This window comes from Oryctolagus cuniculus, chromosome 4 (assembly GCF_964237555.1).
Source record: "Oryctolagus cuniculus chromosome 4, mOryCun1.1, whole genome shotgun sequence".
In the NCBI taxonomy this organism is placed as follows: Eukaryota; Metazoa; Chordata; class Mammalia; order Lagomorpha; family Leporidae; genus Oryctolagus; species Oryctolagus cuniculus.
Window position 1 is genome coordinate 163,328,269 of NC_091435.1, and position 1,153,433 is coordinate 164,481,701.

The window sequence follows — 1,153,433 nt, forward strand, 5'->3', positions numbered from 1 at the left end:
CTGCACCTACGTGGGAGACCCAGAGGAGGCTCCTGGCCTCGGATCAGCGCAGCTCCCACCATTGCAACCAATTGGGGAGTGAGCTAGTGGATGGAAGACCTCTCTCTCTCTCTCTTTCTTTCTCTCTCTCTCTCTCTCTGCCTCACCTTCCCTCTCTGTGTAACTCTTTCAAATAAATCTTAAAAAAAAAAAAAAAAGGAGCAGCTTTTCAAAATGAGTGTCAACCACAGGTTCACACAACCTTGCTCTCAGCAGTCTTGTCTCCGGCTTGTGCCTCTATGAGGATAACTCCAGCCATGTCTCTTCACTCTGGTCTTCACCAGGTGGAAACCACACCCCAGGCTTTCTGTCATAAGCACTGCAGGGCATGTGTGCCAGGTTCCTGAAGGAGGCCTCCTGAAGCTCTGGCACTTGACTCAACATTTCTGGCGGAGAGTGGAACAGGGCCAGCACCACAGCACTCCCTCCACTTGCTCCAGAGAAATTCTCCTCTTTAGGCCTTTTCTACTTTTTCATGGACTCTGTATCTGTGCTGACCAATTCTAAACATTGAAAACTGGATTAGTCCAAATTGAGGTGTGCTGATTTCAAGGCTTCGGCACACAACACACACCACAATCTAAAAAGCAAATCATCTTCTTAATATATTTTATATTGACTATGTTGAAATTATCATATCTTGGACATATTGGACCAAATAAAATTTATTATTAAAATGTTTTTATTTTTATTTATTTTAAAGTTTTACTTATTTTTTGAGAGGTAGAGCACTTCCATTCACTGGATTAGACATCTGTTCCATTGTTCTAGGCCTTTGGGGATTCAGTCTTAAAGGAACATTGTGTTGTTGCATCATTTTTCATGTACATTTTCTTGGAAAGAACAGCAACAGCTTACATCACATTCTTTAGGTCTCTGTCAACCACTATCAAAAACAAACAAAAAATTAGGAATTCTTATTTCATATATTCCTAACATATCCCGTGGCTTGGCACATCAGTGAGCATCAAAGCCCAGAAAACAAGAGAAATACAGCAGGTTCTTGGTTGGCAAGCCCAGTAATATTCCTGTGAGTGTTAAGAAATGCAATTAAGCAGCAGCTGCCATCCATATAAGAAACTCTAAGACAAGAACTCTATTTTTTCCACTCATTTGGTATATTTCAGTGTTTTATTGCCTTCAGGAATAGATTTCATTTCTTTTTTATTATACTGTGTTGTGTTTTTCCCACTACAAAGGTAATAGAAGTACATAATCCAAAAGAAAAACAGACAAGAGAGAAAGAGAAGGAGAAAAATGCAAAAATTAAAGAATACAGCATTATCCATGGCCTTTGGAGTTACTGAGTCTAAGTTCCTTTTGGGGATCTTTTTGGCTTCCACATAAACTTGGACAAGACATTTCACTTCTCTGAGCCTGTTTTCTGTAAAATGTGAATAATCATGCTGCATCATAGGATGTTTTGAGAATTATGAGAAACAATTAATTGGAAGGATTTCAAGAACATTATTTAAATTTCTCCAATCTCATCAACCAAATGCAAGCACTGGTAATACTACATGTATTTCTTCCCAAATATTTCTGCAATGAATAAAGACTTTTTCTTGAGAGGTAGAGTTACAGACAATAAAATCTTCCATCTGCTGGTTCACTCCTCATATAGCCACAATGGCCAGAGCTGAGCCGATCTACTGTCTTCCCAGGCCATAAGCAGAGAGCTTGATTGGAAGAGGATCAGCCAGGACTCGAACTGGCACACAAACGGGATGCTGGCACCACAGACAGAGGCTTAGCCTACCATGCCACAGCACCAGCCCCAAGACATAGTTTATATAATGCTTTTTAAAATTTCTAATTTGAAATAATTTAAATTTATAAATTATATTGTAAAATGTAGAGTTTCTGTATACCATGCATCTAGATTCCTTATTTTAAAATCTTACATAATCATAGCATAGTTAACAAAACTAAAAAATTAATATTTATTCCATACTTTCAACTAAACTATGGGATTTATATAGATTTCCCCATATTTTGAACTAATGGGCTTTTTCAAACTTTACAATTGATAAATCTCTTGAGGCAATACTTGGAGACTATGAATGTGTCCTATTTCTCTCCAAATTTCGGAGCCCATCAGGGGATCTTGCTGCAACAATGATTACCAAGATGTTCCAGTGGTACTTTTCTATTTCCTTCTTTCCTTCCTTCCTCATTTATTCACTGGAAGTGTTCTGTGGGGAAGAGTTGCCACTTCTGCCATGTATTTTCATCTATCAGGAAGCACTCATGGGTCCACGTTTTACTCTCTACTCCTGTTCAGTATTTTGTTGCTCAGATTTGTGCCATTGTGGATTTGTTCAGTTTGGCTCTAGAGCCCTTTTAATGTGTCCTCATTCTGTTTTGAAAACACTCTTGCTTTTTGGCCCTATGGAATACTCCGGGTTCACATTGCATTTCTGCTCCTCCACCAAGAGTAAAGATGTTTTGCTTTGTGTTTGCTTTTCCCTTCCTACGGATACAAAGTGCTCCAACGGAAGGGATTTCCAATTTCCTGATGAAGGTTTCGGCTCTAAAGAAGAGGTCGGACCAGGATCTAAGACGAATTTTTTGTGCCTCTCCTTGTAGCAAGGGCTTTCATCTCCCTACCACCAGCAGCTCCAGGGTGAAGTTGGACTCTCCCTGGCTTCACTGTGAGTATCTGGTAGGTTTAGAGAAGAAAAGCCTGAAGCATGGTACAGTCTCCCTGTGTCTGCAGCCCTCAGGAACAAACGTTTTACTGCCCCACCAGCCCTCGCCTCGGTTCCACCAGCAGCAAACTCCACAGCAGAATTCTTGCTGGTGTGCAGTGGTAAGCATCATGCAAATGCCTGCCAATCTCCAGATTTTAGGCAAGATGATTGCTCTGTAATGTTAGCTATTCCATAGGTTGAAAAGTTGGGATTTTGTATTCTTAACGACTTTATTCTTGTTATAAATGTTGGAGTGATTCTCTTTCCAACTCTATATTCCAACTGTAACCTGAGAGACCAGCACGACTAAGAACTGAGATCTGTGATTTTTGGCAAATTTCCTGCCTCCCTGGGTCATGGTCTCAGTCCTCATTAGCTTAACCTTCCTGCTTACTAATCATCCTACAAACATTCACAATTCCCCAAGTGCTATTAGGCTGAACTTTTTATAATCACAAATTTGGTTAACCTTTAGACCTCTCTGTAATTCTTCAATAGCTGCTTGCTACACTGGTTAAAGTCCAGGGACTCTTAGAATAACATGACCAGCTCTCAGTAAAGATACTGGTGCAAATAGGAGTTGGGAGAAAATTGCTGATGCATCCCTGCCATGCCAAGATAGAGTATGTTCTGGTTAGAGAAGGGGAAGTCAATCCAAAATACTGGGGAGGGGCCAGCAGCAGGGTGCAGGGAGTTAAACCTCGGCTTGTGACACTGATATCTCATATCTGAGTGCCAGTTCAAGTACCAGCTGCTCCACTTCATACCCATCTTCCCACTAATGTGCCTGAGAATGAAGCAGAAGATTGTGCAAGTACTTGGGGACCCTGCCACCCATATAGGAGACCGAGATGGAGTTCCTGGCTCCTGGCCTAAGCCTGGCTCACCACCAATCATTTCAGCCATTGGGAACATGAACAAGTGGATGGAATATATCCTCTTTTCTCTCTCTGCCTATACATATATTGATAGAAAGATTGAAAGAAAGAATGTTATATAGATACCCATGCCTTTCAAATAAGTAAATCCTTACAAAATAAATATTTGGTGCTAGTTACTTGACAGGTACATGACAGTTAAAAATGCTACATGGTTTAGAAACACACAGGTTTTGGCTCTACTATCTTATAGTCAACACACAAACAATGCAATTAATTGTGTTTTGTGCTCAAATGTATAAGCATATACACAGGAAATGGAGAGGCATGTACAAATGTTCCAAGAATATGCATAGGGAAGCAATATCCCTCTCCTTGGGGATTTCTCAGGAAACAGATAGGAAAAAAAACGTATCTGAAGCTCTGAGGGCAAGCAATTTTTCTTGGAATTGATTCCCAAGAAACAAAAGTAGGAAAGTGGGGAGAGACACAGGAAGGGAAGGAAGCTAATAAAGGGTGTGTTGTCAAGGAGACGGATCCCACTGGAGAAACTGGGAGCCCATGTGCAACGTACACTCATAGCTATTCCAGTCCTGCTGGATCCTAGTGATGACTGCTGAGGCAGAGAGGGACAGGAAATGCCTGCCTCTGTGCCTGCAGTGAGACTTGAATGGGTAGAACAGACCCTGTGATCAGAGTCTAAGTCAGGGATGAAGGATCTTCACCGGGAGCTCTGGCCGGCATCCACAGCAAAAGATACGTCTGGGCTCCTGACAGCATTGCGTGCAAGCAGCAGCATTTGAATTGTCCCATGAAAGATGAGTGGCATCAAAGAGAGAGGGGCACATCAGGCAGAGGAAAAGGCAAGAAAGGTTGAGAAGTGACCGGGTTACCACGTGTTTGCGAAAACAGTGTAGGAGAGTAGGATTAATGGAAATGAGATTCAAAAACTGGACTCGTGGAGGACTATTTACTCTGTAGGCAACTTGAACCATCAGAAGAGAGTAAGTTGAAGAAGAAAGAGATCTGAGGAAGGGGCACGTGGTCAAGGGCATTGGTGCTGATGTGTACCTGCTCACTCTCACTCTTTTCTCCTTCCTCATACATGATGGGGCAAGAACCCCATCCTGGGTTTGCGTTTCAAAGGAAAATAAGGCAGGTTATCTCCTTCTAGGAGCTGACTTCACACTTGAGAGACTATAGCATGCCTCACTCAGAATAGATTATCAATATACAATGTGAGGCAGTAACTTAAAGCCAGTCCTCACCCCTCAACAATCAAAGCAGAGAGGAGGGGCCAGCGCTGTGGCGTAACAGGTAAAGATGCTGCCTGAAGCACCAGCATCCCATATGGGCACCAGTTCAAGTTCCAGCTGCTCCACTTCCCATCTAGCTCTCTGCTATGGCCTGGGAAAGCAGTAGAAGATCACTCAAGTCCTTGGACCCCTGCACCTGCGTGGGAGACCTGGAAGAAGCTCCTGGTTCCCGGGTTCGGATCAGCACAGCTCCAGCCATTGTGGCCACCAGGGGAGTGAACCATTGGATGGAAGACCTCTCTCACTCTCTCTCTCTCTTTTTCTCTGTCTCTCTCTCTCTTTCTCTGTCTACCTCCACATCTCTGTAACTCTGCCTTTCAAATAAATTAATTAATCTTTAAAAAATATATGTAAATAGGATAGGTTATTTTAAAAAAAAAAAAAGCAGAAAGGAACAAGAATTGAAAGACCCAAACTCCAGTTGAGTTCCAGGAAATTGGCTATAAAACAAGAATTGTAGGGGTTAATAAAAATAATAATTATCATTACATATTTTACCTTATAAAAGGATCTGGTTTGAGTGTTTTGCAAACAATAAAAGAATTAAAATCTTCCTATCAATAATGTACTATTGCTATCCTATTTCACAGATTTGGCAATGGAGGCACAGAGAGGTTAAGTGGCTATGTAAGTGAAGAGCCAAGACAAGAACCAAGTAGAACAGATCCAGCACCCACAACCCACTCTTTCTCTAAAAAGTGAGATGAAATCTATGATTCTGGCCTTACCCTGAGGCAAACTAAAGCAAAAGCACTGGATGAACGAGCCCCCGGGCTCCCCAGGATCCCTCCTCCCACTCAGACATCTCTCATCATCACAGCCTGAGCCATGGTCGAGATCTTGACTAATCTTTCAAAACCCATCTGCCTAATTTGCTTTCCCCTCAAGACACTATTGTCTAAAGAAGGAGAGTCAATGCAAGGAACCACCTGCACTTCCTCACTACAAGCTAATTCCCTGTTAAGATCTCATCGTTGGTTTTTACACCTAGAAGCAACTTGGGAGATTGCACAGAATAAAACTTCTTTTTTGCAAATGAGGAGACTGTGGCTTAGGAAACCTGAGTGATTTACCAAAGGTCACACAGCATGAGTTCTTGGACCCTCCCCCAACTCTTTTGTTCTAATTCAGTTCCTTCAGGTCAGAATGTTCTATGCCAATTCTCCTCCTATCCACATCTACTTCGTTTTGAGGTCCAGCTCAAACCCTACTGCTCCTCAATGCTTTCTCAAGTTCCCGTGACAGTGAACCTTCCTTTCTCCAGGACCCCATACTGCAGCACTCCCACAGCGTGGGGGATACTCTGCACCTACTGCATAGATGCCAAGCCGCTAACATGCTGTTCTACCCCTGAAGCCCAGATGTTCTTGAAATGGGTGTTGCTAGTTGGGTGCTGGGGAAGAAGTCTCCACTAATGTGATGATGAAAAGAAGTGTGGGAGTGAACTCTGAGACTGAGGGAAAAGGGCTCTGAGCAGAACTACATATGCAAAGGACATAGTTAGAATGTTGTGTGGCAGATTCAAGGCTTAACAAGGAGACCAGTGTGGTTAAAGTGGAGTCAGCCAGTCAGGAGAGAGTTGACTAGGAGAGGAAGGTGTGCTGATCTTGTAAGTGAAATCGAACATGACCCCATAAAATCTACCCTGAAATATGGCCCTTTTAAGTTCCCCTGAAGTGCTGTCTAGGGTGCCACATGTGCTACTGGAATTTGGGATGCCATAAGATTTCATCATGAGCTTATTAATAAATCTCCAATATTAATAAGCCCAAGAGGGTCCTTGCCCAATATTTAGAGAAGAATTCTAAATACCAGCCCAGATGAACAAGGCAGCATAGTATGTTTTAGGCTTTTATTTAGTGAGAAAGATGCATAGGAGAGTGAGAGCTTTATTTAAAAGAGGTAAATAGGGGTTCATACCAAGCACCAGGAACCAGCCACATGAAGGAGCATCTAGGCCTGGAAGTCTAGGGCGCGTGGCCTGAAGGCACAGAGCTACAGCAAGCCTGCCTCCTGGCAAGAGTCCAGGGAAGAAGAGAAGGGCCCGGGCCACACCATGTCCTGGCTTTTAACCCACTTCCAAAGGGGAGTGGTTAATTAACCTGGCTGGTGGGCACCCAGGTCTGGCCAGGTAGGAGAAAAGCCACACAGGGGCGTGGTGAAGGCATCAGGTAGGGGAATGAGGCCACACAGGGGCGTAGCGAAGGTGTGGTCTTCCAGATCACAAATCTGACCAATTTTAACCTGTATGCCTGCCTACTTCATTCCCCCCTCAGAGACTCCAGACCTTAATCTTAAGGGGATGTTGATGGGCGTCGAGTCACCATCTTCTGTAGCTGCTTCCTGCTTATTAGGGGCACAGACCCTGCCTGTTCTTGGTCCGGAAGTCTCTGCCTATCTCATCTAATGAGTTCGCTTCACGAGCTGGAGCTCTTTCAGTCACTGCCATCCTCCGTGTCCCCTGCATGGTCATCATTATTCTGAAACATATAAGTTTGTCAATCACCATGAGCAAGACTGGAATAGCCCCAAGTGCAACTGGTATGCCCCTTAAAATAGAAAAAAACATGTCTAGCCATCTCCCAGACAGTAGGTGGTGGGATATTACCCCTATGCAAACTATAAAACCATTTAGCTTGAGCATAGAGGGCTTTGATGTCCCTTTCTGTGAACATACTATTATTTGAATAAAGGTGGCAGATCCCGTTGAGCACTGCACACATGCCCCCTTGTTCTATAAACATGAACTCTAAGGCCTGTCTATTGTCCACAACTACCCTGGACAGGGAGTCTGCTGAAATCAGGTTCTTAAAGTCGGTTTCGTAAAACTTTTGGGCTGTCATTCTTTACCACTGAGGAACCCATCAAGGGGTCCTTGTGCCAATAATAGCACCCAGAAAGGACCAAGAGAGGTATGTACATCAGGTGGACACTGAATTGCAGATTTTGACGTGGCTAGGACAAGAGTTCTACTTATCTTTCTGCCTTTTGAAGAGGTATTTTAGATCTTCAATTGGCTCACAGGAATAAGCCGATGTATCTGTTGGATCCGCCTGATGACTGAGGCCTCCAAGAAGTATGAAGGTGGTAAGAAATTCCTAGAGCAGTGGCTACCTGCTGTGTTATTTTAGACATAAATGAAGGTCCATTGTCACTCTGGAGTGACCGTGGGAGTCCAAAGTGTGGCACGATGTCTTTCAACAAGGCTTTAGACACCTCGTGTGCTTTCTTTGTTCAGGTCGGAAAGGCCTCTATCCGTCCTGTAAAAATATCAATAAAGATTAGAAGGTACCTATAATTGCTTGTTGCGGGCATATTGGTAAGATAAAGCTGCCAATCTTCACCTGGGTATGTTCCCCTCCTCTGCACAGGAGTCAACAGGGAGGTGGCCTTACATGGCCAGGGTTATTCTGTAAACATAGTGGCCAAGAGCGAGTCACTTCCTTTATGACTGTATTTAGTCGCTTTCCTCCAAAAGCTCGGGAGACCAGTTGTGTTAAGGCATCTCTTCCCAAGTGGGTAGAGTTGTGTACCTCCTTAATAATTTTCTATCGAGTGGCCATTGGTAGTATAATTCTATGATTTAGCATCCACCATCCATTTGTGTTTTTAGTATAGCCTCGCTGTTGAGCCCATTCATTCTCAGGCTCCATATAGTAAGGTTCCTTAGCCACTTCCACAGATTGAGGTATAAGGGCCATTTCCAAACTCTCCTGCGTAGCTGCTCTATCTGCTAACACATTTCCCTGGCTAATATAATTGTCTCCCTTCTGATGTCCCTTGCAGTAGATGACGGCCACTTCTAAAGGCTCTAGTACTGCCTGAAGTAGAGCCAGTATCTCTTTTCCATATTTAACAGGGTAATTCTTTGCAGTCAATAAGCCCCTCTCTTTCCAGATTGCTGTGTGTGCATGTAACACAAGGAAAGCATATCTGGAATTTGTATATATATCAACTCACTGGCCTTTTTCCAGTTGTAAAACCTAGTCAGTGTAATAGGCTCTGCCCTTTGGGCTGAAGTATTGTGTGGTAGTGCTTGGGCTTCTATAGTCTGAGTAAGATCCACCTCGGCATAGCCTGCCTTTCTAACTCCTTCCTTCATATAGCTGCTGCCATGAGTAAAGCATTCAGCATCTGGATTTTCCAGGGGCTCATCTCGTAGGTCTGGCCTACTAGAGTACACCTGCCTACTTCATTAGGTCTTGTAAAGATTTGGCCTTTACTCTGAAAGAGATGGAAACTTTGGAGGTTTTTGAGCAGACAAGTGGCATAAGAATCACCCTGACTATTGTGTGAAAATTATAGTGGATGGTGGCAGTGGGTGCCAAAGAGAAAGCAAAGACCAGTTAGGAAGTGATTTCGATTATTCAAGTGAGAGATGACAGTGGCTTGAGTCCAGGTGGTAGAGGTGGATTCAGTGATTTGGTACTTGATTCTGGATATATTTTCAAGGTACAGCCATCACAACTTGTTGAAGATATAAGGGATGTCGAATGTGAGGAAAAGAAAAGTATAGGATGACTAAAAAGGTTTAATTTCAAGAAAATAGAGCTAAGATTTTCTGAGGTGGGAAAGATTTTAAGAGGAAAAGATTTGAGATTCAGAAAAGTAAGAAAATTATGGGACATGGAATAATTGGGATATAAGCAGAGCTCTTCAGCTGCATAGATGAGCTTTGAGCTCAGAGAAGAGGTTCTGGGTAGCTATAAATCTTATAGTCATCAAAATGTTAGGTTATAGATGGTATTTAAAGGAGGATGTGAGTGTTGAGAGAAAAGAGAGGTCCTCAGAGCCATCTGAATACTCCAATAATTGGAAATTATAAAAATGAGGAAGACCAGCTAATGATATGGGAAAGAGTGAGCAAGCAGGGAGAAGGAAAATCAGAAGACTGGAATCTCAGAATCTAAGGGAGTAATTCAAGTATGAAAGAAAGATCCAGATGAGTCACTGGTTTATCAGCATAAATATCACGCATAACCTTGACAAGAATGATTTCATTGTCGTGAAAAAGATGAGAGCCAGATGGATTAGGCTTAATAAACAAAAGGAGGGGAGGAAGCAGAGTCTGTAACAACAGATAACTTTCTCAAGAAGTTTTGCTATTAGAGGAACAACAACAACAAAAAAAACAGATTTGGTCTTTGGACAGTGAGTGGAATTAAGAGACATTTTTAGTAATTTTTTTTAAGATGGAAACCAAAGCATGTTTACATGAATGAGAATGATCCAGATGGTAGGGAGAATTCATGATGAGGAGAGAGAGAAGACAGTCTCCTGGAACAGCGTCTGTGAACACATGAGAAATCATGGATCCTGGTGATAGGAGGAAAGGTCAAGTCATTGGCATCCACAGTTTGTGGAGATGTGACACTGATCATGGGTAATGGCTCTCCGCTAGTTCTTCCAGTGGCTTAGTGGAGGAATAAGAAAGGCATCTGCAGAGAACAATGATGGGAGAGGAGGTGTTAAAGGCTGAGAAGAGTGAAAATAAGTGATAACAGCAGTGAAATGAGGAATAGCCAAGCAGTTATGAGAAAAAGGGCCTAGGGCAGTATGGTGGGACAACACTGAGCCCATTTGAGTTTCCAAAGACCAATTAGTGTAGAGTGAGTGCATGTTTTCTCTGGCAAGTTTCAGCTCCATTAGGGTAATGGTGTTGGATGAGTTTGGGTATAATTAAGGTAATAAAGTTGAGTATTAGTGCAAGGAAGTAATTATAATGCTAACCCACAGAACCTGTGCTGGATAGGAAGAGGAATACAGCTAGGAGCACATAAGGATGATTTAAAAAAAGTGATTGGGTCAATTGATTATAGGACCAATGAGGTCAAAGATATGTTGAAAATGGGGCATGTTTAATACCACCCCAAAATCCAGTGAATTAAAACAAAAATAATTAATCTCACTCATTTGACTGCTTCAACTGGGGGATGACTAATTTAGACTGGGCATGGCTGGGTCTGCCTATAAGCTGCCCACTGAGCCTGGTTTCTCTCGTCCCTCTCATTCTCCTGGGATCAGCAGTCGCTCAGTCAGAATATGTTTTTCTCATGGAAGTGGCAAAAGCACAGGGACAAGTCCCATCACACAAGTACATGCCAAACCAGTGTTCGCAACAAGTCATATTAATATACATTATGCAAAATAAGTTACATGATAGAGCCAACAGCAATGAAATTAGCGAACACCAAGCAGAGTTCTACCTAATGATATACTGTATCCTATCAAATTGCAAGTCTGAGGGATTATGCACATTGTTTCTATATAGACTCAACTTGCTCCTAGGGTAAGTGTTGAAGAGGAAAACGGTCCCCTGGGAAACTGGACTGAGCTTGAGCGCCCCCAGGTATTTTTCACATGCCATCACTGCACATAACATAATGACTCGCTTGCCCAATAAAAAGTACTAGATGGACAGTTGTGCTTTTTCTAAGAATAGTATTTGTGGAAAACAGCTAACTAAAAGTTATAGGGTCCTAGAACCCAAATCTAGGACATGGCATCACGGTCAGGATGGAACAAATACAGGGAAGCAGTACCTGGTGACACAGTACACACTCCAGGAGGTGCCACTCAGAAACATACCAATAGTCTCTGGTGAGCAGGCACTTACAGTGGCCACTGAATGAAACTGGAGAATAAAAGGGAATGCAGGGGAAAGTGAACCTGAATTGTTGCCTATTCCTGTTTTCCATGAGGCCATCTCACGCACAGCACTTCACAATGATTGTCATAGCAACTCCTGACACTGGCAGGTCATTTGCCGTTTACATAAAATTTTTCAAACCATACTGCATTTGTTCTTTGTCATAACTCATTTTAGTGATGAAAAAGTAGCATGGGGTAGAGAGGTGGAGAAACAGAGTAAATAAGTGGTAGAACTGAGACCAAATTCAGATGTGTCTGTTTCCAAAGCCCAGGCACTTGCCAACCTACCATGGTTTCCCCAATAACCTCTGCTTTTTTTTGTAACAAAAATTCACCAACAAACTATGACAGCTGAAACAGCAAACAAATAGGCCAAATACCCTGGGCAAACTCCCACCTTAAAGGCCTAGAAGCTATGCAACCTAGACATGGAGTAACCTGGACCACTTTCCTGTCTGCTGCTGACCTGCACATCTCTCCTGGGAAAGGGAATGAGAAGAACAGCAACACTTGTAGAAGCAACAGTAGGCTCAACCCAGCAACAGCTGCTGCAATGCACGCCCAGCTCTTCAGCATTTAAAGTTCATAATGGATAGTTTGTCTGCAAGATTCAAGGGGCAACATTTCTGTCCTTTGGACAAGCAAACACCTTTTTTTTAATAAAAAGAAAAAAGAAAGAAAGGAAACGATTCATCTAGCAGTTCCTAATGAAATAGGGCTTCTCTCTGTGTGTGTCTCTCTATCTCCCTGTCTCTCCCAGTTTGAAAAAGAAGAAAGGTTGTCTGCAGTCTATATAAACCTTGACAGCTCCCAGAAGTAACTGTAGCCTGTGGAATAAACAGGGAACATTTGAATTAACATTTCTTAGCTCCTTTTAGTGTGCACCAGCTTTTCTTTTTTAACTAACAATGAAAGTGAGCTTTGATGCCATGATGTCATTGTGGCTTCAGCACCTGGTGTATCTTCTATTCTCTTACCTGGATTCTGGAGAGAAATTAGAGAAAGTAAAAGGTAGGCTTTAGGTTAACCTACAGCAGTACTTCTCAAACAAGAATGATCTGGCATCTTCTTAAAATGATTCTGATTCTGATTCTGATTCCATAGGTCTGGAGTATTGCCCCAAAATTCTGCATTTCTGACAAGCTCATAGGATGCCATTGCTACTGGTTCATGGGCCACCCTGTGAGTGGCAATGATGTAACATTTAGGCTCTCCTGGATTCCACATTGATTACTCTCCATGATGGCTTCTCGTTGCTTGCCTCTTCTTTCTCCACCGTCAGTAAATCCATGTATGTCAGCAGTGTCCACCCTCACCAATGTACCAACAATTCCAAAATCCTAGTATCTGATCTAAACCTCTGGCTCTACACCTGAATGTCTCTTCATTAGACATACCCAAAATTGTACCCCCTCCACCTACCACTTCCCATATGTACTACTACCTTTTCTCCCCTACGACTTACTCGCCACTTACTACTCCTATATGTAATACTTTATCTTTTCACATTCTGTGTCACCATCACCCACCCAGATGTTCAAATCAGATACTCAGAATCAACCCAGAGTCTTTCTTTTACTTTTTTTCAACTCTTATGTACCTGTTTTTATGAATAAACTTCATTAAGCTATAATTCACGTGTAACAAAATGCACCTATTTGAAGAGTACAGTTCAATGTGCTTTCACAAGTGAATACATTTACGGTACCACCACAGCTGTCAAAACAAAGATGTCGGCCAGTGCCAAGGCTCACTAGGCTAATCCTCCACCTGCGGCGCCGGCACACCGGGTTCTAGTCCCAGTCAGGGCGCCAGATTCTGTCCCGGTTGCCCCTCTTCCAGTCCAGCTCTCTGCTGTGGCCTGGGAGGGCAGTGGAGGATGGCCCAGGTGCTTGGGCCCTGCACCCACATCGGAGACCAGGAGGAAGCACCTGGCTCCTGGCTTTGGATTGGCGCAGCGCGCCGGCCATAGCAGCCATTTGGGGGGTGAACCAGTGGAAGGAAGACCTTTCTCTCTGTCTCTCTCTCTAACTCTGCCTGTCAAAAAAAATAAAAAAGATGTCCATAACTCCCAAAACTGATCTACTGCCCTTTTGCACTTCATCCCACCCCACCTCAGGCAACTAATAGTCACTGATTTTTTTCCTATCACTATAATTTTGCCTTTGCTAGAATATCATGTAAATATCCTTTCTCAGCCTTTTGGCTAAGATCAAGTGTAGAACTAACTGCGTGTAAATGGACTCAGCACAGTGTGTAATTTTTTGGTCTGGCTCTTTTCCCTTAACACAATGCTTTTGAGATTTGCCCAAGCTGTTGCATGCGTCAGTAGTTGAGTTGTTCATATAGCTCTATGGCATTCCATTGCAGAAATTTTCTAACTCTACTGGTAGATTCTGAATGGCTGAAAATTCTCCATCTCTGTCTGTTGGCCTAGAAAATGAAAAAAGCACTGGAACTGGTGGCTCCAGTGCAGGTTGTCTCACACAGAGAAAAGATAGCCAAAGATCACAAACAAAATCAAACAGATTTCCTCCAAACAGTAAATTCAAAATTATTAGTATTAAGTGTTCATGAGTAGGATAGTATAAGTGAACACTTATGCTTCTAGAACAATACATGACTAACAAATCAAGAAATGGAAGAAATGGCTCCACTCATGTGTACTTTGTATTTCAACCAACCTCTCTGCACCCCAGGGAGAGAGGGAGGACACTTCAGATGAAATGTCTAAAGTAGTTGGTTACCAATGGGGTTCTGAGGGACTGGGGCTTGGATCCAGTGCTCTGCAAAAGCATAGCAAAGTGCTTCAGACCTTGATTGAAGATAGACCTAAGCAGAAGGAGCCTAACAGGCCAGAACCCACCCATGACAGCCTCCGCAGCTCCAGAAAAGCCATCTACAGATGCCAGCCACGGGGCTTCAGAAGACTGGGGCTGATGGTTGATTCTTGGTTTCATGGCAAACTGAAAAAAGACATAATTCGAACTACCCAATCAAGCCACACCAGTCCCTCTGAGCCTCCTCCCTAACTGGGCTATTTAAATGGAGATGTTTGGATGAAGACAGTGCTGTGAGCCAAGGTGGAGGACAAAATCATGAAGGAATAGATCACTTCACAGGCTCTTTGTGCAGCAAACCCTAAGGCTGCAAATTTGGAGCTCAGCAGATGGATGTGTCACATTGCCAAGCTCCATGAGATGGCCGATGTGGGTTTGTGTTCTGCTCTGTGAGGGTGTTTGCAGGTGATAAGCAGGAGGAATGATGGAGGGACAAACCCCTATGTTTCAGCTATTATCACTGAGGAGAGAACTCTCCTACCTAGAAATGGGAAAATGAGGTGATACTCAACAAAATCCCTTAAAAACCCCTCCAATCAGGGCTGACATTGTGGAGCACCAACTCCATGTGTGACCCCAAAATCCCACATGAGCACCAATTCAAGTTTTGGCTGCTCCATTTCTAATCCGGCTCCCTGCTAGTGCAGAGAAGGCAGTGGAAGATGGCCTAAGTGCTTGGGCTCCTGCCACTCATGTTGGAGATCAATGGAGTTCCAGTCTCCTGGCTTCACCCTGGTCCATCCCCAATCTTTAAGGCTATTTGGGGAGTGAACCAGTAGATGGATGATCTTTGTGTCTGGCTCTCTCCCTCTTTCTGTATATCTGCCTTTCAAGTAAATAACCAAATTTAAAAAAAAACTTTTAAGCCAGACAATTTTAATCCCTAGGATGTTTCCTACTAGAATATAAAAATGTAAGCAAAGAGGAATATCTTGTCCAGTGTTCCTTGATGGGAAATGATATAAATGTTATTTAAAATAAGAAACAGAGCTTGGTGTTTGGTGCAGAGGTTAAGATGCTGTTTGAGATATTCCTAACCCATATAGGAGTACCTGGGTTCAAATCCAGGCTCCACTGCTGAGTCCTGCTTCCTGCTGAATTGCACCCTGGGAAGCACCCATGATGGTTCAAGAAGTGGGGTCTCTGGCACCTACGTGGGAGACCCAGATTGAATTCCAGGATCCTGACTTAGGCCTGGGCCAACCTGGACTGTTGCAGGCTTTAGGGAATGAACTAGTGGATAAGCTCTCTCGCTCTCTCGCTCTCTCACTCTCGCTCTCACTCTCTCTCTCTCAAATAAAATGGAAACAAAAATAAATAGGAAATAGCTTAACTTCCTCTCAATAGGGATTGATTAATTAATGATATAATGATACACTGAAATGTTGCTCAAATACCTTAAAAAGTAATGTAGCTCAGAAGTCAGGAAACTTCTTCCACAAAGAGCCAACAGTAAATATTTTGGACTTTGTGGGTCAGACTGTTTCTGTCACCGCTATTCATTCCACCAGTGTGGCTCAGAGCAGCCAGAGACAGTAAACAAATGAATGAGCACAGCTGCCGTTAAACTTTGTGAGCAGAAGCAGCAAACAGAATTTGACTCTTGAGCCATAGTTTGCTGAAAGCTGGCATAGACAGGTTTTCTTGACCTATCAGGAGCCCACATTACATTGATAAGTGAAAAAATTCAAGTTGGAAAGCATTTTCTGTCTTTGAAAAACAATAACCACACATAAGCCTGGAATGGCAGGATGGCAGGATTAGCACTGTTTTACATTTTTTCTTGCCATTACACATTTCTTATATTCCTTTTTTGCCCCCTGGGGGAAGGGGAATGTAATATCAAAAAAGGTATTTTAACTTAAAAGCAAAGAAACCACACAGCAGAGAGAAACTGTGCTAATATACAAGTATAGGTAACAATGACATTCTTAAAATCTTCCTGATTTTGCCTTTGTCATCCAACTCAGAAACGGAAAATGATGTATTTTCATCTCCCAAGGCAAAAGGCTAATGGGTACTCAAGGAACAAACCCAACTAAACCATTTCAGATTCAAATATAACTTTTCCTCTCTATTCCATCAAACTCAGAGGGCTCTCCTCAATTTGTGTTCTTCCCTGAGTTTGCAGCGGTGTGACGGTGGACAAGTTTTTGAACCCACAGAATAGAGCCTTAGAGTGCTCCTCTCTGTGCTCTTTCTGCAATAAAACTCCACAATTCAGCAACTCTGCAAGGAGGGATGCTTGGCTGCTCCAAGAAGTTTCTGCCCTGAGATGCCTATTAAAGCTATAATGGTTACAGTAGCTAGGACACTGGAACTTTTGTGGCCAGCTGCTGCCTACTCAGAAAGTTCTTGAACAGCCTTGGTTGTTACCTAAAGCCTCCTAAATTATGGTCATGTGTTTTTCCATTGATGACCTCAGCTGAACTCAAATTGATACAGTTTCAATTAAAATGGTATGCCAGTGAACAGGAATTGTAACTTTCTCACCTGCTCTTCAGGTTGCAAAGAGAGCTCATTCCAGAGAGACGGGATGAAATTTGATTTTATGAAGCAGTTGAGCTTAGGAGCAAAGCCAAAGTCGTTTAAGTAAGGTTCCCTTACCATTAAATTTCCTTTTCAAAGATATGCCTCTAGCTCCACATATCTAAGAGACCAGGTCTCCACAGTTCCTGTCTGCAGATGTGGTGTCTATGGCCTGAGCATGTAGCAGAGGGAAGCATTTGGCTGGGAGGCAGAGAGGTAACTAATGCATGAGCATTCCGGCATTTCCAGTAGGTTTCAGTTAAGGGAAAAATGCTCATTATATGGAAAGCCAGAGTTCCGAGGTAGGAATGACAGGCAAATCTTTTTACCAAGCATCATTATCCCTCTTGCCTGATTCCAGCCTCCTCTTCCGGCCTCTTGGGGACCTCTAATGAGCTCTCCACAAGGCAAGATTCCTATTATCAGCAGAGAATGGGCTCCTACCTGACCTCAGAAATAACTTAGTTTTACTTGCGGGGCTCCTTTCTCAGAAAGCAAACCTCACCACTCTATGCTGTGAGCCGAAGAAAGAAGTTGCTGAGGGTACAAAAGACTGTGTGGTTTGTCCAGCTTTAAAAAAAAAAAAAAAAAAAAAAAAAAAAAAAAAAAAAAACTGTGTTGCAAAGAAATCAAGCCAGACCCAGGAAGACAGGAAGAAATAAGTGGGAGTGGGGGAGTCCTTGTCTTTTTTTGAGATATTCTGATACCTTCCATTTTCACCTATTGTGGGGTTGTTGAGACTCTAAATAGGCATGGAATGCCATCCAGTAATCTTGATGCCTAGTAGGGTTAAAGGTGTTATGCTGTACCAAATTATCAGGAATTGGGCATTGTGCCTGTACGTGTAAATGCAAAGCCATGCTTATACAAAGCCCATTACACAACTATGCCTATGGGGGCCAGCACTGTGGCGTGGCTGGTAACGCTACTGCTTGCAATGCCAGGATCCCATATTTGTGCAGTTAGTGTCCTGGCTGCTTCACTTCTGATTCAGTTCCCTACTAATGGCCTGGGAAAAGCAGCAGAAGAGAGGACTAGTGTTTGGGCCCCTGCATCCACATGGGAGACCCGGAAGAAGCTCCTGGCTCCTGGCTTTAGCCTGGCGCAGCCCTGGCTGCGCAACCATCTGGGGAGTTAACTAGTGGATGGGAGATCTCTCCTTTTCTCTGTCTTAACATCTCTCTCTGTAACTTTGACTTTCAAATAAATAAATATTTTTTAATCTTCAAAATCTGCAGTTACGTTTCAAAAAGATCAGGCTTTTAAAAGCAGGCAATTGAAATGCTAGTCTGAAGTTGGCTCTAATTCCCTTTGTAAGGGGTGAGAAAAATTATACAAAGGCCAAAAAGATGGATAATGAGGGGACCACACCAGGGAAGAAGAAATTGGCAAAGGCTAAAGAGTTTGACCCATTAACTGTCACTTACTAGTAACTCCAGCAATATTATACTTCTCTTTTCTAACGAAATCAGACATTTTATTCAAAATTTTGATTCAGGTTTCCATTCATTTAACATTCAACAAATATTTACTTAGTTCCTAAATTCCTTACTATGCAAATTCTCAGCAGGCATATCATCTGGGAACTTGTTAAAAATGCACACTCTTAGGCCCCATCCCAGCCCTACTGAATCAGACCATGCATTTTAATAAGATAATCAGTACGTTATGAAACTTTCAGAAGCATTGGACAATGTGATGAACACTTGATGTACGAATAAATAAAGGACTGAATGAACTCCCCTGGCTCAGGAAAGACTCCCTGTCAGGACTGCCCAGTTTTGTTGTGCTTACCTAGGAGAATTCCCACCCATCAACTTCCGCTCGTGCTTCCATCACCCCAGTAGGTGTGGAACCACAGCACAAAGGCATCTTGGAAACACACCAGCACAGAATTGGGGTGCATGAAAAGAAAAAGCTGACCCTCTATGTCCTGAGGGAGTGAGGGCTGCTTCCCAAATGTGATGTTGTAGACTTGAACTTGAAATGGGTCACCCACTATGCAAGGGGTCACTCTGATTTGAGTGTAGCAGGCTGTGTTTGAGATTCTAGGTGGGTTTTTTTTTTTTTTTTGGTTTGGTTTGGTTTGTGGTTTTTGTTTTTTTTTTTTTTTTTTGGATTTTTTTGGGGGGGGTTGGAAGGGAAGGCCAGAATATGGTCAGGGTTACAATCAGATAACTCCTGAAGAGGGTGAGATGACAGGCAACAGAAGAGCTCTGTAGAGGTTACAGGTTCTACCTGACTTATCAAAGCCTTTGCTGGAAAGCCAGGTACTAGTGAAAACCTTAAAAATGAGTTTAGTTGGGGCCGGTGCTGTGGTGTAGCGGGTAAAGCCACTGCCTGCAGTGCCCGCATCCCATATGGGCACTGATACGAGTCCTGGCTGCTCCACTTCCTATCCAGCTCTCTGTGATGGCTTGAGAAAGCAGTAGAAGATGGCCTAAGTCCTTGGGCCCCTGCAACCACGTGGGAAGACCCCGAGGAAGCTCCTGGCTCCTGGCTTTGGATTGGTGCAGCCCCGGCCATTGAGGCAACTGGGGAGTGACCAGTGGATGGAAGACCTCTCTCTCTCTCTGCCTCTCCTCTCTGTGTTTAACTCTGACTTTCAAATAAATAAATAGCTCTTTAAAAAAAAGTCTTGGGTCGTAAGCATCCTAGGTAGGCTCCGGCTCTGGAAGTGGGGCAGTTACAGAAATGGTAGAACAGGCTACATCTGTGCTTTTGAAAAGGGTGACCAGAACATCCCCTACAGTGGCCTGCACCAAGGCACAGTAGTTAAGTGGTTTCTTGCAACACCTTCATCCCATATCAGAGCACTGATTTGACTCCCAGCTGCTTCACTTCCAATTCAGCTCCCTTGTAATGCTCCCAGGAAAGCAGCAGATTAGGGCTCAAGTACCTGTCCCTCTGCCACCCATGTGGGAGACCTAGATCAAGTTCCTTGCTCCTAGTTTCAGCCTGGACCAGCCCAGAACCAATGGAGAAAAAATCAATCTCTCTCTCTCTCTCTCCCTCCCCGCCCCCCATTTCTCTGGCTGTCACTCTGCCTTTCAAATAAATAAAGTCTTTGAAAAACAAATAGAAGAATATCCCCTACAAATATTTAAGGCAGTCATCAACAAGTGCCTAGAAGGGAGATGATAACTACGAAATAAAACATGCACTTTAAAATTATGAGAATTTTTAAATTTCATAATTTAGCACTTATCTCTATAATATAATCAAGAATTTTGTTTGGTGGGATTGGAAAAAGGCATGGGCACTGGAGCCATCAGAATCTAGAACATTCATTTTCTTCTACAATTTCAACTGCTTTGTTCTTTGCACTGGCTATGGTCTGCTTGATGCCTCTGAACCTCAGGGCTTTCTCAGCTCCGCAACAGTGTTAGTTGTAACTCTTCCCAGTGACTGCTACAATGAATACAGTGACATATGGAAAGTGCCTCACACTGTGTGACCACAGAGTGTCAACACACTTCTCTCTCCCCAGTGGAAAGTAATGTGGCTAATTGTGAGAGGAGACTTTTGAAAATTACTCCCTATAAATCTATCACTTCTTTAAATGGATCTGATTAACCTTTAAATGAACAAGAGCCTCTGATTAAAATATTAAGTTGGCAACCTCTTATTGATATAGGGACCCAATCAGGGAGGTAGGATTGTATTAATTATATTCATGAACTAGAGACCACACTCCCCCCCCCCATCCCTACCTGGTCTCACCTGTACACACCCACCTGACAATCAGACTATGTAACCACTCCTCTTTTGGAAGTGAATATGAGGGGTGGAGTGCCCTGAGCCTGCCCCTGCTCTCCCAAGCGCTGCCTGTTTTTGCTGAGGCCCCTGGCCCTTCTGCCCGTGTGACTCCTCCACGTGGCTCCAGCCTGTAACTTGTGCGCATGGCCCCTGGTCTACCTCTGAGATTCTGGTATGGAATTTCCCACTTACCCTTCTTAGGCCTCTCTCCTTTAATAAAGCCCTCACGTTCCAGTGTATTTCTCGCACTCTAAATAAATCTTTAACCTTACCATGTTGTCTGCTTCATTTGAGCCAGTATTTAGAATTCTTGTCCATACAAATGGCAAGGACCCCCAAAATGTTAATTTTAGCATGTGCTAGATGATAACATTATTTGTTAATCCAGATAGCTCAGCAAAGCTTTCAAAGTAAAAATGATAAAGATGAGGTTAGAATTTTGTTTCAGGGCTGGCTCTGTGATGTAGCAGGTAAATCTGCCCCCTGTAGTGCTGGCATCCGATATGGGCATCTGTTCTAGTCCCAGCTGCTCCACTTCCGATCCAACTCTCTCCTATGTCCTGGGAAAGCAGTAGAAGATGGTCCAAGTTCTTGGGCCCCTGCACCCACATGGGAGACCTGGAAGAAGCTCCTGGCTCCTGATTTTGGGTCAGCACAGCTCCAGCCATTACGGCCATTTAGGGAGTGAACCAACGTATGGAAGACTTTCTCTCTCTCTCTGGCTCTGCTTTCAAATAAATAAATAAAAATGTTAAAACCTCCCAAAAAATAAGCTGGTGGTGAGGGAAATGTGGCACAATAGTTAAGCCACTACAAGTGATGCCCACATCCATATGAGAGTGCATGGTTTGAGTTCCAGCTCCTCAGCTTCCAATCCAGCTGCCTGCCAGTGTGCACCCTGGGAGAAGCTAGATAATGACTCAAGTACTTGTATTCCAGCCACCCACATGGGAGACCTGGACGTTCTGAGCTTCTGGCTTCAGTGTGGTCCAGCCTTTTTTCTTTATGGGTATTTGGAGAGTGAGCCAGGAGATGGGGGGTATTTCTGTGTGTCTCTTCTTCTGCCTCTGCTATTTTGCTTTTTAAATACATACATATATACGTAAAACTTTTTCAAAAAAATTTAAAAGTCCATTACAAGATTGCAAATGTAGAAGAAAGTATAGGGAAAGAAGATACAAACTATTGATTCTGGAGGTTGTGTGGTGGAGACAGATATTTTTCCTATGAGACACAGAATTTTAGACACTGGCAGTATATGATCAAATGCACTCTAAATTCTAGAATTATTTTTATAAAATGGAGGGAATGGAAGATTTGAGTAGCTGTTTGCAAATATGGCCAACATAGAGCTTCATACAACCCAATTGAGTTTTGACAATGGGAATCAATAGGAAAAGTACTGGGAAGATGTTTACCTCCCCAGAAGTGCGGGGAGTGTGTGCGCACAGAGGTTGGGAGGGACAAGTATAGGAAGAAGAAGGGGTGAAAGGGTATTTCATTGACTTGTATTGTGAGCAAAATCATGGCCAGGAGGGAGAGCTCTTCTTCTCATATATGGCACTACAAGGACAAGCAGATTTCTAACAAACCACAGGACACCACTGCTCTCTGGTTTTCTGTACCACTGACTTTACACTTTCCAGACTGGAGCACCTGTGTCAAAACACTGATGGCAGTGCTGATTTAATCTAACCAGGTAATAGACTGGGAGGTGAGCACCTTTGAAGGTTGTTATGCAAAACATTTTTCCAATGAAAATAGTTCCTAATGTATAACTGACCAAAGACACTGATAAGCAGTTAAATAGAATAAATAATCATTTGTTATGCACTTCATAATAAAAGTTACATATTTACCATGATAATTCATTTCCTGGAAAGAGATGACATATCTAAAATATTCACAGTGGGAATAATAAATACAACTCAAAAGCATTTTTAAAATAAATTAGGAGGCTCTAAGATGCATGTCACTTTGGTTGAGGTTATTTGAAATATTCTCAAAGGATAATTGGTGGAAAGCATAGCAGAAAAGCCCTCCACCTCTCCCAGAGGCCAAATGAGGGTCAGCAAGACTTTTGTTCCATCCCAGACAGCAAGCAGGCTTCCCAAAGGCTGGGGCCATTTTGTTTGCTTGTGGTGGAGGAAGGAAGTGGAAAGCCTTGACATCCATTTCTTCCTGTTGAAGGGGCCTCCCGACTTCCTTGGATGTTTGGGGCATTCTGTCATTTGCTTGGAACACTGACCCCATTTGATTGAAAAGTTCAACGACAGAATCACAGAAGCAGCCCAAGGAAGGAAGGAAGGTCCCCAAGCCGTTTGATGTTGAGGGTGTGCTCTGGACTCCAGATCTGTCCTTTACGCGGCTAAGGTCTGTCATCCTGACAGCCACCTGACCTGGGATGGGAAGAAAAAGCAGGAGGTGCAGGCCCAACCACCAAGTCATTTGACTTATTTTCAACCTTTCTGTGCTAGCACACAACAGCAGCAACAGCAATCAATGAATCATTTCCCAGGGCAGGTGTACCATTAAAAGCTTACCAATGCACACTCATGGTCACAAACATTTTAAGTTGATATTAATTTGGCTATCTACGTTCTCCTGCCAGTGACTCAGGTGGGATTTTCCAGAATCCCATCCTGGATGGATTCATTGGGAAATGTTGCCAGGAAGCCTAGTAGGCAAGTGGGGAAGTTGGACGGGGACAGGGAGGAAGCCAGCCTCATATGCCTTATCAGGTACAGTCCTATTGAGAGTGACTTCAACTCAGTTCTGCAGGGAAATTGTGAAAAAAAGTGAAGAGAGCACCTCACAGCTGACCCAGTTTGGGTGAGGGTTCTGGAAGATTTGATCCCATGTACCAAACTCATGTTGGTCAAGGGCTACCTCTGGAGACAGAAATTTCTAGATTGCCAGCAAACAGAGCAGGTTGCAGCAATCTGAGGACCGTTCTCATCCAAATAGTTGGCTGACATACCAAGTGTCTTATTTCTATTGCAGTGTTTAATTCTTGCACTAGACCAAGGTCCAACAACCTTTTAAGGTAGAATTGTCGGTGATGCTCATGATACACATGTCAAAGCTAAGCTATAGAAGGCTTACATCCTTGGTCTGAGGTCACACAAGTAGAAAATCAGGGAGCTGGCTTCTGAACTCAAAGCTATTTGAGCCAAAGACCCAATTTTTAAAGCAGGTTTACTTGTTATAGTATGTGAAAATAAATTTAGAGATTCCAGGCTTTAGGTGATTTTTTTCCTAATGCCTTACATTTCAGAAAACATGGTGGGGGTGTCTTCAAAAAGTTTGTGGAAAAAATGTATTGTAAAGAAACTATAACTGAATTTCAAAAAACTTTTGCACCCAAGTAAATATCTTGTTATTCCATTTTTCCATGAACTTTTTGAAGTTCTCATATAATCATGAAAATTACAACATTTTTTCCAGCATTATGTAAACAACTTTTTGCACATCCCAAAGATGGTTAAAATGTCTTTGGCAACGCTATATGGCTCAAGAGATAAAACCAGAGTGTGCACAAAATAAATCCTTGACATTTTAGTCTTTATAGTGTGATAGCAAACCAAGCCTGTACTACAGAGGCAACTTCGTAGAAAGAGATAAAATGAACATAAAATTGTGTTCTTAATCTTGGGAAGAGGAAAATAATCTTTATGTTTGGGGAGCACTTGCCATCGCTTATTTTGTTTAAGATTGTAGTTTGTAGCTATATCAAGATGTACTCTATAATTCACTTATTTTAATATAAACATAATTACTGAGAGCAATCCATTTGTTCTCATTTGATAAAGAACTAAAATTAGAACAGCAGCTGACATGGCACAGAGTTTTAAGAATGCCAGGGACATTTATGGTGATGCTACAGAATACTCCTCTGGCTCCTGGAAGAACAATTTCCGTTCCTGCTTCTCGTGCCAGGAACTGAGGTTTGTTTGTCTATTTGCTGGGTGAGATTTGGTTTGCAAATAACCTGCTGGAGACATCTGTTGGAATCCTGGTGCGAGGACAGAAATGCTCTGGAATTCAGTCCTGTGTCTGAGGCCACGTTCATGAGACCACCTCACACAATTCACAGAGTCTTCCATCAGGGCTGTGATAACCTGGTATTGCACTTGGCATTTCATGGGCTCAATTTTACAAGTCTACCTATATCTGTGTCCTTTGTTACTGTACTATTGTACTCTCTGGCTGTCACACCCTACACCCTTGTATAAGCCTCTCCCCTTGGGTAAAGGTTACACCCGTGACTTGGTACAGATGATGGGATGCCACACCCTTGATTAGGGGGTAAATCTGTCTTAGCAGATGAGAGAGAGAGGGAGAGAGAGAGAGAGAGAGAGAGAGAGAGAGAGAGAGGACATAGGCTTCCCCATAGACCTTGAAGCAGCAAGCTGCCTTGATATACACTATGGGCAAGCCCACATGACAGGGTGCTGTACGTAGGACTGATCTTTGCCAAACTGAAAGCTTGGAGGATCATCATCCTGAGACTCATTAGATCCAATCCCTAGTCACCAATTTATTTGCAGCAAGTGAGACCCGGAGCAGAGAACAAGTAAGCTATGCTCAATCTTCCAACTTACGGAAATTGTGGTAGTAAATGTGTGTTGTTGCCAACTGCCAAGTTTATGGCAATTTGTTACACAACAATGAACACCTGCTATTTCTTCCCATTCTAGAGCTGAGTTTGACCATGGGCTCTGTTTTGGCCCAGAGGAATGGGGAAAGCCTAATATAAGCTAGGGCTTTGCGAAGTAAATCTACATTCTCTTTTCAACTTTGCCACTATCACAAAAACCAGATCTGCGTTAGGCTGCCATAGTGATGTGAGAGATAGCTGAGGGAGAAGGGATGGGAGAAACTCTTGTCCCCCCTGGATCTATCCTAGCCAGCATGCCCGCTGGCCACTGACACATGCAGGGACCCACTGCAAATCCGTTGAGCCTTGCTCAGATCTGCAAAATGGTAGCTTTGGGATCTGCATGGAAGGAAGGCCTATATTTCCGGGAATGGAGAGTCCCTACCTGTACTTCCGGGGAAGAAAGTCCTTGTCAAGGTCCCTGCGGGTGCCTAAAGGTCAACCAATGAGGATCAGACCCGCCTCAACCTTTAACTCCCATGCCCTGAATCTATAAAAGGAGCTCTCCCAATCTCTGACGCGCGACTTCCCCAGCCCCCGCTCTGTTGCTCTGTTCGGACCGGGGAACCTCGCCCAGGAGCGGAACCCCAATAAAAGCCTGTGAATGAATCGATTCGTCTGCCTGGGAAGATCTGTTACACGCCGGACACCTTACACAAAACACTGAGCTGAGTTTTAGGCTCATGAGAAATAATAAGTTGTCATTTTAAACCCCTAAGTATTGATGTACTTTGTTAGACAACATTTGTAGCAATAAATAACTGAGACAGGGACCAAGTCACTAACGCTGAGGGATATACTGGAACTTGCATACATATTTGATTGCCTGTGTAGATTTATTTTTTAATCAAAAGACGAAAGCACAAAAGAAGAGCCTGGAGAGGTGGTGAGAGAAAAGAGATCATTATTTGCTGTAGACTCCGGACAAGAGAGAATGTTCCAGTAACTCGAAAATACACTTTTATTATTTTTCTTTAGCATTTTTACAGAGTATATTTAAGCAATAGCAAAAATAAATGCTGCTTGCACCTTTTATACAATCCTTTATAAATGCATTTCTCTTTCTTCTTTTCAGGGTCTCCAACCTCATGGTCGTTTTCCAGTCTAGGTGTGTTCAGGCAGGATGTATTCTGGATGTCTTAGGACAAGAAGCACGTGCACAGGAGTCCCTTGCTGGCTGCCTGCTACACACACCCCATTAGTGTCCCGCAAACATTCCTCTCACCTCCGGTAGGAAACCCTTCAGTTACTTGGGTGGGAATGGGGGCTAGCGGGTGAAACTGGACAGGGAGAAGAATGGGATGGGAAGTCCTGGAACAAAACAAAGTACTGTCTTAAGAGACTTGAGGGGAAAATTGCACTGAGAACATTTTTGTATTCTGCAGGGACAGGCCTTTGAATCACACCCCAGGCTGTCAGGGAGAGGGACGCTCTGGGCGACATGAGGATTAGGGGCTTTGCTTCCGTTCAGAAGACAGCCTTACTTATTTATATTTACTTATTTATTTATTTATTTTTGATCCTAACAAATTCTCCACTGGGAACAAGAGAATATGGGAAGCATTATAATTCAGTTTTCATCTGCTAAATGTCAGTAAACAGAACACACTCAAAAAAGAGTTTAAGTGACTTTAATTCCCTATTTGGGAGGATAAAATGATGGATTCTTTCCACAGCTGGTTCACTTGCAAATAGCCAAAATACCTTGCAATGATTATTTTCTAATCTAGCTAAGTGCAAGCATCTTCCATCTGCCTGTGTGTATCTATTTAGGTTCCATGTATACTTCTCGAAAAATTTGCATTATCAGATAAAATGGGCCTGAGTCTATGGGATGAAACACGGGGAAGAAAACATGGCCCCAGGGACAGAACCACATTCACTTTAATGGCAGATTTTTTAAAAAGTGCTTCTTTGAGGAGTCTAATGTTTGTGGGATGCTTCATAGGGACCCCAACCAGAGGATTTGACCAACAGGTTACTGAGGAGTCTCTAGGGCCTTCTGTTCCAAGCAGGCAAGCTGCTGTTGACAACGCCACAGAGATGGCTATGGTCTCTTCCAGGAGATCCAGTAGCAGGAATCACTTAAGTATCTGGAGCTACATAGAAGCTGCCTCTTTTTTTTTTTTTTTTTTTTTTTTTTGGACGGGCAGAGTGGAAAGTGAGAGAGAGAGAAAGGTCTTCCTTTTCCATTGGTTCACTCCCCAATGGCCACTGCGGCCGGCGCACCGTGGTGATCCGAAGCCAGGAGCCACATGCCTCTCCTGGTCTCCCATGCGGGTGCAGGACCCAAGGACTTGGGCCATCCTCCACTGCACTCCCGGGCCACAGCAGAGAGCTGGCCTGGAAGAGGAGCAACCGGGACAGAATCTGGCGCCCAGACCGGGACTAGAACTCGGGGTGCCGGTGCCGCAGGTGGAAGATTAGCCTAGTGAGCCGCGGCGCGGGCCAGAAGCTGCCTCTTACACACACTGCACATCATGCAGTGGGTGAACGATTGGGCAATGCCAGGCTTCCGGGAAGCAATGTGCCTTCTATTTGCCCTCTGACTTCTCAAAAGAGTTTTAATTTGGGGATTGTCCCACCTGCTTGAAAGCTGTCTCATCTTTCACAAATTGGAATCCACCGCCCACACTGAGTCCCTATATTTATTTACCTCCCTCATTGTATATGTCGCCTTCATGAAAATACTGCATGTCTTTCTGCCTGTGATGTGAGGGATAGATGAGGAATCCCTGAACCAGCTCAATTTCCTCTGAAATTCACTATGAGATCAGCACACAGAATTTGGAAGGCAAGTATTTTAGCTAAAATTTAATAGGCATTCACAAGCCTTCTCTCCCTTTTCAGAATCCTGGCTCAAATAGAACTTGAAATATAGAGCTATGTCATGGGCTCAGAAGATCATTTCATCAGTGCCATTTGTGGTCTGGTTTTAAAGTGAAGAGGCCTCAACACATTACGTCCTCTTAGTTTGTTATTCTTAGTGTGAATCTCTCTCTCCCTGTGTTATGGGACCAGTGCTTGCAAAAACTCTAGCTAACTTTTTGTTTGTCAGCGCACCATTTTGATTCTAAGCATCTGCCCAGACTTGTTGATTGTCTGTAAGAATGACAGCCAGCCATATTTTTCCATAAAGACACACCTTCTCTCTTTGGTCAGTGTAAACAAAGGTAAGCTCCTTCAGAAAGACTGAACTGAAACAGTCACAGGTTTGCTGTTACACACACTTCTGTTACCTCTAAGCACAGTAACTGGGTACAGAGTGAAACTTCCCTGTACCAACAGAGCGGGGAAAAGGTAGCTCACATTGACAGGAGCAACACTGAGCTTTCAAATAGGAAGAGGGTGCATTTATTTTTAATATGAAACAACGAACTGTATTTTAATTGTGTGTTATTAGTCAAGTACTGCATAGGTACAGTAGAAACAAAACAAAAAACAGAGTACCCTTGCAACAAAGAATGCTTCTGTGACCTTTAGGGTGTGTGATCTGCATGTTTAAAATGATTAGCCCTGGACTCAGAGGACGTGTAGACTAGGGACATCCATCAGTCACAGGTCAAAGTCATAAAATCTTCCCTGTCCCTCTTGCAAATCTCAAAACAATATCACAGCTGGACTATCACCAACCATAGCAATCATGCTTGCAAGACACAGTTTCACTGTAATGACACACATAAGAGTCCCTTTATCACAGAGGTGCTTCCCTGAGACATGTGTGTCTTCCTACCAATATGAGAACTGGCATTCAATTTGTAAGCACAGTGTTAGCAGCACATTTCAGTTGAAAAAATAATCTACCCAAAACTATGTCAGTTTCCACCAAAGGATAATTAATACAAATTGAAAGGTATCATATAGGTATATATAAAACACACTGTTTATATCTCATTTACTTGTTGAACGTGAAGAATTTCTTGTGCGGCTAGAATTTTGCCCAAGGAGTCAAGGTCAACAAAGGCTTAGGAAGCCTTTTGTAAGTAGTTGCATCACCAGGGTGCTGAGCAGCTGTTTCTGCCCAGCCTTCTCAGTGTCACCTCTCCAGTGGACTCCAGCATACCCCCTGCATACCTCCTGCATACCACCGGAACAGAAATAAAAGACAAACAATAACAATCACTTAAATGAAGTTGTTTCTGCCTTCAGATAGAAGCTGACGCCATTTCTGAATGAACTTAGTGTATTCACTGTGCCTGATTCCTACTTCAGAAAAGGAAAAAAAAAAGAAATAAACTTAGTTTGTAACCCAGAAAATCAAAAGGTGAAATGTAGGTTTCATGCATATTAATACTGATAGAACTGACTACCTAATATTATTAAATACAAGTGGTGATTAACTGGTGATGTTGCTAGAATTGCATCTAACTAACCCTTTCTATATTGGTTTTAGACATCAAAATCCATAGTAGTTAATGAGTCATTGATGGTACTTACAGTAAGACCTGAACTCCTTGTCAGCTATGTCAATAAATTCATAACATAAATTCAACAAATTTCATAACAGTGTTGTTTTAGAATGCCAAAATAGACTAGGTGCACATTGTTCATATGTCCTTTCTGGATTCAAAGAGCATGTCCCCAAGCTGCTGAGGCTCACCCACAGTGCAGATCCAAGTGTCCATGTTACTACTATTCCCTGAAAGTCTCCATTTAAAGATTCTGCATCCGAAAGACAGTTAACAACCACCAAGCAGATATCCCTGCCGTAGTCACTCCCCTAGGAACGGAACATTTTGCTTTTTAAAAAGAAAATCAAGGTTTCAAGTACAGGTGTTCAGACAGAGCTGGCAGATAAAACATAATTAACTGAGGCATTTGTGTATCCCAAGTAATCCAAAAAGACTGATTCATATTCTATCCATACAAGTATCCGGTCATCAAGAATTAGATGAATTCAATGAATTCCCAGGGATTTTCACCACACAACAAATCATTTAAGATTGAGAGAGAGAGAGAGAGAGAGAGAGAGAGAGAGAAATTAAATGCATTCTACAAAAGATGAGGTTATTAACTTCAAGTAACAACTGCTTGCATTAGAAGATTGCTTTGAGAGTCAAAAAACAAAATGATCCTTCTCCTTTTGGAGGTGCTCCTTGTTTGGAAACTGAGGGCCTTTGCAAAGCTTACTTCTGTGGCGTGACTCCTGCTACAAAGTGGTGTTCTTGCCAGCATCTAACTTTCTCTCAGAGGCCAGGCCCTGCATGATGTAGATTCACTGATTGGTGTTGTTTAAGGGAGAATTCCAGTAGAGCCCATTCATTACTTTAGCAAAACAATACATCTATCAGCATAGAGTTAATGGGCCTGAAGCTACTGCTGAAAGGACATTCATTTGCTTATGTTTGTTAACTCTTAATGGTTTCTCCCCTAAATGAGTTAGAAAAATTTCCCTCTCATTTTGATCAATAAAGTCAACTGTACACATTTAAAAACATCTCAAATAAATCATTTCATAGGAAGTTATGATTTTTGACTACTGTCATTTCCTAAATTCTGTTTTGTGTAGTTTAGCATTTGAGAATAAACTTGATTGTTCTGCTTTTCACAGTTTGGTTTACCCTAGGTATGGGTTTCTAATCACCATTAGAATTTGTGTACCACTAAGCCTCTGCTTCCTGCAGGATGAGGAAATGCTCCTCCTACTCACATTAAAAGGTATAAACACCAACAATATATGTTCACATTAAGTTAGAACAGAAATCAAACCTTGCCTTGGTAAATTAAAATACAACGTTTTGATTTTGCTTGTAAATTTCACATAGAGATGGAACTGGTTTGAAATCTCTCTGAAAATCTTCATTACTGTATTTTTACCTATTATTTTAAATAGAATGTGTTTTAATTATCAATTTGGCATAAATACAGACTCAATGGCAATCTTCAAAGTTGTTAGTACATGATTTAAGGGAATTTGGATATCATTTAAATATTAAACATACTAATTTTAAAAATTGCACAGATTCACATTAAGGCATTTTTCATATGTCACAGAAATGTTATTTTGTTTCCATCACTGTAAATATATTGAGTTATATTCTATTCAATCATGTGAGACACATATCAGTGTAAATAAAGATGAAAAAGCTCAGTGAAAAATAAATAAAAAGCATAATTTCAGCTTCCAGATCACTTATTTAATGTAAATTAATTGTTCTTTAAGTAGTCAGAAATGCAGTCCGATTTGGCAATAAGAGCATTTCTTGACATTACAGAGTTATAAAAGTCGACTGAAGAATTTTAGCCCAAAATGAATCTATCAAACGTTGGTCATAAACTCTCCCTACCTAGGAATGGGACACTGGCATTCTTGCTTCTCTTTCTTTGGGTGTCTCAATGAATAAAGAATGATTTTATAGTTTATTATACAACTTAGTTTCATTTCTAGTTTTCACAATAAAAATTTATAAACATTGTAGGTAATTTTAGTAAGAAAAGACTTGGAGGAAGTAATATTGCATCTCTTTCATAGATTCTGTGAACTCTTTAAAGTGCTCTAAAAACACCATAAGTTTGATCAGCAGCAAAGCATTAGTCTAATCAAAACCTCTCTCCCCTACATATATGTACATATACACACATTGTATATTAATAATTCAGTTAGTCTAACTTAGATGTAACATTTAACAGTTATTCCAAGAGGCTGTGCAAAGTTACAAATACTGTCTACACTGTACCATGGTTCAAGGCCATCAGCACCAGAATGGTTAAGACAGAACCAATCCTTGCATTAAAAAAAAATCAACCATATATTTTGAATTTCTTTTGAGATAAAAAGAAATGATGCGTACAGTGAGTCACCCAATATGCCATTCTGGGTTCTATAATTTTCTTTATCTAGAACAATTTCTTTTATACAAGGAAGACTAGATACCTTTTCAATCCTGAGTAGAAAATATTTTTTTGAAAAATACGATTTTTTTTTTATCTTGGAGATGAATGTTCTGTGAGAGTGAGGCTTTTTGTCCCCACAGATGAATTTTGCAGTCTTTTCTCCCAGGAGCACATTGACAGCCCTGACATCCTGTATATAATGCATTCTGGGATGGAACCCCCAGCACTGCAGCTGTCATCCACCCACCATAGGGTTCTGGGAGGAGATCCATCAGACCCCATTACATTTTGGTCTTTTTTCCCCCACATCTTTCTAGCAACACCCAATCCTTGAGTATCTTGCAAGTAGTGGCTGAAGTTCAGAACTTGAACTTCACTGGGAAAACCAAGTCCATTCCAAATGCAGCATTTCATCTTTTGGTGGGATGATTCTTGGTCCCCCATGGATAGGAGTGATACCTGGAAGAGTCAGAAGTAGAAGAGTTCTTTACAGTCGCTACAATCTCTAGTTCCCAGATTCAATTTCAAAAGCTATGGCTAGGCCGTATGTATAAATAAATCACAATGAATAAAAATGCTCCTTTTTATTAAACCCAGGACATTTTTAGAAAGGTACCTTTTACTAATGTTCACTGCCACTGGAGTCTTTCTCAAGCTATAAACACAATAGGAACTAGTAAATCCATTCAAAATACCCTGTACATTAAGGCCTATGCACTTTAAAATAATCATTTTAGATGTTCACTAGACAACTGAGGAACTGAAGCAATGCAAGCTGATTCAATGTATATTTCTGTTTGCTTTGTCTATCATTTCTTAATACATATTTTAATACTAAAAATAAAATACTGCTGTGCACCCCTAAGTGCATTCGTCAAGATGATATGCTTGTCATCTACTCATTCACAGAACTCAAATGGTTTTATTCTTACAAACAACAATGTTAAAATTAAGGCATTCTAGGTTACATCCTTCTGCTAGGAACTAAACCTCTACGTATGCAAAATCTCAGTGATCACACACTCCTGCAAGTGATCAACAGAGCCTACTCTGGGAGCAGTTATGAGGCCAGGCAACACTCTTGCTCTTTTTCATTTTCTTTACAGTGCTTCCTTCTCAACTCAGTCCTAGCTCCCCCTCCCAGAAGCCCAAAAATGAGAAATAGCTCATTTTGGTCAGGGGCCCTAGGTGCTACTTCTGTTACCACTTTATTTTGTGGCTGAGATATTCTTCCAAACCAATAGCTCATGCATTCCCCAAACTATTTCACCATTTCCAGAAATCCTCCCGAAAGACAGCTGGTAGATGAGACATGATCTCAGTCTGAAAACAGCACCTCGGAAGTCTCTAGCTAAATACAAGCCCTAAAATCTAAGCTCAAAATGTGCTATTATCTGCTCAAGCACTTTAGTGGCTAGGGGATGATGTGCATGTAAGCTTGAAGGGACAGTGTTAAGTCGCAAATAGGCACAATAAAGGGATTAAGTATGTAATTCTCTCTGCAGGGTGCTTCATTAAGATCACTTTCTAATTTTATGCAATAATAATGGTGACTATGATGATGAGAACTATAGCAGACCTGGGTAGACCCTGACAGAGCAGTGAGAACAGTGTTTCCCACTTGCAACCACACAGCCAGTACAGCTTTAATCAACTCGTGTTCCATGTGCATGATGAGGAAAAGACCGGGGTACACAAACACAGCAGATTTCTTTCCAATGAGACATCTCAGAGTGTTTAAAACACTGATGGATGTCAACAATCCTTCAAGATGGAAAAAAAATGAGGGACAGCATTGTGGCGCAGCAGTTAAGCCCCTGCCTGCTATGCCAGCATCCCATAGGAGCACCAGTTAGAGTCCTGGCTGCTCTGCTTCTGATCCAGCTCCCTGATAAAGCACTTGGAAAAGCAGCAGGATGGCCCAAGGGCATGGGCCCCTGCAGCCACGTGGGAGACCCAGACAAAACTGCAGGCTCCTGGCCTCAGCCTGGCCCAGCCCCAGTTGTTGTGGTCACTTGGGGGAGTGAACCAGTGGATGGAAGATGCCTCTCTCTGCACCTCCCTCTTTCTCTTTGATTTTCAAATAAATAAATAAATATTTTTTAAATGCAAAAATGTACATTCAGAATTTCCCAAATACTTTTAGTGATGGAAACATTATTTTCATCAAACATTTTCACCAAAGTATTTAACAATATTGGTCATTCAGTGGAACCTATTTGGGAAAAATATATTTTACAGATCTGAAATACCGTATCTAAATACTTTACATGTCTTATGATATTGAACATCCTTCATCCTTTGGCTGTGGGGAAATCATGGCAATAGAAGCTAATATGATTTGTACCTACAGCTATGTGTATTTCTAGTTTTTGGACTATTAGGTATTCCTAAGCGAAACATGGCTTATTTCTTGGGAATTAATTTGGAACAGTTGTAAACAAGCAGTGATTTTAGGTACAATCAGCAGTTATTTGTACTAGTAAACTGTGAAGTGTCTTTCTCCTAGATGGGTTCCATCATTGCTAATAGAAGCCAAAAAATGATGTGGAGTTTGTTGTAACAGTTATGATGCCCACATCCCATGTGTGAGCACCTGGGTTAGAGTTCCTGGTCTGCTACCAATTACAGCTTCCAGCTGATGCACACCCAGAAAGCAGCCTGTGATGGCTCAGTAACGCGGGTACCAGGCACTGATATAGTAGACCTGGATTGAGTCACTAGCATAGTAAAAAAAATTTGCAATGTGTCTTATAAAAGTGTAACTCTGTAGCTGGATTTAAAAAAAAAAAAAAACTTAGAGGTAGTGAGAATTGAAAACAGATAACTGTAACTTCTAAAAAAGATGTAAATAATTATTTTTTGATAGGGGAAAAAATAAGTGCTCTTGTAAGAGCTTTCCTGTGTTCTTTACATGCCTAGTTTCTCACTGATATTCAGCTGGTTTTCTAAAAAAATATTAAGACATTAATTATCCTTTTATTCATGATCTTGACTCTCTGGAGAAATATAGATAAATAAAAAAAAACAATAAATGTGTTTGCCTCACTACAAGGCAAGAGTACTTGAAGTAATAACATGCTGATAGTCAAGAGCAAAGACACTCAGACCATCCATGAAAGGCTGGATACAGCCAGTCCTCCAGCAGGAACTGAAAAGTCAAAAACTTCTCCAGGGCTGGTGGGAGGAGAGTAGTTGTGGAGACGGTAATGTCTATTAACAATATATCTTTGCAAAATAAGAATTACTCATCTTTTCTCTGCAGTTACAAGTCACAACAGAACTAAATTTACAAAGGTAGTATTTTGGAAATATATTATCAAGCCAAACAAGCAAGTAGTTGAACAATCTCAGTGTGATTCATATGAAAAACTCATTGAAATGGGAGAAGAACAAAAAAAAGAGAGGGACTGAACTAGTCCTAAAAAAGAATCTCATTTTCATATAATGACCTTAAATATATGTTCTGCAGCCCTCTTTCTCTTAGCACGGGTACTAGTTTGGGGAAGACTTCTGAAATAATTTAAGCCACAAAATAGCTTCACTAGCTAGAAAGGAGGGCAGTTCCGCCAGGCACCAAAGGCCACGTTAGCATACACTCCAGAGGACAATGCCCCCTAAGACAACCTTGAGCCATCCAGAATGTGGATGCGAATGCTTGCCATCTATCTGATGACTCAGCTATGAGAGGGCTCCTTGGGAAAGTCAGGACACAACTCATGCATATTGGATACTGTCGATGCCCACATCTTTCTTTTTCACTTCGGAGCCTGCTGGCCAGATCTCCACGGTTAGTATCTGCAATTCTTTTCCTAAGCATTTCTCTGACCATCTTTACCCACCATGAGCAAGGTCAGAAACACCAGGAATTAACACTTCCTGTGGGGAAAGATCTCAAACAACGACTGGTGAAGTTGGGAGATAAATATCCCACCACCCTCACTCTCTGAGTGGGGCAACTCTGAGGCACACCTTCAACACTGGCTCTTGGATTTTCCCAGTTGGATACAGTTACAGTCACCTACAATGGTAACTTTTTTGATTAGGAATCCTATCCAGTTGTATCAAGTCTAAACAAAGATACTTCGTAAAAGTCTTTGAAGTGAAAATTTTCTAAAAACCTCTATAATCAAGGAAAGAGAAATCGGAACTAACATCTAGTGATCACAATTCATCTTTCACACTTGAAAGCAAACTCTAGATCTCACCTGTTAGACGTAAAATTGTAATAGCCACTTTCCTCTAGGACTTCTTCAATCACGGTCTAAAATTGAAAAAAGGCGGAGAATCAGGCCAGTATTGAATTAAAAGCAACCAAAACTCATCACGGGCATTGCAAACTACTCACCTGCATCTCTTCATATGTTATTCCTTCCTCTAAATCAAAGCTGCTGGGTAGACCTGAAATAGATAAATTATGGAAAGTCTGACATTTGGTTCATATCCCCTTAGTCTTTTTTTTTTTTTTTTTTTTGACAGGCAGAGTTAGACACAGAGACAGACACAGAGAAAGGTCTTCCTTCTGTTGGTTCACCCCCTAAATGGCTGTTAAGGCTGGCGCACTGTGCCAATCTGAAGCCAGGAGCCATGCGCCTCCCCTTGGCCTCCCATGTGGGTGCAGGGCCCAAGCACTTGGGCCATCCTCCACTGCCTTCCCGGGCCACAGCAGAGAGCTGGACTGAAAGAGGAGCAACTGGGACAGAACTGGCGCCCCAACTGGGACTAGAACCTGGGGTGCCGGCGCCCCAGGTGGAGGATTAGCCTAGTGAGCCCCGGCGCCGGCCTATCCCCTTAGTCTTTACTGACAATTATGACACCAACTACAGTGAAAACAGGTCAGGCTCTTAATGAAAAAGACTTCTAAGACAATTCCAGAGAATTTTGGCCTTGAATATTTAAATTCTGATTCTCTTCAACAACTGGCTGCTTTAGGCCAGAACATTGCAAAAATAATATACAAAGATTTAGAGGAATTGCTCATGGTATAAACTGGCCAATTAAAATAGAGTGTGTGTATGTGTGTGTATCAAGGGCAAGTGACGAGTAATTCCAAACACAAAAGTAACCTGAAAGGGGTTGGCATTGTGGCATAGTGGGCAAAGCCGCCGCTTGCAGTGTCGGCATCCCGTATGGGCGCCGGTTCAAGTCCTGGCTGCTCCACTTCTGATCCAGCTCTCTGTTATGGCCTGGGAAAGCAGTGGAAGATGGCCCAAGTGCTTGGGCCCCTGCACCCATGTGAGAGACCCGGAGGAAGCTTCTGGCTCCTGACTTTGGATCAGTGCAGCTCCAGCCATTGTGGATGGAAGCTCCGAACCAATGTATGGAAGACCTCTCTCTCTCTCTCTCTCTCTCTCTCTCAGTATAACTCTGACTTTCAAATAAATAAATCTTTTGTTAAAAACAAAAAGTAATCTGAAGAATTAGTTTTAAAAATTTATCCCTAATCCACAAAGAAAAAGTAAATATGTGCTAGAAAGAAAATAAATTCTTCAGGGAGGCAGAAATAGACTGTGAAAGACATCAAAGATCTGACCCTTTTAGATGGTTGCCTAGAGGGAAATGGCATGCATTTAATCCCAGAAGACATTTTTGGTGGCGGGTGAGAATGTGGTATTCTAGCACTTTACCCCACTCATAAGCAACCCAAACCAGTGTAGAGCAGCATTCACTCAAATCAATTAACGCTGACCTAGGTGGAGCCCAGGAGTCGCCCTGCCACTTGGATAAAGAAAAGAAAATGGGTTAAAGGTCGATGGTGAAGTGAAGATTTGAGTACTGGTAGCTCATTTCGGAAGCCATATTTAGAGGTGTCCCCCACTGCGCCTGCAGGCTCTGCTGTCTGTGTTGGCCCAGGGTGCCCGGCCATGGACCAAGCCTGGTCAGCTCTGGGGTGGGGCAGCCAGCTGCCCTGGGAGGAGCTTTTGAGAGACTTGCATTGCTCTTCTTCATTTCTTCAGCATTCCTGGCTTAAGGAGAAATGTGGCCTGCCGATGAACTTCCCTGTCCTGCAGAGGCTTTTCACAGCATAGGACTGCAGATGGGATTTGATCTTGCTCTTCCAGGTTTCTCAGAGACTACCTGAAGTGAAAGGCAGCCTATCTGGGGGTCAGCTTTAACCCAGCAGTTCCAGACGTCGTGAACACAGTCATTCTTCCCACCATACCCTCCCTCCCGCCCACACTCCCACCCTTCTTCCTCCTCTCCTATGTTCCTAAATCTGTACATATGAAATGCCCGGCATTTGTATACCTTAAATAAAATTTTAAAAAAGATGTAGGAAAAGTTTGATCATGAATCCTCAAAATACTTTTCTTAGGCAACAACAGAAGTGTAACATGTGTTTCCAAGGTGGCGAGATGGCGAGCCTTCATCTAATGGCGAAAGCCTCACTTCTAGCCACATAACTATAGCCTACGGAGACTCGAAAGTGATTCAGAAATTCTGAAATCTCAGTGTCTGGGATGCTTCCTCTTAATACTCCATGCACAACGATGGAAGTTCCATTACACTGAGCCCCTACTACTGGCCTGGCACGCTTTGTTTAAGCTGGTCCTCACAGTAACCCCAGGATGCACATACTATTCATTCTTTATTTTTAATAATAATTCATTTTATTTATTCTTTTGTTTTCACTACCATTTTATAGGCAAAGGAATTGGAGTTCAGAGAAGTGAGGTAACTAAACGGTGGAATCAGGCATTCAGGTTTACAGAATCCGCACCGTTAGGCCATGTGTTACACTGCCTCGCCTGGTGAAATGTATGTGAAAAATAACAAAGCAAGTAGACAGCTCTGATACAGATTCTTTAGGTAAGATTCAGGTTTCCTCCATTTGAACAGTTACACTTTTCATTTCTGCTTTTTAATCTCCCTAAATGCTTTTGTGCATTTGCTTTCCAATCACCAGAAAAGCAAAAAGAAATAAAAGGAAATGCAGTTCTCACACACAGAGCCTTCTGTTTGTTTATGGTATTAATAAATGATCAAGGGAGCTGCCACAATGGGTGAGATATGTCTTAGGGAATTTCAAGATTCCTACCATATGTCCCTTTTAACTGTTGCCACAGAAAATCCAAAGCAGCCCTATTTTTCTTCTCAATTGAGGATAATCTTTCAGGGATTGCTGTTGACGCAGACAATATATTTCTTTGTGAAAGCCGGATTACCCATGCTGACGACCATTACCTGCGGGGTCGTTTGGGGACAGGCTTTTTCCATCGGATGAATGACGTAACAAATGGTAATCTGCTGTGAAAAAGTTGGGCTCAATGGGTTCTGGAGATCCCTGGGACAGCTGAAACAGACAAGCAAAACCACATCTTATTTCACACTTGGGAGCAAATGACAGGAGACTTCTGCATGGGGTTTTCCATTACCCTACGTCTCTGCACAGAAAATTTAGCACTCTGTGATTTTCATTCCGTGGTAAATAGATAAACATCTCCTTCCTTCCAAAAGAAGCTATAAATTGGAAGCAGGCAAATTACAGTGAGAACAAGTTAGACAATTCCCTGGTCACAAGGAAGAAAAAAAGCACTTTATTGCTTTATGAGAGCAAAATAAAAATGGATAGAAAAATAATAGCATGGGCCTAGGACATCAGGATGTTATTTTTGTCGGGTGTAGGAGGAATAAAGTCCAATTATTCAACAGAACAGTATGTTTATTCCAAATCAGAGTCCTTTTTCATGTATCTGCTTTGAAAAGTGCCTTCTTGTTTGACCAAGGTAAACAAGTTTCCTAAATATTTTTCTAAATTACTATTAATTAACATTAGCCTTGAAATATAAATTCCTATTAATTACCCTGAAGGAAAGAGTAATTCACCATATGATAGAATTTATTAAAATTCTGATTGTTCGAAGCCCTTCAATAAAGCTAACAATTTTAATGGAATTTTAGACTATAAATGGTTTTCAACCTTCTTTCACCTTTAATTTCAACTATTACTTGGTCTGGCTAAGTTTTAGATATTCTGTTAATATATTTTAAGATGTTAATTCATATTAATAAATCAGAAACAAATGGCACAATTTGGACTATGCAACAGTAATTACCTTGGAGTCACATATTCTGTTCTTGAGTTAAAATAAATCATTGTAAATCACTAGAGAAGACAGGCAGCATATACTATGATTAAACAATGCACACTTACTCACACATACTCTACAACCCTGAGATCTCACTCTCAAGGATTTACATGAGAGAAGTGAAGACCTAAGTCCATCAGAAGACATGCACATGAATACCCATAGTACCTTTATTCATAATAACTAAAACCAGGAAAAATCCCCCATACCTAAGGACAGAAGAAAGGACAGACAGATCATGGTGTACTCATATAATGGAGTTCTGCAAACCAACAAAAATGAACAAACCACGGATACTCACAACAGCATAGATGAATGAGGAACAAAAGAAGCCAAAAGCAAACTACGTGACTTCACCTGCATACATTTTCATGATCAGGCCAAACTAGCCAGTGGGAATACAAATCAGCATAATGATAACGTTGTGGTAGGCTGTGGGGTTCCACCAGGCAGGAGCCTCCTGCAAGGCTGAGAGTGTTCATATATTGATGTAGGTGGTAGTCACTCAGGTGAATATGTATCATGTGCAAGTTCATGGAGCTGTAAATATATTATACATTTTATACCTCAATAAAAATATTTTATGTCAGCAATAACAAACTTTTGCATCAATGTACTTTTAAAAATATTTATTTATTTATTTGAAAGAATTATAGACAGAGGGACAGAGAGAGAGAGAGAGAGAGATTTTTCCATCTGCTGGTTCACTCTCCAGATGGCTGCAGTGCTGGGCCAGGCCAAAGCCAGGAGCCAGGTGCTTCTTCCTGGTCTCCCACAAGGGTACAAGATCCCAAGCACTTGGACTGTCTCCCACTGCTTTCCTAGGCACATTAGCAGAGAGCTAGACTGGAAGTCCAGCAGCCAGGACTTGAACTGGAACCCAGATGGGATGCCAACTGCAGGTGGCAGCTTTACCCACTATGCCACAATGCCAGCCCCCATCAATATACTTTTGATACTGCAAATACAAATCATTCACGTGTTTTCTGGTCTCAGTGTTGCCAACTACCTGCTATACTCCAGAAAAAAGTCATCCTTTTTCATTCTTGAAAATTTGATTTCCTTACTTCAGTGGCAATTGATAAAATTAATAACCCAGCTGTAATATGACAAGATTGTAAGATTGCAGGGGCTGGTATTGTGGCATAGTGGGTGAAGCCATCCCCTGTGATGTTGGCATCCCATATGGGCACCAGCTCCTGTCTTGGCTGCTCCACATCTGAGCCAGCTCCCTGCTAATATACTTGCGAAAAGCAGTAGAAGTTGGCTCAAGTGCTTGGGCCCCTGCATCCACGGCTCTTGGCTTCAGTCTATTCCAGCCCTGGTTGTTGCAGCCATCTGGGGAGGGAACCAGCAGATAGGAGATCTCTCTCTCTCTCTCTCTCTCTCTCTACCTCTGTCTGTAACTCTTTCAAATAAATAAATAAATAAATAAATTTTTTTATTAAAAAAAGACTGTAAGACTGCAATATCTTCTAAGGCAGGAGGACCTGATAATCACTCCCTCAATAATTTCCCATCAGGGCTGTGGAGTGTCATAGAATTAGGCGGCCCTAAGCAGTCTATATTTCTCACAACCTAGCTACTAGGTCACCCTGAGTAAGCTGCTTAAAATGTCCAGTGATGCTGAAAATGATCCACAGGCATTCCCTTTCAAATGATTTCAGATGGGATTATTTTCATATGGTTTAGCATACAAGCAATTTTCTCACTCTAATTATCAAAAGCTTATTTGCATTAACTATTAAGTGTATACATTGGATCTAAAGATTTAAAGTGTCAAAAAAGGGGGTAAATTGTGACCCAGAAAGGTCAAGACTACCACTTTAAGATGACAAATACAGGTTCTTTTTATTGATTTGAAAGTTGGAGAGATGGGTTTCTGAGGTTTCCAGTGCTTACGTGGCATTAACAGTCTCCTTTAGTTCAAGAACTGCGAATCCTCACAGCAGTGGGTCTTTAATTGAAGGCAAAACTGATAATTAATTAGCTTTACATTTGAGCCCAAACTGAATTATTTTCATTCTAGCAACACCCTAGAACTACTACTTTTCTGCAGTTTAGTTTCCAGTATTTGTTGGGCAAATTTTTTTGTCCCTGACGATGTGTTGGAAGGGGTGCTTTATGATCTGAACAGGACACAGAAATGTTCTGATGTCTATGAGACTTGCAATCTGACCCAGAAATAGACTAATGTAAGTAAACAGCAAGGTGGTACAATGAGTCATCAAATATGAAATCAGGCCATGAGTTCTAAACTTGAGAATGAAGGGTTTCATGGTTTTCAGAGGCTCTTCAGAGGAAACACTGGAGCTGAGTTTTTTGAGGATGAATTTATGTGGATGGAAGGAAGTGAAATGGACATTCCAGGTTAGGGATCGCGGGGGAGGCTTGAGGGCAAAGGTTGGACATTGCATGCTAATGGTCAAATGATGATGGGTAGTACAGAGTCCGTATTATGGAGTTCGGGGATTCAGCATGACAAAAGGAAGACAAGAACCATTCATTAATTCCATGAAGTTTTTTTAAAATCAACTATGATGTGCAATCACCAAAACAGATGGAAACGCCATGGTGAGGTTTGCTGCGTTTATACTAACAGTTCCCAGAAGAGGGTTTCTCTCCCCGTCTGTGTGTGTGTGTCTGTGTGTGTGTGTGTTCCATGAAGTGTTCTATTACCCTGGATGCAAAGCAATGAAGTAATAGTTTGGGCTTGGGGACATCATGGTGAATGCTGGCAGACCATGGAGAGGCTCTTACAAATAACAGACTTGGAAACTAGATGTAGATGGTGGATGATGGGCTAGGAAACTGGAAGCTACTAAGGTTTTTTAATGTGGTAATTTAAAAAACAAATGTTTAAGAACATTTGTGTGGCAAGATGGACTGGAGGATAAGAAGACCAACAAAAAAAAAAAAGAGGAAGAATAAAAGTGTGACACCATGCCCGGGTATGTGACAAGCCAAAGAAGGAACAGGGTGGAAGACAGCCTTACTGTATAGTAGCTCCTGTTGCCTCTTACTGAGTACTTAAGATGACATTCTAGCCACATTTGATATGCCATTGGTTCTTACAACTACCAGCTAAGGTAAGCCTTATCTCTACTTTACAAGGAAACTGAGAAGTAAAGTAACTTGTGAGGGTTGCAGCTATTAAGTGGCAGAACCATGGATGTCTACCATGAAAGGTCAAGCCAAACCACCCACACTATGAAAACTACCCTGAGACACTAATGACTTAAGGAACACAACTGAAGTGTAGCAATGAGGTTTAATGACTGAGCAGAAGGGAAACTGAAGCACCAGTGATTCTCACGTAGTCACAGGAAGGAAGGAGAAGGTGGTGAGTCGCTCTGGACCTGCCAGATGGCAACGTGACTGCTCCCCCAGTGGGTGACGACCAGGAGGAGACAGTGGGATGTCTTTAATGCAGTGGCCCTGCAGTGGGATGGGCTGAGGGGGGTCTCAACAGACCTGCCCCAGCATTATATGTGGCCTCCCTGGTGTGCAGGGCAGTACCTCCATTTCCAGCATGGATGCTCTGTTTAGAAGAATGGATAAAATATTCCTTCTGAACAGACATAAAAGTGCTCTCCTGCTCTGAACAAATATCTACAGTTACAAGGAGCAACATTTCTGAACTAAAGACATTAAGTAAATCTATGAAGAACAGACGCTTCCCCTGCAAAAAAAAAAAAATCACTATTTTGAGCAAGTACTGGATTGGTAATTAATTGGGCAGTTGAGGATAGAGTAGTTTTTAGGAAAATTCTAACTAGATGAAAACAACGAGAAACCACAAATGTAATTGTTATTAAATTTCTCAAACTATCCCTTCTTTTCCATGTCATAAAATAAGGCTATCTTTGCTGTGGAACAGCTATCGACATCATTTGAAATCTAATCAACTGAGGTAGGGCTCTGAAGGAAATGGAGTCCAACAAATGAAATTAGGTGCCAAAATGAGAAAATTCTCCATGTGTCCCAACCCACTGCACTCGCTAGTCCTCTGCTCTTATTCCCTTTAGATTCTCCATGTTCTCTTTCACTGAGCTACCCCATTATTAACATATTACCTAATTTTTCATCTTCTCTAACCTTTTCTATCAGTTTTTATTTGGTTTTTATAGACCATTTTGTTAACAGAAATGCCCAGTGTTTATACTCAGGGTATTCTTAGATTTAACCGCACACACACTTAAGCAAGTGCACCACGATGGCACTCTGTCATCAGCCCCACCCCACTGTCCAAGCCCCAGGGACTCCATCCCCCCTCACCCCCACTTGGGCAGCAAGCCACCCTGAGGCTGCAGTGTTTACATTTCCACCAAGGACTGTGTTCCTAACAGAACTGCAAAACAGAAAGTAAGCTGGAAGATCACTGTTCTGTGTTTGTTACAACCAGAAGCTTGTCCTCCCATGACTTTGTCTCAATGAATGTGGTGTCAAAGGCAGAGTAAGTGGTGGCCTGCCCAACCTGGACAGGACAGCCTTGCACTTCTTGACTGCTCACACAGGTAAGCCCTGGGCACTGCTGATTCCTGGGGCCTCCATGGGGCCCTGCCAAAGGCGAGACAACTATGAGGCTTGATTATTATATGCACACGGAGCCATAAATCAAAGTCTGAGGAGCTGAGCAATTTGCCTGCCTGGCAAAGAATTGGAAGCCTGGAGTTACCAAGTGGGTTGACTGTGTTAAGCAAGGTAAACTTGACCTTGCTCATCTGCACTGCAATGGAAAGTAGGAACTGAGGAGAAGCCGTAGGAAGGCCCACGCGGACAGGAAGCGCTTCTGTGTGATCACCCCCGTAACACAGGTGAAATGTCAGTAGGTCTCATCTAGGTCTTCCTATCAAAGAACGGTCCATAGAAGGGCAACCAACAGCATCTGGGCACTGATAGGAATGCAAAATCTTGGGCTCAGGATGCAACTGAATTAGGATAACTCTTCTGGCCTACTGGACAACCTGTCTTTCTAATAAAAAGTCTCAGGACTGTCAGATACACCATAAGTTCCCAGTGGAAAGGCACTGCATTCTTGTAAAGTTTTGCTACTCAAAGTGTGTGCCTGCATGGCAGCAGCAGCAGCCATCCCCTGGGAGCTGCTTGGAATAGACAACTTATTCCCTTCCCCAGGCCTACAGCACAGACTCCTATGTTAACAAGATCCCCAGGTGATCAATAGGCACTGTAAGTGTGAGACACACTGACTACCAGACCACTGTCCTGACCTCAGCTGCACATTGGAATCACCTGGGATCCAGCCCCTGGGGATTTAATCTCCGGGGTTAACCTAGTTGTGAGGCCACAGCAGCATGAGGTTGAAGAGCTCCAGGTGATTTTTTTTTTTTTGACAGGTAGAGTGGACAGTGAGAGAGAGAGACAGAGAGAAAGGTCTTCCTTTGCCATTGGTTCACCCTCCAATGGCCGCCGCGGCTGGTGCACTGCGGCCAGCGCACCACGCTGATCCGAAGGCAGGAGCCAGGTGCTTATCCTGGTCTCCCATGGGGTGCAGTGCCCAAGCACTTGGGCCATCCTCCACTGCACTCCCGGGCCACAGCAGAGAGCTGGCCTGCAAGAGGGGGGACCGGGACAGAATCCGGCGCCCCGACCAGGACTAGAACCCGGTGTGCCGGTGCCGCAAGGCGGAGGATTAGCCTAGTGAGTCGCGGCGCCGGCCTGAAGAGCTCCAGGTGATTCTAACATGCAGCAAGCACTGACAACTCCGTCGAATCAGAACGGCTGTGTGCTTAAATAGCCAGCTGTTTCCCACCTGGGGCCAGATTCTCCCTGTTTGTTTTAAGTATTGGTTTCAGTGGCATTTGTAACACACAGTGGGATGATTCTCAGTGCTGGCTATGTTAGATCCACTTGGGGCCAGGGCTCCGCCAAATCCACATGTACTTTTGTGTAGATTAGAAAAGGATATCCCCTTCTCCAAGTGGGGGCAGCCCCAGCCGATCCTTTCGTCTGGATGCCCATTCGAAGGGGCCGCTTTTCTAGAAGAGCAGTTTACAAAATGCTAATGCCCAGGCATTGGCTTAAGAGGAGCCTTGCGTCAATAATGAAAACAACAACAACAACAACTCTTCATTATAACAAATTCCCAGCCTTTACACTGGTAGAGAGAACAATGCAACAACCTCCATGTATACCCATTATCCACTCAATCAGGACCAGTCTTGTTTCATTTATTTCTCCCCCACTTCCCTGCCTACCCTGTCTTACTCCCAGGATTTGAAAAACAAACCCTGTACAACACATCATGCCATCTATGTTATTTCAGCAAAGCTCTTCAAAAAACAGAAATTCCTGGGACTGGTGTTGTGGTATAGCGGGTAAAGCTACCACCTGCAATGCCAGCATTCCATATGGGCACCAGTTTGAGTCCCTGCTGCTCCACTACCCTCCAGCTCTCTGCTGATGGCCTGGGAAAAGCAGCAGAAGATGGCTCAGGTCCTGCCACCCATGTAGGGGACCCAGATGGAGCTCATGGCTCCTGGCTCTTGGCTTTGGCCTGACCTAGCCATCTGGGGAGTGAACCAGCAGTAGAAAGATCTCTTTTTCTGTCTCTCCTCTCTCTGTAACTCTTTCAAAGAGATAAATAAAATCTTTTAAAAAATAGAGATTCCTTTTTTAAATAGTTACAATACAATTATTCCACCCAAAGAGACTTAATATAACAAATACATAATCAATTATTTAATTTTTTCCTAATATTATATATAAGTATGTACTTTAAACCTTTTTTAGAGTTTCTTTAAGTCAGGAGGAAATGAGTCCATATACTGTTAGTGGTTAATATTTTCCTTAAGATGCTTTAATTTTAACAGGCGATCCTTCTCTTCCCCACTTTCCTTCCTGTCCCCTCACCCCCTCTCTTTGCAATTTATTTATTAAAGAAAGAAACTCATTTTTCCTGTAGAAGTTTCCAGTCTGTGTTTTGTTGATCATCCCCATGGTGTCACTTAACAAGTTCTCTTGTCCCCTGTATTTGCAGCAAGTGGATAGCAAGAGCCTGAGCAGCAGAGCAGGGATTGGCAGTGGTAACTATTTTCATCTTGCAGGTCATATGGTTTCTGTCCCAACTCCTCATCTTTGCCCATAACACACAAGTAGCCATAGACAGTGTGTATGTGAGTGGTGGTTCTGTTCCAACAAAACTGTTCAACCAAACAGGCAGCAGGCCAGATTGGCCCAAGGGCAAGAGTTTGCTGACTTCTAATCTAGGGGCTTGATCCAATGTAGCTTCAAGCTTTCAGCAACAATAAAGTGCTGTGCAGTTCCAATGGGTGATGTTTAATGTCCGGGTTTCCCTCTTCTGGTGCTAGTACTTATGGGCAATCATGTCCAGATCCACTATTTCATTATGGACTGCAGAATGGTAATATTTTTATTCCATTGGCACGTATTGGCTGACCTGTTTCTAAGATGGGAAATTTCCCCTCACCAGCAATTTATTTGCCCTGAGATAGAATTAACATGGGGAAGGCAGAATAAATGCTCATTCCTCCTCTGGCAAACAATTTTCAAAACAATGAGTTGGTTATTTAGCATCTTCCAGAGGTAACCAATGAGAGACTTTCTTTAGTTTTTTTTTTTTTCTTTAGAATTGTTAGGAACTCTTGGATTTAAACGGAATTTGATGCTTTCAATCCACTGTGATTATTATTCTTACTGATGCTCCAAGCCAGTAGGAGCCTCTGCGAGTTGGCTCTGCAGTCCTCGGGGTGCCCTCCAGCTGTCCTTGGTGGGACCCTGGCTGTGCTGCCTGTATCTCAAGATATTCCACCATAATCTCTCAGTCCCTGCTCTAGGTCTGCTGTCAGTTATACCTCCAAGGAGCCCAATTCAGCTGAATTCGTTTCCAGAACATTTTGGCGAAAATATTAGGAAATACATATTTTATAAGATTTATAAAAATTTATAAGATTTATCATGTATTTTTATTTATTCATATTGATGCTTCCGATTCTAACAAATCAGTCTCTTCTGTCTTGCTTCTGGTTTCTCCTTCTTCCTGTGCTGAAAATCCTGGTTCTTAGAGACACCTGTCTGGCTATGCAGTCGCTTTACTCCACCTGCAATTCGAGCCAAGACTGGACTCTAGACCACCTCGGGTGAGCTATACACAAAAGAGCTGAGTTTCTAAGGGAAGGGCTTTCCCACTTTTTGGCTCTTCTATTAACCCTACTGAGTCTTCCTTCACTAAGAACTAGGCATAATTATCGCACAGTGACTCCTTCAAATGGGAGACATGGGGATCCCTGGATTTTAGGAAATATTTCAGAGAGAAAGGTAGAAATCAGTGAATTTTATGAGCGGTCATCAATCACTGCTTTCACACCATGATGTGAGGTGACTGCGTCAGTCAGAAGCCTTCCAGCCTCTCCTCTATGACTACACAGGGTATGAAAAAATCTACTTGTGAAGAAAAATCATTGCTGCAAAAGATTACAACAGAAAGGGGGAAAAGCAGAGATTATAAATTCTCATTTAGGGTTAGATGGGGAGGAGCTTCTTCGTATAATCACATAGAAATATGTGGATATATTCTATCTACATCAATAAAGATTGGGCAAATATAGAATACCTTATACAGAATCCATATTAATGTAGGACGTGTTCTATTTTTAATAATTGTACATTATGTACCTACCATGTTGCTGGCACTGTGCAAGAACCCCCGGGGAATCAAAGATGAGTAAGAGACACTCACTGCCCTTGGGGAAAACAGACCCAAGGCAGATAAAAAGCCCTTAAAATTCAACAAGGGGAGGGGAAGAGGGAGTCAGGCATAGAGTCATTCTTGACCAAAAAAAAAATGAAGGAGGTTTTTAATGGAAGCTTTTAAAGGTGGTCTTTCTCTCACGTCAATAGAGAAGGATGGGAAGGGTTTTAATATCCAAGCTGAAGATTTCTTTGCACCTGCATCCCTGACCAGAAGCACACACACCATGATGGTGCAACCCAGTTTCATGGGGAGAGGGCTCACGCCCGAGCCTCCTGCCAAGGAGCAGGATCCTACCTCTGTTGGTCATGGGCTGAGCTCTGGAGCTGAGTGCTCCCTCTTCTCGCACTGAGGGTCCATCTCCTCTGACCACCATGAGCTTATCATGTCAGAGAAGAGACCACAGCAATCTTCACTGGAGAGTTTAACCTAGCTGAAAATAAGGATAAGCCTCTGCCCCCTTGGATCCCCTTCCTGCTCCCTGGGAACCCTCTACCACCCTGTCAATCTCTGCTTTGACGAGCCATGACAGAAGGCAAGTGTACTAACAAGAGATGCTACCTGATGCAGAGGAAAGCAGATGAGGGGCCAGTGGAGGCAGTGGGGGTGGGAGAGGGTAAAGTTTAACAAAAGGAAATCTCTTTTTTGACTGAGGGCGGGGGGAGACAATGAGGGAGGGAAACCTACAGTAACAATAAGTCGGAGACTAGAAGGGAACGCGCCTTGCTGTAAGGACGGGCGCTGATGGAAAATCACTGCGTAGGGAGCGACTAGCGCCTTTGTGCAGCACACGGTGCTCGGCGGACGCTTTCAGCTCATAAAAGTAGGCTTCTGTTAAAGTACGCTTGTGCACAAACTGGATTATTCTGAATATCATTTTAATAAGAATATAAAAACCAAGCAACGTGTAATCTTTTCACGGCAGATTTGAGCTTCTGTCATTCTAAAATATATGTATTGGTATTCATGGTACAGTGTGTAAATATCATAAAATAAATATTGGCAGTCTCCTCTATTTCTGTTTTGATCTCCACCAGCTTTGTTTCTTGACTCTGTTTGCCGACACAACCCTCCCTAATCCCTGCTGAGGTTAGCTGGGGCTGTGTTTACCTGCAGCTGTGTCTTTCTCCCCATCTTCTTTGTGGGGTGTGTGTGTGTGTGTGCGTGTGTGAGCAGACACCACTGACACAAGGCAACACTGCAGAAATAACACTGTTTGCATTTCTTATCATAGAACCTATCATATTTTCTGAATGATGAGTGAGCATATGCTTAATACTGGGTCCATTAAAGCAGAAAGGAACCTTAAGGGAAAAAATTGGCAGAATGACAATACCAGGGTGGAAGTACGTGATGAAACTTTTCTAAAAATATGAAATTGGAGAGGGACCAGGTGCCTTCACCCAGGAGGGCCTGAGCTGTTGTGTCTTGGGCCATCTTGAGACAGCAGAATGGGGAGATGACGCCACTTCCAGAGGCTGTGTCAAAACAAGCTACCAACTAGAACAAAAGGGTTTCCTGTCTCAGAGTTGTTGAATAAAAGTAATCAATTTTCTTCCTCCCTGATTTAGTTATTTAGTTTTTTTTTTTTATTTGATAGGTAGAGTAGACAGTGAGAGGGAGAGACAGAGAGAAAGGTCTTCTTCCATTGGTTCACTCCCCAAATGGCCACCATGGCCAGCACCGCACCAATCTGAAGCCAGATGCTTCTTCCTGGTCTCCCATGCAGGTGCAGGGCCCAAGCACTTGGGCCATCCTCCACTGCCCTCCCGGGCCACAGCAGAGAGCTGGACTGGAAGAGGAACAACCAGGACTAGAACCTAGCACCCATATGGGATGCTGGTGCTGCAGGTGGAGGATTAACCTAGTGAGCCATGATGCCGGCCCCAGTGATTTCATTTCTACACATAGGAATAGAAATATCTGCTAGCACCTAAGTTTAGGGGATTGTAGAATGCTGTAGACAGAAAGAAGTCTTGGAAACAATTCACTCAGCCCCAGTAGATGATGAAACTCATAGCCTCAGCTGGTAAGACAGCTTCTTCAAAGTGGCACATCTCAGTTGAACACCTTGTTGAAGACTATTCTAATAAAGTGTGGTTATGGAATTCCCCCAACAGAGGCGAAACCACACATGTTTTAAGTTAAAGATAGGGACTGACATTTATTCTTAGGAAAATACTATGAGTAGTAATACTGAAAGAACTATCAGTTACATGAGAATAACAGCCACAAAAGTAAAGGTGCGAAAATTCAAGGCAAACCTGTCTTAAGCAGTGATAACATCCTTGGATGGAGAACACAGCTTAAAGTACAAAGCCAAGGAGGTCTAAATGTTACTGTTGGGACGTGCTTCTGCCAGCCAGAGAAGCCTGTATGCAGAAAACCTTACCTTTTTAATTTCAGATTTCAAATTACAAGGGTTGCTCTGCTGGCTGAAGAGGGATTTCTTGAATCTCTCTATCACCCTCCTTTTCAAATTGTGGTGCAAAGCTGGAGGAAGCTGCAAGAAAATGAGAAAACAATCATTAGAACCAACTTGTACACACTGCAGGACTGACCACTCAGGAGGTCTTGGTGGGAGGTGGCAATGTAACAATATCTAGTCAATGGGACTAAATAAGAATTTTAAATTTCACTCCAAATGAGCATATGCTGGAAGGTATTATTCTCTCTTTCAAAGATCTGCTTTATTTATCTTAGCATTCTTTCCCTGATTATTTTTCATATAACTGAATCACTTATTAATTGCATGCATACACTGAATTTTGTAAACAATAGCCTTGACCAGGAAGCATACTTCTTACTAGGCTTAGGTGCTTACAGTGTGCCCAGGACCGTGCTAAACACTCCAGCCCTGGTCCTGAGAGACCTTTGCACTGGGAAATACATTCCTGCATGAAGCCTGCCTCAAGGTGAGACTGAGGAGAGATCAGATCCTAGGGAATAGTCTTATCCAGAAGAAAGAGAGAATGGATATGTGTATATTATGGTCTGGCCTGGCTTACTAAGATTTAGGAATCAAATGTAGGAAGTCACTGTAGAATCTTAGAAACTACAGTAATTGCGTGCAAATGAGGATATCAAAAGCCTAATTTGCAGTGCTTTGCAGGTAGCAATTCTACAATGAAATCACAAATCTTGAAAACCCCGGGGAGATGAAATAAGGTTTGGGAGAAATATAACAGAAAATAAATAGTGTCAGAATTACATAAGGCCTTAATATAATGCTTCTTTTTGGTTAAATTGTGGAGAGAACTTGAAATGAGATAGGGAGGAACTGATGAGAAAAAAGCAGGTAGTTAAGTGGAAAGAAAACTATTGTAGCAAGTGCTCTCCAGACTGAAAACTGAAAGACTATAATTCAAAGCTCAGGTGGAAAGAAAAATGAATGTGTCAGAAGCTGTTACTATCCCACTTCTGCTGCATCTCCCAGGCTCCCTTACAAACTTGGGAGGGTGCCAGGGGACTATTTTTGGCCAAAAGCAATGACACAATTCAAAGCCAGAGTGCTTCCTCCCTTTCTGGCTTACCCTGCCACCAGAAACTTGGAGTCCACCTGTTTCAGGTGGAGCAGGACCACCTGGCCAGCCCAACTTTGAGTGAATGAGTAAACCTCTAGTGTACCAAGCCAAGGGATCTCAGGGTGGATCTATTAGCACAGCACAACTGACCACATCTGACTAATACAAGGACATGAACTCACTCAACTTCCATGAAACGAGGGAACACAACAGAAGGTCCTAGTAGAGCAAAAAACAGAGTCTATGGGGCACACATCAGCTGATTTCATAGCCAAAGAAAACCTGATCCTAAACATGATAGAATGCAGGGCCCATTAGGAAGTACTGTAATTATATAAAACATAAAAAACAATGCAACTGAAAAATGTTCTAAAAACGCATCTCTAATCCTAGTGTTTGCGTCAAAGTCGCCTTAATTAGGGAGAAAACACACTCAACTGCTCTGGAGACACTGCTGCCCTTTGGTATTCTTTGAAAGCTTATGTAGGTTGGTAGCAAAGAGCCTCTGCTGATCTCTTCTGCTGTAAATACCATTGCTTCCTTTTTCCTTGCCTCCGATTTGACTCCCCCCTCCCCCTCCCCCTCACCTACCCCCACTCCTAGCAAATAGCCATAGTTATTACTGTCCTTCACACAGAATGAAAGGAGGAACCAAGATGCAGCCAGGGTTGGCCCAGTGGGTTAGACCACTGCTTGTGATGCCGGCATCCCATGTGGGAGCAGTTATTCAAGTCCTAGTGGTTTGGGTTGGCCCAGTGGGTTAGACCACTGCTTGTGATGCCGGCATCCCATGTGGGAGCAGTTATTCAAGTCCTAGTGGTTTGGCTTCTGATCCAGTTGCAGGTAAGTGTGCCCAGGAAAGCAACGAAAGATGTTCCTAGTACTTGTGCCCCTGCTGCCCACATTGAAGACTCTGATGGAGTTCCAGCTTCCTGGCTTCAGTCTGGCCCTGCCCCAGGTGTTGAGGCCTTTGGGGGAGTAAATCAGCAGATGGAAGATCTCTCTCTCTCTGTATCTGAGTATACCAGCAGATGGAAGATCTCTCTCTCTCTCTATTTGAGTATACCAGCAGATGGAAGATCTTTCTCTCTCTCTCTCGCTCCCCCCCCATCACTCCACCATTCAAATAAATAAATCTTCTTAAAATTATTTTTAAAAGATGCATGGGAGCCAGTGCTGTGGCATAGCGGGTAAAGCTGCCGCCTGCAGTGCCAGCATCCCATATGGGTGCCGGTTTGAGTCCCAGCTGCTCCACTTCCAATCCAGCTCTCTGCTGTGGCCTGGGAAAGAAGTAGAAGATGAACCAAATCCTTGGGCCCCTGCACCCATGTGGGAGACCCGCAAGAAGCTCCTGGCTCCTGGCTTCAGATCAGCACAGCTCCAGCCTTTGCAGCCAATTGGGGAGTGAACCAGCAGATGGAAGACCTCTCTTTCTCTTTCTCTCTGCCTCTCCTTCTCTCTCTGTGTGGAACTATGACTTTCAAATAAATAAATAAATCTTTAAAACATATGTATGGAGGGGAGGAAGCCACAGAGGGAGAAAGGGGAAAGGGGTAGAGAGACAGAAAGATTTCTCAGCACTAGTTAACAAATAGTTGAAAGAGAAGGGAAATGAGTATAAATGACATTTGTGTATGTGACAGAATAGCTGAAGTGGGGTGAATTTAACTTGGAGGAGAAAGAGACAACGAAGGGCAGAGACGTGCATACTTTTTTGGCAAGGTGATGGGTTGGAGTGGTGGGAGGGTGGGAAAAGTGTCTGGAGACCTCTGGGTTTGAGAAATCCCTATTGACATGTACCAGAAGTTGCCACTTCCCCACCTCAAACAGCAGGGGGCAGTCCTGTTCCAGGACAGTACAGTTGCTGCATATAGAACTGCACCCTGGCCCCACAGAAGGAAAGGCAGCCTTGTCTGCCACAACAAAGTTTGGAAAGTGTGAAGTGCTTGTGGGCTCATAGTTCCTTCAAAAGAGACTTGGTCCAGTACTGGGAGCTGTCAGTCCCAGATGCTAATTCAGACATTCTGAAAATTCTGACTATGAATTTAACCTGATGAGCTTCCAGTCGACTTAGAATTGCATTTATTGCTCCTCTTGAAAACTCATGTGAGCAAGTTCACATTCGGTCAATTTCTGATTCATTTACAGGGCAGTATTAGAAAGCTATAGTGGGACTGGCATTGTGGCATAGCAGGTTAAGCCACTGCTTGCAATGCCAGCATCCAATATGAGTGCTGATTCAAGCCCCAGCTGCTCCACTTCCAATCCAGCTCCCTGCTAAAGCACCTGGGAAAGCAGCAGAAGATGACCCAAGTACTTGGGCCCCTGTGACCCATGTGGGATGCCCAGATAAAGCTCCTGGCTCCTGACTTCAGTCTGGCCCAACCTGGGTTGTTGCAGCCATTTAGGGAGTGAATCAATGGATGGAAGATCTCAGTCTCTCCCTCTTCCTGTCCCCCTCATAACTCTACTTTTCAAATAACTAAATAAAACTTTTTTTTTAAAAAAGAAAGGTATAGTATCTCACTGGAGATATCCTCACTGCAGAGTACCCCATCTTTAAAGCTTTCATGCAAGAATTTAAAATGTTAATCACAATAATGACCCATCCATAATTCAATTGCAGATAGAGTAAATATCATAATATATATACATATATATGGACAATACTATTAAGGATGAAATATTAACACCATTAACACCCATGATTCACATTGCTGGGCACCACAATTACTCTTGTTATGTGTATTATCTCCCTTCAATTTTTTACCACAACAAACGCATGATACAGGTATGTACCTATTTCTTATAGGTAAGGAAATCAGAGCTTAAAGAGATGCTGTGATATACAAGGATACTTTCTGTGGTAGTAAGATCTCTAACACAGCCGTTATCCTTGAGCAAACAACACCACCACTGGCATTACTGTGGCATAGACTTCATAGTTTACAAACATTTTCACATGCTGTGGTTTATGGCATAGCCCCATCCCCTGTCACCATTTTACTGTTGAAGAAACAGATTCCAAATGACTGTTTCAAAGTCACACACCCAAAAGTTGTGGGGGTTTGTGTTTCTTTCTACAAAGTAACAGAAGACAGAACATGACATATGATCTGCATGCCTTACTCAAGGTTTTCCCAGACTGAAATAGTCTATGGATTCTTCCTAAAGACTCTCCGGTATCTCCAAGAATACTTCAACAGACCATCAGTTGCTAGGACTCTGTTTAATACCTTGTGACTTAAATTACTATCTTAGTCTATTTTTAAATTTTATTTATTTATTTATTTATTTGAGAGGTAGAGTTACAGACAGAGAGAGGGAGAGACAGAGAGAGGTATTCCATCTGCTGGTTCACTCCCCAGATGGCTGCAATGGCCAGAGCTGGGCCAATCTGAAGCCAGGAGCCAAGAGCTTCTTTAGCGTCTCCCATGCTGATACAGGGGCCCAAGCACTTGGCCCATCTTCAGCTGCTTTCCAGGCCATTAGCAGAGAGCTGTATTTGAAGAGGAGCAGCCAGGACACAAACCAGCACCCACACTGGATGCTGGCGCTGCAGGTGGAGGCTTAGCCTACTATGTCACAATGCCAGCCCTTACCTTAGTCTATTTTTTAAAAAGGTGTTTTGATATTAAGAGGAGATTGCCCTAAATGCTAAAACAAAAAGTTCAATTGTTATCATCAGAATAAATACACGAATATCATATTTCACTTAGAATTTACATACCCCGAAAACATGAGTGGCCTTGAGAAACACAGCTTGACCCTAACTTCTTTTTTTTTTTTTAATTTTTTTTTTATTTATTTGACAGGTAGAGTTATAGACAGTGTGAGAGAGAGACAGAGAGAAAGGTCTTCCTTCCGTTGGTTCACTCCCCAAATGGCTGCTACAGCCGGCACTGAGCCGATGCGAAGTCAGGAGCCGGGTGCTTCTCCTTGGTCTCCCATGCGGGTGCAGGTGCCCAAGTACTCGGGCCATCCTCCACTGCCTTCCCGGGCCACAGAAGAGAGCTGGACTGGAAGAGGAGCAACTGGGACTAGAACCCGGCACTGCAGATGGAGAATTAACCAAGTGAGCCATGGTGTTGGCCCTACCCTAACTTCTTATTCTGTTTCATTTCTGTCTCCCTTGCCTCTGGTAACCAGTAGATCCAGATGGGGGTATATAGATGGGGCTGTTCTAATCCATTACTACTGCAGGGAAAACAGTGTATTTTTATCCAGTACATACATCCTGAAATATCATTTTTATGTGAGGACAGTCCATTGATGCCTTCAACCACCTGTGATGCTGTACACTGACAAACAATTGTGGCTGTGAAGATGCGTAGTCTAAAACAGCTCCATCAAATTGTCTGTTCTCCAGGAAACAGGTGCTTCATGTTTAAAAGTGGCTATATGTTGATTTTTTTGGTCAAAACACTTATTTAACAGAACAATAAAAACATAGTATAGGGTTAAATCCAAAGCTTGATTTGGCTGGACAGGTCTTACTTAAGCAATGATGCATGAAGACACTCAAATGTAACACAGGCACCCTAGTTACCTTGTATACTCAAAGATAGACTTTGGTTTCTAGCAACGGAAATGAGCCACTGGTTTCATTCTTAGCTTGCTGATCTGAGGACGGCCACTTTGGCTATGATGGAAACAGATGTCAAATCAAGGAAGGAAGAGCAAGGATTTTGACCTTCTGCCTTTTAACATTGTCACTTTTAGATGATCTTTGCAGATCTATCTTCATGGAAACCGGGCAGCAAAGGCCACCATCAGCCAAAAGGAAGAGGTTTTGTCAGGAGGTGCCTGGCCCTGCAGTTCAGTGTAGTCACCAACTGTCAGTGTGTGAGAGTCTGACTAGTAAGTGGCATGTGACAACACAGATTTTGATGGTTCAGGAGGCAGTGTTCCCTTTGCAATTAGCACCAGAAAAAGTAGATCTCAATTTTGTCTTGGATCTATAGCAAATTCACTAGTTCAATGTTTGCACTTGCACTTCCCACCTTTATTTGAAAGGTTTTGACTTTGTTTAGCATTTTAAGTTAAAATTCCCCAGAGGGCAATCATTCCTCACTACATGCAATGTCATAGACTTCCAAGTATTCTGAAAACATATCTTAAAAATCAAAATGGTTATATCTGAATTTGTAGCAAGTAATGCCAAATTGCCAAAAAGTATTAAGTCATTTGTTACCCTTGCAGCCGAAGAATATAAGATATTTATAATGATTTCATTATTGCTATATAATACTTTGAAATTCAAAAAGAAATGAAATACATCCATTAAGAAGTGCTTTAGTACATAAAAATTAGCAAAAACAAGTATATGGAAATGACACTTAAATTTCACATGGTATTTTTTTAATTTAATAGTTAATAGTGGGGTCAGCATTGTGGTATATCAGGTTAAACTGCCACTTGTAACCACAGCATCCCATATCAGAGTGCTGGCTCAAGCCCTAGCAGTTCTGTTTCCAATCCAGCTCCCTGCTCAGGCACCTGGGAAAGCAGTGGAGGACGACCCAAGTGCTTGGGTCCCTGCCACTCTTGAGGGAAACCAGATGGAGCTCCAGGTTTCTTGCTTCAGCCTGGCCCAGTCCTGCCTGTTGTGGCCATTTGGGGACAGTGAAACCAACAAATGGAAAATCTCTCTGTCTCTCTGTCTGTCTGTCTCTCTCTTTCAAATAAATACATAAATAAATCATTTTTAAACACATATGTTTAGTTAAGGTAACAAAAAAAGCTGTTTAAGTCTATTTCAATAATACTAAAGTGAAGAATGTTTTCTCATATTTCTCTATCTATTTAAATTGAAATGCATTTTTAAAAAGAATGTCTTTACTCGATGTAGACAGGACATATTGCATTCTGATTTATTAACCAAATCCACTCTCCATATTTTCCCCTCACCTTCTTTCGTTTAATCAGACAGTTCTGTGTGACTGCCTAAGAGAAAGATTGAAGGCAGAAAACAGGACTAATCAGTTCTGGATTCTTGCATCTGAAAAGGCAGCCCTTGAGGTGATTGAAAAGAATACCATTTTGGTATAAAACTTGATAAGAGCCAGGCTGTTCTACCCAGGCTTAATAAAGATTCCCCAGGCTGGGGGGAGAAGTGAAAGGGAGAACAGTGAGAACTCAGAAGTGGGTGGCACCAGAGAAGAGAGCTCATTGGTGTGGGGAGCAACTGGGAGCAACTCGGACTAGACTAAGTTACTGGAATTAAGACTTGTTCTATGCATCTGCTCTCCCACAATATGGCGCTGGGAGAGAAGTAAACAGCTTCCGCACAGCTGCCTCCAGTTCAACCAATAAACTGTGGGACTTGCTCCTGATTGGAGGAGAGCAGCGTACTCGGCGTGTGGGCAGCCGAGTTGGGATTGGCGGAAAAGGACTATAAAGGAGGAGAGAGACAACATGCACCAGGAACATCTAAGAGGAACATCTGAGGGAACACCTGTGCAGCCCCCAAGAGAGCCGGCCGGCGGTGTGCCGCTCCCCCGCGGAAGTGGGGAAAGTGGCCAGGGGGAACCGCCCTTCCACGGAGGTGGAAGGGACGGTAGCCAACCCGGGAAGAACCAGCAGCAAACCCGGGGAGGGCCGAGCAGACAAAAGAACAGCGCAGGGTCCTGTGTCGTTCCTCCACGAAGACGGGGAGCGACAATTGGCTGGTCCACATCGTGTGGGCCTGAGGGCTCCCACTCAGGCCTACTGGGGTTTTGGGAACCTCTGTCCTTGGCCAGTAGACTTGATGCTGAGCTCTGCCAGTAGAGGGCAGTGGAGGGGCAGGACCTGTCTGTGGGATCAGGGAAGCTCCCGTCCTGCTGAGCTTACTAAAGTGTGTAAGTCAGCGCCCGTCAATCCCTAGTGGCTGGTCCCCCAGTTGGATTCAGTGGCACCAGCCCTGCAGCAGCTTTCAGAGAGTTCCATGGCGTCACCTTCCCTGAGGTGGCCTCGCCTAGTGCTTCCCAGCATACCAGCCTCTCGGCCGACACCCGGCAAATCCCAGCACACGGGACCTCACCACGAGGTACTCACCTGAGAGCTCGCTCTGGTGCCACAGAGTGAGGCCTCACTTCCTTGCAGCAGCACAGCCCTTTAGTTTGAGTTCTTTTTTTTTTTTTTTCCTAAGATTTCTGGACCTCAGCCCAGGGCAAGAGATCCACTTCTGTATGTTGTTTGTTCTTGTTATTTGTTCTTTTCTTGGGGGCTCTGTCCCAGCCGGAAGTAATCACTTTCCTATCAGCTCTCCTTATATTCTTCAAATTTCTCTTTCCTTTTTTGGAGGCAAAACCCTATTTACAGTTATTTTTTTTCTTATTAGATCTTCCTTGTTGACATCACTGTGATTTCTGACTGGACTCTCACTTATATAGCTATGTACCAGGATATGGGTCCTTCACGGGTACGCTTTGGGAATCGGTTTGATTGTGCTACAGGAACACAGCCCGGAGCTGAGTTTTGTTTGGTTGGGGTTTTTTGCCAACAGGACATGGAACCCAGTAATGCATGGCATGCAGTGGCATCAAGGCTCATCAGGCTGTCACCTGAATGAAGGGGAAACCGAAGGCCAAATGGCGGCTGCACTTGACCGCTGGGCAGGACTGTGGGCTGCAGGGATGCTTCTGACTGAGCTGGAGCATGTACAGATGGCAATGACAAGACTGGGTCCCTGACCTCTCAGCTCAAGTCACGCTCTGAAGCCCGGAAAGAGTCCACGTCAGTCGTAAAAGCAGTTTCGTGCTACTTTATGCTGCCACGGCACTGATGGGGCTGGTAATCAGTTCCAAAATTTAACTGGGTAAGTTACTAAATTACCAGTTTCAGTGAATTCACATTTCAACAAGCTTCTCATGTGAAAGTTAGGGGAAAGAAAAGGGTCCTAACACTCAGATTAGGAACATCTTGTGAACCTGATAAAACTGACAGTCTTGAAACCCAAGTCTTTCCGAGCTTTCCTTGTTGGTGGTAGGAGCTTATCACGCTCTGTCAGACAAGGCAAGCCTCCATTTGCTTGAAATTCTATGATAACCTCAACTGGGACAAATACCTTCACGAAGATGCTCATTCATCATAATAACCACAATTAGGATCAAATCCGTAACTGGAATCATTTCTCATTATGATCCAAGGCAAGACCTGTACACCACGACCCAGCAGGATATAGTTTGTACACCGAAAGAACTGTAAGATTTTGCTATGAAATATCAGCAACAACCCAGAGAACATATCCATGAAAGAGATCCTAAGGATATTAGGCCAGGAAGTGTGAAATACGTCACTAGGTAAGACTAAATTCATCAGTACGGGCACATAAGCTAGAGATTCCAGATTCAATGTGTTGGTTTGTACAAGTTGACATGGTAGATTAAGTGATTGGTTGGCTGAAGTGCTTAATCAGCAGTGGCCTGTGTGCAGTGAGGTTAAAATGGAAGAGATTCTATGGCATGTTGAGGATAGAATTCAAAGGCTGATGAGAATGTGTGAATTTATCATGCATTCCCTGCATAGCCACTCCATAGCCACATTCGGCAAGACCACACAGAAGCCACTCCTTTCATTGAGGCTTGGAGGAGTACCTTGAAGAGGGGTGCACCAGCACCCCTGAAAGGCTTGTGAGGTCACTACAACACTGAAGAACATCCCATTTCAATGTACCAAATCAGCAGTGGACAAGGGACAGCACCGACCACCAGTGACAAGTTGGGGGCATTTACGATAAAGGCAGCAGAGATGCACTGTGTCAATCAGAATGCCCTGGCCCACAGAGATATTTCGGTGTTTCTGGAAAGGAAACTGATGGTCATCCTTCTAGAAAATCCCTTGATCCGCACAACCAAAAAGAAAATCTGAGTCTAGTAGACACAAGCCTGAATGGTGTTGTCATTGCCAGGGTGGTAAGTCACAGACTCACTCATTCCCAGACCTCAGTCAATTCACAGACCCAAAGATCCTTGATTAATAAGAAAGGTATGGACCCTTGAGGAAGGGCCCAGAAACATTGCTCTGTAAACACCCCACACATTTTCCTCCAGGACTTCCCCAAGAGAGACTTGGAGTCATTTCCTAGGGCTACTGTCCACAGGGGTTAAGGGAAATACACAGGCTTCCTGGGAATACTAGACACTGGCTATAAACAGATGATAATTCCTAGACTTATAAAGTCATTGTGTGTACCAGTCAAAATGTTTTGGTTGAGAGGGTAGTCAGACTGGAGTATTAGCCCATTTGATCTACAATGGTCCCAGCTGCCCTTGACCTGTGGTATTTGTCTGTATTGCCGGAATGGGTCATTGAAATTGCCCTAACTAGCAATGGGCAGCATCCCCACATTGGCTCTTTGAATCTTAGGGTGAGAGAATGTGTCTCTGTTTCGTAACTGATACGTCTCAAGTGCCTCAAATAGAGTCTGACACATAGCAGGCACCAAATAATTGCACATCAAAGGTGTAAGTGAATAAATAAGTTGCATAAGACACAGGAATACGATCTTAAACTTCAAAATATGACTTTCTGTTCAAATGTCTATACTTTGTCTATAAAAAGTTATTTTTATAACAGCATATACCTTTGTGAACGAACATTCAATTAGGTTATTACTAGACAGATTTCTCTCAATAGTTAGTAGCTCCATTTTCTACATTTTAGCACTGCTTGGCACTCAATGAGTCAGTGAGGTTTACATCTAGGAAGTCTTAACAATCCTGGATTGTTTGTGGTTTTGGCTTTCACTGCTCTGAGAGGTCCTGGTTTTAACTCATCATCCTCAGGATTAATGGGTGAGCATTATTAAAGCTGCTTATGGAAAAAGCAGCTCAGCCCTGTCCCCATTTGTACCCACACACTGAGGGACATTTGTGCTGAGGTCTATTTTTGGTTGGGCATCAACAGTGAGAAAATAGCCTAGGAGAAAATCTGACATATTTACTTTTTATTCTACTGCCTTCCCAGCTTTGCTGTGAAGCCAGTGTGTGTTCACATGCATAGTAGGAAAGGATAACAAATATTCACTCCACTTGACAGTCCCACTTACTTCCTCAGCAATATCAGCACCACAACCTGCATTTAATATGGAAGGGAAGGGGCTGGTGTTGTGGTATAGTGGGTAAAGCTGCTGCCTGCGACACCGGCATCACATATGGGCACCAGCTTGAGCCCCGAATGTTCCACTTCCAATCTGGCTCTCTACTAATGTGCCTGGGAGAATCGCAAAGGATGGCCCAAGTACTTGAGCTACTACATCCATGTCAGAGACCCAGGAGAAGCTCCTGGCTTTAGACTGGCCCAGCTCCAGCTGTTGCGGTCATTTAGGGAGGGAACCAGCAATTGGAAGTTTCTCTCTCTCTCTCCCTCCCTTCCTCCCTCCCTCTCTCTCTCTCTCTCTGAAACTCTGTCTTTTTCTTTTTCTTTTTCTTTTTTTTTTTTGACAGGCAGAGTGCACGGTGAGAGAGAGAGAGAGAGAGAGAAAGGTCTTCCTTTGCCGTTGGTTCGCCCTCCAATGGCTGCCATGGCCGGCGCGCCACGCTGATCCAAAGCCAGGAGCCAGGTGCTTCTCCTGGTCTCCCATGGGGTGCAGGGCCCAAGCACTTGGGCCATCCTCCACTGCACTCCCAGGCCACAGCAGAGAGCTGGCCTGGAAGGGGGGCAACCAGGAAAGAATCCGGCGCCCTGACCGGGACTAGAACCCGGTGTGCCGGCGCCGCAAGGCAGAGGATTAGCCGGCCCGTTGCTGCCTTTCAAATAAATAAAATAAAATGTTTTTTAAAAAGATGGGAGAAAAATAAGAATCAGGATCACTGACCTGCGTGATGTAGATGATTTTGTGCAGCTGAATTAGTATCTGCTGAATGGGATCACTGATCTGCCGCACTTTCCTCTGGGACACAGCGATGCCTGCAGATGCTGTGGGGGATAAATCCTACAGTCAGTCAAGTTCTCTTTCAAAAGTGCCATTTAGTGGAAAATGGGATAGAATTCTGAGAACACTTTTTAAAGCAAAGACTCTCATCCTAACAATGAGACAATATGTAGAGACCCTGGAGCACATCATTATCTTATTATGTGGAACAAACAATTCCTTCTCTTCACTTCTCAGACTTGGATATTTTTCCTGCAATTAGAGTGGGCTGCCATCAGGAGTCAGTAATGACTTGGATATTGTGGCCACTGAAAAGCCTGACTTCAGATGTGTAAAGAGACTATAGTGCTCTTAAATTTCAAATTCATTATGCCTTCCTTAACATGCCTTAAGGCTAATTTTATTACAACTATTAAATACAAACACTGAAAACAGGCAATCTTACAGAGCAAAGTAACAAATTCTCTAAGATAGAATCCAGTAACTTTCAAATTCCTGACTATTATAAATTGCCATTTTCACCAGTATTTCTTTCTCAGTCATTGGACACATTTACAATTTACACTAAATTCTCATCATAAAGTAACACCAGCTTCATAGTTTCAGGTTAACTTGCTGTCATATTTCATATGTCTTGCTTCCCGTTTCGTATGTCATGGCCACCAATGGTCCCGTCTTAACCTTGAAGAACATAGAGCTCCTTGAAGGAGTGGCTGTGATCCCCAGATTAGCCACAGATCCACCCTGCCTCCTCTCACCTGCAGATCCACACTGTAGATCACGGAAAAGAGACTTCAGGGATGTGGAGGCATGTGATCCTCCCCTTGCCCTTAACCCATAGTACACTTTCTGCTACAAGACTGCTCTTGCCGATTTCCCTGTTTAGAAAAAAGTTCCCAACACCCTCTCTTCTTCCCTCCATACCACAGTGAGCCAATATGAGATTAAATTTCAGTGTAATCATTCTTTTAGCAGCAATCAAGATTCTTTGAAAATGATTCTAAATGTTGAGAAAATATGCATATTTTACCATAAACATTTGTTTTTACAACATTTAAAAGAGAAAGTTTGATGAGATTGCTTAAAAGAGTCTACTTGTTTGATTATAGGAATATAAAAAATTTACATTTATGATACAAAGCTCAAGAGAATTGAATTTAAATATTTAAAGGCATATCTTCATGGATATCTTTAATTAGTTGAGAGTAGCACAAAAAATAATTTGCTGTTTTAAATATTTGGAATTCAAAGGACCTACTTTCCCTGGACACTGTGTCCAACTTCTCTTCAGCATTAATTATTTGATTATTAAGATGAAATTTAATAAATTATCCTTGGGGTAAAAACATGAAGGGAAATCAGAAGGAACTGTTGTAGCTATAAAATAAACAGCAGAGAAGTAGAGTTGCTTGCTCCAGGTTGCAAGGATGCCACGATCCCTGGGCTGCATTTTCTACAGTGGTACTCCTTGCAGAAATTCTTTTTAAATGCAACTATTTGTTTACCTGTCTAGGCTTTTATCAAAATATGCAGATAGTAATGCTGCAGAAACACTAATGTTTCCTTTTCTGATAGTACAGGGCTTTTTAAAATTGTTTTTACATTAACTATTTTATGTTTTTGATTTACAAATATAACAATCACAGGTAACAACTTAAAATCTCACAGTATACCAGAGAGTTCCTAGGTTTCTGATCACATTTTGACTGGGATATCGCATAGGATTGACTCTACCTTGCCACAAGCATGAGCTCATCTGTGGCCCTAAATACAAAAACAGAGAACATTAGCTAGAATGCGTGCCTGCTGAACTAATCAATTATGCAACTTAACTTAAAAATTATTTTTCTTTAGACCCTTTGATCACTATCCTCTCAAACTCCGTAATTCTTTTGAAAATAGTTTTTATTATTTACTCTCAGAAAAATAAAATTTTAAATATTTAATTACACATGCCTTTTATAAAATAAGAAAGCAAATGAACAAGCAAACAAAAAACAACCTAAGTACCACAGATGGAGCTCTCTGGACCCAACATCCATCCTAGCCACCTCTCCAGATGTGTCTCCAGGGTATATTGTCTTCCAGTCATTTTTCTATCCACTTACATACATATTTGTGTGCCTCAGAACAGGATTTTTCAACCAACAGTTGAGTCTTAAATCAATTTAATGCATCATTTTCAAAAATAGAATGAATTGAAACAAATAAAAAATTCCAGAAGGCCTTGCATATTGTAAAACTCCACTCAGTCATTATGCTCAGAAAATGTGTTTCTTATTGAAGGCCATTTCCAGAAAAACTTTGAAAACTATTATTATAGGAAATGTATAATATGTCATCTCTTTCTTCCTTCCCTACCTTCTTCCCTTCTAAAACCTTCTTCCATCTCACTCTCCCTTCCTGTATAAATAAATGCGAATACGTAGCATCATATAAATTGTTTTTGCAATGTGTGTGTTTTTTATTATGTTATGGAAATCCTTTTTGTCAACACACACAATTTTAGCTTATTTTTTACAGCTGGGTAGTACTCAAATTCTGGGTGCACCTTGCTTTATTGAACCACTCTCTTGATGGATACCTAGTGAGCTTTCAAGTTCTTATAAACGATACTGCAGTGAGTTTATATGTACATGTCTAATTGTACATATGAATAAGACTTTTAAGGTAAACAAGGAGAAGTGAAATAGCTGGGCCCTAGGACATACACATTTCCTACTGTAACAAATATATTTCAAAATGGCTGAATCATGTGTACACTCTGACCAGAAGAGAATTCATTTTTCTGCAACTTGATCAGCACTATGTATTATCAAACTTTTCCAATTTGGGCAATCTAATGTTATTTTCTATTCTGAAATTATTTGAATGCTAGTGCACCTATTTATTTGAATGCAAGGGTATCTCTTTGGTTAATTTATTGCTTTTATCCCTTGTTCCTTCTTGATGTAAACACTGTTCACATACACTGAACACTAGTCCTTCTATTGCATTTCACATGATAAAAGTATTTTCACCTGATCTGTCACTTCTCATCCACGTAAAGGGTATTCCACACCCCATCACCTAGACTAAAGGAAGCTTAGTCTCAGGTACTGCCAGATAGTTTCTCAGGAGTCTGCTGCCACTGCATCATGGCAAGCTGGGGCTCCATCTTCAGTTGCTGGGTGCTCTGGCAGGACCACTCAACTGTGGCATGAGTTCAGTTTGGGGAGACAAAAGAAGCTTGAGACTGGGAAAGGTGTCAGAGGTGTCTGGCTACACCACGTACAAACTCTTGATTACAAGTATAAGAGCCATAATTCCTCATTTTCTACCTAAGTCCTCAGAATTGTTTTATATTCTCACACCCCAAAATTTACATTATATCTAACCCTTAATAATTTTAGGAAAACAAAAATGTTGAAAATCCAAATAAATATCTTTTTAATTCTTCATTTAAAGATCAATCACTACCAAGTCCATGGCAAAATGTCAGCCCATAATATTTTATCTCATTTTAAAGCATTCTCTCTCAATAAGTCTTTCAGGTTAGCTCAATAAAAATATTATATTTCCTAACTATTCAAAAAACACAGCAAATATTTGCATTGACAATTCTATCATCAGAATATTTATATTAAACTCATTTAACCTTAAAAAGACAAGAAGGCTTACCACAGTTCATGTGTGTTGTCAGTCACATACAATATGTCCATGATTCACATCTATGTGACATTCCCTACTGCAAATATATATGTGATATGTTGTCTCCTTAAAATTTAATTCAAGTTTAAAATACTAGAATATTTGGGTGGGTTCCAAGATGACAGAATATGGAAAGGGCACACTGCTCTAGGCTCAGGGAAAAATATTTTCTAAAACGTGGAGAAAGTGCATTCTCAGGGGAGTTAGAGAGAAAACTGCAGTGGATGTTGGTGGGGATGCAAACTGATTAAGCCACTATGGAAGTCAGTCTGGAGATTCCTCAGAAACCTGAATATAACTCTACCATTCAACCCAGCCATCCCACTCCTTGGAATTTACCCAAAGGGAATGAAATTGGCAAACAAACAAGCTGTCTGCACCTTAATGTTTATTTCAGCTCAATTCACAATAGCTAAGACCTGAAACCAACCCAAATGCCCATCAACAGTAGACTGGATAAAGAAATTATGGGACATGTACTCTATAGAATACTATACAGCAGTCAAAAACAACGAAATCCGGTCATTTGCAACAAGATGGAGGAATTTGGAAAACATCATGCTGAGTGAATTAAGCCAGTCCCAAAGGGACAAATATCATATGTTCTCCCTGATCGGTGACAACGAACTGAGCACCAAAGGGGAAACTTGTTGAAGTGAAATGGACACTATGAGAAACGGTGACTTGATCAGCTCTTGTCCTGACGGTTGATGTACAATGTAATACTTTATCCATTTTAGTATTTTTTTTGTTCTAGTACTATTGTTTGAACTCTGTAATTAACACACAATTATTCTTAGGTGTTTAAATTTTAACTGAAAAGTGATCCCTGTTAGGAATCTGGAAAACATTATGCTGAGTGAAATAAGCCAGTCCGAAAGGGACAAATACCATATGTTCTCCCTGATCGGTGACAACTAACTGAGCACCAAAAAGGAAGCCTGTTAAAGTGAAATAATCATAACTGATTTCAATGTGATAAAACTTGTGATAGCAAAAACATACTATTGCAGTATCATAATCAATTATGGTGTTTTAAACCAAAACTGTAACATAATCAATGTGATGTCAAAAACTGCCATGGTGATATAATTAGGATGCCATCAGTCACTGCTGTGATGTCATAAACTACAATTGTGATGTTATAAACCACATTTGCAATGCCATATTCTATTGTGATGCCTTAAACAGCATTCTGATGTCATCAAAAGCAAAAATGTCAAAATCTGCTGTGATGTCATAAAATATTGTGATGTTGTAATGCTAACAATGTGATGTCACAATAAATGGTGAAGTCAAAAAACTTGAGTCATGAAATCATAAAACTAACCTTGTGTTCTTCTAATCAATTGTGATATCATAAATAAAACTGTGATGTTAGAAACCAATATTATTAGCCGGCGCCGCGGCTCACTAGGCTAATCCTCTGCCTTGCGGCACCGGCACACCGGGTTCTAGTCCCGATCAGGGTGCTGGATTCTGTCCCGGTTGCCCCTCTTCCAGGCCAGCTCTCTGCTGTGGCCAGGGAGTGCAGTAGAGGATGGCCCAAGTGCTTGGGCCCTGCACCCCATGGGAGACCAGGATAAGTACCTGGCTCCTGCCATCAGATCAGCGTGGTGCGCTGGCCACAGCACACCGGCCGTGGCAGCCATTGGAGGGTGAACCAACGGCAAAGGAAGACCTTTCTGTCTCTCTCTCTCACTGTCCACTCTGCCTGTCAAAAAAAAGAAAAAACTAACATTATTAACCCATATACTACCATTGTGATATCATCAAAATGATTGTGATGTAATAACCAATTATGATGTCATAAACCACAATTTGGTGTCATAAACTACTTTTGCGATGTTGTAAGCCATTATGATACCATAAAACACCTTAGAAATGTCAGAACCAATTATGATGTCATAAAAATTGTGATGCAAAATGCATTGGGATCTCATTATCAATTGTGATTAAATAAAACATTATTTATTAATAAAGCTACACTTATTATGTCATAATAAACTGTGAAGACAAACACCATTATTATGTAAACATTTGCAATACCATAAGAATGGCACTGTGATTTCACAAAAAATATTTGTATTGTCAAAATTTATGTGATATAAAAACATCATCATGATATCCTAGAGCTAACATAGTGATGGAGTAATTGTTATGGTGTAAAATTGCTTTTGATGTAATAATCTGTTGCAATGTGATAACTTACCACTGTGATATCATAATGCTATGATTATTACATTATAATTATGAAGCCATAAAAACCATTTAGAAATTATGATTGTATAAAAACTGTTGTGATATCATCAATGTAATACTGTTGTATTGAATTGTAAAAAAAAAAAAAATACCAGTGGGAAAATGACTTGAGCGATTGGGCCCCTGCCACCCATGTGAGAGATCCAAATGAAGCTCTTTGATCTTGACTTTAGCCTGGCCTTTGCAGTCATCTTGAGAACAAACCAGTGTCTAGAGCATCTCTCTCTCTGTCTTTCTCTTTCTCTTTTTCAAATAAATAAATAAATGAATCTTTAAAAAAAAGTGAAATGAACACTATTAGAAACGGTGACTTGATCAGCCCTTGCCCTGACTGTTGATGAACAACTTAATACGTTATCCCTCTTAGTATATTTTTTGTTTATTTGTTCTACTTAATACTTTTGGTTGAATACTGTAATCAATACAGTTATTCTTAAGTGTTGAAACTTAACTGAAAAGTGATCCCTGTTAAATATAAGAGTGGGAGTAAGAGAGGGAAGAGATGTGCAATTCGGGACATGCTCAAGCTGACTTACCTCAAACGGTAGAGTTAGAAACATACCAGGGGATTCCAATTCAATCCCATCAAGGTGCCATGTACCAATGCCATCTCACTAGTCCTGGTGATCAATTTCTGTTCACAATTGATCATAATGATAGGACTAAGAATCAAAGGGATCACATAAACAAGACTAGTGTCTACAAATACTAGCTGATAGAATAAAAAAGGGAGAGAACGATCCAACATGGGAAGCGAGATACACAGCAGACCCATAGAATGGCAGATGCCCTAAACAGCACTCTGGCCTCAGAATCAGCCCTTAAGGCACGCAGATCTGGCTGAAAAGCCCATGAAAGTATTACAGGCATGGAAAGCCAAAACACTCTGGAAAAAAAAAAAAAAAAAAACCCTACATGAAAGATCTCCGCAAGTGAGATCCCAGTGGAAAGAACAGGCCATCAAAGAAGGAGGTACCTTTCTCTGAAGGGAGGAGAGAACTTCCACTTTGACTATGACCTTGTCTAAATATGATCAGAGTTGGTGAACTCAAAAGGCTTCCAGCAATGGCGACTCATGACAAGAGCCTAGGGTGATTACTGATGCCATAAACAAGAGTGTCAATTTGTTAAGTCAACAACAGGAGTCACTGTGCACTTACTCCTCATGTAGGATCTCTGTCCTTAATGTGCTGTACATTTTGATTTAATGCTATAACTAGTACTCAAACAGTATCTTTCACTTTGTGTTTCTGTGTGGCTGCAAACTGTTGAAAGCTTTACTTAATATATGCTAAACTGATCTTCTGTATATAAAGAGAATTGAAAATGAATCTTGATATGAATGGAAGGGGAGGGGAGAGGGAAAGGGGAGGCTTGCAGGTGGGAGGGAAGTTATGGGGGGGAAGCCATTGTAATCCATAAGCTGTACTTTGGAAATTTATATTCATTAAATAAAAGTTTAAAAAAAAAATGAAAAGAAAACTGCAGTGGAGATTCCACGGAAGGAGGAGGGACACTTTGGACCTGGGTGCAAGCTGCAGCCACGCAGCCACGAGCGTGGACACGACACAGGAGCCCATCAGTCCAGAGCCGGAGAAAGTGCCATCCTTGGAGAGCGAGGTCAGATCAGACGGCAGCAGCCTGTGCCACTGCTGATTTAGCCAGAGGGAAAGCCTGGAAGGCTACACGTCTTTGCGTCCAGCGTGGAGCCCTGAGGGAGACAGGGTGCCTTGCTAACCCAGCAATAAAGGGGAGGGTGTTTCTTTCTCCCCATATCCCTCTTCACAACAGTGCCTGGCAACTGGCTGAGGGAGGGTAGGTGCCATTTTGGACATGAGTAGCAACTGCAGCAGCTCTTGGACACACACCCAGCAAAGGCAGGTACAAGATGCCATCTTGACAGCAATAGAGTGGCAGCAGCTCGGGTGCACGCACCCTGCAGCTGACAGGGAGAAGGAGCCATTCTGACACAAGCACTGGCTGCAGAGGCTCTGTGCACGCCCTGCAGCAAGCAGGGAGAAGGCACCATGGTGAAACAAGTAGGGCCATGGGCAGTGGCTCTTGTGCACATGTGTGATCCAGGGATTAAATCCACATTGCCCCTTGACTTTGAGTCTGGCTGGGAGGATTTACAGGGGGCTGGGCACCACATAGGACGATGAGGCACCCCCAGCCTCAACATATCACAGTCTCCAGGACGCAAACTGCCTAGGTAGAGCACCCACAGGCAACTCTCTCAAAATATCAGCCTCTCCATGGAAGGGACAGGCTAGTAGGGCAGAGTGGATCATCTATACCCCACGACTATGGAAGCCCTGTGTGTTGAAACTATAGGAACACTGTGGCTGCACAAGAGGGCATAGGATATAACTAGGTCTCCTGGAAATCACTGTGTGGGGTTCCACATGCTCAGAGCTCCCTAATTGCCTGGGGTGGGTCATTGCCATGGGATCCATGTTCAAACTGAGGACTGCACAGTCCTTTGTGTGATTCTTTCAGCACCACAGATGAGTATTGCGCCCACTGTGGGCTAAGACCTGGGCATTCATCACTTTGGAAGAAAGGAGGCAAGGATATGATTGCACCAACAGAGGTGATCATACCCTCCTTTCTGATAACAAGAAATCTACCATGCCCAACAAGGGTATTCCCCCGGATACTCGTCCCACCCTAGAGAACTGACCAGAGACCCCTGGCCACACCCAGCACATGCTTCTGGGTATTCACAGAAAGAACAGACACTCCACTAAGCCACAGAGGAAAGGATCAAAGATAAAAGCCATCAGAGGAAAAAAACAACAAATGCCTAACAATAAATCCAGAAATTCAAGAAACAAGAATAAGGAAAACAATATGACTCCACCTAAAAGGAACACAACCCTTCAATACTAGACAATTAAAAGATGGATGAAATGCCTGAAGTGGAATTCAAAGCATTAATCATAGGATTACCCAGAAGCAATCAGAAGCAAACTCATGAGTTAAATAAGTCCATACATGGCATGAATGAAAGATTTTCCCAGGAAATTGAGATTTTTTTAAAGAGAAATAAAAATGAAATTTTAGAAATGAAAATTCAATATGTCAAATAAAAAATACAGTGGAAAGCCTTAACAACAGACTTGGATAAGAAGAAGAAAGAATAGCTGAACTAGAAAACAAATCCTTGGAAATATCTCAGTCACAGCAAAAAAGAAAGAAATTGGAAAATATAAAAACAGTTTTGACGATTTATGGGATAATATCAAATGACCAAACATCTGAGTCTTAGGAGTTCCTGAAGGTGTGGAAAGACAGAATGGAATAGAAAGCCTATTCAGTGAAATAATTACAGAAAGCTTCCCTAATTTGGAGAAATAAAGGGACGTCTACACAAGGCACGAATAACACATTATAGATCTGACCAGAAAAGAGCTTCACCATGACACATTGTACTCAAACTCTCAACAGTAAAACGTAAAGAAAAGATTCTAAAATGGGCATGAGAGAAACACAAGATTACTTTCAGAAGATCTCCAATAATACTCACAGCTGACTTCGCATCAGAAACTCTATAGGCTAGGAGAGAAGGAAAGATATATTTCAAGTCCTAAGAGAAAAAAAATTGTCAACCCAGAATACTGTACCTTGCACAGCTCTCATTTAAGAATGAATGTGGGGGCCAGTGCTGTGGCATAGTGGGCTAAGCCTCCATCTGCCACACCGGCATCCCATATGGGTGTCAGTACGTGTCTAAGCTGCTCCTGTTCTGATCCAGTTTTCTGCTATGGGCTGGGAAAGCAGTGGAAATTGACCCAAGTGCTTGGGCCTCTGCACCACATGGGAGACCAGGAAGAAGCTCCTGGCTTATGGGGAACAATGTAATGCTTTCATGTCTGTACATATTAGGAGAGAACGGTAAGATATATTCCAAGTCTGAAGAGAAGAAGACTGTCACCTCAGAATACTATACTCTGTAAAGCTGTCATTTATGAATCAAGGTGAAATAAAGACTTTCCGTGACAAACAGAAATTGAAAGAATTTGTCACCTTTCATCCAGCCTTAAAAACAATGCTTAAGGATGTGCTACACACAGAAACATGGTCTTCACTATGAAAGAAGGTGAAGGCAGAAAATCTCCTAGTAAAAGTACAAAGGAAAGCCAAAGTAAACAACAGAAATATTTATTAAAAAACTGGTAGAGCCAAGTCATTGCTTACAAATAACAACCTTGAATGTAAATGGTTCAACTCTCCAGTTAAAAGACAGAGACTGGCTGAATAGATTGAAAAACAAAACCCATCTATTTGCTGCCTACAAGAAACACATCTCACCAACAAAGAAACACGCAAACAGAAAGTGAAAGGATGTAAAAAGATATTCCATGCTAAGGGAAACCAGAAAAGAGCACGTGTAATCATCCTAATATAAAAATAATAGACTTTAACACAAAAAAATTCTAAAAGGGACAAGGAAGGGCACTGTGTAATGATTAAGGGAACATTCAACAGGAAGACATGATATAATAAATGCCTACGCACCCAATTACAGAGTACCTGGCTATTTAAAAGAAGTATTAACAAATCTAAAGGGAGTAACAGCTTCCAATACAATAGTATTATATTGGAATACCCCAATTTTATCAATGGATCGATCAACTACAAAGAAAATCAGCAACGAAACAAGAGCTTATCTATGCTATGGAGGAAATGTACTTAACTGATATTTACAGAACCTTTTTTTTTGACAGGCAGAGTTAGAGAGAGAGAGAGAGAGAAAAAGGTTTTCCTTCCATTGGTTCACCCCCAAAATGGCCGCTACAGTCAGTGTGCTGCGCCAATCCAAACCCAGGAGCCAGGTATTTCCTCCTGGTCTCCCATGCGGGTGCAGGGCCCAAGGACTTAGGCCATCCTCCACTGCCTTCCCGGGCCACAGCAGAGAGCTAGACTGGAAGAGGAGCAACTGGGACAGAATCTAGTGCCCCAACCGGGACTAGGCCCCGGGGTGCCGGCGCCGCAGGCGGAGGATTATCCTAGTGAGCCACAGCGCCAGCCGGTACAGAATCTTTTATTCCACAGTTGCAGAATACATATTCATTTCATCAGTGCATAGAACTTTCTCTAGGATGGAGCATATGCTAAGCCATAAAGCAAGTCTCATCAAATTAAAAAATAATCCAAATCATACCATGCATCTTTTCTGACCACAATGGAATGAAGCTGAAATTAACAACTCAAGAAACTCAAGAATGTTGTAGGCTAAACAACAGGATCCTTAATGAACAGTGCATCATAGAAGGAAACAAAAGAGACACCAAAAAATTTCTGGAAACAAATGAAGATGACAATACAATATATTAAAAAATTATGGGGTACAGCAAAAGCAGTGTTAAGAGGAAAGTTTACAGCAATTGGTGTCTACTTCAAGAAATTGGGAAAGTACCGAATTAATGAGTTATCAAAGCATCTTAAGGACCTAGAGAAACAACAAAAATAAACCCCAAATTAATAGGAGGGAAGAAATAATTACAATTAGAGAAGAAATAAAATTGAAACAAAAAATTCAAAAGATCAGTGAAATGAAGAGCTGTTTTTTTGGAGAAAATAAAATGGACACACCATTGGCCCAACTAACCAAAAATAAAAAAAAAAAGAGGGTGAAGAAACAACTCAGAGATGACAAAGGAAACTTAACAACAGATACCACATTAAAAAAATCATCAGGAAGTACTACAAAGAGCTGCATGCCAACAAATCAGGAAACCTAGAAGAAATGGACAGATTGCTGTGTACATACAATTCACCAAAACTGAGTCATACAAACATAAAAACCTAGACAGACCAAAAACCAAGATGGAGATTGAATCAGTAATAAAGACCCTCCCAACAAAGAAAAGCTCAGGATTGGATGGTTTCACTACTGAATTCCACCAGACATTTTAAAAAGAATTAATTCTATTTCTTCTCAAGCTATTCAAAACAATTGATCAGGAGGGAATCCTCCCAAACTCCTTCTATGAAGCCAGCATCACCTTAGTTCCTAAACCAGAAAAAGACAACAGGAATGAGAACTATAGACCAATATCTATAAAGAGCTCAATAAATTCAACAACAAAACAATCGAGCTAAGAACTGAGCAAAAGAGTTGAAACAGCCATTTTTCAAAAGAGGAAATTCAAATGGCCAACAGACACAGAAAAAAAAAAATGCTCAGGATCACACATCATCGGGGAAATGCAAATGAAAACCACGAGGTTTCACCTCAGTTAGAATGGCTCTCATAGAGAAATCAACAAAAAATAAATGCTGGTGAGGTTGTGGGGGAAAAGTACCCTAACCCACTGTTGGTGGGAATGTAAACTGGTGCAGCCATTGTGGAAGACAGTATAGAGATATCTCAGAAATATGAAAATAGATCTACCATATGACCCAGCAATCCCACTACTGGGAATTTACCCAAATGAAAAGAAATCAGCATATGAAAGAATGATCTGTACCCCCATGTTTATTGCAGCTCAGTTCACAATAGCAAAGATACGTAATCAACCCAGATGTCCATCAACTGATGACTAGATAAAGAAAGTGTGTGTGTGTATATATATACACACACACATACACACACACACACACACTATGGAATACTACTCAGCTGTAAAAAGTGAAATTCTGTCATTTGCAACAAAATGGATGCAACTGGAAGCCATTATACTTCATGAAATAAGCCACACTTAAAAATATGAAAAATCAAAAAATAATTTTATATGTGCTAGCTTACTCTGCTGTGTGAATAACACTGAAAAGCTTTCTTTGCTTGGAAGGTTTGGTGGGAAGGTCTGGGAAGAACAATAGTGCTTTCTTAGTATGAACTTGGAAAAGATACTGGAGAGTTCTACACATTCAGTATCAGGTAACCCATGCAATCATTCTGAAAGTTGGCTGTGTTTATGCCTGTTTTACAGATGAGGAAACTGAGGACTTATGTCCCTACAAAATTCACATGTTGAAATCTTGTCCCCACGTCCTGAAGAATACTGTATGAGGAAGCATTGTCTTTGGGGAGGTCAGGGAGGAGAACCGTCATGAATGGGATTAGTGCCCTTACAAAAGAGGCCCAAGGGAAATGCGTTGTCTCCACCAACATGGGGGCCTGAAAGACTGCTTTTCTTTGTCTTCTTCTTTTTAAAGATTTTATTTATTCATTTGAGAGAGTTACAGATAGAGAGAGGGACCAAGAGAGGTCTTTTATCTGCTCGTTCACTACCCAAATGGCCACAATGGTCAGAGCTGAGCTGATCTGAAACCATGAGTCAGGAGCTTCTTCTGGGTCTACCACATGGGACCCAAACACTTGGGCCATCTTCCACTGCTTTCCCAAGGCATAATCATGGAGCTGTATCTGAAGAGGAGCAGCCAAGACATGAACCAGCACCTATATGGGATGCCAGCATCACAGGTAGAGGCTTCGTCTACTATGCACAGAGCTGGCCTCTGCTTTTCTTCTTAAAAAGGTCTCCTTTTTAACATGACATTCTGACTATGCTTTTGAAGATTCAATTGACAAAAATATCTTTAGAAGGGCATGTGTGTAATCAACTGGCAGCATCAGATTATTGTTGCCTCCGTGTAGCTCTCTATTCTGCTTTATTGTCTCACAGTACACTATAATAACCTAGTTAGATGCCAGTGTTGTGGCTTGGCCAGTTAAGCTGCTGCCTGTGACCCCATGTTCACATCCCAAGTCCTAGCTACTCTGCTTCTGATCCAGCTACTTGTGAATACACCTAGGGCAGCTATGGAGGAAGACCAAAGTCCTTGGGCCCCTAGGGCAGCTATGGAGGATGACCAAAGTCCTTGGGCCCCTGCCACCAACATGGGAGACCTGAATGGAGTTCCAGATTCCTGGCTTTGGCTTGGCCCAGCCCTGGTCATTGTGACCATTTGGGTAATGAACCAAACAGATTCAAAACAGATGGATGGATGATCACTTCCTTTATCTCTCCCACTCTCTTTGTTTGTGTAACTCTTCTTTTCAAATAAATAAACAAATCTTTTTTAGATTTATAAATCTTTAAAATAAAATAAAATAAAATAGCCCCAGTACATTTCTGCACACAGACCAACAGACAGTGAAACAATCAGCCAGGTCAATCTGTTAGAAAAAGACTCGACAGTCTGGGGCCAGATCCTCAATGCCGCATGCCCCACTGGGATTTCCCACAGCATGGCAGGAAGTGGCAGGGAAGCATTGGCTCCCTTAACCCCTGGGGGGAACAGACCACCGACTTCCTTTCCTTTGAAAATGCAGTCCCAAGCTGTCCAAAGGCCACAGAAGCAAGGCTGCTTTGAAGTCCTGCACTCCTGAGTTCTGGTTGAAGTTCTTTTAGGGTGTGTGTGTGTGTGTGTGTGTGTGAGGGTCAGGCTTCCCACAGTCCCCAAACTGTTATCTCATCTGTTATGTTATCCAAGTGTAAAAAAGGATCCAGGTGGGTTCTGAAGTTGAAATTCCAAGAAATGGCTACACAACGCATATGGCGAGATGCCATGCGGGGAGTTCCTTACTATGCTGTTTTTCCCGTGCTTGCCTTGACCGCATGAGAAGCAGTACAGTGTGAGGACTGCATTGCCCCAAGATGGGGTGACACACAGAGAAAATTCCTGGGCTGCAAATATCACCAGCTCAAGCAGAAGGCAGGAAGATGGAGAGGAAACTCACTGAACAGCTCTTCTTCCTGCTGCTCTGGATACAAAGCTTTTCTGAGGAGCAGGGACATGGAGAGGAAGAGCAAATCTCAAGAGAGACCCGCATTCCAGCTCACTTCACACACGGTCAGGGATGGGGGCTAGGAGGAGTGCAGAGCTGGGTGACAGAGCTCTCCTCCACTTTGGGCTCGGGACTCAAGAGTGCTAAGGCTGGGAAGCCTTGGCAGTGCTGAGGTTCCTTGCACCACTGTGGCACCACGAGGGGACAGCAGATGTAGCTCCATGGAGCAACCACTCTTTGAGCTTCTGTTCAGTTCCCTGGGCCACATGCCCAGAGAGGTGCAGAAGAGCAGGTCACCTTTCCTGGCTCCACCAGAGTGGCTTGCCCTGTGGTCATCTGGCCTTCATGTCAAGTGGACACAGCCATGGGCAGAACACAGACTGGAAACTTCTTCACATGCCAGTGTGGAAGGGTGGCCACACTCAGTCATCAGATCATTGTCAAGCACAGGCAGACACAAAGCCCAGAATCGCACTGCTGACAAAGGCTTTGGGACAAGCATGAGAAGGGCTGGCCGCAGTTTTTCTCATATCAGACATAAAAGGAAATAATAAAGGCATTGGAATCTACCTGCAAGGCTAACTGATTATGTTTTTCTGATATTAATCAATAAATATTAAGTTCAGTTAGTGTAAAATTTAGAAATTTATATTTTATTCCTGAATTTATAGACTAAAACTAGCATACGCAGGCAGTTATAGCTTGTTCTGTGTTTCAGCCACAACAGAGCCATGCTGACTCCCTTTATTCCTAGAAGAGGGATTGTTTCTCTCTCTCTTTCTGAAAGTCACTTCTCCAGATGAAGCCCACAATTCCTCCCCAAAAAAGCTATAATGTGAAAACAATGTATATTCACTACTACAGATACAAAGGTTAACCAACGAAACTAAAAGGAACACAGGAAAGATGGTATTTCTGCCACTCTCATTCAATTACCTATGTGAGAAAGATTTGCCCCAAATGTAGAAAATCGGAAAAATGGTAAGTGCTTGATTCTCTGATGTCACACTAGAGCATTTTTTAGTAACCCTACTTGATCCTGATCTAATGCTCTTGGGTAATGCCACAGCATATTTATCTAACAATCCATACCAATAAAGGGGCAGACAGTTTATAGCCCTGCAGTGCTAGAAGTCAACGTGCAGAAGTATACATTGGTATACCTGATAAAGAAGATGATTATGAAAAAAAAAGACCTGGTTTTTATTATGCTGAAGAAATTTCATCATCTCATGTTTAATTTAGCTATCTAATTTCAACTTTTCTTTCTTGCCTAACTATATAAATCCCAGTTCTGCGAATGCTCTTTTGTCCTTTACTTGGTTCTATCATTAAATGGTTAAATAAAATTCACTTGTTAAAGAATACCTCTAGGAGCCGGCACTGTGGCATAGCAGGTAAAGCCATTGCCTGCATCCCATATAAGCGCCAGTTTGAGTCCTGGCTGCTCCACTTCTGATCCAGCTCTCTGCTATGGCCTGGAAAAGCAGTGGAGGATGGCCCAAGTGATTGGGCCCTTGCACCTGCTTGAGAGACCTGCAAGAATTTCCTGGCTTCAAGCTTCAGATCGGCCCAGCTCTGGCTGTTGTAGCCATCTAGGGAGTGAACCAGCATATGGAAGTTTTCCCTCTCCATCTCTCTGTCTCTCTGTCTCTCTGACTCTCTGCAACTCTGCCTTCCAAATAGATAAATAAATTAAACAAAGGAAGTACTATGTTTCCAGGGGTCTGACTGACAAAAATTATTGAAAAATAAGCAAGAAATAAATAAATAAATAAACAAACAAACGTGGGACAAGGAGAGAGAGGCAGAGACACCGCGGTAGCCAGCTATGTGGCCCAGCCAGCTGCCAGCTGTGAGACGCCGACTCATCAAGGCAGGAAGAAATCGCCACATACCCTGCGGCTGGCAGTCTGAGCTGAGGGGGATTCCACAGTCAGCCACTGGATTTTACTGCAGCCTAAAGAGCTGATTTGGGTCTGAGCTATGTTGGGCTTGGAGCAGGACAGCAGCCTTGCTTTCCTTCCCTCTCCTCTCCCCAGTCTGCGTAGCACCATACTCAGTAGCAAACAGTGCACAGTAGAACCCCTCGGTTCTGCCAGCATTCTAGTCAGAGTCCGGGCGATGTGTAGGGAAAAGGACAGATCCCCTGCATCCTGCAACTGTGGGATTTTGGGGCGTTAGTTCCAGAGCTACACTCACTCACTCTATGTGAGCCAGGGGATCTGCCTTAGCTTCTGGGGGCTAACACCAGAAGCACCTGATGAAAAAATCTGCTCCCACCTTTGGAGATCTGGGTAATGACCCCACTAGGCCCTGCAAATCCCACGCCTGTAACAATTCATTCAGAATTTCTCAGTGCTCCTAGAATCTACCCCGTGGACATGAGTGCCAGTTCGAGTCCCAGCTGCTCCACTTCCAATCCAGCTTTCTGCTATGGCCCAAGTCCTTGGGCTCCTGCATTCACAGGGGAGACCTAGAAGAAGCTCCTGGCTCCTGCCTTCAAATTGACTCAGCTCCGGCTTTTGCGGCCATTTGGAGAGTGAACCAGCAGATGGAAGACCTCTCTCTCTCCCTGTCTGTGCTCTCTGTAACTCTGTCTTTCAAATAAAAATTATTAAAAAGAATAACTCGGCTGCTGCCATGGCTCAATAGGCTAATCCTCCGCCTGCGGTGCTGGCACCCCGGGTTCTAGTCCCCGTCAGGGTGCCGGATTCTGTCCTGGTTGCTCCTCTTCCAGTCCAGCTCTCTGCTGTGGCCTGGGAAGGCAGTGGAGGATGGCCCAAGTGCTTTGGCCCTGCACCCGCATGGGAGACCAGGAGAAGCACCTGGCTCCTGGCTTCGGATCAGCGCAGTGTTCCAGCTGCAGCACGCCAGCTGCAGCGGCCACTGGGGGGTGAACCAACAGAAAAGGAAGACCTTTCTCTCTATCTCTCTCACTGTCCACTCTGCCTGTCCAAAAAAAAAAAAAAGAAAGAAAGAAAGAAAGAAAGAAAAAACACCTCTAATAAGAGTTGTAGATTTATAATCCAACAAGAGTAAAAATAATAATTAGTTATATAAATATAATTTTAACTACCACATTACCTAAAATACTACCAGGCAGTCTGCTGGATTCATACCGAGCAAGTGTCAGTTGATTATAAGCAAGGTGTTGGCCACAACGGATGGCTGGCAGGTGACTGAGATAGAAAAAAGAGGTATCTGGATTGCAGGAGAGCAGACTGACTCCCACAACAGTCTTTAGAGAATAATTTTGTCACAATCTAGCTTAGCTAGTCCATCATTTTTTATTGAAGAAAGGGAATTACAGAAGCCTAATGACTGATTCAATGATTGATATCCCCCTTCTGGGTTGAATGTATTCTGAGGTTCTGAAGAATTAAACTATGCTCCAAACAGAAACCCACATTTTGATAAATTATTGGCTATTGGTACTTACAATTCTGTAAAGGAATATATGGGTTAAGATGATCACAGGCATGACATGGCATGGTTTGTGTACAACAGACTCCACATGAACCTACAATTCTTGATGTCTAGGCTTCTCATTAGCATTGCCTTCTCCCCATCATCCTCCCCAATATTTAGTCTGTGTGATAAATTCATTTAAAATGTATGTGTAAATACCCTGAAACTAGTTTTAAATGCATTAAAAATCACTAATAATTGCAATTTCAAATTTGAGAGCCATGGTTTTATCCATTAACCCAATTACTTTATTCACTATACCACAAATCACACTGATTTCCCCTTATTCCTACTTGAGAGTGCTGTACCTTTCAAGCCTTCCTTTCTTTAGACTCTCCTCCCAGGTAGAAACACTGAGGGTGGGGTGCAAACTGCCAATTAACAGCTGATTGCAGTTTCAACTTGGTCTGTGATTAGGATCATCAGTAACTTTTCCGAGACTGAGTATCTCATAGAAAACACATTATCCTCAAAGGCTAAGGGAAAAAAACCTGTATCTTCAAGTATTCTCCTGGGACCAGGTACACCTCAGTGCCTCATTTAGCTTGAATAATAATGAAATAAATCACCATTGGTAAAGGAAATTGGTTATCTCCCACTCTTACACCAATCTGAAGTCTAATATACAAAAAATAATATGCAGATTATCATTTATCCAAAATGTTTGGAATGAGAAGTGCTTCAAATTTTAGTTTTTGTCTGATTTTGGAGTATTTGCTTATATGAGGGTACTTCAAGCAGTTAGTGGAAACTGAAATTAAGAGATATGTTTGGTGAAATTTTTTTGAAATTCATGCATATGCGGGGAGTTTTCAAAAAGATCATAAGAATACACATTAATGGAAAACTGCATGAATTATTTTTCACAGATATAAATTTACCTATTAATTCCATTTTTCTTTTTTCTTTTTGATAGGCAGAGTTAGACAGTGAGAGAGAGAGACAGAGAGAAAGGTCTTCCTTCCGTTGGTTCACTCCCCAAATGGCTGCTACGGCTAGCGTGCTGCGGAGCCAGGAGCCAGGTGTCTCCTCCTGGTCTCCCATGCGGGTGCAGGGCCCAAGCACTTGTGCCATCCTTCACTGCCTTCCTGGGCCACAGTAGAGAGCCAGACTGGAAGAGGAGCAACCAGGACAGAATCCAGCGCCCCAACCAGGACTAGAACCCGGAGGACTGGCGCTGCAATCAGAGGATTAGCCTAGTGAGCCGCGGCACTGACCAATTCCATTTTTCTATGTACTTGCTGAATCTCTCTTGCATACACATAATTTACCAAAGATGTTTACAAACTGGTTGAAAAATATAAATAATATACCCCAAACTCCAACAAATACTATAGAAATGTATATTATTATTATATGCCAAATTACAATACAAGGACTACTATTAAAGGACTTTTGACAAAAATCTGGTGAGCAAATTTTTGTGTGCTACAAATATTGCTAGGTAATCAAATATAAACAAGTATGTACTCACAGCTGGCATTGTGGCAAGCAGGTTAAGCTGCAACTTGCAAAGCCTGCATTCCATATCAGAGAACAAGTTCATGTGCTGATTTCTCTGCTTATGATACAGGTCCCTGCTGATGCTCCTGAAAGTGCATGAGCCACTGCAAATCATGTGGGAGACCTGGAAGGAGTTCCTGACTTCTGGTTTTAGCCTGCCCAGACCTGTTTATTGTGACCATTTATGTAGTACACCAGTGAATAGAGGCGCTCTCTCTCTCTCGCCTCTCTCGCCTCTCTCGCCTCTCTCTTCTCTGATTCTGCCTTTGAAATAAGTAAATATTTTTTAAAAGGTATGTACTCAGAAGCAACTTGGAAATTGTGAACATTCATTTTAAGTAGTTTATGTCAACAACTAACTTGAAAGTAAGCTACTAAAGGTTGCTCATATGAGGCCAACTAGAACATTATGTGAGTTCTCTATAGAATGTTTGGATGAAACATGGACTACTTTATTTAGATCTGACCTTTATGAATGAAAGACAACTGCAAAAACAGATTTGCAGTCATCTAACAAGAAAACATAATGAAGAGGGCAGAAATCATCAAGCAAGTTTTTCTGTTCAAACTGCAGAGCTGAAGAATCCCCCATCATCCATCAGTTCAGGGCCTGAGTATCAAGGGCTGTTTACATGAAACTGCGCAAAGAAAGAGACACTATGTAATGATTAAGGGATCAATTCAACAGGAAGATGTGCCTATAATAAATGTATATGCACCTAATTACAGGGCACCTGGCTATTTAAAAGAAATGTTAATGGATCTAAACCGAGACATAGTCTCCAATACAATAGTAATGGGGGGCTTGCCAGCGCTGCAGCTCACTAGGCTAATCTTCCACCTGCGGTGCTGGCACCCCAGGTTCCAGTCCTGGTTGGGGCTCCGGTTCTGTCCCAGTTGCTCCTCTTCCAGTCCAGCTCTCTGCTGTGGCCCGGGAAGGCAGTGGAGGATGGCCCAAGTGCTTTGGCCCTGCACCTGCATGGGAGACCAGGAGGAAGCACCTGGCTCCTGGCTTCGGACTGGCACAGCACGCCAGCCGTAGCGGCCATTTAGGGGGTGAACCAATGGAAGGAAGACCTTTCTCTCTGTCTCTGTCTCTCTCACTGTCTAGCTCCGCCTGTCAAAACAACAACAGCAACAACAAAAATAGTAATGGGGGGCTTAATACCCCACTTTCAGCAATGGACAGATCAACCAGACAGAAAATCAGCAAGGAAATAACAGAGTTAATTGACACTATAGATCAAAAAGACCTAATGGATATCTACAGAACTTTTCATCCTAAAGACACAGAATACACATTCTTCTCACCAGTGCATAGAACTTTCTTTAGGATAGACCACATGATAGGCCATAAAGCAAGTGTCAACAAATTTAAAAAAATCGAAATCATATCATGCATTCTCTCTGACCACAACAAAACAAAGCTGTAAATCAACAACTCAAGAATCTTGAGAATATATGGAAATACATGGAGACTGAACAACATGCTCCTGAATGAACAACTGGTCAAAAGAGAAATCAAAATATTTCTGGACATGAATTAAACCAACAATCCAACATATCAAAACTTATGGGACACAGCAAAAGCAGTATTAAGAGGAAAGTTTAAAGCAGTTGGTGCCTACAGCAAATTGAAGAACAAAGATCAAATGATTATCTCAATAAATGCAGAGAAAGCATTTGATAAAATACAATACCCTTTCATGATGAAAACTTCAAGCAGATTGGGTACAGAAGGAACATTCCTAAACACAATCAAGGCAATTTATGAAAAACCCACAGCCAGCATCATATTGAATAGGGGCCATCATGCAAGAAAAAGAATGTAAAGGGATATAATTGGGAAGGATGAAGTCAAACTACCCCTATTTTCGGATGACAAGATTCTATACATAGGGGATCTGAAAGACTCCACTAAGAGGCTATTGGAACTCATAAAAGAGTTTGGTAAAGTGGCAGGATATAAAATCAACACACAAAAATCAATAGCCTTCGTATACACAGACAATACCATGGCTGAGAAAGAACTTCTAAGATCAATCTCATTTACAACTGCTGCAAAAAATTTAAATACCTTGAAATAAAATTAACCAAGGATGTAAAAAATCTCTACATGAGAATTACAAAACGTGAAAGAAAGAAATAGAAGAAAACACAAACAAATGGGAAAAATCTTCCATGTTCATGGATTGGAACAATCAATATCATCACAATGTCCATATTACCAAAAGCAATGACAAGATTCAATGTGATACCAATGAAAATACCAAGGATATTATTCTCAGATATAGAAAAATGATGCTGAAATTCATATGGAGGCACAGGAGATCCCGAATTGCTAGGTAAACAAACAATAAAAACAAAACTGGAGGCATCACAACACCTGATTTCAGGACATATAGAGGACAGTGGTAACCAAAACAAATGGATAGACCAATGGAACAGAACAGAAACTCCAAAAAGTAACCCAACCAACTTATCTTTGAGAAAGGAGCTAAAACTAACCCTTGGAGCAAGGACAGTCTCTTCAACAAATCGTTCTGAGAAAACTGGATCTCCACACACAGAAGTATGAAGCAAGATGCCTACCTCACACTTTATGCAAAAATCCACTCAAAATGGATCAAAGACCTAAATCTATGACCCAATACCATCAAATTATTAGAAAACATTGGAGAAACTCTGCAAGACACTGACATAGGGAAAGATTTCTTGAAAAGATCCCAGAAGCACAGGCAATGAAAGCCAAAATTGACAAATAGGATTACATCAAATTGAGAAGTTTCTGTACTGCAAAAGAAACACTCAGCAAGTGAAGTGGCAACTGACAGAATATGATAAATTATTTGCAAACTATGCAACTGATAAGGGATTAATATACAGAATGTATAAATAGCTCAAGAAACTCAACAACAAAACAAAAGTATTTAAACAGGCATTTTTCAGGAGAAAATCCATATGGCAAACAGATACATGAAAAAAAAAATGCTCAGGAAAATTCAAATCAAAAGCACAATGAGGTTTTACCTCACCCCTGTTAGAATGATTTTCATGCAGAAATCAATAAACAACAAATGCTGGTGAGGATGTGGGGAAAAAGGTACCCTAATACACTGTTGTGGGAATGTAAACTGGTACTGCCACTGTGCAATACAGTATGGAGATACCTCAGAAATCTGAATATAGACTACCATATGACCCAGCCATCCCACTCCTGGGAATTTATCCAAACTAAAAGAAATTGGCATATGAAAGTTATTCTGTATCCCTATATTTATTGCAGCTCAATTCACAATAGCTAATATATTGAACGAACCCAGATGTCTATCAACTTAAGACAGGATAAAGAAATTATGGATATATACACCATGGGATACTACACAGTGGCAAAAAAATTGAAATACTGTCTTTTGCAACAAAATGGATTCAACTAGAAAAATTACACTTAGTGAAATAAGCCAGTCCCGAAAGGACAAATACCATGTGTTCTTCCTGACCTGTGATAACTAATAGAGCACCTAAAAGGTAACCTATAGGAGTGAAATTAAGACTTTGAGATGAGATGATTTCAAACAGTCCTTGTCTCAAATATTGAGGAACAGTTTTTTTTTTTGTATACTGTTTGTTGAACTCTTATTATAGAGTCAATCTTATGTGTAAAAGTTAATTGAAAATAGATCTTAGTAAAAAATAATGTGGACAAAAAAAAAAAGAATGGGAATAGGAGAGGGAGGAGGAAACAGTGTGGTAATATGCGTGGGAGGGTGGGCAGGGTGGGAAGAATCACTGTTCCGAAAGTTGCATGTATGAAATGCATGAAGTTTGTGTACCTTAAATAAGAGGTTTCTGGGGGAAAAATAAATAAAGTTGTATTTCTTAGATCTGTATTTATTTTTGTAATGCCATCTACTTACATCATGAGATATTATAGTGATTTCCAATTTATAAAAATAATATAAACTTCCCTGCAAATAGATTTAAGAAAGCGATTCTGTTTAAGGGTAAATATTAGAAAAATAGTAGTACATATGGTACTTAGATATGGTTAAATTTGTGCAATGGTAATTCAAAAGTGACTGAAGTTGGAAAAATGAGCTAAAATAATCCATACGTTTTATTCACTTGTTTGACCCCAAATACATCTCGCTTGCATATTTCAAGAGGGCTCTTCACAGAAATCTGAATATAGACCTACCATATGACCCAGCCATGGAACTCTTGGGAATCTGCCCAAATTAAAAGAAATCAGCACATGAAGGAGTGATCTTTCCTCCATGTTCATTGCAGCTCAATTCACAATAGCTAAGATATGGAATCAACCCAGATGTTTGTCAACTGAAGACTGGATAAAGAAACTATGGCATATATACACTCTCAAATACTACACAGCAGTAAAAATAAATGAAACCTGTATTTTGCAACAAAATGGATGCAACTAGAAACATTATATTTAGTGAAATAAGCCAGTCCCAAAAGCCAAATACCAAACATTCTCCCTGATATGTGGTAACTACTGGAGTGAAACAGACACTTTGAGATTTGATGATTGTTTACAGCCCTTATCTTGACTGTTGAGGAACAATTTTTTTCTTCATACTATTTGTTGAACTCTTTACTTAATGTAGGGTTAATCTTATGAGTGTAAAATTAACTGAAAATAGGCCAGCGCCGTGGCGCAATAGGCTAATCCTCTGCCTGCGGCGCCGGCACACCGAGTTCTAGTCCCGGTCGGGGCACCGGATTCTGTCCCAGTTGCTGCTCTTCCAGGCCAGCTCTCTGCTGTGGCCAGGGAGTGCAGTGGAGGATGGCCCAAATGCTTGGGCCCTGCACCCCATGGGAGACCAGGAGAAGCACCTGTCTCCTGCCTTCGGATCAGCACGGTGCGCCGGCTGCAGCGTGCCGGCTGTGGCGGCCATTGGAGGGTGAACCAACGGCAAATGAAGACCTTTCTCTCTGTCTCTCTCTCTCACTGTGCACTCTGCCTGTCAAAAAAAATTAACTGAAAATAGATCTTTGTAAAAAATAAGAATGGGAATAAGAGACGGAGGAAGAAGCGTGGGAGAGTGGGTGGGAAAGAGAGTAGGATAGAAAGTATCACTGTGTTCCTGAATCTGTATATAGGAAATACATGGAATTTGCATACTTTAAATACATTTTTTTTAAAAAAGAGGGCTCTTTAGAGAAACTGCAGATTTACAGACACTGGGTTGACTCAGAAAGTCTTCCTTATGTAAGAAAGTTCACATCTACATTTAGTGAAGGAAACGGCTAGCAGACTTAACCCTAATTTTCTACCTGATACCCACATTTTGCCCAGGAGAGACCTTTTCACAAGAAGAGCTTGGGGGTCTGACACTGGGCCCAGAGAGAGATGACCACAGATGGCCTTAACTACCAAACAAGAAAACCCTGGCACTGGTGTTGTGGCACAGTGGGTTAAGCCACGGATTATTTCATTGGCTACAGCTGGAGTCCAAGGATGCTCCATTTCCAACTCAGCTTCCTGCTAATGCACTTGGGAAAGCAGTGGAGGTTGGCCCAAGTCCTTGGGACCCTGAACCCATGCAGAGACCTGGAAAAAGCTCCAGGCTCCTGGCTTTGGCCTGGCCCAGCTATGGTCAGTAATTTTATATATATATATATATATATATATATATATATATATATAATATATATAAGTATATATATACATATACACATCACATATATAAGTATATACACACATATATCATATATAAGTATATATAGATATACATATATATCATAGATATATATGTATATGGCATTGTCAATTAAAAAAGAAAAAGAAAATACTGGCTCACTGCACATCTGCTGCCATCATCTCCCTTCCCCTCAGAAGTGCAAGTGCTTATCCCTTTGTTTAGCTCTACATAAGTCCAGTCATCTTGCCCCTCCTTTGAGACTCATACTTCGTGAATGGGTCCCCCATCTGCGCATGTTAAAAAGTTGCTATCTTTCTTCTGTTAATATGTTAATCCATTGTCAGTTTGTTTTATAGTTAGGCTAAATTTATCCAAACTTCAGGGGAAAAGAGAATTTAAAACCCTTCTAAATATTCATTGACTTCGCATTAATATTTTCATCCATAAAACATAGGAATTCCTAAATATTTGTTTCTGTTGGCAGGGAACTGCAGTTTATTATGTAAGCCAAAGATTATATATAAAATAAACTACTGATACAACTTACTATTAAAAGAACAGGAGAAATTTCAATAGCATTATTTGAAATTGTTTGAGAGTTCTACAGGAGTTTGAAGATGCCATTGAATAGGTTGTACCATCACAATATGAACTGAGAAGTGCATATTTCAGGAGTGCCTCACAGCTAAGATCATATTATAATACAGCCACTTGGCACTCTCACATAATGGTTGTCACCCATCATTCTCCCATAAACATGTGGAAATGTTTTCATACAGGATATATTCCTGAGGTTGTACCCAGATTTTGACAAAATTCTCCCCTTCCTACCCATTTTTCCAGAGTATTTACACATGATTACAGATGTTGGTTATGCATAATTTCCAATTGATTCCTTTCCATCCAAGAAACAAACTTAAATGTTAAATAAAAATATAGTAATATAATCTACTTATCTTTCTAAGCACATCATTCACACATGTCAGTGCTTTAACTATTCTTGTGAACAGTTAAGATCTAACTCACAAACGACCAGACCAGCAGTGTTTCATAAAACAGTGGTCCACATTCTGTTCACTATTGCTGGAGTATAGCGTCCATGTCGCCTCCCTATACTCTGAGAGAAGCTAGAGACACCAAGGTGAAGGAGAGAACAGAGCAGAATGTGCAGATGAGGTGATCTAAGGAAAAGGAGCTGGCACAAGTTGTTTGTAGTTTGATAAAGCAACCAATAGTCCAAATTTACCTGAAATATTCAAAGCAGCATTACTTTTGGGGGCCCGTACTGTGGCATAGTAAGTTATTCCTCCACTGTAGTGTTGGCTTCCCATACGAGCACTTGTTCAAGTCCCAACTGCTCCACTTCTGATCCAGCTCCCTACTAATGGCCTGGGAAAGCAGTGGAAGATGACTCAAGTGCTTGGGTCCCTGGACATACATGGGAGACCTGGAACAAACTCCTGGCTTCTGGCTTTGGATCGACCCAGCTTCAGTGGTTGTGGTTATCTGGGGAGTGAACCAGCGGATGGAAGACCTCTCTCACTCTGTCTCTCCCTCTTTCTGTCTGTAACTCTGCCTCTTTTAAATCTTTTAAAAAAGCATTACTTTTTTACTATACAGAAAACAATTTTGTATTAATATAGAGAAAAGTAAAAATCTAATTTTTTGACTTAAAAGTAGAATAACTCAGATGGTAACCCAAATTCTCTTGTGTGTATCAATACATTCTACCATATTAGTAAAAATTAATCACTCTTTTTACGAGTGATTCATTGAAAATTTTTAAAATTCATTAGCTTGAGAGCACATGGGGCATTCCTTCCAGTGAGACCTCAGTTCCTTGACATTGGCCAGCAAGCAGCTCAAGTCTTCAGCAGAGAAGTTGCAGTGCAGGTCTGGCATGCCTCCTGCCTGGACACAGAGAAAAGAGAAGAGTGCAGAAAGACCAAGGCCCACTAGTACATTGTCATTATTTTGGCTTGGCAGGTGACCTTTTCTGGGGCTGAGCAAGCTTGGCTGCCAGGAATATTGGGCTATCTTAGTTATATCTAGGATCTTGTCTGGCATTATAAGAACAAAATTCTACTGCCCTGGAAAATTTATGCCCATGGAATCAAATGCAGGCGCCACTTAGCCAATAGTCACCACATTTGGAACCAGTGTTTTGAATAGACTCCATCAGCCTGAATCATGTCCCAGCTTAGATAAATGATGAATTAAAAATCTCTGAATTTCTACTATTTTCACTGTATAAAGAGGAGTAAGTGCAGCATTTTTTACGTATTGTGACATTTTACATAGAAAGAAAAAATGACACTCAACTTGGCAGGGATGAAAATTAGTCATTACCATTACAGCCTGACAAATGTAGCAAGTAGGCAACACAAGAACTTAATGACACCCCCATACAGTTCAATTCTCCTATGTTGATGTTATCTCTTCTTTCTCTGTCTGTAGGTGAAATCTCAAGGGGTAACATGTCAGTTGCCAACATGAAAACCCCATGCTCTGCTCAGAGGAAAAGTGTGGAAAAAATGGCCTGATGTGATTTAGGATATGCATTCTTTTGTTCATCTTCCAGCACAGACCCATTTCAAATTTATGCTAAATAAAATATCAATGAAAATAAAATTTACTATAAACAAAAAGATGCATTAGTATATCCTGATTCAAATTTTTAAAATATATGAATCAGTAAACGTTTAAAACTTGGATAGGGGCCGGCGCAGTGGAGCAGCAGGTTAAAGCACAGGCCTGCAGTGCTGGCATCCCATATGGGCACAAGTATGAGTCCCAGCTGTTCCATTTCCAATACAGCTCCCTGCTAATGTGCCTGGGAAAGCAGCGGAAAATGGCCCAAGTTATCAGGCCCTCGCACCCATGTGGGAAACTCCTGGCTTTGGATCGGCTCAGCTACAGTCGTTGTAGATATTTGAGGAGTGAACCAGTGTATGGAAGACCAGCGGATGGAAGACCTCTCTCTCTGTCAATACCTGTATCTGTGACTCTATCTTTCAAATAAATAAAAATAAATCTTTTAAAAATATAAAACTTGGATAGTATAATAAATTTTAAGAATATGGAATATTTTATATGACAACTGTGCTTTAATGCAAATAGGTCAGATATAGGATAGGCATTTGACCTAGCACTTAAGAGACCCACATTCCATATTAGAGTGTTCAGGTTCAGTGTTCAGCTCCAGCTACTGATTCTAGCTTCCTGCCAATGAAGGCTCTTGGAGGAAGTGGTGATGGCTCAACTAGCTGAGTTCCCACCATGCACAGGGGAGACCTGGATTAACTTTCTTGCTCCTGGCTCCTGGCTCTTGCCCAGTCCATCCCTAGCCATTATAGGCATTTAGAAAGTGAACTAATGAACAGGAGTACACCCACTCTATCTCTCTATCTCTAGATCTCGCCTCTCAAATAGAGTTCTTTTTTTTAATTAAAAGATTTATTTATTTATTTGAATGGCAGAATTACAGACAGACAGAGGCAGAGAGAGGTCTTCCATCTGCTGGTTCACTCCCCAAGATGGCCTCCACGGCCAGAGCTGCAGTGATCCAAAGCCAGGACCCAGGAGCTTTTTATAGGTCTCCTACGTGGGTTCAGGGGCCCAAGCACTTGGACCATCTTCTACTGCTTTCCCAGGCCATAGCAGAGAGTTGGATCAGAAGTGGAGCAGCTGGGACTTGAATTGGTGCCCATATAGGATGCAGGCACTGCAGGCAGTGGCTATACCTGCTATGCCAAAGCGCCAGCCCCTCAAATAGAGTTTATTTTTTAAGAAAACTTTGATTTAATAAATATAAATTTTGAAAGTACAACTTTTGAATTATAGTGGTTTTTCCACCTATAACAACCACCCTCTCACCCACAAATCATCCCCTCTCCTACTCCCTCTCCTCTTCCATTCTTCATTAAGATTCATTTTTAATTTTCTTTATATACAGAAGATCAACAATATATACTAAGTAAAGATTTCAACAGTTTGCCCCCACACAGACACACAAAGTATAAAGTACTGTTTGAATACTAGTTATACTGTTAATTCACTTAGTATAACACATTAAGGACAGAGATCCTACATGGGGAGTAAGTGCACAGTGACTCTGGTTGCTGATATAACAATTGACACTCTTATTTATGATGTCAGTAATCACCCCAGGCTCTTGTCATGAACTGCCAAGGCTATGGAAGCCTCTTGGGTTCACGAACTCCAACTTTATTTAGACAAGGCCATTATCAAGGTGAAAGTTCTATCCTTCCTTCAGAGAAAGCTACCTCCTTCTTTGATGGCCCGTTTTTTCCACTGGGATTTCACTCACAGAGATCTTTCATTTAGGTCATTTTTTTGCCAGTGTCTTGGCTTTCCATTCCTGCGAGACTCTCATGGGCTTTTTAGCTGGATCCGAATGCCTTAAGGGCTGATTCTGAGCCCAGAGTGCCATTTGCCATTCTGAGTCTGCTGTGTAACCCGCCTCCCATGTTGGATTGTTCTCTCCTTTTTAATTTTATCAATTATTATTAGCAGACACTGGTCTTTTTTATGTGATCCCTTTGATACTTAATTCTATCTTTATGATTAATTATGAACTTAAACTTATCACTTTAACTAGTAAGATGGCATTGGTACATGCCAACCCAATGGGATTTGGAGTCCCATGGCACGTTTCTAGCTTTACCCTTGGGGGTAAGTCTGAGTGAGCGTGTGCTGAACTGTACATCTCCTCCCTCTTTATTCCAACTCTTATTAACAGGGATCAATTTTCAGTTAAATTTAAACACTTAAGAATAACTGTATGTTAATTAAAGAGTTCAACCAATGGTATTAAGTAGAACAAAAAAAATACTAAAAAGCATAAAATAGTAAGCTGTTCCTCAACAGTCAGGACAAGGGCTGATAAAGTCATTGTTTCTCATAGTGTCAGTTTCACTTCTACAAGTTTCCTTATAGGTGCTCAGCTAATTGTCACAGATCAGAGAGAACATATGATATTTGTTCCTTTTAGACTGGCTTATCAAATAGAATTTTTAAATTGAGTTTTTAAAAAAGGGTACAGAGATCAGATCAATATCACCGACCAAAAATAAAGTGTTACACTATACTAAGCCAACATGCCCTTCAGAAAAAGAGATGTTATGAATTACAGCAGCATTATGAATTCCTTGAATACATGTGTGTTTGGCTCTTTCTGTTATAAAATCAATCAACAACCATTTTAACTTCAAGATTATGTTATGAACTTACCTTTGCCAAAATAATAGGAACAGAAAGACAGTGGTCAACATGATAGTTTTGGACCTCTTAATAATAAAACCATCTTTTTGTGCATCTATATTGATGTTATAATGGCCCCAAATTGTCAGTTCTTCCAAAGAAAATTTAATAAGTGTGGAGACATGGACTAATTTTATAGGAAATCAATTCCAATTGCCTGTGTTCACTACACATATTAGCTCTACAAAAGAATATGAATTAAGAAAGCAAAGTGAAAATAGCATTAAACAATAATTCATATTAACCTCAATCATAAAACAGAATTCATGTTCAAGAATCAGACACATTAAAATCATAATTAAAACTTTTTTCTGAATTGTCCAGGTTTAACTAAAAATATTCTGCTACTGCTGGACTTTGGTCTTCTTTAAAATAAGTTAGAAGCAGAATGATTAACACATTCTTTTCCTCCTAAGCCATGATTATAAGGATCCATAATTTTTAAGCTATTAGATAAATGGTGTGAAACAATATCATTTTAATCAATTATAAATAGAAATACCTAAAGAATTATCTGTGTCACACTAAAGGAGATAGAAAAAAAATTCACTCACATCATGTAGGTGTACAGTTTATAGAAACATCTATGTACAATATAGCTATGACTTTTTATTAATAGGTTCACACTTCAAGCTCAGCTAGTTAACATTTCCACCAAAGCAGAAATGCAAATTTTCTTTGGGGGGGAAGCCCATAATGTTTCAATCAATAAGTGAACACAGAAATCATTTTGATACTATCAATTTACCATGATAATGATGAACAAATTGACAGAATTTCCCCTCTATTTGTATTTAACAGATACCTCCCAAGCATCATTCCGATAGCTCAGGCCCAACTACAATTCTGTCCTCCCCCTGCCCTCTGAACACCAACGTGAGCTCGTAAGTACTACCATGATCTTTGAGACTGCGGAGAATCACAGCAGGGAGGCTGTGGGACTGCCACCCTGTCACTAGCTCGGCCTCTAGATCCTTAACGTGGGCCCTGAGCGTGAGGGGTGGCACTTTCAGAAGCAGGTCAAGAGGCAGCAAAGCTGAAGAAATAAAAGGGGGAAAGAAATCAAACTGTGACATCAAGTACATGGAACTGCAGGGAGGAACGCGATTTTATTGCTGCCAGCACTAAGTTACCTGGTCTTGGTCTGGATCCCATTGTGCTTGTGAAGTCCCTAAAAACAGAATTAGAGGCCATTAGAGAGTCTTTCTCAACTTGGTTCTGACAAACATTTACTGAGAGCCTATACTCTGGAATGGCATACATTATAAACATAAATAAAGGCTGTTTTTCCCTCAAGCAACTCTCAGGAGTTTAATAAACACAATCCAACAGTGAATAGCACTGACATTCTACTGGCAAATGGAAGAACCTGGTCCAACCACAGTTGTTCACAAGCTCTGAGTGTGATGAAGAGCCTAAATCTTAGTGTCCTGAATGATTTTCCTGTTACACTTAACATAAAATGTGATTTTTGCATTAGAAAGAAGTAATATTTAAAGTTTTATATATGATATTTCCCATTTTTTGGTCCTGCTATCTTAAAAGAAAAAACCCTTTAACTCTTCCTATAAAATGAAATGATTTTCACATTTTTAAGGATTATGATGATATTTTCCTTAGTGTTTCCAGTACCATTAGCATCCATTGTTTGCCCTGCTCACAATTTTAGATTGCCTAATCATTTTAAAGTTCATCTCAGAGCTATTCACACACTAGAAGGGTGGGATTACAGGCCCTTGTGATATATAAAAACATAACAAAACAAAACAAAACAAAATCTTCAGTCTTGTTTTTCCCACTGTAAACTAGAGTCAATGTCTTAATGGTTTTATGAAATGAAATCCGAAACATCTGTGCCCTGGTAAGTTATAAGAACTATACTGAAATTTTATGCAATCCAAGAAAATGTATTGATAAACACATGATGGGTATTTGATTAGTAGAGGTGAATATAGGGATTTCAATACAAGCAAAGAAGGCAATTAACTCTATTGCCCCAACCCTTTCATGTCAGTCACAGTTTTCAGGTACACACAGATGTAAGCTGTTAAGCATAACAAAAGTTGCCACTCTTCTACCTACTACCAACTGTAAGTACTAGAATCATACCAAAATCTTTGCACCCACCAGTGAGTTCCTTCACCATGATTTTCTCTACCCTCTTGAGCCTTACCAAGCCAGCCCATTCTTGACCCCATAATTTATTTTGGGTCAGTCCCAGTCTTTTTCAGAGCCTTGAGATATAAATGAAATTTGGCAGGCTTGGATAGTTTACAGCTTTCCTTATCTTGGAATGAGTGCCATGTTTACAAACACTGGCCAAAAGGAAAATTATTCAAGCCACAATTTTAAATGATCTGGTAACCACATTTAGAAAAAAGTAAAAAGAAAAAGGTGAAACTAATATTTGTTAATCAAGTATATCCAAAACATTACCATTTAAATTAATAGTGAATGAAAGTAAAATTTCAGTTCCTCGGTTGCACTAACTACATTTCAACTGCTCAAGAGTTTTTGCAGACTAGGTATTTGACACAGCAGTTAAGCTGCCACTTGGAACATTGAAGAGTCAGGGTTTGAAACCCAGTGGTTCCAGCTCCACTCTTGATTCTAGCTTCTTGCTAATTCCTTCCCCGGGAGGAAGCAGGTAAAGACTTAGGTACTTGGGTTCCTGCTACTCATATGGAAGACCTGAATTAAGCTACCACCTCCTGGCTTTGGTCTAGCTCAGCCCTGACAGTTGTGGGGATCTGGGAAGAAAGGAAGCAAATGAGAGATTCTCTCTCTCTCTCTCCCCCTTTTGAATAAATAAATAAATAAGAAAACAATTCATCAAAATTTTTAAAAGTCATATATGCCCAACCCAGTGCCTCATTATTTAACAATACTTTCCATGCTCTTCTTTAGGAGGTGCTGGTCACTGTCTTTACATACACACCATTATAGTCATGCCACATAGATGTGAAACCTGTAGCTTCATAGACCCCAGTATCTTAAAAACATGAATGAAAATGTAGTTTGTAGAAAACTTTTATCTGCAAATTTATGGGTATTCTTGAAAAGCTGGTACCAATCACATGTTAGCTGACTATCCCAATTGTCCTGAAGAACTCTTCATTTCGAACATTTTTACATCTTCTAAATGTTATGTACAGTATGTGCTGGTGGGCTATGTGAAATAGACCACTCTAATAATGCTGAGATGCTACTAACTTTGCTATACCTTTTTATACTTCTAAATTCCTATTTAATATGTTTTAGTGAATCTCTAAAAAGTAGCATCCATTGCACATTCATTCATTCATTCAACAAATATTTATCAAGTATCCACATGTGTAGACACTGTGCCAGAGACTGGAGATGAGGTGATTAAAAAAAGTCTCCGCCAGTGTTAGAAATCTCCCAAGATTTCATAGGGATAGCAGGAAAAAGAAACATTAATATTTCTGGAAATTGTAACTCCAATAAAATACAGTCAACTGAAATTTCAAGACAGACTAGATTCAAAGTGACTACAATGACAGCTTTTAACTGTGCGATTATTGGGTCCACACATGGATAAATGATTAAAACTGTACAGAGCCTGAGGGAATTCCGCCTCTAGATTTATTCACACTGAACGCTTATGTCCAGTGGAACGTCATGGCCAAAGAGGATGATGTCTTCATGATCACTCAAGCTGCAAATACCCAGAAATGGTTTAATACCAAATTAAAATTCCAGAAATATTTGCTGGTGAAAAGGATCAACATAATGAGGTTCATGGGCTCTGAACGTTTGAAATAGATATTGAACAATAGCACTTAGGGCTGGTGAAAGAATTTCAGAGAAATGGAAGGTTGGGAGGATTCGAAAAGGTTGTCACTTCTAGCTGTGTTCCGTTCTGGTGAGACCTCACCCACAACCAGAAGTCAAAAGAACAATGGAAGTGCTGGAAACCAATGTTAGCCTTCAACTTCCAGCCCAAACACTAACAGGTAAGAAAGAGAAGCAGGAGGCAGCCTTGCAAATTTTAAACAGAGTTTTCATTGAATCAATGGAAGCAAGGATGAATTAACAAGATAATTATTATGTTAGAAGTGTCCTAACCATGAAAGAGGTGAAGCTCTAGAATTTTATCTCTTATAGGAATTTCTTTAAATATGCCTCAGAAGGAAATATTTTCACACGACTCATAATTGCATGATATAATCTAATTCAGTTATGGAAACTGGACAATACTATTTGATGCTGACCAAAACATAATGAAATATTTAGCTTTCTGAAATGAGAGACTTGGATTACAACATCGAGATGTGCCTTCCGAGGCTCCTGAAGCCACACCACTTTACAATTAAATGTCTCTTCCAAACAGCGACATGCATCAACATGTCCTGTGCGAATGAGCAGCATTTGTGTAGGGCTGAGTTTTCATACTCAATAAAGGCTGTCATCGCTCTCTCATGTCAATGGGGTTGGTGTCATGTCAGGAAAGTGGCATAATGCCCTCGCGGTTTTCTCCTCAGACACCAACAACAGCCAGAAACAAATGAGCACCAAGCCAAGAATGTTTAGAACTGCCACAGAAAAGGACTAACGGGGCCTTACTGTCCACATATTCTTACTGCTGTTGCTGTGATACTGCTGCACTGTGATATTAGGAGATAGGCCAGAGTGACCAAGTGGCACTTACTAACTCAAAGCAAAACTATATACACAGTACAGAAAGGGGGTTGGGGAAAAATACCCACAAGTGAAAACAACATAATTTGTGCTGAAAGGAGGCAAGATCCATAGGTTTCAAATGACACGAGGGTCTCTCTGGTTACATCTATGATGCTGGATGGTCACAAACATTCACAGTCACCTTTATATACAAATAACAGAGTCTGAAGCACATTCTCAAATACAATGCATGCACACATCAATTTACCAAAAGTTGTGAACTACAGGAATTTCTGAGACTGTAAACATCCGATGTCTTCAACCAGCTTGCCAGCTACATTCTGTTGCCTTGGCAACAGGAGGCAAAGTGGCATGGAGAAATCTTGTTGCTAGAGCAACAGCCTTTAAAAAAAAATCAGTCCTAAGCAGTGACTATGCAAACACTATAGATTCGACTCAGTGGGCAAGATTTTAGTCCTCCCAGCAAGAGATAAAAGAATTTACACCAAGGTAAGAGTCATTCATTCATTATTATTAAGTGTGTATAGAGCGGCACCTACGTGCAATACACTGTGCCCTGGGAAATACAAAGATGAACCAGAAATAGTTTGGCATGAACTTGTCTCACAGTAATAAATATCTATCCATTGAGTAAATGAATAAATGCTCTTTAAAATGTCATATTAAAAGAGCCAAAGTTTACTAGGTGCTGAGTATATGTACATGGTGCTTATTAGGTACACTGAAGTTCTGGATGCCTTGTCAAATTCCACTACACAGAATAATTTGTCTCTAAGTTAAAATAAAATGCTATGAAATGGCTAAATTAAAATTGACCATGTAAAAAGACAATACTTGTTGAACTCTTTATTTAGTGGAACATTAAGCCTTTGGCTATAAGTTAAAATTATGTTATCTCAAAAGTTATGAAAGAAAGAGAGTGGAGAGGGAGAAAAGTATCATTATAGTCTTAGAATTATATGTATGAACTATGTGGAATCTGCTCTCTTTGTATTAATATTACATTAATATAATTATTATGATTAATATGAGAATTAATGACAATTGTGTTGTAGTAAATATCATGCATTGGCTATAACCCAGAGAATCGAATGTATTAATAAATTATTTCAAAAATAAAAGACAAGAACCTGTTAGTGTACATGTATTGGATCAGCCTATAAAACTCATATCAAAAATTGTAAAAATCAAGCCCATTTTTAATTCTAGCAAATAGTAATGGAGATAGAAGGCTTTGGATCAAATTTCAAAATGATTGGGGTTAGAAATTTCAAATCAAGGACAGGTTTTCTCTTGGCCTTACCATTAGTTATACTCCTGAGAAAAGTGTCATCTGGTAAGGATTTGGGTAGCCATTATGCCTTGCAGTTCTGACACTGTTCCTTTCTCTAGCCTTGACCTCAACACTTCTCTGAGACAGGAGCTGCCCTTCCAAGATCTGTTTGATCATGTTTTTGCCCATTTGCATGACTCATTTGTCCAGGAAGGCCTACTCAATGCTATTCAGAAGGCACTTTAACTCTACCAGGCAATCTGTCTAAATCTGGTTCCTTATATCTGAAGTTACCAAAGGCTGAGAATTTATGCTTAAGCTTTCTCTCTATTAGCTAGCCACAGCCAAGTCTAAATTCTAAACTCTGTGCTCAGATCAGGTGCATATTTCTCTGTGGCTTCATTTCATTGGGACCATGTTCATTTTTTAAGGGCCAGTAAGGATCCCCAATATAGAAAGCTATTCTGGGCCGGCGCCACGGCTCAAAAGGCTAATCCTCCTCCTGCAGCACCAGCACACCAGGTTCTAGTCCCAGTCGGGGCACTGGATCCTGTCCCGGTTGCCCCTCTTCCAGGCCAGCTCTCTGCTGTGGCCCGGGAGTGCAGTGGAGGATGGCCCAAGTGCTTGGGCCTTGCACCCCATGGGAGACCAGGAGAAGCACCTGGCTCCTGCTTTTGGATCAGCGTGGTGCGCCAGCTGTAGCGCTGGCTGTGGCGGCCATTGGAGGGTGAACCAACGGCAAAGGAAGACCTTTCTCTGTCTCCCTCTCTCTCACTGTCCACTCTGCTTGTCAAAAAAAAAAAAAAAAAAAAAAAAAGAAAGCTATTCTGGGTCTGTTTCTAATTGTCACAGCTTCCATGTGAGTGTGCAACACAGAATAGCCAAAAAGCCTCTGCAGGCTTGAATTTCAATTTATTTATTCTATTATGTAGCTTTTATATCTTTTATATTCACATTTCTCATTTAGCATCTAAATATTTTACAGGATGAATTCATATTTTACATTAATAAACCATGAAAATTCTAAACAAAATTAGATTTCAAATGACTGTAGCTTTATTTAATGCCTTTTAAAGAATTATAAATAACATTTTAGAGTTGCCTACTTTTAATTCAGAGAAGCCCTGGGGATTACCTGGAAGGAAGTCAAAAAGTTATTAATTTTCTCTCCTTTCATTTGACATGAATCATAGGCTGTCTTTCATCAATTTTTCTTCTAAAGTCTGCCCTTGTCTTCCCATTACACTGTGAGTTCCTTGAGGGATGAGAGCTTATCTTAAACCAACCTGTGTTCCCTGATGGCAATGTCATACTGTATGTGCCGGGTACATTGCACAGATTTGCAAACATTACTTTAGATAAGGTCCTGTTCACCTTGGAATACAGTCTCCAAAGCAGCTACCTCAGTGTGGGCCACTTTCCATTTGCTATCTGCTCATGTGGCCACACCTCCTGCTTCAACTAACTTCAGACTGACCTTTCCCTTAAGGCTGACCCTGTTTATCCACACTGTCTTAAAACGCTAGAGAAATGCCTTGCTTTTTAAAGACTATCTCAAACACTAAAAGATCATGTTTCTTTTGTTTATAAAGAGTTAAACATCACCTGAATCCCTGGAAATATGACGATTTTTCATGGATGCTTTTAGAAAAAAATGAGTAAAATTATTTGGCAATGCTGAGTCCTAAATGGAAAATCTCTTAAAATGGAAACTTCCATTTTATTATAAAATCTCTTATTGTGGAGTACACTCACATCATAATTTTCTTTTGCAAAGGCTGAGGACTGGCATCACCCATCTGCACGGCCTCAGCCACAGCTTATGCCCTAGCCTCAGAGGTGCCTCGTGGCAGGTCTTCTGCCTCTGCTCTGTTCCCTTTCCATCTACATACTGGTTGTTCTTGGCTAACCACATTCCTCCCAGCTGGCTGGTTCTCAGCAAAGTCTATGAGTGCATCATCTCATCAGCTTCTCAAACTTAACTGTATCTTCTCCAGATACATCTTTCCCAAGCCCACTCCTCTGGCTCCAGGCTACCCTTGTCGGAACATGACTGATTACCTTGTCCTCCCCCACCGTCTCTTCCCCATCGACTTCTTGTCCTTAGTTCTCCAAACTTCCATCACACATCACCACAAGCAAACTCTTGCGTCCCTCTCCCCACTTTCTCCCACACCAGCCTCCTTTTCTGCCTCTGGAACTTGGAAGGCCATCACAGTCAGGCCTCTGTTCCTCCAAACTCCCCAATGCCACTGATCCTGTTCTCCTGAACTCACCAGGGAGTTGCAAAGGAAAAAATCTGATAGTTCTGTTTCAGTCCTGTCACTGACATGGCCAGTTGTCTTCAAATAAGTTTCTTCCTGCTTTTTAAAAAAGGATACCCCAAACATATGCCATCACCTATTTGAGCTAGATGCTGTTGTATAATAAAGTGCTGGCCAATGGAATGTGAGCAGAAGTGATGGGCACAAGATCTGAGTCATATCCTTACAAGGAAAAGTGTGTCTCCATTCCCCACTACCTTTCTGTACTTTAGTCACCTCTGTTTCCTTTCTCCTACTTTCCTGTCTTCCCCCTTCCTTGGCCCCCAATTTCTCATTGTCCTTATTCAATTTCACTTCACCAACTGTTTGTGTGTTTATCTATCTTTTTATTTTAATTTATTTGAAATACAGGGTTACAGAGAGAGAGAGAGAGCAAGACCTTCCATCTGCTGGTTCACTCCCCAAGTAGCCACAATTGCTGGGTCTGGGCCAGGCTGAAGTCAGGAGCCAGGAGCTTCTTCTATGTCTCACACATGGATACAGGGACCCAAGGACTTGGGCCATCTTCTGCTGCTTTCCCAGCAGCATTAGCAGGGAGCTGTATCAGAAGTGGAGCAGCCAGAAGTTGAACCAGCACCCATACGGGATGCCAGTGCTGCAGGCAGCAGCTTTACCCACTGTGCCACAGCTCCACCCCCTCTCCACCTCTCATGCAAGTTGAGTTTTAGTGTGGCCTATTAAGCCACACTAGTCACACTTGCCATGAGGATGCTGAGTAATGAGATGTAAGGAGCCAACCCTTTCTGTGGTGCTTTGGAGGCAATCAGCTGCTTCAAAATAAAGCTGAATATATCCTTCCCAGCCACTGGCTGCCAGAAACTCATTAAAGTGGACGACGAAAGTAAAATTCACACTTTCCATGAGAAGTGTGTGGCCACAGAAGTTGCTGCAAAGTTCTGGAATGGAAGGGTTATGTGGTCTGAATCAGCAGTGGGAATGATAATGTTTTCCCATGAACCAAGGTGTCTTGACCAATGGCCAGGTTGCCTACTGCTGAGTAAGGGGCATTCCTGTCATAGACCCAGGAAAACTGGAGAAAGAAAGTACAAATCTTTTTTGGGACTGCATTGTTGATGCCATTTTGAGTGTTCTCAATTTGGCTATCGTAAGTGGCAGGGCGGGGGGGGGGATTCCTAGACTCCTGGATTGACTGATATCACTATACCTTGTCACCTGGGTCATAAAAGAGTCAGCAGAACCTGTGAACTCTTCAGTCTCTCTAAAGATGATGTATACCAGTATGTGGTAAGAAAGCCCTCAAATACAGAAGGCAAGAAACCTAAGACAGGGGTCAGCGCCATGGCTTACTTGGTTAATCCTTCACCTGCAGCACCAGCATCCCATATGGGCACCGGGTTCTAGTCCTGGTTTCTCCTCTCAGTCCAGCTCTCTGCTGTGGCCCGGGAGGGCAGTGAAGGATGGCCCAAGTGCTTGGGCTCCTGCACATGTGTGGAAGACCAGGAAGGAGCACCTGGCTCCTGGCTTTGGATCGGCTCAGTGCCGGCAGCGCTGGCCGTAGCAGCCATTTGGGGAGTGAACAAACGGAAGGAAAACCTTTCTCTCTGTCTCTCTCTCTCACTGTCTAACTCTGTTAAAGAAAAGAAAAGAAAAGAAAAGAAAAGAAAAGAAAAGAAAAGAAAAGAAAGGAAAGGAAAGGAAAGGAAAGGAAAAGAAAGGAAAGGAAAGGAAAGGAAAGGAAAGGAAAAGAAAAGAAAAGAAAAGAAAAGAAAAGAAAAGAAAAGAAAAGAAAAGAAAAGAAAAGAAGAGAAAAGAAAAGAAAAAGAAACCTAAGACCAGCACTGAACATTTTGTTGCTTCATGAGTCCTGCAACACCAGGGCCAGCGTGTGGCTCTAACTGAATAAGGAATAGCCTGCATAATAGGCTAAATTTTCAGTCAAGAAAATGAAGGAGGCCAAATAAAAAAGCCAGGAACAGATTGCCAGGAGAAGTAGGCTGTCTTTTTTGAGAGCATCTACTTCTAAATCAGAGTCCAGTTGAAAATAAGGTTTAAGAATAACAAATAAGAGAATCCAAGATGGCTGTTTAGGGTATAGCCACACTAACTTAAGCTATTCTGGGTCATGAAAAGAACAAAGGTCTCGGCTGCTCCACTTCCAGTCCAGCTCCCTGATAATGTGCCTGGGAAAACAGCAGAAGATGGCCCAAGTCCTTGGGCCCCTGCATCCACATGGGAGACTCAGAAGAAGCTCCTGGCTTGTGGTTTCAGATTGGCCCAGCTCTGGGTGTTGCAGCCATTTGGGGAGTGAACCAGCAGGTGAAAGATTTCTCTCTCTTCTCTCTCTCTCTCTCTCTCTCTCTCTCTCTCTCTCTCTCTCTTCCTCTCTGTAACTTTGCCTTTCAAATAGATAAAGAAATCCTTTAAAAAAAAGAAAGAAAAACAAAGGAAGTATTATGTTTCTGGGGATATGACTGACAGAAATTATTGATGAAGAAGCAACAAAAAAATAAAAACAGTAAGACTCCATGGGACAAGGAGAGAGAAGGCAGAGACACCGCGGTAGCCAGCTATGTGGCCCAGCCAGCTGCCAGCTGTGAGACGCCGACTCATCAAGGCAGGAAGAAATCGCCACATGCCCTGCAGCTGGCAGTCTGAGCTGAGGGGGATTCCACAGTCAGCCACTGGATTTTACGTCAGCCTAAAGAGCTGATTTGGGTCTGAGCTACTGTTGGGCTTGGAGCAGGACAGCAGCCTTGCTTTCCTTCCCTCTCCTCTCCCCAGTCTGCGTAGCACCATACTCAGCAGCAAACAGTGCACCGTAGAACCCCTCGGTTCTACCAGCATCCTAGTCAGAGTCCGGGTGATGTGTAGGGAAAAGGACAGATCCCCTGCATCCTGCAACTGTGGGATTTTTGGGTGTTAGTTCCAGAGTTACACTCACTCACTCTATGTGAGCCAGGGGATCTGCCTTAGCTTCTGGGGCTAATACCAGAAGCATCCAATGAAAAAATCTGCTCCCACCTTGGGAGATCTGGGTAATGACCCCACTAGGCCCTGCAAATCCCATGCCTGTAACAATTCATTCAGAATTTCTCAGTGCTCCTGGAATCTACCCGGTGGACATAGGGAAGAACCTACCTGCATCTCACTTCTCTTTACTAGTATCTTCAAGTGTAAAAATCTTCTGTATACATTATAGTCACCCTATAGGACTGGAAAAAGGTCCAGCTCACATCCCCTAGTACCAGGAGTAGGGCTGTTGGTATTGTAAGCCATAGCACCAGTTGGGCCCTTCTAGCAGGACCAGAGGAAGGTCTATCTGTATCACACAGTCCTAGAACAATAACAGTTGATGTTGGTTCCACAAGCCCCGGCATCACTCTGGCTTGCCAGGAGGACAAGGGGGAATCCACCCTTGTCTCCCTCAGCATCAAGAACAAGGCCCTGGCTATCACATTTGTCAGGAGACCGCCTTGGAGAACTCCCTGTAGGCCAAAGATACACACCCAAGGATACCCTTATTTATCACAAAGTAACACTTCTATCCCTATGAACTGTAGCAGACCAGAACACTGTTTCACCTATAGATACAACTGACCTTGATTAAGGCAAAAGTAATCACCCAGAGACTACACTCCTGGGCTCGTCTAGAACCAAAGCCATAATAACAAGCCAAGTGATACCCTGCATTCAAAGTAAACCATACTCCATAAATAAAACCTACTTGATAAAGAAGGAACAAAGACAGAGTAGGAAAACAAGGAAACATGAAGAAGCAAGATAGCATGATGCTTCCAAAGAACACAATAATTCTCTAGAATTAGATCCTGTACTGAAGGGAATAGATAGAGAATACAAAATAATGATTGTAAGGAAACTCAACAAGATGCAAGAGAACATTGATGGATTAAACAAATGATGAAGTCAATAAGTGACATGAATGAAAATATTACTAAGGAGATAGAACTCATTAAGAAAAAACAAATATTGAGATGGTGCTGTGGTGTAGCAAGTAAAGCCAATTCCTGCAGTGCCAGCATCCCATATGGGCATCAGTATTTTCCAGATAAGCAAAAGCAGAGAATTTACAACCACCAGACCAGCTTTACAAGAAATTCTGAAGGGTGCCCTGCCTTAGAAATAAACATAAAACACATGTCACCACCAAATTCACTAATAGAGCAGGTGGAATCATTATCCAATCAACAAAATGACAGGTCTTAGTGCTTATCTATTAATACTAATCTTGAATGTAAATGGATTAAATTAAGCTGGCTACAGGAAGCTCACTTCACAAAGATACACAGACTGATAGTAAAGGGTTAGAAAATACCAGGCAAATGGAAACCAAAAGTGAGCAGGTATAGCTACCTTGATATATCTAAAGCAGACTTTAATAAAAAACTGCAAAAAGAAATAAAGGACATTATATTTTGACAAAAAATGTTCTATTTAGCAAGAATACAATCATAAATATATATGCATCCTGCAGCAGATCAGCTGATAAATTTAGCAAATACTATTCGATCTAAAGGGAGAGATAGACTCCAATTCAATAATAGTGAGTGACTTCAACATTCCACTCTCACCAATGGAAAGAGCATTCAAGCAGAACATCAATAAAGATTATCAGAGTTGACACATATTATTGAGCAAATGGACCTAATAGACATTTACGGAACATTGCACTCAACAGCTACAGAATATACATACACATGATCTTTGCATCTGCACATGGAACATTTTCTGGGACAGATCACATATTATGTCACAAATCAAGTCTCAGAAAAATTAAAAAGATTGAAATCATACCATGTATCTTCTCAAATCATAAAGGAATAGAACTAAAAATCAACAACTAGAAGAATAACAGAACACTCATAAATAATTGGAAATTAAGCAACATGGTACTAAATAATCAATGGGTTATTGAAGAAATTAAAAAGAAAATAAAAAACTTCCCTGAAATAAATGAAAGTGAAAACACAACATATAAAAACCTGTGGGATACAGCAAAAGCAGTAAAAAGAGGGAAGTTTATAGCATTAAGTACTTACATTAAAGAAAAGAGAAATTCTCAAATTAAAGATATAATAATGCATCTCGAAAAACTCAGAAAAACAAGAGCAAGAGAAATCCAAAATCAGCAGAGGGAGAGAAATAACAAGGATCAGAGCAGAAATAAATGAAATTAGAATTAAAAAAATACAAAACAAAAGTTGGTTTTTTGAGAAGATAAACAACATAAATAAACCTCTAGCAAGACTAATAGAGAAAAAACTCAAATAAATAAAATTAGAGATGAAAAAGGCGACATTACAACTGATAACACTGAACTACAAAGGATCAAAGTAATTTATGAAGAACCATATGCTATTAAACAGGAAAACCTCAAAGAAATGGACAGATTCCTGGATTCATATAATATACCAAAATTAAACCAAGAAGGTATAGATAACCTAAACAGACCCATAGCAAGCAATGGATTTAAGCAATAATCTGAAGTTTTTCATCAGGGAAAAGTCTGGTATCTGATGGCTTTACTACTGAATTCTACAAAACATTTAAAGAAGAAGTAACTCCAATATTCTTCAAAATATTTCAAAACATTGAACAGGATGGAGCTCTGGCAAACTCTATGAGGACAGCATAGACACAACAAAGAAAGAGAAAGAGGGAGGAAAGGGGAAAGAGAGAGAGAGAGAGGGAAGAACAGAGGGAGGGGGAGAGGGAGGGAGGAAGAGGGAGAGAGAGAGAGGGAGGGAGAGAGAGAGAGAGAAGCTACAGACCTATATCCTTAATGAGCACAGATGCAAAGACTCTCAACAAGATACTAGCAAACTGAATCCAAAATTACATAAAAAATTCATACATCACAAACGAGTGGTAATTTTCCCAGCTATGTAAGGGTGGCTCAACGTTTGCAAATCAATAAACCTCATAAATCACATCAATAGTATGAAGAACAAAATTCATATGATCATCTCAATAGATGCAGAAAAAGCATTTGATAAGATTCAACACCACTGCATGATAAAAACCCTCCACAAATTAGGTATAGAAGGAGACATTACATTACATTACATTATATTCCTCAAAAATTATAAAGGCTATAAATCATAATCCCACAGCCACTATCATACTGAATGGGGAAAAGCTGAAAGCATTTTCCTTCCAATTTGTAACAAGACATGCATGTCTACTTTCATCAATTCACTGATTCAATATAGTACTGCAAGTTTTGGGGGAGGTTCAAAGATGGCAGAATTGGGAGAGAGTTTACTGATAGTCCAGGAGAAGATAGTTTAATAAAAGTAAAGATAGTGTAGTCTCAGGAAAGAGTTGGGGTAAAACGGCAGAGGAAACTCTTCCATAATTAGAGGGACATGGTGGACCTACATGGAGGGCATGCGCACAGGCCCCCACGGCTCAGGACTCTAGCTACAGAGAGCCTCTGCATCAGCGCTGGAAAGTGAGGTGAGATGAAAAGTGGCAGGAAGAGCCTACAGGGAACAAGCTTGAAGTCCCATGGTGGAAAGTACAGCAGCCTAACTAGAGGAGAGAAAGAATAAAAGGAATGGTACAGATACAATTCTCTCTGTCCAATCACCTTACAAAAGCCTATGAGCTCATAGAGAAGGTGCCACTTTGGACACAGGTAACACCTGCACCACCTCGGGGGCTGCACCCAGAAATCAGTCGAACAGAAAAACCTGACTCTGGTGGGGAGTAATAACAGGAGAGTAAGACCTAGTGAATGTGTGGAGCTTATGAACTGGGACTGTGAAAAGAAAAAAAACTGAGGGTGTATGGGAAAACTAATGGTGTGGATGAGACTTTGAGTAGTCTTGGTGGGAGACACCACAAGCTTGGGCATCCCTGGCTACCTGGCAAAAGACATTGCAGGGGAATTTGAGCTTACATTGAGGACTGAACAGATCCTTTGTGTGGTCCTTGGGACAGAGCAGATGAATATTATACCCACTGGGGCTAGCACTCAGGCACTGATCACCATTGATGAGAAGAGCTTAGCTGAGCAGAATTACTTCCCTTCTGATTAACGAGAGAGAGAGAGAGAGATTTACCATGCCAAACCTGGGTGTGTGACCTTAGGCACACCGTTAACCCTGAAGAACTGAAAAGAGCTCTCTGGCAACACCCACCACAAGCCTCTAGAGATTACTGAAAGCAGACAGTCCACTTTTCTACAGAGTCACAGTATAGCAAGAAAAGCTGCCACAGCCAAAGAAGGAAGAGGAGGAGGAGGAAGAAGAAGACGAAGAATAAGGAGGAGGAGGAAGAGGAAGAAGAGGAAGAGGAAGAGACCAACGAATATCTCCACAAATGAGATATTCACTGAAAGCAGACAGTCCACTTATCTACAGAGTCATAGTATAACAAGAAAAGATGCGACAGTGAAAGAAGAAGGAAGAGGAGGAGGAGAAGGGGGAGGAGGAGGAAGAAGAAGAAACCAATGAATATCTCCACAAGTGCTGAACAACAAACATAACCACCGAGGAAACAACAAGAAGACAACATGATGCTCCCAAAAGAATATGACACTTCAATACAAGATTATGAAGACAATGAGATGGAAGAAATGCAAAAAATGGAACTCAAAAAATTGATGAAAAGAATATTTAGAAGTAATCAAAAACAAACACATGAACTACTGAAATCCATGTAGGACATGAATGAAAATCTCTCTCATGAAAATGAAATCTTAAGGAGGAATCAAAAGGAATTGAGAAATTTAATATAACATGAAATTGAGATATTGAAGAGAAATCAATATGAAATGAAGAATTCAATAGAACAAATAAAAAACATAGTTGAGAGCCTTAAAAACAGAATCGGTGAGGCAGAAAACAGAATATCGGACTTAGAAGACAGAGCACAGGAAAGTAAATAGTCAAACCAAACACAAGAAGAGAAAATTAGAAATCTAAAAAATATTGTTGGGAATCTACAGGATACCGTTTAAAAAAACCAACATTCGAGTTCTAGGAGTTTCTGAAGGCATGGGGAGAGAGAGAGAGGATTAGAAGGCCTTTTTAGGGGCTGAGACCATGACACAGTAGCTTAATCCTCCACTTGTGGTGCCTCCATCCCATATGGGCACCGGTTCTAGTCTTGGCTGCTCCTTTTCCGATACAGCTCTCTGCTTGGCCTGGGAAACCAGTGGAAAATGACTCAAGTGCTTGGGCCCCTGCACCAACATGGGAGAACAGGTACAGGCTCCTGACTCCTGGCTTTGGATCAGCGTAGCTCAGGCCGTTGCGGCTATTTGGGGAGTGAACCAACAGAAGGAAGACCTTTCTCTCTGTCTAACCCTCTCACTGTCTGTAACTCTACCTTTCAAATGAATGAATGAATGAATGAATGAATAAATAAATAAAGACCTTTTTAGTGAGATACTAGCAGAAAACTTCCTGGGTTTGGAGAAAGAAAGAGACATACAAGTACAGGAAACACACAGAACTCCCAATAAACATCACCAGAAAAGATCCTCACCATGACACATTGTAATCAAACTCACCACAGTGAAACATAATGAAATGATTCTAAAATATGCAAGATAGAAACATCAGATTAATCTCAGAGGATCTCCAGTTAGACTCACAGCAGACTTCTCATCAGAAACCCTACAGGCTAGTAGGGAAGGTGAGATATAGCCCAAGTACTAAAATAAAAACATTGCCATCCCAGAATATTATATCCTGCAAAGATCTCATTTGTGAATGAAGGTGAAATTAAGAACTTTCATAGCAAACAGAAATTGAAAGAATTTGTCACCACTCTCCAGCCCTGCAGAAGATGCTTAAAGATGTGTTACATACAGAAACATAAAAACATGGTCATCAATAAAAAAGAGGTAAAAAAAGAAACTCAGTCAAAGATCACAAGAAGTTCAAAGTATATATTAGAAATATCTTTGGAAAACTGGCAGGGCAAAGTTACCACTTATCAATAGTCACATTGAATGTAAATGGCCTCAATTCTCCAGTTAAAAGACACAGACTGGCTGAATGGATTAAAAAACAAAAACAATCTATTTGCTGCTTACAAGAAACACATCTTTCCAACAAAGATCCATACAGACTGAAAGTGAAAGGCTGGAAAAAGATATTCCATGCCAACAGAAACCAAAAAGGAGCTGGTGTAGCCATCTTAATATCAGACAAAATAAAATTTAAGAAAAAACTGTTAAGAGAGACAAAGAGGGGCACTATATAATGATTAAGAGATCAATTCAACAGGAAGATGTAACTATTATAAATGTATATGCACCTAATTAGAGGGCACTGGGCTATTTAAAAGATATGTTAAGGAACTTAAAGGGAGACTTAGACTCCAATACATTGGAGGACATCAATACTCCACTTTCAGCAATGAACATATCAACCATACAGAAAATGAAAAAGGAAACAGCAGATTCAATCGACACTATAGCCCAAATGGATCTAACAGATATCTACAGAACTTTCAATCCTACATTTGAAGAATTTACATTCTTCTCAGCAGTGCATGGAACCTACTCTAGGATTGACCACATACTAGGCCATAAAGCAAGTCTCAGCTAATTCATAAGAATTGAAACCATACCATGCATCTTCTCAGACCACAATGGATGAAGCTGGAAGTTAACAACTCAGGAATCCCTAGAGCATATGCAAACATATGGAGACTGAACAACATGCTCCTGAATGAAGAGTGGGGCACAGAAGAAATCAAAAGAGAAAAAAAAACTTCCTGGAAGCAAATGAAAATAACAACACAACATAACAAAATTCATGGGATAAAGCCCAAGAAGTAAGAGAAAAATTTATAACAATAGGTGCCTACATCAAGAAATTGGAAAGGCACCAAATAAATGAGCGATCAATACATCTCAAGGATCTAGAAAAACTAGAGTAAACCAAAACCAAAAGTAGTAGGAGAAGAGAAATACTTAAAATTAGAAAAGAAATCAACAATATTGAGTCCAAAAAGTATACAAAAGATCAGCAAATGAAGAGCAGGTTTCTTGAAAAAATAAATAAAATTGAAACACCATTGGCAACTAACTAAAAAAGCAGGAAGAGAAGACCCAAACCAATAAAATCAGAGATGAAAAAGGGAATGCAACAACAGACACCACAGAAATAAAAAGATTCATTAGATTACCACAAAGAGTTGTAGGCCAACAAACTGTGAAATCTATCAGAAATGGATAGATTCCTGGACACATAAAACCCTCAAATTGAACCATGAAGACATAGAAAACCTAAACAGACCCACAACCAAGTCAGAAATAGAATCAGTAATAAAGGCCCTCCCAACAAAGAAAAGCCCAGGTCTGGATGGATTCGCTGCTGATTTCTATCAGACATTTAAAGCAGAACTAAACCCAATTCTTCTCAAACTATTCAAAACAATTGAAAGAGAGGTAAACCTCCCAAATTCTTTCTATGAAGCCAGCATCACCTTAATTAATAAACCTGAAAAAGATGCAAAAGAGAAAGAGAATTACAGTTGTAATCAAAACAGCATGGTACCGGAACAGAAACAGATGGATAGACCAATGGAACAGAATTGAAACACCAGAAAATCAATCCACACATCTACAGCCAACTTATATTTGATCAAGGATCTAAAACCAATTCCTGGAGCAAGGACAGTCTATTCAATAAATGGTGCTGGGAAAACTGGATTTCTATATGCAGAAGCATGAAGCAAGACCCCTACCTTTCACCTTACACAAAAATCCACTCAACATGGATTAAATATCTAAATTTATGACCCAACACCATCAAATTATTAGAGAACATTGGAGAAACCTTGCAAGATATAGGCACAGGCAAATATTTCTTGGAAAAGACCCCAGAGGCACATGCAGTCAAAGCCAAAATTAACAATTGTGATTGCATCAGATTGAGAAGTTTCTGTACTGCAAAAGAAATAGTCAGGAAAGTGAAAAGGCAACCAACAGAATGGGAAAAAATATTTGCAAACTATGCAACAGATAAAGGGTTAATAACCAGAATCTACAAAGAGATCAAGAAACTCCACAACAACAAAACAAACAACCCACTTAAGAGATGGGCCAAGGACCTCAATAAATATTTTTCAAAAGAGGAAATCCAAATGGCCAACAGGCACATGAAAAAATGTCCAGGATCACTAGCCATCAGGGAAATGCAAATCAAAACCACAATGAAGTTTCACCTGACCCGGGTTAGAATGGCTTATGTACAGAAATAAACTAACAATAGATGCTGGTGAGGATATGGGGTAAAAGGCACACTAATCCTCTGTTGGTGGGGATGCAAACTGGTAAAGCCACTATGGAAGACAGTTTGGAGATTCCTTAGAAACCTGAATACAGCTCTACCACATGACCCAGCCATCCCACTCCTTAGAATTTACCCAAAGGAAATTAAATTGGGAAATAAAAGAGCTATCGGCACCTCAATGTTTATTGCAGCTCAATTCACAGTAGCTAAGACATGGAATCAACCAAATGCCCATCAACAGAAGACTGGATAAAGAAATTATGGAACATGTTCTCTGTATTCTATACAGCAGAATAAAAAAATGAAATCCAGTCATTTGCAACAACATGGTGGAATCTGGAAAACACCATTTTGAGTGAAATAAGCCAGTCCTAAAGGGACAAATATCATATGTTCTCCCTGATTGGTGACAACTAACTGAGCACCTAAAAGGAAACCTGTTGAAGTAAAATGGACACCATGAGAAACAATGACTGGATCAGCCCTTGTCCTGACTGTCGGGGACCAACTTACTATTTTATTCCTTTTATTATTTTTCTGTGCTACTTAATACCATTGGTTGAACTCTTTAATTAACACACAATTATTCTTAGTTGTTTAAATTTAACTAAAAAGTGATCCCTATTAAACATAAGAGTAGGAGTAAACAGGGAGAAGATGTACAGTTCGGCACACTCAGACTTACCCTTAATGGTAGAACTAGAAAGGTGCCATGGACTCCAAATCCCATTGGGTTGGTATATACCTATGCCATCTTACTTGTCAAAGTGATCAGTTTAAGTTCATAATTGATCATAAAGATAGGATTAAGTGTCAAAGGGATCACATAAACAAGACTAGTGTCTGCTAATAATAATTGATAGAATTAAAAAGGAGAGGATGATCCAACATGGGAACCAGGATACACAGCAGAATCATAGAATGGCAGATGCCCTAAATAGCACTCTGACCTCAGAATTAGCCCTTAAGGCAAAACTGACAAAAAAAAAAGAATAAAGAAAGAAATGTCTGTGTGTATCAGAATTGCTATAAATAGTTTTGTAAAACCTTGTTTTATACCTTTGTGAAACCAGTGGTTAAGAATGGCATACTACTATAGTTTTAATGATTTGATTACATTTTACTGTATATGGGTGAAATGGTGATTTTTCCATTCAGTTATTGTTTATAGCTGTTGTCTATATTCCTACTACACTAGGGTCTTTTTGCTCTTTACTTGTTAAACTTCTTATTTGGTGAAATAGTAAACCTTTTCACTATGACACAAACTTAAAATATGTTACCTCAAAATCTGGGGAAAAAAAGAAAGGGAGAAGGAAGAAGGGTAGGAGGGCAAGAGGGGTAAGGAGGGAGGAAGGGAGGAAGGAAATAACATTATATTCTTAGAATTGTACCTACAAAGCACATTGAATCTGTTAAAAAGACAAATTAAAATTTCAAAGATAAACAAATAAAATTAAAAATTAAAAAATAACAAATAACATTGGATCTAAAAAAAAAAAAAATAGGGAACGAGGAGCCAAAGCTCCAGGTGACTTTCTAGAGTACAACTGTCCCACGACCCTGACTGACCATCTAGCTCAGAGATACAAACTCATAGGATGCAGATCATAAAAATAGAAACAGGTAGACTGATACAAAAACCCAGTTCCAAGCTTAGTACTCTTTCCCTCTTGCAGCTTGGCAAATCACAGCTGGTATTGGGAGGGACAGAACGGCCTCTGTTTCCACATGCCTATGGTAACTTCTGGCTATTAGGTTTCAATTTAGCCACTTGCAACTCTGCTCTACAAAGACAAAAAACATTAACATTTCTAGGAGCTCAATTTCACATACCTTGTTTGGGATTGTCTTTCTCCTCCTGAAGCACTAAAACTTCTCTTTAAAATGTCTGAAATAAGAAAAGAAAATAAAACATTGTTTTCTCGTAAATCTTTGTTCCTTAATGCTGGATTTCTGTAATTTGAGCATTTGTACATACAATAAAGACTGACTTTGTGTGATCATCAGCTAAAATGCAATGTTATAAATTACTAGTTAGGAGGAGAAATTAAGATGGCAGCTAAGATGCCCTGGCAATCACCTCCACAGAGACCTATTTGGGCACCTATTCATGCACCAAGTTACCTTCACAAGAGATGGGACACTAAGTGAGACACAGAAGTGCCCGGTAAAACAATAATAAAAAATTACATTGAAGAAAGTAGGAAGGAAAAAGTTGCTCAGGGGCCAGCTTTATGGTACAGTAGGTTAAGCAGCCGCCTGCAATGCTGGCATCCCATATGGGCACTGGCTCACATCCTGGCTGTTCCAACTATAATCCAGCTCCCTACTAAGGTACCTGGGAAGGGAGCAGAAGATAGCCCAAGTACTTGGGCCCCTGCCACCCATGTGGGAGACCCAGATGGAGGTCCAGGCTCTTGGCTTCGGGCTGATCCAGCCCAACCACTGTGGCCATTTGGGGAATGAATCAGCAGATGGAGGACCTCTTGCTCACTTGCTCTCACTTTCTCTCTCTGTAACTCTGCCTTCCAAATAAATAAACCTTTAAAAATAATGATAAAGTAATAATAAAAAAGAGTTGCCCATGTCACCCCTCTCCTGTTCCAAGGAGAGAAGCCTCCTGCTTGGGGAAGAATCCCATGCTATGCCCTTGGTGATAAAATTCAGAGTCATAGAAGGCCCCATGGCCCAAACCTACAGACTCATACTTTAAGACTTAGTATCTGGAGTCTCCACAGCCAGGTGGTTGTTTCCACCACCCCTCCCTCCATCAGTGGCTAGAAGACAGCAGAGCAAGACTCCAGACTCCATCCACCCAGAAAGGGTAGAAGAGTGAACTTAGAACCTTGCCCTGGAACCCAGATACCAGCCTGCTGTCCTGACATCTAGCACCCGATGAAGCCCAAAGGCCACTACCCCTAGGTCAGTGCTCAGAGACAGATGGAGCCTGTAGGCGCTTGTCCCAGCATTAGGCAGAGTCCTGCCCTACTCTGGGATAGACTCTTTTCAGGGTACGTCAATCCTGATCTCAGGCAGCCCTAGCATAAATCCACAGGACTCACTGGGACCCAGTTACTGTGAGATCTATGTGTAACACAGACTGGTGCCAGGATGGGCAGCCTCAAGCTGCATTTATCACCACCCCCCAGCTTTGGGCAGACAGAAAGGAGCTTGAGGACTGTTTTTGAACTCAACACCATACTGGTAAAATCCATTGAGCAGATCCTAATAGACCCTGTCTCCAGGCCAGTTCCTACAGAGAGAAACTCTAGAATTGCTTCAATGCCAAGTAAAGCTCTTTGACTCTGGTTGATCTGTCTTATATCCCAGAATCATCAATGGCATATAGGAGTGGCAAGGGGAGTGAATCTGCCTAATAAAGACAGACAATAGCAGGGTGGGCTTTGCTCCAACTCACAGGCTGCACTAGTGTTACTGGGCTATGGGCTATTCTAGTATCATGGCATTGGTGGTCCTGGGACTTGGACTCTGAGCCTATCCTGATCTCAGGAGGAGACTTGGAGGGCCAGACTACCAGTTTTAGGGCATTTCCCCTGGCTCATTTGAACAACGCACCAACTGAAGACTGGGGGACATCTGAGCTTAGAGAGTATGCTTAAAGCAGTGAAAAAAAAAATCGATTGCAGACCTGAGTACTACCTGGTACTAAAATGGCAGAAGTGTCTACATGCTCAGAGAAAACAAGCAAGCAGCTTGGAATTTCCAGAAAGACAACCAAAAATGAAGTCAGATCACTACAATTAATCCTTCACTGCACAGACAACGTCATACACCCACAAGCATGAAGAACACCCAGGGAACCATGACCTCGTCTAAAGAGCAAACATGGTGCCGAAAGTTAACCAAATGCTCAGATGACAGCTTCAAAGTAGCGGTTTTAAGGAAACTCAACACATTTTAAGAAAACAGAAACTGTTTAATATTATAACACAATTGAAAGAAGTAGTTAAACAATATCAAACAAAAATCTTTCAATTGAAAAGTACACTAAGAAAAATTAAAAACATGATAAAGGCATCGATAGAAGAATAGATCAGATAGAGGAGAGAATCAGTGATTTCAAAGGTTAGCTAATTGATAATACACAGTTGAATGAAAAACAAAGAATCAAGAGGAATGAGAAAAGTTTATTGGAATTTGGGGACAGCATAAAAAGAGAAAATATCTGTGTGACTGAGGTTTGAGACGGACTTGAGAATGTCAGGAGATTTGAAATTAGTTTCAAAGATACAAGAACAAAAAAAAATCCCAAATCTAGAGAAAGATATAGCCATTCAGGTACAGTAAGGTCAAAAGTCAGCAATCAGATTGAATCCATCTAAACTTGCTCCAAGAAATGTTATAATCAAGCTCTCCAAGGTTAAAGATAAAGACAGAATCCTCAAAGCTACAAGAGAAAAGAAGCAAATAACAAATAAAGAGAAGCAAATAACATACAAATTCACCTGAATTCAGATTTCTCAGAAACCTTACGGGCCAGGAGGGAATAGGATGAGATTTTTAAAGTATTGAATGAAAAATAAATTGATATCTAAGAATATTATACCAAGAAAACTATCCTCCAGAAAACAAGAAAGAAAAACATTCCCGGATAAACAAAAGCTAAGAGAATTTATCTCAGACCCATATTATAAGAAATGCTAAATGGAGCTCTTCAAACTGAAAGAAAGAAATATTATTGAATAACAAGAAAACATTAGAAGATACAAAAGATACTGGTAAAAGTAACTAAACATAGAATTCCCTAATACTGTAAACATAGAACATGAATCATTCATATCTTTAATAGGAATTGTAAAAACTGATATTAAAATTTTAAGAGACATTAAATGGAACATCAAAATTCAAAATGTGGGCAGAAAGGGAAGGAAGTGGTAAATTTGTTACTAGTGAATTGGATTAAGATGGCGGAGCAGGGAGGGAGCTTGTTGCTCAAGTCTAGAAGAGAGTTTTTGATCAGCCCTTGTCCTGACTGTCGAGGAACAACTTAATACTTTATCTCTTTTAGTATTTTTTTGTTCTACTTAATAGTATTGGTTGAACTCTTTAATTAATACACAATTATTCTTAGGTGTTTAAATTGAACTGAAAAGTGATCCCTGTTAAATATAAGAGTGGGAATAAGAGAGGGAAGAGATGTACAGTTTGGCACATTCTCAATCGGACTTGCCCCAAATGGTAGAATTAGAAACGTGCCAGGGGATTCCAATTCAATCCCATCAAGGTGGCATGTATCAATGCCATCTCACTATCAAAGTGATCAGTTTCAGTTCACAATTGATCATAATGATAGGACTGAGTCAAAGGCATCACACAAACAAGACTAGTGTCTGCAAATACTAATTGATAGAATAAAAAAGGGAGAGAACGATCCATCATGGGAAGTGAGATACACAACAGACTCATAGAACGGCAGATGTCCTAAACAGCACTCTGGCCTCATAATCAGCCCTTAAGGCATGCAGATCTGGCTAAAAAGCCCATGAGAGTATTTCAGGCATGGAAAGCCAAGACACTCTGACAAAAAAAAATAAATAAAAAAACCTAAATGAAAGATCTCTGTGAGTGAGATCCCAGTGGAAAGAACGGGTCATCAAAGAAGGAGGTACCTTTCTCTGAAGGGAGGAGAGAACTTCCACTTTGACCATGGCCTTGTCTAAATAAGATCGGAGTTGGTGAACTCAAAAAGCTTCCATAGCCTTGGCAACTCATGACAAGAGCCTCGGGTGATTACTGATGCCATAAACAAGAGTTCAATTGTTAAATCAACAACCAGAGTCACTGTGCACTTACTCCCCATGTAGGATCTCTGTCCTTAATGTGTTGTACAAAGTAAATTAATGCTATAACTAGTACTCAAAGAGTACTTTACACTTTGTGCTTCTGTGTGGGTGTAAACTGTAGAAATCTTTACTTAATTTTTACTAAATTGATCTTATGTATATAAACATAATTTAAAATGAAACTTGATGTGATGGGATGGGAGAGGGAGTAGGAGATGGGATGGTTGTAGGTGGGAGGGAGGTTATGGGGGGGAAAAGCCGCTATAATTCAAAAGCTGTACTTTGGAAATTTATATTTATGAAATAAAAGTTTAAAAAAATTAAAAAACTTAAAATTAAAAAAAGGAAAAAGTACATTCTTAGGGAAGAGTTAGGAAGAAAACAGCAGAGGAAACTCTATGTAAACTGGAGGAACACAGTGGACCTACATGGAGGGCAAAGACATACACAACTTGGGACCCTACCAGTGAGGAGGTGCTGCACCAGCACTGGAGAGCACAGTGAGACCAGACCACAGCAGCCAAAGCCAATGACCAAGACCCTGCAGGAAGAACCTTTAGGGAATCTGGCTTAGAGCCCCGTGGGGGATAGTGTACCCACCAAACTAGAGGAGAAAAAGTGGGGGACATGTTGTCTCTCTCCTTGATCATCCTGCAAAGGAGTCCTGTAACAAGCTGACAGAGAGCAGGCTCCATTATGGACAGCTGCGCAAGCTCGTGTCCACACCCAGTAACCAGACAAGTGGAGAGTCCTGAATCTGGTGGGGAGAACAGGAAGGAGGCTGGGTGCTCGTGACTATGGGAGGCTTGTGTGCTGAGACTGTGAAAACACTGAGGCTGTGTGGGATGACTCACGGTGTGGTTGGGACATTGGGCAGTCACTGTGGGAGGCTCCACACAATCAGGGCTTCCTGGTTACCTGGAGAGCAACATTGCTGGGGAATCTGAGCTTACACTGAGGACTGGCATAGATCCTTTGTGTGGTCCTTGTGACAGAGAAGATGATTAATATACTCACTGGGGCTAGTGCTCAGGCACTAGTCTCTTTTGAGAAGAGTTCAGCTGAATCTATTACAACAGACAAGAAGTCTCCCTTCTGATTAAAAAAAAAAAAAAAACAGATTAACCACGCCAAACCTGGGTGTGTCAACTCAGACACAGCCTTCACACTAGAGTACTGAACAGAGCTCCCTGGCCACACCCACTGCATGCCTCTAGGTATTCCCCTAAAGCAGACACTCCACTAATCCATCAGACATACTCTGAAGATAAAACGACATAGCACAAAATCAAAGAAACAAATGAGTGTCCCCACAAATGCCAAAAAACAAATGCACCAATTCTAGAAACAAGAACAAGGAAGACAACATAACACCCCCAAAAGAACACAATATCTCAATACTAGATTGTGAAGAGGATGAGACTGAAGAAATTCCAGAAATGGAATTCAAAAAGTTGATCATAGGATTAGTAATCAGAAGCAAATGCATGAAATAATGAAATCCATACATGAAAGAAAATTTCTCCCATGAAATTGAGATCTTAAAGAGAAATCAAAATGAAATCTTGAAAATGAAGAATTCAATATAACAAATAAAAAATACAGTGCAGAGCCTTAACAACAGAATCAATGAAGCAGAAGAAAGAATATCCAAAAAAAAAAAAAAACCCACAGGAAATTATATACTCAGATCAAAAAGAAATTAGAAAACTAAAAAACACTGTTGGGAATCTATAGGATAATATCAAAAAACCCAACATATAGGTTGTAGGAATTCCTGAAGGTGTGTAAATAGAGAAAGAATTAGAAGGCCTTTTTAGTGAAATAATAACAAAATTTCTGCAATTTGGAGAGACAAAGGGGTATCCAAGTACAGGAAGCACATAGAACTCCTATTAGACATGTCCAGAAAAGATCTTCACCATGACACATTGTATTCAACCACTCCACAATAAGACATAAAGAAACGATTCTAAAATGTACAAGAGAGAAACACCAGATTACTCTCAGAGGATCTCTAATTAAACTCACAGTGGACTTCTCATCAGAAACCCTACAGGCTAGGAGAGAACGGTGAGATGTAGTCCAAGTCTTAAGAGAAAAAAAACTGTCAACCCAGAATACTATACCTTGCAAACCTCTCATTTATGAATGCAAGTGAAATAAAGACCTTCCATGACAAACAGAAACTGAAAGAATTTGTCACCACCTATCCAGCCCTGGAGAAGATGCTTAAGGATGTGCTGCACACAGAAACACAGAAACAGGGTCAGGTAAAGGAAGAAAATCTAGTAGAAGTACAAAGGAAATCCAAAATAAAAAAAATGGAAAATCTTTGGAAAAATGGCAGGGCAAAGTCATTACTTATCAGTGGTCACCTTGAATGTAATAGGCCTTAACTCTCCAGTTAAAAGACACAGATTGGCTGAATGGATTAAAAAAGAAAACCCATCTATTTGCTTCCTACAAGAAACACATCTCACCACCAAAAATTCAGGCAGACTGAAAGTGAAAGGATGGAAAAGGATATTCCATGCCAACAGAAACCAAAAAAGAACTGGTATAGCCATACTAATATAAGACAAAATAGACTTTAACACAAAAACTGTTAAAAGAGATACAGAAGGGTACTATGTAATGACTAAAGGATAAATTCAACAGAAAGATGTGACTATTATAAACGTATATGCACCTATTAACAGGGCGTCTGGCTATTTAAAGAAATGTTAATGGATCTAAAAGAAGACATAGACTCCAATACAATAGTAACGGGGGATTTCAATATCTCACTTTCAGCAATGGACAGATAAACCAGACAGAAAATCAGCAAGGAAACAGCAGAGCTAATTGACACTAAAGACTAAAAGGACCTAACAGATATCTACAGAACTTTTCATTCTACAGTTGCAGAATACACATTATCCTTACCTGTACATGAAACCTTCTCTAGGATTGACCACATGCTAGGCCATGGAACAAATCTCAGCAAATTCAGAACAAATGAAATCATACCATGCAACTTCTTGGACCACAATGCAATGAATCTGGGAGTCAAAAACTCAGGAATTTCTAGAACATTTGCAAACACATAGAGACTGATCAACATGTTCCTGAATGAACAATGGGTCACAGAAGAAATCAAAAGAGAAATAAAAAATTTTCTAAAATCAAATGAAGATGATAATACAACATATCAAAACTTATGGGATACAGCAAAAACAGTATTAAGAGGAAAGTTTATAGCAACTTGTGCCTACATCAAGAAATTGGAAAGGAATCAAATAAATGAGATATCAATGCATTTCAAGGATCTAGAAAAACAACAGCAAACCAAACCCAACACTAGTAGGAGAAAAAAAAATAAGTAAATTAGAGAAAAATTCAACAAAACTGAATTAAAAATACGAAAGATCAGCAAAATGAAGAGCTAGTTTTTTAAAAAAAGAACAAGATTGACACACCATTGCCCAACTAATCAAAAAACTAGAAGAGAGGGCCCAAATCAATATAAAATTAGACATGAAAAGGGAAATGTAGCAACAGATACCACAGAAATAAAAATAATTATCAGAAATTACTACAAAGAGCTGGATGCCAACAAACTGGGAAACCTAGTAGTATTGGATAGATTCCTGGACATATAACAACCTACATAAATTGAGCCATGAAGACATAGAACACCAAGACCCATAACCAACTCAGAAATTGAATCAGTAATAAAGCCCTCACAACAAAGAAAAGCCCAGGACCACATGGCTTTACTGCTGAATTCTATCAGACATTTAAAGAAGAACTAACTCTGCTTCTTCTCAAGCTATTCAGAACAATTGAAAGAGAGAGAATCCTCCCAAATTCTTTCTATTAAGCCAGCATCACCTTAATTTCTAAAGCTGAATAAGATGCAACAGAGAAAGAGAATTATAGACCAATTTCCCTGATGAAGATAGATACACACACATACACACACAAAAAAGACTATTCACCCAGACAAAGCAGGATTTATCCGTGGTATGCAAGGATGGTTCAACAACCAATTAATGTGATACACCACATTAACAAACTGCGGAACAAAAACCATATGATTATCTCAATAGATGCAGAGAAAGCATTTGATAAAATACAACACCCTTTCATGATGAAAAAATCTAAGCAAACTGAGTATAGAAGGAACATTCCTCAACAGAATCAAGGCAGTTTATGACAATTGCATAGCCAGCATCCTTGAATGGGGAAAAATTGAAAGCATTCCCACTGACATCTGAAATCAGAGAAGGATTTCCACTCTCGCCATTGCTATTCACTATAGTCCAGGAAGTTTTAGCCAGAGCCATTAGACAAGAAGAAAAAATCAAAGGGATTCAAATTGGAAATGCGTAAGTCAAACTATCCCTGTTTGCAGATTACATGATTCTATATATAGGGGATCCAAAAAATTCACCAAGAGACTATTAGAACTCATACAACAGTTTGGTAAAGTAGCACGATATACAATCAATATACAAAAATCAGCAGCCTTTGTATACACAGATAATGCCACGGCTGCAAGAAAACTCCTAAGATTTATCCCATTCACAATAGCTACAAAAAAATCAAATACATTGTAATAATTTTAACCAAGGATGTCAAAGATCTTTACATGAGAATTACAAAATATTAAAGAAAGAAATACAAGAAGATACAAAAATATGGTAAAATCTTCCACATTCATGGGTTGGAAGAATCAATATGAATCAAAATGTCCATACTACTGAAAGCAATTAACAGATTCAATGTGATACCATCAAAATACCAAAAACATTCTTCTCATTGTCTAGAAAAAATGATCCCAAAATTCATATGGGAACACAAGAGACCTTGGATAGCTAGAGTAATTTTATACAACAAAAACAAAGCCTGAGTCATCACAATACCAGATTTCAAGATATGCTACAAGGCAGTTATAATCCAAATAGCCTGGTATTGGTACAAAAACAGATGCATAGACGATCACATCAGAATAGAAACACCAGAAATCAATACAAGCATCTACAACCAAATTATATTAAACCAAGGAGCTAAAACCAATTCCTTGGACCAAGGACAGTCTCTTCAACAAGTGATGCTGGGAAAACTGGATTTTCACATGCAGGAATATAAAGCAGGACCCCCACCTTACACCTTAAACAAAAATCCATTAAAAATTGGTTTAAAAACCTAAATTTACAACCTGATACCATCAAATTACTAGAGAACATTGGAGAAAACCTGCAAGATGTTGGCACAGGCAAAGAGTTCTTGAAAAATACCCCAGAGGCACAGGCAATCAAAGACAAAATCAACAAATGGGATTACATCAAATTGAGCTCCTTCTGTACTGCAAAAGAAACACTCAGGAAATTGATGAGGCATCCGACAAAATGAGATGTAACTGATAAAGGATTAATACCAGAATATATAAAGAGATCAAGTAACTCCACAACAACAAAACAAACAACCCAGTTAAGAAATGGGCCAAGGACTTTAACAGCCAACAAACACATGAAAAAATGTTCAGCATCACTAGCCATCAGGGAAATGCAAATCAAAACCACAATGAGGTTTCACTTCACCCCAATTAGAGGTTAGAATGGTTTTCATACAGAAATCAACAAACAACAGATGCTGGTGAGGATGTGGGGGAAAAGGTACCATAATCCACTGCTGGTGGGAATGTAAACTGGCAAAACCACTATGGAAATCAGTTTGGAGATACTTCAGAAATCTGAATATAGATCTACCATATGACCCAGCCATCCCACACGTGGGAATTTACCCAAGGGAAATGAAATCAGTAAATAAAAGATTTATCTGCACTCCTATGTTTATTGTAGCTCAATTCACAATAGCTAAGACATGGAATCAACCTAAATGCTCCTCAACTGAAGACTGGATAAAGAAATTATAGGATACGTACTCTATGGAATACTACACAGCAGTAAAAAAAATGAAATTCAGTTATTTGCAACAAAATGGATAAATATAAAAAATCATACTGAGTGAAATAAGCCAGTCCCCAAGGGACAAACACTGTATATTCATTCTCCCTGATCTGTGAAACTAGTAGAGGGCCTAAAAGGAAATCTGTACAAATGAACTTGACACTTTGAGAAACAATTGCTTGAACAGCCCTCGTCTTGACTGTCAAGGAACAGTTTTTTTTTCTTAATGGAGAATGGGAAAGGGAGGAGGAAGTGGAGTGGAAAGGAGCGTGGGAGGGGAGGTATGATGGGAAGAATCACTATATTCCTAAAGTTGTACTTATGAGATTTGTATCATTGAATAAGTGGTTTCTTTGGGAAAAATTATTAGTTTCTCTTAATCTCTTCAGTTTTTTATTCCTATCTTTAAAAATCAATTTTGGGGCCATGATTTTGGTGCAGCGGTTTAAGCCACCAATTGCAATGCTTGCATGTCATATCAGAGTGCTTGTTGGAGTGTGGTATGCTCAGCTTTCAGTCCAGCTTCCTACTAATTCACTAGGGAAATCAGTGGATTATGGCCCAAATATTTGAGCCCCTTTTTCCCATGTGGGAGACCCAGATGGTGCTTCTGGTTCCTGGTTTCAGCCTGGCCCAGCCCCTGGCTGTTGCAGGTTTTGGAGAGTGAACCAGCCAAGGGATGATCTCCCTTACTCTATTTCCCTCTCTCTGACACTCTACTTTTCAAATAAATCTTGAAAAAATGTTAAGTGCCTACCATTTCAAAAATAGCGTGTTACAACCAGCAGATTTTTTGTAAACCTTACGGTAAACATAAATCAAGAATCCATAAGAGACTTGCCAAAATTAACAAGCATGGGCTAGAAAAAAGTCAATAAAGCACAATTGAAGATTATAAGAGAGGGAAAAAGAAACTACAGTAAGACTAGAGAAGTATCAAAATTATAGTAATAAGACCTTATCTGCCAATCATTACCTTAATAAAATATACTGAAGTCTCCAATTAAAAGTCAAAGAATGACCAGGGCAGGCATTTGGCACAACAGTTAAGACACTGAGATGCATGCATCCCATACTGAAGTGCCTAGAATCAGGTTCTACCTCAGCCTCTGATTCAGCTTCCTGATAATGTGTATTTGGGAGATAGTAAGTGATGGCTTAAGTACTTGGATCCATATCATACACATGGGAACTTAAATTGGGTTCTAGGCTCCTGGCTTCTGCCTGGTCTAACCTTGGCTGTTGCAAGTATTGGGGGAAGGAATCATTCATTGAAGATGTTTCTCTCTGTTACTCTGCCTTTCAAATAAAATGAAAATAATTTAAAAAAATAAATTTTTAAAGACACAAAGCATCCAAATGAATTACAAAATAAGACTCAACTCTAAGCTTCTTACAAGAATCTAACCACCTCTAAGGATACACATAAGATGAAAGTAAAAGGATAGAATAAGATATTCCATGCAAAGGAACCCAAAAAACAAGAGTATCCATCCTTTTTAAAATTTTAATGTAAAGAGAACAGATTTAATGTCGTTAAATTCTAAGAATATAATACTTCCCATCATCTTCCTCACTTCTTTCTTTCATCTTTTAATTTTTGAGATAACTTTTTTTTATTTTTTTTATTTTTTGACAGGCAGAGTGGACAGTGAGAGAGAGAGACAGAGAGAAAGGTCTTCCTTTGCCGTTGGTTCACCCTCCAATGGCCGCCACGGCCGGCGCACCGCACTGATCCGATGGCAGGAGCCAGGAGCCAGGTGCTTTTCCTGGTCTCCCATGGGGTGCAGGGCCCAAGCACCTGGGCCATCCTCCACTGCACTCCCTGGCCACAGCAGAGAGCTGGCCTGGAAGAGGGGCAACCGGGACAGAATCCGGCTTCCCGATCGGGACTAGAACCCGGGGTGCCGGCGCCGCTAGGCGGAGGATTAGCCTAGTGAGCCGCGGCGCAGGCCCGAGATAACATATTTTTAATTTTCATTATACTCAAAGACTTTTAAATAAAGAGTTCAACAAGTAAAAAGTAAAAAGACCATAGTTCATCATAAATATAGGCAGAGGCTGCAAGTAATAATCAAGTGAAAAGATGTCCAGAGTAGCCATTCTGGTAAAATAGATTCAAAGTCAAAAACATATAGAAGAATGAAATTACACCTCTATCTCACTACGTACTAAATCAGCTTAAAGAGACCTAAACCTTTGAGACCATTAAAAGAAGATATAGAGAAAACACTTTCAGACACTGGAATGGCAAGGATTTACTGGAAGAGATCCCAAAGTCTCAGGAAATAATAACAAAAATACACCAATGGGATTTCATCAAACTAAAGAGGAAAGAAAAGTATACAATCAACAGAGCTATGAGAAAGCCTATACAGTGGGAAAAATATTTGCAAGCAAATATCAGACAATAGATTAACATCCAGGAAATATAAGGACCTCAACTCAATAGTAAAAACAATCTACTTTGAAAATGGGTAGTAGATCTGAACAGATATATCCCAAGAAAAGACATATAAATGGCAACAGGTATGTGAAAAAATGCTCAACATTACTAATCATTGGTGAAATGCAATTGAAAGTTACAATGAGATCCAATTATACTGCTATTATCAAAAGTATACCTCAGTCTAGTTAGATGGGCTATTGTCAAAAAGACAAAAGACAACACACGTTAATGAGAATGTGGGGGGAAAGGAACCCTTGTACACTTTTGGTAGGAATGAAAATTCAAATAGACACTGAGGAAACAGTATGGAAGTTCCTCCACTAACTACTGCATATAGTTCTACATAAAGTAGATCTAGCAATCCCACTACTGAGTATCTGTTCAAGGGAAATGAAATCAGTCTGTCAAAGAGACATCTGCACTCCTACGTTTCCTGCAGCACTATTCGCAATAGTGAAGAAATGAAACAACCCTAGTGTCCATCCACTGATGAAAGCTTTGATAAAGAACATGTGGTACAGGTGTACCCAATGGAATACTACTCAACTATGAAAAAGGATGGAATGTTGTCATTTATGGCATGAAACTGTAAGTTATGTTAACCGAAATAAGCATAGGCATCACAAAATTTCACTCAAATATGAAATCTAAAAAAAAAAACACAGCAGTGACATAATGGAAGTTAAAAGTATAATGACGGTTACCAGAGGTTAGGGAGGGAAAGGGAGAGAAGGGTAGGAAGGATGGGGAAAGTTTGATTAATAGGTACTAAGTTATAACTAGATATGAGTTAAGAAGTTCTGAACTTCTATTGCACATTAATAGCTGACTAGAGTTAGTGTACTATACATATATATATATATGTATATTAAAAAAGACTAGAAGATAGTATTTTGGATGTTTTCACCATATAGAAATGTTAATCATTGAGAATATATTTATCCTGATTCGGTATTATACAATATATACATATATCAAAACATCATATGGTATGCCATACAAATGTATAAGTTTTACATTTGCTTAAAATAATTTTAATTTTATTTTGTTTAAAATAGTTTTATCATTACCACAAAACAATCATGAGGTGAAGAAAATGTTAATTAGGTTGATTGAATCTTATAGATATTTCCCTCAGAAACCTTTTATTTAAGAAATACAAACTTCATGTATTTCATAAGTGCTTTAGGAACATAGTGATTCTTCTCAACATATTTGCCCTCCAAACCTTCTTCCTCCTCTCTCTCCTATTCACATTCTTATTTTTTACTAAGATCTATTTTCAATTAACCTTATACACATAAGATTAAAGAATCAAACAAACAGTATGAAAAAAAACCTTTGTTCTACAACAGTCGAGACAAGGGTTGTTCGAAGTCATTTCATCTCAAAGTGTCGATTTCACTTCCACAGATTACCTTTTAGTTGCTCTATTAGTTCTCAGATCAGTGAGAACATATAGCATTTGTACTTTTGGGACTGGCTTATTTTGCTAAGTACGATGTTTTTCGGTTGCACCCATTTTGAAGCAAAGGACAGGATTTCACTTTTTTTTTACCACTGTATAGTATTCCCTGGTATAAATATTCTATAATTTCTTTATCCAGTCTTCAGTTGATGAACCTTTGCATGGATTCCATGTCTTAGCTATTGTGAATTTAGCTGCAATAAACATGGGGGTACAGACCATTCTTTCATATGCTGAATTCATTTCCCTGGGGTAAATTTCCAGGAGCAGGATGGCTCCTGGATATAGAAACATATATATATATATATATATATATATATATATATATATATGGTCTATATTCAGATTTCTGAGATATCTCAATACTGTCTTTCACAGTGGCTTTACCAGTTTACATTCCCACCTACAGTGGATTAGAGTACCTTTTTCCCCACGCCCTTGCCAGCATTTGTTGTTTGTTGATTTCTTATGAAAGCTATTCTAACAAAGGTGAGGTGACACCTCATTGTGGTTTTGATTTGCATTTCCCTGGTGGCTAGTGGTTTTGAGCAGTTTTTCATGTGTCTGTTGGCCATTTGGAGTTCTTTTGAAAAGTGCCTGTTTAAGTCCTTGGCCCATTTCTTAACTGAATTGTTTGTTTTCTTGCTGAGTTTCTTGAGCTCTTTGTATATTCTGGTTATTAATCATTTATCAGTTGCATAGTTTGAAAATAATTTCTCCCATTCTGTCAGTTGCCTCTTCACTTTGCTGAGTGTTTCTTTTACAGTGAAGAAGCTTCTCAATTTCATACAATCTCATTTGTCAATTTTTACTTTGATTGCCTGTGCCTCTGGTATCTTTTGCTAGAATATTTGCCTAAGCCACAATGTATTTCAGGGTTTCCACAATGTTTTCTAATAATTTGATGGTATTAGGTCATAGATTTAAGTCTTTAATCCATTTTGATTGGATTTTTGTGTAAGGTGTAAGGAGTAGGGATTTAGTTTCATACTTCAGCATGTGGAGATTCAGTTTTCCCAGCACTACTGTTGAAGAGACTGTCCTGGCTCCAGGGATTGATTTTAACTCCTTTGTCAAAGACAAGTTGATTGTGGATGCCTAGGTTGAATTCTGGCAGTTCTATTCTTTTCTATTGGTCTATCCATCTGTTTTTGTATGACTACCAGGCTTTTTGATTATAACTGCCCTGGAGTACATCTTGAAATTTGGTATTGTGATGTCTCTGGCTTTGTTTTTGTTGTATAAGGCTGCTTTAGCTATTTGAAGTCTACTGTATTTCCATATGAATTTCAGCATCATGTTTTCTATATCTGAGAAAAATGTCCTTGGTATTTTGACTGGTATTGTTTTGAATCTGTAAATTGCTTTTGGTAGTATGGACATTTTGATGATACTGATTCTTCTAATCCACATAAATGGAATATTTTCCCATTTTTTGTGTCTTCTTCTATTTCTTTCTTTAATGTTTTATAATTCTCATTGTAGAGGTCTTTGACATACTTGGTTAAATTTAGTTCAAGGGCATTTGACTATTTTGTAGCTATTGTGAATGGAATTGATCTTAGAAGTTCATTCTCTGCCATGGCATTACCTGTGTATACAAAAGCTATTGATTTTTGTGTGTTGATTTTATATCCTGCCACTTTACCAAACTCTTTTATGAGTTTCAATAGTCTCTTAGTTGAGTCTTTTGGGTCCCCATATATAGAATCTTGTCATCAGCAAATAGGGATAGTTTGACTTTTTCCACCCCAATTTGTATCCTTTTGAGTTCTTTTTCTTGCATGACAGTTCAGGCTAAAATTCCCAGGACTATATTGAATAGCAATGGTGAGAGTGGGCATCCTTAACTGGTTCTAGATCTTAGAGGTAATGCTTCTAATTTTTCCCCATTCAATAGGATGCTGGCTGTGTGATTGTTATTGCCATGTTTGTGTTGAGAGCTGTTCCTTCTGTATCCAAATTGCTTAGAGTTTTCATCATGAAAGGGTGTTGTATTTTATCAGATGCTTTCTTTGCATCTATTGAGATAATCATATGGTTTCTATTCAGCAGTTTGTTAACGTGAGTGATATAACACATTGTTTGATTTGCAAATTTTCAACAATCCCCACAAACCAAGGATAAATTCCATTTCTTCCTGGAGAATGATCTTTCTGAAGTGTTATTGTTGGATCAATAGGCTAGTATTTTGTTGAGAAATTCTGCATCTACGTTCATCAGGGAAATTGGTCGGTAGTTCTCTTTATTTGTACATCATTTTCAGGTTTAGGAATTAAGGTGATGCTGGATTCATTGAAGGAGTGGAAGGATTCCCTCCCTTTCAATTGTTTTGAATAGTTTGAGAAGAATTGGAGTTAGTTCTTGAAATGTCTGGTAGAATTCAGCAGGGAAGCCATCTGGTCCTCGGCTTTTTTTTGTTGTTGAGAGGGTCTTTAATACTGATTCAATTCTGCCCTGGTTATTGTTCAGTTTAGTTTTTCTTTGTGATCAAGGTTCAATTTAGGTAATTTCATGTGTCCAGGAATCAATCTATCCATTACTTTTAGGTTTCCCAATTTGTTGGCATACAGTTCTTTGTAGTAATTTCTGATGATTTTGCTTCTGTGGCATCTGTTGTTACATTTACTTTTTCTTCTCTAATTTTCTTGATTTGAGTCTTCTTCCTCTTTTCAGTTGTGCCAATGGTGTGTCAATATGTTGATTTTTTTTTCAAAAAACCAGCTCTTCATTTTGCTGATCTTTTGTAGTTTTTTGTTTCAATTTACTGACTTCTTTTCTAATTTTAATTATTATTACTTCCTAATACTTTTTGGTTTGGTTTCCTGTTATTTTTCTTGAGATACATTGATAGTTCATTTATTTGGTGCCTTTCCAATTTCTTGATGTAGGCACCAATTGTTATAAACTTGCCTCTTAACACTGATTTTGCTGTATCCCATAAGTTTTGATATGTTGTATTGTGGTCTTTATTAATTTCTTGAAATTTTTTGATCTCTTTTGACATCCTCTATGACCCACTATTCATTCAGGAGCATGTTGTTCCATCTCCATGTGTTTGCATATGATCTAGAGATTCTTGAGCTGTTGATTTCCAGCTTCATTCCACTATGGTCAGAAAAGGCACATGGTATGAGTTTGATTTTTTGAATTTGCTGAGACTTGTTTTATGGTATAGCGTGTGGTCTATCGTAGAGACAGTTCCATGCACAGGTAAGGATAATGTGTATTCTTCAACTGTAGAGTGAAAAGTTCTGCAAATATTCATTAGATCTATTTGGCTTATGTTATTCATTAACTCTGTTGTTCCTTGCTTATTTTCTGTCTGGTTGATCCGTCCATTGCCAAAACTGGGGTATTGAAATCCCCCATCACAACTGTATTGGAGTCTATGTTTTCCTTTAGATCCATTAACATTTCTTTTAAATAGCCAGGTGCCCTGTAATTGGGTGCATATGCATTTATTATAGTCATATCTTCCTATTGAATTGACCCCTTAATCATTATATAGTGTCCCCTTCTTAGTCTCTTCTAACAGTTTTTGCATTAAAGTCTATTTTGTCTGATATTAGGATGGCTACACCAGCTCTTTTTTCGTTTCTGTTAGCATGGGATATCTTTTTTCTATCCTTTCACTTTCAGTCTGCATGTATCTTTGTTGCTGAGATGTGTTTCTTGTAGGCAGCAAATAGATGAGTTTTGTTTTTCAATCCATTTAGCCAGTCTGTATCTTTTAACTAGAGAGTTGAAGCCATTTACATTCAATGTGACTACTGATAAGTAATGACTTGGCCCTGCTATGCCACAGTCTTCATGTTTCCCCAATCACAAATCCAAATATTTTATCTAGAAGAGAGGAATTTACAGATAGAAAAAAATAGGACAGGACATTGGAAATAGTGCTGTCTCTAAAACTCTGGAACATCTAGTTACCTTTTTTTAATGAATAATCCTATTGCTTACTCTGAATTTCCTTTGCACTTTTACTGGGAGACTTTTGCTTCACCTTCTTTAACAGTGATGACCATGTTTCTGTGTTTCTGTGTGTAGCATACCCTTATGTGTATTTTGTAAGGCTGGAAAAGTGGTGACAAATTCTTCTAATTTCAGTTTCTAATGGAAGGTCTTTATTTCACCTTCATTCATAAATGACAGCTATATAGGGTATAGTATTCTGGGTTGACAGTTTTGTTATCTTAAGACATGGAATATATCTTACCATTTTCTCCTAATATATACAGACATAAAAGCATCCCAATGTTCTCCATAAATGTAAAGATTTTTATTTATAATTAACTATGAATTAAAAGCAAATTTTTAAATGAGGAATTAATTAGAAATGAAAATTAGTTATTTGCTCAAACAAGTGTAAGTCTTTTTTCCAATGAAAACATGCTAAACAAGCAAAAAATGTTATAACATGTAACAAAATACATTGAAATCTGTCATAATAATCTTAAAGCCCTTACCAAAATAGCTACAAGTTACCACATGCAAATTTAGCCTCTTTCCTCTTCTTATCGACCTTTCCCTCATCATTACCACAGTTATGTAACAGTACATTCATTTCAAAATAATCAATAATGACTAGAATTTTCCACACATCTATACACATGAACTCTTTTCTCCTGTACAGTCTTCATGTTTCCCCAATCACAAATCCAAATATTTTATCTAGAAGAGAGGAATTTACAGAAAGAAAAAAATAGGACAGGACATTGGAAATAGTGCTGTCTCTAAAACTCTGGAACATCTAGTTACCATTTTGGTGGACCAATTAATTTTGGAAAAGACAAACAATGTAGCTAAATCTTTGGGGTTCCACCTAAAGCCTTAGACTGTTTTAAACTTTATTTTTTACATTTTTCATAGGATAGTCACTGAAGAGAGAATATAAGCACATTTGGTTTATTTCAGGGTATTTCCATCCAATCTTCAATGTTCAGTAAACTTATTCTTGTTAAGAATTTATTTTTCTCCCTATCCCCTATATTAACTTCTATTTCCTTTCAGTTTCATGTTTGTTGAATGTATTTGGTCATATCTTTTCTTATAATCTTTAAATTTTATCTAAATATGCTTTCTTGCCCATGGTCAGTATGACTATTTACTGCTTCAACACTAACATGTGGACTGAATGCAAACAGCACAATTTTTCATGTTTTAAAAAATTAAAACATTTATTTTAGTGTATTTAATATCATGCATCCCTTTTCATTAATGTAAATAAAACCATACAAAAATTAATGTACACCAAGAATAATTTCTTCAACAGGCATCTCAGTTTTAATAGCAAAAAAAGAATCCTAAAAGGTCACTTTCATTATTCATGTGGTTATTTAGCTATCTCCATATTAGTTACCTCAACTCTAGTTAGGACATTCATTTCCTGGTAGAAATACTGAAAGTATTCATTTGACAGAAAAAGAGATGTGAAATCACAGTGCCAGTTGGCCTTTAGGTTCTGTCAGAGAGACAGACACGCCTGTCCTTGTTAGCATTGCACCTGGGAAAGAAACCACTGGTTTATGTAGATGGTGATATTTGCTTGACTCAAATGTGATTGCCAAATTACTACCTCCCAGAATCCCACAAATGGCAAACTGTAATGTTAAATAAAGAAAGCTTACTGAATGTAGATTCTTTCAAAGGGCTTGAACTGGAGCTACTGGAGTTATCTGAAACATCCAACTCATCATCCAGCTCTGAATAAATATCTGCATAGTAATAAAAATAAATAGAAAGAGAAAATGAACCTCAAAGCAGAAAGGAGCCAAGAATTCATTCGCGTTGACACTCTCTCCCTAGAAGTACCTTTCTCAATAGTTTCCAGGTTGAAGGTATCATCAGACAAGATGTCCTCACAGGCCCTGTCTTCATCCTTACCACAGGGGGCGTGGAAGCCTTCGGAGGGCAAGTCTACACTTTCTGAAAGTTCACTTTTCAGGCTGGCTGCTCCGCTGCTGCTGCTACTCAAGCTTGCCTTCTCAAAGGTATCCTGGAAAGAGAATTCAATTTTTCATAGCCTCTTCTTTTTTCCTTCATTCTGCTGGATTCAAAGTTCGTTAAAATATATATTGAGATGCTTTAACTATCATGATGAGGAAAGCCTCATATTTTATGCAGAAGTAGCCACAGTAGTTCTACTTGTACACCTGCTAAGGAACTCATTCAGTCCATAAACATAAAACAGTGGGTCTACAAAATACCATTGAAAGAAAAGCATGCGTATGGTAAAAGCACTCAGTAGCAAAGGTCTAGGTGGTTGGGTGAAAAAAATTGTACCTCTAAGCAGCAGTTTTTCTCCTTTAAAGATTTTTCTACAATATTGGCTATCAAGTTCTCTCAGTACCATAGCAGAAAAGGAAAGCTTATTTTCCTCAAAGCTCCAGGGAAATTAGTAGCAGACAAACCAGGCCATGGGGAGGAAGAGGACTGATCCCCTAAAAGACAAATGCTATAGCAAAGAAGACTTCAAACCACTTAGGTCCTTACACACTGCCTGGCTAGAAAATTTTCAGGACTAGTCATGGGCTCTCATCAAATCCTCCAAAATTGATAAGAGCATTTCCATTATGATAGCACCCCCCCCCAGGTCATCAATCTGGCCATGTGAGTCCACATTTCCCTAAATGGTATTATAAAAAACTGTAAAAATTATGTCTAAGGTTCAATTTTTAAAAAAAGAAAAAAATTAATGCCATTCAGTGCTTAATTACTCTTATCCTTCTAAAAAAAAAAAAAAGGACAGTGGCAGGGCCGGTGTTATGGCATAACAGAGGTTAAGACACTCAGCCTGCAACGCCGGCATCCCATATGGGACCCAGTTTGTCTTCCTGCTGTTCCATTTCTAATCTAACTCCCTGCTAATGACCTGGGAAAAGCAGTGACAGATGGTCCAAGTCCTTGAGCCCCTGCACCCATATGGGAATCCTGGAGTAAGCTCCTGGATCTTCCTGTTTCCCTGCCTGGCCCAGTGCTGGTCTTTTTGGCCATCTGGGGAGTGAACTAGTAGATGGAAGATCCATTGTCTCTATCTCTCCCTCTCTCTCTCTGTAATTCTTTCAAATAAATAAGTAAATAAATAAATAAATCTTTTTTAGAATAAAAGAAAGAAGAAAAAGACAGTGGGTAAGGACTACATACAAGTCAGGAAAAAAAAGTAACCCATGTTTCTTTCTTTAAAGGCTTATTAATTAATTATTTATTTGTATTTATCTGAAAGGCAGAGGAAAGCAGTCCTGCAACAGCCAGGGATGAGCCAAGTCACTGCAGGGAGCTGACAAATCTATCCAGGTCTCCCAAATAGATGGCAGAGACCCCAGTACTTGAGTCGTCATCTGCTGCCTTCCAGAGTGGCCATTAGCAGAAAGCTGGACCAGAAGTGCAAGTGGGACTCGAATCAGGCACTCTGACACACTAAGCAGCAGCTCTGTTGTGGCTCATCCTGCTGTACCACAGTTCTACTCTTCTTGTTGTTTTATTTTGTTTTCTTTTGCTCAAGTAAATCTCAATAACTAAATCATTCACGGTGTGGAACCAGCGTGAGCAGCTTCTGGGGTAGTGTGGCTACACAGTGCTGACAAACCTAAGGAACCAATCAGGAAAAAAGGAAAGGAAGAAAGACAAAGGAAGAAAGGCCATTGAAGGGGATGGGTTAGCATCTGGAGAGTGTGAGAATAAAGCAAAACTATCTGTTCATTCATTGAAGGGCAAGTTGTGCCAGACACAGTAGAGCCACAAATCATCTACCCTTTCCTGACTAAAAGGCTACAATAGTGAATGAAGGCCAATTTCAGAGACCAGACTCTGTTTATTTATTTAAAATATATTCTTGATCATTAAAGTGATAGCCACAGCTACAAGGGACAGGTTCCTAAACTTCACGGTGGTAGAATTTGCAGATGAATACCTAAAGCCTTATGTAGTCAGAAGCAAACCTCTGAAGGCTTTCATATGCTTATGTTCTCTAAAGAAGGAGGAAAAAAGAACATCAAAAACATTTTCTACATTGCACACTGTCTAATCAATTTCTATTTAACACCTCTTTTTGCTCTGAATCTTTTGGAGCACTTGAATTATAATTTTCTGTGGCCAGTCCTCCATCTAACACCCCACATCTGTTGATCTGACTCAGAATTGTGGATTCCTGCTTCCTGAGTTGGGAAATGCTTTGAAAACCATTTGGCAGAGCAAAATGTGTGCTGCTCATTTTCCCAATGCCTATGGCAAGTAAGAGACTTTGGATGCCAGCCTCAGTTCTGAACATACCTAGCCCCTAACACCAAACCTAGGAGGTCCTTCCAAGGCCCAAAACCTCAGTGCAAAACCTACTCAAGCTCTTCCATACCCTCCTTATTTTCATCTGTGTCAACCCAGAGAATACTGCTACCTCTAACCTCAACTGAAGTCACTGGAAGCCTTATAGAAGAGCAGGCATTTGGTGCCACAGCTAAGATGCCTCTTGGGATGTCCACATCACCTAATCACCCATCTCAGTGCCTGGTTTTGAGTCCTAGCTTCACTCCTAATTCCAGCTTCCTGCTAATGTACACCCTGTGAGGGAACAGGTGATGCCTCAAATTCGTGGGTACCTGCCACCCAACTGGGTGACCTGGATTGAATTCTCAGTTCCTGGCTCTGTCCCATGCCAACCCTGACTACTGCAAGTACTTTGGGGGTGAACCAGCAGATGGAAGATCTTTCTGTTTGTCCATCTCTGTCTCTCTCTACTTCACAAATCAATAAATAAGAAATAAATTTTACATAGAAATAAACACCCAAGGCCTCACCTTTTTATGACCTGTTTTCATTCTAAATAAGCTACCTCCTAGGTTGGCGCTGTGGCTCAATAGGTTAATCCTCCATCTGCGGCACCAGCACACCAGGTTCTAGTCCCCGTCGGGGTGCCGGATTCTGTCCTGGTTGCCCCTCTTCCAGGCCAGCTCTCTGCTGTGGCCTGGGAGTGCAGTGGAGGATGGCCCAAGTGCTTGGGCCCTGCACCCGCAGGGGAGACCAGGAGAAGCACCTGGCTCCTGGCTTTGGATCAGCGCGATGCGCCGGCTGCAGTGGCCATTGGAGGGTGAACCAATGGTAAAGGAAGACCTTTCTCTCTCTCTCTCTCTCTCTCTCTCTCTCTCACTGTACACTCTGCCTGTCAAAAAAAAAATAAGCTACCTCCTGTCCTATGCTACAGACCACAGTTGGCATTTACAACCCTCTGAGAACTGTACATCCAAGAAATGTCAATGCTATTAATGCTGACAAAGCTGAGAGGGAATTTTTGAACTGAGATATTTTATTACATTAATGCAATTGGATGCAGGGATTCATTTATCTCTAATACCAGCAAAACATCATGGCAAAGACATTTTTCTTTGAGCAAATGAATAGTGGGGAGATGCTGTGAGTATTGAGATAGGCGATTTCAGACTTAGGAAGGCTTGACTTGCAATCAGTATCCAAGAAATAGTTGGGTTGTAGATCAACAGTCACTTGCAGCTGCCAACACTACATCCATAGGTAGATGAATGTTTGCAATTCTGATAAAGAGGAAGTCATAACCTGAGAAATCCTTCTCAAATTCTACAAACACAGAAGCTGTGCTAATATAGAATGTGCAACTTGTTTTGGTTTAAGACCTGGATTTCTAGAATAATCTCTTAACAGCAGTTTTCACTTCAAAAAACCATATAAACCATATACTAACAGTAGGCCTGTTTTTTCTAGTGTGATTTATGAAGTTTTTCACTGTAAATATTTGAGTAGCCAATTCTTTATTCAAATAATTTCTTATAGAACTTGGAGCTATTTTAGTTCCTTTTAAATTTTTCTGTTCCTTGCACCATGTCTGACATATAGCAAATGCTCAATAAGTAGCTGCTATGTTGGGATCACAGGGAGAGTAAGGCCGGGAAATCAGGTGAAGTGCCCTATGGAACAAGCAGGTTTTGTAACTGCTGTGTTTTTTATCTTGCCTCTTTATCCAGCAGCTACATTGTCAAGTTCCTCAAAGAGCTGAAGGGACTATTTGCACCTGTGAATCGGAATAGACCTTTTCTCTTCTTTCCCTTTGTGCTTAAAGGAAGTTGTAAAGTTCATCCAAGAGTTGACCAGTCCAGCAGCAAGCACGTGCCTTTATAATCTAGAAGGCATTGGCCAAAGGCAAAGGATGTGGGCTATTTTTGCTCTAGTTGTTGAGGTCATGAAGATGTCCTCAGAAGACCTTCAACAAGTACATAAACCTACAAAGTGAGTCAATTTTTTAACAGGTGCAGTTTGGGCAATGAAATTGGGCTACTAGCATCTTGTTTATTTTCTAACTCTTGAGATTTTGTGAGGAATAGGAGAGGAAATTAACTAGATTTTTTTTTTTTTTGGTATCTGTATCTTTTAGGAATGGAGGGACAAATTCTGTGTATCAATATGCAGAAAGTAGAATACAGTGCAAACCAGACAATAAAATTATCACTAATATGGAAATCACCACAATTATAGAAGATGCTTCCTGTCATAATGCTGGCATAGGCACAATCATGTTTAGCTCAGTTTTCTCATTATCACGTAATTTTTTTATGTGTATAGCAGTTCATAATACATTTTTCACTGAATAGCATTTCCAACAGTAACAGACTGACATTGCCCAAATTAACTATAACACTAGGGAAAGAATTAAAAAAGCCTATTTTATTAAAGTAGGGCAATTTAAAAAATTTCCCAGAATGTTGGTTTTATAAGGAGAGAGAGAGAGGAAGAAATTCAAGAAATAAATATCAAGCATAGCACTATAACTATATTCTACAGATGCTTTACTTTAGAACCATAAAAATTGCACCATTTCTATTGCGTTCTGGAGTATTTATATCCTACTAGTTATAACATTATTCAGTTTTTTTTTTCATTTGCTTAGTTAATAATGACCTTTAACAATATAAACTTAGGGCTGCCAGATGCTTGCAAGAAATTCATCTGACTACAGAGATCGTTTATCAGCAGCAAACCACATTCTACGCTTTTCATGGATGATAGCACAAATAAAGTTCAAAAGGAGACAGATCATTGACTGTGCAGTATTGTACATAAACTTAGTCCCTGAACTAAGAAAATCAGCCCATATGGTCATAAAACTGAATAGGCCATGTAGACTGAGCCATAGCTGAGGGCACTGCCCACTTCAGCAAGTGCAACAAGACTCTTCAGAACTCCCTCTGGGAGATTCGGCTTTGCCCAATCAGAGAGGTGGGCAGAGGATATAAACCTTGAGCCCAGTCCCTCCCTGTGATAGATGGAAATCCTGCAGATCCAGAGTCATCTGGATAAATACCACTGCCTAATTTCATTTGTGAATCCTGACACATTTTCCTTCCCTGTTACTCCACACATCACATAGGAGAACGGCAATTAAAACAAAAATTCTTTTTTAAATTTGAGAGGTATAAAGACAGTGTTCCCATTCACTGGTTCACTCCCCAAATGCCCATAATGGTTGGCCTTTAAATGCTTGGCTTTCAGAGCCAAGAACTGAATCCAGGTCTCCCATGTAGGTGGCATGGATCCAACTACTTGAACTTTCACCTGCTGCTTCTCAGGGTGTTGAGGAATCAAAGTCAGGAGTTGAATACAGGCTATGTAACATGGGGCACAGGAGTCTTAACCACTAGACCAAACACCTGCCCCAAGAGTTAAAACTAAACTAGAAAAATTGCTATGGGAACCCTACAAATAACTAAGTTTATTAGGATTATATAATATGGATTATGGGTAACATTCTTTTCAAGATTGGATGTTACTTATTCTTTCACCTTGGACTTTTTTTCTTCTTTTTTTAGGATTCATTCATTTATTTGAAAGTCAGAGTTACAGAGAGATGGAGAGACACAGAGAGAAAGATATTCAATACACTGGCCCATTCCCTAGACGGCCACAATGGCCAGGCCAGAGCTGGGCCAGGCTGAAGCCAGGAGCTTCCTCCAGGTCTCCCACATGGGTAGCAGGAGCCAAAGCACTTGGGCTATCTTCCACTGCTTTTCCCAGGTCACCAGCAAGGAGCTGGATCAGAAGTGGAGCAGTCAGGATTTGAACCAGCACCTGTATGGGATGCCAGCATTGCAGGTGGTGGCTTCACCCATTATACCACAATGCTGGAATCTCCTTTGAAGTTTTTAACAAAAATATTTATACAAAGCTAAAAATTTTATTATCATGCTATAGTTACAACCCATTATTATCATAATACTCTTTTAGTTAGAACTTCTTTAAAGTGCCAGAACATATCAATGACTTGTCACTAATTAAACAAATTAGGGTACAACTTGATCATTATAATTCAGTCTAACAATCAAGTATCAAATTGGCCATGGTTGAAAAGGTTTCACTGCAACCCCATAACTAACCTAATATTAGAAGTAGATGGGTTCTCTGCTATTCCTAATACAAGTACAGGTTTTCTAGAAGTAACAACGCTAATAAAATGATGAAAATGGCAATGTCATAATCTGAACGTATTATTTGCTAAAACACAGAAGATATGATCTACAACATTAGTGACCTCCACATTGTTCCAAGAGGGCAGTCTAAAGTGCAGAGAACTTAATATAATCTCCAAAAGCATTTCAAAAAAGGCCACGATTAGCTAATTCTACTTAACATTAAAAAAAATAAACCACATAGATCCATCAAGTCAATAAATTTTAATCAGCAATGTTTTAGGCATTAGAGAAAATGGCATTAGACATGAGTGGTATCAACACATATGAACCCCACAAGTTAAAACCTTAGTTACTGTTCCATTTTTAACACAAAATTTCACAAGGAAAAGCCTAGTTCTAGTTAAAATGTACACTTAAGGATATGATGTCAAAATACTAGGCTGATTAAGTGCCACCAGAGAAAAACTAAAATTTAAAGAAAAGAGTCACCATCTTTTTTTTTTCACTTGATCCATTATAATATCTTCTTAATCAATCAATCAATCTCCCTACTACCATTTTGGCATTCAGTGGTCTAAATTCCCATACAGCAGCCTGTTACATTTAAATCCTAATGTAACCCCATGGTTGGCTCAAAACTCACATCATTTGAGTCTATAACATGAACCAGAGCTTCCTCATCTTGCATTTGTCTACCCCCCGCTTCATGCACACTGGCCACTCAGACCTCATTTCTGCTTCTACCACAGGATCTTTGGACATACCATTTCCTCTGCCGTTGAGGGTGCCCATACAGATATCCCCAGGGCTCACTCTTTCAATGTATTAATGTCTCTTCTCAAATGCCACATATTTATAGATGCTTTCCTTCATATCCCTACTTAAAATAGTCAATCTCCCTGGATCTATCAATCACTTGCTAAACTTTGCCTTTTAAATTTTTTATCCAGAGTAATCAGTTATATTTTTCTTTCCCTCACTATAATGGAGAAAATCTTTGGTTCTTTTGTTTACTGTTATGTCAGGAAATTAGAATAGTCCCCAGGGGGGAATAAATGTTTGATAAATGTTGAATAAGTGAAATAAAAAATGATTATTATTAATGTAACAAAGATGTAGCAAAAGAGAGAAAGGAGGAAGAAGGGTGGGAGCATGAGGAGGAGGAAGGTTAAGGTGAGAAGAATCACTACATTCCTAAATATGTATATATGAAATGCATGAAATTTGCGTGCCTTGAGGGGGGGGGGCGGAGCCAAGATGGCGGAATAGTGAGGGCGCGCACCGATAGTCCGGGAAAATTTAGTTTAATAAAAGGGGAGTTACGGTAGCCTCAGAAAAAAGAACCAGGAAAATATTGCAGACAAAACTCTTCTGGATCCAGTGGGCGTGAATCGGAGGACCTACTGGGAGAACAAGGGCGCCCACCGCGTGCGAAAGCCGAACCGCAGGACCGAGCCGCGGGACTGAGCCGTGGAAGCCGAGCCGCGGGACTGAGCTGCGCAAGCTGCAGGGTCTGCGCGCAAGTGCTCGAAGGGGAGTGCAACAGCGGGGAGACTTGGGAAGTCCAGGGCTCCGAGTCCACACATCGGCGCTGGAAGGGGAGCAGACCTGCGTGGAGAGCGTGGGAGCCCACAGTTCGGGACATCAGCGGCAGACTCAACACACCAGCGCTGGAACGCGAGGTGAGCCGAACCTCAATAACCCGAGACACCGGCAGGCAAGCGGAGAGAGGAGCCTAGAGGGAACGACCCCCGGGGCAGGGGGGACTTCACCAAGCTAACTGGAAGAGAGAGAGAGGGAAAAAAAAAAAGGTGACTGGTATGGACACGGGTTTCTCTCTCTCCGCTCACCTCTCAAGGGCGAGCAAGACAAAGAGCAGGCGCCATCTTGGACATACGTCATAAGCAGAGCGACCTCAGGTCTGCACCGGCCCTGAGCCTAGCAGTAAAACCTGACTCTGGGTGGGGCGAATTAACAGGAGATTAGGACTTAGTAAATTTATGGTGCTACTGAACTGAGACTGTGAAAAAAGAGACGGTGGGGGAGAGAACTCACGGAATTCACGTGAGCACTCTCCAGAGACGCTACAATTCCGTAAGTTTGGCAACCCAGTGGGAGACTGAAGGAGAATTTGAGCCCACTCTAAGGGCCGAACAGATTCCCTGTGTGGTCCTTGGGAAAGAGCTTCTGATCTCTGGCTCCTGTGGGTATATCATTTGCCTGCTAACTACCTCCAACTTTGTTCAGCTGTGCAGAATAACTTCCCTGTTGAATCAAAAAAAAAAAAGAGAGAGAGAGAGAGAGGTTTACCACGCCTAACCTGGGAGTGTCACCTTTGGCACACCAAACAGAGCTCTCAGGCCACACCCATCTCAAGCCCTAAGGCTCCATCAAAAACAGATAGTCCACTTAATCTAGAGTCATAGTATAACAAGAAAAAGCACCACAGTGAAGAAACCAAATATCTCCAATATGACAAATAACAAACGCAAAAACCAAGGTAATAAAAACAAGGAAGTCACCATGAAGCCCTCAAATGAAAAAGACACCCCAATTCAAGATTATGAGGATGATGACATAGAAGAAATGCAAGAAGCAGATCTCAAAAAATTGATAAGAACATTAAGAAGTTCTCAAAAACAAATTCTTGAACTACAGAAATCCTTAATGGACAAGATAGAAAATCTCTCTCGTGAAAATGAAATATTAAGGAGGAATCAAAATGAAACGAAACAACTAGTACAACAGGAAACTGGGATAGTGACTGAAGTGAAGAATTCAATAGATCAAATGAAAAACACAATAGAGAGCCTTACAAACAGAATGGGAGAAGCAGAAGAGAGAATATCGGACTTAGAAGACAGAGAACAGGAAAGGATACAGTCAGACCAAAGAAAAGAAGAGGAAATTAGGAATCTAAAACATATTGTCGGGAATCTTCAGGATACTATTGAAAAACCCAACATTCGGGTTCTAGGAGTTCCTGAAGGCATAGAGAGGGAGAAAGGATTAGAAGGCCTTTTTAGTGAGATATTAGCAGAAAATTTCCCAGGTTTGGAGAAGGACAGAGAAATCCTAGTACAGGAAGCTCACAGAACCCCTAATAAACACGACCAAAAGAGACCCTCACCACGGCACGTTGTAATTAAACTCTCCACAGTGAAACATAAAGAAAAGATCCTAAAATGTGCAAGAGAGAAACGTCAGATTACTCTCAGAGGATCTCCAATCAGACTCACAGCTGACTTCTCATCAGAAACTCTACAAGCTAGGAGGGAATGGCAAGATATAGCCCAGGTACTAAGAGAGAACAACTGCCAGCCCAGAATATTATATCCTGCAAAGCTATCATTTGTGAATGAAGGTGAAATAAAGACTTTTCATAACAAACAGAAATTGAAAGAATTTGTTGCCACTCGTCCAGCCCTGCAAAAGATGCTTAAAGATGTGTTACACACAGAAACAAAGAAACACGGTCATCAATATGAAAGAAGGTAAAGGAAGGAAACCAAGGAAGGAAAGCTCACAGCAAAAGATCACAGGGAATTCAAAGCATATATTAGAACTTATCTTTGGCAAATGGCAGGGCAAAGTTACCACTTATCATTAGTCACATTGAACGTGAATGGCCTGAACTGTCCAGTTAAAAGACACCGTTTGGCTGATTGGGTTAAAAAACAAAACCCATCTATTTGCTGCTTACAAGAAACACATCTTTCCAACAAAGATCCATACAGACTGAAAGTGAAAGGCTGGAAAAAGATATACCATGCCAACAGAAATGAAAAAAGAGCAGGCGTAGCCATCTTAATATCAGACACCATAAACTTTACCACAAAAACCATTAAGAGAGACAAAGAGGGACACTACATAATGATTAAGGGATCAATTCAACAGGAAGATATAACAATTATCAATGTATATGCACCTAACTACAGGGCACCGGTTTATCTAAAAGATTTGTTAACGGACTTAAAGGGAGACTTAGACCCCAATACAATAGTACTGGGGGACTTCAATACTCCACTCTCAGAAATAGACAGATCAATAGGACAGAAGATCAACAAGGATACAGTAGATTTAAACGACACTATAGCCCAAATGGATCTAACAGATATATACAGAACTTTCAATCCTACAGCTAAAGATTATACATTCTTCTCAGCAGTACATGGAACCTTCTCTAGGATTGACCACATACTAGGCCATAAAGCAAGTCTCAGCAAATTCAAAAGAATTAGAATCATACCATGCAGCTTCTCAGACTATAAAGGAATGAAGTTGGAAATGAACAACTCAGGAATCCCTAGAGCATACGCAAACACATGGAGATTGAACAACATGCTCCTGAATGAACAATGGGTCATAGAAGAAATCAAAAGAGAAATCAAAAACTTTCTGGAAGTAAATGAGGATAACAGCACAACATACCAAAACTTATGGGACGCAGCAAAAGCAGTGTTAAGAGGAAAGTTTGTATCAATAGGTGCCTACATCAAGAAATTGGAAAGGCACCAAATAGATGAGCTTTCTATTCACCTCAAGGATCTAGAAAACCTACAGCAAACCAGACCCAAATCTAGTAGGAGAAGAGAAATAATTAAAATCAGAGAAGAAATCAACAGGATTGAATCAAGAAAAACATTACAAAAAATCAGCCAAACGAGGAGCTGGTTTTTTGAAAAAATAAACAAAATTGACACCCCATTGGCCCAACTAACTAAAAAAAGAAGAGAAAAGACCCAAATCAATAAAATCAGAGATGAAAAAGGAAACGTAACAACAGACACCACAGAAATAAAAAGAATCATCAGAAATTACTACAAGGACTTGTATGCCAGCAAACAGGGAAACCTATCAGAAATGGATAGATTCCTGGACACATGCAACCTACCTAAATTGAACCAGGAAGACATCGAAAACCTAAACAGACCCATAACTGAGACAGAAATTGAAACAGTAATAAAGGCCCTCCCAACAAAGAAAAGCCCAGGACCAGATGGATTCACTGCTGAATTCTACCAGACATTTAAAGAAGAACTAACTCCAATTCTTCTCAAACTATTCAGAACAATTGAAGAAGAGGGAATCCTCCCAAATTCTTTCTATGAAGCCAGCATCACCTTAATTCCTAAGCCGGGAAAAGATGCAGCACTGAAAGAGAATTACAGACCAATATCCCTGATGAACATAGATGCAAAAATCCTCAATAAAATTCTCGCCAATAGAATGCAACAACACATCAGAAAGATCATCCACCCAGACCAAGTGGGATTTATCCCTGGTATGCAGGGATGGTTTAATGTGCACAAGACAATCAATGTGATACACCACATTAACAGACTGCAGAAGAAAAACCATATGATTCTCTCAATAGATGCCGAGAAAGCATTTGATAAAATACAACACCCGTTCATGATGAAAACTCTAAGCAAACTGGGTTTGGAAGGAACATTCCTCAATACAATCAAAGCAATCTATGAAAAACCCACAGCCAACATCCTATTGAATGGGGAAAAGTTGGAAGCATTTCCACTGAGATCTGGGACCAGACAGGGATGTCCACTCTCACCACTGCTATTCAATATAGTTCTGGAGGTTCTAGCCAGAGCTATTAGGCAAGAAAAAGAAATTAAAGGGATACAAATTGGGAAGGAAGAACTCAAACTATCCCTCTTTGCAGATGACATGATTCTTTATTTAGGGGACCCAAAGAACTCTACCAAGAGACTATTGGAACTCATAGAAGAGTTTGGCAAAGTAGCAGGGTATAAAATCAATGTACAAAAATCAACAGCCTTTGTATACACAGACAATGCCATGGCTGAGGAAGAACTTCTAAGATCAATCCCATTCACAATAGCTACAAAAACAATCAAATACCTTGGAATAAACTTAACCAAGGACGTTAAAGATCTCTACGATGAAAATTACAAAACCTTAAAGAAAGAAATAGAAGAGGATACCAAGAAATGGAAAAATCTTCCATGCTCATGGATTGGAAGAATCAACATCATCAAAATGTCCATTCTCCCAAAAGCAATTTATAGATTCAATGCAATACCAATCAAGATACCGAAGACCTTCTTCTCAGATCTGGAAAAATTGGTGCTGAAATTTATATGGAGGCACAAGAGACCTCGAATAGCTAAAGCAATCTTGTACAACAAAAACAAAGCCGGAGGCATCACAATACCAGATTTCAGGACATACTACAGGGCAGTTGTAATCAAAACAGCATGGTACTGGTACAGAAACAGAAGGATAGACCAATGGAACAGAATTGAAATACCAGAAATCAACCCAAACATCTACAGCCAACTTATATTCGATCAAGGATCTAAAACTAATTCCTTGAGCAAGGACAGTCTATTCAATAAATGGTGCTGGGAAAATTGGATTTCCACGTGCAGAATCATGAAGCAAGACCCCTACCTTACACCTTACACAAAAATCCACTCAACATGGATTAAAGACCTAAATCTACGACCTGACACCATCAAGTTACTAGAGAACATTGGAGAAACCCTTCAAGATATTGGCACAGGCAAAGAGTTTCTGGAAAAGACCCGGGAGGCACAGGCAGTCAAAGCCAAAATTAACTATTGGGATTGCATCAAATTGAGAAGTTTCTGTACTGCAAAAGAAACAGTCAGGAGAGTGAAGAGACAACCGTCAGAATGGGAAAAAATATTTGCAAACTATGCAACAGATAAAGGGTTAATAACCAGAATCTACAAAGAGATCAAGAAACTCCACAAAAACAAAACCAACAACCCAATTAAGAGATGGGCCAAGGACCTCAATAGACATTTTTCAAAAGAGGAAATCCAAATGGCCAACAGGCACATGAAAAAATGTTCAAGGTCATTAGCAATCAGAGAAATGCAAATCAAAACCACAATGAGGTTCCACCTCACCCCGGTTAGAATGGCTCACATTCAGAAATCTACCAACAACAGATGCTGGCGAGGATGTGGGGTAAAAGGGACACTAACCCACTGTTGGTGGGAATGCAAACTGGTCAAGCCACTATGGAAATCAGTCTGGAGATTCCTCAGAAACCTGAAGATAACCCTACCGTTCGACCCAGCCATCCCACTCCTTGGAATTTACCCAAAGGAATTTAAATTGGCAAACAAAAAAGCGGTCTGCAGCCTAATGTTTATTGCAGCACAATTCACAATAGCTAAGACCTGGAACCAACCTAAATGCCCATCAACGGTAGACTGGATAAAGAAATTATGGGATATGTACTCTTTAGAATACTATACTGCAGTAAGAAACAACGAAATCCAGTCATTTGCAACAAAATGGAGGAATCTGGAACACATCATGCTGAGTGAAATAAGCCAGTCCCAAAGGGACAAATACCATATGTTCTCCCTGATCGGTGACAACTGACTGAACACCAAAAAGGAAACTTGTTGAAGTGAAAGGGACACTATGGGAAACGGTGACTTGATCAGCATAGCCCTGACTGTTAATGAACAACTTAATACATTATCCCTCTTAGTAGTTTTTTTGTCTGTTCTACTTAATATGACTGATTTAATTCTGTAATTAATACACAGTTATTCTTAAGTGTTGAAATTTAACTGAAATGTGATCCCTGTTAAACATAAGAGTAGGAATAAGAGAGGGAAGAGATATATAATTTGGGACATGCTCAAGCTGACTTGCCCCAAATGGTAGAGTTAGAAACATACCAGGGGACTCCAATTTAATCCCATCAAGGTGGCATGTACCAATGCCATCTCACTAGTCCAAGTGATCAATTTCAGTTCGCAATTGATCATAATGAAAGGACTAAGAGTCAAAGGGAGCACATAAGCAAGTCTAGTACCTGCTAACACTAACCGATAGAATAAATAAAGGGGAGAGTGATCCAACATGGGAAGTGAGATACTCAGCAGACTCATAGAATGGCGGATGCCCTAAATAGCACTCTGGCCTCAGAATCAGCCCTAAAGCCATTCAGATCTGGCTGAAAAGCCCATGAGAGTATTTCAGGCATGGAAAGCCAAGACACTCTGGCAAAAGATCTCTGTGAGTGAGATCTCAGTGGAAAGAACAGGTCTTCAAAGAAGGAGGTACCTTTCTCTGAAGGGAGGAGAGAACCTCCACTTTGACTATGACCTTGTCTAAACAAGATAAGAGTCGGAGAACTCAAGGGGCTTCCATAGCCTTGGAAACTCATGACTGGAGCATAGGGAGATTACTGATGCCATAGACAGGAGTGTCAATTGGTAAAGTCAACAACAGGAGTCACTGTGCACTTACTCCTCATGTAGGATCTCTGTCCTTAATGTGCTGTGCATTGAGATTTAATGCTATAACGAGTACTCAAATAATATATTTCACTTTGTGTTTCTATGGGGGTGCAAACCGTTGAAATCTTTACTTAATGCATACTAAACTGATCCTCTGTAAAAAAAAAAAAAAAAAAAAAAAAAAAAAAAAAAAAAAAGAAAAGAAAAGAAACTATCAACTCCCAACTTGACTCTCACTGGGATTAAACATGACAATAGGTCTGATCTGATTTCATCATCATTAAAAAAAATCATCTATTATTTTTCACTTTATGTTTCTGTGTGGGAGCAAACTGTTGAAATCCTTACTTAATGTATACTAAGCTGATCTTCTGTATATTAAGATAATCGAAAATGAATCTTGATGTGAATGGAAGGGGAGAGGGAGTGGGAAAGGGGAGGGTTGTGGGTGGGAGGGACGGTATGGGGGGGAAGCCATAGTAATCCATTATTCGTACTTTGGAAACGTATATTCATTAAATAAAAGTTAAAAAAAAAAAAAAGAAATTTGCGTACCTTAAAAATTTTTTCAAAAAATAAAAAAAGACTTATGGAAAAGCTAGAAATAAGTTTAAGAGATCTATTGTACAGCATGGTGATCACAGTTAATAACAATAACAATTCTTGCAAAATGCTAAGACAGGATTTTAAGTGTTCCCAACACAAAATGATAACTGTGATGCAATGCACATACTAGTGAGCTCAAAATTTCAAAATATTCACAAAAAATAAAAATATAAGCTTATTTGTGGACGTAACATTTGAAATCCATGGATAGTTTTTTTTCATATTACTCATTTTCCATGAGCTTTTGTAAATGCAACAGATAAATAGATATAGATATATGTATATTTATATATTTAAAGGCTAAGATAAAAGACTTACAGTACAAATACTGACAAAGGTATGGAGCAACTGGAACTCTCAGATACTGTTCCTGAAGTGTCAGGCGGTAAAATTTAGAGACCTATTGAATAGTTTCTTTTACAATTAAGCATACCTCTGAAGGGAGGAGAGAACTTCCACTTTGACCATGGCCTTGTCTAAATATGATCAGAGTCAGAGAACTCAGGGGGCTTCCATAGCCTTGGCAGCTCATGACAAGAGCCTAGGGTGATTACTGAGGCCATAAACAAGAGTGTCAATTTGTTAAGTCAACAACAGGAGTCACTGTGCACTTACTCCTCATGTAGGATCTTTGTCCTTAGTGTGCTGTACATTGAGATTTAATGCTATAACTAGTACTCAAACAGTATTTTTCACTTTATGTTTCTGTGTGGGAGCAAACTGTTGAAATCTTTACTTAATGTATGCTAAACTAATCTTCTGTATATAAAGAGAAACAAAAATGAATCTTGATGTGAATGGAAGGGGAGAGGGAGTGGGAAAGTGGAGGGTTGCAGGTGGGAGGGACGTTATGGAGGGGAAGTCATTGTAATCCATAAGCTGTACTTTGGAAATTTATATTCATTAAATAAAAGTTTAAAAAAAGCATACCTATTGCTACTTAGCAATGCAAAGAAAATTACTAATCCACATAACATGAGTGAACTTCATAGGTATTACAATTGTCATGGGAAAGAAGGTAGACACTAAAAACTATATATGTTAGATTTATAAAAAGTCATACAACAGGAAGAAGCAATCTACAGGGACAAGAATCCTAACAGTCCTTCCCTTTGGCCAGAGTATTGCCTAGAAAGGAGCAGGAGAGAAATTTCTGAGGTGACAAAAATGTTCTGATTCCTGTTTCTAGGAAGTTGTTATTCTTGCAGGAAAAGTCATTGAACCTCACAATTTGTGCCTTTTCCTGTATGTAAATTATGTTAACATAAAAGAGAATTGCAGAATGGCTGTGAGAACTATGTCTCTATGTGTGGGAGTCTAAGGCACTGCTTTATTTTCTGTAAAAGCAGAGAACATTTCCAAAACAAGTCATGATTGTTCCCAATATTTCTTTCCTTGCATCATTACTTGTTGCATTTTCACAACCTTGGGGGAAATTCTATCAACAATTAACCAGACAATAAAAGCAAAGATGTTCACAAAAATATTGCCCTCTTAAAATACATCATTTTCTACATGAATTAATTTAATCTTCTAACAGGACTGCAGACACATGCCTTTAGTAGTGTGCTCAGCAATTGTAAATGGCATATGGCACAATAATAATAAAGCAACTCAGATAAATAACTCACATTTAAAAAAAATCTGCACTGAGAAAATGAGAATCTGAATGTTTGCAAATCTGTTCAGTTCTTAAGTAATCAACTTTAAAGATATCTTAAAATTTAAGAAAAATACCGAATATCTGTCAATAAAGGTTGCCAGGAACACATGCAGATTGTATTAGAAGCTACAATAAGAAATTCTATTATAAGAGTGAAACGATGAAGGATTTGTGAATGTTAAAAAAATAGTCTATGCTGGTAAGTGCTCTTCCAGCTGCCTTGTCCTCTGAAGTAGACTAACTTTTGGATGGTACTTATGTGCACCATAGTTCAACTGCTGGCAATATCATAGAAAAAAATTACTTCACCAAAATCTTAGAAAAAATTTCCAGAACTCACTACATGAACATTAACTCATTATCTGACGTACGAGACAATTTACCAGTATTGGATGTGGGTTGCTCTTTTTTTTCTTGCCTGTTGAAATATAACAGTTAAGGGAGAAAGATGGCCCTGGATAATCTCAGTAGAACTGACTCCATCAACTGGTGGGTCTTAAAGCAGAGCTGAGGCTCCTCTGAGATGAAGAAGAAACTCCACCTGTGAATAGCAGCTTTTGCTTCCACCAGAAATTTCCTCCTGCTGGCCAACCTGATGGAGTTGGCACTTGCCTCATGAATCCCCAGCATGATGCAAGCCAATTCTTGACAATAAATCTCTTCACATCTTTTACTGGATACTACATGCTTCCTACATATTTGTATAGAAATCTCTTCCACAAGGCATAATAACCACTCCCTAGCTGCTGTCCCATAGATGCCTGCAACATTCAAAGTCACAGTGATAAATAATAATGACACCACAACCATCCCCAAAACAAGTATGTCCTACTGAGCCTGGGACAGTCTAGAGGTAGCATACTGACTGAATCATTTGTAGCAGTGACTAGAGGCTGGCGCCATGGCTCACTAGGCTAATCCTCTGCCTTGCGGCGCTGGCACACCAGGTTCTAGTCCCGGTTGGGGCGCCGGATTCTGTCCCGGTTGCCCCTCTTCCAGGCCAGCTCTCTGCTGTGGCCCGGGATTGCAGTGGAGGATGGCCCAAGTCCTTGGGCCCTGCACCCCATGGGAGACCAGGAGAAGCACCTGGCTCCTGCCATCGGATCAGCACGGTGCGCTGGCCACGGTGGCCATTGGAGGGTGAACCAACGGCAAAGGAAGACCTTTCTCTCTCTCTCTCTCACTATCCACTCAGCCTGTCAAAAAAAAAAAAAAAGAATTTTGAAATTGCAATGATACAATGAAAGATCATGAGAATGAAGTCTGGAAGGATAAGATAGATTTTTAAGACATGTCAAAAGTGGAATTGGCAGCCCTTGGTAACAAAATCAATGTAGGAATTGAAAGAAAGTGAGTTGAAGATGTTAAAGTTCCAGCAAAGAGGCTGAAGGGTTAGTATATCACTCAGTAAAGGAAAGAAAACTTGTTACACATACAGATAAATGTCCAAATCAAAATGCTGGTCTGGCACATAGGAGATGTTCAGATAAGTAGGTAGATTTTTTTAACTTTTATTTAATGAATATAAATTTCCAAAGTACAGCTTATGGATTACAATGGCTTCCCCTCCATAACGTCCCTCCCACCCGCAACCCTCCATTTCCCACTCCCTCTCCCCTTCCATTCACATCAAGATTCATTTTTGTTTCTCTTTATATACAGAAGATCAGTTTAGCATACATTAAGTAAAGATTTCAACAGTTTGCTCCCACACAGAAACATAAAGTGAAAAATACTGTTTGAGTACTAGTTATAGCATTAAATCTCAATGTACAGCACACTAAGGACAAAGATCCTACATGAGGAATAAGTGCACAGTGACTCCTGTTGTTGACTTAACAAATTGACAGTCTTGTTTATGGCAGATAAGTAGGTAGATTTTGAGAGGTCTTAGGTAGAAAGGTTCGGAAATTATAACATGAAACACATCCCAATGTCCTTTGCCATCTTGGAAAATGTTTATCACTTCTCAGCACAGAGATATTCCACTAGTGAGAAAACATCATGAGGCTGAAACTTACAGACCCAAGAGAAGATGGGGTAAAGAACACAAAGGAAGAGATGTGTGGTGGAATGAGGAGGCCATGCTAAGATGGCCGCTGGTAATGGAGCCCGCCTGGAAACAGGCTGTGATTGGATGGCTTCAGATACTGCCTGGAAACAGGCTGTGATTGGTTAGGGCATAAACCGCCCCTTGACTGGATTGGCTGCCTTGGCTATTTAAGCTGCTGTACCAACTGAAATAAACGAGTCTGCAGGCTGCTTGCCTCTGGCCTGCTTTTACCCAACTCCCGGGGTCTGTGTAGTGACTCCACACCTCTTGTCCCCACCATGCTCCTCCTCTCAGAACTAATCCACAGCAACAGAGATGGATGTGATAGAAGGAAAGTGTCTGACAGAGAGGTTAGGAACTGGAAAACTCTTCTGGAGCAAAAAGAAGGAGGTGATTAGAAGGAAGAGAAAATGAGGGGGCGGGGGCAAGTATCCCTATTTCTCCTCCTCAGAACCTAGTCCAGCGGAGTTGAACCTTGGGATTAGAATTACACTCTTGATAGAAACACAAAGGAAGTTTGAAGAGGAAATCCAGGTGCAGCCAGAACAGACTAGGAGTTTCATAGTAGCTTCATGATCCTTGTAAGGCTATGTACTATGCTGTTGATATGGTCATTTAACATAAGGGCCAGGAGGCTACAGGCCTTATCTGGCTTGTTTAGAGCAATAATCCTAGTATCAGAACATTGCCTGCCATCCAAGGGGCCTCCAACATAAACTTGTTGAAGGAATAATGGAACGGCATGCACCTGGGATAACACAGAAGGAATGAAGAGGGCACCTGAGATGGTGGGGCTCCTCCCAGCAGGTTCCCAATCAGCTATGTGTGTCACGCATGAGATCCTAAGCTCTCGTATGAACCAGTGGGAATACATAAAATAGCCATGGCAGCACTGGTGAGTTTAACAGACACCACCAAGGAAATCACCATCAGGCCTCAGAGGGCAGAGAGAGTGACCCCAAGGTGGGGGCTGAAGCAGCATGGGTCATTCAACGGGTTTAAACCATGATGAGAAAAGAGTTCATGAACTACAGATGCCATAAACATTCAGAAAGGACAGATGTCAGTGTCCCCAAATCAGAGATGGGTTCACCTCATCTGAAGTCAAGGAGGCCAGCAGAGGAAGGCAAAAATGCACAGCCTTGCAGCTCTTCCATTGACACTGAGATGCTTAAGCTTCCTCTTGCACCAAGCTACCCTACGTAGAAGAGGAGGTAGAGAAGAGAACTCTCAAAATGAGAAAAAATCCTTTTAGACCCCAAAAGACCTATATGATTGATCCTAGCCAAATTTGCCTTTCACTACCATCAGCAGGAACAGAGGTTGAAAACAAAAACGCTGCTCCCATTTTTCACAACTTTCTTTACACACTTTCATATGAAAGGAAATACCATGGGGCTAAACGCAGTTCATTCAAAGGGAGAGCAGAAGAGGAGCAGAACATCTCAAGTGAAGAGGCCAGGCTTGGAAGAGAAAATGAGAAAAAGTATTCAGACAGGTAAGATGGCAATAGGATAGAGGAGCGTAGTGGAAACCACAGGAGAAACAGTGTTCAGTCAAGGAGGGAATACACACCACAAGCAAGAATTAGCTTTTTATTTGGCAATGTGGTTGTTAGGTGCTCTGGAGGAACTCACGGTTTTAGTCCACACTACCTACAGAATTGAATCCAAGCAACTTGGAGTTGTTCAAGAATTTCTCCCATCTAACACCAGCCTACTTTCCTAAACTTTTCAAACTCTACACATAGAAATCTGCATTGGCATGGTGGTGTAGTAGATTAAGCTTCCAACTGTGGTGCCGGCATTCCATATTGGCCCAGGCTGCTCCTCTTCCAATCTAGCTCCCTGCTAATGGCCTGGGAAAGCAGTGGAAGACAGCCCAAGTGCTTGGGCCTCTGCACCCATGAGAGAGACCCCAAATAAGCTCCTGGCTCCTGGCTTTGGATCAGCCCAGCTCCAGCCATTGCAGCCATTTGGGGAGTGAACTAGTGGATGGAGATTTCTCTCTCTGTCTCTCTCTCTCTATGCCTGTCTAAATAAATAAATAAATCTTTTTTAAAAAGAAATATGCATTGAAAATCAGCAGGTCCAACAGTCCTAGGGCATTCACTGACTAGCTGGATGACCTTGGACAAGTCTCTTAACTTTGATTTCCCTTCCCTTACATATTAAATTAAAACATAAAACAATATCATTTCTAGATTTGATCCCTGTATGAAGTGAGTGAATGTGGTATATATTGCAGTTTTTAGTGTTCTTTTCTACCCAGGAATGACTCTGTTCTAGCTATTCAGCTCTCGCCTGCCCTGTTTGTCCTGGGAATCTCCCTGAACTATCACCCACGTATCTCATTTGTGATTTGCTCAAAGTATGTCGAGTCATTAGAAATTTTCTGCTGCATATGCATATCTATCTTGCCTTCCCAAATGGATTATAAGCTACTTCACAAATGGGACCATTATTCATAAATTTTATAACCTTCACAATACCAAGCATAACACCTTACATTCAGAAAACTTCAAACAAATTCCTGTTCTTTCATTATTAATTATAGACTAGAAGCATTTTCAATTTTTCACTCTTTGTGTTGTTTCCTGATAGGCTTATAAATGTGGAAGCAGTTCCACAAACTGAACAGAGTGAAAAGAAATCATCACTCAGCTTTAAAACAGGGTTGGTAGATATAAACTTCCTGGAAAAGAAGTGGCAAGTCCTTCAGCTCTCATATGGAAAGAACACATCTTTTTCAGCCTTACTCTTCAGTTGCCCTGGAACATCCAACTCAACTCTGCACACAGAGCAGATAGAGAGCATATATAGAAATATGCTTTCTTCATCTGAATAAATATCAGCTTAACACTGTATCCATAAACCCTAATAATTCGAAGAATTAATGTCCTCCATTGATTCTCTGGTTTTTTTTTCATGCTGAATTCTTTAATGCTCACTCTTTTTGCATTCCTTTGTGAAGATCTAAGAAGAAGTATATTCTTTAGAAATGTCTGTAACCAATTTTCTGTCTGGGATATAGCACAACACCTAACAGGTAATGATTCTGTGTGTTTAACATCTTGTGAAAAGTGCCAAAACAGTGTCCATGCTTTTGACTATGACAATGCCACAATGACCTCTGTATTACCTTTGAAATTATTACACATTTAAGTAAAAAATGTACCTTATTTTTTCTCAAAGTAGTACAACTTTTCATTTCTTTATGTAAACATGAAAAAGTAATCCCTGTTTAGTCTTTGTATTCCTTGAGTTTTTTATCTTTTCTATTATATTCTTAAACTTTTTATTGATAATAATTGTACTGATTTATAGGCTATGGTGTGGCATTTCAATACAGGTTTACAATATATACTGGCTAAAGTGGAGTAATTAACATTTCCCTGTCTTCGATAATACATTATGATGGAAGCCTCAGACTTCCTTTCTTCTATTCGCTCATAAAATGTGTAATAGTTTTTTGTGAACTACAGTTGTCCCACTATGCTATGTAACACTAGGATCTTATTCCTTCAATCTAACTCAGACTTGATACCTATAACCCAAATTCTCTCTATCTACCTCCCAACCTCTAGTAAAAAAACACTGTATCTTATTTTACTCTGCTTGATGACTATCATTCTCAATCCTGTGCTCTCCTTGTGATTGGTGATTTTGAATTATAAAAGTTAGAAAGCTTGATATTCTTTTTTTAAGAAAAATCTTGCTTCATTTTCATGGTGGGCAAACACAGAACTGAATTTCATCAGTGAAGACCTCTTTTGAAATACATGTATATTTTTTCTGGTCATTGCTAGCCTTTAATGAAAGTTGCCATAGTTAAGAATAAGCTAAAATACAAAACAAACAGTGTACCATCCAATACGAGCCGTCAATGCTTCTTATTAATTGTTTGCTTACCCACTTATGTGCAAAATGTCAGTAACTCACAGTGGCTCTCCTTTGGTGCTGGGGAATTCATAAAATTCTATTGAACTCGCTGATTCCCTTCCTTTTGACTATCATTTATCATTATTGGATTGTGTAATTGCATTATTGATATTAACTGCCCTGAGAGAACATTCCACTACATTTGAGATGAAGCAATCATAACACTACTGAAGAAAATAGAGACATAACATTTTACACCCATAATTTTTCTGCCAGCAGTGGTGTTGATATACATTTTAGAAAAATAATCATTGGTGCTCAATGAGAACAATGCCAATTAACTACTTGCTGCCTTTTGATGAAATTCAATCATAATTCCTCCTTGATTCTTTAATAAAGTTGCATTTTCCATTTAGCTAACATTTGATTAATCTTGAATTGGAAAATTATCAGCATACTTAAAATAATGCAAAAAGAGAAGGTTATTTTACAACTCTTTAAAGAAGTACTATAAGCTCTGCTTTGAAGTAAAGTATTTCTTCATGGTTCATAAAAGACCAAATGCTTCATGAAGGCACTGAGGCTCACTAGCAGCAGGTGCTCAATAAATATGTATTAACTGCATGATTGACACACAGAGATTAAATACTAGTGACTTTGGAAAAGTTAGCACTAGATTAATAAGTTGCATCAACAAACTATTCTCACATAACATCATCGCTCATTTTATATATTCCTCATTTTAAGTTGTACATTATATTTAAACACATTCACTTATTTAATCCTAGCATCCTTTTAGACATTTAGACATTTTAGACATTTTTCAAAAGAGGAAATCCAAATGGCCAACAGGCACATGAAAAAATGTTCAAGGTCACTAGCAATCAGGTAAATGCAAATCAAAACCACAATGAGGTTTCACCTCACCCGTTTAGAATGGCTCACATACAGAAATCTACCAACAACAGATGCTGGCGAGGATGTGGGGGAAAAAGGGACACTAACCCACTGTTGGTGGGAATGCAAACTGGTTAAGCCACTATGGAAGTCAGTCTGGAGATTCCTCAGAAACCTGAAGATAACCCTACCATTCGACCCAGCCATCCCACTACTTGGAATTTATCCAAAGGAATTTAAATTGGCAATGAAAAAGCTGTCTGCACCTTAATGTTTATTGCAGCTCAATTCACAATAGCCAAGACCTGGAACCAACCTAAATGCCCATCAACGGTAGACTGGATAAAGAAATTATGGGATATGTACTCTTTAGAATACTATACCGCAGTAAGAAACAACGAAATCCAGTCATTTGCAACAAAATGGAGGAATCTGGAACACATCATGCTGAGTGAAGTAAGCCAGTCCCAAAGGGACAAATACCATATGTTCTCCCTGATCGGTGACAACTGACTGAACACCAAAAAGGAAACCTCCTGAAGTGAAATGGACACTATGAGAAATGGACACTATGAGAAATGGTGACTTGATCAGCATAGCCCTGACTGTTAATGAACAACTTACTACATTATCCCTCTTAGTAGTTTTTTTGTCTGTTCTACTTAATATGACTGGTTTAATTCTGTAATTCATACACAGTTATTCTTAAGTGTTGAAATTTAACTGAAATGTGATCCCTGTTAAACATAAGAGTGGGAATAAGAGAGGGAAGAGGTGTATAATTTGGGACATGCTCAAGCTGACTTACCCCAAATGGTAGAGTTAGAAACATACCAGGGGACTCCAATTCAATCCCATCAAGGTGGCATGTACCAATGCCATCTCACTAGTCCAAGTGATCAATTTCAGTTCACAATTGATCATAATGAAAGGACTAAGAGTCAAAGGGAGCACATAAGCAAGTCTAGTACCTGCTAACACTAACTGATAGAATAAATAAAGGGGAGAGTGATCCAACATGGGAAGTGAGATACTCAGCAGACTCATAGAATGGCAGATGTCCTAAATAGCACTCTGGCCTCAGAATCAGCCCTAAAGGCATTCGGATCTGGCTGAAAAGCCCATGAGAGTATTACAGGCATGGAAAGCCAAACACTCTGGCAAAAAGACCTCTGTGAGTGAGATCCCAGTGGAAAGAACAGGTCTTCAAAGAAGGAGGTACCTTTCTCTGAAGGGAGGAGAGAACCTCCACTTTGACTATGACCTTGTCTAAACAATATAAGAGTTGGAGAACTCAGAGGGCTTCCATAGCCTTGGAAACTCATGACTGGTGCATAGGGAGATTACTGATGCCATAGACAGGAGTGTCAATTGGTAAAGTCAACAACAGGAGTCACTGTGCACTTACTCCCCATGTAGGATCTCTGTCCTTAATGTGCTGTACATTGAGATTTAATGCTATAACGAGTACTCAAACAGTATATTTCACTTTGTGTTTCTATGGGGGTGCAAACTGTTGAAATCTTCACTTAATGTATACTAAACTGATCTTCTGTAAAAACAAAACAAAACAAAAAAAAGAAATTATCAATTCCCAACTTGACTCTCACTGGGATTAAACATGACAATAGGTCTAATCTGATTTCATCATCATTTAAAAAATCATCTATTATTTTTCACTTTATGTTTCTGTGTGGGAGCAAACTATTGAAATCTTTACTTAATGTATACTAAGCTGATCTTCTGTATATTAAGATAAACGAAAATGAATCTTGATGTGAATGGAAGAGGAGAGGGAGTGGGAAAGGGGAAGGTTGCGGGTGGGAGGGACGGTATGGGGGGGAAGCCATTGTAATCCATAGGTCGTACTTTGGAAATTTATATTCATTAAATAAAAGTTAAAAAAAAAAGAAGAAAGTTAATAGCACTCCCACTGTCCCCCAGTTTGTGATGATTACACAACCTCTGGAAACTTAAGATCTTTCTTGAATTCAGAGCTCTGCCTGTTTTACCTGGCCATAGCATGAGAGCTACATTCATGCAGTTAAAATGGCTGTCCAGCTACATTTTCAAATATTAGTTGATGTAATCAGATGGTACCTAGGATTTGCTTCAAAATAATGTGAGAAAGGTAGGGAGTGAGAAGTGGATAGGGATCAGAATCCAGAATTAGCCCTAGGTAGCTAATTATTACAGCTGAAGGATGGGTATAAGAAGCACACTTTGCTGTTATAAATATTTCAAGTTTTTCACAATACAGAATTTCCTCAAATTCTGAGAAAAATAAATTAATTAACTAAATGTTCTTCTCAAGGTGGTATGCTGAAGATAAGAGGATCTCTGTTATATTTTAAACTAACTCTACCCATTCCCACATCAACCACATAAATCTAATATAAAATCACTTTTATATCCAAATGGAAATTGACTAAGTAGCTTTGCAGTGCAGAACTTTATAGAAGGCCCTTCTAAGATATACAGAAATAGCTAAGTCTCTTGCATGTTAATCTACTAAGATCACCATATTCAGAATATAGCATAACAGACATGGATGTTTTTGCCTAGCTTTTATGAAGTGAGGCAGTAAAACAGCAAACCAAACAAGCTCTGACTCCTGCTGTCTGAGATATAACTGTGTTCAGTGAGAGCTATAACTACAAGTTAAATGCTCCTAAGTGTAAACCAAAGCCTTAGATAATGATCACGATTGTCTGCAAAATGACAGCGGGGTTCAGCATTTAAGGCAATGGAGATGAAAGAGTGTCAGCTCCAAAGAAACCTGTACATTACCTTCAACTTCTGTTTTCCAAGTACCTCTATAATCCACTAAATAGTCATACTTTTCTACTCTTCAGACAGCAGTTTAAGACATCAGAACTACATTTTCTTTGGGGCCAACTTTTTAGAACAGATCCTAAGGACCCTAATAAGGAATTTAAGAAGCAGATACCCTGACCAAGAATGGGCAATATGAGTCAATGGCCTTGGGCTCTACCCCTAGGATAGAAAAAAATTTTTTTTCAAAGTTGAAGGGCCCTCTACTGGATCCTGGCTGGGTGAAGCCCATGAGCAAAGATGGTTCACAAATCTTGATTACAGAAAGGAAACAGGGAGAAGAAGAAGAGTCACTGGTGTCATCACCAGCACATGGTGGCCATTTGTAGCTTTGTCTTCCCTTCCTCAGGCTATGTCCAGAAATATATTTATATATCAAGATGCTAATCTAAAAGTTCCAAGGAACACTTAAATATCAACATACTCATCTAAATGTTACCAGTAAGAAAAATAAAAAGACATTCTACTGTGAACCTTGGATTTCCACCACAAACCACAATGAAAGCAATTGCACAGACCAAAAAGAAAAATGTTAAAGGTAAATGTTATTATCTCTTCCTCTGAATTAACTTACATTTTCATCTATATTCCCCAAAAGATACAATCGGATTGCTGAAGAAATTAAGTCTAGACATTCACTGCTATTTATACAAAACTCATAATTTAAATTTAAATAATTGCTAGGAGAATTTTTTGCTATGTCTAGTTTTACTATATTCAACAAATTTTGGATTACTCCGTTCAAAGGACAGTTATACCAAGTTATCTTAGGGTTATTTATAAAACAAAGAAATGAATTTAAATTTGGGTATAAATGTTAAAGCAAGTAGTGTATACAACTAATATTTCCCTAACTTTAGGTGAATTTTCCTTAAAGTGAGCATGAACAACTTTAGACAGCCTAGTGGAAAGCATCTGGAAGAGACTGTAAGATCTGCACTTACGTGAGATAGCAGAGGCAGCTCATGGTGACACGTGACGGCATTGCGGTTGGCTTCCATAAAATACCTCTGTGTGCGCCTCCGTTCTCGTTCTAGCTTCCTCTCTAGAGCCAGCTGGGATGTAGATAAGTTGTCTAAATACTTCATCATCACATCCGATACCATCGAGCTGACTTCTATAATGTCTGGACGGGCTTCTGAGTCAGGAGTCAGGCACCTAAAAAAAAGACAAACTAATTCTAATACTGCTGGATGCTGGGACAGGATCGCAGAGTGTGGAGGGTCAAGGTACAGCTCCACTGTGTGCCCACCTTGGTATGTGTCCCCAGGACAACCTGGGATAAGATGAATATCAAGCACTTCTTTGAATTCAAGATTTCAAAGGGCATTTGGAGAGTTGGGGAAGGAGAGGGAGGCAACACAGTTATTTCTGCAGTGATGGGCAAGGGTTACAGATTAGGTCTCAGGACAGGTTTGTGGGGTCATCTTCTCCCATGTGGGTAGGCTGCTTTCTGAAATCACAGATGCATCAAAGATGGATTCCAATAATATAGACCCTGAAGGTCACCTTTGATGCACCATAAAGAAGAAAGGGAGATTTATGAGGATAACATTCTGACTTTTTTCCAAGGTATGTTGGCAATATTAACACAGCTTAATTAATGAGAATCTTACCAAGCACTAAGCCAATAAATGCAAATCACAACCCAGTTACTCAGAGGTTTAAGATATTTGTAGTGTCAAAAACAAACCATATCAAACTTTAAAACTGTACAAGTTGAAGCAGGTATTTAGCCTAGCACATACTCACAGCAGAGTACCTGAGTTTCCTTCATGCCTCTGGCTCCTGTCTCTATCTCCCTGCCAATGCAGACTCTTGGAGACAGAGGCAATAGCTCAAGTAATTGGGTTCCTGTCAACGCCATGGATGACCTAGGTTGCATTCCTGGCTACTAGCTCAAACCCTGGCCTACATCTAACCATTGCATACATTTGAGGAGTAAAAAAAAAATGTAGAAGTTTACCATGCATGAAAAAGAATAGTACACTAACCAGAAGACTTTGAATTGAAAATGAGAAGAAGCTTGCATTACAGCACTTATAGCAGAGTTTATAAAGCATAACAAGGAAATAGTATGAACTTTTTGTGGTTGGCTGTTATATATTTTCATTGTCTTTATGGAAAGCATCTGTTTTAGCTGGTTTGTCTATAGCCGATTGGTTTAATTTCATTGAATCATGCTGACAAGGATACAAGACTTAAATTTTATCTTTTGTTTGTGATAAGATAGGATTTCAGGGAAGTCAGGATGACTTACATTTTGGTTATGTGGTTATGGGACATTGGCCTTAAGATATATCTAAGTTGTGGCCTTTATTTTTATATTTCTTTAACAAAAGCAATTTTCTTAGAAAGAAAAGTAGGCAATTTGACATATTGATTGCATACTGCTATTTTCTGTGATTTGGGGGTCAGGAAATGGGAATCAGGCACACTAAAAGGAACATCAAGAAGACAATTCTAAATGCCCATGGAACCAACCATCAAAATCATTAATCTTAGCATGCTTTAAATACTTCCGGTGTCCACTACAGCACAGGGCATTTTTAAAAGCTTGTAGAAAAGTGAATTAAAGGATAAGTTTATTTTGGTACAAAAAAAAAAAACACTTTGAAATTCATGCACAAGAGGAATCTTAAAGAGTTTGTGGAAAATGCATTTTAGGAAAAAACAAGTATGCATGAGTTACCATTTTTGCTCTAAAATAAAATTACCTTTAATTCAATTTTTCCACAGTCTCTTTGAAGTACTCGCATATCTTGTCTACTTTTTAATTCAAATTCCCTAACTTCATTGAAGTCATGCATGCTCCTCAATAAAATTTAACTTGCTTGAATTTTTAAAGAAATGCCTATTTTTCACATCTTGTGTTTGATTTAGCAACCTACCACCAGTTAATACAACTTCCACCTACCTGATGTCTCCAGGCATGGTTTAAGCATTATTAGCACACAACTATTTCTCACAGCTGAAGTCAAAAGACAACTCTAAATGATAATTTGCTAATTATCCTTTCTTATTAGGTTTATTAACCATGACTAAAATACACACGAATCTAAATCAGGCTTTAAGACCTTACTTTATTATTTTTATGCTTTTACTTTTAAAGTTCTAAGGCAGTGTACTTAAACTATGATTATCACAGGCACTTACATATCTGTTGAATTCATATTTAATGAAATTCACTCTATGCATTTATTGTATACTAAGTAGGAAAAGAGATTGAGGAGACCGGGCCAGCTACACAATTTGTGGTTGCAAAATGAAAACGGGGACCTCCAGTGCAGAATGAGGAAATCAATCACTCTTTCCCACAGCTCAGGGTTCCAATTGATGGCAGACAGATCACCCGTAAGATATTACAACCTTCATGAAGACGGAATGCGCTTGATACCCAGGTTAGAATGGGAAATCACAGAGTCACCCACCAAATGAGCTATGATGTTGCCAGTCCAGTCACAGATGGTCCCACCTTACCCTACCCTGAGATGCAGCAGAACACCTCGTACATACTGACTCACTGCTTTTCCGCACCCACTCCCACACTGGAAAAGGAGGGAAAAGGTGCAACAAAGTCCTTCCCTTCTGACATAACCCAATCTCAGTGGCAGATCAAAGGCAGCAGTGGTCAGGGCTCGTGCTGTAGCACAGCAGATTACAGGCCTGGCCTGCAGCACCAGCAGTCCATATGGGTACTAGTTCGGGTCCCAAATGCTTCACTTCTGACCCAGCTCTCTGCTATGGCCTGGGAAAGCAGCAGAAGATGGCCCAAGTCCTTGGGCCCCTGCACCCACATGGGAAACCCTGAAGAAGCTCCTGGCTCCTGGCTTCAGATCACCTCAGCTCTGGCAACTGTGGTTATTTAGGGAGTGGACCAGTAAATGGAAGACCTCTCTTTCTCTGGCTCTGAATGATCTCCTGGCTTTTAACTTTCCCCTGACCTAGCCCTGGCTGTTGTGGTCATTTGGGGAGTGAACCAGTAGATGGAAAGATGGAAGATACCTCTCTCTCTCTCTCTGGTTCTACTTCTCTCTGTAACTCTTTCAATAAATAAAGCGGTGGCCTGGGAAGGCAGTGGAGGAGGGCCCAAGTGCTTGGGCCCTATACCCGCACGAGAGACCAGGAGGAAGCACCTGGCTCCTGGCTTTGGATTGGCGCAGCACGCCGGCCGTAGCAGCCATTTGTGGGGTGAACCAATGGAAGGAAGACCTTTATCTCTCTCTCACTGTCTAACTCTGCCTGTCAAAACAAAACAAAACCAAAAAAAAAGGCAGCAGTGGTGACCAGACAGGAACAGAAGTATGGAGCTGAAGGCCAGGTGGGAACTCAGGGACCAAGTAGCAATGGCTGAGATCCATGCCAAGGAGGTAGAGAGTTGAAGGAACAACACAGGGGCTGAGGCTCTAAGACCTTAATGCACGCTCCTTGTCTCATTAGGTTTCTTTTCCAAAACACCACCTCAGATACAAAATTATTAAGAATTACAAGGCTTCAAATATAGAGTCTTAAACTCTAAGCCCAGGAGCAGTGGAGCACAGGTGCTCTGCTTCAGTTTAAGTTTATGAAATTACCTTCTGGAGCAATGACACAATTGCAGTCAAGTTTCTTACTTTCGTTGATAGTCACAAAAGAAGCCAAGTTGCTGAATTCCACCTTCTAATTACATTGGGTTCTTCATCTATTCTTGCTTAATTATGATAAGAAGTTAAAGGTGCTAGCAATGCTTGGCTGACCTTATTTATGTTTGTTATGACTGCCATGTGAGGAAGAAACATAACAAAACAACCCAGCATCCAAGTCTTGCCTTAGTGCAAATATTCCAAAGTTTTAGACAGCAAATGTTTTAACTAATTCAACATAATATTAGCAGCCAAATTATCAGCTGAGTTGGTTTTGAATTTTTTTTGTTTGGTAAATCAAAGAGCAAAGCATGAAGTTAAACGTTATGATAAATGGGAACTATAGTGGCCCCTGCACTCCCAGCCTTTTCTCCAATCCCTAGGAAAAGTCTTGGCCTTTTCTCCAATCCCAAGGAAAGCTACAACCAGAGAGATGTACTTCAGCATTGTCAAAGGCATGTAGGCTGTAGGTCAGAAGGCTTGGTTTGAATCCCAGCTCCACACTTATTAGCTCTGTTCTTGGACAAATTACTTAGCTTCTAACATTCAGGTGGAACATCTGTTGGATGGGATTGTCAGTATCTACCTCATGAAACAGATAATGTAAGAGCTCAATAAACTGAAAATAAAATGCATTGTTTCATTTCTCTTCTATCCCTCTCCAAGTCCTGTGGCTTCCACCTTCCAAATGCTTCTCGAATGTGTACCCTTCCTCTCTAATCCCACTGCTATTGGTTCATTCAACATCACGTGTTGGACTATTGTCCTAAATGTCACAGTCATATCTTGTCTCCCTCTGATATGCACTGTAAATCTCTACTACAGTGATATTCCTAAACCTGACTCCATCACTACGCCACACCAAAGTCCTCATTAGTTCTTCATAATGTTCTGTAGGACAGAATTTAAATTTCTACAATGCTATACAAGGTCCTGCTTGAGCTGTCCCTCGCCTTCCTCCACTCTTTCCCCTACCCTAGCAACACACCACATACTTCCACATGCACTTCCCCCATCAGCCATAGCTCTCCTATGTTGCTCACATTTCTTTTAGTACATTTTCAAAAAAAAAAAAAAAAAAAAAAAAACCTGCCCTTTTCCAGAGACCATCCTTTATCTGCTTGTCAAAATCGAACTTTTCCAAGTCCTCATTCAGAAGGCTTCCTGGACAGCTCTCAGACAGACTTCCTGACCCCTTTTATGTATTCTCATTGCACTGACTGCACTTAAATATTCAATACTATGTAATCATTGCCTCATAACCATCTGTTTCACCACTAGACAAGAAAGTTCTTGAGTGGAAGAACAGGTATCCCCTACCCCCCACCACTTTGATCTTCCCAGCATATAAAATGGCACTCAGCAAAGAATAAGCTTCCCAGGGCTGATGCTGTGGCATAGTAGGTTAAGCATCTACCTTCAGCACCAGCATCCCATGTAGGAGTCGGTTCAATTCCTGGCTGCTCCTCTTCTGATCCAGCTCCCCACTATAGCCTGGGAAAGCAGCAGAAGATGGCCCAAGTGCTTGGGCTCCTACACCCACATGGGAGATCCAGAGGAAGATTCCGGCTCCTGGCTGTGGATTGGCCCAGCTCCGGCCATTGTGGCCATTTGAGGAGTGAACCAGTGGATGGAAGACCTCTCTCTCTGTATCTCTTCCCCTCTCTCTGTAGCTCTGCCTTTCAAGTAAATAAATCTTTAAAAAAAAAAAAAAAAGCGACTCATGAATTGGGGCCAGCATTGTGGCATAGCGGGTTAAGCCACTGCCTGTGACACTGGCATCCCAGAAAGCATTGGTTTGAGCCCCAGCTGTTCCACTTCTGGTTCAGCTCCCTGCTAATTCACCTCATAAAGCAGCAGATGATGGTACAAGTACTTGGGTTCCTGCCACCCATGTAAGAGATCCAAATGCAGTTCCAGGCTTGTGGCTTCCATCTGGCACAGCCGCGGTCACTGAAGTCATCACTCTCTGTGTCTCCCCCTACTCCAGCCCTGTAATTAATTCTGCCATTCAAATAAGTAAATAAATCTTTCTTTAAAAGTTTTTTTAAATAAATAATTGACCTGTCTATAACCTCAAGTATTTGGCTCCCAGGAACATCTCTACTACAAGTTCCTGTTTAGCCTCATTGCCCTGAAATGACTCCTTGGTTAGGTATGTCAGAGAAATTCTTAAAGGCAACTGAATCTGTACATAAATGCTTCAATAATGTCCTAATTAAACAAGAATAAAATTATGTTCTGGAAAAAAAATCTGACATGTTCCTCTTACCCCATCCATGGAAAGATTAGAGGAAAACAGTGCTCAATTATATTTATTTCACATTTTAAGAAATGAAGAGGGGCTGGTGTGGTGGTGCAGTGGGGTTAACCTGCAATGCCAATATTCCATATGAATGCTGGCTTGAGTACCAGCTGCTCCTCTTCCAATCCAGCTCCCTGCTAATGAGATGGGAAAACAGCAGAAGATGGTCCAAGTGCTTGGGCCCCTGTACCCATGTAGGAGACCCAGATGGAGTTCCAGGCTCCAGGCTTTAGTCTGGCCCAGGGCCACTGCAGTCATTTAGGGATGAACAGCAGATGGAATATCTCTCTTTCTCTATCTCTCTCTCTCTTTCTCTCTCTCTCTCTCTTTCTCTAACTCTGCCTTTCAAATAAAATAAATAAACCTTTTTTTTAAAGAAACAAAGAGGTTAAGGTAAGGTGAAAAATATTAAGATCTCCTTGTCTTTAAAGGTACCTGAAAGCACTGACTTTGTTAGTTGTTATAATTGCCTCTGAAACAAAGCACCAGACAGCTTATGCAATCAGGCACACAGAAAAACAAGGCAACTGGAATATTTGGTGCTTAAAAGGCAATGTTCTCCCTTTTTAAAAAGTAAACAGACAATACTCTGAACAGCGCACTGAAAGGTAAAAATAGTCGTGCTGGGACCGGTCAGAACAACAAGATATATTTATTTAATGTCTCAGACTCTTCAGGAATGTTAAGTTATTCTTCCAACTTAAAGCCTACCATGAAGAAGAACTTTCAGTAATAAAATGTGCTTATACACCACATAAACCAACAGAAAAAAAAGGAAAGATCCTGCAAACTAGAAATGCAAACTGTGTCAGCTTCCCCTGACAAGGATGTAGAACAGAAAAAAGAAGATGCATGTGATTGGAAACAATACATAGTTTAGGAGTGATCATAGCAAATTGGTCCATCAGTAGTTGCCTTATTTCAAAGGTTCTGTCAAGTTACTAGTGACTGCCTCTCAGCCTGATGTTTTGCTGAGTCATAAAACACCATTAAGAATCCTTTTGTTTTTACGTGTTCCTTACATCAATTTACTCAAGAAAACAGGACACTAAGAAAATAGGAAATTTGGATTTTTTTCCTTAATTCTTTTGGAAATTTTAAATGCTAAAAACCCAAAGCAAACTAAATATGCAATTGCATGTAATATACAATTGACTTTGGCTTTTTGTTAAGTTTTCTAAAGATAAAACTTTATGTGTAATGCAAACCGAGACAATGGGGAGTCTTGAATGACTTTAAATAAAAGTAACATCTGTTACTATATGTACCCGGAAATCTGAAGTTAGAGTCATTTATAAAATTAATGTTAGTTCTAACTTATGGCATTTTAGCATTGTGAATTAACAGTGCCCTCAAAAACGTTTGATCTGGGACCCCTAACACATGATCATTCACCCTCTGGAATGTTCCAGTTACAATGAACTCATGACTGACCCACCAAGGTGCCTCCTCTACAGTGGATCTCTCTCATTCTGACACACACTTTCTAACCATGAGCTGACCAGGGCCACCTCTTCATTTCCACCCCTTGGTTGAAGTCCCTGCTGTTCCAACTTCCTGTGCTTAGCCTGGGAAAAGCAGCAGAAAAGGGCCATGTACTTAAACCCCTGCACCCACATGGGAGATCTGGAAGATGCTCCTGGATCCTGGCTTCGGCCTGGTCCAGCTCCAGCCATTCAAGCCATCTGGGGAGTGAACCAGTGGATGCAAGATATCTCTCTCTGTAATTCTGACTTCCAAATAAATAAATCAATCTTTACAACATAAGCAAAAACAAAATAATACTTCTATCCCCTTGGTCTTAGCTCCATTTTCTGAAACTCCATGGCAGAAATCCAATTATTTTCATAGTTAAGTAATTTTTAATCCTCTCGTGATTGGTGCCTCCAAATGTGCTGACTTCACTTCTGCTTCTATCATCTACAGTAGAGATAATCAACCCTGCTCACCAGCATCTCTCAGTGGACAAGCAGAACCTCGTCTTCCTCCGAGTCTCAGCGCCTGCCAGTCTGCTTCCCAGGGAGCAGCCAGCATGATCTTTGCAAGAATGGAAATGTTCACTATACCCCAGGCTGATAGTATGGCAGCCTTCCAGCCTCTCTTCAGAGCTCAAGATAAAAAGTCAGAACCCTCAGTGGGACTGACAGTATCTGGTCCACAGGGCCCCGGTACCCTCTCGAATCCTGCATCAGTTGCTGGCTCCTCTCTCCCTTTCTTCACTTCCGTATCTCCACTCTCTAATCCTCAGATTAACAAGCTCTTCTCTGCAAAGCCTTCACAGATATTAGTGGGTGAAAGATTTTCCCGCTCTGTTTACTCTCAGAGAACTACTGATTGCTCAGGTCTCAGATTACTTGTCCTTTCTTCACAAAAACTTTTCCCAAATTCCCAGGACAAGGTCTTCCTGAAATCTCTCATTGCTACCTTTACCACCCTTCAGCACAGTACCATAATTCTCTTTAAGTAATTCATTTTATAAGTAATATAACTATCATACATGACAGTTATATTATTAAATATCATTACTAATAGCAATACCTAATTCTATCAAGAATTACTGTGTGCTAGGTACTATGTGTGGGGAGCAACCCGGACTGGACTGAGTTACTGGAATTAAGACTTATTCTAAGCCGGCGCCGTGGCTCAATAGGCTAATCCTCCACCTTGCGGCACCGGCACACCGGGTTCTAGTCCCGGTTGGGGCGCCGGATTCTGTCCCGGTTGCCCCTCTTCCAGGCCAGCTCTCTGCTGTGGCCAGGGAGTGCAGTGGAGGATGGCCCAGGTGCTTGGGCCCTGCACCCCATGGGAGACCAGGAAAAAAAGCACCTGGATCCTGGCTCCTGCCATCGGATCAGCGCGGTGCGCCGGCTGCAGCGGCGGCCATTGGAGGGTGAACCAACGGCAAAGGAAGACCTTTCTCTCTCTGTCTCTTTCTCTCACTGTCCACTCTGCCTGTCCAAAAAAAAAAAAAAAAAAAAAAAAAGACTTATTCTATGCATCTGCTCTCCCACAATATGGCGCTGGGAGAGGAGAAAACAGCTTCTACACAGCTGCCTCCAGTTCAGCCAATAAACTGTAGGACTTGCTCCTGATTGGAGGAGAGCAGCGTACTCGGCGTGTGGGCAGCCGAGTTGGGATTGGCAGAGGAGGACTATAAAGGAGGAGAGAGACGGCATGCACCAGGAACATCTAAGGGGAACATCTAAGGGGAACACCTGTGCAGCCCCCGAGAGAGCCGGCCGGCGGTGTGCTGCTCCCCTGCGGAAGTGGGGAATGTGGCCAGGGGGAACTGCCCTTCCACGGAGGTGGAAGGGATAGTAGCCAACCCGGGAAGAACCAGCAGCAAACCCGGGGAGGGCCGAGCAGACAAAAGAACAGCGCAGGGTCCTGTGTCGTTCCTCCACGAAGACGGGGAGCGACATAATGGTGCCGTGACTCGGATAGGAAACCTAGGACGGATAGGAAACTTAGGACGGATATGAAACTTAGGAGGGAAGAAACGGGAAGAAATGGGAAAATATCGGAGAGAGAGACTAGCAAACAGCCTAGGGAAAAGCCGGACGAAAAAGGTGCCGGAAGAAGCTATTGAAAGCCTAGGCATAGACTCAGATACGGACTACGGGGGGAAGCTGGGAGAAATCTCTAAGGTCGAAAGTGAAAGTGAAAGCTAGAACAAACAGACTCGGATGCGGACTGTGGGGAGAGGCCAGGAGAAATGAGGGAGGAGTATTGTTGGAGGAAAGCTTGGGGAAACATACCGGGTAGAGAAAAATGTTAGGGAAATTGAAGCCGCGGCGGGCAGGCCGAGGCGGAGACGAAAGCCACTTTGGGATTCTCAAGTTAGCCCGGGAATAGGGGGCGAAAAGTTGAAACCAGAAGCGGAAACGTAAGCCAGATTGGGATCCGTCTGATTAGCCCGGGGAGCAAAGGACGGGAAGCCAAATCGTGGGGCGGAGACGTGAGCTGGGTTGAATTCGCCAGGTTAGCCCGGGGAACTTGGATTGAATGCTAGTGGCGGAGACGTAAGCTACGCTGTGTGACTCGCGGAAGCCGCCGCGTGCAGAGAGAGCATGGGGCGTGAATAGATAGGGAACGCGGGGCTGGCGCGAGGCCGTGGTTCGGACGCGAAGGGGCGTGGAGACCGCGGAGTGTGCGCGCAAAGCCGAGCCGCGCAGATGAGAGAGGCGCGGGCTGAAGCGGCTCAGCCGGGAAGCCACCGAGAAGCAGCCTCGGGGAGCCGCGGGGATAAGAGAAACAGAAGTTTAGAAGTAAAATGAGAGAAATAGGAATGTTGGCAGACAGAAGTAAAATGGGAGAAATAGGAATGCCCGGAGATAGAGAAATAGAGAAATAGAGAAAGGCCTCCCCACAATACCGCAAGGAGAAGGCTTGGATTCGGTCTGCCTGATTAGTGAGGCGATGAGCACCTGCGGGCAGCTAGCAGCTTATGCGCCGCAGGTCACCGAAGACAGGCACGTTATTAACATCAATAGTCTCCCCACAATACCGCAATGAGAGGGCTTGGATTCGGACTGCCTGATTAGGGCGGTAAGCACCAACAGGCGGCTCGACCAGAGTATGAGCTGCAGGTCACCGAAGATAGGCACGAATCAACACCAATAGGCCTCCCCACAATATGGCAATGAGAAGGCTTGGATTCGGTCTGCCTGATTAGTAAGGCGGTAAGCACCAGCAGGCGGCTCGACCAGAGTATCAGCCGCAGGTCACCGAAGACAGGCACACATCAGCGCCTAAAAACCTCCTCACAACATGGCGAAGAGAGGACCCGGATTCGGTTTGCCTGATTGATAGGACTTGTAAGAACCTGTGGCAACTCTAGCAAGTAGAGCAGAGTGTGTGCCGTGGGACACCGAAGACAGGCGCGTATCAACGCCAAAAAATAAAAAGAAAGGGGGATCTGTGGGGAGCAACCCGGACTGGACTGAGTTACTGGAATTAAGACTTATTCTATGCATCTGCTCTCCCACAATATGGCGCTGGGAGAGGAGAAAACAGCTTCTACACAGCTGCCTCCAGTTCAGCCAATAAACTGTAGGACTTGCTCCTGATTGGAGGAGAGCAGCGTACTCGGCGTGTGGGCAGCCGAGTTGGGATTGGCAGAGGAGGACTATAAAGGAGGAGAGAGACGGCATGCACCAGGAACATCTAAGGGGAACATCTAAGGGGAACACCTGTGCAGCCCCCGAGAGAGCCAGCCGGCGGTGTGCCGCTCCCTTGCGGAAGTGGGGAATGTGGCCAGGGGGAACTGCCCTTCCACGGAGGTGGAAGGGATAGTAGCCAACCCGGGAAGAACCAGCAGCAAACCCGGGGAGGGCCGAGCAGACAAAAGAACAGCGCAGGGTCTAGTGTCGTTCCTCCATGAAGAGGGGGAGCGACACTATGCTAAGTGTATCCGAAGTATTATCTCATTCAAGCTCCAAAACAAGCCCATGAGGCAGGTACCATTGCTATCTACATATCACAGATAAGAAAACTGGAGCTTCAGAAAGTTAAATTGAGTGAAACAGGAGGGATTAGAATCCCACCGATTCCAGAGCCTAGGGATGCTCTAAACTTTACACCATAACTTCACTATCTGTCACTTCCTCTAGCCTGTTAGCCAGCAGACATGGGTACCAGTAGCCAGGGAACCTGTCACAAGAGATTCACAGTTCTGTTTGCCCTGTCTCACAAATTCAGAACATTGTCTATGCCCCTTTTTCTCTGTGCTACCCCTCTCCCAACCTTTTTGGCACTCAAATACCTATAAAAGAAAAATTAAATGAGAAAACTAGGTATTTTTGTCTTCCATTTTTAAGGTGCTTTCTAGAAAATAACAGAGAAGAGGAGCAGGTGTTGTGGCCCAGCAGGTTAAGCCGCCACCTGAGACACCCGCATCTCATATCAGAGTGCCTGCTTCAGGTCCCGGCCCCATTTCTGATCCAGTTTCTTGGTAATGCACAAATTGGGAAGCAGAAAGTGATGGTTCAAGTATTTGGGTTACTGTCACCCACATGGGAGACCCAGATGGAGTTCCTGGCTCCTGGTTTCAGCCTGACCCTAGCCTGGCCCAGCCCCAGGAAGTGGAACCAGCAAATAGGAAATCTGTCTCTCCCTGTCTCCCTTTCACTCTTTCACTCCCTTTCGGCCTGGTCCAGCTCCAGCCATTCAAGCCATCTGGGGAGTGAACCAGTGGATGCAAGATATCTCTCTCTGTAATTCTGACTTCCAAATAAATAAATAAATAACTAAATCTTTACAACAAAAGCAAAAACAAAATAATACTTCTATCCCCTTGTTCTTAGCTCCATTTTCTGAAACTTTCTTTCACTCCCTTTAAATAAACAAATATTTTAAATAAACAAACATTTAATAAACAAATTTTTTTACAGGCAGAGTGGACAGTGAGAGAGAGAGAGACAGAGAGAAAGGTCTTCCTTTGCCATTGGTTCACCCTCCAATGGCCGCCATGGCTGGCGCGCTGCGGCCGGCGCATTGTGCAGATCCGAAGGCAGGAGCCAGGTGCTTCTCCTGGTCTCCCATGGGGTGCAGGGCCTAAGCACTTGGGCCATCCTCCACTGCCTTCCTGGGCCACAGCTGAGAGCTGGCCTGGAAGAGGGGCAACTGGGACAGAATCCGGTGCCCCGACCGGGACTAGAACCCGGTGTGCCGGCGCCGCAAGGTGGAGGATTAGCCTATTGAGCCGCGGCGCAGGCCTAAACAAATTTTTTAAATAAATATTTTAAAAGTAACAGAGAGCAGGAATAAATCACAAGGAGGAGCAACTTAAATAAATTCATCTGAATTCACTAACAACAGGGCATGATCCAGTAATATGTTGAGCTTAGATGATTTAGATTTATTCATTTATTTATTTATTTTTGACAGGCAGAGTGGACAGTGAGAGAGAGAGACAGAGAGAGAAAGGTCTTCCTTTTGTCATTGATTCACCCTCCAATGGCCGCCGCAGCCGGCGCACTGCGGCCGGCACACTGCGCTGATCTGATGGCAGGAGCCAGGTACTTCTGGTCTCCCATGGGGTGCAGGGCCCAAGCACTTCGGCCATCCTCCACTGCACTCCCTGGCCACAGCAGAGAGCTGGCCTGGAAGAGGGGCAACCGGGACAGAATCTGGCGCCCTGACAGGGGGACTAGAACCCGGCGCCCTGACAGTGACTAGAACCCGGTGTGCCAGCACCGCAAGGCGGAGGACTAGTCTAGTGAGCCATGGCGCCGGCGTTAGATTTATTTTTTATTTATATGAAAGGCAGAGTTACAGAGAGAGGAGGGGAGACAGAGGGAGAGAGATCTCCCATCTGCTGATTTATTCCCTCCATGGCCAGAATAGCTAGGACTGTGCCAGGCCAAAGCCAGGAGCCAAGAGCTTCTTTCGGGTCTCCCATGTGGATACAGGGGCCCACGCACTTGGACAATCTTCCACTGCTTTCCCAGGCCATTAGTAGGGAGCTGGATCAGAAGTGGAGCAGCCAGGAAGCTTAACCTGCTACACCACAACACCAGCCCCAAGAGTAACTCATTTTTACACCCAGTATTATTCAGGATCCCCTCTGTGGTAGGCACTGCTCTGGAAACTGAACACTTATAAAACAAACAGAGCAAGTCCCTGCTCTTTGGTTCACTTCAGGGTGGGAAGAGACACTCAACAGATGGGTAGGTGTAAGTATGACATTTTGGGGTGATAGGTGCTCTGAGCTTTAGAAAGAAGCCCAGTGACCTGAAGAATGCTAAGACGGGAAGGGGACAGGAGGGTGCATTCCCTGATAAAGGGACATCTAAACAGACACAGGGAAATGAGGGCCTGTCCCACGCACACATCTGAGGAACAGGGCTCCAGGTTAAGGACACAGCAAGGACCAAGGTCTAGAGGGAGTTGGCTGAGGCTTAAGGAGCAGGAGAGAATGTGTAAGAGGTGATGGGAGAGGGGCCAGCAGAACCAGCTCTGAGAGGCCAGGACGGACTGCTCAGAACTTTGGAAGTATATCAAGATAATCTTTTTTTTTTTTTTGAAAGGCAGAATGGACAGTGAGAGAGAGAGACAGAGAGAAAGGCCTTCCTTTGCCGTTGGTTCACCCTCCAATGGCCGCCGCGGCCAGCGCGCTGCAGCCAGCGCACCGTGCTGATCCAATGGCAGGAGCCAGGTACTTATCCTGGTCTCCCATGGGGTGCAGGGCCCAAGCACTTGGGCCATCCTCCACTGCACTCCCTGGCCACAGCAGAGAGCTGGCCTGGAAGAGGGGCAACCAAGACAGAATCTGGCGCCCCGACTGGGACTAGAACCTGGTGTGCCGGCGCCGCAAGGCGGAGGATTAGCCTAGTGAGCCACGGCACCAGCCAAGATAATCATTTTCTTTAACTCCTACTATATTGGTACTTGGAGCCTCTGGGGTGCTTTGAAAAATGACTATAAAGCACAAAATCACTAACTTACAGTTAGAAATGAAAAAGCTCTTTAACTTCCCATTACTGTTATTTATTCATTTAGTTGAGATGCAAAGAGACAGAAAGAGAAGAGCTCCCATCCACTGGCTCACTCCCCAAGTGTCTACAATGACCACGATTGGTCTGGGCCAAAAACAGGATCCAGGAACACAATCCAGATCTCCCACATGCGTGCCAGCAACCCAAATACTTGAGCTGTCACCTCTACCTCCAGCAAGATGCTGGAATCAGAAGCCAGAGCCAGACATCAAATCCAGGCACTCAAATATGGGTTGTGGGTGTCTTTAAGTGCTAGGTCTAATACCTACCCCAGAAAAAGTCTCAGCAATTTTATTTTCTAACACAATAACTTCGGTTTCATGTGTCCTGCCTTTTTCCGTATTTGTGCATGGTTCTATGATTTTTGCATAATTAACAAACAACTCTTTATTCTGTTTGTTTCACTTAGTTTCATAGCATACATATTTCACAAGCTAATACAAAGCAATCCAAATAATCATTCTAGGAGCTGCGTAGTGTTGCAAGTGAATGGACTACTCCCCTCTCGGACACTTGACTAGCTCCCAAAGGGTCACTATATTGATAAGGCACAAACATCTGTGTAGATTTGGACCAACTGAGAACACTTCTACTTTGTATTTACCCCTAAACAGTCAATTTCCATTGATGCAAGGTGTTCCTTGATGGGCCCTGTATGTTCAAAGCTGTGAGACTGATTACCTGCTGATGGTATCTGTCACTTTTTCAGAGTAGATGCCTTCAGGCACAGGTTCATAGACTGCTTCCACGATCTGCAAAGTAAGCACACCAGAGTAATGAAAGTAAAGGTGCCAGTGGTTATCTTTAAGCAGTTCCACTTCCTTAGCCAGGACACAAGAGTATTAATTCAACAATATACCTTCATACACAAATTTTAGTCAGAAATAAAAATATCCCAACCAGACAAATAAATCACGTCCATTAAGCAGTTCTTGAACATGAAACTATAGTATGCTCCAAGCTGAGTTCATGTTGGCCTTAGAGGAATCCAAAGTATGATGAGAAATAAAAGGACAAGAGGAACTGGATATAATTTTACACTTTCCTATGATAAATAAAACCATTATACAGGGAAATATGTCCTGGGACACAAGAGCATGCAGCTAACAAAACAATGCATGGGTTGAACTGACAGTTGTATACGACTGACAGTTGTTATACAACTGACAGTTGTAAAAGTCACAAAGAAAAGGAATGGAGGTGTTAGCAACGGGAGCCTTTTTGTTTCCCCATGCTGCTTACTTTTGTAGCCAACGAGAGCATGTTGGTGCTGTAAAAGGGAGGGTCCAGGGTGGCCATCTGGTAGAGAATGCAGCCTGCAGCCCACACATCCGCCTTCTCCCCATACGGCTCGCTCTTCAGCACCTCAGGGCTAAAACCAAGGAGGGAGGTTAACAGACACTGAGCAAGGGAGGGTAAGTCAGCATAGGGGGAAGATCCAAATTTCAAGTGTAGATGGGATAGGAAAAAAAAGAAACTTACTATTTCAAGTAAACGTATTAAAAATAACTTTTAAAATCTCCCAGCCACAGATAATCAAGCAGCACAACCAAGCAGTTCTAGTTTAAGTGCTAAATACCAATAAACCATGGAAACCTTGTCTAGTGGGAGCCCAGGGATGTGTTTATTTCCAGAAGCAACAACCCCTTTGTGGTCGATGCAACTGCTGTTGGCCTGTTTTACTGCTCCGGAGCCTCTGTGTATCCCACCTTTGCTATAGCCTCTTGCTGGGCACATTCATTACCCACTCCTGTCTTTGCTCCTGACTACTTCCATGCTTTGTCCAAGGGAATGGGGAAGAGACCAAGCCCCGGATCAGAGCTTCAGTCTTTACAGCTATCGAGTGCTTCTGTTTGTTCTGCTTGGAGCTTCTATTTATCAGGAGTAGAATGAGTCCCGGGTAGCTTCTACCCCTATTGCCAGGCCCCCTGATAAGATACGTGGAACAGATCTGCCCCAGTCAGTCCATAAACCTGCAGCTTAAAGGCGCACTGATGCCAGAGAGATCACAGGCTGGGACACCTGAGAATAAATGCTTATTGCTGAACGCCACTGAGATTTTGTAGTGCCTTGTGATTCAGCATTATTATGAGAATGATAACAGTCTCCCTTCTTTGCTGTTTAATGCTAGCTTATAATGGAAGGGAAGATTATATTTAAATATATTGTAGGAAATTGCGATATCTTCCATGTTCACCTCTTCTGAAATTGTCCTACAATTTAAACATTCTATAAATGAAGTTAGTCTGTGAGGGTTTATGGGTTTGACATTTTGAAAATTTAATTTATATGGAGAGGAGTATAGTTTCTGTGTATATTTTGGACTAATTGAAGTTTCCTCAATCATATTTGTAAAATGAAATGCAACAAAGAACTAAAAGTACTCAATGCACACACATACACACCCAAATTAAATGATTTGATAATACAGTTCTATAGTAGGTACTTAGGTGTATGATCAGCACTCTCAATCAATGGAGTGGAGATTAATAGTTAGCTTTGATATTCAAAGCATAGGAAGATTTGTAAATCAGTATCAAAACAATCAGGGTAGGTATAAGTCAGAATTGACCATTAGAAATAACTGAAGAGTTACTATTTTTATAACATAAAGAATTCCTGGTTTAAGATTTATAGAAAGTCTTTGCAGAACAAAGTGTCATTTCGAGGTCTCTCGGGTAAGCACTTTCATATTTAATGTGTCATTTTTTGAAAGATTTATTTGTTTGTTTGAAAGAGCAAAAGAAAGACAGGGAGAAGATAGAGAAAGATCTTCCACCAGCTAATTCACTCACCAAATGGTCAGGGCTGGGCCAAGCCAATGCTAGGAACCTAGAAGTCCATGCAGGTCTCCCATATGGGCCACAAGGGCCTATGTACTTGGGCCATCTTCAATTGCCTCCCCAAGTGCATTAGCAGGGAACTGGATTGGAAGTGGAGCAGCAGGGAGTTGAATCAGATATGGGATGCTGGCATCACAAGCAGCGACTTGACACACTGTTCCAGAAAGGTGGCTTCAGATTTAAAGTTTTTATATTCAATAATATGGCAATGGCAGAATCGGAGCTGAAATGTCCAGGGTTCTGTTGATTCCAAATATACAAAATATATGCCCTACTGTTCCTCCATCGACTACTCACATTGAAAAATGCCTCAACAAGATACAATGTCCTCCATAGAAAAAGTGTCTTTGACCCCACACTATGCCAGGACAAATTCCTCCTGCTCTTATCCACTGAAGATTCAGGTTTGATTCTTGGTTCCTACAGTGCAGGAAGCAGAGGCTTTGAGTGCTCTCCCCATACCTCCTCAAACCCCTTTTCCATTTCCTACTCCCAGTGTGATTTCACTCCCATTAGTCAGCATCTGCACTTCTGTGGAAGACAGCCTTTATTATTTTTTCTCAAAAGAAAATTTTCAATAGTGGGGGAAAATATCTGTGAGAATATATTGCCAGGGCTGGAGCTGTAGCGCATCAGGTTAAAGCTGTAGCCTGCAGCATCGACATTTCATATAGGTACTGGTTCAAGTCCTGGCCGCTCCATTCCATTTCTGATCCAGCTCCCTGCTAATGTGCCTGGGAAAGCAGCAGAAGATGATCAAAGTATCTGAGCACCTGAACCCACATGGGAGACCAGAAAGAAGCTCCTGGCTCCTAGCTTAAGCCTGACCCAGTTCCAGTTATTGTGGCCATTGGAGGGTAAACCAGGGGATGGAACATTTCTCTCTCTCTCTCTCTCTCTCTCTCTCTCTCTCTCTCTCTCTCCCTCTCCCTCTCCCTCTCCCTCTCCCTCTCCCTCTCCCTCTTCCTCTCCCTCTCCTCCTCCCTCCCTCCCCCACTACTCCTTCTCTTTCTCTGTAACTCTGCCTTTTTTTTTTTTTTGACAGGCAGAGTGGACAGTGAGAGAGAGAGACAGAGAGAAAGGTCTTCCTTTGCTGTTGGTTCACCCTCCAATGGCCGCCGCGGCTGGCGCACTGCAGCCAGCGCACCGTGCTGATCTGATGGCAGGAGCCAGGTACTTCTCCTGGTCTCCCATGGGGTGCAGGGCCCAAGGACTTGGGCCATCTTCCACTGCACTCCCAGGCCACAGCAGAGAGCTGGCCTGGAAGAGGGGCAACCGGGACAGAATCCGGCGCCCCAAACGGGACCAGAACCCGGTGTGCTGGCGCCGCAAGGCGGAGGATTAGCCTAGTGAGCTGCGGCACCGGCCTGTAACTCTGCCTTTCAAATGAATAAATAAATCATTTTAACAAAAATAATTCATTACCTAGAGCAATATCCGCATGGCCTAGTTAAGTTTCTACCCCCACTCCAACATTGCTTCTCTTTGAGAGCAGGATCCTTAGGTTAATGAGCGAGAACCAGCTAAACTCAATATGCCTCAGGGACCTCCAGGAGACCTCAAATTTCATTATAACCCAATTTCCGTGGTAAATGACACGCCTACCAGCTGCCATAATGGGAAATATCAGATCAGGAAAGGAGCAAAATGGGATGGCGCTCAAGTCATAAGAAATCTCCACCTTTTCCAGGAAAAGACGGAGCTTCCTGCTGCTCACTCCTGCTGCCCTCTATCCATGACTCCACAGCCCCTGGCAGGCTGAGCAGCTGACTTGTGAGTGAGGCCCCCACTTCTCCATTCTTCAGCCACTGAATAAGCTTTTACTGTTGACACTCAACTTCGGATTTGGTTTTGGCTCCACAACACTGACGGGACAAAGTACCTATATTAAGGTCTCTCTCCAAAAAGGAGGTAGGGGAAGGCACCAGCATTGTGTGATAACGGAGTTTGCTGAATTCATTCTTATCTGAATGATATTTCTCACTGAAGACCACAAAGTCCTCCCCTCTGCACAGGAATGTCCTGTCTTTCCCTGTGGTTTTGCAGTTTCTTCCATCCAGAGGTAGGACCTGTCTCTCCAGTCCTTGAATCTAGGCGCAGCCATTCGGCTTGCTCTGAAGAGCCTAACAAAGGACTTGCTGTCTGGAGCTTTCTGTCCCTGTTCCTAAAATCCCTGTGAACATTCCCAGGTGCCTAAACCTAGGCTCATCTGCAGCCCCTGCCCACAGCCAGCCAGCCAACCACTGGTTGCCAGCACAGCCATTGACAACCAGGTGGCCACAGAGCCCAAGTGAGCCCTGCCAACATGCTGCAGCCGTCTCAGTGGGAACGAGCCCAACATGCAGCACACAGTGTATTGAGAGGAAAGAAAAAGTGATTGTTGTACACATTAAGGCACTAAGTTTGTCAAAACACAGCTAACTGATGGAATAGCTTTCATCAAATTCTCAAAGTTGTCCAGGGGCCCCTGAAAAAGACTGAAAACCACTTCTCTGGAAGAAAATAACAACGGGAAGCAAGAGACAACACAGTTTCCAACCAGCACATTGCTTCTGGGATGAAACTGTCCCTGAGGGAAAAAAGCTCCATAACCACTACCAAGAGCAGTGACTAACAGAAAACAGGGCTGGGTTTCTTCTAAGCCATAAAGAAGGCGCTGTGATGACCTGAGTTTTCCCACCCAGCCTCCTGCCAAATTCCATATGTCCCAAACCCCAAGACCTCATATTGTAACCATATTTACAGGTAAGGCCTTTAAAGAAACGATTCAGTTAAAATGATGCTGTTACTGTGGGCCCTCATTCACCATGACTGATGCCCCTACAAAAAGAGGAAGAGATATCAGGAGGGAAATGCACAGAGACAGCCATTGGAAGAGTCAGTGGCGGGGGGGGGGGTGGGGGAAGTAGGGGGAGCCGGGCTATCTGCAAGCCAAGGAGACGAACCACAGAGGAAACCAACCACATGTTGATCTTGGCCTTCCAGCCTCTGAAGCTGTGAGGAAATCAATGTCTGTTTTTCAAGCCACTCAGTCTGGTATTTTGTTATGACTGCCCTAGAAAACAAGTGCAGGTTATATGAGAAAACCTAACTGGGGTGTTAAAAAAACAAAAACAGTAAAGGCCACCACAAAACACGCCAAACACCACAGTAAGGGAAAGGTTTATTGTCGGTCGACAAGGCTGCCTCTCTGTGCACAAGAGAAACAGCACCCTACATTAGAAGAATGGGCCTTATATAGTCTAGCAGTAATGAAGAATCAGCAACAGTAAATTCCATTGGATGGGGTGAAGGCAATGTGTATGACTGGGATATCCAGTCACATGATTTCTAGTAAGTCAGGCTGGGCTTCTGAAATGGAGCCCAAGGCTTCAGATGGTACCTCAGGGAAGATGGCACTGGTTTCACTAACAACCAGCTTTTGGGAAATGTGAATGAAGGCACTGATTTAATCACGGCTTGCAAATATATTGTATGGTTTGTGCATGTGTATCACTATTGTTTAGAAAATCATTGTAAAATGATTCGCTGTTTTATTTTAATTTCCAATTTTGTCATGTAAGGTGGACTCAGCCACCTATAGTAAAATCCAGAGAATTACAGCCAGCAATGCTTCATTTAAAAGAGAATTTAAATAGCACACACACACACAAAATTTAAAGTGGGTTTCCCCAAAAAATTATTCTGTTTTTTTTAAAGGGGGGGGTGTTATCTCTATGTGACTTAGTCATCTAAAATATCTTCCTGATAAAATACAGCATAATGTATGTAATATTTTCCAAACACAGGGACTGCTTTGGCAAAGACTAAAACATCTACAAGTAGGGACAACATTGCATCACAGTGGGTTAAGCAGCACTATGATACCAGCATCCCTATAAGTGCGGGTTCAGGATCCAGCTGCTCTACTTCTAATCCTGCTCCCTCTAATGTACCTGGGAAAGCAGTGGAAGATGGCTCAAGTACTTGGGTCCCTGCTATCTACATAGGAATTGAGATGGAGTTCCAGGCTCCTGGCTTTGGCCTGGCCCAGTACTGACCACTGAGGCCATTTGGGGAATGAACCAGTAGATGGAAGATCTCTCTCTCTCTCTCTCTCTCTCTCTCTCCATTGTAACTCTACCTTTCAAATAAATAAAATAAATCTTTATAAAAAATCAACAATTGTGTAAAAATCATAGCCATGTATGTTGTACATCAATAAAACACATTTTTTTTAAGTGAACCAGGGGTAGTAGAGTTAGGTAGATGGAAGGGAAGTATGTATACCTAGCAAAAACACTCTAATTAAGAAACAATGATAACTCATAATTTGCTACATTTGAGAGATGACTGGACTAAAATCTACTTAAACATTACCTCTGCCATAAAAAGGGAATAAACTGACAAATTAATACTGAAAACAAAGTGGGAGAGAAATCAAGGGGAAAGGATGCCTAATCTAATTGAGAAAAAGAAGACACACTGTTTAGATTTAAAATTTCATTAGTACTCTCTCACTGCTATCTAAACAATTGAGTTGCTAATTGCCAGTGATTCTTATTTACTCACTAAATGAAGTAAACAAGGAGAATGTTGGACCCAAGTGCATTCTAAAATACCAACTTTTAAACATTCCTAAATAATTCAACAGTCTGGTCTATATAACTTTGAGGAGGAACTTCTTTCTCTTAAATGGAACCAAGTAAAGGAAATGCAATGCTGTGCCTTAAAAGTCTTTGTGTGTAGGTAAGAATATTTCTCTTTCCTACAGCAGTGATACAGTTTCATTAGTAACAACTCTGGTCGTCATGCTTACTTCATTAGCACATGTAAAAACTGACACAGAGACACAGAGAAAGTCAGCAAGAACCCTGGACTAGGATGACGAGCATCTTTGTGAAACATTCCACGGCAGCAGATAAGGTGGGAACCAAGTGGACTCTACATGAGGACTGTATTCTAGTTAGTAAAGTTGTTTCCCATAGGGGTTAAGATGAACAATCCAGACATTGCTGTATAAGTACCTGTCTTTGAACACTCAGATGACAGAAGCCAGACTGCTCACTCACTGTTGGAGTGGGAGGTTACAATCAAGCAAGGAAAAGTGTAGGGTACTCCGCCATGGAGCAAAGGCTTAGAGTTGGAGACAATGGTATGAGCTCATGTTTAGCTTAACATTGATGTAAATGGTTAAGTATACAGGAATATTTATAGATATGTGTATATATGCATGTATCTTCCTGCTCTGTCAATTGAGAGAGTACAGAAATGATGAAACCCCAGTAGTAATGACCAACTTAGTGCATTGATTCCTAATATTATTTTTCAAAAAAAAAAAGGGCTTCCTCTAAAAATGGCTTATTTTCAGACCAAGACAGGAAATATGCGTACAAGATAAGCCTAGACGCCTTTTTCTGAAGAGAGGAAGGAACTTTCACTGTGATATGGCCTTGACTAAACAAGTTCAGAGTTGGTGAACTCAAGGGGCTTCCATAGCCTCGACAGCTCATGGCAAGAACCTCGGGTGATTGCTGACGCCATAAATAAGAGTGCCAAGTGTTAAATCAACAACAGGAGTCACTGGGTACAGGCTCCCCACGTAGGATCTCTGTCCTTAATGTGTTTTACTACGAAACTTAAAGACAACACTACTAGTTGAACAATACCCTATACCTTGTGCGGTTGTGTGAGGGCAGCCTATTGAAATCCTTGCTTAGTGTATACTAAGTTGATCTTCTGTATATGAAGGTGATTGAAAATGAAACTGGATGAAGGGCGGGATGGGAGAGGGAGTGGGAGAGGGGAGGGCTGTGGGAGGGAGGGAGGTTGCGGGGGGAGCCACAACAATACAAAAGTTGTACTTTGTAAATTTGTAAATTCACATTTATTAAATAATAAAAAAATGCAAAAAAAAAGATAAGCCTAGAGCAAGCCTAGAGCATCTTATATTGCCAGGAAGTTAGTGTTCAAACAATAATAATAATACAATGATAGGACTATGTCTCAGGAATACAGAAGACAATTTTAAGAGCCCCTAATGGCCAAATATACAATAATTAGAGGAATAAAATAAATAATCATTCAAGCCTGGAAGTCAAACAAAATACCACAGACTAAGCATCTTAAACAAAAGACTCTCTTTCTCACAGTTCTGAAGACTTGGAATCCCAGCTGATTAAGTTTCCTAGAAGAACTGTATTCCTGGCTTTCAGACAGCAGCTATGTCTCTGTGTCTTCAGAGGGTGGAGAGGAAGCAGGGAAGGCAAGCTGTCCAATTTCGCCTTCTTATACAGGCACTAGCAGTGTCACAAGGGGCCCATCTTTATGACCTCATCTAAACTAATTACCTCCCAAAGGCCACACCTTCAAACACCAGGGTTAGATTTCAATGTATGAATTTTGAGAGACATACAATTTAGTCCATGGCATGTAGTATTAGATTATAACCCAAAGTATACAATAAATAGCCATGAGTTCATCCTGACATAAATAAATGACTGAAGAAATAAATGGGGGCAAGAGAAAAGTCTCCCATGCAGAAGAACTCCAAATAATTCTTTTGAGTTAAATAATTCTAAAGAGTGGCTAAGCCGCTCACCCTGCATAGTAACGTACCTCCAAAGAGTATATTGAGGGAAAAGAGAGGTGAGGAAAATGAACTTTACAGTGGGGAAACCTGACAAACACTAGCTCAAGCCATGGAATTGAGATGAATATAAACAAGGATGAATCGTGTTGATAATAGGTACCCTTGATAGGATGGGATGAAAATGACACTTTACAGCTGTGATTTTCCTCTAGAAAACACTTTTTCATTGCAATCTTGATAAAAATGTCATACAAATCCCAACTGAGGGAAATTCTATAAAATATCTAACCAGTAAGCCTCAATGCTGCCAAGGTTGCTAAAATCAAGGACAACCTGAGAAACTGTCACAACAAACTGTCACAATTAAGAGTCTAAGGAGACAGGACTCATAAACGGGATATAGATCTTTGATGAGATCCTGGAGCAGAAAAAGGATGTTTGGGGAAAACTGAGAAGATTGATATAAAATTAGCACTTCAGTTAATATAAGTATATTAAAACTCATTCATTAAGACAAAGATATCAAACATACTAATGTAAGATATTAATCTTATAAAACTCTCTCAATACTTTCTTCAAAATAATTCTGTAAATCTAAAACTATTCTAACTTAAAAGATCTACTTTAAAAAAAATGTTTTAGGGAGCCAGCATTGTGTCACAGCTCTCATGGCAACCCGTGAGAATGGGGGAAGCTCCACTTCCAATCCAGTTCCTTGCTAACGAGCCTGGGAGAGCAGCAGAAGATAGAGCCAAAGGTGGGAGCCTGCTCTCTTTTTTGCCTTTCTTTTTTTTTAAAGGTTTATTTACTTATATGAAAGGCAGAGTTACAGAAAGGCAGAGGCAGAGACAGAGAGAGAGGTCTTTCATCTGCTGGTTCACTCTTCAGATGGCCACAACAGCCACAGTGGTGCTGATCCAAGCCAGGAGCCAGGAGCTTCTTCCAGGTCTCCCACGTGAGTGCAGGGGCCCAAGGGTTTGGGCCATCTTCCACTGCTTTCCCAGGCCATAGCAGAGAGCTGGATCAGAAGTGGAGAGCCAGGGACTTGAATCGGCACCCATATGGGATGCCACTGCAGGCGGTGGCTTCACCTGCTATGCCACAGTGCTAGCTCCCCCTTCTCTTTCCCACATCCAACCTTTCAAATGGAGTCTCTCCTGACCTAAAATCGGGGGAGGGCGTTGTTTGACAGTTTGGCTATCTCATTTGAAAGTTTGTCTTTAAGAACCCTCGAGAGAGAACAATAGTGAGAGTAGGGAAATGGGGACTGGGGTTTGCTTTCAAGACAATGGTTCTACAGGACACTGGGATGATGTGGAGAGAATCCAGCAGAGACAAACTTACAGGTGTTGGAGAAAGGAAAAGGAAAACTCCTCCAGCCCTGGAGTTGGATGGGCTGAGGGAAACACTCAGCTCAGCCGGAGAGTGCCAGGAGAGGACACCTCCTAGCAGGGACAGCTAGCTTTCCCCTAAAGCAGGAGGTGAACTTGGGGTTCCCAGAGAAGAGATCAAGATGACACTCCTGATGTCACAGAAGACATGAAGGGCAGTGCCAGTGCTAACGGTGTTCCCATCCTCTCTGAAATCTGTGGCCTAAAAGGGCTCCTGACCCCAGTCTACTCTCTCCATAGCCACGAGAGTAACCTTGCCTAAAGGTAAAGCCCATCCTTGTACCCTTCCAGGAAACAGACCTCGTTCTGTCATTGTCCCTCAGATACAACCACTGTGAGACACACCTGTTAAAGATTATCCCAACTACCAAGAATGCAGCATACGCCTTAACCTCCAGTTCCCCTTAAGTCCCCCAGCCCCCCACTTCTTCACTGTGGGCAAAGGCTCTTGAAAGAACAGCTCCTGCTGTCCCTCTTCACTGCCTCACCTACTGCCCTTCCTCAGCTCTCCCGCAACCTAGCTTCTACTCCCACCACACCAATGCCATGGCTCCTCCTTAGAACACCAGCCCGCCCCATCACTCATTACCTCGCTTGCTCTAGGTGACTTCCCTGCAGTTTTTGTTTGTTTTGTTTTGTTGTGTGTGTGTGTGTGTGTTTGCTTTTTCTTCTCTCATTATTCTCAGCAGTTTTTTACAACATTGACTGTGACTTTGTATCCATTTGGACTTCTATAATGGAATACCACACATTGAATGGCTTACAAGCAACATAATTTATTTCTCACAGTTCTGCAGGCTGGAAATACAGTATCAGAATGCCAGCATGGTCAGGCTCAGGTGAGAGCACTTTTCCAGGCTTCAAACTGCTCAATTTACAATAGCCAAGATATAGAATCAATCCAGATGTCTATCAACTGAAGACTGGTTAAAAATTGTTTATATATATATATATATATATATATATAGAGAGAGAGAGAGAGAGAGAGAGAGAGTATATATATGTATTATATATGTAGTATTCCATAGTATATATACTATATAGTATATATACCATGTATACTATATATATACTACATAGCAAAAAAAAATGAAATCCTGTCATTTGCAACAAAATGGATACAACTAGAAGCCATTATACTTAGTGAAATAAGCCAGTCACAGAGACAAATACCATATGGTCTCTCTGATCTGTGGTAACCAATAAAGATCTTAAAATGTAACCTACAGGAGAAAACTGACAGTATGAGACGTGATGATTTTGAGCAGCTCTTGCCCTGACTCTCAAGGAACAATGTTTTTCTTATTGGTTGCTGGGATTTGTTCTTTTCTTCTTTTTCTCTTCATACTAATTGGTAAACTCTTTACTTAGTGTTGGGTTAATCTCATGAGTATAAAAATTAACTGAAAATTGATCTCTGTAAAAAATAAGAATGGGAAAGGAAGAGGGAGGAGGAAGAAAGGTGGGAATATAGTGGGAGGGAGGGAGGAGGGAAGAATCACCAAGTTCCCAAATCTGTATATATTAAATGCATGAGTTGTATTCCTTAAACGAACATTAAAAAGACATGCAGGTGGGAGTTTGGTAGAGTGGTTAAGATGCCACTGGATCCAAGTCCTAGCTCCACTCTTGATTCCAGCTGCCCGCCACTGTGCACTTTGGGAGGTAACAGATCATGGCTCAATTACTTGGGTTCTTTCCATCCACATAGGAGATCTGATTTGAGTTCAGAGCTCCTGGCTTTGGCCTGGCCCATTCCCAGCTATTGCAGGCATACAAGAAGAAAACCAGCAGATGGGAAATTTCTCTCTCTCTCAAAAAAAAAAAAAAATAAAATAAAATACATTTTTTACAAATAAAACAAGATACAGTAAGATAATTTAGAAGAAAGTACATAGCACTTTAATAAATGATAAACACAATTGGAAAACAAGTTTGGATTAAAGAAGGTCCTGAGTGGAAGTGGGGAGGCAGGTTGTGATGTTAGAGTGGAAGGTTACCTCTTCTCTCTCTCAGAACCCACACAATGATGCTTTGAGGCTTCCTTTCTTCATATACCTGCAAAATGGTGCCTTTTTTCTTCTTATCTTCACTCTCTACTTAGATAATTTTATTCATACCCAAGGCTTCCACTAAGACCTTATACTGACAGCTCCCAAACCTAATCCCCCATTCTCCTATCCCTCAGCCACACATAGGAATACCACATCCTCAGTGGTGTTGTCTAACAGCACTGATTCCTAATTGGGGTGATAGTTGGGGTCTGTGAATGATTTACCTTTTATGAAGTAGAGCTGAGAACCACCCCCCAATGTCAATAATGCTCTTAGTTTCATGAAGTTCAAGGGCTGTTTCTGAAGTGTGCGTAAGGGCTGAGGAATCCCTGCAGGACCAAGACCACTGCTACAGAAGTGAGACAGTCAGCTCCCAGGAGATATCTTCCCCTCTGGGGCCTGTATTCTTCGTATCACTGTGCAGGAATTGTGGATAGTTTTTGCCTCACATAACGTCCTGAATTCCTCACTCCACCTCTGCTGCCATTTGCATTTCTTTTCTTTTCTTTTTTTTTTTTTTTTGACAGGCTGAGTGGACAGTGAGAGAGTGAGAGAGACAGAGAGAAAGGTCTTCCTTTGCCGTTGGTTCACCCTCCAATGGCCGCCATGGCTAGGCGTGCCCAGCGCTGATCCGATGGCAGGAGCCAGGTACTTATCCTGGTCTCCCATGGGGTGCAGGGCCCAAGTACTTGGGCCATCCTCCACTGCACTCCCGGGCCACATCAGAGAGCTGGCCTGGAAGTGGGGCAACAGGGACAGAATCTGGCGCCCTGACCATGACTAGAACCCGGTGTGCCGGTGCCGCAAGGCGGAGAATTAGCCTAGTGAGCCGCGGCACAGGCCACCATTTGCATTTCAAACCTAATCACTTAAATGAGCCCTTTGGCTGTTAAGAATGTGTGTGTGCCATGTGAGCTTCTTCTGCATCTTGAACACTCTAGGCTGACTATTCCGCATGTCGTTGAAAATTTCTGGTGTGCAGATTCAACGTTTTCTCTAGCACCTGTCTCTTCTGATATGCTCCAAGAACCTAGTGTGCCCACTGTGCTCACACTAGTGACCTACAGTGAAACAGACCACCACAGAAGATAAAATAAAATAAGGGGCAGCTATGCATTCATAAGAACCAGCCTGTACCACCACTAAGACGCACAAAGAAAATGAGGACTGAGGCCGATTCATTAGTGGAAGGGTATCTGAAATTGGAGAAGAAATTAAAACTGCGAGAAATTGAAAAACTATCATTGAAAAAGTACCTCACTGACAATATAATGATGTAGCATCTTGGAAGTGGTGTCTGGAGATACCATAAAGGAAAATGTTCCCTTAACAAATGTTAGGAAATACTAATAAAAGAATCTTGAGGGGGTTGGGACATCATGAAGGCTAAATGTTTGTAGACGAGATTCTTTATTGAAGTAATTCACCCAATAATATCTGCAACACTAGATAAAGATAGAAAAGGGATTTCTGCTTCCCACTGCAACATATTAATTCTGAGTCTACTAAAAAAGTACATTCCATTCCTAGGTATTGGCTATTGCACTTTCCTCTCCCTAGACCACCTTAAAAGAAGGAGAAAGAGAACTCACTGATCACTGTGAACTGAAAAAGAAATGAAAATGCAAATTTTGAACACACGTAAACCATCCGTCTGAGAAAATGAGATCCACTAGATCCACTATTTTTGCAATCCAGGAAGCAAAATTTACCTCAATTAATGCAAATAAAAATCTTACCTGAGGTGACATAATTACATTTATATAACAAATAACTACCATTTATTTAAACTGAAAAACAAATTATATTGAACTGCAAATGATTTACAGTAGAGCATTTAGCAACACAGGTTGACTAAAACATGTATGTGTGTGTGTGTGTGTGTGTGCACTGAATGCTTGTGTACATATACACAGATGGTTATGGTTGTTGGGAGCGGGTAACCTGTTGGTGGGAAATGGCTCAGAAACACAATTACCACGGTGGGATAGTAGTTGATGAAAATTAGTGAGGACAAGGGGAGTTGAGAGAAGTCAGGGGAAAACAACTGCATTCTCAGTGCAATTTCTGGAAACAGTAACACCATATTCAGATACTCAGGGATGTAAGTGGAGCTCAGCAAAAAGGACTCGAGGCAGAATATTGAATATAAGGAAACCCAAATGTGTCGATCTTTCTGTGTGAGTATCTAGTATCGAAAGCATCCAAAGGTACTGATTAAACATGACCTGGTCCCACGTGAGCCACAGAAATTAAGGGGCCTCCTGGTCAACCCTAATTGTTCTCCGGTATGAATGGGTTAGGAAATTGAGCTGGAGGAGAGACAGGAATGCTGGGCAAGCATCTTCCAATATAGCAACAGGGGGAAAAGAAGAAATCTACAGGACTTCACCATGGATTGGATGTGGAGAGGAGCTTAGAAATGGGGAGGTCTCCTTCTCTTTTAGGCTCCCATGTATCTGTCTTGGGTGACTGGATGAGTATCAGTGTCATTTTAGACAGAATAGGAAAAGCTGTGGAAGAAGGAGCCAGTTTGTCATGTAATAATTCACACCTGCAAGATCCACAGTCAGGACTGCCCCCTGGGTCACATCACCATCACTCTGCACCTTCACAGCCCCTTATCCCTACAGCACACACCATTGCCTGTGGTCTGGCATCATGGAAAGGGTCTCAGCTCAAAGACACCTGCTGCCGTTAAGAGGAAAATTAAAAAGACTCAGCATCTAAACTGCTCTAAGGCTTTCCTGAATACAAATTTCACTAAAAATTTATTTATGGCTGGTGCCGCAGCTCACTAGGCTAATCCTCTGCCTTGCGGCGCCGGCACACTGGGTTCTAGTCCCGGTCGGGGCACTGGATTCTGTCCCGGTTGCCCCTCTTCCAGGCCAGCTCTCTGCTATGGCCAGGGAGTGCAGTGGAGGACGGCCCAAATACTTGGGCCCTGCACCCCATGGGAGACCAGGAGAAACACCTGGCTCCTGCCATCGGATCAGCGCTGGGCACGCCCAGCCGTGGCAGCCATTGGAGGGTGAACCAACGGCAAAAGGAAGACCTTTCTCTCTGTCTCTCTCTCTCACTGTCCACTCTGCCTGTCAAAAAAAAAAAAGTTTATTTATTTATTTTTTTGAAAGGCAGAGCTATAGAGAGGTAGACACAAACACGCACACACACACACACATACACACACTCACACAGAGAGAGATTCTACCCGCTGCTTCACTCTTCAGTGGCAACAATGGCTGGGGCTGGGCCAGGGCTAAACCAGGAGCCTAGACCTCCATCCAGGTCTCCCACACGGATGGCAGAGGCCCAAACACTTGGGCTATCATCCACTGCTTTCCCCAGGCCATTGGCAGGGAGTTGGATCAAAAGTGGAGCAGCCAAAAGAGCCTTGAGTGACCACTGACATCATAAATAAGAGTGTTAATTATTAAATTAACAACAGAAGTCATTGTGCACTTGCTCCTCATGTAGGACCTCTGTACTTAATGTGCTGTACTATGAGAATTAACTGCAAACTTGTTCTCAAACAGTATTTTAAACTGTGTGTGGGGGGGTGCAAATTGTTGAAATCTTTACTTAGTATAGAGTTGGTCTTCTGTATATAAAGTTGATTAAAAACAAATCTTAATAAGAATGGGATGGAAGAGGGAGTAAGAGTTGGGACGGGAATGGGGGGGGGAGGGCAGGTATGGGAGAAAGAACCACTATATTCCTAAAGTTGTACCTATGAAATTGGCATTCATTAAATAAAAGCTTTCTTAAAAAAAAAAAAAAAGAAAAACTATGAAGCCATCAAAATTTTATATGTTGTCTACAAAAATATTTATATGGACTTTTACTGATGTTCTAATAAGGTAAATGACACTAAAACAGCATCTCATTATTTTAATAGCATCCCATATGTAAATTTGGGAAGAATATATACAATATATTAACAGCAAAAAAAGCAGTAAAATACCTGGATATGTCAATAATTACATTGAAAAATATAATTAAAAGTTTATTTTGTGGTAAAAATTTTAAATCCATGCATAGTTTTTACATAGTACACATTTTATATGACTGTTTTAAAAAATCTCTTTTACAAGTACATAATTATAATGTTAAACAAAACTGTGGTTATTTCCATAGGAAAAAAAAAGTGGAGCAGCCGGGACTCAAACCGGCGTTCATATAGGATGTCAGTGTCACAAGTGGCACCTTTACCCACTGTGCCACAATGCCGGCCCCAAATATTAACGTCTTAGAGAGAGGAAAGAGAATTTGATGATGTGAAAACTGTAGGATAATATACTATGTTACCAAAAGAAATGGACACATGATTAATATTGATTTTGAAATCTGCCAGTCCCATAGCTGCTCCTAGAGTTGGCAAATTTCCCCAGTGAAAGCAGAGGACACTCAGCTGCATATGAATTACTAAAATAATGCAACACATGGGACATATGCTTGCTAAAATGAACCAGTATTCATATATAAACTACAATATTTTTGTTGTTTATTGAAAATGTGAATTTCATTGGACACTTTATATTTATCCAACAATGCTACAGGCCGTGTTTTTTATGTGCTTTCTTTGATTCAGTGCTCAACTCATCCTTATTGTAGAATGGTACACGCAATTTAAACACTAAATACTGGTTTCCGCACTTACTTTAGAAAAGTTGTAAGGCAGAGCATTTATATGGACCACTTGGGACATTTCTCCAAATACGTTATTTTCTGTTTCTCTCATGTTGCATGAAACCATGTGTTAATGTGTTTTAACACCTTTGAAATCAACCATTGAAAAGTTCTGTTGCATATAAGCAGTATCTTAAAGTGCAAAAAACATTTGAATATGTTAAATGTTAAATCTACACCCAATCTTCTCAAAGGTTTTTACAAAACATTTTGGTAACATTTATGGTAAACAGTAAAGAAATTGGCATATGATCCATCAGAATAGCCCCCTTCCTTAGCGCCATGGCACAAGATGGGCTGTGCCTGGTTTCTAGATGCTAAACCTTCTCATCAGATCACACACCTACTGTGGGCTGGGCTTGGGAAGATGCGTGATTCAGACCCAAGTACCACTTTATGAATCAAACTGATGAGACAACCCTAGTTAGCTGGAAGAGTTATTAATTAGCAGCTTCTTGGGCCAGGTGTTGTGGCACAGTGGGTTAAGCCACAGCTTGAGACACTGGCATCCCATATCATAGTTCAAGTCCCAACAGCTCCACTTCTCACCCAGCTCTCTGTTAATGCACTTGGGAAAGCAAGAGAAGATGGCCAAGTACTTGTGTCCCTGCCATGCATGTGGCAGACCTGGATGTAGTTCTAGGCTCCTGGCTTTGTCTTGGACTAGCCCTGATTGTTGTGTAAATTTGGGGAATTAAACCGGAAACAGAAGATCTCTCTCTGTCTCTCTCTCTCATCCTTTCTGTCACTCTGCCTGTGAAATTAATTAATTAATTAATATTTAAGAAAAAATGGTTTCTGGGGCCAGTGTTGTGAAACAGCAAGTTAAGTCATCAAGTGCAGTGCCAGCATCCCATGTGGGCACCAGTTAAGAGCCCTGGCTGCTTCACTTCTGATCCAGTTCCATACTAATGCACCTGGGAAAGCAGCAGAAGATGGACCAAATGCTTGGGTCTCTGCACCCACGTGGATACCCAGATGAAGCTCCTGGCTCCTCATTTTGGCCAGGCCCAGCTATAGCTGTTGTGGCCATTTGGGGAATGAACCAGCAGATGGAAGATTTCTTGATCTTGAGATCTCTCTCTCTCTCTCTCTCACTCTCTCTCCATCTCTCCTTCCCTCTCTCTCTCTCTCTTTCTCCCACTGTCTCTGTAACTCTGCCTTTCAAATAAACAAACAAATAAATAAATGTTAAAAAAAATAGATTCTGGGGCCAGCACTGTGGCGCAGCGAGTTAACACCCTGGCCTGAAGCACCAGCATCCCATATGGGCGTCAGTTTGAGACCCGGCTGCTCCATTTCCAATCCAGCTCCCTGCTATGGCCTGGGAAAGCAGTGGAGAATGGCCCAAGATCCAGAGGAAGCTCCTGGCTCCTGTCTTTGGATTGGCACTGTTCTGGCCATTGTGGCCAACTGGGGAGTGAACCAGCGGATGGAAGACCTCTCTCTCTCTCTGCCTCCCCTCTCTCTGTGTAACTCTTTCAAACAAATAAATAAATATTTTTTAAAAAAATAGATTCTATGAGTGATAGATGATTGTTAACAAAAAGTTACCCCATTATTTCATAGATTAATGCAAGCTTTCTTTAAGCTAGGGAAGCATTTTAAACCTAATATGCACAGTAAAAAACAGAACAGACTGACACTGTATTATGCAAACAAGGGTCTGTGGTTACCACAGTGGCTGAGGATCTGCTCTTCATTTGCCTGTTGTTTAAACTGGAAAGATGAAGAGTACAATTAGACTCAATTTTCACCTCTCCACTAGAATAAGTGGACATTGCCCAGATGGCATAATTCATTTCAGATTGTTCTGTGTGACACTGCAATTTATACAGAATATGTGCATGAGATAATATATGTGGAAGTGCCATGAAAAAACCTAAATGTTACACAAATACACAATGGAATAATTATTACCTACAGAGACCTCTCTCATTTCACAGGGGCTATGACAGTAAGCAGACTGGAACAAAACAGATAGCTGGGTAAATGTGGTGGTGAAGATGAGACTATCAGGTTCCTCTGTGGAGAGAATCTCTGAGTGGATAACCAGATCTTTGACCTTGAGGCTGTTCAAGTCAAAGTCAAATGGGCCAAGGATTTTTACTATCATAGGTTTCAAAACTTGGTAGTGGTGACAGTGGTGCCAGGCTGCTGTTTCCAACAGGTTCAGTTTGGGAAAAGTGTGGATAGTTACAAAACACCAGTGGCAGCCTATTCTCCCCCATCCTACCCAGGCTGGCCTCCCTCCTGATCTTTTTCTCTAGTTCATGGAAAATTCTCTATCACCTTCACCCCCTTCAGGCCATAACACCATCCTCTAACACGTAGATCATGGTTTTTCCTATTGAGTGAAACCTCTTACTATCCAAATACATATGGATGGTCTGGTAACAAATTCCAAAAGCACTCACAGCCGTATTATTTCTCACATATTCCTTCATGTGCCAGGTAAAACTGTAGGCATTCAGAACACAGCAGCAAACAAAACACAAACAAACCCTGGCCTCGTGGAGTTTGTATTCTGGTAAAGGAGACAACTGCCACGTAAGCCAATAAATAAAGTTCACTAAGTACTACTAAGAATAAATGACTGCCTTATAGAATACTATACAGAAGTCAAAAACAACGAAACCCGGTCATTTGCAACAAGATGGAGGAATTTGGAAAACATCATGCTGAGTGAATTAAGCCAGTCCCAAAGGGAAAAATATCATATGTTCTCCCTGATCGGCGACTACTAACTGAGCACCAAGGGGGAAACTTGTTGAAATGAAATGGACACTATGAGAAACAGTGACTTGATCAGCTCTTGTCCTGACGGTTGATGTACAATGTAATACTTTATCCATTTTAGTATTTTTTTTGTTCTAGTACCATTGGTTGAACTCTGTAATTAACACACAATTATTCTTAGGTGTTTAAATTTTAACTGAAAAGTGATCCCTGTTAGGAATTTGGAAAACATTATGTTGAGTGAAATAAGCCAATCCCAAAGGGACAAATACCACTTGTTCTCCTTGATAGGTGACAACTGACTGAGCATCAAAAAGGAAACCTGTTAAAGTGAAATGAACACTATGAGAAACGGTGACTTGATCAGCCCTCACCCTGACTGTTGATGAGCAACTTAATATGTTATTGCTCTTAGTATTTTTTTGTTTGTTCTACTTAATACTTTTGGTTGAATACTGTAATCAATACACAATTCTTCTTAAGTGCTGAAACTTAACTGAAAAGTGATCGCTTTTAAATGTAAGAGTGGGAATAAGAGAGGGAAGAGATGTGCAATTCGGGACATGCTCAGGCTGACTTACCTCAAATGGTAGAGTTAGAAACATACCAGGGGATTCGAATTCAATCCCATCAAGGTGCCATGTACCAATGCCATCTCACTAGTCCCAGTGATCAATTTCTGTTCACAATTGATCATAATGAAGGACTAAGAACCAAAGGGATCACATAAACAAGAATAGCGTCTGCAAATACTAGCTGATAGAATAAAAAAGGGAGAGAATGATCCAACATGGGAAGTGAGATACACAGCAGACCCATAGAATGGCAGATGTCCTAAACAACACTCTGGCCTCAGAATCATCCCTTAAGGCATGTGGATCTGGCTGAAAAGCCCATGAGAGTATCTCAGGCATGGAAAGTCAAGACACTGTGGGGAGAAACCCGGACTGGACTGAGTTACTGGAATTAAGACTTATTCTATGCATCTGCTCTCCCACAATATGGCGCTGGGAGAGGAGGAAACAGCTTCTACACAGCTGCCTCTTGCCAACTTGAGTGATGACCTCCAGGAGCTGATCCTGCTCCTGATTGGAGGAGAGCAGCGTACTCAGCGTGTGGGCAGCCGAGTTGGGATTGGCGGAAAAGGACTATAAAGGAGGAGAGAGACAACATGCACCAGGAACATCTAGGGGGAACATCTATCTGAAGGAACACCTGTGCAGCCCCCGAGAGAGCCGGCCGGTGGTGTGCCGCTCCCCTGCGGAAATGGGGAAAGTGGCTAGGGGGAACCGTCCTTCCATGGAGGTGGAAGGGTCGGTAGCCAACCCGGGAAGAACCAGCAGCAAACCCGGGGAGGGCCGAGCAGACAAAAGAACAGCGCAGGGTCCTGTGTCGTTCCTCCATGAAGACGGGGAGCGACAGACACTCTGGGGAAAAAAAAACCCTAAATGAAAGATCTCTGCGAGTGAGATCCCAGTGGAAAGAATGGGTCATCAAAGAAGGAGTTACCTTTCTCTGAAGGGAGGAGAGAACTTCCACTTTGACCATGGCCTTGTCTAAATATGATCAGAGTCAGTGAACTCAGGGGGCTTCCATAGCCTTGGCAGCTCATGACAAGAGCCTAGGGTGATTACTGATGCCATAAACAAGAGTGTCAGTTTGTTAAGTCAACAACAGGAGTCACTGTGCACTTACTCCTCATGTAGGATCTTTGTCCTTAGTGTGCTGTACATTGAGATTTAATGCTATAACTAGTACTCAAACAGTATTTTTCACTTTATGTTTCTGTGTGGGAGCAAACTGTTGATATCTTTACTTAATGTATGCTAAACTGATCTTCTGTATATAAAGAGAATCGAAAATGAATCTTGATGTGAATGGAAGGGGAGAGGGAGTGGGAAAGGGGAGGGTTGCGGGTGGGAGGGAAGTCACTGGAGGGGGAAGCCATTGTAATCCATAAGCTGTACTTTGGAAATTTATATTCATTAAATAAAAGTTTGAAAGCAAAAAAAAAAGAATAAATGACTGCCTTAAAAATAAAATTTACCCTTGAATTAGCATTTAACTGTTCAGTGGCTTCAGGTGGACTATCTGACCTTGGGGGTGGAGGTGAGAAGTGAATATCAATGTCCTCTTCTCTGCAAGAAGTGAAGATGATTTGCAGTTGTCTATTCCTGCTCTAAAATGCTGTGTCCATCAATTAAAGCTTAAAAACATCTTAATGACAGACATATACAGTGTTAAAAAAATGACAGAATTTGTTTCCCAAGGTGAGACCCAATGGAGATGGGGTCAATATTATTTTTGAAATTAAATTAAATTCTGCTTAAAAACAAATTTGTGAATATGTAAGCAACTTTTGATAAAGTAATATTTTGATACAGTATTGAAACCAATGCTTTAAGATTTTTAAACAAAATAAGGCCTTTTTCTAAAAGAGAGCTAATGTATACCTGAAAGTCAATTTGAGAATTAGAAATAACACTACTTTTGTTCATAAAATGTTGGGCTAACAGCTCCTAAATCTGTGACGGGAGAAGAGAAATGCATTCCTTGTTCATCTCTGAAGCCAAAGTTCCATCACTCTGAATATGTGAGAATGTCTTGGCCATGGCCTCTGGCATGTTTCAGATGATTGGTTTCATACTGTCCCCCCATTCCCTTTAGTAAATCATTTGCTAATCAATATAAAAGAAGCTACCAAAAAATAATAAACCAGATTCAGCATGATTTAAGCAGGATAAAGGCTCTTTCTTCAACCCAAATTCCATCCCTGAGGTCAATGTCTGAATTCCCAGATATAATGATCTGTTCTTTTATGTATACACTAAAGACGCTTCTGAGAGTCGATAAGGAGAAAGGTGGGGACTGGATATAGAGAAACAATGGCCACAGAGTAGAGTATTTGATAGTGGCAGTGGGGAAGAGCTAAAGGACAGCAACCTGGCGTAAAATTTAGTCCAAAGCCACACAGGAAACACCTGTATGGTAACATCTCTAAAATTACAGTATAGGCTGAAGAAAGAGTAAAGGCACTAAAAAATACAGACATTGCAGAGAATAAGGTAGAAGAAATGCTAAGTCACCCTTTACTAAAATGACTAAAACTATTCCTTGCTGTCTGTAGCATGGAGATAACAAGAAGTTATTTTCCCTGGTATTTTTCTTTGCTGACATTTAGGTTTATTACAGTTGAATATTGTTTCTACTAATCTGACTAAAAGTTAAGATTTAAAAACATAGGTCCAAAGACCAGCATTGTGTTGCAGTAAGTTAAACCACTGCTTGCAGCCATGGCTGCTGTGCCATTTGGGGAATGAACTGTGATAGAAGATCTGTGAGTGAGTGTGTGTGTGTATGTGTGTGTATGCGTGTGTGAATGTGTGGGTCTGTGTCTCATTGTCTGTAATTCTGCCTTTCAAATAAAATAAATAAATATTTAAAGAAAAAAAAAGTACCACTCTTGGAGACCTGCACATTCCCAGCCCCTTACACTACTGAAATTAGTCTTAATCTCAGAAAATTTGTAAAAGTAGCCTCTTCTTTCACACACAATTAATTACAGATTTTCAAAACAGAAGGAAATAAGGCCCTTTACTCCTTTCTAAATTTACTATGTTCTATTTAGGAATTAACTATTATCTGTGTAATGCATGGGAAGTCAACTCTATCCAGACAGAATGAATCAATTTAGCAAGGAGCTCAGTGTGGCTGCAGGGACTGACACCTGACACCTTGGACTGTGGCACCAAATCTCTTCTGTGTTTTAGTTTGCCTCCCTACACAACATGACAACAATCAAATAGTCTGTTTGGAAGAATTGCTAAAGCAACACATTTTTAAAATATAACAGAATATTTATATCTACTCAAATCAATTTTTATTCCTCCTCTTTCCTTGGATATTGGTATTTTAGGCAGGAGAAAAAATAAAAGATAAAAAGCAAATAAATTGAAGATGGTACCTTATTTCTTTATTTTCTTTATCACATTTAGAGTAGATCACACTAATCGGCTGCATCATACTTTAGACTTGGTGGTTTTAAATTGATCTGTAGATTTATTTTCATTTTTTATTTTCATTGTTCAAATTTATGAGAAGTATAAACTAACAAGCTTTGTGAATGGGGTCATTGTCCAACAAAGAAAACAAAGAAAAAAAATGTTGCCCAAGAAGAGGATCCTTAGTAGTCAATGAAAAGACAAATAATTCCTGCCAAGGTCATTACAAATTCAATACAAGAATAAAAATAATGGAGTGAGGCAATGAAAGTGGGAATGGACCATACTATCGCAGATAAAGCAGAGGGAACATTTGGGATATGCAAACAAAAAAGTACTTAGTACAATGACGGCCACTTGTTAATGGTGAAAAGTAAAATTAAAAATATTCATGGGAGGAGATCCAAGATGGTGGAATACAGAGGGACTTTACTGCTCTAGTCTAAGGAAAGATGGTTTTAAAAAGGTGGAGAGAGTGCAGTCTCAAGGAAGAGGTAGGGAGATAACAGCAGAGGAAACTTCACTCAAACTAGAGGGGCACTGTGGACCTACATGGAGGGTCTAGACATGTACAACTCAGGACAAAGGTAGCTGAGAGCCTCAGCACTAGCCTTGGAGAGTGAGATGAGACCAGTCTGCAGCAGCCCAAGCCACTGGGAAGAGCCAGGTATGGGACCAGCTTGGAGTCCTGTGGGGAACAGTGTACCTGCCAAACTAGAGGAGATAAAAAGGGGGCATGTTTCTCTCTCCAACCTCCCTCCACCAGCAGCCTTAACAAACCGAGAGAGGGTGGGTACAATTTTGGACATATGTAACAGCTGTGCCGGCTTGTGTCCATGTACCTAACAACCAGTCAAGTGGAGATGCCCGAGTCTTTCTGGGAGAACTGACAGAGGGCGGGGTACTCATGACTGTGGGAAGCTTGTTTTCCAGGACTGTGAAAACACTGTGGCTGCACAGGAGGGTGCAGCATGTGGTTGGGACTTTCAGAAGTCACTGTGGGTGGCTCCACACATTGCACAGATCCTTGCTGCGGTTTTGGGGGCAGCGTGGATGAATATTGGACCCACTGGGGCTAGTGTCCAGGCACTTGTCTCCTTTGAGGAGAAGAGATGAGTATGAGACTATGCCAACACAGCAGAACAAACCTCCCCTCTGATGAAGAAAAAAAAAAGAGTGATTTACCACATGCAACCTGGGTGTCACCTTGGACATTCCCTTCACCCTGAAGCACTAAGCAATGTTCATTGGCCATACCCACCACACACCTGGGGTATCCACTGAAAGAGCGGACACTCTACTAAGTCACAGAGGCATAGTCAAAGGATAAAAGCAATCACAGAGGGAAAAAAAGAAAGAAACCAACAAATATCTCTACAAATCCCAAATAACAAATGCAGTAATTCAAGAAACAAGAATAATGAAGACAACATGACATCCCCAAAAGAACACACCACTTCAATACTAGAATGTGAAGATGAAGAGATTGAAGAAATGCCAGAAATAGAATTCAAAAAATTGATCATAGGATTACTTAGAAATACTCAGAAGCAAATGCATTAACTAATGAAATCTGTACATGACATGAAAGAAAATTTCTCCCATGAAATGGAGATCTTAAACAGAAATCAAATCAAATCAAAAACAGAAAATGAAATCCTGCAAATGAAGAATTCAAAAGAACAAATAAAGAATGTGGTGGAAAGCCTCAACAACAGACTTGCTGAGGCAGAAGAAAGAATATCCAAGTTAGAAGACAAACCTCTAGAATTTTACAATGAAGCCAAAAGGAAAAAAAAGAAGAAATTAGAAAAATAAAAATAGTGTTAGGGGCCAGCGTTGTGGCACAGCGGGTTAAAGCCCTGGCCTGTAGCGCCAGCATCCCATATTGGTGCTGGTTCTAGTCCTGGCTGCTCCTCTTCCCACCCAGCTCTCTGCTATGGCCTGGGAAAGCAGTAGAAGATGGCCCAAATCCTTGGGCCCCTGCACCTATATGGGAGACCCAGAGGAAGCTCCTGGCTCCTGGCTTCAGATCGGTGCAGCTCTGGCCATTGTGGCCATCTGGGGAGTGAACCAGCGGATAGAAGACCTTTCTCTCTGTCTCTACCTCTCTCTGTAACTCTTTCTTTCAAATAAATAAAATAAATCTTTAAAAAAAGTGTTGGAGTTTTATGGGATACAATCCAATGACCCAATATACATGTCTTAAGAGTTCCTGAAGGTATGGATAGAGAATGGACTAGAAGGCTTATGTAGTAAAATTATTACAGAAAACACCCCCAATTTGGAGAAAGAAAGAAATGTCCAAGTACAGGAGGCACATAGAACTAATAGACATGACCAGAAAAGATCTTCACCATGAAACATTGTAGTCAAACTTTCTATGGTGAAACATAAAGAAAATATTCTAAAATCTGCATGAGATAAACACCAGATTACTTTAAGAGGGTCTCTGATTAGACTCAAGACTGACTTCTCATCAGAAAGTCTACAGGCTAGGAGAGAATAGTGAGATACAGTGAAAGCTTTAAGAGAGAAAAACATCAACCCAGAATACTGTACCCTGCAAAGCTCTCATTTATAAATGAAGGTGAGATGAAGAGCTTCTATAACAAACAGAAATTGAAATAATTTGTTACCACTGATCCAACCTTACAAAAGATGCTTAAGATGTGCTACACACAGAAACACAGAAACATGACTATCATATGAAAGAATGTGAAGGTAGAAAACCTCTCAGTAAAAGTACAAAAGAAATCCAAAGTAAACAATAGGAATATTTATGGGAAAATGGCAGGGCAAAGTTGTTAATTATCAATAGTCACCTTGAATGTAAATGGCCTCAACTCTCCAGCTTAAAAATATAGACTGGATGAATGGATTAAAAAACAAAACCCATCTATTTGCTGCCTACAAGAAACACTTATCACCAACAAAGATGCATGCAGACTGAAAGTGAAAGGATAGAAAAAGTTATTCTATGCTAGCAGAAACCAAAAAAAGAGGTGGTGTATCCATCCTTACATCGGACAAAAGAGACATTAACATAAAAACTGTAAGAGAGACAAATAAGGGCACTATGTAATGATTAAGGGAACAATCCAACAGGAAGATGTGACCATTATAATGTATAGGCACTCAATTACAGGGCACCTGGATACTTAAAAGAAATGTTAATAGTTCAAAAGGGAGACATAGACTTAAGTACAATAGTCATGGGAGACTTCAGTACCCCAGTTTCAGCAATAAACGCATCAACCAGACAGAAAATCAGCAAGGAAACAACAGAGTTAATTGACACTATAGAACAAATGGACCTAACACATATCTATAGAATGTTCCATCCTACAGTCACAGAACACTCATTCTTCTCACCAGTGCATGGAACTTCATCTAGGATAGACCACATGCTAGTCCATAAAGCAAATCTCAGAAAATTCAAAAAAAAAAATGAAATCATACCATGCATCTTCTCGGACCACAATGGGATGACTTAGAAATCAACAGCTCAGGAATCTCTAGAACATATACAAACATGTGGAGACTAAACAACATGCTCTGAATGAAGAGTGGGTCATCCAAGAAATCAAAATTTTGAGAAAAAATGACCTCACAGTGCAATATACCAAAACTTATAAGATACACAAAAAGCATTGTTACAAGAAAGTTTATAGCAATTGGCACCTACATCAAGAAATTGGAAAGGCAAAAAATAAATGAAATATCAATGCATCTCAAGGATCTAGAAAAACAGCAGCACACCAAAGCCAAAACTAGTAGGACAAAATTAATAATTAAAATTGGAAAATAAACAAACTTGAAACTAAAAAACTACACAAAAGATACGCAAAACAAAGAGCTGGGTTTTTTTTTTTTGAAAAAATAAACAAAATTGACACAACATTGGACAAAATAACCAAAAAAAGAAGACAGAAAACCCAAATCAATAAAATTAGAGATGAAAAAGGAAATGTAACAACAGACACCACAGAAATAAAAAGAATCATCGGAAATTACTACAAAGAGCTGGATGCCAACAAATCAGAAACCTAGAAGAAATGGACAGATTCCTGGACACATACAATCTACTTGAACTGAGCTATGAGACACAGAAAACCTAAACAGACCAATAACCAAGACAGAAAGTGAATCAGTAAAAGAAACCCTTCCAACAAAGAAAAACACAAGACCAGATGGCCTCACTGCTGAATTCTATCAGACATTTAAAGAACTAATTCCAATTTTTTTCAAGCTATTCAAAACAATTGAAAGGGAGGGAATCCTCCCAAATTCTTCCTACGAAGCCAGCATCACCTTAATTTCTAAACCTGAAAAAGATGCAACAGAGAAAGAGCACTACAGACCAATTTCCCTGATGAACATAGATGTAAAACTCAACAAAATTCTAGTAATAGAATCCAACAACACATCAGAAAGATCATCCATCCAGACCAAGTGGGATTTATCCATGTATGTAGGTATGATTTAACATTTGCAAATAATCAATGTGATACATCACAATAACACACTGAGGAACAAAAATTATATGATTAACTCAATAGGTACAGAGAAAGCATTTGAAAAAATACAATATGCTTTCATGATGAAAACTCTAAGCAACTTGGGTTTAGAAGGAATATTGCCCAACACAATCAAGCCAATTTATGACAAATCTATGGCCAGCATCCTATTGAATAGGGAATATTTGGAAGCATTCCCACTGAGATCTGGAACCAGACAAGGTTGCGACTCTCACTATTGCTATTCAGTATAGTTCTGGAAGTTTTAGCCAGAGCTATTCAACAAGAAAAAGAAATCAAAGAGATACAAATTGGGAAGGAGTAAGTACAACTATTCCTATTTGCCGATGACATAATACTTTATATTGGGGATCCATAAGACTCCATTTAGTCTCTATTTATTGGAACTCATAGAAGAGTCTGGTAAAGTAGAAGAATATAAAATCAACATACAAAAATTAACAGTCTTTGTCTATGCAGACAATGCCACAGCTGGGGAAGAGCTTCTAAGATCAATCCCATCCACAATAGCTACAAAAAAGTAAAATACTTTGGAATAAACTTAACCAAGGATGTCAAAGGTTTCTATAATGAGAATTACAAAACATTAAAGAAATAAATAAAAGAAGATACCAAAATAATGGGAAAATTTTCCATATTCATAGATTGGAAGAATCAATATCATCAAAATGTCCATACTACTGAAAGCAATTTACAGATTCAATACAATCCCAATCAAAATACCAAGGACATTTGTCTCAGACATAGAAAAATGATGCTGAAATTCATATGGAAACACTGAATAGCTAAAGAAATGTTATACAACAAAAACAAGACCAGAATCATCACAACACCAGATTTCATGATATACTACAGGGCAGTTATAATCAAAACAGCCTGGTACTAGTATAAAAACAGATGACTAGATCAATGGAACAGAATAAAAATGCCAGAAATCAATCCATGCATCCACATCCAATTTATGTTTGACAAAGGAGCTTACCCAATCCCTAGAGCAAGGACAGTCTGTTCAACAAATAGTGCTAGGTAACTGGATCTCCTCATGAAAGAAGTATGAAGCAAGATTCCTACCTTACACTTTACATAAAAATCCACTCAAAATGGATCAACGTCCTAAATCTATCACTCAATACCATCAAGTTACTAGACAACATTGAGGATACTCTGCCAGACATTGGCATGGGCAAGAGTTCTTGGGAAAGACCCTAGAAGCACAGGCAATTAAAGACAAAATTGACAAATGGGATTACTTAAATCTGAGAACCTTCTGCACTGAAAAAAAAACACAAAGCAAAATGAAGACCGATTGAGCATGTCCCAAATTGTATATCTCCTTCCTCTCTTATTCCCACTCTTATATTTAACAGGGATCACTTTTCAGTTAAATTTAAAAACCTAAGAATAATTGTGTATTAATTACATAGCTCAACCAATGCTATTAAGTAGAACAAACAAAAATACTAAAAGGGATAATGTATTAAATTGTTCATCAACACTGAGGACAAGGGCTGATCAAGTCACTGTTTCTCATAGTGTCCATTTCACTTCAACGGCTTTCCTTTTTGGTGCTCGGTTAGTTGTCACTGATCAGGGAGAACATATAATATTTGTCCCTTTGGAACTGGCTTATTTCCTTCAGCATGATGTTTGCCAGATTCCTCCATTTTCTTGCAAATGACTGGATTTCATGGTTTTTTACTGCTGTATAGTATTCTATTCTTTTCACTTTTTTTTAACTTTTATTTAATGAATATAAATTTCCAAAGTACGGCTTGTGGATTACAATGGCTTCCCCACCATAACATCCTTCCCACCTGCAACCCTCCCCCTTCCCACTCCCTCTCCCCTTCCATTCACATCAAGATTCATTTTCGATTCTCTTTATATACAGAAGATCAGTTTAGCATACATTAAGTAAAGATTTCAACAGTTTGCACCCACACAGAAACAGAAAGTGAAAAATAATCGATGATTTTTTAAATGATGATGAAATCAGATCAGACCTATTGTCATGTTTAATCCCAGTGACAGTCACGTTGGGAATTGATAATTTCTTTTTTTTTTACAGAAGATCAGTTTAGTATACATTAAGTAAAGATTTCAACAGTTTGCACCCACATAGAAACACAAAGTGAAATATACTGTTTGAGTACTCGTTATAGCATTAAATCTCAATGTACAGCACATTCAGGACAGAGATCCTACATGAGGAGTAAGTGCACAGTGACTCCTGTTGTTGACTTTACAAATTGACACTCCTGTTTATGGCATCAGTAATCTCCCTATGCTCCAGTCATGAGTTTCCAAGGCTATGGAAGCCTTTGGAGTTCTCCGACTCTTATCTTGTTTAGACAAGTCATAGTCAAAGTGGAGATTCTCTCCTCCCTTCAGAGAAAGGTACCTCCTTCTTTGAAGACCTGTTCTTTCCACTGGGATCTCACTCACAGAGATCTTTCATTTAGGGTTTTGTTGTTGTTGTTGTTGTTGTTGTTGTTTTTTTTTTTTTTTTTTTTTTTTTTTTTTTGCCAGAGTGTCTTGGCTTTCCATGCCTGAAATACTCTCATGGGCTTTTCAGCCAGATCTGCATGCCTTTAGGGCTGATTCTGAGGCCAGAGTGCTGTTTAGGACATCTGCCATTCCATGAGTCTGCTGAGTATCTCACTTCCCATGTTGGATCACTCTCCCCTTTATTTATTCTATCGGATAGTGTTAGCAGGTACTAGACTTGTTCATGTGCTCCCTTTGACTCTTAGTCCTTTCATTATGATCAATTGTGAACTGAAATTGATCACTTGGACTAGTGAGATGGCATTGGTACATGCCACCTTGATGGGATTGAATTGGAGTCCCCTGTATGTTTCTAACTCTACCATTTGGGGCAAGTCAGCTTGAGCATGTCCCAAATTGTACATCTCTTCCCTCTCTTATTCCCACTCTTATGTTTAACAGGGATCACATTTCAGTTAAATTTCAACACTTAAGAATAACTGTGTATGAATTACAGAATTAAACCAGTCATATTAAGTAGAACAGACAAAAAAACTACTAAGAGGGATAATGTATTAAGTTGTTCATTAACAGTCAGGGCTATGCTGATCAAGTCACCGTTTCTCATAGTGTCCTTTTCACTTCAACGGGTTTCCTTTTTGGTGCTCGGTTAGTTGTCACCGATCAGGGAGAACATATGGTATTTGTCCCTTTGGGACTGGCTTATTTCACTCAGCATGATGTGTTCCAGATTCCTCTATTTTGTTGCAAATGACTGGATTTCATTGTTGCCTACTGCGGTATAGTATTCTAAAGAGTACATATCCAATAATTTCTTTATCCAGTCTACCATTGATGGGCATTTAGGTTGGTTCCAGGTCTTAGCTATTGTGAATTGAGCTGCAATAAACATTAAGGTGCAGACAGCTTTTTGTGTTTGCCAATTTAATTTCCTTTGGTAAATTCTAAGGAGTGGGATGGCTGGGTTGTATGATAGGGTTATATTCAAGTTTCTGAGGAATCTCCAGACTGACTTCCATAGTGGCTTCACCAGTTTGCATTCCCACCAACAGTGGGTTAGTGTCCCTTTTTCCCACAGCCTTGCCATCTTCTGTTGTTGGTAGATTTCTGAATGTGAGCCATTCTAACCGGGGTGAGGTGAAACCTCATTGTGGTTTTGATTTGCATTTCCATGATTGCTAGTGATCCTGAACTTTTTTTCATGTGTCTGTTGGCCATTCGGATTTTCTCTTTTGAAAAATGTCTATTGAGGTCCTTGGCCCATCTCTTTTTTTTTTTAACTTTTATTTAGTAAATATAAATTTCCAAAGTGCAGCTTATGGATTACAATGTCTCCCCCCCTCCATAACTTCCCTCCCACTCGCACCCCTCCCATCTCCCATTCCCTTTCCCATTCCATTCACATAAAGATTCATTTTCAATTATCTTTATATACAGAAGATCGATTCAGTATATATTAAGTAAAGCTTTCATCAGTTTGCACCCACATAGAAACACAAAGTGTAAAACACTGTTTCAGTACTAGTTATAGCATTACTTCACATTGGACAACACATTAAGGACAGATCGCACATGAGGAGTAAGTACACAGTGACAATTTGACACCCTTATTTGTGGCGTCAGTAATCTCCCTAGGCTCATGTCATGAGTTGCCAAGGCTATGGAAGCCTTTTGAGTTCGCTGACTTTGATCTAATTCAGATTGGGTTATAGTCAAAGTGGAAGTTCTCTCCTCCCTTCAGAGAAAGGTAACTCCTTCTTTGATGGCCCCATTCTTTCCTCTGAGATCTCACTCGCAGAGTTCTTTCATTTAGGTCTTCTTTTTTATTTTTATTTTTGGCAGAGTGTCTTGGCTTTCCATGCCTGAAATACTCTCATGGGCTCTTCAGCCAGATCTGACTGCCTTAAGGGCTGATTCTGAGGCCAGAGTGCTGTTTAGGACATCTGCCATTCTATGAGTCTGCTGAGTATCTCGCTTCCCATGTTGGATCGTTCTCTCCCTTTTTTATTCTATCAATTAGTATTTGCAGACACTAGTCTTGTTTGTGTGATCCCTTTGACTCTTAGACCTATCAGTATGGTCAGTTGTGAACTGAAATTGATCACTTGGACTAGTGAGATGGCATTGGTACATGCCACCTTGATGGGATTGGATTGGAATCCCCTGGCATGTTTCTAACTCTACCATTTGGGGCAAGTCCGATTTAGCATGTCCCAAATTGTACATCTCCTCCCTCTCTTATTCCCACTCTTATATTTAACATGGATTACTTTTCAATTAAAATTTAAACACCTAAGAATAAGTGTGTGTTAATTACAAAGTTCAACCAATAGTACTAGCACAAAAATTACCAAAAGGGATAAAGTATTACATTGTACATCAACAGTCAGGACAAGGGCTGACATCTCTTAAGTGGGTTGTTTGTTGTTGTGGAATTTCTTGATCTCTTTGTAGATTCTGATTATTAACCCTTTATTTGTTGCATAGTTTGCAAATATTTTTTCCCATTCTGTCAGTTGCCTCTTCTTTCCTGTTTCTTTTGCAGTACAGAAACTTCTCAATTTGATGCAATCCCAATTGTTAATTTTGGCTTTGACTGCCTGTGCTTCCGGGGTCTTTTCCAAGAAGTCTGTGCCAATGGCTATATCTTGCAGGGTTTCTCCAATTCTCTAATAATTTGATGGTGTCGGGTCATAGATTTAGGTCTTTAATCCATGTTGAGTGGATTTTTGTGTAAGGTGAAAGGTAGGGGTCTTGCTTCATGCTTCTGCACGTGGAAATCCAGTTTTCCCAGCCCCATTTATTGAATAGACTGTCCTTGCTCCAGGAATTGGTTTTAGATCCTTGATCAAATATAAGTTGGCTATAGATGTTTGGGTTGATTTCTGGTGTTACTATTCTGTTCCAATGGTCTATCCATCTGTTTCTGTACCAGTACCATGCTGTTTTGATTACAACTGCCCTGGAGTATGTCCTGAAATCTGGTATTGTGATGCCTCCGGCTTTGTTTTTGTTGTACAAGATTGGTTTAGCTATTTGAGGTCCTCTGTGTCTCTATATTAATTTCAGGATCATTTTTTCCAGATATGAGAAGAATGTCTTTGGTATTTTGATTGGCACTGCATTGAAGCTATAAACTGCTTTTGGGAGAATGGACATTTTGATGATATTGATTCTTGCAATCCATGAGCATGGAAGATTTTTCCATTTTTTGGTATTCCCTTCTATTTCTTTCTTTAAGATTTTGTAATTCTCATCATAGAGATCTTTAACGTCCTTGGTTAAGTTTATTCCAAGGTATTTGATTGTTTTTGTGGCTATTGTGAATGGGATTGATCTTAGCAGTTCTTAGCCGTGGCATTGCCTGTGTATAGAAAGGCTGTTGAGTTTTGTCCATTGATTTTATATCCTGCTACTTTGACAAACTCTTCTATGAGTTCCAATAGTCTCTTAGTAGAGTTCTTTGGATCCCCCAAATAAAGAATCATATCATCTGCAAAGAGGAATAGTTTGAGTTCTTCCTTCCCAATTTGTATCCCTTTAATTTCTTTTTCTTGCCTAATGGCTCTGACTAAAACTCCAGAACTATACTGAATAGCAGTGGTGAGAGTGGGCATCCCTGTCTGGTATCAGATCTCAGTGGAAATGCTTCCAACTTTTCCCCATTCAATAGGATGCTGGCCGTGGGTTTTTCATAAATTGCCATGATTGAGTTGAGGAGTATTCCTACTATACCCAATTTGCTTAGACTTTTCATCATGAAAGATGTTGTATTTTATCAAATGCTTTCTCTTCATCTATTGAGATAACCATATGGTTTTTCTTCTGCATTTTATTAATGTGGTGTGTCACATTGATTTGAGAATATTGAACTATCCCTGCATACCATGGATAAATCCAAATTGGTCTGGGTAGATGATCTTTCTGATGTGCTGTTGAATTCTATTGGCCAGAATGTTATTGAGGATTTTTGTTGGCATTTTGGAAGTGAACTAGCAGATGGCTTCTCACTTTGTCATCTGTCTCTGTCTGTCTCTCTCTCTAGCACTCAACTAAATTTTTTCAGTCATCTAGGTCCATCAGCTGTTTGGAGTTAATTTGTGTACATGGTGGGAGGTATAGATCTAAGTTCCTTTTCTTATGCTTGTGTATATCCAGTTGTTCCAACACAATTTGTTGAAGTAACTATTCTTCCTCTATTGAATTTTCTTGACATCATTGTCAGAAATCATTTGGCCATCAACATAGGAATTTATTTCTGGATTTTCAATTTTATTTCATTGGTTTATATAAATGTATTTATGATAGTCCCACATAATATTGTTACTGCAGTTTTATAGTAAATTTTGAAATCAGGAAATCCAATTCCTCCAATTTTGTTCTAATATTTAAAGATTGATTTGAAAATTCTATTCCTATGTATGCGTATATGAATTTTAGGGTTAGCTTGTCAATTTTTACAGAAGAACCAGCTGCACTGAATTTGCACATTATTTTGCTGAGTATTCCCATTGTGTTAAGCAGAAGGATGATTCTCCATCCTTGTTACATGTTCATGCTGATATGATGCCTGGAACTATGGATTCTCCCCCTTGGGGAAGGGGGGAATTATGGTAGCTAATGGATTTGAGGTTGCTGGGTCCTGAGTAATAGCAAATGCAATGACAGTGTCAGAGTTATGTGTTTTGAGGAAGATTCGACTGTCCATTGCTGACTTTGAAGATGGAAGGGACTCCTCAATCAAAGAGCATAGAAAAGGGAAGGGAACAGATTCTTCTGGAGCTTTTAGGAAGGAATACAATCCTACCCAAACCTTGACTTTAGTTCAGCAAGAACTATTTCAGAAACACCCAGAACTATGTTTTGTGTCTTAAACCACTAAGTTTATGGTAATTTGTCACAGCAACAAGAGGAAACTAAAGCAGCCATTTAAGCAATAGCAGGTCTTCCAATATTTGAATCCAAGATGTCTTTCCATTTATTTAGACCTTTTTCTTTATTTTAACAAAGTTCTATCATTTTTCTTGCATGAATTGTATACTTCTTTTGCTAAGTTTATTACTAAGTATTTTGTTCTTTTTGATACTATTAAAAAAAGCTTCCTTAATTCCATCTTAGATTGTTCATTGCTCACGTGTAAAGATATAATTGGTTTCTGCATATTGATCTTGTATGATCTTGAAAACGTACTGAACTCATGTGGAAGCAGTATTTTTGTGTGGGTGAATTTCTTTCCATTTTCTACATAAACAATCATGTCATCTGCAAATAGAGGTCATTTTACTTCTTCCTTTCCCATCACTCTGCCTTTTATTACTTTTTTCTGCTTAATTGCCTTGAGCAGAATTTCCAGCATAATGTTTAACAGAAGTTGTAAGAGCAGACTTCCTTGTCTTGTTTCTGATCTTACGGAGTGTTAGAGAAATATAAATTAAAAAACAGTCTCCTAAACTTGATACATCACATCAACAAAATGGAGGATTAAAAACCAAGATTATCTGAATTGATACAGAGAAAGCATTTGATAAAATCAACATCTTTTCATGATAAAAATCTTATACAAATTGGGTATAGAAATAACATACCTCAACACAATAAAGGCAAACATGACAGATTCACAGCCAGCATTACTCTGAGTGGGGAAAAACTGGAAGCATTTCCATTAAGATCTGGAACTAGACAAAGAGTTCTACTTTCCCCACTGCAATTCAATGTAATTCTGGAATTTTTAGAGTAATTATAAAAACATTTTAAAAAGAAATCAAAGGATACAAACTGGAAAGGAGGAAGTCAAATTATCCCTGTTTGCAGATGACATGATCCTTTACATAGGGAAACCAAGGGACTCTACTAAGAGATTCTTGGAACTTATATGAGAGTTGAGCAAAGTTGCAGGATATGAAATCAACATGCAAAATAGCATTTTTATATGCCAAGGACGTTCTGAGAAAGAACAACAAACAACCAAAGGAGCCATTGTCTTTACTTAAAAAAAAAAAAACTATTAATTTGAGAGGTAGAGTTACAGACAATGAGAGGGAGAGACAGAGAGAAAGGTCTTTCATCCACTGGTTCACTCCCAAAATGGCCGCAACTGCCGGAGCTGAGCTGATCCAAAGCCAGGAGCCAGGAGCTTCTTCAGGGTCCCCCACATGGGTGCAGGGGCCCAAGCACCTGAGCTATCTCCCACTGCTTTCTCAGGCTGTAAGCAGAGAGCAGAATTGGGACTAGAGCAGGCTGTAAGCAGAGAATTGGGACTTTCCCAGGCTATAAGCAGAGAGCAGCCGGGACTAGAACCGGTGCCCATATGGGATGCCGGCGCCACAGGCAGAGGCTTACCCCACTGTGCCACGGCACCGACCCCAGTATGTATGATCTTTCAAGTGTGATTTTTGTTTGGCAGAGTTCACTAGAGGAGGTCAAGGGAGTGGGTAGCTGACATCTCCAGAGCAGGTTTTGTGCACAGTGAGTATGTTACAGTTTCTGGAGGGAACTGCAGTCATGAACTCAGTATCCCTCATCCAGCACCAACCAGCCACACTCAGAGGCAGGTCTACATTCCTAGTCAGTAACCTCTATTCAGAGGTCTCAGTTCAGGTGCTTTCCAGAAATCTCGGCTGAGCCCTCCTTTGGGGGGACCTTAGTTGAGTCAGGGCTTTCAGCTACTGGTAAGACTTTTGCATACTGATGATTAATAATTACATGCATCATAAAAGGTTAAGCCTCTGCCTGCCATGCCAGCATCCCATATGGGCGCCAGTTAGAGGCCTGGCTGCTCCACTTCCCATCCAGCTCCCTGCTGATGTCCTGGGAAAGCAGTGGAAGATGGTCCAAGTGCTTGGGCCCCTGCACCCAAGTGGGAGACCTGAAAGAAGCTCCTGGCTCCTGCTTTGGATGGGCCCAGCTCTGGCCATTGAGGCCATTGGGGGAATGAACCAGCAGATGGAAGACCTCTCTTTCTCTCCTCTCAAATAATTAAACAAATCTTTTTAAAAACGTGCTCTTAAAATGGTGGAAAATAGGGAGTAGATGTTATACTTCTTATTGAGTGAAGCATTATGCCTTTTATTATAATATAAACTTAAAATATGTTATCTCAAAAACTAAAAAAAAAGGGAGAGAGAAGGAAGGTGGGATGGAGAGAGAGGGAGGGAGGAAGTAAGGAAAGAAATATCATTATATTCTTAGAATTGTTTCTATGAACTATATTGAATATGTTAAAAACTAATTAATTTTAAAAAATAGGGAGTGGCAGTTTGGTGCAGGTGTTAAGACAACACTTGAGATGCTCACTTCTCATATCAGAGCACCAGTGTTTGGGTCCAAGCTCTTTTTGATTCCAGATTTCTGATAATGTATACCTGGAAGGAAGCTAGTGATAGCTCAAGTACTTGGGCCGCACCTCCTACAGGAGAGACCTGGATTAAGTTTCCATCTCTTTGCTTCAGTCTGCCCCAAACCTGGTTGTTGCAGGCATTAGGGGAGTGAACTAATGGTTAGAAGATGTCTGTTTCTCCAGGAGCCCCCCCCCAGCCATCTCTACCTCTATTTCTATCTCTCTGCCTTTCAAATAAATACAAAGAAATAAATAAAAATCTTTTTAAAGATACAGTTAGGTTATGGTGAAACCTAGTGTGCCTAAGTGTACACTTCTTATATTATGAAATATTTCATAATACAGTATAATGAAAATATTGAAATAATAATTCTAGGAGTTGATATTAAGTGATTTTAATTTTTATGTTCATGCATTTTTCAAATTCTTCTAAACAATATGATTTTTCTTATAACGGTAATAAACCATATGTCTGGTTTTCAAAAAGGCATCATTGTCAGTAACTTTAAGCAGAGAGTGATAAAATGTATATGCTTTAATCTTGTACAACAAAAACAAAGCCGGAGGCATCTCAATACCAGATTTCAGGACATACTACAAGGCAGTTGTAATCAAAACAGCATGGTACTGGTACAGAAACAGATGGATAGACCAATGGAACAGAATTGAAACACCAGAAATCAACCCAAACATCTACAGCCAACTTATATTTGATCAAGGATCTAAAACCAATTCCTGGAGCAAGGACAGTCTATTCAATAAATGGTGCTGGGAAAACTGGATTTCCACGTGCAGAAGCATGAAGCAAGACCCCTACCTCACACCTTACACAAAAATCCACTCAACGTGGATTGAAGACCTAAATCTATGACCTGACACCATCAAGTTATTAGAGAACATTAGAGAAACCCTTCAAGATATTGGCACAGAAAGAGTTTCTGGAAAAGACCCTGGAGGCACAGGCAGTCAAAGCCAAAATCAACTATTGGGATTGCATCAAATTGAGAAGTTTCTGTACTGCAAAAGAAACAGTCAGGAGAGTGAAGAGACAACCGACAGAATGGGAAAAAATATTTGCAAACTATGCAACAGATAAAGGGTTAATAACCAGAATCTAAAAAGAGATCAAGAAACTCCACAACAACAAAACAAACAACCAACTTAAGAGATGGGCCAAGGACCTCAATAGACATTTTTCAAAAGAGGAAATCCAAATGGCCAACAGGCACATGAAAAAATGTTCAAGATCACTAGCAATCAGGGAAATGCAAATCAAAACCACAATAAGGTTTCACCTCACCCCGGTTAGAATGGCTCACAACCACAAATCTACCAACAACAGATGCTGGCGAGGATGTGGTGAAAAAGGGACACTAACCCACTGTTGGTGGGAATGCAAACTGGTCAAGCCACTATGGAAGTCAGTCTGGAGATTCCTCAGAAACCTGAATATAACCCTACCGTTCGACCCAGCCATCCCACTCCTTGGAATTTACCAAAGGAAATTAAATTGGCAAACACATAAGCGGTCTGCACCCTAATGTTTATTGCAGCTCAATTCACAATAGCTAAGACCTGGAACCAACCTAAATGCCCATCAATGGTAGACTGGATAAAGAAATTATTGGATATGTACTCTTTAGAATACTATACCGCAGTAAGAAACAACAAAATCCAGTCATTTGCAACAAAATGGAGGAATCTGGAACACATCATGCTGAGTGAAATAAGCCAGTCCTAAAGGGACAAATACCATATGTTCTCCCTGATCGGTGACAACTGACTGAACACCAAAAAGGAAACCCGTTGAAGTGAAATGGACACTATGAGAAACGGTGACTTGATCAGCATAGCCCTGACTGTTAATGAACAACTTAATACATTATCCCTCTTAGTAGTTTTTTTGTCTGTTCTACTTAATATGACTGGTTTAATTCTGTAATTCATACACAGTTATTCTTAAGTGTTGAAATTTAACTGAAATGTGATCCCTGTTAAACATAAGAGTGGGAACAAGAGAGGGAAGAGATGTACAATTTGGGACATGCTCAAGCTGACTTGCCCCAAATGGTAGAGTTAGAAACATACAGGGGACTCCAATTCAATCCCATCAAGGTGGCATGTACCAATGCCATCTCACTAGTCCAAGTGATCAATTTCAGTTCACAATTGATCATAATGAAAGGACTAAGAGTCAAAGGGAGCACATGAACAAGTCTAGTACCTGCTAACACTATCCGATAGAATAAATAAAGGGGAGAGTGATCCAACATGGGAAGTGAGATACTCAGCAGACTCATAGAATGGCAGATGTCCTAAATAGCACTCTGGCCTCAGAATCAGCCCTAAAGGCATGCAGATCTGGCTGAAAAGCCCATGAGAGTATTTCAGGCATGGAAAGCCAAGACACTCTGGCAAAAGATCTCTGTGAGTGAGATCTCAGTGGAAAGAACAGGTCTTCAAAGAAGGAGTTACCTTTCTCTGAAGGGAGGAGAGAACCTCCACTTTGACTATGACCTTGTCTAAACAAGATAAGAATCGGAGAATTCAGAGGGCTTCCATAGCCTTGGAAACTCATGACTGGAGCATAGGGTGATTACTGATGCCATAGACAGGAGTGTCAATTGGTAAAGTCAACAACAGGAGTCACTGTGCACTTACTCCTCATGTGGGATCTCTATCCTTAATGTGCTGTGCATTGAGATTTAATGCTATAACGAGTACTCAAACAATATATTTCACTTTGTGTTTCTATGTGGGTGCAAACTGTTGAAATCTTTACTTAATGCATACTAAACTGATCCTCTGTAAAAAAAAAAAAAAAAAAAAAAAGAAACTATCAACTCCCAACTTGACTCTCACTGGGATTAAACATGACAATAGGTCTGATCTGATTTCATCAACATTAAAAAAAAATTATCTATTATTTTTCACTTTATGTTTCTGTGTGGGAGCAAACTGTTGAAATCCTTACTTAATGTATACTAAGCTGATCTTCTGTATATTAAGATAATCGAAAATGAATCTTGATGTGAATGGAAGGGGAGAGGGAGTGGGAAAGGGGAGGGTTGTGGGTGGGAGGGACGGTATGGGGGGAAGCCATAGTAATCCATTATTTGTACTTTGGAAACGTATATTCATTAAATAAAAGTTAAAAAAAAAACCCTAAATATAAGATCTCTGTGAGTGAGATCCCAGTGGAAAGAACAGGTCTTCAAAGAAGGAGGTACCTTTCTCTGAAGGGAGGAGAGAACCTCCACTTTGACTATGACTTGTCTAAACAAGATAAGAGTCGGAGAACTCCAAAGGCTTCCATAGCCTTGGAAACTCATGACTGGAGCATAGGGAGATTACTGATGCCATAAACAGGAGTGTCAATTTGTAAAGTCAACAACAGGAGTCACTGTGCACTTACTCCTCATGTAGGATCTCTGTCCTGAATGTGCTGTACATTGAGATTTAATGCTATAACGAGTACTCAAACAGTATATTTCACTTTGTGTTTCTATGTGGGTGCAAACTGTTGAAATCTTTACTTAATGTATACTAAACTGATCTTCTGTAAAAAAAAAAGAAATTATCAATTCCCAATGTGACTCTCACTGGGATTAAACATGACAATAAGTCTGATCTGATTTCATCATCATTTAAAAAATCATAGATTATTTTTCACTTTATGTTTCTGTGTGGGAGCAAACTGTTGAAATCTTTACTTAATGTATGCTAAACTGATCTTCTGTATATAAAGAGAATTGAAAATGAATCTTGATGTGAATGGAAGGGGAGAAGAAGTGGGAAAGGGGAGGGTTGCGGGTGGGAGTGACGTTGTGGGGGGGAAGCCATTGTAATCCATAAGCTGTACTTTGGAAATGTATATTCATTAAATAAAAGTTGAAAAAAAAATGTGTATGCTTTAGAAATTGAACTATTATTAAAATCTCCTATTTGTGTAAAAAGTGTTCACAGGTACTTACTTTTTTAAAATGCAAGCCAGGGGCCAACACTGTGGCCTAGCAGGTAAAGCTGCCACCTGCAGTGCCGGCACCCCATATGGGCACTGGTTCAAGTTTCAGCTGCTCCTTTTCCAAACCAGCTCTCTGCTATGGTGTGGGAAAGCAGTAGAGGGTGGCCTAAGTCCTTGGGCCCCTATACTTGTGTGGGAGACCCCAAAGAATCTCCTGGCTCCTGGCTTCAGATTGGTCCAGCTCTGGCCCTTGCAGCATTTGGGGAGTGAATCAGAGGATGGGAAGACCTCTCTCTCTCTCCATCTCCCTCTCCCTCTCTCCCTCTTCTACTCCCTCTGACTCACCCTCTCTCCCTCTTCCTCTGCCTCTCCCTCTCTACCTCTTCCTCTCTACTTCTTCCTCTCTACCTCTCCCTCTACCACTCTGTAACTCTACCTTTCAAAGAAATAAAGATAACTCTTTAAAAATGTAAGACAGGGCTGGCGCTGTGGTGGATTAACACCCTGGCCTGAAGTGCTGGCATCCTATATGGTTACCAGTTCTAGTCCCAGCTGCTCCTCTTCCAATCCAGCTCTCTGCTATGGCCTGGGAAAGCAGTAGAACATGGCCCAACTCCTTGGGTCCCTGCACCTATATGGGAGACCTGGAAGGAGCTCCTGGCTCCTGGTTTCAGATCAGCACAGCTCCGGTCATTGCAGCCAATTGGGGAGTGAACCAGCGGATGGAAGACCTCTCTCTCTCTCTCTCTCTCTCTCTCTCTCTCTCTCTCTCTGCCTCTCCTCTCTCTGTGTAACTCTGACTTTCAAATAAATAAATAAATCTTTAAAAAAAGCAAGCCAAAATTTAAAAGCTGAAATATATATATTAAAATTATTACATCTAGGACCAGCACCGTGGCTCACTTGGCTAATCCTCCACCTGTGGCGCTGGCATCCCATATGGGCGCCGGTTCTAGTCCCGGCTGCTCCTCTTCCAGTCCAGCTCTCTGCTGTGGCCCGGGAGGTCAGTGGAGATGGCCCAAGTGGTTGGGCCCCTGCACCCGCATGGGAGACCAGGAAGAAGCACCTGGCTTCTGGCTTTGGATCGGCGCAGCGCCGGCCATGGTGGCCATTTGGGGAGTGAACCAACAAAAGGAAGACCTTTCTCTCTGTCTCTCTCTCTCTCTCACACACTGTATGTAACTCTACCTGTCAAATAAAATTTAAAAAAAAAATTATTACATCAGGTCAGGAAATGAAATGCAAATAATTATAGCTTTAACAGTTGTTCCTTTCCATGAAGGTCCTTTGGAAAACACAAACCTAAATATTACAGGATTACCTGAATGTGTTCTTTCAAACAATGAGTATAAATTACTCTCTGTAGAGATATATTTAATGATTCATAGACTTTTTTTCAATAGCTAGAACATCTAATTCAACAGTTCCCAACGATTTTCTAGAACTCTGTCTCTTAGGTAGGAAGTCAGAAATTGAGCTTATGTGTGTATGAGAAAGGCCTGAAGACCAGCACCCATGGCGGAAGCTCCAGAAGCCCAGTATCTGCACTTCAAAGTCCTGCCCAGATCCTGATGACCTTCCAGGGGGTCCTGACCCTTCTACCCGATAACCTTCCAGGCGCAGCATGGTATCTGCACTTCAAAGTCCTGCCTGGATCCTGATGACCTTCCAGGGGGCCCTGCCCCTTCTACCCGATAACCTTCCAGGCGCAGCATGGTATCTGCACTTCAAAGTCCTGCCTGGATCCTGATGACCTTCCAGGGGGTCCTGCCCCTTCTACCTGGCCTGATAAACATCCTTCCTCTAAGGCAGGGCAACGCCAGCCAGGCTTCCCCTGTCTGATAACTTCAGGGTAAAAACTCAGAAAGGAATTTTTCATATTTACACTGAATAAGTCTTTTGTTCAGGAGGAGAAGAAGGAGAGGGGGAGAGAAAAGGTGGGAAGGCAAGACCCATCCCCTTAAAAGCCCCAGCCTAAATGTGAACTACACTCTCTCTCTCAGGTTCTGTCTGGAGAGGTGCCCATCCATTCTTACGGATGTCCCTACCCTAATAAACCTTGCTATGTTGCTTTCCACTGCTCTCTGTCTCACGCCTGAATTCTTTCTTATGCGAAGACAAGGACCCTTTGCTTCTCTGGTAACACTGTCCACATGAAATAATGTGCAGAGACTTATCATATAGAAGAAACTAAAACAAAGCAGCTTGCTTTGAGGTAGGGGACTGTGTCGTGAGTCCCGGCTTGCTCCTCTCACACCTTCACCTTCTCTCTCCCTCTGTGGCTCCTTCCTGTCTGAAGACAAACTTCCTAGGTCTCTAACCACCATGTGTCCATTCACATTCCCTCTCAGCCGGTTTTCTCTCCTGGCTACTGTGCAATTCTGACTACCATTGCTCATCAAGCCATCCAGTATTGCATCAACCCTTACCACTCCCCTGGACTCACTGTGAGTAATCACTCCCCACCTGCAAGTCCAAGAGATATTCTTTAGTCCTTTAGGTAGAATCTTGCAAAAACAATTGTTCTCAATACTTGGTGGCTCTACAGTACTGGACATTGTTGACTTCAGAAAAGCATTGTATTCCCCCTAGAAACTTTCTCATATCTCATCTGTATGACTTTATTTTCTCTTGAAGCTTCTTTATATGCAAAGAACAAGAGGGCGTGGACAAGTGGCCCCCTGGGGGGAAGGGCTCCCAAAGTAGAGCAGTGCTTAGTCTTTTTTTTTAAGATTATTTATTTTTGAAAGGCAGAATGATAGAGAGAGAGAGATAGCAATCCTCCATTTGTTGGTTTACTCCTCAAATGACCACAATGACCAGGGCTGGGTCAGGCCAAAACCAGGAACACAGAACTCCATTTGGGTGGCAGGGGTCCAAGCACTTGGGTCATCATTCGCTGCCTTCCAAGGCTCATTAGCAGGAAGCTGGATCAGAAGCAGAGCAGCAGAGACAACCAGCATTCCAATCCTAGGATGCCAGTGTTAAAGTGGCAGCTTAACCTGTTGCCACACAATACCAGCCTCTTTCATTCCTTTTACATTTTGTATGCCTATTTCCTATAAGTCTCTTCAAATTCTCTCTCTCTCTCTCTCTCTCTCTCTCTCTCTCTCTCTCTCTCTCTTTCTCTCTCTTCCTCTGGCTGCCATTTAAATGATATGGCTCCCTGAGGTCTTCTTCAGCATTTTTCCATTTCACAGCAAGTTCTACACAGATGTTTATGACCCTGTGTCTCCTCACCAGCTAGGAATTCTCTCCAGAGGCTCTAGAAACACATTTTGGTTGCTTACTGAATGTGATAGCCTTACTTTCTTAAAGGCAACTCAAATTCAGCATATTCAAAACTAAATTATCTCCTCTTCTTTGCAAATCCTATCTGAGGTTTTCCCTAATCATTAGATGCTATTGTGTGTTAAATTAGGTCGCCTGTAAAGATATGTTGAAATCCTAAGGCCCAGGGCCAGCATTGTGACATAACAGGATAAGCAGCCGCATGCAATGCCAACATCACATGTGGGCACCACTTTGAGTCCCAGCTGTGACTGAACCTCTTTCTCTCAATCAGATTCCTCTGTGTAGAACACATGAGAAATTTGTCATCATCTCCTCCATGAAAATTGATAGGAGCAATGTTTCTCTGATATTTATTTCGAGAAGAAGCTAAAGAGCCCAGACACCAGGACTGTGAGATCTTCAACACAGGGAAAGAGAAATATGAGATTAGAAAGCAGTGCAAGGTTGATCAGAAAGCTGTCAATTTGCAGATTTTACCAAAATCAAGGCTATTTCTCAGCTCCAGCTCTACCTATGATCTGTTTTTGCTCTAACAAATGCAATTTATCCTCACAAATTGGTGTTTTCTAAATTTATTACAAGGAATCTAATTAAATAACTGATTAAAAAGAAAACAGATACAGGCATAGACACACACACAGAGAGAGAGAGAGAGAGAGAGAGCGCGAGAGAGAGAGCGTGCCATGCAATGACAGGTAAAACATGGATTAAATGTCTTCAAGGATACCCTTTCCCACTCCGACCTTTTCCACCTACCTCCCAGCCTTTGGCAATGTGGTCAGCAGAGAGCCCCATTTCCCAGCACTTGAGCTGTTTCTATTCCTGGAGTGAGAACTGACCTCCAGTGTGGGTTCCCTCGTGGCAGCTGTGACAAGTTGCCATTGTGGCTTCTACACCAGACCTCTGTCATCTGCGTTAAAAAGATTCTGGCTTCTGTAACACTCCCATGGAGTTTGGATAATGCAATCCATAGGTATCAGGAGCTTAAGTAAGACATATGGGCAAACTTTGATCAATAAGAGATGAGAAATGAGCTCCTCTCTATTCCTACACACAATGGACTCTTCCAATGCACAGAGGTTCCATAAGATTTGTCCCCAGACACCACATGATAAGTAACTCATTTCTTTTCTTACTCTTATGTATTAATTCATTTTTATTAGAGAAAGAGAGCTGTCATCCACTGGCTCACTCTCCAGATGTCCATAACATCTGGGCTAGGCCAAAACCAGTAGTCTGGAACTCAATGTGAATTTTCCCTGTGGGTGGCAGGAACCTAAGTACTTGACTTATCACCTGCTGCCTCGAAGGGTGCGTGGTAGCAAGAAGCTGGGATTGGAAGTACAGCTGGAACACTAACCCAGGTGCTATGATAAGGAAAAGCAGGCATCCCAGTGCCTCTTAACTGCTTTGTCAAATGCCTGTCCCACTGACTGTGGCAACCAAGGTAACTCACCACATTGCAGTTGGGGTCCTTCCTTCCCTTTCTCCTTTCTGCTTTTCCCTTACTCTCACTGTTCTGGGACTACCACCTCCCCTCCCCATTAAAGACCTAGAACGTAAGCTTAATTTTCAGTGATATCTAGCTAAAACAGTAAATTGCTTAAACATTATTTTGTCATCTAAAACTAGAGAGCCTTCTCATAGCCCCATCAAAAATAGTATGTGAGACAATATATGAAAAGCACAGTTGGCCGGCGCTGCGGCTCAACAGGCTAATCCTCCACCTGTGGCGCCAGCACACCGGGTTCTAGTCCTGGTTGGGGCACCAGATTCTGTCCCGGTTGCTCCTCTTCCAGGCCAGCTCTCTGCTGTGGCCAGGGAGTGCAATGGAGGATGGCCCAAGTCCTTGGGCCCTGCACCTGCATGGGAGACCAGGAGAAGCACCTGGCTCCTGGCTTCAGATCAGTGCAGTGCACCAGCCGCAGCATGCCGGCTGCAGGAGCCATTGGGGGGTGAACCAATGGAAAAGGTAGACCTCTCTCTCTCTCTCTCACTGTCCACTCTGTCTGTCAAAAAAAAAAAGCACAGTACTTAGAAATAATCAGAAAGAGCTGTAATTATTACTAACAAAGACATGAGGACACACAGCCATTTTTGCATTTGCTCCCATTCTGGTTGGAGAAGGCAGCACTGAAGAATGTGTATATATAATGTACCTTCCTTAATCCTTTCAGCGCTACCATAACTACTGCACCTGTGCCACAGAAAAACTGGAAGAACTAAAGCTCATTTACACAGAAAAGGCACTTGTGAAAGATTGTGAGGGCTGAAGATGGCGGAATAGTGAGGACGAGCACTGATAGTCCAGGAAAAGATAGGTTGATAAAAGAGGAATTACAGTAATCACAGGGAAAGGCTCGGGGGAAAAAAGTGCAGAGGAAACCCTTCCGGATCTAGTGGATGTAACACAGACGACCAGCAGGGAAAGCAGGGATGCCCATGGCTCTGAGTCCACACATTGGCGCTGGAAGGGGAGGTGAGCTCAGTAACCCGAGACATTGGCAAGGAAATGGCAGACAGAGTCTAGAGGGAAGCGGGCTTAAGGCATGAAAGTTCACCAGACTGACTACAGGAGAGAAGAAAAAAAAAGTGGGGGGTACTGGTATGGGCGAGTTTCTCTTGCCTTGCAAAGGCCAGCAAGAGACAAAGAACAGACACCATTCTGGATATACATAACAAAAGGGTAGAGCTAATGAACTGAGGCAGGGGAAAAAAGAGACAGTGGGTGAAAGAACTCATGGAGGTCACATGAGTACTCTCCAGGGACGCTACAATTCAGCAACCTAGGCAACCCGGTGGGAGACCGCAGGAGAAACTGAGCACGCACAGATTCTTTGGGTGGTCTGTTGGAAAAAGCAGACAAATGATATACACATAGAAGCCAGAGACCGGAAGCTAAATACCATCAATTCTGCTCAGCTGTGTGGTATTACTTCCCTCTTGAATAAATAAATAAAGAGAGAGAGAGAGAGAGAGAGAGAGAGAGAGAGAGAGATTTACCATGCCGAACCTGAGGGTGTCTGTCACCGTTGGCACGCCCTTAACCATGAAGAACGAAGCAGAACTCTCTGGCCACACCAATCTCAAGCCTCCAAGGCTCCTCCAACAGCAGACAATCCACTTAACACAGACATAGTATAAAATTAAAAAAAAATTAAAAAAAAAACTCACAGTGAGGGAAGAAGAATTCACAATGCCAAGCAACAAACAAAAAAAAAACGAGGGAACAAGATCAACGATGACACTATGACGCCTCCAAATAAACAAAACACCCCAAGCCAAGATTATGAAGATGATGACATAGAAGAAATGTAAGATACGGATTTCAAAAAATTTATGATAAGAACATTTAGAAGTTTTCAAAAGCAAATTCTTGAACTACAAAAATCCTTATTGGACAGGATAGAAAATCTCTCTCATGGAAATGAAATTTTAAGGAAGAATCAAAATGAAATGCAGAAACTAGTAGAATAGGAAAATGTGATAATGAAGAGAAATCAAAATGAAATGAAGAACTCAATAGATCAAATGACAACACATTAGAGAGTCTAAAAAACAGAGTCAGTGAAACAGAAGAGAGAATATCAGACTTAGAAGACAGAGCACAGGAAAACATACAGTCAAACCAAAGAAAAGAAGAGGAAATTAGAAATCTAAAAAATATTGTTGGGAATCTACAGGATACTATTAAAAAAAACAACATTCAAGTTCTAGGAGTTCCTGAAGGCATGGAGAGAGAGAAAGGATTAGAAGGCCTTTTTAGTGAGATACTTGCAGAGAACTTCCCAGGTTTGGAGAAGGACAGAGACATCCGAGTACAGGAAGCTCGTAGAACCCCCAATAAACATGACCAAAAGAGATCCTCACCACGACACATTGTAATTAAACTCACCACAGTGAAACATAAAGAAAAGATCCTAAAATCTGCAAGAGAGAAATGTCAGATTACTCTCAGAGGATCTCCAATTAGACTCACAGCAGATTTCTCATCAGAAACACTACAGGCTAGGAGGGAATGGCGAGACATAGCCCAGGTGCTAAGAGAGAAAAATTGCCAGCCCAGAATATTATATCCTGCAAAGCTCTCATTTGTGAATGAAGGTGAAATTAAGACCTTTCATAGCAAACAGAAATTGAAAGAAAACGTTAATGGACTTAACTCTCCAGTCAAAAGGTACAGAATGGCTGAATGGATTAAGGAACAAAACCCAACTATTTGCTGCCTACAAGAAACACATCTCTCTAACAAAGATGCATGCAGACTGAAAGTGAAAGGCTGGAAAAAGATATTCCATGCCAACAAAAACCAAAAAATCAGGTGTAGCCAAATTAATATCAGACAAACTTTAATACAAAAACTGTTAAGAGAGACAAACAGGGGTACTATATAATGATTAAGGGCTCAATTCAACAGGAAGAGGTAACTATTATAAATGTATATGCACCTAATTACAGGGCACCAGTCTATCTAAAAGATTTGTTAAGGGACTTAAAGGGAGACTTAGATTCCAATACAATAGTACTGGGGGACTTCAATACTCCACTCTCAGAAATAGACAGATCAATAGGACAGAAGATCAACAAGGAAACAGCAGATTTAATCGACACTATTGCCCAAATGGATCTAACAGATATCTACAGAACTTTCAATCCTACATCTAAAGACTTTACATTCTTCTCAGCAGTGCATGGAACCTTCTCTAGGATTGATCACATATTAGGCCATAAAGCAAGTCTCAGCAAATATAAAAGAATTAGAATCATACCATGCACATTCGCAGAACACAGTGGAATGAAGTTGGAAATTAGCAACTCAGGAAACCCTAGAGAGTATGCAAAAACATGGAGACTGAACAACATGCTCCTGAATGAACAATGGGTCATAGAAGAACTCAAAAGAGAAATCAAAAACTTTCTGGAAGTAAATGAGGATAACAACACAACATATCAAAACTTATGGAATATGGCAAAAGCAGTACTGAGAGGCAAGTTTATAGCAATAGGTGCCTATATTAAGAAATTGGAAAGGTACCAAATAAATGAGCCTTCAGCGCATCTCAAGGACCTAGAAAACCTGCAGCAAACCAGACCCAAATCTAGTAGGAGAATAGAAATAATTAAAATCAGAGAAGAAATTAACAGGCTTGAATCCAAAAAAAAAAAAAAAAAGAGCTGGTTTTTTGAAAAAATAAATAAAATTGACACCCCATTGGCCAACTAACTAAAAAAAGAAGAGAAAAGACCCAAATCAATAAAATCAGAGATGAAAAAGGAAACATAACAACAGACACCACAGAAATTAAATAATCATCAGAAACTACTACAAAGAGTTGTATGCCAGCAAACAGGAAAATCTATCAGAAATGGATAGATTCCTGGACACATGCAATCTACCTAACTTGAACCATGAAGACATGGAAAACCTAAATAGACGCATAACTGAAACAGAAATTGAAACAGTAATAAAGGCCCTCCCAACAAAGAAAAGCCCAGGACCAGATGGATTCACTGCTGAATTCTACCAGACATTTAAAGAAGAACTGACTCCAATTCTTCTCAAACTATTCAGAACAATCGAAAAAGACGGAGTCCTCCCAAATTCTTTCTATGAAGCCAGCATCATCTTAATCCCTAAGCCAGAGAAAGATGCAGCACTGAAAGAAAATTACAGACCAATATCCCTGATGAACACAGATGCAAAAATCCTCAATAAAATTCTCGCCAATAGGATACAACAACACATCAGAAAAATCATCCACCCAGACCAAGAGGGATTCATCCCTGGTATGCAGGGATGGTTAAAAATTCACAAATCAATCAATGTGATATACCACATTAATAGACTGCAGAAGAAAAACCATATGATTATCTCAATAGATGCAGAGAAAGCATTTGATAAAATTCAACACTCTTTCATGATGAAAACTCTAAGCAAATTGGGTATAGAAGGAATACTCCTCAATATAATCAAAGCAATTTATGAAAAACCCACGGCCACCATCCTATTGAATGGGGAAAAGTTGGAAGCATTTCCACTGAGATGTGGCACCAGACAGGGATGCCCACTCTCACCACTGCTATTTAACATAGTTCTGGAAGCGTTAGCCAGAGCTATCAGGCAAGAAAAAGAAATTAAAGGGATACAAATTGGGAAGGAAGAACTCAAACTATCCCTCTTTGCAGACGATATGATTCTTTACTTAGGGGATCCAAAGAATTCTACTAAGAGACTATTGGAACTCATAGAGGAGGTTGGCAAAGTAGCAGGATATAAAATCAATGCACAAAAATCAACAGCCTTTGTATACACAAGCAATACCACGGCTGAGAAAGAACTGCTAGGATCAATCCCATTCAAAATAGCCACAAAAAAATCAAATACCTTGGAATAAACTTAACCAAGGATGTTAAAGATCTCTACGATGAAAATTACAAAACCTTAAAGAAAGAAATAGGAGAGGATACCAAGAAATGGAAAAATCTTCCATGCTCATGGATTGGAAGGATCAATATCATCAAAATGTCCATTCTCCCAAAAGCAATTTATAGATTCAATGCAATGCTAATCAAGATACCGAAGACCTTCTTCTCAGATCTGGAAAAAATGGTGCTGAAATTCATATGGATAATCAGGAGACCTCGAATAGCTAAAGCAATCTCATACAACAAAAACAAAGACGGAGGCATCACAATACCAGATTTCAGACATACTACAGGGCAGTTGTAATCAAAACAGCATGGTACTGGTACAGAAACAGATGGATAGACCAATGGAACAGAATTGAAACACCAGAAATCAACCCAAACATCTATAGCCAACTTATATTTGATCAAGGATCTAAAACCAATTCCTGGAGCAAGGACAGTCTATTCAATAAATGGTGCTCAGAAAACTGGATTTTCACGTGCAGAAGCATGAAGCAAGACCCCTACCTTACACCTTACACAAAAATCCACTCAACATGGATTAAAGACCTAAATCTACGACCTGACACCATCAAGATATTAGAGAACATTGGAGAAACCCTGGAAGATATTGGCACCGGCAAAGACTTCCTGGAAAACACCCAGGAGGTGCAGGCAGTCAAAGCCAAAATCAACTATTGGGATTGCATCAAATTGAGAAGTTCCTGTACTGCAAAAGAAACAGTCAGGAAAGTGAAGAGACAACCGACAGAATGGAAAAAAATATTTGCAAACTATGCAACAGATAAAGGGTTAATAACCAAAATCTACAAAGAGATCAAGAAACTCCACAAAAACAAAACCAACAACCCACTTAAGAGATGGGCCACGGACCTCAATAGACATTTTTCAAAAGAGGAAATACAAATGGCCAACAGGCACATGAAAAAATGTTCAGGATCACTAACCATCAGGGAAATGCAAATCAAAACCACAATGAAGTTTCACCTGACCCGGGTTAGAATGGCTTATGTACAGAAATAAACTAACAGTAGATACTGGTGAGGATATGGGGTAAAAGGCACACTAATCCTCTGTTGGTGGGGATGCAAACTGGTGAAGCCACTATTGAAGTCAATCTGGAGATTCCTCAGAAACCTGAATATAACCCTACCGTTCGACCCAGCCATCCCACTCCTTGGAATTTACCAAAGGAAATTAAATTGGCAAACACAAAAGCGGTCTGCATCTTAATGTTTATTGCAGCTCAATTCACAACAGCTAAGACCTGGAATCAACCTAAATTCCCATCAACAGTAGACTGGATAAAAAAATTATGTGATAAGTACTCTTTAGAATACTATACCGCAGTAAGAAACAACAAAATCCAGTCATTTGCAACAAAATGGAGGAATCTGGAACACATCATGCTGAGTGAAATAAGCCAGTCCCAAATGGACAAATATCATATGTTCTCCCTGATCGGTGACAACTGACTGAACACCAAAAAGGAAACCTGTTGAAGTGAAATGGACACTATGAGAAACGGTGACTTGATCAGCATAGCCCTGACTGTTGATGAACAACTTAATACTTTATCCCCCCAAGTATTCTTTTTGTCTGTTCTACTTAATACTATTGGTTTAATTCTGTAATTAATACACAGTTATTCTTAAGTGTTGAAATTTAACTGAAAAGTGATACCTGTTCAATATAAGAGTGGGATTAAGAGAGGGAGGAGATGTACAATTTGGGATATGCTCAAGCTGACTTTCCCCAAACAGTAGAGTTAGAAACATACCAGGGGATTCCAATTCAATTCCATCAAGGTGGCATGTACCAATGCCATCTCACTAGTCCCGGTGATCAATTTCAGTTCACAATTGATCATAATGAAAGGACTAAGAGTCAAGTGATCACATAAACAAGACTAGTGTCCGCTAATACTAACCAATAGAATAAAAAAAGGGAGAGAACGATCCAACATGGGAAGCGAGATACACAGCAGACTCATAGAATGGCAGATGTCCTAAACAATACTTTGCCTCAGAACTAGACTTTGGGGTATTTGGATCTGGCTGAAAAGCCCATGCAAGTATTTCAGGCATGGAAAGCCAAGACACTCTGGCAAAAAAAAAAAAATGACCTAAATGAAAGATCTCCATGAGTGAGATCCCAGTGGAAAGAACAGGTCATCAAAGAAGGTGGTACCTTTCTCTGAAGGGAGGAGAGAACTTCCACTCTGACTATGACCTTGTCTAAATATTATCAGAGTCGGTGAACTCAGGGGGCTTCCATAGCCTTGGCAGCTCATGACAAGAGCCTAGGGTGATTACTGATGCCACAAACAAGAGTGTCAATTTGTTAATTCAACAACAGGAGTCACTGTGCACTTACTCCTCACGTGGGATCATTGTCCTTAATGTGCTGTACATTGTGATTTAATGCTATAACTAGTACTCAAACAGTATTTTTCACTTTATGTTTCTATGTGGGTGCAAACTGTTGAAATCTTTACTTAATGTATACTAAACTGATCTTCTGTATATAAAGAGAATTGAAAATTAATCTTGATATGAATGATGAGCGAGAGTGGTAAAGGGGAGGGATGCGGGTGGGAGGGAAGTCACTGGAGGGGGAAAGCCATTGTAATCCATAAGCTGTACTTTGGAAATTTATATTCATTAAATAAAAGTTAAAAAAAGAAAGGTTGTGAGGGCTACAAAGTCTTAGGGAGGACATACGAGTTAGATTTTCCAGCTATACCATGAGAAACAAGGCTCCAATCACAAAGATATTGCCCCAGGTACAGCTTGCACCACTGACACTGGACAGAGGAAGTCAAGACCCTGGTGCTGCCATCTTCCACTACCACCTTTGTCCCCTGCTCCAAACTGGACTCTGTCTATTATAAGCTCTCCCTTCTTTCTCAACCACAAATCCAAGTCTTGCTGAGGTTGGCAGGTGGGTAGAGTAAGTCTAAGGGTGTAAGTAACATGGATGTGCTACAGTTGCAAGAGGGGCTAAGAAAACACATTTTTCTGGTGACTAGTTTAAGGAGAGGATTTTCATAATATGAGAAATTCCCTCAACTATAGAAAACATATTTCTAAGGTTAAGAAAACAGCCCAAAAATGTCTCAAATGTCCATTCTTTGAGAAAATATGCTAATTCCCCAACCAAACGGTGCCAAAGAAAAAAGAAAAACTGAAAGAGAAAGAGTGTGGGGACAATCTGTCTACTGAGGGAGGCAATTACTGTGAAATCTGTCATGTTTCCAGGCAGTCCTTAATGCTCCTTGCCTGGGGATTACCACTAGTTACCCCCATCAAGAGTCAACCTAACAGCTGTTCCTCAGGTCTTTGTAACGACTTGGGAAGCCACGGAAGGAGTGGGTTACATTACTCTGGGTCATTTTTTCTAGATCTCAGCTCACTGAAAAGAGTAATTAAAACTCAAAGTGAACAGAGGTATATCCCACTTGGGGTCAATGTTAATCACCTATCATTAGCTAGAAATCTTAAAAGAGAACATTACCTGGCCAATGAGTATCTGTAATATTAAGATCATAAAGTCACTGTTCTTAGGAAAAAAAAAAAATATATATATATATATATATAATGGAAACAAAAAATACTTGAACGAGGAAAGCAAACCACTTCTATCAAGTGTGTTCTCATCAACTGTTTCACCAATTAATCTATCAAGCATAGAACTCTAAAATTTCAAACTAGTTCCTCTCCTACGTAACATGTGTGGGGTGTGTGTGTGTGTGTGTGTGTGTATCTCAGTGAGAAATTTTGATTATCCCTTCAAAGTTTATATCCTATCACCCACTTATTTTATCCTCATTACCAATAGGTCCAAACCAGCCCTAATATCTAAAGTATTGCAAAAGGACAAAGTGACTTCTACCTAGCTATTGCTATCTTCATGATCAAAAAGAACCACTTCTTTATTCTTTTGAGAGTTAAAGTGTGTGGGAGTGGGGAGGCACTTCCATCCATTGATTCACTTAATCTAAGACTCCTACATCAGTTGGCAAGAACCCAACCACCTGAACCCATCACCTGCTATCTCAGTGTGCTCATAAGCAGGAAGCTGGAATCACAAGTAGGACTCAAACTGTGGGATGTGATTTGTGGGATTTGGACATCCCCAGTGGTGTTTTTAAATGCAAGGCCAAATGCCCACACCAAGAATATAAAGTCCTGGGCCAGTGGTGTGGCTCATTTGGTTAATCCTCCGCCTGCAGTGCTGGCATCCCATATGGGCACCAAGTTCTGGTCCTGGTTGCTCCTCTTCCAGTCCAGCTCTCTGCTGTGGCCTTAGAAGGCAGTGGAGGATGGCCCAAGTGCTTGGGCCCTGCACCCACATGGGAGACCAGGAGGAGGCACCTGGCTCCCGGTTTCAGCCATGGGGCCATTTGGGGAGTGAATCAACGGAAGGAAGATCTTTCTCTCTGTTTCTCTCTCTCTCCACTCTCTAACTCTATCTGTCAAATAAATAAAAAAAGAATACAAAGGCCTAATTGTAAAAAAGAGATGAGAAATTTCTATGAGAAAATCAGAAATTAATCACTAATGAATATTCCCAGGCACTAGATTTTCCATATGTTAATAATTATTTTGCTATAAAAAGAATTTTCAGTTCTTTGGTTTTTTTTTTTTGTATGTTGTTAGACAAACCCAAGTTTAAATCTCTGCTGCCCCGTTTACTAGCTATGTGATCTTGGTTGTTAAGGCAAAAAAGTACTTCATACATTGCATTCTTCATTTCCTCATAGTGACTTGAAAATGGTGACTTCTGTGGACTTGGAATTAACATGTCGTCCCACTGCTAAGACTCCACATTTCTTTTCAGGGCTTCCTGCCATCTCCCATTAAAGAGAAATGCTCTAGGGGCAGTGTTGTGGCATAGCAGGCAAAGCTGACACTCACATACTGGCTTCCCATATGGGTGCCAGTTCATGCCTTGGCTGCTCCACTTCCCATCCAGCTCCCTGCTAATGGTCCAGGAAAGTACTGAAAGATGACCCAAGTGCATGGGCCCCTGCCACCTACACGGGAGACCCAGACAAAGCTCCTGGATCCTGTCTTTGGCCTGGCCCAACACCGGCCATTGCAATCACCTAGGGAGTGAATCAGTGGATAGAAGATGGAAGATCTCTCTCTCTCTCTCTTGGTCCCTTTCACTCTGTAACTCTGATTTTCAAATAAACAAATCGAGAGAGAGAGAGAGAGAGAGAGAGAGAGAAACACTCCAGACCTATTTTCTCACTGGTCTAAGAAAATTCCAGCAAATAATCTTCTCCCCAGTAATTACACATCCATCCTCCTTCCACCATGAGTCCCACTTCTGGACAACACTTCACAATAGATGAAAAGCTTTAATATAGGAAAATAGGCTCTGGGGGAAGGAGCTGAGTGGAAATTGCTTGTTCCAGATTAGAAAAGGGATTGCTGTGATTTGGTCAAGACTTGTCTCCCCAACTCGGGCGCGGCGGCCATTGGAGGGTGAACCAACGGCAAAGGAAGACCTTTCTCTCTGTCTCTCTCTCTCTCACTGTTCACTCTGCCTGTCAAAAAATAAAAAATAAAAAAAAATTAAAAAAATAAAAAAACTAAGTTACAGGAAAAAGCACTCAATACCAATGTATGCACATGTGTGTGTGCACGTGCTTCTGTACAAAAGGGCTGGAATTAGGACACCAAGCTGTGTTATGTGGGGTTCTTCCTCTTCTAGTTAGTAAGACTGTCAGTATTCTTAATGGGATTTTTTCCCTTTATTTTCCACATTGAGAATATACTGCTTTTATAATAAAGAAAATGTACAAGAAAATCAAAGCAACAAGTTCTGAAATTTTTTCAGATTTGGAGTTTTGTTCTTCTTGTTTTGGTTATATATAAATGTAGTCCTTTAATTTCAAATTCAATCTTGGACTAAAAGAACTGCTGAATATGGCAATGTTCACAGATATTTCTGTTTTTAATAGGATCATAAAAATATGTGCTATTGGTAACCTATCTTTTCAGGTCCTATTGCAAAGATGCCTTAAGGTCAACGAATTCATTACTGTATCACTTCTTACCATCATTTTTCTAACCAAATTCCCATTTTACTACACAAGATTCAAAATTGGCTGAAGATTAATCAAGAACAAAACATCAAGGACATGATAAAAAAATGCCTAAAATACTCAGAGAGAATATAAAACTTTCTAAATATTGTCAATAGATTTTAGAACTCAGTAATGAGAAATGCCCACTTGTAATTTCATTATTTTTAGGACACTGTCACAACAGCCAGTTTAACTTCAACTTTTTTGCCCACAACAGCTGGAGTCCAGCTGACAAAGGGAAGCTCTGGAGTTTGTGGTGAGCCTCACTGTGGGAAAGGAGGAAAGGAGGAGAAAGCAGATTGGAATATATCTGGAAGTAATTTAATTTTCTGGGGCTGGCACTCTGGCATAGCAAGTTAAAACCCTGGCCCGCAGCACTGGCATCCCAAATGGGCACCAGATAAAGTTCTGGCTGCTCCACTTCTAGCTCTAGCTCTCTGCTATGACCTGAAAAAGCAGTAGAAGATGGCCCAAGTCTTTGGGCCTCTGAATACATGTGGGAGACCCTGAAAAAGCTCCTGACTCCTGGCTTTGGATCAGCTCAGCTCTGGCCATTGGGGTCATTTGACAAGTGAACAAGCAGATGTAAGAATGGTCTCTCTTTGCCTCTTGTTCTCTCTGTAACTCTGTCTTTCAAATAAATAAAATAAATCTTCAAAAGAAATTTTTTTTTAAATTTTCTCCATCAGTTCTAAAGTAAAAAAAAAAAAAAAAAAAAAAAAAAAAAAAAAAAAAAAAAAAAAAACACACACACACACACCTTACATGAAAAAAAAGAAATCTAGGAGGATCCATAGGGGAAAAAAAAGATAGCAGAAGGGGAGGAAATGCATTCCCAGGAGACAGCCGGAGAGAAGCTTGCAGTGGAAATTTTACAGAAAGAAGGGAGATACCACGAAGCAACAAAGACGAGAGAATGATGCAGCAGCAAGCAAGACACTGCAGCCAGTAGCAGGAGGGGACACCATCTTCTTAGAGCGAGATGAGAAGAACCCGTGACAGCCCTTTGCTCTGGTGACATTCCCTGGGGGAGAACCTCGCAGACCCCAGTGACCTTGAGTCCATCCTGGAGTGCTGGCAGGAGGCAGGGTGCACGCCTAACCCAGTGAAGGGAGAGCACGTTGCTTTCTTCTCAGTCTGTAACAAGGGTGCCCGGTTACTAGCAGAGAGGAAGCACCATCTAAAGGCAAGTAGATGCTGCTACGGCCCATGCATGACTGGGGGATTCAATCTGAGGGATAAATTCATGGTCCCCCACTTACTTTGAATCTGGCCTGCAGGGTTTGTGTGGGAAGGACACCCACTTAGGACTCTGAAGCGCTAACCTCCTCTCACTCTATCTGTCTTGACATGTTAAGGTGGAGCACTGAACAACTTCTATTGGGCATGCAACTGCCTCTGGGAACATCATAGCTCTCCCCTTGGATGGGAAATGTCTGCAGAACTGTGAGTCGATCGCATGTTCCCTGTGACGGTGGGAATTCTATGACTGTGTGATAGGCCACAGAGTGTGCCCTGGTCTTTAGGCAATCACTGCATTTGGATTCAGAGACTCAGAGTTCCCTAAGTGCTGGGGTAGATCTTCTGAGGAGTACACTGTGCCCCTGTGTAGTTTGTGCACCTGCATGGTGGACTGTGTAGCCATTGTGGGCTCACCTCAAGCAGTTGCTTCAAATTGGCACAGAGAAGGTGAGGCTATGACCATGACAGCCAAGGCAATCATACATCCCTGATGCTGGTCATAGAGGAGAACTCCAATCCCAACTCAGATGATGACACTATGGAATATTGCACCGCCCTCAAGCACTGGCCAGAGTTCCCTGGCCCCATTCAAGTATATACATCTGGATGTCCACTGAAACAGCAGGTACTCCACTAGGCCATAGAAGCAAATATCAAAGATAAAAGCCCTCCGAGGAGAAAACCAACAAGTTTTTGCAAAAATGCCTAAAAATAAACATAGAAACACAAGAAACATGAACAAGAAACACATTATGACTCCCCAAAAGGAACACAACAAAACTTCTATATTAAACTGTGAAGATGATGGGATTGATGAAACGCCTAGAAAGGAATTCCAAAGGATGATCTTAAGATTACTCAAAGACACATAGAAGTAAATACATGAGTTAAAAAATCTATACATAACAGAGGAGAAATCCTTCCACAATATAGAGACATGGAAAATAAATCAAACTAAATATTAAAACATCAAGAATTAAATATGTCAAATAAAAAATACAGTGTAGACTTGGTGAGGTAAAAGAAAGAATATCTGAACTAAAAGACAAATTCTTGGAAATATCTAAGACAAAAAAGAGAAGAAATTAGAAAAATCAAAAATAGTATTCAAGATTATGAAATAACCAAGCACATGTGTCTAAGAAAGTTCCTGAACATGTGAGAAGAGAGAATGGATTAACAGATCTATTCAGGAAAATAACAGCAGAAAATGTCCTTAATTTGGAGAAAGACAGAAGCATCCAAATACAGGAAGCATATAGAACTCCTACTAGATATGATCAGAAAAGATCCTCACCATGACACATTACAGTCCAACTTTCAAAAGTAAAACATAAAAAAAAAAATTCTAAAATGTGCACTTGAGAAACACAAGCTTATCTTTGGAGGATCTCCAATTACACTGACAGCCAAATTTTATTTTTTTAACTTTTATTTAATAAATATAAATTTCCAAAGTACAGCTTATAGATTACAATGGCTTTTCCCCCCCATAACTTCCCTCCCACCCGCAACCCTCCCCTTTCCCGCTCCCTCTCCCCTTTCATTCACATCAAGATTCATTTTCAATTCTCTTTATATACAGAAGATCAGTTTAGTATATATTAAGTAAAGATTTCAACAGTTTGCACCCACACAGAAACACAAAGTGAAAAATACTGTTTGAGTACTACTTATAGCATTAAATCAATGTACAGCACATTAAGGACAGAGATCCTACATGAGGAGTAAGTGCACAGTGACTCCTGTTGTTAACTTAACAAATTGACACTCTAGTTTATGGCATCAGTAATCACCCTAGGCTCTTGTCATGAGTTTCCAAGGCTATGGAAGTCTTTTGAGTTCACCAACTCTGATCATATTTAGACAAGGTCATAGTCAGAGTGGAAGTTCTCTCCTCCCTTCAGAGAAAGGTACCTCCTTCTTTGATGACTTGTTCTTTCCACTGGTATATCACTCGCAGAGATCTTTCATTTAGGTCATTTTTTTTTTTTTTGCCAGAGTGTCTTGGCTTTCCATGCCTGAAATACTCTCATGGGCTTTTCAGCCAGATCCACATGCCTTAAGGGCTGATTCTGAGGCCAGAGTGCTGTTTAGGACATCTGCCATTCTATGAGTCTGCTGTGTATCCCACTTCCCACGTTGGATCATTCTCTCCCTTTTTTATTCTATCAGTTAGTATTTGCAGACACTAGTCTTGTTTCTGTGATCCCTTGACTCTTAGTCCTATCATTATGATCAACTGTGAACAGAAATTGATCACTTGGAATAGTGAGATGGCATTGGTACATGCCACCTTGATGGGATTGAATTGGAATCCCCTGGTATGTTTCTAACTCTACCATTTGGGGCAAGTCAGCTTGAGCATGTTGCAAATTGTACATCTCCTCCCTTTCTTAATCCCACTCTTATATTTAACAGGGATCACTTTTCAGTTAAGTTTCAACACTTGAGAATAACTGTGTATTAATTACAGAATTCAACCAATAGTATTAAGTAGAACAGACAAAAAAATACTTGGGGGGATAAAGTATTAGGTTGTTCATCAACAGTCAGGGCAAGGACAGCCAAATTTTAATCAGAAACCCTACAGGCTAGGAGAGAATGGAAAGACACTGTCCATGTCTTAAAAGAAAAAAAATAAAAGCTTTCAACCCAGAAAACAATACCCAGCAAAGTTCTCATTTATAAATGAAGGTTAAATAAAGACCTTCCAAAACAAATAGAAATTGAAAGAATTTGCAATCATTCATATAGCCTTACAAATGATACTTAAGATGTGCTGTCCACAGAATGTGCTATATCATGAAAGAATGTGAAGGCAGAAAATTTTCTAGCATAAGAACAAAGTAAATCCAAAACAAACAAGATGAAAATTTATGGAAAAAAATGGCAGGACTAAGTCATTACTTATCAATAATAACTTTGAATGTAAATGGCCTCAATTTTGCAGTTAAAAGATACAGATTGACTGAATGGATTAAAAAACAAGACCCATCAATTTGCTGCCTAAAAGAAACACACCTCACCAGCAAAGATACACACAGACTAAAAGTGGAAGGATGGAAAAAAAGATATCCATGCTAAAAGAAACTAAATCAGGAGTGTTTTATTCCAAAATGATGGAATAGTGGCAGGACAGTCCAAATCGCATGGGGAAAAATTAATATTTAAAAATGATAGGAACTACATGACATGAGATGTATGAAAACTAAAGCCATGAGAAATTCACAGTGGGATACCCAATGATAACAGCAGAAATGGTCCAGGTCCATGCCAAAAAACGTAAATAGGAAAAAAAAATCAGCAGAGGCTTGGACCCAAAGAGGAGAGTGCTGACCAGGTGAGAGGGGAATCTGTGGGTCTGTGAAGCTGTGGATGACAGCAGAAGAGAGTGCTTGGTGAACTGCTTTTGAAGTTCTATGTAGGAAAAAAAATAATAAATGAGCAAATAGGGAGGTGACGCACCTCCCCCCCGCCATCCCTACCCTACAAGGACTGGCAGCTGGCTGGGAGAAGCCATTCTGCTCCCTTATATGCGTGGTTTTTTTTATTTTTGGATACAGGCAGGTGGCTGCTACCCCTGCTTCCTGTGTGCACTCCCAGCAATAGCAGGGGTTACTTCACCACCACCCCCAACCCAAACAGTGAGCAACACAACATTCAGAAGAATTCCTTCCCCCTCCATGCAAGCTGTATGAGAAGGGAAATCCCTACTTGTCAAAATCTTGTACCCACCCACCACCACTGAGAAGTGAGCTGGGCTCCAGTAGGTGGGGGAGCACATACTGGTAGGTGCACCCATGACCCACAATCCTACAGTAGCTCATGACAGAGGGAATCCTTTTATTTATTTATTTATTTATTTATTTATTTATTTATTTTGACAGGCATAGTGGACAGTGAGAGAGAGAGACAGAGAGAAAGGTCTTCCTTTTGCCGTTGGTTCACTCTCCAATGGCCGTCACGGCCGGCACGCTGTGGCCAGCACACCACGCTGATCCAAAGGCAGGAGACAGGTGCTTATCCTGGTCTCCCATGGGGTGCAGGGCCCATGGACTTGGGCCATCCTCCACTGCACTCCCGGGCCACAGCAGAGAGCTGGCCTGGAAGAGGGGCAACCAGGACGGAATCCGGCACCCCAACCAGGACTAGAACCCATTGTGCCAGCGCCGCAGGCAGAAGATTAGCCTATTGAGCCACGGTGCCGGCCAGAGGGAATCCAACTCACATAAAAGATGCCATAGATCAAAGGTGCAGTTCACTGAGCATTGAAAACTAGTGCTAAACACACCAGGGACTAACACCAGGGCATTGGTGACACCAATGGAGGTAAACACATTCCTCCATCCAGATAACCAGAGGACAGCTACAAAGACCCGTGGGAGTCTTACCTTGGACAATTGCTCCACCATGGAATACTGAACAGAGCAACCAGGTCACTTTCACTGTGAACCTCTTGGTACTCATTAGAAGTACAGACATCCCACTAAGCCATAAAGACTCAAAGATAAAAGCAATTAGACAAAAAAACCTACACAAATGCAGAAAAACAAAGATGAAATTTAAATAAAAATAAGGAAGACACTATGAGCCCCCCTAAGGAACACTTTAATACTTCAACAGTAGAAGGTGAAGATGAAGAGATTGAGTATATGCCAGAAACGGAATTCAGAAAATTAATCATCAGATTACTTAGAAGCAACCATAAGCAAATTCAAGAACTAAATGAAAATATTTCCCATGAAGTTGAGATATTAAAGAGAAGTCAGAATGAAATACTAGAAATGAAGAATTCAATAGATCAAATAAAAAATGCAGTAGAAAGTCTTAACAACAAAGTAGGTGAGATAGAAGGAAGAATATCAATCAGAACTAGAAGACAAATTTCTGGAAATTTTATAGTCAGATAAAAAGAATAAGAAATTAGAAAACTAAAAAACACTGTTGCAGATCTATAAGATGCTATCCATTGATCCAACATACAGGTGAAAGGTCATTCAACTGGACCAAATGGGATTTATTCCTGGTATGTAGGGATGGCTCAACATTTGCAAATCAACCAATATGATACGTCACATTAACAAATTGAAGAACAAAAGCCATGTGATTATTTCAATAGATGCAGGGAAAGCACTTGACAAAATACAACACCCTTTCATGATGAAAACCTTAAGCAATTTTGTAATAGAAGGAAAATTTCTCAACATAATCAAGGCAGCAAAGTGAAGAGACAGCCTATAGAACAGGAGAAAATATTTTTAAACTATATAACTGATAAAGGATTAATAACCAGAATATATGAAGAGATAAAGAAATTCAACAGCAACAAAATAAACAGTCTGGTTAAGAAATGGGCAAAGGACTTAAACAGACATTTTTCAAAAGAGGAAATCCAAATGGCCAATAGACACAGGAAAAAATGCTCAGGATTGCTAGCTATCAGAGAAATGCAGGAAAAAAACACAACGCAGTTTCACCTCATCCTTCTTAGAATGGCTTTCATACAGAAATCAACAAACAATAAATGCAGATGAGGATGTGGGGAAATAGGCACCCTAATCTGCTGTTGGTGGAATGTAAACTGGTAAAGCCACTGTGGAAGACAGCATAGAGATACTTCAAAAATCTGAATATACACCTACCATATGACCTAGCCATCCCACTCCAGGGAATTTACCCAAGGGAAATGAAATCATCATATGAAAAAGCTTTCTGTACCTCCATGTTTATCACAGCTCAATTCACAATAGCAAAGACATGGAATCAACCCAAATGCCTATCAACTGAATACTGGATAAAGAAATTATGGGATATGTACATTATGGAATACTACACAGTAGTTAAAAAAATGAAATCCAGTCATTTGCAACAAAATGGACCAATCTGGAAAACTTCAAACTTAATGAAATAAGCCAGAGCCAAAGGCACTAGTTACAATATGTCTCCCTGATCTGTGAGAAATAATAGTGCACCTAAAATGAAAGCTGTAGAAGTGAAATTGACATTTTGAAAAGCAATGACTTGAACAGCCCTCATCTTGACTGTTGAGGAACAGTTTTTTATTTTCATTTTTTTCTTTTCTCTTCTTCATATTATGTGTTGAACTCTTAATATAGAGTCAATTATATATATATATATATATAAAGTCAATTGAAAATAGATCTCAATTTAAAAATAAGAGGGGGAATTAGAGAAGGAGGAGGAAGTTTGTAACTGTAAAGCTGTAAAATGTCACTTTAATTGTTAAAGTTATATTTACTGCTAAAGTGAACATATAGATAGGATTAAGTTTTAAAGAGACCATATAAATAGCATCAAGTGCCTGGTAATAATAATAGACAGAATGAAAAGGGGGGAATGTTCAACAGGGGAAGCAGTCCACACAGCGGACTCATAGAATGCCAATTGCTTTAAGTAACGCTCTGAATCAGCCCTTAAAGCATTCAGATGAGGCAGGCATGGGAAGCCAAGGCACTATGGCAAATACATTCTACATGAAGGATTTCTGTGAATGAGATCTCAGTGGAAAGAAGGGGCCATCAAAGAAGGATGTACTTTTCTCTGAAGGGAGGAGAGAACTTCCACTTTGCTTATGGCCTTGTCTAAGTATTGATGGAGTTTGTGGTCACAAAAGGCTTTCATAGCCTTGGCAGCTCATGGAAAGAGCCTCGGGTGATCTCTGATGTCATAAAATAAGAGTGTTAATTGCTAAATTAATAACAGAAGTCACGGTGCACTTACTTCTCATGTAGGACCACTGTCCTTAACGAGTTGTAGTTTGAGAATTAACTGCAAAACTGGTTCAAACAGTACTTTTTACATTGTGTGTGTGTGTGTGTGTGTGTGTGTGTGCAAACTGTTGAAATCTTTATTTAGTATAGAGTTGGTCTTCTGTATATAAAGTTAATTAAAATGAATCTTATAAAAGAATTGGATGGTAGAGGGAGTAGGAGGTAAGACGGGAGTCGGGGAGAGAGGGTGGGTATGGCAGGGAGGAGCCACTATATTTCTAAAGCTGTACCTATGAAAATTATATTCATTAAATAAAAGCTTTAAAATTAAAAAAAACTTTAAAAAAAGAAATTATGGGATTTGTACACTATGGAATATTACACAGCAGTGAAAAAACAAAGCCTGGTCATTTGCAAAAACATAGTTGAAGCTGGAAAACATCATACTTAGTGAAATAAGCCAGTCTCAAAGGGACAAATTCTGTATGTTCTCCCTGATTTTTGATAATAGAGCACCTAAAAAACAACATGTAGAATGAAATTGACACTCTTGAGAAAGCAATGATTTTGAACAGCCCATTTCTTGACTGTTGAGGATCAGTTTTTATTCTATATTTTTGTTTATATTTTCCTTTCTTTTCCTTTATAATATTTTCCTTATCTTCTTTTCTTTCATATGGTTCATTGAACACTATACTTTTTTTTTACAGGCAGAGTGGACAGTGAGAGAGAGAGACAGAGAGAAAGGTCTTCCTTTTGCCGTTGGTTCACTCTCCAATGGCCGTCACGGCCGGCACGCTGTGGCCAGCACACCACGCTGATCCAAAGGCAGGAGACAGGTGCTTATCCTGGTCTCCCATGGGGTGCAGGGCCCATGGACTTGGGCCATCCTCCACTGCACTCCCGGGCCACAGCAGAGAGCTGGCCTGGAAGAGGGGCACCAGGACAGAATCCGGTGCCCTGACCAGGACTAGAACCCATTGTGCCAGCGCCGCAGGCAGAGGATTAGCCTATTGAGCCATGGCGCCAGCTGCACACTAAATTTAACATAGAGTTAATCATATATGTACAAAGTTAATTGAAAATAGATCTTAGTAAAGAATAATAGAATAAGAAAGGGAAGAGGACAGGGGTGGGAGTTTGGGTGGTAAGGTTGGCACAGTGGGAAAAATTATCAAGATCTTAAAGTTGTAAATGTGAAATGTATTAAGTTCACAAATGCAAAGCAGTATAGTCCTACATATATTCCTATAGACTTACTTTTAAGGGTATAGCTTAACAATTATCCATAGGACCCCAAAGTCCCTTAAGCTGGCTGATAAAAATAGCAGCTTAAGTGTTATAAAGATCAACTGGATAGGAATATGTGGTCAAATGACCATATAGATACAAACAAGTGTTAAAATGGTCATATAAATAGGACTAAGTGGTTGGAAATAATAAAAGACAGAATTAAAAACAAGTGAAGGCTCCAACAGGGAAAGCAGTCTATATAGCAGACTCATAGAATGACAATCACTTTAAGTAGCATTGCAACCTCAGAATCAACCCTTAAAATGCTGGAAAATCAAGACACTCTGGAAAAAAAAATGTCCTACATAAAGGACCCCTGTGGGTGAGACCCCAGTGGAAAGAAGTGGCCACCAAAGAAGAACGTACATTTCTTTGAAGGGAGGAGAGAACTTCCAATTTGCTTATGGCCTTGTCAAACTAGTGGACCCAAAAGCCTTCCACAGCTGAGGCAGCTCATGTCAAGAGCCTTGGGTGACACTGATATAAGAGTGTTATTTGTTAAATAAACAAGACTCACTGTGCGCTAACTTCCCATGCAGGACCTCTGTCCCCAAAGAGTTGTATCATAAGACTTAATAGCAAAACTTATTCTCAAGAATCACTTCTTTTAGTGTATAAAAAGGAGGATATTATTATGTCTCATATGTTATAGTTACGTCTAAGAGCTCACAAAAGATGTATCATCCTGGGGTTCTTCTTTCAAAACAATTAAGTCACTAAAAGGAAAGGAGCAGGAGGAAGGAAGGGAAAAGAGGAAGGAAAAAAAAGTGAAATCACTTTGAGAATCAATAACATAGAATAGCCCTTGTCTAGACTGTTGAAGAACAGTTTTCTTAGTTTTTTTATTCCATTCTTTTTTTCTTTCTGTTTCTTATTCTTTCTCAGACTAAACAGAAGAGGGAGGAGGAAAGGTGGAAGTGTGGGTGTGAGGACAGGTACAGGGGAAAGAATTACTATTTCCCTAATGTTGTATTTATAGGATACCTACAAATAGAATTTTTGATCAGCCCTCGCCCTGACTGTTGATGAACAACTTAATATGTTATCCCTCTTAGAATTGTTTTTGTTTGTTCTACTTAATACTTTTGGTTGAATACTGTAATCAATACACAATTATTCTTAATTGCTGAAACTTAACTGAAAAGTGATCGCTGTTAAATACAAGAGTGGGAATAAGAGAGGGAAGAGATGTGCAATTCGGGACATGCTCAAGCTGACTTACCTCAAACGGTAGACTTAGAAACATACCAGGGGATTCCAATTCAATCCCATCAAGGTGCCATGTACCAATGCCATCTCACTAGTCCTGGTGATCAATTTCTGTTCACAATTGATCATAATGATAGGACTAAGAACCAAAAGGATCACATAAACAAGAATAGTGTCTGCAAATACTAGCTGATAGAATAAAAAAGGGAGAGAATGATCCAACGTGGGAAGTGAGATACACAGCAGACCCATAGAATGGCAGATGTCCTAAACAGCACTCTGGCCTCAGATTCAGCCCTTAAGGCATGCGGATCTGGCTGAAAAGCCCATGAGAGTATTTCAGGCATGGAAAGCCAAGACACTCTGGCAAAAAAAAAAAAGACCTAAATGAAAGATCTCTGTGAGTGATATCCCAGTGGAAAGAACGGGTCATCAAAGAAGGAGGTACCTTTCTCTGAAGGGAGGAGAGAACTTCCACTTTGACCATGGCCTTGTCTAAATATGATCAGAGTTGGTGAACTCAGGGGGCTTCCATAGCCTTGGCAGCTCATGATAAGAGCCTAGGGTGATTACTGATGCCATAAACTAGAGTGTCAATTTGTAAAGTCAACAACAGGAGTCACTGGGCACTTACTCCTCATGTAGGATCTTTGTCCTTAGTGTGCATTGAGATTTAATGCTATAACTAGTACTCAAACAGTATTTTACACTTTGTGTTTCTATGTGGGTGCAAACTGTTGAAATCTTTACTTAATGTATGCTAAACTGATCTTCTGTATATAAAGAGAAATGAAAATGAATCTTGATGTGAATGGAAGGGGAGAGTGAGTGGGAAAGGGGAGGGTTGCAGGTGGGAGGGAAGTTATGGGGGGGGTGCCATTGTAATCTATAAGCTGTACTTTGGAAATTTATATTCATTAAATAAAAGTTAAAAAAAGATTTTAAAAATAAAAAGAGTAACCATTCTAAAATCATACAAAATGGACTTTAACAGAAAAACTGTTAAAAGAGACAAAGAAGGGCATTATATAATGATTAAGGGATCAATCCAACAGGAAGGTATGGCTATAGTAAATATATAAGCACAAAATGCAAGGGCTACTGACTATTGAAAATAAATGTTAAAAAAAAGAAAAAAGAAAGCAAATGTTAAGAGATCTAAAATGAGACATATACTCCAATACAATAATAATGAGGGACTTCCACAACTCACTTTCTTCGATAGACAAATCAACTAGGAAAAAAATTAACACAGAAACAACAGAGCTAATCTACACTATGGACAGCATGGACATAATTTATATCTGAAAACATTATCCCACAGCTGTACAAAACAAATTCTTTTCATTAGTGCATGGAACTTTCTCTAGGACAGACCATATGCTAGGCCATAAAGCAAGTCTCAACAAATTCAAAAAAATTGAAGTCATAACATGTATTTTTTCTGATTTTGATGGAATTAGCTGGAAATTAACAACGTAAGAAACTCTAGAAAACATGCAAACACACAGAGACTAAACAACATGCTCCTGAATAAACAGTGAGTCATAGAAGAAATCAAAAAGGAAACAAAAAATTTCTAGAAACTAATGAAGATGACAACATGAATTATCAAAACTTATGGGGTACAACAACAATGGTACTAAGAGGAAACTTCATAGCATCTAGTGCCTACATCAAGAAACTGGAAAAACATTTAGAAAAACAAGAACAAACCAAACCCAAAATTAGTAGGAGGAAAGAAATAATAAATATTACAAAAGAAATAAAATTGAAACCAAAAAAATGATACAAAAGGTCAAAATAATAGAATTGATAAAACAACTAACCCAAGAAAAGGAGAGGAGACCTAAATTAGTAAAATTAGTGATGAAAAATGAGATATTACAATGGATACCATGGAAATTAAAATAATCATCACGACTTACTAAAGAGCTATATGCCAACAAATTGGAGAAATCTAAAAGAAACGATACATTTCTGGACACATGCAATCTACCACTTCTGAGTCATGAAGACTTAGAAAACCTAAATATATCAGTAGCCAAGATGGAGATTTAATCAGTAATAAAGACCTTCCCAACAAAGAAAAGCCCAGGACCAAACACTGCTGAAATTCTACCAAACTTTTAAAGGAGAACTAATTCCAATTCTTATACTATTCAAAACAATTGAAAGGGAAGGAATCTTCCCAAACTCTTTATATGAAGCCTTCTAAACCTTAAAAAGCTACAACAAAGATAGAGAACTATAGAACAATATCCCTGAAGAACATAGATGCAAAAATCCTCAACAAAACTGACTAATCACACCCAATAATACATCAGAAGGATCATTCAACTGGATCAAGTGGGATTTAACCCTGGTATGCAGGGATGGTTCAACATATGCAAATCAATAAATATGACACATCATATTAACAAACTGAATAACAAAAACCATGACTATCTCAATAGATGTAGAGAATGCATTTGATAAAATGCAACATTCTTTCATGATAAAAAAAAAAAACTTCAGCAAATTGGGTATAGAAGGGAAATACTTCCACATAATCAAGGCAATCTATGACAAACCCACCACAGCATCATATTCAATGAGCAAAATCTAGAAGCATTTCCACTAAAGTCTGGAACCCAGACAAAGATGCCCATTCTCACTCTTACCATTTAATATAGTTCTGGAAGTTTTAGCCAGGGCCATAAGGAAAGAAAAAGAAATCAAAGGCATACAACTTGGGAAGGAGGAAGTCAACTATCTCTGCTGATGATATGATCCTATACATAGGAGAACCAAAAGACTCTGCTAAGAGATTATTGGAACTCATAAAAGAATTTGGCAAAGTTGCAGGATATAAAATCAACACTCAAAAATCAATAGCCATTGTACACACAAATAATACCATGGCTGAGAATGAACTTGCAACATCAGACCAATTCCAATAGCTATAAAAAATTAAATACCTTGAAGTAAATTTAACCACAGATGTAAATGATTTCTACAATGAAAATTATGAAGTACAAAACACTAATGAGGCCGACCCCATGGCTCACTAGGCTAATCCTCTGTCTGCAGCACCGGCATCCCGGATTCTAGTCCCAGTCGGGGCGCCAGATTCTGTCCCGGTTGCTCCTGTCCAGTCCAGCTCTCTGCTATGGCCTGGGAGTACAGTGAAGGATGCCCCAAATCCTTGGGCCCTGCACCCGCATGGGAGACCAGGAGGAAGTACCTGGCCCTGGCTTCGGATTGGCACAGTACGCCAGTCATAGCGACCATTTTGGGGGTGAACCAACGGAAGAAAGACCTTTCTCTGTCTCTCTTTCACTGTCTAATTCTGCCTGTAAAAAAAAAAAAATTAATGAAAGAAATAGAAGATACAAAAAAGGAAGACTCTCCCATGTTCTTGGATTAGAGAATTAGTATTATCAAAATTTCCCTACTGAAAGCAATTTACAGATTCAATGCAATCCCAATCAAAATACCAAAGATGTCCTTCTCAGATCTGAAAAAAATGACCCTAAAATTAATAATCATAAGAGACCTTGAATAGCTAAAGCAATTCTAAACAATAAAAAGAAAGTTGTAGACATCACAATATCTGGATTTAAGATATACTACACAGCAGTTACAACCAGAACAGCTTGGTACTGAAACAATAATAGGCTCATCAATCAATGAAACAAGCTAGAGATTCCAAAAATTAATCCACATACCTACAACCGACTGGTCTTTGACAAATGAGCTAAAATCACCCTCTGAAGAAAGGACAGCTTCTTCAACAAATGGTAATGAGAATATTGGACCTCAACATGCGGGAGTATGAAATAAGACCCCTACCTCACACCTCATAAAAAAAAGAAACACACAATTGATCAGGGATCTAAACCATTAAATTGCTGCAGGAAAACAGGGGAAACACTGCAAGACATTGGCATAGGCAAAAGCTTTTTTATGTAAGATACCAGAAGTACAGGCAATAAAAGCAAAACTATACAACTAGGATTATATCAAGCTAAGAGGCTTCTGCACAGCAAAGGAAATATTCAACAAAGTAAAGCCAACAGACAGAATGGGAGTAAATATTTGTTAATTATACATCTGATAAAGGATTAATACCCAAGGTATATAAGTGCTCAAGAAACTCAACAACAACAAAAGAAGCAATCCAGTTAAGAAATGAACTAAAAATACGAATAGGCAGTTTTCCAAGGATGAAATACAAATGGCCTGGGGCCAGCACTATGGCTCAGCAGGTTGAAGCAGCACCCTGCAGCGCCAGCATCACATAAAGGCAATGCATCAAATGCTGGCTGCTCCATTTCTGATACATCTCCCTACTTATGACCCTGGGAAAGCAGTAAAGGACAGCCCATGTGTATGGGCCCCTACACCCATGTGGGAGACCTGGAAGAAGCTCCTGGCTGCTAGCTTTGGCCTGGCCTGGCCTGGTCATTGTGGCCATTTGGAGAGTGAACCAGCGGATGAAAGATCTCTTTGTCTCTCATTCTCTTTCTCTGTAACTCTACCTCTCAAATAAGTAAATAAATCTTTAAAAAAAGAATGAAATAGTAATGGCCAACAGACACATGAAAAGATACTCAGGATCACTAGCCATTAGGGAAATGCAAATAAAAATTAGCATGAGATTTCACCTCACTCCAGTTAAAATGGCTACCAAAAATCAAAGAATAACAAATGCTGGCCAGAATGTGGAGGAAAAGGTACCCAAATATACTGCTAGTGTGAATGTAAACTCATATGACCATATTGAAGACAGAATGGAGACTCCTCAGAAAGCTGAAAATAGATATACAATATGACCCACCATCCCACTCCTGGGAATTTAACCAAAGGAAATTAAATCATCATATGAAAGAGTTATCTGTATCCCCATGTTTATAGCAGCTCAATGCAAAATATTTAAGATAGGGAATCTACTCAGATGTCCATCAACTGACGACTGGATAAAGAAATTGTAATAAATATACACTATGGAATACTACTCAGCTGTTAGGAAGAATGAAATCCTGTCTTTTACAACAAAATGGATGCAACTTGAGACCATTATGCTTAGTGAAATGTCAGTCCAAAAAACAAATATCATATTTTTCCCTGATTTGTGGTAACTGATATAGAGTACAAAAAATGTAATGTATATGAACAAAATTGACATTTTGAGATTTGATGACTGTTTGTAGCCCTTGTCTACACTCTTAAGGAATGGTGATTTGTATACTTACTACTTGAATGTTTTACTTATTGGAGGGTTAAGCTTGTGATTATAAAGAAAAAATGAAAGTACGCCATTGTAAAAATCCAAAGAAAAATAAGAAGAGAAGGAAGAGGGAGTACGGGAGTGAGAGAGGGAGGGAGGGTGGGATGTATCATTGCTCTCTTAAAACTGTATATATGAAATACATGAAATTTATTATCTTTATATAGACAAAAATATGAAAAAAGAAAAACTTAAATCTATATTTAAATTGAAAACGCAGCAGTGCATTGCAATGTATAAAAATGGCTTGTATTCTTCATCAAATGGATTCACATAACTTTCCCAACATATTAGAAGGTTGTGTTTGAGATTTTCTTATTCAAATCTAGAAATCTAAATTAAAAGGTTAAAGGCGCTAGGTAGAATGAGAAACAAAACTTAGAAGAAAAGGCTTAAGAGAATCTTTTGGTTGATGAAAAATCATTTAATTGGGGGTGGGGAGGGACTCACTCCGCACAGCCACTAAAATCCAAGGAGAATTCCAAGTCATCAGAGAAGGACTCCAGTTAGACATAAGAATGCTGCTATAGTTTTCGCTTTCTGGCTATGCAAGTGCTCATAGGCCCCACACAGTAAGAAGACTTCCTTGAAGACGTTTCCCCCCTTTGCTTGTCAAAAAATGGTGGAAAATGAAACAGATGAGCACTCATTAGGTCTTGGCTTCAAGAAAGGACTTGAGCTAAATGTTCTTTTTCAAATTTTCATAACCCTACAGCTTTATGATCTCTATTAAGAGGACCTTAACAGGAACCAATTAACTGTAAATATAGTGAGGAGTCTGGACAATTAAACAAATGCATTATGTTCACCCAGGGACTACACTCCAGCCATAAAATGATTATCAGGCACTGCCTACTTTGAGTCACAAACACAAATTAAATTCAGATCCAATAGCCTTGAAATTTCTCATTATACATCAACTGTCATTTGCTTGTCTCTAATGGTTTCTCAGAAAAAAAAAAAAAGCTGGCATTATAGGTTCACATCACACATTTTGTATTTGTATGCAAGCCAAAAATCACAAGCTTCTAAAATCCAAGTACATAACTAAATAATTATTGTGATTTCACAAAGAAGGATAATACAATATCTCAATTATAATATGTAATTATACAAATGCCTTTCTCTAAATATAAAGTCCCATAAAAATATGTGGTCTGCTCCTTAACAACAGACTGATTTTTAAAAAAGATTTTAAAAAGCTGTCAAGCAATCTCCAAGTAAACATTCTTTTTATTTGACAGGCAGAGAGAGAAGGGAGGAGGATGGGCAGAGATCTGCTATCCACTGATTCACTCCCCAGATGCCCACAACAGCTAAGGCCTGGGCCAGGTTTAACCCAGGAGCCTGGAACTCAATTCAGATCTCCCACGTGGATAGCAAGGATCCAAGTACCTGAGCCATCAGTCACTGTCTCCCAGAGTAAGCATCAGCAGAGAGCTGGAATGAAGAGCTCAGCTGGGGCTCAAACCTAAGCACCCCAATACATGGAGTAGGTATTAACTGCTACACCAAACACAGCTCCCCCAAGTAAGCATCTGGTAGTGAGAATATTTCTATCTGCTTCTGCATTACAGTTTTTAATATCACATCTATTTTTTAAGTGATATGATCTCATCAGCCAGGTAGCTTATCTATTATCTGCCAAAACCTATTTGCCATCTTACTTGAGAAGTTAATGCAGGCAGCATCAGCCCAGAACTACATGAAAACAGTAAGTCTCTCTGGGTAAGGAAGGAAGGAAACAACTTCTCAATTCCTTCTAACCATGAAGAAAATCTGGAAACAGTTGTCAGGGACTTCTTTAATGACTTCCCGCAATCAACATAAAAGAATGTGTACAGAGAACATGTGGGGAAAATTACATTTTTTTCAGAATGTACAAAGACTCTGGGCCACACTGAGCAATTCTCTGCTGCCCTGGAGCTGTTTCCATGGTTAGGTCAAAGCAGATGGTACAGTAGCCTACCAGAACCCCCTGACCTTATGCCTTCAGAGCTCACTGGACTCAATTCTAATTGTTTGCAGGTTTGTCTGAGGATTTGCTTTAATTCCTTGACCTTTTCTGCCTGCAGCTTGACAGCCCTGAAGTGCTGGTGACAAAATGGACCCCAGGAATAGCACTTACTGAAGTGACTGACAGCTGAAGTATAAACACCCCCACTCTCTCCTTTCAGGAACAGAGTAACTCTGAGTTATTTGTTACACTGACTTCCAAGATCCTCAACAGGTTTAAGCTCTAATTGTCCCCAGTGATAACTTCCCACAGAAATCTGTCTTATGCCTCCCCTTCCTTGTCTCACATTCACCTACCTGTCTCCCAGGGTCACCTCCAGAATAAACCCCTTGCACTTGAACCTTTGTTTGAGAGTTTGCTTTTAGGGCAATCCAAACTGAGACAAGTGAAAGAAACCTAGCAACCCTACACAAATAGAGAGGAATTTATTGATACATTCTTCTAAGTGCAGGAGGAGCAAAGCTACAGCTGGCTCTCGGGGAAAATGGAATCGAGAGCCTGACATCCCAGAATTCATTCCTATTATCTCCAAGCACTGACCTCGTTCTGCCAGACTCCCCTCCCCAATGGCTACAAACATGCCCCCCCCAGGAGACTCCCAATACCAGCTCCTGAGTCCCAGCTCAACCCGTTTTCAGGAAAGAATTCTAACTGGGAAAGTTTGAGTCAAGGAAATACTTACTTCTATTATTGTGGCAACAAGGGCATGAATGCTAGGACTGGCTCATTATCTATGGCCAGGAAGACAAGACTTCTAATGCAAAGGGACTAAGCCAGGTAAACCATGTGCTTGAGTGAAGGGGGGGAAGATATATTAGCTTAAAGAATGAAACTGTGGCTCCCCACCTCAAAACTACTAATATTTACTGAATATTTGCTATGCTACAGATACTACTATATATCTACCCACTCACTCATCTATTTATCTTTTTATCTATCTATCCATCTTTTTAATCCTCATCCCAACCCTTTTATGTACAAATTGTTGTTATCACACACAGAGAGAGAGACATACACATCATACACATCATTTCAGTGATGACACTGAGGCCCAGAAAAACTAAATACCTTGCCCGAAGTCAAACAGGAAGGGGCAGAACCAGGAGTAAACCCAGGCAGTCCAGCTCTAGAGTCTGTATTCCATTCTACCAGCTCCTAAGGCAAGGGCAGTTGCACAGACAAACCCACTGATATTCCACACCTCCTCCCACTGCTGCTGTTCTGAGATATTATTTATGAAGTTTATGGATAAAGAACACTTTGTAGTGAAAATGAGAAATGAACTCTTAGGAAATGAGGTGAGGAGACTAGGATGCAAATACATTACTGGAGATAGATATTAAGGCCTTCTTGGAAACTTTAGCACTAAAATAAAACATATACATACATTTTATATATATATATATATATATATATATATATATATAAGGCTCCAACATTAAACTCCAAAATGCACTGATCCTAGAAGTACGCCTTTTCTGTGAAAATGATGGTAAGTGGTTGAGAGTTGTCAATATGCATTAAAGTTAACAGATAGTTCATATATTCAGATCTTTATTTGACCTTTGTTACTGACCTCTATACTGGCAAAGTTGGAAAATTTAGTATTTTGCTTCTATATATGTGTGTGTGTGTGTGTGTGTGTGTGTGTATGTGTGAAGAATCACCACTTAAAGGGAAGCTTGAATTTCAAGATTTCAAACTTCTAATATCCTACTATCATAGAAAAAACAATTTTTGGCACTTTTTTTATTTATTTTACTTTCTTTTATTTTATCATGCATACTATTGCTTCTAGAGTTATACAAACAGTATAAAATATCAATATTTTTAAAGTAATAATTAAATTTTAAATATAATAGTATAAAATACTAGTATTAGCTAAATAAGCCATGAAATAAATTGATATAAATGGACATACAATTGGTAAGGTCACTTGGAATTACTTATTGATAAGAACAAACATAAATGTAGCCCTGCAAGATAATTAATTTTTTTTTTCAATTTTTTGCCCTTGAAATAGTAATTTGGTTTTCTTACGTCCCCATTGTTTAAATCCTCTGGTTTTCTGACAACTGGCTGAAGCACCACTTGGGACACCCACGTCCCAGATTAGGAGAGCTGGTTTCAGTCTAAGCTACTCCTCTTCTGATTCTGCTTCCTGCTAATGTGTCCTGGGAGGCAGCAGATAATGGCTCAAGTGCTTCAGTCCCTGCCACCCACATGGATAGAGTTCCAGGCCCTGGCTTCAGCTTGACACAGCCCCTGCTGCTGTAAGCATTTGAAGAGTGAGTCAATAGATGGAAAACACTCCCTGTCTCTCTGCATCTCTGTCTCTGTCTCCCCACCCCCTGCCATCTGTCTGTGTATGTGTTGCTCTACCTTTCAAACAGATGAAAAAATAAACATTTAAACATTAAAACTGACTTCCCCACTCTTTCCTATCTCTGTTTACCTCCCTTGCATTGCTACCTTTCTCTCCTTCCTTTTGATCTCTTATCAATTTTTCATTCAGCCAAAAGCACTTTCAAGCACATGCTATCAGAATGTCTGAATTGCGCAGAGTGTAAGTCACATTATGTAATTCCTGTGTAGTGCTTAGGATATGACACAATCATGATAAGGAAAATATAGCACTATCCACCCTCCTCAGCCTTTCCCCAGTGTTTTCCAGCATGGATGGGTTCTTTTTCCACCAGTGGCCATTGTCCTGGAGACTTTCTATAGGAATCTGATGGAAGCTCATTACAAGCATCATGGGATTTTCTAGCCCTTGATCCTTCTAGACCTGACTGACACTTGGTTCTCTGTGTGTATGTGTGTTCAGATTGAATTGAATTAGCCTCATGGGTAAGAACTAAGCCTCTTCTCCTGAAAAGTACTTGAATATCTATTTCAGGGACAGGTAAAATGATAAACATAAGTCTCTTTCCCTGATTCTGTTCTGCAGATCTTCAGAAAAACAGCAATTCCATGGACTTTCAGTGCTCAGTGGCTCTACAATGCAAGGGGAGAGTTTCAGATCTCCCATCATCACAACATAAATCTGAACCCAGCCAAACTATAGCTCTTGCTATTCCCTAAATGTGCCTTCAGTTTGGAATCGAACTGAAGGAAGATTTAAATTTCCACACAGTTCAAAAAGACTGTCGGGAGGTGTAGCAATGCTGGAGGTTCAGAGAAATAAAACACCTACTGTACAGAGTAAATAAAGATATTGAACATGCCACAGCAGTAGCAGCACTGGTGTGGTCCTATTCTCTAGCTGCCAGTCCACAAGTACGCTGGACCAAATCCTGAAATCATTTAATGAGTCATTATCAATGTATTGTCCCTTAGCTCCTGTCAGACCCTTCAATAAGCAATGGATTCCCTTTAGGTACTTCCCCTCTAAAGTAAGCATCGTGTCAATCTTTCCCTGCAGGTGGTGCTAGGCAGACACTGCCAGGGGACAAGGTGTTCTATGGTGTCTGATATGGGATAGAGGTAGGCAATGTAAGTTTTGGTCTAGGCCGGCACTGCGGCTCAGTAGGCTAATCCTCCGCCTTGCGGCGCCAGCACACCCGGTTCTAGTCCCAGTCGGGGCGCCGGATTCTGTCCTGGTGCCCCTCTTCCAGGCCAGCTCTCTGCTGTGGCCAGGGAGTGCAGTGTAGGATGGCCCAAGTGCTTGGGCCCTGCACCCCATGGGAGACCAGGAGAAGCACCTTGTTCCTGCCATCGGATCAGTGCAGTGCACCGGCCACAGCGGCCATTGGAGGGTGAACCAACGGCAAAAGGAAGACCTTTCTCTCTGTCTCTCTCTCTCACTGTCCACTCTGCCTGTCCAAAAAAAAAAAAAAAAAGTTTTGGTCTAGCCAGTAGAGCCTGTCCCAGTCATAGGCCCAGAAGGATTCTCCCTCTGCAATCCTGCAGCAACTACCTGGTGAACATCTTTCTACAGCCCTCTCAACACAGAAATTAGAGCCACTGCACAGCCTATACCCTCTGATGGCCTCCTGCATATAGAGTGCCTGGATTTAGCTCTGCTCCTCCCTCCCTGTAGCCCTTAGACCCTGAAGGCCTTCTGTGGATTGGCAGTCAAAATCTTGCTACATGCACATGACACGATGTGAGGTGCTGGTGCCCTGTCTCTACCAGCACTAAAGAGGATTGCTCCCTGCTTGCCCAGCAGCCCAGTGCACTCAGCCAACTTCTCTGTTGTCTGTGGGCTACACACCCTCTCCAGCAAGGGCTGAACCCCTGCAGTTTAGTGCTCACCTTCGGCCCTAGGGTACCTTGTAAATGTTCCTTATATCCTATCATTAATCTTATATCACAGTAAGTCCTTCTTTATAATAATCTTCCTTTACTTAGCCCACAAGGTCACTGCTAACTCCTGATTGGATCCAGGTTGCTACATTTTTCTCTTTTTTAAAGATTTATTTATGTATTTGAAATGCAGAGTTACAGAGAGGCAGAGGCACAAAGAGAGAGAAAGATTCTATCTACTGGTTCACTCCCCAGATGGCCTCATTGGCCAGAGCTGGGCCAATCTGAAGCCAGGAGCTTCCTCCAAGTTGGGGCAGGCTTGGGCCACCTTCTACTACTTTCCTAAGCCATAGCAGAGAGCTAGATTGGAAGTGTAGTGGCCAGGACTCAAACTGGCATCCATGTGGGATGACAGCATTATAGACAGTGGTTTTACCCACTACATCACAGTACTGGACCCCTCTTTTAAAAAAATTATTTATCTCTTTGAGAGGCAGAGTTATAGACAGAGAGACAGAGAGACAGAGAGAGAGGTCTTCCATTTGCTGGTTCACTCCCAAAATGGCTGCAATGGCCAGAGCTGGACTGATCCAAAACAAGGAGCCAAGAGCTCTTCCATATTTCCCATGTGGGTGCAGGGGCCCAAGTACTTGGGCGATCTTCTACTGCTTTCCCAGGACATTAGCAGGGAGCTGGACTGGATGTAGAGCAGCCAGGACTCGAACCAGCAACCATATGGGATGCCTGCACCACAGGTAGAGGCTTAACCTACTAAGCCACAGTGCCAGCCCTCAGGCTGGTACATTCCATTCTGAGGAGATATGGGACTGATGTGTCAACTGGTACTGTTTAAATAGACTATTATTGTTTCACTGGCCATGTTTCCCAAAGACAATTATGGAATATGCTTCTTTCTGAATGAACTATATTGGAACATTTTTGTTTATTGAATAATGCCCCAAATATTGTGTATCTCCTTCCACCTAGAAGCACATGTGCTTGCCCAACCCTTGTATGTCAGCTGCCGTAACTTGCATGGACCAACAGGACACAGATGTAACAGATGTTACATAACATAACACCCAGAGCTACCCTGAAGAGGCCCCACAGTTTCCACTGCTGCCCTCTTCCAATGCTACTCCAACACTACCATGTACATGAATGGCCAGGCCGACAGACCCTTCCCCACCAAGCCTCCACACCCAACTGCCAGGTAAGAGAGGCCATCTTGGAGCTTCCAGCCAAGCCAGTCATTCAGCTGAATGAATTTATGTTCATTAGCCTAGGGGAAACCAACACACAAATTTGTTGGTTTAAGCAACTAAATTTAAGATTGGATTAATACATAGAATAGATAATTCACATTTTATACATAGAATAGAAATTCACATCTCCTTATCTCCAAAGAGTCTTCTCACTTCTTAATTATTCAGCAGATTAAATTGTGGTAAATACATGAGGACCCTTCTTTTTGGCCAAAGCACCTCACTCTGGAGAAAACATGCTATGGGGTTAAGGTTGTGGCACAGTGAGTTAATCTGGTGCTTGCAATGTGTAATCCATGCCAACATGCTGGTTAGAGATCCAGCTCCTTCTCTTCTGATCTAGATCCCTGCTAACACAACCTGGGAAAGCAGCAAAAGATGGCCCAAGTGTTTGGGCCCCTGCCATCCACATAGGAGATCTGTATGGATTCCTGGGCTCCTGGCTTCATCTTGGCCCTGCCCCTGCCCATGGCAGCTATTTGGGGAGAGAAGCAACTGATGCAAAATCGATCTCAATCCCTCTCTCTCTCTTCCTCACTCTGCCTTTCAAGTAAATATTTTTAAAAAGGAAAACATATTAAAATAAGACATTCTATCAATATGTTTCTCCTTCTCACGCCCTTTTCCTATAGGAAATACATAGTGATTGGGTCAAATGCTTAAAATGAAAAATCAGACAAATAATTTAGATAAATACAGAGAGAGAAACCCAGTGGTGACAGACTCAGTTACTTGTAAAAATAAAGACTAGAAAAAGGCAAGGAAATGAAGATACAGAAACTAAAGGCCAGCGCCGTGGCTCACGTGGCTAATCGTCTGCCTGTGGCGCCAGCACCCCAGGTTCTATTCCCAGTAGGGGCGCCGGATTCTGTCCTGGTTGCTCCTCTTCCAGTCCGGCTCTCTACCGTGGCCCGAGAAGGCAGTGGAGGATGGCCCAAGTAATTGGGCCCTGCACCCGCATGGGAGTCCAGGAGAAGCACCTGGCCCCTGGCTTCAGATGGGCACAGCGCCGGCCATAGCGGCCATTTGGGGAGTGAAACAACGGAAGGAAGACCTTTCTCTCTGTCTCTCTCTCTCACTGTCTAACTCTGCCTGTCAAAAAAATAATAAAAAAAGAAACTAAAGAAAAGTGATTTTGAATTCCTCATTAATAATAAGAATCTAGGGCTTCCACTGATAGAATCAACCATCAAAGCATTCGCTTTCTTTTTTCTGGAGCTGCTGGCAAGTTCAGGGAGAATCAAACTTTGAAAAAAATCTATCATGCACATGATATTTAAACTTTTAATCCTGGTTAAACCAAGCGTTTAACATCGCCAGAGACACGCAAAATGAAAACCATGGATATCTTAATTATATATTAAAGTGTTTGTTCTTCTAGCCATATACCTCCTGCAGTGCCTGTAGATTCAATGACACTATAATATCAAGATTACTTAAAGCCATAAATTTGCTTCACTTGGAATTTTTTTTCATTTCTAGAAACTTCATAACTTTTCATTTTGAATTCAGAAAGTGTCAGTGAACATTATACAGTGTGCTCAGTATTTAAAACCTATTTAAATTTTTAAAAAACTGTTGAATGATGAGAAAACAACCATTAAAATTAGGGAAAAAATCAAAAGAAGAATTTTTAGTTGAACAAAATTAAAGCTTGGAAAATAATAAATGTATTGATGAACATTACCTGGAATGCATACATTCTAAATAACAAATCACAATACCCCTGAAGCAAACATCAATCATAGTGCAATATTTGTCATTCTTGACACAGAGTCTACTGATTATTAACTATTCAATCTGCAGGCAGGATAGCAGAGGAGTTAATACATGCACATTCTAGAGTCTGGTAGTCTGGATTTGAACCCACGTTCCTCTACTTGCTAGCTTTGTGAAGTTGGTAAGATTGCTACACCTCCCTTAAGTTTATGTGACATAGTCACAGCTCTCTGAAAGGAGGTTTGAGGATTAAATGATAATATTTATAGAGCCTTTAATAGTGCATATACTTAGTAAACTCTATACAAGTTAGACATGTTTGTGTTGAGAGGCAGAGAGAGATCTACTGGATCACCTCCCTCAAATGCCCACAACAGCCAGAACTGGGCCAGGTCTAAGCAGGGACCTTGCAACTCATCTAGGTCTCCTACATGGGGCCAGTGACCTAACACCCGAGTCATACTTTCTGCTTCCTAAGGTCTACATTAGCAGGAAGCTAAAATCAGAAGCAAAGCTGAGACTCACACTCAGACACTGCAACATGAAATACAGGCTAGTCGAGCACCATCTTAACTGGTAGACCAAAAATCTACCCTTCTGTATAAGTGCAAGTCAGAAATAAGTAAATAAAAATAAGTAGAAAATAAGAGGTTAACAACATAAAGTTGGCCATTATGTGGAGGGGCAACTTTATTTCTTTTTAACTTTAATGAATATAAATTTCCAAAATATAGCTTATGGATTACAATGGCTTCCCCCCACCCATAACTTCCCTCCCACCCACAACCCTCCCCTCTCCCGCTCTCTCTCCCCTTCCATTCATATCAAGATTCATTTTCGATTCTCTTTATATACATAAGATCAGTTTAGTATATATTAAGTAAAGATTACAATAGTTTGCACCCACACAGAAACATAAAGTGAAAAATACTGTTTGAGTACTAGTTATAGCATTAAATCACAATGTACAGCACATTAAGGACAGAGATCCCACATGAGGAATAAGTGCCCAGTGACTCCTGTTGTTGACTTAACAAATTGACACTCTTGTTTATGGCATCAGTAATCTCCCTAGGCTCTAGTCATGAGTTGCCAAGGCTATGGAAGCCCCCTGAGTTCACTGACTCTGATCATATTTAGACAAGGCCATGGTCAAAGAGGAAGTTCTCTCCTCCTTTCAGAGAAAGGTACCTCCTTCTTTGATGACCTGTTGTTTCTACTGGGATCTCACTCACGGAGATCCTTCATTTAGGTCACTGTTTTTTTGTGTTGTTTTCTTTTGTTTTGTTTTTTGCCAGAGTGTCTTGGCTTTCCATGCCTGAAATACTCTCATGGGCTTTTCAGCCAGATCCGCATGCCTTAAGGGCTGATTCTGAGGCCAGAGTGCTGTTTAGGACATCTGCCATTCTGAGTCTGCTGTGTATCTCGCTTCCCATGTTGGATCGTTCTCTCCCTTTTTTTTTTTTTTTTATTCTATCGGTTAGTATTTTCAGACATCAGTCTTGTTTATGTGATCCCTTGACTCTTATTTCTATCATTATGATCAATTGTGAACAGAAATTGATCACCGGGACTAGTGAGATGGCATTGGTACATGCCACCTTGATGGGATTGAATTGGAATCCCCTGGTATGTTTCTAACTCTACCATTGGGGCAAGTCAGCTTGAGCATGTCCCAAATTGCACATCTCTTCCCTCTCTTATTTCCACGCTTATATTTAACAGGGATCACTTTTCAGTTAAGCTTCAACACTTAAGAATAACTGTGTATTAATTACAGAATTCAACCAATAGTATTAAGTAGAACAGACAAAAAAAATACTAAAAGGGATAAAGTATTAAGTTGTTCATCAACAGTCAGGGCAAGGGCTGATCAAGTCACTGTTTCTCATAATGTCCATTTCACTTCAATAGGTTTCCTTCTTGGTGCTCGGTTAGTTGTTGCTGATCAGGGAGAACATATGGTATTTGTCCCTTTGGGACTGGCTTATTTCACTCAGCATGATGTTTGCCAGATTCCTCCATTTTGTTGCAAATGACTGGATTTCATTGTTTTTGACTACTGTATAGTATTCTATAGAGTGCATGTCCCATAATTTCTTTATCCAGTTTACCGTTGATGGGCATTTAGGTTGATTCCAGGTCTTAGCTATTGTAAATTGGGCTGCAATAAACATTAAGATGCAGACCACTTTCTTGTTTGCCAATTTAATTTCCTTTGGGTAAATTCCAAGGAGTGGGATGGCTGGGTTGTATGGTAGGGTTATATTCAGGTTTCTGAGGAATCTCCAGACTGACTTCCATAGTGGCTTGACCAGTTTGCATTCCCACCAACAGTGGGTTAGTGTCTCACCAGCATATGTTGTTGGTAGATTTCTGTATGTAAGCCATTCTAACGGGGGTAAGGTGAAATCGCATTGTGGTTTTGATTTGCATTTCCCTGATTGCTAGTGATCCTGAACATTTTTTCATGTGTCTCTTGGCCATTTGTATTTCCTCTTTTGAAAAATGTCTATTGAGGTCCTTAACCCATCTCTTAAATGGGTTGTTTGTTTTGTTGTTGTGGAGTTTCTTGATCTCTTTTTAGATTCTGGTTATTAACCCTTTATCTGTTGCATAGTTTGCAAATATTTTTTCCCATTCTGTCGGTTGTCTCTTCACTTTCCTGACTGTTTCTTTTGCAGTACAGGAACTTCTCAATTTGATGCAATCCCAATAGTTGATTTTGGCTTTGACTGCCTGTGCCTCCAGGGTCTTTCCAAGAAGTCTCTGCCGGTGCCAATATCTTGCAGGGTTTCTCCAATATTCTCTAATAACTTGATGGTGTCAGGTCGTAGATTTAGGTCTTTAATCCATGTTGAGTGGATTTTTGTGTAAGGTGAAAGGTAGAGGTCTTGCTTCATGCTTCTGCACGTGAAAATCCAGTTTTCTGAGCACCATTTATTGAATAGACTGTCCTTGCTCCAGGAATTGGTTTTAGATCCTTGATCAAATATAAGTTGGCTATAGATGTTTGGGTTGATTTCTGGTGTTTCAATTCTGTTCCATTGGTCTATCCATCTGTTTCTGTACCAGTACCATGCTGTTTTTATTACAACTGCCCTGTAGTATGTCCTGAAATCTGGTATTGTGATGCCTCCGGCTTTGGAGGGGCAACTTTAATAAACACTGTCTAGTAGTTTCTATTTAGCAGATTGTATTTAAATTCATGAGACCACGGTGCCTTTGAATCCCATTGAATCTTCAATATATTTTTAGAATTGAATTTGTGCAACTAAATCCTGAGTTCACTCAAAGTTCCCTCCTACCAAACCTAAGCAGAGAGAAACAACTCTGTGTGTGTGTGTGTTTGCACATGCGCATACACATGCACATGTGTGTTTGTAGAGATATGAGGTGCATTGGAGGTGATATTGATATTATTCAAGCAAATCTTATGCTGATGAACCACAGAAAGGCCATAACAGAAGCACGTATAGTCAAAAGCACCCTCCTGCTCACTTGTTCAAAGTGAATGATAGAGTTCTATTCCTCTAGGTGTCCCCACTTTGCACAACATCTTTCCCTTTCTTACATCTCAGCTGTGTGCACTTGGCTACTAGAAAGCCCTGGTCTCTACCATTAACCAAAGTAGTCATCTAGGGACCAAATATAGAGAAAATAAGGGAGACAGAGCTATAAATAACACAGCATAATTGACTCTATTGTGACTATTAAATAAATTCAATTCTTAGGCACAACACAATCTGCACACTCAAAAGAATACTATCCTTTCAAACTCTGGCCTACTCTCACATAACAATCACTACCATCTAGTGAATGTTTACCATGTGCCAGCCAGGCACTGTTCCAAACACAGGACGTGCCGCATCTCACCTAATCACACAATACTATGGGATGACCAAAGATTATCCAATTCAGATTGCCAATGAGGAAACAGAGGTACAGAGAATTTTAATCATTTCTAACTCTCAACAGTAGAGCTGGAATATAAACCCGGGAAGTCTGACTCCAGAGCTTGGGTGCTTAATAATGGCCTTCTGACCTGTCTATCTATACTATTTTCTTACTCCAATTATTCTCTTATTTTTAAAATTCCTGTTTTGCAGTTTCTCTCAGGGCCAATTTATTAGTCACAGGAGAATACATGCCTCAACAAATTATAATCATTCCACATTTTTTAAATGATAACATTCTACTTTATACCATTGTTCACTGTCCCAAGTAGCTATGGAAGATATAATCATAAAATAAATAGAAAAATAAAATAAAACAGATTCTGCCATCAAGGTCCTTACTGTTTCAAACAAAAATCCTTTATTACAGGCTTCACTGGGGAAAAAGTAAGAGAAGTTCAAAGACTTGTTAGTTTCTTAGAGCCCAATAAAAATGCACATTGAGTTTTAATCATATTAAAATTCAGAATGTCTTATTTTCTCTTTAATTATTCAAAATATTTATTTAGATTCTGCCAGACTATTCCTCTAGGCCCCAGGCAAACAAAGGAAATAGAAGTTCTATGCTCATGAAGAATGTGTTTTAGTGGGCAAGACACAATAAACCAATTCAAATACAGAATCTCCTCAACTTACCATGATGTTAAGTCCTGATAAACCATCATAAGATGAAAATCTCAGAGGCTGAAAATACATCGAGGAGCCGGCATTGTGGCATAGCAGGTAAAACTGCCGCCTTCAGTGCTGGTATCCCATATGGGCACTGGTTCGAGTCCCAGCTGCTCCACTTCTGATCCAGCTCTAGCCGTTGTGGCCAATTGGGCAGTGAACCAGCAGATGGAAGATCTCTCTCTCTCTCTTTCTCTCTCCCCTTCTCTCTCTAACTCTTTCAAATAAATAAATCTTAAAAAAAAAGAAATGTTGATTTCTAATAAAGAAAATACATCAATCATCAAACCTGCAAACATCACAGCTTAGCTGAGTATCAGATCTGTTCCCTCATGAACACAGGGCTGACTGGAGGTGCCCTCTCTGCTGTTGCCCAGCATCATGACAGAGCATCATCGCATATCACTAACCTGGGACAAGATCAAAATTTTAAAGTCCAGGCATGGTTTCCTCTGAATTCACATTGCTTTTCTATCATCATAAGACAGAAAGCATGTAATTGGAGCCATCATATATCATACACCATCCGTCTCTACAATATAAGGTCAGGCAGAGGCAAGGGTTATGAAAAACTAATATATGAGGACAGAATCAGAAGGGAGCTTGCTATTCTGGACAGGTTATCAGGGAAACTTTTCTACAGAATGGAATTTAAGCAGAGACCAAAGTGAAGTAAGGAGGTAAACTCAGCAGCTGTCTAGGACAAGAGTTCTTCAGAGAGAAGTATTCTGCATCTGAAGGAATAGTAAGGGAATGAAAAACTTAATGGGGAATGAAAATTTTGTCAAAGTAGCTACAAAACAAAAGAAATATTTAGAAATAAATTTTACCAAAAAAGTGAAAAGTCTCCACATTGAAAGTTATAAGACATTGATGATGGGGCCAGTGCTGTGACATTGCAGGTAAGGCCGCCGCCCCCAGTGCTGGTATTCCATATGAACGCCAGTTCAAGTCCCAGCTGTTCCACTTCCAATCCAGCTCTCTACTGTGGCCTGGGAAAGCAGTAGAAGATAGTCCAAGTCCTTGGGACCCTGCACCTGCATGGGAGACTGGGAGGAAGCTCCCAGCTCTTAGCTTTAGATAGTCACAGCTCCAGCCATTGTGGCTATTTGGGGAGTGAACCAGAAGATGGAAGACCTCTCTTTATCTATCTGCCTCAGCCCTTCTGTAACTCTGCCTTTCAAATAAATAAATAAAAACAAAATTAAAAAAGAAACTCAACAACAAATAAACAACCAATCAATTAATGTGCAAAGGACATGAACAGCCAGGAGCAGAAAAGAACTTCACCATGACATGTTGTAGCCAAAATTTCCACAGTAAGGCATAAAGAAGAGATTCTGAAATATGCCTGAGAGAAATGCCAGATTAGCTTCAGAGGATCTCCAATTAGACTCACAGCTGACTTCTCATCAGAAACCTTAAAGGCTATAAGGGAATTGTGAGATACAATCCAAGTCTTAAGAGAAAAATACTGATAGAATACTGTACCCTGCAAATTCTCATTTATGAATGAATGTGAAATAAAGACCTTCCATAACAAATAGAAACTGAAAGAATTTGTAACCAGATGTCAAGCCTTACAAGAGATGCTAAAGGATGTGCTACACACAGAAACACAGAAAAAAAAAACCACTATCATGAAAGACTGTGAAGAAAATCCTCCAGTAAAACTAAAAAGAACTCAAACAATAGGAATATTCACAGAAAAATGGCAGGGCCAAGTAATTCCTTATCAATAGTTACCTTGAATGTAAATGGCCTCATTCTACAGTTAAAAGATACAGGCTGACCAAATGGATTAAAAAACAAGACCCAGCTGTTTACTGCCTATAAGAAACACAACTCACCAACAAAGATACACAGACTGAAAGTGAAAGGATGGAAAAGTATATTCCATGTAAACAGAAAACACAAAAGGCAAATGTAGCCATGCTAATATCAGACCAATTAGACAGAAAAACTATTGAAAGAGACAAAAAGGGGCCAACGCTGTGCCATAGCAGGTAAAAACCACCACCTGAAGTGCCGGCATCCCATATAGGCACAAGTTTGAGTCCCGCTTGCTCCATTTTCAATCCAGCTTTCTGCTATGACCTGGAAAAGCAGTGGAAGATGACCCAAGTCCTTGGGACCTACACCTGTGTGGGAGAATTAGAAGAAGCTCCTGGCTCCTGGCTTCAGACTGGTGCAGCTCCAGTCGTTGCAGCCAACTGGGAAGTGAGCCAGTGGATGGAAGACCTCTCTCTTCCTCTGCCTCTGCTTCTCTCTCTTTGTGTAACTCTTTCAAAAATGAATAAATCTTTAAAAACAAGACAAAGATGGACTCTATGTAATAATAAAGGGATCAATACAACAGGAATATATGACCATATTAAATATATATACACCCAATTACAGGGCACCTGGCTTCTTAAAAGATCTGTTAATGGATTTAAAGAGAGACATAGACTCCAATACAATAGTAACAGGGGACTTCAACACCCCACTTTCATCAATAGATAAATCAACCAGACAGAAAATCAACAAAGTCAACAGAGTTATAAACACTGTGGACAAAATTAACCTGATATCTACAGAACTATTCACCCCACAGTTTCAGAATACAGATTGTTCTCAGCAGTGCATGGAACTTTCTCCAGGATAGACTATATACTAGACCACAAAGCAAATACAAGCAAATTTGAAAAATAAAAAAAAAAAACACCATGCACCTTCTCTGATCACAATTGATTGACGCTTGAAATCACCAACTCAAAAATCTCAACAACATATGCAAACACATGGAGACTAAACAACATGCTCTTAAATGAATAGTGGGTTATAAGAGAAATCAAAAATTTCTGGAAACAAACGAAGATGATAATATCTCATATAAAACTTACGGCATACAGCAAAAGCAATGTTAAGAGGGAAGACATAGTCATTAGTGCCTACATCAAGAAACTTGGAAGTCAACAAAAATGAGCTGTCAATGCATCTCAAGGACCTAGAAAATAAAAACAAACCCTAAATTAGTAGGAGAAAATAAATAATTAAAATTAAGGAAGAAATATACAAAATTGAAACAAAAAATGCAAATTAGCAATGAGATGAAAGTGGGTTTGTTGAAAAAATAAAAATTGGTTCAACTAAAAAAAAACAGGGAGAAGACCCAAATCAACAAAATTAGAGATGATAAAGGAAATGTAACAAGAGATAGCACACAAATAAAAAGAATCATCAAGAATCACTACAAAGAGCAGTATGCCAACAAATCAGGACACCTAGAAAAAATGGATAGATTCCTGGACACATACAACCTACCTAAACTGAGTCATGAAGACATAGAACACCCAGTCAGACCAATAATCAAAATGGAGATTGAATCAGTAATAAAGGCCCTCCCAGCAAGGAAAACCTTAGGTTCTGATGGCTTCACTGCTGAATTCTACCAGACATTTAAGGAAGAACTAACTCCAAATCTTCTCAAGCTATTCAAAACCATTGAAAAAGAGGAATTCCTTCCAAATTTCTATGAAACCTGTATCACCTTAATTCCTCAGCCAGAAAAAGATATGACAGAGAAAGAGAACTACAGACGAATATTGCAGATGAACATAGATTCAAAAATCCTCAAAAAAATACTAGCCAATTGAATTGAACAACACAACAGAAAGATCATTTACTCAGACCAAGTGGGGCTTATCCCTGGTATGCAAGTATGGTCAGTATCTGAAAAATCAATAAACGTGACTAACCATATTAACAAGCTGAAGACAAAAAAATCATATGATTATCTCAATAGATGCACAGAAAGCATTTGACAAAGCCCAACATCCTTTTATGATGAAAACCTTAAGCAAATTTTGGGTATGGACAGAATAGTCCTCAACATAATCAAAGCAATTTATACAAACCTACAGACAACATCTTACAATTCATATAGAAACACAAATTCATATGGAAAATTCATATGGAAACACAAGAGACCCCAAATAGTTAAGGCAATCTTGAACAACAGAAACAAATGTATCACAGTGCCAGATGTCAAGATATACTACAGGGCAGTTACAATCAAAACAGTGTGGTACTGGCACAAAATCAGACATGTAGACCAAAGGAGCAGAATAGAAACATCAGAAATAAACTGACACATGTACAACCAACTTATCTTTGACAAAAGATCAAAAATCAACTCCTGAAACCAAGATAGTCTCTTCAACAAATGGTGCTGGGAAAACTGGATCTCCACATGCATAAGCATGAAACAAGACCCCTACCTCACACCTTACACAACAATCCACTCAAAATCAATCAGAGACCTAAATCTATAATGTGATATCATCAACTTACTAGCAAACATTGGGCAACCCTATAAGACATTGGCATAGGAAAAGACTTTCTGAAAAAGACCCCAGAAGCATAGACAATCAAAGCCAAAATTAACAAGTGGGATTACATCAAATTGAGAAGCTTCTGCACTGCAAAAGAAACACTCAGGAAAGTGAAGAGACAACCTATAGAATGGGAGAAAATATTTGCAAACAATGCAACTGACAAAAGACTAACTCTCAAAAACCTATAAAGAACTCAAGAAATTCAACAACAATAAGACAATCCAATTAATAAATGGACAAAGGAACCGAACAGACATTTTTCTAGAAAGGAAATTCAAACGGCCAACAGACACATAGACAAATATTCAGGATCACTAGTCATCAGGGAAATGCAAATCAAAACTGCAATGACGTTTCATCTCACACCCATTAAAATGGTTCACATACAGAATCAACAAGCAACAAATGCTGGCAAGCATGTAGGGAGAAGAGAATCTTAATCCACTGTTGGTAGGAATGTGAACTGGTATAGCCACTGTGGAAGACAGAATGAAGATATCTCAGATAGCTGAATATAGACCTATGATATGACCCAGCAATCCTACTCCTGGAAATTTATCCAAAGGAAATGAAATCAGCATATGAAAGGGTTATCTGTAGTCACATGTCCATTTCATGTCAATTTACAATAGCTAAGATATGTGATCAACCCAGACGTTCATCAACCGAAGACTGGCTACAAAAATTATGGTATATGTACATTATGGAATACTACACAGTGGTTAAAAAAAAAGAAATCCTGTCATTTGCAACAAAATAGATTCAACTGGAAACCATTATACTTGGTGAAATAAGCCAGTCACAAAAAGACAAATACCATGTGGGCTCTCTAACTGTGGTAACTAATAGGTGCTTAAAATATAATCTATAGGAGCAAAACTGACACTTTGAGATGCCATGATTTAACAACCCCCTTGCCCTGACTGTCGGGAAACAATGTTTTTCTTGTTTGTTTATTTCTTTGTTTTTGTTCCTTTTATTTCATCATACTAATTGGTGAACTCTCTACTTGTTGTAGGGTTAATCTTATGAGTATAAAAATTAACTGAAAATTGATCTCTGTAAAAAATAAGAATGGGAAAGGAAGAGGGAGAAGGAAAAATGGTGGGGGTATGGGTGGGAGGGAGGTGGGAGAGGAAAAAGTATCATGTTTCCAAATCTGTATATATTAAATGCATGAAGTTGTATTCCTTAAACAAAATTTTTTAAAAAAGAATTTATTCCATTGAATAGTTAATGTCTGGGAAGGGAAACTGTACAATCAGATGGGAATATCAAACTCTGGAGACCCTGGAGGGCAAGAATAGATGTTCTCTGGGCATCCCAGGTACACATTTTACAAACTCACATACGTTCAAAAAGATTAAAACAAAATTACATAATTTGGAGGCAGGCATTGTGGCACAGCAGGTTAAACTGTCACTTAGGATGCTTGCAGCCCATATTGGAATGCCAGTTGGAGTCTTGTCTTTTCCACTGCAGATCCACTAATTCATCCTAGCTGGCAGCAGATAATGGCTCAAGTGCTTGGGCCCCTGCCACCCATGTTGGAGACCTACATGGGGTTCCAGGCTCCTAGCTTCGGCCTGGCCTATGCTTTACTACTGCAGGCATTTTGGGGAGTGACCAACGGATGGAAGATCTCTCTTCTCTCTCTCTCTTCCTCTCAAGATCCCAGTAACACTCTGCCTCTCAAGTATACAAAATTAAGCATTTTTGAAAATCATATAACTTGGAGGGAAATAGCCCAGATGAAGGGATAATTCAAGAAAAAGCATGAGGTGAGAGACTCATAGCAATGACTAAAAAGATATCTGTTTTATTTTTGTCCAATTCACAAAGCACAGAGAAAATGCCCAAATGACTTTAAATTTAAAAGAAACTGGACATACTAAACAATTTACTAGGAAACAGCTAAATTTGGAACAATAAGGGCTTGAGAGATTACACAGATGACAATGTCAGGACCCTGACCAGTTGCTGTCCCTCTAATATTTCCAGTACAAGTCTAGGGCATCATAGCTTAGGAATTCCCTGGGGACTCTTTGCCTTAAGGCTTTTTTCCTAGCCAATCTCCAGGCTTGCCCAAGTGCCTCAATCAAATACTGAGGTCAAGGCCTACATTGTGACATAATGGGTAAAGCCGCCACCTGCAATGCTGGCATCCCATATGGGCACCAGTGATGGCCCCAGCTGCCCTACTTCCTATCCATCTCCCCGTTAATGTACCTGGGAAAGCAGCAGAGGATGACCCAAGTCCTTGGGCCTCTGCTTCCTTGATGGAGACTCAAAAGAAGCTCCTGGATCCTGGCTTCAGCCTGGCCTAGCCCTGGCCATTGAAGCCATTTGGGGAGTGAACCAGCAGATGGAAGATCATTCTCTATCTCAAAGAAAAAATCTTTTTTAAAAAAATTGCTCACAGCAAAAGATCACAGGGAATTCAAAGCATATATTAGAACTTATCTTTGGCAAATGGCAGGGCAAAGTTACCACTTATCATTAGTCACATTGAACGTGAATGGCCTGAACTGTCCAGTTAAAAGACACCGATTGGCTGATTGGGTTAAGGAACAAAACCCATCTATTTGCTGCTTACAAGAAACTCATCTTTCCAACAAAGATCCATACAGACTGAAAGTGAAAGGCTGGAAAAAGATATACCATGCCAACAGAAATGAAAAAAGAGCAGGCGTAGCCATCTTAATTTCAGACAACATAAACTTTACCACAAAAACTGTTAAGAGAGACAAAAAGGGACACTGCATAATGATTAAGGGATCAATTCAACAGGAAGATATAACAATTATCAATGTATATGCACCTAACTACAGGGCACCGGTTTATCTAAAGGATTTGTTAACGGACTTAAAGGGAGACTTAGACCCCAATACAATAGTACTGGGGGACTTCAATACTCCACTCTCAGAAATAGACAGATCAATAGGACAGAAGATCAACAAGGATACAGTAGATTTAAACGACACTATAGCCCAAATGGATCTAACAGATTTATACAGAACTTTCAATCCTACAGCTAAAGATTTTACATTCTTCTCAGCAGTACATGGAACCTTCTCTAGGATTGACCACATACTAGGCCATAAAGCAAGTCTCAGCAAATTCAAAAGAATTAGAATCATACCATGCAGCTTCTCAGACCATAAAGGAATGAAGTTGGAAATTAGCAACTCAGGAATCCCTAGAGCATATGCAAACACATGGAGATTGAACAACATGCTCCTGAATGAACAATGGGTCATAGAAGAAATCAAAAGAGAAATCAAAAACTTTCTGGAAGTAAATGAGGATAACAGCACAACATACCAAAACTTATGGGACGCAGCAAAAGCAGTGTTAAGAGGAAAGTTTGTATCAATAGGTGCCTACATCAAGAAATTGGAAAGGCACCAAATAGATGAGCTTTCAATTCACCTCAAGGATCTAGAAAACCTACAGCAAACCAGACCCAAATCTAGTAGGAGAAGAGAAATAATTAAAATCAGAGAAGAAATCAACAGGATTGAATCAAGAAAAACATTACAAAAAATCAGCCAAACGAGGAGCTGGTTTTTTGAAAAAATAAACAAAATTGACACCCCATTGGCCCAACTAACTAAAAAAAGAAGAGAAAAGACCCAAATAAATAAAATCAGAGATGAAAAAGGAAACGTAACAACAGACACCACAGAAATAAAAAGAATCATCAGAAATTACTACAAGGACTTGTATGCCAGCAAACAGGGAAACCTATCAGAAATGGATAGATTCCTGGACACATGCAACCTACCTAAATTGAACCAGGAAGACATCGAAAACCTAAACAGACCCATAACTGAGACAGAAATTGAAACAGTAATAAAGGCCCTCCCAACAAAGAAAAGCCCAGGACCAGATGGATTCACTGCTGAATTCTACCAGACATTTAAAGAAGAACTAACTCCAATTCTTCTCAAACTATTCAGAACAATCGAAGAAGAGGGAATCCTCCCAAATTCTTTCTATGAAGCCAGCATCACCTTAATTCCTAAGCCGGAAAAAGATGCAGCACTGAAAGAGAATTACAGACCAATATCCCTGATGAACATAGATGCAAAAATCCTCAATAAAATTCTCGCCAATAGAATGCAACAACACATCAGAAAGATCATCCACCCAGACCAAGTGGGATTCATCCCTGGTATGCAGGGATGGTTAAACATTCACAAATCAATCAATGTGATATACCACATTAACAGACTGCAAAAGAAAAACCATATGATTATCTCAATAGATGCCGAGAAAGCATTTGATAAAATACAACACCCGTTCATGATAAAAACTCTAAGCAAACTGGGTTTGGAAGGAACATTCCTCAATACAATCAAAGCAATCTATGAAAAACCCACAGCCAACATCCTATTGAATGGGGAAAAGTTGGAAGCATTTCCACTGAGATCTGGCACCAGACAGGGATGTCCACTCTCACCACTGCTATTCAATATAGTTCTGGAGGTTCTAGCCAGAGCTATTGGGCAAGAAAAAGAAATTAAAGGGATACAAATTGGGAAGGAAGAACTCAAACTATCCCTCTTTGCAGATGACATGATTCTTTATTTAGGGGACCCAAAGAACTCTACTAAGAGACTATTGGAACTCATAGAAGAGTTTGGCAAAGTAGCAGGGTATAAAATCAATGCACAAAAATCAACAGCCTTTGTATACACAGACAATGCCATGGCTGAGGAAGAACTTCTAAGATCAATCCCATTCACAATAGCTACAAAAACAATCAAATACCTTGGAATAAACTTAAAAAGGACGTTAAAGATCTCTACGATGAAAATTACAAAACCTTAAAGAAAGAAATAGAAGAGGATACCAAGAAATGGAAAAATCTTCCATGCTCATGGATTGGAAGAATCAATATCATCAAAATGTCCATTCTCCCAAAAGCAATTTATAAATTCAATGCAATACCAATCAAGATACCGAAGACCTTCTTCTCAGATCTGGAAAAATTGGTGCTGAAATTTATATGGAGGCACAAGAGACCTCGAATAGCTAAAGCAATCTTGTACAACAAAAACAAAGCCGGAGGCATCACAATACCAGATTTCAGGACATACTACAGGGCAGTTGTAATAAAAACAGCATGGTACTGGTACAGAAACAGATGGATAGACCAATGGAACAGAATTGAAACACCAGAAATCAACCCAAACATCTACAGCCAACTTATATTTGATCAAGGATCTAAAACCAATTCCTGGAGCAAGGACAGTCTATTCAATAAATGGTGCTGGGAAAACTGGATTTCCACGTGCAGAAGCCTGAAGCAAGACCTCTACCTTACACCTTACACAAAAATCCACTCAACATGGATTAAAGACCTAAATCTACGACCTGACACCATCAAATTACTAGAGAACATTGGAGAAACCCTTCAAGATATTGGCACAGGCAAAGAGTTTCTGGAAAAGACCTGGGAGGCACAGGCAGTCAAAGCCAAAATTAACTATTGGGATTGCCTCAAATTGAGAAGTTTCTGTACTGCAAAAGAAACAGTCAGGAGAGTAAAGAGACAACCGACAGAATGGGAAAGAATATTTGCAAACTATGCAATAGATAAAGGGTTGATAACCAGAATCTACAAAGAGATCAAGAAACTCCACAAAAACAAAACCAACAACCCAATTAAGAGATGGGCCAAGGACCTCAATAGACATTTTTCAAAAGAGGAAATCCAAATGGCCAACAGGCACATGAAAAAATGTTCAAGGTCATTAGCAATCAGGGAAATGCAAATCAAAACCACAATGAGGTTTCACCTCACCCCGGTTAGAATGGCTCACATTCAGAAATCTACCAACAACAGATGCTGGCGAGGATGTGGGGAAAAAGGGACACTAACCCACTGTTGGTGGGAATGCAAACTGGTCAAGCCACTATGGAAGTCAGTCTGGAGATTCCTCAGAAACCTGAAAATAACCCTACCGTTCGACCCAGCCATCCCACTCCTTGGAATCTACCCAAAGGAATTTAAATTGGCAAACAAAAAAGCGGTCTGCAGCCTAATGTTTATTGCAGCTCAATTCACAATAGCTAAGACTTGGAACCAACCTAAATGCCCATCAACGGTAGACTGGATAAAGAAATTATTGGATATGTACTCTTTAGAATACTATACCGCAGTAAGAAACAACAAAATCCAGTCATTTGCAACAAAATGGAGGAATCTGGAACACATCATGCTGAGTGAAATAAGCCAGTCCCAAAGGGACAAATACCATATGTTCTCCCTGATCGGTGACAACTGACTGAACACCAAAAAGGAAACCTCCTGAAGTGAAACGGACACTATGGGAAACGGTGACTTGATCAGCATAGCCCTGACTGTTAATGAACAACTTAATACATTATCCCTCTTAGTAGTTTTTTTGTCTGTTCTACTTAATATGACTGGTTTAATTCTGTAATTAATACACAATTATTCTTAAGTGTTAAAAATTAACTGAAATGTGATCCCTGTTAAACATAAGAGTGGGAATAAGAGAGGGAAGAGATGTGCAATTCGGGACATGCTCAAGCTGACTTGCCCCAAATGGTAGAGTTAAAAACATACCAGGGGATTCCAATTCAATCCCATCAAGGTGGCATGTACCAATGTCACCTCACTATTCCAAGTGATCAATTTCAGTTCACAATTGATCATAATGAAAGGACTAAGAGTCAAAGGGAGCACATAAACAAGTCTAGTACCTGCTAACACTAACCGATGGAATAAATAAAGGGGAGAGTGATCCAACATGGGAAGTGAGATACTCAGCAGACTCATAGAATGGCAGATGTCCTAAATAGCACTCTGGCCTCAGAATCAGCCCTAAAGGCATTCGGATCTGGCTGAAAAGCCCATGAGAGTATTTCAGGCATGGAAAGCCAAGACACTCTGGCAAAAGATCTCTGCGAGTGAGATCCCAGTGGAAAGAACAGGTCTTCAAAGAAGGAGGTACCTTTCTCTGAAGGGAGGAGAGAACCTCCACTTTGACTATGACCTTGTCTAAACAAGATAAGAGTCGGAGAACTCAGAGGGCTTCCATAGCCTTGGAAACTCATGACTGGAGCATAGGGAGACTACTGATGCCATAGACAGGAGTGTCAATTGGTAAAGTCAACAACAGGAGTCACTGTGCACTTACTCCTCATGTAGGATCTCGGTCCTTAATGTGCTGTGTATTGAGATTTAGTGCTATAATGAGTACTCAAACAATATATTTCACTTTGTGTTTTCATGGGGGTGCAAACCTTTGAAATCTTTACTTAATGTATACTAAACTGATCCTCTGTAAAAAAAAAAAAAATTATCAACTCCCAACTTGACTCTCACTGGGATTAAACATGACAATAGGTCTGATCTGATTTCATCATCACTTAAAAAAAATCATCTATTATTTTTCACTTTATGTTTCTGTGTGAGAGCAAACTGTTGAAATCCTTACTTAATGTATACTAAGCTGATCTTCTGTATATTAAGATAATCGAAAATGAATCTTGATGTGAATGGAAGGGGAGAGGGAGTGGGAAAGGGGAGGGTAGTGGGTGGGAGTGACGGTATGTGGGGGAAGCCATTGTAATCCATAAGCTGTACTTTGGAAATTTATATTCATTAAATAAAAGTTAAAAAAAATTGCTAAGGTCTCTTACTGTAGTTCAAAAAAAGTAAATACATACCTACCTATAATTCTCATCTAGCATATAGGAAAACCCTAAAACACCCTCTACCCTCTCTTCCAGATAATACTCAATGAACCTGATTAATGTTTACTGTATGGGCTATTTACCTTCCCTATCTCATCCCTCCACTTCCCAACCAGTGTTTCCTGGGACCACCTCCCAAATGAACTGCACATAATTCCTTGTCTCATCATCTGCTTTTGGAGAATCACAAACTGAGAAAGTAATGAAATATAATTTAATATGGAACACTTTCAACTTTATGCTCAGTTGATGATATCAAGAACTAGAAAGAAAGGTGGCTCACAGTAAAACACATTACACAAAGGACATTTCTTATGACTTGGGGAGAAATAAGATAATAAAGGCGAGAAGGGAGAAACTTTTTAAAGCAATTAAAAAACAAAGAGCTTGATAGAAAGAAGAATAGTAATAAGATAGACTATACATTTAATTAACACAATCATGCTATACATACCTATATCAAATAATAGCTTATCTATATTAGTGAGTTCATCTTTCTTAACTGTTCAGTTAATTTAAAAAATAAAGGAAAATATTAACTCATCTTTTGGCAAATAAAGCAAAATAGCTTCATATTTTAGATTTCTTTCTACATACTATAAAATAATTTTTCTCTCTCTTTCTCTCTCTCACACACACACACAGTTGATACTAGTATCTTAGCAATTCTAAACTTAATTAAGTCTCTGTAATAAAATGTTTATACCAAGAATAACCAACTGAAATTTAACTTTGTAATTTATTTTTCTGTAACTTTTATTAACAATAAAATCTGTTCCTACATAACTGATTACTTAACACTTTTATAATCAAATTTTCACTATTTCTGAAAAACAATGCAAGGTGAAACAAAAGAAAATTACTCTTTCAGTTACAAGTAATGGATGTGTCAGCCTTATTGTTAAGAGGTTAATTATACACATAAACTTGAATTTTCAAGGCACAATATTAGCCTGGTCATCAATTCCTTTGGATGTTCTCATGAAACTATTTTCAGAACTTTCAGGAAAACAAATGAAAAGTCACTCTCCAAAAACACTGAACATTCTTGTGTGAAAGAACTTTATAAAATGGTACTGTTATTTCCAGACAATTTCCAACCTCCTTCAAAAAGATTCACTCTCAGTTCTATCTCCAGAATTAAAAAGGAAAACAGAAGTGCTTTGATTTCTTGACCTGCTGAATCATATTTCAGATTACATCCCTGAAACCTGTTGTTCGACTGACTAACATGTCACTTTGTTCATTTCAACAGATTCAGGCAAATTATATGTGATCAGCAAAAGACAGTACTCCCATCATAATAATTAATGGCTTGCAGAGGAACCCTCAAAATGCACTATAAAAGTTACAAGTTCATAAAAATGTAAACACTCATTTACACATATGGCTGAATATGTCATCATTTATTCATTCATACAATAAAACTTATTCAACACCTATTATGTGCCAGGTACTGTGGAGTAGGTAATAGGACAGAAAAAAATCTTTTCCTGACCTTAAATATCTACAGGTGGAAAAGAGGAAAAGAGTCCTGCATACAAGAAGGTATAAAAGTATAATAAAATATTCCAAGTGTCAAGTTAGGTAGAATATCTGCTAGTTCATTATCAGATTAAGTCAACAGCCTCTGCACACCGATTACGTTCCAAGGATCATTTCAATTTATAAGTTATAAAATTAGTCCCCATGAGGGGAAAGGCTACTTTGGAAGAAAGATTATCTTTTTTGTGGTTGTTTTAAGTACACATAATGATCTGCAATTTTATCATGTATATTAACCTAGGTAATTGAGGGAAATTTATTAAATAAGCTTATTTCTTAAGATTCTTAAGGTTCTCTTTCCTCCACAAGTCAAGAATAGAAATTACAGCCCAAGCATATAAAATATGATGTTTGAGAGCCACAAAATAATTGCCCTTACCAAGAATACAGGATCGTTCCAACAACCGATGTGAGTTTACTGTTTTCTTGCTTTTGCTTTGCCAGGCCAAAGTCAGCTACAATTCACAAAACAAAGCAATGTGTTATTATATTTTTCCAGAATAGCATTGTTCCCCAGCATTTGACCTTCTGCACAATAACTACTACATTTCCTAAGAGAAGGCTTTTCTTTGTTCCCTCTCTGTAAAAAATGCCTGACAACCTTCCACACCATTCCCATTCTTAATAAATGGCATAAACACATTATACCAGCATATATTTGTTTTTACAAAATGAGTTTTATCATTTTTAAAAATCTTTAAAAAGTCTTGCTGACTGAAACATAGGGTAAACTATATATTGAACTGTGGTTCCACTTTTTAGGTTATCCTTTAAGATTTTCAAATAGATTGGATCCAACATGTTGGCAAGTGGTAGTCATTGCCTCATCTGGAGAACATGAAAAGTAAAGGAAGCCTAAGTAATCACCAGGAAGGTTTGAAAACCTGAAATTAAATGGCATCTATTTGCACCAAGCCACAGTAAATATGTTGTTCAGAGCCCTTTCAAAATATACTTATATATTAACAAAGGATCCCAATTTATATCACTAAACAAAAAATAAGTGTATTTAATATTAGCACTAGCTGTGCTTCTCAAAGCGTCTTCTTTTTTAAACCACTCAACACGTTAGGTCAAAGTGGTGATAACAGATGGTCTTCATACCCTCATTGTATATCTCAAGAGGTTTAATTACCAAGATTGCACAAAAAGACAGTGCTGAACCAGGGCGAGAATTGAAGTTGCAATTCCTAATTAGATTTGTTGCTCAAAATATCACTTTTAAAAATGCAACAAATGCTTAAAGAATTTCATAGCAGTGAAATTTAAAACAGTATATGATTATTTATACATACTAAAATACATTGCAGTTGGAAAACGGTCCAAATCAATTTATTCCAAAATAATAAAAATTCAATTATTAATAGCAATAAATACATACTAAACAACAACCTTGTACAAGCATAAATTTAGTTGTATACATGAATTGCCTCATTTAGTACTGATAGTGACTCTGAAAGATAGGTGTTATTTAGCATAGAGTAGTGCTAAAAAGACAAAACATTGGAAAAAGACAGCTTCAATTGAAATTCTGATTCCATCGTCACAAACTGAAGAAACCTACACAGTTGGTTTAATCTCCCTTGCAGTAGCTTTCTTATCTGCAAAATGAGGACTATATAATATCATAGTATAGTATAGTATAGCATAGTATAGTATAGTATAGTATAGCATAGTATAGCATAGTATAGTATAGTACCATGCAGTATAGTATAGCTTAGCATCACACAGTAAATAGTGAAGTATAATAATAAATGTACAGTAATTTAATATAATGCCAATATATGAAAACATGTACAGTATTGGACATCTGACATATATTTAATCTTTAGAATCACCCATTTTATAGAGGACTCTGGGCTTAGAAGAAATGAATATCTTAACCAATGTCTCAGAAGGAGAAATCAAAAGAGTCAAATATGAATGTGAGGTTGCTTGATTCTAAAATCCAAGTCAATATCAAAATACAATGCTGACAACAACAACAATAACAAAAATCAGGTCCAGACCATGGCAATGATAAATTTAAGAGATAAATAATTCAATTCTGCACAAACTTTACCAGAAAATAGCAAAGGAGGAATACATCGCAACTAATTTTAAAAAGCCACCATTACTGATACTGAAGTCAGACAAGTGCCTTGGAGGAGAGAAGGTAAACTTGAGACTATACCAACAGAGCTGATCAAACCCTTGCCTCTGAACCCTTGCCTCTGATAAACAAAGAGGATACTTACCACAACCAACTTGGTTGTTACCATGGATACTCCCCTCACCCTGGAACATTGAAAAGGGCTCCCTCACCACACCCAGAACATGCCTCTGGGTATTCACTGAAATAGCAGACACTCCACTAACCCACAGAGGAAAGTCCAAAGATAAAAGCTATTACAGAAGAAAAAAATTCAACAAGTATCTCCACAAATGCATAAAAATAAATGCAGAAATTTAAGAAACAAGAATAAGAAGAAAACATGACACCACCAAAAGAACATAACACTCAACACTAGAATGTGAAGCTGAAGAAATTAATGAAATGCCAGAAATGGAATTCAAAACACTGATGATGGATTAAATACAAGGAATCAAAAGCAAATCCATGAATTAAAGAAATCCATACATCAGATGAACTAAAGTTTTTCCCATGAAATTGAGAGTGTGAAGAGAAATCAAAATTAAATATGAGAAATGAAGAACTCAATCAAATAACAAATGCAGTGGAAAGCCTTACCAACAGAATTTGCGAGACAGAAGAAAGAATACCTGAGTCAGAAGACAAATCTCTGGAAATTAAATAGCCCAAAAACGGAGAAGAAAATAGAAAAATTAAAAACAGTGTTATGATTTATGATATACTAGCAAATGACCCAACATACAGTCTTAGGAGTTCCTGAAGCCATGGAAAAAGGGAACAGATTATAAGGCCTTTTTAGTGAAGTAATTACAGAAAACCTCCCTAATTTGGAGAAATATAGGGATGTCCAAATACAGGAAGCGCAAAGACCTCCTAATAGACAATGACTCTGATGGTTGATGTACAACGTAATACTTTATCCATTTTAGTATTTTTTTTGTTCTTGTACCATTGGTTGAACTCTGTGATTAACACACAATTATTCTTAGGTGTTTAAATTTTAACTGAAAAGTGATCCCTGTTAGGAATTTGGAAAGCATTATGCTGAGTGAAATAAGCCAATCCCAAAGGGACAAATACCACATGTTCTCCCTGATAGGTGACAACTGACTGAACACCAAAAAGGAAACCTGTTAAAGCGAAATGAACACTATGAGAAACGGTGACTTGATCAGCCCTCGTCCTGACTATTGATGAACAACTTAATATGTTATCCCTCTTAGTATTTTTTTGTTTGTTCTACTTAATACTTTTGGTTGAATACTGTAATCAATACACAATTCTTCTTAAGTGCTGAAACTTAACTGAAAAGTGATCCATGTTAAATATAAGAGTGGGAATAAGAGAGGGAAGAGATGTGCAATTCAGGACATGCTCAAGCTGACTTACCTCAAACGGTAGAGTTAGAAACATACCAGGGGATTCCAATTCAACCCAATCAAGGTGGCATGTACCAATGCCATCTCACTAGTCCCAGTGATCAATTTCTGTTCACAATTGATCATAATGATAGGACTAAGAACCAAAGGGATCACATAAACAAGAATAGTATCTGCAAATACTAGCTGATAGAATAAAAAAGGGAGAGAACGATCCAACATGGGAAGTGAGATACACAGCAGACCCACAGAATGGCAGATGTCCTAAACAGCACTCTGGCCTCAGAATCAGCCCTTAAGGCATTTGGATCTGGCTAAAAAGCCCATGAGAGTATTTCAGGCATGGAAAGCCAAGACACTCTGGGGGAAAAAAAAAAACCTAAATGAAAGCTCTCCGCGAGTGAGATCCCAGTGGAAAGAACGGGTCATCAAAGAAGGAGGTACCTTTCTCTGAAGGGAGGAGAGAACTTCCACTTTGACCATGGCCTTGTCTAAATATGATCAGAGTCGGTGAACTCAGGGGGCTTCCATAGCCTTGGCAACTCATGACAAGAGCCTAGGGTGATTACTGAGGCCATAAACAAAGTGTCAATTTGTAAAGTCAACAACACAAGTCACTGTGCACTTACTCCTCATGTAGGATCTCTGTCCTGAATGTGCTGTACATTGAGATTTAATGCTATAACTTGTACTCAAACAGTATTTTTCACTTTATGTTTCTGTGTGGGAGCAAACTGTTAAAATCTTTACTTAATGTATGCTAAACTGATCTTCTGTATATAAAGAGAAATGAAAATGAATCTTGATGTGAATGGAAGGGGGGAGTGAGTGGGAAAGGGTGGGTTGTGGGTGGGAGGGACGTTATGGGGGGAAGCCATTGTAATCCATAAGATGTACTTTGGAAATTTATATCAATTAAATAAAAGTTAAAAAAAAGAAAAGATTTTCACCACAATTCATTGTAGTAAACTTTCCACAGTAAAACATTAAGAAAAAAAGATTCAAAATGTGTATGAGAGAAACACCAGATTATTTTCAGAGCATCTCCAATTAGACTCATAGCTGACTTTTCATCAGAAACCCTACAGGAAAAAGAGAATAGATAAAATATATTCCAAGTCTTAAGAAAAAAAAAACTGTCAACCCAACTTGCAAAGCTCTCATTCATAAATGAAGATGAAATAAATATCTTCCATAAAAAAAAGAAATTGAAAGAATCTTTCACCACTCATCCAGCCTTACAAAGGAAGCTTAAGAATATGCTACACACAGAAATATGGTCATCACTATGAAAGAAGGTGAAAGCTGAAAATCTCCCTTTATACTTTGTAAAAGTACAAAGGAAATCCAAAGTAAACAACAGGAATATTTAAGGGAAAATGGCAGAGCCAAGTCATTACTTATCAAAACAACCTTGAATGTAAATGGCCTCAACTCTCCAGTTAACAGATACAGACAGGCTTAATGGATTCAAAAACAAAACCCAACTATTTGCTGCCTACATGAAACACATATCACCAACAAATATAAACAGACTGAAAGTGAAAGGATGGAAAAAGATATTCCAAAAAAGAAAACAAAAAATAGCTGGTGTAGCATCCTAAAATCTGACAAAATGGGCTTTGACACAAAAACAGATAAAAGAGACAAAGAAGGGAACAATGTAATGATTAAGGGATCAATTCAACAGGAAGATATTACTATAATAAATGTATATGGACTCAATAACAGGACACCTAGCTATTTAAAAAAAATGTTAAGGGATTAAAAGGGATACATAAAGTTTAAGTTCATAATTGATCATAATGATAGGATTAAGTGTCAAAGGGATCACATAAACAAGACTAGTGTCTGCTAATACTAACTGATAAAATTAAAAAGGAAAGAATGATCCACCATGGGAAGCAGGATACACAGCAGACTCATAGAATGGCAGATGTCCTAAACAGCACTCTGGCCTCAGAATCAGCCATTAAACTGTTCAGATCTGGCTAAAAAGCCCATGAGAATTTCTCAGGCATGGAAAGCTAAGACACTGTGGCAAAAAATGACCTAAATGAGAGATTTCTGTGAGATCCCAGTGGAAAGAATGGGCTATTAAAGAAGGAGATACCTTTCTCTGAAGGGAGGAGAGAGCTTCCACTTTGACTATAGCCTTGTCTAAATAAGGTCAGAGTTTGTGAACTGAAGCGGCTTCCATAGACTTGGCAACTCATGACAAGTTCTTGGGTGATTACTGATGTTATAAATAACAGTGTTGTGGCAAAAAAAAATTAAATGACATAAATGAAAGATCTCTGCGAGTGAGATCCCAGTAGAAACAACAGGTCATCAAAGAAGGAGGTACCTTTATCTGAAGGGAAGAGAGAACTTCCACTTTGACTATGACCTTATCTAAATATGATCAGAGTCAACGAACTCAAAAGGCTTCCATAGCCTTGGCAACTCATGAAAAGAGTCTAGGGTAATTACTGATGCCATAAACAAGAGTGTCAGTTTGTTAAGTCAACAACAGGAGTCACTGGGCACTTATTCCTCATGTGGGATCTCTGTCCTTAATATGCTGTAAATCATGATTTAATGCTATAACTAGTACTCAAACAGTATTTTTCACTTTGTGTTTCTTTGTGGGTGCAAACTGTTGAAAGCTTTACTTAAAATATGCTAAATTGATCATCTGTATATAAAGACAATTGAAAATGAATCTTGATATGAATGGAAGGGGAGAGAGAGCGGGAGACAGGAGGGTTGCGGGTGGGAGGGAAGTTATGGGGGGAAAAAGCCATTGTAATCCACAAGCTGTAGTTTGGAAATTTATATTCATTAAATAAAAGTTAAAAAAATAAATAACAGTGTCAATTGTTAAATCAACAATGGGAGTCACTGTGCACTTAGTCCCCATGTAGGATCTCCGTCCTTAATGTGTTGTACTGTGCCAATTAACAGTAAAACTAGAACTCAAACAGTACTTTATACTTTGTATATCTGTGTGGGTACAAATTGTTGAAATCTTTACTTATTATATTCTAAGTTGATCTTCTGTATATAAAGATAATTGAAAATGAATCTTGATGAAGAATGGGATGGGAGAGGGAGTGGGAGATTGGATGGTTGCAGGTGGGAGGGAGGTTATGGTGGGAAAATCCACTATATTCCAAAAGTTGTACTTTCAAAATTTATATTTATTAAATAAAAGTTTTTTTAAAATGATACATAGCATCCAATAAAATACAATAGTAATGGGGAACTTCAATATCCCATTTTCAGCCATGAACACATCAACCAGACAGAAAATCAGCCAAGAAACAACAGAGTTAATCAACTTTATAGATCAAATAGACCTAATGGATATCTACAGAATTTTTCACCCTAATGTTGCACAATACACATTCTTCTCACCAGTGCATGTAACTTTCTCTAGGACAGACCACATGCTGGGCCATAAAGCAAAAGCAAGTCAGCAAATTCAAAAAAATTGAAATCATACAATGCATCTTCTTAAACCACAATGCAATGATGCTAGAAATCAACAACTTAAGATTCTCTAGAACATATGCAAACACATGGAGACTAAAACATGCTCCTTAAGGATTAGTGGGTCATAGAAGAAATCGAAAGAGAAATAAAAAAATTTCTGGAAATAAAGATGATATTAAAACATATCAAAACTTATGAAATACAGCAAAAGCAGTGTTAAGAGGAAAGTTTATAGCAATTGGAACCTACATCAAGAAATTGGAAAGGCACCGAATGAGCTAACAATGCATCTCAAGGATCTAGAAAAACAACAGCAAACAAAACCCCAAATTTGTAGGAGAAAAGAAATAATTGAAATTAGATAATAAACAAAATTGAATAAAAATACAAAAGATCAACGAAAAAAGAGCTGGTTTCTGAAAAAATAAATAAAATTGACACACCATTGGTCCAACTAACAAAAACAAAAGAGGAAAAAGACCCAAATTAATAAAAACAGAGATTAAAAAATATGTAACAACAGATATCAGAAAAATAAAGAAACATCAGAGGTTACTACACAGAGCAGTATGCCAACAAGTTGGGAAACCTAGAAGAAACAGATAGATTCCTGGACACATACAACCTACCAAAATTTAGCCATGAAGTACAGAAAATCTAAATGGACCAATAACCAAGAAGGAACTGAATAAAGTAATAAAGGCCCTCACAACAAAGAAAAGCTCAGGACCAGGTGGTTTTATTTGCTGAATTTTATCAGACATTTAAAGAAATTTAATTCAAATTCTTCTCCAGTTATTCAAAATAACTGAAAGGGACAGAATCCTCCCAAACTCCTTCTATGAAGCCAGCATCACCTTAATTCCTAAACTTAAAAATATACAACATAGAAAGATAATTACAGACCAATTTCCCTGATGAATATAGATGAGAAAATCTCAACAAAATACTAGTATACACCAACAATGTCACAGCTGAGAAGGAACTTCTAAGATCAATCTCATTCACAGCAAAAAATCAAATACCTTGGAATAAATTTAACCAAGGAAGCCAAAGATATATACGATGAGAATTATAAAACATTAAAGAGGGCTGGCACTGCAGCTCAATATGCTAATCCTCCACCTACGGCGCCAGCACCCTGGGTTCTAGTCCCGGTCGGGGCGCCAGATTCTGTCTCAGTTGCCCCTCTTCCAGGCCAGCTCTCTGCTATGGCCTGGGAGTGCAGTGGAGGATGGCCCAGGTCCATGGGCCCTGTACCCGTATGGGAGAACAGGAGAAGCACCTGGCTCCCTGCTTTGGATCACCGTGATGTGCCAGCCACAGCGCACTGGCTGCGGCGGCCATTGGAGGGTGAACCAACGGCAAAAGGAAGACCTTTCTGTCTGTCTCTCTCTCTCACTGCCCACTCTGCCTGTCAAAAAATAAAATAAAATAAAATAAAACATTAAAGAAAGAAATAGAAGAACACAAAAAAATGGAAAAATTTTCCATATTAATGGATTGGAAGAATCAATATCACTAAAATGTCCATAATACTGAAAGCAATTTACAGATTCAATGTGATACCAATCAAAATACCAACGACATTCTTCTCAGCTATAGGAAAAAAATGATGTTGAAATTCATATGGCAAAAAAAAAAAAAAAAAAAACAGGAGATCCTGAATAGCTAGAGCAATCTAACACAATAAAAACAAAGCTGAAGGCATCAAAATACCAGATTTCAAAACATGCTACATGGCTGTTATAACCAAAATAGCCTGGTACTGGTTAAAAACAAATGTGTAGGGTCCCAAAATGGTGGTATAGCAACAGAATGATCCAAGTCACGTGGGGCAAAATAGATAGTTAAAAAGAAGAGAGGATACATACTGGAGATTAAGCCCTGGGAAGTTTGCTACTGGAAGCCCAGGAGACCAACAAAGATTTGGCAGGTCCACATTGAAGGAGCAAATAAGAAAGGGAAGCAGTAAAGGCATGGCAGAGGTGTGGAACAGCAAGGCTGGCACCAGTGCCCAGAAGACCAGTTTAGACTGGAAGTCATGGGTCCACAGAGCTGCAGATAACAGTGGGAGGGGGAGCTTAGTAAACTGCATTTGAAGTTCTACTCGGGAAAAAAGAAAAGGTATAGATGAACCAACAGACAGGTCAGACACCCCCCTGGCCATCGACTTCCCCTCCCTCCCCCCAACCAGACCTGCAGCCAGCTGGGAGAAGCCATATTGTTTGTTCATGTTTTTTAATGCAAGTGGCAGACTGCCACCTCTGCCTCCCATGCATATGCTCATCAATTGCAGGGGCCAACTCACCACACCCCTCACCTAGGAATGAGGACCACAACATTTCAGAGTAACTCTTCCCCACAACACAACAAGGAAAAGTACAAGAAGGAGAAGTCCTAAATATCAAAAACTCAAGCTCATTCCATCCCCAGTGAGAAGTGAGTTGGGCCCCAGTAGGCAGAGCTCTCTGCACCAGAACTCATACCTGCCCCCACCACAATTGAGAAGTGAGCTAAGCTCCAGTAGGCGGGGCTTAGTGCTTCCACTTGCAGTGTACAGACACACAGCACTTCATATGAGAGGAAAACCTCACCACAAGCACAAAGGCACAAAATAAAAAGAAAAGCAACCAGACAAAAAAAATTACACAAATGCTGAAAAACAAAGGAAAAACCCTAAATAAACATAAGGAAGACACTATGAGCCTCCCAAAGGAACACTAAAACTCTCTAATAATAGAAGATATAGATGAAGAGATAGAGGATATTCCAGAAATAGAATTCAGAAAATTAATCATAAGATTACTTAGAAGCAATGAGAAGCAAATTCATGATCTAAATGAAAAGCACTCCCAAGAAATTGAGATATTAAAGAGAAATCAGAATGAAATACTAGGAATGAAGAATTTAATAGATCAAATAAAAATGCAATGGAAAGTCTTAACAACAGAATAGGTGAGGTAGAAGAAAGAATATCAGAACTAGAAGATAAATTTATAGAAATATGACAGTCTGATCAAATAAAAGAAGAATAAATTAGAAAACTAAAAAACACAATTGGAGATCTACAAGATTCTATCAAACAACCCAATATATGGATCCTAGGAGTTCCAAAAGGAAAAGAAAAGCATTAGAAGGCCTTCTTAATGAAATAATAACAGAAAACTTTCACAATCTGGAGAAAGAAAGAGACATCCAAATAGACGAAGTATACAGAACTCCCAATAGAAACAATCAGAAAAGATCTTCAACATGACACATTGTAGTAAAACTCACCACAGTAAAACATAAAGATCTTAAAATGCGCATCAGAGAAATGCCAAATTATATTCAGATGAAATCTAATTAGACTCACTGCAGACTTCTCATCAGGAACACTACGGGCAAGAAAAGAATGGAGAAATATATTCCAAGTCCTAAGAGGAAAAACCCGTCAACCCAGAATACTATACCCTGCAAAGCTCTCATTATAGATGAAGAAGAAATAAAGATCTTTCAAAACAAAAAGAGAAACTGAAAGAATTTGTAACTACTCAACCACCCTACAAAAGATGTTCAAGGATGTGCTACACACAGAAACACTGAAACAGAAACAACACCATGAAAAAAGATGAATGCAAAAAATGACCCACCAAAAGTACAAAGGAAACACAAAATACAAAATTAGGTTTATTTATGGAAACATGACAGGGCAAAGTCAGTACATAATAAAAGTCACCCTGAATGTAAATGGTCTCAACTCCCCAGGTAAAAGATACAGACTGGCTGAATGGATTATAAAATAAAACTGATCTATTTGCTGCCTGCAAGAAACACATCTTACCAACAAAGATGTACGCAGACTGAAAGTGAAAGCATGGAAAAAGATAATGCAGGCTAACAGAAACCAAAGAAGAGCTGGAGTAGCCATCCTAGTATCAGACAAAACAGACTTTACGAAAACAACTATTGAGAGGTTCCAATATGGCGGAATAGGGAGGAGCTCACTGATAGTCCAGGAAAAGATAGTTTAATAAAAGTGGAGACAGTGTAATCTCAGGGAAGAGTTAGGGAAAAAACCACAGGGGAAACTCTTCTGTAATTAGAGGGACACGGTGGACCTATGTGGAGGGTGCGGGTGCCCACGGCTCGGGACCCCAGCTGCCGAGAGTCTCTGCATTAGTGCTGAGAGAGAGAGAAGATTTTTTTTTTTGACAGGCAGAGTGGACAGTGAGAGAGAGAGACAGAGAGAAAGGTCTTCCTTTTGCCGTTGGTTCACCCTCCAATGGCTGCCGCGGCCAGCGCTGCGGCCGGCGCACCACGCTGATCCGATGGCAGGAGCCAGGAGCCAGGTGCTTTTCCTGGTCTCCCATGGGGTGCAGGGCCCAAGCACCTGGGCCATCCTGCACTGCACTCCCTGGCCACAGCAGAGAGCTGGCCTGGAAGAGGGGCAACCGGGACAGAATCCGGCGCCCCGACCGGGACTAGAACCCGGTGTGCCGGTGCCGCTAGGCGGAGGATTAGCCTAGTGAGCCGCGGCGCCGGCCTGAGAGAGAGAAGATTTACCACGCCTAACCTGCGTATGCCACCTTTGGCACACCCTTAACCCTGAAGAAGCGAAAAGAGCTCTATGGCCACACCCATCACAAGCCTCTAAGGGTCCATCAAAAGCAGACAGTCCACTAAATCTAGAGTCATAGTATAATGAGAAAAACCACCACAGCAAAAAAAAAAAAAAAAAAAAGAAGAAGAAGAAGAAAAAGAAACCAAAGAATAACTCCACCACACAAAGCAACAAACACAGAAACCGAGGAAACAAGAACAAGGAAGACATTATGATGCCCCCAAATGAACCAGACACTCCTATTCAAGATTATGAAGATGATGAGATAGAAGAAATGCAAGAAGCGGATCTCAAAAAATTTATGATAAAAACATTTAGAAGTTCTCAAAAACAAATTCTTGAACTACAGAAATCCTTATTGGACAAGATAGAAAATCTCTCTCATGAAAATGAAATCTTAAGGAGAAATCAAAATGAAATGAAGAAACTAGTAGAACATGAAATTGTGAGAGTTAAATCAAAATGAACTGAAGAATTCAATAAATCAAATGACAAACTCATTTGAGAGCCTTAAAAACAGAATCAGTGAAGCATAAGAGAGAATATGGAACTTAGAAGACAGAGCACAGGAAAAGTATACAGTAAAACCAAAAAAAAGAAGAGGAAATTAGAAATCTAAAAATATTGTTGGGAATTACAGGATACTATTAAAAAAACCCAACATTCGGGTTCTATAGATCCTAAAGGCTTGGAGACAGAGAGTATTAGAAGGACTTTTTAGTGAGATATACTTGCAGAGAACTTCCCGGGTTTGGAGAAGGAGAGACATCCAAGTACAGGAAGCTCATAGAACCCCTAGTAAACATGACCAAAAGAGATCCTCACCACGACACGTTGTAATCAAACTCACCACAGTGAAACATAAAGAAAAGATTCTAAAATGTGCAAGAGAGAAACGTCAGATTACTCTCAGAGGATCTCCAATTAGACTCACAGCAGACTTCTCAGCAGAAACCCTACAGCCTAGGAGGGAATGGCGAGATGCAGCCCAGGTACTAAGAGAAAAAAAACTGCCAGCCCAGAATATTATATCCTGCAAAGCTCTCTTTTGTGAATGAGGTGAAATTAAGACATTTCATAGCAAACAGAAATTGAAAGAATTTGTCACCATTCATACAACCCTGCAAAAGGTGCTTATGTGTGACAGGACGGCGCCGCAGCTCACTAGGCTAATCCTCCGCCTTGTGGCACTGGCACACTGGGATCTAGTCCTGGTCAGGGCGCCGGATTCTGTCCCGGTTGCCCCTCTTCCAGGCCAGCTCTCTGCTGTGGCCAGGGAGTACAGTGGAGGATGGCCCAAGTACTTGGACCCTGCACCCCATGGGAGACCAGGATAAGTACCTGGCTCCTGCCATCGGATCAGCACGATGCGCCGGCCACAGCACGCTGGCCACGGCGGCCATTGGAGGGTCAACCAACGGCAAAAGGAAGACCTTTCTCTCTGTCTCTCTCTCTCTCACTGTCCACTCTGCATGTCGAAAAAAAAAAAAAAAAAAAGATGTGTTACACACAGAAACACAGAAACACGGCCATCAATATCAAAGAAGGTAAAGAAAGAAAACCTCCCAGTAAAAGACCACAGGAAGTTCAAAGCATATATTAGAAATATCTTTGGGGAAAATGGCAGGGCAGTGTCACTACTTATCAATAGTAACATTGAATGTTAATGGCCTCAACTCTCCAGTTAAATGATACAGACTGGCTGAATGGATTAAGGAACAAAACCTCTCTATTTGCTGCATAAAGAAAAACATCTTTTCAACAAGGTGCATGCAGACTGAAAGTGAAAGGTTGCAAAAAGATATCACATGAAACAGAAATGAAAAAAGAGTGGGCATAGCCATCTTAATATCAGATAAAATAAACTTTAACACAAAAACTGTTTAGAGAGACAAAGAGGGGCACTATATAATGATTAAGGGATCAATTCAACAGGAAGATGTAACTATTATATATGTATATGCACCTAATTACAGGGCACCGGTTTATTTAAAAGATATGTTAAGGGACTTAAAGGGAGACTTAGATTCCAATACAATAGTACTGGGGGACTTCAATACTCCACTCTCAGAAATAGATCCACCAGACAGATGATCAATAAGGAATCAGCAGATTTAAACAACACTATAGCCCAAATGGATCTAACAGATATCTATAGAACTTTCCATCCAACACTGAAAGAATTCACATTCTTCTCAGCAGTGCATGGAACCTTCTCTAGGACTGACCACATACTAGGCCATAAAGCAAGTCTCAGCAAATTCAAAAGTTTTAGAATCATACCATGCAGCTTCACAGACCACAGTGGAATGAAGTTGGAAATTAGCAACTCAGGAATACCTAGAGCATATGAAAACACATGGAGACTGAACAACATGCTCCTGAATGAACACTGGATCATAGAAGATATCAAAAGAAATCAAAAACTTTCTGGAAGTAAATGAGGATAACAACACAACACATCAAAACTTAAGGGATACAACAAAAGCAGTGTTAAGAGGAAAGTTTATAGCAATAGGTGCCTAGATTTTGGTGGAAAGCCACCAAATAAATGAGTTTTCAATGCATCTCAAGGATCTAGAAAAACTGCAGCAAACCAGACCCAAATCTAGTAGGAGAAGAGAAATAATTAAAATCAGAGAAGAAATCAAGAGGATTGAAAACAAACAAAAAAATACAAAAAATCAGCCAAATGAAGAGCTGGTTTTTTGAAAAAATAAACAAAATTGACACCCCATTGGCCCAAATAACTAAAAAAAGAAAAGACCCAAATCAATAAAATCAGAGTTGAACAAGGAAACGTAACAACAGACACCACAGAAATAAAAAGAATCATCAGAAATTACTACAAAGAGTTATATGCCAACAAACAGGGAAATCTATCAGAAATGGATAGATTCCTGGACACATGCAACCTACCTAAACTGAACCATGAAGACATAGAAAATCTTTTTTTTATTATTTTTGACAGGCAGAGTGGACAGTGAGAGAGAGAGAGAGAGAGAGAGACAGAGAGAAAGGTCTTCCTTTTGCCGTTGGTTCACCCTCCAATGGCTGCTGCGGCCGGCGCGTCGTGCTGATCCGAAGCCAGGAGCCAGGTGTTTCTCCTGTTCTCCCATACGGGTGCAGGGCCCAAGGACCTGGGCCATCGTCCACTGCACTCCCTGACCACAGCAGAGAGCTGGCCTGGAAGAGGGGCAACCGGGACAGAATCCGGCACCCCGACCGGGACTAGAACCAGGTGTGCTGGTGCTGCAAGATGGAGGATTAGCCTATTGAGCCACGTTACTGGCCGAAGACATAGTAAATCTAAACAGACCCATAACTGAGACAGAAATTGAAACAGTAATAAAGGCCCTCCCAACAAAGAAAAGCCCAGGACCAGATGGATTCACTGCTCAATTCTACCACACATTTAAAGAACTAACTCCAATTCTCCTCAAACTATTCAGAAAAATCGAAAAAGAGGGAATCCTCCCAAATTCTTTCTATGAGGCCAGCATCACCTTAATTCCTAAGCCAGAAAAAGATGCAGCACTGAAAGAGAATTACAGACCAATATCCCTGATGAACATAGACGCAAAAATCCTCAATAAAATTCTCGCCAATAGAATGCAACAACACATCAGAAAGATCATTCACCCAGACCAAGTGGGATTTATCCCTGGTATGCAGGGATGATTCAGTGTTCGCAAATCAATCAATGTGATATACCACATTAACAGACTGCAAAAGAAAAACCATATGATCAACTCAATAGATGCAGAGAAAGCATTTGATAAAATACAGCACCCTTTCATGATGAAAACTGTAAGCAAATTGGGTATAGAAAGAACATTCCCCAATACAATCAAAGCAATTTATGAAAAACCCACGGCCAGCATCCTATTGAATGGGGAAAAGTTGGAAGCATTTCCACTGAGATCTGGTACCAGACAGGGATTCCTACTCTCTCCACTGCTATTCAATATACTTCTGGAAGTTTTAGTCAGAGCCATTAGCAAGAAAAAGAAATCAAAGGATACAAACGGGGAAGGAAGAAGTCAAACTATCCCTCTTTGCAGATGACATGGTTCTTTATATAGGGGTTCCAAAGAACTCCACTAAAAGAATATTGGAACTCATAGATGAGTTTGGTAAAGTAGCAGGATATAAAATCAATACACAAAAAATCAACAGTCTTTGCATACACAGAAAATGTCATGGCATAAAGAACTTCTAAAACCAATCCCACTCACAATAGCTACAAAAAATATCAAATACTTTGGAATAAACTTAACGAAGGATGTCAAAGATCTCTACAATGAGAATCACAAAACTTTAAAAAAAGAAATATAAAAAGATAAAAAAGGTGGAAAAATCATCCATATTCATGGTTTGGAATAATCAATAAAAATGATGCTAAAATTCAAATGGAGGCACAGGAGACCTCAAATAGCTAAAGCATATTATACAACAAAAACAGAGCAGGAGGCATCACAATACCAGATTTCAAGACATACTACAGAGAACTTATAATCAAAACAACAGGTACTGGTAAAAAAAAAAAAAAAAAAGAAAAGATGGATAGACGAATGGAACAGAGTGGAAACACCAGAAATCAATCCACACATCTACAACCAACTTATATTTGATCAAGGAGCTAAAACCAATTCCTCAAGCAAGGACAGCCTATTCAACAAATGGTGCTCAGAAAACTGGATTTCCACATACAGAAGTATGAAGCAAGACTCCTACCTTACACCTTACACAAAAATCCACTCAACACGGATTAAAGATCTAAATCTATGACCCAACACCATCAAATTATTAATGAACATCGGAGAAACCCTGCAAGATATAGGCACAGGCAAATATTTCTTGGAAAAAAACCCAGAGGCACAGGCAGCCAAAGCCAAAATTAACAACTGGGATTACATCTACTTGAGAAGCTTCTGTATTGCAAAAGTAACAGTCAGGAAAGTGAAGAGGCAACTGACAGAATGGGAAAAATATTTGCAAATTATGCAACTGATAAAGGATTAATAACCAGAATCTGCAAAGAGATCAAGAATCTCCGTAACAACAAAACAAACAACCCACTTAAGAGATGGGCCAAGGACTTAAACAGACATTTTTCGAAAGATGAAATCCAAACAGCCAATAGGCACATGAAAAAATGTTCAGGATCATTAGTCATCAGGGAAATGCAAATCAAAACCACGGTTAGAATGGTTTTCATGCAGAAATCAACAAACAACAGATGCTGGCGAGGATGTGGGGAAAATAGCACACTAATTCACTGTTGGTGGGAATGCAAACTGGTTAAGCCACTATGGAAGACAGTTTGGAGATACCTCAGAAATCTGAATATAGCCCTACCATATGACCCAGCCATCCCACTCCTTGGAATTTACCCAAGGGAAATTAAATTGGCAAATAAAAGAGCTAGCAACACCTCAATGTTTATTACAACTGCAGCTCAATTCACACTAGCTAAGAGATGGAATCAACCTAAATTCCCATAAACTGAAGACTGAATAAAGAAAATATGGGATATGTACTCTTTGGAATACTACACAGCATTTAAAAAAATAAAATCTGTCATTTGCAGCAAAATGGAGGAATCTGGAAAATATCATACTGAGTGAAATAAGCCAGCCCCAAAAGGACAAATATCATATGTTCTCCCTGATCTGTGTCATCTAACTGAGCACCTAAAAGAAAACCTGTATAGTGAAACTGACACTATGAGTAGCAATAACTTGATCAGCACTTGTCCTGGCTATCAAGGGACAGCTTACTATTTTATTCTTTTTAGTATTTTCTTTTTCTATTAATGCAATTGGTTGAACTCTTTACTTAACACAGAATTATTCTTAGGTGTTTAAATCCAATTGAAAATTGGTCCCTAAATGAAAGATCTCTGTGAGTGAGATCCCAGTGGAAAGAACGGGTCATCTAAGAACGAGGTACCTTTCTCTGAAGAGAGGAGAGAACTTCCACTTTGACTATGGCCTTATCTAAATAAGATCGGAGTTGGTGAACTCAAGAGGCTTCCATAGCCTGGGCAGCTCATGACAAGAGCCTCGGCTGATTACTGACATCATAAATAAGAGTGTCAATTGTTAAATCAACAACAGGAGTCACTATGCAATTACTCCCCATGTAGTATCTCTGTCCTTAATGTGCTGAACTATTGAGAATTAATGGTAAAACCAGTCTCAAACAGTACTTTATACTTTGTGTGTCTGTGTGGGTGAAATCTATTGAAATCTTTTCTTAGTACATACTAAGTTGACTTTCTGTATATAAAGATTATTAAAAATGAATCTTGATGAAGAATGGGATGGGAGTGGGAGTAGGAGATGGCACAGTTTGCGAGTGGGAGGGTGGTTATGGGGGGAAACACCGCTATAATCCTAAAGTTGTACTTTCAAAATTTATATTTATTAAATAAAAGTTTTCTAAATAAAAAAGAAAATTGGTCCCTGTTAAAAATAAAAGTGGGTATAAGAAAGGGAGGAGATGTACAGTTCAGCATACGTTCCCTTTTTCTTACCCCTAAGGATAAAGCTAAAAACTTGCCATGGGACTCCAAATCCCATTATGTCTGCAGGTACCAATGCCATCTTAAAGTGATCAGTTAAAGTTCATAGCTGATCATAAAGATAGGATTGAGTGTCAAAGGGGTCACATTAATAAGACCAAGTGTCTCCTAATAATAATTGATAGAATTAAAAAGAAGAGAACAATCCCAACATGGGAAGCAGGACATACAACAGACTCAAAGAATGACAAATGCCCTAAACAGCACTCTGGCCTCAAAATCAGCCCCTAAGGTATTCATATCTGGCTAAAAAGCCCATGAGAGTTTCTCAAGCATGGAAAGCCAAGACACTGTGGCAAAAAATGACCTACATGAAAGGTCTCTGTGAGTGAGATCACCGTGGAAAAAAGGGGTCATCAAAATAGGAGATACCTTTCTCTGAAGGGCGTCGATCTTCTGTATATAAATATAATTGAAAATGAATGTTAATGAAGAATGGGATGGTAGAGGAAGTAGGAGGTGGGATGGTTTGGGGGTGGGAGGGTGTTTATGGAGGGAAGAACCGCTGTAATCCAAAAGTTGCACTTATGAAATTTATATTTATTAAATAAAAGCTTTCTATAAAAAAAAAGAGTTCCTAGAAAAGATCCAAGAAGTGCAGGCAATAAAAGCCAAAATTAACAAATGGGATTACATCAAAATGGGAAGCTTCTGTACTACAAAAGTAGTGAAGAGGCAACCAACAGATTTGGAGAAATTATTTGTAAACTATGCAACTGATAAAGGATTAATAACCAGAATACATAAAGAGCTCAAGAAACTCAACAACAACAAAACAAACAATCCAGTTAAGAAATGGGCAAAGGACATAAACAGGCATTTTTCAAAAGAAGAAATCCAAATGGCCAACAGACACTTGAAAAGATGATCAGGATCACTAGCCATCAAGGAAATGGAAATCAAAACCACAATGAGGTTTCACCTCACCCCAATTAGAATGGCTCACATACAGAAATCAACAAACAACAAATGATGGTGTGAATGTGCAGTAAAAGGGGCACTAACCCACTGTTGGTGGGAATGTACACTGGTAAAACCACTATGAAAGGGGCCAGCGCTGTGGCACAGCAGGTTAACACCCTGGCCTGAAGTGCTGGCAACCCATATGGGCGCTGGTTTGAGACCCTGCAGCTCCACTTCCAATCCAGCTCTCTGCTATGGCCTGGGAATGCAGTGAAGGATGGCCTGAGTCCTTTGGCCCCTGCACCCATGTGGGGGACCCAAAAGAAGCTCCTGGATCCTGGCTTCAGATCAGTGCAGCTACAGAAGTTGTGGCCAATTGGGGAGTGAACCAGTGGATGGAAGACCTCTCTCTCTATCCCTCTACCTCTCCTCTCACTGTGTAACTCTGACTTTCAAATAAATAAATAAATCTTTATAATAAAAAAAACCACTATGTTTTTGGAGACAGTTTGGAGATACCTCAGAAATCCAAATATAGTCCTACCATATGACCCAGCCATCCCACTCCTCAGAATTTACCCAAAGAAAATGCAATCAACAAATAAAACATGCACCTCCATGTTTACTGCAGCTCAGTTCACACTAGCTAAGACATGAAATCAACCTAAATGCCCATAAACTGAAGACTGAATAAAGAAAATATTAGATATGTACTCTTTGGAATACTACACAGCATTTTTAAAAAAATGAAATCTGGTCATTTGCAACAGATGAATCTGGTAAACATCATACTTAGTGAAATAAGCCAGTCCAAACTAGACAAATAGCATATGTTCTCCCTGATCTGTGATAACTAACAGAGCACCTAAAATGAAACCTATAGAAGGGAAATTGACACTTTGAGAAGCAATGACTTGAACAGCCCATGTCTTGACTGTCAAGGACAGGTTTTTTCTCTCTTCTTTATTAATATCACTGGATGAACTCTACTTAACATAGAATTAATCATATATGTATAAAGTCAAGAGAAAACAGATCCCAGTGAAAAATAAGAGTGGGAATGAGAGAGGGAGGAGCTGCATAGTTCTGCATACATTCTTACGGACATACTTTTAGGGTATAGCTAAAAAGTTGACATGGGACTCCAAATCCCATTAAGCTGGGTGATGATAATGCCATTTTAAGTGTTAAAGTGATCATATTAAGTGTTAAATTGGTCATATAGATAAGATTTGTGGTTAAAGGGATCACATAAATAAGACCAAGTGTCTGGTAATAACAATACATAGAATTAAAAAGGAGAGAATATTCCAACATGGGAAGCAACCAATACAACAGACTCATAGTATGAAAATTGCTATAAATAGCACTCTGACCTCAGAATCAGACCTTGAGGCATTCTGGTCTGGCTGAAAAGCCCTTCAGAGCATTTCAGGCATGGAAAGCCAAGACACTGTGGCAACAAAAATGTCCTACATGAAGGATCTCTGTGAGACCCCAGTGGAAAGAAGTACCATCAAAGAAAGATGTACTTTTTTCTGAAGAGAAGAGAGAACTTCTACTTTGCTTATGGCCTTTTGTAAATACTGACAGAGATTGTGGACTCAAAAGGCTTCCATAGTCTTGGTAGCTCATGTCAAGAGCCTTGGGTGATCACTGACATCAAACATCAGAGTATCAATTGTTAAATTAACAAGAGCAGTCATTGTGCACTTACTCCCCATGCAGGACCTCCGACCTCAGTGAGTTGTACTATGAGAATTAACTGTAAAACTTTTTCTCAAGTAGTTTTTATATTTTGTGTCTATGTGTGCAAATTGTTGAAATCTTTACTTAGTACAGAGTTGGTCTTCTGTGTACAAAGTTAATTGAAAACGAATCTTAACGGAGACTGGGACTGGGAATGGGAGAGGAAAAAGTAGTGGGGTGGGAGGGCTGGTATGGTGGGAATAATCTCTACATTCCTAAATCTGTACTTATGAAAACAGATGTGTAGACCAATGGAACTGAATAGAAACTCCAGAAATCAACCAATGCATCTACAACCAACTTATCTTTGGCAAAGGAATGAAAACCAATCCCTGGAGCAAGGACAGTCTCTTCAACACATGGTGCTGGGAAAACTGGCTCTCCCCATGCAGAAAGATGAGGCAAGGCCCCTAAAAGGTAATCTTTAGAAGTGAAATTGACAGTTAGATGCAATGACTTTGAACAGCCTTTCTTTGATTCTTAAGGAACAGGGTTTTTTTTTATTTATTTATTTTTATTTATTTGACAGAATTAGACAGTGAGAGATGGAGACAGAGAGAAAGGTCTTCCTTCCGTTGGTTCACCCCCCCACACCCCAAATGGCCGCTATGGCCAGAGCTATGCTGATCCAAAGCCAGGAACCAGGTGCTTCCTCCTGGTCTCCCATGCGGATAAAGTGGCCCAAGCACTTGGGCCATCCTCCACTGCCTTCACAGGCCACAGCAGAGACAAGGACATGAACAGGGTTTTTTCATACTATTTGTTGAACTCTTTACTTAATATAATCACATGTGTATAAAGTTAGTTGAAAATATATTGATCTTAGTAAAAAGTTAGAATAGGAATAGGAAAGGGAAGAGGAGGAAGGGTGCGAGTGCAGGTGTGAGGGTGGGTACAGTGGGAAGAATTACTATGTTCCTAAAGTTGTATTTATGAAATGCATGAAGTTTGTATTCCATAAATAAAAGGTTTCTAGAGGAAAACAAAAACCTCAAAGGCAGGCATTTAGCCTAGCAGTTAAGACACAAGGTAGGATGCCCATGTCCTACATCTGAGTGTCTGGGTGTGAGCCCCGATCCCAGCTTCATGCTAATGCAGAACTTGGGAGCAGTCATGATGGCTCAAGTAATTGGGTCCCTGCCACTCATGAGGGAGACCTGGAAGAGTTCACAGCTCCTGGCTTTGGCTAGGGCTTTGCAGACATTCGCAGAATAAGAAGGTGGATAAGATTCACATTTTCTCTCTCTCTCTCTCCTTCTGCTTTGCAGGCATTTGCAGAGTAAAAAAGTAGATGAGCTCATTTTCATTCTCTCTCTCTCTTTCCCTCAAATAAGTAATTTTTTTTAATTTAGACATCAATAATCCCAAGGTTAAAACTTAACAAAAACTTCTGATAATACCGAGAAGAGAAGACATCATTCATGATCTGGGCTTGTAGAGCAGCCTTTCCAGAACATATTACTAATTATTGTCCCTCTCCTTTCACAGGCTCCAACTATACTTCATTCTTAACATCTTTCACTACCTGAAGTTCCTTTATTTGATTAATTTTCACTTATTTAGGATTTGTCATTTTAATATGCACAATCCAAGAGAACAAGGACTTTGAATGACTTATCACTATAGACTGATATTTGCCTTCTGATAATTGTACATAGACCTGTATGTATAATTACACATCTGCCTATCTATCCTCAAAACCCTGTAAAATGACTGACAACTAGGAAATATTACAAAGTTAACTATATGAACTATTCACAAGCTTGATGCTTTTACACCTTTCTTTTCCTCTATTACATATTAGAGAAAATTTTTTGTAACATTAGGCAATCACTACATAAAAGAAATGGTATAAGATTTCAATATTTTTAGGAAGTTCATTATAATTTTAGCACAAATAAACTTTTACTAACTTATAACCTAAAATAATACTTTAACTTATTGTTCTAATGCTACATGAAAATCATCTTATTTTTATAAGAATGCCATTGATTTTAATGGGCAAAAATGATGAGTATTACAATGATTTTATTCAATTTGGTTAATTTAAGTAATAGCAGAAATTTGGACATATGTCTGCAGAAATACAGATGGTTGAGAAATGATTGCAAGAGCTAATACTATTTGGCCATTTGGAAGATTTTGGTAGTTACAAAAATGTTTTCATTCCTCTTTTCTCATTTGTAATCATATTTGGAGTAGAAGGAAATATTTCATTTCAGAAACTTGTCATATACAAGTTCACATGCTATAATAGGAATTCAAATATGACAACAGAAAACATTTCACATATAACACATTATAAAAATAAAGGGTCAAAAGATCTTTCCTTTCCTAGAACAAATGACACAGGAAATGTGAAAGGCTGTAGTATGTTGCAATACAGTGCAGCTAACAGCTTTTGAACTGAAAAGATGTGCTGTATCTTGAGAGCCTAGATTCTTGCTCTGTCATTTACTCTCTGTGACATTGGACATATGCACTTAGAAACTCCAGTTTTTCAAAATTGACCTAGGAAATGTACAGCGGGGATTCGCCAGGTGTTACGCCAACAACAATGTGAGAATAAAAGAGAAGCACCTTCAAATGTTGTAGATGTAAGGGATTCCCATACCTCTCCCCAGGTAATTGGCTGTTCACAAGATTTTGCTCATCACAGGTGTGTCAGTGACTCCCAAATCCACAGCCTGGTCATAAAATGCCAGCCTTTAGAGCATCCTTTCAGTCCTCTAAAGCTCCTGCCACGATTCTCCCTCCTGCCTGAGCTCAATGCTCACTCACCTGGGACGTGTTATCAGACTACATCTCTTATCAGACTATATCTCACCTTCCCTATTCTCTAGACTTGAAATCTCTGTTGCTTCTCTCTTGCTCCTAGATTTATGCCCTCAGCAGCTCTTTTATCTGGAATTTTCTTCTGATTTCTGTGTCCACAATCTAAACATTCTAGGAGCCCAGGTTCTTCCTCTGTCTGTAACAATCAGGGTGCACTTCATTACAGGCTTTTCTTTCTAATCCACCAGCAGGTGCATGAAACAATGAGACAATCCACCAACCCCTGCCTTCATCACAGCAGGCCTATATAAGTACAAAAAAAATTCCTGATTGCTATTTCATAAGGTCTGTAACCTGCCTTATCTGCTCTACAAAATTATCCATTTAGGGGCCAGTGCTATGGTGTAATGGATAAAGACCCAGAAAAAACTCCTGGCTCCTGGCTTCATTGTGGCCATTTGGAGAAGTGAACCAGCAGATGGAAGACCTCTCTCTCTCTCTCTCTCTCTGTCCCTCTCTTTCTCCCTCTCCCTCTGCCTCTGCCTCTCCCTCTCTGTAACTCTGCCTTTCAAATAAATAAACAAATCTTTTTTAAAAAATTATCCATTTACTCATTGAGTCACTCATTTGTCCTACACTATGAACATATGTTACAGATACTGGTCTAGGAATAAATATAAGATGATAACCAGGTCATAAACTAGCAATATTGACATAGATATGGGGATTAAATAGTATAGAAAAATATTAAATAAAGAATCACACATGTAAATGTAAATGTCCAGTTGAGGTAAGGTCACTAAAGAACAATATGGTTTTATGAGAGGGTAGCACAGGGGAAATAACTGATCAGAAAAAGCCTTAATGACTAAAATTATGTCTGAAAGAGGACAGGAGATAACTTGGAGAAAAAAAGAAGTGGAGAAGAGACTTTGCCTGGGCAAAGGAAACTATATGTACAAAGGCCATGTGGTTCAAGAGAATGTGATCCACTGAGAAACTGAGAGAAGACCAATCTGGCCAGAGAGTCGAGACATGGAAGCTATTGCTAGACCACGAAGACCAGGCAACACTCTATAGGAAGACCATGCAACACTCTATAGCCATGCTCAGACGACTGGCCTCTCTCATAACTTCCAAACTTGAAATGTCCATTCCAACAAAGTCATCATCTGCACAGTACTTGACTATAAGCACCTTAGTGCCCTCAGACGTGCCTTTTTCTTTACCTGGATTTGCTTCCCTAGAGGGAATACTGGAGAGAGACTTGGTTAAGTGGTGAGCTCTAGAAGCAGATCTGGTTCAATCTTGCACCCTCAATCTATCATTTGGGTGATTTAAACAGGTTTCCAACCTAATTCTGTCACAGTATTGATGGAGGTCATGGAAAGACACCCTCTTGTCCTAAAGAAAATACTCAAAAGATGTACTTTTGAGTAGTTGCCTCTTTCCTCCAAAGCATAGCTAAAATGTCCATCATCTTAGGATGTCTTCTCTGAGTAAAATGAAAACCATGAATGACTGACAATTTCAGGAAATGGTCAGTTGGTCAGTTGAAACACCTATTATGCTATACACAGGAGTCCCTGAGAACTACTGTAGAATAGCCAGGAAAGGAAAGCTCCACCATACAACTCGTCACCCTCAAAACTCTGCTCCTTCCTGCTGCCTCAAAAAACAGAGTGGCCCACCTCCAAGCTACATAGCTTTGGGATTGTTGGTAACATTCTCTAGGTGCAGGGGATGGGAAAGAGGTTTCCAGGAAGATGTGAAGAGGACTTTTTCTCAACAAACCCTTATCCAATTAACACTTCCTCCTGTGAAGGTCATTCAAACTTCTAATTTCTGCCTCCCTAACTTCTTCCTGACCTTCTCCCAAATGAAATTCAACTGTTAATAATATTATTTCTAATCCAACAAGTGGCACACTATTAAAATCTAAAATGGCATTTCCTATACAAGGGAAGGGAGCAGGGGTTCAATACTGGTGGAACAGGCAACTCTACCACATTACTCTTTACTTTTCCAAAACATTCATCCATGGCACACACTCTACCCTGCAACATGCAGAGAAAAGGGATTTCCCATTCTCACCAGCATCATTATTCACTCAATTTGACTGACAGATACTCTGACAGGTGCTTCAGGATGAAAAATCTGACACTTGATACAAAACTGCTTTTTAGACTTCAAGTAGCATCATCTCTATGAAACACGCACAAAATGACTTCACTCTAGGACATCAATCAGCCAATTGAATTCTTATGGAAAACCAATGTCTACACTATAGGGCAGTTAAAATCAAAACAGCCTGGTACTGGTACAAAAACAGATGGATAGACCAATGGAATAGAACTGAAACTCCAGAAATCAACCCACACATCTACAACCAACTTATCTTTGACAAAGGAGCTAAAATAAATCCCTGGAGCATGGATAGTCTCTTCAACAAATGGTGCTGGGAAAACTGGATGTGCACATGCTGAAATATGAAGCAAAAGCCCTACCTTACACTTTACACAAAAATACACTCAAAATGATTCCAAGACCTAAATCTATAACCCAATACCATCAAATTATTAGAGAACATTAGGAAAAACCCACAAGACATTGGCATAGGCAAAGACTTCTTGGAAAAGGCTCCAGAGGCACAAGCAATCAAAGGCAAAATTGACAAATGGGATGACATCAAATTGAGAAGCTTCTGTACAACAAAAGAAACACTCAGTAATGTGAAGAGGCAACCAGTGGAATGGGAGAAAATATTTGTAAACTATGCAATTGACAAAGTATTAAAATCCAGAATCCAAAAAGAGCTCAAGAAATTCAACAAAAACAAAACAAAGAATCCAGTTAAAAAAATGAGCAAAGGACTTTAACAGGCATTTTCCAAAATGGGAAATCCAAATGGCCAACAGACACATGAAAAAAAATGCTCAAGATCAACTAGCCATCAGGGAAATGCAATTATAAACACAATGAGATTTCCCCTCCCCTCCCCAATATCCCATTAGAATGGCTTTCATACAGAAATCAACAAACAACAAATGCTGGCGAGGATGTAGGGGAAAAAAGGCACCCTAATCCACTGTTGGTGGGAATGTAACCTGATACAGCCACTGTGGAAGATAGTATGGCTGGCCTGGAAGAGGGGCAAATACCTCAGAAATACCTCAGAAATCTGAATATAGACCTACCATATGACCCAGACATCCCACTCCTGGGAATTTACCCAAAGGAAATGAAATCAGCATATGAAAGAGTTATCTGTGTCCCCTTGTTCATAGCAGCTCAATTCATAATAGCTAAAATACAGAATCAACACAAATGTTTGCCAACAGAAGACTGGATAAAGAAATCATGGTATATGTACACTATGGAATACTACACAGCAGGAAAAAGTGAAAGCCTGTCATTTGAAAAAAAAATGGATGCAAATGAAAAACAACATACTTAGTAAAATAAGCCAGTTCCAAAAAGACAAATACCATATGTTCTACCTGATCTGTGGTAACTAATATGGAAACTAAAAGGCAATCTACAAGCCGGCACCACGGCTCACTAGGCTAATCCTCTGCCTTGCGGCGCCGGCACACTGGGTTCTAGTCCCGGTCGGGGCACCGGATTCTGTCCCGGTTGCCCCTCTTCCAGGCCAGCTCTCTGCTGTGGCCCGGGAGTGCAGTGGAGGATGGCCCAAGTCCTTGGGCCCTGCACCCCATGGGAGACCAGCAGAAGCACCTGGCTCCTGCCATCGGATCAGTGCGGTGCACCGGCCGCAGCGCGCCGGCCTCGGCAGCCATTGGAGGGTGAACCAACAGCAAAGGAAGACCTTTCTCTCTGTCTCTCTCTCTCACTGTCCACTCTGCCTGTCAAAAAAAAAAAAAAAAAAAAGGCAATCTACAGAAGTGAAACTGAGACTTTAAGATGTGATGACTTTGAACAGCCTTGTTTCTATGGTTGAGGAACAGGTTTTTTTTTTTTTTCATACTATTTGTTGCACTCTTTACTTAATGTAGGGTTAATCTTATGTGTACAAAGTTAATTGAACATAGATCTTAGTAAAAAATAAGAATGAGAATAGATGAGAGAGGAAGAAGAAGGATGGGAGTGCAGGTGGGAGGGATGGTACAGTGGGCAGAATCATTATGTCCCTAATTTTTTATATGAAATGCATAGTTTGTATACCTTAAATATAAGGTTTCTAGGGGAAAAAAGCAATTTCTATTCAATGGGGGTTCTTCTAAAATCATTTTTCAGAATAGAGTTTGTTTCTGTTTACTATTAGTTGGAATAATAGAACTTTACCCACCTAGTTCTAATATTAAGCAAAAGGGTTAAGGACCAAATTCTTATTTGAACAGGAAATCAGTGGTGCGCTCGCTCTCTCTCTCTCTCTCTCTGACATGTTTCCTGCTGTGCCATGTTCCTAGTGTTAAAAAAAAACCTGGATGGAAATGAGGTCTGCAGCTCTGATGGCTTTAGTAGACCCAGGAGGCTGGGAAGGCTAATCAGCCCATGACACGTGAAGTACCATGCACCACAGAATTAGCCTGCACAAACACATACAGTCTTAACACTCACCATGCTGCTTCAGAGAACACACTTTGGGAAAACTCATAGAATGAAAACGTGTCCAGGAACACATCAGATCCTACTCCCTACGTTTACAAGCTCTCAGAGAACTAAATCATACCCTAACATGCTTATATAAAAACACAAACTAAAATGAACTCTATTTTATTCTCTTTAGTCTTTGATGTTTTATCTGACCTTAAAAACTCAACATTGTGAAACTATTATTTCCATTTTTTTTTCCTAATCTGGTAAAGACTTGGTGCCTCCATATTTAGCCACCCAGTTCACTGTCCCATCATGAGAATATAACCATTCTCTGGTCCAAGAGTAGGAGCTAACCTTATCTGGCTCTAACTTTCTCAGAACTATTGTTCCCATCTTGTTTTTGAAGCCAATTTAAAATTATAGAACATGGGGCCAGCACTATGGCACAGAGGGTGAAGCTGCCGCTTGCAGTGCCGGCATCCCATATGGACACCAGTTCAAGTCCCAGCTGCTCCACTTTCAATCCAGGTCTCTGCTGTGGCCTGGGAAAGCAGTAGAAGATGGCCCAAGTCCTTGGACCCCTAAACCCACATGGGAGACCCAGAAGAAGCTCCTGGCTCCTGACTCCAGATTGGTGCAGCTCCAGCTGTTGTGGCCAATTGGAGAGTGAACCAGCGGATGGAAGACCTCTCTCTCTCTCTCTCTCTCTCTCTCTCTCTCTGCCTGTCCTCTCTGTGTGCTAACTCTGACTTTCATATAAATAAATAAATCTTCTTAAAACTAAAAATAAAAGTATAGAACCTCAGAATTACAGAATAATCCACCATAAGTGTGAGAGTCTTCAACATATTTTAAAAGTTGGATTTGACTTAAATCCCTTCAACATTTCCTCCTTATTTTACAAGACACAGCGGCAACAGAAAGGAACTGTGACAGCCCTCATAGAAAATGTTCTGACTTTCTGAGTAATGTGAGGGCAATGTGTTGACTGAGACAAGTTCTGTGGCTATCCTTCTCACCACAGATGTTGAGAGAAAATGCAGCACCAGTGACTCAATATTCTAAGAGAACTCAAGAGTTCTATGTCAGCTCAAACTCAGGTTGATATATATCTTGCTGATGGGATGTAAACCACAGAACAAGTCCAAAGCATGATAGGTCAAGAGATTTAGAAAGCCACAAGTGAAGTCATTATATATTTGGGCAGGATATTTTACATGCATGCAAGTAATGAACATGTAAGAACTTTGAGTTCCCTTTAAGAAAAGCAATACCATTGGCCAGTGCTATGATACAGTGGGTAAAGTCACTGCTTACGGCACCGGCATTCCATATGGGTGCCAGTTTAAGTACCAGCTGCTCCACTTCTGATCCAGCTTCCTACTAATGCACCTGGAAAAGCAGTAGAAGATGGCCTAAGTGCTTAGACCCCTGAACCCACTTGGGAGACCTGGAAGAAGCTCTTGGATCCTAGCTTCAGACCATCTCAGCTCTGGCCATTGTGACTACAAGGTGAGTGAACCAGTGGATGGAAGACCTCTCACTGTGTGTCTCTCCACATCTCTCTCTCTGTCTTTCTTTCTCTCTCTCTCTCTAACCCTGCCTTTCAAGTAAATAAATAAATTTTTTTAAAAAAAAAAGAAAGAAAAGCAATACTAATTTACTTTTCCTATAATGACACAGATTTCTCAGCAGCAATTTAACCAACCAATAACAATTAAAATCCTCTAATCCTCTAAAAGGCAATTAAAATATCCAAGGACTCTGGCAGTAAGAGATAGGTCTAATTTGATTTCTCAATCCTTGATGGCATTAAAGAAAGTAAAATATTTCCTTTGGGTTACTGCTTGCTGAAATGAGAGTGGAAGCTGCTTATACCTATAATCAACATCAATCCTCAATTCTTCTTGTATTCAGCATTTTTATTAGCCAGTCTTGGCTCATATCAAGATCTAAATCCAGGGCTGGAATTGTGCATTAGGTTAAGCTGCCACCTGCAACACCAGCATCCCATGTAAGTACCAATTTGTGTCCCGGCTGCTACAGTTCCAGTCCAGACCCCTGTTGCTATGTCTGGGAAATCAGTCTAAGATGGCCCGAGTAGTTGGGCCTCTGACACCCGTCTGGGAGATCTGGATGGAGCTACTGACTCCTAGCTTCAGCCTGGCTCAGCCCCAGCCATTGTGGCCATTTTGGGAGTGAACCAGCAGATGGAAGATATCTCTGTCATTCCTTCTTTCTGAAACTCTGCATTTCAAATAAATAGATAAACCTTTTATAAAACATCTCAGGGCCAGTGCTGTGGCACAGCAGGTAAGGCCACCACCTGAGGTGCCAATATCCCATAGGGGCACCAGTTCAAGTCCTTGCTGCTCCACTTCCGATCCAGCTCTCTGCTATGGCCTGGGAAAGCAGTGGAAAATGGCCCAAGTCCTTGGGCCCCCGCACCCATGTGGGAGACCCAGAAGAAACTCCTGGATCCTGGCTTCAGATTGGCGCAGCTCTAGCCATTGTATCCATCTGGGGAGTGAACCAGCAGATGAAAGACTGATCTCTCTCTCTCTCTCTCTCTCATTCTCTGTCACTCTCACTCTCTGCCTCAGCTTCTCTGTAACTCTGCTTTTCAAATAAAATGAATAAATCTGTTCTAAAAATCTCAATCCAGGGATCTTCTCAATGATTTTTCCCTATCTGTAACTGGCTGTTAAATATTTCCACTTGGATATGTTTTCATTCATTTGCTAATTCATTCATTCATTTGTTCACTCATTCTTCTATCCAGGTTTTCAATAACCTTACCTAAAGGAGGAACTCACAATAAACTGATGTTTTTAATACCAAATCCTATGTCCTACAAGGGAGGCAAACCCAGTATAATAAGGGAGCCCATAAACAGAATATATGAGTATGGATGTCAAAGATGCCACCTGGAGGGATTACGTTGGAATAGCAGAACAGGAAAAGCATTCCCAGCAGAGAGAACAGCATGTTGGAATTCCCAGTGGTATACAACCACAACCTGGTCTGTCTTCAGGAAAGAGAAATCTGTCCACTGAGGCCAGAATAAAGAGCAAGAAGGAGAACACAGAGAAAGGGACATGGGTGTCCTAAGGAAACTAGATCTTACCCTAAATGTCACAGGATTTCAGCCAGATGTAATTCCTTCAACATTTCCTCCCTATTTCACAAGACCAAGTGGCAACAGAAGGGAACTGTGACAGACCTCACAGAAAATATTCTGACTTTCTGAGTAATGTGAGAGCAATGTATGGACCGAGAAAAGTGCTGTGGCTAGCCTTCTTACAACAGATGTTGAGAGAGGATGCAGCACCAGTGACTCAGTGTTCTGTATTCTTCCAAGAGCACTCAAAGAAGGACATAATCAGATTTTAACTGGGTTTGTCCAAAACCTTACGCCTTCAATGTCCTCAGCTAATTACCTTCCAGCATATCATAAGCTACCAAACTCAAATTGCTTCTCAGCAGTCTCACACCTCACAGCTCATTAACTGGCCACTACATCTTTTTAACTCCAAGTCAAATAAATGTGGAATCTTGGTCCCCTCTATAGCCTCTTCATAGGCTTGTCATAGGCAAAACCCACACCTCATCTTCCTGGACAATTACCATAGCCTTCCGTGGCCAATACCCTGGCCAACTATCCAAAAACCATTGGTCAACCCCTTCTCCCTTTGTCATCTCCAACTAGAGAGGCTAAGCGTTCTCCTTATAGCTAGAAGTAATCACACGACTCATTTTAGACCAACACATTGTAAGAAGTCCAACAGGGAATGTCTTTGATTCCCTTTGCTGATAAAAGCAGAAATTTTTCTTTTTTTTATCAGCCACAGTGCTTCCCACCTTTGAATTTGGTAATGATGCCTTAGTTCAAGCAAGCATCTTGTCACAATGAGATGACAAGCATGTGGACAGGTAGACCACCTGCTCAGGATATTGGAGAGAAATGGCAGAAATGCCTAGATCCTGGTTGACCTCCTTGAGCTACAAAACCCACCTTAGATCTACTTATCTCTAGACCGCTTGTTCTGAGGTAACTGAATGTCCTCATGGCTTTAAGCCATTGCAAGCCTATCTTCTTGCACTTAAACATGTACAGCTCCTAAACAGTAACGGTCGCCATGCCCCCTAAGCTGCCATTGAATTATCCCTGTATCTCCCCAGTCAGATGATATTATTTCTAGCCTGAAAAATCTCTGAACACAAGTCAGATCTAGGCCAATATCCAAGCTCTCCACACACCAAGGCTCCCTGTGCCCCTATTCTCCTGAGAGCGCTTACACGCATGATGCTCCTTCAGGTCTCTGATCCTTTGCAATGGCCGAGTCAGAGTCGTGGTTGCTCTTACCTTTCCTGCTTAACTCGTCTATCCCTCAGGCAAGTTGTCCCCATTTTCCCCCTTTGCAGGCAAGCTGTGACAGACTATCCATTTAACTGTTCATGCAATTCTCTAGGATGAACGAGTCCTCACCCTATTAAACCTGGCTTTCTTGGACCAATGGTATCTGAGCAGAAGTGACACATGATACTTTGGGGAAGAAATTCTAAGAGCAGAACTGTGGTTTGCCATGTCCTCTCTTTCCTGCCTCTGTGATGTGGACGCCAGAACAGAGGAGGCCTCAGCCAGCCTGGCGCCTGAGCACAGACCCACAGTGACTGAGAGCAGGCATGCAGCATTGGCAGGACAGAAACCTTGGTGTACAAAGTCACAGGTGGGCAGACTTTTCTGTAAGGGGCCAGATAGTAAATACTTTAGACTTTATGGATCACATATGGTCTTTACTGCATCTTCTTTTTTTAACATTTAAAAATATAAAAACCATTCTTACCTCACTGAATATGTGAGCATATATCCCAAAAAAACTTCATGGAAAATGGAGTTAAAAGATGTGTATTTCTGAACAAAAAGATTTTGTTTTGATGCACAGTTTTTTAATGTCCCATTTTCCACGAACTTCTTAAAGACCTCTTATTTGCATGGAACAAAATATATGTATCTTTTAGTTGCATTTTCCCCTGAATTTCCTGAAGTCTCTCTGTCATAAACAGGCCATGGCTAGAGTTGCCCCACAGGCTGTGGTCTGCCACTCTTCCCAGACGCTGAGACTTTCAGGCTACTTGGTTCTGCAGCATCACGTGAGCTATCCTGATGAAGACAATGCTGTCCTGCACATACGTTCTACCCTGCACGATCCTTTAATTACAAGCCTCATGAAGATAGGGGACTTGTCTGTCGTCCTTCCTTGCTCACTGCTGAGTGTGGCAGCTCAGGAAACAATTTTTGAGTGAATAACTGGAAGTCTTTCCCATACGGCTGGGAGCTCAGGTGGCAGAAACCATGGCTTTTCATCTTATATTCATCCCTGCAATGCCTGGCATGTGAGGGGCAGTAGAAGAGCAGTCAAGCCTTTGATAAATGTTACATTAAATAAAGGATAGTCTTGTTATCACCAGCAGCAGCAGCCAAATATCATTTTGGAGAAATAGAAATATGGACAGCCTGTTTGTTTGCAGGATAAACATATGACCTCTTGAGACGTGTACTAAAATCTATGCCTGAAATTTTATTATCAGTAATTGAATTTGGTCATTTTTCTTTCTTTTTTATTTAGGAGCAGAAGAGGAAACAGGATGTGAAGGGTTTACACTAAATGTGGGTAAAGAAATATGAAATGATGTGTTTAAGGTTCATTTTCACCCAGCCCCTTCTAGAGTCATTCTGTAACGTGATGGCATTGTGGGGCTCTTCCTTGTCAGGTGATAGCTTTTAAGGCAGACTTTATGCTTTGCCCAGTGTGCCACTGAGTCAGGGTACGTTCCTTGTGTGGCCTCAAAAGCTACAAATAAATGTGAGAGCAAGACCTGGACGTAAGTCAAGATATATGTCACTAAAAGATAGCCTTTCAAATGGAAGAGTATTTAGAAGTTTTTAATAGATAGCATTCTAAAACTATGCATACCTGACTATGTTAGCATCTTCTATTCTTTTTCCTTATGAAAGCAAACTCTAGGCAGCATGCTTACTATCAATAATTGCAAACCAACCTCGGTCTTAAAATTTAAAACTTCACCTACATTGAAGAAAAAAATGAGAAGAAAGAAATCCTGGTTTTTCTAAAGATTTTTTTTTCTGGTCACATTTTCAGTATACTTTGTCCTGTGTATCTGAAATATAATTTAGCAATTCTTTGCTTTTTTCCCAGAAGTAAACAAACTTTCTAGAAGAAAAGAGAAAAATAAAACATGACAAGGTTTCCCCCTTGTGGAGACAGGCCTCCAAACCCATAACAGCAAGTCTGCTTCTATAAGTACAATGAATTACAGCTGTATTTCAACTTCCAACACATGGAAATTTTATACACTTAGTGTCACATTAATGCTGAAAGATTTTAAATTTCACTATCACCACTCTTGAGAGTCTAATGAGGCTGGCACCGCGGCTCACTTGGCTAATTCTCTGCCTGCGGCGCCGGCACCCCGGGTTCTAGTCCTGGTTGGGGCGCCGGATTCTATCCCGGTTGCTCTTCTTCCAGTCCAGCTCTCTACTGTGGCCTGGGAAGGCAGTGGAGGACGGCCCAAGTGCTTGGGCCCTGCACCCGTGTGGGAGACCAGGAGGAAGCACCTAGTACCTGGCTTCGGATCAGCGTAGTGCATCGGCCACAGCGTGCTGGCCATAGCGGCCATTTGCGGAGTGAACCAACGGAAAAGGAAGACCTTTCTCTCTCTCTCTCTCTCACTGTCTAACTCTGCCTGTCAAAAAAAAAAAAAAAAAAAGAGTCTAATGACATTTTTATATCAACAATGATAGATACTGAAAAAACCTTTCAGCAGTATTATATCAAACCATTTTTATACAGCCATATCAAATCTCTGTGGATTAACCTTTTGGTGATAAAATCTTTTTACATTCTGTGAAAATAATGGTAGAACATAAATGCCCTTTTCATAGAATTGCTTTGTTAGATATTGGGCTAGGATAAGATTCTGAGAGATTTAACATTCCCCCTTTATTTGAAATTGGGAAAATATTGCCTCTTGAAAAATGTCTACAAATTTGGAAATAGTTTTTGACTTAATAACTCCTAAGTAGAAGTCTGATAAATGTGAGTAAGAATAACATGAAGCAAAATGGCAATAAGGGGCAAGCCAGACAGAAACAAAAGTTGGCTTATTCTTGTGAAACAAAGGAAAGTTTTCTGAGGAGTCCAACAAAACTTGAATCCAAGTAAAAATACATTTTTACTAAAGTTATAGAGTCAACACGGAAATGGGATATTTTGTTAAGCCTAATATGTTGACTTAAAAATACAACTGGACTGCTCATTTTAAATTAAATAAAAAGGTGGAATGACATATGTGTTTATCCCCTCCACCTCTCCAACCCTTGAAAAATGTCTCTTACCCAGAAGAACAATGGAAATAGGCTTGGCAACAACAGAGGATAAGATACCACAAAGAAGGTGGAAGTGAACAGAGGAGCGTAATGGACTCAGTGCAGCACAAGTCTCAACTCATGTGTCTAACTGGTCTCAAGCTAGAAAAGCCAAACAGTCCATTCACCCTCAGAAGTCCACAGGGCTACCCAAGGAAGGAGTGAAGCAAAAAGTTCAAACATATAATAGAGATAAAGTCCTTAGGCTCCCTCCCACAACCACAAAGCCAGGAAACTTGTGTACCCTGTGCCACCAAGAGAAAACAGATTTATTTTGCAAGGAACCAAGTAGAGTGGGACTGTACTCAAGGAACACAGTGAAAATTTAACTGAATATACTTCCCAAAGCCCCATTTGTCTACACTGCCTTCAGAATTATAGCAGACAGATGCACATTCCCACTGGTAAGATATTGAAAGATCAGTCCTTGCTTGAGATACTGTCTTTGGGGTCTTGAAAGGAAAATCTCCATCATGTTATAATGAAGTCTACAAGATGATGACCTTAACTGAAACTCACAGAGTTTCTGATAGCCTTTTTCATTCCTTTCTCAGAATTATTAAAGGCCAGACCAGCATCACCAGAAAGTCTAGAAAAGCCCCCAACAGAAAAGAGATCTCAAGCTAGGCAAGAGAATTTAAAGACAAAGAACCCAGCCAATATAGACAACACAGAGACATTCAGTTTGCTGAAGAAATATATATATATATATATATATATATATATGTATATGTATATATATTACCCTGAGAGAGAATAAAAGCAGGATTCCTTGGAAGTGGAAGAAGAAAAAAGTGTGGAATGTTTGGAAATTCAAAATACATGAAAATAAAATATTCAATAGAATGGCAAGGAAATAAGGTTGAAGAATAACTATAAAGTACAAGAGATAAAGAATTTAAACTGAGAGGAATTATATTCAAAATTAGGGTATCAGTTGGTACATATTATATCTAGACTATCAGAAATTCTATGATGCAAAACAGGAAGAACACAAGGGAGAAAAAGAATGAAGAAATAACACAAGAAAAGTTCCTGGAACTAAATTTTTTTAGTCTATAGACTATAGAGTCCACCTACTTTGAAATACATTGAACTTACAAAAATCCCATCCAAAGCAGTGAATAAAGAGAACATCCTACAAGTTTCCAGAGAGATAAAATAGCTGGTGGACCAAGCAACAGCAATCAGAATTGCACTGAATTTCCTAATAGCAAAGTCAGATACTAGAGGACTGAAGTAATGCCTTCAAAATTTTGAAGGATAATGAGTCTCATCTGAGAATACTACAACCAGTCAAACCAACACCAAGTATGAGGGCCCCATAAAAATATTTTGTGGCATGCAAGCATTTAAAAATTGTAACTCCAAAAACATTCTTTCTTATAAAAATACTGGAAGATATACTTAGGCAAAGCAAAATGGGATAAAAAAAAAAAAACAGAAATAGAAATGCATGAGATACAAGAAATAAAAAGACTCCACTCAGAAGAGAAATAGAAAAAGTTCTGAGACCTAAAGTGAAATCCAATCTACATTGCAGCTAAGCAGTTCCAGGAATGGGTACTGAGGAAAACAAAATTTTGAGTAGCTATTATGTTTAACCACATAAAAAACAGTGCAGAGGGAGCTTCTATAATCCTTGTGAGAAATTTGGGAAAAATAATAGATACATAGAAAACCAGTTCACAAACAAAACAGAAGGCAATCATGAACTCTAAGAAAAACAAAAAGTTCACGTGAAATGAAAGGTAATCAACATTGATAAATAATTATATAGAGGTAATAAAGTAAGTATTGAATAATGATTTGACCCAAAATTGTGCTATAACTCTGTTGATAGGACAGGAGACTGGGAAGAAGAGGAATTTTTCAAAATTTTTGAATCTTTTGAAAACTAAATAAATCCGCAATTGTCGCAATGGAAAATCAAATACTTTAAGAAAAAAGCTAAAAAGAACTAAAAATTATTTTGGGGGGAAATATAATTGAAAATTGCAAAGCAGTGGTACAGGAAACTTGTTTTTATCTATAATCTTTTTATCATGTTGATGTGTGAAACTTGTTAAAGAAAGTAAATATGAAAATTAATAAAAAAAAGTTTAGAAAGAAATCAAAGAAGGATGTACTTTTCTCTTAAGGGAGGAGAGAACTTCACTTTGCATATGGCCCTGTCTAAGGCTTCCATAGCATTGGCAGTTCATGTCAAGAGCCTCATGTGGTCACTAACATCAAAAATAAGAGTGCTAATTGTTAAATCAACAACAGGAGTCACTGTGTAATAACTTCCCATGTAGGACTTCTGTCCTTAATGAGTTATACTATGAGAACTAACTGTAAAACTTACTCTCAATCTGTACTTTATACCTGGTGTGTATGTATGTGCGTATGTGTGCAAACTGTTGAAATCTTTACTTAGTATAGAGTTGGTCTTCAGTATATAAAGTTAATTAAAAACGAACCTGAATGAAGAATGGGATGGGAGAGGGAGTAGGAGGTAGGATGGGAGTGGGGGTGAGGGTAGGAGGGTGGGAATGGGGGGAAGAACCACTATATCCACTATATTCCTAAAACCTGTACATATGAAATTTGTATTCATTAAATAAAAGCCTTCTAAAAAAAAAAAAAAAAAGCTCTTGTTGAAGAGGCAGTATACCACAGATAGAAAACAACCTGGAAACCATTGACTTGGGAATTAAATATCCAAGCATCCAAAGAGTACTTTATTCTTTCAGGGGAAAAATTCAACTGAATCATTTAGAAACTATATTGGTCATTGTCCAATATGGTAGCCACTTGTACACAAGATATTGAAATTAATTAAAACTCTATGAAATCAAAAATTTCTTTCCTCCGTCAACTAGCCTCTATCCAACTGTTCAACACATCACTACATGTAGTTAATACCAACCATACTCAAAAGCACAGATAGAGTTACCCTTGAGCATCAAAAGTTCTGCTGGTCGCTACTCTAGAATAATGGTCAAAATTTCTTTAGTAGAAATTTTCACATTTTTATACTTACTAACTGTCACTTTGTCCTTATCTCCCAACATAATGTTGTTTGGTGTCAGATCTCTGTGGACAATCCTCTTCTCCTTGTGTAAGTACCGAAGAGCTAAGCAGAGCTTGAAGCAAGAATAAAAAAATTATTTTCCCCAATATACATATAGCCAGTGATGACAGCCACCCATACCTCTGAGAAATGAACTCAGAACTTTACTTGTTCCATTTTAAAAAACAAAAAAAGAATTTTTCAATACTGAGAAAAATTTAATGACAACAAAAGCATACCTGTATAAATATTTTCCATAGTCTTTCTTCAGTAAAATGGTGTTGTTTTTCCTTCAAAGAACTGAAATGCTCTCCAAGTGGGACTCCTTCTATAAGTTCCATAACTATATACAGCCTATCATCTAAATAAGAAACACAGGATGTCATAGAAATTTAAATTCAGTGTAGAATCTCAGAAACAAATACCAATGAGAATCTGAGCTTCTCCCTGGGAGAGCCAGGTGTAACACTAAAGAAGCCGAGATGTGCTGAGCAGGTGGATCCACTCAGCTTTGACAGGGTAGAGGTGAGGGGATCTTTGGCCCACTAGAGCCCTGCCATAATCACTACTTTCTAGTGTAAGTTTACTCTGGCAAATATCACCGTTTTCTGTGTACCCCAGGATGAGAAATGGTCGGAATGTGTCAAAGAGAACGGGAAAAGAATCCCAGGTCATGGGTTCCTCGGATAAGGTATAAACCTGTCTTTTCTCCCAGTACTTGAAAAAGTACCATCAAATCAAGGCGAATGTTCTGAATGCTGAATTTTAAACTATACTGCTCTGTAGTCTCATAGAATTATCTTACCGAATTTTACAATGGAATCATGCCATGGTCTTGCAAAGACACAACTGAAAACACTATCCATGACAGAAATTTCTATTGTGCCCCTCAAGAGCGGAAAAAGCTGGATTTCTACAGGTTTTACATTGGATACTGGGAATCTCGTAGCACTGCATTTATCTCAGTTTTCTTTGGAGACAGAGAAAAAGAAAATGAATTCTACTTCCTCTTCTATAACCAATATTAAACCATTAGCAATGGAATATGAAACGTGTATTTTTGTGATTTTCTGATATACACATAAATATGTAAGCAATATTTATAAAAGTGGAATAATAGTGAACATAATTCTGTACCTTACACTTTTTAAACAATTTTAAATTTATTTATTTGCAATGCAGAGAGACAGAGAGATCTCCCATAAGTTGATTCAGTGCCTGAAAATTAGCAACAGCCAAGCCTGGGCTGGGCCAGGGCCAGAACTGAGAACCAGGAACACAATCCAGATTTCCAACATGGATGGCAGGAACCCAATTACTTAAGCTATTACCACTGCCTCCCAGGGTCTGCATTAACAGGAAGCTAAAGTGAGAAGCCAGAGTCAGGGATCAAACCCAGGTAGTTCAAATAGGCAGCCACAGGCATCTTAACTTCTAGGCTAAACATCTACTACTATACTGTTTTATTATTACTGACTAGACAGATACAATTATTTCTCTTCATTGCACAGAATTGAATGATATAGATACATCAATTTATTTCATCATAGTTCTGCATAGAGAAACTTATATTGTTTCTAATTTTTCACAATTTCAAGAAATATTTATCATTTGTACCAATTTTATCATTAGTTTAATTGTTAATTTTTTCACCTTTGATTCTCCTTTATTACAATTGCCTAATTTATTTTATTGTGTTTCATATTTTTTGAAGCCACTTCAAATTCTTTTTGGGAGCTGTCAGGTTGTAAAAAAGTTGTAGTTTTTATATCAAAACAAGTTGTGGGACTGGCAATATGGCACAGCAGGTTAAGCTGACATCTCCGAGGCCAGCATGTCCCAGCTGCTCCACTTCTGATCCAGCTCCCAGCTAACAGGCCTGGGAAAGCAACAGAAGATGACTCAAGTACCTGGGCTCTTGCTACCCATGTGGGAGACCTAGGCAGAGTTCCAGGGTTTTGGCATCAGCCTGGCACACACCCAGGCATTATAGCCCTTTGGAGAGTAAACCAGTGAATGGAGGATACCTCTCTATTTCTGTTTCTGTTTCTCTCCCTCTCTCCCTCCCTCCCTCCCTCGTCTTTCTCCCCCTCTCTTACTCTCCAATTCTGCCTTTCAAATAAATAAAATAAAATAGGTATTTAAAAAAATAGACAAGTTGTGTCACTTCAGTATAAGTCAGAAGCTAACTTTGATCTCCTTTTAACAGGATGTGCACTCAGTAATGGGAAACCATTCTAACGTCAAGAATAAATGGCTAAAGGGGCAGGATTTATGGCACGAGTTTCAGTGCCAAGTTTTTCTGAGTCATCTAGGGGGGAGGGAAAAGGGTAAAGATCCTAACAAATGCCAGACTACAGAAAAGCTCTTCTTAAATAGCAACAGCACTGAGAACCTAGTGGGGAAATCCCAATTGCTGCCTAGCATCTCTTTCAATCTACCTTTAAGTGGAAATTTATTTTGAAATTTCCTATGTGTCAGAAATCATGAAGGCTGATAGATGCTTATATTATCTCAGTCAATGATTCTGGTTTCTTTGTTTGTTTGTTTGCTTTGTTTTAAAACAAGTACTGAATTCAGCTGTTTTGACATTGGCTTCAGTGTTCTATCAGCCTAGCAGGAAAAGACGCTGCCTGCCTGACTGCCTGCAGAAGTGGCCAAGACTTCACTGCCACCTTGTGGCACAGACCTGAATGTCATGTAAAAGAAATTTATTTTGGAGGTGGAAAATGACTCAGACAACTTTCCATTTTTTTCTATTTGTTTGCTTATTTTTGTATGAGAAGATAGCAATAATAAAGTGTCTTTTATTTGGGGATCTAAATATGTTATATGGAAAAGTCATTAATTATATTACTGCCTTACCAGTCAATAAAGTGATTTTCAAGATCATCCACTGTCATATTTTTTAAATTTCATTTTCCATGAATTTCTTCTCTTTTTTTTGAGAGGCAGAGATTTCAACCTCTGTTTCAGTCACTGAATGCCTGCAATGGCTGGGGTTAGTGCAGGATCAAAGCTATGAGTTGGGAACTCAATCCAGGTCTCCCATGTGGGTGGCAAGAAACTTATTACCTGAACCATCACCACTGCCTCCCAGGATCTGATTATCAGGATACTGAAATCGGGAGCCAGCGATAGGCACTGATACTCCAGTGTGGGACATGGGTGCCTTAACCAGATCTTAACTGGTATCCTAATCACAAGGCTAAGAGTCTACCTCCATCCACTGTCATTTCAGCAACAAAATAAACAAACAGATATGTTTATTTTATGATGTTATATACAGGAAACAAACATTTCTTTAATTAGAAATATCATGAAACATAATACTTACTTTCCAGAAATGTTTTATAATAACGAACAACATTGGGATGATACAGCTGTAAGAAAATAAATAAAAAACATTCATTATATTACTTAAAAACATTAACACAGACTACTTAGTTGATTTTCACATTTGAAAATAACAAAGAAACTATATTTATTATATATATAATAAGCATTTCAAGATACCTTCTAATTGAGGTTTTTATGAATTTTAAAAATGTGTTGCCTAAAAAATGAATCTAAAAATAAGTATCTCTTGTGTAGACTTATCAAGCAAAATTAAGAACAACGCTTTAGCCCCTAAGCTAAAATAGATAATTATAGAACTAAATGGAACTACTTGCTCCTATATCACATGCAGACATCATAAAAGAGAAAACTGAAATAAAATAATTTATGTTGCACACATTTCATTGCTCTTTAAATATTTATACATTGTTAATTTTGCCTATGTTCTCCAAAATGATTAACATTAAACTGAAAGAATCTGAGTTAATTCAGTTTAAATCATAATCATGATTGACAAATTCTTCCTTTTTGACCAAACTCCCCATCAGGCTCCTCTGAAACCTCTTCTTGACTAAGCCTTCACCTTGGCCTGACCAGTTCTAGCAAGAATCCTGCCAAGCCAGGTCTTGAGAACTCCCCCACCCTTGATAGCCCATCACTTTCCTCATCCCTGCACCCTTGGTATCTAACCAACTCCTTCCTAGTAATTTTCCACTCATTGAATTCCTCACCCTACCCACTGGCTATAAACCTCCAACCGTCCTTGAAGAACCTGGAGTGGGGTTGAACCTGCCCCTTCAATGGCAATAGTTTGACCTCTACTGCAGTCTATTGAATCAAGTCTTCATTGCAGTTTTTGAAAAGTGCCTGGTAAAATTTCTCTTTCACAAAAGCTTACTTACTTAAGGTTGGGAACGAAAATTTTATTTCTTTAAATTTTGAGGGGCCAGTGTTGTGGCATAGCAGGTAAAACCTCCGCATACAACACCAGTATCCCATATGGGAGCCGGTTCAAGACTGGGCTGCTCAACTTTCAGTTCAGCTCCCTGCTAATGCTGCTACAAAAGCAGTGGAAGATGGTCCAAGTATCTGGGCCCCTGCACCCACAGGGAGATCCAGAAGGAACTCCAGGCTCCTGGCTTTGGCCTTTATGGCTATTTGGGAAGTAAACCAGCAGATGGAAGACCTCTCTCTGTCTCTCCTCTCTCTGTAACTCTGCCTTTCAAATATGTAAATAAATCTTTAAAAACAAATTTTTTGAAAGACACTTTCCACAAGAACACTAAAATATGTGTAGTTTACTTCTAATTTGAATTTGTAGGTAAATCGAAATTTGTCTTAGTGCAGAAGAATGGTCATTTATCTGAAAATTGCTTGCATCTCCTTTTGGTCTTTCTGTGTACCTTTTCGAGAGGGAGACTGCCAGCTGACCTCCAAAATTCTGCTGTCCTACTCTTCCATGGTAGTAGAGTTGTAGCAAGATATGGCTTCCTGGTCAGAGAAAAATCTCTGAGCCTCTGCTGTAGCCAGGAATGGCTCTGTCCTGCAATACTCACCAGCAGCGTGTGAGTGCAGGCAGAACAGGTGCACTCCTGGGTCTGAGCCCTAAATACTGTGTGCTCCTCTTCTCCCACCTTAGATATAAAAGTGTCTATGGCAGTTTCAACCATGAAGAGGAAAACAAATGCCCTAGGAAGCAGCCAAGACCCCAAATGACTACCAGAGAACACTACCAACCTGGTCCACTGAGTTTAGCACTGAAATATGAAAGATAAATAACCTAACAGTAGTGTCAGGCCTCTTTTACAAGCAAGTGACCAGCATATCATATTTTAAGCTCTACTGGACCACTTAAACAACTAGAACTATTTCCTGGACCTAGTTCACTAGTAATGGCTTGGGTCCAAATGAAGATACTGGGTTAGTTTAAGTCAAAAGAAATGTCTAACCTCATGCTTTAACAAAACAGTACATTGTGGAAGGCTAGATTATTCTACAAATGAGAAAAAAAAGAAACAGGAGACATTATTCTAACCATGAGCAACCAATATCTTTTGAAATTCATTAACATGTAAAATGTCAACTAAAAAAGAAGCCATTAATATGATATCTAACATTAAAATTTATAAATAAGGACAGAACTGCAGATTTTCATGGATAAAGATCATCATATTTATGATGTTTTTATGTACCAGAAAAATAAATTAGAACAGAACTTCATTTTGATGGATAATCATATTTATCATGTTTTTATGTACCAGAAAAGATGCAGTGCAAATTTAACCAGAGGAGAGCAAAAGCGGTGAAGCTGGTGGCTCTCCACAGGAGGCAGAAGGAAATAGTATTTGTCATGACTGTGAAAATAAGGAAGGCTGCAAAAGAAAACAATGCATTCTTGGAACACAAAAAGAAACCCTATTTCTCTCGTGACATGTTTATTCTTTCTCCCAAAACAAATCTTCTTAATGATAGTTAATTGAGCTGTTATATTATGTCAGAATAGTCTACTCATTCCAGTAAATAATAATACATCTTGAAAATCCACATTTCAGATTTAAGAAGCCATATTTGAGGAATGTTAATAGCTGGATTCCATTTGAAGAGTCCGGGAGCTCCCAGTCACATTCCGATGCATGTAACCAAGTAAGCAAATATTCTACCACGACGAGAAGGGAATGTGCACACTTACAACAAAGAGAGAAGGTTTTTTTCATATATCATGCTTCTGTTTCCAGAAGCCCAATTGGTTTGCAACCTTGATATCAATTCCAGGAAGTTTCTCTGATTCAATGTCAAGCCTTAGAAAAGCAGCTGGTGAGAACATCACTGTCCCAATATCAATTATTTCACAAAAGCTAGTTCATACACCGCATGGATAAGAATAGAACAAGAACTCTACTCTCTTTCAACGACACTTGTCTAAGAAAAACAACTTCAGGAAAACATTTACCTGTTCCTTAATTATTGTTAATTCAGAAACAATATTTTTTACACTGCTGTCACGGTCTTTTTTATCCTTTCCAAATGCTGGGTTATGTAAATTTATCTCTTTCATTGCTAAGAGATTTTGACCACTGCGTTTTCTGACCTGAAATACGAAGGACCAACAACAAAACAAAAGGGATAGAGTGGTGAGGGTTGGAATGGGTAAATTAACAAAGTCACATATTAACCAAAGCATTTAAAATTCTGACAGTATTTATGCTGAGCACAACTCAAAAAATGATATATCCTGGATCAGTCTATAATATTCAGTAGAATATTATTGGCTAAATACAGGAAAACTGAATTTAGAGACTATCATGGGGTTGGTGTTGTGGTGTAGCAGGTAAATGGCCTCAACTGGGTCAGTCCAGAGCCAGGCATTTCTTCCAGGGCTACCAACTGCGTGAAGAGGTCCAGGGACTTGGACAATCTGCTACTGCTTCCCCAGGCCATTAAGCAGAGGTTGAATTGGAAACAGGGCAGCTGGGACTAGAACTGGCACCCATATGGGATGCTGGCACTGCTGCCACAGTGTCCACTCCTGCTCCACTTCTGATCCAGCTCCTTGCTAATGGCCTCGGAAAAGCAGCAGCAGATGGCCCAAGTGCTTGGACCCCTGCCACCCATGTGAGAATGAAGACCTGGAGGAAGCTTTTGACTCCTGGCTTCAGCCTGGCCCAGTGCTGGCCATTGCGACCATGTGAGGAGTGAACCAATGGAGGGAAGATTCTTTCTCTCTCTCTCTCTCTCTCTCTCTCTCTCTGTGTGTGTGTGTGTGTGTGTGTAACTCTGACTTTCAAATAAATAAGTCTTTTAAAATGATAGAGAATGCATCATACATTGGGACAAGGTATTTCAATTGTTTATGAGAGAGATTAATGATGTCCTTTTCTCTTAAAAATTAGTGGGCAGTTTCTAGAGCGGAGAGTTAAGGCAACATCAGTGTAGCTATCTCTGCCTGTTGGACAAATTCAATCAAATGCTTGTATCTATCAGTTCACTGTTTTCCAATGCTGAGGGCTCGAATTAAATTGAGTACAGACGTGCAAGTGTGATATCTGGTTTCTTTAAGAATATCAGAAACATTTTCCCCAGGGGCAAAGTCACCTTGTAAACGCAGCCAAAAGCTCCACTTCCAAGATGATCCAAAATCGCATAGTTGCCTATGTATTTCGAAGGAGCTTTATTCTGATTAATGCTTTCAATATTTTCAGCAATTTGCTTCAGTTCATCCTCCTACCCAAAAGAGATCAAAGAAATGGGTTGCTGTGATAAATCTCATCCTGACCACATGGCAACCCAAGAAAATAAAACACAGAACTTACCACTAATGAATTCAACTTGGATACCAATTCTCCATAAGCATTGATGTCACGAACATAATGCCCTATGTCAATGAAGATCTCAAACAAGTCGGTGGGGAAAAGTCTACAGGGAAAAATACACACGCACTTAACACAGAGCTCGGAAACTGCTGTTTATTGCCTCCCTTTTGAACATAGCTCACTCACAGGTTAATTATATGAAACCAGCTTAGCTTGCCTTGGTTATCAACAAAGTAGGGAAATAATATTCCCCAACTTGCCTTGCAAAAGTATGCTACAGCTACAGGGTTAAGAAAAAACACAGGAAAGTTCCAGAGATCTGCTCTGCAACATGGTGCTTATTTAACAATACTGTACTATACACTTAAGATTGTTAAGAAGGTAGACCTTATGCTATGTGATTTTTGTCACAATAAAAATATAAGTATGATAAGCACTATACAAATACATTATCTATAAGATATTTGGGGCTGTAGTTATTAAACATATTAGAAAGGAATGGTTATTGGGTATCATTGAGTGATATGAAATTTCATAAACACCATTTGATTCAGTCTTCATTTTAACCCTAGGAAACAAATAGTAACTTAATTTTTAAATGCTTTATGAAAATAAGATAAAAAATGCAGGTAAATGGAGAGACTTCTGCATCATTTCCAAGGTACTTGTTTCAAGACCTTGGAAAATGTTTACATTCACTAAAATGGGTGGTTTAGACTACAGAAGGAAAATTTATATTGGATAAATAATTTTACTTCCTTTTCTCTTAAATTCAAATGTTGTATAGAAATAAAACAACAACACAATATGCTCCATGTTTTTTGAACAAAAGTTATTACATTAACTCAAAACTTTATTTGTACTCTGCCTTATCAACAAAATTCTCATAAGAATGCTGGCCTATGACTTTGGCTAATCTGTCCAAATGCATGGTGCCTGCTTCCCAGGAGGCAACTTGTGGGTCACTCTCACCATCACAGCCTCCTCCCCTCCAAATGAACCCCTGCCCTCACAAGGAGACAGGACAAATAATTTGCTTTTCTATTGATTAAGGGGGAAATTATCAAATCAACTTTGTAATTTCAGAATGGACAAAAACAGGCACATATTTTTATGCTATCCATTTAAAATATAAATATCTTGAATTAAAAAAACCTAAAAAACCATAGTAGTCACACATAACTAAGAAGAGTTGTGCTCATATAGTGATTTATTCTCTTCTCCCACCATTCTGTTAATTTTTAACATCAGGGTGTTGCTGCCGCAGCTCAGTTATATCTGTTGGGGCTGAGAAATCAGGAAACACTTGCATTCCGATTCTTCCTTCAACTGCTGCATCTAACTCAGGGAGGTGAGAAAACAGTTCCAGTTCCAGCTAACCATCCCTCAAGTCTAATGAATCCTTAGGTTCCTTTAAGATCATACCTTTTGAAGAGTGGCCTGTTTCTTTCCATACTAAAGAGAAATCTCAATGCTCGGAAAGCATAACACTAGAAAATAAAAGGATACATGAATTTTCAATGGTGGCTCGGCAAACTATGACATTTACCGGGAAGAATTATCACGGAGTAAACATTAAAGTGACTTTTACTGTGAGTATCTGGCCTAAGTGGGAGCCAAAGCTTATAATGGAAAACAGAAAACACCTAACACCTGCATTAGCTCTCGCCTTTAAAAGTGTTTTTGTTGTAGAGCACTAGGGACCTTGGTCTTGTTTCACTCAGTTCTTTTCATTAATTCCTTTCTAGAGAGTGCACATGGAGCACAGAGACAAGAAATAAAATCCCTATGCTGAGAAAACCAAACGTCCAAAGATTTCCAGGAGCTCATGGTTTATTTTGTTTCTAGCCTGCTATGTATGCCTCAATATTTATATGGTTTCTGTGAGAAAACACCACAAGAAATGATGACATATAAAAATAGCCACAGGCGCACTGGACTCAACCTGACAAATTGGTCTCTTGAGTAAGGAGTCCTACGCAGTCCCCAAATAGAACAATCTACAGCAACTCCCTAGAACACTTAGAGAGAGGCCTGTGAGGGTTTAACTAAGGAAAATAAACAACTGAGATTTTGCAGTGCTGACCAAAAAAAAAAGAGAGAGAGCCCCCGGACTGCAGTTGTACCCACACAAAAGGCCACCTCTGGAGTGACAAGAGTCTGCTCAACTGAAGCTGGGACTGGCTCATAAAATTAATCATCCAAGAGGACAGACAGATGATGAAATGACATGAACGGGCTTGGTGAGACAAGGGGCTGCACACTCCTCAGAAACCATCTCCATTGGGATTGGGTAAGACCTCTCCTGATATCACTAAATGCTTGCAGGGTGGACGCAGCTGTGCTTCCCAGCACGATGGCCCACCGACCCCCACACCTGCATGTTGTCCTTGGTAGCTCTGCAAAGTGCCCGGCTACCAACACCCACACAGCTCAGGAGCCTCCACTAGCTGTGGCAGCCATCCTGCATGAGAGCTCTGCAATGGGACTGAAGTTCAAGGTTGTTTCCTATGTCCCTTGCTAAATGACATGGGGAAAAGGTGAGCTGAATGAAACTACTGCCAATTTAACTCTAACCCTGAATTTAACCTTCTAGCATCAGTGCAGACACGGGTGCCTCATTGCCCACTCTTCAGAAAAGCACACGGGGACCAGCAGAAGTGTGCTCTTCTGTTAGCTTTGAGGCCTCCTCTCCTGGGAAACACCCTTTCCCAGCCACACCTCAGTCCCACTGAGCAGCCTCCCTTCCTTAAGCATACGCTAAGCTCCTGGGCTTCTGCACTTTGCACATGCTGTTTGTGTATGGAATGCCTTTGCACTGTATAGCAGATGCTATTGGTACCTCACCCAATATCCCTTTAACCAATGGGTAAGTCCCTTTTCATCTATTAAGACCCATTTTACCACTTGTCCTTTTTGATTACTGTGACCCATGTTTAAAAATAGAAAATAATTTTCCTCTGTTGTTATTTTTTGATACAGAAGCAAAGCATTTTTTTTATAAAAGGAACTTCCTGATAAGAGCAGAAACAGCTAAATAAAATCACCGAATTCTCCCATACGGAGTGACTACTATTAAGCCTGTCAGAATGCTTTAATCCGATTTGTCTCCACAATCACCTCCCTGGCCAGATTTTTTTCCCCTCAGCACAGGGACCAACACAAACCTAAAAATTCTAAAATTCACAGGTTACGTAATCAAGTTTCCCCAGATTTCATTAGCTTGATACTGAAGAACAATAGACGTGTTTATTACCTGTAATAGATTAGTTTTTGCTCCATTCTTTTGTTTGTTTGGTAAAATTAATGTTGCAATTGTATATACACCATTTTCCTGGAAGAATAAAGGGGCTGTTATCAGTGACAAGTGACTTTGCCATGGAAGCACATAATAAAGCAGCAACTACAAACTTTCAAAAATTTGTTAAAACATAATAAAAATTTATGTTAAATTTATGTTAAATATGTTAGAATATTTTCAGAATTTTAAGTAAATAGAAAAATATTAAAATTTCCAACATAGTAGTTTACCAAAGATTATAACCACAACCTTAAACAATAATCAACTGTCTGTAATGAGTCATGATTATAATTATTAAAGTATATAAATTTATATGGAGTCAACACAAATGCCTATCAACTGATGATTGGACAAAGAAAGAAATAGAAAAAGACACCAAAAAATGGAAGAATACTCCATGTTCATGGATTGGAAGAATTGTCCACACTACCAAAGAAATTTACAGATTCACAACAGGAATCCCTGTGCACTTGCTCCCCATGTTGGACGTCTGTCCTTAATGAGTTGTACTATGAGAATTAACGGTAGAAAACTAGTCTTCAAACAGTACTTTATACTTTGTGCATCTATGTGGGTGCAAACTGTTGGAATATTTACTTAGTATAGAGTTGATCTTCTGTATATAAAGATAATTAAAAATGAATCTTAATGAATGGGATGGGAGAGGGTGTAGGAGGTGGGACAGGAGTGGGGGTAGGAGGGTGAGTATGGGGGGAAGAATCACTATAATCCAAAGGTGTACTTATGAAATTTATATTTATTAAATAAAAGCTTTCTTTAAAAAAAGACACTGCAAATTTAAAAAAAAAGAAATTTACAGATTCATGCCATCCCAATCAAAATGAATTATCTTCCGAGATAAAAAAAAAATGTTAAAATCCATATGGAAACACAAGAGACCTCCAATAGCTAAAGCCATCTGAAGCCACAAAAATAAAGTTGGGAGCATCACAATACCTAATTTCAATACATACTACAGGGAAGTTATAATCAAAACAGCCTGATACTGACACAAAAATAGACATGCAGGACAATGGATCAGAATAGAAACTCCAGAAATTAATCCATGCAGCTTCAACCAACTAGTTTTTGACAAATGAGCTAAAATCAATCCCAGAGAAAGGATAATCTCTTCAATAAATGGTGTAGGAAAAATTGGATCTCTACATGCAAAGTATGAAACAAGACCCCTACCTTACACCTTAAATAAAAATCAATTCACAATGGATCAAGGATCTAAATATGTGGCCTGATATCAAATTACTAGAGGGAAACTCTGAAAGACATTGACACAGGCAAAGAGTTCTTAGAAAAGATCCTAGAGGCAGAGGCAATCAAAGCAAAAAATAGACAAATTGGATTACATCAAGCTGAGAAGCTTCTGCACTGCAAAGGAAACATTCAAAAAAGTGAAGAGGCAACTGACAGAATGAGAGAAAATATTTACAAACTATGCAACTGACAAACAATTGATATATAGGATCTATAAAGAGCTCAAGAAATCCAACAAATACAAAACAAACAACCCACTTAAGAAATTGTTAAAGGACATAAACAGGCATTTTTCAAGGAATGAAATACAAATGGCCAACGATCAGGATCACTAGCATCAGGGAAATGCAAATCAAAACCACTATCAGAGGCCAGCGCCACAGCTCACTAGCCTAATCCTTTGCCTGTGGCATCGGCACTCTGGGCTCTAGACCCAGATGGGGTGCCAAATTCCATCCCGGTTGCTCCTCTTCCAGTCTAGCTCTCTGATGTGGCCCAGGAAGGCAGTGGAGGATGGCCCAAGTGCTTGGGCCCTGCACCCGCAAGGGAGACCAGGAAGAAGCACCTGGCTCCTGGCTTCTGATCAGCGCAGCGCCAGCCATAGCAGCCATTTGGGGGTGAACCAACAGAAGGAAGACCTTTCTCTCTGTCTCTCTCTCTCTCTGTCTAACTCTGCCTGTCCAAAAAAAAAAAAAAAAAAAAAAAAAAAAACCACTACCAGATTTCACCTCACCCCAATTAGAATGGCTATCATCCAAAAATCAAAAAATAATAAATGCTGGCAAAGATGTAGAGAAAAAGGTATCCTAATGCACTGTTGGTGGAAATGTAAACTTATACAACCATAATGGAAGACAGTACGGAGATTCCTCAGAAATCTGAAAATAGAACTATCATATGACCCAGCCATCTCACTCCTTGGAATTTATCCAAACGAAATGAAATAAGCATATGAAAAAGTTATTTGTACCCCCATGTTTATTGCAGCTCCATTCACAATAAGAGCTAAGATATAAAATCAACCCAGATATCCATCAACAGATGACTGGGTAAAGAAATAGTGGTAATATACATTATAGAATACTATTCAGCCACAAAAATTAATGAAATCCTATCTTTTGCAACAAAATAGATGCAACTGAAAACCAATATGCTTAATGAAATATCCTGTCCCAAAAGACAAATATCATATGTTTTTTCTGATATGTGGTAGTTAATATAGAATACCAAAAAAATGTATAGGAATGAAATGGACATCTTGATATTTGATTGTTATTTTTAACTCTTGTTTATACTCCTATGGAACTGTGGTCTTTCTGTTTTTTTACTTGTTGGATATTATGATTAATGATGGATTAAGCCTGTGATTATAGAGTAAACTGAAAGCACATTTTTACAACAATTAAAAAAAAGGAAGGAAGGAAAGAAGGAGGGAGATTGAGGGTGGGGAAAAATTTGGGATAATTAATATACAGAGTACAAAAATATGTAACATATATGAGCAAATTGACATTTTGAGATTTGATGATTGTTTATAGCCCTTGTCTACACTCTTTGAGGAACATTGTTTTGTTTTGTTTTCACTCACTATTTATTGCATCCTTTATTGAGTGGAAATTTAAACTTACGATTATAAAGAAAATCTAAAGTATGCCATTGTAAAAATTTAAATAAAAATAAGAAAAGAAGGAGGGGAGAGGGTGGGAATGAGGGAGAGATGGAAAATATGCATGAAATACAAAAAAAAAGCTATTGTAAAAATTAAAGGAAAAAAGAAAAGAAAGAAGGAGGGTAGTTTGAGGGAGCCAAGTATGGTTATCTTCTTAGAATTGTATCTATGAAACACAAGAAATCTGTTCTCCTTCTATTAATAAAAATTAAGGAAATGATAAAGTATATAAATTTAAAGTGTTTAAATACAGTAAAAGAAAAAACATAAATTTTAAATAGGAACAGAGAAAAAGAATCCTAAAATCTTTTTTTTTAAACTTTTACTTAATGAATATAAATTTCCAAAGTACAGCTTATGGATTACAATGGCTTCCCCCACCATAACTTCCCTCCCACCCGCAACCCTCCCCTTCCCCGCTCCCTCTCCCCTTTGATTCATATCAAGATTCATTTCCAATTCTCTTTATATACAGAAGATCAGTTTAGCATATATTAAGTAAAGCTTTCAACAGTTTGCAGCCACACAGAAACACAAAGTGAAAAATACTGTTTGAGTACTAGTTATAGCATTAAATCACAATGTTCAGCATATTAAGGACAGAGATCCTACATGAGCAGTAAGTGCACAGTGACTCCTGTTGTTGACTTAACAAATTGACACTCTAGTTTATGGCGTCAGTAATCACCCTGGGCTCTTGTCATGAGTTGCCAAGGCTATGGAGGCCTTTTGAGTTTGCCAACTCTGATCATATTTAGACAAGGTCATAGTCAAAGTGGAAGTTCTCTCCTCCCTTCAGAGAAAGGTACCTCCTTCTTTGATGACCTGTTCTTTCCACTGGGATCTCACTCGCAGAGATCTTTCATTTAGGTCATTTTTTTTGCCAGAGTGTCGGTTTTCCATGCCTAAAATACTCTCATGGGCTTTTCAGCCAGATCCGAATGCCTTAAGGGCTAAAAGAATCCTAAAATCTTTACACTCTTCATTTTAAATAGTTAACTATGAATATAACCTCTCTTTGTAGTTTTAGAAATTAAAGAATACATATAGAATGATCATAAAAATTTAAGGAAAAGAAACAAGAATAACAAACTTTAAAAATAGAAAATGAAAGCTACTGTTTGAACTAGTTAATGCCTTCCTAGACTTACCCAAATACAAATATTTACATGGAGGAAGGAACAAAATGTATTTACTTATTGCTACTTTTTTGGTAGGTATTAAATATACAAATTAGTGGTCTCTGTTATGTAGCATAGTTATATTATAACCCCAAAGAACTCTACCTACCTTACTGCATATAATCTTCATAGCTATTTTGTAAATAATTTCTAACTTCCTGTTTTATGCTTGGGAAAATAAGACTTAGCAATGTTAAGGCATTTCTTCTAGGAGCTAAGGCAATAAGATGTGATAGCAGAAACTCCACCTCAATCTAGGTAATACCAAATACCCTGTCCTTCCAGCTACCCCTGATTTACTGAGCTCCCCCAGGGACTTCCACCTTAAGTAATGTGAACCTTTAATAACATTTATGGATTTGTATATTTTGAAGTGAAAGTTGGATGTATTGTATTGAACCCCCCCAAAAACATCTCCCCTATAAAATTCAGTAAACAGGAGGTAGCTTTTGAAATACAAACTAAAACACAGGTTAAATACACAGATGAGTATATTTATATGTTCATTTATTTAATTATATAACTGCATAAATATTATATTAATTAATGACTTATACTCTGAAATTGGTTTCTTGGCCATCAATATTTTGCTCGGTTATGACTCTTGTCCATAACCCAAAGAATGCTACAGGATCAGAATTAAGGCCATTCAGGCTACACATAACTTAGGAAAGAAACAGCAACATCAATTAACCACATGGTCAGACCTTTTTAAGTCAAGTGAGTTAAAGGAAGAAGGACAAAAATTTAAAAATGGACATATCTAACTTAAACAAGAAATGTTAAAATTTTTTAAAATCACATGATGGTATCCTACTTTGTGGGGTTCACACTGCCAAGAGAGGATTACTCATGATCTGCCTATGGGAGCCTGACCTGGGAGAGCAGAGTTCTCACCTGGACCACCTGGTGGGCATTGGTGTCATTGAGCACCAGTTCCGTGAGGGCGGCACAACAGGCTGCAATGAGAAGCCAAGAGCACGGTCAGCAAGGTCCTCGCAATCAGTACACTTTCCTAGCAACACTCGGATTCCGCCGGGTGTTCACTTCAAAGTCCCCACTCAAGAGCACTGTTTTCCTGCTGGCACAGCTCTGGGGGAATGATTCCTAATGTTCTAATTTATGTGCATATACATCCCATCACAGTCTTTTATTAAGCACGTACTGTGTGCCAGGAGGCAGGGACTCTGTCTCTCAGGTTCATTCCAATCCCCAGTGCCCAACATGTGCCTGGTACTTAGGTTCTCAATAAATACACCTACAATGCTAGATAGATGAACACATGTTTTCTATGTATTGTCCTCACACGTGATCCTTGTCATCGGAATGTGTACTATGATTAAGTTTTACTTATGAGAAGACAGGTTCTGACAGGTGAATAGATTAGGCCATACAACCAGAGTGGAAGGGGTCAACAGGGGGAGCCTAGTCTGTCAGACATTCAATTCAGCATGCCTCCCACAGTCATCACGGCAGCCTCTGGTGGTATTCTGCACTGATCTTTGTTCTCCCAGAGGCATGCCAGCTGCTGTGGTAAGGAGCACTCAGATGACTGAGTCCCTGCTGGTAGTCCAGACTGCGCTAAAGGTTTTATGTACATCCTCTGGTAATTCTCACAAAAGCCTTCTAATTACGACACCATTACTGGCTGACACAGACAGTATGCCTGTGACTTGGCAGTGGAGATGCTGCTTAGGGGTGCCCAGATCCAACATGAGAGTGTCTGGGTTTGAGTCCTATTCCTGGCTTCTGACTCCAGCTTCTTGCTAATGTGCAGTAGATCCCTGTCACCCACATGGAAGACCTGGATTGAATTCCTGGCTCCCAGAGTCAGCCGGGCCTAACCCTAGCAATTGCAGGATAGGAATTTTTTCTCTCTCTGCCTCCCTCTCTTCCCCTCTCAAAATAAATAAATAAATAAATAAAAACTAAGCTGAGACTCACAGAGGTTAAAGAACTTGTCCAAAGCCATATGGCTGCCAAAGTAGATGGAGCCAAACTTAGATCCTATTCTTAACTCCTTAACTTTTTATTTTTATTATTTTTCCCTTTTTATTTAGGTATTAAATAAGCTATGTAAAGCAAGTGTACAGCTCCATGAGCCATCCTATTTCTATATACCCTGAAGCTACCCCCCACCCAGAGGCTCCCTCGTGCCCCTCTGAGGACATAAATCCTCCTGTAATCCCACATTATGGGTCACTGCTCTTTTGACATCTATCGCCATCAATCTCACCCACTCTCTCAGGAGTCCAAGAAAGTCTGGGTGCTCTGAGAGTGAGGTGATCACACTTCCAGGGAGCCATCACATAGGGAGCTGCCAACACAAGCCCTGTGTTGAGACCAAGGCCTTCAGAGTGGGCAGAAAGAACAACTGGAGGGTCCCATTTCCCTGTCTGCCTGTGTCAGTGAAGAAACATCTCCATTCTTCAGGAGAAAACACTGGGGATCAAAGAAAGGCTGCCATCTCCTGCCCGTACTCCCTCATCCCTCTCCCACCCTCTCTGCTCCTCCATCTCAGGTTCTCCTTGACCTTTAATGGGCCCACACCACACTCTCTGCTCCCTTTATGGCAGCTACAAGAGCACCAGCTTAGCCAGAAACCCTCAGACTGCACTGTAGCCCCACTTGTCCCAAAGGCCAGGTGCCACCATGCACCTGTTCAAGGCAGCCTACCCCCAACAGCATATGCAAGCATCGCTTCTATTGCTTTCATGTGAAACGTACACACAGGGGTAGCACGTCTCTCTGTCCTCTCTTTGGAGCTCATACATGTGAGGAAGGCACCCTCTTGCATCTGGTGAGATGGGAATATGTGCAGTAGATTCTCCCTTAGGTAAGGTGGTCCAAGATTTAGAAATTTCTAGGAAGTATGACTCTGGACACAGATCAAACTGCATTTTCTAACCTAGCTTTGCCAGTAATAAAACTAATATTCACTTTCTTCTCATTTTAAAATTTTCTACTTATATATTTGAGAGACATAGAAAGCAAGCTTCCATCTGCTGGTTTACTCCTCAGATGCCTACAGCAGCTAGAACTGAGCCAAGCTACATCCTGGAGCCAAGAACTCAGTCCAGGTCTTCAACGAGGGTGACAAGAACCCAGCTACTTGAGCCATCCCTGCTGCCTCCCAGGGTATGCACTACCAGGAAACTAATCAGTAACCAGGGCCAGGGATTGAACTGGGGTTCTCCTGTGTGGGACACAGATGTCCTAACTGGCTTCCTAAGTGCAGGGTCAAACACCTGCCCCATTGTCCCATCTCGTTAAGTCAGGCTTCCGTGCATACTTTTCAATGAGTTCAGAACGTGGAAGGGAGAGAAAAGCTTGCTGTTTTACTAACCCGCAAGTCCAGCACTGACTTCTGGCAACCACATGGGTTTCACTCTAGATTTTTGCAAAGTTATAAAATGTGCCTAACTAACATTATCACACTAATCTTGAAACAGAGACTAATAATACAGAATAGCAAATTATATAATATTGAATAATAAGCCATAGTAACATAACATAAACACCTGCTTGAAGAGAGAAGGTATTTTCTTGTATTTCTCGAGGGCTCAAATCTTCTGACAAATGAAGCTGCTGGATCCGGCCTGCAGCATTTGCGCTAGACAAGCTTCCAAGGGAGGAGCGATCAGAAACAAAATTTCTGTCTCTGGAAAAAAAGAGGTAAATGCACAGACCATTTATCAGTTTTTCTTCGTGCTCACTGTCTTCTTCTGTGTTATTTTTATTATTTCGCTTTCCTTCCACCTAGAATTGATTTCTGTGTGTGGTGTGAGGTAGGAGCCATATCTTCATTTCTTTTATGGCTGCTAAAATACTTCCTGAAAAGACTGCTCTTTCTCTTGCTCTGCACAGCTCACCACCTTGGTTTGTGAACTCTGTTTTGCTTCAATTAATTCACATGAATATATCTCAGTTTTGATTGTTCTGAATTTTCTTTTTCCATGAAATTCCAATCTTCCTTTATTTTAGGAAAGTCCTTTTCTGAGATACTTCTAATTTTTGTTCCTTTTTATATTTCTCTGTATCTCTGGGATCTCAATTATCTACATGTTGAAAACTGATGTACTAGGCCAGCGCCGTGGCTCACTTGGCTAATCCTCCACCTGTGGTGCCGGCACCCTGGGTTCTAGTCCCAGTTGCTCCTCTTCCAGTCCAGCTCTCTGCTGTGGCCCGGAAGGGCAGTGGAGGATGGCCCAAGTGCTTGGGCCCCTGTACCCACATGGGAGACCGGAAGGAAGCACCCAGCTCCTGGCTTCATAGCTCCAGCTGTAGCAGCCGTTAGGGGAGTGAACCAACCGAAGGAAGACCTTTCTGTCTCTCTCTGTCTATAACTCTACCTGTCAAATAAAAAGAAGAAGAAAGAAAACTGAGGTACTGACCTTCCCTTCACTTCTGAATTACCTTCCTGTCTTTGTCTTTTTCCTGTGTATTCTATATTATCTTTTAAGCTTCTTCTCTATTTCACTACTCTCAGTGTTTTTCTGGTATCCCAGTGAACTCATCGGTTCCATGGGTTTTATTTAGTCCTTGTGTTCTTTCTTCTGCAATCTCCTGCCATTCCTGTTGTCTTATCTCACCTTTAATCTCATTTCATGAACTCAAGTTCTGCTTACTGTCTGTTTTTCTGTGTTCTTAGTGCGCTGGCTTCTACAATATATGGATGCTTCACCTGTCCTTTGTCTGCCTTGGTCCCTTTTGCTTTACAGGACTGCTGTCGCTTTTTCACTTCTCTCTGATTTGTGACTGCAGTTCCATCTGAATTTATATGTGCCCAATATAATGCAGATGGAGTATCTTTGATTTCCATCCCAGATAATCTGGGTCCACTGGTATCCTTCCTTCAATGGGCATGGAAATGGGCAGAGAGACAGTCACAAAAGGGGTGATCTTATCAGTCAACATGATCATCTGAAGACTCAAATGGTAGGGATCTCTCCAAGTTATAGAGAACATGGAGCCCTGTGGGAACTGCCTTTGAATTTGGGATTGCAGATGAAAGGGCATGGACAGATTTCTAAAAACTGCACTGACAATAGTGACTATTCATACTCAAGCCACCAGACAACCTGGAAACCTCCACCCCCTAGTACCTGCTCCAGGCAGCCTAAGGGCAGGCACAAGCTGTGAACGGATATTGTTTACCCAGCTGGGGTAATAAATTCTCCCAGAGCTCCAGAGACATATTTAACATTGAGTAAGGGTTAACACATCATCTTCCCATGGAAGAGCTTTCTAACACTGACCAGGATACAGACTACAAAATAACTCTTTAAACATGAAAGAACTTTTTCTATTATGGATACATATGACTTAACAAAAGAGAAAGCTAGTACCTGATATTAGACTCAACTCTGTGCAAGAAAAAAGGCAGATTTTCATCATTAAAGTATTGCTGAACTATTATAGAATTTTTTATTATTAAATAAAGCTACTTTCTGAAAGGGCAAACCACAGTGTTATAATAACTCTGACTGACAAATACTAAATAATACCATAACCAACATCATCATCACCATCAACATCCTACAAACCCAAGCAAAAAAATCTTTGGCAATTATAATTATTTTGACCAAGGAGCTAGCTTACTATGTCACAACATTTTTGGAAGATTAATACTTTACATCTTAAAGTAACTGAGGGGCGGGTGTCGGGTGCACTGTTTAAGTTGCCACTTGGAATGCCTGCTTCCCATACTGGAGGGCCTGGGTTGGAGTCCTGTCTTTATTTCTCATTCCAGATTCTTGCTAATACACAGTCTGGGAGGCAGAAGGTGATGGTTCAAGTTCTTGGGTCCCTGAAACTCATGTGGGAGACCTAGATTGAGTTCCTAGCTCTTGGCTTTAGCCTGACCCAGCCCTGGTTACTGTGGGCTTCTGGGGAGTGCACCAGTGGATGTAAGATCTCTGTCTCCCCCTCTTTCTCTCTCTGTATGTTTGTACCTAAGCTTTTCAAATAAATAAAACACATTTTTTAAATTAAAAACAAATGAAGTAATTGGGACATTCATAAAAGCAAGAAGACTGTCAATGGTTTATAAATTTTTCTCTTTTGTTTCAGTAACAACAGAAATCATGAGCAATGTTACAGTTTGTATTTGCTCTTGTGCTTTGAAATGTTCCCTCAGAGAAAATGAAATTGGTAACACACAGTTCTGCAATATTCCTGGAAGAATAAAATGAACGAAATCTTAATAATATTGATTTGATAACATCTGGTTATATTAAAATTAAGTCACTCTGCTTTTATTAGGATGGGCTTTATTTATGTACTACTGATCATAAACATGACCTGTTTCAGACAGACATATTTATTTTTAACTCTGATTCAGCATCCATAGAGCTGAGTTATGCTTTTGTAAGTAACTGAATTTTCCCATGGATGGTACCAAAAATATATTCTTACTCAATACTTCATAAAATATAATAGTCACATTGCAACATAATTCCAAAGAACCCTTTTAAAATTTGTTTGTTTGAAAGGCAGAGAGAGAAAGAGACAGACAGAGTGAGAGAGATCTCCCAAATGGCTGCAAAGGCCAGGGCTGAACCAGACCAAAGCCAGGAGCCAGGAGCTTTTTCCAGGTCTCCCATGTGGGTGCAGGGGCCCAAGCACTTGGAACTGTCGCTCCCCCTCTTCGTGGAGGAACGACACTAAACCCTGCCTAGGCTTCATATCCGAGTCACGGCACCATTATGTCGCTCCCCCTCTTCGTGGAGGAACGACACTAAGCCCTGCCTAGGCTTCATATCCGAGTCACGGCACCATTATGTCGCTCCCCCTCTTCGTGGAGGAACGACACAGGACCCTGCGCTGTTCTCTTCGTCTGCTCGGCCCTCCCCGGGTTTGCTGCTGGTTCTTCCCGGGTTGGCTACTATCCCTTCCACCTCCGTGGAAGGGCAGTTCCCCCTGGCCACATTCCCCACTTCCGCAGGGGAGCGGCACACCGCCGGCCGGCTTTCTCGGGGGCTGCACAGGTGTTCCTTCAGCTAGATGTTCCCCTTAGATGTTACCCATAGATGTTCCTGGTGCATGCCATCTCTCTCCTCCTTTATAGTCCTCCTCCGCCAATCCCAACTCGGCTGCCCACACGCCGAGTACGCTGCTCTCCTCCAATCAGGAGCAAGTCCTACAGTTTATTAGTTGAACTGGAGGCAGCTGTGCGGAAGCTGTTTACTTCTCTCCCAGCGCCATATTGTGGGAGAGCAGATGCATAGAATAAGTCCTAATTCCAGTAACTCAGTCTAGTCCGGTTTGCTCCCCACAGGAACATCTTCTGTTGCCTTCATAGGCACATTAGCAGGAAAGCTGGATGAGAAGTGGAGTAGCCAGGACTCAAACCAGAGTGCATATGGGATGCTGGCACTAAAGGCAGAGGCTTAACTTTATGCACCACAGCGCCAGCCCCAGAATTTCAATTTGAAGCTATATTAACAAACCAGCCCTTCCCATACTCACAGCTTAGAATATCACTGGAATACTTTAAAAGGTCATAATATCCACTTTAAAGGACTGCACATAAAGATGATAGAGAAAAGTACAGCAACTCAACCAGCATCAGTAACATAGCAACCATTTGATTGATCACGTTCTTTTTATATTAAATAGAATTATGCATTCGTTCCTTTAATATAGACTTTGTTTTTCTTTTACAAAGAGATGATATACATGCACATGTTAACATTTTAGTATATTATCAGCATTATTGCGCTTGTTGAAATTACAAAGTGCATACACTGATTTAAGGAAAAGATGCAAGACAAATATTTTCTTTACTAGATTTCCACTGATGGCCTTGTACATGCCCACCATTGAACTGGAGGCTGCTGATACAAAGACAAATAGGAGAGCTCCCAAGGCATATAAAAGATAAACACTCCTGACTTTGATTTAGAGCATTCTTACTACAGGTATAAACAGCTCGGGAAAATATGAATGACCAAACAAACAAACAAAACCCCAAAGCAGGAGGGAAGGAGGTCAGTGTGGACCTAATCTGCCATCTTGACATGGAGGACCCAGCCTCTGTGAAGTCGGCAAAGGAGACCCAAGCCAGACTCACCCTCGTAAAAGGTGAAGAAGCTGCTTGATGCCTCCCCAAATGCGGATCTCCACGCTGGTCTCGGGGTCCTCACAAAGCTGCACCAGGATCCAGACGACACTCCAGAGCAGCTTCAGGTGGTCAGAGTGGAGCAGACTCAGGAGGACGGGTACGCCCTCGTAGAGCTTCACCTGCTCCTTCACCTGGGGCTCGGCACAAAGCAGGCGCAGCAGCTCCGCCGTCAGCCTGGAAGGGCAGGAGGGGATTCGCAGCATCACCAGTCAGTGGCTTTACATTTAGGCCAAGGCTCTCACCACGGCACGCGATGTAACACTGGTGTTTTCTACGTCATGAGTCACACTGCACTGTCTGAAAAGGGCCATATCAAAGCCAAGTGTCTTTGGCTTTGCTGACCACACGATCTCTGTCACAACCACTCATCTACGCCAAGACAGCATGAAAGCAGCCACAGACAGCACACAAACACGAACGAATGGGCATGGCTGGGTTACAACAGTTCTGTATTTGCAGAAACAAGTGGCAGGCCAAGTGTAGCCTGAAGGGCATGGTTTGCTGACCACTGTTCTAAATCATGCCCTTATTGTATCCTCGTGGGTCTGACCCAAAGTCTACTGACCAGCAGGTATATACAGATCACAAACACTATGATTAGCACTGTGCCAAAGATAATAATAGATTTAATCTTGTCTTCAGAAACTAGTTGCAAAAATAAGACACTCATAGGAAATTTCAAGAATGTTACTATTCAGGGTACTTAAGTCAAAGTGCCCAGAGACTTATCTAAAGAGTTAAATAAAACTGACACTTAAGGTACAAGGCCCAGAATAGCAAGGAAACTATGATAATACACGTTTCATAGAATCAACCTAGCCCCGCCGTCTCACAATTCTCAACACCCCCCTCCCAAAGATGGTGTCATCCACTCCCATGGCTACAAACTCTTAGCATAGACATTGCTCCTCACCAAAGTGACATTCCACAAGTGTGCAGAAAACATCACCCTATGGCTAAACTCAAAATTGTTCTCCCCCTCTCCAGATCTGTTCTTCTGAGATCCCGAGTCTTGACTCCTACGATCAGCACAGTCTTTCTAACTTTCCAAGCCAGAAAACTGGGAGTCCTCAGAATACATCTTGTCCTTACACACCCCATCACTGCCAATCAAGAGCCCATAGTCACTCCTATTATCTAGGCAGCTCCTAGGATTAAAGCTTCTGAAAGCTACACAATTTGTTAACTCCACTGCTCTCATCCTTGGGATCCTTAGGCACCCTCCAGCCCCTCCGTCATCTCCCAGTTCCATAATCTCATTCCCGTGCTGCTTTATACTCCCAGTTTTCTGTGGCTTCTCTCCCTCCTGATGTTCTGCTCTGACACTAAGAACATAGGGTCTAGGGGTCAGCACTGAGGGGCAGTGGGCTAAGCTGCTGTCCGTAACACTGGTATACCCTATTGGAGCACCAGCTCAAATCCCAGCTGCTCCACTTCCCATTCAGCTCCCTGTTAATGAGCCTAGGGAAAGCAGGGGACAGTGGCCCAAGTACTTGGGCCCCTGCTACCTATGAGGGAGATCTGGATGGAACTCCAGGCTCCTAGCTTCAGCCTGGCCCCACTATAACCACTGTAGCCATTTGGAGAATGCAATAACAGATGAAAGGTGTACTCTGTGTGTCCATCTACTGAATCACTCTAATACCTCATAATTAAACAGTGATTTACTGTCTGTCTCCACCCTACATGATATCCTCATATCTTAATTGCCTTTGGTTTTCTAATACCTGGTAGAGTGTGGCACTTCACTTGTTGGATCTATCAGTTCAGATAGCTATGTCTCTAAGCTAAGCCCTCTCACTGTTGTCTGAATTTAACACTTCTGTAAAAAGCATTAAATCAGATTGTAAGAAAAATCCAGAAGGATTTACTGTGTCAGAGCCTCACTGCTTGGGATTTGTTACCTATTTTCCCTCTTTAGAAACTTATAACTTATTCCACTAGATATCATATGATGCAGACTGAAACTTTAAACACAGCAACAGCAACCTAGTAACTATTTGGGAACCTAGTAACTATTTGGGAACAGTAATTCTTTAGAACAATATCCAATTCAAGTGAAAATAAATCCATTTTATAGCAGATTCTATTTTAAGTTATAACAAGTGATCATAAAACAAGTCAGAATATATCTTATATTGATGCCTTAAACAAAATGGTTTTTAGCAATCTAATTATTTATTCCACACACAATTTGCAGTTACTGAAAGTAGAGCAACCTCATAGTTTCTTTCCCTAAAAATACAAATGTAAATAAGTGCAATTAAAAAACATTAAAGAAGCCATCATATATGTAATTAGATTCTATGCCAAGACCTAAAAGTAATGCAGAACTGAAGATAAATCAATATACCCCTTTGCTCTAGTCTTTTTATATAAACTTAAAAAGAAAATAAATGCCAAGCTGACTCATGGTATTCAGTGAACAATATAAATAACATATGCAAGGTGCTTCAACATTCACAAATCAATAAACATCATAAGTCACATCAATAAAATGAAGAACAAAAACCATATGGTCATCTCAGTAGATGCAGAGAAAGCATGTGATAAGATTCAACGCACCTTCAAGATTAAAAACCCTCCACAAATTAGGTATAGAAGGAACATTCCTCAAAATTATAAATCCTTAGGGTTTTCCCTTAGGGCTCTGGGAAGGTTTTGTTGCCCCGTGTTATCAGGTAACCCATCTGGTCCTGAGGAGAGAATTCTCCTGGGAGCTTTGGGGGCAAAGGGTTTCAATAGATGGTTCTCAAACAAAGTAATACAAATGGCCAACAAACATATAAAAAAAAAACTCAACATCAGTAGCCAGCAGGGAATCAAAGCAAAGCTACAATGAGATATCCCCTCATCCCTGTCACCATGGCTAAAATCCAAAACACAGACAGTGACAAATGCTGGCAAGGATGTGGACAAAGGGGAACATTTATACACTGTTGGTGGGAATGTAATTAGTGCAGTCACTGTGGAAAACAGGGTGGAGATTTCTTTAAAAAAACAGAAAATATACTTGCCATATGATCTGACAATCCCACTACTGGGTATATACCCAAAAGTCTTGAACACAATGTATCAAAAGGATACCTGCACCATCATGTGAATAGCAGCACTGTTCACAATAGCCAAAATTTGGAATCAACCAAAGTTTCCCTCATCAGATGTATGTATAAAGAAAATGTGGTATAAATACATAGTGGAATATTATTCAGCTATAAAAAGGAATGATATTCTACCATTTGCAACAAAATGGATGCAACTGGAAGCCTTCACATTGAGCAAAATAAGCAGGACACAAAAAGACAAATATTACATGTTCTCCCTTATATGTGGGAGTTAAATTTAAAAAAACAAAAAAAAAGGTTTTGTGAATCAGTATTGCTGCATATTTTTTCAAAAGTTTGTTTTACAAATTTGTCAATCAATGGTTAAGAATGTTATACTACTAGTTTTAATGATCTCTGGTTATTTTAAAATTTACTGGATATGGGAGAAATGGTCATTTTTTTCTTTCAATTATTGTATATAGCTGTTGTATAATCCTACTATCTAGGGTCTTTTTGTTTTTTACTTGTTAAACTTCTTTTTGGTGAAGTATTAGGCCTTTTTACTATAATATAAATTTAAAATATGTTATCTCAAATACCAAAAAGAGGGGGGTAGAATATTAAGCCAGCACTTGTGATGCCAGCAACCCACATGGACACTGGTTCAAGTCCCAGCTGCTCCGTTTCCAATCCAGCTCCCTGCTAATATACATGGGAAAGCAGTAAAAGATTGCCCAGATGCCTGGGAACCTGCCACCCACATGGGAGATACCCAGAAGAAGCTCTGGGCTCCTGACTTTGGCCTGGCACAGCCTTAACCATTACAGACATTTGGGGAGTATACCAGCGAATGAAAGACATCCCTCCCTCTATATCTATCTCTCCTTCTCTGTCTGTAATACTGCCTTTTAAATACATAAAAAATAAATCTTTAAAAAAAAAAAAAACAAGACAGAAAGGGAGAAGGAGGGTAGGAGGGAGAGATGGGCAGAGAAGAAAAGGAGAAAAGGAATATCATTAAGTTCTATAAGAACTGCATCTATAAAGCACAGTGAATCTGTTAAAAACTAATTTAAAAAGACTCCACTAAAGACTATTAGAACTTTTTTGAGTTTGGTAAAGTGGCAGCATATAAAATCAACACAAAAAATTCAATAGCCTTTGTATACACAGATAAATGCCATGGCTGAGAAAGAACTTCTAAGATCAATCCCATTCACAATAGCTACAAAAAAAATCAAATGCCTTGGAATGAATTTAAACAATGATATCAAAGATCTCTACAATGAGAATTATAAACCATTAAAGAAAGAAATATAAGACACAAAAAAACAGAAAAATTTTCCATGTTCATAGATTGGAAGGATCAATATCATCAAAAAGTCGATACTACCAAATCAATTTACAGATTCAATGTGATACCAATCAAAATACCAACAAGATTCTTCTCAGATATAGAAAAAATGATGCTGAAATTCATATGGAAACACAGGTGACCCCAAATAGCTAAAGCAATATTATACAACAAAAACAAAACCAGAGGTACCACAATACCAGATTTCAAGACATACTACAAGGCAGTTATAATCAAAACAGCCTGGTACTGGTACAAAAACAAATGGATAGACCAATGAACAGAATAGAAATACCAGAAATCAATCCAAACATCTACAGCCAACTTATATTTGACAAAGGAGCTAAAATCAATCCCTGGAGCAAGGATAGTCTCTTCAACAAATGGTGCTGGGAAAACTGGATGTCCATATGCTGAAATATGAAGCAAGATCACCACCTTACACATTACACAAAAATCCACTCAAAATGGATCAAAGACCTAAATCTATGACCTAATACCATCAAATTATTAGAGAACATTGAGAAACCCCCCCAAGAGATTACCACAGGCAAAGACTGCTTGGAAAAAACTCCAGGGGAACAAGCAATCAAAGCCAAAATTGACAATTGGATATCATCAAATTAAGAAGCTTCTGCACTGCAAAAAAAAACACTCAGCAAAGTGAAGAGGCAACTGACAGAATTGGAGAAAATATGTGCAAACTATACAACTGACAAAAGATTAATAACCAGAATATACAAAGAGCTCAAGAAACTCAACAACAATAAAAAAAAACAGTTAAGAAATGGACAAAGGACATAAACAGACACTTTTCAAAAGAGGAAATCCAAATGGCCAACAGGCACATGAAAAAATGTTCAGGATCACTAGCCATCAGGGAAATGCAAATCAAAACAACTATCAGGTTTCACCTCACCCCAATTAGAATGGCTCTCATACAGAAATTAACAAATAACAAATGAAGGTGAGGATGTGAGGAAAAAGGCACACTAATCCACTGTTGGTGGGAATGTAAACTGGTGCAGCCACTGTGGAAGACAGTGTGGCGATACCTCAGAAATCTGAGTACAGACCTACCATATGATCCAGCCACCCTACACTTGGGAATTTACCCAAACCAAAAGAAATCAGCATATAAAAGAGTTATCTGCATCTCCATGTTTATTGCAGCTCAGTTCACAATAGCTAAGATACGGAATCAATCCAAATGCCCATAAACTTGAAGACTGGATAAAGAAATTATGGGATATGTACACGATGGAATACCACACAGTGGTAAAAAAAAATGAAATCCTGTCATTTGGAACATAATCGATGAAACTGGAAAACATCATACTTGGTGAAATAAGCCAGTCCCAAAATGATAAATATCATAAATTCTTCCTGATCTGTGGTAACTAATAGAGCACCTAAAAGGTAATCTATAGAAGCAAAACTGATACTTTGAGATAGCCCCTTGTCTCAACTGTTAAGGAACATTTTTTTCATACTATTTGTTGAACTCTTAGTATAGAGTTAATCTTATGTGTATAAAGTTAATAGAAAATAGATCTTAGTAAAAAATAAGAATGAGAAAAGGAAAGGGAAGAGGAAGAAGGATGGGAAGGTGGGTACAGTGGGAAGAAGCACTATGTTCCTAAAGTTGCATTTATGAAATGCATGAATTTTTATACCTTAAATAAAAGGTTTCTGGGGAAAAACTTTAAAAATAATTAAAACTGAAAAAATGGCATACATAATAATAAGCACTCACATCTAATATAAGACACTGCCTTTTTCCCCTGTTAGCAACCCTACCTTTTAGAAAGCAGGTCATATTCATGTAGAATCATCAACAGATTTTCCACAATGTTGAGTTCACTTATCTTCTCCCTACATTCTGGACTACAAATTGGAAATTATTAGTAAAAACATAGTTTACTACTCCCACTTATTTATTACCCTTTTCATTCCATCTCAAAGGAGAGACGATAAAAGAAAAAAAAGGAATCATGTCATTCAGCAGAAAGCAATGACCCACTTACTGCCATAAACATATATTTAAAATCTTTTCATCAGAATGAACAAGACACCTATACAAAGTCAAGTTTTCCAAGAATTTTATTAAGGCCAATAATGCTGGAAAAGATTGTGGATGTTATGATGAATACACATGTGAGAATGATGACAGAAAGTCAAGGAGATGGAGATTCAGTGCCCCAAAAAATACTGTGATAATTTTGAAAGCAGAAGTAACTGAGAGCCGAGTGGAAAAATCAAGTAAATATTTCAGGTCAGAAAGACACACAAACATGAAACTGCCATTTATCTCTCTGACTTTACATTTTAAAGTGATGCTTTCCATCCAGGATCCTCTTCAATATATAAATGTTATTTCATGCTTATTTTTCACAAACATGAACTAGGTAGGTAGCAAAGTCACTGCGCGCTTCTGCACCACACTCACCGAAATCGCAGCAGCAGCAGAACTGTTAAGTACAGTAAGATACACTCACCTTTCTGCTAAGCTCGCCAGAGCTAGAAGGGCACCCAGGAGAACATTTGTGTCTCTGGCACCAAGTAGATTTACTAAAGTCTGAAAAATTAAGGAAAACAAAGTTTAATTTTAGTAGTACTACAAGTTTCTTGAATGGTACACTGCTTGCTTCTAAAGATCAAAGAAAAGTGGTAAGTACTGTGGCATAGAAGGCTAAGCCTCCGCCTGCAGTGCAGGCGTCCCGTGTGGGTGCCGGTTTGAGTCCCAGCTGCTCCACTTCTGATTCAGCTCCCTGTGAATGTGCCCGAGAAAGCAACAGAGGATGGCACAAGTGTTTGGGCCCCTGCACCCATGTGGGAGATCCAGAAGAAGCTCCTGGCTTCTGATCAGCACAGCCCCAACCGTTGTGGCCAATTGGGGAATGAACCAGTGGATGGTAGATATCTCTCTCTCTCTCTGTATCTCTGACTTTCAAATGTAAATGAATAAATCTTTATTAAAAAAAGATCAAACAAGCTCAACCTTTTTTTCACTCAGTATTTTAAAATGTATGTGTGTACACAATTAGACACAAACCATACATATAATTTTACAGTTGATTTTTTTTCTTCTTCACGTTGTTGACTAATTTTTTCCATGGCATTAAAAATGTCTTTATATACATATTTGTAAACAGAAAATAGAATCAAATTATTTATTATGGATTTAGTTATAGAATAATGAGAAATGGGATATCCTATTAGCCATAAATAGGTTCTTTAATATTTGTATTTTTTGTGGTTAGTACGAAGTTTTTTTTAAGATTTATTTGTTTATTTGAATGGCAGATAAAGAAGAGAGAGAGGTAAGAGAGAGAGAGAGATCTTCCATTTGCTGATTAAATCCTCAAATGGCTGCAACAGCTGGGACTAGGCCAGGCTGAAGCCAGAAGACAGGAATTCCAGGGGCCCAAGTACATAAACCATCTTCTGCTGCTTTCCCAGGCGTATTTGCAGGGAGCTGGATGGGAAATGGAGCAGCTGGGACTTGAACTAGTGCCCATCTGGGATGCCCACATCGCAGGCAGTAGCTTAACCCACTGCACTACAGCACCATCCCCAGAGGTTTAACTTTATAAGGTGTTGTATAAAATATTCAAAATAGTTCATTACACAGGACACTCTATTTTGGTGAGTAGTTCCCTATATCCCAGGGTAGAAAGCAAAAGGGATCATCACATGACTGCCTGCTTCTCACACTGCTTTCTGCTTTCACAAGCTTGAGGGTCTTGCTCTGCTACCTCTGACCACTTCCCAGGGAGAAGCAGGGAGAATAACAGAATAAATTGCAACACTGGTGGCCATCAGCTCTCTCTGAGCCAGGCACTTTCCAAATTATGGAACTATTTTTCAGACTTTCATAACTGAAACTTTCTCCACCCACCACCACCACCACCAAACTAGGCATGATAGGCCAACACCACCAAGTATTTCTGGCTTCCCCCGGATTTCCCACTGGTGGTGAAAGGAGATCGTTGGTGCTCCTGTGTATTATCCTGAACAGCATGACCTGACAGCCAGCCAGCCAGAGCTTCTCAGGGCCCATCCTTGAATTCTCCCTAATACAAAATCCCTTATCTTCTCCACATTTTCAGAGCTGAATGGCCCCCATAAAGTGCACACCATACCTATTCCATGCCAAAGCTGCAGCCTGGGCCACTGACATGATTTTTTTTGGCTTCCATTACATGGACTTTTTCCCCTTTGTAATTTCATTCTTTCTTTTTTTAAACAAAGTTATACTTATCTTTCTTAGATCTTTTCCATTTTTATCCTCCACTTTTTCTTTTTTTTCTGACTTCTGACATAATGTGTCCCAACTTTAATCCCCACATATGTCAGTTTCATGGTTTTTGACATGTCCACTTAGCATCTTAATGTTAACTCAAAACTTGTCTTCCAGAGTGGGTGTTTGGCATGGTGGTTAAGTCACCACTTGGGACACCCAAATCCTATATGTGAGTGCCTGGTTCTAGTTCTTATTTCCCCCCCTTCCAATCCAGCTTCCTGCTAATACATCTGAGATGTGGGCAGCAGATAATGGCTCAAGTACTTGGGTGTCTGCCATCCATGTGAGAGACCTCAATGGAGTCTGGGATCCAACCCAACAGTGGCTGTGGTGGGCATTTGGGGAGTGAAGAACCAGTAAACGGAAACATGCTTTCTCTCCCTCAAGCTTAAATAAAAGGGGAATAAATATTTCTATAAATTGTTTTCTTGAAATTCTAAGCAGTATTAGTGAAACAAAAGGCTACTGACATGAAAAGTGTGGACCTGTATATCACCTAGGATCCTCCCAATACAAGACCCATGTATTGACACATCACAGGCAGCCTTGTTCTAATATATGCTGGGAAGGAACTCAACCAGGTTATTCAAACTGGGTTCTTGCTGGCTACCAGCCAAAAAGTTTTGCTATAAATTTGAGTTCAGTCTGCTGGATTAAATCTGTCTTCATCCATCTTAAAATCTGTAGTTGATTTATCTACTTGGAGTACTATATTATCTTTTTTTTATTTGACAGGCAGAGTTAGACAGTGAGAGAGAGAGAGAGAGACAGAGAGAAAGGTCTTCCTTCTGTTGGTTCACCCCCCAAATGGCCGCTACGGCCGGCACTGCGCCGATGCGAAGTCAAAAGTCAGGTGCTTCCTGCTGGTCTCCCATGCGGGTGGCAGGGCCCAAGGACTTGGGCCATCTCCACTGCCCTCCCAGGCCACAACAGAGAGCTGGACTGGAAGAGGAGCAACCCAGACTAGAACCCAGGGTGCCAGCAACGCAGGCGGAGGATTAGCCTAGTGAGCCACGGCGCCGGCCAATATTATATTATCTTAGAATGAGGCTGGATCATATGACCTTGCCTGTATTCAAACATTTTTTACCTGCAGACAGTTGGCAATTTCATATGGTTCAAACTAATCTGACTGCACATCACATATGGAATTTATTTATATGTACACATATATTTTATTTGTTTGATTAAATTTATTTGCAAGCACATACTTAGTGTCAGGTTATATATATGGCTAGAGTTTTTCAAGCAACATCTAAATTAAGCAATAAACTTGGTACTAAATTGCATAGAAAAAAAAGAACAAATTTCAAAAACCTTTCTTTTCCTTTACTCCTCAGGCTGGCAAAGAGCATCGGTAGTTGGCAGAGATTCACCCGCTGAGCTCAGGTCAGAGGTGTGTGCATTGTGATTACACAGGCCCAGGTGTGAGTCTTCAGTACACGGAGCGGAAGCAAGGACTCTCAGGGGCCACTCACCTTGTGGGCTCCGCTGGTGGTGACCCATTCCCTTTGGTCTCTGACAGCAGCAAGTTTTTGAAAAATATCTATAAAGGAAGGAAATGATTCAAAGAGGTATCTGGAGTTGAAAGGAATGGGTTCCCCCTGGAATCCTGGATCTGCAGTATGGCAGGCAGGCAAAGAAAGGGAAACCTAGAACATAGCAGCCCGAGAGGCACCCAATAATTACCCCTTCAAACTCCACTAGTACTTACTTTATAATGTTAGTGAGATAACGGAATATGGAAATACCAGAAAGGACAAATCTCCCCTTCCGCTCAAAGGTGACCAAGCCCCTTAGGTCCATCATGTCAGCTTCATAGTGGGGTCTGTTCTTAAACATACTCCTCAGAAAGATTCTGATCTCCAAAGAGGAGGAAGGCCAGCGAACAGGACGGACCTGGCACGGTTCCGCAGCTGAGGGAGAGTCATTCTCAGAGAAAGGCCCTGGGGTCGGGGGCTTGCCACAGCTGTCTCTCCCTGGGCGTGCAGATTGGTGTCCTGCCCTGGAGACTCGGGAGCCAACCTGTCCCCAGTGAGGGGGCCAGCTTCCCTACAACCACAGGAAGTCTGCAGCTCACCAACCCTGGAGGGGACAGCCCCAACAGAAAGACAATCACATGACAGGGAACCATCTCAGGCATGCAGGCCAGTCTTTCCACTGCACTGTCACCTGATGAGATTGGGGGTTTTCTGTTTCTTTTCCTTTTTCTGTTTTAGGCTCTGAATATTTCCGATTCTATGGGGCAGGAACTATTATTAATCCAGTCTTACAGAGACAAACTGAATAGTCTCTGACATTTTAAAGAGGCAACAATGTGTGTATTAAATTGCATTGATTAAACTGGAAGCCTTTCTTTCATGAAACAAATGTGCTTTTCCAGGTAAGAGTCGTTAAGTTACACGCTTTTCTTCTGGATATTTCTTGCCACTGGCTATGACAATTGGCAGGGGCTCCCATCACCCCAAATGTGTAGGAGAGCAATTCCAAATACTCTAAGTTTATTTTCCTCTGCTGCAGACACCACATTGCGTATTCTAGAAAAGTCACAGAGCCGGCCTTGCCTCCGACGACAACACTTACACGTCATGTTGACCAGCTTATCCACGCTGTGCTGCTCCTCTCCATAGCCCAGGTACTGGTTGGCCGCGATCTCCATGTACTGCCGGAAGGACCACACCAACAAGCGGGTCAGAAAGGGTGGACGCCAACGGCAAACAGGGTACAAGACTTGCAGTTTCTAAAAGGAACTCTAGGTGGCGAAACAGATTCACCAAATAATAGCGCTCCTTCTGGGCCAGTCTGACTCAAGTACGGAAAGTGGTTGCTTTCCTGGATTCTTCACCCTCCCTTCCATGCCCTGAAGGTGATGAAGAGACCTCCTAAGGACAGCATAAAGTCCCAAAAGTCCAAAAATGACAAGTTTGCAAAGTAACTTAACATCCAAGTATGAGATACAGGATATAGGGTACACAGAATTTAAACTCTTCAGTGTGACTTTGAGTATCATTTTTACAACACACTGCATGTATTTTATTGATCTTATGTTCTACAATATCCTAAGCTATATCTAGCCAGCACGCATTCAGACACAAATAATCAAAATAAAATGGGCAGGGGTGGTCTGATAATTTCTCACTGTAAATAACTGACTATAAGAAACAAGCTCAGAGAAACACACATAATCTCTGACACTATAATAGAATTCAAAGTGGATAAGCATGGGGTTGTCATTGTGGGGTGGCAGGTTAAGCAGATAGATGTTTGTGATGTTGGCAACCCATAGGAGCTGGTTCATGTCCTGGCTGCCTCACTTCCAATCTAGCTCCCTGCTAACAGCCTGGGAAAGCAGCAGCAGATGGCACAAACGCTTGGGCCCCTGCACCTATGTGGGGCTCCTGGCTGCTGGCTTCAGCCTGGCCCAGCCTTGGCTGATATGGCCATCGGAGGAGTGAACCAGCGGATAGAAGCCCTCTCTCCATCTCTGCCTCTTTCGCTATAGTTCTATTTGCAAACAAATACACAAATCATTTTTAAAAAATAATAAAATGGACAAGCAGATCCTTTACAGCATAGTCTTGTGAATTGGTGTTTCACTGAAATGAAGTAAAAATCTATTAAATTAAAATTAAGTCTTAAAAACAAAAATTAAACATGACTCAACTTCCCAAGAATGAAGATATAATAAAATATCCTTAATGTTACATTTCCATTAAAGTTAACTTGCATTAATAATTCAGTATGAATTTGTAGATCTGCAAGGTTATTATAAAAATCTTTCTTCCCACACACATTACAGGCTCTAGGAGACAGGGCTATTCCAATTGAATGACAGGCTCAGAAATTCTGTTATTGTATTAATAAGCCCAAGCCTTTGAGTTGCCCAGCAAATATTTTCACTCACTTACTCATCCCCAGTAGTCACCAAAGCAGAAAAATAAACCAAGTCAAAATCATTTCTTCCTTTGTCATTTACTTATTGATGAGCACAGTCATTCTTTACGGTGTATGAACAAAGTTTTAAACATCTTTGCAATCAGCATTTTCTCCCCCGTATGATGTGTATGACGCTGAGCACTTGAGTTTGCCCACCAACGCCTAGCCCTTGGCCCTGCTAACTAAAGACAGGCGACCTTTTATAGCCCTTTTTCCGTTTCAGCAGGCTGCGTAAGGAGAGACCAATTAGCCAGAACAAACGGTCGTGAGTGCCTCCCTGCTAGGAATGTCCTGCTTCATGGTCACATTTCTCAACCCTGCCTGCTCCTCCCCAGCAGGAAGCCACCATTTGTCACATGTCTGCTGGATCCCCAGCCAGAGCATCGCACAAAGGGAAAGGGCAAGAGCAGCCACACCATAGCGCCTTACCTGAGCTAGGTTCTCCGTGCCGCCCAAGCTGTGCAGGATTTCCTGAAAAGTCGAAAGCCACAGGACACGTATCAGGGATGAGGGTGGAGGGGAGCCGTATTTCACACACAACTGCTTTACTAGGTCAGAGATGTGTAACCATTGACTAAATGTCCATGACCTAACATGAATGTGGGACACAGAAAATTTTCCTTCCTTACTGCATTTCAGATACACTGCTAACACACACAGAAGTCTGGTTGACACTAAGAGAAGGAATCTGTGTGCAGAACTGCAGCCTGCCTCCCCATTCTTTTATGTCCTCATACAGGGTCAGAGTTGGGAAGCGCTGTTAGACACCCTTTTCATTCAACCTTCTCCACTACATGAAGAAAACTAAGACCCAGAAGGGCAAACCATTTTGCCTTACTGACAGCACCCAAATAAGTGTAGCATCACCAGACTCCCAGGAGTTTCCCCTGGGTCTTTGGCTAGTGTGGTTTTCAGATCAGCAGCAGCAGCAAAAGCTCCTGGGACCTTAATAGAAACACAGAGACCCACACCCCAGACCCATTCCATCACAGCCCTAGGACATTTTCATGAACTGTGTGTTTTAAGAAGCATGGCCTTAGTAGGCTATTGGGCTTCTTTTAAAATCATTAGGCTAGTTGTCTTATTAAACCTGCACTCTAAACAAATGTAAGCAAATCTTAACACAGTGTCTCCTGGCACAGGACTTTACATTCAATTCCAATAAATATACATTTCATTGCACTCCTGATGCTGCCCTGAACATGAACATGAGGGAAGGCGGAACAGGTTACAGTTGTGAAAGGGACTGGCATGGAACCAACTCTACAAACAGTAAGTGTTCTTAGGTTATCCTCATCAGCATAGACCAGCAGGCAAATGTGTGCTCAGGTGGCCCTAACTTGCTTAATTAAAGCTGCATTGTCATTTCTCTCCTGACTGAACATTCACATAAGGAAGTTATTTGGTATATAAACATTAGCCAGCATTTCTGGTCTCAGAAAGCCACAAAGATGAGAACACAAGTGTGAGAGAGAACAATGTGATCATACCATGAAGCTGACAGAGGCAGGCAGGGCAAAAGGCACAAGATCTCAAAGTTCCCTTACACTGTGTGAAGTGACTTTGGAAACACCAATGCAGCCATTAATTATGTATGAATAAAGCATGAAGAAACACTAATACATGATTAAAAATAATTCTGGACCAGGACTGTGATGCAGCAGGTTAAGACGGCACTTGTAATGCTGTCATGCCACATGGGAGCACAGGTTCAATTCTCAGCTGCTCCACTTTCAACCTAGCTCCCTGCTAATGCTCCCGGGAAAGCAGTGGAAGATGACCCAGTGCTTGAGCCCTTGCCACCCACTTGGGAGACCCAGATGGAATTCTAGACTCCTGGCTTTGGCCTGCCCCAGTCCTAGCTGTTGCAGCCATGTAGCAAGTGAAGCAACTGATGAAAGAACTCTTTCTCTCTGTCTCTCTCTCCTTCCCTCCCTCCTCTCCTCTCTCTATCTGTTGCTCTGCCTTTCAAACAAATAAATCAACCTTTTTAATGATATACAAAATAATCCTATGACCACTAATTAATTTGAAACCTCATCAATGCTGTTCACTCTAGAAGAGCTATGGTTAAAGAACATACAAATATTGTATACATTATTCCTAGTTAGGGTAGGATTTTTCATACATAAAAAATGTAAAATTTAAAACCACTTCTTTTTGGGTATTTTTTTTATTTCTGACAGGTAAAAGCTCTGACTAGGATCTGAAGAGTACACAAATATGTGAATGATAGGGGCCTGCTTCAAATTTTAGGCAAGTAGAGATACAAATAAACAAAATTTAGAAAGACTAAATAAGCATTACAAAAAAAGCTTTGAATTAACTTCTAGGGTGGCCCAGAGCAGAGACATATCATTTTCTGCTGAGAGGACAGAGGAAAACTTTTAATGATGGTAGTCTCTGAATGGGGACAGGCAGGATGGATAGATTTTCTGAGTTGAGATGAGAGGAGAGGGGGAAACAAAGAAGATTGCAAGCAAAGAGAACAGTAGGCCCAAGGGTGCATAGGAGTTTTGTAGAAAGACACCAAGATGTTCTGTGCTGAGCAGAGCAAGCCCACAACCCAAGAAGGGCATTACTGGGGCAATGGGATCACACTGTGAGACAACCTGGATGAGCCTGACTTGAACTCTTTCTCGAAAACCACGGGACCCAGCAAAAACGTGTAAGCAAGGACCTTCCTCAAGCCTTGGAGTGAACTAGAGAGGGAGAGTGTCAGCAGGGAGCCCCCTTGGGAGTAACTGGCAGTGGGACTAAGAATGGTGAGACAGGGAGGTCTCTGAGTAGATATATCAACTAAAGATGGCTGGGAAAGAAGAATTGTGGGTGAGTGACCAGGGAAGACGACCTGACTCAGAAATGCAGGAAAGCAGAGAAAAACAGCTCCGTGTTGGACATGCTGGTGGAACAACCAAGCAAGAGGTATGTAGGCCAAGGAAAACAAGTTTGAGAGCCAAAGATTGGAATCTGCAGTCATCCACATGAAGGAGATGCATATTTCAGGCTTGGGAATGGGAGAACACCAAAGGAGAGAAAGATGTTCAAATGGTTGGCCACAGCCACGGTTACTCTGAAATGCTTACCATAACAAGAAATTTATTTATGTGATAATATTAACAGTATGGGACTAAGTTGGTGTTTCTAAAACCATGTCCTGGAAACAGTTATTTCATTTTGTACAGGAAACTAAATTATGTATTCTACAGAAGGGGGGGAGGGGGTAAGGAGGAAGAGGAAGAGAAGAAACCAGGAAAGAATTGTATGATCAAGTTAGGTTGGAAAATGCTGAGTAATGCAGAGTTTAGAAAATTCTTCACCTCAGCGTTTCTAGGGCCTTTAGTACACTGCCGCTAGGCACTGTGTCTCCAAGGGGAGAAGCAGCACTTGACTTTATTCCTAGACACCATTGCCCAGGGCACACTTCCTGTCACAGAATACCAATCACTCCTGTAGAACACAGTTTGGGAAGTGTGGCTATAAAATATAGAGAGGATGACAATGCTTTCCCACCCCTAGAGAACTCTGCTGTGGTGTATACAGAGCTGAAGCTTCATTTGTGAAATAAACAACTCCCTCTCCCCCTTGCTCCAGTGGAGAGGGAAGAAAGGCCAGGAGCGTGCTCAGAGACCCAGAGCCTTCCTTGTGCTGCAATGGATGAAACCAATGGAGTTGCACTAGTCCAAGAGTATAAACTGGAGGAAACCATGACTACAAGGAATGCATACACCTGGGCTTAACAATGTTTGTTACTGATCTGAAAAGCAAATACAAATGCTTAAATTACAACAGTGCTTCCTGGGTGCCCTTTCAGAACCCAGGATCTTCCCCCTGGTCACCTAGTGACTCAACCTGAATAGTGCCCTTGCTCTGATTACTCCCTGGGTTTTTTCCTTTAAAAAAAATAGATCTAATAATATAACACTGGTTAAAAAAAAAAAAAGCTGTGATTTTAAAATGGAGTGTGTTATGCAATATGAGTATTGTTAGTACCCCACTATTTTTAGCACAGCCAACAATATCATTTGCATTGAAGCACTCTCCTCATAGGCTCACTCTGTAACTGAATCAATGAATGCCCAACACTCCCCTTTAAGCCTTTGAGACTGAATCACCAAGGTGAGCCTTGCACTCCTTTGTTCAAACACTACTCATCCCCTGGTCATGATTACAATGCCTTTTGGTGCATGGGCCTTTATTTATTTTTCCAAGCATATTAACTACACTTCTAAAAGGCTTGGTATACTAGATTTGCAGGGGTTGAGTAAAAGAGAAATATAAAAAATGTTTCTACCTTGGAGTCTGAAGGAAAGATGCAGCCATTAAGAGGATTGGAAGCTGATTCTGAAGATTCAAGTATGAAAGGAAGAACTGAAGATCCCTGTTTCCATTTTTTATAAAGATTCATTTATTTATTTGAAAGGCAGAGTTACAGGGAGAGAGACAGACAGACACACACGCAGAGAGGGAGAGAGAGATATCTTCCAATCTTCCATCCACTGGTTTACTCTCAAAATGTCCACAACAGCCAGAGCTGGGCTGATCTGAAGCCAGGAGCCAGGAGTTTCCTCTGGGTCTCCCACATGGCACAGGGGCCCAAACACTTGGGCCATCCTCTGCTGCCCTCCCAGGCACTCCAGCAGTGAGCTGGATAGGAAGTAGAGCAGTGAGGACTCAAAGCAGCATCCACATGGGATGCCGGCACCACACACAGCAGCTTTACCCACTACGCCACAGCACCAGCCACAGAGAGCCCCATTTTAAAGTTACTGAGTGTTGTGTGCTATAGTAGTGATTCCCAAAGTTTTGGGTATCTGAACCCCTTCACATTACTAAAAAATCCCAAAGAACCCCAAAAAGCAATGTGCTATACCTTCTGTAGAAGGACTACAAGTACACATTTATCTTTCTCCTGCTTGGGACTCCAACTACACTTGAAATCTCAGTATGGGGGCCGTTGCTGTGGCACAGAATGCTAAGCCTCCACAGGCAGCACCACCAGCATCCCATATCGGTACCAGTTCGTGTCCCAGTTGCTCCATTTCTGATACAGCTCCCTGCTAATGTGCCTAGAAAAGCAGAGGAAGGTGGCCCAAGTACTTGGGCCCCTACAACCAAGTAGGAGACCTGGTAGAAGCCCTTGGCTCCTGCCTTCGGCCCAGCCCAGCCCTGACCATTGTGGCCATTTGGGAAGTGAGCAAATGGATAGAAGACTCACTCTCTCTCTCTCTCTCTCTCTCTCTCCTTCTTTCTCTGTAGCTCTGGTTTTCAAATAAATAAATCTTAAAAAAAAAAAAAAAAAGATCTATCCCCTTTGAAAAAAAAAAAGGAAAGAAATCTCAATGTCTTAATTCTGAAAAACTCTAAGCAATTTTATCTTTAAAATAGCTTCTCTGGGTGGGTGTTGTGGTACAGCAAGTTAAGTTGCCTCTTGGCATGCCCAGAATCTGTCCAGCTGCCTGATTCAAGTCCTGATTACTCCTCACATCTGATCCAGTGTCCTGCTAATGCACCTTGGAGGCAGCAAATAAATGACGACTCCAGTGTCAACCACACTGGAGACCCAGGTGGAGTTTCTAGGTCCTGGCTTTGGTCTGATCTAGCCTTAGTTATCTTGGGCATTTCGGGAGTGAACCCGCAGATTGAAGATTTCTCTCTCTCTCTCTCTTTGTTTCTCTGTAACTATGGTTTTCAAATAAATGAAATCTGTTTTTAAATGTTTATCAAAAAAAAAAAGTTTCTCTATCATCCCTTCTTTTCTTGCTGGAAAGTCCATTAAACATATCCTGGAATCCATGTCTGCTAGCAAGCCAAACCCAATCTATGAGCCCCCAGTCTGCAACCTCTTGGTCAAGGGAAGAGGACTGATGCATGGTGCACTGGACTATTTAAATGGCTCCCAGAGGAAATCCACACTTAACTCATACATAGGATTCAATGTGCAACTTATGCAGTACCTCAGTCCTGATAGAAAGGAGACTCAGAAGATATAACCTGGCCTTTCAGGACACATAGCAGTTAGGGAGGGCACTGGCACAGCAGCTAAGTCACCGCTTGGGATGCCAGTATCCCATATCACTTCTGGTCCAGCTTCCTGTGTTGTATACCCTGAGAGGCAGCAGATGATGGCTCAAGTGATTGGATCCATGCTACCCACATGGCAAACTTGGAAGGAGTTCCAGGCTCCTGCATTTGGCCTGGTCCAGCCCTGGCTGTGTGGGTACTTGGGAATGGACGGTCTCTCTCTCTCTCTCTGCCTCTCTGCTTTTCAAGCAAAATGGAAAATACTTATTTCAATGAAAATTTTGAAAAAATAAATACAGCAATTACAGGGCCAAGAAAAGAACATTTTTATGTTAAGGAAAAGGAAGGGTTTGCATGGATGAGTGAGCCTTGGCAAGGGAGAGGAATATACTCTTGAGATAAGAAGAAAGGAAAGTTGCATGACAATCCAAATATCTCAAACAAAGAGAAAACAAAAGAGCTCCCCCAGGGATGGCCTTAGCCTCTCCTGTAAAACTGATGATGATGTGATTTGATAAGAATGGCAGAGCAGGAGGGGGTTGGGTGTGAGAAACGGAGTTGGGCTGGAACAGTTGCTGTGAACACTGCAACACTGAGCAGAGAGCAAGGCAATGGCAAGGCCTGCTGAGAGTCACCAGCATTTTGTAGAAAATCCCAGCACAGTCTTGTGACTTTGGCCAATTCTTGGAACTCCAGATGTTAACCGACTGTCTGAGCTCATGCTCTTATATGAGCAAAGAGTACCAGGGAGGAGAGACTGAGAGTCTCTCTCTTTGTGCAAACATTAGCCATAAAAGGGATATTCATTCAATATGTATCCTGGTCACAAAATCTCATAAACAAAAATGGTTACTGAATTCCTTCCCTTATATAGAGCAGTGCAATCAAACTTATTCCAATCCATGAAGGACTAGGTAAAAAAGACAATACTGTAGAGGTGAGATCAGTAGAGTTTGACTCCATTGTCATTAATTTTCCTAACATGTAGAACATCTCTAAGGCAAATATTTTGCTACCTTCTACAAGTTGGAAAGCTGGATTGTCCTCCCTGAAAACTCTTATGGACATAGTGTCTTCATCCAAACTGAGACACATTGGAGAATTAATAAGGGCACCACGCACAATGAAGTAGGAACAGTGGGCACATGCTGAGGACAGACCTCAGAAACAAACGGCCCACCCTGTGATACAGAAGCAAGAGGCAGCTCATATTTACAAGGCCTACACAGCTCTGTGTGGTTAGATATGGGGAATTTTCTATCCTCTAAACACAGAAAACTGCAAGCTCTCAGGACAGACAGCCATTTGGAGGCTGCCCTGCTTCACACTTTCAAAAAGTTGTAGTTAGCTCCACTATAATGGTACAAGGTCAGTTTAAAATACAGTTTAGAGGGAGACAGACATGAATCCCAGAAGACGCACACCAGAGCAGCCTCTGAAGCTGGTTGGTACCAAAACACTTCCAAGTGCCAACAGGGGAACAGGTAGTAACTGGGATAACGAACATTCTGACTTGAATGAGAATTCATCAATAAAATTGAATCCAAAATAAAAGATCAGAATACATCAAAACTTCCTAGTAATTTATGCGGACAGAGCAGAAAATTAGATGCTTTCCAGGATTAAAAAAAAATTGTGAAAACTACAGAAACATACATGAAAAGTAAGGGCACTTCTTGGATATTTAATATCAGTCAGCAGAAACAATGATCAGTAAGCAATCCTCAGGCTTTGAGGGAATGGTTCTCAAACTGTGGTCCCCAACTGGCAGCATCAGCGTCACCTGGGAACTTGATAAATATGTGTGGTTTTTTAGTCTTGATCTCAAACCTACAGAATCAGAAACTATAAGGGCAAGGCTTTCAATAATCTTTAAGTACTTCAGGTATTTCCGATGTGTAAGAAAGCTTAAGGATGGCTGCTTTATGCAATCAGCAATCTGTCCACCAACCGGGGCTAGAAGGAATAATTCCCTTGGGCAAGGTGAACTTTCCTTCAGAGTCTCAGAGCTGAAGCACTAAGTCCTCGCTACTCAGAGTGTGGGCTGTTGACCAGTGGCATCAGCAACCCCTCAGCAGTCCTGGACCCAGGTTTACAAGATTCAGAAGCAGAACCTGCATTTACAAGATCCCAGGGGGAATCAACAAGCATATTACAAGAGGCATGGATCTATAGGCAGCATATTCAACTAACTAGTGAGAAAAGGAAAAGATTCTTGACCTCAAGTTCCTCTTCAGAGACAAGTGGGAGGCCCCTTCTCAGCTCTCAGTCTTGGACTGCAAATTGGGAAGGAGTTAGAGTCTGGAGCAGCTACTAAAGCTGCAGGCCCTGACTTCCCTACTGGCTGCCATGGGAAGAAGCCCCCACTTGTCACTGCTGACATTGACTTAGAACATCCTTGATGGTGTGGCCCACTGACACTTCTTTGAACTGTTAGTTTAGAACTCCAGGTAACAATGAAAATATACACCAAAAGTTCAATCCACTTAATCCCATAGGCTTTCCTGTAGAAATGTAAAGACTGTGTTGTCCCCATTAAATAACTCCTTTCAAATGTTTTTAAATGGCATGTGAGATACTTTCTGAATTTGAAGCTATTTAGCTGTGATAGGAAAAAAATTAACATAGTCTACTTCAAAGAAGAGCCCACCAATATTTTATTTCATCTTCATAATAAGTAAAAAAAAAATTGTCAACCAACCTGATAACATGGATCCCTCATTAGTAGCCTCAGACAGATTAACACTCTCAAAAAATGAATTGACGGGGCTCGGTTAACCCACTCTCTGAAAGAAGAAAATAGAAGAGAATGTGTTCATGTTTAAAAGCCTAGTGGAACAGTTCATAAATAATGCAAGATAATGGAAAGAGAATGGAGAACACATAAATGATTGCACACTTAGTTTATTTCAAGGTTTATTTGCAATGGGAACTATTTGGTACTTGAAAACTTGACCCATTTTAATTTGAAACACATATAAACCATCTTCACCACTAATAAACAGGAACCCAAAACTTACTTAGCTCATGGCACCCTAACCAATATTTCATAACACCCTAAACCAAAAGAAATAGCTCTAAATTCCAATAATTAGTTAGATCCAACTTAATAATGAATTATCCCCTAACAACTTAGTGTCCACTTGAAAAGGAACATATATACATCAAAAGAAGAAGACTTTTATTTCTAAAATAACACAATGCCTTATTTATGCAGTGTGTATACCTGTAATGCTCACTAACTTCTTGAACCTAGGAATCAGAGTGCATACCACCTTTCCTGTTTCTTCTTCCCCTTGATTTTCACAGGGTGTTTGCTTTTGTCATAGCAACCACTGGGAACCTAGCTTCAGAAAGATATGCCATCACCTCAAGGAAGGTAGAGCTACCTGATGCTGAAACTGTTAACTACCATGAGAAGTTGGTGCTAAGTCTGTGTTTCCCTTGGGAATTTAAAAGAGCCCATGGTGCCCTGGAAGTTCTCTGCATCCCCAGGGCTCTGTGCCGAGCAGCTCTGGAAGCACAATCCTTCCTTGGATCAGTTTCTCCAGATTCAAACCCTGAGATGAACATGGTAGATGCAAATGAATGATGAGGAACATGCTCTCAAGAGAGATCTACTTGAGTGCATAATTATTTTTATTATTGGCTTTTAGTTATTATTCATTTGAAAGGCAGAGAGATTAAAAAAAAGAAAGAGAGAGAGAGAGAAATCTCCCAATCTCCGGTTTGCTTTCCAAATGCCCACAACTGCCAGGGCTGGACCAGGCCAAAACCATGAACCTAGAACTCAGTTTCAGTCTCCTGTGGGGACAGGTACCCGGATACTTGAACTATCACCTTTGCCTTCCAGATTGTTCATTAGCAGGAAGCCAGAATTAATAGGGCTGGGTCTCAAACTCAGGCACTTTGTCACGTAGTGGGGAGGAGGGGGAAATCCAGGTGCTTCTAAAACTAAAGGTAGACTTCAATCAACCCCAGAGTTGCCAAGCAACCAGGATTACTCAAGGCTGGTAACCATCCTGTGGTTCATCCTGACTCCATATGGTACATACCCTACATTGAGAAAAACATGGCAAATATGAAGTATATTTTGAATTAAAAACAACCAACTGAGTGGGTACTGTAGTTCAGCAGTTTAAGCTGCCACTTGGGTAACCCACATTCCATATGGGAATGCCTGGTATAGAGACCTGCCTATGCTTCCAACCCAGCTTCTTGCCAATGTACACCCTTCGGGGCAGCAGGTGATGGCTTAGGTACTTGAGCCCCTGCCACCCATATGGAAGACCCGGATGGAGTTCTTGACTCCTGGCTTCAGCCTGGCCCAGTCCTGGTTATTGCAGGCATTTGAGGAGTGAACCAGCAGATGAAAGATATCTCCTTATCCTCTCTCTCTCTCTCATCCTACCTAGTTATCCATCTCTCTACCTTTCAAATAAGTATCTATAATTTAACTTTAAAAACAATAATTTATGTGAACACTTATAAAAATCTGGTTATTCTAAGTTTAATCCTTATAAATGGGGAGAGGGCACATAGTGAGGAAAAGTTCCCCTTTCAGGTGCTGGGGTAGGTTAAAGATAGCATGTCGCCCAAACAGTAAGGCAAAGATGCAAATCCCAAATAACTGACAGAAATAGGAGCAAGCTGCAATACTGCTGGCAACCCAATGAGGCTGAACGCCGATTACTTCTCACTCTTTAAGAGGAAAAGTCACAGAACATTCTGAGAGATGAATCACCCTACAGATATGTGTTCACTTGGTACTTTTCCTGTGAGCTATATACAGTCATGACCTTTCCAAAGTGTTTTCATAGTAAAATAAAAAGTTTTGTTTTCCTGTTTCCTATACAAACATATATACATATACCCCAAAAAGAAAAGAAAAATTCCAAAATGAACTTCTTTTTTACTATCAAAAGAATGTAAATAAATGGAGATTTCTAGAAAAGTCTCGGAGTTGCAAGTTCTATTCCAAGCAAATGGCATTTTTGGTTTTGTTTTGTGATTTTTGGGACTGAAGCCCAAAGCTATTAATATTTCTACGTGATTCTGGCTGCACCGTCATAAATGTAAATAGAATTCTTGGTGTCTGAGTCCTCTGGCTTCTCCACTCAGGGTGCTGACCTCTGAAGACACAGTTGGTCCCTCCTTGGCTCCCAGCCCGTAACCTCCAGCAAGGACATGGTGCATGGGATGGAGCTGTGGTGTTCAAGGGGAAATGAGTGTGCTGTAAGATGATACACACATCTGTCTGCCAAGGGCTAGGGAGCTAGGAAGAACACAACTTAATGCAACCAGAGAATTACTGGGAATTACAGAGCTAGACCAAAAAGGCTGTCTTCATTCTACTGACACAGAAATTGCAGCCAAAGGAACTCAGTGTCTGGTCTCGGGCTGCACATAAGAAACAGAGCTGGGTGCCTGACTCCCAGTCCAGTGCTCCCTCCAACCCTCCCCTTCTGCCTGGGTCCTACACAAGGGTATGACTGGAGAGAAACAGACTCTTCAAAAACGTGTAACAGGGATAGGAGCACTGCAGAGAGTGGAGTGGGGGTCCTTTGACACAGCCCTGAAAAACTTGTCTATCTGCAAAGAGAGGGTTTCCCCAGAGGGTATGTCTCAACACAGCAGCCTCATAGAAGCAAATGCCTGAGCAGGCAAATGTTTATCCCCTCCAGTGACTGAACGCATGCCAGTGCCCTCACTGCACTATTGACACATAGCAGTGGGATCAGCTCCCCCAGCCTTTGTCCAGGACCACTTGCCATTCTGCTGTCAGTAGAAAAGAGAAGGGGCAACAGCACTAGTGACATGGTATGTGGAAAGAGAAAGGGCAGGTGGAGTTTCAACTTCGTGCACAGCACAAGAATGCAGTACGTGACACGAGAGCTCCATGAGAGAACCAGTCACAAGGCTGGCAGATCACCTTAGGGAACTGTGGCTACCGCAATTAGTGAGAGCCCCACGTGGTCTGGGAGGGATGAACTGGATCCATGCACTCAAACGGCAGCAGCGATCACCCCTGTGCAGCATGCCTCTCTCCCTCTCACTTCCAATAAGCAACTCTTTTCATGTTGTAGTAATGCAAAAAACAAACAAACAAACAAACAAACAAAAAAGGACGTGCTACCTTTGACTCAATGTTTAAAAGTACAGGAATTCAAGCCTGTTTCAACCATCAGATTCATAAGGCAGTGTCAAAATTTTGTTTTGATAGTTGAGAAAGTAAAATTCACGTAGAAATATGGATGCAAAACTTGAAAGGGTTGGACATTGGGTGCAGTGGTTAGGACACTGCCTGGCGTGCCTGCATCCTATATAGGAGTACTTGAGTTTAAGTACTGACTGGGAGGCAGCAGTGATGGCTCAAGCACTTGAGTCCCTGTCACCCGTGTGGGAGACACAGACTGAGTTCCGGAATTCTGGATTCACCTGACCCACCTCTGACTATAGGAGGCATTTGGGAAGTGAATCAGCAGATGGAAGATCTCTGTCTCCCTTTCAAATAAATAAAAATAAAAATTTAAATAAAGAAAAATTTAGAAGAAACAAGACTATGTGGCGAAATTCATCATAAATTATTATTTAAGGAATCATATGGTGTGTTTCTCCCTTTCAAGTTGGTCCTTCTTTTTCCTCTGTGTCCTCCACTAAACCTTGTATGGAATGTCACCCAACTGAAAGTCTACCCATGCAATCAGGATAGCCCCTAAATTCAGAAGGATATTTAGTAGAAAGGATCTTCTTCAAGGTCTTTTTTTATGTAATTGATGAAACTTCAGAACACTTTTAAATATTTACTCACCACCTGCTATTAGCCAAGCATTATCAGAAGCCCAGGAGGACAGCTGAGGAAGAAAGCATGTCACAACTCATGTTCTAAAGGGAGAAGACAATAGAGTTCATATTCCAAAGGAAAAGCACACTAATAAGCACACAAAATAAAAATGGACACCAGTTGGGAATCAGCGAAGAACAAAGGTTAAGGTTTTAACCAGTTCCATGGTGCTATTTCGGGAGAGTGAGAGAAGGATTCTTTGATAAGATTAGCATCTGAGGGGTGGGCATTGTGGTGCAGTGAGTTAAGCTGCTGTTTGAAATGCCCACATCAAATATCAGAGTGCCTGGGTTCAAGTCCCACTTCTTCCAATCCAGCTCACTGCTAATGGACACCTGGGAAGCAGCAGATGATGGCTCAAGTACTTGGGTCTCTGCCACAACCATGGGAGACCAGAATGGAGTTCCTGGTTCTTGGCTTCAGCCTGGCTCAGTTCCAGCTATTGCAGCCATTTGAGGTGTGAACTGGTGGATGGAAGATCTCTCCCTCCACCCCCACCATCTTTCAAAATAAATAAAAATAAACCTTTAAAAAAGATTAGCATCTGACTTTATTTTTTTTTTTTTTTTTTTTTTTGACAGGCAGAGTGGACAGTGAGAGAGAGAGACAGGGAGAGAAAGGTCTTCCTTTGCCGTTGGTTCACCCTCCAATGGCCGCCGCTGCAGCCGGCGCACCGCGCTGATCCTGGCAGGAGCCAGGAGCCAGGTGCTTTTCCTGGTCTCCCATGGGGTGCAGGGCCCAAGCACCTGGGCCATCCTCCACTGCACTCCCTGGCCATAGCAGAGAGCTGGCCTGGAAGAGGGGCAACCGGGACAGAATCCGGCGCCCCAACCGGGACTAGAACCCGGTGTGCCGGCGCCGCAAGGTGGAAGCATCTGACTTTATTGAGGGAATGAGCCATATGGATGTCATGGTCACAGCAGCAGAATAGTTAAGCACATCATCCCCAAGTTAGGAGTCCCAGGTGTGTGCAAAGAGTAGTGAGGAAGCCAGTGGGGCTAGAGCAGGGCAAGAAAAAGAATGAAAGATGCTGAAGTCAGAAAGAGAGCAGGAGCTACAGCATTCAGGCACTAGTAGAATACAAATAACACTTGTAAATACAAATAGAGCCTTTGGTTTTTCACTTCGAGAAGCCACTGGAAGGCTTTAAACCGAGTATTGTCATGATATGACTGAGATTTTGAAAGGATCCTTCTGCATGTTGTGTTGAGAAGAGTGTAGAGAGCCAAGCATTGAAAGCAGGGAGCTGAATGGCCTGGGAAAGCGGTGGAAGATGACCCAAGTCCTTGGGCCCCTGTACCCACATGGGAAATCTGGAAGCTCCTGGCTCCTGGCTTCATATCTGCCTAGCTCTGGAGGTTGCAGCCATTTGGTGTTAGAAGACCTCTCTCTTGCTCTCTCTCTCTCTCTCTCTGCCTCTCTGTAACTCTGCCTTTCAAATAATAAATAAATAAATCTTTAAAAAAAAAAGAAGAAGAAGAAAGAAAGTAGAGAGCTGAGTGAGTCTACTGCAATGGTCCAAGTAAGAAATGGTGGCAGTTTGACAGAGACATGTACATAAAAAATTCTAAAGCTAAGATTTTGGCAAAGGGATGAATTAAAAACTCACAAGTCCCAGGACTGGCATTGTAGTGCAGTGGGTTAAGCTGCCACTCGTGATACCGGCATCCCATATGGGCTCTGATTCGTGTCCCAGCTGCTCCTCTACCTACCCAGCTCCCTGCTAATGTGCCTGGGAAGGCAGCAGAAGATGGCCCAAGTGCTTGGGGTCCTGCAACCAAGGTGGGAAAATCTGCTCCTGGCTTCAGCCTGCCCCATCCCTAGCTATTGTAGCATTTGGGGAGTGAATCAGCGAGTAGAAGATCTCTCTCTGTGTCTCCCTCTCTCTTTGTAACTCTACCTTTAAATAAATAAATAAATAAATAAATAAATCACAAGTCCTAATGTAGACATATTAATTTTGAGATACCCAAAGAAAGAAGAGTCTGGGAAACAGAAGATGAATTTACAGCAAAGAACAGTGTACCTACAAGCTCCAGTCTCTGCAGGAAAAGCTGCTAGGGGAGTCCAGGGATGGGTGGGCTTTCACAGGAGTACTAGGACTGGTTGATTTTTAGCTATAAAAATGTGGTTCCTGAAATATTACCATCACTTATTCTCTGGTTCTCAAAGGTTTGTGCACTGATGAGAAACTGTCATTTATCAACATGGTCAGGTTTAAAACTGGTTCTGGTGGATATTTGTGGCCCAAGACCAATCTGCTATTTCCTGGGAAGGTAAAAATGTCTGAATTTCATGCCTATTAGACATCAGTTGAATAAGTTTCCACAAAGCAGTAACCAGTATCAGTAAGGAGAGAATTTGAAAGCTAAAGTAATACTTTTCTCTGGACAAAACTGAAAACAAATCTTAATCTGGCCGGCGCCGTGGCTCAATAGGCTAATCCTCCACCTTGCGGCGCCGGCACACCGGGTTCTAGTCCCGGTTGGGGCGCCGGATTCTGTCCCGGTTGCCCCTCTTCCAGGCCAGCTCTCTGCTATGGCCCGGGAGTGCAGTGGAGGATGGCCCAGGTGCTTGGGCCCTGCACCCCATGGGAGACCAGGAAAAAGCACCTGGCTCCTGGCTCCTGCCAGGATCAGCGCGGTGCGCCGGCTGCAGCGGCGGCCATTGGAGGGTGAACCAGCGGCAAAGGAAGACCTTTCTCTCTCTGTCTCTCTCTCTCACTGTCCACTCTGCCTGTCCAAAAAAAAAAAAAAAAAAAAAAAAAAATCTTAATCTGATCAGTAAAGAAGCAAGAAATTAGAAAATATTAGAAGAAAAGAGAACCAGTCAAGATTTGACCTCAGTACCTTATACTTCAGTGCTTTAGCTCCTATATCAATCAGGTGAAACTGAACTAGATTTTCTTCAGAGACAATTCCACTTCTACAATTTCATGATTTTTTTTTTGCACAAGTGTATGTGTGTGTGTGTGTGTGTGTGTGTGTGTTTTGTGTGCATTTTTCAGTGTGGAATAAATCCTAAATAATACCTCATGAGAAATAAAAAACATACCAAATATTCACTCAAAGCAAGGTGATCAGAAGTAGAGGAATCATCATTTACTTGAGGATTGAGTTCCTAGGTTCTTGCAACTTATTTCCTTCATTCAAAGTTGTGAAATTGAGAGTAAAAGAGAGACAAAAAATACCCAGTCCTAAAAGATGCTCAATCAATGATCTAACTCTTTTGAAAATTCAACTCTAGGCAACAGGTGTTTGGTGTAGAAGTTAAAAAAAAAAAAAAAAGAGCCGGCGCCGTGGCTCAATAGGCTAATCCTCCACCTTGCGGCGCCGGCACACCGGGTTCTAGTCCCGGTTGGGGCGCCGGATTCTGTCCCGGTTGCCCCTCTTCCAGGCCAGCTCTCTGCTATGGCCAGGGAGTGCAGTGGAGGATGGCCCAGGTGCTTGGGCCCTGCACCCCATGGGAGACCAGGAAAAGCACCTGGCTCCTGGCTCCTGCCAGGATCAGCGCGGTGCGCCGGCTGCAGCGGCGGCCATTGGAGGGTGAACCAGCGGCAAAGGAAGACCTTTCTCTCTCTGTCTCTCTCTCTCACTGTCCACTCTGCCTGTCAAAAAAAAAAAAAAAAAAAAAACTCTTGAGACTCCTGCATCTCATATCGGAATGCCAATGTACAGGTTCAGAATCCACTCCTTATTTCAACTTTCTGCTAGTGTGCACCCTGAGAGGCAGCATATGATAGCTCAAGTATTTGGGTCCCTGCCACCCACATGGGAGACCCAGATTGAGTTCTTGGGTCCTGGCTTTGGTCAGCTCAATTCTGGCTGCCGTGGGCATTTGGTGAGTAAACCAGAAAATGAGAGTTCTCTCTCTCTACACCCCTACCACTATCTTATTCAAATAAACAAACACGTAACTAAAAACGTTTGAAAAATTCCACTTTATAGCAGAATACATTTTCATATTTGCATAAGTCCATCAAATAAAGTAAAAGCATAGAAGTTAAAAATATTAGAAGGGAATATAGTTAAGGTTAACATAGCTATTTCTAAAGGCAATGTGAAGGACAATTTTTTATTTTTTATATTTTTCCAAATTTTTCACGTTTTACAAATAATTTAATACAAAAAATTCTAAATGAAAAACCTCAGACTCAATGTTCTCCAATAAAACCAATATCAATGACTTGAGGCGAGGATAAAAAATCCAGGATGTGTTGTCCAGGAGCTCACGGTATACCAGAGGAATAAAATAGCTCAGGGGTTTTAGGAGGGGAGAGGAAAGAAGAAGTGCACCACAGAGATGGGCCTTGTGATAAAAGGGAAATGTATTTCATTGTGACCTCAAAGAGCTGAGGAGATGCAGTGGACAAGATCAAGAGAAGAGGCTGAGAAGCAACAAGATCTCAAAGAACTTTTGTGAACCACTGGGGAACTGGCCAATAGAAGATGCTTAGGCACACAAATACAACCCTGAGACTTTGGGGGCCTTACTAAAACTTCATCTGCATCTAGTTTACGGTAATGACTGGAGGCTCTCCCTTTAGGGAGGTTCTGCACTATCTAACAGACTTTACCAGGGGGACTAGGCCTCTCCTTTCCTAGGAAACCTTCAAAGGTAACTGCTGGCCTCTCTGATGAGATGAAATCACTGAAAAGCATCTCTCCGTAAGCTTCATGATTCTCAAGAATTGGTTCAAAACACCAAAGACTTCCTTCCCACATCCTAACTCTGGTCTTCCCATCTCACCTCCCTCTGTGATGGTGTCTGGACAGTCAGCACTGAGGACCAGGTGGAGCTCAAAAGGAAAACAGCCACTTCCATCATGGTCAGGAGTGGACAGGGACATTGGCAGTCTGATAACCATACCAGTCGTCTTGGTTCAAAGTTTCTAGAAAGTTCCCAGAGCACTTTTTGTAGCAATTTTGAAGAAGACTGTGATGGCTTGGCCAGATGTTGCTCTCTAGTTCAAGGAGTCCCCTCTTATACATAGTGTAAACACATTCCTCATCTAGTCTTCCTAATAACTCATTTCCAAAATATTTCAAATGTGTAGCAGATATTTCAGGAAATTGGACACAGTAAGGATAGTAATTTTTTCCTTTTCAGAAAAATGAATGAGTTTTTGGGCAAATAAGGTCACACTAAATGGATCAGATGGGTCTCTAACTAAAAAGAAAGTAGCAAGGACTTGCTCACCTCTACAAAATTTATAGGCAAAGGCAACAGAAGAGAGAGATCCTGGGTGTTCTAGGACAACAGCACCAGAAAAAGGCCAGATAACCAAATCCACTTTAAAATAATACCAAATGTCATATTAAAGATGGGGGAAAAGAAAATATTACCTTTAATTATGAAACTAAGATGTATTTTATCTTACATTTTACAATTGCAAATGTAAAATTTTACACTTCCCTAGAAACTAAAACAAAGAATAAATTCTGCTGACACTTTTGGCAATTTTTTTCTTTTAAAAAGAAACATAGCATTATTCAACCTCCTTTAATTCACTTTTGATTTTTGCAGGATGAAGAGGTGCATTTTTGTGAATATTTTAGGATTCATAATTTTTTCCCAGTAATTTCTTATCTTTGTTATTCAAAGCATACTCTTAAAGTCTCATCTTGTCAGCCTCCTGACTGACACTCTGTTATTCAGCTGCTAACTTCCCTAATTCTGACAAAGCCTCAATTGTCAGATCCTACCTGTACAGCATCATCACTTTTGATAACTTCATGAAATCTCATATCTTCAACCAGATTTGCAAATTCATTTCATGAGTAAATTGTACTGTATCATAGAATCTTTGTATCAGTAAGGTATGACCCAAAAAAGTGGGAGCCCAGAGGAGCAAACACACCACAAGAGAAATTTCAGTAGAGGTCAATTTTATAAATGCTCAGCTATATTCAGCATAGTGACAACTCACTTTTCTACTCAATCTCCTAACAACCTGGTCTTGGATACCAAGTACCTTTATACTTCCCTGTCAGAGCCAGTGAGATGGGAAAGGAGTGAATTTATTTTCTAATATCAGAAGCTACTATAGACAAATAAAGTTATGGAAAAAAGAAAGACTGGAGGACCAAAATTTATTTCTATCCAAATAAGTGAATATTGTGTAACTAGGAGTAATCTCAGGTTCAGAGTGGATGTTTTCCCTTGACCTTTGAGATTTACCTTGAGGTATTTGCAGTGTTACCTTACCTGACTCTGGATTAACAAGTACTATCTAATTCCAGACTCCACGGGGCAATTCCATTTCTGAGAATGGGACAGTGATCACAGGTCACTCTCAGGCAAAGAAGACAGACAGGAGGTATCTACAAGCTTTGGGGAAGATTGCAGATGAGGAGAGTGAGATAGAAGAGCAACAGCATCACATTAATGGGGCAGAAATTGAGAGAGGAGGTGGAGGGGATCACACTTCACAGATGAAATTAAATTCCCCAGAAATCCTATTTTTAGGGTAAAATTGAGTGCTATAACATACGCCTTGAATATGCCCAATCTTGTCTACAACCAGGATTGGACCAAAGATCAATGTTCCCACTTCCTAATCCCGTGCAGTCTTTAGTCATCTAAATACAATATATATTTACTATGTTTCCCCTTGTGTTAGAATGATGGGTAGCTGTTTTGCTGACAAAAGTAGACTTTGAATCCCCAAGAAGAAGGGGACTGCATGTCCCAATTATCTTTGCATTTTACCTCCTCTTCCTTCCTCTATCTTTTGCTTCCTCCCTTCCTTATACATAGTAGGTGCTCACGAACTTGCCTATTAAATTGAATCCAAGTTTCCACTCAACACTAAATCTGATGTTCCAAAGAGAAGGGACAAGAGGCCATAGTAGAAACGGTCTTGAGATGTAATTCTTCCGTGAATTTAAAATTAAAGGGGAATGAGAAGAAATGGGGTCTTAGTCATCTTACTAAGGTTATATGGGGTGAGGGACAATGTAAGACCTTTATACTTAAGCCATCCTTTATACCAACCCTGTTTTTAGAACAGAACTGAGCATAGCAATCTGTCAACAGACAAAGGATGACATAAAAGGATGCTCTTGATGTTCAACATTCCTGAATTCCTTCTCCTACTGTGAAAGCACAGAGATCTACAATTATCTCTTCCTGGTTTGAAGATTTCCAGGGACTGCTCACGTTACAAGATACCTCATTAATCACTAAGAACCTGAAAAGAGATATCTTGACTTTAGCATTGTTAAGATATTTTTCAGTTGGTTGATGTCAACCCTTGCCTGACTGTTTTCCTAACAGTTTCTGCATCTAACACTTTCCCAAAGTACTGACCTACAAATGACCATGTTAGTTGTTTTTTTTTTAATAAAGAACATTTATTCCTAATACCATTTTGTGCAGAATTATTTTGCTACTCATATTATTCTACCTGGTTAAAGCTCAAGAAGAAAACAATCAAGGACAACTTCAGATTCTTGATGGTGTGCAGTAATGGTTCAACAACCTTATAGTGTGCGGTCAAAAGGTGAGCAGTAACCTCAAGTTCATAACCCTAGTGAAGATCTTAGGCTTCTTGTGTCATCCAGGTAAATCTAATAATCTCCTGCTTAAACCAAGCACAACAGCATGACGGCTACAGTCCCATCCTATACCATCTTAAACTAATCTATTTGGCAGTTACTGCCCAGTGCTTAAATAAGCAGTAAGAATGGATCCTATCCCAAAGATCAGTGTTACAGCTCCACATACACCTGTGCTAGGACAGGCCACAGAGCAAAACTGGGAATATCTGATCTGTCCTCAGAAGAAACTTCCTAATGAGGCTGTGACTGGATGTTACACACTCATCCTTCCTTTCTTCGAGGCCAAGGACAGGGCAGCCCATTTAATCAATCATTGTATCTACTACAAAATGAGAACGGTGTACCATAAGAATGGTGTCCTTGGGGTTGGCCAAAGTCTCTTTCATAAGAACCCACACAGTAAACCCCTCCTTGAGTATACAAACTCAAAATAAGACAATGTAACTGAATGTTTACTCATTTTACTTCATCTATCATAAACTGCAGTACCTAACCAGAGTGACAGATGCAATGCAAGGCCTACTCATTCACCTCCTAAACTACCTTTGTTCTATTTTATTCTGTAATTACATGGTATACAACCTTGTAAACTGCTTCAAGTCACATTTTGTATACAAAATATACAAACTATGTCATTCTTGTGTGAACATCTGTTGTCTTTTCAGCGACGACCTTACCTGCAAATGAGTCTATTTTTCACCAATGCTGTGAAGATTTCCTGAAATAGTTTGTGCTGGGGATGTTTGCTGAAATTTCTCTCATTCTTGTAGTTTATACTGAGGTGAAACAAGCAGAAAAATATTTTGTAGTAAAAATTGTTTAGGCTGCTTCAAAGTTACCAGTGTAGATAAAAATCATCTTTATTCAAATATTGAAGGAATATTAGGGTTTCTCATATTACCAAAGGCAAGTATCGACTGTTAAATGAGGAACTAGAAATTCAAGTATGACATTCATAATGTTATAGTCAAGCATATGTATGTCATTTTGCCAGATCAGTTAAATTATTCCCCATATACAGTTAACTGTTAAAATTGTTGGAAAGAAGAAAGGGGTATAAGGAGAGAGGGAACGACAGGGGCACATTATCTGGACAGCTAGGCAATAGGCAGAGAAAAATTCCTTTCCTTTTCCACCCAGTCTTGATCCCACTGGCTGCTCTAGGTATCAACACCAGGGGTTAGCACATATATTTCCTTGGAAGTAATATGAATTTCGTAGACACAGTCTGCATTCCTTCAGGCATGTTGATTGACTGTTGCTGTTGACTATGTTGTGTGTGTGTATTAAAGTTTTGTTCTACTCTCAGCTTCTTGCTGATACTACAACACTCCAAATGGGTTAAAAAGGAGGAAGATGAGCATTTGGCCTCGTGGTTAAGAAGCCCAGTTGAGATGCCCGCATTTCACTTCGCAAGGCCTGGGCTCAATATCCACTTCTAGCTCCTGACTCCAGCTTTCTGCTAATACAGACTTTGAAAAACAGTGGTGATGGCTCAAGTGATTGGATTCCTATCACCCATGTGGGAGACTTGGATTGAGCTCTTGGTTCCCATATTCGAGCCAACCTAGCCCAGGCCTTTGTACATATTTAAGTAGTAAACCAGCTGATGGGATCTCTCTCCCTCCCTCTGTCTGTCTCTTTCTGTCTCTCAAATAAATAAATAAAACAAGAGAATTTGGTTTACAAAGGCTCTAAAAAAAGGAGAGGATAAAAGACAATATACAAAAGGTCTCATTGTTACAGAATATAATTTGAGCACCCTGAATCTAAAAATTTGAACACTTCAAATTCTGAAATTTTTGAGTGCCAGATTTTGGAAGATTTCAGATGTTCTATTTTTGGATGAGGGATAGTCAATTGTCAGTCTATACTAACATTCCAAAATCTGAAAATCTCCAAAATATGAAAGACTTTTCTGGTTCCAAGCATTTCAGATAAGGGATATTCAGCCTGTATATGATATAATATTTTGTGTATATTAAAATAGAATAATTTTAAGAAGTAGATCAAATAATAGATAGATAGGCAGGTAGATAGGAGACAGGTAGATGATGACTATACTACTTCAAAGGCAAGTTCTTGTGTTGCCATTTGTTTTCATTAACTTATTTTCATTTTTATTTGAAAGGCAAAGAGGCAGAGGAAGATGGAGAGTGATCTTCCACCCGCTTGCTCACTCCCCAGATACTCGTAACAGCAGATCCGGGCCAGGCTGAAGCCAGGGGTCCAGGTCTTCCATGTGAGTGGCAGAGACCCCAGTCCTCAAGCCATCTTTCACTGCCTCCCAGGATGCACATTGGCAGAAACGCTAGATCAGAAGCAGAGCTGCTGCAATGACAACAAGGCACTACAATATGGGACGCAGGGGCCCTGAGCAGTGTGCACCAAATGCAGCTCCCCCACACACTTTATGCTGCCATCTGTAGGGTTCATTGCAGTCTTACAGGTGCCACTGAATGGCACGTTCCCACTCTAGCCAGGTGAGGGTTGTAACCGGTTTTTTATCACAGGAAACTAAAATATGTAAGAATTTTGAAAGTATTTTGTATTCCTCTTTGAAAATATATTTTAAAAATATGTATCCCTGGGCCGGCGCCGCAGCTCACTAGGCTAATCCTCCGCCTGTGGCACCGGCACCCTGGGTTCTAGTCCTGGTTGGGGCGCCGGATTCTGTCCCGGTTGCTCCTCTTCCAGCCCAGCTCTCTGCTGTGACCTGGGAAGGCAGTGGAGGATGGTCCAAGTGCTTGGGCCCTGCACCCACATGGGAGACCAGGAGGAAGCAGCTGGCTCCTGGCTTCGGATCGGCACAGCACGCCAGCCATAATGGCTATTTTGGGGGTGAACCAACGGAAGCAAGACCTTTCTCTATGTCTCTCTCTCTCACTGTCTAACTCTGCCTGTCAATAAATAAATAAATAAATAAAAATATGTATCCCTGGTGAGTGAGCATTTGGCCTAGCAGTTAAGATACCAATTAGGATACCCTCTTTTCACATTGGAATGCCTGGGTTCAATTATCCAGCTCCAGCTCCCAATTCAAGCTTTCTGCTAAGGCAGACCCTACGAAGCAACAGTATTACTAAAGTAATTGAGTTCTTGTCATACGTGTGGGAGACCTTGACAGTGTTCCCAGTCTCCACCCAATATGGGCATTTGGGAAGTGAATTAGCAGATGGGAGCATGTTCTCTCTCTCTCTTTCTCAAAAAAATTAATAAAGTAAAATAACAATATAAACCCCTTTAATGTCATGTGACTTTTCTGGACTATTAAAATTCATTGTGATATGATAGGGAAAATACATGTAGCCCAAATAAATGCATGACACCTCTAGAATATTCATACTGATATTTCACAGCACTCATTATTTACATGGCACTTAGTGCCATGTGACCTAAGCCACTATCAAACTAGAAGAATCAGCTCCTGGCAGGGGAGTGATCCAAAGGATGTGTAATTCCAGGAGGTCTGCAGGGAAACAAACATGGGCTGAGGCTTTCAGTGTTAAAGGTGAGGTGATCTCCCTGCAACTGAAAAACGCCATTGTTTTGACAAAGACTGTCTTTAACCATCACATCTGCTCACAGCATCAACTTCCTTTATGCCTTCCCATTACCTGCAAAGAAGCAAACAGACCAAATGCTAAGACAAAGCTGGGAGTCGGCCGATCCAGGCCAACAACCTGGAACCACTTCCTCATTGAGCAAATGCCAAGTGTATGTCAGCACAGTGTCCTACAACTCCCAGGTCAGCTCCACCTGTGACCATTAAGCCTGTTATTTGCACATAATTTCTGGGAATGATTCAAGTACTAACTGAAGTTACTAAATTAGGAAAACCCACGGCAAATTTTGAAGCAGGTTTTAAGTTTCAGCCCATGATAAACCTAAAATTTTGTTCTAATGAGAATAGGTTGCTGATGGCAAGGGAGACACTGGATTTCTTACCTAAAATTTTCAAGTTCAACAGCTTCTGTAGACTCGTGCCACTGGCCTTGGGCTCTGTGTCCACCCACCTTGATGGTGGGCTCAGACCTTGTCATGCTATTTTGGGCACTATCGAAATTAATGGCTGGAAGCTACAGAAATGGAAAAACAAAGCACATGAGGACTCAATCCAGCATTGCATAAAGAAAGTAACAAAACGGGGCGAGGGAGAGGGAAAAGTGAAAAGAACACCTGGGTTTTTTCCCAGACCAGTAATTAAGATGATAGTTATGTCTAATGTAACAGTTTTTTCAAAGACTGAAGCATCTCTAACATTTATAATCTCTACTTCATGATGCTGTATTTTGCGCCATAGTTTATCACACCACCTGTCATCCCTGAGGGTGATTCGCATGTTATCAGTTTTCTTCTATTATAACGTGACCATGACACCGGCAGAAATTTGCCTGGTTTGGGCTCAGTTTTGATTCCCCAGCACTTAAAGCATTGCTGAGGACCCAGCTCTGAGTGGGCGGGGTGGGGGAGCAGGAGGCCTGGGCATCAGCAGTTTTTGAAGCTACTTTTGTGATTCAAAAGTGCAACCAGAGAGTTTCTGGATCCAGGTAGAAAGCTCTGGAATAGAGTGAAGTGCCCACATTGAGCATGAATCATCACTCAATCAATCATTCTTCAACATTTATCAGGTATACACACTGCTTGCCAGTTGTTACGGATGTAACAATAAAGAAGATTCTATCACTTTTAGTCAGTCTGAACTTTCTTATTTTTCAATCCAAGTCATTAGAACATATCATAGAATTTACCATAGAAAAAATAAAAATTTGTTTAACTATAACAACTTGACAATGTCTTCCTTTATGATATGAAATGGTTAATTATTCATAAAATAGCCAAGTTATCAGTATTCAAATAATTTGACTTACCCGTATTTATCTTTAATTGGGATAAGACTTGCTTCCCATACATTGGGCATGATCTGGATTAAAAGGCTATTTTCTCCAAAGCACAAATCAAAGTTGTTCTATAATTAGCTAAAGTATGACAGATGAGGTAAGCAGAACAAAATGTACAAAAAAGATGAATTTTTCAGTAAATTACTCTGGTGTATATAAATACCCAGTACAGCTATGTTATTCTTGTTATATTATTTCACTGAGGTATTTGAAAGAAATCAATGTAAAGACATAATTTCCCTTTCCAAAGAGAATATGCTTGACTTCCCATAAGGTATTCTGGTTATAGAAAAATACATTATAAAACAAACATTATTTAACTATGAGTAGTTAGCAAAAAAATAAAAAGCCTTATTCATAAGATACCAGCCAAGATTAAATTCTTAAAATATTAACAATAAATCTTCCATCTGTGAAACCACCTTTCTAACTCAGTGTAGTCGGCTGATCGTCAACCACAACAAGGCAATAGGCCACAGGCACTGAAGGCAGTGAGAGTGATTAAGAAAACAAATTCCCTGGTCAGATTCTGTGTGTTTAAACCCTAGCTACACAGTCTTGGAGAATTTATGTAATCTCTCTGTACATCAGTTTCCACATTGTTAAAATGGAAAAAAGAAGAATATACTACTGAGTTACAATGAAAATTAAGTGAGTTATTATTTATAAAGCACTGTTTAGGCACCAAGCATAGTTCTAAGTGCTTTATAAATACTAAAACTGCAGAATTATCCCCATTCCACACATAAATTTGGTAAACAAGCAAAACATATCATTACAAATTAGGTGATTTGTAAATGCAAAGTGTTCACCCAAGTGATATAGGATGTGAAGTCACACAACAAGCAAATTTTCCAGTGTTATAGAAATACAGAAAACAAGAAGTGGGTTTTCCAAGCCCATGGGGCTTCCTTTCCCCTTGCCAGGAGCACAATTCCCAGAATACTGTTTGCAGGAGAGAAGGCAGCAGCACAGTGAAAACATGCCCAGGCCACTCAAAGAAGAGGAGCAGAGAGCTACCAAGCTCATGGTTTTGTGAGCAGGGCAGGCAGCATGTACTGAGAATCAACTGATGGAGTTGGCCATCCACAGCTGCAAAGGCCATGAGCTTGACATCAGGAACTAAGAAGCACCAACCTCTTCAGACAGAAGCAGTGCCAGTTCAGAGCCCAGGTCCAAACCCAGGCCTCTCCAGTTCCTCAGACCCTCTGTGAGCAAACCGTAACTCCTAATCATGTTTCTGGCACTCACCACGGTCTTTTACAATGTCTACCTTACACATCAACATTTTTCCCCTTAAATTTGACCACGCTCAGAGTAGCATCACATCCATGTAGGTGCCTTCTTAGTACTTCTCACAGCACCTGGCATAAGATATCCAAATGCAAAGCTATCAAATGAGTGCTCACTTTGTCCCCAGTCTCTTTGCTAAGCTAATTCATTTGGCAAAGCACCTCCAGAGAAGTTCACCCATTCAGCACATTTGTTGCAGATATATCATCACACATGTAGTGTGGGACACTGGATAGGTAGTAATCATGACCACTGTCTTCAAGGAGCTCGCAGTCCCATTGGTGGGATGTAAAGGTAGGAGTCGCAGCCAATTAACAAGCATAAGTAACACGCTGCAAAACCAGTGACAGGGATTTGTTTTGGTGGAAAAGAGAAGGGAGAGATAGGACAGGCCGTGGACAGGACGTCAAGAGCATTCTCAAGTATTTTAGGTAGACTGTCACACAGATTGGAAGGCGGAGAAGAAAGAACTATGTGTGCTCTCGAATCTGAAAGTTATCTGTGTAGCCTGATTAATGTAAGTGTAAAGGAAAGACAAGGTTGAAGCAAAACCTGCATCAGTGCAAAGCCTTCCTGCAATTTTGATCATATACTTCTGCCTGGAAGTCTCAACACTCCCTGTCCATCACAGTACCAAGTACAAAATTCACAAATGAGCTTTCAGACACTGAAGTCTATCTTCTAGCTTTATTTACCACCACTTCTGATAAAATTGTCCGTTCACCATTTCTTTTAAGTGCTTGTTTTTCTCTTCTTTCAGATATTTGATTATTTCACTCTTCATCGAGGCTACCTTTCCCATCAATGAACTGGAAATGGTTTCAATGGAAACTGAAACCAGCTCTATTTTTTTTAAAGATTTATTTTATTTATTTGAAAGGCAGAGTTACAGAGAGAGGTAGAGACAGAGAGAGAGGTCTTCCATCTGCCAGTTCACTCCCCAAATGGCCGCAACAGCCAGAACTGTGCCTATCCAAAGCCAGGAGCCAAGAGCTTCTTATGGGTCTCCCACGTGAGTGCAGGGGCCCAAGGACTTGGGCCATCTTCTACTGCTTTCCCAGGCCATAGCAGAGAGCTAGATCAGAAGAAGAGCAGCCGGGACTAGAAGCGGCGCCCATATGGGATGCCAACGCTTCAGGCCAGGGCTTTACCCCACTGCGCTACAACGCCGGCCCCAGAAACCACCCCTATTTTTAAGATATGTCTCCTTCCCTGTTTCCCTACTTGATAGTGGCCTCTTCCTCACTCTTGCATGTATCATTCATTCAGGATGATGTCTTGCCTTCTACCACAGTTATCTGTGTCTATTCCTGACCTTTCATATGATGTCTTTCTACAGCACCTATCAAAACCTTTTACGGGGGCCAGCACTGTTGTGCAACAGGTTAAGCTTCTGCTTTTAATGTCAGCACCACATATCAGAGTACTGCTTTGAGTCCCAGCTGCTCCACTTCTGAGCCAGCTACCTGCCAAGGTGTCTGGGAAAGCAGCACCGGGTGACTCATGTGGAAGACCTGAATGGAGCTCCTGCCTCCTGGCTTCAGCCTGGCCCAGAACTGGCTGTGGTGGCCATTGGGGCAGTAAACTAGCGCATGGAAGATTCTCTCTCTCTCTATTTCTCTCTCTCTCATCTCTCTCTCTCTCTCTCTTGCCTTGCCTTGCCTTACCTTTCAAATAAATAAATCTTTAAAACGTATTCAAGACCTCTTTTATTTCAAGGCAATTACCAGACCCATCATGAAATATTTTTTCTTCCAGCTTTTTATTATTATTTTAAAAGAATTTCTATTTCCTGTGACTCTAAATGTAGGAGGAGAGATATGAATGCCAGCTCTAGACAGATATCTTCAAGATTTGTGAAAACTTCTAACAAAATTTCCAACTAGCATGATAATTTCATTCTGTTTCAATAACGCTAAGGCAATTCTTTTCCTTGAATTACTTGGTTTTACTGAGCTGTAGTTACTATTTTAACTTGATATTGAAATACCATTTTTTAAAATTTGTGTGGTATGAGTAGTACAATACTTGGAGGGAAGTTTTTTAGCCTTATGTGCATTTGAACAATTCAAACTTGGGTTGTGATTATTCTAAGCCTATTTATGTTGAAGAAGGCATCTCCAGCTCCATGTGTCTCTGACCCTTGTCTGTCCCACTGTGGGACTGTTGTTCCACATTAGAACATCAGCCTCAGGGCTGGCATTGTGGCGTAGCGGGTAAAGCCACCACTGGCAACACTGGCATCCCATGTGGGCACCGATTCATGTCCCGATTGCTCCACTTCCAATCCAGCTCCCTACTAATGGCCTAGGAAAACAGCAGAAGATGGCCCAAGGCCCCGGCCACCTACATGGAAGATCGGGAAGAAGCTCCTGGCTCCTGTTTTCAGCCTGACATAGCCTTGGCTGCTGCGGCCATCTGGAGATTGAATAAACAGATGGAAGAGCTCTTTCTCCCTCTGACTTTCAAATGAATAAACAATATCTTAAAAAAAGAACAAAGAAAGAAAGAAAGAAAGGGAAGAACATCATCTACCTCTAATGTGGTAAAGCAAGAAATGAAGAGACGTGGCCAGTGTTATGGCACAGTAGGTTAAGCTGTGCTTTGAAACACTGGCATCCCATATCAGAGCAATGGTTTCAAGTCCTGGCTGCTCTGCTTCTGATCCAGCTCTCTGCTAGTGTGAATGGTAAAGCAGAAGATGGCCCAAGTCCTTGCGCTCCTGCTACCCATGTGGGAGACCCTAATGGAGTTCCTGGATCCTGGCTTCAGCCTGGCCCAGCTGCGGCCATCACAGCCATTTGGGGAGGGAACCAGCAGATGAAGATCTGTGTATGTGGGTGTGTAGGTGTGTCACTGGCTTTCAAATAAATAAAATAAATCTGAAGAAAAGAGAGAGAGGAAGAAAGGAAGACAGAGAGAGAGAGAAAGGGAGGGAGGGAAGAAGGGAGGGAGGAAAGGACAGCAAGGAAAGGAAAGGAAAGGAAAGGAAAGGAAAGGAAAGGAAAGGAAAGGAAAGGAAAGGAAAGGAAAGGAAAGGAAAGGAAAGGAAAGGAAAGAGGGAGGGAGGAAGGAAGGAAGGGAGAGAGAGAGAAAGAGAAATGTAGAGACACACAGGGCTTAAATTTAGGACAGAAGCCAAAGTGGAATGCTGGAACACAATGAAACAATGAGGACCAAGGCTGAGCTCAGTAGATTCAGAGAAAGCACACTCAGTTCTCTACAATTTTCTTCCTAAACCCATGAGGAAGATTTCCTCCATAACTGGTAACTGGCCATCTTGGCCCATTTACAAAAAAAAAAAAAAAAAAAAAAAAAGCAGGCCATGTCTTGTTAGAGCAGAAATTCAGGTGAGTGAAACTTAATCCCAGGGTTCCCTTTTCAAACTGAAAGCTGAAAAACAACCAAATATGTGGCCTGTTTGCATATTTTGTTGGGTCTTTCAGCCTGACCCTAACTCTACTTTGCTGTCAACCCTTGTTTTTTCCTTTTCTTTGGCCCTGGTTTTAATTTATGATAAATGGCTGTACTTTGTTATTTAGAAGCTTCCAACATTCTTTCTGGACCAAGTACGGTACAAATAAATTCTCAAGTTAGTTTCTCCAGCACCTTCCTTCTCTTGTAAATGTCTCCACATGATTTCACAGCAAGGAGAATATGGTGCTTAGACTGGCATTTATCATTTCAGAATTACAAACACATGAAAGTTTTATACACAGACACAGGCATGAATTTTGTCCATCTCAGAACCTTCACCTAATTGAGGACAGTTATTTTCCTTTTTGTTTAGAACCATCTACTTTCTGAATAATTCAACCATCACAAATACACACTTTTGTTTATGTGAAATATTTGACAAAAAGATTTGTAACGTGAACTTGTCAGGCAATGGACTGTAAATCCTAAAATTTGTTGTGAGGGGTAGGAAATGATCAAATTAACTTTAAGCTTGTCAGATATTAATGAGGAAGTGGTGTTGAAAGGGAACACACTAGATTTAGTTAGCATGAACTTGAAAATTGGAAAATTAGTGCCAAAACAACAGCATTTGTGTTTCTTCTTTCTTGGCCGGGGGTTACACTTCCTCTTATGGTGATCCAATTCTTAAGTCATAATTCAATGTAGCAAAACCTGACCAAGAACTTGCTGCGTAGAGGCAACAGTGAACCAGAGGCAAAAGTCAAAATTGCTGGCATTGGGAAATGTATGATCCTGTCAGCAAATAATATGTAGACAAGAGCTTCCAAAGCAAGGGAGAAGATAAGGCTGCGACAGGTGAAAGGAGCTGCTTTGGGAGACAGAGGTCACTTGTGGAATGGAGGAGATGTAGAGGTGGTGTTACTAGATCTGGGACTAGAAATGGGCAACTGGGGCCAGGGCTGTGGCATATGGCTGCCAGTTCAAGTCCCAGCTGCTCCACTTCCAATCCAGCTCTTTGTGATGGCCTGGTAAAGCAGTGGAAGATGGCCCAAGTCCTTGGGCCCCTGTACCCGCATGAGAGACCCGGAAGAGGATCCTGGCTCCTGGCTTCAGATCGGCACAGCTGCGGCCTTTGCAGCCAACTGGGGAGTGATCCAGCGGATAGAAGACCTCTCTCTCTGCCTCTCCTTCTCTCTCTGTGTAACTCTGACTTTCAAGTAAATAAATCTTTAAAAAAAAAAAAAAGTGGCCGGCGCCGCGGCTCACTAGGCTAATCCTCCGCCTAGCGGCGCCGGTACACCGGGTTCTAGTCCCGGTTGGGGCGCCGGATTCTGTCCCGGTTGCCCCTCTTCCAGGCCGGCTCTCTGCTGTGGCCAGGGAGTACAGTGGAGGATGGCCCAGGTGCTTGGGCCCTGCACCCCATGGGAGACCAGGAAAAGCACCTGGCTCCTGGCTCCTGCCATCGGATCAGCGCGGTGCGCTGGCCGCAGCGCGCCGGCCGCGGCGGCCATTGGAGGGTGAACCAATGGCAAAGGAAGACCTTTCTCTCTGTCTCTCTCTCTCACTGTCCACTCTGCCTGTCAAAAAATAAATAAATAAATAAATAAATAAATAAAATATTAAAAAAAAAGAAATAGGCAAACTTTTATAGGAAAGAAATCTAGAAGAAGTAAAAAAAATCTAGAATAGTAAAAGCAAAATGTAGAAGCCATTGATATTATGGTTACATTGTAGAATACACAATGAGAAAGAATGTGAAATACTACCAGAACTGTGTGCTGAGTCATCTTGCTTACATCTCCAAGAAAGAACTTGATATGGACTATCATCCGTGAAGGATTGAGAGCAGGAAGTCAGCAAGATTATTTTAGCAGTATAGAGATAGGCAGAAGGGGAAGTGTGACTGCTGAAATAGATAAGAAGGCAAGAGTTCTTGAAGACTTATGGCATTAAAAATATACAGGAAGAGATTCATAGGAGAAAAGATATTTTAAGACATGTTTACTTCACATCAGTGATCACCCAACTATTTTTTTAAATTGCAATTTAATTTGCCAAACTATTCAAAGATATCTCAGTGATTAGAAGCACACATTGCAACGCTTGGGTATCAGCATTCAGAACTATAGTCCATACTATAATTTAGCAGGCTATTTCATCCTGGCCACTTAATTTCTCTGTGCCTTAATTTCCTTGTCTGTAGAAGCAGAAGTTGTAATTAGTAGGCAGAGTAATGCAGGTAAAATATGAGGTATGAAGGTAGTGGTCCCCAAATATGAATTATCATTATTTAGCCTTTATATATTATCAAGTCATTAGAAAGTCATTCTCCAACATAAATAAATGGATAAAAATGCTATCATTCCCTGGTATGTTTGGTTTACATAAAACCAAATCAAATGGGTTTATAAACCCATCAGAGTTAGTTTTACCAACCACATGAGCTTTGAAACAAGTATAATGGAATATATTTTGGAGGCAGACCACCTGGGTTCAAGTCTCATCCCTGTCCTTTACTAACAGTGCTAAATAAGTGTTTGCTGTTACCACTATTATTAACATATCTCTGTTTCCCAAATCTCCTTGGATAGCCTCTAATCTTGGAATGGTAGCTTTGGGATCCACAAGGAGGGAAGGCCTATACTTCCGGGAATGGAGAGTCCGTACCTGTACTTTCGGGGAAGAAAAGTCCTTGTCAGGGTCCCCGCGGGTGCCTAAAGGTCAACCAATGAGGATCAGACCCACCTCAACCTTTAACCCCCATGCCCTAAATCTATAAAAGGAGCCCTCCCAATCTCCGCCTTCTGGGGCCCCTGCTCTGTTGGGACCAGGGAACCTCGCCTGGGAGTGGAATCCCAATAAAAGCCTGTGAATTAATTGATTCGTCTCCCTGGGAAGATTTGTTACGCGCCGGACACTTTGCAAGAACTTTCCAAATTCTTACAAAAGCAAGACCAAGAAGAAAAATTTGTAGATAAAATCAGACAGAAGTACCATTATTTCCATGTCTGAAGAAAATATTAAAATGCTGTTATAAAAATAGCCAGAGCTCAACCCTCTGGCTCCTTTTTGCTGAGGTACAATGTGCAGCACACCCCAACGCCTAAGTATAATAGCAAAGGGCAGCATTAGGAGGAGGCGGGGGAGAAAAATACGGTAAACAATGCTTTAGAAGAACTAACCTTCCTAAAGCTTTGAAGAGTCAAATCTTGGACAATCCATAAAAGAGGGCACTGTTTATCGACTGAAGGGTGAAAGCTTTGCTATTTGAGGATACGAGATGGAAAGCATAGGATAAAGCCGGGTGCCCAAGAGAACAAAAAGGCTGTGGAGGCCAAGTCTTGGCAGAGCCTGACATAGGATGTGAGATTTAGCCAGATGAAAACAGAAAAGATGTGAAAGAGTGGTGAAACTAGACATATCACATTCTAAGGATATTAAATGGATCTGTTCAGGAACACATGATTTTGATTTTATGAACATACGCGTGTTCTTTGAAAACACTACCTGTTGTTTGCTCGACTGAACGTTCAAAAGGCACACAAGTCTTTTAAGATCTGAATAGTCCCTAGGAGAAAGAACAACACAACGTCAACCAACAATTCAGGTGAACAAGCTCCCCAGGTGAACAAGCTCATGTTACCCTCTATGGCATGGCCATGTGGAGGCCTGCATTTAGACTGAAATGCGTACGTACTAGCAATCTCCTTTAGAACTCTAGAAATGATCCAGTGTTTCAGCAAACACTGTAACCCAGAGTAGCAGTTGTCATGGGTCTATTTCATTTCCCAGAAAAGCCATTAAGTCCCTTCAGTGGCCACTGCCTCAGTTAATAATTACCAAAGACTCAGCATGGGGTTACCTGGTGGTGGTCCCTTGCTGTTGTTTATCAGCTGATTTGTCTGTGGTCTTCACCTTTCTGTCTTGATCAGGCATTGTAGAACATCAGCACCCCAGAATTAACATCGCATTCCTTTCAAAGTAAAATGCAGGAGAAACCTTTATTTGGATCGTGGGTGTCAAAATGTTCTCAATTAACACAGACAAAATTCACTTTATACATCTATTCTAACATGCAACTGTTAACATTTGTTTCTAGTATAATAATAAATTGTTATTATAAAGACCATTTACTGTTTATCATTCAAAGGACTTTGAATATATTTAGGGCACAGTCCAGGAGCCTGTATTTTCTGGGTCATCCTTAATTCAACTGTTTCAACCCATTGCCCCAACAAGTATTGCTCTATATGTCAAAAGGTGTTACAGTTTGAATTTCCAAAATATATATACCTTACAAATACACCTGAAGCTCAACTGATGTTTTATGCCATCTCACTTATAATTTCTCAACAAGTGTTAACCATAGGCTGCCAGTTCAGAGAACTCCTTCTCCATGGATCACATGCCTGGAGTCCCAACAAAAGCCCCGACTTGCAAATAAGTACTCTATGCTGAGGATGACACACAAAATGTCACTGTACTTCCAGAATTCCTACAGTGTGCAAGCTGCTACCTGAACCCCCACAGGGGTCAACTCCAGTCATAAGCTTTTCTGGAAAACTCAGGCCAGTCTCGCACAGCCCCTGAGCTTACCCACCAAGCGACAGTGAGGCTGGCCAGTCTGGGAATACAGTTGTTTCTATATTCTGAATTAAACTCTGCAGCATCCTCACAGTCCTCATAGTCCTCACGGTCACCTTCCTAGGTTTAATTTTCATGCTATTTCCTACCCTCACTCCAAAAATAAGACAGAGAGCAACTTATTTGCTCCTCTTCCTTAATTTCAAATTCAAATGTTATTATCTCTAGAATGGAAACAAAAAAGAAATTTGAAGATACCCATACTTTAAAATAAATGCAAAATTAAACAAGCTACTGGTTTAATTTGATTGGATATAAATATTCCAACTATGTTTCAGTTCCATAGTTTGACTGCAGTGTGTTGTTCAGGCATGAAAAAGCAGGCATTATTGTCTTATAATTGCATGCCTCAATGTATTATGAAATCTATGGTCAAAATCCAGGTGTTTCAGAGGTACTTAGAGGCAAAAGGAATGTGCCACTGGGTGTTTCACTACAACAAAATCTTGTGAAATTTAACTTTGTAAAATGCACAATTGGGCCGGCGCCACGGCTCAATGGGCTAATCCTCCACCTAGCAGCGCAGGCACACCGGGTTCTAGTCCCAGTCGGGGCGCCGGATTCTGTCTCGGTTGCTCCTCTTCCAGGCCAGCTCTCTGCTGTGGCCCGGGAGTGCAGTGGAGGATGGCCCAAGTGCTTGGGCCCTGCACCCCATGGGAGACCAGGAGAAGCACCTGGTTCCTGCCTTCGGATCAGCGCTATGTGCCGGCCGCAGCGCGCCAGCCACGGCGGCCATTGGAGGGTGAACCAACGGTAAAGGAAGACCTTTCTCTCTGTCTCTCTCTCTCTGTCCACTCAGCCTGTCAAAAATAAAAAAATTTTTAAAAATGCACGATTGATCTAAAGATTTAAGAATGTGATAGAGAGCTGATGGGGAATTAAGAGTTGGGAACTAAGTATCACCGCAAGCGCACAGTAGGAAAAGGCACAACATTAATGCACTAGCATTGTTCCTAGGATTTATACCACAGACCACCTCATCCAGCAAACATTTCACTGAACACTTACTAATCTAATCTCAGATGGAAAACTGCTAAAGGTAAAAGAGGCAATCACAACTATGTAATTTATCACAAAGAAAAACCCACTTACGAATTTTAAAATGCTTTGTGAGGTGCTCAGGTAGAGGTTCAATTTAGCATCTGCTCTATTCTAACAGAATAGAAAAAGAAGAAACAGAAAAAGAAAAGGATGGAAGGAGACAGGAGAAAGGTGGAAGATAGGGAGAATGGAGGCTCTGCAAATTAGTGTTTAAAAGCAGAAGATTTTCCAAGTGCTTTAAATATAGATATAAAAATGGTCCCTAAAGTTCTAAAATAAACGGAAATCTAGTCAAGATAAATAAAATCTAATTTTACTTTTCCCTCAAGGATGGAAGGGAAATTTCATGTAGACATGCTGGCCTGTCGTTGACTTCAAATTCCTGCTCACCCAGAGCTCTAAACAGATTCAGGAGTAGGAAATGCAAACCCCAGGAATAAGCACATGCGAATGTGTGGAGAAGCTCGCAGGCTTCCGGTTAGAAGGGGATCACATTCACCACTATCAACCCCTGTTAAACATCCTGTCTTATTTCCTTGCTTAATCTCCATAATTTTATTGACCTGGTGTGTGAACAGGAAATAATCATCTAATCGTTTTCTCAGTTTCAGATTAGCATGTATCCTGTGAGCTGGAAGAGTGAATACAGATAACTCTCTGGAAATGTTTCACTTAATTAAACAGCAAACAAATTCACCAGAATCAATAGGAACAGACAATTGCCTTTAGGATAAAAAACAAAACCCTTTCCACCTGACACTTGCTAAAATGAAAACTATTCTCCTAAAACTTTAAGAGGCCAGGAATGCTTTAAAATATTTAAAGTCATTTTAAATTAACAAAAAAGTTTACACTACACTAATATTTAAGATCCAAAATGAGTGGGGAGGTGGTATGTGGGGTGGAATGGAGGGTGATGAAGGGGAGGGAAGTCAAGTTGCCCAAAGCAGACAGTGTATTCAGGAAATATTCCCAATAAGGCTCAGATAAGGCCAACACTATCTAAGGGCAAAACTCTCCAGAGGGTGGCTTTTGTCTGATTCTGCAGAGGCAGCTCCAAAGTGCAGATTATGCCCCAGAGCTGTCTAAACCTGAGAGAAGAAAGCCAGACCCTCACAAGCAGGCAGCCTTCACTCCTTGGCTAAGAGTCCCTGGGGGAGGTCATGATACCCAGGCACTCCTGCCCTGGGGTAGAGACGCCAGTGGCTTGGGGTAGGTCCTCTAGAAAAAGTCACAGGAACTGATTTTTAGAAGCAGAACATGGATGCTAATACCCAGGATACAAAAACAGTCGTGGGGAATCAGCAAGGGTCTGGGCTAAATGCCCACATTATCCACCATGATCACCAACCTACGTGGGGGAGCTCTGCCAGAGGAAGGCACTACAACGTTTGCTGTGGCTACAACACTGGGCAGAGCTACTGCAGTCATTGTTCTCAGCTGTAGAGCCCAATCCCCTCCTCCTTTGCTTGCCCTCTCCAGATGCTAGCATCACCTGTGGCCTCACAGCCAGCTCAGTCCTTGACTGTCTTCTCCTTGCTACCTTTCTCTCTTGCAGCCCATGGATTTCCCTACCAGTTCTGTAATTCTAATTTTCAACGTCTAGCCCTAAACTCACTTTGGCTTCCTGAAGTCATGGTCTCCATCTGCGTGTCTAGTGGTCATCCCAAATTTAACAAACCCCACACAGAATGCTGGACCTCCACCTCCAGTACCAAATGCCTGAATATCTCCATCTCAGTAACTGTCCCCACCCTGTTACTGCCAACAAAAATTCAGGAGCCATTCTTGACCCCTCCCTTTGCTCTACCTCCCACCCTCAAGCCATCAACACAACTAGTCAGCCTGCCTGTCTGTGCACTCCCATTGCTCTATGACAAATCTCCATCTTCTCTTACCTAGATCACAGCTACAGCCCTCTTGTTGCTCTCTACTTCCCACCTTTGTGCCTCTGTATACACAGGAACCCAGGGATCATTTTTAAAATGTGAATTAGATCATGCCACCCTGTAGCATGCAACCTCCCTGGGGCCTCCTATTGCACCTCACTTCTTACCATGACCTTCACCTCTCTGAGCTCTTCTGCTGCCCTCCCCCCCTACTCCACCTTCAGCCAGGATGGCTTTCTAAAGAGAAATAGGAACTCCTAAACATGCCCACAGCTCTGGTTTGAATATTTGTTCCCTCCAAAATTCATGTTGACATTTCTTTGTCATTATAACAGTGTTAACAGGTGGGACTTTTGAGGGTGATGGGGCTGTGGTCTCTGGCCTTGTGAGTGGGCTTCATGCCTTTAAACAGGGCTTCACTGTGGGGAGGTTCTCCCTCTCTCTTCGCCTGTCCACTCTTCTGCCACGTGAGTTGTAGTGTCCCTCCTCTCTAGAGGATGAAGTGCTCAAGGCGCCATCTTGGAAGCATAGACTGGGCCCTCGCCAGACTCCAATCCTGCCTACACCTTGATCTTGGACTTTACAGGCTCCTCAGCTGTTAGAAAACAGATTTCTGCTCTTTAGGAAATTTCCCAGGCTGTGATATTTTGTTATAGAAGCTTAAATGGGATCCGACTTTATGCCTGTGAACATGCCAGCCTTGTTCCTGCCTTAAGGCCTTGACAGCTTGCTGCTTGCTCTTCCCTTCTCATATGCTCAGACTGACTCTTTCATATCTCTGAGGTCTCAGCTCAGACTTTCCCCAATATATGAGAGCTAGTCTGATGAGCCTCTGAGATATATTCAGCTCCATACACTCATACTTACCACAACATCCTGCATTATCTCCTCCTGGAGCTTATCAGCAACAGAAATCCTCCTGTGAATTTATGGGTTTCCTTGAACCAGACCATAATCCCCTTTTGGTTGTGTTTGTGTTTCATTCACACTTATTTCCTCCACCCACAGAACATCATATAGAACAGGACATAGCATGGTATAAGCACTAAAAAAACATTTGTGTCACAATCTGAAAGGAATGACTCAAAGTTTGTGAGCTACTTGACTTTTAAAAAAAAAAAATATTTATCTATTTGAAAGTCAGAGTTACAGAGAGAGAGGGAGAGACAGAGAGAGAAATATTCCACATTTTGGTTGGCCACATCTGCTGCTTTTCCCAGGCTATTAGCAGAGAAGAGGATTGGAAATGGAGCAGCCAGACATAAACTAGTACCCAATACAGGCTGCCAGCATCACCGGTGGCAGCTTTACCTGCTGCTCCACAACACCAGCCTCCAGGATATTTGCGTTTTAACAACCACAAATTTGGGGGCTTAGAGCTTCCTCTGACCTCCCAAGCCTCTGCTCCTCTTCAGTGCTCCCAGAATAATCTGTATTCATCACACTTTAAATGTGCATTCAGTATTGCGATTGCTTGATTACCCCCAGAAGGCCAAAGATTGAGCTTTTCTCTTATTCACCAAACATGTGGAGGCAAATAATAAATACTTATTGAATCAAAGACCTAATGAACAAATAAATAAGAGGATTACTTTTAAAGAAATCCAAGTCATTGCTTTTTCAGTTTAAGAAATCTCTCATAAAGCTTTCATCAATCAAATCTATTGATGAAAATGCATGATGTTATAATTCTGAAATGCTGGTGCCAGTGCTGTGGCACAGGTTAAGATGCCACTTGTGGGGGCTGGCGCTGTAGCGTAGCAGGTAAAGCTGCCGCCTGCAGTGCTGGCATCCCATATGGGCATCGGTTCTATTCCCAGCTGCTCCACTTCTGATCCAGCTCTCTGCTATAGCCTGAGAAAGCAGCAGAAGATGGCCAAGTCCTTGGGCTCCTGCACCCACGTGGGAGACCCGGAAGAAGCTCCTGGCTCCTGGCTTCTGACCGGCACAGCTCTGGCCATTGCAGCCAACTGGGGAGTGAACCAGGGCATGAAAGACCTCCCCCCTCCCCCCCGCTTCTCTTTCTCTGTGTAACTCTTTCAAAAAATAAATCTTTGGGGAAAAAAAAGATGCCACTTGTGATGCTCAGCATAACATATTTTGATACCCAGCTATTCCACTTTCCTTCCAACTCCTTGTTAATGCACCTGGGAAAGCCGCAGATGATAGCCCAAATTTTGGGGCCCCTGCCACCTAAGTGGGAGACCCAGATGGAGTTCTGGGCTCCTGGCTTTGGCCTGGCCAGGCCAGCCACCCATTTCAGCCATTTGGACCAGAGAATGGAAGATCTCTCTCTTTCTCTCTGTCCCTCCCTCTCTATGCTACTCTGCCTTTCAAATAAATGAGTAAATCTTTTTTTAAAATCCTGCTTTCAGAGATTATCTCACTTATTCAGTCATTAGAGGAAAATTAAGAGTTCTATAAAAGATACTACTCATCTGCAGTACTTCTGAAACTATCTGTGGTGGAGAACTTGGTTTTAGTTTTCTTATCTATGATGAACTGATACTATTGGTCCAAATCCTGTTCCATGAGACAAGTCCTCTGACCTTGTGCTTGTATGTCATGGCAGAGTGGAATTGCAAATATTTCTAAATCCTTACTCTCAATTTCTATACTTATCTCTTTATAGACAAGGATCATACCAGGCTGAAGACCACCTGAATAGCACTGATCTAGATGGTTGAAGTCTATCATTTCAAACAATAAACCTATTTTCGCAGTAACTCCCAATGATTCTCCCATGGGGAACCCTGGCCCACAGAACAGTCTGAGGGGACCAATCCAGTACTTGTCGATTCCATGACAACCAGGAGAGGGCGAGCATGAGCCTGAGAGGGGAGTACTCTAGCCAGGGAGTCAAGGCTGAAGGAAGCAATCTTCCTTCTCCAGGGTTTGGTGCACGGTCTCATTTGAGAAAAAGGCTCCAATGCTAAAAATAGAGACAGAAAACCACTAACACTCATTTTGCAGATGAGACCATAGAGAGTACAACACCTGGTACACAAACACGTGTGATGGCATGGATTTTCCTTCTGTTTTAACGGGAAAGCTGAAATTTAGTTTTTGGGTGTGTGTGTATGTGTATACATATATAGATACATATATATAGATAGATAGATAAATATATATATATAAAGGTATGGACTCAGTAGTGAGAGATCATACATAAAAACCAAATGTATGTTACTTTATGAATGGTAACTTTCAGATCTTTGCTTTGTACACCACAGTCATGAGACTGGATGCTGTCTCAGATGGGAGAGAAAATATCTTCCCACTTCCCAAACCTTAGGAGATAACCAATGGATTTGGTGTTAACAGCCTTAGCCAAGCACAGCCACAATCCCAGTTCTGACTCATTGTTGATTTCTTTAAATCTATTTTTTATTTTTAAAAAAAGTCTCAAGGGCCGGCACTGCGGCTCACTTAGGCTAATCCTCTGCCTTGCGGCGCCGGTACACCGGGTTCTAGTCCCGGTCGGGGCGCCGGATTCTGTCCCGGCTGCCCCTCTTCCAGGCCGGCTCTCTGCTGTGGCCAGGGAGTACAGAGGAGGATGGCCCAAGTCCTTGGGCCCTGCACCCCATGGGAGACCAGGATAAGTACCTGGCTCCTGCCTTCGGATCAGTGCGGGGCGCCGGCCGTGGCGGCCATTGGAGGGTGAACCAACGGCAAAGGAAGACCTTTCTCTCTCTCTCTCTCTCTCACTGTCCACTCTGCCTGTCAAAAAAAAAAAGTCTCAAAAGTAATTCTTATCTTCCATTGTCATTTGACATTTGGGTCAATGTTAAAGAAGTCTCCAGAGACACATACCTTTTTGGTTCATGATCTTTTGGTAACTGCAGGGCAAACACATATGACAGAGACAGAAATCCACACTACGGGAAAACTACCTAACCAACCGTAATCAATCTAATTTGTGCAATATAAACGCACTAACAAAACACATAGCAAGTATTTGTGCTATAGATTTCAAATCTTCTTTATTCCGTGATTACTTTAGATGCTCAAAAGATCCTTAAATGGCTTCATCTTTACTAAATAAGAGACAGAAAGTCATTTGAGTCATTATATGACATAACTTCAAATCCCAGAAATAACTTTTTTCCTATTAATTTAATACATTTACTACAGCTTAAAAACCAGCACAGATAGGGTTGGGTGTTGTGGTATAACAGGATAAAATCCTGCTTGGGACATTACCTCCCAAATCAGAGTGCCTAGGTTTCATCACTACTCTGTTTCCTCTCTATCTTCTAGCTAATGTCCATTCTGGGAGGCAGCAAATGATGACTCCAGTTGATGGGCTCCTGCCACTCACATGGGAGTCCAGGATGGGGTTCCTGGTTCCTGGCTTCAGCATGGCCCAGCCCCAGAGGTTGTGGACATTTGGGATTTGGGAAGTGAACCAGATGGAAGATCTCTCGCCTCACTCACCACCCTTCTTTCTCTCTCTCTCTTTCTCTCTCTCTCTCTCTCCTCTCCCCCATCCACCTCTGTCTCTCTGCCTTTAAAATAAATAAATAGGGGCCAGTGTTGTGGTGCAGTGGGTTAAACCACCACATGTCATGCCTGCATCCCATAAAGACATCGGTTCATGTCCTGTCTGCTCCATTTCTAACCTAGCTCCCGCCTAATTTCATCTGAGAAAGCAGAAGCAGATGGCTCAAGTACTTGGACCCCTGCACCCATGTTGGATACCTGGATGAAGCTCCATGCTCTTGGCTTTGGCTTGCCCAGCCCTGGCCATTGTGGCCACTTGGGGAGTGAAGCCTCAGGTAGAAGGTTGATTTCTTTCTCTCTCTCTCATCTCTATATCTCCCCTCTTTCAAATAAATCTTTAAAAATAAATAAATAAATCTTAAAAATAAATAGCAGTTATAAAGTAATAAGAAAAGAGTTTAGCATGGCTAAAGCTAATCACCACTTTAGCTCTATCTGGTTTATTATTTTGGAAAAAACACTAAAATAAACTGCTATGAATTCTACCACAAAAGGAAGCCAGGACTGCATATTGACAGGAAGGAGTCTATTCCTTTTGATGGATTGCGGTTAATCCTCCATAATAGATGACAAGGTGCAGTTCTGTCCATGCTCAAGCCAACAGGTTAAAAGAGCTCCCAACATAAAGAAATGAAAAATATTGGAGGTGATAGATGTGCTAATCACCTAATCTCATATTATGCATTGTATGCATTTACTGAAATTAAACAAGTAAAGAAAACCCACAGCCTGTTCTTACTCTGACCTGAATGAGCAAGATTACTTTTATTTTTCTTATTTAACTTATGTCCTTCCTTAAACCATGCTGGTTACCTTTTCTTTTTTACAGATTTACTGGAAGTAAAAATAAAATGTCAGCTATAACTTAATTCCTTATAAGGGATATCTGAATGCTTTTAAACTAAATTACTTCCAATTTTAACAGAAATATTGCATTAGCCAAAGATAAAATACTCTGAATTGCTGACACTTATACGAAAATCAGGAAAGAAAAGTTAGAGACTATGTTCTATCAATTAAGAAAAAATATTCACAGACTTTTCCTCCTGTTATCCTGCTCAGCTTGTTAAATGGGTGAGTTTTACAGTTCATGCAGAATAGTTTCGAGGTTCAAACAGCTTCTCTATTTACTTATGTCTCCAACTGCACGTCTACTTAGACTTGACACAAGAAAAGTCTTGGAGTGACTTGACTATTGCATTAAGGAGAGAGGAAGTCAAATGTGTGGGCTTAAGTTTCCATTTGAATCCTAGAATCTTATTTCTGTTTAATTCAGATTTCTCAAAAAGAAATGATTCATACTTACAGTCAATTGTTTCAGAAATCCAATATTTTTGGAAGTTTGACATAACTCTGAATGTTAAAATATGGAAAAGAAATGTATTTTGAAGATGAATACATTCAAAGACATCAGAGAAATACTAAAATACTCAAAGCATGGTCTGAGTTGGCATTTTATTTCTGTCCATATTTATATTTATGTCTGTGATATAACTATATACAGAAGATACACTGTTGATGGTTGAGAGATTGTGAGCAGTTTTGAATCAAGTCAAAAAAAAATTTCTAAATGCAATGTTTCAGGATAGTAAACTTTCTATCTACCAAAGATTAAATTTAGGCAAGCACGGATTGTATTTTAAAATTACTAAAAATAAATAACAATTTTAGGTATATTAATATAAGTGATATTACCAAAATTCTTGCCTTTTTTCTAGTATATTCCATCTACCCATTGTTCAAATCTTTATATGGAGTTTCTGATTAGGTCAATATTTTTCTTTTCCTATGAAAAGAATGACTATACATTTGATTGACACTTGTTAACTCATGACTAATAAAAATTAATAATTTCCCCACAATTTACTGACTTTGGGCTATCCAATATCTACTCTCTCCTATCCTATCCTATCTTGTTTCTCTTAGCCTTGACTCATCGCGTCATTGGCAGGTATAAAACAAAAATAAAAGCAAATGTACAAAACAAACAAAAACACCACACAAGTCTGACTCCTGGCAGGCACCCTTATTTCTGTTCATTTATATAAAAAGAGATATCTGGGTGCAGTAGTCAGCTTTCCCTGTTACAAGTACCTGAGAGATACTACTTATGAAGAAAAGGTGTTTCTTTTTTTTCTCATGGTTCTGCGGTTCACAGTCCATGATTGAGCAGAGCTCACAGATTGAGTAAATGGGTGAGATTGGAAGACAGCAATGGTAGAATTTATACAGAGGAAAAACATGGCAAGCCAACGAGCAGAGAGAGCAGTTAGGCCTAACTTGGCATTTGCAACTAACCATCTCCCATGACCTACCTTCCAAAGGCATGTCTCCAATAACCTAAGGGCTTCCCACAAGGCCCACTTTCCAGACACCACAACTGCGTTAAGTTTCTACTCTTTCAGCATCATCAACCTGACTTTGGGATTTAACTGTTTGCATAAATTGAAAAGTCATATCCTATTCAAACCATAGCACTAGAGTAAGGCCGAGGGGGCTACAACTCATTACTTCATCAGACAGTTGCAATCAAATGTTGGACTTAGATTTGGACATTGATAGAACCTTTAAAATCTCCCTATACATTTAATTTATCTTCAAAGCAAGAAAATAAGTCATAACTTTATACCTGTGTCAGTAATAACCACTAATTTGCTATAAATTAAATATTGTGCTAATTGGAGTGTGAAATATGACTATCTCCGAAAACAACTTGCAGGTAAGGAGTCAAAAAATGGGCACAGCCCAGCCTGCTTATTAATGGTGGTATGAGTCATAAAATTATTTACTCAATTTAAATTTTAGTTTCTTCAAATAAAAACTACGATTATTGGGCCAGATAACTTTTGTTTTGCTAGCACTCACACCTTTTCATGACTCTATACTGCCAATGTTATGTGAGGCCTAAATTGCTGAAGATATTTAAGGGAAAGGAGAAAAATATGTAAGATTTTGGTGTTAATTCCTATCATCTTCATCTGATTCTAGCCTTTATATAAATGTGCAGTTATTTAATGAAAGTCTTATGTATTATGGAAGTTTTACATGAAAATGATTTATATAATTGTATAACCAAGGTGCTATAACAAAGGGTTATTAGGTCAATTTCAGAATATTAAAGTTTATAGGAATTAGTGTCCACATGAAGAAATTAGAAAGAGATCAAATAAAGGTCTAACAAAGCATCAAAAGAATAAGCCAAACCCAAACTAATAGATGGTAACTAATAGAGCACCTAAAAGGTAATCTGTACAAGTGAAATTGAGATTTTGAGATGAGATGACTTTGAACAGCCCTTGTCTCAACTGCTGAGGAACAGTTTTTTTATTCATACTATTTGTTGAACTCTTTACTAGTATAGAGTTAATTTTATGTGCATTAAGTTAACTGAAAATAAATCTTAGTGAGAAATAAGAATGAGGGGCCAGCGCCATGGCTCACTTGGTTAATCCTCCGCCTGCAGTGCCGGCATCCCATATGGGCGCCAGGTTCTAGTCCCGGTTGCTCCTTTTCAGTCCAGCTCTCTGCTGTGGCCCAGGAGGGCAGTGGAGGATGGCCCAAGTCCTTGGGTCTCTGCACCTGCAAGGGAGACCAGGAGGAAGCACCTGGCTCCTGGCTTCAGATTGGCGCAGCGCCAGCCATGGGGGCCATTTGGGGAGTGAACCAACAGAAGGAAGACCTTTCTCTCTGTCTCTCTCTCTCACTGTCTAAAACTCTACCTGTCAAATTAAAAAAAAAAAAAATAAGAATGGGAATAGAAGAGGGAGGAAGAAGAAGGGTGGGAGTGTTGGTGGGAGGGCAGGTATGTTGGCAAGAATCACTATGTTCCTAAAGTTGTATTTATGAAATGAATGAAGTTTGTACAGGTTAAATAAAAGGTTTCTGGGGGGAAAAAAAAGAAGTAGTAGAACTCAGTTCACTTTCAGGTTCTAAATCCTCTGGAAAACTCTAGAGTAGATGAGAAAGAAGGAACTTGCTGATGCTGTCCCTTAGCCAAGGGCAAAAGGTGATATAATAACAATTGGAGTTTGCATAACTTCACCTCCTGGACCCTGGGGTGCTTACAAACATCCATTCATTCATCTTGGATCACTCATGTGAAATATGTAGGTGGTGTACTTTAACATCATCAAATGGTGAGAAACAAAGACACAGTTGGTACAGAGCCTCCAAAGGCAGCAGTGTGTCACCAGCTAAGGGCAAATATTATCACAGCCTTGTTCCTGAATCAGTTGACGTGACACCTCCCGTGTGCAAATTGCTTATACTGTAAGTAATACTATATTTTACATTTAAACAAGTACTTGTTATCAAAAAATCAAAAGTTTATCTAACAGTATTCTGGCCCTCTCCCACTCATTCTTCCAAGTAGTTAACTATCTGTCATGATGACAGACACTTCCTTATTATTGGCTTTTATTTTCCTTTGGATAACACTAAACCAAACTGACCTAAAACCGCAGCTTCAAAATTCAGTAGAGTCTGTAACAACACATTGCACTATAACCTCATTTTCATGATTCATTCCCCTTTGAACTCCTACATTTTGTTACAAAGGTGAGTACCTCTACATGTGAATGTCGATTCCACTGGTCATCTCCACTAGCGTCACATAATGCATTTTTGATAGGGTGTGCTTGTGCCTAGTATGGCTACTAATCCAGGTCAGCTCTAGCCACAGTTTATAATGTGTCTATGTTAAATAGGGATAGAGCTCCACATATATTAAGTAGGGATAGAGAAAAGGGGCAAAAGGGCCAGATGATGTGAAAGAAGAATTTATATTAACCAGTCAAGGAAAATAACTAAAGTAGCACATTAAATTTCTTCTCATTGACCCCAAGCATAATAAGATTACATTTTATTCCCCATTTCTTGTGAGAAAGGTATCAATGACCTTCATTCATTCCTCCACGAAACATCTCGAGTTTCTAGTATATGACAGGTACTAAGGACATAGGATTAGTTAACACATGGTCAAAAATGTCTTCCCAAAAATAGTTTACCATCCTAAGTCACAAAGTTGGTTCAACTCAAATCCCTAAAGTATTTATTTCTACAGGTAAAGAATGCTGAATAAACAAATTTGTGTTCATAATTTGTTGTGATACTGAAAAAAGCATAAATATTATCTGAACCATAAAATAAATTCAGCTAATAACATTTCATTTTAAACACATTTTATTGTTTGCTATGCCCTTACTATGCACAAGACACTACTGAGCACTACAAAAACATCTATCCACAACTCAGTGTGTATGAAAAATCATAAATATGTATATTAAACTATACAAAACTGCTGCTTTTTTCCTAAAAAAGAAAACTTTGTTATGGTTCAGTCTAATACAATGGGTCAAATAAAACCACTAGAAATGACAAAGAAAAACACGGAAAAAATTAATTTCCAAATGAAATTATAAATTAGCCATTGACAAGCTTCAGAGGCTTTGTTAACTGGGGACTTGCAGGAGGTAGAGAAGGATAGGGTGGGAGTAGGGGCTAAATAACCTTCCAGAAGAGCAAACGGTGGGATGGAGAAAGACGCTGAAAGCAGTTTGCGAAGATGGTGCATAAATGAGTGGAGTTGCAGCTGAAGGGTCTGCAGGCAGATGAGTGTTGGATCCGTGAATGGTGCCGCCTTCAAGGCTGAAGTCAGCATGTGGAGCTCCTAACAGCTAAGGAGTTTAGAAGCAATGGCCTCCTCTGAACTTTAAATAATCTATATGTGGATCATCCAGTTTATTTTCACATTTTATTAATTTGTGGCTAACAGTTTTAGATAGCGAAGAATTTACCTGAGGTAATGTTAGAGCATTTACGGAATTCAAATGACAGGAAGAGCAGAGATGATTATATAAGGCAAGGAAAATAACAATATAGCCTCAAGGACAATATCCTCAAATACAACAGATCCTTTTGGCATGGGCCTCAGAAAAATGACATGTTCCTCTTCCTTACTGCCATACCAGACATTTGGACACCAAGTCCTGAATATTTCTCTACTAAATAAGGTTCTTGTCTGTTCACTTTTCTCCATCCTCACTTCCAACACCCTGGTCCAAGATCACATCACTGCTCACCAAAACTATCACAACCGCTTCCTAATGGTCACCCCACTTCCAATGTCTCCCTTCCTCCCACCAACAACTATGAAAGGGAAGGAAAGAAGGAAAAAAGGGAGAAAGGGAGGGAGAGAGGGAGGCAGGCAGGCAGGCAGAGAAAATCTCCCTATTTATGGTACAAATGTGACCAATTAAGCCTTTATGAGCTTCCTACTTTGGGATAAAAAAATTCTTTTCCAAGGCCTATGAGGTGTGGAATATGACTGATCTCCCTGCCCTCTAACCAGCTCTCATGCCCACTTTCCCTGAATCCCTGTCTCAGAGCTGCTTTTCCTAGGTGCTCCAGGGCTTTTACTCCTGGTACAGAAAGGCCTGAAAGGATTGTCCCTTGTCCCTGTCTCAACTCAAGGATCCATTCTTGGAGTTGAGTTCTTTGATGGGCTCACAGCCCTGACAAGCATTGCATTGCAGGTCATGATAGAGAGGCAGATTCAGGCAATAATTCAACAAATGTAAATGTCCATCTCCTTACTGTGAATTCCTCGGGCATAAGGAAGATAGACATTTTGCTCATCCCCAGCATCCACCACATACTTTTCTAGTTTACATTACATGTATTCAATAAACGATTGCTTAATGAATTTAATGAACACATCAGAAAACAAAATATGATTGTAAAACTACAAGTATAACTGAAATATCATTATTTAGATATGGAGAGTAAAGACAATGAATACATATATATAATATATATTTTTTTTCTGCAAATGACAAAATTGTTCCAGGTGATCAGTATCCAGTGATTATAGAATGTTGGCCTGACAAAAATCTCTATCAACACAAGGGAGTCACAAAGAAAATGGTATAATACGTTTGTGCTCCATCTGGACTGCCTCAAGTATACATGAACAGGACAATGAGATTTCTTACAGTATTCACATTATGTCGAGTGTAGCATGGACATGGAAATTATATAAATGGCATAGTCTCCACTGAGGTGAGTTTACAAGTTTGGGGAAGTGAATTCTTCTGGTTACACTACTGGGATACAATCAGAAGGAGCACCCAAGGTTTGTCCACGGAGTGATCTTAGGAATGTCCCTGGATCTCTCTGATTAGGATGTCTGCATCCTATATCATAGTGTCTGGGTTCAACCTCCAGCTCTGGCTTCTGCCTCCAGGTTCCTGTTACTACAGACCCTAGTCAGAAGTAGGGTATGGCTCAAGTAGTATGGGTTCCCACAATCCAAGTGGGAGAACTAGATTGGGTTCTGGGCTCCTTTCTTCAGCCTGGCCTGGTTCAGTTCGTTGTGAGTATCTGGAGAGATGGGGGCATGTTATGCATGTATATATGTAAGTATGTATCTCTGTCTCTCAAATAAATTTAATTTAAAAATCAGAAAAAACATTCTTATGACAGCATGGCAGTCAGTTCTAAATAAAAGGCAAAACAGGGTAGATTTGTGGTACAATGATTAAAGCCACAGCTTGGAATGTCAGCATCCCATTTTGGAGTGCCAGTTTGAGTCCCAGTTACTCTACTTCCAAACTAGCTTCCTGCTAATGCAACTGGGAAACAGTACTTGAGTTCTAGTACTTGGGTTCCTGCCACCTATGTGGGAGACCTGGATGGAATCCTTGGCTCCTGGTTTGGCCTCGCCCAAACAGAGCTGTTGTGGGCATTTCAGAAGTTAATAAGCAGACAGAAGATACCTCTGTCTCTCTCTCTCTCTCTCTCTCTGCCTTTTAAATAAATAAATAAATATTTTAAAAGAACAAAGTAAAACTCCTTTAGAATTATTGATGGCTGGGGCCAGTGCTGTGGTGCAGCAGGTTAACACCCCATCTTGCAGCACCAGCATCTCATAGGCTCCACTTCCAATCCAGCTCCCTGCTAATTCGCCCCGGAAAGCAGTGGAAGATGGCCCAAGTGCTTGGGTCCCTGCCACCCACATAGAAGACCCAGAAGAAGCCGGCACCTTTGCTCAATAGGCTAATCCTCCGCCTTGCGGCGCCAACACACCAGGTTCTAGTCCCAGTGGGGGCGCCGGATTCTGTCCCGGTTGCCCCTCTTCCAGGCCAGCTCTCTGCTGTGGCCCGGGAGTGCAGTGGAGGATGGCTCAAGTCCTTGGGCCCTGCACCTGCATGGGAGACCAGGAGGAAGCACCTGGCTCCTGGCTTCGGATCAGCGAGATGCGCCGGCCGCAGCGCGCCAGCCGTGGCGACCATTAGAGGGTGAACCAACGGCAAAAAAAGGAAGACCTTTCTCTCTGTCTCTCTCTCTCTCACTGTCCACTCTGCCTGTCAAAAAATAAATAAATAAATAAAAAATAACAAAAAACAAAGACATCTGGAAAAAAAAAAAAAAAAAGACCCAGAAGAAGCTCCTGGCTCCTGGCTTTGGGTCAGCTCAGCTCCAGCCAATTGCAGACATTTGGGGAGTGAACCAGCAGATGGAAGACCTCTCCCTCTCTCTCTCTACTTCTGTCTCTACCTCTCTCTGTAACTCTTTCAAATAAATATTTTTTTTTAAGATTTATTTATGGGGCTGGTGCTGTGGCATAGCAGGTAAAGCTGCCGCCTGCAGTGCCGGCATCCCATATGGGCGCCGGTTCGAGTCCGGGCTGCTCCACTTCCCATCCAGCTCTCTGCTATGGCCTGGGAAAGCAGTAGAAGATGGCCCAAGTGTTTGGGCCCCTGCACCCACATGGGAGACCCGGAAGAAGCTCCTGGCTCCTGGCTTCAGATCAGCTCAGCTCCAGCTATTGCAGCCAGTTGGGGAGTGAACCAGCAGATGGAAGACCTCTCTCCCTCGCTCTATGTCTCTCCTTCTTTCTGTGTAACTCAACTAAAATAAATAAATCTTAAAAAAAATTATTTATTTGCTTGAAAGGCGGAGTTACAGAGGTTTTTATATTTTATAGGTGAGACTTTTTATAGTCTCTTTCCTAAATATGGCCACTTGATTATTATTTTGTCATGCTGGCTCTGCTGACTGCTTTGAAGCCAGAACACATGTCCAAACTATTTGTGCATAATACTTAACAAGCTCTTGAGTGCATGATCTTTATTGTAATTGTAAAATTCAGCTGAAATAAGTGGAAGTCTGACTTACAGATAAGTATGAGTTATTTTACCAAATGGGAAGTGGTATTTTATTTAGTGCTCATATCCATGCTTTTTATCATGATACATGTCAGACACATACATGAGTACTCACATGCTTAAAGCATACTTTCCTCTGGAAGAGTCAATCTTTGAAAATATAAGATTCATTCTCAAATTCAAATCTTATACCCTGTCCTCAAGGTAACGCTTTCTATTCCCACATCCTGTTCACTTTTTTCTTGTGCCTTATCACTCTACCACAAGTAGAACATAATACAAATAACTAACACATATTCATAGCATTTCCTGTGTACCCACTACTATTCTAAGAAATGTGTCCAAATTAATTCCTGTGCTGTTCACAACCACCCTGTTTTACGGTTGAGGAAACTGAGATGCAAAAAGGTGAAGTAATTTGAAAGAGAGTCTGTGTTTAGCAGTGGGGGAGCTAAGATTTGGACTCAAGCAATCTGGTTCCAGCATCTTTCTTCTACAGATTCTGCTCTACTGCCCTTGAGAACTGCTCTAGAACAGAGCTTTTGTTTTGGTCACTGCTGAATGCTCAGGTGCTCAATAAGCTCGTTTCTGCCTGCTCAAGAGCTCAACTCTGTTCACTCCAACTTCAGCCTCTAAACCTGGCTGGCTGAGACAGGCAGAGTAACATTCCAGACTGTTCTTCCACATTCTAAAGATTTTATGGATTGCATTTCCTTTTGGTTCACCATGACCTGCCATGGAATTCTGGACCTATCAGATAGTCAGTAAATACTCACTGGATGAATGATTCTCTCCTCAGAACTATTGCCATAAACAAATGTTCATGATCAAATACTATAATGACATGATGCTATACTAGAAACTGCACTTAAGTGAATCAAAGGCTGGCATTTTTTTTTTTTTTTCAAACTGATGATGAGTCAGCACTGTGGGGTAGAAGATTCAGTCTTCACCTGCAGTGTTGGCATCCCATATGGACACCAGTTCAGGTCCCGGCTGCTCTATTTTCTATTCAGCTCCCTGCTAGTGCACCTGAGAAAGCAATGGAAGATGGTCCAAATGCTTAGGCCCCTGTCACCCACGTGGGAGACCTTGAGGAAGCTCCTGGCTTTGGCCTAGCCCAGCCGAGGTAGCTGCAGCCGTTTGGGAAATGCACAGTGGCTGGGAGATCTCTTTCTGCCTCTCCTTCTCTATCTCTGCTTTTCAAATAAATAAATCTTTAAAAACAAAATTAATCAAAACAAAAAACTAATTATGAAGTGTCACACCTCCAACCATCAGTTATTGTTTTTAAAGATGTGAAAATGTCCTCTATGCTAAGCACCATACACTTAGTACTGTATATGCATAAATAAACTTTACAACAGTCCCATGAAGTAGATGGTACTATCAGTTCATTGCACAGATTAAGAAGCTGTCATGGGCCACAGAGCTAAAAGCCTGGAGAAAAAATTTCTTTTTATTTTTTAAGATTTTAATTTATTGATTTGAGAAGCGGAGTTATGGACAGAGAGAGGGATAGACAGACTGAAAGGTCTTCCATCTGCTGATTGACTCACCAAATGGCTACAACAGCCAGAGCTGAGCTGATCAGAAGCCAAGAACCAGGAGCTTCCTCCAGGTCTCCACATGAGTGACAGGGGCATAAGCAATTAGGCCATTTTCCACTGCTTTCCCAGGCCATAAGCAGAGAGTTGGATTGGAAGAGGAGCAGCCAAGACACGAACTGATGCCCATATGGGATGCTGACACTGCAGGTGAAGGCCTAGCCTACCATGTCACAGTGCCCACTTAGGGATTCCAACCCACTGATATATGACTCCAAAGCTTGGCTCTTGTCAGTTGTGTGTCCCGTCCCAATTTGCATAATTTTATTATAGCACATAACAACTGCTAGCATCGTAGTGACTTTGGCATGAAATATAGAATGTGAATTGAAATACACTTCCAACTAACAAGTAAAACCCGTAAACTGAACATTCAGCTTTTATATCCAAAAGTTCCATTGGCTAGAAGTTACTTCTAACTTTTTGGGAACGAATATGGATCTTACAAAAAAAAAACAGTAACTTCCTTTTTTAGAGATTCATTCATTAGCAAGTATTTGTTGAACACCTGCCATATGCTGGGTACTGGGCCAGATGCTGGGAATACAACGGTCAAAATAATCACACACAACAGAAAATGTGGCATACTCTTGAGAACAGCCCGAACAGAACTGCTGTTAGGAGGACTAAGGATTGTAATAGGGAAATGGGGGATTTTAAGCAGGGGAGGAAAAATATCCTTACATGCTTTTTCACTCTAACAATGGTAAGGAAAATGGATTAGATAAGATCAGATTAGAATCAGGAAAGCCAGACTGGTGAGTTAAGCCAAGAGAAACAGTAAGATACTATGAATGGAGATGGTGATGGGGGAATTGATTCTTCTATTAAAATGATCCGGTCTTAATAACCGATGGAGACAGGAGGAAGGGGCACAGGATGTGGCTGTGGGTAACTGAGCCGGTGACAGTACCGAGGCAGAGAACTCAAGGGCAGGAAGTCCGCTGGGGCCAGGGCCAGACGGCGCGTAGGGCTGTACATGGGAAGCGTGAACTGGCAAGAGGAGGCGGCTGGGGCTCAGGCTTTCCTGTCAGCGTTGAGATGGTACCTGAAGGGCAGAGCGGGGAAGCAGAAAAGCAGGCAGCGTTGTGTGACGGAGCTCGGGACGGAGATGAAGAGGCGTCGGGCGGATTCTGAGACACAGGCTCAGGCCAGCCAGACCGAGCCTTCCTCCGGCCCGCAGCGCCGTGACACCTCGCGCGTCCGTCCGGCAGACCCCGCGGCTGCCTCGGCCGCCCGCGACGGCCCCTGCCCCTGGCTGCCGGAGCTCGGGGCTACTCCCCGGAGACCTGGCCTCGCTCGGCGCCCCGGCAGGTGGAGTGCCAGCTCCCGCCTCACTCACCGCGCCGGAGGGGCGTTCCCTCCTTCAGACCAATCTCCGAATCGTCCTCCTCATCCTCGCGGCCGCGCCACCGGGGCTCCCGTCCGGTCTCGGCCCGCCTCGCCCTCTCCTCAGCCCACTGGGTCCCGGTCCGCTCTACCTTAGGGGCGCAGCGGCCAGCGGCACCGTTGGTTTTTCAATCAAATCCTTCCAGGCCATCAACCGGCGCTGGCTGAGCCAATGCGGACGCGGCTTTCTCCGCCTCGCCGGGGCGCCTTAGCCAATCGGGAGCAGCCTTACTGCGCAGTGCAGAGCGCCATAGCGACGGGTGACGCTGCCAGGGTTGCTGTAGCAACCAGAGAACGCGCTAGGCCCAGCCCCAAAGCTGTGCGCGGGAGAGGCAGGTGGTGCCTAAGGTTGTGGGGCAGCCCTCACCCGGCCCCACAGCTACCTACTGATGCCCCATTTTTCGCACCTGTAATACAGTAGGTGAGAAAGAGCAACTACACGCTAGGATGTTCAGTTTCAAGAACCTCTGTGTCATAAACATCAATTCAATTCTCTTTCAAGGCAAAGATTCAATCTGAAAAGAAATGCCACATGCCAAGTATCTCCCATATAGCATAGGAGCATTCTATTACTGGAACACAATATGAGAGGTATACCCCGCGGGGAAAGACCTGTATCTCACACCCATCACTCGCTGGAGCCTACGGCAACTTACTTCACCTCTTGTGAGAGTCTTAAGCTTTTTTTAATAAAAAAAAAAAATCCTTGAATTACATTAATAAAGCCCAAGATATTTGACACCTGGAACTTAAAAAAAAATTTATTCAGTGCTCAATTATGTGCTGGGCACTGTTCCAAACTCATTCCTCATATTACTTCATTTACTGTTCACATCATCATCTGATAGACATTATTTTCCATCCTACTTTAGAGTTGGAAAAAAATATGTCACAAAGTTTCCTAAACAGACCAATTTGACAGGCTAGTTAAAGATGGGGCAGGTTGAACCTACAGTGTGATTTCATAGCCTTCAGCAACAAATGTCTTCAATAGGGCCCTACTCAATTCTATATTAACTCTAAATGCCTGCTAATGCTAACAATGGTACTTAAATCTACCAAAAATTTTAAGACAGTGAACCCTTCCCTAATGATTTCTCAGCTTTGAGTAAATATTCCTAAGGGATAACAATAGTTTGATTTGCATTTGTGTTAAAAATTAAAAGCTCTTTTCCCCCTGCTTTGGAAATGAAGAAAGGTGAGATGAGAGCCAAACTCGGGAAGATCCAGCAGAATTAAGCCTCAACGAACATAAAACCAGCAGGATTAATGGGACCAGTCAACAAATAAGGTGCCAAGGGCAAGGAAGATTGGCGTTGAGTGGCAAAAGTGAAGTATTCCACACATACATTCTCAATGTCAAGCTGTTCATATAGAAAGACTTCAATGGGGAGGAGAGAACTTGCACTATGACCTGGTCTAGATTAAGATCGGAGTCGGCAAACTCAAAAGGCTTCCATAGCCTTGGCAACTCATGACAAGAGCCTAGAGTGATTACTGACGCCATAAACAAGAGTGTCAATTTGTTAAGTCAACAACAGGAGTCACTGTGCACTTACTCCTCATGTGGGATCTCTGTCCTTAATGTGCTGTACAATGTGAATTAATGCTATAACTAGTATTCAAACAGTATTTTTCACTTTGTGTTTCTGTGTGGCTGCAAACTCTTGAAATCTTAATATATGCTAAATTGATCATCTGTATATAAAGATAACTGAAAATGAATCTTGATGTGAATGGAATGGGAGAGGGAGCGGGAGAGGGGAGGGTTGCAGGTGGGAGGGAATTTATGGGGGGAAAAAAGGCATTGTACTCCATAAGCTGTACTTTGGAAATTTATATTTATTAAAGTTAAAAAAAAAGACTTCAATGAATGTCTACTTGATCAGAACACTGAAAATGTTTCTCACCTGCACTACTCTTCAGAAAACTAAGTCTTAATTATATCCCTAGATGTGATTGAAAGTTGCATAGAAGATGCAAGAGGCATGGAACACACTGGCTCTAGAAGAGATGCACTGTCATCTCCAATGCTGAGTCCGTACTGTGCTGTTAGGTGATAAAGACGCCAGCGGGGCCATGCTTACACCAAGCTGATAGCTCACGTACTAGGGCTGAAACCTGGTAAGACCTTATACCCCCTTTTTGGTTTGCTAATACCCATTTACTATCCTGAAATGAATGAATAGCTACTGTAGATCCTGTCTTTCAAAAGTAATAATGCAGGGGCGGGCACTGTGGTACACCAGGTTAAGTCACTGCTTGGGACACCAGCATCCCTGGGAGGCAGCAGACGATGTCCCAACTGCTTGGGTTCCTGCCACTCACTGGAGACCTGGCTGGAGTTCTAGGCTCCTGGCTGTGGTCTTGCCCAATCCTGGCTTTTGTAGGTGTTTCGGGAGGGAACCAGTGGATGGAACATAATGCTCTGTCTCCCCCTCTCTGTCATTCTGCCTTTCAAGTAAATACATAAATCCTAGCAACAAAAAACAAAACCTATAATGTCCACTAACTACAGCATAAAAAATAGAGGTTAGTTTTATAGGCACTGAAACATGTATTTAGAACGGACTCAGTAAGAACACAACTCCACTTCCCCGAATTTGTAAAGTTCCTCTAAACAAGCAGTGCAGATTAAGAATATTTAAACACACATAGACACTCTTTAAGAGGAGTGAAAATGATGTAGACTGAAAGCAGAAGGCTACCATTTGAAGTAAATGGAGACCGAAGAATGGGTTTTGCAAGAACCCAGAGAAGCAGAAAGGAAGGTTTCTAAACAATAGAATCTTTCATTAAAAGCACAGAGGTAGTAACATAAAGGTAAATCACAGGAAGAACCGATGCTCAAGACCACATATGCCTTACTGTGCAACATCAAAGCTAACGTCCTATACACAGCTATTATGAAGTGACATACTTTTTCCTAGAATAAACAGATTTTCAAATGCAATTTCCAAAAAGAATAAGCACCTTTTCACAATTCAGATGCAAAGTTCATCACATTCAGTGAGATGTCACTAGCTTTTCAGGGCAGAAAACATAGGAGTGCTACACACAGACCAAGACCTGCCATTGGACATCAATAAGGAAAAATATTTATAAAAAAAACGAGCCATTACCAACAAAGGACAAGTCTTGAGCCTGTGAGAGAGTATTATCTTGCAAATTATGACATGACACAAAATTTCAGAATGTGTGTCTTAAAATAGAGAAAAAAATGATCAACTTCCATATTTTTAACTACCAATAGTGATTCTGAAACACAGTTTCATCTCATCTTTTCTTACTGTTTTCTCTTTTCTGACTCTCTCCTACTAATGCACATGAATTTTAGGAGGCAGGAAGGGGAAATCACTCATATTCCCTTCCTTCCCTACTCCAATCTCCAGCTGAGAAAGATAAGGAAGACAAAGCCAACAACTAATTAAGTAGACTTTATTGCTCTTTCAACTTCAATAACATCTCCAAAAAATAGTTTTAACAATTATAAAACAAATTTGAAAGGCAGGATCATTCACATTATAGACTTGGTAGAGACTTTTAACTTCATATAAATGAAACATATCAGTTTACAATTTAAATGTTTAATTTGCTTTGGATTTTATTATAAAAGAAAATATTATAAAAGTCATAAAAATTGGAATTCTACTGTGAAATTACACCAAGGTATCAAATATTATATAAATGAACAATAAAATTCAATTTTATTTATTTAAACACAGTAAACACTGGAAAACAATCTCCCCCCTACAAAAAAAAAAAAAAAAAAAAACACCAAGAACCAAACCCTTGAATAATAATAATAAAAAAAGAAAAGCCACAACACAAAAACCAATCAATGTGCAAAAATCTGATTAAAAACAAAACCAAACAAAATTGGGGTATAACAATTAAGTTAAATGTAGAAGTTAATATGTGCTAATTAGATTTTTAAAATGTTTAGATGATTCCATTTCCAACTACTTGGTATAATCAACACTTATTTCACTTCTTTAAGTCACAAAACGGACTTTACATTAAAATTCCCAAATTTTGCAATTTGAACACTATAAATTTAAGTGTTCTTCAATTCTTTATATTTACTTTCTAAAAAATAAATAACTGTGGAATAAACCAAAAGACAATTCACATATTTGCACTGCATACCGTAACAATGATGTGATCTACATAAATAAATTTAAAACACTAAGTTATTTAATACAACATTTTTGAATGACATCAATGGCTTACACATCCGAAATCTGAGCACTTTTAACAGGATTCACATGTTAAACTGTTGAGCACACTTACAGAACTGAGGTACAGGATATAACCCTCTAAACAGCAAGCTCTTGTGTTATACCTCAGGTTTAGAGACCATTTTACTTTTCACAGAATTTCGAACCTGCCTTTGTGAAAGGAAAAAGATAAAAGCTTTTATTCTCACATGGAAACTGAGTAAATGGAAGAAACATTTGTTTCTTGGATGGAGAAAACAAAGATTAGTAATTTTGAATGATAAACAGATTTGCTTTATAAAATGCATCCATTAGCACATAAAAATTTTGTCTAAAATGCTTTACAGAAGACTTGGCAAATATGAACATTGGTACGCCACAGCTTTTTTAAAACAATGTTAAGAGATTTAAGGTTGATAACATTCATTCTCTATCTCACTCTCTCTCTTTCTCTCACACACACACACACACACACTTAGAAAGATTGTGTGCTTCACTTCAGCATATTTAATATTATTAAAGAATACATGGAATCATCCTTTTATGGTTAAGAAAGTTGGTTCATTGTTTCTCAAAAGCTGCTATTTTAGATTGAAACAGCACTCAGAAGAAAGTAAGTTTCAGATGGTCAACACCAGGATTTATTAAAGTCTTTGTAAACAGACATCTATAAATAAATAAGAGTGGAGAAGAAGATCCTGAGGTGGCCCTGTGTCCAGGGCATTCAGTAGCACTAAGCTCCATTCTGGAAATCAAGGCATCTAAGAAAGTGCAGGGCTGTTCAGTTGAATTTATTTTGTAAATGGAATATGTACAAGTTTAATTCTTTTGCACCTTGAGGTAAATCAGTACATAGCAATTACTACTGCTCATATACACCTATTTAAGGCAACATTTAAAAATCTATATATGTAGTAAATTACCTTTCACTGTCTTGCAATGAATGCTATCCATGATTGACATTTTTCAAAAAGAGTGGAAGAAATATCTAAAACAAGCAGTTAATTACTTAAACATGAGTTACCTTTGCTCTTCAATGGAGTAGTCATATCAGATCATTTTGTAAATCAAGTAGTCAAAAGAAAGCAGAAATGCTTAACAATTAGGAACACAGTAAAAACGTTTTGAGTGCAAAGTATTTTGCAAGTCATGGTTTTTCTGGCACTTAAAATTACTATACATAATTAAATAAAATTACAAAAACACTTTCCCAGGTAGTTTTCAGTTTATATTTTAAAATCACTTCCTTGTAAAATAGGTACAATTGTTAACCCTTTGATGTCCAAACACAAGGAAATGATGTGAGGAAATCCTCAGGTTCAGGGGAGTTTAAAAAATAGCAGCAAATACTGGGGACTTTGAAAATCATTACGCCGCTATGAATAAAAAGGAATCACTTCAATGGAAGCTCATGCCCAATAAGCACCATGGGTAATACTCTATCAATTGCCCATAGAGTCTAACTCTTTTTCAGACAGTACCAAACAATGTCAGCTATGTTGTCTGGAGAAAAGCAGCTACATTTCTAACATCTCATCTGAGGCAGAGGTTGAGTCTGTATTTTAACTAAAATCTGACAATTACTGTCTCAGATGGGGAAATTACATTACGATAACAGCTTTAGAATGGACTAAAATCACTCCAGAACCACTAAAATATCAGCTTTTGGCATTCTTCATGATCTTTTCTCTATCAGGTCAATTGTTCGTACATTTGCGTTTTTATTAGAAATAACTAAAGGGAATATTAGAATCTCATTAAAATGTTCATCCTAAGAGTCATATTTCTGTGTCTTCTCAATACTCAAGTTTGATTTTCTAAATTATTCTCCTATCAAATCGGTTTCACAATTCCATTCATCCAGTCCTACAGGCTTAATAAAACCATTTATTTATTTCATGTGGAGCTAAGAGTATACAAAAAAATGGCTAAAAAGATCTGCCAGAAGATAAAAAGACAGCTCAGGAAAACTAAAAATAACAAATCCCAACACAAAACAGAAAGAATGCCACGAATCTGAGCTGTACATAAAATGTCAAATTTCCTTTTTAAATACAAATATGGCAGTGCTTCATATCAAAGATGTAAAAATCTGTCAACTGCTTTCAGATAATAAACAAATGCAAGGGAGCACCAGGAATGTACATGAACAGTTTACTATAAATTTGTTACCTTTTCAGATGTGTATGAATTATTTAAGCCTATCAGTTAAAATAAATAAAATATTTTAAAAATGAAGTTGCAGGTAACAACTTATTAAATATAATCTATACAATAGAAAGAATAAAAACAGAAAATTAAAAGTAATTCTTAATAAAGTAATACTGATCATTAACCCATCTGAGAGAATTCTGATTCCTGATTCTTTTAATCATACTACTTATGATAGAAAAATAATCAAGCACTTGAGCCTGATACAAACTAACCCATTTTAAGTAAAAGAGAGCAAAGGCAGAAAACTGAGTGGGAATAGGGGCTCTATAAACAGCCTAAAGATTTTAAAAAGTTTCTCCAAAAGTAACAAAACTCAACTACTGCAAATTGGCATTTATAGCTTCTAAAATTATGGCTGGTATGGATGCTAAATTATAAAATCAAATGCAATTTTACTTGTGTGCCAGAATGGAAACCTAGATATGGGAGTTTTAAGAGTTAAAACATTTCCCAAAACATAAAGGTTAAAAACTATGGCTCTTATCTAGTAAGTTTACAATTGTTCTACACTCACCCCTATGGCCAAGAAATTGCCATCATTTGTGAAATATGATGGACATCTGCATATGATATACACACACATACACACACACAGAAGCCTTGATATGCTACCATTTTCCCCACAGCATTGGCATAAAGACTCCCTGTTCTTCCCATAAAGCACTAGCACTAATTATTTCACTTTTGTGACTATATAGGGAAAATGTTAGAAACCCAAGAAAAATTTATAAATATATGGACTAAGCATGTATCACTTAAGGATGATATGAACTGCCATTGATGAACAGAAACTTAAGAAAAATAGATTGAATCCATTTCCCCCCATCTTTCTATTGCAGAACAAAAAAAACTTTTTCCAGCAGAATAAATATTTGAATGGTAAGAACCATGTACCTCACTTCTAAGAGACTATTTCATTATATACACAGTCTCCATGGTGCTCATAACAAACTTCAGACACTACTTCAAAAACCCAGTAGTCATGCATAAACAGCATGACATACAATACTGTTTTATATTTAGTGACATGACACACACATTTTATATATATGTATATATATATATCTATATATAATTCCTCTGGGTTCAATCCTATAATGAAGTTTCAGCATCCATGTATTTCTTTGTTGGTTCATCTTCAAAATTTATTTTCACACTCACAGGTTTTTCAGGGCTATTTAAAACAAAAGAATGAGAATAAATAATTTTTAAATTGACAATTACTAGATTCTAATAATGACCAACAAGGAACCTTTTGAGATAACTATTAACACTATGAATTTATGACATCCAATTATTTTACAGCTTTCTTTTTTCCATCAGTAAAGTGAATTAGAAAGTATTAAAAATCCTTAGTTAAAAAAAAAAAGCCTATGTTTAAAATTGCAATTCATGTGTTTTTGGAAACTGAAGACAGACTCCCTAAAATTGGTCAGTATATAAATATGTTTTAGTTTTACTTCACATGAACAGAGTATTTATAGTCTCTGATGTTTATTTCACTGACAAATCTATTAATATATAATTCTTCGTCAACCTAAATATGTATCAAATAATTTTCTCAAAAAGGCAGCCAATTTTCAAAACTTCTTACCAAATATGATTTAAAAATACAAAAGCAAGAAATTTATCCTGTTTTATTAAGTTAATATCAAACACAGTGGCTCCATGTACATGGACTTAGTTTTAGCACATGACTATCCAGAATCTGAAAAACCAAAATATAAGAACAAACTATAATTTGCTGCCCACTCCACAAGTAACGAAGGCAAGTTTCCTCCCAATATTTTTACGTTAAATGATACAGTAAGACATTCTCTGTATTCCCATGTGGCTTGGAATAGAGGGGCAAAGGCACACAACAGGCAGAAGTCTGAAACACACATTAAAATATAAGCATTTGGGCCAAGGGTATTGACAAAGTATAACAAATTACCAAGAGTAAAATGAATATTCATAGTGAAATGGTGCCTGCACAGAATGGTGTCTCCAAAAATGAGAGTTTAACTTTAAAATTTTTTCCACACTAAAGGTAGAAGTGAAGAAAGGAATCAGCCTGGCTTAGAAAATCAGAACTCATAAAATAACTACAGGAAGGAAAAACATGATGATAAAGATTAAGTGGTAAAATGACTCTAAAAGAGGGCAGGGAAAGAATGAAAAAAAAGCTGCTCAATTATTTTAAGACAGAGCCCAGAAAAGATAGCAAATTAAACAGAAATAGTTGTGTGATTACTTGCCCTGGAAAAGTTTTGATCTGATGCCTAGCAGAATACAATGACACTCAAACCAAACTTTGGCACGAAGTGTACACAGAAGATTTGTTGAATGTGAATCAGTTAGTACCTTTATAAGATGATACCCCATTTCCCTAGAGACCGAGATTAAGGTACTAATTATTATCAAAATAGAATCCCTGAGGTCTCAGGCCTTAAAGCAATGGCGAAAGCAAGAAAAAAGGTTACATAATGTGTTATGTCCATTACAAGACTGAATGGACTTTATATAATGGATTAACTTTCTCCCACTTCAAGAAAAACATTTGTCTCCCCTAAAGAAAAGATATGCTAAAATCAAAACAACAAAACACAAAAGGAAAAATTCTTTTTTCTTGGACCATCAGAGATAATGACTGAGGTATTCATTTAGAATCATTTAAGCATGAAAAATTACCTTTTTTATATGGTTTTGGCATTTATAGATTTATTCCATACTGTTAAAGAATTTTTTTTGTAAAATAATAAAAATAGGCAACTTTAAACTGAAAAATGAAAAAAAAATTATGTATACCTGACTCTAGTATATAGTAAAAGGAAGACAGGAAAAGGAAAGCTGGTTTTGTTAAGGAGAATATAAATTAGGTAAATTAAGTTAATTGTAATGGTTTTACTGCATAGCTATAAGTAAGTAAAATAAAAAAATAGCTATAGTTAGAAAATGCATAAATAATTATAGCTACCTCGTGTTAGATCTGGTTACTTTGGCATTCTCAGTACTCATGGAAAGTGCCTTCCATTGTGCAGTTTTGGCCATTTCATCTGATATGTTAACAACTGAGGGATCAACACTGAAGAACAAACACACTTTGTGGTTAGTATTCAGTACTTGCATAAGCATTAATATTGTCACTTATTGTCTTACGTGTTTATTTGCTTCCACCAACTCAAAACTGAGAAAATCCTTGCCATGCACTGAAACCAGGATCAAGCAAGGTACCAGAATTTTGGAGTTACATTATAAAGGCTTCAAGGAAGATTACATCTTTCTTTATAACTAAAACTAGTAGTGAGATTAACTAAATTAGGATTTATTTATGGGACTTCACCTCATAATTCAATTTGGGGTTTTATTAGCTATGGTGCTCTCTAACCATCTTGGCTCTGAGTACCAGTATACTATTGAAATAATATAAGAGAATATATTAATGTGCTTATAAAGAATAATACAGCTTCATATCAGTTAGAAAATTTTGTTAACTGATACAAATTTCAGCCTCACCAAATATTTACACAGAAAAGCCAAGACTATAATTTTTAAAGCCCTTGTTTTTCATAGTCTTTATAAATCATTGAGGTGTTACCTCAAAGTCTTTTACCTCAAAGTTGAAAACAAAGGTCTGGAAAATATTTCGACAGTTAACACAAAAATACCACACTTAACTGGCATTCACATTTTTAGTGTAAAATTGTTATTTTATCAAATTTATCAAAATCCAAAGGACATAATATTGTCTACTTATTACAAAAGACATAAATGTATTATAAAACTGAATTTAAGACCCCAAATCCAATAATAATGATGATATCCATAAATAATTAATTTTGGGCTCAAGGTTGTCAGTCACAAGTAATATGAAAGTTGTGAAGTTAATAGAAATTCATTTGTCTTCACCAAAAGATTTCATGCAGACAAGCTACAAATACAAATGTCATATTAGATCATGTTAATAATGTGACCCATTAAAAAAAACAGAGGGGGAACAGTGAGGACTCTTAAAGCACCAGTAACTTTTTGTTCTTAATTTGGGTGTTGGTTATGAGCGTGCTCAGATTCATTATCTGTACACTCATGTGAATTTCTTGATATATACACTTTATTTCAAATACATGTTTAAATTAAAAAATAAACAATGTGATGGCAGCTAGGTTATGAATGGCTAAGACCACCATTCTAAAAGTGCTGATTTGCTCATGCTTTAAATCAGAACATTGTTTAAAAGAAAGACTGCAGGGAAGAAGGACACGGCCATTTAAAAGTCTCTGGGAATCTGAACACCCAATTTCCCAAGGGCAGAGTCATCCAACCTGAAAGCCTGCCTACCCTGAGTAAATACCCAGTCACCTGATGGCCAACTTCAAATAACCGAAGTAAGGAACTCCTGATGGAGCTTCCAGCTTTCAAATATCCTCATATAAATAAGAACTTCCCCATCAGCAGAATTTAACATCCTCTTTTGAAAGAAACTATATATTTTATTTGCCAACTCCCAAATAAAACTTATAAAGTTATTTTCATATTTTACAGGATTTTATAGTTTCCAAATGCTGTCATGAACTATCTCATTTGATCTTCATGGCAAATAATCCAAAGATAAATTCTAACAAACAGGCTAGTCATTTTCTGGCATTTGTGATGTTTAAGTCTTAAGCAAAGCATTATGAATCATGGTTCATATCATCATTTAAGTAAAAAAAAGGAAAAAACAAATATCCATAATTTTTTATAATTATAAGACTCCACTTAAAAGTACATCCATCTATATCCACACTGAAAAAGGGACAAAGCAAGACAACAGAAGTCAGTCCCTAGAACCTGTTTAGAAGCCATCAATGAAGTTAATCCATTAATTTTAATTCATTAATTACACATAGTTAATTAATTACAAAACCCAGAAAAGCAGAACATTGTAGCTGGAGACATGACGATCTCTTTACTTGGCATTTAGTTTATAGTCTATCAACAGTTGATAAGAGAAAATCATGCAAAGAGACACAATAATGCCAACGATAATATTAATTGCGAAAAGAGGAAAATAATACAAATTCATTTATCACAATTAATCAACATATACAAGTCCAGGGGCCAGCGTTACGGCATAGTGGATAAAGCTGCTGCCTATGACAATGGCATCCCATATGGGAACCAGTTCCTGCTCCACTTCCAATCCAGCTTCTTGCTAATGGCCTGGAGAAGCAGCAAATGACCCAAGTCCTTGGGTTCCCCGAACCCATATGGGAGACCTGGCTGAAGATCCTGGCTCTTTTGAATTGGCTCAGGTCTGGCTGTTGCAGCCATTTGGAGAGTGAACCAGTGGATGGAAGACCTGTCTCTCTACCTCCCCCCACCCCATAACTCTTTCAAATAAACAAATAAATCCTTAACTATATATATATATATAATATATACATATATAATACACACATACAGACACACACACACACACACACACACCCAAATGTGACTTCTGTTAAAATTGATAAAGAATGGTTACAAATTAAAAAACAAAAAGGATTTAAGCAAGTTAATTAAACAGTGTCCAGCATCTGGACAAAGAAGGAACCTATGTATATTCTAAAACTGATTACTCTAACTAGCATTAGCTGTTAGCAGAATTGGAACAGATTTCTAGAAACAGGAATCAGATACATACACAAATACGAGTTTTGAATCTTTTAAAACTACTAAAAACTTCACACTTCCAAATTTCTATATCTTTGGTTCTTAAATTTAAATACAAATCACACACGAAAAATTATTAATAAGTTTCATGCACAATTTTTCTGTAATCTGAGTCCTTACCATTAATGGTCAAATCACACATTTGGAAACTAGGAGAGTTTTAGGAATGTTGGAAGATAAGTAAAGCTCATCAGCTGTGCATGAAAGTTAGTTCAAGACTCTGGTCTGGGGGCCAGTGCCATGGTACAGGTTAATCTTATGCCTGTGGCGCCAGCATCCCATATGGGCGCCAGTTCTAGTCCCAGCTGCTCTTCTTCGAATCCAGCTCTCTGCTGTGGCCTGGGAAAGCAGTAGAGGATGGCCTAAGTGCTTGGGCCCCTGCGCCCACGTGAGAGACCCGAAGAAGCTCCTGATTCCTGGCTTTGGATCGGCGTAGCTCCGGCCATTACGGCTACTTGGGGAGTGAACCAACGGAAGGAAGACCTTTCTCTCTCTGTCCATCTCACTGTCTGTAACTCTACCTCTCAAATAAATAAATAAAAATCTTAAAAAAAAAAAAAAAAAAAGACTCTGGTCTGACGCTGAGCTTTTTCCTCATTGCTGCCCTTTCCCAGGTGGGAAAGGAGTGAAGGAAACTCCTTTTCAAATTGTGTATCTTTTAGCTGATATGCCAGAAGCAGATTTTATGATCTTTCTAAAAATAGAAGTCAATACATCAAAGAAACATTACATCATTTACTTATGCACTTGCATGTACATAAAAATAAAACACATTTTACAAAATAAAGTTATATCTCACCTATATTTTAGGGCCTTAACTGGAATTTGCAAGAGACTTCCTCCTTCAAACGGAAGGTGCACAGTCTCATCATCATCTTGAAGCATGCGTTCAGCTTCCTTTAGAGCACACACATGAAGAGATTACTTTCCTCAGAACATTTCCAAGAGAAAAGGTTAATCTAGAACATGTTAAAGACTTAGAAACCCACACTGATAATATCTGTTTCTTATCTGTATCTGCATAACTGAAAATCCCCTTTACAATCATGAACACACACTTGGAGCACAAAATGAAACAATTCGTTACAAAGACTAACCTTAAATGCCTTAATTTTTATTTCTATCAGTAAATTGTTAACACTAACTATGTATCAGCTAGTCCACATGAAGTCTGATGACTGGTTAATACAGGTAAATACTGAGAGATCACACTCTGAAATCTCATGTCTCTCACTGCTATGCAACATGAGCAAAGCTGCACTGGTAAGTCTGGGTTTTTCAATCTCAGCAATACTGACATCAGTAATTCTTTGCTGCAGAGGGAGGTGCAATATGTAAAAGATATTTCATGGTATCAAAGGTGTCTAATCATCAGACGCTAGTAACAGCCCCTTCAAATGTCTCAGACACTGAAAGTGGGAGGGGAGGTCACTCCAAGTTGAGAATCAAGACAGGGGAACTGGGTAAGACTTACGATCTGTTAAGGGGAGTGGGATGTAGGGCAGTATAAGAGATCTTCTTCCTTACTAACAGAAATCCCAGCATCTAAAGGTGGCAATGTACCCAGATTTTTATTTAAAAAAAAAAAAATGAAAAACACCCCTAAACTCGGTAACTCAGCATTCCTTACAACTCAGTGAGGCCATGTGGTAGAAGAACTCCTTGGGTAACATGTCTGGAAAGACCCCTTAAAACAACAAAGAGCCTAGGCTGCTTGAGGGAAAATCCGTTTTGCCCTCTGTCTCTTCCTAATACTAACACAATAGCTGCAACCATTTTGACCCAAGAAGTCATGTGAAGGATGGAAACTGAATGCTGAGCACAGAGAAAAGTCCTTGGGAGTGCTTAACTCTAGGACATTTGCTATAAAGAGTTCTTTTACTGGGGCCAGTGCTGTGGCATAGTGAGTAAAGCCGTTGCCTGCAGTGCCAGCATCCTATATGGGTGCTGGTTCGAACCCCAGCTGCTGCACTTCCAATCCAGCTCTCTGCTTTGGCCTGGGAAAGCAGTGGATGACCCAAGTGCTTGGGCCCCTGACCCAGCGTGGGAGACCCCAGTGAGGTTCCTAGCGTCAGCCTGGCCCTACCCTGGCCATTGAAGCCATTTGGGAAGTGAACCACCAGAAAGAAGATCTCTACCTGTCTCTGTCTTCTCCTCTCTCAGTAACACTGCCTTTCAAATAAATAAATGTTTAAAGAAAAGAAATTTTATCAACCTTTAAAACAAAATATTTACTTTTCAGAAAGTATTCTTGTATCAACAGCTAGGGATAACTAAGATGGTGAAATGGGTAAGAGTTTGTTTGGCACCAAGTTAGCTAAACTGTCTAGACCACAGTGTAAGATGGGGATAGCTATACCTACATTTTACAAGGCTCTTTTGAAGGCAAGAGGAGCTGATTCAAGTAAAGTGATTATGACAGTGACTGCTATAGTACACAAGATATAAAAAAGGAATGATGCAAATTTCAGATTCTTTCCTTTTTACCTCTTTCTCTTTTTTCTTTTTGTCATCTTCTTTCTTTTTCTTACTCTCTGGCATAAGATCATCAAGCCAACTAAGTTCTCGCTTTGTAAAACATAGGTCCATGAGCTTGCGTACGAAGACTAATGCAAGAACCTTAAAAAAGTCAAGAAGGAAATATTAAGTAACACAATATAAGCTATATCACTTAGAGAAGATAAAAATTATTTATAAAAGCATTATAAATAATGAAAACATCTCATGTGTTCTTTTTTAATTACTTCATACTCCATAATATTTCAAAGCTACCAGATTGCCTATTTTACCTTTTTGAACTGTCTGCTAAAAAAATTTGAAAAAAGGTATGAAAACAGAAAACAGGAAATGGCATTATTAACCTTCTCCTCAATAAATTCCTGGGAATTCTGTATGAATTATGAAGCAAGTTAAGCATGATAATTATCATCAAAGTAAAAAAAAAAAACAATAATTTTTATGACTTCAAATTAGATACATGTTATCTCGTGCCAGCCAGATACAAAAGTATATGTTTAAAAATCTCTAAGCAATACATTACAAGATCTACTTGTAGCATTCAGTTTTACCTTTTAATTACATGGAAGACAGTGATTACTTTGCTTTTCTTTAACTGTTACAGAGGATGAGTGTGTTTCCTACTGCTACACAGCATACGTTTGTTCAGGTCTTATGACTTTTAATGTCATTATGGTTATACTCTGTTCTCCATTAAAGCTGAAGACCTAACCCCCATACCTCAGTACATGATCGTATTTGTACACATAGTTGTTACAAATGTAATTAATTAAGATAAAGTCATGCCCAATAAAATGTGACTGGTGCTATTAAATAGCCTTGCCATGTGACGATACAGACACACATCATGTGGCAATGAAGGCAGACTGGAGTTAGTTATGCAGGTGCAATCAAAGGATTGCCAAAGATGGCCAGTAAATCAGAAGCTAGGAAGAAGTAAGGGGAGGTTGTCCCATGGTTTTAAGGAGGATGGCTTTGCCCACACCATGTCAGACTTCTAGCCTCCAGAAATTCAAGATGGTGATTTTCTATTGTTTAAAGTCAACCAGTTCATGATACTTGGTTACAGCAGTCTTAGGAAACAAACACAAAAACTGTCACAAAGCCTTTCTTTTAATTTGTCATTTTAAAGCTTTATTTTAACTTAATCAAGTACTTCACGGGTTTTGGTTGCTCTCACGGAAGCTTTTTTCCTTTTTCTAGCATTATAACTGAGCTACAGACAATCTGCTAATTACCATGCTTCCTAGTATTTAACCTCTCTACCAGAATTTTTACTAATTCTATCAAGGTTTTTAGTCTTTGATTTTGGTTTAATTGAAGTCACTTTGGTTAAACAGTTGCAACCATATTTTCAACACATATGTTCACCATTCTTTTGATACCGAAGTACCACTGTCTATTCAATCATGACATATTAGTCTAAGAAATATTGCTAAATTTGCTAATATTTTAATATATTTATATTAATAAGAAGGCATCATAGTTCTTTTGTATAACTTCATTAGATTTAAGTTTACATTACTGCAACTGTCTATTCTTTTTTTTATATAAGATTTATTTATTTATTTGAAAGAGTTACACAAAGAGAAGGAGAGGCGGGGGGTAGGGAGGGAGGCGGGGAATCTTTCATTTGCTGGTTCACTCCTCAGTTGGCTGCAACAGCTCATCCGAAGCCTGAAGCCAGGAGCTTCTTCCGGGTCTCCAACACAGGTGCAGGGGCCCAAGGACTTGAGCCATCTTCCACTGCTTTGCCAGGCCATAGCAGAGAGCTGGATGGGATGTGGAGCAGCCGAGACTTGAACTGGCACCCATATGGGATGCTGGCACTGCATGTGGCGGCTTTAGCTGCTATGCCATAGCGCTAGCCCCAATTATCTATTCTTTAAATTAAGCTGTTAACCAATCTGAGGCTGGTCTTTAAGAGCAGATCTTTAACCATTTTTTCAGTCTCGTCTATGCAACTGGGCCATACACAAGTTTTTACCTCTGTGTATTTTGGAAATTCATAGGCTTGTATAAAATGGAGATGATTCCTTCCCTCAAGATCCAGGCTAACAAACCACAGCTGCTGGGTCACATCTGGTCTGCTACTTGTTCTTAGCCTTTGAGCTAAGAATGCTTTTTATACATGAATGTTTGGAATTAATCAGACAGATAATCAGTACAGACTGAGAACCAATTAAAAGAAATGCTATCCCAAATGAACCAAAAAAGCCCTTGTACAATTACATTTTTTATTTCAGTAAGAAACTGTGCACATTTGCTTAATTTCTCTCTCATTATGTAAGTACCTATGGCCTACAAAGCCTAAAATTACTACTGGGCTCTTTACAGGAAACTTTGCTATTCCCTGCTGTAGATGTTTTTGCATTTATTACTACAGATGCATGCAGTATTTTCTTAAAACCTCTTGGATGTCCTTCATATCTCTGGTCTTCTCTCTTTTCTCCTTCCCCACCTTGTGTATTACATTGTCTCACTTTTCTTCTCTACTCAGCTTGGGAGGGTTTTATCCATTATTGATCTTTACAAATTAAAAAACTTGGTTACATTTTAAGTTCCCCTGAATAATACAGGCAATGAAAAGCACACAGCTTCCTAACTATAATTTTAGCTGTGTTCAAAGGTTTAGATAGACATTGCTATAAGTTCTCTAATACCTCTATATGGTTTTGTAACTACATTTTCTATCTTGGAATTATTTGGAACAGTGTTCAATTTCAAATAATTAAGATCATTTTAGTGACTTTCTGTTTTTATTAGTAATCTAACTGTGATTGTCGATTACTACCTGAATAATTTTTAAGGTTTTCTTTGTGGTCATGTACATAACCAATTTTCATGTTATATTTACAAAGAAATGAACGGTCTCTCCTTGTAAGCATATAATATTTGATGATGATCTAATGAATTAATTGTCTTATTAAAGTCACTCATAGTCTTTATAACTTATTAAATGAAGACTGGTCAATTTGTGAAAAATATATATTGAGATTTCCTATTAGAGAACCACATTGTTGGCAATGGCATTGTGGCATAGCAAGTTAAGCCACCACCTGCGATGCTGGCATCCCATAGGAGCACCAGTTTGAGTCCTGGCTGCTCCATTTCCAATCCAGCTCCCTGCTAACAGGCTTGGGAAGGCAGCAGAAGATGGCCCAAGTACTTGTGCTCCTGAAACGCATGTGGGAGACCCAGATGATGGAGCTGGAGGGTCCTGACTTCAGCCTGGCCTAGCCCTGGACACTGAGGCCATTTGAGGAGTAAACCATTGGATGAAAGATCTCCCTCTCTAACTCTGCCTTCCAAATAAGTAAATAAATATTAAAAAAATTTTTTAAATTAAAAAAACTCTGTTTTGAGTTTTACTATGATATTTATTTCATAAATGTCCCAAATTCTGAAGTTGTTTAAGAATACAAAATAGAGTTTTCTAGCCCAAGGATGAAAAAACAAAACAAATGAAATTAAGAAAATTCAAAGAAAACTCAGACTGAAAAATAACTGGTTTATGTTTATAGCTAGAAACTAATCCACATTTTCAACCATGTAAGATGCTTAACCAAGTCAGTCCCAGGTTTTCAATTCTGCAAATACTGTCATTAATTTATGTCATTAATTCTTGTCTCAAAGTTACTGTAAACAGAATATTTCTTGCCTAATTTGTCTTTATAAGTATGCTCTATATAGGATAATGGGACATAATGGGTTAAAATGAGCTATTTCTTTTCTTAAAGAAAGTTAAAAATTTAATGAAAGAATTGCAAAAAATGTTATTAATCAGTGAAAAGTAAACCTGAAAAAAACAAAAACTTACCATCATAGGGAAAACTACTGCAGCAGCTGAAGCTTTTATCACCCACAAGAGAATCAGACAGGTGAGCTGCACGACAGTGAAGATATGCACCTTCCAGAGAGGCACGTACCGGAGGTAGATTAGGTCAGGCTGGTGCTTAGCGGGCATTCCAAACAGCTTTATGCGGTCAAAAAACTACGCGTAGGAGGGAAAAGCAAAGAGAAAAGTTTTCAAAAACATATGGTCTCTGTTATTTAGGATCAGAAATTATGCAAAACCTTAGAGTTGTATGTATTAGATTTAAACTTGAACTTCCTTGGTATGTTCTGTTAGCGTAGGAGAATGGTTCAGCTAAGATTCTCTGTATATGGGGCGGGGAGAGACAAAGCAACTGCAACAACCAGCTTACTACAGCAGTTAACTTCATCAGAAAACTCAAGAGAGACTTTTAATTTGGGGGATTAAAATAATTAAGATGAATTTATCTGCTATAATCAAATATACAAATAATTTCATCACATGAATTTGCTTTCTGATGTGTACATTACCCCTAAGGTTCTTTCTAAGCTTAACACCACTAATTCTATGAATATAACTTCTGGTAAAAATTACCAGTTCCTCGCTCATTGAAAATGAAACTATGAGTTAATTATACTTGGTCTTTTTTTGAGCTTTAATTTCCTCAGTTATAAATTGAGAATAACATCTGCCTTATCCACCTCACAGAACTTTGTATAAAAAGTTATGAGATACTGAGATTTCTTAACCACGGAGAGAATAGATTGAAATCATAATGATGCTGTCTTAGAGGACTCCTGCCAGCCACCAGCCCACTTGCTGGCAACTCTAGATAACATGCTTCCCACGAGAAGAGGTGGCCATGGGGTGCTACCTGCACTGATCGAAATGTTTTATACTAAAACTTGGTTAGGACGAATCTTAATACATGCCATCAGTTTTTTTCATAAATAGGAAAAAAACAGAGTAGTGAAACTACTGGATTCTGGCCTTGGTTCCAGTAAATATTAATAATTTCCTCTTTCTTTTTCATGATTTACAAAATTAGGATTTTTTTCTTTTCTTTTACTCTTTTCCCAACCATTGTTCTGAGGATCACAGAAAACAATTTATGGTCTAGGGCCTTCTAAATTGTATTAGGCCATATAATGGCAGGTACAACCATTTTTATAGGAAACTATTCCTTCTGTGACCTGAAATTACTATTCTATATGTGAGAAACAGCACTTTTTTCCCATTCCAATTCTTTTGATCCTCCTTCTTGCAACACTAGTCTTTATTGAGAGCTACAGGGCCTTTCACTGGCTTTAATTACAAATAGGTTAGGGTCCTGTCAGGCCATGATCTCATTCTCTGGGGGGAAAATGTGCAATAAGCAACAGACAATTGGCAAGCATGTACTTGAAGTTACCGCTTCGAAAAATAATCTGCTCCCAAACAGCTAAGAAGATGTCACAACCATCATAAAAACAATCTTTATAAAGTTTAAACATTTAAGTTGTCCTATAAAAACACGAAATATTTAAGACTTGCCTGGATTCCTTTTAGTGAAGAAACACCCATGTAAAGGAAAACACCATACAGAACAGGCATTGGGATAAACTGCAAGTAAAATGGCCACAATCAGAATGTATGTTACTAAAACCATTTCATGTCAATGTATACACAAACCGTAACCAATAAGTAACTATGGGTACCAAATGGGAATGATCCTTTAGGGATGAGGATTAGATCAGCCTAACATTTCTATACAGAAGAAACACCATCATAAACAATGACCTCCTTGGAAAATTTCTCTTCTACATTTTCCTTCCTAAAAAAGGATTATGTTTGGTGGTGGAGAGCAAGGGCACTACCAAAGTACTTGGGTTTAAAAACCCATTTAATTTTTTAATTGAAACAACCTTTCTGTACTCAGTTTCCACATCAGATCACCATAAAGATTAAGAGACTTCAAATACACAAACATTCACAAAAATACCTGATATATATGAATCACACATGCAGTATCCAGGAATATAGTGGCATCTAACAACTGTAGTAACTGAAATGCACCTCCAAATTCAAGTCCCTTTCACTTGGCAGGGTATCCCTAAATGCCCACCTGGCACACACTCAGCATTCCTACAAGAAAGCTTGGCTCTTCATAGGCCCTGTCCACTTACTCAGAGCCACCATCAGGCCAAAAGTCCCCAAGGAAAGAGGACTCGACAACCACAGAGGAAAACCACAGCCACTACACCTCTACCAGCCAGCCTAGTATGTCTCTTCCAAGGAACTTGGAAGAAAAGAAAAAAATAAAAACTCAGCAAGAGAGCCTAGTTTCAAAAATCTCACCAAATCCTCAGTTTTTTTTTTTTTTAACCCAAAAAGCAACTTCAGAATCATAAGGAAAAGGAATCAGAAAAGCTCCTGGAAACTAAAGATAAAATAATCAATACAGCTAAAAGAATTTTATAACAATAGCTTGGATAAGACTAAAGATCCATGTAAAGATGTGCAAAACTGAGGTAATTTTCTTTAACAGTGAAGGGGAGAGAAGATAAGAACAAATCCAGATGGTCTGAGATCTTCAGAGTTGAAGACATTTCTAACTGAGGGAATAGAAAAATGGTCAACGAAAATCACCACAGCAGAAGAAAAGTTTCAGGAGTAAAATGACCCAGAGAGACAAGCAGAGTAAATGAAAACCCTCTATCTACCCAGCAGCCCTTCCACCTATCAATCTGCCTACCCAGCCCCCTAAAGTCCAGAATCTCAGGAGTGAAAAGGAATTTCACAGGCTTCTAAAAGTCTTCTCTCCATCCCGCCCCCCTCCTGTCTAGGCAACACTGACTTTAAGGCCCAAAGGAAAATTATTTTGAACCTGAAATGTATATCCAACCATGGATGAAATGTTAGAGTAAACAAAGGCATTCTGAAGCACTAAGAACTCTGAGTAAGTTTAGAACCGATGGTAGCATGTATCAAGTCCTTGAGGAATACAAAAAGGAAAAAGGGAACCCACACATACCATTTTTTTAAAGTGAGAGAATAGATACAAAGAAAACGTACAGAGAATTTAGGCTTGGGCAGCAGTTTTTTAGTGAAGGCCATCTATTCCTGCCTCTGCACTGAGTGGTCCCAGTGCTCTGCCCCCAGCAAATGTTTTTATCGCCATAATACTGCTCATGTGTTTCCAAAGAAATCACATTTTTATGAGTACAATTTAACTCACAGAGAAAGCATGCAGGCTTAATTTTAAGTAAAGTGCAGAATGTAAATGTTAGCAACCTTTGCAATTATGAAACTAAAAGTGTACACCAACACACACACACAGAAGGGACAGTGGGCGTTAGGCACCTATCAGCACGCTGAGCTCATCACGAAAGATGTGCCCTAGCTCAGAGGCTTTCAAAAATTTAATATAAAATTTAAAGATATTTTAAAATTAATTTTAAAATAATGATGAACGCCTAACAAATTAAGCAACATAGTTTTGTGAGAACTTCTAAACAAAATCCAAAGTGAAAAAAAAGCACTGATAAACACTTTTGTACAATTCTTCAGTGGAGCTTAACAGAGAACCACTGAATTCTCATTACCTGTATCTGCATCCCACTTATACAGTATGCTGCTTTGGAAGAAGTATATGTGGGGCGGGGCGGGGGCGTGGGGGGAACGACGACCCTGCCTCACACGTGGTGCAGTACTTGGAAGGGAAAGGAGATGGTAGACTGCCAACAAGATGCAGGGACACCCAGGTGTCCCTGGACTGGACTTTGAGAAGCACGGTTTTAGGTAAAGAGATTTGGTCTAAACCAAATAAATAAGCTGGAAAAACTAAAAACAAAGTTAAAAAGTGTTTGCCTTTGGAGGAAAGTCAAAGAAAACAGAAGAGTTACTTTCCATGGCAGAGCTTTCTCTATATTCCACTTTGTTAAAATTTCCTGCTTGCCTGAAGATAATACGTAAAAGTTTTAGAAAGTACTTTAAAACTCTAAGAGGCTGGGGTAGGCATTTGGCGAGGCAGTTATGATGCCACTTTGGATGCCCACATCCCACATCAGATGCCCAGGCTGCACAGCCAGCCCCATTTCCTAGTCCAGCTTCCTGCTCATGTAGACTCTGGGAGGTGAAAGGGAATGGCTTAAGTACTTGGGTCTTTGCCAACTATGTGGAACACCTGCATGAATTCCTAGTTCCTGGCTTCAGCCAGGCCCAGCCCAAACTGTGAGCACTCAGGGCAGGGAACCAGTGGGTGGAAGCTTTCCCTCTGTCTCTATCTGCCTTTCAAATAAATAAAAAATAAATTATATTTTCAAAAATTAGGATGTAAAGGGCAACCTTCATAAATGGGTAACTGCATCCTTGTAAGACTGCACTAAATATTTCTCCTCTTGTCCCCGTGCACTTCTGAAGCGCTCATGCTATATAACTGCCCATTTCCCTGTTTACCAGACTGTCCAGTTATTAACCGTAGACAAGAACATATTCTATTTAGTATTGTTTCCCCAATGTCTAACAGCACAACAAATACTCAAAAAAAAAAAAAAAAAAAAGAGAAGAGCCTGGTGAATTATGAAAGGAGGCCAAGGAATTTCAACACTTAACTATGACTTTTTTTTTTTTAAGTTACTTCAGATATATACAAAAACTGCACCTCTCAAGTTTATATTCTAAGATTCTTTGCTTAACATGACAATAGGTCTGATCTGATTTCATCATCATTTAAAAAATCATCTATTATTTTTCACTTTATGTTTCTGTGTGGGAGCAAACTGTTGAAATCTTTACTTATTGTATGCTAAACTGATCTTCTGTATATAAAGAGAATCGAAAATGAATCTTGATGTGAATGGAAGGGGAGAGGGAGTGGGAGAGGGGAGGGTTGCGGGTGGGAGGGACGTTATGGGGGGGAAGCCATTGTAATCCATAAGCCGTACTTTGGAAATTTATATTCATTAAATAAAAGTTAAAAAAAAATAATTATGCCAACACACACACACACAAAAAAGATTCTTTGCTTAATTTTCTTTACAACAAAACTAACTAAAATACCATGATGAAAAACAAGGTTGAACTCTTACATGACAAACAGAAAATTTCAGATTAAATATCTAGCTATACTTGTTATTTTATAGAAAAATCATTAGATTAATTAACACTAGCTATTTTTGCTTTTCTGATAAGTGTTTATCACTCTTTTTTCATTTAGTGTATCAGTAAAAACACATTAAATTCATTAATTATAATATTTTCAGTTTGGTCAAATAACAGATTTCTATCCATCTTTCAATGTCAGTTCCTCTTATATGCTTATAAAAGCTCCTGGATATATTCTCCCTTAACCAAGCCAGTAATTATCTCCTTCCAAAACTATTTAGTCTTTAATACTACCCTTTTATATTTATATTATTGTTAAAATGGATAAACTACAACTGAAATGCTTTCTATAGTAAAAGCCTTACCAAACATTATTTTCCAAGTCAACTGAATGAAGCAAAAGTAATTTTAAGTAAATTTAAGTAATATTTTAAGGAAATTTTAATGGTTCATTTTCACACAACCAATAAAAATGTTCTGACAAGTAAAATTTAAAAATACTTCAAGAAAGAGATTTTTACCTTTAGAACTGAAGTCATAAACACAGAGAGGCCCATTAGAATGAAAATCATTAGCCCTGTAACCCGCTGTTCACGAATTCCCAAAAACTTGGGTTGTTCCCCGGGAGCAGAACATTCAGATTCAACTTTTAAGCTGTTGACATGACTTATTGACAACACTGTTGCAGCCACAAACCATGGCAGGCCCATGACAGAGCAAACTCCCAACATAACACCAACCATGAGCAAATCAAGGTGGTAGCCAGCTCCTTTCTGAAAAGTGAAATGAACACGATTATTTTATGTATGAATTGGTATCTCAGGATAGAATTCTAAATGATTTATAAAAAGAAGGAAGAAACTGATTTTCATCTTCCATCTTGTAATATTCTAATAATTATTAACATATATCGAACTCCTGATAATTCTTGAGGCAAAATTTAAGTTACCTTCAGTTTGTGCTCCTTTCTGTTTATGATTACAGCTGTGATTTGTTGATCCATAAAGATGAGAATAGTGCAAAGCAGAGCTGGAATAGCAGCTATAAGTAAGGTCCACCAAGGATTGTCTCCCAACGGGCTTATGATCCACCCCCTATTTGGATCAGTAGGCTGTTAAAAAAATTAACAATAATAAAGAGAAAAGTTTCCTTCTTCTATTACACTCAACTTCCACAACATCGACTTAGGCTATACCAAGAAATGGCAAGGAGTAGGAAAGCACTGCATTAAACCTGGGGATGTATAGTGAATTATCTGCAAAGACAGCCATAGGAATTCTTCCCATTCCTACTGGTATGCCCCATGCCCTGTGACTCAGGCACTCTTTCCTTCTAGTTAAATTTCTGGAAGGGCAGTGTTTCTGACAGTAAATGATTGGAAAGGTCCCTTTAGCCCTTCCCAGCAGAAATCTGATGCATTCTGCAAGAAAAATGATATTTAATCAAAGCATTCATTTGAATTCTCTTCTTTTGTTCTAAATTTATATACATTTTCATATAGTCATTCTTTTCATTCCTCCTCTTCTGCTTGTGCTTGTATGGTAAAAGGGAAAACACCTTGGGGCCAGTGCAGTGGCACAGCGGGTTAACGCCCTGGCCTGAAGCGCCAGCATCACATATGGGCACCAGTTCAAGACCTGGCTGCTCCACTTCCAATCCAGCTCTCAGCTATGGCCTGGGAAAGCAGTGGAGGATGGCCGAAGTCCTTGGGCCCCTGCACCCGCATAGGAGACCCAGAGGAAGCTCTTGGCTCCTGGCTGTGGATCAGTGCAGCTCCGGCCATTGCGGCCAATTAGGGAGTGAACCAGCAGATGGAAGACCTCTCTCTCTCTCTCTCTCTCTCTGCCTCTCCTCTATGTAACTCTTTCAAATAAATGGATAAATCTTAAAAAAAAAAAAAAAAAAAAAAAAAAAAAAAAAACACCTTTTGAGCCATGTCACTGATTATATGTGCATTTAGTAAACTATGTGTCTTTTAGAAGTGGATGGTTTAAAAGAGATCAGAAATTTACCTAAAGTCTCTCTGCCACTTCTATAAATTCTATCTTAGGTGAACTTTTTTTAAAGAAATACAGGATTTCTTCTCTTTCTCAATGCACATCAAGAATTTCAGCTAGAAGAACAGAGCTGCATTTTTAAAATGGCTCCCAACTCCTCACCATGGAAAATATTCTCTCTCCAATGGATCAGCTTTTATACTCATCTCTTTTTATGGTATTATGTTTTATATGTGAAAAGTTTGTACATAATTTTTCCTTTCAAAGAGTTATTTGAAGAATTACACATATTTTTTAAATAACTATTTAGGAGGCAGTACCTCACTTTACACTAGTTTGTTATTTCCAAACAATGGCTGCTTGTTATAATCCTTACCTCAAATTTTTCAGGAACATGAAGCTTAGGAGATGGAACTCCTACAAGGTAGTCAATTGCAACCATTATTACTATTGTGAGAAACACAGCAAAGTCACTGATTGTCGATCGCACCTATGTTAAAGGGATTAGGTTAATATAAACATAGAGACATCATGTGTACTTTCTAAGTAATTCATATCTTTTTTCAGATAAAATACATCACGGGACAGTACGACATGTTATCACTGAAATACATTTGTACGTAATTCTTTCCCAAAAGATAAGAAACATGTTTCACAAGTAACCCACCCATGTCTCATGGAACTGCTACCTTTCTATTGTGGGCTCAGATATGTAAAACACATTTTTCAGTATGAATAATTTCTTTATAACTATGTGGCATAAAGTAGTAGCTTCAAATTTATTCCCAGAAATAAGCAAAGGAAATGAAAACCAAAAACATTTCACCAGATTTCCTGTTACCTTGGTAGGAAAATATCGCTTGGTCTTAAATTGCTTGAGGAATGAAGACAGGAAAAATGTTGTGAAAAATAAGATGACACACCAGAAGAGCACATCAGGAATATAAGGTCCATGAAGACCACAAGCTGAGCCTACAAAGATACCATGGAAGGTTTTGCACTCCTAGAGAAAAGAAAGAAGAGGGAAAGCTTTCTCAAATAACCAATAAATTCATAGGGCACTTCATTGGCTTTAAAATGTAACTAATTTTAAAACACAGAATTATGTTTCACTTAGAAAAGACAGTGTCAAGTCAACTGTTAACACATGAACAATTAATTGCAAAACTCACACTGAGTTTAGAGATAGTACTTTTCATTTACTAGGTAACTTAAATCACCAAAACACAGTATTTTGTCAAGTTATTTCATATACTTCTTTCTTTCAATTACACATTCCCATTAATGAAGGCTCTCACTGAATATTATTTGTGAAACGTTTTCTCTGTGTTCTTGCTGGCCCACAATTTTGCCATCTTTTCTTTTTTCTAAAGAAGTAGTTTGGGGACGGTGCTGTGGCCTAGTAGATAAAGCCACCGCCTGCAGTGCCAGCTTCCCATATGGACACTGGTTCGAGACCTGGAAGCTCCACTTCCAATCCAGCTCTCTGCTATGGCCTGGGAAAGCAGTAGAAGCCCAAGTCCTTGGGCCCCTGCACCTGCATGGGGAGACCTGGAAGAAGCTCCTGGCTCCTGGCTTCAGATTGGCCCAGCTCTGGCCATTGCAGCCAATTGGGGAGTGAACCAGCAGATGGAAGACCTCTCTCTCGCTCTGCCTCTCCTTCTCTCTCAGTGTAACTCTGACTTTCAAATAAATAAATAAATCTTTAAATAAAAAAAGAAGTAGTTTAAAACAAAAGCAGCAGGGCTGGCGCCGCGGCTCACTAGGCTAATTCTCCTCCTTGCGGCGCCGGCACACCAGGTTCTAGTCCCGGTCGGGGCGCCAGATTCTGTCCTGGTTGTCCCTCTTCCAAGCCAGCTCTCTGCTGTGGCCAGGGAGTACAGTGGAGGATGGACCAAGTACTTGGGCCCTACACCCCAAGGGAGACCAGGATAAGTACCTGGCTCCTGCCATCGGATCAGTGCGGTGCGCCAGCCGCAGCGCGCCGGCCGCGGTGGCCACTGGAGGGTAAACCAACAGCAAAGGAAGACCTTTCTCTCTGTCTCTCTCTCTCACTGTCCACTCTGCCTGTCAAAAAATAAAAAAAAATAAAAAAAAGCAGCAGACTGAAAATTACTACTAAATCCTTTTGATGCTGAAAGATGACTAGACTTAAATTACTAATAAGGACTATGATTAACTTTTCTGAACTGGAATCCACACCTTGGGATTGAAATTATTGGTCCATGAACCATCAATTGAAAAGTAAATAAAATTTACAGTAATACCCCAATCAACAAAATCAATAAGGTAACATATCTAACATATGGATATAGCATAGTATCCTTCAATTACTGAAACAGTTTAGTCTGACTGCCCTTTTGGAGAAAAAAATAATGAAAAGGCAACCAAAAATTGATAAAGGCACATGCCATCAAAATCCTTATTCTTACTTACATTCTAATGGAGCTCAATTTGACAAAACTAATTCAGGTTTACCAAAAAATAAATGTCTAAAGGTCCACTATTTTCAAGTTTCATTTGCTGAGATTAATACATCTAATCCATTCAACGAATCATGGAAATAAAAGTTCAAATTACCAAAGACAAAACAACAAAACCAAACCAAACGTCTAACATAACCCTGCTGGATATCTATAACACACCAACAACTGTAATATCAAGACATCCTATTCCACATGAAATGAATTCTTTTTAACAAAGTCATTTTTATCTGAATATCTTGATTAAATACTCCTCTTCCATAACAAAATGACTTTCTAAATAGAAAATAGTAAAGCAAGAGACTAAGTTGATGCCTTTTACTGCTTTAAATTAGTACTATCCAATGTAGCTTTCTATGGTAGAGAGACGCTATGTATCCACACTGTCCAATACAGCAGCCAGAACCCCTGAAATATGGCTAGTCAACTGAGAAACTGAACTTCTTGCTGATTTTAATTCACTTCACCTTAAATAGACATGTGGCTATTGACTACTATATTGAATAGCACAGGCTTAACTATCAAAGGAATAAAATTTCAGATGATATCCCAATTATACAGTTAGGGGCTATCACCTTTAATGAAACAGCAATGCCTACAGTTGCCTTTATGATATAAAAAGCACCAGAGCTCAAGGGATCTTGATTTTAATGGGGATTGTTGTTATCACTTTACATCTTTATCCCTAAGTCCCAACCTTGGAAGTATCTAATACGGATATTTTAGGACTAGAACACTTCCCAGCAGAATCCAACCAACCACAGGTAATAGTATACAGTACACAGCAGGTAGTCATTACATGGTTCTCTCCTCCTTCCTTTCTCCCAACTCTCAGGCCTTGATTGAGACCAGTTTCTATGAGTTAGGCATGGTTTTCTAGACACTCAGGGCAGCACTCTCAATGCAGTGTTCAAGAAGACAGGACAAATGGAACAGGCAGCTGTCACTGTAAATTCCAGTGCAAGCAGCCACAAACCTAGTAAGCACTTCTTTAAATTTATCAATCTGAGTGGAGTTAGAAACCAGCTGCTCACAGCTTTTTAACAATTCTACCTCAGAAGTCAAGTATAAGATACCTTCATCCTGCCTACCAGCTTCATTTTTTACAGCCTATACTTTGTAGTGCAGGACTCACAGAAAAATGGTTACTACTAACTGGTAAAAATCACACACTATATATTGAAAGCATACTATACATTATTCATCAAAATGAAAATGAAGGTATCAGCAAAGCTAAAGAACTTGATTAATACATTTTTTGTAAAATCCATTATTTTATCATACTCACAGGAACAGTAAGATTTCCCCAGGAAATATTGTGTGCTGTTATATTCTCTTTCTTCCACAACTCTAGAGTTTCATTGCTAGGGTTAGGAGGTTCAATACATACACATCTGTGAAATTAGAGTAGGATAAATATTTAAGAATTCTGCATTGCATGTTTACATTTTAGTAAATCAATTACACAATGTGGTAGCTTTTAACTTTTTCCTTGTTGCAAGACATGGAGACAGGAAAGTGAAAATACATCAGAAACAACAGAACAGAATCAGGTTTGGGTTATATAAATAAAATATAAGTAATATGAATATCAATAAAATGTTTAAATATATCCCTGGGGGTGAAGGAGATGACGCATTGTTTTCTTCAAAGATGACACCATGTTTAGTAAGACTACTCTGCACTAAACTGTATCGCCTCAATCAGCATAGTTATGGCTGCCTCCTCACACCCTGCAACATGTATAGATTCCTAACAGTCACACTATTATTCATTCTGTGTACTCTTGATATTTAAAGATTTATTTTATTTATTTGAAAGAGTTAGAGACAGAGAAAGAAAGAGTTCTTCCATCCACTGGTTCACTTCCCAACTGGCTTCAACAGTTCGGGCAGGGCCAGACTGAAGCCAGGAGTCAGGAGATTCATCCAGGTCTCCTACATGGGTGCAGGGGCCCAAGCACTTAGGCCATCTTCCACTGCTTTCCCAGGCACATTAGCAGGGAGTTGGATCAGAAGAAGAGCCAGGTCTCCAACTGGTGCCAATATGAAATGCCAGTGTCTTATGTGGTGGCTTAACCCATTACACCACAATGCTGGCCCCATTCTTTGTAGTGTTACAAGCCCTACCTACTCCCACTTACTCTTCATTAGTCTTACTATTCATTGTTATGTGAATGAAACAACTGTTCACCAAGACAGGAATAGAGGAGTCATACGATCAGAGTTCACTTCATATCCAGAACTATTTCAAAAACTAGAAATACTCATAAGCAAAGAAACTTCTAAATGTGGTTTTTAAAAATGAAAATAAGGGGCCGGTGCTGTGGCATAGCAGGTGAAGCCGCCACCTGCAGTGCTGGAATCCCATATGGGTGCCAGTTTGAGACCCGGCAGCTCCACTTCTGATCCAGCTCTCTGCTATGGCCTGGGAAAGCAGTGGAGGACAGCCCAAGTCCTTGGGACCCTGCACCCACGTGGAAGACCCAGAAAATGCTCCTGGTTCCTGGCTTCGGATGGGTGCAGCTGCAGCTGTTGCGGCCAATTGGGGAGTGAACCAATGGATGGAAGATTTTGCTCTCTCTCTCTCTGCCTCTCCTTCTCTCTCTGTGTAACTCTTTCAAGTAAATAAATAAATCTTAAAAAAAAGTCAGGGTTTAAAAAAAGAGAAATATTTGTTCATATAATAAAAAATGAAAATAAAAAAAAGAATATTTCCAATTATATTATAAAATGTCAGAGAAAAGGAAAGAAGGAGGTCTTTGAAGGCCATCCAGGCTCTACCATTTTCTAGCTGTTTACTTAAGGCCAGTCTTAACCTCCAGGAGCCACAGTTCCATCACACACAAAACGGGCTTTAATGTTATCAATTAAGTAACACTATGGTATGACTTAAGAACAATTTCTAACATGGTCCCTGCTGGTGCTCACAGAATGTTAGATGAATGAATGTTCTTCATTTGTAGTAACTGGGCTCATCAAAAGAAAACACAGCAAAAAACAGCAGTAATACATTTTGTATCAACGTGTTAAAAGTATCACTAACATTTTCAAATAAATCAGTGTCTTAGAGGAATTTTCATATCCCTCCTTACTCTGCCCATCAAAGATGAGGGAATACAGGAAAGCTAGGGAAAGTAGCAGGGAAAGAAGGAAAGTGAAAGGGCACGGAAGGAAGGAGGATTGTACAGGATTTGGGGTTAAGTATACAGGAGACAAACTGCATCCTTTTCTTTTGGTAATCACATTTCTACCCTGAAGTCCATCAGAGAGTATCATATTTACATCAAGCAGATTGCAAGTACAGGCAACTTCTTCAGCATGACTAACTCTAACAGCCAATTTTACTTTTCACTGAATGCATGTGCCAACCTTTTATAACTGCTATACATCACTTTTTATTCCAGAGTTTAAACATATTTCCATTTCATGCTTTTCTTATCACCAAGAAAATACTCCAATAAATAGCATATACTACTGAACAGGTAACTTCCAGTAAAAGAAGGTGAGGTGTGTGTTTATATATACAGATAAAAAATATAAATAAGGATGTATTCCCCCAAACCGGTCAATCCAATTCAATCAGAAAGCCAAACAACACACACTTGAAAAAGCTGTTTTATTGAACAAAAATGCTATAACTGGATCAAGTATATTTATGCCTAATGGCTGCTTTTGAAAAAAATCTAATCTGAAACAAACCCCATCAATCACCATGTGGCTAACTGAGCTGTTGTAACTAGCTGGACACAGTGAGCAACACACTGCAAAAACTGCCATTTTTTTGGACGCTTGATATTTCTGCAAAAATACATTTTAGTATTAGGGTGGAACAGAAATACTTACGAGTAGCTGGTCAGTTTATCTAAGTTGTTGTGCATATTGAATGCATATATTTCCCCTAAATGAAAGAGTTTCTCCAAAGCTTCGTAGATGAATATGATACAAATGAGAGCTGCAAAAGCCTCCTCTGTAAAACGAGTAATATAACACACAAGGCTGCTTGCATCTGTTGCAACCAAAACAATGCACAAGAAAGAAGTCCAAAGACCAATACTGGTTCTTAAAGACAGATAGGAAAGGTGATAATCTCTGTTTAGAAATAAAAAAAGTAGACAAGATCAGCATACATATGTGGAATGGTATCTGTACATGAAAATTTATGTAGCAAGCAATAATAGTATATAAAGACTTGTGATTCCTAGCAGAGAGTAAATTATATAATAATAATGACTAGAAAAAGCTCTACTTGTTTTTACATCTCAACTGAAGACTACCTGCTAATTAATTATACTTCTATAAAAATTTACAGTAATAGTCTACCAGGGCAACAAATACTTCAAAATCATTAGACCTCACTTTAGAAAGTGGTTACCAAGAGTGACAGACACATAGTCCACAAGGAGAGAACAGTTGGATCTGGCTCCCCCTGAGGTCCAGAAACCACATACAACTCAACATCACCGCCATCACCACTGCCACTTCCTCTCCCACCATCTCTACCAAGCAAAGCGATTTCATATTGCACATTCAAATAAGAAATTACTACCAGTGCCTATACTTCAGGTCATTTCATCCTTTCTATTCTAGTCTATGTAACATAAAGGTAGAATCAGGTTGTTTAGTGAGAAGAGAATTGAAACTAGAGTGTTGGATAACTCACATATTTAATACCACCAAGCTGTTTCAGACTAAAATATTCAACTGCATTTATAACACAAAAAGATCAAAAGTCAAATTCAGGGTCTATTAGCTACAGTATCCTAGATTCTTCTCCACACTATGAACAGCCTTGTCGGTGGAAACTGACCCTGTACTCTGTGCCTCAATCCCCTCTCTGTTAAGCAGAAGTGAATGGTAAAGTCAGCCTAGGAACCTCGAGATCCATCTCTCTTTCTTTCTAATAGTACAGTGTTAAGATCAACATATCACCTAACAAACAATTTAGATTAAAAATTGCTTACTGATTAAAAGTTGCTAGCACAAAGAATTTTTATTGCTCCTCAAGTAATTGGCTTGTCAGTATTCGAATCCATCAATTGTTATACTCAAAGACAATTTTATTTTTAATTTATGGGGGAAGGGATACTGGTAGAGGCCAGGGTAGGATCAACAACAAAGTAGGCCAAAAATACTGAAAATATACACATTTATCACATCTTTTTTAAGCTATTAAATATATAATGTACATTTAATTGAGTTGATCAACAACGTAACACAGAATTGTGTATATATGCAAACGCATGTGAGAAGGACAGAACTCTTACCTGCAGAATTTAAATAAAATTTTTTCAAACACTAAAACAGGACCTGTGCTCCCCAATATTGTTAAAGGTTGCCCAGCAAACAATGAATAGGCAATCCCAGTTAATGACGCTCCAAAAAGAGACTCTATTGCACTCTGTTTAAGGAAAAAAAGAAATGAATAAAAGTAATACATCATAAATATACCTCTAACACTCTAATATATGTATGACATCCAAAAAACAAAAATACTTATCAACAGTTTTAGCTATAGAGGTTTTATTTCTTAAATCTGTGGTGAGTACAAAGCAATATGTATTATTTGAATACTTCTGTATTTCTGAAAAAATTTATTTTAAAAATATACTAAATAAAATGGTGCAACAAAAAAGCATCAAACAGATGATAAATTAACACATGATCCTATCTTTCTCAAACTGATTACTAAAAAGCAATTTTCCACTTATTTTAAAGAAATTCATCTGATAAAAAAGGAAGTACTTAGCATAAATGAAATAGAAAATTATCTCTTTAAAAACTGACAACAACCATAAAAATCATGTATCTCATTAAAGTTTACCAAATACTACTAATAATATGACAGTCTCAGAGAAATTTTAAGTCAAAGCCAGTACGCTAATATTGTTCCACAACAGCCATTAGATGGTGAGGGACAATGATCTACTATGTACTACACAAAGGAACAGAATCAGAAAGAAAGGAAAAAATAGTTTACCATTCGCAAACATCAGGGCCAACTGGAATGCACTATCCAGAAAGGAAAACCCGTAATTGGTAAAGGCAAAGAAAAGAAGATTGTAGGGAATAACACTCCTGAATGAGACAGTGCAGCAGCAAAGAGCAGGGCTTCCCAGCCAGATCTCAAGTGGAAGTCTGGGGACTACTGAGTGCGGAGCCATGGCCACAAGAACACTTCTGAGCCCAAGCTTTCTCATTTTCAAATGGGAGTGAGCATGACTAGATCTTAAACAGTGTTTGTGAAAACACCTAGCAAGCACAGTGCCTGGTACAAAAAGTGCTCTCAATAAATGGCACCATTTTCACCATATCTTTAATAACACCTTTCGAATTCATAATCACAAAATAGTAGTATGCAATCAAAGTGTAAGTGAATTGTTAAAATCAAAACAGGACCAAACCCACATACAAATTTGTCTTATGACAACATGAAGTGTCCATATTTGTTAACCGACCAGATAAACTTGGATTTCTTACCCATGGGAAAACAAGCTTGTCTTAGAAGACACTGCTAAGCCATCATAAAAATCTTTAGATCACTTAAAATACATGTATTTAGGAACAAATTTAGGCAACTCAAGTTGAAAGGAAAAAATGTCTACATGATATACAGAGGCAGAAAGCAAAAAAATAATAAGAGAAGCAAGGGGATGGCAAATTAAAGAAATGCTAACAGGGGCCAGATGGACACAAAATTAAGGTTCCCTTCCCCCCGCAGGCACTGCCACATGAAGACCTTCCTTTCATCCCAACTCCGTCCCCTCTATCCAAACCAAAAGAGCAAAAACTGTGCTTACCCTGGCCCATGCATTTTATACTTTCTGATTTGGTTCTACATTCATTCCCAAATTCAAACTTGCCTTTCCCTAAAGAAACCACAACCCAATTCCACTGCCTTCCCTTCCTCATTCCCACAGTTCTAAGTTTCCAACTGACCTATCAATAGAAGCCCTGCCTTTATTTCCCTTCAAACACACATGCATGAGCACACCTTGCTACAGCCCTACTCAGTAATCCAACATTCCTTGCTGACCTTCCCTTCTTCTCAAAGCCTCTATTTGGTTTATATAAGATTATATCCTAATTCCTTTTCTAGAGCTCAGACTGTACCCGGTCTAATTTGCTAGGTCATTTTCCTCTTCCATCCCATCCCTCCTCTGCTCCATAAATCCTGGGGATTTCTCTCTCATCTTTTCCTCTGTCCCTATAAATTATCTCCCTTGTTAGCCTCATCTATTCTCATTTGTATATGAATGATTCCCAATCTTTCCATTTCCTCCTCACCACTCAGGAACTGCACCTCCTAATAGCTCCATTTCTGCTGGCAGTCCTACTAAAGCACCTGCAACACATCATTACCCGCCCGAAGCTCCTGCTTTCTCTGCGTCTATGAAGTCATCTCCTACGGCTCCTCCTTCATCTCACCATGAGCCACAGCACACAGTGACACAGTGACTGTGGATAAACTATCGTATCCACTCCACTCAGGACAGCAGTCCTGAGGACAGGAAACCTGTGATCTTCCTGCACTTGTCTGTTCCTCCAGTGTCTAGGCACTGTCACATGCACAGGGTGTCAAACAGGATGAGAGGAGCAGGCAGTGAGTGACAGTCCACAGCAAAGCAGCAGCATTTCCATGATGGTAACAGACAACACATTTCCACAGGGACCACCAGTTACATGTACAATTTGTGAAAGCATATACAGCAACATCGTAAAAGCATATACCTTTGATATAATGATTAAAGGATAAGGTCAAGAGAATCTAAATAAATTCAAAATCCAAAGAAAATTTCAGCTCATGAAATAGTTTAACTGAATAATTATCAGTACTTAGATTTAGCTTTTTGAACCTTTTATAAGAGTAAATATTAAATATACTTAAGAATTTAATAGTTACAAATCACCTCATTTAAATGATATCAAAATGTATATAAGCAAAAAAGAATGCCTTTCAAGATTTTATGAGGTACCATACTCCTAATACAGTATCACCAAAAATTGAAAAACATAAAAAGTCTCAATTTAGTCATATCAAAGAATGGATGCAGCTTTTAGATATATTTCCAAATAAAAGCTTTGGCTACTTTCACACAGATTTAATAACAACAGAAATAACATAAATGCCACTTCAAAGATCCATTATCTCCACCATTATGTTCTATTCTTCCACAGTCCAGTCTGGGACTACCCGCCAGGGCTGAAGAGTTATTAACCATGTAGCTCTAACTAATCCTATGACAGCACCACAGATAAATTCCCCCCACCCATGACCCACCCAGAATCAGTGCATCAGTTTCCCCAACAATCCACCCCCTTCAAAAGACAATACAAGCCTTTTTACTCAATTTATAAAAACCATTCATCCAACAAGTCAGGATAAAAAAATTTTTATTTTTACTTATTTTTTTTTTTACCTCAACTGTGCATCTTCTCCTGTTCAAATGGCTTCCCCACGTTTTCCATAGCAATTACCTTTGGGGGAAGTCTGATTGGGGACACGTTAATCACGCTGTGGGTGGACTCTTCAAATAAAAGTACGAATAGTGAGACAAATGCATACAGACACTTGCCTCTGAAGAGCTAAGAGCCTGGCCACTACCAATCTTTGTACTCACTATTCTGCCTTCTGTAGCTTCTCCAAGCAGCCCTCCAAAAGTGATTACAGGAGACATACAGGCACAGTATAGGAAAAGAATCGAGGCCAGGCACTGCAGGCTTAATGCATCCTTGAAGTCACTCAAGAAAAAAGGTGCTTTCCTTTTGATGTCAAGTATCAAACCACCAAAAAGCCTAAATAGGTGAGATGAAACTCGTCAAACTGTACACTAGAGGATTCTAGCTACTTCAAACTAAAACTATGGGCTACATACAACTGCTGGTGCCTAGTTGTCTTGTCAACAAAAATTAAAATCCAACTTAAATCATAGTATAAATCATAGAAGACAAACTCATTTAATCTAATCTACTGAGGACACAAGAAAGGTAGATCTCATTAACTTAAAAGAAACAGAAACATCTCTATTTAATGGACTATATACTAAAAAGACTGCAGGCAAATGATTGTTTATGAGTAAAATGCAATTTTGGACACAACTATGCAAAGAAATGTACAATAAAAAAACTAGTCAACAAAATGTGCATAAGCATTTCTATTAATTACTGTCTACATCATAAATCTTAAAGGCAACTGTCAGAAATAGCAGAAAGGCAATTATAATCCAAATACTCTTTAATATAAATGTACAGTGCTATGATCAGATGCTTAAGCAGTAAATTAAATAATTTCAGTAAGTTATAGAAAGAATAATTTAATCATACAGATTTTCACCTAGAAAAAAAACCTTAAAAACTATTTCATTATATTTAATTTACTGTGTATATAGTCAAACTAGTATGCACAGTAGTAAAACTAAAGTTTTAATTACCAGATGAAAAACTATATATCAAAACCATACTAACTCAACTTTTATTTTTAAATCAGACTTTTGGATACATCTCACTTGCAAACATTCCAATAAAGTAAAAGCTCCATGAGGGACAGGAGTTTTTTCTAGCTTACTGCAATTATGTCCAGTGTGTACAACAATACAAGAACAGTAGCAGAAACACTACTGAATCAATAATTTAAAAAAAGCTTGCTACTTATAAAATGATCATTAAAAAAAATCCCAACTTTAAGAAAATAGGCCAACAAATTAATCAACCTTAAACTGTCAAATAGATTTGAATGTTGAAAACTCTACCACTCTGACGTATTGAAATTAACAGTGAAATAAATTATAAACACACAGTGACAAGAAGTTTCCCTATAAAAAATCTGACAGGAAGGGAAATCAGCTTGCAATATAAAAGATATAACTCATTATCCATAAAAGGAAACTACACTATCCAATCAGTAATTGATTACTTAACAGATGACTTAGGAAGGCTATCAGGTAGCTGATCAAAGCAGGCCCCGACTTCTTTCAGTTAATAATCCTATCTCACTGTGACACTTGAGGAAGTTAACTCCAGCTAACAGGAGCTTAGCACTGCTTGCCCAGGGACAGAGTCTTATTCTCTATTATATGCAAAGAGAATGAGACATTTCATGAGGCAATGAATTTAGCTACTCTGAAGTTTATACTCAGTAAATCAGTTACTTATCTTTCTTGTATAAAGTAATACCCTTCAGCCATGTCATTAAAATTTATACAGATAACAGTTTATCTGTATAAAATATCCTGGTTTTATAAACAAATATTTAAGATCTCTTCATTCCACAATGACCACCAGCACAAGTGCTTTTTTTCTACAGTATAAGAACACCATTAACATTTATATACTTTTACAAAATACTCTTTTGTATTGCAATGTTTGCTGCTGGCAATACTTCTGTTCTTCATTCTAAAGGTAATTTCTTAATTTTTCTAACTAGGCTTCCAGAGATCATTAGTAGGGTTTAACCATGCTTATACACCTAATTTAACTTTGGCTCATCTACACCTTCAAAAATCTTTTATACAGGCAATGGGAATTAACCTACAGACTACACTGCAACACTCTACACATATGGTCCATTATTTTCATTTTAAATTAAAGATCAATACATATTATTAAAATTACTGTTTAATGCATGTAAATTTTCTTTTTTGTCTTTTTCATCAAATTAACCCCTTAACCCAAAAAGATAACAGTCTGTACCTACCGTCCAGTCCTCTGCAGCTCAGGGCCAGCATGATGGGCGGCCTCTTTAGGAGTCTCACCCGATGTGGGAGCAGATCCATTGGGAAACACAGGAATCTTTCTCTTTTCCTGAATTTCACAAAAAAACATACTTTCAAAATTCTATTGTAACAAAACAGATTCCTTATAGATTATATATCTAATAGTGCCCCTAGAAAAAATGTTTCCTAATGTAAACTTTCCTTTTTAAATGTAATGTGCTGGGGCCTGTGCTGTGGTGTAGAGGATAAAGTGGCCCACCTGCAGTGCTGGAATCCCATATGGGCACCAGTTCAATACCCGGCTGTTCCACATCCGATCTAGCTCTCCACTACAGCCTGGGAAAGCAGAAGATGGCCCAAGCATTGGGTCCCTGCACCTGCTTGGGAGACCCAGAAGAAGCTCCTGGCTCCTGGCTTCTTCAGATTGGCTCAGCTCTGGCCATTGCAGCCATTTGGAGAGTGAACCAGCGGATGGAAGACATTTCTCTCTCTCTTTCTCTCTCTGCCTCTCTGTAACTCTGCCTTTCAAAGAAAATTTAAAAAATCTTTAAATAAAAAAAAAACATAATGTGTTTTAGACTAGAATCTAGTATTAATATATGTGTTTTTTAATTTTTGTTTATTTGAAAGGCAGAGAGATAGGGACAAAGACAGAACTCTCAGCTGCTGTTTCGCTCCCTAAATGCCCACATCAGTTGGACTGGGCAGGCAGACGCCAGGCTTCAGGACTCGATCCAGGTCTCCCACAAGGGGACAGGGATGTTAGTCATCACCTGTTGTGCACTGAGGATATATGCATGAGATGGAAACTGGAATCAGAACTGAAGAAGGCACTCAAACACAGGCATTCCAATAAGGCATGCTGATGTCCCAAATGGAGTCTTAACTTCTTAGCTCAATGTTCATCCCAGTTTCTACTAATATTTTAAATTTTTGAATAACTTTTGTAATTCATATTCTAATATTAATATACCGTGAAACATTCATACATACCATTTCAAATTACTATTCAGCAATAGCTATGAACATAAATAATTTAAAGTAAAGCATCTGTTACAGAAATTTTTAAAATACTGCTCAGATTAACTATAGAAACATATAATTTAAATTAAGGAAAAAAGTAAATGTCATTTGTCTATTACTTTCCCTAAAAAAAAGTAGTCCAAAAGTTGTCTGTTAAACATGTTTTCACATAATAACAAATTTCCTATATTGTATTTCTACTACTCCCCTGGCTGTTGTGGGCATTTGTGAAGTGAACAAGTAGATGGACAAGCTCTTTGTCTCTATCTCTTCCTTTCTCTGTCATTCTGCCTTTCAAATAAATAAGTATTTCTAAAGAAAAATAATACATGTAACAAACATGTATATAGGTGGCAAACACAATAAAATGAACAAATATCTCACAGTGGAAAGACTGAAGATAAAATACTTATGAGCACACTCACCAAGAAGAATGTAAATTAACTGTAGGTAAAAAAAACTTTGGAAAATTCTGTAATACTATAAACACCAACTTGAAAGAGAATCAATTGCAGAGACAAAGCATGTTCTTGAATAAAGAGATTCAAAGTCATGAAGATGTCAATTCTTCCTCAGTTACCAGAGAAATCTAACTATTCTAATTTAAAAAAAAAAAAAGTAGGTTTTATTTCTGAGAAGAGAAAGCTAGCTATCTTTCAATCCTACATAGAAAATAAACATACAAACACAGGCAAGAGAACTTGGGGGTAAAAAAAGTAAGAGAAAGAACAAGAGTAAGTCTAAATTTACCAAGCATAAAAACATACCAAAAAGCCTTAAAAATTAAAGAGTGCAGAACTGGTACATGAATAGACAGACCAAGGGGGGAAAAAATTCCAGAAATAGACCTAAATACAGATGGAAATTTAGTTAATGATAAAAGCAGTATCACCAACCAAGGGCAACAATATTTAACATTTTAATGCAATAGGAAACCATGCAGCAGTTTAGAAAAAAGATAAGGTTGGAGGTACACACCACAACATAGGCTATGATAAATTCCCAAAGATTAATGAACTTAAATGGTAAAAATAGGTGGAAAAGGGCAAGGATGATGAAAATATATGCAAAATCTTTTCATCCTCACTAATCACAGCAATGTAAATTATACACTTGATATAACAAGAAACCTATCTTAATGACAAATATGCGGCCCGAGCCGCACCTCAATAGGCTAATCCTCCACCTAGCGGCGCCAGCACCCCGGGTTCTAATCCCGGTCGGGGCACCGGATTCTTTCCCGGTTGCCCCTCTTCCAGGCCAGCTCTCTGCTATGGCCCCGGAAGGCAGTGGAGGATGGCCCACGTGCTTGGGCCCTGCATCCCATGGGAGACCAGGAGAAGCACCTGGCTCCTGGCTTCGGATCAGCGCGGTGCGTCGGCTGCAGTGTGCCAGCTGTGGCAGCCATTGGAGGGTAAACCAACAGCAAAGGAAGACCTTTCTCTCTGTCTCTCTCTCTCACTGTCCACTCTGCCTGTCCAAAAAAAAAAAAAGACAAATATGCAAAAAGCTTAGCACACAATATGCTAGTGAGGATGGAGGGAAATGGGCACTCTATTCTATAATCAATATAGCAGTTCAAACTGGTTCCAGCCAATATAGGGGATTCTGGTAATAAACCTACTAAAATTATAAATGAATTCTCCTTTGAGCCAGGAGTCCTATTTCTAGGCATCTGTCTTACAGAAACATCTGCATAAGAAAATAGCGTATGTGTACGAACCATAGCATGGTGTATAACAGCAAAATATGAAAGAGAATGAGCGACAGTACTTCCATCAATAGAATACAACAAAACGCAGTTGTTTAAGAAAAAAAAATTAGGATTTCCATGATTTATGATCAGAATGCCAGGAAATTTTATTATGCTTGGGACCAGAAGTGTTTTGGATTTCAGAGATTTTCAGATTTCAAAATATTTACACAGACCTCAATGGTTGCACGTTCTTAATTTGAAAATCATAAAAGTATCAAGATCTGAAACTTTTTGAATGAAATGGCAGTGCTCAAAAACTTGAAATTCAGGGCATTTTGAACTTTAGATTTTCAAATTAGGGTTGCTTAACCTGCATGAAAAAAACAAGGTGCAAAATAGGATAGAGGCAGAGGGGATGGGGTAGGTAGGAAGGGAGGCAGAAAAGAGGAAAGGAGGAATGGAGAACTCTGAAGAAAGAAGAAATAACATAATGTTTCCGAACAAAAACCCAAATGACACAAAAACTACCAACAGATGGTCACCAAGAGAAAGTAGACATGAATTAAGACAAGGGGTAAGACCAGGGTAAAACTTCTGAGTATACCTCATTGTAGTTTTGATTTCTGAATGACAAAAATGTATAATCTACTAAAAAATATTGTTAAGAGAAGAACAGCTGGAGAGTCTTACCTGAGAAGGAACGCTTTTTGGTGGCTCTATGCGAATGGAAGGGTCCCACTCTCCTGGAGGCAGAACAGTTACTTGATCTAAAAATTCATCAATTCCAGATAAGAGGTCATTTCTGTCTTTTGCTTTATAAGCTACATCATGAAAAATCTAAAAAAAAAAAATCAAGGATTTTAAAATTGAAAGAAAAGTCTATACATGGCAAATTCACTTCAAATATCATGAATACATTCCCAATAAAGATAATTACCTAAGTTCCTAGCCCAAGTAGGTATTCCTCCCACCTACGGTAATAGCTTTGTAACCCATTATTAGTAGTATCATATGAATTAATAATAAAAACGAAAGAAGAAAATAGCCATGTTTTAATACAAAAGATTTTTTTTAAAAGAAAATTTTATATTGGAAATACTTGGTAAATTCATTAAATAACATAATGTTATATCATGAATATTCAAATAATTTTATTTAAATAACAGTTAAGGACAAATATCTACTGGTTATGTACTATTTGCGAGGAACAAATACAGGCATTATGGATAGTACAACAGGCAGGTAAAGCAAGGTTCCTGTATTTAAGAACCCTTTTTTCCTAGAATAAAAGGTAACGAAACAAGTAATTAAATAAATGTATAATTGTAGGTAATGATCGACTCTGATAAAACTGACTAAGAGAAAGAAACAAAACTGATGCAGAACAAGTGGCTACAGAAGAGGTGAGTGGCACAGGACTGAAGCCTTGAGAAACCTGCCAACGCCAGCTCAGGGAGGAGCTATTAAGGTGATAGCAAAAGGTTTAAACTTAAAGCTAAACATATAATAGGAAGTCATCACTATTTTCAAATCAAGGAAACAGTATATTCAAATTTACATGTTACTGGTAGTGGGTTGGGGGAACTACAATAATCACAAAGGTCACTTGAATCACCAAAGAAAACAAGTACAGAGACCCTGAGCCCAAGAAATGGCAGTGCAAATGCAATGACTATGATGGCTGCAACGCAAAACACATTGAGGAGGTAATATCAACAGAGTATGATGACCAACTGGTTGCGACAATACACAGACACCACATCAGGTTCAGATATGGGGTTTCAGATACATGACAGACATGTCTGGCAAGCACCTGATGAAAAATTCTCTCCCAAAAAGAAGCAGATGGAAGATCTCTCAATCTCCTGCCAGGGTTTCTTTCTAATAAATCAATCTTGAAAAAAAATAAAAAAAGATACAAGGTATCCAATGATCCTGACAAAAAGGTCTTAAAGATTGTACCAAATAGTTAAAGGGTGAATAAGATAAAACAATACAGGGAGCCAGCGCTATGGAGTGGTACGCTAATCCTCCTCCTGCAGCGCCAGCATCCATATGAGCACCATTTCTAGTCTCAGTTGCTCCTCTTCCGATCCAACTCACGGTTGTGGCCTGGAAAAGCAACAGAAGATGGCCCAAGCCCTTGGGCCACTACACCAGCATGGGAGACCCACAAGAAGCACCTGGCTCCTGGTTTTGGATCAAATCAGCTCTGGCCACTGCAGCCAACTGGGGGAGTGAATCAGCAGATGAAAAACCTTTCTCTGTCTCTTCCTCTCACTGTCTGTAACTCTACCTCTCAAATAAATAAATAAATAAAAATAATCTAAAAAACACAGACAGCAAAGACAATTATTTTTAAATTCCCTATGAAAGATAGGAGATCTGTAGTTTAATATGTTATATGCTTCATAATCAATGTCTACTACAAAGGGACTTCAGTATCTTTTAATTACCTCATCTGTCATGAGAGTTGCTATTGATCTTCCAATTTCATGGTACTGTGGTGCCTTGCCTGCTGGACCCAACAACAAAAACAAAAACCTAAGGAAATAGTAAAGCACACAGGTTTAAAAATAAACAACCAGATATACAAGTCTAGGCAACCACAGAAAAAAAATCATTCAGATGGAAACAAGAAAACACTCAGACTACTTTTCCATCCCCTACCCACTCTGACTAAAGCAGACCACCAAACTAAGTAAGGAAGGCACTCATGACCAATTTTCTATCAAGTTACCACTTCGCTCCTTCCTTGGGATAAAACAGTAACTAAGAAATAAAATGTTTTACATTAAAGAGTCCCATCTTCTATATCCTTTTGGATTACAGTGAACAGATAAATCTGGTACGTAGGGACAAAAACAGAGAATTACTTAACATCAAAAGTCCTGTTATCCTGATGAAGTTAAAAGCACTTGATTATATCCTTGGCACTATAATAAAGTATTAATAAGCACACTCATAGGAACTGGAACTATGTACCCTCTGAGTTCATGAGAATTTACATATAAATCCATACTTAGGTTGACACTGCATCATTAATGCAACTGAATCAAGCAAACTAAAACTATAAAATTTCCAGCAGGTTCCTATTAACTCTTCATATTTACTTACATTATAAAATAGTAAAAAAATTTTTTTAAATGTCTCATTTGCAATTAGGCTTCTACAGTCAACTCCTAACAAAATGATTACTCTTTACAACACAACTTGCTAATTATCCTCGTAGATGTTATCTCATATTTAACTTTCACTTACAATATACACTCAACAGAAAACTTTTATCCAGCTAGAATACAGCATTTTGCCTAACTCAAAGACAGTACAACATTTATTTAATCAACCCTATGAGATATTACCCTCAGATTACAAATGACACTTAGAAAACTTAAGTCAGGCTTGGTTCCCTCTGTATAAAAACCAAGTGGCAGAGAAAGGATTCAACTCCATTCTCTGATTCCAGTACCTGCACAGAACATCACATCTTAAGTAATTAACTGGTTTTTAAACCAAAGCTTTTAAGATACAGAACTACTCATAAAGGTACACAGTATTTCTCAAAAGGATGACGAAAATTTTACTTACTGTTTAGTGCTACAGAAAAAAGATAACTCTTTTAGGCTTTATTACTCAAAACATTGATATAATAACTGAATATCAACACTTAAAATAAGCTTTTATGACATAAAACAACATGCTTGTTCTTACACATTTAATGGACAGAAACAAGTAGGTCTTGAACGTGCTTAGAGAGCATTCCTTGGAAGGAACTCTTTACCTCGTAGGAACAGGGACCTCGGTCAACCCTGAGAGGAGGACGGCGGGAGCCAGTCTCACAAACGCAATTATAGGTCTTTCCAAAAAGTCTACTTCTCCTACCAGAACGTTGGATGCTTCAGCTCCCGTGGGAATTTTTCTCATGAAATTCATGTCAACCTATTGACAAATACGTCATTATTAAAAATAAAATCTGTATTATTTATAAGACTATAGGGAAACAGCAAAGAAAATGCTTTTTAAAGACATTTGCTAATCAAAACTTATAACCTAATAGACATATAAATGCTAAAATTTTCACAAAGAATGGAGGAGACAAATACAAGAAGGCAAGCAAAACACATTCTATCAATACTACCACTTAACTGTCAGTCTTCACTACTTCAGGTCTAAAATCTCAAATATTAAATTTGAGAAAATTTTCAAAAATACAGCACTATCCTTTAAAAACTAAAAGGACAAAATATAGGTCACAAACTAACAAGGTTCATGAAATTATACACAGTGCTGAAAATAATCACTTCACAGTTCTCTATTATTTAATATTAGAAATGAATTAGTTCCTTTATAATTTTTCCCAGAAATCTTTTATTTAAGGTATACAAACTTCATGCATTTCATAAATACAACTTCAGGAACACAGTGATTCTTCCCACAGTTCCCCTTTTAAAAACAACTGAGCATGCCCAGTGTTTTCATTATATGGGGAAAAAAAAACTTACTTGTACTTAAAATTAAATAGCCCTTGTTGCTACAGACATATGCTAATGTCCTAAAAGTGAAATTTAGTTGCCTGTGTATAATTACAAGGAGAAGGTAACAAACATTGATTATCAAAGTAGGTGAACTTCTTCATGTAAACGCAGTTTCACACAAGTCACTAAACAACCACTTAAAGGGCTAGCTATTAAAAAGAAAAGCAGCACTTACGGCGGACCTCTTGAGTCCCACACCCAGTGTGCCACAACTACAGTGCCAGGAGGCAGACTCCTGCCCACGGGAGACAAGGAGGTGTACACAGGGATAGGCCAAGTGAAAAAAAGTACAACTGTGACAGAGGAACAAAAATAAACGGCAACTGCCATGTCTAGAGGACATCTACAATGTAAAGTATACTCATTTATTCACTTAACAAGATTATGCAGTTAGAAACATGAGAATTTTAAGAGTGCAATAGCCTTTCTGCACAGCCAGTGTCCCTAATGCAAAGCCTGAAGCTCAGCAAAGCTCCAATGCAAACCATTTAAACTCCTTTTCTGTAAAATGTCGACTTGTAGACTTTGCATCCAAGGCCTAAGCAAATCGAATTTTATTTGACATAATCACATTTAATAAAAAGTCTTACATTGAATAAAAATATTAAAGTATTGTGAGTATCCTATAGCAAACAAATATTATCAAAAAATTTCTATAGCTTCCTAGGATCAATTGTTCAGTTGTAATTTAAACTTAGTTTTTCTGCCCTCTTCTTTTGAAATAAGATGGGTTGTTTTGCGGGGGGTGGGGGGTATTTTTTGTTGGGGAGGGGACTATTTCAACTAGATACCCATCTTCCAGAATAAAAAAAATCATACTTCAGACAGATTTATTTTCTAAATCCACGTGTTTACCTGCCCAGGGGGAAGCAGACATGTTTCCCAGTGGCAATCCTTGAAATATGGCACCAGGACACTAATTCTGAGATCACCATTACAGTACCAAAAAGGCTATGTCTAGTGCTGCAACACCATTCCCAGAATTCACCTTTCTAGAGGTGGCAGCTTCAGAATCAATGATGAGAGCACAAAAGGTACTGAACTTTTAAGACATCCATGGGTAGGTATGGATGGAAATACCATGCTACTCACATATTCATTTTTCAGAATTTCTGCATTAGCAAATAAAATTATTTGGGTACTCAGAGACTGACTAATCTTTCTTACAATTTCTGAATTTAACATAGCACAAAGCATCACATGTAGGTCTGGAAGCACAGTCTACTCAAAGATTATTATAATTAACCCTAACAAAGCCACACATTGCTAATTATTTTCTCGATAGGAATAATGGTGAAAATTTATAGTTAATGACAGAATTACCTTGCTGAAGTCAACAGTACTATTTTCTCTGCTTCCTCCACCGCCATTACCTTTAATTTCTCCGCTTTTACTACTGTCCAAGTTTCCAGGAGCAGACTGTGGTGAGGCCAAAATGCCTGTATTGAAAAACAAACAAATCCAAATTAGTAAGGACCAAATTCACTTCGTAGCCTGACTGTGCTGATTTCCTGAAAGTGATGGTTTTTATAAGCATATGTGCACAGTAAAAAAAAAAAAACAGTGCCAGGTGTTAGTATCATACTAGCAAAACTAGAATATTTTAAGCAACAATGAAGCTATATATTTTAATATTTAAAAGAATACAACTAGGATTTACAAAAAATGGTGGCCCTTTGCAAAAGAAAAAAATGTGAGTTGACATGGAACCAGAAAAGATGGAAGACAGACCCGAGACTGATTACCACTGCAAATGCTTGGGGCATGCACTTTCAGAACATCTAGCAAACATGTGAACTGCACAGAGTTGATTGAGGCCCAACTACGCTCAGCATGCTCACACCAGAACAGTGCGAATTCTCTCACAGCACCTAAGTATGGTTCAGAAAATCTAAGAGCTGTGCTGATTAAACTTCTTCCATAATGATTCCTCAACAAGTTTCATTTACTGTGGCAGTATTAATAGCTACTGTCATTATTCCTGAGAAATGTAACTTTTAAATGTAGTAAGCAAGTTTTTTACATTATAAGTGTACAGAGTAAGGATGTTATCATCAAAGAGCTGTCACCCTGAAGTTCTCTAACTTGAACTCACTCAATATGTATGATTCAAGGAACAACATTAGCTTGCTTGAGTTCAAACTGATTGCTCTTTGGACTACAAATGACGTCTGCATGTTCAAGCATTAAGATTTTCATTTCAAGGAATATTCAACAGGGACATTCACAACAACGAAGTAATCCAAAAACAGCAATTAGTATATGACCCATTAGTCCTACAAAAATTCAAATCTCAAATATTTACAAGTCAAGTATATCACACAGGTTTTTACCATTAAATGTGTCTCATCTGTTTTCCCAAAACACCAAAGACAGTGTGGTCTAAGAACATAAATGAATTATATCCCAAAACACTGAATATCATGGGGGGGAATAGAATAAAATTTTAGTTTTGATTGTGTCACAACAATCTAGTGTTCAATGGAAAGTCAGTTAAAATCTGTTTTGTGCTTAGATCCTATAAACTCTAAAGGGTTTTTTTTTTTTCCTTCAGTAATCAAGTCCAGAATTTTAAGCACATCAGAAACACTTCCAAAATCTAATAAGAGTTTTATAATTTCTGTGGAATACAGCAAACTGAAACTAATCAGTAACTGAAACTCAGTCATTTGTGTCTACTGCTCAAAGCCAATGACAGAGACCTTTGTGATATCCATTTCTCCATGACAAAAAAACTAAGTTTAAAATAAGAAAAAAATAAATGAAGCATTTGCAATATATTATAGCTATGAGCTCACTCTCTGGAAAAGGTAAGCGACTCTGAAATAAAAACTATTTCCTAAGACAACTCATTTCTCACAGCGTTTAGCTCAGCATGGAAAAGTTATTAAGATTCCTCTTCTTTGACCTTTGTCCCAAAACTTCTAAAATAGAGTCCCTTCCTTGCCCAAGGGGTATCAAAATTTCCAGCAGCTGCAGCTTCTACCAACTCCACAAGAAAACCAGGAGTAAACCTAAGAAGGTTCTGGTGACAACTGCACCAGAGCATTACCTACTTCCAAATGCTGAATATATTCAACCTGTGGGCATATAACCAATGCCCGCATAATACAGAGTTTCCCAGTTGCCAGAACCGTGACAGAAGAATGGAATAAGGAGAAGGCTATGGGGCAAATTAGGGATATGTTGGAAATGGAAACAACAAATGAGGTGAAACTCAATATTGACAAAGCTAGGAGACGTATCCTGTAGTTACCTGGCTAACCTGGTCACTTGGAATCTGTCCCTTTTTCTAAACTAGCATGTCAAGGATTTGCTAGTGTTTCCACCATCGTCCTTCCCACACTAAGTTACTGCTGTTTTCTCAATCAGTAAGGCAAGTGTCTGCTTCTATACCAAATCCCTGGTACCCAGAATTAAATGGGTAAATCACAAAGCTCTCTATCATTTGCACAGAAAACTCACAAGGACAGTATTATCTTGCTTCAAGAAAGGGGGGGGGGGGGGAACAAGCCCAGTGCAATGGTGTAGTGCCAACATCCCATATGGGCACCAGATCAAGTCCCGGCTGCTCCACATCCGATCTAGCATCCTGCTAATGGGCCTGGGAAAGCAGCAGAGTATGGCTCAAGTGCTTGGGACTCTGTACCTACATGGGAGACCCAGAGGAGGCGTATGGCTCCTGGCTTTGGTCTCGCCTACCTCTGGCCATTGCAGCCATTTGGGGACTGAACCAGCGGATGAAGTTCTTTGTCTCTCCCTCTCTCTCCCTGTAACTCTGCCTTTCAAATAAAATACAGAAATCTAAAAAAGAAAAGAAAAACACCGGGGCTGGCACTGTGGCATAGTGGGTAAGGCCACCACCTGCAGTGCCGGCATCCCATATGGGCACCAGTTCAAGTCTAGGCTGCTCCACTTTTTTTTTTTTTTTTTTTTTTAATCTTTTATTTAATGAATATAAATTTCCAAAGTACGTCTCATGGGTTACAATGGCTTTCCCCCCCATACCGTCCCTCCCACCCACCACCCTCCCCTTTCCCACTCCCTCTCCCCTTCCATTCACATCAAGATTCATTTTCGATTATCTTAGTATACAGAAGATCAGCTTAGTATACATTAAGTAAGGATTTCAACAGTTTGTTCCCACACAGAAACATAAAGTGAAAAATAATAGATGATTTTTTTTTAAATGATGATGAAATCAGATCAGACCTATTGTCATGTTTAATCCCAGTGAGAGTCAAGTTGGGAATTGATAGTTTCTTTTCTTTTTTTTTTTTTTTTTTTAACAGAAGATCAGTTTAGTGTACATTAAGTAAAGATTTCAACAGTTTGCACCCCCATAGAAACACAAAGTGAAATATACTGTTTGAGTACTCGTTATAGCATTAAGCCTCAGTGTACAGCACATTAAGGACAGAGATCCTACATGAGGAGTAAGTGCACAGTGACTCCTGTTGCTGACTTTACAAATTGACACTCCTGTCTATGGCATCAGTAATCTCCCTATGCACCAGTCATGAGTTTCCAAGGCTATGGAAGCCCCTTGAGTTCTCCGACTCTTATCTTGTTTAGACACGGTCATAGTCAAAGTGGAGGTTCTCTCCTCCCTTCAGAGAAAGGCACCTCCCTCTTTGAAGACCTGTTCTTTCCACTGGGATCTCACTCACAGAGATCTTTTTGCCAGAGTGTCTTGGCTTTCCATGCCTGAAATACTCTCATGGGCTTTTCAGCCAGATCCGAGTGCCTTTAGGGCTGATTCTGAGGCCAGAGTGCTATTTAGGACATCCGCCATTCTATGAGTCTGCTGAGTATCTCACTTCCCATGTTGGATCACTCTCCCCTTTATTTATTCTATCGGTTGGTGTTAGCAGATACTAGACTTGTTTATGTGCTCCCTTTGACTCTTAGTCCTTTCATTATGATCAATTGTGAACTGAAATTGATCACTTGGAATAGTGAGATGGCATTGGCACATGCCACCTTGATGGGATTGAATTGGAATCCCCTAGTATGTTTCCAACTCTACCAATTGGGGCAAGTCAGCCCGAGCATGCCCCAAATTATACATCTCTTCCCTCTCTTATTCCCACTTTTATGTTTAACAGGGATCACATTTCAGTTAATTTTCAACACTTAAGAATAACTGTGTGATAATTACAGAATTAAACCAGTCATATTAAGTAGAACAGACAAAAAAAAAATACTATGAGGGATAATGTATTAAGTTGTCCATTAGCAGTCAGGGCTATGCTGATCAAGTCACCATTTCTCATAGTGTCCATTTCACTTCAGGAGGTTTCCTTTTTGGTGTTCAGTCAGTTGTCACCGATCAGGGAGAACATATGGTATTTGTCCCTTTGGGACTGGCTTACTTCACTCAGCATGATGTGTTCCAGATTCCTCCATTTTGTTGCAAATGACTGGATTTCGTTGTTTCTTACTGCGGTATAGTATTCTAAAGAATACATATCCCATAATTTCTTTATCCAGTCTACCACTGATGGGCATTTAGGTTGGTTCCAGGTCTTGGCTATTGTGAATTGTGCTGCAATAAACATTAGGGTGCAGACCGCTTTTTTCTTTATCAATTTAAACTCCTTTGGGTAAATTCCAAGGAGTGGGATGGCTGGGTCGAACGGTAGGGTTATATTCAGGTTTCTGAGGAATCTCCAGACTGATTTCCATAGTGGCTTAACCAGTTTGCATTCCCACCAACAGTGGGTTAGTGTCCCTTTTTCCCCACATCCTCGCCAGCATCTGTTGTTGGTAGATTTCTGTATGTGAGCCATTCTAACCGGGGTGAGGTGAAACCTCATTGTGCTTTTGATTTGCATTTCCCTGATTGCTAGTGACCTTGAACATTTTTTCATGTGCCTGTTGGCCATTTGGATTTCCTCTTTTGAAAAATGTCTATTGAAGTCCTTGGCCCATCTCTTAAGTGGGTTGTTGGTTTTGTTTTTGTGGAGTTTCTTGATCTCTTTGTAGATTCTGGTTATTAACCCTTTATCTGTTGCATAGTTTGCAAATATTTTTTCCCATTCTGTCGGTTGTCTCTTCACTCTCCTGACTGTTTCTTTTGCAGTAAAGAAACTTCTCAATTTGATGCAATCCCAATAGTTGATTTTGGCTTTGACTGTCTGTGCCTCCCGGGTCTTTTCCAGAAATTCTTTGCCTGTGCCAATATCTTGAAGGGTTTCTCCAATGTTCTCTAATAACTTAATGGTGTCAGGACGTAGATTTAGGTCTTTAATCCACGTTGAGTGGATTTTTGTGTAAGGTGTAAGGTAGGGGTCTTGCTTCATGCTTCTGCACGTGGAAATCCAGTTTTCCCAGCACCATTTATTGAATAGACTGTCCTTGCTCCAGGAATTAGTTTTAGATCCTTGATCAAATATAAGTTGGCTGTAGATGTTTGGGTTGATTTCTGGTGTTTCAATTCTGTTCCATTGGTCTATCCATCTGTTTCTGTACCAGTACCATGCTGTTTTGATTACAACTGCCCTGTAGTATGTCCTGAAGTCTGGTATTGTGATGCCTCCGGCTTTGTTTTTGTTGTACAAGATTGCTTTAGCTATTCGAGGTCTCTTGTGCCTCCATATGAATTTCAGCATCATTTTTTCTAGATCTGCGAAGAATGTCTTTGGTATCTTGATTGGGATTGCATTGAATCTATAAATTGCTTTTGGGAGAATGGACATTTTGATGATGTTGATTCTTCCAATCCATGAGCATGGAAGATTTTTCCATTTTTTGGTATCCTCTTCTATTTCTTTCTTTAAGGTTTTGTAATTTTCATCGTAGAGATCTTTAACGTCCTTGGTTAAGTTTATTCCAAGGTATTTGATTGTTTTTGTAGCTATTGTGAATGGGATTGATCTTAGCAGTTCTTTCTCAGTCATGGCATTACTTGTGTATACAAAGGCTGTTGATTTTTGTGCATTGATTTTATATCCTGCCACTTTGCCAAACTCCTCTATGAGTTCCAATAGTCTCTTAGTAGAGTTCTTTGGATCCTCTAAGTACAGAATCATATCGTCTGCAAAGAGGGATAGTTTGACTTCTTCCTTCTTGATTTGTATTCCTTTGATTTCTTTTTCTTGTCTGATGGCTCTGGCTAAAACTTCCAGAACTATGTTAAATAGCAGTGGTGAGAGTGGGCATCCCTGCCTGGTGCCAGATTTCAGTGGAAATGCTTCCAACTTTTCCCCATTCAATAGGATTAGGCTGCTCCACTTCTGATCCAGCTCTCTGCTAATGCCCGGGAAAGCAGTGGAAGATGGCCCAAGTCCTTGTCCCTTGGACCTGCGTGGGAGACCCAGAAGAAGCTCCTGACTTCCTAGCTACAGATCGGCCCAGCTCCAGACATTGTGGCCATCTGGGGAGTGAACCAGCAGATGGAAGACCCCCCCCCCCACCTCTGCCTCTGCCTCTCTGTAACTCCACCTTTAAAATAAATCTTTAAAAAAAAAACTAGAAATGTGTAAAAACAAAAGCAATGAGATTTAAAAATCACACTCTGTTCAATCTACTATTTTCACACTTACATTTTGTTCTCAAACAGCAACTCTAGATAGAGAAAGGTCAATACCAGAGTTTTCTGTCACTTAAAGTCTGAAAGCACAGAGTGGGCAGGGGCAGACGGGTGCAGCTGGAAAGGAGGGATAACTTGTAATGGTCTATAGCAGGTAGAGTCCAAATGTTACTAGCACGAAGAAATTATCTATATCTTGGGTGATGGATATGCCCATCCTTCTGATCTGACCATTACTCACTATATACACAAATGTACCACCTTCCATAAATATATACAATTATTATGTATCAATTTAAAAAGACAGGGGTTGTTAGGCCACTTTGTGATGCCAGCATCCCTGTTATAGTGCCTTATTTGGGACCAGGCTCCTCTGATTCACATTCAGCTTCCCACTAACATGCACCCTGGGGGAGGCAGCAGGTGATGGCTCAAGTATGTGGGTTCCTGCCACCCATGTGGGATTCCCAGGTCTGGGCTCCTAGCTTAAGCCCAGCCAACTCTTGGCTGTTGAAAGCATTTGGGAAACAAATCAGCACATGGATGATCTCTCTCTGATCTCTCTGTCTTCGAAATTAAATGCAAATACCTAAATAAATTTTTTAAAACAATGGAAGAAAAAAATAACAGCATTGGGTCTTAATCAGGGAAAATTACATTCACCAACAAATACCCATCAATGTTTAGACGTACCTGGGTATCATACTTGAGGGGGCAGGGGAGTATTATACTGGCAGCTAGTAGACTGAGCCAGCAATGAGCTGAACTCAAACAAAGTACAGGACTGCCCCTCCCACCCAACCAGTCCAAAATGTCAACAGCGCCAAGACTAACAAATACCGAGTTAGGAAAGAAAAAAAAAGTTACAAATACTAAAAAGTTTAGTTCACTTCTTTTACGTGTAATTATTTTCCAAAACATAACTAACAGGAAATGCTACTTTATTATGGGTAAGCACAAGCAATGACTCCACAAACATCAATGGCATGTGTTTCTTCAAAATTAAGCTAAGTCAACTTCCTCCTTGAAGACAGTATTGGATTTCAAGGAAATGCCATTGGAGTTTCTAGGCCCTTTTAAGCACCGAACGTAGTTAAGCAAGAAATTATGTACAGCTACCTCTCTGTTTCTCTTCAGTAATCATGGAACTTCCATAGATGGCCTTCCAAACATTAATTATGAACTTTTTTCTCATGAAAAAATTCCCTCTCTTCTCTCCATTATAATTTCTAGTCTTCAGAAAAGCTGATAAATCTCATTACACAAACACACACACACACACACACACACACCTCTCAAGGAGCGGAGAGGGGGTAGAGAAAATACTTGGCGCACCTCAATTCTCAATTGCTCCTTTGATCCCTGGGCATGCCCCATCTAACAGGCCATTATCCATCATGAACCTACATATCTCTTCCTTCTGACATAAAATTTATAATCCCTTATTATTTTTAAACTGAAGCTGACAGAACAAGAAATCTCATGGTTAAGGGTAAATATGCTAGAGGTGAAAACAAATGCAACAAGTAAATTTAAAATCAATTTTGCTCAAAGAAAAAGTAAAATCATACTAGTTCTTTTCAGTTAAGACTGGAGTGCTGAATAATTTCAAGTAATAAATTCTAGGGTGTTCTTCCTCTTTTATGGTTAGTTACCTCATTAAGCTTTATCTTTTTTCATTAACTTGCAAAATTCACAGTGAAATACGACACCACAGATGACGCTTAAGTGGATTTGAGGTCAAATCTCTGTTCTGGTCAGTTACAACATAATCTTAATATCTCTAAGTCTTTTCCTCATTTGTAAAATTCCTCATCAAATTGTTGTTAAGAATTAGAGAAAAGATACTTGAAAAGCACCTATAACTGCACTGGGACACACTCTACACAACAGTGGTAATTATGATCCTGGTTACAGCAAAAAGTACAAACTGACCACAAAACTTCCATTGCTACTTGTAAAAGTATTCTCTTTCTCACAACTGCAACAATCTTTTTGGTATGTTTGCAAACAATCATAGGAGAAGAGTGCTTTCCCAGAGCAGTAGGAACACAAAGAATGGAACATGTAGGTTGCCACTTACTAGCTGTATGATTCTGTTAAATGAAATTAACTTAAGGGCTGGCACTGTGGCATAGTGGGCTAAGCCTCTGCCTGTGGCACCAGCATCCAATAATGGACACTGGTTCCATTCCCGGCTGCTCCTCTTCCAAATAGCTCTGTGCTATGGCCTGGGAAAGCAGCAGAGGATGGCCCAAGTTTTTGGGCCCCTGCACCCATGTGAGGGACCTGGAAGAAGCTCCTGGTTCCTAGCTTCTGATCAGTTCAGCTCCAGACTTTGTGGACATTTGGGGAGTGAATCAGTGGATGGAAGATCTCTCTGTCTTTCCCTCTCTCTGTCACTCTCTCTCTCAAATAAATGTCCACTGAACTTACATGAATTGCATATATGCTAAATAGCCTAATTAGTAACTAAGCTATCACTGAAGTGCTAGATATTGTCAGTATTTTGCAGAAAGGTGATAGTGCATATGTGATTAAAACCACTATTGAGCATTAACAATGCTCAATGAGCACAATGATGATTACCTAAAACATGAGTCAAAACCAGTCACTAAAAATACTTTACACCAATTAGGTGGATATATGTGTAGAAATCTACATAGAATAGAGGTCAACATTGTGTTTACAACAGTTAAGCCATCACTTGCAATGCTGGCATTCCATATCAGAGCACAGGTTCTAGTCCCACCTACTCTGCTTCCAATCCAGCTTCCTGCTAATGCACTTGGGAAAACCGTGTAAGATGGCCCAGGTACTTGGGCCCTTGCAATCCAGATGGAGTTTCTGGTTTAGGCTTCAGCCTAGCCCAGCCCTGGCTCTTGCAGGGATTTGGAGAGTGAACCAGCAGATGGAAGACTCCCCACTCACCCCGCCTCTGGCATTCTGCCTTCCAAATAAAGGAAGAAATTAACAAATAAATAAATCCAAAAAGAAAAACATGTATATTAATCAATGTCAAAGAACCCAAATTATCATAATGGGTAATTATCATTAGCATAAACAGGATGAAACCCACTACGAAACAATTTTTCTCTTCACATACCAATATATAACCTAGTCACACCAACAGGAAGTCTGTTCCCAAAAATCTCAAGGAAAATTTGGATTAAAGATAGAATTGCATTACACAGAGGGTCACTAGTAATAATGATGATTCCACACAGTCAGTCATTACAGAATCTAATGCTTTCAGAGGCAAAAATGAAAAAGATTCTATTTTTCTTAGGAAGGCTACAGTGTACTACAATCTCTAGAAAAAAAATTATCAAAAGGATAAAATGCACATAACCTCATTACAATCTAAGTACAAAATGCTTTTATTCACCTGAGTGAACTGCACAAGAAGAAAAGCCATTGTTCTAAAAGATAATAAAAAATCATGGCAAATTCAAAAGTTAATTATAAAAAAAGCCATGTTTTTCTGAACCAAATGCCTTGACCTCTAAAACCTCAGTGAACATTTTTGTAAGGGCTTCAATTATGTGTAGTCTATATGTAACTTATATTTTTAGTAAATCTATTCTTCTGTAATATAAAGAAAAAAAAACATGCAGAAGTCAAAATAAATGAGAAGCATTATCTACGTTTGCCGCTTAAGTTATGTGCTGAAAGGCATTCCAAGTGCGGGTGATCCAGAGGCAGAAAGCACCACACATGGAGGAGTGGGGTAGTTGCCTGGAGTTAAGCCAACATTTTCCTCCTTCTTCTGCTCCTGGCCTTTCAGCGCTTCCAAGTCTTCCTCGGGCGGATGAATTACTACTGTGGGAATATCACCACTGGCAGGTGAGACCAGCAGCTCAGGGGCCTGCAGCTGACTCTGCTGGGAACTTCTGGAGGTCAGGCGACTGATGCTAGGGCTGGACGGAGGGCTGCTTTGAGGGGTGGGCACTGGGGTTGTACACCTCGAGCCTGCAGGGGTTCCGGCTCTCGAAGAAGGAAGGAGGTGACTGAGAAGAAGAGATAAAGGCGATTCTCCTCTCAGTGAAAGGTTTGAGGCAGAGAGACCTGTCCGCAAAGAGTGGCGGGAGGCTGAAAGGCCTTCCCCTGAGATAAAAACAAATAAAGGAAAAACGATGAGGGTCACTGCAGAAGGCAACAGACACAAACATCAACATGCACTGTAAATTCCTACCAGGAAGGGCCCAAAACTTCAAATTCATGCAAGTCAGTCAGGTTTCTAAGTGTTACAAAGTCAATGAAAACTTGTTTGATATATCTTTAGGTAACTAATTATAATTCAAAAGAAAAACAAAAACAAAACAACGTTAAAGATACATGGTGGGAGACAATATTTATGTTGAAAGTTAGAATGATCAATAATATGGCATTTTCAGAAGGGATAAAATCAACACAAACGTTGCTGCTTTAATAAATACAAATGAGAATATAATAGAAAAAAAAATCTAAGAAACAGAATTCAAACCAAAACTCAGCAGAACTAATAGCTTAGTGTATTTCTCCTAGGTCGCACCAAAACACTACAGATAATTTAATCTCTTGTTAGAAAAGTCCACATTACTTAATAATTTCTAACTTAAAAATGGTATCAAGTTGGCATTAGATATTTATAACACAAAGTCAACTGGACAACATCAACTAGGTGGTATTCTCAGGAAAATTTAAAACAAGACAAAATATAAAAACTTTCTAGTAAGAAAAACATAATATCAACATTAAAGGATGCTTATTCTTGTTGTAAGATATTGATAAATACCCTAAAATATATTTCTCATTTCTAATTATAGCAGCTCAATTTAACCAAATGCATGAAAAAATGGGATTCAAAAAGTTCATGGAAAAATGGAAAGAAGATGATAGGGTCACTCGATGCAAAAATATCTTGAAACTAATGCACAGTTTTTTCATAAAATGCATCTTTCATGAAGTTTCTGAAGACCCCCTTGTACAATATTTGAATTAATTAGGTAAGAAAATATTTCTCACCAACAGCAGAAAGACAGTATTTCAGAACATTTCCAAATGTCATGCACACTTATTGATAAAACACTTGACATTTTCTATTAAGTGCAGCTTACAAGAATAACATTCCTCTTTTAGGAAAAACACGAGAAATACAACAATCAATCTTATATGGTATAAGTTACCAAAGCTATATCTCAAGAGATTTAGAAAGCATTAAATAAATTAAGCTCTCATCCATAACCACTGCCAACCACTACCATTTAGTTAAAAAGACTCTACATGCAAAACAAAACAAAAAACCGTTAAATTACAACTATAAAATAGCAAAATAGTATATTAAAATGGCAATTAAGAAAAAATAGCCATTGTCTTATGATTAAAAGGAACCAAACAAAAGTACAACTGGAGAAAAATCAGGAGCCACTCACTGCATATGAGGAATAAAGATGTAGTACAGCCCCTCTGGGTAAATGAACACATTTCACCAAAGTAGAGAATATATAATAAATTAAAGGATGAAAGAAAAAAAATAAATTATAAAATGTGCCATACACAGTTTGCTTTCAAAATGAACTTAGGTCCATAAGAGATGTTCTTTCAGTCTTTAAGGTTCCTTAAATACGGCAAGGCATACTTTTAGAGATTAAAATGAGTTTTAAAATGGTCAAATTAAGTATCTTACACTAAGCTTCAAAAGATGATTATGGTCAACTCCAACTATGGCTGTCAATATTTAATAGCCATTTTATTACTTCAGCAACAGAAAAGATGAGCAGGAAGACACTGTGTCCCATCCTCCACTTGTTGTCACTGTAATCCTCACACAGGCTTTGGGTAACAGCAGCTGCTGGAAGCAACAGTGCTCCTTGTAAGCTACTCCACTACCTTGCATGGGGTTTTCCCATCAAAATAAGTATTCCTTCAGAGACAAAATAGTGCCCTAATGATGTATTGCACTGCTTTACACAGCAGAAAATAAGGCAAGGCAAAATTTCCAGGTGTGCCAGCCTTAAGACACTGACAGGCAAATGGATACAAAAACATACTTTTCATACCCTACATAACCTGCTACTGGTCCATGAATGAGAAGAGAGCTGGAATCTGTGCCATTATCAGTGATGTCAAAAACACCAACTAGGTCACTCTTAATAGTACAAGAGAAACAATCAAAACATTTCACAAATTATGTAAACAAAGAGCGACGAAATACTCAAACCTTCTCAAAAACTCTTTTGACAAGAAAATAGAGTATATTTAGGAAACAAAAATAGCATTGGTGGAGCAGGAGTTGGCACACTTGATATGCCCTTATCTCATATTGGAGTGCCAGGGTTCAAAATTCAGTTCCACTTCTGATTGCAGCTTCCTGCTAACAAACACTCTGGCTCAAGTACTTGGGTTCCTGCCACCCAAATGGGAAACCTGAATTGAACTCTGGGCTCCCAAATTTTGCTTGGCCCAGCCCTGGCTGTTGCAAGCATTTAATGAGTGACCACCAGATGAAAGATCTCTTGCTTGCTTTTCTCTTTCTGTGGGTGTATGTGTATGTATGTGTATGTGTGCATGTACATGTACATTACAAATTTTTGTTAAATTTTTAAAAATTTAAAAAATATCAACAGGGAAAATCTGATAGAAAGGTTCACCTAACATTTAGAATTCAAAAGATTACAACAGATTACAGATCATAATTTATGCCTCTTTAATCAACTATTCAAAAAGAAATCATGAATGAAAATAAAAATGCAGAAAAGAGAAATAATTCAGGGTTAGGAACAATAACAAGGGCACTTCCAAACGTTCACAGAGGAATAGAATTAACAGGAAAGTTTATTCTGGTGCAATTTTGAAACCTATGCATACATGAAAAAACTATGCACGGAGTTCAAATTTGTATACAACCAAAATAAACTCATTTTTAATTCTATTTTTCCACAAGCTTTTCAAAATATCCTCATTATGAATAGAACTAGTGTGCACCATTTTAACACAAGCAAGTTATTAATTTTTTGCATCTACATTATTTCTACAGAGGATTCTGTCATGTTGTAAAAATATTTCAGAACTGGTATTTTTAAAAGGCACAAATAACATTAGTATAAGAAAAAATTAAAAAGTATAAAATGACCTTATGTAATTATGTGGAAATACCATTTTTTTTCTTTCTCCAAAATTAATGAGAACATACTGGAATGTTGTTAGAGTAGAAGTGTTAACAAAAACTGGATGCCACAACTTATCTCACCATTCCTTTCAAGCAAGTGAGGGTCAGAATGTTTCTTGCCTATATCTGCAAAAGATCGAACCAGGGGAATCCGACTGGTGAATCTTTTCTCATTCTGATGATGATGCCGCTTCAGAAGAGCTTCTCTGACATTCTCTCTTATGGACTCGTCTAGCTGGCCAGAGGCTATCATGTTGTCTAGTACCATATCTATTCAAAGGAAAAAAAAATACTCAGACAGCTATAACATAGGAATAAACAAACTAAATGAAACTCAAGAACAAAAGCTATATCTTTCAATAGTTCTAGAAAGTCTTCTCTTTTAAAACTTTTTTTTTAGATTTTTATTTATTTATTTGACAGTTAGTGTTACAGACAGTGGGAGAGAGAGAGAGAGAGAGAGAGAGACAGATAGAAAGGTCTTCCCTCTGCTAGTTCACTCCCCAAATGGCCGCCATGGCCAGCGCTGCACCGATCCGAAGCCAGGAGCCAGGTGCTTCCTCCTGGTCTCCCATGTGGGTGCAAAGACCCAAGCACTTGGGCCATCCTCTACTGCCCTACTGGGCCACAGCAGAGAGCTGGACTGGAAGAGGAGCAACTGGGACCAGAACCCGGCGCCCATATGGGATGACGGCGCCGCAGGCGGAGGATTAACCAAGTGAGCCACGGCGCTGGCCCCTCTTTTAAAACTTAATACTGTATGTATTAAGATAGGGACATCATTGATCCAACAAAAATGAATAAAATGCACAAAGACATTTTACTTAATTGAACGAATTAAGTCATAACAAGGCAAATACCCTTCAAAATGCAGGTACCTCAAAAAGTTCATGAAAATGAAATTAAAAATAAAAAAATATAAACTTTTTTCTTTTTTTTTTTCTTTTTTTTCCTTTTTTTTTTTTTTTTTTTGACAGGCAGAGTGGACAGTGAGAGAGAGAGAGACAGAGAGAAAGGTCTTCCTTTTGCCGGTGGTTCACCCTCCAATGGCCGCCGCGGCCGGCGCACCGCGCTGATCCGATGGCAGGAGCCAGGAGCCAGGTGCTTTTCCTGGTCTCCCATGGGGTGCAGGGCCCAAGCACCTGGGCCATCCTCCACTGCACTCCCTGGCCACAGCAGAGGGCTGGCCTGGAAGAGGGGCAACCGGGACAGAATCCGGCGCCCCGACCGGGACTAGAACCCGGTGTGCCGGCGCCGCTAGGCGGAGGATTAGCCTAGTGAGCCGCGGCGCTGGCAAAAAATATATAAACTTTTTAATATAAGCTCCCTCAAGTTCAAGGCACATCAACCATTAAATCCATTACTAAAGAACCCACAGGGTCTTGGGAATTTGGAGGCTTTTTTTTTTAACCCAGATACCTTTTATTTAAGGTATACAAACTTCATTATGGAGGCTTTTTTTTTTTTAAATTACTGACTGAAGAAAACCAGTGTTCTTTAAAGATGTTCTAAGATTAAAAAATGATATCAGAAAGAGCCAAATGAGGACTGGAGGGCAAATGCCTCATGATTTCCTGCTAAAAGTGTAGCAACATTGCTCTTGTTTGATGAGCAGAATGAGAAGCCTTGTTGTGGGGGAGAAAGACTCTCTGGGGAAGCTTTCGCAGGCATTTTTCTGTGAAAGCTTTCTCAAATCTCTCATAATATGCAGAGGTTATGATCCTTAAGCCTTCCAGAAAGTCAAGCAAAACACTTATTAAAACATCCCAAAAAACTGTTGCTGTGCCTTTGCTTTGGGCAACTTCCTTCTCTTGGGAGACACTCTGCTTTGATTGCGCTTTGTTTTCAGGATTGTCCTGGTAAAGCCATGTTTAATCTCCCACTACAGTCCTTCAAAGAAATGCTTTAAGATCTTGATCTCACTTGTTGAAAATGTCCAGTGACAGCTAGGCTCTTGTCTCCACCTGGTTTAGGCACAATGGTTTGGTATCCATTGAGCAAAAAGCCTGCTCTACTTTAATCCTTCAGTGAGAACTGTGTACTCTGAACCAACTGAAATTAGGGCATGGACAAGGTGAAGTTTCTCCTCACAGACTGATGTGGATGGTCTGTCACTGAAGGCTTCACCTTTAGCATCGTTTCATCCCTTCTCAAGATGAGTTACTCCTCCCCTTTGTGAACTGCTGGTTCCTTTGCGGCAAGCTGCCCATAAACTCTTCATAAGGAATCAATGATACTACTGTTGTTTCACTTCACCGTTAGCTTGACATTTGTTCTTGCTTCATTTTAGCAGAATTCAAGTTGCTCTGACAGAATTTTTTCCAAACTGAGATCTTACTTAGTGCTTAAAAGTAGATACCGTGTAGACATGTTATAGCAAGTTATCAGGAGCTTTCATTTTTGTGCAAAAACACTGAAATCCATATAGAGCTGATTCACAATAACCATTTTCCATGAACTTTTTGAAGATCCCTAACATTGGCTTCCTAAGATATACAGGCATTTTACTACCTTACCTCATATTTCCCCCCCAAACTGTCCTAGGAGATGATAATTTGGATCCATCCTTTTGCTCACCAGCTACGGACTGAGTGCCCACCTTGTGTTGGGAATACATCAGTTAACAAGTCAAAGCAAGTTTTGGCAGGTGCCATGGCTCAATAGGCTAAAACTCCACCTATGGCGCTGGCACACCAGGTTCTAGTCCCGGTCAGGGCGCTGCATTCTGTCCCGGTTGCCCCTCTTCCAGTCCAGCTCTCTGCTGTGGCCCAGGAGTGCAGTGGAGGATGGCCCAAGTCCCTGGGCCCTGCACCTGCATGGGAGACCAGGACAAGCACCTGGCTCCTCGCTTTGAATCAGCACAGTGCGCCGGCCGTAGCGGCCATTGGAGGGTGAACCAACGGCAAAGGAAGACCTTTCTCTCTGTCTATCTCACTGTCCACTCTGCCTGTCCAAAAAAAAAAAAAAAAAAAAAAAAAAAAGGCAAGTTTCTGCTCCCACTCTTCCAAAAGTAGAAAAATCAGTGAGCAATAGATAAAGTATCATGAAGCAATAAATAAATAAGGTTGTGAGAGGGGCATAGGGGACATGGGGATTGATGTAATGACATTTATGCATTATTGCAGTGTCTTTTAACTATATTAATTTATGAAACATGTATAAATAAGCACAGTGGCACTAACTTGATTTTTTTAAATGTAAAGTATTCAAAACTATGATAAGATTACTGACAGAAAACTAAAAGGACCAACCTAACAGGTATTCAGACCATTAGACGATACAACATGTGGACACAGGATTATACAAAATTTACTGAAAGTACATATTGCATTACATGGTAACTGCTAAGCCAAAGACCCTTATGTCCACACTGACTAATCCTACCCCTAATTCAATATTTCATTCATGTAAGACAAGAATGTAACCACTTTGACAATGCAAAGATTTGCAGCACTTAGTCAAACTTAACCATCGGGTAAAACTGCTAGCCTGAGAAATGATCCTCTTGCAGATTAAATACTACAGGATTTTTATTTTCAACAGGAACAATCTACAAAGAACATCAAGTCAAATTCATGACTACTGAAGTAGATTTTTGTTTTGAGTGATTTTAGTTAGTGGTCAAATAGATCTATCGCAACTATCTTCTTCAACTTATTTACTCATATTATCCTACAAATCTCTGTCATTTCCATCGCTATCTTGGCCATAGCTCACGTCATCACTTCCTGTTTAGACCAACGTTAAGAGACTATCTGGCCTGTTTGTTTCTGACCTCTTTTTAACCCAGAGCTCACCTATACTGTGTTGCCAGTGACTTTCCTGAAGCATATATTAATCACAGTATATCCGAAGACTGCCGAAATAACTACCAAATAAAATCCAATTTCTTAACCAAATAATTCACAGTTAATCACAATCTTTAACTTATTTTCCTAACATACCTCCTACTGCCATTCAAGAAATTTGTGTACTCACATGGAACTGATTTTTCTAAGATCCATATCCTACTAGACTTCTAGGTCTAGACTTTTCTTTCTGTTCTTCCTCCTCCTCAAAATGCTTCCTTTTCTCTTACACCATCACTCCTTATTCCCATGTAGTCAAATTTTATGCATTAAGTTGTACAAAAAATGTTCTCTGGGGAGTTTCCCCAGATGCCCTAGTACAAAAGATAAAGAAACAAAAACTCTTTCCCCTGAATTTCCAGAGAATAAACTCCATATGTGCTTATGGCACTAATCACACAGTTATACTGCAGTTATACCTACCTAATTTGACTATCTCCTCTGCAACTTCTACAAAAAGTCTACCTTATTTGTGCCTGTTCGTCATACTTCCCTCACAACAGCAGCTCAACAGTTGCTGAAAGAATTTCTGAAATTATGCATTATTTCCTTGAATCATCTCGAATCTCAGTACACCTTAAATATAAAAAAGCCAATTTACTATAACCTGCTATCTCATCCAGAGTGCTTGCTCTCATATCCAGCATGACTGTTCCATTTAGAATGCAACTCCTTAGTTCAAAAAGACTGTGCAAAGACAGAGTTGCCACGTAAGGTTTACTCCATCGGTCTCCTCCATCTTCAACATCCTCTTCAAATTTCAGCCATCTGAATGAATAACACATTAGAATGTTTCATAAGTAAGAAAGATTTCACTTGCTTATTTTTAATGTAATAAATAGAAACTTGCTCTTTTAAAAAGAAATAGAACCACCAGCAGAACAAAAGTTCATTAACACATTTTCACAAATTAAGCTAATGGGCTACAATTTCCATAGTCACAAGGTTCCTCTGCAGTTCCCCCTTTATTCTAGCCATCACAACAACAAGCCAACAAGCACAAACTGGAACTTTTTGTAACTTTCATTTTACTCCTGCTGTAAATATAGAAAAATACACAAGATCTTGATTTCTTAAATTTTTTTTTAAATATTTGTTTCTCAATTCCTTTTTTACAAAAATCTTCATTTCAGAAGCAGAGACACAGAAGAGAATAAGCTCCCATCTGCTGGTTTGCTCCCCAAATGTCTGTGGTGACTGAGGGTCACAGCTGGGAACTCAATCGAAGTCTCCTACATGGAAGGCAGGAACCCACATACTTGAGCCATAAATATGGCTCCCTGGAGGCCACATTACCAAGAAACTGGAGTCAGAAGCCAGAGCTGGTAATCAAAACCAGGTACTCCAATGTAGGGGACAGGAGTATTAACTGGCATCTTAACCACTGAACTAAACATTGACCCCCTCAAATTTCCTTCTTCTCTTAAAAAAAAATTATTTTTTGTTTATTTGAAAGGAAGAGCTACAGAGAGAAAGGGAAACACACACACAGAGAGAGGTCTTCCATCTGCTGATTCACTCCCCAAATGGCTGCAATGGTCACAGCTGGGCCAACACAAAGCCAGGAGACCAGAGCTTCCTCCAAGTCTCCCACATGGGTGCAGAGGCCCAAGTACTTAGGCCATCTTCTGCTGCTTTTCCAGGTGCATTAGCAGGCAGTTGGATCAGAAGTGGAGCAGCCAGGTCTCAAACTGGCACATGAATGGGATGCTGGCGTTGTGGGCAGAGCCTTAACTTGCTAAGCCAGTCCCTCAAATTTGATTCTTCAATGGAAGTCTACCGTAACATAAATCTTTTTGTATTGTTAAGTAGAAAGAGTTTATGGGGCCGGTGCTGTGGTACAGCGGGCTAAAGTCCCAACTTGTAGAGCCAGCATCCCATGTGGACACCGGTTTGGGTCCTGGCTGCTCCTCTTCTGATCCAGCTCTCTGCTATGGCCTGGAAAAGCAGTAGAAGATGGCCCAACTCCTTGGGCCCCTAAAGCTCCTGGCTCTGGCTTCAAAGATCAGTTCAGCTCTGGCCGTTGCAGTCATTTTGGGAGTGAACCAGTGGAACAGAAGACCTCTCTGTCTCTGGCTCTACCTCTCTCTGTAACTTTATTTAGTAAATATAAATTCATTTTCAATTATCTTTATATACCGAGGATCAATTCAGTATATATTAAGTAAAGATTTCATCAGTTTGCACCCACACCGAAACACAAAGTGTAAAATACTGTTTCAGTACTAGTTTATAGTATTACTTCACATTGGACAACACACTAAGGACAGATCCCACATGAGAAGTAAGTACACAGTGACTCCTGTTGTTGACTTAACAATTTGACACTCTCGTTTACGGCGTCAGTAATCTCCCTAGGTTCTAGTCATGAGTTGCCAAGGCTATGGAAGCCTTTTGAGTTCGCCGACTTCGATCTTATTCCGACAGGGTCACAGTCAAAGTGGAAGTTCTCTCCTCCCTTCAGAGAAAGGTACCTCCTTCTTTGATGGCCCCGTTCTTTCCACTGGGATCTCACTGGCAGAGATCTTCCATTTAGGTCTTCCTTTTTTTTTTTTTTTCCCCAGGGTGTCTTGGCTTTCCATGCCTAAAATACTCTCATGGGCTCTTCAGCCAGATCCAAATGCCTTAAGGACTGATTCTGAGGCCAGAGTGCTATTTAGGACATCTGCCATTCTATGAGTTTACTGTGTATCCCGCTTCCCATGTTGGATCATTCTCTCCCTGTTTGATTCTATCAGTTAGTATTAGCAGACACTAGACTTGTTTGTGTGATCCCTTTGACTCTTAGACCTATCAGTGTGATCAACTGTGAACTGAAATTGATCACTTGGACTAGTGAGATGGCATTGGTACATAATAAATAAAATAATTCTTAAAAAAAAAAAAAAAAAACTTATACAGAAACAAATTTGAGATGGGAAAAAAATTTAGGATAGAAATTCCAGACATTGACAAGGGGAGTTCTACTCATTGGTTTATAGCACTGGGTATATCACATAACTGCAATTTAATATTCTTATTACAAAAAGAAGTCAAATAAGCCAATTAAACAATGAGCTTCCACAGCATTACCTGGCAGTTTCTTTCCATTCGTATTCTTCTCCGTCTCTGTAACACAGTTCATCCATTTCCGTGAACAGATCGTGGGGAATATGCTCTTCATCATCATCCTCAGTACCAAGAATAAACTGAACTCTCTGGGATGGGGTATCTTGACAAAGTAAGCATGTAAAGAAACTCAAAATTGTCCTCACTTCACTCAAAAATAAATCCACCATTTTGAAAGTGAAACATTTTCTCAGAAAGACTAAATTTACTCAAAACTCTTCTTTTAGTTATTAATAAAAACACCAAATTGTGGGCAGAAACAAAGACCAGCATCACAGAAAGATATTTTCTTCTTTACAGAGAAAAGTGACCAACTATGTAAAGAATAAATAAGTCAGGCTAATTCTATATTGATTTAAAAGAAACAAACAAAATATGCAACATCTCAAAACATGAACCACGATTCTCAACAACAGGACTTCCTCCTCACTAAAAATACACGGAAATGTTAGACATATAGAACATTTAAAAGATAGCTAAGATAAAGAATGGGGAGAAAAACTCAAAGTTCCAAAACATGGGGAGAAACTTGTTAAAGGAAAAGACAGACTATGAGGAAGTTACACAGAACACAGAAACAACAGGTAAGAAGATAGAAAAGAGATATGAGAACAAAATAAGGTCGAACAGGAAAAACCTCAGTAAGAGGAAAATTAAAAAAAAAATCAAAATCACAAATGAGGGTGCAATTTTGTTAAATGTTCCTGTTGGACCTACTGAGATGATTATATGACTTTTCTTCTTCATGACGTCACTGTGGTTATTTATGTTCACAGATGTTTACACTTCACCCTCATGTTTCTGTTGGTCATCATTTCAGCTCCCTATTTCTGCTATAAAAACTGAAAAGTTGCTTAAACACAAATTTATTCTGTTACAGTTCAAAATTAAACTTCCAAGGATAAAAATCAAGATGCTGGCAGAGCTGATTTCTTCATAGAGGCTCCAAGGAAAAATTCCATCTCCTTCCCCAGCTCAGCTCCAGCCATTGCGGCCATTTGGGGACTCAACCAGTGAACGGAAGACCTCTCTCTCTCTCTCTCTGTAACACTGTCTTTCAAATAAATAAAATAAATCTTTAAAAAGAAGTCAAATATCTTCTCCCTCATCATTTATTTTTCAAATTACTACTCGTAGACTTCTAATTCCATATTCTAGCTTATCATATCATTTACCTAGGTGAACATCTAAACATATTATAGTTCAGTAAATATTCATAAAAATATTGTGTGCCTGTTCATTCTGTATGAATTACAGAAGAGACACACTGACTGACTCATGGAAGACCCTGAGATATCGTGAGCCGGACTGGCCCATTATATGGAACAGAAAAATAACTTCTAAATTACTTGCATCAAAGTTCACTAGCGATTCTAAACAGGGTGTTCATTTTGCCTTTATTAGCCACATGACCTTTGCTAGGTACATGACCACTTAACATTTTACTAGCTCAGCAAGATCTCTTAGCAGAGGTTCTCAAGAGAGTCTCATAATTTAGCCTCTCTGAGCTGAGGTTTCCTAAGCCATGAACTGAAAATTACGCCTACCTTTAAAAAATGCTGAGATTAAATAAAAGAGCCTGTGTCAAGGGCTTGTTGGAATGCTTAAGCGCAGAACTGGCACTTGCAATTTTACTAACCACAGATATTTTATTTCTTATATTCATGTTGTATCTGTAATCAAGCGCACTGAGTTTTTGATGCCTTGCCCCTTCACAGCTTTCCTTTAGCACAGCACACTGGAAACTATAGGGGTATGGCTCCTACCATAGCTTTACTACAAAGTACACACAGAACTCACGGTGCATAGGGCGGTATGGGCCTATGGCAGCCTATTAGCTCAGGATGCCCCCTACGTTAGCTACGCATAATGTCTGAAGGTTCCTCCTTAGGCCACATAATGTTTTTTCTGGCTCAATTCTTTCCCCCTCTCAGGGCCATTTAAATCACTGCTATCAATCCTCATTAAATGTCTTTTTTCTCTTCAGTACTTGTTTGCTTTTAAATAACAAACAAAAAACTGCTGTGTCCTTCTCTGTACACAACTTTATCAAGTTCTCTTTCCCAGCCCACTGGAAAATCTTCTGGTGAAAAAAAAATGTGGTTTATAAAGGGAAAAACCTCCAAGCCCTGCCAGAAGCTTCAGGGTTTCAGAAGTCTGTTCACAGCATATGTAAGGAACAAAATACATAGCAAAGGAAGTAAGATCCTACTAAATTAGAAATTTAAAAAAAATAATAATAATAAAACACAACTTTCATAGTCCCAAGTCTGGAATAAAATGGAGAGAACAAAGCCCCTTATTTTTTTTTTCACTCATCCCAAGGGGATCTTAATCTATAAATAAATACTTTTGTTAAAAATAATTCTTACATTCATTGGTATTCCCCCAATACATGTGTTTAAATTACTAGAGATAAATAAATTTTTTAAAGTGCAGTTAAAAAATTAGTTACTTTTCAACAAACAAACCCTCTAACGGGAATTTCTGCTTTCTCTCACCATAAGAGGGAGATTCTCGTCCATCTTCTTTATCCGAATCTTTATCTTTTCTTCTCCGGTGGTGATGTTTGTGCCCACGATGTCTGTGACGCCGCCGACTCTCTTTACTGAATGGGACATGCACACCAATATACACAGCTCGATGGCCTAGTCAAAGGTCCAGAAACATATTACTAATGTTCCAAAGGGGAAAGAGGGATGCACAAAAGCACATCACAATTTACTCTGACAGCAAAGACTTTCATACAAGTTCACACCATTGATAACGGTAGTCTCTACTTACTTCTCTGTGGACAGAGCACTACACAAAATGTTACCCCAGCAATTAGTACTGTTAGGGATATGCAGATTACTTCCATAAGCACTGGTCTGCACAATTCAAAAGATACTCTGAGAAAGAAGAACTTGGCCCACCTGATATCATACTCCACAAACACAAATTTATTCCATTTACATGTGGAAGCAAGCCTACTTTGCAGCGGTCCTGAAGAAATAGGTTCCAATGATTACTGAAGACTTTATAGAAAACATATTCTAATAAATATAAATGTGTAAAAATTTATAAACTTTTTAGAGATTTGCAAACCTCAAATTGGCAAAGTTCAAATTACCAAGGGATACTGTAAATGTTAAGTGACACAAACACTTCATTTAAAAGGTAGAAAACTGTGAGACTGGCTAAAAAGACAGTTCAGTCAAATTACTGGATGTTTTTATAGAAAAGGTATCTGATCTTCTGTATATTAAGATAATCGAAAATGAATCTTGATGTGAATGGAAGGGGAGAGGGAATGGGAAAGGGGAGGGTTGTGGGTGGGAGGGACGGTATGGGGGGGAAGCCATAGTAATCCATTATTCGTACTTTGGAAACGTATATTCATTAAATAAAAGTTAAAAAAAAAAAAAAAGAAAAGGTAACTGCTGATACAGTAATATCCTGACTTAGTATTCTGACTAACAAAACATCTTCTGGAATTACAGAGTGGTAATGGTTGTACAACATACTTAAAAACAATAAACTGCATACTTTAAAGTGACAAATAGTATGTCATGTGAATTATATCTCAATAAAAAAGTAAAAAAACAAACTACAGCAAAACTCATTTTATTTTAGGGAAGCTATTTCCTTCTGAACACCAAGAAAAGTGGAAATTAGAGTCAAATTCCCATCACTGTGCACTGAAAATTACAAAGTTGTTACTCCAATTAGTACTAATGAGTCTTGGCACACAAGCCCCAGTGTACCAAGATAAAAATAAATCCTATGAGTCTGCAGTTCGGAACAACCAGATAAACGAAGTAAGGAACACAATAGATTTCATAGACTGGGAGACTGAATCCTCCTGTTGTTTGTTTGTTTTTTCTGCTTTTTATTGCCTTTAGAATCCTCTATTGTAACTCTTTTAAAAAAAAAGGATTTATTTATTTTACTTGAAAGTCAAGAGTTACACAGAGAGAGAAGGAGAGGCAGAGAGACAGAGAGAGAGAGAGAGAGAGAGAGAGGTCTTCCATCCACTGATTCACTCCCCAATTGGCTACAACGGCTGGTGCTGGGCTAATCCGAAGCCAGGAGCCAGGAGCTTCTTACAGGTCTCCCACACGGGTGCAGGGGCCCAAGGACTTGGGCCATCTGACACTGCTTTCCCAGGCCATAGCAGAGAGCGGGATCTGAGGAGGAGCAGCTGGGACTCAAACAAGTGCCCATATGGGATGCCAGCACTGCAGGCAGCAATTTTTCCCACTACGCCACAGCGCTGGCCCTGTAACCATTTCTTTTCTTTTTCTTTCACCTCTAGTCCATCAAATGCCTACCACTGAGATGATCTCTCCCTCAAACTTGATACCAAAATTTAGATGTGTGCAAAGCATACAGAGCTGAGGGTCCTGAGGTAACCAAGGGAAGTCAAAAGCATGTTCAGGTGTCTCTCTCCTTCTTGTCCTAAAACATAAACACTTGAGGGCTGACATTAAGTAGTAAGTAATGGACCAAATCCATCAATTAGTAAAATTACTGCTAAAAATCCTGACTTCTCTATCTGCTCTAATTCATAAGCCCTAATCACAAGCTTCTAGGTAACTGAGGTTCTTTATGAAACTCTGATAAACTGAGACTTTTAAAGTCCATTTTAAACTATTAAAAAAAAACTATTTAAAAAAACATTTTAAAATACAAAAAACTGGAATATAAATTAGAACTCTTTATTTGTGCCTCCTTCCATCTCCTTCTGTAAAGCAATAGACTAACAGCCCAATATAAAACCAAATCTCACAGATAATTCTAGCTTAAGGAATGTAACACTCAAAAAAGAAAATAAAAGCCATCAAAGCATTCACAGGGCAGGTGTTTGGCCTCAGTGGTTAAAATGCCAGTAAGGACACTCACATTCCATATCAGAAAGCCTAGACTGGACTCTGCTGCAATTCCTGATTCTAGCTTCCTGCTAATACAGACCCTAGAAGGCAGCAATGGGTTCCTACCTGTATGGGAGACCTGGATCTACTTTCTGGCTCCTGGTTCTTGGCTTTAGCAGGAACCAATGTGAGTTATTTAGACAGAGAACCAGTCAGCGATTGGGAGGGCTCACACTTGCTCCTTCTCGCTCGCTCTCTCTGTCTCTCAAATATTTTGTTTTTAAAATTTTGCAAAGAACATCACTTTTTAATCAAGAGTTCCAGGCTAATGTCATTAATGAGGAGTCACACTGACAGCAACGTTCACAGAAACAATGCAGATGTCCACCTGACTTCTGTGTTACACTTCCCAAACACCTAGAATCTTACCTATTCATGTGATAACCAGACAAACCCAAACTGAGGGCACCGTATAAAATATCTAACCACTAGGTCAGGAAGAGGAGGAAAGAATGCAAAACTGTTATAGGTTAGAGGAGAGGCTAAACAGACATGACTACATGCACAGTAGGATCCTGAACTGCAGCAATAGTATCCTTGAACAGAAAAAGGCCATTAGTAGAAAAACTGGTGAATTTTGAAAAAAAAAAATCTGTGATTTATCCAATCAAATTTCTGCACTTTCACAACTATGATGGTGATGCAAATGTTAATGTTATAAAATCCTGAGTGAAGTGTATATAGGAACACTCTTATACTCTCTTAGCAGCTATTCTGTAAAATCATTTCCCAGAACTTCTACCAAAGGAGGGAAGCTAGATGGGCAAATAATTCATTTGCTCCACAATTTTATGCTGAGGCTACGTCATGCACACTTAGATGACAATTCATGACAACTGCAGCTGAAGAGTCTGGCACTCTAACAGTGTTCACAATACAAATTACACAGCCTTCTCAAAGTGAAAAAAAAAAAATAATTAAGTTTTTTCCTTTTCCCCCCTATGGGCTTTCAGTTTTCCAAGTTACGTTATAGTAACCATCGATCTATGTTATGTCAACACCTTCAACAAACAGCAAATAATCAAGGAAATGCTCTGTTCTAGATTTAGGTAGTGGTGATGACTGTGCCTCCTGCACTACAGTTTTTTAAACACTCTTCCAACTGGATGCTCTACCTCATGTTTCAACATATGGCTTCAACTTAAAGGACACTAACAAACATTAATCAGTAATCTACTCCACTAAGTATAAAACAAACTTACTTTCAAGTTCTTCTTTTTCAAACTTGGTGTTCACAGTTGAGCTGGTTTTGCCAAGATCCACAACAGCCTCTTCATCAGGACCCTAAGAATAAATTATTCTCATTTATTCAAAGTATTTAAATTGATAGATTATTCAAAATGGAAAAAAAAAAAACAAACAGGACAGGCGGCCATCTGAACTCCTATTATAGGTGTCAACACTGTATTCCAGCATATCACAGGCCATTCAGAACTCACATGGTAAGAACTGAATGGCAAGCATTTTCCCTGGTCTTCTGTGATGTTACTAAAAATCTGGAGTAATGTGCACATCACCCTCAACGGGAAGACATTCCAGGAGCAGAACCAAGGAAATGTGACATCAGGGGAACCCTTAGCAGCCAAAAGGGAATGGTTCCTTTCTGGATTTTTGCTCTTAATCCTCTAATTAAAGTGGAACAATTAACTCAGACACATTGGATTATATTAAACATACAGTACCCACTTCTACTCATATATTAACCAAAAGCCAACTTAGAAGAACTTTTTATATCCCCACAAAGGAAAAGCCATGCCCAAATTTAACTTGTAGGAAAATTTTATTTCAGTTGTGAAAACTAACCTTTATGAAATCATTGCTGTATTCCCTTCCCTTCTTCAGCTCAACAAAAAAGATTAACTAAATATATGTTTTGCAAAATACCACATGTAGAATATAAAAATAATAAAATTTTAACTTTAGTTCTCAACTAAAAACTTTCAGAGGAAATTCTAATTATCATTAATAATTATGAACATTTTATGTGTAAGATTTGGTGCCAACAGATAGATAAATGAACAACACTCCTTCCCTTAAAAAGTCTTAGTTCAGTCCTGTCCAGGCAGGGCCAGCCGCAGCTCACTCTGGATCTATGCCCAACTGGGGTTGCCGGAGTTGGACAAGGAAACATTTGGCCTCACTGGCCCTTGCCAGTGCTGAGCCTGTAGCTCAAGGCTCTGTCCAATACATGCAAAGTAAATTCATACACAATTTTCTTCACTATCCAAACCTTCAAGAATCCAAATTCTCACTATCTGAAGTCTGGAACTGAATGCATTTGGTTAAATTTTCAAAGAAATTCTGTGCAACCCAAACTCTTAATAGTTGCTACCCAAAATTTAGAATCAGACACAATTTGTTTACAAAATGCAAATCTTGAGCCCTAGATATCCAAACTGTAGAATCAAACATATTTGGATATCAAGAAGTATTTGTATATATGACTCCTGAATACAGGAAACTCAAGAGACATTAAATGACTTGCCAAGTTTCCATATTTAAAGCAGTGGGAACAGACTATGTAGACCATAAGACAATTTCACAAAATGAACTAAAAAGATAGTCAATGGCATGCATGATTAATCAAACTCCTTTATAGCATTCATATTTCCTTAGAAATAAAGAAAGGCCAAAGAAACTAAAGCAAACACCGCCTCAGAAATGTACAGGAATAAATAATTAATAATTATCATCTATTTACCAAATCGCTAAGAAACCTTTAGAGATCCTTCACTGACTTCAGACTTGAGTCCCTGAGCATGCACACATAAAGACAAACTCTGTCCTAAATAAAACGCACGCAAGTCCTACCTTGAAAGGTAGCTTACTGTCTACTCTACAAGGGATTAACTGCTCCCATTTCAAGCTTTCATTTAGCCTGCACAATGCCAGGATGGGGGAAAAAAAAATGCATGTTAACTCTCACCTCAAACAAGACTCTTCATTTCTATGCAATTATACTTGCACAGTTGGATGTATTAACAACACTAACAGCTAACCCTAACAAACAGCTTAAGTTAGGTTATCTGATATTTATTACTATTTATCTTACAATATATATTTATTACTATACTAATTTTCTTAAAATACACATATCCTTTGATCTTTATGTATAATAGAAAAATATTCCCACATGCGCAAAAAGTAGCAGATAAAAGATGTCCTTCAGTATATCTGCTTATATTCTACCCAGCTTTCCCCAACTAGATATCATCTGTAAAACCTTGAGCAAGTCAAACAAATTTTCTGAACCTTCATTTCTCTTAAGGCAGTATTTCTCATATAATTGGAAGAGTTAGAGAGATCTTCCATCTGCTGGTACACTTCTCAGATGCCCACTCAGCCAGAAGCCAAGAGCTTCATCTGGGGTCTCCCACCTGGTGGCAGGGGCCCAAACATTTGGACCATCATCTGCTGCTTTTCCCAGGCATTAGCAGGGAGCTGGACTGGAAGCAGAACAACCAGTACTCAAACCAGTGCCCATATGGGATGCCGGAGTGGCAGGCAGCAGGTTTACCCACTATACCACAATGCTAGCCCTGAGGCAGTTATTTCTAATAATTGAAAATATGAGTCAAAAACCTGCGTCAATAGCAGGAAGACAGAGAGCTGAATATTCAGTACAGTGGTCAGAACACCCACATGCCACATCAGAGGGCCTGGGTTTGACTGACAGCTTGAGCTCCTGACTCCAGCTCCCTTCTACTGCACATCCTGGGAGAGAGCAGTGATGCCTCACATAATTGGGTTCCTGAAACTTATGCAGGAAGCCGGCATTGCATTCCCAGCTCCTAGCACGTGCCTGGGCTATGTTCTGGTCTTTGCAGGTATTTGGAGAGTGAACCAGCAGATGGAAGATCTCTTCCTCTTCTCCCTTCCTTCCTCCTTCCCAAGTTAAAAGAAAAAAAAATTTTTAAATAAAGTCAGAAGGCAATCTCATGCTAAAGAATACCATGAAACAATTTGTAAAAAGAGACCCCACAAAAGGAAGTAAATCTAAATGAACTTATAAGATTTCAGGGAAACATTGTTCAGGGAAAAAACACTGTGTGGAGAAAATTAAGATCACATCTACGGTAAAAATACACCCAACTAAACCAAAGTTTTATTTATAAATGCACAAGTTCTCCCATGGGTGGTTGTATTTGTATTACGTCAAAGGCAAAAGGTCAGCGTTGTGGCACAGTAAGCTGCCATCTGCAAGATCAGCACCAACTGAGTGCTGATTCAAGTCCCAGGTGCTCTGCTTCCAATCCAGCTCCCTGCTAATGTGCCTGGGGAAGCAGCAGACATGCCCACCACCCATCTGGGAGACAAGGATGGGAGTTCCAGGCTCCTGACTTTGGCTTGGCCCAGCCCCTGCCGTTGTGGCCATTTGGGAAGTGAACTAGTAGATGGAAGATGTCTCTCTCTCCTTTCCTTCTCAGTCTTCCAAATAAGTAAAATAAATATTTAATCAAGTAAAATTATTATTGTATTGCTATTATTGAGTTATTTTTTAAAGTTTTTAATAATACATGTACATCTTTATGGAGCACAATTTCTCAATACATACACAAGCATAAACTGACCCAATGAGGCTATCAGAATATTCTTGCATAATCTGAATAGCAAACTGAAGCTAAATTTTTTAAATTCTAGAAAACAGCACAAACTTTGCTTTAAAAAAAAAAAAAGAGGAGGAAGATGATAAACACATATTTCTCCTGAAATTGAAAAGTGAATAAGAAACGCAGCATCTGCTGTAAATACAAATATTAAGTGGGCCACAGAAATTGGTCATCTTGATATAAGTAATCCAACAAAGCATACAGGATACCTGTGGCTGATACACCGAAAATCTCTCAGAGCAAAGCCATTCAGCATCTGAAGGAGACAATGCATTGCTGAAACAAATACATCTCTTATAAATCCTTTCATTTTAGGATAAAGCTGTAAGCCTCACTTTTTAATACAGAGAAAGTTAATATACCGTTGTAGAGCACAATTTTGTGTTCTTTTCAAAAGTTTAAACCAAAAGAACATATGTGCATGTTGATTATTATACATGATAAAACACAAATTGCTAACACTGCCTCATTCTTATGGGCAGCACTGGGGAATAGCAGACTCAAGCAATGCAACAGTCGCTCACTTTTTGCTCTAACAAACATACTTTAGAGTAACTTAAAATAGTCACATTTAAGTCTGTTAATCTGCCAATAACTTTTAAACCTGCATCCAGAAAGGACCATTTTTTTTTTCTCATTTTTTACCTCCAATTCAGTGGAAAACTAAAAATAGCAACAAAGAGTAATCCCTGACATCAAAATGTTTTCATTCTTAACCTCAGATGGGTGAGTCACAAAGGCTATTGCTTATAATGCCTATCTAAAATAATAATAAAGCTATAGCATTAGGAAAATGAAAATAGATGAACAAACACAAAGGCTTCTAAGTTATGTCAACACAGGATTGACTCCCTCTAAAGGAAATTTAGCCTTGGTTTCAAATTTTTATTTATAGATAATTATATTACCACTGCACTTTAATACAGTAAGTTTAAGAACTGTCCATGTAAGACTATAAAAGGTTTCAATTTTCTATATGTAAAATGACATATACACAAGGGTATTTACTGCAACGTTGCTTCTAACAGGAAAAGACTGGAAACTACCCAAGAATTCCTTAATAGAGCAATAGCATAAACCCCATTGGAATATAAGCTGCTGAATCCTTATTTTATAAATACAAATGTGAAACAAATGCTGAATAATTTCCTTAAAAGTAAATGGAGGGGCTGGCATCGTGGTTAAAACCACTGCCTCCAACCCTGCCATCCCATATGAGTGTGGCTTCAAGTACTGGCTGCTCCACTTCTGATCCAGCTCCCTGCTGATGCTAAGGCACCAAAAAGATTAACAGCAGATGGCCCAAGTGCTTGGGCCCCTGCCATCCATGTGGGAGACCCAGATGAAGCTCTTGGCCATTGGCTTCTGTGTGGCCCAGCCCTGGTGGTGGCAGCCATTTGGGGAGTGAAGCATGGGGTGGAATATCTGTCACTCTTTCAAATAAGTAAATAAATATTAAAAAGAAAAAAGTGAAGTGAGTCAATTCCCCATTGATGTAATATGGATGATGTCTGTTTCCCATAGGGTGTTTGATTTTCCTGGTGCCATGGCTTTGAATTAAAACTCAAATTTCTACTCAATTGGTATTCTAATGAAAAAGTTTCCAAAGAGAGAAAAAGTAAAGAAATCAATGAAACAGAACGAGAACTCTATAAAAAGTGACAAATGACGGCCCCCCGATAACAAACAAGAGTCAGGTTATGTAGAGAGGCACTCTAGTATTTTAAGGTGCTTCCACACAAGGCAGGAGTCACAGACAACGAAAAGCCTCATCTGGATGCTACCTGAAATGGTGAGTCAGAAATACTCACCACACTATTTCTAAGGAGAGACACTCATCCCAAGTTCTGAGTACACACACACCTCAAAAAGCACACAGCAGTCCCTTGTTTTAGAGTTATCAAGTATGAATAAACTAGCAGAAATGAGAATTTTAAAAATGTTTCCAGGGCAGGCACTGTGGGACAGTGGGTTAAAGCCCTGGCCTGCAGTGCTGGCGCCGGTTCAAGTTCCAGCTGCTCCACTTCCAATCCAGCTCTCTGCTGTGGCCTGCGAAAGCATATGGAAGACCTCTGGCTCTATATCTCTCTGTAGCTCTCTTTCAAATAAATCTTAAAAAAAAAAAAAAAAAAAAAGTTTCCAGGGTGGGCATTTGGCACAGCTGTTAAGATACCTAGATTCCATATCAGAGTGCCTGGTCTGAGTTCTGACCCCTCCACTTCTGATCCAGCTTCCTGCTAATGTGGACCCTGGAAGGCAGCAGGAGACAGGTAAGCAGTTGGGTCTCTGCCACCTATGCGGGAGATTTGGAGAGAGTTCCTGGCTCTGGTTTCAACCTGGCTCAGCCCCGACCACTGTGGGCATTTGAGGACTGAACCAGCAGATGGACAATCTCTTTCTTTCCATCTCTATGTATGTCTGCCTTTCAAATTAAAAAACAAACAGGGGTGAGCACTGCAGCTCAGCAATTAAGACACTACCTGGGATGCCCACATCCCAAATCAGAGAACCTCAATCTGAGCCCACCACTGATCCAGCTTCCTGCTCATTACCCTGGGAGGCAGCAGATGAAGGCTCAAGTGCTTGGGTCCTTGCCACCTATGTGAGAGACCAGAACTGAGTTCCTAGTTCCTGGCTTCACCTTGGCCCATCCCAGCCTGGCTGTTGCAGGCATCCAGGGAATGAATCAGTGCACGGAAGATCAATCTCCCTCAAATAAAAATAAATAAATCCTTTAAAAACACAAAGTAAAATTCTTCACTTAAAAAAATTTCTGAAACTGATTTCTGTAACTCTTAAATTTCCAGGAAAGCAGACTTTCTACAGGTGTGTGTGTGTCGGGGGGGGGCGGGGTACCACAAAGTCCCAGTGTTTTTCAGCCATAGCAGGTCCTCTTCATTCCACACGAGACTACCCTAACTATTTTTCAGGTTCCACTGCAATTTTCTACTGCAAGAGAAAATCAGGAAACCCCTAAGCACCACAGTCTGCCTGCCCATTCTTCCCCAGGAATCCTACAAACCATGACAGAAGCCGCATTTCCTTAAGGACCAGGGACTAAAGGACTCAGCCAGTCATTCAACTAATATTTCCCAAATGGATACTATCAGCATTGTTCTACATATTGGAGACAAGCCAGGGAATGGAGCGCTGGAATATAACCAAATATCCAACCAGGTAATTTACAGCTAAAATGTGACTCTCTGTAATAAGAAAACTGAGAAGTAAATGAATTATCTTTTCCATTTCTACTGACAAAAATGAGATCTCACAGAATCTGATACACACACAGAATGGCTTATCCTTTTCCAGTATAATCTTCACATTTTTAAGATTAAGTGAATAAAAGATACACACAGGGACCGGTTCTGTGGCACAGCAGGTAAAGCCACTGCCTGCAGTGCCGGCATCCCATACAGGCACCAATTCGAGACCCGACTGCTCCACTTCCAATCTAGTTCTCTGCTATGGCTCGGGAAAGCAGTAGATGATGGCCCAAGTCCTTGGGCCCCTGCACCTGCATGGGAGACATGAAAGAAGCTCCTGGCTCCCGGCTTCAAATTGGCACAGCCCCGGCCCTTGGGGCCAAGTGGGGAGTGAACCAGTGGATGGAAGACCTCTCTCTCTCTCTGTCTCTCCTCCTCTCTGTTTCAAATAAATAAATAAATCTTACAAAAAAAAAAAAATACAAGATACACACTAAGCTTCAGCTCTCACTATTACTGAAAGAACAAAAATCAACAGTCAAGTCTTTGGAGTGCCAGTTACACAGGTTCTTTATTTACCAGGCTACAGAAGAGGGTCACTGAAAACATACAACATTTATATTATTTATTAATTTATAACTACATATCCATTTATCTACTTTTTTAACTGTCTCCCAGACTGAACAATAGGTTCCAGCAAGGGAGGAAGTAACCATGTCTGTTTTGCACATCACTGGATTCCCAGCATCAAACAGGATCTGGCTGCTTCTATACTCAATATTTTTTTGAGTGTTCAATGTTTCAAATGACAAGAAACTGCTAAAATTTATATAGAAGCCATTTAAAGATTCCTTATGAACACAAAGGTCAACCGTAAATAGGTACTCAGTATATTGAAAATTAATAAATCACTTTATAAACAAAACCCAGCATTCACATGATAAAAATCAAAATTCAAATCACAAACATGAATTCCAGCAAAATCAGACAAATCCAGAGTTTGCTAGAAACATATATAACACATTTTACTAGTTCCTTACACAGTCATTTTTATACTGGCTAAAAAAGCAAAATGCACAATTTTTCTTGGTCATATTATCAAAAAGAGAGATTTAAAACATACTAAACGCATAGTATTAAGAAAAAGTATAAAAAAAGAAAAAAGTATAGACCAATTATTTTAAAATATACCATAAACCAAAGTCTATATCCATTTTTGATAGCCTGAGGTTTACAAAATCCACTATTATAATATGCACCACAGTCCCCTATCACAAATTTAACTTTCCACTATATAAGACATAAGACTACAGTCCAAATTTAACCATGTAATTTCACAGGTATCAAACACTAGTTTAGCTTCAAAACATTTAACTACTAAGATAAAGTGATTTCTTTCCTAATATCCTGTCAAATAAATTCTTAATTTTATAAAGGAATGAAGATAATACAAACATTTCTAACTTTGTGCAAGGATTTACTCTTCAGCAGATGACTGCCACAGCCAAGGACACACAGGATGATACTATTCTAAGCCTCCTAATTAAGCCTGACATTTCTTCCAGCTACACTATTAAACTTTGGACAGATTCAAATTCATTTGTAAGTAAAACAGAAGATGTTAACGAAGTACATACAGGTAACTTCTTCTCCTGATGAAACCTTTCCATAGTAACACAGAAATGCCTTGGAGTCAACCGAATGCCGTGAGTCCCTTTGAAGATTCCAGGGACAGTGAGCACATATCTGATTTAGGTCACTGTGCTTTGCGGAGATGAACTCTTCTAAGTTACTCTTACGGCACAGCCAATCATGGCCTTCTAAGTTATCTAATCTGCCAAGCTAGTAACCACAACTTACACAGGGTCACAGCACTGACAGAACTGACAGACTTGGAAAGTAGTAGACACATTTACTTAGTTAGAAATGAAAGTATCAGAGGAAGGCAGCTAGCAGTTTTCAAGTGCAACCTTTCTGCAGCCTTAGTACAAAAGACAGCATTCTCCAGGGGTATGTGTGGAAGGCTACGTGAATATATTTATTTATGTATCTTAGGAGAATAAAATTTCAGCGTCTCATCTTCTTACTTTCTCAGTTAATTTCAGAAAAGACTCAGAGCTTTGCCTTTTTAGTAACACTAAATTTGCTCCAATTCACTTAAAACTGCTCTAAAAAAAGGATTAACAAATCATGTTATGGCTTTCAATTATTTTAACAAAAAATCAAGAATCCACGTGGACAACAGTGAGGAGAGAAAAAGGAAATGAGCAGCACTCCTCTAATGTTTAGGCTCAAGATCCCCTGACACTTTTGAAAAGTGCTTAAGACCTGAAAATGCTTCTGTGTAGATGAGCTGTGTCTACATTTACCATATTGGAATGAAAACTGCAAGAAATATTAATTTGAGACTGTGTTTTAAAATAACAAAAAATACATGTTAACATGTAACATTTTAAAGAAAAACAACTAGTATCAAAAAGAAAATTTAGTGAGAATGGGTTTGTTTTATATTTTAACCAACATCTTTAGTATCTGACTTATTTTTGACAATAGACTTCATACCCATTTCTGTAGTCAACCTCATACAATATGTTATTTGGCTCATGCACATTAAACACCCAAATTCATTTAGATACACTATTGGAAAAGGCAGGAGTGTTTCAATTATATTTCAGGTCATGATGAATATTCCTCTTAGATACTTCACCAAACTCAGCTCATCAAGCAGGCCTTGCTTAAAGGTTAGCTGCAATGTGAAACCTGAAACCACTCCAAATCAAAGTTTTATACACTGTGACAATGAAACGCATTGGTCTATAACTTTTTTTTTTTTAATTTATTTGAAAGAGTTATAGAGAGAGGTAGAGACAGAGAGAGAGGTCTTCCATCCACTGGTTCACTCCCCAATTGGCTGCAACAGCCAGAGCTGTGCTGATCCAAAGCCAGAAGCCAGGAGATTCTTCTGGGTCTCCCACGCGGGTGCAGGGGCCCAAGGACTTGGGACTTGGGCCCTCTTCCACTGCTTTCCCAGGCCATATAGCAGAGAGCTGAATTGGAAGAGGAGCAGCTGAGACTAGAACCGGCACCCATATGGGATGCTGGAGCTTCAGGCCAGGGCTTTAACCCGCTACACCACAGCGCCGGCCCCAATGTATAACTTTGAATGGACATCTCATATTCTGTGAAAATATATGTTCATTAGATATTGTAACTTTTCCCAAAGTCTTATTTCATTTGAAAACATTAAAATATTTAAAAATCAGGTCTGGTGCTGTGGCATAGGAGGTCAAGCTGTTAAATGTGCACAGGAGTCCTGGTTGCTCCACTTCCCATCCAGCTCCCTGCTAATGGCCTGGGAAAGCAGCAGAAAATGGCCCAAATGCTTGGGCCCCTTCTACCCATGTAGGAGACCCACATGAGGCCTCCAGGCTTCAGCCTGTCCCAGCCCTGGCCATTCTGGCCATTTGGGGACAGATTCAGCAGATGAAGATTTCTTTCTTTCTCTGTAACTCCTTCAAGTAAATACATATTTTATAACAACAACAAAAAAAACACTTTATTTTAATTTTTCACAAGACCAGAATATAGGTACCAGATGACATCAGTGCCATAGCTTTCCAATATAACTAAGGCTTATTAAGTTTACTTAGACTTCTCCAGTTAGAAACCCCAGTAGAGACCAGGAGGAGGTGCCTGGCTCCTGGCTTCGGATTGGCACAGCACGCTGGCCGTAGAGGCCATTTCGGGGGTGAACCAACGGAAGGAAGACCTTTCTCTCTGTCTCTTTCTCTCACTGTCTAACTCTCTGCCTGTCAAAAAATAAAAATAAAAATAAAATACAAAAAGAAACCCTAGTAACACCAATAATTACATGAAAACAAAATTAATCATATTTGAAATCTTCACACTATGATACAACTATACGCTTAGCAATGAAGATAAATCTGAAGAAACAAACAGAAAATAGTAAGATATATCCAATTCAGTGAAGATGAAGAGCATGTGCAAACCATTGGGTTCAATACTAATTCCTAAACGGTCACTTGAAATTTACTTCCTGTAAAAAAAAAAATCTTGACCTCCCAGTAGTAGTTAAGAACTTAACTTCCTGGTCAGGCAGGTGTGTTCCCTCCGCTCCCAGCCCTCTCTCTACCACTATATATTATCAAACCATTGGCCCTGGGATTTGGGTAGTAAGGGGGGAATCAACTCAGAGGGAAAAGAAATGAGGCACATGCAAACCTTTTAATTTCCCAAACTGCAAAACAAAATATAATTAATCAGATCCATTTCTCCAACATTTCTTACCTAATGTAACACCATCACAAGCACTACTAACCAATATTCCAGTAAGGAACTTTATTTAAAAAAATAGACAAAGAATATGAACCGATTTATTCTCCTAATAATTAAAGGACACCCATCGCTCACTACTGGTTCAGCAAATGGAATTTAAGACTTATCAGATTAGCAAAAAATGAAACGTAAACATCTCATGCTAGTCAACGTGTGGAGAAAAGACATCTGCATACTCTCCAACGGGAATATAAAGTGCTCAAAACTTTCTGCAGAGTAAGCTAGTGAGAATTCATTTATATACTTTTAAAGCATATCTTCTGATGTGACGAAATCTCTTTTGGGTAACTACTCCACAGAAGTAAAATAAATGAAACATAAAGGATATACTACTCACAGTCACAAAAATTGAAAACAGACAGGGAATGACTAATTATCATGCACTATTATAAGACATCATGAACAATAAAACAGAATTAGAGTCCTACCCAATGCATGTCAGTAATATGCTAAGAAAAAGTGTGAGTTACATACAAATATTCCTCAACATATTCTCATTTAAAAAAAAAAAAAAGACTTATTTTATTTGAAAGGTAGAGTTATAGAGAGGGGGAGAGACAGAGGGAGATTCCATCCACTGGGTCACACTCCATTTGGCTGCAACAGCCGGGATGGGCCAGGTGAAGCCAGCAGCTTCTTCTGGGTCTCCCATGTGAGTACAGGGGCCCAAGCACTTGGGCAATCTTCTGCTGGTTTCCCAGGCACATTAGCAAGGATCTGGATTGGAAGTGGAGCAGGCAGAACTCGAACTGGTGCCCATATGGAATGTTGGCTTCCCAGGTAGCAGTTTTACCCACTGAAACACAGCGCTGCACCCCTCCCCACAACTCCTGTGCTTTCTATAATTGCACATTCTTTTATTTACTATTTCTGGAGCAATTATTACTCTCTTAAACATATGAAACAAAAATAAAGCTCAAAAGACTTAAATAATTTTCCTCAAAGTCCCAAGCGCTGGAGCTTGGAGAAGCTGCAATTTAAAATTGTGATCTGAAGCGGTCCCCCGGCATGGCCAGCAGCGGTCTCGTGAAATCACATCCTGCTTCCAGGGACCATTCACTTTTCACTGGGCCACTCACAAATTACACTACTTCTCACAAGAACTCTAAGGTAACACAGATGATCACTATTCAAACCCAGGGCTACCAGACCTCAAACTCCATAGCGTTCCATAGGCCACAAACCTGCCCCCTAAGTTAAACCACACACAATTTTTTTTTTTTGCTCAAATGTGTTATTTAAGGAATTATAAACATAACTTACTCAATCATATTTTTAAATCCTATTTTTAAGTACTTTAAATCTACTAGAAATTTGGTAACAGCTAATGAAACTGAAATTATTAAAATAAGCAACACTTACATAATGAATCAAAATTCTGATAAACATATGGAGACTTTGTTAACTTTACTTCCACAGGTAAATCTGAAGCAAACGCCAAGAAAAGGGAAATCCTCCATACAACGAAATCTGACTCACTTTAAATCTTGTGTTTCCGTAAGGAGGACAGCTGGTCTCCATCTTCCACATCGCTAACTGTCATCACTGAGTTCACATTGCTTAATTTGGGCAACCATTTCAGTTTTCACCACCAATAAAATTTAGGCCTCACTAATGCTTAAGATCACCATCTAGTGGCTACAATAAGAAATGGAATTTTTCTCCTGCTGTGCTTATGTGAAGAGAATGACTCTAAATACCTATTCCAGGAAAAGAAATTCAAAGTTGGAGAAAACTTTTCTGGCAATTGTTTTGAGAAATCCAGACATTCTCATTTTATCCAGATAATCTTAAATACTAAGAAATCAAAGTATTAAATAAAAATTTCATTTATACTCACAAGTCACATTTAGAACACAGAACTAAACTTTTGCATGGTTGTTACATATAACATTAAAAATGTGTTCCAAAGCAGCAATTACTTTTTTTAAAGATTTATTTATTTATTTGAAAGGCAGATTTACAGAGAGGCAGAGGCAGAGAGGGACAAAGAGAGGTCTTCCATCCACTGGTTCATTCCCCAGATGGCCACATCGGTCAGAGCTGGGCCAATCTGAAGCCAGGAGCCAGGAGCTTCTTCCAAGTCTCCCATGTGGGTACAGGGGCCCAAGGACTTGGGCCATCTTCTAGTACTTTCCCAGACCATAGCAGAGAGCAGAATCAGAAGTGGAGCAGCCAGGACTCAAACCAGTGCCCATATGGGATGCTGGCATTACAGGGGGCGGTTTTACCTACTATGCCACAGCACTGGCCCCACAGCAATCACTATTTAAAAGTTATATCAAATACTCATAGCTTTTCAAGATTTTCATTTTTAACTATGCTTATTTTGAAGTACAATTGTATAAGAATTACGATTGAAGAATGTAGTTCATAAATACAACACAGGTAGGATAAGAAGTTTCTTTTATCAAAAATGTTCCAAAAATAAACACATTATAACAAAAAGTAACTCTACTTGGCAAAGTATCTTTTTTTCTTAAGAATAAAACTCATGTTTAAATGCTAAAGACAAAGAAAATATACTTCAATTTGTATTTGTATTAAGAAGGTGCTAATTTAGTTACAGGGTTCATAAATGCAGTTACAAAGATACAGGCATGGGGGCCTGCACTGTGGCTTAGCAGGTAAAGCCACCGCCTGCAGTGCCGGAATCCCACATGGGCGCTGGTTCAAGTCTCGACTGCTCCCTTCCGATCCAGCTCTCTGCTGTGGCCTGAGAAAGCAGTGGAAGATGGCCCAGGTCCTTGCACTCCTGCACCCCTGTTGGAGACTGGGAGGAAGCTCCAGGCTCCCAGCTTCAGATCAGATCAGCACAGCTCCATTGTTGCGGCCACCTGGGGAGTGAGCCAGTCGATGGAAGACCTCTCTCTCTGTGCCTCTGCCTCTCTGTAACTCTGCCTGTCAAATAAATAAATAAATCTTTAAAAAAAGAAAAAAAAAAGATACAGGTAACATCTTGGGCTACAGTCAGCTAGAAAATCTTATCTAAGAAATTAAAAAACAGGGCTGGCACTGTGGCATAGCTGGTAAAGCCACCCCCTATGGCTCTGGCACCCCATATGGGCACTGGTTCAAGTCTTGGATGCTCCATTTCCCATACAAGCAAGCTGTCTACAGAGCATAAGAAATCTCATGAGTTCATATGGATAATTTTATTATATAAAATATGCCTACTGCAGTTTTAATAAAACACTTTTAAATATATAAAGGGAGGTTAGAAACATTTTTATAAATGCACAGGTTTGAAACACTACAAAGCCAGGTGCTTCTTCCTGGTCTCCCACGCGGGTGCAGGGGCCCAAGTACTTGGGCCATCTTCCACTGCCTTCCCAGGCCACAGCAGGGAGCTGGATTGTAAGAGGAGCAGCCAGGACTAGAACCAGTACCCATAAGGGATGCCGGTGCAGCAGGCAAAGGATTAACCTGGCTCCTGGCTTTGAATTGGCACAGCTCCGACCATTGCGGCCATTTGGGGAGTGAACAAAGAGAAGGAACACCTTTCTATCTCTCCCTCTCACTGTCTGTAACTCTACCTCTCAAATAAATAAATAAAATCTTAAAAAAAAAAAAAAAAAAAACAGGGGAAAGGGCTGTGGCATGGCGGGTAAAGACGCCACCTACAATGCCAGCATCCCATATGAGCACTGGTTCTAGTTTCAGCTGCTCCACTTCCAATCCAGCTTCCTGCTGACGTGCCTGGGAAAAGCAGTGGAAGATGGCCCTAGTGTCTGAGCCCCTGCCATCCATGTGGAAGACACAAAAGAAGCTCCTGGCTCCTGGCTTCAGCCTGGCTGTTGAAGTCATTTGAAGAATGAACCAGCAGTTGGAAGACCTCTCTTCTGTCTCTCTCCCTCTCTCCCTGTAACTCTGCCTTTCAAATAAATAAGCAAATCTCTCTTAAAAAGAAAAAGAAAAGTAATAATGACCTTAAACACACGCACACACAATTCCTTCTACTTATTTTAACTTACTGTGGTAAAAACTGTTAATTACAAAACGGTAGGCCAGCACTGTGGCTCAATAGGCTAACCCTCCACCTGCGCCGGCACACCGGGTTCTAGTCCTTGGGCCCTGCACCCACATGGGAGACCAGGAGCAGCACCTGGCTCCTGACTTCAGATCAGCGCAGAGCGCCGGCCACAGTGGCCACTGGGGGGTGAACCAACAGAAAAGGAAGACCTTTCTCTCTGTCTCTCTCTCAATGTCCACTCTGACTGTCAAAAAAAAAAAAAAAAAAGAAAAGAAAAGAAAAGAAAAGAAAAGAAAAGAAAAGAAAAGAAAGAAACGGTAATAGTTAAAGATTTTAGATTAAAATAAATTGTGTCCTTGTAAACTGCCAGGTCTTTTTTTAACCAATTACAACAAATGTATGTTGCCACTTACTTTTTGATATTTATTTTGCTAGATTTTTTTTAAATATTCAAGATACTTATTTTTTTCAAATCACTCAATTTCTTTGAAAGGCAGAGAGAGACAAACATCATCTATTTGCTAGTTTACCCCCCCAATGCCCACAATAGCCAGACCTGGGCCAGGTGAAAGCTAGGCACCAATCCAGGTTTCCCACATGGGTGACAGGGACTTAACTATTTGAGCCAACACTTGCTCTTTCCCAAGGAGTAAGTACATTAGCAGGAAGCTGGATTGGAAGCAGAGCCAGGCCTCTAATCAGGCACTCTGATTTGGGATGTGGGATGCATCCCAAGCAGCATCTCTACCATCTAATGCTCACCCCTAAATTACCCACATTTGAATGAAAATTACTTCATAGGGCAATTATCTCTATGTGTAGTAGAAGATAATCTAAAACTTTTTAAACATTTGTATTAAACCAATTCAATTCAAACAATGTGCTCTAAGATATTTACTTGCCTGTCTCCCAAGTGGGGAGAATCCTATATTTCCAATATTTTCCATATTTGTTCTCTAATAGAAGATACATTTTTATGTGAATAGAAATAAAAATGGCTCCTTGAAATAATTCAGTTTACACTTACAGAAGGCAGAGTAAAGAAAAACCACTTGGAGGTCATCAAGTTAAATATGACAGATTAAAAATCTGAGTTTGGGTTTATCTTATCTCTTCTCCCTCCCAATATTCATTATTGACAATAATCATGAAAAAGATGAACAAAGAGGAAACTACCACAAGAAAGGAATTTCATAAAATCTTTAGAAGATGTAAAGTGAATCGAGGTACGATTACGCCACTTAGGAAACAAACACCAACCTTACAACAGGTAATATTTCTAAAGACGATAAAGTAGAAAGCATGGTCATGTTTAGATAACACAAGGCTTGCATTTTTATTAAGTAACTAAGATAATTTACATATAGCTAAAAAACAGCTTCTAACTAATGATTAGATCCAGAAAGCTATCACCATGAATTATATTGGCATAAATTTAAAACCAGACAGTGAAAAACTGTACCTACCTTTAAATATGTAACAGAACTTAGCAAGCAGTTTATTGTGGTCCAAGATAAAACAGGGTCTAGAGCCAGACTGCCTGAATTGAAATCCTGGCCCTTCCAGTCCTGAGCTGGGCAAATAACCTCACTGGATCAGTGTCCTCATCTGCAGTATGAGGATAATCCTAGTATTCAGAACCCATGGGCTGCAGAAATTAAACAAGATACTGAATGTAACAGCGTAGAAAAGTACCGGGCATTAAATACGCACTCAGGTAAATACAAGGTATTAGTAACCACCCTGCTACATGATGGTCTCCACAGTTTGTATTACTTTTACATTTTATAGTTAAATAAAACTGAATTTATTCTACACATATTATCTGTATTCACCTCATTTCAAACTACTCAAAGATGCAATTTTCCTTACGCAAGATTTTATCACCTCTGTGTATATAACAAATACTTACTGATATTTGTATCTGATGATTAAAAATATAATATTTCAGAGTCCGGCATTGTTGCTGCCTGCAATACCAGCTGGTATGTCAGTTCAAGCCTCAGATGCTCCATGTCTGATCCAGCCACTGCAGCCATTTCACAAGTGAACCACAAGATGGAAGTTCTCAAATGCTCCCTATCTCTACTTTTCAAATAAATTAATTAATTGAAACTAAATACAATATTCTATGCTAGGGGCCAGCATTGTAGCACAACAGGTAAAGTCGCCCCCTGTGATGCCAGCACCCACATGGGTACTGGCTCACATCCTGGCTGCTCCACTTCTGAGTCAGCTCCCTGCTGATGCACCTGAGAAAGCAGCAGAAGATGGCTCAGGTCCTTGGGACCCTGCACCCATGTGGGAGAGCCAGAGGAAGCTCCAGGCTCCAGGCTCTGAATCAGCCCAACTCCAACCTCAACTAAAATGATCTATTAAAGAGAGAGAAGATGCTGAAACCACTGGATTGGATGTTTGGATAAAGGGAAAGAAAAATTAAGGCTAACGCTCACATTTCAATCACTGAGCAATCAAATAGTTCTTCAAATGGAAACTCCTTCAAATCTTTCTCTAAAATCTGAGTGTCTAAAGATTATCCTAAACAATAAGCAATACTGTCTTCTTTCAAGCCTGCTTTAACCATGTATTTGCATACCCATAAAACATAAGAATTACAATCTAGAGTAATTAAGCATTCCATGTGTCTCATCTTGCTACTTATAAAAACTCAAAGCAGCTAAGAAACAATAATTGCTACAGCACTAAAGGTAAGCTTTTCTCTAGAGTCTCCCTTCTAAGTCTCTTCCTAATGATCTTCCCATTAAGGATACTGCAATATTTCAGGTGTTTCTATGTCAAATTTACTAAATAAGATTTTTCTAACTGAGGACAACCTGTTAACAGTTCTTTATTCTCATCATAGCTCATTTATTATACATGGAACAAGTAAGCTACTGCTCATAAAATATGAAGTTAAATACAAAAACTTTTTGTAGTATTAATACGCAACTAAAATCTAAATATTTGGATATGTTGAAATTTTAGTTGAAAAAATATGTATTATCCCTCAAAATAATGTAATCAATGTTAACCTACAGCAGTGGTTTTTTTCTAACACCAACCCGGAAAATAAACATATTTTGCCCCACAACCGAGCACAAACATACTTGTTTACATGTTAATGTATAACACACACAAAAATTTTACAAAAGAGTATTTGTTCTTACTACTTGCACTGTATTCTTTTTCCCAAAGAAATCTTTTATTTAAGGAATACAAACTTCATGCATTTCTCAAGTACAACTTTAGGAATATAGTGATTCTTACCACCATACTAGCCCTTCCACTCCTTCTCCTCCCTCTCCCATTCCCAGTCCCATTCTCCAGTAAGATTCATTAACCTTATACATAGAAGTTATACTAAGAGTTCAACAATTTGCACTGTGTTTTCTTTTGCTTCTGTTTTTACAGATTTGTCATAACCTACTAAATTGCTTTTGCAAATCGCTAGTAAATCACAACCTGCTGTTTTAGAAAGCAGTGAGGAAGGGATTCAGAAAATGAATATTTGGAGTACAGCCTTCCTAAATATATTTAATAACTACATTAAAAGTTGCACAGCCAGAGGGTTTTAACCCCATAGCTATTTGAATGGAAGACAAGGCACAAAGTTCAAACTCTTTACTCAACAGTGAGTAAAAGCATCTGATTAAAGATGCAAAGCCTGATTCTTTTTTTTTTTTTTCCTTAACATTTATTTATTTGAAAGTCAAAGTTACAGAGCACAGATTCACTCCCCCAGATGATCCCAACAGCCAGGGAGGGGCCAAGCCAAACCCAAGATCCAGGAGCTTCATCTGGTTTCCCACCTGGGTGACAAGGGCCCAAACACTTGGGCCATCCTCTGCCACTTTCCCAGGTGCATAAGCAGGGAGCTGGAGCAGAAGCGAAGCAACCAGGACATGAACCAGTGCCCATAAGGGATGTCAGCGTCACATGCAGTGGCTTTACCCACTATGCCACATTGCTGGCCCCCAAAAGCTAAGTTTTATCAAACACAGGTCAACAATTTAATTCAGAGGACAAACTAAAATGAAAGCTGTGGCACTAGAGATTTAAGAAATTCAATAGTAAAATATCCCTACTCAACAAGCATTATCAAAGTGTATCATTTCTCACTTATCACAATTTTAAGTCCCTGCCCCATTCTCTTGAGGCAACTTAATAAAGCTGATGGGACTGGTGGTGCGGTGCAGCTGGTTAACCTTCTAATTCTGACACCAGCACGCGCTGAGTGCCAATTCAAGTCGCAGCTGTTCTACTTCCAATTCAGCTCCCTACAAAAGCACCCAGGAAGGCAGCAGACGATGGCCCATGAGCTAGAGCCCCTTCCAAGGAAATCAGGATAGAGTTCTCAGCTCTTGGCTTTGGCCTGGCCTGGCAGTGGTCTTATGGGGACTGGAACGGGATGGAAGATACCTCTATCACTCTTGCTTTCTCTGTAGCTCTGCCTAGCAAATAAATCAATAAATCTTTTAAAAAAAAAAAAATTGTTGGGCCAGCACTGTAGCATAGCAGGTAAAGCCACTGCCTGCAATGCCAGCATCCCATATGGGCCCGATGAAGACCTGGCTGCTCCACTTCTGATCCAGCTCTCTGCTGTGGCCTGGGAAAGCAGTGGAAGATGGCCCAAGTACTTGGGCCCCTGCACCCACAAGGGAGACCCAGAAGTTGTTCTTTCTTGCCTCCTGGCTTCAGATCAGCCCAGCTCTGGCTGTTGCGGCTGTTTCGGGAGTGAATTAGCAGACAGATCTCTCTCTCTCTCTCTCTCTCTCTCTCTCTCTCTGCCTCTGTTTCTAACTCTGCCTTTCAAATAAATAAAATAAAATATTTAAAGAATGTTGACAGTATTATCATTTTTGTTTTCTATAGACTTTCTCTATGAACAGGTTTTTTCCCCTCCAATCGGATATGTACTGTAAATACAGGGAAAAGTAATCCCAACTCACTCCAAATTACAATTTCAAACTGCCCCTAATTTGAATTTAGAAGTTTTAGTTATATTTTCATTTCATTTGAAAGAGAAACACTGCCAAATACCCCCACATAGCTGAGACTGGGTCAGCTGGAAGCCAGGAGTCAGGAACTCAACCAGGTTTCCCATGTGGGTTGCAGGGACCCAGGTACTTGAGTCATCACCTGCTGCCTCCCAGAGTGCACATTAACAGGAAGCTGAAACCAGAAGTGGTGCCACGACTCAAACCAGGCAGGTGGGATGCAGGGGTCCCAAGGAGGTGTTAACACCACTGCACCAAGCACCTGCCCCCACTGCTAATTACCTGAAGTTCACAACAGTAACAAAGGACATGCTGGCACTGTAAGTGAAAGACAATCCTCCATGGCTAACACATTCAATATTCATTACTTATCCTTTTAAAGCCAATCCAATTAGCAGAAGTTGGTAAAGTGAGTTAACATAAAAACTGAACCAGCAGTATAAAACATTGCATTTTTCTGTTGTGATGTGAGTTTCCTTCCCGTTCCCTTTAAAACCTCATCTCCCACTTCCAACCAACACAACTTCAGTATAAAATCAAATTATGGCAGGCCCCTATTCTGCAGTGACCTCATTGTGGGGAGCAACCCGGACTGGACTGAGTTACTGGAATTAAGACTTATTCTATGCATCTGCTCTCCCACAATATGGCGCTGGGAGAGGAGGCAACAGCTTCTACCCAGCTGCCTCTCACCAACTTGACAAGCTGCAGGACCTGCTCCTGATTGGAGGAGAGCAGCGTACTCGGCGTGTGGGCAGCCGAGTTAGGATTGGCGGAGGAGGACTATAAAGGAGGAGAGAGCATGCACGAGGAACATCTAAGGGGAACATCCGAAGGAACACCTGTGCAGCCCCCGAGAGAGCCGGCCGGCGGTGTGCCGCTCCCCTGCGGAAGTGGGGAATGTGGCAGGGGGAACCGCCCTTCCACGGAGGTGGAAGGGTCGGTAGCCAACCCGGGAAGAACCAGCAGCAAACCCGGGGAGGGCCGAGCAGACGAAAGAACAGCGCAGGGTCCTATGTCGTTTCTCCACGAAGACAGGGAGCGACACCTCATATTAAATCATTCCACTTTGATTTCTAATAAAACAATTTTTATTCACTTACATGTTACTTCTACCAATATTTTTTAAAAGGATTTGAAAAATGGAGACAAGAAAACATCTATCTTCAGAAAGAAGTACAGCTAAGAAAGTCAGTATATGACCTTTTTAAAACAAGGTGCATTAACTTGAAATTCCCACTACGTCTCTTTGAGAAGTCATTTTTGTAAAATAGACAGTTTTAGTGTTTTAACCCTAAAATATTCAATGTTACAGTTAACCTGAAAATATCTAAGAATCTCTCAATTGTTTAACAATCCATATTATTCAAATACATAATCATATATAAAGTGCATAAAAACAAAATGAAGAATACTATCACTTTATACATCAAAGTAAATGGTAATTCTTATGTCTGTTACAGAAGAAATGCAAGTGGCAAAGTCAAGATGAAACTATGAACCCTTCATCATTTATCACCACACTTCAGCACAGAAACGGCCAGAAATACTTCCTACTCTGCCAAGCACTATGCTACCCTTCTGCCCTGCGATATCCTACACATTAAATTTCGAAAGCTTAAATAGTATCAGGAAGATACAGCAAGATCTCAGCAAAACAGAATTAAGCTCTCTAGTATCCTCAGCTATCTGCAGTAAGCCAAGAATCAGTAGGCAGTACTGGGAGGTAAAATTTCTGGACCAGAAGTTCTATAGATGAGATAACAGAAGATTCCTCCCCGTTCCCATTTAATACACATGAATTTCATTTGTAATCTATACAATTCTACAGTAGATAAGAAATTCAATGACATAATAGACCAACTACTCTGTATTTTCCAAAAGAGAAACACAACTTTTACAAATATTTTGTTAAAATAGTTAAAGGAAAATAACTATGTTTTAAACTTCTAAATATTTTGTCAAACTGTAATTATATTCTTTAAAATTATATTCTTTAAAATGTGATGCTTTAAGGAATACACTAGTATTTACACCCTGCCCAGAGAACTACCCAGTGTTTAAAGACAGTCAAGACTTAAAAAAAAAAAAGATGTATTTGTTTATTTTAAAGGCAGGGTTGAGGGGGAGAGACAGACAGAGGTTTCCATCCACTGGTTCATTCCCCAAATGGCAGCAACAGCGGGGTCTGGGCCAGGTGGAATCAGGAGCCAGGAGCTTCCTCTGGGTCTCCCACCTGGGTGCAGGGACTAAGGCACTTGGGCCACCCTCCACCGCTTTTCCAGGTGCATTAGGCAGCAGCTGGACTGGAAGTGGAGCAGCTGGATCAGGAGCCACGCTCACATGGGATGCCAGTTCTGCAGGCAGTGGCATAACTCACTATGCTACAATGCATGGCCTGATAGTCAAGATTTTTATTTTCTCAATCTGTACATTCATTACTCTTCCCGAACTCTGTTATGTAGGATATTTTCTAAGAACACAGGTAATTATTAACAAGTTTCCAAAAGGCACATTTTGTACACAGTGCATTCTTTTCCCTGATCATGAAAAGGGCCTATGAGCGAATAATTCCAATTTTGCAGGTGAGAAAAATGAGGGGAAAAAAGTGAAAAAGAGAAAAGTGAGAAAAGATGTCCATTGTCCAAGGTCACCTGGTGGCAGGTAAGGAGGAGGAAGCCCAGGTGGGTCTCAAACCCAAACATGTACATGTTATATGTAGGTTAAGGTACCGCCCCCAGTTTTACCCTATTTGAAAATGAGGGCTTGGGTTTGTGGTTATTTACTGAACTTCCTGTTATTGAATAAAAACAGCTCAACGACATAAAATGAAGGGCCAAATGAAAGCCAACAGTCTGAATGAATCCCTTATTCCCAACAAAAGGAGACCAACATGCCCAGATACAAATAGGCTCATAACAGGACCTTATCCTGCCTGAGAACTCTGCAGCTAAATGGCATGTGCAAAAATGGGTAAGGAAGTTCCTTCCTCTTGGACGTATTATAAGGTCATGTGGGAACAATTAAGAGCAAAACAAAACTAAGTACAGAATACTACTGAAAGGACTCTACTGAGTCAGTGCACCGGCTGGTGACGGCACCTGTACAAACACACAGGCTTGGGACTTTGCACACAGAGCCCAGCAAGAGGGTCCACAAACCTCACACCACCAAATTAGAGGCATATGAGAAAATAAATTACACACACACAGAGACACACACACACACACACACACTAAGTAATCATTCTAAAGAATTCATAGAAATAGAACAATTTCAAATCAATATTTTTAACAGCAGATATCTGATCTGGGACTTCAAATCTTTTGTCACTTGTAGTTTTTATAGATATGTACATTAAAAGTTACTGCTCTCATGAAAAAGCTATGCGAATACTAACACGTAAGTAACAGACCCATGTTTACAACCATCAATTTAAATATAGTTAAAGCTGGTGAAATAAATCTTCATAAAATTATCATTCAATGGCTTCAAATCTCATCTCGGGTTAAAAAATAATTTTTAGTGCTCTTAAATTTGTAATCAATCCAAATTGCATTTACCATATTTACTCAAAATTGCCCCTCAACAGAACCAAAGCAAAGAACATTCTCTTTTTCTGGCAGTTACATTAAATTGAGTAAAGCAAGATTATCTTTCTTACTGGTCAACACAACAAAACTATGTAATTTATTACTTGACTGACTGAACAATTAGAAATACAATGAACTTGAAATTTTATGAGCTCATAATATTATCCTAATATTCATTCAATGAACAAATATCCATTGAATACTTTCTATGTGTTAGGCCCTAGAATAGACCCAGCTGATTATTTATTAATGACTCAGTAAAATTCTATCCCTAGCACTCAGGGAACCTGGAAGCAGAGAAGCAACTTCCATGCAGATATTTATCTTCTATAATATCAGCAACTAAATTTATAAAACATACACTAATAAAAATATTTAAATATACAAAGAAACATCTATAATTAACTTAGAGTTACCTGAGACTAACAGCTTTAAAGTATCACACAACTAAAATCATCTACTATGCCTAATGCCACCTAATACTGACAAGGAGGATCTTTGAAAATTCCAGAGTAACAACAAAGGGAAGCCAGGGAGATGAGCAGCGGTTTGGCATCACTGTGGGTTCAAATGTCATGAGTGCAGGACCCGGAAATTTTTGGGAACTCCCTCTGCCCGTGAGCTTACATCTGTAACACAGGGATGAAGAGTGTAAATGAGATACCTCATATAAACACATGGCTCAGACCAAGTTTTGTCTGAACAGTTAGTTACCTGTTCTTCATAAACTTTCCCTGTAGCAAAGGGCACAACCACAAATCCTAGATCAGGACTCCCACCAATGTGAGACCCGTGACATTCCTCCTCCTGCCCAGTGCAGCATTAAAGGAACAGTGTAGCAGACCCTGCAGTGGGCTATCATAACTTCATCTCAGGTGCTGCACAGGCTCAAAAATACAGTGAGGTTTATGCTCAAGTATAATAGAAAAATACTCGCTAGAGAGTGAAAAAAATAATCATCCAACTTCCTACAACCATTAGTTTCTCAATACTGGCTAAATAAAAATATCTTTTTTTGTCTTATTTCTAACCTTCTTTGAAATGAAATGACATTATATACTGGATAACGATAACAATATGAGCAAAAAAAATCTATAGTTCCAGGGATGTCTTCTCAAAGTACAGACCTGCTGCACAAGTTCAGGAGAACCCATTCACGTGGCACTCAAGGTGACAGTGCCCACTGGGGCAAAAACCAGAAAGCAACGTGAGCATGCCCCCCTGCAACTGCACCACAGTAATTTCAACAAATGTAATTAATCTGGATAGATTTTCAGAAATATTTACAATCTACAACAAGAGTTAAGTACAAAGATTAACAAAGGAAAATTCTAGGTTTAAAAATATGTATATAACCAAGCAGTTCTTCACTTACACCTAAGGCACTTTATTTACAACAGCACCCAGTCTCTTCCCACTTCCCGCCTTCCCTTCACACATCACTAATCTAAATCCCTAGGCAGAAAGGGTTTGAAAGTAAGAGGATCAAGACAACGGCAACATGCAAACTCAAAATTTCCAAAGGACGAATGTAGTCACTAGAGAAGTATGCATGTAGTATGTGATATTACTGACATGTATTAACATTGGTGTTTGCATGGTACTTAAAACATGAAAAACTAGGTAGCTCACATATATATTAAGACACAGTAATACATCGCTGCCCCTACACCCCCACTTTGAGATAGCTGCAGTGTCAACCAAAGGCATAAAGCAACATAAGAAATTGTCTAAATCATCTATTCTATGGAATAAGTAACATAATTGCATGGTTAAAAAATGAAAACTATGGGGCCGGCACTGTGGCACAGCGGATAAAGCTGCAACCTGCAGTGCCGGCATCCCATATGGGCACTGGTTCGAGACACAACTGCTCCACTTCCAACCCAACTCCCTGCTAAAGCACCTAGGAAAGCAGCAGAAGATGGTTCAAGTCCTTAGGCCCCTGCACCCTTGTGGGAGACCCAGAAGAAACTCCTGGCTCTGGACTGGCCCAGCTCTGGTCAGAGGCCACTTGTGGAGTAAACCAGCGGATGGAAGACCTCCATCATTCTCTCTCTTTTTGCCTCTCTGTAACTCTGCCTTTCAAATAAATAAATCTTTTAAAAAATGAAAACTATTCAGAAAAGTATTTACTGAAGCTTTGTTTCCATTCCTGTCTCAATCCTTGGTTTCCTCTCACCCTCTACATTTTTCTTAAGTTGTCTATTTGTCTTCCCACTGTATTTATACAAATACTAATAAACACTCAAATGCATATGCATTATTCATTCACCTGAGAGGCAGAGAGCTCCCAAGGCCCCCAAGCACCAACACTGTGCCAAGATGAAGCTGGGAGCCAGGAACTCAATCCAGGTCTCCCACACGGGTAGCAGGGAACCAACTACTTAAGCCATCACCAACTGCCTCCCAGGGTGCACATTAGTCGGTCACTGGAATTGGAAGCAGAGCCAGGACTTGAAGTTAGGCACTGCAACATGAAATGCAGGCACCCTAATTGGAAACTTAACCTCTGACCAAATGCCCGCCCCCAAATACCTATTCTAACTTCCCCCATTGCAGAAAAGGTACTACATAGAATACTCTAATGCATACCTTGCTTTTTTAAAGATCAACTTATTCTACAGATTTTCCCATATCATTTTTTGAAAGATTTATTTATTTACTTGAGAGGCAGTATTACAAAAAGGGAGTGAGAATCTTCCACCTGCTGGTTTGCTCAGAATTGCCAAAGCCAGGGGTCTGGATCTCCATCCAGGTCTCCCACAGAGAAAGCAGGTACTCAGTTACTTGGGCCATCATCCTTTCTTTCCCTGGCACATTAGCAGGCAGCTGGATTGAAACACAGCAGCGGGAACTCCAATGGGTGCTCATATGGGTTGCCATCATTACAGGCTGCAGCTTAACCCAATGCACCACAACTCCACCCCCTCCCATATCATTCCACAGAAATCATTCCTATCTTTTTTTAATAGCTGCAGCATCCCACTTTATGGATAATCAGAATTTATTCAACCAATGACCAAGTGGATTTGTTCCACAGCATTTTAAGTGATACATTTTTCAAATCTCTCCTGTTACTGTAACAAAGTATGTTCTAATTTATACAGGTGAAAAGTATATCCTACACAGGCTTATACATCAGTATTAAAGGACCTGCTTTCTTAGTCCATAATAATATCACATATTAGTGACATACTTCATATTTCCTAAGAACTATCAAGAATTTCTACATCACATGACTGCACTCTTTCACTCGTTAAAGTTTAATGTATTTGGGACCAGCGCTGTGGCACAGTGGGTAAAGCCACCGCCTGCAGTGCCGGCATCCCATATGGGTGCCGGTTCGAGTCTCAGCTGCTCCACTTCCAATCCAGCTCCCTGCTATGGCCTGGGAAAGCAGTGGAAGATGGCCCAAGACCTTGGGCCCCTGCACCCGCATGGGAGACCCCGAAGAAGCTCCTGGCTCCTGGCTTTGGATTGGCGCAGCTCCAGCAGTTGCAGCCAATTGGAGAGTGAACCTAAGGATGGAAGACCTTTATCTCTCTATCTCTCTCTCTCTCTACCTCTCCTACTCTATGTAATTCTTTCAAATAAATAAATAAATCTTAAAAAAAAAAAAAAGTTTAATGTACTTACTACAGAACTTCCCAGAGCCTTGAACAAACTGTTATTATTGTGAATCTCCAAAGGTATGTGACACTTCCCAGACGTACACAGCTGCAAAATGTTTCTTTGGTAAAACCATCTACAGATCTAGTATTCTGCAAAACTATATTGTAATGGAATATTATGGGGTGGATGTACTAATTACTACCAACTCAGCAAAATCCAAGATTATACACTTGTAAAGGAGACATAAAACCAAACTGAGCTAATTTTTAGAAGGCATTCCTTAGCTGTTTCTTGAATTATCAGTTCTTTTGAGGTCTGAATGTGAAACTATGTGGCCCTCTCCTAGCAAGAAAGCATGGAAGCATAATCTTCTTAGTTTCTTGGGAATCAGGGGGCCCTGAGGCCCTTTCACAAGCCCCACCAACATCTCTATTTTAAAAGCAATCTCAATCACTATTGGCACTGTTCATATTCCAAATGCTAGGGCACAACTCAGACTTTCTTATGCAAAGCTAATGAAAAAAAAAGCAGCAAATTCACTGTAGGATATACTGTGGTACAAAGCAAACAAAACACACTCAAAGGGATCCTGTTTCCCAGCTAACAATCATGCAGAGTAGAGTCTATTAAATAACTGTGGGAACTAATATATGGGTTTTAGTCTGTTTTTTATAAAGGTGTCTCATTTTAAATACATAGATTATTACAGAATTCAGAGAATGGGTGTTTAATTTACTGTATAAAATATGAAATCATAACATAAAGAATTTTTGTTTTAGAATGCAGTACATTTCACATTTGTCAGGCATAGCGACTAGATTCTGGGAGTTTTCCATGTACATCAAAGAAACCCCAGGTCTGACTGTAACCTAGTAAGGGAAATGATTTGGAGGGAAGAGTTATTAAACTTCAGGGGCAATGCATCCGGGCTACCACAGCTGGTCTTTGGAGCAGACTCTTACTGAAGGGGGTCCAGAAGATGCCCGAGGAGGGCCAAGGTCCTGCACTGGCTTCTCTCAACAGGTTTGGAGGTGATGTCTGCATGGGCCCCAAGAAGGAGTCCACTGTAACGCATTAATCAGTCCTGCAATGCCCTTTTTCCCTCACCCCTAGATGCAACTTCCTCCCTACCCCCAGGATCCCCACTCAAAGCTCAATTCTGGGAGGAAAAAAGGTTTTCTAAGTCAAGATAAGTACCTTAGTGGGCCAAAGTAAATTAGAATGCAAAATTCGAGCTTACATTATTCCTCAACAAAAATTTGTTTCCTACAACTTTTTTTTTTTACTGGAAATATCTCTAGCACCACTATGCAACTCAATGGGACAAATCTACTGTGCCTTAGATTGTTTCATTACTATTATTGTGGAATATATCAGTTCATAAAGGGAATTTGTGTGTATTTTCCCAGAATAGTATTAAGCTAAAAATTTTGTGTATAAAAGAACATGCATTGAGAATACAATATTAATTATAAGCTATAGCAAAATATAAGATTGTGTCTTGGGGCTGGCGCTGTGGCACAGCAGGTAAAGCTGCTGCTTGCAGTGCCTGCATCCCATGTGGGCGCCGGTTCAAGACCTGGCTGCTCCACTTCCAATCCAGCTCTCTGCTATGGCCTGGGAAAGCAATGTCAGATGGCCCAAGTCCTTGGGCCCCTGCACCTGCACAGGAGACCCAGAAGAAGCTCCTGGCTCCTGGCTTTGGATCGGCGCAGCTCCAGCCGTTGTGGCCAACTGGGGAGTGAACCAGTGGATGGAAGACCATTCTCTCTGCCTCTCCTCTTTCTGTGTAACTCTGTGACTTTCAAATGAATAAATAAATCTTAAAAAAAAAAAAAAAAAAAAAGATTGTGTCTTTCCACGTCTCTCACACTTTTGAAAAACCAGTCCACATTCCCTTCTGTTATAAAATAAAATAGAGGCATCTTCCAAGTGTGAATTTATTTTCAAAGGTATATCCATTTCTCAAATTCCTAACTAGATGATACACAATATAACAGCTGCTCCCAACTGGGCAATCTAACAGGAAAGAAGCAACACAACCCTGGAATCCAAAGAGAGAGGATGATTTCTGTACTGTCTGAGAGATGCTGAGCTGTGAACACAATGAGAACCAAATGACACTAGTCCACATAACAGTCTCTGAAAAAGAAACAAAACAAAGGACATTTAAAACACTGAGGCATCTTTTCTATTTCATTATGAAATAAATATGCATTGCAATTTACCCTTCACTTTGACATTTTCCAAAAAACACTTGAATTCGCTGAACTCCAAACTACCACCTAAGAAAAACAAAAAAATGTTTAAAAATCCTCTTCAGAAGAAATCTGGAAATCTGCTTACAACTGCCAAACTAGAACCTACCTGTACTTACATATTAGCTTCAGATAAAAAGCAAATTTCTATCAGTCCTACAGTATCTTCCTATTCCAAGTACCAAAAAAGGAAGTGTTTTAGCACTCCCTTCTTAAAGGAGTCATTAGAAAATGTCTAACCATGCAAGGAAATAATCACTGACTTAGGTAGCCCAGCAATACTCTAGTCAGCTAACCTGCCACTCCCAGGAGGACTGTGAGTGGTCACACTGCCAACTACTACCATAACACTATGCCAGCCAGGGACCACTTGGTGGCTTATTATCATACTACTGATAATCCTGAATTGTCCCAAATTGTAAAACCTCAACAAAATATGTAAAGCTGTCTGCTAAATGAAAACTGGCAAATATCATAATAAACTAGAATGCTGGAATAGCTTTATTATTGCTACATAACTTCTTGCAAAACTTTTCACGCTGTGTGCATAACTAGCAAGCGAGTAGAAACTAAAACATAAATCAGAAGCTCCGCGGATCTACACTAACCTCTAGCCATCAATCCTGTGAAACACACCTGTTTACTCCTCTACATTAAACAGCCCATTTTGTTCACTGAAGACCCTATCCACTTCAAGATTGTATTTGCGGTAAGATACAGTAAAAAGGGGAGAAGGAAAGAGGAAGAAAAACAACCCACTGCAGGATGTTGACAAGTCTAACTACCAACGTTTTAGACTACGATGGCTTGCACGCCACATATCACTAAATATACCACATTCCTCCAACGTCAGGCTACTCTGGCTTTCGATTTTAATCTTCTCAGGTAACAGGAGTCTACTGTAATATAACACTCTAATGTTCAGATCCTAAGCGATCTTAGAAGAAAACCTGTTTACTTCCCAGTCCCAATGATGTGACAAAATAATTCTTCATAGGCCAGCACCGCGGCTCACTAGGCTAATCCTCTGCCTGCAGCACCGGCACTCAGGGTTCTAGTCCCAGTTGGGGCGCTGGTTCTGTCCCGGTTGCTCCTCTTCCAGTCCAGCTCTCTGCTGTGGCCCGGGAAGGCAGTGGAGGATGGCCCAAGTGCTTGGGGTCCTGCACCCATATGGGAGACCAGGAGGAAGCACCTGGCTCCTGGCTTCGGATCAGCGCAGTACTGGCAGTAGCAGGCATTTGGGGAGTGAGCCAACGGAAGCAAGACCTGTCTCTCTCTCTCACTAACTCTGCCTGTCAAAAAAAAAAAAAAAATTCTTCATTCCAATTCAGTTGTCCTACAGTTTCATTTGGACACAGAACAGATTTGGTGTTTCTACCTTAATGAGAGTTCCATGGGTTGTGGTCCAAAGATATCAAGACCAAGGCTAGGAAGCAGCTGAAATTTTGACAATATGCTTAGGGTGCCTTATCTCTAGGCTTATCCATACCTAACCACAATTCACCAAAGATGATGCTTCCAGACCCACAAAAATCTTTCACAGCATTCACCCAGGGTCCTTCGTGTCTTTCATTTCTTCTAGTGACTAGTTTTCATTTTATTTCGTTTTCTAATTTCTTTCCTATATAACTATTTCTAACAAACTTGTGAACTGCTGTAGCTGGCACACATGAATGGAATGTAAATGCTATCACTGGGTTCACTCCACGTGCCAAAATAAATTCTAAAGGCAAGACTGTCTACCTTGTTTGCCTATATTCCCAGTGCCTTGCAGCCAGGAGGTATTTAACAATGGTAAAACCAACAGAATCCTGTAACCTAACTCATCAACAGTCCCCAAATTTCCATACTCAAAGAATTTTGTTACATCCTGCTTAAAAAAAAAAAAAGTACATCATTTGCTAAAACTTGGAAACCTTGTAAACAGTGCTATTTGTTACAAAAGAATTTAACCTATACCAGAAGACTCACAAATTAATTCTGAAAAAGTGAAGGCAACAATGATGAAGACTTACAAAGTTGTATATTGGGAAGATAAACTATGTACTATGTCTTCTATCCCAATACCATGCATGATCAATGAAAATTAGGGAATTTTAGAAGAAACCTTACTTATTTAGAAGCCTAAATTATGAAGCAGATGGCTCAAGTTTCCAGACTAATATAAACTACCACCAATTTATTCAAAAATTCTGCATAATTACATCTAGCATGGCATTTTATGAATACTGATGTCATTCTTTTCTTGGTTATGCTAAGCGGTCTACTGTGAGATACAGAAAAGTTGTGACTGACAGAAACAAACATAACCTTCACATACTAGGGAAAAATGGGTGATGAAAAGTTAAACTTTGTCAATGCCCATAGCTCCTCTCCATTTTCACGCCATAGTCTTCTCTACGACATAGTTTTATTCTTCTCCCATTCTGTTTCATACTGACAAACCCACTGTATTTGATTTCTATTATTCATCTGTATGTTTACTGCAATCAAATCTTTTCCTCCTAAACACTGAGGAGGCACCTCCTTCCAAAACACTCCCTCCTGTCATTAACAGTGCTGAGGGCGCAGGCCGTGTGGCACTGTGGTTAGAGCTGCTGCTTGAGATGCCTGCATCCCTTCTCAGACAGGCTACACTGTGCTTCCCAACCAGCTTCCTGCAGTGGAAGACGGCCCAAGCACGGAGTCCCTCACATCCACGCAGGAGGCTCAGATATAGTTCCTGGCTCCTGGCTTCTCCTGGCCCAGCCCTGGAAATTGTGGGAATTTGGGAAATGAACCAGCAGATGAAAGATCTTTCTCTCCCTGTCACTCTGCCTTTCAAATAAAACAACTAATTTTAAGGAATTATAACCGTGCTGATAATTCCTCTGCCATCTGTCTTCCTCCACTTGAATGAAACTTACATCAGAACAGTTCTGGTCTGCCCTGTTGGATACTACACGTTCTGAACCAACGTCATTACAGTAACTAAATGGGCGATCCGGAGGGCAACGGCTTCCTAGGCCTCTTCGGCCAGCTAGGTAGCCAGGATTTGAGACCACATCACAGCTTCCACGTAGCGTTATGAAAACTTGGATGGCACTTACTGCACAAATGAAAACTGGCAAATGAGCTTAAGAACACAACGCTGTATTTGATACACACTGTTAGCAAAAGTGCTTAAAATACAGTTTATTCAGAAGTCACAGCAGGATCGATGTGAGACTCCTTAGGACAAGTTCCCAGTATTCCACTGTGAGTGACCCTCCCCGTGACGACCGCTTCCCTGTCGGGAGCCTTGGTTTTCCTCTACGTTTACAGGAACTTATGAGTGAACACCCAGAAATCATGAATGACTCCTCTCCAGCGCTTTGAACAATCTTCAACTCAGAGGCGGGGGAGGGTGCTGGCTGTCTAAGGTAATCTCTTGAACAAAAACCCGTAAAAGGCTGGAAAACTGTCCCCGCCACTCTCCCTCGCGTGTGGGTCCCGGGGCACGAATCGTTAAGGAGGAAAATGTGCAACACCTCCACGTCCTTTGAGTCACCCACTGGGTAGGGAGAATTCAGTCCCAACCGCGGGGCCACATGGACTGCACACGAAGACAGGAAGTTGGCTTCTTGGGCTGGGGCCACTTGTCCATCCTCCCCCCACGCCGGGGGCGGCCTCGGCGCGGGGAGAGCGCACCCACCCACCCACCCACCCACCCCGGCCCCTGCAACCCCGCGCCCACGCCAGGCTGGCGAGGAGGGGCCCGGGACGGCCATCTGCGAGCGCTCGGCCTGCGGCGGCGCCAGGAGACCCGGTTAGTGCCTCGGCGGCAGGAGGCTGACCTGGCTGGCGGTCAACGGCGAAATCCGCCTCGGCCGCGCAGGCAGGCAGGCGAGGCGGCCCGTCCACGCGGCCGCACAACTCGCCGAACAAAGCACCGCGGCGCGGACCGGCCGGCCGGAGAGACGCGGCAGAGCCACACCGGCACTGCGTCCCTGCCGAGGGCCCGAGACAGGTGGAGCCGGGACAGGGGACGATGGGCTTGCCGGGGGCTCGTCCGAAGCCCGGCGCGCCCACAGAGGAAGGGACCGGCGGGGTCTGCGGGAGGCCGGGCTCCCGTCCGAGGATGCCCGCGGCGAAGATGCCGTGGCGCGCCGCCCGCCGCCCCGACTCGGGCCTCCCGGCGCCGCCGCCCGCCCCTCAGCACCCGCGCCCCGGGCGGCCGCACAAAGGCGCTGGCGGGAGGTGGAGGGGCGCCGGGCCGAGGGGGCCGAGCCGCGCCGCTCGCCGCGCCCCGCCTTTGTCTGCCCTGCTCCGCGCCCTCCCCCCCAAGCCGAGGAGCCCCGCCGCCCGCGGCGCCCTCACCCTGCTCGTTACCCGCGTGAGTAGCGGTCTCATCTGCTCGCCGGCCCCATCCGCCTCCATGGCCGGCCGGCCAGTCAGATCGGCCGCTACGGGGCTGCGGCGCGTTCCGCCCGCCGCCGCTGCTGCTGCCGCCGAGACCCCGGCGCGCGGGAGCAGACGAACGTGCGCCCTGCTCCAGGCGCGCGCGCGCGCGGGATGTGGAGAGCGCCGGGCGCCGCGCGCGCGGGAGGAGAGGAGAGCCGGGCGCCGCGCGCGCGGGGGATGCGGAGCGCGCCTGTGCGCGCGGCGGCCGCCGGGCTGGCGCTGACCGGGGCGCGAGGCCGCGGCGTGGAACGTGGAGCTAGAACTGAACGAGCTGGAGCGAGGAGCCGGGAGGTGGAGAGAGCCGCGTAGGGCGGCCTGAGGTGACGCGCGCGGCGCCGGGCCCCGCCCCCGCCACGCCCCTGGCCCCGCCTCCCCTCGTCACGCCCCCTTGCCAGTTTGGCACCACCAGCCTCCTCTGCGCGCCCGCCGGCCCCGCCGCGAGGCCACCCGGAGACAGACACAGGACGGACGTGTGTTCCAGCCAATGGGCGGCTCGCTGGGGTCCTCGCGCCCCGCCCCTCACCAGGGAGGCCCCGCCCCTCTTTGTAGAAGCCTATTTGACCGCCGCTGAGAGTCCAACTGGTTTTTCGGGTGGGAGGTTCCCCTGACGTTCGGAAGTGGGAGGGGGCTTCCAACCACGGTCTTTACCGGACGGAGGGGCTGCGAGGGGGACGCACCCTTTCGAGGAACCTTCACGACCTCTCTGAGTTCTCAGCCCAGTAGGCACGAGCCGCGCCGCGGAGCCTGTGAGAGCGTGGGTAAACCCGAGCCGGTCCGCGCGTGTGCTTGCCACGGCTCCCGGGGACCTCGCCAGGGTGGCGGTGCCTGAAGCCGGAAACGTGCCTGGCACCTCGCCTCTGCCTGTGTTGGCGGCGTTTTCTGCATCCTTGCCGGGGAAGGAAGGGACCATCCACAGCTCGCATCCTGGGGGTCTCCGAGCAGATGTCCTGTCCACCTCTGTTGTAGCCACAGGTAGCTGAGCAGGCTGGGTTAGCTCGTTCCTCCCAGGAGCCTAGGCACCTTGTGTTCTGAATTTCCCAGGGTTGCTTTTCGAAACTGGCACATGTTGTTCACTTGTGCAAGAGCGGATGCGCTTCTGTTAATGACAGCTACCATTTAGACAGGCCTGCAAGTAGAGACTGTGACATGTTGCAAATATGTTGCATCTCTAATCCTCATGTTACTACAAAGTATGTTTGACGTGGTTTGAACGTATGCTCCAGTGCAGCTGTGTTGGGAGGTAGGGACCTAATAGGAGGGCTTTGGGTCATGAGGACTCCACCCTCGTGAATGGATTAATGCAGATTATAAAAGGCTTGAGGCTGCAAATCCCATTTCTTACTTTCTGCCCCGTGCTTCTCTCCACCTCTGCCGTTGGAAAACACAGAAAAAAAAGGCCCTCATTCCAATGCAACCCCTCGGTCTTAAACTGCCCAGCCTCCACAACTAAGAGAAATAGATTTCTTTATAAATTTTATAGATTACCCAGCCTATGATATTCTGGTATAGCTGGTAGCTAGCCAAGTAAAAGCAATTGAGACAATGTTATATACCCATTTCACAGGTGAAGGAACTGAGGCTAACAGAATTAACTAGTGAATGGAACAGCTCTTTTATTAAAAAGAAAAAGATTTATTTATTTGAGAGTCAGAGTTACAGAGAGAGGGAAATTCAGGGAGAGGTCTTACATCCGCCAGTTCCCTCCCCAAATGGCCACAATGGCCTTTGCTGAGCCGATCCAAAGCCAGGAGCCAAGAACTTCCTCTGGGTCTCCCACATGGGTGCAGGGGCCCAAGGACCTGGGTCATCCTCTGCTGTTTTCCCAGGTCATTAACAGAGAGCTGGATTGGAAGTGGAGCAGCCAGCCCTCAAACCAGCATCCGAATGGGATGTCGGCACCACAAGCAGTGGCTTAACCTACCACACCACAGCACCAGCCCCAGAACTGCTCTTTCTATTACAACGTTCTAATGCCTCACTAAAGTTAAACAATAAGGAAAGGGGGCGGGGGAGGATGATGAAGCAAGAATGAAAGAGAAAGGGGAATTGGGAGAGAAAAGTACCTCCTAAAGTTGAATCAGTAACTTGTGCCCATACCATCATTCTCTAAGGTGAATAAAACTTTTTTTTCTGGGCAGTATTTCAGTACAGTTCCTTCCCATAAAACTGTAATTGGTGGATACAAAACATCCTCCATTCCCTTTCCCCACCTTTTTTTGGTGATGCTATCATCTGTCTACACAGAGAGTAATGTGTGTGCCATTTAACAACATGTGGCAGAAATTTTCTTTTTAAACGTTTTTATTTATTTGAAATGCAGAGTTAGAGAGAAAGGGAGAGACAGACAGATCTTCAATCCACTGATTCACTCCCCAGATGGCCGCAATGGCCAGTCAACGACATTGGCTAAGCCAGCCTGTGGTGCCGGCGTCTCATATCAAGGGCAAGCCCCAGTTGTTCCACTTCTGATCCAGCTGCCTGCTAACACACCTGGGAAAGCAGCAGAAGATGGCCCAAGTACTTGGCTGCTGCCACACACGTGGAAGACCCAGATGGACTTCCAGGCTCCTGCCTTCAGCCTGTCTCATTCCTGGCCATCACAGCTGTTTGGGGAGTGAACCAACAAATGGAAAAATCTCTCTCTTTCTCTCTCTCTCTGGCTTTCAAATAAATTAATCTTAAAAAAAAAAAAAAGAAAGTTCTACAACAACTTTAGGAAGGACTTAAAGATGTGTGTTCAGCAGATCTTGCTAACCAATTAGTTTCTCTTCATCCCTCTATTAAAAAGAAAAAATACTGACCCTTTGGTTCATTTCATCCACAAATATTTTGTAAATGACTTCTGTGTTACCGTAGACTTTGCCTAACTTCTCCCTGCATTCCAACTCCTAGAAGAACGTTACAGCTCAAGTCTGAGTCCATCTCTCTCAGGTGCCCACTTAATTCAAGCCCAGCCCAAGTTCAACCTGAGGTGATGGCATGGTGAGTAAAGAAGATAGTGTGTTAAAATTGCTTTCCCCAAAGTGGAGCTGGTTATAAAGTGTTCTAAGGTGCCAAATGGCAAATGGTTCTCTTAAGTATTTTAAATATTCATGTGCAATGTAGTGCAAAGAAACATTTGATAAACAAAAGCAAATGTGAACCTCAGTTCATCAGTAGCAACAAATTGGTAGTGCATTGACTTAATGAGTTTTAGCCGTGTCCTAAATTCGGGACACCTCCTGGGTTTCTGGAACACTAGGTAATCCTAGCAGGAACCTGGATCCAACTCCTTGGCAAGATCTTCGTGCTGCAGTCACTTCTCTGCAAGCCCAGCTGTATTTGGTAAAGACAAATAGCACCTGCTTTGTCATTCGAAAAAGTCTGAAGGCATCTTTCACCTATGGCACAGGATCCTTTGACAGTTAACTGTATCCTCATTACCTCTTGTGTGTCACAGTTGAGATTTAAATATCCCAGATCCTCTGATCTACCTTTCTACCCTCTGAAGTTTCAGTAATTGAGTCTGTGAGATAAACTGGCAGTAAACAGATTAATGGAAGAAAAAAATGTTTTAATCAATTATGAGATTTTACAAAGGGCCAGATGATTGACATTTATATGCAGTATCGGGAGCTGCAGAAAGGAATGGGGGCTGGTAGCTTCTGTAGAGCAGGTGGCAACAGGTGATGGGAGGGTGAGGGGAAGAAATGTATGGGGACTTGAAGGTTTTCTTGTTAGGCAGATAAAGAGCCTCTCGGGATGGGCCTTTACCCTAATGGTTAAAACTCAGGGTAAGACAACGGGCATCCTGCAACAAAGTACATGGAATGCATACTGGCCCTGGTTCCTGACTCCACGTGCCTGCTGATGCAGACACTGGCAGGTGGTAGTAATAGATCAAGTGCCTGGGCTCATGCCACCCCTACAGGAGATCTGGATTGAGTTCTGGTCCCCCAGCTTCAACCTCAGTCTCAGTCCAGTCCAGTACCAGCTATTGCAGGCATCAGAGACGGGAACTAGCAGACGAGAAATCTCTCTCTCCCTGAAATGCATTTTTAAAAATTTTAAATGTTAGATCCAAAAAAGAAAAAAAATGTCCCTTGAGTAATAAAATTTGCCTTGGAGCCCACAGAAGGACACCATGTGACAGTCTGTTTGGGTGTGGTGTACCTACAGTTTGTTCTGTGATGCATTTAGACTCCCTAGTTGATAAGATTCCCCCTGGAGGCCACTCACGACAATTGAGTTCCTTTTTGGAGGGCCTGTCCTTACAGAGAGAAAGGAACTTCAGACCAATCCCCTCCCTTCCTTTGAGGAGAGAAAGAGGGGCCAGAGGCTGTAGGGCAAGAAAAGGTCAGAGAGACCTTGGTTCTGAGGCTGCTTCTGAGGTTTTGCAGTCATCTTTAGCTCATCGCTTCCAGCACACTAAGGCCCTATACTCAGGGTGTTGTTTTTCCCGACAAAGAAAACCTAAAATCCTTGGCATAGTGATTTCAGGGGTACCAGGGTAAGGAGCCACAACAGAGACAAGACAAAAGGAAGATTATTTCAACAATCAGTATTCTTCATTTCTGCTGGCTAGACTCATTTATATTTTAAAAATAAATAAACACAACCAAAAACAGGCCTGGTCCTTGGTCTCATGGAGTGTGTAGTGGAAGACACCAACATAGAAACAGTTGTCAACAAGGCAGTGTGTATAGCTCGGATACACTCCTGGGAACCTCAGGGAAAGGAGAATGAATTGAGTTCTGCTGGGAAATAGGGCTGGTATGATATGGAAGGAGGGTGTTTGGAAAAGCTACAAAAAATACAGTAGCTTTAAACTGATTTTTTTTTTTTACAAAGACTTATTTATTTGAAAGAGTTACAGAGAGAGAGAGAAAGGTGTTCCATCCACTGGTTCACTCCCCAGATGGTCACAACAGCCAAGGCTAGGCCAGCCTGAAGCCTGGAGCTTCTTTCAGGTCTTCTTCATGGGTAGCAGGGCCCAAGCCGTGTCCCCCATCTCCCCCCACCCCCCGCTGCTTTCTCAGGCCATTAGCTGGGAGCTGCATCGGAAGCGGGGCAGCGGGGATCAAACCAGGGCCCCTATAGGATGCTGGTGTTACAAGCAGCAGCTTTACCAGCTACTCCACAATGCCAGCCCAACTTTAAACTGATTAATGAATGATGATGGTATGTGTGGTAAATATGACTTCTATTTGGATTTATCCCAGGTTCCATCTTAGAAGTCCCAAAACCTAGAGAATTCCCTGAGTAAAAGGAGTGATTTTGTTATTCAAAATGACATCCTTTGAAACTCTTGAGCTTGTGCCAGTAAAGTTATTTAGGGTGAGGTGCTTAGATAGCTCTGGGACAGTCACCAGCAAGACCAAGTGATTGGAGGATTAGAGGCTTGGAATTGTTCAGCCTCACCCAGTGACCTCCGGGAAGAGGGAGTGCACTGGGATTAAGCTCCATAAAATCTAGTCAGGAAAAGATAGGATGGACTTCCTGGTTGCTGGACCTTCAGGGTAGCCTGGAGAAAGCGCACAAAGTCCATGCCCCCAGTCCCAAATATCGCCGCCTCTATCTCTTCTTCTGACTGTTCACCTGTACCCTTTGTAACATCCTTCATAATACACCAGTCAACATGTTTCCCCAAATTACAGGAGCCATCCTTACAACTGATGGAACCCAGGGAGGGGATCATGGGAAAGCCAGTTTTTAGCTTATCAGTCAGAAACAGAGGTGACAATCTGCTACTTGTGACTGGCTTCTGAAATGGTGGCAGTCTTAAGGGACTAAGCCCCCAACCTGTGTGATCTGACTCCAAGTAGTGTCAGGATTGAATCCAATGATGGCATACCTAGTTACTGTCCATTGGAGACTGGTACATGGGGGGAAAGCCCACACACATCTGGTCATTGAAGCGTTCAGTGCAGAGTGAGAGCAGAGAGAGAAAACTGCTTTTATTTATTTATTTATTTTTCCTTTTGCAGTACAACTTCATCAAGTAAAAAGCGGGAGGATTTCATTATAGGCAGAGATAAGGCAAGTCCAGTCCACCCTGGAGGCAGAATGCCCAGGGCTGATTCCCTGTGTGCCAGCTGTGGTGTCTTTTTAGGCAAATCATTTCTCTTGGCCAGTCTCCTTTTGGAAGCTGGCTGAGGGGCAGCCGTGGTACCCTCCTCATATGATTGTAACGAAGAGTAGATGAGAGTATCAGGCACAGTCCCTGCAGGTAAGAAACAGCCATGGAATAGCATCCTTAGCTAACTGGGAAACCAGGAGTCAGGAGAAAGGTGGGTTTGGTATCACATAAGGGGAAGGGACTTCTGTGCCAGGCTCCTGAGTAGCTATTTCCATTAGAATGAAAACACCTCAAGTGCAGGCACCCTGTTTAACTTGTCACTGGGGCATGTCCCAGAATGCCTGGCATATCGTGGACTTCAAAAGATATCTAATGAGGGCAGGCATTTAGCGTGGCAGTTAGGATGCTGGTTAAGACAGCCTCACTGGGTTCAGTTCCTGTCTCTGACTCCTAACTCCAGCTTTCTGCTACTGCTGCCCCTGGGAGGCAGTGGTGTCCTTGCCATCCACATGGGAGACCTGGAATCGAGTTCATGGCTCCTGGTGTCTGCCTCAGCCAAGCCCTGGCTGTTGCACACATTTAGGGAGTAAGCCAGCAGATGGGGACTCTCTGTCTCACTCATTCTCTGCCACTCAAATAAATAAAAGTTTGAAAAAAATCAAATAAGTAAAGCTAAGAACATTGTACTTTTTTTTTTTCTACACAAAATTGCCCACTTGAAATGTGGCCAATCTCAAGGGAAACTTGCTGCAGTCTAAGAGATTTAACATGGGGCTGGTGTTGCAGTGCAACAGGTTAAACCACTGCTTATGACGCCAACATCCCATATTGGAGCACCTGTTTGAATCCCAGCTGTTCCACTTCAGATCCAGCTCCCTGCTAATGTACCTAGGAAGCAGCAGATGATGACTCAAGTGCTTGGGCCCCTGCCAAACAAGTGAGAGACCTGGATGGAGCTCCTGGCTCCTGATTTCCACCTGGCCTAGCCCCAGCCATTGCAGCCATTTGGGGAGTGAAGCAACAGATGGACGATCTCTCTCTCTGTGTGCTTCTGTCTCCATCTCTCTGCACTTCAAATAAAATGGAAATAAAGACTTTTTTTTTTTAATTGTAAAAAACAAATGTATCAGGTCTGGCGCTGTGGCTTAGAGGGTAAAGCTGCCGCCTGCAGCGCCAACATCCCACATGGGTGCCGGTTCATGTCCCGGCTGCACCACTTCTGATCTAGCTCTCTGCTATGGCCTGGGAAAACAGTGGGAAATGGCCCAAATCCTTGGGCCCCTGCACCCATGTGAGAGACCTGGAAGAAGCTCCTGGCTCCTAGCTTCCAGCATACGGCTCTGTAACTCTGCCTTTCAAATAAAAAAAAAAAAAAATGTATCCAAAGAAAGAGAGAAGGATGAAGATTGCTACAATCAAGATACAGATGACATGGAGTCCTCCTGTACGTGGACATTTCACTAAAATGCAATGCCATCACCACTACCATTCCTTGGGATGCCTCTTCCTGATATAAACAGCAATTTCATCTGCCTTCACTTATATTCAGGTGTGTTTTCTGAAACATTTGTGATAGGAAAAAATGATAATCACCTGTATGTGCACCATTATTCACCCTTAAAAAAGAATGAGTTAGGTAAGTATGCTGAAAAATAAAGGGCTTCAAAAGATGTTATTAAATGTTACACAGAGAAAGCCTGGTGAGTAACAGTGGGTACACTGATTCTTTTTTAAATTTTTGAATTTTTTTAAATTTTGAATAAGATTATATGTCTATATCAATATCTATGCCCTTTGTATTTTTTAAACTTTTATTTAATAATTATAATTTTTTTAAAGATTTATTTACTTATTTTAAAGTCAGAGTTACACAGAGATAGGAGAAGCAGAGAGAGAGAGAGAGGTCTTCCATCTAATGGTTCACTCCCCAATTAGCTGCAACTGGTCAGGAGCCAGGAGCTTCTTCCGGATCTCCCACGTGGGTGCAGGGGCCCAAGGACTTGCTGCATAGCAGAGAGCTGGATCAGAAGAGAAGCAGCCGGGACTAGAACCGGTGCCCATATAGGATGCCGGTGCTTCAGGCCAGGGCATTAACCTGCTGCACCACAGCATTGGCCCCAATAATTATGAATTTTGAAAGTACAACTTTGGATTATAGTGGCTTCCCCCACCCATAACCTCCCTCCAACCCACAACCATCCCATCTCCTACTCCCTCTCCCATCCCATTCTTCATCAAGATTCATTTTCAATTATCTTTATATACAGAAGATCAACTTGGTATATACTAAGATTTCAACAGTTTGCACCCACACAGATACACAAAGTATAAAGTACTGTTTGAGTAGTAGTTTTACCGTTAATTTGCATAGTACAAGACATTAAGGACAGAGATCCTACATGGGGAGCAAGTGTACAGTGATTCCTGTTGTTGATTTAACAATTGGCACTCTTATTTATGACGTCAGTAATCACCCAAGGCTCTTGTCATGAGCTGCCAAGGCTATGGAAGCTTCTTGAGTTCACAAACTCCGATCTTATTTAGACAAGGCCATAGTCAAAGTGGAAGTTCTCTCCTCCCTTCAGAGAAAGGTACTGCCTTCTTTGATGGCCCTTTCAGGGTGTTTTGGCTTTCCACGCCTGAGAAACTCTCATGGGCTTTTTAGCTGGATCCGAATGCCTTAAAGCCCTTTGAGAATTAAGAAACTTATAAGAGTAAGTCTCATGAGAGTGAGTCCTATCTTCTTGTATTGTTCTTTGAGTTGTTATGTATTTTTAAAAGATTTATTTATCTGGAAGGCAGAGTTACAGAGAAAGAGCACTCTTCTATTCAGTTTCACTCCTCAGATGGCTGTATCGGCTGAGGCTGGGCCAGGCTGAAGCCAGGCATCTGGAACTTCATCCAAGTGTCCCACATGGGTGTCAGGGGCCCATCTTCCACCATCTTCCATTGCTTTCCCAGGTGTATTAGCAGGAAACTGGATCAGAAGTGCAGCAGCAGAGACTTGAACCAGTACTCAAATGAGATGCTGGTGTTGCAGATGGTGACTTAACTGGCTATGCCACAAGCAGCCCCATGTTATTATATTTTAATGTCAGTGTGACTTTTTTTAAAAAAAGATTTATTTATTTACTTGAAAATTGGAGTTACAGAGAGGCAGAGGCAGAGAGAGAGAAGTCTTTCATCCACTGGTTCACTCCCCAGATGGCCACAATGCCGGAGCTGCGCTGATCTGAAGCCAAGAGCTGGGAGCTTCTTTTGGGTCTCCCACAAGGGTACAGGGGTCCAAAGACTTGGGCCATCTTCTACTGCTTCCCCAGGCCATAGCAGAGAGCTAGATCATAAGTGGAGCAGCCAGGACTCAAACTGGTGCCCATATGGGATGCCGGCACTGCAGGTAGCGGCTTTACCCACTATGCCACAGCACCGGCCCCATTAGCACAGATTATATGGACACTAAAACCAAGGGTCATATTTTATTTCTTTTTCTCATATTTCTCCACATTTTCAAGCTTCATACAAATGTAGGCTGGTAGTTAAGACACCCACACCCCACATCAGAGTACCATGGTTGGATTCCTGTCTCCAGCTCCTGACTCAAACTTCCTATTAACATGCACTTTGGGAAGCGGCAGTGATGACTCAAGTACTTGGGTTCCTGCCACCCGTGTAGGAGCCTGGATTGAGTTCCTACCTCTTAGCTTAGGCCTGGCTCAATCCTGGCTGTTGTAGGCATTTGGGGAATGAACAAGCAGATGGAAGCGTTTCTCTCTCTGTCTCTCAAATAAATTTCTATGTGTATGTCTATTTCTGAGTTCCATTATGTACAGAAATATTCAGAAGGACTGAACATTTATCTAGCCCAAAGACTGGAAACATAATTATGTTGAAATACATAGCAAGGCAGGAACTGAATTTTAAGACAGGTTAACCCCTAGCTTATAGTTTCTTTTGCATGAGTGATTTTTATTCGTCACTTGAAAGTCACTGATCACCATCTTGTTTTCTCAGGCATCAGATTTAATTGCTGTCAACTACTACTGAGTGACAGGTGGTAAGTGCAGAATAGTGTACACTGCACTCCACAATGTGCTAGGAAACTTCTTTTAAAGATTGCTACATATTTGGATTTAGGCAGTGTTCTTTAAAAGAGTCCATTTTGGTCACACCTAGGTACACTTGGGTGTGGTTTATGTTCCAGTCACTTTCAGAACACTGTTCTTCTTAGTACTTGGGGATTGTAGCACAGTGGGTTAAGCCACCCTTTGGGACACCTACATCCCATATCAGAAAGCTGGTTTGAGTCCCAGCTGCTCTGCTTCTGATCCAGCTCCCTACTGAAGTACTTGGGAAGGCAGCAAATGATGGCCCAACTACTCAGACCCTTGCTATCCACATGGGAGACATGGAAGGAGTTCTGGGATCCTGGCCTAACCCTGGCTGTTGTGGGCATTTGGGGAGTGATCAGCAAATACAGGATCTCTCTCTCTCTCTCTCTCTCTCTCTCTCTCTTTCTCTCCCCCCCCCCACACTCTGCCTCTCTTTCTCTGTTGCTCTGCCTTTCAAGTAGATAAAAATAACTGGATAGAAGTTTCTAAAAAATTATACTGTAAATTTTAACAGGAAAATGTTCATGGTATAAATCTTTTTTTAAAGATTTATTTATTTGAAAGTAAGAGTTACAGAGAGAGAGAGAGAGAGAACTCTTCCATCTACTGGATCACTCCCAAAATGGCCACAATGGCCTGGGCTGAGCCAGGCCAAAGCCAGGAGCCTGGAACTCCATCCGGTTCTCCCACATGGGTGGTAAGAGCCCCAGCACTTGAATCATCTTTTGCTGCTTTCCCAGGTTCATTATCAGGGAGGTAGATAGGAAGTGGAGCAGCTGGGCCTTGAGCCAGCAGTTATAGATATTGATCACAGGTGGTAGCTTATCCAACTATGCCACAATGCCATCCCCTATAAAAAGAGATCTTGATACAAACTTGATGTAGAGGGGCTAGCACTGTGGCATAATGGGTAAGGCTGCTGCCTGCAGTGCCGGCATCCTATATGGGTGCTGGTTTGAGTCCCGGCTGCTCCACTTATGATCCAGCTCTGTGCTATGGCCTGGGAAAGCAGTAGAGGATGGCTCAAATCCTTGGGCCCCTACACCTACATGCGAGACCCAGAGGAGGCTCCTGGCTCCTGATCAGTGTAGCTCCAGCTGTTGCAGCCAATTGGGGAGTGAACAAGCAAATGGTTCTCTCTCTCTCTCTCTCTGCCTCTCCTTCTCTCTGTGTGTAATTCTTGATGTAGAATAGAACACCATTTTTAACTCTCTATGAATGATCATCATAAACATCATCCATAAAAAATTTACAGTAAAATCATTGAAAGGAAATAGACTAAAATACTAACAGTTGTTATTGCTAAGTAGATTAGATGATTTTTAAATTTCATTCTTATTAAGTTTTCTTACTTCCCTAATGCAAGAATAAATTACTTTTATATTGAGGGAAAAATTGTAAACATTATTTTTAAGGCAAAGTGGTTTAAAATATTAATGGGAAATTTTATAATAGCATTTCAAAATTAACCCTTTTAAAAAGCCAAACACATTAGTAATTACTAAAATTGAACAACATAATGGCACTGTCAGGATGTTCATAATCTGTTCATAGAGACCACTTCTCTATTTAGGTCAAGTCAAAAACTGAATATGACACAGTAAACTTTCTAGGAGGCCTATTGAGTATGCTGTGAAGATCCGAAAAGAGAAGAATGTTTAATTTTCAGAGAAAAAGTCCCCAGTGGCATCTTTTTTGCATAAGGAAAAGAAAAAGATGAAGAAAGCTGCAGGAGTTTCAGAAACCCAGTTGGCAGGGTAACCCATTGCCTAGCAACCTAATGAGGTCTCATAAGGTGGCGTTTAAGTCCATAGGTCATCAGCACCAGCAAACACAAATTCGATGGGAGCTTTTCTGTCACTGAGTATAGCAAATCTTCCAAAACCTTTCCCAACAGTCTTTCATTAGAATGAAAGCTTCTAGGATCACTGCCTTAATTACTGTCTTGGAAGCTAGAGTTTTGTCTTTGATTTGCATTCAATTTAGGCCAGGCTTCCCACTGTGAAATATATGGATTTCTGGGACTATTATGATTCAGCAGGTCTGGAATGGGGCCAGGGAACCCATAACTTTAACAAGAGCATGAGATTTTTTAAAAGCTTTATTTATTTATTTTAAAGGCAGGGTTACAGAGAGAGAGAGAGGGAGAGACAGAGACAAAGAGAGAAGAGAGATCTTTATCTGCTGTTCACTCTCCATATGGGCGCAATGGCCAGGGTTTGACTGGATGGAAGCCAGGAGCCAGTAGTTTCATCCAGGGGTCTCCCACATGGATGCAGGGGCCCAAGTACTTGGGCCATCTTCTGCTGCTTTCTCAGGAGTATTAGCAGGGAGCTGGATCCGAAGTGGAGCAGCTAGGAAAACAATCCCCGCTCATACGGGATGCTGGTGTAACAGAGTGGCTTTACGTGCTATACCACAACGCAGCCTCTTGAGATGATATTTATGACCAGCATGTTTGAGAAACATTAGAATAAACTTTTACTTCCTAGGGCCAGTCTTGCAGCACAGCGGATTAAGCTGCCAGCTGTGACCCAGTACCCCATATCAGAACGCTGGTTTGAGTTCTGATCACATCACTTCCAATTCAGCTCTCTGCTAATGTGCCTGGGGAGACAGCAGAAGATGATCCGTGTAGGAGACCCAGATGGAACTCCAGGCTCCTGGTTTCAGCTTGGCAGAGGCATCCATGGCTGTTGTGGACATTTGGATAGCGAAACAGCAAAGAGATGGAAGATAGATTTTCTCTCTCTCTCTCTCTCTCTCTCTCTCTGTAACTGCCTTTCAAATACATAAAATTCCAAAAAAAAAAAAAAAATCCATTTCCTATCTAACACTCTTGCTACTTATAATTATTTTTTAAAGATTTATTATTTGGGAGGCAGAGTTATAGACAGAGGGAGGGAGGTCTTCCATTTGCTGGTCCACTCCCCAAATGGCCGCAACAGCTGGAGCTGGGCCAATCTGAAGCCAGGAGCCAGCAGCTTCCTCCAGCTCTCCCATAGGGGTGCAGAGGCCCAAGCAGTTGGTCCATCCTCCACTGCTTTCCCAGGCCATTAGCAAGGAGCTGGATAGGAAGTGTAACAGCTGGGACTTGAACCAGTACCCACCTGGGATGTCGACAAGGCAGGCAGAGGCCTAACTCACTATGCCACTGAGCCAGTTCCACTAGTTCCATTGAACAAGTCAATGTTTGCTGCAGTACCAGGCAATAAGTTCCATGAAAGCAGAGATGGTGTCTACTCGTCGTTGTACCACCAAGGAACTGTATGATATTCAACACATATCTAGATGCAAAGTTGACATAGAGTATGTAATATTGTGATACAAGAAAAAATGTGTATTTGATTTCTGCCCGTTTCCTGGCACAGAGATCCTAAAATTCATAATTTCCTGAGTGGTAGGGGTGATAGGTTCATCTTTTGTTCTTTGGCTTCCCTTTTTGGCACAGAGCACCTAATCCATTGAAGTTTCCTGGGTGGCAGAAACATCTTTTGTTCTAAAGAGGTGGGCTCTTGGTTGAGGGCTGGTCACCATGATTAGAAGCTTGAAACTCACCCCCAGCCCCATTCTTCAAAGAGGGGAGAGGGCTAGAAATCAGGTTAATCATGGATCTTGCTTATGTGATGCTGCCTCCAAAAGAGTACCAAAAAATATATGTCCCAGAGAGCTCTGGCTTGGCAAACACATCCGTGTGCCGGGAAGGTGGTGCACCCCAACTCCCCCAGCATAGAAGCTCCTGGGCTCAGAAACCTTCCCTCATACCAGGTATCTTTTACTTGGTTGTTCATCTGAATCCTTTATCACATACATTACTAATATATAGTTATGCCTTGGTATCTATAGCTGGGGATTTTTTTTCAGGATCCTCACAGATACCAAAGTCTGCAAATGTTTGAATCGAGATCCTTATATAAAATGGTATGGTATTTGTAAATAATCTATACACATACTCTCAAATACTTCAAATCAGCTCTAGACTACTTTATCACATCTAGTAGAGTATAAATCCCATGAAAATAGTCTTTATACTACATGGTTTAGGGGATAATGACAAGAAAAATAGTCTGTACGTGTTCAGTATGACACATTTTTTTGCAAATATTTTTGATCTAGGCTTGGTTGAGTATGCAAATGCAGAGGACCAACTGTAATGAGCCAGGAAGTGAGTTTTCTCTGAGTTCTGTGTGCTGCTCCAGCAATCAACTGGTCTGAGAGTTGTAGGAACCTCCAACTTCTAAGCAAATCAAATAGACGTTGTGAGTAACATAGAAATCTACTGCCTGTGATTGGTGGCTGAAGCGAGAGAGAGACTCATGGGACTAAGCCCTTAACCCTGGGCGGGGGGCGTTGTTTGTACTAATTCCTGCTAGTGTCAGAACTGAATCAAATACTAGGACACTCAGTTGGTGTCCAGTGAAAAACTGCTTGTTGTGTGGGGAAAAACCATGCCCTCCACTCTACATCTGGGGGTCCAAAGTGAAATATTGTGTTGAGTATTAAAGAGTAGGAGAAAAAGACACTTCATTTTTTTTCTTTATAGAGTCAGTTATAACAACAAATAAATCAATTGAAGAGAACACAAAAGTTAACAGCAAAATGATTGAAAGGAAATAACATTAACAACAAAACAGCATTTAGAGAGTAAGCTAGCAGATGGGAGATATTCTCTCTCTCTCCTTCTGTTTCTCTCTCTTTTTCCTCTTTGCCTTTCACATAAAATGAAGATAAATAAATTTAAAAATTTTTTTAATTTTTTTTTATTTTTTAAGGTATCTGGTTTAGAGGACCTAAAATTTTCTAAACCAATACTGAACATTGATTAAACTTTTATTGGCTCTAAATATAACAACATATTGCAAATTCTCATAACCTATGGCCTCAAAATAGGAAAGTTACCATAAAGTCACAACTGTTCAGTAACCTGGTGCTGCCCTGTATGCCTAAAAGATTTCACTTTAAGAAAAAGAGATAAGGAGTGGCCTAAATTTTTAAATAAAGGATATTCTATAGAAAAAAAAAAAACAGAATATTATTAACACATTTCTTAAATCAATCAATTAATGAATCAGAACTTTCTTCTTTTTTTCATTTTTAAAAGATTTCTTTATTTACTTGAAAGGCAGAGTTTGAGAGAGAGAGAGAGAGAGAGAGAGAGAGAGAGAGACTGAGAGATCTTGCATTCACTGGTTCACTCCCCAAATGACTGCAATGGCTGAGGCTTCATCAGGCCTCAACCAAGAGCTTCATTAGGGTCTACAACATGGACAGCAGGGGCCCAAGCCCCTGGGCCATGCTCTCCTGCCCTCCCAGGTACACCAGCAGGGAGGTGATTGGGAAGCAGAGCAACCAGGACCCCAATATAGCACACCAGTGTTGCAGTCAGAGGCTCAACCAAGTACACTACAATGTGAGCCCCAAAACTTTTTTTGTTGTGTTTGATGAGAGCCCAGTTAAAGTCTAGACCATCTTCACATTTATAGGGAAAACCTTACACCTCTGGAAAGCACAGTGTGAATGTGGAATACCTTGTACTCAGGCAGAGAACTTTTGTTACCTCAGGGAGAGTGCCATACAGAATTGACAGAGTATTGCAAAAGAGGATGTACCAACTGCCAAGCGCATTATGACTCAAAATTCATAGAGAAAACAAATATCCTGTCCATATCTACTTATCTGTCTTTTACTGAGGCAAGTATATTGCATGCTGATCTGATACAGAAAAGACAAAAAAATACAAGGCTTACTGCCCTGGCTCCTTTGAGGCCAAGCCTGTGGGCCAAACAGGTCAGCAGCCAGTGCAACTGAACAAGGTTCCAGTGTGTCTTGTTATTTAGACTCACCAAGAATTCTAAAAGAAAAGAACGTGATAGAAATCTGGGCTCTGCAAGTCTCCCACCTCCCTTCCTCAAAAAGCTTTTGCTAGTTTTTAAAAGTTTAAATTAGAAAGAGCTACTAAATACTACCTGGTGGAAACAGGACATTTGTGTGGGTGCTTAGTGTTCAGTAGGCCTAGCGTGAGACCTGACATACGTAGGTACTGAGTTAAGTCTTTATAAAATGCTCCATGAATCATTTTGTCGGAATGAACTGAATCCTGGAAAGTGAAACGCTTGGGGCCATCTCCTTGCCGACTCTGCTGCCTTGGCCAATCCTAGCCGTACTGTGTGTGGGGATGGCAACTCTGCCCTCACCTTTGGCCATAATTTCTGCAGTCGCCTGTTATTTCTGTGAGCAGGACCTCGGATGACTGCAGTTACCACTTCTCCCCACTTGAGACCTGGCTAAGCCTTCACTACACATCCACACTCAATCTCATGTCAAGAAGGCCTAGTTAGGAGTCAGCACATGACAGCCCATGGGCCAAATCTGACCAGCTGCTTGTTTCTACAAATAATGTTTTATAAGAATGCACCAATGCCTATTCATTTAGGAATTGTCTAAGGCTGACTTTGGTGTTAAAATGGCAGAATTGAATAGTTGGGACAGAGAACCTCTGACACAGCCTAAGATATCCACTACCCACTTTTTCTAAAGAAAAAAAGTCTTCCTACCCATGACCTAAATGCATAGGGCCAGACAATGATTATTATTGTAATAAAATTCTTCCATGACATTTGCTACATGCCAGGCAATATTCTAAGGTCTTTGCATATTTTAATTCTTCGGTACTCACTATAATCCTATAAAGTTAAGATAACACAGCTACTAAAAGGCTAACCTAGATAGGAAAGGTATTACAAAACAAATAGATGATATCAGGATTCCAAAAAATGACAAACAAAACTATAACCTAGAACCTCCAACAAAACAGCAAAAAAAAATAATGGTGGAAATAATGAATATAATGTGATTGTGTTACAAATTGTCACTAAAAACCACATTCTAATCAGCTGAAGATTCTTTTATGTGTGTGGGATTAAAAGAAAAGTAAAACTTAAGAAAACCAAGGGGCCAGCACTGTGGCATAGTAGGCTAAGCCTATGCCTGCTGAGCTGAGCATCCCATATGGATGCTGGTTTGTGTCCCAGCTGCTCCTCTTCCTCTTCCAATCCAGCTCTCTACTATGGCCTGGGAAAGCAGTGGAAGATGGCCCAAGTGCTTGGGTCCCTACACCCATGTGGGAGACCTGGAAGAAGCTCCTGGTCCCTGGCTTTGGATAGGTTCAGCTCTGGCTGTTACAGCCATTTGGGGAGTGAACCAGTGGATGGAAGATTCTCTCTCTCTCTCTCTCTCTCTCTCTCTCTGCCTCTCTTTCTCTCTCTATGTAACTCTTTCAAATAAATAATAATAAATTCTTTTCTTTTTTTTAAAAAGATTTATTTATTTATTTGAAAGTCAGAGTCACACACACACACACACACACACACACACACAGAGAGAGAGAGAAAGGTCTTCCAACCGCTGGTTGACTTCCCAACTGACCTCAACGGCCGGAGCTGTGCCAATTCAAAGCCAGGAGCCAGGAGGCTCTTCCGGGTCTCCCATGCAGGTGCAGGGGCCCAAGGACCTGGGTCATCCTCCACTGCTTTCACAGGCTATAGCAGAGAACTGGATAGGAAGTGGAGCAGCTGGGACCCAAACCAGTACCCATATTGGATGCTGGCACCACAGGCAGTGCCCCTACCCACTACACCACAGCACCAGCCTCTGGAAATTATTTTCAAAACCAGTTCACTCACCTAAAAAACATAATTTTTTAAATTTGTGTTTCCATAGTCATAAAGTTTATTTTAGTCTCAATCCATATTATTGGTATTATTTAGCTTTCTGGTCCACTTTTTTCACCAGATATGACCTCTAGAGACTTGGTTTCCCCCAAAATAAATAAATAAATCCACCCAAAGTAGTTATAGATTTCCATAGTTTTATGTCAGTAGTTCACTATTTTACACCTAAATCTGGCACATACTAGATGTTCAAAAATTAGTTGTTAAACAAATGAGTGACTTTCTCAAAGAGAACGTCTAAAAATGTTTGAGAGGTGGGCATTTGGCTTTGTGGTTTAGATGCCAGTTAAGACCACTGTGGGGGCAGGCATTGTGGCACAGTGGGTTTAACAGTGAGTTAAATTACCACTTGGGATGCCAGCATTCCACATTGGACCCACTACTTTACTTCCCTTCCAGCTCCCTGCTAATGTGTCTGGGAACTGGCAGATGTTCGCTCAAGTACTTGTGTTGCTGCCACCCATGTAAGAGATACAGATAGACACACTCCTGTCTCCTGACTCCAGCCTGTCCCACCTCCAGCTATTGTAGTCACTTGGGGAGTGAACCAGCAAATGAAAATCAGTGTCTCTCACGCTCTCTCTCTATTTCTCTGCCACTCTGACTTTCAAATAGATAAATCTTAAAGGAAAGAAAGAAAGAAAAAAAGGCCCCTGTATCTCATATCAGAGTGCCTGTGTATGATGTTCAATTCTGGCTCCCAGATCCAGCTTCCCACCAATGCAGACTCCGGGAGGCAGCAGTGACAACTCACGCAATTGAGTCCCTAGCACCATGGGAAAACTGGGTTGAGTTCTCAGCTCCTGGATCTTGGCTTTGGTCCAGCCCAGTCCCAGCCATCTGGGGAGTGAACAAGCAAATGGGAGCTCTCTATTTGGTGGCATGTCTGTCTCTGTCTCTCAAATAAATAAAAATAAATAAAAATTTAGGAAGACCTATGACATCAGATATTGAGCCACGTTTAATCCATTTCAGTATCCAGCTGCTGGGTGGGGACCAGGTGTGTATCAGCCAAGCAGGCTGAAATTCAGCTGAGTATGCTTGCTTGGGAGGGCCTGGCCAGGCAGGCAGCAAGCTCTGATCACTTACTGTTCTCAGATTGCTCTTTAGCGTTGAGGCTGGATAGCCGCCCCGGGGCCCATGGCCAGCACTCAATTCCTCACTGTTCCTCAAAAACAGCTTCTTGCAAAGCAGATAGAATAACATTGAGGAAGTGTTCTTCTAAAAAAAAATTCTTATTTTAATTGTACATACTCAGGATCATCAGAACATTGAAACATGTGATAATCATGTCAGATTAGATAGTATCTTCATGTCGTCAAAGATTTAAATCTTTTTTGATTAACATTTATTCATTTACATATTGGTGGGTAGTATGCTATTTCAATAAATGTATGCAATATGTCCTTATCAAATCAAGGTTGTTTAACATTTCGTTCTCCTTATCCTTATTTTATGTCTGGAGTCTTTGAGCTCTTCTCTTATTTATTCATAAAGTACTCATATATTATGGGTTTGTGCGGACAGATCCTCACAGTTTCATAGAACTCAGAACTTATTCTTTCTGTTATGTTTTGGTGCCCCTGGGGAAATATCAACTGAGCAATTCTGTGGATATGCCAGAGGCAAATTATGAAGGCACTTGTTTCAGACCCTTTTAAAAGCACAGGTTTGTGCCTAGCTTTGATCCTTAGTTCTGGGAACATGGAATAAAAGCAGGGGGTGGTAGGTGTTGAAGAGATGGGATCTGAACACATTCAATTTGTCCTCCAATTCTTTGAGCACATGAAGTATTTCTTGCATTTTGAGAATCTCCTGGCTAGTTTTCCACGTGCAAAGTGATGAATGGTTTCAAAATTGTTGTAGCAACCATGAATCTGCAGGTATTTGCTGAACAGTGTAGCAAGAGGTGGGGACAAAAGACCTGGCCAAAAGACCAAGTCTTGGCATCTGGAAACTTGTTGGACATGCAGAATTATGGACATTTGTAAACACTTGAAGTTTGGGAAGCACACTCTGGAGAACCCCTTCCGGAGCTTAAATAGGTTCTCACTGGAGTTGTGAAAGCCCTGGGAAACCATTGAGGGCAGATTGTTTCTAAAACTTTTTTAAAATAAAGATTTATGGAGTATTATTAATTAAAAAGTCATTAATAAATAATGAAATTTTTATCTCATGATATATTTGTTATATACAAGAGGTGACTGCTTGGTGCCAGTCTTGTGGCATGCTGGCTTCAGCCACCACCTGTGACACCAACATCCCATATGGGCTCAGGTTCAAGTCTTGACTGCTCCACTTTGATCCAGCTCCCTGCTAATGAGCCCGGGAAAGCAGTGGAAGCTGATCCAAGTGCCTGGGGCCCTGCACTCATGTGGGAGACCTGGATAAAGCTTCAGGCTTTTGGCTTCAGGCTGCCACAGTGCCAGCCATTACAGCCATTTGGGGAGTGAACCAGCAGATGGAAGATCTATGTGTGTGTGTGTGTGTGTGTGTGTGTGTATCCGTCTCTGTAACTCAACCTTCCAAATAAATCTTAAAAAAAAAAAAGAAAAGAAAGAAAGACATCTAAGCTTTTTAATTCTTTTTAAATGATATGTATTTATTTGAAAGTCAGACTTACAGAAAGAGAGAGGGAGAAAGAGATCTTCCATTCTCTGGTTCACTACCCAGATGGCTGCAATGGTCAGGGCTGGGCCAGGCTGAAGCCAGGAGCCAGGAGCTTCCTCCAGGTCTCCCATGTGGGTAGCAGGGGCACAAGCATTTGGGCCATCTTCCACTGTTTTTCTCAGGTCATTAACAAGGAACAGGATTGAAAGTGGAACAGTGGTGACATGAACCTGCACTCCTACGGGATGCTGGCATCACAGACGACAGCTTTACCCACTATGCTACAACACTGGCTCTAAACCTTCTAATTCTTAATATTGCAAGATACAGATACTTCATGAATATCAGAGAATATTCTCATGTGTGCTAAATATGCTAATGTCAAAATATATGTAAAATAAGTATTATAAATATCAGAGGCCTCATCCACACTATGATATTTTATTTTAAATTATTGATGATTTCTGAAAGTCTTTGGTTTTGATGTTACAACTGGATTTTACAGGTGGTTTTTAGTTGTAAGATTGGTTGTAAGTTCTTTTTGGACACTTTGAAAACTTTTTGCCACTTTCGTAGAAAACCGAGTTTTAGCTCACAAGAGAACTAGTTAAGGTATCACAAAAGAGAAAAGAGAAAACAAAATTAATATGCTAACCTGAGATTACTTCCTAATGGAGGGCAGAATTTTAAAAACTGCTAAATATGGCCAGCGTTGTGGCCCAGCACGTTAAGATGCTACCTGAGATGCCCACACCCATGCAAGAGCTGGTTTGAGTCCTGCCTGCTCCGCTTCTGCTTCAGCTTCCTGCTAACATGCCTGGGAAAACAAAGGAAGACGGCCCAAGTACTTGGACCCCTTCCACCCATGTGGAAGACCTGCATGGAATTCCAGGCTCCTGGCTTCAGCCTGGCCCAGCCTGGCCCAGCCTGGCAGTTGTAGCCATATGGGGAGTGAACCAGCGAATATAAGATCTCTCTCTCTCTTTTTTTTTCTTTGTACATGTGCGTGTGCGTGTGTGTGTGTGTATGTGTGTGTGCATGTATCTAATCTGGTGTGAAATATAGTGCTATAAGGTTTAATATAGTTTAATAAGGTTTAATGACAGGATGGAAATTTGGTTTAGCGGTTAAGATGTCAGTTAAGATGTCCACATCCCATATCAGAGTGTCTGGGTTCAAGTCCTGTCCACTCCAATTCCAGTTTCTTGCTAACGCAGACCCTGGAAAACAGTAAGTGATGGCTCAAGTGCTTGGGTCCCTACCACACGTGGACTGAACTCTTGGCTCTCGATTTTGGCCTGGGCCTGTTCTTGGTCGTTGCAGGTATTTGGAGATTGAACTAGTGGATGGGAGCTCTCTCTTATCTGTTCATCTCCCTTTCACATGAATGAATAAATAAATAGGAAGCAAATACTGTCTACAAAAAGATTAATGAGAGAAAGAACATCAGCACCATTAATGTTCTCACAGAATATATTAGAACAATAATTTCATTTAGGACTGGGTTATAGTTAGTTGCTCTCATGTCTTCTGTGTTGAACACCAGTGAATTCAACAGGGAAGAGAAGCATGGACTACTCATTTTTTTCCAGTTTTTTTTTATTTAATAAATGTGAATTTGCAAAATGCAACTTTTGTATTGTTGTGCCCCACCACCTCCCTCCCTCCCGCGGCACTCCCCCTCCCACTCCCTCTCCCATCCCACTCTTCATCGAGTTTCATTTTCAATTACCTTCATATACAGAAGATCAACTTAGTATACACTAAGCAAGGATTTCAACAGGCCGCACTCACACAACCGCACAAGGTATAGGGTATTGTTCAACTAGTAGTGTTGTTTTTAAGTTTCATAGTAAAACACATTAAGGACAGAGATCCTACATGGGGAGCATGAACCCAGTGACTCCTGTTCTTGATTTAACAATTGGCACTCTTATTTATGACATCAGCAATCACCCAAGACTCTTGCTATGAGCTGTCTAGGCTATGGAAGCCCCTTGAGTTCACCGACTCTGAACTTGTTTAGTCAAGGCCGTATCACAGTGGAGGTTCCTGCCTCCCTTCAGAGAAAGGCGCCTCCCTCCTTGATGGCCTGTTCCTTCTGCTGGGGTCTTGTTCACCAGGATCTTTCATTTAGATTGTTTTTTTGCCACCGTGTCATGGCTTTCCATGCCTGTGAGACTTTCATGGGCCTTTTAGCCAGATCCGAAGCCCCAAGGGTTGATTCTGAGGCAGGAGTGCTGTTTTGGGCGTTTGCCATTCTATGAGTCTGCTGTGTGTCCTGCTTCCCCCGCAGGATCATTCTCTCCCTTTTGATTCTATCCTTCATTATTTGCTTGCACTGGTCTTATTTGTGAAATCTCTTCTACACTTACCCTATCTTTTTGATCGGTTGTGTATTTATACTTATCACTTTACCAAGTGCACTGGCATTGGTACCTGCCTCCTTGGTAAGATTGAGTTGAAATCCCCTGGCACATTTCTAGTTCCACCATTGGAGGTATGGACTACTCATTTTTGCATCCCTCTCAGCACTCTGTACACAGTTCATAAAATACACCAAAAAATTAAGTAAACTTCTTCCTCTTTGGTAATGTGATCCTGGGTGGCTTGATTACACATGGAGTTTTTAGGGGATTTTCCTAGTAAAAACGTAAGAGAATGTTCAGGGTCAGGATATTTTTGCGCTCATCTTTATTTCACATACTGGAAGCCACACATTTGTTCTTCAGCCGGCTACGTGGGAGGAGAGTGACGCTGTCCCCTGACTGCACAGCAGTAATCTGAGTCAAGGATAGGAAACTAGCCCTTTAGGAAGTGAGCTGATTAAAATGTTATTTCCTCAGATATGAGCCTAATAAACAAAATTTAGCTAAAGAGTCAAAACACTTTAGACTCTTCCATTCCCTAAATGTTAGAAATAATCGATGTCTCATAAAAATAAATGCAGACCCTGGGAAATTTTTCTTTCTTTCTCATTGCGTTGTCTCATCTTTCATGCCTTGTGCACAATGTGACGTGCGTGAAATCAGCAGAAGAACCTTTCTCTATTCTTTCCCCTTTTTGTTGGGTGGTAAATACCAGCTGGAGCTTTGTGAGCAGTGAGTAATACACCTGGCACAGAACCAAGGTAGCTGCCACCTGAAAACTTTCCATTCTGTTATTATTCTCTGGCTCAGCAGCCTGATGGTCCAAATGAATGAATGGAAGAAATTGCCCCTGTGGGCTCTCAAAACCAGGACTTTTCCTATGGCACTGAGTGTCTGGCTAAGTTACTGTCTAGACTCTCAGCTTCCCTCCCCTTTCTGCCTACTCCATGCCCAAGTGTTTAATCTCAGAATGGTTTCCTCTTTGTTTTCCATTTTTTAAAGATGTGTTTAAAGTGCAGAGTTACACAGAGAGAGGAAGAGACACAGAGACAGGGAGATTTCTTTCATCCACTGATTCACTCCCCAAATGGCCTAAAAATTGGGGCTAGGCCAGGCTGAAGTCAGGAGCCTGGAACACCATTTGGGTCTCCCAGATGAGCGCAGGGACCTAAGCACTTGGGCCATCTTCCACTGCTTTCCTGGTGCTTTAGCAGGGAGCTGGATTGGAAGTGGAGCAGCCAGGACTTGAACTGGCATTCATATGGGATGCCAGTATCACAGGCAGTGGATTAAACTACTGCACTACAACATGAGCCACTGTTTTTTAAAAAAGATTTATTTATCATTAAAAAAAAGATTTATTTATTTACTTGAGAGGCAGAGTTACAGACAGAGGGAGAAACAATGAGAGAGATCTTCCATCCACTGATTCACTCCCCAAATGGCCTCAAAGGCCAGATCCAAAGCCAGGAGCCAGGAACTTCTTCTGGGTTCCCCTAGTGGGTGATGGAGTCCAAGAGCCTGGACCATCTTCTATGGCTTTCCCTGGCCTATCAACGGAGAGCTGGATTCGAAGTGGAGCAGCCAGGACTCGAACAAACTCCCATATAGGACGCTGGTGCGACAGGCAGATGCTTAACCTACTATGCCGTGACACCAGCCCTGAAGATTTATTTATTTATTTATTTTATTTCAAAGGCAGAGAGGCAGAGTCAGAGAGAGAGGAGAGAGAGAGAGAGAGAGAGAGAACCTCCATCATTTGTGTCATTCCCCAGATTCCCCAGTGATTGAAGTGGCCAAGGCTAAGCCAGGCCAAGTCCAAGAGCCAGGAACTCCGTCCAGGTGGCCCACATGGGTGCAAGGAGCCCAAAGAATTGGGCCATTGTCCACTGCCTTCCCTGGGGCATTGGAAGCAGAGCAGATAGGACTCAAACTGGCACTCTGATATGGGGTGCCAAGATCATATGCAGCAGCTTAACCCTCTGTGGCAGAGCCAGTTTCTCAGCATACATCTCTACTTTACTCTTGCTACAACTTGGTATGTATGGGAGGCATGGAAACCGACTATATATTCAGAATGCCCACAATGGCAGGTTCCTGCCCGTATCCTTTAGGTCTTCCCTGAAAGCTTTCAATTTTTAGTATCTGTCACTCCATCTCCATAGCCATTTTTCCAAGTCCACGGAGACTGATCTACCTGTACACAGAACAGGCCTGAAGTATAAATTTTATTTACTTACTTTCATTTTATTTTTAAAGCAGAGGGACAGAGACGGAGGGACAGACATAGAGACTTCCATCTGCTGGCTCATTTCTCGAATACCCTCAACAGACAGGACGGGGCCAGGCCCAAGCCAGGAATACAGAACCCAATCTAGATGTTGTATATGGTAGCAGGGACCCAAGTACTTGAATCATCAGCTGCTGCCTCTCAAGGTGTACACTAGCAGGGGAGCTGGAACCAGGCACTTGGATATGGGAAGCAGGCATCCCAAGCAACTTCTTGATGCCTACTCCAGGCCTAAGTTTAGGAGAATTAGTATGCCAAGGAACAGTCATTATTAGAAGTGACCAACGGTGGTGGTGATTGATACTCTGTTTTTCCCATCCCTGAGTGGACATAATTCAAAAGCGTGTTTTCTGTGTTTTGCAGTGGGGTTATGCTCCTAACATACCTTTGATTGGTTACATTTCCTATCCTTGTATCATGCACTCTGCAGTCATACTGATGTTTCCTAAAATTCCCTAACAAACTACTATATGAACCTTTATCTCTGGGTCAGCTTTTGGGGAACCCAAACCAAGACATTTAACAGACTACCAAAAATTCTTGTTAAAAATACTTATTTTTATTTATTTGAAAAACTGAGTGACAGAGAGAGAGAAGCGAAGAGTGAAGAGAGAAAGAGAGGGAGAGAGAATTTTCCATATGCTGATTTACTCCCCAAATGGCCAAAACAGTCAGAGCTGGGCTAGGCTAAAACCAGGAGCCTGGAACTTCTTCCAGGTCTCCTATGTGGGCCCATCTTCGGCTGCTTTCCCAGGTGCATTAGCAGGGAACTGGATTGGAAGCAGAGGAGCCAGGATGTGAACAGAAGCTCTGTGGGATGCCACTTGACAGGTGGCAGGTGGCAAATTAGTCCACTGAGCCACAACATCAGCCCCATACAAAATTCTTATAATGGGTTCCAAAGCCAAATAAACATGATTTTAATAATCCAGAAGGTGATTAAAGTTGTCAATTCATAGATAAGCTAAGACTGAAACTTCCTAAGCCTAAGTTTGTTTTCTCTCACGACATCAATATGCATCACATTGCCTCTTCCTGCTCTCAAAGTGCACATGTGACTGAATGACCCCTGCTGGTAAATAGTTGAGCATTTCCAATCATTTTAATGTGCTTTGAATGTTATAGCCTAGGCAGCTGAATCATGATCACAGGTGTTTTCCATGATCCTAATTCTGATTAGGTGTGTGACCTTGGCCATTTTAAAGGCTGTGTTCAACAAAATGTATGTATGTTGTGAAAACAGAGCCCACAACTGGTAAACATAGGCTCACTTTTGTTTTGACTTATTTTTCTCCATTTCTTCTCCTCCTGTCCCTTGTACACTATTCATCATTTTCCTTCTTTGTGCTTTTTACTTAATTTTCTTCCTGTTTATTCCTATCCTCTCATTGCTCTTATCATGACAAACTGATACAGTGCTACCTAATATGCATCCAGTGGATGCTAAGTCCCTTGCAGATGCCTCTGGGATCAAGAACCTCACTTCTCTACCCACTGCTGCTGGCTCTCAGTTCCTCTCTAAGCATTGCCCTGGAGTGAAAGAAGCCACTTTTCCAAGGCACACTCTTCTCTAGGGATACCTGCATGCAAGATGCTCAGAGGCTCCGCCTTAGTTTGGAACCACCCTAGAAGGCCCTGTCGGCTACAACGCTCTGTGTAGGAGCAGCTGAATCCTCTCGTGTAATTCCATCAAGCCTGCAGCTTCTCCTTTGACCCCAATCACATTTCCCTACTCTTCGCTTGTGCTGCTGCTTAAGGCCCACACCAATTAACCTTCTGCTTGACAGCCTCGGGCTCTCGGAGTGTTTTCCAAGAAGTTCCCAGGAACTTTCGATAAAGACGAGACTATCGAAAATGCCTATGGCTGCAAGCTGTGGCTTGACCCACTGTGCCACAGCTCCGGACCCTCCATATACATTTTGAAGCCCCCACATATATGAAAGGAACTCAACAAATGCTTCCTGGGTTTTTGATTTGGCTTTCTTCTTATAAAACATGATTTATTTCTATATCATAAATTAATATTTTTAAAGGTTGTTCTTTAAATTGTAAATAACTGTGAGTTTTTAAATAAAATTTTCATTCTTATCTAAATTCAGATGAATAAAACAATTTCAAATACATTATTTCTTTTTAAAAAAGATTTACTTACTTATTTGAAGGGCAGAGTGACAGAGAGAGAGACAAAGAAAGAGAGAGCTTCCATCCACTTGTTCATGCACAAAATGGCTATAACTTTGTAGGACTGGGCCAAAGGGAAGCCAGTAGCCCAGAACTCCATTAGTGTCTTATACATGAATGTTAGGGACCCAAACGATATAGTGTAATTAGACAACTGGTTAGAGTTTAGGTGAGCTGGAATTCTTGCATGTTGAAATGTATCCTTATCTCTTTAACTGTTGGTTTGATATGTCCACCTTCCCAGGTGCACCTGTTGCATCTGTGACCAGGGTGCATGCTCAGACCCCACCCTGGAAGTATATTCTGTGAGGGTACCACCCCTTATAAAAAGAAGTGGAAGGGGTGCCGGTGCTGTGGGGTAGCAGGTAAAGCCACCGCATGCAAAGCCATCATTCTATATGGGCACTGGTTCATGTCCTGGATTCTCTACCTTTGATCCAATTCCCTGCTAATGGCCTGGGAAAAGCAGCAGAAGATGGCCCAAGTCCTTGGGCTCCTGCACCCATGTTGTAGCCATATGGGGTATGAACCAGCAGATGGAAGGTGTCTCTCTCTCTCTTCCCCTCTGTAACTCTGCCTTTCAAGTAAAATAAACAAAACAGTTTTCTTCACACTGTGAATCTGTCTCAGACAGACCTCTCCTACTCTTGGAACAACCCCCCTCCCCTTGCTTGGAGGTCCTGTTTTAGGAGTTTTTTTTTCCCCTCTCTTTCATTTTTGGTCAACTCTTTAGCCTTTTCATGTTGGGTATTTCTCTGTATGGGGTGGTCTGCCCTTGGCATGAATGTATGCTTATTCCCTCACTGCTAAATAAATTCTGCTCTTATTTGCACACAACACTAGTCTCCAATTAGTAGCTTAGTATATTTATATCTGTTGGAGGCAAGAATCTGGATTCTAAATTAATATGATCATTGCCCACATCACAAATTCCTGGACCATCATCTGCTGTCTTCCTAGGCACATTAGCAGGGAGCTGGATTGGAAAAAGAGTGGCTAGGATTCAAACTGGCACTCCACTATTGGAACCAGTATGGGACACCAGTGTCACAATGGCTTAATCTACTGTGCTGCAATATGGGCCCCAATAAATTATTTTTTAATTGCAGAAATTATTGTGCCATTTTCATCAAATAGGCATTCTGGAGCAGTTTCTTTGTCTGAATCCTGCCTAACTTGCTTGCCACTACCACATTTTATCAGAATCCCTAAAAGTCATCAAGACAAAATATTTTACAGAAAAGAAGCCCAGGCTTTCCAGCTAGCTGTTCATGCTGTATCTGCATCTACTCTTTGACCACTGAAAAGGTAGATGGAATGTAAACCATGAATATTTTGTTGAATGAGGATTTCAAAACTTGGAATACCTCAAAATAATCCACCATTGTCCCTAGTGGAAAAATGTTTCTTTTTCCCCATCAGAATTATGGAAAGAATCCAAATACCTTTGCATGTGCTTTAGGCCTCCCACCAATCACCAACATCCTCTCATCAAGCTCCCATCTCGCGTCCATCTTCACCCTTCGAGAATCTATGCAAATATTTCCTGGTCACTTTTACCAAACTCAGTCAGATTTGCAGTGTGGAGGGTGGGAATAAGGACAAATTTTGAAGAAGAGACAATGCTGGTAGTTAAATTACCAATGAATTTAGCTACCAATATGTTAATTAGCACAGCAAAATAGCAAGTGGACCAATGTAAGAATGAGTAAAAATAAGATACAAAAGGAAGAAAAGGTGAAAAAGATTGCATTCCTGAGACGGCATGTCTTTTGGTGAAAGCATGTGCATTTTGGCACTGCAACCTTTCAATTACTAGCTACTACAGTCATTTAGTAGTTAGGGGGTCTGATTGTTCGCGCCCCCCCACCAGTTGATAAGAGGAAAACCTAACCTCCTCCCACACCCCCAAGCAAGGTGATGGCATTAGGCAGTAAGGCCCGTGGAAAGGCAAGCAGAGCCGTTTAGTGGGATTAGTGTTGCCCTTGATTCCCATCCCCAAAATCTGGATCTCTTGCAGGGTCATTGCTAGCTAGGCTGTTCCAGCTTCTTTTCTCTGTCACAAGAAAGCATTCAAGGAGGAGATACAGATAAAGAGTGCCAAAGAAACAAAGTTTATTTACATGTAAAGCCAGAGTTACACACTCAGGAAGGAGTGCAGGCAGACTAGAGTTTTGGTGTTGTCCCTTTAGATAGGAGCTGGAGGTGCAGGGGGCGGTGCTTAATTGAATATTCAAAGGGGGCAGACTTTGGGTGGGATGTGAGTACCACCCGTGAGTACCTCCCTTTTTTGGAAATCTTGGAAGTGTCACAGTGTCAGGACATGATGGGAGTGGGAATGTTGGCCATGATAATTTCATTCCAAATACATTAAAATGCACTAAGAGTCATTGCAGGGTTGCAGCCTACAGCCATGTTGGGTATTTGCAGCTGGCACTGATTCTACCTTACAAAATTGCAGAAGTTGTTTCCTGCTACAGAGAAGGGAGTGGGTTTGTGGTGCCATGGAAAATGAGGTTTAGGCATTGCACAGAAACGGCCTTTGGTTAGTGACCAAAAGTGGCTGGTTTTGGGTGCAGGGAAGCAGAGGGATGGTTTGAGCAGCTCTGGCAGAGCTCTTGCCCTGCCATGTGGGCCAACTAGGGCTTGCAGGGTTGCAGGGGGCAGAGCAGCAGGACAGAGCTTTCTTTTATTTTTTTAAGATTTATTTTATTTATTTGAAAGACAGAGTTACAGAGAGAAAAAGAGGCAGAGAGAGATGTCTTCCATCCGCTGGTTCACTCCCCCAGATGGCCACAACGGCTGGAGCTGCGAGGATCCCAAGCCAGGAGCCAGGAGCTTCTTCTGGGTCTCCCACGTGGGTGCAGGGGCCTAAGCACTTGGGCCATCTTCCACTGCTTTCCCAGGCCACAGCAGAGAGCTGGATCGAAAGAGGAGCAGCCGGGACTAGAACAGGTGCCCATATGGGATGCCGGCGCTTCAGGCCAGGGCTTTAAGCCGCTGTGCCACAGCTCCAGCCCCAGGACAGAGCTTTCAAAGCTCAGCTCCTCTTGCTAGAACCGCCTCCCTGCCTACACCAGGTTTACCTGCCAATCCTTGCGTGGTGGAAGAAAGCAGGAGTTAATTTTGCCATGTTCAGAGCAAGGAGTCAGGCTGGCTCCATTCCCAGACTCCCTGAGGGATTAAGGATGGTGACTCCTATAGACTATAGTTGGGAGTGAGCGGTTGTGATCAACTGATACACAAACCTCTGGTTGGTCCACAGTGCTGATGGTCTTCTTTGGTTGGCCAATGAAAGGAGGCTGCTGTGTTGTTTTGTGATGGCAAAGTGGGTTCTAGTCGATCTGGCATCTACTGGTAGACTTGGCATTACTTTATTTTATCAGGGTCTGAAGTTCCCATGAAGCCTTTTAGAATAGGGTCCAGAACTGGGATGTTAATCATAGAGGTGATAACTGATTTTTTTTTTTTTAAAAGATGTGTTTATTTGGGAGGCAGGGTTACAGACAGAGAGAGGGAGAAACAGAAATGTCTTCCATTTGCTGGTTCAGTCCCCAAATGGCCCGAACTGCCAGAGCTGGGCCCGTCCAAAGCCAGGAACTAGGAGCTTCTGCCACATGGGTGCAGGGGCCCAAGCACTCGTGGTCCTCCTCCATTGCTTTCCCAGACCATTAGCAAAGAGCTGGATTGGAAGTGGAGCAGCCAGAACATGAACTGGCAGCCCTATGGGGTGCCAGTGCTACAGGTGGAGGCTTAACCCCCCTACGCCACAGCACTGGCCTTGTATTATTCTTTTTCTTTTTTTTTTTTTTAAGATTTATTTAATTATTTGAAAGGCAGAGTTCATAGAGACAAAGAGAGTGAGGGATTCTTCATCTGCTGGTTCATTCCTTAAATGGCCACAGCAGCAAGAGCATGGACAGGCTGAAGCCAGGAGCCTAGAACTCCATCCAGGTCTTCTAGGTGGGTGCAGGGGCTCGAGCATACAGGCTATCCCCCACTGCTCTCCCAGGCACATTAGCAGGGAGTTGGATTGGAGCTGGAGTGGAGCAACAGAACTCGAGCTGGTGCCCACATGCTGCTTAACTGAGCCACAATGCCAGCCCTGAAAACTGAGTTCTGAGTCTTTGTGACTGGGGGGTCTTACGGGCCTGACCCTTGTGCCAGTCCCTTAATTTATTGAGTAAATCTTTAGCAAGGAGTTTACTTGTCATCATCAAAGTGAAGACAGAAGAGCTGCAAACGGCGGGAGAGAAACTGGGATCTGATAAAATCAGCATCAGTGCACTGGGTGGGGGGTTAGTGATTTCAGGTCAATGTCGTAATAAAAGAGGCCAGAGAGAGATCTGTCTTGCATTTTCTTCTTTGAGCATTTACAGTGAGATGACTGAACTCTATAAACCAGGAAGCAGGCCTTCACCATACACCAAAGTTTCTGACACCTTCAGAATTGCATGCAATAAATCTCTGTTGTTTATAAACCACCCAGGCCTCAGTGACTTGTTACTGAGACATAGGGTCAGGCTAGCAGCTGTAATACATAGAACTCAAAATGTGCAGCACCATAACCAAGAGTCTAGAATTTAAGCAATCCGTGGGAGACACATGAACCTAGGGGGAGAATCTGAAACAGTTTACTCGCTTGAGCCTGTTTTCCAGAGGACGTTCCAAGAAAGCTAGTCTTGCAGCTTTGTACACAGAAGAGGAGAGACCACCGCATCAAGGAAAGCTGCCTGAATCAGATCTGTGAACGTGCAATGTGTGAACACCTGTGCTGTTTGAGCAGAGAGGGCATTTCTGCTCTGCCTTTCGCATAACCTGGCACTGCCTTGGCAGACTGCTTCCCAGGGTGGCAGTTCCTTTCTCTGCCTACCCACAGTCTCCTTCACTTGTCCCAAGTAAATACAGCTTTCCTCTGGGCACCTCCTGCCTGAGGCCCATTATTTGGTGACATCCCAAGTGAACAATGGGAATCTGCTAATAACACTAAAACGTAATTACAGTTTATTTCGTCCTCATGTGAGATACGATTGTTTCTGAGTGGTGGGTGGCTCTCCTCCGTGTCAGGCCCCTTTTGTTAGATAGCAAGTTTGTCCCATAGCTCTCCTTTCCCCTACAGACTGGCTGGTGAAGGAAGAAAAGAGCAAGGAGGAAACACACACCTATTTCTGAAAAGCGTTGGCCTACAAGAGTCCTGAATCACTCTACGCTTATCCCTTTGGTGTATGACCACAACTGACTCCAAGGCAAGCTGAGGAACAAGCCAGCCGTCTGTCCAGTAAAAGGGAAGCTCAGTTGTGCTGAACAGTAAACAAATCCAGACATAGAGTCGTTGCACAGCATAAGGAAGACAAGCCAACACAAGCTTCTCCAGCTGTGCTGGGGGCCTTAAAGGCACCAGCTGGTTGACCACTGGAGTTGGTCAGTAGCAGAGACGCTTGCACTAGGAATCCACTTTCTTTAACTGCCCTCAGAGCATCTAAAACTTAGGATCTAAAAAGAATTCTGGCCAGCGCCTTGGCTCACTAGGCTAATCCTCCGCCTTGCGGCGCCGGCACACCGGGTTCTAGTCCCGGTTGGGGCACTGGATTCTGTCCCGGTTGCCCCTCTTCCAGGCCAGCTCTCTGCTGTGGCCCGGGAGTGCAGTGGAGGATGGCCCAAGTGCTTGGGCCCTGCACCCCATGGGAGACCAGGAGAAGCACCTGGCTCCTGGCTTCGGATCAGCGCAGTGCGCCGGCCACAGCGCGCCGGCCGCGGCGGCCATTGGAGGGTAAACCAACGGCAAAAGGAAGACCTTTCTTTCTGTCTCTCTCTCTCACTGTCCACTCTGCCTGTCAAAAAAAAAAAAAAAAAAAAAAAAAGAATTCTAACATTTCAAAGATAGTTGCACACATGCACACAAATATGTGAAGGTAAGGCCAGTGTGAAAGGATTTTGTCTGCTTCACGGCAGGATAGATGGCCTCCTAGGACTGGACTCTTCTCCCCTTTGCCCTCAACAGCCACCCTGTCTGGGAAGCTTTCTGAGATCATCATCTGGATGCCTCATTGCTCTGACACTACTACTTTGGGTGCTAGAATTTCAATCATGAAGGCCACTGAAACTCAACCAGTTCGCGTTCTTCACGTTTTATCAGTAAAGGGAATAAACTCTTTCAATAAAAGAACAGTTAAAATATTGTTTTCTCTTGATCTATTCACATAAGAAAACAGTGACTCTTTCTACATTCAAGTCAGAGATCAGAATTTTATTTGAAGAAGATGACGACTTTGTGGTTAATGATACTCCTTTTGTCCTTAGCCGCTCTTCCAGATCAGCGACAGAAAATAATTGGGCCCTCCAAAGACGACTTCACAAAAGCAGACCTTGCAACCCAGACTGTATTTTTTTTTTTCAGTTCAAAAAGGAAATTCCTGAGGGAAAATATGATCAGATTTGTATGAGTCAAACGAAACTGTCTGTGTGGGAGGCTTTTGCTTTGCAGCCTAAATGGTTAACTCAAACTCAGGCGTGTCTCCACATAGAACAAGCGAATCGCAATTAAGAACTGTCAGTGAACACTACCACAGAGATATTATCGGTGTTTACCAGTCGTGTCTGCTCATATTTACAAATCACTTTATAATGTTCATGAAAGTATCTTGCCTCCATTATTTATTTCTAACTAGTCATATGGAGTGGGTGGATAATCTTTTTTTTTAATTGTTGGTTACATCTCCTCAGGCAAAACCAACCATGTAATTAATTTAGAGTTGTTTTTCCTTAAAGAAACATCAAGCATCAAATCATTTCCTTTTTCACCTAAGCAAGGAAAGCAAAACAGAGACATACTTTTTAAAAATAACTTTATTTGTTTTTTAAGATTTATTTACTTACTTGAAAGTCAGAGTTACAGAGGCAGAGAGAGAGAGAGCGAGTGAGCGTGATCCTGTATCTGTTAGTTCACATTCCACATGTATGCAATGGCCAGAGTTGGGCCAGGCTGAAGTCAGGAACCAGGAGCTCCATCTGGGTCTCCCACAGGGGTGCAAGGGCCCAAGCACTTGGACCATCTTCTGCTGCTTTCACAGGCACAATAGCAGAGAGCTGGATCAGAAGCAGAGTAGCTGGGACTCCAATCAGCACTCATACAGGATGCCAGCTGGTACAACTATGCTTTCAAAATGGTCTTTATTTCCATACTGTGGCCAGTTAAGAGAGAAACAGATAAATTGGAAAGGAAGTGGGAAGAAAGGTTGAGACAGGGACAGAGGAGTGGGTGGACATACAAAGCGAAAGGAAACTGTGAATGACAAAGACCAGGAAATAAGCAGAGAAAAAAAAGAAAAGGAGGTAAAAGAAAGAGTTGCAGTTTTTCTTCAGTGGAGTAGGGGGCATTTGGACAAAGAGAGAAGCAGAACCCACCTGCTGGAGGAGGTAACCGAGGAGAAGTTTTCTGTGGTATGGTCAGAGCATGGTTAGGTGGAAAGAGCACAAGACAGCGCTGGCTGTGGGCCAGCTTTCCTGCCCTTGCTGCAGACTGTGACGAGCGGGTCTCTTCAGCCAGAGGAGCATTCTCACTGAGCTGACTCTTCACAACTCACTTCTCAGTGAAATTTCTCTTATTTCAATAGAGATGTAATGTATGCATCATACAATGCACCGTTTTAAAATCTACCACTCAGGGCTTTCAGTAAATTCGCGGTTATGCAGTCCTCACCATTACTTAGTTCAAGCACATGTTCATCACTGCTAAAAGCAGTCACATACGCAATCGCAGTGATTCTCTGTTCCCTATTCCCACCAGCCCCTGGGGACTAAGAATGTCTGCTATCTATAGATATGTATATTTTGGAAACTTTATGTAAATAGATTCATACATTATGCGGAGGGCTTTTTTTTTTTTTTTTTTTTTTTGACAGGCAGAGTGGACAGCGAGAGAGAGAGAGAGAGAGAGAGAGAGAGAGAAAGAGAGAGAGAGAGAGACAGAAAGGTCTTCCTTTTCCCCCCAGTGGCCGCTGCGGCCAGCCATGCTGATCCGAAGCCAGCAGCCACGTGCTTCTCATGGTCTCTCATGCGGGTGCAGGACTTGGGCCATCCTCCACTGCACTCCCGGGCCACAGCAGAGAGCTGGACTGGAAGAGGAGCAACCGGGACAGAATGCAGCGCCCCGACTGGGACTAGAACCCCGGGGTGCTGGCGCCACAGGAGGAGGATTAGCCTATTGAGCTGCGACGCCGGCCCATTATGTGGAGTTTTATCTGTGCCTTCTTTCACTTAACATAGCATTTTAAGTTTAAAGAAATAATTTATTGGGGCCAGCGCTGTGGAGTAGGGGGTACAGCCGCCACTTGTGGCACTGGTATTCCTTGTGGGTGCCAGTTCAAGTCTCAGCTGCTGCGTTTCTGATCCAGCTCCCTGCTAATGCACCTGAGAAAGCAGCAGGAGGTGGCCCAAGTATTTGGGCCTCTGCACCTATGTGGGAGACCTGGAGGAAGGCCCTGGCTTTCTTGGATCAGCCCAGCTCTGGCCATTGCAGCCAGTTGGAGAGTAAACCAACGATGGAAGATCTCTCTCCCTCTGTAGCTCTGCCTTTCAAATAAATAAACAAATCTCAAAAACAAATAAATTTTATTTGAAAGGGAGAGAGAGAGAGAAAAAAAGAGAGAGAGAGAGAGATCTTCCATTCTTTTGTTTACCTGCCAAATAGCCGCAATAGCCAGGTCTGGGCCAAGCTGAAGACAGGAGCCAGGAACTGCATTTGGGTTTCCTACATGGGTGGCAGGACATAGGTAATTCGGCCATCGTTGGTTGCCTTCCCAGGCATATTAGCAGGAAGCTGGATCAGACATGGAGCAATCAGGATTTGAACCAGTACTCTCATATGGGATGCTGGCATTAACCCACAATACCAAAAAGCTGGTGCCATGTTTTTAATGTTTATCTATGTTATAGTGTATGCCAATATTTCATTCATTTCAGCAGATGAATAATATTCTGTTGCATGGATGGATCCATTTTGTTTATCCATTTATCACTTGATGAACATGTGAGTTATTTCTACTTTTTGGCTATTATGAGTCATGTTGCTCTGAACATCTCTGCACAAGTTTTTGTATGCTTTGAATTTTCTTGACCCTCTGCCTAGTAGTAAAATTGCCATGTCATATGTTAAATCTATTCTTAACTTTTTGAAACTGCCAGATTGCTTTCCACCAAGCTGTACCATTTTACATTCAACAAATATATGAGTGTTCCAAATTTTCTACAACCTTACCAACTCTTGTTATTGTCCATTTCTTTGATTGCAACCATCCTACTGGCTATGAAGTGGTTATTATGCCTTGGTTTGCCTCTCTTTAATAACAAATGATATTAAATATCATTTCAAGTGCTTATTGGTCATTTGCATATCTTTTTTTTAAAAAAAGAGATTTATTTATTGGAGAGGCAGAGTTACAGACAGAGAGAGGGAAAGACAGAGAGAAAGGTCTTCCATCCACTGGTTCACCCCCCCCCCAAAATGGCCACAACAGCCGGAGCTGAGTAGATGAGAAGCCAGGAACCAGGAACTTCCGTGGTCTCCCATGTGGGTGCAGGGGCCCAAAAATTGGGACCAATCTTCCACTACTTTCCCAGACCATCAGAGAGCTGGATTGGAAGAGGACCAGCTGGGACATGGACTGGTGCCACAGGTGGAGGCTTAGTCTAGTGTGCCACAGTGCTACCATTTCTCTCTCTCTCCCTCTCTCTCTCTCTCTCTAAGAGATTTATTTATGTATTTTAAAGGCACAGTTACAGTGAGAGAGAGATAGAAAGAGAGAGTGGGTGGTCTTCAATCATCCAGTTTACTTCCCAAATGGCTGCAATGACCCAGGCAAAACAAGAACAGGAACTCAATCTGGGTTTTCCATATGGGGGATCAGGACTCATCCACTTGAGCTCTTCCTTGTTGCTTCCCAGGGTGCAGGTGCATATTAGCAGGAAGCTGGAATCAGAAGCAAAGCAAAGATTCCACCCACGCACTCAGATATGGAATACAGGTGCTCCAAGTGACATTTTAACCAACCCACCAAATGCCCTCTCACTAGAATTTTGTTGAAGATTTTTGTCTCTATACTCTAAAATGGATATTGTTCTGTAGCTCTCTTTTCTCATGACATCTGTGATTTAGGCATGTGGATAATATTGACTTCATACAATGAGTATGGAAGTGGTCCTTTCTTTGAATGATTGGTGTTAATGCTTTCATATTTGGTACAATTCTCTTAGGAAGTTATCTCATCCTGGGCTTTCATTTGTAGAATGTTTTTGACTATTAATCTATATTTCTATTTGCTATGGGTATATTCAGATTGCCTATTTATTTTGGAATCAGTTTGGTAGTTTGGGTCTTTCTAGAAGTATGTCCATTTTGTCTAATTATATTCATTTTTGGCATATGATTGTCCATAGTATTTCCTTATAGTCTTTTTATTTATAAAGGAGATTTATTTGTTTGTTTATTTATTTATTTATTTGAAAGGTAGAGAGAGAGAGAGAGACCTCCCATCCACTGGTACACTGTCTAAATGGCGGCAACAACCAGGGAGGGGCAAAGTACAAGCCAGGAGCCTGGAAATCCAGGTGGCAGACAGGGACCAAAGATTTGGGCCAAACTCTACTGCTTTCCCAGGTTAGTAGCAGGGAGCTGGATCAGAAGTGGAGCAGCCGGGACTCAAATTAGTGCCCAAATGGGATGCAGGCACTGCAGGCACTGCTGTGCCACACACTGACCCCCTTTTTATTGGTTTTTGTCATGTTGGTAGTACTATCACTTCTTTTATTCCTTGTTTCAGTATCTTGAGTCTCCTTTCTTTCTTTGTCAGTCTAGATAAATGTTTTGTTTTGTCTATTCAAAGAAGCTACATTGGATTTGTTGATTTTCTCATTTTTTCTCATTCTCTATTTCACTTATTTATCTATCATCATGATCTCCTTCCTTCTGTTTGCTTGATTTTTATATCCTCTTCTTTTTCTATTTGCCTAAGGTGGGTGTGTAGGTTATTGAAATCTTTACTCTATTTTAAGCATAGCTACTTAGAACTGTAAACTCAGCCCAACTTCAGCTGTATCTCAAATTATGGTAGGTAGTGTTTCATTTTGTTTTACTGTAAAGTATTCCTAATTTCCCATATAATTTTTTCCTTGACTCATTATTTAGGAATGTGTTGTTTACTTTCCAATATGTGTGAATTTCTGGAAATTCCTTTCATTGTTGATTTCCAATTTTATTTCATTGTGGTAAGAGGATATACTTTGCATGTTTTCAATCCTTTTTAATTTTGAGACTTTATTTATTTATTTGAAAGGCAGGGTTACAGAGAGGCTGAGAGAGAGAGAGAGAGAGAGAGAGAGAGAGAGAGAGAGAGATAGGTCTTCCATCTGCTGGTTCATTCCCCAGATGGCTGCAACACTCCGAGCTGCAACAGCTGGAGCTGTGCCGATCTGAAGCCAGGAGCCAGGAGCTTCTTCCGGGTCTCCCACATGGGTGTAGGGGCCCAAGGACTTGGGCCATCCTCCACTGCTTTCCTAGGCCATAGCAGAGAGCTGGATAGGAAGTGGAGCACCTGGGACTTGAACCAGTGCACATATGGGATGCCGACACTGCAGGCTGTGGCTTTACTCTCCATGCCACTACACCAGCCCCCTTACAGTTTTGTTTTTTAAAGATTTATTTATTTATAGAGTTACAGGTAGAGAGAGAGACAAAGATAAAGGTCTTCCATCTGCTGGTTCATTCCCCAAATGGCTGCAGTGGCCAGAGCTGAGCAGATCTGAAGCCAGGAGCCAGGAACTTCTTCCAGGTCTCCTATGTAGGTGCAGGGGTCAAGCACTTGGGCCATAAACCTCTGCTTTCCCAGGCACATTAGCAAGGAGCTAGATGGGAAGTAGAGCAACCCAATTGGAACCAGAGCCCATATGGGATGCTGGCGCTGCAGACCAGGGCTTTAACACGCTAAGCCACAGCACCGGTTCCTACAAGAGGGCATGAGTGGAAGTCAAGAGACCAGTGTGGCAGATACATCCTATGTTGATCCTCCAGTGAGTCATGCTATTACATGGTGCTCTCCCCGAGTGCAGGTAGGGACTGTACCTTGCTTCTAATGAGCAGAACATGGTAAAGATGTTGGAATGTCATTCTCACAATTAGGTTGCATTACAAAAGACTCTCTCCTTGCATGTGAGAGATTCTATCACACCCAAGAAGCAAGCCATCATGGTGTGAAGTACTGTGGAAAGGGCCACAGGTCAGGAGACTATGAGATACCATAAAGGCTACAGGCAACCCTCAGTCAAGAGTCCGTAAGAAGCCAGTCCTTGGTTATACAACCACAAGGAATTGAAAAGTTTCCCAACAATCCGAGTGAGCCTGAGGCCCATCCTTCTCCAGTGGAACCTTCAGATGAGAGCACAGCCATGCCAACATCTTCCTTATAGACTGTGAGACTCTGAGTTGGGTATCTAGTTAGGCCATTTCCAGGCTTCTGATGCATAGGAATTGTGAAATAATAAATGTGGGCGGTTTAAACCCTTAAGTTTGTGGTAATATGTTACACAGCAACAGAAAACCAACCAAACCAATTAGAATGTTTTTGTGGGCACCCAGGCAAGAGCTGATGGTGACTTGGAACAGCCGGGTAGTCATGGAGATGGAGAGAAGTGATCTGATTTGGGATGTGTTTTGAATACAGAGTTTAACAGCTTTTGCCAATAACTTCTGCCAAAAGTTTCTCACACAGCATATGTGAGAAAGAGGAGTCCAAGGTAGCTCCAAGTATGGCTACATAAATACAAATGCCCAACTTATAAAAAGTGTTTGATTTATATGAATATTTTGCCCATCTTGAAAATCAAATGCAGCCAATCCCTGTCGAAGTGCGAGGAACCCCCTTTTCTAAGCCAGGCTAATTCTACTCACATATCAAGACATATCATATTCAGCTGATATGTCTCCCATCACTGAGCCTCTGCCATACAGAGTAGTCCTGGAGCTCTTTGCATCCCTACCGCATGTCTCAGAAATTTCTTACAGCATTTGTCTTGTGAACGCTAATTTATGCACCCTATCTCCCACACAAGACAGGTATATTCGCAGGGCCTAGAACAGAGTCTGGGATGTCTAGGACACATTCAAATGTTTGATGTATGAATTTTGCCATCATCCCAAAAACATTTGAAATTATCTAATTGCATTTTACTAGATTCTGTCCTGTCGTGCCAACATCACTCACTTGACTTATATGATCAACTAAAGCACAAGATCTGTGTTTTGACATATGACCTCTGTGATCAGTAGACTGCAGCACGCTCATTTGACAGTGTGGGCTTCATAAATGATATTACTCAGAATACATGCACTGTACATGTATATAAGGAAAAGAGAGAATTCTGTAAGTTGAAATTAAAAAAAATTTCATTGCAGATCCTGCGTTTATCCTCTTGATTTATTACTTTCTAGCCTTGTAAAAAGCTAGAAGGCAAGTTTTTGAAGACTTTCGGGACTGATACTTCAACTGCTCTAGAAAATGAAAAAGGCAGAAGATACATGCTGGGTCCCTTTAAAAAGGGAAAGGAATGTCCCCATATAAAAAATATGGAATTCGTGAGCTACAGTTTGTTCAAACACACCGGGGTGACTTTCCAGGCTTCCGTCCAATTGTATGATGCATTCAGAAGCCCTGTGCCTACTCATAAAAATGTCTCCGATGAGAGATTTTGAAAATTGTTTATGAATTTAACTGTCCTTGGCATAGCAACATCAGCCATTTAATTTTGTGACCAGAGAGAAGAATTTATATTTAATGTAGAACCTGACTACCAGCTACCATTTTCCTAATTCCAAAAGACAGTGCTTGAGCACTCTCTCTCTTTGTCTCTTTCTCTCTCTCTCTCTCTTTCTCTCTCACTCTCCCTCTTTGATTTTGAAGGAAAGTAACCCAAAAGGACTAGAGGAGCTCGCTGAATCAGTTCACCATTTGCTTCTAAGTGTTCTTTTTCCCATTCATATCATTCTAGGATGCCCAAACTCTCCCATAAATCGCAAATACATAAATGGTGTTGCTGGGAAAGTTTTTGGCACCAGAATGTGTGATTTGAACGATGGTGGAATTTCCATCTTTTCAGTTAAAATGATGCTCAAGGCAACCCGTTACTTTGGTTAGAGTCATTTGCAGCTTGGAATCAAATTTGAAACACCAAGCCTAGAAGAAAAGCCAGATCTAAAAACAACTGAAAGAGCTCTCCATGGACGAAATAAGAAAAAGCAGAGCCACTCTGAGCTGCTTAAAAGGTCATTAAAGTTCTCTCTGTCTCTCTCTCTCATTGTCCACGCTGCCTGTCAAAAAAAAAAAAAAAAAAAAAAAAAAAGACCTCCCTCTCTCTCTCTCTCTGTCTCTCTGCCTCTCTGTGACTCAGCCTTTCAAAAAAAAAAAAAAAAAAAGGTCATTAAAGTAAACTAAATCCTCAAGCAAGGATGTACTAGCAATTGATAATGACTGATATACCTTTATTGGTATGTGTTAAAGTCATTCAAGAAACACTACCAAATGGCAAGTCTTCAAATTTGGCTTGGTCAAATTTTGAACAATCAAGGAACTGTCTTTGCTGAAAATGGGTAAGAATAAGAATCTAATTTTATTTACATTTTTTCAATATTTATTAATTTAATTGAAAGGCAGAGTTAAATAGAGAGAGAAAAAGAGAGGGAGACAGAGAGAAAGAGGAATCTTGCATACTCTGGTTCACTCCCCAGATGGTTCCAATAGCCAGGGCTGGGCCAGGCCAAAGCCAGGAGCCAGAAGCTTCATCCAAGTCTCCCCCATGAGTGCAAAAGTCCAAGCACCGGGGCCATCCTCTGCTTCCTTTCAAGGTTCATTAGCAGGGAGCTGGCTCAGAAGTGGAGTAGCCAGGACTCAAGCTAGCACCTATAGGGGAATACAGGTATTGTAGGTGGCACTTAGTCTACTATGCCACAACATCAGCCTGGAATCTAATTTTAGAATACACATTTATTAGTCTCACTAAGCCTTTCATAGGTCTATTAGTATCACTGTTAAGGAAGACAAATAGAGCCATCAAGAATGCTATTTAAAAAATACGTACTTGTGGCACCAGTGTTTCGTAGTGAGTTAAGCTGCTGTCTATGACACTGACATCCCATATGGACACTGGTTCAAGTCCCAGATGCTTTACTTTTTCAAATGTATTTTCTTTCTTTATTTATTAAGATTTATTAATTTCTTTGAAAGGCAGAAGTGGGGGCGGGGGGGTCTTTCACCTGCTGGTTCACACCCTAAATGGCTACCATGGCTGGAGCTGGATTGTTCTGAAGCCAGGAGCTACCTCCAGGTCTCCCATGAGGGTGCAAGAGCCCAAGGACTTGGGCCATCTTCTACTGGTTTCCTGGGCCATAGCAGAGAGCTGGATTGTAAGTGTAGCAGCGGGGACTTGAATTGGAACCCATGTGGGCTGCAGGAGGCGGCTTTACCAGCTATGCCGCAGCACTGGCCCCATCAGGTGCTCCACTTTGGATCCAGCTCACTGCAAAAGCTCCTGGGAAAACAGCAGAAGATGGCCAAGTGCTTAGTTCCCTGTACCCATGTGGGAGACCTGGATGAAGCTCCTGGCTCCCAGATGAATCTCCAGTCTCCAGAATTCAGCATGGCACAGTCCTAGTTGTTGTGGCCATTTGAGAAGTGAACCAGGGATGGAAGATCTCGCTCACTCTCTCTTTAACTCTGCCTTTCAAATAAATAAATAAATCTTTTAAATAAATATTCACTTCAGAGATGGAAAAAAATGAATATTTAATAAAGTATGTGGTCTATGGTTACAAAACCATATTTTGGAGTCAGAAAACATACACAAGACTTTTCTTTTGAAGGAAAATCAGACAATTTACAGAATGAAACAAATAAAAACAAAACATTCAGTAATATAAATTAATAACATGGTTTAAGTCAGTGAACTGTGAGAAATTCTGCATTCTAGAGCATAATCCAGGACCATATAGCCCTAACACTTGGTTGGCGTTTCATAATTGTTACATTACAAATTATTGTTACAGGGGCCAGCATTGTGGCATAGCAGATAAAGCCACCACTTGCATTGCTGGCATCCCACAGTTTGTGTCCTGCATGATCTACTTCCACTCCTGTTCCCTGCTACTGACCTAGGAAAGCAGCAGACGATGGCCCAAGCTTTTGGATCCCTGCACCAACGTGGGAGACCTGGAAGAAGTTCCCATCTCTTGGCTCTGGCCTGGTCCAGCCCTGGCCTTTGTGGACATCTGGGGAGTGAACCAGCAGATGGAAGACCTCTCTCTCTGTCACTCTCTGTAACTCTGACTTTCAAATAAATAAATCTTAAAACAAAATTATTATTACTTAATTGTTAAGCAAACCAATTTTTAACATAGGCTTGCTCCAAATTTAATAATATTTAAACATAAGCTACACAGATTTCCTGTCCTTAAGGTTTATGAAATGTCTTCTTTTTGCCTTTATGAGAAGTGCTTAGGTAGATCTATGTGTTTTGGAATGAAACGAGTACTAAATTTTAATAAGTCTGGAGTTTCATAGGAGTTTGTTAATGCTTTCAGGTGGTTAACCTAGAATCAGTTTTATTCAGGGAAATGCTTTAAAGATACAGAGTTCTCAATTTTCACAGTAAAATGAAACTTTCACTTCTTCATTTACTTCATTAACTCTTCATTGTTTTATACTCATCTTGCCACTGTGTGCTTTCCTTTGTCTTAGTGTAACTGACTTATTAGGACCAATTTTTTTTCCCCTTCAAATTTCAAGCCCAAGATGGGTGGACTAGAGCAATAGAAAGACCAATGGGTTTGAACTCAGAATATACAGGTTTGAATCTTGTGACTTAACATCTCATTTTCATTTCTACAAAATGAGGATAATAACTGCTACTACTTCTCAAGATGCAGTGAAGCTTAAATGTTATCTGCTTAAAAATAATGAATTGACCACATTCCTTCTAAAACTAACTGCAATCTCAATAAAAGTCATTGTATAGGAATAACCCACTACCATGGGTACAGCAAGGGAAGGCACTCCTGGGACATAATTTTGAAGACCAGAAAACAAATGGACAAGGAGCATCAAACTGGCAAACTCAAGAACGTTAAATCTTAAACCAGCAGTGGGGAAAGCTGACTTGAGTTTCAGCCAAAGTTTCAGGAATTGGGGCCTGCGTTGTGGTGCAGTGGGTTAAGCTGCTGCCAATGAAGATGGCATTTGAGTCCTGCCTGCATCACTCCTGAGCCCGCTCCCTGCTAATGAGCCTGGGAAAGCCTTTGCCACCCACATGGGTAGAGTTCCAGCCTGGCCACGGCAGCCATCTGGGGGACGGACCACTGGATGGAAGATATCTTTCTCTCTGTGTGTCTTTCTCTGTGATTCTGCCTTTGAAATAAAAATAAATAAATAGATACATAAATCTCTCTAGAAGTGAGAGATAAAGAAGCACTGGTATGAAGAGGACTGGTGAAAAAATGTTTGAGAACTACTGAGTCCCCATATCCCTTCTCCCAGTCATCTCACTGGCAAGTGGCCCACCTCTCACTCGGGCAGAATTGTGGAGGGGGCTGGCACTGTGGTGTAGCGGGTAAAGCCACCGCCTGCAGTGTCAGCATTCTCTGTGAGTGCTGGTTCAAGTCCCGGCTGCTCCACTTCCACTCCAGCTCTCTGCTATGGCCTGGGAAAGCGGAAGAAGATGGCCCACGTCCTTGGGCCCCTGCACCCGTATGAGAGTCCCAGAGGAAGCTCTCTCTCTCTCTTTCTCTCTTCTCTGCCTCTGCCTTTCTATAACTCTGCCTTTCAAATAAAAAATAAATAAATCTTAAATAAAAAAGAATTGTAGATACTTATTCTCTGGAGAAGATAAAATGTGCGATCTCAATCTGGGTAATACTAGGCGAGTTGAGCAGAGACCCATACTAAAACAAAAAGATTAAGGAATTCAAAAAGTATTTAGAAAAATGACATAAAAGAAAGGTTTATTTTGGTGCAAAATAATTTGAAATCCATGCATTTATTTGTGTACGACATACTTAATTATTCCATGAACTTTGGGACGTGCCTTCATATTCCTCACCCATCTGTTAATTTTCTTTCTCAGAAACAGTGGCAGTCAGATCTATAGCTTCCCTCTTCCCTCTTCTGGGAAGGAGATGGGAAGGGCTCTTTTAAAAAAAATATTAAGTAAAAGTAAATTTATGGGACCAGAGTTGTGGCAGAGTGGGCAAAGCCACTGTCTGCAAAGCTGGCATCCACTATGGGTGTCAGTTTAAGTCCTGCCTGCTCCACTTCAGATCCAGCTCCCTGCTGGTGGTCTGGGAAAAACAGGAGAAGATGACCCAAGTGCCTGGGATCTTGCCACCAAGATGGGGGATCCAGATGAAGCTCCTGGCTCCTGGCTTTGCCCTAGCTCAGCTCTGGCTGCTTTGGCCACTTGGAGAGTGAACAAGTGGTTGGAAGATTTCTCTCTCTCTCTCTCTCTCTCTCCTACTCTGTAACTCTAACTTTCAAATGAAGAAATAAATCTTTATTTTTATTTTAAAAAAAGTAAATTAAAAGGTAAAAAAAAACTGTTGGGCAGGTTCAAGAGTGATACCAAATGTGTATAGAAAAAAGTTGCCTGTTGGCTGGGTTAAGAATGGCCTGTAACACACAAGGTGAATGTGTTTCAATACCAAGTATAAAAGTCATGTAGGTTTTCAGAATCTCTGTTGAGGGAGGCCATTGGTCCTTGGGACCGACATCCTCTGGGGACAGTCTGTTGTGCTGAGCAACAACTGCTTCTGCTCTAATTTCTGTGCTTCATTCAGGACCCGAAACCTCTTGGACATCCAACACTCAGTGGCTGGAGATCCTTTTGTTTGGAACCTCAAGGTGGGAGGCTGCACTTGTCTTCAGTGCTCCGCAGGGTGTCTACACCTGGTTGTCTCAGGTTGGGGCTCTCCTTGTGGCGCTCCAGTAAACACAGTCACAGCCTTCTCAGATCCCAGGCTCTTGCGGAGGTGGCCTTCTATGACAACCATGTCAGAAAGCAGAAGGGATGTTTTCTGTGCAAATCTGACCAACATAGTGGAAAAGGACCCAGTAGAGTGACTTCAGGTGTTGGTTAGGTCAGAACCAGAGCAGGTAACTCCCCAAATACAGAGCTGCCAATCAGCGTTGCAGCCTTCCATTATTAAATAGAAAGAACAAAGCCAAAGGCACTGACATTCTAGAAAAGTCTCTCATGTTAAAAAAAAAAAAAAAAAAGCAATAAACACAGAAGAAAGAAAAAAGCCACTTGGAGGAAACAGCCATGCAAGAAGACGTAAATTAATATTATTAATATCCTTAAAGAGAAAAAAATATAGTCGTTAAGCAGGAGTGGCTACTACTTAAGAGACGAGACAAAGAGAATGTAAAGAGCATTTGCAAGGGAACACTGGGTGGCACAAGTCCTTGGGCTACCACCTGCAACACCAGCAATTTGTTTGGAGTCCTGGCTGCCCCTTTCCCCCAACCCTTTTCTTAAAAGATTTAGTTATTTATCTGAAAGGCAGAGTTACAGAAAGAGAGAGACGGAGATTGAGAGTTCTTTCATTCCACTTCCAGTCCCCAAATGATGGCAAGGGCCAGGGTTGGGCTGGGCCAAAGCCAGGAGCCTGAAATTCCATTTGGGCCTCCCAAATGGGTGGCAGGGGCCTGAGGACTTGGGTCATCTTCTGTTGCTTTCCCAGGTGAATTTAGCAGGGAGTTGGCTTGGAACTGCTCAGTTGCTCCACTTTTCATCCAACTTCCTGCTAATATGTCTGGAAATTCAGAACAAGATGGTCCAATTGAGAGACCTGGATGAGGTACCAGGGTCCTGGCTTAGGCCTTGCCCAATCCTGATCATTGTGGCCATTTGGGGAGTGAACCAGTGGATAGGAGATTTGTCTGTCTGTCCCACTCTCTCTGTAACTCTACCTTTGAACTAAATAATTTAATAATTTTTTTAAAAAAAGAGCTTTTGAAAATAAAAACATTGTAGCAGAGATGAAAAATCTAGAAGAATTAAAAGATAAAACTGAGAAAGTCTCCCAGAGGGTGGAACTAAAATACAAACATATGGAAAATAAGAAACATAGTATAGTACAAAGAGAGGACAAGTGACATCCAGTGGTCAATTAATAAGAATTCTAGAAAGTGATAACCTGGAAAATAGAGTGGGGTATATTAACAAAGAAATAATTCAAGAATACTTCTCCAAGTAGAAGACCCTAGTCTTGGAACTGAGAGATCCTAGCAAGCCTGGATGATGAATGAAAACAAACTTATGTCAAAGCATGAGAAATTTCATAATAGTGGGATCAAAAAGAAGACACTAAGACCTTGGGAATATAAAAGTAGGTAACATACAACAAAGTTTCAATTATCACAATGGCAGTGGATTTTCCCAAGAAAATCCAACAACCTAGAAGATAATGGATCTATGTCTTCAAAATTCTGAAAGAAAATCAGTTCTAATATAGAATCCTAAACCCAGCCAAACTGTTAATCAATATGAAGCCAGAATAAAGACATTTCTGAAGATGCAAAACTGTAAATGATTTTTCTGCTCCACAATCTTTCTTAGGACGTTATTGGAGGATGTGTTCTATTAAAATGAGGGAGTAAACCAAGAAAAGTACATGAGACTCAAGAAAGCAGAGAGCCAACATAGGAGAGAAATGTTATCCCTGAGGTGGTGATAAAGAGGGATCTTAAGACATCATGTGGCCAGCGCCGCAGCTCAATAGGCTAATCCTCCGCTTAGCAGTGCCGGCACACTGGGTTCTAGTCCCGGTTGGGGCGCTGGATTCTGTCCTGGTTGCCCCTCTTCCAGGCCAGCTCTCTGCTATGGCCTGGGAGTGCAGTGGAGGATGGCCCAAGTGCTTGGGCCCTGCACCCCATGGGAGACCAGGATAAGCACCTGGCTCCTGGCTTTGGATCAGCGAGGTGCGCCGGCTGCAGCATGCCAGCCGCGATGGCCATTAGAGGGTGAACCAACAGCAAAGGAAGACCTTTCTCTCTGTCTCTCTCTCTCACTGTCCACTCTGCCTGTAAAAAAAAAAAAAAAAAAAAGACGACATCATGTCACTCAAGTCTAGAACACATACAGAAAGGGGGGACCTGTAGTAGTCATTCTTTAAAAGAATTTGAGGGGCTGGTGTTGTGGTACAGTGGGTTAAGCCACTGCCTGCGACATTAGCATCCTATGTGAGTGCTGGTTCAAGTCCCGGCTGCTCCACTTCTGATCAAGCTCCCTGCTAATGCGCCTGGGAAAGCAGAGGAAGATGGCTCAAGTACCTTGGGCCCTGCCACCGTGTGGGAGACCTGGATGAAGCTCTTGGCTCCTGTCTTTGACCTGGCCTAAACCTGGCTGTTGTGGCCACTTGGGGAGTGAACAAGTGGATGGAAGATTTCTTTCAATGTCTCCCCTTCTCTCTCTGTTACTCTAACTTTCAAATAAATATTTTTAAAAAGACACTTGTATAAATAAAAATGAGATTATTAAATTCAGAAAGAAATTATTCATGAAATAAAATACATGGGAGGGCATTTTTTCCTAGTGATTAAAGTGTTGCTTGGAACACCCACACCTCATTTCAGAATGCTTGGGTTGAAGACCTGGCTCTTCTCCCAATTCCATCTTCCTGCTGATGTGCACTATAAGCTGCAGTGATGGTGGCTCAAGTAATTGGGTCCCTGCCACCCACGTCGTAGATCTAGATTGAGTCTCTGGCTCCAGGCCTCGGCCTGGCCCAGCCCTGACTGCGGTGGGCATTAGGGGAGTAAGCCAGTGGAGGGGCACTCCTTCTGGGAGCTCTCTTTGTTTGTCTTTCTCTACCTCAAATAAATAAGAAAAAAATAGGGGCCAGCATGGTGGTGTAGCAGATTAAGCCACTGCTGACATCCCATATGAGTGTTGGTTTGAGTCCCGGCTGATCCAGCTCCTTGCTAATGGCCTGGAAAGGCAGTAGAGTATGGGCAACATGCTTGGGCCCCTGCCACCCACATGGGAGACCCAGATGAAACACCTGGATTCAGCTTGACCCAGCCACGGGCACTGTGGCCATCTGGGGAGTGAACAAGCAGATAGAAGATCTCTCTCTCTCTCTCTTTCTCTCCCCCTAACTCTTCCCCTCTCTCTGTAACCCTGCCTTTCAAATAAATAAACAAGTCTTTAAAAATTGTTTTTAAACAAACAAAATGTAATGAGCACACTACGTGGCCTGGTTATGACTGTTAATGAACTGAATACTGATCTAACCAAAATCTATGTCTTAGTTAGGATGTGTGCATATAGTAGGAGTAGAGTAAGGGGTTTAACTCCTTGTCTTTCATATTTGGAAGCCAAGAGATTGTCTCTAAAAGTGAGAAGTCAAGAAAAGGCCAAGTCCATGACCTAGACACATAGTGAAGCTATTTGAAGAGCTGAAAGGGTAAATGTGGTTGCCTTTGGGGAACGGAAATTGGGAAGAGGAAGGATAAACACAGAGGATTGCTATTTTCTATAGCATGCTTCCTTTAACTTCTAAAATCATCTGTGTCTGCAACTTTTATAAAAATTAAGACTTGTAAGGAAAAGTTCAAGTGGTGTACTGTTTCCAAGTAACTCATAAGAGTACCTGGTTATAATAAGCAGCTAATAAGTGATTTCATTTTCAATTGTTTTTAACAGAAGAATAGGAAAACGAGGTGTTTGCTGTGATCTCTTTGAGAGGAAGGCAATGACCTGGAACGTGACGTCTCCAAGCACATTGCCCGGGGGAGCATGACAAAATCGTATCATTTGAAATTATGTGGACTATGTGAGGTGCTAACTCAAGGACGACAGGAGACGCATAATGTATTTGCCCTTCTTGGCCCATTCTGTGGCAAGACAGATCTGTTAGCAATTTGGATATAGACCTCATGTACCACACACGTCTCGCAAGCTTAAAGAGGATACGAGAAATGTGAGACAGATAGGAATTGTGGGACGAGGTAAAAGAAATAGTTCCTCCTGAAAACAAAAAACAAAGAAACAAAGAACTGGCTACCAAAATACATGGGGAAATGGATCAGGTTCTTGCTCTCAGAGCCCACAGTACATTCATGCAGGAAGCTTTAAAAATTCTGGCATCCAGGCCACATCACAGGCCAATTAAATCACAGTCTGGTTTTCAAAGTGTGTGCTCCCGATGAAAAACAAACTCAAGTTCAGTTTCTGCTACTACACTGTCACCACGCAGAACACTTCTGACACCAGATGAAGGTGATGATGATGGTAGGGATTCCCACACACCAAGAAAGCAAGCAGTTCTGCCGAAGATGCCAGCTGTTCCTCTAATTCACTTCAGTTCTGATATTTTCTACCCAGAGACCATGTCAGATCCCACAGGTGCGGGGCTGAGTCCTCCTAGCTGCCAATTGCAAGTCCCAGGTTGTTCTATCTGTGTTCTTCCTGATTGTAGCTACAAATCAAGGTTCCCAAGTCCCCTTTCACTGGGTCAATTAACTTGCTGCAGCAGCTCCCAGAACTCAAGGAAATTTTGTGTTTACTGGTTAGAGATATCACAAAGCATAGAGCTAAACTGATGCCTAGGACAAGGGGTATTGGTGCAGGAGCTTGGAGTGTCTGTGCCCTCCCTGGGTGTGCCACCCTCCATGCACCACCATGTGCTCAACTGTTCAGAAGTTCTGCAAACTCTATCCTTTGGTGTCCTTCTGAAAACTTCATTGAATGGGCATGGTTGAAACATGGACAACCAGATAGGAATGTGATTGGACAAAGAGGGTATGACCTAATCCTAATAGCCAGAGTGGGGAAACCTGGCGAGGCCTATTTTTAGATACGTCTCAGCCTTTCTGTACACCATTCCTTTTGCTCAGGTATAAGGCAGGAGCCCTTATGAATTAGGGTCACACAATCTACAATCAGACAAGGTTGGTCAGATGATTTGTTTTCTTTTTTAAATTAAAAATTTTAATTGATGCATAAAATTGTACATATTGAGATTGGCGCTGTGATACAGAGGGTTAAAATCCCACCCTGCAGCGCTGGCATCCCATATGGGCATTGGTTTGAGTCCCTGCTGCTCCACTTCCCATCCAGCTCCCTGCTAGTGCACCTGGGAAAGCAGCAGAAGATAGCCCAAGTCCTAGGGCCCCTGTGCTCTTGTGGGAGGCCTGGAAGAAGCTCTTGGCTTCAGGCTTTAGATCAGCCGAGCTGTTTGTAGCTATTTGGAGAGTTAACCAGCGGATGGAAGACCTCTTTCTCTGTCTCTACCTCTCACTGTAACTCTGTCTTTCAAATAAATAAAATAAATCTTTAAAAAACAAAAGTCTCTCTTAATAAAAATAAATAAATAAAATTATCCATATTTTTGGAGTACTATACAACGTTTTGTTCCATAGTACTATATATGCATTGTATAATGTTCAAATCAGGACAAACATATCTATCTCCTACCATACTTATAATTTATTTATGGCTGAGATATTCAAAATCCTTTTCTCCAACTTTTAGAAAATCTGTAGTCAGTCTATTGTGCACAAAACACCAGAACTTCTTTTTCCTAGCTACTAAGCTTTCTTAGTGCCTGCCAATCTTTCCCTTACTCCTTACTTTTCTCCTCAGCCTCTAGTAATCACCACTCTGTTCTCAAGTTCTATAAGGTAGACTTTTTTCACTTTTGCCTGGTGGGATTGGTAGATCATATGGTAGTTCTATTTTCAGTGTTTTGAGGAACATGGACACTACATACCATAATGGTTTTAGTAATTTGCATGTTTACCAACAATGTACTAGGGTTCCTGTTTCCTCCCCAACACTTATAAACTTTGGGGTTTCTTTTTCATCATAGCCAATCTAACTGCAGTGAGCTGACATCTCATTGTGGTTTTGATTTGCATTCCCTGATGATTAGGGATGTTGACCATTTTAAGCAAATTTTTATTTATTTATTTGAGAGGCAGAGAGAACTCCCATCTTCTAGTTCACTTCCCCAGTGCCTGCAACAGTTAGTGCTAGACCTGAGGCTCAAGTAGGAAGCCAGGCCTCTCATACCAATGGGAGAAACCCAACCACATGAGCCATCACCTCTGCTTTCCAGGGTCTGTGTCAGCTAGAGTCAGGAGCTGGAGACAGGATCAGAAACCGGGAACTCCAATACGGGATGTGGGCAAATCAACTGCTAGGCTAGATTCCTGCTCCTGATGTTGAGCATTTTTTCTTATACCCATTGGCCATTTGTATGTCTTCCTTTGAGAAATGGCCCAGTTTTAAATTGCATTATTTGTTTGAGTTCAGAGAAAGTCTTTATGGCCGGCTCCACTTGTTTCAGAAAAAGAGCAAGTGGAACCAGGACAGGAGAGTCAGAGAGACAGAGACTGGGCTTTCTGAGGCCTGCTCCTGAGCCCCAAAGAGCCTCAGTATTATTCCAGCCACTTAGAAATACAAGGGCTATGGGAACTGGGAGTCAGGAAGTACAGACTAAAGCCAAAAACTACAAGTACAAATCACAGTATTACAGGAGCCAAAGGAAAGCACCACGACCCTTGAGGTGTGAGGTCAGGAGACTGGGCAGGCTGTTCCCAGGTTTCATCAGAGTGGTATAGAGCAGCCCATCTCACAAGGGGAGGAGCTGGGTGCCCCTCCCTGTACAGGGTCAAAACTGCACTTCTTCTTCTTTTTTTTTTTTTTTTTTTTGACAGGCAGAATGGACAGTGAGAGAGAGAGACAGAGAGAAAGGTCTTCCTTTGCCGTTGGTTCACCCTCCAATGGCCGCCGCAGCCGGTGCCCTATGGCCGGCGCACCGCGCCGATCCGAAGCCAGGAGCCAGGTGCTTCTCCTGGTCTCCCATGGGGTGCAGGGCCCAAGCACTTGGGCCATCCTCTGCTGCACTCCCTGGCCATAGCAGAGAGCTGGCCTGGAAGAGGGGCAACCGGGACAGAATCCAGTGCCCCGACCGGGACTAGAACCCGGTGTGCCGGCACCGCAAGGTGGAGGATTAGCCTAGTGAGCCGCGGTGCCGGCCAAAAACTGCACTTCTAACTGGACCTCGTGCTCAGCAGGCAGTGGTAGAGGAATGGGTCAGCTTAGGTCCTGCCCTGCTTTCTCAACAGGGCCTCAGCTTCCCTTCTCTGTCCTCACTGGCCACCGAGATGTTCTGATGGTTCACAGTTTGGGACACTGATGCAGCCATGTTTAGGAACGTACTGTAAAAGCAGAGACCAGCTGTCTCCAGGTGAATGCTAGGGCTAAAAGGGAAAGCAGACTGGGGCATTTCCCTGTTCCCAGGCCATTTGCCTGCTCTGTTCTACTTCCCTGCATCCGAGACGGGGTCAGCAGATAAATAGGCACCCAGGATTCAGGCAGGGTTTTGGGCCTAACCCTATCTTTCCAGGGGCCGTCGGGCATTTGCTTGCTCCTTGTGAACAGAAGTCTATGTTGCTCCCCACCAGTCGTGAACTTTTTGTATGCCCTCCCTTGTTTCGGAGCACTGAAGAAAGCTAACAGGAGCATCTGAGCTCTGCGTCTTGTTCTAAAAGCACTCAAATCCAATTGGTAGAGAAACCCCAATCTGCTTTCTCACTACTCCGACAGCCTAAAAAAGCAGCTGGAATGTTCCATTCTCTCCCAATCAACTAGTACTTATCAATGCCTTTCACATGCTACATATAATATACATATTGGTGTTTGCAGTATCTGCTAAGAAGAACCCTCTCCTAACTCACAGGACAGAGTGAAATTAAAAATATTTAACAATGCTGGAGGCATGAGAGAAGGCGATTTACAGTTCTATGTTGGGACTATTTCAAAGTTTTAGCAACACTCATGGTAGTATCAATGGCTCCTGCTCAATACTTGCCCTTCACCAATTCAAGTCGCAGCTGCTCCACCTCTGACCCAGCTCCCTGCTAACGCACGGGGGAAAGCCACAGCGTCTGATCCAGGTGCTTGAGCCCCTGCCACCCATGTGAGCAACCCGGGAAAAGCTCCTGGATGCTGCTTGGCCCAGTCCTGGCTGTTGTGGCCATCTGGAGAGTGAACCAGTGGATGGAAGCTCTCTCTCCCCCTCTCTCTCTCGGTTTCTCTGTCTCTCTCATTCTCTGTGTAACTCTGCCTTTTCAATAAATAAATCCTACCAAGTAAATAAATAAATACTAGCCCTTGCTCAAGGCACTCAGGAATCCTTTCCGTGTGCATTACCACATGCAGGGACGTAATGAGAGTGCTCAAAAGGTACAGGAGCAAAGCCAAGTGTGGACCTTCCAGTCCACACAGCTCAGTTTCTCATTCTGCACTGAATGCTGGATTCCTCCACAAACCAGACAGAGTCCACCTGGGAGAGCCCAGCAGGGAGCAAACCACGCCTAGGGTCAGGCCTGGGGTGCAGAAGAGGAGGTGACCAGGCTGAATCTGTCTTTCCTACCTGACAAGCTCTGTCTGGCTTGGGGAACAGAGCCGTGGAAGGAAAAAAAAGACATCCTTTGATTCAGCCGGAGACAGAGAGAGTCCGGAGCCGAGCAGCCGGGGCTCTTAATTCAAACCACCTCGAATTATATTTGTCCACACATGCATTCGAAATGCTGCTTAAAAAACAGATGAGGTTAATTTCTCTTCACAGGTTCCCTTTCATCTCAGGTTTCAAAGCACTTTGCCACAGAAGAGCCCTGTTTTCCGCCTTCATATAAACAGCCGCCCCTACAGTTGAAAGTTTACTCAAGTCCTCTAAAGCTTTAATTGAAAAAGTGCTGAAAAACAGAGCACGCTTTTATCATTTTAAAAAACGAGTGGCCAAGAAAGGACCACCCAACCAGGAAACTTCTGTTCAGAGCCAGGGCCACACCTCCGCTCAGATGACCGGCTTGCTAATTAAAATCACAATTAGAACCAGCTCTGTGTGTTGGAGGGGTGAGGGTGGTGCTGACTCAAATACCCTTACTCCAGAAGCAGACACACTCACGGCTGACTCATCCGGGACCAGGCAGATTTCCTCCAGCAGACCTTCGGGAAAAAGAAAAGAAATTCAAGTCCCAGCCTCGCACCGTCTACCGACCCAGTAAACTCCATCTCTGGGGCGGTGACACACCCCTGACATGCCGCCAGCTAGGCAGAGCCCGGTGCGGGGAGAGTCAGCTGGGCTCCTGGGGACGGGATTGCTGTGGGCATCTGCGTTTCTCAGCGAGGGAACGTCTCAGAATCTCCCTGTTCCAGTACGTGAGTCATTAGTGGGTGTCTGCTTTTCTGGGTTCTGGGTTTGAGTCACCACCCTTCCTGCTGTTGGCCCTCTCCCTCCAGGGGCCACAACCGAACAGGGATGAACAGAAACGTGTCGGCGAGGCTCAAGGTGGGTACCTGGCCCGTGTTCAGTTGGCAATTGTATCGGCAGTTAATTTTAAAGCTTGTTCTTTCCTCTGTAAACAAGTATGCAACATTTATAAATAACAGTGGGAAAGAGGAAGGAGGGGGAAGAAAGAGAATTAAATCTATAAAGGATGTGACTGGGTAAAGGGAAGTAGAGTCAAAGTAAAAATAGACAGCTGTTTGTCAGCTAGAGGAAGAAGCTGCCGATGGCCGCCAAACTCCACGCGTGAATACTCTGATGTGCTTCTCTGGCGCTTGTCCTGCGCAGCCTGGGAGTGTGGGCGGGGAGAGGCAGGGGAGGCGGGGCAGTGTGTGTCACCCAGCAGCTCCGGCATTTGAAATCTCTCTGATGTCTTTCTGTCTGTGCCGGACCTGGTGTGATTTATTGCTGGGAAGGGACCTCGAGACCACCCAGAATTCTACAAGAGAGAAGGTTCTATAAGGTCCAGCTGCCCAGCCGGGACCAGGTGCTTAAACCCACCAGCTTGAAAAACATCTGATAATTTGGGCTACCCCAAGAGCTGGTTTTTACTGCAGAGCCACTGGCCAATAAATCGAGTCTTAAGGTGGCTGAAAAAAATCCAGGGAGCCAGAGTGAGGGATAAAAAAGCAGGTCTTGAGGGCATGAAGACCTGAAACTAGTTAAGTTAAGCCAGCAAAGCCACTAAGCACAGGCTCTCCAGAGTCTCTTTCAGAAAGCAGAGAGATTGCAGTTGAAATGAGCTGGATTGCTAGTGGAAGTCAAGTTTGGCTCCATGTCCCCAGGAGGTGGTTGGATGCCACGTGTCATTTTCACTGCATATAATTAAAAGGTATGTGTGTGCTTACATACAGTCACTGTAGTGGGTGCTTTACAAAGCTCAGAAGAACAGCTCCCAGCCTGGCATTTCAAATGTTAGGCAACCCCACCAGTCCTTGGCAGCGATGTTAAGATAATGAAGACAAACCCTGCTGTCACTCTTGGCCTGGTCGCACAGGAAGAAAGAAATGCTATTTGACTCAAGACATGCTCATTTGGGGGAGAAGAAATTAAAATGCACACGATCACCAAATGGAACAAAAAGATGATAAACTTGGAGCTTTTTTCCTGAGGCCTTGACATTTTAAAATAAAAGACTTCAGTGTTTGTGGGCTATTTTTTACGTTAGTGTCTCAGTTTCTTGTTTTTAGTGATAACTATCTGTGAATATTACAAAAGAACTTCCTGCACTACCCATTTGCTTGTGGGCACATCCGTGTGAAAGATACTGGAGGCCAATTTCAAAATAAACAATGCAGTACACATACCTAGCTGTGACGTTACACTCACCTAACCTGATACTCATGACACGGCTGCAAAAATTCTCTCCAAAAAGTGAAAACCCAGCATCTGGCCTTGGCAGACAGAGCTATTATACTTTTTCAGAGTAATCCCTTATCTCACTTAATCCTGGATATCTCTTCTCAGAAAAGTGGCTGATGAGATTGTGAAAGGTATGGGAAGGCGTCAGAATCAAGGTGGAGTCACCTGGGTCAGTGCTAACGGAAATATTAAATAAATATAGCCAGGAGGGTATAAAGAAAAGGTTTTGATCTGTAATGGCCTGAATAGTAATGGTCACAAAAGGAAGCCAGAGCTGTAACATTTCTCAGAGGTCACCACAGCCTTAGACAAGAAAGTACTTCTCAAGGGACATCTGTCCGGCAACTGTGTGTTCAACCTTGGACTAACTTCATTGTAGTTGTTAACCATTGTGACCAAAGATGGTTGTTTCAGAACATCTGATGCAATCCTGTTCTGCTGCCCTGCCTCAGCCTCCTTGAAGCAGTGCATGGTTTTCCCAGTGCCCCGCTCCGGTGTTCCTCTGGAGAGTGTCTCACTCTGATTGCTGACTGTTGTTTGTTTGACCAATTAGGTTGACAGGATGCTCTCAGATCTTGTGCAAGTCCCTCAAGATGCCCAGTGTGAGATAGTAGGCTCCCAGCAGTCATGTCTGTCTTTGCTGTTACTCTAGTTCTTTAGCCTCAGATTATCAGCAGAGGATAAGACTCCCAACCCAAGCCAGGCCAACGGGGATGCTTCTTTGGAATTTTTCAAACAAGAGCTTGGCAAAGAATCTCCCATTCTCTTGTATGAGAACAAGGCGAGTGAGATTTGGAGGTATGGTGCTTTTTGCCCTCTAGAGGAGGTCGATCTGCAGAGAGAAAACCAGTATGGACTCACTCCTTGAGAGGCATGACCGAGGAAGTGCCGGCTGCATTGGAGGCTTTGGTTCCATTTGTCCCAAGCACATTCAGCTTGTCACTTAAGGCAGAAGGTAATCCAGGATTCTTTCCCTCTCACACACCAGCTTTTATGTTTGCTGAATTACTTTGGCTTCTGTTTTTCACACAAGAAACAAAAGTGATTAAATACACGGACCCAGTTGATAGTGAAAAAAAATCAAAGTTTCCAAAATGTCTTTTTTTAGAGGAAAATGTTATCAAGATATTTATTTACATTGTTAAAAGTCTTTCCACAAATGTCAGGAGAACTCACATGTATACAACGTGCTACCAAGTGCTGCTATAAGGGAGTAAGACCAAGGAATGCCATCCCTGCCTTTCTAGGAGCTGGAAGTCTTGCTGGGAATATAATTAGCTTTGTTGCCATGAGGATTAATGTATCTTTTTCTTTCTTTCTTTTTTTTTTTTGACAGGCAGAGTGGACAGTGAGAGACAGAGAGAAAGGTCTTCCTTTGCCGTTGGTTCACCCTCCAATGGCCGCTGCGGCCGGTGTGCTGCAGCCGAGCACCGCGCTGATCCAATGGCAGGAGCCAGGTGCTTCTCCTGGTCTCCCATGGGGTGCAGGGCCCAAGCACTTGGGCCATCCTCCACTGCACTCCCTGGCCGCAGCAGAGAGCTGGCCTGGAAGAGGGGCAACCGGGACAGAATCCGGCGCCCTGACCGGGGCTAGAACCTGGTGTGCCAGCGCCACAAGGCAGAAGGATTAGCCTAGTGAGCCATGGCGCCGGCTGGATTAATGTATCTTGTTTACTGTGTTTTCCCCTCCCCCCCCCCCCCCCACTAGAATTTGAGCTATACAGTCAGGACACTGGTTTGTTTCATTGATGTATCCAAGCATCCAGAACAGTGCTTTGCATATAGTAGGCCCATAGGAAATATTTACTGATTGGATGAATGAATGTTTGTGAGTGTTGAGTTCCTGCTAGATGTGTTGGCCCTTTTATGGAAGCTAAGTTTACAGATAGGAAGAACAATGAAATTGAAAGTAGCAAGATGGATACTAAGATACTTAGGACAAGAAGCCAGAGTATGGGTCAAAAGGGGAACATTTCTAAATTTAACAGTTTGGAAAATGTTGCTAACACTTTGGTTTCAGTAACTGATCAATAGCAGAAACAAAAGTACAGTTGTGAGTTGCTGCATGACACGGATACATCTTGAGACATGGCATTAGGCAATTTCATTGCTGTGTGAACGCCCTAGCGCGCAATTACACAAACTTAGAAGCTCTAGCCTACCACGCGCCAAGGCTGTGTATTATGGCCTGTTGCTTCGAGGCTATAAACCTGTACAGCATGTTATTACACTGAATACTGCAGGCAACTGTAGCTCAATGGTAAATGTTTGTGTATCTAAATATAGGACAAATACAGTAAAAACAGGGTAGGAAAGATCGGAGTGGCACACCTGCGTAGGGCGCTTGTGGCGATGGAGCTTGCTCTGGAGGGCTCAGTGAGTGAGCGGAGAGTGAAGGCCCAGGCCCCCACTGTGCACTGCTGTAGACTTTCTCAGCCCCGCACACTGGGGTTACACTAAATTTATTAACATATTTTCCTTCTTCAATCATGCAATAACTTCAGCTACCTATGACTTTTTACTTTATAAACTTTAATTCTTTAAACTTTTTGACTCTTGTAATAACAGGATAAAACACAGTGTACAGCTATATGGAAAAAAATTTTTTCCTTATATCCTTATTCTGTAAGCTTCTTTTTGTTTTAAAAATTTTAGGGGTCAGTGCTGTGGCATAGTAGGCTAAGCCACTGCCTGTGGCGCTGGCATCCCATATGGGCACCAGTTCATGTCCCAGCTGCTTCTCTTCCAATCCAGCGCTCTGCCTATGGCCTGGGAAAGCAGTGGAAGATGTCCCAAGTCCCTGGGCCCCTGCACCAGGGTGAGAGATCAGGAAGAAGCTCTTGGCCCCAGGCTTCGGATCAGCCCAGCTCTGGCCATTGGGGCCATTTGGGGAGTGAACCAGCAGATTGAAGACCTTTTTCTCTGTCTCTCCCTCTCTCTCTCTGTAGCTCTATCTCTCAAGTAAATAAATAAAATCTAAAAAGAAAATTTCAATACTTTAACTTTCCAATCTTTTTTGTTAAAAACAAAGACACAGCACACACATCGGCTTAGACCTACAGAGGGTCAGGATCATCAGTATCACTGCCTTCCTTCTCCACATCTCAGTCCCTGGAAGGTCTTTGGGAACAACACAATAAATACAGCTGCTGTGTCCTGTACTAATATCTTCTGGAATGCCTGAGACTGCCATCCAGTTAACTTTCCTTTAAAAAAAAAATATGTAGGGGTCGGCACTGTGGTGCAGTGGGTTAAAGCCCTGGCCTGCAATGCTGGCATCCCATATGGTTGCCGGTTCAAGTCCTGGCTGCTTCACTTCTGATCCAGCTTTCTGCTATGGCCTGAGAAAGCAATAGAAGATGGCCTAAGTCCTTGGGCCCCTGCACCCACGTGGGGACTGGGAAGAAGTTCCTGGCTCCCGACTTCAGAGTGGCTCAGCTCTGGCTATTGCAGCCATTTGGGGAGTGAAGCAGCGGATGAAAGACCTCTCTCTCTGTCTCGACCTCTCTCTCTGTAACTCTTTCAAATAAATAAAAGTAAATATTTCAAAAACTATGTAGAATATTCTCTAAAGTAATGATCAAAAGTATAGTATAATAAGGGTCATTAACCATCCTTATCAAGTACCATGTGCTGCACATAATTGTACGCTTGTATAACTGGCTGCGTAGTAGATTTGTTCCTACCTGCATCACCACAAACGTCTGGTGATGTGTCACACTTCGATGGCTACAATGGTTGTAATGTAACTAGGGAACAGGCAACTTTGAGCTCCATTCTAAGAGCAGAATTGTCGTTATATCTGTGGTCTATGTGGAGCATGAATATATCTCTGTCCATCCCATCTTTATTTGATCTCTATTTCACTTACTGCCAGTTATGCTCCACCATACATTTTTTCCTTTCCTTTGTAGTAGCACCCCTTCCGTTTTTAGAGAAGCAAATGGCAGCCCTGCCTCCCTTGTGGCCAGGTAAGGCAATGTGAATAAGTGTTGACCAATGGGATACTAGCAAAAGTGATTGAGTTTCGCTTCCGAACCACACCTTTAAAAGGAATGAGCCTGCCTACTCAATATCTCTGTTTTCCTTCATATTGACTCTAATGCAAATATGGTGGCAGAACTTGGACTAGCCCTTTAAGACAGTAAATCGGGAGCTGCATACCAAGGATGGCAGAATCAGAAGGTAGGAGGTAGGTTTTGTGGAGCCATCATATGAATGCTAATTGGGTAGCCCCCATTTAGACAGTTAACATGAAAGTAAAATGACCTTCTATCTTATTTAAGGCACAGTTATTCTGGAGTGTTTGTTATTCTCGCTAAATTTGTGTATTTGCATTATAGCTAAATTCACAGTGTACACTGGAACATTTCCCATCTTCAATTTATTCAATCATGTTCATGTACCTCAAGAATTTTTTTAAAAAGGATTTGTTTACTTATTTGAAAAACACAGTGACAGAGAGAGTCAGAGAGAGAGAGAATCAGAGAGAGAGAGAGAGAGAGAGATCTTGGATTCACTGCTTTACTCTTTAGAAGGCTATAATAGCCAAGGTTGGATCAGAATCTAAGTTCATGGGTGGCAGAGACCCAAGGACTTGGACCATCTTCTGCTGCTTTCCCAGGTGAATTAGCAAGGAACTAGATCAGAAATGGAGCAGCTGGGACTCAAACTGGCACCCTGAAATGAGATGCTGGCACTGTAAGCTGCAGCTTAATCTATTGGGCCACAATGCCAGCTTCTCCTTTAAGTTTGTGACAACTTTATTTGACGGACACTATTGCCTTCTTCATTCATATATGCAGCCTGCATCCTTATGAATTCATGGCTCTGTTGTGGATTCTCAAGCAGTTAGACCTTAAATGAGGTTGGAATGATTAAAACTGATTGCCTGGGTGCTGCACACCAGGGCCCTATTGCCCAGCGATTCTGAGAGTCAGCAGAAGGACAGCTTGAACTTTCTCTCTAGTTATTTCTGGAGAGCTTGGTCTCTCCTGCAAGACAATACTTGCCTGTAGGAAAGGGTCCTCTCTCTGTGCATTTGCAAACCCCACCCAGCAGTGCTTAGCACATGGTTTAGCAGTTATTAAGTGCTCCCTAAATACTTTCAAATCTCTGTAATTATTGTTATCTACATAATTTATCTGGGACTTACATACTGCCACAAATTGCTGTTATCATTTTGGTTGTATATGCATCATGATAATTGGTCAATTTTAACTTGCGAAGATGTCCAACAAGAGAAACAGTCTGTGTTAGGTGCCAGTAGGGTGACAGGGGAGAGGACATTATGTGAGTTCACAGGAAGGAGGCTATTGCCTTGGCAGGAATTGGCCCCTACTCTGGTATCTTGATGCCACACAGAAAATACTTGCTGGAAGCAAAAGAGAATGTTCTAAGGCTTTGTGGGCCAAAGAGACTGTCTAAAATCTAAGCTGGTGCCACCAAGAGAATGTGAGATGGTTTCAAAGAATGAAGCATTGGTTCTCAAACTCAAGGCAGCTGGCATTTTACTTCCTTCATGGTCTATTTTTTTTAATCAGTCATGGTGTATTTTTAAATTATTATTATTTGTTATCTAATGCTGTGCTGCTTTGGGCAAAGGGATACTCACAGGGAGAGCACAAACCCTCCAGGTGCCTGTGGCCCTGCCCTGTACCTTGATCCACAGCTACATCTCCCAGGTGGGTGGCAGGAACCCAAGTACTTGGGCCATCATCTGTTGCTTCTCCGGCACAGTAGCAGGGAACTGGATCAGAAGCAGAGGAACTGGGACTGGAACTGGAACTCCAATATAGGATGTGGGTACCCCAGGTAGTGATTAACCCTCTACACCGCAGTACCAACCTGAAGATACATAAGTGTTTTATATGTAGCAATAAAAGTTTAGACCCCATAAGATACAGTATAAAAATTTCCAGTGTCCTGAGATCACATATGGAAACCTATTGATTTGGGAAATTCTCACCAGCCAAAACGTGAAAATTGGGAAATTGTGTTAGCTGGATGGAGCTTCTCTGTTTCTGCTCGGCTCTTCACCCTGTGTGCCATCAGTGGTACACTTCACCTGGAAGGACCACCAGGGACCAGATGTCAGGATTATCTTAGAGTTTTGGAAAAGTAACACAATACATGTATTGTATATTATTTACATTCCCAGCAGACTCTGAGACAGCATGCTGTGCTAACATACATCAATATTTCTGCAGTAAAACATGAATATTTATCCCAGCTTGCTAACAACTGTAAATAGCCTCATGTCAGGTTAGGTTGGATTTTCTTTCCAAATGAGTTTAGGCGAGGTCAGATTATGCTGCCAAGTGAGTTACAAAAACTCAATTTGTGTGTGGAGATTTCTGGATTTTAGAGGCAGATTAGGGTGACTGGACCAGGGGTTCCTGTCTCCATCAGTGGGTCTCCCTTCCCACTCACATCCATACTCCGCCCACAGTGAACTCAGGAGAACAAAGTGAACGAGGTGAGCTTGCTAGGAGAGCATCTGTCTCAGTTCATTTTCTGTTGCTGAGTGCTTTATAAAGAAAAAGAATTTTTAGCTCATGGTTCTGGAGACTGAGACTGGCACTGGCTTGGCTCTGGTGAGGGGTTCAGTGCAAGCTATCCCCATAAGGAGCTTGTGTGAGAATGGTGAGCAAAGAGGGATTCAGGGAGATTCAGGGATCTCTTATGACAACCTATTCCTGCAGGAACTAATCTACTCCTATGAGACCTGCATTAATCCTTGCCAAAGGTGGTGCCGCCTGACCCAATTACCTTCCACTAGGTCCCACCTCTGAAGGTTCTACCACCTCAGTACCACCACTCTGGAGACCAAGCCTCCAGCAGGTGAGTGCCAGAGAGAGAAACTGTATCCAGACCACAGCAGCCTCCCATGATACACTGGAAAGGCCAAGAGGAAGGCTGAGGGTTTAAGCTTGCAATTGCCTTCCACACCCTTTGGCCCAGATAACTGAGAGCTATGAAGAGCCCAGAAAATGAATCAGAACTAATATGCAGGAGACAAAAATCCCCACAGACATCTCCCAGAGTTGTTCCTTCCTGCACTGTAGCACACCCATAGAAACTTCCTTCTAAGGCGTCCCAGGGACAGCTGCTATCACCTTAGGCTCTGAACTGGGAAAAGCACTCTAGGTCTTTAAGGAGTGCTCCTGTCTGTCAACTGGAGGGCTGATTGCACTTACGCTTAGGGAAAGAGCTTCAAGAGACTATCTGGAGTATTCAGTCACATAGAAAATTATTTGGGGTCACAATCTTTTAATACATATGTTAATATACTAAATATGGTTATATGTGACTTCACATACACAGATAACCCTCTATGCATATTTTCTGAGTATATCTTTAGTTATGTCCTTAAAATACACCTCGAGGTCTTGTTGGCATTTTGTAGCACCATCTTGGAAAATCTCAGCGGCCATTGCCATTGTCTAGACATTGACTGAGGTCAATGATATTTTCCAGTGATTAAAGGTTGCTCTCACTAAAGGCAAGGGAGGACTTGGCCCCACAGGAATCCTTCTTAGGGCCTTGCTTTCTCACCTTCTTGGAACCGTTCCTACCATGAGAGGCCCAGAAACCATGCCACTTCCTCAACACGAGCCAAGAACAACATCTTAACAGGTTCCTCCAGTTGGAAGAGAACTCTGCTACGTCTGCTGTGTTCTCATGGAAACTTTTCTGTGCCTCTTACGTAGCATCAACTGCTTTTTATCTCGCCAAATTATGTCATATCCCTAAATAAAACTATGCTTTGGGGAAGTCATTCTTTTTACATCTGCAATGTCTCCCAGGCCAAACCCTTCAACAGAGATAGATACTTAATAACATTCTTAATAAAGGTGTACTTTTGGACTTAATTTTTTGTTGAAACTTCATTTAAAAATTCTTAGTGATCTACTAACTTTTGTGTTTTCTGGAATATCTTGCACAAATATATTAAATTGTGCAACCAATTGTGTAATAAAGATTTTTCCTTTCTTTGTGACTAATATTTTGTTGTAATTACAGTAGATTATATGAACTAGTGTGAATTTAAATCTTTCAGTGTTCGTTTCCTTGCTCACTAAGAAAATGAAGCTAATCTTTAAATTTTCCCCGATAAGCTGTTGCTGAAACTGAATTAGAAAGTATATGTCATATTTTAAAAAGCAAATTAGATTACTCATTAATCACTCACCAACCGTCATTGGCAATTATGCAATAATGAAAGTAAAATTTTAAAGCAGGAAACTCCTAGTGAGCGAACTAGACTATGAATGGAACGTGTGAAAGATTAGAGTTCAGCAGTTTTAAGGATCATGGCTCTCCCTAGGAACTTAATAAACGAGTGTTTGGAACAATAGTCTATGGAAAGGAGTACGTGTTAGATTGGATCACATAAAATCAGAGCATTGAAAACACTGAAATTCAAGCAAGGAGGCCTCACACTTCCTGTTGTCAGAGAGAAAACGAGAGGGGGGTGGGGGGCAATGTATTCACCTTCAGTAACATGGCCCTTCAGTATATTGAAACTGAGGCAGTAAACAATCTAGGATTTGTGCTTGTTGAAATCATTACTTCTATTTCTCAGCAATGTGGAAGGAGTTATTTAATGAGAAGAAAGTTTGTCAACCAAAATTCATGATTCCCAGTTAAATCTTGTAGCGTTTTTTTTTAAATATTGTGCACTTTTTAAAAAGACCAATCTTTCTAAACTTGTATTTATTCGTTCATTTTCATTTGAAAGGCAGAGAGGGGGAGACAGCAAGAGAGAGAGGGAGAGCAAGAGAATTTTTTCTGTCAGCCAGTTTACTTTGTTTTTTTTTTTTTTTTTTTTGACAGGCAGAGTGGACAGAGAGAGACAGAGAGAAAGGTCTTCCTTTGCCGTTGGTTCACCCTCCAATGGCCGCCGCTGCAGCCGGCGCACCGCGCTGATCTGATGGCAGGAGCCAGGATCCAGGTGCTTTTCCTGGTCTCCCATGGGGTGCAGGGCCCAAGCACCTGGGCCATCCTCCACTGCACTCCCTGGCCATAGCAGAGAGCTGGCCTGGAAGAGGGGCAACCGGGACAGAATCCGGCGCCCCGACCGGGACTAGAACCCGGTGTGCCGGCGCCGCAAGGTGGAGGATTAGCCTATTGAGCCACGGCGCCGGCCTGTCAGCCAGTTTACTTTGTAAATGCCCACAATTTGGCCAGGCTGGGCCAGGCCAAAACCAGGAGTCAAGAACTCCATCCAGAGTCCCCACATGGCTAGCGGGTATCCAAGTACTTGAGCTACTGCCTTTCAGGGTTGGCACTAGCAGGAAGCTGTATCAGAAGTAGAGGCAGGACTGTATATACTGTATCACGCTGCCCACTCCTTATTATTTTCTATTTGTGAAGCAGAGAAACACACACACACACACACACACACACACAGACGGAATAGGAGAGCCCCCATTTGCTAATTCACTTGCCAAATGCCTGACGTGGCTGGGGACGGACTAGGCCCAGAGCCCAGAGCCCAGAGCCATGAACGCAATCCGAATCTCCCATGTGAGTGACAGGAACTCAGTTACTTGGGTCTTCACTGCTCCATTCCAGGATCTGTTTTGGCAGGAAGCTGGAGTCAGGAGCTGGAGCTGGGAATTGAACCTGGATATTCCGATGTAGGCCACAGGTAGGTGTCTTAACTGCTAGGCTAAACATCCACTCTCTCAGTTCCATTTGAATTTCAGATAAATTTTAGCAAATATTTCATGAATTGTTAGTTCTAGTTCTTTCCCACCCTCAGATATCATGACTCATTCATTCACTTATTCAGCAGTACGGGGTCTACTCTGTGCCAAGTACTGTGTGTGGTATTGACCACAAAGTGATGAGCAAAATAGACATGATCTTTTCCCGTAGTCCCTATAGCTTAGCAGGCTGATCTAGACAAGTAAAAACTGAAATACTCTACAAAGTGCTAAATGCCATGATTCATTTTTATTCATTAGAAGGGCAATTAACCCACGGCTTGGGCTGGAAAAAAAACTCCTACAGAAAATGATTTCAGATTAGGACAAGGGCAACTATGTAAAAGACGTGAAGGGAGATTCTAGTTAGAGAGTATCTACCATGAAGGCAAAGCCTGGGGGGACAAGTGGTATCATGGAACGTTTGAGGAACTGACAGCTCCAGTAGAATATGGTTGAATTATGGAGCACGAAGAGGTAAATGGTAAAAAAGACAACTGGAGAGGTATGTCATGACCCCAGAGGGGCCTTGTGTAAGTCCAGTGGAAGCTCTGTGTGTCCATGCAGCAAAGTGAGATAGCCATATTGACAAATTAGAGAGCTCGCTCTGGCTGGAGAGGGGAAAATGGACTGGAAGTGAGGACAAAGTTGTGGGCTTGGGAAAGGATACAGCGAGGCATATGTAGATTCAAGAGCTATTTAGGGGGCTGGCACTGTGGAATAGCAGGTAAAGGCACCACCTGCAGTGCCAGCATCCATATGGGTGCCCGTTTGAGTTCCAGCTGCTCCACTTCTGATCCAGCTCTCTGGTACGCCTGGGAAAGCAGTGGAAGATGGCCCAAGTCCTTGGGCCCCTGTACCCGTGTGGGAGACCTGGAGGAAGCTCCTGGCTCCTTGCTTTGGATCAGCACAGCTCCGGCAGTTGCAACTAATTGGGAGTGAACTAACAGATGGAAGACCCCCTCCTCCCCCCCGCCCCCCCCCCCCGCCTCTCCTCTCTCTGTGTAACTCTGCCTTTCCAATAAATAGATCTTTAAAACAACAACAACAACAACAGCTATTTAGAAGGTTGCTCCAAGATTATCTTGTTAACATCTTTACTAAAGTGTACCCACATCGCTTTTCAGCCTTTTGGCTTAGGTCAACTGTAATAAAGTGTACACAATTTTCCCACGGTGAGGTTTTGGTTGGCCTTGAATTACTGGAGAACCAAACCAGAAATGGGTACTTTGCAAGAACTGTAGACAGAAATGATCATGGACCTTGCTTGACTGTGTGTCTAAGCAGATCACCAATGTAGCTCTTTTTTTTTTTTTTAAGAATTATTTATTTATTTGAAAGTCAGAATTACAGAGAGAGAGGAGGGACAGAGAGAGAGAGAGAGGTCTTCCATCCACTGGTTCACTCCCCAATTGGCCGCAATGGCCAGAGCTGTGCCGATCTGGAGCCAGGAGCCAGGAGCCTCCTCCAGGTCTCCCACATGGGTGCAGGGGCCCAAGGACTTGGGCCATCTTCCACTGCTTTCCCAGGCGTACCAGAGAGCTGGATCAGAAGTGGAGCAGCTGGAACTCAAACGGGCACCCATATGGATGCTGGCACTGCAGGTGGTGCCTTTACCTGCTATTCCACAGTGCCGGCCCCCTAAATAGCTCTTGAATCTACCTATGCCTTGCTGTATCCTTTCCCAAGCCCACAACAACTTTGTCCTCACTTCCAGTCCATTTTCCCCTTTCCAGCCAGAGCAAGCAGGCGGCGGCTTTACCTGCTATGCCACAGCGCCAGCCCCAGCTCTTGTTAATGAAGGAATATGTTTTAGTTTTCTATGAAGATGGACCATGTCCATTCATGATGAGAGAAATAAATCAAAAAGGAAGACAGAAAGAAGAGCTCATGCTATGCAAAAGAATCAAGATCCGTAGTAAACACTGGTAGGTGGGAAAGGGAAAGATGTGAATAGTGTCATCAACCAAAAAGAGCAAACACAGTCACCAGTTACTGTTTATTGAAAGTTGACTAGGTGACATGCTCTATTTTGTATGGTAATACACAGTCTCATTTACTTCTCCTAAATGTACTCAGAAATTGACAATTGCTTGTATTCTAGAGATGAGGAAGATGGTGGCTCAGCATGTTAACCCTTGCAAGATCAGACAACTTGTAAGAGCTGGAATCAATATTTCTATCTCAGGTTTCTCTGCCTCTAAAGGACAGCTACCTAGCTCAGGTATCCAGTGTGGCATAAAGAAAAAGACACCTTTATCAAGGAGTCAACCTGGCCTTGCTGAAGCAGCACCTTTCTATGCTGAACAGAAAACAAGGACAAAGCATGGACACCACTAAGTTCATGGAGTGCTGGGATCTCCCCTCCCGGAGGTACAAAGATCTGGCAAGACTAGCAGAGACGTGCTTTATAATTTGTGGAGAAGTTACTCAAGATTCAGTACACCCACTGCTGCTTCTTCGTTCTACTAATTTAATTAAGGGCAGATGATTCAGCCAAAAAATACATTTTTGATGGTTGGTGACTATTTTTTCACCTTAATATTTGATTTATTATTTTTGAGATATTATATTTTTAATTTACATTATAATTGACGGCATAATGCTCTACTAAATAAAGAGTTCAATAACTAAAAAGTAAAAATTATCATAGTTCATCAGGAAAATAGGCAAGGGCTATAAATGATAATCATAGTTGCATATTTATTTATTCATTTTTATTATTTAAATGTCAGAGAGAGACAGACATCTTCCATCTGCAGGTTCACTCCCCAAATGCCTGCAATACCCAGGGCTGGGCCAGGCCAAAGAACTCGATTCAGTTCCCTCTATGGGTGGAAGGAACCCAAATCCTTGCTCCATCACCTGCCACCTACCAGGCTGAGTATTTTCAGAAAGCTGGAATCAGAATTGGAGTCAGGACTCAAACCCCAGGACTGTGGCATCCTAACCACTGTTCCAATGCTCATTCTGATTTATGACTATTTAGAAAACAGCAGTGTTCACAGGGAGTTAGTACTAGGAGCAATGTTCACCAAGAAGTCATGATGGACTAACCTTTTTTCATCTGTGCTGGTGATATTCTGGACAAGATTAGGGACTTACCATAAACGTACTTCATCTTGGTTTCATCAAGATTCTTAGAAAAAATGCATCACAATATCACTGAACCAGCATGGATGTTGCACTAATTCAATTAAATAGAGCAGCAGTGACTTAAACAATCACAGCCTGAAAAGATCAACAGTAATATGGGGGTCCCTAGTTATAGTCTACACTTGATCTTTTTTTTAAGATTTATTTATTTTATTTGAAAGTTACACAGAGAGAGAGAGAGAGAAAGAGAGAGAGAGAGAGAGAGAGAGGTCTTCCATTTGATGGTTCACTCCTCAATTGGCCACAACGGCCAGAGCTGAGCCGATCCAAAGCCAGGAGCTGGGAGCTTCTTCCGGGTCTCCCACAGGGTGCAGGGGCCATCTTCTACTGCTTTCCCAGGCGATAGCAGAGAGCTGGATCGGAAGTGGAGCAGTCGGGTCTCGAACCAGTGCCCGTATGGGATGCCAGTGCTGCAGCCAGGGCGTTAACCTGCTGTACCACAGTGCCAGCCCCTACACTTGTTCTTAGCCAAAAGGCCGAGAAGTGATTCTAGTTATATTCTATATGGAATCGCATTTTTTTTTTTTTTGACAGACAGAGTGGACAGTGAGAGAAACAGAGAGAAAGGTCTTTTCCATTGGTTCACCCCCCAATGGCCGCTGCGGCTGGCGTGCTGCAGCCAGCGCACCGCACTGATCCGAAGCCAGGAGCCAGGTGCTTCTCCTGGTCTCCCATGCGGGTGCAGGGCCCAAGGACTTAGGCCATCCTCCACTGCACTCCTGGGCCACAGCAGAGAGCTGGACTGGAAGAGGAGCAACTGGGACAGAATCTGGCACCTCGACTGGGACTAGAACCCGGTGTGCCGGCACTGCAGGCAGAGGATTAGCCTATTGAGCCACAGCACTGACCTGGAATCACATTTTTAAAGATTTATTTTATTTATTTGAAAGTCAGAGTTACAGACAGAGAGGACAAGACAGAGAGAGATTTTCCATTTACTGGTTCACTCCCCAGATGCTTGGCAACAGCCAGCACTGGGCCAGGCCGAAGCCAGGAGCCAGGAGCTTCTTCTGGCTCTCCCACGTTGAGCAGCTGAGGCCCAAGTACTTGGGCCATCTTCTGCTTGTTTTCCCAGGCCATTAGCAGGGAGCTGGATCAAAAGTGAAGCAGCGGGGAGGTGAAGGGGCACCCATATAGGATTCCAGCATCTCGGGCAGTGGCTTTACTCACTATGCCACAATACTGGCCCCAACGTACCTTGTTTAGACTTGTCTTTTTCAATATGTTTTTGATGACTTGGATAGTGTGATCTCTCTTCTGAGCTTCAGATTCATAATGAAACAATTGCTGCAAATTCCTCCTGTGAATATCCAATGCAATTTGACCTAACATGTCCCAAACCGAGCTCATGAACCTCTCTCTCAGACTTGCCTCTGTCTACTCCTCCCCAAATCAGTGTATGGACTTTCAAATTAGCTACAAGGGCCTGAACTCAGCTTGAACTAGCTTAGGCAACAAAGGGAACGTATTGTTTCATGAAATCCAAGAAAATGTTGTACAACCCATTTGTAGGAGTGTCAGGAATGCAGACTGGCCTAGAGGAAAAACTGCAGCCAGGGAATCAGACGTTATCAGCACTCTTCTCTGATTGGCTGCATTTTTCTTTTGCTTTTGACTGATTCTTTTTTTTTTTTTTTTAGATTCATTTATTTATTTGAAAGGCAGAGTTATAGAGAGGCAGATGCAGAGAGAGAGAAAGAGAGAGAGAGAGGTCTTCCATCTGATTCACTCCCCAGATGGCCACAACAGCTGGGGCTGGGCTGATCTGAAGCCACAAGCCAGGAGCTGCTTCTGGGCCTCCCACATGAATGCAGGGAACCAAGCACTTGGGCCATCTTCTACTGCTTTCCCAGGCTATGGCAGAGAGCTGGAACAGAAGTGAGCAACTGGGACTGGAACCGGCACCGTATGGGATGCAGGGGGCAGCTTTACCTACTATGCCACAGCGCCAGCCCCAACTGATTCTTTTTACATAATGAAAAACATGGCTGCTATTCCCATTGTTTTATATCCTGCAACTTCTATCCTTGAAAAGGGATTGACTAAAGCTTACATTGGTTCCAAATTCAAAATTTTGGAGGCCTCTAATTAGCTATGAAAGCATCAGCTGCTTTCCCCTGAATGTATCACCTGTTATCAGTGGGATGGAGATATCTTCCTGCATAAATTATTTAGGGCCATGGGGGCAAAAACAGTAATAGCTCCTTTGAAATAAATTATTAAGCAGTTTTCAGAGGGAGAAATTCAATTTTTTTTCCAGTAGAAAAATACAGAGTTATGCTATCTAGACAAAGCCATGGTGCCCATTATGATAATGGAAGCAAAAATCTATCCACTCAGATGAAGGATTCATCCTAGGCTCCTCCCTTTTGAACTTCCTTGGCCAATCAGCCAGCAAGGCCTTAGCGCCAATCTATCAAATTGGTGCCATCTCATTTTTTCTTTTTTTTTTAACTTTCATTTAATAAATATAAGTTTCCAAAGTACAGCTTTTGGATGACAGTGGCTTTTTCCCCTCATAACCTCCCTCCCACCCACAACCATCCCATCTCGTACTCCCTCTCCCATCCCATTCACATCAAGATTCATTTTCAATTATCTTTATATACAGAAGATCAATTTAGTATATACTAAGTAAGGATTTCAACAGTTTGCACCCACACAGAAACACAAAGTGTAAAGTACTGTTTGAGTACTAGTTATACCATTAATTCACATAGTACAACACAATAAGGACAGAGATCCTACATGGGAAGTAAGTGCACAGTGACTCCTGTTGTTGATTTAACAATTGACACTCTTGTTTATGGTGTCAGTAATCACCCGAGGCTCTTGTCATGAGTTGCCAGGCTATAGAAGCCTTTTGAGTTTGCAGACATCAATCTTATTTAGACAAGGCCATGGTCAAAGTGGAAGTTCTCTCCTCCCTTCAGAGAAAGGTACCTCCTTCTTTGATGGCCCGTTCTTTCCACTGGGATCTCACTCACAGAGATCTTTCATTTAGGTCATTTTTTTTTCTTTTTGCCAGAGTGTCTTGGCTTTCCATGCCTGAAATACTCTTAAGGGCTTTTTAGCCAAATCCGAATGCCTTAAGGACTGATTCTGAGGCCAGGCCATCTCATTTTTTCTAACTAAATTCCACTTTCCTACTTCAGATCTTCCCCATATGTTGCCCGAACAATTGGTGGCGGTTTTACCCTATGTAGTTGTCTTTTGTTTTCACCATCTTTCATGTTACCATTAGAATATGCTCGCTAAGAGGCTGGTGCTGTGGCATAGTGGTTAAAGCCACCACCTGCAGTGCAGGCTTCCCAAATGGGCGCCGGTTCAAGTCCTGCTGCTCCACTTCCAATCCAGCTCTCTGCTATGGCCGGGGAAAACAGTGGAAGATGGCCCAAGACCTTGGGCCACTACACCCGCATGGAAGACCCGAAAGAAGCTCCTGGCTCCTGGCTTGTGATCGCTGCAGCTCCTGCTGTTGCAGCCATCTGGGGAGTGAGCCAGCAGATGGAAGACCTCTCTCTGCCTCTCTCTGTGTAACTCTGACTTTCAAATAAATAAATAAATCTCTTTTTTTTTTTAAAAAAAAAATATGCTTCCTAAAGCACAATCTAACCCTAAGATCTTTCTAAAATTTTCCATTGCCCAAAGAATAAATTTCCAAACCTAAGGCATAATTCAGAGTCCTTCCCAACAAAGCTTGATGCCACTTCTTCAGTCTCATCTCTACCAACCTCTCATTTATTCATGTTCCATGATTTCAACTTGTTTCTCTCTCACTCAGATGTGTCACCCAGCAAATACAAGGGACATCTGCTGTAATTGTAGACCTTTGACGTTAGCAAGGTAATTCTAAGGACCTCCTTCTTCATTCATTTCGGGGGATCTGATCTTACCCAGAATATAAGGAAGTAGACAGAGACACAAGGTAGTCCACCTTTCTTTGTTTTTGCAAATGAGGTGCTAAGTCCCAGAAGAATAAAGAATACTGTTTCTATTTAATGATGTGCTATAGCCTAGGTCTTCTGATTACCATTGCAATACACAGAATTCAATGAGAAGTGAGAAGAGTTTTGATAAACAGAAAGAAACATCACCGTGGGGCGAGAGGATCCAGAAAAGGGGAGATGCATCTTCGTCTTTCTAAGCCACCCTCCACCCCAGCATATGACATCCAACAAGAAAAGCTTGCGAAGGCTATGGAGAAGAAGGACTAACCTCTACAAAGGGGATGTGAAGGAATAAGAGAAGAAAAGGAACAGCAAGGAACTTCAGAAATTATCTCCTCAGAAGAGTGGGTACAGGGCCAAGAACACGATGCCCAGTTTGTATTAATGACCATTCTCTGCCTCATTCCTTTCATCTGACATCAGCACGCACTGTCACCAGTGAGGAGCCGTATCCTGTCAGTGGTTGGCCTCCCGGGCTCCCACTGGTGCCCTGGAAGTTTCCCACTGAAGCTGGTTCTCTGACATTCCCCACATCTCCGGGAAGCCAGCTTTCAGTGTTTTTGTTTGTTTGTTTAAGGTTTGTGTATTTATTTGAAAGTCAGAGTTACAGAGAGAGGGGTGGGGGAAGAGAGAGAGAGAGAGCACAAGAGAGCCCTCTTCCATCCGCTGGTTCATTGCCCAAATGGCAGCAATGGCCAGAGTTGGGGTGGTCCAAAGCCAGGAGCCAGGGGCTTCTTCCAGGTCTCCCAGGCAGGTGCAGGGTCCCGAGTACCTGGGCCATCTTCTACTGCTTTCCCAGGCCATAGCAGAGAGCTGGATCAGAAGTGGAGCAGCCAGGTCTCAAACCAGTGCCCATACGGGATGCCAGCGCTTCAGGCCAGGGCTTTAACCCAGTGTACCACAGCCCCAACACTCACTTTTTAACATAGCCAGTTGTGTTTAAGATCTTAGCAGCCAAAAGCAAATGCTAACTATTTAACTTTTGTCTCCTAGTTTTTTTTCTTTTTTTGATATACTTATGAAAGACCCTTTTGTATATATTTGTGATTAGGAAATGCACAGTGTTATACAACATAGGTAATTTTATATTTTTCATTCATTTTTCTTTAACATGTATTGTATTTGTGTTTTTTTGTGTGTTCATTCTATGTAGAAATTTTAGTGATGAAAATTATTTATTCTTCCAATTGTTAAACAGCTACATTTTGATCATTGATTCTTAAATATAGTATATTAATTGATTACCTGAAATAACAGATGTGCAAAGCACTGTGCAAATTGTATTCCCTCTTAAACTATTATTAAAATGCTGAAATTGGTCTTTTTATATTAAATTGGTAAATTTTATAGAAAAAAAATCTTGGCAGCCCCCCATTAGAATGAGAGTCCTGTGATGTTCACTGCTGTGTCGTTGTTGTACCCAAAACTGAATCTGCTAGGTGGCAGACACTCAGTGATTGCTATGTTAATTAATGAACTTTTCTCTTTTTTGAGGGTTTTTTCTGCAAGGTGCTTTGCTGCTCTATAAACTCAGGATGAGAAAGAGTGGGTCCTGGAAGGCCAGGCCCCTGTGGGTAAGTCTAGATGACATAAAGGGCTCTGATACATCACTTCCAGGGTGAATATTGGGATGTGTAGCTCCTTTTTGGAATGAAGGTTTTAGTCTTCAGCTGTCGGCTCCTTTTGGGGATTGCCTCAGCAGAAGAGAACTGCCGCATCCACTGCCCTCCTGGGCCACAGCAGAGAGCTGGACTGGAAGAGGAGCAACCAGGACAGAATCCAGCACCCATATGGGATGCCAATGCCGCAGGTGGAGGATTAACCAAGTGAGCCGCAGCGCCGGCCGGCCCTTCCCTCTTGTTCCCTATCCTCCTGTCGTCAGAACCCCTGTGTTGTCAGTGGCCCTCCTGAGGCCTGCATGACAGCTCCTCCTCTCTCTCTGCCCAATTACACTTCATTTCCTTCCTGCTCGTAGATATGGATCACAGGGGATTTACTCCCCAGTGAAACCTCCAGCCCACTCACTGCCTCTCAGCCTCTGCTTTCCAACCCAAGAAATCAAGATGCATTTCAGTTTCTGATATGCAAATAGCGACTCTTTTTCAGAGCAGGCAAGAACAGACTGTCTCCTAGAACAGACGATTGGTTTCATAAGGAGCAAAAGGTCACCCCTTTGGAACTCATAAAATCAACGGCATGCCATTAACGAGGAAATAGCGCATCTGAGCAGTTCTAAAGGCAAAGGCTGTTATCCCTGGAACTGTGGGAATCTTAGTGCCATGACCAAGTAACTTACATGCTTTTCACTGGGGCCTCCTGAGTATGGTTCATGCCCCTTTATGAGAATGTACCTTGACATCCCAAAATAATCAGGGTTGATGGAGTCTAACTTTTGGGAAGGCTGGAGCAGGGAGGGGTGAAATGGAGCAGTAATATGTTTTTAAAAAAATTATTTAAAGGGCAAAGTTACACAGAGAGGGAGAAACAGAAAGAGAGAGAGAGATATCTTCCATCCACTGCTTCACTTTCCAAATGTCCACAATGGCCAGGGTTGGGCCAGGCTTAACCAGGAGCCTGGAACTCCATACAGGTCTTCCACATAGTTGGCAGGGGCCAAAGTACTTGGACTATCTCCCATTGCTTCCCCAACTGCATTAGCAGGAAGTTGGATCAGAAGTGTAGCAGCCAGTGGCTGGCGCTCTGGCACAGAGGGTAAAGCCACCACCTGCCGTGCCAGCATCCCATATGGGTGCTGGTTCAAGTCCTGGCTGCTCCACTTCTGACCCAGCTCTCTGATTTGGCCTGAGAAAGCAGTGGAAGTTGGCCCAAGTCCTTGGGCCCCTTCTCCCCCGTGAGAGACCTGGAAGAAGATTTTGGCTCCTGACTTCGGATCAACACAATTCCGGCCTTTGCAGCCAATTGGGGAGTAAACCAGCAGATGGAAGACCTCTCTCTCTCTCTCTCTCTCTCTCTCTTTGCCTCTCCTCTCTCTCTGACTTTCAAGTAAATACATGAATCTTAAAAAAAAAAAAAAAAAAAAATAGAAGTGGAGCAGCCAAGCTCAAAGCAGAGCTCTGATCTGAGATGCTGGTGTTGCAGGTGGCAGCTTAACTTGCCATGCCACACACTGGCCCCAGTTACATATCTGTATGCAGACTTCTGTGTTGTTTCCACGTTTCAGGAGAAAATATTTAAGTCTACTTTTCTGATACAAATGAACAAAATCTTTAAAGACTGCAAAGTAAAATCCATGTCTTTCTGATGTCAGTGGATGTGTGGGACATAGGAGTGCACCCACCCCATTCCAGTCCCTGCTCCTTGCTACTGCTCCCCACTATGCAAATCTGTGCAGGTCTCAAACTGCCTTGGAGGCTGCTTCTAGATGTTCTGTGTTGATAACATCAAGACCAATTTTCTCACCACAGTATCAAATGCCTTTCACAATCAAACCACAACCCGACACTCCAGCTTGCATTGTAATTCTTGGGACATTTTTCTCGCCCTCCCTGAGCTCCTAGAACAGAATCACTTCCTGTTCTCTGAAGGAGCTGGGCCCTTCCCAGCCCTCTTTTTGTTTGCTCATTCCCCTCTCTCTCCTGCAATGCTGCCCCAAGTTCAAGGGCATCCATCTGTCAGCCTGACTCCCCTCAACCCCAGCTCTAGGCATAATTCATGGCTTCCACCTTTGTTCCCAGGCAGCACCTGGTGTTTATCATTTTTTTCTTTATTTTTAAAGCTTACAACATTACAGAATGCTTCTATAAAAAGGAATCCTAAAAAGTGTAAAAATACGTAGAGTAGCAAGAATGAACATCTTCACCTGTGCTTTGATTCAGATGCTAGTTGAGGGTGGGTGGGAGAGGTTTGCCAGGGCTCAGCAAATGATTCCACATTCTTTTTCTATCTTAACTGTTTCATTTAAATGCAACAGTCTTTCCCTCTCTTTGCCACTCATCCTATTTTCCAGAAAAAACACTGTAAACACCTTAGTGTGTACCGATTTTTCTAGACCATTTGTCATGTTTCCAAATACACACACACAGCCGAATACACATGCAATTATTTTATACAGATGGAACTGTTTGGTACTTGTTGTATACTTTTTTAAAATAAAATGAATAGACTACTTCTTAGGGCAGTTTTAGGTTTGGAGAAACATTGAGCAGAGAGTACAGCTTCCCATGTACTCAGCGTCCCCTCATTAACATCTTACCTAGTGTGCTGGAGTTGTGATAGTTGATGCCACTGTTGCTCTATTATTATTAACTGAACTGTTCACTCTTCCTGTTGTGCATGCTATGAGTCAGGTATCTACAACTACCACCACAGTGGCACGCCACAGGGTGTCACCACCCCAAACATCCCCTTTGCTTTGCCTCTTCATCCGTCCTTCCACCTCAGCCCCTAGCAACCACTGCTCCTTTTCCTCTTTGTGTTCTCTGGCCTTTTCCAGAAAGTCATACAGTTGAGTTCATGTAGGAAGTAACCTTCCTGGACTGGCTTCTTTCACTTTGTAATATGTACTGTAAGCTCCTCCATGTCTTGTCATGGAAATCATTCTTCCTTTTTGTTTTTAAATTTTAAATTTAATTAATTTTAACAGATTCAATACAGTTCATAGCTTCTATATAATATAATATAGATACTATACTATAATATATTAACATAATATGATGATTTTCCCTTCCATCCTCCCATCCTCTTTCTCTCTCCCTTTCTTTCATGGAAATCATTTTAAAATTGATATCTATGGTTTCCTTTCTCTTTTTTTCTTAAATGTTTTATTTATTTATTTTTGAGGTAAAGTTACAGACAGAGAGAGAATTGTCCATCTATTGGTTTATTCCCCAAATGGCTGCAACAGCCAGAGCTGAGTCAATCTGAAGCCAGGAGTCAGGAGCTTCCTCTGGGTCTCCCACGTGGGTGCAGGGGCCCAAGCACTTGGGCCATCTTCCACTGCCTTCCCAGGCCACAGCAGAGAGCTTGATAAAAAGAAGAGCAGCTGAGACTTAAACCAGTGTCCATATAGGATGCCAGCATCGAGGGCGGAGACTTAACCTTCTTGCCACGGCTCATGTCCTCATGTAAAGATCATGTTTTCCTTTCGCGTGACTGCATAGGTATTTCATAGTACGTACAACCTCTTTATCTTTTTCCTTCCTGACAGACACATTCGTTTGTTCATGTTTCCTAGTTGTTCGCATCTTTCTCTCCTACTAAGTTCCTTTCCAACAGCATATACCATAAAAATCATTGTTTCTATCCACAAAGAAGATCTATTTGCATAAGAAAGATTGGGGCTCAATAGGCTAATCCTCTGCCTTGTGGCGCCAGCACACTGGGTTCTAGTCCCGGTCAGGGCGCCGGATTCTGTCCCGGTTGCCCCTCTTCCAGGCCAGCTCTCTGATGTGGCCAGGGAGTGCAGTGGAGAATGGCCCAAGTGCTTGGGCCCTGCACCCCATGGGAGACCAGGAGAAGCACCTGGCTCCTGCCATCGGATCATCGCGGTGCGCAGGCTGCAGTGCGCTGGCCACGGCGGCCATTGGAGGGTGAACCAACGGCAAAGGAAGACCTTTCTCTCTGTCTCTCTCTCTCTCTCTCACACTGTCCACTCTGCCTGTCAAAAAAAAAAAAAAAAGTTTGGGGCAAAATGAAACAGGAAAAGGGACGGGTCCTTTAAGGGATGGCCAAGGAGCCTAAAGGTGGAGGAAGCTTTAGCCTGGGGTCAGGGATGGTGGTGGTGGAGAGTGACCAAGAACAACTTACGGAAACGGCAGGGATTTCCATGGAGCTTTGAAAGTGGGTAGGGAGGGGGGACTGGGCCTGGGTCCTTGCATTCCTAAAGTAAAGAAGCAACCTCGGCTGCTGATGCTGTCTTCACTGCTCAGCAGCTCAAGGGCCTGGGAAGATGCCCACCCGGACTGCCCTGGAGCACCCCATCTGTCCTGCTTCGCCTGGGGAGCACATGAGGCAAAGACAGGTTATGATGCAGCAGGGCTTCCGGAGAACATGGAGGGTGTGCGTGTGTGACTCCCTGGCAGGTCCTGGTCCACGGAGGCGAGGAAGTCTGACCTGAAGCGTTCATTCCAAACGTAGTCTTTGCTTGTGGAAACCAAATAAATGCAAAAGAACTCATGGGCTGATATCCTCAGTGCTCCTGGGGTGCAGTTGGTAACATTTCCTACCCTCTCTGGTGTAGGTAATCCAGAAATGTGTCCCACTTTCCCCATCTGCTCTAAGGGTTCTCATACTTAAGAACCATATCCTGGGGTGGGCATTTGGTGCCTCAGTTGACACTGTTTGAGATGTCTGCAACCCACATCAGAGTGCCTGGGGTTCTGCACCCGACTTCTGCTTACTGCCAAAGCACACCCTGGGAGGTAGCAAGTAAAAGCTCCAGAACTTGGACGCCTGCCAACCACATGAAAGACCTGAGTGGAGCTCCTGGCTCCTGGCTTCCACCTGGCCCAGCTCCAGCTGTTGCAGGCAGTTGAGGAACGAACCAGCATAAGGAAGGACTCTGTCTCTGTCTCTTTCAAATAAACAAAACGTTTAAAAAATCTTAGCTACCTTCATTTCTCGTGTAGGATCCTCTGTCCAAAGTAACTTTTGATGGTTACTGGATGACTGAATGGACTGAGAAGAACCGTCTCCTGAAATCCTCCAGAAATGTACTAGAAACAGGGTTTCCAGAGCTGGTAGTTTGTTTAGGAAGTGATCCCAGGAGCCACAGTAGGGGAGAGGAAGTGAGATGGGAAAGGAAGGAATCCAAATACATGGGTGTGTTCTTAAGTAAGTTTTCTCTGTGGGCAGCTGTATTCTGATCTCCTGGAAACTCTGGGAGATGGTGCAAAACATGTCCTCAGAATTACCCCACTGTAGGGGCCATGCCTGAAACATCTATATGCCAAATCCAAAGAGGAATTGGTTAAGGGATGCTCCTGGGAGTAAAACAATTTTCCAGTCCTTCAAAGCTGCTGCACACAGGAGGACAAGGTGGCCTTTTGCAGCTCCAGAAAAATCCTTCTGGCTCCCAGATGTCAATGCTGGAAGGTGGAACTCAAGAGAGACCCTGATGGCAAAAGTGAGGGCTACAGAGGAGACACCCACGGCCGTGGCTCCACCGCTTTCTAGGAGACCTGAATCCCCTTTGTGACAAGTGGTCGTTCCATGCACAACCCACACCTGAATTAGATTTAGGGCAAGCAGTTTCACTGTTGGCAGCTTCAAGCATTAGAACTGCTATCCAGTGTGTTCTGAAATCTCCTTGCCTTCTCAAAACTCCCCTAGTCCAACCCTCTGGAACCACTGAGAATGTCTATTGTTCACTCCACACATCACCCTACACTTCCTCTCCATACCTGCTCTTCCCTCCCTTTGAACATGTCCAACTCTTTCAGCATACTCCTCACGTGGTATGGTTTTGAGTTTCTAATGATCTCTCCAATACCTGATTAAGTAAAATAAAAAAGGAAAGGAAAGTACCTACTAAGGTTATATTTAAGTGTTTGGCCCACTTTCAACCCATGCTGTTTAAAAATACATGATGACCATCCCACATTCCTTTTTCTTATGGTAATAGTAACATTTATTTACTAACTTATTTATTTTGAAAGATTATTTATTTGGAAATCAGTGTTACAGAGAGAAAGGGGAGAGAGAGCGAGAGCAAGAGAGAGAGAGAGAGAGAGATCTTCCATTTGCTAGTTCACTCCCCAGAAGGCCACTAAAACCATAGCCAGGAGCCAGGCCAGGAGCATCTTCTATGTCTCCCGTGTGGGTGGCAGGGGCCCAAGCACTTGGACCATCTTCTGCTGCTTTCCCCAGGCCATTAGCAGGAAGCTGGATCAGAAGTGGAGCAACCAGGACATGAACCAGTGCCCATATGGGATACCAGCTTAACAGGCCATGGCTTTACCCACAATACCACAATGCTGGCCCCAGAGTATTTATTTTTTTGTCTCCTGATCAATCAGTATTGTTTGAATGAAGATATCTCTTGCCCCAGTTTCAGAGATCAGTTGATTGGTGCACAAACCAATCACCATGTATCTCCCCTTGACCAGTTATTGGTTCAAAGATGAATATATGTCCAAAGTCAGGCTCTTATTTCTATTGGATTCAGGAACGTAGGAGTTCCGTCTTTCCACTGGCTGTGCAGGAATGATATGAAGCTGAAATTCGACAGTAGCTCGATAATGGAGCCATTGAAGAGGCCAGTGCGATAAAGAGGACAGAGAGTGAGCCCAAGTGACATCATTGAGTCCATTTATTGAGCTGAACTTGAAGACAGAAATCTCTGGATTTCTCTGTTACAGGATCAAAAAATCAAAATCAATTCCACACCCCCGTTGAGTAGGGATTTATTGTTTGCAATAAAACACTCCTGACAAATCAGTACTTTTCCAAGCTCCTCCTCCCAGGATACTGTGCTGTCTGCATTTGGTACATGCACATACACAGAGCTACACAACATGTGATCTTTGTAGAGTACTTGTAAAGCACTTTCAGGCTCATCTGCTCTCATAACCCTTTGAAAGAAGTCAGAGAAGGAGTATTAAATTGCTATCACCATTTTTATAGATAAGGAAGCTGAAATTCCAAGAGGCTAAATCACTCCTCTAGGATCACACAGCTAGTTGGGGGATGGTAGACATGGAATAAAGATCCAGATCTCCTGATATTAGACCACACTTCTTTTTTAAAGGTTTATTTATTAATGTGAAAGAGTTAGAGAGAGAGAGAGAGAGAGAGAGAAAAATAAAACATCCATCCGCTGTTTCACTCCCCAAATGGCTGTAATGCCAAGGCTGGGCCAGGCTGAAGCCAGCAGCCAGGAGCTTCTTCCAGGTCTCCCACGTGGGTAGCAGAGGGTTAAAGCACCTGGGTCATCCTCTGTCCTCTTCCAGGCCATCAGCAGGGAACCCTAATTCTAACTTTACCCCTAACCTTAACCCTAACCCTAAGTGGAGCAGCCAGTACACAAACCTGTGCCCATATGAGTTGTCAGCATTGTAAGTGGCAGCTTTACCACCATATGACAATGCTGGTCCCTAGGCCACGATTCTTTCCCTTGCTGGATTGCTGGGCTCAGAACACCCTGGTCAGCAAGCTGTCTGTACTTCCAAATGAATTCACCTCTCTGGACTTTAATTCTCATATGTAAAATGAGGGAGCTGGCAAGTTTAATTTCTAAAGGAGGCCCTTCCAAAGCTTGCAGTCTGGTGGTCTTTTAGGCTTTCATATCTGTACCCCAGACTGGCTGGATTGACTGCTCTGAGAATGTGGCCTAAGTTGTCGATGCTGCTCAGTGAGTGCACACACAAAGTCATGCACACACCTGCCTGATGTCATTAGTTTCTGGTGTTGCTGTTCTGAGAAAGAGCAAACACTGGAAGCAATCCAGGAGTCATAAAGGAATTGTGGAGCTGCTCTGTACCCCATCTGCTCTACTGCTGTTTAGAACAAAAGTGTCGTGTGCTATAATCATCTTTGTTTTTCATTCCTCAAACAAAACAAAATAAAATAAAATAATCTTCATGTTGCTGCATTTCCCCTTTCAAGGAGGGTATGTTCCTGCACCAGCCTTGGGTCAGCGTTGGGGATGGGAGCTGAAAAGTCTGCCTCCCCCAGCTTCAAGTGTGGATGCCAAGTTCAGAAATAGCTCTGAGACCATCCACGCACTCTCTCAGCTGAGGCCTACGCCTTCTCTAAACCTCACAGAGAATAGCAGTGAGGCCACAGATTGACAAATTCATGAGAATTGAAAACCCACTCAGAGTACCTTTGTGGGTACCTCCATGGCCTTCATTTGCTTTTCAGAGTCTCTTAATCATTCTTGGACTTCTCTTTCTGGACACTGCTTTAAAAGATTTCTAGATACATAGGGTATCTGCCTTGCTAGAGTTGGCTGATTCTGAAAACAACCCTTCCCAGTGACCCATGACCAAGTGGCTTGTGAGAGAGACAGGATCGTTATCAACCAAAGAACATCGCTTACAAGTTCCTGCGCTGTCCCCGAGCAGAGCTCCGGCTGCATCATTGTTCCAGCCACTGCAGGGTACGGGAGCGTTGTGTCCTGACAAGTCAGCTCTTGTCCTGAACCCCGTCTGATTTTTGCAAAATTCATATTTCATAGTCACATGATCACCTGCTGGTGTCTCGGCTGTTGTTTCTAATGCAGAGTTAGGCTTAGCTGGAAGAACTTTGAAACAAAACAAAAACAGCAAAGCTTCAAGTTTAATTTATAATAAGGTAAGCCATTGTCTTCCGTAGGTAGGAAGAAAGGCAAGTGCAAGGTGTAATTCTTTCTTAGGCTTCAGGGGTTTCCAGACTGGGCTATTTTTGCTGTCCACACTCTTTCATGGAGAATCATAATGAGAGCTCCATATCTTGAGCAATAAACGCGTGTTAACACATCTGGAACAAACAGGGACAGACCTCTCAGCTGGATTCCATGCTGCAGAGGCTGACAAAAAGCTCCCAGAATTCATAAGATGTAGCCAAAACACATGGGGGTGTTTTTTTTTTAAAGTTCTATTAATTAATTTATTTGAAAGGCAGAGTGAAAGAGAGAGAGAGAAAGAGAAAAAGAAAGAGAGAGAGAGAATCTTCTATCCAATGGTTCACTCTCCAAATGCCCACCCCAGCTTGGGCTCTGCCTGGTCAAAGCCAGGAGCCAGAAACTCCATCTGGATCTCCCACATGGATGGCAGAAACCCATCATCTGCTGTTTCCCAGGTGCATTAGCAGGAAGCTGAATCTGAAGTGGATTCAATCTGACATGGGATACAGATGCACCAAGCAGTGGCTCAACCCTCTGCACCACAATACCAGCCCTGGGATATTGTTTCTACCAGAATACTTCTGTCACGGTATCCCTACGTAGAAGCCCTGGATCCTCTGATCAGATGCAGGACAACCCTTTGATGTGACCACCACATACTAATTCTTGGGCCATTGAGGAAGCAAAGACCAAGAATACTCATGGAATAGTTGGGCCCAAAGCAGTGCCTCATCACAATAGCTGCTGGCCATTCCCTGATCAAGCATAGATGTAAACTTGTTCCTGGAGTCTCCTAAAATAACTTCCTGGTCTAATCCAATCCTGCCAATCCCTTAGGGCCAACTCTCAAACCCCATCATCACTCCTTCCACTGAGATAATACCAATTACCTCTGTCTAACCACAGCCTGCAGTGAGAAGCTGCCCTACTTCTTTGTTCTCAGCCAGTATTCAATTCAAAGTTCCTATACCATGACCTTGTCTGGCCTAATTTGGAGAATTTGAACTCTTTCTGTCTCGTCCTCTTTTTCAGAACTTGTTTCTGGAGCCCTGGACCATGAGTCTCATTCCAAGCCTAGACACACAGTTTTCTCTTCCATCTGACACTGGAATAACTTTTCTGGAAGTGACACGCAATCCCTTCTTTGTAACCAACATTGCCTTCTGGATTTTGTCTGCTAGTGAGAGATCTGGGTTCTTTCCCTGACTTATTTCAGTTCCTGGAATCTACCCAAGTCCTGAACCCTCTGGTCCTGTCCACAGTCAGAGCCAAGTACTGCCTTTTCTCCTATAAATGCAACTCTTACCCCAGTGAAGCATCAACACGCAAGTCATAGAGCAGGCAAGGCCTAGCCTCAATATGTTTCTGAAGTCTAATAATTGCAGACTGCCATTGACTTACATCTACTTACTCTGTGTATGTGGACAAGTAGTGGACTTTTTAAACCTCAGATTTCATGTGAATTAAATGGAAATAGTAGTAATATAGCCTACTTCACAGGGTTAATTTGAGAATTAATGGACAGTGTAGAGTGGAACTTGGAAGCATGAAATAAGTCCTTTTTCACCAGTATGAACCCTTACACCTGAACCCAGAGTGGTATGGGAGTGTGTGTGTGTGCGCGCGTGTGTGTGTGTGTGACTGTGTGTGTGTATGTGACTCTGTATGTGTGTGTGTGTGACTCTGTGTGTGTGTGACTCTGTATGTGTGTGTGTATGTGTGTGTTTGACTCTGTGTGTGTGTGTGTGTATGGGGAAGCAGCCTCTGGTGGCCCTGAGGTGCATCAGCATACCAGTTGGTACACAGAAAGCACTCAATAAATGTGGGTTTAAAAGAGGAAAACACAGGGGACTGGAGATCAAGAGAGAGCTTATTCCCTCCAGATCATAAATCACGCCAGGGCTAAGGGACGTTGATTATATTCACTTTCTACGTGTTCCAGGGTTTAAGCTTCCTGTGGAAATTCAGAGTTTGCGTGTGACTAGAAAGGACTATCTTCCAGGTAGATGGTGCTCATGCTTTCTAGATGCCACTTTTTTCTGAGCCCTGGTACAGTTTGTCTTTAGAGCAATCATCTGTCAAAATGTACTTTCTCCCTGAAGTTTGACTGCGGGATGCAAGCTACTGAAAGATTAAGCTCTGGACCAGGGGTCAGCAAACTAAAGCCTACCATCTGGTTCACGACTGCTTTTTATAAATGAATGTTTGTGGGCACAGAGCCATGTCCATTCGGTTGCTCATTGGCTGTGACTGCCTTTTGAATATGGTGGCAGAGACCACATGTCCCACAAAGCCTCCATTACTTACTGTCTGGTCCTAAATGGAAAATGCTTGATGACGACTTCTCTGTATCACACACATTAGGGCCCCAAAGTGTCAACCCCTTTCTTTTCCTATTTTCTAGTCTAGGTAAACCAATCAGTAAGGCTTTACCTGAGTGCAGCCCACACTATCCAGTCCTCCAGGAATTTGCATGGGGAAGAGAACTTTGGTCTCATTAATCTCTTTATCAAACTGTTATGACTTTTCAAGTACCAGCCCAAGCCCTGTGAAACTCATAATGTTTTTTCCCGATTCCTAGTGAGAAGGCAGGGCTCCCTTCTCTGAACTCTGTCAGTGATCTTTGTCCATGTGTCCAGAATGACACGAAAATTACTTCATTCTTCAGATTTTGACTGAGACTGGGGGGTGAGCTTTGTATCTGGTGCTGTTATTGATTGCACCCTCACTTCCTCACTTCACAAACTTCTCTGATGCCTTCGTAGAAGCTGTTGTGGATGCAGGTCTGTGCTGGCTACAACACAACTTAAGATTTATCTGGACATGTGAAAGCCATATGTACTAGAGTCAGTTTCATGTTACTGCTTTGCATGACAGGGAGGAGGAACATGCTAAGGCGAAGTTTAGTGCATGAAGATCAAGAGTTAGGCAGGCATTTAGCAGGTTGGTTTAGATACCAATTAAAATGCCTGAATCCCACATTGGAATATCTGAATTCAAGTTCCAAATCTGGCTCCTGATTCCATTTTCCTGCCAAAGCAGATCCTGGGAAGCAGCAGTGGGGCCTCAATAACTGGATTCTTGTCACCAGCATGGAGGCTTGGAATGAATTTCTGGTTTCTAGCTTCAGACTGGTCCAATCCAGGCCATTAGAAGCATGCGGGACGTGAACTAGTGGATGGGAACTCTTTCTGTGCCTGTCTGTCTGTCTCTCTGTTTCTCTACTTCTCAAATAAATATGTGGAAAAAATTTAAAATACAAAATATTACTTAAGACATACTTGTTACTTTAAAAACAAAGAAAGATAGAGAGGGTAACCAAATGCTTGCTACCAAGGCGGGGTCCAGACCCCTCATCTGGGATTGAGGTATGTGCCAGGGAGGGGAGGGGCTGCAGCAAAAGCAGAAGCAGGGATTCCTGGGGGGCCTTTGCAGCTAACAGTGCCCTGGCAACTGCTGTGGGGCCAAGTGAAGGAATGGCATTGAGTTTGGGTCCTTCTCTCTATGTCAGTATGAACATAGCCACTGAGGGACCCTGTTGAAACCACACAAGCAAATACCAGTGGTCCCTATGGTTTTGCATTACAGTTAGCTGATTTAAAATGCCCAGAGGGATCATCTGATCAATCAGTGAAATCCAATTGCTTTGCTTGAATCCAATTGCTTGGGCAACAATGGAGAGGGAGAATATCTCCTCCTCTCCCTCTCCCTCTCTTTAAAGATTATTTATTTATTTATTTGTAAGGTAGAGATACAGAGAGAGAGAGAGAATCTTCCATTGGCTGGTTCACTCCCCAAATATCCTCAATGGCTGGGAGTGGGTCAGGCTGAAGCCAGGAGTCAGGAACTTCATCTGAATCTCCCACATGAGTGCAGGGGCCCAAGGACTTGGGCCATCTTCCACTGCTTTCCTAGGTGCATTAGCAGGGAGCTAGATTGGAAGTGGAGCAGCCAGGACTTGAACTGGTACCTGTAGGGGATGTCGGCAATGTAGGTGGAGGCTTGACCTTCTATGCCACAGCTCTGGCCTCTCTTCCTCCCTTTAGTCTTAGGGAGATAAGGAGAACAATATCACATAATAATACCTATATGGGTGGATTTCTGAAAAATAAGTAAGGAGATTTAATGTTGCAAATGCAAAAAATAAATCAGTAAATATTCACCACAGCTGTTATTGTACCCATGGAATTTGAGTCATTAAAAAGAATATTGAGTCTAGAATTTTTCTGTCCACCAAAAGTTTGTTCTTTTCATTTCAAATTATACAGTTGTCAAAGGAAAGTGGCTTCCAAGGGAGAGACCAGATTTCCCAGCACTTTTCACAGTGAGGTGCAGCCAAATGACTGGATTGTAGACAACAGAATACAAGAGCAATTCTTTCCCACTTTCAGAACCGGCTTATAAAAATTTTCCATGTAGTGCTCCTCCATGCCATTTTCTTCTCTGGCTCTCTAGAAAGGAGAATTTCTAAGGTGACACCGGAAGCTATTGTCAGAGCCTGTGATAACTTGGCCTCTAACTGACTATGAGGAGGAGGGTCTTTTGTCAACAAAGTTTCCTGTCCTGTGATCTTTTCTGAGCAAGAAATCATTTTCATCTGGGCACGGGCATTGCTAGGTGTAGTTGTTACTAATACCTCTAGCTTGTTTTTTGCTTTGTTTTGCTTTATGTAGGGCATAGTGTAATGAAATACAGGCTTTATAATGAGATACACAGGGGTTCAAATCCAAGTTCTACTACTTATTTCCTGTGTGCTCTTTCTTGGTCTATGTTTTGGAAAATGGAATTAATAGCAGCATGATACATATGGGGGTATGAAGGATATAACTTGGGAACTGGGAGACTCATTCCAGGACTACTGCTGAGTTTCCTTGAGGAAATCCCTTCACCTCTCTCAGCCTTGCTTTTCTTACCTGTACAACAATGGTGTTGGCCAACACCTGGGATTTCCTGCAGAAACTGTTGGCCTCTGAGGAGGCCTTGGGAAGAGACTGGGCTGAGCCAAGCAGACCATGGTTCCTGCCTCCCTTGCAAATAGAGAAGGACCAATTTGTTTGTTTAACATGTTGAACTTCCAAAAGACAGCTTGTTTACAGAAAAGCTGTTACCACTCTTTTTTTTTAAATTAAATATCAATGTACCCCAAGATTCATATTGTTTTCCAATCTAATACTCTAAGATTCTGGGTTGCGTAAGAAATGACAGGTTAGTCCCTCAAGTCAGCTTGTGAAAAGCTTTGTCCTACCCACCCCCTGCCCTGCTCAGGACCAGTTTCCGAGAAGCCAAGGGTGACCGGCAGTTCCCACAACTGCTCAGGCATAAAAGCATTCAGGTGGGGTGGAAACCTGACTATGAATAAGAACTAAAAGTGCAACCAGTAGGTACAGTCCCTGGCACTGGAACATAAGGAAAGGGCAGGTGCACACTGTTTCCACTGGGAAGTGCTTAGATGAGGTGCGTGAAAGGGTAGGTTCTTTCCGATCTGAATGGCAAGGATAAGAAAGTGGCCAGGCTTATAGGTTCACTGTGCTGCTACTAAGGAGAAAGCATTGGCTCCTGATCAGGGCCTCAGCATTCCAGTATAACTTTCTACTCTAAGATGTGTGGCCTTACAACACAGAGATTCCGCAGAAAGGGAGCCTGGCCAAAGGCTGCATATTTTGCTTGTGTCATGACTTTTCATTCACTCAGTCCACAAGTGTTTATTATTTGGACACTGTTGTAGATGTTGATGATGGAGACGAATCCCCATAGCTAATCATTGTGGAAGTCAGGTGGTGACAGTCATTACATAAAGAAGACAAACATAAAAAGATATGCTATTTTAGAGAGGTTTCTTCTGGTAGGTTCAATGAGAGGACAACGTTGGAACAGAGATAGGAAGGGAATAGGGGGAGGGGAGCTGCAGGCAGAGAGTCAGTAAGCACAAAAGCCCTGAAGACGGCAACAACAGCCACCCAGTAGATGCAGAGGAGTGAGCCAGCGAAGTGACAATGGCTGATTTGGTAATCAGTGAGGTGCTCCATCATTTAGAGTCATGTAGGCCACTGTAAGGGATTTATTATGTTTTATTTATTTATTTTTAATTTTTAAAAAGATGTATTTTATTTATTTGAAAGAGTTACAGAGAGAGAGGGAGAATTGCTACTTTCTCCTTAGTAGCAGCTCAGTGAACCTGTAAGCCTGGCCACTTTCTTATCCTTACCTTTCAGATCAGAAAGAGCCTAACCTTTAATGCACCTCATCTAAGCACTTCCCAGTGGAAACAGTGTGCACCTACCCTTTCCTTATGTTCCAGTGCCGGGGACTGCATCTGCTAGCTCACTCTCTGAATGGCTGCAACGGCCAGGCTGGGCCAGGCCGAAGCCAGGAAGTAGGAGCTTCTTCTGGGTTTCCCATAGGAATGCAAGGGCCCAATGACTTGGGTCATCTTCCACTGCTTTCTCAGGCACATTAGCAGATAGCGGGATCAGAAGTGGAGCAGCTGGGACTTGAACTGGCACCTATATGGGATGCTGGTGTCGCAGGCGGCAGTTTTCCCTGCTACGCAACAGCGCTAGCCCCTGCCTAACGTTTTTGATATAGACTTTATCAGGCCGTCTCCCTCCTCCAGCTTGCACTTCCATTGTTTCTATTTTGATGACGAGTCAATTTCTTACCATAGATTAACTCAATAATAAATCAAAGGAGCGGTACAAGAGTCAGACCAGTTCTACAAGACCCAAGTTCAGAATTCAATTTTCACCTCTATAGTTAACCTCTTAATGCCAGTTGTATTTTGAGAGGCTTCACAGACGCTCCAGATCCTGATCGAAACCATCTTTGCAGGACACTGAGATGGACTAGGACCCAAAGCACCTTTATAAGAATGCACTGGCCTCCTTCTGCTGACCAATTTAAGGAAGACTGTGAGTACAGTGGGCCAACCAGAGACTGGTGCAGAGGCTAACCCATGGTGCTGAACCCCAGCTTTATAAGAGTCACTGCACTTCATGCTTTAGGGTGTCTGCGAATTAAGCAATAGCTGCCCAATCTCTTGCTGTTCACATTGCAAAATGAACTCCTACTTTCTCCTACCACTTGATGTCAGCGATTGGCATGTTGCATGTTGGGCAAGTGGAGCAAGGCTTTTTGAGATTCTACAACAAGAAGGGAATTCATTGAAGGATAGTGGACAGAGGATGGATTTAAGTTTTAAAAGGATAACTCTGGCTGCTGTGGTAACTGTCAAGGGGCAAAAGTAGAAGGAGGGTGACCAGTTAGAAGGGTAAGGAATTAACTAGGCAAGAGATGGTGGTGGTCTACACAGCAGCAGCAGTGGAAGCTGAAAGTGATAGAATTCTGGAACTACATTGAAGATAGAGCCAACCATCGTAACCGAAGGAACAGAAGATCACAGTACCATTGCTTTTACTCTAGGCTCTTTCCCTGTCTATCCCTTTCCTCTTCATAGAAGGAAGTTTCCTCCTAAGCAAAGTAAGGCAGGGGAAAAGCAAGGCAGTAAGACAGAAGGCAGAATGGATGTGAGTAAGAAAAAAAAAAGAAGATAAAAATGCAGCAGGAAACTAAAAATACAAGAGGCAAGAAATGAAGTGAGTGGGAGAAAACAGAGAGGATGTGGAAGATAGAAATGGTGTTCATTCCTTCAGCTGTCCCACCCCTTCTCTACTGATAACATAAAAGTGAAAAGGGAGTTATTTTTCTGTTGGCCAGAGGACTCATGGAAAACACTAGGAACTCTGGTTTTCAGTGGGTATATGCACAATGCCATGTTGAAGGAGGAGAACTACATTTTCTGTTAATGGACAATGAAAGCCAGAGCTGGAGGGATATCCACTGAGCTCAGAGACAGAAACTCATTAATCATCAATTCTGATAAAGCCCATCTTCCTGCACAGGAATGGGCACTGGGTTAGGATGTCATTTACTCTCTTCAGAGTAAGAAGAAATCAGAGAAGAATCTGATTTCCAAAGGAAGAGAAACTCTCTCCTGGGTTCCCCTCAACACTACAGAGCTCGTTTTCTCAAGAAATGTTTCATAAAGTCCCAGTACACTTGGGACTTTATTGTTTTCACAAGGGAGGGGAAAAAAAGCAACCGGAAATCATGACTTCCACTGGAGAATATCATCATATCCCCTTGCCAAAATGGCTGAGAACACTGCCTGGCCACTGTAACTTTTTGATATTGTCAGTGAAGGAAATGTTGGTTATAAATCTTGATGACAGATTACAGGAGTTATTTCCACCTTTGAGAATTGCTATGTGCTCAAGCGTTTAACATAATCTTAAAATGCAATAGGAACCTTCTAATTTAATCATCAGCCATTAGCTGTCAGCATAGATGCATTAAGTTTGTAAATGGCAAAAGGACAAAAAAAATAAAGAAGTGGTTGTACAGAAACCAAAGACGCTTTCACTTCCTTTATGGGTGATTTAATCAACTGGAGTCATACAGCAGTCTGTTTGTATGAGATTTTGCCAGAAGGAATTAAAATGGAAAAGAGCATCTTTCCTTTAGAACTTGCAAAATTCCAGTGAGGGCATTCTGCATAACAGAGTCATTTCTTTATTGTGAACATGTGATCTATTTATGACATGCTTCAACAAATGAAAGCCAAAAAATATTCTGTTTATAATGGTGGGCAAATCCAACATTATCCAGCTCTCAGAAAGTTTCCCGAGGTGTCTCTCTATTTTCTTACTCTTTCCATACCCTTCTCCTTTCCTATCCCACCAAATTCCAAAGTAACAAGTAGCCTTTGAAGTTGAACCATAAAAAATAGTCACTATAGCTTTTCTGGCCCCAGGCCTCTCTCACCTTCCACCAAAATTTAGTCTCAACAATCACTCTTTCTCAGCCTGGAATCTTGCCTTAAGCTTTCTGGTCTTCATCACCCCAGAAGAACAGAATGCGAATGGCCCGCGTTCTACTAGAAAAAGCCTTAACCTAGGCTGAGGTATGGACTTTTGAAGGAAGATCCGTAGCTTCCATTAAGTCCTAAAAGTAAGAGGACAGTGAGTCCCTTTCATTGTTCCTATCAAGATGTTTTTTCTCTATTTTTCTCTGACACACACAGGCACTCATGCACGCATCCCGTCTTCTGAATGTCGGTCTCTTCCATACATGCACAGTGTCCACTGGGAGAAAGCCTTTGGACTTTATTAGTAACACTGACACTGGAAACTAAGCAACCATATCTTTTTGGCAGGATACTCTCAGGAGTTGAAGGTCAATATGCAGTTAGCTGACACATACAAATTAAGTGTTCCAGCAAATTCTCATTTTTATCTCCTCTTGGAGCAGAATCTAGCTGCGTATGTTGAATGTAATGCAGCCACAAGCCTTGATTCATTCCTTCTCAGGTTTGCCACCCTAGTGTCCCCGAAACCAATTGGTGATATCCAGACAAGGTGTGGAAACCGATAAACCACTGAGGAATGAGGTCAGAAGAAAGGGCTCTGGGTAAAATGCCAGTATTCAGAGAATGGAGCCATTTATCCTTTTCTAATTACACTATAAATTAAATTACATTTAATTATTAATTCAAATAATGAGTAATACTAGCGTCCCCTAGGTATTATATATATGTTTTTAAAATGCCATGCTTGTCATCACCCTCCTTCCTAATTCCTTAAACTTTTTCTTCCTCAAGACATCCTTCAAGGGCAACAAAAATATGGAAGGACCTCCCAGAAAATTGGGAACCTCAGGGCCAACGTTGTGGCATAGCAGGCAAAGCCACCCGCTGCAAAGGTGACATCCCTTATGGGTGCCAGTTAGAGTATTGAGGCTGCTCCACTTCCAGACCAGCTTGCTGCTAATATGCCTGGGAAGCCAGTGGAAGATGGCCCAAGTTTTTGGGTCCCTTCCACCCATGCAGGAGACCAGGATGAAACTTCTGGCTCCTAACTTTGGCCTGGCCTATCCCTGCATGTTGTAGCCATCTGAGAAGTAAACCAGCAGATGGAACATCTCTCTCTCTGTAACTCTGCCTTTCACATAAATAAAGTAAATCTTTAAAAAAAATAAAAGTGGAAATCTCAAGAGATTGAAAGATGGAAGTAGAAAGATGGCACTATTGAAAATGAATGTTCCGGCCGGAGCCGCGGCTCACTAGGCTAATCCTCCGCCTAGTGGCGCCGGCACACCGGGTTCTAGTCCCGGTCGGGGCGCCGGATTCTGTCCCGGTTGCCCCTCTTCCAGGCCAGCCCTCTGCTGTGGCCAGGGAGTGCAGTGGAGGATGGCCCAGGTGCTTGGGCCCTGCACCCCATGGGAGACCAGGAGAAGCACCTGGCTCCTGGCTCCTGCCATCGGATCAGCGCGGTGTGCCGGCCGCAGCACGCCGGCCGCGGCGGCCATTGGAGGGTGAACCAACGGCAAAGGAAGACCTTTCTCTCTGTCTCTCTCTCTCACTGTCCACTCTGCCTGTCAAAAAAAAATAAATAAATAAAAAAAATAAAATAAAATAAAAAATAAAATAAAAAAAGAAAATGAATGTTCCATCTCAATGGACACTAGTGTGAGATGTTTCAATAGAAATCATTTAGATGTGGTTTCTACAACAGCTTAATACAACAATAACACAAGCTTGCTCCAAAATGAGTACTAATCACTCATTGAAAAGCTAACTTATTTTTGGAAGCAGCTACTAAAAATTAGATGGTTTTTCTTGCTAATAAGTATAATAATGCTGAAAAAAAAACATACGGTTTCTTGTGTTCTTAGTAGTGTTAATACTCACCCAAATTTCAAATACATATTTATCATGTAAAATTTATCATGTAAAAATCTAAAATATGGCTACTTCAAAAAGTTCATGGAAAAATGAATTAAAAGATAAGTTTATTTGGGTGCAAAAATATTTGAAATTCATATTTTTAGTCAATACTCTAAATTATTATGCATATAAACATATATACACATAATGACATGACATTATATATTTGTAATTATGTATATTCAATGACATATGTAAGTAAAATTATGCATTTTTCTACAATGCAATGAAAAACCTAAAATGGTTAATTCTTTAGGATGAATATATTGAGGAAATACAAATATTTCTAACAATTCAAATATTACCATTATACCTCTGGCTGATATTGCTCATTGCCAACACACTCTCATGCCCTTTTCCTTGTCACCTTCTTGTAATGAGATACTGATGTTTCCAGCTTCCTTTGCTGTTGGAGATGGCAAGTGACCAAGTTCTGGTTAATAACCTATTAGGAAAAATATACTGGGGGATTCCAGGAAACCTTTTGGTTTTCTAACAAAAGAGATAGATGGTGTTAGTATTTCAACTATTTATTTGAAAAGTTGAAAACACAGGTGCAATGCATTATACAAATGGTGTCTAATACCATAATAAAAGCATTATTAAAAGAAACTGACCCCCATGGGAGACCAGGAAAAGCACCTGGCTCCTGGCTCCCACCACTGGATCAGCGCGGTGCGCCGGCCGCAGCGCGCTGGCCGCGGCGGCCATTGGAGGGTGAACCAACGGCAAAGGAAGACCTTTCTCTCTGTCTGTCTCTCTCTCTCACTGTCCACTCTGCCTGTCAAAAAAAAAAAAAAAAAAAAAAAAAGAAACTGAAAGCCAGTGACTACCTGCCCTGGGAAGGTCAGCACTATGAAATCATCTGTAGAAACTATTCTAATGGAAAATTGGGGAAAGTTTAAAAATAGAAGGCAAGAAAAACAAACTGACTTATTGTTGCAAACCTACACCTTTTCTTTCTTCCTTAAATGTGTATGTGTTGTCTTGAAATACAGCAATCCCATCATCCCTGTAGTGTGATGGACATGAGCATGAATGACCATAGGCGGCAGATGGTACAGAGAGAGTGGACTGTCCTCAGGCTATCTTTCAGAGTTACTTTTGCTGGTGTGTACAGAGATCTTGAGGAGCCTGGCAATTTATGCACTTCTGAGATACCAGCAACCACTGATTTATGGTCATGAGAGTGTAACTACTTCAACTCTCTCTTCTCTAAGACAACCGTCTTTTCCAGAGCTTGTTTACAGTTTTGAAAGCAGTACCCTGTGTACTTGATACTACCTTAACCAGCTCCTTCTGTTCTCCATCCAACTTCCCACCTCTTCCATTCTTCCTCTCAGGAGCTCTTCCTAACGAATCACTTTGACATTAATCTTGGTGTCCTTTTCTCTGGACCCTAAATGAAGTTGCTCACTCAAGGCTAGGGAGTATAAAAGCAAAATAAGTTAAGCAAACTGTGAATCAGAAAGAAATGAGAAGGGGTTTGCCAGGAGCCTAAATTATGAACCGTAATTCTTTGGGTTACCTACTCTGGCCTGAATATTGATACTGAGCAAAGCAGTCATATTTTTCTCTAAAGCATGGAATCCATTGGACATCCTACTTAACATCAAGACGTTTGCAGTTCTTGAACAGCAGAGCTATTATTATTTATACTTAGCTAGGGGGTCAACAGAATTATTAACACACCTCAACTGACAAGGGTTCCAAAGTTTGGTGTTATCACTCTCCCTGCTGTGGGAATGCAGGTAGAAAAAGCGGAGCTTTTAAAATTTACTCACGAATTTTTCCATCCCAGGTGGGTGACTTGATGCAAGGCTGAACTAAGAAGCAGTTTGTTATCTTCCTTGTTAAGGAATTAGTCTCCAGTGAACTCAGACTCCATCCTCATAACAGGAAAAGCAGACCACAGCTTAGATGGCCTGGTGATTCATGTGTCTTAACGAGTGACCTTGAGGTGGCATGGTGGGTAATTTAAGCTGGAAAACAGCAGGTCAGTCACCATAGAACCAACCTGGTTACCTCAAACAACCGAAGGGATCAAGCTCTGAGCCCTGAGATGAATAAGATTGAGGTAAAGACTGGCGTATCATTTTTTCCTTTTTAATTAAGTAAAGAATCTGAGAACAGAGTAAGAGTTAAAGGAATCCACACCTACAACATGAACAGCAATATACCTAATAGATTTATTCCTAATTAATTTCTTTATAAAGAAAATATTTTTGCTTACTTGACAAAAAGAAAAAAAATCTATCCCTTAATAACACTTTAAGGAACACAAATTCTAACTGACTAGGAATTGTCTCAAGTAAACAAACATTCCCAAACTCATTGCTATTCTCACTACTAAACTGAAAGCTATTTAAGGCCAAAAAAAAAAAAAAATAGAAATACTCACTGGAAGAAAGGTGAAGTGCTGACCTTTGTAATGGTTTTATCAATTGTACTTTTATCCTAAATGATGACAGCTTGTGATTAGTACACATACAAATTAATTTTAAACTGGTCCATATTAAGGAGATAAGAGCAAGTTGAGCAAGGTTAAAAGTTTACTTTTTATTCCCCTGAGAGTTTACTTTACTTTTTATATTTTTGTTGAAGTAAAATAAGAAAACAATATAACTCTTTTTTTTTAAAAGATTTATTTTATTTATTTGACAGGTAGAGTTACAGAGAGAGAGAGAGACAGAGAGAGGTCTTCCATCCGCTGGTTCACTCCCCGATGGCTGCAATGGCCAGAGCTGCGCCGATCCAAAGCCAGGAGCCAGGTGCTTCTTCCGGGTCTCTCATGTGGGTGCAGAGGCCCAAACACTTGGGCCATCTTCGCTTGCTATCCCAGGCCACAGCAGAGAGCTGGATTGGAAGAGGAGCAGCAGGGACTAGAACCAGGGCCCATATGGAATGCCAGCTCTTCAGGCCAGGGCTTTAACCCACTGCCCTACAGTGTCGGCCCCTATAATATAAATCTTAAGTTTGCAGTTGGATGAGTTTTGACTAACGTGTACTTTCATATAACCACGACCAAAATTGTGATTGAGAACATCTTCTGAACTCCAGCAAGTTTCTTCAGACTCCTTTCTAGTCAACTCTTTACCTCCCAGAGTCAGCCACTCTTGATTCCTATCACTTATTTTTGGTCTTCATACAAATGGTGTACGACAAGATGTATTCTTTTGCTTTTGCCTTCTTTTGTTCGGCATAATGTGATATGTGTGTGTGTGTGTGTGTATCATCAATACATTCATTTTTTTTGTTCAGTAGTGGTATTCAATATGTAAATCTGTTGTCTTGCTAATGGACATTAGGATTGTTTCTAGTTCTTGATTATTATGAGTAGGTCTTCAATGAACATGCTTTACAAAGCTTTTTGGTGGACTTGTTTTCATTTCTCTTGGGTAGTATTTAGAACCAGAATTTTCAGTGATAAGGCAGGTGTGCCCTTTTATTTACAAGACAATTCCAAAGAATTTTCTTAAGTGATTGTACTATTTCCATTCTAGTAACCACATAAGAAGGTTCTAGTTGTTTCACAATCAAGCCAACAGTTGGTATCATCAGTCTTTCTAATTTATCTACAGAACGGGTCACTATAGATAGAAATAGTTTAAAAATAACCAAATAGTCTCAATATCAATTACTGTGTAATACAGTTTGCAGTTTATTCTTACACATTTGTAGTTCGTTCTGACATCACATCATTTGCACTGATTATTTCATCTTTGGGTCCCCCAAGAGTAAGTTACTTCAGAGGGCCATGGAATACACCCTTCCAAAACAAATGAAGTTTTTAATCATCTCTGTTTTTATGTTTTTAAATTCTACCTCTTGTTTCCTTAATTAGCACTGAAGTAGTGTCAGGTTGCCTTGTTGAGCACAAATTCTCATGTTAACACCTTGCCTCAAACAAGAAAAGACTTTGATGGAAGAAGTTAATTTTCTTTCTTTTCTTTCTTTCTTTCTTTCTTTCTTTCTTTCTTTCTTTCTTTCTTTCTTTCTTTCTTTCTTTCTTTCTTTCTTTCTTTTCTTTCTTTCTTTCTTTTCTTTCTTTCTTTCTTTCTTTCTTTCTTTCTTTCTTTCTTTCTTTCTTTCTTTCTTTCTTTCTTTCCTTTCTTTCTTTCTTTCCTTTCTTTCTTTCCTTTCTTTCTTTCCTTTCTTTCTTTCCTTCCTTTCTTTCTTTCTTTCTTTCTTTCTTTCTTTCTTTCTTTCTTTCTTTCTTTCTTTCTTTCTTTCTTTCTTTCTTTCTTTCTTTCTTTCTTTCTTTCTTTCTTTTCTTTCTTTCTTTCTTACAGGCAGAGTGGGCAGTGAGAGAGAAAGACAGAGAGACAGAGGGAAAGGTCTTCCTTTATTCCGTTGGTTCACCCTCCAATGGCCGCTGCGGCTGGGGCAACCGGGACAGAATGCGGCACCCCGACCGGGACTAGAACCTGGTGTGCTGGCGCTGCAGGCGGAGGATTAGCCTATTGAGCTGCAGCGCCGGCAGAAGTTAATTTTCAAGTAGCATCAATACATAGATCATAAATTTCTATTCCTACTAGTTCCTCAAGAACTATAATGAGAAGGCAAGTGGTTTCCAGAACCCATTTCCATTGAGATAGCATTTACACAATTATAACTTTCTCATATTTCAGCCACATGGAATAGTCACAAGAAGTAGAAGTAGCCTCAAAATAAGTCCTGGAATTTTATCTCTTTATCAGTTAAATGAGAAGAATGGTATGAGTGACTGGCTGACTGGGAAGGTGGATTGGTGGAGTGACCAGGAGCTTCAGGAGTCATCAGTTTGTTACAGTGTGGGGAGAAACATACAGCAGCCAGTTTAAAATTTACAAGAGTGGATCTGTTCAACTCAGATCCAAATTCTGGTCTCAGATTTTCCAGCTAGGTAGCCTTGGGCAAGTTGCAAAACTTCTTCCTTCCTTAGCTTAATCATATGTAAAATAATGGTAATAATATTATCTACTGTTGCTCCCCCTCTTCATGGAGGAACGACACAAGACCCTGCCTAGGCTTCATATCCGAGTCACGGCACCATTATGTCGCTCCCCCTCTTCATGGAGGAACGACACAGGACCCTGCGTTGTTCTTTCGTCTGCTCAGCCCTCCCCGGGTTTGCTGCTGGTTCTTCCCGGGTTGGCTACCGTCCCTCCACCTCCGTGGAGGGGCGGGCCCCCTGCCACTTTCCCCACTTCCGCAGGGGAGTGGCACACCGCCGGCCGGCTCTCTCAGGGGCTGCACAGGTGTTCCTTCAGATAGATGTTCCTCTTAGATGTTCCTGGTGCATGTTGTCTCTCTCCTCCTTTATAGTCCTCTTCCACCAATCCCAACTCTGCTACCCACACGCCGAGTACGCTGCTCTCCTCCAATCAGGAGCAGGTCCTACAGTTTATTGGTTGAACTGGAGGCAGCTGTGTAGAAGCTGTTTCCTCCTCTCCCAGCACCATATTGTGGGAGAGCAGATGCATAGAATAAGTCTTAATTCCAGTAACTTAGTCTAGTCCGAGTTGCTCCCAGTTGCTCCCCACAATCTACATCTTCAAGCTTATACGGAATAGAGAGTTTAACATATATAGTAAAATGTCAAGATTCTGCCAGGCAAACTCTATATAAATAGCTGTACAGATGCACTATTATTGTGTATTTGACAAGTATGTATGAATGGCTTCTTTGTACTTGGCAGAATTTTAAATATTAAAGATATAGAAGTAAATAAAAACATAAGAATTGTGGGACAGGGTGATGTCTGACATGGATGGGCAGGGTGTGTGTGTGTGTGTGTGTGTGTGTGTATGGGGTGGCTGAATGGCAGTACACATGCCTGCTATTTGTTACCCTCATTAAGGCTCTTGGAATGGTACTTGTTTTCCATGTCTAGCCATAGGTTGTACCCTGGGGCCTGGCTTACCAGAATTTTGGATGCCTTTGGATGATGTAAACACACCCCACATTTCATATCCAGTTTTCTCATTTATACACTTTGCTGCCTAAAAATAGATATTTCTGCTTCTGACCCCTGTATTAAGCAAATAACCAACCAAACAATTGGCGTAGAATGTATGAACAACAAAGAGTTTCCAAGTGAAGTGAAAAGATAAACAAACGAGTAAGCATTTATATACTCTTTGTATTTTTCTTTGCAGTAATTCTCCCTCTCTGCAGAGTTTGTGTTTGCTGCCAGATGTGTGTACCTTACCTGGGGAGGGGCAAGGCTGCACTGGGCTGCATGCGCCAAGGGCGGATACTCAGGAAATGCTTGTAGAAATGAGTTGAATTCTGCTTCTCATAACCAGCAACAGATTTGTCTGAGAAGAGTTTAGTAATAACCTAATAGATAACAGTTATAGTAAGATTATTGGGATCTGGCCAGACCTAAGTTTGTGCTTCTTCTCCATCACCTACTAGCTGTGTATATGTGAGTTTGCTGATGTCTTAGTTTTCTTTTCAGTAAAATGGCTTTCATAATCTTTCCAGAGAAGATACTGAAAGGCATGAATGAGAGTCACTCAATGTTGGTAGTTCCTTCTTTCTTTATTCTCTCTACTGCTTTTTTAAAGATTTATTTATTTATTTAAAAGTCAGAGTTACAGAGAGAGTGGGAGAGACAGAAAGAGAGGGAGAGAGATCTATCACTGATTCATTTCCCAGATGGCTGCAATGGCTAGAACTGGACAAGGCCGAAGCCAGGAGTTTCTTCCACATCTCCCATGTGGGTAAGGGACTCAAGCACTAGGCCACCCTCTGCTGCTTTTCTGGGTCATTAGCAGGGAGCTGGATTGGAAGTGGAGCAGCTGTGTCTCGAACCACTGCCCAGATGGGTTGCAGCACGACAGACAGTGGCTTAACCTGTTACACCATAGCATTGGCCGTCTCTGTATTTGTTGAACACTAAACTAGTAAAAGAGTAGTAAAACAATCAGGATCTGCTGTTTCTCTCCCACTAGGTAGCAGCTATGTTCTTTGGCATGGAAGGAAATTGATTCCACCTCTACCTGTCTGGATGGTCATGTTTATTGAATGTACTCTCATCCCCCTTGCTACTGTGCTTGGTTCTTGGTGCAAGTGTACACCAGTTAACACTTGGCATTTGCCCGTGGCAGGAAATGATTCAGGAACTGGCATGTGATCCAGTTATGGACAATGATAACTGAGAAAATGATTTTCTGGGAGCTTTTTGGAAATAAAATTCCTTACTCTCCTGGAAGAGCTCCCGGAAGCCAGCTGCTTCTCTTTCCCTGAATATGAAAGTCAGGAAGCATGAAGGACTGTGGTAGCCATAAAATGGTGCAAAGGGCTTAGTGGAAATAAACTGAGACTTGATGCCACTGCTATGTCATAGGCAAACCAGTCCTAAGACCTGAATAACTTCTGGACTCTTTGCTTTGGTGAGTCTTTTTTTTTTTTTTTTTAAGATTTATTTATTTATTTGAAAGTCAGAGTTACAGAGAGAGGTAGAGACAGAGAGAAAGGTCATCCATCCACTGGTTCACTCCCCAAATGGCTGCAACGGACAGAGCTGGGCTGGCACTGCAGGCGGTGACTTTACCCACTGTGCCACAGTGCCAGCCCCCAGGTGATTCTTGATATCACCTGTATTGTTTAGGGTACTTTGGCCTCAAACCAAACAATGTTACATTCCATATCCCAAATTGGTTCTGGACCAGTCTGTAAAGCAGTTAAGTTTGCTTCTAGAGTTATCCACTGCATTCCTTCTCTATTGAAATCTTGTATGATTCCCTACACGGTTACTCACCTAATTCTGCTGTCATCTTTTAAATTTGTTTGTTTCCATCATCACTCTTATTTAAAACAAAATGCAAAGAATGCCTTGTCAACTGAGTTGAGGAAATGAGAATCCTGATTCACAGCAAGTGTTGGTAACTGACATATTCCTATGTAATGGGAGGGAAGAGGTAATACACTCCAATGATCCCGGTAATGGTAGGATTTTGACATTTTCTATAGCAAATCTCTGGGCAATGATGTTCTTGAAGTCCAGCATGTCATGTTGTCAAAGTAGCTACAATTGCTATCTCCTTAGCTAATGTGTCTCCCCTCCTGTTTCCCGGCTTGTTCTGGGGGAAGTTTCTGGAATAAGGCCATAGCACCTCCGTTCTATTGAGATCATAGGAACTATAAATAACAGAGGGCATGAGCAACTGGAAGGCATCCTGTCATTAAACATTCAGGAGCCAGGGGATATCTGATCTTGCCACACCATAAAGTCCCTGTCCTTATGGGATCAGGGCTGGGTGTTCCAGAGGCAGAAGATAAGCACAGGCATCTGTACCCCTCGCGCCCACTTGTCCTGGATGGCCCTGATAAATTAGATGGGATGACTGCCAGGCTTAACTTCCTAACCTCTGAAATGTCCTTCATTGTCACATTTTGACTTCCAGATCAGCCCATACTTTTCTTCTCTCTCTTTGCTTAGAGAGTCTGATTCTTTGGCCAACCACAGTTAAATTTCTACTCTCTGGGGATAGACCCTGGACTCAGAACAACTTACAAATATGATACATAATTGAAATCCCTGGAGCCTATCTACTCTCTAGGGATCTGAGCCTTCAGTGAAGACCTCCTATCTGGGGAATTTAGGACTAGTCAGATCTATTGATCTCATTCAAGTCTCTTGCCTCCGGCTTTGAGCATTTTCTCTCAACCCTCTATCCATTTTGATTAGGTTACCCAAATCTTAGAAGTTAATTCCCAACAGGTTCTAAATATCAACTACGCCCTCAAAGATGTTAGATTCCATCACCTCTTCATTAGCATCTATGATAAGGCTGTCTTAGAGAAGAAATCCTTTTCCCCTGTGCTGTGTGCTTTGATAGGTCATGGGACCAAGACCGCATGTCTTTGAACCTGTGTGGTCAGGCTACCCTCTTGGTCAGGAAACATTCCTTAAGGGGGACTGAAGTTGCTCTTGCTACACTTCAAGCCTGACTTCCCCTTTGTCCTCCCCCAAGACCCTTATAATTATGCAGTATGAGCCACTGGGGACTGTGGTTTACAAAGCCTTGCACTAAAAGCAGCAGAAGCAGCTGCAGGATGCTGTAGAATCGATTTGATAATGGAAAATCCAAATCTCGGCAGATGGATGTTCTATTTGGAGGAAATGCCATCACATGGTCAAAGTTCCTGCTCTAAGGAGAGAACTTACAGATGTTCACAAGCCACAAAGGTCACAGCAGTCAAGGGTAAAGCAACACTTTATTATTTCCCATCCTTCATAATCACAAAGCCAAAGACAAACTTAGGCAACATTAAGGTTCTGAATCAAAAGGAAGTGAGACACAGCAGCAAGGAAACAAGCTTTTTCCGTATCCTAAATTTCAATAAGTTTCCTGGAAGCATTTTACAACCCTAGGGCAGGGAAAGAATGGTGTTTATTTAGTTTTCATTAATAATGATCATTATCTTTAGATGAAGTAAACATAGCCCATGTTTTCACAACCTTATTGTGATTTCAAAAGGGCACTTCACACCTCCTGGGAAGTTCTGATATTTACACATATTTGAGTATAAAAACAGGATGTCTTCCTCTCTGCATTCTTTCCTTTCTTCCTCATGTTCTTCCTCTTGTCCTTTCTTCCTTCTTCCTTGCATACTCAGCTAAGAATCAACAGGTGGCAGAGCAAGACCTAGGGAAATTCTACCGTTCAATTGCTCAAATGTTTGTTGGGCTCCTACTTTGTACAGAATCAGATCCTGTGCACAGAAGATGAATGGAATATACATCTATCTTTAAGACACCTGAAGGATAAAAAGAAGGATAAAAACAAGTAGATGTTACAAAGGGCTGAAGTTCGAGGGATATTTGTACTAAAAATGTCACCATCGTGTTATAGGCATTCAAACAAGAGACATCTATGTGCAAAGCATGAGACCTTGAAGGATGCCGGTTCTTCAGGCCCTCAGAGGTGTGGAATAGAGCTGGAGTCCAAAGGTTTTTTTTTTTTTTATAATTTTTAAATATAGATCTTTTTGAAAAGCAGAATGACAGAGACAGAGAGAGAGATCTTCCATCCACTCGTTCACTTCCCAAAATGGTTGTAAGGGTTCTGAGTGTACGTGGCTGAAACCAAGAGCCTGGAAGTCCATCAAGGTCTCCCACACGGGTGACAGGGACCCAAGCACTTGGGCCATCATCTGCTGACTTCTCAGGTGCATTGGCAGGAAGACGGTTTGGAAGTGGAAGAGCTGGGACTCAAACCAGCATTCCAATATAGGATGCAAGCAGCAGCTTAACCTGCTGCACCACAACGTGGACCCCATATGATCATATTTTTGAGAAGGAAAAGTTTCATTGCCTGATCCTAGGGAACCTGAATTCTTTTCCTGTCATCAGTTCTGTCTGACATGTCAAAATGACACTGTAAATTCCTTTTACTGTATCTTCCATAGTATTTTATTCATCATGAGATCAAATCAAACCTGTTAAAGGGCAACTGCTGAAGACATGCCAATGTGCCGCAGCCAGTCTCTTCTACTCATCCTCAGCACCTCCTCCTCATAGCTAATGTTTGAAGGAAAGTTAGACTGGAGTTAAGAGGGCCAAGGGGACAACCCCATTGAGAAATCCAGGCACTGGTCACACAATGGGAGCTGGAGAGAGGCAGACACCCAGGACATGCTGGTAGGTAGGAGACATCTAGAAAGATCTGGAAGATGCAAGAACCCCAAACTGATCAAGCTCAGCACTACCAGCACAAACAAACCCAAGCAGGGGGAATCATCAGAGAAAAAGAAAAGGGTGGACTCTAGCCACCCGCGTCCCTCGTTACTGTCCTCTCTGAGCAGTGGTTCTCAGCCAGGGCAATCTTGCTCCTCAGAGGATTTTTGGCAATGTCCAGAAATGGTTTTGATTATCAAAACTTTAGGGGACTGTGGGTACTGCTTCTGGTACCTGGTGAGTGCAGGCACGGATGCTGAGAAACATCCTACAGACAGAAAATAATTATCCGACTTTATGAATGCCAGTAACTACTGAGTTGAAAAACTGCTCCAGAAAGTACTTGCCAACATCGCCACTTTATCAAATTTATTGTTTTTTTCTGATTAGAAAAACGTGCAAAAGGGCAATACATGTTTAACCTGGAATGTATTTATCAATATATTAAGTAAAATTTTATCATCATTCCATCAATTATGTCATTGAAGTTTATAGGCCGAAAGTTGTGAAATCAAATGCCAAAGGAACCTTAGCTGCTGCCTTAAACCAATGTGCATGGGGCAGCCATTTGGGAGGGAATGTCAAGTCCATAGTTCATCTTCCTCCAGGTCCTTAATCTAGCTTAATCTAACATCTTGATTTCATTTTTATAGGAAACAATTACTGTGACCAAAGTCTTTCCGGGGAAAGAATGACTTAGCATATTGAAGGGAGAGCAGAAATTCTTGAAACATTGGAGGAAAATGAAATCTGTTTCAAGTGAAAAGCTGGGGTATTGGGATTCTGCACCTGGTGCCCAAACCCAGCACTCACTGCAGAGTCATGAATGGCACCGCAATCAGCGTCGAGATCTGGGAGAACCATTAGGGGAAAATTACAGGAATTAGGAGCTGCCAGGAGTGAGAAGTGTCCTGATTACATTCACGCGATGGAGCTGAGAGATGTCAGGATGACAGAGGACCTGTTCCATGAAAAAACCACTCAGTTGGCTTTTGCATGTTTCCAGATGTCTGCAGCGTAGACGGACATGCAGGCATTAAGTCTGAAAGGAGAATCTGGAGTGGATAGGAGAGAGGCAGCGTTGAAAGGCTTGAACCTGCGAGCTGGGCTGCAGAGGTTTTCAGAGTGGCTGCGGGACCGGAGCAGATTAGTTTCCTGTGCCTCATCTGTGAAATGGGCTTTTTTGTTGTGTTGGTGAGGCTCAGGCATCAGACACAGTGGTTGTTCTGGAGAGACAGCCCAGCACCCCTTTAACACTTTCTGGGCATCCCTTCTCTGACTTCTCCGCAGTTTTGCTCCCATCAGTGCATTATCCCAGCAGAGAGCTGGAAGGGCCTAGGGTTCACCTTATCCGTGCCCTCACCACAAAAGCTCAGCAACCCGGCCCTGGGCATGATTTACACTCAGAGCTCCCCTGTGAGGCTGAAGCCCCCCTCAGTGGAATTTCGCCTGAGATTTCACTTACCTTGCTCTCCACATCCCCTTGCAATTTTTATTTTTTATAGGACAAAGCTGCAATAAATCACTCGGACTTAGATCTTGTCTTAGGGCGTTTAGATGAGTTAATGCACATAAAGTGCTTAGAACAATGCCTGGCACATAGCGAGAGCTTAATAAATGTTAACAGCTACCCTACTTATGATTATTAAGTGCTTACTGTGTGCCAACTGCTCTATCACTGACACTCAGAGTGTCATTTAGTCTTGTTCAAATCTACCTTTCTTTTGTTAGGGAAGGAAAAACCAGAAAAATAAGCCAAGGTTGAGTTGGTAGGAGACATCCAAGGGCCCAGAGTAGGAATTCTACATACAAAAAGGAGCACAGAGGGGAGATCAGGTGAGGGAGGAGTGTCCCATCTCCAATAATGCTGAATACACAGCCTGCATCGCTATAGCGTGTGAGCAAACTGATAGGTGCGCTGGTAAATACTGATAAGAAGCTGTCAGGTAAAGGCTCCTTTCCCTTAGATGCATGAGGAAAGGAAGGCCTAAGAGGCGAAGCTTTTTGACAAGGGGCCACATGGATAGAAAGGGTTCTGACTTCTTCCACCCAGTGTCCCCTTTCTAGGCCTGAGCTCTTTGCTAGTTCTCAGCATGCTATCCATAAAGTCCAAACATAGCTAATGTCCCCAGATGGAAGTTCAAGGCCTTAGGAAATAAGCAAAAGGTTGGAGTTCATTCTCAGCAGCGGGCACCAGTTATTTCTATCTTCCAGGCCTTCACTGAGGCCCCTCTCTGTTATGGGCCAATGTCTCTTAACATTTATCCCAAGTTCTTGCCCCCACAGAGATAAGAATCCAAAGCAGAGACATAAATACAGTGTGCACATGAGAGCAGGATTTGTGTAAAAGATAGACAGTGAATGAATACACATGCATGCATGGCTGTGGGCCACCTCACATAGAGAGCTGTAAGGACAGATAATGGGAAGAGGTCAGAGAAGGATTCTTTTTTTTTTTTTTTTTTTTTTTTACAGGCAGAGTGGACAGTGAGAGAGAGAGACAGAGAGAAAGGTCCTCCTTTGCCGTTGGTTCACCCTCCAATGGCCGCTGCGGCAGGCGCACCGTGCTGATGCGATGGCAGGAGCCAGGTACTTCCCCTGGTCTCCCATGGGGTGCAGGGCCCAAGTACTTGGGCCATCCTCCACTGTACTCCCGGGCCACAGCAGAGAGCTGGCCTGGAAGAGGGGCAACCAGGACAGAATCCAGAGCCCTGACCGGGACTAGAACCCGGTGTGCCGGCACCGCAAGGCGGAGGATTAGCCTAGTGAGCCATGGCGCCGGAGAGAAGGATCCTTGAGCATAGTCCAGAAGCCAGGAGCAAAAGAAAGGCCACTCCTCTGTTATCAGTCTCTTTTATGAGACAGAGGGTGATGCCCTAACCAAATGTACAAATAGGGTGGGGTTTTGCATGCGTAGGCTTTCTGGGAATTTCATGGCAGCTCCCCATGGAGTTTACTTCCACATAGCCATCATGGTGTCTGCTCCTTCTTGGTCCCAGTTGAGATACAGATGCATCATGGGAAAGTGGGTGTACTGGATTGATAGGAGTAGAGTTACAAAGCAGGGATACACAGAAATTATATATATAAAAAAAACCTCCCAGCTTTATTTGTTCCTACCTACCTCCTGGCCTAGTTCCCCTGTATCATTTCCAGAATTACGTTTTGCCATTAGTTAGAGCCTGACATTGGTTTTTACCTTTTTCTGCTTCCATGACACATCTTTCAGATAGCTCTTGAGGGGAGGGTTTATGTCTTAGCTGCTTTGACATTTCCCCAGCTCCCACCACCATGGTACTTAACGTTGGACCTTCTGCAGGGGGTTCCCTACAGTGCTTTAACTAATTTATCTTTCACTATAAGGGTTCTTGCTATAGAAACATAATGACACACACAAAAAAGCCAATGTGAATTGTCTGTGTTTAATTGCAATGTTATAAATTAAGAACCACATTTTAACACCCAGGTCCCTGGCTCTACTTCCTTAATGCCTTTGTCTTTAATATTATTTCAAACAGGGTAGTTTAATTTCTTCTTGTCTCCTTAACACATCTGAATAGCTGGTGCACCCAGACAACAAAAACAGTTTGCATCCCTCCAATTCCCCTGCCTCCTCCCCTACCAACCTTAGAGGCTATGTGAAAAGCCATTCCTACCTGGGGACAGGAAAGTGTAAGCATGATGTGTTAGAAAACACATTGAATGGGCAATCCATGTTTTCTGTGCTTTGTACTGCCTTTACCAACTGACTGATGTTGTACAAGTGTCCATGTATGGCTGTCTAAATTTAAAGTAATTAATATTTTTAAAAATAAAAATTCTGTTTCTCCATCTTGCTAGTCATATTTGGAGAGCTCACTTGCCTGTACCTGGTGGCAGCTATACTGCATGATACAGCTGTGGAATGTTCCCGTCTTTGCACATAGTTCTGTTAGCACCAATGAAGTGAACTCACAGGTATTTCAAAGTCCTAAGTCTCAAAGACTATTTCTGGGGTAAGAAAATGGATCATTGGTGCTAACAGAACTAGACCATATTCTGTTTGCTGTACTCCTGGGTTTCTCCCATCCACCCCTTCCCTCTTGCCAAGAGGACATAGCTTTACCATAGCCAACCATTCATCAAATAAGGAACTGTTCAGTTTCACCTACAGTGAAACAGATGAGATGAACCCCTCACTCCCAAGCTGAATGCTTCCAAGTATGCAGAATAAAATTATAAAGGATTGTTGATCTACAAAGAAGTCCTTTTACACACTGTTTCCTTGTTCAACAGAAAAATGATGATATAAAAGAAGATAGAATGAGGGACTAATGTTGTGGTGCATTAAACTGCAGTCTGCAATGTAGGCATCCTATAGGAGTGCCTGTTCAAATCCCGGCTGCTCCACTTCTCATCCAGCTCCCTGCTAGTGCACCTGGGAAAGCAGCAGAAAATAGGGCCCAGCACTCATGCGGGAGACCTGGACAGAATTCCTCCTGGCTTCAGTCTGGCCCAGTCATGGCCCTTGTAGCCATTTGGAGAGTGAACCAGCAGATGGAAAAATCAATCTCTCTCTCTTTCTCCCTCCATCTCCCTCTCTCTCTTTTTTCTGTAACTCTGCCTTTCAAATAAATAAATAAATCTTTTCTTAAAAAAAAGAGGATAGAATGAGCAAGCGACAAGGCAGAGATGAAAGGTAGGGGTACCCCTAGTTGTAGAACAAAATGGAAATAATAAATAATATCACCTTGCATTCAAACAATGCATTTATTCACTAAGGCTTCACAATGGCCTAAAATGGGGAATAAGAATGTTTCCTTCATCAGTGCACCAAATGTGTGGTTTCCAAAATGCACATATTTTCCGATTCTCTCCCAAATGGTAATTTGGGTTGTCTAGCCTTCTGGAGTATTGAAACAATTGCTTTTGATACTATTTTATTCCTGAACACAAGTTCTTTATAGTACTCCAAAGGTACACACAAGTACAAATGGCAAAAAATAGGTTAAGATCTGCTGCAAAATGGGTGGAACTGGAAACCCTTATGTTAAGTGAGATAAGCCAGACACAGAAAGAGAAATACCGGGCCAGCGTTGTGGCGCTGTAGGTTAATCCTCCGCTTGCGGCGCCAGCATCCCATATGGGCGCCGGTTCTAGTCCTGGTTGCTCTTCTTCCAGTCCAGCTTTCTGCTGTGGCCTGGGAAAGCAGTAGAAGATGGCCCAAGTCCTTGGGCCCCTGCACTCGTGTGGGAGACTGGAAGAAGCTCCTGGCTCCTGGCTTCAGATTGGAGCAGCTCCAGCCGTTGGGGCCATTTGGGGAGTGAACCAGCAGACAGAAGACCTTTCTCTCTGTCTCTCCTTCTCACTGTCTGTAACTCTGACTTTCAATAAATAAATAAAATCTTAAAAAAAAAAAAGAAAGAGAAATACTGCCTGATCTTTGACATACGTGAAAGTTAAAAAAAAAAAAGTTATCTGAATTGAAAGTAGTGATTACTAGAAGCGGGGGAGGATGGGGAGAGATTGGATGGAGGAAACAGGTTCTGGTGTTCCACAATATACTTTATAGGAATGTGTTATATACCATACAAATAACCAGAAAAGGGGAGTTGGTAGGCTCCAAACCCAGAGAAAAGATAAGGAAAGGGAGTGGCTATTTGCCTGGTATGATTGGTTTACACTGTGTTTGTGCATTGAAATATTGCGTTGTACCATATAAAAATGTTCAAGGCAGTACATTGAGCTCTATAGAGACAGTGCCGGGGCAAGTGAGAGCTAGACGGGCACTGGGCGACTCTGTGCCTCGCTGAGGAAAAATAACTAAACATGGGCAAAGGAGATCGTAAGAAGCCAAGAGGCAAAATGTCATCATATGCATTCTTTGTGCAAACTTGCCGGGAGGAGCATAAGAAGAGGCACCCAGATGCTTCCGTCAACTTCTCAGAGTTTTCTAAGAAGTGCTCAGAGAGGTGGAAGACCATGTCTGCTAAAGAGAAGGGAAAATTCGAAGACATGGCAAAGGCGGACAAGGCTCGTTATGAAAGAGAAATGAAAACCTATATCCCTCCTAAAGGGGAGACAAAAAAGAAGTTCAAGGATCCCAATGCGCCCAAGAGGCCTCCTTCGGCCTTTTTCTTGTTCTGTTCTGAGTATCGCCCCAAAATCAAAGGAGAGCATCCTGGCCTGTCCATTGGTGATGTTGCAAAGAAACTGGGAGAGATGTGGAATAACACTGCTGCCGATGACAAGCAGCCCTACGAGAGGAAGGCTGCCAAGCTGAAGGGAAAGTATGAGAAGGATACTGCTGCATACCGAGCTAAAGGAAAACTTGACGCAGTGAAAAAGGGAGTCGTCAAGGCTGAAAAGAGCAAGAAAAAGAAGGAAGAGGAGGAAGAGGAAGAAGACGAAGAGGATGAGGAGGAAGAGGAAGATGAGGAAGATGAAGATGAAGAAGAAAATGATGATGATAAGTTGGTTCTAGCGCAGTTTTTTTTTCTTGTCTATAAAGCATTTAACCCCCCTGTATACAACTCACTCCTTTTAAAGAAAAAAAAATGAAATGTAAGGCTGTGTAAGATTTGTTTTTAAACTGTACAGTGTCTTTTTTTGTATAGTTAACACACTACCGAATGTGTCTTTAGATAGCCCTGTCCTGGTGGTATTTTCAATAGCCACTAAACTTGCCTGGTACAGTATGGGGGTTGTAAATTGGCATGGAATTTAAAGCAGGTTCTTAGTTATATATGGGGACAGTAGTTTTTTCATCTTCAGTTGTCTCTGATGCAGCTTATACGAAATAATTGTTGTTCCGTTAACTGAATACCACTCTGTAATTGCAAAAAAAAAAAAAGTTGCAGCTGTTTTGTTGACATTCTGAATGCTTCTAAGTAAATACAATTTTTATTAAAAATATGTCCAAGTATTACATGTTAATATACTATTAAAAGTTCTTAAAATGTGTAGGTTGTGTTTGGAATTTTATTTTTCTATTTTATTCCTTCCCTGTTAAGTTGGAAGTGATAAACACATCCATACCATTTCACAGAGAAGGAATCAGAGCATTTACAAAGAACTTCATTATAACAGGCTTGTGAAGGTCTTGCTGTTGGATTTTTGTATTTGAACTGTATATTTCACTATTATAATTGAAGTTATTACCATTTGCCCTGAAATTGAGGTAAAAGCCACCATTCACAGTGCATTCACAGAGCACCTGTTGTCTTAACAAATAAAGAGAGTAAACTGGGTCTCCAGGCAGATGCTGATCATGGTGGACAGACTCTAATTTAACCCATGTTCATGCTTGTATAATCGTCTCCTCTGGAGTATAGGAGAAACCAGGTCCCTGCTCCTAACCACTGGAATATGACACAGCTGATGGCATGTCACTCCTTTGATTATGTTACAGTGAGCATTGCAGATCTCACTAGCAGGCACCAGAGGCTGATTGTTTATTGCTGTTATTAGAAGACTGCCAAGTAGTGAGGGAGCTATCTGGCAAGGAGCTATGATGGCCTCAGAGCTGAGAGCCACACCAGACTGACAGCCAACAAGGAAATGGAGACCTCAGTTCTACAAATGAATTCTGCCAACCTCTGGAGGGAGCTTGGAAGTGCGTCCTTTCCTAGCTGAGCCAGGCTGCAGCCCTGGCCAACACCTGGATTGCAGTGCGATGATAATCCTGAAAAACAGAACTCACCTAAGCCTTATCCCAGCTTCTGACCTATAGGAACTGTGAGATTATACAAATATGTTGTTCTGAGTCACTAAGTTTATAGTACTTTATTAAACAGCAATAGAACTCTAATCCATAAGTCAGTCAACAAATATCAAATTATCTTCTCTGGGCCTAACACTAAAGCAAAATGGCATGGTGGTTATAAATTTCCCTGAATCTCCCAAATGAACAGACAGAACAGTTAGGCCACCAAAACCAAACATCCACAGCAACATCTATAGTAAAACTGCATGGCAATGCATTTTACAAATGCCGAACACTAGTGCGTGAGGGCAAACAAACCAGAGCTTCAAGACCAATGTGGCACGAGAAAGACATAAGACGAAATGGAAGTGAGATAACTTGGTTTTGGACAGCTGTGAGAAAGGAAAACCCCAAATCAGCATTGGATACTCACCCAAGCATGGAAGGTCAATAGAAAATAAACGCTAGACTGGAATGTGTTCTGCAAGATCTGAGTTGAGTGCATATGCAAGCAGATGGAAAAACAATTTGGTATAATGACGCTTGAGTCATTCGGGCCCTGAAAACCCTGGACACTGACTAAGGGAATGGGTGTTGGGCCTAGCACATAAGATGCCAGTTGGGACACCCATATTCCGTATTGGAATGCCTGGGTTCAAGTCCTGGCTCGAGTTCTCAATTCCAGCTTCTTACTGATGCAGACCCTGGGACACAGCAGATGATGGCCCAAGTAGTTGTGTCCCTGTTATCCACATGGAAGACTTGGATTGAATTCCTGACCCCCACTTTTGGCCTGGCCCAGCCCAGCTTTTGTGGGCATGTGGGGAGTGAACCAGCAGGTGTGAGCTTCATCTGTCTCTCTGCTTCCCTAATAATAATGATGATGGTAACAGATATGATCACGCTAAATCTGACAAAGAGGAACTTTTGTTCTAGTAGGAGAAACTACTGGAAACCATCCAAACTGGACAGGACTGGGACAGTGGGGTGAGAAGAAAAACAAAGAGCAGATATGAGTAGGGAAGAAAGCAGTACAGATATAAGAAGGTCTTAGAGAGTTTGAGGGTATACATGCACACAGGCACACACAGAGTTTCTTACCCTTTCATGAAAATGGCAGCAGTGTTCCAGAGATTTGAAGCTATCCTGGCCATCTATCCCTTCTTAACACAAAGGAAAAGCTATTTCACTTAAAAAGCTAAGAACAGAAGAAAAATCAATGTAGGACTTATATAAAGCTATTAAAAGGAAAAAGAGAGTAAGAAGCAGAAGAATGTCCTGAAAGACAATGAAATCATGTTAAAAAGACAAACTTTCTGAAAAAGATGAAAGCTAATATTTCAAAATGAGCTAAAATGAAGTAAAAGCATAATAGAAACTATGAAAGATGAGCAAAAATTACAATGGGAAAAGTTCAGACACAAGGCGGAGAAGGAACAAGTGACACAATTATGAAAAATTTGGAAATTCAAGATCAAAGTCATTTCATAAAAGTAACACATGGATAAATACACACAATGATTAACACCTGAAAAGAAAAATAAATAAAACATGAGACAAAAATAAATAACAATAAGTGAGGAGACTTCTGCTTCTAGCTTTGATCGACTAACTTGAAGTATACTAACTGTCCCACAACATGCAATCATAAAACTGAACAAAATTTTCGGAGTAACTCTTTCCAGGTACTAGAGAACAGTTAAAGGATGAAGAGTTCTGAAAGAGAGGGAGCTCTTAAGGCAAACCCTAAAGTTGTCCCAGCAACATGTGGAAAGGATAACACTTGTGTGTCATGATCAAATAGAGGTTAGCCCAAAATGCAAGGTTGGGTTGATATCTAAACATCAATCACTGTGATTTACAAAATTAAAAGAATAAAGGAGAAAAATCACATAAACATTTTAGTAAATGCAGAAATGGTATTAGAAAAAAACCATTTATGATAAAAATCTCTCAGCAAACCAGAAATTGAAGTTAATTATCCAAATCTCATAATCAGTAGATTTAAAAAGACTACAGCTAACCACATACTTAATGATAAAAGAGTAAGTGTTGGGGCTGGCACTGTGGTGCAGTGGGTTAATGCCCTGGCCTGAAGTGCATCCCATGTGGATGCCGGTTCGAGACCTGGCTGCTCCACTTCCAATCCAGCTCACTGCTATGGCCTGGGAAAGCAGTAGAAGATTGTGCAAGTTCTTGGGCCCCTGCACCTGCATGGGAGACATGGAGGAAGCTCCTGGCTCCTGGCTTTGGATTGGCACAGTTCTGGCCATTGCGGCCAATTGGAGAGTGAACCAGCGGATGGAAGACCTCTCTCTCTCTCTCTCTCTCTCTCTCTACTTCTCTCTCTGTGTAACTCTTGACTTTCAAATAAATAAATAAATCTAAAAAAAAAAGAAGAGTAACTGATTTCCTTCCAAGATTGGAAAGGCAACGTGTTCTTATCATTTCTAGTGAACATAGAAAAGGGGTTTTAGTCAGAAAATAAGGCAGGAAATGAAAAAATTAAAGATGCAGATTTAGAAAAAAAGGAATACAAAGCTCTTCACAGACAAAATGATTATATCCACATAGACAATCCTAAGATATCTATAGAAATATTAGAATTAGTAAGTGAATTTATCAAGATTTTAGAATATAAGGTCAATTAAATTTCTATGTGCCAGCAATAATTACAAAATGAATTTAAAATATAATTTTAGCATCAAATCATAACTTATGAATATTAGAGGATAAACAAAATCTTCACATCAAAACTATTAAATATTGTTAAGAAGAAAGATGTTATGAAAGACATAAAAGAATTGAGAGATCTAAATATCATGCTAATGCATTGGAAGGTTCAACAGCATGAGGAAAATTCAGTGTTCCTGAACTGTTCTACTGGTTCCATGGGACCCCAACTGAAAAAAACAGCAGTTTTTAAAAAACATAATAGCAAGCTTATTGTAAACTTTTTGTATGGTCTTGGAGAAGGGGCCTAAATAGCTGAAATAATTTTGGGTGAAATTGAAGTTGGATTAAGTGGTGGTTTTATAAAGTGTTGACTTTGCTGAACTACATTTCCCAGAAATCCCTTCTTTGTATTCTTCCAGGCCTCAAGAGGTCTCTTGTACGTTAAATGTGGGGGGCAGAAGTGCCGCAGAAGGCACTGCAGAGCATTTTATAGCTCATGCACAATGCCATTTACGTGCTGACATGAATGATTGGCATCTGTAACTTCTCCTGGATCCTCCTTTGAGTCTGGGCCAGGTGTGTGTTTAACTTCATGATGAACTCCAGCATGTCTTATAGACAAACACTTCATCAAGATTGGAGGCAGTGGCTTCAGACACAGGGTCCAGTTCAGACTCTTGGGTTCCAGCTTGGTCTGTCTGCTCCTGAATGTCAGCCCTACAGGCTATTTGACACTGAGACAATAGTCCCTCAGATACTGTTTAACCAGTCATTACAACCACATACGATCCAATCCCTGTATCAAATCTCTTATTTATTACACATTTGCTTCAAACTGTTCAGCTTCTGTGGTGGGCCTGATACAAAGAATCTTACACCACATGATTTCAAGACTTACTGCAGACACTCAGTTGTCAAGTATAAAGACATGCAAAAACAAAGATCAATGAAACCAGGAGCCCACATAAAGACCCACACAGTTTTGGTCAATTGATTTTTAGCGAAGAGATTAACATAATTCAACTAGGAACAGATAAGCTTTTTTAATAAATGGTGATAGAAGAACTGGATATTTATAAAGACAAAAAAGATCACTTTCCCATCCCTGAATCATACCATATATACAAACATTTCAAATGAATCATACATCAAAGCATACACCATACAATTTCTGAAAGAAAACAGGATAAAGTTGAATTTGAGGTTGGGAAAGCTTTTTTTTTTAATATAAGACAGGACACAAAAAAGCATAGTACAAAAAAATGGGGGGGGCTAGCATTTTGGTGGGGTGGGCTAAGCCACCACTTGCAGCACTGGCATCCCTTATCTGAGTGTCTGAGTGCTGGCTGCTCTGCTTCAACCCAGCTTCCTGGTAGTGCACCTGGGAGGGCATCAGAAAATGATCAGAGCCTGCGCTGTGGTGCAGCAGGTAAAGCTGTTACTTGTGAGACTGGCATCTGATATGGGCACTGGTTCCAGTCCTGGCTGTTCCACTTCTGATCCAGCTCCCCGCTAATGTCCCTGGGAAGGCAGCCTAAGATGGCCCAAGTACTTGGATGAAGCTGGTTTTGGTCTAGCCCAGAATTGGCCATTGTGGCCATTTGGGGATTAAACTAGCAGTGGAAGATCTCTCTCTCTCTCTCTCTCTCTCTCTCTCTCTCTCTCTCTCTCTCCCCCTCTGTACCTCTGACATTCAAATAAATAAATAAAGCTTAAAAAAAAGTTGATTGTTTAGGTCCCTGCCATCCATGTGGGAGACCACGATGCAGTCCTGGGTCCTGGCTTCTGCCTGGCCCAGCCCTGGTTATTGTTGCCATTTAGGAGATGAACCGTCAGATGGAGGATCTCTCATTCTCTCTACCTTTCTCTCTGTTGCTATGCCTTTTAAATAAATAAATAAATAAATCTTTAAAAAATAAATTTGAACTAATTCGAAACTTTCTATTCTTCAAAAGCACATTGAATAAATAAAACAGGGAAAAGCAAGCTACAGGTTGGAAAAAAAACAACTTGTATTCCAAGTTACAAAGAACTTTTATAATTCCTCAAAATGAGATAAGCAATCTAGTTTAAAAGGGCCAACTCAAATCGAAATAACTGTAAATTTAAAATGTTTCATTTTTCCAGATGACTATTTTCTGGTTTTTATTCTGGTATGGTAAGAAATTGGTTGCTTTTAAGAAATGAAACAACCCAATGATTTACACAACTTGTGTTCCTTAATACCTTCTAGTACAATGCTAGCATATTACTGACTACATTAATAAATTAGTTCTTCAATTGATTTTTTTTTTTTTTTTGACAGGCAGAGTGGACAGTGAGAGAGAGAGACAGAGAGAAAGGTCTTCCTTTGCCGTTGGTTCACCCTCCAATGGCTGCCACTGCAGCCGGCGCACCGCGCTGATCCGCTGGCAGGAGCCAGGATCCAGGTGCTTTTCCTGGTCTCCCTTGGGGTGCAGGGCCCAAGCACCTGGGCCATCCTCCACTGCACTCCCTGGCCATAGCAGAGAGCTGGCCTGGAAGAGGGGCAACCAGGACAGAATCCGGCGCCCTGACCGGGACTAGAACCCGGTGTGCCGGCGCCGCAAGGTGGAGGATTAGCCTATTGAGCCACGGCGCCGGCTCTTCAATTGCTTTTCAAAAATGGTCAAAAGGGGCCAGTGTTGTGGCAAAGCAGGCTGGGCCACTGCCTGTGGTACCAGCATTCCACATGGGCACAAGCTTACATTCCTCTTTCGATGTACACATTCAGTTTACATATTGAACATGCAAGAAGATTTTCCAAGCCCAACCAAAAAAAAAAATTGTGCACTTCCATTTTCCTTGAAATATAATTCTCGACCGGCGCCGTGGCTCACTAGGCTAATCCTCCGCCTTGCGGTGCCGGCACACCGGGTTCTAGTACTGGTCAGGGCACCGGATTCTGTCCCGGTTGCCCCTCTTCCAGGCCAGCTCTCTGCTGTGGCCAGGGAGTGCAGTGGAGGATGGCCCAAGTGCTTGGGCCCTGCACCCCATGGGAGACCAGGAAAAGCACCTGGCTCCTGCCATCGGATCAGCGCGGTGCGCCAGCCGCAGCGCGCTGGCCGCGGCGGCCATTGGAGGGTGAACCAACGGCAAAGGAAGACCTTTCTCTCTGTCTCTCTCTCTCACTGTCCACTCTGCCTCTCAAAAAAAAAAAAAAAAAAAAAAAAAAAGGACAAGAAAGAAAAGAAATATAATTCTCAGTTTCTCTTTTTCTATTTCACTCTTGAGAAAGACAGACCCAGAAAAACATTTTTCTACTTCAAGATAAACAGCATAGCAAGCACATAAATCAACTAACAGAAACTGGCACTCAGTCCCAAAGTCAGGGAAATGGTAGGAATTGGTGGGGACTCTGGCACCCTGGGGCAGTCACTAGCCTATTCCTGATGATCATTGACATACATGGCATGAGAGACCAGTCTTGTCACATACTCTCATTTTTCATGAAGGTTATAGTAACTCTGATATTTTGTATGAAATCTCCCTATTTTTAAATTTTGGCTCAAATTTTGTAAAAACACTATTTGTTCCAAACAAAACCTGTCTGCAGGAGTAGCCTAAGCTTCAGGCTACCAGTTGGGAACCTGTGATGGGAAATGATAAGCTGTGGGAAGCACAGAGGTATCCCAGTGTTATAGAATAAGCAGGAGACTACAGGATTCACTTTGGGACAGTTGGATGAGAGAACAGCCAGAGCTTTTCAATATCTTATGCATTGGGAGTCACCTAAATTACTTGTTTTTCTTGACAAATAAATCACATATTAGGGAAAACAATGCATGCAGCTTTCAACATAACCCGCCTCCCCCAGCTATCAGACAGAAAAGAACTGTATTCTCTCAATTTTTTTCCAGAGAAAAACAATTGAGGAAACAACATTACCCTTTGGTAAAAAATTCTCTTTTGGGAGAGTGGGCAAAAATGACAAAATGGTTAAGATGCTGCTTGGGGTGGCCTGTGTCTGTGGCGCCGGCACACCGGGGTCTAGTCCCAGTTGGGGCGCCGGATTCTGTCCCGGTTGCCCCTCTTCCAGGCCAGCTCTCTGCTGTGGCCAGGGAGTGCAGTGGAGGATGGCCCAAGTCCTTGGGCCCTGCACCCCATGGGAGACCAGGAGAACCACCTGGCTCCTGTCTTCAGATCAGCGCGGCAGCCATTGGAGGGTGAACCAATGGCAAAGGATGACCTTTCTCTCTGTCTCTCCCTCTCACTGTCCACTCTGCCTGTCAAAAAATAAAAATAAAAAATAAATAAATAAAAGAAAGAAAAGAAAAAAGAAAAGAAAAGAAAAGAAAAGCTCGGCTGTTCTCTCATCCAACTGTCCCAAAGTGAATCCTGTAGTCTCCTGCTTATTCTATAACACTGGGATACCTCTGTGCTTCCCACAGCTTATCATTTCCCATCACAGGTTCCCAACAGGTTTTGTTTGGAACAAATAGTGTTTTTATAAAATTTGAGCCAAAATTTAAAAATAGGGAGATTTCATACAAAATATCAGAGTTACTATAACCTTCATGAAAAATGAGAGTATGTGACAAGACTGGTCTCTCATGCCATGTATGTCAATGATCATCAGGAATAGGCTAGTGACTGCCCCAGGGTGCCAGAGTCCCCACCAATTCCTACCATTTCCCTGACTTTGGGACTGAGTGCCAGTTTCTGTTAGTTGATTTATGTGCTTGCTATGCTGTTTATCTTGAAGTAGAAAAATGTTTTTCTGGGTCTGTCTTTCTCAAGAGTGAAATAGAAAAAGAGAAACTGAGAATTATATTTCAAGGAAAATGGAAGTGCACAATTTTTTTTTTGGTTGGGCTTGGAAAATCTTCTTGCATGTTCAATATGTAAACTGAATGTGTACATCGAAAGAGGATATATGTTGAAAGATAATTGAAGAACCTGGTTACTGCTTAACCCTTGGGTTCCACTGAATGAACGACCCTTCTTTATCTCCCAAATCTGGAAAGGAGCCTAAATTTCCAATGACAAAAATGCAAATATGTTTGCAAAACCACATGACACAGGGCATGAGATATTTGAAAAAAAAAATGCACCTGGGTGTGGAGCAACCACAGATGCTGTGGGTTTTTATTTTGTGATTTATTTATTTATTTATTTGAAAGTTAGAGTTACAGAGATACACACACACACACACACAGAGACAGAGACAGAGACAGATCTTCCATCTGCTGGTTCACTCCCCAGAGAGCCACAATGGCCAGGGCTGGATTAGGCTGAAGCCAGAAGCCAAAGAACTTCATCTGGGTCTCCCACAGGGGTAGCTTGGGCTCAAACACTTGGGCCATCTTTTGTTGCTTTTGCTAGGCCACCAGCAGGGAGCTGGATTTGAAGTGGAGCAGCTGGGACGTGAACCACTGTCCATATGCAATGCTGGCATCCCAGGCGGTGGCTTTACCCACTATGCCACAATGTTAGCTCCCAGAGATGCTATTTAAAGGCATCATATAGGAAGTGATATAGAGGTGAGGTTGGGATGGAGAGGGGTTGGAGTAAGGTTGGAATGGAGATAGGGTGAGGGGGTGAGGTTGCTCTAGCTGAGTCCTCGACTGGGAAGTAACTTCTTGTCAAAGGCAGCACAGTAAGAGGTCTCCCTCTCTTCTTTCAGGCCCAGAACATTGAGCTTGTTGAGTTCCACCAGGTTAGAAAGCAGAGCAGCAGCTTCTTACGTAACAAACAGAAGACAAACCTACCCGGGCTGATGAGTACATCCACACACAGCCTTGTAGAGCCCATCTGTAGGTTTCCACATGAGAAAAAAACAAGGCCCAAAGATAAGAATAGAATCTGAACTTTAAGTTAAGTGCATAAGCAGACGTGAGCATCAGGATATCACACAATGGGTATAAAACAGTAGAACATTGAAGAAGAAAAATCCAGATCATAGCAGAACAGGAATGACTTCCTTGGCTAAGACCCTTTGTCCTTTCTTCAGCCCCCAGTGAAAGCATAAGGAGTCATAACGTGATAGATTATTTTCTGGTGGACAAGAAACTATATTCTTCTGTTCTGTTATTTCAGGGAGCCATAAGGGGAAGGCAGTGGAAGTGGCCAGCATTTTTTTATGTTCAGAAAAGAGTCTGTTGACCTTCTCAGGGTCAAAGGAAGGTAGGAGATATCCATTACCCTGGGGCCTTATCCCTTACAAGGCTATTCTATAAAATCCAGTAGAATGAGGAGCCCTCTTGGATGAGGTGGTCTGGGGACCACCCCCAACTCTTATTCTTTTGAGGTTCGACACTTTGAGAATCTTAGATTGAAGCAAGCTAACTAATAGCTGCTTTCAGGGACAAACGTCAAAGAAGTATTCACCAAGAGACAAGCAAGGGGGCTGTCAGGGCTGGTAACCCAAATTCAACCCATAGAGAAGTGACAGAAGGTATGGAGGGAGGCTGGTAGCAGCCCAGCACATGGTGGCGGCCGAATGACATGGATTAGGGCTACATGGTTGAAGGAAAGAATGTAAATTTTGCTCATTCCCAAAGTCGGGAACTGTTGACCAAGCCAACATTTGACCAGTGAGGGTGTTACTGTGGTGATGGATAAGTGTCCCCGAGTCTGTTTTTGGGATCAGTCTTCAGCAGTCACAGCCACAGTCAAGGCAACAGTGGTATGGGACTTCTAGTTCTCTTCTTCGTTTTGGTTTGAGGAAGAGTCTCATGTTTCATTTTTTAAGATTTTATTTATTTATTTTAGAGGTAGAATTACAGTCAGAGAGGGGGAGAGACAGAGAGAAAGATCTTTTATCTGTTGATTTATTCCCCAAATGGCCACGAAAGCCCGAGCTGAGTCAATCTGAAGCCAGGAGTCAGGAACTTCTTCTGGGTCTCCCATGTGGGTTCAGGGGCCCAAGGACTTGGGCCATCTTCCATTGCTTTCCCAGGCCATAAGCAGAGAGCTGGATCAGAAGAGGAGCAGCTGGACACAAGCCGGAGCCCATATGGAAGGCTGGCATTGCAGGCGGAGGCTTAGCCTACTATGCCATAACACTGGCCCCAAGTCTCACTTTCTTAGACAATGCAAGGACTGATAAGTTGATCTTGAGAGATATTGTGCTTCTTGATAATAAAACAGGCCTGATTCCATCTGAAAAATCAAGGGGGTCCATAAGAGGAACATGGTCAGGTCCAGGTTAAATGAACACATGTGATTATCAACCCATTACATAGATTAAGTCTTTCTGCATAAAACCACTGACTGTGAGTTAAAGAAAGAGATACTGTACAAGGAGGAACCTTCTGGACTATTCTAGATAAAGGTCTAGGAGTTGGTATGGATGAATAGGGTGATTAGCCCTGCCTTACTAAGTATTACCTCAACACCACTTACACCTAACTATATGTGCAATATGGTTCATTTACTCACATGTATTAGGTTGGGGTTGGGAAGGACCTGAAGGTGGTGGCAATGAGAAACAAGTATGCTTACCTTCCATAAGGGAGGTGGCCACTTGGCTGCCAGAGGGTGGGGACAATTGTCTCTGGGGGCAGTGTATCTGCTGCTGTAGCTCAAGTCAAGCCGGACTGATGGAGTGGCAGGAATATGCCAGCCTATTGGGCTGTAATAGCCCTGGTAATGGACTGCGAGGTGCAAAAACCAACACAGGAGAAGGACTGCCTCCTCTCCACCTTCCACTTGGAGCTGCGTGGGAGCACTGGGCATAGGGAACACACCTGCCATTCAGCAGAACCTTGGGAGGTCTCAGCATGTCCTGAAGTAGAACAATCAAGTTAGCACAAACCAGCACAGCTTGACATGGTAGATAATAGGCATTAATCTCCCTACTAAATTCATTAGTCAGCTGTATGGTCTTGAAAGTGGTTTGTACACTCAGATCGTAAATTAAACCCTGTTAGACATTAACCTTCTCTGACTTTGTTCAGCAAATCCCCCAGTAGCACTAATGGGATCAAAAGTTTCTCCAGTCTTCCAAAAGACCCAGCTTTGTCTTTCCTAATTATACTGACATGAAGTTTCATAGCATATTTTTATGGTATAGTTAAAGAATATCTAATCTATACTCCCATGGGCATATTGACCAAAACAGAGACTGGTGAGATACACAGTCATTCAGAATCTTCCGTTCCTGGGGAACAGGTGCTTCCCAGGCCATCCTTGAAGGGAGACTGGAGGAACTGGCTATCCTCTCCATGAGGATTTGTTCAGGATGTGTTCCCTTCAGGCCCAGGACCCCGGGACAGCCCTCTGTCCGGATGTCTTTGGTTTTGGCTGTAATTTTAAGCTTCATTATGTATCGTCTACCCAATGATTTAAATCTCCTGTATAGAGAGTCCTATAGAACAGCAAAGCTTAGAGATGCCAGGAATTCCTGGCAAAAGTGCCTTCCAAGACCCCGATTGCTTTTCCCCCTCAGTTCCCAGCCTCATTCTCCTTCCCTCCTGCCTCATGCTGTTGAGTCAGTCGAGAAGCTGCTTCCGTTGCCCGTCTCTCACCTCCACTGTACACATGTTCAGATTGCCCACGTCTTCTTTTCTCCTACATCTCTACCTCTGCCTCCCACTCTTTCAACTCCGCATCCACCTCCACTTCTCAGTACTCAGCACCCTGTGTGGCAGGAGCTAGCTCTGAAGCATTTCTGTTTAAGTCTTGCTGGCATCTGAGACTCTTTGTGACATCCAGGAGAGGAAGGTGAGCGAAATAGAAACTGCTCACCTCCTTGGCCCGCCATCCGGCTGCTGCCTCTACTCACCACCTACTGATTGACTTAACTTTTTATCCTTTGCAAACCTTGTGGGTTTTTACTTGAAGCTCCATAAGAGTAACACTAGCAGCATCTATAAATATCTTTGTATTTACAAACACACACATTTAAAAATTAAGATAAGATTTAAAAAAAAAATGTGTTTTGATGCATTCCTAATGAGAGTACATTTACAGATATTCTATTGTGAAACACAAATGTCAACAACAGAAAGATTAACCAATGTGTACATCACTAAAGATATCTTGATGATGGGTTTGCCTTCTCTATGAAGTTATTCAAATATATTGCACTCTTAAGCTTCATCCTCAATTCTCTCCACAATTTGGGTTCTGGATTCTGTTAAATTTTATCAGCAGGTGTTAGGGAATCAGTGTTGAATCTTTAAACAGATTTGGAACGAGCAACTCCGGCAGGTAATGAAGTAGGGACACAGAAACTGCCCCCCCCCATCCATAGAGAATTTTACCTTCTTGTGATCATTCAGATGTAGCCTCCTCCAGCCACTTGTACAACATGACACAGACAGGAGTCTTCTGGAGGAACTTCGTGAATGACTCGTCTTGTTTGGTTACTCCTTAGGGTGCAGTTTTGGGGTCTGGAGATGAAAAGGGAAGAAGGAAACCATCCAGTTTCATATCATTTTTAACTTTATGATCTGAGCTACCACACTGGCCCAAGGACATTGCCAATTTAAGCACTGTTTCTCAAAGTGTGTTTCCTGGGCCACCTACGTATTGAGTGCTGATGGCCATGGATAACTCTGCCCTAAGCTCTGGACCCACTCGTAGTCTTTCTGCAGCTATGATGCATGGCTCCTTGGCATGGGTCTCTCCCTGTCCCACCTAAGGGCTACTCTGTGGCTTTAGAGGAGCTGTGAGTGCTAGGGAACTCAAGCCTTGCAACACAATCCTCAACCAGTAAGGAAGGAGTCAGCCCGTAAATGCCCCATTTGCTCTGGTTTCCAGAAGGGGAATTCTAGGGCATGTTCTGCATGCTTTCGTAAGGCGTTCTGGGCGGGATTGAGCCCCAGCTGCCTTCATCAACAACGTGTTCATTAATGCACAATTTCTCTGCCTCACTCACTTCCTTGATCCCTCAAGTGTGCTTCTGGGATCACTGTTTCCTTCTTTTTTTTTTCTTTTAAGATTTTATTTATTTATTGGAGAGGTAGAGTTACATACAGTGAGAGGGAGAAACAGAGAGAAAAGTCTTCTGTCTGTTGGTTCACTCCCCAGTGGCCACAATGGTCGGAGCTGTGCCAATCTGAAGCCAGGAGCCAGGTGCTTTTTTTTTTTTTTAACTTTTATTTAATGAATACAAATTTCCAAAGTACAGCTTATGGATTACAATGGCTTCCCCCCCATAACTTCCCTCCCACCTGCAACCCTCCCCTTTCCCACTCCCTCTCCCCTTCCATTCACATCAAGATTCATTTTCAATTCTCTTTATATACAGAAGATCACTTTAGCATATATTAAGTAAAGATTTCAACAGTTTGCACCCACATAGAAACACAAAGTGAAAAATACTGTTTGAGTACTAGTTATAGCATTAAATTACAATGTACAGCACCTTAAGGACAGGGATCCTACATGAGAAGTAAGTGCACAGTGACTCCTGTTGTTGACTTAACAAATTGACACTCTTGTTTATGGCATCAGTAATCACCCTAGGCTCTTGTCATGAGTTGCCAAGGCTATGGAAGCCTTTTGAGTTCACCGACTCTGATCATATTTAGACAAGGTTGTAGTCAAAGTGGAAGTTCTCTCCTCCCTTCAGAGAAAGGTACCTCCTTCTTTGATGGTCTGTTCTTTCCACTAGGATCTCACTCGCGGAGATCTTTCATTTAGTTGTTGTTTTTTTTTTTTTTTTTTTTTTTTTTTCCCAGAGTGTCTTGGCTTTCCATGCCTGAAATACTCTCATGGGCTCTTCAGCTGGATCCGCATGTCTTAAGCACTGATTCTGAGGCCAGAGTGCTATTTAGGACATCTGCCATTCTATGAGTCTACTGTGTATCTCGCTTCCCATGTTGGATCATTCTCTCCCTTTTTTATTCTATCAGTTAGTATTAGCAAACACTAGTCTTGTTTATGTGATCCCTTTGGCTCTTAGTCCTATCTTTATGATCAATTGTGAACAGAAATTGATCACTGGGACTAGTGAGATGCTTTTCCCTGGTTTCCCACATGGTGTAGGGGCCCAAGCACCTGGGGCATCCTCCACTGCTTTCCCAGGCCATAGCAGAGAGCTGGATCGGAAGAGGAGCAGCCGGGCCTAGAACCCCGGCGCCCATATGGGATGCTGGCGCCGCAGGTGGAGGATTGCACCACAGCACCGGCCCGGGATCACTGTTTCTATAAACTGCATACATCTACATCTTTATTTTTGGGTCTTTGGAGAACTTGAAGTAAAGAGCCTTACCTGAGACAAGAGGTAGCCAAGCTCCAGCTGACAGGAGGCAAACAAGGTATTAATCACACTCTGAACTTCAGTTTCTGCTTCTGTAAAGTGGGAATACAGGTTGAATATCTCTCATCCAAAATGCTTGAGACTGGAATTCTTTCATATTGCAGATTTTCAAATATTCATATCATATAATGAGAGCATCCAGCATGAGACCCAAGTCTAAACAGGAAATCAATTTCTTTTGTATATACCTTATACATAACCTTAAGGTAATTTGCTACAATATTTGCAGTGGGCCTGTTTCTTGACTGTGATCCATCACTTGGGTCAGGTGTGGAATTTTTCCACTGTGGTGTCATGTGGCCACTTGAAGAGTTTGGGATTTAGGAGCATTTTGGAATTCAGATTTCTCTTTCAAATTTTAAAGATTTATTTATTTATTTGAAAGTCAGAGTTACACAGAGGAAGGAGAGGCAGAGAGAGAGAGAGAGGTCTTCCATCCGATGATTCACTCCCCAATTGGCTGCGATGGCCAGAGCTGTGCTAATCCAAAGCCAGGAGCCAGGAGCTTCCTCTGGTTCTCCCACATGGGTTCAGGGGCCTAAGGACTTGGGCCATCTTCTACTGCTTTCCCAGGCCATAGCAGAGAGCTGAATCTGAAGTGGAGCAGCTGGGTATTGAACCGGCACCCATATGGGATGCCAACGCTTCAGGCCAGGGCGGTAACCTGCTGTGCCACAGTGGCAGTCCCCCAATTTTAAATTTATTTATTTTCATTTTGCTTGAAAGAAAGAGAGACAAAAAGAGAGAGAGAGAGTTTCCATATGCTGGTTCACTCCCCCAAATATCTGCAACATCTGGGGTTTGGCCAGGCTGAAGCTAGAAACCTGGATCAAAAATTTTTTTTTAATTTACTTATTTATTTGAAAGGCAGAGTTACAGAGAGAGAGCGAGAGAGCGAGAGAGAGCATGAACATGAGAGAGATCTTCCAACTTCCAACCATTTATTCCCAAAATGGTTACAATAGCTGGAGTTGGGACAGGCCAAAGCCAGGAGCTGGAACTCCTTCTGGGTCGCCTACATGTATGGCGGCACCCCAAGTACTCAGATCTGCTGCTGCTTTCCTGGGTGCATTAGCAGGGAGCTGTTTTTGAAGTAGAGCAGCTGGGATTTGAACTGGTGCTTATACGGTGCTCATCGCAGGCCATGGCTTAACTCTCTGTTCTACAACACCGGCACCCATGGACCCAACTTCTTCAGTCATCACTTCTGGCTAGCAAGGTGCACATTAGCAAGAAACTGGATATAAATGGGAGCTAGAACTCAAACCAGGCACTTCGACATGGGATGCAGGCATCCCACTGCACCAAATGCTGTCGCCCTGGATTTCAGATTTCAGTTTAGGGATGCTCAGCTAGTAGTAATAGTACCAACTCACAGGGTTCTTGTGAGTATTAAATGAGTTACATGTAAAGTGTTTATAACAGTGCCTGGCACATAGAAAATATAAGATAAATGCTTACTATTATGAGTATTATGATCTAATAAATCAACGTCTCTTGGATGGGACACAGGCGTGTGCTTTTAAAATAAGTCCTTAAAATGATTCCGATGCACAATAGAACTTAAGAACCACTGAAGTAGAAACAGCCCTTGGCATTCCTTTTCACAAAGTAAACATCTGGGAAAGCCTGTTCAACACCCGTGGATAAGCAGCCAAGCATGGGAAGCCTTTGCTTGGGGTACAGTAAAAACGCGGTGTCACTGCCCAGAGCACAGGAAAAATGATGACAAGGGATTCCACCCTTGCGGCTTACCAGGAGGCTCATTCTTCCCCTGGCTTTAGCTTTACTCCTTTATTAGAAAGAGCAATGCCCATAATATGCAGCTATTCTAAATCAGTGAGGCCCCAAGTGTGGACAGACTGACAGCATCACTACTACTTGGGAGCTTCTTGGGCAATTCTCGAGGGTGGGCATTTGGGCAGTGGTTAAGACCACATTTGGGACTCTCACATCTCTTATCAGAGTGCCTGGGTTCAATTCCAAGCTCTGCTCTAAACTAAATCCCAGCTTTCTGCTGATGTTCACCTTGGGAAGCAGCAGGTGATGGCTCAAGGACTCGAGGGGTCCCCGCCATGGACCCTGATTGAGTACTTGGCTTCTGTCCTCTGCATGGCCCAGCCTTGGCTCCTGTGGGCGTATGGGGAGTGAACCAGTGGGTGGAAACCTTGCTTGTTTTTCCTTCTCTGTGCCTGTCTCTGTCTCTCTACCTTGCAAGTTAAAAAAGAAATGAAAATAAAAAAGAACTGCATTTCTCGGGTCCCACCCAGATCTACTGAATTTTAACCCCCAGGGAATGGGCAGTGTTCAGGCATCTGTGTTTTATAAAACAAGCCCTCCAGATGCTGCCTAAAATTTGAGGACCACCTCTTGAAATGAAGGGAATTCCCTAAAACTTCCTGGTTTTGGTTGCCAGGGGGATCCAAACCCCAGAATTGTTCTAGAAGTATTTCTTTTCATCAGATACCAGCATAGACAAAGTGAAACCTCCGCTCTGCTTAGTAATGGTGGTGACTAATGAGCCCCGGGGTTAAGTGTTCAGCCCTGCAGGAACACCCTGCCATTTTGCAATGCTAAGAGTACTGGAGAATCCAATGTTTTCTGATGAAAAGTCCTAAAAGTTTCTGTGTCCACTGGGGCAAGGTATCTCACAGGTGACTTTCTAGTATTTGAACCTTTTTGACCCTGCAAGAATATAAAACAAACAACCAAACAAAAAATGCAGGGAATGGAGCAATTTAAGAAACTTAAAAAAAAAAAAAAAACATTAAAGAGAAAAATAGGTGAAATGGGAAGAGAAAAAGGGTGAAGTGAATATTTTCTTTGATTAAATCAAATTTTTTTCCCTGGTACCCACTAGAACATAATAATCATAGTCAAGTTCATTTAGCTTCTTTAATCCATCTCTCACCTGATGGTCCATTTTGTCATAAACTAGAAGAATTACCAGGGGAGAAAACTGATTTTTTTCAGGTGACATCTGGGACATTTTAAAAGGTCTCAACTATTGCTATTGTTTAGTATTTATCAAATGAACATAAAAGCGCTTTTTGTGTTATCTGATTTAATCATTCAATTTCCCCAGGTATATCAGTACGCGCATCTAAAAGGTGAGAAACGGAGGCACTGGGAGAGTAAATGCCTGGTGGGAGGTCTCATACAGAATGCCCAAGCTGCAGCTCAGACCAGGCAGTCTGATCCTTCACTATCCTCACTGCTGCCAAAGGGGGTTTTAACTGCCCATCTCTTGGAGTTACAAAAACAGTTAGGATACCAAACTGAAACCACGGTGTCGAGTCCCCAGTACACATTTCTTTTTCTTTTCCTTCCTTCCTTCCTTCCTTCCTTCCTTCCCTCTCTCTCTCTTTCTTTCTCTCTCTCTCTCTTTCTTTTTTTCTTTCCTTCTTAGATTTATTTATTTATTTATTTATTTATTTACTTACTTGAAAGGCAGTTACAGAGATTGGCAGAGAAAGAGACAGAGAGAGGGAGAGAGAAAGAGAGAGAGAGGTCTTCTATCTGCTGCTTCACTCCCCAGTTGGCTGCAATGGCCAGAGCTGCTCCAATCCAGATCCAGGAGCCTTTTCCAGGTCTCCCATGCTGGTGCAGGGGCCCAAGGATTTGAGCCATCTTGTACTGCTTTCCCAGGCCATAGCAGAGAGCTGGATCAGAAGTGGAGCAGCCGGGACTCGAACTCTGCTCATATAGGATGCTGGCACCACAGGCAGCGGCTTTACCTGCTACCCCACAGCGCCAGTGTCAGCGCCAGCGCCAGCCAACCTCCCACCCCCCGCCCCCCCACACCACAGTATAGCTTTCACAGCTTCTTCTAGAGTTAACATCCTGCATAACTATGGTACATTTATTAAAATAAATTAACATTGGTTTTACTGTTAACTATGGATTTTAATTTTACCAGCTTTCCAATTAATTTTTTTCTGTGCCAATATCAAATTCAACATGTATAGTTATAAAAATATATGGATATTAAACATAATTCATGCTGATATCTTCTAATCCAGCACCATAGGGGACATTCTAGGCATCCCTCATCACCTATTTTAACTTCTTTCTCTGACATGTATTTACTGACTTGTCCAACCCTGGTATACACTGCTAACCTCAAGTCCTGCAAGACTTACCTCATCAACATAAGGTGTCCTGCAGAATTCTTTCTGCCTTTAGTCTTATAGTATTCAGTTGAAACATCATTACCATTCAAAATTATTTAAGTAAGCTCCTTCCCCTTCAGTGAGATGATGGCATATAGTTAGATTCCATTGTCACAGGCAGAGTCTATTTTAGGATGAGATAGATTTTTACAGTGCATTTGCACAAGGATTTATTGAATATAGGAGTCCTAGCAACCATATAATGTTCCTTATATTTTCAGTAGATTTTAGAGTGCATATGTACACAAGACTCTGTATGCAATTATTTAAATAATATGTATTCACTGGAGAAAAATATTCAAACAATACAAGAACAATACAAGAAAATAAGTCCCCTGGAAAGAACCATGATCCAAACTTTAGGATATTTTCCTCTAAAGTTCTCTGAGTGAACAATAGCAGAACATAGTTCATCTTATTTTGAACCTGCTTCTTACTTTTACTGTGTCATAAATATGAGCTAGTATTTTGACATTAAAAATACCCATTTTAAAAGGTCTTTCCATCCCCCTCCCCCCAGGGATACCAGATTAGTAATCAGAGATGCTCAGCAAATGCTAATACAACCACACCAATAAACAACTTTCCCTGGCGAAGGGAACTCATTAATACAATGTGTGCAAATGTTAATTGATAGTGTAAATTAAGAATTGAATCCTTGTTTTAAAGATGTTATACACGCAGTGCAATCAAGGAAAGCATTTAACCAAATTTGCTCATGAATTTCATTGTGTGCTGTTGAATAACTAATCTATAATCGCATGAGTCTATAAAATAATCCATTAATAAAATTGGAGAAAATTGGGCATAGATTCATTATCGCAGTTGGTGTGGAAACTCACTGAAGAACATTTTCCCCACAAATGAGGTGGAGACCTCATTATTATGCTCCACAGGCTGGGGAGTGCATATCTGTCCTCTCTTCTTCCAGTGCCCAGGAATGTTTCAGCAACTCAGCTAATTTATTAAAATTAGTGGAAAACTTGATTGCATGCTTAATCTTCTCTGGTGTTAATTAGCATTGTGTTTGGTTTAAAAAAACTCTCCTAATTTATTGAAATAAAAATTCAGTTGCTTATAGGCTTTATAAAGGAATCTGCCCGTCTGCTAGTAGCTCTGGGCCATTTGGTTATCATTTCTTTTCAGAACTTTGTTTCTCCACTGCTGTTAGGACTCATTCAAAGTCAAGGTGAAAAATACCCAGAGAAGTGACCCGGGAACTACTGTCAAGATTAAATTCAGGGGCTGGCACTGTGGCACAGCGGGTGAAAGCCCTGGCCTGAAGCGTCAGCATCCCATATGGGCACCAGTTCTAGTCCTGGCTGCTCCCCTTCCAATCCAGCTCTCTGCTATGGTCTGGGATAGCAGGCCATTGGACCCCTGCACCCATGTGGGGGACCCTGAGGAAGCTCCTAGCTTCAGATAGGCACAGTTCCGGCCGTTGCGGTCATCTAGGGAGTGAACTAGTGGATGGAAGACCTCTCTCTCTGTCTCTACTTCTCTCTGTAACTCTGTCTTTCAAATAAATAAAATACATCTTTAAAAAAAAAAAAAGATTAAATTCAGAGAAAACTAGAAAATCTACAACCAAATGAATAGCAATGACATGTCAGGTACTGTGAAAATAGAAGTTAAAGATTTGTCTAGATTTTTTTTTTTTTTGACAGGCAGAGTGGACAGTGAGAGAGAGAGACAGAGAGAAAGGTCTTCCTTTTGCCGTTGGTTCACCCTCCAATGGCCGCCGCGGCTGGCGCGCTGTGGCCGGCACACCGCGCTGATCCAATGGCAGGAGCCAGGTACTTCTCCTGGTCTCCCATGGGGTGCAGGGTCCAAGCACCTGGGCCATCCTCCACTGCACTCCCTGGCCACAGCAGAGAGCTGGCCTGGAAGAGGGGCAACCGGGACAGAATCCAGCGCCCCGACCGGGACTAGAACCCGGTGTGCTGGTGCCGCAAGGCAGAGGATTAGCCTAGTGAGCTGCGGCGCCGGCCTGATTTGTCTAGATTTGACAAGGACAAAGGAGTAATCTTAATACATCATTGTTGGCAAAATAAATTAATACACTTTCTGACATTGTGAGATAGAAATTCGGTGCCAATTTTCTCTACTATTCAACAAGTCTAATTCTTGCTCTACACTTCAAAAAGCAGTTGATCTTCATTGTTTGTGAATTCTCCTGCTCACTAGAATTTATTTATAACTCCAAACTCAATGCTTGTAGCATTTTCCTAATCATTTGTGAACATTCCCAAGACAGTGAAAACTGGTTCCCCAAAGTACATACTCCCAGGTGAGGCTGAACAAGACACTCAAAATGAGGACAAGGTTTGAGAGTAAAGGAAAGAGAAAGTGTATCAACAGATGAGGATGCTAGCAAACCAGCAATCTCCAGGACAACTGTCTCTGCTCAGCTATAGTTGGGAAAGAGATGTGGGGGAGATCATGTCCCCCAGCTCCCCAGTTAGCAAACCCAAGTCTCACAGGCGAAGACCTAAGTTGAGGAAGGGCCCATGTTCACTCTCCAGCCTCAGTTAGAATGACCCCTGACATCCTGTGATATTGGAGGGGCGTGGGCTATGGGATTGGTCCCAGAGCAGTTTGTGATCATCATTTTAGCTGTCTTACGAAAGACCCAGTTATTCTCATATGTGTGTGCACGCATGTGTGGTGAGCCTGTGTGTGTATGCTGGTGTGTGCATGTATTTAGTGCCACTGAACCCAACCACCTTTCCAATCATGAAGGGGGGATTTTGACCAAAAAGCTGGGCATGGCTGCAATATAAACTCATTCTCACCAACAGCTGGAAGCAGATGGGTAGAAATCCTCACATCCCTGTGCACAGTGCTAGGCTTACAATGCCTGAAGAGTTTTCTGTTGAAGACTGATGTATCTGCCTATTATTTAAAGTCCACAGCCCAAGATACAGTTGTGCTGCTACTGAAGCAAAGACAAAGGCTCCTCACCGACCTGCAGGGCGTCAACACCTCAAAGGTAAGGTCAATGCACCCCTCCGGCTTCCTTTCAGGCAAATGCAATCTTCTCCAGCCAGTCAGTCCCACAAGGTGGGTGCAGAGCCTTTATGCCTTTATCCTCTGTCTCAGTACCACCTTTCTGGACATCTTTGAGCCCTGATTCTCAGACTTGGCTGCACATAGTAATCACTCAGGGCATTTTAAAAAATATCGAAGCCTGCTTCTCTTTAATCAAGAGAACCTGGTTAAATTGCTGGACGGTGCAGCCTGGATGTTTGACAGTTCCCCAGGTGACCACAAAATGTAGCAGCCAGTCTTAAAGGGCTTAACCGGACTGTATGTAGAGGTTACGTTGGCTTCTTGCAGGTGCCTCTTAAATTTGAAACTTATATAAAAATCTCTTAGGCAGAGAGGCCACCAAAACGAAAGGGGGTGGTTTCCGCTACACACAGAAGCAGGAGAGACTAGCAGAGGACTGGGGGTGTGTGCAGCAGAGGAGCAGCTATGGGAGTGGCCCCCACTTTCCCCATGTAATCCTAGCGATACATGTGGATCTCAGTGAGGGCTTGAACAAAACGCTGGCTGGCCCCACTTATGGCACAAAAATAATCAGGATGAAGGCCTTCCAAGAAACATTATGCCTCATGTATTTTTTTTTTATAAACACAATCTTTTATTTCTCACAATCAATGCCTCTGACTGCAACAGAATGGTATTGACCTCTAAGTTGCTGGTTGGATACATGCCAAGAAGCATGCCTGTATGTGGGGAAATTAGGCACACGTGGCAATTCAAAGATGGCGCCCAAAGGAAGTAAGGTAGGCAGTACCCAAAGTCGTTTACCACCAAAGCTGATTGGCCGCGCAGCATCAAGGGAGGTGACGACAACTGATGACGAGTGTACAGACATATGTCTGGTCCTGTAAAAAGTCGCCCTGTAAAATGACCTTTTAAGTAATTGGTTGGTCCTTAAGCCCTGCCCCAGTAATCATGTGGTCTTGTGCTTTAAAAGGCTTTGCCTTGTGCCAATAAACAGAGTTCTTGCTTGCTTGACTTGACTCCCCGCTGCGTCTGATTGTCTCCGGGATCGGGAGGCTGGGGAACAGGCGAGCGGCACACTTACCTTTCTTCGGACCCAGTCCATCCTCGTTCGGGTGGACTAAGACTCTGCACCTGTACAGAAAAGGAAGAAATGGAAGGCCTGTTTCCATCCCATGGCCAACAGTCCCCCCACACCTGGGCGTAACAGGGAACCAAATGACCTCAGAGACTGTAGCTGCATGTCCTCGTTGGCAGACACCACCTGATATCAAAGGTTGCGTTTGCCCTGAAGCCACAGCTTGTACATGGATTTCCAGGGGCAGTTGTCATTCTCAGGCAGGCCGGGAGTTGTTTGGTTCCCTTTTCAGAGCAGTTTCCTGAGGGCCAGGAGGACCAGGCTTTGACTTTCTCCCCCACAGCTGGCCCATCCCTCATCAATTCAAGCTGACGCCACAATTAGCTCTACTATAGCTTAATCATACTTCAAGCACTCCGCCCAACATCTCCCTAATCCTCACTACTGCCTAAATCAGCAATAAGGTGCAAAGGTTTTCCCAAATTGGCAATCTTAGATCAGATACCAACAAACACCAGAGACTTCTGCGAACCTAAATGTAGCCCAAGGGCTAAAAAGGAGAGAAAAACAAACCTCAACACATCTTTGAGCAGTGCGAACAGGATGTTATGTAATGGAGTTTGGGCTGCAAGGAGAAACCCTGGAACTGCATTGCAGTCACTGGTCCTTGATCACCCTGAACCTCTGCCGCCTGTGTTTTCCTTGCTAGCAGATGAGGAACTAGGAAATAAGTAACGTTTAAGTTTTGCCCTTAGAACCTTTTCCACCTGTGGTTCACTCAGCCTATAAATCTACTTCTGGGCATCACTGGTTTTAGGTAGATCTTTTTCTCAAAAAGCACTGGACCCTGCCGAGTCACTAGGGAGTCGATTTAGAAATAATGGATAATGAGCCGGCGCCGCGGCTCACTAGGCTAATCCTCCGCCTTGCGGCGCCGGCACACTGGGTTCTAGTCCTGGTCGGGGAGCCGGATTCTGTCCCAGTTGCTCCTCTTCCAGGCCAGCTCTCTGCTGTGGCCAGGGAGTGCAGTGGAGGATGGTCCAAGTCCTTGGGCCCTGCACCCCATGGGAGACCAGGAAAAGCACCTGGCTCCTGCCATCGGATCAGCGTGGTGTGCCGGCCACAGCGGCCATTGGAGGGTGAACCAACAGCAAAAGGAAGACCTTTCTCTTTGTCTCTCTCTCTCACTGTCCACTCTGCCTGTCAAAAAAGAAAAAAAAAAAGAAATAATGGATAATGTTAAAACTCAAGCAAAATTTCCCAGTCCACTAAACACTACGTGTGTGTGTGTGTGTTGTAAGTTATTTGAGAGAGAGAGAGAGAGAGAGAGAGAGAGAGTGCGCTCCCAACTACTGGTTCACTCCTCAAATGCCCACAAAGGCTGGGGCAGGACCAGTTCAAAGCCAGGAGCCAGGAATTGATCAATACGTGGATGGTGAGGACCCAACCACTTCAGCTGTCACCAGTGCCTCCTTGGATCTACATTAGCAGGAATCTGGAATCAGGAGCTGTAGCCGGCCTCTTCCTTATTGAACCCAGGTACTTAGGTATGGGATGCAGGCACCCTAACTGCTAAGCTAAATTTCCACCTCTCTCTCTCTCTCTCTCTCTCTCTCTCTATTTGTGTGTGTCTGTATGTGTGTGTGGTTAAGATTTATTTTATTTATTTGAAAGGTAGAGTTACAGAGACAGAAGGAGAGACAAAGAGAGAGAGAGAGAAGAGAGAGAGAGAGATCCTCCGTTTGCTGTTTTACTCCCCAAAGGGCTACAATGGCTGGGGTGGACCAGGCTGAAGTCAGGAGCCAGGAGTTTCATCTGTATCTCCCATGTGGTAGCAGGCATTCAAGCACCTGGGCCATCCTCTGCTGTTTTCCCAGGCACATTAGCAGTGACCTGGGTCAGAAGTGGTGCAGCTGGGACACAAACCACTGCCCACAAGGGCTGTCGCTGTCACGGGTGGCAACTTAACCCACTACACCACAATGTTGGCTCCTTTCCATGTTTTTTAAAACCTCTCTTGCTGGGAGCTGGCATTGTGGCGCAGTGGGTCAAAGCCCCAGCCTGCAGTGCCGGCATCCCATATGGGCCCCAGTTCAAGTGCTGGCTGCTCCACTTCTGATCCAGCTCTCTGCTATGGCCTGGGAAAGCAGTACAAGATAGCCGAAGACCTTGGGTCTCTGCACCTGCGTGGGAGACCCAGAAGAAGCTCCTAGCTTTGGATCAGCTCAGCTCTGCAGCCAATTGGGGAGTGAACCAGCAGAGAGAAGACCTTGCTCTGTCTCTCTGTCTCTCTCTCTCTCTCTCTCTGGCTCTACCTCTCTCTGTAACTCTTTCAAATAAATAAATCTTTAAAAAAAAAAAAAAAAAAGCAACTCTTTTGCCCATGTTGAACAGCTTCATGGAGTAAGGCCCTAGGCCATATGTCACTACTTGGCAGATGAACCAGAGTTTTTGCTTCTGGCCCAATTCCCTTTTCCTTGATTTTTCTATGATTTCTGGCAGGAAGGGGAAGGAACTTTTTTTGGGTGAGGACACCAAGGCTGTTTGTCAGCAGCTGCTTCTAAAGAGTGAAAACTCAAACTACACAGGGCAAGAAAGAGAGCCAGGAGTGGAGAATACAAGGCTGTATAGGAGAGGACTCATCCTGCTAACCATGCCCACTTACTCCAGCCTAGGAGTTCGGTTTTCCACTCACAGCAGGTCAATCTATAATGTATCATACCTGAATGGATCAGAAGAAACTAGACTGAGAGCCCTTCCAAAAGTCACGCTCGATGTTAAAGACTTAATCCTTGGGCTGGCGCTGCTGCTCACTTGGCTAATCCTCCGCCTGTGGCACCGGCACCCCAGGTTCTAATCCCCGTTGGGGCGCTGTGTTCTAGTCCTGGTTGCTCCTCTTCCAGTCCAGCTCTCTGCTGTGGCCCAGGAGGGCAGTGGAGGATGGCCCAAGTGCTTGGGCCCTGCACCCGTATGGGAGACCAGGAGGAAGCACCTGGCTTTGGATCAGCGCAGCACATTCAGGGAGTGAACCAACAGGAGGAAGACCTTTCTCTCTTTCTCTCTCTCTTTCACTAACTCTGCCTGTCAAAAAAAAAAAAAAAGAAAGAAAGAAAGAAAGGCTTAATCCTCTTGATTCAGAGGTAAAGGAGATGGAGATGAGCTGATAATCCACCAAAAATACAGGGGCGCTGGGCTTCGTTTTCCAACTTTTCATGAAAACCAGCTCCAAGGCACAAACTCAACATTCTCTGGTTCATCCCAAAGCACCTTGCTCAGTTCAGTGGCCAACACATCATATCTCACATTTGCCTGTTTCTAAAATACTGTCATGGGGCCAGTACTGTGGCACAGCAGGTTACATCGTTTCTTGTGATGCCAATATCCCATATCAGAAGGCCTCTTTGAGTCGTGTCTGCTCTCCTTCTGGTCTAGTTTCCTGCTAATGTGCCTGGGAAGGAAGCAGGGGAATGGCCCAACTACTTGGGCCCCTGGGAGACCAAGGTGGAGTTCTAGGCTTCTGGCTTCAGCCTCGACCAGCCCTGGCCATTGTCACAATTTGAGGAGTGAACCAATGATGCGACAGGTGGGAGGTCTCTTTGTCTCTCTTGCCCTCTTTCTCTAACACTCTTTCAAATAAATACATATTTTAAAAAATAAATAAAATATTGTCATGATTTCCATATTTCTGAAGGAAGTGCTGAGTCTAGGTTATTCTTGCATTGATTGAACAGCTGCGCTGTGCTAGATATAATTCATTCCTACTTTACCCAGTAAGACATAGCTGATGACCTCAAGGCTTCTAAACAAGCTGCAATGTCATTGAATACTTGGAACTCTCATTCGGCTTCTTAGGAACAGCCCCAAATATAGGATCATAAGGGGTCAGGGCTGGGACCATCTTTGAGGCTATCCAGGCCGTACTTCTGCTGGATTCATGAGAAAACAAACCCGGAGTGATTTAGTGATTTAGCAACTGTGAACCTGAGCCCAGATTCCCTGACCTCATAGCCAGAGGGCCTGGTGTCAATTTGTTTTTCTTTGCAAGAGAGCCTCGCTGGTATTAATGAACTCTGTTCCTACGAGTGGTTATGCTGTTCCCCAAAATGTTACCCTGTTCCTCATCTAGCTTCTTCCTTTTCATCTCCAAGACTCAGCTGAAGTGCTATCTCCTTAAGTCTTCTCTGGTCCCTGGTATGAGATAGGGGAGCCTGTGCTACTGACATTCATTCATAACCTATGGATTCCTGAATAACAGACATTATGAATCCCTTGAGTCTGTGCAGAAGCTGTGAGCACACAGTGTCTGGCATGTGTTGCTGCTCGTTCCTTTCTGGTGAATGGTAATGTGAAATACGAACATTATTACCTGTGTATTACATCCCCACCACATGTACGGAGCTGGTGACCTCCACTTTGCAGGCCTCCCGGAATCTTATGGTCAACATACATGGCAATAACAATAAATTATTAAAAAAGAGAACATTCAAGTGTATTAATTGAGGTCCTGGTGTTGAAAAGCCTATTTCCCACCGAGAAAAGGGGATAGGGAGGCCCACAGCGGAAAGCTATAATCATAGAACAGCTTAATTGCGAGGCCTCGACTTGCAGTGCCCTATCAGTAAATTTGCTGCCTCATAAGTGCTCAGGCAGGAAAGGCTTTATCAGCGGGGTCTTTCTAAGATACAGAGCAGAATGTGGATTCCACATTTGCTCTCCCCAATGTCCTATTATCTCTCTGGCCAGGGTTAAAGTACAACTAACAACAGCTAAGACTTCTAAGGCACTTATCACTGGAATCAGCGGCTTTGGAGGCAGAAATGGACCCAAGACGAGATGGCAGGCCTATGAGTCACTTTATCAGAGCAATGTCAGGTGACAGGTGGGGCGGAGGGGGACTTCCTCCTCTCGGTCAGGTGGTTATGCTGGCTCAGGTGGGGCGGCCGGGGTGGGAGCGGGGGTGCTGGCTCTGTCTCCTCACTGGGAAGCAAAGACTAACTCTGTGTGGCAACTGGGAAAGAAATGTTGTCTAGATCAGTGAAGTGCTACAAGGCCACAAACCATTGTTATAATAATAAATATCTGTAATACACAAGTCAAAACTACTAGTAATTGTTATTCACTACCAGACTCTCTGTCAGATATGGGTGGAGTTGGAGAACAAGATTTGGCCAAGTTTCCTGGCTACCACTCTATGAGGACGGATGCTGGTTCTGGTCAAGTCAGCATCCCGGAGAATAAAAGGCCACACTAAAGGCCAGAGCCCTCTGCTGGCCACAGGCTTCCCAGGAAAGAACTACCGTGGGGCCCGGGAGGCTTCAAGACCAGGTGCTGAAGACAAGAAGTGGCTTATTACAACTCACACCATTTATTATAGTCGGAGCCCGACACAGATGCAGCCAGGTACTGCTCAAGCCCTCTGAAACCAAACCCACCAATACTGCCTGGAAGTCTACGACCAGGAACCATGTGCACCCGGTTGAGTGATTTTTTGTCAATCAAGAAGGTTACAATATGCAGTTTAATGGTTTGGAGTTTGTCCTAAAATTCATCAAATCCTAATAGCCTACTCTCTTTTGTTATTTTTTCAAAATTAAATAAATGTTTTATTAATAAGAAAATACAGCAAAACTCTAATTCATGTGCTAGTAGCTTGTGTTGGAACACCAAATATCTGAAGTACAAAGGGTCTCAGAAAGTTCATGGAAATGGAGTCAAATGATAAGTCTATTTGTGTGTGTGCAAAAAATTTTAAATCCATACACATGCAAGAGGCCGGTGTTGTGGTGTGATTATGACATCCCATATGAGCACTGGTTAGAGTCCCTGCTAATCCACCTCCAATCCAGCTCTCTGCTAATGTGCCTTGGAAAGCAACAGAAGGTGGCCCAAGTACTTGGGCCCTGAACCTACATAGGAGACCCAGATGAAGTTCCTGGCTCCTGGCTTTGATGTGGCTATTGTGACCATTTGGGGAGTGAGACAGAGGATGGAAGATTTTCTCTGTCTCTCCATCTCTCTCTGTAATTCTTTCAAATAAATAAATAAATCTTTTTAAAAATTCACATAAAATGCATATTATGGAAAAACTATGCACAGATTTCAGTATTTGAAATACCCTTGTGTATGTGGGAACTGGGAGGTGAGTAGAAAAAAATCCTAGGCATTATGTTAAAACACAGAAAACTTTGTTAACTTTTACTCAGGGTTTAAGTAATTTGAAAAATCCTCACATATGATTTTTTTAGTCTCCAACAGATGAGAAGAACGGAACATTTATATTATTAGAATAGGCATACCGCCACAGGAAAAGGGGAATAATGACAAATGTCCTCTGAAAATAATCAACCAAAAAATAGAGTACAATCAATACTGAGTTACAAAATGCCCCATGTACCTCTGTAACCTTGAGTAGGGTGGATACACGTTTTGTGGGATCTGAAGCTTATACAATTTAAGAGGTCCTCTTGAAGAAGAAATTATAGAAATATATACATGCAAAATGTGTACAAATGAATATTTCTTTGTAATGGGAACACACACATTTATCAGAATTCCAAAGAGTTAGGTCCCCCCCCCCTTTTTTTGTGATTTCTCTGCAACTTACCAGAAATGCACACTTGGAAGAATTCCCTACTGCTACCTGTTTCCCCTCCCCACTAGAAGAGCCACGGCTGCCACCCAGAACCAGCACTTGTGGGCCTGTGTGGATAATTCCACATCAGCCTTCCTGGGAAGCTGCCTCTACCCAGGGAGCATCAGTTGTCATCCTGCTTTTCAAATGTATGCCCCACATCCCACAAGAGAGGCAAAGATTACACTGACAAAGGCTGGGAAGTATATAGTTAATTAAAGAGGCAGAGAAAGAGAGGGAGAGAGAGAACAAAGAGAGAGAGCTCCTGTCCACTGGTTCAATACAGTGGACAAACTGCAATATCCAAGACTGAAGCCAGGAGCCTGGAACACATTTGGGTCTTCCATGTTGGTGGCAGGAACTCAAGTACTTGAGCTATGACTGCTGCCTCCCAGGGTCTGCATTAATAGGAAGCTGGAATCAGACTGGGTATCCAACTCAGATACTTTGATAAGGGACATAAACATCTTAACTGACATCTTAAATACTGGGCTATATGCCCATCCCAGGAAGTATATGTTTTAATATTTCCCTTAAATGGTGTAGGATTTTTTCTTTGAATTTTTTAATTTTTAAGATGATTGTATAGTGAAATTGACTAGAGAAGGTGTACCATTCTGTGAATTTTAACATATATATATATTTATGAAACACCATAATTAGCATAACAGGGTATACATATCACTCCCCCCAAAATATTTATTGCAAGAGTATACATATTTTGGCCAGCGTCGTGGCTCACTAGGCTAATCCTCCGCCTGAGGTGCCGGCACCCCGGGTCTAGTCCCAGTTGGGGCACCGGTTCTGTACCAGTTGCTCCTCTTCCAGTCCAGCTCTCTGCTGTGGCCCGGGAGTACAGTGGAGGATGGCCCAAGTGCTTGGGCCCTGCACCCGCATGGGAGACCAGGATGAAGCACCTGGCTCCTGGCTTCAGATCAGCGCAGCGTGCCGGTGTAGCGGCCTTTTGTGGGGTGAACCAACGTAAAGAAGACCTTTCTTTCTGTCTCTCTCTCTCTCTCAGTCTAACTCTGTCTGTCAAAAAAAAGGTGTACATATTTTAAAATAATACGTAAAAAGATAATTTCCATTAGCTGTGGCATTCACTCTTACGGACTATTTCTTTCCCCTTCAGCTGATGACCAAAGGAGGTGCTGCTATAACACGTACCCATTAGACAATGTGCAGGTGCATCAGGAGCAGTTGTACAGACTGTTTTCTGAATCTTCTTTCCCAGCTGGTCAAAAGCTCAACTTCTCCTTTTTGTTTTAGTGTTTCCCAGTTGTGTGTCTGTTTGCTTTCTAACTTCCTCCTGAAGATTAAAAAATGCTGTTTTCCAAAACGTCAAACCAGGATGTTAGAACTCACTAGGGCATTGGGACATAAACATTTAACTTCGCAACTGGCAAGCTGAGCCCCAGTTCAGAATGACCCTGAGGATGTCATGATGGAATTTTATGGCCTGAGATTCTGCTGCCTCTGGCTCTTACAGTTGCCCATTTGCCCTGGACTTAACAAACTGACAAGATGATACATTGTAACCAGGGGGGGGTCTTCTGCCCATTCAAACCCCCTTCATCATGTTGGTATAGGGCTCTGCATGGCTGGTGGCCGCCTCCCAACAAACAGCATAAATAGGCTGTTGCCCACTTCCTGGTGAGCTGAATCTCTTCTCAGACCCTGGCTCACTGTCCAAGCATAAATCTTATTCCCCCTGCTATGCTGTCCTGTCTTCAATAAAAGTTTTTTTTTTTTCTCCTCTAACTGGCTGTGCCCTTGCTTTCTTCTTAGAACCCTCAATAGTCCTAAACCTAACAGAGGAGATCCAAGCATTGGCCGTGGAAAGACGCTGTCCAGATGGGAAGAGCTATAGACAGCAGAGCAACCTTGACCGTGCCCTTTGCCAGCCCACCTGTGCTTTTGTCTCTCTTTGAACTCCACATTGCCATCCTCAGTGTCAAGGCACTATAATCCCCCTGTTATCTGACCCAACTGTAAATTTACCATTATCCCGGACTCCCCACTAATGCTAACCAGGGTATAAAGTCAGTTTCTGCTCCTCCAGGAGTGGACTTCATCCCCCCACTTAGCTTCTGTGTCCCAACTCTGAGAATCCTGCCTATGCAGGCAGCAGGAAGTAAGGCAGGAGGTTAAGAATGTGGGCTCTGCAGGGAATTTGCTCCCATTCCAATCCACACCCTACTGCTTACTCAGTGCGTGACCCAGGGGAAGACACTGGGACTATTAACAGGGTGTACTCCCAGAGCTGTTGTAAGCAGTGTGTCAGCTAACACCTACAACCACTTAGGATGAAATCCAACACCTGGTTGATGTTGGAAAAGTTGTAGTTATTGTTTTCCCCTGGAAATGTTGATTCCATTCGGACTTCTCCCTAGTACTTTCCACACAAGACAATTAATCTCCCATGGATTTCTACTCCTCAGGTTCTGTTGGGAGAGCAGTTTACCCAACTGATCATAATCTGTGCCTGACAGGATTTAAGTGTGTCCCCTCTGGGGGTCCCTATGTTGGAAGACTGTTCCCCGGGTCATATTAGGAAATGTTGGAACCTTTAAGGAGAGGGGCCCAGTGGGAGGTGATTAGGTGTTTGGGGGTGCTGACCTTGTAGGGTGAGTTATAAAAGAGCAAGCCGGTCCCTCTTTCCACCCTAGCTTCCCATCTCACCATTGTGTCTCCCTCCTTCTCACAAGGCTCTCTCCAGGAAGCCATGTGCCACGTAGTGACAAGCCAAGGAGGCCCTCACCAGAGACCCAACCAGATGAGGCAATCCAACCTTGAACTCTCAGCTTTTAGAACTGTGAGCAAAATAAACCTCCTACCTTTGCAAATTACCCGGTTTCCAGTATTTTGTTACAGCAGCAAAAAACGGACTGCTCCAGAGCCCTGCATCGCTTGCAGAAAGAACAGACTCCTCCTAACCTTCACCACAAAGCATGGGTCACACTTCTTAGACCGAAAAGAGCATGGAAATGCTGCTGGCCAACAATAGCCAGCCCGGCCGGCTACCACCCCCATGCCCGGGCATGGCTAGAATGAAAGGAGCTCCTGAAGGTCTCCGTCTGCAGCCTATAAAATGTGAGCCCTGACCCACTGCCTGCTAGAGACAGAGGGAAGTCTGGCAACGGCAAGGCTTTCCATGTGTCCTTTCCTTAAAACTGCAGAGTCTAAAGTCTACAGGGGAGCGGGCTACCTTGAAAAGAACTCCAGCGGTCTTTTCTGGTGCTCTGAACTCCTCCTGGTCCTGGAAAAGATTCTTGGCAATTTACTTAGGTCACTCCATGAGATTATGCAAAGTCTGTGAGTTCTTCTCCTCACCCCCCCCCCCCCCGCCCATTTTCCCAGAACTGTGACTTAAGGGAGATTGCTGACTACAAAAGCAATGGGAGTCCAGAGTCTTGCCTGGGAGAACTGCAGAGCTGGGCCCAGCTGCCTCCTGTCCAGACTTGCCAAGAAGGGTCTCTGCTCTCCTGCTCAGCCCAGCACACAGGAGAAGGACCTGAGGGGGCAGGAAGAGGGAACTCAGGAGGAGAGAGTGAAGTGTGGGGCCGGTGCTGTGCTGCACTAGGTTAATCCTCCGCCTGCGGCGCCAGCATCCCATATGGGCACTGGAATCTGTCCCGGTTGCCCCTCTTCCAGGCTAGCTCTCTGCTGTGGCCCGGGAGTGCAGTGGAGGATGGCCCAAGTGCTTGGGCCCTGCACCCCATGGGAGACCAGGAGGAAGCACCTGGTTCCTGGCTTCGGATCAGTGCAGCGTGTCGGCCGTAGGAACCATTTTGGGGGTGAACCAACAGAAGGAAGACCTTGCTCTCTGTCTCTCTCTCACACTAACTCTGCCTGTCAAATAAAAGGAAAAAAAAAAAAAAAAGAGTGAAGTGTGTGTGAAGCCTCAGTAAAGTGAAGTTTTTATGCCTCCCCCTGCCTCCATTTCCCACGCCTTCCAGCCCATGTGGGAGACCTGGGTGGAGTTCTGGGTTCCTGGCTTCAGCCTGGCCCACCTTCAGCTGTTGCAAGTATTTGGGGAGTGAACCAGTGGGTGAAAGAGCTCTCTCTCCCTCTCTCCCTTTTTCTCTCTCTTTCCCTCTCTCTCTCTGTCTCTCTCTCTGTTTCGTAAACTGCCTTTCAAACAAACCAGCAGATGAAGAATCTCCATCTTCCTGTTTCTATCTCTCTGCCTTTTGAATAAATTTAAAAAATGCAATTTTTAAAATGCAGTTTAAAACTAAAATGAACCATTGAACCGATGAAGGGAAAGGCTACATTATTAGGTAAGGACCTAAATCTAGCAATCCATGGAAATTATGGAGGAAATATGTCATTATTGAAATTCTTAAATATAGCTGGATACACCAGGGGATTCCAATACAATCCCATAAAGGTGGCATGTACCAATGCCATCTCACTAGTCCAAGTGATCAATTTCAGTTCGCAATTGATCACACTGATAGGTCTAAGAGTCAAAGGGCTCATACAAACAAGACTAGTGTCTACGAATACTAACTGATAGAATAAAAAAGGGAGAGAATGATCCAACATGGGAAGCGGGATACACAGCAGACTCATAGAATGGCAGATGTCCTAAGCAGCACTCTGGCCTCAGAATCAACCCTTTAGGCATTTGGATCTGGCTGAAGAGCCCATGAGAGTATTTTAGGCATGGAAAGCCAAGGCACTCTGGAAAAAAAAAAAAAAGAAAAAAAAAAAAGAAAAAAAAGAAGACCTAAATGAAAAATCTCCACAAGTGAGATCCTAGTGGAAAGAACAGGTCATCAAAGAAGGAGGTACCTTTCTCTGAAGGGAGGAGAGAACTTCCACTTTGACTATGACCTTGTCTGAATAAGATCGAAGTCGGCGAACTCAAAAGGCTTCCATAGCCTTGGCAACTCATGACTAGAGCCTAGGGAGATTACTGACACCATAAACAAGAGTGTCAAATTGTTAAGTCAACAATAGGAGTCACTGTGTACTTACTCCTCATGTGTGATCTGTCCTTAATGTGTTGTCCAATGTGAAGTAATGCTATAATTAGTACTGAAACAGTATTTTACACTTTGTGTTTCTGTGTGGGTGCAAACTGATGAAATCTTTACTTAATATATACTAAATCAATCTTCTGTATATAAAGATAATTGAAAATGACTCTTGATGTGAATGGAATGGGAGAGGGAGCGGGAGATGGGAGGGGTGCGAGTGGGAGGGAAATTATGGGGGAAAAGCCATTGTAATCCATAAACTGTACTTTGGAAATTTATATTTACTAAATAAAAGTTTTAAAAAATAGCTGGATACACTTACATTATTCTTGTCCCATTCCTAGTTATTAAAAAGATAGGAAGAAATTTCTAATAAAAATCACACCTTCAGAAAAGGCCCAAACAGGAATCTATGAAATAGACAGTAAAAAGAGCTTCTGACTGAGGAACGCACGCAGCCTTTGAAAGATAACACGTAGCTCAGGGCTTCCACTGGCAACATGACAGCCGTGGTTCATAAGGAGAGTAGGTTTTTCCCAGGGTCAGGTTCTCAGAATTCATCACCAGCCTCTTGCTTACTGTAAGGAAGGTTCCCCACAGCCGTTTTTACAGGAAATGCAGTCACTTCCCATATGACTTCGGTGAAAGACTCCTGAAAGCCCAGTGCTGCAGGAGCAGGTCCTTTCCCCGCCCAACCCGGCCCTGGCCCTGGGACTGCATACAAAGCACCTGCGGCTTGTTTCTGGTCCCACGGAAGCATTTTCCTAAGCAGCAGGCAGGGCTTTCTGTCACTACTCCCCAGAGCACTTACGGAACAGCAGCAGGAGACAAAGGCAGACTCCTGCTAGGAAATATTTAGAAAGATGACTTAGGGGCAGGCATTCGGCCCAGCAGTTGAGACCCCTGCATCCCGTATTGGAAGTTCCCTGCTAATCTGCACCCTGGGAGGCACCAGTGACGGCTCAAGTCGCTGAGTCACACAGAGACCCTGACTGTATTCCTGGCTCCTGGCTTTCGCCCTGGCCCAGCCCTAGCTGCTGCAGGCATTCGGGGAGTGAATCAGCTGATGGGAGCACATTCTTCCTCCCCTCCCCTCCTCTTCAAGTGAGTAAATAAGTAAGCAATAAAAATAAAGGAAAACAATAAAGATGAATGGGAGTCACATAGCTCGGTCCTCCCGCTTGTCTGCCATCACAAATCTGAAGGAAACAAAATCTCCATGGCAGCAGGCAGGGGGAGACAGCACAAAGGGTCCTGTGGAGAGGCTGAGTCTCTGCTGCCTCTGCAGCCACGGCCAGGCAGAGAGCGGAGGCATGCCAAGAAACAGTGGCACACACTCCTCTCTGCTCAGACACTGAGCGTCGTTCAGCAGTCATGTCTTTGATGTACTCCTGGCCCAGAGGAAGGAAGGAAGAACAAATACTGACCAAGTTAGTACTGACCAGGACACAACTCTGAGTCAGCCCACGAGAAGAGCGAGGGAGCCGCCGTGTATGTACAACCTCATCTCCTAGCAACTGAGGATCGCTTTGAAGAACACTCATGTCTTAGCATTTTTGGAAAGCAGAAGTGTGAGTGACCTGGGGAAGCGGAACCAGGCACAGAGGTGCAGGTGAAAAAATAATCACTCGGTCAGGTGCAAAGAGATGGGGACGGGCAGGATCTGCTATAAAATCAGTCTCAGGCCATAGAGGAGAGGGATGCTCTTCAGAGGAGCTGAATTGTGAGACATCATTTCTCCAAGTGAGCTTTCCCTGTGCGTTTGCTTTGATTCCTCTCCCCAGGATATGGATCTGAAAGAGCTCCAAAGGGCTTGTTGCAAGCTGCATATCGTAAAACACTATGCATGGATTCAAAATTATTTGCACAAAATAAACATCTTTTATTTCACTTTTCTGTGAACTGCTTGAAGTTCCCCCATGAATTAGCCTTTCTTCAATAAGGAGTGTGTTCTCAGTAGTGGGAAGTTTGTGTTTTGCACCCTTAGATTTTATTGTTTGGTCGAACTCCAGAGACAGTATGAGCAGATGAGTAGCGTGAAGATGGTTAATTATATCATTTAAACTTGAAAGCTGGAAACGCCATCAAGCAACACTGAGAGCTCTACTGGTAAAGAAGGTGGAGAAAGAGGCACACAGAGGGAGGAGGAGGAGGGGGAAAGAGTGACTGGCACTGACGTTAGCATCCCAGGCCCCGAAACCAGCTCTTGGATCTGAACGCTCGCATAAAGAGAACAGCTTGGAAGGTCTCTGAACAGAGAGAACCAGAAACTAATGAAATTCTTTCCTGGCTAATTACCAAGTATTCATCTGAGAAGCATTTTTTTCTCATTCCCACTTGCCTGCTGCCTACTGCCCTTCCTACTTCCTCCACGGTCTTCCCAGCTTCCCACCCAGCCAAGATCTGGTCTACCCAAGTTTTTCTGCTTTCTACCACAATTGGATTCTCTGATTCCCAGACTCGTAAAGTTACGTCTGCTCCCAGGGGAAGATCAAAGGCAATGAGCCCATGGAGTTTGGTCTGTGATGCAGAATCCATGGGTTTTTCTTTCCAAGCATACCTGTGGGGCTGCCACAGGGATGATACCAGGGCTCTGTGGCTAGCGCTGGCTAGGATCATTGTCATATTTAAATAATGGACTGAATACCTTAGAGCGCATGGTATGGTCAGTGTACCTTTCAAAACCTTAAGACAACCTTTCAAACAGAACCCTCAAGCTCAAATTGTTCATCAGTGGCAGGATGCTGTAACAGCAAGAGGGTGGCCAACCCGCCCAGTGGAATCACAAAGAAGCTTCAGACTTGCCCTCATTGGAGAAAACTTGCAATTTCCTCTAATAGCCTTATACAGAATCAAAAATCATAGCCACCATCTAAACAAACACAAGTGGATTGACTTAGCAAGGCAATGTCAAATTTAAACCTGTCAAAACAGAGATAATTGAAAATCATGTGAAGACCACAGTGCAAGTATAAATTTGCCTGCCTTCCAGGCTTGTCACTTCCCAGACACTGCCTCATTTGTTTGTTCCCCCTCAGGGAGAGAGGACAGTTCTGACAAGTTACGAATATTTCCTGTCCCTGAATGGAATGGGAAAATAGGGTTGATCCTGGAAATGGGAGCTTTTGAAGAGCCCAGAGGGATGATTAAAACCACCCAGCACCACCAATCGAAGGTGAATGCAAGAACAAGGAAGAAGTTCTCATTAGACCGACCACAGGTGTCTTCTGAGAACAGACGTGAGAGACAGCGTGCTTCAGAGCAGAGCATCACATTAAACTTAGCAGGCTTTGTCCAGGTGCTCAGACTGGACTGAGCACAGACTCCCCGGATGCAGCTTGACGGTGGTCCAGGGTGGCATGTCCTCCCTGGGCTGCAGCTCCCAGGGAGATGACGGTGCGGGGAGGGGAGCTCTCTGCCATCACCAACAAAGGCCTCTGCAGCACAGCCACGTGTTCTATCCAGACGTGCACAGAGAGTGTTCTTCTGTCAGAACAGCCTGTGACTGGGCAACTCAGCCAAGTTACGGACAGTGGGTGGTTGCCAGGATCTCCCTGGTCGAGTAAGTGCCTTAGTGCTAATGTTTATGTGTCGTTTGCTTCTGCCAATCAGCAAAGAATTAAAGAAATAGAGGAGGCAACATGGAAGATGGGTAAGAGTGGTCAAAAATCAGGAGTGAGCATTTAGTCTGGTAGTTAAAGCGTCCATGTCCTACATCAGAGTAGCCCACGTCCTGCACCAGAGAGCCTGGGTTTGATTCCTGGAACCAGTTCCTGACTCCAGCTTTCAGCTAACACAGACCCTGGAAGGCGGTGCTGATGGTTTGAGTAAGTGTGTTCTTATCACGCGTGTGGGTGACTTGGGTTTGGTTCCTAGGTCCTGATTCTGCCCCTGGCCCAGTCCCAGCTGTTGTGGGCATTTAGGGAGTGAACCAGTAGGCGTGGGATGCTCTTTCTCTCTTACATATAAATAAATAATTAATTAATTTAAAATATTAGACACTCCGAGTCTCAATCCAAGCTCTGTTACTTTCATTGCAAGTGTAGGCAAATTATAATTCTAGGCCTCAGGTTCCAATTCTGTAAAATCAGGGTTCTTGTGTGGATTGACTGAGATAACAAATGCAAGGAACTTTGCTTTAAAAAAGTTTTTTTTTTTTTTTTTTTGGAAGGCAGAGTTACAGAGAGAGAGGAACTTCAGAAAGTTGCTACAGCTGGGTCTGGACCAGGCCAAAGCCCGGAGCCTAGAACTCCTTCTGAGGCCAAACACTTGGGCCTTCTTCTGCTGCTTTCCCAGGTGCATTAGCAGGGACCTGGGTCAGAAATAGAGCAGCTGGATTCCAACTGGCCCTGGGATGCTGCCACTGCAGGTGGCTTAACCAGCTGAGCCACGATGCTGGCCCTGATGCAAAGAACTTAATACAATACTTATCAGTAAATGGGAACAGTTTACTGTAATGAAGCATACACCTGTAAGGGTAAAACCTGATGTAGAAAATTAAAATTAAATATTAGAGGCATGTGAGTTGGGATGATGGAGGCAAATGATGGTTATCATATTGTATTAGCCTTAATTAGGCAAAGAGGATTACTTTGGATATTACCTGTATCTCTGGGCTTCCTGAAGCACAAAGAAAAAAAGGAATCATTATAGACCAAATTGTTCTCATCCTATTATTAAATAGAACTTTGATATAAAGTTAATTTTCAATAAAATTTTGTGAAATACAGAAGTAATTGCTACTCAAATAAAACCCTCATACAGGTATCTTATTCTACTTCTTTTAACCTTAACCTTAAGCCACTTTGAAAATTAATAAGTGCCATTTTATTTATTAATAGAATGGTAAATGAAAGTTCTAAACCAAATGTGTTATAATCTTGTCTTTTGATACTGCTGCCCCAAATTATAAATCAGTGTTTTATTTTTTTAAAGATTTACTTATTTATTTGAAAGGCAGAGTTAAAGAGAGACAGAGGCAGAGACAGAGAAGTCTTCCATCCGCTGGTTCACTCCCCAGATGACCAAAATGGCCAGCGTTATGCCGATCCGAAGGCAAGAGTCAGGAGCTTCTTCCAGGTCTCCGATGTGGGCACAGGGGCCCAAGGACTTAGGCCATCTTCTACTGCTTTTCCAGGCCATAACAGAGAGCTGGATTAGAAATGGGTCAACCGGGACTCGAACCGGCACCCATATGGGATGCCAGCATTGCAAAGTGGCAGTTTTACCTGCTATGCCAGAGCACCAGCCCCGACAAATCAGTGTCCCATCCCTGCTTCCAATCCAGCTTCCACTTAATGTGATTTAGAAGCTGCAGACGATACTCAAGTCCTTAGGCCCCGGCCATCTGTGCAGGAAACCAGGATGTAGCATCTGGCTCCTGACTTTGGCCTGTCCCAGATCCAGCTGTTGTAGGCATTTGGGGAGTGAGCAGCAGATGTGGGCCTTGAGGGAGTAAGAAAGTGGATGGGAATTCTCTCCATCTCTGTGTCTTTGTTTCTCAAAGAAACTTTTTAAAAAGGGCTGGTTGAGGGGCCAGCATTGTGGCACAAGGGGTTAAGCTGCCACCAGTGATGCTGTCATCCCATGAGTGCCAATTCAAGTCCTGGCTGGTCCACTTCCAATGCAGCTCCCTGCTAATGTACCTGAGAAAGCAGGGAAAGATGGCCCAAGTGCTTGGACCCCTGACACCCACATGGGAGACCCAGATGAAGTTCTAGGCTCCTGGATTCAGCCTGGCTCAGACCCAGCCCAATTGCTGTGACCATTTGGGAAGTGAACCAACAGATGGGAGGTTTCCCTCTCTCTCTCTCTCTTTCTCTATTCTACTTTTCTTTGTAACTCTGCCTTTCAAACATGTAAAATAAATCATTTTAAAAAAGAAAGGCTAATTTAGGGGCCAGCATTGTGGCGTAGTGGGTAAAGCCTCTGCCTGAGATGTTGGCATCCTATACGGGCACTGGTTCATGTCTTGGCTGCTCTACTTCCAATCCAGCTCCCTGCAAAAGGCCTGAGAAAAACAGCAGAAGATGGCCTAAGTTCTCAGGCACCTGCACCCACATGGGAGACCTGGAAGAAGCTCCTGACCTCTGGCTTCTGCCTGGCCCAGCCCTGGCACTGGGGAGTGAACCAGCAGATGGAAGATCTCTCTCTTTTTCTGTCTCTCCCTCTCTCTGTGTAACTCTGAATTTCAAATAAATAAAAACAAATTTTAAAGGGCTAATTTAAGTAGCTAGAGTGAGAGATACAACTGGGGGTCATGTTCAGAAGATAATTGATAACAAGACCAGATATAGTGTTATTAGGCTGAATTAAGAAAGTAATCAGCGGGGCCGGCACTGTGGGTTAGTCAGCTAAGCCTCGGCCTATGGTGCCTGGCATCCAACATGGGCACCAGTCCTGGCTGCTCCTCTTCCAATAGAGCAATAGAATATGACCAAGCGCTTGGGCCACTGCATCCATCTGGGAGACCTGGAAAAAGCTCCTGGCTCCTGGCTCCTGGCTCCTGGCTTTGAATTGGCTCAGCTCCAGTCATTGCAGCCCAAAATTTGGGGAATGAACCAGCAGATGGAAGACCTCTCTTTCTATCTCTCCCTCTCTCTCCCTGTAACTCTACCTCTGAGAAAAAAAAAGTGATCAGCCATTTGAAGGGAATTGACCATTTAACATTGGATTGCTTAATTAATATTGGCAAGAGTTTGCCCATTAAATGATGTCTGAATGGCCCCAAAGAGAAAATTTGTGGTCCCAAAATAAGTATATTACTATATTCACCATTTTATATCCTTCAAATATTTTTTTTTTTGACAGGCAGAGTGGACAGTGAGAGAGAGACAGAGAGAAAGGTCTTCCTTTTGCCGTTGGTTCACCTTCCAATGGCCGCTGCTGCCGGCGTGCTGCAGCGGGCGTACTGTGCTGATCTGATGGCAGGAGCCAGGTACTTCTCCTGGTCTCCCATGGGGTGCAGGGCCCAAGTACTTGGGCCATCCTCCACTGCACTCCCGGGCCATAGCAGAGAGGTGGCCTGGAAGAGGGGCAGCCGGTTCAGAATCCAGCGCCCTGACTGGGACTAGAACACAGTGTGCTGGCGCCGCAAGGCAGAGGATTAGCCTAGTGAGCCACGGCACCGGCCTCCTTCAAATCTTTTTTAAAAAAATTGTATTTGTTTATTTGAAGAGCAGAGTGATGGGAATGGAGGAGAAAGGGAATGAAAGAGAGAGAGAGAGAGAGATCTTCCATCTGCTTATTCACTCCTCCTAATTATTGCAGCAACTAGGACTGGCCAGGTTAAAGCCAGGAACCAGGAACTCCATCCTAGTGTCCCACATGGTTTTCAGGGGCCCAAGCACTTGGGCCGTCCTCCTCTGATTTCCCAGGTGCGTTAACTGAAAGATGGATTTGAAGCAGAACAGCTAGAACTTGAACCAGTGCTCTAAAAAGAAATTCTGGCATCACAAGCAGTGGCTAAACCCACTGCGCCACCATGCCAGCTCCAGTTCTTCAAATCATTTTAGGAGGTTCTTATATACACATTCAGGAATAAAATTGGTAGACTTTTGGAGGATAAGCTGGAAAGATCTACCCAAATTACACAAACTGATGTTTATATTGACCCCAGCAATTGCAGTTCTAGAAATGCATTCTATTGGTGCCTTAACATTTAAACATAAGTGCTCCACACCAGACTGATTGTAATAGGACAAGAGAGGAAACAACCCACTGTCCATCCAGGAAAAACTGATGGCATATGATAAATACTGTACAAGGAAAATTAAAGTAAAATAAATAAGGAATCCTCTAAGCATTTTTATGATAGTCTGACTCTTCTAAATCACTTCATTTTTTAAGATTTATTTATTAATATGTTTAAAGTATATATATGTGTGTGTTCTTTAATTTGAAAGGGGGAGTTGGAAAGGAGGAGAGGAGAGAGAGAGAGTTCTTCTACTCACTGGTTCATTCCTCAAAAGCCTGTAATAGCCAGGTGTGGGTCAGGCTGAAGCCAGGAGCCCGGAGCTGCTTCTGGGTCTCCTTCATGGGTGCAGGGGCTTGAGAACTTGGGCCATTTTCTGCTGCTTTCCCAGGAGCATTAGCAGAGTTGGATTGGAAGTGGAGCAGCAGCTGGACTCAAACTGGTGCCCGTTGTGGGATGCTGACATCCCAGAAAGAAGCTTAACCTGCTTATTCATTTATTTGAAAGACAGAGTTCCAGAGAAGGGGAAAGAGCCAGAGGGAGGAAGAGATAACTCTTCCATCTGCCAGTTTGCTCTCCAAATGGCTGCAATGGCTATGGCTGGGCAGGGCTAACCCAGGAACCTGGAATTCCAGCCAGCTCTCCCATGAGGGTGGCAGGGCCCAGGTGCTTGGGCCATCTTCTGCTGCCTTCCCAGGTGCATTAGCAGAGTCGGATTGGAAGTGGAGCAGCTGGGACTTGAACCGGTGACCATATGGGATGCTGACATTACAGATGGAGGCTTAACCCTCTGTGCCACAATGCCAGCCCCTGAATCACCTTTAAACTCAAAATCACAATGTCCACATTTTTTTCACACAGCTTTTCCCTCTATATTATCAAAAGCATTAGTGATACAGCATTTTTTAAAGAGTGATCCACTAATGTTTTCGGAATTTCATTCCATGTTGCTTACATGGTATCTGCAAACTTTGATGCACACACTTAGACAAACTGTATCAAAACTGCTACACATCCAACAGTGACTGTAACATGAATCTAAATTCCAAAGATGTTGAAATGTGGGGGAAAATTTTCATTCCTAATAATTTCTTAAATGTAGATAAGCAGTTCCAAGACAGAAGAGATCCCCACAGTATGACAGAAGGCTCCACAGTGAGGCAGAATTGAAGCTGACTGCCGAGAATGAAATGGATTTCAGAGCAGATGAGTGGGACGTCTGAGTGTTGTAAGAAAAATTGCCTGGTGACAGGAGTGGAAATTGCGTTGCAGGGAAGGAAAGATCACGTGTCCCAGAGGAGAGGGCTGGGGAAAGGAAGGAATGGCGCTGAGTACAGACGAGAAGGACTGAGATTCACCTGCGGTGCCCTGGATGGCAGGCCAGCAGGTCCAGACTTCATCCTGTGGGGAAACAGAGAGCCGATGTACAGCTAGACATGTGACATGGCACTCAGAGGAAATCAACAAACACAGCATCAAGACAAAAGCCAGGCAGGAGAGAGGATCCTGGGCCATACCACAGGATTTTAGAACCAGAAACACTATGAGCAATCATCTAGTTCATGGTTTCCTTTTTTTTTTTTTTTTTTTTGACAGGCAGAGTGGACAGTGAGAGAGAGAGAGACAGAGAGAAAGGTCTTCCTTTGCCGTTGGTTCACCCTCCAATGGCCGCCGCGGCCAGCGCGATGTGGCCGGCGCACCGCGCTGATCCGATGGCAGGAGCCAGGAGCCAGGTGCTTTTCCTGGTCTCCCATGGGGTGCAGGGCCCAAGCACCTGGGCCATCCTCCACTGCACTCCCTGGCCACAGCAGAGGGCTGGCCTGGAAGAGGGGCAACCGGGACAGAATCCGGCGCCCCGACCGGGACTAGAACCCGGTGTGCCGGCGCCGCTAGGCGGAGGATTAGCCTAGTGAGCCGCGGCGCCGGCTATGGTTTCCTTTTTACAGTTGGCTAAATGGAGTTTTGGAAAGAGGAAACTACAGCTTGGGACTCAAAATTGGATTCATGGTATCCTGAGCAGTGCTCTTACTCACACAGCATCGCAGCAGAGGGCAGAGGGGCAGGCTTCAAGGGGGCAGATATCCCTCAACGTCCAACAAAGGGGCATAGTCAGGAAGAGTATGACTAAGGCAACTATTGGATCTGACCATGGCAGATCCTTCATGTGCCTTATTTAAATATTTTTAAGAAAACTTAGTTATTTAAAAAGCAGAGAAACACACACACAGAGTAAGAGAGCAGAGAGAGAGAGAGAGAGAGAGAGAGAGAGAGAGAGACATTCGCCAAATGTCTGCAACAACTATGACAGGGCTAGGCTGAAACCAGCAGTCAAGAACTTAATCCAGGTCTCCCATATGGGTGGCAGGAACCCAGCAGCTTGAGCCACCACCTTCTGCCTCCGAGGACCAGCATTGACAGGGAGCTGGAGTTGGAAGTGGAGTCAAGACTCAAACCCTGGCACTCTGATATGGGATGGGGATGTTCTAAGCGGTGACTTAACCACTACAACAAATGCCTGCCCACCTTGATCCTTTAAGTGTCTAGTTTGGGGTGGTTTGGGTTTGAACAGGATTGCAAAAAGTTGAAGAAAAAGTAGATATTTAGAGACACCACCAGGAAAACTCAATATTTTCCAATGTTTCCTTCCAAGGGATTCAGTATCTTTCACAAAGGACTCTGTATTGTTTTTCCTGCAGATCCTTCAAAATAATGAGACATGCTGTCCCCTGGGCAAGACAAAAATCTGTTTATAGATGGAAGCCATACAGATTTTCACATCTAGCCTTTACGCTCTTCTATAAAGAAGTCATTGTTTTCTTATAAATAGAAGTGGACTAAAAAAGGCATTAACCAGTAATCATCTTGCCTGTGGATTTTCAGATTGCTCTCTATGGAACCTTCTTTTCTGCATAAGTTAATATCAAGCATTGCTTTCCTGCACATCTGCAACACTAAATGGCACACGTGAGTGCCTGGAATGCGTTTCTAACTGGCAAGTGAGAGATCTCATCTGTCACAGGAAAGTTATTTCGCTGACTTGATCTCTACAGGCATCATAGTCAACCACTTAATGTCTTGGGGAAGGGAATGGGTGTTTAGCCTAGTGCTTAAATTGTCTGCATCCCACATTGGAGTGCTCGAGTTCAATCCCTGATTCCAGCTCCTGACCAGTGCAGAACCTAGGAGATGGTGGTGATGCCTCGAGTAATTCTTTCCTGTCACCCTGGTGAAAGGATTTGATCGCATTCCTGGTTCTTGGCTCTAGACCTGGACCAACCCTGCCTGTTGTGGGCATTTGGGAAGAGAAGTAACAAATGGGACTTTTCTGTGTGTCTGTCTGTCTCTTTCCCTCCTTATTCTTCTTCTTTTCAAATAAATAAAAAATAATTTAAAATTTAAAAAAAATTGCAATGATAGTTTTATCTTGAAAATGATCTCCCTGATAAACTGAAGAAATTCAAATTCAAAAGGTGAGATTTATTTCATTGGCAAATGTGTACTTGATTGGCAGAAATGTAAAATATTAACAATATCCAAAGAATTGGTAGTGTGGTAGTGGTATAAATTTATAGCTGCTTTGCTGTTTTTTATGAAAGTTTACAAAATAAGCACTCTCTGTGACTTAGTGGTTCCACTTCTCCATATGTACCTATCAAATCATTGACACACCTTGGAAGTATGTCCAAGGATATAGGGAACAACTTTGTCTAAAACAGGAAAAAAATCAGAAGGTAACTCTATGTCTATGAATTGGGACTGCCTATTGAAATTTTGGAAGCAAGTTGTATAGATATGTTTAGTATGATATCATGTGTGTAAATATGATATCATGTGTGTAAACTTGCTAAAGTTTCAATGGATGTGTGTGAGCATATGTAACAAGGGTATATACCAAAAGTGATTACAGAGTTCACCAAAGGGGAAGTATGGTGAAATACAGGGATTGGAAGTTAGAAGTAGGGGAGAATAGAGTAATTTTTTAGCTCTGGTTTTTAAAGAAGAACTAGCTTATTAAATGCTATGAAAAAAATCTCAGATTCATTTAGGAGATTACAAATTTGGTGGTTTTATGGTGTTGTAGTTTAGGTTTTGCTGCCATTCTATCACAGAATTCCCAAGATTGGGTGATTCATAAAGAAAGGAGGTTTATTTAGCTGATGGTTCTGGAAGCAGAAGTTCACCTGGCAAGGACCTCACACTGCATCATAGCATGGTAGATACCTCCCCAGCAGGAGGGTGTGTGCAAGTGATGAGAAAGCCCCACCAAAAGAGAAGCGACAGGGAGCTGGGGAAACTGAACTTATTTTATAACAAGCTGCTCTGACAATAATTAATCTAGTCGCTGAAAGCAAGGACTCCCATGAGACCTCATTAGTCCACTCATGAGGGTGAAGCACCTGTGATCTAATCACTTCTTAAAGGCCCTCACTTCCCAATATCACTAGAGTGGGAAACAAATTTTAACATGAGTTTTGGTGGAGACAAACCATATTCAAATCATAACATATGGCCTTAGATTAAAATGAAAATTTAAAATATGTTTTTCTACATTTGCTTGTACATAGCACTATATCTGTCTAGTCTAAATGATGAAGACTTTGAAAATATTATATTAAGAGTGAAAAAACAAAAGTAAAAGTAAATGCAAAACAAACAGAATTCCTTTCTACCTTGATGTAGTTTTCAATCGATAGGTTATATATTACTTCAATTAAATGTTCAAATGTGATGTCTGGAGGAACAAACCGCTTTGTGGTTTAAAACAACAGTCTAGTACATTTGCCTGGTTTCCAAGACCCTAATGATGCAGATGCTGAGTGTAGCTTTAGGCATTTTTCAACGCCAAAATTTCAAAATGAGAAAGAACATGGCTCATTGCCGAATACATTTGCCAACTCCCAATTTGCAAGCACAATTCAGCTCATTTGCACTTCTATCTTGATCCTGAATGTTGGTCTATTAAGAAATAATAGAATAATGACGTTGTTCCTAGGATTGAGAGAGCCATGACCCTGATTACTCTCAGTTCTGGGAATAAAAATGTCCACAAATATATTTAAATTCCCATTTTCTATTGAATTGAATGTGCTCCTATAGTGATCCTTAAAGTTTATCCTGAATGAAAAGATTTCCTCAGTGGGATAAGCCAAGATTGCCAGAGTTTAAGTCTATGTCAATAACTTGCACAAGCATCTATTTATAGCCAGAAGGGAATTGTTCGATCATAAGTTTTGCCTTTCATTCCAAAATGAGTAGAAATTTGCTAGCACTTATTTCCCCAAGGGTTTAAATTAATCATCCAGAGGACTGCGTATCACTGAAAAGTAGAATAGACTCTTGCTGGCTGAGATTGAGCCTAAAATTGAGCATCTGTTATACGTTCAAGGACCACTGATATTTGTATAAAGGAATTGTGAAATTTGGGAAAGGAGTTAAAATGAACCATTTCCAACAGATTTTTAATGGATGAGATGACAGTGGACATCTGCTGTTTTTGTCTTCCCAGGATCAATTCCTTTCTTCTTGTGTTAGCATCCTGATCTCCTTTGTGGAACTGCCCCTCTCCCACTCTTAGTTCATGAGAGTCAGGTTGGACCATTAATACCAGCTGTCTCTAGGAGTGGGCAATAGACTCAGGTCCAGCTGTCAGAGAATTTCATGCCACTGATCAGTCATAGCTTTATAGAAGGCAACTTGACTCAAGTCAAGCTAATAAGAATCCAGAATATTTTGCCGACACTGCAAGAGAAAAAGTGCATACCATATGTTGGTAGGATTTCTTTATAGAGCTCTAGATAGTCCTGTTTACAGAGTCTGCCTACCTGGAAATAAAGCCACACTGAGAAGAACTGGGCCAGAAAGAACTGACAACGTCCTGGTGCCTTCTTTCATTTGAGAATAGAAGTCAGTGTCATGCTGTAAACTACTCAGTTATATGAGTAATTTTGGTTTCATTTGCAATGTAGGTGGGATTTTGAACCAACAGAATTTTAACTGATACTTCAGGAAGACAGTGTACTTAGATGTTAAGCAAGCCTACACAGAGACAGCCCTTCTGTGGTGCTTATCTGAGTTATAATTCTTATTTCAAAGTCAGGTTAAAATATCTTCTCATCTTTGCAATCTTCTGGAATCCTACTAAACCTTTGTGAACTTTTCCTCAGTTGAATTCCCAAAGCATTTATTATCAATTGTCAAGTGTTAGTCCCCATTTGATTTTTTTCTAATGTATTAACATATCCTCTCTCCACATATAAACTATACTCAATCTCAAGGTTAGGGACCACATGAAATTCATCCTCTAACTCAGTGTTTTGAGAAGATTGCGGCCTCAATAGATGTTTGATGATGATACAGATGAACGGTTGTGGCACCTGTGATCCAGTTTTGTTGGCCCATCATAGCCACCCTAACACACACCCAACACACACATACATAGACTCTCAAAAGAGAACACACACACTGTGCATGCATGTGAGTAGACTGAAGTCATGGATGCAGAGTGAGCTCTTTCTTGGGTGTTGTCATAGAAACCCTGTTTTGGCAGGGACACATCTAGTACTCAAGCTCCTGAGAATCCAGCTGTGGTTGGTCTACAGTGACAGAGCACTTGTTCCCCCACCCCCATTCCAGCCAAAATGCAAAGGGACAATGAGGAAGACAGCCATGTTGAGGAGAAAGGAGAGTCTGAAAGGCTAACTTCTATCCAAAATGAGGGCCTATGCTGCTACCCAGCTCTACAGTAAAAACAGTGAAATGGATTTTTGCTGCATCATAAGTACATGTTAGAGCAAGGACACAGAGTCACCCAGGCACAAGCCCTGAAATAAATGAGAGAGGACTTGTAAGAAGTGGGATCTGGGCAGGTGAGGCATGTAATGAAAATAGTAATGAAAATATGACTCAGTCCTTGGCTCTCCCCTCAGGTATTTTCAACTCCTTGACCTGGATTTCATCATCATCCTCGTGCCAGGAGGCAAAGAGCAGAGTAAGTGGAGACCGATGGAGCCACGTGTATTTTCCTCTCTTTGCTTCCAGCCTGTCTGGTTGAGTGGAGTGAAAAGTTACATCAGGTGCTGTCTGCCAGAGCAAAAGACAGAAACCTGCACCCAAAGAAAAGGCTGTAGGAATTGGTTTTGTGGTAGAGATAACCCAGTGTGGTGCTGAAATTGCTCACATAGTTGCTAATCATGTCTGAACTATTAAGAGTCCTTAATAGTTGGTCAAATTGCACACCCGCTGTTGTACAGTACTAGGAATACATCTGTCTTAGGTGAAGACCAGCCTTTACTTCTTTTGTTATTGGATATCACCCCCATTATGGGTGTCCTAGTGGAGCTGCCTGACTACACTCTTCCCTTCCTGAAAGATGTCCTCACAACAGGTAAAGAATAGGCTGCCTTCAAAGACCTGGATGGGCTCATTCTTTTTTCAATTAATTAATTATTTAAGGAATACAAATTTCATGAGCACAACTTTAGGAATATAGTTATTCTTCCCACCATACCTGCACTCCCACCCACAGTCCTACCCACTCCTCCTCCCTCTCCCCTTCCCAGTCCCATTCTCCATTAAGATTCATTTTCAATTAACTTTATACACAGAAGACCAACTCTATACTAAGTAAAGATTTCAACAATTTGTGTGCGTGCACACACACACACACACACAAACTGTTTGAGAACTAGTTTTACAGTTAACTTTCATAATACAACTCATTGAGGACAGAGGTCCTGAATGGGGAGTTAGTGCACAATTGACACTCTTATGTATGATGTTAGTGGTCACCCAAGGCTCTTGACATGAGCTTCCTAAGCTATGGAAGCCTTTTGAATCCACAAACTCCATCAGTATTTAGACAAGACCATAAGCAAAGTGAAAGTTCTCTCTTCCCTTCAGAGAAAAGTACATCCTTCTTTGGATCATTTCTTTCCACTAGAGTTTCACTCATAGAGATCCTTCATGTAGAATATTTTTTCTATAATGTCTTGGTTTTCCATGCCTGAAAAGCTCTTACAGGCTTTTCAGTCAGACCAGGAAGGCTTAAGGGATGATTCTGAGGTCAGAGTGTTGCTTAAAGCAATTGTCATTCTATGAGTTTGCAGTGTGGACTGCTTCCTTTGTTGGAACATTCTCTCCTTTCAAATTCTATCTATTATTATTAACAGACATTTGACCCTACTTATATGATCACTTTAGCACTTAATCTTATCTATAGGTTCACTTTTACACTTAATATGATCACTTTAACACTTAGGATGGCATTTTTGCCACCCAGCTTAATGGGATTAAGGATCTTATGACAAGTTTTTAAGCAACCCTTAGAAGTAAGTCTGTAGGAATGCATGCAGAACTATAAAGCTTTACAGTTACAAGCTTCCTCCTCCTTCTCTTATTCACACTCTTATTTTTTTTTTTACTGAGATCCATTCTCAATTGGCTTTTTACACATATGATTAACTCTATATTAAGTAAAGAGTTCAACAAATTGTATGAAGGAAAAAAAAATGAAAAAACAAAAAAAAATGAAACTATTCCTAAACAGTCAAGACAAGGGCAGCTCAAGTCATCCCTCTCAAAGTGTCAATTTCACTTCTACAGATTTCTTTTTAGGTGCTCTATTAGTTCTCATAGATCAAGGAGAACATAAAGTATTTGTCACTTTGGGACTAGCTTGTTTCACTAAGTATGGTGTTTTCCAGATTCATCCATTTGGTTGCAAATGATCACATTTCTTTTTTTTTTTACTGCTGTGTAGTATTCTATAGTGTATATATTCCATAATTCTTTATCCAGTCTTTGGTTGATGGGCATTTAGGTTGATTCCATGTCTTAGCTTTTGTGAACTAAGCTGCAATAAACATGGAGGTAAGATAACTCTTTTGTTTCCTGATTTCATCTCCCTTGTGTAAATTCTGAGGCGTGGGATGGCTGGGTCACATGGTAGGTCTATATTCAGATCTGAGGAATCTCCATACTGTCTTCCATAGTGGCTTTACGCGTTTACATTCCCACCAACAGTGGGTTAGGGTGTCTTTTTTCCCACATCTTCACCAGCATTTATTGTTTGTTGATTTCTGTATGAAAGTCATTCTAACTGGGGTGAGGTGAAACCGCCTTGTGGATTTGATTTGTAACTCCCTGATAGGTAGTGATCCTGAACACTTTTTCATGTGTCTGTTGGCCATTTGGATTTCCTCTTTTGAAAAATGTCTATTGAGGTCCTTGGCCTATCTCTTAAGTGGGTTGTTTGTTTTGTTGTTGAGGAGTTTATCGATCTCTTTGTAGCTTCTGGTTATTAATCCTTTATCTGTTGCATAGTTTGCAAATAATTTCTTCCATTCTGTTGGTTGCCTCTTCACTTTCCTGAGTGTTTCTTATGCAGTGCAGAAACTTTTCAATTTGATGTAATCCCAATTGTTAATTTTGGCTTTGATTGCCTGTGCCTCTGGGCTCTTTGCCAAGAACTCTTTGCCAGTGCCAATGTCTTGCAGGATTTCTCCAATGTTATCTAATAATGTGATGGTGTCGGGTCGTAGATTTATATCTTTAATCCATTTTGAGTGGATTTTTTGTAAGACATAGGGTGGGGATCTTGCTTCATACTTCTGCATATGGAAATCCAGTTTTCTCAGCACCATTTGTTGAAGAGGCTATCCTTGCTCCAGGGATTGGTTTTAACTCCTTGGTCAAATATAATTTGGCTGTAGATGCTTGGAATGATTTCTGGTGTTTCAAATCTGTTCCACTGGTCTATCATCTGTTTTTGTACCAGTACTAGGTTGTTTTGATTATAACTGCTTTGTAGTATGTCTTGAAATCTGGTATTGTGATGCCTCCAGCTTTGTTTTTGTTGTATAAGTTTGCTTTAGCTATTTGAGGTCTCCTGTGCCTTCATATGAATTTTAGCATCATTTTTTCTAGATCTGAGATGAATGTCTTTGGTATTTTGATTTTTTTTTTTTTTTACAGGCAGAGTGGAAGAGTGGACAGTGAGAGAGAGAGAGACAGAGAGAAAGGTCTTCCCTTGCCATTGGTTCACCCTCCAATGGCCGCCACAGCCAGCGCACTGCGCCAATCCGAAGGCAGGAGCCAGGTGCTTCTCCTGGTCTCCCATGGGGTGCAGGGCCCAACCACTTGGGCCATCCTCCACTGCACTCCCTGGCCACAGCAGAGAGCTGGCCTGGAAGAGGGGCAACCAGGACAGAATCCGGCGCCCCGACCGGGACTAGAACCCGGTGTGCTGGTGCCGCTAGGCGGAGGATTAGCCTATTGAGCCATGGTGCTGGCCTTGATTGGTATTACATTGAATCTGTAAATTGATTTCAGAAGAATGGATATTTTGATGATATTGATTCTTCCAATCCATGAACATTAAAGATTTTTCCATTTTTTGGAATGTTTTTTATTTCTTTCTTTACTGTTTTGTAATTCTCATCATAGAGATCTTTGACATCCTTGGTTAAATTTACTCCAAGGTATTTGTTTTTGTAGCTATTGTGAATGGGATTGTTCTTAGAAGTTCTTTCTCAGCCTTGGCATTGTCTGTGTATACAAAGACTATTGATTTTTGTGTATTGATTTTCTATCCTGCTACTTTACCAAACTCTTCTATGAGTTCCAATAGTCTTTTGGTGGAGTCTTTTGGATCCCCTATATATAGAATGTCATCTGCAAATAAGGATAGTTTGACTTTCTCCTTCCCAACTTCTATCCCTTTGATTTATTTTTCTTTCCTAATGGCTCTGGCTGAAACTTCGAGGATTATATTGAATAGCAGAGGTGAGAATGGGCGTCCTCTCAAAAGCGAGACCCACTCCTTCCAGAGACAGACAGTTAGCCCTCAAGGTTAATTTTGTTTTTCTTAAGCACTCTCAGCTTCACTCTGGAGAAAAGAATGGTCTCTTTTCCACCACCCCAGGTGCTCTCAGAGACCTTGTGATCTGGTACAGCTGAAAGCTGTTCCAAATGGTTGTGGGAATAGGGCCAGCATTGTGGTATAACAGGTTAAGCCGACGCTTGCAATGCCAGCGTTCCATCTGGGCACCAGTTTGAGTCCTGCCTGCTCCACTGCCAATACAGCTCCCTGGAAGAAGCAACAGAAGGTCACTCCAGTCCCCGGGCCCGTGCCACCCACGTGGAAGGCCTGGAAAAGGCTCCTGGCTCCTAGCTTCAGTCTGGCCCAGCTCCAGCTGTTGCAGCCATTTGGGGAATGAACCAGTAGATGAAGATCCTCTCTCTCTCTCTCTCTCTCTCTCTCTCAATCTCTCTGTATCTATCTATCTATCATCTATCTATCTACTTATCTAACTCTGCCTTTCAAGTAAATAACATAAATCTTTTATTAAAAAAAAAGGTTGTTGGATCTAAAAGGTCCAGTACTCCAGCATGTTCAAAAAATCAGTTTTAAAAAGGAACCGTGGCTTATCAGACTGACGGTGACACACAAGTGCACACTTGCTTCTCCCTGGTGGGGGCAGCAGGGAACACCAGCTGCCCGTGAAGCATCTTTAGCAAGCCAGACCTTGAGCGATCGTGCCACAGTTCCCTGGAACCTCTGCTGCAAACAGCCTGTGTTTGTGAGCGTTTGAACACAGTGACACAATTGTCACAGCACATGCTCTTATTACTCTTAGCACCAAGCTCCAGGATTCCAAGCCAACAGAATTCACTCTGTTCCCAAACCTCCTGTTGCAAGCTGCTAACTTCTGCATCTCCTGGTCCTTAAACTAAGGGGTTGGACATTAAAAATAATAATAAATAAATAAATAAATAAATAACATGATGTCATTTGTAGCAACATGCATGCAAGTTGGGGACATTATGAAAAATGAAATAAGCCTGGCACAGGAGGACAAATACCGCACGTCCTCTCTCTTTTGTGGAAGCTACAATAGTGAATCAGTCCGAAGTGGAGGCCAAAGAGTAGTTCTAATGTGTAGCAACCACAGTAGGGTAACCATAGTCTACAACAGCTAGTCAGACATCTCAGAATCATTAGAGGGGAAGAATTTGAAGGTTCCCAAGACACAGGAATGGTAATTTTTGAGGAGATGGAAATGCTAATTACCCTGATCTTAACATCACACATTGTATGCATATATGGAGTTATAATACTGTAGCTCCTAAGTAAGAACAAATATTGTATGTCAATGAATGAAATCTGAGAGCTGAGAATTTCTGAAGGGTAAAGGGTCCCTGATTTCTCATTTCCCTCGTTTCCTGCAGGAATAACAGAGGATGAGGTGGTCTAATGCACTCACAAGGTTTTTCCTGACCTTCTCACTAGCCAGGGAGGTGAGGCCATGTGCAGCTTAATTTTCAAGGAAATGTGTGGTCTCAGCTTGCCCTTCTTTTTGCTTCACTTTTTTTTTTTTCCCCCCTCGGAGTAGAGCGTGGTGGCACAAACCTGCCCTCTAGTGGGCGATGGGAAGAATTTAAAGCATGATAAACAGTTGACCCACCAGAGAAATGATTTGATGCTAGTGGCCTTCCCATGATGCCCAGACTGAACTTGCAGAGCATACCTACAAAAAAATTGTGAGTTTTTTCCTCCTTAAGAAACCTAATGGCTGTGGGAGAAAAAAGTGGCATCAAGAAGAGGGGAAAGCACTGAGCTTGGCGTCATCTCGTCATGGCACTGACCAGTCATGACCTTGGGTTGATGTCGTCCCCAGCCATCTCCTCTCTCAAGCTGGCACAATAGCGTCTGCATCAGAGGAGTGTGGAGAGAGTCGAGGGCACTCTGGACACATTATATGTGCTAAGATCGAGCTTCACGGGCCCAGGCCACAGGCAATGGAGTGTATGAACACCTCCACGCAGCCCCCTGTAGCCTGGTTGAAGTCCAGCTCTGCTGTGTATTGGATGGATGTGCTATGGCCTGTTTTCTTACTCTCTTTGTGCCTCTGTTTCTTCACCTCTCACCTGAAGGTAACATGACTGCTCCCAAGGGTCGTAATGAGCAGTAAGTGAATTGCAGAACCATATCGGATGGCTCATGGCAAATATTTGTTCTAAATTTTTCACATACAACAGTTAAAGTAAAAAAGTGTGTATTGTGTTCCTATTAAATTCACAAGTTTAAAAGCATGAAATTGTTTATAATGTAGCAAGGGAATAATATTAAAAACAGCTTAGACTTACTAAGCACTTTCAAAGCCACACGCTTGGGAACACCTTCTAAGTATTTCTTTGTTTAATACTGATGCTACTAGCAGCTAGAATTTATCAAATGTTGCTATTTCAGTCACTCTTGGCACCAACCCCTAAGACAAGGCTATTCTTAACCCAATTCTCTTTTCTTTAGCCATCGTTTCCTCATTTCCCCCACTTTATTCCTTTCCTGATTAAGATTCATAATCTATCATTTCAATCACTTCTTAGTTTCACATTCAAATACTCCCCTTCCCTCCCCAGCACACACGCACTGGAGCCTGGCACAAACTTGCTAAGAGCAGGCACTTCGGTTCCCTGTGGTATTCCCAGTACCTGGAAGAGTGCTGGCACAGTAAGCACTTAAACATTTGAGGTACCAATGAGTTCTTCTTTTATGGAAAAGGCAATTGCCTTCATAAGGCCCTGGAGTGAGATTTGAACCCAGATTTGTGTTGACCAAAGGAAGCCGCTAAACTGTGGGTACTGCAGGAACTGAGAAACAAGGGTGGTGGAGGAGGTTGGAGGAGGCAGTCAGGTGGGTCTGGAAGGAGGAAGACTCCCAAGGAAAGATAAGAGGGAGATGTTTTAGAGAGAAGAGAAAGGAGAAAGGGTGGCACAAAGGCACAGGCATGGAAGGCCAACTTCACTCAGGCAGAGCCTGCAGATGAGACTCATTTGTCTTTGCTTACTCTAATCCAGCCAGGCGCCGTGAATAGATTTGCCTTAATACAATTGTTCCCAGTCCAGTTGTTGAACGCTAAAGAGAAAAGTGACTTTCCCGCGGGTGTCTGAAATATACATCAAAATTAAAGTTTTTTTTTAAAGAAAATACAGATTGCTTCACAAATTTGTGTATCATCCTTGTGCAGGGATCATGTTAATCTCTGTATCATTCCAATTTTAGTGTATACGCTGCCCAAGTGAGCACAAACTTAAGCTTTTAAAAGTCTGGATATATGATTCCCTCATCAGATTTATTTCCGTTGAAATTATTTTTATATTTTTTTTTCAAAGATACATTTATTTATTTGAAAGGCAGAGAGGGAGGGAGAGAAAAGATCTTTTCATCCACTAGATCTCGCCCCAAATGGCCACAACAAGCCATGCTGTACCGGGCTGAAGCCAAGAGTAGAGAACTCCACCCTGGTCTCCCATGTGGGTCGCAGGGGCTCAAGCTCTGGGCCATTTTCTGAGGCCTTTCCAGGTGCATTAGCACAAAGCTGAATCAAAAATAGAGAGCCAGAACCTGAACTACCCCTCTGATATGGGATGCTGGTGTGGCAAGAAGCAGTTTAGCCCAGGGCACTACAACGCTGTCCTCTGGGCTGAAATCAGTCCACTGAAGTACGAACTACTGGGGGCACGTGGCACAGCAGTCAAGGCTCTACTTGGATGTCTGCATTTCCATTTGGAAGGTTTGGATTTGAGCCCTGGCTCCACTTCTGAGTCCAGCTTTTTTGCTAAAAAAAAGCAGCAAGTGATGGCTCAGGTACATGGATCCGTGCTACTCACGTGGCAGACTCAGATTGAATTCTCAGCGCCTGGCTTGTGGGCATTTGGGGACTGAAACTGCCACTCACATGGGCAGCTTGGGTTGAGTTCCTGGCTCCTGGCCTCAGACTGGTCCAGCTTCTTACGGATGTGGGCGTTTTGGAGGTGAACCAACAGATGGAAAATCTCTCTCTGAATCTGCCTTTCAAAATAAATAAGAATTTTTTAAAAATATGTCAACCTTTGGGTAAACTCTTGTAGGAAAACTTCAACCTACATAATCTTGCTTAAATACAAAACTAAACTTGTACCAATAACAGTTTTTCTCTATCTACAATTCCTAAGTAGCAAAAAATATATATATAAATAAAAAAATCCAACAAAATAAAAGCTACTGATGCATATTCTAAAGAGTAAAAAACAACCCTACTCTCATGTATCTGCAAACTCCATTGTAAGAAATAAAAATAATTTTTAAACTCCAAAAGAGGCTTTCAACTCTAAGAAACTCCACCTGCCTGAACTCAGTTCCCAGTATTTAAAAAGAAATCTTAAATTCTAGCTTCTGTAACTTTTTTTCAAGATTTTGTACAATTGTCTTATTAGGAAGAAAAGGACAGTACTTTATGCTTTTTCATGCTTCAACCCATTCACTCAGACATGCCAGAGCTCTCGCATGGTAGCGTTTAACATTTCTTGATTCCCATACCATAAAGGGGAACTTGACATTTCAAGTCAAAAGATGTGAGGACATTTACCAAGACCACGAAATTCTTCAGGAGGTGATTATCATGCTTTAATACTTTTCTTCAAAAATTATAAACTATTTCAAGGGCAGTGACAGTAAATTGAACTCAAGGGAATATACATGTTTAATAATGTAACTCAGATGTAAATCTATGGGGATGGTGTTGTGGCTTAAGGGATTAAGTTGCTGTGTGCAATGCTGGCATCACATATTGAAGCCAGTTTGAGTCCTGGATGTTCCATTTTTGGTCCAGCTCCCTGCTCGTGCAGCTGGTAAAGCAGCAGAAGAGACCCACATCCTCAGGTCCCTGCACACATGTGGGAGACCTGGAAGAAGCTTCTGGCTCCTGGCTTTGGCCTGGCCCAGCCTTGGCAGTTGCAGCCATCTGGGTAGTGAACCAGCAGATGGAATTCCCTCTCTCTCTCTCTCTCTCCCCTCTCTCTGTAACTCTGCCTTTCAAATAAATAAAATGAATCTTTGAAAAAAAAAAGAGAAATCTATTTTCACAAAAGTTTCAGGATGTTTAAGATGAATTTCAGAGACACAATGGGCAGTGTTCTAATGATAGAAAATACTGTTAACTATACCAACTTTAACAGAGTCAATAACACTTGCTTTTGGGTTAACTATCAGATTTTAAAATATATGCAAAACTGTTACTGCTTAAGAAAACAATATCCTGTAAGAGAGAGAAAACAGAATTTTAATCAATATATTAAAAGCTAAAAGCCTTCTCATGCAAGACAATCTCCAGTTAAAAGACACTTAGGATGGGCATTGGGCCCAGTGACTAACAAGCACCTTGGGATGCCTGCATCCCATATCACAGTGCCTGGGGTTGAGTCCCAGGTCCACTCCCAATTCCAGCTTCCTGCTACTGCGCACTCTGGGAGGCAGCAGGTGATGGCTCAAGTACTTGGATCTCTGCCACCCATATGGGAGATCTGGATTGAGTTTTTGGCCTGGCCCAGCCCTAGCTGTTGTGGGTATTTGGTGAGTGAACAAATGACGGTTTAACCTGCTGCACCACAATGCCATGGCCTCTTCAGACTTTCCAGCATCCTCCCAGTGAATTCTGATTTGTGATTTGAGACATTGATTTAGAAATCCTCGCTGAAGTGGTAAGAACAGAAAACAAAATAAATGATAATGGTGGAAATAAGGACACAAGACAACTTTCACTTGTTGATGGCATGATTCAGTACTGAGAAACCCTAAAAATCTTTATAAAAATTCTCTAGGATAAACTAGCATAAGCACATAAGATATATAAGTCTATATATCACATAGGAATAAATTTAGCAGCAATAGATTAGGATCTAAAAGATAAAAGTATAGCATATTGTTATGAATATAAAACTTCAATGCATAGAAACATCATATACTGGATAAAAAGGGTTAATATTGAAAAAATATGAATGTGATACAATAATTAAAATTGTAGCCTGATTTTTATTTATTTATTTATTTACACATCATCATTTACATTTACATCATTTCAGTAAATTGAAAGTGTGTGGCTGGCGCCGTGGCTCACTAGGCTAATCCTCCGCCTGCGGCACCGGCATCCTGAGTTCTAGTCCCGGTTGGGGTGCCAGATTCTGTCCCGGTTGCTCCTCTTCCAGTCCAGCTCTCTGATGTGGCCCGGGAGGGCAGTGGAGGATGGCCCAGGTCCTTGGGCCCTGCACCCACATGGGAGACCAGGAGGAAGCCCCTGGCTCATGGCTTCGGATCAGCGCAGCGCGACGGCGGCAACGCACCAGCTGTAGCGGCCACTTGTGGGGTGAACCAACGGAAAAAGGAAAACCTTTCTCTCTCTCTCTCTCACTGTCTAACTCTGCCTGTCCAAAAAAAAAAAAAAAAAAAAGTGTATGACCATAGAACACAAAATGTAGGGTGTTATTTATTTATTTATTTATTTGAAAGTCAGAGTTACACAGAGATAGAAGGAGAGGAAGAGAGAGAGTGAGAGAGGTCTTCCCTCTGCTGGTTCACTCCCCAAATAGCCACAACAGCCAGAACTGTGCTGATCCGAAGCCAGGAGCCAGGAGTTTCCTCCAGATCTCCCACACAGGTGCAGGGGCCCAAGGACTTGGACCATCTTCTGCTTTCCCAGGCCATAGCAGAGAGCTGGATGGGAAGTGGAGCAGCTGGGACTCTAAATGGTGCCCATATGGGACAATGGCACTGTAGGCAGCAGCTTTACCTGCTATGTCACAGCGCCAGCCCCAAAATGTAGTTTTTACTTAAACAGTTACATGACTGAGGCTGTTTTTAATTTTCTTCACTGACAACCCCATTTTCCCCGTTGAATAAATTGTACTTAAATTAGTGGAGAATCTGCTCTTTCAGTGACTTCCCCGAGGCCTCTGCTGGGTGTGGCCAGGGAGCTCTGTTCAGTGCTCCAGGAGAGTGTCCACACCCAAATTCCATGTGGTTTATTCAGCTCTATTGGCATAGTATCACATTCACCTCCTCTCCTCCAAGGAGACCAATGCCTGGTTGCTAGCCCCTGTAGGTACAGTATGTCTGCAGCCACAGGAACCACACAAAGGATGTGTGCAGTGTTCAGTGTGAGCACAGATCCCGCAGCAGTGACTCTCACCAGGGAGTCAGGGAGCCCTGAGCACATGGAGCCATCCAGTGACTGCTCGAAGACCCAACCACACCCTGTGTCCTCCCATGCAGCCACAGTGTTTTCACAGTCCCGGCACACAAGCTTCCCACAGTCACAAGCACCCAGCCTCCTGTCACTTCTCCCAGCCAGACTCAAGCGTCTCCTCAGCTCATTTCTGGGCACATGGGGAGAAGCTGGCACAGCTGTTACGTATGTCCAAAATGGTGCCTGCTCTCTTTCGGCTAGTTGCAGGATGCAGGTGCCAGGTGGTTGGGGAGCGAGAAATATGCCCCCCTTTTTTCCCTCTAGGTTGGAAGGTACACAGTCCCCACAGGGCTCCAAGCTGGACTAATGCTTCCCACAGCTTTATTGCCAGTGGCTTGGGCTGCTGTAATCTGGTCTCACCTCACTCTCCAAAGCTGGTGCTGAGGCTCTCGGCTGCTAGAGCTGTGTGCGTCCACACTCTCCACATAGATCCACATTGTCCCTCTAATTTGCATGGAGTTTCCTCTGCTGTTTTCTCCCTAACTCTTCCCTGAGATTGGAGTCTCTCCATGTTGGTTTTTTTTTTTTTTTTAAAATGATCTTCCCCTAGACTAGAGCAGTAGGCTCCCTCCCTATGCCACCATCTTGGTGATTCCAACCTGCTTTTCTTTCCTTTTCAAATGGACTAAGGGAGATATATAAAGCTAATTTTTAAAAGAACTATTTATTTATTTAGAAGTCAGAGTGAAAGAGACATACAGAGAGAGGCAGAGACAGAGAGAGGTCTTCCATCTATATAAAGGTTCACTCCCTAAGTGGCCACTACAGCCCTGGCTGGGCCAGGCTGAAGCCAGAAGCCAGGAACTCCATCCCAGTCTCACATACGGGTGGTATGGGACCAAATGCTTGGTCCATCTTCTGCTACCTGCCCAGGAGCCAGATTGGAAGCAGAGCAGCCAAGGACTCAAACTGGTGCTACATTATGGGATGCCAGTGTCCCAGAGGCAATTTAACCTGCTGTGCCACAACACTGGCCCCATAAGACTATTATAAAGATCAAAATGTCCCACAGACTTTGGCAATAGATTGTTTAGGGACAGAGTAGGGAAGGAGGATATTGAAATTCCATAAAGCTATTGAGGCTAAAATAGTGAATCCATAAATACAATCGCTACAAACTGGAAATTACTGATCAGCAAAACTGCAAGCTACTGGATCAGTCAATTGTGGTGCATTTACACAATGAGCATGAATTATCTATAACATCACACACGCTGTGGGCTTAATGTGCCCTGAATTTCACATGTGAAATTAATCCCCACGGGGGTGCTATTTAGAAGTGAGGTCTTTTGGGAAGTGAGTTGCTCTCTCGAACAGATTAGTGCTTTGTCAAAGGGCTGCAGGGGACTGGGCCAGGAGCTCTTTATTAGCTCTACTGCCCTCCTGCCAGGTGAGGGCGCTGCAGCAAGGGCCCCCACCAGCCACAGAATTTGCAAGTAGTTTGGTGTTCCAGCCTCCACAACTTTCGGAAAATAAATTCTGGTTTTCCCTAAAGTATCGTCTCTTTTTTGTTATAGCACCACAAATAGACTGAGACAACATAAAAAACACATGCACTATTGAGTAAACAAAAGCAGACACTGAATGAAAAAAACTGGATACAAGAGAGAATATATCACATGATTTCATGTGTATAAAGTATAAGAAAAGGTGAAAGGATCTATGTTGTTAGAAATAGGGTACTGATTACCCTTAGCATATAAAGTAATTAGAATGGAACATGAGGGCAACTCACAGGTCTCCTTCCCCTTCTTCAAGATTTATTCATTTATTTGAAAGGCAGAGGGAGAGAGAGAAAGAGATCCTCCATCTGCTGATTCATACTCCCCAAGCACTTGCAACAGACAGACAGGTATGGGTCAGGCAGAAGCCAGGTGCCAAGAATTCCATCTGGCTCCCAAACCAGTGGCAGGGGCCCAAGAACTTGGGCCATCCTCTGCTGCTTTTCTAGGCACATTAGCAGGGAGCTAGATTGGAAGTGGAGCAGCCGGGAGTCAAATCTCCCCCTATGGGAGGCCAGTGTTGCAAGTGGTGGCTCAACTGACTGCACCACAATTCCAGCCCCCTTTGGGTTCTTAAACAGATTACACAGGAGTGGTATTCATGAATATTCAATGAGCTATCATTTATTTGTATACTTTCCTACATGTATAATAGCATTTAGTGAGTAGGCATTACTCATAAGGAATTATTGCAAATAATAATAAAAAGGAAACCAATAAAGAAAATATTCTTAGGCAACAAACACACGTTTTGCAGAGGAACAATGCTAATGGCTCATATGCGTATGAAGATCTTTTCATCGAAGTACCTAGAGTCCAGTTCTAAAAAGGCAAGGTTTAACATCTGGCCAAATCCTGGTTAAAACTGCCTAATCTCTCAAGCTTCAGTTTCCTCCCCTATAAAATGGAGATAAGGATGGTGCACACCTTGCAGGGTCACGAAGGTTGAGTGAGAAAAGACATGGACTTTTGAGAACCAATTCTGACACACAGTAAGTTCCCAGTGACCGACAGCAGCATCAGCAGTACTACACCCATATTAAAGAAGGAAAAAGAAACCTAAAAGGCAGTACTGAGGCCAGCATTGTGGCACAGTTGGTTAAGCTTCTGTCTTCCAGTGGCATCCCAGTGGGAGAGTCAGTTCACTCCCTGCTGCTCAGCTTTCTGTCCAGCTCCCTGGTAATGCGCCTGGAAAAGCAACAGAGGATGGCCCACGTACTTGAACCCCTACCACTCACATGGGAGACCTGGATGGAGTTCCTGGCTCTTGGGCTCAACCCCAGCTGTTGTAGCCATTTGGGGAGTATACCAGCAAATGGAAGAATGCTCAATCTCAATTATTCTCTTTCTCTCTCTCTCTGTAACTCTGTTTTTCAAATAAATAAAATCAATCTTTTTTTAAAAAAAAAGGCAGCATTTCTTTTTATACATCAGATTAGCAAAAATTTAGGGAAAAATCTAGGGAAATAGATCCTCACATGTCTTTGGTGAAAATGAGAGTTGTTATCACATAATCACATTAATGATTCAAATAAAGAATTTTGAGGATTTGGAGTAACAATTTCAGGAAATAAATGAATAGTGGTTACTCTGATTGTTTTTTGGGGGGAGTTACTCCTTTTTTGAAAGAGTAAAGAACAGCAATATTAAAAATTTTTTAAATGGGTGTGGAGCATATTCAGGGACATGAAACCTCTCCGTGTGACACTGTAACGGTGGACACGTGTCACTATACACCTGTCCAGACGTTTGGAACACACAGCTCCAAGGCTGAGCCCTGCAGCAAACGCTGGCCTTTGGGTGACTGAGCGGGGTCAGTGCTGGAAGGCATGCCTCACTGTTGGGGGATGCAGGTCGTGGCAGGGAGTATTTGCAAAATCTCCACCTTCCTCTCAACTTTGCTAAAACTTCTCCAAAAAATGAAAGTCTTTACAAAAGGAAACAGAAGCTGTGAGTAGGAATGCTAAAAGACAAGAAGGGAAGGAGAGGAGTCTCCTGCTGCCTCCCCACCACTTCTGGGGTTGAGGTAAGGTCCACACTGAGCACAGGCACTGCTTAATGTGCCTGTCCCACCACTCAGCTCTGCCCCCTGGACACTGCATGAGTGACCACTTCAGTTTCTTTCATCTTCTCAACCCTACCCTGTGGTCTTACTAGCTCAGCCTTGGCACATGCATGAATGCCTCCCTCACAAGCACTCCTACCGCCTTTCACCTCATTCGTTGCATTTCAACTTAAAAATCTTTCCATCCAGAAAACCTTTCGGGATTTCTTTCCTACATCCCTTCTATCCTGTCCCACCTCCCACTCCTCCCCTGTGTTCCATATGCCTTCATCTTCCCTTATCAGAGCCTCATTGCATGCACACTTACCAGGTACATCACAACTTTCTACTTACAGGCTGATTCCTAGGCTGCACGTTGTAAATGTTTTCTCATGCCCCGCCTACTTGTCTCCCCACAGTCCTCTCTGAGGCTCCCAGCAATCAGTGATCTGTTTTATTATATTTTTAAAGATGTATTTATTTATTTGAAAGTCATAGTTACACAGAGAGAAAAGGAGAGGCAGAGAGAGAGAGAGAGAGGTCTTCCATCCGATGGTTCACTCCCCAATTGGCTGCAACGGCCAGAGCTGCGCTGATCCAAAGCCAAGAGCTTCCCCAAGGTGTTCCCACACGGGTGCAGGGGCCCAAAGACTTGGGCCATCTTCTACTGCTTTCCCAGACCATGGCAGAGAGCTGGATCGTATGTGGAGCAGCCAGGACTTGAACCGGGTACCCACATGGGATGCTGGTACTGTAGGTGGCAGCTTTACCGGCTTTGCCAGAGCGCTGGTTCCATTTTTTTTTTTTTTTAAGATTTATTTATTTATTTCACAGGCAGAGTTACTGGGAGAGGGAGATATCTTCCATCCGCTGGTTTATTCCTCAAATGGTCGCAATGGCTGGAGCTGGCTGGGCCAATCCAAAGCCAGGAGCCAGGAGCTTCTTCCAGGTCTCCCACATGGGTGCAGGGTCCCAAGCACTTGGACTATCTTCTACTACTTTCCCAGGCCATTAGCAGGGAGCTGGATTGAAAGTGGAGCACTCAGGATTTGAACTGGTGCCCATATGAGATGCTGGCACTGTAGTTTTACCCAGTATGCTACAGTGCTGGCTCCCAGTGATCTGCCTTTTGTCCCAAGAGATTGATTTGTATTATCTATAATTGTATAGAAATGGAATCTTGGAATACACACTTATTTGCCTTATTTTTTTAAAGAATTATTTTATTTATTTGAAAGACAGAGTTACAGAGAGAGGTAGAGCCAGAGAGAGGTCTTCCATTCCACTGGTTCAGTCCCCAAATGACCACAATGGCCAGAGCTGAGCTGATCCGAAGCCAGGAGCCAGGAGCTTCTTCTGGGTCTCCCACATGGGTGCAGGGGCTCAAGAACCTGGGCCATCTTCTACTGCTTTCCCAGGCCATAGCAGAGAGCTGGATCAGAAGAGGAGCAGCTGGGACTTGAACCGGAGCCCATATGGGATGCCAGCACTGCAAGCTGGGGCTTTAACCCACTGCACCACAGCACCGGCCCCTCTCTTATGTCTTTCAGTATTAATATTCTGAGATTCAACCATATGACTGCTTGGTATTGTCCATTCATTTTTATTACCAAGAAGTATTACATAGCATTGATACATCTCAATTTGTTCTTTCCCACATTGAAGGACACATGTGTTATTTTCAGTTTAGGGTTATTACAAGTAAAACGTCAGGGAGTAGATTTTTGCAAAAGTTTATATATATATATGTGTGTGTGTGCATGTGTGCATGTGTGTGTGTGTATAGATTTCCACCCTTTTGAGTAAACACCTATGAATAGAAAGAATCACATTACATATATTTACCAGACACATACATTTAACCCAGCCATTAAAATGCCAAGATGCACACATCTCATATCAGATACCTGAGTTTAATAGCTGACTCTGGCTCCTGACTCCTTTTATTTTAAGATTTATTCTTTATTTATTTGAAAGGCAGAGTGAGAGTGAGAGAAGGAGAGACAGCGAAGGTGATCTTCCATCACCTGGTTCACTTCACAAAGGGTCGCAATGGCTGGGTGGGGTTGGACCAGGCCAAAGCCAGGAACCTGAATCTCCAGTCCTGTCTCCCTTATGGGTGGCAGGGGCCCTAATACATGGGGCCATCTTTCACTGCTTTCCCAGGCTCATTAGCAGGGAGCCGGATCAGAAATGGAGCAACCGGGACTTGAACCGGGGCTCTGATATGGGATGCTCACATCGCAGGAGGCGGTTTAACCCACTGTGCCATGACACTGGCCCCAGCTCCTGATGCCTAATTAGCTAATGTGAACCCTGGGAAGCAGCAGGTGATGGCTCAAGTAATGGGGCTCCTACCACCCATATGGGAGACTTGGATTGAGTTCCCAGCTCCTGGCTTTAGCCTGAGCAGCCCTGGCTGTTGTGTTTGAGGACTGAACAAGTAAATAGCTTTCTCTCTCTCTCTCTCTCTCTCTCTCTCTCTCTCTCTCTCTCTCTCCTCTTTCAATCTTCTCTCTCTCTGCCTCTCAAGTCAATAGAAAAAAATTTTAAAATGTTTTGGAACTAGATGAGATGATGGTTGCAAGACATTTTAAAAAAATAAAATAAACTGTTTTCAAAACTATTTGCACCATTTTATATTTCCAGGGCATGAGAGTTGCAGTTAATCTGCATGTGTGTGAACACTTGGTATTGCCAGTTTAAAAATTTGATTCACCCTAACATTAGGTATGTAATAGTATCTCAGTGCAGCTCTCCTTTCTCTGGAGCTCTGATCTGAGAACCCTGGCCATCCCTCCAAACTCATGGCTTCACCTCCCCAAATAATTAGAGTTCTGGCTTTGTATGGGCTCCCACACCCACTCTGAGCTGTGGCTTGGAAATTCTCCAGCAATAAGGTGGAGAAATATCAGGACTATCCTCATTTATTTCTATTCTTTAAAAATTTCTATTCTACATTGCTTGGTGTACAATATCTCGGAAGCTATTTTTTTTTAAAAATAGTTTTGTCAGGTTTTTAATTTTTTAAATATGTATTTATTTATTTGAAAGTCAGAGTTACACAGAGAGAGAGGAAGAGGAGAGAGAGAGAGGTTTTCTATCCGCTGGTTCACTTCCCAGTAGGCTGCAACGGCAGGAGCTGTGCTGATTAGAAGCCAGGAGCCAGGAGCTTCTTCCTGGTCTCCCACACTGGTGCAAGGGCCCAAGCACTTGGGCCATCTTCTACTGCTTTCCCAGGCCACAGCAGAGAGCTGGATCCGAGTGGAGCAGCTGAGATTCGAACCGGCACCTATATGGGATGCCGGCACTGCAGGCGGTAGCTTTACCCACTACGCCACAGCACGGGCCCCAGGTTTTTAATTTAATCCCCTAGCTCCCTAGGCACAATTCACATTCATTTTTTAAACTTCTTATTTATTTATTTGAAAGGAAGAATGACAGAGAGACAATGAGAGGGGAGAGAGAGACAGAGACAGAGCAAAAGACAGAGAGATGCCATCTATCTGCTAGTTCAATTCCCAAATGGCAACAACTGCCAGGACTGGGCCAGGCTGCAGCCAGGACCCAGGAACTCCACTGGCTCTATCACATGGGTAACAGGAATCCAAGTACTTGGGCCATCTTCTAGTGTTTTCCCAGGCACATTAGCAAGGAGTTGGATTGGAAGTGGAGCAACTGGGACTCCAACTTGCACTCTGTTATGGGATGCTGGAGCTGGGAGCAGCGGCTTAACCCACTGCACCACAGCCTTCTCTGCTACTACGCTGGCCCCCACATTCTTGTTAATCCATCTTGTCTTAGATCACAAGCCCTACTTTTGACAACTCTGAGATTCAATTAAAATCATATAACTGAAAAAAAAAAGCTAACCATTCATAACTGAATCTTCCTCACTGAATTGTTTCGGTTAGTTAATTTTTTAAAATAAGGTGCCAGGGTAGGCATTTGATGTAGCAATTATTACACCCATGGCGATGCCCCCATTCCATATTGGTATGCCCGGGTTCAAGTCCCAGCTCTGTTCCCAATTTCATCTTGTTAATGTGCACCTGAGAGGTGGTGGATGATAACCCAAATGGTTGAGTCCCTGCCACTCAAATGAGAGACCTGAACTGAGTTCCTGGCTCCTGGCTTTGGTCTGGTTCAGCCTACACCATTGCAGGTATCTGGGGAGTGAATCAACAGGTGACGGCTTGCTCTTTGTATCTCTGTGTGTCACTCTGCCTTAAATAAACAAATTAACTTTAGAAAAAGAAAAGCAGTTGCCAATAATAAAAAGTAGGGAAGTTTTCACATAAAAATCCAGAATGTCCTGAGACATTCTCTGTGGACAACTGGAGGGTGTTCAGGAGGCGGACCTTGCCCCAGTTACATTCTTCCTTCTCGACCATGGCCAGTGTCCTCCGTGGCTGCCTCCACAGATTTCCCAGCCCTCTGGATTCCTATTGTGTGCAGGCAATCAGGGACTCTGGCGAGGGTCAGAGAGTGGGAGGACACTCTGGTCTTCTCCTTGCTGGTTTACTGCAGGTTGGCTTAAGTCTTTCCTAAGGCTGCCGCTTTGGGCAAATGGTCTTATCCATACTGCTGACTCTTTGGAGCACAATGAGCCTGTGGAGGTGCAGGGGAGCTGAGAATCACAGAGGTGGACCCTGTTGTCCTGACCAGAGAGTTTTCTGCAAAAATTCTGCTTCCTGGGTATCAAGCTAAGAATGCAACCTGTAACTTTCCCTCTAAAGCTCCAAGGGAGAACAGGACATTCAGGACTTGAAATCCCTCCCTTGCCTTTCCCAGTTTCTTTTTGCTGAGGGAGAAAGAGGGAGTTATCTTGAGGTGTGCATCCAGATTAAATTAATTGTATTCCTAGAGATTCTGTTTTGTTTACATCCTGACTTTGAGATGAGAGTTTCATCGGTATCATCAGGATCACCTCCCACCGTCTAGGCTACTTACACGTGTTCCGACAGCTCTGAGCAGGAGGGTCCTTAAAGGAGATACGAATATTAGGCACCATCTTCTCATACTCTGCACTCTGTGATCTCAGCTTAACAATATTCAGTTCTGGAACACACACTCACACATACAAGTTTGTATACGCATTTTTGCATCTAAACTCACCCTTCTCCACACTTCTCTTCAGCAGCTATGTAGCCTCTACCTGCACCCTTCTAAATACGCACACAGAATATTCAACTAACTAGACCAACAATCGCTTTTTTTGCATAGAAACTAGAATCTTGAAGAAATAAAATGCTGAAGAATTTTCTTGGATTTTAGATCTCTAAGACAAAGACAAAACTGCCAAGATTAAGGAAAGCTGCAAATGTGGAGATTGCGAGATACATGATCTATGGATTCACTACCCAAGAGCTGAGTTCAGGTCAAAGGGCAAGAAGAAGTAGACAATGTTCCATTACAAGCCTATATTCTGGGGAAAAAAAAGAAAGAAGAAAGATTAATCATTGATCCATTTACATCTCAAACAGCATTTATTCCCTGAAAAAATTTATAAATAATAATAAAAACTGTTCTTTCAAATTTAATATTTTCATAACTAAGTATTTCCTAGGACTTGGAAATATTTTATGTCCGAAGTATATGTCCAACTCATAGCACACTGGAGAATCAATGAATTCCTCCCAGGGTTAGGCAAACCACTTCCTGCTTCTGCATAGTGTGGTGGACAGAGGTAGGACAATCTCCAGGTAACTCTCCAATTCAGTGGCTCAAGGAATGACAACTGGCTTGTGGACTTCAGAAGAAGTCATTAGAAAGTAATGCTTTTATGGCATTAACATTGAGACATTTCAAGAAGAAATAGAGACAATCAAAGACTTCTGTAGTAGGCATTCTACCTGGTGGCACAAGGAATAAGCTACAATTTGGTGTATGGGATGGATAAACTGGATCATATCAATGACATTTATGTCTTAAAACCTACTCTTGCTATTTGAATTACAGTGATAGTCTCAGTCACTACTTCTGTCCCCCTTGCAGAAGTTCTGGGCAATCATCTGTGGATAGTAACCTGAACTTCTCCCATCTCGCTCCTACCTTAGATTTCCTCCCCAAACCTTCCTCTCATTCCAACCCATCTGGTAAGAAGCCACCTCGCCTTGCTTGTGATAGATGGAATTATCCTCCTTACCCTACAATATATTTTTGTCACTGTGTTGCACACTGATTTAGATTGCTTTCTTAGTAATTTTGCATACATCTGATTGTTTCAATAAATGCGTGTCATCTGCTAAATCCTACCAATTTATGCACTTTGTTTAGTTTTTTCATTCGGTTCTATGTCCTATTTTCCCAAAAGGCTGCAGCCACCTCCCTGAGACAGTACATACAGAGCAGGAATCTTGGCTTTTTGGTTCACATCCAAAATGGCATTCAGTGAAACCTGCTCATAGGTATGTAACTGATAAAAATAGGCCTGCTAAAATTCACCAACTCTGTCCATCCCTTAGTGAAATAATGGGCTTAGTTGACAACCACCTGTGGACAGACATGCCCCCAAGACAGACACTGAATATCATGAGTCTCTGAGAGAGTATTATTACTGAAAACCATAGAATCTGAATCAGAGGCTTCATATAAATATCACCTTTTTATTTTTATTTATTTATTTATTTATTTATTTTTTAAAAAAGACTGCCCCAGAACGGAGCTCAGCTCTGTGTCAGAGGATCATGGTTAACACCACAGGAACCCAATAGGCAAAACCCAGAACCAGGAAAATGAAACAAAATAAAGGCTTTTATTTTATTTTATTTTATTTGAAAGAGTTACAGAGAGAGGCAGAGACAGAGAGAGAGGTCTTCCATCCGCTGGTTCATTCCCCAGATGGCTGCAACAGCTGGAGCTGTGCCAATCTGAAGCCAGGAGCCAGGAGCTTCTTCTGGGTCTCTCACGTGGGTGCAGGGGCCCAAGGGCTTGGGCCATCTTCTACTGCTATCCCAGGCCATAGTAGAGAGCTGGATCGGAAGAGGAGCAGCTGGGTCTCGAACTGGCACCCATATGGGATGCAGGCGCTTCAGGCCAGGGCTTTAACTCTGCGCCACAGCACCGGTAAAGGCCATATTTCTTCAAGAAAATGCAAGGAAAAATAAAGGAGGGAACCTTGGCTTGGGGAAGGACTCTGGATTAAGAGAATTCAATGACACATTGACTATACGTGTAGGATCTGTCTGGATCTTGATGAAAACAAACTAACTGAAAAAAAAAAAAAAACCAAGTAAAAAGAACAGCAACTTTATGAGACAATCAAGGAAATGCACCTGACTTATTGCATGATATCCAGAAGTATTGTCAGAGTGGGGTTAAGCTGCTGCCTAGAACACCATGATCCCATATCTGAGCTCAGGTTAGTCCCAGCTGTTTCATTTCCAATCCAGCTCCCTGGTAACGCACCTGGGGAAACAGCAGAGCCTGCCCAACTCCTGGGCCCTGCCACCCATATGGGAGACCTGGACGGAGTTCCTGATTCCTGGACTCACCCAGCTCAGCTGTGGTTACTGAGGTCGTTTGGGGAATGAAGCAGCAGCCAGATCTCTGTCTCTGCTTTTCTGCCTTTCAAATAAGTAAAATCAATCTTAAAACAGTTTTGTTGATTTTATAGTTTTGATTGCAGCATAACAGCTATCTGTATACAAACACATATACACAAAAAAGAGATCTTATCTTTCACATAAAAGAGTTCTTATCTTTTAGGAATCATGTGGACTAAATGGCAGGATTTCTGGGATTTGTGGTGGAGAGCATGGGATGAAGATTATAGATTTAAATAAAGCATCACGAATTAATGGCTATTGTAACAGAGATGGATACGTGTGGGTTCTTTGCTTTCTACTTTGGTGAGAATTTGAAATTGACCATATTTGTTTTTGAATTAATAAGAAATATTTCTTTTCCCAACGCACCATATTTACTCTAGCATCATATTGCAAATTTAAATGATGACGCATGCTAATATTTGGAACAATAGCAATAATAAAGCAGCTTACACCACAGTGAAATTTGTGGTCTCATTTCTTCCTTCTTGGTAGGTAGGCACTATTCGATTCTCCAATTCACAGATGAGGAACCGAAGTTGAGAAAAGCCCAGGCCACGGCAGGGAGTGAGCGGTGGCCAAGGACTAGAGCTTCAGTCTCCGAACACCAAATTCCAGGTCCTTCCCCTGGCGCGAGGAAGCTTTTAAAGGAAGCAAAGGAGTGAGATAAAAAGAACGCTGACCAAACACCAACTTCTGGAGAGTGCGGAGAAGCCCTGCACGGCCGGCCGGGGAAATTCTTACTCTCCTTGGCCACCAGATGGCGGAGGCTACCCGCCGCCCGGAGCAGCGCGGCGCGCTCAGCCCTCCAAGGAAGGGCTGCAGCGCGACCCGGGGAACCGAGGGCGAGGCGCGCTCTGCTCTCCGCCAACCGCGTAGCAAACCTGGGTCGCGCTTAAAGTTACAAAGATCACTGTGTGAGCTCTGTTTCCTCCATGGGGCTTACAGAAGAATTTGGGGACTTTTAAAGGAGGCAAAGGGAAATTAAATCGTGTCGGGGAGGCGCTGCAGAAAACAAGCTGTGGCCCGCGCCGTGGTGGCGGTTGGAGATCTGACACACGCAGCGGCGCCTTTGGAGACCAGCGCCGGGGGCCTGCTCGGCATCTGGCTCAGCTAAACCCTTCCCTGGGTTAACTCAATACGCGTCCTTGGCGGCGCGCTCAGGGTTCGCAGGCCGGGAGAAGGAGGGGTGTGTATGCGAGTGAGTTTTCTCTTGAGCTGTGTAGTCGTAGGGAGAAATTAGGTGGCCGTGAAGGTCGGAGATCATCGTCCTACAACACACACACACACACACACCAGCAATGGTGTCTAACTTCAGGCTGCCCACCAACCGCTTAGCGTGTACGCCCCGGAGCAAATCCAACCCGTCTTGGCTTGGGACGCTCAGGAAGCCCCGGGAACCCCGAGCGCGCGCGCGCTGTCCCTGCCTCTGGGGGCGGCGACAGGGTATCTTATCTTAAACCCCCCCCCCCCCGCCCCCGAGAGAGACTGGCGCAGACGGATGGGTTCCTCGGATTGGAGTACCCGTCTCTCGTTCCCCGGCTGGATCTGGGGACCTTGAATATTTGCAAGTGTAAACTTAAGGGATGCGGGAGTAGGCAGATGGGTAATTGATGGATGAGGAATTCAGTCGGGGTTAGCAACCGGATTTTTGCCGATTGCCTTTTAACACAGGCCTTCGATGATTTCGAAATCTCGGCGGTGTGGTAGTTAAACTTTCGGAGTCGTTCGGAGACAGAGCGCGCCGGGGAAGGAGAGGGACGCACAGCGGCCACGCGAGTGGAGAAGGGATGCTTTTCATTTTTATCCCTACCGGTGGCTGAGTGGTGACACGCGGGATCGCTTTTCTTCCAGAGCGTTTCCTGGACACCCGCAGAGATGTTTAAAAAAATGCCTCGGAGCCTTCAAGGCGCTGCACCGGAGAAGGAAGACTGTGCACCTGCCTTCACCCGGGCGTAAAGCGACTCAGAGACAGACGGGGAAGCTGGGACCAAGGGGACTAGGAGAAGCGTGGCTGCGCAGTTCAAACGGGCTCCAAACCCCCCGCCAGGCTGAATAGGGCCAGCTGGGTAGTCTGCAGCTTCCCCGGCTCCCCAGGCTCACTCCTACCCTTTGCGCCTTTCCCAGTACTCCCTGCAGACGGTGGCGACTGCGCTCCCCACCCCCAGACAGCCACCCCAGCAGTTCTACACCTAGCAGGAGGCATCCTGGAACAACAGGGAGCGGACTCGTGCCGCCGCGGGGTGGGAGTCGGAGCAAGGCCCGGCTGCGAAGTCTCTCCCAAACAGAAAACGGTTACAGGGAGAGACTGGTGGGCTGCAACCACTCAAGTGTTAGGTGGTTTCATTAGGACACACGTGGAGACGCCAAGGGACTATTTCCAACGTCCAGGCGGATCCTCCGTGCACGGCCTTTTCTCGTTTCTTTGCTATGCATTTGCTTTCTTCTTTATTTTTGTTCGAGGCAAGGGCGGAGAAGCGACCCGTGGCGAGCCGGGGTCTTGGCCCGCGCGGGGAGCGCCGACTGCCCGAGCGCAAGCGCGGGGACCCTGGCGGGCACCGCAGACGCGCGGGGCGCCGAGCCCTTGATCTTTATTTAAATGGAGGCTTGTTTATCGATGTCATCCTAGGAGGATTAATTAGATACATCTCTTCACAATTTGGTGTCTGACACTCCATCTTAGGAATGCCTTATCACAGGGTGTTAATTGGGGCCGCTCAGCCGCTTACGTTTCCATTAAACACTGTGAGGGACTTTTCACAAGTACTAGGTTCTTTTGACTGTACGGTGCAAAAACATGCAGGGCTCGAAGCAGGCGAGGGCAGACTCTGCTTTCCCCCGAGAGTGGCTCCATTTCCCGGCTTTCCAGAGGGCGGAAAGGGGAGCGCACAGTTCTGAAATTCCACCGCACCTTCCACTTCGCGCCTGCTGGAAGCGCACGGAAGGGGGCGGGTCGGCGCTGGCGACCAGGTGAGGCAGACTTTTGAGTCTCCCGGCCCGAGACTAAACCTATCAGCCACAAGAAATACATGTGGACAAGCAAATCTGCACAACCGCTCTTCCCGGCTCCCTGGCAGCGTTGCGGTCGGCTTTGAGCACGCACAGTCGGAGACGCGGCGCCCACGTCCCAGCCTCCCAAGGTCACCGGCAGCGCTGGAAGAACTTGGGCCCCAGAAAGATCCGGGGGGTGGGAGCCCGGATTGCCCAGGGACGAGCTCCCGGCGGCCTTAATTGGGCGCAGAAGGGGAGGAGGTCCCGGCGGATGGCTCGCCTCCCAGCAGCTAATCCTCTTAGCAGCTGCATTTCCGTGCGGTGCAGTTAGCAAAATGACTCTCCCAGCCAGACCTTTACCCTGGCGGGGTGAGAATGGGACTGGGAAGGTTTGCAAGCTGGGCCTGAAGCCGTCTGCTGATAAGCCTGGCGGGACGTCTGGCGGGGGACAAAGGGCCCTCCGCCCCACTGCTGGGTTTAACTCTTCGAGTCGGCCCAGAGTTCGGGACCAGGCGTGCGGGGGCCCCTTCGTCCTCCCAGGAGCGGAGCTGAGCGCGAGCAGAACCGCTCTCCGGGCACCGTCCGCAGAGAAGCCATGCGCGGGACGCTCAGGAGCCCCCTGTCCACAGCGCGCGGGCCCCAGAGGATGCCTGCCTGCAGGGTTGCCGGGGGCGGTGTGCCTAGGGTTTCGGTTCTGAAAGCCGCAGGGGAGAACAGAAGCCGAGCTACCGGCAGCCAGCCCGCCGCGCTTCGGGGACCCGGAACTTGTGGGCGCTCCAAGGGCAGCGGGGGTTCCCGGGGAGCCTATGTAGGCCCAGGGCTGCGGAGCCCCAGAGAAGCCCGGAGAACTAAGCGACCAACGGCCTTGGCCGAGGCCGGAGGGTAGGGGGGAAATGGGAGGTTTGGGTGAAATCCGACACGGGCAGTCTTCCACTTCGGCGGCCACCGTCTCTCCCCACCCCCAGCCAACACCTATTGTCCAGACTTCCCGGTGGGGTGAGGAAATAGCCCCATTCACGGTCAACGAAAAAAAGATAAACAAAAGCACCCCCACCCCCACCCCCTCAGGTCTGGAGATCGAGTTAGATTCCGGAGCCTTCCCCGGTAGGGGCCTGGCAGGGTCGGGCCAAGGGGCTTGGAAGGCAGTGTTCCACCTGGAAAAGGTTGGAGGAGGAAGCAACAGGAGAACCCGGATCCCTTACTGAACCACATTTATTAAAAATGACTAAGGCTGTACATAAAAATCCGAGGTCTCTAAAAAGCCTATAGGAGCTGTGGCAGCGGGGTTTCATTTCTTCACGTTACCGAGTTGGTGGGTGGGGATGGCGGAGGCAGAGGATGAGGAGGGAGTTTTCCTTAAACACGTTTCAGGTTAGTACAGAGTAGCTGAGTTACAGTCTTAACTATCTAAGAAGCAAACAGAATATTCCCAGATTTCACTGGGGGTGATGACCCACCGACCCCCTTGCCCCTGCAGCTGCAGTTAGGTGATTCGCAAATTCTTTACACAGCCAAAGCACCAATTTTACATAGTCTCAGACACCTATGTAGACTAGTTGTACAATATATTCCACATTATTCTACAGTCTATCTAACCACACACAACTGTACACTTTAAAAAAAAAATTTCCTTTTTGGCCACTCCCTCCCTTCCCTTCTCCTACTTCCTTCTGGCTGCCCCCAGCACAGGCCAAGGCAGAGGCCTGGAGTCTCCAGGGAGGCAATCTCCCACCAGCACAAACATGGCTTGTTCCAGAAGCCTGCAAGGAATCCAAGGCAAGGGAAGACCAGCACTTTTCACAAGTTTTTCTGAACTCCCAGGCTCAGCATCTTTTGCCCCTGGCAGAAGGTAAGAGCAAAACTTCCATCACCTCAGCTCTCCCAGAAGCAAAACACCATCACCCTCTGGGCTTGTATTTGCCTAAAAGGCTTACCAACAGAAATGGGAATCCGAGGTCTTAACTCGTTTAATAGTGCTGGGCACCCCGTCTTCACAGCCTGCTTCTCTGAATGGTTAGTGTCTCCAATAAATAAATCCAGAGCCTCGAATAACCTTCAATGTTTAAAAACAGTTTCAAGTCCTCCATTAGCTTTATTTTAAAAAAGAAAAATGCTAGGTTTGCTTCAGTTACCTGCAGCAATCAAAAAGCTTTGGCACCTTCTTTGAGACAATTGCACAAAACAGGATGCATCAAGGTAGAAGGCAAGCGTCTTTTTGGCAACCTAGGCAAAGAAGACAGCAAAAGACACCACCAAGTCCGTCTGCAGAAAAGTCCACTGTCCCGAGGTGACGACCACTCTTTAGGGCGTCGTGTAAAACGCATAATAACCCCCCATGCCTTTCGAGGTGTCTTTGCTGTACTCTTCGGCGTTAATGTCCTCACACTTTATGGAGGGAGAATTCTCGTTACTGGAGGTGCTGGGAGACAGCCGCCTTCGCTTACAAGCACTGGTGTACACCCCCGAATCACTGGAATCTAGAGACTTGATGGAAGGGGGTGTCTCTATCCAGGAAGATCCCATTTCTTCCTTGACTTTGTCCTTGGCCAGCGGATCTTCGGGGAACACAGGGGGGCTCGTTCTGGAGGTCCATGGTAGTCCGGCCGCCATCTTCCTCTGGTAAGAACCACGCCCTCCCCACCCTGCCATTGCAGGGAAGGTTGGGTCAGGGTAATACCCCAGGGCATGGGACGTCTGGAGGGGCAAGGACTTAATACCATATGGGAGCAAGGTGCTGGAGGAGTACTCAGGTTCATAGGAACTGATGTCTAGTTTGTTGGTCCCAGGCTGCTGGACAGGCGTGACAAGCCACCGCTGGGGAGGGTTGGCCACCTCTTCGCTCTGTTGGGGTGAAAGGAGGCCGTTGGTCTGTGGCACGGTTCTCTCGCCATTATAATATCGGGCTTGAGGTAAAGTGTTGACAAAGGGCTCCGGGAAGAAGGACTGAACGCCGTACCGACCTCCGGGGACAATCTGATGGGATCTAGGAGAATCCGTGGGAGATGGAGTTAACCTGTCATTTTCTGAAGCGGTGTACATGCTACAATATAAAGAGAAACACTTAAAGAAAAAAACACCCGGATGTTGTCCCCAAACAAACCACCTCCCAGAAACGAAAGTGTCCTGTGCTGAGCGCTACCCGCACGGACAGCGCTGGTATGTCAGAGGGCAGGAACACAGGCAGGTGTGCTGGACAATTTTGGGTGGCCTCTTGGCTCGGGGAAATGTCCTCTCATGCAGCAAGTGTTTAAATGAAAGAAAACGCTGCCTTGGATGCCCTCAAACGTATAGAAGTTAGAACAGTTCCGCTTTGTCAACGTGTCAGAAGGGAGACTGGCTGTGGTGTTTAGAAGCAGCAGGGCCCTGCTACTGAATGTTTAAAAATTATATCCTCTTAGCTTCAGGTTTTTCTTATGTTAACAGAAGAGGGGGAGAGAGTAATATCTGTGCTTGTGAGGATAAAAAACAGTTGGGGCCAGTGAAAAAGGAAGGCATATAAATGTAGATTCTGAAAATGTCAAATCTCTACTCAAATGTAAAAAAAAAAAAAACCCCAGCTCTTCACGTTTAAGCCTTTAACATTTCTTTGGAAATTAACAAAGGCCTTCTGAGAGCATTCTAAAGCAAGATTAAGGCAAGAATTATGCAAAAATAAAAACAGGTAAAACTTCCAAAACACGAAAGCTCCTCCTGGAATATGTTTTCAGCTACACCCTGTTCAAAGATGCCCATGCCAGTAGGAATAAAGCCACACTTACGAATCATAGTTGTCCCTGAAGCCTTTCGCAAAGGGGTTATGATCAATCTTCAGTTGGGTAATCTAGATGGGGAGAAAAACAGTGGTTGAGGGCTCAGTCACTGTGTGCGGTGGCGTAGAGTCTTGGGAAGCTGGGGACACTCACGTCAGTGTTTTGGTAGGCAGTCACGGCGATGAACTGTGTTTCTGAGAAGGTGAAGGTCTGAGTCTTGGAGGGTTCATTCAAATCCTCCACGCCATCCTCTGTCACTTCAACGATGTGCAGCCGGGGTTGGTATTTGTGCAGAGACTGTAAGACTATCATCTAGAAATAGCACAGAGAAAGAGTGTCCAATGCTAAAAAAATCTCTTAGAGACACAATAAAAAGTAGATTTTGACAAATTTTGTGTTTTGCAAGGGGGGCTCCCACTTCCTCCCCACTGACAGCTTGCTTTTCTGTTGCCACCTTTAAGATCTTTATCATTGCCACTTTTGAAACTTATAATTAGGTACGTGTGCTTAATAAGCAGTTTTTTTTCCTCTTGGTTGTCTAAGTCCTTGAAAGATTTCAGTGAATTCTGTTCCTGATAGTCAACACACTGCTACTAAAATGCAGTAAGAAAGTGACAATGAGAAAGTCAAAAAGGAAACAAAAAAGAAAAGGTTAGAAATAGGTGAGCAAACAGGTCACAACTGCAAATATTATGAATACCGCGAGAAAACTGTTATTAGAAGAGAAAGACTGCCAGCAGACACCCCTCTTCTTCTGCCACTCTACCTGGGTGTTGTTGTTATTTGCGCCTTTGTTATTGGTGAGTTTTAATTTCCCAAAGGAAATCTCCTGTCTCATCCAGTGGGAACCGGTATTAGGAGACTCTGGGTGAACATACATTTTGTTGCCTAAAATGAAAAAAAAAAAACAGAAGACTCAAACAGATGAGCTATTTTAAATTGGGGCTGCTGGAGGGCTGTGGGCAGCTAATGGGCAGGGTGTAGTAAGAGCTAGACTTGGCACGGTCTCCCAGGGAGGACAGCGGTGGGGCTCCGCCCACACCCTTCCCAGGGCTCCAGTGCCCCCACCGGCCTTATTCATCTCCACAATATCTCAACATTTGAAAACAGAGCCAACAGCGGATGACCTTTGAAGGTCAATTGGGGAAAGCTGGAAGGTGGCTGGATTTCCATGGTTGAACTCAACCTTGATGGAGACTTATTCCCACTGGGAGAGCTTTTGCCGAGGTTTCCGGAAGGGAGGGATGAAAGGGAGGGGGAGGGCGCTAGGTAAAGTCTCCCTATGCCAGAGCTCTGCTCTCCCTCCAACAATCCAGGCCACAGAAGGGGCTCCTACACTATCCCAGGCCCGGACTGGGGTGGGGTGAGGTTTGTGAGAGCTAGATTGCACGGTGAGTCGTCTGGGTCTAGGGCTCGGTTTCTTCCCAGCCCGCACCCCACCCCCACCCCCAACGCGCGCGGCCTCCTCTCTCCTCACCCTGCATGTTATTGTCGGCCTTGCCGCAGGTCACCCACTTGCCACCCTGGAAGCGCCAGTGGTTGGGGTCGGCCAGCACCACCTCTACGAACACGTTGTAGTGGGCGGTGGGATTGAGTCCGTTTATGTTGAAGCTCAAGAATGGAAACATGCGCCTGTGTAGGGGGAACAGAACCGGGGCAAGCGGCTGAAATTGGGAGAGCCGAGGGCGCGGCCGCACAACGCCCAGTCCCCCAGACACCGGGATGGCGTCGGAGCAGTCCCTCTAGAAGTCTGCAATGGCCGGCATACTGATAAAGTGGCCCCAAAGCACGGCAAACATCTTTGAGTTGACTGCTCTTGGAACACCTCCCTTTTTTTCCAGAATAAACTGCCCTAAACGTATTTCCCCCGTTCAAGTGCTCACCCTTTTAAATGTGCATTCATTTTTCTACCAAAATGTAAAGCAAAAACCCTTAACTTGAAATACACAAGTACCAGAAAACTACAACACACCGGGGCTTGCGCTTTGAATGCAAGTCCCCCTGAAGTGCCTCTCTCCCCACGCACACGGGAGCGTTCTCCCGAATAACCACTGCCGGCACCTGGATGTGTATCCTAACTTTCTCACTCGGAAACCAGGCCAGCTCAGCTCCAAGGCTTGGCCTACCCACGGACCCGCTGTCCCAGGTGCGCGCTCCAGCCCTCCTGCCCAACTCCCAGAGGCGCCCCATGGAGATCCCGGCGCCTAAAACTGCAGGAGCCCATCTAGGCGCGCAGGTGGCCGCCAGCTCGTGCCCCCTACCCTGGGCGCAGCTCCTCGCCGGCGTGCAGGGACCAGCAAACCGCCGAGCGGGCGGATGCAGTGAATCCAGCTTTGTGGACCAGTCCAAAAGTCCATTTCCGCCTCCTCCTTGTCAATCCAGGTGAGGGGAGGAGAGGATCCAGCAGCCAGGATGAGCGTACCGAGCAAGCCGGCGGCGCGTGGCCGCAGAGAGACCCTGCACTGGAGATGCGGTGTCTCCCTCGTTGCGCGTGTTAAAACACACGAAGCGGCCTTCCCCGGGACCACAGTCCCCCTTTACCCCGGCACCCAGGGGCCCCTCCCCGCCGCGCTCACCTGCCCTGTTTCGTAATGATCATCTCAGTTTGGTGACGGTGGAATTTGAGCCACAGTGGCCGGTTGCACAGGTAGACGTGGGCGCGGAAGCCGGAAGCGGGAACCCCGAGGCCCCCTAATCCTCCGCAAGATCCCGCCGCCGCCGCCCCAGGGTAGGGCCCATAGATCGGAGCCCCCTGGCCGTACTGATAGGCACCCGGGCCGCTGCCCCCGCCGCCGCCGCCGCCGCCGCCACCCCCGGAGCCACTGCCGGGGCCGGCTCCCGGGCCGAACTGCGCCCTCCCGGGTGGGCACACAGCCGCGGGGAAGCCGCCGGGGGGCAGCATGGAGCCGTAGGGGTAGCGCGCCCCGTTGGGAGCCGGGTACACTGATCCGTGGGGCGCCCCGGCTGCCGCTTGGTACGGGAAGAGCGAGCAAGGTGCAGCTAGCTCTGCGCCCTGGGGCCCGGGGGACTGAAGGTAGTAGCGCTCCGAACTCAGGCTGTCCATGGAGTAGCGCGCGGTGGCAGCAGCGGCGGCAGCGGCGGCTGCGGCGGCGGCAGCGGCGGAGGGCAGCTCCTCCTCTCCGCAGGGGGAGCCCTTGCGGCCGTCCGGGGGCCCGGGCTTGGCCACGGCCGCGGCTCTGGCAAAGGCGTCCCCGGCGTCGGCGTCACTGAGCATGGCCGCGGGGGGCCCCGCGCTGGCGGCTGCGGGCTCCCCGTTTCCCACCTCGCACGAGAGACTGCCTGAGAACTTCTTGGGCGCTTTGTCTAAGTCCAGCCTCTGAGGCGAGGGCGCCGCGCCCGGGAGGTGGCCTGCGCTCCCCCCGCCACCCCCGCCGCCACCGCCGCCGCCGCCGCCGCCGCCGCCGCGCGCACTCTCCAGCGGGTAGAAGTGCGCGCTGGGCAGGTTCACGGAGCTCACCAGGAGCTGCTCCCCTAACTGCATGCTTTGCAGAGAGCAGACGGCAGCTGGCTGCTTCCTCTCCTCTGGTGGCCTTATTATAAAGGCAGGATGGGGGGAGCCAGCGCCCCCTTCCGAGGGGAAGGTAACTTCCCCTTCCTCCCGCGCCCGGGCTACCCACCTGCCGACTCGCGGGCCGCTACAGTGCGCACCCGTGCGCCCTCAGTGCAGCGTTCTTTCCGTTTGGAAAGCGCACAGAGTTTGAAGGCAGGAGGTGGAAACTGACCGAGAAGTACTCTCTCCCTCCCCCTCCCCTCTTGCCTCTCAGGAGTCCCACACTCACGCCCGGGATCTTTGTCCTCATCCACCCCCAGCCCGCGCCTTTCTGCCCTATCTCAATTGCCAAACCGTTGGTGTAGCTGACCACTTGGAAACTTGCAGGCTGTCACTGGCTGCTTTATATACATGGGGCCTGGGAGGGGCTTCGCAGCCCCACAGCTCGGGGACCCTCCTTATTGGCTGATGCAGGTGACACTAATTCAATTAGGCATTTACTAATTGGATCAAGTTGCTTGCGACTTTCTTTTCCTTTAGCCCGATTTTTTTTTTTTTTAAGATTCTGTCCTGCTGTGAGCATCAGTTCTGGAGTTTAGGGGAACCGGTTTTGGGGGCAGCACAGCGGAGTCCATCCTTGGCACAGGAATCACCCCCCCGCACTTTGCGCGGGTAATGCTGTGGCAGGAGCAGGTTTTAGAGGCCGGAGGGAGAATGGCTGTCCAAGCTGACTGCTGGCAGGGAGGCGCCGTGCCCGAGGGTGGGGAACTGGGGCGAGCTGGAGGGAGGCCCGAGTGAAAGCTCTAATTCCTGGGAAGCTGTGAGGCTGACGCCCAGGCCCCCAATACACAGGCTCCACTTGGTTGCTGGGTCCCCTGTTTTTTTCTTTTCTTTCTTTTTTCTTTTTTTTTAAACCAGTGGAGAGGACTCTGACTCTCCGCTTTTGGGATATCGGGGACACCACCATCCCCAGCTCTCAGCTTTTGAATCAGAAGCCCAGGTGCGGTGGGAGTACTGGGGACGGAAAAGAGTGGAACCGGACAAGCGCACCGTTACGCTCACATCCACACCGACAAGCCTGCTTTGGCCGGCGAGCACCCACGCTGCTCCGTGTTCCTGAATCCCGCACGCTTCCTATTCCTACCGCACCCCCATCTTCGACTGGGCCTGACACCGGGAAACAAAGGTTCCTTAGCAGCCGCGCGGTTAAGCTTCCCCTTGCCTCTCTGCTGCTGCGCAACACAGAAGGTAGAATAATTAGTGAAATAATCAGTTTGTTATTGAATTAAGCCCCTTCTCCCCAGCTGCCTGTGTTGTCCCTACGTTTCCGCAAACAGGGTTCAGAGCGGTGCCGTCATATTTTATTGTATTATTACAGAAGGGAGCGCACGTTTCGTGGCGGATGGGGAGAAGTCTAAATATTCGCTGCTAATAAGCAATTACGAACGCGGCCAGTAATCGCTCCGGGAGCGCATTTTCCGGCTGAGAGGTCGGGCCTCTGCTTCCCCAACCGGACGCGATCACACGGGAAACTTTTCGCCCGCAACAGATGAGGTGGCCGTGGGACTCGCCGAGCGCGCACTCGCCAGGGTAGAACAGCGCGGAGCTTTCCAACCCAGATTCCAACCCGCAGCGGCGCCAACGTCGGCACGTCTGGGTTAGGGAGCGAGGCGGTCCTTGACGCACGTGGGCGCTCCAGGGCTGTTATCACAGTTTTTTTGTGGTGGTGAGAACCGTGATCGCGGGATAGTTTTCAGGGTCAAGGCACAGCCAGGGGGAGGGGCAGTTTAAGTCGAGTGGGCCGGGGCGAGGGCCTTGGAGGTCCGGGGCTAGTGCAGCTCCGGAGCGGAACCCTCGGAAAGCGGGCACCCCGCGCTCTCACCCTGCGCGCTGCGTGCATTTCGTCCCATCCAGTTTAGTTAGGCTCTGGCGTGACTCTCTCCTCTGATCACGCTCTTGTCCACGCCTATAGGCCCTGCTTTTATTTTATTTGCCCCGGGGAATCCTCGAAGGTCGGCTTTCAAAGAGTATAGCGCTTCAAAAGACTTCACGGTTTTTCCTCGTGGAAGAGAGTCCGTCAAAGGGATGAGAGCGCATGGAAAGGAAGGGACTGTGCGACTTTGGCGGCTTTGGCGGTGTGGCGCTGGGCCAGCAGGCGCTGGTGGTGATTCGTGGGCTCCTCTACATTAGTCTTGACCCCCCAGCTTCAGGATGTTTGCAGGAGAAGTAGGCGTGGGGCCGAGTCTCACGCTCTTTGGAGTTAAGGAAGAGGGTGGCCAGGGGCGCACGGCAGCCGTTCGTTGCGCCTTAACGCAGAAAGAAGCGGGCTTCGGTGTCCCTTCGAAATCCTTTCGAAGCGGCCAGGGAAGCGCTGCGCGTGGCAAAGTGCCACCGTAGGCAACAGGCATCGTTGCGACCCACTCTGGCGCAAATAACGCGGGCCAGCTGTCCTGCGCGCCACATCAGAAAGGGTTGATTTTACCCAGCCCCAGAGCTAGCACGTGGGCTCCTTACGACTGCCACCTCATTATTAAATGTATACACGGTATGTATCTTCAGGATCTGTACGGATTCTCGGGGCAAGGAATAGCGCTTTGTACTTTGCCACCTCCCCAATAAATCTATTATTTGACCCAAGTTTTAACACATTTTGGGAGACGCAGTAGCGAAGTCGAATTCAAAGAGTAGAAACCCAGATTCAACAAAACCATAATGGGTTCCAGGATGCTTTGGAATATGTAAAATAAATACTTATTCTACTGCCTATGTGACATTTATAAGTATATATGTTTATCAAAAATTCCTCTTTAAAATAATGAAAAGCACTGTTTCAACTAAAGATTTTTCCCCCTGGCTGCAGAGACAAGTTAATCACATTTATGATTCTGTGTTAATTAACTAAGTACATCATTATTACTACATATGGAATTTACTAATCTAAAGTGCCTAGAGAGTTACAGATGAGCAAATCTGTGATTTCCTACTTGGAATGAGCTTTCCTTCTAATGGCTCAATATTATTTTATAACTAGGAAAAGAGACATACAAAATATTTTCACGTGTCTCGGCTGCATTTTAAAGTCCAAGCTCTTCTCTCCAGAAATAGCAGCAGAAAGTCAGAGCTAAAGCAATGGCTTTGGGAAATCTGTCAGGCAGCACCCTCCTTGGATTGGGAGGCAAGTACCAGAGCCTTCCAGCCTGTTTGCTGTTTGATTTCAATTACACCCCAAGCTTCATGAAATCTCAATGAGACATTTATTGAAAGGTGCCTGGTTTTATGTGGCTCAACTGACAGTGTATTGGAATAAACTGAACAAAAACATCAACATTGCAAAGGAAACATGGAGACCCCTTGGAACCCCAGACCAAAATGCTGGCTGGATTAACTCAAATCTGGCCCCTTTCAGCCTGCAGTGGAGCAAGTAGGAGCCTTTGGAGGGGACTAGAAGCAAGTCAAGGCCACGCCCACGTGTGAGCACATTAAAGATCCCAGGCTTGATTGTCCCAAGTCACGATGCCAACTTCACGCCACTGTCTCATTCTGATAACACAGTTATTGTCAACATGATCAGGTGATCTCTTGTTTTGTCCCTCCGCCCCCCCCCACCCCGCCCCAAAGGTGACCACTATCCATGCATGGATCTTTGAAAGTAAAACTGAGAAGCACTACACTATATAAGGACCAGGACACACCAAATCCATATACACACTTATGAATAAACTACAGAGGTACGTTACAGATGAGTGCAATGATACAGGGTTTACCTCCCACCAACCCCTACCCCACCACCCGCACAACCAAGGGGGCCCATATAAATGTCCCAATAAATTCTATTATTTTCAACCCCACTAAAAACGTGTTATCCAAACAGTGTCCGTGTTATTCAAACACTTTGTAAATTCTGAGCAGACTTGCTGCCGGTTCTCCTTTTAACCCTAGGAAAACATTCCAACATTAACCGGTCACCAGCGCTTCGCCTGGACTCTGGGAAAATGTCAATGGGTTTTTTGTGGCAAGTTGGTTCTTTTACTATTTATCTATGGCCCTTTCTTTGTTGATGTTACATTTTATTTCACCATCTCAGGTTCACTCTTTGGCCCTTTGTTCTCTGATGGCCAGATCTGCCACCTCGGCTGTGCTTTCCAGAGAGGCAGGCAGCTTTCATCACCTAAGTTAGGTTATTCATGTTTCCCTTCTGTTTTTAAAGAAACTGGCCTGTAAGACAAAACATTTTGCCAAAGACAAGTAGTGCCGATTCTGCTGACAACAGCAAGATACTCCCACCAACACAGTTGTACTTTTATAAGAATGTATAGAATGCATGTTTCACTCTGATGATGGAATGGACTGGTTTTTTTTAAATCACCAGATTCACAAATGTGTGAGGCAAAGGGTTATATTAAACTCAGTGCATGTTTTTCACGCAAAAGTAACCAGTTGAAATGGTCGGTCCATATATTTAAATTGCTAAGAGTAATTGTTGTTCACTGTTAAAATAGGAGGAGGTGAGGGAATTCTGGATTGTAAGTTCATAAACATACTCAAAGTTGTTTTTTACAAAAACAAAACAAAACAAAAAACAGGTGTCTATCTTTTCCTAAACATGAACTCAGGAATCTCTGGCAGTAGACCATAATCCCAACTTACTTTTTTTTTATGAAAGTATTTTTAAACTGCAAATGGCATCTTTCACCTTCTTCTTCATATTTTTGAGGAAAAATACACACACACACACATAAATAGCAAGAACAGTCACATGACACAAAGAAAGCTAAATGTTCTCCAAAAAGATTTTTATGGACTGTTTGGCTAATTATCACTACATTAAATTATGAAAGTTCCAAAGGATCCATCTGTCTTGCTTATTTTTCTACCTTGAACAGCCTCATATTTTGGTACTCATCTGTTAAATGAAACAAAGGAGTTACTAACTGTGCATACTAGAATACCTAATATAACTCAAGGACAGTGTCAAGCTTTAAGCTTTACACCAGGAAGGCTAAAATGAAAATGCTTTCCCTTAAAAGAAAAAGAAAACACCTCATTTCATCTTCATATTATGTATAATTATATATTATATATGAATTATTATATATTATATATTACATATATATTGCATGGCTTATTCTTTTTTTCCCTTCATATGTGTCAATAGCAACATTTCCCATAGCAATGTAGAAAAAGGAAAAGCTAGTGCCAGAATCCCAGTATGTTAAGTGGGAGTAACCACCATGGAACCAACAGGAAACATCACCCTGAACTTAACTGCACATCACTGAGAGTTGACAGAACCTATGAAAAATCAATTTTCCCACAGAGAACACCCCTATCATAGAGGTGTAGCAGGATGCCTGCACAACAGGTGGGCAGAATCCAATTGGGTTGAACCAAGGCTTGAGTATGGTAGAGGCAGCTGGAAGGTTCTACGTGGGAAAGAGAGAAGCCTAGGTTGTGGGAATTACTCGGCAGAAATAACTAAGCCCCCGAGACAAGCAAGGAAGAGAGATTGAGAAGGAAGGAGGCAGGAAGGCTAGGCAGCAGGATGGTAAAACCGAAGAGATCATCCCTTCAATGACTTCAGAATTGCACGCGTTTGCGGCTCTACCTTTCACCAGCTTTGAGATTTTTGGGCAAACTCCTTAGCCTCTGCGTGCCTCAGTTACCCCGCTTGGAACAACAGCATCTACAAATAGCAAACATCAGAACAGCAGCCGGCTCATAGGAAGCTTTAAAGTCTTCTATGACTGACTACCCATTGCATTTACCCTGAGCTCACTTTTGGCCCTTCGTACTGATACCGGGGCTACATGAGGGTGACTACACCCAGGGATCCCTAGTCTGATGGAGGAGACCAAGAGCAAACAGGTCGAAGGTAAGGTGAACGAGAGGAGTGAGTCAGATCCCGAGAGGGGGGTCCTCTGTCGTTCTATCTGCTCCAGTGTTCCCCAGAAGGGGATGGTGGCGGCCGGGGCTGGGTGGTGGGGGGAGAGGGAGTGCCCTCCGCCCCAGCGCGCCTGACAAGGTGCACTTCAAAGGGAGGCGGCGGGGGGCTCCCAAACCCGAGCGCCTTCCGCCCCCTCAGGCCGGCATTAGCATTCTGTTTTCCCCAGGGCCTCGCCTGCCGCCCGACCCCCAACTGGGATTTTTCTTTTTTCTTTTTTTTCTTTTTTTTTCCCCTGTTCGGGCCCATTACTTGTAGGGAGAAGGAAAACAGAGTATTTAGGTCAGGTTTTGTTCTTCCCCGAGGTGGTGAAACGCCCGACCTTGAAGGAGTTAAGTGGGTGCGCGGTGCAGATGCAGAGGACAAGTGCACAGCGGGGCCAGCCGCAGGGGGCTGCAGTGGGAGCCCAGGGGGCCCACAGACTGGGAAGGGCCGGCAGGAAAGGCGCGATCAGCGGGGAGCTGCGAGCGCCTCTCCATCCACTTGGGGCTGACGTGTCGGGAGCCGAGTTTATCCTCAAATCCACAACCGAAGGAGCGAGCCAAAGACGCCCCTAGCTGAAGACAGGCTAGACGCTCTTTTGAAATCAGCACCCTCGCTTGTTGTCATCCCATTCTACAGAGGAGTAAGGTGTCCTTGGAGGGGTGGAGGACCTTGCTGAAAACACACAGCTAGCAAGGGCAGCCCTTGAACTTGGATGGGGGGGGGGGGTCTGAGCTGCGAGGTTCACAGCAGAGGGCTGAAGCAGACGTGAATGAGGCGTCGTTTTTTTGGAGCCGGTATGGCGGGGTCTCATTGATGGCCAAATGGACGGTGTTCGGCGCCAGTCTGCAGCTGCGCCAACTTTAGAATACAGGTCTGCTAGCAGGAGGCCGGGCTCCACAACTCCTTTAAACCCACATCGTAGGGTCTATCCGGCCATCCTTGCTTGGGACCATCATGGCTTGGGTGAACCAGTCTATATGAGCAAGGGTTGGGCCAAGCCCTTGGCACCCACTGTCCCATCTAACTGTAACCGAGTGGTGGCAATGAGCATTAGATGTGCACTAACAGCTGCTGGCAGGCGGACCCAGAAGCTGGGGAGGCAGCGCCTTCTTCCCGGAACTCTGAAACCTTAGAAAGAGAGATCTCCTGGCCCCCGAGCTTTTACCACAGAGCGATCGCAGGAGCGGGTCGCAGCAGTGAAACACCAGCCGGTTCTACCCCACGCTCACATCATCACTCCTGTCGCCAAATTTCCTTTTCTTCTCTACTCCCCGCCCCCACGGACAGGCGCCCTCCTGGACCGGAGTTTTTGGAACATGGGTTGTGGGGCGGGGGTCACTGGTCGCCTTCCCTGCAGACGCTCAGAGCCTCTCAAGTGCACACTGGCGGGGAAGCGAGAGGGCCCGTCGGGTCTCCGCTCCGTCTGCCCCGGAGCGCCCTGGGACAGCGCCGCGTCATCAGCGAGGCTGACCCCACCTCGAAGTGGTCTTTTCGAACAGCGAATGCACGCACCGTGACGCACAATTGCTCTTCCCTACGCGCTGACCCGCGCGACCAGAAAGGAAAATGTTAGCTTCAGGCAGGGGCTCGAACTCAGCTAAGAGAGTGGTCTGGCCGTGGGCGCTCACTCCGCTGCGTAGAACAGGGGCTAGGGTTTTGCAACCCTACCCCAACGCCGTCAGCGATTTAGATATCCAAACGCACTCTGTTGCAAACTGAGTGCCTCAGTTTCCCTTGTCACCGTCTCCAGCAGGGACCCACACATTCCGAGTTGTCTTGAGTGAAAAGATATTGGGGGGAGGGATCCCAGATACTTCCTCTAGCTTTTGACTCCACCAGCTGGAGACTGTAGATACGTTATGCAATATACAAATTCATTCATACAATGTGTATGCATATATATCACCATACATACAATATAAAATATGTAAAATCACTATATACTGGAAAGTTCAGCTGCGTAAGTCTTTAAAAACTAAACTAAAATGCCACCAGGTTGCAAGGTCTTGCACCTCCCAAATCCCTTATCCGAAGGCAACCACGATTAGTGTCTGTGTTTCTGGGGCTGCTACACATCCGCCCAGCAAGTACGTATGCGCACTTGAACTTATCTGTCTCTGCCCCATCTGCACGCTTCGATACACATTATTCAACACCTTGCTTTTCTCACGTAAAATACACTTTGAAGTTCGTTCCCGGAAACGTTGGAAATTTTGCTAGTTCGAAATAGCCTGGGCGCATCATGGGCGGGAGATGCTTTATAAATTGTATCGGTGTTTTGCGGGCTTTGCTTGCAGCCTCTCCGCCAACTCCGGCCTGAACCGCCGGGCGCGCCCGGAAGCGCGCCGCGGGAGGAGAGCTTGGCGGTGCGGAAGGCGCAGCGCGCCCTTGCTCCGCGCGCCTGGGCCTCGCTGTGGGAGTTTCCCTGTCGTTGTTTATCTTGCAAGCCCCCAGAAGCGGGTAAACAAGCTCCGGACCCTGTCCTGTGCTCCTGGGGCTCGTGGGCGGGGAAGTGATCTGCTAGACAGGCTCCGGGTTGCGGCAAGTCAGATCAAAGCGAAGGACCTCGAGGGGTCTCTCAGCCCTGTTAACATCCCGCTTGGCTTGGCTGCTGGGGGCGGAGATGGGCTTGGGTACAGGCAGGTGTTGCCAAAGGTCCGGGGTCTGAAATACTTGCCAAATTGCCCTTGCTTCTAATGGCAACTGGCCAAGACGCTGCGGCTCCGCAAGCTTAGGAGTCGCGCTGTGCTGCTCGGTTCATTCCATGAGCCTTCACATCGCCGCCAGCTGAGCTGCGTACGTGTCGGGCACGGCGCGGGGAGCTGCGGTGCAGAGCTCCACGGGGTTGACAGCGACTCCTGGGGAGCTGGTGGGAGACGCAGACAACAAGGAGTCCACAAATCAGAGGACAGCCTGTCATCCGTTCTCTCTGCCTTTCAAGTAAAATTTAAACAAAATAATCAACCAGGGTAACACAGTGGCTCCCACTCTTGTGTGAACATTACAATAATCTGGAGACTTCTTAAAAAAAAAAATCCCGATGCCCAGGTGGCACCTTAGAACAATTAAATTCTCGGCGGGGAGGGTGGGGGGGCGGTGAGACCAGTAGTGCGGACAGACGCCCCAGTGATTCAAATGTGCAGCCAAACTGGAGAGTCACCGGGTTTATATGGGTTTGGGGGTTGGTGGAGGCCCTTTCTGGGGGGTTGACATTTGAGCAGAGACAGCAATGGGGAGGTGACAGCCGGGAGAAGGCCTGTGGGAACACCATGTGGCCAGCCCTGTGTCTGCTCTGTGCTCTGGGACTGGCAGTGAGGAAGGGAGAAAGAAGGCATTTTAAGAATAGAAAAAAAGCATGTGATGGCAGGCAGAGCATCTGGTCACCGTGCTCTCCATCCCTGGGAGGTCTCTCAATTGCCCAAGTCCTAGGGAGACTTTAAACATCACTGAACAACATCTAGTTTTCAGTGATAGATTTTAAAAAAGAATTCTAAATTCAAATGATGCATGGACATATTTTCAAAATAGTAATAATGCTAGAAAGCTTCTAGCAGCAGCTTAATGAAGTATTCCATGAGAATATTTCACCAACATTAAACTGTCATCTATTAATATGCACCATGGCTGGGTTTATCACCAAGAAAATAAACCTGCCTCTGAGAATTGTAATGTGTGCTTATTGAAAGAACTTTTCTTTAGGCAATATTTCACTCATGAACACATGGAATATAAATAAAAGCTGCATGCATAGGCAACTGCTTCCTGACCAGCAGTGATTGTAAGACATTATTGATCGTAGAATGTGCCTGGATTTCCAAGAAGTTAAAAGGTAAATTGATGAATCCCGTGTTGTCCAATGAGCTCCCTACTCCCAATGCCTTATACCCTTTAACTCATTTAATCTTCACCACAAACATAGAAGGTAGTAAGTATTATTTATTAACAATATTTACAGATAGATCAGAAAATGAACACACTGAGAAGTCAGTTACATTAAGCCAAACTACTACTTTGTTTGAAAAAAAAAAAAACACCCAGAATATTTATTTATTATTTATAAATACAGAGAGCAAAAGAGACCTTCCATTTACTGGTATATTCCCCAGATAGTCACAAAAATTGGGGCAAAGGCTGACGCTAGGAACCAGGAGCTCCATCTGGGTCTCCTACGTGGTTGGCAGGGACTCAAATACTTGAACCATCATCTACTGTCTCCAAGGCATGCTTAGCAGGGAACAAGACCAGAATTAGAGTAGCTGGGACTCGAACCAGCTCTCTGACATCGGAACAGGTATCCCAAGTGATGAGTTAACCTGCTGTGCTGCAGTGCTCACCTCACCCCACTTTCTTTTTGATAATACTCATTCTAATGAGTAAGGTGATATTTCATTGTGGTTTTGATTCACAGTTCCCTGACAACTAATGAACTTTTATATATTTGTTTTCTTTTATATATTTGTTAGCCATTTGTATTTCTTTGCAGCACTGTCTATTCCTGTCTTTTGTCCATTTCTTAACCAGTCTTTTTTTCTTTTCTTTTCTTTTTTAAAAAGACATTTATTTATTTATTTAAAAGGCAGAATTACAAAGGAAGGGAGTGGGGGAGAGGGAGAGGGAGGGAGAGGGAGAGGGAGAGAGAGAGAGAGAGAGAGAGAGAGAATCTTCCCTCCTCTGGTTTACTTCCCAAATGATCAGAGCTGAGCTGATCCAAAGCCAGGAGCCAGAAACAACTTCTTCTCCTCCTCTTCCTCCTCCACCTCCTCCTCCTTCTTCTTCTTGTTCAAGATTTATTTTATTTATTTGAAAGAGTTACAGAGAGAGGTAGAGACAGAGAGAGAGGTCTTCCATCCGCTGGTTCACTCCCCAGATGGCCGCAATGGCCAGAGCTGTGCCGATCCAAAACCAGGAGCCAGGAGCTTCCTCCATGTCTCCCATGTGGGTGTAGGGGCCCAAGGACTTGGGTCATCTTCTACTACTTTTCCAGGCCATAGCAGAGAGCTAGATCAGAAAAGGAGCAGCTGGGATTAGAACCGGCGTCCATATGGGATGCTGGCAATTCAGGCCAGGGCTTTAACCTGCTGCGCCACAGTGTTGGCCCTCAGGAACTTCTTCTATGTCTCCCACGTGGGTGCAGGGACTCAAGCACTTGGGCCATCTTCTACTGCTTTCCTAGGCACACTAGCAGGGAGTTGGAACAGAAGTGGAACAGCTGGGACCCTAACTGGCACCCATATGGGATGCTGGTACTGCAGACAGCGGCTAAACCTGGTATGCTACAGAGATAGCTCCTCTTAATCAGTCTATTTCAAAAACCAGTTGTTTTTTTGTTGAGTTTTTTGAGTTCCTGATATATACTGGATGTTAATCCTTTGTCAGATAAGTATCTTGCAAATACTTTTCTCCCATTTTGTTGGATGCCTCTTATTGATTGTTTTCTTTCCTGTGCAGAAACTTCTGAGTTTGGTATCATTCCATTTATCTAGTTGTGTTTTTATTGCATGTACTTTTAGGATCTTATCCAAAAGCTGAGTGCCTATACCAATGTTTTGAAGTGTTTCCCCTATCTTCTTTTCTAGAAATTTTATAGTTTGACATCTTACATTTGTTCTTTGATCCATCTTGAGTTGATTTCTATATTTGGTGAGCACTAGGAATCTAATTTCATTCATATATATATATATATCCAGTTTTGTCATCACCATTTATTGAAAATAATATCCATTTTCCAATGTATGTTCTTGGCACCTTTGTCAAAGATCAGTTGGCTATATATACATGGATTAATTTTTGAGTTCTCTACTCTGTTCCATTAATCTGTGTGTCAGTTTTTATGACAGTACCATACAGTTTTAATTACTATATATTTGTAGTATGCTTCAAATTCAGGTATTTTGATGCCTCTAGCTTGCTTGCTTACTTGCTTTATTTGTTTGTTTGTTAATTTATTTATTTTTGCTCAAGATTACTTTGGCTATTCTGATTGTTTTGTGGCTCCATATGAATTTTAAGATTATTTTTCCTAATTCTGTAAAGAATGTCATTGATATTTTCATCAGGATTGCAGTCAATCTGTGATTACTTTAGGTACTTTGAACACCTTAGTGATATTTATTCTTCCAATCTATGAAAGAAAAATCTTTCCATGTTTTTGTGTCCTTGATGATTTCTTTCATCAGTGTTTTGTAATTTTCATTAGAGAAATCTTTCATTTTTTTGTTAAATTTATTCTTAAATACTTTTTTTGGGGGGGCCAGAACCATGGCTCACTTGCTTAATCCTCTGCCTGTGGCGACAGCATCCCATATGGGTGCCGGGTTCTAGTCCCAGTTGCTCCTCTTCCAGTCCAGCTCTCTGCTGTGGTCCCGAGAGGGCAGTGGAGGATGGCCCAAGTCCTTGGGACCCTGGGCCCGCATGGGAGACCAGGAAGAAGCACCTGGCTCCTGGCTTCGGATCAGAGCAGCGCTGGAAATAGCGGCCATTTGGGGAGTGAACCAATGGAAGGAAGAACTTTCTCTTTGTCTCTTTGTCTCACTGTCTATAACTCTACCTGTCAAATAAATAAATGAAAAAAAAAAAAAAAAGAAAATAGATTCTGCCACATTAAAAAAAAATACTTTTTAAAAATCTATTGTGGCCGGCGCCACAGCTCACTTGGCTAATCCTCTGCCTGCGGCGCCAGCACACAGGGTTCTAGTCCCGGCTGGGGAGCCAGATTCTGTCCCTGTTGTTCCTCTTCCAGGCCAGCTCTCTGCTGTGGCCCGGGAGTGCAGTGTAGGATGGGTCAAGTCCTTGGGCCCTGCACCCGCATGGGAGACCAGGAGGAAGTACCTGGCTCCTGGCTTTGGATCGGCACTGTACACTGGCAGTAGAGGCCATTTGGGGGGTGAACCAATGGAAAAAGGAAGACTTTTCTCTCTGTCTCTCTCTCTCTCTCTCTCTCACTGTCTAACTCTGCCTCTCAAAAAAGAAAGAAAGAAAGAAAGAAAGAAAGAAAGAAAGAAAGAGCCCCCTAACTCAACTGATGCAGAGAAAGCATCTGACAAAAAAAAAAAAAATCTATTGTGAATGGAGTTTCTTTTTCTCATTTTCTTTGTAGCAAGACTATTAGTGAAGTATAAAAATGCTACTGTTGGGGTAGGCCCTGTGTTGTAGCAGGTAAAGCTGCTGCCTGCAGTGCTGGCATCCCATATGGGTTCAAGTCCTGGCTGCTCCACTTCTGATCCAGCTCTCTGCTATGGCCTGAGAAGGCAGTAGAAGATGGCCCAAGTCCTTGGGCCCCTGCACCCACATGGGTGCACCCTGCACCCTGCTCCTGGCTCCTGGCTTTGGATCGGCACAACTCCAGCCTTTGCAGCTATTTGGAGAGTGAACCAGCAGATGGAAGACCTATCTCTCTCTCTCTCTCACTCTTTGCTTCTGCCTCTCTGTAGCTGTGCCTTTCAAATAATGAAATAAATAAATCTTAAAATAAAAATGCTACTGTTTGTTGTATGTTGATTCTGTACCTTGTGACTACAGAATTGGTTTATCAGTTATAAAGCTTTTTGGTGGAGTGTTTAGATTTTTCCATTTACAGAATCATTATCTGCAAACGTGGCTGTTTTCACTTCCTCTTTTCCGGTTTCAAAGCTCTGTTTCTTTCTCTTTCCTAATTGCTCTTGCTGATACTTCCAATATTGTATTGCATAAGAATGGTGAAAGTGCATCCTTTTCTTGTTCCAGATCTGAGGGAATATGCTTCCACTCTTCCCTAGTCAGTACAACATTGGCTGTTGGCTTGTCATGTACCGCCTTTATAATTTTGAGGTGTATTTCTTCTATACCTAATTTGTTGAGAGTTTTTATCATGATAAGATGTTGGGTGTAAGCAAATGCTTTTTCTGTGTCTGTTGAGAAGATCCTATGGCTTTTGTTCTTCATTCTGTTGATTTGATTTATTATGCTTATTGATTGTAAATACTGAATCATCTTTGCATATCTGGGATAAATGTATGATAGTGATATATGATCTTTGTGATATATTGAGTTTGGTTTGTTAACTTTTTCACATATAAGCATCTTACTATTAATTTTGAATTTATAAAAACAAAAATTGTAATCTAGTAATACAATGAGTTGCCGTCTACATCTTGGTTTGTTAATATTTTTGTTGAGAATTTTTGCATCTATGTTTATCATAGATATTGATCAATAGTTTGTGTGTGTGTGTGTTTTATCTTTTTCTACTTTGTCTCATTTTGGAGTTAGAATAATGTTGGCCTAGTAAAAAGAATTTGACAGAATTCCACCTTTTTAAATATTTTGGAATAATTTAAGAAAATTTGGAGATAGTTCCTCTCTAATTGTTTTGTAGAATTTAGTTGTAAAGGCATCAGGTCCTAGACTTATCTTTTATGATAGACTTTCTCTCTCTCTTTTTTTTTTTAAGATTTATTTCTTCATTTGAAAGGCAGAGTTATAGAGAGTCATACACAGAGAAGAGAAGAAGAAAGAGAAAGAGAAAGAGAAAGAGAAAGAGAAAGAGTGGGAGAGAGAGAGAGAGAGAGAGAGAGAGAGAGAGAGAGAGAGAGAGAATACCTTCCATGTGCTGGTTAACTCCCTAAATGACTGCAACTGCTGGAGCTGCTGTGATCTGAATCCAGGAGCCAGGAGCTTCTTCCAGTTCTCCCATGCAGGTGCAGGGTCCCAAGGACTTGGGCCATCTTCCACTGCTTTCCCAGGCCATAGCAGAGAGCTGGATCGGAAGTGGAGCAGCCGGGATCTGAACTGGCAACCATTAGGTATGCCAGCTCTGCAGGTGGTGGCTTTACCTGCTATGCCACAGTGCCAGCCCCAGACAAATAACTTTTAAAATCTATCTCATTCACAATAGCTACAAAGAGAATTAAATACCTTGGAGTAAATTTAACCAAGGATGTCAAAGATCTCTATGATGAGAATCACAAAACATTAAAGAGAGAAATAGAAGAAGACATTAAAAAGTGGTAAATCTTCCATGTTCATGGATTGGAAGAATCAATATCATCAAAATGTCTCTACTACTGAAAGCAATTTACAGATTCAATGTGATCCAAATCAAAATACCAGTGATATTCTTCACAAATCTAGAAAAATTCATATGGAAACACAAAAGACCCCAAATAGCTAAAGCAATCTTGTACAAAAAACAAAGCTGGAGACATCACAATGTTAGATTTCAAGACATATTACAGGGCAGTTATAATCAAAACAGCCTGGTACTGGCACAAAAACAGACATATAGGGCAAAGGAACAGTATAGAAACTTCAAAAATTAATCCATGCATCTACAACCAACTTATCATTGACAATGGAGCTAAAATCAAGAGCAAGGACAGTCTCTTCAAAAAATGGTGCTGGGAAAATTGAACCCCTGCATGCAGAAGTATGAAACTAGATCCCTACCTTACACCTTACATAAAAATCTACTCCAAATGGATCAAAGATCTAAACCTATGACCCAATAACATCAAATTACTAGAGAACATGGGGGAAACCCTGCAAGGCATTAGCATTGGCAGAGACTTCTTGGAAAGGACCCCAAAAACATAGGAAATCAAAGCCAAATTTGACAAATGGGATTACATCAAATTGAGAAGCTTCTGAACTGCAAAAGAAACACTCAGCAAAGTGAAGAGGCAACCAACAGAATGGGAGAAAATATTTGCAAACTACACAATTGGAAAAGGGTCAATATTCAGAATCTTTAAAGAGCTCAAGAAATTCAACAATAACAAAGCAAGCAATCCAGTTAAGAAATTGGCAAGTGACTTAAACAGGCAGTTTTCAAGAGAAATTCAAATGGCCAACAGACACTTTAAAAAAATGCCCAGTATCACTAGCCATCAGGAAATGCAATTCAAAACCACAGTGAGGTTTAACCTCACCCCAGTTAGAATGTCTCTCATGCAGAAATCAACAAACAACAGATGCTGGTGAGGATGTGGGCAAAAAGGTGCCCTAATCCACTGGTGGTGGGAATGTAAATTGGTGCAGCCACCGTGGAAGACTGCGTGGAGATACCTCAGAAATCTGAATATAGAACTACGTTCACATTCTTCTTTTAATTACTTTTTCAATGAACTTTGTGAAATTCTCTTCTTAGGTGTCAGGTATGGGAAGTAAATAAGAAAGAATTCTAGGCACATTTTTTCCCCAGACACAGAAAACATTATTAATTCGGAATTCAAGTACTTTGAAACAAGTTTAGTACATGACTTTTTAGTGTTCAACAGATGAGAAGAAGGGAATGTTTACACTATCAGAGTCATGAAACAGTTCTGGTACATACTGAGTACGGTGTTTGTCCAACTTTAATTTTTCAGTAGGAATTGTGTAGGTGAACCAATTGAGTTGTCATTAATGTTGGCTATTGTTGATGGTGATAACTGTCTATCCCCTAATTATAGCACAAACTTGATCAATATTTTGAACGAAATTAATGTGGATGCACTGTGCCTGTGGGCTTCATTTTAAATTATCTTGTGCATTCTTAAATAAGTTATTGTGCCCTTAGGAACATTGTTGCCTTGAACTTTTTGTAAAGCAGCAATGAATTCACCATTCTTCCAGCAAGCCTCACTGCAATTTACGTTTGCTCTTGCTTCAATTTTAGCACAATTTTGGTTGCTCTGATAGGGGCCCTTTTCAAACAGATGTCATATTTTTCTTAGTATCTCAAGCTACATCCTGTCCATACATGTTATAATAACTTAATGTGAGTTTATTTAGTGTCAAGAAATGAAATCCATGTGTAATTTTCATTATATGCATTTTCCATGAATTTTCCTTATATTCTAGCCTTAGATTTTCAAATGCTTTTGCAGAGTTATGCCAAATATCACAATTATAGTAATGTGGTTGTGCTTTCTGTTTGATCTTGATCCTGCTATCTTATTTTGTGTTATTATTTCTTTCTTACTATCTTCTTTTTCTTGTGTGTAACATAGTCTATATTTTTGTCTTCCCTTTTCCTTCTCTGTACTTTATTAGTATTTCAGAAAATGTAACTCTTTTATTAGTGATTATTTTCATGGCTTTAAACAATGACTATGCTTCTTTTTTTCTTTGTTTTGAAAATTTCCATTCAGGGGCCATCGTTGGAGCACAGCAGGTTAAGCCTCCACCTATGATGCCAGCATCCCATGTGGCACCAGTTTGAGACCCAGCTACTCCAATTTGGATCAGCTCCCTGCTAATGTACCTGGGAAAGCAGTGGAAGATGGCCCAAGTCCTTAGGGGAGACCTGGAAGAAGCTCCTGGCTCCTGGCTTTGGCCTGGCCTAACAGCTGTTATGACAACTCGGGAAGTAAACCATTGGATAGAAGATTTCTCTCTTGCTCTGTCTCTCCTGTTCTTTCTGTAACTCTGCATTTCAAATAAATAAAAAAAAAGCTTAAAAAATTTCCATCCAGAGACATAAAACAGCATTTGTGGATTCTCTATGGTGAAACACATGAACCAGCTAGAATATAAGTACCATGGCAATGTGGGTGTTGTTTCTTACACATTCATAGCTATATCCTCAGAGCTTTGGACATAGCAATTATTTGATAGACATAAATAGATTGGGTAAAGAAGTTAGTGTCCCTATTGGCTCCCAAATTTGAACTTTTATGATATATATTATTTATTTAAATCTTCTGGTTCACTCCCCAAATGACGGTAGTTGCTGGAGCTAGAACAGGCTGAAGCCAGGAGCCCAGAACTCCATCCTGGTGTCCCATGTGGGTGTCAAGGCTGCAGATACTTGGACCATGGTCTGCTGCTCTCCCAGGTGCATTAGCAGGGAGCTGCATTGGAAGCAGTGTAGCTAGGACTCAAAGTGGCATCCTAATATGGGATGCTGGTATTGTGAGCAGCGACTTAATCTGTTGCACCACAATGCTGGCCACCTAAAAAACTCTTATTTATTTATTTATTTGAAAGCCAGAGAGAGAGAGAGAGAGAGAGAGAGAATCTGAGAATCTTCTAGCTGTTCATTCACTTCTCAAATGCCTACAACAGCCAGGACTGGGCCAATCCAAAGCCAGAAGCCCAGAACTCAATCCAGGTTTCCCTAGATTTTTTTTTCACATGGGGAGCCTGTGCTATGGCATAGTGGGTAAAGCCACTGCCTACAACACCGGCATCCCACATGGGTACCAGTTTGAGTCCCAGCTGCTCCACTTCAGATCCAGCTCCCTGCTAATCAGGCTGGGAAAAGCAGCAGAAGATGACCCAAGTATTGGGCCCCTGCACCCAAGTTGGAGACCCAGAAGAAGCTCCTGGCTTCTGCCTTCAGATCTGCCCAGCTCTGGCCATTGTGGCCATCTGGAGAGTGAACCAGTGGATGGAAGATTCTCATTCTCTCTCTCTCTCTCTCTCTCTCTCTTAAAAAGAAAAAGATCATGCCCTTCACCTATAAAGGAAAGGAGTAAAGAGTCCAGTAGCACAGCAGCTTACTTCAGTTTGAGTCTCATCTTGGAAATGATGATCCAATGGGAAAGAGAGATTTCAGCTTTAACAAGGGGCGAACTTGTGGCACGGTAGGGTAAGCCTTCACCAGCGATGCTGGCATCCCATATGCATGCCTAATGAGATCCGGCTGCTCCACTTCTGATCCATCTCCCTGCTAATGTGCCTGTGAAGGCAGTGGAGGATGACCCGTATGCATGGGCCCCTGCCACCCATATGGGAGACCCAGATGGAGTTCCTGGCTCCTGGCTTTGTCCTGGCCCAGCCCAGCCTTTATGATCATTTAGGTAGTGAACAAACTGATGGAAAATCTCTATCTCTCTCTCTATATTTCTCTCCTTCTCTCTCTCTTTCTCCATAACTCTGCCTTTCAAATAAATAAATAAATAAATAAATTTTGAGAACTGGTAGGATAATAAGAAAAAGCATATTAACATAGCCCCAAAGTATAAGACATGTAGTAATTATAAAGAAAAAAATAGCAGTTTTGAGTGGAAAAACCTGGCAGACCCCACTTTTAGCCAAGTGATCTAAATTAGCATTATGGGAGCACTAGATGACATGAACTTCCTGCTATGATACAGTGAGGGACAGCACTGATTCTGTGGAACTCTGCCAAAAATACATAAAGTGAACCTAGTCTTGAGGAATCATTTGTCAAATCCTAATAGAGGGACATCTCATAAAATAAATAGCTTGTACTCTTAAAAAAAATGTCAAGGTCATGAAAGACAGAGATGACTGAAGAACTGTTTCAGACTGAAGGAGACTGACAGGATGCGGCAATGGAATGCAAGCTTTGATCCTGAACCTCGTTTGTTCTTGTGTTTTTTCTCTTTTGACTTAAAGCACGTTAATGTGGTTATTGGTGGCAACGTTTAAATAAAGATTTTAGATCAGATAATAGTCTAAGTGTTTGCTTTCTGATCTTGATAATATTGTACTGTGGTTATACTCACATAAGTGAAGGCCTTTACTTTTAGGAAACAGAAATATTTAGGTGTAACGGCATCATTTATGTGTATGTCTGTCTACTGAAAAAGACAAGGAGGGGTGGAGAAAATGGTAAAATATGAACATTTGGGCAATTTGAGAAACCTAAGTGAAGAGTACTGTTAGGGGTCATCAAGGCCACGCTTAAGCTAGACTCTCAAAGGACTGAGAAAATACGTTTTCCTCGTGACTACAGCTTATTACAGGGAAAAGTACAGACTAATGTTAACAAAGGGCCAGGCCTATGTTGTGGAGTTCAAGGGAAACCAGGCGTAAGCTCCCTGTGAAGTTGCATGGATGCACTTAATCCTCCCAGCAACCATGTGTGATGACAGATGTGCAGGGTTTCCAACCAGGGAAGTTCACTGGGGCCTTGGTATCCAAGGTGTTCCCTGAGGCTCAGCCATACAGGTATGCCACACTCACATGACTGACCTCAGCTACCAAGATTCCAGCCAACAGGAACAAAAAAGGCATCACCATAAATCACACTGTTAGTGTAAGTCATGTGATCAAACTGCTGCTGTGTGGTCCAAGGCCTCGGGCGTACACAAAATCACTCTTACTCTGCAGAACGTTAGGGCTTTGAGCTCTTCTTGCAGGAGCCAGTCAAGGGCCAGTCCTGAAGAAAAGCCTTTTTTTTTTTAAGAATGTGCTGAGTTTGAGCAACCCAGGTTTGTGGAGCTTCTCATTTCCTGCCAAGTATAAAGTAATTCTTTATAGGACTTCTGTAACTTCTATAAAGAAATAATTTTAGGGACCATATGTTTCCCAAGGTCTAGTGTGTTGGTTTAGCCATCAGCACTCCATGGTGTTAACATACAGATAGTACAAAAGAGCAAAAAGCAGCCAATAACGTGTTAAATTCATTATGATGTATCTTGTACAGTATTCACAAATACAGTATGTATGCACATATACACTTAACACTTACAGAGGCAGCTCAGAAGGAAATACGCACAAATGTTAACAATCTTTCTTTCTTTTGCTGTCTCTCCTCCCTTCTTCCCTTCCTCCCTCCCTTCCTTCCTTTTTTCCTTCCTTTCTTGTAGTGCTAGGTTGGTTACAATGAGATTGAGAATCAAAGATAAATTGGGTTGAAATATATTAGTAGGACTCTGATATTGAATGAAACACAGGCACATTTATTCTTGACCCCCTCAAAAAACTTATTAGAAGGAGAGTAAATGGGATATTTTTAGGGTGTAACACACAAGTTCAACTAGAACAGGAATGGGAAGCTGAGAGCCCACCCCCTTATACCATGGAACTCAGGCTCAGGAATGGATTATGCTAAGTCCCCGGTGATCAGAGGAGGGGAAAGCAGGACCTGATAGCTTGAACATTTGTTGGCAGATTGTTTATAAATAAGAGTTCTCGATCCCCTTGTACTCCTCATGGCGGGAGACAGTTCCTTCCTAAGCCTGGAAAAAGAGGGGTGGTTGAAGGCTACCAGACTGTGTGTGTGTGAGTGTGTATGTGTATGTGGGAGGGAGTGGGGGTATGTGAATATTTGTATTCTAAAGTCTGAGATCTCCAGCCTTTTTCCTCCATGCATATTCCAGGGAGTTTAGTAGTTAGATCTATGAGACAGGAGATTAGTCTACCCTTGGAGGAATCAAACTAAGCAAAATTTTTGGATAAAAATACTAAAAATTTTGACATCAGGGATTCTCTCCCCAAAACATGCCAGGCCTCTGATTCTACAACAATGCCCATAATATCAAAGTTCCAGGGGCTGGCGCCATGGCTCACTTGGTTGATCCTCCGCCTGTGGTGCCGGCATCCCATATGGGTGCTGGTTCTAGTCCCGGTTGCTCCTCTTCCAGTCCAGCTCTCAGCTGTGGCCCAGGAGGGCAGTGGAGAATGGCCCAAGTGCTTGGGCCCCTGCGCCCGTGTGGGAGACCAGGAAAAGGCACCTAGCTCTTGGTTTTGGGTAGGCATAGTGCCGGCCGTGGTGGCCATCTGGGAAGTGAGCCAGCAGAGGGAAGACCTTTCTCTCTGTCTCTCTCTCTCACTGTCTATAACTCTACCTGTCAAATAAAAAAAAAAAACCAAATAAATAAATAAACTAAAACTGCAGTTCTGAAGTGGAGCTTTGACTTAAAAAAAAATCAAAGTTTCACCAATTAACTAAGGGCTTATAATCAATTTTTTTGGTCTCTCACTCCTAAATACAGGAAGATGACCAGCACCACTCATGTGTAACCTCAAAACTGGAGACTAAAAGAATCAGACAGCAAAGAGATCCTTGAAGGAAACAGAGAAGGAAGACAACAACCAAGCAACCACAAGTAAGCTATCACCTTTGCCCTCAGGAAGATAAGATCTAAATTCATGGACCAACGGGATGATGCCATCCAAGAGGAGCATTGGAATACCCAGAAGAGAAGACAGAGCTCTTGGAATCTAAAGACATGCATGAAACATCCAAAGAAGACTTGGAGTATAAATTTGAAGCAATATCTCAAAATACAAACAAAAATAAACATGCAGAAAAAAAGGAAAGAAACTATGAAACTGGAAGACCAGTCCAGGTAGACCAATAATTGAATAAAGACATTTTAGGAAGACAAAATAAACATTCTGAAAATAGAAATCACATATTGAATAATTCAAGGGAGGTGTCCAGATCTGATGGACATGGTTCTCTAGGCTGAAAACAACTTATTGAAAGTCTAGGATACAATGCATAAAATAGACCCATTTTCTTATTTAAATTCCAATTATTTTAAAAAGCATACAAATGACCACTTCCTCCAGAATTTTTTACTGTTAGCACTCATACTGTTTTGCTATTTGATTTTAATTTTCTCTCTAATTAAATTTGTTCTCTATTTGTCTAATTTATGTTATATATATATACTTGACAGGGAGAGTTAGTGAGAGAGAGAGACAGAGAGAAAGGACTTCCTTCCGTTGGTTCACCCCCCAAGTGGCCACTACGGCCAGTGCATTGCGACTGGCATGCTGCGCCGATCCTAAGCCAGGAGCCAGGTGCTTCCTCCTGGTCTCCCATGTAGGTGCAGGGCCCAAGCACTTGGGCCATCCTCCACTGCCTTCCTGGGCCATAGCAGAGAGCTGGACTGGAAGAGGAGCAACCAGGACAGAATCCAGCGCCCCGAACGGGACTAGAACCTGGGGTGCGGGTGCTGCAGGCAGAGGATTAGCCTAGTGAGCCACGGTGCTGGCCTGTTTAATTTATGTAGCATTGCCTTCTCAACATGTTTTTGTGCATTACAGTTTAGATATAAAAATGATATTGTATATATATTCAAATATGAGTATTGATAAGATATGATACAGATATTCATATTGAAATTATAATATACAATATCACCATAACCTAGTACATTACAATACTAGGAATTACTGCTTATGCAAATAATCCACTTTCTAGGGAATTAGTCATAATATGGAAATAGTGATTAATTAAGCAACTAGGCAAATGAATTCATTAGTCATGAGCTACCAGTTTTTCTCCCTCAAATACTACAAAGGGATCCCAGCTTATTCCTTGGCTTCAATCATTGTCCCCTTTCTTCCTTTCCTTTCTTTTTTCTTTTCTTCTCTCTCTCTTTCAAGATTTATTTTATTTGAAAGGCAGAACTACAGAGAGAGGCAGAGATAGAGATAGATAAAGAGAGAGAGAGGGAGAGAGAGAGACCTTCCATCTATTGGTTTACTCCCCAAATAACTGCAATGGCCAGGGCTGGGACAGGCCAAAGCCAGGAGCCAGGAACTTCTTCTAGGTCTCCCACATGGGTGCAGAGGCCTGAACATTTTGGGCCATCTTCCATTGATTTCCTAGGAACATTAGCAAAGAGCTGGATCTGAAGTGGGTCAACCAGGACTTGAACCGGTGCCCATATGGGATGCTGGCATTGCAGGCAGCAGCTTATCCCATTACGTCACAGCACCAGCCTGTCATTCCCCCTTTCAATCCGTCCCCCATATTGATGTCAGAATTCTCTTTTTAAAATGTTGATTATGACATTCATGGTCATTTCAAAAGTAGCAACTGGAATTTAAGAATTCTAAAAGGTTCAATCCAAGGTCCTATTGACAGTAATATGATCAGAATTCCAAAATTATCTCTTAATTGGATTGGGCAGACTCCATAGCTAGCCCTGAGTACATGGGAATTTTCTGCTCTTGGTGTGTTGGTTCAGGAAATTCACTCAGGACCCAGTAGAGAAGCAAAATGGAGAAGAGTGGAAGAATCACATTTGTGTCATAAGCAAATCCTTTATAAATCATCAAGAGACTGCATGGATGGCCATAAAGAGATTTTTGTCAAGGGTTTTATACAACTAAAATCAATTCATCCACTTTATCTGTTTTGAACATACTGGGGATGCAACTGGAGATGTCACTAAGAGTTAGAGCTGCTTGGAAACCTTTAAGGTGTCAATTGACCATATTTTTAGGTGCAGAAATGTTACATGGACACACCACAGATTCACCAGTGATTTACTTTCTTAAATCTGCGACAAATGGACCCCGGAATCTACAAGGGAATAAAACTACCATGAGAGCAAAGCTGCCTTGAAGCAGGGTAACTCAAAATCAATATTTTGCTTTTAAACTCTTAAGGAGAGACCCAGGAGGGCTGCACTCATTTTGTCCTCCTTACTTATTATCCTCAGAGGATGGGGTAAAAAGTGACAAGCCTGCTACATAGTTCAGGCAGGACACTCTTCGCTGACAAGCCACTTGTTAGAACTCTTAGCTGCAGTTTCCTGCCGAGTGGCTTTTTAATAGCTATGCTGTCAGATGTTGATTTAAAAATCATGGTACTTACCATATTAGATGGGTGGGACTTTGCATTTTGGAAACCAGTCAACAGCAAACCTGATGAGGAAAATGAACCCTCTTGTTAGTTCTACCCATGCAATAAGGGGAGGTGAACGAGACAACATCCACTGTAGCTTAAATGAGTCTTTTTCCCCAGAAATTGGAATTCCCTATTATTATTTTTTATTTTTTAAATGTTCTATATGTGGGGCTGGCGCTGTGGCTCAGCGAGTTAACGCCCTGGCCTGAAGTGCCCGCATCCCATATGGGCACTGGTTCAAGACCCGGCTGCTCCTCTTCCTATCCAGCTCTCTGCTATGGCCTGGGAAAGCAGTGGAATATGGCCCAAGACCTTGGGCCCCTGAACCCATGTAGGAGACCTGGAAGAAGCTCCTGGCTCTTGACTTCAGATCAGTGCAGCTCCAGCCATTGCGGCCATTTGGGGAGTGAACCATCGGATGGAAGATCTCTCTCTCTGACTCTCCTTCTCTCTCTAAGTAACTCTGACTTTCAAATAAATAAATGAATCTTTAAAAAAATGTTTTATATGTTTAATTTTTTATTAATATGAGGACAGATTTCATGTATTTTATAGGTACAATTTTAAGAAGACAATTACATTTCCCTCCTTCTCTCTTTCTCTTCTCAATCACACTCCTTCCTTCCTTTTTTCTTTAATTTTTGCAAAAGTGTAATTTTAGTCTACTATATAATCACAGGCTTAATGCACCATTAACTACAAGTAAAAAGCAAAAAGACCACAGTTTTTCAGGAATATAAACACAGGCTAAAAACAACAATCAAATCATAAGATGTCTGTTTCATTCCCATACATTTTTTCATATTCTATATTAACAATCACATATCAGAGAAAACATATAATATATGTCTTTTTGGGATTGGATTATTTTACTAAGCATTATGGTTTCCAGTTTCATCCATTTTGTTGTGAAAGACAGGATTTCATTCCTTTTTACAGCTGAGTAGTATTCTGTAGTATACATATACCACATTTTCTTTATCCATTCATTGGTTGATGGACATCTGGATTGATTCCATATCTTAGCTACTGTGAATTGAGCTTCAATAAACGTAGGGGTACAAATAACTCTTTCATATGCTGATTTGATTTTGTGGGATGGCTGGATCATATGGTGTATCTATTTTCAGGTTTCTGAGGAATCTCCATACTGTCTTCCATGTTCCCAGCAACAGTGTATTAGGGTACCCTTTTCCCCACATCCTCACCAGCATTTACTATTTTTTGATTTTTGGATGATAGCTATTCCAACTGAAAACCTCATTGTGGTTTTTATTTGCATTTCCCTGAGGGCTAATGATCCTGAGCATTTTTTTCATGTGTCTGTTGGCCATTTGTATTTCAGCCTTTGAAAAATGCCTATTCATGTCCTTTACCCTTTTCTTAACTAGATTGCTTGTTTTGTTCTTGTTGAGTGTCTTGAGCTCTTTATAGATCCTGGATATTAATCCTTTATCAATTGCATGATTTGCAGATATTTTCCCTCATTCTGTCAGTTGCCTCTTCACTTTGTTGAGTGTTTCCTCTGCAGTGCAAAAGCTTCTTAAATTGATGTAGCTCCATCTGTTTTTTTTTTTTTTTTCTTAGATTGCCTGTGATTCTGGAGTCTTTTCTGACTAGTCTTTGCTTATTCCAATGTCTTGCAGAGTTTTATCAATGTTCTCCTCTAGTAATTTGATAGTATCAGGTATAGATTTAGATCCTTGCTCCATTTAGAGTTGAATTTTGTGTAAGGTGTAAGACAGGGATTTTGTTTCATACTTCTGGATGTGTAGATCCAATTTTCCCAGCACCATTTGTTAAAGAGACTGTCCTTTATCCAGAGATGGATTTTAGCTCCTTTGTCAAAGATTAGTTGGTTGTAGATGCATGGACTAATTTCTGGGGCTTCTATTCTGATCCATCGGTCTACATGTATATTTTTTGTGCCAGTGCCATGCTGTTTTGATTATAACTGCCCTGCAGTATGTCTTGAAATTGATATTGTGATTTCTCAGGTTTATTTTTGTTGTCTAAGATTGAATTAGCTGTTTGGGACCTCTTGGGTTTCCATGTGAATTTTACCATTGTTTTTGCTACACTTGATCTTAGCTAATTGAGATTGCTTTGGGTAGTATGGATATTTTACTTTATTACTGGCTTGCCATTGTTTAGAAAATATTTTATTTATTTATTTGAGAGGCAGAGTCACAGACAGAGAGAGGGGGAAAGAGAAAGAGAGAGAGACAGAGAGAGAGAGAGAGAGAGAGAGAGAGAAATATTAAGAGGTTTTCCGTTTGCTGGTTCACTCTCCAAATGGCTACAACAGTTAGGGCTGGGGCAGGCCGAAGCCAGGAACCAGGAGATTCATGCAGTTCTCCCACGTGGATGCAGGGGCCCAAGTACTTGGGCTATCTTCCCTGTCTTTACCAGGCACATTAACAGGGAGCTGGATAGGAAATGGAGCTGCCAGAACTTGAATTGGTGCCATTATGGGATGTCACTATATCACAGGGCCAGCCCGAGTGTGTTTCTTAAAAACATAAATTGCATCAGATTTTCTAAATCTTTCTCCAACTTGCTTTTTTCCTTACACATTATCTCTTGGAGAATATTTCATGTTAGCAATCTAGATCTATTTAAATTTTCAAAACTGTGAAACAGGGTGAACATTTGGTACAGCAGTTAAGATGCCCCTTGGGACATCTGTGTTTCATATCTGAATGCCTGATGTGTGTCCTGACTCTGCCTCCAGTTGCAGCTTCCTGCTAATGCATAACCTGTGAGGCAGCAGGTGACAGCTACAGCCAAGGGTCTTTGCCACTCATGTGGAAGACCTGAATTGAATTTCAGAGTCCCGGCCTTCACTTGGTGTAGCCTTGCCTATTGGAACCATTTGAGGAGTGAATCAGTGGATGCAAGATCCTTGTCTGTCTCTGTCTCTAAGTCTCTCTGTGTCCATCTTCTTTTAAAATAAAATGAAAAAAGGCTGGCGCCATGGCTCAATAGGCTAATCCTCTGCCTGTGGCACCAATACTCCGGGTTCTAGTCCCAGTTGGGGTGCCAGATTCTGTCCCGGTTGCCCTTCTTCCAGTCCAGCTCTCTGCTGTGGCCCGGGAGTGCAGTGGAGGATGGCCCAAGTGCTTGGGCCCTGCACCTGCATGGGAGACCAGGAGAAGCACCTGGCTCCTGCCTTCGGATCAGTGTGGTGCACCGGCCACAGCAGCCATTGGAGGGTGAACCAACGGAAAAAGGAAGACCTTTCTCTCTGTCTCTCTCTTTCTCACTGTCTAACTCTGCCTGTCAAAAGAATAAATAAATAAAATGAAAAAAGATGGTGAAGCAACTTTCCAAATTTGAGTGTGTCACATTTTCTTCTACTGACAGAAACCTTAATTGTTTCCAGTTTTTAGCTATTACAAGCTATGTTGTAGTAAATAAACTTCTTTCCTTAATGCAATTTATAATCTTGTTAGGGATGAGACAATAAACAGGATAAAAGGTAAAATGTAAAAGATATTAGACAATAATGTGTTCATAAGTAGGAGGGTATAGTTCCACTTTAGGTGAGGGAAGCTTATCTGAGAGATGAATTCTAAGACTTGAAGGAAGAGAGAGTGATGGACATATAGGAGAACTATGTCGTCCCTATTCAGATGGTAGTCTTCAATATCTTTGATATCTCATCAGCTTCACTGGAATTATTTGTAAAGAATAAGCAAGGATCAGTTTAAAAATATTGCTCTATTTCTTCTTTCATATTCTACACACCCTGTAGATCAAAACATACTCATGTCCACTTACTTCTCAACATCTCCACCAACACCACTTTCTTTTATCATGAAATCATAAATTTTATGGTATCACAATAGACTCTAAATTCATAGTAGTGTTTCATGACATCACAATTGATTGCTGCATCACAATTCTGGGTTTATGACATTGCAATGTCTTTGTGACATCAAATGAATTTGATTATGACATCACAATGTTAGGTTTATGTTACCACAATGATGGATGGTTTATCACATGGAAATCGATTACAACATCTCAAGGGTTTTCATGGCATCACAATGGCAGGATTACGACATCACAATTGTTAATAACATCACGATGATTTCTATGACATTATAATTGATTATGATGTCTCAATGGTTTCATGACACCACAATTGATTATAATATACAAAGGTGGCTTATGATATGGTTTGTAAATGGCATCACAATTAATATAATGTCACAGTGGTACAGTTATGATGTCCCAATGGCTTTTATGAGTTTTTCAATTGATTATGACATCTCAGGAAATTTTATGACATCACAGTTGATTATATGGGAGCCTGGTACCTGTGCTCAGGGGCAAGCCGTCCAGTCAGGCCATAGCAGCATTGTATATGTCTGCTCCTCTTCCACCCACCAGAGCAGCTGGCTCTCTCTAACACAGATACCTTTATGGTTCCTACTCTAAGGAGGTTGAGAGATGCACAGGGTAATATGTGCACCATCTTTGCCCTTCTTCACTTGGAGACTCTACTTGGCCCCCACCCACATGCTCCAAGCAACCCAGGCCAGGTTTGAACCCCTGTCAAGAATGGGGTCGAGGACCCCAGGGTCTTATGTTGCAATGGACACCCATACAACAGGCGCCTCCCTCACTTGCAGAGGTCTACATATTCCCACCAATATCACTTTCATTTTCGCTATCATCTTTTCTCAATACCTGGCCCATGTTAAGTGCCTAATAAATAAGTATTGAATAAAAAAAATATTGCTCTATTTCAATAAGCATTGCCTAACTTTTGCTAATTTTTAAAATAATTATCAAGTTTTCCATTTTCTCCCTTGAAAACTGCTTACCTTATTTACTCATCTACTTGCTACATACAACTGACCAGTTTCACTAAGTATAATGAGCTTTTGGATTCCTGGTTGGAACTCTATATATAGTGCTCTCGTTTCATAGCCTTTTTTTTTTTTTTTTTTGACAGGCAGAGTTAGACAGTGAGAGAGAGAGACAGAGAGGAAGGTATTCCTTTCCGTTGGTTCACCCCCCCAAAATGGTCACTAGGCCGGCGCTGTGCCGATCCGAAGCCAGAAGCCAGGTGCTTCCTCCTGGTCTCCCATGTGGGTGCAGGGCCCAAGCACCTAGACCATCCTCCACTGCCTTCCCGGGCCACAGCAGAGAGCTGGACTGGAAGAGGAGCAGCTGGGACAGAATCCTGTGCCCCAAATGGGACTAGAACCTGGGGTGCCGGTGCTGCAGGCAGAGGATTAGCCTAGTGAGCCGCGGCACCGACCTCGTTTCATAGCTTTTTCTACCAATTTGAGCTTGGTGCAACTAATTGGATTACATTACCATCACATACAAGCATCTTTTTATCCATTCACTCAAAAAATTGGGTCTAGACAGCAATCAATTTTCAGATACCATTGAACTCTGATAAAAATCCTGGATCATCACCTTGAAAAATATACAAACAAGTTTTTAAAATTCATGGAAAATCTGTATTATGAAAAAAATCTCTGTGGATCTCAGTATTTTTGAATAAAAACAAATATCTTTTATTTTTATTTGAAATTTATTTATTTTCATTTTATTTGAAAGGCAGAGAGACAGAGAGAAAGATCACCCATCCACTAGTTCATTCCCCAAATGCTAGCAAGAGTTGGGGCTGGCCAGGCTGAAGCCAGGAGCCCAGAACTCCATCTGGGTCTGCCAAGTGTGTCAGGGAGCCAAGTACTTGAGCAATCTTCTGCTGCATTCCAGGATATGCATTAACAGAAAGCAGGATCAGAAGTGGAGGAGGTAGGACTCCAACCAGGCACTCTGATATATCATGGTGCAGGAGCCACAAGTGGTGACTTTACCACTGCGCCAAACATCCACCCCAAAACATATCTCTTAATGCCAGGCTTCCACGAATTTTTTAAAAAAGACATTTATTTATTTGAAAGACAGAGTTACACACACACACACACACACACACACACACAGAGAGAGAGAGAGAGAGGGAGGGAGGGAGGGAGAGATGCAGACAGAGAATCTTCATCAGCTGTTTCACTCTCCAAATGGCAATGATGGCCAGGGCTGCGCCAAATCAAAGCTAGGAGTTAGGAACCTCTTCCAGGTCTCCCACGTGGGTGCAGGGCCCAAGCACTTGGGTCATCTTCCACTGCTTTCCCAGGCGCATTAACAGGGAGCTATCAGAAGTGGAACAGCTGGACTTGAACTGGCACCCATATGGGTGCTGGAGTCTCAGGCAGCAGCCTTACCCACTATGCCACAACACTCTGTCCCTCCACAGACTTTTTGGAGTGCTCTTGTATACTTGTACTCCCTCCCCTCCTACTACCCCTCAAAATTTTGCATCTGACATCAATGGATTCAGAGATATCTGGAAGTCCAAACACATCTGGGTCCAGGGACCCCATGTTAAAAATCCAACCAAATGAAATGAAATCAAGTAGAAAAACTTCTGAAACTCTCAAATTTAACCCCGGTATATCAGGAACCAGTAGAGAATTTTGCTTACCTCTTAGGACTCCCCTGAAGGGTTGCCTTATTTGAGTTGTTTTCTCCCATAAACTTAGAGCTCATCATAAGCAAGGGGATTTAGAAATATTTTTAAAAATCTTCTGCAGTTCCTCTAGGTCTCTACTGAAAAGATTGTAAAATCATGTTTTGTTGCAAAGGTCTATGTGAGAAACTTCTTTGTCTCGTCCAGACTTAGGGAAGATTATCGTGCTTTTCCAGAACAATGGATCTGTGTTCAGGTGTAGTGTCCACTGCAAATCTTACAAAGCTTAGATCCATCGCAGGGGCTCTCTTTAGCTTACAAGCGCGTTACAGTAGATGCTGTCATTCGCTTAGTGTGTTTTAATAGACATTTTTATAAATAACTTACAGAAATTTTCTCATTTGCTTTTCAAAACAGGGCTGTCACGTAAGTGCTCTTTTCAATCTCTATTCTGTAGAGGAATCTGAGGCTTGGAGAGGTTAAATAAACTTCCACTCCCATAGAAGAAGTGTAGGGGAGGAATACAACCTGTTTTTCTCTAACATCAAAATGTTCTTAAACACTCAATTACACTGTCTCCCACAATCTATTTTAGTTGCTAATCTTCCCTCTTTTTCTATCTTGTTAGCTTTCGTTAGTCTCTTAGTCTAATTTTCCTTACTTGTTTAACTTTAATTTACCTCAATTTATTTTTTATTTTCTTATAAGTTGCCTTAAATTATTTTGAGGAAAAGGATGGTATAAATAAATAAATAAATAAATAAAGCTATTTCCAGGTATTTATTTCATTGTGTACTGAGTAGACTTGGATAAAAATTTCCAACCATTCTTTCTCTCTCTCCTCATTTACTTTTTCCTGCTACAGAGTGCTATTTATACTTAAATGCATTCAAAATCCTATCTAATTAAGACACTGAATATTTTATTTCACTTGAAAAAAAGTCTGGGGCCTATTTTTTTTCCTTCTCCCCCTTGAGATATGATGCCTATAATTTCCTTCTCGAAAGTTTTCTTACTGTCCTCAGTCGTTTGGTTTGAACAGTAAAGATTTTTCTGAAACACAAAGCCCTTCTTTACATACATATTGGTCCAAGAGAGGGGCCAATAAATTTTATAATTTAGAATGTTGATGGATCAACATTTCTTGGAAGCTCAGGGATCTATTGGGTTTATTTGTGGCAAATTGCTTAATTTCTCAGGGCCTCAGCTTTGACATTGAAGGAGTGATGATAATGACATTCAGCCTATTTTTTTTCTCTGAGGGAAGTAGTAGTTAAAGATCAATAGGGCTTTCTGAATGGGCAGGAAGAGGCGATGGGCACCCAGGGGAGTGGAGCTCTGTGCTGTTCCTGCTAGATCAAAGCACTGGGCTGCCTCCTCAAGCCTCCTCTTCCTTCTGTTGTTGCACTGACCTGGTAGAGGCCATGTGGCAGGTGGGGAGGGGGTGTGTGGCAGTAGGGGGAGGGCAAGCAGCTTGGGCCTGTGTGTTTTCAAAAAGGCAGGATTGGGGGGAATGAAGAACGTACACATGTGGCACCATCATGACCATGGTTAGCAAACCTCAGGCTATTTACTGTCTTGGAATGATCATGACGCCTTATGGATGTTTTTCTCCAAACTTCTGATGTGGCCGAACTGATTTCAGCCCTTCCGCATCAGCCTTCTCCGCTTTGCTTGCAGCGTGGCACACAGCCTTGTGCCCTGGCTGACAGTCAGTCAGCCTTCCACAAGATGCAAACCTTTAACTTCCCTGCAGAACGCACGCATCCAGCAGGTGTTTCTGAAATGCTGACTTCTATATGCTTCACCTTATAAACATTCTCAAAGGGTCTCTGTTCATTTTTACATTGCTTCCGGCTTCTTTGCTCCACCACCTATGAGCTCCAGGCATCGCTAGCCCACTCAGGAGAGCTGAGTTAGTCCTCACTGCTACTTCCTTCAGAAACCTTCCACTTGGCCTTGTTTGGAACAGAAAAGCACAGGGCCGAAACAAAGACTTAGTATTTTGGGAAGTGAACACCAGCTGAAGTTGGCAGAGAAGGCAAGTTTTCGTCCAAGACAAGTGCGCATCCTTTTTTCTTGTCTGCTCTGGGAACCTCTGTAAGTAACCCCACATCCCCCTAGCCCGCGTAGCTGTGCTTCTGCATCTCAGTCCACCTAGGACTTTACTATCAGGTCTCACCTTAAACAGTGCTGCACCTCTCGGATGATGGAGGGTGCTTCAGCCCGTAGCATGAGTTTCAGGAGTTTCATCCACTTTGCTTTGCTCACTTTTTTTTTTTAAAGATTTTATTTATTTATTTGAGAGAGAGAGAGTTACAGACAGTGAGAGGGAGAAACAAAGAGAAAGGTCTTCCTTCCATTAGTTCACTCCGCAAAGGGCTGCAACAGCTGGAGCTGGGCTGATCCAAAGCCAGGAGTCTCCCATGTGGGTGCAGAGCCCAAGGAGTTGGGCCATCTTCTACTGCTTTCCCAGGCCATAGCAGAGAGCTGGATTGGAAGAGGAGCAGCCAGGACTAGAACAGGTGCCCATATGGGATGCCGGCGCCACAGGTGGAGGAATAACCTACTGTGCTACAGCACCGGACCCTGCTTTGCTTACTTTTTAATGATAGCAGACCTGCCGCCTCTGGGAACCATGATTTATGGGGCTATTGGGATTAGCGTCTTCCTCCTTTGGCAGCCTTGCTTCCTCCCTACTCCTTCTTCTCCACACGTGGGGAACAATTCCAGCTTCTTGGCATGGTATGTGTGTGTCCAGCCCCCGCCCCTCCTCCACCTGCTTAGAACCCTAATCATTCCTGTATTTTCTTTCTCCTCAACACTTCTGGAGAAGCAGTTTTCAGGATTTGATAAATCAATGAGCTAAAATAAGTGCCACTTTGGGAGACAGGGCAGATTCCTCGGAGAGAGGGACAGATTTGGCAGAACGTCCATGGTTGGATTTGGCAGAATCCATGAGTAAGCGAAAATGTGTTCTCGCTTCCTCACCAGTTACTGGATCTTCCAGTCTCCCAGATTCTTGTCTTCTGGTTTCCCTGGCTCTCAGGCAAGTGAGTATCATGTGAAATTTGGTGCGCACGGATTTCCCAGCAAGGAGGCTTTCACTTCTGCACCCTGAGGCTGGGTGGGCCGGCGGACATGGAGTCCAGCTGCACTGGGAGCCAGGAGCCACTAGAAGGCAGGGCATCTGTCCCTGCAGCCGGCCTCCGGCACCCGTGTCTTTGTCTTGAGCTGTGACCCTGGGTAACTTTGAGAAAAACTGAACGCCAACCTTGTCGTCTGCTTGAGCAGTTATGAGCTGAAGGTGAGACCAGCTTGTTTTTGAGTTACTTAGCCCCTACCATATCAGAAGCCGGTTTGGGGGAAGATCTCCACTCAGTGCGTGAGATGGGGTGGGTGGGAGATCTGGAGGGGGCGGGGAGGTGCACACTTGCTTTTCCTACAGTGACTTTAGTCCTGCTTTCATAGTTTCAAAGCTGCAAATTCTGACTTCCTTTCTTTCTCTGATCATCCTCTCTTCCCCTCTCCCATTTCTAAGGTTATTTTGAAAGTGTGAAGTGGAGAGAAGGGCAGTGTGCTCAACCCAGGCAGGCTTTGTGAAGGACTAGTCTTGTCTTTCAGCACCTTGAATTCACTGCCGTGGTTTTGCCTTTCTTCCTGCCCATTTGAGCAGATATGCTTCATGACGTGGGGACTTGCAGCGTGGCTAAAAGGATCTAGGTGGGCAGAGCCCCTTCACCACTGACTCCTTGTCCCATGGGGAGGCACATGGCTGAGGCAGGCCAGACACGGACTGCTTTTTCTCTTTTCTTCTTTGTTTTTAAAAGACTTACTTATTTATTTGAAAGTTTGAGAGAGAGAGAGAGAGAGAGAGAGAGAGATCTTCCACCTGCTGGTTCACTCCCTGGATGGCCGCAATGGCCAGGGCTGGGCCAGGCCGAAGGCAAGAGCAAAAACTTCTGGTTCTCCCACATGGGTGGCAGGAGTCAAAGAACTTGGGCCATCCTCCTCTGCTTTCCCAGGCACATTGGCAGGGAGCTGGATGGGAAGTGGGGCAGCCAGGACAAGAACCACTGTAATATCAGATGCCAGTGTCATGGGCGGCAGCCTTTACTCTCTAAGCCACAACACAGACCCCAAAGCTTTTTAAAGTCTGAGATACAAAAAGGTATTGATCTTTGTATAAACTATATTAATTTGTGATTCTTACACTAAATAAAAGTAGTTCCAGAACTTTTGTTGTTTTGGAATGCATTTACTCATCTTCAAAATTCTTATTCATCAAACACTGCATGAAATTCTGTATGAAGCATGTATATTCAAATCATTCAATCTATGTATTTATTGAATTAATAATGTGAGTGTACAATGTTCGGAAGCCGGAGGGTCTTCAAAAGCTAAGTATATGTGGCCGGTGCTGTGGCGCAGTAGGTTAAGCTGTGGTTTGCAGTGCCAGCATCTCATATGGGCACTGGCTAACATTGCGGCTGCTCCACTTCCTACCCAGCTCTCTGCTAATGTGCCTGAGAAAGTAGCAGAGGATGGCCCAGGTACTTGGGTATCTGCACCCACATGGAGACCTAGCTCCTGGCTTTGGCCTGGCCCCACCCTGGTCATTGTGGCTATTTGGGGAGTGAACCAACAGAGAGAAATTCTCTCTCCTCTCTCTCTCTGTGTCTCCTCTCCTGCTGTAACTCTGACTTTCAAATAAATAAATACACATCTTAAAAAGTAAGCTAAATATATGACATTTTACAAGGCTGGTTAATTAGAAAAAACTCAAAAAATAAATATATTGCAAGTAAAACAAGATTACTTAAAAATTCTACCATAGCATACCTAAAAATACAGAAGTGCATATCTATGTAAATAATCCAAAGCTTTAAATTAAATCATTCATTTATTTTTTGCTTAAAATAATCATCCTAGAAACAGATTCCATTTTTGCTCTTTTCTAATCCCATCTCCCTTCTCCCTGTTTTTTTTTTGTTCCTTCCACAATTTTTTCCCAGTGTCTATTTCTGGCTCCGTGCAGTGCTATGTGTGGGCTTTGCCATTTGCAAAGTCAATGAGAAGATGATATGCATGTGACTCTGAAGAGTTAAGTAGCTCCATGTGAGTTAAAGAACCAGGTTGGGTTCGTTAACTATATATAGAACTACATATAGTTAAACTATATAACTATATATATAAATATATATATCTTTTCTATACATAGAAAAGATAACAAGGGGTCAGTGCTGTGGCACAGTGGATGGAGCTATATCTCATGGGCATTGGTTTGTGTTCCAGATGCTCCACTTCCCATCCAGCTCCCTGCTGGTGCGCCTGGAAGGGCAGTGGAAGATGGAGCAAGTGATTGGTCCCCTGCACCCACATGGTAGACCTGATTGAGGCTCCCGGCTCCTGGCTTTGGCTTGGCCCAGCCCTAGCTGTTGTGGTCATTTGGGAGGTGAACTAGCAGAAGGCAGACCTCCCCCTCTCCCTTTCCCTCTCCCCCTCCCCTTCTCCCTCCCCCTATCTCACTTCCCTACCCTCTTGCTGGTGTTTCCCAGTGTCACTTTCCAGGTGAGCCATTTGTCATTAAGTTTGTGTCTCAGAGTCTACTTCTGGGGAATCCAAAACCGAGATACCAAGTTTCCTCCTTTTCTGTATATCAGTTCTAGTTACTGAAAACAGATCATTTCCTGTGTGCAAGATATCTCATTCTTGTGAGATATTTTAGGTGACTTAGGAAAGTATGACTTCAGGATCAAATGGCAACTTTGGTGTGTTCGTGTTTAACACTAAGTGCGCAAGAAACAGAGCCTGAAGGATTGTCTATTACTCACTCATACTGGCCTCCAATGAGGCTTTCTTCCAGGCAGTCAATCAAGGACTCAGTGTGACGCAGTGTCTGCCTGTGTCTTTGTCTGTCATTGTTGGGTGCCTTCTGGGGACCTCAGTGGGAGGGAAGAAGGAAAGAGCATTTGGGAAGTGCTCATGGAAAGCTTTTTGTGTGTTTTGTTCAGGCCTACAAGTGGTACACATCATTTCTATTCACATGATGTCATGCTCAAATTCAATCGTATGGTCTAATCTAAGTGTAAGGGAGGCTGGAAAATGTAGTTCAGCTCTGTGTACAGAAAGAAGAGGAAGGCATTTGGTGTATAGCATCTTTGCAAAAAATTGACATGTTATTTGAACTGATGGGCCAAATTACATGTAAAGACAACAATAAATATTTCTTTTCTTTTTTAAGATTTTATTTAAGAGGTAGAGTTATGGACAGAGAAAGGGAGAGACAGAGAGAAAGGTCTTCCGTTCACTGGTTCACTCCTCAAATGGCCACAATGGCTGGAGCTGGGCCACTCTAAAGCCTGGAGCCAGGAGTTTCTTCCAGGTCTCCCACTTGAGTGCATGGGCCCAAGAACTTGAGCCATCTTTCACTGCTTTCCCAGGCCACAAGTGAGAGCTGGGTCAGAAGAGGAGCAGCCAGGACACAAACTGGTGCCCATATGGGATGCTGGTGCTACAAGTGGAGACTTAGCCTACTACACCACAGCACTAGCCCCACGTAATGTTTCTTGAGGGCACTGAGGAGTGTATGCCTGGCCCATCCTTGCCTGCTCAGCTGCTTACATAGTGCTTGACACAGGCAAGGCAATCAATATTGTAGAGTGAGTACAATGCCTTATCAGTTCCTGGAGAGTGTAATGGGTCCTTCCCATCTCTTATGTCCATGATTCCCCTAATGCTTCCTCTGGCATCTTAATTTATATGACAATGAATTGGGAGCAGGTGCTATTTCTGTACTAAGCGGGTGTTCAGACTATACTATTCAAAAGAAAGGATCTTTCTTTCGTTTTTCAGACTTTGGAGTTTCAACTAGCTTTTTTCCTTTAGACTAAGAAGTCATTAAAAAGGGATACAAAGGAATGATTATGGATATCTCTTAACATATGCCATGGATACTTTAACTATTTCACGGACATAGAATATCAAAAAAGCTCTACCACCTGGTAGTTGAGATATTAAATTTATCATAAGATCATAGTACAATTTTTATGCCTAAATTGTGACGCATTTTCAAAGCTCTTCCAGTATAAAATAAGCTGACTCTTACCTGGGATTTTTGAGAAATCTTCTAGTTCTGATTGACATTTAAACTTTTTATTGAAGTGAAATACAGTGGAATATCAAGTGTTTACCACTCATTAGATTCTCACAACTTGAATACACTGTGCCATCAGTGCCATGATCCAACCCTCAGAATGCCTTTCAATTCTTGCCTTCTCCTGTTTGGATGAGTGTAATTCTGACTTCTTGGGATTTAACAGTTTCCATCCTCATATAATATGGGATGACCTTTTTTTTTTTTTTAACTTGGCTTCCTTCACTCACAAGAATATTTCTGAGATCGCTTTTATTGTCGGATAGTCAGTCCTCATGACTGTATAGTAATTCCATTATTCAGGTATGCCATGATTTATTATCCCTTATACTACTGATGAGTCTTCAGGAAGTTTTCAGTGTTTGGCTATTGCTACCAGCTAGCAGTGGTAAATTTTTTTTTAAACAGTGTTTTGTTATGAAGTCAATATACATTCAAACAGATCTGGTCACCAGATTCTATTAACAATATTATTTTCCAATTCTTGGAATTTTTCCCAATCATTAAAATAAAAGATAGGCGTAGTATGGAGGTAAGAGAGAGAATTAAATCCATTTTTATATATTGCTTCATAATAAAAAGCCTTAAATCTTAAAGGCTTACAAATAGCAATTTTATTATTCCTCATAGTTCAATGGGTTGACCAGGATCGGCAGAATAGCTCTGCTGCAAATTATGCTACTACTATCTACTATCCCCTCATGTGGCCCCAGATCAGCTTGGGGACATCCAAGATGGCTCCACCCTCAAGGATGGAGCCTCATCTGGTAGCTAGGATAACTGGGAGCTGCCTATTCACACCCTCCCCCACCCCATGTCATATTCCATCAGTTATGATCTAGCCCAGGTTGTTTTTTTTTTTTTTTTTTAAGATTTACTTATTTATTTGAGAGGCAGAGTTATAGACAGAGAGAGGGAGAGACAGAGGGAAAAGTCTTCCATCCACTGGTTCACTCCCTAAATGGCTGCAATAGCCAGAGTTGGGCCAATCCAAAGCCTGGAGCCAGGAGCTTCTTCTGGGTCTCCCAAGTGGGTGCAGGGACTGAAGCATTTGGGCCATATTCTAGTATTTTCCTAGGCCACAGCAGACAGCTGGATCAGAAGGGGAGCAGCTGGGATATGAACCAGCACCTATATGGGATGCAGGAGCCGCAGGGAGAGGCTTAGCCCACCACTCCACAGTGCTGGCCCCCAGCCCAAGCTTTTTTATATAGTGGCTGGCCCTCAAGAGAGGGGAAATAGTAGGGTGAATGTCCCTTGAGTCTCTGATTCCAGAACTCATAGAGCATCACTTGTATTCTACTAGTCAGCAAATCACAGGACCAAAGTGAGATTCAAAAAGAGGAGAATCAGACTCCTCCACTAGATGGGAGAAGCAGCGTGCCTATAGAGGAATGGAGTCATTGGAAAAATCAATGGGAAAAAAAATCACTTTTGCAGATGATCTTATCCTCAGCCAAATCCCAGGGAAGAGAGGAAGACTGCAAAAGCTTTAGGGTTATGTGGAGAAATGATCAGATATTAGATATAGAGAAAAGGCAGGGCTGATGGCATAGAAGGAGGATTGCTTACACATTGAGAGTGGAAGTGAAGAGTCCGGATGAACACAAAATATCCTGCCCTTCATTGCTTTGGGCCTGTTCCTTGTTTAGCAAATATTTAGTGCAGGAGACTCTAGGCAGCGTGATAGACTGGCAGGAAATTTGCGTTCAGAGGGCAGTAAATATTTGGAAATCAGATGCCTCGGTCAGAGATCAGAGACAGTGACCAAGGTAGAGATGCCCATGGAATTGGGTCTCACCAAAGTCAGGGAGTAAGGGTGGTTACGATAGCCAGGCAGGGGAAGGGTCTGAGGTCACCCCTGAGCTTCTCTCAGACACTGCAGATGACCGGCAGTTTCCAACAGATTTTCCATCTGAGTCCAGTTTAAGCAGTTAAAGTAGTGCACATGTCTCAATATTGTTAAGGAAGGAGAAAAAAGAACGCAGTGTATGAAGAACTCAGGCAGTGCGTTGACTGCACTGTGATGTGTGGTGGCAGTGTAATGGTTCCAGAGAATTCCAAGCGGTTTGGCCTCTGGAGAAGCTTTGAGCCTATATATACATACAGCCTATATATATATATACACACACACACACACACACACACAAGCCTATATATACATGAGCCTATATATACATATACATATATATATAAATCCATGGGTCACCATGGATTTTTGCAATTGGTTGAAGGTGAGGCACACTTTAGAATTCATAGGTTTTAAAGTTTCAAGCTACTTCAGGGGACATCTCCGGTGATATTTCTGACTACAAGAGGATGTCAGGGTGAAGAGTGCCAACGAGAGCTCTGGCTGGTGGTGTGCAGCATCACTGGTGCTCCACTCTTATTACCCAGTCTGTATGACTTCCATGGACTGCACTGCCAACACTGGGTTTCCTAAACCTGAGGGCTCTCTCATCATGGAAGCCAGCTTTGCCACAGGAATAGATAGGATATTAATGTTCCCTCTTCTGTATCCTTTTGCCCATGACTAACAGGATTTGTGTGTAGATACCCTATTCCTTTGTCTCTCAAAGGGGTACATTTGAGATGTTTGTTCTACACTGGCTCTGCATGGATTAAGCTCCAGTAGTTTGATAATATGTCCCTTGTTGACTGTCTTCATTTTTGACTCTGTTTTAAAATGTATCAATAGAAAATCAAGGTTTGGGAAGGCCAACATCAGAAAATGATTGTCAAGAGGAGGAACACTATGCCGTGGGGAGGTGGAGGGGGCCACACAACAAGCTGGGGTTGGCCAGGAAGCAGAAAATGGGAGCCCCTTGGTCTCTGAGGGAAACAATGAGACAGGGTGAGCAGGATTAGCTTATTTGAAGACATAAAGGTCATCCCTCATTTATCTGATATCTGGCCCTGGGATGGTTAGGACAGGTGGAACACAGCCCAGCATGTGAAAACTTAAGCAGAAAGGTGGCTTTGGTTGTGGATTCTGGATGGTCGGTTTATATTTGAAAACTGCACCGATGGGCAAGTTGCTTATTATCTTCAGGAATTGGCTAACCCCAGGAGGGGCAGTCCTTCCAGGGCCAGCTAGGCCTCACATGCTGCAGCGCCAGGACATATGGCTGACCCAGAAGTCAGTCTTCCTTCCCCTGTGTTAGTGTTCTCGTCTCCTCCCAAATAAACACCTGAGTTCTAATCCTTCCCCCAAACTAATAGAGACAGTTATGGTGACGCTTGCAATCAGCTGGGTTTCAGGTGACTAAATCGGGGTGGTGCAGTGACCACAGAAAGAGGGATTCTCTAGAATGCACCCAATATTTTCAGTCTGGCATCATGCTAGTTGAACAGAAATATAATATAGCATAATATAATACGTATATAACATAAGTATCCCAAAAAGTGAATTTAACTACAAATAACCTTAATGCTGATCATTATTATCAGCTGCTGAAGTGCTGTGCTGGCACCGGATTGTACTACCTCATGAGAACTGATTACTAAGTATTCAGAAAATTTGAGAGCTGATTGTTAAGCTGTTGGTAGCTGGAGATTTGTCATGATGGGAGTATTTACACGACACATTGGTTTAGGTTATGGTTCAGGGCTTCTCCTACCAGCTCACCACTATTCTGGGAAGCTCATGAATAAAAGAACATAGCATCATGAAACTTTAGTATTGGGCCAGTGACCAACAATTGTCTAATCAAGCCTCCTAAATTCAAATGCAGTAAATGAGGTGCAGAAAGATTGAGTGAGTTGCCTGGAATAAGAGTTGGTGACAATGCATGGGATCATCTTGCTATCTTGATAAATTAATTCAGATATTTAAAACCTGGGCTGCAATTTTAAAATCATTGCAAGTATCACTAGTGTAAGTATTTTTATTTTTCATATTTTATTTAAAAAGTGGTGTGTGTGTGTGTGTGTGTGTGTCTAGGGACACGGCGGGGGCAAGCGAAGCTTTCCAAAAGTGTTATCTATTGAGTTGTGTTTAATAAAATCATTTTGCTAATTGCTAAAAAAATACAAATTCCCTGAGCATGCATTGACACTGTAAATACGGAAAGTCTGTTACTGAACAGCAGTTAGCTAGATGCCAAGAGGGAGCATTATGGCAACACTTGAAACAAATATTGATATGAACATATTTCCATTTGTGTGAAAATATGTTCCCTCCATATTGGGAAGGAAACTGTAAGGAGAGAAATACAAACAACACATTGGAGAGATGTGGAGTGGAGAAGCTGTTTGTCTGCCAGAAGCCACCCCTCTTCATTCTGTGAATTTTCCCAGAGAGGTTGTCATGAAATTTCCTTACACAAACGGGAAGCCAAAAGTCTTCCATTCAAGGAAAAATGACAGATTTCAAGGGCTGCTATTTGGTAAGGGTGAAAACACACACAATATGGTTAGGCTCTGAGCAGGTATTTTGATGGAATCACCAGGGTTTTTTTAAGCTCCAGAGAGAGACCAAGAGGTTTCACTTTTAGAAAACTGTATGTGCATGTATTAACTGATAGAAATTTGTATTTAAAGTCATTGTTGTTCCCAAGACTCCAGCATACTTTGAACTCAGGGATTCAATCCATAGTTTTAGTTCTTTTGTGTCAAATTCTAGAGAGAAAAAAATAGAATATCGGAATCCTGTTTTCTTTTCTTTGCAAATATGAAATATTTTGCTATAAACTGAATTCTTGTGTTCCCCCCATTGATATGTTTTTTTTCATTTAAGAAGGTATATTTTATTTCTAGACTAAAAGAATAACTTTTACAGAGTTATAAATTGTTAATTAAAATAAAATTAATTTTGTATGTTCACAGACATTACCATTTACATCTTATAAAGCAGATTGCACATTGAGCTAGGAAAACACTGCCAAAGTTATTGAATTTTTTTATAACTTTTATTTAATGAATATAAATTTCCAAAGTACGGCTTATGGATTACAATGGCTTCCCCCCCATAATGTCCCTCCCACCCGCAACCCTCCCCTCTCCCACTCCCTCTCCCCTTCCATTCACATCAAGATTCATTTTCGATTCTCTTTATATACAGAAGATCAGTTTAGCATACATTAAGTAAAGATTTCAACAGTTTGCTCCCACACAGAAACATAAAGTGAAAAATAATAGATGATTTTTTTAAATGATGATGAAATCAGATCAGACCTATTGTCATGTTTAATCCCAGTGAGAGTCAAGTTGGGAATTGATAATTTCTTCTTCTTCTTCTTTTTTTTTTTTTTTTACAGAAGATCAGTTTAGTATACATTAAGTAAAGCTTTCAACAGTTTGCACCCCCATAGAAACACAAAGTGAAATATACTGTTTGAGTACTCGTTATAGCATTAAGTCTCAATGTACAGCACATTAAGGACAGAGATCCTACATGAGGAGTAAGTGCACAGTGAATCCTGTTGTTGACTTTACAAATTGACACTCTTGTTTGTGGCCTCAGTAATCTCCCCATGCTCCAGTCATGAGTTTCCAAGGCTATGGAAGCCCCTTGAGTTCTCCGACTCTTATCTTGTTTAGACAAGGTCATAGTCAAAGTGGAAGTTCTCTCCTCCCTTCAGAGAAAGGTATCTCCTTCTTTGAAGACCTGTTCTTTCCACTGGGATCTCACTCACAGAGATCTTTCATTTAGGTTTTTTTTTTTTTCTTTGCCAGAGTGTCTTGGCTTTCCATGCCTGAAATAGTCTCATGGGCTTTTCAGCCAGATCCGAATGCCCTTAGGGCTGATTCTGAGGCCAGAGTGCTGTTTAGGACATCCACCATTCTATGAGTCTGCTGAGCATCTCGCTTCCCATGTTGGATCACTCTCCCCTTTATTTATTCTATCGGTTAGTATCAGCAGGTACTAGACTTGTTTATGTGATCCCTTTGACTCTCAGTCCTTTCATTATGATCAATTGTGAACTGAAATTGATCACTTGGAATAGTGAGATGGCATTGGTACATGCCACCTTGATGGGATTGAATTGGAGTCCCCTGGTATGTTTCTAACTCTACCATTTGGGGCAAGTCAGCCTGAGCATGTCCCAAATTGTACATCTCTTCCCTCTCTTATTCCCACTCTTATGTTTAACAGGGATCACATTTCAGTTAAATTTCAACACTTAAGAATAACTGTGTATTAATTACAGAATTAAACCAGTCATATTAAGTAGAACAGACATATGTTGAAACCTAATCCTCTACATGAAGGTCTTTGGAGGCAGGGCCTTGGGAAGTAATTAGATCATTGTGTGGGGCCTTGTGAATTGGACAAGAGACCCTGGAGTCAGGCACTGTGTGCATCAGGTTATGCCCCTGGCAATGCTGGAATCCCATATCAGAGTGCCCTGGATCCAGTCCTGCCTCTGCTTTCTGATCCAGGAGTCTTCTTATGTGCATCCTGGGTGATAGCTCAGGTACATGGGTCCCTGCCACTCATGTGGGAAACCTGGATGGAGTTCTAGGTCCCTGGCTTTAGCTAGCATTGCACTCATTCGGAGAGTGAACCAGCAGATAGATGGTCTCTCCCTCCCTCTCTCTCTCTCTCTCTGCCTTTCAAATAAATAAATCCTCAGAAAACACAGAAAGACCCTAGGAACTCCCGTATACCTTGTGCCCTAAGAGGACACTGACAAGTAGTTGTCTGTGAACTAGGAGGCAGGCCCTCGCTGGATGGAAAATCTGATGCTGTCTTGGTCCAGCCCCCAGAATTGTGAGAATTAAATTTCTCTTGCTTGCTTTTGTTATAGCAGCATGAATAGATTAAGACACACATTATTGAGACCAATAAACAGCCCAAGAAACATTATGTCCAACCAAGAGGAATATGAAGGGGCTTAAAAAGTTTATGGGGGGGGCAGGGCAAAGATGGCTTCTAAGGAAGAGGCTCCAGTGATCACCCCCCCCCACACACACACACACAGAGATTACTCCTGTGAACAGCTATACACATACCAGGTCACCTTTATAAGAGCTACGGAAGGTAGGTGAGAAACCATGGTACCTCATCTTGTTATAATCATAAGAAAAATCAGTTGATGAAAGCAAGAAGGAAAAAGAGGAAAGAGTAGCCTTCATCTTCCTTCCCCCAGCTGCAAGGAACATGGTGCGGACAGATGCCTCCTTCTGGGGAGAGAGAAAACGAACTGGATCCCAGTACCAGGTCCACTGCAAAAAGTTCAGTTGAACTGAGTACCCTGGCCCCGGACTTCAGGCTCGTGCTGGCGGAGTGAATAATTCAAGTTTCCACAGCCACGTGGTCTCTGCCACTGGTCCTCCAATCACCTGCAGAAGTGAAACTCCAAACAGGTGGAGGGGCTCTATGTTTTGGAGCTCAGAGGCACTGAGACCCAGCACCTGATAAAGCCCAAAGGCTTCTACCACCCAGCCAGTGCTCACAGATGGAGCCTCTAGATTTGCCCTGCATCAGGAGGACACCTGCCTTCTGGTGAGTTGGACTCATTTTTGTGTTTGTCACTGCCAGCCTCTGGGATTCTGTTGGGCACTTCTGGAACTTTGTAGGGCCCAGGGTCAGTGAAAGCCTGGGGCCAATCTAGGTGGCCAGGGGGCTGCCTTTTCACCCTTCTCCAATTCTGAGCAGACACCAAGGGCCGATGAGACAGTATCTTGGAAGTCAGTGTGAGGCTGGGAAAGCACAATGCTGAGCAGAACCTACAGGTTTCCACCCTACCAGAGACAGAGTCTCTGGGCTTTCCCCGATATCAGGCAGAGATCTGATCCTGCTGAGACAGACCTACTTTGTTGTGTGGCACCACCAGCTTCTCATGGGCCTGGTGGACACTCCCAGGGTTGCACAGTGCCTGCTGACTGTGAGGCCCAGTTGTGATCCACTTAGGGCCTTTCCAAGTAGCTGGGGAGTTCCTCTTTCCTCTCTTCTATAACATCAAACAGACAGCAAAGAATCTCAGAATGGTTTTGGAATTCAGTGCCAGGCCGATAAAATCCAGCACTGAGTAGATTCTAGTGGTCCCTGTCCCCAGGTCAACCAGTGCCTTCAGACAGAGCCTCTGGACCTTCTTCTGTGCCCAGTGGAATTCTCTGGCCCTTATTGAGCAATTTTATACCCCAGCCAGCATCAGAAGCGGCTGACAGGTGCAGCATCGGGCAGTGAGCCCACTTCGGCTATAGACAGGCCATGTTCCTCTTCAGCAGCAGCAAAGACTACCTGTAATTTCTAGCAGAACAACCACAAATGCAGCCAGAGTACAAAATTTAATCCTTCAACGTGCAGATGACATCATACCCCAAGAAGCCTCAGGAACTTCCGGGGAGCCATGACTTCAGGTAAAGAGCAAAAAAAGATGGCAAAAAAAAAAAAAAAGAGCAAAAAAAGATGATGAGATGAAGATTTTTTTTTTTTTTTTTGACAGGCAGAGTGGACAGTGAGAGAGAGAGAGAAAGGTCTTCCTTTTGCCGTTGGTTCACCCTCCAATGGCCGCCGTGGCCAGCGTGCTGCGGCCGGCACAACGCGCTGATCCAATGGCAGGAGCCAGGTGCTTCTCCTGGTCTCCCATGGGGTGCAGGGCCCAAGCACTTGGGCCATCCTCCAATGCACTCCCTGGCCACAGCAGAGAGCTGGCCTGGAAGAGGGGCAACTGGGACAGAATCCGGCGCCCCAACCGGGACTAGAACCCGGTGTGCCGGCGCCGCAAGGCGGAGGATTAGCCTAGTGAGTCACGGCCCCGGCCGAGATGAAGATTTAAAAGTAGCTTTCCTTAGGAAATGTAATGCAATTCTGAAGAACACAGAGAAACTATTAAATATTCTAACAGAGAGTTGACAGAGACGTACAAGTAATCAAATAAACCCAGCAGAAGTCCTTCCACAAAAAATATACTAAGTGAAATTTAAAAAGTGGTAGAAGATATCCACACTATAATAGATCAAACAGAAGAAAGAATCAGTGGGCTTGAAGACAGGCAATTTGAAAATACACAGTTGGAGGTGAAAAAATGAAGAAGAATGAAGAAATATGAGATAGCATGAAAAGATCAAATATTCAAGTTACTGAGATTCAAGAAGGACATCGGAATGCCAATGGAGTAGAAAGCATACTAAAAGAGATAACAAGAGAAAACTTCTCAAATCCAGAGAAAGATGTTATATCCAAGTGAAGAAAAGTCAAAAGTCACTGGTCAGATTGAACTCAATCCAGTCAATTCCAATATATTTATTATTTGAAAAGGAGAGATAGAACTTGTTATAAACTTTCCTCTTAGTACTGTTTTCACTGTATCCCATAGATTTTGGTATGCTGTTTCAATTTTCATCATATCAAGACTTTTTAAACTTTCTTTTTGATTTCTTCTTCTGATCCATTGGTTGTTCATGAATAAATTCTTTAATTTCCATGTATTTGAGCAGTTTACAGCATTTTTTGCTTCTAGTTTTATTACATTTATTTATATATTTAGGTGCTCCAACATAGGTGCACTTATATATTCATAGAACAGAGTAGAGATCCTAGCAGTAAACCCCTGAATCCACAGCCAATTGATCATTGACAAAGTTGCTAAGAACACATGTTGGAAAAAGGCTACCTTTTTTTTTTTTTTTTGACAGGCAGAGTGGACAGTGAGAGAGAGAGAGACAGAGAGAAAGGTCTTCCTTTGCTGTTGGTTCACCCTCCAATGGCCGCTGCGGCCGGCGCACTGCGCTGATCCGAAGCCAGGAGCCAGGTGCTTCTCCTGGTCTCCCATGGGGTGCAGGGCCCAAGCACTTGGGCCATCCTCCAATGCACTCCCTGGCCACAGCAGAGAGCTGGCCTGGAAGAGGGGCAACCGGGACAGAATCCGGTGCCCCGACCGGGACTAGAACCTGGTGTGCCGGCGCCGCAAGGCAGAAGATTAGCCTATTGAGCCACGGCGCCGGCCATGGCTACCTTTTTAATAGATGATTCTGACAAAATTGGATACAACATACAGAAAAATGAAACTAGAATTCACCAGGCACCAAAATCAGTTCAAATGGATTAAAGGTACAAATGTGAGACCTGAAACTTTTGAAATCATTGGAGGAAAACATAGAGAAAACAGCTTAGGTCAAACTTGGGGATTGAATCAGAGATTAAAGGTCTCCTCTCTCTCCCCCATTCCTTTCAAATAAATAAATAAATAAATAAATAAAATTTTTTAAAAGTTTGTGGAAAATGGAGAAGAGAATGTTCAGTTTCTATGACCCTTTCGATCATCCCTCATATAGTTCACATGGAGAGTATTTAGCTCTGCTTATTGAATGGGAAGGCAGATTTGAATTCTGGTCTTAAAGTTCAGTGGAAAAAAGTTATTAAGGCTCAAACAAAGGTTCTCTCTTTGTCTCTCTCTCTCTTAAGTATTTTTTTTATTTGAAAGGCAAAGAGAGAGAGATTGAGGGGAGACAGAGTGAGATGGATCTTCCATTTGCTGCTTCACTCCTCAAATGCCTGCAACAGCTTGATCTGGCCCAGGCCAAAACCAGGAGCCAGGAACTCCAGTCAGGTCTCCCATGTGGATGAGCACACACTAAAGTACTTGAGCCATCATCTGCTGCCTTTCCAGACATTGTTAGTAGGAAGCTGGGTATTAGTAACCGGGACTTGAACTGGCACTCTGATATGAGACATGTGCATCTCAAGGGGTGCCTTAACCCAGGGCACCTCAATGCCTGCCCCAAGGTTTTCTCTTAAAGGAATTTTAAACTGACTATATTTTTTCTGTTCTTCTTTTTTTAATTTTTAAAATTTATTTTTTGAGAGGCAGAGACCTGGGTTGGGATGGAGCAGAGAGGGAAAAGAGAGGGAAAGAGAGAATGAGAGAGAGCCCATCCACTGATTCATTCCCAAAATTTCCATCATGGCCTGGACTGGACAGGGCCAGAGCCAGGAGCCAGGACACAATCCAAATACCCTACATGTGTGACAGAAATCAAATTACCGGAGTATCACCCTGTATCCTAGGGTGCGCATTAGCGGGAAGCTGTAGGCAGGAACTAGAGCTGTGACTCAAATCCAAGTACCCTGATGTGGAGTGTGGGTAATTGCTAGGCTCAACATCTGACACTTTTTCCCACTTTTAATCCGTGCTTCACCCTGTTAGGGTTACAGAACTGTAGATAAGAACTGGGGAAATGAAAAAATTTTAATTGTTGCATTTTCTTTGGTCAGGTTATAGCATATTTCTGTCTTCATAAGAATGAAAGGAAGAAGAAAGTGAAGAAAAGGAAGCAAACCCAAACACCTGGTAGTTGGAGTTGACTGTATCTCCATATATTTACTCCTACCCCTCATAATTTATTCAGTCTTTACCACATATTTCAGTCATACCAAGTGTTTTAGACATATTAACTGATTTAATACATACAACAATGCTCTAGGTAGGGTATTGTTATCATCTTTATTTTATGCTTGAAGAAATGGAACATGCAGAGAGTTTACGAAATTGATGCAGGATTGGTTAGTTGCCATTAAATGGGATTTCAAACTCAAGGCATCTGATTCTAAAACCCATTTTTTTAATTGCCATAGAACACCTGCAAATTTTAGTAAAATATATTTTTGTTTTATTTCACTTATATGATTTATTTATATATTTAACTCATGTTTATAACCAGATATGCATCAGTCTTTGGCTCATCATGAACTGCTCCAAGTAACTATTTTTGCAGACTGTTTAATAACAAGACCTGCATTTCTTGTGTGCATGAGACCAGAAAGTGATATGCATGTATCTCCTTTGGAATTTTCAGCTTTCATAGAGCAAAGTGTGGGGAAGCAGCAAAAACAAAAGGAAACAACAACAAACTGAGTTCATATTGACCTGGTTCTGCATCTTGGTCCAGTTATGTAATCTCAGCTTGGCTTCCTCATCTGTGAGGGGAGCTTTAGTGTACTCCCCCACAAGATCATGGAATGTGAATGCATCTCTTTACTTCCAGTACCTGTCATAGAGTAAGAGAAGTGGTTGAGTGCCAGAGTTAAAATCTTGTAGTTTGCACTGACTGGGTTTTAAATCCATGCTTGAGGCCTGTCGCTCCCCGTCTTCGTGGAGGAACGACACAGGACCCTGCGTTGTTCTTTCGTCTGCTCGGCCCTCCCCGGCTTTGCTGCTGGTTCTTCCGGGGTTGGCTACCACCTCCGTGGAAGGGCGGCTCCCCCTGGCCACTTTCCCCACTTCCGCGGGGGAGCGGCACACCGCCGGCCGGCTCTCTTGGGGGCTGCTCAGATGTTATTTGGATAGATGTTCCTGGTGCATGTTGTCTCTCTCCTCCTTTATAGTCCTCTTCCACCAATCCCAACTCTGCTACCCACACGCCGAGTACGCTGCTCTCCTCCAATCAGGAGTAGGTCCTACAGTTTATTGGTTGAACTGGAGGCAGCTGTGTAGAAGCTGTTTCTCCCTTCTCAGCGCCATATTGTGGGAGAGCAGATGCATAGAATAAGTCTTAATTCCAGTAACTTAGTCTAGTCCGAGTTGCTCCCAGTTGCTCCCCACAGAGGCCTACTAAGTAAGTAAGTTTGAACAAAGTACTTAATAATTAATGTGAGAACTAAATGGGATAATGTTTGTAGCATGTCTGGTACATGCTACAAAGAGTTTAGTAATGATGATGATGATGTTGATGTCAGTTCTTTTTTTTTTTTTAAAGATGTATTTATTTATTTGAAAGTCATATTTACACAGAGAGAGGAGAGGCAGACAGAGAGAGAGAGGTCTTCCATCCGTTAGTTCACTCCTCATTTGGCCGCAAAGGCCGGAGCTGTGCCGATCGGAAGCCAGGAGCCAGGAGCTTCCTCCAGGTCTCCCACGTGGGTGCAGGTGCCCAAGGACTTGGGCCATCTTCTACTGCTTTCCCAGGCCATAGAAGAGAGGTGGATCATAAGTGGAGCAGCCAGGACTCGATCTGGTGCCCATATGGGATGCTGGCACTGCAAGCAGTGGTTTTACCCACTAAGCCAAAGTGTTGGCCCCCATGTCAGTTCTAATCTGTCTCCTCTAACTTGTTTAATTCCATACTCTTCATCCTTCAGGGAGAAACTGGCATGCTTGTACCAATTGAAGATTTATCCCCTTTTTTGGTAAAATTAATAATTTAGACACAGTAAGCTCACCATTTCTAGTGCACATTTCTGTGAGTTTTGATGAGTGCATACAACTGTGTATCCACTGTAAGACATGTCACATTTCCATCACCCACCCCATGGCCCAGTTCCCATCCACTATTTTCTGGTCAGTTGCTATCACAACTCCCTTGCCAACCACTGGTCTGCTTCTGACGCTGACATTTTGCCTTCTCTGAGATGTTATGTGAGTGAAATCATACAGTAGGTACTATGTGGATTCTGACTTTCTTCACTTAATGTAATTCGTTGAGATTCACCCTCAATATATTTTAATGATTTTTTAAATACACATTTTTCCCTCTGTTACATCATGCTGATGGTGAGAGCTGAACTAATTAAGAGTGGAATCTCAAGAGACGTTCTTTGATTCAGGGATTATTCCACCCTTCAGATCACTGAAGTACCAGCAAAATAAAATGAAAAAAAAAAAAAAAGGAAACACTAAACTATGTTTCAATAAACTTAAAATAGTATCCTCTAAGAAGTAATGATCCCTCCTTTTTTCACACAATAAAAGGAAAAATCACTAATTTGATATGTCTCCCTCCACACCACCCCCAATAACTTTTCATTTTACAGGAGCGTTTTCCTCAGTGGCTTGACCACACAGATCTGCAGCGTCTCACTCAAGTTCAATGCCTTGGATGCCATTTTGAGCCCCTCATATCCTCTGCATTTAGCCATTGTGTGAATTATCCATTCATGCTGAGTCCATACATGCTAGTTGGCAATGGGTTGAAACAAAACCCATTGAGAGGAATTCGTTGACAGTAGGAACTCAGGAAAATAACAGGCTTAGGAAAAACTGATCATGATGTTTTTCATGCCTATGTCCTCATTTTAAAATGTAGGAAAATTCTAATCTTGACTCCCCAGCCCTTACTTTAGGCCTTAAATTAGGAAACAGAAAAAAAAGGAATTTATGAAATTGTGGTTTTCTCAAAATTGGGGTGAAGAGTGGAGGAAGGGAAGGTGAAAGGTGATTATGATGGAAAAGATACAGTAGAATTTGGAGAATTAAATCTATTTAATAAATTTACTACAATAATTCTTTCAGATCATACTTCCAAATTCTATTGTTGTATAGTGTTTGTAAATCCTTAGTCAACGTTTTCATGCTTTGGTGCCTGTTATTCCAATATCCCTTCTGGTAGCAATGCAGTAGCTCAGTGGTAGTGACTATAGATTCCACAGATGATTTTTGAGTGCCAACTAGGCCTGGTGCTAGCTGTAGGAGTCCAGTGGTAAGCAAAACAGCCAGTTCTTGTCCTTATGGAATTTACTAGCTAGTGAACATCTTATAATTGGATAATAAACTTCTAAGATTTCTGAAAGTGCCACAGCATCAATGTACGCATACTAGTATCTTCTAAAATATGACAACCATTTTTGTGAGAGGAGGAACATAGAGAGAGTGGTGTGTTAGTTTTTTTTCCCAAAGAAACTTTTATTTAATGAGTACAAATTTCATAAGTACAACTTTAGGAATATAGTAATTCTTCCATCATACCTACCCTCCCACCCACACTCCCACCCCACTGCCTCCTCCCTTTCCCATTCCCAGTCCTGTTCTCCACTAAGATTCATTTTCAATTAACTTTATATACAGAAGATCAACTCTATACTAAGTAAAGATTTCAACAATTTTCACACGCATGCACACACACACAACAAACCTGAGAACAAGTCGTTAGGTTTGAAAAATGAAAGAATAGGACATTAGAGACTTTGAGGCTTAATATTCCTAACCAAAGAATCTCCTGTATACAAAAATATGTAAAATCTCTCTTTGTATTATTCTATCATGTTTTCTTTTAAAATTATTTACTTATTATTTAATGTATTCAACAGATAGACAGAGACAGACATACAGACACAGGTCTTCCAATGATTGAGTCATTCTTCAAATGCCAACAGCAACTGGGGCTATGCTGTGCTGAAGTCATGAGCCTGGAACTCCATTCTGGTCTTCCACATGATTAGCAGGGATTTAACCACTTGAGCCATCACTGCTGCCTGCTACAATTTGCACCAAAAGAAAGCTGAAGGTAGGGCCAGAATCAGGACTCAAACACAGGCACTCTGGTTTGCCACACAGGTCTCCCAAGCAGCATCTTAACTGCTATGCCAAATGCCCACTTCAATCTAATTATTTTCTATTATTGACTCACTTTTTAAAGGGCTTAAGGTGACTTATGGAATACAGAATTACAATGATAAACACACACATAAAACAATGGCAAAGCGGAAGGTGATTCCCCATTTGAATTAAAGAAAAAAAAAGATAGGTATATGAAAATATTGGAATTCAGTTAAGGTAAAATTAGAACCCCAAATTCATAGTATACGAAGTGCATTCTCTATAGATGTATGTCTGCTAGAGGCAGATCACAAATTTGGACCTACTCTGATAGGTAGCAGGAAATAAGGGACCTCCCATGATTCATAGCACAAACAAGAGCAAAGCAAAAGAGCTCCTTGAAGGAAGGAGAACTATTCTTGATGCTGAGACACAGGAGAAATTACTTCTTGGAGTCCCCTGAAGGAATAATAACATTGGTGTTAACATAAGTAAATTATTCATTCCTATGGTCAGACTTATTGCCTGTGGTAACTTGGACAGAGGAGGTTTGTTCTTCAACAATGCCATGTGTTCCCATTTGGCAGACTCATCTAAGGAGGCAGACTCATCTAGATATGTGGCTCCTTGGGAGCACCAGAGACAAGTAGAGAGCTTGCTGACCTCCAGCCTCATCCCAGGAACTCTCACCAAAGCTCTTGCTGCTCATTTGCCAGGGGTAGAGACGATTGGTTACAACACTGCAGGGGATCCAAATTGTCCTGGCCATTCTAGCTGCTTCAGGGTTCTTTTTCTATTCAAGGTATTTCATCTCCCTGTCTGTTGCTCCTGACCTTCCATGTATGTGTTGGCTTCCATGACATCACCCATTCCAGCGGTCCTCAAAACCTCTTCTGTGGTCTATCCCAACTCATAGTTCTTCTCACTCCTCTGTTTAACTCTGAAATGAAGCCAGAAACAAATAGACTTGATCTCCCAGCTGATTGAAGTCAAGTCCCTCTACTGGTGAACTAGCTCATTAGCCTTTTTTTTTTTTTTTTTTTTTTTTTTTTTTTTTTTTTACAGGCAGAGTGGACAGTGAGAGAGAGAGAGAGAGAGAGAGAAAGGTCTTCCTTTGCTGTTGGTTCACCCTCCAATGGCCGCCACGACTGGTGTGCTGCGGCTGGCGCACCATGCTGATCCGAAGGCAGGAGCCAGGTGCTTCTCCTGGTCTCCCATGGGGTGCAGGGTCCAAGCACTTGGGCCAACCTCCACTGCACTCCCGGGCCATAGCAGAGAGCTGGCCTGGAAGAGTAGCAACCGGGACAGAATCCGGCACCCCGACCGGGACTAGAACCCGGTGTGCCGGTGCTGCTAGGTTCTTTTTATTTTTTTTAAGCCACAAATTCCCTTTATTTTTTAGGAACTTGACCCAAATCCCTGAAGACTCCCCCCTAATCCAGGATGACTAGAATGGGTGATGTTATGGGTGTTGTGGTTCAGGGAGTTAAGTCACTTCTTGGGAAGCCCAAATCCCAAATTCTAAGTGCTTAGGATTGAGTTCCACTTCCATTTCTGATCTAGCTTCCTGCTAACATACAACCTTGGAGGCTGCAGATGATGGCTCCAGTACTTGGTTTCCTGCTAACCACATGGGAAACCTGGATGGAGTTTGTGGCTCCTGGCCTCAGCCTTTCAAATCCTTGCTGTTGCAGTCATTTAGGGGAGTGAACGTACTGATGGGAGATTCTCTCTATCTCTGTTTCTCTCTCTGTCACTTTGTGATTTAAAATAAAAATAAATAAATAAGCTTACACATATTGCAGCAGTTCTGTCATGGCTTCATTTTAGTAGCCTTTTCTACTGCTTGTTGACTCCCACTCTTAGTGAGGTTTCAATACAAAGCATGTCCTCTCTTATTTATTCCTGATGCTAATTTCCTGCAATCTGGCTGGGTATATGAGGATAACATGACGTCCTTTATAGAGAGTGATGGTTAGACACCTGTGTGCCTTGTAACCCCTTGTAACCAGGATTAAAATCACAGCACTAGGAGTGACCTCAGGCAATTTTTTCATCATCCTCACTAGGACTCAGTTTCCTCAGGTGTCTAATGGGAAAAAACAATTGCATGACCTCCCTTATTAGATATAGGCAGTCAATGCATGACCTCCATTGTTATTACTTAATGATATCAGAGTATTATCAAACTAAGAAGTAGGGGTGGATATTTGACCTAATGGTTAAAATGCTGCTTATGAAGCTTGCATCCCATAACGGAATCCCTGGATTTGAATCCTGGCTCTGCTCCTGATTCCAACTTCCTACTAATGAAGACCCTGAGAGGCAGTGGTGATGGCTCCAGTGGTTGGGTTCCTGCCACCTACATAGGGCACCAGCATTGAGTTCCTAGCTCCTGGTTGAGATTGGATTTAGCTGTGGCTGTTGGGGGGCATTTGAGGAGTGAACCAGTCAGTGGGCAATCTGTCTATGTCAGTGTGTTTCTGTCTTTGTCTATCTCTGTTATCTGCATTTCAAAATAAATGCATAAATAAATATTTTAAAAAATAATTTAAAAACTCAAAAAGAATCTATTTATTTACACATAGTTGATACTAACCTGTGACATGATTTTTCTTCAGGTTAAGCAAAAGGTTCTCAATTGCATTTTGTACCTTGGTCTGGCTGAATAAATTTCCTTGAGTATTTCAGGTTGAAGATATTGAAGACCTGAATAGGTTAAAAAATAAGCTCGGATTTGGCACCTATTAGAAAACGTTTCCTGACAAGGCTCTAATGAAAGCAAAAATAGCTATAAAGGGTCATTTACCCCAAGCTGATTCATATCCTAGTTAAAAGTGATCTCACAATGTTTATGCCGGTCATTAACCTGGTTTCTATTTCAGTCAGAAAATGGCTTGAATAAGGAATATTCTTGTCCATCTCTCTGCTCACTTGGCATTGGCAAAGCTGCAGTGAGACTGCACCAGAGGAATTCCCAGAGAAACAGTGGGAGCCTATGGGGCGGTCATTAGGAGTTAGTGCGGGAGCTACCAGAGAAGAAGGGCTTGGTTGTAGAAGACAGTTTGAGGTTTAGGAGCAATATCTCCTGGCAAACATGTGCTAATGAGCATTCGCAGTGAGTCTGCTTCAATCAGACATATGCCACTTCAACTCTATTTTTATTGTAGTAAACAAAGTGCCCTAGTTTGAATATCAGTTTAGGTGTTAATGTCATAGGTCTATGTATTCTTGGTCTCCAATATGCTATGTAAATGGCACAAAGAGGGTGGAAAATGATCCAGTAATGGTATTTGGAGGTGGGGCCTTTGGGAGATGACTGGTTGTTTGAATGAAGCATTACAGTGGAGTCCCCATGATCGAATCTGGTGGCTTTATAAAGGATCATATCCTCATAGACAGGTACATGTTCTTTCTTGCCACTTGATGCTCTGTGCTGTTCTGGAACTCTACCAGCAGGAAGGCTTTCCCAGAGATTAAACTAATGGAGGCAACCTGATCTTGGCCTGTGAACTTATAAAACTGGAATCAAAATAAGCTTCTTTCCTTCATAAGTAGCCTGTGTCAGATAGTTCATCATAGAAGATGACTAATACACATAGTCTTCTTGAGTCATGGCCATGAAGCATCTTGAAGGACCACTTAGCCCTCAACTCTTCACTTCAAACAATCCAGTGAAAATCAATATCTAGAGTTAGTTTAAGATTCAATGATCAAGAAGAAACCCACTAGCATTGTAGAATCAAGAGGCATTTCACTTTTCCCATCTCTGTAGCATTGATCAAAAGAACATGATCAATAATCAGAAATAATCATTGTCATTCAGTTTGCAGGGATGGAGAACATCTGGCTCCTGGGCTATACACAGCTGATGAAATCATTTGGTCCCTGAACTTGTCAAAGCAACTGTAGGAAGGACTTGAAACTCAGCAAATCATAGCAGGCTAATTTGTAAGTGGATAATTTTCTGTGGCCTATGAATTATGTTATAAATATCCAAATGGCTCTTGGCAGAAAAAGGTCCCCACCCCCTTTAAATTTTAAAGGAAGACATTTTATTGTATTGAGTTTAAATCTGCTTTCTTTTGGCTTTGATATACCCAATGATTCTATTTTTTCTTTTTTCTAGTTGGGGAAGGTAAATTTCTATGATGCTGTGTTTATGCTTATACTATGCTTAGAAACATTACACTATTCAGATTGTCCTTTCAGTTTATTACTCATCTGACATCTCCTGAAACAACTTTGAAAATTGAGACAGGAAGAAACATGTATTTAATATGAAGTTTTGTACTGATAACCTTCTTATTTCTTCATATTTTCCCATTTTTTAAAGAACAAAATATTTATTTGACAGTCACAAAGCTAGAGAAAGACAGAGGGAGAGAGAGAGAGAGAGAGTGAGAGAGAGAGAGAGATCTTCCATTGCTGGTTCACTCCCCAAATGGCCACAACAGCCAAGGCCAGGCTAGGCAAAGCCAAGAGTCTGGAACTCCATCTGAGTCTCCCATGGAGACCATCTTGCACTGCTTTCCCAGGCACATTAAAAGGGATTTGGATTGGAAGCGGAGCAGCTGGGACATGAACCAGTGTTCATATGTGTTATTAGTGTTGTAGGTGGTAGCTTAATGTGCTGCACCACATGGTTGCCCCCTCCCCCGCCATTTTTAATTATGGTAAAATACAGATAGAATAAATTAACCACTGTAACCACTTTTAAGTGTATAGTTCGATGGTATTAAGTACATTCATACTGCATTGCTGTGCAAACCATTACCACCATTCATATGCGTAACTTTGTTGTGCAAAACTGAAACTCAATACCCAACAAAAAATAACTCCTCATTTCCCCCTCCCTCTCTAGCTCCTGGCAACTGCCACTTAATTTACTGTCTGTAATTTTGACAGCTGTAAGCACCTCATATAAATGGAATCATATAGTACTTGTCCTTCTGTGTCTGGCTTGTTTAATGTAGCACTATGTCCTCAAGGTTTATTCATGTTGTAACATGTCTCAGAATTTCCTTCCTTTTTAAGGCTAACTAATATTCCATTATATATATATACATAACTTACTTTTTCTTTACATTTTTAAAAATTATTATTCTATTCCAGAAAAATGAATAATCATAGTATTAAAGGACTACAGAAAACCTCAAATGATTATCTTTAATGTCATGTAAAAATAAAAATGATAAAAGTAGCATTGACAGAATCACAGTGACACTTGTATAGTTACTGGATTTGCTGAAATTTGAAAAGACTGATATCACCCAGTATTTTCAAAGATATATAACAATGGGAATTCTCATATTTTGCTACTCAGTTTGGCAAACTCAGTTTGAAAAACTGTTAAACAGCCTCTATTGATGCTGAAAATAAAGCCTAAAATTCAACAATTCCACTTCCAGATTTATAGCTAACAGAAATTTGTGCATGGATATACAGAAAAATATATTTGAGAATGTTCACAGCAGAAATATTTATATCAGCCTAAAATTGGAAGCTACCAAAATACCTAGTAGTAGAATGAATAAATCAGTTGGCATATTCATACAGTGGATGAATTTATGCTAGTGGAAATTCATAAACTATTATTACATGGAATAATATGATCAAATATCACAAATATACTATTTTTTTTTACAGGCAGAGTGGACAGTGAGAGAGAGAGACAGAGAGAAAGGTCTTCCTTTTTCCATTGGTTCACCCCCCCAATGGCCACTGTGGCCGGTGCACTGCACTGATCCAAAGCCAGGAGCCAGGTGCTTCTCCTGGTCTCTCATTCGGGTGCAGGGCCCAAGGACTTGGGCCATCCTCCACTGCCTTCCTGGGCCACGGCAGAGAGCTGGACAGGAAGAGGAGCAACTGGAACAGAATCCAGTGCCCCGACCGGGACTAGAACCCCGGGTGCTGGTGCTGCAGGCAGAGGATTAGCCTATTGAGCTGTGGTGCTGGCCACAAATATACTATTGAATGAAACCAGGTACAAAAGAGTACATACTGCGTAATTCCATTTCCATGAAGACCAAATACTGGCAAAACTGATCTATAGTACTAGAACTCAACAAAATGGTTAACTTTGGGGGGGGGGGGATGAGTATTGATTGGTTGGCAGGGGATGATGAGGATTTTTACAATATTTTGTTTGATCTGAAAGTCATGTGGGTATGCTTATGTTTTGAAAATTTATTGGGCTGTGTTTAAAAAATATGTACTTTTCTGTATGTAAAAGGGTATCTCAAAAAGTTCATGGAAAGTGGAGTTAAAAGATAAGGTTGTTTCAGGGCAAAAACCAAAAACGAAATCCATGCCAAGTATTTCCATAAAATGCAGTTTCCATGAACTTTTTGAAGACCTTATATTTTTTTAAAAATAAAGAAATATGCTTTAAAAGCAATGACTACAAGGGCCGATATTGTGGCAAAGCAGGTAAAGCCATCATCCCTGATACAGGCATCACATATGAGTGCCAGTATGTGTCTCAGCTGCTCCACATCTGATCCAGTTTCCTGTTAATGGCCTGAGGAAAGCAGCAGCAGATGGCCCAAGTTTTTGGGCCCCTGCTATCCATGTGGGAGACGTGGATAAATCTCCTGGGTCCTGACTTCAGCCTGGCTCTTTGCTGGTCATTGTGGCCATCTGGGGAGTGAACCAGCAGATGAAAGATCCCTCTCTTTCAAAATAAATAAATAAATTAAAAAAAAAACCCCAATGACTACAAATTTTAAATATCGTGTGTATTATAAATAAGTGCTCAGAAAGCATGTGTGACTATGTGTCTATTATTTGTTAATATGTTGCGGGAGAAAGCGGGCCTGAGGCAAGCAGCCCACAGACTCGTTTATTTCAGTTGGTACAACAGCTTATATAGCCAAGACCAGCCAATCCGGTCAAGGGGTGGTCTATGCCCCAACCAATCACAGCCTTGCCAGGCAGTTTCCAAAGCCATCCACTCACAGCCTGTTGCCAGTCAGGCTCTTGTTGCCAGGCAGTTTCTGAAACAATCTAATCACAGCCTGCTGTGACTCAGGCTCTGTTGTCATGTGGTTTCCGAAGCCATCCAATCATGGCCTGTTGCCAGGCAGTTTTTGTTGTCAGTGGCCATCTTGGCATGACCTTTTCACCTCAGTGGCCATCTTGATATGACCTTTTCACCTCATTCCACCACATTTCCCCTTTTCGTTTATTTTTGAGCAACAGGAAGCATGATTATTTGCCACACCATTGTTGACCATTGTTTCCATGTGGTCTCCGTACGTGGCTGTGCCTGTCTTAGGTTGTCCCCCAGGGCATCTTACCCGTCATTGACTAACCAGCACTCAAAACGAGAGACCACAGGAGTGCTTGCTCAGATGGGGGTAGGAATGAGGAACAGTGGTAATCAGGAATGGCATGACCGCACACAGGCTGTGGGCCGTTCGAGTGGCTGACCAGAGCTAGTGGGGTATAAAACAGTAACAGATGTGGCTATGGGCAATTTCTCAGGGTAGGATGATAGGGTAGGTGCATCTGCTAACAAAGCTGATTCTCAGTCTTGTTCAGCTGGTTCTGGTTGGCTGTCAGTTGCAGGCTTGATGTTTCTGGCTGGTACTCAAATGGGCTGTTCCACATTCTCTGGAAAGACACAAGCATATCCTCGACCCTTGGTTAGCAGAGGGTGTGGTCCTTTCCATTCTCCTGTCAAGGGGTCTTTCCACCTAACCACAGGGGCTGGGGTCTGGGATGGAAAGGATCCCCAGTGTTTATAAGCTGGGCTGATCCCTTGGGAATCAAAAGTAAGAAAATTGGTAATGAAAAGGACTTCAGTCAAAGCAAGCTGTGGGTCTGGGGGCATATGATTGTTTTTGTGTCTTTGTAAGAGATCTTTAATTGTTCTATGAGTTCTTTCAATGATTGCCTGTCCCTGTGGGTTGTATGGGATACCTGTGGCAGACTGTATGTTCCAGGATTTCAGGAAGGAATTAAATTCCTGTGATATATATGCTGGCCCGTTATCAGTCTTTATGGTCCAGGGGACACCAAGGACCAGCATGGCTGATTTAACTGCCTTTATCACATTACTAGCCTTTTCTCCGGATTGGGCTGTTGCAAATACAGCCTTTGAATAAGTATCTACCACCACATGGACAAACTTAAGTTTACCAAAGGAGTTAATGTGGGTGATGTCCACTTGCCAGAGCTTATTAGGAGCAAGACCTCACAGGTTCATTTCTGCTTGTTGCAGTGGGCCTAACGGGACGAGGGGTGCACAATTATTGTAAGAGTGCACTAGGTGTTTGCATTGGCTCATTGTTAGCTCTGGGAAAAGCAATTTTATGTTGTTTGCTGACATATGAAATGTTTGGTGTAAAATACAGGCTTGTTCTAGGTGTCCAATGGAAGCTGTGCTTCAGGAGATAAGATGATCAACCTTTCTGTTGCCTTGGAAAATAAAGCCAGGTAACCCAGCATGTGATCTTACATGTGAGATATGCCATGGGTGTTTTCTGTTCTTAGTTAGTGTCGCTCCCCCTCTTTGTGGAGGAACGACACAGGACCCTGCGCTGTTCTTTTGTCTGCTCGGCCCTCCCCGGGTTTGCTGCTGGTTCTTCCCGGGTTGGCTACCGACCCTTCCACCTCCGTGGAAGGGCGGTTCCCCCTGCCACCTTCCCCACTTGCGCGGGGGAGCGGCACACCGCCGGCCGGCTCTCTCGGGGGCTGCACAGGTGTTCCTTCAGATAGATGTTCCTGGTGCATGTTGTCTCTCTCCTCCTTTATAGTCCTCTTCCACCAATCCCAACTCTGCTACCCACACGCCGAGTACGCTGCTCTCCTCCAATCAGGAGCAGGTCCTACAGTTTATTGGTTGAACTGGAGGCAGCTGTGTAGAAGCTGTTTCCTCCTCTCCCAGCGCCATATTGTGGGAGAGCAGATGCATAGAATAAGTCTTAATTCCAGTAACAGTATAGTCCGAGTTGCTCCCCACAGTTAGCTCTCTAAGTGTTGTGAACATCTGGTCAATTGGCTTATTGGTTGGGTTAAAGACTGCAAAAGGGATCATCTTTGCTACCTGTACTGAGTATTTGCTGTCCGAAAATATATTTACTGGTCCATCTTGGCTAAGGAGTAGAACCTTGACTATTGCTCTTATTTCTCCCAACTGTACTGATCCTCCGTGGGGTTCTTCATGGATCTTACCTTTTTCTGTTAAAGATTTGATCACTATTCCAAAGAGTGACTTGTTGGCGTCCATAAATGCACATGGTGCCATGGGTATAGGTTGATTAGCAGGGAAAGTCATGTTTTGGATTGCTTATTTCTAAGGTTTGTAGCATCTGGAGTAGCCTGTCCATTGGCAGGTGATTGTCAACCTGTCTTGGGAAATTTATCATTGAAGTTTGAAAGAATATGCTATTCTGCATCAATGTCGACAGTTCTAATTGTGATAGTGGTAGGATCACTATGTCTGCCTCTGTGGTAAATATATTATTGGTATAATATCTTAATTCCCATAATAAGGATGGCATCTACTTTGTTTACTATTTTAAGACAATCGCTCCAGGCTATGTGCACCCAAAAAAGTGGTCCGTGTTGTTGCCAAATAACTCCTAAGGGGGCCTTGAGGATAGATAGGGTTATGGCAAATAGAGGCACCTGAGGGTCATATCTAAAGGTTTTTAAATTTGACAACTGGGTGTTGTTCTTTTCTATAGTGGATTTGGCTGCTGGTGTCAATGTGATTTTTAAAGAAGGGCTGTTCCCCTTAGTCAGTAAATCGTATAGCGGTCTAAGTTCTGCAGGTGTTAGGGGAAGGAAGGGCTTCATCCAACTGATTTGGCCACATAGTTGTTGAAGTTCATTAAGTGAGTATTTATGCTTGACTTTTAGGTTTGGGCCCATTGGAGATATATGGGAGGAGATTTGATAACCCAAGAATTGAAAGGGTTTTTATAATATTATTTGTACAAGTAATTGTATTAAAAGGAGACAATTTAATATAACTATTTGCCTCCTAATTGGTCCAAATTTCCAAAAGAGATAGCTTAAATAGTAGAGGTAGGGCCTGGCGCTGTGGCCTGGTTAATTCTCTGCCTGTGGTGTCTGCATCCTATGTGTGTGCCAGTTCTAGTTCTGGCTGCTCTTCTTCTGATCCAGCTCTCTGGTATGGCCTGGGAAAGCAGTAGAAGATGGCCCAAGCACTTAGGCCCCTGCACCCACTTGGGATACCTGGAGGAAGCTACTGGCTCCTGGCTTCAGATCAGCTCAGCTCTGGCAGTTACGGCCATCTGGGGAGTAATCCAGCAGATGGAAGACCCTTCTCTTTGTCTTTCTCACTACATGTAACTCTACCTCTCAAATAAGTAAATAAAACCTTTAAAAAAATAGAGGTAAAGACAAGTTAGGTGTGGGTGAAGAATAGAGCAGCAGATAATGTAAGATTTAATAACATCCATGTTTAATAGGAAATTACTATGCTTACTTATTCACTGAGCTATTTTAAGGAAATCTGTCTGTTCAAGAATCACAAGGCTTGGCCGGCGCCCTGGCTCACTAGGCTAATCCTCCGCCTGCGGCGCTGGCACACCGGGTTCTAGTCCCGGTTGGGGCGCCGGATTCTGTCCCAGTTGCCCCTCTTCCAGTCCAGCTCTCTGCTGTGGCCAGGGAGTGCAGTGGAGGATGGCTCAAGTGCTTGGGCCCTGCACCCCATGGGAGACCAGGATAAGTACCTGGCTCCTGCCATTGGATCAGCGCGGTGCACTGGCCGCAGTGTGCTGGCTGTGGTGGCCATTGGAGGGTGAACCAACAGCAAAGGAAGACCTTTCTCTCTGTCTCTCTCTCTCACTGTCCACTCTGCCTGTCAAAAAAAAAAAAAAAAAAAAAAAAAGAATCACAAGGCTTTACTTGTGAAAAGGGCCTTAGAAGTTATTTCCACTTCCTTGGCTTCACAGCGAATGAAAGATCAAGAGCAAAATGTCATGGTTTGATGATGGCAGCATCAGGACAAGAATCCAGGTTTCTTGACTCTTAGACCAGTGCTCTTCTGTTATCATCTGGAAAGCTGTGACACCGCCTAGGACCACGTGGGGAAAACTCTCTCTGGGAAGACAGTTTGAAAGAGTTAACCATTCTCCACTCCTTACAGTCACATCCATTTGCAATATGACTTTGCAAATTCTTCTCTCCAGAGATGGTGGTATTTTTGACCCCATGAAACTAGCAGGCCTTAACTTTCCCTTGACTTCTAAAAGGAGGAAGAAACGCTATGTTAGTTGAGCCCAGTCCTCTAGCAGCCTGAGCAGTTCAGCTCCATCTCTTGGAAGGCAGTCAGCCATGTGGTCAGAAAGCCTGGGCAATCCTCCTGGAAGACAGGAGACCAGGTGGAGCAGAGATGAACTGTTCTAGCCTCTGGCAGATTCGGTAGATGACCAAAGATGATACGTGAGTCCAGCCCAGGTCAGAACTTCTCTATCAAACCCAGTCCAGATTGCTGATCTGCAGAATTGTGGGTTAAATAAATGGTGTGTTTGAAGCCACCAACTTTGAGGACGGTTTAGTTTATAGCAAAAATGAATGGATACCACATCCATTGACTTTTTAAAGCCATGTCTCATTCATCAGTAGCCTGGCAGATTTTCCTCCTGTTTGGAAAGGAAGAACTTCTAATGAAACATACAAATTTTAAGGAGGCAAAGGAGAATTGGCTTTTACGGCATCTTTTCAAATAAAACTAGGAAACCTGTCCCCTTTTCCAGTAAAACCTCCTGATCTCATTGACTTTCTATAGCTCTCAGATGTCCTCTTCACTCAAGACAAAAGAATTCGAATACTGTAATTTACTACCACTCGCCCTTTTTACCTTATTACCACTCAGGATGGCGGAGGTCTTTCCTTTTCAGAACCCTTTACTACCCTTTGTAAAGCAGGTTCCCTTGTGGTGGTTAGAAGCTCTGCATCCTACCCTCAGAAGCATTGGCAGGCTTGGCAAATGCCTAGCAGAGGTGTCCTCTGTCTCTGTAGACAAAACTGAGCTGAGGCATATTTCTTTCACGCAGAAGCGGTATTCATTTTGACCTTTTGCTGCTATTCTGCCCACTCCTAGAGCACTGCGTGTGCTCCGATGGTGACCATGGCCCCCAGCCAGAGGGAGGGAAGTCTCACCATATTGTTGTCAGAGTAGATAAGCAGTGGGGCACATGAAAGGGAAATGCTCCAGGATTTGTGGGCCACTTAGGCTCAAAGATGCTCTCTTCTGATCCAGCTAGCAGGACTAATGGAAGCTAAAACCCACACTCATTAGTGAATCTCAGGCTCCCAGCACCCTGGTGGGAGGGTGGCTGTGAAACAAGCCAAGTGTAGTGGCTTCTACTTCCTTCTCTAAAACACACACACTCACACAGACACACGCACCCTGTCTCACTTCAAAGGTGTGACAGTTTTTCAGGAGTAGGATTGCTATTATACAAGATTAATGAAAAAATGGTTGTCAGTAGGTTTGGTTCTCATACTTTTAATTATGTTAGTTTCTTCATCTTTGTGACTGCTTCATGAAGAGGCTTTTTAGGGATACTTCAAACGGTTCATGTAAATTTGAATTAAAAGATGAGTAACTGTGGTACAAAAAACTGAAATTTATGCATATAGCAAGTCTTCAAAAATTCATGGAAATGTATTACAGAAAAACAATGCATGGATTTCAAAATGTTTCTGCACCAAAACTAAGCTCATTTTTGAATTTCATTTTCCATAAGATTTTTGAAATTCCCTGTATTCCCACTGACAGTTCCTCTGGAAGCACCTATTTTGTGCAAGGTAATGTGCTAAGTGTTACCATGAGGACACAAGGGGTACTATGAACCACGTGCAAGATACTGAGAGTTTATTAAACAGGAGAGTAACACATGTGAGCAAAGAAAGAAATTATAAAAACTTCTATTCAAAAAGGAATGCCATGGTGTCTCTTTAATAAGAAATTCTTATTCTGCGGAGGTGAGGACTTGTTCATTTCCTGATGACAGTGATTTTTCTCCTCCCTTATGCTTAGAGACTTCATTCTCTGCCAATTGACTCCATCATCAATGGGCCGCCCAACAGGGCGGGACATCTCAGGAGACAGCGCTCCATTGGGCCAAGTGGACGGCAGGATCAACAAAGAAGGTGGATGTGAATCCTGCCTCTGAGACGCTGTTTGGGGAGGAAACCTGAGACTCAGAACTGGTCATCTGCTGCACACTCTCGATAGAAGAACCGGAACTTTGATATTTGTCCTCGCTGCTTCCTTTCCCTCCCCGTCTTTGACTCTTGAGCTGGTGCCTTCTCTGTCTTACTAGTAGGGGGGGGGGCTCTTCTTCACAAGACACGATGGTCTGAGATACACTATTCTCTTTTCATTTGCCAATTTGTCCCAGATCCCTTCTTGAACAAGTTCTGGGAGGAGGCTAACTCAGTCCCATGTAGGTCAGAGTGAATTAGAAATGCAAAATGAAACAAAAAAAGACTAATTATAACATCTCATTCCCCACACTCCTGAAGGGAAATGACTAAAATTTATGTTTCTAGTGATCTATTGTTTATTTATTTATTTAAAAGGCAGAAAGATAGAGACAATAGTGAGACAAAGAGAGAACCCCCATTTGCTGATTCACTTCCAAGTGCCCACTCCCCAAATGTCCACAAAAGCCATGGCTGGGCCAGGCCAAAGCCAGGAATCTTGAACTCATTCCAAGTTTCCCACATGGATGGCAGGACCCGATTTCTTGAGCCATCACCTGCTACTTTCCAAGGTACGCATTAGCAAGAAGCTGGAATCAGAGGTAGAGCTGGGACTCAAATCCAGCTACCTCAATATGGAATGCAGGCTTTCCAAGTTGCAGCTGAACTGCTGGCACTAAACGCCCACCCTTCTGGTGATCTATGAAGCTGATTATAAGGACACTGGGTGATTTTGTTCTATGAGAAGAAAGAAGAAAAGAAGCTTTGGACAAAGATCTTGGGAGCTCTGGTGAGGTTCCCTCAAGCTGAAAGGGACATGCAGTGTCTGATTACTGATACCTGCTCTCTTGCGGTGCTCCTGAGAGGATTGAGAATCTCAGCAAGGAATGACTAGCCCCACCCCATATGCAGTGAATTATAGAATTGGCCGTGGTGCTCAGGCCAGTTTTCCATGGCATCATTGAGGCTACTTGTCCATAGGAACTGATTTCCCCTAGTGATGGTGAACAGCACCCTTTGGAGTTGATCTTATTAGTGACCTATTAGGTCAACAGCCCTTTCAGGGTCTTGCTGGACCATGAGCTTGGTGGCGTAATCTGGCACAGAGTAGTGCAGCAACCAACAACTCCAGGCTGATTCGGACTCCTGACTCCTCCATGGTGTCTCCGACACAGTGCTGGTAGGTGAGTGTGAATGAAAACAGAATTTTTCAGCAATTCAGCAGGATAGATGTTCAAAGCAGCCAAAATTTGACTCATTAAAGTAAAAAGGATATGAATTTTATTCCCTTTGATTTTTTTCAGCAGAAAAAATTCGAAACTACTCCCATTTTATTTAATGGGAACATCAGATGATTGCTTAGTGTCCGTTTTTGCTACTGATTCTGAACAGATGCCCACGGGCTAACAATAATTCAGAGTTGCAGCCACAGACAGAAACACTGGACAATTTGGTGAAAATAAGGTTCCTGGAAAGCAAACAGTGATGACAATGAAGAAATTAGCCTTCCAGACTGGACCTATATTTTCTCCCAGGGTATCACTTATTATTGGGATTACCACTGCTCACAATTTTCAAATATTCTTTGCTGTGGTTAAAAAAATAAAAAATAAACCCTTTCTGGAGCCAAGAATGGCAAATGCATTTTCTAATGGTGCTGCAGCTTTGGGTAGCTGTTCATCAATAACAATAACAGTGGCAGGTGCAATGGCTAGACAAGGCAGTAGATTTACCATAGAATCTGGAGATTTAACTTCTTTTTGCAGTTAATCCACATGCCACCTGCTTAACAACTTTCTCTTTTTTTTTCTGATTATTTCATTTCTGAACCACAGAAGAGCAGAACAGAATATCCTACTCATTCGTCTTTTAATTAATACTCAAACTAGTAATTGTACAAAGCAAGACCGGATCTTAACCATTTCCAAATTGATTGTAATATTGTGATTCTTCAGGTCAGCCTGAAATACACACTTCCCTAACTACCTGAGGGAGAAGAGATTCCTGCAAGCATGCGTCTCCCACCTTAGATGTTGCTGGACAATCCAACAAAGAAAACCAATATTGATGGTCCCTATGCTTTGATAGTGGAGCAGAAGAGACACATGGCTATGTAGAAGGAGCCTGAGGGTTTACACGTCAGCAGAAACTGGCTCTTACAGATTCATCTGTGGCCAGGTATCTCAATCTTGGTACTCTTGCCATTTTGGGCCAGATGATTCTTTGATTGCATGATTACTCTGTGTATTATGTTTTTTTTTTTTTTTTTCCACAGACAGAGTGGACAGTGAGAGAGAGAGACAGAGAGAAAGGTCTTCCTTTGCCGTTGGTTCACCCTCCAATGGCCGCCATGGCTGGCGCGCTGCGGCTGGCGCACGACGCTGATCCGAAGGCAGGAGCCAGGTGCTTTTCCTGGTCTCCCATGGGGTGCAGGGCCCAAGTACTTGGGCCATCCTCCACTGCCTTCCCGGGCCACAGCAGAGAGCTGGCTTGGAAGAGGGGCAACCGGGACAGAATCTGGCGCCCCAACCAGGACTAGAACCCGGTGTGCCGGCACCGCTAGGTGGAGGATCAGCCTATTGAGCCGCGGCGCTGGCTGTATTATGTTTTAACAGCACCTCTGGAGTCTACTCACCAATGTCCATAAGAAGGTCCCCTCCACTTCCCCCAAGTTATTTCAACAAAACTTGTCTCCAGACATTGCCTGGTGTGTGTCACCCACAACTGAAAACCTTCTTTGGTTTATAGCAATGTCTCAAATGCAAGAGAAATTGAGAGTTGTGTTGCAAGTCCTAACAGAGTGATAAAATTTTATTTAAAAGCCCTGCAATGCCACCTCATTAGTCCAAGTGATCAATTTCTGTTCACAATTGATCACACTGATAGGTCTAAGAGTCAAAGGGATCACACAAACAGACTAGTGTCTGCTAATACTAACTGATAGAATCAAAAAGGGAGAGAACAATCCAACATGGGAAGTGGGATACACAGCAGACTCATAGAATGGCAGAGGTCCTAAACAGCACTCTGGCCTCAGAATCAGCCCTTAAGGCACTCGGATCTGGCTGAAGAGCCCATGAGAGTATTTTAGGCATGGAAAGCCAAGACACTCTGGCAAAAAAAAAAAAAAAAAAAAAAAAAAAAAAAAAAACAACCACACCAAAAAAACACCTAAATGAAAGGTCTCTGTGAGTGAGATCCCAGTAGAAAGAATGGGGTCATCAAAGAAAGAGGTACCTTTCTCTGAAGGGAGGAGAGAACTTCCACTTTGACTATGACCTTGTCTAAATAAGATTGAAGTCAGCGAACTCAAGATGCTTCCATAGCCTTGGCAGCTCATGACTAGAGTCTAGGGAGATTACTGATGCCATAAACAAGAGTGTCAATTTGTTAAATCAACAACAGGAGTCACTGTGTACTTACTCCTTTTGTGGGATCTCTGTCCTTAATGTGTTGTCTAATGTGAATTAATGTTCTAACTAGTACTGAAACAGTATTTTACACTTTATGTTCTGTGTGGGTGCAAACTGATGAAATCTTTACTTAATATATACTAAATTGATCTTCTGTATATAAAGATAATTGAAAATGAATCTTGATGTGAATTGAATGGAAGAGGGAGTGGGAGATGGGAGGGTTGCAGGTGGGAGGGAAGTTATGGTGGTGAAAAGCCATTGTAATCCATAAACTGTACTTTGGAAAATTTATTTACTAAATAAATGTTTAAAAAAAAGTCCTGCAAGTTAAATTTTTATGAACTAGACTAAATTCATTTGTATCTGTCTAAGAATGTTGTTAGTGGCTACCGATGAAGATGTTTCTTGAATGGGATAGTGGTCATATTCCAGCTACAGGAATGAGATGGGTGTGCAGTGTGCTTTGCTTCTGCTCCACCCTGCAGTAGCCACTGCAGATGGACTAGTGGTGGTTGTGATGTCTCTTGCTCTCTCTAACGCTGAGCATTGTTAAGATCTGGCCACAGCAGTCACTCACGTTGGTTTTCCACAGAGCCATCATTTGTGTAGCTGCAGATATAAGGCAATTTGTGTGAAAACTGCTGCTCCCCAGCCCAATCAATTCTTGGCTTGACATGGTCAACTGGAATGGACCACTTTTTTGTGCCTTTGTCTTAACCAGTATGAGAACACCGCATCTCATGAGAGTAATGCATTTTGTTGATCATTGCTACTGAGAATGAAACAGAGTGTGTGGTAACAAGCCCAATAGAAGTTCAACTTGACTAAGAATGTTGGTCAGAAAAGCTGGAATTGAATGTTCCCATCTCACACCTGTGAAAAAATGATACCCAGTCTATCTTTATCTTGCTATCTCCACTGAGACACTTACTGATAGTAGGAGCAAATTAAGTCTCTTTGGCCTATCCCACTGTGTTAACAACAAGTATTTTTTGGTACCAATAAATACAATGTTAAAAAGCTGAGAGAAGAGGGATGCTGTAGATCAAATGACAACTGTGAGGATGCCCTTTCCTGAAGATTAAATTAAATGGTTCTCAAAGGAGTAATTGGCCCTTTACTCTGTCTTTGACCTTGAACTCCTCTGAAGCTCTCACTGTCTCCTTGCTCAGTCCCTAAGGTTCTGTGGAGGCAGTTTTCATCAATTTTTCACAGGCTTGCCTGGGTGTTTACTCACCCAAGGACCTTGAAACAAGTCAACAGGTATGGCTGGCATCGTGCTACAGCAGGTTAAGCGGCTGTATCAGAGAAGCTGGTTCAAGTCCTGGCTGTTCCACTTCTGATCTATCTCCCTGCTATGGAAAAGCAGCAGAAAATGGCTCACGTACTCAGGCCTCTGCCACCCACATGGGAGACCTGGATGGAGTTCTGGCCTCCTGGCTTCGGCATGCCCCAGCCTGGCTGTTGCAGACATTTGGGGAGGAAACCAACTGATGGAAGATCTCTCTCTCTCTCTTTGTCTTTGCCTTTCAAATAAATAAAAATAATTATTTTAAAAAAGAAATCAGGCTCATGAGCAAAAGTTCTGGTATTGTTGTGAGCATAGGATCTGGAAATAGTCATACATATTTCTAAGATTTCCTCGGGTTATTCTGACATGCTGCGACTTTGGGATCACCTGGAATAGACGGTGATGATGGTGATGAGGATGATGATGGTGATAATGATGATATCAACTCGGAATCACACTCTTGCTGTGCTCCCAACCTGTGTTAAATGCTTCTCATGCATTAATTAGCTCAGTCCATCTACACACAATCCCTGTGAATTACTGAATTACTGTATAGTTTCCATTGGAAGATGAGCAAACTGAGGTTCTGAGAATTTGATATTCTGCCCAAGTTCATGTAAGTGAGACTGAGTATTCCAAAACAGGTCGGCTTTTACGCTGGAGTTTCTAACCATGGAGCAGTTTCTCCTGCCCGCCACTTTCTGCTCTGTAAGGGTGTGGGAGACACTTGCAGGTGCCTGGGAGAGGAGGTTGATCTGAGACGTCTGGGGTTTCCGTAGACTCTTGTGGCTAGGCCTGCTTCTCAGAGCTAAGGAACAGGCAGGAGAACTTAGGTGTAAAGTTGATCTTTGCCATGTCTCAGACACGGAGTCTTGCAGCTCCAGAAATACGGGATGGAGGTTACAGAACTGCCTGAGGGAAAGGGTTCATAAAAATGATGCTTTTACTAAGCACCAGAAAGAACATTTTCGTCTTTAAATATGCAGAGACACTATAGCAAGTATCATTCTGGTGATGCAATCAACAACACTTAATTATCAGCTCCACAAGCAAATTAGGTGAGAAAAGTACTTGTCTTTTTATATTTATTTTATTTCTAAAAGAATTCAAAGAAGATAATGATTTAACTACCACAGCATATCACACACAGCTCACTTCTCTCCTTTAATTCTTCTCCTCTGGCTTCAGTCACAGGCATGCCTATCTTTTTGCCTTGCTGTCTGTGAGGCCATTTGGGAGAGGAATTTGGGGTGCCATTCCCTGTAGAATCCACTGTGTCTGTTGGAAAGCGGAAGTGAGGGGCTGATTTTTTGGCACAGTGGTTAAGATATTATGTGGAGGGGCTGGCGCCATGGTTCACTTGGTTAATCCTCTGCCTACGGTGCCGGTATCCATATGGGTGCCGGGTTCTGTCCCGGATGTTCCTCTTCCAGTCCAGCTCTCTGCTGTGGCCCAGGAAGGCAGTGGAGGATGGCCCAGGTGCTTGGGCCCCTGCACTCGAATGGGAGACCAGGAATAAGTACCTGGCTCCTGGCTTCGGATCAGTGCAGCGCCGGCCATGGCGACCATTTTGGGGGTGAGCCAACGGAAGAAAGACCTTTCTCTCTATCTTTCTCTCTCACTGTCTAACTCTATCTGTCAAATAAATTTTAAAAAATTTAAAAAAAGGTATTATGTGGATCATTCACAGCCCATATGGAGTACCTGGCTTCCAGTCTCATCTCCTTCACTTCTGTTCCAGTTTCCTGCTAATTCACACACACAGTAGCAAATGGAGACTTAAGTAGATTTCTTCTTGCCACCCACATGGGAGACCTGAATTGAGGTCTGGGCTCCTGGCTTTGGCCTGGCCCAGACCGTACTCTCGGGGGAGTAGGGGAGTGACCCAGTGTGTGGAAGAGAGTCTGGAGGCACAGGTTAGTTCCTGAGCATGTGCACCTGAAGGAGCCTCTTCACAAGGTGGGAGGCCAACCTCCTAGGACAACTCTATGCTACCCTACTCCCTGCTTTCCACAGGTGGTTTTTGGGATGCTGTTTGTGCAGTCATGAGTGCCAACCCTTTGCCTCCAAATCTTTTTTTTTTTTCAAGATTTATTTATTTATTTGAAAGTCAGAGTTACACACAGAGATAAGGAGATGCAGAGAGAGAGAGAAATAGATCTTCCCTCCACTGGTTCACTCCCCAATTGGCCACAATAGTTGGAGCTGAGCGGATCTGAAGCCAGGAGCCAGGAGCTTTTTCCAGGTCTCCCACGCAGGTGCAGGGGCCCAAGGACTTGGCCCATCTTCTACTGCTTTCCCAGGCCATAGCAGAGAGCTGGATCAGAAGTGAAGCAGCCGGAATTCGAACCGGTGCCCATATGGGATGCTGGCATTGCAGGCAGTGGCTTTACCCACTATGCCACAGTGCTGGCCCCTGTCTCCAAACCTTAACTCCACATTTCTCTTCCCATTTGAGAATCTGTGAGAAAGTCCACAGGATTAGCTCCACAAAAGAGGACATGTAGGGCAAGGAGTCCACTACTCCCCACCAAACTGTACTTCCTTCACTTTCTCACACACGGTTGCAGTCTTTTCCAAAGGGCTCTCCCTGAGCTGCTTCTGGAGGGGAAGCTATGGCTTTACCCGTAATATTTTCTGAAAGCAATAAATTTTCAGAGATTTTATTGAATATGCCAAGGAACAGTTAGCCATTGACCAAAGCTTGGCATCTTCATTTAGGTTTCCCATTACATAAACCTCTGTGTTCCTTGTCTGCTCAACACGTGGCAATGGAAGGAGAGAAGAAATTTTGCCACAGGCCTTAGGGTCCCTTAGAAGACATCAGCCTGGGTCCTACCGTGAGTCACTGCTGGCCTGATCAGCAGTTGTACACTCAGTTGTTTACCTGGCTCCAAAACCTAGAACAACTCGGGATTGTAGGGTTTGTCTAGTGCAGCGTTTCCAAAGGCAAACACCAAGAATGAGGCAGGCAACACAAACAGAGGGTGTGAACCAGGGTGTGAGCAGGATCACACGCACCCCATCCCAAAGGGGAGCTGCTCTGAACTCTGTCATGCTGTCCCCAGGGGGCAATGTGGAGCCCAGTGGCCAAATCTTCCCAGAGATGTTCAGGAATCTGAATTTTCTAATGAGATGTCTGATTTTTTAAAAATGCTAGTGAAGACAATTCAAGACTTACACATTGGCAGGCCACATATATTCTGTGGGCCACCTGTTTGCAATTTCTGTTCTGATTCAACACCATCCTTTCAGGATGAGTCTCCCAGAGGGCACATGGCGTCCCCACTGGTCACAGCGTCTGAACAAGATCTTCCATAGGAACCACAGAGCAGCAGATCTTTCCTTATAGTTTACCCTAATTCTCTATTTTTTTATCCATTCGAGGATTCATTATATCTGGTGGTAATTTGATGCTTTCCATATGCAAAGACCTATGCCAAGTCTTTGAGATTATTACAAACTTAAAGCAGCTTCCTTTCCCCCTAAAGGCTGTACTTCTCCTGACACCGGGCAGAGATCTCTGATTTAGAATGTGTTCTCTTTGTGCCAGGCATCTGATATCCAGCATTTCAAGGAATCATCAAAAACCCCCATGAGATCAGCATTGTTCACCATTCTCTGCCATTTAAGAATACTATAAACCAGAGAGATTAAGCAGTATGCCCAGGATCATAAAGTTCCAAAGACGCAGACTGGATCTTTTTTACAAAAGTTTTTACTTAATAAATATAAATTTCATAGGTATAGCTTTTGGAATATAGCAGTTCTTCCTCTCATACCACCCTCCCTCCCCCATTCCTGTCCCACTTCCTACTCGGTCTCCCATCCCATTCTTCATAAAGATTCATTTTCAATTATCTTTATATACAGAAGATCAACTCTATACTAAATAAAGATTTCAGCAGTTTACACCCACACAGATACACAAAGTATAAAGTACTGTTTGAAGACTAGTTTTACTGTTAATTCTCATGGTACAGCTCATTAAGGACAGAGGTCCTATATGGGGAGTAAGTGCACAGTGATTCCTGTTGTTAATTTAACAATTGACACTCCTATTTATGATGCCAGTGATCACCCTAGGCTCTAGTCATGAGTTGCCAAGGCTATGGAAGCCTCTTGAGTTCACCGACTCTGATCATATTTAGACAAGGCCATAATCAAAGTGGAAGTTCTCTCCTCCCTTCAGAGAAAGGTACCTCCTTCTTTGATGGCCTGTTCCTTCCGCTGGGATCTCACTCACAGAGATCTTTCATGGAGGCCATTTTTTGCCACAACACACTGGATTTTTTTTTCTTTTTTCTTTTTTTTTTAAATTTTTTATTTAGTAAATATAAATTTTCAAAGTACAGTTAATAGATTACAATGGCTTCCCCCCAAATAACTTCCCTCCCACTTGCAACCCTCCCATCTCCCACTCCCTCTCCCATTCCATTCATATCAAGATTCATTTTCAATTATCTTTATATACAGAAGATCAATTTAGTATATATTAAGTAAAAATTTCATCGGCTTGCACCCACACAGAAACACAAAATGTAAAATACTGTTTCAGGACTAGTTAGAGCATTAATTCACATTGGACAGCACACTAAGGACAGATCCCACATGAGAAGTAAGTACACAGTGACTCCTGTTGTTGACTTAACAAATTGACACACTTGTTTATGGCGTCAGTAATCTCCCTAGGCTCTAGTCATGAGTTGCCAAGGCTATGGAAGCCTTTTGAGTTCGCCGACTTCGATCTTATTCCGACAGGGTCATAGTCAAAGTGGAAGTTCTCTCCTCCCTTCAGAGAAAGGTACCTCCTTCTTTGATGACCCCATTCTTTCCACTGGGATTTCACTAACACATTGGATGTTAACCCCAAGTTTTCTAACTCCAGAGCCCATGCTTTTCTTTTATTTTCTTTCTTTTTTTTTTTTTTTTTTGCTTATTGGAATCTCTGAGTATTCAATAATGAAATATTAGAACATGCCAACATAGTATTTATTTAACTCATGTTAATATTTTCTCATGCTTTCTCTACTAGACCATTCACTAACTGAGGCACCCAAACATGGTATTCAGTAATGCATGCGTGAGTGATGATTACAGTGTAGGAAATAAATTGTAAATATGCAAAATTTTGAAACCACATGGACAAATCTCTGTGAGTGCAAGTTTGGTTGAGGAACGGTTCAGAGTGGGTGAGCTCTGAACTGGGACTGAAGGTGCACAAGACCATCCGGGCTGTGCACTCTCAGGCTTTGATCGGGCCCGGTGAAGATTTGTTTTGCCTACTCTCTACCGTTTATGAGTCAGAAATGAGGGGACAAGGTGGAAGGGTTTTAGAATCATGGAACCAGAGGAAGCCCTGGACGTAGTCCTGTGCCCAGCAGAGGGGACGAAAGCCCACTCTTCCCTAGGACTAGGCTGGATGCTCTGGCTCTCAGCACACCGGTCTGAGTGCCTTGCTCCAGCATTATCCTTATAAGCTCAGGCCCAGTGTTCATCTCGAATTCACTTTGCTCCTCCATCAGCATCAAACACTTGACATTTGTCATAAAAGGTCCGAACTATTCATCTGACAATTAAACATTCTCTGGGGGTATGCTCAAGGCTCGGTGTTTATGTTTGTGCTTTTATTCTTCCCTTTAGTAACCCTTCCCTAGCCTTGGTATTTTACAATACACCAGTAAAATGTTTGCTTTGGTCTAGACTGGTTCAGAACACATGGAAGATTAGTCCACAGAGGACTATTTACTTTTTATTTTTGTTAAGCAGCATTTATATTGGGGCATCCTTTATTCAGTTTTTCCAGAGTTATTTCAGTTATTTCCATAGCTATTAGGGATTTCTCCCCTTTCTTTCTCACATTTCTTTCTCTCTCTCTCTCTCTCTCTCTTTGTGTGTGAGTGTTGTGTGTCCCCACTCCAAAAAACACCATGTCTCCAGTAAATAGCCTGGATTCCACAACTTCTGCTTCTGGCAACAGTTGGGAAGCATATCTCTTCCCTTTGCAGCAGAGATGGTGGATGGGAAACAAACACCCTGTTTGAAATTTTCTCACCAGCTCAAAAGCAGGGAGAAAGCCCAGTTGTAATCACTAGTACATGGCCATAACAGCTAAAGAGCTAGAAGGAGCAAGTAATGGTTTTCAACTGAATAAATGTGTCAACAAGGCATATTGGTGATTGTAGAGAAATGACAATCCATTAAATAATGATTTGTGCAGAAGTTGATTAGAAAATGTAGTGGAAGAATAAAAACTGAAGCAGAAGATCCAGATCACAAACTATTCAAAAATTGAGATTATTCCCATCAAGGTGGCATGTACCAATGCCATCTCACTAGTCCAAGTGAACAATTTCAGTTCACAATTGATCACACTGATAGGTCTAAGAGTCAAAGGGATCACACAAACAAAACTAGTGTCTGCTAATGCTAGCTCATAGAATCAAAAAGGGAGAGAACAATCCATCATGGGAAGCGAGATACACAGCAGACTCATAGAAGGGCAGATGTCCTAAATAGCACTCTGGCCTCAGAATCAGCCCTTAAGGCACTCGGATCTGGCTGAAGAGCCCATGAGAGTATTTTAGGCATGGAAAGCCAAGACACCCTGGAAAAAAAAAAGAAGAAGACCTAAATGGAAGATCTCTGTGAGTGAGATCCCAGTGGAAAGAACAGGGCCATCAAAGAAGGAAGTACCTTTCTCTGAAGGGAGGAGAGAACTTCTACTTTGACTATGACCCTGTCGGAATAAGATCGAAGTTGGCGAACTCAAGATGCTTCCATAGCCTTGGAAACTCATGACTAGAGCCTAGGGAGATTACTGATGCCATAAACAAGAGTGTCAATTTGTTAAGTCAACAACAGGAGTCACTGTGTACTTACTTCTCATGTGGGATCTGTCCTTAGTGTGTTGTCCAATGTGAATTAATGCTCTAACTAGTACTGAAACAGTATTTTACACTTTGTGTTTCTGTGTGGGTGCAAACTGTTGAAATCTTTACTTAATATATACTAAATTGATCTTCTGTATATAAAGAGAATTAAAAATGAATCTTGATATGAATGGAATGGGAGAGGGAATGGGAGATGGGAGGGTTGCAGGTGGGAGGGAAGTTATGGGGGGGGGGAAGCCAGTGTAATCCATTAACTGTACTTTGGAAATTTATATTTACTAAATAAAAAATAAATTTCAAAAATTGAGATTATTTATTCTGGAGAGAATCAGCATTGTGTCTAAGGATAGGATGCTGTCCTGTGTCTTTTCTGCTGGGACATCTGAGCCATCGTATAGAAGGAAAAGCACTGAGGAGAGAGTTGTGGACCTGTGGTTGGGAGGGACTGCTGCTGCTTCCTTGCATGTGTTTTGCTAACACTTTTCAGTTAGAGAGTTCTGGGCAAATATATTTCCTATGCCCAGGGTCATATTTAGAGGTGAATGATAACAGTTGAAGATTTGTGGAAAAGCATGGGATAGAACATAGGAGCTTTTTAAAAATCTTTGACTGAACTTGCTTTGAATTTTATATGAAAGTTCAGCAATTGGTTTAAATGATGACTTTTATTAAGAAGTCGTATTTAGGCCGGCGCCGCGGCTCACTAGGCTAATCCTCCGCCTTGTGGCGCCGACACACCAGGTTCGAGTCCCGGTCGGGGCGCCGGATTTTGTCCCGGTTGCCCCTCTTCCAGGCCAGCTCTCTGCTGTGGCCAGGGAGTGCAGTGGAGGATGGCCCAAGTGCTTGGGCCCTGCACCCTATGGGAGACCAGGAGAAGCACCTGGCTCCTGCCATCGGCTCAGCGCAGTGCACTGGCTGCAGCGCGCCGGCCGCACTGGCCATTGGAGGGTGAACCAACGGCAAAGGAAGACCTTTCTCTCTATCTCTCTCTCTCACTGTCCACTCTGCCTGTCAAAAAAAAAAAAAAAAAAAAAAAAAGAAGTTGTATTTGCAGTGGGGAAGACATGTAATGCATTTTAAATTAAGCTTTCCATGTCTTAGGGAAGCCTAACTTATTTTTTTTTTAGATTTATTCATTTATTTGAAAGTCAGAGTTACACAGAGAGAGGAGAGGCAGAGAGAAAGAGAGAGAGAGAGAGGGAGAGAGGAGAGAGAGAGAGAGAGGTCTTCCATCCGGTGGTTCACTCCCCAGTTGGCCACAACAGCTGGAGCTGTGCCGATCTGAAGCCAGGAGCCAGGAGCTTCTTCCAGGTCTCCCACATGGGTTCAGGTGCCCAAGGACTTGAGCCATCTTCCACTGCTTTCCTAGGCCATAGCAGAGAGCTGGATTGGAAGTGGAGCAGCCGGATCTAGAACCGGCACCCATATGGGATGCCGGCGCTTCAGGCATTAACCCACTGCTCCATAGTGTCAGCCCCAGGGAAGCCTAACTTTTTTAAAAAAATTAATTAATTAATTTGTTTGGAAGACAGAATGACACAGAGAGGGGGAAAGACAGAAAGAGAGAAAGATCTTCCATCCACAGGTTTACTCCCCTGATGGTCACAACCTCTAGGGCTGGGTCAGATCAGACAGGAGCCATGAGCCAAGAACTCCATTCTGGTCTCCCATGTGGGTGGCAGGTACTTAGGCCATCTTCTATGGCATTCCCAGGTGCATTAGCAGGGAGTTGGATCAGAAGTGGAACAGGCAGGACTTGAACTGGTTCCTCAAGATGAGATTTCGGCATCACAAGTAGTATCTTAACTTGCTGCACCTCAATGCTGATTCCTGCCCAACTGTTTTAACAGATGGAGGTGGCCTGTTTCCTGTCTCCAGGTGGCAACTGCTATGTAAAGGCACAGCTTTAAGAAGAAATAGATGAGACAGAGGACCAGTCTCAAAAGGGTGGAAGTGTTAGGAAGCCCAAAACCACCTTCATTTTTGGCATCATTTTTTTTTTTTTTGATCACTAACAATAAAGCTAAGATGTCCAATCTTCTATGGGACATAAGCTTTAAGACAGAAATCTGCCTGTGCTTTGCCTGAGGCTGTATCTCAGATGTCTGGAGCAGTGCCTGCCCACAGCAGGCATTCACAGACACCTGTGGCTTAACTGAATGAATGACTAGGAACCCGATCAAGACAGAATTTGAAATTTCTCTCTGGAGTGGGCATTGTAGTGCAGTGGGCTAACCCACTGCTTGAGACCCCTGCATCTCATACTAGAGTACCCGGGATTGAATCTGGCCTCCACCTTCCAATATAGTTTCCTGCTAACACACCTGGGAGGCAGCAAATAATGACCCAAGTATCTGAGTCCCTGTCACTCATGTGGGAGACCCAAGAGGAGTTCCTTGCTCTTGGTTTTGGCTTGGCCCACTCCTGGCTGTTGTGGCATTTGGGAGTGAACCAGAGGAAGGAAGACCTTTCTCTCTCTCTGTCTCTGTCTCCTCTCTCCTTGTGTCTCCCCTTCTCTCTGTCACTCTGCATTTCAAATAAATAAATGAATAAATCTTTTAATAAATTTTCTACTGCTGAGACCCTCATTGTCAACATATCCCTGCCCCCCACCCCCACCCTTTGGCTTTAATAGCTCCTCTTGGGGCAATATAAATTATCTATGTACTAAATGTTCATCTTCAGCCATGCTGCCCGTCTTGTACTAGAGTTCCCTAAGGTTAAAAACACTATCCGTTTAGCTTGCAATTGTGAAGTGCTCCCCACAGGATAGAATGCTATGCATGCATATAATTCCACTTGATGATAAAAATCAGACTCTAAGTAAAATAATAAAAGGAGGTCCTAAATTTGTAAAAATTAGGAAAACCTTAGAGGCTGCCTGTAGCAGTGCATTTGCATGATGTCCTGGCTTATTTTCGCCAGCTGTGAAAGGGTTTCCAGGTAATTTGTTACTGGAAATAGTCATAGTAAACATCTATTAATTTTTGTGGTGCCACATACATGTATAAAAGAACAAATATCTGAAAGATTTTATTCAAACCTCTCAGTAGTCACTTCAGGGAGGAGGAAATGTAGATTTTGAGAGTTTAAATAATGTGCCAAAGGCCACCCAAAAAAGGAAGGGCTGAAGTGGGTTTCAGGCTCAGTCAGTGTGGCTCAAAGGTCAAGATATTTTCACTTGTTCCTTTGAGATGCAGAGAGACAGAGAGACACAAATAGACAAAGAGAGCTCCCGTCTATTGGCTCATCCTCAGCCACTCACAAAAGCCAGATCTGGGCTAGGCCAACCTGGGAGCTGGGAATTTAATCCAGGTCTCCCATGCAGGTTGCAGGAACCCATTCATTTGAGCCATCATCTACTGCCTCCCAGGGTGTGCATAAGCAGGAATCCAAAGTCAGCAGTGAGCTGGGCATTGAGCCCTGGCCCTGCATCATGGGACACAGCTGTCTTAACCACAAATGCCCTCCCCCAAAGCCCAATTCTACACTATGATGCTGCATTTCTCTATGTGTTGCTCAAAGTGGTTAAACGATTGAGGATAGTAAACGAGTTAGAGAAGAATTACAGTTTGCTAGATTCTTGTCTCCCTTGGTCCCACATTTATTTGTTTCTTAAGTAGGACAGAAGCAATGGAGTTTCCCTAGGAGTATGAGATCTGTGAATGTCCATCTTCTGAGAGGCCATAATTAGCACTAATCAGCACTATTAAATGTTGTGGAAAATTACATGTTCCTAGTGCATCAAGTGTGTGGGATACTTCTGGAATGGCTTAATAGGCTAATCCTCCACCTGTGGCACCGGCACACCAGGTTCTAGTCCCGGTCAGGGCACCAGATTCTGTCCCGGTTGCCCCTCTTCCAGGCCAGCTCTCTGCTGTGGCCAGGGAGTGCAGTGGAGGATGGCCCAAGTGCTTGGGCCCTGCACCCCATGGGAGACCAGGAGAAGCACCTGGCTCCTGCCTTCAGAAAGGCACGGTGCGCTGGCCGCAGTGCACCGGCCGCGACGGCCATTGGAGGGTGAACCAATGGCAAAGGAAGACCTTTCTCTCTCTCTCTCTCTGTCACTGTCCACTCTGCCTGTCAAAAAAAAAAAAAATAAGAAAGAAATATGTTCAATTCCCAATTCTAGCTCCTGACTCCAGCTTCCTGCTAATGCAGACCAGTGGAGATGGTTCAATTAGTTGTGTTCTTGCTATTCATATGAGAGATCTAGGTTGAATTCCTGACTCCAGTCCTTTGCAGGTATATGGAGAGTGAACCAGCAAACAGGAGTTCCCTCTCTATCTGTCTCACCCTCTCTGCCTCTAAAAGTAAATAAGCACATTTTTAAAATGTATTTATTTATCTGAAAGATAGACGAGCAGTCACAGCTGGGCCAGGCTGAAAGTCACAAGGCCTCAATCCATGTTTTCCACTTAGCAATTGCATGCTGCCTCGCAGGTATGCATTAGCTGGAAGCTGGGACTGGAAGTGGAGCCAGGACTCAGTCCAGGCACTCCAACACAGGGCGTGAACATCCCAAGCAGCTTCTCCAACTGCTGTGCCAAACACCTGCCCTGTACAAGTTCCAAATCCGGTGACTCCCATTTTAGCCAGGATCTAGACTTCTCAGAGACTGTGAGAGAAAGCAGCTGTAAATAGCTATACATAAAAAATTATTGTTTCTCTAAGGAGTATATTTTTTTCCTTCCAAATCTGAATATTTCCCAAGGATTATGGCAGTTGTATGACATGTGTTCTGGGGGCAAAGGTTGAAAAACACATGAGCAGAAAATGATAAAAATTTACAAAAAGTCTAATAGTCAAGGTTGTAATAGCAGTTAGTGTATTTACTTTTTCGTTTTTCCTTGTGTTTTGGTGTTAGCATGAAAAGGACATAGTCAAACAGAGACATCCCTCATGGTCTCAAAACCCATAATTTCCTCTAAGGGGCCCAGGCTCTGTTAAGTCTGCTGTATGCCTGTGTTACTCACGTCCATAAACGCTATACAAGGGATTACAAATGGCTCAGCCACATGTACCAAGGAGCAACAAGCACCTTAACAAGTTTACAGACTTTTGTGCAATATTAATATTCATCCTACCTTACAAGCCCCTGGAACCCAAACTCCCAAATACTCGCCTCTCAGCACTGGTTACAGAGGCAGATCACCTGTGCGGCTTGGTGGGCAAGGACGTGGAAGCCTGCAATCTTGTACCGCCTGAAGGGCCGTGAGACCGAATCAAGCATGTTCCCTATGTGCGAAGTGTCAAGGATGATCCATCAACCCATTATCCGTGAAAACCGTTCGGGATGTGTTAGCAAATATCGGCCTGATTATGAATGGGTGTGCAAGTGCTTTGTTGAGTGGGGCTGTTTTGAAATTGCATATTGATGAGAGCAGCTTTGAGCAACTCAGCATGAAGTAAACTATTAAGTATTAAATTCTAAGTGAAAGGGTATGAGTAAAGTGATGTATTGGAAGCTCTGAAAACGAGACTTCTTAGTAAATATGTAAAAATCTGAATAAGAGCATATGACTTTTGTAATTGTGCAAATACTAATGTGTTAGTTATATTTTATTTCAGGATGCCCTGTGGGTGCATATTTTAGTGATTCGCACACACATACACACACATATGTGACACTCAAAAATCCGAATAGCTTTCACAGGTCAACCGTGTAATACTTATTAGACTAAAATCCCGCAATCTGTTTATTCAATATATAATACTTGAATGAGTATATGTGAAAAAGTGAATGAATATAATTGCAGTAAAAAGACTTATTTTCAATTGTTACATGCTGTTTGTTTTTTTCATAGAGAAAGAAATTACAGTCAAGTCATCTTCACCAAGCCATATGAACTGCTTTGAAGAATTTAAGGTAGCAATAATTAATTCATGTATTGAGAAAGAATTTTGAACATGTAAGTATCAAGCTATGACCTCACAGCCCCACTTGGATGTCTCAAGGCAACTGCAAACCAACATACCTGAAAAAAATCCATGGTCTGTCCCCCAAATTTGGTTTTTGAGTTTCTCACCATCACGAATGCCAACACCGTTAATCAAATTGCATTACCAGAAAATGGAGAATCCTTCTTAAATACTTACTCTTTCTTCACTCCCAGGTTTCAGTCATTATCAAGGTATGTTGATCGTGCAATCTGATTTTCCAACCCATTGATTTTTTGTCATTGCTGTCACATGTTAACTTTCCACCATATTCTCAGTAGCTCCTAGGCTGCGGTATGATCTCACCAAGCCACGGAAACTTCTTTCCCATAGGTTGCCCTTTCACATCCTTTCTCCAGCTCCTTGACCCATTTTCTTAGTTCCAACCATGCATCATGCACTGTGATCCTTTGAGTTCTAGGTACTCTGGCATGTTGATCCTTCTTCCCTGCCCACCTTCAGTCCCCTCAATACAATCCTTTCAGGTCTTAGGCAGTAGATTGCTTCCTAGGGTTGTCAACTATGTCCCTGTAGCTTTCCCCAATAAAATTGTAGCACCTTCTTACTCAGAAATTAACATTTGCATGATTATTTGATTAATGCCTGTATCCCTCTCTGACTTGATTATAATTTTCATGAGGCCCAATCTTTTTTACTCGCCATTGTATCCCCTGTATCATACAGAACCTGGAATGAAGTAACTGTCCTGTAAAATTTGCCAATTGTGTAAATTAATAAAGAGTGAGTGCTGTAGTGCAATGGGTTTAACCCATCACTTGGATGCTGGCTTCCCTTATGGGAGTGCCTGCTTCTGATCCAGCTTCCTGCTAATACTCCTGGGAGGTAGTGAATGATGGCCCAAGTACTTGGGTTCCTGCCACCCACATAGGAGAGCCAGATTCAGTATCTGCAACAGCCTGGAGTGGGTCAGGCTGAGGCTAGGAGCTGGGAACTTGAACCATCATATGCTACATCCCAGGGTGCATAGTAGTAGGAAGCTGAAATCAGAAGCAGAGTTGTGACTCAAATCCACTTACTCCAACATGAGATGAAAGCATCTTTTCAAAAAATGTTCATTTACTTATTTTTAGCCAGCAGAAAATCAGTGACAGGGGAGAGAGAGAGAGAGAGATTTTGCATCTACTGCTTCACTCCCCAAATTTCCACAACAACTAGGACAGGGCCAGGCTGAAGCCAGGAACCCAGAACTCTATTCACCCTGTGGGCAACAGGGATCCAAGTATTTGAGCCATCATCTGCTACATTCCAGGATGCGTTGTCAGGAAGTTGGTTCGGAAACCCAGTAGTGGGAACTTGAAGTGGCACTCTGAAATGGGATGTGGGTATCTGAGGTAGTGGCTTAAGCTGCTGTGCCACAGTGCCTGTCCCAGGAATGCAGGCATTCAACCAGCATCTTAACTGCTGGGTCAGAAGCCTCTCCCAGCTCTAGCCTTTCATTGTCTTTTTCAGTTCACTTAGTGTTGTGAGAAACAGCTCCATTCTGGAGGGTCACAGATCTCTTGAATTTCTTGGACGCAATCACGACATGATGCGCCATGAAGTAGGGCTGAGCTTGCTAGAAGCTGCCTTCAGCACCTATTTCCCTGCTATTGGTCAAGCAAGGTCTTTGCTTCTTTTTCTTGACCATGAGAATAGTTTGAGCAGCCAAATGGCAGGTCTTTTTCAGTGTCCTTGATCCCTAGCACCCAGGCAGCAGAGTTGTGGTTTGGGATGCCATGTGACATAAACATGTAGCATTTCCTTTTCCAACCTAGCCATGGGCCAGCCATATGTATTGCATGAGGACACTTCAAAAAGTTTGTGCAAAATGGCAAACAAGGATAAGTTCATTTTGATGCTGAAAATTCTTGAAATCCTTGCAGTTTTTTATGATAACATGCACTTTCTATGAACTTTTCTGTAGAAACACTGTATGCATAGATTTCCAAATGTTTACATCAAAATGAAAGCATTTTAAAATTCCCTCTTGCATGGACTTTTAAATGTACCCTTATTTAAATACCTTGAATACTTCATTGCAAAATTTATTATGGAATCAGTGAACTTGAAAAGTAAACGGTCATCTGTGAGAATGCTTTAAAATTTTCTCTACAATTTTAGCATTGAACATTGCTTAAGCATAAACTCAAATTTCCTTCATTGGAGTTTCCCCCTCCTCTTGGTTGGAAGTCTGTCATAAATTTAATCGCTCTTTCAAATGACAGTCCTTCAAATGCTTTGAGAATGGCATAAAACTATCCCTTTAGTGTTACATTTTCAGTCTCTTAATGAGCACTGGGTTTGGCCACTGTGAGATTTTTCTATTCCCGCTAACACAGGGAGACAGCAAATTCAATAACAATGTTTCCGTTACCTCCAAGTGCAGAGCCTAGTTTCACAAAAGCCCACCCTCTTCTAAAATCTACCTGGCAATTTGAGACTACTCCTTCTGTGTATTCTTAGCAATGTCCACTTGATGGGTACACATACATATTAACTTTTAGTAAAATTTTGTGAGCCTTTTTATTTTTGTCATGTTAAATATTACTTTAGGGGAGGGAATTTGTGTCTCACACTGGCAAAGCCTGTTGAAAACTTATTGATGATAGGTTATCAGTGCACGTTATTAAATTGGTCTGGGCTCAGCTGTCTTAAATTCTAGTATTAATGGTGTTTGGACCTCAACAAACCTCACCTTCCTAATTTGTGAAAGATACTAACCTTCATTTTCGACAACTTCATGAGGCTACCTTGAAGAACAACGAAATGATGTTCCGAATTTCTTTTCAGAAAGATTTTAAGAGATGAATTTTATTTTCTGCTTTCTTCTCACCCCTGTGGGTTTCGGATTCAAACTCACAACACAGACACAGCTGTGATCCTCTCTCGGTCCTGGCAGCTGGGCCCCTTGGCAGCATCAGGACTGTAACTTTGAAGCTGCAGGGCCCAGAATGTAGAGGTCCCCTGGGGTAGGGGGGGACATTTGGCAAATAGTGTCACAGGGATTCAAGGGGTGCATTCCGATTGAGCCTGCACTTTGTTTTCTCATGGGAGAATGGGCGAGTCTATATGGCCGGATTGGAAAGCTAGCGAGGAAGGGTGCATGAATGTATACTTGATCTTGGGTGAGAATCTTCGCTGAGGATTAGGCAGAAGGAAGCCAGACTCATTATTGGAGATGGCCAATCTCCATTTTAGAGGGCTGGGGCTGCCTGGGGAGCTTTTAAATGCTGACAAGGTCTGCCAGGCTTCCAAGGGGCCGTCTAACATTTCCTTCTTCTTACCTGTTGCTCTGGCAGAATATCAAAGGGACAAGTCTCTCTGGGATTTTGAAAAACAAATAAATGAATACCAATTGCTTTCCCAGACCAAAAGCTCTATCCACTTTTCAGCATCAAGAAAAGGCTTGAGGAAACAGTTTTTGTTTTTGAAAGAAGCCCTCTCTGTTTTTGAGACTGGAAGGAAATACAACAAAACAATAACAAGGGTTGTTGTTTGGGGATTTGGAACTGTGGTTAAGGTGCTTTTACTTTTTCTTCTTTCCTGTGCTTTCTGAATAATCTAATGTCTTAGTATGACAATTTTATAATATAGGAATAGAAGAAAAGAAAATATAAAGCCCTCCAAATTACTAGTTATTTTTTTTTTATTTTATTCTTTTTCTTTTATTTTTACCTCTTCATTTTCTTCTTTCAGGGTATTTTCTTCAGGATGTAGCCAGCATTTCTGTTTCAACTGAAGACACCAAACTCAATAGTTTTAATTTAATTGCTGCTTACTTTTTCTTCTTTCCTTATTCCCAATGAATTTTTGCCTTAACAACATTTGCATTCCAGTTTAACTGTGTACATAGGGCCCAGACATTGCTCAAACACTGCAATGTGTAGAATTCCATTTTTCCCCTCTATTTTAATTTCCTTTAGCAATTTAGCACTTCTTTTCAAATCACACATATAGAAAAAAACAGAGAAATTTTTTAACACCCCTTTGGCAAGTCGCATGAAAAGAACTGCCACTGTTTCTATCTACATGCTCTGGGCAAGTTATATTTCAAATGAAGAACTTCAACCCAAGACCAAAGGAGAATGCTTAAGGAAGCCCTTTCAAAGCAGCTAATTCCTTCAGACAAGAACAAAACATAAGCTAGAATCATGTACACTAATACAAGAAGACTGCATACCTTAAGCACTTATAGTACTAAATATCATGCTTCCAGCTATGGATTCTTAAAAACACAATGTAAGTAAAATTATACTTTCTGTTTTTCTTCATAGCATGTTAAGCTCTATGTTAGCCAGAATATCCATTTCTAGTGAAAAAAACATCACAGGTCTCAGCCCAGATAAAGCCTCCAAATTTCAGTGTTTACTCTTATTTCAGCAAAATACAGCATTAAAGGAAAGTTACAATCTGCACTGAGGCAATTTACATAGTTCTCGATGAAAGTACTTTTACAATATTTGCATTCTTGTACAGCACTTGCTTTTGTTTGGGAAGTATGATTTATTAAAGGGGAAAAATGAGATCAAGCAAAAGATTATCACAGCTGATAAAGCTAATTTTAGAATTATTTGCTCTTATTTAAATAAAACAAATATTGAAAACCTTCCTCGACAAAGTCTGATCGTAACAAAAAAATATCAGGAGCAATACAATGTCAATCTTTAGGATTCAATGATTTGGAGTGTATCTAGGAATGTACTTGTCATTTGAAAACTATGTAAGAATAGCATACAAATTTATACCAATATATTTGCTTTGCTCATTCTCAGTAATATTCTCTTTTACTGCTTTTCCAGGCCATACCAGAGAGCTAGATCAGAAGAGGAGCTGCCAGGACTCGACCAGTGCCCCTATCGGATGCTGGCACTGCAGGTGGCGACTTTACCCGCTGCACCCCAGCGCGGCCCCGCAAATCAATCTTTTAAGAAAAGAAAGTCTTCTTTTCAGAGCAAATGTCCTCCCAAGTCCACACAAACTACAAACACCTTCATCACACAATGAAAAAGCTCAGTAGTTTGACTGAAAGATTGTGCTATTGCATATACATTGCAGGCTGGGCTTGGGGAGGAGAGATTGTAAATCAAATGTCAGAAAGGTGCTGTTATCTCTGCTTTCCAGGAACACAAAATCACTGGGGGGCAGACAGGGCTAGCAAGCAAAACAAAGTATAAGCTCAAGGTGGCATTATGGGTGTCACAGTACTTGTGGCCAAGGCAGGGTGTGAGTGGTTAGAGGACAGCTCCGGAAGACAGAGGAAGCTTGAAGGTAAATGCAAGTCTTTTTACCATTATGTTCTTAGCACTGGGAGATCATGTGGAACATGCAAAGGACAAATTTAAAAATTTAAAAAATGGGCTCCACAAACACTTGTCAAATGAATTATAAAAATCTCTTGAAGGTAGCAAGTAGGATATGGAACAAATTCATGGAGGTGGTTAAAATAGATATCCTTCAAATTTTAGAAGAAGTAGCATTTCACCTTGAAGCTGTGGAACATGCAAAGGACAAATTTAAAAATTTAAAAAATGCCTAAAAAGATGATGGTAGGAGTCCATTGAATGACAATGAATAAAGAAATGAATGGGGGGAGAGGGCGGCCACCTGCAGTGCCGACATCCCATATGTGTGCCAGTTTGAGTCCTGGCTGCTGGCTTCCAATCCAGCTCACTACTATGGCCTGGGAAAGCAGTAGAAGATGACCCAAGTGTTTCGGACCCTGCACCCACATGTAAGGCCTGGAAGAAGCTCCAGGCTCCTGGCTTTGGATGGGCCCAGCTCTGGTCATTGCAACCATCTGGGGAATGAACCAACGGATGGAAGACCTCTCTCTCTCTTTCTGCCTTTGCCTTTCTGTAACACTGCCTTTCGAATAAATAAATAATTTTTTTTAGAAATTTTTTTAACTTTTATTTAATGAATATAAATTTCCAAAGTACAGAATATGGATTATAATGGCTTCCCCCCCATAACGTCCCTCCAACCCGCAACCCTCCCCTTATCCACTCCCTCTCCCCTTCCATTCACATCAAGATTCATTTTCAATTCTCTTTATATACAGAAGATCAGTTTAGCATACATTAAGTAAAGATTTCAACAGTTTGCTCCCACACAGAAACATAAAGTGAAAAATGCTGTTTGAGTACTAGTTATAGCATTAAATCTCAATGTACAGCACACTAAGGACAAAAATCCTACATGAGGAGTAAGTGCACAGTGACTCCTGTTGTTGACTTAACAAACTGACACTCTTGTTTATGGCATCAGTAATCACCTGAGGCTCTTGTCATGAGCTGCCGAGGCTATGGAAGCCCCCTGAGTTCACTGACTCTGATCATATTTAGACAAGGCCATGGTCAAAGTGGAAGTTCTCTCCTCCCTTCAGAGAAAGGTACCTCCTTCTTTGATGACCCGTTCTTTCCACTGGGATCTCACTCGTGGAGATCTTTCATTTAGTTTTTTTTTTTTCCCCCAGAGTGTCTTGGCTTTCCATGCCTGAAATACTCTCATGGGCATTTCAGCCAGATCCGCATGCCTTAAGGGCTGATTACGAGGCCAGAGTGCTGTTAGGACAATAAATAATTTTTTTAAAAAAAGAAATGAATGTGTGATCATGATAATGATTCAGCTAACTTTTGCTAAACTTCTCCATTGTGCCAGCCATTTTCACAGCCTTAGTTACATGTATTCTCCAGAATTAGAGCCTTTGTGGTAGTCACAACTTGTAACTGAGTTCTTTCAGAAAAGACATGCTTCCCCGCTGTGGTGGGTATGGCTGGCACGTGGCCTCAGGCCAGCGGTTAGCACCTTTAGAGTGGGCAGAGAGGCACTGATTGTGATCATGACTTTCTGGGGAAAGCCCATATCTGATGAAGGAACAAAGTGAGCTATATAGGTCATTTTGGCTCTGTTGGGCTTTATTTGCAACAGACTAAGGCCTTCATTGTAGTCAACTTCTCACTCTGTCTAACCTCACTCCCTTCCCTTGCCACCAAAGCTCTACTGCTCATCCACATGTTGCTTTGGTTTCAGGATCTGCTTCCAGAACCTGATCTTCCAGACTATTAATCTTTCTCATTGCCAGACTGGAAACCGGGGCCTTGAGCAATGATGTATTTCTCCAAGGTCACATAGCTAATGAATAGCACAGCCAAGTTTTAAATTCAGCTTCATTTGACCCCTAACTGAGGGTTCTCTCTAGAACTGCACAGGGGTCACAGGGTTCAACCTTACAGTATTTAGCCAAAGCCACCTATCGCTGCTGCCTCAGCATGCATACATCAGCAGAAATCTCCCCACTGTTGGCCCAACTCTGAGTCATCTGGACCTCCTAGAGGAAGTCAACACTGGGTCAGTGGTGCCTGCTCTTGGCTTGGCTCCTCCTGTCCATCTTTCAAGTCTCATCTTCTGAGTCTAAAATTAAGCTTTTTAACTACAAGCTTTCACAGTACCCCTCATGGCACTGGCTACGATTTGCACTCATACACTTATTTTTTCTATCTATTTGCTCTGCTAGGCTGTAACTGTAGGGGGCCCTGGATCATGTTTGTTGCATTTATCACTAACTTTCCAGCACTGAGCATGCTGTCTGGTGTATGGTAGGATGTCAGCTTACATTTGTTTAAGGTCTGAGTTAAGTGCATATGACAAATACTAGGCCTTTATCTCATCAATGTTCCAGTTATCTTAGTTACCCATCTATACAAGGGGTATTCCAAAAGTTCATGGAAAATGCATATTACAAAAATATTATACATGGATTTTAAAATTCTTTTGCATAAAAATTATCTTTTCCATGAACTTTGTGAAGTATCTCCATAAGAGCTATTCCAGGAAATTGTATGACGGTAGATGCTAATATTGTTGCTATGATTCTTGTTGTTGTAGTTTTAGAAATCTAGCATGCCTTGTGCCAAGTCCAAATGATCAAATAGGGTGGACAGAGATCAATAGCAACTAAGACATTCTCTTTGTATTTCTTGTTGAAGTCATGTTTAATTTTCCTTAGGACCAGTCTGGATCCTAAGATGATACTTACATTGTCCAGGGATGGAAATGCCATCAGCTTTCTCAGATGCCTGTTCAAATGTCTGAAAACGTTAGAGGTAATATCTGTAATTTTATCCACTTCACTATTTGATTTGTAAGCTTAATTTTTAATACCAATGCCATAGATGACCTTCTTTGACCTCATTAAAGCCTATAAAACTTTCTTTTGTGGAGATTTTTCATCTTGAACCATGGCAAAGCTGGGAAATACTGAAGCATGTTCTCTTTAACATTTGCCTTACAAGCTCCTGCCATAAAAAAGCAGACCCAAGCATTTCTGCTATGCGTCACTTTTCAGATGCACTGTTCCAACTTTGCTTTATATACATAAACATTTCACAGACTGCAATTATGCAGGCTTTTTGGCTTGGACCTTTTCAGGCTAGCCTGATTATTTTTTAAAACTTTTATTTAGTAAATATAAATTTCCAAAGTACAGTTTATGGATTACAATGGCTCCCCCCCCCCCATAACTTCCCTCCCACCCGCACCCCTCCCATCTCCCTCTCCCTCTTCCATTCCATTCACATCAAGATTCATTTTCAATTATCTTTATATACAGAAGATCAATTTAGTATATATTAAGTGAAGATTTCATCAGTTTGCACCCACACAGAACATAAAGTGTAAAATACTGTTTCAGTACTAGTTAGAGCATTAATTCACATTGGACAACACATTAAGGACAGAGATCCCACATAAGGAGTAAGTACACAGTGACTCCTGTTGTTGATTTAACAAATTGACACTCTTGTTTATGGTGTCAGTAATCTCCCTAGGTTCTAGTCATGAGTTGCCAAGGCTATGGAAGCCTTTTATTTGGGCTTGTTCTGTGGCTCACCAAGTTAAAGCCCCAGCCTGCAGAGCTGGCATCCCATATGGGTGCCAGTTCTAGTCCCGACTGCTCCACTTCTGATCCAGCTCCCTGCTAGTGTGCTTGAGAGGGCAGCGGAAGATAACCCAAGTGCTTGGGCCCTTGCACCATGTGGGAGACCCTGAGGAAGCTCCTGGCTCCTGGATCCAGCCTGGCTCAGACTTGGCTGTTGTAGCCATCTGGGAAGTGAATTAGTGGATGGAGCATATCTCTGTCTCTCCTCTCTATCTCTATAACCCTGCCTTCCAAATAAATAAATAAATCTCAAAAAAGAGGGATCTATTTATTTATTTGAAAGGCAGAGTTACAGAGAGAAGGAGAGACAGAGAGAGAGAGGTCTTCCATCTGCTTTTTCACTCCCCAAATGGCTGCAATACTCTGGGCTGGGTCAGGCCCAAACCAGGAGCTTTCTCACACATAGGTTCAGGGGCCCATCATCTGTTGCTTTTCCAGGTGCATTAGCAGAGAGCTGGATCAGAAGTGGAGCAGCCAGGATTTGAACTGGCACCCACATAGGAAAGTGGAAGTTTAACCCGTTGTGCCACAGAGCTGGCCCTGCCTGATCTTTCTTGTAATCATAAATGCATTCTTCAATATAAAGTTACTATATTGGCAACTCAGAGAATTTTGAAAACAGAGAAAATTGGGAAAAAAGTCACATTCTCAGATGTGTTACAGGTTTGCATTTGTGATCAGTTATGGCATACGGGGATTAGAAAAAGAAAGTAGGAAAGAAATGTTTGGTAGAGGTTTATTCTTCCAGAGTTGCTCTGTGTTATGGTTTGCATGATAGCTTGAGTGTTTCCCAAAGGCCATGTACTGGGGACTTGGTTCCCAAAGCCTTAAATTAATGGTTATTGAATTAATGGTTGATGGATTAAGGGTGGAGGCTTGTTCCAATTACAGTACCTGGAAAGTGGGCCTCATGAGATGTCATTATGTCATTGGGGATTGCCCTTAGGAGGTAGTTCTTGTGAGACAATTGATTACATAAGTTGAACATATTTCTGTGTCTCTCTGCTTCTGGCTTGCTGGGAGATCCTGCCTCTGCACACCTTCTAACATCCACTGATTGATCAGGCTATTCGGGTGCCAGATCAATCAGGCTGCTCAATCTTGGACTGCGAATCATTGTCCACTTGGAATCAGAAAACTCAGGCTTGAGGTTCTGTTGACTCATACTTGGGTGTGTCTTTGAAGTTTACTCAACCTGAGTCCATTTTTCTCATTCGTCATATAGGAATTTTGGTTCCTGTTTGCTAGTGAAATAATGGGAACGTACTGAGGAGTTAAGTGAGATATGATGAGATGGGCCCCCAGGACTTACATTAAAGAGAGGCAGTTATTATCATTGGTCATTTTCTGGGTCTTTCTGAATGCTGCGTTGTAGCAGATGCCATCAGTACACACTGTATCCCCTGGAGTCCTAACATTGCCGCACACATAGGTCCAACTCCAGTCACCAATACTGGCATCCCTTTTGCTAGAAAGCTTCTCTGGCAGCCAGATCCTGCTATATGCTTACAAAAGAGGCTGAAATACCAGCACATTAACATGCCCAGACCAGTCTACAATGACTGACTGGAGAGGGTCTATTTATAAATGCCCTACTTACTGGGATCACTCTGAGGCTAATGGTTTGTGCTGGATCCCAGAGCTCCCCAAGTGTTATGAAGCTTCATGTGTCCACAGAGATAACTCGCTTAATTACATATCCCCATTTTGTTTCTTCTCCTCCTTTTCCAGGTTCAGACCTGATGGTTTAGATATCACCATTCTATAATGGAGGGACAGGAAAAGAACATATTCATTAAACAGTAAAAGTGATAGTTGCTGCTTCTTAACTACAGAGAGGATAGGTTCCAAATTTCATACTAAGTTTTTTTTCATAAATGTGATTCGACTAAAATTCCAGGGGAAAAAACTGTGACTAGTTATAAGTGAGTAGGATTTTCAGTTTACAAATGAAGAAACTGAAGCTAAGAAAAACTGTATGGCTTGCCCAAAGATTTCCAGCCAATCGACAGAAGACATGCTGTTTATATCCGGATCCTTGTAGTTCAAAGTCAGTGTGCTGTCCACCATGTAGCATTGTCTGCAATAGTGATGCATTGGAAACATTGGTTGGTTGTCCTAACACTCACCTGTCCTAAAGTTCCATTTCAGTGTTTGAACTTGGCAAACAAATTTAATTTTAAGAGCAGAGGAACTCTTTCTTTCAAATCTCACTTTTGAGGTTGGAGACTTTGGGATCTACACTAAAATTTCCTTCTGATCTAAGATTTTACCAATGTTAAACCCAGAATCAATAGGGCTAGAAAATCTTTTTATGAACTGTAACATAACCAGAGACACCCAGGTTGTTGCGAAGGTTCGCATCAGCTTGAATGAGAGCAGAATTCACTCACTCATGGCTTTGCTTTATTAAGCTCTCCGGCACCATTTCGCTTACAGGCAGCTCTGAATATCTTCTACTTGGTAAGAAACAGAATTGTATTTGCACTCCTTTTAGACATTTTGCAATTTTGTTATTGTTTAAAGATGTAAGAGGTAACTGAGGTGTGAATCTAATTATCTCTGCGATAGGTTGATGAATGAATTACCCACACAGTTGAAAGTGCTAAATTCTGTCATTGGTTTGGCAAATAATTTATTAATCTCCTTTTTATATGTCAGGCTGTATGGTAGGTGCTGGGGACACAGCAGTGACCCAGAGAGAAAAAACTGCCCTACAAATAAATATGTAATTACACTTTGTGATAAGAATTCTGAGAGTTGAGAAGGCAGACTGTATTGTTAGGTTCTAGCATAGGAAATGGGGTAATCATAGATACTTTAAGCAGGATGTTGGTCACTGTAAGGAACTGAGTATTTGTATAAATCACGGAAGGGTTGAGATGCAATTTAATCCTGGGTCTTTGGGAGTATCTCTCAGAATACTGCAGAACTAATCCTACAGGGGAATTGGTACATGGAACCTTGCCAGAATCATTTTCAATCACATAGATCCCTATACCAGGACTGGCTCTGAGGGGTGGATGTCTGACCTGGTGGTTAAGCTGCCAGTTAGAACACCTGCCCTCCCACATTGGAGTGCCTGGATTCAAGTGCTGGCTCCACTTTTCATTCCAGTTCCCTCCTATTGTGCACCTGCAACAGCCAGTGAGGGTCCCAGCAGTTGGGTCCCTTCCATCCATATGAAAGGCCTGAATTGAGCTCCTGCTCCCGGATTCAGCCCCAGACAGGAACCTTTGCAGGCATTTAAGGAATGAACCAGTACATGAGATTTTGCCCTTGTTCTCTCTCTCTCTCTCTCTCTCTCTGTGTGTGTGTGTGTGTGTGTGTGTGTGTCTGTCTCTATCTCTATACTGTCTGTAAGTCTATCTCTGTCTCTCAAAAAACAAAAACAAGGAAGGAAGGTGGGAGGGAGTGAGGGGAGGAAGGAAGGGAATATCATTATCTTATTAGAATTGTGTGAATCTGTTAAAAACTAATCAAAAATTAAAATAAAAAATAAATTGGAAAACCAAACTGCTTCCAAACACCCAGGTAACTACAGAATGGACCCTAAGGTATGATTCATGATTCAGGAAGCCAGATCAGGATGCCCCCACAGCCGTTAGTGCCACTATATTCACTATTTCATTCCAGGAACCTGAAAACTGGGATATTACAAAGAAATTCGTGCTTTCATAACGATGTTTGCCACTAGAAAGAGCTAGCTGGAAACCATTTGGCATCAAGCAGCTTAGATGCAAGGCAATTGGCACTGAAATGCATATGATTCTATCCTCTCCAAGTAGAAGGAGGGTGGGATAGAGGTCGCATGAATCCATCAAGTGTTCTGATTGAGTCTTGGGACAAGAGAAGGCTACTTCAAGGAACTGACATTTCAGCTGAGATGTGAAGAATGAGCTGAAGGAAGGCCTGCAGGGAATAAAGTGTAACCCACATAGAAGGAATGATGTGAAAGGACTTGCACTAGGGGAGCATTTGGTATATTTAAGAAGCTGGATGGAAGAGTGGTGGAACAGAAAATCACCTGGGGGTGGTCACACTGCTTGTGTTGGACCTTGTTCACATTTCTAAAACCATGTAGCATCACTGCTACCCTAAGCACACATGCACCCACATTCAAAGCAAACAAACAAAGATCTTGCTTCTCAGTGGAAGGAGTTTTAAGACATTATCGTAGGAAGATCAGGGGGGATGGGAAATATCATTGTGCATTTTGGAAAATACAGTTTACCACACTACCCCAAAATAGGGTGATCTTTCCCTTTATTCAAATGTTCCATTTTGTTCTTCCATAGATTTTTTAGATTTTATTCATAGATAGTGGGTACATTTTACTTATATTATTCTGAGTTATGTTGTCTCATTAAATTGTTGTTATAATTAGAGTATTTTATTGAATTCTATTTCCTAATTATTATTTGTAAATATGTAATATTTAAGCATTAATTTCATAGTTATTCACATTAGTAAATGTCCTAAGGAATTATTAATTAATTAATTAATTAATATTCATTTAAAAGGCAAAGAGGCAAATGGAGAGACCTATCCACTGGTTTACTCCTCAAATGCCTGCAATGGCCAGGACATCCTGGGTTGAAGCCAGGAACTGGGGACACAATCTACATCTCCCATGTGGATGACAACAATCCAATTATTTGAGTCATCACTTCTGCTTCCCAGGGTCTGCACCAGCAGGAAGTTAGAGCCAGGAGTCAGATCTGGTATTGAACATTGATATTCCCATATGGGATGTGGTTGTCTTAACTGCTAACTAAACACCTGCCCCAGGAAAAGTTAATTTAAAACATTCCTCAAGTACAAGGTCATAATTTGTGGCCAGTTTTGATTGTCACTTGGCAAGATTTCAACAGTTTAGTCAAACCCAAAAGACATAGAAATGGAGTCTTCGTTTCATCATGTTAATCACACAGAATATCTGTGATTCAAAGGCATAGTCTATGTCATGACTGAAGAAGTGATTCTGCTTGTGGATATTTCTCTGTGCTTGTGCCTTTTCAGGTCTCCACTTTAGAGAACATATGGAAGAATTTGAATCTGGAAATTTATTTTATTTATTTATTTTTTGACAGGCAGAGTGGACAGTGAGAGAGAGAGAGACAGAGAGAAAGGTCTTCCCTTGCCGTTGGTTCACCCTCCAATGGCCGGTGCGGCCGGTGCACCGCGCTGATCCAATGGCAGGAGCCAGGTACTTATCCTGGTCTCCCATGGGGTGCAGGGCCCAAGCACTTGGGCCATCCTCCACTGTACTCCTGGGCCACAGCAGAGAGCTGGCCTGGAAGAGGGGCAACTGGGACAGAATCCAGCGCCCTGACCAGGACTAGAACCCGGTGTGCTGGCGCCGCAAGGCAGAGGATTAGCCTATTGAGCCGTGGTGCCGGCCTGGAAATTTATTTTAATGTGGACATTAAACTTGATTGTAGCACATTGCTGATACTTCATCTTGAGCACATTCCATAGGTGAAGATCTTCTTGGGAGTAAAGAACAATTTGAGACTCCCTTATGCTGTCTCTTCCAGTACCCATGTGAAGAGATAGGTAAGTCTGGACCTCACAAGTACCTGGCCAGGCATTAATGCCCAATCATTATTATCAAACTCCTCCTGTCTGTTTCTATATGCCTCTCAGTGAGAAAACTCCCTCCTTCTTTGGACAGCACTTTTTCTAAGTCCTCTAATAATGTTCTGTACTTTATTTTGGACCCTGTGTATCTAATCTGCTTGTTAGATCTATTTCCTCTAGACTTGAAACAATGACATTCTAGATGGTTATACACATCAAGCTTCCAATGGAGACAGTTTCTGTGAATTGCACTGTAGCCCCCTCAAGAGACCACTTCCTGCTGGAACCCTGTCTCTCTCTCTCTCTCTAAGATTTCATTTATTTATTTATTTATTTGAGAGTTAAGAGTTACAGACAGAGAGAGGGAGAGACAGAGACAGAGATAAAGGTCTTCCACTCACTGTTCACTGGGTTCACTTCCCAAATGGCTACAATGACCTGGACTAGGTCAAGCTGAAACCAGGAGCCAGGAACTTCTTCCAGGCCTCCTACATGGGTGCAAAGGTCAAGAACTTGGGCCATCTTCCACTGCTTTCCCAGGCCACAGCAGAGAGCTCGATCAGAAGAGGAGCAGCTGGGACAGAAACTGGTGCCCACATGGGACGCAGGTGCCAAGGCAGAAGCTTAGCCTACTATGCCACAGTGCTGACCCTTGGAACCCTGTCTTGATCATGGTTTCCTACGTCACCCCTAATTTACTTGAAAAAAGCCAGAGTGGTTATCATCCTAGCCCCTGAGAGCAGCCAGGATTTCCATCAGGGAGGGAGGAAATGAGGGGTTCCAGGACTAGAAGCAGGCCAGACACACCAACAAAACAGGAGCATTCTTTCTCTGTGACAACCAGCCATACATTTATCTTCCCACTAATTGGCAGGACTTGTACTCTTTTTTTTTTTTTTTGACAGGCAGAGAGAGAGAGAGAGAAAGAGGGAAAGGTCTTCCTTCCATTGGTTCACCCCCAAAATGGCCGCCACGGCCACCATCTGCACCGATCTGAAGCCAGGAGCCAGGTGCTTCCTCCTGGTCTCCCATGCGGGTGCGGGGGCCCAAGAACTTGAATCCTATTTCCACTCCCAGGCCACAGCAGAGAGCTGGATTGGAAGAGGAACAACCGGGACCGAATCTGGCGCCCCAACTGGGACTAGAACCCGGGGTGCTGGCGCCGCAGGTGGAGGATTAGCCTAGTGAGCCGCAGCGCTGGCCAGGACTTGTACTCTAGCCTTCCTATTTCTGCCTTTGTCCTATACCCTAGACTAATCTCTATTTCCCATCCCTCTACCCCATCATGTCAAGAGGGATTTTGGGCTCCCCTCCTTGCTGATGTTGGCAGGAATTGGAACAGGAAAGGCCAAACGGGTCATTTCTGTAGACAAGGTGTGTAAAACTGAAATCTTGTCCCTACCTCTCAAAGAACACATAATGACCGTCTCATCTACAGGATCAGGTGGATTCAGTAGCAGCAGTAGTTCTCCAGACCCACCAGGGATTAGACCTCCTCACCGCTCAGAGGGGGAGACTTCGTCTCTTTTTAGCTGAAGAATGCTGCTTTTACACCAGTGAGTCGGGTGTGGTAAGAGAAGGGATAGAATGCATCAAAAAACACGCTAATGAAATATATTCCCAAGATGACCTTGCCTCATTTCGGCTTTCTTTTCCGCCATGGCAATGTTTCTAATATCTACTTTTATCCTCATAATCGTGGTGCTCTTATTTCTACCATGTATAATTAACATATTTCAAATGTTCTTACAGGAACAAATGTCTGCTGTATCCCAAACACAACACAAGACTGCCCTTCTTCAATCAATCTGATCCAGAGTGTAGATACCCCATCCCACACCAATGCCGTATATCAGCAGGAAGTAGCCAGACAGAAACCAGTGTCCTATCTCCTTTTCTATACTCAGAGTCAGGATTGATGGAACAAGGACGTAAGCCTCAGCCATTTTAGTTTCTTGCCTGAAAGTAAATCAAATTCCCTGATGGACTCAGAAACTCCTGCATTCTTTCCAGAGACCAGTTCAGTCCTACACCCTGTAGTCTTCCCCACCCCACCCTCTGAATTCTTTTCCAAGTTTGAAAGCCCACGAAAAACCTGTAAGAAGAAACTCACCTCTACCTACTTCCTCTCCTATCTCCAGACCCTTAGCACACCCTGAGAAATATGAGACCCAGCCCACTGGAGGATTGGGCCTTCTGCCATATGTTCAGTCTATGTACACACCAGCAGTTGGTCACCTCTGTGAATTTATATCTCCTTGAAAAAAATTTTTTTGGCTATGAAAAAATATATACCTTTATTGGCTCAGAAAACTATACATCCTTATGGAGAAACTGCTTTTTTTTAAGATTTTATTTATTTATTTGAAAGGCAGAAATACAGAGAGAAAAGGAGAGAGAGAGAGAGAAATATCTTCTGCCTGCTGGTTCACTCTCCAGATGGCCACAGTGGCCAGGGCTGGGCCAGGTTGAAGCCAGGAGCCAGGAGCCAGGAGCCAGAAGCCTCTTCTGGGTCTCCCACATAGGTGCAGGGACTTGGACCATCTTCTATTGCTTTCCCAGACACATCAGCAGGGAGCTAGACCAGGAGCAGAGCAGATGGGACAGGAACTAGTGCCCACATAGTTGGGCACTATAGATGGAACAGGAACGTAGTGCCACAGGATACTGACACTGCAAGCAGAGACGTAGTCACTACGCCACAGTGCCAGCCTCTCTTTTATTTTGTTTGTATGTAAAAAAAACAGTTACTGTGAGATTCCCACACCAATAAATGTTTTTCAGATGTCACATATCAAATCTGCATATTCTAAGGTTTTTTGGTGCACAAAAGGGGACTTTAAAAGATTTGTAGAAAATGGAATTAGGAGCTAAAAATGAAAAGTAAAAATTTCAAGACGCTTTAGAAATTACTTATTTATTTTAATATATTTGAAAGGAAGAAAAGCAGAGAGAAAGAGAGAGAGAAACAGAGAGGCAGACAGACAGATGTCCTATCCATTAGTTCACTTTCCAAATGCCTACAACGGCCAGGAAAGGACCAGGCCGAAGCCACGAGTCAGGAACTCATCAGGTTCTCCCATGTGGGTGACAAGGACTCTACTACTCAAGCCATAATCTTCCACCTCCCAGGATGAGCATTAACAGGAAGCTGGCATTATGGGTAGAGCTGAGAGTCAAATGCGGACACTCAAGACACTTCAGTAAATGATGGTAATAGCCATTTAGTCCATTCGTAAAGAACCAAGAGTGCTGAAAATTTAACTATGAAACCCAGCATTTTTTTACATTTTTAACTGAAGAAAATTAGGGCAATTTAAAGATGACTTAAGCTTAGGGAAAAAGGTCCAGCATTGTCGCATAGTGGATAAAGCCATCACATGAGACACTGGTATCCCATATGGGCACTGGCTGCTCCATTTCTAATCCAGCTCCCTTCTAATGGCTTGGGAAAGCAGCGGATGATGGCTGAAGTACCTGGGTCCCTGTCATCTACATTGGAGACGTGGAAGAAACTTCTGGCTATTGGTTTTCCCTGGTCCAGTCCTGGACATTGCAGCCATCTTTAGAGGGAACCAGCAGATGGACGATTTGTTCTCTGTCTCTCTGTCCCTCTTTGTAAAAATGACTTTCAAAATAAACAAATAGATTTTTAAAAAAAGAGAGAGTAGGGAAAAAAAGAAACCAGAGGAGCCAAATCAGACTGTAAGGTGATAATAATTTCCCATGGAAGCTAATAATTTCCCATGGAAGCTCTCACAAGAGAAAGCTTACAAAAGGAACATCTGCCCTTGTTCAATGACAAGGATGAGCTAGAGCATTGTGATGGATTGCCATGGTTGAGAAGCACCCTATGGAGAAATTTCCGAAGCATTTTTCTGTTCAAGTTTTGTCTAAGTTTTTTCAAAACACTCTCTGATAAGCAGCTATTATCAATCGTTGGCTCTCCAGAAAGTTAGCAAGAAAAACATTGTGAGCATCCCTGTTGCCATGAACTTTTGCTTTTGACCAACCCACTGTTGCTTTGACTCGACCACTTGCGCCTCTTGGTAGCCATTGCTCTGATTGTGCTCTGTCTTCAGGATCATACTGCTAAAGCAATATCTCATTTCTTGATGAACTGAAGAAATACTTTAGGATCTTGATACCACATGTTTAAATTTTCCATTGACAGCTCTCTTCTAGGGGCTGGCATTGTGGTATAGCAGACCACTACTTATGATAACAGCATCCCACATGGGCATCATTTCAAGTCCCAGCTGTGCCACTTCCAATCCCCTGCTAATGCACCTGGGAAAGCAGTGGAAGACAGCCCAAGTGCTTGGGCTCCTGACATCCACATGGGAGAACCAGATGGAACTCCAGGATCTTGGCTTCAGCTTTGCCCAGCCCTGGCTGTTACAGCCATTTGGGAAGTAAACCAGTGGATGGAAGATCTCTCTCTCTGTCTCTCTCTATAACTCTGCCTTTCAAATAAATAAATAAATATCTTAAAAAAAAAAAGAAAATTCTCCTCTTGTCTGCTGTTGATCTAGACACAATAGTTTTGGCATCATTGAACAGAAAATTTGTTCCACCTTCATTTTTCAGTAAGAATTATGTAAGCTGGACCAATTAAGATATTGGGGGTATTGGTCTGGTCATTGTTTCTGCCATTCATAGTTCATTTGTTCAAGTAGGGCACAAACTTGATTAATTTTTGTTGCAAATTGATGTCGATAATATGCTATAAGCTTCATCTTTGACATTATCCTGTCCCTTTCTTCTTTCAGAATATTTTATTTATTTTCATTTTATTTGTAATATATAATATAATATATAATAATTATAATATAAATTATATATTTTTATATTATATATATATATATATATAGAGAGAGAGAGAGAGAGAGAGGTTCCACTTACTGGTTTACTTCCTAAATACCTGCAAACTGCCAGGGCTGGGTCAGGCCAAAACTATGAGCCAGAAACTCAATGTGGGTCTTCCAGATTGTGGCAAAGGATCTGTTTGAACCATTACCTGATGCCTCTCAGAGTTTACCTTACAGGAAGTTGAAATCAGGAGTGAAGCTGAGATTTGAACCCATAACGCATGTATTCTGAGATGTGGTCTTCTCAGGTGGCATAACTATAAGGTCAAATGATTGCTTCTTGTACCTTTTGAAAATGAGCTATCCATTTGTAGACTGATGAGTTCTTTGGGGTATTGTGTCCTAAACTTTTAGTAAAGCGTCAATGATTTCACCATTTTTCCACCCAAGCTTCACCATCAATACGATATTTGCATTTGTTTCAGTTTTTGCAGAAATCATGTTGCTCTGATAGGGACTAATTTCAAGTTGATGTCTCACCCTTCTCAGTTTCTCACACTAGATCCTGTTTAGACACATTATCGTGTGTTTAATGTGAGTTTATTTTGGCACAAAGACAATTTCGAAATCTATGCACAGTTTTTTCCAAATGTGCATTTTTACATGAATCTTTGAATACTCTCTGGATTGACTATTTATGTAATTGAATGTGTCCACACTCTGACCAGCAGTCGTATAATTCAGTGCTCAGTTCCCTCCCATCCTAGTGCTAGCCTTTCCAACATCAATGCTTAAAATAACTGAAAAATCTTAGTCAGTAATGGTATCTTGTTACTGTTGTCATTGGCAGCTCTCTGACGACCAAGAAGATTAGTCATTTCCCACCAAAACATTATTTGAATAATTGCATTTACCAGGATTGCCTTAAAATTCTATGACACTAAAGCAACAAGTGTGGTATCTTTATTGGTAGAATGAATTTTCATATGAAAATACTTAATATTCAAGTCACAAGTTCAGCTCCTTTTAACACATATATATTCATTAAATTATTATTATTATTAATAACCAAATATCTACTGATGGTCTTGCCCTGATCTAGGTGCTGGTGAAAAGTCAGTGAACAAAGGTCACAAAATCGCTGGTACATACATTCTGGTTGGAGGAAACAAACAATAACATAAACTAAGGAAAAAAACAAGGTCTCATTGCTATGGGAGAACACAGAATTCAGTGCAGATTAAGAAGTGGAAGGGGAGATGCTCTCTACTACAGGCAAATGAAGATCTCTCAGATGACCTGGTATTTGAGCAGAGACCAGGATGAAGCAAAGAGTGGGTAACATTCCAGATAGAGGAACCAATAAGTGCAAAGACTTTGGGTTGGCAACGTGCTTCTCTTTAGGGGCTGGCTGGAGCAGAATGAGGAATGGAAACAGTGCTACTAGTCAGAGAGATGGACAGGCCATTTCATATAGGAACTTGTAGGCCCTGACAAGGAAGGACTTTGGATTTATTCTGAAAGTGCTCAGAGAGGGAGGAGGCAGGGAGATGAATAGGAAGCTACTATCATGGCTCAGAAGGGTGAATAACAGTGTCTATGAATATATGCCATTTCTTATCTGAAACCTGCTATGCTAAGGAGAGGTCATCGTCTATTTCCAATGCTACCCAATCCCTCTTCTCCTATTGCCATACCAGGGGCAGATATGAGCAAGGCAGAGTGGGTCTCTTTTAAGAGGTCTGTTAGGTGCTAAATGTCTGTGTGATATGCAATCAAAATGCAAATGACACAATAAGAGTGACAAGGCAAGATCAGCAGGTGTCACCCTTAGAAGTCAATTTGATAAGCTTTGGTCTAGCACTTATGGGGTTGGGAAGAACATGTTGGAACTCTAGAGAAAAAGCACATCAGAAGCACTGAAGACTTCAGTAATGAGACTAAAAAAGAAGTGGCAGACACAAATGCGTAGTGCGTACCAAATCACTCCATATTTAATCTCTACAACGAAGTACCTGGAAATCTAAATGACACCAAGAAGCAGCTTGACAGGCTGTTGTGTGTTCCACTTGGCAGTTACAAACTGGTTGGAAGCTTTTTTAAAATCTGAGATGTCACTTTTGAATACAAAAACCAGGCAAAGTGGGTTCAAAGTCCGAAGTCTAGCCTCTATCCATAAACTGATGGGGCATCAAGCAAGTCTAGGTAGGGAATGGACAGCACTGCCTATTTGGCACTTTTTTGTTCTAGACTGTAAGCTTCATGAGGTCAGTGACTCTGTGAGTCATCCCTAAGCCACCAGTGTTGAAAACTGTGTTCATCATGGCAGGTACTCAATTCACAGTCCTTACGTGGACAGAGTTGAAATTATTTTAGGATTATGTTCCTGACTATTTTGTTGGTAAAACTGAATACCCTAAACTGGGAAATTTCAAAGGAGCAGAGTTTCATGTAATTCATGGCTCAGGGGGCTGGAAAGTCTAGAGTGTGGCTCTGGAATTTGGTGAGGAGCTTCTACCTGTGTCACAACAGAGTAGAGGGCACCATGTGGCCAGATGAGCAAGTAAGCCAAGGAGCTGCTCTTATAATAGAGCCACATGACTGCAGGGATTAAGTTTCCAACACATGAATTCTGGAGACACACCCAAACCACAGCACACACACACACACACACACTCACGTGTTTATTCTCATAAGCTTAGCAAGGATGAGATCAGATCTTACTTCTGCTAATCTATCCATTTTCTTTTCTCTTCTACGTTGCTGTAGCAGATGCCATCAAAAAGCAGCCAGAGGAGAGCACTTGGGCTCCATGCTCTGGGAGTTCTTCAAAGAACTAAATCCCTCAAGAGTTGATCATCTTCCAATAAAGAATAGGAATTGTCAGATAACTCTCCTGGATTCCTTGTTTCTTGGTGGAACAATTCTGAGGTGCATTCAATAAACTCTCAGAACTCTCCAGGTAATTCAGCTCCACTTTCTTGCAATGATTTCCTACTTATTAATGCCTTGTGTATGGCTATCTTACTTTTCCTATTTCAAATAATCACTTTCTTACTGCATTTCCTGGGGCTTATTAAACCATATGCCCAAATCCTTATAACAGGAGAGGCTTTGGGAGGAATCCAAACTAAGAAAAAAGAGTGCCTTAGGTTTGAAGGTGGTCAGATCTCACGGGGCATTTTGCCATGAACATTGTAGCAGGATATCAACAACAGTGAAAGGTGCTGGTGATTTTTTCAGGATTAGGGTTTGTGCCTGACACCATTTGATCTTGTAGAAAGATTAAGACTGTAAGATCTTCTAAGGCATAAATGATGTCCTGTTGCAGCCCCAGGGCTTGTCATCACACCTGGCATGGAGTAGACGGTCAATAAACGTGGAGAAGGAGGGAAAAGATAAACAAAAGAACGACATCAAGGAAGGAAAGAAAGGAGAGAGCAGAAGCTAGGAAGTCTTCAATAAATGCTGCTGTCCTCATTGGCTGAAGGTTGGCTGCTTTCTCTTCCATCTTGCTGATGGGGCCAAAGACAGACCAGAGGTTCTCATCAATGTGGTTTCTTGCTAAACCAGCATCAGAACTAGCAGCTGACCCAGACCCAGGGCTGTTTTGTCTTCTCACGTGCTTTTCGTGAAAGATGTGATTCCACCATTGATGAGAGGATACGAAGGAGTATAGGATAGGAGATGGTGATTGTCTTATCAGTATGGAAAAGATATTGATGCCCAAATTAATTAAATTACAAAGCACTGAGAGTGGAGTCCAGGTAGCTGGGGGTTCAGCTGGAAAACAAAGTCATGTGAGGGTTTGGGCTCATTCTCTGGGATTCCATGAGTGTCGCAGGCACAAACAGAGCCCATAAACCAGTTCCGTGTGTTCTCAGTGAGGTACTGTGGGTGAAAGTGCAGATAGCTAAATTGTTAATAAATTTACAATAGGATGTCTGCTATGCTTTTTTCTTGGTGTAGCTAATATTCTGTGAAATTTAACTGAAACCATATAGAGTTAGCTTGTCCATATTTGTGAGTTCTGCAACTGTGGATTCACCTGTTGCAGATTGAATACGTTAAGAAAAAAATGGTGTCTGTACTGAACTTGTTAAGACTTTTTTCTTGTCATTGCCTATACAATATTGTGTTACAATTGTTTACATATCATTTATATTGTATTTGGTGTTATATAATTAATCTAGAGATGAGTTAAATTATGCATAAAAAGGTGTGCATAGGATATATACAAATATTATACCATTTTATAGAAGATAGTTGAAATTTCTGCAATTTTTAGTGTCCATGGGGATCCTGGAACCAGTCCCTTGTAGATATTGGAGATGACGGTAATTCTTGATTGCTTTCCCACCTGAATTAGTTCCTAGGCCTGTCTGGACTCCTACAAAAGTTCATGGACAAAAGCTGACACAAGGCCCCAGTGACGTCAAGTTCATGTCCAAACAATACCAGGTTCTGTGGGCTGGGACAACCACTGTTTCTCTGGGAGTCAGTGTTCTCTGTGGAAAGAGGCACTTGGACTGACAGGATTTTTCAAGTCTCCTTTCAGCCTATTTTCCTATGATTCTGAATATGTAGTTCATAGGTTAATTATGTAGAAAGTGTGATGGGAGATCACAAAGATAAGCTTTTTGTTCCTGAAACAAAAAATAAAGAGAAACAAAGAGTTACTTTGAAAATTTTCACATCATCTCTTTCTAAATCGTTTCTACCATAATACTTGTGGTGATAAATCAATTAAATGATTTGTCAATTAAGTTTTCCTATGTTTCTTGAACTTTTCAGGCAAGTTAAGTCCTGTTAAGCAAGGCTTTTTGCATTTAAAGCTTATACAAATATTCTCCTATGGAATTTTCTTTTAAACATCAATATCTTCCACTCATCTGAAATTTATTTTTGTAAATGGTGTGAGTCAGGGATCTAACTACTTTTTTTCCTCCAGATTGGTCCACTATTTGTTAGATATTGGATAATTTATTCTTTCCCTCATTGATTTGAAATGGTATTTTGGGAGGCTGGTGTTTGTGGCATAGTGAGTAAAGCCACCACCTCCATACAGGTACTGGTTCATGTCCTGATTGTTCCACTTCCATTTCACCCCCTGCTAATGGCCTGGGAAAAGCAGCAGAAGACGGTCCAATGTTTGGACCCCTGCCATCCATGTGGGAGAATGGATAAAGTTCCTGGCTTCTGTCTTCAGCCTCATTCAGCCCTGGCCTTTGGGGCCATCTTGGTAGTGAAGCAGCAGATGGAAGATCTCTCTCTCTGTGTCTCCCTCTCTCTATAAATCTGAATTTCAAATAAAATAAATATATATTTAAAAAAATCTTTTAGATATTATGAAATAGTTTACATGTTTTTGGTGTTCTGTATTATACATTAGTAGTTGTATCCCGGGAAATTATCAGCTATAATACTGGTTTTACTTTATGCAAATTCTTATAACAATATGAGTCATAGGCACATGTTTGACATGCTTGTTAAGATGTTGCCTGGAACACCATATCCATACTGGAGTGTCTAGGTTTGAATATAGTCTCATCCCCCATACCAGCTTCCCTATACTGTGCACTGTGGGAAGCAGCAGGTGGTAGTTCAATTAGTTGAATCCCTGCTACCCACATTGAAAATTTGGATTAAGTTCCCAGGTTCTGGCTTTGATCTGGAGAGCTCTAGTCCTCGCAGACATTTAGGAAATGAACCAGTTGGGGCTAGCGCTGTAGTGTAGTGGATAAAGCCACAGCCTGCAGTGCTGGCATCCCATATGAGCACCAGTTCCCGTGCTGGCTGCTCCACTTCCAACCCAGCTCTCTGCTATGGCCTGGGAAAGCAGTGGAAGATGGCCCAAGTCCTTGGGCCCCTGCACTCATGTGGGAGACTCGGTGGAAGCTCCTGGCTCCTGGCTTTGGATCTGCACAGCTCTGGCCATTGTGGCCAGTTGGGGAATGAACCAGCAGATGGAAGATCTCTCTCTCTCTGTGTAACTTTGACTCCCAAATAAATAAATAAATACTTTAAAAAAAAGGAAGAAAAAAGGGAATGAACCAGTGAATGGGAGATCTTCATTTGCCTGCCTGTCTCTGCCTTTCAAATAGAATAATATTTATATATTTTTAAATTCAAGAGTGTCTTATGAATTATTTCCTTATGTGTTTTTTTTTTTTTTTTTTGACAGGCAGAGTGGACAGTGAGAGAGAGAGACAGAGACAGAGAGAAAGGTCTTCCTTTTTCCATTGGTTCACCACCCCCCCAATGGCTGCTGCAGCCAGTGCGCTGCGGCCAGCGCACCGTGCTGATCCGAAGCCAGGAGCCAGGTGCTTCTCCTGGTCTCCCATGTGGGTGCAGTATTTTTAATTGATGTTATTAGTTCTGATATTAGTCCAGATTTGTGAGTACTGTAATTATTCACCAGAGGGGAAATTGAACTCACATAGTTAAGAACTGAATATAAAACTCAATGTACTTTTTCAACCCATTCCCATGTGTTTTTTTTTTTTTTTAAGATTTATTTATTTAGGGGCTGGCACTGTGGCGTAGCGGGTAAAGCTGCTGCCTGCAGTGCCAGCATCCCACCTAGGTGCTGGTTTGGGTCCCAGCTACACCTTCTTCCGCCCCCCCCAACCCCTGTCATTTTTTATAGGAGGCTTTTATTTAATAAATATAAATTTCATAAGACAACTTTTGGATTATAACAGTGTTTCCCTCCATACACGCCCTCCCGCCCCTAAACTACCCCACCTCCTACTCCCTCTCTCATCCCATTCTTCATTAAGATTCATTTTCAATTGTCTTTACATACAGAAGATCAACTTAGTATATACTAAGTAAATATTTCAACAGTTTGTACCCATACAGACATACAAAGTATAAAGTACTGTTTGAAGACTAGCTTTATCATTAATTCTCATAGTACAACACATTAAGGACAGATGTCTTACATGGGGAGAAAATACACAGTGACTTCTGTTGTTGATTTAACAGTTGATACTCTTATTTATGACATCAGTGGTCATGTGTTTTGAGATGTAATTTGTAGCATTCAAAGCTACTTTTGGTTCATTCGTCAGGAATTATGGAATAGAATCCCACTTTTGCCTGGTTGGTTTTCTGAAATGGATCCAAGCTGAGATTCACAGCCTGCGTGCTGCCCTGCTAAAGGTGACATTTGTTTTCTCATTATTGAGACATTTAAATTCTAACATATTTTAAGGTTAAGTTTGTAGCAGATGATGTCAGTGCTTCTCCTAGATCCTTTGATTCCTTTAAGCATGTTTATATTTATTCATTTTAGAGGCATAGAGTGAGAGACAAAGATGGAGAGAGAGAGAGGGAGGGAGAGAGAAAGACAGAAGTTTCCTATCCATGGATTCACTCCCAAATCCCTGCAATGGCCTGGGCTGGGCCAGGTGAAAGTCAGGAGCTGAGAACTCAAGCCAGGTCTCCCACAAAAGTGGCAGGGCTCCAGGTAGTTGGGCCATCACCAGTGCCTTGCCCGGTCTGCATTAGCAGGAAGCTAGAGTCAGGTGCTGAAGCCAGGTATTAAACCCAAGCACTGGCCAGTGCCGCTGCTCACTAGGCTAATCCTCCGCCTGCGGCGCCGGCACACCGGGTTCTAGTCCCGGTCGGGGCGCCGGGTTCTGTCCCGGTTGCCCCTCTTGCAGGCCAGCTCTCTGCTGTGGCCCGGGAGTGCAGTGGAGGATGGCCCAAGTGCTTGGGCCCTGCACCCCATGGGAGACCAGGAGAAGCACCTGGCTCCTGCCATTGGATCAGCGCGGTGCGCCGGCTGCAGCGCGCCTGCCGCGGCGGCCATTGGAGGGTGAACCAACGGCAAAGGAAGACCTTTCTCTGTCTCTCTCTCTCACTGTCCACTCTGCCTGTCAAAATAAATAAATAAATAAATAAAAAGAAACTCTTCAATTAAAAAAAAAAAAAAAACAAGCACTGCAGCAGGTATCTTAACTACCAGGCCCAATACCCCGCCCCCCACCCTGGCACACACACACTCCAGCCTGCCTCGGATTTCTTTTTGCAGTTTGTGTTGGAGTTCTCTGAAGAGAGGCGCTTGTGAGCTTTCACATCTTCAGCTGTGTTTGGAGGGCTCGTTTCGCTCCCTTTGTCTTCATCAATGGAGATTCAGAGGCACCCTATTCTCGCCATTGCTTAACCAATGACTGACAGGTGTGTGTACACGAAAACCTACTTCTCTTGTCTTGCATAGGAACAGCTCTGATGCCTAACTTACACACCATAGCAACTCAGCCTGGAAGGTGATGCAGAGAAAAATAACATTCAAACTAGTTTAGGCTTCTCCTGTTCTTTGTTCAACTTATCTATTGGTGTATGAACTGGCTTTACTCCACCCTTATACCCCAGAAACTGTTGACTTACTTCTTGATTGAAGAAACAGTCTTGGCAAAGATATTCCTCTGGGATGTTTTGTTCTTATCTAAAAATGTCACCTTTAGCAGCATAGCACACAGGCTGTCAGTCTCAATTATGGATCCATTTCAGAAAGCCAACCAGGCAAAAGTGGGGTTCTATTCCATAATTCCTGACGAATGAACCAAGAGCAGCTTTGAATCCTGCAAATTACATCTTAAAACTCATGGGAATGGGTTGAAGAAGTACAGTGGGTTTTGCATTCAGTTCTGAACTATTTGAGTTCAATTTCCCCTCTGGTGAATAAGTGCGCTATTCACAAATCTGGACTAATGAACAAATAACCTCAATTAAAAATACCACTTAAGAATTTGATAGATGTTAAACTAATTCCTTTTGGTTTTACGTTAATCATTAAATATCATAATAGCAAGATTTTATAATAACTTGGTTATTACTGCTTTGTAATCATAGAAAATGAAAAACAAGAATCCAAACATCTCGCTTCCTCCTGATGAACCTCTTCATCATTTTCATCCTTGTCACGCTTCTGACCACAGATGTCATTCATCTTTCCCTATGTGTGACGGATTTGCTCTTGCATATCATGTTTTCCGATGAGATGGACTTGTAGGTTATTTTGGAGGGGTTTTTTAATATTTGCAAGTGATATTTCCATAGATTAATAGCAATCTGACGTTTAAAAAGTTTTAAAGAAATCTTAGCTAATTCTTTACACTTCACCTCCTCTTAACATTTTCCCCTTTGCGAAAGCCTATGTAAAAAAACTGAAGAGTGAGAAACTCCCACTAGCAACCCACATATTTTCCCTCCAAATGGGCTGCTCGTATTTTGAGGCAGTTTTTCACATGGTTTTGGCTTTCACACTTTTGGTCGTCTGTCATGTTTTGTTTATTTGAACAGGTGGAGATTTAGTTCTATCTTTCCAAGGCATGTAAAATGTAGAGGAAAATGCAAGACTTTGCTTTGAAGAGGAAGGGAGGTGGAATGAAGTCTAAGACACAAAGAGGAACTTGAATCTTGGAGCTGGTTTCTCTTAGGCTGTCTGGATCTGGCCTCTTTGACCAGTCAGTTTTTCAAAAAAAAGTATTTATTAATTTATCCCTGGCCTCTTTAACAAGTCAGTTTTCTAAAAAAATTAATTATTTATTTGAAGAGAGAGAGAGAGAGAGAGAGAGAGAGAGAGAGAGAATGTGTGTCTTCCATCCCCTGGTTTACTCCCCAAATGCCTGCAACAGCCAAGGCTGGACCAGGCCAAAGCCAGGAGCCAGAACAGAATCTAGGTCTCCTATGTGGGTTGCATGGACCTAAGAACATAAACAATCATTTTCTGCCATAAGGGTGTACATTAAGAGGAATCTGGACCAGGGGCCATGCATACTTGAGCACAGAGACTCTGATATGGGGTGTGGGCATCCAAAGTGATATTTTTTTTAATTTTAAAATTTTTTAAAAAGCTTTTATTTAATGAATGCATTTTTTCATAGGTACAAATTTAGGGATATAGTGGTTCTTTCCCCCATACAGACTCTCCCACCCCGACTCCCCATCTCCTATTCCCTCTCCCATCCCCTTCTTCATTATGGTTCATTTTTAGTTTAATTTTATATACAGAGGACCAACGTTATGTTAAGTACAGATTTCAACAGTTTGCACCCACCCACCTACACACACACACACACACACACACACCATATAGAGAGTACAGTTTGAGAACAAGTTTTGCAGTTAATTCTCATGTTATAACTCATTAAGGACAGAGGTCCTACATGGGGAATGAGTGCACAGTGGCTTCTGTTGTTTCTTTAACAAGTAACACTCTTATTTATTTATGATGTCAGTGATCACCTGAGGCTCTTGTCATGGGCTGCCAAGGCTATGGAAGCCTTTTGTGACCACAGACTCCATCAGTATTTGGACACAGCCATAGCAAAGTGGAAGTTCTCTCCTCCCTTCAGAGAAAAGTATAGCCTTCTTCGATAGCTCCTTCAAAAAAATTTAAATAGGATGTTTTATTGACTTTAAGCCAGCTGAGAATAATTACCTGCATTCATGCAAAAAAAGACAAATGTTTTGTTAGAGACTTTTAACTTTGATGTGTTTTCTGTCATGGGCTGAGAAAATGTTCAGCTTTGTCCTGTAATACATGCTTCCATATGATAACTCATCAACAAAAGGTATATGACCCAGATTTCCACTTGCTGCCATCAACTTCTGGCCAGAAACAAACTTCTTCACAGCATTTATGATATCAGCATCAGTCACCAAGTCACTCTGCTGAACGACTGTGGACAGTGGCACATAAGAACTAGCAACAAGAGCTTGGGACCCAACTTCATCCAGGAAGCCCTCCAAAGACTCTACCAACATGAGACATCCAGCTTGCAGGTTGTTCTTGGCAGCTTGGACATCTGCACTGGAAAGGTTTCCTTGAGCAACTGGTTTCACTTTTTTGTAGGCAGCCGTGAAAGCATCTCTATCAGTGGCTGCCTGGGAGATAGAGTAAATCCTGAAGAGTCCAGAACCTGAGTGACTGGCATTAAAAGCAGAAGCATCAGATGGCTGGTGAGTTCCCTTGGCAACCGCCTGGTATACGAAGCTAGTGGCATTGCTGCCCCTCTTGACATGGGGTCCAGCACTGAGGACATGCTGAAGGACACTAAATACACTTGCCTCTGCACTTCCCATTGCAGCACTTTATGCTATAAGAGCAGCATAGACAAGACCATCTCCGGTCTGTTCTCAGATTTCACCTCCACTGTATTCAGCCTTTGCACCAGCCAAACCAAGCCCACCCCTCATATCCAGAAATCATTCAGTAACTTGTTTGCGGACAGGATGACTCACACCAAGTTCTGTGGAAAGCAGGGCCCGGCTCCCACAACATGGCGCTGAGAGGGAGTAAACAAGTTCTACACAGCGGCTTCGGCTGCTTCATCAATTTGACTAACGAGCTGCAGGAGCTGACCCAACCTCTGATTGGAAGAAAATGGCGTGCTCAGCACGTGGGCAGCAGAGCACGGATTGGTGGAAGAGGACTATAAAAGGGGACTCAACTGCACTTTCTGGGACAATTACTGTTTCCAGGCTGGTGAAGAGTTTGGGGGTGGTTGGTTGGTGGAGAGGTCGCTGGGGAGCTCGTTACTTCGTTCTTCTCTTCACTTGTGCTTGCTTTGCTGTAGAAAAAACCGACAGCAAGGGAATAACAGCGTCTGGCCCGGTGCCGCTCCTCCGCTCGCAGAGGAGCGACAAAGTTCCATCAAAACCATTCTTGCACTTGTGATGCAATTCTGAACATAGTAATGTAACTCCTCTGATGTTGCATTTCCAACCCTGTAGTCAGGACAGTATAAGGATTTAGCCAAGGTATTCTGGTAAGCTGCAGCATGCAGTTTCAACGACATGAATCTATGGATTCTGAAAAGCCACAGCTTTTGTCAGTCCTTAGCTGAGACTGAAGTGCAGCTACTTTCCAGCAATGAAATTCTGGTGATGTGGTGACACTGACCAGGAACTCCATTAGAATAGCAACATAATCCCACAGGAATTCTATGATGCACGCCATCTTTTCTCCTGTTGCAGTCAACTTAGTGTACCACCAACTACTTTAATTCCATAGGTTATCTTGAGAGATGAAGCTCCTTTTGTAGTCAAATTGGATGCAAGATGCAGCAAATGAGAGGTCCCTAAGTTGTTGGAGTTCTTGTATCTACTCCTGCTTTGATGAACAACCAATTCTGGATGCAGGAGCACAGTTTTCCAGAGAAGCAATCACTAAGCTACTTATAAGTTGGTGAACTCAAGGACCTCAGGATGCAGAGGTGCCCTTGCAGGAGCAGCCAAGGCCTTCACTTTGTGAGCAACTTGGAACAAAATCTCCAAAAGGACCCAGCTCTGGTTAATGGCTCAAAATTGATTTAACCCATGGTCACTGGTGGCTTAAAGGAAAGCAAGATGGTGGCAGAAGACCCAACATGCTGTCTTAACCACTGTTCCATATATCCATGCCAAGTCAGGGTTTTTGCCTAGAATAAGGATCTATGCAGGAAACTATGCTGCTGTGCCCTGGGAAGGATGCATTTTATTTTAATTTTCTGGGACCAGATCATCCAGAGTTTAGTGTGGTACCTTCTATTTGGCTGTGTCCTTGTGTGAACTTAGTAATTAGAAAGATCCATGCCATTAAAACTCTATATGGCTGAGTTTTGTTGAAGTTGGATTTTGTGTCATATCTCATGTGGGAGACTGAATCCCACCACTTTCACCTCCCAGTACTCTGCCGAGTTACCCCCACCTTAAGGTACTTGAAGGACAGTGTGTGATTGGCAGGTGAAAACTCGTGCTCAGCAGAGTATTTCCCAGAGCTGTGGCTGGTGGGGGCTGTGTCTCAATAAGAGGAAATTGCACCCAATGGGTGTGATGGTGCCAAGCAGAAGGCTAGTAGTTAGCAAAAGGGCAGATTGAAGATGTCCTATAGTATTTGAGCCCATGCAGGAACTGCCTTGGGTTCAAAGTACCACAGGGAAGGAATTTTATAGGGTCCTAGGACACACATTAATAGGAGTGTGTTGCCATATTTTTTGAGGATAATATTTTATTTTATATATTTAGTTTTTTCCTCTCTAATGTCAGGAAAAAATGTCATGTGTAAGGGGAAAATTAATGAAATCATATTTAGAGGTTTTGGTGCTGCTGGTTATCTTTTTTAAATAAAAATTTTGTCACCAAACTTTTCAGTCATTTATGTTCTTAATATGAAGACAACAATAGGAGAATCTTATATCCTCTGAGACGCCATTCTCCTCAAAGGCTTCCCCATATATGCTTCTCATCTGCAGTACTCCACTGAGATTGACAGAATATGCATTATTCTCATTTTGACAAAGACAGCTGGAACCTCATAGATGTGGAAGGTTTCCAGGAGTTCCACAACTAACAATTGGAAGGATATTTAACTCAAGTATTGACCTCCAAAGTCACTCCTGTTTCCACCAAATAATGCTCATTATAGTAGTTCTCCATGACAAATACATGAAACGTAACAATGGGTTAAGCCAATTTCTCCAATTTATATGAGGAAGTATCAGAAAAGTTTGTGGAAAATGGAACTAAAAATTAATTTATTGCAAAAAATTGAAATTAACATATAGTTTTTTCATAATGTACATTTTCAAGAGCTTTTTGAAGACCACTTGTATGGATGAATTTCAAACTGTTTTGCACATAAACAAACTAATCCTTTAAACCAATTTAATTTTCATTCCACATGAATAGAATCATGATACTTTGCAGTAATGCATTACACAATTTATAGAGCAATGCAAATTTTAAATAATCTTAAGAAATTAATAGGGAAGTTACCACTACTTGTATTTGACATAGATGGAGACTGAGGAATAAGGAAGTTAAATGACTTGTCTCAAACCGTCTTACTCCCTGTACTCCCAAACCTAGAGTAGATTTCTTCTTTGAGGAGCTCAGCTTAGTAGAATAAATTTCCCTCCTGATTAAAAAAAAAGGAAGAGCGAGAAAAGATTTATCATGCCAAACCCGGGTGTGTCACCTTAGCATGTCCTTAGCCCTGGAGAACTGAACAGAGCTCGCTGACCACACCCATCACAAGCCTTTAGAGCGTCACTGAAAACAGACATTTCACTTACCTGTAGAGTCATACTATGATGATAAAAGCTGCCACAAAAAAAAAAAAAAAAAAAGAAAGAAAGAAACCAACGAGTATCTCCACAAAGGTTGCACAACAAATGCATCAATTCAAGAAACAAGAATAAAGAAGACAACATGATGCCCACATAAGAACACAACACTTCAATACTAGATTGTGAAGATGATGAGATGGAAGAAATACAAGAAAAGGAATTCAAAAAATTGATCATAAGATTACATAGAAGTAATCAGAAGCAAATGCATGAACTACTAAAATCTATACAGGACATGAAAGAAAATTTCTCCCATGAAATTGAGATCTTAAAGAGAAATCAAAATGAAATGAAGAATTCAGTAGAACAAATAAAAAATGCAGTGGAGAGCCTTAACAACAGAATCAGTGAAGCGGAAGAAAGAATATCAGACTTAGACACAAAGCACAGGGAATTATACACTCAAACCAAAGACAAGAAGAAGAAATTAGAAAACTAAAAACCACTGTTGGAAATCTACAGGATATCATAAAATAACCCAATATACGGATTCTAGGAGTTCCTGAAGGCATGGAAAGAGAATGAGGATTGTAAGGCCTTTTTAGTCAAATAATAATAGAAAAACTTCCCTAATTTGGAGAAAGAAAAGGACATTCAAGTACAGGAAGCACATAGAACTCCTAATAAACATGACCAGAAAAGATCTTCACCACCACACATTGTAATTCAACTCACCACAGTAAAACTTAAAGAAAAGATTCCAAAATGTGCATGAGAGAAACTCCAGATTACTTTTAGTGGATCTCCAATTAGACTCAAAGAAGACTTCTCATCAGAAACCCTACAGGCTAGGAGAGAATGGTGAGATGTATTCCAAGTCTTAAAAGAAAAAAGCATTCAACCCAGAATACTGTACCCTGCAAAACTCTCATTTATGAATGAAGGTGAAATAAAGCCCTTCCATAACAAAAATAAATTAAAAGAATTTATCACCACCTGTCCTGCCCTACAAAAGATGCTTAAGGATGTGCTACACACCAAAACACAGAAACATGGTCAACACTACAAAAGAACGTAAAGGAAGAAAATCTCTCATTAAAAGTTCAAAGGAAATTGAAAGTAAAAAAATAGGGATACTTTTGGAAAAATGGCAGGGCAGTCATTACTTCTCATTAGTCACCTCAAATGTAAATGGCCCCAACTCTCAAGTTAAAAGGCACAGATTGGCTGAATGGATTAAAAATAAAACCCAATTATTGGCTGCCTCCAAGAAACACATCTCACCAACAAAGATGCACGCAGACTTAAATGGAAAGGATGGAAAAAATATTCCATACTAACAGAAACCAGAACAGAGCTGGTGTAGCCATTCTAATATCAGACAAAATGCACTTTAACACAAAAACTGTTAAAAGAGACAAAGAAGGGCACTATGTAATGATTAAGGGATCAATTCAATAGGAAGATGTAACTACTGTAAACGTATATGCACCTAAGTCAAAATATCCCTGTTTGAAGATGACATGATTCTATATCTAGGGGATCCAAAAGACTCCACCAAGAGACTATTGGAACTCATAGAAGAGTGGCAAAGTAGCAGGATAGAAAATCAATACACAAAAATCAACAGCCTTTGTATACACAGATAATGCCGTGTCTGAGAAAGAACTTCTAAGATCAATCTCATTCACAATAGCTACAAAAACAATCAAATACCTTGAAGTAAATTTAACCAAGGATGTCAAAGATCTCTATGCTGAGAATTACAAAATAGTAAAGAAAGAAATAGAAGAAGATACAAAAGAATGGAAAAATCTTCCTTGTTCATGGATTGGAAGAATCAACATCATCAAAATGTCCATACTTCCAAAAGCAATTTACAGATTCAATGTTATACCAATAAAAATACCAAAGACAGTCTTCTCAGATCTGGGAAAAATGGTGATGAAATTCATATGGAAGCACAGGAGACCTCGAATAGTTATAGCAATCTCATACTACAAAAACAAAGCCCGAGCCATTAGAATACCAGATTCAAGAGATAATACAAGGCCATTATAATCCAAACAACCTGATACTTGTACAAAAATAGATGGATAGACCAATGGAATGGACAAGAAACACCAGAAATCAATCCAAACATTTATAACCAACTTATATTTGACCAAGGAGCTAAAACCAATCCTTGGAGTAAGAACAGCCTCTTCAACAAATGGTGCTAGCAAAATTAGATTTCCACATGCAGAAGTATGAAACAAGACCCGTACCCTACACAAACATCCACTCAACATGGATTAAAGATCTAAATCTATGACCTGATGCCATCAAATTATTAGAGAACACTGGGGAAACCCTGCAAGACATTGGCACAGGCAAAGAGTTCTTGGAAAAGACCCTGGAGGCAAGGCAGTCAATGCCAAAATATAAAATTGGATTACATCAAATTGAGAAGTTTCTGAACAGCAAAAAAAAAAAAAAAAAAAAAAAAAAAAAACCTCAGGAAAGTGACAGAATGGGAGAAATTATTTGCAAACTATGCAACTGACAAAGGATTAATAACCAGAGTATACAAAGTGATCAAGAAACTCCACAACAACAAAACAACCCAGTTAAGAGGTAGGTCAAGGACTTAAACAGACGTTTTTCAAAAGAGGAAATCCAAATGACCAATAGAGACATGGAAAAATGTTTAGGATCACTAGCTGTCAGGGAAATGCAAATCAAAACCACAATGAGATTTTACCTCACCCTGGTTAGAATGGTTTTCATACAGAAATCAAGAAACAACAAATGCTAGCAAAATGTGGGGGAAAAGGTACCCCAATCCACTGTTGGTGGTAATGTAAACTGGTAAAGCCACTGTGGAAAACAGTATGGAGCTACCTCAGAAATCTGAATATAGACCTACCATGTGACCCAGCCATTCCACGCTTGAGAATTTACACAAGGGAAATAAAATCAGGAAACAAAAGAGTTATCTGTACCTCCATGTTTATTGAGCTCAATTCACAATAGCTAAGACATGGAATCAACCCATATGCCCATCAGCTAAAGACTAGAAAAAAATTATGGGATATGTACACTATGGAATACTACATAGCAGTGAAAAAAAATGAAATCTGGTCATTTGCAACCAAATGGATGAATCTGGAAAACATCATACTTAGAGAAATAAGCTAGTCTAGTCCCAAAGGGAAAGATAATTTATGTTCTCCCTGATCTGTGAGAACCAATAGAGCATCTAAAACAAAACTTGTAGAAGCAAAATTGAAATTGACACTTTGAGAAGGGATGACCTGAGCTGCCCTTGTCTTGACCATCAAGGAAGAGTTTTGTTTTTGTTTTTGTTTTTTTTTTTGCATTTTTTTCTTCATACTATTTGTTGAACTCTTTACTTAGCATAGAGTTAATCATATGTGTATAAAGTCAATTGAAAATAGATCTCAGTAAAAAATAAGTGTGGGAATAAGAGACAGAGGAGGAAGTTTGTAACTATAAAGCTGCATAGTTCTGCATACATTCCTACAGACTTACTTTTTTATTTTTTAAATTTATTTATTTATTTATTTTGACAGGCAGAATGGACAGTGAGAGAGAGAGAGAGAGACAGAGACAGAGAGAAAGGTCTTCCTTTGCTGCTGGTTCACCCTCCAATGGCCACCACTGCCAGCGCGCAGCGGCCGGCACACCACGCTGATCCAATGGCAGGATCCAGGTGCTTCTCCTGGTCTCCCATGGGGTGCAGGGCCCAAGCACTTGGGTCATCCTCCACTGCACTCCCTGGCCACAGCAGAGAGCTGGCTTGGAAGAGGGGCAACCGGGACAGAATCTGGCGCCCCAACCAGGACTACAACCTGGTGTGCCAGCTCTGCAGGTGGAGGATTAGCCTAGTGAGCCGTGGCACCAGCCAAGATTAAGTCTTAAAGTGATCTTACAAATAGGATCAAGTCTCTCATGATAATAATAGAATGAAAAAGGAGTGAATGCTCCTACGTGGGAGACAGTCTACACAGTAGACTCATAGAATGAAAATCACTTTAAGTAGCACTCTGACCTCATAATTAGCCCTTAAGTCTTCCTGGTCTGCCAGAAAACTCACTGAGAGCATTTTAGGTATGGAAAGCCAAGACACTGTGGAAAAAATATTCTATATGAAGGATCTCTGTGAGTGAAACCTCAGTGGAAAGAAATGGCCATCAAAGAAGGATGTACTTCTCTCTAAAGGGAGGAGAAAACTTCCACTTTCCTTATGACCTTGTCCAAATGCTGACAGTTTGTGCCCTCAAAAGGCTTCCATAGCCTATACAGCTCATATCAAGAGCCTTGTGTGGTCACTGACTTCCTACATAAGAGCGTTTATTATTAAATTAACAACAGGAGTCACTGTGCACTAAATTCCCATACAGGACCTTTATCCTCAGTGAGTTGTATTATGAGAGTTAACTGTGATACTTGTTCTCAAATAATTTGTGTATGTGTGTGTGTGTGCAAATTCTATGTACAAAGTTAATCAAAAATGAATCTTAATGAAGAATTGGACTGGCAAGGGGAGAGGGAGGAGGAGGGCTGGGAGTATGAGTGGGAGGGTGAGTATGGTGGGAAGAATAACTATGTTCCTAAAGTGCACTTAGGAAATTTCTATTCCTTAAAAAAAAATTAAAAAAAGAGCCAATTAACAGGGGCTGCTGCTGTGATATAGTGAGTAAAGCCACCACCTGCTGTGCTGGCAACCCATATGGGCACCAGTTCACGTTCTGGCCGCTCCACTTCTGATCTAGCTCTTTGCTATGGCCTGAGAAAGCAGTAGAAGATGGCCCAAGTCCTTGGGCTCCTGGACCTGTGTGGAAGGCCTGGAAGAAGCTCCTGCTCCTGGCTTTGGATTGGCGCAGCTCTGGCCATTGTGGCCATCTGGGGGAGTGAACCAGTGGATGGAAGACCTCTCTCTCTCTCGCTCTGGCTCTCTGTAACTCTGGCTTTCATATAAAATGAATAAATCTTTTTTTAAAAAGAGCCAATAAATAGTTAAATGATTCAAATGTCCTATTCTCAATCCTACTTTCCACCCTTATCTCTTTATCCAGTACTTTTGAAATGCCCTTCCTCCTAGGCACAGAAATATTTTCTAATTGCCTGAAGTATCCTTCCTTCAATTCATTTGACATAGTATTGTTACAGTTTGGATATTAATTTGAGTGTGTCCCCCAAATGTTCATTTGCTGGATGCTTGATCTGTTTTTTTTTTTTTTAATTTACTTGACAGATAGACAGTGAGAGAGAGAGAGAGAAAGAGAAAGGTCTTCTTTCTGTTGGTTCACCCCCCAAATGGCTGCCGGAACTATGCCGATCCGAAGCCAGGAGCCAGATGCTTCCTCCTTGCGGGTACAGGGGCCCAAGCACTTGGGCTATCCTCCACTGCCTTCCAAGGCCACAGCAGAGAGATGGACTGAAAGAGGAGCACCCGGGACTAGAACCCAGTGCCCAAATGGGATGCCAGTGCCTCAGGTGGAGGATTAACCAAGTGAGCCACGGCGCCAGCCCCCTGGATGCTTGATCTTTAGGTAGGTCCTAGTAGAAGGTGATTAGTTCTCCAGGACACTACTCTTGGAAGAGGTTAATGCAGTTCTCTCAGGATTTGACTGTTTCTTGTGAGGCCTCCCTATGTGACAGCCATTTCTGCATGTGGCCTGTTCTCTCTTTGTTTCTCTGCTATGCTGTCATGCAGTCAGAGGAACCTTCCAAGGAAGCCAGTGTTGTGGCACAGCAGGTAAGGCCACTGCTTATCATGCCAGAACCCAATATGATAGCCAGTGTTGAGTTCCAACTGCTCCACTTCCTATATGACTTCCTTCCTGCTTTTTCACCTAGCAAGGCAGCATAAGAGAGCCAGAGTGCTTGGGCCTCTGCCACCTATGTGTGAGACCTCCCAAATGGAGTTCCTGGCTGTTGCCATCATTTGGGGAGTGAACCAAATTGATGGAAGATCTCTCTCTCCCTCTCTCACTTTTTCTCTGTCTCTCTCTCCCCTTCTATCTTTGTAACTCTAGCTTTCAAATAAATAAAATTTTCTAAAGGAACCTTACAAGAAATCTGATGCCACATTGTTTGGATCCTCCTGCTAATAGAATCATGAGCCAAATAAATCTCTTTACGTTAGGTATCTTATTACAGCAATAGGAACTGGACTAATTTTATTGGTATAGCCCTGAAAATATAATTTACTTACAAGGATTTCCTATTGTAACTAATTTTTGCACAGTTCATTATATCATCTTGTGATAGATTCAATTAATGCTCTTAGTTCTTCACTCCCCTGTGACGGGATAAAAACCTACACTTCTCCCTTCTAATTTTTGCCATGCTTCCAATTGACTCTGCTTCCTTACATTATATGAGTAGACATTGCAGAGTGAAGTTCTTAGGTAAGTTTATTTTGATTTTGGTGGGCTCTTATGCTCGGGATCTGCCATGGGAAGAACGTGCCCTAGATTTCTGCTAGCATGTTAGTCTAGGTCTCATAATTAACACACATGAAGAAGGCCTGAGCTCAACCCATAGCCTGGATCCAAGCCACCGGAGAGATAGTGCAATCAGAGCTACCCAGCCAATCTCAATCTATGTCAACTGAACCTCAACAGACCTGTAGACATATGAGCATGAGAATGATGCTTGGTGATGTGTGCCATTAAGCCTTGTCATGGTTACTACACATTATAATTGTGCTGACACGTGATCAAGCCCACAAACTACTTTCCCAGCTTCACCTCTGATTGCATCCTTGTAAATATGCCATATTCCAGCCAATGAGGAAAGTTTGATGATTCCAGAATACACCCTTGGTTTCTCTACCTTTGGTATCCAGGTTCTTTTTTCTGTCCTTGTATGACTATAAACTGGCTTATTTTTATTGACATTGGGCTACGTAGTCAAGGGTGATTTCTTTGTAACCCTCTTGAATCTCAAGGCAGGCTATCATGCCATTCATGGCCTTGAATTTTCTGCTTTACCTTTTCATATGTGAATAGCTTGACTACACAGGTAAAGAGAGAGTCCTTACCTTTAGATAAGGATTAGTATTTACTGAGAGTCTCCAAGCTCCAGAATTCTGATTGATATTTTATATGTAAAGTCCATCAATGAGGTAGAGCTTATTTTCTCCATTTTGCAGAAGGGGAAAGTAAAACGTAGACAAGTTATGGAAGCTATTCAAAGCGTAAACAACAGAGGTAGGGCTAAAAAACCCACTTTCCTCTGACTTTCACTACCACGCTTATTGGCTGTACCACCTGACATTTTTACACTCATAACCTCAATAATTAATAAGTAGTTGATTTGTTGAGCAGTTAGGTGACCTAAACATTAGATGTATGTTAAGTGTTAATAATGGGGAGCATAAGGTGCCACAACTTCGTGATTTTTATCAAAGAAATGTTATTTAGAAGTTTATATTCCAAACCTTAAACAGCTCTTGCCTCCAATCTTGAGCTCTGCTTGGCATGTTGCCAGTGCTTGCTTCTTCAGGTTCTATAGAACTCAGGAGGAAACCACTGAACCACCACCCCAGGCTAGCAGAGCCTGACCTAAGCCCACAAAAGCCAAAGTAGTAGGGTGGGAGATGAAAGTTTGGCTTGACACTTTGTCTCCTGCTCACACTCTGGCACCTTCAGGCTTTGTCTTTTTTTAACAGCAGAGTGCCAGCCTCGAATTTTTAAACCTTAACTCTGAATTTCTTGACTCCATGTGTTTCAGACAGTCTCTGCTTGTTACTATTTTAAAGCAGCTGTTTGTCAGAGCCAGAGAGGAGGGAGGGAGTCAAGGAAGTTTAACCGGAGGTGCTTGTCTTAGCAGTGAGGTTGCCGAACTTCCAAATTTGACTGAGTCTCTCCATCCCAACAAGCCAAACAATCCCACTCCAGATTGGAGTTCCTTGCTATTGATTTGAGTGGCCAAATCCTTCATTGTTTTCAGGGACTTCTTGTGCACTAAAGGCTTTTTAGCTGCTTCCTGACCTCTACCCTCCAGATGCCAGTAGCATGGCTTCCCCAGTGTGTCAATCAAAAGTATCTTCAGATGCTCCTAATTGTTCCCTCCCACAAAATTGCCCAGATTGAGAACCATTATTCTAAATAAAGACTGAGATCACAATAGCCTTTGAAACTCAAGAAGAAAAGGAAGGTAGAGATGACAAGTGAATCACTCTAAATGCCTGCAATGGCTGGAGCTAGGCCAGAGTGGCTGCAGCCAGGAGCCAGGAGTGTATTCCAGGTCTCCCATGTGGGTGGCAGGAACCCTATTAGTCGAGCCATCACACTGCCTCCCAGAGTCTGCTTTAGTAGGAAGCTGGAGTCAGGAGCTGGAGCTGTCTCTTCTTTCTTTTCTCTTTTTCTTTTTTGGCTGGTTGTAGCAGATTTTATTGCTGGTAACAGGACAAAGTAGGGCTGCTGAAGCCTCTCCCCTTCCCCATGGGGTCTGGGATGGAAATTGTGACGAGGGGAGATTCTCAGTGTGTTAGGGACTGAGTTGTGGCAGGGACTCCCTAGAGACTGAGGGCCTCTCTTTCCCTGGTGCTGTTGCTGAAGCTGGTGGTCCAGGGGCTCTTACCCTTAGTGGACATGTGGACCATGAGACCCACTACCCTGTTGCTGTAGCCAAAGACACTGTCATACCAGCCAATGAGTCTGACACAGTGGCTGTTGAAGGCAATGCCAGTCCTAGAATGAAAGGTGGAAGAGTGTGTGTTACTGTTAAATATAGGAGATAATCTGGTCCTCAGGTTAACCCAGGGGACCTTCTGATGCCTGCTTCATTGCCTTCTTGATGTCATCAGATTTGGCAGCTTTCTCCAGGTAGTAGGTCAGATCCCTGCCCAACATATTAGGGGTGGGCACACAGGTCATGTATGTGTTTCTCGTTCAGTTCATGGATGACCTAACCCAAGGCCTTGGTGGTGTAAGTAGACAGAGGGATGATGTGCTGGGCAGCCCCATAGCCATAGCACTGTACTTTCCCAGAAGGCCCGTTCACTGTCTTCTGGGTGATACTGTGGTCCGTACATGATTCCAATGTTGTCATGGATGACCTTCACCAGGGGTGGAGGAAGCTAAGCAGTTGGAGGTACAGGAGGCATTGATGATGATATTGAGGGAATTTTCATACTTCTCATGGTTCACACCCATCTCAGACATGGGGGTATCAGCAGAGGGGGTAGAAATGATGACACTTTTGACTATACCTTTCAAATAAGCCCCAATATTCTTCTTGATGGTGAAGACACTGGTGGACTCCACAACAGATTTGGAATCAACATTACCCAATTTGATGTTGGCAGGATCTCACGCCTGGAAAATGAAGATGGTTTTCTCATTGATGACCAATTTCCCATTTTCAACCTTGACTGTACCATGGAACTTGCTGTGAGTAGAATCAGACTGGAATATGTAGACCATGTAGCTAAGGTCAATGAAAGGATCACTCATGCTGACAACATCCACTTTGCCAGAGTTAAAAGCAGACTTGGTGGCAAGGTGCCTAATATGGCCAAATCCATTCACTCAGATCTTCACCACCATGTCTCAGGAATGTGCTGGCACTGCAGGAAAAGAGGCAGCTGTCTGTCAAATGCCGAGGAGCAGAGAGCCCTCTGTCTTTTTTCTTAATGTAGGTATTTAGCTCTAGAATCTTCCCTTTATAATTGCTCTGGCTGCATCCCATAAGTTTTGGTATGCTGTATTGTGATTCAATGATTTTCTGTGGTAGAACCCTGTTGCTTCCTCTTTATCTTTCGTGTATCTACTACAGGATACATGTGGTTACTATGAGGCTTACATAGACTATTTCATAGTTTAAATAGTGTATTTTTAAGTTGATAACAACTTCACTTTGGCTACATAAAAAAGTTCTACATTTTAACTTCTCCTCTCCCCTGAATTTTATGTTATCGATGTCATGATTTACATCCTTTTAAGTCTAGTCATATCCTTTACCAAATTTTAAAAGCCACAGTTATTTTAATGTTTTTGTTTTTTAACTTTTATTTATTGCCAACCACTATATTTTACATCAATCTTCACAGTAACTTTATGTGCATCAGCCAAACACAGGAAACAATCCCAAATAAAACTTGATCTGAGTCTTCCATGTGAGTAGCAGGGACTCAAGTTCTTGGGCCATCTACCACTGCCTTCCCAGGCCCAATAGCAAGGAGTTGGATTGGAAGCAGAGCAGATGGGACTCGAAGAGGTGCTCTGAAATAAATGCCAATGTCGCAAGCAGCAGTTTAACCTATTACACAGTGACTCTGTCCTCTTCATGGAGTCATCTTTCTTCAGCAATCTCCAGCATCCTTCCTCTAGTCATCCTTGGGCAGCAGGGTGAAGTTCCAAGATCACAGCCTTGTTAAACTGTCAGACAGAAAAAGCAAACAAAAAAACAGAACTTTTTTTTTAAAGGATTTATTTATCTATCTGAAAGGCAGAATTATAGAGAGGCAGAGGCAGACAGAGAGAGAGAGTGTGAGAGAGAGGGGTCTTCCCACTTGCTGGTTCACTCTCCAAATGGCCACAATGGCTAGATCTGCACCAGTCCAAAGCCAGGAGCCAGAAGCTTCTTCCAGGCCTCCCACTTGGGTGCAAGGGCCCAAGGACTTGAGCCATCTTCTACTGCTTTCCCAGAACATAGCAGAGAGCTGCATCAGAAGTGGAGCAGCCGAACTCTAACTGGCACCCCTATGGGAAGCAGGCGCTGCAGGTGGCAGCTCTATCAACTATGTCACAGTGCTGGCCCCTTTTAACCTTTATACAATAATTGAAGTGATTTAAGCAATGCTGTAATGGTATTGGAGTATCTGAATTTGAACAGATTCTTAACTTTAAAGTGAGTTTTATACTTTTGTATGTTTTCAAGTTGTTAGTTTTTGTTCTTTTGTTTCAGCTTGAATCACTCTCTTTAGCATTTTTGTAAGGCAGATTTAGTGGTAATGAACTCGGGTAGCCCTTTTATATATTTGTTTGGAAAAGTCCTTATCTTGCCTTTATATCTGAAGGACAGGCTTGCCACATATCATATATTTGGTTGGTAGCTTTTATGCTTTAAGTGCTTTGAATATATCATCTTTCTCTTTGATGAAACTATTTTTATATTTAATTTATATGGGAATCTTCAGATCTTATGCATATGGATAGTCCCTTCTAGATTTGAGAAATTTTTGCAATGATTTCTTTACATAAGCTTTCTTCCTTTTTTTTTCTCTATACCTTTTGGAAATTCCATAATGCGCATATTGGTTCACTTGCTGATGTCCGATCATTCCTTTAAATATTGTTCATTCTTTTTCATTAATTTTTTTCCCACTGACTTGGTAATCTCAAATGATGTATCTGAACTCACTGATTCTTAGTGTTGCTGATGGAATACCTTGTTGAAGTGATCTATGGAATTTTTTTATTCCAGCCATTGTATTCTTTAGCTCCAGTGCTTCTATTTGTTTCTCTCTCTCTCTCTCTTTTTTTTTTTTTTTTTTTTTTGTAGTTTCTCTCGGTTGGGTTGATTTTGTTTGTGTACTGTTTTCCTGATTTTGTTTCATTTTCTATTTGTATTTTTTCTTATATCACTAAGTTCCTTTAGGACAGTTATTTTGAACTTTTTGTCAGGGTTCATAAATCTTCACATCTTTAGGGTAAGTTTCTAGTGCTTTATTTTGCTTCTTCAGTGGTGTCATATTTCCCTGATTATTTGTGATCCTGTGACTATGTTTGGTGTTTGTATATTTTAAGAAGCAGGCATCTATTTCAGTCTTCACAGACAGACTTTGTCAGAGAAAACCCTCCCAACAACCAGCACAGAGATTCTGGGTAGATATCTGACAAGAACATGGTGAGCTTAGTGCTGGAGCCTTCAGACAGGTTGGCCTAGTAGTTGGATCAGTAGGGAGTAGATGTGAAACCTGGGTCACTGTGGTGAGCCTGGAGCTTGTGTCCTTGGAGGCTGGCCTTAGCCTGAGTCTATGGAGACCTAGTTAGAGCTGGAGTAGGTCTTGGGCAAGAGTCTTCAGGATATGATTTGGGGCTGGGGCAGGCCTAGAACTTGAGTCCACAGAGATAGTCCTAAAGCCTGAATCTGTGGGAGCCAGTGTGGTGCCTGTGTAAGTCTGGAGCCTGAGTCTTCAGGAAATTGCCTAGGTCCCGGTCCATGGTTACAATTTTGGATCCTGAGGTTACAGGCGTGGCTCTGGAATTTGAGAGTGCAGAAGTCAATGTGATATTGGGTTATGCTGAGATAGGCCTACATTCTGGGTCTAGTGGATTGGGCCTGCTCCTTGGGTTAACGAGTGCCTTGAGTTTCGAAGACCAGCTTGGAGCACAGGTCCAGTTTGGTGCTGGGTCAGGCCTGGAGCCTAAGTCTATAGGCATTGGTCTCGAGGTTGGGTCTGTAGGTACTGACCTGGAGATTAGGTACATAGGAGCCAGTGTAGAGGCTGGCTCTTTAGTGCTAGATTGGTTGTTAAGTCCTTGAGGAATGTTCCAGAGCATGACACCTTGGGGACCAGCCTGTACTGGATTAATCTGGAGTCTGGGTCCAGTGTGGCCAGTTGGGAACTAGGACCTACATGAACAAGTCTGAATCTTGGGTCTCCTGAAGCTTGGGCCTAGGAGCCATCTTGCTGGTAGATGGTATTGAAGTCTGTTTCAGTGGGGTTAGCCTGGAGCTGTGTTCTGTGGGTTCCTTGGCACTGGGTCTAACCTAGAGGCTGATTCAGAATCTGGGTCTGCATGTGCTGACCAGGATGTGGAGTTCAAAGTGTTCACATAGTTCTGGGACAAAGCCTAGAAAATAGAGTGCGGACTGTGAGACCAGCTTGAATTTCATTTTAATTTACCATGGCTATTCCCAAAAGCCCATTTTGTAGGGACAAGGAAGAAGTTGATTGATGTAGGTGGATGTTGGCTTGAGTTATGATAGGGATTCCAGTCAGAGTGAACACAGTAGGAAAAGGAGGTGAAATAATTGATACATTCCGATTTTGCGTCTTCACTATTTATGTAATGCATTTATCAAGTATCCACTGTGTGATAGCTATAGGATTTATAGAGATGAGCCAAACAGTTGGGGAAATAGACAGCTCTCAAATAAGCATATGATTAAATTTATAATTACTGGCTTGTTTGAAGGATCAAGAATCATTTAATCATTTAACAGGGATAACTGGTTTGTCTGAAAGGTCAGGAAAGGCTTCACTGAGGATGAAATATTTGAGCTAAGATTTGCACAATAAATCAAGTAGGCAGACAAGGTAAATTTATTGTTAAAGGTAGAGGAAAGAGCTTGTTGGAGGGATCTGGAGTGAATAGAATCTTTGGACTTTGGGGAAGTTTAGATTGGGTAGTAAGGCTGGAACTCCTTGGTCAAGAGCAAGAGTAGTAGATGAGAATCAAGAGATTATAAAGGGCTGGATCATGCTGGAAGTTTTGTTCTTGCAGGGGTGGGAATGCCCAGCATGTGGGCCATATATCGGCCTGTGAAATCATTTGGCCAAGGCACCTTGCAAGTGAGACTTGAAATTCAATAAATTTATAGTAGGGTAATTTTTTTAAAAAATATGTATTTTAAAGATTTTATTTATTTATTTGAAAGTCAGAGTTACACACAGAGAGAAGGAGAGGCAAAGAGAGAGGTCTTCCATCCGATGGTTCACCCCCCAGTTGGCTGCAACGGCCGGAACTGTGCCGACCCAGAGCCAGGAGCTTCCTCCGGGTCTCCTATATGGGTGCAGGGGCCCAAGGACTTGGGCCATCTTCTGCTATCCCAGGCCATAGCAGAGAGTTGGATCAGAAGAGGAGCAGCCGGGACTCGAACCAGCACCCATATGGGATGCCCACGCTTCAGGCCAGGGCGTTAACCCACTGAGCCACAGCGTTGGCCCCATAGTAGGGTAATTTTTAAGATGATAATTTGGTATGGCCCACGAATGATGTTACTAATATCTAAATGGCCCTTGGCAGAAAGTTTCTTATGCCTGTATAGGAAATGAGGTTGACATATTTGGATTCATCTTCTTAAATGGCTCTGATTATTGTGCAGAGAACAGTTCTAGTTAGGCTGGAGCTGGCTCTGAGGAAGTTACTACAATAGTCCTGATAATAGAAGAGTGCCATGGGGTAGCAGAGATGGAAAGAAGTGGATAAATTGAGGAGGTATTGAGGAAGACCCACTTATCTCAGGGCCTTGGACTCATTTGGACTCCCAGGTAAAAACGATACTGCACTGTATATGTTCCCTGTGATCATTAAATTTCACACGTGGGCATCATGTTCTTTATATCTTTCATTTCATAGATAAACTGAGGTCTGAAAAGCTCAAGGTCATATGACAACCTCACCAGGACTAGAACCCGGAAATACTGGGCCAGCCAGCTGGGGTTGCTCAGGATATAAGGGTGAATGTGCAAACATGTACCTTACAGCTTTGGAAATGATTTTGGAAAATGCCATTGGATGGAATGTGGAAAGTGGTATCACTCTACATCCCATTTCTGGTAGCTGATGCATTTTGAATGAATGTAAGTATAACTTAAGTGTCTTTCCTTGCACCTAGGTATAAGGAAGAAGGCATTGTTGTGGTTTGACTAACAGTCTGAGTGGCCCCTAAGACCCTATTTGTTAAAGACTTGATCCAATAATGGTATCTGGGAGGTGTGCTTAGTGAGAGATCATTGTGAGCAAGCCCTTGGAAAGTAATTCACTCCAGATGGTTGATTATATAAGCCAAGGTCAACCTGGCCATTCTTTCTCAGTTTCCTGGTTTACAATATGATCATTCACCTGCATACTCTGCCATTGTCTGTCTCCAGTCTCATCAGATACCAGACTAATGAGGCTGCCTAAACTTATACTGTGAATCTTCCAAACTATGAGCTGGAATAAATCTGCCTTCATAAGTATTTCATGCCCCCTGCCTTTTTGGGTATTTTAATTGCAGTGATGAAAACATGACTAATACAGGCCTACTACTTTCATCAACAAATGTAAAAGAACTTTGTAATATTGTTAGGATGGGAAGTGGGTGAGTGGTATGTAGGGACAAATTTTTTTTTAACTTTAGGAAGATGTAGGTATTGGTTCATAGAATACAGACAGCATAGAAGGATTTTTCGTGTACAGTAAATTGAAGGTTGATTATAATGGTGTTCTTTGCTTATAAACTAGAGAAACATACTCTGAGCAATTTAGGCAAAATAAAAAATAAAATGAAAATACAATAAACAAAAAAATAAAAAGTCATCAATCATAAATCAATCCATAAAAATAATAACGAAAGTGGGAATTGTTAGGTTATTAGAAGTTCAGAGAAGTCATGAGAAGGAGGATGGACAACACAGGGATCAGGGTGGCTGTGGAGACTGGAAGCAGGAACCCTCACAATGTCCTCTCACTAGAAACTATCTCAATGGCACCCTTTGCTGAGAAAACTGTAACTACAATACTACCACTTTTTTTTTTGTCTTTCTGCTCAAGATTTATATATCAGAAAAAACATAAGATTGGCTTAGGTCAAGTCATATGTCTATCCTTTGGATAGAAGCGGGTGTGGTCCCTGAACATAATACCTATGATATAATAAGAAATATACATTTGGTTTTCTTCCCTGACTCCTAGCCTAACAGCTTCTAAAACCTTTGAGTTTGCTGAGTATCAGGAGTGAGGCCAGCAGCTTTTGTTACTCATAATAAACACCTTTCAATCATATCTAAGTTTTACATTGATAAACCTGTGGTGGGCTTCTAGATAGCTCTAGGATAGGAACTGATCACCAGCAAGATCGAGGCGTGGTTAGAGGATAGAAACTCTTAGCTCTACTCTCTGCGCCCTGCTGGAGTTGGAATCAATCAATGACTAATCAATTGTGTGCATGTAATGGATCCTCAATCAAAACTCTAAGTGATTGGGTTCTCAGAGCTTCCACATTGCTGAATACATTGAGGTTCTAGGAGAGTGGTGCACCTGGAGAGACTGTGGAAGCTCTGTGACTCCTTTCTCCTACACTTTGCCCTGTGCATCTCTTCCATTCAGCTGTGACTGAGTTGTATCCTTTATAATAGACTGAAGCTAGTAATCGAGAGTGAATGGTTTTCTTGAGTTCTATGAGCCATTTTAGAAAATTGAACCTGAGGAAAGGGTTGTAGGAGCCTCCAATTTATAGCTGGTCAGTCTGTAGTGTGGGAGCTATCTGGGATTTTTTACTGCAACTGAAGTAGGGGTAGTGGAAGTAGGGGCAGTCTTGCGGGAGTGAGTCCGGAACCTGTTGGGTCTAATGCACTCCCTGTACCAGGTCACTAGTGTTCTAACAGTGCAATTTCCAAGAGTAAGATCAACACTTCTATCCTCTGCTTTCCTAACGTAGGCCTATCTTAACCTAGCAGCTGCTCTTGGGTGCTGTCACTAGAGTACTGGCTTGGCTCTTCTCACTCTGGATCTCCTAAAATAAGCCAGACTCATGTGTGCCATCTGCTTCAAGCTGTTCAAATGTAAGTCAAGAATGGGTCCCCTCTATCTCACAACTCAATACTTTCCACAGGGCCCTTGTGTAGACCCCATAACTATGTTTGGAATTCAACAGGTACCTCTTCTCCCACTTCCTGCACCCCTCCTGCCCCCAAGTAGAACAATGGGCCAGGGCCATCCGGATAACAGCAGCTCTGTCCAAAACAGTTCATTACCAGCATTCCATGGTCCGTTCACCAGCCTGGAGGCAGAGGAGAAGGTACGGATGCCCCTTGCACGTGCTCTGGTGAGAGCTGAACACAGAATTCACAGCAGAACCTTCTCCAATGGTAGCCATTTCCACAAATTGTCCCTTTGTCTCCCCCTCTCTCATCTACTTGTCACATTCTGGAACCACAAAGGGATTAAAATGTCATGAAATTAGTTTTAAAATGCATTTCCCTTGCAAGTCTGCATAACCAGAAATGCCTCCTATTGGTGCCGATAAACTCTAGAGTGAGAAATGGTGTAGAGCTGCCCTAGCAAGGCAGAGGCGTGAGAGAAGGACAGGTAGACGTTGCCAGAGAACACTGGACTCCTGAGATCATAGCAAATCTAAAGACTTTCAGGAGGGTCCTTATATGACTAAAACCGCATCCTTGATGCTTCTACCAGCCTTATTCTAGAACAAAATCTAATTTTTTAAAAGATTCATTTATTTATTTGCAAAGCAGAATTACACAGAGAGGGAGAGAGAGAGATCTTCCATCTTGTGGTTTACTCATCAAATGGCTGCAATGGCTGGGGCCAAGCATGGCCTCAGCCAGGAACTGAAATTCTGTCCAGTTCTCCCACGTGGGTGTCAGGGCCTCAAGCTCTTGGGCCATCTTCTGCTGCCTTCCCAGGCACATTAACAGGGAGCTGGGTCAGAAGTGGAGTGGAGTGCATATGGGATACCCATGTCAGCGTCACCGGCAGTGGCTTGACCTGCTTGACCACCACACCGGCCCCACAAAAGGCCCATTCTAACCCTCGCTAACTGTCAGCACACCAGTGCACCTCTATGTGCAGACAAGAGCCATGCTTCTGGCCTTCCTCTGGTCTCTTCCCCCTCTCTCAACTCCTGTGTCTGCCTTTGTTCTTTGACTCCATTTTTATGATCCAACCTCTTGTGTGTCAGCTGAACAATTTTCATTCAAAATAAGAAATAGTAACAGACAGCACGTAACAAAGCCACAAGAAGTTTGAACTATTGTTTTAATTTTTTTTTTAAATTTGACAGATGGAGTTAGACAGTGAGAGAGAGATACAGAGAGAAAGGTCTTCCTTCCGTTGGTTCACTCCCCAAATGGCCGCTACAGCTGGAGCTGCACCGATCTGAAGCCAGGAGCAGGTCTTCCCCCTGGTCTCCCATGCAGGTGCAGGAGCCCAAGCACCTGGGCCATCCTCCACTACCCGGGGCCACAGCAGAGAGCTGGACTGGAAGAGGAGCAACCAGGACTAGAACCTGGCACCCATATGGGATGCCGGGGCGGCAGGTGGAGGATTAACCAAGTGAGCCACGGCGCCGGCCCCCTGAACTATTGTTTTAGAGTGCCTCCACTAAAAACGAGGCGGGAAAAATCCCACTTATAATACCCTGCAATGTTTTAGTAGGGATGGTGCGGGAGGCAAAATATTTGTCTGCCAATAAGCCCTTTCCTCTCAAATATTTCAGAAGGTCTGTTTTTTTTTTTTCAATTGGCACATGATATTATGAAGAAAGATAGATCTCGCTTCCCCTTGAAGAAAGACTTTCCTTCTATCTTCTGTAGGTCTGATATCAGAGTCTTTGAAACAAATTGTGTGCATGGAGCATCACATAAAAGCAAAGTAAACGTGCAATGAGACACGGAGATCTAGGAGCTTATATACCCTCATCACAGGGGAGTGGGAGGGGCTTTGTAGGCCACTTGGAGGAGAGTCCTGATTTTTGTCCATAAAACAAGTGATAGTTTGTGACAAAGTTTTTCTGGGCATGGTGTCAACTTCTAATCTCTTCTGTGGTAAGAGCTTGCTCACACTGGTTGATGACAATTGAGTTCCTCATGGAAGATCTGTTTTGGGGCAGATATGGAAAGTGCAGAGAAAGCTTCTGCCATCATCTGAACATGGCACCCAGAGGGTAAAAGCTTAATCCAACTGTGGTGTTTGGGGGTGAGGACTTGATTAGATTGGGTCATTAAGGTGGAATCCCTAGAATCAAATCCTGGTGGCTTTGTAAGAGAACACACACACCTAGACAGACACATGCTTCTTCTTCCATAGGATGCTCTATGCCACCTCAGCAAGAACAGCCTCAATAGATACCCAACCAAAGAAGCCTCCTGTCGCTCCCCCTCTTCGTGGAGGAACGACACTAAGCCCTGCCTAGGCTTCATATCCGAGTCACGGCACCATTATGTCGCTCCCCCTCTTCGTGGAGGAACGACACTAAACCCTGCCTAGGCTTCATATCCGAGTCACGGCACCATTATGTCGCTCCCCCTCTTCGTGGAGGAACGACACTAAGCCCTGCCTAGGCTTCATATCCGAGTCACGGCACCATTATGTCGCTCCCCCTCTTCGTGGAGGAACGACACTAAGCCCTGCCTAGGCTTCATATCCGAGTCACGGCACCATTATGTCGCTCCCCCTCTTCGTGGAGGAGCAACACAGGACCCTGCGCTGTTCTCTCGTCTGCTCGGCCCTCCCCGGGTTTGCTGCTGGTTCTTCCCGGGTTGGCTACTGTCCCTTCCACCTCCGTGGAAGGGCAGTTCCCCCTGGCCGCATTCCCCACTTCCGCAGGGGAGCGGCACACCGCCGGCCGGCTCTCTCGGGGGCTGCACGGGTTCCCTTAGATGTTCCCCATAGATGTTCCCGGTGCATGCCGTCTCTCTCCTCCTTTATAGTCCTCCGCCAATCCCAACTCGGCTGCCCACACGCCGAGTACGCTGCTCTCCTCCAATCAGTAGCAAGTCCTGCAGCTTGTCAAGTTGGTGAGAGGCAGCTGTGCGGAAGCTGTTTACTTCTCTCCCAGCGCCATATTGTGGGAGAGCAGATGCATAGAATAAGTCTTAATTCCAGTAACTCAGTCTAGTCCGGTTTGCTCCCCACAGTGGGAGAGCAGATGCATAGAATAAGTCTTAATTCCAGTAACTCAGTCTAGTCCGGTTTGCTCCCCACAGTGGGAGAGCAGATGCATAGAATAAGTCTTAATTCCAGTAACTCAGTCTAGTCCGGGCTGCTCCCCACAGCCTCCAATCTTGGACTCTGAGCCTATAAAACCATAAGTTGAAATAAACCTCTTTTCTTTGTAAGTAGTTTGTCTTAGATATTTCATTATAGTAATACAAGCTGACCAATACAGCCTCGCACTGTTCTTATTATCAAGCGACGTCAGCTTCAAGTAATCAGAAAACTAAGCAGCATATTTTCAGATGCATTTCCTGAACTCTTTCATCCCTTTGCAAAAATTAAAAAAAAAACTAAACAAACAAAAACACCAATCCTAGGGAAAGGTTCTAGTTCACTTGGTCTAGGCTCACAAGTTTACTTCTGAATCAACCGAAATACCTGGAGGACCAGGTGTTTGGGACAAGCAGTCCCTATAAGAACATGTAGTTATTCTGGACGGTAGGGCAATCCTCTGAAAGTGTGCTTCTAGGAAGAGAGAGAGGCCCTGGGCAGATAGAAAGGTAGAAGTTCACTTCACAGGCTTTTACGATTTCTGAGGCTGATACTTCCTGTTTGGATCCCATAGCCCTTCTGCGGACACTGTGGAGGGTGGTTCAGGCTAATTGCTAATTTATATCTGACATAGGAGACTGAGTGTTTTCTTTGATCTTGAACTTACTTTTATTTCTCACATGTGCTGCCCTGATAAATTTACTTATTATCACTTCCTCTGTTTCACCCTCTATCCTAAATGGTCTCTGTTGAAAATCTTATTCACACATTTATGTACTTGTCTTGATTATAGAAAATGTTAGCTTTAACTGCTTCTCTGTCTTTGCTCTTCAAACCCATTGATTCAATCATCAAGTCTCCCCCCAACCCTGCCCCACACACATCATACAAAACCTGTAGTGATAGGAAACAAAAGCTAAAGCTTTAGCACAATAGAGAAATCAAGGCAAAAGACAACTTTCAGAATAAACAAGCCCATTTAAAAAGTGTGAGGTATATGGTTGTGGGGGTGCTCATACTGAAAGGGAAGCATATCTTTACATCTTCAGTTTCCAGAACTGGGAATAAATAGAAAAAGATTCAGATGCAAAACAAGTATGATAATAAGTATGGCATTTATCATGCTTTTGTTCCTACAATTATATACCTGAGACAAACTTCTTATGAAGGGAAGAGGTTTATCTGGGCTCACGGTTTTGGAAGTTCACAGTCCAGGATTAGGTGGCCCGTCCCGGCTGTTCCACTTCTGATCCAGTTCCCTGCTATTGTGCCCGGGAAAGCGGGGAAAGACAGCCCAAGTCCTTGGGCCCTTGCTCCCACGTGTGAGACTTGGATAAAGCTCCTGGCTCTTTGCTTTGGCCTGGCCCAGCCCTGGCTGTTGTGGCCATCTGGGGAATGGATGGAAAATCTGCTCCTCTCTAATTGCACCTATCAAATAAAATTTAAAAAAAAAAAAGTAAGAGCTTGTATATACAAAAGCATCTTTAATCAATGCTAAAACTTAAGTGTTTACAGTTCTAAATTGGAAACCATTTTTCTCTCAGAATGTCTCTATTGACTTTTTATTTCCAGTATTTCGTTGAGACATCTGAAACCATTTTGAACATTGATCAAAGTAAGCTTGTTTTTTCTGTCCTTGGATTTTTGCGAGTTTTTCATGGGATCAAGTGTTCTAAATGCTGCAATGGTAGGCCTTGGTAAGGATCGTCATTTAGAATGGTGAATCTTGATAAGACTTGTAATTCTGATAAATTTTCTTAAGCTATTTCATTATTTTCCTGTTTTCTTTCTAAAATTAATTCTCTTTAGATGTTTATCCTCCTGGACACCCTATAATATCTAATTTGCAAACAGTTCCTTTCATTTATACATGTCTTGGCCTTTTTGCACTGCAGTCTAAGAAATTTTCTCAAAATTATCTTCTAGAGCACTTTTTTATAGAAAACTTTTACTTAATAAATATAAATTTCCTAAGTACAACTTTTGGATTATAGTGGTTCTTTCCCCCATAACCACCCTCCCACCTGCAAACCATCCCACCTCCTACTCCCTCTCCCATCCCATTCTTCATTAAGATTCATTTTTAATTATCTTTATATACAGAAGATCAACTCTATACTAAGTAAAGATTTCAACAGTTTGCACCCACACAGATATGCAAAGTATAAAGTATTCTTTGAAGACTAGTTTTACCATTAATTCTCATAGTACAACACATTAAGGAAGAGGTCCTACATGGGGAGCAAGTGCACAGTGACTTCTGTTGTTGATTTAACAATTGGCACTCTTATTTAGGATGTCAGTAATCACCGGAGGCTCTTGTCATGAACTGCCAAGGCTATGGAAGCCTCTTGAGTTCACAAACTCCGACATTATTTAGATAAGGCCATAAGTAAAGTGGAAGTTCTCTCTTCCCTTCAGAGAAAGGTACCTCCTTCTTTGATGACCCGTTCTTTCCACTGGGATCTCACTCACAGAGATCTTTCATGTAGGTCATATTTTGCCACAGTGTCTTGGCTTTCCATGCCTGAAATGTAGAGTACTCTTAAGATGTTCATTCTGCTTTCAGATTTTAATTTTATAAAATTTGTTATTTGTATATTTGTTTTTAAAAATAGAATATTTGGGTCAGCTTTGTAGGGCAGTGGGCTAAGTCCCTATTTGCAATGCTGGCTTCCCTAATTGGAGTGCTGGTTCAGTTCCTGGCTACTCCATTTCTTTTTCTTTTCTTTCTTTCTTTCTTTCTTTTTTTTTTTTTTACAGGCAGAGTAGACAGTGAGAGAGAGACAGAGAAAAAGGTCTTCCTTTTGCCATTGGTTCACCCTCCAATGGCCGCCATGGCCGGCGCGCTGCGGCCGCTGCACCGCACTGATCCGATGGCAGGAGCCAGTACTTCTCCTGGTCTCCCATGGGGCGCAGGGCCCAGTACTTGGGCCATCCTCCACTGCACTCCCTGGCCACAGCAAAGAGCTGGACTGGAAGAGGGAAAACCGGGACAGAATCCGGCGCCCCGACTGGGACTAGAGCCCGGTGTGCCGGCACCGCAAGGCGGAGGATTAGTCTAGTGAGCCGCGGCGCCGGCTGGCTACTCCATTTCTGATCCAGCTTCCTGCTAGTCCACCTAGGAAGCAGCAGATGATGGTCCAAGTGCTTGAAAAAGTTCCTGATTCCCTGCTTCAGCCTGGTCCAGACCTGGCTATGATGGCCATTTGAGTAGCGAATAAGCAGATGGAAGATCTCTTTCTCTCTTTCTCTCCTTGTCATTGTGTCATTTTGCCTTTCAAATAAATAAAAAATAATTTTTTTAACAATAGAGTCTTGTCTTTATTTCTGCATGCAATGTCTTTTCTGTCAGACTTCTGACTTCTCTGTTGTAAAATTCCTCAAACACTTGGTCATCCTTGCAGGGTGTTTCTATTTAGGAACCCAGGCTCTTCAGCCTATAAAATCAGAAAATACTTGTTTGTTTGCTTTTAAACTTCCAAAGTTTTATTACTCTTCTTGCTCAATTGTCCAGGCCAATTTGCTTCTGGCCCTAAACCTGTGTTGGGGCTCAGAACACCACACACTATGGTTTGGCACTTTGGTGTGCTGAGTGCTTTGAACTGAAGCCCCATGGAAGGGCTCAGAATCAAGGTCTCTTACAGTTTCTCTGCTCTCTCATCTGCTTCCCATCTTTTCCCTCCGGAGTAAGTCACAGAAAACAAAATTCCTCTAAGGCAGGTCACAGACAGTACAATCCTTCTCTCCCAAACCCAGTGAGAAAACCTAGAAAAGTTGTTCTTTCCCTTATCCTTTGAAGACTTCCAGGCTGGACGGCTCCTGCCACCCACCTAACAGAAGGGGAATGGGGCATTCAGAGGCCGGTAAGAATCCCAGCAGACAAGCGCTGCTGGCCTCTCCCTTCAGCTGACCACAGCGAGATCACATCGCTTTGTCTGACCATATGCATTCCTCATCAAATCTAGGCATAAAAATCCAGCTTCCCCTGGGTCTTCAGCTCTTCTTTCCTGAAGCCTCTGTTTCATCACATTTGATTAAACACATTGGTTAATGCTTCTCTGTCATTAACCTGTTTTCTGTTGCAGCTATGTTGGCAATGAATCTGATATGGATGAGGAAAGGTATCACATTTTTCTGCCAGAACCCTTAAACCCCACTCAGCACAAGAAAAGCTCTGTGCCCAAACTTCCCATACCTCCCTGGAAGGCAACTTGAAAGCTGTGTAGTACAAACCCCTGGGAGGCATCACTCCTGTCCCTTCTCCTTCCTTTCCCAGGCATTGGCAAAGCGACCCTCTCGTCCACATGTAATTCTCTCTGTGAAAGGGGCTTTGGGGAGCAGTGTTTGCTCCAGCTCATTTCCCATCAGGTGATTCCAATGTCTTTTAAAGACCAGATGACTCAGTCTCTTTTTCTGCCTCTTCTCCTTCTCCACCTGACCCAGCCACAGTCTCTGAAAACTGGGGGCTTCAAGGCCTCCCTTACTGCATCCTGTGAGGACAATGTAAGACAAAGGAAACTGGCAGGCTGGTGGTCCAAGATGGACACCCCAGGAGTTGCTTGGCCTCTGCCAGCTCTGAGAACTGTAAGCGCCATGGGGACATCTTCTCCTCAGTCCTCCTCTACCAGGGGGCCCCTGGGTGAGGGTTTACACTTTTTCCCATCAGGGCTGCAGTGTTAGCAAAAGTGAAAGTAACTTTAAACCCCTTCAGATCAAAACCCAAGGTGAAAAAAACCCAGTAACTGCATTCTCACCTCAACGATTATTGCAAGTCAAACCAAAGAGGGAAGAGAAGACGTGAACCTCCCTAGACCTGAATGCAAGCAACCGGTAAGAGCAGCGGCTCTCCACCCAAAACGGGAAGGTGTGAGACTCTGTGGAGTCTGCTGCTTCCTTTAGACCCAGGGAATGTGTGCTTGACACCTCTCTCTGCCTCCCCGCACCCCACTTCCTTCTATTTTTGTAGCTTCGAGAAGAACAGGAAGGGGTGTATTTTTAAAAATGTTTTTCAGCAGTTAGGGTCTGCCTGTGTTCTAGAAGCTCATGATGCTGTGAACTTACTGCAGAAATGACTGTGACCCTGGGCAGGGGGCTCAGGATGGTCCAAGTTGTCAAAGGAAGAGGGGCTCCCACCAGCTTGCAGGATTGCAGGTCATTTCTGTCAGGCTGGGCCAGGGAGCTCCAGGTCACACTGCATAAGATATTCAAATACAAAGTTCAAGACAGACTCCAAGGTTCCATCTACTTAATCAGTGACAGTGAAGGAAACAATAGGTTCACTGGAGAAGGTGGCCCCAGCACAAGCCTGCCTGGTACTGATTGTGCCTCTGGGGAGATCTCTGTTGCTGCAGGAGCTGGAAAAACCCCGGGAGACACACAGAATAGGCAGAGAACGCTGACAGCTCAGGCTGCTGGAACCACATTCCTTGCTCAGTGGCTTGAAAATGCACACAGTTTAGAATGCAACTCTCTGTAAATAGGAAATAAAGAAAATTATAAATGGTTTCCTAATCAGATATATGTACCTCGGGGTAGCTACTAGTTTTGTTGCTGTTTGTTTGTTTGGTCTGGCGGTTTGTTGTTGTTGTTGCTATAATGGCTTCCACCTTGTTCTCTGGTTTTTGTTCTCTCACTTAGCGTCCAGTTCCATTTTCCATTCATTTTCTTCCATCAAATAGGTTTTACCACACCCAGAAAAGAAAAACACAGTTAAATACAAATTTCAGATAAATAATTTTTTAAGTATAGGCAGGTCCCATGTAGTATTTGATACCTTTATAGCAAAATGTTATTCACTGTTTATGTGCAAGTCAGTGGGACAGACCTCATGCTAAAATTCTTCATTGTTGAACCAAAATTCAGATTCACTGGGTGTCTGCATTTTTTCTGACAACATTAACTCTAGGCCTTTTTTCTGTCCTTTTCTGAACACCTTCCTGAGAGAGGCTTTCTTTAAGCCCCAGTAGAAAATAAAGGATTACAGACAAGCTGGTTCCCATGGACTGACCTGCTACAGTGTCATCTGATCATATTCAACCAAGGAGTTCAGATGGTTTATGGGTTAATAGCAGAATGAGTAAAGTTCTTTAAAGTTTGCTCCTTCTTCCAGGGAATAAGTAGCCAATTGAAATTATTTTATCATGACTAATCATATCTTTCTATACAGTTGTGATAAACCGTGTGACATCAGTCTGCAGCATCAAATTGCTAGCATATGGACTATCAGAGGGGTTTTTGTTTTGTAGATAGTTCTTTTTAAACTAGGAGAACCTAAATTTAGTGGACAAATATTTCTTTTCTTGACGATTTCTTTATTTTTACTTGAGGGACAGAGAGAGAGAGAGAGAGAGTGCGAGCCCACCTACTGCTTCAGTCTCTAGGTGTCTGCAATGGCTGGTGCTAGGCTGCGACTAAGCCAGGAGCTAGCAACTCAGTCCAGGTCTCCAATGCGGGTGGGAGGTACGCAATTACTCAAGCCATCATCACTTTGCATAAACAGGAAACTGGAATTGGGAGCAAAGCCAGGACTTGAAACCAAGAACTCTGATATGAGGTGTGGGCACCCTAATCAGCAGCTTAACTGCAAGGCCAAATGCTTGCCCTGAAAACTATTTCTTGAATAAATGTTGGGTACGCAGATGACAAGCCAGGTGCTTCTAGAGTGACAAAGCCTCAAGGATGTGCCTCCCATCCCAACCACATTAATTCATTCCGGAGCACACACAAGCAAGGAGCTGATTCGTTACAGTAGTATGTTTGCTATATGAGCCGTATAGGCTAAAAACTTCATATTGTGGAGGGACTCCAGTCCCTAGAATATTTGACAAACATATTTTTTCCTTTTTGAAGTTTTAAAAGCTGGCCAAATTATGGAACCAATATTCATGTGCCACAATCACTCCATGAATTAACAAATATTAACCTTTTTTACTTTTGCCTTATATAGAGAGAATTTCACACAATTTTCTCCCACATCATAGTCTCTCTAAAGTTGAGCGCATTTAAAGATTAATGGAATATTGGGGCAACTTTCTTCCTGAGTGATTCTTAAAATCAGAGTAGGTTTTATTTTATTTTATTTTATTTTATTTTATTTTATTTTATTTTATTTGACAGGCAGAGTGGACAGTGAGAGAGAGAGACAGAGAGAAAGGTCTTCCTTTTGCCGTTGGTTCACCCTCCAGTGGCCACCGCGGCCGGCGTGCTGCGGCCGGCGCACCGTGCTGATCCGATGGCAGGAGCCAGGTACTTCTCCTGGTCTCCCATGGGGTGCAGGGCCCATCCTCCACTGCACTCCCTGGCCACAGCAGAGAGCTGGCCTGGAAGAGGGGTAACCGGGACAGAATCCGGCGCCCCGACCAGGACTAGAACCCGGTGTGCCGGCGCCGCAAGGCGGAGGATTAGCCTAGTGAACTGCGGCGCCGGCCGCAGAGTAGGTTTTATAATCAAAAGCTTAGAATTGATAAAACCACATGATTTTTACTAGTAAAATAACGAGAGATGGAATTGAAGATCCTTGATTTTTCCCTAGCCTTCAATTTCACTCCCTCTCGTCTTAATTTTCTCCATCTCTCTAAGGCAGTGATTGTTATAAATCTGCTGTGTGCCTTTTAGGAAATGACTTTACATGTGTGGATATAAATAGTCTTAATCTATAGTGTTATTCTCTGTGTCATTATTCTATGTGTCTCTTTCCTGTTTACTTGCAATTTTTTTTTAAATACCTATGTTGGTTTCCATACAGATACTCATTTTATGTAATAAATCATATTTAATTGTATGCCAATACTACAATGAATGTATCCATTTCTCTATTGATGGACTCTTAAGTTGTTTCCAAAGCATTTTTCCAACTTCTTACTACTTTTTTTAAATGACAAAATAATTTTACATATTTGGTATACATCGATATATGAGTACAATATGCATAATTAGCTCCACACTATTACAAGAAAAAATTACTCTGTTATACACTTAGAAATGGAAGTTGCAGGTGGTAAGGTATGTATATTTTAAACAATTTCCAATTTGCCTTTAATCTAATTAAGTTTGCATTTAGTGGTGTCATTAGCTTTATTGAATGGAACCTGGATTTGTAATTGTGAGGGATGGTTCTTTTTCTCCTCAGAGAAAAGCCTTTTGTGTTTTTCCTTTCATCAGTTTTTAAAAGTCAGAGCTCATAATAATGCAGTGATAAAAACCACTCTCCATTAATGCTATCTCTGAAACTGACATGATAGTTTGCAGGCCAGGAGTCAACCAAACTACCTAAACTGTCTGAAACACCGCGGTGTTTTCAAAGGCTCTCTACGCTTGAAAGGCCACACCAGGCTTCTCAGGTGCCAGAGATGAAGTTAAATCAGTGTGAATTCTAATACAGAACTACCAGTCACATGTGTTAAGGGCTTAAGAATGGGTATCCCCATTTGATCCAATAGTGCCATATTTAGGAATTTACTGAAAGTCAACTATTAAAGATATGCACTAAAAAGAAGTGACTTGGTATTAACTGTAAGTAAGTTCGTAGCAGTAGAAAACTACAGACAGCCTTGAGAGGTTACAAGAATAAGTGAGGCGGGGTTGCAGCATTAAGTCTGCTTGGGAAGCCAGTAGCCTGAATCAGAGTGCTGGTCCAGTTCTGGCCACTCCACTTCCAATCTAGCTCTTTGCTCATGCACCTGGGAAGACAGCAGTTGATGACTCCTATACTTGGGCCCCTGACACCCATGATGGAGATCAGGATAAATTTCTCTTTTCCTGGCTTTGGCCTGGCCTAGACCCAGCTGTTGCAGCCATTTAGGGAATGAACCAGTATATGGAAGATCTCTCTTTCTGTCTCTCTGTCTCTTGGTTGCTCTGCCTTTCAAATAAATAAGCAAATCTCTTTAAGAGAGAGAGAGAGAGAGAGAGCAGATTTCTATTAAAAAATTGTCCCCCAAAGCATTCACAGAAAAGAAAATGGGGTAAAAGATTGAAGAATAAGCTTCTTTAAAAATATATTTGTGGGGAAATATTTGGAAGGATATAAACAAAGCTTTAGTAGTGGCTCTCTCTGGGATGTGGAATTTATGGACAAGTTCTGTTTTCTTTGTGCATCTTTCTAATTTTATATAATTAGTATCTATTATTTTTGCAATGAATATAATTAAAAAGAGAAATGCCAGAATTTTGTTTAGTGGTCTCAGAGTTCCATATTGAGAATAAATGCTGGTTACCGTGCAAGCTGATAAGAGATTTTAGGAGAAAGATAAGATGGGGAAATAAATTTAATAAATCACAAAATCTGGGAACCATACCTCGTTTATTTTCTTCATCTTTGTTCTCTACTTTTAAGAGACTATAATGCATGGAAATCCAGAGATGACTGGTCTCTTACAATGAATAATTCAGTTTTTCTTGTGCTGTGGAAAGAAATTATGCCTCCAATAAAGACCTGTAGAAAAATAGATTCAGAGGCTGGCATTATGCCTCCACCTGAGATGCCTGCATCCTCTGTGGGTACCAGCCTGCATCCTGGCTGCTCCATTTCCGATTCAGCTCCCAGCTGATGGCCTGGGAAAACAGAGGAAGATGGCCTAAGTGCTTGAGCCCTGACACCCATGTGGCAGAGCTCCTGGCTCCTAGGTTCGGTCTCTTCCAGCCCCAGCCACTGGGGCCATCTGGGGAATGAACCAGTGAATGGAAGACCTCTCTCTCTCTCTCTCTCTCTCTCTCTGCCTCTCCCACTATCTCTGTAATTCTGGCTTTCAAATAAATAAATAAATAAAGCTTGAAAAAGATTTAAAAGGGAGATTTAGCAGTCTTCATTGATATGAAATTTGAGAGCTATCTAATGCTTCTTTTATTAATTTAAAAATTTATTTTAGATGAGACCAAATTTACTCTAGAACAACATTCTTTTTGTAGCTTTAATAGTCTTTCCTTGAAGCTTAGCTTGGCAGTAAACAAATAAATATATAAATATCCCTTGGTCAAGGTGGAAGCTCTATTTACAATGAGCTTCTGTCAGTTTAAGAACATCTAAGTTGGGCCAAAAGGAGAGTATGGCTGCAGGTAGATGGACTTCTAAGTTACTGAAAACATTCAAATGTTAATCATGTAAAACTGGTGTTAGAGTGGACTAGTTGAAACTATTATAAATTATCATATCTAATGCCATCCAGTATGCAAATTATGGAAGAACTGGCATGTGTATGCATTGATGCTAGCACTTGAAAATGGCTCAGTATTTATGGAGAGAACCCAAATAATACTTAAAGATGATCAAAACTAGTTATTTTGCTTCCCTCCAAAAGACAAAGTTATTTGTATAAATATCTTTCTCATAAACACCAGTGCTTACTCTCCTTTCATGATATAACTTCAGAGAAACTACACCATACACTCAAAAAAAAGTTTAAGATCACTTCCAACTCTGAGTCTAGGATACATAAAATTATAGAACTTCAGGAAAAGAAGGAAACTTAGGAATGTAACTGGATGGCCTGAGACCTGCTAATAATTAAAGAAGTCAGACTTACACTTGATAGATGGCTCTGTAATTATGAGTACATTTTTTTTTATGCACGACTCATGCACTCAGTAATGAGGTAGCTCCTATCAAAAGGCCCTAGGGACCAGAGGGGAGTGGGACCAGGCAGAAGCAAATGCTGGTTTAGGGAATGCTCCCAGTGCCTCTGCAGCTCCCTCTGCATTCCAGACAGACAATAACTTGGAAGTGGTGTGAATTGCACCCCACCCCCACAATTAACCTCAAAGAGGTGTTAATTTCACAGTCAAACTGAGGACCATTTAAATTCAGACAGTGTCAGAAAACAAGCATTTATTTGGAACCAAAAGAACAATTTGTCTCTTTTCTTTTGCATTATCTGCCCATTAATTTTCCCAGAATAAAACATCTTCAAACAGACTTTCCCTGCTACTAGAATGCCCCACAACCCAGGCGAGAAAAAACAGGACCTTTAAGAGGGAGAAAAAGCCTTGGGTACAGACAGCAGGGAGAGTGAATGTCGCTTCCAAAGAGGGTCATTTCTGGGGAAAAAAGCTGAGACAACACACACTCATTCTTCTGAGTATCCTTGTATTAATGACATGATGATGTCTTGCCAGAGTTTGTAAGATTGTGAGGCTATGAACTCTTTCCTTCTCAAACTACCCATTTAGTTTATGGTCACATGGTGATGGTTTTGGGTGATACCTTACCTAGCTTTTCTTCATCTTGTGGTTTCTCAGCCTCAGGCACTATTGACAATTTGGACTGGCTATTTCTTTGGTTAGACGTGGAGGAGAGGAGAGGCTGTTTTATTTACTAGATATTTGGCAGCATCCCTGGCTTCTACCCACTGGAGGTCAGTAACACACTCCTCGACACTCTCTACTCACTATTCATGACAATTGAAAATGTCTCCAGATTTTGTAAATGCTCTTAGATTGCATCAGATTCCAGCAGTCATGCCAGCAAAATACTGTGCTATTCTTTTTTTTTTTTTTTTAAGATTTATTTGTTTATTTGAAAGGCAGTTGAAAGGCAAAGTTACAGAGAGGCAGAGGCGGAGTGGGGGGAGAGAAAGAGAGAGAGAGACAAATAAACAAATATCTTCTATTGGCTGGTTCACTTCTCAAATAGTCGCAATGGCTGGAGCTGGGCTAGTCTGAAGCCAGGAGCCTGGAGCTTCTTCCAGATTTCCCACATGGGTGTAGGGGCCCAAGGACTTGATCCATCTTCTACTGCTTTCCCAGGCCATAGCAGAGAGCTGGATAAGAAGTGGAGCAGCGGGGACTTGAGCCGGCACCCATATGGGCTGCTGGCACAGCAGGCGGTGGCTTTATCTGCTATGCTTCAGTTGGATTCAACTCCCACAGTTATGGCTTCCTGACTTTGACACTTGTCCATTGGACCGTCAACCATATTTAAATGAAAATTAAAAGCCAAGAATATTGGGTAATTTGTGAAATCATGAGGATATGAATCCATTTAACTCTTCATTCCTTTCCACCTTGATTGTTCCCTTTGCTTTCCTTAGCACCAACCTATGTTCTTCATTATGGAAATACCCACCATGTATTGAACTGTACTATGTGCCAGGTCTTGTATTATGCAGCTTACATTGTCATAACAACTCACAGCATTAGGTACACATTTTCCCATGTCACTAAAGAGAGAGAGAGCTTCATGCTTTGGTTTAAATATTACATGTCGCCAAGAGCTGATGGGGACAAGGCTTTATCCCAAGTGATGCTATTAGAAGTGGTGGAATCTTTAGAAAGTGGCACCTGGTGGAAGGTCCTTAGATCACTGGGAGTGTGCCCTTGGAAGGTAGTTCTTGTGTAGCCATTTAAATTCTTTTTTAATTTAAAAAAATTTTTTTAAAATTTTTAGTCAATTAAGCCAGTCCCAAAGGGACAAATATCATATGTTCTCCCTGATCGGTGACAATTAACCAAGCACCAAAATGGAAACCTGTTGAAGTGAAATGGACACTATTTGAAACAGTGACTTGATCTGCCCTTGTCCTGACTGTTGATGTACAATTTAATACTTTATCCCTTTTAGTATTTTTTTTGTTCTAGTTAATACTATTGGTTGAACTCTATAATTAACACACAATTATTCTTAGGTGTTTAAATGTAACTGAAAAGTGATCCCTGTTAAATATAAGAGTGGGAATAAGACAGGGTGGAGATGTACAATTTGGGACATGCTCAACTGGACTTGCCCCAAACAGTAGAGTTAGAAACGTGCCAGGGGATTCCAATTCAATCCCATCAAGGTAGCATGTACCAATACCATCTCACTAGTCCAAGTAATCAATTTCAGTTCATAATTGATCATAATGATAGGATTAAGAGTCAAAGGGATCACACAAACTAGACTAGTGTCTGCTAATACTAACTGATAGAATAAAAAAGGGAGAGAACGATCCAACATGGGAAGCAGGATACACAGCAGACTCCTAAACAGCAGATTTCCTAAACAGCACTCTGGCCTCAGAATCAGCCCTTAAAGCATTCAGATCTGGCTGAAGAGCCCGTAAGAGTATTTTAGGCATGGAAAGCGAAGACACTCTGGAAAAAAATGACCTAAATGAAAGATCTCTGTGAGTGAGATCCCAGTGGAAAGAACGGGGCATCAAAGAAGGAGGTACCTTTCTCTGTAGGGAGGAGAAAATTTTCACTTTGACTATGGCCTTATCTAAATAATGTCAGAGTTTGTGAACTCAAGAGGCTTCCAAAGCATTGCCAGCTCACGTCAAGAGCCTCGGGTGATTACTGACGTCCTAAATAAGAGTGTCAATTGTTAAATCAACAACTGAAGTCACTGTGCACTTGCTCCCCATGTAGGATCTCTGTCCTTAATGTGTTGTACTATGTGATATAATGGTGTAACTAGTACTCAAACAGTACTTTATACTTTGTGTTTCTGTGTGGGTGCAAACTGTTGAAATCTTTACTTAATATATACTAAATTGATCTTCTGTATATAAAGAGAATTGAAAATGAATCTTGATGTGAATGTGATGGGATAGGAGCAGGAGATAGGATGATTTGTGGATGGGAGGGAGGTTATGGGAGGAAAAAGCCACTGTAATCCAAAAGCTGTGCTTTGGAAATTTATATTTATTAAATAAAAATTTTAAAAAAATATGTGATAGAATTCAGCAGTGAAGCTCTCCAGTTCTTGGCTTTTCTTTTTTGGGAAGGTCTTTATTGTGGATTCAATTTCCATCTTGATTATTGGTCTGTTTAGTTTTTCCATGTCTTTATGACTTAATTTTGGTAGATTGCATGTTTTCAGGAATCTATCCATTTTTTCTAGGTTTCACGATTTGTTGTTATACAGCTCTTGGCTGTAATTCCTTATGGTTCTTTTTATTTCTGTGGTATTTGTTGTTATATCTCCTTTTTAATTTCAGATTTTATTGATTTGGGTCTTCTCCATCTTTTTTTTTTTTTGGCTATTTTGGCCAATGGTATATCAATTTCATTTATTTTTTTCAAAAAATCAGGTCTTTATTTCACTGATCTCTTGTATTTTTTGGGGAGGGGTTCAATTTTGTTTATTTCTTCTCTAATTTTAATTATTTCTTTCCTCCAACACATTTGGTGTTTGGTTTGTTGTTGTTTTTCTAGGTCATTGAAATGTATTGATAGCTCATTTATTTGGTTCCTTTCCAATTTCTTCATTTAGGCACTGATTGATATAATGTTTCCTCTTAACACTGCTTTTGTTGTATCCCGTAAGTTTTGATATGTTGTATTATTGTCTTCATTCATGTTCATAAATTTTTTGATCGCTCTTTTGTTTTCTTCTATGACCCACTGTTCATTCAGGAACATGTTGTTCTTTTTCCATGTTTTTGCATATGATCTAGAGATTCTTGAGTTGTTGATTTCCAGCTTCATTCTTATAATAATATAAATATATCCTTCTATTTTTTTTTCCTTTGAAAGGGAGAAAAAGATATTGCCCAACTTCTGCTTCACTTTCCAAATGTGTGTGAGAGCTTGATCTGGGATATATTGTGGTCAGAGAAAATGCATGAATTTTCCAAGACTTGCTTTGTGGCCAGCATATGGTCTATCCTAGAGGAAGTTCTATACACTGGTGAGAAGAATGTGTATTCTGCAACTGTGAGGTGAAAAGTTTTGTAGATATCAGTTAGTTCCATTTGGTCTGTAGTGTTGATTAGCTCTATCATTTCTTTGTTGATTTTTCTGCCTAGTTGATCTGTCCATTGATTAAAGTGGCAATTTAAAATCCCCCATTAGTATTGTATTGGAGTCTATATCTCCCTTTGGATCCATTGACATTTCTTTTAAATATCCAGGTATCCTGTAATTGGGTGCATATATATTTATTATAGTCACATCTTCCTGTTGAATTGATCCCTTAATCATTACATAGTGCCCTTCTTCATCTCTTTTAAATGTTTTTATGTTTAGATCTATTTGTATGACATTAGGATGGCAACACTTGCCCCTTTTTGCATTCTGTTGGCATGGAATATCTTCTTCCATCCTTTCACTTTCAGTCTGCATGTATCTTTGTTGATGACACGTGTTTCTTGTAGGCAGCAAAGAGATAGTTTTTTGTTTGTTTGTTTGTTTGTTTGTTTTTTGGACAGGCAAAGTGGATAGTGAGAGAGAGAGACAGAGAGAAAGGTCTTCCTTTTGCCGTTGGTTCACCCTCCAATGGCCACCACGGTTGGCACGCTGTGGCCGGCACACCACGCTGATCCGAAGGCAGGAGCCAGGTGCTTATCCTGGTCTCCCATGGGGTGCAGGGCCCAAAGACTTGGGCCATCCTCCACTGCCTTCCCAGGCCACAGCAGAGGGCTGGCCTGGAAGAGGGGCAACCGGGAAAGAATCCGGCACCCCGACCGGGACTAGAACCCGGTGGTGCCGGCACCGCTAGGTGGAGGATTAGCCTATTGAGCCATGGCGCCAGCCAGATTTGTTTTTTAATCCATTCAGTCTATGTCTTTTAATTGGAGAGTTGAGGCCATTTACATTCAAGGTGACTATTTTTAAGCAACAACTTGGCCTAATATTTTTTCCATAAATATTCCTATTATTAACTGATTTCTTTTGTACTTTTACTGAGGTATTTTCTGCCTTCATATTTTTCATAATGATTGCTATCTCTCTGTGTTTCTGTGTGTAAGCATCTTTTGTAAGGCTGAACAAGTGTGGCCACTTGAATTCTTGTGAGAGAGTTGTTACAGAAGCCTGAGTTTGATCCCACCTGTTCTGTTTCCTGACTTATCGTGTGATCTTCTACACTCACTCTCAAAACACCCACAACAGCTAGGGCTGGGCCATGCCAAAGCCAGGAGCCAGGAACTCCATCTGTATCTTGCTAATAGATGGTAAGAATCCAAGCATCCATTCCACTACCTGCTGCTTCCAAGAACATTAGCCTGAGGCTGAATCAGAAGCAGAGGTGGGACCTGATCCCAGGTACTCTGATATGGAATGTAGGCATCCCAACAGACAGCTTAACCTACTGTGCCACAATACTTGCCCCCCCCCCAATTCCCATTCTGTAAATGATCCCCAAATTTGCATATACATCAAAGTCACCTAAAGAAGGAGAGTATGGGAACTCACATGTGATCTGGGAGACACCTTCATCAGAACCAACTAACTGGTTCAAATTTTAATTCTGGAGCCATCCTCCCAGTATGCGTTTATAGGAAGCTGGAATGTGGAGTGGAGAACTTGGAACTAGAACCCAGGAACTCCAATATAGGTTGCCATTGTCTCAATTCATGTCTTGACTGCTAAGCAAAATGCCTGCTTCAAATTACCTAACATCTTTTGTCAGTTTTTTCAGTCTGCGAATTGATGATAACAAAAGTCGCTAGGTCGCAGAATCATTATGAAAATAAAACGGATTTTGGTTATGAATTTTTTGGAACAGAACCTAACATATAGTAAAGATTTAATAAGTTTCAACTACAATTATTGCCAACAACTCTTTCTTTCTAGGCTCCAGCCTAGACTTATGAGATCAGAATCTCAGCTGGTAGGGCCCCCAGAGCCTTTAAAATAAGCATTCTATATGCTCTGGAGAACTTGGAGGTTTAGAAAGCCCTGTCTCTGTGCCCCTTCTGAATCTGGAGTCAATCTTCTGCAGCCTCACAGCCAAAGATTCAACAAATGCTAGGCAGAGGCACCAGTGATCTGGCCCCTTGAGGAACATAAGGGATGCCTGACCTTGCCAGTATTAAAAACTACAAGTTTGGAGAGGCAAAGTAAACTCAGTGGTGATCCAACCTAAGCCTTCAATGTTATAGCTAATGAATCAGGCACCTAAAGTTATTGTATAACCCATGTGTCTTATAAAATGAGGCATGGATCTCTTCTGTAGCCTTGTTACTCAGTGTGGTCCAAGGATATGCAAAAGCAGCATCACTGGAAACAAGCTTGTCAGAGATGCATAAGTCCAGTCCTCATCCCAGAACTACTGCTCCAGAAACATTGCCCTAGACTCCTGGATTTCAGATCTACTGAAAAAAAATGGAATTACTTGGGAAGCTTTAAAAACACTAACATCTTGATCTCCTCCCAGGAGATGTTGATTCATTTGGTCTAGTGTGAGAACTGAACATTGATTGCATTTTTCAAAGTTCCCCAGTTGATTTTAACATGGTTAAAATAAAATAACTCAATGGCAATCACTCTAGATACCAGTTGCCCTCAGGTGCTGTAAATTAGGGAAACAGAGCCCCCAAGTCAAACTTGGGGTTGGGGTCCCCTCTTTTTTGTCCATAAGGAATGTCCAAATCAGAAATGGCTTGGAATTACCATTTAGAAAAAGAAATCTCCTTTCTCTCTGTCTCTCTCTCACTGTCCACTCTGCCTGTCAAAAAATAAAAAAAATAAAAAAAAATTTAAAAAAAGGGCCGGCGCCGCGGCTCACTAGGCTAATCCTCTGCCTAGTGGCGCCGGCACACCGGGTTCTAGTCCCGGTTGGGGCGCCAAATTCTGTCCCGGTTGCCCCTCTTCCAGGCCAGCTCTCTGCTGTGGCCAGGGAGTGCAGTGGAGGATGGCCCAGGTGCTTGGACCCTGCACCCCATGGGAGACCAGGAAAAGCACCTGGCTCCTGGCTCCTGCCATCAGATCAGCGCGGTGCGCCGGCCGCAGCGCGCCTGCCGCGGCGGCCATTGGAGGGTGAACCAACGGCAAAGGAAGACCTTTCTCTCTGTCTCTCTCTCTCACTGTCCACTCTGCCTGTCAAAAAAAAAAAAAAAAAGAAAAAAGAAAAGAAATCTATAGCATTAGATTTACAAAAGAGCATATATATGAGGGGATTTAAAAAATTTATGGAAAATTGAATTAAAAGATTAGTTTGTTTTGGTATAAAAATTTTTGAAATTCTTGGATTAATAATTTTTTTCAGAATATGTATTTTCATAAACTTTTTGAAGATCCCTCATATTTATACATCAATATGAATACACACATTTCTATGTCAACTTCAGTATTAAATGTTGTATTTAATGAGGGAAGAGATAAGAAAGGGAGGTTAGATAGATTTTAAAAATCATAAAACAAAACTCTATTACTGACCATCCTGCTATCAAAACACAGCAGTACTCTTCATTTCCTAACTGGAATTTTCAATACGGAATGCATACCTTCTCTCGGTTGACTTAGTTCACACCGGTATTCATATTCACGTTTATCAAACTGAATGGCTCCATTTAGTCCTGGGTTTTTGTTTTCCCCAATTATATTGTTGCATAGTGTTTTTCCTTTTATAAGCATGCTTTATTATTTTTTAAAAAAACTTTTATTTAATAAATATAAATTTTGAAAGTACAACTTTTGGATTGTAGCGGCTCCCCCCCCCCCCATAACCACCCTCCCACCCACAAACTATCCTATCTCCTACTCCCTCTCCCATCCCATTCTTCACTAAGATTCATTTTTAATTATCTTTATATAGAGAAGGTAAACTTAGTATATACAAAGTAAAGATTTCAATGGTTTGCACCCACAAAGTATAAAGTACTGTTTGATGACTAGTTTTACTGTTAATTCTCATAGTACAACACATTAAGGACAGAGATCCTACATGGGGAGAAAGTGCACAGTAATTCCTGTTGTTGATTTAACAATTGACACTCTTACTATGACATCAGTAATCACCTGAGGCTCTTGTCATGAGCTGCCAAGGCTATGGAAGCCTCTTGAGTTCACAAACTTGGACCTTATTTAGACAAGGCCATGATCAAAGTAGGAGTTCTCTCCTCCCTTCAGAGAAAGGTACCTCCTTCTTTGATGGCCCCTTCTTTCCACTGGGATCTCACTCACAGAGACCTTACATTTAGGTCATTTTTTGCCACAGTGTCTTGGCTTTTCATGCCTGAGAAGCTCTCATGGGCGTTTTGGCCAGATCCAAATTCCTTAAGGGCTGATTCTGAGGCATTTCCCATTCTATGGATCTGCTGTGTATCCTGCTTCCCATGTTGGATCGTTCTCTCCTTTTTAATTCAAATACTTATTATTAGCAGACATTGGTCTATAAGCATGCTTTATGAAGAGAATGAATACTTCGCTCTTAAATCCATCCCATTAACAGTCTGACATTTTAGCTTGTTCTGGAATCTAGGGATAACTTCTAGCTTATCTCCCTTTGGGGGGTTACATGAAAGAATGAAGATGCTTTGGGAAAAGACAAAGGAGTCTATGAGCAGTGGGACACAGGAAGCTTCATCAATACTTGAACAACTCCATTTCTTGAGGACCAGTTCCTGTATAGGTAGTTAAAATTGTCTGCATCTGATGCTCATAGTAACCTTACAAAACATCTTTATTATTTCATAAATTGAAAAAACAAATATACAGAGAGGAGGAGAAAGAAACTCAATATTGACGTCTGTTTCTAAACCTAGATTTTCTTAACCCTGACTCACTTCCCTAAGCAGCCATTCACAGGCATGCATAAAATACTGTAGTTTAAAAAGTGCCATGTCATGGAAAAGGAAGAGTTGGAGAGTTCAAAGATCACTGTCAAAGCTGGAATTGGTGGTAGAGCCAGGGCTCAAACCCAGGCATTCCAATATGAGATGGCCCTAACTGCTACACCAAATGCTTGTCCCTTTTCTTGCATTTTATTTTACCCTAGCAATGTTTATGGGGTAATGATTTCAAAGATAGCAGCCCATCTTGGTGTCAGCACAAGGCTTCAGAGGGAAAAGAAGAGCTTTTCCACAGGCAACTGTTTTTCTCTTTTAACCTAACCAAATTTCCACAAGAGACTATGCAAGGGGATGTTTTCTTTGTGTGTTGTGTGTGTTTACTTGGAACTCTGTGGCTACATCGGGTTATGTTCCCTAAACACCGAGGAACAAAAACAAACCTCTGCAACCTGGGACAAGATATAAAAGCTGGGGTTAATAATAGGTACATTGAGTTGGAGAATGAGAATGAGGAAGGAGAGCAGATAATGTCGCTCCCCCTCTTCATGGAGGAACGACACTAAACCCTGCCTAGGCTTCATAACCGAGTCACGGCACCATTATGTCGCTCCCCCTCTTCGTGGAGGAACGACACTAAACCCTGCCTAGGCTTCATATCCGAGTCACGGCACCATTATGTCGCTCCCCCTCTTCGTGGAGGAACGACACAGGACCCTGCGCTGTTCTTTTGTCTGCTCGGCCCTCCCCGGGTTTGCTGCTGGTTCTTCCCGGGTTGGCTACGGACCCTTCCACCTCCGTGGAAGGGCGGTTCCCCCTGCCACTTTCCCCACTTCCGCGGGGGAGCGGCACACCACCGGCCGGCTCTCTCGGGGGCTGCTCAGGTGTTCCCCTTAGATGTTCCTTCTGCATGTTGTCTCTCTCCTCCTTTATAGTCCTCTTCCACCAATCCCAACTCTGCTACCCACACGCCAGTACGCTGCTCTCCTCCAATCAGGAGCAGGTCCTGCTGTTTATTGGTTGAACTGGAGGCAGCTATGTAGAAGCTGTTTCCTCCTCTCCCAGTGCCATATTGTGGGAGAGCAGATGCATAGAATAAGTCTTAATTCCAGTAACAGTCTAGTCCGAGTTGCTCCCCACAGATAAGGTCTTTGAAAAGTTCGCGTGTATACGAGAGAATCTAGAAAGACATGTGTATGCATAGGGCAGGGTGCATGCTCAGGAAAGGCATGAGAACCCATAAGCTCAGTCTTTACCAAAACATTCAGAATTCTCTAAACAAACACCTGCACACAAGAAGCAGTAACAAAAACTCCTAAGGAAAGGAGATATTGGATTTCTGGAGTCATCATAATAATAAAAGCCATGCTTTTCCAAATCTAGTTAAAAAAAAGTTGAAGCATGCAAAGAAGTAAGAAAGTTTGACTCAACTAAGGAAAAAAATATCAGAAACTACTCATGAGGAAACATATTTGACTCAATGGTAATAAATTTAAATTAAATTCCTTTAATATTATCAAAGAGCAAAAGGATATCAAGGAAAAAGAACTAAAGGAAATCCATCCATTACCAAACAGAATATCAATAAAGAGACAAATTATAAAAAAGGCTCAAATAAAAATTTTGAAGCTAAAAATATAATAACAAATAAAAAAATACACTAGAAGGTGTGGGGAGCAACTGGGAGCAACTCGGACTAGACTAAGTTACTGGAATTAAGACTTATTCTATGCATCTGCTCTCCCACAATATGGCGCTGAGAAGGGAGAAACAGCTTCTACACAGCTGCCTCCAGTTCAACCAATAAACTGTAGGACCTACTCCTGATTGGAGGAGAGCAGCGTACTGGCGTGTGGGTAGCAGAGTTGGGATTGGCGGAAGAGGACTATAAAGGAGGAGAGAGACAACATGCAGAAGGAACATCTAAGGGGAACACCTGAGCAGCCCCCGAGAGAGCCGGCCGGCGGTGTGCCGCTCCCCCGCGGAAGTGGGGAAAGTGGCAGGGGGCCCGTCCCTCCACGGAGGAGGAGGGTCGGTAGCCAACCCGGGAAGAACCAGCAGCAAACCCGGGGAGGGCCGAGCAGATGAAAGAACAGCGCAGGGTCCTGTGTCGTTCCTCCACGAAGACGGGGAGCGACAGAAGGGTTCAACAGATTTTTTTTGCAGAAGTAATAAATGAACTTGAAAACTGAATGAAATTATTAAGTCTGTAAAGTACAAAGGAAAAATGAAAAACAACAATGACATTAAAAAACTGAGTAGAGCCTGAGGGAAATGTGTGATACCATCAAATGTACTGGCATATGCAAAATGAGAGCCCAAAGAAAGAGGAGAGACAGGAAGGGGCTAAAAGAATATTTGAAGAAATTATGCTATAAAGCTTTCCAAATGTGGTAAAAGCTATATATAATCTAACTTACTGTTAATGCATATATAAAAATACCAATGAGCTCCAAGAAGGATAAATGCAAAAAGATCCATACTGAGACAAATAATAATCGAATTACTGAAAACCAAAGACAAAGAGTGAATCTTGAAAGGAGCAAGAGAGAATCAATTCATCATCTACAAAAAATCCTTAATAAAATAAACAATTTTTTATCAGAAACCATAAACACAAGCAAGCAATGAAATGACATTTAAAGTGATGAAAGAAAAACAAACTGTCAACCAAGAATTTAAATCTGTCAAAACCATTTTTAAAATGAAGGAAGGGACAGACATTGCATTACAGTGGGTTAACCCATAACCTGGGATGCCTGTTTTCATATTTAAGTGCCTGGGATCAACTCCACCTTTGTTTCTGATCCAGCTTCCTGCCAATATACTTGGGAGGCATCAGATAATGGCCCAAGTGATTGGGCCCCTGCCACACATGTGGGGGACACAGATGTAATCCCTGGATCCTGATTTTGGCCTTGCCCAGCTCCAGCTGTTGTAGACATTTGGGGAATGAACCAGTAGATGGAAGATCCCCTCCTGCACTCTGATTTTTAAATGGATACATTTCTAAAAAACAAAGGATATATTAAGATATCCCTAGATGAAAAATGATTGAGTTAAATGCTAGTAGACCTGCCCTACATCAGAAATGTTAGGGTCCTTCAGAATGAAATGAAAGTACACTAGACAGTAACTTAAAGCTATATAAAATAAATTATATTATATTATTTGTTAATTATAATGTAATTAATATCATTTAAGTCTTTTTTAACTTTTATTTAATAAATATAAATTTCCAAAGCACAGCTTTTGGATTATAGTGGCTTCCCCCCACCCCCCATAACTTCCCTCTCACCTGCAACCCTCCCATCTCCCGTTCCCTCTCCCCTTCCATTCACATCAAGATTCATTTTCAATTCTCTTTATATACAGAAGATCAATTTAGTATATATTAAGTAAAGATTTAAACAGTTTGCACCCACACAGAAACACAAAGTGTAAAGTACTGTTTGAGCACTAGTTATAGCATTAACTCACATTGGACAACACATTAAGGACAGAGATCCCACATGAGGAGTAAGTACACAGTGACTCCTGTTGTTGATTTAACAATTGACACTCTTGATTATGGCGTCAGTAATCTCCCTAGGCTCTTGTCATGAGTTGCCAAGGCTATGGAAGCCTCTTGAGTTTGCCAGCTCTGATCTTATTTAGACACGGTCATAGTCAAAGTGGAAGTTCTCTCCTCCCTTCAGAGAAAGGTACCTCCTTCTTTGATGGCCCATTCTTTCCTCTTTCCAATGGAATCTCACTCGCAGAGATCTTTCATTTAGGATTTTTTTTTTTTTTTTTTTTTGCCAGAGTGGAGTGTCTTGGCTTTCCATGCCTAAAATACTCTTACGGGCTCTTCAGCCAGATCCGAATGCCTTAAGGCCTGATTCTGAGGCAAGAGCGCTGTTTAGGACCTCTGCCATTCTGAGTCTGCTATGTATCCCACTTCCCATGTTGGATTGTTCTTTCCTTTTTAGTTCTATCAGTTAGTATTAGCAAACACTAGTCTTGTTTGTGTGATCCCTTTGACTCTTAGACCTATCAGTGTGATCAATTGTGAACTGAAACTGATCACTTGGACTAGTGAGATGGCATTGGTACATGCTACCTTGATAGGATTGAATTGGAATCCCCTGGCACATTTCTAACTCTAGTGTTTGGGGGCAAATCAGATTGAGCATGTGCCCGACTGTACATCTCCTCCTTCCCTTATTCCCACTCTTATATTTAACAGGTATCACTTTTCATTTAAATTTAAACACCTAAGAGTAATTGTGTGTTAATTAAAGAGTTCAACCAATAGTATTAAGTAGAACAAAAAAATACTAAAAGGGATAAAGTATTAAGTTGTACTTCAACAGTCAGGACAAGGGCTGATCAAGTCACTGTTTATCATAGTGTCCATTGCACTTCAACATTTAAGTCTATATTATTAGCACATATATAATAAAGATGTAATTTGTGACTATATAACATAAAGGAGGAAAAATAGATATGTACAAGAAGAAATTTTATATATGATTCAAATGAAGTTTATGCTAATTCAGACTAGATTATTATAATATATTAATTTTAATCCCAAATACATACACAGAAAATAGCTGAAAAAGGGGGAAGGAATAGGAATCAAAAAAGTATACTACTTGCCAGCTGAGGGTAGAGAAAGTGTTAATTTCATTCTTGTGCATGTCGCTCCCCCTCTTCGTGGAGGAACGACACAGGACCCTGCGCTGTTCTTTCGTCTGCTCGGCCCTCCCCGGGTTTGCTGCTGGTTCTTCCCGGGTTGGCTACTATCCCTTCCACCTCCGTGGAAGGGCAGTTCCCCCTGGCCACATTCCCCACTTCCGCAGGGGAGCGGCACACCGCTGGCCGGCTTTCTCGGGGGGCTGCACAGGTGTTCCCCTTAGATGTTCCCCTTAGATGTTCCTGGTGCATGCCGTCTCTCTCCTCCTTTATAGTCCTCCTCCGCCAATCCCAACTCGGCTGCCCACACGCCGAGTACACTGCTCTCCTCCAATCAGGAGCGAGTCCTACAGTTTATTGGTTGAACTGGAGGCAGCTGTGTAGAAGCTGTTTACTTCTCTCCCAGCGCCATACTGTGGGAGAGCAGATGCATAGAATAAGTCTTAATTCCAGTAACTCAGTCCAGTCCGGGCTGCTCCCCACAGTGCAGAAGCTATATAACAGGTGTATTCTAGTAGACCTGACCTACAAGATGAGCCTCTGGAGAATTCAGATGCTGACTGGTTTACTGTTGGCAGTAGCTACATGAAGGAAGGAATTAGAAAGGCAAGTTATGCTGTAGTAGATATTACCTGGGTAGTGGAAACTCAAGAATTGCCAAGCAATACTTCACCTCAAAAGGCTGAATTTATTGCATTAACTAGAACCTTGCAATTAGAAAAAGTTCAGCAAGTTAATATATATATACACACATATATATATATATACACACATTCCAAATATGCTTTTCTTGTGCTATACACATGCAGCAATTTGGAAAAAGAAAGGCTTACTGAATGTGAAGAATTCCCCTGTTAAGTATGGAAAGGAGATATTAGCTCTACTTCAGGCAGTACTGGAGCCCCTGGAAGTGGCTGTCATTTACTGTATGGGACATCAGAAGGGAGACAACTATGTTAGCCAGGGAAATGCTCTAGCAGATGAAGCAGCAAAAGGGCTGCTGCCCAGGAAGCTCTGAAAATGGCTAATACCCCAACCTGCAGTAGTGACTAAAGAACTTCATTATACGGAGTCTGAGATTGATACAGAGGCTCCAGATTAGATAACGTATATTATCAATTTAGGCCAGGTACAGAAGGCTCTGATGGAGTACGGCAGTGAATTCTCCCAGTGCCAGAACCTAAGGTTTGTATTTCCCCAGGAGATTTGGTTTTATTAAAACCTTGGAAGGAAGGATCCTCTTCAGACCAGTAATAGCCTAAATGGAAGGGACCGTACCAGGTTCTACTGAGCAGGCCTATCTCAGTGAAATTACAGGGCAACCCAAGTTGGAGATTTTTGTCCAGGATTAAATTTTTACCTCTTGAGTCTTCACAGGTGAACTCTAAAGACATGTCTGCTTATTCCTGTGAGCCAATCAAAGATCTTAAATGCCTCTTCAAAAAGCAGAAAGATAAGTAACGCTTTTGCTTTCATCACATCAAGAATGTTGCACCTTAAGGCAGACACGTTGTACCTATCTCTTCTTTTGATTCTCTCTGGGAGCTGTTATCGGCAGAAAACTCCTTAGTGGTTTCTTCTATCATAATACTAGAAGATCCTGGTGAGCCACATGAAGTTAATTTTAAAAACCTGACCGTTGCAGTAGGCAATCTGGCTTACAATTCAGGCCACCTTTTACAGCAAGTACTTATGTCTGTGGATACTCTGTTCAAGGTTAGACAGGTCTTGGAATATATACTACTAGAACAAGGAGGAACATATGCAGTGATTGATGGAATTTGCCACATTTACTTGAACAGTAATATGTTCACTGAAAGAGACATTAAAAATCTCTTTGTTCAGGTTAAATGGTTTTATAATCTATACAGGGATAGCCTATCATCACCCACTAGCTGGGAGTTTATAAAAGATGTTCTTTCCATCTTAAAGGGCACACCACCTGTAATCTGTTTTGTTCTAGTTTTGTTCATGTTGATTGATAAACTTGTATGTTTCAGGACTCAACAACTTCTGAGAGTAATGATGACCATGCAGGGGACACAGCCATTGGTGGTGACTGAAAGTTCTCCAGTTCATGGAGCAAATTCATTAGATGAAATAGGAAGAGATTTTCAGACCCAGGACAGGCAGAGCCTGTGCCCCTGATCAGCAGGAAGTAGATATAGAAGATATGATGAGTCTATGTCCTTCAACATCCTCTTAAGATTAAGGGTCTGAAATCTCTGAGCCAGGGGGATGCTATAGGATTATTCAGGGAGATAGAATTAGGCTCATGAGCTGGAGGCCACACCCCCTGCCCCTTATATCCACCCACCTGTCAATCAGACTATGTAACCACTCCCCTTTTGGAAAAGGATAAGAGGCTGGAACACACTGAACCAGGTCGCCATTTTGTCGTTTCTCATGCCTGCTCTCCCTGCCCACGGCTCTCCCACATGCATGCCCTCTCTCACGTGAAGTCTCTGGACAAGGCTAGTATGGAACTCCCTGTTTACTCTTTCTGATTTGCTTTCCCTTAATAAAACCCTCACATTCCAGTGTATTTCACTTTCCAAATAAATTCTGAACTTAAAAAAAGTACACTACAAAAAGCAAACACAAAAGAAGACAGTAAATGGAGGAGTTGAGAAGAAATAAGATATGCAGGACATAAAGAACAAAATGCCAGACATCCTTCCTTATCAGTAATTACTTTAAATGTAAACAGATCAATCTCTTTAATTTAAGATCAGAGGTTGGTAGGTAATTTTAAGAAAACCATTATGTATCTACTTTCTCTCTATAAGAGATTCACTTTAGACCTGAACACCAAGAAGATGAAAGTAGAGGTGGGTGTTTGGTGCAGTGGTTAAGATACTGCTTGAGATGTCTGCATCTCATATTGAAGTGCCTGGGTTTGAGTCCTGGCTCTACTCCTAATTCCAGCTTCTAGATTCTATGCACCCTAGGAGACAGCCTAGGTAATGGCTTAGGTGTTTGAGTACCTGCTAAACACCTGGGAGACCCAGATGAGTTACTGGCACCTGTCCTCAGCTTGGCCCTACCTGGACTGTTGGAAGTATTTAAGAGAATGAACCACTGTATAAAAGATCTGTCTACCTTTCAAATAAAATAAATAAATAAATAATAATAAATGAAATAAAATTAAAGATAATTTGTAAGTAAAAGTTTGGAAATATTTTTAAATTTATTTTTTAAGGAATATGAATTTCGTAAGCACAACTTCAGGAATATAGCTATTGGAAAATTATAGTTCACGCAAATAGTGAGGAAAAGAGAGCTAGGATGGCTATACTAATATCAAATACAAAAGACTTTAAAGCCAAAGTTGTCACAAGACATAAAGATGGGCATGTTATATCACAGAAAGGATCAGTTCATCAAGAAAACACTACAATATCAACATATACACTTTCAGAAAGAATACCCTAAAATGCATGAAGAAAATATTAACAGAAATGCAGAGATAGTATTGTATAAACAATAATTGCAGACTTCAATACTCCACCTTTAATAAGGCATAGAACTACTAAAGATTGATAATGAAATAGAGGAAGTAAACACAATTAAACTAGATAGATTTTATAGTCATATACCGAACCCTCCAGTCAACAACAGCAGGATTTGTATTCTTCTCAAATGTACAGGCACATTCTCCCCAATAGACTTCATCCAGGAAAGCTACATAATGAATCCAAGGACATTTAAAAAGAGCAAAATCATGCAGGTACTTTTTCTGACCACAATGGAAATCAAAAACAAAAGGAAAACTGAAAAAAATAACAAATATGTGGAAATTAACAACATACCCAAATAACCAGTTACTCAAAGATGAAATCATTAGGGTGATTAGAAAATACTTTGAGATGAATAAGCATAAAAACAACATACTGGCACTTAGGAGAGACATGAAATAAAGCATCAGTGGGACACTGCATAACTGTAAATGTGAACATTAAAAAAAGAATGATTTCAAATCAATAACCCAATATTACTTGCTAAGGAAATAGAATAGGAGGAGCAAACTAAATTCAAAGTTAGCAGAAACAAAGAAATGGTAAATGTACGCATGGGAATTACTCAGAGTATAGAAAAGAAAAACAATGAAACCAGAAGTTGACTATTCAAAATGGTTAACAAAATGGGCAAAACTTCAGAAAGAGTGACTAAGAAAAAAAGAGAAGACTCAAATTATTAAAATCAGAAATGAAGTGGGGAATGACTAACAACCTTACAGAAATAAAAATGCTTAAAACAGAGTGACATGAACAATTGTGCAACAAATTAGATAACCTAGATCAAATTCTTATAAACACACAAAGTAGCAAAACTAAAGTAATGGAAAAATCTAAACATGAAGTCATCATAAAATAACTAAATCAGTAATCAAAAATCTTTCAACAAAGAAAACCCCGTGACTAGATGGATTCACTAGTGAATTCTATCAAACACTTAGAGAAGGATTGACACTAATTCATCTCTAATTCTTGTGAAAAATCAAAAAGGAGGGAATAATAATTCATTCTATGAGTTTACCATTACTTTGAGACAAAAACTAGAAAAGAAAATCACAAGAGCGTTACAGATCAATGTCCCTTATGATTATAGACAAAAAGATATGCTCAATCAAATACTAGTCAAATGAAGACAGCAGCATACTAACAGGCTTATACACCAAATGACCAAATGAAATTTGTTTCAGGAAAACAAAGGTGTTTAAGCATATGAAAATCAATCAGTGTAATATACTACATTAGAGGAAAAATACACACTTGATTATCTCAATCAACACATAATAAGTCTTTGACAAAATCCAAAACCTCCTTTTCATAAAATGATAAAATAACCTAGAAATTTAATGTACTTTTCTGAACATGATAAAAGAAACATGAAAAACCAATAGCTAACATCATGCTTTAAGGTGAAAGACTGAAAAAAATTTCCCTGTTATATTTGAAACAAGACAAAGATATTCATTCCTACCACTTTTATTCAGCATCACACTAGAAGTTCTAGCCAGAACAATCAAGGAAGAAAAAGAAATAAAAAGTCAACCAAACAAGAAAGGAAAAAGTAAAACTATCTATATTCACAGATAAAATGATTTTTAAATGATTTATTTTGTTTATTTGAAAGGCCAAGTCACACACACACACACACACACACACACAGAGCGAGAGAGAGAGAGAGAGGGAGAAAGAGAGAGAAAACTTCAGAAAGAGTGGTTCACTGCTGATTCACTCCCCAAATGGCCACAACAGCCGGGGCTGGGCCAGGCTGAAATGAAATGATTTTTTTATAGAAAATCCTAAATCATTCACACACAAAAAACCCCATTTGACCTAATGAACAAGTTCAGTTAAATTACAAGATGAGTGGCAAATGTACAAAATCAACAAGTAATGAACCATCTGAAAAAGAAATAAATACAGCAGTTCCATTTAAAAAAGCAAAAAAAAAAAATGAACAAAATACTTAAGAATATATTTCACAAAGGGGATGAAAAACACATTTTCTGCAGACTATGAAACATTGCTAAGAGAAATTATAGAGGACTTAAATAATGGGAATCCATTCTGTTTATGAATTGAGAAATTTAATGTCATTAAGTTGGCAAAACTCCTAGAAGTGATGCATAGATTCAGTGCCATCACTTTTAGAATCCCTATTAGAATGGAAAAGTTGATCCTAAAATATATGAAATTAGAAAGAGTCTCAGATAACTGAAACAATCTTAAAAAAGAAGAACCAACTTGCAAGACTAATAATTTCTGATCTGAGAATGCTCTGTGAAGTTCTAGCAGCACTAAATTGGATCTAAAGAGGTTGTAGTCCATCAATGGAGGAATGGATAAGCAAAACGTGTTATAAGCATGCAATGGAATATTATTCAGCCGTAAGAATAATTGAAGTAGTGGTTCATGCTACAATGTGGGTAAGCCTTGAAAATAGCATGGAAGCCAGACACAAAATGTCACATATTGTATGATTCCATGAATTCCATTTTTACTTATTTTTCTTTTTATTTATTCCATATTTATTTATTTATTCCATTTTTATGCAGAATAGGTAAATCCATGGAGACAGGGAGCAGACCTGTGGTTGACAGGGACTGAGGGAGGGGAGAATGAGGAGTGATTGCTTAATGGCTACAGGGTCTCCTATTGGGGTGATGAAAATTATGGAAGTAGATAGCTGTGATGGTTGTACAGTGTTGTGAATCTACTTAATGTCATTGAAGTGTATACTTAATAGTAGTTAAAGTGATAAATTTCATGTTATGTGTATTTTACCACCCACCAAAAAAGAGTAAAATATGCAAGAGTACATTGAGAGAAGTGCTTTGATCCTATACCCATACTCTCCACCTCATTCCTTACTTTACCCTGGCTATTAGAAACACTTTTGGACTATATTGTTTATTTTCATGTTATATGTTTATGAAATATAAGCAAATGCAAATATCTATTCTTATAGCTATCATTTTTCTCATTAAATATAGCATGCTATTTATAATAATCTGAACTTTAGCTTTTTTTTTAATAGTGTATTCTAGAGATGTCTCCAAAGCAACATAGAGAGATGGTTCTCCTCTTCGGCAACTGCAGGTCATCTACTGGTAAAACACCCATTTCCCTGGTGACCCATTGACTATCCTCCTGGCTCTGAAAAAGAATTATAACTTTTCCAATCTCAATAGCTCATTCTTCTTTTCGTTAAAATACTGAAAGATTAAAATGACCCCCTAAAGCAAAATTTCCCACTAGGACCCAAATACAAAATAATGAAATTCCTTGTGATCTTTCCCATGTGTATATCTCCCATGGTCTACTCCTCATTGGTCACCGCAGGAGATATTTGGGACTAGTGAAAATGGTCAAGAGGTCAAATCATGTGAGATTCTGCAGTGTTTAAACTCTAACCATTGCCATTTTGGCATTTTCTCCATATCTGAAAGTGAGTAGGAAAAAAGAGAAAGGTCATCTGCTCCTACGGGCTTCAGAATTTCTTGTAGGATCCTCTGAAATCAGCTTTTGACTCAGATTCTTGAATGCATCACAATAAGGTGGGTCAGCCTTCACCAGAACTTAGGGGTTTCAAATAGTTTTTCTTTTGCAAGCTTCAAAAGAAACCAGAAATCTCTCAGCTACTTCTACAATTCGAATGAGGAACGAAAGTGGTTAGTAACTTGCTTAAAAAAAAAGTGGGACTCCAGATTTCAGCAACCATGAAAGGAATTATTTTCTTCACACATATGTTTAGCATAAGGGGGAAGAGATGAAAAGGAAATGACTTTGCATGAGATACCATGGTTCATCTTGATTATGATTCAGCAAAGATTCCTTACTACAGATTCTTTACATTTACAAGTTGAATTTCTGATAATTAGGTGTGGCCTTCTAAACCAAAAGGCAGCCCTAACATTGGAATAAAATAGCTCTTCCTCTGCTGCTTGCCTTACACCTATTTCAAGAGTAGGGCAAATCCCCCACTTTCTGGTGGGTAATGTCATCTACATGCCAACTTTTTTCTACACTTTGCATCACTCACACTCAGCTGCATCCATAGTGTCTTGCACATAGGAGATCCTCAGTAAAGATGTGCTGACTGTTGAACAAAGGTTATTACAATCATATGTAGTCTCCCGTATCAGTCTGGGTTCTCTAGATAAGAACCAGTGATATATATGTGATATATATGTGTATGAATTTGTATGTGTGTATGTATGCCTTTATTTTGTTTAGAGATTTAAGGAACTTGATCACGTGATTGTGGTTGTTTGGGAAGTCTAAAATCTATAGGGCAGGTTAGCAGGCTAATGCTGTAGTCTTAAGGCAAAATATATTATTTTCAGGAAAACCCAATTTTTGCTCCTAAGGCCTTCTATTGACTACATGAAGCCTATCTGCTTTGTTAAGGCATGCTGTCTCTTGCTTAGAGACACCTGATTGTGAATGCTAACCATATCTACAAAAATATATCAACAGCTGGATTAGTATTTTATTAAACAGTTGTATATGATATCCTGCCAAAATAACACATAAAATTAAGACTCACTAACATTTGACTTACCAATACTTCAAAGACTGGGTGTAGTTGTGTTGAGGACTTAGTATCTACTTCCTCTGGCATCCACCTATCTAAATCATTTCTGGCCCATTCTCTATTTCTTTTGGAGATGTCTATTTTCTCCTAAAATCCAAATCTGCTTCCTTTCTTGGTTCAGGTTTCTCTTCTCTCCAGCAAAATGCTCCACTTGGCCCTAAGTCCCATTTCCAGACTTGTGTCTGGTTACCTGAATGGTACAAGATTTTGAAGCTACCTTCTTTGCCATGGCCACCAGGAATGGTCATGGAGATTGTATAGTGCACAGCTCTGGCAGTGCAATTCACACCTTAAACTAAGTGAATGGTATTCCTTGGAGTAACATGATGTATAGCTGTTACAACCCTAAACAGAGACCCAACTCCCAACCATTCATCCATTTAGCAATAACCTCATTCTCATTACTCACTCTCTCAGCCATCCCTGGGTGAATCCACATTCAAAACTTCATTCATTTGAGAAAATCAAAGTGAGTTGAGACCGCCTGAAGTTGCAAATACCCCTGATCAAATTTAAGTCACTCATACTCAGTAACTCCTTAATGAGAATTAGCCAATTTTCCCTGAAGGTAGATCTTGATAGGGTCTAGATGAGTGGTGATATACATGACAAAGTGTTTCAGAGTATTCATCACAAACCAAAAATTTATGAAAGCGTACTTCATACATTTCTGTATAATAGCCTAGTCCTACTTTGCTCTTAGTGCATGGGATATATTTTGACCATATTTCTTGAATAGTATTAAGAAATTAAAATCTCTCTTTAAAAACTGTTCACAATCTCTAATCTCTACTCTCATTCAGCAAATGCTTGTGTGGCACTTGCTATGCATGAAGCACTGGACTAGACCCTGTTTTTTTCCTCTTCACGTGTTAAAGTCTAGTCTCCCATCTAAAACAACAGGCTCTGACCCATTCGTTCTAGTGTCCCTGAAATGACAAAGACATTTATTATCTCTGGGCTAAGACAGAGATATATTTCTGATTCATTCAATAAGACTTGAGTAGTGGGATGATAAAACATTATAGCACATGGAAGACATTACACAACAGACTCTGCACCTACTGCACAGAATCAGTGTTTTAGCCTGAAGGAGCAATTAAAGGTCTGGTAGTATGGCTATGCTAGTCAAACAGGTGCGTAAAGGAGGAGATGGATCTCAAAGGATTTTCTAAGTTTTTTTGTTTATGAGATAGAAACAAATTTTGGCAATGCATTTATATATCTTTTTTTTTACCTGAAAAGTTCACACATCCAAAAATCTCAGTGAAGCCTAATAAACTATAGTCATTTAATCTGACGGGTCTTTATTGCCATGAACAAGGGAAAGTTAGCTTAAGGAGTTAGATTATCTCTCCATGCAAAAATTACTTCCATTTGACCAGTGTTGTGGTACAGCATTGGGCCACCACCTGTGACACCAGCATCCAATATCAGAAAGCCAATTTGAGTTCTGGCTTCTCTATTTCCAATCCAGCTCCATGTTGATGTGCCTGGGAAGGCACTGGATGATTGCCCAAGTGCTTGAGCCTCTACTACCCATGTGGGAGACCAGGAAGGAGTTCCTGACTCCTGGCTTCACATGGTCCAGCTCTAACTACTGCAGCCAAATGGGGAGTGAACCAGCAGATGGGAAATCTGAGAGAGGAATCTACTTCCCATGCAAGAGTTTTTAAAATTTTATTTTTAAAACTTAAATTGTATGTGAAAGGTAGACCCCACTCTTCCACATCCTTTTTTTGACACCAACCATACAGAGTTCTGTCTCCTAACCTGCCCTTGACATAATTTCATTTTTCTAATATCCACCTTTACTCCACATTTTACATCTTTGCATTAAGACTCCCTTGACAAACATGTATTTTAGATAAATGAAATACTGTAACCCAGTACTTTGAACTAAAGTCTTTCCTCATTTGTTAATTATCTGCTTCATGTGTCTTTCAAGTATATTTTCCATTGCTTTTCATGCCTATATTTTGTTTTTCTCATGAAAACTAAATTCTTTTAGGTATAGTCCCTAGTAATTATACGGCACTTTACATTGTTTTATTCTGAATTCCCTTAACACAGCTGAGTGTTAGATCATTCCGATTTTACAAATGAAGAAACTGGGGTTCAGGGAGGTGAGGTCGTATGGTGAAGTTCCCACAGCTAACTTAGTAGCAGAATCAGAATCTCGCTGTGCAGCCTGAGCTGGTAGGAGTAACTCTATAGGGAGGTGCGGGTGGGAGCCTGTGTGGTTTTGACAAGGGTGGGCTAGAATTTACCCTGGAAATCTTGACTAAAATGTTTTTGTGGGTCTAGGGCACAGTTGGTTCACACCTAGGAAACACTCTGAGGGCAAAGCCACAGCTTGGTTAAATTGGGTGACTCACAAGTGTGAAGGTTCATATTTTAGCACCTGGCAATCAGAGGCAGAATTAAACCACTTAAAAATGAGCCCTGATGAAAAATAAAGAGCAAAAAATTTAATAGAAGCGCTGGGTATGCTGGGGAAAAGAAGAGGGATGGTGCTTATGAATTTTTCATAAGGGAAATAAATTAAAGGTTTGATGCTTGTTTGCAGAATTTCCCTCTCAAAGAAGGCACTTTTCTTTCTTATTTATTCTCTAATAAAAAAGATTTGTCCTGAAAAAAAAAAAAAGATGTCACCTGTAATACTGGCTTCACAGATGAATGTTGATTGACATTCTGGCTGCTCTACTTTCCATCCATCTTTCTGCTAATGCACCTGGTGAAGCAATGGAAGATGGCCTGAATAGTTGGGCCTCTGCCATGCATATCTGTGACCTAGATGGAGTTCCAGGCTCCTGGCTGTACCCTGGCCATTGTGGCCATTTGGGAAATGAACCAGCAGATGGAAGATCTCTCTCTCTCTCCCTCTCTCTAACTCTGCCCCTTTCAAATAAATTAAATAAATTATTTTAAAAAATTAGATTCAGTAAGTAAAACCAGTAGTGATAATTCAATGGGGTTCTTAGCCCTTAGTTTTACAAGTGAGTGTATACAGAAGAAAATGTAATCTTATTTTACAATGGCTTCTATTGATGTCACTTATTATATTTCTATTTCAAGTGATTTATTTGTGTGCATTTTTCAGTGGAAGGAGAACCAATGATTTAATTAAAAAGTACAGAAAAAAAAAATGAGCCCTGATGAAAGAACCTTTGCAAAGTCTCCAGGCCATAGCATCTATTAAACTCTTTATTGCAGCCAAGGACTGAATTACCTTGGAGCCCATCTTTGATTCATATTATAGAAATACAAAGAGAAAACTCTAGGTAGACGAGTAAGACTTTGAGTGCTATCTTGGGGTCATGTTCTCTGCTTGAACAGATTTGATTTCAGAAGCCCCTCCTGAAAAGCAGGTTCTTGATAGTATTTATTGGGTAGGTTGGAAACAGGTAGTTATGAAGTATTGAAAACTATAACAGATATTTCTTAAAATCCAAGCCTCAGAAATGGGCAAAGGTAAGAAAAGATCCATTTTTGTACAACAATGTCTAAAATTCAGTACCTCTTTAGTCTGAAAATGGCTTTTTGGCTTTTTCAGAAAAAATTACAATTGTGCATGTGTGTCTTTTTGGGAGTAGATCAGGAGAGAAAAAGGGGAGATGGCCTCCTGTGTATTGGTGTTGGGCTCTCTGTGGCATGATCACTGAACAGAGAAGAAACGGTGTTGGGGACCTTGGCCTACCTCACTTCACTGTTTCTCCACCAGAGAGATTTCTGCAGATTTCTGAGGACTCTCATGGAATTCTTAAAGCATTCTTATATTCTGCCTGGAATTCTGCCAAGGTTGGCAGTCTACAGACATGACTGAAGAAACAAAAATGGGGCTGGTTTAACCACTGAATTGAGGGGCAGGTGTTGGTGGTGGATAGATACTTAGTTATTTTAATTACTCTGCTTCTGTGGTCAGGCCTTTGGTTGTTTTGATTGCTTTATGTTTCATCTTTTTTTTTTTTTTTTAAGATATTTAAATTCCTTTCTTGCACAGGTTTTTGGAGTTGTCTTTTCCTACATTGGAGGCATTTGCTGTGATCGCTGAAGGTTTGTGACACCTGGAGCTTGCATAGTAGGAATACAGATGTCAGCCATCCACTTGTTCACAAGTCTCCCAGGTGGAAGCAGGACTGAAGGAGAGGTTCCTAGAAGACGGCGGAGAATAGAAGCCGGAGAATGCGGAACAGGGTACTCATTAAATGTAGCCATTTGGGGCTGTCACTGAGGCTCACTAGGCTAATCATCTGCCTGCGGCACCGGCACATCAGGTTCTAGTCCTGGTCGGGGTGCCGGTTCTGTCCCAGTTGCTCCTCTTCCAGTCCAGCTCTCTGCTATGGCCTGGGAAGGCAGTGGAGGATGGCCCAAATGCTTGGGCCCTGCACCGGCGTGGGAGACCAGGAGGAAGCACCTGGCTCCTGGCTTCTGACTGGTGCAGCACACTGGCCATAGCAGCCATTTGAGGGGTGAACCAACGGAAGGAAGACCTTTCTCTCTGTCTCTCTCTTTCTCACTGTCTAACTCTGCCTGTCAAAAAAAAATGTAGCCATTTGGGCTTCTTTCCCCCCCCTTCACTAAAAGCTCTGTGAAGAGAACCATGTGGGGTTTTGCCCACCATCGCATTCTCAGTTTCTTTTGAATAGTGCCTACGATGTAGCCAGGACTGTGAAAAAAATACAGTTAGTACATATATGAACAAGGGAAAGAAGCCGAGAAAAACCCTGCCTGTCACGTTCTCCACAGTATTCTCACATGGTAGCACAGGACCTGGCACTAGTAGATGTTTAATAAGCAATCTAGGCATGGATGTCTTCCTGAAGATTAAAATACCAAGTCGTTAGGGTTCCTAAGATACAGCATTTATTCACTATATGACTAGGCAGATTTTGGGATTAAATCTTTCAGGCTGCTAGTTCTAAGTAAAAAGCCCAGTCCCTTCTCTCTTCTAAAAATTGTTTTATTTATTCATTGTATTTTTATTTGAAAAATGGAGAGACAGAAACAGACAGACAAGGGCCTCCCATGCACTGGTTCATTCCTCAAATGCCTGCAACAGTCTTGGCTGGACCAGGCAAATGTGGGATCTGGGGATTCAATCCAGGTCTCTCATGTGGGTGGCAAGGACCCAAGGGCTTGAGACATCACCCGTTGCCTTTCAACATGAGCAAGAAGCTGGAATTGAGAGTGGAGCTGGAGTCAGAGCTCGAATCCAGGCAATGTGAAATGGGATGCGGCTGTCCCAAGTGCTTTCTCAACCTCTACACCAAACGCCTGCCCCCCTCTTGTGAATGGCCTCTGCGGTGCTGCCACCTTGCCAAGCTTTGAAGGGACCACCTGCTGACTTCTTTACTCTGACTCATACAACTCTTTATTTATTTATTTATTTTTTGACAGGCAGAGTGGACAGTGAGAGAGAGAGAGACAGAGAGAAAGGTCTTCCTTTGCCATTGGTTCACCCTCCAATGGCCACTGTGGCCGGTGGGCTGCGGCCCGCGCACCACGCTCATCCAAAGGCAGGAGCCAGGTGCTTCTCCTGGTCTCCCATGGGGTGCAGGGCCCAAGCACTTGGGCCATCCTCCACTGCACTCCCGGGCCACAGCAGAGAGCTGGCCTGGAAGAGGGCAACCGGGACAAAATCCGGCGCCCCGACTGGGACTAGAACCCGGTGTGCTGGCGCCGCAAGGCAGAGGATTGGCCTAGTGAGCCGCGGCACCGGCCCACAACTCTTTATTTAATATATTGAACAGTCAGTCCCATTCTCGCTCTGTTATGGGGTGAGTTAGGGTTGGGAGGTTCATATTATGGAACTGTGGTACAGAAATAAAAATATCTGGTAGTGCTAAGAATCCATACCTCTGAATACCATGTAATAGTGAATGAAGGACAAGGGGTTTGGAGCCTGAAGGCTCTGGTTTTGGCCCCTGCCTTCCAAAAATAGCCATGATTCACTTAACTTCTTTGAGTCTTTTTCTCCTTGCCTCTAACAGAGACAGCGTTTTGAACAAATAGCATCAATCATGTTTGGGGTGGAAAACATTATAACTAGATGGTATATGTATCTGAATGAAAAGACAGTCCTGTAATGGATAACAGTTTGCTCCTAAGTCAGTTCTCAGTGATGACTTTCCAAGGATTTGTTAGAGGGCTTGGAGATTCAAACACAAGTATTTCCCCATCAATCTTGAAAAATGCCTACAGATTCCAGCTCAGGTAGGCTTATCTGCTGTGTGAGAAAATCCCTTTTATGTTAGTTTGTCCTGATTTTCCTCCCCTTTTCTTCCTATGCCTGGTAAAATTATATTTTCCAACTCAACCCTAGAGTTCTATAGGACTTTGTTATCTTGTGATCATCCAAGAGGGATCTAGTTAAAATATTTTCTCAATGTACTTTCAAAGAAATTCTAATCATTACATATCAGCAGCTTACAGGAAACCACCATCTTATGTCAGAGAAGAAACAGGAAGCACTGCTTATCTCTGGGCCATCAAGCCTTCTGAAGGGCTTACCTGTTCTACTGGCTTCATATGTTGACATCAAGGCTGACAAATAATTTGTGGTAACTCCCAAGATTTAACCTAGTTCTTTGTAATACCCCCAGAGTGGAAGGGATTTGCTGAAGAAAATATTTCCATTGCAGAAGTTCACATATGAGAAAAAAAGTAGATGGTAACATAGTAGAAAATTCAACACCAAATCATATAAAATAATAATATGTTCAATACAAAGAGTAGGTTCTAATACTGCATATATAGCGGAACTTCAGATTCAGAACTTATGTACATAAACACACAAATTCACACAAACATGTGGGAAGAAGATGGAAAGAAATATGTCAATAGGCTGACCGTCACTCACCACAGATGGTGGATGCAAAGTATAGTTATATCTGTCCCCCTATGTTATCTTTATTATCTAAATTATATCCAATAAATTTGGTATTGCTTTTGTAATAATAAGAAGTTACAAAAAGAAGTGTTACTGAAAACTCTGTTGAGTGCAATTCTAGCCCTTTATAGACAATCCATGCTGAAAAGCAAAGAATTTTGAGCACAGGGGACCCCAAAGTCTGTATGATCCAAACATCCTAATTTAACAGAGGAAGAAACCAAGACCCAGTGCTGTTAAATGACTTACCCATGTCTAGGAGAGGACACAGAGGAAGACTGGATTAGAATCTTGAACTGTTTGACCCCTATCAGTATCATTACTGCCACAGAAGTCCTTTAACATTTACAAGAGGCCTTCTATAAGTTTGCAAAAAAAAATGCATTTTATAAAACAGATTCACAAATTTCCTTTTTTTAAAAAAGATTTATTTATTTGAAAGTCAGAATTATAGAAAAGGAGAGACAGAGTGTTGCTCCCCCTCTTCGTGGAGGAACGACACAGGACCCTGCGCTGTTCTTTTGTCTGCTCGGCCCTCCCCGGGTTTGCTGCTGGTTCTTCCCGGGTTGGCTACTATCCCTTCCACCTCCGTGGAAGGGCAGTTCCCCCTGGCCACATTCCCCACTTCCGCAGGGGAGCGGCACACCGCCGGCCGGCTCTCTCGGGGGCTGCACAGGTGTTCCCCTTAGATGTTCCCCTTAGATGTTCCTCGTGCATGCCGTCTCTCTCCTCCTTTATAGTCCTCCTCCGCCAATCCTAACTCGGCTGCCCACACGCCGAGTACGCTGCTCTCCTCCAATCAGGAGCAGGTCCTGCAGCTTGTCAAGTTGGTGAGAGGCAGCTGGGTAGAAGCTGTTGCCTCCTCTCCCAGCGCCATATTGTGGGAGAGCAGATGCATAGAATAAGTCTTAATTCCAGTAACTCAGTCCAGTCCGGGTTGCTCCCCACACAGAGAAAGAGATGTCTTCCATCTGCTGGCTCAGTCCCCAAATGGCCACAATGGCTGGGGCTAGGCCAGGCCAAAACCAGGAGCCAGAAATTCCATTATGGTCACCCATGTAGGTTGCAGGTGCATAAGCACTTGGACTATTATACTGCCCTCCCTGGCTATCAGCAGGGAGCTGGATCAGAAGTGGAGCATCTTGGGTTCAAAATGGCACCCACTGTGCCACAGTACCTGCCCTCAGTTCATGGATTTCTATTTTTTTGTAGTAAAATGAATTTATTTTTAATTTGATTTTCCACAGATTTTTTGTATGTGCAGATAGTTTTGGTTCTCCAGGTAACAACTACCCTAATGTCAAATCTAGGAGTTCACTGAAAGGAAGTTGTAGTTTCTTAAAAAAAAAAAAATGCTTACAATGTCTAGGCACATTTGACTTGAATAATATGATCAATTATAAGAAAACAAACTTTCTTATCTCTAGCAAGAGTGGAATTCATTCCCATCACACAGAGTGGTCTGCTCAGCCAAGTGGACTCAAGGCTCAGTATCTGCCCTTTCCACCGAGAAAATAAACTCATTGGGTCCTAAGAAATGCCTAAACCCAGGCGGAGGGAAGAAGGGCAGTGACTGGATCTTTCCATGAAAAAGGAAAAGGAGAAGTCAGGGTTTGACACTATGAATAGGAGCCCAAAATGAAACATAATTTTTTTTTTTTTTTTTTTTTTTTTTTTTTTTTTTTTTTTTTTTTACAGGCAGAGTGGACAGTGAGAGAGAGAGAGACAGAAAGGTCTTCCTTTTCCGTTGGTTCACCCCTCAATGGCTCACCACTAGTGAGCCGCGGTGCCGGCCCGAAACATAATTTCTTAAGAGAGGGTTTAGGTCGGCGCCGTGGCTCACTAGGCTAATCCTCCACATGCGGCGCCAGCACACCGGGTTCTAGTCCCGGTCCAGGCGCCGGATTCTGTCCCAGTTGCCCCTCTTCCAGGCCAGCTCTCTGCTGTGGCCAGGGAGTGCAGTGGAGGATGGCCCAAGTGCTTGGGCCCTGCACCCCATGGGAGACCAGGAGAAGTACCTGGCTCCTGCCATTGGATCAGCGTGGTGCGCGGGCCGCAGCGCACTGGCCACGGCGGCCATTGGAGGGTGAACCAACGGCAAAGGAAGACCTTTCTCTTTGTCTCTCTCTCTCACTGTCTACTCTGCCTGTCAAAAAAAAAAAAAAAAGGGTTTAAAAATGCCATTTTTAATAATTTAAATTTTGTTTAAAGAATACAACTGCATGCACTTAATATACACAGATTTGGGAACATGATGATTTCCCCCCAATCTCCCTCCTACCTGTACTCCTGCCTTTCTTCCTCCTCCCTCTTCCTTTCCCATTCTTATTTTTTACAGAGATCAATTTTTAGTTAATTTGTATACTCATAAAATGCCATTTTATAGATGAGTAACTGACAATGAGAAGTTAACCTAGTTGCCCAACATCACACAGGCCAAATCTGAACCTACCATATAGACTAGATATAAAGATTGTTTCCAATCTTTTTTATACTCATGAATATATAAATATATTTATTTTATTATTTTATAAATATATAATAAATATATAAATATAAAATATAATATAAATAAATGTATTTATATTATTTATATATATAAATATAAATATACACCCCTTGCATAAAATAAATGTAACAGAATGTTAAACTGGGTCAAGTGATAGGGTACAGATGATGTTACAGACTATCAAATGGAACTCTCAAAGCAGTCAAGCATTAGAGACCTGCAGGGGCTGTTTTTGGAGTCCCAGTCTGGTCCCACTTGTGGGGCTGGCGCACCTCTTCCCCAGCTGCTAGGAGTATTAGCTCCTATAGCTTCACAGTTGTTTCATTGCCTGGGGAATTGCCCTCAACTGACCTGATGAGCACCTTACCCCCCCCACTTGGGAGGCAGCCCATGGCCTCTGACTGACCTAAAAGAACCAAGAGCAGACCCCTTGCCTAAAGATGGAACCTACTTTGTGGTATAATTCAAAATAATAAATACACAGACACTCAGTTAAATATAAATATTAGATAAACAAAAGCCAGTATTTTAGTATAACTGTGTCCTTTACAATATTTGGCATGTACTTATACTAAAAATTGCTCATTATTTATCAGAAATTCAATTGTAACTGGGTATCTCATATTTTATTGGGCAACCCTAATAAGAATTCACATTTCAGACTCTGTTTCTAGGAATCTAATTCACACCACTCCGTCCACATCAAATACATAGACAGAATCAGTTGTGGAAAATTGGAGGATTGTGCACAATGATTGCATTGGCAGTGGGTGTATGATTCCCACCACCCTCCCCCATACACAAAATGACAAGGTGTAGCGAATTGTCTTCTCATCCCATGCTAGAGAGGGCAGATGTCACTGGTCCACCAAGGGGGCTTCACATCTACCCCATCCCGGCAGCTGGGCCGCATACCTGGGAGTTCTAAGCATCGGGCGGTGGGGGACCGGGGGCAGTGGCAGCAAGTGCACAGTCCAGGAAAAATGTGCTTCCCTTTAAGTCAATGAAGGAGGATGACTCTCAGGTCTAGATGTGCAACCTGAGGGAAAACCGTGGATCTGGCGTTGGTTTTAAAGAGATCACTTCCAAGAATGTGGCCTGCTAGGGAAGGGGACCCCAGCAGATTGCAAGACTGGATGAGGGGTTTCAGGGAAGTCAGCCAAGGAAAGAGCAACCTAGAACAGTGCGGAAAGTCTTTTCTAGAAAGGACCAATACATATTTTAGTCTTTCTGGGCCACACAGTATCTGCTGGAATTATCTCTTTTAAAAGATTTATTTATTTATTTATTTGAAGCGGAGGCAGGAGAGAGAGAGAAATCATCTATCTGCTGGTTCAGTCCCCAAGGCCCTAACATCTGGGGCTGGACCAGAAAGAAACCAACCAGGAGCCAGGAACTACATCCTGGTCTCCCAGGTAGGTAACAGGGACCCAAGTCTTCTGCTTTCTCAGGCACATTAGCAGGAAGCTGGATTGGAACAGACTAGCAGGACTCAAGCTGGCACTCCCATGTGGAATTCTGGCATCACAAGTTGTGGCTTAACCCTCTATACCACAAGTCCCACCCCCTCTGCTGCAATTATTCAACTCTACCATTGTCAACCTTTAAAAACAACCACAGAAAATATGTAAATGAATGGATATGAATGTGCTTCAATAGAATTTTACTTACCAAAGTAAACAATATATGGATTTGGCTTGCCTGCCAGTTTCCAACTTCCAACCTCAAACAAAAAGAGACAACCAACACAAGAACCTACAAATAATTTGAGGATTGTTTAGGGGAGTAGTCACTTCAAATGCTGAGACATCTCATGTACAGATCAGTCAAGTTCTCTATTTGTTTTCTGAAACCAAGATTAGTAAACTGTGGGAGAGAAGGAAAAGAAGACTGAACTTATATCAAATTTGGAATTTTGATAAAGAGACTGGATAATTTTAACTACTGGATTGTGATGTAAAGTGATTATGGAATTTTTTGTTAACTTCAAGTGACCAGAAAAGGCACAGGGCATTGTGAGCTTTTGTGTGCTTATGAGGACAAATGCCCTCCTCTGAATAATTCTTATAGGCCTACTTGTTTATATATGTAGGTCCTTGTACAGGATGCAATCTGAAAATTTTCCCAATGTTGAGATATTGCCAAAGAAACCAAGAAAAGTAGCTCGGGAGACAAAGAGTCAATTTTGAACACCAGCGAGGCCTGGACATTTCAGAGTGATGAGAGTTGCAGACAAGAAAAGCATTCCTGTTCCTCTGATTCTTCAACCTCCTCTCAGTTCCCATCAGAGGAGCAGAGGAGGGGAAAGGATCAGAGTCAGAGCCAGAGCTGGTGATCAACGATGGCTCCGCAAGTTAGGCCACATCAGTTCAAGTCCTGGATGCTCTGCTTCTGATCTAACTCCCTGCTAATGCACCTGGGAAGGCAGCGCACATTGGCCCAAGTGCCTGGGTCCCTGCCACTCCAGTCAGGTTGGAGCTCCTGGCTTCTGGTTTTATCCTGACCCTGACCTGTCTGTTGCAGCCATCTGGAATCTCTCTCCCTCTCAGATTTATTTATTTGAAAGGCAGAGAGATAGAGGGAGCTCTAGTGAGAGGGGCCAGTGGGGAGCAACAAAGAGGCAAGAGGAAGGCTACACCCAGTGCTCAAGGGGACCTGGGGAGGGGGCCCAACACCATCTCTTAGATCTCTAACTGGTTCTTGGCCACTCCGTCTGACAGTCTGTGATATAATCTTGAAAAGCAGGAGGTCTCATGATTTTTCTACTAATTCTTTGGTACCAGAAAGTCCTATAGTCACTTTAAATCACAGTCCTCAATCAGAGATTAAAATATATAAAGTCGGCCAGTGCCGCAGCTCACTAGGCTAATCCTCCACCTTGAGGCGCTGGCACACCAGGTTCTAGTCCCGGTCAGGGCGCCGGATTCTGTCCCGGTTGCCCCTCTTCCAGGCCAGCTCTCTGCTGTGGCCAGGGAGTGCAGTGGAGGATGGCCCAAGTGCTTGGGCCCTGCACCCCATGGGAGACCAGGAGAAGCACCTGGCTCCTGCCATCGGATCAGCGCGGTGTGCCGGCTGCAGCGCACTGGCCACGGCGGCCATTGGAGGGTGAACCAACGGCAAAGGAAGACCTTTCTCTCTGTCTCTCTCTCTCACTGTCCACTCTGCCTGTCAAAAAAATATATATAAAGTCGTGTTTTATCCAAGCAAATATTCATTCCAGGGTGAGGCTTCTACTCCACCCACCTACCCACTACTGTTTTCAGAGGGGAGTGGGTGGGAAAGGAGTGATCCCATGGAGCAAGACTGAGAGACCAACACTAAGGTGTTTCTGTGATTATGACCCATGAGCCCCACACATCCCACACATTGGAGAGACATAACTGTGAGATCAGCAGGATTTGGGGATCCCTGTGGGCTGGGCTTCCTCTCCTGATGCAGCTCCCCAATGCCTAAGACCTTTCTAGGAGACCCAAGGCATCAAGATAGAGTTTGCCAACCACTGATGCGTATTCAGCTCTCTCTAAATTTCAAAGTCTGCAGAAACGAGGTTAAAACTGACCACAAGTGTGATGATACCAGCTGAATTATTTCTTGGCATTTTCCTTAGGAATGCACCACAGACTAACATCAGAGCACATTTCAAAATGACACTGTAGTTCAGAGGTCATCAAACCTTCCCTGTAAAGTTCTGGATGGAAAATAATTTAGCTCTGACAGGCTTTTCAATATCTGTATCCACTACTCAGCTCAGCTGTTACACCTGAAAGCAGTCTAGCAAGGCATAAACAAATCAGTGTGGCTCATTTCAATAAAACTTTATTTGCAAGAATAGACAGTCTCCTATGGACTAGAGTGGGCTGGCCCCTGCTGGGCTGTGCTGAAGCATCCAGTCCCTGTTTTTTCCCATAGGAAACAAACAACAACAACAACAAAACCATTTTTTCTCCAGTACCACCCCTCTCTTTCAACTCTATTCCTGTTCACAGGTTATGGGTGCATCAAGCTCCAGTCCTCTTGACCCAGGGGCAGACATGTGGTTCAAGTCCAGAAAAGCTTTGTGTGCATCCCTAGGTTCCACTGTGTTTGACTTAGGGAAGGTGCATGATCCAAGAAAATCAAAGTCGAATTAAATGAAGGAAGTTTTGCTTTAACAGCTCTGAGTTTCAGTCTCAAAAGGGGATGTAGAATTAGAATGCTTAGACAAGGACAGAAACAGTCACCTGCCTGTCTTTGGTGGGATTTCTGTAATACAAGGATTTGTGTTCCCAGGAACACTTGCTGGGGATATGGAAGCCCAGTGGTAAGGGCAGGAGACCACGTGTGGATGCACTATCCAGCCAAGTTCTGGGAAGAGTAGCTTTGATTTTGTCTGCAGGAGCGAGGCTGGGGGAACTCAGGGGACAATTTCAACTCAAAGCTGCTCCCTGCAGGGGTGTGGAAGTTGGGGCACTCATACCTCTGCACCTGTCAGTTGCTGGTTAAGGTGCACCCCTGGAGGAACTCAAATTCCCAAACCCTTTTAGCGCTCAGGGCAGCAGCAGGTAGCAATGGCTTCAGAGCTGGAAGGTGAAGCAGCACAGGTACTATCTGTCACAAGTGAAAGTGTGCTAGGGAAAGGTATACAAAGTCCAGGAGTAGAAAGTAGGCAACATCTGCTTACATGGCTGCAGAGAGAAGTGGATAGAGAAAGAAGCAAAGGCAAGAGGTGGGGTGGGAGACAGTAGGTCTTAGGTCAATTTTTGAGCATCTCTGTCCAACTGTTTCTAGGCCTAACGTATCCTCCGGATTTTCAGTTTTACTACAGAGAAACCTCCTTAAGGTTTTTATTACTTGGAAGCACAAGTGTCTCAATTGGTGGGGACACACAATGGATCAGTCTCTACCATGTCACGGAAAGGAAGAAAATAAACCTTATGATGAGGTGTATTGGCCTTTGGACCACAAGTCTGGGAAATAAGTTCTCCCACCTGTCTTTTTGTGTCTCTATTTCTTTACATCAGCCCAATTATAGAACTGTAGGGGTAGGAGTGTTTCACACCCTTATAAAAATCCAACTCCTAAGAACGACGGAGGGCTAGAAAAGTCTGACCCCAGGTGGGGACGAACCCCAGGTGCACTCAAGGACTTAATAAATAATGGAGCACAGCAGAGGAAAAGGCAAGAGATGTGGGAAACGTGATATCTCAGTTCCAAGGCCCGGTGGGCCGACTTGGCAGCCTTGGATAGAAACAGATTAATGTGAGAAATCACTCATCCCTAATATGGTAGTTTCATAGACTTTGCCGTTGTGAGAAGCATTCAGCCCCAGTAAGTCACAGACAACAAAATGTGCATTTTTTCACTTCAGAGGATTTAGCCAGTTGATTAACTACAAAAAGAGGAGCTTGGTGGGTAAAAGACTAAGCCTTCACTTTAGGGAATTCTGGTTGAGCCCTCTAAGAAACAGAGTTCACATCTCAGCTCTGGGACTCTCATGGATAATAGCTCACATCAGAAAACCACAGTAAAGGATTTGGCAAGCAGGGACACAGGCAGGGGGTCGGGAGTGCAAGGAATTATGGGAAGTCTTTTTTCCCATATTGACGGTTAGGGATATTCTTCTTTATAATGTAATATGTTCTATTTTGCTTTCTTTTTTCTAACTTTTATTTATCTGAGAGGTAGGGAGGAAGCAAGAGAGAGAGAGAGAGAGAGAGAGAGAGAGATAGCGCTCCCATCTGTTGGTTTACTCCTCAAATGTCCACAACAGCCAGGGCTGAAGCTGGGAGCTGTGAACTCAACTCAGGGCTGTTACATGATTGGCAAGGACTCAAATCCTTGATCTCGCATTCGTTACCTCTTAAGGTTCAAATGAACAAGAAGGCAGAATCGGGAACCTGAGCAAGGACTAAACCCAGATCCTTGGATGTTGGCTGTGGGCATTCTAGCTGGGATCTTTACCACTAGGCCAGACCCTCACCCCAGGAAAATTCTTGAAGATAAAGCAAAATAAATACAGAATATTGGAAACCCAGCATTAGTTCTGACTTGAAATTTCCTCATATTTTTGGGGAAACAAAGAGGTATTGTGCCTACAAAGAAATATGATGGGCATTGAAATATCATTCCTCTCTACCTCTGTATATTTATTCTGTTTCTTTTAGGGGAATCAATAGGATAGAAAATCAGGAAAGAATAGACATCCATGAATATAAATGTCTTCCAGGTTGAATTTTACCAATAGGCAGATTGAATTATGTGTAACTATAAAAAATCACCTACATTTGACTGTTTCTTACTCATAAAAAGGATGCTTTCAATTAATTCAAAGTAATAATTTGTTTATTAGCAAAATAGAGTCACAGAGAAAAACAATTTTTTCTTCTAATATTCTGATGTTAAACATTTCAAAAAATTATTGAAACAGCCTTCCTGGGGAAAATCAGAATGTTGAATGTCTTTTTTTATTGGTTAGTATTGCTTTTATTTTGGAAATTGATAGGAACAGAGTGAGTTTTTGCGGACTTGGGGATATAAAGAGCCCATTAAGCCCTGATTACAGTACCAGCACTCATCATATTGAAAGAAGGTAGGGCGTGATCAGAGGAGTCTGAGTGTTTGCCTGGTCCACAGAGGGAGACACACAGAAGGAAGGTAGCTAAGACAATGGCCACCATGAGCCACACCCCTCCATGTCCATGCCCCTGTGGGATGCCACACTGCTGTGGAATCTCTTTGCCCTCTTCCTTGAATCTGACCTGGTCTGTTGCTTCGACCCAGAATGTGGTAGGTGCAGTGTTGTTTGAAGCCCAGGTGTTAAGAGGCCTTGCAACTTTTGTTCTTACCTTCTAGAAACCTTGAGTTCTTACAGCTGTGAGGAAGCCCGTTGCCCTTTCTTAGAGAATTAGAGCTCATAGTGGAGAATGGATGTGCCCTAGTCATGAGCATTAGGAGTGGTGTGTCTGTTCAGATCATTTGACCACTTTAAAAATTTGATTTTTTTTTTTTTGTCAGGCAGAGTGGACAGTGAGAGAGAGAAACAGAGAGAAAGGTCTTCCTTTGCCATTGGTTCACTCTCCAATGGCCGCTGTGGCCGGCGTGCTGCGGCCAGCGCACCATGCTGATTCGAGGCCAGGAGCCAGGTGGCCATCCTCCACTGCCCTCCCGGGCCACAGCAGAGAGCTGGCCTGGAAGAGGGGCAACCGGGACAGAATCCGGTGCCTGGACCAGGACTAGAACCCAAGGTGCCGGTGCCACAGGCGGAGGATTAGCCTAATGAGCTGCGGCACCGGCCAGAGAGTTCTGATACACCCCACATCACAATTCTTCTGTTATTCATGTCCATACTACTCACATTCATTTGTTATCATTAAACCAATATTGATATGGCATTATTATTTAAAGACCATGCTTTACCTAGATTTCCTCAGTTTCCCACTAATGTTTCTTTTTCAGTTCCAGGATGCCATCAGGAGACGTTTGCACTTAATCATCATCAAATCTCCTTAGTCTCCTTTTGGCTATAACAGTTGCTCAGATTTTTCTTGTTTTCGATAACTTAGACAGTTCTAAGGAGTCTGATATTTTTGTCAAATGCGCTTCTATTGGAATCTATCTAGTGCTTTTGTTTCCTTCCTTCTTCCCTCCCTCCCTCCTTCCCTCCCGGTCTCCTTCCCATTCTCCCTTCCTTCCTTCCTTCCTAACAGATTTTATTTATTTATTTGAAAGGCAGAGTTACAGAAAGAAGGAGAGGCAGAGTGAGAGCTTCCATCCACTGGTTCACTTCCCGAATGTCCACAACAGCTGGGGCTGGGCCAGTCAGAAGCCAGGAGCCAGGAACCTCATCCAGGCCTCCCATGTGGGTACAGGGAACCAAGCACTTGGACCATCTTCTGTTGCTTTCCCAGGCACATTAGCAGGGAGCTGGATCGGAAGTGGAGCAGCTACTTCTGCTTTTATCAGGTCAATTTTGGGCTTCCAGATCTAGGGGGAAGATCAAAGGCATGAAGGTCCAGTTTCATCCTGTCATAGGAAGAACACCTGCTGTCAGCATGAGTTATGCTGTTGATACTGACCTGGATCAACTGGCTGAAGTAGTGTTGGTCAGGTTCCTCCACTGCAAGTACTTTCCTTAAAGTACTTTCCTGAAGGAGGTCAATATATATGGCACACATGTAAGGAATGGGGAGTTATACCCCACTTACCTGAGAGCTAGCAGCTTCATCTGGGTCTCCTATGTGGGTGAAGGGGCCCAAGCATTTGGGCCATCCTCCTCTGCTTTCCCAAGTATGTTAAGAGGGAGCTTGATTGGAAGCGGATCAGCCAGGACTCTAAATGGCACCCATATGGGATGCCTGGGTCATAGGAGGTAGCTTAACCCATTGTGCCACAACACCAACCTGTGCCACTATTTGTAATGGAGGCACAATAGTACTTGTTATTGAATTGGTGATGGGAGCCAAAGAAGGACCAAGATTGACATCAAAATTATTTATTTATTTTGGTCTGAGAAACTGAAAAAAAAATAGAAATTCATTTATTAAGATAGGAGACTATGCAAGAGAAGTGCAGTTTTAGGTCTTAATTGTTGGGGTACCTTTTTTTTTTGACAGGCAGAGTGGACAGTGAGAGAGAGAGACAGAGAGAAAGGTCTTCCTTTTCTGTTGTTTCACCCCCCCCCCCGCAAATGGCCGCTGTGGCTGGCACATCGGGCTGATCCGAAGCCAGGAGCCAGGTGCTTCTCCTGGTCTCCAAGTGGGTGCAGGGCCCAAGCACTTGGGCCATCCTCCACTGCCTTCCCGGGCCACAGCAGAGAGCTGGCCTGGAAGAGGAGCAACTGGGACACAATCCGACGCCCCAACCAGGACTAGAACCTGGTGTGCCAGGGCCACAGGTGGAGAATTAGCCTATTGAGCCGCGGTGCCGGCCTGGGGTACCTTTTTGATATCTAAGTGGAGACAGTGAGAGGACAGCCAACATGAGGATACAACTTTGGAGTTCAAGGGGGAGATACAGATTTGAGAAATTTTAAAATAATTTTAAAACTTTAAAAAACTTTGAAAAAGTTTTTATTTGAAATTCAGAAAGAAAGAGAAAGTGAAAGAGAAAATGAGAGAGAGAGAGAGAGAGAGAGAGAGGGAGAGAGAGAGAATCTTCCCTCTGCTGCTGATTCATTCCACTGGTTCATTCCCCAAATGGCCACAACAGCCAGAGCTGGGCCAGTCTAAAATCAGGAGCCAGAACCTCCAATCTGGTCTCCCACATGGATGGCAGGGGTGCAAGTACTTGGATCATTTTCTCCTGCCTTCCTAGGCACATTAGCAGGAAGCTGGAATGGAAGCAGAGCAGCCATGACTCAAGCCAGTACTTAGATATGGGATGCTGACTTTGCAAGCAGAGGCTTAACCTGCTGCATCACAATGCCAGGGTCAATACTACATTTTTTAAATGGTATTCTCTCCATTTTTCTATTTTTTCTTTCTGGAATTCCTGTTGATAAGATTTTCAACCATTTAGATTGAGCTTCTGTATCTTTGCTTTCATATTTCTGATTTCTAACATTTTTTGGTTGGTTCAATTTACTGAGGGATTTCCTTAATTTTTTCCTTACATTTTAATCCATATTTTTTAAGTTGTATTTATTTATTTGAACTTCAGAGTTACACACAGAGAGAAGGAGAGGCAGAGAGAGAGAGACACCTTCCATCCACTGGTTCACTCTGCAACTGGCTGCAATGGCCAGAGCTTCACCAATCCAAAGCCAGGAGCCAGGAGCTTCTTCCGGGTCTCCCATATGGGTGCAGGGGCCCAAGGAACTGGGCCTCTTCTACTGTTTTCCCAGGCCATAACACAGAGCTGGATCAGAAGTGGAGCAGCCAGGTCTCGAACCGGCGGCCATATAGGATGCTGGCATCGCAGGCGGCAGCTTTACTGGCTACGCCACAGCACCAGTTCCTAATCCATATTTTGTTATAATAGCTAACATTTTTAAGACTTTTGCTTTTGATTTCTCCTCTAATGTTCATCTCTGGTTTTAACAATTCAAGATTTTCTCACATTTCTCTCCAGATATGAGCAGATATCTTGGAAGTATTTCCCTAAATCGTCTTTCATTTAGGCTTTTGTACATGAGTGAATGAGTGAGTTTAGAGAATTTTCTTTGTGTAGCCATCCGTGATTGCCACAATTACAATCAAAACATTTTTTAAAAATTGTAGTCACAGGGCCTGTGCTGTGGCACAGCAGGTTAACGCCCTGACCTGAAGCGCCAGCATCCCAAATGGGTGCCCGTTCTAGTCCTGGCTTCTCCACTTCCATTCCAGCTCTCTGCTGTGGCCTGGGAAAGCAATAGAGGATGGCCCAAGACTTTGGGCCCCTGCACCCACGTGGAAGACCCGGAGAAGCTCCTGGATCCTGGCTTCGGATCGGCGCAGCTCTGACTGTTGCGACCATCTGGGGAATGAACATCGGATGGAAGACCTCTCTCCCTCCCTCTGCCTCTCCTCTCTCTGTGTAACTTTCAAATAAATCTTTAAAAAAAATTGTAGTCACTGTTGTAGACTCAATTGTGTTCCCTTCAAATTCATGTGTTGAATTCCTAACTCCCAGTACCTCAGAATGTGGCAGGACTTGGAGATAGGATTTGGAAAGGTAATTGATTTACACTGAATCCTTTAGGATAAGCCCTGGTCCTACATGACAGGTGTTCTTAAAGGAAGAGGAGATTAAGACACTGGGTCAGAGGGAAGACTCTGACGACAGTCATCTGTAGGCCAAGGAGGAAGAACTCAGAAGAAGTCAACCACAGTGAAACCTTCATGTCAGACTTGCAGGCTCCACAACCGTGAGGAAACACCTCTCTGCTGTTCAAGCCACTGGTCTGCGGGACTTTGCTGTAGCAGCCCCAGGAGACTCACACAGTTCTCTGGCATGAGGCTATCCTCAGCTGTTGGTAATTTTCTAGAAACTGGCTTCTCATTGGTAGATATTCCTTTTCCCTCACAAACACGCATGCACATACAGTCACTCTACTCACTGGTCCACTCCCCAAAAACCCACAGCAGCCAAAACTGAGCCAGGCTGAAGCTAGGAGCCAGAACTCCATCTGGGTCTCCCACATGGGTGGGAGGGACCCAAGTACTCGAGCCATCAACAATTAATTTTTGAAGGATCTTGTGATCATTCAATATTTCTAAGGATGAATACTCCACCATCTTCCCTGGAGATTAACACCAGATTGATGGTCCAGGCATTCAGAACGCAATGTTGTCAATTGACTGTCCCCTCACCTTTTCTGCAATTTTGGACCTCCCTCCCTACTTCTGCTGTTAGTGCTTGTGAGGGCAAGTCTTGCCTTTTCATGCTCCCTGGAGAAAGCTGCTGTCAGAGGCGGGGAGTGGAGGCACCTGCCAGCTGCTTGTGTGCATGGGGGTGGGGAGTTTTATATTAATATACATCTGGGATTTCAAGCCATTCTTAAGACTTTTTGCACTGAATCCTATCCCTTGCCATGTGTCATTGTACTTGCCACTGGGCTCTCTAGGGTGAATAAACCTACTCTCGGTGTGATTGCCCTACGTATATATTTTAGGTGGAAGCTCTTTCATGCTATTGCATCAGTCACCACTCCACCATCTTTTTTACATCCTCCAAACCAGCCTCTCCTTTTCTTGCCGGGTTATACCTTATGTGTATTCCCTTAGTGGTATTTTACTAGATTTATAGCTCTGAGAGGAGATAGTGGAATGTATTTAATCTGTCCTTTTTATCCAACAAGGCAACTTTTAGAAAGGAGAAAGATTAGCCGGCGCCGCGGCTCACTAGGCTGATTAGTGCCGCCTTGCAGTGCCGGTATACCGAGTTCTAGTCCCGGTCGGGGTGCCGGATTCTGTCCTGGTTGCCCCTCTTCCAGGCCAGCTCTCTGCTGTGGCCAGGGAGTGCAGTGGAGGATGGCCCAAGTGCTTGGGCCCTGCACCCCATGGGAGACCAGGATAAATACCTGGCTTCTGCCATCGGATCAGCGTGGTGCGCCGGCTGTGGTGGCCATTGGAGGGTGAACCAACGGCAAAGGAAGACCTTTCTGTCTGTCTCTCTCTCTCACTGTCCACTCTACCTGTCAAAAAAAATAAAAAAAAGGGAGAAAGATGAAATGATAGTAAAAATATTTTTTTCTCACTAAAAATTAGAGTTGAGGGCTGGCGCTGTGGCGCAGGGGGTTAAAGCCCTGGTCTGAAGCACTGGTATCCCATATGGGTGCTGGTTCTAGTCCCAGCTGCTCCTCTTCCTATCCAGCTCTCTGCTATGGCCTGGGAAAGCAGTAGAAGATGGCCCAAGTCCTTGGACTCCTGCACCTGCATGGGAGACCTGGAAGAAGCTCCTGGCTCTTGGCTTCGGATCGGCACATCTGGGGAGTGAACCAGAGGATGGAAGACCTCTCTCTGTCTCTCTCTCTCTCTGTAACTCTTTCAAATAGATAAAATTAATCTTTTCCAACTCAATCCCATCAAGGTGGCATGTACCAATGCCATCCCACTAGTCCCAGTGATCAATTTTCTGTTCACAATTGATCATAATGGTAGGACTAAGAACCAAAGGGATCACAAAAACAAGGATAGTGTCTGCAAATACTAGCTGATAGATTTAAAAAGGGAGAGAATGATCCAACATGGGAAGTGAGATACACAGCAGACTCATAGAATGGCAGATGTCCTAAACAGTACTCTGGCCTCAGAATCAGCCCTTAAGGCATGTGGATCCAGCTGAAAAGTCCATGAGAGTATTTCAGGCATAGAAAGCCAAGACACTCTGGGGGAAAAAAAAACTAAATGAAAGATCTCTGTGAGTGAGATCCCAGTGGAAAGAACGGGTCATCAAAGAAGGAGGTACCTTTCTCTGAAGGGAGGAGAGAACTTCCACTTTGACCATGGCCTTGTCTAAATATGATCAGAGTCAGTGAACTCAGGGGGCTTCCATAGCCTTGGCAGCTCATGAAAAGAGCCTAGGGTGATTACTGATGCCATAAACAAGAGTGTCAATTTGTTAAGTCAACAACAGGAGTCACTGTGCACTTACTCCTCATGTAGGATTTTTGGCCTTAGTGTGCTGTACATTGAGATTTAATACTCAAACAGTATTTTTCACTTTATGTTTTTGTGTGGGAGCAAACTGTTGAAATCTTTACTTAATGTATGCTAAACTGATCTTTTGTATATAAAGAGAATCAAAAATGAATCTCGATGTGAATGGAAGGGGAGAGGGAGTGGGAAAGGGGAGGGTTGTGGGTGGGAGGGACGTTATGAGGGGGAAGCCATTGTAATCCATAAGCTGTACTTTGGAAATTTATATTCATTAAATAAAAGTTAAAAAAAATTAGAGTTGATAGTGAAAATTAAATTCTGAAGATTATTTCCAAATTGCTTAAATTAGGTCAACAAAATCAGTTACGGTCATTTAATCTGTTTTCTTACCAAATAATGGTATAGGATTGAACAACTGGTTACTCAGCTTAAGTGCTTGTTTATAATTTAGTCCTTAGACCATGGGCTCAGATCCAGATTCCATAGGTCTATCATGGAGAGCATGGGGCCAAATAACCTTGTGGGCCCCAGGTCCTTGGGTATCCTGGAAGCCTGAGAATTTCATTTCTGTTGCTTGTGTTCCCTTTTAGCTGGGAGCTTTTTCATGGGTGACAAACATTCCAAATAGCTGGACAATGTAGACCCATTTGAAGCCTTAAACTGAACTTCATTATTGCATAAGAGTAGAACTCGAATGAAAAAGTGGAAGCCCCCAGTTGATTCAGAAGCTAGGAGAGCTAAGACTGGCGGTGAGAACAGGATGCTATGAAACTTGAGGAAAAAATTAAATATGTGTTTATGTTTTCTCATAATAAATTCAAAAGTGAAATGCAGTAAAGCTTTCTTATGTGGTGTGACACGCAGGAAATAGTTTATCTTCTGCACATGCCGAGCTCCCTCAATGCTCAGTGTGGAAGTCCAGTGTGGAGGAAGTGGTGTCATGAGATTTTCGGGTTTATCCAAAGGGGTCATGGTTTTAAAAGGCTGGAAAGCACTGCAGTAGTGAGAGGGAATGGTTTCTGAAGAAATGTGAGAAAAGAAAACCATTAAGTCCAACTGTCACTCTTCCAGATAAATGTTGAAACCACCTGGGAAAAAATTTTGAGTGAGGTTTACAGTCATAAGCAACTTTGGTGTTTTTGAGGTTTGCCTGTGAATCGCCATTTAGCTGTACCACATGCTTCCTAGAGATGTGATTAATTGCCATATTTTAAAACTTTCAAAAATATTCAGCTGCTTGTTAGAGTGAGCTAACTTATTAAAAGGTTTCTATTCATTTGGGTTAGTTTATTTTCATGTTACCTCATGGTGTGTGGACGGAGAATTCAGGAGACTTGGATTTCTGCTCTGTTTTCATAATAACATAGCGTGTAAACTGGATCGGGCCCCTTGGTATTTTATTTTTAAGTGTTTGCTTGCCACATATGGCATGTGAGGGTCACCGGACTCAAAGTTTGTTATCCATGGACAGCAAAGGCCCATCGACTGACTTGTTTGGCCACCTAGGTAAGTGCCTTCTTCTTTCCTTTCTTACAATTGACAATGAATAGGGGTGTGTAATGCAAAGCAGTATTGTTATTGTTGCAGTAATGATGGTAACAGTAGAAGTAGTTTTGCTCTGGAGCACTCCTTAATGAGGGAGGTGAAACTGATTAAGGAGAATACAGCATTAATATTAAAAGCAGTTGATCTAAGACAAGAAAGCTTTTTATTTGTTTTTTAATTTATGTAAGGGGAACAAATTTCAGGTGTTTCCTACATACAGTTGTAAGAGCAGAGTGATACTTCCCACCATGTTCTTCCTCACTTCCACTCTTTCCTTCTCCTTCTTTTCTTATTTTAATTTTTGCAATGACATGCTTTCAACTTACAGAGAAAGTTATTTTGAGTCTTTTTTTCTCTGGCTCCATGGAGTTGTTCAGGATGGTTTAAGATTTTTAAGCATTTGTTTCCTTATTGTAAAATTGAGGTCATAATAATTTCCTGATAGAACTCTTTTCATGGCTAAAGGAGATAATTGCCCTGCACACAAATTGCAGTGCTGCAGGTTTTTGAATAAAGGAATGATATAATCAGGGTTAGGTTTTAGAAAGTGTAAAGGATGAGATGGAGGCACATCAAAGTCAGAGATCTGCAGCATAGAAACAGATGAAAAGTTTGTAGTAACACAGTCGAAAATTTCCGTGATCTAAAACAGAGCAGAACTAAGGGGACTGGAGAGGGTAAGACCTGCTTGAGCCATGGGAAGGTGTATTGCATCAGAGTGAGGTGTGTGTCTTCATTCATCTTTGTATCCCTAACACCTCACACAATGCCTGCCATGGAGCAGGTGCTAAGAAAATTTTTATTTGGTCATAGATTTAAAATCAGTTTGATTGAATGACATAAAAATGTAATAAGATGAGAGAATTCCTAATTTTGATGCTGTTTTTGTTATGTTTCCTGTTATCCCCAACTCTCTCCCTCCTTTTTCTTTTCCTATTTTTTTCCTACCTCCAGTTTGGGGAGCCAGGCGCTTTGCCTTCATTTCTTCAGGAAAGGGCTACCAGATGAGAAAATAGACTTATAAATGTAATGAAGTTCTTAACTGATGATTTTTTTTTTTTTTCAAAAAAGCCTAGGCCTGTTTGGAAGGAGACAGATGAATCAATGTCTCCTTCCTAAAGATGAACAGAGATACCCTCTGCTGAAGGGTGGGCAGTTCAGAGGGGACACAGTGGAGCCTGGAGACATGCAGGGGCTGTGGGTACTGACAGAGGGCTGAGGTAGCTGGGTAAGGTTGGAGGAGGGAGAGAGAGGAGACCTGGGTACTGTCCCTGAGTACTGCCCAGGGATGGGAGCAGGGTAGCTGCATGTTCCAGAGGCCTGGTCTCCCCCCTGATGTGGAAGTCCCTCTGCTGTCTGTGTGCCGTGAACCTCATGGAATTGCTTGTGCTGCACACGGCATTGCACAAGCAGATGGTTAATGCCTGGAAGCACAGCAGTGCTGCCCACAGCTCAGAGCGGTGCCCCCAGTGGAACTGTTCTTGGCACATATATGACTGAGAAGACAGTCAGGATCCCAAAGAGGCCTTGGCAATGAGAAAGCCAGGGTACAGTGCAAGGATGCAGTCCTAGTCTACCAACAACCAGAGAATGAAGGAAGTTTAGATGGGAACCAGGGCATCGTGTAGATGAGTCTTGATAGCCTCTGAGAGCTGTCTTCTACTCCATCTTTAAAGTTCTGTGGACCTGGAGCCCCAGAAATTTGATGCAACTTTAGGGGAAGCTGAATCTGAATGAACTCACATTGGGTCTTTACCACCCAGTAGCATAGGAACACGCAATATAAGTTTAATTCAGTTATAGAGGAATCAGAAAAAAAATAGAAAATATTTCTCATTTTGTCTGAGACTCAAGATCCCTTTATACACAAGCTTTTTGGACACATTTGTAGAAATGGGGTAGACACTAATTGTAAATTAGTGCTTGAACACATTCTGTCTTCTACAGGACAGAAGAGACAGGAAATATAGGTTTAAGTTGGGAGTCTAGTTTTCAAAGTATATTGACAGATTGAAGGCCAATAAAGATGGAAAGAAAATTTCCATCATGCTATATAAGCAACAAAACCAAGAGCTGGGAGCTTTAGGTGGGACACTAACAATTTTCTGGTATTTCGAGAGGATGCTGAAGAATTCCAAGGCTAGAATTTAGGTAGCACTGTCCCCAGCACTTCATATTCGGTTACTCTTTTGAGTTGCACAGCCTGGAGCACAGGTCCTATTATGACCACCAAGTACCAGGTGAAGAAATGAAGGGTGGAAGAGCTGCCTAATTCGCCCAAGTTCATACAAATGAAGAGAGACTGAGCCAGGATGCTAACTCAGCTCGCCCTTTGTTTCAGCATTCCTGGCTTCACTCTGCTCTCTGTCAGGTTCTAAAGTAGTGCACCAAGCTTCTGTACTGTTGGGACCCCTGGTAAAGGGAATGCTGGTCTCAGAAACCGATCTCACTGAAGGAGGTAAGGGCAGGTGTGGTGAAAGGTGTGCTGATTTTGATGGACGTAGCCATTAGGTGGGCTGTGGCTGCCACCTTTGATTCTGAACTTCTAGTAGGTCACTGTTTTCTTGACGTTTCAACTGTTGGTTAAAATATTAATACTTTTGCTTTGAAATAGGATTTTTTCTCTCTCCGGTGGCGTATAGCACTTACTCAAGGAAAATACTGCATTGAAATTCTAGCTCAGGTTATGTAGCACTTATTCTAGCTATGTGATGGAATTCAGAAGAGCAGATTTTGGTGAAGGAAAATGTTTTACTTATGTAGATACAGATCGAATTGAAGATAACTTGAAATTATTTTCAAATTCTTCTATCCTTTTATGGTGTGTGTGTGGGGGGGGTGACTGACCGACTTTATCTCCTGATTGTTCATTTTGCTAGCTATATTTCTGGGAACTGATTTTCCCAACATATGTTGGAGTTTGGGTTCGAGAACTTAACTTGGGGGAGGGGGTCCTTGACCCAGCCCCCTTTCTCCACCCTGTGCTCACTCCTATCTTTCTGACACATCTGGCTGACCCACACTTCTGTCCTACCTGATATATCACATTTGGTGGCTCATGCAGGCCTCTCCCTTAGAAATTTCAAGCATTTTTAGTAGTTCTGAAATGCACCTGAGAAGCAGAGCTGTGTAGTTAAATAATCACAGGCTCCAACTTGTGTTACACATATGCGGAATGTTTCAAGCACACAGCTACATAAAGATCAAGAGAGCATTGAACATCGTTTTTGGCTTCACTTTATTGCTGTTTTTCACCTTTTTGGGAGATACATTGCTGACCATCATTCCATGTAGGCCTTTGAGTTGCGAGTACCACATACTTCATTGTCTGCATTTGTAGCTCATTTGTTTATGGTGATTGTTAAATAAAGTTGTGAATATCCAGCAAGTTCACTATACCTTTAAATATGATAACACATATCAAATTTATGTCTTTTTTCTTTCTGTTTCTCCTTTGTATTACTGATAATGAATTTTATTGACTTTTGAAAATCTGTGAGTCAATTGGTTAATTTATTTTAAGTGGCTTTCAGAGAACAAGGATATATTACACAATATATTATAAAAAGCAGATCTGGAGATTTATAGAGCTTTCATTTTGTTTTGAGTTTCTGTAATTCTAAGAACCTCAAAATGAAACCAACCCCAAACCTTCCAGCTTTAAAATTAGGGCCTTCCTTGAATCCTGACTCAGGTTTACTAAAAGAATAGGTGACATTTCACAAGAGCTGGCAGCAGGAGGGTTTCTGTGGAGGCCAGTGTGAAGCAAATACCAGGTTCAGGAGAAACCATTATGAAAATAAAATTTTACTTTCTCAGAATATTTTCAGAAACTTTCTAAAGGACAAATTAAGTAAGCAATGAAGTGCTCTATTAAAATTACTGCATCAAAACAAATTTCCATTAGCATGTATATATATTTTATCCCTTAATTTTCTTATGCAAATGATTTGATTTCAGAGGACAAATCTAGCTTTCAGATTGCACAGATGAGAAAAAAATCATCTTTTTCTTTTAAAAATTTATTTTATGTATTTGAAAGTCAGAGTTACAGAGAGAGAGAAAGAGAGAGAGCTCTTCCATCCACTGGCTCACTTCCTAGATTGCCTCAACCGCTGGAGCTGGGCCAGGCTGAAGGTAGGAGCCAGGACCTTCCAGATCTCCCATGTTGGTGCAGGGGCCCAAGCACTTGGGCCATCTTTTGATGCTTTCCCCAGGTGCATTAGCAGGGAGCTGGATCGGAAGTGGAGCAGCAGTGACTCAAACTAGTGCCCATATGGGATGCCAGCATCACAGGCAGCAGCTTTACCCGCTAAGCCACAGTGCCAACCCCAATCGTCCATTTTAGAATTCAGCAGTGCTTTGGGCCTAAGGGCCATGTATCCAGTTCTTTTTGCTTTTACCCCCTTTCTCCCTGTGGAATATTTTTTTCTCTCTTTACTTCTATATTTTCAAATCCTATGTTATATGAGGGATTTTCATGAAGTTCATAAAAAATTTTTATTATGAAAAAGCTATGATGTATGTCAAAATGTTCTGCACCAAAATCAACTTGTCTCATATTCCATTTCCACATAGTTTTGAAGTGCCTTCGACTGAAAAAATAAAGGGGCAAAATATTTTAGGAGAAAAGGGAAAATAAGCACTATGAGTAAAGATTCATGTTGCCAGATTATAAAATGTGTTGTAAAGCCGTAGTGAATAAATAGTGTATTAGTACTAAATGAATAGATACAGATAAAAATATTCCAGAAACAGAATCTAGCATATAAAATTATGATAAAAATTATATTAGAATAAAGAAGACTATTAAATTAAGAGTGATTGCATGTAGATTAAGATTCTTGCTGTATATTATGCCTTGAAATAAAGTTAGCAGAATTTAAAAGTCATTTAACATGAAAAAGCAGGAAATGCAGATTAATTTATGCCATAATCTCAAAGAAATAACTGTGTAAGTAAAATGGATGGAGAAATTCATAAGGAATAAGTGGGCCCAATTCACTATTTGACAATTTTAGTTTTAGAAATAGCAGCAGTACCACTGACCTTTGTTAATGCTTGTGCTATGGGGCAGGGGTGCCAGCACTTCTGAATGTGAATCTTCAGCACAGGACACGGCTGCTGCTGACAGGGGTCTGAGTTCTATGCTTTATCTTGATATAATAAGAAGACAATGCCAGTCGCATTGTAGACATGTCTATTATTTTGAAACATTTAAAAATTTTTAATTATAATTTTCTTCTTTTAAAGATTTATTTATTTATTTGTAAAGCAGAGTTACAGAGTGAAGGAGAGAGAGGGAGAGAAAGAGAAAAAGAAAGAGCGAGATGTCCCATCTGCCGGTTCACTCCCTAAATGGCCACAATGGCTTGGACTGGGCCTGGAAGTCAGGAGCCAGGACCTTCTTCCAGGTCTTCCAGGAGGGCGCAGGGACCCAATCGCTTGGGCTATCCTCTGCTGCTTTCCCAGATATATTAGCAGAGAGCTGGATTGGAAGTGGAACAGCCGGGACCTGAACCAGCGCCCCATTGGATGCCCGCACTGCAGGTGGGGGCTTAACCTTCTACACCAGAGCACAGGCACCTAATATATATAATTTTATATAATATTATAATTTTATAATTTTCTAGATTTCCTATGTAGTCTTACTTGTATAAATTTCTTACGAAAATTCTCTGAGCAATTAAGTAAAATGTCTTTCGTAACAGTAGAGAGCATTTTGTTTTCACTCATGTAGAGAGAAACCCTCTCACAAAAGATTTTGTAGATGTAACAATACATAATGTTTCTAACACTGGAAGCTACTGTTCATTCATGAATGTTTTAGCAAATACTTTTGAGTAAATGAAAAATCCTCGGTTGGTAAAATGTAGCTAAATTTTGTGTTTTGTTTTGCAATTTACAGCATTGCCATTTGTTTATTTTATTAAAATGATGTTGTAGAGTTTCTGATTTAATCTAATAACATTTTTGTATGACATTAATTAGTATATAAAAAGTAATATTCATTTGCCATTATCACAAAATAATCTTACTAGCAATTATTTATCAGCTGCTGTGAAAATTTTATCATCATTTTAATTGATGTTAAAGTTTAATTGCTCTTTAAATAAATATAATTTTTAAATACTACAGTCTAAGACAAATATGTCAAACAATCACATTATTTCTACCCAGATGTTTGAAATATGAGGAAACAACATATGATCAGAAAAACCAGCAGTAAAATGAAAGAATATTTAAATCATTGAATACCAGGGTAAAATGAAAGGGGCAGCAGGTCCAGGCTGAATCTAGGTTCAGCACATCACAGATGGAACAAGCAGAGAGTTTGTCCTCTCCCTACTTCTACGTCAGTAAGAATGGATGAATTTCCTTTAAAAACGGAGAGAGAGAAAAACATGTAGAATCCATGAAGGGAAATACTCTTTTGGTTGATGTGGTTAAAAGTCTGTTTGATTTTAATATTAAACTCTCTCGTCAAGATTGTCAATCTTAAATAAGACAAAAGAGCACAGATAGAATAATTTTTGGAAACCTTTTTCAGAAGAATTCTGACAAATGAGGGAAAAAATTTCCAAGTCCTGTGTCTTTGAGGATGGAGAGGGAAACTGAATAGAGAATGGGAGCAAAGGTTGACAGATTTTAGCACCCACATATAATAAAACAGGGCTAAAGTGAAATGTGCCATAAACATTAAATATTTACAATTTAAATGTGTCTTAAAATACATATAATTTTGGAGTTATAGAAAATAAGTTATTTGAAGATAAGAAAATATTAACATGCTATTCGTGAATGTATACTATAAACAAAGGTGTTAGAGATACATTTAGCATTCAGATGATAGTCTACAAACTGTAATGGCAATGGAATTTTCTTTATAGCAAAATTTAATAACATGATAGACATGCCATAATAAAAATACCCACAATCAGTAATAATACTGCACATTGTCTAAGGATACAAAACCAAGTAATTAAGCTTATAGCAGATGGGAAGAAGGAGATCATTTAATAAGGTGAACAATGCTAATTATTATTCAATTATTTTTGGATACTAGTGGTGTGCTTGGTAACTGAGTATCTTAAAAAAGCAGGAAAGAGTACTGATTTTGGCATTTTCCCATTTTGGTGGTTTAAACATGTCCAATACGGTTGATCCCAAGCTCCCAATGGTTTAATAGCCTATCTTCCAAAAATTCCCAAGTATTTGACACTAGGCTTTTACCAGCCAGTGCAAATTGGCTCTTATACAACACATATACAAAATCTAAGCCACGTAAAAAAAGAAGATAATCATTGTGAGATATGTGAATTTCAAAATGCAAGTATTATCTTTAAAACAAAGCTTGTTTACTTATTTTCATTTTGACAGAGAGAAATTTTCCATCCTCTAGTTCATTGCGCAACTGCCCACAACCACCAGATCTGGGTCATGAGGAGACTAGGAGATTGGAATTCAATCCAGGTCTCCCAAGCTGGTGGCAGGGACCCAAGTGCTTGAACCATCGTCTATTGCTTCCCAGGGGGGCATTAGCATGAAGCTGGAGTCAGAAGCAGAGTTGGGACTTGAAGCCAAGCAATCTGATATGGGATGAGGGAGTCCCAAGCGGCAGGTTAACTGCTATGCCAAACACAATCCCTTCAAGTATTACCATTCTACCTGTGACTATTTGGGGCAATTTTGTCCAGTAGATACCATATAATTAAAAAAGAACTTTATGAAATTTTAGTAGGCCATTTATAAGGATAAAATGTAGAAATTTAAAAATCTGGCTTTAATAATAACTTAATGTGCCGGCGCCGCGGCTCACTAGGCTAATCCTCCGCCTTGCGGCGCAGGCATACCGGGTTCTAGTCCCGGTCGGGGTGCCGGATTCTGTCCCGGTTGCTCCTCTTCCAGGCCAGCTCTCTGCTGTGGCCAGGGAGTGCAGTGGAGGATGGCCCAAGTGCTTGGTCCCTGCACCCCATGGGAGACCAGGAGAAGCACCTGGCTCCTGCCATCGGATCAGCGCGGTGCGCCGGCCGCGGCGTGTCCATTGGAGGGTGAACCAACGGCAAAAAGGAAGACCTTTCTCTCTGTCTCTCTCTCTCACTGTCCACTCCTCCTGTCAAAAAAAAAATAATTTAATGTGCATAGAAACATAAAAATTTGTGATGATATGTTTGAAAATGATAAGATGTATTTATTTGTATATAAACTTGGAGGAAATGAGACAGTAAAAATCTCTGACAACACTAAGCTTTTTTATAATACACAAACTATACAACTACTTTTTATCCTCAATAAAAATTTAATAGTATTGGAAACATATTTATCAAGTATAATGATTTAGTTTTCATTGAATTTGTAATAGGAAATTGAGCTGATAGCATTGTGTTATTAATAATGTGATTAGAGGATGCTAAATTTCTTTACACTTTTTTTGATGGTGTTAATATAAAAACACTGGTTTTTGAGAGACTATCCAAAGGATTATTTCTGAAGTTTATTTCAATATTGACTTTTTACAGCAGTCACAGCAGAAAATTTTCTCTTAGAAGGATTTTAGTAAGAAATTTATCACAAATGTCTATCATTAATCTTAGAAGAAAAATTTTAAGTGCTGGATGAGTGTCATGTGAATTTTAGCATTTAGAAAAGTGGTTGCTATTTGTTTTTACATAATAGATGCTTAGGTAGACAGTCTTGTCAATCATGGTGCCATTAGCTATCAAGATAAAAAGTACGTATGGGATAAAAACATATATCTATGTGTCAAATAATCTTATTCATTTTAACACTTATGACTATAACCCAGAGTGCTGACAACAAGTGGAGTGTTAGCTCTGCTACCTTCTTGTTTTTCAGTTGTGTTTTCATTGACAACAGTGCATTTAATCTACATTTATTTCTAGGAAACTTTGCAGACATTTGTCCATTTCTAAGGGGTAGTTTAAATGAAGCTGGCTATGATAATCATAACTCTATTTTTAGGTACATGTAAATTGCGGCATGCAGAAATCCCCAGAAAAGGAAGGGAGAGAGGGAGGCACTGCCGTCAGCTTTGAAAGCCTCAGTCGTCTCTCAGGATGCCTTCCAGACCGGACATGGGTTCCAGACAAACGGCCCAAGACCAATGGCTATGCTGTTCTGATAAAGTTCATTTCTATTTTTAGGGATAAATTAAAAGATAAAAATATAAACGAGAGACATGTCAGTATTCTTTCCTACTCCTGCTAGTGAGCCACAGATACACTGCAAGGATCATGTGTCTTGTCCCATTCCAGACCCAGACAACTGGAAACTCCCCCTAACTAGCAAAGACCTGAAGATGGCACCAAAAGAATCCAACTGATTCTACCAACTTGAAGTTTTCAGATACTTTTGCACATAACAATTTAATGCTAGGAATGCAAGCTAAGAATGCATTTTAAAACACTCATGACGCCACATAGATTATCCTGTTTTCTTACAGCTAATAAACAGTATATAAACACATTTTACAGATAAACTTTAAAACTGCTAGAGAAATTTTTTAAAATGTGACAAAACATGAATGAGTGATCCAGAGAATTACAAAAGAACAGTAGACATACAAAGAAAGGGGCAGTATTTGGCACAATGCTGGGATGCCACTTGGGACCCCTGCATTCCATATTGGAGTACCTGGGTTCAATGGTTCTACTCCCAATTCCAGACTTCTGCTAATGTGCATCGCGGGACGCAGCAAGTGATGATTCAAATACTTGGGTCCCTGTGACTCTTGTGGAAGACCCAGATTAAATTTCTGGGACCTGGCTTTGGCCTGGCCCAGTTCTGGCTGTTATAGGTATTTAGGGAGTTAAACAGTGGATGAAAGACATCTCTCTGTATGTCTGTCTCTGAGTCTATATCTCTGTCTTTCAAATAATAAATAAAACAATTTTAAATATATATTTAAAAAATCTCACACGTTGATGATTGTTTACAGCCCTTGTCTCTACTACTGAGGAACAGTGTTTAGTGTAGGGTTAATCTTATGAGTATGAAGTAAGCTGAAAACAGATATTTGTAAAAATTAAGAATGGAAATAGGAGAGGGAGGAGGAAGAAGGGTGGGAGTGTGGTTAGGAGGGAGGGTAGGGTGGAAAGTATCACTGTGTTCCTGAATCTGTATATAGGAAATACATGAAATTTGTATACCTTAAATACATTTTTTTTAAAAAAACTCACATGTAATTAAAGACATGAAGAATAAAACATAATTGCTATTATAATTAATTTATTAAATTATCTCTGTACATGGTCTTCAAAGATAGCCATTCATAATTTCTCCCTGAAATGTCACATGTATATGTAAGCTACACTGTTGTCAGGAGGCAGTATCTATTTCTCCTTCCCTAGAACTTGTAACTTGTTCTGAACAGTAGAATGGGTAACGGTGACATTGTGCCCATTCATGACCTGGTCCTTACAAAGCCTGACAGCTTTACCACCGTGGCCACACTAATTTACATTCTCACCAACAGAAAAACTAGAAATGGACTCGCCTGATGATTCAGCAATCTCACTGCTGGGTGGATACCCAGAAAACATGAACTCACTGTGTCAAAGAGCTACCTGCTCTACCATGTTTCTAGCATTACTGCTCACAATGGCCAAAAACAGAATCAACTAAGGTGTCCATCATCAGATGAATGGATAAAGAAAATGTGGTGTACATATTTATAATGAAGTACTATTCAGTTATAAAAAAATAAAATTCTCTTAATTGCAGCAAAAGATTGGAACTACAGGACATTATGTTGAGTCAAATAATACAGACACAGAAAGACAAATACAGCATGTTGTTCCTTATTTGCAGCAGCTAGAATTGAAAGAAAGAGAAAGACCTGAGTGTATCAGTTTTGCTGCAAATTCAGTGATTGTGTTCTACCAAACTTTGTTTTAAATCATTGTCAAACAAATTGATTGGCATTATATACTGCTATAGTTCTAATGATTTTGTGACTATTTTAAAAACGTCTTTTATGAGTGAAGTTGAAGAGTTTTTTTCTTTGACTATTGTGTGTAGTCCTTGCCTATTTTCCTGCTAGACTTTGATATTTTTACTTTTTTAGTCATTAACCTTTTTATTTAATGGAGCCAATAAGCTTTTGACTATAATGTAAATTAAAAATGTTATCTAAAATAATAATAAAATATTAAAGAAAATAAGTCACTCCTAGAAACTTTGAAAAACAGAAAAATGAGTGCAAATACTTTTCTAAAAAGCCTGCAGCTTATGTTTTCCTTCTTTTGAACCCTCTGTCACGTTGATAGAAAGTTTGGGCTATCCTGCTGGAGAAAGGGGCCTGGAGCCCAGAACCAGATCATCTGAGAGCCAGAGCGTCAGACCCGCGAGGGAGGTCTTCCTGGGCCTTCAAGTCCAGCCCCGCTTCGGGCAGTCTCATGTGTGACTCCAGTGAACTCCACAAAAGCCGAAGAACAGCTCAGCCTACCCAAAAAAAGCGATAGATAAAAAATAAAAAAAAGCTCTTGTTATTTTGAAGCCACTAAGCTCTGGGGTGCTCTATTAGGCATCAATTGATAAATGACACTTTATAAAAGATTTCAAAACCTACGATGATGGCACAGGGTGATAAACATTTTCAGACATTCTGCATGAAATTGATAAAATTTTCTCATGGAAGTTTCATTTTTCCATTTTTAATTTTTTGAAGAAGTGCCGCAGTGTCCTGTGCCAATTTACGATCTCATCATCCACACACAAGGATTCTAATTTTTCCCTATGCTCACCAACACTTGTTATTTCTGCCCTCCTTCTACTTTTCATAGTAGCCATGCTAATGGGAGTGCAGTGGTTTCCCATTGTGGTTTTGATTTGCATTTCTCTAATTATTCTTGATGTCAAACAACCTTTTGTATGCTTATTATCCATTTTTATATCATCTTCAGAGAAATGCCTGCTCAAATCCTTCATCCAAAAGAACTGGAGGCAGGGTCTCTAAGAGATCTTTGTATATCTATGTTCATAACAGTATTATTCACAATAGCCAAGAGGTGGAAAAAATGTCCATTGGTGGTATATAGATAATAAAAGTGTGGTGTATGTGCACAATAGAATAATATTCAGTCTTAACAAGAAAGGAAATCCTGTCACCTGCTACAGCATGGATGGACTGGATGATATGAAGCTCAGAGAACTGGCCAGTCGTGAGAATCCTGCATGTTGCCTCTTTGATGATGTATTTAAAGCAGTCAAATCCATGGGAACAGAAAGTAGAATGGTGGATACTGGGGGTTGGGAAGGGTGGGAAATGTGAGCTGTTGTTTAAAAGGCATGTGTGTTCATTTTACAAGATTAAAAAATTAGAAAGGTCTGGTTCACAACAATATGAATATAATTAAAACTACTGAACTTTACACTAAAAATGATTAAGGTGATAAGTTTTATGTGAATTTCTATAACTAAAATGTTTAACAGATGATAAGTTTTTTTTTTTTTTCAAAAATCATTAGACAGAAATCAACATCACTAAAATAAAGTTTGCAATCCTAGTCGATGAAATAATAATGTAGGTATTTACAAAGATATCCATTACAGTGTTATCTTCAGCAGTAAAATAAGAATTTATTATTGAAATATCAAACAGTAGAATTAGGGTTGTTCACATGAATTGTAATATCCATAAACTATTTTAAGAATGTAAGAAAAATGTTCATTATAAAATGCTGAGTGAATAAAGGGGTAGACAAACCTCTGTATAGTGTGATCCAAACACATAAGAACATACACACATATGCACGCATAGTTATATACAACATAATTAACATATCTGTTAAATGTGATATTTAGTTTTTTTTAAGCATTTATTTGAAACACAGAGTTACAAAGAAAGAGCAGGAGAGACATAGAGAGAGAAATCTTCCATCTGTTGGTTCACTCCCTAAATGGCCACAATGGCTGGCACTGGGCCAAGCCAAAGCCAGAAGCCTGGAGCTTCATCCGGGTCTCCCACATGGGTGCAGAGAGCCAAGCACTTGAACCACCCTCCACTGCTTTCCCAGGTGCATTAGCAGAGTGCTGGATCAGAAGTGGAACAACCAGATTTTGAACTGGTGCCCATATGGGATGCTGGCGTAGCAAGCAGTGGCTTAATCTACTATACCCAGTGCCTGCTCCTATTTATTTTTTTTCATAATACACATTTTCCATGAATTATTTGAAGGTTTCTTGCATGGATTTCAAAAATTTTTGTACCAAAACAAACTTATCTTTTAATTGCATCCCAATGCAATTAATCCCAAAATGAACTTGTGTGCAGATCCTATAGTTTGTCTAGTCATTTGAAGACATAGAAAGTATATTCCAGGGTGATAGCAAAAACTCAATCTCTTACCAACATTCATTTCTTTTTTTTTTTTTATCTTTTATTTAATGAATATAAATTTCCAAAGTACGACTCATGGGTTACAATGGCTTTCCCCCCCATACCGTCCCTCCTACCCACAACCCTCCCCTTTCCCACTCCCTCTCCCCTTCCATTCACATCAAGATTCATTTTCGATTATCTTAATATACAGAAGATCAGCTTAGTATACCTTAAGTAAGGATTTCAACAGTTTGTTCCCACACAGAAACATAAAGTGAAAAATAATAGATGATTTTTTTTTAAATGATGATGAAATCAGATCAGACCTATTGTCATGTTTAATCCCAGTGAGAGTCAAGACCAACATTCATTTCTCTGCTGGTCCAGCTTATAAAACCTGTGATGGCATTGATTAATTTCTCCTTGACCGTCCCAGTTAGTTCCTCTCACCCCTTCCCTCAATCCCTTGACTTTCTCAGACAGGTGGGGAGAGGGGGCTGTTTCTGTGTGGCCTCCAAAGACCATCTCCCTGTCACCACATACTCTTTTTGCCTCTGAGTTTCGTAACTCAGGGGATGAGGCCTTCCCTGGCTGTTTTCTTACTTCCTTCTCTCAGCCTGCACTACTGGCAAGTCATTCCATTTCCACCATCTTTTGGAGGTGGTCCTTTTTGAGATGCTTCAACTCAGGGTCCATTTGCCCCACAGAATAACGGGGATCTTTATCCTACTATCCTTTCACAGTGCAGGTGCTTCTCCCCTGCGGTTCTTTGTTTTTTCTGCTGCTAGTGGTTACTTTGGTCAGCGCTTTTCTCCTTGGATTTTTTTCTGAGAGTGAATCTGGCCAAGGAACTCAAGCAATTTGCTTGAATCCTGCTGCTTGAGTCAAGGTGAGAGTAAAGCACACCCTTCATAAACATGGGGTGGAGCACTGCATCTGACAAGGCGGGGTTTCTCAGCCTCAATACTGTTGACACTTGGGGCTGGATGATTCTTTGCTGTGAGAGCCATCATATGCATTTTAGAATATTAGTCACTATTCCCAACATCACTCTTGAGATGCCAGCAATACCACCTCCCATTTGTGACAACCAAAAATGCCTCCAAACGTCCCTGGTGAAGCAACATTGTCCCAGGCTGAGAGCCATTAAGCTAAAGACATCCTTTCTACAAATACACCTACTTCCCATGACTTCTCCACCTTCTGCTTTTTCTTAGGATAAAAAAAGGTGAGTGGTAGGGAAACAAATGATAGCAGAAGAGCATCCCAAAAGAAAATCTCATATATATGGTCTAGTACTTTGCCTCAGAATGTGGGGACACCTGATAGCCCATAAACCTCATCCAACCCTGAAAAAATGAAGAGTTGTATTTAATAACTTGCTTTATATAAAATAACAAAGAGTACCAAAGTGATACAAGAGATAAAAGGGCACGAAAATATTAACAGGAACAATCTTTGGACGGTGGAGTTTTTCTATTCATTATAAGCTTAACATTTTATACAATGAGTTGTAGTATATATTTTAAAATAATTTGAGAGAAATTTAGACCAGAGGAAGGTATTATGGCAAAGTAGGTTAAACCAATACTTGGGGTGTCTGCCTCCCATGCTGGAGTGCCTAGATTTGAGTTCTGCTTCTGATCCAGTTTCATGCTAATGCAGATCATGGAAGGTAGCAGATGATGGCTCAAGCACATGAGTGCCTGCACCCATGTAAATAGAGTTCCTGGCTCTTGTCCATGCCTATCCCACTGCTGGTTGTCGTGGTTATTTGGGAATTACCAGAAGATGGGTGATTTCTCTCCCCCCCTCCATTGCACCTTTCACATAAGCCAAAATAAACTTTAAAACACTTCCCTATAATTCACTTATGAGAAAATTATGACCAAATATATTCTACCAATTTTCAAGATGTGACTCAAATGCCACAGTGCCTTTCCAGATTATCAAAATGGAAGTACTTTTTTCTTCTGCAACAACAATAATACATTTCTCTTGAGCAGAGTATATGCCTGTGCATGGGTTACTTTACTTAATTTCCATAGCCACTCCACCAAGTCAGAGTTTTGTTATTCCTGCCCTGAAGATAAAAAACTAACCTTAATGAAGTGAATAAGTTGACTAATTTGGTTAATATCACAGGGCTAGTAAATTGCAGAACTGCCATTCAAACTTGAGTCTGGGTCAGGCATTTGGTGCAGCAGTTAAGTTGCTGTGTGACACCTTCACACCACATATCAAAGCCTTGATTGGAGTCCTGACTCTTCTACTTCTTTTTTTTTATTTTTATTTTTTTGACAGGCAGAGTGGACAGTGAAAGAGAGAGACAGAGAGAAAGGTCTTCCTTTTGCCGTTGGTTCACCCTCCAATGGCTGCCGTGGCCTGCGCGCTGCGGCCGGCGCACCACGCTGATCCGATGGCAGGAGCCAGGTACTTATCCTGGTCTCCCATGGGGTGCAGGGCCCAAGCACTTGGGCCATCCTCCACTGCACTCCCTGGCCACAGCAGAGAGCTGGCCTGGAAGAGGGGCAACCGGGACAGAATCTGGCGCCCCGACCGGGACTAGAACCCGGTGTGCCGGCGCCACAAGGCGGAGGATTAGCCTAGTGAGCCACGGTGCCGGCCTCCTCTACTTCTGATATACCTCCCTGATAATATGCACCCTGGGAGGTAGCACAAGTACTTGGGTCCCTGCCATTCACAAGGGAGATTCTTATGAAGTTCCTGGCTACTGACTTTGACCTGGCAGAGCCATGGCTATTGCAGGCATTTGGGGAGCTAACCAGTGGCTGAATGATCTCTGTTTCTTCAGGCCAGTTTCTGCCTCCCATTGTACTTGATCACGGTAAACCCAGAACTTAGTAGTATTTTCAGTGAATTTAATCATTACTAAGACATTGTTTCTTTGGAAGAATTAAAAATAACTTCTGGGGCCGGCGCTGTGGCCTAGCAGGTAAAGCCACCCCCTGCAGTGCCAGCATCCCATATGAGCTGCTCCACTTCTGATCCAGCTCTCTGCTATGGCCTGGGAAAGCAGTAGAAGACGGCCCAGGTCCTTGGGCCCCTGCACCCACGTTGGAGACATGAAAGAAGCTCCTGGCTCCTGGCTTCACATCGGCACAACTCCTGCTGTTGTGGCCAATTGGGGAGTGAACCAGCAAATGGAAGACACCTCTCTCTCTGCCTCTCCTTCTCTCTGTGTGTAACTCTGACTTTCAAATAAATAAATCTTTAAAAAAATAAAATAAAATAAAAAAAATAAAAAAATAACTTCTATTAGGGAATAAGTTACAGAACTTTCATTGAATGTCTCCATGGAAGGTCAAATGGTAGATACATGATTCATGCAGTACTTAGGTAAAACAAGATGGCGGATATTTTATCTCTAAAGGTAAGACTTTCCACAATTTGCTATAATCATTCAAGATCATTTTTCAATGGCAAAATCCTAAGTCAGGGAGCTTATCTGATTTGTGAATATGGACCTACACAGATCTGTATACAGACTTATATAGATATTACCTAAATATTAGTGTCATTTGTAACTTCATTCATATTATTTATATTAATGTTATTTATATTATATTTCAAACAAAGGCAAAAGCAATGAATACATATCATGAAAAAAGATGTTGGACAGAATGAACTGATTTTAGGAGAAAATCATCATATGAAACCAGTAATTTAGATAGTTATATTGTCAGATAGTTGCACCAAACTCTCTTAAGTGCATACTCAAGGCATTAGTAATAGCAGAGACCATGCTGATTAATAGGGGGAATTACAGCTGAAGAACCATGTAATCATTAGGATTAGGGTAACAAGAGAAACTATGCTCTGTGAGGTGGTATGAAGATGTCCTGATAGGACCAATTTAGGTCCTAGGGCCCAAAAACTAGAAGAGTAGAGGATGAAAGTTTTTTGTTCTGTAAGTGTGTTAGTTTGGTATAAGCAAGGACTGATACATGTGCTGAAGGAAAATCCTTAATTTTTTAACACTGTGGCCACAATAAGTTGTTCTAGTCTTTTCTTTTAGAAAACTAATGAAAGCAGAAAAGTTAATGGTGCAACTCAAAGAAGGAGAACTTGTACCAATGATACTCAAAAATATGATTGATAACCCCAAAATATTAACACCAACAATTGAGATTGACTTGATAAGTCAGAATCTTTGGAGTTGTGACTCATTAATTTTATATTTACCTGCTGTCTTATGCATAATTTATGCATGTCAGAATTTGAGAGGTGCTAGTCTATCCCACTTGTACCACATTCAACCATCACAACAGAAAAATCCTCTTAAGAATTCACCTATGAAAACTTCTAACATTTGGCTGTCCAAGGCAGTAGACACTAGCAACATGTGGCTACTGTGCTCCTGAACTGTGGTTCATCCCAATAAAGGTGTGTTTTAAATGTAAAATGCATACTGAATTTCAAATACTGAGCAGAAAAATAAATGGAAATTATTTATTAATAATTTTATGTTGATTAAATATGAAAATTATAATATTTCAGATATTATAATATCTGTGGTTTTATTTTTACATTTTTTAATGGGACTACTAGGGCATTTGAACTTACATATGCAAGGTGAAACTCAAAGATGGCTGAATAGAGATGTTCAGCATTTGCCTCCTTCACAGAGAAGAACCAAAGCAACAAATAAACAGCTGCAGTTTGAGGTGAGTAACTGAGCAGAACCAGATCCACAACTCAGGATGCTGACAATCCTAGCTACAGGAGTAATGCACAGTCATCACAGTCTTGGACCCCATAAGAGGAGCTATCTGGAATATGAAGTCACTTTGCGTCAGAAAAAGAACTTACATAGTTTTCTCCTAAGCACCAGAGCACTGGCTGTGGCAATATGACTTCATCTGGAGAAAGGAATCACTGTTGGAATTCCGACTGCCTTGGGAGATAGAAGCCCTTGCATATCTTCATATCCAGACCCTACAGATATTGTGCCAATCTAGGGAAAAGGACTTCAGCTTCCCAAACCCAGCTAGACCCAGCGGCACACTTGTGACTCCAACACCCTGGCCTATGCAGTGCCCGTACTAGAGGACACGTGGTTCACCACAGCAGGAGGTTCCTGCTATGGGGACCCTAGAAGCAGGGCTGCTTGCCTCCTTGAGCTTGGAGCCCCTTCTCTTCCACTCCTAATACTCCTCCATCCTCTTCACTGTCCACTTCTCCCAGGCACCCTACATTGCATGTGCAGCCTCTGGGAATTGTGAGGCACTGCCAGAACTGTACTTGGGTACTCTCAAGATCTAGTTTTGCTGAACTAGGTTAGGATTGTGGCTGGTGCCCCATTCTCGTTGTCATGCCATTGCCAAGATACAAGTTACCCCACTCAGAATGAGAACAAGTGCCCTACCATCACTACCATAAATTACACAGGAAGATGCTATAGGAAGAATACCCCATGATGTTCAACTGGGGCTTAAGCCAAAATAGCCTACTCAACTGGCAATCAAAAATACAATCTTTAGAAAAAAGTTTTTTACCTCAAGAGCCACCTTTTAAAAGTGAGAGAGACAGCTGATCTTCCAGATGCACAAATATCAGTGTAGGGACACTAGAAGTAAAAAAAACAAGGGAATGCAATTGCCTGCAAGGGAACAGTCACTCTTCAGCAATAAACTCCAAAGAAAAGGAAATTGATGAAATGTCAGATAATGAATTTCAAAGAATGATTATAATGAAATTCAATGAGATCCAAAACACAGACAGCTGAATGAGATTAGGAAAACAAATGCATGATATGAGCAACACATTCTACAAATAACTAGAAATTTTAAAAAAGAACCAAGAAGAAATCTTATAAATGCAGAACTCAGTAAGTCAAATAAAGAATATAGTTGAAATTTTAGAGGATGGGTATTTGGTACAGAGGGTAAGGCATCAATCAGGATGCTTGTGAGCCATGTTTGAATGCCTGGGCTTAAGTCCCAGCTCTGCGGTCTATTTCATCTTCTTGCTATTGTGCACCTTGGCAGGCAGCGTGCGATAACCCAAGTGCTTGGGTCCCTGTCACTCTCATGGAGAAAGGTCTTGAGTTCCAGGCTCCAGGCATTGGTCTGCCCCACTCCTGGCTGCTGAAGGCATTTGAGGAGTGACCCATCAGATGAGAGATCTCTCTCTCTGCCTTCAAATAAATATCATTTTTTTAAAAAAAGAAATTTTAAGACTTTTGTAAATACACAGAGACTAAACAACACACTACTAAAAGAACAGTGAGGGGCCGATGCTGTGGCTCACTTGGATAATCCTCCACCTGCGGCGCCGGCATCCCATATGGGCACAGGTTCGAGTCCCGGTTGCCCCTCCTCCATTCCAGCTCTCTGCTGTGGCCCGGGAGGGCAGTGGAGGATGGCTCAAGTCCTTGGGCCCTGCACCCACATGGCAGACCAGGAAGAAGCACCTGACTCCTGGCTTCAGATTGGTGCAGCGCCTGCCATAGCGACCATTTGGGGAGTGAACCAACGGAAGGAAGACCTTTCTCTCTGTCTCTGTCTCTCACTCTCTATAACTCTACCTGTCAAATAAAAATTAAAAAACAAAAAACAGTGAGCCATTGAAGAAATCAAAAGAGAAATTAAATAAGTTCTTGAAACAAAAAATGGAAATAAAATATACCCAAACTTATGGGATACAGCAAAAGCAGAACTAAGGGGAAATTTATGGCAATAAAGATTCATATCCCTAAAAATAGAAATACTTCAAATAAAGAATCTATGTATCTCAAGGGCCTAGAAAAAGCAAGAATAAACCAAACACAAAATTAGTAAAATAAATTAAATAACAAAGATCAGAGCAGGGGCCAGCGCTGTGGTGCAGTGGGTTAACACCCTGGCCTGATGTGCCAGCACCTCATATGGGTGCTGGTTCAAGACCTGGCTGTTCCACTTCTGATCCAGCTCTCTTCTGTGGCCTTGGCAAGCAGTGGAAGATGGTCCAAGTCCTTGGGCCCCTGCACCCACGTGGGAGAACTGGAAGAACCTCTTGGCTCCTGGCTTCGGATCGGCACAACTCTGGCTGTTGCGGCCAATTGGGGAGTGAACCAGCGGGTGGAAGACCTCTCTCTCTCTCTCTCTCTCTCTCTGCTTCACCTCTCTTTATGTAACTCTTTCAAATAAATAAATAAATCTTAAAAAAAAAAGATCAGAGCAGATGCAAATGAAATAGAGACAAAAATTTCAAAATATCAATGGAATAAAGAGTTGAATTTTTAAAATAGTAAACAAAATTGACAAACATTTAGCTAGACTAACCAGAGAGAGAGGGAGAGAATATTTAAATAAAATCAGAGAAAAAGAGATATTACAACTGACACCACAAAAATACAAAGGATCATTAGAGACTATTATAAGCAACTGTGTACCAATAAATTGGAAAATCTAGAAGAAATATATAAATACAGATGGATATATATATACACATACATATACATAGTTAAAATTGAATCATAAAAACACAGGACATCTGAACAGAGCAATAATGAATAATGAGATTGAGTCAGTAGTAAAGACTCCAAACAAAGAAAATCATAGGGGGCTGGCGCCGTGGCTCACTTGCTTAATCCTCTGCCTGCAGCGCCAGCATCCCATATGGACGCCGGTTCGAGTCCCAGCCTTTGCACTTCTGATCCAGCTTTCTGCTATGGCCTGGGATAGCAGTGGAAGATGACCCAAGTGCTTGGGCCCCTGCACCCACATGGGAGACCAGGAAAAAGCACCTGGCTCCTGGCTTCAGATCGGCGCAGTGCCTGCCGTAGCGGCCATTTGGGGAGTGACCCAATGGAAAGAAGACCTTTGTCTCTGTCTCTCTCTTTCTCACTGTAATAACTCTACCTGTCAAATAATAATAATAATAAAAAAAGACAATCATAGGACCAGATGGATTCACTGCTGAATTATACCAATTTACACTAAATTAGTGTTAAAGAACTAACACTAATTCTTGTCAAACTATTTTGAATAATTGAAATTTGAAAGAAAGAGAACCTTATCAAACTCAATCTATGGGGCCAATATTCCCATGATAACAAAACCAGAGAAAGACATAATGGAAAAAGGAAAACCACTGACTAATATCATTCATGAATATACATACAAAAATTCTCAATAAAATGGAAATCAAATCAAACAGCATATCAACAAGATGATCCTTCTGATGCCAGCAGGGTTTAAACATATGCCAATAAGCATAACATAGCACATCAACAGACTATAAGATAAAAACCATAGGATCGAGGCCGGCACTGTGGCGCAGCAGGTAAAGCTGCCACCTGTAGTGCCAGCATCCCATATGGGCGCTCATTCAAGACCAGGCTGCTCCACTTCCAATCCAGCTCTCTGCTATGGCCTGGGAAAGCAGTAGAAGATGGCCCAAGGCCTTGGGCCCATGCACCCATGTGGGAGACCCAGAAGAAGCTCCTGGCTCCTGGCTTCGGATAGGCACAGCTCCAGCCATTGTGGCCATTTGGGGAGTGAACCAGCGGATGGAAGACCTCTCTCTCTCTCTCTCTGCCTTTCCTCCTCTCTGTATAGCTCTTTCAAATAAATAAATCTTAAAAAGAAAACCATATAGTCATCTCAATAGATACAGAACAGCACTTGATAGAATTCATTTATTAATTATAAATTATTGAACAAATTGTTTATAAAGAATGTAATTCAACATAATAATGACTCTCAAGGACAAATTTATAACCAAAATCACATTGAATTAAAAAAAGCTGAGGACCAGCGCCACGGCTCAATAGGCTAATCCTCCACCTGCGGCGCTCGCACCCCGGGTTCTAGTCCTGGTCGGGGCGCCGAATTCTGTCCCGGTTGCCCCTCTTCCAGGCCAGCTCTCTGCTATGGCCCTGGAGGGCAGTGGAGGATGGCCCAAGTCCTTGGCCCTGCACCCGCATGGGAGACCAGGAGAAGCACCTGGCTCCTGGCTTCGGATTGGCACAGTGCCAGCCGTGGCAGCCATTAGGGGAGTGAACCAACAGAAGGAAGACCTTTCTCTGTCTCTCTCTCACTATGTATAACTCTCTATCTGTCTCTATCTCTCTCTCACTGTCTAACTCTGCCTGGCAAAATAAATAAATAAATAAATAAATAAATAAATAAATAAATAAATAAAGTATAGTATATTAAATATATAGTACTGGCAATTTTAGAGCAATTTGGCAAAAGAAATAAATAAAGGGCATGTAAATAGTAAGTTAAGAAATCAAGTTATTCCTGTTTGGAAATAGTCTATGCATAGAAAAACATAAAGATTCTACCAAAAGACCATGAGACTTGGTTTACAAATTCAGTAAAGTTTCAGGATATAAAAACAACACTAGGGGCCGGCTTTGCGGCATAGTGGGTAAAGCTGCCACCTGCAGTGCCAGCATCCCAGATGGGTGCTGGTTCAAGTCCCAGCTGCTCCACTTCTGATCCAGCTCTCTGCTATGGCCTAGGAAAGCAGTAGAAGATGGCTGTCCTTGGGCCCCTGCACCCACATGGGAGACCTGGAAGAAGCTCCTGGCTTTGGATTGGGCACAGCTCCAGCTGTTGCAGACAGTTGGGGAGTGAACCAGTGAATGGAAGACCTCTCTCTCTGCCTCTCCTTCTCTGTCTGTGTAACTCTGACTTTCAAGTAAATAAATAAATCTTAAAAAAAAAAAAAACTCAAAAGCCAGTACCATTTTTAAACACTAATAAACTTAATGAGACAGAAACCATAAAAGCAATCTCTATTATCATAATTACAAAAAAAAAAAAAAGGAACAAATTTAACCAGGGATGTGTGTCGCTCCCCCTCTTCGTGGAGGAACGACACAGGACCCTGAGCTGTTCTTTTGTCTGTTCGGCCCTCCCCGGGTTTGCTGCTGGTTCTTCCCAGGTTGGCTACCATCCCTTCCACCTCCGTGGAAGGGCGGTTCCCCCTGCCACCTTCCCCACTTCCGCGGGGGAGCGGCACACCGCCGGCCGGCTCTCTCGGGAGCTGCACAGGTGTTCCTTCAGATAGATGTTCCTGGTGCATGTTGTCTCTCTCCTCCTTTATAGTCCTCTTCCACCAATCCCAACTCTGCTACCCACTCGCCGAGTACGCTGCTCTCCTCCAATCAGGAGCAGGTCCTACAGTTTATTGGTTGAACTGGAGGCAGCTGTGTAGAAGCTGTTTCCTCCTCTCCCAGCGCCATATTGTGGGAGAGCAGATGCATAGAATAAGTCTTAATTCCAGTAAGTTAGTCTAGTCCGAGTTGCTCCCAGTTGCTCCCCACAGATGTGAAAGACTTCTACAATGAGAATTGCAAAACACTAATGAAAGAAATTAAAGACATAAAATTGGGCAGACTTCCCATGTTCACAGATTGGAAGAACTAGCATTGTTAAAATGTCTATATTACCCAAAACAATACAGCCCCATGAAAATACCAGTGTCGTTTTTCATAGAACTAGAAAAAATATTCTAAAATTCATATAGAAGCCCCAAAAATCCTTAATAGTCAAAGCAATCTTAAATAAAGTGGACAAACCTGGAGGTATCACAGTATCTGATTTCAAGATGCACTACAGTGTGACAGTAACCAAAACAGCAGGGAGCTGGCATTAAAACAGATGCATAGGTGAATGGAACAGAGGAGTGATGCAGAAATAAACCCACACATTTGCAGCCAACTGATTCTTGACAAAAACACCAAAAACCTACATTGAAGACAGGACAAACTCTTCAATAAATGGTACTTTGGCAATTGGATATCAATATATAGAAGAATGAGCCTTGATCCCCTACCCCAACTCCTTCCCCTATACTGTAAAAAATAAATTCACAATTAATCAAAGATCTATGTATACAGCTTGAAACTGTGAAACTATCAGGAGTAAGCAGAGGAGAAACATTTCAAGATATACATATAGGCAATGATATCTTTTGATAGCATCCCAAAACATAGGTAGCAAAAGCCAAAGTAGACGAATGGAAATACATCAAATCTATCAAATCAAGAAGTGTTGGCCTAGCAAATGAAATAGAGTGAAAAGACATCTACAGACATGGGAGAAAATGTTGGCAAACTATTGATCAGACAGAAGATTAACACACAGAATAGATAAGAAAGGTTAAAAAAGGCAACAAAAAGACAAATAATCCCATTTAAAATGAGAAAAGGATCTCAGGAAGTATTTCTCAAAAGAAGAAATACCAATGACAAAAAAAAGTATGAAAAAAAGTTTGCTGTCATTAGCTAATCAGAGAACCACAGATCAAAACCACATGAGATGTCATCTCACCCCAGTTAGAGTAGCTATTATCAAAAAAGACAAAAAAATTAGCCTATACTACCAAGGATATGGAAAAAATGGGACCTTAAATACTATTGGTGGAAATTAAATTTGCACAGCCACTATGGCAAGCAATATGGAAGCTCCACAAAAAACCTAAAGCTAGAACTACCATATGATCCAGCTACCCCTTTTATATCAAAGGGAAATGAAATTAACCTATCAAAGACATACATGCACTTTGTGGTTATTGCAACATTATCCACAACAACCAATATATGGAATCAACCCAACTGTCCATTAATGGGTGAATAAAGAAAATGCGTTGCACAAAAATAATGGAATCAAATCATCCATCAAAAAAATGATATTCTGTCATTTGCAGGAAGATGGATGGAACTTGTCACCAGCGTGAGTGTGGGATAGGGGAGGGTGGTGCTGTGAATATCAAATTAGCAACTCTAGTGTCCTAGTGATCACACAGTGGCCAGGTCTCTAGATACTGCAAAATGTTCACAGGGGGTGGAGAGAGAGATGGGCCTACCCCCTGCTGAGAACTGCCCACCGTGGCGAGGATGTTCACAACCCTGTAATGCTAGCACAACCAAAATCATATCTCTGGGTGTGGGAATGAGGAATCTGTGTTTTAAAGAGTCCTGGTGATTCTGACACTGCTAAGGTTTGAAACACCATCCTAGAGGGAGAGCCGGTCAGCAAACACTTAAATGTGCACGCAGAAGGAATCACTGGGAGTGATGAGTATGCACGCTTCAGATGTGCCTTCGCTCTGTCCTTGAATGTGTGTGTGTCAGAAGGTTGGGGAGACAGGGACGGGGGACAGGGTGTTCTCCCTGAGAAGATTCAACTTGACCAGAGACTGAGGAAGTCAGGGAGTCAAGAGACAACGGGGAAGAATGTGTCATGCACAGAGAAGAATAAAGCAGAGCTCCCGGGGCAGGAGTTCCACAGGCTGCAAGGACACTCAGTAGACCAGAGTGCCAGAGTAGACAGGTGTGGCAGGAGTGTGGTTGGAAAAGAGGTGAGAGAAGTCATGAGAAATCCAAGAACAAGCTCTTCTTATTTCTGCATGAACCAGCTGTGTGTCTTGGAGTATATTCTGTGGTCTCATTGGATCTCAGCTGTCTCTCCTTTAGAAAGGAAACAGGAGAAAGTAGGAGACATAACATTGTCCCCTGTAGGTCTGCTCTGAGAAGATGGAAAATTAAACCTGAAGATGGATTTATGTTGGTGCAAAGAATTGAAATCCATCACAGATTTTCATAATATAAGATATTCATGAGCTTTATGAAGACCCCTCATATTGTTCATGTTACACAATCAATAAACAAACATGAGACGTATTGCAAAAAAATGTTAAAATTAAGAGTGACCACATCATAATCCCAGAGTCAGTCTTCCAGATGGAGGGTATAGATCTGTATTGCGGCAAGTTTCACCAGGTGATTCGTGAATGTGCACAATATTTTGAAAAATCTTCATTCTTCTCATATTTGCATCCTAGTTTTCTTGTAATTGTTTTATATGCTCTGGAAGTGGACTTTTGCTGGCATAAACCTATGAGACTCTTGAGGGTAGGCCAGGATTTGGAGCCACAATGACAGGCTCAAGGGATCATACTGAGGGACTTCCAATGCCCTTGGTGAAGGCTCCTGAATTGAATTTCAGGAAATTCCTCACAGGAAACAAATTATTTTTTGGTTTAATGAGGCAATATTAAGAAACAGAAATGCTGTTCCCAGTGCATTCTGTGATAAAATTAACTCTGAAGTTGATACGGTCTTATGTCCACCATGATGTCACTGAGGTTCAAAAAGTCACCCAAGGCAAAAGATTCCCTGTGCCTAATTATCTACCTTTTCTCTTGCTTTGTACTCACTCCTCCCTGCTTGGTTGGCCTACCTGTGTCACTGTGTTTTGGGACCTCAATATGATAACCTTGAATTTCTGCACCTTTGACCATCGTAAGTGCCTGGTATTTCAGACCATTTTCAGTCCTTAAAAACGAACCATTCTTCAGCATGTTACTCTGGTGATTTCACTCATCCTTATTTGCCGTAGGGAACCTTGAAGATTAAATCTCACCAAATCTTGAAGCTGCCAACAGTTTGAACTGCTAGGTTTTTCCTGCCTTAATTTCCCCTCTGTGAATTCAAGAGGTCAGGCACAATCTGAGGCAACACTTAAGGAGTCTGAATCTTGAGAGAGTGATTGGATTAGTTGGTTTGAAGCTGTCTCCTTTTTTCACATTGAAACGATGGGGGCTGGTGGGGTGGAGGAGTGACAGGTAGGTTTTAAATTGATTTATTTGCTAGAAAAAAAAAATACACCAAAACCAAAGGGAAAGCAGTTACTAAGCTACACCTGATAGGGAATGGGGCGGTCTGAGACCGGAGTGGAAAGCAACCCAGTTTTTGTTTTTTTGTTGTTTTTTTTTTTTTATTCTCTTGGACATTATAAGCATACTCTTACAAATTGAGCATATTTCCCGGTAAGATTCATACCCAATCACCGTAAGGATGTTTAGCAAACCAAGGATTCTCCCATTCATCTTATCAATGGACAATCATGACTTTCACAAATTTCTCACTCCACGCCCTTTCAGCATTTAGACTTCACAGCCCTTAATTCTTGATGAGGAGAACTGAGGCTTAAAGGGATTTGGACCTGTTTCAAAAAGTTTTTAAGTTCTTTGATCTCCCAAGATTAGTCCTAACACACGTGGTGAACTTTTCCTTCACTGCTTGTTCAGCAAGATGTATTTTGGATTCAAGTCGCTTCCAGGGCTGTCAGATAAAATTCAGAATGCCCACTTAATTTGAATATCCGATAGACAACAAATATATGGTTAGCATTGTTATGTCCAAGATAATGTATTTGTTGTGTATTTGAAATTCAAACATAACTCAGTATCCTGTCTCTTTTCCCTTATTAATTCTGTCAATCCTAGTTATTCTGCTTTGGTCTATCTGCATTTGGATTTCAGAAGTTTTCATTTGTGACAGTTAACCTTCAGTCAGGCAAATTATTTTGCTTCCCTATCAGAAGGAAATTAAGAAAATCAAATTATTTTCTCTGAATACAATATAGTTTAGAAGTTAAGCTAAGACTTCTTATTTTTTTTGAGGAAGAGCTAAAAGTAGAAGTCATAGTCATATTTCCCTAAGGTAGCTGAGGCTGTAATCGGAAGTATTTCTCAGTAGAGCTTTCCTAGGACTTATTTTATCATTGGAAATAGTAAAATCAAATTGACACTCCTGTTTATGGCATCAGTAATCTCCCTATGCACCAGTCATGAGTTTCCAAGGCTATGGAAGCCCCTTGAGTTCTCCGACTCTTATCTTGTTTAGACAAGGTCATAGTCAAAGTGGAGGTTCTCTCCTCCCTTCAGAGAAAGGCACCTCCCTCTTTGAAGACCTGTTCTTTCCACTGGGATCTCACTCACAGAGATCTAAGTCAACAACAGGAGTCACTGTGCACTTACTCCTCATGTAGGATCTCTGTCCTTAATGTGCTGTACACTGAGGCTTAATGCTATAACGAGTACTCAAACAGTATATTTCACTTTGTGTTTCTATGGGGGTGCAAACGATTGAAATCTTTACTTAATGTACACTAAACTGATCTTCTGTTAAAAAAAAAAAAAAAAAGAAACTATCAATTCCCAACTTGACTCTCACTGGGATTAAACATGACAATAGGTCTGATCTGATTTCATCATCATTTAAAAAAAAATCATCTATTATTTTTCACTTTATGTTTCTGTGTGGGAACAAACTGTTGAAATCCTTACTTAAGGTATACTAAGCTGATCTTCTGTATACTAAGATAATCAAAAATGAATCTTGATGTGAATGGAAGGGGAGAGGGAGTGGGAAAGGGGAGGGTGGTGGGTGGGAGGGACGGTATGGGGGGGAAAGCCATTGTAACCCATGAGACGTACTTTGGAAATTTATATTCATTAAATAAAAGATAAAAAAAAAATACATAGAAAAAAAAAAAAGAAATAGTAAAATCAGGAAGGTCATAGCATGTTTCCTTGATTTCTCCTAAATTTTCGCAGGCGCAGACTGTAGTAGAACTTCTCTCCAGTGTTCTGATTCGCTGTTGAGCCAGCTGTGCAGCCTCGTGCGCAGGCACCATTACAAGGAATTGTGTCAGCTGTGTAAAGTCTTGTGCCTGCTAAACTGCCTTAGCCCACACCTGAGCCCGGTTACCAGGAAGCGCAGCACGAGGGGGCGGGGCCTGCACGCATCACGTGATTCCCACCATATTGACGGGCTCAACTGCAGCAGAGGTGCTCTGGTGGGGCTCGAGGTTTGTTCCGGGAGGTTGGCGGCTCTTCCTCACTGTGACGGGCGAACATGGCGCCTGCTGGAGAGGAGGTATGTGAAGAAGCAGCCAAAACCTCCGGGCAATCGAACTAACTTTAACTTCCTTTTCTGTCTTGTTCGGCTTCGTGAGACTAAAGATCTTTGCTCTTGCAGGGTCCTGAAAGTCGCCATGAAGAGACAGGCGTTCATCCTGCTCGTCTAGAAATTTCTTCTTGGGATCTCCAGGAAGCAGGTCTGTTAAGAGTTTCCCTTTTTAAACGCCTTAACACTCTTACTAGCAACAGCGTGCAACAGTTTTTCTGTATCTGGCCCTACCTGGTTTTTGGAATACTTACTACAGTTAATGAGTTTAATCCATGGCGACAGTTTTGTCAGGAAGAGCTCAGACACAAAGAACTGAGTTGGTATTCTGCTGTACTTGAAGTGTCTCTTGCAAGAGCTGGTCACAGGGCTTTGAGACTTTTGCTTCTGTTTGCAATGGGACAAAACATCTGCAAGTGAGAGGTTAGATTTCGGGGTTGCCTTAGGGCTCCGTGAAGAAATACAAACTGAGGTATTTTTTGTTTTGTCTTTGTTTTAAACAACTCGCATAGTTTTGATCGGTACTCATTAGAGTGACTTCAGGTGCCATGGTGTAATGCTCACCTGGAAGGTAAAATGTGTCAAGCGGTTTTCTCGTTTTGGGGACATTCTGTCTCAAACCGCACTATATTCTGACAGTTCCAAGTGTGCGCATCTTTCTCACAAGGCGTGTTCTACAGAAATCTGAACTCAGCCAGTGTACCGAGTCGGCTTTGCTTGGCCATTAGGGTTTCCAGGATAAAACGTGCAAAGGTGTTAAAATAAGAGGTATAGCTTGTGTAATTCAGGTTTGGGAAACTGGAGTGTCTAGTTCAGGTGTCTGCAAACTGTTGCTATGAAGGAACAGACAGAAATAAATATCCCTGGATTTTTGTGAGCCATACAGTCAGAGCTACCCAACTCCACCGTGGCAGCAGTAAAGCAGCCCTATGTAACATGTAAAGGACCTAAAAAGCCGGGTGTCTCGTGTTGCCAGAAGCCTCTATTCATGGACACTGAAATCTGAATTCTGTATTTTACTTTTGTCATTTTCTGTTCTAATTCAAAGGCTGGAAATACAAAATGTGGGTGGAGGGCTGGATTGGGCCTGCAGACTGTGGCTTCTGACCTAATAAGCAAATTGGTTTCTGTAACTCTATCCTTAGTTTTTCCCTGACCTTGCAGGGTGCTTGTATTGCGCTCATGTTGGGTTGAGCGTTTCCCCAAGTACTGGCTGAAGTCAGGGGAGTTGGTGTCTCTGGGGTCAGGCATCATTTCTTTAGCTGTGCACTGTGGGAGAAGGAAGCAGCACGGACTACAGGGGATACCTGGGTATCTTGGGTGTTGCTTTAGTTTGATCAGGGAATAACTTTTTGTATCTGGGCTGCCCTCCCTTCCCACACCATGGACTTCCATTAGCTTAGCTTTCTCTTAGCTCTTCAACCAATAAGCAGGACACAAAGGAGTCGTCAGTTTGGCTGCTACTTTTCCAGAGGTCATCTGGCAGGTTTCTGACCTTCTGTCTTTACTGCTTTTCTCTGATTAAATGGATTTCAAACACTTGACAAGGATCGTTTGCCTTAATATAGGCAAACCCAAGCATAGGAAACTAACACTCATATTCCATCCCCTACCTCTCAATTTATATACACACTTGCATTAATCAGCTGGGCCGTCATTGAAGAAAAACTTACATAAGTTATTGCAAGTAATTCTTAAGTCACTCATTATAAGCTCTCTCCCAATAGTGTATTCCATGAACATGTTGACATTGAGATGATGTATTGAATGTGTTATGTGACCTTGGATACTTGACCTCTGTTACTTTTGTAAAATGAGCCTGGACAGTGAACTCGGAGGGCTATTGGTGTGCTCATCCTGTAGAAAGATAAGGCAAAATATGTGAACTGAGGTAGGAAAACCTTAACTGTTCAAGGGAACGTGTTTCTTCACCTGGTGTTCAGGATTGGAAGGTGTTCTCTGAAATTCAGGTGTGGAAGTGCTAACCTCCAGGACTTGATGATGTAACTAGGAAGTAGGACCTTGAAAGGGATAATGGTTAAGTGACATCCTATGGGTGGATAGCACTGTCAAAGAGGTAAAGTAGCAAGTGTTCAAGAGTGTGACCCTAGTTGAATGTTCGAGGTTCCCCTAGGAGAAATATAGCAAGGGTGGGAACCCAGAGTGCAGGCCATGTGGCAAAAGGACACTTACAAGCCCAAGAGGGCAACTTGGGAGACAGAAGCTGCAGACATGTTAATCCTAGACCTCAGCCTTGTTACTGTGAGAAGTTGGTTTAAGTCATGCAGGCTGTTGCACTTGGTTATAGTAGCCCTAATAAATGAGAACGGATGGTGTTGTAAAATCTGTGTGTAGCAGTGACTCCAAGCTGATCTTGGATTGCAGAGGCAAAAGGAGCAGTGTTGCCTTTCGACTGAAGCTCCCCTCAGATCCCCATGGTCAGAATTAGGTGCAGTAGAACCGGAAAGCAGAGCTGCTCTGATTGGATTGTGTGGACTGTCCTGCCAGTAAATGCTCAGTGATTTGCATATTGATGACACATAAGGCATGATAGGTTGTGACTTTCATGTATGTCTCCTGAGAATCTAGAATTACTTATTTGGCACATGTGTCCTCCACTTCTTGATTCAAGAGAAGCAGTTCCAACTGTACTTAGTGCCAGGTTCCCTTTATACTATGAAAAATCATGGAGGCCTCAGAGGTGTGGGATGTTTCTGGATATCAGAAATTAAAATACTTATGGCTTATTTAAAATGAGCCTTCTGTGTGTTTACAAATAAAACTTGGGAACTAAACTGTAGAACATGGATTCCAAAGGTGACTGTTCAGTTGGACAGACTCGTGGCCTCTAGAATCAACTGAGATAAATATTAGGACTTAGCAGCAAACCTTGAAGTACAAGGAGGGGATTGGGTGGCAATAAGAAACCCAGAGGAAGGAACAACCCGGGCAGAGGCACAGGGGCAGGGGTGACTGGGAAGGACAGGCTTATTGGCAGAGTGCACGTGGCAGAGTAAGGAGATGGGAGGCTGACTGCGGGGTGATGAAGCCAGACCCAGCCCAAAGCAGAAGCGTCAACTTGGAGAGATGCTTGCAGACAAAGGGCTTGTGAATGAAGCAGCCCTAACCGCTTTGCAAAGGTTCCATCAGATTTTGGCCATTGAACTTCATGAATGAACCAACCCGGCTAACCAGCCACAGATGTCTTGTTTATAACTGGAGAAATTCATGTGAGCTTTGTGATGACATTTCCCTGTCCATAAAACACTGATAGTTAAACAGTGATACTGTGTGAAGCACTCGGAGCCTCTGTCTTGAGAGGCAGTCCTTGAGTGTAATGGTTTAATGGTCACTTAGCACGATGGGCCTTCAGAGTATAATATCATTTGCCTGCCAGTTAAAATGAGCGCTTCTCTGTGGGAAGTCAAAGATCGTGTCGGCATAAGCCTGGGTAGGTGAAGGAGAGCATCGAGAGAATGCCAAGATAGAGAATAGGGAATAAAATCTGTCATGTTAGCCAGTTCATAAATCCAATGTAATTAGAGAGCACAGCTAATTCTCAGTAACCGGGGAGGTAGGAGGGGCGGCATATATTCAGAATTGCCAACAAGTTTTCTTTTTTTAAAGAAATGCTATTGTGGGGCCAGCACTGTGGTGTAGTAGGTAATCCTCCGCCTGTGGCGTCAGCATCCCGTATGGGCACCAGGTTCTGGTCCTGGTTGCTCCTCTTCTAGTCCAGCTCTCTGCTGTGGCCTGGGAAGGCAGTGGAGGATGGCCCAAGTGCTTAGGCCCCTGCACCTGCATGGGAGACCAGGAGGAAGCACCTGGCTCCTGGCTTGGGATTGGCACAGTGCCGGCCTTAGTGGCCATTTAGGGGGTGAGCCGTCGGGAGGAAGACCTTTCTGTCTCACTGTCTATAACTCTACCTGTCAAATAAAAAATCTTTAGAAAATGCTATTGTATTTTCATTCTTCTGTTCAAAATCTGATACTTTTGCTAATCTTATTTGATAGCTTTGTCTCTTACTGAAAAAGGAAGCTTTTAACTACTTAACTACTCAGCCTGTCTTGATTTCACCTGCCTGTGTGTGTGTGGGTGTTTGGAATGGGGCTTCTCTTGTCCAATGCTAGTCCCTGCTCTGAGACTACTGGCATCACCCTTTCCCAATTCCTTAGTGATTCCGCCTCAAGCTACCCCCTCTTATTTTCAGTGTGTCTCTGCTCATGAATTAACTTCTCATTTAAGCTGAAAAATGGAATCCTTGCATGGGCTTTGCTCCTGTTTCCTGCCACTGCCCTTTATTTGAACATTGATTTCACTCTCATACTGAACTAAGAGGGTATGCGCAGTCACTGGTAACATCTGAGTTCCAGGCTTGATGGGCACTATCCAATCCTATGGTACTGTGGGGACTGCAGCAGTCACTATTGTCCCCAGTGTTGGGAGCACTGTCCCTTCCTTTCTTGGCTTTGGTCTCTGATATGATTCTGCATGTTGGGTACTTTAGCTGCTGTTGCTGGGTGGTCCTTGGAGTTCGTTTTCTGGTCATCTTCCTTGCTCAAGGTCCCTGAGTTCTGTTGAGTGATGTTAGCACACATTTTTACCATCCTCTTGTCTTCTAATTCTACCCTTTCAGCCCTATTTTTAAAAGCTCTAGAACTAGACATTCAATGGAAAATTTACCATTTCTACTAAAAAGTCAGCATTTCCCCCAAACTTACCCTTCAGTCTTTCCTTCTTGCAGTCTGAAGGGTTGGCATTGGCATCACAAAGCAGGTGTCCACAAGTGTGGCCAGTGGGCCAAATCCAGCTGCTCTGTATAAGTGATTTGGTGCAGTACAGCTATACCCACTTTTTAAAACCAGCTGTGAATGTTGACTATATTAACCTAGATGGGGAAATGATGCCAACCCCTGTCAGAATATCCGAATTGTTTACAGGGCTGGGAAAAGCAGACTGTTGGGTCCTGCTCATGGAATCTTGATTCAACAGCATCAGAATTTGCATTTCCAGCAAGCTTCACGTGAATTATGTTCTAGGGACCACACTTTGAATTGACTCTAGTAACGGTGCTCAGGATGGTCGTCATTTTATTTTCTGTAACTGAAACAAGCCGTTTAATCCTGATTGTACCTTTTTCCAGTGCTCCCAAAAGCTTATTTTAAAGTAATACTCATCTGTATTACATAAGTAAGGGACTCCTTATCAATTGATGTGTTTAGTCAAGATGAGTAAGTTATAGATCCCAACCAAAAGGAAAGGATGACCCCAATAGTTAAGAGCATGAGCTATTTTAAGGTGATTGATACCAAGTAACATCATTAACTTGCTGAATCTCAACAGTGTGACCCAGTGTAGTAATAACTCACATTTCCATTTTCTCAGAAGGATAAACTGGAATTTCAATGACAATGCCACAGCAGGAACATGGTAGTATGAGTTTTGGTGACCATGCTGCCTCCGCCCCCATGGTGACTGTTTCACTATCATACTAGTTTGAACCTCTACAAATGTAAACCAAGATAGATGATCCTATGCTGATAGTTCCTGTGCAACTATAAAATCAAGCCAAAGTGCATACAAAACAGCAATTTCAGTGAAGTCGAAGTAAACATTAATTTGATGTGATACATTGCTGCTACCTTACTGAATTTTAAATTGTCTTTTTGTAGTTATGAATTGGTATTGGTTTGCTATAGTGAGGAGGTTGAGAGTTTGACTTAACTGTGCAGCCTGAGGGGTGTAACTTTGAAAATCTTGGGAAACTTTCTAACACCTGGCCCTAATGTGCTGTCCGAATACTATCAGTAGATGGTACAACTTGTCAGCTCACAAGCAAGAGAAATAGATGGGTCCTGCATCCCCCCGGGATGGTGGTTTTATGGTGGCTTCCCCAGAGTCCAGTTCGAGGGATGCCAGCCCTCATGCTGAAGTGTAACTTCTAGGCAGGCCGTAAAGCCATTCACTGCCCATCCTGCCCACATCTCCTCACTTCTTTCATCTCCTACCCGTTTCCCTTCATATTTCACATTTCACCAACAGTGAATTGTTCTGTAAGGCCAAATCCTCGTTGAGCTGATGGCTTTGGGAATTTGTTCATACTTTTCCTCCAAATAGCTCCTCCAATTCTGAAACCTATCCTTGTAATCCATGTACTCTGGAGTTTTATTGATCCTTTAAAACCCTACTTGAGCATAGACACATCATAAAGTATTAGACTCAGGAGCATACAGGGAAATGGGCAAGCAATTGATCCACTATAACTTAAGTTATAGTAAGCTCTTGTGTGCTATGGTTCAAGATAAGCCACACTGTGTGATGTGGGATTTAAGAAATGGGCTTTGTGGAGAAACGGGAAACTGGCAAATGTGTTGGCAAGAGACAGATGCTGATTTCCCAGCCTCCCTACCAGCATGCTGCTGAGTCAGTTGTATGCTGGCATGGTTTTTTTTTTTTTAGATTTATTTTAAAGTCTGAGTTACACAGAGGAGAGGCAGAGAGAAGTCTTCCATCTGCTGGTTTACTCCCCAATTGGCCGCAATGGCCGGAGCTGCACTGATCTGAAGCCAGGAGCTTCGTCCTGGTCTCCCACGTGGGTACAGGGGCCCAAGGACTTGGGCCATCTTCTGCTTACCCAGGCCACAGCAGAGAGCTGGATCAGAAGTAGAGCAGCTGGGACTTGAATCAGCGCCCATATGGGATGCTGGCACTGCAGGTGGCGACTCTACCAGCTATGCCATAGCACCAGCCCCTGGGTGGATTCTTTTATACACAATTCTACTCGCTAGAAGATCTGTGATGAAAGATATTTGAAAATCCACAATGCAAATGAGTCTTTAAAATATAAGCAAATCTATTGTCAGTTTTTATTTCAATGCCTGGCAGAGGAGTCAAAATTTCACATTTTTCTCATTTTATGTATTGTCATTCTTATAATGTTTGTAAAAATGTTTCAAGGTGTGCCTCAAAATTGAGGTGAGGCAGAGCAACAGACAGTTAACAGTAACCAAAAGTCTGTTTGGGTAAGGTCTCATAGATGAGAAGACTATTCCTTCGATCATTCATGAAATTGAGCGCAAAACTGGAGTATGGAGCTAAGTACTTAAGCAGGACTAGTTCAGAGTCAATGGCTTTAGCCACCCTAGTCCATAAGCTGCTTTCTCAACGGGAATAGACTGGGTTTTTCATGGTCAATAGGAACATTTCTTTCTGTGCAATTTTGGCATTGAAAGATGTCAACAAAAATTGATCTGAGTTGCTTGTCAATAACCTACCTATGTTGAACACTACCAGTTATTGCCAAGGTTTTCACAATCTTAATGGTGATCTACACAGTGATTGGGGAATACTCCCATTATCTCCTGGATCAAGTTTCTTGTATTTTACAACAGTTAATGACAAATTATGTCACCTAGTATGTCTACAGGTGGATAACATAGCTTCATTAATTGCAGCTTGTAGAATGTCTGTCGTCTTCACACTGTTTATATCGACATTACGACCCCAGGATTCTTAGGTTCTGAGCTCATGACCAGGCGTTTAAAACCATAGAAATTTTTTTGGAGAGCCATCCAGCGTGGCTGGGAATGAGGATGGGAAATGACCATAGCTACGTGCACACGATGCCCTTGTGTCGCTTATCCTCTGGTGACTTCATGGAAGCTGCTGCCTCCAGACCTCCATGAGTTCTTTTCTCCCTCAAGTCCTTAGGAAAAATTTCATTTGCCACTTAAAGTTCTTGGAGCTTGAATGTGCCAACCCCGATATTTTCATAACTCACTCAGAATCTCCTCCAATAGAAAAATCAAAGAGCTAATGTCTAATGACAGTTCTTATTCCACCTGGAAAACATTAGCTTTCATGCTCTTGAAAAAGTGCAAGATGAAGAGAACAAAGCTTCTCTCATCTTTGGAGAAACTCATGGAGATGTGAACTCCCCCTGGTCTAGCCAACAGTAAAAAGCATCAGCATAGCTCTAACCTTAGACCCAAATTAAAACCATCAGCTCAGCCTGACTGTGATGTGGCCATAACATTTCACCACATTAAATGTTGATAATTGTGCACATGCAGGTAATGTGATCTGACAGTGTCCGTTGTCACCACAGAACAGCCATGTCTGAACTGTCTTCTCAACCTCAAGGATTTTGACGTCCATCATGAGTTTTTATTCTAGTCTAAATGTATTGTGACAATAATAATATATGTAGTGATGGAAGAATCCAAAGCCGAGGAAGCGAATTAATGTTTACTGAGTACTCACAATATATCTGTGGCAGACAGACCCTTGGGTGCTCCCCATGATTTCCTGATGTCCACTCCTTTGTGTCATCTCTACTTGAGTGTGTGAAAACTTGGGACTTGCTTCTAACCAAGACCACATGTCAAAGTGATGGGATGTCACTCCCTTGATTAGGTTACATTATATGGCAAAAGATGTAGTTCCTCTGTATTGTAGAAGACTGCTTAGAGTTCTCCTGTTCATGTGATGAAGTAAGCAGGGGTACTGCAGAAGCCCATGTGGCAGGAAAGCTTCTCGAGGAGTGTTGATGATGATCTCCCAGAGATCCCCAGTGGGGCTGGGCATTGAGGCTCTCCCAGCATAACCTGCTATTTGACACCTTCTCTAGTGATTTCCTTCTCTTCCTGTCTCACTTCCCACCTCTCACTATTGGTTCCTGTAATTTCCTCCCTAAATTGATTTCAATTTCTTTTCTTGGAATCTGCTTCTGAGTGAACCTAAATGCAGAGGCAAGGGCACTTAAAGTTGGATTCAAACATTTTAGAAACTGTATCATATAGGACTGAAAAAGGCACAAAAAATGCTTTGTAGAACTCTCCTAGAAGGGTTCTAGGCAAAATTCAAACAAGAAATCAGCTGACCAGAATCTACTGGTCATATTTGTTAAACTTGATACTCATTAATCAATTTCAGTAATTTCACACCCAAATACTTCAGAACTAGAAAGAGTGCTGAATGCAGACACTGGTGTTCTCTTTAGATATATATTCCCTAGGTTGAGAAATGACTTATTAGCATCCTGATTTAATATCAGTCTCTTGAGTTTGATTAGTGTGAATCAATTCCAAAAGTCCTGAAAATTCTGACAGGAATAGATGGTTAACAGATATCACTTAGGGAAGAACATGAGTGGTGTGTTTTTTTGTTTGTTTGTTTGTTTTTTTTTTTTACTTATTTTTAGTGTAATTCAAAATACCCTTATGTTAAAGTATTAAGAGCCTTGACTGGAGCTGCCATTGTGGTTTAATTTAAGCCACTGCCTGGCAAGCAGGCACCCCTTATGGGCACCAGTTCATGTCCTGGCTGCTCTACTTCCAATCCAGCTCCCTGCTAATGTGCCTTGGAAAGCATCAGGAGATGGTCCGAGTACTTGGGCCCCTGCCATCCACATTGAAGATCTGGATGAAACTCCAGGTTCCTGGCTTCAGCCTGGTGTAGCCCTGGCTATTGAGGTCATTTGGGGAGTGAATGAGAGGCTGGAATGATGCCTTCTCTATTTCTCTCCCTCTCAGTATTTCTGCCTTTTGAGTAAAATAACTAAATCTTGAAGTCTTGCACAACCAGATGAAGAGTGCATCACTTTTTTGGTTTTAAAGGTTTTTATTTAATACAAATTTCATATGTACAGTTTAGTGATAGTGTTTCTTTCCCCAATTCCCACCCTCCTACTCTCACCCCACCTCTTACTCCCTCTCCCATTACATTTTCCATTAAGATTCATTTTTGATTTTTTATATACAGAAGAACAACTCTACTTAGAGATTTCAACTATCTGCACCCACACAAAGTATAAACTACAATTTGAAGACTAGTTTTACCATTAATTCTCATAGTATACCTCATTTAAGATGTCCAACATGGGGAGCAAGTGCATAGTGACTTGTGTTGATTTAACAACTGACACTCCTATTTATGATGTCGGTGATCACCAGAGGCTCTTGACATGAGCTGCCAAGGCTATGGAAAGCCTTTTGAGTCCAGACTCCATCTGGTTTTTAGACAGGGCCATATGCAAAGTAGAAGTTCTCTCCTCCCTTCAGAGAAAAGTACCTCCTTCTCTGGCCCCTTCTTTCCACTGGGGTCTCACTCAGATCTTTCATGCAGAACCGTTTTTGCCACAGTGTCATGGCTTTCCATGCCTGAAATACTCATGGTATTTTCAGTCAGATCTGAATGTCTTAGGGGCTGATTCTGAGGTCAGAGTACAGTTTAGAGCATTTGTCATTCTGGGTCTGCTGTGTGGACTGCTTCCCATGTTGGAACTTTCTCTCCTTTTGATTCTATCTATTACCAGGCACTTGGTCTTATTTATGTGCTCTTTTAACTTATGGTCCTATCCATATGATCAATTCCATACTTAATATGATCACTTTATCATGTAAAATGGGATTAGTGCCACCTAGCTAAATGGGATTTGGAGTCCCATGGCAAGGTTTTAGCTTCACCCTTTGGGGTAAGTCTGGGAATTTGTGCTGATCTGTACAGCTCCTCCCTCTCTCATTCCCAGTCTTATTTTTAACTGGATCTATTTTCAATTAACTTAATAGATCTATGATTAATTCTGTTAAGATGTTCAACCAATGGTATTAAATAGAGAAAATAATTAAAAAGAAAATGAAATAAACTGTTCCTCGACAGTCAACACAAGGGCTGTTCAAGTCATTGCTTTTCATAGTGTCAGTTTCACTTCTACAGGTCTCCTTTTAGGTGCTTTGTTGTCACAGATTAGGGAAAATATATGGTATTTGTCCCTTTGAGAATGGCTTATTTCACTAAGAATAACGTTTTCTAGATTCATCAACTTAGCTGTAAATGACCAGAGTTTTTTTCTAAAACTGCTGTGCAGTATTCCATAGAGTACATATCCTATATTTCTTTATCCAGTCTTCCGTTGATGGGCATTTAGGGTGATTCCATGTCTTGGCTATTGTGAATTGAGCTGCAATAAACATGGAGGTGCAGATAACTTTTTATTTGCTGATTTCATTTCCTTTGGGTAAATTCTGAGGAGTGGGATGGCTGGGTTATATGGTAGGACTAGATTCAGATTTCTGAGGTATCTCTAAACTGTCTTCCATATAGCTTTACTAGTTTGTGTTCCCACCAACAGTGTATTAGGGTACCTTTTTTTCCCTACATCCTTGCCAAAATTTGATTTCTATATGAAAGCCATTCCAGTGGGGGTGAGGTGAAACCTCATTGTGGTTTTGATTTTCATCTCCCTGATGGCTAGTGATCCTGAGCGTTTTTTTTTCCATTGACCACCCAAGGCTATAAGCCATTTTGATTTCCTCTTTAGAGAAATGTCTATGTCCTTTGCCTACTTCTTGAATGGGTTGTTTGCTTTGCTATTTGGTCATTTTATATATTCTGCTTATTAGTCCTTTATCAGTTGCATAGTTTGCAAACTTGCCCCATTCTGTTGGTTGCTGCTTCACTTGAGTGTTTCTTTTGCTGTACAGAAGCTTTTCAATTTGATGTAATCCCACTTGTTAATCTTGGTTTTTATTGCCTGTGCCTCTGGGGTCTCTTCTAGGCCGATGTCATGCAGGGTTTCCCGATGCTCTCTAGGAATTTGATGGTATTGGGTTTTAGATTTGTCTTTAAGCCATTTTGAGTGGATTTTTGTGTAAGGTGGGGGTCTTGCTTCATAGTTCTGCATGTAGAAATCCAGTTTTCCCAGCACCATTTGTTGAAGAGACTGTCCTTGCTCCAGGGAATGGTCGACTATAAGTTGGTTGTAGATGGTTGGATTGATTTCTGACATTTCTATTCTGTTCCCTCTGTTTTTGTACCAGTACCAGGCTATTTTGATTATAAATAACTTGTAGTATGTCTTAATCTGGAATTGTTATGCCTCCAGCTTTATTTTTGTTGTATAAGATTGCTTTAGCTATCTGAGGGCTTTTGTGTTTCCAAATGAATTTCAGCATATTTTTTTCTAGATATAAGAAGAATGTCTTTAGTATTTTGATTGGTATTGCATTGAATCTTTAAGTTATTTTCAGAAGAATGGACATTTGATATTGATTCTCATCCATGAACATGGAAGTTTTTTCCATTTTCATGTCTTCTATTTCCTTAGAGTTTTATAATTCTCATCATAGAGATCTTTGACCTCCTTGGATAATTTATGCCAAGGTATTTTGTATTTATTACTTTGTAGTTACTGTGAATGAATTGCTGAAGCAGGATACACAGACTCATAGAATGGCAAATGTCCTAAACAGCACTCTGGCCTCAGAATCAGCCCTTAAGGTATTCAGATCTGGCTAAAAAGCCCATGAGAGTTTCTCAGGCATGGATAGCCAAGACTGTAGCAAAAAAATGACCTAAATGAAAGATCTCTGTGAATGAGATCCCAGCAGAAGGAATGGGCCATCAAATAAGGAGGTACCTTTCTCTGAAGGGAGGAGAAAACTTCCACTTGCCTAAATATGGCCTTGCCTAAATAAGATCGGAGGTGGTGAACTCAAAAGGCTTCCATAGCCTTGGCAACTCATGACTAGAGCCTTGGGTGACTAATGACATCATAAATAAGAGCGTTAATGGTTAAATCAACAACAGGAGTCACTGTGCACTTTCTCCCCATGTAGGATCTCTGTCCTTAATGTGTTTTACTATGAGAATCAATGGTAAAACTAGTCTTCAAACAGTACTTTAAACTTTGTGTATCTGTGAGGGTGCAAACTGTTGATCTTTACTTAGTATATACCAAGTTGATCTTCTGTATATAAGGATAATTAAATGAATCTTAATGGAGAATGGGATGTGAGCAAGAATAGGAGATGTGGGTGGGAGGGTGATTATGGGGGGAAAACTGCTATAAAGTTTTCTAAAAGTTCTTAGCCATGGCATTATCTGTAAAGGCTTGTATACAAAGGCTGTTTTTTGCATGTTGGTTTTATATCCTGCTATTTTACCAAACTCATAAGAGTTCCAGTAGTCACCTAGTGGAGTCTTTTGGTTCCTCTATATTATTTATATATATGATCATCTGCCAATAAGGATAGTTTGATTTCATCCTTACTGTCTGAATCCTTTTTTTTTTTTTTTTTTTTTTTTTTGCTTGATGGCTCTGGCTAAAACTTCCAGGACTACAATGAATAGCAATGAAGAGAGTGGGCATCCTTGTCTGTTTCCAGGTCTTAGTGGGAATGCTTGCCGCTTTTCCTCATTCAATAGGATACTGGCTGTGGGTTTGTCATAAATTGCCTTAATTATGTTGAGGAATGTACCTTCTAGACTGAGTTTGCTTAGTTTTCATCATGAAAGGATGTATTTTATCAAATGCTTTCTCTGTATCTATTGAGATAATCATATGGTTTTTGTTCAATTTGTTAATGTGGGAATATCACATTGATTTTCTTGCAAATGTTGAACCATCCACCCATACCAGGGATAAATCCCACTTTGGGTGAATAATCTTCCTGATGTGTTGTTGAATTTGGCCAGAATTTTGTTGGATCTTTATATCTGTTCATCAGGGAAATTGGTCTATAATTTCTTTGCATCTTTTCCAGATTTAGGGATTAAGGTTATGCTGGCTTCATAGAAGGAATTTGGGAGGATTCCGTCTTTCAGTTTTGAATAGCTTGAGAAGAATTGGAGTTAATTCTTTTAAATGTCTGGAATTCAGCAATGAAGCCATCTGGTCCTGAGCTTTTCTTTGGGAGGGCCTTTATTTCTAACTCAATTTCTGTCTTGGTTATGGGTCTGTTTAGGTTGTCTATGCCTTCATGGCTCAGTTGAGGTAGGTTATGTGTGTCCAGGAATCTATACATTTCTTCTAGGTTTTCCAGTTTGTTGGCATAGCGCTTTATAGTAATTTCTGAGTTTTTATTTCTGTGATGTCTGGGGTTTTACATTTCCTGTTTCATCTCTAATTTTATTTTGTCTTCTCTCTCCTTTTGTTAGTTGGGCCAATGATGCGTCAATTTTTTTTTTCCCGAAAAACCAGCTCTTAATTTTGCTGATCTTTTTGTATTTTTTTTTTTTTGGATTTAATTTTGTTTAATTTTAATTTTTTCTTCCTCCTGGTTTTGGGTTTAGTTTGCTGTTTTTTTTTTTTTTCCCCTAGATCCTTAGTGCATAAATAGTTCACTTATTTGACACCTTTCCAGTTTTCTGATGTAGGCACCAGTTGCTATAAACGTTCCTCTTAACACTGCTTTTGCTGTATCCCACAAATTTTGGTATGTTGAATTGTCATCTTCATTTGTTTCCAGAAATTTGATTTCTTTTATTCACTGTTCATTCAAGAACATGTTGTTCATGCTTCATGTGTTTTCATATGATATAGGGATTCTTAAGTTGATCTCCAGCTTCATTGCAGTGCATTACTTTGAATATTGTATAAACTGGTTTTTAGAAGTAGAATGGGATGTGGCCCTTGAATTTTAGGTTTTGAGCTTGGGCTTGCTATGGATTTCTGCACTGTGTGGTAAGGTTGACATTCTGTCCTGAAAATCTGCATCTGTCTGATTCTTCCCTAAGTAGCCCATTTTGTGACCTGTGCAAGTAGTGTTAGGATATGGGGAAGGAGGAGCATTGATGCTGCCTGGTGCCTATCCCAGGACACAGACCAGGACAGTAATTCCTCCTAAAATATGAAAAAGACAGTTTGGATGCAGCTTGGCTCTACCCTGATGTCTCCAGGAGATTTCTCTGGGGTTCCAGAACTTGTACTCAATGAATCCTGTTTAGCCCTTAGAAATACACACATGTCAGGAGTTCACCAAACTCTGAAAAAGAGATCATTTTCAGATTTCTTTACAAATTCTGTACATATTTTGTCCTGATCCTTAATCCGACCTTGTGAGGTAGGACGTGTAAGATATCCCATTTAACAGATAAGCACCTTTCTTGCATAGGTTCTTTCTCAGGGCTGCTTTGTTAACATGCAGCAGAATCTTGATAAAGACCTAGCCTTTCTGAAACCCGCTTAGACAATCTCAAACATAAAATAATGTAGTTGCTTTTTGAGAAACACGAAGTCTTTTTCTAAATCAGAATTTGTCTCTAAGAATTTGTACTCACATTTATATTATATACTTTTAAAGCAGCACATATGCTACATAAAATGTGATATTCAACAAAACATTTGGAAGTCCAGGAGTTAAACATGTAAAAGTAATATCTAATATTAAATAACATTTAAATCATGAGTATCATTTTGATATTCCTATGGACATGAAATTATTCCATTTCATCATTACCTCTGTCTTCTAAGGCATTATTATCTCACTTTTAAGATGGGAGAATATACTGGAACTCTAAATGTTTTTTGAAAAGTAGAGAAAGACACACATTTTTCCATCTGCTGGCTCATTCCTCAAAGGCTTACAACAACGATGACTACACCAGGAGCTGAAGCTGGAAGTCAGGAACTTCACCTGGGGTCTCGCACATGGATCGCAGGGGTCCAACTACTTGAACTATCACCTGTATCTCCTAGGATGTATATTAGTAGGAAGCAGAGCCTGGACTTGGATTCAGACACCAAGATACATGGTGAAGGTGTCTGTCCCATGCAATACATTAACTCCTGGGTCAAATGCCCACGCCATAGGCTCAGAATTTAAAGAGTTGTTCAGTCTCAGACAATCAGAGCACTGGTGGGAGTGGAATTTGAAATTTGCTTGGCTGCCATTTTCTTATTCTATACTTATCTGATACCTAAATGTTTCCCTCAAGAACATCTACCTATTTTTTGGATATTATTATCCTTTACCTCCTATGACCCAGTCTACAATATTTAGGATCCTAGACTCCAATTTCAGTTCATCTTCCCATGTATTCCTTAAAATTCTCTGGAGCATCCCACTGGATTGCAGACAAAGGGGAGTCAGGGCTGGACTGACTTATCATGCCCTTCTCTCTAGCTCACTAAATATCTCATTACCATTGACCAGCCGGATGTCAACATGTCACACAGTATTCCAAATGCAGAGCAAGAGCCCCTCAGGTCGCCAGATAATCAAGAAACAGTGTTATGAGAGTTGACATCTTATGAATAATTATTTTAAAAATCTGTTCATTTTTGTTCCTTCAACTCCAGATGGGCAAGTTGATTCTATCAAGTTGCTCAGTCAAACTGATGAGAACATCAGTTAAACAAGGTGTTGGTTGCCCTTATTTCTTTTTTAAAGTAACTTTATTCAAGGGTTATATTGTGAGCATGTATGTCAAGAGTATAAAACAACTCCGTGTAAAACAGGTACTTCTTAGACTCCTCTGGGAACTCTTGTTAGAGTCATTTGGCTTTCTTTTCCTGTTCCATTTAAGTGTCTGCTGGTATGAAATTTTGTTCCAAAGATGGTAAATAGTAGCAAGTTAATAGTCATGACTTAAATATAATGTAAAATTTTAAGCTCATTACAACGTTGAGGGATACCGGGCTAAACGTTGAGGGATACCGGGCTAAACGTTGAGGGATACCGGGCTAAACGGGATCAAAGAGCTTGAGGGTAGGGTTGGATAGGCATTTTTCTCAAATACTTTTTTTCAAATGTTCAAGATGTATGCTGTTTGAGAACGTGGGGTGAAATAGATGAGTGGTCCGAGTAGAGAAGGGTTTGTGAATTCTCTGCTGCCTTCAGGAGGCTGACGTGGGCTCCTGCCCTGGGTGTATTGCTTATGGCTTTATGTGTCTATCCTCTGAGAGCAACTTCAAGGCCTGTCAAATGAATTATAAGGAATAGCTTGATTTCTTGAATATGAGTAACTCCATGTAGCACATGATATGTACTAACACTGATTAAGGGACAACTTGGGGGTGAAAAATGGAAACAGCACCAAATAAAACACGTTGATTTGATATTTCTGAAATAAAGATGAGTATTACAAACCTGAAAACATAGAACTATAGAGATCTAATATAACACTTTTCAAAGTGTAGTCTGAAGACCACTTAAATAGGCACAGAACCTGAGGGTGGGCAGAAGGAATGAAATCTGCCCTTCAATGGTCTATTCAGCCACAGAACCTAGAACTTGGGAAAGATAAGTTCTCTTCCAAGCCAATTTTATGCTTAGAATCTTAGTCCAAGGCAAACATCAAAGAGAAATCCATGAGATCTACACTGAAGGAGTGTCTGGAAGCTTGGTGGCTTCCTGCTCCACCCTTATTCTGGGGTATTGATCCCTATGTCCGTGGTGACGTGAGAACACCTCCTTACATCCACAGTGAACAGGTGCAGTGAAGACAATCGGGCCTGGGAGACCAGTAACATCTCTTCAGCTCTGTGACCCAGCATCCTCATTTATCCTCCTTGTACCTTAGTTTCCTCTGCTATTGACCTGTTTGATGCCCAAGAAGACAGGGTGATGAAGCAGGAAACTGAGGACCATGTCTAAAGAATCAAGTGATTGTTCCTAAAGTTACCCAAGTAACAGCAGAAGAAAGGCTGCTGTCTGGATTTTTGTACTGTGACCCTAGTGCTGTTTCCTCTGCATTATTACAGAGCCTGTGCATTTACATGGCTCAACTTTATTTAGGAAGTTGAGGAGATGTCTATGTCCAGGGTGACCAGCTGTCCTGGATTACCTGGGACAACTTGATCATTGTAGCTAGTCCTCAATCTCTGCAGTGGTTCTTAACCTTGGCTGTAGGATAGAATCACCTGGGTAGCTTAGAACTGTTAATGCCTAGCCCAAGCCCCAGAATAGTGAATCTGAATCTCTGGGAGTATCTATTTTTAATATAATGTGGTTATTTGGATATATAGTAAAGATTGGGAGCTCCTGAATTTTCTTAAGATCTTATTTGAGAGGGAGTGTTTTAGACAGTGAACGGAGAGACAGAAAGCTATTCCATCCTCTGGTTCATTCCCCAAATGGCCACAATAGTCAGAGCTGAGCTGATCTAAAGTCGGAGGCCAGGATCTTATTCCAGGTCTCCCACATGGGTGCAGGGACCCTAGCACCTGGGCCATCCTCCACGGTGCCCATATGGGATGGCCCCTGTGCCACAGCACTACTCCACTCCTGATTTTTTTTTTTTAGATTTATTTTACTAACTAGAAAGGCAGAGTTACAAAGAAGGAGGGGAGAGAGAGAGATCTTCCATCCACTGGTTCACTCCCCAAATGTCCACACCAGCCAGGGCTGGTCCACACCAAAGGCAGGAGCCAGGAGCTTCATCCAGGTCTCCCAAAAGGATACAGGGGCCCAGGGACTTTGTTCTGTTGCTTTCTCAGGCACAATAGCAGGGAGCTGGATTAGAGGTGCAGCATCCAGGACTCAAACCAGTGCCCATATAGGATTCTGGCATTGCAGACCGCAGCTTAAAATATAATACCAATGATCTTCCTTCCACAAACCACACAAAAGGCATACGATTACCTAATTGTCTACACTAAAGTTGGAGAAAGCAGCTCAACAAAGTCTCTCTGAAAGGCAGACTGGAAATGGTTGCTTTCCTTAAGGATGTAACAGCTGGAGCAAGCCCTCAATTGACTAAATCAACCAATGGTTGTGCTGGTGAGAACTCCAAGGACCACGGTGCCAGCTACAGCCCCAGGACGTGTTTGCAGAGACAGATGCTGCTTCTGGAAAACCATCTTCCATAGGTTGGCATCCAGTCCCCCTGGCTCATCTCAAAGAGGAGGCAGAGAATGGCCAATATGGTGTGATAAAAATGAATCTCTGGGGTGGGAGTTGTGTTCTAACCACTGAGTAAAATGAGTGCATTCTGAGAGGTTTGATGGAACCTCATTTTTTTTTTCCTTAAAGAATCAAAGCTTTTGTCAAACCTCAAATTTTAAAAATCACTTTCAAATTAAGTTTCATATGAAATATCACAAAGATTATTATGTCCAATGGGCCTTGCTTTTCCAAATTTTGTGACATTCTTCATCTGTTATTTAAGAACAACCAAAGTTGAGGATAACTTCTCACTTAAGTATTTAACAAATGCATATCAGACAACTGGAGCCTGTTACAACACTTCTGCCCACAGCCAGTTACAATGAACAAAAATGTCAAAGTAGAATTCTTATCAGTCTGTGCATTGTTTTTTGATCATGGCAGGGCTTGTTTAGTTTTTTAAAAAGGAGCATTTAATATGGTTCCAAGTTAAAATTATTCCTCACCAAAATTCATGAAAATGAATAACGTTCATTTTTCTATGTTCATCGTTTGAAATGATAGTAGCAATGACAATAAGGACTCAAGATTTAACATTTTTAAAGATTTATCTATTTGAAAGGCAGAGTTAGCAAGCAAGCAGATGAAGTTTTGTCTATTTGCTACACAGACAGTAGCCTGGAGAAAAATGTCCTTTCCAATGACAAACAGTAAGAGACTCAAAAGGCTCAAGTCTGAACTATGTAGATAGGGAAAACCTGTTACACTTGCGCATATACCCATGATTCCTCCTGCATGGCTGTGCTTTGATTTCAAAATCTGCTTTGAGAGCTATTTGTTTTCTTCCATGAGAACTCAAACCAAGATTTTTGAGTGGGGTGTATAGTCACATAGCTTGGTATTTAAAAACTCCTTTTTTTTTTTTTTTTCTTTAAGATACTGGCAGATTTCTCATTTTGGAGGCTTGTAACCAGTTGACCACCACTTTGACCTGCTCTAAGCTGAGGATTACAATATTGGAACAACTTGTTTGCAGGAGAAATTCATCTTGAATCAGAAAGATTGGTAGCAGCTTGATTCTATTACCAAGTTGAATGATCTTGTAGGCCTCATTTCTTTATAGGTACAGTGATGTGTTCCAGCTACTATGATTGTCTGTTGATGAAGAGCTGAGCAAAATAAAATGTAAGCACACAACAGAAGAGTGAAGAGAAGTGTTTTGTGCAATAGCTGTATACAAATGTGTGTGACACCCAGAACTTGAGAGAGTGAAAGATGAGCCAGGCTCAGCTCCCACCAACAAGCATGTAATAGCCAGAGGATGCTTCACCCTGGTTAAATACCAGATGAATTAAAGGCCATGGCCAGCAGCTGTGAAGAATGTCGTGGGGATGCTGTCTGATTACCCAGTGAGTGCTATGAGTGAAAAGTGTCAGCTCCTGGGGAAGGTCAGCCACATTTCCAATGGTTCAACTGCAAGGTTTGGCTGGAGGCACCCACAGGCACACAGGTGCTGTGAAATGTCTCTTCCTTGCAGTGTGCACTGGAACAGACCAACCCCATGCTATCTGATGAAGTGTAGCATAGATAGCCTGGGTCACAATGGAAAGAGACAGAATCTGGGGCAGACAGTGGGCTCTGGGGAACAGAGGAGAAAGCCTGTGTTAGGTTGCATTTTCTTTTTTTCTACCAAGATGAGACTGTTCCGTCACTATCCTATTAGCTTTACACTAGATTTTTACTTTTAAAGAATACTGTTATAACTCAGGTTTCAAATAGTGCTTCTGGAAATCCTGCTGGGGCAAGTTGTAGATTAGTGGGTTGCCTCACCAAATTTCCTTGTCTCTCTTCAACCAGAGATACTGTGTCTATACTGTCTTTTGTAACTGTATAAGTTGAAAGTATATGACATGGTGGTTTGATACACATGTACAACATAAAATGCTTACTACAGGTAATCAATTTAACATATCCATCTTGAAGATGGTAGAAAAGAATTCTTACATAGTATTCGTGGGAATGTGAATTAGTATAGCCAGTATGGAAAACAACATGGAATTTTCTCTCAAAGTCAGAAATACAACTTTACATGAATCAATCCCACTACTGGGTATTAGATTTCATATCTGAAACACATTAAATGATTATATCAGATACTCTGCATCAGATTTATTGTGACACTGTTCACAATCGCCAAGATATGCAATCAACTAAGGCATCTATCAACCAGATGAATATATTTAACAAAGGTATAATGCAAAACAATATTATTCAATCACAAATGAAATCATGTCATTTGCATCAAAATGGGTGGAATTGAAGATCATTATGTAAAGTGAAATAAGACAAAAGAGAATGTGCTATGTTTGTCTTTCGTCTATGTGGAAGCTAAAGTTCAATCTGAGAGCTAGAGGCTAGAAGGGGTAAGGGAGGGATAGTGGAAAGTTTGATGGAGACCGAATCAGTTAGCTAGAAAGAGTAAGTTCCTAGTGTTAGCATAGAGGGGTTATAATAGTTCATAAGAAACTGCTAAACACTTCCTGGGCAGAGAAGATTGAAAGTTCCTATCATAAAGTAAAGACAAAGAAGTATTACACGGATATGATCAACACACATTATATACATGTACTGAAATACACTGTACCCTATACACATGTGCAATTACTGTTAATTTTTTAAACATTTTAAAAATTTAAAAACATCTGTCATCTCAGTTACCATTGTTATAGTGTTTCATAAATCCAGTTTAAATGTAAAAAAATTAAGGATTGATTCAACTGTTCAAAATAAGTTAAAATTGACCACTTGATTAGAGCTTTTCACTTTGTGAAAAAGTGAAAAGATTCACTTTGTGAATCGCTTGGATGTTAAAGCGCAGGTTCTGGTTCACCAGATCTGGATGAAGCCTGAGAGCTGCCTTTCTAGCCAGCTCCCAGGTGATACCCAGGCTTTGCATGTAGATGGACTACACTTTGAGAAATAAGGCACCAGATGGCCTTCTTAGATGAACATTTCATGCCACCTATATCATGTTTTTCCATAATTCCAGCTCCTGCATTTGTTAAAGGGAATCAACACTCAAAATCTATTAAGATGTTATTTTATTTGAAAGAGAGGTAGACACAGAGGTCTTCCATTGTCTGGTGCACTTGCCAGATGGCTGCAACGGTCAGAGCTGTGCCTATCCAGAGCCAGGAGCTTCCTCTAGGCCTCCCATGTGGGTGCAGGGGCCCAAGGACTTGGGCTCCACTGCCTTCCCAGGCTGTAGCAGAGAGCTGGATCAGAAGAGCAGACAGGACTAGAACCAGCATCCATATGGGATGCTGGTGCTTCAAGCCAGGGCTCTAACCCACTGCACCACAGCACCAGCCCCAATTTCCTTTATTTTTGAAGAGTTTAGTATGGTTTGGATGTGGTTTTCCCCCAAGGGTTTATGTGCTGGAAGCAAGATCCCCAGTGCAGCACGGAATTCGTCTATCTTGATTGCCCTTCACTGGAAAAATTGGCCTTTTTTTTTTTTTTTTTTGCCTTTGAACTCAAATCAAGTCTTATGATCTTTGTAAATCTTGGGTCTCTCAGCCTTTGGACTGGAAGGACATCATGGGCGCTCCTGTTCTCAGGCATCAGACTGGAACTGGAACTCCTCCACTGGCTCTCCTGGGCCTCTAATGTGCTGACCTAACTTGCAGATATATTTTGAGATTTGTCAGCCTCCATCAGAAGAGCCAATTCCTTAACAAAACATATTTCAAAAAGTTTGTGGGGAAATAGAACTTAAAGATCAGTTCACTTTGCAAAAATTGAGCGTAGGCATTTGGCATGAGCAATTAAGCTGCTACTTGGGTTGCCTGCATCCCGTATCAGTGCCTGAGTTCAAGTCCCAGTCCTATTCCTTATCCCAATGTGCTGCTAATGAACACTCTGGGAGGCAGAAGGTGGTAGGTTAAACAGTTGGGTCCCTGAATACCATGTAGGAAATCCTGATTCAGTTCCCAGGTCCTGGGCATTTGAGGAGTAGATCAGTGGATGTGATCTCTCTCTCTCCCATACTCTGACTCCACTTCTACAGTAAATAAAATTTCTAAAATTCAGTCTTAATCTTTTCATAATAAGCATTTCCTCTGACCTTTTCAATTCTGTTCAATGCTCTGTTTCTCTGGAGAACCTTGGCTAAAACAAAATACATAACTACTAGCAATCACTTCCTGTTGCCCATCTTCTGCAACCACTAACCTACTTTACATATCCATGGGTTTGCCTATTCTGGACATTTCATAGAAGTAAAATAAAATGTGACTTTTTGAGAATGCCTTCTTTTACTCAACAAATATTTTTAAGGTTCATCCATTTTGTAGCATATGCATGTATTGTCAACTTGATAGAGCCTTTTTGGACCCTGCTCTAAGTCTTAGGAGTGAAACAGTCCCTGTTCCCCTCTGTTCATCACTGTCTTCAGCACCAAGAACAGCACCTGGACTTAAGTGTTAGCTGCATAGTTTAATGAATGTATGAAGGGTAACACCCCGGACTAGTGCTAGAGAACAGTTTCGATAACTATGGGCAGGGATGGGTGATATAGGGAGTGGTTAGGGTCACCCTGGTTTTGAACTATGGAGCTGATATCTAACAAGATTAGGGTGTGTGACTAAGAGGCGTTCCAATGCACACAGAAGTGGGGTTGTTGACTAACCCTTCTATTGGGCTAGTTTTTCAGAGCAGCTGGCTTAACTTCCAAGAAGGTCAAGTTATATTACACATTTCAAGTTAATTTCACCATTGATTATGGGAATCAATTTCAGTCTCAAAGGCCTATCACAATCTCAGAATATGGATTAATGACATGGAAATAATTTTAGAAAATAAACTCATTTCCTTTTGTTTTTTAAAAGATTTATTTGAAAGTCAGAGTTACACAGAATGAGAGGCAGAGAGGTTGGGACCTACTATCACAATCTCAGAAAATATGCAATGAATGACATGGAAATAATTTTAGAAACATTTCCTTTTTTTTTTTTAAAGATTTATTTGAAAGTCAGTTACACAGAGAAGGAAAGGAAGGGAGAGAGCGGGAGATGTTGGTCTCCCATCCACTGGTTAACTCCCCAGATGTCTGCAACGGCCAGAGCTGCACTAATCTGAAGCCAGGAGCTTCTTCTGAATCTCCCATATGGGTGCAGGGGCCCAAGGACGTGCATGGCCTTCTCCTTTTCCAGGCCATAGCTGAGAGCTGGATTGGAAGCAGAGCAGCCGGGACTCGAATCAGCACCCATATGGGATGCCAGCACTGTGAGCTTTACCCACTATGCCACAGTGCTGGCCCCATCACTCCCTTCTAAATTCTATTATATCCAGCAAGCATCAACTGCAGATCCACTGTGCTAAAGTATGTGCATAAATGGATGAACGAGACAGAATCAAGATATTTATAGTTAGCACCTAAAAGTTGAATGGCCATAGAGCAAATATTTGAAACCTTTAAAATATCTGACAAAGGAATAGTTTAATCATACCTGGTAGATAAAATCTAAGTTGTGGGTTAAAACCCATTTCCATCATTCTCCCAGAAGCTAGAAGAAGCTGTAAACAGCATGCTCCTGAATGTACAGTGGGTCATAGAAATAGAAATTTCTGGAAGCAAATGAAGATAACAATACAACATATCAAAACTTAGGGGCTACAGCAAAAGCAGTGTTAAGGGGAAAGTTTATAGCAATAGATGCCTACATCAAGAAATTGGAAAGGCACCAAATGAGCTCTTAATGCATCTCAAGGTTTTAGAAAAACTACAGCAAACCAAACACAAGTAGAAGAAAAATAATTAAAATCAGAGAAGAAATCAACAGAATTGAAACCAAAAGTTTCAAAAGATCAGCAAAACAAAGAGGTGGTTTTTTGAAAAGTTGACACACCATTGGCCTAACTAACCAAAAAGACGACCCGAATCAATAAAATCAGATGAAAAAGGGAATGTAACAACTGACACCATAGAAATAAAGTCATTAGAAATTACTGCAAAGAGTTGTATGCCAACAAATTGGGAAGTCTATTAGAAATGGCTAGATTTCTGGACACACATAACCTACCTAAATTTAACCATGAAGACCTAGAAAACCTAAACAGACCCATAATTGAGTCAGAAATTGAGTCCATAATAAAGGCCCTCCCAACAAAGAAAAGCCCAGGACTGGATGGAATCACTGCTGAATTCTACCAGATAAAGAACTAACTCCAATTCTTAAACTTTTCAAAACAATTGAAAAAGGGGATCCTTCCAAATTCTTTTGACAAAGCCAGCATCACCTTAATTTCTAAACCTGAAAAAGATGTGGCATTGAAAGAAAATTACAGACCAATATCCCTGATGAACATAGACACAAAAATCCTCAAAATTCTGACCAATAGAATGCTACAACACATAAGACCCAGACCAAGTGGGATTTATCCCTGGTATGCAGGGATGGTTCAATGTATGCAAATCAATCAATGTGATACACATTAACTGACTGCAGAAGAAAAACCATATGGTTCTCAATAGATGCATAGAAAGCATTCGATAAAATGCAACACCCTTTGATGATAAACTCTAAGCAAATTGGGTATAGAAGAACATACCTTAATACAATCAAAGCAATTTATGAAAAACCCATAGCCAGCATCCTATTGAATGAGGAAAAGTTGGAAGCATTTCCACTGAGATCCGGTCCCAGACACGGATGCCCAGTCTCACCACTGCTATTCAATATAGCTCTGAAAGTTTTAGCCAGAGCCATCAGGCGAGAAAAAGAAATTAAAGGGATATAAATTGGGAAGGAAGAAGTCAAACTATCCCTCTTTGCAGATGATATGATTATTTATTTAGGGGATCCAAAGAACTCCACTAAGACTATAAGACAATTGGAACTCAGTTTGGCAAAATAGCAGGATATAAAATCAATGCACAAAAATCAACAACCTTTGTATACACAGGCAATGCCACAGCTGAGGAAGAACTCCTAAGATCAATCCCGTTCACAATAGCTACAAAAACAATCAAATACCTTGGAATAAACTTAACCAAGGATGTTAAAGATGTTAAAGAATTAAAGAGAATGATCCAACATGGGAACCAGGATACACAGCTGACTCATGGAATGGCAAATGTCCTAAAGAGCACCCTGGCCTCAGAATTGGCACTTAAGGCATTCAGATTTGGCTAAACAGCCCATGAAAGTATTTTAGCATGGAAAGCCAAAACACTCTGGCAAATAAAATTACCTAAATGAAAGATTTCTGTGAGTGAGATCCTATTGGAAAGAAGGAGTCATCAAATAAGGAGATACCTTTGTCTGAAAGGAGGAGAGAACTTCCACTTTGACTATGGCCTTGTCTAAATAAGGTCAGAGTTGGTGAACTCAAGAGGCTTCCACAGCCTTGGAAGCTCATGACAAGAGCCTCGGGCTATTACTGACATCATAAATAAGAGTGTCAATGGTTAAATCAACAACGACAGTCACTGTGCACTTACTCCCCATGTATTATCTCTATCCTTAATGTGTTGTACTATGCGATTTAATGGTAAAACTAGTATTCAAATAGTACTTTATGTGTCTGGGTGTTATCTGTTGAAATCTTTACTTAGTATATACTAAGTTGATCTTCTGTATATAAAGATAATTGAAAATGAATCTTAAGAATGGGATGAGAGAGGGAGTAGGAGATGGGATGGTTTGTGGGTGAGAGGGTGGTTATGGGGGTAAAAACCACTATAATCCAAAAGTTGTACTCTTGATTTATTTATTAAATAAAAGTTAAAAAAAACTGTATATGTGAATACTATGACTTGACTCTCAGATAAGACTAAAATGTATGAGGAATCGGAACATTACAATCTTAGGAGATTTGAGTCCCTGTTTTCCTGATCTTCAGTTGTATCCTTTTCCAGTCTCTTCCCCATTTCTGGTAATGGGGACGTTTCTACCACATCTGCAAGTCCAATCAGGTCAATCACCTCTAAAAAATGCCTCCAGGACAAATTGAACTTAGTTGTTTCTTCTTTCATGCAGTGGCAACAATATAAAGCGGTGACTTTTTTTAAAAAAAATTTTTGACAGGCAGAGTGGACAGTGAGAGAGAGACAGAGAGAAAGGTTTTCCTTTGCCATTGGTTCACCCTCCAATGGCCGCCGGCGCGCTGCGGCCGTGCACCGCGCTGATCCGATGGCAGGAGCTAGGTGCTTCTCCTGGTCTCCCATGGGGTACAGGGCCCAAGGACTTGGGCCATCCTCCACTGCACTCCCGGGCCATAGCAGAGAGCTGGCCTGGAAGAGGGGCGACCAGGACTAGAACCTGGGGTGCCGGCACTGCAAGGCAGAGGATTAGCCTAGTGAGCCGCGGCACCAGCCCAAAGCGGCGACATTGTTATTCACAAGACACAACAAAAAATGACAATAGAAAGGTTCAAAATAGAGAATTGAGCATAAACATACTGTGATACTAATAAACAGCATTAGTTGTGCAATATGAAAGAGTAAACAGAATTCAAGTAAATTAAAAAGTGTTTTATAGATAAAAGGATAAAGGTATTTTAAGAACTCAAGGACAGATACTTAAGCTATCAGCACATCAGGAACAAGCAATTAGGGACAGGTTTTGTGGTGTAACAGTTTAACCCTCCACTTGGAGCATCTGCATCCCACAAAGAATGTCAGTTCAAGTCTCCACTATGATTTCAATTCAGCTTCTTGCTAACACGCCTCGAGGGCAGAAGATGATGTGCAGACCTTGCATCCCTGCCAACAGTATGGGAGATCTCGATGGAGTTCTGGGCTCCTAGCATGGGTCTGGCCCAGTCCTGGCTGTTGTGGGCATTTGGGGAGTGGACCAGCAGACAGAAGATTTCTATCTCTGTCTCTGTCATTCTGCCTTTCAAATAGATGAAGACAAATAAAACATTAACAGCTTGAAAAAGGAAAATATAATTTTAAGGACAAAGTAATAAAACCAAAAACATAATGGGGCCAATAAGTAACTTCTTTCAACTTTTACAGAAGGTGAGTTATAAGGCTTTAATAAACATAAATAGATCAATACAACTGATAGCTTAACTTATGTGTATGCACCCAATAAAAGCCAATTTATATCTTTTAAAATGTCTATAGAACAATAGAAAATGATAAAAGAATAATAAATGCCCAAAGTAGATGCATATGACACTGTCTGACAGGGTGCTAATAAAACAAACTGGGGTGAGCATTTGGTCTAGTGGTAAAGACATCCATGTTCCATGTGGAAGTGTCTGTGTTCTATTCCTGGCTCTAGCCCTGAATTGCAGCTTTCTGCCAATGAGACGCGAAGGCAGTGGTGATGGCTCAAGTCACTAGGTTATTGACAACCACATGGGAGATCTGGATTGTGTTACTGGTTCCTGGCTCTGACCCTAGTCAAGCTCCAGGTATTGCAGGCATTTGTGTTGTGAATTACCTGATGGGAGCTCTTTGTATGCCTCTTATTCTCCTCCTCTGTCCCTCTCTTTCTAAAACATACTTTTTTAAAAGAAAGTTCATAAAATTAAACTAACTTAAAAATTAAAGTAACATTTTTAAATTAAAACTCTAGAAATTGATAGGAAAATAAAAGCTTCAACTGATCAATTTACTTTAAGATAAAAAATAATCACACAAAGTAGTTTTTAGTAAACTATCTCAAAGCTGAGATTTCAAGATTTTTAGAAACAAATGAACACCTCATACAAAAAGCCGTTTTGTGCCATAAAGTACTCATCATACAATCCAGTCTTCAATAATATTTAATAGAAAACAAGGAAAAATGACTACATGGCATTTTATCACAGGTGTTTTATACATTTTTCCTTCTCAAGCAATATTTAAAAGCCAACACAGGTTTTAACGTGCTATTGATTGACAAGGGAAAAAACACTGAAGTGTTACAAGGTCTTATGGAAAGTCAAAATGACTATCCAAGCACCTAAAATAATACCAAGAAGTAGTAGGAAATTCACCCAGAACTTCTGTCAGGTTTGGCTTTGAATAATAGTTGGGAGTGTAGAAGGTGGAACCAGGTCACGGGGCTGACCCAGGGAGATACTTGGATATCTCAACAGGGTACCTGGACAAGCTGGTCCCTTCCTCTACCATACAGGGAAGCAACTCACCCACCATAACTGCCCACACCGCATGGAAGGTACATACTCTAGAAGACATGAACGGTTGAGTCCTAACCCTTTAGGACAAGAAGAGCAGCACAGAAGAGGAAAGCCAGGGAGAGGTTCAGGAAGATAAACAGCCTGACCCAGCCCACCAGCAGGCAAGCAGTCAGACAAAAGGCTGGCTCTGGAGGAAGTGGGTTATGAATGCAAGTATTTTTTATAGAAAGCTTTTATTTAACAAATATAAACTTCATAGGTACAACTTTTGGATTATAGCCGTTCTTCCTCCCCATACCTGCCCTCTCATCCCCAAACCATCCCATCTCCTACTCCCTCTGCCATCCCATTCTTCATTAAGATTTACTTTTAATTATTCTTATATACAGAAGATCAACTCTAAGTAAAAATTTCAACAGTTTGTACCCCCACAGGCACATAAAAGACTTTGCCCTGCCATTTTCCCAAAGATATTCCTAATTTATACTTTGAACTTCTTTGGATCTTTTACTGAGAGATTTTCTTCCTTTACCTTCTTTCTTATTGATGGCCATGTTTCTGTGTGTAACACATCCTTAAGCATCTTTTCTAGGGCTGGATAGGTGGTGACAAATTTTCAATTTCTTGTTATGGAAGGTCTTTATTTCACCTTCATTCACAATTAAGAGCATTGCAGGGTATATTATTCTGGGATGACAGTTTGTTTCTTTTAGAACTTGGACAATATCTCACCATTCTCTCCTAACTTGCAGGGTTTCTGATGAGAAATCTGCTGTGAGTCTAACTGGAGATCCTCTGTAAGTAATTTAGCATTTCTCTCTTGCACATTTTAGAACCTTCTCTTTATGTTTCACTGTAGTGAGTTTGATCACAATGTGTTATAGTGAGGATCTTTTCTGGTCATGTTCTGTGTGCTTCCTGTACTTTGTTACATCTCCCTTTTCATCTCCGATTTTATTGATTTTGGTCTTCTTCCTCTTTCTTTTGGTTAGTTGGATCAATGTTGCATCAATTTTATTTTTTTCAACAAAACTCTTTTTACTGATCTTTTGTAATTTTTGTTTCAATTTCATTTCTTTAATTTTAATTATTTCTTTACTCCTACTAATTTGGAGGTTGGTTTGTTGTTCTAGGTCCTTGAGATGCATCAATAGCTCATTTATTGGACATCCCTTTCTTTCTCCAAACCTGGGAAGTTTTCTGCTAGTATCTCATTAAAAAGGCCTTGTAATCCCTTTTCTCTCTCTATGCCTTCAGGAACTCCTAGAACCTGAATGTTGATTTTTTATAGTATCCTATAGATTCCCAACAGTGTTTCTTAGTTTTCTAATTTCCTCTTCTTGTCTTTGGTTTGACTGTATACTTTCCTGTGCTTTGTCTTCTAAGGCCGATATTCTCTCTTCTGCCTCACTGATTGTGTTTTTAAAGCTCTCCACTGCATTTTTTATTCTAATGAATTCTTCATTTTGATTTCTCTTTAAGATCTCAATTTCATATTCTATTGAATTCTTCATTTCATTTTGATTTCTCTTTAAGATCTCAATTTCATGGGAGAAATTTTCTTTTATGTACTAGATGGATTTCAGTAGTTCATGCATTTGCTTTTGATTACTTCTATGTATTCTTTTTTTTATTATTTTTTGGCAGGCAGAGTGGACAGTGAGAGAGAGACCGAGAGAAAGGTCTTCCTTTGCCGTTGGTTCACCCTCCATTGGCCGCCGCGGCTGGTGCGCTGTGGCCGGCGCACCATGCTGATCCGATGGCAGGAGCCAGGTACTTATCCTGGTCTCCCATGGGGTTCAGGGCCCAAGCACTTGGGCCATCCTCCACTGCACTCCCTGGCCACAGCAGAGAGCTGGCCTGGAAGAGGGGCAACCAGGACAGAATCCGGCACCCCGACTGGGACTAGAATCCAGTGTGCCGGCGCCGCAAGGCAGAGGATTAGCCTAGTGAGTCGTGGCACCGGCTACTTCTATGTATTCTTATGATCAATTTTTTGAGTTCCATTTCTTGCATTTCTTCTATTTCATCATCTTTATAATCTAGTAGTGAAGTGTCATGTTGTTTTGGGAGCATCATATTGTCTTAATTCTTGGATCGTTGTGTTCAGCATTTGTGGAGATAACTGTTGGTTTCTTTTTTTTTCCCCTTGTTGTGGCAGCTTTCATTGTTGTACTGTGACTCTGTAGGTAAGTGCAATGTCTGCTTTCAGTGACTATATATAGGCTTGTAGTGGGTGCGGCCAGAGCCCTGGTCAGTTCCCCACGGTTAAGGGCATGCCCAAGGTGACACACCCAGGTCTGGTGTGGTAAATCTTCTCTCTTTTAATCAGAAGGGAAGTATATTCTGCTCAGCTGAGCTCTTCTCCTTAATGGAGACCAGTGCCTGAGTACTAGCCCAGTGAGTATAATGTTAGTACACTCTGTCCCAAGGACCACACAAAAGATCTGTGCAGTCTTCAGTGTAAATTCAGGTTCCCCAGCAATGTCTCTCACCAAGTAACCAGGAATCTTTGAGCTTGTGGAGTCTCCCACTTAGACTGCTCACTGTCCCAGTCACACCATGATTCCTCCCACACACCCTCAGTTTTTTTCACAGTCTCAGTTCAGAAGCTTCACGCCCCCTGTTATTTCTCCCCACCAGAGTCAGGAGCCTCCACTCAACTGATTGCCACGCACAGAAACAAGCTGGCACAGCTGTTACATATGTCCAAAATGGTGCTAGTACACCTTTGTAAAGTGATTGGAGAGAGAGAACATGTCCATCCTGTCCTTTTTTTTCTCTCCTCTATTTTGGTTGGTACACTTTCCCTCATGGAGCTTCAAGCCTCATTCCCTCTATACTCTTCCTGCTGCTTTTTGGCCAGTGTCTTGGGCTACTGTGGTCTGGTCTCACCTCACTTTCCAACACTGATGCATAGGCTCTTGGCTGTTGAAGTCTCCAGCTGTGGGTGCCCGTGCCCTCCAAGTAGATCCACCATGTCCCTCTAATTACAGCAGTTTCCTCTGCCACTTTTCCCCTGACTCTTCCCTGAGAACTACACTATCTCCACTTATTCAAAACTATCTTCTCTTTGGCTAGAGCAGTAAGTGCCCCCCCCCCCACTTCCATCTTGGAACCTTGAAAAACCAGATGCAAGTATTTGAAGGTGCTTCAACAGAAATGGCAGTTATATCTGCCATTCAGCTAACTTACTTATAAACAGAGTTTCTGATCATTGGCTTAGTGCCTATTGCATGTTTGTGTCTGTGGGTGTGTGTGCATGTATGCCTCTTAACCTCAACCCTTTATTAGAAAATTTTTCTTGTTACTCTTCAAAAACAATTTAATGGTTGCAGACTTTTTATTGTGATTATGTAAAGGCATATTTCATCTTTGTCATACATTTAAGTTATGGACTATTCAGTTTCATAAATAATGTGAATAGCATGAATTTGAGCCTATTTCACATTTCTCATTTCTGTTCATTTAAATTGTAGGAATTAAGGTGCTTAATATATTTTGCAAATTTGCCATCCAGTATGATTAGATCATTTTTACAGACATTGAAAATGCAAGGTGGTGGAAATTATCTATGGATTTTTCATAACATTTTAGATTTTAAATAAGGTGGAATAGGCAATGATCTTCAAGGAAAGTCTACCTAGAAAAAAAGAAAATCTATCTTTGAACAGGAAAAAGTGGGACCACACAATGAAGAGATGGTAAAAGCAATTTCCAAAAATAACTACTATACTCAGAGATAACAAAATAATTCATTGATAAATCATGAAAAAAGATCATCGGGGACAGCACTGCGGCTCTCTAAGGCTAGTCCTCCACCTGCAGTGCTGGGACCCCAGGTTCTAGTCCCTGTTGGGGCGTCGGATTCTGTCCTGGTTGCTCCTCTTCCAGTCCAGCTCTCTGCTGTGGCCCGGGAGTGCAGTGGAGGATGGCCCAGGTCCTTGGGCCTTGCACCTGCATGGGAGACCAGGAGGAAGCACCTGGCTCCTGGCTTCGGATTGGCACAGTGCGCCAGCCGCAACATGCTGGCCATAGAGGCCATCTGGGGGGGTGAACCAATGGAAAAAGGAGGACCTTTCTCTCTGTCTCTCTCTCTCTCTCTCTCTCACTGTCTAATTCTGCCTGTCAAAAAAAAAAAAAAAAAGAAAAGAGATCATCGGTAGATGAGAAAGATCTTTTGGGGCCAGCATTGTGGCTTAGCAGGTTAAGCTGACACTTGCCATGCCAGCATCCCATATGAGTGCCAGTTGGCGTCCCAGCTGCTCTACTTCCAGTCCAGATCTCTTATGATGGCTTGAGAAAAGCAGCAGAAGCTGCTCCAAGTGCTTGGATCCCTGTACTCACGTGGAAGACACAGATGAAATTCCTAGCTCCTGATTTGGCCTGACCCAGCTATGGCCATTTTGGTCATCTTGGGAGTGAATCTGCAGATGGAAGAGCCCTCTCTCTCTTTCCCTCTTTATATATCTCTAATCCTAACTTTCCAAATAAATAAACACATGTTTAAAAAAGATTAAAGCTCCAAAATTTCAAGACAAAAAAGAAATTGAAATTCAGTGGAATAAATAAAAGATAACATTAAGGAATTCCCATATAAAATAAAGAATAAGATGAAAAAGAAAATATCAGTATTTGAGGATCAGTCAGAAAACGTGGCACCAAATTTTGGGAGCTATAGGAAGAACACTGGGAAAATAGGGGAGAGATTATCAAGGAAAATTACAAGAAAACTCACAAAGTTTTCAAGAGGCACATTAATACATTGAAAGACCCCCTCACAAATGCAAATGACTCACACCAACACTTATCATTATAAAGCCTCACAATGGCATCAGTGAAAAAAAATAAAATGGACATGACAAGGACATGGGAATGAAAATTACACTGAATTTGTAAACCTCAATACTAAAAAATAGCAAAACAATGCCTTCAGAGTTAGGGGGGAGTGATTGTTAAACTAGAATTCCATATGTAATCATCCATTAAATAGGCTATAAAATTGAGGTGTTTCAGACCTATAAGGATCCTTCATTCATCCTTTTTCAGGGAAAATGCTGGAGGATGTGCTTCAGCTAAAGGGGAGGGTAAAAAATTTAAATGTGAAATTTGATATAGATGGGGCTTTATATAAGACAAGAGTGAAAGGAAATGTGGGGCATTAACCATAAAATCGACATGAACAATAACCAGTCCAGAAGGAGTAGAAGACCATGAATCTACAACCAACTTACCTTTGACAAAGGAGCTAAAACCAATTCCTGGATAAAGGAGTCTCTTCAACAACTGGTGCTGAGAAAACTGATTTCCACATGCAGAACTATGAAGCAAGACCCCTACCTTACCCCTTACACAAAAATCTATTCAAAATGGATTAAAGACCTAAATCTATGACCTGATACCATCAAATTATTAGAGAACATTGGGGAAACCCTGCAAGACATTGACGCAGGCAAAGAGTTCTTAGAGAAGGCCCCAGAGACACAAGCAATCAAAACTAAAATGAACAAATGGGATTACATCAAATGAGAATCTTCTGTACTTCAAAAGAAACACTCAAAATGAAGAGGCAACCAACAGAACAGGAGACACTATTTGCAAACTATGTAACTGATAAAGGGTTAATAACCAGAATATATAAGAACAAGAAACTGAACAACAAAACAACCCAGTTAACAAATGGGCAAAGGACTTGGCCACTTGGATTTCCTCTTTTGAAAATGTCTAACAGACATGAAAAAATGTTCAGGATAGCTAGCTGTTTCGGAAATGCAAATTAATACCACAATGAGGTTTCACCTCACCCCAGTTAGAATGGCTTTCATATAGAAATCAACAAACAACAAATGCTGGTGAGGATAAAGGAAAAAGGTACTCTAATCCACTGTTGTGGAATGTAAACTGGTAAAGCCACTGTGAAAGATCCCATAGACAAATCTCAGAAATCTGAATGTAGACCTATGATAGGATCCAGCCATCCCACTCTTGGGAATTTAACCAAGGAAAAGGAAATCAGCATATGAAAGTTACCTGCATCCCCATGTTTATTGCAGCTCAATTTACAATAGCTAAGATATGGAATCAACCCAAATGTCTGTCAACTGAAGACTGGATAAAGAAATTATGGGATATGTACACAATGGAATACTATACAGTGGCAAAAATGAAAACTGGTCCTTTATTAAAAAAAAAAATGAAAGAATCTAGAAAGCATCATACTTAGTGAAATAAGCCAGTCCCAAAGGGACAAATACCATATGTTCTCCCTGATCTATGATAATTAATAGAGCACCTAGAAGGCAATCTGCAGAAATGAAATTGATGCTTTGAGAAACAATGACTTCAACAGCCCTCGTCTTGACTGTTGAGGAACAGTTTTTTATTTCATATTATTTGAACTCTTAACATAGTTAAACATATGTATAAAGTCAATTGAAAATATATATCCATTAAAAAATATTGAGAATAAGGGAGGAGAAGGATGGGTGGGAGGTTGGTCATGATGGGAAGAATCACCATGTTCCTTAAGTTGTAATTATGAAGTGTATGACATTTGCAACTGTAAAGCTCTATAATCCTGCATACATTCCTATGGACTTTACCTCTAAGGGTACAGTTTAAAAATTTGGGGACATGTGACCCCAAATCCCCTTAAGCTATGTGGTAAAAGTACCATCTAAATTGTTAAAGTGAGCATATGGATAGGATTGTTTGGTAATAATAATAGAGAATTAAAAAGGAGAAAATGTTACAACATGGGAAGCAGCCCACGCAGCAGGCTCATAGAATCACAATTGCTTTAAGTAGCATGCTGACCTCAGAATCAGCCCTTAAGGCATTCTTGTCTGGCTGAAAAGCCTAAAGCATTTCAGGTATGGAAAGCCAAGGCACTGTGTCAAAAAATGTCCTACATGGGTTGAGACCCCAGCAGAAAGAAGTGGTCATCAAAGAAGGAGCTGCTTTTCTCTGAAAGGAGGAGAGAACTTCCACTTTACTTATGGCCTTGTCCAAATGCTGACAGAGTTTGTGGATTCAAAGGCTTCCATAGCCTAGGCAGCTCATGTCATACATAAGAGTGTTAATTGTTAAATTAACAACAGGAGTCACTGCACACTAACTTCCCATGCAAGGCTTCTGTTCTCAAAGAGTTGCATTATAATTATCTCTAAGCGCTCCAAAAAGATGTATCATTCTTGGGTGCTTGTTTAAAGTTAATTTGACTTTAAGAAACTTATTAACTTCAAGATGCAATGATTTGAACAGCCCTTGACTCTTAAGGAACAGGGTTGTTGTTGTTTTTCTTTGTACAAATTGTTGCACTCTTTCCTTAGTACAGAGTTGGGCTTCTGTGTATAAAGTTAATTGATAATGGATCCTAATGGAGAATGGGACTGGGAACCGGGAGAGTGAGGAGGAGGAGGGATGGGCAGGAGGGCAAGAATGGTGGGAAGAATCACTGTATTCATAAAGTTGTCCTTATGAAATATATGAAGATTGTATTCTTTAAATAAAATGGTTTTGGGGGGAATAAAAAAGCAGCTAGAAAAAAAAGACCCTCCTACAAACCAAGGAAAGTAGAATTATTAATAAAGATAAAGCTGAAATAAAATAATCAAACCCAGTCAAGAAAAACTAAAATTTATTTTTGTAAAAAGTCCAGTGCAAAAGCAAGTCTCATCCAGGAAAAGGAAAAAAACAAAGAAGCAATATTAATAATAGCTTATTATCTGTGAAACAGGAAAGCAAGAATGAAATTGTAAAATGATGAATTACATATCTTGGTACCAACAGTTGTCAAAATCGAGATGAAATAGATGATCTGTTAGCAAAATCAAGAGTTAGATACATGAATAGATGTAACCACTGAAGAAACTGAATATGTACCTAAAAAATTGTATAAAGTCCAGATAATTTTTAGGGTCAGTACATTTAATGTCCAAGAGAATTCCAATTACTTTACTAAAAAAATTAGGCCAATCTCATTTAATGATAAAGTGAACATGAAAATAAAACAAGAGCCAATAAAATTCAGCTTTATATTAAGAATAATTGTCTTCACGAGAAAAATATTTTTAAACCAAGATCCTAACAATTGTTCAAAGTTAGAAAATTCATTAATGTAGTTGGTTTTATACCTTTTAGAGTAAGAAAATAATTTAGCTATTGCAGTAGATAATCTAAAAACTCATCATTTTAACATCTGGTTCTAATTTTTAAATTATTGGGGAAAATGATCTGAAAACTTCTAGCAAATATACTTAATGGTGAAATGTTTAAAATAGCCTCATTGATATCAGGAACAAGGTATAGATATCTTTTAATATGTTCTATTTGATGTAGTTTTTATAACTGTAGTTAATATTTGAGATAGGTAATTAAAATACAAGAGATAATAAAACAATGATTAATTTACTTAACATTGTCCAGTCATAAATTTGTTATAGCTTGTCTACAAATTAAAAAAATCACTATCTACAAATTGAAAATCTACAACTGAAGAGTTGAATTGGATAGCTGGATATAAAATAAGCAAAAATCCATATTTTTTCTGAGTACTGGAATTGTAAATATAGAAAATTCTGCTTTTACAAATAAAAGTAATGGTTATAAATTACACAGGGATACATGTAAACAAAAATATGGAAGGCATATAAATACCCAATATCTATAAACATATGAACATTTTCTGAGTGAATTAAAGGAAGACCTAAATAAATGGAGAGGCATCCTTTGTTCCAGGATAAAGCAGAATCTATCAACCCTTCCCAAATTATTTTGTAAACTAAATGCGTAACTCTCATTATACATGGAGCTAAGTTGTCTGTCTTCAGATTTCATTCAAATGACTCCTTCTCAACAAGGTTTTCCTTATCACCCTTTTCAAAACCTCAGCTTGTTCCCTTAGCAATTCATCTATTTTTTTCTCCATAGCATATGTACCTTATTTGCTGTATTTATTGTATGCCTTACCTTATTAGAATGTAAATTCCCAGGGAGTAGGAAGCATAGCCTGTCTTTTTCAATAAGGCAGTGCATTATGCCTGAGAAATGAAGTTGCTCAACAAGTATTGCAAATATTTTTTAACACACTGTCAACCTTTTTCTAACTTAGTTTATGATGTATTTGCCATATGGAAGTTAGGTTTTTTGTTAGTCTTTGTAATAGAAACTTCTACCAAATTTTATTCTTATGGTTGTTGGAGTTAATACTTTTTTTAGTTGATCCAGGTTCATTAAATAATAGGTCTTTATATTTTGGTCTGGTGCTTTATCATTTCTAAAATGGACATGGAATTATAACGAAATTCTTGATTTCCCAACATACACACACATGCATGCACACACACACACACACACACACACGCACCATCACCTTGCTAATAAGGGTTCATCTTTTGGGTTCAGTTTAAGAAGTCACTTGCTCAGGGAAATATTTCTCTGCTTTCTGGTAAGTTTTATTCTGCTTGATAGTAGTTCATAAAGTGTCTCGTACCCTTCTACTGTACACAACTGCAATTTCTGCTCATTATAAAATGCTTCTCTTGGGGCCGGCACTGTGGTGTAGCAGGTGAAGCTGCCATCTGCAGTGCCAGCATCCCACATGGGTGCCCATTTGAGTCCCAGTTGCGCCACTTCCAATCCAGCTCTCTGTTAAGGCTTGGGAAAGCAGTTGAAGATGGCCCAAGTCCTTGGGCCCCTGCCCCTGTGTGGGAGTCCAGGAAGAAGCTCCTGGCTTCAGATCAGTGCAGCTCCAGCCATTGTGGCCAATTGGGAAGTGAACCAGAGAAAGACTTATCTCTCTCTCTCTCTCTCTGCCTCTCCTCTCTCTGTGTAACTCTTTCAAATAAATCTTAAAAAAAACTTAAAGGTAATTTTAAAACTTGAAAGCTTGAAGTGTTTTTTCTGGAAGTGTAAATATGCTATCATAGCCAAAATAACTTTAAAAAGAAACTTGCCTAATACACATCAAAACATAATAGAAATTTGCAAAAATTATATAGAATTAAGTATAGAAATACACAAGAATTAATGAAGATGAGAGAAACCATAATCTGACTCATATACAGTGGGAGTTGAGTATATGATTAAAGTAGAGAAAATATAGATAATTTAACAATATTATTGAGATAATGGTGGCCGGCGCCGCGGCTCAATAGGCTAATCCTCCACTTGTGGCGCCGGCACCTGGGGTTCTAGTCCAGGTTGGGGAGCCAGATTCTGTCCCAGTTTTTCCTCTTCCAGTCCACCTCTCTGCTGTGGCCCGAGAAGGCAGTGGAAGATGGCCCAAGTGCTTGGGCCCTGCACCCACATGGGAGACCAGGAGAAACACCTGGCTCCTAGCTTCAGATCAACATGGTACGCTGGCTGCAGCGGCCACTGGGGGGGTGAACCAACAGAAAAGGAAGACCTTTCTCTGTCTCTCTCTCTCTGTCCACTCTGCCTGTCAAAAAAAAAATGGTTTAAACAGAAAAAATAGCTATCCCTTTTCAAATAAAAATAGATAAATATTATCTCAATATTCGAGTGTTAGGCATAATTGTGAACAATTATTATGTAATCTTGGCAGGAGTAACATTGTCATTTAATTCAGAAATCACAGTGGCGAAGTTTGATAGCTTTTACACGGAAATGAAACAACCAAATAAAACAAATCTTCTGTACGGTGAACACACAATAAAAAGACAATTGACAAGTTTGTCAAATGTTTGACAAGGGTTAAACATCACTACTATATATGGAGCTTAGGAAAATTGATAAAATCCAAGCAACCCTGTAGAAATGAAATTGACAAATAATATTGCCAGAAAAGTATGGACAAGTATCTTTTTTAAAAGATTTATTTGAAAGATAGAGGGGGAGAGACAGAGAGCTTCCACCCCCTGGCTCACTCCCCAGATGCCTGCAACAGGCAGGGCTGGGGGAAGCTGAAGCCAGGGTACAGGGGCTCATGCACTTGGACCATCTTCTACTTTCCCAGGCTCATTTAGCAGGGAGCTGGATCAGAAATGGAGCAGCTGGGATTAGAACCGTGACACCCATATGGTATGTCAACGCTGAAAGCAGTGGTTTAACTCATTGCACCACAGTGCCAGTCCCTGTGAATATAATTGTTATGATAGACTCAGCATTAAAATCAACCCCTGGGGTGGAAAAACGCTATTATGATAATTAGTCTGTGACTATCACAGGGAAACACATATTCACGTTGAACTTTCATGACTAATTTCTGAGAGGTAACCACCATCCATTTATAACACTGTGCCTGGAAAGTTGCTAAAGATACGGAAGTGAATGGTGCCTAAACCTGCCACCTTCACTGAAGTCATTTGAAGATGCAACACTCTAAATAATCCCATGGGAAGAAAACTAGCACGAACGGAAGCGGTAGGATTCTTGGTGCTTCTAGCTCTTTAGTCTCAGAATAGTATCCTCTTGTACTTCTATTTCTCAGTTAACATGTTATAATTGTGGTAGCATTTTTTAAGAGTAAAGTTGAAATGCCCCACTGAAGAAGGAGCCTGAGGAACTTGGTTTCTTTTACTTTTTTTAAATAGACTTTATTTTTCAGATCAGTTTTAGCTTCACAGCAAAATTGAGCAGTAGATGCAGAGATTTCTTGTATATCCTCTGACCCTACACAGCTATAGCTTTCTGCATCACAAATATTCCCCCAGAGAGCAGCACACTTCCTGTTAATAAATCTACTTTGACCCTTTATTTTTACTTCAAGTCCATGATTTACAGTAAGGTTTACCCGTGGTTTTGCACATTCTGTGGATTTGGCCAAATTTATCATGACCTCTATCCACCATTATTATATCATACAGAGTAGTTTCACTGTCCTAAAAGTCGTCTGTACTCTGCCAACTCATCCCTCCCTTCCCCTTAACCCCTGGCAACCATGGATCTTTCCACTGTCTCCACACTTTTACGTTTTCCACAGTGTCATGGAATATCCATAATATGTATCATTGACTTTGTTTTTAGAGCCAAATTTTATTCTGTGATTTGGGGAAAGTTACTAAGTTTCTTTGTGTCCTTGTATATTGATTTTTCTCTCATGTGCAATGGCCACAGAGTACTTGCTGTGCACACCTGCAACCTGGGACTGCCACGAATGTTGAATTGTGCAACAGTGCCTTTGCCAGTGGCTTCCCTGAAATGGAGACCACAGCAAGGTGAATAAATATCAGCTTTTGGATAGGACAGAAGTATTTTTTTAGAAGACTTTATTTATTTGAAAGGCAGAGTTACAGTGAGAGGGAGACAGAGAAAGGTCTTCCTTCCATTGGTCCACTCACCAAATGGTCACAATGGCCACAGCTGCGCCAATCTAAAGCCTGAAGCCAGGAGCTCCTTCCTGGTCTCCCATGCTGGTGCAGGGGCCCAAGGACTTGGGCCACCCTCCACTGCTTTCCCAGGCCACAGTAGAGAGCTGGATTGGAAGGGGAGCAGCTGGGACTAGAACCGGCGCCTATATGGGATGCTGGTGCCGCAGAGGATCAACCTACTGTGCCATGGCGCCAGCCCCAGGGAAGAAGTAATTTTTAAAGATTGAAATTTTGATGTCTGTTGAAAATGTTTGGCAATGATATGAAATATAATTGTTTCCTGATTCATGCCGAGAAAAACTGTATTAGAAAGAATTACTTAATACGAGTCACTTTTCCTTTATTTTCTCTAGAACACTAACAGTATCTACATTAAACTCACAAAAGAAAGTCAATCATTATATCTTTGCTTTTAAAAATCATGTTTTATTTGGAAAGTGTTTGTGCAGTATTTTGCTCCTACTCCTCTCTAAATTGTGCATTGAAATCCTAACCACTATTGCACAAAAAATGACTATCTGGAGACAGTGTCTTTAAGAGGTAATTAACCTAGAATGAGGTCATTAGGTTGGCCCTAATTCAATATAACTGTTGTCCATGTAAGAAGAGATTGGGACACAGATATGCACAAAGCGAAGACCCCAGAAAGACAGTGGGAGAAGAGGGTCATCTTCAAGATAGAGAAATCCTTAGAAGAAACTCCTGCCAATACCTAGATCTCAGTTGTCCACCTCCAGCATTGTGAGAAAGTAAATCCCTGTTGGTTAAGACATCCAGTCTGAGTTATGGCAGCCCCAGCAAACCAACACAGAAAGCGACTTGTTGCTGTTTTTTGAGAGAACTTTACCAAGCTAAAATTACTTGAATGGAGCAATGACATCAAGTTGCTTTACAGAATTAAGAAAATCATTCTTTTTTGAGAATCAGATTCACACCTTGCAATGGACTTTCTGAGCTCAGGATGTGTAATGTCTGATTAACTCAAGGTGAAGAATTGAGAATACATTAGCCAGTTCATGGTAATGTTCTCTTTAATTACACATCCTGGTTAAGCACACGCACAGGCTTGGCATATTTTTGTAAATCATCAGCTGCATATGCCCCATTAATAAATATGTGACATGTGGAGAGGTGACAGTGGTGCAAGAAAGAAATAGGCTGTCTATGCCCTGGGGGTAGTGGAGGATGGAGGCAGAGTCGTTGATCAGGCAAACCATGGTGAAGACCATAACCATCATGTGACTCGGCACCGCAGAACATTTCACGTGAACCACATTGAACTCCTTGGGAGTTTGTAAATTTGCAATGAGTTCTAGATCACGGGCTGGGGAAGAATGTCAGGGCCAGCACTCCTCGAATCTAGCATGCTCCGAATTACCCAGGGATCTTGTTAAAATCAGGATTCTGAATCGGGCAGGTCAGAGGAAGAGCAAGATTACATTTCTAACAAGCTCTGTGGTAATGGCAATGCTGCGGTGTGGGACTAACACTTGGAGTAGAATCTGCAGTACTTAAGAATAAAAGGGAAAGGACATGTAGTCACTCAGCCTCATTTTGAAATTGAAGAAATACAATTAACACAAGCAAATAGCGTGTTCTGCCCATCCAATGGGCAACACTCTGAAGAGGACAGAGCATGAAGTTTTCTTATCTGTCAGGGATTAGGATGCTATAAATCCGGCTTTGAAGGTAGGGTTTGGCTTCATCTATTGACTTTGAGAGTTACGTACTTTTGAACCCAGTATTCTTACTTCTGCAAATGTATCACACAGATAACTGAAATTTATGCAAAACACAGTCTACCCTTTCTGGAAAGGAACTATGAGTATGTTCATGTGCTAGAGAATGCAGAGATTATCCTTGGAAAGCTACAAAAGAAATACCAGAGTAACCTCTTAGGATACTGTTAAGGGACTACGAATTTGAGATGAGAGATTTACTTTTGCCTTCTCTAGTAAGTTATTTAAAAAACTTTATTCATGAAGAGGTGAGAGAACTAATTTAGAAAGGCTCATGGAAGTCAGGGGATTAGGATTAAGACTAGAATGTGGTTTTCTTTTCCTTTTGGAGGTCAGACCTGAGAAATGTCTGTCAGTCTGCTCGGAACAACTGTCCCCACTAGTTTCTCAGGTCCTTTACTGATGCCTGCACTGGGTTCTTAGCCCCATGGGTGACCCAAAAGTCATTTTGTGCTTTTGGGGCTAAGTTCCCAGGGTAGGAGATCTGCTGAGGTCAGCTTCAGAAAAGGGGAGATGTGTGGAATAAAGTACAGTAAATCATCATCAGACACCAAAGCCATCCTTGGAAGCAGGGCCATTGTGTTTTGGATCTCTTTGTCTGCAAGTTAGCCTCTGCAAGCCTGTCTAACTCAGCACCATCTCCCCTCCCCACCATCAGGCATTCTCACCTCCCTGTCATTTTTATGCAAGCTTCTACTTGCATTTATGTCCTGCCCATAATTTAGAATTCTCTGTCTCCTTCATAACCATGATTATATCTCATATACCTTGTCGCTCCCCCTCTTCGTGGAGGAACGACACTAAGCCCTGCCTAGGTTTCCTATCCGAGTCATGGCACCATTATGTCACTCCCCCTCTTCGTGGAGGAACGACACAGGACCCTGCGCTGTTCTTTTGTCTGCTCGGCCCTCCCCGGGTTTGCTGCTGGTTCTTCCCGGGTTGGCTGCCGTCCCTCCACCTCCGTGGAGGGGCGGGCCCCCCTGCCACTTTCCCCACTTCCGCGGGGGAGCGGCACACGCCGGCCGGCTCTCTCGGGGGCTGCTCAGATGTTCCTCAGGTGTTCCCTGGTGCATGTTGTGTCTCTCCTCCTTTATAGTCCTCTTCCACCAATCCCAACTCTGCTACCCACACGCCGAGTACGCTGCTCTCCTCCAATCAGGAGCAGCTCCTGCAGCTTGTCAAGTTGGTGAGAGGCAGCTGTGTAGAAGCTGTTTCCTCCTCTCCCAGTGCCATATTGTGGGAGAGCAGATGCATAGAATAAGTCTTAATTCCAGTAACTTAGTCTAGTCCGAGTTGCTCCCCACATACCTCATCTCTCCTTTTCTGATTCTAAAAGCCTTTTCAGTTTCCCCAGTGTTCTTATTACACTTTCTGAAAGATGCATTCTGGTTGAATGAGGTTGACCCTATTATGATTCCGTGGTGGTGGTGGGGGTATCCAGGGGGTAGAATGGTCACCGCTGCGTAGCTGTGGGTTTGCTGTTTCATACAACAGAGGTTTGATATGGAGTGGGCACATGACTGGAATTTCTAAGACAGGCTCCTCCTCCAAACTCATTCTTTGTTAAAGACCCAGGCTTGATATGCAAGGATGAGTGAGACACGGTTGCCACAATGATCCAGTGTTCTGTGCTATGACACTTCTTGTCCTTCTGCTCATGAAACTGAACATTCCCCACAGCTGCAGTCACATTCAACAACCACCCAAGGACCTGTTCTTCAAAACCCTCAGGAGATCTTTGGCCATTTTGTGCTGATTGGCCTGGGAACAGCTTCTGCCTGACTTCTCTGCAGAACCCAATCTGTGTACAGAGCACAGATAGAATGCCCTGGGTATCATTTTTCCATTTGCTGAAAGATTTACAAAATGTAGACAGGATCACACCCCAGAGGCTGAGAAAACAGCACTTCTGTGAATTCCTGGGAGAAAAACATTCTTTTCCAGCTGTGGTTCTTTATAATTCACTAGCTTAGTAAAGTAGAGAAACTAAGTAAACAGACTGTTATAGTTAGATGCTTTTCAATATTGTGTTTGAACAAAACAATATATCAGGATCTTCCCCCCACTCCTTCTCCATACTTCGTTTACTTCAGTTCAAAAAGATTGCACACTTTGGCATAGATCTTTTTTTTTATGACTCTATCCCATTGCAGAAAAGTGGCACTGAAAGCCCCAGAATCTCCAGGGAGATGGGTGCTCAGAGCAGCATCTCTAGCTTCCTCTTTATCCAAGAAAAAAAGCTTGGGGAAAGAGTGCCTCGTGTCTTTATGCTAATGCTGTTGGCATCTCTGTTATCATGCCCCACAGCACCTGTTCAATGTTCTCAAAAAAAATTAGGAATTCTCAGTGGATGAGGACTTGGGCTACTTCCACAACTGCCTTGGGGAGGCTCTCAAATGAGCTGTGTCTGTGTTCTTGGTAATCATGTTCCTTCTGGCCCTGTTGCTACCTCCCCACCCTTAAGTGGCAGCCTTTCTTCCCTCCCTATGTGGTTTTTAAAAAAAGCTTTTTAAATCAAATACCTTTTTAGATAGGTTGTAGTACAAATGCAGCATAGAATCTAATTAGCTTTTAACCAAAGCTTGGAGAGGGTTCAACAAAGCTTTGACACATCAGAAGCAAGTTATATCCCCCTCCATTCAGGCAGGCAAAGGGAGTCTCTGCTGCTGACACACAGCCATTCTAAATGGTGAAAAACCAAGGAGCAGAGGACAGGGGTGACACGCACTGGGGAGGACGAAGGCTATTCTCAAAGACACAGGTCAACCTGGCAGTCTTTTTTCTGACCTTTGCACATCTCTGAGAACCAGTTATTTTCTTAGGCGTGCTGGCTGCCAAGAGAAATCATGTGACTAGTGCATAGCACCTCTCCTATCTGTCCTTGTCAATACAGTAAAATTTCAGTGTATCTCACTGTTCCAAACAGTGTCAGCAGTGGTAGAGTTAAAACGGGAGTACAGGATTCCAGCAAGGTCTATGCAAGACAGAGCTTCATCTGTGTTCCTGTGAACTGGGGTGTTGGTAGCTTCTCTCAAACTCCTAAGAAATAGCTGGCTTAAAAAATTTTTGATATAACTTTTTTTTAAATCACCAGACTTTTCTCTCTTCCTTCCTTTTGATCTTTCTTCATTAGCATTTTATTGTCATTCGTGCTTTTAATATTCCCTTATATTGCTGGGTTTTTTTCTCCTTTTTCTCAAAATTTCCTCCAAGAGAGAGTGATCATTGGAAAGACACAAAGACCTGGAAATACATCCAGAAAGCCATCTTGGACTTGGGAAGGAGAATATCGACTGAAACCAAGGAGGGGGGCAGGGACACAGTGGGCTCTGACAGGAGAATCAATAATGATGGCTAAGTTTGATCTGGCTGGGATTTTGTTAATGAAATATTCCCTTCCCAAAGCCACAGGGAATTGAATGGGAAATGGTAGCTTGTCTTAAACTAATCTGTTCTTAATATTTCTCTTTATCAACTTTATTTTTTAAGGTTTACCTTTTTTATTTAAAAGGCAGAGTGACAGAGAGGGAAAACTAAAGAGAGAGAGAGAGAGAAGGAGGGAGGGGAAGAGAGGGGGAGGAGGAGGGGGAGGGAGGGAGAGAGGGAGGAAGGGAGGGAGAGAAGAAAGGGGAGAGATGATGGACCAGGATGAAGGCAGAAGCTAGGAACTCCATCCCAGTGACCCATTGGGTGGCAGAGACTCAAGTACTGGGCCATAATCAGCTGTTTTCACAAGTGTGTTACTAGCAAATGCTGGGTTTGATATGAGATTCGGGTGTTTTAATTGGCTGCTTAGCCCATTCCACCACAACACAGACTACTGTACTCATTTACCTGTGCTTGGACCCCCAGCCAACTGGAGGCTCAGCGTGCTTGGACCTATAAGCTTTCCAAGGCCCAAGTTCCACTCAGTTTAGCCAAATAATTATCTGGCATCTTCCTTTGCTTCTAAGTCATGGATTCAGGAGTGCACAGAGAGAGAGAATCATGCTGCCCCTTGTGCGTCAGATGAATATGTCTACATTAGAGAGGACAATAGTTTAGTCCATGTGGGTGATGGTAGCAGAGAAATAAGCACTGTGGCTAGAGAGAAGCTGTGGTGAATGAAAGGGCTCATCTTTAGTGTCAGGAGGAAGGGGGTTTTGGAGCGTTGTTTTTCCGAGCTAAGGGCTTTCATGTAACACAAAACTAACAACCAGAATCTATCCCAAAGTGACTTTGAGTTCCTTTTCTGCTTTTTATTCTTTGAGGCTAGGGACACCCAAAGAATGAAGATATGTAGGATTGTCTTTTGGGGAGAAAAGGGGCTGGAAACTCGTACTTACTTCCAGCTCACAAGTTTGTGTGCCAGATGACACTGAGCTTTTGGTGTGAGGTCTCATAATGATGGTGGCATTTCTCCTTCCATCTGTTTTGTTCTAAACATTAGTTTTGAGGTATGTGTTTTAAAATCTCGTCTCTTCTTTTTTCCATCTCCTACACACTACTACCACCTCAATTGTTTTTTCTCGCCTGTGATTTTCCATGCAAAAGTATGAAAATGAGTTGGTCTAATGAGCTACTCATACAGCAGATCAATTCCATCATGATTGGGTGGATGGTTTTTTGTGTTTTATCTCATTTCTTCTGTAATGTTTTATTAGTAATGACACGAAATAATTTCCTTTCCAATATTTTCTCTTCCTTAAGCTTCCAGAAGCAGTTGTTCCTAACAAGAAGGAACTATATATATGTCTCAGTATACACTTTTTTGGATTTAGGTTTTTCTTTAAATTCATGTCATCTTTAAAGATTAGGAGAAAAAAATCTCAAAGCAATCTCTTCTATAAAGGATCAAGTGTATTCATTTGCTGAATATCTGTTGAACATTTATTGATTACAGAGCACTGTAATAGTATGGAAAATATGAAAAAATACGTACATAGCAGTGGTACAACTTTCTAATCTCCTGTTCAATATACCTTTAATCATTATTATACTCCAACCATAGCATATTAATTATGTCAGTCCTATCTTCAAAATAGATATAAGGGGGGTGGTGAGCACGGTAGCACTGAGGGTTAAGCCACTGCCTGGGATACTGGCATCTCATATCAGAGCATGGGTTTGAGTCCCAGCTATTCCATTTTTGACCCAGTTCCCTGCTAATGCACCAGGGAAAGTAGCAGACGATTTTCCAAGTGCCATGTCCCCTGCCACCCATGCGGGAGATCTAGATGGGGTTTCAGGCTCCTGGCCTTGGCTTGGCCCAGCCATTTGCAGAGTGAACCAGTGAATGGAGGATCTTTCCCTCCCTCCTTCCTTCCCTCTTCCTCCCTCTTCCTCCCTCCCTCCCTCCCTTTCTTTCTCTCTCTCTTTCCACTTTTCAAATGGAAAAATAAATCCAAAATAGACAAAATCTGATTTCTGAGCCATCATTGTAATTAACGGAATTGTTGCAACAGCCTCCTAACAAGCCTTCCAGCTTCTCTAAGCCTCTTCCTACAGTCTCTTCCACTCCAGGAGCCAGAATAATTCTTTTAAATAGGCGAATTCATGGCACCACTCTTCTTTTTTATTATTAGTATTATTTATTTGACAGAGTTAGACAGTGAGAGAGAGAGAAAGGTCTTCCTTCCACTCATTCACTCCCCAAATGGCCGCCACGGCCGGCACTGCCCCAGGAGCCAGGTGCTTCTTCCTGGCCCCCCGTGTGGGTGCGGGTGCCCAAGCACTTGGACCATTCTCCACTGCCTTCCCAGGCCACAGCAGAGAGCTAGACTGGAAGAGGAGCAACTGGGACTAGAACCCGGCGCCCATATGTGATGCTGGCGCCACAGGCAGAGGATTAACCAAGTGAGCCACGGTGCTGGCCCCGGTACCACTCTTCTTAAATTTCACCAGCGGCTTCCCAGCTGCCTCAGTTGAAAAGGCAAAGTCCTAATGATCTTCCCATCTGGCCTTTTCATACTACTCTAACTTCATTTCCTATGGTGCGTTGCAAAAAACCCATCTCCAAGTATTTAGAACTGGAGAAGGCTGAGAGGGCCTCGGAAGCATGAAGGTCACTCTAAACTTTCCTGACTTCCTGAGTAGGGGCTGGCCATGGAGAAATTCTTGACCTATCTTGCCTGATAGGTCATAATACCCTCATGCCAAAGGGGTCCTTCTCTACGTAACAGTCTTCTTTCTTGGACTAGAGAGGGCAAGAACCTGAGCAGACAGGTGTTTCTCCGTCGCCTCTCCCCCAGTCTGTTAGCTTTAGGTCACATTCTTTCACTCATGCACATTTCTACATAACTATCCATTCTTCATCGAATCTACTCATTTAAATAGACACCTTCCCTGGGTCTTAGCTATTCATTTCTGAAGGCTCCCACTTCACATAAAACTGATTAAAGAAATGTGTTATGCTTTTTGCTTGCTGCCCTGTGTTTTGTTATGGGTATGTTGGCTATGAACTTTACCATAGGTAAGAAAAGTTATTCACATCCTGTTCTGCCCCTGCTTCTACTACTGCATCCTCTCTCCACTGCCGTGACTCTGGTCCTCTTATTCATCCAACATTTCAACTATCCTCCTGCCTTAGGACCTTTGCAGTTGCTCTTCTCTTTCTAGAATGTTCTTACCCAAGATGTGTGTGTGGTTTCTGACTCTTCCTTCAGGTCTTCATAGAAATATTCTTTTAAGTGAATTTTCCTGACTACTAGTTTCCTGCTTTATTTGCCTACTTACACTCTCCATATACTATTAAAATGAGATGCATAATGTTAGAATATTTGTCAGTTTTGAACATTGCTCTATGGGTATGCGCCATAATTTGTTTAGAAATTCTATTTATTGGGGGCATTTTAAAACTTTGTTATAACCTCTGCTGCAGGGAGTATGCTTGTACTAATGTCTTATCATGCTTATGATGCTGTTTCTTTAGGACAGATTCCTAAAACAACCTAATGGTTGTAACCATCAACTTTTCCTTCAAATCAATACAACTGTAAGCCTTTAACAAATAGAGGGTTCTTCTTTAATAAAATTTTTTCCCAGCTTTGACTTTAGCAATCCTTTGCATTTTTTGCCACTAATAAGAAAAGTGAATTTTCAGTGTTTTAAAGTTGTGTTTCCTTAGTAATTGTCAAGTCTTTACCATCTTTTTGATGTTTCTTGGTCAGTTGTGCTCATTTTTACATAAACTGCCTGTTTCAATCCATTGCTCTATTTGCTATTAGATTAAGTTTTTCATATTAACTTACAGAAACTCATTTTGTATTTTAATATTAAATCATCTATTTGTAACATACTGTATTTTTCCTAGTTTCCCATTTATGGTTTTTGCTTATGTTTTCTTTGTCTTAAAACATTTTAAAATATTTTTACTGTAACATTGTTAAATTTTTGCATTTAGATTTTAAATTTTAAGCTTTCCCAAACCCTAAACTTAGAAAAAATTTTTCATATATTTAGTTCTAGCATTTTTATTTTTGTTTTTACATTTAAATCTCTAATTCAAGTGAAATTTACTTTTGGACATAATACAAGCTAATATCTAACTCCTTGCATATATTTAGATATTCAGTTGCTTTAAGAAATTTGTCTCGGCTGGCGCCGCGGCTCACTAGGCTAATCCTCTGCCTAGCAGCGTCGGCCCACCGGGTTCTAGTCCTGGTCGGGGCGCCGGATTCTGTCCCGGTTGCCCCTCTTCCAGGCCAGCTGTCTGCTGTGGCCAGGGAGTGCAGTGGAGGATGGCCCAAGTGCTTGGGCCCTGCACCCCATGGGGGACCAGGAGAAGCACCCTGCCATCGGATCAGCGCAGTGCGCCAGCCGCAGTGGCCATTGCGGGGTGAACCAATGGCAAAAAGGAGACCTTTCTCTCTCTCTCTCTCTCACTGTCCACTCTGCCTGTCAAAAAAAAAAATTTTGTCTCAATGAATTTTTCCTGGAATTTAAAATATTACCATAATACATACTTATTGAATTTCCACTTCTTTTTGAATTTCTCTGGAATTCTATCTCTAATGGATTTATCCATTAGTGCTAATCTCCTTGTTATGATTCAGCTTTCAAATTATCCTATTTTCATCTATTCTCCCATTCAGACCTTAAAATTGATTTGTCAATTTAAAACCAAATACAAATATGAAATGATTAGCATTTGTATTAAATTATCTTACATTTACATATTTAATGTTCTCATTTTGGAATGTGGCATATCTCTACAGTTACTCAGACATTGAGTCTTTTAGTCAGTACAATTTTAGAATTTTTTAGGTATTTTTTTCATTGTACTTTTTGGCATCATCTTATACAATAATGTTTTCATATACCAAGAAAAACTAAAAACATATTACATTTTAAAACATTGAATCATCCTTGAAAATGGCATATTACTCCTTAAATTTTTTTCTACATTGGATTTGCTACTGGTTTTTTAAGGAAATTTTTGCGTGTGTATTAGCAAGTGATAATTCACTAACATTTTTTCTTTTAGTGCTATTGTTTTCAGTTTTGATGGGAACATTGTGTCGACTTTTTAATCTGAATAACAAGAAACTGTTTTTAGAGAGTCTAGCATACTGAGTATGGCATCCTTATAATGGTAGTTTTTTTTTTTTAGCATTTTGTTTGAGAGGCCGAGTTATAGAGAGGGAGAGACAGAGAGAAAGGTCTTCCATCTGCTGGTTCACTCCCCAAATGCCCACAGTGGCTGTAACTGAGCTGACCCGAAGTCAAGGGCCAGGAGCTTCTTCCAGGTCCCCCTCATAGGTCTAGGGGCCCAAGCTCTTGGGCCATCTTCAACTGCTTTCCCAGCCCTAAGCAGAGAGCTGGATCGGAAGAGGAGGAGTAGCCGGTACATGCCGGCACTACAGGTGGAGGCTTAGCCTTCTATGCCACAGCACAGGCCCCTATAATGGTAGATCTTTAACAAACTTCTGGATTTCCTCTTTGGGTTTTATTCTACTTGGATTTTCTATCTTTTCTTGAATATTTCTCCAATGTATGTTTTTACCAGGCATCTTCTATTCAATCTTAATTTTCAAATACTTGTCACAGGGGTATATAATAATTACTTAACACGATTGAAATTCATTTCATAACTTGTGGGGTTTCCCTATCTCATTTGTAATGAAGTATGTTTTTGTTTTATTTTTTATTTTATGGTTTCAATTAGCAAGTCAGATATTTTGTTGTCATATTTAAATATTTTAATAAATTTGCTTTCCTTCATCAATTTCCCTTATCTTTTGTTACTTTTAAAATTAATTCTTCCATTCTATTTTCTTTTATTTTATATCATCTTTCCTCTATTTCTAGTTTACTGAGAATACTACAAATGTATACTTGATTTTTGTCAAATAAAATGCTTTTTCTGTTTACCTATTGTGATGAGCATACAGTTTTCATGTTTATCTGTTAATATAGCAAGTTACCAATTTTTAGCTCATTAGACAAACATTGCAATACTGGAATAAATCCCAGGAATGTATCTTTTCTATACATTATTGGAGTTAATTTGTATTTTGTAAGCTCCTTCTTTTATTTCATTTTTGCTTTATTTTAAAGAGGAAGAGAGACGGAGGGAGAGGGGAGAGAGAGAGGAATCAGAAGTGGAGATGGTCTCTGCTATGGCCTGGGGAAGCAGTAGAAGATGGCCCAAGTTCTTGGGCCCCTGTACCTGCAGGGGAGACTGGGAAGAAGCTCCTGGCTCCTTACTTCAGAATGACTCAGCTCCGGCCATTGCAGCCATCTGGGCAGTGAACTAGCTGATGGAAGACTCTCTCTCTCTCTGCCTCTGCCTCTGCCTCTGCCTCTCTGTAACTCTGCCTTTCAAGTAAATAAAAACATAATAAAAAAAAGAATGAAGTGGAGCCGGGTGTTGAATGCAGGGACTGTGACACAGGATGAGAGTATCAGCAGCGTCTTAATTGCTGCGTCAAAAGCCTACTTCCTGATAAAACTTTCCGAAGAATTTTTTCCTTTAGATTTGTGTGGGATATGAGTCTGTAGTATTTTTTTGATTTTGGTATCAGAATAATGCTGGCCTTACAGAATGAATTTTATTCCTGAGAAAATTCGAGAAAAATCTGAAGAAATGTTAATCTTTAAATATTTGGTGTAAAACTCACTCATCAAGGTTTGACCTGAGTTTTCTGTGTGGGAAGTTTGTTAAAAAGAAATAAAATTGATGATGATAGCTGACCTATTTTATTGATTATTATTTGCTAGGCATTGTGATATTTTTATGACTTTTTTAAGTCAGTCCTTATAACAATATTATGAAGTTTATACTATCATTCTTTGCATTTTTAGATGAAGTAGCTCAAATTTAGGGAAATTAGGTAGATTTCCCAAAAGCACATTCATAGGCAATTAGTGTAATAAAGCCAGGCTTCTAACTCTCCTGCTCTGGCTTCTGATTCTTTCATGTTTTGCTTACAAATTTTTCATTGTAATAATAGACCAGGGAGTAAGAATCACGATTTCCAGTTCACCCATTTGTCCATTCCCTTATCCACTCATTTCCTTGCTGTTGTTCAACAAGTGGGTTAAATGCTTCCCAGGGGCTCAGACGGTGTGCTAGGTAAGCTCACCGGGGACTCAGTGCTCAGACGGTGTGCTAGGTAAGCTCACTGGGGACTCAGTGCTCAGACGGTGTGCTAGGTAAGCTCACTGGGGACTCAGAGCTCAGATGGTGTGCTAGGTATGCTCACTGGGGACTCAGAGCTCAGATGGTGTGCTAGGTATGCTCACTGGGGACTCAGAAGTGGGGTGGGTATGAAGGATACGTGTGGAGATGAGTGGGCCTCCCCTACATATTCAGAGATTTTCCCACAGATCCTTCACCAGCAGCCCAGCATTTGCAGCAAGCTTTCCCCAGCCAGTTCTGTCCAGAACTATCTTCTTATCCCAAATCATTTGAATCTATGCCTCCCAGTGCTTAAGAATCCTACTGCCTGGGTGCTAGTTCGGAGCAGTGCTACCAAGAAAATCATGCTGTGCCTTGACAAATAAACACAGAAAGTAAACAAGCCTGTCCCCTCTGCCAGCTGCAGCATGAGGAAACCCAGAATTCTCTGATCTGGAAGTCCCAAGAATCAATCAAAATTAATTCCACATAATTTCCTTAACAGTCAAAGAAACAATTTCCATTCTGCCTACTTTCGTACCAACATTCCTGAAGCTATACAGCTTTACAAATGTCCCAGCATTTCTTTTCTTGCTTTGTAGGATAGGGACGGAATAAAATCTGCGAAAATCTGCGAGCCTGCAAGGAAGTTTTCAGTTACATTTTCTTCTCCAACTTTAAAGCACATGTTTCTTTTCTTTGAATCTTTTTGGTTCGGTTACAGGAGTCCAGAGTTGAAAATGTTCTTACACTTAAAAAATAGTTTGTGCCCACAGGGTTTTTCCCAGTTGAAAAATAATGCAGTGTGCCTCTAAATAAACAAAGGTGTCACAAGAACTGGAAGGCAAGAGTCTAAAAACAAAAAAGCAAAAGAAACTCAGTTCTAACATCTGCTTAGGTGCATGTCAGTACATGATGGAAAAAATTAAACTCACATCTGTTCTGGCTGTCTAGCCCCCTACAATGTGGCATATGCTTTGCTAGGTCCAACTGGAAGCAGAATCCAGGAGAAGAGAGCATTGAACTTGTAGCCAGTGATTCTTTGGGCTGTCAGAAATTTGGCTTTAAGTTTCAAAATCTGCTCTCAAATCTCATGATTCAATTATATCAAGCAAACCATCAGATGGTAGCATATGTAATTTCACAGTACAAAGGGCTTTTCAAAAATCCTTAGTCTAAATGCAGAAACTGAGGAAATGAAGGCTAATTATTTTGCCTACTATATAACTACTAGGTAGTGACAAAACTCAGATTCTAGTCCCCAGGACAGCAAAAATGCATGCCTTCCTCCACACTGTATACTTTATAAAGGTAAGAAAAGTGGGTAAAGAATGACTTGCTTGCCACCTGTCCATCTTCTTAGGTAAAATGCCTCTTCATGTATTTTTACCTGTGTTCTAATTGGATTGTTTGCTTTTTTTGTTGAGTTTTGAGAGTAGCTTATGTGTCTGACATTCCAGCCTTTGTCAGATATATGGCTTTCCAATATTCTTGTTGTGTAGTCCTTGGATCTTTTCCTGAAGAAAAGTTTTTAATTTTGATGAAGTCTAATTTATAAACATCTCCCCTTTTGGACCATGCAGTTGCTGTCAAACCTGAGGACTCTGCCTAGTCCTGGGTCCTAAAGATAGATTCTCTCATGTTTTCTTCCTAGAAGTTTTATAGATTTATATTTAAGTTTTTATGTATTCTGAGTTAATTTCTTACAAGGTATGAGGTCTTTCTTTTCTCCCCTCCTTCCCTCTCTCCCTCCTTCCATCCCTCCCTCCTTCCCTCCCTTCCTTCCTCCCTTCCTTCCTCCCTCCCTCCCTCCCTTTTTCCTCCCTTTTTTCCTCCCTTTTTTCCTCCCTTTCTTCCTCTCTTCCTCTCTTCCCTCACCTTTGAATGTCCACTTGCTCCATGTATGGAAAAGGCTAACCTGCTATGAAATTGCTATTGTGCCCTTATCAATAATCAGTTTGGGATATTGGTGTGGGTTTTACTTTTTTTTGGATTTTATATATTGTTCCATGTGACTGTCCTACCAATATCATGCAGTCTTTTTATAAAAACTTTTGTTTTTCTTTTTAAAAAGATTTATTTGAAAGGCAGTGACAAAGACAGAGGGAGAGACAGGGAGAGAGATATCTTCCATTTGCTGATTCACTCCACACATGGCTACAACGGCCAGAGCTAGGCTGATCCAAAGCCAAGAGCCAGGAGCTTTTCCCAGGTCTCCATCGTGGGTGCAGGAGCCCATGTACTTGGGCCATGTTCCACTGCTTTCCTAGGTGCATTAGCAGGGAGCTGGATTGGAAGTGAAGCAGCTGGGACTCAAACCAGTGCCCATATATCTTGCAGTGTTGATTTCTGTAAATATATAATGAGCCCTAATATTGGACAGAGTGATTCTTCCATATCTATGGGCAAAGAACATGAACAGGCATTTTTTAAAGAATAAAATACAAATGGCCAAACACTTAAATGCTCAGGATCACTAGCCATTAGGGAAATGCAAATAAAGACCACAGTGAAGTTTCACTTCACCCTGGTTAGAATGACTGCCATCTAAAAGTCAATGAATATCAAATGCTGGTGAGGATACAGAGAAAATGATACCCTAAGACACTGTTGGTGGGGATGTAAACTGGCATGACCATTATGGAAGGTAGTATGGTGAGTCCTCAAGTCTAAAAATAGACCTACCATATGACCCAGAGCTTCCACTCAGGGGAATATACCCAAAGGAGACGAAATCAGCATATCAAAGAGTTACCTGTGCCCCCATACTTATAGCAACTCAATTCATAATACCTAAGACATGGAATCACCCTAGATGTCCATCAACTGATGACTGGATCAAGAAAATGTGGCATATACACTATGAAATACCACTCAGCCACAAAAAGAATAAGTCTTGTGTTTTGCAACCAAATGGGTGCAACTGGTGCTTAGTGGAGTAAGCCAGACAGAATAACTCAAATATCACATGATTTCTGTGACTTGTGGTGGCTAATATATAGAGTACAAAAAAGAACCCTCAATGTATATGAGTGAAATTGACATCTTGGGATTTGGGTATTCTTTATAGCTCTTGTCCATATTCCTGTGGAACAGTGGTCTTCCTACTTTTTACTCATTGAACTCTTTACTTAATGAAGGATTAAGTCTGATTATAAAGAAAATTAAAACATGATATCACAAAAATTAAAAGGAGAAAGGAAGGAGAAAAAGAGGGAGGTATCATCATATTCTTAGAATTGTATCTATGAACCACATTAAATTTGTTATCTTAATTTAAAATATTAGGGGCCAGTGTTGTGGTGTAGTGGGTAAAGCCACTGCCTAGTATGCTGGCATCTGATGTGGGCACCAGTTTGTGTCCTGGCTACTCCACTTCTGATCCTGCTCCTTGTTAATGGTCTTAGAAACACAAAGGAAGATGGCCCAAGTATTGGGCTCCTACCACCCACGTGGGAGCCTTGGGTGAAACTCCTGGTTCCTGTATTAGAAAAAAAGCAGCTGGGACTTGGACTTGCACTCTGATACTGGATTTGGCTTTCCCAGGCAGCAGCATAGCTCACTGTGCCACAACACTGGCCACCAGCATACAGATCTCATATGTGTTTTCTTAATTTTATGACTGATTATTTCATTTGCTTTGGCATGGTTATAAATGACATCGTGTTTTAAATTTTTGCTTTCTATTTTTTCATTATTAGTGTATAAAATGCAATCGATTTTTGTGCATTCATCTAGTAAATTAATCTTTTAAGAAACAATGCTATTTAACACACTTATTAGCATTCCATTTTGTGGAAATTACCTTATATTCTGGGCAATATCAAAGTGAAATTAATGAGTACTTATATTTTTGTGGTATTCATATCATTAAACTTACCACTAATAAAGTTTCAAGAAGTAAAAAGTTTAAATATAATTTTAGTCAACGGATTAGGCAGATTTTACAGCATATTTGAAACCCTGAGAAGTTTTACTGAGGGAGAGAGTGTTGGACAAAATGAGTCTGAAGTGTACACTGGAGTGGAAAGCAGGCCTAGGACTTGGGATACCTGGGTTCTAATCGTCCCAGATTCTTCCTATGCTTCGGGCAGGTCTCTGAATGACTTCCCCATCTATAAATGGTTCCTTGTTGTTTCTCCACAATATGTTTTAGGATCCAGTGAGATAATACCTATGAACATGTTTTAGAAACATAGAACACTGCCTCAACCTAAGGTTTAGAAGATTTTTCGCTCTTCCAGTGCTTTAAATAATTAAGAGCCATTTTCCACTTGGAAAATGCTATTAAGTTTTAGCATCAAGGTGAGATGTGTATTATCAAGGTAGCCTCTCTCTCCATGTTTCTGGGGAACAGGAGTTAATTACATCACACCATGTATGAGCGCGTGTCCCTTCCAACCAGGCCAATTGGGCATTATTACAAGTACAAGTAATTGCCCTGCCTTTCATCACTCGCCTAAATCATTAGAACACAAGATTATTAAACTAAGACCCTACCAATTTAGCTGCTCAATGATGGAGTCTATTAGACCATCTGCTACCTTATCAACACCAGGCACAGCAAGTCCAGGCAACTTTATACCCAACATGTAGCATCGTAGTGCTTCCAACTGGTCCATATACTATTTTAAAATGATTGTTATTTAATTGCTAGGGCTAACAAGCAACCCAACAACTGCTCCTCAGCTGTTAGTAAGACTTGCCAAACATGGACTGACTGGTTCAGAAAGAGCCATTGCACAGCTTAAGTTTATTTCAAATCATGTTGTTCAGGCTAGTATTTTTAGAAAGATTCTTACAGGAAGATCTGACTCTTAAAGATACAGGATTGTGATCTCAGACTTCTCTCTGTTCATGTTCTCTCCGCAAATACAATCTTAGTTATTCTAAGAAGGTAGATAGCAGAAGAGAAATGTAGGATACAGAAAATATATGCATATTTTTATTTGGACCACTTCTCTCTCAGCCCTCTTGTCTCTCCCTGAAGGCAGGAAATATTTCTACATTGTTTGCTACCTCGAAGGTGCTTAACAAATGTTATAACTGAATGCTGCTTAAGTGATGTATAGGTGTACACACAGCCATGTACAGATCTGTACAGAGGATGCACACACAGATTTCGCTGGGAGCGGGACGAAAGGTTCGTAGGAACTCCAGGCAGTTTAGTCACTTCTATTGTCTTCAGGTCTTTCTGAGAACCAGAAAGACTGGAGGAAATTAGTGCATGTGTTGGAAAACTGACAGACTGGCAGAACATTGGAAATGAAGAACAATCCTGTGTTGGGGTGGGGAGGGAGGTGGCGTTCAGTATAGTGGTTAGGATGTAGGCTTCTCCTGTTGCCTGGATTCAAGTTTAGGCACTGTCCCTGCTTCTAGCCTCCTGCTAATGTGCACCCTGGAAGGTGATTGCTCAAGTGGCTGGGTCTCTGCCATCACATGAAAAACCTGGATTGAATTCCCAGCTCCTGGTGTTGGCCTATCTCAGTCCTGGCTATGACAAGCATTTGGGGAATAAACCAACAGATAGGAGCTCTCTCTCTCTAAAATAATAAAATAAAATAAAAATGATGCATTAGGCAAAAGTAGGACAGGGGATTTACCATCCTCTTTTTACAAATAAATTCTGCTCTACCATTCTTAATCACGCCTCCTCCAGCTCCTGGAATAATGCTGCCGGCTCTCCTTTCTGACACTTAACCGTACATTTTTGACAGTGGTATTTTGCTTTTCTCCTGAGCAGCTGACAGGACTGTAAACTCTTCAAAAGCAAGACAATGGTTGCATGTGTGTTCCTTGAGTGAACCTGCCTATGTACATGGTCCATATTGATCACTGCAGACTTATTGTGGGAAAGATGTGTGTGTTATCACCTCATCAAGCAAAGTGAGAGGGAACAAGTGTCTCTAGGTCACTTTCCACTAGGTTCTCCAAAGTTCTGAGTACTAGATCCAGAACTTATCAAAGCTTCCCTCTGATCCACTGCAGAGAATCTGTAGATAAGAGATCCCTCCATAAATAAATCTGTCCCCAAATATCATTTTAGTCCAATTTCCTAGGAGTGAGAGTAGACAGTAAGAGAGGTTTCTTTGAAATCAGACATGTAGGTTCAAATCCAGTCTCAATTCTTATAGCTCTGTAAACAAGGGCATGTTACTTAACCTCTAAAATCTTGCTTTCCCTTTTCTATAAAATGGTGGTGGTGAGGCAGCTATAAAAATTCAATGTGTATGAAGTTACTCAAGGCAACACCTGACACTTGGGGGCACTAAGTGGAACTTGGTGTCTATTTTGATTGGCCTCTCTGATCCTCGATTTCCTCCTCTAAGAAGGAGGTTAATGGTACTATTAATCTCTATGGGGTTACTGTGGAGATTGACTGTATACTCCACGGGGGAAAATGAAGGGAGTGGAGGTAGGCAGAAGTTATCCTTTTGAGGCTATATTTTATTCCATGATAATTAACTTAAAGCATTGTTTTCCCTATTGAAGCAAACACACTGCTATATTAAAATATTAAGGAAAATATGCATGAGTTTATATTTTAAACAAATTTCTGGTTTGCTCCAAAATGCTTAGGGTATAGACCACACAGACCATAGTAAATTATTCATTCTATTCTGTTCTTAGTGCAGTTTGGAGGGTTAATTTGTAAAGCACTATGGGAAAATGATTGTTAAACCATAAAATACCAAAACATGCTAATTGAAGTGATGTTTAAGTGTCTGCTAGGCCTCCTCAGTATGACCAAGAGCCAGGTAACAGACCCACATAGACTAAAACAAGTGTAAATTCTGCTGTATTCTTGGCATTAGCCTGCTCTACGATTGCCACTTCCCTTCCTCCAGTGCCTTCTCCCATAAGACGAAACCACTTCCTTTGAAGGACTGAAAAATTCTTTGAGGAGTGGTTGGCATTGTTGATTAAATTTCCCCCAAGGAGCCAGCAGAGTGGATTTCAGCAAGTCTCTGGAGTTTCCGACAAATCCCATTCATGGTGTTCCCCATCAGAGACAGTGGCAACTTGCAGGCTGAACACTAAATGGTCAGGTTCTTAGAACTCACAGGAATATCAGATTTTATATTGCCTGCAAGGTTTGTCTAACTGGTAACTTGATGCTTAATTTTTCTTAACTCTTCCACATTTTTGGAAATTTTTTTGTTGAAAAAGTTACTTATTACAAAATTACACTCACCCTCCCACTCTCAGCATTTTAATAATGAACATAAACTTTCTGAAAATCATTGAGTGAACCCATAGCAAGCCAATGGTTCCAAATGGTCTTCAGGTATAAGTGGGCTGTTCCAACTGCAGATTAAAAGTTGCACATAATAAATATATCACAGGTCAGCGCTGCAGCTCACTTGGCTAATCCTCTGCCTGCGGCGCCGGCACCCCAGGTTCTAGTCCTGGTTGGGGCGCTGGATTCTGTCCCGGTTGCTCCTCTTGCAGTCCAGCTCTCTGCTGTGGCCCGGGAGTGCAGTGGAAGATGGCCCAGGTGCTTGGGCCCTGCACCCGCATTTGGAGACCAGGAGGAAACACCTGGTTCCTGGCTTCTGATCGATTCAGTGTGCCGGCCGTAGCAGCCATTTAGAGGGTGAACCAACTGAAAAGGAAGACCTTTCTCTCTGTCTCTAACTCTGCCTGTCAAAAAAAAAAAAAAAATTAAATAAATATATCAGAGTTGGGAGGATTTATTTAAGCACTGAGCAAGCATTTGATGGTGGCCTATGACAGGGCAGACACTGGGCAAGGCATTAGGTGAATGTTAGATGAATGGATAAAGGATGGATAGATAAATGGATGGAATTATGGTGATGTACTATGTGTGGATAGATGTCTCTGCAAAACACCCAGTAGTTAATATCTGGCTTCAACAAAACATTGAACCCTAAGAAGATTCTGGGTTACAGAGCATGCTGTTCTTCAAGGAGTGAGCTCAGATTTGTAAAGATTGAGGTGCACATTATTTCAGATACTGGCTTATTCTGGGCTGTGAGCGGAGTTTCCTTAGAGTTTGTTAGTTAATCATAGGAAGGGTTATAGATAATTTCAGTAGTACAAGGGCAAAATCTCCCTTTCATTTTGTCACCAAATGCAGATCCCATTTTTTTTTTTAAAGACTTATTTGAAAGGTAGAGTTACAGAGAGAAAGAAATCTTCCATTTGCTGGTTACTCCCCAAATGGCCACAACAGCTAGGGCTAGGTCAACTCGAAGCCAGATCTCCCACAAGGGTGGCAGGGGGGCCAAGCACTTGGCCATCTTCCATTTCTTTTCCCAAGCTGTTAGCAGGAAGTTGGATCGGAAGTGGAGTAACTAGTACTAGAACTAGTGACCGTATGGGATGCCAGCATTGCAAGCAGCAGCTTAACTTGCTACTCCACAGTTCCCACCCTCAGATTCTTTTAATCCTACTTGGAGTACTTTGATCTTTACCCATTGGAGATTTTCTAGTGTCTAGTGTGTTGGAGTAGGACCAGGCTTCAAAGCTTAAGGAGAAGTTCAAAGTTTCTCCTATGTTTTAACTTACATTTTCAGATTTTAAAAACTGTCACAAAACTGCTTCTGAAAAATTTTTTTCTCTCAGTGATTTTCCTGTTCATGCTGATAGTACATCCATTATGAACCTCAGCTTCCTGAAGACAAAGACTATTTGGTTGTCTTGTCAGGAGCAACAATTTAACATCGTGCCACCGTGCCTGGAACCTTTGATGCATGAGTGAATGAATGAATTAAAGATGCAGGTTAGGTTTCCACTGCTGCATGTCATTTCACCTAGTTTCATATTGGACTGTACCTTTCAATGCACTGTAACTCTTCACCTTTGCATCTCCTCTTTAGCCTTGATAACAATGCGTACTCAAAGGAAAAAGCAAAAGTGAGGCACTCAGACTGTCAACTGTACTTAAGTTAGAAGAGAAGTCATTTATGCCACACTGTTCATTTCTTTTTAGTTCACATAGTAACAATGACTCAAATATGCTTAACAATTGAGCCATCCCTTACTACTTTCTCAGATTGGATTATTTTTCTGCCAGTGGTATGGATTTTCTTTCTTTTTTCTAATTTGAGACATTCTAAGCAGAAATATCTGCTTCTTAGTGTTAATTTCTAATGCCAGTAGATGTCAAAGTCTGGAAACAGAACAAATTACTCCTTTTCCCAGTTATATGCAAAACATTCTAAATAATCTTCCTTGATATTTTCCCCCAAGTTTTATTAGGGTCTGGCCTTGAGATTGCATTTCACCCATCAAGACAATAGTTAAAATAACACTATTTATATAGAGGATTAGATAAACCCTGTTCTCCTAAAATTCTTGCCAAGTTGCTAGATTTTTACCATGCTTTAATCATTGGTTCCATTAATAGATCTGAGATATTATCTTCAATTAATAATTGTTATACTCTTATTAATACCTTCCCATCCTCTTCCCAGCATATTAGGCTTACCTGATAATCATTCTTAATTCAACCAAGCATTTTCCAAATCCCTGAATTGAGGACTTGCCCTCAAATGTAAGACCAGGAGAAAATCTCCACTTGTGTCACTGAAAGCTGATTTCCCAGGACATGTGTGGTTCTGTCCCACCTTGAGGCAATACTTTGTTCTGATCAAGGATATTTCCGAAAGCGGGGAAAAGACAGCAAATACATGTAGGATCAGGTCTCAGGTTCAAGTAGCATCTAGAAGATCTTGGCTGTTACGAGCTGAATTGTGACCCCTCTACCCCCAAATGTACATGTTGAAGTCCTAAGCCCCGGTACTTCGGAATGTGACTATATTTGGAGATGAGGCTTTACAGAGGTAACTAAGAAAAAATGAGATCCTATGCGTGGGCCCTTATCCAATATGATTGACTTCCATATTAAGAGGAGATGAAGACACACACACATAAGGAGACTGTGAAGACACAGAGGGAAGGCGATGCCATCTGCAAGCCAAGAAGAGAGGTCCTTCGAAGGCACTGACTCTGCTGACACTTTAGTGGTAGACTCCCAGCCTCCAGAATCAATAGCAAACAAATCTCTGTTCTGCAAGCACCCATGGAACTTTGCTTTGGCAGCCCTAGCAAATTAATACCCTGCCACGGAGACTATGGAGAACTAATGCCCAGCCATGAGAAGCCTGGAGAAGAGATCTAATCGGGGCAACAAGGAAGAATAAGAAAAACAGGTTCTTTCTGTCTCTAAGGTGGTGGAAGTCTGTGAAATATGCCTAGAGATAGTTGCCAACTGAACAAAAACAGAGAATAGGCCATATGAAGATGAAGGTCCTTTCTTTTTGGTCCTACTTCCATTCAGGTGAAAGCTAGATTGAGTTCTGCTTTGTTCCCCCAACAGCTTGCATTAGCAACTGCCTGGTGCCAAGCTTGTGCTGGGAGGGAAGAAGGCTTTATCAGTATGCAGATGAGGTGCTTGGGGCAGGCTGCTAAACCAAACACCCTTGTGTCAGCAGCCTTTAACCTGATGTAGGAATTCAGCTCCTTTCTGGCCAGCAAATCAATTCAGCCTAGACAGAAACCTTGGGGATAAAAATTCACACACCATCAGGAATTCTAAATCGTACCTCCTGCAAGACTGGCTTCCAACAATTTGGAATAATAATACACCTCGACACAAAGGCCCACAGCAACAAAAACCATCTCAGACTACTTAAACACATTTAAAAAGCTCCAAGCAGATGGTCAGCTCGGGTCCCAAACTAACAGGCGGCAGTGGACCTAGGAAAACGCATATTAGCATCCCACTTTCATCGTTATTCCAGAATCTAATGCTCGCTAAGCATTTCCAAAGGCAGGCAAGCCCGGTTTTCATTTTCTCTTTGCAGAAAGATGTGAATCCGTTCTCTCCCACGTCTCCTCCCAAATTTAGGTAAATAACTGTCTTTTAAAATCCATCAACAATAGCGCTTTTGTCCATCAGAAATACTTTGTCCTACCCTCTCCCCTTCTCTCAGTGCTATCCCTATCACACCTGACACCCTGAGCACATGGTTTGTTATGTAATCGCCTCACCATAACTGCTGTCAGCAATAGCAGAAAATGAAACGAATAATGGCAGAAAATAAACGCAGTGGATTTTTCGCTGCTATCGAAATTGGACTTCTGGCATTTAATTACAAAGTACTAGTCCATTCTTTTCTCATCTTTTGATATTTTTCTTTGATCATTCTTTTTTGCTAATGTGACTGTACATACTAAGTTCAATGCCCTAAAGCCACAGGATTCTGTAGCTTATTTGGACTATCTCTGCAGAACTAAAATCAGCTTTAAAGTATGTTCAGTGGCAGTTTGGATTCCAAACCCAAACTGGTGTGGACTCGTCAAAGCTTTAATCACTCTTTGTCCGCACATCACCGTTCTCCTTTTGTGACTTCCCTCATCTCTCTCTTTACGTGGGCTTTCTACTTCCAAAAGTATGGGGTCAGTACTTTCCTTTCAAGCATCCTGAGAAACACAGAAAATGCTCTCCCCTTGTCCTCACACAGGTCTGCTGACCACCACCACATGTTTCCAGACTCCTTCTGGTGTGTCTGTGGCACCTTGGATGTCTCAGTCTACCACGGGTCCTCATCTACCGCCTTCTCATCACCTTTCTCCTTGAAGACGCCCAGATTCCTTGGTTTCCCATAAATCGCACTGGCTTTCCTGAAAGGCCAGTGGTTTATGGAGGAAGCCATTGACGAAGGGAAATGGCCCTGACCTGGGTGAAATGGAAGGACGTTTGGGTCCTGAGAGGAGAAGAGAGGAATAGACAACAAACAGGTGCACTGCAGGGAGTCCAGCACTCGCCACAATGTAACAGAAGAACATTGCTCACTGGAGTTTCTCAGTGACCCCAGCAACAAGTGCAGTCTCATTAACAGCTGTGCTCTGCCAGACACTGGGCTGAGCACTGTAGTCCCATCTGAGTTTCACAGTAAGCCGAGGATTGTAGGGATTTTCATCTCTGCTCTATAGATGAAATAACAGACTCAACCAAGTGTGAATCTAGTTTGCATCTGATGGTCCTTATCACAAAATATGGCAAATACAATCAGAAAACAAAAGATAGGAGGCCAGCACTTTGGCATAGTATATTAAACCTCACTCTCTGGCAATGGCATCCCATATAGGCACCAGCTCGAGTCCCAGCTGCTCCATTTCCAGTACAGCTCTCTGCTAATGGCCTGGGAAAGCAGCCGAAGATAGCCCAAATACTTGGGTCCCTGCACCCATGTGGGAGACCTGGAAGAAGTTCCTGTTCCTGGCTTCAGATCAGACCAGCACTGGCCATTGTGGCCATTTGGGGAGTGAACCAGCAGATGGAAGATCAGTTTCTCTGCCTTTCCCTCTCTCTGTCTATAACTCTGTCTCTCAAATAAATAGATACAGCTTTCCCTCGTTTTTTTTTTTTTTTAAAGATTTATCGGAGTCCCAAAACCCAGAACTCATTTGAGAAGCATTGTTAGTTGTTTTAATCACAAGTAGTTCAGATACAGATAAGAAAGATGATAGTTCATTCTATTCCTCTATCTTAGCATTTGCCATACTTTATTAAAATTGTTTGGGTAACTTTGTGTTTCCCTTTTTCCCTGATATTAACTACTGGATTTTATTCATTTTTGTTTATGCAGTATCTTTCAGGGTGTCTGACACATCAGTAACTCTGGAGATTATTACAGCAAATCATCCTCAACAGTTTGAGTTTGGCTTAACAAAATCAGAGGCCCCCTCTACCCATTACAGGCAAGCCACACTGATCAGCAAAGTCTCTCAAGTTGAAATCAGGACCCACTAATCCCATAACCCCAATCAATAACCATGACTTTTAAAACTCTTCATCAATCTTCTAGAAAAATATTATTTGTAGATGGTATCTCTCTTTATATGTTTCAGGAGGTGGTGGTGGGGTAGTTTAATTTATTTAGCTACCTGATACCAGCTAGACTCCATATTGTTTCATTTCCTTTTTCTAAGTAGGTTTTCTATCACTAAGAAGTTTTGTAAAATGTCATGCATTTAGGATGAAAGAAAAGAAGCTAAAGGTTGCATGAGTTTTTAGTGAAAGGAGATAGCAGCCTTATAGTAGGGCTACTCCAAACAATAGGTGAGCAGCCACAGCTTTGTATTAGAGCATGGAGTCTTGTGCATATATAAGAAAGAACTTTTCGCCGGCGCCGTGGCTCAATAGGCTAATCCTCCACCTTGCGGCGCCGGCACACCGGGTTCTAGTCCCGGTCGGGGCGCCGGATTCTGTCCCAGTTGCCCCTCTTCCAGGCCAGCCCTCTGCTATGGCCAGGGAGTGCAGTGGAGGATGGCCCAGGTGCTTGGGCCCTGCACCCCATGGGAGACCAGGAAAAAGCACCTGGATCCTGGCTCCTGCCATCGGATCAGCGCGGTGCGCCGGCTGCAGCGGCGGCCATTGGAGGGTGAACCAACGGCAAAGGAAGACCTTTCTCTCTCTGTCTCTCTCTCTGTCCACTCTGCCTATCAAAAAAAAAAAAAAAAGAAAAAAGAAAAAAGAAAGAACTTTTCATGATAAAACAAGATGAGTAGGATTCGAGGCTGCAGCTGAAAGCTATCCTAGCTACTCCTGACTGAACTGGGCTTAGCATAATGAGACTGCTTCAGATATCCTGAGGAGATTCAATTCAAAAGTCAAACTCCCAAAGAACTCTGTGGTGGATTAAGTGGAAGTAATAATTAACTAAGTTATCTCTTCAGATGTAACTGAGGAAATCTCTATTCTGGGAATCAGTATCATTAGAAGATACTCTGTCTTCACTTGAGTTCTATTATGCAACAAAAATCTTAAAATATCAAGTGAGCTTCATAAGCCAATGAGATACAAAGAAGCTTCTCTGGGAATGTGCCAGGCATCTTGATGCCCAGACAATGGAGTACAAATGAGGCTGGCATGGTGACACGGTGGGTTAAGATGCTGCATGTGATGCCAGGGCATCCAATATCAGAGCAGCAGTTCAACTTGCTGCTCCACTTCTGACCCAGCCTGAGAAAGCAGCAGAAGATGCCCCAAGTGGGGCCCTTGGCACCCACATGGAAAGCCAGGATGGAATTTCAGGCTCCTGGTTTCAGCCTGGCCCAGACCTGGCTGTTGGGGCCATTTGTGGAATGAACCAGCAGATGGACAACTTGTCTTTCCCTTTCTCTCTGTCACTCTGCCTTTCAGATAAACAAACATTAAAAAAGAATGAGGCACAACTAATACAATTTTAAGGCTCTTTCTGATCTTTCTTCACCATATAGAGAAAGAATAAACTACAAAGTATTTATGACCCCTGAGTACAACTGAACTCATTATCCAAGAATGTGTTCCTAGCTGTCTTAGGATACATTCACCTCAGAGGCAATAGAATCTCTGGGCTCAGCATTGAACAAAGCCCTTTTGCTGGCAAATAGAAGATAACTTTGGACTCCATAAGATACATAATAAAAATACTAGTTTCTCACTCAGTGCACAGTAAGGCTCCCAAAGTGTATCCAAGACTGGGAAGAGATATAGATACCAACCTACTTACAAAGATATCCATCAGAAAAAGATTTTAAGTATGTGTCCCACCTCTGAGGTAACTCAGACATATAAATGAAAGAGTAAGATAGAGTTGTCTGTGCTATGAATACAAAGAGTTCAAGATCAAGAATGCAAACAATCTCTAGTTTCATGACAGTCTTAAGTCTGGAAACATAAGTGAACGTGTAAGTAATAAATGATTTATGAGTATTACACCATAACAAATTATTAATCGATGGTATTATGTGATGTCATCAAGAAGATGTCCCTTTCTAGCATCCATAGGTAACACTCTGTCCAGAATTGCAATAAATATGGTGCATTAATGTAGCATTTCCTTAAGTCCTTATGCACACACCTGGGATGCAGTTGTGTCTCTAATTATCATGGAACAATTCTGTGCCTTTAGCAGACTCTGGAATCAGTAAAAGCATTCAGATTTCATAAGCATGTAGCCCATTTCACAGGGCTATGTGGGCTAATCTGCCGCTGGGAATTAGCTTCCTCCCAGACCCTCATACTTTGGTCTCCGTCCTATCAGGACTGCTCTGTGTTGCTTATCTGTCAACCTTTAGAGATTTTTTCTGTACTTCATGGAGGTGGAAATGATTGTTCTATAGGAATCTTATCTAATGCATCACTTGGTTCTGATCCCATAAGCAGAACATGACCTGTGTCTCTTTACATTTTTTATGTCACAAATATTTATTGAATGCTACATACAGTACAATGGACACGAATCTAGATGCTTGAAATATCATCTTTAAACAAAAGCAAACTCTAGCCTTTGTAAAACATTCACTTTTCAAGGTGAAAAAGTTAATGAGCAATTAACATGATAAATAAGCATATAGTAGGTTAGAAGATGACAAGCAATGAAAAGTTAAAGCAGGGTAAGGGAGAGTTCATTAATGCAGAGACATGGCACAAAGTGGGAACATTAAAAGTTATGGGATCAATTTGTTATATGCTAATATTTGAGTATGGTTGCATTTCAAAAGAAAATATAGTTTAAATAAGGAATTTCCATTGGAACATTGGAGACAAAACATAACCAAAATAACTTTTTTTCAAAAAAAAAAGTCTATGACCCTCTCTTATGGAGAATTTACAGGGGGTAGAATTAAAGGAGATTTGGATTGATCACGGTAGTTGATTCTTAAAACCTTGACTAAGCAAACAGCAATCAACCTAATCAATCAACTTTAAAAAAGGGGGGAGTTGAAGGGGAGGGAGAAAGAGATCTTCTATCTACTACTGCTTCACTCCCCAAATGTCCTCACCAGCCAGGGTTCAACCAAGATGAAGCCAGGAGCCCAGAACTAGTCAGGTCTCCCATTTGGGTGGCAGGGACTCAAGTACCTGACATACCATCTGCCACTTCCCAGGAGCGTTAGCAGGGCTTTGGATTAGAAGCCGAGTACTTGAAACTTAAACCAGCACAAGATGTGGGCTTCCCAAACAGTGACTAAACCTGCTGTGCTACCAAAGCCTGCCTTACTCCCTCCTTTTAAAAAGATTTATATATTTAAAAACTTACATTTTTTAAGATATTTGTTTGAAAGTTGGAGTTGAAAGAGAGAAATCTATCAGCTGGTTCACTCCCCAGATGGCCATAAGGGCCAGGGCTGTGCCAGGCTGAAACCAGGAACCAGAGGTTTCATGCAGGTATCCCACATGGATGGATGGTAAGGGCCCTAGTATTTGGGCCACCTTCCATTGCTTTTCCCAGGCCATTAGCAGTGAGCTGGATCAGAAGTAGAGCAGCTGGGATTCCAGCCAGTACCCGTTATGGGATGGACAGTGGCATCACAAGTGGCAGCTTTACCCACTATGCCACAATGCTGCCCCCCCCCCAAGAAACTTAAGTTTTTGACTTGAAACATTGAAATTAATCAAGATACTTTGAATTTTATGACAGGCAGTTGACTCTACAGACCACATAACCCAATACCCCTAACAAGATCATAGTGAAGATTTAGAAGAACCCAGTTCAATGGGTTGCTGTTGCTTGTACACTGATTTCCAAAATGCAACAGCTGACTATAGACTAGCTATTGGTGAAGCATGCTTTTGAGAGTCGAGGACAGAATTCTAGCTTCTTATCACGTGTGGACATGCTGTTCTAACATATATTTTCTGGAACATCTTTGTATACTCCAGCAGCCCTTCTCCCCAACCACAAACTGTCACACCCTGACACCCTCCATCCTCAAATCCGTAATCCATGACTCCCTCTCCCTGACCTAGGAACAATGGGGTGCTCCCTTGGAAGAAGGCATGGGGGATGGAGTGACCGTTGAGTATCCTCTGATTTTTTTTTAAACTGTCATATGGCGAGATAGTAGTGGGTTTCAATGCTGTCACCTATTCAGTCAGCCCAGATGACCTAGACTCACCATTTCAGTTATATCATAGCTCCAGGCAAGAACATGTCACCCTCTTTATTTCCAGCTCCCAACAAGCTGCTTAGGCAGATGCTAAATGTGGTCCTCCCTGCCACGTTGGGTAGAGTGGCCTTTGTGTGGGTTAATTGAGCCCCCACTCCATTTAATAGGCTGTTGAAGTCTTATTGAAACAGAGCTAGTGCCGCAGGTTAAATACATTGCAGTGCTCTTGCTAATCCTCTCATTAACAGAGCTGGAAAGCTTGTTGGGAGCTGTGAGTTTGCATATATTAACAGGGAGCTCTTCACTCAAGTGCTATCAATAAAATGACAAAGCCAGTTTGCAAATAGTGAAATCAACAGTGACACAAAGCTAGATACCTTTAAAAAAATAAACAGCTTAATAACTGATAAATCTTATATTCACACTTGAAAGAGGAAAAGCTGGGAAGAGATGGCTTTTATTGGGTCAGATTTAAGACAGAAATGAGACTGATGTCAAACCAGCGCTAGTAGTTGAAGTTCAGCTGAAAATTACTGTTAATGAGCCATAGAGGCTAGGACACATTTAGAAGTCCCCAAGATGGCACAATTTGCTGTTTTTTAAGTAAGGGAGTAAAAAATGAAATAAAATCTTGGCACTAGGAGAAATAGGTGCGATGGAGGAGAATAGAGCTACCAGCTCTCCTAGGAAAATGGAGCCAACATAGCCATCTCAGGAAGCATGTGGTATCAGCAGCTACTGAAGCTGAGACCAGCAGGGGATGTGGAGGCAAGGGGACCTGTGAAAAGGGGGAGGGCGCAAGTGCATTCAGTTGAAGGCTGACTTCATTAGTCTGTACACCCTACAAGAAACATGGGATGAAGATTTGAGGAAAGTATCAGTGCATGGTGATAATGTCAAAAAGGGCTAAAAAGTGGGATGAGACAAGGAATCTCTGATGTCAAAAGGCAAAAGGGAACTTTGATGGCTGAATAGACTCAGAATATATTGAGTGAATTGACATATTTCAGAAAAAAAGACTTCTCCATGCCAACTGGTCAAATGGCAAGAGCTTACACCTTCTGCTAAAAAGCGAAAATTAGCAGAGGGACAGCGATCAATGACTGTTTCCCTAGGACTTCAGATTGACAGGGTTGTTTTGCCGCATGCCCTACTGCACCTCCCAATTTATGTAGAAAGAACAAATGCTCAAATTTCAAACTACATCAAGTATCAGCAGTCTTAGGGTATGTTCCTTTAGGAAGCATGCAACTTCAGAGTTATTTTGTTCTAATATATGTGTGTCTAAAGGAGCTGCTGAACTTTGCTTTGCTTTTCCATTTCTGGGTCTGTCTCATTCCAAACGTCCTGAAGCTTCCAACACAGCTCATGTAGTACCTTAACTTACCTTTAGTCTATGAACTGGAGTGAAAAATAAGAAGCTCCTAAGGTTTGCCATAATTACCCCACTGGAGCAGCTCATTCTTCAAGGTAATTTTTCATCCTTACATGAAATCCTTCCTGAAACATTAGACAACATTTTTTTTTCAGTACTCCCAATAACCTCACACTTCATGATCTACAATAGAGAAGAAGCGGTGTCATAATTTGGGGCTTGCCTTTTCACCTTGCAAAAAGCCTTAACTTAGGATGGGATCAACAGAAATTTGGAATGATTTACCAAAAATATCATGAATTATAAGCTTTTATTTAAAGAATTCTTATTTAAATGAAAATGAATATCTATAATGAATGCGTTTGTACCTTAGAATTCCCAAGTTACATTTTCTTTAAGAGGAACCAGTATTTTAACTATTATTTAACTATTATTAACTAGTATTTTAACCATATGAGTAGCAGATAACCTTGTATAGAAAAAGAAGAACTCTAGCTTGGTGATATATCCAAGATCACACAGCTAGTTACTGACAGGCGTAGGACCAGAAAGGCTGGATTTTCCTCATCTCGTTTAAGTGTTGTCCATTACCAGTAGTCATAGGAATTTACTAATAATGTTGACCTTCAGGCCCCACTCCAGAGTCTGCATTTTAACCATATTCTGAGTGAATGATGTGCACGCTAAAGTTTGAGCTTTGCTCACAGGTTAGAAAAGTGAAAAATTTGTTCAAACTTTCAGAAATCAAAAGACAAAGAATACCAAGTGTGGATGAGCCTGTGGAGAAAAGACAACCCTTGTATATGTTGGTGGAAATTTAAATTAATACAGGAATTATGGAAAACAGTTTGGGGGAAGGCACTGTGGTGCAGCAGGTAAAGCCACCACCTGCAGTGCCAGCATGCTATTTAGGCACCAGTTCAAGTCCGAGCTGCTCCAGTTCAGATCAAGCTCCCTGCTTATGTGCCTGGGAAAGCTGTGGAAGATGGCCCAAGGATATCATGGCCCCTGCACCCACATGGGAGACCTGGAATAAGCTCCTGGCTTCTGGCTTTGGATCGGCACAGCTCTGGCCATCGCAGCCATTTGGGGAGTGAACCAGTGGATGGAAGACCAATCTTTCTTTGCTTCTGCCTCTCTATAACTTTGACTTTCAAATAAATAAATCTTTAAAAATGTGAGAAAAACAGTATGGAAGCTCCTCAAATATTAAAAATAGAACTATTGTATGATCCAGCTATCCCTCTACTGGGTATTTATCCAAAGGAATTGAAATCAATCTGTCAAAGTAAAACCTATGCCCCATGTTCATGGCGATACTATTCACAATAGCTAAGATAGGAAGTCAAGCTAGATCTTCAATAACTGATGCATAGTAAAAATGTGGTATGTATACACAATGAAATATTCAGCCATAAAAGGCATAAATTCGTCATTTTCAACATTGATGAAATGGTAGAACATTGTTAGGTAGAATAAGACAGGCATAAGAATACAAATAATGTAAGATCTTACTCAAATGCAATATTCAAAAAAGGTGCTTTTTGGAGGCTTGGACAGTTATAGGGGAGGAGTTGGGGAGATGTTGGTCAAATGATATGTAAGAATAGTTAGATAAGAGAAACATTTTTTAAAATGCCTGGCATAGGCAAATATGTGTGTGTGTGTATGTATGTATAGAAATTGAGTAAGTAGGTTGGGGAAGAAAATTAAATATAAAGACATGGCAAAATAGGCAGTGACCACTAATGATTATTGAGTTTTTTCCTTCTGTGATGATAGTGTTCCAAAAGTGATACTGGTGATGGTTGCCCAACTCAGTGATCATTCAAAGTACTCTTGGATTGTACACTTTAAATGAGTGGGTTGTATGATAGGTGAGTTATATCAGGGGTCTTCAAAAAGTTCATGAAAAATACATATTTTAAAAAATGATAAATGGATTTTGGAATGCTCTGGCACCAAAATAAACATCTTTTTTTTTTTTTAAATATTTACTTATTTGAAAAAGAGAGGTAGAGAGAGAGGTCTTCCATCCACTGGTTCACTCCCCAAATAGCCACAATGGCCAGAGCTGGCCAATCCAAAGCTAGGATTCAAGAGCTTCTTCTGGGTCTCCCATGTGGATGCAAGGGCCCAAGGACTTGGACCATCTTTTATTGCTTTCCCAGGCACATTAGCAGAGAGCTGGATCAGAAGTGGAGCAGCCAGGACTTGAACCAGCGCCCATATGGGATGCTGGCACTGCAGGCCAGGGCTTTAACTTGCTCTGCCATAGCACCAGCCTCAAACTTATCTTTTTCACAAACTGTCTGATATGCCTCCATACCTCAATAAAGCTGTTTTTAAAAACAAAAAATCATTGATTATTTTCAAATGTTTGTTTTAATCTAATATCATAGATAAATACATTTTGATCAAGCTGTACCTGTCATGGAGACAGTGTAGGATAAACAAAAAGAAAGTACATTGTTCACATACATTCTTATTTGTTCAAGACCAGCACTCATTACAATATTTGGGGTCAAATACAAAACCGTTTACCAGTTCACATAAAAACTCATCAGCAACATGCTGATTCAGCTAACACAAAGGAATGAACAGAATTATAAATAATTATATGTCTGTTAATTATACTGAATAGTTATTATTCTAGTTGAGCACATAAATTTGCAAGGATGTACTAAAGCACTCAACCACTCTAAATTTCAGTAATCTGAATCAAGTGTCCTACATTTTAAACCCAGTTCTTTATTAGATATAAAAATGAAATCTATTTTTTACTTTAATTTTTAGTATGTTCATTACGATTTGTAGATACAAATCTAAGAACATAATTATATCCCCTTTCTCCTTCCATCCCTCCCTCCCACACTCAACTTCCTTCTACCTTTCTGATGTTTTTTGTTCCTGAGATAACATTTTAAATTTACATTGCAGCCGGCGCCGCGGCTCACTAGGCTAATCCTCCGCCTAGCGGTGCTGGCACACCGGGTTCTAGTCCTGGTCGGGGCGCCAGATTCTGTCCCGGTTGCCCCTCTTCCAGGCCAGCTCTCTGCTGTGGCCAGGGAGTGCAGTGGAGGATGGCCCAGGTGCTTGGGCCCTGCACCCCATGGGAGACCAGGAAAAGCACCTGGCTCCTGGCTCCTGCCATCGGATCAGCGCGGTGCGCCGGCCGCAGCGTGCTGGCCGCGGCGGCCATTGGAGGGTGAACCAACGGCAAAAGGAAGACCTTTCTCTCTGTCTCTCTCTCTCACTGTCCACTCTGCCTGTCAAAAAAAAAAAAAAAATTTACATTGCAGTAAAAATGGTTAGTACTCCACAGAATAAGACGTTTAACAAGTGAAAAGCAAAAATAGTTTAGTGGGAATATAAACAACATCTATAAACAACAATTGAATGGAAAAATAAGCATTGATGACTCAATAAATAAAATGTGGTTATGTACACTATGGAATATTACTCAGCAGTAAAAAGAATGAAATCCTTTCTTTTACAACAAAATGAATGCAACTGGAACCCATTATACTTTGTGAAATAAGGCAGTCCCAAAAAGATAAATGGCATGTTTTCCCTTATCTGTGGTAACTAATAGAGTACAAAAAGATGTATATTTATTTTCATTGCAATCTGCATAAAATTATTCCTATATATAAACTGTTGAGAGGAAATGGCTTAAAGTCTAAATGAACTTAATTATTATCTTGTAACCACACAGGAAATATTTAAATGCTACGTTATCATTTGTTCTATTTCACTGAAAGAAATTATGAATGTCTAATTGACCAAAAAACTGTATATGGGTGAAATGAATTCTCTTTAGGTAAATCAGGGTTTACACTTGTTTACAATCATGTTGTTTGATTTAGAAAGCATTGCTTTACACCATGAATTGTTAAAAAAATAAGGAAAAGTTAAACATGCGTGAACTCTCATATCCAAATAATGAACATAACAGACTGAATGGAAGTAGAAGAGTGTTCTCTTTTCCTGTATCCTCAACTCTCTTCTGCGTTTCTTTAGAAAACAGGACTTGTCAGGGAGCTTCCGTGGAGAAGCACCTTGTCATTTCACCTCTCTTTAAGACAACTGTGCAATCCCAGAGGGAAATTCTGACTTAAGAATTTCCCGGTATCATGTTGCCCCAAGATGAAACTGATCACATTTATCAAACACGATAGAAGTGCTAATGCTATGCATTGTTATCCACAGTTAATGCAATCAAGGGAACACCTTCAGTACTCTGGGGTGTGTGTGTAAGAGCTGTTCTGTGGGTGAGGAGAGCAAGAGAGATCATAGTATAGGCTAGTGTGAACTTCTCTCCTCTTAAAGAAAGACACTAGGATTTCTGCATCAATTTGGCAAGGTGATAACTGTTCCTGATAAATCCTCTCTTAATGTTCAATGAAGGGGTAACAAGTAAGGGACTAAAACAATTCTTAAAGAAAGACACAGCCATATACTGCAATGAGGGCAGAATTTCTATTAACTATAGCTCTGTTGGTCTGAGAAACATAATCCTGAAGTATCCACTTTTACTTTCTAAAGCAAAAACCATAGCATCATGTCTGCACTGGAGCAGTAAAAACAGAAGATATTAGTGGCTTAAATGATTCCACTGCCTAGGTAGGTGTTGTGATGCACCTGCATCTCATATCAGAGTGCCAGTTCCAGTCCTGCCTACTCTGCTTCTGATGCAGCTCCATGCTAATGTCCCTGGGAAGCAGCAGATAACGTGAGAGACCCAAAGAGTTCCTGGCTCTTGACTTCAGCCTGGTCCAGACATGTCTGCTGTGGCCATTTGGGGAGTGAACCAATGGCTGGAAAATTCTTTTTTCTCTCTCTCTCTCACACAAACACACACACTCTGCCTCTCAAATAAATCTTAAAAAAACCTGTTCCTTTATTCAGACTAAAGGTATAAAAGCAGTACTGAGCTAAACCTCAGGCATATTTCTCCTTCCTTCAACAGCACGACAATTACTCTCTTCTTTCATCAAAAAATGAGCTTTCAAAAGTACAGTGGGAAGAATCACTATGCTCCTAAAGTTGTGCTTATGAAATGCATGAAGCTTTTATTCCTTAAACAAAAGGTTTCTGGGGGAAAAAACAATTCTGGGCCCAATTATTTTTACAAAAAGCTGTTCCCTTGAAATTAAAGAAACCCTATGCTACAATAACCCATGACATTGTATGGTTAACAAAAAAAGCAAGGAAGTACAAAAGAAAGGGAGAGAGAAGAGGGGAAGAGAACTCACTTCATTTAACTTCATAAAGATACTAACTCTAGTTTAAAAAAAAAAAAAAACTGATAAGAAGCCACCTCCCACTCAATAAGAACACTGTAGGTAAACCTCATGTATGAATAAGTGAGAAAAAGTAGTAAATATAAGAGCACCAGATGAAATTAAGATGATTACAGAGAAACTGTGGGTTTTTTAAAAAAAAGGATTTATGTATTTATTTTTATTTGAAAAGTAGAATTAGAGACAGAGACAGAGATCTTCCATCTTCTGATTCACTCCCTAAACGGCTACAATGGCCGGAGCTGGGCCAGATCCAACCCAGGAGCCAGGAACTTCTGGGTCTCCCATGGGGGTGCAGGGGCCCCATCACTTGGGCCATCTTCCTCTGCTTTCCTAGGCACATTAGCAGGGAGCTGGATCAGAGCAGAGCAGCTGGGATTTGATACCAGTGCTACAGGCAGCAGCTAACCCACTACACCACAGCGCTGGCCCCAAGTTATGGGTCTTTGACCTTCTCAGCAGGTTAATTCATTTTAGCTACCACAGGTTTATTACTGCTTTCCCTAGGAAGCAGGCTGAAATGCTCTGTTTAGCAGACAGGATATTTATGAAGGAATGCCCTTGGGCTTTCTATGGGAGGGAGAGAGGGGCAGGCAAGGCAGAGGCTGACTTGTTACACAGACCCCACACTCAGCCAGGCCCACAGGGAGAGCTGAAGCCGGAGGAGCCCCCTGTGTAGATGAGATCATCCAGCCTCCTTACTGGCACAGCAACAGTCTTTAGTGACAGGTGACCTGGGAAGGAACGTGGCTTTGGGCGAGAGATTGCTCACACCCATTGCTAGCAAAGAAAAGCTCCTCCTTTACTCTGGGTCTGTAGGGGCTGGTCTGTGGGTAGCCACATTTCCTGTCACGTGGAGAAGGCCTCTCTACGCTGACACCCAGAGGGAAAAGGGAGAGATTAACTCAATTCCCAAAATTAAGTAAGGCAAATCCACATGCACATAGTTATAGGTTAATATCACATATGGATACAGAATGAGCCATATCAAACAATATAATGGGCAGAAAGGGTTAGCATTGTGCATATAAACACTGACTTACCTTGATGGTTAATTTTAGGTGTCAACTGAGTTAAAGGATACCACAAGGCTCAAAAACTATGTTCATGGAGCTATTCCTGAAGACATTTGAAGTAGTGGTCTTGGTCGGGAGGACATGGCTTTATCCAAGGTGAGTGAGCATCGTTGAATTAGCTGGTGGTCTGGATAGAACAAAGCGAAATGACAACTGCATTCTCTGTTTTGGGGGGCAGGGGCACCCTCCTTTTCCTATGCTTGGGCATCAGAACTCCAGGTTCTATAGCCTTTGAACTCCAGGACGTGCACCAACAGTCCTGAGGAATGCAAGAGGCCTCCTCAGAGTTGGAAAACACAAGGAAAGGCATTCTTCCCTCAGAACCTCCAGAAGGAAATGGCGCTGCCAAGCTCATCTTTACGAAAGCAAGGCCAGTTTTGGATTCTGACCTCCAGACATTAAGAAAATAAATTCGTGGGCCAGCACTGTGGCACAGTGATTTAAGCATGGCCATGAGGGTGCTGGTTCAAGACCTGGCTGCTCCACTTCCTATCAAGTTGTCTGCTAATGCACCTGGGAAAGCAACGGAAGATGGCCCAAGTTTCTGAGCCCCTGTGGGAGACCCAGAAGAAGTTCTTGGCTGCTGAATTTGGCCTGGCCCAGCCGTGGCCATTTTGGCTATTTGGGAAGTGAACCAGCAGATGGAAGATCTCTTTCTCTGTCTCTCCCTCCCTCCCTCTCTCTCTCTCTCTCTAACTTTGCCTTTCAAATAAATAAATCTTTTTTTAAAAAAAAATACATATGTATTATTTTAAACAACAAAAGTTTTGACAATTTGTTATAGCAGCAGCAATCAAACTAATACAAAGGAAAGGACAATAATATTTGATATTTAATATTGATTTTTTAAAAAAATGTATTAAGGGATTTTTTTAAAGATTTTATTTATTTGAAAGTTGGAGTTACAGAGAGAGTGAGGGAGAGGTGTCATTCATCCATTCGTTCACCTTCCCAAATGGCTTCAATGGCCAGAGCTGGGCCAGGCTGAAGCCAGGAGCTTCTTTCAGGTCTGCAGTGTGGGTCCAGGGGACCAAGGATCTGGGGCAACTTCTGCTTTTCCAGGCACATTAGCAGGGAGCTGAAGCAGAGATGGAACAGCCAGGCTTGAACTAGAGCTCATATAGGGTGCTGGCATTGCAGGCAGCAGCTTAACCCGCTATGCCACAATGCGAGCCCTGAGGAATTCTTTCTTAGCATGAGGAGAGTCAACAACCCACATTAGGTAGCACACATACCAGTGCTGTAGTCATTTTTTCAGCACTGTTTTCAAAGTTTTAGCAAATGCAGTAAGAAGTGAAAGAAATGTAATATATCCATTGAAAAGGAAAAAAAGCACTTTTCAGAAAATGACAGTGAACTATAAGAAAATGGAATTAATGGTCACTTTATCCATAATACAGAAATCTAAACAGCTCTGAAATAAGACACTGTTGTAAAAATTTGATGCCCACATTCATTTGACAGTAAAGCTGAGTTCAGTGGATTTCAGTCACTTTGCAGTCTTAAACTATCCCTTTAAAACATAAGTATTTATTAATAAATTAATATGTTGATTATTGTCCTGCCCTAGACCCTACTGTGAGTTTTACATACTATATAGTGTGTGTGCAGTATTGCTTTCCAAGAATTTAAACTGGTATTTCAAAATACACCTGTCTCCTAGAATTTTTAATGGATTGTAGGCTTATAACAATGCAGTTTGATAAAGTGGCAAGAATATAGACAAATAGGTTAAATTACTAACATTGAAAATCACACCTGCTATTAAAATATTCCATTTACACAAATTGTAAAAATATCTTTTTTTATTTTAAAAACTTTTAAGGATTTTATTTGAAAGATGGAGTTATAGAGAGAGGTAGAGAAACAGAGAAAGGAGTCTTCTATCCGTTGGTTTACTTCCCAAATGTTGCACAACAACTAGAGCTGAGGCAATCTGGAGCCAGGAGCTTCCTCAGGTCTCCCATGTGGATGCAGGGGCCCAAGGACTTGTGCCATCATCTGCTGCTTTCCCAGGCATATTAGCAGGGAGCTGGATCAGAAGTGGAGCAGCTGGGACTAGAACCGGTGCCGTATGGGATGCTGGTGCTGCAGGCCACGGTTTTAACCTGCTGTACCAGAGTGCCAGCCCCCAAATATCCAAGTAAGTATAATTTCTCAGCAACAAATGTGTGGAGACCTAACTGGGGGGGGGGGGGGGACTACATAATAGGGAATTTGGATAAAAAATATAGGAAAGCTGGGTGTGCATCATTAATTGTGACAAATATATTAATAAAAGATGTTAATAATAGGGGAATCTGGTTTGGGGTATATGGAAACTCTGTTGTACTTCAAAATATTTTTTCTGAATTTAAAACCATTCTGAAATAAAAAGTTAAAAAAAATGAGAAATAGATTAAAACACACTGTGTCTGCATTTCCCATTAAAATAGCATATAAGTGTAATACCATCCTCAACAAAATCTCAACAGAATTTAATTCAGCATTTGATTTTAAACTCAGCAGCCTCTTTTCTGCTGCCACACTGTTTCCAGGCAGTAAGTAAACCCCTCCAATATCTTTCCTTCCATAAGGTGATTCCCAATAGAACGCATTTTAGTCTCCATAGTGGAAGGAGGGGATAGTTTGATTTCTGATATGTCAATTCATGGGGTGTAAAGCTTTAGGGCTGAGAATCACTGTCCAAAAATTCAGTTGATGTAGTAACTTTTTTAAAAAACTTTACAAATAGTAATAAATCTTGACAGGTTGTTAAAAATGCTATAAAATTATAACTAAGTTGTTGTACTAATTAAATTCTTGATGAAATAAAGCAAATTATCTAAAACCAATTCCTAGAATAAATAAAAATATAATTAATATTAAAGTAGGCACTTCAAATCAATAGGTAAATAAAATACTATTTAACACAATTTGACAATATTAATGAGAAAAACAAAACCTAAGACCTTTGCCCATGCCATACACATACATGAATATATTTCAGATCTCTAGGTGAGATAAAATGAATGTGTTTATAATACTGCATGAGGAAAATGCAGTATGGAAAAGAGCAATGTACTTAAGTTTTCTGACTTACATAAATTAAGAAGTAAATAAGAAAATACATTAATAAGTGACAAATATTTCAGACAAAAATACAATACCTTTATCATGTGCAATTCATACTAATCACTAAGTCATTGAGCTCCCAATGGGAAAACAAATAGGATAGGACATCGTAATTATACATGAGGGAGTTCAAACTGGGTGTTGTTGTTGGTTTTTTTTTTTTTTTTTTTTTTTTTTGACAGAGTGGACAGTGAGAGAGACAGAGAGAAAGGTCTTCCTTTGCCGTTGGTTCACCCTCCAATGGCCGCCACGGCCAGCGTGCTGCGGCCGGCACACCGCGCTGATCCGATGGCAGGAGCCAGGTGCTTCTCCTGGTCTCCCATGGGGTGCAGGGCCCAAGTACTTGGGCCAAACTCTACTGCACTCTCTGGCCACACAGTAGAGAGCTGGCCTGGAAGAGGGGCAACCGGGACAGAATCCGGCGCCCCGACGGGGACTAGAACCCGGTGTGCCGGCGCCACAAGGCGGAGGATTAGCCTAGTGAGCCGCGGCGCCGGCCGTCAAACTGGATTTTTAAAGGCTACAGTATCAAATCATTGAGATGGATATCACTACTCCTTTCTTCCATATATGACTGTATAACTCATACAGTTGAGACCCTTGAATATAGGAAATAAACCCTAAATTTCTCAAAGAATAAATATCTAAAAAGGCAATAGGAAAGAAGTAATTAGGAGCTTAAATATTACTTATGTATGCAGTGCTGTAGGAATTCTGAAGAACACAAAAGGGACACAAGATAAACCATTAAGTTATGTCCAAGGATGAACATGAAGTTAATGAAGGTCATTCTCATTTCATAAATAAACATGAGGTCACGTTGGCTGGGAGGATTACAAAGTAGTAGAAACTAATAGAGAAATACTAGATGCCAGTCTAACAGTAATAATTTTTGCAGCAAAGTTTTCATCATCTCTTCATTAAGGAAGATCCCCAGTATTTAATTTTGTAGGAGTGGAAGACAGCAATGCTACATAGAAGATCAAAATGTGCTTTTATTTCTGTACTTCTACAGGAATGAGAAATTGATAAGTATCTAATATATTTAAATATCTTGAGCGATTTAGATGATTAATGGAGAGAATGAGGATGCAATTAGTTCCCCCCCCCCAAAAAAAAATAACTGTAATTAAGACTCTTATTAACCATAAGAACAATAGAAAGTTGTACAGGGAACTAAGTGTTAGCATGGGCTATGCCACAATCAACACTCTGACATAACAGACGGTTAAGAAGGCTTCCTGAGTGAAGAGGGCTTGGAGTGGAGGGGAAAGAGTAAATCCTTTTTCTTCACAGGGAAAGTCAGTAGAGACTGCCTAACACTGAGACATTGACACATAGCAGGATAAGCATGTTATTTCAAAACAGGGAGATAAAACATCAAGCAAAACAAACTCACCTCAGTAGGACTTCAAACTCTGTGCTTTCCCACTACTGCAAACGTAATCCCTAACCACGGAGCAGAGGGGCCACTGTTTTCTTCTTCGCAATGGCAAGAAGTCATTCAACGTTTAAACAATTGGTTAGATATGAGCCACTGGGGGATTGAGGTGGCATAATGGAGTTCACCAACATGAGGAAGCAGGAGAATTTATTTATTGAGCTGGTGAAACACTCGGCTTTGTATGTAGTTTCTTTCTATTTGGTTTGCTCATTTAATCTTGTCAGAAAGGACAAACAACACTTGTCTTTGACCACTTTAGCCTAAAGAATAGAGTGAGAAGATATTAGCCAATCCCTGATGTGTCTATTTGAAAGTGACATGTGGTCAAGATGCCCACCACCAAAGCTAATCCATAAATTTTATGACGTAAGCATCTTAATGGTGTGTATATTTGTATTGGAACACTCTAGATTCCAGAAATGTTGGAAGCCAATGTTATATTTATTCCATCAAAGCACTACTGTACTTCCTTATTTATAAGAATTTTTATTTGTATGTTCTCATTTTTAATTTATTCCAGTACCTAAATCATAAAAAATCAATATGAAATATAGATTGAGAACAAATACATTACTACAGTTTATCACGCATACAAGAAAGGGAAAAGTTAGTTAGCTCATGTTCCAGCAGCCAGATTCTACTAAAGGATTTGCCCCATAGAGTTCTGGGAGTAATTTATGTTTTTTTCTATCCATCAAATGCTAGTATGTTTTTTGATCATTAAGTTTTAAATGCCAATCTAGATTTCATTTTCTTTACAGCAACACCTCTAAGTTAACTTAGTCGTAAGAAACAAAGAGTACCAGTCAAACTGAAAATCAGAAAACACTTAAGGGGTGTGGATTTTCCCAACATCTCTAATGGGGGCTGTTCAAAAATCTAGTTTTCATCATTTCACTGCCTTTCAGTCCTGCTTTGAAGCCCACAGTACTCCAACTAGTTCCTGTCACAAATGAGAATCATAAAATGTGGCAAAAATTACAAAATTGGGCATCCTTCTTTTTGGTATCTAGAGACAATGAAATGCACTTCAGCAGCAAAAAACATGAACTGATGGATACACACATACTTGTCAACTGTTTCTAGACATATTTTAAAATAAAAAGAATTATCTATGCAGGAGGTCTTCATATCATGAGGGTCTTTTAAAAGTAGTATGATTGATGTTGAGCACTGAAATGTTGGATTTATTTAACACTATGAACATATTCAGAAAGTTATATCTGAACCCTCAAACTTTGATGAAGTAGATATTTGGAGAGCAAACCAGGTAAATTTGCTAGATTTGACTATCAGATGTCCCAGTTTTTTTATTGGCAGATCTGGGTTCCTTCCTCAGGATTTCTCTCTACCACTAATCACTTTGATTCATCATCTCTAGTGATATGTAAATATCAGTAGTGACTTTTTCCAAAATAGTTTAAAACCTATTGTATTTCAAAGGTATAATGACAGCAGTGCTGTAAACAAGCAAAACTTAAAAACAATAAAAAGTATAGCTTATCTCTTTAGAAAGGGTAAAATTAAGGCCGGCGCCATGGCTCAATAGGCTAATCCTCTGCCTGCAGCGCCGGCACACTGGGGTTCTAGTCCCGGTCAGGGCGCTGGATTCTGTCCCAGTTGCTCCTCTTCCAGTCCAGCTCTCTGCTGTGGCCCGGGAGTGCAGTGGAGGATGGCCCAAGTGCTTGGGCCCTGAACCCGCATGGGAGACCAGGAGAAGCACCTGGCTCCTGGCTTTGGATCAGTGTGGTGCACCAGCCGCAGCAGCCACTGTGGGGTGAACCAACGGAAAAGGAAGACCTTTCTCTCTGTCTCTCTCTCTCACTGTCTACTCTGCCTGGCAAAATAATAAATAAATAAAATTAAAAAATAAAAAGCTTAAAGTTTGGATTTGGTGGAATGGCTCTGATTTTCAGCGCTTGAGTCTGGGTCCTAAAAGATATTGCCTCATTATCTCTGGTTCAGAAAAGATTGCTGCATTTATGTCACATTATAGAATCAGATGAACTGAGATTTGTTCAAAACAAACTCCACCTCGTGTGACTACACAGTCACTTTGGAAATAAGAGGAAATGGTTTGGAAATAAGAGAAAATGTGTTAGATAATGTATTAATTTAACCAGATTTTCCCCAAAACAGAAAACAACAGAAATATTTGTTGAGAATGACCTTGATCAAATTTAAGGATGTCCCTGTTTTCAATTAGATGTACATCAAATTCTTTTTCACAGGGTAAACTTTTTTTTTTTTTTTTTTTGCAGGGGGAAGGTGGTAGAATTTTATTCACAGAGGAATGTGCATGGTAAAATCATGAGGGAACATGTGAGGTGACAGTAGGGTTAGTCGTCACTAGACCTGTGGGCTTGAGTGAACTGATCTCTTTGAGCCTGTGTTTCCCATCAGTAAGTCAGAAGGAGCTATCAGACATAAACTATTCAGCATGGAGTCGGACACACATTAAACTCTGTCAGTGTGAGCTGTTTGTCACCACTCAGCTGGCCCCCAAGTCCTTCCTGCAGCGCTGCTGCCTCGATGCGCAAGCTACGCGTCAACTGCCAGGAGACCACAGCCACTGTGAGTCGGAAAGTACCTCAGAGGTTCTCCAGTTCCACCTCCCACATTGCACGGGTGGGGAGACTGAGCCCCAGCTCAGAGAACAAGCCTGGGGGCACAGCATTGGTTATGAGACTTCCTGACTGCTGGCCCCTGTATACCCGTAATTCAGTCCCCTCTTATGCAGTGGGGGGATGCTCTACACATTATTATTACAGGCATTGTCAGGGGCTGTAACTGGCCCCAGGACAGAGCCGAAAGGGTGGGCTACTGTTCTGAAGGGATACTGGAGATGCTTTCTCATGCTTGGACAAAGGCAGCTAGAGCTATTCTTTTCAAACCTATGCCAGGTCATGCTACATCCTCCATCAGAATTCTCCAGTATCTTCTCATCTCACTCAAAACAAAATCTCCAGTCCTAACCAAGGCCTACAAAGCCCAGTACACTCAGGCCACACCCACTTTTCTGATGTCCCCTTTTATGCTTAGCCCTCTCCTCACTCTGTTTCAAGTCCTGCTGGTCTCTTTAATGTCTTTGGATCATACCAGCTCCTTCCAGCCCAAGAACCTGGATTCCTGTGCCTGGATGGATCATTGTCTCCAAGACACCTGCATGGTACAGGCTTGCCTTTCACTGCAAGTCTCAGCTCAAATATCATTCACTCCAGAGGCCTTACATGGCCTTCCCCATCAAAACGCAACTTTTGGCTTTGCTTTTGCCTGTTACTATCAGCCTTCTTTGTTCTTCTCCACACTGTCATTAGCTGATATTTTTGTAGGTATTGATTTATTTGCTTTTTGTGTGTCTCCCACAAGACCAAGAGTGCCACGAGATCAGGGACTTTGATATGTTTGCTGCTGTGCCTTGAGTGTAGAAGAGTGTCTGACGTAGAGTAGGCTCTCTCAGCCTGTCTTAGTGATTGGAGGAAGGAAAGCAGGAAAGCAAGGAGAAGAATGGAGGAGGGATCGGTAGTCCAGGAGAGGCTGCTCTAGAATTTTGGGTTGTGGTAGAGCACCAGGATGGACAGCGGGTGTCTGTTGCTGTGGATTCGTTCTGAGAGGAGCAGCCTTGTGGGGGCAAGAGGCACAGAGTCACCACACAGACCCCGTGAGTTGCGTGAAAGCAGGCCAGAGGGGAGCAGTCTAAAGACTCATTTATTTCAGGTGGTACAGCAGCTTATATAGCCAAGGCAGCCAGTCCGGTCAAGGGGCGGTCTATGCCTTAACCAATCACAGCCTGTTGCCAGGCAGGCTCTGTTGTCATGTGGTTTCCGAAGCCATCCAATCACAGCTTATTGCCAGGCAGTTTCTGTTGCCAGCAGCCATCTTGGCATGGCATTCTCATTCCACCACATTTGTTGGATGGCTTCAGAAACCACAGGCGTCTGTCCTCTTTTTTATGTTTCTAGCCATTCCACCCATTTAAATACATGTGCTTATTTGTATCTGACTCCCTCTTTCATAAGAGTAGTAATGTTCTTTGGTTCTGAGCTATATCCCTAGCATGGACCAGCAACTGGGATGTAATTATTGCTAAATAAACTCAATGAGTGAGTCAATAAACAACATTTTAAAAGAGAAGGAAAAAATGTGATTATAGAAAATCCATAATAGTTCATAGTAGTTTTTGACATGAGACAAACTCCTTAACAGGCACTATATATTTTGGCCCTGGTAAAACTCAAAAGATGCTTGATGCTTGAGAAACTATGTAATCTCTTTTTCTCACTTCCATCCCTCCTTTCCTTCCTTCATGCCATCCTTCCTTCCTTCCTTTCCTTCCTCCTCTCCCCCTCCCCTTTTCTTCCTCCCCCTCCTCCACTCCTCCTCTCCCCCCTCCTCTCACTCTCCCCCTCTCTCCCTCTCCCCTCTTTTCCATCAATGGACCCTATTTTAATGACAATTTTCAAGTAGTTCATCTTTACTCAGCACGTAGTTTTGAAGGATCAACTACGTGTTAGACACTGTATTACATACTACAAGTGTAAACATGAGGGAAAGAGGCGTGATCTTTACTTTTTTTGCACTCACAATCTCGTAGAGGAAACAGATGTTAAACAATCACACTAATTACCTAATACCTCATTACTGATAGTGTAAGTATTCTAAGAAAAAAGACCAAGGTGCAATAAGAGACCCTAGCAGACTTCAGTGAAACACATCCTGGAAAACCCAATTCAAGTCTGTCCCTCCTCTTAGACCTCATGGGTCTGAGCAATACTATCAGCATCATTTACCTGAAGGGGGATCTTTACTGGCATGTTAGAATCACCACACGGCTCCATGAATTTGATAAGAGATGTATCTGAAACATTTGACACTTCAGACATAATACTTACATTCTCTGTTGATACCAACTAAAGGCTCTCAATAAAAATAATAATCAAAATAACTCTAGTAAACTCTTTTTCATCTCATACTCCACACAGGGCAGTATTTTCAAGTTTTTATATATCTTGGCTTATTTATACTTATAAAGTAGCTACTGCTGTCATCCTCATTCCACCTGTGAGGGGTCAGTCACTTGCTCTAGGTCGTATCATCATTTAGGGGTAGAGCTGAGTCTGTTCATTATCACTTAGTTATTCATCTGTTTTAGTGGAGGCCTTAGGGTTCTGCAGTGCATGGGGAAAATGTACTCATGTCTTTTACAGTAAACTCAAATTCCAAACAAGTTGCAATTGCCCAAGAGAAGGACTAAGATCTTTCCATTTTGTATTTAACAAAAGAACGAAGGCTTTTGCTGGAAATGTGAGTTTGCTGCCTCTCATTTGCAGATCTGACACTGAAATATGAACTGTGAAATGTAATTCTCTTTCTCGAATCTCCCTGGCTGTCTGAGAAGCATCTGAAGGGCACTCAAGGTTAACACATTTCTCCACACACTGCACTGTCACCCTGAAGCCACTCACTGACCCCATCAGGCCCTGAGAGGCCCCAGAAACAGCAAAAGTGCTAAGTGAAACAATGTTTTGGTCAGTGGGACAATTTTCAAAAAGAAATTCTTATTGTGTGTTATGTTCAGAGGATCATATCTTATAACGACAGAGAAAAAGTATTAGAATATGAAGTAATATATCTGACAAGGTAGGGTTTTTGGTCAGCACTTTAAAACAAAAAGTCCCAGGAACGGCGCTGTGGCTCAGCAGGTTAAGCTGCCATCTGCAATGGCAGCATCCCATATGGGTGCCAGTTCAAGTCCTGGCTGCTCTGCTTCCAATCTGGCTCCCTGCTAATGCACCAGGGAAAGTAGTGAGGGATGGCCCAAGTGCTTGGGCCCCTTCACCCATCTGGGAGACCTGAAAGAAGCTCCTGGCTCCTGCCTGTGGACTGGCCCAGCTCTGGCCATTGCAGCCATTTAGGGAGTGAACCAGCAGATAGAAGATCTCTCTCTCTCCCCCTCTTTCTCTGTCTGTGTAACTCTGCCTTTTACATAGATAAAAATAAATCTTAAAAAAAGAAGAAAAATCCCACTATCCATGGGAAAAACTCCATGTGTGAGCCTCTACCCGTGGTCCTCACTGAGGAGTGATTTTGGCTCCAAGAGATGTTTGGCAATGTCTGGAGATATTTTTGATGGCCACAATCTGGGGATGCTGTTAGAATCTAATGGGAAAAGGCAAAGATACTGTTGGAGATCTAACAAACTACACAGCAAAGCACAAAGCCCGCAGTCTCCACCACAGTCATCTAACCCAAAAGGTCAGTAGTGATCAGGCTGTAAAGCAATATCAGGAGGACAACTACAAAAAAAATCGTATTTATTTCTAAAATGAAATTTAAAATGTATTTGTCAAGTATCTTCCCTATGTAGGGTCTTATGATAGTCTAGAGACACGCCTTTGATCCAAAAGATCAAAGGACAGAAAAGACATAAAATGCGTGCAAAGGGCTCCTGATTCTGGGAAAATTAAATACATACTTTTCCATATTCCTTCCTCTTATGTACAACTGAAAACTCTGGACATTGGATGAAATAAACACAGTGGACTTGAAAAGTGTAAAGAGAAGGCAGATTGCCCAGCCAACTTGGGGTTCAAGGAACAGCGTGGTTCTGAGTTCCCTGGATTTCCTTTTTGTATCATATATCCTAGATCTGCTATGGAAAAACCTGCAGAACTTTAAGTGCTGCTGTTTACACAGGGAAGGGAAAAAAATTCAAGGACTGGAAAAGAGGAAGGTGAGTAAGACAGAAAATGTTTGGGCAATATTTTCTTTACTCTGGCTTTAGGTAGTCCACAGGACAGCAGGAAAAAAAAGGAATCAGAGAAATGAAAATCAGAACATACAGAAAACAAAATTTAAATGATGTACTTAAGAGTTAACAGATAAATAAATGTTTTAAATAGAACAATCTAACATTTGTGAGACTGGCAAACGTTATACTGACGGGCAATTTTATAACGCTAACCACATACATTAGAGAAACTAAAGTCTTGGGCCAGCATTGTGGCACCTGTGACACTGACATCCCTTACAGGCACCACTTCTAGTCCTTTTGTCCCCCCAAAAAACAAATCTTCAGGCATGATTTGTTTTACTATGAATTCTACCAAATATTTAAAGAAGAATTAACACCAATTCTATACAATTTCTCCCATAACATTGGACAGACCAGTTCCCAATTCACTTTGTGAAGCTAGTATTAGCATTTACTAAAGCACAAAAAAAAAAAAAAAAAAAAAAAAAAAAGACAGTCATGGTCATTCTTGGGTCTAGTTTTTAAAACCTTTTGAAATATTAATAGAATCAGTAATAAATGAATTATACATCATTAACACATGTAATTCATGGCAAGGATGCAATCTGATTCGATATTTGAAAATCACCCTTGTAAGCCAACATATCACCAGACTAATGAACAAAAATCACATGATTTTATCATTCCATTTTAAAAAGACTTAACAAAATTCAACATCCGTTCATGACATGAAAACTCTCAGAAAAATAGAGAAGAACTTCCTCAATAAAGAGCATCTTAAAAACTCCTACAGTTAACATTAAACTTGGTGAGGAGTGATGTTTCCCTAAGATCAAGAACAAGGCAAAAACTCCTGCTCTTGAAACCACAAGGAGCACTGGAGGTTCTAATCGGTGCAATACGGCATTAAAGGAAAATGAAGGCAAACAGATAAGAAAGGATGAAATAAAACTGTCCTTGGTTGTGGACAATGTGATTGTGTTGAAGCTATCAAGGAGTTCAAAAAAATAATCTTAGAATTAATAAGTGATTCCATCAGGGTCACAGAATATAAGATAAATGTACAAAAATCAGTTGTATTTCTTATTTTTAAAGACTGATTCTTTTATTTGAAAAACATTTAATGACAGAGAGAGGGGGAGACAGAGAAAGAGCAAGAAAGATATCTTCTATCTACTGGTATACTTGCTAAATGGCTACAACAGCTGTGGCTGAGCTGGGCTGAAGCCACGCCAGGAGCTTATTCCAGGTCTCCCACAGGGGTGGCAGGGTCCCAGATACTTGGACCATCTTCCAATGCCTTCCCAGGCACATTCACAGGGAACTGGAACGAAAGAGGAGCACCTGGGACTTGAACCAATGCCCACATAGCCAGGAGGTGGCCCAACCCACTGTGCCACAATGACAGACCCCAGTGGTAATTCTAAGTAAAGTATTACATGCATAGACTTTGAAATTAAAAATACAAGCTCAAAAGTGAAAGAAGTATAAACAATAAAATGTGTACAGGGCTTATATATTGAAAACTATACAACATTAATGCAAAAAGTCACAAAATATCTAAATGAATTAGAAGACATACATACTGAGTTCATGGATTATGGATTGAAAGGGGCAACAAAGGAGAGGTCAGTTCTCCCCAAACTGAGATATAAGTTTAATCAAATTCCTACCAATAACTCAGCAATATATTTTTGTGTAGATATAGACAATCACACTAAGCTTATATAAAAAATCAAGTGACCTAGAATAGCTAAACAATTTTGAAAAGAAAAAAGAGAGGAACCAACTGTTTTTAAAGCTTTCATTGAAGTATAATACAATTTTCATCAGTACAGCTTTAGGAATATAGTGGTTGTCCCCCCCATACCCTCCCTTCCTCCCCAACTCCCATCTCACTTCCTACTCCCTTTCCCATCCCATTCTTTTTTAAGGTTCATTTTTAATTAACTTTATATACAGAAGACCAACTCAATAGTAAGTAAAGATTTCAACAGTTTGCACACATAAACACAGTGTAAAAAGTACTGTTTTTGAGAACAAGTTTTGCAGTTAATTCTCATAGTACAACTCATTACGGACAGAGGTTCAGCATGGGGAGCAAAATGCATAGTGACTTCTGTTGTTGATTTACCAATTAACACTCTTATTTATGATATCAGTGATCACCCAAGACTCTTACCATGAGCTGCAAGGCTATGGAAGCCTTTTGTGACCACAAACTCTGTCAGTATTTAGATGAGTCCATAAGCAAAGTGAAGTTCTTCCTCCCTTAGGAGAAAAGTACCTCCTTCTTTGATGGCCCCTTCTTTCCACTGGGGTCTTACTCACAGAGATCCTTCATGTAGGATATTTTTGCCACAGTGTCTTGGCTTTCCATGCTTGCAAGGAACCAACTTTAATAGTCTACTCAAGTCTCCAGTAAGCAAGACTGAGTGGGACTGACTGGAGGGACAGATATGCAGATCAACGGAATAAAGTAGAAAATCCAAATAAGACCCACACATATATGCCCAACTGATTCTTGAACAAGGTATAAATGCATTAAGTAGAGGAAAAATAGCCTTTTCAACAAATGGTCGGAGCAATTGGACAACCACAGGTGGGAAGGAGGGAGGGAGGGAGGGAGAGAAGGAGAGAGAAAGGAAGGAAGGGGAAGAAGAGAGGCAGGGAGGACTTCTATATTATTCTCACTCCTGACACAAAAATTAATTAAAATTGAATAATTGAGTTAAATATAAAATCTAAAACTATAAACATGGAAGAAGAAGAAATAGAAGGAAACCTTCAAGATGTAGGGGTTGACAGAATTTTCAGACTTGACCCCAAAGGCATGAACCAGAAATGAAAAAATAAATGTGTATTCATCAAAATTTAAAGCTTTTAATGTATGCATTTGGGGGAAAATCTATACCTTGGAGACATATGTAAGTGTTCAATCCATTAATGCCAGTATCTAATCTAATATCATGCTGATAAGAAAATGCTAAATAAGTATTTGTCAAATGAACCTTCTTAAATGTATTCTGCCACCTGTGCTTGTAATTCACTTCAGCATTCACTGAACATCTGCTATTGGAGAACACTGTGTTAAGTCCTGCAGCACTGGATTCTAGAGAAGAAAACTGAAAAAGTTAGAAGATTGCTGGGTAAGGAAAACAAAATGCATAGCTAACCTTCTAGATAGTCTGGTAAATGAACCCAATCCTGTCATCTCCACCAGGGCTTGGTTCAGCAAACTTACTCTAAAACTCTCAGCCAGGGTTGGCAGGTGCTTGGTTGAGATGTGACTTCTTTCTCCCCCTATGTTCATGTCCACTCCACTCATGAATCTCAGCACTATCTAGCTCTGAGTCTAGAGTGGCCTCACAGTCCACCTCAACACAGTAGGGTCCCAGATACTTGGACCATCTTCCACTGGCTTCCTAGGCACATTCACAGGGAACTGGAATGAAAGAGGAGCGCCTGGGACTTGAACCAGTGGCCACAAGTACAGTAGTATCAGGGCTTACAAACTGTTTAGAATTGATCCAAATGAAACAGCTGTCACACCTCTGGGTCTGTAAGGTGACCTTGCCCGAGCCGTTTCGGCTGCCATTTGCCTGAGAGGAACCTCTGATCTGCAGAGTGGCCTCTCGGGATTCTGGAGTTCAGTAGAAAGAGGAGATTGGGTTTCAGCCTTCAACTGGGTCATCCTCCTCCAGAGGACTGGCTCTCACGCCGAGTATTTTTCCTAGTCTTCAATAGACACGTCAGCACTGTCCCTTCCTGCTGGCCCTGGCAGAGAGAAAGGGAGAGACAGGGACAAAGGGCTGCCACGGATTCCAGGTGTCCCTTAATGCAGTGCAATGTGGCCACCGCAGGGCCTCTCTGCTTGCCTGCAGATATCCTTTTGAGCGTTCAATTAAAAGGGACATTTGCTGACGTCCGTAGGTGGTGTGTATGGTCCTGGCAGTTTCAACATGTTGGCTTCCAGCATCGATGCTTATAACATTTGGGAGACTTTTTCGCATTTGTTTAAATGCAAAATTAATGTTTACAAAACCTGGGCAATGCTATGTTTATGTAAAGCCTCAGAGATTATAGGGTCCTTGAGTAACCTAGATAGCATTTTGCAGAAGCTTTCCTGCAGAAACGAGGGTTTCAGCACTAACATTTGAGATTTAGAATGAAGAGTAACAGTAACTTTCACGAGTCTCCCAGCAAAAGCTTTATGAAGGCATACTGAGAAGAGGAATTCATTTTCTGACTCCTAGAATTGTGTTTTAAGAAAACTTAGGAGTAAGAGAGACCTAGTCTAAATCCTGGATTTTAACCTCCTTATCTGTTAAAAAAAAAAAAAAAAAAAAAAAAAAACACCCAGGAGATTGTTGAAAGAATGAGAGGAAAAGGTGGATTCTTTGAAAAGCCTTTTAATAATCACTCAAAATCCAGAAGCTATAAAAGAGAATCAACGCATTCAAATACATGTTCCAAATAAGCATAAAGAATACAAAAGAAAGACTGGAAATTGTTGTGCCAGAAAAACTCATCTTTTCATATATAAAGAGTTCCTGGAAATGGAGAAGAAAAAAGGACAAAAAGTTTATGAATAGGTGCATTTACAGGGAAAAAAGAAATACAAATAGTCCCTCTAAATACAAAAAGAAAGTGTTTCATTCTTATAAGAGAAAAAGCATGCTGAAATTATACTTAAAAATATGTCTTACCCACTGACTGGAAAAAACCCAAAACTTAAAGCAACAAGCTCCTTTGGCAAAGTTGTAGCATAACTTAGGGTATACTCACACATTGCTGGTGGGAGTGCAGGGTATAACCCCCACAGGGGGCAATTTGGCAATCTTTATCAAAATTGCAAATGCATTTACCCTCTGACTCAGCAATCCCACTTCTGGGGATGTAATCTACACATAAAACACACATATATATAAGTGTACTTCAAAAGTTGGTAGAAAGTGAAATTAAGAGGTAAGTTTAGTTTTGGTGGAAAACTTGAAACCCATGCATAATTTTTTCATAGTATGCATTTTCTGTGAGCTGTTTGAAGATTCCTCATCTGTGTGTATGTGTGTTTGTACGCTCATGTGTGTGTGTATAAAAAAATGAATACACACTAATACAAGCCTTAACGAAGTGAAAAAGATAAGATGACAAAGCAAACTATGATATAAGTACAATACGGAATATGGGCTGGCACCCATATTCACTAGGCTAATCCTCCGCCTTGCGGCGCCGGCACACTGGATTCTGTCCCGGTTGCCCCTCCTCCAGGCCAGCTCTCTGCTGTGGCCCGGGAGTGCAGTGGAGGATGGCCCAGGTACTTGGGCCCTGCACCCCATGGGAGACCAGGAGAAGCACCTGGCTCCTGGCTTCGGATCAGCGCGGTGTGCTGGCTGCAGCGCTGGCCATGGCGGCCATTGGAGGGTGAACCAACGGCAAAGGAAGACCTTTCTCTCTGTCTCTCTCTCTCACTGTCCACTCTGCCTGTCAAAAAAAAAAAAAAATACGGAATATGATGCAGCTATACAATGTGGAATGGCGGTGCTCTCTGTGTACTGATGGGGGGGATCTCTAGCACTCCTACTGAGTAAACAGCCACCAGCACACACTTTGTATAGTAGACTGGCTACCTTTTGTAAAAGAAAGGTGAGGAATTGGCAGAGAAAGTTTATTTGCTTTAATTTTCAGCAATAAATATTTGTAGTACCCAAAAGAACCTGCTAGAAATGGGGTTCCATGTAGGACACAAAGTTGGAATAAAATGGATGAGAACAAGTGAGAACAATTTTTTCTGACATCTCTCCTTTTATATTACTTTGACTGTTAACCATGTCAATTTGTTTTTAAAAAACAAAAATTTAGGAAACAAATAGAATGAAACTATTTAATGAACATATGATACTTAGAGTTCCAGAGCCATTGATCTGGTTATAAATATTAATGGTGTGTGTAATTTGAAAGATGTCTTCAGAATTTTTGAATGGACTCTGGAGTTCTAGGGCTGTTTCTTACAATGTAACTTTCAGACCACTAGCAGCAGAACGATGTGGGGAGCATATTAAAAATGAAGATTCCTGGGTCCAAATCAATATTTGCATCAATCACCAGAAGGTCTAGAAGTATCTATATTCAGGAATATAGATTTAAAAAATCTCTCCCAGGGGTGAGCATTTGGCCTAGCTGTTAAGATGCCAATTGGGACACATGTGCCACACAGAGGCCCTGGGTTTAAACTTCCTGCTCTGTCTCCTGATTCCATCTTCCTGTTAACACAGATGATGTTTCAAGTAGTTGGGTCCTGCCACCATGTGGGAGACCTGGATTGAGCTCATAGCTCCTAGCTTTAGCCCATCATCCTTTCAGGCATTTGAGGAGTGAACCAGCAAATGTTAGTTCTCCCTCTGTCACTCACACACACACACACACACACATTGTCTCTCTCCCTCCCAAACATACCAAAAACACAAACAAGTGAACAAACAAAAATACTCTCCCAGTGATTCTTGTGAATTTCACAATTTGAGGACCGTGTAGTCTATCTCATGTACACTGGAGACAGTAGCAGAGGTGATGAGCATGTAGGACCCATTCAGGCCATGATTTTCAGTGCCACTAAATTCAAAATACACATCTCTAGCCTTGAGCTCCTAACCTGCATATTCAATTGCATGATAGCATTTTCAATGGACCGTTTAATAGGAATCTGAATGCTGACACATCTAAAAATGAACTTGAGCTAGTTGGATGGAATTGATCTGTTTATCCATCCATTCTCTTCTGTTTTTCCTGTAATCTCCTTCAGCTCAGTAAATGACAGCATAACCCGCTCAGTTGCTCAGGCTAAAAATTTAGACATCTTTGGTTCTGAAATTCATCATCTTCCTACATCTGATCCACCAGCAAGCCAGGTCTTCCATGTCCTCTGCAAGGGTTGTATCTTTTTGCAAAGAAGGAGAGTCTCCCTTTTCCCACACACCATTTTTCCATATATCTCTCCCTTTAGCCTCTGCTAAACATCATTCTACTCTTTGTTTCCATGAGGTTGGCATTTTTGGATTTCAAAAGAAGTGAGTAATGTGGTATTTGTATATCTGTGTCTGGTTTACCTCACTTAACATTGTGTCTTTCAGGTTAAACCAATTCATCCGAAACAGCACAATTTTCCTTTTTAAAGGATGAATAATATTCCACTATATAAATACACACACATGCACACGCACATGCACACCACATTTCTTTATCTACTCATCTATCGAAAGACACTTGGGTTAATTTCATATCTTGGCTAATTTGAATAATGCTGAAATTAACGTGGAAGTGCACATAATTCTTTCAAATTTGATTTCCTCTGAGTATGTTATGTATATATTACCCACAAGTGGAACTGCTGAATCATAAGGCAGTATTAATTTTTATTTTTTGTGGAATTTCCATGCTGTTAGTTATATTTCCACCAGTAGTATGCAAGGGTTACTCCTTCTCAATATCCCCACCAAGACTTTCAGTTTTCTGATAATTACCACCCAAACAGGTGTGAAGCAATATAGCGTTATGATTTTTCTTTGCATTTCCCTGATGATTACTGAAATTGAGTAGCTTTTCTATACCCTTCTGCTGCTTGTATGTCTTCTTCAGAGAAATGTCTATTAAAGATTTTTGCTCATGTTTCAGTTGGGTAATTTTGGAGGGTTTTTGTATTGTTTGAGGATTTTTTTTTTTTTTTTTGCTATTGAGTTGCATGAGTTCCTCACATTTTTTGGATATCAAACTCTTATCAGATATTTGGTTATTGAGGATTTCCTCCTATTCTGAGGTTAACTTCTCACTCTGTTGATTGTTTCCTTTGTTGTGCAGAAGCTCTTTGTTGGATACAATCCCATTTGTCTCTTTTTGCTTTTTGTTTTTGATGTGCTATGCAAAAAAAATCACTCTCATACCAGTGTCAAGAAGATTTCCCCCTCTGTTTTCATCCAGTACTTTCATAATTTCAGGTCTTTATTTTCAATTATTTTTGTATGTGGCATGACACAAGAGTCCAGTTTCATTGTTTTACCTATTGGTATGAAATTTTCCCGACACCATTTATTGAAGAGACTATCCTTTCTCCATTGTGTGTTCTTGGAATTCTTTTTTTTTTTTTTAAAGACTTTATTTATTTGAGAGTTAGAGTTACAGACAGAGAAAGGTAGAGACAGAGAAAGGCTTTCCATCTACTGGTTCACTCCCTAAATGGATACAACAGCCATAGCTGGGCTGATCCGAAGCCAGGAGCTTTTCCCGGGTCTCCCACATGGGTGCAGGGGCCCAAGCACTTGGGCCAACTTCTGCTTTCCCAAGCCATAGCAGAGAGCTGGCTCAGAAGAGGAGCAGCAGGGACTCTAACTGGCACCCATATGGGATGCCAGCACTGCAGGTGGAGGCTTAGCTCACTATACCACAGTGCCAGCCCCTGTTCTTGGCACTTTTATAAAAGATCAATTGGCCATAGATGTGTGGATTTACTTCCAACTTTCTGTTGTTTTCTGTTGGTCTACAAGAAGGTACTTCAAAAAGTTTGTGGAAAAATTAATTTAAAAGATAAGATGTTTTTGATGTAAAAGTTTTTGAAATCTATGCATGGTTTTTAAAATACTCATTTTCCATGAACTTTTTGAAGGCTCCATCTGTCTGCTCTCTGAAAAGGAAATTAAGAAAAATAATCTCTTTAGCAATAACAGCAAAAAGAACACACTACGTCACCATATTCTATAGGAAATTCCTAAGGTAACATGTGATAAATCCAGCTCATCTTTTATCCTTTATCATAGCTCATTGTCTTAATTTAGGCTTCCACTCTGACTCAATCATATGTGACTGTGTGTGGTGGTAGAACTAGTCATGTTGTATGCACAGTAGCTCATAATGTGCCTGCTTAATTAAAATGATAAATATAGGACAGCATTAAATATTGAGGGCCATTAGGCCGGTGCTCTGTTGCAATGGTGTGGGCTATCACCTGTGATGCCGGCATCCCATATAAGGGCAAGTGTGAGCCTCCACTGCTCTACTTCTGTTCTGACTCCCTGTTAATGTGCCTAGGACAACAGAGAAAGATGGCTCAGGTGCTTGGGCCCCTGCCACGCATGTGTAAGACCCAGATGGAGTTCTAGGCTCCTGGCTCTGACCTGGTCCAGCCCTAGCTATTGCGGCAATTTGGGAACTGAACCAGCAGATGGAAGATCTCTCTCATTTTCACTCCTTCTCTCTTTCTATAACTCTGCCTTTCAAATGAATAAATCGTTCTTAAAGAGAGGAGAGGCAGAGAGAGAGAGAGAGAGAGAGAGGTCTTCCATCTGATGGTTCACTTTCCAATTGGCTGCAATGGCTGGAGCTGTGCTGATCTGAAGCCAGGAGCTTCTTCCTGGTCTTCCACACGGGTGCAGGGGCCCAAGGGCTTGGGCCATCTTCTTCTTTCCCAGGCCATAGCAGAGAGCCAGATTGGAGGTGGAGCAGCTGGGTCTTGAACCAGCACCCATACGGGATGCCAGCACTTCAGGCTAGGGCATTAACCCGCTGCACCACAAAGCCGGCCCTGAAAAAATAATTCTTAAAAAATAAGAATATTGAGGGCCAGAACAAGTATGGGCAGAGAGGACCCTACCAGGATAGACAAGGGGATAGAAAAGGCAGATTGGGACGAAATTTGGCCTCTTCACTGTCACCAACTATATCAACCATGTATTGGAGTTGTATCTTCATGCTGTCCTGCTGGGGCCCAGGGTTTACACTAGAAAACCAAAATGGGGGCAAACAGGACTGAAAGTGGAGTGGATTTCACATCATTTGAGAGCATGAACAGATATGAGTGTGCTAATCCCAGCAAACATGGTACCACTGTGATCTGTTGCTCTGTGCTAAGGCCTTCCTTCCCTACAATTAGGCTAGAAATGTGGAGTTTAACGGAAGAAGCAATTCTCGTGTCAGTGTTTCATGAAAACAATTTAAACTCTGCTCCATCTCAGCTTCTGACTTTGGAGCAGAGTGGGCACCGCCACCCGTCTTAGATGAGAACAGCATCGTCTTTTCCCTTACCCAGTCCTTTGTAACCCCATAAAATGAAACCACCAGATTCCCAGAAGGTATAACTCCATTCTCTCCTTCTCGCTCATGTAAGTGCATCCTCACGTGTTCACAGGCTTCTGCAGATTTTAATAAGGTCCCCTGTGAGGGTCTCTTCAAATACACGCGAAATACTCAGAGTGAGAAAATGTCACATTTAATCACGGGTGCTATAAATGTGGCACCCATGGCAGGCAGACAGCTCACAAGTGGTTTGAGCCAAATCACAGTCCTTGCCTGTTGGTAACCAAAATTGAAGAACCTCAGTTTTGGTCTTCATTTTGGCAATTTCAATTAAATGCTTAGGACTTTTTTTTTAAAGGAAAAGTACATTTGAATTGGACAAACAATATAACCTATTGATAGTAAAACAATCTCAGGACTTTATTTCCTAGGGAAAATGCGGCTTAGAGACCAGTGGGATTTTCTCTTAAACATGAACATGTAGGCATATGGACCTAGACAACCACTTGAACTCGCACTACTTCCCAAATCCTTACTGACTACATTTCCGTTTGTGTTACCGTAACTTAGAGGTCTCCATCCCTGAGCTCCTTAGCCTTGTGATTTTGATTTACCATCTCATGCTTTGCGAAGTTCAGAGCACTTGCAATACTTTTGGAGAGTTTGGTGCAGGGCAGGGGTGTCAACTCCAGTGATTTTCCCCACGGAGAGTATTTGACAATGTCTAGAACATTTTGGTTGTCACGACTGGGGAGAGCAGTGGTGCTGGTGGGCACAGGTCAGGTATGCTGCTATACACCCTGCAGTGTTCAGAACGGTCTCCCATAACAGAGTGATCAGGCCCCAGATGTCAACAGCACCAGGGGTAAGAAACCCCATTGTAAGATATTTATGTTTATACTGAGGCCTTACAGCCTGCCTCCCAGTCACCTCAGGACCCTCTCTGCAAGCCTGAGCTTGAACCTGGCCTCAGCTGATGTCACTGATGGCAGCTCTGAGGTTTGTCCTCACCATGTGAGACGCCGCTGCAACAGCACTGAGGTTAGAAGAGTGCTGAGTTGTGAAACATCATCTTCCTCTTCATTGGAGTGTTGCTTCATTCTCCTCTCACACAGAGGCTCCATAGTCCTCGACTAGAAGTTTTGGGGTCAAGGAGACAATAGCTGTGTTCAGTGAAGAAACATTAAAATATTGGCATTCACTTGTTCTTCGATTGAATTGTTCTTCAAAGACATTTTGCTACTAGTACTCCCCTGTGGTTTGTCTCTTTTCTTCTGGGTCCTGACACCCGTCCTATGCTATCCTTGCCTCCAGCCTGCAGCTGCCATCTCCTTTCCCCATCCCTGAATCTTACTCATTTATTATGCTTTGCTTTCTCTGTCTCTCTAATCCCCACATAAACTAATATTTTGGTCTACTACTGTATTTGAAAAACCCCATAAAGGTCTTTGTTAAACCACAGAGTCTCCAGCCTTAGTGCGACAGAAAATCTCACAGAAAGTTGTATTTTGCAGTTATTTTCTTGAACGTAACCTGAGTCGGAATTTCCAACAGTCTTTGGAGTCAAAGAGAACAAAAAATGTATTTTCTCCCTAGTTAAGTAAGGGCAGGACCCGTGGATTTTCTTTTGTTTTGTATTTTCAGTTATGGAAGGAAGGAGAGGCCATATACAATGATGACTAAGAGTATCGGAAAGTTCTGGCTTCAGATCAGTACTCCAAACTATAAGCAGTGCAACCTTGGGGGAAGATACTTAACCACCATGAGGTTTGGTTTCTAAATATGAGGATGACAACAGCATCTACTGATTGAAGGTTGTGGGATTTAACTAAGAAAGCTTATGGAAACACTTAACACAGTGCATGGCACAGAGTAAATTGACAGTGAATACTGATTATTACTATAAACCTCAAATTTCTGATTTTACTAATATTCACATCAGAAATTCTGGACCAAATCTTCTGAGAGACATGACCAATCCACTTCAGAAAAGCAGAGAAGGGAGATCTCACCTTCTCACCATTCCAAGGCAAATATCCGGTTCCTTAAATATATAAAGTTGTGACCCTCAGGCTGTGGCATGAGCCTCTCCTGGGAGTTCCTTGGAGATGCTGGATCTTAGCACTCATTGTGAATATTCTCATCAGTATCTGTGCTTTAACAAGACCCCCAGGAGATGTGCATGTATATTAAGATGTGAGAAACATGAAGAAACTGAGAATAAAAAACCATGAATATGGCAACAACAGAAGAGAGCTTCCACCAGTTGTTTCTGTGGCTCTCAGGTTGACCTACAGGAAGGTTAACCCCCATCTGCAACAGGGTTCTATTCCTGTGTAACAACTTATCAAATGCTTAACAGCCTAAAACAACAGCCACTTTCTTTCTCATGGTTCTGTAGGTTGGAAGTCCTGTATGACATGGCTCAGGGATCTATTGCAAAACTGCAGTCAAGGAGTTGGCTGGGTTGAATTCTCATCTAGAGACTCTGGGGAAGAGTCCATATTCAGGGTCACTCAGGTTGTTGGTAGAAATCATGTCCTTGAAGGTGTAGGACTGGGGACCACGTTGTCAGCTGCTGAAGGTCACTCTCCAGTTCTTGCTCTGTGTCCCCTCCCCCCAACCATCTCAGTTGCAGAGAACCTGGCTTGCATTGCTGCCTTCTTGAAGTCTCTTTGATTTTTCCCTCTACTACCAGACAGAGCAAATGCTCTGCTTTTAAAGGACCCATGTGATTAGATTAGACCCACCTGAATAATTTCACAATCTGAAGGTCAAATTTGCCATGTAGTTTAACTGAGTCATAGGAGTAAAATCTTCTTGACAGGTATGGGGAAAGAACACCAGCAGGATATTTTGTTTTTATTATTTGAAAAAGATTTATTTCTTTATTTGAAAGGCAGGGGGCAGGGGAGAGAAAGAGGAGAGATCTTCCATCTGCTGATTTATACCCCAAATGGCTGCACCTGCCAGGCTGAAGCCAGGCTGAAGCCAGGAGCTGGAAACTGCATTTGGGTTTCCCATATTGGTGGCAGGGTCCCAAGCACTTGAACCATCTTCCACTGCTTTCCCAGGTGCATCAACAGGGACCTGGATCAGAAGTAGAGCAGCCAGGACTTCAACCAGTGCCCATATGGAATGCCAGCATCTTAGCAGCTTTACCCACTGTGCCACAATACTGGCCCTAGCACGATATTTTGAACCCTGCCTACAATACCAGGTATTGTAGATGTAAATCTGTCCCCCTCAAATTTGCATTAAAGTCCTTACCATCATTGTGATTGCATTTGGAAACATGGCCTTTAAAAGAGATTAAGTTTGGCCGGCACCGCGGGTCACTAGGCTAATCCTCCGCCTTGCGGTGCCGGCACACCAGGTTCTAGTCCCGGTTGGGGCGCCAGATTCTGTCCCAGTTGCCCCTCTTCCAGGCCAGCTCTCTGCTGTGGCCAGGGAGTGCAGTGGAGGATGGCCCAAGTGCTTGGGCCCTGCACCCCATGGGAGACCAGGAGAAGCACCTGGCTCCTGCCATCGGATCAGCATGGTGCGCTGGCTGCAGCGCGCCAGCCGCGGCGGCCATTGGAGGGTGAACCAACGGCAAAAGGAAGACCTTTCTGTCTCTGTCTCTGTCTCTCACTGTCCACTCTGCCTGTCAAAAAAAAAGAGAGAGATTGAGTTTAAAGGGATTATGAGATTAGGGGTCCTGATCCAACAAGACTAGTGTCCTTCCAAGGAGAGGAAGAGACACCCCAATGTGTGACATGTATTTCAGTATGGCAGCTTAAGCAAACTCATACACTAGGGAATAATACCAATGAAAATCGAGTTTTAAAAAAATGTGAAATCGAGATGGCAAAATCCTATGAAGATTGAAAGGCAAGGCACTCACAATTCAGAGCATTTAAACATTTGGATGTCAGGAGGGAAGACAATATGAAAATCCAATGATAATGGCTATGTGTTAGAAAATCATACGCCAATATAATTAGGATAAACCCATGTCTGAGCCAGGTGCATCATGTTGGGAACACAGACAGGAAGAGTACCTGCAAGTGAGAATTAGACTTGGCCATTTCTCAGTACCAGTGGAGGGATTAGTTCAAGGACCACCCAGCAGATATCAAAGTCCACAGATGCTTGAGTCCCTTTATGGCATAGTGGAATATTTGCATAGAACCTACATACATCTTCCTTTGTCATCTCAGTTTACTTACAACTGACACAATGTAAATCCTATGTAAAAAGTTACTGTACTTTATTATTTAGGGAACGATAAGAAAATGAAGTTTTTTTGCAATTTTATTTAAGTTATACATCTATTTCATATTTACAGATTTAGGAATGTAGTGACATTTTCCATCCTACACTTCCTCCTGCCCACACTCCAACCCTTCTTCCTCCTGCTTCTCCTATTCCCACTCTTAATTTTTACAAGGATATCTTTTGGGTTTACTTCATACTTATAAGGTTAACCCTACACTAAGTAAGAGAGTTCAACAAATAGTATGAGGGGAAAAACGCTGTTCCTCAACAGAATACACAAGAGCTATCAACAATCATCCAATCTCAAAATGTCAATTTCACTCTAATACATTACATTTTAGGTACTCAATCAGTTACCCCAGATCAGGGAAAACATGTGAGATCTGTCTGTTTGGAACTGGCTTGTTTCATTAAGTATAATGGTTTCCAGTTGTACCCATGAGAAAAAGAATTCTTTGTATGTTCAGTACAAAAGTGATTTTTTTCATAATATTTTAATTCCACTGTTGGTTGGATCTCTGGATGTGAAACCTACATATGGAGGGTAATTGCACTCTCAGTGAAGCATATCCTGTCTAGGAATAGGGTTAGGAAGATCTAATTATGAGTTTATAAAGAATGAGATAATCATATGTGTGTGTGTGTGTGTGTATTTCCTGGTGAATCTTCAGCTTTGCTTGTTTAGTGACTGGTTGAGAAATATAACAGTCCAAAAGGATCTTCTTTTGAAAAGCAGAAAAACTATCCGAAGGGATACTAGTAAGAGGCTGAGGGGAAGGGGGTCGGAAACAAACATGAGTAGTTAAATAGTGTGATTTTAGGAAAGGCAGAAAACTTCTATTTTAAAAGATTGCATTTATATGTTAGTTTTAATTATTTTTGTTTCTCTCAGTTTGAACAGGTGCTGTCCGAATTGTGATGCTGTTGTCCCATAGACATAGTTTTACAACTGTCTGTAGTTTGCAGGTGGGTGCAGCTGAACATATAGTTCAATAGGTTGGTTTTCATATTTATCATTTACTGTCCAGTTACTACTGGGAATTTGTTGACACATCTTGGAAATTATGGCCAATTTTCTTGGACTTATTGTTTCTCCAGTTCCAATGTAAGTACTCTTAGAGGAGATATGTAAGTCCAGGGTCATCTCATTTTTGGAACTTAAAATACAAAAGTTAGAAATTGAAGATCTGCTATTCTCTCCCTTGCATTTAGAGTTGTCACAAGGAGTGAGCAAGGACCACAGGGTGTTCCAGGAGACTGCTTCATAAAGCAAACTCCAGCCAGGGGCTTCAGACACACTTCAGACCCCTTGTGAAGGCTGAGAACACCACATGTGTGAATTAGCCAGAGGTCTGGATTTTATCCCCTCAAAACTCCATGAAGGGAGGAGAGGTTGATTTTTAAATTAGTTGTAAAGAAGGTGGGCAGGGAACGGCAAAGGTTATCCTGCCTGAGGTATGACTAATCTCCAAACTAACTCTATCACAAGATTACTGACCTTACCCTGACCATGGGGGTTGATGCTTCTTTTATGTGTCTGACTCACATGTTGTGGGTGAACCTATCTTCAAAGACAGAGTTCAAGGAGCCCCTGTTTGTGGTGTCAGATTTCCTGCAGGTGGAAGTTACCTACTTTCACAGGGTGGCTGAATGGCTATCTTCTCAGGGAGGGTCTGGAGTGGATTCCTTGAAACAGATACTTGGATTTCCCAGTAGGTTTTTTTTTTTTTTAATCTTACTTTACATCTCACAGTAACTCTTCGTTTTTAAAAAAGATTTATTTTCCTTTTTATTTGAAAGGCAAAATTAGAGAGAGAGAGAGAGAGATCCATCTTCCATCCCTGACTCCATCCCAAATGGCTGCTACAACTGAGGTTGGAACAGGCTAAAGCCAGGAGCCTGGAACTCCATTTGGGTCTCCCAGGTAGGTGGCAGGGCCCCAAGCACTTGGGCTATTTTCTGCTGCTTTCCAAGGTACATTAGCAGGGAGCTGGGTCAGAAGTGGAGCAGCCAGGACTCAATTCAGCACTCCTATGGAATGCTGAATTCACTCCAGCTACACCACAACACTAGCCTCTTGCAGTAGATTGAGAAGGCATTTGCAGTTGATTTCCCAGCCAGCTCCCAGAATTTCATTGTCTTTCACCTGCCCCAGTATTAGCCAAAGTCCTAAGCAACATCTATGGCTTGTAGAAACTCATAAGTCTCATAAGCAAAACGCCGTGACTATAAAGCAATGAAAAGTGTACAGCTTTTCCCTAAGTTCTATCTTCAGAGGATAGAATGTAGAGATTTCTACAGGAGTTTCTTCCATAGGGAGTCACAGTTGACCTCTTAGTCAATATCAAGTTCTTTTTTTCTATCCAACCAGTACTGCTGTAACTTTTAGCTGATCCTGTTAGCCAGAAGCATGAACACATGAGTGAATGAGTAAATGAGTGAAAGCTGACTAGCAGAAACCCACCATCCAGACACCTTTGCACAGTTGTCTCATGAGCCATTACCCTGATGAGTTCACAGGCACCACCTCTGTCCCCTTTATCCTACTGTAGGTAACAGAGAGGTTGTGATCCCCCACAGTAGACATTACAAAAAGTTCTGGCAAATTCACTTTAGCCTCCAAATACCAATTCTCAATAGTTTCTTTTCCATTGACAGAAAGCTTTCTGTAGTATGTGTTGTGGGACTTTTTTTTTTTCCTGTTTTCAGTTCTTTGCATTTCTTACAATATCAGTCCACTTTAGGAACCTATATGCATATGCTACAGGAAGCTTGTGTGGCAGGTTCCACGCATGTAGCTGAAACCATCTGTTATATTCGATGGACAAAGAGAAAAGACCGTTTTGCTCCTACTATTCTCAAAACTCCACAGACACTTGGGTTCTCTCTCTTACGTATTTCTTTCCCCTTCTTAGCAGCATGAGAAATCCATGACTCACCACCCATGAAAGGAAGATACATGGCAGTTAATAATTTCTGATTTGCTGCCCTTGTGGATAATTTTTAACTAGAAATTTTAAAGAGCTAGATTTTTAGTTTTAGCTGATGGAAACCAAGCTTGGGGAAGGGAGAGCAGCTCCTTCCCAGGCAGGCTGGCATCCCTTTGTGCCATGCGCACATCACCACATTTCCCCTGGGTGGCAATTGTGTTGAACTGACAACCAGACTTTAAGTAAGGCCAAAACTCAAACTTAACTTAAAGGAAGCAAAAGACTCACAGTCGAGGAAAAAAAGAAAAAGGGAAAGGGAAAGAGAAAGACCTCATGTGGACAGAAAATATCAAGTTTCCCGTGGCTTCTATTGGCGTCACATCGGAAGTCCCTACCTGCCTGCCGAAGCAGTCCTGAAGGAAACACATGCAGGAGCCATGGAAAAGCTTGCTTCAGAGTATTGCAAGGCTTTGCTAACGTGTTTTGACCACCGTAGATCATTTTCTGAGCTCTGCTTCATTCAACTAGTTCCCTTCACTCACAGTCCTGAGAGTAAGTTTTAGGAGCTGGCAAGTGACATTTAACTTTGTCTTCCTGGAAAGGGCACCCACAGGCTGTAACCACCCCGTTCCCAAGTTGCTTTCAGGACTTGAACTCGTGTAAGAACAAATGGCAAGCCACAAGGCACTTTACCCACCCTACGCCCACATATGGAAATCTGGTTCAATCTGAGCTACCCTTGAGAGCACCTTACTTGAAAGTCTATCACTGCAAAGCACCCTATTCCCCAGCCCTCTGCAAGAAGGAAAGCACAATGAAATTTCATCACAAGCACAGTGCCTGACATCATTTATTGAGTCCTGAACTGTGTCATGCTCTGTGCCAAATGCTGCACCTATGTAAATCCATTTGATTTTTATAATCCTGTCTTATATAGGAAACTGAGGCACAGGGAGGTTAAGTGACTGGCCCAAGATCACATAGTTGCTAAGTGGAGAAAATAGGCAATCTGATATTTAATAAACATATTCCTCAGGCTTTTTTAAATACTTAGTGTGTGTGTGTGTGTGTGTGTGTGCGTTTCCAGGCATGTGTGTGTTCGTTGTATATGAGGGTAGTTCAAAAGACTAATGGAAACAAAAGAATTAAAAGATGAGCTAATTTTGGTGTAAAAAAAAGGAAATCCATGTATAGTTTTTTCCTAATAAGAATTTTCCATAAACATTTTGAAGACCCCCTCATTTATAAGTGGGTTTCTGAAGGGTGGTTGCTAGAGGCAACACAAGAGCAGAAAAGAAGGGGAAGAAGAAGACGTCTCTAGAGCCTTGGACCAACTCTGAACAGACGCATCATTGATTGCGATCTGAAGGAGCTCTTTCAAAGACAATGTCGGAAGGGAAGCAAGATGGTGGCTGAAGAAGACACTGCAGTGATCCTATCACTCTGTCACTACAGACACACCACTCTGAACAGCTGTTCATAGACAAGTTACCTTCCTAAGAGCGAAGGAAGCAGGGTGAGCAATCACAGGGTCTGGTTCTAGTACAATAGCAAGAACAGATGCATGGAAGAAGGCAGAAAGGAAAGAGTTGTCAAGTTACTCCTCTACGAGCTCCAGGCAGTTCAGCTCCATGAATCTTGCTTGGGGGAAAGGTGGGGAAATTAAATTCAGCGTTTAGGCTTGAAACCCTGTACCAGGCCTACCTCTGTAAAATCCCATGCTGGCAAGGCCCCACAGTTCTTGCCTCCTACCAGTCCCTGAAGACTGAACCTTTTGAACCTCATTACTTAAACCTCCACTATACCTCCTCCAACCTCCAGCAGATGGCAGACCAAGAGGTGGGAAAGTTAGTAAAAGCCTTCTCAGAGTTCAGTGCTGGGTCTGCCACAGTGAGAGCCAGCACCAGAGAGAGCCTAAAGCTCTCCATTCCCAGGCCAGTGCTTATAGATGGAGTCTCCAGATGTTTCTTCTGAACTCCACACCAGCTGCAGGTTTGATACAAACCTGGAATAGGGATGCCCTCTAGTGCTGAATCAGCAACAACTTACCTGCAAATTTGGACTTAAGGCACTGTCTAGTGCTGCAATATTGGAAGTGTACAGACATGGGACTCAGAGAAAATAAGCGGAATGCCTAGATTTTGTTGAAGGCGGCACAAACAAAGCCACATTACAAAGACTGGAAAAAGTTCATAATCCATCAATGTGCAGACAACGTCATATACTAACAAGCATCAAGAAGTTTCATGGAAACATTCAGTGTCAGAAACTGATCAGACAGTAACTGACTTATGCAAATTCTCAGAAGCAGAACTTCAAATATCTGTTTTAAGGAAACTCGATTAGATTCAAGAAATAAAAAAAAATGATTCATTAATCTGACAGAGAAACTTAACCAAAAGATGGAAGTCATTTTTAAAAATCAAAGAGAAATCCTTGAATTGAAAAGTGCATTAAAGAAAATGGAAAACATATTAGAAATCATCAGTAGTAGAATACATCAAATAGAAGAATTTGTGCACAAAGATAGGCTGTTTTAAAATAAGTAGGAGAGGCCGGCGTCGCGGCTCACTAGGCTAATCCTCCACCTTGTGATGCCGGCACACCGGGTACTAGTCCTGGTCGGGGCACCGGATTCTGTCCCGGTTGCCCCTCTTCCAGGCCAGCTCTCTGCTGTGGCCAGGGAGTGCAGTGGAGGATGGCCCAAGTCCTTGGGCCCTGACCCCATGGGAGACCAGGAGAAGTACCTGGCTCCTGCCATCGGATTAGCGCTGTGCGGCGGCCATTGGAGGGTGAACCAACGGCAAAAGGAAGACCTTTCTCTCTGTCTCTCTCTCTCACTGTACACTCTGCCTGTAAAAAAATAAAAAAAAAGAGAAAAAAGAATGCAGAGGAGTAAAGAAAGCTTATGGAGACTTTGAAACAGAACTAGAGGTGCAAATATCTGAGTTGTTGGGGTTCAAAAGAAACTTAAGGCCAAAAAGATAGAAAACTTTTTCAGACAGATAATAACAGAAAATTTCCCAAACCTAGAGAAGATGAAACAATCCAAATAGATCAGAAGTTATCTGTCATATTCAGCTCAACCAAGCCCACCCCAACACATATTATAATCAAAGTCTCCAAAGTAAAAAAATAAAGAGAGGGGGAAAGCATTTGTTCTAGCAGTTCAGACGCCCATTATATCATGCTTGTATCTCACAGTAAAGTGCCTCAGTTTGACTCCTGGCTCAGGCTCCTGATTCCAGCTCCCTTATTTTTATTTATTTATTTAATTTTTTTTGACAGAGTGGACAGAGAGAGAGAGAAAGGTCTTCCTTTGTCATTGGTTCACCCTCCAGTGGCCGCCGTGCGGCCGGTGCACCGCGCTGATCCGATGGCAGGAGCCAGGTGCTTCTCCTGGTCTCCCATGGGGTGCAGGGCCCAAGCACTTGGGCCATCCTCCACTGCACTCCCTGGCCACAGCAGAGAGCTGACCTGGAAGAGGGGCAACCGGGACAGAATCCGGCGCCCCAGCCGGGATTAGAACCAGGTGTGCCGGCGCCGCAGGCGGAGATTAGCCTATTGAGCCGCAGTGTCGGCCCTCCAGCTCCCTTCTAATATGAACCCTCAGATACAATGGTGGTAGTTCAAGTAATTGGGTTCCTTCCATTTATATGGGAGACCTGGATTGAGTTCTCAGCTCTTGGGTAACCTAGGCATTTGGGAAGTGAACCATCAGATGTAAATTACACTTTCAATATCTCTGTCTCTCTCTCTCGCTCTCTCTCTCCCCCCTCTCTCCCTCTCTCCCTCTCTCTCCCTCCCTCCCTCAAACACACACACATACACTCACACACACAAAAACTTTCAAAAATTAAAGAGAACAATTGAAACATAGAGTGTCGCGATTTACCTGACTGCAGACTTCTTGTAAAAAACCTTCAGGGTTGGAGAATAAGAAGACTTTCATAGAACTGAAGGGGGAAAACTGCCAATAAATAATACTATACTCAGTAAAGCTATATTTTATATATGAAAGCTATATTAAAATATTCCTAGACCAAGAAAACCTGTATAAACATGCAGAAAAATGTAATTAGAACCCTAGCTTTCAACATAAACAAAACATCAAAATGGATTAAAGACCTAAATGTATGGCATGAAAACTGTGAAAACTGTGAAACCACTAGAGGGAAGCATAAAAGAAATACTTTAGCATATTAGAATAGACAATGCTTTTATGAATAAGACCCTAGAATTACAGGAAACAAAAGCAAAAATAGAAGTATGATGTTTCGTCAAACTAAAGCCTCCTTCACAATAAAGGAAACAACAGAGTAAAGAAAGAAACGGATGTGGGAAAATGCTCAACCTCACTAGTCATAAGGGAAATGTAATTTAAAACCATGATAAAATATCACCTAAATTCTATTAGAATGGCTACCACCAAAAAGATAAACAATATTATGTTGATGAGGATGTGGAGAAAAGGAGACCCTCATGTATTTTTGGTGAATATATGCCCAAATGAAATTAAATCAACCTGTCAAAGACACATCTGCACTGCCATGTTTATTGCAGTACTATTCACAATAGCCATAATTGGAAACAATCTAAATGTTCATTGATGAATGGATAAAGAAAATGGGACACATATACACCATGGAATATAATTCAGCCACACAAAAGAGATGAAATCTGTCATTTGCATTAACATGGAGGTCATTAGTTAGGTAAAATTGCCCAGGAAAAAAAAGACACATGCCACATAATCTCACTCATATGTGAAATCTAAAAAAAATGATCTTACTGAAGTTGAACATAGAATGTTGTTTACTAGAAACTGGCAAGAATAGAGGGGAGAGAAGGAGATGGAAAAGGTTAACCAATGAGTACTAAATTAAAGTTGGAAAGGGGAAGTTCTAGGGTTCTATTTCCTATAAGGGTGACAATAGATGGCAAGAATGTACTGCATATGTTTTAAAATAAAGCTAAAAATAGAGGGGCCGGCACTGTGGCATAGCAGGTAAAGCCATCACCTGCAGTGCCGTCATCCCACGTGGGTGCCTGTTCGAGTCCCGGCTGCTCCACTTCCAATCCAGCTCTCTGCTATGGCCTGGGAAAGCAGTGGAAGATGATCCAAGTCCTTTAGGCCCCTGCACTGGTGTGGGAGATCTCAAGAAGCTCCTGGCTTCTGGCTTCGTATCAGTGCAGCTCCGGCTGTTGCAGCCAATTGGGGAGTGAACTAGCAGTTGGAAGAATTCTTGGAAGAACTCTCTCTCTCTGCCTCTGCCTCTCTGTAACTCTGCCTTTCAAATAAATAAATTTTATTTTAAAAAAAAAAGCTAAAATAGAGGATTTGGAATGTGATACATCAAATAGAAGAATTTGTTTCAAATTGATACATCAAATAGAAGATAAGTGTTTGAGAAGATAGTTATACTTACCTTGCCTTGAACACTGCCCAACATGTATGTATATCAAAACACCACAGAGTACCCCATAAATATGAAAACAAATACTTTTCCAGTCATAAACCACGTAACAACATTTTGGTCAGTAATGGACTACATATCAGGGAGGAGTTCTTTACAAAATCACAAGTGTCAACAGCAGGCTGCTGGCAGGACGCATCACAACCTCTCACTCTGTTCTGGTGACAATTTAAGGAGACCAATTCAATAAAACATCATTTGCCAATTACTGGAGTTTCTAAGGAGCTTCTTTGGGGAAGGTGTGAATTATAGTAAAAAGCAAATCCTAACCTTTTCAGGTCCCAAAGCTTGCTTTCTCTAGCTTTGTTCTGAGAAAGGGCAAGTGGGGATGATGAGAAAGGGGAGACAACATGGATGAAAAATTCCCAAACCCAGAAAGGCTATCTCCATCTCACACCTTCTTTAAAAAGAAACCTAGCCCTTTTGCTTTCATTTTTATCATGAAAGCCATCTCTGTTGTCATTGAGACTTCACAGGCAACAAGGGAACACATCTATCTGGTTTTTAAAACATGAGCCCTTTTTTAGCAAGTAACTCATTTAGATACATTAATGAGGAATTTGACATATGACCTAGGAGCAATCTTGTGGATTTAGAAGACTATAACTTTATATAAATTCAGTTGGCATCTCACTCCTTCGTACTTCTTCCAAAAAAAAAAAAAAGTTTATACTAGCCACAAGAAATGTCCTATGTGGATGGAAATTTAAATTATGAAGACAGAGCTTATGCTATTATATTTCCATCAATATAGTGATCAATTTCAGTTCACAATTGATCACAATGATAGGTTTAAGAGTCAAAGGGATCACACAAACAAGACTACTGTCTGCTAATACTAACTGATAGAATCAAAAAGGGAAAGAACGATCCATCATGGGAAGCAGGATACACAGTAGACTCATAGAATGGCAGATGTCCTAAATAGCACTCTGGCCTCAGAATCAGCCCTTAAGGCATTCGGATCTGTCTGAAGAGCCCATGAGAGTATTTTAGGCATGGAAAGCCAAGACACTCTGGAAAAAAATAAAAGAGGACCTAAATGAAAGGTTTCTGTGAGTGAGATCCCAATGGAAAGAAAAGGCCATCAAAGAAGGAGGTACCTTTCTCTGAAGGGAGGAGACAACTTCCACTTTGACTATGACCTTGTCTAAATAAGATCGAAGTCGGCAAACTCAAAAGGCTTCCATAGCCTTGGCAACTCATGACTAGAGCCTAGGGTGATTGCTGACGTCATAAACAAGAGTGTCAAATTGTTAAGTCAACAACAGGAGTCACTGTGTACTTACTCCTCATGTGGGATCTGTCCTTAATGTGTTGTCCAATGTGAAGTAATGCTATAGCTAATACTCAAACAGTACTTTACACTTTGTGTTTCTGTGTGGGTGCAAACTGTTTAAATCTTTACTTAATATATACTAAATCAATCTGTATATAAAGATAATTGAAAATGAATCTTGATGTGAATGGAATGGGAGAGGGAGTGGGAGTTGGGAGGGTGGCGGACTGGAGGCAAATTATGGGGAGGAAAGCCATTGTAATCCATAAACTGTACTTTGGAAATTTATATTTACTAAATAAAAAAATTTAAAATAAAAAAATATAATGGAGAATATAAAAAATAATATAGGCCCTCTAAAGATTATTGGAAACTCAGACATCACTCAATGTCATCGTCTTGTTTTGGGGAGGGAAAGAAAATAAGATCCAAATAGGAGCCTTAGATAATCTCAAATATTTGTGTTATCTCAACTTTTGATCCAGCTCTGAATCTGCTTTCTTACCTTTAGTGCACATTGTATATGCCCTCATTATCTTAAGATGGCAATAACTTTCAACATAAGAAAAGTTGTTCAGAAGCCTTCATTGCACTAATTTTGGACTAGCATTTTTCATTCCAGGCTGTTTCTAAAGATATAAGACAAAAGTCACTTTTTAAAAAATATTTATTTATTTATTTGAAAGAGTTACAGAGAAGGGGGGCGGGGGTCTTTCATCTGCTGGTTCACTCCTCAAATGGCTGCAAGGGGCAGAGCTGGGCTGATTGGAAGCCAGGAGCCAGGAACTTCTTCCAGGTTTCCCTCATGGGTTCAGGGACCCAAATACTTGGGCCATCTTCCAGTGCTTTCCCAGGCCATAGCAGAGAGCTGGATCAGAAGTAGAGCAGCTAGAACTTGAATTGGCATCCATATGGGATGCTGGCACCACAGGTGGCAGCTTTATCTGCTACACCAAGTCGCTAGCCCCTAAAGTCACTTTTAAAAAAAACTGTGTGGCCCACTTGGCCCAATGTGAATGCTGACAAATCTTATTTTGTTTTCGTAATACAGACTACATATGGTTTCCAGGTTTTATTAAAGAAATGCCTTTATTGCATTCATTACTAGGGTCTCTCACTGAGTGAAATTGAGGTAAAAGAAGCAAAAGTAGTCAAGTGTTGACAGGTGGGTGAAGTCACAGTGGTGACTATGGGCTTCATGAGGGTAGAGAGTCCTCATTTTGTTAGAATTCAGTAGCTACAGAACATATTGATAAAATGGAAGGAGCCCAACACATTTTGATTAAATAAACCAATGAAAGGGTGATGGGAGCAGGAGTCCCCCTTATGTTTCTATATGTTCCAATCACATTTCTTCAGGTACAGAAATATCTTGTGTTCTTGGTGGCTCTTGGTATATTTCACATAGCTGGATCAGAACAGGTCAACGGCATCTCCTTCAAAACTGGAACAGAGAAGACAGCAATATTGGGTGCCTAAAAGTGTGAAGCTGCTTACGTGGACTGTACGGCAGTGGTAGAGCTGGCTCCTGAGAATGGATTTCCCCTTCCCCACATTACCAACGCTGTAAGCTACATGTTACACCTGGATGGTATCTCCTCCTTCCCAAGGTTGATTCCATGTTGCCTGCCTGTGGCATGACAGTAAACATGGTCAGTGGAGAAAGGTGACAGTTTTGGACTGGAAATTTGGAGATCTCTAGAAGACATAAGGAGAAATGATTTATTAGTTAATAGAAATATCGAAGCGCTGGCAACCCCAAAATGCATTATGAGTGAGTGACTGCTGTGTAAGGCAGCGCAATTCTCAGTGGATGCCTAATGAGGGCTGAGTCAGGTGGTGGATTCTGCAGGACAGAAGAGCCATCCCAGTAAATGTACACCCCCATTCAACTGCCTTTCCATGTTCGGCGGTTGGTCATGGTTTTATTTCCAGGTTAAAGTTGTCAAAATAGTCTCTCAAATAAATCAGGGACTCTGTTGTGAAGATGAAAAGTGAGCATAAAGACAAGAGAAAGAAGTGGACTGCAATAGGAATTTAGAAATAGAATAAAAAGGAGCTCCCTTTTGATCATGCTGTGTCTCCTGCCAGGTAAGTATTTTTTGGCAGATGTCCTAAACAGCACTCTGGCCTCAGAATCAGCCCTTAAGGCATTTGGATCTGCCTGAAGAGCCCATGAGAGTATTTTAGGCATGGAAAGCCAAGACACTCTGGAAAAAAAAATAAAAGAGGACCCAAATGAAAGATCTCTGCAAGTGAGATCCCAGTAGAAAAAGCAGGGCCATCAAAGAAGGAGGTACCTTTCTCTGAAGGGAGGAGACAACTTCCACTTTGACTATGACCTTGTCTAAATGAGATCAAAGTTGGCAAACTCAAAAGGCTTCCATAGCCTTGGCAACTCATGACTAGAGCCTAGGGAGATTACTGATGCCATAAACAAGAGTGTCAAATTGTTAAGTCAACAACAGGAGTCACTGTGTACTTACTTCTCATGTGGGATCTGTCCTTAGTGTGTTGTCCAATGTGAAGTAATGCTATAACTGGTACTGAAACAGTATTTTACACTTTATGTTCTGTGTGGGTGCATACTGATGAAATCTTTACTTAATATATGCTAAATCGATCTCCTGTATATAAAGATAATTGAAAATGAATCTTGATGTGAATGGAATGGGAGAGGGAGCAGGAATTGGGAGGGTGTCGGACTGGAGGGAAATTATGGTGGGGGGAAGCCATTGTAATCCATAAACTGCACTTTGGAAATTTATATTTACTAAATAAAAGTTCAAAAAAAGGAGCTCCCTTTTGAAATGCCGATTGTTGAAGTATGCTGCCTCCTATATTTCATAACCATGAATGGAGGTGTCATGCATTTGGCCCACACATTTAGGGCAGCTAAGATTCTGACATTTTCTCTCCACCAAGGATAGCACTTGACAGTGGAGCCAGCTGCAAAGATGGCACTTTGCATTTCTTGAGGAAAATCCATGTAATCAGCTGAAATGGATTACCCCAGTCTGCTGTTTGGAAAACTAGACATACATTCAAGAATCACCAAACATGTTAAGAGACATAAATGGAAAGAAAAACTTGAACTAAAAAATTCTAGGAAGAGATAAAGTGTGCCTGACATCTGTTTGAAGTGTATGGATTGTCACTACTGACTTATTCTGAACCATAAGAAAATACATTTAAATACATCAAAATATATGGCTGGGGTAGATACTGTGGAAAATGGATTAAGCTGCCTCCTGGGATACTCACATACCACGTCAGAGTGACCGGGATCAGGTCCCACTTCCACTTCCCATCAAGCTTCCTGCTAATATGCCTGGGAGGTTACAAATGATGGTTCCATTACTTGGGGTCCTGATACCACCATGGGAAAACCAGGTGGAGTTCCCAGCTCCTGTCTTCAGCTTGACCCCACCCTGGCCTCTGTGGGCATTCGGGGAATATATAGAAGATTCATATTCTCTCTCTCTTTCCCTCCCTTCCTTCCTTCCTTCCTTCCTTCCTTCCTTCCTTCCTTCCTTCCTTCCTTCCTTCTATGTGTGTGTCCCTCTGTCTGTCACTCTGCCTTTCATAAAAATAAAATCTATATATACATGGATAGGTATGAACTAAACTAGAAATGAAGATATTAGAGCTTTCAAAATACTGAAGTAAGTCAAATCAAAACACAAAACTGGAAAGGAAATAGAGTACAGTCCAGTGAGAAGAATGAGAAGAAGTTCACAATAAATAGAAAAGAAAATGAGATGATAGGAAGATTAAATATATAAGTAATCACAATAAAATCCAACAGCTGAACTTTCCATCAAAAGTCAAGACTTTTAGATTAGATTTTAAAAAGAAAAATATGCACATATATGATTTGTAATGAAGTACTTAAAGTGATTCAAAAGTATTGAAAATATCAAGTTTTATAAACAAATGTCAGGCAGAGGATAAGGAATATAAATTAGACCTATACATATGAAAAGAATTTCAACCTCTATCAAGTAAATAAGATGAATAATAAACAGTAAGATGAATTGAAATAGCACAAGATATGATTTTGAAGGCCAGTTTTGTGGCACAGCAGGTTCCCATATGAGCTCCTGTTCAAGTCCTGGCTGTTCCACTTCCAATCTAGCTCCTTGGCTGCTTCTGTTCTGATCCAGTTCTCTGCTATGACCTGAGAAAGCAAAGCAGTGGATGATGGCCCAAGTCCTTGGGCCCCTGCAATGCGCTGCAGAGAGCCAGGTGGGGTTCTGGGCTTCTAGTTTCAGCCTGGCCTGATCCTGAGGATGGTGGTCATTTAGGTAGCTAACTAGCAGATGGAGAATCTCTCCCTCCTCTCTAACTCTTCCTTTCAAATAAAAAATATTTTAAAAAGAGATGTGGTCTTCAAACTGTCATGAGATAGGCAAAAGTTCTAGCAGTTGGTGATATTCAGGATGGGTGAGGATAGGAAGAAACAGGCACTGCTTAAACTACAAATGGGCTGGGATTCTCTAAGCTATGGAAGGTGTTAGGGACATATGGTGCACTGACTGATCTCCAGGACAGAGAGCTGGAGACAGGATAAAGGCCTTAGGTAACAAGTTGTGTGACCAAGTCACATCATTATCCAAAGTGGAGATCTGGACCCAGATCTGAGCCTGCCCTGTTTTGTTCTCTAGTGTAGGTCTCTGTGCCAACGCAGGCTTCAATTTCTCCATCTGCTTTAACTTCTCTCCTTAGATGAAATAAGTAAAGTGTATTACAGAATATACAAAGCTACAGGCTGTATGACATTATCATGTTTATGGTAATAAACTGCATCAGTATATTCCCAAATGTGCATAAAATGGACAAAAATCTGGCTACCACCAGCTGAATTTTTTTATTCTGCTTCAAAATTTTTAAAGCATTTTAAAAGAAGTGCATTCAGCTTGCTTTCTTTATAGAAAGGCAGCAAGATGTTCCTCTGCTTCCCCACAGCTGTGCCTGTCTAAAGCATTCACAATCACTGGGTTTCATAAAGAACCCACTTAGGAGAAACCAAAGAAAGAGCTTTTAGCAGCTGTGTCCCAAACCCAAGCAGTAGGTCTCAGCGTAGCTCGTCAACTCTCAAGTGGGAGACAGGGACTCAGGATTTTGGTTATACCTTCCATTGTCCGCCTTTTACTGTCATAGCTACTGCTGTTTCCAATGATGACATCTGAGCAGGCTCTTGACTCTGGGGAGAGATGGACGATTTTTGCAATCCAGGAATGACAGGGTTTCTCAGAAGGGATGAAACAGTCTCCTCCTTTAAGACACATGGGATCATCTTTAAAATCAGCTCTTCCACAGATAATTTGCATTAACCCAAATTATTCTGAGAGCTGTCATTCTATGCATCAGTTTAAAAAATGATATTGGGTAGGTAGCAAAATACACTAAAATTATGGTTAGAATTCTGAATCTGCCTATTGTATCTGTAACCCTGTGTAAGTTACTGTAATTCTCTGACTTAGATTGTTTATATGTTTTACAATTATTTACTAATTTATTTACTTGGGAAGTGGACACAAACATACGCACAGAGAGAAAGAGTTAGAGGAAGCCCAGATGGGGATTGGGGGAGGGAGAGAGAAACAGAGAGATCAGATTTTCTGGTTCACTCCCCAAATGGTCACACTGGGCCAAGCCAAAGCTAAGAATCTGGATCTCAATCCGTGTCTCCCACATGAGTAGAAGAAACCTAACCATTTGAACGATAGCATGCCACCTCCCAGGGCGCACATTAGCAGGAAGCTGCAATTGAGAATGGAGCTGGAACTCAAACCCAGGCACATTGATATGGCATGCAGACTTCCCAACAGGCATCTTATCTTTCAAGCTACACTCCGTCGCCAGATCCTTCATGTTTTAAGTGGAATAATGACAGTACCTGCCTCACACATTTGCTGTCAGAGTCCAGTGAGCTAATGCAGCAAAGCTTTTCACATCATCCTGGTATGTGGCATATGCTTGATAAACAGTAGCATTGTTTTTCTTTATTGTCTCAGTCAACCTTCACTTCACTCACGCAAGTCATTATTTCATGACCCGCTAGATAACATTGATTACCTGGTCTTATTTTCATTTACACATCCACTGGGAGAAGCTGGGCCACTATGGGTGAAATATTTTAGATGTAGGACATACCTAGTATCTAGCACTAGTCATTGGGTCAGCTGAGGGTCATTGACTCTGAACCAGAATCAATCCAGATGCATCAGGTTTCTTATACTAATGTAGAAGTGAGAGTTCAACCCTTCCTTTCTGACAAGCCAATTCAAGTTTAGATCCACAGACTAAAATTGAGAGCCACAAGTTCTGCAGGAAACTTATTTGAAAGCAGCCTTTCTATCTTCAGCCTGAACCATTCCCTACTCCTCCTTACATTTTTTAAAAGATTTATTTATTTATTTGAAAGAGTTGCACAGAGAGGAGAGGCAGAGAGAATGAGGTCTTCCATCCGATGGTTTACTTCCCAGTTGGCCACAACGGCCGGAGCTGTACTGATCTGAAGCCAGGAGCCAGGAGCTTTTTCTGGGCCTCCCACATGGGTGCAGGGGCCCAAGGACCTGGGCCATCTTCACTGCTTTCTCAGGCCATAGCAGAGAGCTGGATCGGAAGAGGAGCAGCCGGGACTCGAACCGGCGCCCATATGGGATGCTGGTGCCTCAGGCCAGGGCTTTAACCCGCTGTGCCACAGCGCCGGCCCCGAGTGTGTTTCACCAGCAGGATCTTGCAGGCCTGGTGTGCACACCCATGATTATACAAGGCCTGGTGACTAGGAGACCCAGATGTAAAATCACCTAGGGCCTGCAAGGGTTACAGGACTGTTTGGAGACTCAGCGCCAGGCTGATAAACTCCACCACTGAGCAGATCCAGTGCCTGCAGACTGGGCCTCTGGACCTGCTTCAGTGTCCAGCAGAGTTCTGTTTTCCTGGTTGAACAGTCTTACCCCAGCCAGCATTGCCAATAACTGATTGGTACAGCATTGGGCAGTGACCAATTCAGCAACAGATTATAGTAGAGTAAGCTTTGGTCCTAACCCAGGTTGTACTGCACTTGGTGGGTTGAATGTTCTAGATGTGGTCTCACATCACACAATTCATTGACACAAAGGACAAAGAGTCTGAGCCTAACATAGATCAAGAAGGGGTTTGTAAGGACAGACTATCCCTTGTCATTATGAACCCAGTTCATAATAACTGATACACCAGCTGCACATGTGGGACAGATTGGAGTTTATAAAGTATTGTAAGACTGAATCATTAAAAACATATTAATAGTGGGTCTGGGGCAAACCACAACTTAGGGTGCTATCTAGTGCAGAAATAGCTCAGAGAAAAGCAGACATCTTAGAATTTCTAGAAAGGCAAGCACAAACAAAACCACATTACTCTAACCCATTCATGCACAGATGACATTGCACACCAAGAAGCTCAAGAATTTCCAGGAAACTGATCTCATGTAATGAGTAAAGTAGGATGCCAGAAACTAACCTGCTAGGAATTGAAACTTCCAAATACTTGGATGAAAATTGCAAAACAGCTTTTTTAAGGAATCTCAATAAAATTCAGGAGAACACAGAAAAATGACACAGCATTCTAACAGAGATTTGCTAGAGAGAAGTAATTAAATAAAGCAGGAATCCTTTACCTGAAAAGTACATTAAATTTATAATGCAATAGAAGACAGAAAAGATCAAACAAAAAAAAGAATCGGTGCGATCAAGGGCAGACTATTTAAAAATATGCTGTTGGGGGAGAAGAAGAGGAATGAAGAAGGCTAATGGGAAATACAGGATAGTATTAAAAGAGCAAATATTCAAGTTATTGAGATTCAAGAAGGATTTGGGAATTCCAAAGGGATAGAAAGCATTTTCAGAGATATAATGACAGAAGACTTCCCAAACCTAGAGACAAACTATTGAAAGAGGCCAAACGGAGCACCAAAAATTCAAAATGTGAGGAGGAATGGCGCACAGAGGTACAGTTCTTTATTAGGATTTCCTATCTCTCTATGTTTTGTTGGTCTCTTTCCCTATCTTTATAATCACTGTTAAGTTTTTCTCATTTCAGGGTGGCTTGTTACAGCAAAAAGAGGTTGCTCATAAGTTTCTAGGTAACCGCAGAGTAAAAACCCATGACACACTTAACAAGAATGATAAGAAAGGCATCAAATTACTCCATTAGAAAAAGTCATTTAACCGCAAATGAAAATTCTGTGAGGAAGGAAGGGAGGAAAGGAGGGAGGGAAGGAGGGAGGAGGGAAAGAAGGAAGGAGGGAAGGAAAAATACAAAGCAACTATCAATAATTATTTAAAATTATTCAATTAAGCCACAAAGTGTGGTTTGTGACTAAATGGATTAAAAACAGGATCCAAGTCTATGCTGCTTACAAGCAATGCACTTCATCCCTAAGGAAGCACACAGACTAAAAGTGAAAAGGTGAGACAAAAAGCATTATTAGAAGACAGGCAAAACACTTCATAACATCAGAATGGGCAAGGATTTCCTAAATTAGACCCTGAAAGCAAAAATACATAAATGGAATTTCATCAAACTAGAGTTTTGCACAGTAAAGGAAACAATCAATAGAGTGAAGAAACAACCTACAGAACTGGAGAAAATGTTTGCAAGAATCAGTAAGGAATTCACATCTTCCATCTACACAGTGGGATACTATTAAGTCATAAGAAAGGATGAAATGTTGTCATTTGCAACAGCATGGATGGAATAGGAGATCACCATATTAAGTGAAATAAGCCACCCACAGAAAGACAAAATACCTGATGATCTCACTTGTATGTGAAATCCAAAAAATAGGTGATCTGATAAAAATTAAAAATATGAGGGCTAATATTGTGGCACAGCTGGTTGAGCCGCCACTTTCAACACTGGTATCCTATATCAGAGTACCAGTTCAAGTCCCAGCTGCTCTGCTTCTGATCCAGTTCCCTGTTAATGTGCTTGGGAAAGAAGCAGAAGAGGGCCCAAGTACTTGTGTTCCTGCTACTCATTTGTGGGACCTGAATGGAGTTATTGGCTCGTGGCTTCAACTTGGCCCAGATGGAAGATCTCTTTTTCTTTCTGTCTCTCCCTCTTTTTATTACTCTGCCTTTAAAATAAATCTTTTTTTTTTTTTTTTTTTTTTTGACAGAGTGGACAGTGAGAGAGAGAGAGAGACAGAGAGAAAGGTCTTCCTTTGCCATTGGTTCACCCTTCAATGGCCGCCACGGCTGGCGCGCTGCGGCCAGCGCACCGCACTGATCCAAAGGCAGGAGCCAGGTACTTATCCTGGTCCCCCATGGGGTGCAGGGCCCAAGCACTTGGGCCATCCTCCACTGCACTCCCTGGCCACAGCAGAGAGCTGGCCTGGAAGAGGGGCAACCGGGACAGAATCCAGTGCCCCGACCAGGACTAGAACCCGGTGTGCCGGCACCACAAGGCGGAGGATTAGCCTAGTGAGCCATGGCGCTGGCCCTAAAATAAATCTTAAAAAGAGAAATTTAAAATACAGTGATGGTTACCAGAAGTTGGGAAGGCAAGTGGAGAGGGAGGAGTGATGAAAGGTTGAGTGCTGAGTACTGATCTATAGCCAGAGAGGAGTAGAAGTTTTGTTGTACAATAGGGTTATTGTAAGTACTATTAGGCCAGTGCCTGCGGTGCTGGCACCCTGGGTTCTAGTCCCGGTCGGGGCGCCGGGTACTAGTCCCAGCTGCTCCTCTTCCAATCCAGCTCTCTACTGTGGTCCAGGAAGGCAGTGGAAGATGGCCCAAGTTCTTGGGTACCTGCACCTGTGTGGGAGACCAGGAAGAAGCACCTGGCTCCTAGCTTCGGATCAGTACAGTGCTGGCCATAGTGGTCATTTTGGGAGTGAACTAACGGAAGGAAGACCTTTCTTTCTCTCTCTCTCTTTCTCACTGTCAAATAAAAAAATTTAAAAATTAAATTTTAAAAATATAAGTACTATTAATGTATTATATGTGTTTTCCTATTAAAAAACTGTTAGGTAGGATTTTTGGATGTTTTCACTGTAAAGAAATAATAAGTGATTTAAAGGATAAAAATATTTACCTTGAATGGATATGACACAATGTGTATGTGTAATGAAGCATTACATGGCGCCCCATAAATAGGCACAATATTTTTGTATTTTGTATCTGTTATAATTTATAAATTTAAAAATTCAGAAATTTAAAAAACTAAAGTAAATTCTTGGTTCAGAGTTCCCCTTTGATCTAAGATACAGAAATCTGGGAGGGTAGACTTGTAATCTAACAACAAGAAAGTAATTGCATAAATAGTAACTTTCCTTAAACACCAAATTAAGGACCACCAATTAGCCAGAAATCCATGAAAAACAGGTCCTTCCAGAATAAAAAAAGGACGAAGGGCTTGGGCTCACCTGTAGCAGAAGAAATGTCGTGCCATTCAAGCAGGCAAGAATTCAGCTACAGTCCCTAACATGGCTTTATACTGAGGGACAGCAATTATAACATCAAAGAACCCACGGGTAGCCAGACGTCTGAGCCCTTTCCCCTCACTCAGGGTTTTCTCCGTGGTTATTCTACCAAGTACCCACGAGAAGACCTGGAGCTAGGCAGTGTCTGCTGCTGGGGAACAGCATGGCCCCTCCCCCTTTTCATTCCTTTAACTAAAACATCTGAGAGAAGCCACATAGGAAGGAGAGTGTACTGTGGCTCAGGGTCCAAGACTGGATGGTGATTTTGGTCTGGTATCTGGAGAGGCTGATGAATGACAGCATGGGTAGAGAGAGGATCACACGTAAGCCAGGAAGACAGCAGGAGGGAGCTAGCCCTAGCCCAAGCTTTATAATCAAACATCTCATGAAAAGTACCTTCTCAGGACCTGTAGCCAATGCATTGAAGATCTCCCGTTGGGCCCTGCTCCTATTCACTATCATTAGATCAAGCCTCCATCAATTAACTATTAACATTAATGTATTAAACCTTAACATATGACTTTGGAAACCAAGCCCCACTACATAGAACCTTGGAGGACACCCAAACTGTTACCCAAACAATAACATCTATAAAACATAAGCCCTGAGGTGCTGCGGAAGCAGCAAGCCCTGTCACAAGTGAAAATCCACCGAGCCTAGGGTAGGAAACAGGAGTATAAATTATAATTACCTGAGTATCTTTTGGCTACATAAAACACTCAAAATTCAAATAAAAAATGAGAAATTCAAAAATCAAGACAAAGCGAAGCAAATAGCAGAAATAGACATGACATAGATGTTGGAACTATCAGGCTGAGAGTTGAAAGTAACTGTGATAAACGTTATGATTTTCTGTGGGAAAAGTAGACAACATTCATGAATAAACAGAATTTCAGCAGAGAAACAGAAATTATTAGGAGGAGTCAAACCGAAATGCTAGAAATGATGATAATAGAGATAAGAGTGCCCCTGACAGGCTCATTAGCAGGCATGAGACAGCCAAGGGAATAATCACTGAATATGGAAAGAGATCAATAGCAATTACTGAAACCAAAACACGTAAAGGAAAGCAACACTGGGAAGGGGTGGAGGGAACAGTGGCTCAGGAGCTAAGGGACATTATCAAACATTCTGACAAGTGCTTTGTATTCCAACTGAGACTAATGAAATCTAGAGGCTGCTCTACACAGAATACAGACCACTTGGCAGAATACTCAGTTTTTTTCATGTGCAAATGAAACCTTTGCCAGATAGACCATATTCTAAACCATGAAGGAAACACTGCCCAATTTAAAAGAACTGAAGTTATACAGAACATGTTGTCACACTACACCAGAATTAACTTAAGAATCAATAACAAAAACATATCTGGAAGTTCTAAAAGTATTCACGAGATGATAAAGGAAATTAGCAATTTTTTCTTGAATAAAAATGAATACACAACAGAGAAAAATGTACGGAAACACCTAAAGCAGTGCTTACAGAGAAATGTATAGCATAAAAATCTTCATATGAGGAAAAAGGTCACAAACTAATGATATAAGCTTCTGCCTTAGAGACTAGGAAAAAAAAATCTTTTGTGAGCTAAAGAAAGTCAATATGAAAGATAAAGGCACAAATAAATACAAAATTTAAAAAAAAAATTTTGAGGCAGGGACAAAAAGAGAAGAGATAAAAGGATAGAGAAAACTTCAGTTTACCGGTTAAGTTACCAAATGCTTGCAATTGCTGAGGCTAGTCCCTTCCAGCCTGGAGCCAGGAATGTAATTCAGGTCTCATTGCTTCCTCAAAGTCTGCACTGGCAGGAAGCTGAAGTTAGGAGCCAGGTATCAAACCAGGTACTCCAATGTAGGACACGGGCATCTTAACTAATAGGCCAAATGCTTACCCCTAAAGTACAGATGAAATTTAAAAGGCATGTACACCAAAGAAAATCAACAGTAACATTGATGAACTTCCAGTAAAACTCAAGGGGGAAAAATTCAAGACAAATATTATCACTACAAAATGAAAGATTGAAGAGAAGTAATATTGCTTCAGATACTGTGATAAAAAATATAAATTTATGAACTTCAGTTAAAAACTTACAGTAGGAAGTAGCAAGCTATTTCTTTAAATGTTCAGATGGTAACTATGCACTTTGTGGGCCACACTGTCTCTATTTCATATTATATTTTTTCCAACCCTTTAAAAATGTAAAAAACAGTTTTGGATTGCAAATCACATAAAAACAGACTTCAGAAGACATTTTGTTATAAGCCATATTTTCTGTTTTAAAGCAACTTGCTGCTTTTCTCCTCTTTTGAAGGACAAGATGACATAAGGAGACATCTTCCATTCTCGGTTCACTACCAATGAATGCAACAGCCAGAGTTGGGCCAGGCTCAGACTCATTCAAGGTCTCCCACATGGGTGGCAGGGACCACAGTATTTAAGCCATCACTCACTGCTTCACAGGGTGTGCATTATCAGGAAGCTGGACAGGAAAATGAAGAACCAGACACCAACCAGGCTCTCTAACATGGGATGCAGGCATCCTGGCCAACATTTGAACCACTGTGTCAAATGCCCACCTCTGACTCCTAATACAGATCAAATAGAAAACATCCTTGAATGTCTCACACTATCAAACTTCATTCAGCAAGATATCTATTAGAATGATTGAATTTATAATTCAAAATATTTCAACCAAGAAAACTCCAGGTCCCATTAACCTCACTGACAATATCCTGCCAAACATTTAAGGATGAAACAACACAAAATTTTCATAAATTCTTCCACAAGGTAGAAGAGGACTGAATATGTCCTATTCTATTCTGTGAGATCAGCATTACCCTCATCAAAAAAATCTTGACATTGTAAGAAAGCTATAAACCAACATCGCTCTTGAACATTGTCATAAAAATTATTGGTAAAATATTTTACAATTAAATCCAGCATGTTTGAAATGATGAATACAGGGGCTGGCACTGTGGCGCAGTGTGTTAAGCACCACCTACAATGCCAACATCCCAGATGAGCACACGGGAGACCTGGATAAAGCTCCTGGCTCCTGGCTCTGGCCTGGCCCAGCCCCAGTCATTCTAGTCAGTTAGGGAGCAAACCAGAAGATGGAAGAGCTCTCTCTCTCGATCTCGCTCTCGCTCTTTGTGTATGTGTGTGTGTGTTTCTCTCACTCTGTAACTATGTCTTTCAAATAAAACAAGTCATTAAAAAGAGAAAAAAGTTGAATACATCATAATTAAGTGAGAATACAAATAAATGTTTGGTTCTACATTTTGAGATCAATGTAAGAGTGCATGTTTGGCCCAGTGGCTAAGATGAACCATGTCCCATCTCAGAGTGCCAGGGTTCAATACCCAGGCCCATTCCTGACTCTAGCTTCCAGCTAATGCAGATCCCGTGACAGCATTCCTGCCACCCACATGAGAGACATGGAGTGAGTTCCTGGCTCCTGGCTTCCACCCAGCTGGGGGCCATTTTAAGCGTTTGAGGAAAGAACCACTGGGTGGGCACTCCTTTCTCTATTTGTCTCTTTATGTCTCCCTGCATTTCAAATAAATACAGTATCAATACAATAATGAAAAAAAAGATCATCTAAATAAATGCAGAGAAAGCATTGGAAAAAAATTTCAATATTCATTTGTGATCAAGTTCCAAGCAGAGAATTAAAGAAAAATTCAAGATGAAAAACATTTAGCTAACACCATAGTTAGTGTTGAGAACTGACTGCTTTCTCATTAAAAATGGGATTAAGGCAAGGATGTCTACTCCCATTACTCCCATTTCACATGTTTTTAAATCATACATATTTGAAAGGAAAGAAACTTTTTTGGCTCAGCACAGTGCCTATGTAGAAAAATCCCAAAGCATCCACTAAACAACTATTAAAACCAATAAGTGAGTTATCAAGGTCATAGAATACAATGTCAACATTCAAAAATCAATTGTGTATCTATGTACTGGCAATGAGCAATGGAAATAGGCATTTCTGAATTATGTCTTATAATTGTACAAAAGATGAAAAGTATAATCAATATCTGCTTGCCAAAATGTGTAAAAGTTTTAGTAAAAGAAACCCAAGAAGATATGAATAAATGGAGATATATATCATTTTCATAAACTGTAAGACAATATTATTAAGAGATTGAATGGCATCCCTGTCAAATTCCTCACAAAGTTCTCTGTAGAAATTAATGTGACGATTTTAAAAATTATGTGAGACACAAGCCTAGAATAGGCACAACAATTTTGAAAGCAAAGAACGTAGTTGGAGCACTTATAACATTTACTTTCAAGATGTAGTATAAAACTGCAGTAATACAGAAAGTGTGATGTTGGCAAAAGGATGGAAACACGGACTAAATGGACAGAATAGACAGTCAGAAATGTTCCCATGCATGTATGGTCAGCTCATATTTTGAACAGAGATAATTCAGTGAATAAATGTTAATTTTTTTCAACAGATGATGCTAGACTAATTTGATATCACTATCCAAAAAAAACTCAATCTATAACTTGTACTATATCCCAAATTTAGCTTAATAGGGATGATAGACCTAAATGTAAAACCTGAAACTCTAAAGTTCTACAAGAAAAAGTAGAATATTTTGTGAACTTCAGCTAGACAAAAATTTCTTACAACTGATGTCAAAACATGATGCATAAAAGAATAAAAAATTAATAAACTGTTTTTCACTTTTGCTGTTTAAAATTCACTGTTAAGAATATGAAAATACAAGCTTGAGCTGTGAGGATATCAAGGCACACATTTACTAAATGAGTTGGGTACAGGAAATATAAAGAACTCTCAAAACTAAATATAGGAAACAGTCTATGAAAATGGGCAAAAGTTTTAAACACATGCTTAACCAAAAAATATACAGGAATTATAAATAAGTACATGTGAAGATGTCAAACACAATTAATTAGAGAAATGCAAATTAAAACTATGATATGCCACTACATACCTATTAGAATGTCTAAAATATAAATATTTTTAAATTTAGCTATGAAATTCTCTTAAGTTGCTGATGCTTGAAAGTATATGGCATTTTCTTGACAAGTTAAATACATATTTGCTTTGTAATCCACTTGTTAAATACAGAGAAAAATCTATACATGAAAGCTTATATGACATTTACTCATTTTACTAGAAAACTGAAAACAAGCCAACTATCTTTTAGCCAGTAGATGAGTAAACAAACTATGGTTTCTTGATATAATGAAATCATACCCAGCAATAAAATATGATGAACTAGTAATACATGCAACTATATAGATAAGCCGCAAAAGCATTATGGTGGGAAAAAAAAGCAAGTCTTAAAAGCTACATTCTGTATAATCCAACTTATAAGATATTCTTGAAAGGACAAACACATGGAAAAAGATAAATCAGTGGTTTCTAGGATCTGCGAGTATGGGGAGTGATTTGCTTACAAGTAGCATGAGGAAACGTTTGGAAATCTTTGGAGAGATGATTATGTTTTATTTACTGATAGTAATTGTGGTTATATATCTGTTTATCAAAACTGACAGAAATATACATTTAAAAGGATGAATTTTTCTATAAGTAAGTAAGGGCTCAAAACAAATCCTAATGAGACCCTAAAAATAAATCATAAAGAGATGACCACACTATGTTGGTCCATCATCTCCAACAAATCTTCAGCTGGAGCCCAACACGCCCATGTCAGCCAACAAGTTAGATACGGAAGTTGGCTCAACACAACACCAGACTTGACTGTCGCACTTCCTATGATGGAGTGGTAAACAGATCCCTCTTGGCGGTGAAGTGGGTAACACTGTGACAAGCAGCTGTGAGGCTGGGGCTTGAAGTCTGATCCTGGATAATGGGCCAGTGGGACAGAAACATTTGCGAAAAACCAATTGCATCAAAATGGTGCCTGCAAGTGCCCTTCTGTGCATACTTGAAAGAATCATACAACGGTGCAAAGTGGAAAAGGCTGGTTTCACAGCAATAAAATGCCAATGTATGTTGATGGAACATTTTTCTCATAATAGATTTCTTTACATCAGCCTAGACAGGAAATCTCTTTTAGGAGGACCTCTAAGTTCACGTTAGGTCAGAATGTTTGGTGACTCATTCTCTGGAGAATTTCAGAATTGAGCTTTCCTTATTATGTAATAAACCATAACCCCTCAAAGTTCTATAGAAAATTTCTTTAAAGGTTTTAAATATTTTATATTTGTGTTTCTTATTAATCCTCAAAACATCTGGCTCATATTAGAAAAGCAACATGCACACTATCATGTGACATGAGTAAGAGCTAAACCATGGATTAAAGGGAGAGGGGTAAATTCCCAATTGTTTATAAAACCCAGTTAAAGAAAATGACCGCATTTATAAGAAAGGACAATGGGGTCCTAATTCTGTTGCAAAACCTCTAGGAAAGATCATTCTCACATACATGGGAGACTTCAACAGAAAACAACTTTTTCGCACCTAAAGCCGTTTGTTTTTGAAAAGCCCCTTTTATTTTATCTTCTGAGGAGAACTTGGCCATCAAATTTATATCAAATCCCAGAAGGCTGTCTTTTGGTTTTGAAAGGTGTCTGAGTCACTGAAGAATCAGAGTCCTGCGCTTGAGGAAGAGCTTCTTTGGTGTTGAAAGACGTCTGAGTCACTTAGGAGCTGCAGAAAGATGGCTCCCTGCCAGCACGTGGTTATCTAACATCTGGGCAGCCCAAAGTTCACGTTGGCTGTTGGCATTAATCACCATAATTTGACTAACAAGCCCGAAGTGACAGCTCAGCATCAGCATAGCACTAGGGCCACAAACTGAACAAAGACTAGAAGAAAAAGGGAGAGTGGTAAGGCAGAAATCCCCCTTTCCCCTACGTGGCTGTTGAGAATTTCCAAAATGTCAGTAAAGGCTTCAATAATACAACAATAAGATACAGAGATGGGGAACCCCAGGTGGGAAGAGGGCAATCTCAACTGTCCACCTATTCTTGTTACTTCCCAATAAATCGGAGCCAGTTTCTCTCTGATTTCTGGCTGTAGCTCTGTGTATGTTCCAGCCAGGGCTAAACCCAAGATTTTTTTAATTTAATTTAATTTTATTTTTTGCTATCCTATTCAATGACCCAAGCTGGACACTTCTCATTTCAGACAGTGATATTTTGTCATTTTGTATTTAAAAAAAAAAAAGTAATCCTATCTCTGAGACCTACGTAATAATAAAATATTTAACAAAATAAGAATGAACAGTTTATTTACAGAGACTGGGAGTAAAGCTACATCTTCCACCCTCTCCATAGTACATACTTCCAAAGACATAGAAACAAATTACTTTATGGAGCACAAATAACTTATTTTTTAAGTAACTCAAGTGAAACAATTGATCGGCTTATTTCTTAGGCAGGGCTGTTAACCCACTCAGTGTTTTTCAACTCCATCTTGTCTCTCTCCATTCGCCTACAGTATATTACCTTGTCAAGTAGAAGGTCCATATCCTTTAATAAGGCATGGCATCTTTGCTGCTTCTCCCATCCAAGTACTAACCAGCCCCAACCCTGCTTGGCTTCTGAAATCAGACAGATCCGGCCATTCAGGGTGCTATGACTGAAGACGTTGTCTTTGCTTCAGCCCACTGGTCATGTGATAGCGCTCCCCAGACCTCCTGTAATGCAGTTATTTCTCCAGACAGTCTCTCCTCACCCCTACACTGTGTCCCACAAAATACTAATCCCTTGAATGTCACTTTCAATTCTTGTTTTTTAAAAAAATAAAGTAGTGGAGGATGATACGAGCAAATTTGTGAGAATCTGTTTTAAACAACATAAGCAAAAAACAGGGTGGTAGACCTTTGATGAAGTGGTTAAGTCCCAGCTTGGGATGCTTATGTCTCACATCAGAGTTCCTGGTTTGAGTCCCAGCCCCTCCACTTGTGATCCAAGTCCCTGCTAATGCACAACCAGGAAATACTTGGGTTCCTGACACCCACGTGGGATATTGGGATTGAGTTTCTGGCTGCTGGTTTCAGCCTTCCTGTTGCAGACATTTGAGGAGAGAATTAACAGATGAAAGATCTCTCTGTGTCCTTCTGTCTTTCCAATAATATTTTTTTCAAATGAGCAAAGAAGCAGGGCTCTTCAAGAACCCATTTCAAGTTTGTACGCCTTATGAATCTTGACAAGCCAATGTGTCACACATGGTTTCTCAAACTTCATTGATAAGGGGGCCCTTTTAATTCTCTCCTCCACAATGCCTGTTCCATAAAATGCAGTTTGGGAATTTCTATCAACTTCATAATTTCCTTTCCTAATGACAGGAAGGAATATTTCCAGTTCTAAAGACCCTACACTGTCTTGTGTCCTCTGCTCAAAATCTGCCTGCAGCTTTTAGCTCTTTTTTGCTGATCAATAGCTGGCATAGCCTAGGACCAATCCCTTCTACTTTTGAGTTAGCCATCATCGGCATTACTCCAGATACTGAAGATGGGTCTTTTACAGAGGAGGAGACTTTCAGAATTCGACTCATTATGGTTATTCTTTATGATGACTTCACACATACAGTAACACCAAAAAGAATGTGCTCTCACGTTTCCCCAAGCTAATTCATAGTCCACGGGCATGCAGTGTTATCTCCCCACCAGACAGTCATCTTGCTTCCTTCTGCTACACCTTAACAAATGATGGTCTTTAAGTCTCTGCCTCTAAGGGTAACCTTGACACATCATGAAACATCTTGGATGTTTAATGAGATAGGAATAGATATGCCCATACTCTTCTTTCAAGTCATGGCCAGCCTTCTTGTTCATAACATAAAGCCTTATTTAAAATAAAAACAGGTTCTTGTCACAACTATAAAAGTGCCTGATGATATCCCAATTTCTGCTTTCTGATAACAGGAAAATATAGTGATACACTCCTCTTTCACTTGCTAACTGAAACTTATTTCAGTTGCCTTTGAAAATAGGGATGAATTTGATTTGGAGAAATACTTACCTTGATGAATTCAAACAGTGCTGTACAGATTCTACAATATACATGAGTATTTTTTAAATGTGGATTCTTAGCATTTGGAAGAAAATAAAGATCTCAGAGGGTGGGAGGAGGTGTCTCCTGTTTTCACAGAGATTTCAATGTTTGAGTCATCCTTGTCATTTTCAGACTCAACTGCCTCAAGCTGAGTACAGGGATGGGGGGGTGAAGTGGGGGTTAAACTAAGTTTTGACATCAATTCAACAAGTCTAATAGGTGGTCACCTACAGTGGTCACCCACAGAGACCACCTCATGCATTGTTAGCACATATGCTTTTTCTGGTTCCTTCACATCACTTCCCAGATAAGTTTGTATGGAGCTTTATTCGTTTCTCTAAATTGTCCTCTCCTCCTGAGAGATGATGTTACTATAAAACAACCCCAAATATCTAGACTTGTAGACTTTACACCAACATACTCTTGGGTTCTCAATGTAGAACAGTAGTCAGCTGAGCATTTACTTTTACTTTATTTGAGAGGCAGAGACACACACACACACACATACACACACACACAGAGTGGGTGTGGGGAGCTGCCATTTGCTAAAGCCTGGAGCTGGGAACTCAATCCAGGTCTTCCACAGGGTGGCAGAGAACCACCTACTTGAGCTAACACCTGTCACCTCTCAGGGAGACACACTGTACTGCTCTGAAGGAAGAACTGACCGAAGGAAGGAAGGCATGATTATCACTGGTGCTTATCACCTTTTGGACAAGTCACCCTGTTTTTCTTTGTACCTCAACTGTAACACATCAACAACCAAACTCATGGACTCTGTTTCAGGTTGGATTGCCAGATGCAGATGCTAAGCAGGAAGCTGGAAATCTGGACACACTGATGTGGGATGCAGGCATCCCAAGTAACGTCTTAGTTGCTAAACCAAACACTTATACTGAGTCAGTTTATTAAAAATCCTTATGAATAAAATCAATTGTTTGTCAGCATATCCCCTGGAGTCATTGTGGGGGAATGAAAAAGCTGATGTTCATAAAACAATTTGAATAGGATCCAACATGGAGCAAGTGTACACTTACTATACAGGAATAATAAATGTCAACTACTGTTTCTGTTACTACTCATTTGGTCTTGGAGTATTTCCTTGGAAACAAAACTTCAGAATAGGTGAAGTACGTTTCTAGGTCATTGCTTGTCTTCCATGCAATAGCAGCAACAGCAACACCAGGTAGCCAGTTAGATGTGCAGATTCCACGGCCAGCACCGCAGCTCACTAGGCTAATCCTCAGCCTGCAGCGCCGGCACACCGGGTTCTAGTCCCAGTTGGCACGCCGGTTCTGTCCTGGTTGCTCCTCTTCCAGTCCAGCTCTCTGCTGTGGCCCGGGAGTGCAGTGGAGGATGGCCCAAGTGCTTGGGCCCTGCACCTGCATGGGAGACCAGGAGAAAGCACCTGATCCCTGGCTTCGGATCGGCGCAGCACGCTGGCCATAGCAGCCATTTAGGGGGTGAACCAACAGAAGGAAGACCTTTTTCTCTGTTTCCCTCTCTCACTGTCTAACTCTGCCTGTTTAAAAAAAAAAAGTGCATATTCCTGGGATTCATCTCAGATCTGCAGAGTGAGAGCCTGCATGTGAACAAGATCCATCCGTGATTCCCACGCACGTTAAGGTTGGAGAAGCACTCACACATTTGAATATTTTGGCTGATGCCACTTGCCTCAAAAATCACAGATCAATGATCAGTTTTCAAAGATTTCAAACCAGGATGCAACAAAAGAAGTTGTCCTCAGAAATTATGAGGGAAAAACCTGAGACACCAGAGGTTTGTCCTCTGTTCTTATTCTTGAGGCGCTGAACTGCTCCGAAGGGAGAACTGACAGACAGAAGGCATGATTACCATCGGTGCTTATCAGCTTTCGGACATTCACCTTGTATTTTACTTTGCACCTGCACTGTAACACGTCCACAACCAAATTCATGGACTCTGTCTTAGACTGGGTTCCAAGATTCAGATACTAAGGTATTTTTCAAGAACTTTAGTGTGTGGACAGGTGCTATGACATATTTAATAAAATTCCTAAGTATACAAACACTGCATGAAATGGGGAGGAGCAAAGGAGATGTTCCACACAAGTCATCCGTGCTTTTCATAGACAAAACCTCAACCATTCACTACTTGCCAGATTCTCTCAGACGCTCTGGAAAAAAAACAAAATTGTAATGTCCCCTCAGAAATTGGTCCCATACATTTGATAAAACACATAAAAAGTAGGGCCAGTCATTTCTTTTTATCATTTTAACTTTCAAATACCAATTTTCATATTCATTGTAGAGTTGAAACTGTTTTCCCAAATACACCTCTTGAGAATAGATGGTGTTTGCTTTTACTAGGATCATCCCAGAACAAGTGCAACATTTGTAACTTGAATAATTAGCATCCGGTCTGTTCTTTCTAATTTGTATCTCCCTCTCTGTGCAAGATATTCTCTCTCTCTCTTTCTCTATCTCTCTTTCCCTCTCCCTCTTTCTCTCTTCCCCCTCCCTCCCTGTTTTTTAATTAATGCTAATGCATACTGTCCTAAAAGAATTTGCAAGCTGTACTGAGAAATAATGCAGTGTTAGTTTTGTAATTTAGTGCACAGAGCACATTTGTGCAAAAGCTTTGTAAACTGGGCCTGTGGTCAAAAGGAGCAATTAGCACTTTGTTAGTATGCAATGATGTACTAATCTGTGCAGTCCCCAAAAGCAATTGTCTGTTCCGTTTTGCCCTCGTGTGCAATTCTTTGCCCTTGTATACGGCCCCACTCCAAAAAAATAACACATTGCCCTCCTGGTGCTATAAACTGGGTTATGATGAGAGCACATCACTTAGGAAATATTTATTGGGTGAAAATGAACGTGAATTTGGCCGTACAGTTTTCACAAAACAAGGAAATTGGTGTGCAGTCTTTAAGGAGAACTATAATTCTCTATTCCTCACTGAAATTTCACGAATGAAGTTGTCTTCATCTTTGGAGAAAGGCTACGAAGAGGGCATTTGGTGGGAAAATAAAACCTCAAACCAGAATAGTTAACCCAGAATCACAGGGATGTCAACTTTGTTAGCACAGCAGGACTCATTTGCATTTAAACAGATACCACCCTTCTTTAGTTTAAGTAGTGCACGGAACCAGATAGGAACTCCTGCCTTCTTCAGACTTCTCTAGTTCCTGGTAAATCACACAACTGTATCAAGTTAGTAATAAAAAATACCAATCTGTATGACATTTTACAGTGATTTGCAGTCCTCTGAGATACTTCCCGTACCTCCGTTCACAGAACCCTCACCACACCTTCCTGGGCGGGCTTTACCATCGCCACTGTACTCATGCAGAAATGTGGGTGCAGGGAGCTTGGCTGACTTGTGCAAAACTGCCCAGAAGGAGGGAACTGCGTGGTGGTTCAAAGCATGGGCCTTGAGTCCAGGTGTCTTGCAGGCAGATTTCCATTCTGCCTGTGTGACCTTGGCTTCACCCTTTGCTTCAGTTTCCTCATCTGTAAAACAGAAACAATTATACTACCTGCCTTTGAGGGTTTTGTTTTTTTTTTTTTATTTTGTAGGATTTAAATGTAAAGCCTTTATATGTGCTGTCTAAGCGTCAACTATTGCTGCTATTGTAATTATTTAGCATATAGTAAGTGACAGACCTAGGCCTTATTCTCAGATGTCGAACTTTGAAAGCTATCCAGTAAAAATAACCATTTTTCATTCTTCAGGACCTATTTTTCAGACTATCAAAGGTATCAAACATATTTTTGAAGATAAAAGAATGTTGAAGGGGAAATTAATGCTATTCAACTTAAGGAAAGTTATTGAAGACATACAGAATATTACTCTTTATTAACACCAAAGGCTGATATAACAAGCTGGAAATAAACTGAAACATGATTTTGATTTGACACAGAGAAATAGTTCTGATGCTGGAGAAGAAGGGATTTCTTAGGGAGTATAGAAGATTCCAAAAAATAACCACAATCTGACCTTTTCTTATATCAATGGCCCTTAGAGGTCATTTTGCAGCTTTAGCTTTCAAGAAGTGGAGGCTGTGTTCCCACTGAATGATCCAGGATGGTCTGTGACTTGCTTTAGCAAACAAAAGGTGCTGGAAGTAATGCTGTAGCAGTTCTGAGCTAAGGATTCAACAGACTTTACAATTTCTGCTCTTGGGACACTACCCAGTTAGTCTGAGCAAACCTGGTGGAGTTTGGGAGAGCACCAACCCTGTCTTGCTTCAGGGAGCAATCAGTAAACCCGGGAAGCAGTCATCTAGCTCAGTGGCAACTGCCTGCAGGTACAAGAGCAAGCATAGTTGAGTCCAGAAGAACCACCCAGCTGAGCCAGGCTACATTGCTAACCTACAGAACCGTGGGCAAAATCACTGTTGTTTCTGCTTGTAACACAGCAAAAGGTAATTATCACTAGGTCACCACAGCTTCTTCAACCTTAAAAAAAAAGCACTGGAAGAACTAGTTATAAAATTTATATGGGGCTATAATGATGAAATAGTAGACTTTAGAGGATTTGTTCCGACACATTTGCTCTTCTGAGTTTGTGAAATGAAGGTTTAAACTCCAGCTAGAGGATTACTTTCTGTTCGGAAGCAAACAGCATAATCTTTCGGTCATGCGTTCCATCAACATGGCTGAGTGCCTACTCTGCTAACTGCTAAGAAAGTGAAATGACTGCCTTCCTATAAAAAATAAAAATCATGGGGTGATGGGTAAAGAGGAGATAAAGATCAGAGTTAGGCAAGAAAAGAGATACAATCAGCACTTAGCTCACCATGGATCTGGCACCCTTCAAAACATTCTGGACAGTTTGTTATGCAGATTCCAAGACCCAATCCCATATGGAACTTCTGACTAAGAATCTTTGGGAGTGAGAACTGAGAATCTGTGTTCTGGGTCCCACATGATCGATAATTAGATTGTCTAAAGGTACACAGATAGGTTCAAAAATGATGGCCCCAGAACTATTGAAAAGTCTCTGAACTCCTCAGCCTGAACTCTGAGTAAATGGGAAGAACACACAGATTGAGTTGAAAAGCCAGAGATATAGGTATTCCTCCAGGCTTAGTGGGTGCTGTTCTCAGGGAGCCCCATGGCTTTCCCAAGTCTTCTCTGCCTGTTCTCTTTTCTGTATCACCTTGCCAAACCCCATTCCAACTGTTGATGACAAATTCTAGATTGAAGTCTCTATGTTGATTTTGATTTTCCTGACACATTGGGATGTCAGATTTTTTAACTTCATTTCAACCTCTTCACCAATTTTCACTTGATGATAATAGCATCAGAGTCCCAAATTACAACCCATGGGCCAAATCCAGGTAGACACTGATTTTGTATGGTTCTAAAGCTAAAAAATGTATTTTTTACATTTTTGATGGTTTGAAAAAAGACTTATTTCATGACACAATGCAATTATATGAAGCTTAAATTCAGTGTCCAGAAATGAAGTTTTATGGAAAAACATATCTACACTCATTTATGTATGGATGATTTTGGCTCCATTCGTACTCTAAAAAGACAGAATTGAGTGGTTGTGATAGGAACCATTTAGCCCATAGAGCATAAAGTATCGCTGTCTCTTCTTACATAACAGGAAACCATTCTGGCCCATGCTTTAACTTGACATGTCAGTGTCTTTGGCCAAGTTATTAATAAATCACCAAATAGTGAATTCATAATGGCAATAATTACCTCATAATTTATCTTCTATAAACTTGACTTTTTATAATGTATTTTCTTAAAGCTAGGCATAAAGTACATAAGCCTTTTTTATGACCTACTTATCATTGTTCATGTGAATCAGAAAATGTATAGCCTCATAAAGGATCTAACGTGATTATCAGTCTGATACCCATTGCCTAGGCTTCCCTATGAGTAGATCAAGTTAAAAAAGCAAAACCAACTTATAGTGTCTCCTTCAATTGTAATTGCTTTATCTAAGCTCTACTTACTTTTGGCTTGAAACCTGTCTCTTAGATTTCACCCTGGGTTAATACTGTACATTTGAGTGGAAGCATTTTATGAATATGCAAAAAACCCTTTTGGAAACAGTAAAAATCAGATAATTCACACCAATGACAAGGAAGCCATACAGATTAGCACATTTCTTGGGAGGGAGGGTTAATTGAAAAAAAAAATGGTGTAAGTTTACTGAATCACCCAATAAACTGTGCTCGAAGAGACACACACTGTTGACAAAAAGCTTTCAGTAAAGATACCATAACATATTTGGTAAGCATAATGGGAGTTACACTTGCGGGAGACCTCATTACAGCTCTTGGCTATGAAATCTTGGTGGAAAAGTGGGGTGAGACTGCTGGGTTTTCTGTGAGAAGTACTGAGTTTGTGGATTATTAAGGAGGTGAGAACCAGTGAATAAATGGGGTTAGACTGTACAGCACTTTTCAAAATTCATTCTGTCTTTAATATTTAGACTGCTAGAGACAGTGAATCTAAGATTCAACTAAAGTCTAAGAAATGTCTTTTTAAATATAGTTACTATCTTGTCTGATTTGGTTTTGATTATTTGGTACCAGATGCTACTGTTTATAGCAATAAAATATTTTAAAGGCGAGAAATTAGGATGGAGGAGAGAAATAACAGACTGCTAATAATCTTTGGATATCACTTTCTCCAGCTTTTCCAACACTTAATAGACCTGTGAGAGGGAAGATAGTTTGAAAGGCCAGTGGGAAAAGAAATATAAATTTCTTTAACTTTGGAATCAGACCTAAGCAATCTTATTAAGAAAGCAATTTTTTTCATACCAAATCACTCCTCAATTCATACCTTTTTTTTTTCCTAATCTATTATTCTTTTATTCCTTCATGACCAATTCAATAAGTACTTAACTTAGCACATGAGAGGCAGTAGGTTCATCCTATGGTATTCTTAGAGTTGTAAGAAATTGCATCTGCTGTATTAGCCAGAGTTGGAGTGTTGCTGTACAAAACAGCACCACCATCTCATAATTTACAATCCAAGTTCATTTCTTGTTCATGTAACGTTTCAGTATGGAACTTCGGTCCTGGGATCTTTTCATCTTGTAGTTCTGTCACGTCCTAGGACTTCAGAGACCTCCATGGTGTTCTCTTCTTAGCAGATGAGAGAAATGGGAGGTTTTCTATGAACCAAGCCTGGAAATGGCATATGTCATTCACGCTCCATTTTAATTGCTCAGGGCTCAGCCACTTGGTCAGCCACAACTATAATGGCGCATATGTGATTTAGCACTTCCCAGGAGAAGGAAATGGGCTTGGAAAAAGCCAGCCCTGGCCATGCCTGTCTTCAGAAAGCGTAGACTCTCCTACCTTCCAGCCTTGAATATAATATAGTGTAGGTATAGCATAGTAACCTGATCAGTCATTCTGGGACAGAACCAAAGACTGGGCTTGTAAAGTCTTTTGTCCATTCCCTGGAGATTTTGTATTTTAAAAAGAAGTGCCAAGGCTTAACCCAGAGGAAAAGGTCTCTAAAACAACATCTTGCAAATTAAAACCACAATGATTTACCATTTCATAGCCACTGTGATGGCAAAAAAAGACAATTTTCAAAAGCCAATTTGATAAGGAGATGGAACAATGAGAATTCCTATAAATAGCTGGAGGGAAGACAATGTCACAGAGCCACTTTGGAAAACTGTATGACAATTTCTTTAAAAGTTGAAAATATATCCATCTTGGAACAAAAGGTTTCACTTGTAGGTATTCACCCAAGAGAAAGGAAAACATGTGGAAATACATACAAAACTGAACAAAATGTTCAAGATTCTAAAATGTTTTGGTCTTAGGACCCTCCTATGTGCTTCATAATTATTGAAAACTTCAAAGGATTTTTGTTCACATTTTTTGACAATATTAATTTAGTGATAAAATTAGAAAGTTTAAATATATTTACTTTAAAATATCAGTTATAAATTCAATTTATAACTTATTAATATTATTAACCTAAATAAAATTTTAATTAAAATATATTTTCCAAAATAACAATATATGTGAAGAGTGGAATTTCTTGGCATTTTTGCAAAACGTACAATGTAATAGCAGGTGGCTGCCTTCTCTTAACTGTTTCTATATTTAATATATTGCTATATCATATGTCACATAGCTTCTGGAAAACACTAAACCCTTATGAAAGAATGAAAATGGAAAATTCAAATAAATTCCTTAGCCCATATGGCAATGCTAGCATTGCAGGCAGCAGCTCTACCCACTACCAATATGGGATTCATGGATGGAGTTCCTGGCTCCTGCCTTTGGCCTGACCTGGACATGGCTGTCATAGGTATTTGGAGAGTGAACCAGTGTGTGAAAGATTCTCTCTCGCTTACTCACTCAACAACAATGTGTCTTACTGATGGACATAACGCACCTGCTGGGACCCAGCTGTCTGTGGGGAACCAACACAAACAGACATGGATTGGCCAGGAAGTCAAGGATTTCCTTTGGGCACTGTGTTCCCAGAATTCCCCCTTTTCAGGCCTAATAGACCAGATGTTACTTTTTAAGGAAGCTGTTGAAATAGACCTAAGGCGGCCGGCGCCACGGCTCACTAGGCTAATCCTACGCTTTGCGGCGCCGGCACACCGGGTTTTAGTCCCGGTCGGGGCACCGGATTCTGTCCCGGTTGCCCCTCTTCCAGGCCAGCTCTCTGCTGTGGCCAGGGAGTGCAGTGGAGGATGGCCCAAGTCCTTGGGCCCTGCACCCCATGGGAGACCAGGATAAGTACCTGGCTCCTGCCATCGGATCAGCGCCGTGCGCTGGCCGCAGCGCACCAGCCGCGGTGGCCATTGGAGGGTGAACCAACAGCAAAGGAAGACCTTTCTCTCTGTCTCTCTCTCTCACTGTCCACTCTGCCTGTAAAAAAAAAAAAAGAAATAAGCCTAAGGCTTCAGCCTGGCTAAAGTAACCAGTGACTTCGCTCTCTGCGTTCCTCCGTTCATAGTCTCTATTCACCGTATTTACCCTCACTGAATGATCTATAGTCTCAAAGTAACACAATCCCATTTCACAGATAACTAAGCCAGGAGACTTAACACAGACATCCAGTTGAGAGACTTGCAGAGTAATTGAATAAATTATCTATGAGATAGTCTATCATTGCCGGATTGATAACATGACTAATTGTTGGATACTGAAGACTGAGTACATAGCATTTATCAGCCAAGTCCTGAGAAAGGTCCAGTGAACAATACCGCGCAGTCTTCCTGCCCATGTGTATTCCGCTCCACGAATGACTCTGGGCTGGGCCTGTGACTCCCTTCAACTGATAGGATACAGGGGAAGCAGCAGTAGGCTCCTCCAAGTTCTAAGCCCAGAAAAAGGCCAGTCTTCAAGAACCACAGCTGAAGATATTCAGTTACTTTTCTGGAGAGATCAAATGGAAACATTGTATGTAGAAAGCAGAGAGAGAGAGAGAGAGAGAGAGAGAGAGAAAAGGAGGGAGAAGCTTATCCTCCCTACCCCTACAAGCTAAGGTTCCAATCCTAGGCATCCTTCCTTGAAAAGTGCGAGTCAGATTTGTGAGAGCAGAAATGTTGAGTGTCTGAGCCTCATCCACAACCTGGCCATAACTGCAGAGAAGCCCTGAGTGAGACCAGCACAAGAACCAGCTAATGCAGCCTATTCAAAGGTAATGGGAGAAACACTGTGCAAAATGCTGATTTCAATCTTTTTTGGGACTTCGGCTGCCTTAGTTCAATTGAACATCCAATTCACAGGGTGCCAGCTCAAAGAACATAAAATGCAATAAATGAGCTGTTGTTTTAGGCCACTAAATATTGGAGTGATCTGTCCTGTGCCTACCTAGAGCACATGTTAAGGCAGAAATTTGGCATGGAGACAGGGACTCTCAACCTCACACAGTGTCTTGTTTCCAGACCTGTATTCTTCCTTTTGCTCACTGTTTTATTCTCTGGACACAGATCCTCTTCCTTACACTAAGATAAAAATCTTAAATGATGTCACACAGAAAATGATTGAGATACTTCTGACTCTCAGGCTTTACAAATGATGCATTGGAACCCAGAGCAAAAAATTCAAATATAAGAAGTCCTCCAGCTTGGATTCCCCACTGCTGAAAGTATGCAAACTCGCTTCATTTTCCAAAAACATTAGGCTTTTCGGCATCAGGCCTTCAATCCAGTGAAGTGCCTGTAAGTATAAAAGGTTCATGAAATCATAATAATAATAATAAAAAACCCCAGACTTCTTTTTTTTTTTTTTTTTTTTTTTTTAGCTGTGAAGCAGCACCTGCCATTAGCTGTGGTGGTTCCTATTTTCATATTGTCTGACAGTAGCAGTTGGATCACGCTTGAGCCAGTGTGACTGAGAGGCAGGCTCCCTGCTTCCACAAAGCTGAATTTAATAAGATGAGAACAGCATGCCAAGATGGGGAGCTCCCTCCCTAACACTTATCCTGACACCAGCCCCTCAGCGGGGCCGTATTGCTGTGGTAATCTGGGTGAGCTGGACAGAGCGTCCTGCTTACAAGTTCAATATAATGGAACAGCAGGGAGTGAAGGGCTGGCAGAAAAGCTTAGCAAAGTTAAAGCCTATTACTTTATGCTTGAGGAAAAATGAGTCACAAAATATTACACCCAGAGCAAGACTTGAACCTGCCAAATGCAGCAGCAACACACGCTAAGCCTTGTCCATAATGGGGCATTCATTATTCTATGGTCCAGGGTAATGTGGATTTAAATGTCTTTAACCCTAATGGAAATGTATATGCAAATTTCCCCTCCAGCCCATCCCTCCCTCAGTATTCTTTCGCTTTGCTTCAGTCTAATAGGCAAGGTGACCGGTACACTACATATGTCAAAGAAAGTGATGCCTTTTTAATCTGCCTTTAGTAGCAAGAAGAAGGCAAGAAACTGGACAGAGATCTTTCAGCTGCAATTAAAGTCTTTGTTGTTGTTTTAGGCCTCTTGTGGTGTTGAATTTACAACTAATTGAAGAAATAGCATGCAAATGATCTCTGAGTTCAGTCCTGGTGGAGGCTTATGCTGGCTTAATTTGAATATCAACTCTTCAATACGAGTGAGCCCTAACATAGACTCTCAATGCAGGATAGCTGGCACATGTTCTTCAATACTAGCCAATCAAGTCAAACTCATAGACTTGGAACAGATCTGCCTCTTATTTTCCATCAACAGTACCCCAGAATCAATCTAAGAGGCCATTATTCAGAATCCCAAACCTTAAGTGCTTCAGGAGTGAGGTTTTCTGAAGAATGACAACCCAATTAAGATTTGGGATTCCCTCTGACTCCCTAGACTGGTTACTACCTTTTATTACAGCAAAGGCCACTCAGGAATTCTGGTAATGGTAACAGCCATCAATTCCTGGGCCAGGCTCATGCTTAGGGACTTCTATCCACTACCTCTAATCTGTAGGTGATGGGTTGTAAGTTTTCTTACACTACTCTTAAGATACACCTCTTAAGGTAAATTTCACCTTCTTATTCCTGCTTAAATCTTCTTGATGTTTCCCTGATGCAGAAATAATCTTAAATGTTAGACATGGAAAATTGGGCCTTTGATTCTCTTCCAGTTTCCACAGCCTTGTTGGGTGTACAGTGCCTCTTGGATATGTGTGCAGGCTTAGATTTCCTCCCCTTCCCCTTGCTCCTCTTCAACATGATGACTAGAAATCATTCTTAGTATTGATAACTTTTGGGTTCCTGCAAACTCTGCTTTGGGAGCACTGGTCTGATCACCCGCATCGAATGCACGGCCATCAGGTGCTAAGTGGCTGTTTGGGGGTTTGTGTTGGATTACTATTTAAAGCTGTGGTCCTGGTCCTATTGATTGTATTCAGGAAGCCTTCACACATTGCAGGTTCTGACTACCCAAAATATCCAGCCCATCCACCTTATGTCTCTACACTTCTGTGTCCCCACAGCAGGATGTGTAGGGATAGCTGGATGACCTGCATGCCAGGTGCAGGCAAGGGGGTACAAGCAAGCCTACTTCATTTGGCTGATACCTCCAGCTCTTCTGCCAATCAAGGATACATTTTCATTGCCATTTCACCAGGACCTCATGCAGAGAAATATATTGGGTTCTTCCTTACCTTATCTATGTCTGAGGCAGTAGATCAATGACCTTCATGGGTCCCCTAGACCCATCTGAATTTATCTATTTATCACTTTTCTTTAAGGACCAAGAAGAAGGGAAATGAGAAAACTGACATTTGAGCTCCCCTCCTACTTTATTCTTTTTATTATTTTTTAAATCATTCTCACCTTTCTTTTATTTAACATTACCTTGGGCCTAGACACAGAGCTTGCCTTCCTGTACCTGCTCAGCCAGCTCCCTTCCTTCAGATCCTAAGTTGTTGTACTGATTGTCCTAATTTAAGTTCTGAGACGCAGATGAGGGTTCCAACTGGAAGTGGTTTGTTTGGGAGGAGCCCCAAACACCAAAGTGGGGAAATGAGAGAGGGAAGGAAGGCAGAGAATAAATCGTGTGATGTAGGCCACTTAGCGCTGAGGACAACTGCACCTTAATTCTTCAGGGAAATTCTGGGCTTCTGTGTAGAGCACATGTTCAGTTATCTCACCCAAAGGTTAAGAAGTTGCAGTGTTTATACATCGATTTCTGCCACTTACTGATTGAGGACTGCGCCACTGGAGGTAATAGAACAGCTCTTTCCCCATTTGTGATGAGTATACAAATCTATACATGGACATACAAATCTGTACATGGGCATACAAATCTATACATTTGTTAAAACCCATAGAATGAAGACACACCGATGGAAAATAAGCATGAGAGAATCCTATGTCACTGGCCACTAACAAGGTGAAACAATGACCCGTCTTCTACACAACAGTTACAATGGTAAAAATCTGAAACACGTTGACACTAAATGCTGGCAAGTGTGTGCAGAAGCAGGAATTCTCATTAATTGCTAGAAATACAAAACAGTACTGCTCTGTGGGAATCCAGTTTGGCAATTTCCTACACAAGTAAAAATATTCTCGCCATGTGATGCAGAAATCTTGCTTCGTCTTATTCATCTAAATTATTTGGAAGCAGACACACAAAACTCTGCCCTGGATGTTCATGAGCTTTACTCACAATTGTCAAAAATTAGAAGTATCCAAGATGTCCTTTAGTTAGGTAAATAGCTCAGCAAACTGTGCAACCTCCATATAATGGAATATCCCCCAATGATTGAAAAGAAATAAGCCATAGACAGAAGAATTCTCCATATGTATTAGTGAGAAAAGTCCATGTGTAAAGACTGCAGGCTTTGTAATTCCAACTACATGACATCTTCAGAAGGCAAATCTATGGATACAGCAAAAGTGATCTATGGCTGCCAGGAGTTGGGGGCAGGTCCATCCATTGTACCATTCTGGGATGAGGTGGGAGTATATGGAAACTTCCTGTACTTTCCACTTAATATTGCTGTGAACCTAAAATTGCTCTAAAAATTCAAATCTATTTTTTTAAAAAGCCTCATAGACAAAAAAAGTTAAATTTATTACACATAAATTTTTGAAATAATTAGGCAAGAAAAAGGAAGAAGGAAGGGAGGCAAAGCTTTGACATTAGCCAATGTAATGGATTGAGCAGGACTTGGTTCTCCGAACTCATGCAGATGTTTAAACTCTGAAGTCATGTTAAAGGTTGATGGATTAAGGATGAAGACTTGATCAACTATGGGATCTCAGAGGTGGGGCCAGCAGGAGGTCTTTAGGTGATTCTCACAAGAGAGTTGGTTGTTTAAGCTAAGGTTGACCTCTCCTCCCTCTCTGCTTCCTGGCTCACCAACAACTGTTCCTCTATATCTGCTCCACCATGGCTAGCCTTCATCAGATGCCAGACTCATAGGGCTACCCGATCCTGAACTCTAGTCTCCAACTGTAAGCCAAAATAAACCTTTTCTTTCCCAAGGTATTTCAGTTAAAATAATGAAAACGCTGACTAGTACAGAAGATGTACAATAAGTTCTTTGGCCCAGGTAGCACCTGTGCACTTGCTGAGGTGCTAAACCTCCAATGCAGTCTTGAATACGAAGGAGAGCACCTGTACAAACCTTTCAGGAAGACATGATTGTCCTCAGCCTGTAGATGAGGGACCCACGCAACAGACATTAAATGACTGAACTCTGTTGGGAAATGCTGAAGCTGGGAATCGAATCCAGGTCCATGCGTTCTGAAAGTTTAGGTGCTAACTACAAAACTCTAAGCCAAATGTGCAAATGCAGCTATAGATAACTCAGACAATTGAGTGATATTTTATCTGGAAAGAATCTTCCAAAGTCGAAAAGGTGGAAGAGGAGACTAAGGAGGAAATGTGGAGGCAGGAACTAGGAACGGGAACCAAATTACCAGCTTCACCAAGTAAACTGCACCCAAACAAAAAGGACAAAGTAGTGGGATAAGAGAGTTTATTTTTATGACTTCATTTTTGGATTTTTAAATTTCTGTTAAAACAATGGTTGATTCCAATGACTGATGAAAACACATGTAGTACATTTTTTACTTTTACTGCTCCTGCCCAGATACTGAACCAGGAGGACGTTTTTTCAGCATTCATTCCAAAGAAAAGCGCACACAAAGAGCACCTCTGAAGAGCTAGTCTGCCAGTCAGTGTAGTCTGCATGCTCCGCATGGGTGTGGAATGAGTGGCTTGCACTTCTGCTTATTCTCCCTGAAGCTGACAGTGCATGTCATCAGAAAGGCCTGGGATGGGACACGAATTTACCTGCTCTGAGACTTTGGGTCAATTTCCTAAACTCTGTAATCTGTTTTATCATTTGTTTCACGGCAATACTTTCAACCGTCAGAGATGTTGTGCCAATAATGAGACGGTCTAAGTCAATTGCTTGGCATTTTGCCTAGTGAATAGTTAGCACTCAATAATAGTTCATAAGTGGGCTCAATTGCTACTTCTCAACAGAGGCTTCTTGAAATCACATTAATATTTTTTAATGTATTTATTCCTATCACCATGCCCATCTGATGGGCTAAATATATAGAGCAGTGGTTCTCAAACCTTAGTGTACATTAGAACCATCTGGAAACTCGCCAAAAAACACTGCTGGGGCCTAGCTCCCAAGTTTCTGATTAAGTAGATATGAAAAAAGCTCAATAATTTGCAATTCTGGAAGTTTCCTGGGTGATCCTGACACTAGTAGTCCTGGAGCCACATTTTTTGGTTAATATGTATTTATTTATTTGAAAGACTCTCTCTCTCTCTCTCTCTCTCACACACACACACACACACACACACACACAGAGAGAGAGAAAATCGGAGACTTGAAGAGATCTTCCATCCACTGGTTCACTTCTCAAATGGTCATAATAGCTGGGGCTTGGCCAGACCCAGTCCAGGGGCCTGAAACTCCATCCTGGTCTCCCAATAGGTGGCAGGAACCCATATACTCGGGCCATCTTCCACTATTTTTCCAGGTGCATTATCAGGGAGGTGGACTGGGAGCAGAGAAGCTGAGATTCAAAACAGGCTCACAGCATCACAATAGTTTAACCTACTGTGTCACAGCATTTGCTCACAGGGCTACACTTTAAGAACTGGTTCTCAGGGCCAGCACTGTGCCATAGAAGGTAAAATCCACTTGCAGAGCTAGCATCCCATATAGGTACCAGTTTGGGTACCAGCTAATGTGCCTGGTAAAGCAGTGGAAGATGGCCCAGGTCTTTGGACCCCTGCACTCATAGGGGAGACCCAGAAGATGCTCCTGGCTTCATACCACCCCAACTCCACACATTGCAGCCATCTGGGGAGTAAACCAGTAGACAGAAGAGCTCTCTCTCTCTCTCTTCCTATCTTTCTAATTCTGCCTTTCAATTAAATAAATAAATAAATGATTTTTTTAAAAAAACTCTCAGGTGATTCTAAAGAGGCCAAGGTTAAGATTCAGAGCCCCAGACACGAGTCAGTGGAGCCTGGCTTCTCCAAGTGTGGTTCTCAGATCAGCAACAGCTGTGTCACCAGAGAGCTTATTAGAAATGCGCAGTCTCAGATCTCGCTGGCATCTAACTAATGGGAATCTGTGCCTGCACCAAGATCCACCAATGATTCTTGTGCCCCCTGAAGTTTGAGAAGCCCTGAAACAAGAAGACTTCCAATCTAACTCACATCAGAAGTGTCTCACATTTGCCCCAGAAATTCTATCTTCAGCGGGATTTGGAAAAACTCACTCCCGGGGCCCTTTCCCCCAGCGACAGAGGTTTTCACCTTCCACATCGTCAGCAGCTGCCTGAGGAGCTCTCTCTTTTTGTTCCCATCCTTTTCTGCCCCCAACTTCCCAGACTCAGTCTCCATTGCCTGCTATTGCCGTCATCACACCTATTTATTAATTCAAGGCTTTGTACTCTGATACAAGCAAAGATGGGAGGCAGGATCAATGTCTTAGTAGGATTCAGGAAAATGAAAATCTTCTTTAAAAAAGTGTTAGCACCTGGTTTCTCCCTAAATTACTCTAACGCACAGATGTGTTGAGATGGTATTAAAATAGAATCCTTATCCACTACAGGCTGGAAAGTGAAAAGTAATGTGGAAGGGATGCCTAATGACTTGGAAAAAGAAAAAGATCCAAATGCATTAGTGAAGAAATTATGAGGTGTCTATGACCAGAGAAACCTGAAATGTGCTAATTGAATGCCCTTGGATGCCATTATCAGTGAAGCCCCTCTGGAGCCAGCAGCACACACACATCTGAGCAGAAACCTGAGCTAACAGCAAGCAGAACTGTCTAAGAGAACCGGCTGAAGAAGGGTTCTGTGCACGAGTCACAGGAGAGGGTCCTTGTGCACACGGACTCATCAGGTATTCCACAAACAAGAGTGAAAATCACTTCTTGTTGAGTATGCCATTTACAAGTTCAAAACTCAGAGAGAAGGCACATCATGTTTTCGGAAAGAAAAGCAACAGCCATATTACAAACACATGCACGCACACATATGCTCAGGTATACATACCCTCGCACGCATGTGTACATACACACAACTCTCACTACTCAAAATGTGCCATGGGACAGCAGCATCATGGTCATTTGGCCACACCCACACCTGCTATTTAAGAATGTGCATATTAACCAGGTCCCCAGGGCATCTGACGAAAATTTGAAAAGAATCGTTGAAAACCAATGGTTTACAACTTGGGCTGCACATGGGACTCATCTAGGGATTTCAATGTGCGGCAAATTTAAGAGCCAATGATCTGATAAAACATGCCCTCCCTCTTCCCTTCAGAATGAGCCTTGTACCACTTTATTTTTAATTAATTTATTTGAAAGGCAGAGTTAGAGAGACAGAGGCATAGAGAGAGTGAGAGAGAGAGAAAGAATGAAAGAGAGAGAGAGAGGTCTTCCATCTGCCCGTTCACTCCCTAGATGGCCACAACGGCTAGAGCTGCACCAATCCAAAACTGGGAACCAGGAGCTTCTTCCAGATCAACCACGTGGGTGCAGGAGCCCAAGGACTTGAGCCATCTTCCACTGCTTTTCCAGGCCATAGCAGAGAGCGGGATCAGAAGTGGAGCAGCCAGGACTTGAACCGGCGCCCATATGGGATGCTGGCACTGCAGGCAGTGGTTTTACCGGCTATGCTACAGCGCCGGCTCCCCATACCACTTTCAAAACAAGACATTAAGACACAAGAGAAACTTTTGAAAACTAACCTCATTCTGTTCTAGTAATTACCACTTTACCCTTATGCTTCCTGAGACTAGAAGCTGTGACTTACCATATTTTACATCAGACTTAGGGCCAATCAAATCATAAGCAAGATAGAAAGTCAACCAATATTTGTAATTAATGATAGATTTCTGATAATAAATGAAAGCTCAGAATTCTGGCTTACCATTGCTCTCCATTTCTCTACACATTTCAGTTGTTGAAGGTACCATTAGGATTATATCTCCCGGCCGGTGCCAGGGCTCACTAGGCTAATCCTCCACCTGTGGTGCCAGCACTCTGGGTTCTAGTCCTGGTTGGGGCGCCGGATTCTGTCCTGGTTGTTCCTCTTCCAGTCCAGCTCTCTGCTGTGGCCTGGGAAGGCAGTGGAGGATGGCCCAAATGCTTGGGCCCTGCACCCACATGGGAGACCAGGAGGAAGCACCTGGCTCCTGGCTTCGGATCGGTGCAGCGCACCAGCCGTATCGGCCATTTGGGGAGTGAGCCAATGGAAAGGAAGACCTTTCTCTCCATCTCTTTCTCTCACTGTCTAACTCTGCCTGTAAAAAAAAAAAAAAAAAAAAAAAAAAAAAAAAAAAAAAGGATTATATATCCCTACCAAAATTACAAGCTCTTGAAATGCAGGTACATGGTTAGTGCTTCTACTCCCCTTTCTATGCCAACTTATATTCATGAACACAGGGTTCATAGTCTTGGTCACATCCAGCACTGTGAAATTGTAGTGTGAGAGCCATGACAGACAACAAGTAAAGAAATGGTTGTGCTTGTGTCCCAATACAACTTAACATAAAAACAAGTAGATTGAGCCCATGTGCCATATCAATGCTTTCAGTAGAACTCTGTAAGGATTTTATTATTAAAAGGTAAAAGAGGAGGGGCCAGCATTGTGGCACAGCAGGTTAAGCTGCTGCTTGAAACACTGGCATCCCATATATAGGAGCACCATTTCAATTCCCCACTGCTCCACTTCCCATCCAGCTCCCTTCCACTGTGCCTGGGAAGGCAACAGAAGATAGCCCCAATACTTCGGGGACCAGGCCAGAGTTCCAGGCTCCTGGCTTCAGTCTGGACCAGACCCAGCCATTGTGGCCATTTAGGGAGTAAACCAATGGTTGGAAGATCTCCTTCTCTTTCTCCCTCTGTAACCTCGCCTTTCAAATAAATAAATATATTTTTCAAGTAAATAAAAAATGAGGAATAAACTATATTTATAAAGTCAAAATAAATTATGCTTGTTGTGAACTAGGATATAAGCAACTGCACAAATAAGCCAATACATATACCTGTATAATGTTTCCCCAAATAAAAGTAAACTAACTCCTTATCAGAACTTTTAAAACCAGTGTTGAGTCAGGGGCAGTAAGAAGACGAATATCTCATTAACCAAGGGCATAATATTCCTTAAGTAGTCAGATCAATTACAACGTTCCTGTGAAATTGTAGCAGTGTGAATGATCTTTCTATCATGGGGAAAATCGAGTGATGGCTCACATCGATGACCACTGTCCACTTAGGTTTCCAGAGAAAGTTAGGCGATGAGAAAGCCAGTCAGCGCTGATGGAAACCCCTGTGGTCAAAACAATGAGTACCGTAAAGGCTCTCAACCTTTCCATCTGTGCACTGACAGAAAATTACTTCAGACTTGAGGCTGTTGAGTCCTAAGTGAATAGGACAAGAGCTCCAGGTCCGGATTCCTCCCCTCAGGAGCCACAACAGTTACCCCAGGAGGAAGCTTGGCCAGATCCAGGATGGATGCTGCTTTGTATTGAGAGTCCCTTTACCCTGGCATCCCCACCCATGAAACCTAACGTGCCCACATGAAAATGAGTTTCTCTAATAAATAAAACATTAAAATATTAGCTTGGTCTCAGACAAATTGTCCTCCAAGTTTGATCTGGTTTGGTAATTCTAGAAAATATAGACTTACTGGTTGGAATTGATTGTTAGACTATACTCTGGGTAAATATTCTGGATGTGAAAATGAAATACAGTTTCATTCAGGGATTCTGCAGGCTGGTGTCAGGGTCATTTGTTGTTGCTCTTGTTGTTACAGTGGTGATAGCTTTTGGATATTGATTAAGACCCACTTATTGTGGCCAGTGCTGTGGCATAACAGGTAAAGCCACCACCTGTGGTGCTGGCATCCCATATGAGCACCAGTTTGAGCCCTGGCAGCTCCACTTCCCATCCAGCTCCATGCTAATTCATCTGGGAAACAGCAGGAGATGACCCAAGTACTTGGGCCCATACACCCATGTGGGAGACCAGGAAGAAGCTCCTGGCTTCTGGCTTCGGATTGGCCAACTCCAGCTATTACAGCCATTTGTGGAGTGAACTAGTGGATGAAGATATCTCTCTCTCTCTCTCTCTCTCTCTCTGCCTCTGCCTCTGCCTCTCCATCTTTTTCTCTCTCTTTAGCTCTGCCTTTCAAATAAAATAAATAAATATTTAATCTTTATCAAGCTCTTAATTAGCTCCTTCCTTCTCCCCTATTCTGCAAGTACCCTTCCTCCAAAGCACTGGGTGTATGAACCACATTTGTTAATTAACTACAAAGAAGTATGTCTCAATTCAGCTACAGGCAAACTTGACTTGCACATTTGGTCTGAGAATTGATTTTGCTTTAGATGAGATAAAATATCTCGAAGGAAATCTCCTAGACTGAAAGCTCCCTCAGAACCTTTGGCTGCAATGTCAAGTATGTAATAGGTTTCCTCTGGGTGGCGTTCTGTGGAATTGATAATCTGAGTGCTGCTAACGAGTGCCATTTATAAAATGGGAGCCGTGGTGAGCATACGACTGCTTTCCCCATAACAAGCTCTCTTTGCCTGCTGTCCAAAAAACTTATCAGTTATGACTCCTCCCGATTGGAACAAGAGCTGACATCGATCAATTCCTCTTAGCAAAGCACACTGCTAAACCTGTCTATGCAAATTATTTCATTAACTTCTCACAATTTCCCTCAGAGAATATTTCTTTATTATTTTCACTTTATGGATGAGGAAACCAAGTAGAAGAGAACTGAGTGAAATGCACAGTACACAAGAAAACCTAGGTCTTCACCACGGAGAATGACTCTGAAAGTCAGAACGCTCCAGCACCATGTCCCATCGGTCAACTAAAAGCCGAGGTAGTGTGCGAGTGCTAGGGGAGTGCTTGTCTCTTCTGTTCCAGAGAAGTTGGGCTGCCAATCTGGGGCTCCCAACATCCATCCTAGACAGGGTTTTATGGGGACTTATGCTAGAGTACCAGAGATACATCAGGAGCAGATACCACTGGCTGGCTGTGCGATGGGAGCTGAACAGGAGTTTTGTTTTGTTTTGTTTTGTTTTTCATCAGTTGGAGAGGTTTGGCCACACCCCCTCAGTCCCTGGCTCATCCACCTCAGCACTCTGCCCTTCAGTCTGCACCCGGCACAGCACAGGTGAGATTACTTCTTTTGCACACAGCACGCTCAAATGGCGGTGTTGCTCCCTACCGCCACATGCCCTGGAAGCACACAGGTAAGAGCAGTCCCTAACCGGGCAGGGAGGGTGTGGATGCTCCTTGCTCATGATCGGTTTGCCGTAGAGTGAGAGTAGTCTGTGGTCAGAGATGTATACTGTCAAGTTGGGAGGGGTCTCATTTCCTGGGTCCTCTTTTTAGCCTGTTTCTATTGTATTTGCAAAGAAGGGGAGAGAGAAAGATGGAAACTGAACAAAGATAATAATTTTATAAGAAATATTAAAATTCCCAAATCATTCTCTTCCTTACTTGGCCTAGTCTCAAATATGTAAAAGTAAAAACGTGCATTTTTGGAAGGGGTCGTGTCTGTGTGCACATGCCCAGTTTTGAACACAGAAGAAGCCAACAAGTGAGAGGATGGTATTTGCCACCAGTCTATAATGAGGGTTTTAATTTGTTCCATTTTATACCTGTGGGTCAAATGTTCTCTTTTAATTATGTTACTGCCTTTTCCTTCTTCCACTCTCAAACATTTCCCAGTTTAGACAATGAAATGTAATGCAGTCCTACCTATAATAAAACATTCAGAAAACCTCATTTCTCTTTAAGCACTTTTACTGCTTAATTAATGTCTTGATTCAGACCTGTTAATATTGCTCAGAATATTTCATTTAGAGATTTGATCATTTATTCAAAGATCTGTTGGAAGCACTAAGAGAAGCACTAGGGAATAGAAAAGAATCTACAGGTGAAGACGGTAGCCTATGAACAAGCAATAATTATGAGAGGACTATAATGGAGGTAGGCGGTACTCTTTCAGGAAAGCAGATGCTTTATCAAAGCTAAAACTTTGTCCTGGACATGAAATCTGTGAACATAAGTTTATGTGATGATCCATGTAGCAGAGAATACTACAAAAGCCAAGTGAGGAATGCATACAAGCTCTGCACACTGAAGGCTCAGTGAAGAAAAGTTAGGGGCCAGTTCTTTCACTCGCCAGTTCCAAGTAGTGAGAAGATAGAAAGGGGAAAGCAGTGGCAATGTCCCTCAGTTTCTCTGGGGAGACATCAATTCTTTCTACCTTTGGAGTTTTGGGCACCTGACCAGCCACCACTACAGTCGCCTGCTCCACCACAGGATAACCCGGGACTTGGGGCAGTAAGAAACTGAGGAATAAATACAGAATTTCCTCCTCCTCTCTCTTCCTGTCTCTCTGACCCCTAGGATCTCCTTTGTTCTTCACATGAAAATGAAAGGGCATCTCTTGGGCTTTTTGCTGTCTGCACCTGATTTCCAGGTTCCCGCCTGTCTTTGGTCTAAACAAGCAAGAAAAATCAGGGAGAAAATGATCTGGCAGTACTTAAAGTGTGAGTTTCTTTCCTCAACCTGCCTATGTCTGTGTTGTTTTCAGAATTCCTAGAGAACTACTCGATGCTTTCCACCCAGGGTTTTTCTGAGTTCCTTGAAAGATGCAAGGTGGATTTTGTGTGCCACATCATGACTGGACATCCAGGAAAGGACAGGCCGTCTTCATTTTGGTAAGAAAGCGACTAACCTGAAATTGAGAAAGCTGTGGGACCTTAGATTTCACCCAAGAACTAGGAGAGACATGTAAAGTTCTGTTGAGTCATCTTTCAATTTAATGGTTACAGGTGGTTAAAACTTCATACTTACAGGTTTTTCTCCTTCCGTCATCAATTCTACAGAGCTGGCTGGGAAAAAAAGTCAATGCATTTGAAATAATTAATTATTTTTCAGGGTAGACAAGAAGAAACCTGCAGATCCTAACTTTGGCTCTCCACTTCACTGAGTCACCAAAAATAAAGAGAAGTCTTTAGCCACAGCTCTAGATTAGGACAAGATGGGCACTTCATCATGCCCGTGTTATTGTTAGGGGATTGATTCGAAAACGAAAAACCCAAGTTTCAGCTGGTCTCAAACTATGGCGAATTTTACCCACACAAAGCCCCCATTTGCCAATGCAAATCTGGTAATTGGACACTTAATTACCCTATTTGCACACATAAATGAGGGGTGTTCCTGCTAGAAATCAGAATCCACTCTTAAAACTTTGGCCCCAAGCAACGAAACCACATGCCTTTGTCAACAGTTAAATTGATTAGAATTGTGTTTATTTCTGCTCATGTTAGGACACACGTATTTTCATTGGAGCCTGATGTCTATTGAGTTAAAAGCTTAGTTTTAAAAACCTATGTTATGCAGAAAACCTAGATCGTAATTGCCAACTATGTGCCAAGAATCCTTTCATTATATAGACAATGCAAGGGCTGAATAGAAATAGATATTCTTTGCAGGGTCATATGCTTGGGCAGATTCAGCAGTCTTATTGTCATAATAAAGACAGAAGGGTCTTTACAAAGAATATCTTAAGCAAAATTTCAAGCATGTATTATTGTCTTGGGTCAATGGCTCAAACAATGAATTTTCCCATTTGCCCAGGGCAGGTAAAGGAGTGAATTTTCTCTAGAAAATTAGAATTTTCTAACTAGACAGTGCCCTACCAGTGTCCTGGGAGGAAGAATGTTCTTTGATTTGGAAACATGGATTGTGAGTAAGCCCATCTGGGTTTCCTCCTCATGAATAGAAACATTAAGATTTGGCTGTTCCCTGATTTTGATTATAGGCAGGTCTGGGTTCTAGTGCTGGCTCTAACTCAAACTAGCTGTGTACTTACGGGAGGCAGACTCAATTCCTTACAGTTGTGGAAGAATGGAGACGGGAAAAGGGAAAGCTTGTTGAAGATTATTGAGGATGCAAATCAAGGAAATGGAGGCAGTTTTTGGGAAAATTGCCAGGTGTCAACAGTGGAGGATTAGCAGTAAGGAAAGTTGGTGAGGTTTGGTGATTTGAAGGTCAATGATAACTTCATCTTCTGTTTTGATCACGGGGGTGTTCAATAACTGCTGAATGAACTACCTAATCACAAGCACTATTTATAATCAACCCTTGCAGAGGAAACTCTGTGCAAGGAGTCTGAATTAAATGATACCACAATACAAAGGAGTTGCAAGAATTTTCCTTGAATAAAAACTGACCAAGCTAGAACAACTGCTCAAGACAATGAGAAGATTCAAGGTGAGGGTGAAGAGACAAGATGACCTTTGAACGCTTGTGCAATGATGAGTTGTGACTATGCATCCCTTCCCTAAGAGAGGTTCCTTTCCCTACTTGGGGTCCAGGGGCCCAAAAAGTGGAATGGTGGGAATGGCTTTCCTCTAATTACAGATTATCTGCTGTAATCTACATCATTTTAGCAGATACCAACCAATGCAGAGCAGCTGTGCACAGGAGCAGCCCCACTCTAACACAATGAAAACCAGAGACTCTAGAATAAGGCCTGGATTCTGGCCACCAAAGGTAAAGTACATGACTTCTTTGGATTATGGGACTCTTTACCCAGGCTCCATCTTTCTTCTGTCATTGCTCATGTGAGGCATCTCGTGTGTGTGAGTGTATGTATAGTATCTAATATGATGCATGAAGGGAATACTCATTCACATTCCCTTTTATTGAGACCATAAAACATCACTGCCTAGAAAACCATGCTTCTGTTGATTGTTTTATTTCTAAAGCTAATATTGCAAAGAACTTCTGCTACTAATGAGAAAAGATATGCATAAAAACTGTTGTTTTGAAAACAAAAGTACAGGTCCTGTTTTATTTATTGTTGCAATCAACTCCTCACCACCTCCATCCCTCAATAAAAAACATACTTTTAGTCTTCAGCATCTCCCTTCTTTCTCTTCTATTGTGAAAAGCTACAGGTGCTATTCTGATGGGCTTGACTGGAAATTGTTGAAAAGTAATAGCATTATTTGAACATTGAAGTTATCAGTATTTAAAGATGCATTGTTGGGGAAAGCATTTGGCTGAGTTGTTATGATGCTGTTAAGATGCCTGGGTTGTACTTTAGTGGACCTGGGTTGGATACCGGCTCCACTCTTGCTCCAGCTCTTGCTCCAAATTCAGCTTCCTGCCAATGCAGACCTCAGGAGGCAGTGGTGATGTTCCAAGCAGCTGGGTTCCTGCCACTCATGTGGGTGACCTGGATTGAGTTCCTGGCTCCTGGTTTTGGCCTGACCCAGGCCAAGGTCACTGCAGGCATTTGGGATGTGAATAAGTAGATAAGAGCTGTGTGTGTGTGTGTGTGTGTGTTCGTGTTCGTTCTTGTGCCTCACAAAAAATTATTTTTTCAAGTTTAAATGTGCATTATCAATGATTAAATACTTGGATCAAACTTTAGTAGTAAAGGGGTTAGGAAACATTTGTTTCACTGTTTAAAACCAGTGGCTCTCAGCTGGTTCCTGTTGGTTTAAAAGCAAAAGGGAGGAGGAGAAACTGATGTTCACTAAGTGTTGGCTAGGATCATTACCACATCCTCTCAGTTAACTCTCTCTGCCATCTTGAGGTTGGTATTAACATTTACAGGTTACAGATGAGGAGAGGGTTGTTCAGAGAGAAGTTTGATAATTTGCATAAGGCCACTCAGTGAAAGAAAACAGAGAACAAGTTCTAGGTCCTTAAAGCACATCTAAAATACCGGTGCTTTTGGAGTGTTTACATGGTAATTCAATTAAATGTCATGATAAGTTTTTAAAATTAGAAAACAGATGAGATTAGGTTTGAACACATCCAACTACTGCTTCCTGAAGCTTTTGCTTTATATACTGTGTGTGTGTGGGTTTACTGTGTCATGATGAAAAGTGTATTTCTCCCTAAGGTTCTGTCTGAAAATTTGAAAGCCTCTTCAATTGCCCATGCTCATACTGTGAGATGAAGAACAATGTGTTTACTTAATGGTCATTAGAGAAATTGAGTAATTTATAATTCAAGCCACAACACTCTGGATAATAAAAGGAAATTATTATTCATCACAACTGGATAGGAAGACAAACAGCGATTGTTCTTGAGCAACTAAAATTGGTGTTCACCCTCATAAACCCTGCCATGGATTGAGTGTTTGTTCCCTTCAGAAATTCATAGTTTGAAACATAACCCCCAATGTGATAGCTGTAAGAGGCACAGTCTTTGGTGAGGTGAGTAAGTCATGGGAGGTGGAGTCCTTGCCAATGGCATTTGCGCTCTTGTGAAAGAGGACTGAGTTCTTGGCCCTTTCACCATGTGAGGATGCGGCAAGAAGGTATAAGGCTCCACCAGACACTTCCAGTGTCTTGATCTTGGATTTTCCGCCTCCAGAACTATGGAAAGTAGATCAATCTCTGTTGCTTATAAGGGACCCAGTCTAAGACATTTTGTATAGGAGCACAAAAGGACTAAGACAATCACCCAACTCCACATCCTCTCCAAGTATCTCTTCCATGGAGCAAGTATTTGGCCAAGCAGATAAAATACCCATGTCCTGCATCTGAAGACATGGGTTCAATTCCCAGCTCTTGCTTTCTGCTAATCCAACTTTCTGCTAATCCAGATGCTAGGAGGCAACAGTGATGGCTCAAAGAGATTGGGTCCCTACCACTCATGCAAGAGATTTGAGTACCCAGTGCCCAGCTGTGGCCCTCTGGCCTATGCAGACATTTGGGGAAGGAACCAGAGAATAGGAGCTCTCTCTGTCCCTCTGTGTGTCTTTCTGTTTCTCAATACAATTTTTAGATAATTGATTACTCATAGCTGATTCCAAGCAAGAACTGCTGCATCCTTAAAGACTCTTCCAAAAGCTAGCTTTACCCCTTTATCTATACTATGTTTAACTCCATGTATGAGGTATTGGTTCTAACAGGCTGAAATTCTAAAGGAAATGGCTGACGGCAAGCCATGAATACCACACACCTGTTACCTGTATTTCTCCCTAGGGTTACCTGTCCTACCTGGAATTGCAGGTGTTTTGTCTGTGGACAGATGCTCTGGATTTCTGGAGCACCTGTGTTCTTCTGGCACATGTACTCTTCCTCTGCTCATCTTTGATGCCTGCCTGAAGAGAATGAAACATGTCAGGTCATTTGCAACACTGGCTTTTTGCTACAGTACTGTTCCATTTTTTTTCCTGGATATTTATTTCTTTCATAGATATACACATTCATGGTCTACGTAATAGAAACTGAGCTAAAATACCAGGGATAAAAAGTGAAATGAGAAAAGTTCTTCTCTCAAAAGCTGTGTACCTACCAACTACATTGAATCTGTTAGAAACTAATTAAAATTTTTAAAGGAAAAAATCTAAACAAAATTTTATCCACAAACCATACTGAATCTGTTAAAAAGTAATTAAACTTTTTAAAATAGCTATGCAGTGGGGCCAGTGCTGTGGTGCAGTGGGTTAAACCCTGGCCTGCAGCGCCAGCATACTGTATGGGTGCTGATTCTATCCCGGCGGCTCCTTTTCTGATCCAGGTCTCTGCTATGGCCTGGAAAAGCAGTAAAAGATGGCCCAAGTCTTTGGGCTCCTGTACCCACATGGGAGACCTGGAGGAAGCTCCTGGCTCTTGGTTTCGGATCGGCGCAGCTCTAGCCATTGTGGCCATCTGGGGAGTGAACCAGCGGATGGAAGACCTCTCTGTCTGTCTGTAACTCTGTTTTTCAAATAAAATAAATCTTAAAAAAAAGCTATGCAGTGAAGACAGAATCAGAGAGAAATTAAAAGATATAAGGTAATTCAATATGACAAAAGCTAGAATAAACAAATAGAATTCTCTGGAGGCTCAGATTGCTGGAAAAACCAGATTATTATCTGAATGTTTTTGTCTCTCTCTGCTACCCTGCTGTGATACCTATGTTGAAGCCTGTTCCCATTGTGGTGGTATTTGGAGGTGAGGCCCTTGGGAAGTTTTAAGTCATGACAGCCCTCATCTTTGGTGCCATTATAAAAAGAGGAAAAGACAGGATCCTTCCCTCTGCTATCTGCCATGTGAAAATACAGTAAGATGGTGGCCATCTCAAAACCATGAAGCAGGATATGACCAGACAACGAAACTGCAGAAGCCTTGGTGTTAGATTTTTCAGCCTCCAGAGCTGTGAGGAATACCTGTTTATCATTTAAGCCACCCAAAGTATAATTTGATATAACAGCGCAAACTCACTAAGATTACCTCTGTCTGGAGAAATCAGGAAGATGAGGGAGAGAGGGGGAAGGAAGGTAGAGAGAAAGAGAAAGAATGTCTGGGCAGAAGAAAAACATGTGCATGTCCTGGAGTCTGGAATGGCCATGGCATGTTCTGAGACATTAGAGGCTCTCACAGAGGAGGCCTGGGATGTGATATTTGGACAACAGATTGACGCCAAAAAGGAAAAAGTTTACTCTGCTATGACAAAGTCCAAATGTAATCACATAGGCATTAGTGCAGGAGAAAAATAATTGGGTGTTAAACTTTTTCTCTAATAGAAGGGTAACTTCATGGGAAATAGGTGACAGAGCTGTGATTGGCTTTATGCTCCCCTCCCAGGCAAGAGCCACAGCAAGCTAGAGGTGGTTAGAGAGGAACTTCTGTTGCTCTTCTCTTGAGTCTTTGCCTGCTTTTATTAATGGACTATAACCAGAGTTATGTAATACTTATTCCAGACCTACCCATTAAAATGACCAGCAATTTCTGCCTTGGTCTCTTGGAGCTTTTAGTTGCCACATCAGAAATGCAGCTACCTTACTGGGAGAAACCAGAAGTCTATGTAGCATTTGAGAGAAGCCAGCTTGCATCTTGCAGACGAGGTCGGATGAATGCCAGTGACTAACCAGGTGATATGGAAGAATCATTCAGCCAACTCACATGTGAGTTCCTGACTCACCAAACAATGAGCTGTAACAAAATGTGTGGTGCTTAAGCTGCTAAGGTTTGGGATGCCACCTAGTAGTATATTGCTAGAACAAGGACTTTGATCAAAATATATTTTGATTGACAAAAGATTCAAGAAATTTCCAAGATGAAGTTAGTTAAGACTTGGAAATATAGTGGAAGTGTGTATAGAGAGCTAAAACTTAAAAATAACAATAACTAATATTTATTGAATATACACAGGAGTTACAACCTTAAACATTGCCTGCCCACTAACCCTTGAAATCTACTGCTAGCTCTTTTCAGTTTCTAAAGCCTAAAATGATTCAGCCATATTTATTAGAGAATAGCATCATGATTTTTAATAAAATATCTTGAAATCATTTTACATGGTTATTTTACAATAGTTAGAACCTAGACGGAAAATAACCAGAATGCAAACCCACATAAATTTATCATGTTTAGATTTCATTTGCTAGCCCATCTACACACTCTGAACCTCCATGACAGGACACCAGAAGTCCTGCTGTGCCTCCTGGGAGAAATGACAAAGAGGATTTTCAAGCAGATGGCTCTCTCTGATAGTGCCAGAATCATAGGTCCTTGAGTCATGGCTGTTTAAGGGACAAAGTCTAGATTCAGCTGCTGGAAGAAGTGCACTTGAGGCCACTCTGAGGTGAGAGACAAGAGGTCCTGGGTCCCTTTCAAAGTATACAACAGGTTACTCTCTGAGAACCCAATAAACACCCTACAGCACCCGTGTGAATGAGGGAGGTCCTCAGTTCTCTTAGAGTAGAAGCAGTGTGGGGGAAATACCAAGACAAGAATGGGAATGCAGCAGTCAGAGGAGCCAAATGCAGGGTGTTTTTTACTTTTCTTCATTGCCTGATTTTATTTTCAGCAAGCCTCTATAACTTCTGTAATTAGAACAATCTACGTAAAATTTAAAATCTTAAAAGCCAATCAATTTGGGCCGGCGCCGTGGCTCAATAGGCTAATCCTCCACCCAGCGGCGCCAGCACACCGGGTTCTAGTCCCGGTCAGAGCGCCGGATTCTGTCCCGGTTGCCCCTCTTCCACCGCCAGCTCTCTGCTATGGCCAGGGAGTGCAGTGGAGGATGGCCCAAGTGCTTGGGCCCTGCACCCCATGGGAGACCAGGAGAAGCACCTGGCTCCTGCCATTGGATCAGCGCCGTGCGCCGGCCGCAGCACGCCAGCCGTGGCGGCCATTGGAGGGTGAACCAACGGCAAAGGAAGACCTTTCTCTCTGTCTCTCTCTCTCACTATCCACTCTGCCTGTAAAAATAAATAAATAAATAAATAAATAAATTTATCAATGAACAAGATCATGTGTTAAACACCTACTGAGGGTGCTGAGGCTAAAGGAATTGGACTTTGTGGGGAGGGAGGGGTGATGTAGGGAGTTGTGGTCCATCTTAGGTTTTCTAGAAGCAGCGAGGATACAAAGATCAGTGAGTCTGACTTTTTTGCAGAAGCATCTTTAGGTGTAATTGACAAGGAAGTGGGGAAAGTGGGAGAGAAAAATTGGATGATATTCCATTTATATTTTCCTTTTTATAGTCTACATTATTGTATCTTACCTAAAAATGATTGTCACATTCAAGGCCAAGAAGATTTTTTAGCGATGCTTTCTTCTAAAAGGTTTATGGTTTTACTCTTACGTTTAGATCTTTGATCCACTTTTTCTTTAAAGGCATTATTTTTAGAATAGTCTTAGTTTTACATAAAAACTAAGTAGATAATGCAAGCAGCTTACATAGACTGTCCCTCCCTCCCCCAAAACACGCAGGTTCCCCTATCATCAACTTTTGGCATCATATGGTATGTTTGTTACGAGGAATCAGTAGTAATATATCACTGTTAGTGAAATTCCATGTTTTTTTTTCCAGATTTCCTTAGTTTTACATAATGTTATTATAGAATGCCATCTGGGATACCACACTACATTTAGTTGTTGGTGTCATCTTAGGCTCCTCTTCACTATGACAGTTCTGACATTCTTTACTTTTGATGACCTAATAATTTTGAGAACTACTGATCAAATATGTTGTAGAAATGTCTGTCTACTAAAACTTGTTATTTTTATCATGTTTATACTGTGATGTTGGTTTAGGGGAAGAAGATTTTAGAGGTAAAGTCTTTAATCCATTTTGAATTAACTTCTGCATCTGCTATGAGTTGGTTTCCAACTTCATTCTTTGCACATAAATTTCTAGTTATCTTAATACTATTGTTGAAAACTATTTTTGTCACTAAATTTATCACCTATTTCTTTACTCTCAATTCAATTAAATTAATTTATGTAGATACCTTTATGCTACTACCACAATATCTTGGTTACTATAGCTTTGTAGTAAGTTTTGGAAATAGGGAAGCATGAGTTCTCTAGGTTTGTTCCTCTTTTTTGTTTTAGACTTTGCTTTTTTTTTTTTTTTCGAAGGGAGTAATATTCTCAATGATTTTAGTTTCCACATGCATTTTATGATCACCTTGTTAATTTCTGCAAAGTCAGCTACAATTTTTACAGAAACTTTGTTGAACCTGTAGATCAATTTTGAGAGTATTGCAATAGTAACAATGTTAAGTTTTCCAATTCCTTAGTATAGGATATTTACTTATTTGTTTAGGCCTTCTTGAAATTTTTCAACAAACATTGTATAGTTTTCCAAGTATAAGTGCTTCTCTTATTAATTGTAATTCTATGTTTATTTATTTTGCTATCAATGTTAATAGCGATGTTTTCATAATTTTATGATTGTTCAATAGAAGTGTATAGAAATACAATTTAATTTATATATTAATTTTCTACTCTGAAATTTTGCAGAACTTATATTTAAATTCTAATAGGATTGCTTAGGATTATTTATATTCAAGGTTATACCCCATGAAAATAGATTCACTACTTTATTTGCAACCTGGATGCCTTACATTTCGTTTTCTTGCCTAATTTCCCTCTCTATAAACTTTAGTAAAAATGTTAATAAAAGCTGTGAGAGCACATATCCTTGTCCTGTTCCTAATATCAGCAGGAAAGCAGTTAGCCTTTCCATTAAGAATAACGATAGCTGTGAGTTTGTGTAGTACACATTATCAGGTTCATAAAGTTGCTTTCTATGCATAAAATGTTGCATATTTTCATTGTGAAGTGGTGTTGGATTTTTTCAAATGCTTCTGTGGTTTGGTGATTGTTTTGTAGTTTGTTGTATTGATATAGTACATTACATGAACTGATTAACAGATATTAAACCAAACTTCCATTGCTGGGTAAAACCCCACCTAGCCTTGGTGTGTAATCATGTTTAGATATACAGGATTAGGTTGGCTAGTGTTTTGTTGAGTGTTTTTGCATCTGTATTCATAAGAGATTGATTTGTAATTTTTTTGTCTTGTGACATCTTTGGTTTGTTTATCTAAGTTTCACAGACTGAATTGTGAAATATACTTCTTATTTTTAGAGGAGTTTTTGAAGTATCCTTATAAATTTTTCTTTTAATACTTGGTAGAATTCACTTGTAATGCTATCTGGACCTGGGTTTTTCTTTGTAGGAAGTTTTTTTGTTGTTACTTATCCAATCTCTTTAGTTCTGTAGACTCTCACGGATCTCCTATATATGTTAAATACCTAAACATAGTTTATTGTAAATAACTCATGTAACTTGGTCTGTTGAATAAGCTGAGGAAAAAAGAGCAAGTGTATATTCACAGAATTTCCTATACTAGCCTCCTTTTAAAATATTTCTTCTTTTGTTTCTGTAGGTTCTGGTTATCATCTAATGTCACTCTCTTGTTGCATTACAGCTTTGCTACTACTCACTTACTTTGTAATTGTTGTTTTCAAATATGTTACATTTATATAGAATCCCAAGTTTAATTATATACATATTTCTGTGTTACTTTTTCTTTTTTTAAAAAAAGATTTATTTATTTCTTTATTTATTTGAAACTCAAAGTTACACAGAGAGAAAGAGAGGCTGAGATAAGAGAGAGGTCTTCCATCCTCTGGTTCCCTCCTCAGATGACTGCAACAGTTGGAGCTGTGCCGATCAGGAGCCAGGAACTTCTTCTGGGTCTCCTACGTGGGTGCAGGGGCCCAAGAACTTGGGCCATCTTCTACTGCTTTCCCAGGCCATAGCAGAGAGCTGCATCAGAAGTGGAGCAGCTGGGACTTGAACCGGCGCCCATATGGGATGCTGGCACTGCAGGCAGTGGCTTTACCCCCTATGCCACAGCGCTGGCTTCTCTGTGTTACTTTTTAAATCACCACAGAAGCTAAAAAAAAAAAAAAAAAGTATCTAGGTTATCTTTTAAATTAACTTTATTTGTACTTTTTCTTAATGTCTTCAAATCACTTGCATTTATAACTTTCAGCTTGAAAATTTTTTTAGTATGCTTGTAAGATACAATACAAGTTTTTGGTCATCTGATGTTATCTTTATTTCACATTTATTTTTGACAGATAGTTTTATGTAATGTAAGATTCTTAGTTGAGGGGTTGTTTTCCCTTCTTTCCACACTTTCAATATATCACTCCCCTGTTTTCAGACCCCCGCTGCTTGTGATAAAGTGTCAGTTGTTTATGTTGGGTTCCATTGTGCAAGCCCTGTGTTACTGATGCTTTGAAGATTTTCTGTTTGCCTTTATTGTCAGCATTTTTATTATAATTAGTCTGGTTGCAAGTTTCTTTGTGCTTGTCTGTCTTGGAGTTCAAGGAGTTTCTTGGATGTGTAGATTCAAATTTATTAATAAATTTGGGAAGATTTCAGCTATTTCATCAGGTGTATTTTTCTGCTTTCTTTTTCTAATATTATGATATGTTGATGCTTTATAATGGTATCCCACATTTCTCTGGGGTTTTGTTGATTGTTCCACAATTTTCTTTTGTTTTCAGATTTCGAGCTCTCCAGCAATCTCTCTTCAAGTCTATTGGTTCTTTTTAATCTGTTAGTTCAAAACTGCTTTTGAGTTCCTCTAGTAAATTTATTTTATTTTATATGCATTTCAACTCCAGATTTTCTAAATCCTTTTTTAAAAATTTCTTTGTTTCTTTATATTTCTATTTGATGAGACATTGTCATCATGGCTTCTTTTACTTATAGAAAAACTTTCCTTTTGTTCTTTCAACAACTTTATAAAGGCTCTGTTGACTCCACCATGGAGTTTTTATTGCCCGCTTTTTTGGTGAGGATCACACTTTCCTATTTCTTTGTATGTCTGTGTTGCTGCTGTTATTGAAAACTGGAAGTTTGTTATGCCAAAACTAGGTATTGATTCCCCTCCCCACTTTCCAGGCCTTGTTTCTGTTGTTTGCCTGTTTGGCATCTTCTAGCGACTTGGCTAACCTGTTTTTGTGAGGTCTCTTTCCCCTGCAATGCATAGCTCTGTTGTCGCTCCTGAAGGGTGAAGTCTTGAGCATGGGTACAGTCAACCTTGGATAACTGGTTTGGGAATTACCGTTTTTGAATGTCTGTTTCCTTGGTTTTCCTGATACGTTATATGCCTTAGGTATCACACTCAGCTGTTCTGTCAGTGAGAGTACAGCTAAGCAGTTTTTACCACTTCCTAGATTGGGCTTAGGATATAGGCCAGGATTTGCCTTCCTGAGCCTTTGTTCTCCCACTCTATAAGACATGACGAATAACACCCATCCTGATGTATTACAAGAATAAAATTACATCATGAAAGTAGGAATATCTGGCATAGATTCCTTAGCTCAAAGAAGGAGTTCACACATTTTCTCCTATCCAATGCCCCTTAGAACACAGAAAGTTAGTGGATATCAGAAGCTGATTCTCAAATATTGTCACCATTTTCTTCCCTGCTTTTTTGGCTGATGACAGATAACACTTAGAATTGAACACCTCATTTCTACTTTCTAGATCCACTGAGAATCAAGGAAGTTCCAGGATGGATTTTGTTCAACTTTCATATTTTGTCAGCTTGACACTCAAATTTCTCTGCCAGAGAAAAACCTTTTTTTGCAGCTATAAAATAGTTTATTTAAAAAGTAACATATGTAGGCCGGCGCCACGGCTCACTAGGCTAATCCTCCGCCTAGCGGTGCCGGCACACTGGGTTCTAGTCCCGGTTGGGGCTCCGGATTCTGTCCCGGTTGCCCCTCTTCCAGGCCAGCTCTCTGCTGTGGCCAGGGAGTGCAGTGGAGGATGGTCCAAGTCCCTGGGCCCTGCACCCCATGGGAGACCAGGAGAAGCACCTGGCTCCTGGCTTCGGATCAGCGCGGTGCGCCGGCCGCAGCGCGTTGGCCGCGGCAGCCATTGGAGGGTGAACCAACGGCAAAAGGAAGACCTTTCTCTCTGTCTCTCTCTCTCACTGTCCACTCTGCCTGTCAAAAAAAAAAAAAAAAATAACATATGTAAACATCTTTTTTTCAGTCAGAAGTCTTCATAATATAGTATATCAGGCCCATGTCTTATATCTCTGCAGCAAGAGTACCTCCATTATAGACTAACGCAATCAGCTTAATTTATCTTTCTGTGAGCTAATACACCTATACAAAAATAAATAACCAGATCCTGCTCAGTATACCAGCACACAGAGAAAATTGCAAACATACAACAGATTGCAATAAAAAATTACTATCTTCAGTCACATGTGAGGCTGATTCCTCATATTGCAATTATCTTTTTCATACAGATTCAATTCTAAATTCATCAAAATGTAGAGTTCGCTACAATCAACTTAAGAGGAGCAGGAACAAGAATAGAGGGAGACAAGACAGATACCCCCCAGTTCAGATACACACACACACACACACACACACAGGGATGTTTTGGTAGAAGCAGACTCAGGACATGGTTTCTGTGTTTTCTTTCATGTATTGATTATACACACATTTCTTTTTATTTTTAGCTGGAAGTTACCTGCCTCCAAATGACTGACTGTGAAGCAGCCAACTATGCTTTCAAATATGATAAAATTTTGAGGAAATCAAATCTCCGCTACATTAATTTAATGATTACTCAAAAGTGAAGCCAGATCAGAGGACAATAATGCAGCAGAATGTATTAAGTACCTGAGATTTTGCTGTAGGAATCCAAAATGCAGGGATTTTCTTTTTCAAGGGCACAGCACACTACGTCTTTGAGGGGCTGTCCATCATCTGTTGGGGCAATCATGCTAGGTAGCTAAGAGCTTGCAAAATGGCCAAATAATGTGATTTTCCTTTTATTATTATTATTATTATTATAGGTGAGATAGTTCATCATATCTGATTTATTTTAAGATTTCAGTTACTCAGTAAACCTTGACTAAGGTACAACTTTGAATGATATATCGAGCAATGTTTGAAATGCAGTGTTTCATCTTATGGAAAAATTTAAATATTTGCCTGTCTTTTGAAGAACCATATTCTAGCCACAGAAGAGAAGCACAATAGGTCTGACAAAGAAAACCCAAGGCAAAGCCTACTAGTCTATTTGTATCATGTAAGGATGATTATGAAAGTGATTCATAAATAATTTTTAAATCATTTAAAATCTTGAGGTGATATTCAAAGATCCATTTTATAAATTCATTTATGAAAATCTATATTTCATTTCTACCATATCAGCTTATTTCACCAGCTGTCTGACAATTATCCATAATTAAATTAAATGTGAAATAACAAAACACTTGAATTCTAACAGTTCTGTTGTTTCTTGAATTGGAAGTACTTAAGCATATTTGAGATTATCAGGATAGCTATGCATTAAAACAGAGAAAATAAATCTAGAGGTTGAAAAAGTTTTGTACTTCTGGATACCAAATAATGGCTTCTGATGGAAGGAAACTGCTTTCTACAAGAAAAACTTTTGGATTAGCTATGTTCATGGGCATATGATTTAGTCATAGCCAATGTCAAGCACTGATTTTTTAACATCTATTGGAGTTCTAATGCATTCAATATTAATGTTACATTCAGTAAAAATTGCATAAGTTACATTCATTAAGATTTCCTCAAACAGGGACATATTATATGCATAATATTTATGTATATTATTGCATAAAGTGGTAATGGGACACTTTTTATGCAGTTAGGCCTATGTCTGAATTTAGATTTTTAAATAGGATTTGTCTCTCTTATCATCAGATTTTCTTTCAAGTTGACACTTCGATTTACTAATATCTTATTTGTCAAGAAATCCACATTGATTTCTTGGTGTTCTGTTGCACCAATAACAGAAAAGAAGACAAGGGAAAGGAAGGGGAATTTTTAAAAGGAGAAGGAAAGATGGAAAGAAGGAAACAGAAATGGGGAGTCTCGTTGATGGTTCTATTGCAAGCTAAAGACAAGAACACAAATGAGGACAAAACTATCTCATGGTGCTTAAAGCAATGCCACTCAGCACAGTGTTGCCTTGGCACACGCTTCTTGTGTTGCACTTTTCCTGTGATTCAAGTTAGTAGGTGAGAATCCAGTGGAAAAACAACATAGATGGCTAGAAGCCATCAAGGACATTGAAAAGTTGGACGTCCATTACTAACTTAGTAACATGGCCACAGCTTTTGAAAATACAGTAGCATGAGACAATTCAAAGGTAGATAGCTGTTTTCATTTGTTCACCTTAGAAGAAATGCTTGAACAGCATAAGGCACTTAAGACAGAAGTTCTTTCTCCAGTTCGTAGGTAGATAGGCGGTGAGGTTTGCTCTTCATTCTGCACAGTGACACAGTTCAGTCCCTGCTCTGACCTTGGAGTCCAGTAAGGAAGGCAGGTAACAAGGCACATGGAGTTTAGTTATCTCCTTGGCAAACAGACAGAAAACAGACAGGGCCCAGCTCTGGGGGTCCTGCACAGGCTGATACGCTGTCCTCTGTGAGGGTGCCTGTGGTGCCTCTGGTCGGCTCTGTTTCTCATGTGAAACCTCACATGGCAGGTCACCATGAAGGTAGAGGGAGGAGTGTGGTGGCAGCTCAGATGCTCCTGGGGCCAAGGTAATCACAGCATTGGTCGGGGTGTGCAGTGGTTCCCCTCAGACGTGGCCTGCCTGTGACACGAGGTTCTGTCTTTGGAAGAAGCAAAATAAGGCACATTCCCACGTGTCTGCCCCCAGGAGGAGGCAGGGTTTTCAACACACTCTGATCAGTCTCAAGGCTTGGCATGGAGGCTGGCTCATGACTACTGAATGAAAACCTTATCGTTAGTCATACCCATGTTCTTCCCCCAAGCACTACCAATGCCAGATCTCTTTGTAAAAGGAAAAACAGTTATGCTAATCATTCACTTCACCTTTATTAAGTGTCTATTATATTCCAAGGTGTGCATGCACACACACACGCAAAGGAAGATGCTGGAGACAAGGGAATAGAAAAGGTAAACATTGTTCTACCCTCATAAAGTTTACACCCAGAGATCAAGAGCTAGGCTTATTTTGGAATTACAGAACTGAACTGCTTATGAAACTAAAACTTTTCCTCAAGAATAGAGATCAAACTAGGTTTGTGTAGCAGTGTCTTTATAGCACTGAGCAAAGTGCATGATATTTGGGGAATGATCTGCAGCATTTGAAAGGTAGAATGTAAGTTTTACTTCTGTTCAAACCCCACATTACCTAAGATTCAGATATGAACAAGACACAATCTCTCCCTCCATTGTAGATTACTGGGGGAGACTGGCACATAACACACTAAAAGTACATTAGAGTGTCCCTTCCCCAAATAAAACAGGACTTGAAATAATGGACATGAATGCTGTTGTTATAGTTTGCTAAGTGCAGAAAGGCACTGGAGAAATAAAAAGTAAAGCCTGCTGTGTGCTTATGCCATGTAGGATATTATCAAACATGACCCCTGGACACAAGGGAGACAAGAGCTAGATTGCCATTACCTCTTTTTTTTTTTTTTTTTTTTGACAGGCAGAGTGGATAGTGAGAGAGAGAGACAGAGAGAAAGGTCTTCCTTTGCCATTGGTTCACCCTCCAATGGACGCTGCAGCCAGCGCACCACGCTGATCCGATGGCAGGAGCCAGGTGCTTCTCCTGGTCTCCCATGGGGTGCAGGGCCCAAGCACTTGGGCCATCCTCCACTGCACTCCCTGGCCACAGCAGAGAGCTGGCCTGGAAGAGGGGCAACCGGGACAGAATCCGGCGCCCCGACCGTGACTAGAACCCCGTGTGCTGGCGCCACAAGGCGGAGGATTAGCCTAGTGAGCCGCGGTGCCGGCCTGCCATTACTTTCATACCTTCATTTGCTCAGCACTGTAGTGGGAACTCTGGGCAAGATACAACCACCTGCCTCCAAGGTTATTGTGAGATGGAGAGGACTCAAGACAGGACAAGAGCCAGACCCGGCCGGCACCGTGGCTCAACAGGCTAATCCTCCGCCTAGCGGCGCCGGCACACTGGGTTCTGTCCCAGTTGCCCCTCTTCCAGGCCAGCTCTCTGCTATGGCCCAGGAGTGCAGTGGAGGATGGCCCAAGTGCTTGGGCCCTGCACCCCATGGGAGACCAGGAGAAGCACCTGGCTCCTGCCTTCGGATCAGTGCAGCCGCAGCGCGCTTGCTGTGGCAGCCATTGGAGGGTGAACCAACGGCAAAGGAAGACCTTTCTCTCTGTCAAAAATCTCTCTCACTGTCCACTCTGTCTGTCAGAAATCTCTCTTTCTCTCTCACTGTCCACTCTGTCAAAAAAAAAAAAAAGACCCATTGATAAACATTGTCCTACTGGTTGTAGGACTAAAAAGACCTTAATTTCTTTGAGCCTCCATTTCCCTATGTGTAAAATGAAGACAAAATTACTTATCACCCTGATCTGCTCTGAGGGTTAAGTGCTACAACAGATTTCAAAGTAGTGTGAATGGGACAGGTGTTATGGTACCGGCAATTAGGCCACCACTTGGAACACCAGCATCTCATATCCGAGTGCCTGGTTCCAGTCTCAGCTGCTCCACTTTCAGTCCAGCTTCCTGCTAATGCGCATACTTGAAGGCAAGTACCTGAGTCCCTGCTTTCCCTGAGGGAGACCTGGATGGAGTTCCAGGCTCCTGGCTTTAGCCTAGCCCAGCCGAGGCTGTTGTAGGCATTTGGGGAGTGAACCAGTGGATGAAATTATCTCTCTATCCCTAACCTCCCCCCTAGTCTGTATCATGCTGCCTTTCAAATAAATAAAAATTAAAAATAAACACAAAAATAAAAGTGGTGTGAAAACACATTAAGCACATGTAAGCATTATTATTAGAAGGAAGGAGAAATGCTGGGTCCTTTTAGCATCAACCAGGCTATCTTCTAAAAACCAGACTCTTGTGTGCTCACATACAGGAACTGAGTTAACACATGAAATGGGTCTTCCTCTCTCTCTTCCTCTAGCTCCCAGCCAAGGCAAATCCAACACTGATCATGTAGTTGAGATGGAATCTCCATTGCGAAGCTTGCGTTTGAGCATAGCTAAGTCTGTATGTACCTCACACTTCACAATTCCAAGCTCAAATATTCCTATCCTGTAATTTGGTTTCATCCTATTATATTCAAGTCACATCCCACAAGATGATACACTCCCAGTGTTCATAGCAGAGTGGTTTGCATATTAATAGGGCTCAATATTACTTCTAGTAAAAGAAATAAGAAAAAAGGTCACTTTAGCTAATGATGTTTAGCAAGGTTATCTCCTGCATGCTTTCTAATATGTCATAACTAGTAGCCAGCATTAGCCAGAGGACAACTCATTACTTTCAACAATATTTATTGAGGTTAAACTGTTTAATAAATGTTGGGAACATGGTAGTGAGCCAAAGCAGACCTGTCTGTTCTCATAGAGCAAAAGTTCTATTTGTTGTTCATTGTAAATGAGGACATTGTAAATGAAGACCAAGAAAATTTCAGGGGAAGACTTGACATTTGTCTGGGACACACAGGCACATCTGTGTGTGTCCCAGAATCTGTTCCTGTCAGGGCTTAGGTCATACTGTTTAAGAACTAATTTTACCATCACTTCCAACCACAAACAGACTCATTCATTCCAAATGTCTCCTGCAAAATAGGTTAAAACAGCACTACTCACGTGAGCACCTGTAAATGCAGTGTTTTTAGCCCTTTGACTTGCATTATTAGACAGGAGATGACTCCTCAGCCAGAGGGCCAATGGCAGCCCGCTCCTGAACACCAGACCAGCTGCAGTGCAGAAGCAGCCTCATGTCCACACAATTGGGGCCTCTCAGGTAACCCCCTGGCAATGGCAAGCCCGGTGTGCCTTTGTCTGATACAGTAAAGTCTAAATCTACTTCCCAAGATGTGTGCTTTGTAATCTAGCACCCTTTACAGAGGGTTCCATGGCCAAAATTAGCACCACGGTCAAAAGCTGCATGGACGAGAGAGAACACAAAGGCCCCCAAATCCCAGCAGTGAAACACACAAACAAAGCAAACCTGTTTGACCTGGGATCCAGGCCTCCGCACATTCGTTCACCGTATGACTGTTTTTCCATAGTGCAAGTGTAAATATCCCCCAAAAATAATATTCTAAGAGAAAATTTTGGATACTCTAGGTGAACTTACTCAGATCTTACTAAGTAGGGGTTTTACCCCCCATTTTTTAAAATTGTCATTATAGGAACTTTACAAATGCATTGCATTGTATTTCTCTAAGTCCATTATGGTCTATCTTTGCCATCCACTAAAGGGACAACAACAGTTGAGCTGAGAGCACTAATAATAGCTCTTTGCCACCAAAATCAGAGAATGCCTCTCCCCGAACATAGACAGGGACCTTCAGAGGAGTCATCCCCAAGCTTCCACACAATTCATTTTCAGCATCTTATTTCATATTTATTTTTTTCTTGTATTTTTCTTACTTTGGCAATCTTAGCTACATTTCCAATTTTCCAAAATTGCCTGCAGTGAAGTCCTTCCCTAGGGCTTTTTTTTTTATTAGTCTCTTAAGCAAGTTACACAATTCAAATCACCTCTCCCGGTCCACCCATCTGCTTGTTTTTGCTTTTCTTCCTCTCTGCTGGGTTCAGTGTAGAAATCCTCTCTGCCTCCTCTCTCCCCTCCCTGTCCACTGCCCTAAACTCTCCCCCACCGTTCTGTCTATCCTCTCTGTCAGGGTCCAGGGGCCCCTTCTGTTCAGATGGCTCTGGGCCCACCTTTACCGGCCCCATCTGTCAGCAAAGCAACCCCAGCGTCCCACAAACCTGGTGGAGGAAATTCTCCCCTGAAGAATTGACGTCACTAGGTGTTCTCCTGAGAGTTGTGCCCTGAAAAATTAGCCACACTGAGGAAGAATAAAGGGCATTTCAGCATGGAAGAGAGGCTTTCGCTCCGTGGACATTAATAAAATGCTTCTCCCACACAGTCTTTTCCTTTGAGTATTGTTTAACACCAACCAGAAAAATTAAAAGAGGAATTTAGAAATATCGTCGAGCTAGTCAGAAATTTTAAAATAATTTTTGAGTGCATAAGAAGATCAGGTGCATAGAATCTAATTTTCTACACTTAAAATAACCAAGCACATTTGTAAGATGAGTTCTACTCATTCTTCCAATTCAAGTTAAGCACCGGGCTTTTTGGAAGAAGTCATTCAGCATTAGTTTTTTGGCACTGATTGGAAAGGAGTGAAGAATCCCATCCCTGAGAAAGTGTTTCCTTGAAAGAAAGGTTTATTTCTGATAGTTCTATCTCTTGCCTCCTATAAAAATATATAGTGAAAAAAAAAAAAAAAAACACCCAAGGAGCTGTGCAGTTGAATAATACAGTGAGACTTGGCTATGTTTTTCCCGTCTGAAATTTGATTCATGTTTAACCCAGATTCGTGTGTGGATTTCGAGACCACAGTGCCAAGAGGAGAACAGAATGGTCACAGCCAGCCAATGTCGAGGGCATTTGGTGCCAGAACCAAACAAGGTCCCAAGGATGTTGATGGCACCTGAAATTCGTGCATTCGAACCCCTCGATGTACAAGCCGGCCTCTTGGTTCTGGTACTCCCGTGCCTGCTTCCTGCGTGTGAGCGGAGCGCTGCAGCGACCCTGTTTATCTGGCCCCTGCACAACGTTGTCAGGACACATTTCCATTTTCCAAGTGACTGCTGCCACTGGGCCGCAGTCTGTGCTCATTTCTCGAGTAGCTAAACCCTTTGACACTGTGGTTTTTAATTAAAATTACATTAAAGTTAATCAACCAGAAAGAGGCTGCTGTAGAAGGCAGGTTTGATTGCAACCTGCAAAGGGCACGGAGGCTGCCAACTTGCTAAAGATGTGCCTGCAGATGCCAATCTGCCCGCACGAGCCCCACGGTTACAGAGCTGCTGAGCAGAGGTCACTTCTGCTTGCATCTTCCCCGAGACTGTCAAAAAAATCGCATCGGCAGGAGCACGGTGCAAAGTGGAAAAAGCAGACAAGCCCCACCAAAGCGCACCAACGCAGCCTTTCTGCCACTGTCCCAAACCACGGACGTGAAGCTGTCACATCCCAACTGTTTCCTCTGCAGACACAGCTCGGCTCAACGAGTCATTAAGCTTATTGTTAGGGGAGACTACAGGTACTCTTAAAAGACCCTGACTTCCACAAGATGGGTTTCTGGCAGATGGGGCTGTGTCTGGCCTTGCTTTGTTTTGCAAGGATCAGAGGAAATATTTGTGTGCTCGAGATTCCCTGTTCCTCACCAGGTTTTTTGCAAGAGGATTTCACTGGAAAATGACTACACACAGCACAGCCCATCTTTATGCACTCTGAGCCAAGAAATGACCAAGTAAATAATCACGTCTGGGATATATTAGTTATTGGACTTCCTAAATGTTACCAGGAAGTTGATTCTAAAATTGAAATTTTTTGTTGAGTTCTCAGATAATTAATTTACCCAATACACTTACATCTTAACAAAAAAAAAATGGGATAAAAAGTAGTGGATGAATGCAGTGTGCGGTCTGTCACAGTTACCTCCATCTTCACTTTTAAAACCGTGTAACCCCTGCTAATACAAGTAAGGTGCATTTTGAGTTTCAGTCTGGATGACTGGTAATTGCTGCCTCAATTGTGAGAGGAGAAGGATTCCAAGGCTGTTTCCACGTAACTAAGCCGGGCAGGTGATTCCTGTCTAAGGCCTGAATGCTACTGTCCTAACAGAGGAGACAACAGGAACATTGCATTAGAATTCTGTAATCGCTAGGAAGCGTGTGGACAAGGACTGGTGGAATGATCTACTAGGGAAGTCAACATTCGATTTCATTTATCCCTTCCTGAGCCCAGCAGCTGATTCTGCTGATCAGACCCACCGGGGCTGCAATTGTTTCTCTGCACAGCTGTACCATACACAGTACCTGCCCAAGTGCTCTATTCATTAGCAAATGTCTTAAGTAGGTGAGCTCCGTGTACGTCTGTCTGTGTTCATTTACTGTTGCTGTAACAAAATACCTGAGGCAGCTACTCTATGAAGAAAGGAGTTTGAGCTCATAGTTCAGGAGGTTCAAGTACATGGTGCTGACATCTGCTCAGCTCTGGTGAGGGTCTCCTGACACATGGCATCACCAAGCAGGAGTGTGTCTGAGGGTGTGAAGCAGCCAGTGTGGAAGAGAGACCCAGGAAAGGTGTCAGGCTTGTGGTTCGCACCTAGTCCCACAAGAGCTAGAATTTCTAGGGGAAAGCATTAACCCAATCACACAAGGGGTGCCCCAAAGCTTAGCTGCCTCCCACCAGGTCCCACCTCTTGATGGTTCTACCATCTCAATACCACGACACTGGGGACCAGGCATCCAGCACCTAAACCTTCTTGAGACAAACCACAGGCAGCCCATAGCAACATCCTAGCAGTAAGATTAAACACCAAGTTTCTCTTTTCCTTTCACATTAGACAGTCACAGTTCCCATGCCCCCTAAATCATGGCTCTGATACTATCCATAAAAATCTATGATATTTCAGTTAAGCCTCTAGACTCAAAGAGTATTGTAGTATCGTCCCCTCCCCCAATTCCCTACAGAAAAGATAAGTTTTTAATCATAATAAATGTTATACAGTATATTAACTCAGTCAACTGTTAACGACTGGTATCTCCCTATAACAAGCTATTTACAAAAGCATGTGTTTTTTTTTTCTTGGAAAGAGTTAACTCTGTTGCTACAATGCTTAATATTCTTTACAATCTGAGTAAAGAAGTTTTGTAAAGGAGGATTGTTATCTTTCCAGTATACTACTGGTTCCCTCTTGAAACAAAATGGAAACTAAATTCTCTAAGACCTTTGCCTTTAATTGGGAATTTATATTTTCTCATGAATTAATCAACTGAAATACTTTAAACAGGTTTTAGAGATAATTCTTTGAAATAATGTTTCCCCTCTTCTATTTAAACCTGCTGTTTAGCAGCTGAAATAAATCTAAGTTCCTCTTCTCCCTTCAGTTTAGACAGTAATAGCTCCCCCCAAATCCAGGCTCTGATAATATCCATATAAATCTATGATTTTTCAATTTAACTTCTTGACTAAAACACACAGTATTGTTATACTATATATAGTATATATTGTATACAATATATAATACCATATAATTTATATTTAATTATATCTATTTCATTAAACTATACTATATATGCTATATATAATATATACTATATAATAACATACTATATATTATATATAATACATTATAATATATAATTTAATTATATAACAATTATATAATTTAATTGTATAATATATAATTATATAATAACTATATACAATATATAACATAGCATGGTCCTATTCTTCCATTTTTCAGAGAAAAGGTAAGTTTTTAACAAGTGTGATAAAGTGTATTAACTCAGTCTACTAGTGTTTACTGAGCATCCACTATGGCCTAGGTACTCTTCTCTGGTGTAGAAGGCACAGCAGTGATTAAAGATGATGAGGTTCCTGCTCTCACAGAGTTTATAATCTGCTTATGAGACACACTATGCAAAATATGAAATATAACTTCGCAGCTGTCCTGGAAACTCCATGAGGTAGATGCCCATTAAGTATTGCCTTTCCTTTTTCTCAACAGAATTCTGATTTTATTTGGGAAGCCATCAAGGAGTAGTAAGTTGCTAACTACCAAGATGGTTGTCCCTTTCTTATTAACCACATGCTACTTTCCCAGCCATTCTAAACATGGGAAGACCGTGTGACACAGTTCTAGTCAATGATTACGTTAAGAGAAAGTCCTCTGCAGAGGGATTGGTTCTTAAAAGTGTCTTGTTTTTTTTTACTAGCAAAATGAGAAATACCCCTGCAAGGGTGTCTTTCTTGCCTCCCTGCCATCTCATTGTCTCCTGGTTTTGAAAGTGGAGCTATAGCAGCAATACTGTGACCATGAGGTACAAGAACAAGAAAAAAAAAACCAATTTGGGGGAATGCCAAAACAGAAGACGCCAAACCGAGGGCTTTAAAGATATTTTGGACTCTTGCTCAAAAATCAGAACTTGCAGGTTTCTTGTTATTTCAAAATAACTAAATATCACAATGCTTAAGCCACTGTCACTTAAAGCATCCTTAATTGTTCTCCAACATAGAAAATAAACGCTCTCAATTTCACAGTCTACTCCATCCCTTCTACCTTAACATGTGACTAATGCTACTTTTTGTTGTGGTCACAGTAAATCAAAAATCTGTTTACCTTACCAAAATCTCTAGTGGGAAAACATATCAAAGATTAGTTTTTTCCTCATCTGAGCAAATTTTTGGAATAATATCTCTCTATAAGTCTCTGGCAATTTGAAGAACTTTCCCCCAAACAATGTTTAGGTTTTTTCTCTTCCAGTTTTAAATCAAATAGGAGTTCTTTGTCTGTTAGAATGCAACTTTCCTACAAGACGAGTCGCACTTATTTTATGCCTCCCTGTGATGGAACCAGTCAAACTACCCCTTAGATTCTGAGAAAAAGCGATAAAGGGGCTGATTAGATGGGAAGATTGGGATTCATGGAGTTGAAAAAGAAGATGAGATTGGTCACAGGCAGCTTCTGAACTATTCCACACCATGTGTTATTCTCGCTATTATTCATCCATAAGAACCATCTGGAAAGTCAGAAAATTTTGCCACCTACACTGACTAAATTAAAAATATTCACTCTGGGGCTGGCACTCTGGCATAGCAGATTAAGCCTCCGCCTGCAGTGCCGGCATCCTGTAAGGGCGCCCCACTTCAAATCCAGCTCCTTGCTAATGCACCTGGGAAAGCAGCAGAAGATGGTCCAGGTACTTGGGCCCCTGCTACCCACGTGGGAGACCTGGAAGAAGCTCCTGGTTCCTGGCTTCGGTCTGGCCCAACTGGGACCATTCTGGCCATTTGGGGAGTGGATCAGTGGATGGAAGATCTCTCTCTCCCCTCCCTCCCTCTAAAACTTTGCATTTCAAATAAGACAAATAAATATATGTTTTTTATATTCTTAGGGTATAAAGGTACTATAAAATTAAAAATTATAGGAATATAAAAAGACACAAGACAAAAAGCTTAGCAAACAAAAATATAGTGGCTATATGAGACAGTTTTTTTTAAAAGATTTATTTATTGATTCGAAAGAGTTACACAGAGAGAGAAGGAGAAGCAGAGAGAGAGAGATCTTCCATCCACTGGTTCACTCCCCAGTTGGCCCAATGGCTGGAGCTGCGCCAATCCGAAGCCAAGTGCCAGAAGCTTCTTCTGGGTCTCCCACACGGGTGCTGGGGCCCAAGCACTTGGGCCATCCTCTATTGCTTTCCCAGGCCATACCAGAGAGCTGGATTGGAATTGGAGCAGCCGAGAATTGAACCAACATCCATATGGGATGCTAGCACTGCAGGCAGCAGCTTTAACCACAACACCCCAGCACCAGCCCCAGATTTTGTCTTTGTTTTTGTTTTTGTTTTTTAAGATTTATTTTTTATTTGCTTGAAAACCAGAATTACAGAGAGAGACAGGTCTTCCATCCACTTTTGGAGTTCACTCTCCAAATGGCTGCAACAGCCAGGGCTGGGCCTGGCCAAAGCCAGGAGCCTGGAGCTGCTTCTCTGTCTCCCAGCATGGGTGCAGGTGGCCCAAGGACTTGGGCCATCTTCTGCTACCTTCCCAGGCACATTAGCAGGGAGCTGTATTAGAAGTGGAGCAGCGCCATCTCGAACTGGCACCCATATGAGATACTATTGGCATCACAGGTGAAGGCTTAACCTGCTATGCCACAGTGCTGGCCCCAAGACAGGCTATTAAATTACAAATCCAATAGGAGTGTCCAGATATGATAAATGTTTGACACCCTTGAGAGCATGTGAGAGGTGACTGCACTCATTCCTGTGGTGGTGCAAAGGGCAATATTTGCTTTGGCAATGACCTTCCTTTGCTTCATCCCTGTCCATGATCGGAGCTCTGGTTGGCCAGTGGAGAAAGGAAGACTAGAAATAGAGAAACAATTCTTTATTTCCACAATATAGTTGATTCATATGTAATGAACTCCAGCTATTGGTGAGAAAATTAATAGACCAGGAAAAAATCTTGTTTTGATGAAAATGAAAAGGAAGATTGAAGTATTGATTAATACTGTAAAATAAAACACAATAGAGCGAAGAAAAACTCTACCTTGGCACTCTAAATAGTGTTCAAGATATTTGATGATGTAAACCACAGGTTTACTTTACTGAAATGTTAATAATGATTAGGGTGAGCTGGAAAAGACAACCTGATCATTGAAAGGGCTGTGAATTGGGAGCCATTTGCCAATTGAGTCACACTTGAATTTCCATCACTGCTTGGGACTTGTAGGGTGTAACAGATTCTCTGGAATAGCACATGGTATGATGGAGTTTGGATACAGGACATTTATTAGAGTCGAGATCAGCACATGTGAATAGAAGGGGCAGGATTTGGGATTAGGCAGAGGGACATATCAAACTGAAAAGCAGGGCTGGCAGAGCCTTGAACAACCTGGAGGGGTGTGTGGGCTGTGTCACTGTGTTGGGCTGGAGCCGTAGCACCTGGATATTCTTGTCATGCTCATTCACCAGGTGCAAGATGCCCTAGAAAGTGTGTGACCTCAGTCAGAGCCGCAATCTGCAGTAGACTCTAAAGGAGTTGCCAGCTGTAGGCAAAATCTGAAAAGTATATAGTTCACTGTTTCATGTGGCTGTGACTGTTTCTAATCGCCTTTCTTTACTGGACAGCATTTGTTAAATTAATCACCACATATCAGGTTTCTGAGACCCTATTTAATGTAGAAAGGGTACCATAATCAATATACTGACTATGATTGGAGCTAATATTTGATTATGCTTATGGTACTCTATAGCAAGATTTCTAAACTTCAGTGCTACTGACATTGTTTGCCAGATAATTATTTGTCATAGGAGACTGTCCAGTGCATTGTAGGATATTTAGTGCCAACCAATTCACTGCCAGTAACAACTCCCTTCACATACACAGTTGTGACAACCAAAATATCTATAGACGTTGTCAAATGTTCCCTGGGGGCCAAAGTCACACCAGTTAAGATTCACTTGTCTAAAGTTATTCTTAAGAATTCACCCAGTTTCTGCAGTGTCGGACTTGCTAATTAGCTAGAGACATGTTGGAAATGATTACCCCTGCATCCTCTAAATACCTACAGTTGGTACTAAGTACAACACTCCTTCTTCCCTCCCAAGGTGCAGTATTGGCTTTGACTTACCATCTTGATCATTGGGAAAACATAACCAAGGCTTCTGTTGATCTTTTTAAACAAGATGTATTTATTTATTTGAAAGGTAGAGTTATTGTAGACTGGATAAATAAATTATGATATATATTATATATACTATGGAGTACTAAGCTATAAAAAAAATGAAATCCTTTCTGTTGCAACAAGATGAACACAACTGGAAACCATTGTACTTAGTGAAATAAGCCAGTCTCCAAAAGACAGACATATGTTTTCCCTGATGTGAGATAAATAATAGAGTACCTAAATTGTAGTGTATTGGAATGAAATGAACATTTTGAGATTCAATGATTGTTTACACCCTTGTCTCTTCTGTTGAGGAACAGTGTTTTCTTCTTCATACTATTTGTTGAACTCTTATTGAGTGTAGTGTTAACTTTACAATCATTAAGAAAATTGAAAATAGATCTTTGTAAAAGTTATGAGTGGGAATGGGAGAAGAAGGAGGAATAAGGGTTGGAGTGTAGCTGGGAAAGTGGGTGGGGTGGGAAGTATCACTATGTTCCTAAATCTATAAATATGAAATACATGAAACATTACTTAAATATTTAAAAAGCAAAAAAAATTTAAAAAGAAAGGCAGCGTTAGAGAAGGAGAGAGAGATTTTCATTTGCTGGTTCACTCCCCAAATGGCTGCAGTGACAGGGGCTGGGGCAGGTCAAAGCCAGGAGCAAGGAATTTCTTCCAGGTCCCCTACGTGGATACAGGGGTCCAAGGACTTGGGCTTTTCCACTGCTTTCCCAGACTCATTAGCAGGGAACTAGATTGGAAGTGGAACAGTCAGGACTTGAACTGGTGCCTGTATGGGATGTGGCATTGCAGGTGGTGTCTCAACCTGCTATGCCACAGAGCCACACTTTCTGCTGGACCTACACTGTTGTGGCTCATTGTCCAAGGACCCAGTACAAAGGTTATACAATCTGCCAATAGGTCAAACTCAACTATAATTCAGAGGCTAAGAGAAACAGCACCTGGTAGTTTCCAGACCCAGTGTACCCTGTAAAAGAGACCATGGCCAGGGCTCTACTTATCACCCAACTTCTCTTTTCTCCTATTCTATTACATGGACCATGAGGACACTTTAGGTCTGTGGCCACCAGTGACAACTCTGACCCTGTGCCCACATATCTTCAAAAGATCCGGACACACCCATTACCCAATGAACAATTACCCAACTATATGGCCCTAAGTCCATTTCAAGGACTTGGGTCCAGGTCTCCTCTTCAACCAATTGCTTGTGTGTGTGAAAATGGGGACCTGTTCTCACTTTCCTGGTCAGTAACCCTTGATTTCTTCTGCTGGTACAAACTGTGGGATGCCAAAAAAAATTTTGCCTTTAGGACTCTTGCTTTAGGAATTGTTTTGAAATTCTCTGCAGGTCAAACTTCCTTGGTTGGCATTCCAACTTTGTTAGTCATAACAGTAATTGTGCCACCAAGCTTCTGAATATTGAGCATCACACCCTTCCCTCCAACCCCAATCTCTTTGTTAAATGTTCTGTCATACTCACTGCTGTTAGGGAGCCTAGTTTTATAACAGCCTTTCTTATCAGCCCTGGCCCTCCCTACAGCTAGGCAGCAAGGGCTTTTTTCAAAGAGATGTGAGTTGCACGTCTCTGTGTCTAGCACATAGAGTTTTATTTTAATCAAACTAGATGACCTATTAATTAAAGACTGCTTGTTATATAAAGTGACAATTGAACTTTTCTATTACCTATGAAAAGACATGCAGGGAGCCAGGTCGGGGTGGCCAGCGTCGGGGGGGGGGGGCGGCTGTGCATTCCAGTGAGGAGCGTTGTGTAATCCTGGCTGGGACAGTAGGACCCCCAGGGCGGGTCCCAGGGTTGCAAGCCCCCGCAGGCTGTCCTGAGGCTGGGGGGTGTGGTACCTCATGCTCAGTGACCTTGGCCACTTGCAGAAGCCCCAGGGCCTGAAGGCTCAGAGGCTGCGGACCTGGCCCTCTCGGTCCTGGTCAATGGTGCACCCTCAGCATAGCAGAGGGTGGTGCTGAGGCTCACCTTGCACGATAAACGTCAGTGCTTGTGATGTCATGGAGTTTTGTTGAACTTGCAAAGGAAACATTTGGATAGTGGATTAATGAGAACATAGATATTCTTTGGTAAGTTTCGAATTGGAGGATATTGAATTTTCACCCTAGTCCGGCAGCTGTGCTGCTCACTTAAATGCAGATGAATGAAGCCCCCATTCAGAAAAACACCTGGCCAGTGGTCCAGAGCTGATGTGTCCATGCTGGAGTGTCTGCAAACAGGATGAAGAAGAGGACATCCCACAAAAAACACCGGAGCAGTGTGGGGCCTTGAAAATTCTTCCCAGCCCCGGTGGGACATCGTAGGATGCAGGATTCAGCACAGATGGAAAGAGGAGAATGGCCCTGTCACCCAGGGAAAGGCACCGTCCTGGACCAGGTGCCTGTAAATCCTTCTTTGTATCTTGTAAAACATGATAGATTTGACTGTGTTTATGAACCAGAACTTAATAAAAACGAGCAGTCCTCCCCGATAGAGTTGCACCATCTCGAGTCAGCGATGCACAAGTAGCAGACATGATGACTGGCAAAGCCGTGCAGCATATGTTTGAGACCAAGGACAACTCTACAGATGAGTGGAGGGGGATGGTCTTAGCACAGGCACCTGTCATGAGCACATGACTTTACGTCACCTATGAGAAACACCCTGTCCTGTACATGTATCAGCTCCTAGACGATTACAAAGCAGGTGACCTTTGCATCTTGCCTAATTCTAATGATTCACCTCCAGCAGACAGGGAACCAGGAGGAGCTGTGAACCAGGAGGAGCTGTGGACAGCCTGGTAGGCAAACAAGTAGAATATGCCAAAGAAGATGGCTCAAAAAGGACTGGCATGGTCATCCATCAAGTAGAAGCCATGCCATCCATCTATTTCATCAAGTTTGATGATGATTTCCATGTTTATGTCTATGATTTGGTGAAAACATCCTAGATGTCATATTTGCCAAATTGGTGGAACTATTGAATGTATAATTTGTAGACAGAAATACTTTAATGAAGCTTAAATGTCCCTGCGAACCCACAATCTCTGCCAGCAGAACTTGTTTTGTTCTGAACAGTACAGATTGATGTAAACACAAAGCATTTTGTGTAAAGAGAACTCCTCCCTCATAGAAGCAGTCCATGTGCAGAGAAGTTCCAGGTAAGTTTGATAAAAGTTAAGCTAACATCATAGTCATTTCCTTTTCACTCTAACACTCTCTCTGCTGCCACAATGCAAGTATAGTTTTGTATTTTTGTTACTGCCTTTTTTTGAGATATACGTATCTACACCTGTCTATACCTTATATCTGTGTGCATACATGTATAATTTATACACACACAGAGATACAAGTTTACACACACTCTATTGGCAATCCTTTCTCTGTGAGATGGGATGGGGGTGACCTAATTTTCTCCAGGTTAACACAAGTGCTTAACCCAAGTCAGTCACATTTATGATATTATTTTTCTTTATTTAAAATTAAACTTGGGCACAGGAAGCACATAACATTCAGCTTATTTTGAAAGTCAGAAGTTCAGAGCACTTTTCAATCTGGGGACTTGAAAACATGAAGTCCAAAGAGGAGCTATATGTGAACAGTTAATGACCCACCTTAGAATTCACAAACTGGTGAGAAATCTAGGTAAAAGGCTGCCTTTGATTCTAAACTTTGTAAATTTTTTCTTTACTTTTTAATTATAAATACTTTCAGGAAGGCCCAGGTCCTTGGTCCATACAGTACAATTATAATGTCTGTATAGCACATTTGGTCATTATTTGCACAAATCAGGAATTCGGGTTTTAGTTCATGGATTTGTAGCTTGTATGCATGTGGTATGTTCACGGCAGGACACAGTGCTTTTATATTAGAAATGTAAGTTTTAAAAATGGCATAACCTTCTAATAAGTTCTCTGGGGCTTGTTAATTTTTGTCACTATTATTGCTGATATGATTATGGTCAGAGGTCTCTTTCCCCTTGCCCCCTACTTTTCCCCATGAAGAATGTTGGACAAATAACAGCTTAATCTCTCAACACCTATTGTGGTAGTGTAGTTCTTGCTCCGGGTGTGCTATTTCTGTGGATCTGTTCCCTTTCTTGACCTCTAAGGATTGCAGAGCAGGGATCTATCACCTTAGAAGGTCCAGTCATCGCGTTTGCTGGGGATGTGAAAGCAGACCTTAGTTTGGTCCTACAAGATCATTTAAGCTGAAATAGAACTGTAACTGTGGTTGGTTAACCAGTTGAATGGCTGGTCACTTTTTTCTGGAGGAACCTGGTGGTTCCACAGGCAGGAGAAAGGCCAAATGTGAAGCCAGTCTCGTCTGTAGATTGTGAATCTTGCTGCAATTTGGGCAGAACCCAGGGGTGCATGCTGTCAGTCAAACCCAGAGGTTTGAATAGAGTCTGCGGGATCTCTGTTGTGACCGCTCCTGATGTTAAGAGATGGTGCGATTTCAAGGCCTCGCGGTGCATGCTTCCCTTGATGCCTGTTTTAGGCGTCCTGAAGCCATCTGCCTTGTGCTGTTGGGTGGGAACCACTGCTCCCCAGCCTATAGTCAGTTCCTCAGTATCTGTCAGCACCTGAGCCCGGCACACAGGGCTGCATCACAGGCAGCCAGGGCCAAGCGTCTCCAAGCAGAGTCATAGATGCTTCTTGTGCGTGAATAGTGTCGTTCTGCGGCTCAGCTTTGTGTTTCCCGTGGCATCTTAGGAGTCCTGTGTGTCAGTCTCCAAGCTGAACTTGGCTTTCACAGCCCACGTTGATATGTGTCATGTCAGAATCATAAGTGTGAACAGAACAGCATGCAGACAGGGTGCAGACCATGCCATGGTGACTTCAGGCTGGGAAATGAATTTCATTTTGAAGTATCCTGAAGGTTGGGTCAGTTGAAAAATTTCTGGAATTATCTGATGACTTGCATTGTGGTTTTTTGCATGTAACTGTAGTGACTTTGATATACTCATGATTTCCCAGTCTCCAGAGGAATGCAAAGGACAGTGATAACATCGATGACGACGATTAGGATGTTTTAAATCATTGTTCTGTTTCTTGCCCTTAAGGCTGAAAGAAGGGGAAGGGTCTTTATTATTTTTACATTTCCCCCCAATTATTATTTTGATGGCTTGCACCACACTTAGTGACACTGTGACTGGTTCTGCTCCTGAGCCCGTGTACCTTGGACTTCATCTTGGGCTCATGTTTCGAATCTGTATGCATTGCCTGCATTTTTCTGGTATCTGAATGTTGGTTCCTTGTTCTAGGAATTCAACATTCACTTCCAAAATTATCATGGGACTTGTGACAACACAAGACATGAATCTATGTATAAAATGTATTGACCTTTCTCATATATCTGCTGTAGTATTGTTGTGTGTGTGTATGTGTGTGTGCACATGTGTGTGATGTCAGGCTGCCATGTAAAACGTCAGAGAAAAATCTCGAAAGCAGACCATCCGCTTTTGCATATTCTATCCTAAGTAGGATGTTCAATGTAACTAACTAAAATTGCATGGTAAAGATATTTAGCTTATGTTTTTTGTTAAAAGAAAAAAAGAAACGACATGCAGTCTATCAGAATCTTCCTCCAGAATATGGGGAAATTTTTTTCCTATGATTATGTGTCAAAGGGTCAATGGGAGAAAGCAAATAAGGATGTGTTTTGATTGCATCCCATGAGACTCATTTGCTTAAGAGTCTTTTGCATATACAGGTATCAGGAAAAATAGATTTGGGGGAAGAAACATTACTAAAGACAAAGACAGTTATTTCCCAATACTAAAATGTTCAATTCACTAACAATATTTAAGTGTATAAATACACCTAAAATATATGAAGCAAAAATGAAAGAAGTATAAATAGGAATTTACGAGTCCATAATCATAGCATGATTTTACCATCCTACATGTAATCATTAATATAGAAATCAATAAACTTATAGAAAATTTTAAATCAATCATAATGACCCTCTTGATCATATATAGAATCCTGAACCCAAGGATTAAACCACAGAACCAAGGAGAGGAAGTGCTCTTTCATGCTCTCTCTTCCTCGATGTAAACCTGTTGTAAAATAAATATATGTTATACATAGAATTATTATAAAATAATCTTTTAAAAAGTATATATCACAAATTTAAAATTTATAAAAATTTATCACATGCATTCTATATTTTGGCTTCCCAAGAAAGTGTAGCAGGATATTTTCCTTTGTGATTTGTCAAAATTACTCCTAATTGTCAGTATTTCTGGAAACATTAACTTATAAAATTTATTTACTTTTTTAAAAACTTTTATTTATTAAATGTAAATTTCCAAAGTACAGCTTTTGGATTATAGTGGCTTTTTCCCCCATAACGTCCCTCTCACCTGCAACCATCCCATCTCCCGCTCCCTCTCCCATTCCGTTCACATCAAGAATCATTTTCAATTATCTTTATATACAGAAGATCAATATAGTATATACTAAGTAAAGATTTCAACAGTTTGCACCCACACAGAAACACAAAGTGTAAAGTACTGTTTGAGTACTAGTTATAGCATTACTTCACATTGGACAACACATTAAGGACAGAGATCCTACATGGGGAGTAAGTGCACAGTGACCCTTGTTGTTGACTTAACAAATTGACACTCTTGTTTATGGCATCAGTAATCACCCTAGGCTCTTGTCATGAGTTGCCAAGGAAATGGAAGCCTTTTGAGTTTGCCGACTCCGATCTTATTTAGACAAGGTCATAGTCAAAGTGGAAGTTCTCTCCACCCTTCAGAGAAAGGTACCTCCTTCTTTGATGGTCCATTCTTTCCGCTGGGATCTCACTCACAGGTAACTCTACCTTTCAAATAAGTCTTTTAAAAAAAAATGGGATCTGCATCCAAGGGACAAAATGAAAGTCATCATTACCTGCTGCCTCCCAGGGTGCACAGGGAGCTGGAATTGGGATCAAAGCTGAGATACAGGATATGAGCATCCCAAGTGGCTTCTTAACCACTATACTGAACACCCACAACATTATAACCTTTTTAAGCCAAAGAGATGTCTTTCATTTAACACCAAGCATTGTGTATTCAGTGGATTAATTTACTTATCTGTAAATTCAGTAAACAACTATTTCTGGAGCCCCTACTAGAAAAGATGCTAGAAACAATGTTAGGTATATAGGACTTCAATACTAGTTGCTTGATTAGCATTACTCTCTAGGAATCTTTGCAGTCAATTGAACAAAAATGACATTAAGGGCTATAATAGCTGTTTGTTGCCATTATAATACTGTGAAAGACCAACTACCAAACCTCAGTGGCATGCAATAGAATGTATTCATTTTGCTCACAAATCTACAGGATGTTTGGTTGTTCCGATGCTCCACTGTAGTTCAGCCAATCTCAGATTAACCTGCTCATGCATCAACAGCTGACAGGTTGACAAGATGAGGATGTCCTTGAATGGGAGAAGTCAGCTCTGCTCCATGTGGTCTCCCCTTCTCCAGAAGGCTAGCGTAGGCTTGTTCACGTGATGAGAGAACGTGGGAACACACACGGCTCAGGCTCAGAAATGCCACATTGTCACTTCTGCAGTTCTTTATTCACCAAAGCAAGTCACAATTTCAGCCTAGCTTTCAGGGAATGAGGATATAAAATCCGCCTGTTGATGGGAGGTGCTGAAAAGTCACCAAGCATAGAGAGAGGGAGAGGTGGAGAATTGGGTGTATTTTGCCATCTACCACAAGAGCTAAATTGATTCCACAGAAGAAGTTGTAATGAGGCTGGATTAGAAATTAAAATGAATGTCTTGTAAGAAGAGAAAGTTTTCTTGTAAAACATTGTGTTTTGTTTTTCACTTTAAATGAATCTATAACTTCAAACGAGGGTCAGATAACAGGACCAAGTTCATATGTGAAATAATAATCTATGAAAGGAATGTAGTTGCTAAGGTTTCAAATACAATTTGGAACTGAAGATCTGAATCAAATCATTCAGCATCAACATGTTTGGTGCCTATCAAAATATTGATGGACAAATTGATGACTATGAATGGCAACCTATGTTTATAACAATATTCTCATTGGGACTATATGGCTCCCACAGTTAAATCCAGGGCTGGTGCCGTGGCACAGTATGTTAAGCATCTGCCTGTGGCTGGCATCCCATATGGGCGCTGGTTCGAGTCCCAGCTGCTCCACTTCTGATCCAGCTCCCTGCTAATGGCCTGGGAAAGCAGTGGAGGATGGTCCAAGTATTTGGGTCCCTACACTCATGTGGGAGACCCAGAAGAAGCTCCTGGCTTCAGGTCATCCCTGCTCCAGCTGTTGCAGCCATTTGGGGAGTGAATCAACAGATGGAAGATCTCTCAGTCTCTGTTTCTCCCCCCTCCCTCTGTACCTCTGCCATTTGAATAAAATAAATAATCTTTAAAAATAGTAGGAATCCTTTAAGGACTAGCCTTTCCAATAAGTAACATGAAGTATCTGCTTTTTGGTGGGTTATCTGAATTATACAATCAGTCTGCAATGTCATATACAGTTTTTATGGATGCAAGCAGCTTTTGGTATTGTATGTTTGGTACAAAGACAGCACTTATTACAGCATGGGAGAGTAGAGGTAGAAATTTTACAAGTGTAAAACTACATGAGAAATATAATTTTCACTAGCAGCACACTGAGAGCTAACCCCTCTTGGAGATGCTGCCGACCAACTAGCCAAGAACCAGGATTTCATAACGATTATTGTGTTCATTTTTTAAAGTGCACTTTAATTGGTTCAATAGTGCACTTAAAGTTCTTGAGAAGCAAGACTTATATTTCCATGAATAAATTAAAGCGTATTTTAACAGCAATAAATATGATAATTTGCATAGACTCTTGCACATTTGTTGAAACTTTATCTCACATCACACCTGTAAAAAATAAAAAGTTATGGTATAAAAGTTATTTTTAAAAAGCCTTGTAGAAATCTTTTCAGAAACAGTAAACAGTAAACAGAATCAGCAACTTCATTACACAGTCTGTTAATGATGGTGTTAATAAACCTGGCATATTTTCAACTTAGGTTGACACTATTCAAATTGATACTTGTTGGTAATATGTCACAAAATCTGGATGAAAGTATTGGCTACCTAAATTAAGCTTTTATTACTTGTAAATATTAGTGGCTATTACATATGTTCCAGGATCAACTTATAGTTTTTCATGAAAATGTTTTACAGAGGAAGCCAAGATGAGGTAATGGGCTGTGTACTATTTATATTCTGGCTAGAGAAGAATCATCAACACATAACTATGCATGATGGTTAATTTTTTGAAAGTTATTTATCTATTTGAAATGGAGAGAAAGAACGAGTTAGTTCTCATCTGATGGTACGCTCCCCAAATGCTAGAAATGACCTGGGGGGTTGAAGGTAGGAGACAGGGATTCAACCCAGGTCTTCCATGTAGATGACGGGGACACAACTACTTGAGCAGCACCTGCTGCTCCCAGGATGCACGTTAGCAGGAATCTGGAATCAGGAGCTGAGGTAGTAATCGAGCCCAGGCATTCCAGTATAGGATGCAGGCATCTTTACCAGTAGATTAAATGCTCACCCCCATGAGATTAAACTTTTTAATAAGCAAATTTACTTCTTTATGGGCAGATATGTTTACTGTTTGGATTTTGAAATTGAATAATAAATTTATTTTAATCTTCACTCTTTTAGAAAAAACCTATTAGGCTCCTATGATGTTCCAGACCCCTTGGTAGAGGTTGGAGAATGTGTAGAGCAAGAGAAAAATGCCATTCTGGATAGTTTTCATTTATTGATTTTTGTCATTAGAATTGAATGGGTCTCAGCCGGTGCTGCGGCTCACTAGGCTAATCCTCCGCCTAGCGGCGCCAGCACACCGGGTTCTAGTCCCGGTTGGGGCGCCGGATTCTGTCCCGGTTGCCCCTCTTCCAGGCCAGCTCTCTGCTGTGGCCAGGGAGTGCAGTGGAGGATGGCCCAGGTGCTTGGGCCCTGCACCCCATGGGAGACCAGGAAAAGCACCTGGCTCCTGGCTCCTGCCACCGGATCAGCGCGGTACGCCGGCCGCGGTGCGCCGGCCGCAGCGCGCCGGCCGCGGCAGCCATTGGAGGGTGAACCAACGGCAAAGGAAGACCTTTCTCTCTGTCTCTCTCTTTCACTGTCCACTCTGCCTGTCAAAAAATAAAAAAAAAAAAGAAAAAAAAAAAGAATTGAATGGGTCTCATTGAAGACTCACTGGAGGACTAGAGTGACACAATACCTGCTTGAAAACATTTCTGGAATGGAGGTGGGAGATGATGCTATATAGTCTCAGAGCCAACATATTTTCAGAACTTGGGTTCTAGAAATTTCTTCCATTCCATTCACTTCACTATATCGAACTCAGTTCTTTTCTACCACAGCAATAACATATGTCATTTCTTGAAACTCTCCCTGTTTTTCACTGCTCCCAAGGCTCACTTGCTTACTTTCTATAGCTTGAACACAACACAGGGACCTTTACACATTCTTCACCTTGTTACCTGGCATCACTTTCCTTCTGAATATTTGACAGTAGCCAGCCTGTTGTATATTTATCTGTTTTTGTCTTTCTCCCAACAAGAAATATGAGCGCCACAAGATCACAGTGGAGGTCACAGACATGATTATTCAGGCATGTTCACTGATAAGACCAGAACATGCTAACATCAGTGGCTCAATTAAAATTTGCTTAATGAGTGCATGCATGGAAAAGTTAATGAAGGTGAGTTGAACAGACTTTAATGAAGAGTTCGAGCTAAGATGGAAGAGGGGCTCAAGCTACAGCAATATAAATCTTAAAAATAGTCTAAGCATCCACACTGTTAAAATGCCCTATGACCCCTCACTTCCCTTTCCCTTTGTGAAGCAAAAGATTAAATTACTGCTCTTGTCATAATAACCAGTAAGTCTCTCCTCATCTTTTCAGGCAACAACTCATATCCAGACTCCAAAGACTCACCTTTCATCCAGACGGTTCTTGATTTGTTTTGCAAAGACAGTTCTTGCTTTCAGAAGAAATAACTTAGTGGGGCAAGGGTTTGGCGCAGTGGTTAAGATGCCCCTTGGGAGGCCTAAAACCATTATTACAGCATCTGGTTTTGGGTCTCAGCTCCACTCTATTCAAGCTTCTTGTAAATGCACCCCACTGAGTGGCAGCAGTTAATGGCTAAAGTGGTCCCTGCCACTCATGTGGGAGAGTTGTAATGAGTTCCCAGCTTCTGTCTTTGGCCTGGCCAGCCCTGGATGTTGTGAGCATTTGGGCAGTGGAGGGGAGATCTGTGATCTTTCAGCCACTTCTCAGTGTACTGCCTCTCAGCTGGTGTGGGTGAGCCAGAACAGTTTATGAGGGCTGGCGTTGGGAATGTCCCGTCTCTCCTGGGCTCAGGGGCATCAGCTGTCCACCCTGTGGGACTTCCTCTAATTTCCATTTGCCTAGTGATGAGTGTGTTTGGGGGGGGGGGGTGGTCTTCACATCAAAAATGTCCGGACTCTGCCTTGTTGCATTTTTCGTTAGCCTTTACCTCAGTCCCCCAAACAGCTCCGTGTGCTTAGGGTGCACAGGCTGGAAAGCTGTCCTCTGTGCCCTGGTCCCTCGCTGGGGAGGGGGTAGCAGTAGTGCTTGAGGGGCCCCTCCTTCACGAGTGGAGCGGGGTTGCGGCACCAGGTCTTGTCTGGTCTGTCTGTGCTTCAAATAAGCAAAAACATAAAAATGAAAAATAAAAAAATACTACTATTTAACTCAAAATTGTCTCTACCTCATTGCATAATTAATGAAAAGTAGTATATGATCAAAATTTTGAGTTAAATATTATCCTAGATAGAAACAATGTATTTGACTAAGAGAGAGAACTCAAACACCACCCTAACCCTAGTCAATAGGAACTTTTAAACCATATTTACAACCTGAATTTTTCTAGGTAAGAAACACTTTGTGTAAGACAATGGAAACAGTGAATAAGGCACCATGGTCACATGGTATAGGGACTGGTGGCTGAGGGACAGCAGAATTGTGTGTCTTGATTGTGGTAATGGTTCATGAATTAATACATAGGATAAAATGACATAAAACTACAAGCATACACACATGTAAATAGATACATGGGAAAATTTAAACACTATTCGGTGTTGTATTGTACCAATGTTGATTTCCTGGTTTTGACGTTTATGTAGTTATGTAAGACATTGTCATTGAGAGAAGCTGAGTAAACAGTGCCCAGGCTCTCCATACTATTTTTGCAACTTTCTGTGAGCCTTTAGTTTTTTCAAAATAAAAAATAAAGACAAAACAAAAAACAACAATTAAAAGTATCTGAAAAAAAATTGTAAGAATTTGTTACAGGCCTATGTTATAATTCTAGGGATAAATATTTGGATAATCAAGAAACTTACCCATTTATTGGAAAACAATGGTTTAATTTCATTAGAGATTACAAATTGTCAGCAAAATTGATTTTTGCTTTTTGAGTTTAACCATGATTACACAAATGTTGAATGGCAAGTTAAAGCACATGGTACATTAAGATTTTAAGAAACAAAGCACAACAACTGATACTATTTAATTCCTAAATATCAATGTACTTGTGAGTTATAAAAACTCTCTCAAATCTTTTGTATTTTCTTTCAATGGTTCTGATAAGCTGTGCAATGTCATGGCTGTGTTGTGACATAGATACTGCACCAGAGGACCAATAGTTACCATATGGGAATTTTCCACTGGCAAGGATCTACAGGATTAAGATGAAGATTATAATGGAGGATTAAGAAATATACTGTGGCATCATGCAGTAAAATTGATGCTTCTTTTTATTAATTTTAAGCTTCTAATTTGTGATCTGCTCCTGGAAATGCATCAGAAAGAATAGATATAAATGGATTGAGTAAAAAAGGATTGGAGAAAAAAATGAGAAAAAGTCAACCCATGTAATTTGGATAAAATCCATAGTTTGTTCCAATGTAAATTTCATGGTTGAGGCTATACCTTATGGTTAAGATATCATTTTTGGGCAAAGAGTATATAGGAACTATCTATGCAAATTCTTGTGAGCTTTAATCTATTTCAAGATTAAAGAAATTAAAAAAAATAACATTGCAAAGCATAGAAGCTGAAAATATGGGACAGCTTCTCCCAGTCACTAATTAATTTACTGAAAACAAGTTTCATATACCACTCATTGCTTAAGATGGACAGTGACACTAAAACATGTTTTGTAATAATAATCACACCATTATCATTAGCTGACCTCTTATTATGTGCCAAACACTATGATAATTGCTCTATACATATCAGCTGATTTAATGTCCACAACAAGTTATTACTTTCATCCTCATTTTACCAATGAAGAAACCAAGATTCAAACAATACACACACACACACACACACACACACAGATCATCTTCAAACAGGGATGGTTTAGCTTCCTCCTTTCCTATTTGCATGCCTTCTAGTTCTTTCTCTTGCCTAATGACTCTGGCTGAAACTTCCAGAACTGTACTGAATCATTGTAGCAAAAGTAGAAATCCTTGTCTGGCTCTAAGTCTTAGTAGAACTGCTTGAGCTTTCCCCAATTTAGAATGATGTTGGCTGTGGGCTTGTCCTACATAGCCTTTATTGTGTTAAGGCCTGTCACGCCTGTACCTAATTTGTTCAGGATTTTCTCATATATGATTGTTGCATTTTATCAAATCTTTTCTCTGCATCATTTTAAATGATAAGATTTTATCATTCATTCTATTGCTGTGATTATGTTTAGTGAGTCACAAATGTTGAGCCATTCCTGCATCCCTGTGATAAATTCTAATTGTGTTGTTGAATTCATTTTGCTATTATTTTCTTGGTAATTTTTGGATCTACATTTATCAGGAATATTGCTCTGTGGTTTTCTTTTTTATAACCTTGTCTGGTTTTGGCATTAAGGTAAAACTAGCCTTGTAGAATGAATTTGGAGGAATTCTTCCCCTTTCAGTGTTTGGGATAGCTTGAGAAGAACTGCTGTTAGCTCTTCCTTAAAAGTTCAGTAGAGGCCAGCGCCGCAGCTCACTAGGCTAAACCTCTAGGCCTTGCGGCGCCGGCACACTGGGTTCTAGTCCTGGTCGGGGCACCAGATTCTGTCCCAGTTGCCCCTCTTCCAGGCCAGCTCTCTGCTGTGGCCCAGTAGTGCAGTGAAGGATGGCCCAAGTGCTTGGGCCCTGCACCCCATGGGAGACCAGGAGAAGCACCTGGCTCCTGCCATCGGATCAGTGTGGTGCGCTGGCCGCAGAGCACCGGCTGCAGCGGCCATTGGAGGGTGAACCAACGGCAAAGGAAGACCTTTCTCTCTCTCTCTCTCTCTATCTCACTGTCTACTCTGCCTGTCAAAAAAAAAAAAAAAAATTCAGTAGAACTCAAGTGAGGCTTTTTAGTAGCAAACTTTTCTTTGTTGGGAGAATCATTATTACTGGTTTAATCTCATCATTGATTATTGGCCCATTCAAGTTTTCTATGTCTTCATGATTCAATTTGGCAAGTTATATGCCTCGGGAAATTTATCTATTGTTCTAGGCTTTCCAATTTGTTGACATATAGCTGTTAATAATTCCTAAAGACCCCTTGAATTTCTGTGGCATTCGTTGTAAAATTTCCGTTTTCATCTCTGATTTTATTGCTCTCTTTTTTTTCCCTAGTATGGCTAATGGATTGTCAATTTTTATCTCTTTTAAAAAAATAATGCTTTATTTCATTAATCTTTTGTATCTTTTTAAATTTCTTTTTTTTTATTTCTTCCCTATTTTTATTATTTCTTTCCTCCTACTAATCTGGGGCTTCATTTCTTCATGTTTTTCAGGTCTTGAGATGCATTGTCATGGTACTTATTTGATGCCTTTCCATTTTTTTGTATGTAGCCATTTACTGCTATAAATTTTCCTTTTGTATTGCTTTTGCTGTATACCGTAAGTTTTCATATGTATTGTTGCCATTTCCATCAGTTTCAAGAAATATTTGAATTTCCCTTTTGATTTCTTTGGTGACACATTGTCCATTCAGAAACATGTTGTTCAATTTCTGTGTATATGTATAATTTCTAGAGTTTCTTCTATTGTTAATTTCCACTTTTATTCCATTGTGTTCAGAAAAGGTACATGATATATCAAATTTTTGGAACTTGTTGAGGTGTGTCTTGTAACCTATGAGATGGTCTAGTTTAGAGAATGTTCCATAAGCTGATGAAAAGAATGGGTTATTCTGAAGCTGTGAGATGAAATTTTCTGTGTCTAAGGTCCACTTGGTCTACAGTGTAGATTAATTCTGTTGCTCCTTTGTTGATTTTTTCATCTGGTTCATCTGTCCATTGAGGAAATTGAGGTATTGAAGTCTGCCATTATTATTGCATTATATTATATTTAGATCCATTGACATTTGTTTTATAATACCATATGCTTAGCATTAGGTGTATACACATTTATGTTGGTCACATATTTTTAAAGAAATTTTTTTATTCATTTGAAAGTCAGAGTTACAAAAAGAGAGGGAGATCTTCCATCTGCTGGTATACTCCCCAGATGGCTGCAATGGCCAGGACTGAGCCAGGCTGAAGCTGGGAGCCAGAAGCTTCATCCACATCTCTCACTTGGGTGCAAGGGCCTGAATATTTGGGGCATCCTTTTCTGCTTTCCCAGACACATTAGCAGGGAGGAGCTGGATCAGAAGTGGAGCAGCTGGAACTTGAACCAGCTCCTATAGGGGATGCCAGCACTACACCACAGTGTCACCCCGGTCACATATTCTTGTTGAATTGATCTCTTGATGATTATATATTGGCCTTCTTTTTTCCTTTTAACAGATTTTCTCTTTCTAGTAGGTTTCATATCTCCATAGTCTTCCACAATGAAAGCTACATTTCTTTGTTTCTATAAGTAGTAAATCCTTAAGTATCATTTGTATGGCTGGTTGGATAGTAATGAATTCCTTCAGTTTTTGCTTGTTTTAGAAAGTCTTTATTTAACTTTAATTCATGAATGAGAACTTGCTGGGTAAAGTTGGCAGTGATTTTTCTTTCAGAGCTTGAACTGTATCTCTCCATTTTCTACTGGAATGCAAAGTGTCTATTGACATATCTGCTGTTAGTCTAGTGGGAGTTCCTTTGAAAGCAACCTGGCACTTTTCTCTCAAAAACTTTAGAATTCTTCCTTTGCGTTATGCTTTAGAAAGTTTCACTATAATGTGTCATGGTAAGGTTCTTTCCTGATCATGCCTGTTTTGAGTCCTATGAGTTATGTTTATTTGGATGTTCATATGTTTCTCCAAACTGAAGAAGTTTTCGAAAATTATTTCATTGAACAGATTTTCAAAGTCACTCTTTTGTTGTTAATTAATTAGTTAGACAGGCAGAGTGGTAGAGAAAGAGGGAGAGACAGAGAGATCTTCTATCTGCTGGTTCACTCCCTAAGTATTCTGAGCATCAGGGGCTAGTCCAGACCAAAGGAAGCCCAGAACTCCATCCAGGTCTCCCACAGGGGTGGCAGGGACCCAAGTAAATGGACCATTCTACATGCCTTCCCAGTCTCATCAGCTGGGACTGGATGAGAAGTGGAGCAGCTGGGGTTCAAACGATCACTCTGATATGGGATGCTGGCATCACAATCAATGTTTAGTCACCCTTTATCTCCATCTGATCAGGAACTCTCAAAACTCAAACACTGATGAACTTTATGGCATCCAAGAGATCTCAAACACTGGTTTTATTCTTTTTAATTTTCCTTTTTCTTATTCAGATTTAATGTTTCAAAACAGCTGTTTTCAAGTTCAGATATTATTTCTTCTGTGGGTACCAGCATGTGGTAAAGCAACTAACACTCATGCCTGTGATGCTGGCATCACACATGGGTGCTGGTTCATATCCTGGCTGCTCCACTTAGGACCCAACTCCCTGCTAATGACCTGGGGAAGGCAGTGGAAGATGACCCAAGTGTTTGGGACCCTGCAACCCACATAGGAGACCTGGATGAAATTCGTTTCCTGGATTCAGCCTGGCCCAGCAATGACCATTGAAGCCATTTGGTGAGTGAGCCAGCAGATGGAAGATTCCCTCCCCCCACTTTTGCTCTTTAACTCTGACTTTCAAACAAATAAATAAATCATTAAAAATAAATAATTTTTAAAAATATATTACTTCTTCTGCTTGATCTAGTCCATTGTTGAGGATTTCAACTATGTTTTTTATTTGACTTGTTGAGTTCTATATTTCTAATATTTCTGTTTGGTTATTTTTCACATCTATACCACTTCGCAGAATTTCTCATTCATATCATACACTGATTTCCTAATTTCATTTAACTGTTTATCTGTATTTTGTTGTAGCTCTTTGAGTAATTCTTTTGAATTCTTTCCCAGATATTTCATCAATTTCCCTTTCTTCATGTTCTGATACTCACATGTTATTTTGTTTCCTTTGGGGCATTATGCCTTGCTTATACACATTACTTGTGTTCCTACAATTATTTCTATCACTCTTAGAGGATGCTTCTCCTGGACTGAAGGCTTTTTCCTGAATGCGCCTTTGGTTATTGGTTTTGCACATTACTTCAGTCTTTTGTTCCGGTTGGACTCTGTGCCATAGTCTCCCTATATTTTTTATGCTACAATTAATGGTAACAGTAATATGGATCTGTGGCACTGTTGTGATCCATTATTTTTGGTGCAACTCCTGTCACATAGGTCACCAGCCATCTCCCAAGGGAGAACTAGGGCCAGAAACTCCTCAGCTGTTGGGATCCCACCCTGCTGGTCCCACAAGTCTGTCTGGCACAGACTTCCAGCCACCACCCCAGTCAGGAACTAGAGAGGAAGATCAGCACTGGTCAGGGAAAGTGGCTGGATCAGAGAGAGGGGCATTGTCTCTGGGATAGCAGAGGAAGTACTTCCAGGCCAGACTCCAAGGGCCATGTGCTGAGCTGGTAGGGAGCCATGAACAAGCAGCAGTGTGCTAACCTTTGAAGGAACATACAAACTTGGCAAAATCCCTGAACGGGGGTGGGATCCTCCTTGCATTGGGTCCAGGTGGGTAGAGTACAAAAACCCTAGACCAGACCAGAGCTCCCAGTGATACTGCGAGCTGCGAGTGATACTCTGGGCTGGGTTGGACAGGGAAAGGCTGGACCAGAGCCCTGAGAGTGAGCAAGGGGTGCGCTGTGGGGAGAAGGAGGGTCTGGAAGACCCAAAACCTGTTTGTGGGAAGGGTAAAAGCACAGAGAGATGCCCAGGATGGAAAGGCACAGAAAGCACAGCTACTGCCAGTAGGAGGTGCTGAAGCTGAACTGTGTGGAGCTAAAACTGTAGGCCCATTGCTATGCTGATGTTGGGAGCAGCGTGGGTCCACTGTTTGAAGCAAGCATATTATTCCACACATATTCACCCTCCCAAACATATACCGTTCAAAGCATGGGCACACATTTCCTATTGTGAAAAGAACTGCTCCTAGTACACAGGAGCTCTGAACCTAGGTTGGTAGTCTAGCAGGCCCACGAGAAGTATGGCCAAGTCTCAGCATGCACATATCCCAACCACTAGAAGAAACGTTGTGAGTTGTCAAGGGAGTGCAGGCAGTAGGGTAAATGATGATCCCCAAGTCTCAAAGTGCAGGTAGCCCTACTTATACCAACCTATACCAGCTGCCTTGCTCCCACAATACCCTGAGGTACAGAGCACAGTGTGGGCTATAGTGCTAGGGTCACCCATGTTCTGTTGGGCTGAGTAGGACCTGTGAGGCTCAATATTCCTTGTTAGAGTGTAGGAACATCATTGTGATCCCTGAGAAGGAGATATGCAAACATCTCCATCTCCTAGTGCAATAGGGCTTGTGATGGTAACCCCCTTCTCAAGATGGCACCACATGCAGCAACCTGTGTTGTGTTGGGGTAGGGGACAATGTGACTTCCTTCTGAAAGGTCACCACAAAACATATCCAACACAGGAGTAAGGGAAAAGGCTTGTTTTCAGTGGAGGAGGGAACCTGACAGGCTAGAGAGAGAGGGTTAGAGAGAGAAAAAGATAACCTGTGTGGGAAACAGGTCTTGTTATAGCCTTGCAGTGATACAGAAGTGGGAGCAGCGAATCCCTTTAGGGTAGGAGTAGAGCTGATGCTTGTAGTTGGACCATTTTTGTCACCTGACTTCTAGTGAGCCAGGCTGGAGACTGAAACTTATTGTACAAGATGGCAACTGGGCCAGCGCTTAAGGTGGCACCCAGGGCTTAAGATGGTGCCTTAGCTAAGACAGCACCAGTTTCACTAACACCTTCTCTGAAGAAAAGGAGCTGTGAGTTCCCCTGGGAGCTCTCCTTACTGAGCTGCTGGAAGTCGGTGGCTGGATTACTCTGTGGCGAGAGGTGCTTCTGCTAGATATACCTGCAGATGGGCTCTGCTGAGGCTCCCTTGCTCACCTTTTCCACTACAACAGGGAGTCCCCCTTGCTGTGTGGCCAGGAGTTCAGTTGCTTGTTGACTTTGTTCCTCTCTTTATGATGCTATACCTGATCTCAAGGTCCTATCACAACCCTGGCGTTCACTTCCTGCACACAGGTGCTTTTCCAGGGGCACTGAACTAGATAAGTAGCTGCTTTGGGTCCTCTCAGTGTAGGAGGAAACAAACTCTGAGCTTCTCTATTCAGCCATCTCTTAAAGAAATAAAAGCCCAATCAGTGTCTTAACCATTGACAAATCATCAAATGCAACCCCCACTCCACCAGTCCCCACAACTCACCACTGCAATTGATTTTTTTCTGTAGAGAATCTATAGACTTAGAGAGGCCCTAGCTAATCCTTATTTATCCCAAAGAGTCCTGAGTGAGCAAGAGGGGAACGTCTGAATGTTAGAAGAGTGGCCATGGATAGCCTATTCTCAAAGATTTCTCATGTGTTCTTTGAATGTGATACCTGACATGAATTGGACCATGAATTCTCAAAGTGACATAGAGTACCATCTCTGTTGTTGGGGCCGTGAAGAACTGAAGTTTAGTTGATGCTGGTTTGACCCTAAGCTCAAAATAAGGGAGACCAGTTGCCTATGACATGGATTGGCAAGAGAGCTCCACCAAGTGTATTGTTCAAATCAGGTGGTGAGTATGCTGCCCAATGAGATCTTCCTTTGAGAAATTTTGAATGCAAGATTCACAGGAGAAGCTGATGTGGTAGAAGGAATCAAAGAAAAAAAAAGCCGAGTCTTGAGAATAGCATAATCTTTAGGCAAAAGACCAATGATGGTAAGTGACCAAGGGGATGTAACAATAGCTGAATTGCTAGCAATGCTCTTGAATCATGATGCATCCAAAGATGCAATTGTTTCATTATTTTTAATGTCCCTTACTGTTCATCCTTACCTATTTTATTTTTGTAAACAGTAGTTTCACTGCAATTTGTAAATTACACATAGACAGATGATTCTTGAAGAAGTAAAAATAGAAAGAACAGACCTCTATACAGTATTTTAAAACACTACATCAGGCTGGTGCCACAGCTCACTAGGCTAATCCTCCGCCTGCGGTGCTGGCACCCTGGGTTCTAGTCCCAGTTGGGGTGCCGGTTCTGTCCCAGTTGCTCCTCTTCCAGTCCAGCTCTCTGTTGCAGCCCGGGAAGGCAGTGGAGGATGGCCCAAGTGCTTGGGCCCTGCACCCACATGGGAGATCTGGCTCCTGGCTTCGGATCAGCGCAGCGCGCTGGCCATAGCAGCCATTTGTGGGGGTGAACCAACAGAAGCAAAACCTTTCTCTCTGTCTCTCTCTCTCTCCCTGTCTAACTGCCTGCCAAAAAAACAAACAAACAAACAAACAAAAACTATATCATACTTAAAAATGGTAATAAATGTCCAAGGTTATAAAAACATACATTTTTTCATGTAGAGAGTGAATTTACCTTTTTTTTTTTAAAAAAATTTCAAACTTAAAATATAAATTGCATAAATATCACAGACAGCTTCCAAGGGGATACTTTAACTGGATTTGACCATTGTTACACATTTCCACTTATGCCTAACTATTCTTGCCTTAATTGCAAACTCATACTGTTTGTCTGAAACATTTGAGAGTAAGTTGCTAATCTCACCCCCATTAATTATCATTATGTATCATCACTCTCATTAATTATCATTATATATTTTCTTAAGCAACAATGTTCTCTTCATGAAACCATAATGTAGTTCTCATTTTTGTAAAATGTAGCATTAAGGTAATATTGTCATCTAATCTACAGCCAATATCCCAGTTTCATCAACTGTCACAATGGATACCACTATAGCAAATTTCTAGTTGAGTATCAGATCCAAAATCTGCACTTAGGTTCCATGTCTTTTAGGACTCTTTTAGTCTGTTACAGTTCCTCAGCCTTTCCTTTTCTTCCGTGACTGTGTGGAGCTAAAACTGTAGGCCCATTTTTTAGGTACAGGCCATTTTTTTGGTACAATGCACTCAATTTTGGCTTATCTGATGTTTTCTCATAGTTAGATTCACTTTGCACATTTTTGGCGGGAACACCGCATATATGATACCTTGTCCTTCTAATGCATCACATAAGAAGCACATGAAATGAGTCCAACATCACAACTTTTGTGGCAGTTGTTTGGCCTCCTACCAGTTAAGATGCCATTTACACATTTGCATCCCTTGTTAGAGTGCCTGGGTTAGAGTCCTGCCTCCACTTCTGATTCCTGATAGTTTCTGCCTATTGCAGACCTAGGAGGCACACAGTTGTGGCTCAAGTAGTTGGGTCCCTGATATTCACATGGATTAAGTTCCCTGCTCAAAGCAGCCTGGGGCCATTATGTGCATTTGAGGAGTCACGCAGTAGATGAGAATTCTTTGTCAGTCTCTCTCTCTCTCAAATAAATACATAAATAATTTTTAAATCACCACTTTTTAAATAATCATGGTAATGTTTGGTCTAGGAAAGAATTATCAGTGGATGTTACATTAGTGAGCAAAAGTTTGATGACAGAGTATTTCCACAATATCAGTATTTCCCTATAAATACTAATTAATTACAAATAGAGAAACAGTAGCTTTGCAATGAAGAAAGCTGGCAGATAACACCTTAAAGTTGAACACATAAATTTAAAGATAATAATTAAGCACACAGGGGATTCCTTGTATGTTTCCTGTTGTATTTTCTAGCACCAAAATGAAAAATCACATACAAAAATGAAAACTAACAAGGAAGAGTGGTGAGAGAAAATACAGTGGCAAAAATATAGCACCTTCCTCTCACATAAATCCTAAGTAAATGGATCTTATAAGGTGAGATATTTCTACATTGAGTTTCTGGACTAACTAAAAAATAAATACCCAGAAATCTGTCTGATAGATTTAAAAAAACAGAAAGCACATGAATATGACTCCTATATTCTTTACATGCAATAATACTTCTAGCAGCTGAGATGGGGGAGTCTATCAGAGGCTGTTGGATTTCTGAGTAAGGGCACTATGTGGACCTTGAGAATAAAGATACCGTAAGACTCGAGAGTCATGGCTGTCTGTAGTTGCAAAACCAATGTGAAAGAATAACCAAATTGAGCTAAATTTTTAACTTTTCTAAATACTTCCCACATTTTTTAGTCTCCTATAAGATCATATCCCCATGGGGTTGGGGACTATAAGACACAGCCTAGAATCTTGCCTAAGATTTAAACAAACTCACTTTATTGGTGATTGACTTGAATTTTCATAATTTTTGAGTAGAAGTGATAATGATGAGCAAGTTTGACCTGCCAGAAATCCTCACGGAAAAACAGGAGCTGATGGCAGTGCTCAAATGTCTATTTCAGTATTCACTGGAGGAGACTTTTCTTCTCTGCTAAAGGAGCAAACCCCTGGGGGTCTGAGGATGAGTTAGGAAGTGCAAAAATAGCTTACGTTGAGATTGAACGTACAATGGCTGTATCTGAAATGAAATCCCTCTGAATTTCATCAACATACAAAGCTACCTGGTGTGGAGATTTGCTCTCAGATTTCTGAACCACAGTATAGACGTGAGGAGGGTGGTGGCAACTGAGGTTCCACCTTAAAGATGCTTGAAATTGTAATGAATTCTATTGAAAACAAAAGCTGTCACTTAAAAGTTATAAGGCACTTCTGTCTTGTAGGAAATAGACACTAGACTTTATTTTTGAAGTCACTTGATCTTTTGTTTCAGGAAAAAGACTCATCCAAATGGACTTTTGATTGTATACTTTTAAAGAAAGATTTCTGAAATATAGAGATTTGAAAAGAACAGATGCAAAGAGCTGCATATATCTGACAAATGACATGAAAACTGACCTTTACTGTGGTCAGTGTGCACCTGTTGGATTGAATTTAGAAAATAATTGGTAAAATGTAATTTAGAGCAGTCTCTATTTACAGAAATATTAAACAAGAAGAATAGAGGCTTCATATACCCCATTAGACACACACGCACACACGCACACAACTTCCCCTATTATTAACATCTTGTATTTCTATGGTACATTTGTTACTATTGAGACAATGTTGACATGTTCAGTAGACTACACATTTTGAATTAGGTTCACTCTTCCTGTTGCCCATGCCATGGGTTTTGACAAATATAGAATGACATTTCTCCATCGTCACAATGTGAGACAAAATAATCTCACTGCTCTAACAGTCTCCTGAACTCAACCTATTCATCCCTCTCATTCCCCAGATTTCCTCACAACCACTCATCTTTATACTGTCTCTCTACTTTTTTTTTCTTTCCAGAATGTCATATATATCAGACAATAGGTACACCTGTCAGGCTGGCTCCTTTCATTTGGCATTATGTGTTTAAGTTTCCTGCATGTCTTTCTATTGTTTGTTAGCTCATTTCCTTTTGTCACCAACTAATATTCCATCATCTGGATGTACCATATTTGTTCATTTGTTTCCCCACTGAAGAGCAGCTTGGTTGCTTCCAAGGTTTGACAATTATGAATAAAACTGCTATAAACATCCATGTGTGTAGGTTTTATGTGGGCATACGCTTTTCAACTTATCTACGTAAACACTAAAGAGTGTGATCACTGGAGCATATGGCAAGAGTATGTTTAGTTTTCTAAGAAGCTGCCAAACTATATTCCAAAGTGGATGTATGGTTTGCATTTCTAGCAGATGGATTATATTTAGGTATTGATTTAGACTGTCTTCTATCAGCATTTTATAGCTTTTCCTTTGGTTGAGAAGGAGAGATGCTGTGTCATAGGACCTGGTAAAGAGGAATTAAGGTTGCAAGTGGGATTAAGGTTTCTAATCAGAGACCATAGAGAGATTAGCCTAGATTATTCAGGTGGCCTCAGTGTAACCATAATGGTCCTTTAAATGTGGAAGAGGGAGGCAGAAGAGTAAGAACAGCAGTGATGCAAAGGGAGAGAATAGCTGACTTCAGAGATAGAAAGGACAAAAAGCCAAGGATCACTGGGACTGAGACAAGGAAACAGATTACGCTCTCAAGTTTGCCCATGCCTTGATTTTCAGCTGAAAGAGATCCATTTTGGACTTCTGATCTCCAAAACTGTAATATAATAAATCTGTGTTGTTTTAAGTGCAAGTCTTGGTAATTTTAACTCCAATTATATTAAGCTACTACAGACATGTAATATAATCTTTCTATCATCTCAAAATGGAGCCGATTTTGAAAAAGGATTAGGTTGGACTGCTCATGGTTCACATTTAATTCAAAGATTGAATAACCCAGAGTTGAAAACATGTCCGGCCGGCGCCGCGGCTCAATAGGCTAATCCTCCGCCTTGTGGCGCCAGCACACCGGGTTCTAGTCCCGGTCGGGGCGCCAGATTCTGTCCCGGTTGCCCCTCTTCCAGGCCAGCTCTCTGCTGTGGCCAGGGAGTGCAGTGGAGGATGGTCCAAGTCCCTGGGCCCTGCACCCCATGGGAGACCAGGAGAAGCACCTGGCTCCTGCCTTCGGATCAGCGCGGTGCGCCGGCCGCAGCACGCCGGCCTTGGCAGCCATTGGAGGGTGAACCAATGGAAAAGGAAGACCTTTCTCTCAGTCTCTCTCTCACTGTCCACTCTGCCTGTCAAAAAAAAAAAAAGAAAAAGAAAACATGTCCACACAAAACTTGTATACAAATTTTCGTAGCAACACTATTCATAATAGCCGGTATATATACATATATATATATATATATATATGATATATATATATAATCAACCCAAATGCCCATTGACTGATGAGTGGATAAAAAAAGGTATATTCATACAATGGAATATTATTCTGCCACAAAATATGAAGGACTTATATACATTATAGCAAGGATGAAGTTACAAAATGCCACAGAAGTGTGATCAAATTTATATGGTATATTCCAGAATTGACAAACCCATAAAGACAGAAAGTAGATTAAGATTTTCCCAGATCTGAGAGCAGAGATTGGAAAGGGGGAGTAACTTTTAGTTAGGTACAGGGTTTCTTTTGAGGCTATAAAAATGTTGTAAAATTAAATATTGGTTATGAATACACAATTCTATGACTGTACTAAAAACCACTAAATTATATGTGAAGAGCATGAATTTTATGGCTTGTGAATTATAACCAAATGTATCTCATTGAAACCATTCTTAATAAAAGGTGGAATGTCCCACATTTTGGGAAATGAACTAAAGATCACTTATCGCACTCTTACGTGAATTGGGGATAGGACTTCCCTAGAAGAAATGGATAATGAAACTTCCCTATTTTTACCCATGTGAGAAATAGATCTTGAACCATGGTAAAAGCAAAACTGTTCTCTTTTTTTTAACCATCAGGGTGTTGTGAACTTAGATTCTGGGAATATCAGTAATGACACATCAAGGCACAGCAAAAAATAAAATCAAAGTGGAAAACATAAATGTAGTGACTTCTAACTGTGTAAATTTTTTCCTCACTCATCCTCATTTATAGTGTTTGTCATTGCAATTCAGTAGTGGGCTCTGTGTCATGTTTTCTTCCTGGGGAATCCCAAAAACTGCTGGACTCATGGCAGAGGGAATCAGCTCTTGAGGTCTCACACCAGCAGTTATATGAGGATACTTGAAATAGTTCATATAAAATGAAATTAAAAGAGAAATTAAATTTGGTGCAAAATATTTTGAAACTCTGTTTAAGTTTCAAAACACACATTTGTTATAAAGCTTTTGTAACTCCTTGTATGTCCAATTTCAAAAGTTGGGGGAGTGCTGTAGCCTGCATATGACACAAGCCATTTCTATTCACTAATCCTAACTATGCACTTCCTTCAACTGACCAAAAGATGTCAAGCAACACAATACTGCCATTGCCACAAAATTAAGGATGTTGAGACCAGATTGTCCATGTGAAACAGTATGCATCCATATAAAAGGAAGACAGAAGAAGATTTGATGCATACAGAAGAGGAGAAGGCAATGTGGTCACGAGGCAGAGATCAGAGTCAGACAGCCACAAGACAGGTGATGCAGAAGCTGAAAGAGAAAAATGATTGTCCCCTAGAGCCTCCAGAGAGACTGTGGCCCTCATGCATTCCATGACTCCTGCCCACTGATACTGAATTCTCACTTCTAGCCTCCAGAACTATGAGAGAATAAATCTGTGGTGCTTTAAGCCACTCATCTTACAGTAAGTTGTTACAGCAGCCCCAGGAAACCAATAGCTGTATTAGGTATGATAGATGTGTTATGGTATTCCCTTTGGGAGGAGTAAACTGTTGCTTTTTACATAGATTTATGACCATGACTCCATTAAGCCCAAGCAAAGGAGTTAAACAAAGAGTAATTCAGTAAAGGACTATGATCAAGATTTAAACCTGTAGACTCACAGAACCGATAGAATCAAAAAAATCATTGATCATTGGAATAAAGCTGCATTATCCTTAAGACCCTAAAAAACTCCCAATAAAATTATGGAGTTATCTTTACTAAAAAATGCAGTACTCCCGATGAAAGTAGATGGCCAAGAGACACATGAAAAATGCTCAGGACCACTAGCCATTAGGGAAACGCAAATCAAAACCATAATAAGTTTGCACCTCACCCCAGTTAGAATGGCTCCCATTCAGAAATCAACAAACAAAAAATACTGGCAAGGATGTGAAGAGAAATGTACACTAATCCACTGTTGGTGGGAATGTAAACTGGTGTAGCCATCGTGGAAGACAGTGTGGTGATACCTCAGAAAGCTGAAGAGAGATCTGCCATCTGACCGAGACATCTCACTCCTGGGAATTTACCCAAACAGGATGAAGTCAGCACATGAAAGAGTTATCTGGACCTCCAAGTGTATTGCACTTCATTTCACAATAGTTAAGATATGGAATCAACCCAGATATCCATCAGCTGATGACTGGATAAAGAAAATGTGGGGTCCAGCATTGTGGCTTAGTGGATAAAGTCACTGCCTGAGATACCAGCATCCTTGTATGGGTGCTGGTTCATGTCCAGGCTACTCTACTTCAGATCCAGCTCCCTGCTGATGGTCTGGGGAAAGCAACAAAAGATGACCCAAGTACTTGGGCCCCTGCTACCCTTGTGGGAGATCTAGAAGAAACTCCTGGCTCTTGCAGCCATCTAGGGTGTAAACCAGCAGATGGAAGATCTCTCTCTCTCTCTCCCTCTTATCTGTAATTCTGACTTTTAAATAAATAAGTAACTCTTTCTTTTGAAAATATGGTATATATGTAATATGAAATGCTACTCTGCCATATAAAAAGAATAAAATCCTGTCTTTCAACAACAAAATGGATGCATCTAGAAACCATTATACTTAGTGAAATAAGCCAGTCCCAAAAAGACAAATACCAAATGTTCTCTCTGATTTGTGGTAACAGAATACAAAAAAAAGTAATGTTTGAACAAAATTGACATTTTGAGATTAAGTGGTTGTTTATAGCCCTTGTCTCTATTGTTGAGGAACAGTGTTTTTCTTCTTACTATTTGTTCAATTCTTAGTGTAGGATTATTCTTATGAGTATAAACAAACTGAAAATAGATTATTGAAAAATTAAAAAAAGAATAAGACAGGAAGGAGGAGGGTAGAGTAGAAAGTATCACTATGCTCCTAAATCTGTATTTGAAAGACATAAAATCTGTTTACCTTAAAAAAAAGTTAAAAATTAAATTTAAAATATTGCAAAAAATAACTTTCCCTGAATTATAATTTTTTAAAAAAATCACAGTCCCTCACAGCTATTTGCATCCTATCATTCACATAGCAAGTTAATATGAGAAACTAGTATGCATGTAAATATGGGTACATAACTCATAAACTGAACCAAGGAAATCTCTACTCTCATAAGACCTCCTTTTAATGTCAAAAGATTAAAAAAAAAAAAGGAGAGAAAATAGCTTTTATCACCCATAACACTTTTAATCATAAGAAAATCTTTCCTGGAAGTCACCCATCATGAATCAGAATCAGATCACATGACTAACCCAGCCTGCAAGGGAAGCTGGGAAGGCGAGTGTCCAAAATTTCTAGCCTTGTTCAATGCAGTTGGATTTTCTTATAAGAAGAGATAGGAAGAATAACTACCAGTTAAATATGCTTGCTTAATCTGTGGTTTCTGATAAGCCATTAAGGCTGACATTATTGCCCATGGTCAAATTTTAGTGTTTATTTCTGAAAGTTTGTGCTCCCTATGTTTCTGTCACTTCTAACAGATTTTATCTCACAAAAGCTCCAACATTCTAACAAGCAGGCTTTGTAAATTTACCAAGAGACGCTGGATTGCTCCCAGGACTAAGTGGTGGCATTTAGTTTTCTCACCTGGAGAAAACTACAGGTCCAGAAATGGCACAAATGTCATTTCTCCTTGTATGACTTACGGGTCGACCAGAAACCTTCAGGCCAATGCTGGGGGTGGGGGGTGGGAGGAACTATGTCTTCTGTCAGCTTCTCTATGTGTTCCTCAAGACCAGGCCTGTGCCTTCTTTTGTCCCAGGGTAACTGCCAGACAGGCTCTAGACTCTTCAGCCCACTTCTCTGAGGGCAAGAAAGCAGCAGTTCCATCACTGTTGTCCAAACAGTAAATGAGAAGTGATGGTTTGAGTCTAAGGTACTATCTGGGAGAAAGGAGAGAGAGGGAGCTCTTCTGACAGAGCTGTTCACACTTTCCCTGCACAGCTGGGAGACATTAGCTGCATTTCCCCAGACCAGGCTCCTTTCTGGCATAGTAGCTTAAAAGCCCCAAGAGCCTCCAAGGTAAGCTACATGTCTATCATACACATTTAGCAGCTAAATCACCAAAGTCACTTTCAAAAATTCATGCAAAACTGCGTCTTTACCCAAGGTCAAGAGTTCAATAGAAGTTAGCAGAAATGAGATTTGGGGCAGGAGGCAAGGGTAGAGAGAGAGAATATGAAGAGGTTGTCTCAGTTTGAAAGTTGTTTTTATTTTGCAGGAGTTTGGGCCTCAAAAATAGATTAAAAAAATTAGTCCTGCAAACAATTAGCATAGAAAATGTGTTGGAAGAATAAATAATACTTCTGTGTATGTCATTTCCCACTCTTGCCACTGTAGTAAGTGAGCAGGAAGGGGTTACACAGGCCAGACAAGCTGTGAAATTTGAAATTCGTTAAGAAAAGAATCTACGTTTTAGGCTTACCACCTTTGTATTCAGCAATTCTATCTGCCTCTCACAAAGGCTATCAACTATTTCTATATTAAAAAGATTATAGGTAAAATATGTGTGAAAAAAATCCTGTGTTTTAAAATGTCTAGTCTCACTGCAGCTTTGGTCAAAACTAGCTTGCAGAGCTGGTACCGTGGTGTAAATAGGCTAAAACTCTGCCTGAAGCACCAGCATCCCATACGGGTGCCGGTTCAAGCCTGGGCTATTCCACTTCCAATCCAGCTCCCCACTGATGTCCTGAGAAGGCAGTATAATATGGCCTAAGTGCTTGGGCCCCTGCACCCACGTGAGAGATCCGGAAGAAGCTCCTGGCTCCTGGCTTTGGATCAGACCAGCTCCGGCCATTGAAGCCATTTGGAGAGTGAACCAGCAGATGGAAGACCTTTCTCTCTCTGTCTCCCTGTCTCTGTAACTCTGCCTCTCAATAAATAAAAAAGTCATTAAAAAAACTAGCTTGAATCAGATTCTTGAAATCTTTCTTAGGGAGGGTTTTTTAAGGTTTAATTATTTGAAAGGTGGAGAGACAGAGGGTTTTTGTTTATTTTTTATCCACTGGTTCTCTCCCCAAATGGCCACAACAGTTAGTGCTGAGCCAGGAAGAAGCCAGGAGCTGGGAACTCTCTCCAGGTCTCCTATATGGGTTGCAGGGGCCTCAGTCTTGGACTGTCTTCAGCTGCTTGCCCAATCACTTGAGCAGGAAGTTCTATAGGAAATGGAGCAGCCAGGACTTGACCTGGCCTCTGACAGAAGATATCAGTGTCTCAAAAGGCAACTTAATCTGCTGCACCATAATGCTGGCCCAAGGGAGCTTGCTCTCAAATCCTGTATGATTTGGATAGAGAAGGGAAAGTCAAACTAAAGCGCGTCTCAGAACTGAGAAGGTTGGATGCTGTCCCACCTCAGGATTAACACTGGGATTTCTGAGCATATCATTTAACTATGGGACTCAGTCCTATTCCTAATGGGAATATAGTTTTGAAAAATTCTTTTTTTCCCCAATACTCTGGATCTATTATCAGCTTTTGATTCCACAGATGGGGACTATCTCTAAAATTTTCATTTATAGTTGGCCTTATTCTGGAAGGAATCTCAGGATAATCTATGGGCCAATTAATATGATTTTTAATAAGATTTCAAATGTTTTCTATATCAATATGGCAATATCAGAATGCATTTAAAAGTGTCAATTCTAATTTAGAATGGCTTAAAACTAGATTGTGTCTAGATGCCTTTTTTTATAACTTATACCTAAATAATTTACTCCTGCTCATTTAAAAGGTCTGTGTAACATATAAAACCTTTCAAAGACAAGTATCCTTTTCTATGTGATGACACAATGGCACTAATATAAAAATGTTCTCAAGCAATAATAAAATCTGGTAGAAAACTGCCATTTTGAATAAAAATACAAAAGAATTCCATCTTAGACCATACTTTTAGTATTTAGATCTGTGGTTTCTCCATTTTCTAGAACTATGAGAAATCATCGGTTCATACTTAGAAAGACTGGAAAGAGACAAGTGGATATAGATCTTGCCCCACCCCACTACCAAGAGGTGTAATTGGTTGGTGGTGATTTTGATTATTGGACTTCCCCAGAAATTTCATTTTAAAAAGGGCTCTTTTGATATAAAAAAGCAATGTCTGATCAAAGAGGCAAACTAGGAGCCTATGGAGTAAACTTAATCCAAGGAATATTTCAAGTGCTAGTTTTATGGCCTAGTGGGATAAGCTGCTAATTACAGTGCTGGTTGGAGCACTGGCCCAAGTCCTGGCTACTCTGCTTCTGATTCAGCTTCCTGCTAATTTGCCTGTGAAGACAACAAGTGCACACAATGAGTTCTTGGTTTCCTGCCACTTATGTTTGAGACCTGGATGGTGTCCCTGGTTTCTGGCCTCAGTCTAGATGAGCCTGGCTGTTGTAGCCATTTAGGGAGTGAAACAATAGAAGAGATCAATCTCTCTCCTTTTCTGTCTTTCTCTCTGACTTTTTCATTGTGTCTTTCAAAAACATAAATCTTATTTAAAAAAAAAAACATTAATATGTTCCCAATATTTAAAGCAAATTATTTTACATTAAAAATGTGGTATCTGGGCCGGCGCCGCGGCTCAATAGGCTAATCCTCTGCCTAGCGGTGCCGGCACACTGGGTTCTAGTTCTGGTTGGGGCACCGGATTCTGTCCCGGTTGCCCCTCTTCCAGGCCAGCTCTCTGCTGTGGCCCGGGAGGGCAGTGGAGGATGGCCCAAGTGCTTGGGCCCTGCACCCAATGGGAGACCAGAAGAAGCACCTGGCTCCTGCCATCAGATCAGCGCGGTGCACCGGCCGCAGCGCGCCGGCCGCGGCGGCCATTGGAGGGTGAACCAACGGCAAAGGAAGACCTTCCTCTCTGTCTGTCTCTCTCTCACTGTCCACTCTGCCTGTCAAAAAAAAAAATGTGGTATCTGGATCACTTAACAACCTATGAGGATTGAAAACATTGAGATCACATTGCCACAGAAAAAATCAGTTGGAACTGGGTACTGGCTGCTGTTCTCAAGAGCATCACAGTTTCTAATTCAGCATGTCCTCATTCCTCTTTAGTTTTTATCCACCTAGTTGTATTCACATATTTATCTCATGTGCCTCACACCTAGGGACACTTTGGGTGGTGACCCTTGAAATGCACAATCTTAAAAAATACGTATCTTTATTTTTAATTGACATGTAATAATTATAAATATTTATTGAATACAATATATAATACATTGTATACTTATATATAATATATATAATACATTGCATACTTCAATGCATGTGAACAATCTGTAATGATTAGAACAGTGTTATTGGCGTATCTATCACCTCAAATACCTGATCTGCATGTTTAACACATATTTCAAGACCATTACATTCTGGCAAATCAACCAGGATTCACCCCTACTCAAAAGTCAACTTTCCAAGCTTGTCACATTGAACCTTTTAAACTTTTATTTATTTATTTATTTATTTGAAATATATATACATGTATATGTATATATATTTAATTTGAATGGCAGCCAAAGGAAAGACAAGGGGAGAGAGATAGGGAGAGAGGAAGAGAGGGAGAGGAGGGAGAAGGAGAGGGAGAGGGAGAGGGAGAAAGAGATCATTCATCCATTCATTTGCTGGTTCACTGCCCAAATGCACGCAACAGCTGGAACTGGATTAGGCTAGATCCAGGAACTAGAGCTTAATATAAGTCTCTCATGTGAGTGGCATGGATCCAAGTACTTGAGCCATCACCCACGGCCTCCTATGGTCTGTATTTGAGAAACTGGAATCAGGAGTCAGAGCCTGGACTAGAACCCAGGCACGCTGATTTGAGATGCAGGCATCCCAGGTGGCATCTGCTGCTTCACTAACGCCCAACCCCGCATTGGGCTTTAAGGGGCAGAATTCAACAGCTACACCTCGGAGCTTCTTTCAGCATTTGGACAGATCCAGGAACTTCACCCTCCATTGCAGCATTTTGTGGAGAGGAGCTTTTAGCATAACCTCAAGCAGAAGCAAGAGGATTTCGGTTTTCTCATGATCTAAGGAGAAATGATTGCAGCTCTGCTTTTAAGCAACAGCCCAAAGGTCGTTGGCCCTTTTACACTCTACAGTGATTTCAGTCAGAATCATAGCTGACGTTAGATATACTGGAGGGCTGAATAAAGAGCTTTTCAAACCTGTTATTTTGGGGCTGGCGCTGAGGCTCAGTAGGTTAATCCTCCGCCTGCAGTGCCAGCATCCCATATGAACACAGGTTCTAGTCTTGGCTGCCACTCTTCCGATCCTGTTCTCTGCTATGGCCTGGGAAAGCAGTAGAAGGTGGCCCAAGTGCTTGTGGCCCCTGCAGCCATGTGGGAGACCTAGAAGAAGCTCCTGGCTCCTGGCTTCAGATCAGCTCTGCTCCATCCATTGTGGCCATTTGAGGAATGAACCAGCGGATGGAAGACCTTTCACTCTGTCTCTCCCTCTCACTGTCTGCAACTCTGTCTATCTAATAAATAAATTAAATCTTTTAAAAAAAAAACTGTTTTTACCACAGCTTGAAATAAGTATTGGACCACACGTATACACAGACATTTGCACACACACATAGTTTAGGTTACTGTAGTTGCTTTCACTAAATACTCTATTTGTATTTGTTAATACATACACATATGAATATAGACATGAAATCTATTGTTTTTTCAAGTGCTATTGATAACCTACTATCTTAATTTCATAACCCCACATAAGTTTTAATTTGCATTTTGAGAAACATAGGTTTTAGGGACATGCTATTAAATCATATCTGAGATTTTTATTTTAATTTAATTAGTTGAAAGAGTGACAGAGAGACGGGGAGAAACTGAGAGAAAGGAAGAGAGATCCTCCATCCACTGGTAAACTCCCCAAATGGCCTCCATGGCCTGGGCTGAGCCAAGCTGAAGCCAGAGCTTGGAACTCTATCCAGGTCTCCCATGTGAGTGGCAGGGACCCAAGTACTTGGCCATCATCTGCTACCTTCTTAGGCAAATTAGTAGTGAACTGTATATCCTAAATCTTTAAAGTTCTCTCTCCATACAAGTGAGATTGGCAACATGACCTTACAATATTTTTTAGCATCCTATGGACCCACTTCACTGCAGTATGAATTAAGATGTTGCCCCGGGCTGGCACCACAGTTCAATAGGCTAATTCTCCGCCTGCCGCACTTGCACACCGGGTTCTTGTCCCAGTTGCTCCTCTTCGAGTCCAGCTCTCTGCTGTGGCCTGGGAGTGCAGTGGAGGATGGCCCAATACTTGGGCCCTGCACCCCAGGGGAGACCAGGAGAAGCACCTGGCTCCTGCCATCGGATCAGTGCAGTGCGCCGGCAGCAGCGCGCCAGCCGCGGTGGTCAATGGAGGGTGAACCAATGGCAAAGGAAGACCTTTCTCTCTGTCTCTCTCTCACTGTCCACTCTGCCTGTCCAAAAAAAAAAAAAAAAAAGATGTTGCCCTTACTTTCATCAAAGACTGTAGTTAAAAATAGCCATATGCTTGCCAAGTGTTCTTTATTGGGTAATGTTTCTTATAGCAACATAATATATTCTTCCTAGAGTTCCTGAATAGTTTATAATCTTTCACTAGAAAATTATTTTTGAATATGTATTTTTTCCCATTTTATCATAATTGTTGGCAAGATTTAAACTTTAGTACTTTTTTATAGCAGTTCTTCACCTGGATTTCCTAGTCTGATTTTTTTTTAAGATTTGTTTATTTTATTTGAAAGTTAGAGTCACATACATAGAGAGGAGAGACAGAGAGAGATCTGTCCACTGGTTCACTCCCCAGATGGCCACAACATCTAGAGCTGGACCTAGAAGCCAAGATCCAGGAGTTTCTTCCTGGTCTTCCATGTGGGTGCAGGGACCCAAGGATTTGGGCCATTCTCTAGTGCTTGCCCAGGCACATTAGCAAGGAGCTAGATCAGAAATAGAACAGCCAGGACGCAAACTGGCACCTGCTTGGGATGCCAGTGTTGCAGGCAGTGGCTTTTCCCACTGACACTTCCAGCCCCTGACATTTCTTTCTTGATCTCCCCAGCTAATGGTTTTTGCCTGTGTCACTTCTCATCTAGATGACTATAATAGCCATGGTCCACTATCCTTATTCTTCTCATTTCAGTCTTTACCCCACACCACTGTGGGCTGATTTTTCTAAGACAGAAATGACCATGCCCCTTCCATGGCTCTCCCACAGCACCACTTTCAAATGATTTTGCTAGCACACAAAGACTTTTCTAGAAACTAGGCTATGTAAACTGTTCATACAACAGTACAATTTTTATTACTCCAGAATTTGATAGAAAAACATATAAATCAGTAATTAAGTCTGTGGCTGTAGACTAATGATCATTTAATTTTATAATCTTCCTAATATATATGGAAGGATCAAAATGATAATGCCTAGTAATTCTATATCATTAAAAATGTGAGAAATGTCTAAACACAGATCTTAAACTGGCAACTGAAGGCACAAAGTCATCCCTCTGATTGGTTAAACTAATTGTGATCAGTGTTTTGGAATTTCCTTCTTACATACCTTCAGTTGCACGTGAGCTGTCTGGTTCACCACTCTTGTAGCCTACCACATCCCTTTCAGGTATCTGCTAGATTCCTAATGGTTTTAGAGTTTAGAAAGTTGAAAATTGTAGGGGAGGCAGTCAAATGACTCAATCATCTATTCATTTTCCAAAATCCGGACTTTGCTTCTGATTTATATATCCTTTCCAGATTTGATTCTGAAAGTACCTGAAATGACACAGAGAAAAAGAAATACCTTCATATCAGTCCAGAAAAAAGAAAATAGAACCTTAGGTGAAGTCTTGAGAGGCGTGGGTGGTGAGGTGACTTTGAAGCTGAGAGTTGAAAGACAAAGGAGGCGCAAGCTATGAACCAGGCAGGGGCAAATATTTGCAGCAGTGGTTAAGACACCAGGTGGGATGCCCACCTCCCAGATCAGAGTGCCTGGGTTCAAGTTCTGGCTCTGGGTTTGAGTCCAGTTTTTTTTCCCATTTCCTTTTCCTGCTTATGTGCACCCTGGGAGGCAGCAGGTGATAGTAAGTAGCTGGATCCCTCCCAACCAGCATCTGATTGAGCTCTGGGTTTCCAACTTCATCCTGGCGAAACCCTAGCTATTGCAGGCATTTGAGGTGTGAATCAATAGCTAGGTTTCCCTCTTCCTCTCCCCCTCTCCCCCTCTCCACCTCTCCACCTCTCCTCCTCTCCTCCTCTCCTCCTCTTCCCCTCTCCCCCTTCCCCTCTCCCCCTCTTCCTCTCTGTTTCTCTCTCCCTCTCCCCCTTCCTCTCTCCCTTCCCCCCTCCCTCTCCCCATCTACCCCTCTCTCTCTTTCCCCCTCTCCTCCTCTCTCCCCACCCCCCTCTCCCCCTTTCTCTCCCCCTCTCCCCCCTCTCCCTCTCCCCCTCCTTCCCGCCTCTCCCCCTCCCCCCTCCCTTTTCCCCTCTCCCCCTCTCCCCCTCTCTTCCTCTCTCTCCCCCTCCCCTCCCCCTCTACCCCTCCCTTTCCCCCTCTTCCTCTCTCCCTCTCTCTCCCCCCTCCCCTCCCCTCTACCCCTCCCTTTTCCCCTCTCCCTCTCTCTCTCCCTCTCTCTCCCCCTCTCTCCCCTCTCTCTCCCCCACTCCCTCCCCTCTCTCCCTCTCTCCCTCTCTCTCTCCCCCTCTCCCCTTCTCCCCCTCTCTCCCTGTCTCCTCCTCTCCCCCTCTCTCCCTCTCCTCCTCTCCCCCCTCCCTCTCTCCCCCCTCCGCTTCTTTCCCTCTTTATCCCCCTCTCCCCCTCCCCCTCTACCCCCTCCCTTTTCCCCTCTCACCCTCTCCCCCTCTCTCACTCTCTCTCCCCCTCCCCCTTGTCTCTCCCCCTCTCCACCTCTTTCCCTCTTTCTCCCCCATCCCCCCTCTCCCTCTCCCCCTCTACTCCCTCTCCCTTTCCCCCTCTCTCCCTCTCCCTTTCCCCCCTCTCCCCCTCTACCCTCCTCCCTTTTCCCCTCTCCCTCTCTCCCCTTCTCCCCCCTCCCTTCTCCCCCTCTACCCTCCTCCCTTTTCCCCTCTCCCCCTCTCCCCCTCTCTCCCTCTCACCCTCTCTCCCTCTTTCCCCCTCTCTCCCCCCTCCCTCTCCCCCTCTCTCCCTCTCTCTCTCCCCCTCTCCCCCTCTGCCCCCTCTCCCTCTCTTTCCCTCTCCTTCTCTCCCTCTCCCCTCCCTTGCCTATCAAAAAAAATACAAATAAATAAAAATTTAAAGGAATAGAAGAAATAAAGGATGTTCTAAAAAGAGGTAATAGCAAGCACAAAAAGCCTGAGCCAGGAGAGAGACTGATGTTAGATCAGTGTGACTGAGGCTTATCAAGAAAATGCAAGGACTGTTATGGTGCTGAAAACATTGTCACGGATTGGAACAGCAAGCACTCCATGGACCATGCTAAGGAGCCTGGATTTCACTCAGTGTGTCACAGGATCCCTTCCATAGTTTTACGCAGGGAGAAATGTAATATGATTTCAGTTTTTGAACGACTGCTGTCTGGCTGGTGTGCAGAGACCGTATTCCAGGGAATAAAGGGAGCCAGAGGAGCTGCTGCACGGCCGCTGCAGTAGAGCAGAGGAGAGGCGCAGTGGCTTGGACCAGGTAATGCTGGTGCAGATGGGAAGTGGGATAGACTTGACATATGGTTTAGGGGCTAAAATTTACAAGAAAATTGCTGATTGGCTGGATGTGAAGGTGGTATAGAAAGAGTATTTCAAGGATGTTTCCAGGTTCCAGATGTTATTGAGTGATTGAGGGTGCCATTTATGAGACAACCAAGGTTGTTGGGAGGAAGGCAGGGGAGAATAATAGCTAAGCTGTGTTTCAAATGTATGCAGTTTGAAATCTATGTGTCATCAGATACACAGGATTTATAGAAAAAGTTTTAGGCCTGACCCACAGGATTAGCAACAGATAAAGATAGACTGTGAAGATTTAGTCAGAGGGTATAAATAGTAAAGGGGAAAAATACAATCCACCATGTGTGATAGTTCAATAGAATTCAAGGAGGAAGCGTCAGCAAAAATTATTGAGAAAAAGGCAATCGGAAAGGGAACAGGGTGATTGTGATGTCATGAGAACAAAATTTAGGAGAAAGAGGAGTTTAGTAAGGTGACACACAGGCAAAAGGATTCTGAAAACTATAGGTCATTGGTAGCCTGACCAAGAATTAATCGTTGAGGAGTAGAATGGAAGGCAATTAGCGTGGAGTCGAAGGGAAAATGTGAGGTGAAAAAATAATATTGGCAAACGCAGGAATTACCTGAGCTTCTCAAAGAGCGGCTTGCATATCTGCTTTAGCTCCTGGGGTAGCTGCAAGCATCCTGAGAGGATGAATGTGGGGACTATGGTTTCACTCTTTGTCTTATCTTGAAGATCTCTCTCGGTTTGAAGAAATCAGCTGTTTTACTTAACTCTTGTGCCGCTAATGATGTCAGCCATTCTTTTCAAAAGCAGTTTATGACTTGGCTGTGATCATTCTGCTTGTCAGTATACTTCAGGGCCTGGGGTTATCTCAAGATGGTGTGTTGGAGTCTGTACAAGTTTCATTTATTTAAAACTTGGGCTTGGTAAGAGAGTCTCTTGAGATATAACACCTCCCTCCCTTGGCAGGCTCGGGGAGGGGAACAAATCATACACAGCAGATATCATTTACACCATTCTAACACATTCATAGCGCTCTTACCAAACCCTAATGAAGGAGGAAGAATGCAGACGTATTAGAGAAGCCCCGAAAATGAGAACTGTATAGTTGTTTAAAGGCCGTATAGTTCAATAAGGAAGTGGAGGAAAAGCTACTGGTCGCAATGTTCATTTTGCAGATTGAAGAGATATCAGTATTTAGAATGTAAAAGCTAAAAATCAATGGATTGTGTGCCTTTAATGAAGAATATCATTATTTCGTACCCTTCAGTATCTAAGCAAAAAATATTCTCCTCTCTGAAAAAAAAATGATTAACTGTATCTCCCAGCAGAGCTGTCATGCTTAGGATTTTAATATTCTTCATGTTGGGGCTGGTGTTGTGGTATAGTGGGTAAGGCTGCTGCCTGCAGTGCCAGCATCCCATATGAGTGCCAGTTCAAGTCCTAGCTGCTCTGCTTCCAATCC

At 41.4% G+C, this 1,153,433-nt stretch overlaps 4 protein-coding genes, 2 long non-coding RNA genes, 1 other non-coding gene and 3 pseudogenes across 33 annotated transcripts; 3 read left to right on the forward strand and 7 right to left on the reverse strand.

Annotated features, from left to right (window-relative positions):
• Positions 1-31,480: 31,480 nt before the first annotated feature.
• NEK10 (NIMA related kinase 10) lies at positions 31,481-407,898 on the reverse strand. 9 transcript variants are annotated; one of them, XM_002716230.5, is made up of 38 exons: positions 407,755-407,898; positions 387,424-387,534; positions 387,069-387,129; positions 377,896-378,026; positions 374,625-374,723; positions 362,243-362,327; positions 353,947-353,988; positions 352,165-352,243; positions 351,060-351,127; positions 347,774-347,853; positions 347,076-347,162; positions 340,824-341,048; positions 336,271-336,410; positions 333,647-333,708; positions 328,583-328,660; positions 326,752-326,816; positions 325,327-325,429; positions 325,109-325,237; positions 323,967-324,104; positions 321,015-321,060; positions 317,917-318,038; positions 317,648-317,750; positions 279,380-279,455; positions 178,501-178,630; positions 177,940-178,010; positions 162,778-162,991; positions 135,012-135,195; positions 134,828-134,914; positions 115,353-115,407; positions 95,151-95,188; positions 94,913-95,053; positions 65,137-65,166; positions 63,346-63,446; positions 51,413-51,523; positions 39,385-39,493; positions 36,548-36,600; positions 36,408-36,463; positions 31,481-32,658 (listed from the first exon to the last, which is right to left on the reverse strand). In XM_002716230.5, exons 2-38 carry the CDS (start codon positions 387,495-387,497, stop codon positions 32,610-32,612), a joined length of 3,522 nt encoding a protein of 1,173 aa, XP_002716276.2. In that variant the 5' UTR covers positions 387,498-387,534; positions 407,755-407,898; the 3' UTR covers positions 31,481-32,609. The 9 variants fall into 9 exon arrangements, with proteins under 9 accessions (XP_002716276.2, XP_051714840.2, XP_008264304.2 ...); XM_051858880.2 differs by lacking the exon at positions 407,755-407,898 and adding an exon at positions 407,461-407,573; XM_008266082.4 differs by lacking the exon at positions 407,755-407,898 and adding an exon at positions 378,819-378,926 and having other exon boundaries at positions 387,424-387,481.
• Positions 407,899-411,225: 3,327 nt separating this feature from the next.
• On the reverse strand, positions 411,226-515,625 carry SLC4A7 (solute carrier family 4 member 7). 16 transcript variants are annotated; one of them, XM_070071619.1, is made up of 27 exons: positions 515,278-515,625; positions 481,534-481,615; positions 477,920-478,066; positions 475,383-475,521; positions 472,918-473,078; positions 468,544-468,732; positions 465,051-465,419; positions 455,102-455,217; positions 453,954-454,013; positions 453,025-453,182; positions 451,700-451,787; positions 449,934-450,080; positions 446,506-446,612; positions 444,434-444,608; positions 441,080-441,213; positions 439,659-439,904; positions 437,102-437,207; positions 434,172-434,333; positions 433,707-433,820; positions 432,283-432,444; positions 431,855-432,106; positions 427,782-427,850; positions 426,252-426,425; positions 422,402-422,533; positions 420,714-420,811; positions 417,195-417,302; positions 411,226-415,409 (listed from the first exon to the last, which is right to left on the reverse strand). In XM_070071619.1, the coding sequence occupies exons 1-27, from the start codon at positions 515,335-515,337 to the stop codon at positions 415,328-415,330; spliced, it is 3,837 nt and encodes a 1,278-aa protein (XP_069927720.1). In that variant the 5' UTR covers positions 515,338-515,625; the 3' UTR covers positions 411,226-415,327.
• Positions 473,389-487,948, forward strand: LOC138849403 (uncharacterized). Its single transcript, XR_011388228.1, has 2 exons — positions 473,389-478,643; positions 478,834-487,948. It is a non-coding gene; the product is annotated as an uncharacterized lncRNA (long non-coding RNA).
• A 111,137-nt stretch (positions 515,626-626,762) lies between the features above and the next one.
• On the forward strand, positions 626,763-627,960 carry LOC100342308 (high mobility group protein B1-like). The gene has a single exon (XM_051818515.2). It carries the CDS (start codon positions 626,827-626,829, stop codon positions 627,556-627,558), a length of 732 nt encoding a protein of 243 aa, XP_051674475.1. The 5' UTR covers positions 626,763-626,826; the 3' UTR covers positions 627,559-627,960.
• Positions 627,961-684,164: 56,204 nt separating this feature from the next.
• Positions 684,165-684,268, reverse strand: LOC127483049 (U6 spliceosomal RNA). Its single transcript, XR_007909022.1, has one exon. It is a non-coding gene; the product is annotated as a U6 spliceosomal RNA (small nuclear RNA).
• A 19,256-nt stretch (positions 684,269-703,524) lies between these two features.
• EOMES (eomesodermin) lies at positions 703,525-709,932 on the reverse strand. 2 transcript variants are annotated; one of them, XM_070073224.1, is made up of 6 exons: positions 708,654-709,932; positions 707,555-707,709; positions 706,844-706,965; positions 706,231-706,389; positions 706,087-706,148; positions 703,525-705,311 (listed from the first exon to the last, which is right to left on the reverse strand). In XM_070073224.1, exons 1-6 carry the CDS (start codon positions 709,577-709,579, stop codon positions 704,630-704,632), a joined length of 2,106 nt encoding a protein of 701 aa, XP_069929325.1. In that variant the 5' UTR covers positions 709,580-709,932; the 3' UTR covers positions 703,525-704,629. The 2 variants fall into 2 exon arrangements, with proteins under 2 accessions (XP_069929325.1, XP_051674476.2); XM_051818516.2 differs by having other exon boundaries at positions 703,525-705,368; positions 708,654-709,929.
• Positions 709,933-813,742: 103,810 nt separating this feature from the next.
• On the reverse strand, positions 813,743-862,683 carry LOC103350366 (uncharacterized). Of its 3 annotated transcripts, XR_001794578.3 has the most exons (5): positions 862,589-862,683; positions 855,775-856,030; positions 852,004-852,142; positions 851,540-851,669; positions 848,522-849,915 (listed from the first exon to the last, which is right to left on the reverse strand). It is a non-coding gene; the product is annotated as an uncharacterized lncRNA (long non-coding RNA). The 3 variants fall into 3 exon arrangements; XR_011388400.1 differs by lacking the exons at positions 848,522-849,915; positions 851,540-851,669 and adding an exon at positions 813,743-817,379; XR_007908707.2 differs by lacking the exons at positions 848,522-849,915; positions 851,540-851,669 and adding an exon at positions 846,551-847,903.
• Positions 822,762-826,814, reverse strand: LOC100354198 (cytochrome b-c1 complex subunit 2, mitochondrial pseudogene; annotated as a pseudogene).
• On the reverse strand, positions 835,199-836,412 carry LOC100354446 (glyceraldehyde-3-phosphate dehydrogenase pseudogene; annotated as a pseudogene).
• A 253,623-nt stretch (positions 862,684-1,116,306) lies between the features above and the next one.
• LOC100342559 (spindlin-1 pseudogene) lies at positions 1,116,307-1,117,093 on the forward strand (annotated as a pseudogene).
• The last annotated feature ends 36,340 nt before the right edge of the window (positions 1,117,094-1,153,433 follow it).

Excerpts from the sequence above, each read along its gene's own strand:
- NEK10 (XM_002716230.5), bottom strand. The coding sequence starts at position 387,497 with ATGCCTGATCAAGACAGAAAGGTGAAGACCACAGACAAATCAGCTGAT. Across the intron at positions 374,724-377,895 it reads GTTGAACTTGAAAATTTTAG|TATAAACTACAAGAATGAGA; the intron begins GTAAGAAATCCA and ends GTTTCACCTCAG. Across the intron at positions 351,128-352,164 it reads TAAGCTGGTCAACATGACGT|ATATTTTTCAAAAACTTGCT; the intron begins GTAAGTGTTGTC and ends CTTCCTTTATAG.
- LOC100342308 (XM_051818515.2), top strand. The coding sequence starts at position 626,827 with ATGGGCAAAGGAGATCGTAAGAAGCCAAGAGGCAAAATGTCATCATAT.
- SLC4A7 (XM_070071619.1), bottom strand. The coding sequence starts at position 515,337 with ATGGAGGCGGATGGGGCCGGCGAGCAGATGAGACCGCTACTCACGCGG. Across the intron at positions 468,733-472,917 it reads CACTCTGGATGAGATAGCAG|ATATGGTACTAGACAACATG; the intron begins GTTATAGTAAAT and ends TCCTTTGAATAG. Across the intron at positions 441,214-444,433 it reads AAGCTACAGAAGGCAGAATA|AGTGCAATAGAGTCTCTTTT; the intron begins GTGAGTACAAAG and ends TTCCTTAAACAG.
- EOMES (XM_051818516.2), bottom strand. The coding sequence starts at position 709,579 with ATGCAGTTAGGGGAGCAGCTCCTGGTGAGCTCCGTGAACCTGCCCAGC. Across the intron at positions 707,710-708,653 it reads ATCATTACGAAACAGGGCAG|GCGCATGTTTCCATTCTTGA; the intron begins GTGAGCGCGGCG and ends CCCCCTACACAG. Across the intron at positions 706,390-706,843 it reads CAAATAACAACAACACCCAG|ATGATAGTCTTACAGTCTCT; the intron begins GTAGAGTGGCAG and ends TGCTATTTCTAG.